General features: G+C 32.8%; 41 protein-coding genes, 6 long non-coding RNA genes and 1 other non-coding gene across 125 annotated transcripts in view; 28 read left to right on the forward strand and 20 right to left on the reverse strand.

Moving 5' to 3' along the window:
* Nucleotides 1-4,969, forward strand: part of LOC100871869 (uncharacterized) — a 5,664-nt gene extending 695 nt beyond the window's left edge. The window contains exons 3-4 of one of the 3 annotated variants that reach the window (XM_086903246.1): nt 1-3,653; nt 4,752-4,969. The exon at nt 1-3,653 is cut by the window's left edge and continues 129 nt beyond it. In XM_086903246.1, coding sequence (XP_086759372.1) covers nt 1-3,653; nt 4,752-4,882 — 3,784 coding nt within the window. In that variant the 3' untranslated portion in view covers nt 4,883-4,969. Of the gene's footprint in view, nt 3,870-3,936; nt 4,135-4,751 lie in introns of those variants that run through there. The other 2 variants (XM_031919274.2, XM_086903241.1) reach the window with 2 other exon arrangements.
* Nucleotides 4,970-5,224: 255 nt separating this feature from the next.
* Acsl (Acyl-CoA synthetase long-chain) lies at nt 5,225-22,657 on the forward strand. 5 transcript variants are annotated; one of them, XM_012492230.3, is made up of 9 exons: nt 5,225-5,309; nt 14,148-14,254; nt 18,552-18,906; nt 19,410-19,778; nt 19,919-20,314; nt 20,384-20,696; nt 20,784-21,047; nt 21,133-21,408; nt 21,495-22,657. In XM_012492230.3, exons 2-9 carry the CDS (start codon nt 14,235-14,237, stop codon nt 21,647-21,649), a joined length of 2,148 nt encoding a protein of 715 aa, XP_012347684.1. In that variant the 5' UTR covers nt 5,225-5,309; nt 14,148-14,234; the 3' UTR covers nt 21,650-22,657. The 5 variants fall into 5 exon arrangements, with proteins under 5 accessions (XP_012347684.1, XP_012347685.1, XP_003697765.1 ...); XM_003697717.4 differs by having other exon boundaries at nt 5,239-5,657; XM_012492231.3 differs by lacking the exon at nt 14,148-14,254 and having other exon boundaries at nt 5,231-5,657.
* An 8,827-nt stretch (nt 22,658-31,484) lies between these two features.
* LOC100867141 (uncharacterized) lies at nt 31,485-66,503 on the reverse strand. 2 transcript variants are annotated; one of them, XM_086903321.1, is made up of 4 exons: nt 66,425-66,503; nt 41,866-42,354; nt 36,836-36,928; nt 31,485-32,963 (listed from the first exon to the last, which is right to left on the reverse strand). In XM_086903321.1, exons 3-4 carry the CDS (start codon nt 36,891-36,893, stop codon nt 32,818-32,820), a joined length of 204 nt encoding a protein of 67 aa, XP_086759447.1. In that variant the 5' UTR covers nt 36,894-36,928; nt 41,866-42,354; nt 66,425-66,503; the 3' UTR covers nt 31,485-32,817. The 2 variants fall into 2 exon arrangements, with proteins under 2 accessions (XP_086759447.1, XP_086759436.1); XM_086903310.1 differs by lacking the exon at nt 66,425-66,503 and adding an exon at nt 60,052-60,336.
* A 22,471-nt stretch (nt 66,504-88,974) lies between these two features.
* LOC147658855 (uncharacterized) lies at nt 88,975-97,247 on the forward strand. The gene is made up of 3 exons (XR_015290731.1): nt 88,975-89,639; nt 91,186-91,338; nt 97,009-97,247. It is a non-coding gene; the product is annotated as an uncharacterized LOC147658855 (long non-coding RNA).
* A 34,735-nt stretch (nt 97,248-131,982) lies between these two features.
* Nucleotides 131,983-143,990, reverse strand: LOC100867025 (uncharacterized). The gene is made up of 8 exons (XM_003697691.4): nt 143,750-143,990; nt 142,353-142,567; nt 137,211-140,030; nt 136,118-136,923; nt 135,361-135,434; nt 134,120-135,044; nt 133,433-133,550; nt 131,983-132,804 (listed from the first exon to the last, which is right to left on the reverse strand). Exons 1-8 carry the CDS (start codon nt 143,827-143,829, stop codon nt 132,605-132,607), a joined length of 5,238 nt encoding a protein of 1,745 aa, XP_003697739.2. The 5' UTR covers nt 143,830-143,990; the 3' UTR covers nt 131,983-132,604.
* Nucleotides 143,991-144,279: 289 nt separating this feature from the next.
* LOC105736660 (uncharacterized) lies at nt 144,280-151,058 on the forward strand. Of its 2 annotated transcripts, none has more exons than XM_012492252.3 (4): nt 144,280-144,436; nt 144,595-144,749; nt 147,267-147,617; nt 150,928-151,058. In XM_012492252.3, the coding sequence occupies exons 2-4, from the start codon at nt 144,704-144,706 to the stop codon at nt 151,056-151,058; spliced, it is 528 nt and encodes a 175-aa protein (XP_012347706.1). In that variant the 5' UTR covers nt 144,280-144,436; nt 144,595-144,703. The 2 variants fall into 2 exon arrangements, with proteins under 2 accessions (XP_012347706.1, XP_086759429.1); XM_086903303.1 differs by lacking the exon at nt 150,928-151,058 and adding an exon at nt 148,913-148,983.
* Nucleotides 151,059-170,025: 18,967 nt separating this feature from the next.
* LOC105736659 (uncharacterized) lies at nt 170,026-205,850 on the reverse strand. The gene is made up of 5 exons (XM_012492249.3): nt 205,491-205,850; nt 178,498-178,556; nt 177,871-177,944; nt 174,089-175,870; nt 170,026-173,544 (listed from the first exon to the last, which is right to left on the reverse strand). The coding sequence occupies exons 2-5, from the start codon at nt 178,541-178,543 to the stop codon at nt 171,352-171,354; spliced, it is 4,095 nt and encodes a 1,364-aa protein (XP_012347703.2). The 5' UTR covers nt 178,544-178,556; nt 205,491-205,850; the 3' UTR covers nt 170,026-171,351.
* Nucleotides 205,851-211,079: 5,229 nt separating this feature from the next.
* On the forward strand, nt 211,080-281,978 carry LOC105736661 (uncharacterized). Its single transcript, XR_001112763.3, has 4 exons — nt 211,080-211,556; nt 211,648-211,767; nt 281,035-281,504; nt 281,625-281,978. It is a non-coding gene; the product is annotated as an uncharacterized LOC105736661 (long non-coding RNA).
* Nucleotides 218,438-331,583, reverse strand: LOC100870882 (multiple PDZ domain protein). Of its 2 annotated transcripts, XM_003697716.4 has the most exons (38): nt 331,391-331,583; nt 330,970-331,042; nt 330,481-330,863; nt 330,246-330,371; nt 330,052-330,167; nt 287,262-287,404; nt 283,401-283,720; nt 271,623-271,757; nt 271,119-271,277; nt 269,538-269,711; nt 268,845-269,064; nt 268,206-268,507; nt 267,807-268,031; nt 267,423-267,596; nt 266,578-266,739; nt 266,214-266,456; nt 265,432-265,662; nt 253,447-253,552; nt 251,319-253,029; nt 241,090-242,248; nt 239,236-239,340; nt 238,301-238,426; nt 229,896-230,042; nt 226,126-226,223; nt 225,301-225,505; nt 225,125-225,215; nt 224,760-224,956; nt 223,400-223,494; nt 223,072-223,138; nt 222,526-222,576; nt 222,335-222,436; nt 222,095-222,166; nt 221,515-221,638; nt 221,267-221,421; nt 220,548-220,703; nt 220,286-220,420; nt 220,048-220,221; nt 218,438-219,956 (listed from the first exon to the last, which is right to left on the reverse strand). In XM_003697716.4, the coding sequence occupies exons 2-37, from the start codon at nt 330,983-330,985 to the stop codon at nt 220,051-220,053; spliced, it is 8,202 nt and encodes a 2,733-aa protein (XP_003697764.3). In that variant the 5' UTR covers nt 330,986-331,042; nt 331,391-331,583; the 3' UTR covers nt 218,438-219,956; nt 220,048-220,050. The 2 variants fall into 2 exon arrangements, with proteins under 2 accessions (XP_003697764.3, XP_086759406.1); XM_086903280.1 differs by lacking the exons at nt 330,052-330,167; nt 330,246-330,371; nt 330,481-330,863; nt 330,970-331,042; nt 331,391-331,583 and adding an exon at nt 326,746-326,784.
* Nucleotides 295,162-297,516, forward strand: LOC147658856 (uncharacterized). Its single transcript, XR_015290730.1, has 3 exons — nt 295,162-295,300; nt 296,782-297,149; nt 297,282-297,516. It is a non-coding gene; the product is annotated as an uncharacterized LOC147658856 (long non-coding RNA).
* A 1,262-nt stretch (nt 331,584-332,845) lies between the features above and the next one.
* Nucleotides 332,846-346,346, forward strand: nompA (no mechanoreceptor potential A). 4 transcript variants are annotated; one of them, XM_086903892.1, is made up of 19 exons: nt 332,846-333,292; nt 335,321-335,444; nt 335,951-336,036; nt 336,585-336,846; nt 337,074-337,203; nt 337,283-337,434; nt 337,576-337,851; nt 338,220-338,531; nt 338,707-338,802; nt 338,964-339,729; nt 340,187-340,755; nt 341,328-341,506; nt 341,743-341,891; nt 342,421-342,567; nt 342,654-342,743; nt 343,379-343,760; nt 344,071-344,240; nt 344,325-344,468; nt 345,118-346,346. In XM_086903892.1, exons 2-19 carry the CDS (start codon nt 335,372-335,374, stop codon nt 345,317-345,319), a joined length of 4,185 nt encoding a protein of 1,394 aa, XP_086760018.1. In that variant the 5' UTR covers nt 332,846-333,292; nt 335,321-335,371; the 3' UTR covers nt 345,320-346,346. The 4 variants fall into 4 exon arrangements, with proteins under 4 accessions (XP_086760018.1, XP_086760020.1, XP_086760026.1 ...); XM_086903894.1 differs by having other exon boundaries at nt 332,847-333,292; nt 341,743-341,882; XM_086903900.1 differs by having other exon boundaries at nt 332,847-333,292; nt 338,232-338,531.
* Nucleotides 341,402-342,550, reverse strand: LOC116415116 (uncharacterized). Its single transcript, XR_015290863.1, has 3 exons — nt 342,412-342,550; nt 341,826-342,082; nt 341,402-341,664 (listed from the first exon to the last, which is right to left on the reverse strand). It is a non-coding gene; the product is annotated as an uncharacterized LOC116415116 (long non-coding RNA).
* LOC105736646 (uncharacterized) lies at nt 346,008-348,149 on the reverse strand. The gene is made up of 3 exons (XM_012492207.3): nt 347,462-348,149; nt 347,005-347,231; nt 346,008-346,862 (listed from the first exon to the last, which is right to left on the reverse strand). Exons 1-3 carry the CDS (start codon nt 347,728-347,730, stop codon nt 346,462-346,464), a joined length of 897 nt encoding a protein of 298 aa, XP_012347661.1. The 5' UTR covers nt 347,731-348,149; the 3' UTR covers nt 346,008-346,461.
* A 22-nt stretch (nt 348,150-348,171) lies between these two features.
* On the forward strand, nt 348,172-349,573 carry bisc (TM2 domain-containing protein 1 biscotti). Its single transcript, XM_012492293.3, has 3 exons — nt 348,172-348,530; nt 348,754-348,835; nt 349,036-349,573. The coding sequence occupies exons 1-3, from the start codon at nt 348,329-348,331 to the stop codon at nt 349,310-349,312; spliced, it is 561 nt and encodes a 186-aa protein (XP_012347747.1). The 5' UTR covers nt 348,172-348,328; the 3' UTR covers nt 349,313-349,573.
* A 379-nt stretch (nt 349,574-349,952) lies between these two features.
* Nucleotides 349,953-357,334, forward strand: LOC100866665 (uncharacterized). Its single transcript, XM_086904984.1, has 4 exons — nt 349,953-350,030; nt 350,383-351,430; nt 351,674-353,272; nt 353,783-357,334. Exons 1-4 carry the CDS (start codon nt 349,953-349,955, stop codon nt 357,253-357,255), a joined length of 6,198 nt encoding a protein of 2,065 aa, XP_086761110.1. The 3' UTR covers nt 357,256-357,334.
* Nucleotides 357,335-357,376: 42 nt separating this feature from the next.
* On the reverse strand, nt 357,377-360,731 carry LOC100866429 (mitochondrial potassium channel ATP-binding subunit). 4 transcript variants are annotated; one of them, XM_086903963.1, is made up of 10 exons: nt 360,352-360,731; nt 359,890-360,214; nt 359,651-359,815; nt 359,136-359,549; nt 358,750-359,061; nt 358,452-358,675; nt 358,194-358,368; nt 357,951-358,129; nt 357,701-357,848; nt 357,377-357,624 (listed from the first exon to the last, which is right to left on the reverse strand). In XM_086903963.1, exons 1-10 carry the CDS (start codon nt 360,408-360,410, stop codon nt 357,544-357,546), a joined length of 2,082 nt encoding a protein of 693 aa, XP_086760089.1. In that variant the 5' UTR covers nt 360,411-360,731; the 3' UTR covers nt 357,377-357,543. The 4 variants fall into 4 exon arrangements, with proteins under 4 accessions (XP_086760089.1, XP_086760102.1, XP_086760095.1 ...); XM_086903976.1 differs by having other exon boundaries at nt 359,136-359,311; nt 359,668-359,815; nt 360,352-360,710; XM_086903969.1 differs by having other exon boundaries at nt 359,136-359,506; nt 359,668-359,815; nt 360,352-360,710.
* Nucleotides 360,732-429,072, forward strand: cue (Low-density lipoprotein receptor repeat domain-containing protein cueball). Of its 2 annotated transcripts, XM_086904005.1 has the most exons (8): nt 360,732-360,951; nt 365,704-365,793; nt 424,408-424,626; nt 425,168-425,357; nt 425,620-426,219; nt 426,337-426,654; nt 427,071-427,356; nt 428,416-429,072. In XM_086904005.1, exons 2-8 carry the CDS (start codon nt 365,757-365,759, stop codon nt 428,518-428,520), a joined length of 1,755 nt encoding a protein of 584 aa, XP_086760131.1. In that variant the 5' UTR covers nt 360,732-360,951; nt 365,704-365,756; the 3' UTR covers nt 428,521-429,072. The 2 variants fall into 2 exon arrangements, with proteins under 2 accessions (XP_086760131.1, XP_012347722.3); XM_012492268.3 differs by lacking the exons at nt 360,732-360,951; nt 365,704-365,793 and adding an exon at nt 419,030-419,287.
* Nucleotides 387,602-391,780, reverse strand: LOC100870404 (forkhead box protein D2). The gene has a single exon (XM_086905112.1). The coding sequence runs from the start codon at nt 391,494-391,496 to the stop codon at nt 390,420-390,422; it is 1,077 nt and encodes a 358-aa protein (XP_086761238.1). The 5' UTR covers nt 391,497-391,780; the 3' UTR covers nt 387,602-390,419.
* Dab (DAB adaptor protein) lies at nt 405,322-417,354 on the reverse strand. Of its 6 annotated transcripts, XM_031919319.2 has the most exons (8): nt 416,406-417,354; nt 413,204-413,418; nt 412,877-413,020; nt 410,520-410,672; nt 410,291-410,323; nt 410,066-410,170; nt 409,729-409,983; nt 405,322-409,513 (listed from the first exon to the last, which is right to left on the reverse strand). In XM_031919319.2, the coding sequence occupies exons 1-8, from the start codon at nt 416,440-416,442 to the stop codon at nt 405,452-405,454; spliced, it is 5,004 nt and encodes a 1,667-aa protein (XP_031775179.2). In that variant the 5' UTR covers nt 416,443-417,354; the 3' UTR covers nt 405,322-405,451. The 6 variants fall into 6 exon arrangements, with proteins under 6 accessions (XP_031775179.2, XP_086760060.1, XP_086760085.1 ...); XM_086903934.1 differs by having other exon boundaries at nt 410,066-410,323; nt 416,406-417,025; XM_086903959.1 differs by lacking the exon at nt 410,520-410,672 and having other exon boundaries at nt 416,406-416,791.
* Nucleotides 429,073-430,963: 1,891 nt separating the features above from the next.
* Nucleotides 430,964-433,171, reverse strand: CIAPIN1 (cytokine induced apoptosis inhibitor 1). Its single transcript, XM_003697711.4, has 5 exons — nt 432,363-433,171; nt 431,969-432,279; nt 431,728-431,875; nt 431,398-431,510; nt 430,964-431,320 (listed from the first exon to the last, which is right to left on the reverse strand). The coding sequence occupies exons 1-5, from the start codon at nt 432,511-432,513 to the stop codon at nt 431,210-431,212; spliced, it is 834 nt and encodes a 277-aa protein (XP_003697759.2). The 5' UTR covers nt 432,514-433,171; the 3' UTR covers nt 430,964-431,209.
* Nucleotides 433,172-433,914: 743 nt separating this feature from the next.
* ry (xanthine dehydrogenase rosy) lies at nt 433,915-444,440 on the forward strand. Of its 8 annotated transcripts, none has more exons than XR_015290904.1 (25): nt 433,915-434,357; nt 435,375-435,516; nt 436,138-436,195; nt 436,800-436,896; nt 437,154-437,389; nt 438,063-438,307; nt 438,520-438,661; nt 438,766-438,933; nt 439,016-439,113; nt 439,233-439,439; nt 439,521-439,705; nt 439,783-439,896; nt 439,976-440,099; nt 440,222-440,518; nt 440,656-440,778; nt 440,912-441,267; nt 441,369-441,543; nt 441,628-441,819; nt 441,907-442,052; nt 442,299-442,476; nt 442,770-442,898; nt 443,093-443,335; nt 443,570-443,793; nt 443,873-444,040; nt 444,133-444,440. XR_015290904.1 is itself a non-coding variant. In XM_086904023.1 (25 exons), exons 2-25 carry the CDS (start codon nt 435,406-435,408, stop codon nt 444,175-444,177), a joined length of 4,092 nt encoding a protein of 1,363 aa, XP_086760149.1. In that variant the 5' UTR covers nt 433,915-434,357; nt 435,375-435,405; the 3' UTR covers nt 444,178-444,440. The 8 variants fall into 8 exon arrangements, 6 of the variants coding, with proteins under 6 accessions (XP_086760149.1, XP_086760157.1, XP_086760162.1 ...); XR_015290907.1 differs by having other exon boundaries at nt 442,770-442,884; nt 443,539-443,793; XM_086904023.1 differs by having other exon boundaries at nt 443,539-443,793.
* Nucleotides 444,441-446,999: 2,559 nt separating this feature from the next.
* LOC100866087 (ADAM metallopeptidase with thrombospondin type 1 motif A) lies at nt 447,000-565,570 on the forward strand. Of its 6 annotated transcripts, XM_086904070.1 has the most exons (31): nt 447,000-447,262; nt 459,079-459,893; nt 486,742-486,861; nt 489,652-489,809; nt 490,493-490,618; nt 529,428-529,614; nt 543,483-543,672; nt 544,736-544,943; nt 553,187-553,401; nt 553,821-553,973; nt 554,208-554,357; nt 555,184-555,346; nt 555,901-556,247; nt 556,553-556,632; nt 556,718-557,065; nt 557,443-557,609; nt 557,688-557,938; nt 558,211-558,586; nt 558,729-558,890; nt 559,043-559,183; nt 559,273-559,392; nt 559,584-559,754; nt 559,844-560,023; nt 560,790-560,981; nt 562,708-562,896; nt 563,723-563,861; nt 563,937-564,048; nt 564,476-564,597; nt 564,680-564,870; nt 565,030-565,167; nt 565,368-565,570. In XM_086904070.1, the coding sequence occupies exons 2-30, from the start codon at nt 459,641-459,643 to the stop codon at nt 565,117-565,119; spliced, it is 5,301 nt and encodes a 1,766-aa protein (XP_086760196.1). In that variant the 5' UTR covers nt 447,000-447,262; nt 459,079-459,640; the 3' UTR covers nt 565,120-565,167; nt 565,368-565,570. The 6 variants fall into 6 exon arrangements, with proteins under 6 accessions (XP_086760196.1, XP_086760188.1, XP_086760186.1 ...); XM_086904062.1 differs by having other exon boundaries at nt 563,723-564,048; XM_086904060.1 differs by lacking the exon at nt 565,368-565,570 and having other exon boundaries at nt 563,723-564,048; nt 565,030-565,276.
* On the reverse strand, nt 562,459-564,003 carry LOC147658857 (uncharacterized). Of its 2 annotated transcripts, none has more exons than XR_015290933.1 (2): nt 563,721-564,003; nt 562,459-562,822 (listed from the first exon to the last, which is right to left on the reverse strand). It is a non-coding gene; the product is annotated as an uncharacterized LOC147658857 (long non-coding RNA). The 2 variants fall into 2 exon arrangements; XR_015290932.1 differs by lacking the exon at nt 563,721-564,003 and adding an exon at nt 563,243-563,347.
* Nucleotides 565,571-570,626: 5,056 nt separating the features above from the next.
* On the reverse strand, nt 570,627-571,857 carry LOC105736663 (uncharacterized). The gene has a single exon (XM_086904098.1). The coding sequence runs from the start codon at nt 571,756-571,758 to the stop codon at nt 570,934-570,936; it is 825 nt and encodes a 274-aa protein (XP_086760224.1). The 5' UTR covers nt 571,759-571,857; the 3' UTR covers nt 570,627-570,933.
* Nucleotides 571,858-572,291: 434 nt separating this feature from the next.
* LOC100869843 (uncharacterized) lies at nt 572,292-575,939 on the forward strand. The gene is made up of 4 exons (XM_003697710.4): nt 572,292-573,861; nt 574,471-574,665; nt 575,139-575,312; nt 575,472-575,939. The coding sequence occupies exons 1-4, from the start codon at nt 573,811-573,813 to the stop codon at nt 575,748-575,750; spliced, it is 699 nt and encodes a 232-aa protein (XP_003697758.3). The 5' UTR covers nt 572,292-573,810; the 3' UTR covers nt 575,751-575,939.
* Nucleotides 575,940-578,331: 2,392 nt separating this feature from the next.
* Rab7 (RAS oncogene family member Rab7) lies at nt 578,332-582,735 on the reverse strand. The gene is made up of 5 exons (XM_003697709.3): nt 582,601-582,735; nt 581,492-581,677; nt 581,174-581,392; nt 580,875-581,012; nt 578,332-580,789 (listed from the first exon to the last, which is right to left on the reverse strand). Exons 2-5 carry the CDS (start codon nt 581,669-581,671, stop codon nt 580,703-580,705), a joined length of 624 nt encoding a protein of 207 aa, XP_003697757.1. The 5' UTR covers nt 581,672-581,677; nt 582,601-582,735; the 3' UTR covers nt 578,332-580,702.
* Nucleotides 582,736-582,806: 71 nt separating this feature from the next.
* rad50 (DNA repair protein rad50) lies at nt 582,807-589,006 on the reverse strand. Of its 2 annotated transcripts, XM_086904089.1 has the most exons (17): nt 588,643-589,006; nt 588,367-588,516; nt 587,824-588,265; nt 587,567-587,721; nt 587,275-587,476; nt 586,932-587,155; nt 586,501-586,866; nt 586,300-586,420; nt 585,831-586,209; nt 585,486-585,691; nt 585,021-585,358; nt 584,491-584,910; nt 584,115-584,240; nt 583,771-584,046; nt 583,545-583,678; nt 583,326-583,457; nt 582,807-583,241 (listed from the first exon to the last, which is right to left on the reverse strand). In XM_086904089.1, the coding sequence occupies exons 1-17, from the start codon at nt 588,871-588,873 to the stop codon at nt 583,004-583,006; spliced, it is 4,140 nt and encodes a 1,379-aa protein (XP_086760215.1). In that variant the 5' UTR covers nt 588,874-589,006; the 3' UTR covers nt 582,807-583,003. The 2 variants fall into 2 exon arrangements, with proteins under 2 accessions (XP_086760215.1, XP_086760219.1); XM_086904093.1 differs by lacking the exons at nt 582,807-583,241; nt 583,326-583,457; nt 583,545-583,678 and having other exon boundaries at nt 583,875-584,046; nt 584,129-584,240.
* Nucleotides 589,007-589,835: 829 nt separating this feature from the next.
* LOC100865718 (methionyl-tRNA formyltransferase, mitochondrial) lies at nt 589,836-593,745 on the forward strand. 12 transcript variants are annotated; one of them, XR_015290944.1, is made up of 9 exons: nt 589,836-590,496; nt 590,578-590,775; nt 590,862-590,984; nt 591,110-591,288; nt 591,370-591,564; nt 591,671-591,760; nt 592,454-592,585; nt 593,037-593,277; nt 593,355-593,745. XR_015290944.1 is itself a non-coding variant. In XM_086904151.1 (8 exons), exons 1-7 carry the CDS (start codon nt 590,270-590,272, stop codon nt 593,063-593,065), a joined length of 1,041 nt encoding a protein of 346 aa, XP_086760277.1. In that variant the 5' UTR covers nt 590,158-590,269; the 3' UTR covers nt 593,066-593,107; nt 593,355-593,745. The 12 variants fall into 12 exon arrangements, 5 of the variants coding, with proteins under 5 accessions (XP_086760277.1, XP_086760302.1, XP_086760282.1 ...); XR_015290943.1 differs by having other exon boundaries at nt 590,158-590,496; nt 592,454-592,637; XR_015290948.1 differs by having other exon boundaries at nt 590,158-590,496; nt 592,454-592,637; nt 593,037-593,107.
* LOC100869604 (PHD finger protein 14) lies at nt 592,290-598,041 on the reverse strand. 5 transcript variants are annotated; one of them, XM_012492294.3, is made up of 14 exons: nt 597,735-598,041; nt 596,643-596,801; nt 596,316-596,558; nt 595,972-596,183; nt 595,747-595,901; nt 595,385-595,659; nt 594,851-595,306; nt 594,506-594,794; nt 594,143-594,380; nt 593,870-594,054; nt 593,583-593,721; nt 593,222-593,508; nt 593,032-593,140; nt 592,290-592,421 (listed from the first exon to the last, which is right to left on the reverse strand). In XM_012492294.3, exons 1-14 carry the CDS (start codon nt 597,775-597,777, stop codon nt 592,401-592,403), a joined length of 2,811 nt encoding a protein of 936 aa, XP_012347748.3. In that variant the 5' UTR covers nt 597,778-598,041; the 3' UTR covers nt 592,290-592,400. The 5 variants fall into 5 exon arrangements, with proteins under 5 accessions (XP_012347748.3, XP_086760245.1, XP_086760251.1 ...); XM_086904119.1 differs by having other exon boundaries at nt 592,290-592,744; XM_086904125.1 differs by lacking the exon at nt 597,735-598,041 and adding an exon at nt 596,987-597,176.
* A 268-nt stretch (nt 598,042-598,309) lies between these two features.
* On the forward strand, nt 598,310-604,966 carry LOC105736642 (uncharacterized). Of its 3 annotated transcripts, none has more exons than XM_086904186.1 (8): nt 598,310-598,909; nt 599,497-599,678; nt 599,940-600,145; nt 600,327-600,560; nt 602,989-603,338; nt 603,413-603,895; nt 604,023-604,252; nt 604,398-604,966. In XM_086904186.1, exons 1-8 carry the CDS (start codon nt 598,625-598,627, stop codon nt 604,606-604,608), a joined length of 2,181 nt encoding a protein of 726 aa, XP_086760312.1. In that variant the 5' UTR covers nt 598,310-598,624; the 3' UTR covers nt 604,609-604,966. The 3 variants fall into 3 exon arrangements, with proteins under 3 accessions (XP_086760312.1, XP_031775171.2, XP_086760319.1); XM_086904193.1 differs by having other exon boundaries at nt 598,707-598,909; nt 599,529-599,678; XM_031919311.2 differs by lacking the exon at nt 600,327-600,560.
* TRNAD-GUC (transfer RNA aspartic acid (anticodon GUC)) lies at nt 602,047-602,118 on the reverse strand. Its single transcript has one exon. It is a non-coding gene; the product is annotated as a tRNA-Asp (tRNA).
* A 370-nt stretch (nt 604,967-605,336) lies between the features above and the next one.
* Nucleotides 605,337-609,583, forward strand: gb (solute carrier family 7 member genderblind). The gene is made up of 12 exons (XM_012492303.3): nt 605,337-605,474; nt 605,561-605,701; nt 606,043-606,228; nt 606,494-606,716; nt 606,816-606,931; nt 607,134-607,259; nt 607,764-607,908; nt 607,978-608,101; nt 608,226-608,426; nt 608,809-608,958; nt 609,067-609,244; nt 609,315-609,583. The coding sequence occupies exons 3-12, from the start codon at nt 606,048-606,050 to the stop codon at nt 609,374-609,376; spliced, it is 1,506 nt and encodes a 501-aa protein (XP_012347757.1). The 5' UTR covers nt 605,337-605,474; nt 605,561-605,701; nt 606,043-606,047; the 3' UTR covers nt 609,377-609,583.
* A 944-nt stretch (nt 609,584-610,527) lies between these two features.
* On the reverse strand, nt 610,528-611,931 carry Vha14-1 (V-type proton ATPase subunit Vha14-1). Its single transcript, XM_003697704.4, has 5 exons — nt 611,705-611,931; nt 611,535-611,616; nt 611,374-611,456; nt 610,985-611,107; nt 610,528-610,796 (listed from the first exon to the last, which is right to left on the reverse strand). The coding sequence occupies exons 1-5, from the start codon at nt 611,756-611,758 to the stop codon at nt 610,767-610,769; spliced, it is 372 nt and encodes a 123-aa protein (XP_003697752.1). The 5' UTR covers nt 611,759-611,931; the 3' UTR covers nt 610,528-610,766.
* Nucleotides 611,932-611,938: 7 nt separating this feature from the next.
* On the forward strand, nt 611,939-618,363 carry LOC100865602 (uncharacterized). 2 transcript variants are annotated; one of them, XM_086904202.1, is made up of 10 exons: nt 611,949-612,053; nt 612,532-612,696; nt 612,855-613,066; nt 613,223-613,435; nt 613,648-613,856; nt 613,947-614,281; nt 614,374-615,663; nt 615,796-615,941; nt 617,553-617,950; nt 618,086-618,363. In XM_086904202.1, the coding sequence occupies exons 3-10, from the start codon at nt 612,935-612,937 to the stop codon at nt 618,300-618,302; spliced, it is 2,940 nt and encodes a 979-aa protein (XP_086760328.1). In that variant the 5' UTR covers nt 611,949-612,053; nt 612,532-612,696; nt 612,855-612,934; the 3' UTR covers nt 618,303-618,363. The 2 variants fall into 2 exon arrangements, 1 of the variants encoding a protein (XP_086760328.1); XR_015290955.1 differs by lacking the exons at nt 617,553-617,950; nt 618,086-618,363 and adding an exon at nt 616,246-616,468 and having other exon boundaries at nt 611,939-612,053; nt 615,796-616,156.
* A 501-nt stretch (nt 618,364-618,864) lies between these two features.
* ArfGAP1 (ADP-ribosylation factor GTPase-activating protein 1) lies at nt 618,865-621,924 on the reverse strand. 2 transcript variants are annotated; one of them, XM_003697703.4, is made up of 8 exons: nt 621,354-621,805; nt 621,001-621,282; nt 620,543-620,754; nt 620,240-620,354; nt 620,062-620,151; nt 619,778-619,837; nt 619,455-619,621; nt 618,865-619,317 (listed from the first exon to the last, which is right to left on the reverse strand). In XM_003697703.4, the coding sequence occupies exons 1-8, from the start codon at nt 621,411-621,413 to the stop codon at nt 619,110-619,112; spliced, it is 1,194 nt and encodes a 397-aa protein (XP_003697751.4). In that variant the 5' UTR covers nt 621,414-621,805; the 3' UTR covers nt 618,865-619,109. The 2 variants fall into 2 exon arrangements, with proteins under 2 accessions (XP_003697751.4, XP_086760346.1); XM_086904220.1 differs by lacking the exon at nt 619,778-619,837 and having other exon boundaries at nt 621,354-621,924.
* A 262-nt stretch (nt 621,925-622,186) lies between these two features.
* Nucleotides 622,187-624,514, forward strand: eIF1 (eukaryotic translation initiation factor eIF1). The gene is made up of 3 exons (XM_012492275.3): nt 622,187-622,424; nt 622,642-622,799; nt 623,661-624,514. The coding sequence occupies exons 1-3, from the start codon at nt 622,397-622,399 to the stop codon at nt 623,805-623,807; spliced, it is 333 nt and encodes a 110-aa protein (XP_012347729.1). The 5' UTR covers nt 622,187-622,396; the 3' UTR covers nt 623,808-624,514.
* Nucleotides 624,515-625,131: 617 nt separating this feature from the next.
* On the forward strand, nt 625,132-636,229 carry Larp4B (La-related protein 4B). 7 transcript variants are annotated; one of them, XR_001112765.3, is made up of 11 exons: nt 625,197-625,505; nt 626,935-627,301; nt 627,775-628,024; nt 628,288-628,428; nt 628,797-629,021; nt 629,324-629,466; nt 629,663-630,505; nt 634,118-634,319; nt 634,593-634,696; nt 634,827-635,114; nt 635,193-635,531. XR_001112765.3 is itself a non-coding variant. In XM_012492273.3 (10 exons), the coding sequence occupies exons 2-9, from the start codon at nt 626,946-626,948 to the stop codon at nt 634,686-634,688; spliced, it is 2,256 nt and encodes a 751-aa protein (XP_012347727.1). In that variant the 5' UTR covers nt 625,132-625,253; nt 626,935-626,945; the 3' UTR covers nt 634,689-634,696; nt 634,827-636,229. The 7 variants fall into 7 exon arrangements, 6 of the variants coding, with proteins under 6 accessions (XP_012347727.1, XP_086760375.1, XP_012347725.1 ...); XM_012492273.3 differs by having other exon boundaries at nt 625,132-625,253; nt 634,827-636,229; XM_086904249.1 differs by having other exon boundaries at nt 625,132-625,253; nt 634,154-634,319; nt 634,827-636,229.
* A 7,020-nt stretch (nt 636,230-643,249) lies between these two features.
* On the forward strand, nt 643,250-645,348 carry Unc50 (Unc50 RNA binding protein). Of its 2 annotated transcripts, none has more exons than XM_086904267.1 (7): nt 643,250-643,361; nt 644,060-644,159; nt 644,226-644,377; nt 644,444-644,630; nt 644,728-644,861; nt 644,966-645,067; nt 645,188-645,348. In XM_086904267.1, exons 2-7 carry the CDS (start codon nt 644,068-644,070, stop codon nt 645,322-645,324), a joined length of 804 nt encoding a protein of 267 aa, XP_086760393.1. In that variant the 5' UTR covers nt 643,250-643,361; nt 644,060-644,067; the 3' UTR covers nt 645,325-645,348. The 2 variants fall into 2 exon arrangements, with proteins under 2 accessions (XP_086760393.1, XP_086760386.1); XM_086904260.1 differs by having other exon boundaries at nt 643,275-643,691.
* Nucleotides 645,349-645,883: 535 nt separating this feature from the next.
* Nucleotides 645,884-649,802, reverse strand: LOC100865367 (uncharacterized). The gene is made up of 4 exons (XM_012492305.3): nt 649,627-649,802; nt 647,121-649,255; nt 646,177-646,460; nt 645,884-646,076 (listed from the first exon to the last, which is right to left on the reverse strand). Exons 1-4 carry the CDS (start codon nt 649,690-649,692, stop codon nt 645,910-645,912), a joined length of 2,652 nt encoding a protein of 883 aa, XP_012347759.2. The 5' UTR covers nt 649,693-649,802; the 3' UTR covers nt 645,884-645,909.
* Nucleotides 649,803-650,808: 1,006 nt separating this feature from the next.
* Nucleotides 650,809-656,929, forward strand: egl (Egl_like_exo domain-containing protein). Its single transcript, XM_086904279.1, has 8 exons — nt 650,809-651,168; nt 651,522-651,640; nt 651,762-651,940; nt 652,168-653,651; nt 653,738-653,818; nt 653,915-654,159; nt 654,469-654,854; nt 654,954-656,929. Exons 4-8 carry the CDS (start codon nt 652,248-652,250, stop codon nt 655,313-655,315), a joined length of 2,478 nt encoding a protein of 825 aa, XP_086760405.1. The 5' UTR covers nt 650,809-651,168; nt 651,522-651,640; nt 651,762-651,940; nt 652,168-652,247; the 3' UTR covers nt 655,316-656,929.
* A 532-nt stretch (nt 656,930-657,461) lies between these two features.
* LOC100863590 (bifunctional purine biosynthesis protein ATIC) lies at nt 657,462-660,944 on the forward strand. The gene is made up of 7 exons (XM_003697662.4): nt 657,462-657,981; nt 658,389-658,592; nt 658,691-658,979; nt 659,156-659,647; nt 659,717-660,109; nt 660,193-660,457; nt 660,526-660,944. The coding sequence occupies exons 1-7, from the start codon at nt 657,963-657,965 to the stop codon at nt 660,643-660,645; spliced, it is 1,782 nt and encodes a 593-aa protein (XP_003697710.1). The 5' UTR covers nt 657,462-657,962; the 3' UTR covers nt 660,646-660,944.
* Nucleotides 660,945-661,099: 155 nt separating this feature from the next.
* Nucleotides 661,100-663,887, forward strand: CstF64 (cleavage stimulation factor subunit 2 CstF64). Of its 2 annotated transcripts, XM_003697682.4 has the most exons (8): nt 661,100-661,268; nt 661,352-661,430; nt 661,781-662,352; nt 662,612-662,783; nt 662,854-662,880; nt 662,953-663,050; nt 663,166-663,362; nt 663,487-663,887. In XM_003697682.4, the coding sequence occupies exons 1-8, from the start codon at nt 661,208-661,210 to the stop codon at nt 663,604-663,606; spliced, it is 1,326 nt and encodes a 441-aa protein (XP_003697730.1). In that variant the 5' UTR covers nt 661,100-661,207; the 3' UTR covers nt 663,607-663,887. The 2 variants fall into 2 exon arrangements, with proteins under 2 accessions (XP_003697730.1, XP_012347699.1); XM_012492245.3 differs by lacking the exon at nt 662,854-662,880.
* On the reverse strand, nt 663,385-867,130 carry qin (tudor domain-containing protein qin). 4 transcript variants are annotated; one of them, XM_086904308.1, is made up of 27 exons: nt 867,062-867,130; nt 865,364-865,633; nt 865,205-865,287; nt 864,831-865,034; nt 864,640-864,720; nt 673,380-673,601; nt 672,372-672,499; nt 670,796-670,944; nt 670,610-670,687; nt 670,272-670,424; nt 669,871-670,150; nt 669,273-669,429; nt 669,094-669,207; nt 668,806-668,905; nt 668,497-668,666; nt 668,155-668,381; nt 667,010-667,622; nt 666,623-666,771; nt 666,194-666,543; nt 665,884-666,059; nt 665,675-665,794; nt 665,489-665,593; nt 664,851-665,327; nt 664,651-664,744; nt 664,353-664,503; nt 664,108-664,270; nt 663,385-664,012 (listed from the first exon to the last, which is right to left on the reverse strand). In XM_086904308.1, exons 2-27 carry the CDS (start codon nt 865,563-865,565, stop codon nt 663,902-663,904), a joined length of 4,857 nt encoding a protein of 1,618 aa, XP_086760434.1. In that variant the 5' UTR covers nt 865,566-865,633; nt 867,062-867,130; the 3' UTR covers nt 663,385-663,901. The 4 variants fall into 4 exon arrangements, with proteins under 4 accessions (XP_086760434.1, XP_086760427.1, XP_003697723.3 ...); XM_086904301.1 differs by having other exon boundaries at nt 664,953-665,327; nt 866,010-867,072; XM_003697675.4 differs by having other exon boundaries at nt 866,010-867,072.
* LOC100868595 (uncharacterized) lies at nt 674,888-746,398 on the forward strand. The gene is made up of 3 exons (XM_003697702.4): nt 674,888-675,248; nt 737,708-737,914; nt 745,296-746,398. Exons 1-3 carry the CDS (start codon nt 675,185-675,187, stop codon nt 745,640-745,642), a joined length of 618 nt encoding a protein of 205 aa, XP_003697750.1. The 5' UTR covers nt 674,888-675,184; the 3' UTR covers nt 745,643-746,398.
* Nucleotides 821,349-864,535, forward strand: LOC116415111 (uncharacterized). Its single transcript, XM_031919285.2, has 3 exons — nt 821,349-821,566; nt 861,569-863,109; nt 863,444-864,535. The coding sequence occupies exons 1-3, from the start codon at nt 821,524-821,526 to the stop codon at nt 863,798-863,800; spliced, it is 1,941 nt and encodes a 646-aa protein (XP_031775145.2). The 5' UTR covers nt 821,349-821,523; the 3' UTR covers nt 863,801-864,535.
* Nucleotides 867,065-871,981, forward strand: LOC105736656 (uncharacterized). Its single transcript, XR_015291007.1, has 5 exons — nt 867,065-867,343; nt 867,422-867,678; nt 867,896-868,134; nt 870,871-871,040; nt 871,128-871,981. It is a non-coding gene; the product is annotated as an uncharacterized LOC105736656 (long non-coding RNA).
* A 9,212-nt stretch (nt 871,982-881,193) lies between these two features.
* Nucleotides 881,194-934,975, forward strand: LOC100871989 (uncharacterized). 13 transcript variants are annotated; one of them, XM_086904418.1, is made up of 5 exons: nt 881,194-881,334; nt 884,728-885,281; nt 886,419-886,598; nt 889,740-889,863; nt 933,224-934,975. In XM_086904418.1, the coding sequence occupies exons 2-5, from the start codon at nt 884,751-884,753 to the stop codon at nt 933,439-933,441; spliced, it is 1,053 nt and encodes a 350-aa protein (XP_086760544.1). In that variant the 5' UTR covers nt 881,194-881,334; nt 884,728-884,750; the 3' UTR covers nt 933,442-934,975. The 13 variants fall into 13 exon arrangements, with proteins under 13 accessions (XP_086760544.1, XP_086760495.1, XP_086760536.1 ...); XM_086904369.1 differs by lacking the exon at nt 933,224-934,975 and adding an exon at nt 901,642-904,574; XM_086904410.1 differs by lacking the exon at nt 933,224-934,975 and adding an exon at nt 895,067-896,584.
* A 9,056-nt stretch (nt 934,976-944,031) lies between these two features.
* On the forward strand, nt 944,032-950,350 carry LOC105736655 (sex determination protein fruitless). The gene is made up of 2 exons (XM_086904429.1): nt 944,032-944,068; nt 945,458-950,350. The coding sequence occupies exon 2, from the start codon at nt 945,463-945,465 to the stop codon at nt 945,736-945,738; it is 276 nt and encodes a 91-aa protein (XP_086760555.1). The 5' UTR covers nt 944,032-944,068; nt 945,458-945,462; the 3' UTR covers nt 945,739-950,350.
* The last annotated feature ends 14,443 nt before the right edge of the window (nt 950,351-964,793 follow it).

The following is a 964,793-nucleotide window of genomic DNA, read 5'->3' on the forward strand; positions in this document are numbered from 1 at the left end:
GACTTCTACAGATAAAAAAAAAGAAAAAAAGTGGTCAATTGGTGGAATTTTGAAAAGAATATCATCAATTCGAGATTATGATAGTTCTTCCAATGATGAAGAAATTGTATATTGTACAAGACAACCAAAACCTCGCACAGTATTTAATAGGAAATTACATAATGTTGTGCTTCAACCAATTGAAAAGAATTCAAATCAACATTTAAATATTAATGATACTACAAATTCAATGGATATAACAAACTTACAAAAGGATTCTTTGAATTCTCGTAGCAGTGATGGATCATTGGATGGATTAAGTAAAAAAGCAAGGAAAAATAAATTAAAAGCACGAGTAGAAGCAAAACGAGACCGTATTTGTGCAGATAGTAGTTCAGATGAAGATTCGCGTAAATCTTGTAATTCATTGACAAGATATCAAAATGAAATTGCTGCACATAGTACACAGAAAAATATTTCTTGCAATAGAAAAAGTCGTGCAGCACGTACTGAACGTTATATAAAACGTTTATCCAGAGATGAAGGTCACAGGTTTCCAGAAAATTTAAATAATATAACAAATAAACGCACTAGTCTTGATTTCATGAATGAAGAACAATCATCTGTTTCTACAGATGCAAATGAACCATTTCAATTTTCAGAACAATCATCATGCTATATCAATTATTCTAACAGTAATACTTTTCCAATAAAAAAATCTGCTGAAAATCTACGACAATCTGGATTGATTGTACCTAATTTACAAGCAAAATCGTCTACTGATCTCACAAAATATCCAATGAGCCAATATATAACAGATTTAAACCAAAATAATACTTATGCAAAACCAAATGTTTTATACAGAAATAAAAACAATTTAAATCAAGAAGAAAATAATGTTTTCAATTTATCTATGGCTAGTAATACAATTTATGTTGATCCATATGATTATACGAGAAATCGTCAGTTTGCGAGTCGAAGTTCTTCTCCACCTGAACCTCCACCAAGAGATCCACGTTGTCGAATTTTCACTTATGGTTGTAATTCTTTTCCATTGAATGAAAACTTTGATGCAATGAAATACGATGATACCTTACGTACTAAAATGAACAATATACATGAAGTTACTAGAGATCATGTAAAAAGTTTAAGATCCTATGATTCAAATAATGAAATCAATTGGTGTGGTTCGACTAAACATTGTCCACGACGTCCATTGTCTCTAACTGTAAGCTCAACACCATCTTGTAATTTATCAGAATGTACAAACAATAGACACAATTCAACCGGCAGACACGTAGATGAACCGATATTTAAAGAAACTGAAGCAATGAAATGTCAAAGGAGAAATGATCGAAATGATCAACTTACTTCAAGCTTTAAAAATTATGATATCAAAATGCGTGAAAATAGATTATCTACTACTTATATTAAAAATATGCATAATAATTCCGTTTCACCTACTATTAATAAGTCTTTGGATAGTTCCTATACGAAATCACCAATCAAACAAATTGCAATTGAAAATTTTTATAATTTACCGAATGATACATTTGTTGAAAATTTGAAAACGGAAGAAAATCAATTAATTAGCGAACAAGATACTTTAGAAAAAAAAAGAAGTTCTAAAAATCTTGAAGAAGCGCTTTCTGAACTTGAAGCAATATATAATAGTCTTCGTCTAGGAGATGAAGATCTTCTTGATAGAGCAGAACGACGTAGCATGGAAGAATTTAATCTCCGTCAAGCAAAAACCAATACTATTTCATATATTTCAGAAGATTCTACAGATAGAACGAAAGATGATATGGCTTACAGAAGAATGCATCCTAAAGAGAGACCTGCATCATTGTCGGAAGTGGTTAGTCAATCTGCACTCTCTAATATCAGTTATCTGATAGCTTCGCCTATTTTATCACGTAAAGATTTAACCGATGATTATCTATATGCCGGAAATTGTGTATCACGTCGAGACGAACCAGATGTGACGCGAGACGATGTTGTTTATCGGAGCATTCAACATGCTAATAACACATTGAAAATAGTTGATCCTCAACCTCCATTTGGGATTCCTTTAGGACCGGTAACGGCTGCCACAGAAAGCGACTACTTACACACCACACCAACTAAGCCAGACTATCCTCGTTCATCATACATACCACAGTGCGAGCCTGACATTGTTACCGATGATTTGGCTTATAGAGCTCTCAGAAAGGATGCCAACACATCGAAGAACACTGTTGAAAGTAAAAACAGTATTATTAGAGATCAGGAAATTACTTTTGGTACCAAAAAGAAACGAGCGGTTAGATCTTTATCTGCTAATTTATACGGTTTAATTAATCATGATAGAATTCATCTTCGAAGAGAACCTAGTCTTCAAGAAATCAAAGATGAAATGAGTAACACTATAATAGATATTAAATCATTACCCACACGATCAGATAGGCGCGTTGTAAGCGATGGTGAACTTTCTGATTATGATCGATGGCATTCTGATAGTTTATTGAGAAACTCCAAAACTGACATAAATGGCAATCATCCAGTTACAAATGTAAATAGAAAAAAATTACGTGTTTATGTTTCACCATCGACTAAAGTACAGGATCTCGAAAATAAAAATGAGAATGATATAAGAGCACAAAACTCCATGATATCTAATGATATATTACCTGATGCATTGAACAATGAATTTTGGCAGAATTGCGTGCAGAGCAAATCTAACGAGTCATATAATCAAGATACAGAAACTGATTTCACAGCGTACAGTCGTTTATGTCAAGATTTAGTCAATTTAATTGAAGGACAAAATGATATGGAAGTAAAATTAACCGAAGAAACGCATGTTCGTTCAGAACTTCCTGTAATGGATGTTTCAAATGATAATAATAAGACGGAGGAATCCTCAATTTTACATATTCAATCTTTAGATAATCATTATTCAGAAAATAATATTGAAGATCATAAAGATAAGGAAGACATAGAAAAACAAACAGAAATTCTCACTAAATTTGAAAATGAAGATTCTGAGAAGACTGACGATAATACATTTGATTTTTATCTTCGTGTCGCAGATGAAAATGTTAAACTAATTGCAGAGGCGTTTAGTAGTGTGGCAGATCACTTACGTGATAGTCGTTTAAGCCAAAAGAATTCGCTGACGTCATACCATTCTGAAATAGAAACCGATAGTACAGCGCCCAATACTAGTACTCGTAGCTCCATTACTTGTAGTCAAGATGATACAAATGACGATTTGTCTAGTTCGTCAAAGATCACTGATATAGTAAATGTAGTTCCTAAAGAAGATATAACAATAACTTTAAACGAGGACTGCAACTTGATAGAATCAGAAAAAGCAAAAACTGATTCGCATACCGATTCAAAACTCGATTTGTCCAAAGCCGTTTATGATTTACAATTAGCAGCAGCGAGTTTATGCAAACATGAAAAGGAAATTGAAGAATTAGAAGCATTATTAAAGAAGGATGCAACCAATAATATTTCTTGCAGTAATAATGTTTCAATTAAAAAAGATATTTCGTCATTAAATATTATTGAAACGAATTTAATGACATTAAACAACAAAAAAGAAAAAGAAAGCGATCAAGAAAAAACTGTAATATCGACTGCTGTTAAACCACAAATTGATGAACATGACCCAAATTGTGAAGGTGAGAGTACAAAATGCAAGGATACTTATGAATTGTATGACATTCCTCGTTCGACTGAAATGCGTATTTCATATGTTACTAACCTCATAACAATATTGTTTACTACATATTCTATGGTTTTGCTGGCTTGTTTTCTTGCACTGCTTTTAGCGACCGTAGCAGCATCATGATTGGATCCTTAACGACAAGTGTCTTAATGCATTTCATAATTAGAAGGTTTGATCCGAAACGTTGTTATCATTTTGAGGCTATTATTATTTGAATCATGTTACTAATGTCGTAGGTCTCCCGGCACTTGATCATTCATGATGTGAACCATTCTATACGAGTGCATAACTAACTGATATACTACGTCGTTGAGCGACATGGCAGGACGATTGAATTTTATGTAAGATCAAGTTTCTGTGAACTATTTCCGAAGGAATGATTTATTCTTGTTGTTCTTGTTAATATTGTTGGTTTTAATAAAGTTTAAATGTTACGCTGTTGATTTTATTATATATGGCATTTCTCATGTATTTCGTTATGAAAATAAAGATCTGGATTTTAGATTGTACTATTATATCCGAATTTTGAAAAACATAATACTATATTTATTAAAGTTTTATATATATTAAAGTTTTTTTTAGTATTATTTTAGTATTATTTATTTTGTATACAAGAATTTATTTTCAAATTATTTCATTTCTACGTTTATTTTATTACATGTTGTAAAATATGTATAAAAGTTTAGTTAGTTTTACTAAATATGTAGAAAAGTTTTGTATTCTAATATTTGTCAAAACTTTTATTGATTATTAACTACAGCAGAGATTAACACGATCGATAAAATCATTCTCTTATCTTGATAGTATATTATATTTTATTTTCTCTTTTACGAAATATTCATGAATATTAGATATCATTTTCTTTTTCATAATTAAAAATGATTAAGAAAATATTGTGTTTTTATTGAAATTATTAATCTGCATTATCAACGTAAAGAATGCGCGATCATATCGTAAGATATGTGGCGCATTGAAGTCAAACATTGATCGTATGTACTACAGTAACAAGGTTATAAGGGTTTGTTCAACGTCGAATAGTTATCGATTGTAGACTACTATGACGTCATCGTGGATCACGCCACATCCCCGCCCATTGAAACTCGGTTTGTGATTGGTTCACGTGTAGGCCGGCTATCTATATCGAAAAGCATGACCGTCGTAGTTTGTGAGTCAAATCCTTGAATCCTCACATGCGCATAAATTAATTTATAGTATATTATCTAATATTATTTATGTTTAATAGATAATTTATAATGATTATTATATGATGTCAATAAAAATTATGAGATTAAATGTGTAAAATTTTCAAGTATAAACTATTCGTTATATTAAAAATTGGCGGGAGATTTCAAATAAAAAATATATTCAAATAACAACAAATTTGAAAATTATATTAGAAATTAAAATAATTTTTGTTTTTATGCTTATGCTTTGTAATGTTTTTCAAAATTATTATCTGCAAATTATTATATGTCTAAGAATTTATGCTAGAATTCTTTCATTGATTCTTTCGGTTTGAGGCTCGAAACTAGCAAGATGGCTGCTATTGAATCGAGCATGTATAGAGTGGTCGGTGTTCTGCGCTGGCGTTGGTACGTGTGTGAGAAGGGTACGTTCAGTTTTGCCGAAAATATGCAGTATTCGCGAAACCTCAATGTGTGTTAGGTTAAAAATTTGACATGTGCACAAAAAAAAGTGTTTTAAATATAAAAGAAATGATAATATTCGAGTATTATTCGCGCGAATATTGAGCTGTCGCTCGAATGCGCATTACGTATTACCGCCGCAAGTATAGAATCGGTTAACAGTGAATCTTGTATCAAGTTCATAGTACAAAGCACGTGGTGTTAAACCGTTTTTGATTTATCTTATCAAGTAACAGTGAATTGCTGGGATAATTTTTTAATTGAAAAAGGATTTAAAGAAGTTCTCTTTATAATTGATTATCTTAACAAATGTAAGAAAATAAGATAATTTAAGTGCATGCTTGAAACATAAATACTTTTAATATTGAAATTTATGTAAAAAAAAAAGATTTCGTTCTCGACGTAACATCAAAAATAGATGATCTTTCGAACAGTTATCTTATCATTATATATCACATTTACCTTTTTCTTAAGCAATATCAAAAATAGTGCAAATAATATTTCATTATTACAAAATAAGGACCAAAGTTCAAAGATCTTCAAAAAAAGTTATAATTCACACATATATATAACTTCTCGTATAAATCACGATTCGAATTCAGTTCTTCGTTGATCACAAAGTACATCACGTCGTAGATCAGCTATCTCTCGTGTCCTTTCCTCGTCCCTCTTCTTTTGCGTATACACATTTATATACGTGTATACATACACATATTACTTATACATGTTTATACACCCACACTATTCTCGACCCTTGGATCGCGTATAGTGATAATTTCCTCTTTTGATCGCGGTGGGAAAACAGACTGTTAGTCGACAGGAATCGTCGAACTCGTTGAGAAGAAGTCACGAGGTTGAAAAGTTAAGATAATCGTAATAGTACATAAAAAAGGTAAGCAATAAACTTAACTTTTTCGTTAAATCATATTTTAATTAATATTCGATTTTAAAAATAATATAAATGTTTCAAATCCATATGTTATGATTTTATGTTTGATACATTAACTTTATGTTAGAAATTGTTTTTTTGCATCTATTTATATAATGACCTACAAATCAATTATAAAAATATATATATGTACATATATTTTATATTATATATATATGTCGACATAATGTACAATTAACTCACAATTTTTAGTTGTGTGATGAAAAATAACTTTGGTTTACTGGTAATTCAAACTTCTTGAATAGTATCGCAGTAAATAGAAATTCAATATTAGACCTAATTAAAATTAAATTAATAATTCTTCATTTATCCTAAAGTGTGTGTGTTATCATAGTTATAGCATTCCACAAACAAGTCATCGATCTTTCTGTTAGGTATTAAATTCATGGTCAAATTGTATGCGGTTACCGGTCATGTATTATCGATAAATGAATGGATTATTATATAAGCAATTTTATGCGCGTATATGCTTAAATTATTTTAAAAATTTTTACCTTAAAATATATCTTATATATATAATATATTCAGTTAATATCTATCGTGCAACTTGTATTAACCATGATTAATTGTAAGAATAAGGAAATAAAATTTTTAAATCTTTATATAACCTTACGTATAATTAGTATTTTTATTTTATATAATTTAACTTTTTTGTAATTTAGTCAAATGATAATTATCGTTTAAATAGCAATTTTTATTTTATGATTATTTTATCGATGATTGTAGGTTAATATTTTTTATAAACATAATTACTAATCTACTTTTCTACTTTTTATATGAGAAAAGTAACTATCGCGATCTTCACACCGCACATGGTGGCATCCAATATCACCTGATACTTCGTTGTACTTCAGGACAATAGTGTAATGCAACACATCGTTAGTAATATATATGAAAACAAATATTGCAATGTGGTTTACATCTATATTAGCTGATTCAACAAATTAGAAATAAAATGATAGTATTATTGTTAAAATATTTTAACAATAAAATTTTTACTTAGAATGGAATTTTAATGTTATCTTTAATAGATTTTAATATATCTTTATTAGAAAAGACCATTATATTTTTATTAGAAAAATTATAATAATAATCAAGTAAAATTTCATTCTAATCATGATTAGATTAAATTGATTAAATTATTTTCTAATTATTTTATTTTTTAAATTTTCATCTTTTCTTCTTCTCCTTTGAAATTATATTTAAAAATTTTAGTAAAAAAAGAAATCGTTTATTAATTAATTATGTAATTATAAATAATGTAATTATTATAATTTTTATATTATATGTTATGATTATTAATATATATCATATTAATTTTACATATGTTATTTAATTTCTTATTTCTTCAATTTTTTTTCAATTAATAGTACTTACTTGAAGTCGTTTCTTTTCATTATATAATTCATACATAAAAATTGTATTTTTTCAATTAAAAATATCGTATATTTTTAATTTTTATCTTTTCATCTAATATAATTAAAATTTATATTTTCTAATAACTAGTTATTTATTATTTAAAAAATATTAAAAATATTAAATATTATCTAATTTGTATTATTTATTATATAACGATTGACGATAAAATATCTAAAATCCATTACGTATTAATTATTTATCATATATTTGGTTATTATCATGATAATATTAAGTGATAATATTACCTTGGTGTATAAAACAGGTAACATTTTTGCAACCACTTATAATTATACTTGATTGAATTGATCAATCATTCTCGTTGATTATTTTATAGTAATCAATACACATTACACAACACATTTAGAAACGTAACTATATTTATGATCTCGATAGCGATCAATCATTTAAATATCGTTTCGATATGATTTAATATTTTCAGTGAACCATAGTAAACATAACACGTGATCTATAGCGCACATAACGTAAATGTGTATTCCATATTCACCTTGGTATAACTTAAGCGTAACACGAGTTACATAGCAGGGACCAACGTTCAATGTCGTAAAACTTATTATCTTGGGGTTTGCAGAATGGTTCATGCACTTTGCAGCTGGTTCATATATTCCAGCATTTTTTACACACATCTTACTTTTGCGATGAATTTGATTCTCAAAGATTATTGAATGATTGCCAGATATATTTTTAATAGTAATTTTATATTAGGTAAATTTTTCATATAGCGTTAATTTATAATTCTTAGAATGATAGATTGTTAGTCGATGATAAATTATCTTTATCAAATGAGATAATGATTTTTTAATTTTTGTCTTTTTTATTAATTAATTATATTAATTTAATAATTAATTTTATTAATTAATTATTTGATTTTAATTATAATAAATATAAGGAATATTATTATGAATAATGAATTTCATTTCTTAAAAATATTGATTCATTATGCAAGTATTTCTATCTATTTTTTTTGATATGCTTTTTTTTCGATAAAATTGAATTTTGATGTATATATTGAATTGAACCAATTTTAATAACTCTTTTTGTTTGATAAATTTGATTATATATTTTTGAAAATGTTTTATTGTTATAAAGACAACTTGTATAAATATACTATAAATTATTTAGTAATTAAAAAAGTAAAAAATTACATTTCTTTTATTGCGTTTCTATTAATTATTTCATATCTTGATACTCAATATACATGAATATATTTAATTTGTTTTAAATATTGTCAAAATCATGAATAATAATAAAAAAATAATAATATCGCAGAAATAAGAGTTTGTGCTATATATAAAAGAAATTGTTAAAATAATTTTTATTTCTGGCATAAAATGCATAAAATAAAATATAAAAAAAAAATTTGTCAATTCATGAATAAAAAACGCGTATAGGTTATTTTATTTATTATTTTATTTATTATTTATTTATTATTTATTTGATATAAATAAAAATGATAATAATAATAATACATTATTAATACATTATTAAAAATATGTTGTTTTTAATAATTTTTGAAAATTTCATTTAATGATTTAATTATGTTATATTCTTTAATAATGCTATATGACTATGACTTTGAAAAAAAATAACTTTTATGAAGAAAATTTATATTACTAACCAAAACTAAAATTATATAATTAAAATTTATCATATATCATAAATTTATATATCCGTTCATTTATTTTTATATTAAAAAAAGTAAAATACAAAAATAAAAAACCTCTGGTTATGATAATATAATGTATAATAATTATATTATAATGATTTAATTATGATTTAATTTATCTATCTTTATGTTTTTTGTTATTAAAAAATCTTATTTGTTTTTATTTTTATTTTTAATTTAATCATTAAAACAAAAAATTATATAAAAATTAAGTTCATAAATTTTCCAATTTATTCAATATATTCAATATTTATTATTCAATATTCATTTATTTATTTATAAATTCATCAACGTGTATTTAATCTTTAGTAATCTTTAGTAAATGATTATTAATGATATCAAATTGTTTTAAATTGTAAATAATTTTGATTATTAATTTGTTAATTATTTAATTGTTAATATAATATTAAATTAAAATTAAAAAAAAGTATATTAAACTAAAATTTATCTATATTCAATGAATATAGATATATAATAGATATATAATAACATATAATTAATATTTCAAAAATTCATTTTTTTTTTCAGTAAATTCAAATTATTCACAAAACTCAAGTTTATATAAATAAATTGTTATTTATATAATAATTTTTTTCTATTATATTGTTGCAAACGGCTAATAAATTGTATATAGTATTGGAACATTTTATATATCTAATCTGTAACTGCTATTTTTTCTTATTTTTTTCCATGCCATTTTTTCTTTCGATCTAATAAAACTTTCGATATAATAAAATTTCAAATTACTATCTTTAATATTATCGTTAAAGAATAAGTTATAACATATTCAATATTATATAATGAACCAGACAATAGCCTTGATATAAACAGCTCAAAAATATGTAAGTGAAATAAAGAAATAAAATATGCAATAGTACCATACAATAGTGATAGCATTTAAAAAAAAAAATCTATGAAATTATATTAATTTCCATATCATTATATACCATTGTATTTTAATAGCTTTATTCGTTCTGCTTTTTATTCTTATGCATAATGAGGGAATTGAAACATCCTTTTTTAATGATTTAAATTCAAATTAGAAACATGAATCAAATTTCCATATATACATATTCTATATTTATTATTTTTTAATCATTTTGTTTTTCCTATATTCTTTTAATTATATATATATAATTAAAAATTTATTGACTCATTTTTTCTGGAATTATCTTTTTCATTTCGACTTTAATCAGAATTCGATTTTCGATTATTATCAGTAATATAATAATGTCATTTCATAGATACAATGATTAAAATAATTTTGCTTCGAGATATATTACGATAAAATGTTCAAATCATCGAAACAAAAAGTTGTTAAAATCGTCATTAATCATTGTTCAATCATCATTTCCTGTTTCGTTAATTCTCATGGTATTCGATAGAAATCCATTTCTTGCTCGTTTACATAATTTGACCTAATATCAGAGGATGCCAGCCATTAGTGCTTCGACGATCGAGCAGATTTGTGGCTCGTAAGCGACCAAGGGACACATGAACGCTTCCCAGACAGGAAGCTAACCAATAGGAACGTTCCAATTTGTATGCACACGTGCATGATTCGTGGACATTATGTTTTATTTTTCGCGAATTCTTAGAAAATAGATAAATATTTACTGTTTAAATCTAGGTATCTAGATATTTGCTTATTTTTCACATGAAACAATTTAATATAATATTATAATTAAAATTAATTATTAATCTTTTAATAATCTTAATTCTTATTTCTTGATCTTAGTTCTTTAATTAGTTAAGCAATGAAATTAATCTTCAAAAATAATATTAGTATTAAAAATTTACAGAGATATTTATAGAGAATTTAAAGTTATACAAATTAATTTTCGGATTTTAAACAAATTTAAAAATACTTAAAATTTACATTATGATTCATTTAGCGTCTAGAATGTCATTTATAGTATAATATATACATTTTTAGTTGTATTTCTATTTTAAAAATAAATATTTTATTACGTTTCTAATAATGTTATTTCTAAGCTTTAAATAAAAGAGTGTCAGAGAGGAAATTGCAGTATTGAAATTTATGCGAATTTTGAAATAATTATGCATATTTTTATTATAATCAAATTCCTAGATATAATTATTTTATTGAAAAATTTTCAAAATGAGATACGATTTCTAAAAAATAATTAATTGAAAATTTGTATCTATATTACTTGAATATTTATAACTATGAACAAGATTAATTAAATGAAACTATTATTGTCGTTAAATAAATCGTTTCGTTATATTTGTTTTTAATAATTTTCATATTATATTTAAATTTAGATTATTGTTTCATAGGAAAATTTCTTTATAAAATAACTTGTCAATATTTTAGAATGAAATTATAAACATATCATGTAATATATATATATAGAAATGGAGTTTTCCTAATAATAGAAAATTTTTCATAAAATATACATCTTTTATAAATAATATACAATGTAATATCAAATACTTTTATAATTAATGTTGCCGATTTCAGTTTTTGTTAAGATTGTATATTTTGATTGCAATATTAATTAATTTTTTTTCAAAATTATTTTAGAACTAGTTTCGCGTAATTTATTTTTTGAAATCATTTTATTTCCGTGAATAGATATAATATATAGAATATAATATAGAATATAATATATATTAATATTATTGAAATAATGTTTCTAATGTTTTTGAATATATTTAATTTTTTTCAAAGAAAATGATTAAAATACATGTATATAACATTAGATTTTTATATATACAAGAGGAAGTAGATAATTATAATCAGAGATCATAGATCATATTTCACTAAAAAGATATTCAAGATATTTTGTTACATAAATTTATTTTTATGCATAGTAATTGAATATTATTTTGAAATAATTTTATAATAAATATAATAAAATATATTTTTTAATATATGCGAATAAATGTTTATATAATGATAAGAAAAATAATAAAAAAATTAATGTTTCTATAATGCAAGTGTTGCATTATCTAAAAAATTTATTGAATGTTAAAAGTTTTTGGAAAATTTCTTATTATTGGAGAAATTGAATATTTAAGTAGTTCATGACACTGTAGTATTGTTCAAGGTCGATTGTGAGTTGCTTAAGCACGCATGTATATATGATATATATAGACGATAGTGACAGTGTATATATAGCATGATAGCTTGATCGCTCAGTAACCCTGTTGTCTATTTTCAAAGACAAGTTTCGCAGTCAGGATTTTTTTTAATTTATTTGCCATTTGTTTTAATTATATCAATATAATCTATAGATTTGTCAACAAATAAGTTGTATAAGAATTAAATTCACACAATTCACAATTCAAATAGAAAAAATAATGTTAAGAAATGTAAGATACTTTAAATGTTTGAAAAGAATAGAAATATTTAAAAATTGTTATTTAGGAATATTTAACACAAATATTTATAAATAAGAATTTAGTATATCTTTTATGTTAATTTTTTCAATGATAAAACTAAATAATGTATTTTTTGATTGTTTATAAAGAAATAAATGTATTCATACTTGAATATTATATAAGATTGAAAAACATAAATGTAATAATCATTCAGAATTAATTGGAAATTCTTAATCATATATTATTATTACATCTATTTATTATGAAATATAATATTTTTAATGCGTTTTAATAATGTTTTCCATTATTTTTAATTATATTTGTAATTTTATATGATTTCTTGACTTGATACATTTGATATTTTAATTTTTGCATTAACATATAATAGTATTAATCAACATATAATAGTATCAATCAACATATAATAGTATATATGTAAATTAAAATTGATAAATGTAAAATTAAATTATTTGCTGTTATTCGCACAGTAAGATCTTAAGTAAATTCATTACTATTTCAAGTTTTTGAGAACCAGTTTAACATATTCATAGTGGAGCTATGAATATGATAAATAGATGAGCTATAATGAATATTTAAAGTCAATTAATTATTATATTATTTGTATATAATTTATAAACAGAACTAGTATATTTTTAAATATTTATTACGATTAAAATTTTTATTGTAAGAAATCAATAATTAAATTATAGCTTGCTGAAAATAATTACTATTAATAGTTGCTATCATTTGTGTTAAATATTATATTCATTATAATAAATATCATACAGTACAATATACAATTTATATATATTAACGATATATATAATATAAATTGATATATATATATATATATATAAATCATACAGCACAATATACAATTTATATATATTAATAACATACATCAATATCAAGTATAGAGTCAACAGAATATCAAATAAATATCAACTTTGGTTATAAAAAGTTGATTATAAGGAATCGAAATACATCATAAAACAAAATTTTTAATACAGATTCAAATATGCAAAATTATGAGAAAATATTCAAATATGGAAAAATTTTCATATAAAGTTTATTATTTTAACTTTTACAAAAAATAAAAATGGATATAAAAATATGAAAATATATGATAGTATATAGTGTGTATATATATCTTTATTTCTATTTCAATCTCTACCTCTATTTCAATATTTAAAATATCAAGTAAAAATTGATCAGATAAGTCATCAACTTAAGTAGGATATACATATATGTATATATATATGTTACCTATATCAGAAATGATCTAATATCGGTGTTCACGTCGAGAACGATTTCAATGGTCGAATATAAAGAACAGAAAGCCGTACCTATTTTACGATATGTACCATTAATCACATCGATTGCTAATAATTTTTCTTACAGCATTATTAATCCACATCATATCGACTTCCATTAAAATACTGGAGGTACAGTATCTTGGGAATAAAGGTGACCTGATAACGATTCATCATGATCGTGGACGAGAAATCGTGAGTCGTAGCTAGATGAAAAGAAAAAAATCATTAACTTTTTTCTATGCTTTTCTTTGCTATGAATATCTTTCACTAAGCTTGTACATTTGTGCTTGCAGATTTATAATTTATTTATTTTTTATATATATATCGCTCTTTCATCAATATTTATATATATTTTATTACAAACTAAGATTTTTCCAAATAAAATTATAATAACTATAATAAAACGTAAATTAAGATAAGTTTTTAGATTATTTTTATGAACACAAATATGTATATATTGATGTTATCATAATCAAGTATTATTTTATTATTATATTTATTAGCATGTATTTATATTTTATAATTTTTAAATAAATGAATATATGTGCAAGTAATATAAATATGTTTGTTAACACATCAATTTAGAAATACTCATTGAATTGAGGTAAAAACATTTTTAGCGTATGTAAATTTCTTATAAGAATGCAAATTAAGATATTGAATTTTATAATATTGTATGATGCAAAATGCATCTTGACTCAATAGTGGTATTCAATAGTATTTCCTTCAATGATAAATTCAAAATCCTAAAAATAACAAAATTTTTGTATTATAATGTTAATGAATTAGCATAGCATTTTTAATATTACATAATATTTTATTATATGTAATTATTTAAATGTAAATAGATTAAAATTTGCATTACAAAATGTATTAAAGATTAAATTTTCTTTAAATGATTTTTATAAATTGAATTAAATACTATTATATCTTTAAATTAAATGAAATATTTTAAATTATAAAAATATTTTATATTAATAGTAATAAATAATCTTGATTTTTCTATATCGATATTTAGAAATTTTAAATTAATTTAAAAAAAATACTTATCTGATTTTTTGTATATTAATTTATGATATGTTAAATTTTAATGTTAATTTTAATTATTCAACTTATCTGAAACAAAGAAAATAATCAATACTATAAATATATACTTAAATATTAAGATATTTAATGTTCGATTTTAAATTTAAAAAATTTGAAAAAATTAAATTAATTAATTTAAAAATAATTGTTGTTTCAAAATATCTATATATTCGAAACATGCGTCAATCATTTCATTTTTTCTTAATATTATTTATAATTATTTTCTGATTCGACATTTCAAAACAATAAAATTTTATCTTATATGAAATTGATACATTTAATAAAAAAAGGTAAAGAATTATATATTTTAACAATTAATTGCCAATAAATGATCCGCGTAATTTATCTATCTTATCTATAACCGGTCTATATCATGTGAACTTTGATGTGGTTGGCGGTATAATATTTCGTGATTTCACAATAATTTTTATAATTAATAAAGATGCATACAGAAAAAACTATTTAGAATTTCAGTTAACGAAAAGATTATATGCATGATTCAATAGTAGTAGCCACATCTGACAACGTTCAAAGTCCTCGGAAATATCTGAATCACATACACTTGTCGCTAGTTATGCCATGCTTTGAATTGTGTTTGTTCCGTATGTTGGTATATTACATACTATATAGAGTGTTGCGTGGCGCCATTCTATTATTTCGAGTCGGTAAAGTCATTATGAGCCACGATTTGACTTCACAAACTCTAATTTTTTTGCGGTATTATTATTTGAATGTGTTTCATTACAATTGTAAATTATAATAATGTTTATAAATATTTCATTTTCTTTTTTAAATAAACAATATAATTTTTTTTATTTAGGAAATTGATATTTTGTTTTGTATTATTTATTTATTATAATAATAACATTTTATATATGTTGACAAAAATTTTAATATTTAACCTGAATTATTTAAACGGAGTAAACGATCCTTTATACGTATAATGAAACATACGATATAACCGCGAGACAGCATGGTATAAAAATGATAAGAATGTGAAACATGATATTTAATATTGTTAGAGTATTTTATTTTCTTAATACATGGAGATAAATATTATAATACGATTTATAAATTCATACAAATAATAATCTAATGTAAGCCATTAAATTAAAAAAATGTCATGCTCAAATGTAGATATTCAGATTCTTAATTAGTTTCAATTAAATTTAATTCAATTTTTCTTATTATTTATATGAAATAAAATCAAATAAGAAATTATGAATTATTCTATTATCTAAGATTTAATTATAACAAACATAGACACCTACATATATTTAATAAATTTTATATATTTTACATCGTTGTATTGAGACTTCATTTGTCTAAATTTTTTGTAACAAATCGCAAGACTTACGATATGCTCAAAAACATAATGCTATTTTTTAGCGAAGAAACATAGAATTTTATTGATTTGAATGCCAGTACTTGGGTGATAAGTATTTCTCATATATTTTTTATTTATTTATAATTTGTTTTCGCATTTTGATGGCAACAATTTTATTATTAATCTTTTTCAATGTTTGTAAAGTGACTGGTAATAGTTGCAAGAACTATTAGAATGTTTCGGAAATTTATAACAATTATTTTCATTAGAAGAAACTTCTGTTCCTCTTTTATACATAACGCATTATGGAATGAAGAATGCAATGGAAGATTAAGGATAAAAGATTCTTAAAAACTGTTTAATGTCTATGTCAAATCTCTCAAATTCAGATTATAAAACAAATATCAAAGGATAAATGAATCACATCATTCTAAATCAATACGCGATTCAATACATTCTCCTCCGTGATCATTTGATTACAGATCTGAGCGTCTGCGCAAAAAATGAATTTTTATCCTGCGGATATTGTGCGCCGCAACATTATTAAATTTATATTTATTGTTATAGGAATTTGTAATTTTCATAGAATCAAATAAATTCTATAAGGATTAAAACAATTTGTTCAATAATTTTTCTGTAAATAATTTTTTATTTTTTAGCTGTTTCTACTTCTATTTGTTCATTCGATTAGCTTTTATTATTCATTCAATTTCCGAGAATAAATCGATATCGTTTTACGCAATCAAATTTAATTGCTATGAAATCATGTAATCGTGTGATATGCACTATTTTTGCATGATATCTCCGTTCTTATTTACAAGGTCAATTTAAAGGATGAGCTTGATAAAAAAAAATAAACTAACAGCTTTATGCATCGTGTGATTATTATTAAAGTCAAGTAAAGACAGCGATATCGATAGATCTGATTAGTTTGAAAGAAAATATTACTAGGATATTGTTTACTGCACCGACAGTCGGTGTAAATAATCCTTAATTGATAGAGCAGGATATTCTATGCAATTAAATAGAAGATTAATTATGTTGAATGAAAAAGATTATCAGAAAGTATGATAAAATTTGTTTTTTTCTTATGAAATTTATATTTACAAATATAAAGACATTATTGAATATAAAAAGTGTTTTATAAATAAAATTTACAACGTTATCAATTGAGGGTTAAGCAGTTTATCATAATATACTATATTAGTCTTTAATCTTGTGCTTATCTCAAACTAATTTTATGATTCTTTTTCTTCTATTTTTTCTTTTATCTTTCTTTACTGTTTTAAAAATCTTGCATTTAGATAATATAAGTTGAATAGAATATGAATCTTGATGCATGAATATGAATTTATTATATGCTTCATGGAATTGATTTAGATTTATACATATATTTTCTTTTTATAACTTACTTTATATTAAAAATTTTATTTTGTTTATCATCATTGAAATAGAATAGTAAATGTTAATGTATTTTATTTTAAAAGATTCATTAGAAATATTATTTTTTTAATTATGTATATTTATCGGATATAAAATAATAAAATATTAAATAATTATAATAAAATTATTTTTTAATAGTAATGTCTAATAATTGTAATATTAACAAACAACGAATATGAATTTTATATTTTAATAATGCTAATGATTTTATTTTACAATGTATAAATATGTATATAATGTATGTCAATATTTAATAATTGAATTTTATTTCACAATTTTTTAAATTTTCAAAAATATATTTACATAAAATTATTTGAATTTTCAAATTTTGATACATACGTAAAAAATTGCTTGTACTAGCATTAACTTATATACATACATTCTTTAAATCATATTATTTTATAAATCACAATATCATAAAATTATCATCAACATTTGTCTATATATCGTATATAGCAAAAAAAAAAAAACTTACTTATCTAGCTTAAGCTTTCAAAATTTATAGAATAAAATTCTTCTTTTATCTTTAGTTGCAAATAACGAAACCCTTTTCTTTTAGAAACTTTGCTTATATTCAATCAGTAAGAAAAATATAAAAGACAAAATTTTTTAAACTTTATGTTTTGTTTTTAGTGAAATGGAAAGCTTCTGGACCATCAGCGCGATCAACGCGCTCAAGGCGCTTTCCTATGTGTACGACCTGCTAACGTTTCCAATGTATCTCATACTCCAGCGACCATGGAAAAGGAGAAAGGCTTCCCGAAGGATTAAAGCTCGACCTATTGCGAAAGATGATAAGAGTATTACTTATAGGAGTGTTGATGAACCACAAGAAATACACATCATGCTTGAACGAGAAAATATCGATACACTTGACAAAATAATGCTTTGGATTACTAAGGAGCATAAAGGAAAAAGATGTGTTGGTACAAGGCAGATACTTGCTGAGGAAGATGAGATTCAACCTAGTGGTAGAATATTTAAAAAGGTATGATAAGAAACAATTATATTCTTTCTTAGAGTTCAATATATATATGATTTGATTAAAGACAAGAATTGCATTGCAGATATATTTATTTTCGGAAAGATTATTTTCTTTAAGAATTAAAGAAATTAGAAAGATGTGTTTTTTTTAAAATGTTTTTCATGTAAAATGGATGCACATGCAATGATACTCGTTGCAAATTTAAATATAAGGATGAGTGGGATTTTATATATGTATCGGATATTCTATTTTTTTGGAGCTTCTTTGAAGTTTCATTCAATGTTTCATGAAAACAACGATAAATATTAGAAAAACTAAATAAACTTAATTTTAATGGCACATGACTTTATATTAGTGTTATAAGTTACAATTATTAATAATATTATTTGTTAAAATGATATTAAATATTCTTTTCTTAATCAAATTCGTATCATATTTTTACTTAAATTTTCTAATTTATTATTTATAATTTAATTTAATAATAAACTGATTAAATTATTTTATAGTACAAAATGGGAGAATATAAATGGAAAACTTATTTGGAAGTTGAAATGCTTATGACTTCCTTTGGTCGAGGTTTAAAAGAACTTGGTCTTACGACGACTAAGAATATCGTCATCTTTGCCGAAACTAGAGAGGAATGGATGATTGCAGCTTATGGTTGCTTCAAGCAGAATTTAGTTGTAGTAACTTTATACGCGACTCTAGGTGAAGAGGCCATTGCTCATGGAATTAATGAAACGGAAGTCGATATCGTGATAACCAGTCATGATTTGTTGCCAAAGTTCAAATCGCTCCTTAAAATATTACCTAAGGTTAAAACGATTGTTTACATGGAAGATCAACTAAAACCTACTGATACAAAGGGTTATAAGGTGTGTATTTTAATATAGATATTAACAAAAAATATAAAATAATTTATAAAAATATAATATAAAAATATCATTGAATATTTAATTATAAAAAAAATTATAAAAATTTTTATTATTATTTATTTTTCTGTAATACATTTTAGGATGGTGTTAAGCTTATACCATTTTCTGATGTGATAAAAAAGGGTAACATTTCCAATGCACAATTATTATCACCACAAAGCGAGGATACTGCAATTATAATGTATACATCTGGATCAACCGGAATACCAAAAGGTGTACTTCTATCACACAAAAATGTGATTTCTGTAATGAAAACGTTTTGTGATATCGTCGAAATTAAACCAGACGATGTATTCCTTGCATTCTTACCTTTGGCTCATGTTTTCGAACTTCTTGCTGAGAGTGTGTGCTTATTATCTGGAGTACCTATCGGCTATAGTTCGCCTCTTACTATGATTGATTCAAGTAGCAAAATTCAAAAAGGATCCAAAGGGGATGCATCGGTTCTTCGCCCAACTTGTGTAACTTCTGTACCTGTAAGTTTTGAAAATTAAATTATGTTATAATAATAAATAAGTTGTAATAATTTTATTTTTATTTTACAGCTTATTCTGGATCGTATTTCCAAAGGTATTAATGAAAAAGTAATGAAATCGGGATTTCTAAGTCGAGCAATTTTCAAATTTGCGTATAACTACAAATTGAAATGGTATAAACGTGGTTATGATACTCCTTTTTTGGATAAATATGTTTTTGGAGCTGCAAGACAAGTTCTTGGTGGAAAGGTTCGGCTTATTCTTTGTGGTGGTGCTCCTTTGACTCCAGATACCCAGACTCAAATTAAAATTTGTCTTTGTGTTACCTTGACTCAAGGATATGGCCTTACCGAAAGTACTTCTTGTGCTACAGTTATGGATAGTATGTTATTTCTATTTTGTTTTTTATTAAACAATTTTTTATTTTTATAAAACATTTTTTTTTAAATTTTTTATTTTTAATTTATAGAAGATGATACGAGTATCGGAAGAGTAGGAGGACCAACCACAATTTGTGATATTCGTTTAGTAAATTGGGAGGATGCTGGTTATAGAGTTACAGATGTTCCATATCCTAGAGGAGAAATCGTAATTGGGGGTGAAAATATTTCAGCTGGTTACTATAAGTTACCAGATAAAACAAAAGAAGACTTTTTTCAAGAAGATGGGAAACGATGGTTCAGAACTGGTGATATTGGAGAAATTCATGAAGATGGTTGCATAAAGATTATAGGTATATTTTAATTTTAATATTATGTTCATTTAAAAAAAAAAGATTTTTTCAATATATTTTTATCGAGTTAATTATTAATTTACAGATCGAAAAAAGGATTTAGTTAAATTACAATTTGGTGAATATGTTTCTTTGGGCAAAATCGAAGCAGAATTAAAAACATGTCCTATCGTAGAAAATATTTGTGTTTATGGAGACTCGTATAAAACTTTCACAGTAGCACTAATAGTGCCCAATGCATTCTATTTAGAACAAATTGCTAAGAATTTAGGAATTACTGGAAAAAGTTTTGAGGAACTTTGCAATGATTCAGAAATTGAAAAAGCAGTATTACAGGAATTGATTGAACAAGCTAAAAAATGTAAATATTTAAAATAAAATTTTTTAAAATTAATTAATTTTTAAAATATTTTAATAATTTTTAGACAATTTTTATTTTTATTTCAGGTAAACTCCAAAGATACGAAATACCAGCTGCTATAAAACTCTGTTCAGAACAATGGTCACCTGACATGGGATTGGTAACTGCTGCATTTAAGCTTAAAAGAAAAGCAGTCCAAGAGCGTTATCAACACGAAATCAACAGAATGTATGCCTCGTGATAAAAAGAGATATAAAATGTGTAAAGTAAAAAAATAGGTGAAGTGATGTCGAGCTTTTCGATTTAGCAAAACTTCGATAACTTTCGCATGAATTTTGCAGAACGTGATCGAATATTAATTAAAAACTTACTTCAGATTTGGAATCGTGTATTTTCTCTGTTCTATTTATCGAAAAAGATATCGATTTCTAAAAATCTACTTATATCGTTAAACGTATATAAAAAATTAATCTATAAGGAATTCTTTCTGCTCGAAAATATTTTATTAGTCAGTTTAATTTTTCGTTTGAAGACAAGAAATGATTTTGATCTTCAGCAATGCCAGTATATAAAGTATGTCTTGTAACATAATTGTTGTTGTATGTAATGCAAGATATGAGTGATAACAAACAAATGGAAGAAATCGAGACTTTTTTTTAATTTCATCTTAATAATATATTCATTCCTTGTAACATTTGACAAATTTTGTGAGAATTAATTGTTAGGTAGTAGGTATATTAATTTTATAAATTTATAACTCGTACGGTGTACTTATCTCAAGTATTACTTGAAATCGACGAGTTTAAATTATTATCGAAGTTTAAATTATCAAGTTGGTATTATAAAATTATAACATTAATGGTTGCTTTGTTTTACATATTAAGGTATATATGTGTACATATAGAAAAATCAAGTAATGATTCGTCCGCTTTTACTTATTCTTAATACTAAAGAGCGAGACATTTTAGATTTACTTGAGTATTCTTATATTGAACTTCTATTTAGTTAGAACGTTCTTCGTCCAATAATTGTACAATATTTGTCAATAATGTTCTTATCTACTGTTTTAAATTATTATTGCGTCAAAAAACTTTTTTTTCATCAGGATACTACACGTGTGCATGTGCTGATGCGTATGTGTATCCATTGTTGTGTGTTTGTATGCATACATGAATGAGAAAATTATTGTATGTGAGCTTATATAAAAAAAAAAAAAAAAAAGAAAAAAAAAAGAAAAAGAAAAAAACAAGGTATTTACAAAGAGGGAAATTGTTCTAGTTTTTTGTAGTCTTCCCGTTTGCTATGAAAAGTCAATTACTTGATATTTTTTTGATATTTCAACTATAATAATAATTGGATTTATTATTTAAATATTCAACTCCAAGTTATGTTTGCACGAATTCCATTTGCAATTTAAATTAATTGTCTTCCCATTAATATTGAGTATTGCATATGGAATTAATCTACAATAGATTTAATAAATTATCTAATAAGTGATTTTTATTGAATATAGTTGATATGCATATATCTCAACAACTGAATAAATTATTTTGTTTAATAATTTTTTTAATTTTTTTTTTTAAATAAAAAAATTTTCTGTTTTATATAAATTCGCTTTTTTCATTAAGTTTATAAAAGTGCATTGATTGAAGGAGTGTATATTAGATAGAGTATTGATTATGCATTTTAATATATATTGATATATATTGATCCAATGCGCAAATAAATATAAAATTTAATATTTTTCAATTTTTGGGCATGTTAAAATTGCTATTGTATAAAAAGAAACTGAGAAAAAGATTGATAAATTAAAAAACGTGACATATTGATTAAATATCTTTTTCCTTTTCCAGTCACGTTAAAAGTTCCTGCGTACAGTTAAAATATGCGTTATGAATTGTTGCGAGTCTCATATTAATTTTTATAAATTATTACTGTATAATATTAGATAGAAGATTAATTAATTGTTGTTTGGATATAATCATATCATCAATACCTATTATTATGATTATTATTATTAATTATAATTATTATCTTGAAATTATAGAATGCAAAAATAAATGTATAGATCTATAGTACATTTAATAATATTGTGATTATCTTTTTTTTTTCTAATTTGTGATCAATCGTATTCGCGAACGATATGATTATATATGGTTATATATTTCACAATTTTCATTTTTTATATTTCATAGCATTGACAATAATCCAATCTCGTACAAATGATGAAGAAATAAAAATTATGACAATTTTCACTCTTTGTATATTGTTTTATTTAGATCTATTAATTTTATTATTGTTTTTTTCTTATTTTTTTTTATTTGATATTATATAAGAATATTTATAATGTCTGATGTGCAATTTATAAAAGGATTAATCTTAGCAAAATATATAATTACGTTCATATTAAAAAATTTGTAATTATTTCTTTTACTTTAATCACAAAATTAATAAAATCAATAGATTTTAAAAATAATTTTTCTGATTTTCTAATTTTTTATAAATATTCTCGTTTATACGTACATGTAAAGTTAGAAAACTTTAATCAGAAAATTAATTTACGTATATATATAAAATATATACATATATACCCTTTATATATATAAAAATATAGATATGCATATATATATATATATATATATATATATATATATATATATATATATATGATATATGCAAAAATAAAAATATATAAAATGTATATATACTTACAAAAAAAATATAAAAATGGAATCAAATAGATTCTGTTTTTTTAAAAAAATTTTTAATCACCATAAAAAAATCAAATATGAAGATATTCTTGTTCGCAAAAATTTTTCAAAGCAAGTATTAACGAAGAAAATAAATATTTGAAACAGGATAAAAATAAGATAAGAATTGATTCCTTATGTCATTTTTTAAATATTGAAGCTATGGTCAAAAACATTTCTTTAAAATTAGGATAAAGAATAAGAATTGAAAATCAGTACCATCTGGTGAGTAATTTCAGAAAGATAGTGTTCGACAGTTTAAGTTGATCATTAATTTTCATTTTTATTTTTAAAATATTTTTATTATTCTAAATAAGTAAGTATTATTTTAATCCTAAATCTTAGTACATCGAACTATATCTTAAAAAAATATATAGAATTTTAGATTTTTTTTCTGTTTGAACACATGAAACTATTTTTTAAATTCGTCACTAGATGGCATGTTTGTAATTATTTGTTCCTTGTTAGTTTCCTTTCATCATCGATTTGTATGCATAAATCATGCATCTAATTTGAAAGATTTTGAAGTGAAATATTAAGTGTTTTCTAATAAAAAAGTGCGATTTAATAAAATAATGTGTTCATATATCTTTACGGATTTTGTGTATTTTTCAATTAATGCAAGAAAAACAATGAAAAGAAAATGAATGAAGAAATTCTATTTGGTGAGTCAATAAATTTCTTTTTTTAAAATTTTTTAGGTTTAAATATCATTTTCTTTACTTTATCAAAATTTTTATTTATTTATTCATTTAATAAGACATTCGTTTCAAGACATTTTTTAAATCGTTTATTTGTTATAAATGCAGAAGAAATAATATATCGTAATACATAGAGCAATCTATTAAGTTGGTCATTGCAATAGACATTTTAATCGAATCGCGCTTTTATATCAATAACTCTTTTTCTTATTGTTTCTTCTTACATAAAACAGCAACTACTTTCACAATACAAATATGAGTTATCCACTATGAGGCCCTTATCACGAATAAGTCGTGTAACATCCATAAAATTTCTAAAATCTGTCGTGTTTATGACGGGATCTTATGATTCTTCATAAAAAAACATTTAAATGCTATCGCACATGAATGCACGTGTGAGGAACATTAGAACTCCGCCATATTGTGTACAAGCCTCCTATTGACACTTTTTTTATTTATTCCTGTTAAAATACTTATTTCTTATCTTCGTAGTATTACGAACGCAAAAAATATTTACATTCATTAGAGAAGATTATTCGACTAATATTATAAATTATTATATTCTAATATTACAAAAAGAGATATAGGATAATTATTTATTTTTATTAAAAGTTATTTCTTATTTAAGAAAGTATGTTGAGCTTTAATTTTTTGTTCCACTTTTCTTATCTCTTTTATGTTAAGATATTAATAGTCAATCATTTAAACGCAATAACGATCGTTACTATTTTAATAACATTCACAATAAGAAAAAAATAATAATTTTATTTTTAACACATTCTCTATTAAGTCGTCATGAATTATTATTATGCGATATTTATATATGAGCGACAATGATTTATTCTTTTTGAATGTTTGTAGCGTCATTATAGATATTAAAGATAGATATTTAATAATCAAAAATATTGTTTGCGACAAAAAATAGATTTTTTAGTCGCAAAGATTAGAAATATATTTTTTTTACGATTAATATGATCTAGTAGAGAACGTGTTAAAATATAAAAAACTATGTTGCTCATGATAATGATAACTATAGTGGTCATGTATCTTAAATGGAAGATATGAAATTATTCGAACAATCAAGAGGCTTGTACCTTTCTATATCATTTCTACTATTATCTACTAATAGATTTTCTTTCAGATTTCAATAATATATAATTTTCTAACAATAATTATATATTCATTATTCTACGATCATTTTTATTCTCTATGGGCCATACATAATCAAATCGAGACTCTGGTATAATAATCTTAATTCTCTGAAATATATTCTAAAATTTTTTTGGTCAAAATCACTTATGTTGTACGTATTAATTGTTACATTGAGACCCTTTGTACACTTATGATTGCAAATTAAAAAGCCTCTTTTTTTTTCCTATTTTACAGAAATACCTGTAAGCAAATTATTTCTAAAGTGTGTATCGTTTTGAAAAAAATTTAAAGAAATGAGAATTAAAAAATCAATTTTTAATAGATTTAAAATTCTTTTCTAAAATTTCAAATTAGATTTTTTAAAATATTTTATTAGGTAGAAATATACATATATGTGTGAGATGACTTGTAGGAATTTAATGAAGTTATTCGAAAAAATTTCAGATTAATTTTAAATGGATTAAAATTTTTTTTAAATATTATATTTTATTATTATTAATAACAAATACATGTCAGATATTTTGGAAAATTTAAACAAATGATATTTTGACAAAATCTCAAACTAATCTTTAAGCTTTTATTAATATTTTATTAATTTCTTTTGGTAAAATTTTATATCCTATCACTTCTAGTAGTTCTCTGGTATTTTAAAAATGTTTTTGTAATTTTATTGTCTACAAATACTATTTGTTATATGTATTTGTAGACATTTGTAGACAATCTATGTTACATTATGTCATTTTGAGAGCATCAAGTATATCATTATATTTTTCTATTATTTTCTAAAAAGTAATTATTTTATAGCATATACTTTCATTCATATGTGGACTATATAACACGAATTGTCCATACATTTTATTTATATGTTAAGGATTGTAGATTGGTAGAGGAAACAATACTTTAAAATTATATGAGATCAATAGATTGGCAAGTTTTTTTTCTTAAATGCTAAGATCATTTTCATTAAAAATTTACATTAGAGAAACTTCATATTTCGATTACAACACTTTAGAAATTATTCACCAATAATAGAGAATGAAAAATAATTTTCAGAGACAAAATCTCAATTTGTTATAGATCGATGTTTCGTGATTTGACGATAGTTTAGATCAGACATTATTTCAGAACACAATAATTGAAATATCACTAAGAAATATTTCTTAAACAGATTTTCATTAATTTCTCTCAACGTAGCACCATTACTATTCATTAAATTCAAAGAATGAGAAGAAAAATCTAAAATAACGTGTTAAAGCAATGGAAATTCAAGAAATTTAAAAGAAAAAAATTGAAAAATAAAAGAACGATCATATGTAAAATCCTGAAATTAGATTTCTCTCTCTTTTTTTTTTCAACAAAATATTCTTTTTTCTCGATTACACATTAAAAAGTATTAGTATAACAATTATCACGAAATAATCATTTCACTTTCATTAAATTTTAAAAACAAAAATTTACAAAGATTCTTTTGTATCAATCGTGTGATTAAAACCTTGCATAACTTACTTAAATTGCTAGAATTTCGCCATTTTCTATCGCAAGAACCGTTATTTCCGGCCGGAATCTGATGCCGGTGCTTGATAATAATGAGATCGAATTAAACGAGGATGGCTCTCTGTTCTTGGTGAAATTAATGAACGCTTTCGCAGATGTTCGTGGTAAAACAGGACGATTTAGTAGACTCTCAACCTGCGTATTACATACAGATACACGCGTGCGCCGTCTAATATCTCGTTAGTAATGCGATACACCGACTTATGTCTTTTTACGTTTTATATGCGTTTCTCCCCGTATTTATTTACAAGTTTGTTATGTGTAAGAGCACGGCTGCACCATTCTGATTTAATGTTCCGTCATTTTTCTATTTGGATGTTAAAAGAAACTTACTTTAACTGATCTTTTTCACTGATTCAACTTGGAATTTCTTCAATTTGAATTTTATTATTTTTCTTCTCTTGATTTTTATATCGTATAACACAATAATATTTTTTCCCCTGGTAATTAACCGAATATTATCAAGATATTTGATATATTTTTGAATAGTCGGTTTGAATAGCTAAAATAAACATAAAAATCGATATGCGAAAATATCAATTGAAGCTTATTTATTAAAGATACAAGCGATTGAAGTTCTGTTAGATGAAGCGTGGCAAAGATAAAGATACTCTCGTCTTGTTTTATCTAACGTGAACTTAAATTGCTTTACGGAACTTAATAAATCGATATTTTTATCAACTTTTTTATTCTCTCAGAATCAAAATTACATTAACATTTATATATTTCGAATTTTGAAATTTTGAAATTCACTTTTAATAGATTGTAGTTGTTGTATTAAAAAAATCGAATAATCGTTCAAAATCGTTCAGGCGCATATACTTTGTTTGCAAAATTTGTTCTCTCCATCGTATCTCATTAATTATCAAATATATTCGTGTCGATTAATCAAGTTTCATCCGTTCCTCGATTCTCTTGTGGAATCAGAATATTCCCAATTACGATTATTGATATCTAATATCTAATAAATTTTCATAGGTTGAGAGTGGTATACGAGGGAATCCTGAATCGTACGAAGATAATAATTTCACGTGCAATATCTTATTCGCTAATTTTACCTCAACTTCAATTATTAAATCGAAAATTGCGTTTTACAATTGGAGATTGGACATAAAAGAAATTGTATCATAGTTTTTCTACTCTGAAACATAAACGTTAATTCAAATATATTTTATATATATATATATATATAAATTAAAAGAAAATTTTAATTATCGAAAAATTTTTTTTTAACAATATATAATCTATCTCACGTCCAATCTTCAATCAGAGAAACGTGATTGGAGGAACGGATGAGAGTGATTTGTGCGTGCAATTATCTCTCTTTCACTGACCATTATTCAAGTTTTTTAATTAATAACAAACAATTCTCGAGATTTTATAAATTTTACATTACTCGAAGCCATTGTTACCAATGAGGATATTATCTTAAAATTGAAATTATATTTCGTTTCTACGTGTTTCCTAAAATTCTCGTTTTTCGTTCCATTAAAAAATATTTTCCATTACCTTCCTTTCAATTACTCGTAAACATTTAGACACACCAGTGTCCAAAGTAGATATCAATTCGTATATGCTTTTAAATCTCGTAACACCGATGATCGATCGCCATTTTAATCCTCTTACACCGGAAGATACTCATAGGATTAACCTAACACTGTAAATTTGCACTGTTACTTTGTTGTACAAAACAACTGTAAGGTGTTAATGTCACAGTTTGACTTTATTATTGTCTGATAATTGTTAAAAGATACTTGTAATAATAAGAATAATTAAATAGGTTGGTAAATTGGTAAATTCATAATGTTTTTGGCAGTAGATATTTAATAGATATAAGTTTGAAAGTAAATCCAACTCAAAATTAACCTAACAATGCTATAGAAAAAGTTGAAATATTCTTCTAAGAAATAAAGATTACCTGATAAGTGGAACATTCCTTTAATCCCTTTTACTTTTCATTTTTAATCGATAAAAAAAATTTGTTCAACAATGGATCGATCATCGTGTCGATTTGCGAGCGAAAGAGAAGAATAGATAAGAAGCAGAGGGAAAGATTTCTAATTCAATAGGGGAAAATAGCAGAATCCCTATATTCTTGGGATTTTTATGAAAAAAAAAAAAAAAAAAAAAACTCACGAGAGAAAATCCAAGATGCATTCACTGATTTGGCCCATATTTTGCATACAGATGGTACACGTTATGCATAATGCATCTTCAAAGGTAGGAAACGTCGTGCAAACTTTGTTGTTACAACTAGAATTTGAATTCAAGATGCTAGGAAATGTAATTTGACATGGTTACGTCGAATCATTTATCATGTAAAATTCTCTATTTACTCGTATCGTCAGTTTGTTAAAGCCAATTTATTAGTCGAGAATGTTTGTAGCAATTCAAATATTTTCCAATACTTCCTTTCTTAACGTTTCTTATTATTTTCCTCGTTTCTAGTGGAATTTACTTTCTTACGTTTCCAAGTTATATTTCATCTATTAGGCCAAGTATATAGTTTATGACGATCAAATAAAGATGGAATACCTCTCGATATCATAGAAATAGGTTATAACAGGCCATCCTCAAAGAATGTTTTAAAAGAGAGTCAAATACTCCTTCGTAAAATATAAGCATTCTTTTCTTTTTTTTTTTTGCTTTAACAACATAACCTATTTCTTCACTCGACGCGCATATTGTCCCGAATGGGTTAACGACAAATCGTCCGCGATATATTGTGACGAATTTTAATATTCACCGAAGCTGAAACAGAGAATTTGAATAAAAGAACCAGAAAACGATATTATCGCTGGAGCGAAAATCGTTGCTTGGCAGGGAATTCTCACTCATAAATTCGACTGTCGCGTTGCTTGCCAAACGTGGTTTGTTTAAAAATTGACGCGTACGGTGTCCAAAAACGAAACTTGGGAATTTATCGCCAAACTTTATTCTAACCTTGAATCGCACGATGGAAATTTCTCGCACGCGTCGACGATGGCTGCCATGTCGTCCTGAGAATGGCACTGGCGAGACGTCATACGGAAAATTGAATTGTTTCGCGAAAGCACGGAAGCGGATGAGATGAGAAAATAACCTGATTGTTTAGCCTTCATTTGTGAGAACATTTTCGCGGATTAACACGAGAAATTTTGAAACGGAATTCGATTCGATTACATTAAATCGTTCGTAAAACGACAATGAATAATTTATATTTGCTTGAGAAGCAAACATTGGTTAAAACTTTTTACGACGAAATTAAATTGTTGATATATGAAAAAAAAAATTTAGACTTTCTTATTAACGAAATTTTAAATTGTAAATGACTGTAATCAATTTTGAAAAAAGAAATTGTGAAAATTAGTTGATCTAATTATCTTGTTTCGTGCCAAATATTATTGTAAAATTTTAAGAAACGAGCTATGAGTAAGCTATAATTTGTCCAATCATTGATAACATTATTAATTGATAAATTGATAAATTGTGAAAATACGATTATTTCACGATATTTTTTTTTTTGTTCTAATTTCTTTCACAGATAGTAGATAGCAGATAGTTTAAACGAGAGTTTAATCGAGCGAAACGTCCTTTCATTAGTTGAACAATTTTAATGCAAATCGTGCGTTCGAATGGCGCCATTTTCAGCGCGATTTAACGCATTTTCTTATTAAAACGGTACCTTGATTAATCCAAGTTTCTCTTTATCCGATTGACTCTATTGTATTCGAAATAGAATGGAAGCTTTTATTGCTTGGAAAATATATAATCACGTACAGTTAGTTAGGAAATGAAATGAACAAAAATGAGAAATGATTTTTTGTTGGAAGAAATCTCCTAGAAAATTTGATTTCTAAAATTGTATAAAAATTTTAATGAAATTGTTGTTTAACCTATTATTAGATTAGTTTCTAATCCAAATATTGGCGAAGAAGTAGTGAAGTTGGAATAATCTTTGAATAAGTTAATTACGATAATTATTATTATTCGAACGATTTCGAGAATGCTATTTCGAATAATTTACTTTCAATCACCCTTAATATCAATGAGTCTATGAGAAAATTAAATACCTCGAAATTAATAACCCTCTACGAAACAATTTTACTCGTTCAGAATTGAATGATACCAATTAAATGATACGCAAAATTTCGAATTAATAATTCAATAAAAATCGTATTCATTTTTTCTATACACACAATAATCTCCTTAACTTCATTTTTAATAAAAATAACGAACTAAGTCGTATAATATACAAAATTAATATCGTTCCAATATCGGATATTTCAGTTTTATCCATTAAAAAACTCTTTTCTCCTCGTAATAAAATCACCTCAAAAAAAAAAAAAAAAGTTTTTAACGTAAAATTCCTTAAGAGCCTGCCTGTAACAGTAATACCAGCAAAATTCAGTTAATTATCCAATCGATCAACTGGAATTATCCGAGGGTTCCTGCGATTCAACTCGTTCGGTCGATTACTCTTCACGGTCCATAAATCATCGGTCGACTCCTCGAATTCGACGATAATTCGAAAAATCGGTGGATAGTACCTGATGCTCGTTGAAAACGTACGGACGCATAGCGGTTCGCTAAAGTGCTTCAACATTTTCTTTTTAATAATTAAAATGATCAATGATCAATTATTTATTCCTTAATGGAACTTCATGAGTATTGTGCATTACACGGGGCAATTTTTCTTTTTCTTCTAAAGATACGAAGTCGATCTTCGAAATTCTAATTTTTTTTTCTTTTTTTTTAAATATAACGAACAAAAGATGGAGCAAAATTTTAAATCACTCAATGTTCATTATTGCAAGAAAACTTCCAAATCAAATAAATTTTAGAGATTGTTTTGATCACCCTTCGACAAATTTTCCAAAAAAAAAAAAATTTCCTCTCTATATTATATTATACGTGCACACAAATTTTCCTTCAAATTTCAGAATTTTCAAAATTAAACAAATTTCCTTGGAGACATTGTTCAAATATTTTAGCGAGCCACCGTGTACGTATGTAAAGCAAAAAAGGAGGAAAGAGAGAAGAGAAAAATCACGGAGAAAGAAGATAGGAGGGAAAAATGGGACAAAGGTCGATTCCTTGGTTGAACGTCAGCTCGATCGAGGTAAAGGGGAGCCATTAGTCACCGGGTTTCGGCGTTATACGGTGATGTAGTACGCCCTCGGCTTGCCTCTCGACGTGGTCGGGCTGAAAAAGACGCCGGGCGCCGACGGTGAGAAGGACCAGGACGCCCACGAGGGTGGCGGAAGTGTTCGTCAGGAGGCGTAGTAGCCCTCGTGCCGCTTCCGGCATTTCTCGCGGGCGATGTAGCAAAGCGCGATGGTGATCAGTACCGCGATGGTGATCCCCATTCCGATGCTGATCCACATGATCTCTTCGTTAATACCACTGTAGCCTTTCCCTGAAAGCATGCTGGATTTATCTTGTACCCGACACCTTGCACTGGGATTTCGTCAGGGGGACGAGTGTGGTGGATGTGTCGAAAAAATCGGAAAAATTTTTGTTTATTTTAAATTTAGGAAATATAGGTAATCCAAGTATTTTAAATTTTGTATATACGAAAATATGGATTCATATAGGATTGCGTGCGATTTGTTTTTAGCTTATGTGAAAAGATTTTAAATTTAGGTATACGAAAATATGGATTTATACAGGATTGTGCGCTATTTATTTTTGAGGTTATATGGAAAGAATCTATTTTATCTTGTGAGTTTGGTAGGTAATTTGGGTATATGGAAATGTAGATTCATATAGAATTGTGCGTTATTTATTTTTGAGGTTATGTGGAAAGAATCTATTTTATCTTGTGAGTTTGGTAGGTAATTTGGGTATATGGAAATGTAGATTCATATAGGATTGTGCGCTATTTATTTTTGAGGTTATGTGGAAAGAATCTATTTTATCTTGTGAGTTTGGTATAGGTAATTTGGGTATATGGAAATGTAGATTCATATAACATTGTGTGCGATTTATTTTTAGGTTATGTGGAAAGATTTTAAATTTAGGTATACGAAAATATGGATTTATATAGAATTGTGCGCTATTTATTCTTTAAGTTATGTGAAAAGAATCTATTTTCTCTTGTGAGTTTGGAAGGTATCGATCGTATATATCGTGACAGAAAAGTTCGTGGATATTTTAGTTTGATTTAAAATTTAGGTATACAGAAATGTATATATAATATATGTAGGATTGTGCGCGATCTATTTTTTAGATTGTGGAGAAGGAGAGAGGAGAATTTATTTTCCCTTGTGAGTTTGGGAGATGTGATGGATAGCTCGACCATTTACGGGTGACAGATTGGTAGAAAAATTTATGGGTAATTTAATCTGATTTGCATTTCGAATATATGATGAATTTATTCAAATTATATTTTGCATAGAACAAGAAAGAATATATTTATTTTCTCTCGAAAGTTTGAAAATGGAAAAATTTTGGAACAATTTGCGTATCAAGTCAACAATTCAATAGTTCGCAATCATCGTCTGACCGATGACATTAACATCGAATGTCTAGACAGAATTACCGTGTTCGAACGAATAATATCAAACATCGATCAATTTTTATTTGAACCGATATTTCTCGATCGAGAATTGATGGGATTGAAAGAGACGATAGGTTGAATGGAATATGGTCGATAATATTTAGATCAAAGTTGTCGAAGTTGTACATAACTTGTGTGTTTAAACTTCGTATTATGAAGTTTTGGACACGGTGAAATAGCGTTGGAGAAAGCTTTATGTCGGTTACTTGTTACTTGTTACTGTTATTCGGTGTAAAGCTTCGGGGATCGATATTAGGGATTATATAATACTTGTTGAAGTTTCAGTTGATATTTCGAATACTCGTGTCGAAGTTTTATTTTTATTGATACGAGTGATGTTCTGAAATTCTCCTTTTCATACATCTATCTGAATATGAATCGAAAACTTTTATTGTTTTAGATATTAGATATCTATTATTAATTTTGTTCAAACATATTTTTCTGACGATAATCTGTGATGATTAATGATTATTGTCTTTCGAAAAATAATTATTGCAAGATATTATCGAAAGATGATTTTGAATTTTTTTTTATTTATTAATCAAAATGATTAATAACAATTGTGATATATCCAAATTTTGCTTTTCTCTCAAATTAAGATTGAATTAACGATACTTCTTTATTACTTTTTTTATTTTAAAAATGAGAGAAGATGAACGGTGCAGAGATCAAAAAAATAGAGATGCAACAATGATCTCGAAATCATCCTCTTGTGAGTTTAAGAGGTATATGTGGGTCAAGTGTAAACACTTTAAAATGACGTCATAGAAATTCTACTCTTTAGTTGTATGTTTGACTCGAAGGTATTCTAGAGGTATAATTATATAATGCAACATTATTCACCAAACGAAACTAATGCACAATTTTGTATTTATTCCTCGTGCGTTATATTATTTCAATCTGTCGTTGAAATTTCGCAAATTTCCACAAAGAAAATTAATTAATTTCATAAATTTTTGAAATTTTCTAAACGAGATGACGTAAAAAAAAGAGAGAATTATAATGAATAAAAATTTATTCGTCGATTACTATAGATAAGGTATTTCTTTTTATTACAAAGGTATTTCGTTTTCATGCTTCTAAAGATTTTAAAGATTTTTCTCGTTATACGATAAGTTTTTAATTAATAATTAAATTACTTTTGCTTCGCAAGCTGTACGTGAAAGATATTAAAAGAAGGCAAACGATATAAAGAATTGTTTTAATTATGCACATCGCCCAACAAACTATCTTGTTATCTATTTTAATAATAATTTTTTTTTGTAACGATTTCGACATTATCGCATATTCGTACAAAGAAGTTAATAACAAATTTAGAGATAGATATTTATTTAACTATATTTTGGAAATTTATTAAAATTTATTCCCTTTTTTTTTCTAATTTTCACATAAATTGTGCAACTCTTTTTACTCTTTTTTAAATTGGAATATTATCAAGCTCGTGCATCTGAAATATCGTTATTTCGAAGTTCGAAATTTGATGGATCAATATCCATCCATCAAATTTTATTCCATTGTCAATTATTATCGATCATTTAAAACAAGTGATAATTTGTATTAAAAGAAAAATAATCAAAATAATAAAAAAATGTAACCGTTAAACGATCAGATCCGAATTTTAGAAAAATTAAATCGAAAGCCTAAATCAGGAAAAGGTAAATTAATATTAATACTAATTCGTGAAATTCAAAAGAAGGGAAAAATTAATATAATAACCCCATTTTACAAGAATTTTTAAATGAAAATTCAGCTAAAAATAAATCCACGTACATGAATATCCCGATTCAATCATTTCTACTATGAATGCTCCGTGCGAAAATAATTCAAACCACCCAAAAACATTCGATCGATCATTTACTCTCGTATAATTTACAACCTGTACGTATCGATTACCTCGAAAAAATATTTGTAATTCGCCCATCAACACGATTATTAAAAATTAGAATATCAGAAAAAACAATCCATATATCGAACAAAAAAGTAAATCAAAAAAGATCGAGCAAAAATCGTGAGATAGTTGATTCTTATCAATCACTACTCTTGTATAAATTTACACATGTACGTATCGTTTCGAAAAAATATTTGTAATTCGCCCATCAACACGATTATTAAAAATTAGAATATCAGAAAAAACAATCGATATATCGAACGAAAAAGTAAATCAAAAAAGATCGAGCAAAAATCGTGAGATAGTTGATTCTTATCAATCACTACTCTTGTATAAATTTACACATGTACGTATCGTTTCGAAAAAATATTTGTAATTCGCTCATCAACCAGATTATTAAAAATTAGAAAAAAATCGATATATCGAACGAAAAAGTAAATCAAAAAAGATCGAGCAAAAATCGTGAGATAGTTGATTCTTATCAATCACTACTCTTGTATAAATTTACACATGTACGTATCGTTTCGAAAAAATATTTGTAATTCGCCCATCAACCAGATTATTAAAAATTAGAAAAAAATCGATATATCGAACGAAAAAGTAAATCAAAAAAGATCGAGCAAAAATCGTGAGATGGATAGATAGTTGATTCTTATCCATCACGAAATCCATCGAAGAATTTTTTCACTTCTGTTTGATGGTCACACTGGTCGCCACTATCGAATATGCGAATAAATCGAACTATTTACCTTTCGATCGAACGTAAATAAGGGCGAGAGCGTGCAGGGCGAGTTGTACGTGCGCGTAATACGTAACGGTGTAATATCCCTGTTTACATTACCATTATAATGGGAGCTGTAAATCCCAACTTTCCCTGCGACCCGTCCACCCACAGGCATTTCTGCGTTCCTTCACTCCGAAGGCCGACCTGAAACTGCAAAAATTCCATCCGTGTTATTTGTTTCCTTCTTTGTGTCTTTCGGTATTTATTTTTTTTTTTTTTTTTTGGCCAGTTTCTTTTTTTTCCCCCGTCCGTTTGTTTGCTCGGCGAGAGAGACACGGCTTGATATAGGGGCGAGGAATTTTTGAATGAGTGGAGAGCACTTGTCCTCTTTTTTTTTTTGTTTCTGTTTTCAAAATTATCACGTGTACATTTCATTCGAATCAAAAGAAGAAATATTCGTATAGAATGTTTTCAAATAATTATGTATAGTTATGGAGATTTGTAAAAGAGGAAAATTGATTATTTATTTATTTTTTTCAAGTTAAATTAATTGTACAATAATCATTTAAGAGGATATGAAACAAACGAAGAGAAGGAAATATTGAATAATTTCTTAGATAATGTAATCAGCTTAAAAATGTAATGAAAAATTAAATGGTATGTCGGGAAAAAGTTTTATTCCTCGTTTTAATATTAATAAATAATAAAAATGGAAAAATAGGAAATAATCTATAAAATACTCTGCGTAAATCAAAAATGGATAATCATTTTGCAATTAATTATGATAATCCCATAAAAAATTAAAAGAGGCAAAAAACAAGCTTGACAACAACGTAACCACAAATAATTCCAGATCACAGCTGTTAATGGAGGATAAAGCACAGGATCATTAATAATTAAAATTGCTTTATAACTGATATAATATAATCGATACAATTATATACGGGTTTAATAAACTAAATATATCCATTAAATTCAAATTTCAAAGCGTTGGCAATGCAACCGGTTATAATGACCATGATTTCTACGATCGTTGTGTCACAAGTGATGCAATTCTCGTTGAAACGGGATTGATGTTCGAAATGTTGTATCGATTCCCTCTGTATATACCCTATATCGATTTTCCATTCTGTTGTTCATCAAACGGAAATACAACCTCCGTTAACAAAATTGTCGATCGATAAATATAAATGGAGAGGACGTGTGTTTATACAAAATGACTAAATATGGTCAAAAAAAAGTAGCCATAATTTTTTGAGAAATAAAGCAAAATCTTTTAGTAGAATCGATTAATTAAAAAAAAAAAAAAAAAAAAGAATAATCGTACGTCTTCCATTGATTTCTAATTCTCGATTATTCTAAGGATTAATTTTACACCTTTTTCTTCACTCGTGTTTACGATAAGATCATTTAATATAATTGACAATTATATTATAGCATTATTTCAAAGTTACGAAAGTTATTTTTATCTTATTTTTATCTCGTTTTTATCTTCCACTTTTTCTCTCCTTTCGTACAATCACCGTCGATCGTCGAAGTTTTCCTTAATGGATTACCAATGTTGAGTAATGGGCAGCTACGATCGATCCAATTCGAAACAACGAGTCGCGATCGTTTGTTACGAGGCAAAACGAGAGTAAAAAGAAGAGAAGGAGAGAAACGCGTTCGAATTTCTTTGCATATCGAATCAATTACGCCAATCCTTTTAACGATTTTGTTTTTCTTTTAATAAATATCTAGAACGAGTTTATCCGTCTAAATAAATATTTCGAGACGTTCGATGTTTCTGACTTCTCGACTTGAAATGAATCGATTAAATTTCTTACGTATGCTTATTGGAATTCGTTTAAGCGGAAGTTGCAATTCGAATTATCTATTTGTTGAAACAAGGACAAATAAATAATCGGATTAATCTGGAGAAATCGATCGATGTGTTTCGAATGGAATGGAACTTTAATCTTCGCAGTTAAGTTTCGTCTTAAGTGAACAAACATTGAATTTTATAATTTTTATCGCGGTTGAAAAGATAGAATAGCGTAGAAGGTTTGTATATGATTCGAAAATGTATTTCAACAGAAATACTCGAAATAAAAATTTTAATATTCTAAATTTTGATTGATGAAGTGGATTTTAAAATGGATATTTTTATTTCGATTGCGACAATGAAAGGTGATAACATTTTAATTAAAATTCGACGCAACACAATATCTGTTCAAAATTTCAACATCAAGTAATGATAATTTTCATTATTCAATCTCTTCTTCCTTGTTGAAATTGTTTTATTATACAAAAAAAAAAATAATAATGTAAATCATCATTATCTTAATACTACATAATAAGTCGATAAGAAGATTGCTACTCGCGAAATAACATTACAAAAGTCATTTGGCACCTTCTTCCAGCGTTTAATACGTCTCTATCCGAGAAACTTTATCGTTCTCTCGTTATCTACTCGAAAATAGACGAGCCATTACACTTGTTTCTTAATTGCAAATAAAGTCTTCCTTAACAGAGTGCAAATTAGGCGATTTAAATTCTTTAACCGTATCAACTTAGCACCGATACATTTGTAAAGCGAGAGAAAGAGAGAGAGAGAGAGAGAGAAAAGCAGAAAGCGAGAAGAACGCTATTTAAATTTCCCGCCCTACCGTTCCAAATATTCTTAAGGAAAGTCTCAAATTGTTCCATATATTTGATGGATATCAAGAAAAAAGCACGAAAGAACTTTTGTAACTGTAAAATATTTTCCAACAAAGGAAAGTTATTTTCTCTGCAGGACAAACTTAAAAAGAAAGAAAAAAAAAAAATTATGAACAAAACTTAAGCTTCACAGAGTTTGCCTGTTGATCGATTTCCTCTCAAACAAATTCAATCTATTCCCTACAATCTCCATTTACTTTTACAATCTTAATTTCTTCCCGATCGAAATCCAACAATATCCGATAAATTCTCGAACAATTCACCCTCCCCAACTCGATCAATCCCCTCCCGTGTGGCGAACAATTTCCAACTAATTCGCGTGAAACGTGGGAGGATCAACGTGTTCAGTGCAACTGTTGGAAACGCGCCTTTGGATAGGAAAGGATAGTTCACCCTACCCTTTAAGTGAGGGAGCGTTTGAATAGACGCACACGCGAGCATCCATCCTCCATCTTTGTCCAGAAAATTGGTTAGACATCGCGAATTAAAGTTCGAGTTAAAAGTGCTTAGCCGTGGAACAAATTCTCGTGAAAGGGGTGACTTTGAAGCGAAATCAAAAAGGAAGTTTTACACGAGTAATCCTTTTCACTTTAATTTGCCAATGTGAGCGAGAAAAAGGGGTTATTACGATTTGTTAATTTGTGAGTTGAAGATGAGATTAGTTTATTGTCGAATTATAAATTATCAAGCAATTTTGATGGTGGAAAATCAAGTTAATAAGTATTTGGAAATTAGAAATTCGATTCAAGAAGGGAAATGGATTATTATCGATTAATAAGGGATTATTATTTTTCGACAAATAATTTGTCGAAACGAAGATAGAAAGGTGGAGTGTATTATTCATAGAAAGTCGAATACGAAGAATGGACGGTAAGAATTTTAATAACGAGAGAAGAAAAGAAAAGTTTCATTACGAGGAATGGAATCAATTAATTCGTAAATCCGGATTTTTATGCAAAATGCAGAAGAGAAACGAATATTTATAAATAATAAGGGAATAGTGTACGTAATATGATGTTGTTTGCAGAAATACATAGGGAAATGATTAAATCCGAAATGATAAATCGAAATGGCAACGAATATGCAAATAGAATATGCAAATTGAAATAAATACGCTGTATAGATATGCGTGGATACAAATGGGGAGAGGGTGGAAGAGGATGTAATTTGAAAATTTATCGTTTGACGAGTCGATCAATAATTTTAAATAAAATATTAAAATATAGAAAAAGAAGAAGAGAATAAAATAGAAAATAAAAAATAGTTAATAATTCTGAATTCATAAATTTACTTTGTTCGGAATAAATAATCTTATACTTGTTGTGGTACTTTTATATAAAGTAGCAGATAATATTTGATGAAATATTTGAAGAGAGTTCATTATAAGTAGTATTAATTATAATTATAAATTTCACAAGATATTATATATTTGGAAATTAAGCTTTGAAAATTTTCTAATTTAAAAGTTGTTAAATTATTTATATATTAAGAGAGTTTTTTTTTTTCCATAATATCGAGATCAAGGTGAATCTATACTACTCTTTCATAACTTTGATAATTGTGTACATTCTTAAAGCGTTCTTGCTTCTTCTTGGAAAATCTCCAATTAGGTTTATGCAAAAGTTTCCTTCTTTGTTACATTTCTATGAGAACGGATGATTTGTGAGTTTAAAAGTTTAGCCAAATCGAATAATAAGGTTCCAAAACAGAAGATTAATTACTCAATGGCGGATGAAAATGTGAAATTGAGAAGCAAGAAATGATCAGACTTGATTTCTATCTTCTACAGTTATTTCCAACGTACAGGATGGATTCTTATATTTCTGTTTTAATCGTTTCTATTGTATGATTGATGTGATTAAATCGTTTTTAAATCGTTTTGCAAATATAAAATAAAATATAAAATTTCTTTACAACATCAGGATTTTTCAAGATCGAAAAATTTCCTGTAACTTTTAATTTGTTGACAAAAAGATTAAAAAATAATTTATATTTATTTTTTTAACATTACATTTAATTCTTTAACTTTACCTTATTCTCTTCAAAAAACATTTCTTCAATGTTTTCCGAATCTTCTTCAAATAGAATACATCTACATTTCTTTTCGTACAACGTATTTTTTTACACGATTCCCATTTTCGCGATTTTTTCACAAATTTTTCATTAATTTTCATATTTGCATAATTCATCCCATTCATTACAAATACATATTTCAACCAATTTGAAAATTTATTATTCCTCGTCACACTAATATTCCTTTCCATCTATTTATTAAATAAGATATTTTTACGGAACCCAATTTACATAATTTAAATTTCACGCCAATCACTTCAAGATAATCGTAAAACATTATTACACATTATTCCTTTACTGTATCGTTATAGAAAAAAAATTGCGCATCCACCCCTTTCCTCATAAACGCCCTCATAAACACCCCGTCTACTCACCTCCAATACGATCCAACAATCCCTCCCTTCGAAGTCGAAGCTTCTCACCAATCCAAGCTATCCAAATCACTTTCTTTAATCGATTCCCCGACCAATGCTCCACGAGAAACCAAAGGAATACACCACCGATTCCTCTTCATCGGCGGGGCGCAGAATGCGTGTTCCTTTCTCTTCCACCTCTCGTTCTTCGACGATCGACGCAACAAGTTATCCTGTCCCTCGATCTCCTCCGGCTAGGTGGCGCGATCCACGTTGAAAACGCGCCCTTTGACCTTGTTCTCTCTCTCTCTCTCTCTTTTTCGCCAGCAATTAAGCTCAGAGAAGAGGAGAGAGAAGAGGGAGGGAGAGAGAGAGAGAGAGAGAGAGGGAGCGTGAGAAACGTGACGTTGCCTCCTCGTGGCCAGGCCAGCTAGGCCTCCTCCCCCCTATTGTCGTGGAAAATCGTCGATAGGCCTATTCCGTGCTCGCTGTTGGCGCGGTGCTCGTCATCTGTTTCGGGAGCAATGGAAATCGATAATGAGAAGGCCTGCTCGAATCGAACGGGGGGGAAAATAAGGCGTTGTCGTTTCAGGTATAATTATAACGTAGTGGAATTGTTGGGGCTACGATGATTGGATTGTTTGGAAATAGGGGATTCTTTGGAAGGAGCAGTGATTGATTGATTTATTTTTTTTTTTTTTTTCTTTGGATTCTTGTTAAGATGAATTTCTTGTTGGAAATGGGGCTTTAGAGAAGGAGGAATTTTTAGATTGGAGAAAGTTTTGAGTTGACTTTGTTTTATTTTTTTTTCTTCTTCTTCTTTTCCTTTTTCGGTTGTCGTGGAAGGAATCTTTAGAAGTTCAACGAGAGAGAGAGAGAGAGAGATTTGGGGTTTTGGGGAAAGGAAACGAGGTTCGAAGAAATTAGGGAAAATGGTAGCTGGTTTATATTTCTCGATTTGTGTAGTAGTTGAAAAGTTAGAGAGGAAAAGTGAGCCACGGAAAAGGGGGGGGGGGATAGATTGCATGAATCATAATTCTGTAATAGCATCTTGAGGATTTGAGAAAAATCTGAAAGTTTATTTTTGGATCAACGTGATTTTTCTTGCTTAAAAGTTCATCATAAATTGAAAAGTTTTTGGAAGAGGAGGAAATATTTCAAAGAAAACAAATCCAATTGCATAAATCTTTTTCTTGGAAAAGAGATCGCGTTGAGATCGATTGGAAAAAAAAATGTAAAGATCCATGGATCCTCTTCGTTTTGAAAATTATTGGAATATTTTAATTCCAATTTTTGTTGAGAAGTCGAGAGTCGAATCTTTGAATCAGGATTCTCGGAGTGACATTTCAGTGACATCGTCTGTAAAACTTTGCAGGTTTATTTTTAGATCGATGCGGTTTCGACTTCTAGCAATAGTCCATTTCTTTCTGAGAATCTGAGTGGGTTGGGTGACGGGTTAAAAATAGAAAGAGTGATTGATGGATAGCTTTAAGGGATATACACTGCGGTTATATGCTGGTACATCGTGCGATTGATTTTAATAGAAGTCGGAGGGTAGAATTTCAAATTGAAATTCGAGATTGCAAACTTGATTCTCTTGAAATAAGATATTAATGCTCGCGGAAGATTCTTTTGAATCCATTTCGTACGGAAGATATTTGTACGCCATCTCGATGTAAATTAATCGTGAAAAGTAAAAGCATTAGAAATATCTATATCCATACTCTCATGATTGGTATTCTTGTAACTTTCCAGTTTCCCAACTCTGAAACGAGGAACCACTCGAGCTTCGCGAACTTTAACGAACTTTCCACGTTTCGAGCATTCTGAATGTAATTTACAGATTTTCTCCATATAATTTCAAACAAATTCCTTTCTGTCGAGCAAAATGTGGAACTTTTACTTTTTTCCATATCATTTTAAGTATATGTAAAAACATTTCTCTCACATTCAAAAAAACAATATATTCTATTCAAAAAATTATTTTAATCTCAACATTTTGAGATCATTTTGCAAAAGAGAAAATTGTTACTGGAGATTAGAAACAATTGTGTTGTTCTCTTACGATTGAAAAATTTTCAGGAAAGAAAATATAAATCCATTGCAAATTTAGATAATATTGGATAGGAATTACATTATGAAATTTCAACACAATTTCTTTTCAAACGTTAATTCTTCTTTGAAAGGGACATACTTGTACAGAGAAAATTCCAAAGAGACCTATAGTTTCTGTTGCCTTATAATGCAACGTGTGTCTGACAATAGACGATCTATTTCCCCTTTACCCTAGCATTTCCCCTGTTTCTCAGACAGACCGAGGTATAGCCTGTGTTGTATGGGTTGCAGGACGTGTCTGACAATACACGATCCGCTTCTACTTGTTCTTTTGCGCGTTTCCTTGTGTCATGGTGCATCCTCATGTACCTTTCAATTTTCATTTTGAAATCTTTGGTGGGTGGAATATCATCTACATGTTTCTATCCATTTCCGTATTTATTTATTTTTTATCATTTTCAAATTTCTATAGTTGAGATGACAAAAAAAGAAAAAAAAGAATGGGAATTCTTTCGTGATTGTAATGTTTCTTTCGAGGAATGAGATTTCTTTTTATATCGAAATTTTATTCGTATTGCATTGCGTTTTTCTACTCGCTTTTTAGAAAGGAATAAGATTCTTTCTATTTTTAGAAACTTTGGTTTCTCTCGTTAAACAGAAATAAAAATAGAAATTCTTTTACAAAATAAAATTGCATCGTTTTTATTTTTCGTGTTTGTTTTATTTGTTTCATTTCAAAAAAGGGAAATGGAGATGTTTTCGCGTTCGATGATTCGTTTTTTAAAAATATCAGGATTGAAAAAGTTTACAAATTATTCATATATCTCAGAAAATTTTTACTTTTAAGTATCATGAAACTATTGTTTCATTAAAGAAAGTAATAATTTACGAATTAATAGCAACGTTTCCATCCGTTTATTAATTATTCCATAAATATAAATTCTCAACTCGAGATATTTATTACTTTGTCAGAACTTAAGAGTACCTTCATTATAAATAAAAAATATTCTTCTTCTCTTAGAACAAGAATAAAACATCTCGAAAATGCATTTATCTTCTTTGCACATCTTATCTTCTTCGACATTCTTTTGATACAATTTTATGATCCTATTATACGTTCTTTATTTTTATTAGATCTTCGATGCTGTTAAATTATCTATAGCAATAAAACTTTGTTCATGATCGCCATATTTTACAAGTTGTTGAGTGAGAAAAATCGAGAATCGTAAATTGGAAACGAGACATGTTACTCGATACATTTGAATTGATTCATCAGATATTAATATCTAGTTAGATTGTTTTTTTTTGATATAACACAATTTTAAAGATACATCTTTTTTCGTTTATTCTTCTAAAATCATATATATTTTCTAGAAAAATATATAGTGTATAAAATTGTGTATATTCATTTTCGAAGATTTTAAGGCTTTCATCGTCTGATATTGTATACAATTTCCAGCATTGTGCTAGCCTTTCTATACTGGTCACCAGAGAGATTTGCACGAAATACGATTCTCACCAACACTGACCTAACATGAAAACACATCTTGTAATCCATGGATTTCTAAGCTATAGGTTCCTGATCCTCGAGAGAAAAATTCAAATCCTCTGTGAAAAATTTTCTAATATCGTCGTGTACATATATTAACTACTTTATATTTGCTATGATAGATTCTTTGATATTTCTCCTTAATTTCTATTCTGGATTTTTATTCACTTTTATTATTAGTTCATTAAAAGTGTGTTCAATTATGGCAAGAAAAAGAGATTGTTGTAGATTTATATAAAAATACTATGAAAAGAGGTCATGTGTGGAAAAAGATTGGAAAATTATTATTTTAAGGTTGCAACATTGCTAAAACAAAAATGTTGATTTATTTTTAGGTTAGAAGAATACCCTAGTCAGTATCAAGAAATATAGTGTGTTAAGAAAGTAAGTAGTACTCAAGAGAGCCATTGATTTTAAAGTTATATCCTGCAACTCTAATACCATTTTGCTATCATGTTTGGGTCTTGTATCTTGTTTTGACATGCTTCATGGGTGTACCACAACAGTTGTACAGTTGGTTTTACTGACAAATTCACTAGCAGATTTGAGTAGAAATCTCTTCTCTCTTTGTTTTCTATCTTTCTTTGTCTTTCCTTATTATACACAGTCAGGATTATATGATTAAGGTGTCTGAATGTAAGCCATAGTGTAAGCTGTGTCTTAACGAAGATATATTTCGACGTGTCTCTTAGCATTGCAAGTAGTTTCATCACGGGTTATACACAATCACAGTGATACAGTTACCTTAGGATCAGTTACAGGACATGATTTGTATGATATGTGATTTATGTTCTTCATTCAAAACGATCTAAAAATTCCAAAATTTATTTTCAAGTCAAATAATAAAAAACAGAAGAAATTCTTTGAGAAGAATATGATTGATTGTTTTTGATAGAGCCAATCTAAAAATAGACAAATTCATTGACAAAAAGATCATTAGAAAAGTTGTGTTTTTCATCAATTTATCGAAAATAAGGATCGAATAAAACTTATTTTATAACGTTCGTGAAAAAAAATTAGCACGTTTAAAGTGAAATCTTGTTTTTAATTAAGCGTAGATTCAATTCAAACGATGCATTCAATTTATTCGGTAAATGAAACAATGACAGTTGAACAAAACATAATTAATTAATTAATTATACAAGCGAATCCCTTATATTTGCATAAATATTAATTACAGCAGAAGAAAATGATTGGTATTGGATATTAATTGGATATTAATATTACGTGTTAAAGAGAGAAAAAATAGTTAAAAAGAGGTTATGTTTCTTCGGAGAAAAAAATATTTTAAAAAAGAAAAAGAATGCAGGCTCTTTGAGATTATTTTAAAACTTCTTTCCAATTTTAAGTTATACATTTTGGAAATATTTGAGTTTGGAGTTTGGAAAGACGTTTCAATTCTCTCTTTAACGTTAAAATATTAGTTTCTTCGCGACGTATGAACTTAACCTAGTCACAATCTGGTCATAACCTAATCTTAACATTAGAAGATAATTAATTTTATTATAAATTCATTTGCTTATGTGTGTTTATTAATTTTAATTACGCAAAATCTTCTGTTCCAACCTCTTTATTCATTCACGTTGTTACTTGCTACAACATTAAATTTTAACCTCGTGATAACCTTCCGTTTAAAGTCCCTAGGGGATATTGTACAGATACAACAATAGTTCTTGTACGCTGTAACTTTCCTTTTGTGACACCGTATTCTCTACAAGTTAAACGAATACACTAACTTCGCAATTCATCTCGTTCAAATCGAGCATAGCCTTGTTCTCGCACGTGAGGAAACTATGAATTTCTAGGGACTTTCATGAACAGTGTGAATTAACTTTTACGTAGAAACAATTCAAGTTTCATTTACATTGTGATTTCATTTATCTTTTGACCTAACCTACGTTTAGTTAGACATGTTTAATTAATTATTTTGTTGAAAATTGCTCGATATATATGTATTAGGTTAGGCAAATAACGATAATCAAATTTCTGCCAGAAACTAGAGTACGTATAATAATTTTATTTGTTTTTTGATAAATATATACGCATATAGATGTACGTAATTAATTATTTCAATTATTATGTAATTATAATTGATTATATGATTAAATCTTTGCTAGAAGATACGTATATGTAATAATTTCGTTGAAATATTAATTGTGCGGCAGAGATAATCGAAAAAATAACGATGCTATTTAATTAGGAATATTTGAATGCCGTATGTTGGCATGCATGACCGCGGTTCGCCACAATATGGCGCAATCCCAATTAATCTTGCAACGAAACGTTTGTGCGCAAGGTTTCAAGATCATCATTTTAATTGATCAAACAATAGAATTGGTCAGCGAGTTTGTCCCTCGCAGTAATATATTCCCCCGTAATCGATTTCGTTATGTTGTTGTTCAAAAGTTTGCTTCAAATTCTTATAACTTTAAATTCTACTTTTCAAGTTATGCCTGAGAACGATGATAACTTCAAAATTATTCTCAACTCTCTTAACCCTCGATCCTCACAACTTTGCTCCTTTCCAATTTCTAATTTTTCCATTTCCCTCAAATTCTCTCTTTTCAAATTACAGAGATACATTTCGAAATTCCGATCCTCGACCTTTCTCAACCTTGCAATTTTCCAATTTTCGAGTTCGGTGATTTAAAAAAATTATTTCTAGAAAAAAAAAAAAATCTAATCCTCCACTCTCCCCACTCTCCAATTCTCCCTTAATTTCCATTTAACTTTCCATCACTCTTCTCGCTCCCCTTCCCCTTCCGTAAAAAGAGTTGGAAAATCAAATAAACGATAAAACGACGAAAGCGCGAAAGCAGAATCCCGCAGTTTAATAATGATTCGCACGCTTTTCACTCGGCTCAAAACTATCGTTTTCATCGGCCGTAGTAAAAGTTTGGCCGGATCAGTGTTTCCAAGTCACCCGGTGTGCACCGTTATCGGTGAAACTTTTAATTGGGCTGCACGCGAGCCGGAGAGAGAGAGAGAGAGAGAGAGAGAGGAGGGGGAAAGGATAGCGTTAACCGTGATATTGGAAGATTTCTTGCCAAGTGGCGGTGTATAAATACCGGGCAGAAGCGATCGAGAAGCTTTCCAAAGTGGTTGGAATCCCGTTGACACGTGAAAACACCCGGAACGGAAGAAGTTTTCCACCGATTCGTTTCGCTCGCGAGACATTTTAAGGGACATTTTAAAAAAATCCCAACGTTTTTCGTTTCGTCGGGCTTTCTTCCGCGGGGGGAGGGGAGGAGGGGGAGGGGAGAGCTTGCGTTAAATTGCGGTGAAAAAGAAAATCTCGGTTGAAAGCATCGATATTAAGTTTTGAAGGGCATTTCCCATGGCAATCTCGTTTGAATTTCCTCTCCAATGGAATATTCACGGTGTGGTGATATAGGGTTTTTTTTCTTCTTCTTTTTTTTTTTTTTTTTTTTTTATGCAACTCGAAGAAGCCATATCCTAGGGTAATGTAAAATAGTTACATGGGTGGGATAGGGGAGAAGAAAAATCTTCTGAAAGGTGAAAATTGTTATCGAGGAGAGGGGGGGGAGGGGTAACGAGAATTTTAACGTGGAGTGAAACTTCTTTTTTTTTATTTAGAGCCACGTGGAAATGAAGTTTGAAGATTTGATTTTTTTTTTCTCGGAATGAATTTACACGCGAATTTGATTAATTCCTGATCGAATTTCGAGATACGAGTACGAGATGATCGACAGATGGGTTTATTCTACGTGTGAAAAATGGATAAGAAACGGTGAAGAGAAAAAAAATGTACTTATTTCTAGGATGGAGTTGAAAAATTAAAAATTCGTAAGAATATCGGAAATAAATTCTGATTGTAAAAATGAGGATTTGAGGGTAAAAAAATTTCTTTGCGTGTATAAATCTATTATTCGAATTATTCTACGAATTGAAATATTGGGGTTAATAGATCGAAAGTTAATTGATCTTTTAAAATATTTCGATGAAAATGAATATGGAGATTGAAATATAGGAAATTCGATTATCTTCGACAATTTTTTTTCCTAATTTGAAAGAAAATTTTCTTCCTCTTACATTTTTCTTTGTTTTTATTTTTCTCTTGTGCGCAAACATCCAGTGATATGAAATTTTTTATTCGTATGGTAAAAAATGAGAGATGACATATTTTTCTTCATTTTTTAATCAAATTTTTAATTTGAGACGCGTGCTTTCCATTTCAAGCAAAAAGTATTTTATACGCTTTTAAAATAAAGTTTCGTAGAAATAGAAAGATATGTTGTATTCTTTTTTTCACAATTCGTATAATGATCAAACTGAAAATAATAGAATAAATAAATAACTATTTTTTTCACAAATAAATATAAATAATACTCCGTTACAATATATCAAAATTATTACACGTAAATTCTATTGTATCTAAATGGATTTGTATCTAGATCAAAACGGGATATTAATTATTAATTATAAAAGCTTTTATATTTACGTAATTTCCCATTAGAATATTATTTTCATTCGTTTTTTTTCATTAGAAATATCACACGATACAAGATACATTTTCGGTAAATTTTATTTTATTGCAAAAATAAATCTCGTTCAATTTTTTCATTGAAAAAAAAAAGAAAAAAAGAAACATTTAACACGTATTGGATATTCAATTCGATTCAATTTCGATATGCAGAATATTCTCGTTTTTCTTTTCATAAAAAAATAATATTATACGCATTTACTATGTATTTTCCACATCTGCAATTTTATATACGAAGAATATTTATTTTATTCTGTTCTGCTAAAACTAACATTGAACCACTTACTCCACACATCACAGCTGAATTTTTCCGCATAAAATATTCCCCTAGGAGAATTTAAAAACATTTAAAATAATATCCTCTCTTGTAAAATCTTGTGAAAATTTTCCAACAAAATTTTATTATCCCAGTTATTCCATTCGTCAATATATTTAAATAAAATATCATAATTTTTCTTAAATCGATTTATTAAATATTCCTGACTACAATCTTTAAAATCTCTCAAAAATTTCTCGTGAACAATAAAATCTAAACTTGTCCCATTACTCCTTATATTTTAAAAGTAAAATTTATCAAGAAAAGAACATATTTCTTAGAAATAGAGATCATAGATAATTTCAAGAATTATTAAGAAAATTCTTGCTTTGCCTATGTTAACACTTCATCATTTCTAATACTCCGATAAAAAAATCGCAATATCGAAAAAGAAGGAAAAGAGGAAAGGAAAATTTTTCGAAAATTGGTTCGATCTTTCGGTGGATTATCTAATTGGACGCACAGTCGCGTCGATAGATGGCGTTTTTTGACGAAACACAGTTGCTTTATTCGGCCGAGGATTGTTTTTCGGCTCGAGCATTTTTGTCGAAACGCGTTGTGGCGGGAATTTTATCAAGTATTTACCTTTTCGATTGCGAGACGAAGGGGTCTGCGCAACGACACGGCAATTGCAGTTAACTGCAGTGAATCCTCGAACCGTGGAGAAAATGTTTCAACGTGATGCGAATTCTTCGCCGCACTATCGCGGATTAAAATTTGCCCCGTTCTTCTTACTTTGAAAAATGGAAACGGCGAGTATTATATATATAAAGGTGAAAAATTGGAAGAAAATATGGCAAACTTTTTATCCAATAAAATTTAGTTTTAATTTTTAATGGAAGAATGAATGGTGAAGATGACATGAATAGATTAAATTGATGGAAGATTATTCCAATATATTTTTAATCAACTTCAATGTAAATTAAACTTGATACAAATTTTTTTAAAAATACATTGTATAGATGATATTGGAAGTGGTTAGATAATTATGATGATTGTGTTAATGGATATAATTGTTAATCAACAAATTAATACGTGGATTCAATTGGATGAATTCGATTAAACGTTAAATTGTTAATAACGTTCGATATATTTTTACGTTAAATAAACTTAGATGTTCAAAAATGATGATCCATCGATCGACTTTTGATCGTGGAAACGTGTAGAAAGGTCAGAGGGCGCTAGTCAATATTTGACGAGTTTCGATGCTTGATGTGTTTAGTTTAACACGAAACATTGACATGTTGGCTGCTGCATACCCACTCGTCGTGGAATTAGACGGAATGTATCAATGTTAGTCGTGTGATCTCGAGCGAGAGAAGTACCAAAAGTTTTAAAATTTCCCGAAGGTCAAGTAAATATTTAAATCTCAAACTACTTTATTCAAAAGCTCTAATTTAATCAGTTTTAATCTCTTTGCCCTGATTCCGTCGAATTAAAAAAATAAATACATCCTCTGAATGTAAACATCAACGTTTTGATATTTCGCAATTAACAATTTTTTAATCGGTTTTACTTTTCTCCATAATAATATTACCCAATATTTTCACAAAATTTTTCAATTACCTTAGAGATAAGTAAAAAAAAAAAAAAAAAATATTTTCTCTAACATCCAAAATAACTTGAATCATATATATCATATAACACGTAAAATTTTCACATAAAATCCTCCGACGTTATCTTCTCATTTTCTTACCTATTCTGAAATTTTCTAAGATCACATAAAATTTCCACGTAAATTCCACTTCTTTTTTCTCCATTATTCGTTCTGTTTTTCTTACTTGGCTACATATTAATATTTCTACAACTTTTATCGAAATTAAATTTTCATAAATGAAAATTTCTACACTTGATTCCCCTGTTGCATACATTTACATAATAAATTTCAACTTTCAACTCTATATATCTATTCCTGTACACATTTTCAAAAATTACGTTCAACACATTTTCCACGAATTCTTCTTCGAATCTTCGAAATTTCAATTTTCATCCATACTCTGTTACACCCTATATATCTCTCTATCAAGCACAAATATTACAATTAACTATACAATATCTTCCAAACTATGGATCGATATTACTAGCTATCTTTTCCCTTTTTCTCAAACACCCGGTATACACTTTTAGCTGACGTATCGCAATTCATTCGAGTACACGGTCAAATGCGTTCGCGATTCATCCTCTGCAGACGAATCAATCGGACCCCGCCACGCACGAATACTCGAGTACCAAAGATTATCCGCCCCGTATTTCCAAAAGGGAACAAAAAAAAGAAAAGAAAGAAGAAAGAATCACCCTCCCTGACCACGCCCTTTTCGCTCTTTCCCGCGCTTTTCTCGGCCCCAAGTTTTATTCCACCCTCCCCTACAACGATCACACAGCCAAAAACCATTGAACTAGATTTCAGAGGTCTCTGTAACGAGGGCATTTTGAGAGCAATTAAGCTCGCCTCGAAATATATAGACTCGTGTTTCGCGATCAATGGAATTTCGGCGGGGTTGTCTGGTGGACGTTTGCCGCCTTTCGATGCCTTCTTGAATAATATCCTTCCTTTCTCTTCTCAGAATTTTCATTATTTTTGTGTGTAGTATTTTTTTTTTTTTTCTTCTTCAGTATTCTGACCCATTGGAGGAAAATGGCGGATATTTGTTGAATGGATGTTGCTTCTCTTTCTGCGGTGAGATATTTCAATAGGTTTCTTTTCTTTAGTTTTGGAATATTTTTCGTGACGATTAAACGTTCGTTGGGGAAGTGTCGCGTTGGTTGTATGCGGGAGGAAGATGGATGAATTGCGTAATTTTTCTTCTTCTTGGAATTATTTTGGGAACAATTATTGTGCAGATATTCTACTGTTGTTGTATTGTTCTGCTCTGTTGCTTTTCAACAGATCTGAATCTCTTCTAGAATTTCGTTCTAACATTTCAGAATATTCTGATGTCTTGTTTCAATATAATAGGATATCTCTTAATTTTCGTTTCACTCGAAGTAAAGAATTATTGTTCTTTTTTCTTTTTTTTAAATCGAATTAATTCTCCTTCTACTCGTGACATATTGGTTTTAGAATCTTTCTGGTTTTCGATATTATCCAGTTAGGTGCGTAGAAATAAGTATTGCCAACTTTCAAGTGAATCTAATTTCTCTCTCAATCGTGTACTTTCTTGATCGTAGAATATTTTCAATATTTTAGATTGGGATTCCCCACCAGGCACGCACGCATAGAAGTAGAAAAGTAGATAGTAGATATTCCCGTCTTCAAACGGATCTATCCATTCTTTCGCATATATTTTCGTTTCGAAACTTTAGGACTTATTCCAATATTTTTGCTCAAACACGATCCATTATCGAACAAGATAGAGGAAAAAGTTGGGATGATATGCACGAAGTGGAATATATCAGAACGTTCTTTTGACGAAAATCAAATAATTTTCTTTTATTTATTCTTCTCGCGAAAATTTTTCACGATAATCACGATATTACAATTAACATATTTTCAGTAATTAATAATTGACCAAGAAACATCCGTTCAATAAAAATTAAATTACCTAACCAATATTTTGCAACTTGTTCGAAAAGAAGAAAACGAGGAAATAAGAAGAACAGGGAAAAAAAGAATCGAGTGAAAAATCCTTCGATATTTCGCCCATTACACACATTTTTCGCACAGCAGCTGAAAGAATTTTGAATAATTAAAAAAAATAAATCCATTGCTCTGTTATAACTTCTCTCTCCATACTCCAGATGAAAAAAAAAAAAAGGAGAACGCGATATATTTTCCCGATAAACAAATGCGAAGTTATGCAGAATAAACGAAACTCCATTTATCGTTCTCTTCGATAAATGGGGTTGGCCAGTTCGAAATTTCGCCCGTATCGTTTCTATCGGCCCCCTCCACGGAATGGAAATCCCTCGGAAATGCGATTAGACCCGATTAATCATTCTGCAGCGTGCCTCGTTACAGGGTTACGTGGACGATTGTTCGTTTCATTATTGGGATACTGGAGGGATACTCGCGGTTTCCGGTATCATTCCCAAGTGTTTTCAGCGGTCGACTTACAACGATCGTCGTGCTAGGAGGGAACACGGAATTTCGAAAGTGAATTGCAATCTTCGTAATTTTTATTATTTCTACGATTATTTGTAATTTTTTTCCTATCATTTATCGTTGAAAAAAATTGTGTTGTTTTTATTTTGCAAAGGGAATAACGTGTCTTCGTAATTATTCTGTGATTATTTGTAATTTTTTTTTTCTATTATTTATCGTCGGAATTTTGAGAAATGATTCATTGCTATTTTATTTTGCAAAGGAAATATTATGTTTTCGTAATTATTCTGTGATTATTTGTAATTTTTTTCCTATCATTTATCGTTGAAAAAATTGTGATTCGTTGTTGTTTTTATTTTGCAAATGGAATATCGTGTCTTTGTAATTATTCTGTGATTATTTGTAATTTTTTTTTCTATTATTTATCGTTGGAATTTTGAGAAATGATTCATTGCTATTTTATTTTGCAAAGGAAATATCGTATTTACACGCGGTTATTTGTCTTCGTTATTTTCGGAATAAATGTAGTTATCTATTTCTATTTTGATTTGCAAGTGAAACAAATCGTGAAATTCTTGTTATAATTATTATTGTTATAAAATTTTAAAGTTAAATTTGTTTGTTCGTTGTTATTTTATTTTGGAAAAAGGAAATAAAGAATTTCATTTTCGAAATAAAACACGTTGTATTTGCATTTAATTTTCGATGTTTCATAATTATCATATAGAAAATTTAAATCGTGATCCATTGTTATTTTATTTTGCGAAGGTAACATCAATTTGCACGATGATCGTTGATATTTTGAAAATAAATTATAATTTTAATTGGAAAAGTAAAATCTTTCGTTAAAGAAATAACTTTCGACTCGAAACGAGAAGTTCTTCTTGTAAATCGTGTGATAAGGTGACACTCTATAGGCTTGACTGCTTGACAATCATTCAATGGATTTTAATTTAAGATTCTTGAAAATTTAATTAAAATACTTGAGAGTTCCTTAGTGTAATTGAATTTCGTTTTGAAAGAGACTTTTAACTACCGAGGCCTTTCCTAAGTTAAGGAGGATTTTTTTTTTCACTTAATTGCTTTTATATAAACCAAATAAAGTTAATTCAAATTCTTTCTCGTCGTGATTGAACAAATTTTTATATACGAGAAATAATTTCCTAAGGCTTTTCCCTTTTTGATTTTTTTTTCTTTTTGAATTACAGATATAAAGATATTAAGATGTTGTTAAATTGTTCAAAAATCAATTACCTTGCAAAGTCAATCGTATAAAATTGTCCAGGATTTCATGTTCACAAACTCGTGCTATTTGTACAACAGCTTTGTACAACATGATCGTACATAAATCCGTTTCGTTAAATACGATAAAGAACACTTTTAACAAACCGTATATATCGTAAGCTTTGTTTAATTAATCATTGATTTATTTACTGTTTACTGTTAATTTTTAAAAAAAAATCCAGTCCAGGATGAAACGCAATTGAAAAATAAATTATAAATTTATTGCGTTTATCTTCAATTTTCAACAGTTCAATTTCCACCAAATACCTATGAATACCATATTAGCAAAATTTTAAAACGTCGATAAATTCTTTATACTTGCAATTTCCATACAATATAATTTTAAATATTCGTGTGAATATTTCTCTTTTCCGTGTATTTATCCACATTTGTGTATATATCATATCACGATCCTAAGATCATAAAAAAATAATTCGTTTTTAATCTAATAAAATTTTCATTTCACGTTTGCTGTTTCAACTTCAGCATCTGTACGTATTTCTTTTTATGTTCTCGATCTGGTTTAAAATATTCTCTAATGAAAGATTCCTCGATATACGTTTATTTGCACTTTCCACTTTCAGAATTGTAATTTTTCTACAAGATACAAGTAGATTAGAAAGGAAAAGAATACAAATAAATAAAAACGTAACGTGGAAATTGAATTGTCAAGTTTTAGCAAAAATTATGAGTTTCGATGAAATTCTCGATCTAAAAATAATTTTCAACCGAATGACCGATTTTTTCCCTTACTTCTCCTCCCCTTCCTTTTCGTTTTTCCTTTTCGAATTTTTCCGCTCTTCGAAGACACAGTAATGTGCTCGATCGAATTTCACGGAAGTCGATTCGAAAACTCCGGAAAAGCTATCATATTCCTCGTCGTAGAGGGATCGATCCGAACGAGATCCAAGTAGATTCGACCGTTCTTTGATCAGACTCGGTGAGAGGTAAGTAGCTCGACTCGCTCGCTAGTCGGACAAAAGTGGTCGCGCTTAACTGACCGTATAAAGGATATCGTATAAAATTTTTAACGTGTCGTTGCATAAAACAGTATTTTCAAAATGGTATGTATCAAATATGGATACGTCTCAATCTTGTATCTCTTTAAAATATTTTTTTCTATTTATTTCTTGCTCTTCATTTCGACCGTGAAATTTCGAACGATTATTTATTATTTGCATTTTCGAGATCAATTCTCTTTGAATCATTCCTTCTTTTTTTTTTACAGATTTTTTTTTTAATTACAATTGGATTATTGGTAAGTTATAAATTGCAGAAAAAGTAAAATAACGTCGAACTGTTATAATTCGACGATTTTTGAAAAAAAAAAAAGAAATGAAAAATCTGTATATCGTTACGAATATTAAAAGATATTATTACACAAATTCGCAGATCATTCTTTTTATCGTTATATAAAGGTATAATATTTGTACGTTTTAATTTATCTTTAAAACAAATCCTTTTCTTTTTTTAAATATTTCGCTTATACGTTCGACTCTGCTAGATATTTGCCAATTTCTGGAAATGCAAGCCTCGAGATCGCTTGTTCAATTGGTGTGGCAATTGAAAGGTTAATACTATGTTCGAATAGGAGCGAATTTCCTCGGTACCGGATACGAGGATTTAGAAGAACGAAGAATTAACGATCATAGGTACTTTGTACTCAATCGAGCTTAAACACAGTTTTTACTTTGGCTTTAAGTACCATTGAATAAGTGAGGAATGAAAAGAATACAAGAAAATTAACGCGGAAAGAAAGGATTAAAAATTTCCTATCAAAATTCTAAATCTTTTTCATCGAATTGACAATAAAATTATTCGAGACGAAGTGATAAAAAAATCAATAGAATTTAAGGGAATATAACAATGGAAGAAAATGATCGAAAGTTTAATTTTTCACGATGATTAATTATATAGTTTAAAGTAGATGTAAAGATTTTCTCAGTCCAGTAATAGCCAACAGATTAATAAATTAGACAGGGGACAGGTACAAAGGGACCAAAAAGATGTAAGACTATGACACTGTCTTCCTCCTCATAATTTACGATTAATTAACATCGAATGAAAGGGAATCTTGAAAATATTTTTCAACCTATTTCTCTTTCGATTGTTTCGCGTTAATCGTTCTCAAGTGTACGTAAAATCCAAGAAAATTTCCTCTTTTAAGAATTCAAGAGCGTTTAATCACTTTTGACCATTTTCGAAAAATTTTTGATTCCTCTTTTTTTCTTTTTTTTTTTTTGGATCAATGTTTATTATTTTTTCGATAAGGTAAAGAGTATCAAGTATAATAAATATTCATAATTCGTTAATTATAAATTTTATGACGAATAAAATTTTATCGATATACAATCTTTTAAATGTTTTTTTTAACGGAAGAATGTTTTTTCACGATTTATAATAACCATTATTGCTACAATATATAAAACTTGCCGTGGAAATATCGAATAAAATATCAGTTGAACGTTACATGTACAGTACTGTACTGAAAACGTTAAATTATCTACATTATTGATTTTGTGGCTACAGAAGAAGTTTTCGAATAATAAAATATTTTCATAAAAAATTTGTTAATTAAGAGAGCTAATTTATGCATATATATATTTTTAAACATATATTTACTCGTCGGGATTTAAAAATCAATTTTCATCGTGTTTATACATTTTGCTGCATCACGCAAAATATTGAAATATCGTTCAATTATCCATAATTTCATAAATAAATTGCATTCTATCGAAAGAATAATTAAATGCTTGTACACTCATCTCGCGTATACACTTGTATCATCCATCGAATCTATAAATGTTTTCACAGTATTTGAAAGATAAATACCAACCACGCGAACATTTCACGTAATCTCCACGTAAAAATGATTCGACGAGTCAATCATTCGTCAACTAACACGTATTCAGATTTAAGAAAATATAAATCGCATTAATAACTCGAATATCAAAATTTGTAAACTTAAAATGATTTATTTGAAAACTTCTATATTATTCAATTCGAGCTTCCAGGATATAATTTCCAGGGTATCAAAATGCGAACAAATTATACAAGTTTGAAAAAATATCTCTCATAAGGGACGAAACGGACTGAAAATTCAAATTCCAATTCCCATAACAATTTCCTCGTGCACACACCCCCACGTACTCGAATCAAACACCACCGACCGCAACTGTGTATCTCCAAATCCCTTATAAACACACTAATTGTCCACCAATCTTCCATCACACCTCTCTCCCCAACCCATCAACCTTAACATTGTTGCACATTAATCAACTCTTTAACCCAAATGATTCATTATTCACCTCAAACCAATCCTGTATTGCATTGCACATCTTTCTTTGCAAACGATATAGCTGTTTCAAAAAGTGTTGTTGTAGCATTGGTGTAATTAATTAGATTCATATTATATCGAATAGTATAGTATTTTCAAATGTATATCAAATATACTTCAATTTAAATCATCCACTCCAAATCACACATCGTAACACATACATTGGTATTTTCTTCTTAAAATAACAATCTTTCTTAAGTTTTCTCTATAAAAAAAAATCTTCAATACAATCGCGAATTCTTCAATGAATTATTCAACTTCAATTCTTAGCTAGATTTAACCCATCCATCATGCACACCTCATAAATCCTATAATACATAAATATATCATATTAACGTTTCACCGTTTTCTCTGCAAGACATCGATCCTTTCCACCCTTTGAAATTTATTAACAGTGCACCTTTCAATCTCTTCTCTTCTCGAATCAAAACAACGTATCTTTTTCCTTCAAAATTTGTAAACATTCATTCAAAATTTATCCAAAATCCAATTGAAATTAGTAAACTCAATTTACAAATATTAACATAATGCACGTATCTCAGTATTTTTTTTTCCTGTGCAAAACAACAATTTCCCTCAAAATTCCATCAACATTTTCAAAATTCAACTCAATCTCAATTTCACTCCTCTCTCCATGCAAATCAACGGATCTTTTTCCCCCCCAAAACTTATCAACATCATTCAAAATTTAACTCAAACACAAAAATTCACTTCCAGTCAATTCCATTTACAAATTTACACAACACACCTCGAATATTTCCCTTTCCCTGTGCAAAACAAACAATTTTCCCTCAAAATTCCAAACATAACATTTCCAAAATTCAACTCATCTCAGTCTCACTCCATGCAAATCAACGAATCTTATTCCAAAAACTTATCAACATCATTCAAAATTTAACTCAAACACAAAAATTCACTTCCAGTCAACTCCATTCACAAATTTACACAACACACGTTCCCTTCAAAACTCCATCAACATTTCCAAAAATTCAACTCGTCCAAACTCGTTTTTACAACTCAAACCCCTCCATACGTAATTATACGCACATCTCAATGCAAAAACAACGAATCCACTCTTCCCTCGCAAACGTTACAACGTTAAATATCGCACGATACACACCTCTAACTCGTCTCTCCTCTTACAAGACCTTCCAACAATCCTCCTCCTTCTTCCTCCTCTTCCTCTTCCTCCACCCTCCTCGTCCAACCACCACCTCGTCACAAAGTTCACCACCACCTCCCTCCCCCCTCGTGCGTGTCACGTTCGACGCACCAACCCGACTCTCAACGAAGAGGAGAGTTGTTCCTCTTCTCAGCCCGCCTTCTCACAGTTCACCAGCCGCCAATCTGGATGTGGCCGGCTTGGGGCGCCGACTGACTGCCACGGAACCCCGCCGCGGAGCAGAATGTTGCTGCCGCTCTCGTCCGACCACGGCGACGGCCTGCGCGTTGCCACGGCCCCCGACGGGGGGGAGGGAGGACCGAGAGAGAAAGCGAGGGGAATGCACGCAGGATCGAGCGCCGCCAGGCTCTGGGTGGGGGGTGCGTGGCGAAAGGAGAGGGTGGGGCAAGGGTGGTTTTACGAGAGGGTGTTTATGGGTGGGGTGGTCAGGAGGGGGAGGTAAGATTCCTCGTGTCGTGTCGGGCGAAGATGCTCGTTTTTCGGGATGGGTTTGGAATGGAGAGGATTAAGCGACAACAGGAGAGAAACGGGGGAAGGTTTTATTTCTTTCTTTCTTGGATGGATGGATGGAGGCTTTTCGATTTTTTTCATCGATGGGTTTGTTATAGAGGGTGGTACGAGATAGAGATAGAGATGTTACGTCTCGATGAGAAGTGGAAAAGAAAAATAGAATTTTCCTTGTAATAATAATAAACGCGGATAATTTAAAGGGGAGCGTGGAGTAATTTAGGGTTATTAAATAGTCCGTCGTGCGTCCGTGTGTTTGCGAAACGCAAACAACAACAAATTAAGGTAATTACACGAATAAATATATAAATTCTCTCTCCTCCTTGTTCGCGTTTCAAACGTTAATTTGAATTGCGTCAATCATTTGAAACAAGGAGAATTACATTTGAAACACGTGTAAAAATTTTATTTCGAGAGAATGGGGGAGAAACCGAGAGTAAAAGTGAAAACTTGGTGGAGGGAAAGAGATAGCCTAGCCTCATAGAGATATTCCTTGGGAAGAGAGGAGGAGAGAACGCGTGTGGAAATATCGAAGGAGTAATAGAGAGCGTCTTCCTTCAGGATGGATGGGGTAAACGAGGGTGGTCGAAAACGGCTTTTTACGGAGGAAAATTCGATAAAGGGGAAAAACATCCGAGGAACGTTCGGTGGAATAACGAGAACGTGGCGTGGAAAAAAGAAAAGTGATGGTGCGTATTCAGAGAAGGGTGGAGGTGGAGGGGGGGATGGTGAAAGGGTAGACTCGCGTGGGAAGAAAGAAAAGAGAAAACCCCCCCGTGGATGTGGGGCGATGTGTGAATGGGCGAATGCGCGGGGAGGAAGAAGGGAACAAAAAGAAAAGAGAAATAAAATAAAATTGAGAGAAGAGAAAGGTAATGCGAGAGGAGATTGGTGTGGAAGGAACGAATGGAGAGGACAATGGGTGAAGAGGTAGTATAAATGGAGGTAAGAGAATATATATATATATATATAGGTCGTCTGGTTTGAGTGGAAACGGTTAAATATCTACGGAAAATATACAAGCGAGTTGACAATGTTCTCTCTGCGTTTTGAAATAATTCAAATGTTGAAATGTTTTCAACGCGTCAAGATTTAAAATATTTGATTGATGTAGAGATTGTTTTGCAAGGAATGGCAATGAAGTTTTTTTTTTATCGATGGTATTGCGATTGACATTGAAATATAGTTGAAAATGTATTTGAAATTTTTTGCTAGAAAAGAAAAAAAGAAAGACAGCGTATAAGTGGGGGACAGGAAAGGAATAGAGATAAAAGTTGAAACGTTTCTATAGATATATTTAAGACGTTGAAACGAGTCAAGCATCTGGAAAATAATGAAGATTGGAAGGAAGGAAATATTTGATCCGAGAGTATATGAAGTGTGAAAGGTTCGTATCTTATAGCTCTCACAGTTGATGACTTTCGGCAACTTTGGGAAACTCTGGCAAGATTGGGATTAGATTTTCATCAAGTGTGTACACCGAGTCCGATTATTATTATTGTTATTGTTCTTGTTGATGTATCTTAAAGTTTCTTATTTATTTATTGCATTTAAAAAAAACTTGGCTGGACTATTTAATTTTCACAAATGTTTTTTTTTAAAATAGTAGTATATACTTGGATCTTATTTGCCAAATATTAACTTTCCATGTGTGTCAACTTTAAACTAACCTCATTAGCATAATCCCGTGTAGATTTCCATATAGAGAAGTGGTTAATATATGTATATATACATGGCTCTAAAATGTCGACGTCGTATTAACTTTGAAAATTTAAATATTTTGAAAACAACTCGACGAAATATAAGTATATCGTAGTTTTTTTCCCTCGAAAATTTGTTTCCATATTGGTTGCAAAAAATATAATAAAAATAAACCCGAGAGTGTTTAAATCGGTTTAAAATTCAACAAGCGAAAAATTCTTAGAGGAATTTTTAATTCTAATCTGGAAATTTTTTTCCATATTTTCCGTATTTTCGACATTTTTTACTGGACATTTACTGACTGTATTAGACTGATTTTAATCCATTTATATAAGCGTTGTGCAAATTTAACGCTATTGAAAAGCGTTGATAATTAAAATATGGAAACAATATGTTTCTTTGGTAAATAAAAATAATTAAGAAAAAAATAATTATTATTACGAGATAACATATTATAAAATGACCTATAAAAACTTTTGTATTCATAATAGAAAAGTTCGAGAAATTACGTATTACTTTCTGTTCACACATACGTGTGCAGTCTCAAATAAATGAATTTCTGTAATTATTCGTATAAATGTATTTTAATTATTGTAAAATGTTTGAAACAATTAACACAATGAAAATTACACAATGAAAGATCGATAAAAATTGAAAAAAAAAATTCACACAACTCGAACAACTAGAATTTTATAAAAATCTGTTATGAAAATCAATTTCTTGAAAGATCATTTCAACAATTTGCGTTATTATGAAAAGTTATGATGTTGATCAGCTGACAATATCTGCTCTCGAGTGTTCTTGAGGATCTCCAGTGCATTTGGAACGATGCCAGATCTCTCCTTGACTTTGTTATGATTGGCGATACGTTAAACAACTATTAAACGGTTAAACAAATCTCATTGTTCAGTTTTGAAATTTCGAAAGCATGAAAATTTTACTTCTTAACCTTGTTACCTCAATTAGACGAAAGAAAGTTTTATAATTAACGAATGTAATAAAAGATGAGATATGAGATGTGAAATTGAAAGCTAGAAACATATTTCATTTCGAGAGTTTCAGAATTGAAAATGTTCGAAGGTAAATTGGATCAAAAAAGATCAATTTATACCAATAGATAATTTAATATTATTCCTGATAAATTTTAAAATACAATTTATTGAAAGAATATAGATTCGACTAGAGAACTTTCGGCCACCCTGTATCGTAAATTCCAACACCGTGCTCTCGACAGCATGCGAGAATGTAAGAAGAATTGAAATACCAAATTGTTTTTTTTATCTTGAATTGTTAACAAGAGTGGAAAGGGAATTACCAGAATTAGTAGAGGGAATTTTTCAACAAAAGAATAAGAATATATGTTATTAATAAAGGAAAAATCGAAAAGTGTAGGGTGGAAAGGAAAGGAAATTTCTTAATTCCTTTGTATCTGGGAAAAATGCAGGAAGAAATTATTACAAAGGATTAATCAACAGAAATATAATTGAATTACCGAATGTTAAAAGAAAGGATAAAATAATAACGTCAATAATATGCTTTTTTCTTTTATTTTTAAAAAATTATCAAAGAGCAGATATGTGATTTATTATGAAATTATTAATTGTTAATATAGAAAGGAGGAGAGAAATGAAATTGAAAAAAAGGATAATACGGATTGAATGGAATTAATTTAATTTAATAAAAAAAAAAAAATGACAGAATTATTGACGAACAGATAAAAAAGATTAAACATTTCCAATTTTTAATATAATATAAAAATAGAATTAATAGGAAAATTGCTAAAGAATAGATAATAATAATAATAATAATATTGTTAGTATATAAAAAAAAAAGGGATTACATACAGAATTTTAATACAGAAAATTAAAATTTGAAAAGCTTTTAACTTTATAATAGGAAAGAGAACTTGTCATAGACGGTTAAATCGTAAAAAAATAATAGCATTGCGAATGAAGAGAAATAAAATGGAATAGAATGAAAATAGCAAGCGTTTTCTTAAAAGAGATTGTTACCAGGCAAAAGATACAAACTTACATTTTACAATTTGAAGAATACTGAGAAGCAAATTCTGATAATAATACAACAGGTAGAATATCGAATCCATGTATTATAAAAATCGATAAATACGAAAATAGGGATTGAAACGTCAATAAAATTTAATAAAAATCAAACACCAGCATAAAAACCAACGTAAGAGACAAACAAATACCAATTAACTGGACAAGGAAGAGGAAAAAGATTTTTCCATCCCAACAACAAGTCAACAAGAACATTATTCTCAAAAGGATATTGAGGCATTGCCAAAAAGTGGGCAAAAATTAATCATCCCCTTTCAGAAAGGGGAAGAACCAAAATCAAAAGCGAACGACCAAGGAGAGGAAAAAAAAGAAAAAGGAAAGAAGAAAGAAGAAGCGAGTGAACGATGAAGGAAGCAAAGAAAGTAGTAACGAAAATTGAGGCATAAGTTGAGGATGTAACGAGGGAAAGGGGCTCGTTTTCATTCAGATCGTCGAAGAAAGGAACGAGGGTGGTGAGTCAACGAAGAAGCGAACGAGATATCGCAGGAAGCGGGAGAGAAGAGTCAAGGGGGAGGAAAAATGTAACCTTCCAGATCGTCTCGGCCACTGTATGGATTTTCCTAACGTAAGCCAAGGGAGTCAGAGGGTAGTTTTAAACGAATGTTCTCAGCTCTGCCAGCTAGTCGTCCATCGAACAAAAAAAATTCCTTGTTCTAACACGAAGGAAAGAAAAGAATTACAAGAATTAGTTTAAAAGTTTAAAAGATATATCTTTGAACTTGTTGTATTCGAACTTGTTTATCGAATTAAGCGATCGATTAAAATTGGTATTCTTACGTAGTTGAAAAAATATCTTATTTTGTGAATGTGATCCCATGTGATCTCTTGTTTATTTGAATTTTATCGAAGTAAATTAAGACGAATCAACGATCGAAGTATTTTTAATTGAGGAAGATTTAAGAAATTAAAATTAAATGTTACGTATTTAAATGACGTCACGATACACTTTCCCCTTGGAAATAGATCTTAAATTATCTACGATAATATCTTTTATAATAGAAAAAAAAAAAAAAAAAATATGGAGAAAGGATATGGATTTCTGTTACAAATAATCGATAAAAATGAATTTTTAATCAAAGAATCGAGAGTATTCTCGACATAATTCCATGGCAACAAGACAAATACGATTCTAAAGAAGATGTATATCGAGTATAAAATAAAACGTAAAGTTACATCAAAGAAGGAAACTGAGAGATTTATGTATAACGTGAAAGGATTGTCGAGGGCGGATCTGAAATTTCTCAGATGCTTCATCGGCTGATCGGTTTCAAATATGCGTTCCTTTTGAACGAGTTTTATGGAATTCGATCAGGAATTCTTATTAGGAATCGCTCCAGGTGTGGAATCGGATCGAGCGACGGTGTAAATCTCCCTGCTTTGGGAGGTGAAGGTTGCGCGATTTTTTTTCTAGAATTTTTATCCGACGTGCTTTGGCTGACGTGTTTCCATCGCGAATGCCACGATTATTTTTTAATCATTTTTCAACGCCTCTTGTCCACGTATCTATGGAGAAAAATATCAATAATTCGAGAAAGAATTCCTCCTGGTGGGAGGGAAAGCTTTGGGGGAGGAGAATTGAGAATTTTTCTTTAGATATTTAAAAAGAGAATTTATCGTAACTTACTCTTTTTTTTGGTTACAATTATCCGGAGGATAGTTGATGAAAGGTAAAGAAGATTTTTAATAGAAATCAAATAGTGAATTTCTTAGTTTAAAAAAAAAAAAAGAAAATTTCTCTTATAATAGAGTTACTTTGAATTTTCTTCTTCGACTCCTCCAACCTTTTAATTGGAAGTATATGAGTTCAATTGTATTGGAAATTAATCATGAATTTAAATATTGATATTTTTCTCTCATTGTTATTTATTATATTTTTTAATTTAGGGAAGAAACAATTAAGGAGTTTTGCCAATAGCAGATCGTTAGTTAATCAATCGCTATTGAATAATATATATATTTTGCTATTATGAATTAGGCCAAGTTATCAATACCACATGCATACTGTAATAAGAGCAGCAACTTACTTCGTTAACTGGTAAATTGTTCACAGAGATTGGCCTCGTTGAATCAGATATGAGCTTTATCTCGTACACACTAACAATCTATTTTGCAAATATAATTCCCTAAGCTTCGTGTAAGCTTCATTTTATGTTCGTGTTTCATCAGTTCTCTCATTAATCAGAAAAGGAAATTTATTCACATAATCCTATTTGGTCTTATCATTATCAATATCTTATTTAGTGATTCTACACTGAATTCTAGATTATACCCAGTCGTAAGACATAAAGACCTCAAACTTTAATTTTTTTCTTTTTATAGATACAATTTTTAATAAATTATCGTGTCATAATTAAAAAGAGAAGAGTTCAAAAAGGAAGAAAAATATATATTTTTAGCGAGGCACGAATTGTAAGAATTTCTTTAAACGTTCCAAGAAAGATAAAAGTTTGAATTGAATTTGAAATTAGTTTGGAAACGTTCCATTGGAGGTAGCCGTAAGAGTATTGTGCCACGAAACTTAAAGGTAAATTTTCAAAGCAGGATACAAAGGTTTTGAGTTGCAAAATAATAATTATCATTCACAAAATGAATAATCCGTGACCGATTTAATTTAACGATTCGTTCAAGTCTAAGATAACTGATTCGTCGTCGGAAAACTGAGATGGAGAATAATTATCTTCCTTCCAAGATATTCAGCGTTTATTAAATTAATATTCATTTACTCTGCGTCGTGTATAAGGTTGATTTCATCGGTAGTCTCTGTACCGGCTTCATTGCAATCTACGACAATGATCCGTAAAGCTGGATCTTATCGAGAACATTGTTTTACGAGATTCTCGTTTGCCTGGCACATTATCAACTGGATTGTTGTAATAAGATTTTTATTCCTATTGCCCTGTTTTAACACAGAGATAAATAAAAAGATGAAGGATTTATGCTTTTCTTTCTTAAATTTCTCTGCAATGAAATGTATAATTTTAATATATTATATTTTTAATGTATAATTTTACATTATGCATCGAATACAGAACGTAATATTTTTAATTCAATCTTTATAATAATTATTTAAGGCTCGAAGAAAAAAATTACTAGTCTTTATCTATGATTATTTCATATTTGAATGATTTCAAAACGAAGATATAAAAATAGATACACGGAAATATGGATAATTTTATATCCAGTTTCCAAATAATCATTTGAACCTCGTCCAATGCAATTATCTGACCATTCTCCAAGCGGAATGCCATCTTGTTTTAGTTATGGCGCGCCATTTTGCCGTTTCGACAGATCTTCTTTAAAGCCCAAAATAATCACTTTTTAATTACTCGAAGTTTCTTAAAAGAACTTTTAAACAATCAATCCATCAACCATCCCCTATTCCAACATTCCAAAATTTCCAAAACGTCTTTTAATTTCAATAATTTTCTATTAAAATTGGAATAATAATTGAAATACGAATCGATAAATTAGTTATGTTATCAATCAAAATACCATTCGAGTGTGAAAATTTTATATATTATTTATTTAATTCCTCCAATTCCTCCAATTGTATTCGAAATCCACGAATTTCAAAAGATTTTGAAATTGTATTCGAAAAATGTTAAGTTTTAAGATATAAGATAACGGAAAGGATTATCTGGATATCCACATAAATTGTTGGTAATCGCCATTAATGCCATTGGATCATAGATAAAATCGTATCTGGTTTACAAGTTTTATCGAGTTTCGTTGAACGAGAGGAATCCTGTTTCGAGAATCATCGTTCCACGAGATTCTTCTTATCTAAATAATTAATCCACGGGATTGCTTTATCGCAGTGTCTGATCTGCCGGAAGCCAGTTAACGCGAGATAGTGAATTATAGCGCCCGATTTCGGACAAAATATAGTTGTGCGGCTGGTTGGGAATATCGTGCAAGATAAACGCGGCAGGCATCTGCAATAAAGCGGATAGGAAAGCGGGGTTGAAGGGGGTGAAACGAATGTATCGGTTTGGGAGTATGTTTCACGCTGGAAGCTGGAATAACAAGAGTTGGTAATGTGTGGTTTTGGTGTTTGAAGGAAGAGATTGTTGGAGAATTAGATTATTAAATGGTGGACAGAGTGGTGGAGGGTGTTGAAAATTTAATAAATTTCAAATGTACACGGAGTGGTTTAAAAGCTGGTCGGTGTAAATTAATATTTTTTGGAAATAGAGCGATCGAGATTTTTCTTTTTTAAAAAATTAATTGATAAAAACTCGAGATAAAAATGATTGAACGACAATTTTCAGGAAAAATTTGACTTATATCGACAGACTTTTGAATATTTCATGTAATGGAACGAAAATAAAAATTTCTTTTGTGGTAATGGTGGTAGAGTCAAGTCACGTTGAAGTTTCAAAAGAAAAGATATGATCGATTACAATTCTCGAGTTGCAATGGGGTTGCAACTGAAATAGGATTGCAACTTGGCTGCAAACTTCTGGCATTCATTATACTGGATGTATAATAATATTTGTAATACGATAGTGATAATTTTGATGTTAATGTTAAGTAAATTAACGAAACCAACGAAATGTTTTTTTATTTAATATTGCATTTCATATATGACATAATTTTCGTTCATTATATGTGATGTCATTTTATTCAAAAGCCAGTGAATAAATTTATGATTCTCAATATAAATATATTTACAACCAATCTCTCTATCAGTTTGCAATTTATAAATTTAATTTATTAATTATTGTAACAATTTCCTCGACTGTTACATTAACAAAACAAATATTTCACACGTTTAAAAAGAAAAAAAAAATATATAAAAACGAACGACATTTGTCGCATATTTTTAAATAAAAACACTCCCTTACAAGTATCCTCATTTAGAATTAAACTCCACATTCATTGTTTTCGTCATTTCTAACAGCATTGAACAATTGCAAACATTTCTGATTAATTAACATATGATTAAAAAGAAATACGAGATTGAATATCATCGTACCAGTTTTCACGAAGATCGTTTCATTTGCTAATTGTATAAATTAAATAAAGAAGAAAGAGAAAGTAGAGATGAGTATCAAAAGAGAAAGAGAAAAAGAAAGAGAGAAAGAGAGAGAGAGAGAGAGAGAACGAAGAGAACCATAATAAACGTATCAAATACATTATTCAGATCGTATATCGATTTACGAGTGTATTCCGGAACTGAAAGTAAATATAGTTTCTCTAATCTAACGAGCAGAGCATCGAGAATATCGAAGTTTCACAATAATCGCACAACACCCCCCGGGAATCGAAATCAGGTCGTCGATGTAACCTTTACCTTTCTTCTCGTGATATTTGTCTAATTTAATTCCGTGTGGATCAATTAGAGATTAAATGTGGCGGGAATCTCCCTTTCTAACCTTGTTCCACCTCGATAAGAAGATCTGATACCATCAATCGGTAACTTACTCGATAAATAAGGATTTATCCTAGGGATTTTTTTCTTCCGTGGTAAGTCTTCTCGCGTTTGGTCAAAAGTGAATCTTTTTATCTTTGGATAGTGTAATTTATTGTCTTAATATATATATTTTTGTCTTTTTTTTTATTATTTCCATTGTTTTTTCTTGTTTTAATTTCTTAAATGTTTGTACAGTAGAAAATTTAACTTTCAGTTTTAAATAATAGAAGAATCGAAAGAATTTCTTTTTAAGTGGAATTAAAAATAAATCTCTTGTGTTATTTATTATTATTAAAAATCAATATTTCATCGATGGATTCATTTTAAACTTACAATTTTTTCTGGTAAATTGAATTTTTAAAATATTTTTCTAATAAAGTCTTTTCTTTGTGCTTTGCCTCGAAAATATAGAATCGAAAGAAAATTTTTCGAACGTATTTTCTGAATTTCATTTGATAGCGTGCAGCAAAATTTTTACTTTTATTTTTTAGTATCATTTTTCTCACAATGAATGTGAAAACCAATTCTTCAAATCTAGTAAAATATTACAAGGATTCCTGTTAAAATAATCAAAAAAAGAGTTTTAAAAATCAGTTATTAATTTCTTAAAATATTCCATATATTTTTATTTCCTTCATAAATAAACACTATTACGGGTTACAAACGTATAATTTATGTATAAATTACACGTGTGTTGTGTATATTTTCCAACTAGAAGTAAAACTACAAATAAAAGGAAGTAGAAATTTTTCATCCCCCCTTTTTCATTAATATTTCCTTCTTCGAATTTTTATTACATCATTAAACCTTTGAGATCTATATTTATGCCGCAATTTCGTCGTTGAGAGCGTTCAGTTCATTAAAGAAATTTTCTCTTCGAAAAGCCAAGATTATTCTCCCCATAAAACCTATTTAATTCCTCTAATCCTCTAATATCGATGCATTTCGCGATCCTTGAAGACGAGAAGCGTAAATGAAAATGCAGCCTGCACGTTACAACCTTTACTGTGCATTCGTGCACAGCCCGCATACGTGCCACGTCTAATCTAATTTCGAGGGCCAAATTGGCGTAGTTAAATGCACAGTAAGATAGCTGGGATAGTTGATGCATTATAATGACGTTATACGTCGTTATTAACGTCGTCGCTTTGCAAAGGATGTGACGTTCATTATGCGATTGATTTTCTTAAAAAATCTTTCTTTTCAACGGGGTCGATAAGAGAATCTTTACATCCATACTTTCTTCAACAATGCCCGCTTTCACGTCGAAACTGAGACAATCATTTTCATTTAATGATCTTTTTTTTTTTCTCTTTCACAAAACATACTCGTCTCCTTTACATTTATTATTACATTTAATATTACTTAAATAGCAACACGAGTTAAAAAAAAAAAATCTTATCCCATCCCTTTCAAACAATGCCCGCTTTTATGAAACTCGATCGTGTGCTCTCAGTCTCTGGTTATTTCGCTTTATTATTGGACGCTCGATTTCAATCGGATGTTAACCTGTGAACCGGGTCAATTCTTAAATTAGTCATATAGCTCGTGAAGGAGTATTGACTTGTATTGAACAGTTAGCTCGTCGATTCTAATTTTAGATTGGAAGTACAGTATGCAACGAAGCAGATGTAAATTTTAAAACGTTCCACACGAGCATTTCCTTCCCAATAATAATATAGAAACCTGATGCAAATGATCGAGTGTAAAGAAAAAAAGCATTTATTCTCACAAACAAATTAGAAAATCTATTCTATATTCGGATATTTCCAATATCCATTTCAACACCCATTCCCTCGCGACGAAATTACTTATCCAAAGACACGAGGATCACGATGATTAGGGATCATCATCGTGAATTTATCAAGCGAAACGTCGCGGACACTTCACGGGGGAGGGGGAGGGTGAAAAACGTTTCCGTTGGGCGCAACTTGCTCAATTATCCTGTGACCTGCGCGGAACGGGGCCAAGTGCACGGCCGCGCCGCGTAATTTCATTTTTTGCCGAAGCCGAGCCGCATATTAGCCGGTGTCAAAAACTCGAGGGGATACCGAGAAAGTTTCCCTCGCCGAAACTTTCACGTTGAATTTATCACGGTCATTCGGGTGCTACACTTTGCAAGAACCTCTTTCTCTCTCCTTCTTCTTCTTCTTTTGCTTTTTTTTCTTCGTTCCGTTTTTCTTTTAATTTTTGTTTCGCATATATTCGCAACGATACGATAGCAGAAGATTTTTATAGAGGTTTTGTTGCTCAGGGGATTTTGTTGCTAGGGATGTTTTGCGCCGATGCGGCGAGGAAACGGCCACGTGGGAATTTGAAAGAAAGGTATTTTTGTCCCGGTTGCACACGTTTGTCTCGTTTCTTGGGGGATACGATTTGTTTTTTTTTTTCCCCTTCATTTTTCCACTGTTGAAATTTGAATTTATAAAGATGTGCTTTGTTTGGAATGTTATGCTTGGGTTTCGTTCGTTGTTGCCTCGCGCGTCGAAAATTTATATTTTATATTTTCGTAGTGGTTTCGAGTGGTTGGATTTATAATTTTTTATATTTTGCATATGATACTTTGAAAATTTTCGTTCCTTTCCTGTCAATTAAGATACGTTTATTTTATAAATAACGAGCGCAAATACAAAGTAATTCCTCTACTACGATCGTGATAATTAATTAGCTAATTAGCAATAAAGTTTTCAAAGTTTTACGAACGTTCAGAAGAATCAAGTTTCTGAAATTTACAAAAGTTCAGAAAGAAATTTATCGTCGGATTACCCGCGCACTTCCATCGACGGTCTTGATCATTACAGTTTTATAAATCGTAACTACTAGTTACTTTTGTCCATGTATTTAGTGTCCCCTAGAATTCCTTATACATTACATATCCCCTAACAAATCGTAACAATTCAGAGACGGACTCAATTGCAAATACAAATACCAACGACAGAGATGGAATCAAAATAATTCTAATTACGATTATGCAACAAATATTATCGAAACGCAAACGAGTGATAGTTCGCATCGTTCGGGAATATCGAAAGTCATATTGGCCTATCAATAATGGACAATCAATCCCAAACATTCAACGTTCTATTGAACCAATTAACCATTTACAATTTGCCTCAATTTGCAATTCTGATATCGCCTGATAATCTTATTGAACATCAAAATAACAACTTTGGTCTAACACTCGGTTTAAATTACAATCGTTTCGTTACACTGTTTCTATTATGCAAAAATGTTGGTTGAATTTCATAGAAAACAAAAAAAAAAAAAAAGAAAGAAAAATAAAATTTCCAGAGAATCAGAAGCTGGATTTTAGGTGAGGGTCGTGAAGGATCGAGTGAATAGCGTTGCAATAAAATTCGTTGAATATTCATGACGTCAAAGCAGCCTGCAGTCGTAAAGTCCATATCCCCCGTCTTGTCCGTTTGAGGTTATGTTCGAAAATTATTACACGTGATTCTCGTGATATAACGATAGATGGCACATAAAATAATACGATGAAATCGTGTTGTGTTCACCTAAAAATTAATTCACAATTCACGCATTTAAAATTTGTTATTTTATTCGTTTCAATTTCTCTCAATTCTTTAAAATATTCTAGAATATTCCATTATTCGGTAAATTTTTAATGCCTAAAAAAAATCGAATTAATAAAATATTTACAAGTTTGCTCGTGCATTCACATTATTCACGGTAGAAATAATAATAATAAGATAGATATGATTTCATGCGTTATAAGCGATCGCTGGTATCCCCCGCGGACTCGCTTTAATTGTTACTCCAAAGACCGAGTAATCTATCTTCTGATTACGTTAGACCTCGGGGAGCAATGGCGTTTATGAGAGCCGAGGGTATCTCAAATCTCCAGCTGCTTTAAAAGCGGAAGCTGTGGAAAAAGCACCGGAGATCGCATTGATAATCGCGGTTGCACGTGATTAACAAGTCCTACAAATGTGCATCACTGTCATGTCGAAAGGTAAAAAATAGCAATCAATTTAACTTAAGCGACACGATTCTATCCGTTTAATAACATTTATCTCGATATTCGTTTTATATTTCTTTCATCGAACGATCGTTGCATGATACACTAAACACAATTATAAAATACATTTATTTCTTTATATTCGAAGTAATATTTCCATTGCATTCACGTGATCCGTAATCTTCTAACAACGAGACTTAACAAACTCAAAGGCTTTCTCCTTCTTTTCATATCGAAGCTAGAAAAAAAACTTGACGGATCTTGCAAAATCGTGTTCCATCCGTTTCGATCGAATCCCGCGTGGATACAAAGCAAATTGAATGTTTGGATCGAAGCAACGCGATTATCTCCGCTAATAAGTTGGCTTCCTCTGTGTCAAAGCAAATTTCGAACGAGATGGAACGGGCAAATGAAAGCGAGGGAGCCATGAAACGGTGGAAAAATCGCGAGGTCCGGTCGATAAGAGCGATCGATGGTTGGTGTCGGTGCTAACGCGATTTGCACGGCCGGCCAATCAACCGATCAACCTTAAAGGGATTTTTCTCTGGAATTGGGATATCGATCTCTCGATATCTCCGCTCGCCGGAAGTGGAAGAGGTCTGGGCGGGAATTTTAATCCCCGTTCATTCGATTATATCTCTCTTTCGCCTATCTATTGAAAATGGGAGGTTGGCGACATTTTTGGTTGAACTTATTTCGTAAATATGCGTGTATCCTGGAAAATGGAACAGCGTGAAAAATGGCAGACGATCTTTTTAAAAGCGTATATATCTTATCGTTAAATTTTGTTATCTTCTTTCTTGCGAATTTCAGTGCTTCGGTTCGATTTTGATAAATTTTTGGACGCGTTAAAAATATTATAAATCAACGCTAGCTTTTAGAAACGTATTTTCCACGCTCTTGGAAAACAGACTTATGGGACATTTATAAAATATTCTTCTAACCGGAAGACCTGTTAGATCGTTCTCTTCTTTCAGTTTCCTCCTCTTTTGTCGAGGAGGATTGTCTCCTCTTAAGAATTTTATCTTTGGTTTAAAAAGTACATTTTTCATCTTGCTTTCTTCTCTCTTTCTCTCTTTGTGTGTGTGTGTGTGTGTGTTAAAAATTGGATTCTTTCGAGCTTGAAAATTTCATTCGAACAATAAAAATAATTGGGGAAAACTTCGATATTAGAAATTATCCATATATTTTTTTTTTTTTAATTGAAATTTCAATCGAAACTTTATAAATTGCACATTGTAAGGCATTGCACGTGAACGAGATGGAAATATATTTTTCATTTACACACCTTTCTCACCTCTCTCGTACGTCGAAATTCATTGACTTTGTAATCGTATCGCCAGTTACCATTCTTGCTTATTTTTCTCCTTCTTTTATTTTATTTTTTTTTCGTCGAGTCGTACTGTTTGCCATTAAATTGAAATTAAAAAAATGAAGGCAATAATCGGTGGAAACGGTGGACGACACGCCGAGATTAATTCGTCTCGTTCGTTTTTACTTTTCGTCGACATAAAATGCATCGTGTCTTTGATAAATTGAAATCGAGGGCGATAAAAAAAAAGAGGCGGGTGGAAGAAATTAATTTTTCATTTTTTTTTTTTTTTCGTTATTCCGTGTTTTCGAATGCATCGAATTCATTCCTCTTCGAGTAAAGGAGAAGGAATCGTTTCGAGAAAAATTGTTCGATAATATCCTGACAAAATTTCCTCGATATTGCTTATTGTGATAACAAAAGCGTGTAGAGAAAGACTTATTATTTACATAAAATGTAATTAAGATAATCCAATAATTTATACAAATAAGTATCGATTTCAATGAAAATAAATCAATTTCATTTTATTTCTGTATAAAAATTGTCCCACCAAAAAGAAATGAATTGAAAATCATGGATAGAAAATCAGTCGATAAATATGTCGCTCGTCAAATCTCGCGATACGATAAAAAATATTCGCGGAGTATCTCGAGCAAAAACAACGGATCTCCCCATAATCATAATCCTATCAACTTGGTATGCAGCATGAAACCGTTGTAAATAAAATAAAGCTTTGGAATACAATTATCCCTTTCATCGAAATCTCGAGTGGAAAAGTACGATAAGCGCGAACGAATCCCCGAAATTAACATATTTTAACTACAAACACGACCGATAATTTGATCCCCGTTTAATCCTCGCCCGAGTCGATCGTCCCTCGCCGATTTTTCGCGCACCAAATTCTCCCTCCTTTCCGTCCATCCATTCGTTATTACGCTTTATTTGCAAACACCTGAGCACAGTTTCGAAGCTAATAACATCTTCAAACGCATTAGCACGCGCAAATATTATGCCATCAAAGTTGGAAACGAACGGCCACCGATCGGGTGTTCGAGTGTTTGCGATTCACTCCAATGTTGCTGATCAAACAGTTGGTCTTAGCTGCGGCCTCTCTGCTAAATTAACAAATAACCGACCGCACTGTTATCGATCGTTGTCGAATTACAGGGAATGAAATCGGGTTAACCCTGAAATTTCGACGGGTCGCGATGAAACACGAGAATTTCGAGAGGGATATACTTACTTCGCATTGTTGGCGAAACATAGCGAATATACAAAGTAGTAAGTTTGGTTAAGTAGTTGTACTTGTTCAACACTGTTCCTGCGTAGCCAAGCGTGTTGAATTACTGTACAATGTAAATAGAACATTCAAAATGATGGAGGGCAGAGCAGAAATTATTCGAAGCGGAAAATTTTGCTTCCTCGATTGGAAATTATCGTGTCGCGTAACGATAGTTTTAGGATTTACTGGTAGTTGAAGTGTGAAAGTGAGATTTGAATAAAGAACGGGATAAATGATTGATAATGCAATTGGAAATATCGTAAAAACTGCAGTGATTCTCAATTTGCAGAAATATTCGAAACGGGAATTTTATTTTCTCTAGTTTCAAAAGTTGGTGGTAGTTGAAGCATGAAAATCATATTTGAACGAAGTTTAAACGTAAGAACGCGATAATATATAATTGATAGTGCAATTGGAAATATCGTAAAAACTGCAGTGATTCTCAATTTGCAGAAATATTCGAAGCGGGAAATTTTACTTTCTCTAATTTTAAGATTTAGTGGTAGCATGAAAATTATATTTGAATGAAGTTTAAATATAAGAACGCGATAAATAATTGATAATGCAATTGGAAAAAAATGCAGTAAAAACTGCAATGATCCTCGATTTGTACGATCCGATCAGCTGATTCGATGACGGTCGAGTTGCCTACGTACAGGCGTTAAAATTAATCATCGTCTTCGTTTCCAAAACCGTGTGAAAATTCTTTTTTTATTTTCATCCCTTCCGTTTCTCGCGCTTTCGGATCACGCATGCGATACATAATCTGTACAAACAAATTCCTGCCGCGTGTCGACAAATTGTTCGTCATTCCCTGTGCGCCTTAAACCGCTCGATAAAAATTGCATGCGATCACGTGGCAAGCCACGGTTATTACCCCAATATTAGTATTCCGATATTGCCTGTGTGCAGTTAACCGGTGTGTACACATATTTGTTTCCGATAATAGAGACAGATATTAAGCGCGACATCTATTTCCAATTTATAGCACCAAGTTGGACGATCGAATTATTTCGCAGAATAATTGCGAGTCCCCGTTTAATTCGATACTTAATATCGATCGATCGATTTATGCACAACGCCTCGCCAGAACCGATGAAATAATTAAGACAAATTAAAATTAGGTGTTTTTTAATCCCCTTCCTTAAATACATACACATTTATTTATATCACTGGACAGCCATGGTAAAATGAATTGACGTCCGATAAAGTGAAATCGAGATTTCAAAGGGAATGGCGTTTGTAAGGGAATGTTTAATTAAAAGTAAATTCTATCCGGAAATAATCGCTTTCGATATACGAGATATCTTCTTTTTTTTTTTTTTATATATGTATATATAAAGTTAAATTCCTTTGAAACAGAAATAACAGAACATTTTATATCATGCACGCAGGAAATTCTTCGCTTTTCCACATCTTTTTTTACATTTTTCTATCGCAAGCTAAATTGTATATTTTACTTGTAATACTATGTTTTCGTAATTTTTCTCGAGTAAACAACTATCTTCTCCCAAAATTCGAACAAATTCACTCAAAGAAACTGATTAAAATAGTAATCGTATTAATCGCCAAATACGAATGTCCAAAAAGAATTCTTAACGATCGAAAGATGGAGGAAAAAAAATTCGTGGAAGAAATAAAGAGCCATCGATTACAATGAAAAATATCTCATAACTGTACCGAGGTTACCCTTCCTCCCCCTCTCTTCCTTTCCATTCACCTTTCATCCCCGATCAATCTTCCCATCTGAAACCGTCTGAAGAAAGATGGAGAGGGGAAAAAAGGAGGGAGAGAGAGGGAGAGGGGAAAAAAAAATCATCCATCAAGAGTACACTCTTGAAGGGAAAGAGCGAAGGGAAGGAGGGGAAAAAAAAACAACGGGGAAGGGATGAAGAACAATCGATGGAAGGTCGTTTTCCTCGAGATAGAGGCGCCACTTGGAATTCGTAATCCCGTTGAAAAATGTCGCTGAGCTCGACGATTCCCGCGAATTATCATAGGAAACAAGAAAGGATCCCCTCCCCCCGCGTTGCACACTTTGAATATCTTCAAATAGTGCAAAAATCAACGATTCGGCGTCGAAGCTGATTTTTCTTCTTCTTCTTCTTCTTCTTCTTCTTCTTCTTTTTTTTTTTAGAATAGATTTGCAGGGTAGATGTTGAAATGAACAAAAGGAGAGGAAGATGATTCGTTGTTATTTTGATTACAATGCGATGCATTTCTTCGAGGTGTCTTTCTTTTGGATTTTTAGAAAACAGGAAAGAGAGATGTTTGATGTCGATTTTGTAAATTTTTAGAGATTATTATTTGGTCGTCGATTTTGTTATAAAAGATTAACAATTGTGTTGTTGAAAGAAGGGAGTTGCGAAGAGAATTCTGTTCGATAAATTTTGATTAGGATTATTCGTTTGCAATAGGATGCAAGAAGAAGCGAATGTATCGTATCGACAATTTTTTAATATTCCTTGCTCTTGATAAACTTTCTGTTATTCGTTTATAAGAGTTAAGAGCTCGTGATTTAATTATCATTTCGAATGTGTATCGTCTTACACTCATCTTTCTCATTTTCTACCGAAACTCAATCAAAGAAAAAGAAAAAGATCTTCGAAAACGGAGTAAAAACAGGACAACTTTTCCAAAAAACGTTCTTTCAGTTGGCAAATCTAACAAATATATAAAAATCCAAAAAAAATAGAAACTACACATGAAAAATCCTTTTCCACGATTTTCCTCCACAAAATAATATTTTCCACGTATCGATTCATGTGAACACGAGCAGATTACACGAAAATTGGCATGAACGCGTCTCCATCCCTGTATAAGCAAATAGCCGAGCGGAGAGAGAGAGAGGACATAATAGGGGAATATCGAGTATCGAAACTCGAATATCAGGATCGACTCTTGAGATTCGGAGGTGGAATAGGTCGGATTATTGCGCGGAATGGGCCGTTGTTGACCCGCGAACACCGCAATTATTATTCGTAACCGTTCGACCGATCCTTTGCAACCGATTTTCAACTCGTCGGATTGGAAATTCGGTTTTTTTGTTAGATCGTTGCTTTCGAATAGATTATTTTCAAGCGAGACGTTCGATTGAAAACCATCGATGAAATCTCGATGAAGTTTGCACGTATACACGTGATTCGTATCGTATTTAATCCTGTATTATTGTCGTCTGTTGAGATCTGTGAATTTCTTTCAACGTTAATTTTCTTTCTTGTTCGCCAATGCCAATTATTTATACGTATCCATAGATTGATGGACTTATATTTGACCAAGGATAAGGTTTAATCAAGATGTACCCTCTGTGAAAAGAATCAGAAAGGTAGTGAAATTTTTCCAAAAATTTTGAATAAAATTACTTATTAAAATGCTTGAACAACGTTTATTCGTATTATGTTATAATTGATTCGCTCTTCGTATATAACCTCGAATAATTATTCGCGATTATTATTATATTTCGAACCACGAAATTATAGATCTTATCACTTGCAAGCGATACCATAGATGGTCTTGCCAGTTTCTCTCGTTGAATCTCTTAATCGAAATTCTCGCCAATATACAAACATGTGTTTATACCATTCTTTTTATCTCTCATAAAATTTAATAATCGTTACACGTATGAAAATACATCATGCACAGCTGGATTATTAACATAATGGAGTCGAATAAATTTCTTTTTCACATCTATTCAATAAAATTGAAGAGAAGAATGGGAAGTGAGATGGAAAGAACGATGGAACATCCTGTTTGATCCTGTGTGAAAGGAAACAGCGAAAGGGTCGAATTGGAGAGGAACCTTATAATTAAATAAACCATAGGAGAAATATTCGTGCTTGGTACACTTCTACATGTATCCGCTTTATCCTCGACGATGTTTAATGAAAGCAGAGAGAAGCTATTACTCGAGCCATGCTATTACGGGCCGTATTATCATTGTAAATGTTGGAAAGTGGAGACCTATCTTCCACTCGTGGCCCCTTCTATCTTAATTATTCCATAATCTTGCATCTTCTTCCGAATGGCCTTGTTAAATAAATTTATCTCGAGGATTTTTTTTTTTTTAACAGGCGAAGTTGAGTAGGGGGCAGAATTAGAAACAGGTTGTTCGTTTTTTTTATTATTTTTGACAGGGATGGAATCTGAAATCTGAAACGTTTCGAAATTCCATGAAATTTTCCCCAATTTTTTTTTTCTTTTTTTCCCTTTTTTCCGCAACTCTTCGAAATTCTGGTAATCCAGGTGAAAAATAATAGAATAGAGATTCAAATTTTTTTGCAAGGCAGGATTATTTCGTATAATAGAAAGCTAAATTATTTGATGTATATTGTAACGGTTAGTTTGAATATGAATTTCAATCTTCCCAAAATATCTGCCATTTAAAGTTTCATCAATTTAAAAAGAAGAAGAGAAAATTACTAATTCAAATTTCACTCGAATTATCCTCTACTTTCGAATGATAACAAGCTTCGTTACATACTCACTTCCTGTGAGTAACAATCCTAAGCTATAATTTATCCAAAAAGAAAAAAAAGAAAAGACGAACCAACAATCTTACATAAACGGAGCAATCGTTAAAATACTTTTAAAAGCAGTATTTCGAATTTCGTAACGGATCATTTATCTCACCAATTCATTAAAAACGAACAATTACGTACAAGCACCATATCACTTCCTATATTATTTATCGTTCAACAATTCTTACCAATCCAAAACCAATAACACTCCATCAATCATGCGATACGAAATCGAGGGAAGATTAAAATATTTAACTCTCACTGCTTCTCTCTGCTCTTATCGCCCCGTTTCCTGTTTCAATAACGCGATACCAAAACGTAAATCCTTAATGGAGTCGACGTGGCAACACGGTGCAATGATAGAAAAGTCGCAAGGAATATGGTGGCAACAAAAGAAAAGAAGAGAAAGTATTCGATATACGCAGGATATTGCTCTCCTTTTTTGAATCTCGCGGGGCTCGGATCTTCGAGCGATCGAGGCTAATAATCGTTCGAGGCATCGAGGTATTTACGAGGCTAATCCCGAATAGAAGGAGAGGGAGAGAGAGAATAAATATTCCGAATTCGTTTGGTCGAGAATATATCCCTGGTTACCTTTTATCTCGATTTTTTCTTTTTTTCTTTTTTTTTTTTCATTTTTTGCATGGTTGGCTACGTTGTTGCTATAATGTCGAACGGCGATCGATTATTCTCGCGGCTCGTTATCACGAATTGCTTTCCGGCTTGGTTCTGGTTCTGTGGAATGTTTAATTGCCATGCCGTTGAAATAATTTGTGCACATTTTTCGAATTTGTAAATTTTATTTTTTTTAGACGTTTGTGTGTTTAATTCTTTTTTTTTTTTGTTGGTCATATTCGAGAGGGTAGATAGATTTTTGAGATTTCGTTCAATCGTGCGTATAAAATTTAGGATTATAGATTAAAATTCTTCGAAAGGAAGATCGAAGATTTCTTTCGTTTCGTTCAATTTTTCTATTATATTTTTTGTAACAGTTTCTCAATGCCGTTGAAATAATTTGTGCACATTTTTCGAATTTGTAAATTTTATTTTTTTTAGACGTTTGTGTGTTTAATTCTTTTTTTTTTTTTGTTGGTCATATTCGAGAGGATAGATAGATTTTTGAGATTTCGTTCAATCGTGCGTATAAAATTTAGGATTATAGATTAAAATTCTTCGAAAGGAAGATCGAAGATTTCTTTCGTTCGTTTCTATTATATTTTTGTAACAGTTTCTCAATGTACACGATTTCTTCTTCAAAGGGACGATATTCACTTCTATAAAGTATCTTCTGTCGAATCGAGCAATCTCTTCTAAATCATCGGAATTACTGGAATTTTGAAAATGTTAATTGAATTTATTGAAAGGAGAAAAAATAGGGAAAAAGGTATGTTAAAAGATTGTAAATTTTCGAATAAAAATGTGGAATTGAGTCGCGTAACGAGGATGATAATTGCAAATCTTTTAACAGGATGTTCACATCGAGAACGAATGAACCGACATCGGATCGATGGCACGTGTATACGTTCGTTGCGACAGCTCGAAATTTACGACTGCCAGCGAAACATCCCCTTTCCGGTGGCGGGAAATTTAATTACAGCCATTAAGACGTTTCTCGTTTCATAGAGGATATATCGGCAACATTCCAGGATTTATCGCTTTTATTCCGTATTTTATTCCGTGAATAGGCGTCAACAGAGCGTGAAATCGCCTTCTAATCACCAATTAGCCTTAAGATTTATCGTATCGTATGTATGTATTCGTGCCAAGTTTCAATTCAAAGAATTTTTTTAATTAGAAACTTGGATCATTTTTAATGATCATTTTATTTCTTGTTGAACGACAATTTAAATTAGGAAGCGAGAAAGAGTTTTATTCTGATATGAATAAATAAACGTATATGCATAGGAAAATAATTAATTTTGAAATGGAACAGATTTGGAATGCGATTGAAAAATAACACTATTTCAGAGAAATTCAATTGTTAGAAGACATTCTCGTCTCTTTCGCTCGGGTAATTATTTTCGAAAATTGTTTTAAAATTCGAAAAAGCGAAAGTTTCATTCAACCCATAATTTTTCTTTTTAAAAACAATTTTTAAAAACATTTTGTACATCTGTCCGATCATACAAATTGTCATATAAATTTCCACTCAATTTCTTTCATTCTTTGCAGCTTCCATTTTCTCCATTTGTCTAATTAATTCGATAAGTTAACAACTCGATCTTCTATATTCACATTTCTTCATCAGTTAGATGTGAGTTTAATTTCTGCATTACGTATCGTTCATTTATTCATAATGAACGTATCGCGTTATATCGTGAATATTTTATTAAATTTATAAATTATTCAGGAAAACTATTCGTCATATTCTCGAAAGAGAAACTTCTGGATAAAATTTTACCCTCAGCGAGACGACAAATGAATGCAACTTTTCCTCTTTATTTGCCTCGTTTCCTTCGGTCAAAGCCACTTTCTTTCACAACGTCTTTCTCCTCCCCCCGCGAATTGACCACTCTCAACGAGCCACTCGCTCCCAATACACCGAAGAAACACGTTATTCCCCGCCATCGGCTCTTTCATTCTTTGTCGATCCAACTCCAACTCCAAACGTCAAACTTATCAGCCGCGAAAGACACAATAAACTTTCGTCGACTCATGAATACGCATTTTCAAGGATTTCGCTTTGGAACAAAGTCGAAAGAAGAAAGTTTCGAAATGCAATGTCTACGTTTCCTGTAACGAAACGAAGCACCTTCTTTCTTTTTTCTTGCCTGAAACTAAAGCGAATGAAACCAAATTTGAGAAGAAATCTCGTTGTGAAAAATGAAAGGAAATTTAATAAATATTATTTCACGAAAAATTTGCGTGGCTCTGGAACGATTCAAAATTTTATCGATTTTTGCAAAAATTTATTCCCTCTTTCGAGATTTGCTTTTAAAATTATTCCAACGATCGATCGATGAGAATTCTTGATTTCTACATTGCTTGATCCGTCTAAATATTCGCACAATTCCATTTCCGTGTTTCATCTTCTTAACAATTCTAATTTCATTTTTTATTTGTCACACAAAGTGTCTCCAATCTCTCTCACGAAACGTACCGCGAAACGTGATTTCCACGTGAAGATAATAATCACTCTTGGCATCCGAGTCCGTTCCAGATATAAATTCTTCAAGGGCTGGTATCCAAGAACCATTATTTTTCCAGTATAAAGGCCAAATCTACTCGTCTCGTCGTTGCAACGACGAAACTTTTTAAACTTTAAGAGTTACTTGATTTCATTTCTCTCTCTCTCTCTCTCTCTCTCTCTCTCTTTCTCTCTCGATATTAAGCTATTCCAAGCTTGTTCCAACGAAAAGATGCGTTGTTCGAAATGTCGTATCGAGATCTCGAATGGAACAGGATTAATGATCGTTGAACGTTGGGAATACATTTTTAAAAGCGAAACTGTTTTATATTTATCCTGCACGAAATGACATGAATATTGAAAAAGACGCACGAGATGTCTCGGTTCAAAGGATCGTATGAATGATGTCGTTTTGCGAGATATATATATATATATATATATCTTTCCATGTAAAAAGGATTAATGATATCAAACGTAGAATATGTAGATATTTTAAAAATTCATACTTCTCTTCCTTCGAATGAAGTTTTTTATCGAAAACTTTTACCCTTTGAAATTTCTACCGAATACATATAATAAATATTTTGTCAATTAAATTTATAATACGTATTTTCATGACATTTTGTAAATTCAAGATAAATTTAAGAGCATATAATTGAATTATTAAGTCGCTTGAGACGAGTCGTACAAAGTCATAGGCAAGTGGTATAAACTGGTTATACTCCGACAAGTGAAATAATCATTGATACGTGCTTGTAAAGATTGATTGGAATATCCAATTGATACAAACAACAAGTAATGTAATTTTTCTTTTTTTTTATAAAAAAAAAAAACAATCTTTCAATTTTCCAATTGAGTGAAAAAATTCAAAAATTTTTATCCCAATTTTTCACGAAACTTATGCAATATTCTTTCCCTGGATATCGTTAATTTACCCCGCCGCTAGGTTTTTCCATCCCATCCACCACGGCTCGTAAACACGATCGATACAAAATGGGAATAAGGATGTTTGACGCACGCTATCTTTCTTTTCTCCTCTAAAAATAGGATCAAACGTCGCCTAGGATCCCCCTTTTTTCCTTTTCTTCCTTCCTTCTTCTTTTCTTCCGCCCGACGAATCGCGTAGCGATGAAACACGCGTGATCGTTTTTATCTGAATAACTGAAATGCAGATAAAGCGAAGAGTTTGGTACGATAAACAAGTTCGAGTGAAGTTCGCATCCCAGCCGATCTGGACACGTTCCGAATCACTTTGAACGTGTTTCCAGAGATTTCTTTTCTCGAAAGAAAGTTTCTTCTCGGCGAATTGCCGCTCTTCGAATTTTTATTGGATGCCGATTTAATCCTCTTTCCACGTTTCTTTCAATCTTAATGAAAATTTGAACGATCTTCGATTCTTTTCTTTTCCTTTCCTTTTTTTTTTTTTTTTTAAGTCAGATCTATAATATAGAATATCTTTCCATGGTAAGATTACAATTACAACTTTTTTAGATTCTTTTTTACCAAAGTGATTTAAAAATATCTCCTCCTGATTCTATAAATAACAATTTCGAATCGAAACGTTTGCAATTTCGGATCCCTTGAAAATATTATAAGGATTATATGTATATAGTATTTTGCATAGAGAAACATAGAAACGCGAAAAATATCTACGAGGTAAAATCGATTTGACGTCATTCATGCGTTCCGGATTCCAATAGTTCGATCTTCTGTCACCTTATTTTCTCCACCTATTCCAGCAAATCAACCGGAAGGAAGAATGCCAAAAGTGCCCTTTTCAATAAAGAATATAATCGAACAAATATAATACATCCTGCTTAAAAATAACACACACACACACACACATCCATGCACAGTTTAAACAATTGTATAAAATAAATATCCAAAAAAAAAAAAATAAAAATCAACTTTAGCTTCGAAAATAAAACCGTTCACACCTCCCAAAATTCATCTTCGAATCCATCCGGTGAAGCACGGAGTGAAATTTCCAAGTGGAAAGAGCGCGTGAAATATCAGCCGTGAATATATCCACAAGGTATATATACGCGTTGACTTTTACCCGAGAGACGCTCGCTCGCATATTGCTTTGTTTCAGGTCGATCGAGGATATCGGGGACGATATAAGGCGCGCCCACAAATTTCCCCACGTGGGGAATTTTCCACGTGGTTGACATATCCAGGGAGGACACGTCGTCGTCATCCCATCACCGTGTATTTGCACTTCGTAAATGCGGATAAAGATGGTGAGGTAGCGGTTTAACGAGCGAGAGGGGACCAATGAGGGGCGAATGTTCATAAATTGGAAAGGTGTTGGAGGAAAGCTGGTCAGGCAAGTGGATTGGCGGCAACTTTTGTTGGGATGGTGGGGGGGAAAAGTTGGAAAAGGGGGGTGGTGCAGCTATTATAGGGGTGTAAATAGCGAGGGACAGTGTAAAAATTATTTGTTGGGATGGGATCGTGCGGAAACCTCGAGAGTTTGGAAAGTTTGAAGTTTGAAGGGGCAAGTGTTTCGAAGTTTTTGGGGGAGGGGGGAGAAGAGTTCTTTGCTCCAACGAGTTGAGGTATTTTATTAAGGACTCGAGAATAAATTCTTGATTCGATGAAGTGGCGATTAATATTATCTTCCCTAGATGTGGATGCCATTTCGATTAATGCACAGCGTGGCGAGATTTAATTAATTTTAATTATTGGATAACGAATGTTATTGTTATCGTTTAATTGTTTTAAACAAGACGGATTCTTAAGGAGGAAATAGAAAAGAGATGTAAATCTGTTGAAAAATGTGAAACGATTAAAGGGGAGGGGAACAAAAGAATCGTTTTAGCGGCAGAGGGGTTGATCGAGCGAGTTAATCAAATCGAAGGATAAATTATTTCGATCGTTGGGTAACAAAGAGAAAATTTTTTATAAAGGTAAATTAATTGAACCAAACGGGAGCGGGAGTGATTATTATCAGCGGAAAGGATGAAATAAATCGAGCTTTGAAATCTTAAGTGATCGATAAAAGGAAAATATCGAGACGCGAAAGCTTTCAATTGCTTTCTTATTGTTCATTGAATATGGAAACGAAGTTGAATTGTTTTATTATTATTCATTTTCACGATTGTACGCGATGTATATATATATACACGTAATATAAATACAAGATTGATGAAAATTTTCTCTCGTTTGAGAGAAAAAAATATTTTATCCCTAAGAAATTTTTCAGATTGCAAAGAATTTTTTATTATCAGAAAATTTTTCAACTAGAAAAGAATTTCGTAATAAAGAAATACGCGATAAAGGGAGTCAGTTGGGGAAAAATTTCGCAATAGGGGAATACGAGTGATAAAATTTTTTTTTTTTATAAAACATAATATGCAAAATAAGGAAGAGATCGCAAACAATAAAAGAAAAAAAAAATGAAATTCTTGGTAGGATTGAAAAAACATTCTTATTTTTAATTATTTTCAACGGAACACTTTGTTCTTTGCATTGTTCGATAAAAGAATGCTTCTTGGTTTTGTTTAAAAAAAAAAAAATATGCAGATGAAATGAGATGTATAAAGAGCGATATTGTTTCATTAAGAAGAAAAGAAAGTGTGGAAAGAAAGGAAGCGGAAAAGCGAAGGGAAGTATATACTGTGCGCAAGTAGAACGAGTCAATGTCTGATCAGACTCGCGAAAGTGTACGCAATAGAAAGAAAAGGAAAGCACGAATGGAGAAATAAAGGCACAGTTTTTTCACGAGATATAACTGGAAAATTATCGTGCAAGAAACACGTTCTCGTGTTTCCTTCCTTTATCGTAAATGCATTAAATTTTAAACCAGAAATTTCGAAACGAATATTTACATTATAAGAGAAAATAGGTAATTAATACGATAATAAGTTTGAAAAATGTATCGTTTCGAAAAATATGAATTTCATATCTCATTCCGTACGTAACGATTGATCGAGATATAATAATAATAATATATTTCTTTTTGTTTTATAAATAACAATAAATGGATGGAATGAAAATTGTAGACAATCAATTAAAAATAAACAAGTAACGATAAGATAAGAAAATACAAATATAGAGAAAGAAATATCTAATACGAAAGCCTGTATTTCAATTACTTAACAAACAACACCACTCATTTCAAAACCAATTCCAACCATTAAACCCTTTCCCATTACACATTCTCTTTTCACCCTCGACTCTTCCTCATTAATTATCATCTCACGACTTCAAACGTCTCCCTCCCCCCAACATTTCCAACATATACTCCTGCTCCCCACACGAAAAACCTCACGATTCAATCCCTCTAAAGTCTCCACACCCCTATTCATCCCTAACAGCGCAAAAAACCAAATTTCACCTATCTATCCCAACCAAAAACAAGGGACACTCGAATTATTATTTCAAAATCCACATCTATATCTCTAAATAACATCTCGATAATAACAATGATAAAAACAAAAAAAAGGAAAACACTTTCACGACGTCCAAACACTTACGAACAATCTTCAAACTCCAAAAAAAAAAAAAAAAAAAAAATCACACTCGAGGAACAATTGCAGGAGCAAAATCGAAATCTCAAAAATAAAACCCAAATCACACAAGAATAAAAGGAAAAAAAAAAAAAAAAAACAGAACAGAGAGGGAAAGAGCTGGAGGAACAGCTGCTTACACATGCAGGGGCGAGTATCAGGGGTAGAATAAGCTGGCGTGGCAGGAGACCAGGGCAGGGCAGGCGCGAGCTGCGTAAACCGGCTGCGAGAGGGAGAGACGCGGTTATCACCGTCACCCACGCAACAGACGAGGACGCGAGACAGCAAGCAGCAACGTGGGCGCGAGAGGGAAAGGTAGTGGGGAGGAGCGAGAGCGGTGGGGTGAGGGCCGGTAGAGCAGGACGGAGAAACGGCGCATGCGCGCCTGTTCTCGAGAGCTCGCCTCTCATCCGAGATCCTGGATCCCAGTCGCGAGCGCGCCGCCGATAGATACAGTTCGGTCGGAGCGAGGACGATCACGGTCGGTGACCTGGCTGCCACCCGGCGAGGGAGAGAGTCCATCCTCTGTCACGCTCCCTCTCTCGCGCTCTCCCTGTCTCGCCCGCCGAGCCACAAGTTAGAATCCACGAGGAGAACACCGGCCGGCCGGTGGTTACCTATGCTCCTCCTCTCGTTGGGCGGCCCCTCTATCTATAATTCAAAGAATTGACACTTTGGACACGGGGGAGGGGGCCACAGTGGTGTTGGAACCTCGTATATGAAAGGCGAGGAGAAGGAAGTGTTTCTTTGGGGGTGGTCATAATCGACAACCGGTTTTCGGACTTGTTTGTTGCGCGAAAAGGGGTTTGGATTGGAATCAAAGAAGAGGAGGGATTGCCTAGATGGATGGAAGGAAGTAGTGATTGTCTGGTTTTAAAGGTGACGTTTAAAGGATTCTCCGGATGTGCTTGCACCTCGAGTAGAGGAAGGTGAACGAACGAGAACGGGTTTAAGGGTTGATATTTTTCTCTATGGTGGGAAAGAGTTGGTGCATTGGCTGTTCCCTTTGTGCGCACCACTCTTTTGCAGTGTCCATTGTCGAGGAGGGGGAGCATTGAAGACTGGAGGAGGATAAGAGGAGAGATTCTTGGGGTAAGGGTCTTGGGAGAAGGAGTTTGGCGCAGTTTTTGTTCCTTGCTTTTTCTTTGTTTCCTGTTGGACATGGGGGATGAAAGTTGAACGAAGTTTAGGATATATAGGTACGCCCCTAGTAGGAACGAGCTAGTTTGAGGGAGGAATCTGAGAGCGGGGGAGGAGGAGGAGGAGGGAATAGTAAGGGCGAGGATTTGCTTTAAACAAGGACAATTTTATTTGAAAGATTATTTATTTATTTGGGATCTGTTGTTCGAGAGTGATCGATGAGGTTTGAACGGGGAAAGAATCGTTTCGATTCACGTTATCGATGGGAGATTAAAGAGTATCTGGGTGGATTGGATTGGATCGAGGAGGAAGAGATTTCTTCCCCTTTCCTGTTTTTAATGGATATATACTTAAAGATGGATGATACAGTACAATTTTAATTAATTCGATCGTGATCTGTATGAAGGAAGAGATTTCCAATAAAATGAAAGAGAAATTCTTTCGATTAATTACAGATTTTATATTTTATCTCTTATTTTTTTGTTTTTAATAAATTTTATTTATTGATCGGGAAGAATGATTCAAATTAAACATAATTGGAATAGAATTATATTTGAATTTTTTTTAATTTCAATAAAGCAATCGTTCTGATTACGATAATTTGTGAATGAAGAAAAATAGATTGTAAACAATTTTATTTTAGTCTTCTTCTTTTTTCATTTAAAAGAAATTTTCCAAAAATTTATAAATATATAAATATTTCATAAGGAAATGTCACTTATCTTGAATATTTTCTTGATCGAATAATAGAGCAGCAAAATAATAATTTAAATTCTATGCATTATAATCGAATAATTATAACGCAGTTAAATTTTATGAAAATTTCGAAATCGATATATTATAAAATAAAATGAAAAAAAGGAAAAATAATTCGTAAATAATTCGGAGAGGAGCGAGTAATCTGCCTAATGGAATGATAATTTCAATTTAAATAATGTATGCGGTGATTAATCACAAGAAATAGGCATCGTCAATTTCAAATCAAGGTAATCGATAGAATAATAAAATAGTAAATTCAATAGAAAATCAATATTGAAACCTACAAAAATAAATATATAATTCAAATCTAGACAATTCGCGTAAAATCTCAGGAGAGTTCGATTCCCAGAGACTCGATTTTAATATTTCGCCAAAATCCAATCGAATCATTTGTATAAAAACATAACAATTCCAACATATAAATTCACGCAAAGTCTCAAGAGTAATCTCCAATTTCAATATTCACCATCAAATAATCGTTCCAAAATTTCAAAATCTAATCTGAATCATTCGTTGAAAAAAAAAAAAAAAGGAAGAAAGAAAAAAGATACAACAATTCAAATCCAGATAATTCACTCACGCAGATTCGAAATAATTAAAAATCTCAGAAGAGAGATCAGTAAAACTCGGTGTACATTTTAAAATATTTCGTTCGTTAATAAAAATAGAAACAGGAAACGAACGAGCTCAAAGATTTAAAGAAGAACACATCTAATCCGGAGGATTTGCATGGTTGCAGAAGAAGCGGCGCCCTCGATAAATCGGGTTCCTCGACCCGGAAACGGTGCAGTTGGTACGTGCGTAACACGGCGTACGAGTATCGTCACATCGATATCCTGATCGGCGCACGTGTCCACGCAACGAGGCTAAAGAGAACACCGTCGATGCACAGGTAGGTGTAACGTTTGCATCAATAGCGATGGAAAGATTCTCGCGATCGTTGATTAAGATCGACCAAGGATTTATGGAGTTATGGAACTTGGTCGTGTTATTCACGGTTATTTGCGAAATGAATTCGTAGGGAGAATGAGAACGCTCGTGGATGGGTATATTCGAACGGCTAGGGATTTTATTTTGGCAATTTTTTTAGAGTGGATTTTCGAAATAACAAACAATAAAATTTTGTAAAAATAAAAGAAGAAAATTTTGAATATCGAGGGGTGGAAAAAAAAGTTTTGTCGAAAATGTTCGATTTTCGACCTGTATACGTATGATCTTTTGATTCGCACAATTTTGCTAAAATATGGGATGAAATGATAATTGAAAGTATGGAAAATATAATAATCTTTGGAGATTGAACATTCTTGATGGAAAACTGTTAAAAGATAGTAGAAGTAGATAATGCAGTCAAATTGAATAAGCACTCCATTATCATTATTCCTCAAAATGAAAGTTCTTGCGTTGCATTTTGCATATCGATAAAATTATCCATTATCGATAATACACTTCAAGAAAAAAGAATAGAATCGTTTTAATTGTATCGAATTCTGATAATATTCTGATTATTAAAAAAATTACAATCTTATTCTATAATTAATTTTAATTTTATACCTTCCATTATCCTATCCTCAATCTTCCAATCTTCTGCTTAATTATTTTCCATTAAATTCTTCGTAAAGATAGAAAATTTATATATATTACACATATAAATTACGTTACAAAAGTGATCAAAACATCTAAAAAAAAAAAAAAAAAAACAAATAACAAAAGAAGAAACGTATTCCTCGAAACGAGCAATGAATGAAATCTCTTTTGCAAAAATGATGTTACACAAAGTCATTACAATATCGACAATCACCTCGTGCATCCATACCGCGAATAGGAAAAGAATTCACTCCATAAAAGTATTATCTCCTTAAACAAGCTTCATCTCGGGCTGATATTCTCTCGAACTTCGCCCAGGGAGTATTATATCCTCGCCTAGAAATCGATCGTAATAATATCTCCGTTACTCGACCAAACAGGAATTACGATATTCCAGAGAAAGAATGTCACCCCTTCTGCTTGCATTTCGTTTATGCTCGACACACAAATTAATCATCAATAGGTATGGTATCGAAATAATAACAAATGCGCGACGATAATAATGATAAATAAATATCCGGGATTGTGGATCAAAGATCGAATTTCATGAGGCCATATCGATAATTCATCATGGACGCGATGAAACAGTAGAAATACGCGTATCATTTATTTGATCACACGGAACGAAATTAAAATTATTGTATCCGTGCAATTTCGTCCGTGATGTTGAAAATATCATCGATGCTTATTTAAATAGCATATCGAGAGAATATCGTTTTTCTTGAAATTTTAAAAGCGCAATGATCAAATTAATCTTCGTTTCTTGAATTTTCTTTGAGAGTTTCGTTGGAAACTCTTGATGGGGAAGGGTCTGCGTGGTTTTGCGTAAATTTCACGTGCAATTTTAACGACGCCACGGAATCAGGATGATTTCCAAGAAACTCTCGACTACAATACAAGATCTACAAGATTCGCGTGCCAGGCGAATACAATATTCCTCTAATCGAGAAACCGCGCGAATTCTCGCGTCAAATGACGAGTATGATTCAAATTTCGAAATTTTCTTGAATCAGATCGAACAACGGAGAAAAAAAATATGAGATTAACATAATCAAGAACTCTGCCAAAATCGAGGACGTAATTTAGAACGAATAAATAACATGTCGATCGATAGATTTTCCAAGACAAATCTTTCTTTGCACGCGTTCGATGAACTGAAATATCTCTGAAATTTTACTCTCGTGGAAGAATCGAATTCGACATTCGCCAATTCAATGGGGGGAGGAACCATTGATCACGATGGTAAACGTCGAGGACACGCGACTTATCGCGCTTGCGCGCCTTTTCACGCTTTGTTCTCGACTCGCGGTCGAACCACGATCGCCGTGGCGATTTAATGAATTCGCGCGTTTGCCAAGGATTTATTTATTTATCCTGCGCTCAATGGCCACCCCATTATTCCGGCAGAAACAATGGCGGCGCCGTTTCACGGCTGCACATATTATTATGCATATGCAGACGGTGTGTGTAATATGGTGTGTAACAGGGACAATTCTATTTCAGTTCTAGTTATTTGTATTATATAGATACGTCGTATGCATACGTACGTGACCACTCGTCTTTTGAATATTCATGCCGTGGACGAGATATTATAAACGAGAGAAAAACGATGATGTACACCGTTACTCGCGTTCAGAAGTTTAATCTTAAGATTTATTCGAGGTTATGTTTCGAGAAGAGTGTTGAACCGTTTGAATCGTGGCTGTTTGGTGAGAGAATTTCGTCTCGACGCGAGGATAAATGGAGGGGAAAAAATGAAGGGAGATCGGAACTTTAAGATTTATTTTTGAGGTTATGTTTAAACAGAACGAACTTTAATCTGGCGTGAAAGGATTCTCGAACGAGAGAAAAATAAAGATGGATTCATGCGGTCAAGTATTGGATATAATTAAGATTATATCGTGAATATATTGTCGAAAACAAATTTGAAAGAGGAAGAACGTTTCAATTCACAAATTCGATACTGAATAATCAACTTTTAAATCATTTTGACGCCCCTCCTGCATAATCCTGATGGAGTGGAGGAAGCCTCTTCTTAAGCCTCGAGGCTTAACTTGGATATTTCTGTCTTACGTCAAAAAGCTAAGTTCCCTGACAAACGTGTCGTAAATTTTATCAATCCTCTTTAAGTTTTCCCATCTATAATTCAAGTTTAGAACCTGGTCGAAACTTTTTAATGTTCAAGGGACAAATACCTAACTGACAAATGACATTACGATGTTTAATCACCTTGTAATCATCAAGTCGATTTTCTTCCAACAAATTTTTTAAGTATCCGAATCAAAGTAAATTTATACAAATTTATTTACTAAAAAGTATCAATTATTACTTCAAATATCTCCAATCTGATCAATTCGTAGATTCAGAAATTTGTTGAAATCATCGTATTCGTATTTCGATTTATGAAATATATTTTAATAATCAAAGGAAGTTAAAGAAAGTCGAATTTAAATCAAACTATTCTCGCATTTTTGTAGAAATTTTTTGGCCCCCCTCTTTTAAAGATTAACTCTCGCGTCGCCGAGCTTAATTAGCTTTGTCGCTCATCCTTCATCTTTGACCTCTCGCCAATCGATTATAGCTCTTTTTTCCCTTGACCATTATTCGTTCCATTGACTCGAGTTTCGTCTCGAGCAAATATCGAATGCAATTTTTCATTCCATTTTCGACGATATTCCCGAGCTTTCATTGTTGATTTTCGGCCTGGTTTCTACTCAAAAATACGATTTCGCATCGAAAAAGTAAATTTTATACTTAATTTTATTTATACTGAAAGTAAGAAAACTCGTCGTTTATTCTTATTTTTAATCAAAATAGTCGATCTGATTTTTTTTAAAATCATTCACAAAATATTTATATCTATATTTATATCTTTTTATCATTAAATTTATTCAAAAGTTTATTCGATTCGTTTATATTTTTCTTTAAATTAATTATAATTCTGATGGTTAAATTTGAAAAAAAAAAAAAATTCAACTTTCCTTTTGTTCCATTTCGTTTCCCATTCGCAATCGATTGTTCTTTCTACTTTCGAAATTTCGCCGATGAAAAAAGTTGTTTTCGCGATGCGAAAAAAAAAAAAAAGAAAATCATTTTTATGCCAGCAAATGTTCGTGTAAACGTTGAAACTTCGACACGATGCTTTTATACCAAATTTTATAAACTCTCTGATTCAATAACGATTCTCGGAATAACGTACATACGTATTTTAGAAACGACAGAATACGTACAAGTAACTGACTCTAACCACTGTAAAGGGAAATGAATCGTTTGTAGTCAGACTCATGCTGCGACGAAATTATATTTTCGTGCAATTTCTTGGCGTAATATCTATCAAGAATTTATCAAGTTCGACAAGACTTTTGCGAAAAAAATTATTCTATTACTAATTGCAACAATTGTCTTATTCATATTTCTAATTTAATTGCACGCATTTAATGTATAATAAATTTAATTCCTCTTTCATTAACTTCTTCCATTTATTCAATTATTTTTTTACGCGTGTTTTTTTTTTTTTATTTTTGACATATTCACAGTATTTTCGTTTTAATTCACTTCCATCTCGCTCTCTCGTTAAATAATTAAAAGCTTGGAATATTTTTCATCGGAGAAATTTGGCCGATACTTTTCCATTGTCAAAACGCATGTTCTTTCTTTATTTTCAACGATGTCACGAAAAAAAGAAAGAAACAGTGTGTCGAAGAACGACAATAGCTTTAATACCGTTTTTACATATATGCAAGTATTTCAATTGTTATGACTGTCTCACACATAACTACGCTGCTTTGGATCCTTCGATACCTCCTTTACAATGCCTTATTATTAGCGATACGTATACAATTTATTCATAGAAATTCTATAAATATATATATATATATCTATTCCAAACCAACCAACAGCCATTTTTCAATCGTTAAAATTACGAATGTATATATTTTTTTTGATTTCTAAATTTGAAAACAATATATAAATTTTACAACGATCAAACAATGTCGATACCGAATTTTCAATATTTCTCTTCAACACCGATATACCAGCAGTGTACTATTTATTCGTATACGAAACTTCCAATGAATTTATACCACGTGAAAAAACTCATCACTACCAATAACCATTCCATGCATCAAACGTCCAATCACCAAAATTACAGAAACTCGAAATCCTTTCGAGAACAACTTTCCAATGAATCGATATTGACGTTCTGCAACGATTATATCACTATAATATTTCTTCTATAAAGGTTTATTACGTTGCAAATTAACGAAAAAGTTTTCAAACGATTGTAAATCTCGATTGTAAACGATCATTTCCACAATGAACTGCGTTTCCACTGCGGTATCCACGCTAGCACGATTGGATTCGTGGAATTTATGCAAATAGTCAAATACCAAACTTCCTGTCATTATAAATTAACTGTAAATACATTAAATTTGCAATTAAATTGCAAATTCCTGAATCTCATTATTCGAGTAGAGCGATAAATTTCTATAGTAATTTTGCGCAGTTTAAACCCATCACTACCAATCATCTAATAAATCAACTAATCCAATCGATAAAATTGCAAAAATCTCCTCTATAATATATATTTCCCAAAATCCTTTACAAATTCTCTCCCTTTTTCAATTTTACCCTCTCAACTCCCTCACCCACGACACTCTATCAACCACATTTTTGTTTTATTTTCTACGAATGTATTTCTATTTTCATTTTATATTGCTTTCAAGAATTGCCGTTTTCCCTTTGTAATAGTCGTCATACGAGCAAATCTACAGTTAACCCTGGAAATAAAATGTTTTATTAGCTACGAAGGGTGGAGATATTCGCTAGATAAGCCTATATACAGGGTGTAAAATCTTTAGAGAACGAATAAAATTCTGTCACAAGCACATCGCATCGTTAAATTTCTAATTTGTTCGAAAGTTATATGTATTGTTTCCAATACACTCGTTTTTCCACTTTCCTTTTTCATTGATTCCAGATTTTGGAAGAATGCTCTACGATGAAACAACAAAAGCAGTTCAATCAAGATTTAAAATATAACACGAAAAATATCTCGTTCTAATTTTGTAACGATATATCATCACAAATATATATTACTTAGAGCTTTTTACTATCAGTCGTATCTAAAAGGATGCGCGTAAAGCATGGCGAATTTTGGAAGATTCAATTTCAATTTTCATCGATCGGTAAAATTAAATTAACTGTTCAAATTATGAACGATATGACTTCTTTTATTCGAGAAGTAGAAACGAACTCGAATCCTTCTATCATTTCTCTTCTCGTTCCAATATTCTCCCCTAAACGCACGCACGCATAAATCCTGAGAATTGTTCAAACTTCGCGGACACCCGGTGTACACGCCAGGTTCACGGCGCGTGTATCCACGACGCCGGCGTCGCGACGGGCGCCGATACAGGTCGACCCGTGGCGCCCTTTAATATCGCGAAACGCAGGCCGGGGTGCAGTTGCTCGATGAATAGGCCGTCTGTCTCTCGGCCAACTTCCTCCCCTCCCCCCTCCTATCTCTCTTTCTCCCCCAGCCTTTCCCCATCTCTCTCCATATTCGACCCCTCCTTTCTCGTTAAGAAACCGCGACTGAGTTGACTCTGCGTTAAGCGGAGGATACTTTGCTCGTTTCTTTCTCGCCACCTCGAGAAGTTGGCGGATGAAAAAACGACGGAGGAGGAGGAGGAGGACGCTTTTCTTCCTCCTCTTTCTTTCGCCCCTTCTTTCGAGAGCCGAGAAAGAGAGAGAGAGATAAAGAGAGAGAGGAGTCTCTTTGTCTTCCGCGCCTTTTCGCGCTTCCGGGACGTCGCATCGTCCCATTAGGAGGGGGAGGAGGGAGGGTGGACGTTGCTGCTGATGTTCCTGAGATTCCGTGCCGTTGGTTTGCACTCTTAATGACGTGGGGTGGGGTTGGTGAGACGGGGATGGAATAATTAGGCGAAGGGGGATTATTTGAGATTTTTTAGGGAGGAAAGGGGAGAGGATGAGTCACGCGTATTGCATTCAATACTTTTTTTTTTTTTTTTGGATTATTTTCGTGCTATGGAAATTTTATGAAATAAAATATTTATATATTTTTTTTTATCGCGAGTAATAATTTATTTTTTTGAGTTGTAAATTCGTATCGTAAGTAAAGGTATATCTAAATTTATTTATTATTGATATGACCCCGACAATATTTTTATTGCTAAAGCGATTCGAATTATTAATTAAAAATAGAGATTCAATCGTTGTGAAACACAAAAACGTTAAATTATTATCAACAACAGTTTTCGAAATCCCAGGAACCTAGTTCACACACGTTCATTAGCACCAATCTGCATTCCATTTCGAACTTCATTTATCCCCTAATAAAATTCCCCACAATTTACAATTAAACGATATACACCGCCAACAGCAACGAGTTCCCGCTACTCGTTAAACCGTCGTCTCGTAAAACGTACCCCTACCGCACCAGAATCTCGACCAGAATCTCTCCGCCAAATCTTCTTTCACACCTCCACGACCACAATTATTCGAAACTATTCTGCAAAATAGTTCCACTCCGCCATCTTCGAACCGAGAATCAGAATCGGGGGAGGCGAGAAGAAGAAGAAAGGGGAAGAGAAAAGGTTAAAGAAGTCTAAGAAGAAATCTAATGAGTGGTCGGCTTTAAAATTTTCGGGGAAAGCCCCCGAAAGGAAAGGAAGAAACCGAGTGAAGGATTTCTTTTCAAAGACGTGCGGGTTAATGGCTCGGCTCGTAACGAGCGGCCAAACTTGTCGAGGACACGAGAATTTCTAAAGACAGCACCTCTGATCCACTGTACACCCCTTTTCGCCCATTTTAATAACGTTGAACCGCCCGCCTTAATTACGGAATCGTTTCGCGGAGGATTTTCGTCCGATGAAAGACGTCTAACAGTCGTAAAGTATACGCGTGTCTCGTGCAAGAATCGTTGTAATTGAGCGTCGAGATTGGCAAGTGGGTTTTGTCTGATTCGACGAGTGTTACATTCGTTTTCTCAGTTTCTTCTTCTCTTCTTTTTCGATCGAATATTTTGGTTATTTCGTTGCGTAAAGAAATTTTAATTTTAGGAGAGTTTTTCTTTTTTGAATATCGCTCGAGAGAATTTTTTCTTCGTGGAAAATTTTACTTTGAAATTTTTACTGATGACAGAGAGTTTGGATAACATTGAGTTATAGAGAGAATTTTTTCCTTTCAATTTTTCTTTTTTTGTAAATGAATGGAATTCATAATTTTCACGATTGTTTTGCAAATTTATAATTGAAATTTGATAGAAATTAGATTCGAGGAGAAGATTCTGTAAAAAATATTTTGTTCGTGCCAATAAATTCGATCCAAAGACTTTAAACATCGTTTCTTCGATTCTACGCCAGTTCTCTAAGAATAAATTTCTATTCTTCGAAAGAATATAACGTCGAGTCCAAGGTCTTTGCGCATCTTCTCGAGTCGTCAACCACATCTGGATTGCTCGATTTCTCGAGCACTCTTCTTGCCTATATTCTTACCATAAATCGTAGAAGTGCGAAGAAATATAATTGAATAATCGGTTGAAGCTAATTTTTAATAATTCTTAACGAACCTCTTAATTTCCATATTTTCTTTCATTTCAACAAACTTCACTATTCGATAGATACGAAAATTTTCTAAATTATTAAACAAGTAAATCTATCGACGAAAAAATGAAAAACGATTTTCGCGCGATTCACAACGCCGTTAATTTTTTTTTTTTTCTACTTTTTCAGCCATAATTATCTCGAGCCTCAATGCCAATGTTTTCCTCACTCCACTTGACGACTCACGATTATCTTATTCCATTTGTCTGGTCGCCAACTCTCCCCTTCTTACCTTCTTGTCCATCTTCCTCATTTCTACTCTCAATACAATACTGTTTGTCTCATTCGCTACTTCACCAACAACGTCTTATTTATATCATATTACTCTTTTTCATTTCATTAATCCTTCGTGACCAAGGCACACGCCTTATATTAAAATATCCCTTCAATTCCAGGAATAAAAAATTTCCACTTGTACCTGCATTTTATGCGAAACGTAACGCTGCAGAAATCCACGGATCACCCTTCCTAATGGCTCAATTCCTCGGTCAGAAATCGGTGAGAAATCTCGGCACAGCATTCATCTAGAACCGAGTTTTCTCATTCCGTGTATTTCGTTGAAATAATGAATCGAAAATGGATCCGTTCGAAGTGTTGCGACGATTTATAATCTCGTCGATATATTCGGGGGCAGGAAAAAGCATTTCCATGTTTGAGCGGCGCGAATGCGAGCTTCTCGTTCGAATTTCCCGCGAAATTCGATAGTTCCGAGGGGGGAGGATGCTCGCCGAAACAGTGAATATTTTGGGAAGTGAAATAATGGGTGGGGAAGTTAATTTTAATCGCGTTGAATAATGTTAATGGCCATTTGGGTTGGTGGGAGGCGTGGTTAATGGGTTCGTTGGAGGAAGTGATTGAGGAAAAGGATAATGGAGAATGGTAATGGCGATGACAAGCGGGGTCAGGCTCGATGAATTAATGGAGCTCCTGGATCGAAATAAATTCAGCGGATTAATTAATATTTTTAATTCGAGTTCTTATATTGTTTATAGTTATATTTCGTCGAGGATCTTTATCATTTTATATGCCTCGTTTTTCTTTCAAAAATCAAATCTCTGCTAAATAGAGAAATATTTACCTCTCAAATATTCCCTTTTCCTTTCTTTTTTCTCGAAAATCCTTACAATTTGCCGAATGTTTGTTGTAACACAAACTCCTCGATCATCGAAAATTCGCCCAATTTTCTCTCTTCTTTCCTTCTCTCGAAAAAAGAGATACACACACACACGAAAAGAAGTAAGTCACACTTGACCAACATGACACATCTCTCACCCCTCGTCACCCAAAGCGCCGAAATTGCGGAAATAAAAATAGGCCATCGACGGTTCGCTCCTCGATAAAAGTCCTCCTTGGACGATTCTCCACGATCCAAATAAAAAAGAAACGATCCATAAGAATATGAAACGTGTACATTTGGCGCGAAAAACGTTCGATTGATCCTCCTCCTCCTCCTCCTCCTCCTCCTCCTCCTCCTCCTCCTCCTCCTCCTCCTCCTCCCCAAAGGAAATCATCGATCCCGATGATTAAATGGGAACGTAACCAACGGAATTCACGTGGGACGTCAGCCTTTTTTCCCCTCTGTCGATAAAAAAAATAGCGGAGAAGGGAGAAAAAGAAAGCGTGTGGAAAGAGACAAAGAGGACGAGGGAAAGGGAGAGAGAAGGATCGCATTGTCTGGTTCGTCGACGCGCTGATTACGCGATCGGGTATCTGGCGATGATGGCGGAGACAATGCGTGAACGATGGACGAAAAGGCAAGTAAAAAAGGATATCTCGAGGCGAAGAATTTGTTAAGCGGGTTAAGAGTGTCCCTCTGTCGGCAATAATGGATAACCTGGACCGCCTTGATTGCGTTCCGTTTGTGGAAATTCCCGTTTAGAGATCGAATTTTCACGACGAATGAATCTCTTTTCAGATTCTTTTTTTTTTTTTTTTTTTTTTTTTTTAGAGGAGGAAAGGAATTTTCCTATTCTTTGGCATTTTGTTTTGCTGCATTTTGTACTTTTTTGAGGTTGGATACCTTTGGATTAGTTTTGCAAGATGGCGGGCTGGAAATTGAATTTTTTATAACCTATTGGAATCTTGAAGTTCTGAGGATAGGTTTCAACTTTTCTTTGTAAAATCTTTTCGTTTTGGAACTATCGTGTGTTCTCGATTTAATATCGATTCGCTTTTTCGCAACTTGTGGATGCATCTTTAGAAATTGCGAAAGTTTCTTTATTTGGGTATTCGATACCTGATGTATTTCTCTTTTGTTTGAATAAAGTTATACAAGGGAATTTTCAATTCCCTGTTGTTCTGAAAAAAACTTTCTTCATTTTTTTTATTTACAATTTTAATCACAATTAAAAATAAGAGTATCCTTCAGTTTTCCACTGTTTTCTTTATTTGAATATTTTATACTACGTGCATATTTTCCCTTTTTTTTTTTTCTTTTTAAAGTCAAGGCTACAAAATAATCATTCCACTCATCATTTGCACAATTTAATTGTCATTTTCTTCTATTTCGAAATATTTCATTCCTCGACGCAGAAAAAAAAAGATATATTTCTACGATTAAATTTTTACAATCCCTCTCTTTCCATCTCTACTCTAATAATTCTTTCGAAAAATTGTTTCTCTTCGGTTATGTATCCTCGGGCTAGCACATGTTCTCTCGAGTTTCCTTGAAAATTAAACTGGCCGTGAAAGTTTCTTTCTACGCCAATGTATACGCCGGCTCAACCTCGAAGAGGGCTTAACAAGTTTAAAGACCTAAGGATCCTGACTGATTTTCTTGCCTTCTTGTTAAATTAATTTGAGAATTCGTTTAACTCTTCTTCAAACCTTTCAAAATTTTTCAAATACAAATCTCTCGTTCGATCCACATACGATGGATTAGCTAATCAATAAACAAACCATCCAAAAATAACTTAAAACTCGAACTTAGCTTGCCCTCTCGATTACTCAAACCTGCTCTCGACTCGTCCCATAAATTACCGCCACCATAAAGCCGTCCATTTATCGGCCCCCTAGCTATATTGCCGAGATGGCACGCGTGGTTTCCACGCTTTGTCGTCGTTACATTCCTGCGGAACACCTCCGCAGATTCCAAAATCGAATTTCTGCTGTCGTTCGCGCCCTGTCACTCCCACCAAACTATATTTACAGCTCGAATTCCGGCGGTTTCGGGCCAAACTTCCGCCGACGGAAACGGGGATTGTCACACGAGGATTGCTCCTTCCTCGCCCGGTGATGGATCCGACCGCCCAATTAGGCCATCTCTCCAGTTGACATCCGTGCCTTCGAATCCGTGAAATCGAAAGTACTTCGTGCTCCTTGCCTCTTCGATGAATAGTCGAGTAAAAGTTTCATTTCGTTTTCGTATCGTGGGAGTGTAAGTAGTGACAGTTTGGATTAGTTTTTCTTTCAATTTGTAAAAAAAGGAAATTTTAGGAATTTTTCGATTAAGTAACTCACAGCAATTGATTATCAATTTTTTAAATACTTCATTTTGCAACATTTCTTATTCTCTCTTTCCAAAAGAGTAAATTTTATTTTCGTAATTGCAATACAATTCTACGTATATTTCTTTTTCACGATTAATTGAACTAGAGTTGGAAGAATATTCGAGGGAAGGGGGGAAAACTTTCGTTCCCTCCGAGGCGGATTTTCGAATCGGAAATTTTCGATTCCACTTTCATGGATTATTCCCGGGAAGACAAAGGTGAGCTGCGCGCAAAAAAAAAAAACTCGGGGAAAAATTCGCTCGACACGGCAGAAAGTCTGGAATTATGGTTGTTATTGGAACAGCCGAGTGCACAGGGATTCGAGTGTCGCGTGTGGATTCGTTTTTCTTGCGGATCGTATCAAAACCGGAGTCATTTGCGTGTCTTTCGGCAAAAAAAAAAAAAAAAGGAAGAAGAAAAAACGCCATTTCGTGATTGCCGTGGAAAAGAACGTGGAGGAACGTGGGATACTATCTCTGTGGATAGTCGTGTATTATTTATCCGTCCGTTTCCTTCGAATCGATTGGTTCATCCACGCAATTGAAAATTTCAATTAAATATTTTTATCGATTTTTTATTTTCTTTCCTTTTCGAGAAATAAATCGTGAAATTTTTTAAATCGACGAGATGTATGAAAATTTCAATTCCTCATTTTGGGAACAATTTGATAATTTTAAATAAATATGAGATGTTGAAAGGAATACAATCATCAAAGATGACAGATTAAAACACGGGAATAAATATGTCACGTTAAATAATTTAAATCTCGCTCGTCGAGCATTATTTCCGTTTAAAATCATTCGTCTATAATGTATTATCGTGAAACATCATCGGACACATTGAGTAACAATGGTATTTTGAATAGATCTTGTTCCACGTTTATCGTGGGGGAATATGTTCAAAGTTTCACCCTCGATGAAGCTAATAACTCAAATAAAAGTTAGATAACCACGCGAAGAAGTTGGATTTCTCTATCATCCTTCCCCCAAGAAAATGTGCGTGCATTTTCCGCACTGTACGCATTGAATCGGAGGAAAGATTTTTAATTTTTGCAATGACAACTTTTTTAATTTGTAAAAAAAATATAGGTTGCGAAAATTTTGGTCATATATTCTTCTAGCTATCAAATTTTCAAAAATTTATCCTGAAAACAAGAGGGCAAAACCAGGGATTCTTTTTTTTTTTTTCTTGAAATTTAAAAAAATTTTTTTATATACATCAAAAATAAAGCTGGTTTAAAAGTAAGCTAAAATCAATATCGAAGAATTCCATTCAGCATTTTTCGATATTTGTGCAATTTTACGTAAAAACAAAATTTAAGAGAAAAAGCAAAATCAGTAAAATAATTAATCATTGTAATTAAACGTTGTTCAAAATTAAGAAATAACATTTCAGTTGACGATACGATTTCTTTTACGTGTTTACGATATATGGCAGAAGATACATATTTATATTGTAATAAATCTTTTGCATTGATTATTTGTTTTTTTTTTAACCAAAAATAAGTAATTTGTTAAGGATCGAGAGTAAAAATTTTGAAAATATCGATGTTGATTTAATAATATCATTATACGAATTTCTCTTCTCGTAGAATTCACACGTTGCAATTTGATAAATATGAGCACTCGACATGAAAATGGTGTAACAGCTTTAAGCATTCGTATTCCTAAGCACATAGCACTCATTAGGGTGACTAGTATGTCGGGAGAGAGCGAAGTTTACAACAAGAGGGAGCATAATGCTCGTAATTGCACCCAACTCGCTAACAATATTCACCGAACTTTTCCCTTTGCCTCGAATAAAACGAATATCTAACCAAAAAAAAAAAAAAAAAAGATAAGTTTTAAAAATATCCAAGATTTTTCAAAGTCAAATTAGTTTTCTCGAATTGGAAAGAATTAAAAATTTCGATAACTTTATTCGACACCTGCCGACATTTTTCTCGAGATATTTTATTTTATAAAAACTTTTCCAAAAAATCTTTTTATTGATCCATTGCTTAAATTTAAACTATTTTTTGATATTGATGAACAAGTTTTTGATCCGCGAGATTAAAAATGTTCACGCGTTGAGATTAATCTATATGCATCTCTATTTCAGAATTGATATAAAATATTAGTAATAAAAATTTATATAAGCTGGAATAACAACAAAAGGAATTAATTTTGACAAGATAAATGATAAATTTGATAATATAATAACGTGCACAAAATAATATACGTTTCAGATATTTTTTTTAGCGATCACGGAATTATTTAAAAATACGATTTATTTCTGTAATAATTTCGATATTAAAATTTCTCAAAATTTTCCAACGAAAAAGAAAAAAATATGGTTTAAAATTCGCTTTATTTCTTTCTTTTTTAAAATAACCATACGTTTAACCAACAAGCAATTTTCCCCATTTATCCGAAACGTATACAATATTAAAGCGACCGATCATAAAAGTTCGTTTTATCTTTTTAACACGATTTGGAAAAATTTCCTGTAAACCGCTGTTTACCCTCTACAGAAGTTAATTTAAATCTACAAATATTCGAGAAACAAGTTCAATATAATCAAGCTTCCCACCACCGTTGGTTTATCTTGATGGGAAATGAAACGAAAAATAATCGGGAAAATCCACCATCAACCGATTTCCAATAAAATAGAATCGAGAGGAATGTGGAGGGAATTGCCGATAAAACAATAATAAAAACCTAAAGAATATTTATAGGGTGTAAAAAGAGGGGAAAGAAAAGAAATTCTAAAATATGGACCAAATTTAATTAATTTTCGTCACGGCGTTAATTTAAAAAAAGTTACAAAAAGAAACATTTCGTTTTCAAAATTAGCTTCCAACCAATTTTTCTCCATACTTGAACTCTTAAACTTCCCCTTTTCCCTCCTACTTGCCACAACAAACTATATCGTAACACTCAAGTTCGTTAAAAAAAAAGAAAAAAATTCCTCCCTGCGACATTTGCAAATTAAATACCACCACGACGAAACGAAACGAAAAAAATTTTAATCGAATCTTTCGAATTTCCACCGATCGAACGAGGGTAAAAAAAAAAGAGAGAGAAAAAAAATACACACACACACACACACACACACACAGCCGGATATATCGAATTTTGGACACGGACATTTTTTTCGAAACGGCTCAGGGGGACGAGGATGAACGCAATAGGAGAATGCAAATGACACTGACGTACGCGATATTGTGCAAATTGTGCAGAGAAAACGGAATCGCCGGCTACGTTGTGTATCCGTGTGTCGGTGTTTGAGCGACGAGCGTGAAATCCCGCTTTTCAATGTAGTTACGGGGACTTGACGGGTTGTGTATCTCCAACCAGTCCTTCTCCACCGTTTCAGATCATAAATATCGCTTCGGGGCCGCGATCTTTCGCCATCCAGGAATACTACGAATAGAGAGGGGGATTCACCCTCTTTTTAATTTTTTTTTCCTCCCTCGGAAATGATAGAAATTTCAATTTTTAGATTGATTCTGGAAATGGAGTAAACAGATCTATTGTATAAAAATTGCAAATAATTTTATAATTCTTGCACGAATTTCCTTTCCCCCCCCCCCTGATTTTTCTTATCGAAAAGGAGAAGTTGAAAAGTGGAATTGTAAGAAGTACTTTTAATTATTGTTTCTTTCGATTTTTCATTCTCCTTTAATTTATATTTTTACACCAAATGGAGTGTAATTATTATCCAATTTTTATTATGCGATTGTAATTCTGTCTATTTATTTATGTTTAAAGTATTTTTATAAATTTTTGCATAAAGAGTTTATAGGATTAAAAGAAATACAGTTTAAATTACGCAAATATCTCTCACCTGTCTGTTCTCAAAGTAAAAATTTCAAAACGTACAATCAAATAATTTAATTAACGCGATTCGAATCCTTGTAATACACCAATTAAACCTTTCCACTTCCAAAACGAGCGAATCGTTTTAAATGTTTCCGCAAGATTCACGAGATTTTTCGTGGAAGAACGGTAAATTACGAATTGTGTCCCGAATTTTATGGATGTAACATTTTTCGAATTGAATCGATCGACGTGTTCTTTCATTCGAAAAAAAAAAAAAAGAAAAAGAAAGAAAAGAAGAAAAGGGAAGAAATTGAGGAACGAACGAACGTCCCATTTTAACGGGCGTTAATTGACACTTTTTTAAAAATCGTATACACCTGCGCACTTAAGCGTCTCGATTATTTTTTCACCGCGTTGAAAAAAATCCTCCACCAACGATTTCTCCCTTTATTTTCCAACGAGATGTACATTTAAATTATATCGTATTGAAATATATGAATATCGCATCGAAAGATGCATTAAATTTTTTTCTGTCGTCCCTGAAATTAGACAAAAAAAAAAAAAAAATTATCTACGATAGAAAATTAGAAAAAGAAAATGTTAACGTAGGCCTTAAAAGATTTTTAATAATACGATTGAAAAGAAAAAATTCAGAAGAAAATGTTTCTCCAATTCTTCCATTTTTTTTTTTTTAATATTTATTGTAATTCCAGAAAAGGAAATTTTCAGAAAAGATATCGGCGAAGAATTAGAATAAATTAAATGGGATGGTTTCAGTAGTATTTCGAAAGATTTATTGTCTCCATGTTTAATAATCGTGAATGGAGACGGCTCCATCGCGATGGATAATACGTACATCATCAGATTTGTAGGGCCATTAAACTGAAATCGGAAATGCGGTCGAGTAACTCGATTTGCTCGAGCTATTGATAAATTCGTCGTTAATGTTCAATTTGAAGATTAAAAGAATCTCGTTTGCCTTCTCCATAATTCTTCATTCTTCATCAACGTGTATCGATCGTTTTATTTTTCGTAATCACAAAATGAAATAAATTATTTTCTAAAACAATTGCTGACAAATTGACAAATCATTTTTAAAATCGTATCCTCCGGAAAGGGATGAATCCGTTCCATGAAATTATCCAATTTTATTCTAATTGAAAATCAGAGAAATTTCGAAAGAAAATATTCCGAAAAGGAGGTTTCCATTTCAATTCGAACGAATTAGAAGAAAATTATATTTCAAAGAAATTAATTTTCTTCGTACCGAACAGAACGAATTAATTTTTAATTCCGTCGAATAAAACTTTCAAAATTATTTTCCCTTTCACTCGAAGAACCCACCTCTTATATCGTATTATCGAACACATTCAGTAACAGGTTATGCTTCGTTAAATGCCAGCGGAATAATAACCAAAATTCACAATGGCTCGATGTATTTATATACGCGCTGTATTTTGATACGAAACGAGGACATATTTGATACTCGATTTACGAGTTTCGATCGATTTAATATTTCCATATTGAAATTATACAAACGAAACGACCTCGGCGCGTGTTTCACGCTTGTATACGTGTCGTGACTCGATTAAATATTTCCCTCGGATCGAATTGTTTCGTTCGTCGACTCGTCGGTTGGAATAATTCACAGGCCTGAACACAAAAGGGTATTGGCGCAGAAGGGGACGATGTTAGAAACCGTGGAAATTTTTAATAGACGCTCGCTATTTAAGGCGGCCGAAATTCCCTTGTGATACGTGTTCGCAAGACGAAAGAGGACGATGAAAGAGGCATTGAATTTCTGGGAGGGGGAGATTTTCGCGATGATTTCTCTTGTGGAATTTTTATCCCGCCAAGGACGCGAGGATACTCTCTTAATTCAGTCGATTGTCACAACCACGAGATTCCATATTTCTATCTTTTATTTCTGTAATTTTGTAATGGATTTTAATTTTTCTGAATAGATTTTGATCTAGATTAGGTAGTAAATCTAATGCTAATCTAATCACTTTTCAGGTTATGAAAAAAGTTTTAAAGTAATCTTTGATCATATTTTTTGACGAATTTCTGGGAAAGTGGAGATTTCGTGTTGTTTACGTTGCAAAATGTGATATAAAATGAAAGTAAGGGGATTTAATTTAAAACGTTGATTTAATTTAAACTGCTTTAATTTTCTTTTTTTTTACTTTGGCGATATCAATGTAATATTCCGTCTTTATTTAATTTATAAAATTCCATGATAATTTTCCAGGAAAAAAGGAAATTTCCACGTAGTAAATTGAATTAGCGAAGACCTAGATTGTGAAAATGAATTTTCTTAATTTCTCCCTGTAATTGGTATCGTTGAATCATTAAAAACGCTCAATTGGACTTGATTAAATTACAGAGATATGGAGAAATGAGATTATTTGTGTTAAATTTATACATGTAATATGTAAAATAGAATCAAGCGATCTAACTAACGATATTGATATTATTCATACGTGTCAAATTTCCACTTCTTTTATTCAATGTATCTTTAAAAACGAATCCTCTTTCGAAAATAAAAATCTTTCTTCCCACGTTCTGAATTTAATTAGAATACTTTGTAGAGTTCAATTTGATTTCGTAGATTTTAAAGATGAATTTTCTTAAAGTTTCCCTTTAATTTATACAATTCTGCGACGATTTTCTTTTCAGAATCGGAAGTTCCACCGCGATGAATCGAATTGACGAAGTTTCGTAGAGTTTCATTTAATATGCCAAAGGAAATAGAATTTCTCGTTCTGCTAGAACGGGATAAATCAAAAGTGCTGGAGTTTTGTTTAATTTATCGAATTCATTGGAAATAAATTTTCAATAATTATATTAATCCCAGTTTTATAAAATGCTTTCTTCATTTTAATACACGCACGTTCGTAATGATCGATATTTAAAACAAAAATTTCTCTTTATTCATTCCTAATTACTTGGAAAACAAAGTGCAAACGTATAATACTCGTGAAAAGGAAAAATTTAAATATTCGAATCACCAAAAAAAAAAAAAAATTATTCACAATTAGAGAAGCAAAACCAAAGAATTCCTTTCCTATCCATCATCATAATTATTCGAGAAAATGAATTACATGAAAAAAAGAAAGAAGAAAAAAATATTTATTCGAACATTCAAATCGACGAAACACGAACAATAATTTGACGAAACAATATACTTCCGCTTTCACAAAGACTCGGCGAGCTCATTAAAATAGCGAAACGAATCGCGAAACGAATTTAATTTGCCCAGCGTGAACGATATTCCTTTTAATTCCTGCAAATTGGGCGGATTATAATTAAAATCACCAAATGAAAATGAATCTTTTACGCTATACCGATGATACACGGGGAAGCGTTGTTCCCTACATTTTGTTGATTTCGAGGATCTCGCTCGAGAACGATTAATTGGGGGGAAAAAAAGGTCTCGAAAAAAGATTCCTCGTCGAAAATGATTTGATCGATTCGCCGAAAATGGACCGAGCCGCAACTTTTCGACCAGGTGATTTTTGATTGATACGTGTCAGCCTCGATTTTCACCTCTCTCGAGAATTAGATCGATATTCACTCGCCCTGTGTGCGTGTGCGTGTGTGTTTCTATGCTATGCGAATATTTTTCAATGATTTCAAGTCGATTTCGCGATTCGACTTCACGAGAATTACGAGAACGTTGGACGCGTTTTGGATACGTTTTAGCAGTTTTAATTAGGAACGTAAATATTTTCTCCTTGAAAAGGGAAGAAAAGATTTGTTACGTGAAAGTTATTACGAATAGGTTGGAATTTATTCATATGGATTTTTGCTCGATTTTTTTGACTTGAATCTTTTAGGAAATTATGAGGCAGGCGGATTTATTGGATTTTTCTTTTCGAAGGTAAATTTTTTTTACGAAGACGAACGTGTTCAGGGATAAATTATATTTCAAAAGTGTTCTTATTAATTTAATCCATTACAATAAAAAATTTTCTTGCATATAAAGCAATAAAATTTGCCATTAAAGGGAATTAAATTTTGGAAGTAAATTTTTGCAATCGTTTAATCATATAATTATCGTATTCAAACAAAATGTCGTTATGACAAATGTTTAAGAAAATATTGAAAAAGCTATTAGTTGTGTTGCTGTAATATATATAGCACTGAAAGCCTGTCATCCCATCGAATGGGATGACATTAACTCATGTTGCCGAGTCCAAGAATAAACTTTCTTATGCTTGAAAGAATTATGACTGCATTTCCCGCATCCCAGCCAAATTAACCGGTTAAAAAGGCCACGGCACATTTTATCCTTGTAACCCTTCTCCCCTTCCCTGCATAGCTGCTAAGCTTATGAGCTTATAAGCAAATCATTTGGTGAGGATTTATACCCAAGTTAATTGTAATACTTATCAAAACGTAAAAGCTAAAAGGTCGACGTACTCCACTCATATTTTATAACACATCCAAGTAGAAAAATTTTCTTCTTCTAATCTAGCTTAATCTCCAAAACTTAACCTTTGTTCTTACGAGATTTAAGATTTTTATGGGATTTAATATTTTTCTTTGACTCGTATTGAATATTATAAAATATAGGGAAAAATGAATAAGTCTTCGGTTTCTTGGTTTCTTCGTAAGCTATCCTTTCAAAAGTTCGATAGTGGAGCAGTAAAAGTTCCTAGGGATTATTTATTCCCTAGATACCATTCCAAATACTTCGAAGATGCCAGATATCGATATGATTCTTTTAAAACTGAGACAATTTCAAAATGTACAATACACTTTTTTAAAATAGGGTAACATATTTTTTCACTCATCGAATAACAACAGCATTTGCTCTCGTTTCTTTCTACTCTCTTCTTCAATTGTGACGAAGAAAATGTTCCAACACACATAACCTAAAAATACGAATTTACGCGAAAGGGAATACGTATGTCATGTAAATACAACGATATATAAATACTTTTTTCCCCCGTAATCGATACTCGTTTTCAGAATGACAGAATGTAAAAGTTTGTTTCGACGTCTGGTACAATTTTCCTTCAACGTATGGGTACCAACGTATGGGCAGAAAAAAATCGGAAGAGGAGAGAAACGACGTCCGTAACACAGCAGACAGCTAGGGATTTTTTTTTTTTTTATTTTGTTCATCGAAAATCTCTCGTGTCGTGGGACGGGATAATATTGGATCGGATTTGTTTTTCGATAATATAAAATTGATTTAACGTTTCGTGGCAAAATGGCGGACACAGCTTGATTCATTATTCGCGTAGCATTTCCGCTTCGAACGTCGAATCTTCGATTTATAGGCAGTACGTTAGATAGTGGAAACGAAGTTTGGATATTTTCGTTTGTTTTTTTTTTTTTTTTTTTTTCTTTTTTTACAGGATTCACCAAATATTCGGATTTATTTGCGCCGGAATTAAACTCGATAATGTCAGAGACTCGTTAAACCTTGGATTTATGACTGGGATATGTATCTTGATATTTTTCACGAGTTTGTGTAGGTGTCGTGAATTATGGACGAATGAGCTGTCATCTAGGTATAGATTACGTTTGATTTATTCCTCGTTGAAGATTTTCGAGATGATTCTTTGTATTTCGAATAGAAAGACGTCGTTTATTCGCTTCTATCGAATTCTAGTGATAGAACGATTTCTATTTATATTTTTTAAGAAAGAATATATTTTTAAATTCATCGAATTTATCTCATTAAAAAGTAAAAAAAAATATATATATATATATTTCAACACGATAGTTCGCTAGATTTTTCAAGTGATTTTTGCGATCCACGTTGAATAATCCGATAATTGGCTCGTTTGCCCGAATAATAAGAATTCGATGAAAATCTGGAACGATCGGGACGAATATTCGCGAACGATATCACGGCGGGCGAGAGAATTAATTCGACGATAAAATCAGATTAGTCCGTGGAACGAATAACTCGTCAAACTTTCGTCGAAATTTGCGCGACCGTGCGGAAAAAAGTCAGTGTGTGACGACGGACGCGAATTTGTCGCGATCGAATTTTGCCAATGGAAGGAGAAGAAGAGAAGAGGTTAAAAGTCGATTGGAAAAAGGACAGCAAATCGAATAAAACCAAGTACAGATGCAAATTATTTGAAAGAATTATTGAAAAATATTTTTCCACAACGATGGAATAAAAAAACGAAGTGAATAAAATAAAATAACGAAAAATATAAGAAGAGGGAGAGGAATCAGAAGAATAAAGCAGGAAGAATAACAAAGACTTCAGACTCGAAGTTACACGATTGAAAAAGTGAAAGGAGGAAGGCGAGGGCGAAGAAAAAGAGATATAATAAAAAGAAGGAGAGACAAAATTGAAGAAAGGAAACGGAAAATCGCAACGTCACCGTAAAGCCGGACAATTTTCTCTCTCTCTCTCTCTCTCTCTCTCTCTCTCTCTCTACATATATATATATATATATATATATATATATATATATGTATAGGCTGTTCTCCAACGCTGAAGAAGTGGCGGGCAATTGCCATTTGCCGCGCAGAAATGCAATCCCATTTTCATGGACGGTGTTTCAAAAAGTGAAACACGCTTTCGTACGAGCGAGAACGGCCTTAATACCATTCTTGTCGCGGCTCACCATCCCCCATTTCCCACCCTAAATGTTCGAGCAGAACACTCGCCGATACTCGCGTTTATCCCCCCGCGTCGATCGTTCTATCATACACTTGCCTGCATTAACCGTTTACAGATACGATAAGAAAGTGAGGTTATGTCGCGAACAATCGTCAATTTCTAAAGTTTCTTTTCGTTTTTCCTTTTTTTTTTTTTTTTTTTTTGAAATCGAATCGCTGGAAAAGAAAAGTCATCGTTCACACGCGATGATTTTTAAAATTGATAAAAAAAAAATCTGTTATACAATTATTCACAATTTTATTTTAGTAATTTTATTATCGAATGTTGGCACTATTTCATGTTTAACACATTTCAAATATATTGCAACAGGCAATTACGTTTTATTAAATACACGCGTTCATTCAGCGCGTTTATTTATTGTTTCCACTGTGAACAGGATCGTTAAAGCCACTTCAACCGCTCGAAAAAAAAAAGAAAAGAGGAAGGAAGGAAGGAAGAAAGAAAGAAAGAAAGAAAGAAGTCATCGACCCCTCCAACACCTTTCGAGCACCTCTTATACATTCTCAAACAGACATCTCCGTCGACGCGTTAAATTCGAAGGTTGGAGGGGTTAAGGGAAACGTGATCCACCCTCGTGAAACGAAAATTCACCGAGCCAAGAAACACTCGGAAATTTTCCTGCTCGGTGTTCGGTGTCGATAACTCGGCAAACGGCCGCCTCTGTGCACACGCGACTTTGCAAATTGCTGGAAAGCAACTGGATGATGGAGGATGGCGTGGGGTGGGGATTTGGGGTCGCCTTCCCTTTGGAAGGTCGCGTCGCCTCTTTGAGCCTGGCTTTGAGCATAATTCCATCGAGTTTCCAGATGCGGGATGAAGATTTGTCGAAACGAGAGTTCGATGCTCGCCTTTTCGATCCGTTCTCCACGTTAATGAACATTCCCATCTCTGATTGGACGAGGCGAGGAAATATAAGAATTTGACGAAGCTTCGAAAAAAGTTCGTTACGTCTCTATCTTCTTCCATGTATATTTCTTCCCATCGAATATCGATCCAAATTTCGATTCAGGTGTTGCGTGCTCAAAGATTGTACATGTTTGTGCTGAGTCATACCAGAGAAAAACGAAAAAAATAGGCACGAAAGATTGATCGTTTGTATAATCCAAGGTTATAATTGTATTGGTGAACTAGGGACATATTGATTTCAATCATGGAGCTGGATGTTTGAAGAGATGGAATAAATAATAAAGTTTAAAACGTGATCGTTAAAGCCACGAATAAGTTGGACAGTTGGAAGGCAAAGTACATAAACCGCTGGCCCCTGGTTATTCGTTGGTCGCCGTTTCAAACTTTGTTACACTTTTCCCCCGATTCCTTTCCACTGTTCTGTGGCTGGCTCGATGAAAAGAAGTTCGAAGGCGAGCTCAACTTTGAACAAGCCCAATTTTAAGTGCAATTAATTAAAATACTATTTTCGAGTTACACGAGTAATAAAATCACGACGAGACGAATCACATTTTTTTTCCAACTTTGAAAATTATTCGAATTTTATTGGAAGATTGAAAAATATCTGATTTTTTTTTTTTTTTATTAAAGTTTTTCTTTTTTTGAAAATATCGATAGAAATTTAATCGATTTAAAACGTCAAAAAATCGTAAACACCTTGTGCGTATATATTGTAGGAATGAGTAGTGCAAGCACGTGTTTTGTCATACAAGTAGTATAAGCGTATGTTTAATTAATTTGGAAAAATTTCAAAGAACTAAAAAGCATATCAATTTCTTTTAAAATATAAACATAACGTACATTATGAAATAATAAGATTTATCAGATACTTATCCTTACTACAAGATCTTATGATCGATAGGAGAAATATGTATTTATATACATACATAAAAGTATTTTCTAATGTAATGAGCAGTTTATGCAGTTAAATTCTTTTTTTTTTACCTTGATCGTATTTGTTATTCGTTATTGCGTTGGAATTTGCGTCAAAGTTAAGCTTATCTCTCTCTCTCTCTCCTTTTTTTTTTTTACGTAGGAATATGTATGAATTTTAAAATACTTATGAATGTGAAACGAGCAACGTTTCCAAGCGAAAAAAGAATCGTAAATTTCTTTTTTTCTCACCTCACAGCTCTTCTCGATCTATAAAAACGTTCCTCGACATCGGTTATACTATTATAAAGAAGAAGAAGAAGAAGAAAAAAAACATATATAAAAAAAAAAAATGGTTTCAACCACTTTTGAAATAGAGTTGATAAAAAAAGTCGTTAACGTTAAAAATATCAAATAATGTTGTAATTAAGAGAAGTAAATAAAAAGATGTTCAAGTAATGTGAGCATCTTTGATATTTTAAATTGAAAAGGCCAACGTTTGAATTAATTTCTCTAATGTATATTCCATTTGAGATGGAATAAAACAAGTTTCGAAAAATTTTCTTTATCGAAATCTCTTTATATGCTTCGCGGTGGCCGAAATCGATGACGAGATTCGATAGCATGTTATCGAAGGCAACCTGACTCACCAGACTAGCTTGTGTGTTTCAGAATTTACGTGAGTCGTGTTTCGAACAGATATCATTTCGACAATTTCTCCATTGAAAGGAAAATCGAAAATTCCGTGCACAGATAATACGTGGCCAAGATTTTTTCGAATTATCTTCGAACCCGTGGAATTTGTTTATAGTCTTTTGAAAAATCGAATATTCTGTTAAGATGAGAGATGTCGTATGTAAGAAAAATTGTATAAAAATGTGTATTACAATTTTTTTGAATTATATAATATAAAAAAACTGGAATGGATCTTCGTGTTGAATCTTTGATTAGAATTTAAAAATTAAACTAACAACAAGATGAGATTGAATTCTTGTTTGCAGAAATGTAATATGATTTTTTTGGATCACCCTGTATAAAGACGAGACGACATTTAAAAAGGAAGAACTTTTTTCTGTTTAAGAAATGACTCGTTAAATATTCTTTTTCACGCAGTGTGCTTTCAAGAATTTTTTTTCTTGACTCTTTAATGGAATTTTTTCTTGACTCCTTTTTTTTTGTCCTTTAGATTATTATAAACAATTTTTCTTACTACGGAATTCTATTTTTTGTTAGAATTTTTAAAATGTTATTTGGAGAATCCTTTGAAGAATCTTGCTCTAGAAAGTTCTCTGGAAGAGCACGAAGCAGCAATCTTTCCTATCGGATCATTAAAAATTCATTCCTGTTAAGACTTTTTAAAAATTTTTTTTTTTTTTAAGCATTTTTGTTGGACCTTTAAAGAATCTTTATTGCTTGATCTCGTTGAATTTTAAAAGATTTTCTCTAGATCTGTTAATAAATTTTTATATAGACTCGACTAACTTTTGAAACGAGAATTTTTTTTTCACGCGGAATTTTTTCTTGATAAATTTTTAAAAATTTTCTCTTTGCGAATTTCTTTCATGAATATTTCTTTGAATTTAAAATACTACACTTTCTACACTTTTGAACAAAACAAAACAAAACAAAACAAAAAATTAAATATAATTTTATGCAGATAAAAAAAATTAAAAATGCAAAATAATTTCTAGAAAAAATTACAATTGTTTCGAAAGATTTATATTTAAATTTTAAAGAAACAATTGCGTTTCGAATTTTTCCTCGAAATTTTACCACGAATACCACTCGTATTTGCCGAAGATTTAAGTCAGCCAGAGAGACTTAACAAGCTACGAGTATACTGATAAACACGACCGCCATCAATGTATTTGCATTCGCAATTTGCGGCTGCACGACAAACGAACCAGGATACTCGCGTTTGCTCTTATTTATCTTTATTTTAACGATAAAAATCGAAAACGAGCAAAATGCGCGATATTTTTGTACATTCGATAGAACACTACATTTTTTTTGAAATAAATTAAATTGGACACGATTTTATATTTTCTTCGATGTAATTTTGCCTGAAATTTATTTAATCTGATACGATCGTAATATATTACGGTTCATTTTATTATTTATTCGACGATAACTATTAAAGAAGGGAGAATTTTTTTTTTTTTTTTTTTTAAAGAAAACAACCGAGAAATATTCAGAATTCAAGAAATATTCTATTCCCTATATACGCTATTTCTTATCAAAAAAACAAAATATCAAAAGCATGTTACGAGCATGCATATGAACGTATCTGACTTCTACTAAACACTGATATCTCTTCCTCGGAGAATAATATTTCCAGCTAGATGAATCCGCGATAATTCTATCGAGAAATTCGTGCAGGATGAGCCTTCTTTCATTCTTTAGAAGGCTTTAAATTTAAAACAGCGTTTTCTCCTTTGAATTTTGTAATATTCGAATAACTACTTCGTATAACGTAAGGAAAATTAAAAAAAAAAAAAAATTCGTAGGTTATTTTCACCGAGGAATTAATTAGCGACACTGCTCTCAAATTAACGAGAGGATTGTCCTGACATCTTAATTAAACGGAGTAAATTATTAAATGTCATTAAAAATTTTACAATTACAAATAATTACTTATATAAATTAATCACATTATACAGGATGTTAATATATTCATTTTTTAACCATCCTTGAAAGAAGGAATTTTAAAACAAGCATCGATTGAACTTTATTCATCGAATTACAAACAATTCGACGTAATAAAGCTTTAATAAAAATTACTTTTTATTTATATTTATATTTTTCATCCCCCGAAATCTTTCCTTGCAATATTACTTTCCTCTACGTTACATCCTTTCCCATTTTGTGAGCAAGCCTTTCGAACACAATTTCTCGTGCAATCTTTCCAAACCTATCTATACAATCCTACAGACTTTATACCTCGTTAATCAAATATACTCTTTTCAATATCTCACAAACACACCCTATCCATCCAAAAATCTTTTCACTCCTCGTTCCTGGGTGGATCCATCCCCCATTTTCTTTCGCTCGCCTCTTTTCACGAGCCTACTTACTTACTTTCGTTAGCCATACGCGATAACGTGGCGACAAAACGTGGAGATTAGAGGCGAGCATCGAGGGTGGCCTATCTTTAGAATTTTCCACCACCATCACGCGTGTTCCAACCAAATTGGAAGGGAGAAAGAAGGAGAGAAGGAGGGATAGGCGGGCGTAGCTGTCGAAAGAGGAAGAAAGGAGAACAATGGGGAGCGCTGGGGAGGGGATGAAATGCGAGGGAGGCTTTAAGCGGGGATGCAGTTAAAAATTCGGAGCAAATTAGCAGGTGGGGGAGGGTTGCCAGCAGGTTGGCTATTGTTAACTGTCAGAGGCAAGTCAGAGGTAACCGTCGTCCAACGACAAAGGGACAAAGGGGGGAAGAGGGTGTAAGGAGGGAGGGCGTGTGTATCGGAAGGTTGAACGAAAATCGAGCGGTGTGAAATTGGGGAGGTGAAAAGAGGTGTAGTGGGTGGGGGAGAGAGAGTGAAAAGAGGTGAAAAAAACGGGGATGGGGGAAGGGGGGAGGGCAAAAATGGGGAAATTCCCTTTCCCTGCGGTGCAATCGTCGCTCTGTTTTCTCTGCAATCCCTTGAACGTTTTCCTTCGTATCAATTAGAGGGATGCAAGCACTTGAGGGAATTCTTTTCGATTTTTTTTTTTTTTTACGTGTTTTGAAACTTTTGGTTCGATGGAAACAAACGTTTGGAGCGTGTATTTTCGGTGTTTTTAGGTGCGATTGAATTGTTCGTTTAATAAATATTTGAAGATGGATGTCGTTTAATAATTTGTATAATATTATTTTTAACATTCTTGGATGGTCGAAAAAAAAATATATATATATATGTTTGGAACGTGTTTCGATGCTTTTAGTTATTTCGAATATTTTTCGATTTTTATTTTTCGGTATTCAAGAGAGATATCATCGATATCGATGATTATTTTTAAAAGGGGTTGTAATATTTTAAGCATTTCCGGTAATTTTATAGTATTTCTTTTATTTTAGAGAGGATATTTAAGCACACGTACAGATGAAAATGCGATGGATGTTTGAAGTGAATGAGAAAAGATAACAGAGGGATGCAGCGAGGAATGAAACAGTTGAAAGGATAGAATGGTAAAAAATGGAGAACTTCGTGTGAGCGGTGCGATCGTTGTTGCCTTTTTTTGTAACCATTTGAACGCTTTCCTTGGTATCAATTAAGGGAATGCAGGTAATTAACAAGACTCTTTTGTCTTTTTTCTTTTTTTTTTTTTCATCCTTAAGCTCGGTAATTAATGAGAAACAGAGCTCGTGGCGAATTTTAAAATTCTTAATTCATTTAGAAATCGAATAATTTATATCACAAACGCAACTTTTCCTGATATGCATTCCATCATAAGCAATGCATAACTTGTACAACTTCAGTCATACAAGTAGTTGAACTAAAAGTTTAATAATGCAAGTGGTACAACCTATGACTTCTACAAGTAGTATATAGAATTTGAAAATTTATGAAACATGTGAACTATTATATTTACAACACTTACACCTCTTTGTGGAATGATTAATAATTAATCACGTGAAATTGAATAATCAGAAAAAAGACACTTACATTTCCTTTATATTAATAATAAATCAAACCAATCTGCATTCTCTCACTCTTCCATTGTTATCCAAGTACAGTACAAGTCTATTATTACCCATAAACATAAAAATATAACACCGAAAAATCAAATCTAATAATCCCAAGTAGCACAACTCTGCCAATAATCGACCAGAAATGGAAACGAAAGAATACGTTCGTGGATGAAGAAGAATTTTATCAAACAAATCTGCATCTTCCATTGTTATCCAAGCAGAGCACAAGTCTATTATTACCCATAAACATAAAAATATAACACCGAAAAATCAAATCTAATAATCCCAAGTAGCACAACTCTGCCAATAATCGACCAGAAAGGTTTCACAGTGAAAAAAAAAGAATACGTTCGTGAATGAAGAGCGGAAGAAGAAATTTATTAAAAATTTATTAAATCTGCATCTTCCATTGTTATCCAAGCAGAGCACAAGTCTATTATTACCCATAAACATAAAAATATAACACCAAAAAATCAAATCTAATAATTCCAAGTAGCATAACTCTGCCAATAATCGACCAGAAAGGTCTCACAGTGGAAACGAAAGAATGGATGAAGAGCAGAAGGATTTCGACGAAATTTCCATATCAAAGAGCGGACAGATAGGCAGGAACGCTCGCCTGGTCCGCCAAGCCCGATTGTTTACCGAAACATTAAACGTGATTCGCTTTTTCATAGATAATTGAAAACGATGTCGAACGCGGATTTCCTCCTCGGTTTTTAATAAGTGCCTCGAAGAAGAAGATACAAATTATATTTCCATCTCATTTCCCGTATCCGTGTCAAGCGTTCTCGTTCTCGAGACTCGTCGTGTCTCGTCGCCCGTTCAAACAGACAAACTAGGGTTAAATGTTTCTCGTGCTGCGACGAAAATGTAAGAGCCGTGGGTCTGACGGGAAAAATGCAAGGCTCGTTCGCCTTTCCTTCCGTCGATTTCCTTTCTCTCGAGGATCGTTGATGGGGTTAATAAACCATTGTGGAAACTTGGATTATCCTAAATCGTAGGACTTCAAATCCTAAATTCCGACTTACGATCAAGAGGCTTATTGCCTATACTTGTAATTATCTTTATGTAGAAATGAAATCCTGTCGATACTTGATCAGCTGACATAATTAACGTTGTTCTGTCGTCAGAGATTTAATAAACGGAACTCTGAAAGGGAAGACAGAAGAAAGAAAAAATAAAACTGGTCGAAACTGGTATATTTTTCTTTCTACTTGCTCTAAAAAAAAAAAAAAAAAAATAAAACATTCGAGAGCACTTTCACAAAGCTTCGAGAGAGCTTTATCCCTCGAGTGTATTCGATTCTTGGTACGCAAAAGAAAGGAGGATTCAAATGATCGATCAGTGGACACAGGTGCAAAAATCCTGTCCGCCTGCACCATTTTCGAGACATTAATCTTTAAAATGGCGTGGATCAGGCCCGAGGAACAAGGGAGAGGTCGTAAAACAACTTTCGATTCAGGGGCTGGATTCTAAAGAAGAAAAATGGCCAGAGGCCGAGCGAAACGAGTTCGTAATAACGAAACTCGCTCGAAACGATTCGCTCGAGGCTCGCGTTTTACGTTTATTACGCATTGTTCGACTCGGCGAGCGACTCGTTTCACTGCCTTCTCCCCCTATTTTTTTTTTTTTTTTTAATCTTTCTCTCCCCCTTTTTCCATTAATTAAACGAAAACTACGCGTGCCACGTCACGACGATTCGGTAAATGTGTTCGTTCGATGCTGCATCAAGATGTGTTGTTTCGTTTCATTGTTGCAAATAATTGTCGACTCGAAGATTAAGATTTCAAATTTTATTATACGCATTTTTAATTTTTCGAAATTTCGAGGTCAGAAGTTTTAAAGCAAGTTTCGTTTCTCTTGAAGTTTTAATTTTTAGGTTTACGGTTGTCGTTGTTGCGACGAATGTATTTTATCTCTTATTAGTTTGAATTATTCGAATTATTGGCATCGTGTAAAATTCAAATTAATAAAAAGGGAGAAAGTGATTTCTCAAATTTTTGATATAGTTTTCAAGCTTTGAAGAAGACGCAACGAGCGTTGATTTGTTCCTCGATAGGGATAACATTTCTAAAAATTAAACCCTTAATCTGCCCTGCAATAACTTCAACGAGATTACCCCTCGTTCTTAAAGGTCTTCGATTATTTTTACAATTCTTCAGAGACGAGATCGTTCCCTTTGAAATTTATTTTCTCTTTCAACGATTCGCGGGGATTGATATATCCCTTGCGAAAACAAAAATAGTGAACCGTTTACGAACCAATCTTTTATCGATAAATTTTCTGTGAACACAATTTTTATTCGTGATACTTTGCTCGTTTAATTTGTATATTTGTCCACTTGCATTTTATAACTTTCCATTATTATTTTTCTTTTAACATAACATATGTAATGCAAGAAAAGAAGAGAAAAGAAATATACTGTTTATTCCACTCTAGAAGGAAAAATTATATATATTTGTAAAGAAAGGTGTACAGATTACGTAAAATTTTAATTTAAAAACGAGATAAGTAAAGTATTTTACGTTTTTTTTTTTTTTTTTTTTGCATCATATTGAAATATCTCTTGTATTTTTGTTTAGCCAGCTTGCATGATTGGCAGAACAATGTACGTTATTTATTTACGTTTCTCAATAAGACAGGGTTTACGTGACTTTTATGCTTAATTTAACCGCTCAGTCCGTAATGAGTTAAGCTCCTCTTACCGTAAAATGTACCCTCAGCTTCCGAACGTGAGCTTCCGGTTTATTATCCGCGGCTTTCATCGCTTTCTTCTTCGTTATTTCTAATTAAAGGAAAGCAAACGATGTCGTCACGCTTCTTCTTCTTCTTTTCTTATTTTTTTTCTTTCTTTTAATTACCCAGGATGATGATTGGCACCTTGACATTTTTCAATTTCACGTTATCTGCTTCGTAATTAATATCTTCGATAATTTTTCTTTCTTTTTTGAAATTTTATCTTTTCAATCTTAAAAAGAATGGATTAAAGGAATTCAAAGATTTGAATAAATTTAAACAGCGTGGAAATGTTAGTCTTCATCCTGAAGTGAAATTCAAAATTTTAAATGATGTTCGTAATACCCCAAGATGATTTGGATTAAATTTTCGCTTTTCACGATAAATAAGATTTACTCTAGGTTAAAAAGTGTATTTTCTGTTCACGATTTATTTATTCACGAAATTATCGAGAAGATGTTTTCAATATAATTGAAATGGCCGCCATTTAAATTTCTGATTAAACTTTATCGATAGATTCGTATTTTTAATTTACCAAAAATAATTTGACTATTTGACAGGTTTTCTGAATTTGTTGAAGTTTCTTCGAACTTCATTTTCTTTTTTTTTTAATTTGTCGAATTGTAATTGATTTATCGAAAGGTTTTACAGATTGTGATTCGTTTATTGGGACGCTTTTTTTTTTGTGTCAATGGGCTTCAATTATTGGTTTATTGACAGGTTTTGTATTCGGAGTGGAATTTGATTGAAATTAAAGAATTAAAATCGTTTGAAGGCTGTTTTTTGATGATCGTGTAATAATAATAACGAATAATTTAATATCTTATTACAAATTTAATACATCGTATTACGCATATTGTATATTTTATTGTTGTTGTAATTTTATTTGTTAACAAGAAAGAGACGCAGAAAAATTTTTTTGAACGCGGTTCAAAATTCCAATTCCAATTTTCTTCGATCTTAAAGTAATACAATTTCATCTTCCAACGAAACACGATATTGTCTTTCTTCTTTCAGATGCAACTCGATAATTTATTTACAGATCATCAGAGACATTTTTCAATTATCAATATTTTCAATAACTTAAGAAATTGAATTATTCATATAAATTGTCCTGTTCCAATTACAAATATTAATTAAGTAAATTAATTATATATAATCTTAATACCATTTTAATTCAAAAGTAAGTCGAAAAATGACGATCAAAAGAAAAAAAAATTTTTCACGGAAACGATAAAACGACAAACGCTTTCGTCATTTTTAAAATATCGAACTTCAAAAAAAAAAAAAAAAAAAAAAGGAAGAAAGAAAAATCATTTTCTCGCGCAAAACAAAAGTGGCAACGCGTAATAATTCCGCAACAATTCCACACATTTGTTCCAGTTATTCTTCCCTGAAAATGACATTTTTTTCGGTACATAAACGAGGAAGTACATATATACGTGCTTCGTGTACATTGTTTCCAATTTTTCGCGCGCATAGAATCTCCCTTCCTCTCTCTCTCTCTCTCCCTCCCCACCCCCCTCTTCCTCGCCAAATGTATCGCTGGGAATTAATTGAAACGCGGTAATAAAACAAGCGGCAACGCATGGTACACGGTGTTTAAAATCGATCCTGTTAACCACGACACGTTACGTCGAGAATCGCTCGTTCCATAATCGTTCGAGCGTAGAATGATTTGGATTTGAAATGAAAAAAAGGAAAAAAAAAAAAGTGGACGAGATTTTTTTTTTTAAAAACGATCGTTCAGATCCTCTCTTTCTCGAAAGCTCGTTTATAAAATTTAGATCCTTCTTTTCCTCCTTCTCTTATCAATCTTTTTCCTTTATCAATGATCGTAATTTTTGTTTATTTATTCAATCGTTCTCGAGTATAGAATGATTTGGATTTGAAATGAAAAAAAGGAAAAAAAAAAAGTGGACGAGATTTTTTTTTTTTAAAAACGATCGTTCAGATCTTCTCTTTCTCGAAAGCTCGTTTATAAAATTTAGATCCTTCTTTTCCTCCTTCTCTTTATCAATGATCGTAATTTTTGTTATTTATCAATCGTTCGAATGATTTGGATTTGAAATGAAAAAAAGGAAAAAAAAAAAAGTGGACGAGATTTTTTTTTTTAAAAAACGATCGTTCAGATCCTCTCTTTCTCGAAAGCTCGTTTATAAAATTTAGATCCTTCTTTTCCTCCTTCTCTTTATCAATGATCGTAATTTTTGTTATTTATCAACACTTCAAATTTCAATAGGGAGAAAAAGATGGCGAATGGTGTGTCGAAAGGTTTCTCTTCAACTTCATCAGAGATCTCGATATCCGGTTGTGTGATCATCGTGTGTTTTTATTTTTAATCCTGTTTAACCTCGATTACCGTTCATTTTCGGTGCAACTTTCGAGGTGTTGGATACCTCGCTGGTGAATGATCAATTCTGATATCCTTGTGAAAATAAACACTCTTCCAATTAGCGCAATATCCCCGTGCAACTATCTCGAAGTCCGAATCCTCACTTTGATTCCAGATTTCAAATTACAAGTTAATAATGTTTGTAACAGAGAAACAATCGCGATACATTGGAAATAATTTTTCGTGGTGGATACCGCGATTAATTGTATAAAGATTTTTAAAAGAGACAAAAAAAATGTATTCCTTGTTTTTTAAATGAAATATTTATACATCTGTGAGATTATTGGAGTTTTCCCTTTTAAATTAGAAAATTTATACGCAAAATTAATTAATTTATTTGAAATTGGTGACTCATCGAGCGCGTTATACCAAAGGGCGCGAATAATATCTACGTAATAATAAACATTGAATTATTGTTATTATACGAAATATTATTATTTTCATTCACAATTGAACGATAAATCATCCTAATGTAACAATTCGTAATAATCAGTATAATTAATTACCCTTTGTTGTTTCAATCTACTTATTTACATAATATTTATAAACATTAATATTTATTCATAATTAAATAAATAAATAATTAAATCTTTCTAGTTTCCAGTTTCGAAATCGACGAATTTTAACAAAATGATATAATTTATAAATTTCCACAACAATTTCCTACCGATCGTTTAACAATTCATCAGAAACACCCTTCCAAAACGGTCCCCTCATCCTCATTACTCACTCCATCCCGAAAATCATGACAGCCATTCCTCTAATTACACCAACCTTTCCTCGAAATTTCTATGCGTAGACAACGAAACGAGAAATGAAAATGCTTTCGAGAGCTCCTCCTCTACGTTCTTTCTCTCCAAAAAGGAAATCCATAGCGGAAGAAATAATGCTTCTAACTCTTTAATCTCGTTCGATTATAATAATTTACAAATTCGGATTTCCTGGAGAATTTTCCAAAGCGTGTAGACGATTGAAATTGCACTTATGAACCTGAACAGAGATATTTATTTATTTATTTTATTTATGTTGCTAACTCGACAAACGTGTTTTTGGATTTATTGTGGGATTGCATCGATGAATTCAAATATTTTGAAAAATTTTGAAATGTTTCTTTTTTTTTTTTGTGTGTATAAAAATGTGGACAAACATAGATTTGTAGGCATAATAATCGGAAAATAGAATATTAAAATTAAAATCTGGACTCCACTTTTAAAATTCTCTAAAATTGCATTTTTTGATGTATCAAAAGCGAATAACTCTTCTAAGAAGAGCTCTTTATAATTGTTCAAAGATTACAGAGAAGATTGATTACGATACAGTTTAAAGTGATGATTATTTAATTCGTTTTATAAAGTGGCAAGATGAACACGCTTAATTGGTTTATTTCCCGTTGTAGCGGTTCATCAAACAGGATTTTATCATGCGTAGTCACGCCTAGTAAATTTATAACTCTTCCTCAGCTTTGTTTTATTCGTGATATTGATTAATCTGTTTATTCTCATCTCGGTGAAGATGGCTAGTCATTTTAAATCGATGGAGTTGTCGAATTTGTATTTCTGGGAAGCATGGAGTGGATGGACTAGCGGCTTAAGTGATGAAGATTGATGATGGCGAGTATCGAGTTGGCGGATAATATACATATTTATACGACATTTACAGAGTCATGAAACTAATAAATATATGTGAATTATAATATGCCTGGGATTAAAAAAAAATATACTATTTTTCTGTGGCGAGATTAAAAAAAACTTTCAACTTTCAAATATTCAATTAATAAAAACTATATCAAACTTTTTTTTTATCTAAATTCTAATTCCAAAATTCTCAATAGTTCAAATCCAAAGACAATTCCTCAAAACTCTCATTAATTGATAAAAAAAAGAAATATCTCCATATCCCTTATTTACAAAAATTATTGATTACAAATATTTCCAAATTCTCAAACGCACCTTAAATCCAAAAATCCAAAAAATCCTTAAAACTCTCACCGATTGATACTAAATTAATCCCCACCCTTATTCACAGAAAAACGATCATCACAAACCTCAAAAATTCCGAATTCTCAAACGAGAATTACCTCAAATCCAAAGACAAACCCGCCAAATCCTCACCGAGTCAAAATAATTTTTCCCCAATTACACAAAAACGAAATCGTTTATTTCCCTTTAAACGCGTCCCTTTTTCCCCACGTGATATTCCAGTGGATCGCAAACGGAAGTCTCGCTCGGTTATTTATTCAAGAATCGCTTACACGATTTCGCACTCGGACCGTTAATTGCTCCCGTTTCCCCCATCCGCATACGCAAGCGTATTTTATACCCGTTTCGGTTACACCACGTATGGCGAGGATTGCTTCAACCCCCTGTTGAAACTTGCCCTCGAATAATCCCGATATTTCGGGGTGTCGTTAATCCTGATTATCGTTTCATTGTCCGCGCAAACGAATTGAATACGAGACCATCCTCGCCGACCTAATTGACCGAGTTGTGACACGCGTCGATCAAGTGGAATTGGTACGTCACGCGTCAGACGTGATCGGCTCGTTCGTTGATGTATATCACTCGACTGTTGTCGTTCCACGCCTCGATCACAGTTGGGATCACCTTCCCGTGTAAAAGGGAATTACGATTGTCGGATTTGGCCGTCCAATCAGCCAGTTGAGAGAGAGAGAGAGAGGATCGTTGCATCAGGATTTCAGTTGTCGTTACGTTGCTCTATGTAAGGAATTTTGATTAAAAGGAGTTCTCTCTTTTCTTTTCTTTTTCAACTATCCATTTGCGACGAATTAATTGTAATTCTAGGAAGGAAAAGTTGAAAGAGTGTATACGTATGTCTTTTTCTTTCTTTTTATTTTTTAATTATACGAGTTGAGTAGAAGTTGTCGTAGGAGAGAAAATTAAAAGCGTAAAGTTTGAATCATGAGAGTAGGTGAAAAAGTGCAGTAACGTATGAATGTTATGAAAGGTATTAAGCGAAACTGGGAATATTATCATAGCGTTAAAGGAAGGGGTTTCAAGGAAGGAAATTTAAATTGGATGGTGATTTTTAATTAATTGTAAATGAAAAATATTATTACTCTAAATATCTACGCTGGAATTTCGAGCTTTACCACGATGTTGAAAGGGATGATGGACAAAAGTTGCACGATTCGACGTGGTTTCAAGCAATATTACATCGCAACTCGAAGCGGTTTCAACTTCTTACGTATATCTCCACAACGTTCTGTCGTAAAGCTCGCAGTGTATGATCTCTTTCCATTACGTGACTTGATTTTTGTATATCGTTTCGACTCCTATTCAGAATCATGTTTTTAAGCGCTTGAAAGTAATATTATTAATCCATATAATATCCTCTCCACTTGTTGTGTACTGTTATAACATCATCCATCATGTTCACGCTTCGAACGGAATAAAATTTTACCCGAAAATCGAGCCTTGTCTCATATCTTTCAAATATTAATATCTTGCCCAAAAAATTGTTTTTCCAAGTATGAATTTTTTAAAAGTGAAACGTGACCAGAAACGAAACGAAATCTTTAAACTTTTTGAAATATAAAGCAAAAAGTGAAAAATCGTTCTCGAATTTATCCATTCAATTTTATTGAATTAAACACAAATGGTCAAGTTGTTAAATAACGAAGAGACCGTTCAATAGAATTTCCTTTCCAACTTCACAACTTGTTTTAAAAGACGTAATTGTTTACACTCGCCACTGTATCAAGATCGTACTCCTTAGAATATAAATAGATTCGTGTGCATGGAACAATAGAAACGTCCAATACTATCGCGAGTGATTCGCAAACATCCATCGTACTTGGTGGATGGAATAGCTGGCTCCTTGGTGAATAATTCGACAACCATTTCAACCAATATTATGGCAATATTGGTCGTACAAAATGATCCTTGATATTGTTGTAGGATAACATTGGATAACGTTATGAATTCACGAGGCAAGCTTGCAACACGATTGATATATTTGTAATTTTGTGCAGTTGTCTTGTTATTTTTTTAAAAAAATAATCCAAATATTCGAATATTATTCCAAACATATTTCTCGATCTTCAAGTAACTCTGAACGATCATTAATGATTTTCAAGCTCAATCGAAATCTCGATATGATTCATTATCTTATCGTAATTGATGATCTTCTAATGACTTTAACGATTTTATCACGACTTCAATTAATCTATGTGAATTACAGAAGAAATATTATGAAAACTTTACGAAGATTGAATTTGTATAATTCATTACATTACATATTTCTATTTGTTAAGCACTGTAATTTTTGTGTAATAGTTGAAAGATGCAAATGAAGAAATCATACGTGAAATTTGCATACGTTTAAAATTCCAGAATCTTTATATCTTTATATCTTGCTCGGGAGGATAAAGTCCCTTGACAATTTTTCATTCTTAAACAATGGAAAAAAATATAGGAATAAAAATAAAATATATCGTTCAATATCGCACAGACAAAGATATATTTCATTTAACCTCGCCATACGAAGAACATTTGTTCCCATGGCAACGTACTCTTCTTTAAATGCGTTTTTAACATAAGAAAGCAACACGTGGCAAGGAAGCCATTTTTCCTTCGTTTACGTTTAAGCTCTGAGGAAGCAAAATTTATGAGGATACTTGAGAAGAATAGATAGTATATTATTATTGAAGAATATGGTATTATAACATGGTAAATAAAAAAATACTTCGCTGTAAAATAATTTTTACCCTTATTCCGTTTTCTTCCTTGTAATGAAATTTACATTTTCTTCTGAACACGAATATGCTACGTAATACGATATATAAAATGTAATAGCTTGTAATATCGCGTGGAATATCATTCCTTAAAATTAAAATAAGAAATAAATGTAAAAGATGTAAAGGGTTAAAAATAAAGACATAAAATTCTTATACATTACTGTTGTTATGTATTTACATTGTAAAATGTAACGTTAGTATTCGATTTTTACAAAATTTTTAAAGATGGAAATTAAAAGATTAACTAATTAACATTTTTAAAAAATAATCTCCATTTATAAATGTAAATTGTACAATGATATAAAATGCTCTTCTGGAACATTGGAAAAAAAAAAAAAAAAAAACTTAAAAAAAATACATATACATTTATTATTCCTTTGCTCTTAAAAATTCGAAAATTCTTTAAGGGAGCAAAATTAAAAAAAATACTTCATTCGATATTTGTCAAAATTTCAATGAAGTTTTTATGTATATATTTTTCTCTCTCTTAAATCTAGAAAATAGAAACTACTTGAGAATTACGATGTACAGTTAATAACAATTTAATCAACAATTTAATCAAACTGAGACCAGAACAACACTTCCGGTATCATATATTCCATACAAATGATCATGAATTTATCATCACGCACAGCACTGCTAAATGGCACGTTTATTTTCCTCATTATGTGCAAATAAATTTCATTTCTAGCCATTTAACGTTATTTAATCCTTTCGCATCTATGAACTATCTGGTGTCTCATAGCGTAATGTCATGTTCATACACAAGATATGTTTTATTTTTCCTTTGAAACACAAAGATATCTCGTGCACAAATTTATTCATAATCCTCTTTGTTCCGACGAACAGATTAACGATAATAATAAACATAAAATATTTTTGTAAATCAACATTTAACAAAATTTTTTCTTCTCTTTTCAAAAAAAAATAACATCTCGTCAAAAATATCGAAACTACGAGAGATCTGTCTGAGAAAACGAGTTCACGTTATGCTAATATTACATCTTCTTAAATATTTTTAATATTTTTTTTGGAAACAAAATAACAGCAAGTTCTACAGACAGATCGAAAATTAAAGATGCAAGATATCTGCTCGTATACACCGCAGCAAGGAAATTGCGATGCATAACGAAACTAAACTTACATCGCGCAAATAATATTCCTTCTCTTTGATAATTTTTCTTTCGCATGAAGCGATGGAGAGTCGTCGAAAATTAAAGATGCGAGATATGACGTCGAATGATATGACAGAGGTATAAAAAAAAAAAAAAAAAAAAAGACAGATTTTTTCGAAAGAAATGCAAAATACAATCGATGTCTGTCGCAACGATTAACTTTTTACTCTCACATGAGACGCGATTAAGGTACTTGAAGTGCACTAAAAGAGAGAGAGAGAGAGAGAGAAAGAGCACAACCGACACAGTGATTATTCCTACTCGCAATTAGACGAGATTCATAACCACCGACATAGTGTGCGTACGCGTGTATGCATCAGAACATTGGACGAGAGTTGGCTACAGGTGGTCCCGGGCAAATCAATATTGTTCGGGTGTATCTGTGAATACGTGAGTGCCTGAATGCCCCTCGCAACACGCAGCCCCTGAAACCCATCCATGATCATGATATTGCACGTTCTAAGCACCTCGCCTTACATATATGTATCCATTGGTTCTGGATGGATATCGTGGGATTGGTGTAATTAGAAAATTTTAGAGGATGATTTCTGATGATTAAGCATTGTGCGAGGGAATTATGTAAATGGAAAGAAGAATTGTATTTATGCACATTTAAGATTCAATGTTTTTGCGCTTTGTGGATAAAGCGTGAACTTATTGCTGGTATTATCATTTGAAGATAGAAAGAGTTTTATAGAGATATTAGAATGTGTAACTTAATTCAAATTTAGTTTGATATTGTTAATTAAATGATGAAAAGAGTTTTATATTATATTATATAAAAATCTAGGAGGTTAGATAGTGTTCTTTTCTCAAGTTCTTTTTTTACTATGAGCCTGAATTTTTATTTGTACATTTATATAAGTTAATATAAATATCATATGGACAATCTTTATAACTGTTGCATGATTAAAAATACTATTGATGGAGTTATTGATGAAAACTTGAAAATCTAATTATTAATTTAATGAATCTGTTTAAATATTTGTTTTGTCATGTCTTGTGGTATGTAAAATGAAATCAATTATCAGTACTTACTTTCTAATCAAAAATTAGAACTGTATAACTTCCATAACTATTATTATCAATGGATAATATATAATAAAAATACTGATACTAGTGAAACAATACTGTTTATGCTATTCACATTACCAACTTCATAAAAAGCTGTAAATAAATTCTTATATTCAAATCAGTTCACGTTTTAACCACACTGTAACAAATAATCTTACTGCAAAATTAAATACTCTATTTGTTATTGATATTTTCTCACATGAGTCTCTAATTAGAAAGAATAATAAGAATTCTAAACTAAATCATACATACGTACATTTTGATTAGAAAGATTTGGCACTGAAGTAAATTGAACACAAATTCGAGCAGAAACGGATAAAAGAGTCAGCGTGAAATTACATTAAAACCAAATGAACCCGATTCGAATATCACATTGATACATCACATGAGTTATCAGAGTCCTCGTCAACCTCTTCTTCGAGAAGATATTCCGGATAACCAAGTACGAGTACATCCTCTCGTGATAATTCCTGCAGATATGGATAGAATGATATCAGTTTGTATTGACTGATACATTCGACTACCCATTCGTGGACGATTGATACGGCATGAACCATTTTATACCATTCTATGAGAAAGAAAGAAAGAAAAAAAAAAAAAAGAAAAACAAAAATTTTAAATCATTATTATAGAATATTATACTATTTGGAGAAATATTGAGCGATGAAGAGTAATATTATTTGATCTAATCTTTTTCAAAATTATTCAAATATATTGATAAACAAAAATGAAAGATTTTTAACAAAAAATAATAATAAAATATTCAATGAAGGATTTAACTTGCTATATGACCTCATGTAATTTGTAATTTATTTATTTAAAGAAAATTTTCCGAATGGATAAATCATGAAACAAATTATTAAATTTAAGAAAAATTGGTATCTAATATCTAATATAGCATAGAGCATAAAGCATAGAGCATAAAATCTTAATAATCGAGATGATCATTCCCAATATTTTTAAAGATAAGATGATCAAAATGTTTTAAAATGTCTTTCGATGATAATAGCCTAATTCATCTAATAATAGGCTAATATTTGTAAATGTTAATTAATTCAAGAATAGAAAGATTAACTAACAATTTTTAGTAATTTTCAATTTAACATGAAAATAATATTTTTAATCATTGAAACAATTCCTTGTTTATCCTCGTTTTTAATTGTAATTACGAACAATTTAAGAAGAATATAACTTACTTATAATTTCGTACTCGTACATGTCCGCCTGGATCATGATGATCCTCAACCGACTTTTTTCAGCGGCTAGAGCAGATAGAGACTGGACCACAATGGCACCAGTAGCGCGTAACATGTCCTGAAAAGAGAAGATATCTCTAAAACTTGGCTAGGATTCAAGTTGAAGTAATATAGCAAGATTGGATGGCGGAGACAACATAAATAAAAACGTTGTTTATCAGATCAGAGTTTCGCAAGTTGTTCAAAAGTAATAAGATAAAATTTGATCCAAAGGTGTTTTGCTTCCAACTGGAAGTAAAAATTTTATCTTACATTTTTTAATATTGCAATGTGAAGGATATACCAAGTAACTGGACTTTATAATCCAATTTTATCATTATGAATTAAAAGCAATCATGTTTGGATTAGATTTAAATTAGATTATCCAATTTTAGAATATTTAATTTTAATCTTTGATTGGTATTATTGTATATATTATCACAGACCTACACCAGTCACAGTTTAAGATATTCAATTTTAGAATTAAATTAATAGCATTCTATTTTTATTCTATATTTCACAAAATATAAGCTATGAACTCGAGTTAATAAAAATCCTCAAGTATATTACATTTACAATTTAAAATCCTCGTAAATCTGTCACGGTGTGAAAAGATCACTGTAAAATATCTTCCAAGAATCCACTTACCTGATACTGTTGCACAGAAACATTATCATAAGGTCCATTACAGAAAAACACGAACCCAGTGAACAGATCCTTCTCCCTGAGTCGTGACCTTCGAGGACCAGCCTCAAGAGTTCTGGAATCTACAACCTCGTACGGTTCCTCGTTCACCAATCTATTCTCCTTCAACGAATTGATCACCCAATCAAAGCTCACGATCCATTTCTTATGGGCTACTCCCTGCAGATATTTCAGAGTTTTGTTAGCGCTATTGTCCTTGTCCGTTTTCACTATCACGTGTGTCACCTCGTGATCGAATTGCATTCTGTATTTCGCGTTCACTTTTTGCGCCAACGTCTTCACTTGCTCTATGTCAGACGATACCAGACCGCTGCACACGAAACAGAGCTTCTGCGTGACGGTATTCCGAACAATTGTCCTCTGAGAGGAAATATTGTTCCTTTGAACGATTTCGTTTTGAACAATGCTTCTCTGATCAATGCCTCTTTGATCGTTGTTCCTTTGACTAGGATTCTGAACGTTAATTTCTTGATCACTGTTCCTCTGATCGTCGCTTCTTTGAATAGTGTTTTGAAAATCGCTTCTTTGGATATTGATCCTCTGCTCGATACTTCTTTGACTGATATTCTGAACTGATATACTTCTCTGAGTAGCACTTTTCTGACTACCAATTCTTTGAACAGTGTTCTTCGTCTGTTCGTTCATGACAGAAATTCGCTTTGCGATGCCAACAGATATGTTTTTAAATTGCTCCATTTTAGGGGTGCTTTGATGAAGTGGTTGGATATTGGTCGTTGAGCTTGGGGTGCTAGCCAGGTTGCTTCCGGTAGTCATGATCGATGATGGCGTTCTGACGTAGGCTGATTTTTCGACGGTCTTCGAGATCGATGACAAACTCTCCCTCGGCGAATTGATGATTGCTTCCAATCTAAAAAGTGGACGATGAAGAAAAGGATTTGTATGAAATAGTATTTCATAGAAAAATTTATTCGGTGAACATTGAGAATTTAAAATCGTTAAGACGTTTAATATCCTAATTACAGATCTCTGTAAAGGAAATTTGGAATTGTAGACAGTATATCTTCGAGTAATTAGAGAATTTTCGACGAGATTTGGTAAAAAAAAAAAAAAAAAAACGTGTGTTTACATTTTGATTAATGAACTTAATTAAATGAATAATGTGCCTCTCAAAACTTAAAGAAGTTAAAGAAGAATAGACGTTACGAGAGACTCCCGTTACTTACTTTTTCCTCTTTGCTTTAGGAGTGTTCTCAACAATGTCGTCTTCTTCACCCGAGTGTTCAACGTCCTGGATATTCTAAAGCATGGAATGAGTTTTTGAGAATGCAGAATCTTGTTTATCCCGTAATTGGCGGAATGAATAGTGACGAGTGTATGATAAGTTATCGGTTAAAAACATAACAGGTATAATGTTAAACGAAAAAATTTTCCAAACATTTTGAATTATTTAAAAGCAAGGTTACCGAGTCGAGAAAGGGTTAAGAGAGTTATTTAAGAGAGTTCACAGAAAAAGTTCAGTAGACACAGACATTGTTACAACGCAAAGAAAGATCTCATAAAACTTTGGATAGCTTCCATACCGACTTTTTAGATTTTTCTACAATCTAGAGAAAATTTTATCTCGTTTGCAGCAAATCTTTTTGAATTTTGTTTATTGAATCATGATTCTTTATTAACATTTTTTATGCAAATAATTTTTAAATGCATGACGATTTTTAAAAGTTTTTGTTATATCTTTAAAAAAAAAATTATTCAGACTTATGATAACTCTAGAATAATAATGTTCTATGTAAAATTATATTTAAAATGATCGATATAAATTTTTCTTTTTCTTAAAAAACAAATGAAATCTCTAATAATTTGCTTATCATTAAAATTCTAACAAAAAAATATCAATAAAATATTTTCCAACATTCATAATCACAAATTAAATATTTTTACATTTAATATAAAATTAACAAAAAATGTTTGCAAACTAACCTTTTCATTCTCTCTTAAACATTTTTTATTCTTCTTCAAGCTTTTTGGAGTCCTCTGTTCCTTATTTAAAGTATCATTAGAATGCTTAGAAGGTTTACCAAACAAATCCTCCTCGAATTGTTTAATCATCAAATCATCTTGAGTGATGGCCATCAATGAATCATAATCGTGCATATCTTTAACCATCGAACTATTCGCACTGTTATTCATTTGGAACCTCTTATCAGAAGAAGTCATTAGATTCTCTATCAATGTCTTTGTCAATTCTTTACTACACGATTCGACTCTCATTTTTTCCTGAAACCTATCCTTCCTCCAACTCTTATTACTCACATTTACACATACTGGATTCTCATTATCATCACCATCAGACACGTCCATTCTGTTCCTATTTTCTTTATCAGAACCGTTGGAACATTTATTATGTAGAATTTCGTTGTTCCACGATCGAATTTTTTCGCTACACGATTTTGCGTGTTTAGATTTTCTCTCACAATCGTTCTTCTCCTCCATACATTCCCCCCTTCTAGATTTGTCCCCCTTTCCATCACCAAAATCGGCCATCAGATCTGCCGTATTCACATTCGCAATTACGTCGTCGAAGTTATCATGCATCAGATTCTCCGCCGTCTTCTCTTGTTTCTCCATCGTTCCGTTCCGCACATTCTGCACTTTATCTATTACCGCGCAAAAATCAGGGGAATCCTCGTCGACAACTAGCGCCATCCTGTCCTCCAACTTCCTCGTCCAATTGGCCCCGGTCGAGAAATTCGATTTCTCCTTTCCAAATTTGCCAACCACCAGGTCTGAAACAACGTGGATGGCTTGTTCACCGATTTATCGTGATCCGAAAGGAGGAGAAGAAGATTGATAATTGTCCAGAGGCTTCCTTCCCAATTTCGATGATTTTTCGATATTCATTCGCAGAAATCGACAACTTTTTTCCTTTCCGCCGCTCGGTCTTCGAGTTTTCAAAATTATATTTGGAAAAAAGAAGAGGAGCGGTCCGAAGAAAAATTCGTTGCGAAATCTTGCACTTGTACAAGCATTTCGAAAAATCATCAGAGAGGAAGCCCTTTTTCTAAATAATTACCCAAAGATTTCGTCGATAAATTATCCCTAGACGTGCTCGGAGTATCAAGAATATCTCTCTCAAGCTTTCCTTTCTTTTTACACCTCTCGTCGAGCTTCCCATCGTTGCACCAGTTGCTCACAATCGCGTTCAAATCTGTTTCGTCGGCAGAGTCGAGGGAGATGGTTCGTTTCCTCTTGATTTTCGGAGAGGCGTCGGGACGATCGTTATCGTTATTGTCCAGGCAAGCAAGGTCCGTGGATTCGGATTCCGAACTGTCTATCAACACGATCCTGTTGTACACCTTTTCTCGTATCTTCTCCGTGTAAATTTTCACCACGTCCCGATTCAAATTCTGGATAACCTCGGTGTCCTTGCTGCTCGGATTCGACGACCGATTCTTCTCGTTCGAATTAATTTTTCTCGATGAATTTTTCACCTCGGCTATCGTACTTCTGATGCACGTGGTCTGCGACGACACACTGTGATTCGAGTCATCCTCCTCGCCCCCGTTCCCCGAACTTTCCTTCTCTGCTTCGTGGAAATGTTCTGTTCTCCGACTCCCGCTCGAACCTTTCTTCTTTTCGAACAGCGCGCAAGAAGAACCGCATTGCGGCGAGATACACGCGAACGATCGCTGTTTGTTCACTTTCACAAGGTTGCTCTTCCTCTTCTTCGCGGGCTTGGGTTCGGTTCGCTCGTCTTCGTTCAGTTTTTGGGTTTGAAGAGTGTCTATCGGAGGCGACACTGAGAGAAATCGTACCAAGGAACAGTCTTTCGACGATGACGATATTTTCACAGTGTCTTTGCACGAGGAACCGGAGTTGGGAATCGGGGGTTGTGGGGTCGACGGTTCGTCGTCCGAGGATACCAAGAGCACGTCCACGTCGTAAGATTTATTCGCGTTGCTGGTTGTCGGACGAGCCGTAACCTCTTTCGAAATTCGTCTGGGTGCATCTTCTTCTTGATTTTCAGATACGGTTCGATCGCCGACTTTCCCCTCGATATTTTCAACGTTGCTGCCACATCTATCCGCTGTCGACACTATACTGCTCCCGCTCTTAACCTCTTCTTCTTCAACGTTACACGTGGCAACGAGATTGCACGATTTGTGCGTGTGCAGGCCGGGATAATAGCTCATCTCCTTCCCGGTTCCGCCCAAATAAAAGAACGAGACGGCCCTCTTCACCCTCCCTTCGTTGTCCCGCTTGTAAATTTTCCCCAGCTTCTTAAACGTGACCAGAGACGCATTACGCTGCTTATCCCTTCTGCGATCGTTCGATGTTATGTTTTTCACTCGTTCATCACCGATACGCTTCCCTCTTCCGTTTATTCCGTCCACGTTCCCCGTATCAGCATTCTCTTCCTCGATTTGACGATTCAAGTCTCGCCTGACGGCGTTCAATCGCGAGTCAACGTTCGTATTCGAGGTGTTACTTGATTTCGAATCCTCGTCCTGCCTTTTCAACGACAATCTCTTACGACCCACTGGCGTGGAGATTTGAAATTTCGGCGTGGAACGACACGGCTCGTCCACCGCGGCAGCGTTCCCTTTCGTCGGGGCTGGTAAGCTTCGCTTCTCATCCGATTCGTCAACCAGATTCGCTCGATCTTGGTCATCCTTGCTCAATCCTTCCGGTGTCATTTGGGAAAATATCTTCGAACGATCGTGAACAGGCGTGTTGAACACTATTTGTCTCTCCTCGTTATCCGCCTCCCTGCTCCCTTCCACTCGACGATTCTCATCCGATTCTGCATCGAGGACGATCGCGTTCAACGTCCGACAGGTGTTCAAATCCCGGACCTGCACCTGAGAGGACGACTCAACTTCCGCCTCAACACCGTCGTAACGAGTTGCTATCGAACTTTTCTCGAGGAATTCTTCGTCCACGATAGTCCTATCCACATTCGACTTTTCGCATTTACCATTACTTCCCCTTCGCCCATTGCTCGTCTCTCCTATCACCAGCAATTCGACCTTCTCTTTGTCCACCTCGTTCGCCTCGTCCATCGATCGACGTTTACCTCTGTTCTCGATGCTCACGTCCAACGACTTTAATCTCTTCCTCTTCGCGCGCATCTCCTTGCCGAACTTGGCCACCGAGGACCAGTTCTTGTGCATAGAGGGCAACATGTCGCAGGGAGACGTTCTCTGCACCTCGATGAATTTTTCCTCGTCCTTCCCATCGTCGCACGATTTAACAGCTTTAGACGCGTCGAAGTCCATCCTCGACGAGTAATCTCCCACCTTCCTTTTCGAAGATTTTTCGTCCAATCCCTTTTTATCGCCCTCGTTGTTCCTCGAGGAACAACTCTCTCGAGGAGTCTCTTTGATCGTCGATCGATCGGTATCGCTGCACATAGGTTGGAACGGGTGTTTGACGTCCTCTTGCGTGTCTATCCTCTTTCCCTGTTCATCGTTCTCGGAAACCGACATCGTCAGTGTATCGTCCAGATCGTGTTCCACCTTTGTGGCTGGATTAGGATCGAGCAAATTCTCGTTCCCCGGCAAAGTGTCCAGCCAGCTGCACACTTTGTTCTCTAACGATTTCTCGCCCGAGTAATCGTTCGACGCCTCCAACGGCTCTATGCCGGACAGCTCGCATCTCGACAAGTATCTCGTCATGCTGTTGCTCTCCTGGCCCACGATCTTCTTCCTTTGCACCGTCTTCTGCGACTTTTTTCGCACCCTTTTCCTTCTACCATTGGCGTTATTGTCGATCGGTTGTATCCTTTGACGAGTCTCGTTCGAGTAAGAGCAGCTCGGTTTGACCTCGGTGTTTGATTCGGTGTTGTTCGACCAAGCCTCGCACGTGTTTAATTCTGATAAATGAGTCACTACTGAAAAAGGTTTAAAGTATAAAGTTTGTGGTGATATTTCGAAACGGAGAGAGAGTTCACTTTTCGTCGAAGTATGCGAAGTAGCGCTGTGAATGTGAATTTTAAGTAAAAGATATCTTTTTTTTTTTTTTTTAAAATGAAAATTGAAAATTTTCGATCATGCACAACGAAATAAAAGTTTACGCAAAGTAAAGATGTTGGGATGTTTTGATTTTTGAATTAAAGTTTTATATCTTTATTCTTTATCACGGCGGTGTTAATTTTTAATAGAGATGGAATTTTTTTTCAACGAATTTTTATTAAATTCATCAAAGTAGAGAGGAAGCCGTTGAATTTTTTAATTGCGATTTCAGGCGGGAACGAAATTTTGATAATAAGCGTCAAATAGAGTGTTTTAAATTTTCACCAAAGTATTCCGTAGAATTTCCCTCTGAAAATTTATTTGAGAAAATTAGAGAAAATTTCAAGAATTAATTTACCAGCTTTGTATATCTAAAACGTAGCTGTATATGTCTCTCGGAATCTCTTTCCAACCAGCAAAGTCCATAGTTAGTTTCAAGGGGGTTTGTTTGGCTTTACGGAAACTCGAGCGCGTGTATTTGTGCGTCTATGTAGAGGAGAATGTAAGCACGAGAATGCATCTGGGAAAAGTCAGACTTGAGAGTAGTGTGCCACAGCAAAGAACATTTGAAAATTGACCCGCGAAACGGAAGACCATACCTCTTAGTTTACCAGTGAAGTCGAAATAGATATTAATTTACATATAAACGCGCATATTATCTGTCTAATTGAACTTGTAGTCGAATAACTTTGAAATAATTACATATTTTCTATAAGAATTCACGCAATTTCGAAAATGAATTTTTTTTCTTTTTTTGATACTATAAAAAGATAGAGAGGAAGAAAGAATATACCAAGATATGTGATCTTTGAATTTTTTAAAAATCTAATTATCCCTGATTTAATTAAATTATCTTGATTACGTCGAAGATTGAATGATATGAAAGTTGAATACAAAAAGAAGAAGAAGAAAAAGAAGAAGAAAAGAAAATTTAGGTAAAATTTTAAAACACGGTAAATTTCGTTCGATCGTATGCAAGAACGTAAAACACAAGTGCTCGTAAAACATTGAACATTTTTGAATACAGCGGAAAAGGGTTACGATACCAAAGAACATTGGGATTTAAATTTTTAAAACCTTTGATATCTGCGCTTGAAACGGATAGTTGACCCGAGCGAGCATGATGTTGTGGCAGCATGTACCAATACATGTACTTCAAGCATCATGTTTTTCTTAGGATGTAGAGAAAAAGTTTATCGCGAATGTACGTTAGTTCCTTTTAAACGTATTGCTCCATGCTGAGATATTTATTGCCTCTACTCGATATTTCTTCTTGCTCCCAAGTTTTTCGAAGCCTACACCGATTTTAATTTCATCGAACAATTTTCAACGATCGGAGAAAATATTATGTTTGATTTTCTATAATCCATAATCTATATTATAGAAGAAATGAGAACAAGAGATTATATTTTAATTCTTATAATTAGAATTTTGTATTTTCAATGTAATTATAATGCGATCAAATAATTTTCAACTGTAAAAAATGTTTAAGAATTAACGTGTAATTTTTATAAATAGACAAGTGTTCATAATGATGTCACGATGTAATGAATCATTGATATGATGATTGAATGATATCAGGAAAAAGTATGAATTTCAAGTCAAACAGTGCGTTTTATATTATACAAAAAAAAGTTTTATGAAGATATCTCTTTTTATTGAATTACAATTACAAGAATTTTTTAAAATGCAAAAAGATATATTTAAAAAGTTGTATTAATATCTCTCCTATGAATTTCATTTGTATTTATGATATAAGAATTTTGCATAAAAAGTTTTTAAAATATACAGTTATGTAAATATTGGATACAAGTTCGTGCACAAGTGTATTTCATATATGTATAATGGCCGGATAGGAATGAATCATTCATTGAAAATATATTTATCTTTAATTTCATATTAATTTCAAGTATTAATTTCATATTAATTTCAGTATTAATTTATCAAGAAAAGCATTTTCAACTTGATTAAATTTTTTTTCATATGTTTAAAAACACATATATAAAATTCTCTATATCGTTTTTATTATTAAATAATTATTGTGTTTTTTTTAAAAGAATTAAAATTTTCACAAAATATTAATGATAACACAGAAATCTAATATTTTATAAATATTTGATATCTGATATCTGATAACAAGATATCTGATAACATTTTAAAAAATGCTTTTTTTTTCATTAATAAAGCGTATTTTTACTTACTATCGATGCCTGAATCTAACTGAATTGCATCAATTATATTCTGTAATTTTTTGATGTATATCGCCGTATTCTCATCTTTTGAAATACTGCGACGCTGTATGGCACAATTACACAGTGGACAGAGCGCATTTTTATTTTGTATCACTGGTTGAATACATATACGACAGAATCGATGTCCGCAATGTGTTTTTACCGGATCTGATATTATTTGTAAACTAAAACACATAAAAAAAAAAAAGAATAAAGAGATTATACATTACATTATTATTACATAAACAGATTTCAAATATTATTTGTTAAATATTAATCGCTAAATAATTATCAATAACAAAATAAATTTTACACTGATTGAAATTAGCTGGATTGACTTATATATATTATAATATATAATTTGGAATAATATATAACAGAAATGCAAAAATCTCAAAGAAAATTTGCAGAAATATACATTCTAAATAATTTAGAAAAATTTGCAATAACTTTTGAATTTTTATATTTAAAGCGTAAATATTTCATTATTTTTGTACATTAAAAAATAAGTATCAAATGCAAAAATTAAAATTCAGGATTTCATTAAAGAAAAAAAAAATTGAAATCTATTCAGTTTGTATATTCATTTAATATTATTTGATTTTATTTTATATAATATTTTATTTTATCTATCTCTAATTATTATAAGCGTATCTCTATACTAGAACATCTTATATATCGTAATATAGTTATTATAATATTGTTATCAAATTTAATGAGTAAAATATTTTATCTTTCTGATGAGAAACTAAATTTTATGTGATATTTCAATACATTTTAATATAAAAATAAAAACATAAAAATAAAAGATTTGATACCGGTATTCATATGCGAACATATAATACGATCTATTAATAATATAACATTATAAGAAGAATATGAACAAAATGCATAATATTTATTTCATTTATTGATCATTTACTTCTATCATTAATTTTATTTATTAATTATAACTTTTCAACTTTTTTATTGGAAATGTAATAAAAGTATAATAAATATAAATAAGTAAAATATATTATACTGTATACGTATTGCTATACACGATAAAAAAATCAATTAGAAATTGAAGTAAATTTAAAAGTAATATATTAATTCAATATTGTTATATAATATAAACCTTTTAATTTATGTAACTAATAGGAAAACATGTATGATATAAATAAAAATAAGAAATATGATTTACAAAATTAATGAAATGTATTTCATTTGAAGCTGAATGAAAAAAATGTGAACAATCAAACTTAACCTATACTCATACACTTTTCAAGATAAATTATATTTCATTATAAATTGATAAGAGTCGTATCTTAAAATTTATATTTTATCACATATATTTTATAAATCTTTGTACATTAATTACATCTTACCAAATTGTGCATTGTAAACATTTTTGCATATTTTTGATCACTTTTGACAGTTTGCCAGCAACAGAAAACACTTGCTCCATTGTTTTTCACTTTATTACAAATGTCACATTGCGAAAATTTATTATAATTCGATTAAATTCACTTTCTAAAACAATATATAAACGCGGGAATCATATTAAACTTTGCACTTACATTTTACTATTGTTACAACAATCATAAGACTATCAACAGGTTTTAAAGACTTATTTACGCCACGCATTTGAAGTGGCGTTGTGATCGATCAGTCGATATATAAATCTTGTATAATACATTTTGTAACTTAATTTTAAAATAAAAATTTTAAAGAATAATTAATACAAACCATAAAAATATATATAATCTTATGAATTTTATTGTTTAAAAAAATAATATATTATATTTATTATTTGGGCGTTTCCAATGAAATTATAATCTCTGTTTATTTTTTTCATCGACAGAGTGCGCTTTTCAACTAGGTAAATTTCGATACTCGATTTAGGCGGGAAGCCATAGAGTAAGAAGTTGCGTAATTGAACTGGATTGCCGCGGAATCGAATCCTTTCAAATAGTATTTCCATTTAAATTAGTTCGTAGTGATTAAATATCTTTGTGGAATTTGTGCATTCAAATTAATCAGGAATACAATTCTAGTGAATCATACGATCAAAGGTATCTTTTCCAAAAATATATCGATAATGAAATTTCCGTTTGATTTATCTTTTCGTCTTTGAATGACGCCATTATTCTGTCATTTCGAACATTTGATCACAAAATATTTAATCGAACATCAGAATGTTTAATCGAAATGAAATATCTTTTTTCTTTAGAAATCATCATTCAAATGATTAAGACAACATCATCGAGTTCAATCAACAGACAGAAAAGGCGATATTCAGCGTAACATGAGTTTCGCAGAAACAACTTGTTGATGACGTTATGGGGTGGATCTTTCTTGCCAGTACTTTACTCTTCTGCATATGCGGTAAGTCTTGATTACGATTACATGATTATATAATTTCAACATATGAATTGTAATGTATAAATATTCTATGGGATATTAACGTATAACAAGAAAATATCACGATTTTTGACAAAAAATTATTTTTTGCACTATTATATAACTATTGTAAATAGGTTAATAATAGGTTATGTCTATTTCTTTTGTTATTTTTGCTAGCAACTACTTAATATCTAAATAGTCTTAATATCTCTGTAAAAAGTTCACAATAGACTTCTTTGAGATAGAAAGTTATTTTCGAAAAATTTAATCAAGTCAAAGCAGTTAAAGTTCTTTCTTTTGGGATTAATTACATAATCGGTTGCGCTGCATTTATGAGATAAGGAACTTTAGGAATTATTACAAAGTGCATCGAGCGTAAAAATTTTGTTGCAAAGAGAGATAAAGAGGAAAACCAAAGTCAATTCAAATTTTTCGTGTTTCAAGTTTTAATAAATCGTATAATATAATTTCTTTTCTTTAATTTTTTAAAATTTTATTTAATAAATTCTTTACGATTTATAAAATTTTTATATTTTGTAATTTTTTGGTATGATAGAATACAATTTTTTATTTTAATTTCAACATAAAGAATGTATAATAATATAATAATGATAAACAAGAAATAGAATAGTTTTAATAACGTTTCAATATAATTTTAATAAAGATATTCTATATTATTCTATATTAAAATCGTGAAAATATGATATCGCGTATGATATACATCAAAGACACATTTTCGATAGACGAATATCAAGTAAATTTATTTTTCTTCCGATATTTTTCGCCATTTTGATACGATAAAATTAATATTTTTGTGTGACCATCAACAGGTATGCGTGCCATGAAAATTTCAGTGACAAACGTGCAAAGTTTCGGGTGAAATGAATTTCATTTCTATAACACTGCAAAATAGATATTTCTCTCATCTTCTTAGCATGCAAATAAAACTGGCACTGAGAGATTCTAGAGCTGGGTAAATTTATTCGAGGATTATAGTCCTCCATCGGTGTGGCAAATGAGGCATAAAGATCTTCTTGCGTGGAAATTCGAAACTTTTCTTTATCGAATAAATTTACCTGGGAGCGAAATCAACTGCTCTTGCAGTGATTAGGGAGCACGATCCTATCTATTATCAACAACTTTCCTCCTGATTTTGACCCGTTATAATCTACACCTGATGATTTTGTACTTGAAAAGAAAATGTATCAAATATTTTCTTACTTAATGTAATTTAAGTTATGAACATTTATAAAATGTAATCGATAGTGATAAATTTTAGTTTTTTTAATTTATTTTTTTTTAAATTTGATAGTTCACAATATATATAATTTTTAAAAGATATATAAAAAGATATAAACTCCATTTTCAGATTTGATTAATTTTATCACAATAGAACAAAGTATTAATTTAACTCTTTGCCTCATGATTTCTTACTAATGTTCATCTTAGGTGACACAATTTCATCGAAATGATATACATAATTTGTGTTTAACAGTCTCTAGTCTCTGAACGATTGAAACTAAAGTTAGAGTTTAAATTAACTTAGTCGAGAATACAACTTGGCTTTATTAAATCAAAACTCTATAATCCCTGCCACGAATATGGCTGCATATTATAATAGAACTCCATTCATTGGATTGAAATTTTAGTCAATGTCCGATTAAAGTTCTCTATCTATGAAGTGTCATCGTTTCGCTTATCTCAATAATTTTCAAACATATTATATTGTCGTTTGAATGCAATTTCTAAGAATATTTCAAATGGTAAAAAGAATGGTATAGACTCATAAATATTTCCATTCATAATTGGAAATCTCTCAATTGGAAAAATAAATTATTAATAAATTAAACTCATAGCTATACTTATCAAATATAAATAAACAACTCTAAAATCGTCAGGTGTATGCATTTTCTTGTAAATGACACAACCCTTTACTTAACATCTTTGCATCGAATAACTAACATAATTGCCTCGAATCGAAAAACTACTATTTACTCACAATATAACGTCGTAATTTAACTTACTTCAAAGAAACAGACACCTTTTCTATTCATACGATCCCTGGATCAAACAAATTCTTCCACATCTTAGACGCAAAGGTGTTAACTTATCCTTACACCGAAATTGCCACGTGGGCCTTACGTTGTTAACTAAACTCAATTCCTCTCTGGCGAATTTCTGCACGGAGGAGAATCCATGACGTCACGTTATCCCCACTACCGCTGCCATCTTGACCAGAGTCACGTCACGTGACACGATGCAACGCCTGTCTTTGGCGGAAGCCTGGTCACGTGACGTGCCTCTCCCTGTTCTAGCGATGGTAGTGGGGGTAGCGTGACGTCACATAGAATTCATAGAAATTCGCCAAAGAAAAGAATTCGTGCCACGACGACGTGAAAACAGCGTGCTACGCCAAAAGTGAATCGCGTGGCGCAATAATAATTCGATCGATTCGATGTCCTTTTTCACGCTGCTGCTTCGGATGAACGAAAATATTAGCGGCGGGACTGCCGTTGCCACAGGGAGGTGGCGGAGCGGGGGGCCATGGACAGCCGCAGGCTGGATCGCCGAGCACCCCGGGCCCCGGCGGTGGTACAGCTGGCAGTGGCGCGAGCACTCTCGGCGCCGCTGGCGGCGGTGCTTCTGGCTCTGGCACCGCCGCCGCCGGTGGAAGTGGGATTGGTTTCAGTGTGACCGGGGGAAGTACCGGCGGCGGGGCTGGTGGCGGTGCCGCCGGCGGTGGCGCAAGTTGGTCCGCGGGACCGCCTCGTCGGGGCCGAGGGTGGCGCGACTGGCGCCGCGGCGACCCCACGCTGATCAAGGGACTGTGGAAGTCGAAGGGGCCTCTAGGTAAAGGATCCGTGTTTCTCCGCGAATTTTCTGTGTTTTGAATGTGTATTTGGAATTCTTTTTTAAACCCTTTATTTTTATGCTTTTCGGTGTGGAAATAAGGCGCTATTAATAAATTTTGGCGGGAAAATTAAGTAAGCTTTGTAGAATAAGTGAATGCATAAGCATGTGATATTATTAGTATTTGATATAGTATTTATAGTTTGAAATTTAAGTTTTAAATTCGAAAAGTTTTAACATTTATTTAATAGATATTTCTACGCTTTTTGTTGTAGTACGATTGATAGTATATTTGTCGTTATGGACGTAGATATAGAGGGATTCAAATATTTAGTGTTTGATGAAGTATTGCGTATAGAAATTTTGATTTACTTGTTAGAATTAAAAAAAATTATATAGTTTGATAGTTTAACGATTAATTTAATGGTTTATTTTACCTTTCTTAATTCAAGTATCGAACTTATTCCTAGTATTTATATTTTTTATTCAAAATAATTTACCAAATATATCGTTGAAGTTTTTCGTTTAATTCGAATAGAATGCATGTTAGTGAAAATCATCTTTCTAAGTATTGTTAATTTATATTACTTTCAGCTTCTAAAATTAATTTTTGTTTTACTGTATTCAATCTTCTCATAAATATGGTTGTAGGTATTATTTCATTATACATGAGCAAATTATTCACAAACAAAATAATTTTTCCACTTGATTCATCATATACTTTTGCATGTGTCACAAAATTTGATATCATTATGTGATCATTAACTATCAATTATCCATCATAAATCCATTTCAAGCGCTATGTTAGATCGAATAGGTTAAGTATCGTGTATAACTTTCACGTGTTCGTGTTACCTTCCTGTAACTTATCGAAGCAAGCAATTTCTCATCGTGTTGCTACGAAAACTTGTCGAGTTTATAACTCGACTTTCGAATTAGCTGTCCATGATCTACATATCGTAACATCGATCCTTGAACTAATATCTAAATCTTCCGAAATATCTTGCTCGTCTTTCGAGTTTCGAAAAATTTTATAATAAGGAGAGTACGTAAGAAAATCGTTCAAATTTCTATTCGATATTCGTCGCGTATTTTATTCGATAAAAATTCAAACGAGGGGATTAAATGGATTACATCAAGTCAAAGATTCGGTCTCTCGAAGAATCTCTGTGTCAACGTTCGACGACGTTTCAACGAAGATGGTACAATGACGAACACGTGAAAAATTCATGAAACGAATGAACAATACGCGTATTTTTCGCTTACAGATCTCTAGATTCTGATTTAACTTTCAGATTTCTCGACGGGTCGATGTATCTTAAGTTTTTCAACGACGAATATTTCATTATGAGTTGAAATTTTTTCCATCCACTTAAGATGGAATCATGAATAGAACGTGGAAAGAGTCTGAGAATCGTCGAAAATAGTTTTTAAATGTATGTGCTTTTATTTGTAAATTGTAAATTAGTAAATTAATTTGATCAAGAATTTTTCAAAATTTTTTAGCTGTTTGACTATTTTTTAATACGTAGTAATCATTCAACTAAAAAATTATCATTTAACTAAAATTTCATAAACAAAAATTGTGCATACGTACAATTATTTATAAAATCGTCATTCGTGACATCGAATTTTTTTGAAAATGTTTTTATTTCCGCGATAAAAGATTTCTGAGCGTTGAATTTTTGTTCAGAATACTGTGCAAATATATTTGTCATCGGTGTTTATCGAATTGTTTCACGCACACATAATCTCTCGAGTTGTAAAAAAAAAAAAAAAGGACATCGAAAAATTGTTTATTGACTTTTCTCAATTTCGAAACGAAGTGTTGTTTATTAAATTGGAAATCGCTTTTTGTCTTATAATTAGATTTTTAGATATTGTGATCTCGATTTGTTTTTCAATTTTCTTCCATTCTCATGGATAAAAAAATTTGTTTCGCACGTGCAAGGTTTTGCAATTTCGATTTTGAGTCTCGTGATAAAAAAAAAAAATATAACGGCCATCTTTTAAGAATTATTAAATCACGCTGAAAGTTTTCAATCATATCTTCAAACGTAAGGAAATATTCAAACGAGCAGCACAAATGTAAATCGATTGAAGATAAATCAGAGAAACATGTAGAACGAGATAGAAATTCAATTGATGGAATTTTCGTATTGTATTTACTATGTTTTCCATTCATCCGTTTGCTCATTCGAATATCCTGTACACAAAAATCAGTAGTCCTTTTTTCCAAGCAGAGGAAATAATGTCAGAAATAAATAAAAAATTCATTTTTATCCGTTATTACTTAAAATTAACACGTTAAATTACTTAGAGATATAAAACGTATGCATATACATTGTACATTTAATAATATAATAAAAAATGATAAAATGATAAAAAAAAAATAAAAATGAAAAATTTTTTATATATAAAATAGGATAGAAACTTTTAGAATGGCTCAATAATTCAAAGGAAAATAAAATTCAATGGAGAGATTGTCGCATAAAAATCTCATCAGTCCATAAATCGATTTAAAAATTTAATCTAAACTTCTAAATCCACGTAAACTTTTCCACGAGTATCCATAAATCATCACATGAAAATTCGAGTGACCAAACCACTGCCATAATTTATCCACGTCATTCTTCTCATTTTTCTTACTTTGTACATAAACCACATCTTGTGCCTCGATCGTTCTCCTTTACAAAGAGCATGCCATGCATTGCTTTCACTCGTTCATATTTGGTGTTTTTTTCCTATGTATAAGGTGTTAATACGTTCGTGAAACATCTTTGAAGATTCGATTTTAGACACTGAAACAAATATAAGAGTTGAGACACAGAGATATCTTTTGACGCTTATTTATCAAATTACTTGTAATCAAATAAAATGAGATAGTTTGCTTCATCTAAACTTAAACTCTCTACATACAACGTAATAAATAAGTCTCGATTAAATATTTTCGAATATCTGTGTAACTTTTGTATTTATTTTACCAGAAACAACCACTTTTTCTATTAAGTAAAGATAAACGAGAAGTTAAATAAAAGTTGCTACAAAACTATCGATTAAACTGTTCGTCTAAATTATAAACAATTTTACATATTACTTCCAAAGTTAATCCTTAAAATTGACATTTTTGCAATCTTGCAATCAACTTATTTTCAATTTATCTCTTAACCCCGAAAATCGACTCTTCACGAACTTAATCTTCCACGAGCAACCTGTTGACACCTTATACAAATCGTTGGTCGAAAACTGTGTGAATGAAAAAAACTCGTTCGTCCTCCTCCTCCTCCTCCTCCCCCCCCCCCTTAAACAGATTCCCTAGGAAAGGCGGAGGTGTACATCTTCTTGGCGTTGCTGATCGGTTTCGTGACGGTGGTGGTCGGGTGTTGGCTGTCCGACAACTGTTGGTCCCCGGAGCCGGAAGGAGTGGTGACCCTGGCATAGCCTAGTGCAGACTTCCGTTCGTCCAGGCGATAACAACTAGTACGCGGGCCCTCCTACAGGATCTTCCAAGACTTCGTCCAACAGAACAGGCGTCCGTTGCTCGACATCAACGATAACCACACCGTGCTACCACCCGTGTGATCATCCGCGTCACGCTTGAAGGGAAGGAAAGGGGGAGGAAAGAAGGAGAAGGGAAAGAAGAAGGAAGAAACCGTCTCTCTTCCATCGAGGCTGGCCGCCATTCGATACGTGTATCTCTCGTCGACGATAAAACATCCAAATCCGGCCGGAAGTCCAAAAGGTTCATCGAAATGTTCGTGCCAAAACGGATTATAATAACGTCTCTCCCTCCCTCTCTCTCTCTCTCCTCTTTTCTTTTTTTGTGTGGATGACGAGAAGCGTGGAGACAGAGCGAGGGAGATCCGGAAGGAAAAGGGGGGCGATTAGCGAAATTGGAACCGCGCTCGAATCCAAGCCACGCGCACAATTTCCTCTCTCGTCCGTGAACCGTTAACTCGCTCGTTAACTCGATCCGGGGATTGGCGACAATATTCGGGCGTGGTTCCGCGTTAGATAGTTCCGCGGACTTCCGGTCGGAAGGATTCTCGCGGATTAGCGGAGGGAATCCTCGGCTGGTGTAATCGTCGAGATGTAAAATTCGTCGTCGAGGTTTTAATTAGCCGAGAAGGATTTTTGAAAGGGGAGGGGAGATATTTTTAAGGGAGTTTGGTGAAGGGTGAAGGTTGTGACACATAAGTGTTCTTATGGGTATGGTAAGACGTGGGAATATCTTCGATGCGGAATCGTTGGGAATCGTTGTTATACAAGATTATTGGATATATCGATGAACGAGGCGGAGAGAGAGGTAATTTTCTCGAAAGTAACGGGATAATTGAATCATAACTCGAATATCTTCGATGTCTAATAATTGCGTAAATTACACGGTTGTAATTAAATCGTAAGAAGTTCCGTCTTCGATGGCGGAGATTGGCATCGTCGTTATTGGCAAGATATTGGATCGGGTGGGGGTGGTGAATCGTAATTTTTTTTTTGCGAGAATATCAGGAAAACGATTAACTCGATTTATACTTCTTGCTTTTTCTTTTTTTTTTTTTTTTTTTTTGCGATCATAATTCGAATGTCTCCGATGTCTAATTAACGCGATTAAATCGCAAGGAAGTTGAATTAAATAGGAAATTCCATCAATTTTATACATCGTTCGATCATTAAAGAATTAATGAGATAATTCTATGCGATACGAACATCTTTTTGAGAAGAAGATACTTTCGCTCGAATCCATTCGCATCAAATCATCACCGATTCGATGGAAAATCGATCGGCCTCTATCTTATCATACCCATAACACCATTAACGCTCGATCATCGCCATTAATCAGTTTACCGACCACCGGATATATAATACACGTTCTTGCCGCATTAACGATCCTCGATCGCGCACAGTGTACGGAATTAATGCCCTCGCGAATTCACAGAGATGGCGCGTCAATAATATCGTGATCGATACCGATAATCAAAAAAATTGTTCCACACCTCGATATCTGTCTGATATTTTCATACCAAGATCCAAATTGTTGGCGCGACTTGATCCGATTATCTTTTTCTATTCGATATTTGCTTTCGATCGAGGGATGAAAGTTAAAATATCGAACGCGAAATTTTTCGTGATATCGGTTTTAGGGGAAACGATACAAAAGTAGTTGAAACTTTGACACGGATCGAAACATCTTTTATTGAATATTTTAATCGTAACGTCGCCCACACTTTCGGTATCGATCCGACCGCTACGTGATCGTGGATGGTGTACTGAGATCGTTCACGAGGCCTTGCAATTAGCGGAATTCCCAAAATGGGTTAATAATTTCATTTAGTGCCTGGCTTGATGGGTTTAGATATTGACGTCAGGCTAGGTCCATCGAGACAGAAACCGGCTGAACTCTATCACAGATCATTCTGGAAGTCGATCAACAAAATTTAAATTAATTATCCGATTCTTGGGCTGATCTCACGTAAATTTTTCCTTTGCGAAAATTCGTTCGTTTGTTGAAAAAGAGATACATGGACGAGAAACATTGGCGCGTAGTGTTGGCTATGTGCCATGCTCGATTGTTTCCATTTATTTGTTCGAGCGACTCGTTGCTGAGTCATACCCAACACTACCTACACTAGTGCGACAGCTCTCGACGCGAATTTTTTCGTCAATAATTCTATAAACGAAATCGAGAAGAAAATTTTCGAAGAGGAAAACGTTGCTCGAAATCGGCTTAGGAATCGACCACTCGAGCCTTATCGATCGATTTCTCAGATACGTAGAGAAAGAGGGAAGGGTGTAATACATCAAATACGATTTACTCCTTCGTCTTAATCACCGTCCAGATAATTTACGGACCCTTGTGGGCCAAACTTTAATGACGGCGGATAAAACCACTCGCTTTATACGAGGCTTTACACGGCCGGGCCTCTCGAACTTTATTTGCGCCACTCTCGTCGCAAATTGTACGAAATGGCCCACGCGAGGGTAAACGAGATCGTTTCATGACTCCTCGAAGAGGAGAAGATCCTCTGTTCTGTCTCGGTGTAAACCGCAGTGAATGCTCGAACGTTTTCCCGAATTGTAATAAGTGCGTTTGAAGATTTCGAAATGAATTCTTGGTGATTAATTTTGAAGGGAGGATACAATTAAATAGGAATAAAAAAGAAATAAGTAGATTGAAATATATCGATATGATAAAGATGCAGGTATATATGAGATCGTTGCATGAAATAGTTTTCGAAATGTTGAAAATACGGTTTAGAAAACATGAAATGTGAATAGTGATACTCGTAATGATATTAATAATTTTGAAATGTTGTTTAATTGATCGAGGGTAAATTGATGTAATAATTTTGAGAGGATAGATCGACATTTTGGATTCATTCGAAATTGATGTTGATTTATATGTTGATTATTCAAAGAATAATAATAAAAGGTAGAAGAAAATAAAAAAATATATAAAATATTAAAATTAATTTGAAAGATTTATTCAAAATTAAGTCGCTTTATTCATTTTTAAATCTTCGATGTACATTTGTTATAATTCTCAATTATCAACGTTCGAGCATTTCTACGATTCTGATTGTTCCTTATGAGATAAAAATTTCAACGAAGAAATTGTCACCAATTTCGTGAATAAAACAAAGATTATTAAGTTTGTACTCGTATAAATTTCGTGCATAATGTTCAGTTTCATTCATTTAATCGTGGAAACGTTTTTTTTTTTTTTTTCCCTTCCAATCACGTTCCAACAAGTTGTAACAAGAAGCTACGCGAAACAATATTATTTATCAATTATTTTAAACTTTCCACTTCACCCATTTTGTGAATCTCTCTTAAAAAAAAAAAAATGACACCCATTGTACGGAATACGTAAATATCCATATAATCATAAAAATATTCCATCAAACGTTTCTGCATCTCTCCATTATCGTTTTTATTATTAAAACACATCATTACAAAATCAAAATCAAACATTCCAAAGCGTCGTCCCTCTATTATTTAAAATCCATTTTACCAAATATTCATAATTCTATCGTAAGAAATATTCTCACCATATCTTTCTACACCTATAAATTATACAACATTATGCAAAAAGCCTAATATTAACGAATATTAACGATATTCAATAATTAAATTTCCATCATCGTACTCAAAATATCGATCATCGTGTTCAAGAAAAATTCCTCATTCCAAAATCTCCACGAAAAGTCTCCTTTGACCTCGGCGAAAAAATGCCCCCCCCCTCCCCCCTCCCCCTCCCCCCAAAAAAGGAAAGAAAATTCAATTTCCAAACACGATATTTCGCGGGGATAAAAATTTACGGGGTTAATTCCGCCTCCGTTAATTTCGCATCGTGTAGCAGGAATTTAATAACCGTGGAAGGGAACGCCAAAGCTTTGGAACACCGTCATTCGCAATGGCTGGTGGATGGCTGCTTTGTTGCTTTCGCGCTGTATCGGCCGTAATTTACGCGAGTGCAACGTGTATCGGTTGCTCGCGTTTGAAACTCAATCTTCGATCGGCGTCGCACCGCCGTGTGTCTTCGAATTATGCACGCGGTGGCGAATTAATCGTGGCACACCATTCGCGCACCTGCGTCACCGTGCTGCACGCGTCCCACCTCTGGAATCTTCGATCGATTAGATTTATGGTGTTGCGGCATTTCGAGCAACCGGTTTCGAGATGGCTCGCGCGGGGATAATTAAATTTAGGGGTCGAGTAGATTTTTTTTATGAGGAGATCATTTGTATCTTTTTATTTTTATTTTTTAAAATCGAAGGATATCAAAATATTATATTAAAATGTTATTAATTATATTGTTGTAAAGTTCTTTTTTTTTTTTGAATCTGTTAAATGGTTTATTGACAATTTTTAAAATTGTTCTTGTTCAAAGATTGTAAAATTATAATTATATAATTTAATCGTTTCATTTAGATTCGTTTTGATCTTATTGAAGATTCTTTGGATAGTTTTTATTGCAGGATAAGATTTTTTTTTTTTTGGCTTGACTGAGTTTTTTCACTCCACTTTGTGCGTCTTTCTATCGATCGACTGATTTAATTTCGGATCGCTGACCATATACGAAAAGTGTTCCTCGGAAAAAGAACCTTTCTTTCACTCTTCCATTTTATCCGCTTCTTTCTTTTTAAACCCGTTTCTACTATCTTTGAAATATAATCTTCTCAGGGATAAAGCAGAAATGAAATTTCGTCACTTAATTTCCCGTTTCAAAGTTAAACGAAATTTAAAATTTATGTAGATTTAAAAAAAATCACGATCAATATCATTTGGATTAAATTATATAATTTTAGAGTCTGTATTAATAAAAATTCAATTATTCAACTTTATCCAATCAATTCAAGTATTAATTACTTAATATATTCAAAAAATTATTATTACAATCTTCTAAATTTTCGTTACTTCAAAAATTAATTATCTCGCACGACCATCATTCATAGACTTACAATTTATTTTTTAATTTTAATAAAAAAAAATTGTACGATTAATAATTTATATGCACCGTTAATTTTAATTAAATTCGAAAATCAACAATTCCCTGCATCTTATACAAAATTTACAAATACAAAAATATTAAATAATTCTCTTTGAAACGAAATATTAAACAATTCTCTTCGTTTCTCTTGAAACAATTTTAGTTTAATATTCAACTCGATATATATATATTTTTTTAATAAATTCCTAAAGTGCAGAAAACTAAATATTGCACCGTTTCTTCTCCACCACCGTTTTCGAGGGACGAAATATTTCGTGAGATGAAATCTCGTATCACCGGAAACGCGGCTATTATCGCGTGATTTCGTTATATCAGACCCATGAATTTAATTTTACGAATCTAGAATCGGGGTGTTCTTTTTCTTTTTCTTTTTTTTTTTTTCGCCGAGCCATAACGTACTCGTAGCTCAAGGTAAACTCGGGTAATCGAGTTTTTCATTTACGTCGATTAGATCACCGCGAAAAACTCGTGCGTCAGAGGGAGAAAAGTAATTTGTCCCTCTGATATTTCCCCCCGTATTCATTTCCTAGAATATTGCAATCCGGAAACGATGAAATTTCAATATAACGGTTGCCCGGAAGCCAGCAACTTGTATCAAATGTAAATTTCGTAAATCGCAAAATGAAACTCGAAACTCGAATGAAATTAATTAAACGTACGTGTAAGTATTTAGAATGGGAAATTTTCCAAATCCAAACTTGCATTTTTTGGCTTTGATCTTTTAATTAAATTAAAAACAAACATTTAATTTAACCATATATATTCTAATCTGTATTTCTTCTTTCGAAGAAAGTTGGTTATATTTTTTTTTATATTCGTACAAATTTTAATTTGCAACAAACGAAATCCTATACAGCATTTACAGCATCGAGGATCGCAAGGATTAATCTCACTGTTAGTTTTGACGCTCGAATTCGCGACGTCGTCCAGTTTTGTATTCTAATATTCGGCGAGAAACTTTCACAATTAGTGCGACTATGCGGTGACACTTTTTGCAACCACGTTAACAGATAAAATAATCCCCGTGGTGAGAGTTTCCTGTTCGCGTGTAAGCGAACTTGGAGAACTTGTCAACGAGCGATAACGCTTCACTCGAATACGCAAACGTCGTAAATCAGTTTGGCAAACACTTTAGTCGCGCTAGAACGCGGACAGAGCGTACAGAGTTAACTTTTTCGCAAAAAAAAAAAAAAAAAATTTTAGAGCCAGCGTTCCTTTCCACGAGAATTCTTCTGCCTCGATTTCGAAACGAACGATAATTTTTTCCTATAAAAACCTATCTATCCCTCATTTATTAATTCTAAGAGCGCAGATATTTGAAATTTCATTAATATTAAATTGAAATTATTAGGCGTATTAAATTGATACATCTTCATGAATGTTTAAGACACATTATATATTATATCATATTGATATTCATCATCATCATCAAAGGTATGTTAATCCATTGGCGATATTAGGCTCGTAGATCATCAGATTTGTCTAGTTGTAATTTTGCCTTCATATTTCAATGATTAAATTATCACATCACACTAAATGAGCTCAAAATCCATTATTGATATTAAAATCGTTATAAGTTTTTTTACACTCATTATTAAAATTACTTTTTTACATTTAATATGTAAATATCGAGACTGTATGTATCTACATTAACAACATTATTTTCGTTTATTATATTAGCACAAAACATACTAACTCACAAGTAAAGTTCAACTTAAAAAATTCATCTTCAAATTAAGACGCAATTTCAAACCATCGAAAGTGTATATAATATCATTCCAATTAGGTATTAATCTTCTATCAAATCACACGTTTATCTTGAAATTTAGATGCATTAAATCAAGACTCGAAGTTTATATTACACTATCGAATTAATACCAAGATTACATTGATCGAATTAGAGATCATCACACTATACATTACTTCCATCTAAAATTCAACATCATCAAATTATACCAAGTCAAACTCTTACTTCGAATCTCCAATAAACCAAATCCAAATCACCAAACAGATTGAATTAAAATTTAAAAACCAATCGAACCAAATTTTCCATTCTATTTTCTCTCAATCTTCCATTTATCAATCCCTCTTCACACGATCATTTCTCAACTCCTCCTCATTTATCAATTTCTTTTCTTTCGTTTTTCCACTATTTTCCTTCATTATTCTGCTTCTGCTTCTGCTCAGAAAAACCTGTGTTCCGCTACTATCTTCGGAGATACAGCGATTCAAAAATCTTCTTCTCTTACAATCATTCCGTTCCATCATTATTCCTTCTTCGCACGATCATGATCAATATCGAAGCTTAATTCCACCAAAATTTATCTGGTTATATCACAACTAATCGATGTCTAAATCGATCCTTAATCGCCCCACCTATTCAAACCAAATTCCGTATACCGATCGAGCACCCAAAGAAGAAAGGAAAAATGATCGATTGAAGGATAGAAAAGAAACCACGCACCACACACACACGCGCGCGCGCGCACACACACACAGATCTTCCAGAGCAAACGGCGACGAGGCAATCTGAAAACGTCCTCGCCGAATGGCTCTCGAGCAACGGCGCCATTAAAACGGTGTCCAAAGAAAAAATATGTATCGGTTACCGAGGTCCTGAAAGCGGAAATCCCGCGGTGGAGGGCGGGCCTTGCGTCGTGATTCATCGCTTTGTCCGGAAGTTCCATATTCGAGCCGTTCGCCTGCCACGGTTCAGAGGCAGGGACGGGCAAAATTTTTGAACGATCCGAGTTCAAAGGACAATGTTGAACTTGGAAAGCATCGTCGAGAAATCGATTATATATATATATATATATAAGCGAATAATACAAAGCAAATATTATTCGAAGATTTTTTGATTGAGCGACGTTAAAAAAACGAAACTCGAGTTTGCTCGGAAATTTTAAGCTAAATTTGATTTTTTTCAGGCTCGTTAACTGCCCGACGTTATGAATTTTAGGGGAGCGTCTGTCTCTCCCTCCCGCGTGAAATCGCAATCTCGAACTTTTTTGAGCCAACGTTGGCCGCCCTGCTGTCACGTTGGCCGCCATTCTGGTCTAATTTCTCGCGTGCCTCGGCCATGATCCGCGGTGATTCATCGCTGGATCGTGAGCCGCGACGCAGATTGCTTGCACAGGGTGTCATCCTCCCCTTTTTTGTTCCACGGGATCGAGGGTTCGGGATTTTGAAATTTCCCCTCAATTTTTGGAATTGGACACGAGAACGAGGGAAAGATCGATGGTTGGGCTATGTTTTCGATCGTTTGATCGTTCGGTTGATTTAGTTTCAGCAGAGCACGGTGGAACTCCATTCGAGCAAGCTTTTTTTCTTATCGATAAGTGAATTCTGACGTTGAGCTTTTGTTAACCGAAGAGGATGAAAGGAATTAAAGGAATTAAAGAAATTTTAATTACTTAATACCCCGTGGTCGAATTTAGAAATCTTGGAAAAATTTGTTTTGGAACAATGTTTAAGCGATTTCAAAATTAAATGAACGGATACGTTATAGTAAATTAATGTATTTTTATAAACGCAATATATTCTCGTATTTGCTTCTGCTATTATTTATTCTATTTGTTACTTGCATTAGAATTCCATTTATTTAAATTAGTTGGAAATTTTTAGTTTAAATAACAGGAAATTCACGTTAGATAATTTAATTGGCAGAAGTTCATCACTTAGTCGGGGAAGTTGAATAGAGTTGAATGAATAGAGTTTTGGATAAATGGAGTTCGACTGTGTAATGAAATTCACTTTTGTTCAATTAACAAATAATATTTCATTTTATATGAGATATTTCTCTCATAATTTGGTAATTTTTCCAAATTTTAATATTCTCCAATGGATAAATTAAATTTCAATTTTTTCCCTCTTCGAATTTATTAACAACAAGTTTGATTAACAAGTTTTTACTTTGCCTTTAAAATCCTTTTTAAAGATTTTTTTTTTTTTTAGAAAATTCTTTCCAGAACAGCAAGAAAACTTGCACACAAACGATCCATTTTAAAAAAAATATATATCTCTGTTGCAAACAATTAATCTTCCTTAATCTCTCGTTTATTTCGATTCTTTAAAAATTTAATTCGCTCCGCAAATAATTTTTTTCTTCAAAGCAACCCAATACATTGGGCAATCCAACCAAAAATGCATCGTACAAGATGGTTTCGAAGATGTTGAACGAACTTGAATGAAAAAACGCGAGAAACATTCCAATTGAATCGATTTTTAAACGATTGTTGAATACTTGGTATCGTGAAAGTGCGATTTTTTCTGCCCGTTTTTATAGGAAAAAAAAAAAAAAAAAAAAAAAAACGAAACACGAGTCGATGTTGCTTATTCGATATTATTCGTGTAATAATAGGTAATTACGAATGGATGTACAATTTTATGAAGACGTGTTAAAATTTAAGCTTAAGATTTTTTCGATTCAGATGCAACGCGTGCACGGAGTGTCCCGTTTTAATAATGGACAAATTTACATAAATTCACGTGCGCAGTGTGAAAAGTTGGGTGCATATCGGTTAAGATCGTGCTGCGAAGGAGGGGGATGGTTATTAGAATTTTCATTGGAGAAAAATCGAATCGAGGCAAGGAAATTTCCAACTTGCTTACGACTCTTCTAAAATGGCCGATTGATTCTTTATTAGATGATGGTGTAACAGGCGTCCCCCTTCTGCCACCACGTGAAACTTTCAACTTGAGATTTTGGTAAATGGCCAAATATTCGATTAAGGGATGTACGATCGACGAGATTTTTAATATCCGTTTTTTATTAAATTTCGAAAGCACCAAAGTTCGGTGATTTATTAAAATATCGGGTTCAAATCAATACAAACGATAATTTTTAATTTAAATGTTAAGGGAGAGTCTTTTTTTGTTATATCGATTTTATTGAATTTTGAGGAATTAAAAAAATTGCCTCGAAGCTGTTGAAAAGTTATAATAGATTATTAAAATGGGATTATCAATATTTTTTTTTTTAACAATATTAACTTTGCTTCGAAACATTTCACAATTCTTTCAAAATATTATATATATAAAAAGAAGTAAACTGTAATAATTGTGAAGTGTAAACAGAAACAGCCTAAAAGATTTTTTAAATATCTCACAATTGAACTTGGAGCTCTCCAGCAAAGTATCTTAATATTAAAAATTCTTAAAAAAAAAAAACCCGAATATTCTTCATTCGAACGTCTCTATTTCGAAATTTGATCAATTCGAGGGAAAAAAAAGTTCTCTCGAATGAATTCGTATTTTTGTTAAAAACAAACAAAAAAAGAAGAGTATATCCTGTCTCTTCATTTACGAATTTCCCTCCAAGAGAAATTTTAACATCTTAATCTTTTCAAATCTTCGCGATCTCAACTTTCGTTTCTCGAGACAAAGAAACGAAAGAAAAAAAAGAAAAAAAAAAAAAAGGAAGGGAAAAATATCGCGCCGTTTGTGGCACGGATAAGATGGATTGAAACGGGTCACTCCGTGAAATTATCGAGAAGAAAAAAAAAAAAAAAAAAGAATGCGAAATTTTCTTCCATCTCTGGGGCCGGCTTCGCTCAGCTTTTCAAAACGGCCGCGCTTTCATCTCGTATCGCTCGCATATGACGACAAGGAACAATATTTGCCAGGTTGTCGCCTCCATAGAAAGTTTAATTGCAAAACTCTTCGGTTATAATGCGTTCGACGTGCAAACGTCCCGTTGCTCCAGAATTCTCGATAATGACCGCGAACGAATTTTCTCCTCCTCTCTTTCGATCGATTCCTCGTATCGCCGAGGACGCCCTTTTTCTTCTTTCTCTCTGTCTCTCTCTATATTTTTTTATCCAAAGAAGGAAAATATTGGATGGCATTCTTTCTAGATAATCTTAATCGATTTTGTCGAGAATTTTATGAAATTATTAAATCGCTCTTTGGCCCGCGAATCGTGTATTCTAATTCTGATTATTATTTTCGTTAGGCTTTAGGATTATAATTTTTCTTATAATAGTATAGGAATAATTCTGATTCGAAGATATACTTGAAATTTAAAGCGAGGAAAACTTAAAGGAAATTAAAAATGAAACGCAGTGCGCAGTGTTATTAGAATAAAAAGGGACAAGTTTTACGAATGATTTTAATGTACGAAGGTATATAAGTTCGGGGCTGAAGGGTTGAAATTCTCGCGGGGGGAAGTTCGTGTACGAGGTTCCTTTCCAATTTTCATACGGCGAACGGAATATAGAGAAATGCTTGGAAAGAAATTAGGCGTCGAAATTTTAAAATAAGATTCGAATTGAAATGGTAAAACCGAACGTGCTTTCGATTCGAAACATATGGATCGACTTTAATTAAAACGGAGAATGAAAATTAAGAGTTAAGACGTCGATAAAAATAGCAAAAGTTCCTTTCAATCGATAAAAATTCCATTCAGAATGGAATTTAATTAAATTAACGTTTCTTACACGTATGCGTAAAAGAAAAAATTCTTTTTCCTAAATATATAATTTTTTCAATGAAAAAGGAAAATATTCCAAATATTTTTATCGATATTAGAAGAATACATTTCCAAGAGAAAGATTTACAAAATGAACAGAAATATATTAAATTAAATAAAAGTAAAGTTAGTTACTGGATCTTAGGGAGCCTCGACACGCGATCCCTCTCGTTCTTTCTGGTCACATACGATGCGAGGAAGGAAGAAAAAGAAAAAAAAGGAAAGAAAGAGTGGTTAGCTTTTCAAAGAGGAAAATGAATGGAAGCTCGGGCGAAGAAGCGAACAACGTTTTCTTCGAGCTTTTTGCGAGAAAGTATCGCGAGTTTCCACGTATTTTCATAGAGCACCGTCTCTAGGGTATCTCTTCCTTTGCCTTCTATGGCTTCTAGCAATCCTTTCAGATTCCTTCGGACGAACGTTTGAGGATTTATTATTTCGAGATTTAAGTTACGAGAAAATCTGTTTGGAAAATGATTCCTCCAACTATTTTTATTCGCTCAAGAACACTTGTACGTGCCCAGGGGGGGAGGAATCGAGAATTGAAACGGAAAATTAGCCAAGTTTAAAATTTTAATTAGAAAAGAAAGAACGAAAAAAGAAGCTTAAATTTTTCTTTTCGACGATGAATGTACACGCACAATGAACGTTATGTATAATAATAATAATAATAATAACAATAATAATAATAATATAATTCTACGTTCCAATAGAAAAATTTCAGCAACTTTAAAGCTCTTATAAAAAAGAAGTTATGAGATGCATTTATCCCATTAATCTTCGAAAAGAATGGGAAAAAAGTAAAAGACGAAGTGTTATATCTTTAACGATATAATCCTCCCGAACAAAGTTGCGCGTACAAGTTCTCTTCAACTTTATCGCGATTACTATTCAATTTCCTTACGAAATTTTTGGATAATCGGTCGTTAAATTAAGGTGTATGTAAACACGCTCACAAACGAGGCAATCCTAAATCGTTGCAATTAAGATAAACAGATAGTGATACTTGACACGTTTCCGGCAATAGCACAACGATCATTCTCGTGAAAGATTGACAGATTGAAGTGAGCGAGAAGAAAAAGAAGAAATCAACGAAATTAGCCGTGAAACTGGCTGCAATTTCCACGTCGAAAAAACGTTTGACGTTTCATTGCACGCGTATTCGATTTCGACTTGGCGATTTCTAAAGCTTCGATTTTTCGATTCGTCGATGCACGCCAAGTAAAATAACGAAACGAAGTAATTGTAATAAAAATAGGGAAAAAAAAAAAGAAATAATAGTAACAAAGTGATAATAAATGTACTAAAGTGGACCAACGCCAAAGCCACACATGGAAATTCTAAAAAAGGGTCGTAGAATAGATTGGACCCGCTTGAAAGTGTTAGAAGTACATCACGAGTTAGTCTTTCGGCATGTCGATTTTCCATTTTTTGAATTTTCAACGATTGTATTTCTTCTAACGAAATATTTAATTACTTTTTTTTTATCGTGTAGATTATTATTTTAATATTTTATTAATTAAATTCGATGATGTTAAATAATATTTTGATGATATTTTTTTTTTTTTTGGTATTTATATTTAGTACAAGATTTTGGTCCAGGATTTTTCATAACAGGAAAATTCATTCTTTACAAATAAATATCGATATCCTGTTGTATCCGTAGAAAGACTATCTAAATTATTTGCCAATTTGTAAAAAATAATAATTAAGTATAATAAGTAAACTATGAAATCTAAACTATAATAAATTTAATAACGAATACATCGTTATTAAAAGAAAAGAAAATGTTAAGATAGAAATATAAAGCAGAAATAATAAAAAATTTTTTGAATCGATTGTTGAATTCGAATAATAAGATCGTTCCAATTTTCGAAAAATTTCATAGTTTCCAAAAATCATATTAAAAAAAAAAAAAAAACCATTTTCTTCAACTTATCGAAACGTGTAAGAAAAAAAAAAAAATTCAATTCCATTTCAATATTTTGAATAGAACAGAAAACAGCATTGTTTCTAGGGGAACAGAATAAAAGAGACAAAAGGAGGAAGGAATGGAAAACCAATTGGAAACGAACAACGAGATATTAAGTTTCAAAAGATGTATAGAGATATGGTATGATAAAAAATTGAATTTAGGCGAATAGGATACAATGCTTATCGATCCCGAAAAGAGTTTTACAAATCTGTTTCGCCATCACCCTGTCGGGTATTTATATATTCCATTAGGATAAAAGCTTTCGTTTGAAAGCAGATACTCGTGATACACCCTAAATCGTTCTTCAATGATTTTTCATTAGAATGAATTTTATAACGTTTCAAACAATCGTAAATCTGCCGCCACCCAACATCTGGCGAAAATGGCGGATAGCACATTGTGCGTGCTACATAGTTCATGCGGTTTCTTACTTAGACTTTTATTGGCGACACACTTTTTATGGCGAGGAAGGAAAATTTCTTCTCGTTGGTGAAATTTTTTTTCTTAGAAATTTTTCCCTCTATCGTTTCGAACGCTTCTTACTATTTTTATTTAGGTTTTCTACGAAAGAAGGAAAATTTCTCCTCAGTGTTTATAGAAATTTTTTTCCTTGATATAAAATTTTTTTCTTCGTTAATTTAGAAGAAGAATTTAATTATTAAAGTTTTGATGATATTCCGTTGATAAATACCGTATTTATGAAAATATCATTTTTCTAAAAATTCTCTAGTGTAATTCTCTAGTTTTTAACGTAAAAAAAAAAAAAAAATGATGAAAATTATTTTAAAAATAGGAGTCTATTCACATTTTACATATATTCATTTTAATTAAAACAAGAACGATTTAATATTTTACATTTTTAAGCTCAATTAACGAAGCTACATGTTTCAAAAAGCATATATAATTTTGTATATTCCAGATGTGGTATTAATAATTTTGTATTGTTGAAATAGTTAAAAACAATTTAAATCTCCGTTATAACGTTTTAAAATTGATTTCGCATTATATTTTTAAGTACACATATTTCCAGACGAAAGGAAAATAATTTTTCCGCTTGTTTGTGAATCGGTTAAATATCATATTTCTTTCAAAAGTAATCCTTTCGTTTCTTTCTCTCCTATTCTAATTTAATAACTCTCGAATTGAAAGTTGAAAACTTTGACGGCTTAAAAGCATCTTCTCTGAATACAAATCGCGTCAACAACTGCCGCCATTTTTATTATGTCTGTCGTTTTAATGCAATTTATTCTCCATTATTTATTCTCTTTCTTCGCGAAAAAAATACCTGTACACAATTATTAACAATTTCCTCGTGAAAATTTTTTTACATCCTATCATATATATTTGCTGTATATGATAGGAAATTGAAATCGTGGTTCAATTAATTGGAAATGAATATCGACGAGTTATTTATTTTACGTTCCACGTAATTGATTAATTACTACGATAAAGTTTAAACGTTAACTTTATCGTAAAATATTATCATAATTAAAAATAAATATTGTAAGATTTAATATATTCGAAGATTAAAACGAAGTGCTTGATGTTATATATTTTGAATTTTATTTAAAATTTCGAATTTTTAAAGCATTGATCTCTCAAATTTTCGCCAACTATCAATTCTCAAAGTATCGAATTTTCAAAACATTTGAATTTCGAACTTTCTCAGAGTATTGAACTCTCAAATTTTCGAAAATTTTTGAATTCTCGAAGAGAATCCAATTCTTGGAACTTTAAATTTTAAAAATTTCGAATTCTCAGAGCATTGAATTCTCAAATTTTCGAGAGCTTTGAATTTTTAAAATATCAAATTTCCAGAACTTTCAACTCTCAAAATTTCGAATTCTCAGAGCATTGAATTCTCAAATTTTCGAGAGTTTTGAATTTTTAAAATATCAAATTTCCAGAACTTTGAATTCTCAAAATTTCGAATTCTCAGAGCATTGAACTTTCAAATTTTCGCGAGCTTTGAATCCTTTGAAAATTTTCAAGAACTGTGAATTTTTAAAATATCGAATTCTCAAAACTTTGAATCCTCAAAGTTTCGAATTTCCATACGATATTAAAGAATCGCTTCTAATGTAATAAAACTTCAAATATTCAATCAAATTTATAAAATTGGAACGAGCTTATTATACTAACGTAATAATAAATATTTTCTTCCAAATTATTATTATTATTATTATTTTTTTTTTTTTCTAATTTTTATCTCCTTCTCACAATTTCTTATATACAATTCATATACAATTTCTTGTATATAAAAAGAACTTACTATATACAATACACTATAATACACTTATCATAAAAATTTCTTACCATTAATGATCATATCGTATCATGAACAAAAAAAGAATCATTACTCGCGTTGACAACAACGACACGTGTGCTACGTTAGACTAGTTTCTAGATAAATGAAATAAAATAAAATAAAATGAACGAAAAAGCAGCGAGCGAGCCGAAGGACTGACTGTTAGTTAAGCATAGCGCGAGAACCTTAATTATCAGCTTCAGTTACGTATACTATCGTAAAAGAAAAAGAAAAAAAAAAAAAAACGCTGTCTAAGAAAAAAAGAAAGAAAGATAAAAAAATGGAGTAACAGGTTTATATAGGAGACAAGTATTTCCGTGAATTATATGTATACACATTGTACGTCGTATTTATATATATACACACACACGGTATAACGCGCAACTTCCTTTTTCTAGTACGTTTTATTAAAAACTACACACACCGTTCTGATTGTTACCGAGTGCTAAACCATTTTGTATTCTCGTTGTAAATATAAAAATAAAATAAAAGAAAAGAAAAGAGAAGAAAAAAAAAAAGAAGAACACACGACGATTTGTAATCGATATGCGCATTAGAATATAATCGCAAGTAGAAGGATCTACTACCCTCTACTCTGCCCAGCGTATTTTGATATGATTTCGACTTTAGCGCAATACGTCGAACAATATGTCGATTAGAAATAAATTTAAGAGCGAGTGAAAAAGAAAAACGAAGCTCCTTGGTCGCCAATTAATCGTAAGATCTTAGAATTTTTAATTATACGATTCAAAGCATATAATAGCTTTTCTTTTTCTCTTCGAATCGAAACCTGATCAAGTTGTTCTGCCTTCATTAACTGCTAGTCCAATTCGATTTTTCTGAAATTGATTTTAATATTGTTTATTAAATTATTCTTCTTCTTTAAATAAATTATTCTTCTTCTTTAAATATTGAACGTGTACGAAGAGTTTGGAATATTTTTTCCAAAGCAAAATTATTACAAGTTATTTTCCAACATTGTAATAATCATCGAGTTACTTTTTTATTACTTTTCTTATTGTTATAGTTTACAGAATCTGTAAACGTTTTATTGTTAATTCTTTTTAAAATTCTCAATATTCTTTTAAATTTCTAAATGTAATATTTGTACGTACAATTTGATCATTCATCAGCTGGATTATTTTATCTCATTTTTTAATAACCTACGGTTATGCACAAACTTCGTCTCGGTTTAGAATTTCAGTTGCACGAAAAAACGTAGTTTTGTCCAGAATCGAGCGAAAGGATTATAGCTCTGCGTTTGCGTACCGTCGTTGTATTATTATTTTATCGCGAGAGAACAAACTCTCTGAGCGGATTTCGCCGCGTGTCGATAAGCATGTTAGAATCGTTTTCTAGCCGTGTATCGAGTATTTTTCATCGTCGAACTACCCCTGCGTAGTTTTGTACAAGGACCAATTCGTTCATAGACCAAAAACCTGTAACCTCGTAATCGTTGTGCATTATCAGTTGTGGAGAAATTTATGGCCCAGAGTAAAAATTCGAATGTCTTTTTCGTTCCCAGAAAAATCAATATTTAATTTTTCTCATTTTCGATCAAACTTTCGAATTTTCGGCGTTTCGAATTTATAGAGCTTTCGAATCCTTTCGAATGCTTCGAAATTCTAGGATTCAAAATTAAAAATTAACTCGAAAATCGTGGTCAATTGTATAATCATACGCCACTGTACTCGCTCAAAACGGAAACGTGTGGACGTTCGAATTATTATCCTTGGACCCGAATTAAACTCGAATTTTAGGCGAGCGTATTCGTGAATCTCAGGTTTTTTGCTTTTCATTTTATAGTAGTCGTTTCTAGTTCCCCTCTTCTGCTGCGTTCTACAGATACCTGCGATCTCCCCCATTTTTAACCCTCCGGTATATTAACGCCAAAGTACGATGATTGGATCAAATTACGTGACCCAAATTAGATTCAAATTTTATCTAATTTTCCAATTATCCAATTATCCTCGATTCCTGTTGGCTACACACATATATATATAGGTCAAAAATGACCCAACCATCGAACGACCACGAGGGTTAAAGGATTCTTGTACAGAGAACCTTGTACTCGCGCGTGAACGTACATGTTATACTCGATGTGCATATTATATACACCGGAAGTTTAGCCGCAACGTCCACTTCTTCCTCGCGCGTTCCCCGCGCGTGCGATTTGTAAATACTTTGGTATGCGTGTGCCTACTTCGTCTGATAGTGTTTAATATTGTTATGTATATACATACATACATACACACACATATATATATATATATTATAAAAATATATATATATATATACATTATATACGTATATCGTATACAAGGGTACCTTGTTGAATGACTGAACGAATTAAGGAAAAACTAAAAACCAAAAAAAAAAAAAAAAAAAAAGAGAGAAAAAGAGGAAAAAAAAATTAATCGCATGAAACTAATTGTCAATTACGAAAAGAAAAAGGGGGGAGGAAAAAGAGGAAAAGAGAAAGAAAAATACGAGGAGTTTTACACGAGAAAAGGAAGGAAGAATTAATTGATGAAAATTAATCGATGATTATACAGTATATATACTCGTTGCGCGCGTTCAATGTGTAATGTACGGCCTGTGCATAATTCTAAATTAGATACAATCAAAGTAATCTCCGTAGGCCTATACACCTATACATATATATATATATATATAAAACGTAATATATCGTATGTATGTAACCAAGCGGATTATGTATGTAAGGGATACATTCGAATGTATATATATATATATATACGTAATATGTATGTTGTAAGCACGTAGCACGGGTAAAGTACTATTTTGCCTTCGTCAGAGTGTGATAAATTGTGTAATAATTGAAATGTGATGCTGTGCTTCAGTGCGTGTGATGATTACATACCTGTGTGACTCTTGATGGCGTTATATCCTCCGTTTTTAAATTAAAATTGCGTAAAGAAACGGGAGCTTTATTATTCAAACTAGTATTTTACTCGAACTTGTAACGTGTTGTAAACCGATTTGAACAGAACGAATGTAATAACATAGATAGGTGATTTTCCTCGATGATAGACATTATATATATACCACGTGTCTACACGCGTATATCGAATTTGCGATCTATTATTCGTATTCCTTTGCTCGACTTATAATGATGTAAATAACGAGATATTTTATGTATTCTATATTTATTGTGTATATATACATGGAGGTTTAATTAATATAAATAACACGATACACCGATTTTATTCGTTATTCCACTGTCTCGTGTGGAAAGAAAATCGACGAATATTTATCATATTTTCGTTCGAAAATACAAGGGTATCGTTTGCGATGGATGAAGATAAGTCGAAAATACGGGATTCGACATTTTTTTTTTTCTTTCTTCTCTCATTGTTTTCGAGAGGCTCTCTTGAACTTCTCTTTTCTATTATTTCTTTTCTCTTATCATATTCTCGTATAGAAATGTAATAATTCTTTGGTGGAAAATTTTGATCCTTTATTTTCGAGAACAATGATATAATTTAATATCATGTAATTTACTGATCGAACAAAATTTGTTCTTTCAACGCATCCATCCATCGCGATGTGAAATATAAACATTCAAAGCGTCGAGCGTCGAATTAGCTCGGAACAAGGATAAGGGAAGAGAACGTTCTAAGTTTTACTTATATTTACAAAAGATCCCGTAGCATCCGTTATTTTGTTATTCTACGATTGTACCGCACGCCATCGTTAAAAAAAAAAAAAAGATTAAAAAAAAAAAAGAAAATAAGGGATGCCTGAGCGTGAAAATCGAGAACGAAATTTGAATGGCGCGTGGTTTTAAATAAATAATAATTTATTTAGATACGCATCTAGATTAGGATGAGGGTAATTTTAAATTAAATCTAATCGAGTACACACGTGCATTTGGTATGTTTTTTCCACGAAGTTACTAAGTCTGATGGTAAGAAACGAATGTCATCACAGGATACGTAATAATAATAATAATAATAATAAAAAAAAAATATCGATCTATAAATATGTTTGTGAATATACTACGTATTGCATCCCCCCTTGAATTTTTTCTTCCATCTTTTCTTCCATCCGGAGAAAGATCGTTGTTTTTTTCCATTTAAGGAAAAATTTTTTTCTTTTTTTCAAATTAAACAAATTTTCTTCAACTCCTCCATCCAAAAGAATCGTAATTCCATTCCATCCACGATTCAACAACGACTCTCCATTTTTTTTTTGGCATATTTCGATTCAAATATTTACACTTTAAAATGTGAACATGGTGCGTGAAGATTCCACGTACGAAAAAGTGACGAAAAAGTGAAAATAGAACAAACTACAAAAAAAAAAAAAGAAAAAAATAAAACATCGTTCATTCAATCCTCCCTTCGAAAAACAGAGAAACATGCTCGAAAATCAAACGTCCCTTAACGACTTTCCCCAAAGAATCTTCTCATGCCTGACAAAATTTCCTTTACGAACGATCTTCCTGTTCTCCCTTTAACTCTTCCTCGACAGTTCCTGGAAGAACGCCTCGATCGGTAAAGTGGGCTCGTCAGTGGGGATCTTGAAGTGAGAGGCGGCTATTCTACTCTCGGGAGACACAGCTTTGAACATTCCAGGCTTGTCGTAGAGAGCGGAAGCGGAACTGGTCAGATCCGCAACGCTCTGCGACGCTTTCGCGAACAACTCCTCCTCCTCCGAGCGTATCTCGAATTTCGTCGTGCTCTCCACCACTCCCTTGCCCCCAATCTCGGTCGTTCCCTCGACCCTTGCCGTCGAATATTGTTCCGTGATCCCCGAGCTTTCCCTCAATTGGCTCTCGTCCACGGATTTCTCGGTGACGACAACCGGTTCTTCCTCCTTCTTCCCATTCTCCATCCGAGAACCCGGCCCGATCGTCTCACTCTCGATTTCCGCTTCCTCCTTCGGATCCGATCTCGTCGTTGGAACGCTCGTCGAGTCGCTTGCTCCCCCTTCCTTCTCCCCAACCTCGTTCCTCCCTCCACTCGTGGTGGTCACCGCCGAGTAGAAACTGGTCTCCTCCGCGGCCATTTCCGTACCCTCGGCTTCCCTCTCGTCCGGATACGGGGCGGTCGAGCTCTGAGGGGGCGTCAATCTGCCCTTCATCACCGGTCGCCGCCGCACCGATGACGAGAACACGTTCTCGGGACGGGCGGTGCTGGGCCTCGATGGAACGTTGGCATCCGTTTCGAAATGATTCCGATTGGGGACTGGGCTGGACACCCTGCTCCTGTACACGTTGCCGTTGACGGGCCTCCTCTTCGGCACGAAACGGTTCGATCTCTCCGTTGAGGAGGACGTCCCCTCCTCCGTCACGTACTCCTGATCCTTGGGAGGAGGATTGGGCGAGGAAGTCCTGTAATTCACCCTCGAGACGTACTTGTACCTTCCCGTCGTCTCCCTGCCGCCACCATCTCCTGCAGAGCCCTGCTGGCTCTGTTGAGTCTTGGGAGCGGCAGAGCCTCTCTGCTTGGGCGGCTCGGTGCTCGAGATCTGAGCCAATCTGCTCTTGTAATCCATCCGGCTCTTGTAGTCCTTGATGCTGAACCGCGGCCTGGTCGCGTTCCCGTACCTGATCGGCCTGATCTTGTGGGGTCTGACGGAGCTGGAGGGTGGCGGCTGCGTGCTGGTCGGAGCCGCGGTCGTGGCCACGTGGCTCTGGCCATCGCCGGCCAAACTGCTCGCCGCAGTGGACGAAAGTGTCGCCCGATCCAAGTAATTGCCCTCCGTTCGTCCGAACAAGTCCTCGAGGGGGATATTCGTGGCCACGTCTGATGGATTGTAACTCGTCTCCAAGTTGTTGGGATCCTCGTGCGGGATCTTCGTTCTGCTCGACTCGGTGTAATACTCCAACGGGATGCTCGGTGTGACGCTCTCCACACCTCGTTGCCTCTCCTCCACCGTCGCCAACCTCTGCGACTCTGTGTAATAATCGAACTGCTGCTGCTGCTGATCAGGCTGGCCATTGGTCGAGAATTGGTTGTACTCGTTCGTAACGGTGTACGGTTGAACGGGTTCCGTGGGGCTCTTGTACGTACTCAGAGGCGGGTGAACGATCTCGGTGACGATCTCGGCCTCGAACGGCTCCCCGGGATTCACTCTGTTCCTGTGACCGGGTCGTTTCCTGATGTTGGTCTTCTTCTCGGTCACGCCCACCTCCTCGAGGCTGGGCAACGTGGCAGCAACGGGCTTGATCCGCATTTTCTTCGCGATGTCAACCTGACGCGCTGCCTCCTCTTCCTGCTTCTCGTATCTCAGCAGGTCCGTGGACGGTTCCGTGACAGTGGGCTCAGTGGTGGAAGCAACGGCCGTGGTCGTCGGTCTTCTTCGTCGCAACGGCGCGCCCGGCCTTCGAGTTCTCGGCCTCGGCTGAGTCACGGTTTCCGGCGCGGCGGTCGTCCGCGATCCCACTTCCTCCCCGCGAAGCGTGACAGGAACCGGGGTCTCTGGAACTTGGAGCGGAGCTTCCGTAGACGGTGGTGGCTCGTACACCGCGGTGCTCGGTTTTCGCCGTCTATATTGATCGCGCGACGGCTTGTGCGGCCTTTGGGGCCGTAAATCAGCAGCCTGCTGTTCCTCCCGGTAATTCGTTTGGTCCGCCTGATTCTTCTTCGAGATATCTTGGTCCGTGGGACGGTCTGGGAAAACTTGCGGCTCGGGTTGGGTCACCTGTAATGGAATTTTGAAAGTTCGATGAAAAATTTGGACGACGTGATCGAGATACTTGGAAGCATCCTCGAAGGAAGCTTGTTGAATATCGTTCTTTATGATATCAAAGTGATTCTTGATGAATTAAAATGATTTTTAATCGTCTCGAAAACGTTTGATCGAGATCGAGAATTCCACAATTGATGCAGAACAGAAGAAATGATGCAAACGATAATCCGCATTAATAAACTGTTAAACAATTCTACGTTAATTAATTAAAATCCTAACTTCTATAAATTTCTCAGTGGTACGGGGAAAAAGCCAAACTCCCATTACGAAACGAAATCAATTCCAAACTTTTCTTCTCTCCCAGGAACACCAAGGTATCCCCCTTCTGTTCTATATTTCCACGCCCAGAAGTGCGTATATTTCGTCCCAACGATACCATCCCGTGCAATTCATAAGTAAAACCAAAAAGTAAAACGAAAATTAATCGTCGGTTTCCGGAAGTTGCGGTTTGGCCAAATATTTTACAAAGTCCCGCCCACGAAACAAAAAGAACTACCTGAGACTGTTGAACCTTTGGCTGCTCGCCAACGCTGCTCTCCTCGGTAATCACTGCCGCCGCCGCCTCGTCTGTGCTAACGTTCGTGATTTCATATCCGGCCAACTGGATCGTACGAGGGGGTTGCTGCCCCTCCTCCTCCGTGACTTTGGCCAATTTCTCCGTCTGGTTCCTCGCGGATTCAACGGCGAGCCTGGCCTCCTCCTCCTCCTCCTTCTCCTCCTGCTTCTGCCGCTCCAAAAGTTGCCTCAACTCCTGCTGCCTCCTCTTCAACTCCTCCTGCTGCTGCTTCTCGATCTCCAATTGCTGTTGCCTCTCCTGCTCGGCCAATCTCTGCCTGTCCCTGTGCAGCAACTGTTGCTGGATCAGGTATTGTTGCTCGTTGAAGTGTTTCAACGATATACTTTCCGGTGTCTCGTATTCCGAGTCGCCGTTTTCCGGCCGAACGTCTATAGGGATCAGCGAACTTTGGAACTGGGGCTGTTGGGTCTGGGGCCCTATGAACACCACCTTCGGCGCTTGGGGGATCTGGTTCGAAACTATGCCCTCTTGGTTGAACTTGGACGGCGGATTGACTCGAGGCAGAACCTCGTTTATGTCTGATGGATACTTGCTCTTTGGAACTGGCGGCCAGGCGGAGGGCGGAGGCGTGAGATCCTGCGACTCTGACACGTAGTACGTGTTACCGATCCCGGCTGTGGGCAGGATTTCCTGCGCGGCGCCTGTTTCCACGTTCTGCTTGCTGGCAGAGCCCGGCCTCTTCAAATCCTCATTCACCGATTGCTGGCGATACTTGTTCGATTCCTGTACGGTACGAGGTGTGGTAGGTGCCGTCGTGGACGAGGAGTACACGTCGGGTGGCAAAAGAGTCTCGTAGGGCAGCGAGGGTCTGAAGTTGAACGGGTTGTACACGGAAGGTGGGGTGATATAACTGATCTCGTGGCTCTCGTGCACCAGAAACGCGGGATCCCTCTCGTAGGACGTCTTGTAACCGTGGCCAGGATGATTCACCTGACCGAAGAAGTTATTGGCTGGGCTGATACTACCGTGTTCGTTGTGGAACTTGTCGAAATTCTGCCTGTGATCGCTCAGCCTTTTGTCCTTTCCGAAATCGTTGGCCGGCCCCGTGCCAGGTGGTTGGAAATACGGTTTCGGATTGGCGGACACTTTCAACGACTCGAAAGGCTTCACGTGGTATCTAGGCGGTTGGAGCAATTGCGGGACGTAAGGCGCGTCGTAGTGCCTGTTCTTCGTGGTGCTCGGCGAGGAGGGTGAGTTGGTGGTGGAGGTGTATCCCTTGATAAAATACGTGGCCGCCTTTATTGGATCCGGGGCTTGATGGAACTGCGGTTGCCGCAAGAATGCCGAGCTGTCTCGTAAGATCGGCTTTCTGTGCTGGTCCAAGTCGAAGCGGTATGCGTCTTTCGGCGGTGGAATCAGGAACGTGTAGTCCCTCGTCTCGGACGCGACGTGTTTATTATTCGCGTTCTTGTGGCTTGATTGCGCATCGCCACGAGCCTTGGCCGCCGCGTGGCCGAGAACCGTGAAACTGCCTAATATACTGGGCGGGTTATAGTCGTGATGGGAGGCTGGTTTACCCTTTCGTTGCGGTTTCAACTTTTCCGAGGCGGCCATGTGCTCTTGAAGCTTGCCCAGCACTGGGTGCAGGGGGCCACTCCGCTCCAGGTTGCTAGATGGCGACACGTTCGTGCCTATGGTGTCCTCGTAGGCGTTGGTCAGAGGGCGCCACCCGTTTGCAATCATCGACGGCCGCGTTGGTGGCTGCAAACGCGATGTCGTTAGAGTTGGGTTTGCGGGCTTGTGGAGAGTTTAGAGGGCGAGAGTTCAGTGTCGTACAGATTCGGATTAAAAATAGTACTCGTTCATTATGCACGTTGCAAATTTTGATTTTATATCCGAATGTTTGTGGTGTTTTCTACGATGGAGTAGTTTTTTTATGTCGAAATTTTTATGAAATTACTCTCCAAAGGGAGAATAACTTTCAGGATTTTTTCCAATTTTGAAGATATTTTTCACGGAATCGAGATCAAAGATTAAGACGTTTTGTAATTTAAAATTTTACTCTATTAATCTCTAATTTATGGGATTGGTTTTGTTGATTAATGTTTGGAGAAATGAAGAGATTTTTGAACTACGTAACTATTGATCGGATTCTGGATTTTCTATATAGTACTTGGTGGATGAAACATAGTGAGATCGTGGGATATTGTAGGTGGTGTAAAGTATAATGGAGTTTAGGGATATTGCCTGGCTCAAAGCTGTGAAGAAGTAATCTGTATTATATGTTGTTTCTTTAGCTACTCTATTCTTGAATACCTTCTGTTTGCCTATGCCAGACGAATTTTTCTTATCGCAATGCATTTTTGGATATTAGGTATTGTCGTGTATCAAAATGAGAATATAGAGAGGATTTCTTTTCAATTCGTAAAGTGGATAAAATGCTCGTATATGTATGTATATTCTGATGCAACAATATCCATGAATTCTAGCATAGTTTATGATTTACGATTTATTTTTGAGAGTTTGATTTTTAAAATTTTGATTATTTATAAGTGTCTTTTAATATTATCAACCGACCGATCAATTTTACGATTTCGTTATATTTTATTCATCTATATATTTAATTTAATTTAAAAATAATTTTTGATTATTTGTAAAAATATCGTGGAATGACGAGTTTCACGGAGATAGAGTGAATTTCGAGCCGAAGTGAACATTTTTTAAAAGCTTTTTTTTCTGATTCTATAGATCTATCTAGATCTGTATGAATGGATTTAACGATTTAACGATTTATTGTTTCAAAAAGCAAAATTTCCTGTATTGTGTATAGCTGTGATTCATATTTTAACTAAAAAAAAAAAAAAAAATTTTTTAAAAGGCAGAAAAAGCTTTAATTCTCAAATTACACCAGTTGCAATTGGTATAATTTTGATATTGGAAAAATTAAAAATTTTGAAGTACAATTCATCGCGTAAAGGTTGAAATTTTTTAACCAGGAAGCTTGAATGTAGCGACTTGATCCAAAGCGCTGCGCAGAGAGCCAAGTATCGATTGAAGAAATTGGATAAATATTAGCTAAAAATTTACGTCATTCCAACAACCCGCAGAAAAACGTTTAAAGTACATGAATCGGCTGTTATGGATCGTGTACATTAGCTTAAAATAGTTTCAAAGGTTTTACAAGTTTCAATAACATTGTTTGTCTTTCTAAATTCTTTTTAAGTTTAATAGGTGCACTCGAAAGATTGATGCTTCCATTTACATTTTTTTCTTCCTCTTCTTCTTCCCATTAACGTAATTGTAAAACATTTTACGAAAATTATTACCTTTTTCCTAATTTTGTTAAATATTATTTGACCAAAGTAAATTACATTATAGAATAAAAATGTCTGATATGATACCAGGTATAATAACTCTTAACTCAATTATAAAATTACACCACGAACTTATTAAAATAATTCAATTGTGATTAATTTCCTCGACAGTGCGTCCAATTAATTCGTGCAATTTATGTAAAAAAAAAAAAAAAAAAGAAAAAAAAAGAAAATGAAATAATTTTCCACCAACTCGACACAAACAAAAGAAGTTTCATAGCAAACATGTCAAAATGTTCACTTCCTCTTCACACTTTCCCCGTTTTAACATAATTTAACCACACCTGTGTTTGGCAAACAAACCGAGGCAAACCACTGCAACTTTTACCACCTCTGGCAAGAACAATTAATTGCCTTTGTTACGTTATCGTTATTCATTCTACTTACCGGTTTGTTATCGGAACGGTCTATCGACACGGTGATTGCACCGATGCAGGTGAAGAGGCCCATCGCGAGGACACCTGTGGTATTTTGCGTAACAAGCGTGTAAACAGAATGTTAATCATCCCTTGGAAAAAAAAAAATTTAATGGAACATTTACAATTTTTTAGGAATTTTTAAAAAATGAACTTTACCTGCATCAATTTTTTCTATTATAAATTAATTTCTGAAATCTAGTGTATTAATTTTTTAAATTTCGTCCTCTTTTTCTCTTTCATAAAATTATAATGCTTTAGCCTCTTCATCACTTTGACATTTCAACCTTTTTAATTTTACAATCTCGACTTGGAATATTAATAGGATATAAAAAAGAAATCAAATTGTTTTGATGATATTAATAATGGATGTTTATGGATAATTTAAATTTTAAAGGAAAACAGGTTATTCTCCATTAATGCATCTACCAATAAATAACTTGCTGATGCAATAATCGATGCAATCTTAATTCCAAAATTTCTTTATCCTATTTTCTTTCTTATTTTTCGAATAAAGAAAAAAAAAGAAAACAAGTTTTTCGAAACTTACAAATAAAAGTAATAAGAAAAAGAGGAAGTAGATAATCAATCGACTTACAATTGAACATTAATGTGGACCGCATCGTGACAGACCATGGGGCCATTTACGCGATCGTTCTGCAACAAAAACATCGGTCGATCGTTAGACAAAGTCAGCATTGTATCGAGTGAAATTGGCCGATTACGAAAGTGTGAGGGGAACAGCTCCCCCCGATTGTCGAGTAATAGGAAGACAGGAAAGGTGCAGCTCGATAAAAGAGGAGAAAGGAAGTATAGAAAGCGTCCGGTTTTATGCGCAGTTTCCGCCCGCTATTTTGTCATTTCTCTATGAAATCAAGGCAACAGTGAAACTCTGCAACAGAAGACGGAAGAATTTCTCTACGACTTTTACGACTCTGGCCTGCTCTGCCCTCCATTTTCTGAAATTTCCTTACTTAATGTCACGAGCTTTCGTTTCCTCGCGTGTGAACCGGAAGTGGATGGATCTCGAATGATTCTCCACGATGGAGACTTTTATCGAGTGACTGTTGCTGAAAATTTTTTTCTGAATATTGCCATATTTGTTAGAAATGAATTTTATTTATTAGTTGCATACCGCTTTGGTTATCTTTATTTGTAAATTTGAGGAGGGTTTATTTGTAAGTTTGCGTGTGCAATTTGATGCAGTAGATTTTTTTATTGGAGGTGAAATTTTATATTGGGTTTTTTGAAATTTAAACGACATCGTGCGAGAACTCTCTTGTTATAATTATCCAGAAATTTTCCAGAAATTGATTAAATCGTTTGTATTTCTTGGATATTTTTATATTTCCTGATTAAACAAGAAACGAATCTACCTCGAGACGTAAAAAGATAATAATTAAGCCAATTATTGAAATTTTGTAAAGAATGAATTGACAGAAGAAAACTAGTTTCTTTGTTGTGAGAATATTTCCTTAAGTAGTTGTTTTCTTTTATTCTCATTAAACTAGTCTCTTTTAAAAAAGCGCGCGAAAATGACAAATAATTAAAGTTACAATAAAATTTATATCATTAGGTTACGGATAGTTAGATTGTAGAACATCAAAAGTAAGATCTTCAGATGTAATTGACATAATTGACATAAAGTCGACAAATATAATTTGATCGATTTCTTGATGCCAACGCGAATTGATTCGTCAATTCGTTAGATAAGATTGTTTAAGAAACGTTGATTAAATTTTTACCACGATTATGATAGCGCGATATAATTTCACTCAGGCGTCCAAGGGCGTGAAAATACGAGGAATAAATTAATCGTTTGAAAAAGTTCAACTTTCTCTTATTAATTTTCTAGGCTTGAACTCTGACGTAAATAATGGAACACTTTTCACACGAGGAGCGAGTGAAAAATAGAGAACTGGCTTCGAGTCAATGTAATATAGAGAGTGTTATTTTGTACGTATTCTGATCGAAACTTATTCGTGATTTCGTAAATGTGACAATTGATGAATATATTATATAATCGAGATTATAATATTATGTCACGTGTATTTTTTTAAAAAGATGGTGATAGCAGTAAATTGATATAATATATATATATGTTAGATAGATAATAAAGTTCTCTATCTATATAAATTTTATTTATAAACTTTTACAATTATTCGAAAATTATTATAACTTGCAATGAATATAATTGTAAATTGATAGTAAAGGAAAAGTATTAGTACTGATAAATTAAAAATTAGTAAAAAATTAATATATCAATGTAGAGAAACAAACGAATTTTTAAGATTTTAAAGTAGTAATATAAATTGCTATATAATTTCACCCTTCGTTTTTTCCAAAAAGAAAATACGGAGGAGAATTTTCTTGTCAACGTAATGGAGCACATTAGCTAAATTGATTTTACTATAATTACAAAATTTATTAAATTTCACATTTCCAGTTGATGATAAGTGAGGTAATTTGAAGTAGTAGTAAAATTATTACATAGTTTTATCTTGTAATGGGAAAGTTGTAACAAAAATTTCTATTTGTTTAATGCATCGAAAGTAGTAATTATCATTCATCCTTTTCATGAAACATTTGCAATATTTATCCATTCTTTGTACTACTTTCTTCAGAAATTATTCTACGATTCTTTGAGATGTTGCTAATAGTTCTATTATTATTTATGATTTTTTATTCTTTTCAAGAAGCTAATTATTCTGAATATTAGATCATAATATTATCAATATTAGATTTTATTTTTTATTTATATATATTATATCATGATTAATCCACCATGATAACAAAAACGCTTTAATTTTTGTAGATATCGCGACGAACGAGTTAATAAGATACTAATTGAAGCTTTATTCTAATAAATAAAATCTAGAAATAATAAAAACAATTTCTTCACTCTCTAATTCAATATAAATTTTTTAAATAAATTCCCTAGAAAATCAGAAAAACAACATTATCTCGTATCGAATATCTATTTAATTTCTACATTTAGAATAATTAAATATCTATTATTAAAAAGAATTTCTCCAAATTATTCTATAAATTAAAAAAAAAAAAAGAAAAAAGAACAGCACTGCTTACATTCCACATCAAATATCAAATTAAATCTATCATTAAAATATTGAAAGTAACTTCTTCACTCTGTTCAATTCCAACAAATTTTTGAGAAATAAATTAAAAATAAATTCCCTACACATCGGGAAGAAAATCAGAAAAACAGCATCGCGTATATATCCACATCACATGATATTTAATCTATTTTATTCCAAAGTTACGTCCATGCTCGAGTTCTCAACAAACACCAATTACTTTGCCATTGCGCAATTACGTTTCCTCTTCTATCTTTCGTGTTTTCTTTTTTTCTTTCGTCCAAAATAACATCGAACAGCCGAATCGAATTGTTCGAAGCCCGTCCACGTTCGAAGCGTGTCCGCGCATGCGCGGATTCCCTGTGGGCGAGCAGGTGCTGCCACCTGCGCGCAGAAAATTACCAGCCAAAATCAATAGAGCAGGTGCATTTAAATTTCACGCAGATTCCCCGGTTGAATTAATTACCGGCATTAGCCTGCCCCACGGGGCTCGATGCAAGCTCTACGGCCAACTTTCCTTCGAATCGTTTCCGGTTCATAAATGCGCGCGCTATTCGAATTTACCCCGCGTGCTAGTAGACAATCCAATCGTAACACGTTCCTGGATGTGGTCCATTAGATCGGAAGAGGAATATCAGAGGGAGAAAAACGATTGCACGTGGTTACACGTTCCGTGAATATCTAATTTAGAGCAAAGCTTTCTCTATCCGGATGTTTCGGGTAATTGGGTTTGCGTGTAGTTTTTGTTTTTGCTTCGTTTGTTTTTTCTTTTTTTCTTTTCTTTTTTTTTTTCTCTCTAATTGGGAAAAAACTTCAGGAGAATGGGAATAAAAGCTGATCGGTTTCGAATATTTATAGATTAGAGAATTTTTTTTTTTTTTAGTGGAGTGTTGGTTGGAATTTTTATTCGAAGTTGTTAAATATATAATTTTTAGATTGACGATTGTTGATTGATTAGTAAATATAATTACGATAAAGCTGTTATTTAGACAATTTTCGTTTTCAATAATTCTCTGCGAAAGATTTATATTATTTTGAAAATATAATTTTTGATTTAATAATAATAAAAATGATTAAATGAAAATATTTTATTTCACATTTTTGATATATTTTTCCATAGAATTTCTTGAATGATATATATATATATATATATATCTTCTTTGCAATACTTCGTTTAATAAGAGAATTTAAATGGTTCAATCAAAAATATATAAAATATGAAATCCGAATTTATCTTTTATTTGAATTATTATAATAAATTTTGCTGGAATATAAACAAATTTTTTATATAAAATTACATTCCTTTTCTCTATCTCTTTTTTTTTATCTAGGAAAGAGATTGAAGAGATAATAAGGAAAATTTAAATAAATGAACATAGTTCCACGTACGTGGATGAGTGAGATTCGAATTTACATTTTACAAAAATTTTCGATGGAATTTGCTGAAATATACTGGGTGAAATTTTTATACGAATCGGAGGAACGCGTTTTATTAAAATGGAAAATAATTTAGGCAGAACGATAATAAAGGAATTTGAATAAATGATAAAAAGGTTTGATGTGTACTCGTACAATTCGAATTCATTTTTTACCAGAGTTTTTAGCAAATTTTTGAAATTTTTTTCTACACGAAATTGGGCTTGCAAGTTTCAGAAATTGCATTTGAATGGAAATTCCGTTCAATACAGGTGTGAATATAAAATTTTGGTAATTACAATAGTAAATCGAATCAAAATAAAAAGTTATGATATTAAAATTAATATAATATGATTATAATTAGATACATGTTATTATTTATTCGATTATTAAAAACATAACGAAATTTCTCAAAACTAGAATTGTTTGATATTACAAGAGAACAATTCGTTCGATTTTTATTATTTATAATTCAATAACGATTCTGATTGCAATAAATTATTGCAAATATGACGATAGAATTTATTAGTAACTCTTAAATTTATACAATCCTCGAGAGTGTACAATTTGCAAATAATTTTAAACAACTATATCTCTCTTGGGGTTCATCTCTTAACAATGCGATAAACTATGACCCTGAGGATCGAGTTTTTGGCTCTTGAACGTGGAAAACACGAAGAATTTTTTCGACTCTATGAGAAAGAAAGTGTAAATATATGCATTAAATTGTTCGAATAAAGAACGCATGATTTATAAAACAATTGAAACGTTACAAATCAGCACCACAAGTTTGTTAAGTTAATAAATATTTGAATTGTAAAATCAATTTCTAATCTTCAATCAATGTATTCTCGTAATAGTATGAACATGTCAATTTCTATTGGCTTCATCATCGTGTCTACGCAAATTGAATTGAACCACTTTTGATGATCAATAATTAGTAATCAAACATGCAAATGAATTAATAATGTAATTAATTATAGCTATCTGCGATAGTAATAATTAATAACCAACCGACATCTATTCTCCATTTAACGAAAATCCATTCATGAATGTATGTATCCACTTCAAATATCATTCAAAATACTTACAATTTTTTAATATCTAAATTTCTAATTATAATCTTCAAGCTTGAAATAAATTTTTTATTAAATAAAATTCGTATAAATAAGATTTATATGCTTTCAATCAATATCAATAGAAAAATAAATTTTCAAAGTAAACGCAAAATGGCTCGTTACTTTGAAACATCTAGTAACTAGAAAAATCACTAGATTTCTACATCTCAAAAACACACTTGTTTTCTTCTCCATATCGCGTATAAAATTCATCTTCTGATGATCTATGAATATTAAACTCACCAAAGCATCTAGTAACAAAAACTCACTAGATCTCCATTGTTTTAATTATCCCCTAACTCTCAAATATCCGGAGATTAAGTTTCGTTAAATTATCCTGGTAATGTTCAAGATTCCGTGCACAAAGAGGTGTGTTTTGTGATTAAAAGGCGAGGAAAGAATTAGAGGAATGGAATGTTAACTGTGAGTAATAGGTAAATAGGCAAAGAGCATCAAAAAGGTCTGGAAATACATGGGAGCGTGTTCATAACGAGTTCGTTACGCGCTAAATTGTAACGTTGCCTAGGGAAAAAAAAATTTCTCGAGCACCACTCATCGCAATTCTAAATGACAATAATGGTTTAACTCGTTTTGTCGTTTGGTTTAATCGTGGATAATATAATCGTAGTGTTATCTGGTTGATATCAAAATTGAATTAAGAACAAGAAAAAAAACCGATGAATTAAATATTCTTGTAAATAGAATTCTTGTAAATAATTGTCGAAGAATAACGATAGCATAATTCTTTAATTCTATCGAATTTTAAAAATTTTATTTTCAATCTTAATGTTGTTATTGATTTAAATTCTGATAAAATTGAAAGTGAATTAAATGAGACACATTGAATCAATATAAAATTGTTATAATGTAATTGATAATTTTAATTTTTTTTTTTAAAGAGATTCAAAATTTCCTTCTTCCATTTATCTCCAACAATCCAAATAAGGAATGGCTGCATCTTAATTTCGCCCACGAGGCAATAAAATCGAATTAAGAACAGAAACAAGGAGGAAATAGCAATGCGGGAAAACGGATAAATGGCTAGAGTGCGTGTCGAGGCTCTTTGTATCTCGATCTATCGAATAAAAATCTCTCGAATCCCTCGAGTTCCTCCGCAATGAACGGATATATTTAATTATCTTCATTAACTTTCTACACGATGTGTGTATCAGCCTAACATTTCGAATGATCTCTTCGAATGGCTTATTATTAGAAAGGGAGATAAAGAAGATTGATAGAAGAAAAAAAAAAAAATTATAAACGCACCATAACTCGCCGATAACCGGAAGTTCTTTCGTTTCTTGCTGCTAAAGTTGACTTTCCAACCAGATGAGCAAACATCCTAGCCATTTATACCCTGTTGTATGCGAAGATTTAATTGTAAAAGATTTAATTCTCAACTTTATATTCTCAACCTTATCTGTTTAGAAGAAGAGAGGTTACAATTCATTGTCAAATAATATTGTCTCGTAATAGCACAGCACCAAGGTAAAAGAAAGGATATGAATTGAAATTAAAAATTTGATACACGTAATTCTCAAGTTATATAATCTTGCGATAAGAGGTGATAGAAGGACTAATGGTACGCGAAAGAAAGTTCTTTGAAACCTGTCCATTTTTTATTCCTTTCCGGTTTTAAAAGTTGGAAAGAGCATTAAAGTTCAGTAAATATGTTAGAAAGGTGAAGTAAAAAATTTATGAAGTTGTATTAAATGTTATCCACGTGTTTTATCGTAATTCAAATTTAGGATAATTAATCGTTACTTTTTGCAAGGTGTGCATGTTTCCAATTGAAACGACGACGTAGGAAATACGGAATAAAAATTAATATTTATAACAAATAATATTCATTTATACGGATTGATCCATCTGAACATTTTTATGATGTGATAAATTGTACATAATTACAATCACATCGTAATTTACTATTTTCACTTTCTATCTATTCTCGGCCTCAACCATTTCCTCGAATCTTAATCAACGATTTTCGTTCATTCAGAATTCGTTCAACAGTTGTACGGGTTTCCCATGGCTCCACGTGATTCGCATGCTTTCACTTTTTTCCGTAATGGGGCGGTTTATATTATTTTTACCACGGGTCCCCATTTATACATAGGTGAAAGTATGCAATTTCGAGGAAAAATTCCGGCCAGGTTTAAACGAGCAACTTATATTACACGTAATTTCGTACCATTTTCGAAATAGTTTGTTAATTCATCCTTACTTTCCTTATCCATCCCCCATTGTTCCCAACATCGTGAACGAATTTTCCCTTTTCTTTTATTCCTATTAGAGAGAACGTCTGTTATCAAATAAGGCATGTAATTTGAATTCTTTCGATTGTTGATGATGATGATGATCTTGTGATCTTGAGAAAGGTGGTAATTTTAAAAGTTATTAGAATGATTTAGATTATTTAGAGAGAACACCAATCGTTCCAAGTAATCTCTTCAAACGGCTCGAATTCTTATTTTTGGGGCTAACTTAAATTCCACCAGCCCGAGACAAAAAAAAATTCGTATAATTAAACCAGCCTACAAAGTTCCATTTCATACAATTTCCAAGTAACTCCACGTACGTTACAATCATTCGAACCAATTAAAAATTACGTATCGGAACTAGGCCACTACTGTCTCGAGAACTCTTGACTCGTTGTTACCTCATTGTTACGTTTTCTTTCTCGACGAATTCCAACGTGCAAGGTATATCTCGAATAAGACATCGAACATTGTTGCGACACCAAGCAGTTGATTCGCGTTCAGGTGTTGAGAAACAGGCGAGTTTTCAAATTGCGTCACGTTGCTCTATTAGTCGAGCATTTCTTGCTCGAGCGTAAGGTGGTTAGTTTGTGAACTCATTTGTGAATAAGAGGAAGGGGGAGAGAGAGAGAAAGAGAGGATATTTATTTTCTCGTGGAAACGCGTGAGATAGGAAGAAGTTATCGCTAATCGAGTATGAGAGTGTTTGCACGAATGATTTACTCGCGCTTGTTCAACGAGTGTGAATTAAGTATTATTACATAGTGTACATAGTTATCTCGTTTGGCAATTGAACGATTCATCGAGCCTTTTAATTTTAGTACGTTGTTACGATTACGTTGTGTGATCGTCGGTTTTTTCTTCCTTTTTTTTCAAGTCGCGATACATATGGATTTGATTTGCTTTTTATTCTTTTTTTTTTAAATTACGGTTTAAGGGAGATAATTATTTAATGGTTAAAGATATTTTAAGAAACGACAGAATTTATTCGTTCGATTTAATTACTTTTCAACTTGTTCTCGAATGTACATAAATTATCCTGTTATCGATAACGGAATACCGGGATAAATTCCAGTATCCAGTATCTTTGAGTTATGAGAGGTTGATTGAAAAATGAAATGCGAGAAAAGATCCGGTCTGGAACCAGTCGATCTCGTATTTTGTAAGTATTACGTATCACGTTTTGACAGTGATAAATCGTACATTTATGTAATAAAAACAGACAGGTCTAATTATCTCGTGATCTAATATATATATATATAAATTTAGTTTACCTTCTTACTTATTTCCATTTTTCCATCCATCCAGCTCTCCACTCTCAAAGAACTGGAAATCCTTACTACAAAAATTTTTCATTCCCTCTCAGGCGCCATAAATACTCTCCCAAGAAATGTTTAAATAGATAATTATATATTCATTCAATTATTGATATAAATAAATATATATACAAGTATAAATATATAAATAAATATACTTTAAATATACTCATTCTAATAATTACATATTTATTTAATTTATATTTGATTATTTATATGAGTACCAATCTCCCTCTTACTCGTGGAAAACAACCCGTTTTATTTCCTCCATTTCCAGCCGTTGGAAGGAGCCGGGTACACGGTCCAAATCTGTTCCATTCGTGTCGAACCGTTCTCGTTCCGTTAAGTAACGACTCCTTGCGCCCGGTAATTGACAATTAATGCGTAAATATTATCCCGTTGCCGGTTGCACGCAAAGTGGAAAGCGAAAGGCCGGCGCAAACAGAGCGCGACCCGTTCAAAACCCTGCCCCGCGTGGAATGTTGTTATCGCGCGGCTTTTCCGAAAGCCGCCTTTCCAACCCGCCGATTCCCTTCTTCGTCTCGAAAAAAAAAAATGTTGCAACGTGTTCCCCTCGAATTTTTCCCGAATTTTTCCATTTTTAACGGCGTTGGAGAAACAACGTTGGAGATAGCTGCACAACACCGTTCGTATGCAGCCAGGAAAGGTGTTTTCGATTATCGATTACCTCGACAGTTCGAGTTATTATCGATTCTGAGGAGAAATGAGACGAGATATGGGGAAAGTTTAAAGCGCGCGCCAAGTTTAAATATATGTGGAGGATAGTTTGGATATTTGAGGGATTAGGGGATGTTCTGGTAATTCGATATAAAAGTAATTTCTCTTTTGAGATATGTATAGGATAATACGCATAGGGTTATAAACAGAGAAATATTGTAATTTAATTTTTTCTTTTTCAAGCGTTAGAAGGCGTGGAATTTTTATTTTGGAAAATAATTTTCTGAAATTTACTTTTCGAGATGAATGGTTCCAATGGTGATGAAGTGTATTCGTTGCTCGAAAGAGAAAGAGAGAGAATCGAGTTAAAAAATTTATATCCCGAAAATTTGTAAATCTCCTGTTTAATGTTGCAAGATAGAAAAGGTGATAAAAATGCATATGAATATGGAGCACAGGAGGGATGAAAATTTAGACAAACGTGGAAAAGTTTGGCCATAGGTTTCGTTGTAAAATTTAGATGTAAAAGTTTGAAAGGTGTTTGAAATGTTGCCCCTTTCGAAATCTTTCGAACTTTCTTTTTTTTCTTCTTTTTTCGTTCTTTCTTTCACTACGACTTCGATCGTAGTTTCTATCGTATCGATAAATCCTTCCATGGTGATTGTTATTGAATTTTTATTCAGTTTACACTTTCATTCGATATAATTTATGTACTTTTTCTTTTTTTTTTTTGTTTGAATTAAAATTTTACGATATTTTCTGTGTATCGCAATTTTTTAGTATTTTAATTTTCAATTTTCACGTGAAATTGGAACGAAGGATTGCGAAAATGGTAAAAAGTGCTGGAAAAAATGAAGATGTACGAATATTGTAGTATATCTATGATATTTTTTTTCTTCTTTCACTTTCTTTTTTTTTTTTTCTACGAATTTTTTCTGAATGTTATATATCGCTTGATATTCAGATTGAATATTGAAAATGTACGAGTATTGAATGTATGAATTATTCATATAGGAATATCTGTCCTACCAGTGGTTAATCTAAGAGTTACAGGACATTTCAAAAATAGAATATTCTATTCACAAGATATTTTTCTTCTTCTATTCTTTCTCTTATTTTTCTTAATCTTAAATATCTATTTATTATTGAATGTAACTATTATTGAATTTTATTCTCAATTTTATTGCAAATGTTTGAAAAAATTCCATCCAGTGAGAGAAATGGAAAAACGAATCTTGTTACAGGATATTTACAATTTAAAATAATTAACTAAAAATAAGAAAATTTAGTATAATTGTTATAGAAATGAATTGTTAGAAAATATTAGTAGATTAGTTTGTGTAAGAGAAAAGAATATTTTTATATAACATATGCTTCGAAATGGTTTCTTAATTGATAGAAAAAGAAAAAAAATCTTAAATGTTAATTTAGAATTTTAATCTTATTTTATAAAACGTTAGAAACTTTTAAGGAGATCCATGATCCATAAAATGAAGATCAAAATCACGCGATCACACAGTACGCTTTCGGAATTTATCTTTATGGAAACGAATATGCTCGAACAGAAAATATTTATTTCAAACCTTATTTCTTTTATATTCTTGTTTTACTTTATTTTTTTTTTTCTTAAATTTATCATTAAACAAATGATATTTAAAATGATCGAATAATTTCTGACAATAATAATTAGAAACATTATTATTTTTATTACAATATCTAACATCGTAAAATAAATACGAATGAACAGAAGTACATAAAATCAATTTTAATCAATTTTTTTTGTAATACGAGCTTTGGAATTTGTCAAGTGTGTTTCTCACTACTGTTAACCAACCGTTGTAACACGAGTAACTGATAGCTATTAGTCATGCTCGACGTTCAGTGAAATGGGAAACTATGAAATTAATACACCGTGGAGCTTCTGTTCGAGATAGGTTCATTGTTGTACCATGAAATAAGAGAAATATTATCTGTAAATCGATCGCACGTTAACGATTTCTTTCGTTGTCTAGCATTTAATAGCGAAATCAAATTCTGTTAATAACAATCGATAAGTTTCACTTAAACGCGTTAAATTACGCCTCAAATACAACAAAGTTCGAGTTCAACAATCGAAATCAAAAAAAAATATCTGGATACCAAAAGAAGCAGTGAATGAAAACAAGTGAAATGGTATATATACTGGAAAGAGAAAATAGAATAGAAGAAAAAGTGAGGTTAAGAACAAATATGGCGGACAAATGCAGAACGTCCTCGAGTGAAAACGATCTTCAAATTCTTCGTATATACTTACGTAAATACCAGACCGATCTGAGAATGGCAAAATCACATAGAGAGTGAGTCAAGTGCCATTACTTGTACATCGCCATAAATGTCGTACAATAAACACGTTCGATACTACGTTCTGCCTATTAATTTCGCATCGAGTTAACGATGAATGAAAAAAAAAAAAAAAAAAGAAAGAAAAGAAAGAAAAGGAATAACGTTGTAAAATTGTGAATAAACCAAGATGATTAATTTCACGGTAAAGAAAATTATTATAGTCAAAAATTATATTATCACAAAAATTCTAACTTATTATTTTTATCAGACGGTTCTCGAATATCCAAATACTTGATACATTGATGTTATCGGTGTTCCAAAAATTTGAAATTTGTATCGCGAGAAAATTAAAGAAAATTCGAATAATTTTAAACGTAGAAAAGAGCGAAATAAATAAAGAGTGAAACGTATGTATGGAAAATAAAACGTATTGCAGCGTATACGACGAGTTATAACAAGTTAATCGAAATTAATTTCTAATTTACGTTTAACGGCGTATTATTTAACTTCCCCCTACCACTCGTACCAAACGTGACTGAATTTTTGCCAAGGTTTTACACGGTCGAGGAAAGTCTCGTTGTTTGTACCCGTGGTATACGTGCTGTTTCTCGCAAACGGACAGGTTTAAATAGACTTAAGAGGGAAACGTTCTCCTCTTAGAACGAGTTAGACAAGTTTGGAAACAGGAATCTTAAACTAGTGATAGTGTTTTGACGTTGTAATATCACGTTTAATTTATGCTGAAATTTCTTATTTTTTACTTTCAGAATTTTTTTTACTTTCAAACAAACAATCCAAATTGTTTGTCAATATATATATATATATCGTTTTTAAAGCTTGTTACTCATTTATTTTAAAAGATTTTTATTTGGACGAGAGAAATCTGGATTTATGTATAGACACCCAGTATATTTACCTTATTTTCCTTTGATTTTTGTCTGGCTAATGCAATTTATCCAACAATTGTTACCAGAATTCGTTCGTAAACTTTGCTTATCTAGATGAAATCTTGTCGAGCACTCGATTTACCCGAACTTAACGTTGCATTCCTGTTACACGTTTCCAATTATATGCTTAAATCGAGAAGTGAATATCATGCCAAAAATCGGGAAATATTTATTTTATCAGCGTTAACCGCATTCTCGGTTCTAAAATTAACAAAATGCAAATATATATTATAAAATGAGATACTATTTGAAAATTTTTAATGCCTTCTCTGACGAATGATTATAAAAATATTTGTCATTAAATTCAAATATTTAACGAAAAGTTATTAATCAAAGAAAGATATTACTATCGAGAAATCGTTATGAACAAAAATATTCATTGCATATAATATCATGTGATTAATATTAATTCTCATTGCACAAATCCATAGCTCCATATAGAACAATCATATATAATCCTATATATATATATATATATGAAGCAAAAATTTTACAATATTTAAAAACTTACCTCTGTGAAAAGTGAGGTACGATCTACGATCTGAAAATTGATTTTGAAACTTGTACATTTTCATGCATATTCTCGAATCCAATTACAGCCCACTTAACAGCCTAATAACCGTCTCATAACCCCATTGACCGCGAAACACACGTGGTATGCATCTACCTCGTCGAGGAGGAGGAGGTGTGTGTCGTCATCGCGCGGGAAACCGGCGATCGAGAAGCGTTTCCCTCAATTTACAACGCGAGAGGCGAGAAATAATGGTCGATAGATATCTAAGCATGTTCGAACGATTGCTTGGCTGATGAAACAGGATGCAATATGGCGCCTGATCCGTCTTCCGGATTTCGTTACGATGTTCGTTAAACGGTGTATCGATCCTCTTTAATGTCGTGTAATTTAATATTTTTCTTTTTCTTTGTACGGATATGAGCGTGTCTGCGTATTTTCTTTTTTTTATAATTATATTCATTGGAAGTTTCTTAATAGATATTTATTAGTTATCTGTAATTTTAAACTGTCTTTTCTTTTATTGTCAGTGATTATTTATCTATATTATAGTTATTATCGATACTTTAATAATAATAATGTAGCATACGTATTTATCTGAGTGTTTATCTTCTTCATCATTATTATCTTCATCATTAATCTTTTAATCCATCCAAGGATGATTTAAATATACTTATTTAAAATTACTTAACATTAATCTTCATATTTCTTATCATTATAATTAAACCTTTTCTATCTATTCTCTTCATTTTACAAGTATTTTAATATATTGATTCTTGCTTATCGAAATAATAAAGCTACAATATCATTGTTTCGAAAATTAAATAGCTGGGAATCGACGATTTGAATTTCAATGGAATCGATCGGCCAAAAAAGTCATTGATACGAGGACAATTTCGATTTCGAACGTCCACTTTCCTGACCCAGATCACCGGAAGGCAAGGCCATTCACGGCCTGTGTTCCGTGTCGTTCATATTCAAGAAAGTGTAAATAGAATTTTCGTGCTCGGTATTCATCAGATCTCTCGTTCTTATTCCTCATAGTTAAACACACTGTTCACGTTTCATCTGGACGTGTCATGCTCAGCAGACAGAGAAACAATTAATCACCTTCGATCACGATCCTTCGTTTTCTACGCGCCCCCTACGCGAATTCTTTCACTTGAGAAGAAAGTACGCGAACAGAAATTCAATTTAAAAATCAAAAAATCAACGTATAAAAATTTGATTGAAAAATGATAGGAAGGAAATTATAATAATGAGAAATATGAAAATTAAAGTATCGAAAAATACTTGCATCCTGTTCTCTCGGTGTCGTCTATATATTTGTAAGATGAAATTGAATAATACATCATCCAAGCAAAAAGTTTCAAAGCATCGAGAAAATTTTCTTTTCGTAGATACCTCATCTTTTCTAATGGATAATAATTAATAAATATTCAGTGATCGTGTTTTTTGAACACTCTGTGAATATTTTTGATGTGATTCAATTTAAAAATTTAAATTATTCTGCAAAATTCTTCTTCCGTATAATTTTCTCCCTAACGAATATTAATAAATAACTAGTGACTATCTAGGGATCCCTAGTATTAATATCTACTAAGATTACATAATTAATTTATCATTATTAAAGAAGTATCTCGTGATTTTCTTTTTCCCTGGTGAATACTGGTAAATATTAGTGAATATCTATTAGTGATATTTAATGAGATTGAGTTCTAGATTATTATAAATTAAAAATAAAAAGTATTCGCGCGCGAGAATTAATTACGATTTCACGATCGAATTTTATCATTATGTTATTTCATTCAAAACGATACTCGTTGCTCTGCTCTCATCTTTCTTACTTACTTATTAATTACAAGTTCGAGAAATGATAACTTTGTCATCAATGATAATATTAAGAACAAAATATAAATATTTATCGAAGATACAAATGTGTTTCGATGAAATTCGAATAAAATCTTTCCAACAATAGATTCCAATTATATTTTCAAATAAATAAAATATCATATTTATTGTGTTCGCGGGTAATGAAGTTCGGTTCAATTAGGCTACTAGCCTATATCGATCGTTTCACGGAATGAATAAATATGTATCCGAGACCGTACATTAATTAATGCATCTCGTATGTTTGTCAGCATAATTACGAGAACTCTTTCGGTGTTTTTTAATTAATGGATATCTCTGCGTGTTTCATGATGCATCGCGCGTGTCGTTCTTCGTTCTTCGTTTCGGCCTCGGTTGAGAATGATCCGCTTATTGCACGATTGAAAGTATATTATTGGATATGTAAATCAATTCGACCATTCGTATTCTTATATAGTGGACAAATTTTATTTTTACGGATCAGGGGACGTGAATTTTGAAACTTGAAACGATGTTTCCAGTCATATTCTCTATGACTTTGGTCCACTTTTTTTTTTTTTGTGAATAAAGGATTAAAACAGAAGAAAGAAAATCTTCTCGTTCGATAAATTCTTTTGATTCGAATGTTCATGGCGAATAACGACAGAATGAAAAATCATTCGATTCGAGGATTGTTACTTTATACCTTATAATTTATTATTAATAATATTTGTAGAATTTTCTCGGAAGCTTATTCATAGAGTAGAATTGATAATTAAAATTTTAACGAACATCTCGGAATGAATTTTTTTTTTTACTTCATTTCACTTCCATTTTCCAAATAAGAATTTATCCGTTTATTTTAATATTTCGAAACGGAACGAATTGCAACGATTTTAACAAATCATTTCGTCGTCTTGGAGAACGAGTTCGAAGTAGGTCGTATTAGATTAGCTCGTAATTTTATTTATACACCGAGCTCGAATTAATTTGTCGCCTCGGGGATCTTTTTCGCTTCTTTTTCATTTCTCTCTCTTTCATTTATTTATTTTTTTTTTTTTGTGCAAAATAGCACGTCGTCAATTTTTCATACCGAAATCCTCGGTAATTCACCTCAGAAATTTGTCAAAAATAAAATCAACAAGTCCAAACAACTCTCTCCGTGTATACAGCTATCCAATTAACATTCATTCATTTATTTATTTTTTCCTTTCTTTTCTTCTTCCTTTTTAGACTCTGTTCAAGAAATTTTCAATTTACATTGTATCTTGCACTCAATCATATAATCAGAAACGATCAAACAATCTGTCATTCAAAATTCACAGTGATGTCACAAAGTTTTGAAGAAAGTTTGAAGTGCAAAGTTAAATTAGAATTTTGGCAATTAATTTGCAAGTTCATACAGTTCTACGATCCGCATTGTTCTTACAGAAGAGAAAGATATGGAAAGGATTCTATTTCTTTTTAAAATTATTTTTCCACACAATTCTACAGTTCTACAATTGCACCAATTTTTCGTATTAAAAATATTTGATCTCTAAACGATTGGATAAACGATTGGAGGCTCCTCTTATGCTCGTTTCGTGCAATCTCAGGATTGGCCGTTTAATTGAAAACTTTCCATAATCCCTCGATACCGAAAGTTTCTAGTGGCACTTGTATAGGGTTCCACATGGGGAATATCCAGAAGACATTTCGAGACCTGTTCGCGGATAAGAAGATAAATAGATTTAGCTGGAATAACAAGAATTCATAACACAGAGAAGAACACTTCGAGAATATTGTATCTCGTAAATCGCGTATTTCGTACTTGCATTCAGATCACTGATACAGAAATTGAGAAAGGATTGTAAAAATTCGACGATTATCCAGAATCAAAATTTTAATCAAAGATTCGGTTCAATAATCAATTACACACGGGATTAATTTTAATACAGGATGTACCGATCCAATCAAATATTAAACAACGTGATCTTGTTACGTTTATTGATTACATCTGAGAGGGTACATCTTGATATTTCGAAATGCTGGACATTTGGCTTGCATGTTCCACACCAATCGCTTTGAGCGAAATGCGTCCATTCTCCCTTCGTAGCGAATCTAGGTCGTTATAATTCGCTCCTAACTGCCACGTAAGTACCACGGTGCGTGGATCTTAATATGCATAGCTTAATGCTGCAGACAGTTGCTTAGTCTCCATCGCCTTTAAGTGGCGCGCTTTGAATGAAAAGCAATACACGTCGTTAAAACGAAGGGAAAGTTATGACGACTTTTAGTCGCTCTTCAGACATCCGATTAGCCTTTCTTTCTTTCTTTCTTTCTTTCCTTTTTTTTTTGTTGTTTGCTTGGAATATTGAATAAACTTTTACCTTTTGATTCGATTAACAAAATTAACGAATTCGGTTGGATAAATAATTTTGGAGAGGACGAGATTTATAATAGAGCGATGGTTCTTTTGAAAATAATTTTTTTTAAATAATTTTTGGAGCGTGTATTGTTATTAGCATTATCCTTTTGAAATAATAATTTTAAAATCGATGTATTGATAAATAAAGGATAATAGTCGTGGGTCTTTGATTTGTACGAAAATTTTTTTATTTTCGTATCGGAGTTTCGAGAATTGAAATTCTTCCTTAAAAGATACTTTTATTTTACTCAGAATGCATTCTCTAGAAAATTGTCTCTCGTAATTTATTATTAATTAAATTATCGCTAAAATAATTTTTATTTTTTTCATTAAACGTAAATTGATTGCAAGAAAATACGGGATTTCGTTTTTAATTTTTTTTTTTTTTTTTGAAATATCATTTCGTATTTACAATTTTAAATTAATGCGCGAGAAATATTTCAATTTGGAGTCCCACGCAAATAAATCCGGAAATAAATTCCGTCACGTAATTTGCATTTATGATTTATATCATTCTTCCATTTAACAAAATTTATAAATATATTCTGTGATTATGTACGGATTACCTAAATGTACAACCTTGATAAATTCGGTTTCCAATAAATCTTAGTGACATTTTGATTGAAATGTGTAATAAAAATTACAAGAAATATAAGATAAAGAATCGTGGAGAACTCAAGTAACAAAGTAACAAAGAAACGATTATTTTCGATTCTCTCCATTTTCGATTAATTTAATATTTGATACAAATTCCTCTACGGAAAAATTCAAAAGCGGAGCGAAAAATCCACGAAAACGATGATCGACGAAGCAATAACTGCTTGCACGCGCGGAGGAAAGCAAGTTTTTTTCTTCTGGATGCGTGCAGCAGCTTCGATTACGGCGCGTGCCGGAAGCCGTGTGGCGTCTAGGTTGCGGCACCGGAAGCGCTCGGAGGATGTTGTCCGTTTCGAACGAATACGCATCGATCTCCCTTCTCAAACGTGTACGTCGCGAAACGCGTATACTGCCTTTTAAAAATGAGAGAAAGAAAAAAAGAGAAAGCCATATTTTTGCGTAAAAAAAAACAAAGTCTTTATAAATTCCTTATAAAATAATCTACAAATAATCACATTGAAGTCATTGACATTGAAAACGAAGAAAAATTATTAAATAGATAATTTTGGGATTAAAATTTCAGAGATAGAATTTTTGAACGAGTGAAAATTTTAACATTTCATCCCCAAATAAGCTTCGATTGTAACGAATGAATTTAATAAATTTATCGACCATGATTTTAACCGAAATCGTTTAAGGAACGAAATTTTTTTCACAATTTAAAAAAGAAAAACAAAAGCAATTTCTCGTTTCTTATTTCGCGGTTGAAAATTGTGGATATTTTCACGAGAGGGAGGAGAAGGATGGAGAGAGGAAAAAACGCACGAGCACGTTAACGAGCACGCGATACGAAAGAGAACGTTACAGGATAAGCCGTGGAGTCGGGTTTTCCACCCGTTTTCACGACACGGAGATGCTTTATTCGCAACATTTTTAATTATTTCGAGCGTTTACGTCTGAGCGGAATGAATGGGACACTCGTTGAACGAATTCGTTGCGATTCTGGTTCGATGATCGGAGTTATGGAGATCTTTGGACGAGGGTAGATCCAAATTTTCTAATTTAACTACTTCGAATTAAAAAATACATTCGAATTTTCCGATTCTTGTATTTTCGGATCTTTCGAAAATCTCAATTTTCACTTTGAAAAATTCACAAATTTTCAAATCTAATTTAACTACTTCGAATTAATTGAAAAAAAAGAAATATATTCGAATTATATAATCGTCTCAAATTTTCCAACTCTTATATTTCTCTCACTTTCCGAATTTTCAACCTCCTCGATTAAAATTTATTCCTTTCTTCCAAAAGATTCGTATTGGAAAAAAAAAAAAAAAAAAACTAAAACTTTCCAACGGCCAAATTTTAACAAACCTGCAAAGAGACGATCGATCACCATTTCCACGCAAATTCATGGAATCGTTATCACCATTAACAGCACGCGTCGATTGATCGCGTGGCAAAAGGCGCGCAATGGGCCGCGAGGAACAAATGAATATCGGCGTGAACTTGCTCGATAACAGCCTCGTCCTCGAGCTCTCTTCGATAAAAATGGCTCACGAATCCTTTTATCGGGCATACATGCACACAAAGAGGCGAAAATTTCGAGCGTTCGTCGACTCACTTACCGACGAGGCTCTGAACGAAATTTAATTTTGCCGCGCTTTTCGATCGATCGATAATCAAAATCATTCTAAAATCGAACTAAAATAATATCCGCGTTTATTCTCGGCAAAATGTATTGCAAATCGTAAAGTGAATTGTTTAAATGTTAAATTGAACAACGGAGTTTTTCCTTTTTCTTGAATTTTTCTTCACGCCTTCCTACACGTGATGCGTGAAGAATGCGGAAGTTGGAGGATATTGACCTGGAAAGTGGACGAGGATTCGTTTTTCGCGCGCGAAGATGGGATAAGATAGATGAAAATCGTCGATTTTTAAATGTCTTCTGATCGATTCTTCGTTCTTTGGATTCTTCGTTCTTGCGAACGAAGATAATGGAAAATTTATTATAAAGCCGTCCAAAAATTTATTTCGTGTCCGATATTTATTCCAACTTATGGCTCGAAATTTTTAAATTTCGAAGTTTTAGAATGGTGACTGTAATTTGGAATTTTTCAACGATATCTTTTTTCCTTTATTTTCAAAATAAAACTCGTGCCCCCTCCTTGACGAATAAATGAATTTTGTTATTCGAGATGAAAGAAAGAATAAAACTGGTAAGAAACAGATTGAAAAATAAATTTCCAAGCTAGCGATTCGAACACTTTCAAAAGTCTATTTCTACTTTGTATCGTAGAAAAATTTATTAATAAGCAATACGGTGTTTCAATCTCCATAAACTTGATATTCTAACTGCTACACACGCTATGCTCATTCTCCGTGCTAATTTCAATACGAGGAGCGAGATCTAGATGAACTTCATTTAATAAATGAGGATGTAACTCGAGAATTAATTATTAAAATTTCTTCAACGGAATTAATATCTTCCAACACTCGTTGTTTTCACTTAAATAGATAAATGAATTTGTTAATTGGATATCCAGATTCGAGATACGAGTTTATTTCGTTCGAAATAAGATTTACAGAGATAACATTGATCCAGAAAGAAAGGATATGAATGAAGTAGTTGAATGAGCGTAATAATTTTATATAATGGAAATTGTTGATCAATATCGCGATAATTTTAATTCACGGATATACGACGATGTATTTTTCTTTTTTTTTTTTTTTTAATAAAAGCATTATGGAAATAATAGTTGTTCGTAATAATATCGTATCGCGTTGATTACATGATCGTCGTAAGTGAAAATAATTTTGTTTTCGTTTTTTTTATAATCTATCCATTATTTTTTTGCACTAAAGAAAATGTTTATTCATACGATGATTTACAATTTTCCATTTGTCATTCTGAATGTCATAACTTTCAAATTGATAAAGTTTCTTCCATCGAACACATTCTGATGACTGTGAATTACTCTTATAACACGTGTCAAAATCAATTATCATTTCTATACTGGAAAAGAAAAAAAAATTCACATGCCAATAAAATCGATCCCAAAGCACTCTTTAATAAGAGAAATTTCAATATGAATAATAATAATAATAATTCACGATCCCTGAATAGATCCACTTAAGAAGATAACATCAATGAATCCGTGACCGTGTGCCATTCAAACTTCACCTCCATTCACCGATAACTCACATCTGTGAAACTCGACTCCACTTGTTTTCACTTACTAATAATACGATCATATGTCGCCAACCTTTTCAACTCGTGTAATTCCGAACTTCAATTTGTCACAAATTCAATCCACAATTGAATATTTCTTAAACATCGTCTTTTCATAAGCAAGAGTGATGTTTTCAATTTTCAAGTTGAAAGAAGAAATGAAACGATAACGAAAACGATTAAAAATTATCACAAATATCGAAACGCAATAATAACAATCTTGAAATTTATAATCTAAATTTTAAATTTACTATGATCTTATCTTAAGAAGATCTTTTCACGTCTTGAATATTTTCGTATTTAAACCGTCATTGCTATCTTCTGATCATCAAATCCATTTAAGAAGACGCATTATCCGCGATTTTAGTTTCATCTTCGTCCACCGATAAGTCACGTCGAAGAGAAACTTCTCACTTCCGGTTCTTCATCCCGGTGAAATTCATCGAATACGATTCTTATCGTTATCTATCAAAGAGTGGAAAGCAAAAAAAAAAAAAAAAAAAAAAAAATGAAACGGCCATAAAATGTGACATGGTCAGAGCGCAAACTCGAACGGACGACGATGCACGTGGAAGCCATCTATCGATTCCAGGCATTCGTATATTCCGAATGAACGGCCTCCATCGATGCGTTAATAATAACGCGAACCGGTTTCCACTGATGCGTTCGTGTCGATTCAAAGCCTCCTGTTTCCGATGTTTGTTTTGCGATCGACGGATTCGATGCATCGACAACGATCCAGTCCTTGCACGAGAAGAAAAAGACGATGGTGGTATTTATTAGTGGTGTCTTTGTTTTTTGTTTTGGAACGATTTTGATCTTAGTTTGAATTGGAAGTTGGCGAATTGAGGTTATGTTCGCTTGAGATTATCTTTGATCTCGTGTTATTTAAATAGTCAGGCGTTTATCTTTGTCTATGTCAATTGGGAAATTATCCTTTTTTTTTTAGGAAATTGAGAAAAGTTATTTTTGAAGAATTCGATCGAAAGTGAGGTTATGTTTGTTGAAATTGAAAATGATTGGAATTATTATTAAAAATTGTTGTTTTAAGAAGAAACTAGAGTTTCATTTGTTCAAGTAGTTTAATTAGTTTTCAATTTTTAATAAGTTTGATAATGATATAGGATTTATTTGTGGTTATTTCTGTTTGAATAATAAATGAAATGGAATGAAATTATTAAATGGATCTCAATTTCTTGTCAACTCGTGTTTCGTTCAGCAGTGAAGGAAATGTCAATATGGACGATATTTATTCTTTTCGCGTTGCCTCGAATAAACTTATTTTTTCTTTTTTTTTTTTTTTACAGATCGAATCGATAGTCAATTTTTTAATCTTCACCTTTGAGATCTTATTTTTAGAAACGCGTCGTAAGAGGCGTTAAGCATCTTGTAAAAGTATAGTAAATCTCACGTAGTACGAAGTATCAAAAAAGAATAGAATCAATCGTTTTCAATCTTGACAGTAGGATTATAATGTTCTTTCGGGAAAAAAAATTTTCACCATTTTTTTTTCTACGAGTGAAAATCAAACTAGAAAAAATTATTCTCACGATTAATTTCATTCATTCCACTATCATTTCTCATAATCATCCTTGCTCGCTTGATAAGATTTGTATATTTACTTTAACGAGCAAATTAATTATCCTATTACTGTTATTAATATTTTATAATATATATTCCGGCAAATAATATTATTAACAACACAGAAAATGTTTATCTCGTTGATCCATTACTCTCTCTATATATATATCTTTCATTCGATGTAAAAAAATATAATTGTCTTTCATTATTTTCCATTTATTAATTTCTCTATTATGGAGGACAATGTTATCGATAATAAAATCTCCGAGTGGAGAAATCTCTGTCAACGCGTTTCCGTAATTACCTTCACATTAATGCGTATTCTTTGTTTAAAATACTCGGTGAATATTTGTACAGCGAAGTAATGGAAATAAAAAATGGAGGAAAAGCTTCGAGCTCGTAGAAATCCCATAGCTTAACATGGATTATATGTATTTAGTGCACAATGTCACGAGCGTCGAATCCCTTTTCTCCAAATGCCAATTCCAATTATAATATTTTTAAATTCAAAACTTTCCCCACCAATCCATATATATATATATTGAGAAATCATTATTCTTCATCTTCTTCTCCTCCTCTTCTTTTCTATTTAATTTACAATTTTAACATTACTATCAATACCTAATTTTTTTCAATACCATTTCGAAATAATAAAATGTTAATTTTCTTTTCGAATCGATAATGGTATCCATCATTATTCGAATGCAAATAAATCGTGACACGCGATAGCGAACAAATAGCGGCACGCGAGGACAAGCAAGAAGGCGAAATGTGTAACAGGCATGTCGATGCAACCTAGATGACCATACCAAGCAAAAGCGGTCCTTCCGCTCATTCCATGTTATTCGCGATCTAAATTGTAACATTATCGAGCGTCGTTCGTTTCAACTTCCGCCACCTTCTCTCTCTCCATCATTTTTCTTCCTTATTCGAGCCGATATTCGAGCAAAATGGCCGCGATTCACGCGTGAATATCGAGACGTCCTGCTCCCAATTTTATCAACGATCGACTCGTGTTCGTACACGATATTTTCTCAATATTTTTCACACAATATATTTTATAAATGGTCCTCTGGATATTTTTACTTCTTCTCTCTCGTTGTGGATAATTTTATCGATCATTTTAACGAATTATTAAGGAGAAAGATACAAGATTGTTATAAGTTTGGAATATTTGTTTGAGTAAGTTGTATAATTTTTAAAGAAATTATTTCCTTCGATATTTATTATATTATATATTTGTTATTCGATCATATCGATGCCCTTAATTTTTCTTCCGCCAATTTCATTTTATATATTCGAATCAAATGAAAAATGATAGGAATAGTTTAATAAATCTCTTGGATATTAAAGGAACAATTTTCACATTGTAGAGTGGATCTCATTCTTATCTGAAATGCATCCTCCGTTCGATTTTTATATCAGACTCCTTCCATCACCGAAGTTAAGCGAGTTTCAATTGCGTTTCCACGTCGAACATCGTTTAACAATTTCGATGAATTAATAATCTCGTTCGATAGATGCACGCGATTTTTGCGCACAATCTCTTTCGCCGTTCATTTATTGGAAATTTCGAAATTGCCAATAATCGATTCTTCGTTAAATCGTTATTAAGATTCCAACACGATTCCCATACTGTGTTTAATTTCCCCATTATTAAGATTCTGATATTTGAAATAATCTATCTAAAACACTTCTAAAACATTTGAACAATGATTTTTTTTCAATTCGAATAAATTGTACAAGCATAATAATCATCCACGTTAAACAATCAAATTGTTTCAAAAAATCGAACCATAATCCTATCTTTTCCAATAATTATAACCTGATATTTCACCTCCTTCAAATGTTAATTAAAAATAGCGCATTCCAAATATTGAAAACAATCGAGCATCATCCTTTTCACCAAGATGGAACCACTCACGTCAATCGTTCCCCAAACCCAAACGTTTGTCATCCTCGAAGGGCCGCTTCTCGCCAAATATCGTTTGTAATCCAGTTCCAAGCTATTCAGGAACAAAAATAACCCTCGAATGAGCCGTCTCGAAGACGTTTATGGCGAACAATTCGCAATGTCCGAACCGTGCGCGGCCAATTTTTCCCTCGTTCACGATTCCAACGCGAGGCTTTCAACGATATCCCGTATCGCGTTAGATTCGAATTTATCGGCCGTGAAACGTTGTTTCGCGGCGCGATTTGATGCCAGTTTCGAGATTGAACGCGAGGGCATGCTTTTTCACAGATGGGGTAATGGGTGAATCGTGATGAACGACGTATTTCGCCCCTCGAATATTTAGTTTTATAGAGAATATAAGTTTTTGGGATTCGTTATTATTTTGGTATTTCGTTTCTGTGAGAAGGAAATAGAGGATTGTACAGAGAAAGTGGAAGTATTAGAATGTTACGATATTATATTATATTATATTAAATTTCATTAATTTTCTCTACATCGAATTCAATAGAGAACGTATCTGCACGTTGTTCCATCTTATATAATTGAATAAAATTTGTAATATAAATGTTACATGCGGTTGGACAGCTTATTTCCCAAGAGCAATTTTCTCATTTGCATATGTACACATTCTTGTCTCTTGTTTTCCCAATACACATTGTATCAACATTTTCACGTCATATTTTTCCACACTGCTTTCTCGTCACGCGGCAATGCTTTCTATTTATTTTTTTTTTACTTTTATTAGTTAGGCATAATAACAATGTAATTCATATTTATACATTTTTACCCACATTTCTTCGTCCTCCATTTTCTTCCCTCCAATTTCCGTTATCTTAATTTATTTTAATATCTTTAAAGGGAAGAAACTGTTATAATTTTTTCAACATCCTCGAAAACAATTTTTAATTCGTTGAAAAATTACTCGACTTAATTTTCCAAATTGAAAATCTCTATCTTCGAGATGGCGGATCGTTATTTTAAACGAGCAGTATCGCATCTCAAATGGAGAGAGAGAGAGAGAGAGAGAGAGAGAAAGAGAACTTATAGCCCGGAAACGGAAGGTCTCAGGTTGGAAGGTAAAACGAAGAAGGGGAGAAAAAGTGTAAATTCCAATATCAAGCATCGAGAAGTGGAGGAATAGCGCGTCGTCGATCCAGTTCCGCGACGCTGAACGATTTTTCTTAATCGTGTCCAAGAGAAAACTGTTGGAAGTGTGTTAGATCTCTAGAAGAGGTGGATATGTACACGTGAATATTTCTCTCTCTCTCTTTCTCTCTCTTGTTCCAACCTGCACTGCTCTGTTTCTGCACTCTGAAAGTGTTTCGACACGCTCGCAACCATGACAAATCGACGAACGCGATTGCGCATCGAAACAACCTTATTACCAACCGATGTAAACGAGATTTTTGCCACGATTTTGCCAACAAATCGATCATTTCACGCGTCTTCTCCATCCGTTTATTATTATTCGTTGATGAATCGATTAGTCGGGAAGGACGAGACTTTCGTTTTCATTTATGGTTTTCATCTCGATCGAAATTACGAAATGAATTGATTATCTGAATCTAGGGAAAATTTATTCTCCCTAGGAGAATAAATCGATCGAATTTGGGTTATTCGTTCACTCGAATGAATTTATATTTATAAAAATGTAATACACCTTGTGCTGTTCTCGAACAAACAGTGAAGAAGATTTATTAAATTATCGTGAAAAAAATTTAACACTGTCTTCTTGTATTAATCGTTGAGAATCATTAAATTAAAAGTGGAGTCACTTTTCAATTATCTTAGGCAAAATTTCTAGACGACGAATTCTTTCGTACGAGAAAGAGATATAATTTTTTAATTCCTGAAAATTTTCGTTCAATCATTCATCGATTAAAATTTTTTTCCATCACGAAGATTGTATATGGGAATATTTACAATCGCGGTGTGCGATATTTAATTTAGGAAACACGATGTCGTGTTTGGTTCATTCAGTATTTAACTCGGCGCGCTACAGGTAGCTCGAGCTTATTGACTAGTTTATGAATTCGATATTCCGCTCAAGTACGATCTCCACGCAATTTTCGTAGAATCCTTGTAAATGTAAAACAACCGATACCTTTTCTGCTTATATCTGTAAATTTTTACTACGCAAAAGGAAAGAAAAAGAAAAAAAAATCCTTTAAATTCGCAACACGAAACCTTAAAATTCCACCAAATTCAACCAACTCTTGTAAATTCGTCCACAATAACCTTTCCACAAAACTCCATCACCCACGCACCACGTTCCCGAAAATTTCCATAGCTCGTTGACGTGAATACTTACCCCTCGTCCTCCACTTCCAAGCAGTCAACCTCCTCTCGAAAAATGAGAATTCGTCCTCCTCGAGAGCAGAGAAGAGAAAGAGAAACCGAATTCGAGGAAAGAAGCAATCTTTTTGACGATCTTATCTACTATTACTCTTCCTTCCCTCTTCTCAAACCGGAAGTTTATAGAGCGCGGCGCGAGAGAAACGAGCGAGGCCCATCGAGATTCGTCGAGTGGGTCCGTGTGACTGGCTCGGGCTGGCGAGCGCGGGCCCGCGACGATACGACTTCCCCCCTTTCGGGCTGTGAAGAAAGAGGAAGAAAGTAGGCTTCGTGTGTGACCCTTCTCGTTCTTCTTCGTGGATCGACTTCGCTATTACCTTCGCCACGAAAACGAGGGACCTCGTGCCGCTTCCAAGCTTTCCACCTGCTGTGCGTGGAAAGTTGTGACGCGAGGTGTTGGCGGGGAATGGGAGGGAATCGTCGATCTCTTCGCCGGATGAATGATCGTGGCGAGGGTCGCGATCGACTTCCGCTTCTGATGGACCACGCTGTGATTTATCGTGCCTGGATATTTGCCTCTATTTACTCGTTAGATGTATATATTTCGTGTTAGGTATGGTAGATTTATCGACACGGGGATGTGAGATTTGGAGGGTTCGATTTTGTGAAAGTTATGTTTCATATATATATATATAAATATCGATTTAGGTTTGTAGTTGGATGAATAGAGCGCAATGATGTAACAGGGACAGGAGAGTCTCGCTCTGTTTCCATTTTATTTCATCTAATATGCGAAGTTCAGTGGCTTGTAATTTAATAAGGATTCGAATGAGATTATTGAAGGTGTTCCATACCTTGTTATGGAACATTTTATTTTGTGTACATCTTGATTTTTTTCTTAAAGTGCTTCACTTTTACCGTTCTTTAAACTTTTCAATTTGCGTGGATTAGTTTACAATTGATTTTATTCGAATTGTTATTATTATTATTATTATTAGATTTCTCAATTCTTGGAGATTATTGTTAAAGAGAATTATATTATCCTCGAGAATTAAAATTATCTTAAATTAAACAAATTGGTAATAAGTATTTATCTCCTTGAGTTTGAAAAAAAAATTATCGATTCGACGGTTGCGTTACGTTTTGCTCGTAATTCTCGTGTAATATCTTCATAAACACTCTCATAAACCCCTTTGAATATTAAATTATATACTTTAAGCAGCTTTTACGGTGCATTTTCCAGGTTTACACCTGTATGATAGTTATGGGAATATCCTGATGCTTCGTCAAATAATAAAGTTTTAACAATGTGGCGGAAGGATTAGGCATTATGAAATATCGTGGATGAATAAGATAATATTAAAAATTCATTGAAAACAATATCCCGTGTATTGAATGAGGATTTTTAATTAATCGGTTAATAATTAATAATTTTATTGTACTCTCTGATGCAATGTGAAAAGTTGTAAAACTTGATCGCTCATGAATTAGATTTTATCTGCTAAAATCCTTCGTCATTATCGTTCAATAATTTTTAATTTTTATATTGTTATTATTATTGTATCATATTTATATTATTTTACGATGGAAAAATTATTCCTTCCGAAGGTAAAATAAAAAGAGAAATATACACAGAAGTGAAACATACCTGAAATAAAAATTTTGCTTATTATTTGTATAATCGTAATTATTTTTGAAGAAAAGTTTGATTATGATATTTTAATCACAGTTTTATATATATAATTATTATACTATTTTAATTAATCTACTTCTTCGATTTCCTTTTTTAATTTATAGATCATTCATCTTCATTAATTTTTTAAATCTCACTTCACAAAAAATTACAAAGAAAGTTAGACGCGCGAGGAGCAAAAGCGATCTAACCGAGAGTAAAATATATTAACTTATCTTAACTAATTTTTCACTTCACGTTCTAAAGAAGTTCCACGATAAAAGTAATTAATCCTGTTAAAAAGCTAATTTTGTCAGAAAGAAAAAGTTTCGTAAAATTCTTCTCGGTATTAATCGATATTCCTTTCAAATCTTTTTTAGATTCGTTTGACGGACGTGGCTCATGAGTGCAATTTTTATATCTATGAGATATAAAGATATCCAGTGACAAACATTGTTGTCACCCTTTTTCTTTATTACTCACATTGCAGCATAAATTTTTAAATTGCAAATTTAAGAAGAAATATAAAACTAGGGATTCCTCTCTCTCTCTCTCTCTCCCTCTCTCTTAATTAACCCTTTGTGCTCCCTTTTTAAAATTTTCTTTTTAATAAATTACGTGGATAATTATATATTTATGAAAAAAAGAAAATCTTTATCCTGTTTGATTTATTAATACCTACCGAGAAAATAAATAATTAGCATGATCAATTAATATGAAATCATTCGTTTCACTTCAACATCTTTTTACCTTCGAAACGAAATTCCGATTATTCCTCTGGCGTTCATTAATTAATGTACGTCTGTGGAAAAATAATTTCTGATTGCCATTTCTCGTATTCAGTGTCAGATTCCGTTCGACAACCGGGATAGAAATGAATTTCCTATCGAACTGGTTCCAGTTTTTGCCATTCCCTCGGTCACAGCTCCTTCTTCCTGTTCCACCGGGTGATTGGTGGAGATGGGCTGACATAATTACCAATCTGCCGGAAAAGAGCGGTTTATTATTACGATTTCTATTACGAAAATAACGTTATTAATGGCGAGTTAAGCCTAATCGCGGGTAACGGTCGAATGATTCGTTGAATAATTAAGAATGTCACACGTCCATTTTAACTCTTAATCCCTGCGAACGTAAATCTAATTTATGTTATTGGATCTGGATGTGGAAAATCGAAAATGAAGCGAATCTCTTCTTGAAAATGTAATTTTGAATCAAATTTGTAATTTTGTAATTTTTTTAAATCGTGGAAACTTTGGAATAATATGAATTTAATTTCGTTTTATAACTTATTTGAAAATATGAAATTATGAAAATTTGAAAATGTGAAAAAGGTATGATATATTAATTTAAAAGGATTGAATTATAATGAAAATATACGAATTAATTTCACCCACGATTTACTCAGATATGCAATTAAAAATTAACAAATGTGTTTCACTCTCGTTTAAATTATTTATACGTTTTTTGAAAATAGAAAAATTTATTTATTAAATAAGAAACTATAATTCATATAATACTTCTTTCGCAATAATCTCTCTGATATTCTTCTTTTTGGATAATAATCGACCTAGTTATTTAAAAAAAAAAAAAAAAGAAAAAGAGGAATCATTTACGCGTTTCAATTATACATTCGAGTATTTCGAGCTCCAAATTTTGATCACGGTTTCATTTGTTCATTGAATTTATCAGATTGGTGCCGATACACGGCACAAGGGACGAAAATTTGCAATTTTTCATTTTTCCATGAATGAAGGAAGGGGAGGAGGGAAGGTGATTTATCGTTCCAGAGTTAATTACATTGAGGTCGTTGTGGCAAGAGAAGCGTTCGCTCGCTGGAAAAACGAAAGTTGCACGCTGGGTGGACATGTGATACGGTGAGGTGGTAATTAGCCATGTTTTTTTGTCCGAGTATGAAGGTCGAAGTTCTAACTTTCGTTAAATTCGGAACGCCCATGACGTTTTATCGTAAAAAGAAGAAGAAGAAGAAGAAGAAAAATATCGAACGTGAAATAGAGAAACGTGAAGAATTTTTCAAAATATTTTTCAAGATAAAATATATAATTATAAATATAAATATAAATATTCAGCAGCTTAGTACATTTTCACTAAATTATTATACTTTATGCAAATCGTTATTTTCATTTTTCACTCTCGAAACATTTGTTCGGCAATATAGCGTAAAGAAAGTTTCATGATTATGATCTGTTTTATTAAAATACGAATTGTTCTCATCGATTTCTTTCTTTCGAGAAATTTATTTATTCATCTATTTTTTAAATAATATCTACGAGCGATAATCATCGATCGTCGATGTATACACTCGATTAATAAACGTTCAGAGATAGAATGAGGTGATCGTATTCAATTGCGAAACAATATTCGATATTGGCGTTCGAAATTAAATTTGTGCCAAATGTGTCTTTCCACACGAAGGAGCAAAACTTAACACGCGTAATACCTTTGAATACTTTCCTGATCGGGCATTGCACACGCCACTAAGCAACGTCCTACATGCATTCAAAGAAATTCACTATCCGCTCCACGATATCCGTTCAATTTTGTTCACCGTGTAATTTCGAATATGAAACGATTCGATTCGATGAAAATTAATTATGCACGTTCTAAATGTTCAACCGTTTGGATTAATATTTGGTCGAAAATATTGCTTTTTTTGTCCGATTTTTTTTTTCTTTTTATGTTCAGTGGTATTAATTTTTTAATCTCTCCGCTGGAATAATTTGCTTGAAAATTAAAATTTTACGATATCTTTTGTAATTCAATATTAAAAAAGAGTGAACAATAATCTGTTAAAAGGTTTAAAAAAATATTTCAAAAATATTCTTTCCGATTAACCGATTTAAGACACCCGGTACATTGAAATAGTTCATTCACAACGTCACGAATTTTCTTTTCGATTGACTATTTCTTTGTCACTATTCTTTATATAGTCAACTATTATATCACGAATTCTTCTAATCGATTATAAAATAATCGATAATTTCTCAATTACGATTTTGTTTTTCGAAGAGTCAAAATTTTCAGATCCAAACTTCCACGTAAAAATTTTATCTTCCAATAATTTTTAAAAATTATTACGCGTAGAAATATACAGAAATTCTTCTAATTTTATTTTTCTTCTTCAAATTTACGAAACACCCTATATATATACCGCAACCGTCTAGCCATATCGCGAATTGTTTCGCAAATCGATCGTGTACATCAAAGTTTGGTGCCCGCGAACTTACAAGTTTCTTTGGGAACTTTGTATCGTGAAGAGTGAGAAAGAGGAGTGGAGGAATAGGAAGCGTAGACTAGAGCGACATATGGAGAATGGAGATGGGAAAAAGGGGGGCACCGGTTATGACATAATTGCTTAAGAAAGTTTGGAATGCGAATACACGGCTAGAATGTAAGTAGTTCACGCGCATTTCGCTTAAGTCGTCCGTGAAGATAGTAGCTGAATGACTGCCATGCTTATATCCTGCTTATGAATACTGTTTATTCTATTCTAGATTATTCTTTTATCTTTTGTTTCCATTCGGAGAAACGAGATCGCGTCATAATTACAGTGATATTTGACCCTTTACACTTCCACGATCCGTATAACGTGCTGAAAAGTCTTCCTCGTGACACATATTTAATCTTGCGGTATTATATAGTATATATACAATTGTAGAATATCAATATGATGAAAAGAGAGATAAATTTGTAAATTCTTTTATCTTTCGCGAAAAGAATAGGATAATTTTATTTCACGATAAAAAAGCATCATCCTTAATTATTTCATTCATTAATCATTTTTACTACTTTATTTCTAATTATGTCAAATAACAATAAATAAATAAATTTTTCAAGCACACTATGCATTTACTGTGTATATACGTAATCTTTATTTGTGAGAATATTAATTAGAATACTTTATTTTTTCAGAAAATGATTTATTTGTGTCCATACTTGCGTGTTCCATCCAGTAAAAGAACGATTATTTTACCCGATCACGAAGATTGGAATGTTTTGTGGTTCGTTAATCGAAAAAGGATTTACGAAAATTTCAATTTTCGGCGCGGTTTGGGTGAAAAAGGGACCGTACTGCGCCAGCCAATCAGAAAGCTTCGAAGCGTACCTGCTGCGCGCGACGTCATTCGGCTGCCGAAAATCATCGTGGCAGGACGTGTGATACCGCTCGATATATATATATAACCTCAATTACGTAATAAATATTTCTGTTATTATTGTGTTTTATAGTTTGAATTGTTATTAATTTTGTTTTTGTTCAATGTGTGTTTGTTTCATAAGAAATTATTATGATAAAATTAAGTGATATTGTGAATTTTTTTTGCTTGTATTCGTTAATCGATTATTCGACCGTTGAAGTTGCCGGTATCTCGCGTTATTTATGCTTTTAAGGTAGAGTTTGATTCATATTACTATATCATTTTATTACATTTGATTTCAGTTTCGTGTATTTAATTTAAATCTTTAATTTCATTATGTACAGATCATTAATCTATTTGAAGGAATGAGTGTTATGCATTTTTGACGCTACGATGATTAATGGCGAATGAGATGAGTCTTCATGCAGCATGGTTATGTTTAATTTATTGCAACAATGGCAGATGTAAGTACTTATTTATTGCATTTTTTTCCCGTTGAAACAATCTTAATATACATTTATAATGTATAATGGATAAAAATTGTTTTATATTATCGATAATATATAATTACTATGTTATATAATATATATAATATATAATCGAATAATCGTTGCAAACTTTCGCTGGTCATTGTAATGCAATTGATTATAAGAGATCTTTGATTTATGATTTCAATCGTTTGTAATGCAAGTACATAAGGAACTAGTGCATTATACATTCTGTTTAGCTTCAGTAGGAAAACATTATCGTTTGTTTCAAATTAGATGTTAGAACAGCCTTTAATTAACATTAGAATAGTTCTCTTTCACTTCTCTAATTATAGATAATTTCCTTTATGTCGTAACATCAGTTTATTATTGTTATTATGAAATATTTAATCAAAATATAGTATTGTTTTTAATTTACTATCTTCTAGGAATTTTATTTCTTAATTTTTATTTATTCTATTTAGAATGCAATCAATAAATTTTTATTAATATGATTTTATGCTATAATTTAATTACAGTATAAACATTTATCTAGTTCTGAAACTCTTATGAGCAATTTAAAATGAATTAATTCTTAATAACTCTATATAATTAAAAATTTTCTAATTTTTTGTAAATAGAAAAAAATTTATTAACAATTTATTATTAATATTTATTTAAAATCAAAACTTCTAATCACTCGCAATTTTTTTCTCATAAATATATAAAAATCCTGGATATTAAATTCAAAATTCAGTTAGCTTCATCCTCATACCTGCATATTGCAATACAAATGTTTGACCGGACCCCAAAGTTCCGGTAAGAGCCCTTCAACCCCTAATTAGAATTCAGATTTTTTCAGCCTGTAAACAGTCGGGCTGAAAAATATTCGACTAACGGAGCAAAAAATGTTTGCTTAAAAAAATAAAAGCATAATAGAGAAATAAAAAATTACTTTAATCTCAGAAAGCGTGGTATCGCAATTTTCCTTCCCCTAAAAGATTTATTATAAAGCTTGATCAACTGTATATTGGATGAATTTTAAAAATCCATCCCCTCGATAGTTTATTTTCTTATGTTTCTCCCCAATTTATTTCTGCATACGAAATCAGTTTCTTGATTATATATCTTTCCTATATTTATAAATATTATATGTATGATATATAATATGTATTACTTAAATGTGATGACTTAATTTAAAAAAGATTGATCTTATAGGGCACAAATTTAGTTCCTTTAAAATATGACGATTGCTTTTCTATTTTTATTATTTATATTTAATCATTATTTAAGATATTTTTATCAAAGTTAAGTAATGCAAATAATATTGAATGAAGTATGTATACACGATCATACTATTTTTATATCTCTTTTGAAACTACTTGTACATATCATTTGTCACGATCGTCTATAACATCCTGGTTGCTCTCGAGATTTCGCTCAGATTGGAGAAAGACGTTGGAAGATCTTCTATCAATTTACACTCTCTTTATCAAAACGATCAATTTCGCGATTTATTTTCTACACTTTTGAATCCATATTAAGAAATTATTCATTATGGAGGTCGTTTCGAATTATTATAACTGTAATTTTCAACTTCAAAAGAAAATCATACACTTTCACCAGAATGAAAAATTTCAAATTTTTCACAACATCCTAATATCTTTAATTCCTTGAAAAGAAAAATCAGCCTCCATATTTTATCATCAAAATCAATGCTTCTGATCCTTTCGAAACTGTAAAAAAAAAAAAAAAAAATTCCACAAAATTTTACTTCCATTTTTCACCAATCAATCAATCAATCAATCAATCAATCAATTTTCATTTCATTTCGAAACGTTCATTAAAATCGTTACCTTTGTTCCTCGACTTTTTACGCGGAAGAAAAACGAAACACGTTGCGAAAATCATAATCGATCAAAGCGCACGCAATCCACGTGTTTTTCGTGCCTCTGCTTCGATTATTGCCGAGGATAATCGATGGCCGGTGTTCGTGCGATATCGGGAATAAATTCGGCGAAATCGTCGGGAAAGCGACGTTCCGTTTCGATTAACTCTCTTCCTTTCAAGAGGAGAGGGAGATCAAGCGACCAGATGAATCGATTGTCCGCGGAGGAGACATGGATCGTGGCTCTTCCTCGTGGATTCGATCTCAGCCGGAGAGAAGTGTGTTGCACTGTAATTTGTTACTTTGAATACTTTCTTATTCGCCTTGATATTCTAGTGAATCTTGAAGGTAGAGTATCGGTGTACAGGCTAATTCAAAAGTGAGTGGATGTTTTTATACAACGATTCTGAAATTTGTTGAACATAAACAATAAACAATAAAAATTTTTCTTTTCTTTTTTGTAAAAGAAAAATATAATTCTAAAATATTTTAATTATTGCTCTTTCTTTCGATCTCGATAAATCAGAGATCCGTTTCTTTGCCTTCTAATTCTAGAACAGATTAATTAGAAATAGTTCAGTATTCTTTTTGAAAAAAAAAAAAAGAAATATAGTTAATATAGTTAAACAAGTTATATAAGTTTTATATCGCAACACAATAACAAAAATAAAAATTGCATTAGGGTAATAAAATCCGATGTATCATTCGTTACACAATATCCTTACACAAATTTTATATTTTATTGCAACAACTTTACGATAGTAATAAAAATAAATATCCCCATTAGACCAATAAAAAAGTACGTTTCAACGTCTCGATACGTTGAAATACTCTCATAAATACATTTGCAACAATTTATGCCCGATGAAATATCTTTTAGTTTAATAAAAAATCGATGTAAATTTGCATAAAACGAGGAAATTCCGTTCTCTTTCGACATTCTCGAACGATGTCACGTTCGAATCGCGTTGCGGAGGAGAAGACGATGAGGAGCGATCTAGATGGATCAGAGATTGGCGGAAACAGGAAGAATTTCGCAAGGGTGTTTTAGTTTTAAAAGAGGAAACGCGAGATTTATGGAGTCGGGATTGTACTCGGTATTTTCTCGATTATGTTCGGCACGGAGGATTGTGCAAAGATTGTGCAACCGGGGATTCCTTAAACCGAATGTGGAATTTTTGTTGCGTTAGAGAAGGTTTCGCGATGATAGATTAATCGTACGATTATGTTGCGAACGTTGTTTTACGATTTTAATTTTTATCTCGCTTCTTCTAAATCATATCATCTTCGTGTAAGTTGAAAATTTAATCGATTCGAGATAGTTGTAATATAGTAAATTTAGAAAAAAAAAAATCGTGCGATCTCGTTCGTAAAGGAAGTTTCTTAAATTTGAAAGAAACGAAAGGAATAATTATTAAATTATTCCGTGGGCGGAAAATATGTTAAAGATCTCTCGAGGCGGGAAAAACGTACATTGTCGTTTGATAGAGATATCTGGAACATCGAGATAAGGTAAACAACTTTATCGAAATTCTTTCTCTCATGCTTACTTTTAAAGTGAGCTGTCTTCAAAACTTGAAAGAATGTCATGAAAAATACATGAAAGAAAGTGTTCTCTATACCGTGTATCGTAATCTGGCGCATGTAATACGCGCTCAAGATGCAAAGTTTATCCATCAAACAGCTTAAAATTCATAAAGATTATCAGTGAACGCGCGATACTTTGTACGCATATTAATTATAACACGCGTTCGCTTTTTTTCTTTCTTTTTTTTTTTTTCTATAATTAATTAATCGTGCACTTTGCGAAGACCCGTGCCGGTAACCCACTTCTCTGGCCAATAAAACGATTTCTTTGGTCCACTTAGAAGGCAGGCGCGCGCTCGTGAAAGAAGAGCAACGTTGAAATAGGTACTTCGATAGTAAAATAAACAGTGAACGTGATACCGTGTCGTATAATTATATCAATTTTATTTTATTATCCTAATTTAATTTCGAATCGAATTACAGCAAGAAGTAAAAAATTCAGAAGTTCAGATTTTATTTTGTGTTATAAAAAATAGGGAAAATTAAAGAATTGTGAAAAACTTTCTCTTCCGTAATAATATTCAAATAGTATTCGTGCATTTAAATACTTTTCATTATAAATTTATATATTTCGTTCATCTAAAAAAATCTGATTTCTTTTTTTTTTTTTTTTTTTTTCTCTAAATCAAATTCGAATTCTTAGAAATTAAAAATACAATTTCGCGAAAAGAAAAAAAAAAAAGAAAAAATTTTATACTTCCATTTCTCGTATCTGTATAAATGTTTACCTACCTTGTTGGTGATTTGAACAGAGATTTCAACGCGAGCACAACAAGCTCGGCCTTACCGACTTCATACCCCAAACTTTTGCAATCGATACGCTTAAACAGATCACTGTCGATCGATAATAAACGAAATTTTCATTTTTTATTTATTTATTTTTTTCTTTATTTCTGTCTCCTCGTTTCTGTATGTTTCTTCCTTGTGATCCTCTGATAGAGTGCCGCGCTACAATGATCGGTGTATGCGATAACAGGAATTGTAATAATAATAATAATTCACTCGTAATAATTAATAATGATAATAATAACTCGTGATAATCAATAATGGCGATAATAATGACGGGAATTAATCATAATGATAATAATTCGAGTCGTTGACTGTAAAAGTGGCTCGATTGTATTGCTCCTCGAATTTCGAAGGCGTGTCAGAGTATACGAATACATACCCCGATTCTATTTAATTTGCAAATATATATTATAATTAGCACTAAGCTTTTTCTAATAAGTCTCTCACTCTCATCCTCCTTTATGCTCTTCCTTCCTCTCTCTCTCTTTTTATCCTCACGCACACTCTCGTACTCGATCGTCGAAAAAACAATACGCTTTTCACGCTTTTTTTCATAACGCTTGCGACGACATTTTTTTTTTTTGTTTTGTTTTCTTTTTAATTTTTTTTTCTTTTTTTTTTTTTTTTTATCGACACCTCGACGTCGCGATCACGAATGCTTGGTGCAATTGCTGTTGTTGATTTACTTCGATTTCGGTCCATCCTCGATAAGAAAAGCGAATATGAGTCCAAGAACTGGTACAGAGAAATTTTTTAATAGAACGTTTCAATTTTAGAATTTTATAGTTTTCAAATCTACAAATTTTCGAGTTTCTTTCCGAATCTTTGATTTTAAACGAAATTGGTCGAGTTTTAAATTCTGCCCGATCCTTGACTTCACGAATTTTCAATTTTTTTGAAATTCGAAAATTTGTAGGCTTGTGTAGAATTAGAATTTTCGTGTCCTAAAAATTTTTGTGTTGTAAAATCTCTGAATTTTAAATTTTGAAGAAGAGAAATTAACCAAATTGATCAAATTAAGCGAAGCGAATTATGCTCCGGCCAACGTTTCCTCGAGTTTTTACTATTTCATATTGACCATCTTATTAGAACGTGACCTCGATATCTCAATTCGACGCGATGTATCGAAATCAAAAGCAGCACAGCTAACTTTTACAGCGGATATTTTACAGGGCAATCCATTTCGAATCAGAATATATACTCGGAACGATCGATGCGCAACATAAATTAAATAAATAAAGATTACTGCACGGAACTTAACTTTCTAATATTTATTACAATATTATCGTCAAAATTATCATTCGAAGTTCTTCTTCGAAATTAACACGTCTCTTGCCTTGAGTTAAATAATAACCGAACCAAAAAAAAAAAAAATATAAATAAAAATTTCTCTATCTATCGAAACGAGCCACCCGGTATATATTCTTTTGATGGACCCACTTCTAAACCGTCGCACGCTTTATGACGCGATTCAAATTCCACCATCGTCGCCATAAATTTTTAATAACACGAACATCGTTTCATTCAAAGACGAGATTCGAATCGTCTCGAAGTCGATATTAATGCTATTCAAAATTCCTCTTCTTCTTGGCTTAAACTTTTTCAACTTCAACTTCAACTTCAAGCTTTTCGTCGATCCTCGAAAGATCGCTACGCTAACGACTAGGATAATAAGATAAATTGAACTATACGCGATCAACAAGCCAGTCTACCCCCGCTCGACATTAGTCCATTGTCATTTTCGTAAACCGATTTCTTTTTTTTTTCTCCCTTTTTTCTTTTTTATTTTTTTTTATTTTTTTATTTTTTTTTTTGATTGGACAAAAACGCAACGAGGTTTCATTATTCCGTCTTAAGCCGCGTTCACGCTAAGCGAATTGAATATAAATGAATAAATGAAAGAAGAAAATTATTAATGAATATATCGTTCGTGAGTTGAGGATTGTAGGATCGATATACTTTTTAATTTATTCAATGGTATCGATATGATGTAAGAGGAATTATTCGTAAATGATAATCCTTTTTCGTCACTATTGAAATCATCGTCGAGCAGCTCATTGCTTAGTTATTATAATTATCCGGTTAATAATTTTATTGAACGTAAGGTGAATTGATATCTCTGTTGCAACTGATATTTTGTTCGATGTGTACAACGTATAGTTGGGAGTGTAACTATATATCTTCTAAAACGTCTTCTACTCCTCTAACAAAGCTTCAACGTTAAAATACACAAGCCTTAAATTTTAATTATACGCGATATTTTATTTTAAAAATAATCCTTAACATTTTAATTGAAAAGAAAGCATCGAGTGTGAACGCGGCTTCTTCATAAAACTTTCGAATTTTCTCTGTGTTTTCGCTCGAAAGTTTCTCGACTCGACGATTTCTCGAAGAGAATTATGGAAAAAAAAAAAAAAAAAAATTTGCCTATCAGTTTTCTCTCCCTTTGTCTCTTTATCCACGATTTTTAGCTCCCTCGAGCGAATGAAATTCAGAATGGTTTCAGACAGTCCAGTCGTTCGGCGCTACTCTAAAGTCTCTAAATCGCCTAAACTTAAAAAGTAAGTGATACGAAACGTACAAGCGAGATATCTCTGTTCGTATGAAGACACGGTTTGAATAGTTTTTGAAAGAGGGAGAAACTCGCGAACAAATTTCGATCTTGGTTCGATTATTTATTTTTCTCGTCGGATCTTGTCCAAAGGAAGGATAAAATTGCCAAAGAAATTAAATTAATCGATCGATTTAATCTCGAATTAGATCGGTTAATTTTTCATTTGTTCCATTCGTCTTCCTGGAAATAAATTCTCTTTTCCAAGATAATTAAATATTGAACAAGGAGTGATATTCGAGAAGTGATCGATCGAGCTCTTGATTGAATTCTCTTGGACTTCTTTTTTTAATTTTCAATTCAGTTACAATTTCCATCTGTTCCAAAGTGAGATAGAAATGAATTCGATCGATTCTAATTTAATTAAGGTACTTTCGAAGTTCTAAATTTACTTTAAAATTACTCGAATTCTTTTTTTTTTTTTTTTTTTTTTGAAAAACAATTCTATCGAATTACTTCACCTATCTTTAATTCTCTTTAATTTCATTCCCCATTTTTCTACTACTTTTTATCTTTCCTGAGAAGGAAACGAAGCTCGAGAGAAAAGATCCACTCGATTTTCATAATTAAATCAAATTATTAATAACAACGTAACTCTTCACAAGTTTCTACCTCTTTCACGAAACGTATACCGTGATATACGTCCACGTGTGGCTATTACAATATATATATATGTATAGTATATAATATATAATATCGCTCTAACTGCATAAATACTCTGTGTCGTTAATTCTAATAAGTGTATATAACGGGTGTCGCGAATATCCGTATCGATTATCGATTATAGATGTTCAACATGCCAGACGGAAATCGTCTGATAATAACAATGTCAGATATCGTATCGATATTTGGATGTATTCGAGACAGCAGGTTTTTTTCTTTTTTTTTCTTTTTTCTTCTTTTTCCTTTGCTATAAAATCGCGTGAGACTCGAAATTTCGGTATTTTTTTCTTTTTTTTTTCTTTTTTTTTTTTTTTTTGAATTATTTATATCCCTTTGTTCGCTAAACAAGATCCGAAATGATTCGAGTTCCTAAGAGTTGTATAGAGTTTTTTTTTTTTCTTTTTACGATTTTTACGATTGCATTTTTAGATTCGCGTCCTTTGGTTCTCTCTCTCTCTCTCTCTCTCTCTCTCATTCGCTCTTTCTTTCACTCTCTCTCTCTCTCTCTCTCTCTTCTAGGATTACTTACATGTAATAAACAGTATTTATAATTACTTTGATATAGTCAATTATATCACACTAGAGTCCGTGGTGTCTGATGGGGATTGCCGCCCGAATTCTCGCCTTTCGAGTTCCGCCTGCAGAACCCTGGACAGTTAAATTTCCTTTTAGAATAACGTATAAGAGTAATAAATGATAATGATCGTCGTCGAAAGGACGAAAAGTAGAATTGGAATACCTGTCATTTCTTAGCGGATTTGAACCTGGCCAGCTTCAATTGCACCGGGTTGGAAACTTTCACGTGGACAGCTATGTCCTCTACCGGAGCTTCGCGAACATCCTGGCCACCGACTGCCACCACTCGATCGCCTTTGCAGATTTTTCCACTTTCCAACGCGCTACCGCCAGGCAACTGAGCGAACGATATATAATTATAAGAGGGGAGAAAGAGGGGAGAAAAGTTTGACGAGACGTACCAGGTCCGATACGTATGCCCCCTTTCCACTTTTGTACCCCGTCAAACAAAGACCAGCCCCTTTGCCCGACTTCTTCTGCAACTCGACCTCGATTTCCTCTTCCCCTTTCTCTTGTCGGTGCACCACCATCGTGATCTGCGAACGAGTGAAGAAATACGACGAGTGTAGATTAGATGAAAAAGAATTATATACGAGAATGTTTTGGAAATTTTATGAACGATTGAAAATAGAAAGGAGGTGTTAAGATCACGTGAAAACGTACGGTTCCTGAAACTTTCAACACGGCGGCATGAGCCTCGTCATGCTCTATCTCTTTGAAGCTCTGACTGCATATTTCCAGTATCTGGTCTCCAGCTTGCAATCGTCCGTCCTTGTGGGCTGCACCGTCCGGAAATACTTCGACGATGAACACCCCTTTCTGAAATGATATTTTTCTTAGGAACATTCAACTTTCGTTTTCAGACGACTAATTCTTTTATTAAAAATTTATGTCCAAGGGAGCTAAGAATCATCATATCCGTTAGGAACGTATTTATTTATCGCAATTCTGTTGAATTTAATTTACCAATAGCTTGTCAGATTCATTTCCTAATTATTCTTAAACTAATCCTTTATTAGATAAAATTTTCACTTTTTTTTCTTGTTCAATTAAATTCACCAATAGCTTGTCACGTCCATTTCTTAATTATTCTTAAACTAATATTTTATTGGAAAGATTGTTGTCTCCAATTAAGAGCAGTGACACTATTTTAACGGTGCATCTCGTTATTTATTCACAATTCTATTGAATTAAATTCGCCACAATATTAAATCCATTTCTAAGTATTCTTAAACTAATCTTTTATTGGAAAGATTTTTGTTTCGAATTAAGAACGAAGAGTCTCACTAATACATAATTTATAAAAATATTGTCGCACATATTCACTAACTGTTTTGTCGATTTCGTTTCCTTTTTTATCACTATTAATTAATTAAACTTACCAATGGCGTGTCAGATCCACCAGCTATGATGAACCCGATGCCTTTGTCCTTGTCCTTCTGGAACTCTATCGTTGTATCCCTTCCAGTCGCTATCTTACAATCTTTCGGATCCTGCGGTGGTTCCGGTTCCGGTGGCTTTTCTGGCTCCTTTTTCTCTTCGCGTACAATCACAATTTTTATATTAAAACAAATGGAATCGAGTTATATGGAAAGTAGAATTAATTTGTATCAATATTCGGAATAATTACGTTCAGATTCAGCCGGTAGAATTCCTTTCGCCCTGTCCTCCTCCTCTTTGGCGACTTTGCTTTGATTAGGATTGCACACTGTGAGCGTCACCACACCCTCTGCCTTCTTCAAAAGACTCGTGGCCTGCGAAAGAAGCAACGAACAAAAATTCGAGATATTAAGTTTTACTATTTCTTTCTTCCTTCTTTAAAAAATTATTCCATTTTCCGTGTATATCATAAATTTCTATTCAATTTGTTTTCATTAAAACTTTGTCAAAAACTTTGATTTCAACACGAATTATTATTATTGTTATTCGAAATTTGTTGTTTCAACGACAAATTTTTATTTCATCGAAATAACTTTTAAATGCTTTCCCTTGATTAACTTCTGTTGAATTATAAATTGCAATTTCCTCGAAACAAAGTTAAAACTCTTATTTATTGCAAAGTTTCTTAAGATTATCTCATTGCTGAAAAATTTTGGACAATTTTTCAAACATCGATCGTTAATCGAATCTCTTCGAACAATCTTCTTTTTTCCTTATTAACAAAAAAAAAAAAGGAGAAGGGAAAAGCGATGATTTCCAACGATCCTTACCTCGTCGTAAGTCGAGCCCAACAGACAATCCATATTGACAGCAAGGATCATGTCACCCACTTGCAAACCGGCCTGTAATAATGCAAAATAGAAATGAACGTGGATGCATCGCAGAATCCCATTCTTCGTCGCGTGAAGTACAATAATTCTAATTACAATAATTAACAATCAAGTGTGACGCGATGAATGGAAACGATCGTTCGAAAAGGATGGAAAATGGGGAGCAAGACTGTGTGTTACCTGCTCTGCAGCACTGCCTTCCTGAATGTCTGAAATGAATATACCCTGACCGACTTCCGCGTGTTTTCCCTCGATGATCATTATTCCAAGTCCGTATTGGCCCTTTGTGTTGGAAAAATACGATCAAAATTATTCTCTTTTCTTTTTTATTTTTTTTTTTAAATTTAATTCTCCGTAAATTAAATTATTACCTTCTTCACCGGTATATTGCGAACTCCTTTGTACTGGTTGAACATGTCAGACTGCAAAATAATAATAATAATGGAATAGTAGATGATATATTTTATTTTGTTGTCGTTGAGAAAGGAATTTTGAAATTTTAATATCGGATATACTCGGAGTAATAATGTATTCGTGATACATTCTTGGTGGGATTGATTTTAGTGGCCAAAATAAACGCAAAAGTTGGTGAGACAGAAATATCGGTTGAGCTTTATTGAATTATGAATTTAAATTTGCATTAGGTAAAGAGAGATGAAAATAGAATGAGTACAGTGCGAGAAAGAGAATAGAATGGAATATGGTGTATTCTAAATAATTTTGCAAAAAAATAATAATAATTATCGTTATTATGCAGAGAAAAATATTTTGATTATATTTTACAAAAAAAAAAAAAAAATTCGAGATTTAATAATTTACAATTTTTTTTTCTTTTTGAGAAAAGAAGTTTCTCGACAGTTGGACAAATTTGATGGAATGTTTATCATTGCATCACATTTGTGAAATATTGAACTTACATCGTCTAATGTCGGAGGGAATTGAACGATGGGCTTGACAGCGATGTCGTTAAGGGCAGCGGATCTCCTGTTGAACCGAATCGCACGATTAATCGATAAATTGAATAATAAACTCGCAATTGTCACTAAATAAATTTTCTTGTAGGAACAGGTAAAAGTGAGGATTAATAATTATTAAGCATACGTTGAAATTTAGAAAGTAGAAATGAGTATTGTAAGAGAGGATTAGAATTTCATTCCATACTTTCATTTATTTATTTTTTTCTTCTTCTTCTTCTAAAATGAAAACGCGCAAAATACAAAGAAACGCGTATGTGTGCATAATTACCGTAAAACGATGATTTTGAAACACGTGCCAGCCATTCCTTTAATTAAGGCAGATGCGTTCAAATGGCATCGCCCTTGCAGAACACAGCCATTTACCTGGAAATATAATTCAATTACGATTCGAAGAAAAGCGTAAAAAAAAAAAAAAAAAAAAAAAGAAGAAAATTCCTTGTTGATAAATTAAAATTCTTAAATTCTTTTTTTGTACGCGCATTAAAATTTAAAATCAATTATTACACAGCGGGAACAGATATTTTTATTAATATTAACTTCCTTGTTTATTAATCAGAATGTACATTTTTCTTTCTAATTTTTCTTTCTAAGAAAGACCCAACAAAAATAAATCGTTTTTATTCTTTATTTATTACTGATTAAAATGTTCGAAAAAAATTGTGGATCATGCATGGATCAAGATAGTATTCTCCCAAGACAGAATGGCGAGCAAGGTGATTCACTCTCGCAAAACTAGGTTTTCAGGTTTCTCGTTTTTGAGATAATCGAGTTTGAACGTTTGCCAGATACACGTGTGCCGACTAAAAATTCGCTTTAAACTTGTCTTTCCACGATTTATCAATTTCAAACGCGGCACCGCTTGTATACGTTCGACGATGACAAGCGGAAATTCCTAAAAGAAACACTTGTTGGGCCATTAACAACTGATGCCAACTGATCTTGATCCAATTGTGAGTTTTCATTGACTGGTTTAGTGGTGAGGATATTTTTTGAGAATGTTGAGAAATATCGATATATTTGAAAAATTGATACTTGGCAGCAATTGTTGAGTCTCGTTGTAAGTGGAAAATATAATATCAAGTGGAATGATCTATTAGATTTTTAGACAATTACAAATGTTAAAAATCAATAAAATTAGAGATCGTTTAATTATTAGATTGTAAAAAAATTTTAAAAATAGTCAAATTTCTTTTTCGTTCTTTTATTAACATTCATATGCATCGAGAAAGATATAATAAAAATAATCTCGAAGAATATATTTTTATTTTTCGTTTGTTTCTTTTTTTCTTTTTTCCATTTCAAATGAAAAACAGACATTGATTTAACGAATTGATTCCGAGAAATTTCCTTTTTTTTTTTTCACGTTATTCAAATTAATCGAATCGTTCAGAATTGCTAATTTAAAATTAACAAAATAATTAATATCGTATATTGGAGAGTAATAATTTTCGTAAAAATACGAATACGAATATCTCGACATTTAATACTAAAACGTTTAAAAAACATGAATTTAAATATTACTTTTATTTTAAAAGCAACATTTTGATATTATAAAAAGGCAAAAAAATTTAAAGATAAAGCTTACAGAAACGGATAAGTGTAAAGAAGAAAAAAATAGAAAAATTTACCTCAAGTATCTCGTCGCCGACCGAAATCTCGCCAGTTTTGTGAGCTGCCCCTTTTGGATTAAGGCCACAAACGAACACTGCCATCCGATTTCGATCCTTGTGCCCGGCCAATGAAATGCCGAGACCACGCCTGTCTTTCTCCACTTGCACCAGTATCACCTTGTGCCCCAGCGAATGGTATTTCTTCTGTATCTTCACTGTAATAAAAGTAACGTCGTGTAATCGACGCGAAGAAAAAAGATCGGGGGAGAAAGGAGATAAGAAAAGTGAGAGAAAAAGAAAGTGGAGGGGGGAAAAAATAAGAATAAAGAGAGAGAAAAAAAATCAACGCAATTCCAACTTATTGTTATTTATAAATTACGTACTATTCGTGTAACCGAACTCGTCCTCCTTCTCCGGATCCGCCTCAATTTCCGCTCTGCTGCGTTTCACATTTCCGGCGCTTTTCCTCGAAATCTGCGATAATTATTAATCCCAAATGATTTTTATCTGGTGAGTAATAAAATCAAAAGTGAAAAAATTCTTCCAATTTTTCCTTTACCTCCATGCCAGCCTTCGTGTAAACGTTACCCTCGAGCTCGCGCACATCCTCCTCCTCGGAGCTCTCGTCCGAGGAATACTTCCGTCTTGGGGGATTTTCCGGTTTCGACGCATTATCCTCTTTCTCCTCGCTCACCTCTCGCAATATTCCTGGATTTGAAGGCGGTGATGGCGCCTTCTTGCGCACAGACTTTTTCATGGAGGATCTAAGATTTTTTTCTTTTTTAACGAATCGTTGTTTCGCTCGAGAAGTTTTTTTATTTAAAAAAGAAAAGAAGAAAAGGATCTTTTCTTAGAGAAACGAGATATTCGTGGAACACGACGGACGAAATACTACGCGGCGGCACGGTGTCGCTCGTACGAATGCCGTACGAAACGAAACGAAAAGTTTACATTTCTGTGTTTACAGGTGAACGTTACCTGTAATTCATCGAACTACACGACGTTTGTATTATTAATAAACAAAGCCGTAATCTGCCTCGCTCGTGCGTAATATTTGTAACGCGGTGTGAAATTAAATATTATAAATCAAACGATGATGGCGTGTTAATCTTGTTGAAATCGTTCGAGGTTGATCGAGAAAGAGGAAAAAGTAGGGACGAAAAAATTTTGAAAGTATTTTTGATACCACAAGTTTCGAACGTTTGTGTTTTGCGAGTATTAAAAAAAAGAAAATATGTGCAAAAATTGAAAGAAAATATTTTATAAATGTCAGAGCGATGAGTTAAATGGAAGGAAAGTTTGCCGAGGATCTTTGAGAAATTTTAGGTAAATAGGAGGTGAGACGAAGAAACAAGTTGACGAAGCTTTTAAATTGTTGAAGTACCTTCGCGTGCTGGATCCCGCGCCATCTGAAGCTTTTGTACTCTGTCTTTTGAAATCTGATCTTGAGCTACTTTGCCTTTCCCCGTCTTCGATTCCTGCCTGCAAAACAAATAGAAACGCAAATTGCCAAGAAGAAAAATATATTCCCTCCTCCCCTATTACCAAAAACAATTTAAAAAAAAAAAAAAAAGCAATAAAATTGAACAGCGAAAGAGTAGAATTTTCGTTTCTAATCTATCGAATTTGAAAAATTCTGCCACTTTCGAATGAAACAAATTTATAAATTTGATTCGAATAATATCGAAAAATCGGCGAAGATTGAAAAAAATGTATTTTTTTTTTTTTCTTATCAGAACGAAACAATTCCGTTGAAACAATTTGGAAATTCTCATGAACATATTGGAAAATTCACGGTTTCGATCATCGTTGCTCTTCAAACAAACCGCAATCCGAAATTATAAACTTTCGGGGATACGCGAAACGATCGTTTCAAACTCGCCACGATCTAAAACGCTATACTGGCAAACCAGAACAAACTTAGAATTCGCTATCAATTTCGTTCAATTATAAATACCGTTCCATCAATGGAACCACTAAACGAGAATACATTGTATTTATACAGTCAGTTGCAAAAAGTTATTCTTAATTCTTAATCTTGATAAGAAATTCATCCAATTTGAAAATTTTAAATCACGTCGAATGGAATCTCTTTTTGAAGTATTTTTTATCACAATACACGAATGTTAATTATAAAAATTATGAAAATTTGTAATTTCTATATATACGCGAGTAAATAAGTTTCAGTAAAAACATAAATTTGACAATTCTAAGAAATTGTTAGAATACGAAAACTTTTACGGCTGACTGTATATTAATTTCAAAACTTAATTCCACTTCAAAGTTCCATTGAAACGATTACGATTATTGTGAAATTATGAGAAACATTTTAATAACACGAGTTGTTAATCGAGTACGGAAACTTTTGCGATTGACTGTATTCCATAATTCCAAAACTTAATTCCACTTCTTCGAACATTTCGAATAAAAGAAAATTGTTCACGCACAATTCACTACACTCTCTGTGCACACACTTTCATTGAGAACCAAATTTTCGACGATTTCAATAAGATAAATCATTAGTCGAGCACTTTTGTTACAGACTGTATATTAATTTCAAGATTTAATTCCACTTCTTCGAACATTTCGAGTAAAAGAAAATTGTTCACACACGATTATATTTTATATTCATTGAGAACACAATTTTCGATGATTTCAATAAATCGTTAGTCGAACACTTTTGTTACAGACTGTACATTAATTTCAAGACTTAATTCCAAGACTTATTCGAATATTTCGAAACGAAAATTGTTCACACGCAATTCACACGTGTTTTACGTACGCACACGTTCACACAAGAGCACAATTTTCGACGATTCCAATAAGACGAATCGTTAGTCGTTAACACTTTTGTTGCAGACTGTATATTAATTCCAAGAAACGATCAAACAACGTCGCGGTAGATGGAGAGAGAGAGATTGTCTAAAATTGGTATCCCGAGTACACGCGCGTTCGATCGTAATATTTCGAATAGGACGCATCGCGAAATAGATTGACGATGGATTTTCTCTCGTTTTCACACGCCCCCTCATCGTCTCAAGTTATCACACAATCGATCCCGTTCACTGATTTAATTTACATCGAGCGCAATCCAATCTTTTTCTCCTTACGCTTCGATAAGACCGTCGAGCTTTTCTTTTTCTTTTTTTTTTTTTTCAATTCTTTTCGTATCACAGTGATGATCATTTTGTAGATTTCTATGTACCAATATCTGTGAATGAAAATTGTCACTGGTCGTCGTTTGGAAATTTCCTTTTATGGATAATTATGTATATTCTATAAGCTTCAGATTTTTGAAGTTATATGTGAATTATTAATAATCTACAGTTTTCTTTTCTATGTTTAAATATATATGAACTATTACAATTTTCTTCAGAAATAGATATCACAGTAGTATAATATTCCCGTAAATTCGTTTTGTGTACGGATGAATATTATCTAACTATATTTCTTATTATAATTTTTATTCTAATTTTCTATTATATTTGAATAAAGAGGTAAATAACAAAATTACGTTTATATATGAATATAATACATACTCTTTCTTATAACCTTGCATTACATTTTTATATATTTGCATAATAGTTTCCGTAGATTTGTTTTTATAGCTGTTATCAAGATACGTTTCTCCACATTTGTTTTTTTACGTACAAATTTTTCTTTGCATTCGAAGCAATTTGGAATAATATTTTTTAACTCGTGAATAACGATCTCTATTGTGACCTTTCGTAGACTAATCTCCATGTACGTAGTAGTCGCTATAGTAATATTCCAGGCTCTGTTTAATTAGCTCCTGCAAACTTCTCTATGTGCGTGAATGTCCATTATAATGATCTCGTGTAAATCTGTCTTTGCTCGAGTAACTATTGCATTAATCAATGTATCCTGTGTACGAATGGAGATTGCTTTCCATTAGTTAGTCTTCCAGTATATTATCTTCCTGTAATATATCCTGTTGTGGATATATCGGTTCCAAAAAATGATGAACGTAGTGACAATTTTACTTTTCATTTAAATACAAATTAAATTTATAACAAATAGTGGATAATAAAGCGACTGATAAATTATCTTTTATGAATGCTTAATTACAAATAATTCGTTCGTCTGTTCTTTAATTTAATTTTACTTTAATTTAATAATTTTAATTTGAAAATCGACAGTAATAAATTTAAAGCTTTGTTTAAAACAATGTACTCTTGTAAATATGTAATGGTAGTTAACTATGCAATAACGAAAGGGTTAATACGTAATAACTGTTACGATCGGAAGAGCCATTAGCTAATTGTTAAGGTCGATCTAATTAGATCGAATTGGGTTTAAGAATGAGGCTGTTTGATTGAACGTTCTTTCAAATGAATTTATTCGTTTTCTCTTCTCTTCTAACTTAACAAATAGAGAAGAGAAATCACGAATTTTTTCCAACGCTTAAAATGCTGAAAAGTATCGAACGGAACAAAAAGAAAAAAAACGTCATGATACAAGATGCAAAATTACCATTACCACGAAACAAACCATTATTCTTTTCAACCAACATCGTTATACAAACACTTTCAAACGTTTGTCATTTTATTTTTCTTTTTATAATTCCATCTTAAAATAAACACTTCTTATTTTTTCACTTCAACTTACTTTTCCCCTTATGAAATATTACTTCAGAATCCTTAATTTTTCCTCGAACTCCTATTTTCCTTTTTTTTTTTTTTTTTCAAATAATAACTTACTTGGAGAATAAATCGTTCGGAAACTTTCTTCACTTCATTCTTCTCGCGGCATAAAATTTCCAATTTCTTAATTTTCCAACCCGCAAAATATCACTTGGAAACTTTCGTCGCTTCTTCTTCTTCTTCTTCTTCTACACCAAAAATTCCATCAAAGATCTTAACAAAAAAAAGTTCTCCAATTCTTCGATCCTCCGAGCGTCGAGCTACGAAATATTCGATGAAAACTTCCACTTCGCGATTATATTTAACGAAAAAAATAATAATAAATAAATAAATAAGTTCCTTTCCTATTCTTGACTCAACCGAAAGCGAAATATCGACAAGGCGAGATCTCAGAAATAGCGTTATAAACTGTGCGTGTGCGTATGCGTGTGAGTTGTTCGATTGAGTTGACGAACGATGAAATGAAGGACGGAAAAGAAACGAAACCCACCTGTATTACTTCCGGCGTGATGGACCTAACAGGCGAGACTGCTCCTCCCTTCTCCAAGGAAGAATAGGGCGCCGTGGGTGTCCCCGCCAATCTCGGACTTCTATCGTTCTGCCTTCTTTCCTCCCCTTCCCCTCCGTGCTCGTTGTTCTGCAAATTTCACAAGGAAAAGAGACAATGAGCGAGTGAGAGACACGTCGAGAAACATTATCCGTGACATGATTCCAATCAAAATGATTGAACGGACGCTGGTGGGACTCGCTGATTGCGACACGAGCGAGGAAGAAGCGACTTCCGGGTGTTGATAATCAGGATATTGATTGCATCTCTTCAGTTTCAAACTGAACTGTATGTGTTACAATATGGATTGTGGAAAAGAAAATGGGGAAGATATTACGATAAGAAGTTGGGAGGAATATTGGGAGAAGAGAAGGAAGAAATAGGATGAGAAGGGAAAAGAAGATAAAAAGGAGAGGAAAAGAAGGAAACAAGAAATGGAACGAAGAAAGCGAAGAGAATAAAAATCAAAGAGCAACACGAAAAATTGGAAAGAAATGAGAAAAAAGAAGGAAGAGAGAAAATAAGGAAGAAAGGAAGGGATATGTAAAAATGAAAGGAAAGAAACGGAACGAAACAAGAGGAAAGCGAAGGGAATAAAAATCGAAGAGCGACGAATTAGAAAAGAATAGAGAAAAAAAGAAGAAAGAGAGAAAATAAGGACGATACGAAGAGCAACACGATAAATAGACGAAAAATCAGGGGGGGGAAATGGGAAAAAGAGGAAAAAGGAAGAGAAGGAAAATCGATTGGGCGCAAGTGCTATTTCAATGGCGCAGCGCAATGTTTCTACGCTGAAATATTCGGCGCGACAACGTCTTGAATTGTTGCCAGACTCGAGGTGATTTAGAGCGCGTGTGTCCGATCACAATCGCCGATAACAACGAGGCCCACCGCGTTACACCGCTACCCCAGAATTTGATTAATGCGTGTTATTAGATTTCGGCCACGCACGAGACACATTCCACTGACTGGGCTCAAGGATCCACGAAATAACGATTATCTTGGGTCTGTGGTTTTCTATCTTTGTTTGTGGCCAGTATGTCGATTTCAATCATCGATCTATCCTTTTGTGTAAAATGGAATCGTGTATTCTTTTCTTTTTTTTTTTTTTCGTGAATTTAAAATTACATGGAAAAGTATTTTCGTGTGATTCGTGAAGCATGATATAGTTTAAGGGTATGTATACTTGTGGATTTGTGGTTTTTGACCTATCCTTTGTGTAATTTTATGAAAATTGTATTTTGTATTCAACGTAAATAATATTTCAAAGCCTTCTTCTTACCGAGTTGTGAATTAATTTCTTTCTTTGAGGGTTTGATATAATCTGTTATGAATTTATGTTATCTCAACTGAATATATTCATAATCACATTTTTAAATATTCCTTTTTAATACCTCTATTTTGAAGGATTAATTAATTTCTTCACAAATTGATATATTAATTTAAAGATCTACCCTTGATTTCGAATTAATTGTTATGACAAATTATGCAATGTAACAAATTTTAAATTTCTCGAGTTTCTTATGGATCAGATTCCTTCAGATTTACTCGACAACATCCAACATTTTACCAAGTCTATAAAATGTCCTGGAAATAAAAGTTACTTGCTTTTGTATATCAGATTCGCAGTTGATCAAGAATTCACTACAAACTTTTACGGATTCGTTGTGAATTTATGGGCTCGAGATAGCCCAATATCCTTAGGATGGTCGACTGGTTGGGTCGGTTTTGGCCCAACTAATCAATGTCTATCCTTCGGTTTGCCAGTGATGGAACATCTACATCCACGGGTGGATCGGATCCGTGTATTTACATATACAGATAGTAGTATATACATTTATTTATCTATGGATGAATTTATCTACGAATTTATAACTACGATCTAGAATAAATATTACATATATATATATATATATACATCATAGAATCATGTGCAGATTCACACTTTGATTTATATGTGTATTTATATACGTAACATTACATTTTAAATCCAATGTGTGTATGAATCCAATACTGGATTTAAATGTAGATTCACGCCTGATCTGTGATGTATTTATTCGTAGAACTGGTTTCGAATTTGTTTGAAGAAAGGATTTATCGAATAAATTCTACTTAATAATTTGAATAATTTAAGATTCGATATGTATATATATTGAATATAATATGCGGATGAATGAATTTTCATTCATTTTGATGATAAAGAAATAAACATTTTCTAATTCTAATCAAAGGATTAATATTTTAGCTTTCCTTTTTTTCCTTAAAAATCAAAGCCAAGGTATATAATTTATAATAAAGTCATCGACAATGAGTTAAATGTGCGGTTTATAAATGTATTAACTTCATTGTGCGTTATTACACGATACAATGTATCGTCATTTTCAGTATTGATACGACGTCCCTAATGAATCAACGATAATATCGATGCAGTGCCAACAATGTCAATAACGTCAATATGTTCGAGGGAATCAATGTTCCATGTTGTCTCGATAATAACGATAACGTCGGCGATTTGATGAATTGAGATTTATAATTAAAGGAACGTGATTGCGAGATATCGTCTTGCGGCGATCGTGTGTTCTATTCTTAAAATCGATAACATTGGCAACCCGGAAGATTTTGTTTGATCCGAGTATGTAAACGATCGCCGAATTAAATAAAATGAACGATAATTCGTCAATTATCAAATATTACCGCAATTTATCAGAGAGATTAGAAAATTAGTGCAAAATTCTGATTCCCAGGAAACTTAATCGTTGTAAATTTCAAAAATTAGATGAATTATTTCCGAGCTAATTCAATTAGCAAAAATCATTTCTCAAATTTCAAATTTCCACAATTTACTTATGAGAAAAGATCTTAATACTCACTCACTATTCAGATTACACTCATTGTTTCTATATTCAAAATTCTATTATTTTAAATCCACGATAAAAAATGTTGATGTATATACACTTTTTCTCTCTAAAATTCATCCAAACGTTCACATTTCTACAAAAAACTTTCATACTCATAAAAAACTAATCCATCTCCAACTGAATAATATACACCTCCCTTCGCAATCCCCTCCCTCAAAAAAAAAAAATTCAAAAGAATAAAATCCAAAAGATAAAGATAAATAATTCTACGCGTCCCGCCTGAAACGTACCTAATAATTATACACATAATCCTCAAAAAAAAAAAAAAAAAAAAGAAGAACAAGTTCGAAGAAATAAAAAAAAAAAAAAAAGAAGAAGATTGAAAAAGGGGCCGTGTATCACGGAGCGAAAACTGGAAACCGAGCGTTCGTATTTATCCATCGAATCTATCCTCGAAAAGGGGGTCAGTAGCAGCCACCAACAACAACCACCGGGTAGTCACGTGTGCGTGTATTCGTGGAACGTACACCGAACGAGACGCGTTTGCGTCCGAAGAGGCGGTGCATCGCGACGCTCTGTTCCGAGGAGGCAACGTCTACCAGCCGGTTTCGTGCATGGAACTGCCTCGCGTCGATATATCGTGGCACGGAGCGAGAGGGGACGGTTGGACCAGAGGGGGTTGCTGCCGCGGATGGAAGGGGTGGCGATGGTCCATGGTGTGGCACAGATGATGGACGCCTCGTTTCGACCATGTAATCCACACTTCCACTCTTCTCGCACACCTACGTACACCTTCGCTCATTGCCCCAATCACCAACCCTTCCAAAAACCCTTTTTTTTTTTTTCTTTTTTACACGTCCTCTTTCCTACCTCTTCTGTCTATCTCTTTTTTTGCTCTTTCCCATGTTTTTTGGTTCTTGCCTTCTGGATTGTTCGTCGAATTCGTGTGAGAATTTTGTCAAGTTTGCGCGGTTATTTTATTTTATACTCTTCTTTTGATCGGAGTTCGTGTAGGCGTTTCCGCTATTGGGGACGTGCTTTTTTGAATTTTGGAAGAGGTGTAGGTGGATTTGTTTTTATTGCAATTAAAAGAGAAAAAGAAAAATAGGCTCGATAACAGGCGATTAAATAAACGTTTTCTATTTTCGAACGAATTCTTTTTCTCCTTTAAAAAAAAAAAAAAAAAGAAATCATTTTTCAGTTTTTCTCGCAAAAACTTGTGCAAAAACAAAAACGTTTCCTTCGATTCTCCAGTTAACCGGTACCGGCCTATCTTCGATATCGTCCGCTCTGATTTGCATGATTCTCGTTCTGTTCCCGCCTTTCGCACCGTTTCACCCTCCTCCTGTCATCCCCTCGTCACTTGGTTTATTGGAAAGTTCGACCTCGATGCACCGTACACGTACAAGGGATGCCCTATAATGGCCTCTGCCTACACTCTCTTCCTCTTTCGATATTTTTCTCTTTCCCCCTTTTTTTTTTTTTCGCTTTTTTGTCCTCTGCACCCTCTCTCCATCTCGCTCGACCCTCTGTCTGTTTCTCTCTCTCTCTCTCTCTCTAGGCTGGATAGTTCCATATCGTCGTTCAGGAGGTTTAATTTCATACCGGTTCACAAGTGAACCTCTGTGAACCATGTGAATGGAAACACTTGGCCACCATGTTGATGGATTGATAGGTATTGGAGAATTTTGATTGGTGTACAGTGGCTATAAAAAGTTATACCGTTGTATTCGTTGTAAGAATTGTTACGATCAATTAGGGTTTAGGCGCGATTATTTAAAAATTTGAATATTATATTAGAAAATGAAGATCAATTTTAATAACTATTGCATTTTATTTCCATTTGTGGATTCCTTTTGAAAGGAATGTGAAATTGTTTAATAATTTAGGTTTTTTTGTTTAGTGATCTTACGTTTTGTTATACTTTTTGTTTAGATATAAATAACGTATTCAATGATTCGCTTTACGAATTAAATATCTTATATTTCGATATTAAATATTGTTAAAAGATCGTATGTTTCCACAACTTCGACTTCTCGTGTAATTTAAATATTCTGTATACATAAAATATTTTGTATCAAATTCTGTGAATTCCATCTTGTGCGATTTGAATATTCTACAATTTAAATTTTTCATAATTTAAATATTATGTAATTTTTCGCAATTTAAATATCCCAGAATCGATACACTTCACGATTTAAATATTCCATAATTTATAAATTCAACTTCATAACTTTTCACTTTTGAATTAATTTGTCTAATCATCATTTTTAATCTAGAAAAATTAATGAAAAATTAAATTACTTTCAGATCTTTAAAAAGTAATTTTTTTATAATTCTAATAACGAACGAGTAAAATTCTTTTAGTCATTTGAAGATAATAGATCTTTAGATACAAAAGAATCAAGGATGTTTCAAATTTATCTGGCATTTCGAAATGCGTGTTTAGAATTCTATTCGAGTGAGAGATATGAAGACTGTTCTTCTGTTTTCTATACAACATGATTCTAAAGTAAAAATAGCAAATTGTACATACGTTTCTCACAATTACAATTTTCTTCGTCATGTGGAATATTTTTTTTTTTCTTAATTCAATTCATTCAAGTTCTAATTTTTAACTAATTTTCTATCTTCTAATTAAGATATTAGTGAAATAATTGTGAAAATTAAAAAATTATATTTATATTTATGACAAGTTGTTAATAATAAGAATATAAAAATTATATGCAACACAAATCTGTAAGAGAAGGATTAATCTAAAAAAAATCTAAATAGAATCCAAGACAAAAAGAAAAATCAATAATATTAAATTATTAAATTAAAATTAATCAAAAGTCTACGTTTCATGTTTTACATTATAGTCAAACTAATTTAAAGAATCAATAGCTTCTTTTCTTTTTTTCTATATGAATTTAAAATTTAAAATTCAAGATTCGATGAAAGATTGTGCCTGATTGACCATCAAACGCGAAGGAAGTCGTGGAAGTGAAATGCCAGGGACAATGATGACTTTTAAGACTCGCAAAGTATAAAAAGAAAATTAATTTTTTCTATCCTCCAGTGATTATATTTTCATCGTTTTGATTATCCAGGCCATCTCTTTAAAATTTAGATAAATTCAAAATGATTGGAAATTATCTAAAAAATTATTATTAAAAAAGTAGGTGTAGCATAACAACCTTTATATTAAATTTTATCCATCCGTTATCTATATTTTTTATTTTTACATTTTATCGATTTTTATTTCATACGCAATAAGGAAAGTAATCGATGCAATTTGTAAATTGAGAATTGCAATTGGCACATTTAATGGAAAACGAAATATTTCAAGAATTTCTTAATGATATATCATCAAAATTGTTAAATTTTTTTTTTCTCAAAAGCCAAAAAAATAAAATTATCCGTTACAGTTTCGAATAATAACATTTTTTTTTTTTTACACAAAATAAAATATTTTTATAAGGAATTAAACGTTTTTAAACGTCGAGAAGAACAAAGAATATAATCGTTATTTTTTTTTCCACGTATTAATTGGTACGTATACGTTTGTCCCAATATTCGTAACAAGAGGAATTAAAAGAGAATCGTTCATTTCACATGTATCGAAGCAATCCGGCAGATTACATGCGAAAACATTGGCGCAAAATTTGATCGTCCTTCCTGCAATTTCTCTCGGAATAAAAAAAAAAAATTTTTTTTGCGATTCCATCGTGTGAAGTGTTTGAATTTGCAACTACTAGTGAACAATGAGCATACAAACGACCTAGTTTTTCAAGCAATGAATTTCTATTTCCCATTTCAATTTATATAAATGCAAGGATGAAATATACGCGATTATAAAAAAAAAAAAGCTCATCGATATTTAAATTTTTGATATCCGATTTATTCGGATCGAATTATTAAAATTTCAATCCATTCACGCAGGAAACAAATATTCGAATTTCAAATTGAGACTAAAAAAAAAAAAAAATCAAATTTTAATTCGAAACTCGAATACTTTTTAATTGAAATTCAAAAAAAAAAAGAAAAATTACAAAACATCTCTGGAGATTATATTTAAATTAATTTGAATCGCGCATATTTCTTTTGCAAAGAAAACTAAATTTTAATCTACGATTCCGCGGTAGCAAGAAAGAAAGAAAGAAAGGAAGGAAAAAAAACTCTGGAGAAAATCGAGCACGCGGCCGCAATTTCCGTGGCATTTGCATACACGTGCCGGAATAGGCGAAGAGGCGTTGCTACAAAGTGTACAACACCGTGGATGCAATTTTACTTTCCTTTTTTACGAGGGCCCGCTGGCAAACGTCATCGAACGTTCTCGATGGTGCTCGAAACACGGCAAGCAAACGAGCTACTTTCGCGTTCGAGAACGCGTAACAAGCGCGGTGGAGTGGTCACAATTAAATAAAAGATGTGTGTAGAATGAAAGCATCGAGAAGAATCGATAAATTAGCGGCGGAAGTACAGAGGAAATTGTAGAATTGAAAGGAGGCTATTGTGTCAGGAAGGGATAAAAATAAAGTGGGTTCTGTCTGCCAATTTTTTTTTTTTTTTTTCCTTTTTCCTGAGAATGGTTTACGAGAACATTTTGTACAAAGTCATTGAAAAATTCAAGGGGATAAGTTTGTTACATATCTTCTCGAGTTTCTCTTGAGATTGTAAAAGTTAAATTAAAATCGAGAGTGGAAAAAAAAAAAAATATTATAATCAGAGTCTGCAACGTGTTATTAAAATTGTTGTCGATTAACTCTATCAAAATTAGGAACGAAAGATTTAAAAATCGTTATAACTTCGAAGATAGTAATTTTTAGTAAAGGAATGAAAGATGATTGGAAGCGTGAAATCTTCTCCTTTGAAGAAGTTTTTCGATTTATCTCGATACGGTTCCCGAGATATCGTCGTGTAAAGAAACAGCAATGTAATTTTTAATCGTTTATCTATCTTTTCATCCCTGTCGCTTATTCCCACGTTTTTCGGTTTTTATATCTCGATAACCGATTGAGATGAAACAGGATGAAAGAAGAAAGCACTTTAAGAGCATGGTTTCCTCTATCTTCTGGATGAATTTTAACGACAAAATTTTTGATTTTCTCCTTCACTCCTTTTTCGTATGAAAAGTAAAGATTTTATTCGTGACTTTGCACAAATAGCCTGTATTGCAGTATGAGTATGAATAACGCATCAAGTTATATTTTAAAAATACAAATATTATAAATATTCGAAAGGGGAAAAAATTCGTCGAAAAATTAAAATTCAACAGACAGAACCTTTTGTAGCGATAAAAAAACGACAAGTACAGCAACGACACTGCAAAATGCGAAAAAAAGAAATTTTTAAATACACGAGCAACTACGCATACAACGTATACATGTACAAACAAACGTGTGGGAGAGATTCAAATGGCTAATTAATCGATGCCAATGGATTTGGTTGGAAGGGGAGGGGAAGGGTTGTAACATCGATATTTTCCTGGTCGTGGGGAGGTCTCACCAGGTGCACCAGAGACTGGACGAGAAGGCAGACAGGATTTCCGGCGGCTTGGATGACCTCAACCGCCCGCTCATGCGTGCTGTGCCGCAGGTCCACGCCATCGACCTCGATTATTCGATCCCCGATCTGAAAGTAAACGAAAAAGAGGGGGGAGGGCCGTGTATTAAATCCATCTTTGGTCATCTTTTTCTCGATTCGTCGCAATCGATTCTCGTCAAGTATAATTATAAATCGGTATAATTTTTCATTTTCGACTCTATCGATTTTTTGAGCGATGAAATATGATATCATATATAAAAATATGAACACTGAGAATTGTGTCTTTTTTGCGATCGATTCAAGAAACAATTGTATATCGGTATACTTTTTCATTTTCGACTCTATCTCTATAATGGATTTCTTGATGATAAAAGTGTTAATTGTTCATTTTTTCATTTTTCCTCTTTTTATGCACAATTGTTATATAAAAATATGAATATCGAATAACGAAGAGAGAGGGAAAGAGAGATAATTGATATTTTGTGTAAGGCAGCGAAGAATGGAGGTTTATCGTTCGACCAGTTTCGCGGTTCCATTTATTAGGTTAATCGAGAAAGTTTTGTTGGTGCGTGACGAGAATTGGAAACGAATTCATTCGATCCGATATTCTTCCTACTTTCTTCTGCTTCTCGATCAAATATTCTCGATGTTTATGGATCTTTTTCAAAAATACACGATCGCGTGAAAAAAAAAAAAAAAAAAATTCGAAAATGCTTCTTTCATCATCTCGATGGATATAACGATAAATGGATACGTGTCAAGGTCGGCGGTTCATCACGATAAATCCATGAAATTTCAAGTTCAATGTTCTTGCGGGATTGGAACGGAATACAGAATGGTCGTTTCCTCCTTTCCTCCTCGAACACACGGATAGAAATTCATGTCGCATACGTTACCTTCAGCTCGCCGGTCCTTCCGGCTGGACTGTTCGGCAACACATTCTTTATGAATATCCCGGATATGTTCTGCGACTTGCTGGAGCTGCCATTGTGCAGATCGACCTAGAACGAAGAATTTGAATTTGAAGCTAAAATTGAATCGATCGTTTCTTTCATCTTTCATTTTAAATCTCGCTTGATATTTTATTAATTTAATTTTCTCACGTCTTTCGGCAATGTTGCGTCTTGTTTTTCTTTTTCTCGTCTTTTAATTTGCAAAAGAATGGAATAAGCAAGCTAGAAAGAGTTGAAAGTTACATCATGATGACAGGTGTTCGTTACGAAGGAAAGATTATACTTGAAGCAATCTTGCTTGAAGAAACGGCCTTGAACACTCGGCCTTCCTCGTCGCGAGCAAGCCTGCACTTTGTCACGTGCATACGTGAGATCCCGTCACGAATGAAATCGACTTCACGATGTCGCGATGTAAGAGTGAAATTCTCTTGCAAGAGCAAGAAATTCGTTCTCTAAAATTCACGAAAATATCGTGTGATATCTTCCGTTTCGTGTTTACATAACTCGTTTCACGAGAAGCGTAAACTTTCATAAGTTACGAGAGAGAGAAAGAGAGAGAGAGAGAGAGTCGAGCATTTATCAAATCCTGTAGCTCATTCTCGGTTTATTAGAAATTTCGACAATTGGACATTTCTCGAACGTTGAACTTTGGAATTCGAACGAATCTTTAATTAAATTTCTCGAGGAATAGAATCGAGTTATCATTACGAACAAGAGTAGAAATTTTTTTCATTGTTTTGTTCTAACTTTTGAGACTCTCTTGTTTTGTTGGGAGGGGGGGGGGGTAAATTTATTAAAATGATGGTTGGAATTGGGTAAATTTGTTTTTGAGAGAGGATCCAACAAATTTATTAGGTTCCGAGAAGAGGAACCTCGTTTGCTTTTTCCACTTCTTCTTTCCTTTTGTTAAATCTATATAATTCCTTTTGCGTCGACTACAAGTCCCAAGAGAACTTTTAAGAAGATTACTAGGCTGTTACCATTTTCCTTGTTATCACTGGAATACCATCGGGACAACCTTAATTTTCTTCGAAAAAATCCAATTTACCGGATAATAAAGAACGATAAATATTAGTTTTTAGTAAAAAAAAAAAAAAAAAAAAAAACGAATATCCAAAGATCTCGAGATCGCTACGACGTTAAAATTGATTCTGACGAAAATGACGTTTTAATAGAATAATTGAAAGTGGGTGTTTCGATCGATGGCCGGACTCTATCGATATCTTGAAGCCGTACACACGGTACACTAATGGACACGGTGCACAGCGTAGAAGCTCATGGCGCTCGATTGAAATTATCAATGCCGGCGACATGGTACCATTAGCACGACACGACATCGTTAACCGACCAATTAATAAAAGCGAAAGAATTACGCTCGTTACGTTCAACGTAACAACGATACTCGCGAAGAGACATACGATACGAAACGAACAAGAAACGGGATAAGAAGAATTACGCGTAAAATTAAAAAAAAAAAAAAGGAAAGAAAAAATAGAATTTTCACAAATATATTCGTTAATATAAAATTTTCCATCTCAAAATCTCTGACAACTTCGTCGTCAATTAACCTACTTTCAACCCAGCTTCTGTTTCTTCCAACGAAAAGAAGAAGAGAGAAAAAATATAGGGGAAAAAAAAAAAAAAAATAGGAAGAAGATGAATCATATTCACGGTCACGAGAGTCCATTCACCAAATACACACGCGCGCGCTTCTTGTCCCTACCCACTCATACACACACGCGCGCATCCATCGCGAAGAGAGACAGACACTTTTTATTTTTAACCAACGGAACGCACCTTTCCACCAACGATGCTCAGTCCAAGACTAGTTTTCGGCTCCCTGTAGATCTCCACCAGCCTCTCGGGCCCCCAATGCTTCGACCAGCTCACGTTTCCATCGTGATCCCTGTGCGTGACCGTCATGTCTATCTTCTCGTCGACGAACACCAACGTGGGAAGCTCGCAAAGCGAGCCGCAGCTCGACGACCCGGAACTACCTCCTCCCCTCCGCCTTCCCTTAAAACCCTCCTCTACACCGCCAAACGATTCTACACCGGCCGCCTCTAGAAGCTCGTCATCGCTGCACTGGACGGCCTTCGACTCCTGATAAGTTTGAACCTCGACCTCCTTACGCGGGACAACCTTCCCCTCTCTCTGATTCAACGACGGTTCACCGTCCACCGAACTCGAGACGATTCCTGGAATGTCCCCGGGAAGACACTGGACGCTCTTCGACTCCTTCACCTGACACCTCTCCGACCTGGACGGGCTGTTGTCGAACGACTCGTCCGATTCTCGCGGCTGAACAATCCTCGACAAACCGCCCAACTCGTCCAGACAACACTGCACGCTCTTGCTCTCCCCTTGAGTCTGAGTCTCGACCTCGCGTCTCGGGCTCTGATGATGCTTCCTCGAAGCCAACCGCTTCGGGCTCTCCCAGGAAGAGGTCTCCTCCCCTATCGGGCTCGCCGCGCTTGCCTGCTCCTCAGGGCTGCACTGGGTGCTCTTCGTCTCCTGCTCTGTCTGGGTCTGGGCGTCCTGCCTCTCCTTGGGCGAGTACTGGGTCTCTTTGAAGCTGCGCTCGGATCCCTCGCTCCTGTCCAACCGTTGGCTCCCAGGCCAGCTGTCCGGGGCCGATCTGAGAAGAAGGCTCTCCAACGAGGCTGAGAGCAACAGATGACTCTCCGATTGGCTTTCGAGTGTCTGGCTCTGGTATTCCAACGAGTGCTCCTTGCTGATCAAGCTGCTGTCCTCCTCGCCTCCTCTGAGCTCGGGCCTGAAGGTGACCGATTCCTCGAGCCGCCCCGCTCTCTCATAATCTCTCGATTCCGCGACCGGTGTCCGATCCAACCGCGCTTCCTCCTCGAACTCGGCTAGTCCTCTTCTAGTTTGAAGGATCCTCCTCCTCGACGATGGAAGAAGAACCTCCTCCTCGACTCGTTGGTCAGCAGGCTCCCTTGAGGGCAAACAAGGAAGCGCACGAGTGAGAGGAAAAAAAGAAGAAAGTAAGGAGGGCGTGCCGCTAACGAAGCGGATGGTTTTATCCGCTTTGAGCGGCTCGGGCTTCCTCTCTTATTCGCGGTTGAAGAACCCGGAGGAATTTTGCGGAACGCTCGGGTCTTCGGTGGTGACCCATTAATCGTGCCATGGATTGAACGATGATTTGTACGATTGGTCGGTAAGATGGATCAGCTGATGGCATCAGAGGATGATCGAAGTGATTTTTTTTTTTTTTTAATCGAATCGATTTAATCGGATGATGAAGAGGGATGAATGAAAGGGTGGAGATCGGTCGGTCGATCGGTTGTCGAAGTGAAGTTTGATAATGTAGAGATTAGTATTCGATGGGATGTTTCTTTTTTTTTTTTTTTTTTCATGATGCGAAAATTGGAGGATTTGAGGTATCGATCACAGAGATTGAATGGATTTCTCTTGAAAATTTTTGTGTAAAATTTTGAATTTCATCAATTGATTTCTTAGTACAAATTACAATTAATTGAAATGAGGAAAGACACGTTATGAATTAATAAAATGATTCATAGAATACATAGAATGATGAAGAAACCAATCTATTAATTGTAATTAATGAAAAATATATTTATTAATTACAATTAATTGATGAATGAATAAAAAGAGAAGGTTATGATTTCTGAATATAATAAAATAATTCATAGAGCACAGAGAACGACGAAGAAGTATCAAAACTAGAGGAATAAAATTAAAAAATAAAGTTCTTGATGAAATTATTGAAGTAATTATATTAATTTTGTACGACAGCGTTCGCAATTATTTCACCCTGAAACAATGTAACAATGCGAGCTATTCGTCGCGTGAAATTATATCCCAACATGATGATGTTTTATACATTCGGAAACGTATGCAAATGTAAATGAATAAAAGTGTCTAAAGAGAAGTTCGTTATTAACGAAATTTATGGATTGATAAAAATACAGTTCTATATCACTGGGGGAATACGCTCCAAGTTAAATTAAAAAGTTTCGTTGGTCAGTTTTTCCATGAATAAATAAATTGCGCCAGTTATTTTTTTTTTTTCACATCAAACGTCTCTCCAAGATATTATCTTCAATGATATTAAATAACATCTTCGTCGATCCAACAATGTTTCAAATTTTTCGTAATATTTCGTAATTTTAAAAATTTCTAAATATCACGTTCGATTTTCAATATTTGGAAAAATTTACCTTCTTTTCCTATATCCTTCTTTTCCAAATTACAAAGAGGGCGGAGAATTTTTCCCCCAACATTTAAAACTGGAAGGGTTCAAGAAACATCTCGGCGCTGCCTCATTAAATATACCAGAACCTCGATAGCCCCTGGCGTGTCGTAAATTCGCGACAAAAGAGCCCGTGACCGGTCGTATAATTCCTCGTTACGACTTCGTCTTGCTACGACTTCGAACACCCGATTCACACGAACAAGACCGGCTTTATATTCCTCCTCGAATGTATATCGGTCACGTTTGTACCCGTGTGTATATAATTCTTATATAATAGCGTCTCAATGCGGTGGACGCGTTCTAACAATAACATTAGGTCGTCGTATGAGTTCCTTCCTGTGTCGATTTCGATTTACAGGAAGTTCGAGAAGTCGATAAAACGCTTAACCGATTACTCTTCGGATTATTTCAACGCGAAAATTTTTCCATTGCGAAAATTTTCGTCATTACAACGAAAAACATTATTGGGCAATCGCGTAGTGTTGGGTATGTGCGACATTTAACGAATCATTAGATTCAAACAACGAGTCTGAACAAATGTGGAAGCAAATATGTTGAATAATTATGAGGTAATTAAAAGTTACGTCGAATCATACCTTATTCGACGAACAATGAATAAATTATTTAGCTTCGACTATGTTGCCTCGACTTGTTTGTTCGAGCTCGGTAATTTGCTGGCGGCACATACCCAACACTAGAACTGCGATGCAGCACTCTTTAACTATTTTTCGTTAATAATTAATAATTTCTCGTTAACAAAGTGGAAATGAATGAAACATTTTTGCGAAGGAAAAAGGATTTTCTTGAAATCAACCGGTTAAATCTTAACTTTTGAGACATCTTGTACATCTTATGGAACACGTGAAAAGTTTCGAGGGGAGAAAAGTTCCGTCTTGGACAATGCGACAGATGATAAACGAGCTAAAAAAAGAAGTTGATAGTTGGGTGAATGCACGTGGTCTTGATAGTTTCGTATGAAAAATCGACGCATAGTTTAGGTTATATCGCTATTATCGCCAGTAATGTGCTTATGTTATGCTCATCGAACTTTTAAAATGTCAGTTTATATTGGGGAACAAGTAATGTTCTTTTTTTTTTTTTTTTGCTTCCACGAGATGAGATATATACATAGAATTGTGTGACATTTGGTGTATGGAAATGATTATTTTGTGTGTAATCAATAAATTTTATAGATGTATGTATCCTTCTGAACGTGTTTCAAATTTTACTGGGGGTTTAAAAATGTTTATTAAAAATTGAATAAGCAATTGAAAAAGCAACTGTTATTGGTTATTGTATATTTGATTTTTTATGTTGTTACTCTATATATATATATATATATATATATATTTCGAAAAATCTCCTTGAGTTTGAATATATTGGAATTAGCTTGTTTAGATCTCGTATTTTACGCTTGAGTTTTATGATACAAGTGCTTTATTTATAGCATAGAATCGTAAAATTTTGTCGAATAAATTTTAGATTAATGATAAAACATTTTTTTCTCTCTAATCATTAAATTGTTTTTCAAGTAGACCATTTTAATTCTAAATCAAATATACTATAAAATTTTTTACATCATAACTTTACTTTTTTATAAATCACCTAACAAAATGAATATATTGTAAATTACGTACAAATTTTGATGACGATTATTATATATATGGACATCCAATAAATTTAAACGGAAGAAAAAAGATTCATTTGTAGATGAATTGAAAGCAGAGTTCAAATTTCACGATTATGGATTTATCGATGATGTTTAGTCATATTGTGAAAATAGGTCACGATCGATTTTTAATACCAAGAAAAATTGCATCACCCACACGTTTAAGTTTATTTTTATATCGTTTTATTTTGATTTCTCTTAAAATTGATCCCCATTCCAAAAATAGAAATAATTACGTGCAAACAACTATCAAGATTGCAACATTTAAAGAAAGAAGATTTAAAGGAAAAAATGATGATCGATATAAATAAAATATACGATGAAATAGCGAATAAAAAATTATAATTATATTATAGATTAAAAAAGGAATTAGAATATTGTAAATATTGCAAAGAAAATATTAATTTATAAATCGATTCAAGAAAAGTTTCGATTTAAAAATTCTCCTTCATTTACAAATTTCTTTCTTTACTTTATTTCAAACGAAGGTTGATTAAATTTAAAGCCAACCCTCAGATATATAATACCAATATAATATCAATTTATCAACAGTCCCTTTGATAAATAACCTAAATTGTATCACCCCCCGCCCCCCTTTATTATATACCTTTCGCGTGTTTCAACCTGGAAGCTAATCACGTCGCAAAAATCAACTAACTCTCCTTTGTTTCCACCCCTTTCGAAACGATTTAAAATTTCCCTTCACGTGTACGTGATTTGAATATAGAACCAGAAGTAAACCTAAACACGGAAGAAGCTAAAGGAACTCTTACAAAAGTATTCTCGTGGCTTTCCTATTATCTAATCATTATTCCAACTAATAACAAATTCCTTACGTTATATAGAAAAAATATATATTATTTTAATAAAAATGCATAATTATTTGAATAATTTCTAAGGGTGATTGAGAAAAAAATATAAATTAAAAAAATATAAAATATTTGTTAAATTTGTACAATCTTTGCAATCTTTAAGTTTTTGATTGTTTAATTATTTGAAATTTTATTTATAAAAGTAGAATTAATAGTGAACAGAGAATTTTTTACGAACGAAGAGCAAAATAATTTAAGTTTGAGAAAATAATAAAAATATTTAAATTTCGAGAATTCAGAATAGAGTGGAATCAATAAAATTCTTCTATTTATATAATAGATAAATTTTATCCTCTTTTTGTTGAACGAAAACAACAATTTCTAAATAGAAAGAAAATACAAAGTATTATACGTTTTCAAACATTCATAATTTGAAAACGTTTAAATGTTTCGAAACTTTCATGTTCTTAGAAATCACCACTTTGTGAATTTCTTAGGAAAACGATTCCAGCAATCGCCACTCTTATTGTCAATTTATTATTCTTAAAACATTCCAAATGAATCCTTAAGAATAAATCGAAAAGAAGAAAAATAAGAAAATTCACAGAGCAAAAGTTTCAAGCACTTGAACTTATTATAATTACCTTATTCTTCGTTGTAGAAAATTCTCTCTTGATAAACGTTCACTTTACTTAATTTCCACTTTTATAAGGTGAAAAATAATTGGAAATATTTCAAAAGATCATTTGAATTATTCAAAATTTTTAAAAAAACCGAATCATTCTGCCAAAAAAATTACGATGAATTAATTTTTCTTGCACCTCACAAGTAACAACAATATAACAATACAACAACAAAAAAATAACACCTAAAATCTTTCCTATGAATTAATCATTCCTACATATCGAACAACTAACAAAAACCATGGAATTAAATCAATTTTTCAAACAGAGAGGGCATAAAACACATAAATCTAAATCTAAAACAAACCTCTTCAAACCCTCTCTAAAACGAAATATCTTTTCTTAAATTTCTTCGAAATCGCATCATCCTTTTCTTCTTCAAAAAAAAAAAAACAAAACAAAACAAAACAAAAAAACCAAAGAAACGAATCTTTAAAAATCTTTAAAAACCAATTTTACAAAAAAAGAAAAAGAAGAAGAAGAAGAAATCTACCTCTCACGTTCCTCCACGAAGCCAAGGTGTCCACTGTCGCGTCCCGCTGCGTCACTGCAAACTGGCTTACACTGATCTAATAAACAACACGCTCCTCTCCGTGCGTCGAAAACGTGGCGTCGCACGCGCGCGCCTCTCCCTCAAACGCCCTCATACAATCTCAAACCCGCATTGCAAACACGCAAACGCGTTGTTGTTACACGTGCAAACTTGAGCAGGCTGTCTCCTCTCTCGCACTCTGTAGTATCTCTGCCGCCGTTATCCACAGTGTGGAGTGTTACGTGTAGCGGAGCCGAGGCGGCCAGAATCGTGACTAATCGCGAGCAACCACCTCCAGGAGCGTTCTCCTGCGAGTGCATGCACACGCAGGCTCGTTACTCTCGCCGCTGTGGACGCGTGTGTGCGTGCGTTTGTGGATGTTTGTAGGTGAGAGCGCGAATCCACGAGAGGCAGAGCGAGGCTTTGCAACCGCGTGGGAGGAAGCGACGAGCAGCTACGGTTGCCGCAGAGCTTCCTCCGTCTCTTTTTCTTCTACTCTGACTCTCTTTCCGTCTCGTTTCAACGAAAGATGAAGGGTGTAGTACACACAGGGTGGTTCTTTTGGAACTTTTTTTTGAATTTGTTGTTTCCAGAATTATTATGGAGTGTGAATTTTACGTTTGAGATGTTGTTTGCTTTTGATTTTGATTTTCCTCGAAAGGGTTTTTATTAGGGATTTTAGGATCGAGTATGGGTGATGAGATGAGAGAAAAGGTGTGTTTGAAATTGTTCATTTTTTGTAAGAAATTGCCTTTGAGATTGGTTTTCAAATGTTTGAAATTATTTTTTTATTTCGAAAGGTTTTTTCAAATTGGTGGATTTAAGGAGAATTATAATTTTCGAGGGTGCCTTTGAATTTGAAAACAAATTTTATTTTAACAGAAATATTTAGGATGAAGTTTGTAGTAAAATTATTATTATTTTTTTTTTTTTTCCCCTTTCACTTGATGAAAGTGAACGTTTCAAAGACAGTAAGAACGATATCGGATTGAAAAATCAATAGCCGACAATAGGGGAAGAATGAAAAGGAATTCATTCCCAATTGATATGATAATGTCAAAACGATAAAAGCACATTTATACGTCGATTGTTGAATAAATACATTTTTGGCGGATTGAATGGTTGACGAGAGGGGACAAATTCAAAAGAATTTAGATATTTCCATCCAATCAGAAACTTCAAATAAAAATCTCGTTACAAAGAGAATCTTAAATCAAAGGCTCAATCTGTTTTAATTGTATAAATCATTCCGATCTGTTGACTAAATTATTTCCATCGTTTAAAAGAAAGATGATTAGAAAATATATACGTGTGAATATATATTTTTTGTCACAGAAAAATTTTATCTTTTTCCAATACTAATGATAAACATATCTTGCACGAATAATATATAAATTCCTTTTTTTGAAAACAAAGTAGAATTCTTATATAATATTTACACGTGCCATGTCGCATAGATTTTTCGCGAACGATGAAAATTTCTGAGATAAAATTCTCATAAAGAAAGATACTTTTCGACACACTTTACCAACGAAACACATATGAAAATATCAAAAATTTTCTAATTTTTTTATATACTTTTAAACTACTTTTAATTTCTTTTTGCAAGAATTTTAAACCAAATAATCATTCATTTCTTTTGTCGTGTGCGATTCGTCGAACGATTTAATAAATTCGTGACCCATTATATAGATGAATATCTATCGTGTTATCAGATTTCAAGCTTTCCGAATAACCCTAAGTATTAAAGATAGACAGAACTCGAGAAGATATTAATACCAGATAATGTCTTCTTTTTCAAGGCAAGCAGAATTCGTACAATATTAATACCGAGCCATCAGTGATCCACGATAAGAATCCAAGGTAAAATATTCATAGTCCAAAAAAAAAAAAAAAAAGATATTCCTCGACCTGTTTTCTCAAGAAGACTCGCGTAAAAGTAAGAATAAAATAGAACTTATATACACGTATTGTTATTCTTTCATAAGTATTTTATTCCACGTTTCTGAATCTATCTTCGAATTCTTTCAATATTAAAATACTAAAACGAAATGAATAATTTGCCAAAAGTAAATAGACGATACAATTTTGATTATTACATTCAAGACACCCTATATAGAATACAAATTTTCACGAGAAAAAATTTTTGTTCTGCTCTGCTACTCGTGATCTTAACGAACTTCAAAAATTAAAAGGAAAAAAAAAAAAAAAAAAAAGAATAATACGAGTCTTTCATGATAAAATTAAAAGGAACACCCCGTATATTGGCGCATCAACCGCCGAATCTCACTTTACGAGAAAACAAGGAAAGATTTCTTTTGTATTCTTCTTCTCTGTTTTGCCCCCCGGCGACGTCTCGCCTCTTCCTTCTTCCGCGTTACCGTTTCCTATTCAACTGCTCTCCTTTATCTCTTATCGTCCAGTTTCGTTCCACGACTACTCTCTGAGTTTCTCCCCCACTCTCTCCCCTTCATTTTTTCGCATTTGTATTCGCGTTCGGTTGCCACACCAACACACGATTGGTCTACTCTTTTAACCCACTTTTCCTGCCTTTCCACACCAGCCTCTTTGTGACGTCTCGTTTTGGCTTCGCCGAGTTTCTCGCGGATGGGATGGGGTGAGGAGATTCACAAGGGTTGCGAAGAATTTGGAACTTTGTCGCTACGTTGATAATAGGAATCCTCTACCAGGATTTGTTCGATGGAACTTGGTTGCGTCCCGAATCTTGTTTTGAAATTTTTTTTAATAACCGTTCAAATTGTGATCGAAAGTTTTCTCTTTTTGTAGAAATTGTGTTAATTACTTATTTGAGTATTGCGTAACGAGATGTTCAATTATATTCGTGTGCTTTTGAGAGAATTTTTCTTAATCCTGATTTTCTTGATTATTTAAATTTTCCCCTTTTGAAATGTTAATGGTCAATTTTTTTTTTTTTGTTTAATGAGATTTACTTGTAACTTTTCGTTCCTTTGAGATTGCTTTCCCCCCCTTGAAATAATAATATTCAAATCCTTTCCCTCGACGAGAGTCCGCGTTTTTAAAATTGTATTTCTCTTTTTACAACTTTTCCATTTATTATTCCTTCCTAAATGAAAATAATCTTTTGTCTGGAAGAGGCGAATTTCTCACACACTGGCAAAGCCGATTGGCAAAAAAGTTCCAAGCCAGTGCCGAGTAGGGAAAAAATAATTGATCGGTTGGCTGGCAGAGGGGGGAAGAGAGGGGGGGAAAGAAAGAAAAAAAAAATAGTAAACCAGGAGAAAGGGCTATAGAATTTTCGGGTCGCGAAACACTGTGTGGTATTCCAAACGACCTAGATTTCTAACTAATTGTGCGCATTTCTACGGTCACCGGTGTAATCCATCGGATTGGTTGCACATTGGAAAATAACATTGCACATTAATCGACATTCGAAGCCCTTTCCTACGCTATGCCACGAGACTATTCCATTTATAATTTCGTTTAATTAACTGCCAATCTCTTTAATTGGTCGCTCAAAACAAGTTATAATAATAATAATTTTTTATCGTTATTCAACATTCAATTTATCATGCTAATGATTTAATCTGATGATTTTATGATGAAATTTTTTATTTTTAATCTTCTTTGTCTTCTATTAGTTTGTTAGTTAAAGATATTAATGAATTAGCGAATGATTAGTGATATAATTTATCATCATCAATATGATTAATCTCTTTAATCTTTTGTTTAATTCTAACATGATATATAATCTAACTAATTGTAATCAATTAAATACATTCGATTAGTTAATACTATTGATGGAACTAACTGGTTTAATAATTATTGATTTAAAGATTTGATGAGATCGTATTAGCAACTTCGCAGAAATTATTAATAAATTTAAATGGAATTTCTAATTCTTTTAAAATTGTTTACTCACAATTTATCACTCTTTAACGCAATAAAAATATGTTTCAAAAATTCCAAAACCATCCCCAAATGCTTGAAATCCTTAAACTTTACCCAATCTTTGATTAATCTTAAGATTAAGAAATTTCAACTAAATTATCCTAAAAAGAAATTATACTACATTAGCATTACATCATCAACAACACTTATCTCCCCCACTTACCTCCTAATTACTTTCTCCACACCGAAATCCACCAAACTGTCTCTGTCGTCGTCAACGTTCCTCCTCCTCTCGTTCTCCAGCAACACGGTGAGTTCCGGTTCATCCGGTTGCGCCAAACTCCCGATTTTAAAACCGTCCCTCTCCCTCAACTTTCCCTGACCTTTCAATCCACTCCTCTTCGACCCCTCGCTCCCGGTTCGGCTCAACCGTCTCTCCTTCTTCTCCCCCTCGATCGATTCCTCCCCCTCGTCCCCAACATCCGACACCTTGGACAAGTCGAGCAAAATCTCAGCCTTGATATTCCTCTCGGAAACTTTGTTCTCCTCGTCGCCGACGACCTCCTTGTCGATCAACGTGTTCTCGGATGTCGATTTTGCCAGGCTGATCAATTGCAACTGGGACATGTCCACGGTTTCGGGCGACGGGACCCTTCCACTCTTCACCCTGACCGAGTCTGTGGTGTTGACAACGACCGCCACTTCCGGTGGCGAGTGGACCTCGATCCTCATCGGCTCCTCCACCCTATTCGCCGCCACCTCCTCCGCGGTGATTATCCTAGCTTTGACCAGCTGAACCTCAGGAACGATGCCGGTGATCTGCTCGCTGGTGTCCTCGAAAAAGAATTCTTCCACGTTCTCCTGTATCCTGACCTCTTTCTTCGTGTCGTCCAACAATGATTCCCTTGACGATTCCCTGGAAAAGGTTCTCTTTCTCATGGAGCTTCGACGTTTCGTCGCCGGAGCGTCCGCCTCTGCCTGGCTCGCTGCTGTTTTGATAACCTCGTCGCGAGTTTCTGGAGGCTTGCCAGGTGTCACGGCCACTCTGCCAACCGTCTGCTGCGTGGAAACAACTGGTTTCTCCGGCGGCAGACCCTTCGCGGCCTCTTCGGATCTCTTCACGCTTCTCGTTCTTGCCAGTGGCGGCTCCTGCTTCGAGGTGGCGGCACCTCGAATCGGCGCTTCCTGGATCTCCAAGAGGTTGGACGGTGGTTGCGCTTGCTCCTCCTGTTCACCCGTCGGACCCAGTTCTGGATAGGTCAACACGCTGTGCTTGGTCAGGAATTCCGTCACTCTCTCGATGCACTCCTGCTCCCTCAGACTCTTCCTCTCCTCCCTGCTCCTGATCGTCACTTCCTCCGGATCCCTCTTCCTCCTGGATCCATCGTCCGGTTCTTCCCCTCCCCTCGAAGATTCCTCCTCGATTTTTCTTCTCGAGGATCTCCTGTCTTGATCCTTCCTGTTGAACGTCTTCTTCTTGGCGCCTCTGTCGGACGACGCGTCGCTTGTCGGGGCTTCCCTCGTCGTGGATACCCGTTTCTTCTCCACGGATGTCGATGATCCAGCTACTTCAGGCACTTTTTGCGATTGGTCGTCCGCCTCTACCACCATCTGCTCCCTCTTTAATTTCACTTTCGGCGCTACTTTCTCCACGCCTGTCGTCGATTCCCGCTTCATCGCCATCTTCTTGCTGGGCGGGGTGGCGCTGCTGTCGATGATGATCACGTCCTTTCCTTCGAGAGGACTGGTCGGCTGGAAGTCGTGCACCTCGACTTCCACGGTTTTCGTCCTTGTTTCGATAGCTTTGGGCGGGTGTTTGGTGGGGCTGCAAGTGGGTGTGATGGGCGACGCGTCCTTCCAGTGATCCTCCTCCTCCTCTTCCTCCTCTTCGGATCCTATCCCATTTGGCTTGTCCATCGAGAGCTCCGTCACTCCTGAAATTTGGAGAAAGTAAATTAGGAAAAAGGGTTTTGGGAATTCTTCAGGGATCGATGGAACGTTCGAGAATTCTTAAAAAATTCTTTACGAGATTGTTAAAGGTCTTTTTACAATTATAAGTGTAGAGAAATTTATTTCGAATCTTTTGGAAATTATAAAAGCAAAAGAACTTTTTATTCGTTGGATATTTTTGAAAAGGACTCTACTGCTTTGCTGCAAAGAAATTTTTAAGCATGGAATATCGTTCGCAACGCGATTATTATATAATTTAACTTCCACGAAAATGAAAATATGAGAGATCAGAATAGGAAAGTTGAATATTTTTGCCAACTCTTTGTATAAAATGAACAAAAATTCGGTGGTAATCACAAAGTACGAAGAAAAGATTTTACGATCGATACATCGTGGAATACCTGATCTGGAGGAGAGGAAGTCCTCGAGCTCGGCTGCGTGATCGGTCGTTTCGCTCTCGTTTGGGAAGCTTTTGCTGCGTCTCACGGGACAAATTGGCGGCACCCTCTGCCGTAGAATCGACCATCAGGACATAAAAGAACCGAGAAAATAATCAGACAATTAATTCGCGCGAAACCAAGGCGATCCTCCATTGTCGCGGTTTCTCGATATAAAAGGGTACGAGTCGCGATTTGGATATCAGAGAAGCGATTTGAGACAAGTGCTACTTCGAGAATGATGTATAAATGTACAGTCGAGCTGGCACGAAACACGTGATTCATTTTCTAGATGGAACGAGAAAGAAGTTTGGATGTCGAACTGTTGCCAATAATTGATATTTTTGTTACGAATCTGATATTTTCGAGAACAATCTTGTGTTCCCATCGTTGAGAAAGAAATGCGAAGAATATTCTATTTATAATTGTAATAAAAATTTTGAAAAGAATTTAAAAAGAAGAGTCTAAGATATTGTATAAGTAGAAACGATCGTACGTGATCAGAAAGGGCGAAACAATGACGTAACAATTGGCATAGAATTATTGGCAGCATCTCGAATCGAAAGCACAAGAATACGAAGTCAACGAGCAAGTAGATCTGGAAATTATAATACAGAAGAAGTTTCGGGTAATTAATTTACGCAGTGTGAAGAGAATCAGAGTAAAGCAACAACTTGAACAAAAATTACTTATGAGTAATTACTAGCTACTATTTACATCGCTATTTTCGTACTACATATCCTTCGTTATTATTTTTAACATTAATATAATATAATAATTAAAAAATTCAATTGCTATTTTTTTTTTTCTTTTTGAGATGAAACAATGTACACTCTTTTTTTCTACTTAAGTACGTACAACTTATTTCGAGGTAAAAGGTTATTTTTCAATAAAATGAACGATCCAAAATTGACCAAGAAAGGGTCAATCAGGATCCTTTATTTATTCTTCAATTATTTTCTAAACAATCAATTTGTTCTGAATCTTTATTTCAAACGGATAATCGAGATCCTGCTACATAAATTTCAATTGTTCCAGAAAAAATATTCAGATAATATTAATCAAAGCATTGCAATTAATTTCATCAAAATAAAAATGGAAAATATTGAAACGATAAGCTATTTTAAAATATATATTGGAACGTATGTGATCACATTGATTCCGTTGGAGATTAATTGCGATGCTAGTGAAATATTGGAATGCTTTTTCCGAAAGGACACACCGACTAATACTACCACTTTGACGTTGAACGAATTTTTCAATAAATGTCCATCTAAAATACTTTCTCGATCGAGTTCGATCGTTGATCAAAGAGAACAAACACCTTAAAGAGAATTACTTCACAGAGAGGAGAAAATAGAAAATGTTAAAAGCGATACGATATTTTTATTTACAAATTGTACACAAAAGTACTTGGAATCGAAGTACTTTGTTTTCAACCCTTTGATGGAAAAATTTATAATTAGAAAAAAAAAAATCAATCAATTTTCAAATGAAAATTTAATAATTGAATAATTAAAAAAACTTTGATCTCAAATTGTAATTAAATAACATTAACTTCGAATTCGATTAATTAATCCATCTTATTCGCGATAAACAAATTAACAATTAAAGTAATTGTTAAATAAGATCAATTAAAATTAATGGAAAATTAATTGTAACGAGACAAAGGGTTGAACAAAGAATTGAAAAGAATTTTTAGCAAGAAGAGAGCAGGTTTAAAGGGATATCACCTACTTAAATACGATAACGTATCTCTCGACTTCATAGATGGCGTTTTGTCTTCATGGAAGTCACCATTAGACAAGGCAAAAAAGGAAATCATTTTTTTATTACATAGAAAATGTACGAAAAATCACGAATTGATAATTCGATCGTTCCTCACCTTTTTTTCTATTCTTGCGTGCTTCCTATTTGTATTCGTTCGAGATATAAATTACTTTTTTTTTCTTTTTTTTCTTTTTTTTTTTTTTTTTTCAAGAAATATTAAATTCAACGAGTTAGTTCGTAAAATAGATTTCACACACACGTGCACACACTTTTCGCAATTTTATCCGTGGATTTTTTACGATGAAAATAAAAAAAGGCAGCACCTCGATTGGAGCGCCATAAAATTGAGATCGAAGGTGAAATTGAAAAAATCGATTGAACTCGTTTTATTTTGTATATATTTTTTCTTTTTTATTGAGGATTTTTTTTTTTAGTTTCGTTTCAATCAATGTTTGAGAGAGACTTACCTATACTTAAAATATAGTCTTTCGATAATGTAAAAAATGTAATTGTAATATTAAATTTAAAGTTAAAAAATTTTGAACGTGATAATATTGAATAAAAATAAATGAAGCTTTTTTTTTCATAAATCGTTATATCCTAATGTTTGAATTATCGTTGCTCGAAGTGAACATGGTATACAGGGTGTTTCGAAAAAATTTTCTAAAAAATTTTACCGAATACACGACGAATAATAATAAAAGAATAAAAGAAAGAAGCACATCAAATAAAATTTAATTAGATAATTTTTCAAACTTACCAAACATTGAACGCACTGTGAAATTATTATAAAATTATTACACAACAATATCTTCCCGATGTAATGAAAAAAAAAAAAAAAAAAAATTCCAAGCGCCCCGAAAATCGACAAATACAAAACCATCAAAAGTGGAAAATAATAACAATAATATAAGAGAAAAAAATCGAAACTTTCATTTTCACTTCAAAGATATAAAATTTCAAATATACATTCCAAAAAAGATACACACCCTATATACAATATTAAAGAATAGATGGATAAACGAGTAAATACATATGTAACCGAAACGAAGGGATAGAGGGATACTTGAAAAAGGGTTGCACGAAGAACACGTTGAAAGCAAAGGAAAAAAACATCCATGTATAATGTTACATCATGATTGGTCATTGCTCTCCGATATGAATATCATTGTTATTATTAAAACGGTCATTAGACGAGCACATTGTGTATGTATATATATATATAGATATACTATATATAAATACTATATATAGTATTTCATTAATTCATTCTTTTTTTTTTTTTTTTTTCATTTTCCTATTTTTCATTTTTCTTAATATTTCGGTTCGTTCGTTCTTTGGTCGGTTAACTTGCGGCAAATTGATCAAACTTCGCAACTTCCGGTCTGGACGTTTAAGCATTGCCCTGAAAATGAAAAATGAAATAGCCGAATTAGTAGCGGGAACGCGTGCGAATTGCGCGCGAGAACAATTATTAAAGATATTTGCAGAAGAGAGAGAGAGAGAGAGAGAGAGAAAAAATAAAGGAAAAGAAAGAAATGGAGAAAGAAAAAGAAGAATATGATGATGGATGTTGAGCTGAGTCGCGATCGATCTTGTATTACGCCATTCCACGCGAGCATTCCTTCTAATTTCGGAGCAGAGAAGTGAAGCGGATCAACGTTGTAAAAATATACAGGATGATTTTTCGGTGAAATCAATTTTACGTAATAAGTATTTTCAATTGCAGAATGAATAATAAATTTTAGAAATTAAAAATTGTACGACGGAACAAACGATTGAGATAGTTCTTTTTAAGCATATTTTTGATCTATCAAATTTTTAAATCATCCTGTATAAGTCTATAAAGTATCTATCACGAACCTTCTATCGGAAACGGAAAATAGATCTATTTAACAATAGAAGGATAAAATTTCGTACGAAATTTGCTATTGATTTAATTCAACTCTTAATATCGGGATGAAATATTTAAAAAAAAAAAGGGAAAGAAAAAAGAAAAATGTATTCTTGTATAAAATGAATGATTCATCAATAAATAAAAATTTGAATTTGACGATATCATCTTTCTTCATATAAAGAGATATTTTTATTGTTATGTTTTTAAATGAAATAGAATTAAAAAAAAAATTAAAACATACAAGAACTTTTATACGAAAATTGGAAAAATTTGAAGAAATTTCAGAATATCAATTTAATTTCATCCCTTCAGCTAAGAGTTGAAAATCACCCTGTCAAAGACGAATCCTCATATTTATAATTTCTAATCGAACTAAGAATATATGGGAAAAAAAAAAAATACAACTACAATGATAATATCCTTCTATTATAAGAAACGATTCATGCTCGTGTAAGTATAACTAATGTTGCAACGAGAGCTCAGAGTGAATGTATCGCGACAAGGCAAAATATTCGCATTTATTTTCATTTTTCACAATTTTCACAAGAATGAACGGCGTTTAATAAATCAAAATAAACTCGAAGAAACCACGAAGAAACGCTATTCGGATCTATTTCGATGGAAATTTTTGCCTTGCGAGGATCTCTGTTTGGCGAAGGAAAAGTTTCGAAAGTTTTGAAACGAATCGATTATCGAAATCGAGCTTCCGCTATTTTCTAGACTCCATGAATAAATGGCTCTCCATGAATTTCATCTAAGGCATCTTTAAATTCGAAAGAAACTTGGAAACTTTCCTCGTCCATTTTATTTAACTTGAATATTCTTATATCTTCAATTTTTTTATTCCTTTCTTTCCTTTTAATCGTTTGTTTCATTTTTGATCGTATCGATGCACTTTACTAATTTCTTATCCAGAATTTGTCCAGAAATCCCAGTCATACTCTTAGCCATTTTTAATCAATTCATCTCTACTACGCCTTTTCATCTAAGCCAAGACAAACCGCAAACAGCTGACCTATATCAAAGCCAGCAAACCATCATCGTATAATCCCACGTTCTCGTTTTGCTTAATTCTCAAGTCCTGTCGTAAATGCTGCATCGACATGACCAAATAATAATATGGCCTATGCACACTGAAATGCATCAACTTCAAAATTTCATAATGTAGATTATATCATGCGTGTTATCATCAGTTGCAGTACATAATATGCTTATGCAAATTCATATTTTTGCAGACAGATCAGATAAGAAATTCTGTCACGTTACATATTTGGTATATTTTGTTTAAAACTATATATCAGTAAAGAAAAAAATCTGAAAAAATTATTGCTATAATTTATATTTATAATTATATATTATACGAAAATTATTAATAAATATAACCATCTAAATCCACTATGTGATGTACAAGTTTCGAAACTTAGAAGTCGATGCATGCATCATAATAATATTTCGATGTGTGTAGATCACACTTAACTCTGCTATCTGCTCGAACCACTTCATACTTTCAAGAAAAATTAGAAATAATATTGTATTAAATTATTCTTATATTATATTTAAAAACATTCAAAATCTTTCTAATCACACAATTATTGTAAAAATTGTAACACTATAGCAGGGTTAAGAATGAAAATGACAATGATAAAACGAATGATCGAATACTAACGAATGATTATCGCGTGCCTTCGAGACTCAATTATTGAGCGTAGCCCGCGTGTACACGCTTGTATCTACGATCCAAATTCTTCGTGCGTATCACGTGTATATTTGGAAGTGATCCGAGAGAACAGGACTAAGAATAATAATAGAATAAATGAGAAAGAAAATAGAAAAAAATGAATATAAAAAAAAAAAATAATAACGAAGAATAAGATAAGGAAATCAGCGAGGAGTAAATCGATCGTATAAGCGTATCGCGTAAGATTTACGAATAGAATATTTATAATTCAACGAAAAAAAGGATTAACACATCGTATACCACGTTACTATATTCGATTCGATTAGGTTAGTTGAGAAGAGTGTAGTAGTACGTCCAGGGGGATAATACGTGTCCCCTGTGTTTAGTGGTAACACGTGTCCATCCCCGGCCAACGAGGAGAGCCTGCTGATAATAGTGAAGAAAGGTGCCAGTGAGTAGTTAGACAATAGTGGAATGCACTAGTAGACCTCTACGAAAAAGAAAAAAAAAAGAGAATAGGTGAAAATAGGAATTTTGTCGCATATCAGCGGTGATCGATCGTACACGCTCGAGGATCAAAGGAATGGAGACGAATCGATGAAGAGATTTTTAGATGTTATCCTCATTTTTATTTTTATGTTATGTAAATTGACTTATGTTATGTAGATGTGATTTGTTAGTATTTTAGAAATTGTTAATAAATTGGAAATTGAATTATTAGTATTTGGAATTGAATTCATTTTAGTGAAATTTTTTTTTTTTTACTATTATTTCAGAGTAAATATAATTGTTATTATTTTGGAAATTGATAGTTTTTTTTATTAATTGTTATTTCTGTAGAGTTTAGTTATTAATATTTTTGATATTGTATAATCAAATATTATTCATTCTTATATTATAATATAGTAATCGAAGAAAAAAATGAAAAGGATAGTAAACAGGATTCGAACTCGAGTTCCTTTGGTTAAAAAACTGGACCTCTATCATTTACGCCATCATATCCTCTTAATTCTCATTTGTTATATTCTTTATTTAAGTGATTATAGAAGATCCTACACTAATTTTACAATGAATTATTTATTTCCAAAAGAAAAATATTATTCTAGAAAATATTTTTCTTAAATATTATTAATTTTGATAATTAGATGATATAATTATCTCTAAATAGATAATATTATTAATATTCTATATATTCTCAATAAAATAAAATATTTACTGTTAATATTATATAAAATCTCTTTGCCTTCCAAAAGCTGCTATTTATCAATATTCTAACATTTCTGTTCACTTCCAAAATAGAAATTTGACTCATCATTAATATCACAAATTCTTTATGCACATAATATCATTTAATAATATATTAAAATTTTAATTATCTCCAATTCTATTTATTTCTCATCAAGAAATTATTTTTCTTGAGAAATGAATGTAATCACAGAATACATTGTACCACTTTTAAAAACTAAGGGATGTTTTAAAAATGAAGATAACACCATAAAACTCTCCGTGCAAATGTGGAGAGAAAGAGAGAAAAATTTTAGTGCAACAGAATCGTTAAGAGATTGAGACGCGTAGGAGATAGAAAGAGATGATAAGAACGATTCCTTCCTTTTAGACTATGGTTAGAGTGTAGAGTGTGTGAGTTAATGTCTGCCATTTACAGTTTAATTTCATTACACTGTGGTCTTTTGTCCCTTTTTGTGTCGAGAAGCCTTCTGAAGACTCCTCGATGAGTTCACGCGAGTAATCATTTTCCTTTCTCTCTCTCTCTTTCTCTCTCTTTTTCTCTTTAGTGCTTTGACTTTTACGATGGTCTTTCTGATCTGGTTAAACTGCGTTAGATTGGTATACAGATAATGAAATCTCGTTTACTTCTCCAAAGAGAATGAATGAATTTTTGAACGAATAAAATTGTTTGAATAAATCAATTTTGTGATTATGAATTCAAATTAATTTGTCTTCCTGTAAAATTATTATTTTTTCTTTTTCTACCGCATTTCTTTACTATATAATACTAATACTATACTATAAAAACAAAAAATTAGTAAAATTTAACTTTCTTTCTTTCCTTTATTTTAAATTATTTTATTAGAAAAAATAGAAACTATTACAAATAATATTTTAATTTCTAAAAATTAACAATTATTTGATCATTTTTCGTAAATTTAAAAATATTAAATTTCATTTTTGCAATAAAATATAAACATAAATTAACTTTTTACGTAATCAATAAGAAATTAGTTGAATAATTTATTCTATATAAATAATTTCAGTATTAAATATTGATTATTATTTCAATATCATAATCTTGTGTCTTTATCATTTATCAATATATCAATTCCATCTTTATCGAATCATAAACATTACGTGAGCGAATCACATTATTGTGTAATAAAAAAAGTGTCTCATAAAAAATTAAATTTCAATAATATCCAAACGAAAGTTTTCTGTATACCAACCAATTTCATTTTTCGTTCCATCCATCCATTATAAGTATATTACAATTCATCTAAAACTACCTCTTCTTGTTTTCCATCTACTCCTCTTCTCCTTCTCCCCGTTTCAACCCCTCTTCTATCCTACTCGCCGAATTACGTGAACATACAAAATAACTAACATAAACTCTAAATGAAATCTCAAAGACAAAAAAAAAGGAAGGAAGAGAAAGAAGAAAAAAGAAAAATATCAGAAAGAACAAAAGAAAAAAATAATTGGCTAAAAGGAAATAAAGAATGGAAGATCGCTATATATATAGTAAGATTCTGTTATTGTATTACACGTGGTTGGTGTATATGCGTGTCTGGTGTGCACGTGTGTATTAGGTGAGCCTCGTTCGAAGAATAGTGAAAAATCACTCGAATGCAAAAAAAAAAAAAAAAAAGGAAAGAAAAAAAAAGAAAAAAAAAAGAATGAATAATTATTATTTGTTCGTTCTGTTCAGCTACTCTACCAGGCAACTTTCATTCACTATTACAATCGTTTTGTTCAGTACTTACTCAGCAATTCTCGATGGCTGGTCATTCTATATACCCATCCACGGTAATTGCACAACTATACTGAATAACAAACGGTCAATTTTCTCATCGTTTCACCCTTTTTTTCTTTCTTTCTTTCTCGCGCCACCCCCTTTTTTTTTTCTTCACAAATCAACACGTGCATTCGTTTTCTTTAAACTGGCATTAACTTTTTTTTATTTCACTCTTTTTTACGAACGTACAAGAAATTTTCGTACTTTATATTTTTTATTTATTGTTTATCGATTCGCAATGCCAACAGAGTTAAGTCCAAGTTGAGGTGCAGAGTTAAGAGTCTTCGTTTCTACGATCGATAACTGGGTCCATTGTGGCCCAACTATACGATACGAGAGACGCTCGTTTTGTTAGACGAGTTACAAGTTTTATTGCTCGTCGTTTCAGTAAAATTGCTTTTTATTGCTTCGTGTAAACAATTTATTGGCAATATTGGCTTTTATGTCTCATTCTCGATATACATTCTTCGTTGTATATATTTTTATTTTTAATTATTAATTTATTTAATATTTTTATTATTAATCCTCAATTGGTATTGTTATAATTCAGCAACAAAATTTAATTTTAAAATATTTGATTTTTTTATTTTATAATAATGTTATAAATATTGTTATTTTTTATAGATTTTAATAAATAGACATAGAGGTTACATTTATATGTTTTCATATTTTTTTATTTTATTTAGAATAATAGAAAATTTGGATCGAAATATTGATTGCACGAAATATTTCTCGTTCAACTAGATTTTCTATTTTCCTTTCTTTTTTGAATAAAATACCGAATTTTCAAATCGTCGAGCTAAAAAATGTAGTGAATCTCTCTATTTCATAGATCGTAACACATTTTAGAGACAATTAATTTAAAAATTTATTTCCTCTAATAAAATTGTAAAAACATTTATTATTGTTTTTATTCGAAAATATTTGTTTCTCCAAAAAATTTTCTTTTTCTTCAATTCTTATTAAAATATAATGCTACATTATGTTAAATTAAAAGAAATAAAATTGAACAAAAATTATTAAAAATAACAAAAAGAGAACAAAAAGAGAACAAAAAATTAACAAGGTATAAATAAAATATACATAAAGAAATAATACTAACAAAAGAAAAGAACAGGAATGGAATAGGGTTAGGATGAGTAATAATGTTAAAAAAAAAATAAAAACAACCCTGTATAGCACCCTATTTATTATCGATAATTCATACACGCTGTGTAAAATCTTTATTTAAAATGCAAATGAATATTATTCTCGTTTATATCATTAACTATCATTTTCGCAATAATTTTTATTAAAAAATACCATTTGCAAAATATGGTATACCTAGAGATAGATTAATTCACGTAATATATTACACTGGTCAATAATAGACAGTCTTATATATATATATATATTTATATATAAATATATGTTTTTCTAAAATAAAAAATATCATTAAATCCGTGATATTAGAAGAAAATTTTATAAATTCTGTTATAAAGTTGAATGAAAAATCTGTAAAACTCTTCAAAAATATATATAAGAGAAGCTAACGAGAGAAACTTCATTTCAATTGGTAATAATAATAAGTTTCTAATTTCTTATTATTAATATTGATAGTAAAATTAATTAATTACGTGATAATTTCATTTAAAAAAAAAAAAAAAGAATGGTCACCAATTCGTAGATTTTATTCATTTTGTTCAAAGTTTGTTTCGTTAAATCGTAGACAAATTTGATTTTCTAATAACAGCATGGTGTAATGCATCGCTGTTCAACAAGTTAAAAGTACTTGTGCGAATTAAACAACACTTTTAATCATAAAGTTGAATTAAGTACTGTTTGAAATGTTAAACAAGTATCTGGCACATTGAACACCGTGCGAAATTCAGTTTGTTGCAAAACTTTGACTGCTTTTACTGCTTGGTATAGTTCGTTCAAAGTTAATTCTTTCTTCAAGGTTACATAAGAGCGCTTCCCCCACCGCTTCAATTTAGTCTACTATTTCTTTAGTATTATTTGTTTCTAATTATCAAATTAAATTCATACAAATTTGATATAAAATGATCTCATGCGAAATTATGTGGTATAAATTAATATACCATAATGATAATAAAATTATCATTTTTTATGGATATAACTGTAAAGATAGAAATTTGAAAAATACAAGTATGAAATTCAATATTAGTGGGGGAAGTGAGCTTGAACGACCAATTGATTTCAATCTAATTATATGTGAAAACTGTTTTTACTAAATTTTTTAGAACTTTAATCTTTGATTAAGTTATTATATTTATTTGAATTTTATTTAAATATTGAATCACACGACATAGAACGTGCTAGAGATCGCCTTTGGACGGAAATTCTGCGAAAACACTCGTAGGAATTATTGCACAATCGCGATTATCCTTAAGGATGACATCGGGGAAAGACATGTCAAGCATCTTCTCTGATTCAAGTTCCAACAGTAAAACAAGATAAAAAAAGATATCCAGAAAAAACCGAAAAAAAGTCCAATTGAACGATCGATACGAATCTCGGTGGAAAAATCGGTCGTCTCGAAGACACGCGAGTCGCGAGGCGAATCCAGATTCGATAGTCGCGGAAACAGAGGCTGAATAATCTCTCGAAAAAGTAACAAAGGGATTGAGCAAGCGCACAAACAAATATTCTAACTGTGTGATTTATTGTTATACAATTTGATCAAGATAGCTTTATCAATTAACAATACAAAATTATACTTTTAATTCACATTCTATGCTTCTATCTTATCTTTGATCTTTCTATATTATTAAAAAAAAATGTCGAGAAATTAATCTACTATTTCTTTAAACATATAGAAAAGTTATTCATCTTTCTTTAAAATAAGAAGCTTGCAAACAATTATATTTGTATCTGTAAAAATGATTCTATCAATTTTTCAATTTTATTTAATTGATTTTAATGTTAAGAAATATATTTAAATTATAGTATAACGCTACTTTGATCGAATTGTATATCTAAATCAATATCCAACCCAGAACGAGCATTGTAGGCTTCTCCTACTTCTTTCACATCTTCGAATAAATGAAAGGAAAAATAAAAACGACGATTCTCGACAATATACAAATATGCATCAATGCTATTTACATCAGAGAATTATCCTTCATCACCTTTATCTATAATGCATATATACCTTATAACAAATATACAACTTATAAAATGATTTCAAAGTTAAAATTACTCCAATTAATTTTCTTCTCCGCGACAGAATTAAGAAAAAAAAAAAATAATACATTTTACTCTTGCTTACCCTCTGATTCTATTATTTGTCTCAAAACAGAAGACAATATTCAGGAGTAGAAGACGCTCATAATCTAGGCTTGAATAGCTTAAATCCATTCTAAATCATTGCTCTCAGAAACTCTCAGATTTGACAAGATTGTGCTGATGCTTCAAACCCTCGATCAAATCCATATGATGGGGTGGCTCGATTACGTTCACTTTACGCTCCCTGAAATATTCTCGCCTCTGTTTGTGGCTATCCATGATCGAGCACGTGGCCGTCTCGCTATCCCTATCGGCGATCGGTTCAATTCGATCCTCCTGATCGCTCACCTGGACAATACTGTCTGGAATGGGCAACGGCTTGGCCACACCGATCCGCACGGTGCCCTTGGGGGCGCCTTTGAGCGCCTGCACCGCCTGATCCAACGTCGCGTTCTCCAGGGCGATGTCGTTGACGAATAGAAGACGATCTCCTGGTATCAGCTGCCCGTCGACCTGAGCCACGCCACCGGGCACCAGTGATCTTATTACTATCACAGTTTCGTTGGGGTTCATTGGATCCTGGAACAAACAGACACGAATTTGTTAGTGATTGTTGATTTTTTGGATGATTGAATCGAATATTCATTGATATTGGGATGAAGAATTAAAGAATTTATTGCAAATTGGATTACAGACTGGTTATAGGATAATCTAATTTCTAACGTAACTTGCTAAATCATAAGCATTTAAATATAGTAATATAATAAATAAGGTTTAGATCAATCTGCCTCGATTTTATGGTTTCCTCCATTGTTACAAGCTTTCAATTACATAACATATTAATTCAACATTCCTCTCTCAAACTATCAATGATAGTAATAATATTTTCTATTTAAAAAAAATATCAATATCAAGTAATCGTAGTAATCTATAACGAATGTTTTTTTCTTTTTAATAGAAGAATAAATTAAGCAATTCATTTGAAGGTTAGCATTGCTCACATTTTGAAAATTTTATTTCATCATTTTCCTAAATTTTTCATTAAAATAAATATATTTCTAGCTCCGATCAGCTATACTTTCTACAATATTTCAACAAATTAAATTAATTCAATTAAATCACGCCCATACCTGATAATCCAAAATGGAGAACCCAAGGCCCCGTTCTCCCTTTACCAATTCGATGATCTGCGGTTCGGAGCTCCACATCGCCAGGCCAGTTAACGGTTCCAAAGATCGCGATTTCATCTTGTTCAAACTGGCATCCGTCACCGTAGCCGTGGTCGTCGTCGACGCCAACGAGCCGTCAGACTTTGCCTTCACCAGACGGTCCATCGTTGGTAGCAAGTTCTGCAGAGATCCTCCAAGGATACTCTATAAAACAGGTTTTACCTGGTTACGCTCCAATTGTCAATAATATGTAGAAATTGGATTATTGCTTTTTTTTCTTTTTTTCTTTTTTTTTTTTTTTTTTTTTTTTAGAAGATGTTCTTACTCTGGTTTGGAAAGCGGCTTGGTGTTGAGCAGTGTCGATAGGACAAAGAGGATCCTGAGAAGCGATGTTCCTTCCGCAAACCATTCGAACGTGTATGGGTAATTCTTTTAGCACGCTAACTACTTCCATGTGGTTGATACCTAATAATCGATATCCGTTCACCTGTTGAATAAGTAAAATTGTTGGATATTTAATTTATGATTTTTTAATGATTTATTCTTATTACTATTGGTAAAGAAAGGTTTATAATATGTTTTAGTTATAATTTAAAGGGATCCTTAATCATAACTTAATGTTGGGTTTTTTTTTTTCTACTAATAAAAATAGATACACAAAAATTTGGGAAAAGTTAGAATTGTATATAAAAGTTTGAAGTATTTTAAAAATTTTTCAGATCTAACTAAAATGCATTATACAAATAGCAAAAATAGTCCTAAAATCGAATAAAAAAACAGTTTTGACACTATGAAATTGATTGACGGTATATTTTACATTATTACGTTGTTGTTAACTCAATAATTTATTATTCTATGCTTATTAATTTATTAATTATTATTAATTAATTATAATTAATTATTATTATTAATTAATTATTAATTTATCTTAATAAATATTCATAACTTGTAACGATTACGAATACAGATAACAGATAAAATAGATATGAATAAAATTACGTCCATCATTAAATAATGGATATATTTATTAATTTGTTACGTAAACCGAGGATGAATTTGCAAGTTATTAAATCATCACAATATTCTGCCACAAGTGTTAATCCATCGTGTTAATTGGATTTAAAGGGAAGGCAAGATATTGGACTTTGTTGGATCAAAGTGTCGCATTACCTCGAGCAATTCGTCCCCGGAACGAAGCGTTCCATTTTGTCCTACGGGTCCTTCCGGAAGGATCGATCTTATGTAATGATGCGGTCTCACTTCTTGCCCGTTCTCCACATCCACAGTCCCTTCCAAGCTTATTCCAAGACCACTGCCTTCTGCGAATTTCTTCAATTGCGCCACCTATTTGACACGGAAAAGAAAAATTTCTCTCTTTTTTTTTTATTTTTTATTTTTTTATTATTTATCTTATCTAGGAATCTCTTTACTTCTCTAAATATTATAATTGCCGTGGAAATTAATTTTTCTACAATTTTTTTACAATCGATTTAAATTTTATAAAATCATCGTGAGATGGGTCGTTAAAGTTTCAACAAGTGAAATATTACACACCACAATCTCCGTGTCTGGACCGACGATCTTCTGCCATTTCGCCTTAATGGCGGCACGAATTTGAGGCGTAAGCTCGCTGGATGGATCGCTCAACAAAGCTTCCACATTGGCGGCGTCATCCAATTCCTCCGACCCTCTTTCGCGATCACCATCCTGGAGAATCGCGCTGTCGACAGTTGTATGCGACTCTCCTTCAGGTTCTATTTCAGTAGTAGTTTCTCCATCCTGCAATGGAACATTTTATACGCATTGCCGTTAAGAACATTGTTGTTGTTGTTATACATCGATTATACATAAAATTCTGTACGACATAATACAGTCTTTTTTTTCGTCCATGTTGTATATTTTGTCGTGTATAAAAATATTGATTTTATTAAATACGAATTTTAAAGAAAATACCGCGCTAATCGGGAAGCTTGGCAAACTGGTGATGGATGGAGAGCTCGGTTGAGGTAGTCTCAGTTCACTGGCCGCGATCGCCTGTTGAAGCTGGTCGTACTTTGGTCCACGTAGATATCTCTCCAGACAAAGGACTACCGTTTGCCCTGTACGTCGTAACACCTCCACAGCCTCGTGATTTGAGTAACCCTGTAAAGAATGGCCGTCCACCTCCACTATTCTATCGTTTATTTGGATCTTGTTGCTCAAGTCTGCCGCGCTTCCCTCGCTGATGCTCTTCACGAAAATGCCAGATAACTCTTCTGCAATCAGAATCGAACGCGAAAAGAAATATTATATTTCAAATATTCTGATATTTAAATTTTCAAAAGATTTTTTTATAGATTTATGAATTTCTAAATTTTCAAACTCGTCCATTTTTGAGATTCCAAAAAAAAAAAAAAAAAAAAAAGAAAAGTTTCTTTCATCTCCAAACTTTAACCTTTCTTTCAACTTTCAAATAATTATATTTTCCAATATATAAAGATAATATCCAAATACTCTTTTCTCGTCACCGCCTAATATCTCCAAGATTTTTATTCCCTTCGACCTCGAATTCTCCAGAAATAATTCTTGTTGTCTCTCGCGTGACGGGATTACCTTTCTCGCACACGTATCCAGCGATGGTAATCCCGAGGCCGTAAATGTCTTTCTTAAGCTCGACGGTGAATCGTTCCATTTCTGGCAGTGAGTTAACATCAATGGTGTCCATGGTGAGGACCGGAAGCTCCGGGATCTGCACCGGAACCGTCGGTATCACTGGCATCGCTCCAATTGGCATTGGGTTGCGTACTACGTCCATGATGAGACCTGGCCTTGCCTGAGACCGAATAACCCATCCTTTCGAGATAATAGCTCGGGCATAATAACGAGGAATGATATGCAAATGCGGCAGATACTCGAAGAATCAACAGAGGAATAAAAAAAATAGAACCAGAGGAGAAGGGATTGTGCATTAGTTGATGTGAAGCTTATATAACATTTGTAGTAACATAGATTCTCAAATTAATTTACAGATAATTAGAATAAATAAAACGAATTAACAAGAATTATTGTTAAGAAGTGTTGAAGAGATTTGAATGAATTAAAAGAACCAAGGACATGATAAATTAATCAACTGGAACTTTTATGTCATAATATTTTCAACTAGCTTTTCATTCTTCAACGATATAAAAAAAGATTCAAGCTTATTTTTTGCCTGCAATAATGGATTACACTAACTAATGTCGACCAATGGAAAGGATCGAACAACGTGGAGGAACAATGAAATCTCATAAAGTGCAACCGACTCACGTGCATCTCGACGTCAGATTCCTGGGAGTACATGAAGCCGTTGTCGTACGCGCTGTCGGGCTGCACGTGGCGCATGTTGTACGTCTCCGGCACGCTGTGCACCAGGTGACGATCCAACTCCTCCGGGTCACCCAGAATCTTGGTTGGTACGATCGGAGCGTGGCTGCCGAGTGCCTGAAATTGATGATATTCGATTGGAATCTCTGCCTCGAAATTCGTATCAAGGACGAGGATTTATTCCTATCATCTATATTTATTCTTGTAGTGGCTGATTTGTGGTAAGTTCTGATTATTGAACTGCTTTGGATTTATGTATACAATGATCGAGTAATGTGTAATTGTATATATTTAAGAAAGATATATTTTCAAAGTATAATATAGATTTATATATATATTGATCTTGTGATTATTGGTAAAATATATGTGCACACGTAGCCATATTGGAATAAATAAATAATTGTGATTAGAAGATGTTAGTTTATTTTTGTGGAAAAAATATATCTATCACATATGACAATAAATTTTTAAATAATTTGTATTATTCTAATACTTTTAGTTAGTAATTATTTTTGTGGAAAATTTCATCGTTTATTTAGCATATTTTAAATATGACTGCATGATATATTCCGCTAACAGTCGTGATCAATAATATGTAATTCTATTAGCATACATATTGCATATGTTCGTGCAATATAATGTTTAATGAGTTTCTATTTTAATTCATACCCTTTTTAATGAAAAAAATGAATGAAAATATTAAGATATCGTTAAGAAATTAGTATCATTATGAATCATATCCTCTTTTTATCTTTACACATTAATCAAGCTGCTTTTTAAACTTGTAAAAATTAACATATTTTTTATATCCTTGTCCATTAAGTTAATAGCTGGACCTTTTTCTATTATAAATAAATTTGTTTAAAGTAACGTCGTAAATAAGTTGTATTATAAAAAATGGATAAAAACGACATAGCTGCTACGAAAATGAGAAAAGTCGAAGAGTTAAAATGCTTTATATAATGCCTTCCAGAACTACGAAACGATCAATTATGACAGTATTTACCGTGCAAACAGACCGATCCAATGATTTAATGAAAACGCCCCGCTGCCATTTAATTAATGAGAATTCCGATCGAACCATTTCATTAGACTTTTTAGAAAAAAAAAAATCCAAGAACTTTACTTAAAGAAAAGTAATTTTAACAAAAGAAAAATAAAGAAATATCCCCAACAACGCGATTTTTTTCTATAGAATTTTAAACATTCAAAGTATCAATCTTTCAGTTTCTCAAACTTCTAAAATAAATTTCATTACAATTTTTACGATTCCAAAATTATCCCCGAGAATCTTCAAATCTTCCAATTTCCAGATAGAAAATTATCTTAAAATTCCAAAATTCTTCTTTGAACTTCTACAATCTCAAATTTCCTAAATATCTTTAATTTCAAATTCCAAATTTTTACCAAATTTCGCAATCTCTCGATTTTCAAACATATATTCAAACTTTCCATTATATAATGTAATGTTTGGAACATTAAAAAGATTAAGGGGGAAAAAAAAAAAATATTGATCAGAAATACCTGGTAATCCGGCGAGGTTGGTTCCACAGGTCGCGCGACAACGAGACGCACGTGCGTGCCGGATTGTCGCAGGACTGCCGCAACCTGTTCACTTCCCATTCCCCGCAAATTGACATCGCCGATTTGCAATATATGGTCCCCGCTCTGCAACCGATTATCCTGAAATTCGTATCGAGAACGAGCCGTGTTTAATTCCCCGATCGATCACCATTAAATATTCCTGCGTCGTTTAATTTATGTAGTTATATTTCTGTTTTTTTTTTTTTTTTGATGGAATTTTATTTCGAGATTAATGCCCTTTGATTGCTAAAATATAATTCGATTTATAATTTTATCGAACGTCATATACTGAAACTTTTTTCAGGGAGGAAAAGATGAATTTTGATTATATGAAAGAAAGGAAATCTAGAAAATGTTTAATCGAAGCGATTAAAGTATTTATATTTATAAAGTATTTGTGTTGTGTTTGACGATTTTGTATCATTTTTGTCAATATTTACTTACTCGATCGGCGACACCTCCTGGAAGGATTGTCTTGACGACAACACCGCTGCTTCGTCCACCCACGATTCCGAATCCAAGACCGCTACCATCATTGATCAGATTTATTACCTCAACTTGTGCCCATTCCGTGTTCAGCTACAACACAGTACCAACACATAAATTCAATATGACGTGTCTGGTCGATCCGCCATTTATCATCGAGCTTATCTTATCCCTTAGTTAACAAAGAAATCAGTCAGAAATTATGGAGAGAAATAGAATAGGATAGAAACTTCAAATATATATGAAATAAAATTTGAAAATATTGTAAAATTTCAATTTCAAATTGGAAATCTAGATTTTTCTATTTACTGTTTGATAGAAATACTAGAAATTACCAGAACTAGGAATTTCAACTAATTTGGGTTAGGTTTTGTTCTGGTCCCTATTTAAAAATAGGGATCACTAGAAACTAGGAATCATGAAACACGATATTTATAATCATTTAAAATCTAAAAATTGTGGAATTTTTAATTTCTGAAGTTTTAAGGTTGCCTGATTTAAAATTCAAAGTATAAAGTTTGAATTTTGAACTACATAAATGGAAAACAGAGATTACAAGTTACGTATATTCCCATCTTCCAACTGGGAAATTCTAATTCGAAATTTCGATAAACTAGCAACTAAGAATATACAATTTCGAATCTATAATTTCGAACTTGGAACGTCCAATCTCTAATTTGAAATCTACAATTTAACTCTTGGAATTCAAACTAGGGAAACTTCAAACTTGTAGAACTTGAAATTACAAATTTCAATCTTTGAATTTTCAGACTCATTTCATTATAATATTAATACATAAAATTTATTAAAATATTAATCAATGATATATATTCGTTATTATTTTTATTCATATTAGTTTCATTAAAATGAAACAACGAATAAATTGTAAAAATAATATTTCATAAACGATCATTTAATATGTACAAAATCACATTGTTTCATTCTACAATAATTTTGTCGCATTCACTGGCAATTTTAAAATGAATCAGGCGTCGAGGTTTCCAAAGTTCGAATAAAAAGAGCGCGCTATGCGTAATTGTTGAATCGTGGTAATTGAAACAAAATAAAGAGCGACTCTTTTAATACGATATATTTGTGTCGAGGTTTTTTCAATGTAAAAGCTATATTAAAACGATTCACGTGATATTCAATGCGTTTAAACGTTTCCAATAATGGAGAAAAATTTTCCAAAACAATTTAAAATAAATTGTTAAATCAAGAACTTTTTATGTAAAATTTGAAATTTTTAATAAAAAATTCTCGTTTTAAATAATTAAAAAAAAATTATTAACATAAAAACGCTATCCAAGTTTTCGTTTCGAAAATTTGTATAATTTTTAAATTTTAATCTAGAAATTATTCTAAAGATAATAATATTAGGAATTTTTGTGAAATATGAAAAAATGAGAATCCTCAATTTTATAATTTCCATTTTTTTTTTTATTAAAATTACTCTATTCGTCGTTTAAAAGATTCTTCTTCGTTAGAAAACTGTTATAGATACCGGAAGAACTAAAATAATTAGCCTCGCGAGGGTCGACAAAAAACTCGCGCTACATTTTCTCTTTTTCAATTTCATTGCCTCGGGTATGTACATTGCCTCTCCTGTCAGATAACAAGATGTGTTAAAATTGCAAAGAAAAAAGAAAAAAAGAAGAAGAAGAAGAAGCTTGATGTACTGTCGTTGCTTCAAGCCATCCTGAAACCTTTTATCGATTCACAACATTTATTATATGTATATATGAAGTAAATATTTTTTAAAAAGAAGTGAAAAGAAAGAGAAAAAGATGAGAAATAGTGTTACATTGTATTATATAATATTACAATTCGTTCAGAAAAAATAAGTATTCTATAAATTCTATTTCCTCAGACATCATTTTTTTCTTTATTTCTACATTTGTTTATTGTATTGTATTGTAAGTTGTATTTCAGAAATTAGAAAAGATAAAATTGTTGAAGATTATAATAGCGACATGAGAAAAATTTATTCTTTTAAACAAAGAAATATCATAGCAGGTAAATAGATAGAAATAAATGAATTTTTTTAAATGAATATAATAAATTAAATATATTTTATATATTCATTTAATTTATCTAAAGGATAATATTTGAAGAATATTTTTTTAGATATACTGATTCATAAAAATATATATGAATTATATTTTTTTTTTATTATTATTATTCTTTTTGTCATACTTTCCTTATTATTTCACGTTTTGAAGTTAATCCACAAAATAGATAATATTTATAAACGTATTCTGACTCGTGTTTCCGACAAACAAAATTTAAATTCTCCCAAGAAAGCGTGTAAATATCGCAATTAACGTGATGAAATTTTCTAATTATCGTTTGAGCTAGGAACGAGGTAAGATGGAAGAAGATCACAAGAACGAGGGATATGGGTCAATAGTTCTCGTTACAAGGAAAAATATACAACGAAAAACAAGAAAATACGAAAGAACGGAGAAAAAAAAAAAATTCTAAGGAAAAATTCGCATTGTGTCTTTTTGTGAATGGGAAGAATTAGAAAGATATTTTTCGCTAAGATGGTATACCATGATCTCCCTGTCGAAAATAAGAAAAATAAAGGGAAAAATCACCATAAAAAATAATTTTTTTCTCTTGAAAAGAAAGAAACTTTTGAATATTTTTTTTACAAAATAAAATAATTAAATATTCTTGATGCAATTTCAAGTGTTTCTTACGAAAAGGAAAATTTATGAAAAATTTGTGAATTACACGTAAATATATTTTTTCCTTTTTTTTTTTTATCTTTTACGTCTTAATAACTTTACATACAAATCTCATATAAAAATCCAACGTCTCCACATTGTTATATTACAATTACACGTCAGAATTCAATTTTCAACCTTTCTCTACTTTCATTAAGAAAGAAAGAGAAATACTACCCAAAGCAGAGCCTCCTTACTTTCGTTTAACTTTCTCGAAGGAGCAGCCCCTATTAATCAATTTAAAGAAAGAAAGAAAGCTCGTTTCGTACTATTTTAACAGTCATATTTCACCAACAGGAAGCAATTGCTCAGAACCTTAAATTTTTATCGACTCTTCTAGTCGTAACGAACGAATTATTGACGAACAATTTAGAAATGATTTCAATTGCACAGGAATTCTTATCAAGTCGACAATTGCAACTCAACGCAACTCGACTTCTGTCACGAGAAGCGCTTTTAAAGTTTCGATAAATCGTTCGTTCTCTCGAGGAAGTATTTTTTTTTTCCTCTTTCTTTTTCTTCCTCTCTTCTTTTCTTCTTCTTTTTCTGTTCTACACGGAGTTCTGGACGGTTCTTCTCCTGAAGTCTTGATCGACTTTATCAAAGTGAGTTAAACGCCGAGTAATATAGCCAAGACGGCAAATAGGAAACTGTGCTGATAATAAAATTTCTTTCGAAACGATGTTGTACTTTCCTTTATCGTGGAACTTTTAAAGCAGGAGAAATCGATGAGAGGGGATGGTTGGCAGATATTATTTGAAATATTTGCGAATACGCTGGTGGAATGAAATAGAAATTGAACGAGAAGCGGGGAGGGCTTTGTGACAAGGATCGAGATTCTTTTGCTTTTGTTCTATCGTACCAAGTTTCCCAGAATTTGAATCTGAGGAGCTTGTCAAAGAAATTTTTCAACTCTCATATCTCGCATTTGATATTGAATATTTTATTCCCGAGCTTAGTACTTCTCTACTCTTACCTTGGAGATTGCTTTCTCTCAAACTTCGTAAATCGTGTTCTTCGATGTTTTTCAAATTCCAACATTAATCTTCGTTATTTTCAATACTTTTTAACTTTGCCAAGTAATTCCAAAGATCTTTTTCATCGATAATATATAACTCGAGGAATAATGTCGAAAGTTTTCATTGAAATCATTAATATTTTTCGTTGCACTGCATGAGAAATTATATAATAAATACCAAACGAAGTTAACATCGAATTGAAGTGTTGATTACTTGCGAAATTGTTCGAAGGAATCGATAACTTCTGGTTTAAATTGCAATGCTATTTATCATTTTGTATTCTCGAAATATTTGATAAGCTGCATTCTACAATTTTAAATATCGACCAGCAGAACCAATTACGCCATTAAATCTACGCGTTTATTAAAAATATTGCACAATATTGTGGATTCATCAGTAAGATCAGATTAAATTTTTCCATAAAATTCTCAGATATTGACCGTCTCGTTCCAAATTAGCTCCAATTCCACGACATCTAATGGCGAAATTAATACCAGCGAAAAAAATTTTAAACGTTTAACCAAAATCATCGAAAACCGAAACCAGAGCCATCTCGATTAACCGCATTCAACTTGGCCAATAATCGAACGTGATTCCAACCATTTTGTGAAAGTGGGGAGAAAATGGAAACGCCTATACCTATTCACAGATACCGACAAAAACGATTTTCAAACACGTGTATAGACACGATTGAACGCGATTAAAATTGATGACGGCCTCGTTAATATTCAAAAATGGCGTTCGAATCGTTCGTGAAATTGTAATGGCCGTGATATTTCGGTGACCGAAGAGGAAATGTTTTAACAACGAGCATCGAAATGGTCCCTGGGGGTGGAATTGCTCTTTGGTGTCCACGATTTCTTATTCGACTTTCAATCGTTGCAAAGAGAGAGAAATTTTTCAGTGAGATTATATTGCTGTTGAGAACCAATGTGTTAGCAGACTTAATGATTAAAGATTTACTATATTGAAACACCAGGTGGCTCTGATGTGATTTTCCCTTACAGATTGTTTATGCTCTGTCTTTTTGGACATGTATCACCATTTATCTCTAATATTCCTTTTTCTTTTTCATTTTGTTATATTGCGTTATATTGTTCCCTATGCATTTCAATGAATAAAGTTATCGGTGAATGGAGTGATTTCACTGAGTCAGATATAGATAAGATTTTTTTATTTTTCATTAATTGTTTTTTTCTCTCCCTCTATCTTTATTGCCATTGCAAAATTGAGGAATTTGAGAGAGATTGATTTCTTGTTTTTGAGAGAAAGAGGGATGATTTTGAAATGATTCTTAAAAATAACTTCAAAATTCTAATATTCTAAAGATCGAGATCTATAATTCTATGATAATAAAATTGTAAAATCTAAAATTTTGAAATAAATTATAATATTATTTGGAAAAGTATCACGCGGAAATTATTTTGATGTAATAATGTATAATTCAGAGAAATTACGTGTGTTCAAGGTTTCATTTGAGAGAGCAGCATTTCCATGTGTTGCAACTTAATAGTTAATTCCGACATCGGTGGCCACTGGCGGCCTTTGCGTTGATATTGCTACTTGGAATGGTGGCCATCAAGGTATTAATAAATAAACGGTAATACTAAGTTCAAGTTAAATTAGAAAGATGAATATAACTATATTTGGGATGAAAATTGAATAAAATAAAAATTGAAAATAAAAAAGGATTATCACGAAATTTAATTCTTAATTGTGTTAATTTTCAAAATTTAATTTCACGTATAGTATTTGAATTGTTTTAATGTACAATTCATGTCGCAAAATAATTTTTTATGCAGGAAAATATACTCTAGAGATGTGACTTTACTACTAGTTTCTGTACGTCGACCTACTTTTTTGGAGAGAGAGAGAAAAAAAAAAGAAGAAAAAATATATACGAGAAGTTAACAATTACTTTCTTTCGTGTTTCTATCTTTATTCAAAAAAGAAGAAAAAAAAAAAAACAATTATAGAAGCGCCCTAGTTTCTGGGAAAATGTTCGATTTTCTTTCGTTGGCACAATTGATTTTTTACAATTTACAATTATAAAAATTAGATAAAATTATAACGCAAATTTTTACTCCATAATTTTTTTTTAATAACGATTATTGATAACAACATTTAAAAAAAAAGATTTGTTTAAAAGATTCTCGACATGACAAACAAACAGTTTGATAGTAGTTTAAAGGAAGCCACAAACGTGCTGTGTCCTTAGGGAGAAGTTTCAGACTTTGTAACATATTCTGTGCCAAGCCACTGAACCAATTTCAATTAAATTTAAACTCGCTAATAATACTAGGTCAAGACTAGACTAAAAACTATTTTTTATAAATCACTTGAAAAAAAAGAAATTAAATTTAATTAATTCGAATTTATAAATAATTAAAGATAATTTTCTTCTTCTCGTTTCCATTATATATATATATATATACTTTTTTTATACTGATTAAGATTATCCAAGATCCTCTCTCGTAGGAACATATTGACAAGAGTCGAGGATTAAAGAAAGTTGGATTGCATCCGCTTTTTTCAATTACCATCGAACGTCAAGTAAGCAGCTTAGAAATTCGACGCGATTTCGCTCGGTCGATAATTGAATCCCAACTTATCGGTTGGAAAAGCAACTTTTCGCCGAGTTTGCACAACTCTCTTTCACCTTAAGGTAGCTTATCAACAAGGCAAACTACAGGAGCTCCGTTTCATTCGTTCTCTCCTTCCTTTTTTTCTTTTTTCCAATTTGAAATAAACTTCATCCTTGCATCCCACTTTTCTTGCTGTTTCCTTTGTATAGCATGAATATGTATTAATAATTTCAAAACAAGAATCGTTAATACGATTTTGCGAGGAAACTTTTATACTGGAAGTTTCAGATGCTGAGCATTTCTTTTGTGCAATTCGAATCGAGTTGGATAATTAAAGACACAGATGAATGATGTAAAGCAAGATTATTAAATACTTTGATATTCCGTTCCGTTCCAGAATTCTTGAATATTGTAAAGTTTTATTTATTTTTATTTGCTGTGTTACTTTATTTTAAACAATATATCTTGTATGCAAACGTGTATATAATTTAATTTGATAGCGATAATACATATGAAATATAAATTGTCAATGTTATTTTTAACAAATGCGAATCGTGAGAAAAACTTTTTCGTACATATATAGTTATATTTATTTTAAATAAGATTAAAATAAAATCAAGATTAGCCATTCATTTTTTTAAAGACACGTAATTGCTTCGAGTCAACAAATAAATTCGCGAAAAATAAAACGCAAGAAAAAGTAAAATTTATATGTAAAATAAGAATTTCTTCGAAGAATTATTAAAGTTAAAAATTGTTTTAGAAACTAACTTCTGCCTCGTTAATGTCCGTTTCGCTTAATTAAATCACTCTGCTCTTCAGCTTAAATATTTGAAATTTCAGTCGGGTCCTAATTACGCTGAAAACAAAGCCAAGACGTGTAAATAAGACGCGTAACGAGACAATCTATCGTAATTAGCAACCATCTTCCTCGTGTCGACGCGACAAAAACGTCGAGCCACATGCATGAAATGCTTCCCTCCTTCTCATACTTGCACTCTATTAAATTAGGATTCCGGTTTCTTCTTTCAACAATTTTTAGAAACCTCTGAAGAACTGGCTTCATCCTATGCTTCCAATTTAAGCTCCTCCTTCCAGTTTGAAACTTAGACCTGTCGTTTCTGTTTATCGAAGAATCCATGTGAAATCTTTTCCAGATTTCCACGCTAATAATACACAACAGCGTCACGAAATAAAATAAATTGTTCGTCGAATGAACAAATTAATAATATCAAACCAAGTTCTTCACGATAAACATTCAATTCCATAACACCATGTTACAATGTTCAATTCACAAACAAGGCTTCGAATACCCAGCCAGCTGAAGAAATCCTACAAGATCCGCTAAAATCTAAGTTCCTCGATCAGGACAAGGAATAAAGGAGAGGAATAAAGAAGAAAGGAGAGGAGAAATTCCGCGAAGAAAAGGTATTATTTCGTTGCTTTCGAAATGAGGCCAATTGCAGGAGGCGGATCGATCTCTGGTTTTATCGCGACACCGGGTATCTTTCCTCGATCGTTCGGAAGGGCGGCACAAAGGAAAGAAGGGGAGAAAGGGGGGCGACGCCTCACTCGAGAGGTCGACAAGTCGAGGATACACGGATGCGGACACATCGCGTGCATCCGGCGGATCTTCTCGCGCTATTGAGACGAGAATATCGTTAACCTTGCGAGGGAGGGGTTGGAAAGGGGCGGAGGGTTGGTGGCCGCCTTTCTTCACATCCTCGAGCATTCTCGTCCCGTGTAAATATTGCAATTTTTTTCTTCCTTTTGTCACGCGTCTTTTTTCGATAAGGCGAACGAGGAAGAGAAAGGTGGTTGAATTAGGTTAGGAGGAGAAAGAAGGAGAGATAGAATAGCCTTTTGACAGAAATCCGGTGGAAGGATGAAGGGACGATGAGAAAAGTTATGGATACGTGTTTGGAAAGGAGGAGATGGAAGGGAGATTATTGAGAGAGAGTGATTTGAGAATTGTAGGCTCTCGAAACTTTGCCTCTTGGATCGTTGCTTTTCGATGGAAATTTAATGGAACGCGATACGGCGAATTATGGGCTATTGTTTTCGAAAAGGATTATATTATATAAGTTGGAACATGATGAAGAAACGATGCATTGAATTATAATTCAGGGAAGGGGATCAAGTGTTTTTGGTGCTTGGATTTGGAAATTTATTATGCATACATATATGTTTCAGAGAGTAAAAAGTAATGGAGGCTAAGAACGTTCGTAATAAAAATTAGTTAATGAAAAATATTTTGTTTATCGTAATATTAATGGCTGTAATCGATTTAAACCATAACTGGAAGAAGGTCACGGGATAAAAAAAAAAATGGTCGGGGGTAAAAAGGGGAGAAAATAGAAGGTCTTGAGAGACCGATTCTCCTGGAAGATAGATCTCTTCGAGCATGAAGAAAAAGCTTGGTAAAATAACACGCACCCATTTCTGAACGAATGTCTTCCATCATTTTGGAATGTGCATTATCATATTTCTCGTGTCAGATAGAAGCAGTGCCTTTTGCTCTTAGCAAATTATAGGGATTTCTTTTTCCCATCTCCTTCCGTTCAATTTATCTCTATTAAGAAAAATATTCGCCGTTCATTCTTATTAGTGATACTTTTCTTTCACGGCGAACATTTTTCTTCGCGTTAAAGGGATAATTTACAGCATCGTCTGACAGACGATGTTTTATCTACAGATAATTAGGCTAATATAAATGCAAATAATAAATAAATAAGAAATGGCGATAATAATAATACTGAATGATCACTAAAAACCATTAAGCAATTAATAAATAATTAGATTGTAGATTTTTATCTATCAGCTAAAACGTATTCAAATAATATATTAAAAAAAAAAAAAAACATAATAACCATATAAAAAACCATGTCCTTTAAATCCTTTTTTGTTTCAATTCGATATCTCAATCGGTTGCCGAGATATAAGAGCTCAAAGTGTTCATAGCAGAAGATTATGAATAGCATATTTTCCTGGAAATTCTTCGTTCTTTCAGCAATCGTGTATTATATTTTTCCAGGGATCGCGTCTGTCTGCAGTTTGGGACATGTTAGTGAGACAAGGTAAAAGCGAGAGGCGAGAATAAGGATGACAAGGATGGAGATGGTAAACGATTAAAAAATTAGTCTTTCCTTTACACGACGATATCTCGGAAGTCGGAAGTCGTATCGAGATAAGTAAAAGAACGTTTCAAAGGAGAAGGTTTTGCGCTTCTAATGGCCTTTTATTCGTTGACCGGAAGTCATTATCCTCGGAGTTATAGCGGCTCAAAGTTTTCCTAATTTTAATCGAGTTTAATCGGGTTTAAAAATTATCTTTTCTTTACAGGACGATATCTCGGAAACCGGAAGTCGTATCGAGATAAATCAAAAAGCACTTTAAAGGAGAAGATTTCACGCTTCTAATGGGATTTCATTCGTTGACCGGAAGTTACTATCCTCGGACTTACGGCGGTGCAAAGTTATTCTAATTTTAATACGCTTTTAATAGGTAACGCTTTGTTTAAGAATATTTTAGTTAATTTTTTAACGTCGAAAAAAAAATATAATAATAAATAAATTCTTATTAAACGTATAAACGTGGAATTTCTTCTAACAATATCTTCGACAGATTTCTGCATATTCAAATTGAATTCCAAAATATCTGTTCCACTGAGAATGGGATTGGAAACTTCCAAAGTGGCTTGTTTTCATGGAAATCTTCAGCTATTCAGTAATATCGGTTTGGGAGAACAACATGATTATGCAGATACATGACAAACATAGTGAGAAGCATTCTCATCGTAATGCTATTACACGATTATCAGGTATCCACCAATGCTAATCAAGGCATCTGTTTCGATCGCTACACCTCATTCTACTACTGTTCTCAGAATGCAAATAAGTACATTCAGACATGCGATACAATGTATAAAGGCGCCTTTGTACACGTACAATTTGAAAATTAAAATTATTTACTGAATTATTTCCCTTATTCTTGTTCGTCTAAATTGTTAAATCTAAATTATTAAAAATTAGAATTTAGAAGAAAAAAATTTAGAAAATAAAAGAGAAGAATTAATAAAATTTTAACAAACAATATTTTCCTTTTTCTCGAACGAAAATATTGATATAATATAAAATTAACAGCTAAAGGGGAAGAAGTAATTATGCATTTTTTTTTTTTCTAAAAACAACTCGAATGACGCAATTAACTGGAACACCCTACCTGGAACGTTCTGCCGCTTCCGGTAAACGAGAATCGATGTAACGAGCAAGACGCAATCTCAATGTAATTTACATTATTCATCGATATCGTTACAAATGAATCTCGTCGCATGTCGAAATAAATATTGATCCATTCCAATCTAATTTTCATAATAATGTTGTTCTTTTATTCATGCGACAACATTTCCATGTCATTATATGATTTTTCATTTCAATAAAATTTTCATTTTATTATCCGTTATATTACTTTTTTTTTTTTTTTTATCTTAAATTGATTTGTTATCATATTATTCTAAGGCTCACAATTTTTAAACGATATCCAAGAGCTCGATAATATTTATTAAAAATTTCAACATTTTCTGATAATCCAAATTTACCTATATTTCAAAATACGTTTTTCTTCCTATTTTGTACAAAAGGAACAAAGACGATCCAACTAACTAAATTCTTGCATTACAAGCCTCCCTCTTCCAAGGTAAAAGAAGACAAAATTCCTATTATGCTGCGTGAAAGTATTTCTTCCAAGACGAATGATTTTAATAGCGAGCAACCGTTTCCACCAATCCTCCCTGCATTCTCTGCAAAATGTAGAAACTTGCACACGCCATTAATAATTCCGGGTACGCGCAATTCCCCTCATCGTACGGCCAGTTCCACGTAATCGATTGCAAATTGCTCGTGAGCGAGTTTAACGATCGACTAAATCTTCCAGCGTGTGATAACTGATACCACGATAATACCCTTGGTTGCCATTCCCATAGGGTGGACGGGAATCGAAACGATAGCAATAGGGAAGCAACGATGGTAGTGATATTAGTAAGAGTAATAGCGAAGTTATTAGTAAGCCAGGGATAGTGATGATGGTGGTTGAAACGAGGAGCAAAATGGAGGGGTAAAACTATTCTACTTGTAATAATATTGAAATTGTTTGTTCGAACAAATTTTTCTGGACGAATCTTTAAATATGATTTTTTCTAAACGAAAGATTCGCTTAATTTTTAAAAGCCATGAATGCTGTTTTGCTAAATTCTATACATCTTTACCCTTTTATCAATTTACACGAGTATCATGAGTATCGTCTCGATTTCAAATAATTCAAAAATTATTTTTAACGATCGATTACTCGGTTGTCGAATCATTCGATACTCGAAAAGGAGAGAGAGAAATGAGAGAGACTCACCACCATGTCAGAGCCACTCTTGGAGGCGTCGCTGACGGCGGAGGGGCTCCTTTCGACAACGAGGCCTCCGGGTACCGGGGTCGAGGTCGGCGGTGTCGGTGTCGGCGTTGCCGCCGAGGCGGTGCTCGCCGGTTGGCTGGACTTGGGGGTCGGTGCCGGTGTGACGACGGACGACGTGGACACCGATTGATCCTTGTCGGAGCTGGCCTGGTTCGTTGCCCCGCCGACAACGCCGCTGATGATGGACACACCTGCTCCCGCGGCCGCTGTCGAACTCGATGCTCCGGACAACTCATCCGTCGGCAAAGAACTCCCAACGTCTTCTCGTTGAAAATAAGAAGAAGAAGATCGATCGATAAGCTGAATCGTAACATTTTTCTTTAACGAAATTCGTCGTTTTTAATTATCGTTGCATAAGAATTGTGAAGGAGGAAATTTTGGAGGAGAGGAGGGATTGTGAAAATATTTCTAAATTTTTATAATTTTAAGGATTTTGAAAAATAACAATTTCGAGATGGAGATGTGTCCGTTGTTGGAAATTAAGAGAAGGAAAAAATGGACAAAGGTTTAATTCGAATTGTTAAATCTTTGTCTCATTTTCTGGTGAAAGCAATTTGTGTCAGTTAAAGTGATAAGAAGGATATACGTGTGATTTCATGAGATTTTCTAATGGAAGGGGTTGGAAGAATCTTTGGGCAACAGGTAATAGGTGCTCGAGGATACGAGAAAAGGTGGAAAAGAGTTTGAAAAAAAAGTTTCAGAAGAGTTTTGTAATTTTTTTCCGCAAGCTAACTTTCCCGGCGAAAAATTACCCGGAAGATTGCCCGATGATAATAAAGGGAACGTGATTTCGATTCGAAGCTTCCCTCCACCAAGTGCAGGGACGCGAAGGAAACGAGTGGTGGACGAGTTGGAAGAACTTTGTAAATTTTCTTCGCAATAATTTAAGGATTGGAAACTTTAAATAACTGATTAACGTTCGTTAAAAGGAATAAGAATTGCGATGGAATTAAACTCGAATTATCCAACGCGGGAGGAAATGGCGGATTATATTTAAAAAGCAAGAAACTTTCGTGATTTCACTTATCACTTTTCTTCCGTTTTTTAATTTCTAAATTATCTTTTTATTTTTACAAAGAATTTTTTCGATTTTGACGTATTTCCATGAATAATGAATAATTAATACGACAAATATTTCAATGAGTAGAATAATAGTAGTAAAAATATCGAACAAGAAATTTCTATTTGATGTATCTTTTTTTTAAAATAACTAAAAAAAAAAAAAAAAAGCAAGGTTTATTTTGCATATGAAAAAACATCCATCAAAATAAATCAAAAGCACCATTAACACTTGAATTAAGGAATCCAATCCGATAACGAGTCGGACGAAATGGAAACTATTACCAGAAAAAACGAACAAACATTCGTTTCTCTATAACACGTTCCATTCTTTTACATGCTCTATTCGATATTCGTTCCAATCGAGAATGAATTAACAAATAACAAAAATTGACTCTCTTTTATTTATTCTCTCCTCCAGACTGATTGCAACATGAGAAAAGAAACAAAGAAAGAGAGGGGGAAAAAAAAGGAAAACAGAAGAGCAAACAAGAAGTTTTTGAAACGAGGAAGAAAAAGGAAACAAAGTCGCGGAAAGTTGGTTGATTTCTTCTTTCTTTTCCAAGTTTTTTTTTTTTTTTCTTTTTTTTGTACATCCACGGTTGAGTGAAAAATTTCAAACGAACCTCGGATAAACTAAAAGCGAAGAGCAAAGTAAATTAATGGCATAAAATGGCTTAATTAATTGAAACCACAAGCCAGAAATGAACCATATATTTTCGAATTAATCGATCAGTCTTGTTTGTATTTCCTCTTCGATTTTATATCTATCTTTCGTAGCTGTTTGTTCCATTACTGGTACACCACGATTATCCCTCGATAATGGAGAGGGACGAACAAAATTTTCCTCTCGATTTTATCTATTTTTCTATCGATTTATTAGATTGGTTAAAATTGATTGCAAAAGAAAAGGGGGAGAACGAAAAATCTTTAATCGAATTGAAAAGGTAGAAATTTTAATCAATTTTATTCTTTGCTTAATAACTATTGATTCATTTAAATTAAAACGTTATACAAACAAACAAGACCGATCGATTTATATATTTTAATTCGATGAATCGATTAATCCTATTTGTTTTTTTCTCTCTCTCTCTCTTTCTCGATTTATTATATGGTTGATATAATTTATTTGAAAAAAAAAAAATGGAGAGAAAATATGATTGTATGTTTCCTTAATTTGATCCAACTTTCTATTAAATTTTATTTAATTAATGTGTACAATAATCATAATTTTGCAACGCGTTAATAATTTTAATACTACTCCCATCAATCGTAATCTGTCACGATTAATTTCATTGAAAAAAAGAAAGAAATCATAAATTTTAACCAAATTGAAATACAATAACTATTAAAATAATCTATCATTCCGTCAATTTATTTAATTGCAATTTTAATAAATTTTGATAAAACTTTATTGAACTTTAATAACTTTAATATAAAAAAAAGAAGAAGAAGAAGAAGAAAAGAGTAGAATTATAAGAGGAAAGGTTTTAAAACTTTTAATCGAATTAAAATGCGATTAATTATTTAATGACATCGAGGCCACATCCTCCATCACACTCCATTTTGTTGTTTACACATAAAAATTTGCAATTCGCCTTCATACACATCACGGTTAATCTAATTTACTGTCAGGTGCGCGTGTCGTTTCTCCATCGCCTAGTTATTCGAAACTTCTACGTACTCTGGAGGCCTGGCTTGATACTTTGGACACCGTGTATCATGTTCGAAATTTAATGGCTAATTAAATTACCATCGTTTGCCGTTACTAATTTAACATTAATCAAGAAAACAATGAAGCGAACGAACACAAGTCGAGTTACGACAGTTTGTGTAACGTTTAGAATTGACAGATGTTTGAAAGAAAGATTACAGTGGAAGGGAGGGAGAGATAAGCGAGATTTAATTGTAAATTAATCAAATGAATAGTGACAGATGTTTCAAAGAATAGAAGAGCAATAATTAAACAGATTGTAGAATAATAGAATCAATAGATAAAAGTTGTATTGGATAATAACAGATAAAGATTTTTAATTGTAAATTGAATAATCGATAGATGTTGACAGATGTTTCGAAGAATTGTGAATAGTATGGAAGAAGAAAGTAAAAACTGAAGTGATGGAAAGTTGTATTAGATCGAATAGATTGGCAATGATAGATGTTTCGAAGAATGTGCAGTAGTATAGGTAGAAGATAAACGAGACTCGATATATTAAGAATAGTTTTATAGTTTTATAGTTTAGTGGTAAATTGAAATATACATTCAAAGTTATACATTTTGACTAATTGATAGGGTTAATAGTTTTTTAGAGGGAAAAAATAGTCTAAAGTCTAAAGGGATTTTATATTTTTTGAAATAATCTCAATTTTTTGAAATATATTACATCTTTGTGAAAATCTGGGCAAAATATTTTATGCTAAGTTTCGATTTTTTAACGAACGAAGAATTTGATGGAAATTTTTGAGGGGAAAATGATTATTCATGCAAAAATTCTGCATGAGAAAATTTTGACGAACGGTACATCTCAAAATATCGATATTACAATTTTTTTTTTTTTTTTACAATTCAAATTTGTAAAATAAAATTTTATTCAAAATTTCAGAAAAGGAAATTTCCATTTTTTGTAAAAAAAAAAAAAAAAAACGAGCTGTGCATACTGCAGACTTGGCGATAAAAAAAATTAGATTGGAGGATAAGATCGAAAAAGGCCAATGAGGAATAAAAAGTTGAATTCAAATTACCTTGAGTGCTTCTTGCTACGACCAACTCAACCAGACCACGTGCCTTCTGGAGGATCGAGATTGCCTGCTCATGAGAGATATTCGAATCTAGTGGTTGTCCATCTATCGCCAATATCTGATCTCCCTCTACCAATCGGCCATCGCTGAAACAGAACAATTTTAAATTGTCAGTAAAATACACGATTTTTTTTGTTTATTGTAAATTTTCACGAGGCGAATTTCTCATCGAAGAAACATATTTTTATCAAGTAATATTCACGAAAGGAACGAAAATTAGAATTTCTTATTTATTATAAAATTTTCACGAAGATTTCGTACACTTTTAAGAAATATTTCTACGGGAGTTTACAAAATTTTTCGCTTCGTGATTATTTAATTAAAAGGATGTTTTATAAATAAATTTATAAGAATTTTCCATATTTCGAGAAATTATTCCTCCGAGTACTTAACAATTTTTACCCTCTTAATGTTTAATTGAAACGTGTTTCAACGAATCTCGATCAATTTGCATCGTAGAGAAGAAATGGTATGTAAATGCGGCTGGTTTAAACCGTGACTATCTCAATTAGCCCGGTTTAATAGAATCTAATGGATCCGGGTATGTATTAGTGGTTCGATTCGATGAAATTCCATTTAATAGAAAACCGGACGCCGAACGTGATATTAAGTCTCTCTCTCTCTCTCTCTCTCTCTCTCTCTCTCTCTCTCTCTCTCTCTCTCTCTCTCTCTCTCTCTCTCTCTCTCTCTCTCTCTCTCTCTCTCTCTCTCTCTCTCTCTCTCTCTCTCCACGTATGACTCCTTTGCATTCCTCCGAATCGTCGCAATAACTTCGATTAATCTTCGATATTCCAATAAAAAAAACCATTTTATTATTCTATTACGTAATTCTTATTGAATTCGATCACATCGATGTCGTGCTTCTTATTTATTTATCGAATTACGCAAATATTAAACCGATCCTATTCATTTTGAAACATTTTCTATTATTATTATTATTTTTTTTTTTTTAAGTAAATCGTATTGAACATAGAAAATTACAGAGTTTTGAGGAAGGATCATCTTCCGCTTTCGTAACTATTTCTTTGGGAAAGATTCATCTTGATATTTTTCCCGATTATTTTTATTTTTAATTCTCCACGATTGTGGGGCCGCGTATTTTCGAATTTCAAAACGAAGAAACGAAAGAAAGTTATCGTTAATTATCTTTAAGCCTCGACAATTTTACACATTTTACAGGGTTTATATTCGGAAAGGGACACCTGCGTGAACGGAGCCGCGGCTTTTGGCCGAGTTCCAAAAAAACTCGTGCACTGTCAGAAATCACCTGACGGTCCGTCTTGTCACGTTGATTTTCGCTTTTGAGCTTCAGATCTCATGACAGATTGCGACCGACCGCGTGACAGAGCAGGCACACACTGGGATCTCTGTTATCGGAATCCTTCACTGTCCAAACATTCCGTTATCTAAACGTTCTTCCTTTTTTTTTTTTTTTTTTTTTTAATTCTCTCCCCTTCCACTCTCCACGTTTTGTCTCTCCTTCCTCTTTGTGAAGCGGAAAACGCGAAAACACACCAACAGCGTGCGGCAACAATGTGCCCTCTATCATCCTCTGTCGTACGTGGTTACGGTAATTCACTTTTGGCAGGGCTGGTAATAAGATTATTGGAAAATATGGAGTGACGTTGGTGGAGAATGAGCTGGAAATGATATAATTATAATTATTTCAGGTAAAACGGTAATTAACGAAGAGTATATATAATATAATTTGTCCCCCGTTTATATGGAAATAATTCCCCTACGAATTTATATATTATCCTTCAATCATGCTTTTAATTCGAGTACATTTTTATTCTACACACAAATAATCTCCTCTCGAATATTATTATTCGAACGAAAGGTAAAAAAACGTAATAATAATAATAATAATAATTTCATCTTTCATCGTAGAGAACTTACAATCGAGAAAGTGGATCAAGAATTTAACACTTGGGGAGAAAATTTATAGAAATCGTGATTATCCTCCGGTCCATCGTGATAAACGGTGGAGGATTCTCGCAGGAGAGGAGAGGGGGGGTTAAAGGGCTATTTAGTAGGCCAGATAGCGGTTGCGTTACCTAATTTCCGCCAAAGCAAATTTCCACCGGGTCTGGCAACGACACCACTCCAGCAACGATCGTCGTTAAACCCATGCTCCGAATTTTGGTACGGATCAAAGGGACAACGATCCGTGACACGATTCCCCCTTGTGTCACAGATTTGCATGCCATGTCTGTTTTCAGATGCACCCTGTCGAGGCCATTAATGCCGTTAGGCTTCCACAGTTTAATTCCAATCTCGAGACGAAATTTGTCCTTAATTCTATCGTAATTTTCGAATCATTTCATTATTTCGTGTAAGTTCGTGTAAAATCGAATCAAAGGTAGATCGACTGTAGCTTGATTTTGGAATGATTTATTTTCCGATACTTGATTCTTCACCTCCTCTCAAGCTTTCTTCGAACTTTGGAATTTTGAAATGTAAAAAGAAGATAAAATCAATCCTAATTTAAATTTAACGAGATCTTGATATATTCAATCCTTCTTTAGCCTCTTTAAAAACTTTAGACATGATATATAAATTAGAAATATGGAATTATAAAGCCTTGAAGAAAATCCGTTTAATGTTGAATAAATTATCGAAAGTATCCTTCTTTTATCTTGTGAAAAATTGTGACAGAGAATTTTCTAACGATAAATTTCGAGAGATATTTCACGAACGAGATCAAAATTCGTCTCTCCCTTTCGAATCATCACAATCTATAAAATAAATACACCAAATGGCCGGGTTTTGCACTCTTGATATCAAAATTCTCTTCCCCAAACCGAATCGAAAAAGATCAAAAACCCAAATTTGATAGAGCCTCTTTCAAGTCATCCACTACTCTACTGCCGGATCCACTCTCTGGATGTGAAAATAAATACACCCACATCAAAGGCGATCACGCTTGCTTTCGTTTCGTTCTCAAAGAATCAAATCGGATGCAAAACGTCGAGGGCAATCTTTCGAAATAAATTTAAACCACATTTTTTTTTCTGCAAATCTTTCCCCTTTCGTATCATCAAGCATTATCGTAACGATAATCAAAAGTGTCGACAATAGAAGTGAAGGAAATTGATAACGAAGATATTTCACTTTCGTATAAGTAGAGAGAGAGAGAGAGAGAGAGAATCACTCTTCTCTGTGTCGCAACAAGAATGAGAGAGAGAGAGAGAGAAAGAAGGGAAACTAATGCGCGACCCTTCGGTCGCGACACGTAAATTATGAATGCCAGGAATATTGCGAGACAGGTTTTTTTTCGTGGAGGGTGCTTTCAACGGTGTAGAGAAAGGAGTGGACGATGGTGGTAGACCACGTTAAAGAGTTTCAAGACTAAGCCTGACCAAGGATAGGGTAGTTCTACTTACAGTCTTATTGACTCTAAAGCGTGACAGTGAATTTACGATCGATTTTTTTTTAATATAATTAAACTGTAATTATTCTGATTTGAACCTGTGAAATTTTCACTCAAAGTCGTCAAAGAAAAAAATTAAATTATTGATTTTTCAAGATAAATATTTGACAATTTTTACTAAAAAGTTCGTTCGAAAAATTGTATCATCGTATGAAAAATTTAAAGATACGCTCGAAAATCGAATCGACTGAATAAAATAGATTAAAAATTTAAATGAAACGGAATTTATTAACAAGGTTTTACATCCCACGTGTCAATTTCATCCGTTGATTCTTATTGATTGTAAATTTTATTACAGCGTAAATTTTATATCGAGTTTCCATATGACAAATGAATAATTGTGCATTTTCCACCAGGGAGGATATATCGCTATCTCGAAACCACCAATTACGTAAATGACATCATCGAGAAGAATTCAACGACGAATTTCAACGATTGTGATTGATTTAAATCAATCCCAAATATTGAGAGAGGTAACAATGCATCGGATGATTAAATCTATCTTTTTCCAGACAAATATTGCGAAATTCCACTCGATCAATAACCGTTCGCGTGCTGGCACAATTTAACAAGAATAAAGAATTTTTACTTCTGATAAATCCAAATCCTAAAGATAAATAATCTTTTCAGAGAAACTTTCCAGAGTCGATAATTGCTTCGAAAATTGTTTATATATTTTTATTCGTTTTATCAACTTTTTAAAATTCTTCTCGAAATACTTCAGTAGTGATCTTGAAACACCCTTTCTCGATTTTCTGTTTACCTTGAAACAGTTCCACCCCTAACAAGTCTCGTCACGAAACGCAATTTGGAAACATTTGGAACGATCAAGTTACCATCCTGTATATCCCAGAAATCCTTATATCCCACCACTTCTGTGTCAATTCAATTACGTATTCGTCATGCTTTGATCGAGACATCGTCGAGAGCGTAGGGTAACCAGGCACGTATGTAATCATTCATATGTTAACTAGTCAACGTTCTAACCTAATCTAAACGTGAACATTGATTATTGGCTGTGGATTTGACGTGTTGATATATGGCGGACCATATGCGTATTAAGTTCGATTGTGCAGTTGAATTATTGTTAACAAGAGAAATGTTAATCATTTATATATATTTCTGAAAGAATTGAAAGAAACATTGAGAAAAATTTCCAAGATGTAATTTCATTAATGGGGAGGGAAGAAATTAAAATTTTTCTAATTAAAAAAAATTTCATTTTAAGATTTTTATTCGGTTGTAAGATGTAGAAATCTCGTGTCTGTTTCGGAGCATATTTGGATGGTAAAGCTGGCGATAGGCGAAGCTTTGAAATGGTCGTGTGCGATTCAAATATAGCATTGTACGACGTTTTCACGTCGACAACTCGATCCAAAGCTACCACTTGCGGATTTCTGATTCCTTTGGAATATTCTAAGAATTTGATGAACGTCTTCCTTTTCGAGGGTACGTTGGCATTTGTCCATTTATCCGTACATTTCTTTTCATTGTCACTTGGAAAAATTCCACGTTTCTTCCTGTATTTATTTCCTTTTATATCATTACTATCATTGCTTTTGCTGATATTAATAATTTAAGTTTAAACGTTATTTAAACGAATTTTAAATGAGATGCCACCAAAAAGATAAAACGTAAAAATTACATTTTTCAGAAACCAACAAATTCGTTAAAATTTTAATTATTTCCAACGATACAAATACTGCTCAGAAAAGGAATTTATAATTTATAATTCGAATTTCATGAATCTAAAAATATCATAAGTTTCATCTATAATTCTTCTTATTCTCTTTTCAAATTTTGCTTTGTCGTTCACTCGATCAATTTCTTCCATTTCCAGAAAGATGATTTTACTTACTTGAAAATTTTTCAATTTCATCAGAATTAAATAATATATATATATATCCCTAAGAAAACACTCCACTATGGAAGCTCTTCGAGTGATAAATTATTTCCCGCCAATGATTCAACACGAATTCTGTTCCATCGCCGCAAAGTAGAAACCGGAAGGAAAGCTTCAGAAACGTCCAGTGCTCAACTAGAAACAATTTTCGAGAATTTGACTGCTAGTTATCAGCAATAGCTTTCGTGGTCGAGTGACCACAGGATGGACGAGCGAGCAGTTAAGAGAGAATAAAAGGAAGAAATTTTAGTTTCTGATTAAGAACTTTCTGTTCGTTCGTTTTGTCCATTTATTTGAATAGTTGAGAGAGAATTATTATTTTTATGAAATATTTTATCACGTGAAATATAATTATATATGTTAATATAAATTAAAAATGGCCTGGCACTATTGTTCCATAAATCGTCGTTTGATTATCGAACAATATTTTTCAAAGAAGTGGAAGGAAAGTGTTTGCACAGACAAATATGATATATAAATTTTATGAAACAAGTGTTTGAACACCAATTTATGTATTATTGTTCTACAAAATCTTGTTGAAGAAGAATTATTCTAAAACTTTAAAGTTCAAAAATTTTCTCCTCTGAATTCACCTAATATTAATTAGATTTGAAATAATAGAATTAAGTAGGTGTACGATGTTAATTGTTGATACAATTAATTAAAAAAAAAAAGAAAAAAGAAATGATCGATGAATTGGTTTCGCAATCAAATTTAATCTTCACTCATCAAAACCGATCTGTTATTACCGGCGAGAGTTCAATTTAATCGAAAATTCTTTTTCTGATCGTAAAAGGTTTGTGCAAACGTTTGCAGTATCGATTTGCCCGTGTACGTCGAATATTAAAGTATTTTTATCCTCGATTCGAGCGATCCTAACTTTCATTTCAAAAATTATCGAAAACTTGCCCGTTCAACGATACACGTTGAAACGAATTATTGAAAAATTCTGCATCAACATCGAATAAATAAAATAAAAAATCTTTTCGATATTAAAAAAAAAAAAAAATTCCCTAATTTAATCTCCATTGATGCAAAAGCAACAATAAATCACTCGACACGAGTGATCATAAATTTTCTTCGCTGTAACGAAGAATACGTATATATTTTTTTATCGAGCTTCTTAACACTTTGAGAAAGAATGAAACGTCATATCCCTCGAGGGAAGCAAAACAGAATTACGCTACCTAGAAACAACGCGTCGCTCGATATTGTGCCAGGATGATCCATCATCGTCCATAATTTAATATGACAACATAATGCACCGCTTATAGTGATATCAAACGTCCTGTCCTTAATCCTTCTCGAGCGACACTGCTCCTTCGATGAATATCGTTTTTCCGATAAATCGCCCTCCTGAACTTCGTTTCGTATCTACGACGGCTATTTCTCATCGAGATTTCTGAATTTGCACGAGGGGAAATCGTGTTTTCGAAACTTAATAATAGAATGTTGAAAATATTGGATATTTATTACGATTCTTTTTTTTTTTTATAATTATTGCACGATTGGTATGACATTATTCCATTGTTCAATTCTTTTTTTTTTTTTTTAATGAAAAGGAAAAGATATCCCCTAAAAATATATATTTTTTTAAACGAGAATAAAATTTTGCAATGAAAATAATTCGTATCCAATGAACGCCTGTCTATATTTAAATTTCTGTAATAATTTGAATTTCTGATTAATCTTAATCTCAATAGAAACGAAATTCGTTGCTTCTTCGTATTCGACAGAGATCGCTTTTTCACGTACAAATCAAAGAGACAAGCACCTCGTTATCCAGATAAAGTATTGTCAAATGTTTGTGAACCATATTCGAATATTCGATGAAAACAGGATTCGTTGATATTTGTTACTATATTCACTAACATCAAACGAAGTTCATTGTTTGCACGTGTTCACTGTAAACTTAAGACTATCGCCCTCTGTATCCGCGAAAACCGACGACATTTAAACTAAACTAAATTGGAACGCTTGAAAGCAGACCGATATTCAACAGAAATTTCGTCACTGATAATCTCAAATGTTTGTGTGCGTGCTAGATTCGAACTATATTGAAACATTTAATTTTATTACAAACGTTAAATAATTACAATTGTAACAATTTGTCAACGTCTAAACTATCCATTTGTAAAAAAAAAAAAAATGGCGATTTTTTTATCGACAGACGGTAATAAGATTTCAATTTCAATCATAAGTAACTAGAGTGACCAGAGTAATAAAACTAGAACGCATTAGAACATTTGAAAAACAGTTTCTTATTGAAATCGATAGAAATTATTAACTAAGTCGCAATTTCTGAAGTGTTTACGTAAAATGATTCATTTTACGACATTTAAACTAGGCTAAAATAAAACAGATCTTTAATACAGATTCTTATTCAAGTAAATAGAAATTCGTCTCAGATATTTACACAGGAAGATTTGCACGTGTACACAACGTGCAAATCTTAACTCGTCTATAAATCGTGAAGCGATTGATTTCTGAAACAAAGTGAGGAGTGTCGTGCGTTCAATTCGACGATGCATAAACACTTCACTGGCACGAATACTACGAGTGAACATCATCTATACTCTAAGACGTAGAAATCGTTGATGCCTGTTCCCGTTTCTTGTGTCCCACGAGCACAGATTAAAGTGTCTGGTAAGTTGCTTACCTCTGCCCCATGAGACTACGAGGGTAGAGATCAACAGTTTGTCAGTGTTTATCAAGTTTTCACCAATATCCTCTTCTACCGTCGATCCCATTTACACGAGTGAATAAAGAGACTCTGATATTTTGAAAAATAGAAAATTAAAACGGAAAAAAGCAGAAAGATAACCATTATACCCTTTTGATTCAAAAAAAAAAAAAAAAAAAGAATAAAGCGTAAGAAAAGGAAAAAAATAATCGAATATAAAGGCAAAATGATATTAAAAAAAAAACAATTTTATCCCTTCTAAACTAATGAACGTGGTTAAGTGTTATCGGTTATAGGCGTAGGGATGACCAATTTGCGCTGGATTAGACGTAAAGTTGCACACGGTCGATATATCGTACAGAGGCATGCTCGATTGGTTTACACAGCCGGTTTGGAAATAATTAGTACGAGACCGATCATGGAAATAATTAATCGTGCCGCAGCACGATCTGCCGCATTCCCCCATACATTATACACGTGCGTGTAAGTCAATCAAACCAATTCTGAGGTATCAGTCGGTTATTAAACAAAGATCGATGTATTGATCACTTTTAATTGAGTTCGTTATCACGTTCCCTACAGTTGACGTTCACTTTTTGTTATTAAGGAGTTGTTTGGTTAAGTTATGAATATATTTGGTTAAAAAGGGTGTAGATATTACATGTATCGATGTAAGATAACGTACACGAGATATTAAAGTTGAATTTAATAAGACGATTATTTGATTATCAAATTTATCGAAAAGATGGAGTATTATAATTACAATTTATTTTTAGGACTTAATGAGATCAATTTTAAGAGAGCCTCCTCTGTATAAATTTTCCAATTAGTGGGATTGAGTATTGAGGATTGAGTAAAATGTTACATCAACGATATAACGGTTGAAAGAAAGTATAAAAATTCTCCAATTATTGAAATTCGGCCAAATTACGAACGATATAATGTTAAAAAAAAAAAAAAAAGAGTACAAAAATTAAGAGTCGAAAAACAGGTCGTGAAAACAAACTTCCATTTCTCGACGCCACTAATCAATAAAATATAAGTACGGAGGAGTAAATTTCGTTATAAATTATCAATGTCATCGTAATTCCCTTCTGCTTGAAAAATCGTTCCAACATGTTTAAAGCAACATTCAAAATAATACACAAATTTACACAATTTCGTCTCATTAATTATCATCATCAGTTCCATTCCACACTCAAAGTTTCAAAAAAAAAAAAAACTTCCAACGTTCTCTCGATTACAATTACAAAAAAAAAAAAAAAGAAAAATCAAGTTTCGATTAGATAGAATTTTCAAAAAGAATTAGATGAATTATCCACATTTTTCGAAATATACAATTTCTTTATAAATTAACATCGAAAGCAACACCATGATTCCATTCATCAAATCGTTGCCAACGTCTCGCGAATGAACGATAATCCTTTACGAACTGTTGTTGCAGCCATGCAAAAGTCAAAAGTCGAGATTCGATCTCGAGCCGCCACCCTTGTCCAGGATGCTCGACTCGCCTACGGGGGAACACGTTGATACAAGAAGAAAGGGAGGAGGAGGAGGAGGAGGAACACGGAGGACGTGTGAGCAAAGACGACGAAGAACGAAGAAAAGAAGTGGAATATTTAAGGGGATGGGAGGGAAGAGAAAAAAAGAGCGTGGCCGAATGAATAAAGGAAGAGAAAGAAGATTTATTGCCGGGCGCAGAATGGGGTTGCGGCTTGTGTGTACTAAGGGTGGAACAATGGGCCGGCATGGAAATTATTCGGGTGAATGGAGCCTTCGAAAATTTGCCTCGAATATTGGGAACAAGGAGAGGTAAGATAAGTTTCTGATTACTGGTCTGGAGTGGATGAGGAGCAGTGAATTTTTGAAAAGTCGTTTTCTTCTTGCGAAATTTGAAAGAAAATTATGGATGGAGATGTTATTTTTTTTTTTTTTTTTTTTTAGGATATTACGAGACTTGATTTGCGTGTATGGAAAAATATTTGGGAATGGTTAATTATTCGAAAGAATAAAACTTTATTTCAAGAAATTATCGGAAGAAGGATTCAAGGTTTTGCGTGTCGAAGATATATTTTGGATATATTTTTCTCTTCGTGACATTGTTGTTAATTGCAAAATAAATTTGGAAAAATATAATGCGTCATCGATAATGGTAAAAATAAAAAATTTGTAATTTTGACGAGTTTATGATAATTTTATGGCTAATCACTCGTATTTCTCGTTAATGAATATATCCCAATTTTAAATTTGATCAAAGTCAGAGGTCCGATTTATTCGATTTCAAAGAACCGCCTATTCTCGAATGCAACTGGATTTAAACAATGATGCAAACCGATATCGTTTCCGATCCTATTTCCCCTCGTAATCCCGTCCAAGATAGAACTTGTAAACAGCCTTACGTAAATCATGATCGCGTAAATAGAATCCATTAATCGTCATTCTTGTATATTCCAAGAAATATCAAATTTTGCGATTCGACGAAACGCGCGAATAAAATGATACTTCACAAATTTCACAAGATTTTGGAGACGAGAAGATTTTGACGAATTTATTTGTATTTAATCGGCAACGAATGATTTCTAAATTTCTCTTTTTTTATCTCAGAAAATCCAGAATTGTTAAAATCGATAGAAGAGAAATTATAAAAAAAATATTGGAAAATTGATTCAAAGGAAATTTTGAAATAAATTTTAATCGAACTATATAATAGTTCGAAACATTAGCTCGAGCTCGAAATTTTAATTTCAGAAGAACAAGAAATTTAAATTTAAATCTTACACCCCTAGAAAGAGGAACTGATAAAACGTTGAAGGAATAACGTTTCCTCTGCTGAGACGTTTCGAATTTAACTAAGAATTAGACTTTAATCCCCCAAAGAAGATAATGCTTTGTTAATGTTTAATTATCGTGTCAAAAGAAAAGCAGAGGCTCATTTAACGCAACCCCCATCTTTCTTTGACCTGTCTCATTTACGAAAGAAATAACTGTTGCAAGAAAAACGAAATAAGATAAAGATAGAGATCACGCACAACTCACACTCGATATAAAACCAATGAATACAATGTGCTCAAAAGTAATCATCCAATAGAGAAAAAAAAAAAAAAACCAATTCTATCTCGATTCAAAGAAAAATAATAATCTCTAGTAATAATTTCATTAGACAAAACCATCCCTCCAACAACCGTACGTTCCGCAAAACTGGCCCATTGGCAAAAACCTCCCCTTCCCTCCGCGCTGCTTTACTTTCTCCATTCCACCAGATACTGTTGCTTCCGCCTCCATAACGGGATTTCCAGATTGTTTGCCGATACAAACGTCCGCGATCATCCATCATTCGTAGCGAGGGCACGTTCCCAACCGTGTTTGTGCCCGATTCCATGCATCGTCGATACACACCAAGCCGGTACCCCAACCTGTGTCGAGTTCGAATCAATAACGAATCTCTCTCTCTCTCCCTTTCACCTATACACTTTATGTACACGCCAGTTCCTATCTTTTTTTACTTCCGTCACACACGTGTGACACATGCATGTTGTGTTCTTACTCTGTTTCCTTGTTCGGTTCAGATATAAATGGGACGAGAAGAATGGACGAGAGGGGGTTGTTTGTAGGAATTATAGGTCGATTCGAGGGAGGAAAGGAGGCTGGAAGTAGATTTGAAAGAACGTATTCTTGGGAGGAAATAGGGGAGGGCGAGATTCGATAATTGAAATATGGTGGTCGAGGATTTTTAGGATTTTAGTTTGAATTACTTATTTTTTTTTTTTTTTTTTTGAGAATCTCTACTATCATTGGAAAAGTAGTATTTATTGAAATAGTGGATCGAAGATTATTAGTTCCTCGTTGGGGAAACTTTTTAATTCTGTTTCTTTCGATATTTGTATAATATTTTCACTCGGTGTAATTTTTTTTTTATGGAATTTCTTCTCATGAATTGTTAAAGCGTTAAAATTGCGTGTTTCGAGTGACAGCTGTACTTTTTCGGTTCCATTAGTCGACTGGGTCAGTAGGTCTGGCCGAGATCGATGCAATTAAATTTAGTATCGAAACAATTAGGTTTTACATGAGGGGAAACTTTGAGCATTTACATTAAAAGTATCGATCTTCTTGAACGGATAAGAAGAATTTGTAATATAAATTTATCTCGTTTATTGTCTTATTAATGCCACTTTCGAGGGATTAACTTTAAAAAGAAAAATATATTATTTATAAAATTATTGATCGGGAACGCTCGTGAATTATTCTGTTTTTGTTTCCCAATAATCGAATCTTCGCACCTCCATCAATATGCCATTGCGCATTCGCTAGGCCACACTCGTACAAATCCTCCATTTAATTACGTTCATTAATCGATAATCCAATATGCAAATAACTCGCGATAATATATAATTGTCCCTTCGAAATTGTAATCAAAAAGAATTATTTCGATCAAATTTACCCATTTAATTTTTTCCCCCGATTTATTTGGATTCAATCTTTTTTTTTTTTTTTTAATGAGTTTTTTTGAAAAAAAATCTCTAAGTTTTTAATCGTTAATTTCCTTTGATATCCAGAATGCTAAATAAGATGCCAATGATTACTTCTTTATCTAATAAATCTTATCTAATCTTTATATTCTGTTCTATATTGATTTTCAAAGTATTGGAATCTAAAAATTTCGAAAAAAAAAATATATATATATATAAAAAAACTTGAATATTCAGATAAACTAAAATTGTTGTCATCCAAACTTCTATCGTTTTAAATAAATTTTCAAAGGAACGAAATTAAGAAGACACTCGTTCGGTGTCGAAAAATTCTCCAACCAGGATTTGTTTTCGCGAGTTCTCGCTTCGTCATCCATGCACGGAGTGTCGAAAAAAAAGAGGAATTGCTCAAGAGTCGTGAAACTTCTACTTTAGTACAAGAGAGAGAGAGAGAGAGAGAGAAATTACTCAACAGTAAAGTAAAAAAATGAATCTCGTCGAAAGCGAGAAGTTTTAAATTTCTTTTTTTCTTTTTTTTTTTTTTTTTTCCCCTTCTTCAAGAGAGGATTCGCGATTTTTGCTTACTCTCGTTCCCCAAAGAAGGATATGTATCAGATAGGTTTATGAAGTATCAACCGTGCGATCTTCCTTTCCACGAAGAAAATGAATTTTTGCACCGTGGGTGCAGTAAATGAAGAGATAAAGTGAAATTATGGGGGTGGATATTTATGAAGGCGGAAATACGAAGAATAATAGGGAAATTTACTAAATAACAGTATCTGTGGGTAAATTGGTTGCATGCAAATGAAAAAAATATCATGGCAATTTTATTTCAGTCTTGGGGAATTAAAAAAAGAAAAAAAAAAGAAAGAAAATACGCATGAAATTATTTTTAGATATTCCATGTTGGATTTGTGTAGTTTAAAATACGAATAAAATTAATCTGAATTCTAAATCGAGTGAGTAATCTTTTTTCATTTTTTTTTTTCTTTTTTTTCAAAAGACAGAAATTATGGAAGAAATTAATTATATTAAATTTTGCGAAGGAGTGAAATGAATGTAAAATTAATTTATCTAAAAGAAATGATACAATTGTCAATTATATTTTAAAAATAATACAAGTTTCAGAAAAAAATTTCAGCTAATCCATTTCAATTTATTTCATCTTTGATTTTTTGATTTAAAAGAATTTTTCTATTAATTACAATTTCGAAAAACAATTCTGATTTCAAAAAAAATTTCAAAAAAAAAAGAAGGCAAAGAAAGGTGAAGAAAAAAATATTTTTTTCAGCTAAAGAAACAAACAAGTGAAAGATTTAATACGCGATAGATGCTCTTTTCGCCTACAATTTTTCACCGTTCGAAACGGAACGAGGCTTAAAGTATTTCAACCCCATTTCCTCCTTCGCGAAATTGCTTGTATCAAACAGTAGCTCACGCTGTAAATTTATCACTGCCACGAAGCACCACCCTCTGTACCATCGACTCTTCTCGCTCCTATAACTTTTTAATGTCCTGAAACCACCATCCCCCTGTATCTCTCAAGATATATAAATCGGATGGAAATTTAATTCTCGTGAAAAAAAAATGGATTTTCAGAAAATTATCTCTTCAAAATGAAATCGATACGTGATCCAAACTAAATTTAAACGTAAAAAAAAAAAAAAAAAAAAAAACCTAAAACGAAAAATAGAGGTGAGAAGAAAAAAGAACAATTGTTGAAATCGACGGAAATCGAATTTGAAAGCAAAAAATGAAAAAAATCGAGAAAAACGAGAGAGAGAGAGAGAGAATAAATTCGAACGATGGAAAATAATAATAATAATAAAAATGCAGATAAAACAAAAAAAAAAAGAGAAAAATCAAAATTTGAACACGCGTGTGAAACGTCGTGATGATCATTAATGGAGGACGGAAAATGAAGAGGAGACGACGTGGAAAAATGAAATATTTCATCCACGGCTGCCTGCAGCCTCGTAAATCGTTTCGTTAAGATTGATCTTCCATCGATTCGTCGTTTACATATAACCTGTTCAACCCAGCGTCGTAAATCGAGTCACTCGACGAGATATTTCACCTCGTTCCTCGCGATCGTATGCCGAGGGGGAAGAATATGTCGAATCACGCCCTCGACCAAGCCGCCCCTCGTACTTTCACGGTTTGTTTCGCACCAACGAGTTCGTGACGAAAAATTTTTGAATTTTCATGCGTGATGCGTTCCACCCGTGAAAGGATATATAAAAGAGATTCCTTCTTATTATCGAATAACTAAATAAAAATAGAAAAATAAACGCTATAATCTCATCGAGAGCAATCGTATGATTAAAATGATCGTTTTAATTCGCTAGTGACTTAAGTGTATAATCATAGTGATCTTATTTATTACTCTATGAAATACAAAATCTCTTTAGATTGTTCAATTTGAAATGAAGAATTTTTCTAAAAATGAAGATCCGGTTTATAATCTTTTTTCATCCATAATCGTTTCACTAATGGAAGAACCAAAGTCTTTATCAAAATCACTATCCATTTACAAAACATTTACCTCTCTGAAACCGAAACCACTTTCGAAAATTCCGCTTAAAAAAAAAAAAAAAAGAAGAAGACTTAGCAAAACTGCGATGATCCCTTTTTTCAATTTGAAACTTGGGAAAAGCTTAAAAATTCCTGAATGGAAACTGGGTGACGGATTAAATCGATGCAAAGGCGGGGGGAAAAAGGGGGGTTTAACGAGAGATAAACTCGTTAAAGGCGGCGCATTAGCACGCTGATTTCCCGGGAGTGCGCTAATTGTGTAGGGCAGAGCAGCCAGTGAGGAAAGGCGAGTTTAGACTGTTCAAGATGGCGCAAGTGTATCGCTAACTTCGGCTCAAGTTTGGTTAAATAATTCAATTTCCGCGGGAAATCTCGATGGGGGGAGGAAAGTTTGAAAGATCAGAAACGTATCCACGAGGCGATTAATATATTATTCAAGTTCAATTAGGCTCGTTAAAAATGCGTTTGCATTAAGTAATTAAGATAGGATTGACCTACGAGGATTGAACTGAATTTTTGAAGTTTTGAAAAAAGAGAGCGAGAGAGAAAAAGTAATTTGAATAATTGAAGAAAATTTTTTCTTTGCCGAGATAAAATAAAATAAATGCGATACTCCTAAATCGCAATTGCTTACAAATAGAGAAATATAAATAAATTATTATTTAAAGATATTTGTCTCGTTTAAATTGAAATTATTTATCGTCATTATACCGCTTTTTTCCACCCTTCCTTTTCTCCTCACACCCTTTCCATCCATCACAACTCAAACACCATTACAATTGTACAAAAATTCGGCCAAACTTTCGACACGATCCACACACGAAAGTGACACAGTTTCCAAAATCAACCCTTACCCTAAACCCCCGCCAAATTTCAATTCAATTCGAACGTCCCTTCGTAAATTCCGTTCGAACACGCGCGCAACTTTTAAAATTTACGTTTCTCGCGAGTTTAAGTTCTCGCGCGATTTATCAGCGCAGAACGACATCGTATTTCTGGGTCAAGACTTCGGCGTATAAATTTGTATCGGGCCGGTTGCATGTTCCGTAGAGGATGTAACCATCGCTGAAAATTCAATTTTATCGTGCACCGAAACCTCACTTGACTTTCTCTCTCTCTCTCTCTCTCTCTCTTTTCTTCCTCCAAACGTCCGTTTCGTTAAAACGCTCAGTCCGCGCGGTTTCAAGCACTTTCAAGACGAAAGTACAACCGTTCCACAACTGTACCAGGCTTCATCTTCCACTTCTCCTTTTTTTTTTTTTTTTTTTTTTGCAATTCATCAGAACTTATCGAGTCTGCGTTTGTTGTATCGAGGCTTTTCTCTTTTTCCTTCGAGTGATATTCTAACGAGAATATTATCCGCGTGATGAGCATTTCGAGAAGGATAATGCTGTTTTGCCTAATAATGATTATTTCTCTAAATTGGGATTCCAGAATAATTTATTTGTAATTTTATAATTTTCTAATTCGAGGATTTTGGAGGTTTGAGATTTGTTTTATTTGAGTTTACTTTAAATCGATTTTCGTGGATTAAAATTTATCTTTATAGTTAGGATTGATATCGGTATTTCTTTGGAAATTTAAAAAAAAGAAAATTCTTTATTATTCCCCACGAAGTGTCGAAGTTTATCTTCGATTTAATGAAAAATGTTGTTTTTAAATCGAATTAAATTATCTTATTTCTATCGTTTCAATTATTTTGAATATTAAACGTTGAAATTTAACATTTTGCCCAAGCTTTGAGCTCAAGTGGTTTCTGGCCCACAAAAGCCACGCTATTAAAATGATTAAAATATAGGGGGAAAGATGACACGGGGCGAAATTAAATTCGAGTTGTGCGAAATTTTGAAAATACTCATTTTCATTTTCCCGTATCGAAATTTAATTCTAACGTAAAATAACTGAATAAGAAGATTTAAGTGAACGTTGTTGAATTGAATCACGTTGTTAAAAAAAAGAAAAAATTGTACAACGAAAAATTGTCTCTCGAGTGCGACACGATAGTTAGCGCGATAGTTAATTCACGGGTAATAATGAAAGGAAGAGGCGATCCTAATCAAATCGAGAAGAAAAAAATTCAACCTTTATTTTTATAGATCTACGCGTAATTTATTCCTCTCACGACTATTGAATCTAATTATCTAAAACGAAGGGGAATTGTATCGATAATCTCAGAGTTCGACTTTTCGAAATTAGGCTCGAGGCTTGATCGTGTAAAGTTCGTGAAAATTGGGAATACATGTATTTCCTGATTTTCATCTAACTTGGAAAATTTAATGATCGATTCGAATTAAAATAATAAAATAATAAAATAAAATTAAAATAAAAAAAAATTCGTCACAATATATTTCTAAATAAATATACTCGTTCGAATTAAGAAGGTTCTTTTTTTTTTTTTTTTTTTGTATTGAACAAATGTATTTTCTGGAAACATAACTCGAGATATTTTCAATGAATAAATAAAAAGAGAAATTGGATGGAGAGACAGGAAGTGCAGACCTCTTAAAGGAATAAATTACTGTTTGAAACGTACTTTCCCCTTCTAAGAGAAAACAGGTTGAAAATACTTCAGGCTGAATCGTACGTTTCCCTAGGGCATACGGGATTAATTGCATCGGAGAAAAATGCGAGATACGTGAAAATTTTGCAGATACTCGCGATCCCGCGAAAACTTAATTGTGTAGGAGCAACGAGTAACGAGTTTGCTGAAGCAAACGATCGAGAACAGGCCGTGAAATTTAGAGGGGAAAATATTTTTTCGAGCATCCCTCGAAAATAACGAAGTGGATAATTTTCGAAATTGAAAAAATAAAAAAAAAAACAACCGTGGAACGATTTGCGAGTATGAAACAAACGTGTTGAATATATTAAATTCCCTCTTCGTTTATCAAAACATTAATGTTTTTTTAATAAAATTTAAATAACGAAACATTTCGAAATATTTATGAAATTTTGTATAATAATACGAGAAAATTAATTTCTTTAAATTACACAAATTAAATCTCTGATAAATAGGTTATAAAAAATTATATTTTATCCTTTAAGATAACTATAAGACAAATTATTTCGATATATCTTTTTTTTTTTTCATGAAGTTAATTTTGATAATTAAAAAAATGTTAAGAACTTTTCGACTTATCTTTCCTAATAATATTTATAACTTACCATTAAAACTTCCAATGATACTAAATTCTGCAAAAAAAAAAAAAAAATATCAACGCCATCATCATATCATCGTACAACATATTTTTTATTATTATCACAACTATAAATCGTGAGGACAAGAAAGATACGTATAAATTTCAACGTCTCCAACATTCGTCCTATTTTTTTTTTTTTTTTTTTGAATCCTTGTCCGTATTTTCCATGGAAGAAGAAGAAAAAAGAAAAGAAAGGAAAAAAAAAATTATTCACCACCCGCGGAACAAGTATTTTTTTTTAAATAAAAACAATAAAAATGCAAGAACTTTCTTTGCTTAAATTTTACGGTTAACGTCTCGTCGACCGCGTTTCTCTTACCCGTCCATAACCGTATCTACAATGAACACGAGGGACCTCGGATGGGAGTTCAGCAGCGGCACAAAGTGAAACTTGGAAAAGAGTAAGACTCGAACGGTCGACAAAAGCTTTTCATACTTTGCTCAAAACAGAAAGAGAGAGAGAGAGAGAGAGAAAGAAAAAAAAAGAGAAACGTCCTGTTCGTTCACATTCGTAATGGATAAAGCGGATACTTTTTTAACGAATCCGCTATAAGAACACACCGAATGTCTTTGGTCGTTCGAAAGTGAAGGTAGATGGCGGTGGTTTCGATCACGTGACAGGCGCCATTAGTTCTTTTGATAATTCCTAACCTAATTCGTAATCTCGAACTTCTCGAATAAAAACTTATTCATAATTTAATTCTTCTAAACGAAGCATTAAAAACACGAATGTTAAAAAAAACCTAAACCCTCTTATAGCCCTAAATTTCTCGAAAATTATTGGATTTCAATGGAAATTAAATAGATGATTCGTGAACCCCTCGCAATTCCAAATTTCTCATTTACACAGAAATGTACGTTATAAGAAATTTTCTTATACGAATAATTATTACAATTGAAAGTACGTCTCGTTGCAACTTATTTCCATTTGTTCCACACTCTTGAAATATTCTAACATATATCTCTCGTCGACTTCAATCAAATTTTCAGAACAAGAACTCCTTTTTGCAACATCCTTCTAGAGAAAATGGGGGATTTCATCAGTCCAATCACCGCAATCTTGGAATTTCAAATATTCCAACGCTCCTCATTAAGTTCGGTCCTAGTCGTGCGTTAAAATGGGATTAACGAGGAAAGTTCCATTTTAGAGAGGGACCGATATCGGCATCCATTTCCTTTTCCATGCACGTTTCTTTCTTTTTCCTTTTTTCTTTTTTTTCTTTTTGCAAAAACAACTTTTCCTCGCGCGGTATGAAAAAGTAATTACACACAGGGAAATCGGACACGCTGTGAAAGCAAACGAAGAAAAGTTGGTAGTTGTAATTAGTCTGAAGGGGCGTTGCGATATATCGATCTCACGCTCGCTGGAGAACAGGGCAAACACGCTTCTAAACAGCTTTCGTTTTCTACCACGTTGCTCCTGCTACGTTCAACCGCAAAAGGGAACAGTTACAAAATGACTTGCGCCAATGTCGCATTGTTGTGTCGCGCATTGTTGGCATATTTGACGTAGAGCCAGAATGATAATCCAAACGGGACGAAGAATAAATCCAAAATTCATACAACATAAAATTTTCAAGAGTATCAAGTCTCGTTTCGAATAACTATAAATTAAATAAATGAATGAAATTGAAAAACTCGATTTGATTGAAGAAAGAAAGCAAGAGGGAGATTTAATTCGTAATCTTTGCGAATTTTTTTTTTTTTTAGAATGATGAAAAAATTTCCACAGATGTATCATTTCGTTCCAATTATCTTCCAACACAGATCTGCATAGCGCGCATTCGAAAATATTATCGTGTCACGAAAAATTTTCAAAACCGTATATCGTCCCGCCCACGACTACCTCCAACACAAATATACGAGAATTCTGGTAAAAACACAGTGGAAAAAACTTTCATAACCTCGTATCGCCTCGTTCAATCGATCTCCCAACGCGAGCACATTCGCACCCACCTCGAACGCTATCGAGTCGTTTCCATTTTCCAAATTTCCAAAAACTGTATCATCTCGTTCCAACAAACAACATTTCGACAATAAACCACTGTCAAACCATATCTCGAACGGAGAATATAACTAAAAATTATAATAAAACCACCTCGAACACTATCGTTTCCAAATTTCCAAATTTCCAAAAACTGTATCACCTCGTTCCAACCAACATTTCGACGAATCACATCTCGAATAAATCTAAAAATTATAATAACACAATATAGAAGAAAACTGGATCGAATCGAGGGAAAAAATTTCGTTCGATCAACCCTCGACAAACGCTCGCTGAAACCGCATCAAAGCGGAGGAAATAAATAGATCGATCGGGGCGCATCTTTTCCAATTTTCCATTCGTGTTCGAGGAATAATGAAAAGAGTGGATCGGCAATATCGCGGCAATTCGGCAATAACGCCTTACCGAGGGCAATATCGAGATTTCGAATCCGTAATCACGGAGGAGGAAGTGTATTTCGAGCCACTCGGCCCGGATATTCCTGTGTGTGCGTGCGAGAAAGAGAAAGAGAGAGAATCGAATGTGGAAAAAAGAAGAAAGGTTGAATCGATCGAAACGAACCGGTTGCGCAACGTGCATCCTGCATGGTTGAACAACCATGTTCGATTACGCAATTCTATTGAATGGCACGATTTCCATGAACCACACACACTTTCCTCTACAATGTCCTTGAAAGGATGATCGATCATTACGCAATGCTCGAGAGACTTGCTTTGGTGGAAATAAGCAGAAATGGTGTTTATCCGATCTTTTTCGAATTCCTTTTCTTTTCTTTTTTTTTTTTTTTTGTTTCGAAATAAAGGAAAGTTGAAAAAGGGGAGAAAAAGTTAATGATATATAAGTATTTTTGTGCATAGTGATTGGTGTGGAAATGTGTGAGTGTTTTGTTCAGCGATTAGAAGATATTTTGAATTGAAATCATCGATACTAATAAAGATTAGAAATAAAAATGGTAAATTGAAAAATCTGAAAATATTTTTTCTTGTTTCAGTTGAAGAGACAATAAATGAAGAATTGGTGTACTTCGATTATTATTAAGGTGATAATTTTATTTCACACCTGAATCGACAGTTTTGTAATATGAGAAACTCGCAGTTCGAAAAAATAATGAAAATTTCGTAATGAAAGGGGGGAAGAAAAAAAAAAATGAAGGAACAAGAGGTTGCAGAGTGATTCAACATTTTCAATTGAATCCAAGCCAATTCCGATATAGAAGTTTCTTTTCTCAGAATTCGATTACCAACTATTTTAGTGGTTTCATATGAAATTCAAGTTCTGCGTGCAATTTCGAACTGTCTTCGAGCCTCGAGCTAGTAGCTGTAAGGTTTTAGAATGAGATGTTTGAAATTTTCAAAAATTGATTAAAAAGTTGAATAAAAAAAAAAAAAAAAGAAATTAAAAATAAGATAGAAAACAACAATATCGAATATTTGCTTAAAATTTCTAAAAAAAGAATCATTCCAGAAAAAACGTTAAAAACTGTATCAACACTACAAGAGATATCTTGAAATTTAAATAAAACGAGAAATGCCAGTGTATCTTCGTCAAACGTAAAATTTGAATTGTCTGCAATTTTGAGAATTAAATGTCGATCATTAACTCAAAAGCTTTAATTTAAAATTTTGTATATATTACCTCCATTGACGCAGAAATTTTACGTTGATGGAGCACTGTGAAGTAATGAAAGTTAATAGGATTGACGTCAACAAAGTTGGTACCCGTGATATTTTTAAAATGACCATCGTTAACTGCAGCGGGTTAATATTTAAAATAGACGTATTGGATGGACGCAGTTGAAACTCCTCCGCATCGTGTGTAAAATCGAATAACGTACCCTTTATCGTAAACCTAACATTTAGATCTCTTTTTCTTATGTACATAGAGGCTATAAACTTCTGCATCGAGTATTCTGAATGGAATTAAATTTCAAACTTATTGACGCGGTTGAAAATAAATAAAATAATTGTATATAAGGAAGGATTTGCATATTGAAAAATTTTCAAAATTTTATGGATCGTATTTCTAAATTTTTGATCGGCCGAAATATTTTACAAATATAATTTTCAGAGAGACCGATTTATATTTTTCACCAATTTTATTCTTAAAAATTGACGTTGAATCAAAGAAAGGAAAGTGAATTAATTCTCCTGAAATAGACAGACTTCCGGCAAGAGAGCAAAGTGGAAAAAATTATTAAGCTTGATGATCAATTTTAGATTATGCCACTTGTGGAGGATGGATGCTGCTTTCACGTTATTGGATAAGAAAAGAAATGAATGATAAAAATCGAAACGCAATTGAATTTATAATAATAAAAATTATTTATTATTCCGTGAAAATGAATGAATAATCGCGATAATCGTTTGGAATTTTTATAATAGTTAAACTTGCATTTAATAATTGAACTTCAAAGTTTTAAATATTAATTATCGATATAACAAGCTTCAATATGTCAATACAGTGAATATCTAATAAAATAACTTTTAATATTAATCAAAGTTTGACGAAATTGGAAAATTTCTGAGATTCGAAGATATATATAATAATCAGGATTTATTATAAGTAGACGCGCAAATTTGTTTAATTTAATTAACTTCCATTATCAAAGACAAATCCCTTAGTCTCCTTTACTCGATTAACTAAACTTTGAAAATTGCAAAGATAATAAGATCGATAATAATTCTACGTAATTGCAAAGTTTAAATACCTCGAATTCAAATTATTATGGTCACGACTCAGCTCAAGTTAAGTTAAAATTCCAGCATTGTTAATTGAATTAGAAAAAAAAAAAAAAATCAATGCCTACAAATTTCCATTTGAAGAACAAAATAACTCGAGATCCTGAATAAACAATTTTAAATTCCAGGGAGATTAAAAAAGAAATATGCACGAATCCATCGCGGCATTCCTTCCAAGGGAAGGTGAAACAAATCGGTCCCTCTCTATCTCTCTAAATTCGTTCGCGTGCAACTTGCATAATTCCATACGATATTCAGCAGCTCCGTTTTCAACGTTGGGTTATGAAGTGACGTGGCTGCTCTTGCAACCGAATTAATGAAACGTGAAACGAGAGAGCGAAAAGGCGGCACATTCATAGTGTTGAATCGCGAAAAATTGTTTGGCACCGATGTGTCTGAAATACGAATAAAAAAATCAAAAAAAATCTTTCGATATTTTAATGTTAAGCTTACTGTTCGATTTTTTTTGAAACAAGTGTAACATTTTATATCGTTATCTATGGAAATTTGAAGCACAAATGGACGAAAGCGTAAAATGTTTTTTTAAATATTTTCCAAACTATTCTCCAATCCAATTTAGATAGATTTTCAAATACTTCCATTAAAAAAAATCTCCAATAATCCAAATTACGAATAAATTTTCCAATTCAATTCACAACTCAGCCAAAAACTCTTCATTCAAAAATACCAAAAACAATAACTTGCATCCGTTTCATCCATGCTGCCACTAGGCCAAATAATTTTCACCCAATTTTCGTCGTAATCAGAATTTCAACCTAGCCTACTTAATTCAAAAATACAAAATAACGATAATTTATTCGTCCAATCCAAATTTGTTTCTTTTGTTTCTTTTGACCCCGGTCGCTCTTTGACTCCAAGATAAGAAGAAAAAAAAAGAAGAAACAATGTAGCAAAACGCGGCGATCCCCCTGTCCAGGGGCGGCATAATGGAGGGTGTCGATTTCGTCGAGCGGAAGTGACGAAGAATCGATCGCCGTCGGCTTGTAGAGACTATCGAGCGTAGGTCGCGTTTAAAGGGACCGACCGACCCTTGTTCAGCGGTACAAGCCGTCAAGCATCGGGTAACACGATATGACCGAGTTTGTGCCTCGTTAAAATTGCATTAGACGGTGGATAGGATCGAAAGACGGGTGAAAATACGGTTGAGAAACGTTTCAACGATCCGTGGAATCGCGATGACAGCGCTTCGTCATCGAGAGGACCCCCTTGCACGGAGGAAGCATTTGTATTCGACGATAGAAATCGAGAAATGAAAGTTCGAGATTCTTTTTTATACTTTCTTCGTCATTCTGATAGATTATTATATTGGAAGAATTGGAACAAGGTAAATTTATGAAGATCGTATATATTGAATAGAATTTATAAAAGAAAAGATTGAATGAAAATAAAAAATAATTATAGATCGCCTTTTCAAAAAGAGTCGCGAATAAATAATTTTAAACATTGGAATGGGAAAAAAATATTTTAGTTTCGCGAGATTGTAATATTTCATTGTCTCAATTTGATTCTTACTTTCGACGATGACTGAGAATTAATAGAATTAATTGAAGTATTTACAAGCAATGAGAATTGGTAGGAAGGGAAGCAGTAATAAATTAATTGTATGATGTAATTTGATCGATAAAACGTCTTTATGGGTCAATCAAGAGACGTCGAGAGAACGGAGGCACGCGGTGAAAATATCATAAGGTTTCTCGATTACGATAAAACTTTACGATTCTGCCTTACGGCCACAACAACATTTTGCTACTTCGTTTCCAATAACGACCGATGCATCGTAAACTCGTGGTATAACGACCAACCGTTCATGCTTGCGACCCTAACAGATGGACAATGCTAAGATCTATATATCCTTTTCTCCACCCACACGCAATAAACACGATAATTACACAGCTAGAGAAAATCCTATCAATTATAAATTATTTAAATTGCCGTGCCATTAAAGGGGTACCACGTTATTCTCTTCGAATATGCACGGTAATTGAATCGTTTCGATTATTCGATGCTATACGGGCCACCTGTGTGACTCGTGGTCACAGATAAAATTTTTACCGGAACTTGTCATAAATCTGATTCAAATTTCCTTTTTTCTTTTTTCTTCCGAGCTTGAAATATTTATTCAAATTCATTTGTTTGGCCAGTATCAAAATTTCACTCTGAATTTTCTCAATTTCCCTGAAGCTGAAATTCTCTGCTTTTTACTTCCCTTTACAAATCAAATATTTTAACTCTGTGAATACTACTTTTAAAATTCTTCCAGGTTGGCTTTCTTTCACATTTCTTGAACTTAACTTCGCCCAACACTTTTCCGCAAACATCGAGTACACGTTTTTATTCCAAGTTTTTTCTTCCTTCTTTTATCGAATCAAATTTCAAATTTCTCGACAAGAAAAAAAAATTCAAAATCAATTTCGAGTACACATTTTCATTCCGAATCTTTTCTTCCTTTTCAAATTTCTCGACAAGAAAAAAAAGATCCAACGCAAAAGAATCGAATCTATTAGCACGACAACTTGCAACTCGTAAAATCCGATTCACGACACTGCTTGGCCAAGAATCAAGCAAAGAAAAATACAATTCGACGCAAATCGATTGTGACTTTCGATGTATCGCGTTGTCTCCTAAACCATTGACAAGGAACACGCGTATGCATTGTATCGTATAACACCGTCTACCCAGTCATTACACCTTGGTCGTTGAATTAATTAGAGGAGGAAGGGAAGAATATTGAGTTACACACGGAATTATTAAGCCTGGCGTTGTGTGTATATATAGTTTGTGTGCAGAATCGTGGCAAAAAGGAAGAGAGTTATGTCGTTCGATGCGGAATACAGGGGGTTGCAGAGAAGGGAAGAAAGGTTGGATGAAATTTTCGGGAATGGCAAAGCTCGAATTAACCGAAACTTTTCCACTGGTGATCTAATTAGAAGGTTCGTTGAAGTGGTGGTGGGTGAAGGCGTGTGTGGGTGTAAAATGCGACTTGTTTTCCGCGTTTTTCCACGTTGTTCTGCATTGCGTGACCTTTTGCAAGGCCCGGGTCGTTGATCTTTCTCGTGGTGTGCCAGTGTTGCGAAATCGTTTGTGAAATATTGTATCGATTGTGGGTGGCGTGAGAATAACGAGGAATTTAGAAAATAAAATATGGTAGATAATAATAAAAAATGGAAAATTATTTTCAAATTATAAATATCCATCTTCTCTTCTCTTTGAGAATATTATAAAAATTGATTCAATGTGAAAAATATCTACGAATCCTTTCCTAATTGAGAATAAGTGAGATGATGAAAATTTCTATCGATCGAAATTTTTAATATATTTAATAAATTTCCATCGAAAATGGGAAAAAGGAAAAATAAATTCATTGATCGAGAATTATTCCAACTTAAAGCAAACATCGAATAAATTCTTTCCAACAACAAAAATCCTCCAACAAAGGTAATAATACTTTCTAAAAGAGAATATTAATCGCGTGATAATTAACGCGGGCAAGATCAACATCAGGCATCATCCACCACCCTCCCTCATTTTCGTCAATCTCTCTGGAAAGGTTGTCCAATCGAGGGATATAGGCGAGCGCAATCTCGTAAACTCGAGAAACACAGGATACGTACGCCGGATGTCCGAAACTTGCGCAGAATTTCGAACAGAAACAAATAATCGGCGTGCTGCTCGCAACCCACCCTTCGTGACACACCGGCCAAATATTTTGCCACGCGAAGTAGAGAGGGGAGGGGAGGAGATACCTTCGGTAAACTGCATTACGCCGTTCAATCTTGATGAACAAGGGCCGAGGAGGGCCTTCTCTTTGACTCATTAAGAAAATAACCCGACATCGATATCTCTCCTAGACAAGGGGAGAGACGCCATAATTGCGTATAAACAACATTTCCTCGAGGATCGTGAGATACTGATGAGAACTTGTGGTTAACGTTGTGTGTACGTGTATCGTACCATGTATGTGTTATAATGGGGGAAAAAAGAAAAAGAGGTAATTTTGGAAGAAACGAAATCGTGCAATCGTCTTTGGGAATGTTTAAAATAATGAGAAATAATGGTTAGCTAGAGTTTCTTTTGAAGGGAAGGATGATATTGTTTACGATTAATCGTTTGAGATTGAACTTATTTACTTTCGTCCATTTAATATTTTGTGACGAAAGAAAATGCTAATTTATTTTAAAGGATAAAGGATTAAGGAAGAAAGGAAGGGAAAGAAGAGGTAGGATAATTAGAAAATTAAAATGAGAATTGGAGGAGAAAATGAAGGTTTGATAGGTAATTACGAGAATTATGTTTTGAATGAGAAAAAACCCCAATCAAACATTAAGGAAACTTTTCATTTTTGAAAATAATTTTTCATAACAATCGTCTCTTAGTATTTAATCAACCGGGTATTAAAAATTCGCGCGACTTTGTGATTACGCGAAATGTTAATTTTTAACGTCAAAGGTAAAGCGAGTAAAAATGACAGAGGGAAAATTGACAAGCAAGGTCGAAAATTATTAAAGAATTCACGTATCAAAGGATCAAAGCTTCTACAAAGATTTTCGATCATATTCTTTCGTTTATTATTCATCGAGTTCGATATTTTTGAAAATTAGTTTCTCTAGTTAAAAAAAAAAAAAAAAAAAAGACAATAAATAAAAAATATTCTGGAAGCGTTTCCAATCATCCCCTTTGACGTATTCCTCGTTCAACAGAGTGTCAAATGTTGTACTTGAAATTTTTCATGCGACGAAATTATAATCGAAGGTAAACTAAAATTACGAAAAATTTTTAGAAGCAATATATCGTTATATAAAGTTATTAGAAAATATAATCCTCTCGACAAAGGATCAACCGGAAGCAATCACCGAGTTTATCATCTTATCATCCCCTTTGATCTATTCGTTCCATTACCGCCCGTCAAAATTTGCAAGTTTATAATTAGTTTTACAACTAGAGAGCGGAAAAAAAGTTTTTCCACAAGCGAATCATTCATCAATATCATGCGAAAATTTCAAAATATTACAAAATTTACATATCGAACAATCCTTCGACACTTCCAATCATCCTTCCTATTATATACTTAGCACGCTATTAATCCTTTCTCAATTAATTTCCAAATTACAAAATTTTCATAATCGTTCAAAGATATTAAAAAATTCACGTGACATAGAATCAGTATTCCCAAGTATTTTCCTTTTATCTACACTACTTCGTTGCTGTTAATTAAGCTCAAAATTTTTTTATTCCACAATCATCTTCAAATTTCAAAAAAATAATTTCCTCCAACAATCTCCGTTACTTCGAATTTTTTGAATCAATCGTTAAAAGTCGAACGAAAATCCCGATGAATTTCATTCTTCAATAACTTCAAATTTTAAACAGAATCGAACACCGAAGAATCAGTTCGGAAACGGTCTTTTAAACGGTTCCAATCGTCCTCTTTGATTTATCGCACGGCGTGACGTCGATTGCTACGAAAGATGGACGAGGGAACCGCGTAATTGTCCACGATCTTTTTCCTCCTTGATGCGACATATCGTGGCCGTTCCAAAATATACGAAACACCGGCCAATAACGTGACGAGATTTTCAATCCCGACATTTTTACGGGTTCCGGTATTACCGCAAGACGAATTGGGTCTCGAAGGGGAATCCGGTCTCGAAGATGTATCACCTTCACGAATCGTATGGCGAATCGCCAACTGTATAATCCGGGGGGAATTTTTATTTTTTACGTGGGACAGGATTTGGGGAATTGGAAGATTTTCTTTTTTCTCTGAGAGATGAGTTTAAAGGAGAGAAGAAGAGAAGAAGAGAGTATGTGGGGTTACAGATTTTTATGTAAAATTTAATTTGTATGAACATGTGGTTGAAGAAGACTTTTTTTTTTTTTTGACTTATTTTTGAATCGAAATTGAGTGAAACATTTTGAGGAATTTAATTATTTGTTATTATGTATTCGTAATTTGTTGTCCTTCGATCGAAATTGTTATGGGATAATGATTGAAAATTTGGAGATGAAGAAGAAATGAAGAATCCTTATTTTTTTAAGGAATTAATTGGGACACAAACATTAGACATATCAGACATATCGTGGTATTAATCTAAATTTTATTACAGATGAAACAGATAAGATAGATATTGTGATATAAATCCTTTCCATTTTGTTTGTAAAATACGTATATATTTCGATACCTATATCTGAACGATATACAATAATTTTGAAATCTATAGGTTTTCTATAGGTTTATTATTTAAATCCGCAAGAAAATTTCTCAATATTCTAAATTTCCAATAATAATAAAACTCTCAAGCAACTCTCAAGAAACTTCCCTCTCTCGATATATGTATCAAAATATGATGGCTATCAAAAATTCTTAGCCATAATGTGGCTTCATTGTAACTATAACTTCTTGAAAAAGTAATAAGCAATAATAATGATAAAAAGAAAATACTAATAATATTAATAGTATATCTTATAACTTAAAAAAATCTTAAACAAAATTCTGATCAAAAAAGAAACAACTTCGTTCAAAAGAAACAATTGAACAATTTCCCATATAAAATAGAAGAAATAAGAAATTTATATCCAAATTTAAATCCAACTATTCTCACACGTTCCAAAATTCGATATAAAAGATCCAATCATCTTAAAATTTTTGGCAACCGCTGTACACTTTTGCCCCAAGAAAAGACACCACTAGTCTCATCTTCTCCGCTTTCTCTTCCTCTTTAACTGTGCAACACACGTGTGCACACACAAACACAAAAAAAAAAAAGAAAGAAGAGAAAAGAGAAGAAAAAACTCGAGAAGACAACTGCATCGAATACTCGGTTGGCACGCGCTCGATAGATCAATTCTCTCATTGTCAACGGCCTGGAAATACAGCCATGCCTAAATTCAGACCTCCCTCTCCCTGTCTCTCTTTCTCTTTCTCTCTCTGGGCCACGTGGAAAAAAATGAACAAAAATAATTCACGCATCGAGTGAAAAAAAAAAGAGAGAAAAAATGGAGAGGAAAAAAAGATAGACGATGGCCACGATTCAGTGAAAGAGAGAGAGAGAGAGAGAGAGAGATTCGTTAGTCCGATCTGGAACTGCTGCAAGCTTCGAGTCCGTCACATTTCCACGGATTATCCGGATCATGGAAATCCTCCGCTTCAAGTTCGAGTGCTCGTCGACACGTTCGAGTTCCACAACGGAAGTATGCTCGAGAAAATAATGACTATGGCCGTTTAAAAAATCTTTCTCGTTTCGGATACTTGATATAGATTTATCGTTCGTTTATTTTATCTATACATATATGATTATTGTAGTTTTTAATACGTTTATAAATCGTGGTTCAAACTTCTCGAAACGCATAAATGAAGTTGTGCGTGCGAGTAAGTTGTTTCGTGACGAATAAATATATGTCATTTTTAATTGTGTTATTAAATTTGAATTGTTAATTCTAGTAGTTTTGTAACAAGTTAGATTCTACGGTGATCAAACAAAAATTTGAAAATGTTTGAAGGCTAAAGACGCTTATTTGTCAAGCATTTTTTGTTGTAACGATCGTACAATTCTATTAGTTTCTATTAAATTACACAGCTGATTATTACAATAAACAATTTAACTTTCAACAAGTTTGCTTATTATCAGAAATTTCGCATCACGTCAAATTTTCTTAGAAAAATATTCTGTTTTTATCAATTCGAATAAAATTCTATGGAAAATTTCCATAAAAACGCTTCAAAAGTTGTTCAAATAGAAAAAAAGAAAATCATTCAAATCAAAGATTTGATCAAAGAAAGATTCACACAATTCTCGATCAACCCTTAACCAACAATTAAACGACCCTTATATATTAAAAAAAAAAAGCTTACTTCTTGCTATTACCATTGTAAATCATTATTAAAATTATAATTACCAATTTAACCAATTTAATTATACTCTAAATAAAATAATTCCATCCTCATCTGCTCAATTTCTTCTTCTTCTAACTTCCAAAATTCAACTTCATCATCAAATAATTATTCAATTACAAAAATCCTATCTCGAAAATAGAATCCACAGTTTCCTCAATCCGATATTCCATTCGAAACGTCCCGTCCAATAGAGAAAAGAAAATAAAGAGAAGACATTAAAAAGTCTTCGACCCGGTCGATCGAGAATCCCAAGCGAGACACGAGTTTCCAAGGGAGAACTTCTAAGTAGACGACGACAGTAATTGTCCCATTCTTTGAGAAAGAAAGAAAGAAAAAGAAAAGAAAAGAAAAGAAAAGACTTCGATCGAACGAATGAAATTTGGCTCGTGTATCGATTCATCCCCCTATCCCAAAGTGAATCGGTTAAAGGGCTAATCAATTTCAAGTTACAACGTGGTAACGATGACGTTGTCAGAAACACAGTGTTATCCATTGCGATAATTCTCTTGGTCTCTGTTGCTTGTTAAGTGGATAGAAACAGAAATACAGCTGCGATTGCCTCTTCGGGGGTGGTTTCTACCTTTTTTTATTTCGTTCGACCTTTATTCCCGATTCTGAAAGTGTAAAAAAAAGACGTTCGTCAATTTTTTCGCCTTTTCTTCATTCTCTCGTTTTTCTTGATCGAGCTCTATGATGGATGCGATGGTGGTTTGACGATAACGTGAGTTTGTCGTTATTTGTATATCGTTTTGCGGGATCGAACGAGAATTTGATTTCGATGTTGGAACGTATGGAATTGAATTTTAGATTTTTATATATTATAATTTGATCGAGAGACTGCTCGTTTAAATTTTCGTTCCATTTACGAACAATAAAGATAAAAATTCTGGAGAAATATTTAGAGTTCTTATAGATATTATCGTAGTGCGCGATAAAATTTAAATGATAAATAGCTCTCGATTTTTTACTAGGAATTGATAACATCTTGAAGATGACGTCGTAAGTCAAAAGGTTTACTTTGAATTTTTATATCTGAATATTTGAATATTTGAAGTAGCTTGAATGTTTCGACTACGACAGTCAAATTTGAATGCATGAAATGAAAGTTTCTCGTTTATGTGACTCGCTCGAATATTTGTTCAATCCTCTTGATATAGATAAAATGGTGCGATGGAATCGATTTCTTATTTTTTTTTGACTCGCAATACTGTGGAATCAAAAAGAATCTTGAATATGTTCGAATGCTCGAATATCTTAAATTTTATATTCAAATATATCTCAAATTCGTATATTCGAATTTTCACTTTTTAGATGTATCAAATTTATATGTAACTCGTTCTAATTCTTCGTTCGATGCAATTTATAAATAAATATTTTAAAGCGTAACTCCAACACGCATAATCATAAAAAGAATCGTGATTCAAAAATATAAGTATTCGAAAATTCATTCAGAAAAGAATTCTACGAATTGCGAATTTTCCATTTAATCAAAAATCAACACAATCACATTTATTTCGATTATTCTGGTAAATTAATTTAATTCGCAAAAATTCGTATCGAAATGCATTTAAATTAACCTGATCATCCTCGATTTCTCCAGAACGAGAAGCTCGAACAAGGGATTGTTACTACTGGAGAAATTTGTCGTTGGTGCATTCGAACGAACGAGAGTAGAATCGTGCTGACTTCGTACAGACTTGGCCATCACGGATACCGATCTTCATTGTGCTTAACCCATGTACTTACTCGTCGACGTTAAGTCCTCCCACGAAACACTTGCTCTCAACCGTCGATTCGTAAAGCAAACTAAACCGCCTCTGTGTGCAACTAATCGACCTCAGAGTTCTTCAGAAGTTAGTTCAACCCTTTGTGATTCCAATTAACTCTGATTCCTTGAATTTTGCATACAAAGAATATCGCTTTGTTTCCTTACGAGGCAAGGAATTTTTTTAAGCGACTCGCATATTGATTCACGAATGGATGTCGTTTGATATAAACGAATATAAACGAATTTGTTTCTTTCAGCATTTTCTTAAGAATCATGTAAAAATTATTTAATTCGAAAAGTTGGGAAATTGTGATTAAAAAAAGACAAGTAGTTTATTGATCTTTGAATTTTCCATGTTGAGAAATTTAAATAAAAAGAATAATGAATTTTTCTCTTTGGTCTAAATTGAAAATTGGAAGCTGATAATTGTAACAAACTTATTTGATTTAATTCATAATGCATTTTTAAATAATAAATTGATATTTGTGATATCTGTGATCGACGTTTGCGTTTATTTCTCTTTCGTTTTTCTATTATACGAATAATATCTTTAGAATTTATCTCCAATTGATAATTAAGAGAAATGTGTGTGTTCGAGTTCAGTTATGATTCAGGAATGAACTTCGATTATTCGAAAGAAAAATGACAGATATGGAAGATCACCTATTATCATATTATCACTCCTATTATTCGAACCAGTTCCAGTTATCTCAATTGATACATTTATATAGATGGAGTTCTAATGTACTTTATAACAAGCTTGCCAAAACTTCACTTGCTAAAACTCTATAATCTCGCAATAAAATTTTTCCAGATTGATTTTTAAACATCTACGAATAATCTAGATAAAATTATTTTGAAATTTATAATAACATGATATACATCATTTCCCTTCGAAAAATTGAAAATAATTATTTTTTTTTTTTTCGATAAATGCATTTCTAAAATGGTCAAAATCGAGCAAAAACTAACTACAAAAACGAGTTTAACTATAAAAATAATCGTAATGAATGGAAGAACATCGATTGAATTGATACAAAAGAAATCGTTTCGATAAAGTTGATCGTTCGCTGGCTCGAAGATTATTCAATTCGAAAATGATTATTTTAATTCGAGTTGCCGCTTGCCTCGTATGTATCGATATTGAAATTCAGTCGACCATTTCGATAATTTAAATATACATTACGCGAATAAATTGCGTATATCGAGGGGGGAAAGAGGCTCGAAACGCGTATCGTTTAATAAAATTCGAGAATTTTTAGAATCTCTGAGAATTTCGTATTATAACGCAATATTTTCTTTCCTTCGATTTTATTGGAATTTTAATGGGCGAAAATTTTTGCCGAATATTCAATTTCTGATATAAATAGAGCACTCTGACAGCCCATTTGCAATTCCAAAACTTTTATGAGGTTTCATATTCGGGAGGATAAATTCTGAACTCGACGACAACGATCTACGTACTTGTAAATAACAAATAATAAATAATAATTATATAACGAGACGATATTAATTTCATCGTTTTATTTTTCTTTTTGACGACGATGATGATGATGATGATAAAACGAATAAGAAATGATTTATTGCAGAGGACGAGAAAAAGTGAGAAAGATAAATGTAAATGAGGCCAAGTCGTAACAGTAGAAACAGATAATTGCTGGTCAGACATGTTTCTTGAGGATTATTTCAGAAGCTGTGCATCTTTCTTATTAAACTTGAAACTAGTAATTTCCTTAAGATATTGCATGTTTGATGAATTTTTTTATTTAGCGAAAAAATTGTTCAAATTTTTAAACTCTATACTCGATTAAATACCCTATTTTGTATAATTTAAACATTTATTTGACAGTGTAATAAAATTAAAAAAAATAACTCTTTCAGATATAAAAAATAGTACATTTTCAACTTTTCATCGATCAATAAATACCAATATATATTTATTAAGTATTTAAAATATCGGTAATCCTTAAAAAAAAAAAAAATTAAAGAACAATCTTCCACAAAACCAATTCATCGAAGCAACACCAATTTTTATTACCAATTACATTTAAGAACAATTATAAATCCAATTTATTATTCCAAATATATTTTACATTTTCCAGGGAAAAGATATACCTCGACAATCTCCAGGAGATCGGGATCTATTGAAACAAAAAAAAAAAAATAGAAGGCACTCGAGAAAAATCATAACGATAAAAACCATCCCTTGGAGGAAGCACGATACCGCAACGAAATCTAGCAGAAAAATAATTGCACCGATATCGTTTAACGCTTCGCTTAAGTTCCCCCGTTCAACGACGACGATTAAAAACAGAAGAGGAGGAGGAGGAGGAAAAAGAGAGAAGTAAAAAAGAGAAGAAAGAGGAATAAAATAAAGGAGGAAGGAGGGAAGAGATTTGTCTATTTAATGTCTGGACATCGATCGAACAACATCGGATTGAATCGGCGACCGGCCGCCGACTGTCGAGGCATGAATAATCCAGAAAGCGGAATAATTTCGCGTTGAATTCGAATCTGAGATCGATCACAACTACACCTATGGACGATCTAACCCAGTTTCACCTTCGAGGCGTGTACAAGCCACCAGTTTTCCCGCAGAACGGAGCCGAGGTCGATAAAAACACACGATTTTACACCTTTCTCCACTTATCCGTATATTTCTGCTGCGCCTCGAATGTCTTTCGAATCTTTCTCTCTTTTTTCTTTTTCCTTTTTTTTTTTTTTTTTTTATGGAATTTCTTCGTAAAGAGCGAGAAATGAATTTCGTTTCGTTTCTATCGTTGAAATTGTTGTTGTTAATGGTAGATTTATTTATTGAATTTGTGGTTTGGATAATGAAGGATGAATATCATGATATTGTTTGATATTGTGAACACGTTAAGGGACAGAGGTGAAAGTGAGTTTTTTCGAGGTGGGTAAATTTATAATAGAAGAATGAATTCTAGGATATTTTTATATTTCAAGGGGTTGGAGAAGAAATTTTTATATCTTGAAAGGGATATAAAAAGGAAGAATGATATATGTACGCTACTGTTCAAGATATCGAGGAATAGTATAGTAATATTTGTGGGAAAATTGGAATATAAAAATATTCTTCGTGAAATGAATTTGGAAAAATTGGGAAAAATTAATCGATGAAAAATGATGTATGTAATAAAATTTTTATTTACGAATATAATTCGTTTCGAATTAAAATTTCCACCACTTTCCTATACCTTTTCCTTTTTTATTTTATTTCCAGATATTTTATTGCTTTTATATAATATAGGATTTAAAAGAAAGCAACATGAATAACATCACAATCACAACAAATCAAAATGGCGTTTTTGAAAATTACTTCATTTCTATTTTATACTATTTTATCAATATTAGAGTAACCGGGAAATTTGTAACTAAGAAATGAAAAAAATTATAAGAATCATTTATTATTTCTACACGATATACTTTTGCGATTAATAATCGAAAGTTTGAATATAATTTTAAATCTTGTTTTTTGTCGAAAAATAAATTCATTAATCTTGAAAACACGATTTTCGTTTAATAAATTACCGTTCAATGCTTTATTTATCAAGGAAAGAGATAAGAAAATTTAATACGAGAGAAAAATTATTGTTTCTTATCAATTTTTTTTTGGAAAAGAAAAAAAAATTACAAACTTTATGAAATTTAACTTAACATCGAGACATTATTTTTTCATATACCTAACCCTGAACTTATCTGGCATGCTTTGATTTTCTTTTTTTAGACACTTGCACATGAATGTCTGCTTTTTATCTTGACTTGCAAGAGAGAAGCATAAGTTCTTAGAATTAAACTTCAAATCTCGTACCATGATATTACGAAGAAAGAAAAAAAAAACTACGTTATATTTTCCTCCCTGATAACTATAATTATTTACTTAATCTGATTAAATCACCTTTACTACTTAACTTAGCTAGTCTTAAAATTTTTTTAGTATGAAAATGTCACTATCCATTAATTAAATTAAACGAAATTAAAACAGAAAATTATTAATTAACTTGTCCTGTTAGATTTATGAATTACTTCAATTACTTCTTGATTGAGCAACTCTTTTATTATAATTTACATCTGAATTACATATCAAATAACACTTTACTCTTTATAACTTTCTTTATTGAATTATCGTCTAGATAGACAAATAAAGGATAAAAATTTGCTTTTTATTTATTACAACTCTACTTCTTATCATTTCGTGTCACTTGTTTAATCCACTTTAATTTATTAATCTAAAAATCTAGTAACTCTAAAAATATAAATAACATCATAACATTAAGGAAAGAATAAAAATTGTTACGTTCTTTTTATTTTAGTAACTAACATAATAAATTGCAGGATATGTAAAAATTACTTTTCATAGAAGTCATCGGACGCAGAAAAATGTTTGAAATATTCTTACAAAAGTGAATATCTTAACGAAATTCCAATTCTTCGACGCATGAATACGAACAAGAGAATTCTATTTACGTAAATTCTGATCGATCTGACATTTTCTGTCTTTCAAACGCGTTACGTGGAGCAGTTTCGAACTATTCTTTCGCATCGTATACCATCTCATTTTAAAAACAATGGAATATTTTAGGAAGTCTGACAAATCTCCTTTCTTTTCTTGAGATAAAAAATTCCTATTTTTAAAGATTGTATTCAAAAATATTATAAAATTCCGATTCTTCTCAATCTAAATCTAAAAAATAATTCTTGGAAAATAGAAAATTCCTCTCTTTGGAATCAATAAGAAAAAAATAAAATGTTCGTCATCATTCCTATGATCTTCCAAAAAATAAGATATTTCAGATAAATGAATCTAATCCTCGATCATCTAATTTTTACGATACAAGTTTTGAAAATAATTGCAGACATTGTGATTAAAATTCTAATATCACGAGTAAAAATTTCTGTGGAATACAACCTTTGTCCTAAAAATTAATCTTTTACAAAATTTTAAATCTAAAAATTCTATACTGATGATAAAAAACTAAAGATTACTCTCGTTGCAATCCATAAATAAAACATCAAAGAAGCTTAGGATGAATTCTGGATGAATTCGAAATAAGAAATAAAGGATAAAATAAAATTTATAACTCGATTTGGGGTAAAATTTTCTATTTAAAACTTTGCTTCATTAATAATTCTATTTAAAAAAAAAAAAGAAAAAAAAGAAAAAGAAAAAGCAGTGGGGAATTATGAATGAACTTTTATACGAATATATATTTCTTTTTTACATAATCCATTTTTTTCTTCCAGTAAAAATATGAATATTTACATTATAAATTTCGAATTATTTCAGATTTTTAACGGAAGCAACGATTCTATATTTTAAAGATTGCCTTCGAATTAAATTCCCACACATTTTACCGAAAACTGATCGTTAATCTATCATTCATGAATGAGGCGGGCAACGTGCACGTACTACAAATACACGACAATGACTTAATCAGGATTCGAATGCTTAATCGAACCTAACGAAGTTCTATTAATAATTAAATCGCTGACCATTATTCAGATCATTTTTATGTCACGTTTATTCACGCTTGAATGAAAGGATGAACGAATTTCGTCGTTACGAGATTTTAATTCAAAAATCGAGAAATTTATCAACTAGGTAAATTTGTTGTAAATGAAAAGTATATACAACGGAGAAAATAAGGAAATGAATTTTATCAAAATGTTAACACGTATACAATAATGAATATTTATCAACCGTATTAATACCTTCCTATTGTACTCTATCTCATGGATGTCACCCTTATCTTTACTATTAATTTATTAATAAGCATAAAATGATATTTATAAAACATAGCTACCAACTAGAAATTAATTGGAAATTTAATAAATTTAGAATATATATAAAAAAAAAAAATTAATAGCAAAATGAAATTGATCCTTAATAATTGTGTTTACCATGCATTTTATCGTGTCATAAACCTATTTCGATCCTCATACGTCCCTTGCGACTAATTTTACACGCGATGAACATAAAGAAATAGTCCGTACATCGCTTTACTATTTGTAAATGAGAGCAATATATACTCGAATGTACAAGAATTTCATTTTCTTTCTATTTTTTTAAATTAATGCCAATTTGCGAATTTAATAATATCCAAGTTTACCGACTCTTTTCACATCGCGTTGATTCTATACGTAAAGCTAAATTAAATTAAGATAAACTTATATTCGGAATTATAACTACTCGTTAAATTTACTTTGGCACAATATTACCGTAGGGAGAAAAAACAAATTTAAAAACATCCAAGCTTAAACTTTAAAAAATCTACGATATACTATTATATACTGCGTTTCCAACTATTTTAATTCAAATATTCCAAATATTTCGAAATGTTCTATCACAAATAACGATATACAACGCTATAATAATCTAGAAGAATGAAGGAGAACTATGTTTCCAACACTTCCAATATATTTCTCATCGTTGGAAACGATCTAAGACTAACTCTTCGATCTTTCTTTCACGCGAAATATCGCGAAGATTAATAATTCTAGAAATAAAATTATATTCAACTAAACTACAACCGAACGAATATTTAAGTTACACTCCTTGCATCGCAATTCTAATCAATTCTTCGTATTTTATACATTCGAACGCTACGCAAATCAACAGTTTCAATATCACACGATCCAAAAACAAAAGCACACAATGTGCTGCGCACCAACCACTCCCGGTAATGAACTCCGGCGCAAAAGTCCCAAGGAAAAGGACTTACTGAAAGTAAACTTAAGGAGAAGAGAAAGAAACAAAAACACGTACCATCGGATGATTTCACAGTATCCGGCGGATGGCCTCACAGCTTCCTAAGTGTTAAATACCTTCTCACGATTCTCTCTCTCTCTCTCTCTCTCTCTCTCTCTCTCTCTCTCTCTCTCTCTCTCTCTCTCTCTCCGTGTTCACTCACCCTTCCACCAAAAAATCACCAAACATCGAAGGGCCATAAGGGGGGGAAAAGGCAAGGGATGGAGGGAGGGGAGGATGTACGTGGCGCGAAACGGAAACAAACGAGGAAACGGAACAAGAGCGGATCCAAGACGCGGCACACCGTCCCAAGGAAGCTGGGGAATCGTTGAACCGGAAGAACATCGAACTCGCGCGAAAGAGAAAGAGGGTCGAGGCTGCTTCTTTGTCTCTGACCTCGGCCGGTTCTGTGGTTGGAAAAGAGAGGGGAAAAAAAGAGAGAGAGAGAGAGAGAGAGAGAAAGAGGAGAGAACGCGGGGTGAAATTTGGCGAGGCACTGCTACGAGATTGCAACCGAGCGGGAGGGGCGGCAAAGCGACGATGGATACTCGCGACGATGGTTGGGGAGGGGGAGAGAGGCACACGCACGATGTGTTCGATTGGTAACGCGCGCGCGCGCCAACGGACCAACGACGACCTTTCTCGGTCGAGGATCAGTCGAAGACTGCTCGGCCGAAAGTGGGAGGCCTCTTTTTCGAAAGCATCGTTTTCTCCACGGTGGCGAGGCTTCCGGACAGAGGTAACCGGGCATGCGTGCAACCAGCCACCCGATCAACGCACCGGGTGTACACACAGGGTGTGCCAACAAGCACGCCCCCGAGTCTCGTGGAACGAAGGATGCTTCGAATTATGATTCTCTGAATTTTCCTTTTCTTTTTTTTTTTTTTTTTTTTTCAGGATAATCCTGTTTCGATATTCAGATGGATTGGAAGATTGTAAAGGTTGTTAAGAGGGAAGAAATTTGAAAAGATGAAGATGACACCGACTATTTTTTTATATTGAGATTTATCCTCTCTTCGTCGTGTAGACGGAGGGGGAAATTTTAAGAATTAACGAACTTTTGTTGGTTTCTAGAATGGTACACGAGTCTGAATGAACGTGACATATTTCTTGACACAACGAAATTTTAAATAGTCAATATGTAAAGGAAGTTTTGTAACACCGATTTTATTGTCGTCTCGAAATGATACGCGAGTGTAATTTATAATTGAAAAATAAATATGAAAAAAAATTATTAATGATTAACTATAAATATCGACAATCTTCAAAAGATACTTCTCTAAGATATAATCTAAACATGTATGAATCGTTTAATGATTAACTTTCTTGTAAGAAATTTAACAATTAATCTTGACAAAGATGATGAATTTGATTTCTATGTGGATTATATAAAATTGATTGAAAATTTTGATATGAATTGGGAACATGATTAATGATCTTTTAAATAGGTAAGAAAATGAAAAATTATATCAGAAAAAAAAACAAAATTCTAATATATTATAAGGATATATATTGCATCGAAGACAACGAAATAGAATGAAGAGCGTATAAAACGACTTTAAATCCCATCTATCTGTCAGATTTTTTATTTCAAGTTGTATGTATTTTTTGATATCCCTACTGACTTTACGATGGCATTATATTCCCTCCATCCATAAGGGACAAAAATGTACTCTCAGCAGATACAGTATATATATAAGAATATAATATGAAGATATATACCTATGACTTTTATTAATATGTTTTTTTCGATTAAATTTTCAATTTAATTTTCACGAGAATTTTTTCAATTCGATAAATATACGTTTAACGTAAATTTAAAAGGAAATTTAATATGATTTATAGTAAATCTCATCCGTTTGAATAGCAATTTTAATATTACAATATTGTCAAATTTGGGGAAATTTTTAACTTATAAATCAAAATGAAAAAAATTGCATTAGAATATCTAATTAAAAAGAAATATCTATTACGCTAAATATTGAAATGATAAATTAAAATGAAACAATTTTATCAAAATATTTAATCAAAAAGAATAGCAATTATTTTAAATTTTAATTTAATTAATTTGCCTTATTAAAATTGCCGTATATCGTAAAAAAATATTTATTTGTTGTGAAAAAAAAAGCATAAACATTTATTAATAGACTTATGGATCATCGATGATCCACATTAAATAATAAAACGTGTCAAATATTCGATTTTTTTTTTTACAAATATTCACATACGATTACTCGACAAACGTTATCTCCACACGTCCGTCCTTCGATGTCGATATTCATATTCTCTATATACGTCGAGCTTACGTGGCATAAAACAAACGAATATTCATGTAGTGGCTTGATTCGCATTAATTTATCGACTGGTACCGGAATAATATTCGCTGTTCGGCACGAATACCGAATAATCTAACTACATTTGCGTGTTTTAACGAGAGTTTTAACTGAATATTCGAATGTTACTTGAAAGTATAGAATTATCTCTCCCTCTTTCATGATATGGAATGATTAATTTTGTTTTCGAACGATATACAATATCATTTGAAAGTTTAGAATCATTTGATGAGAGATGATTAGAATCGTCATCATGATATAAAATTTAAATTTCAGGATTTAGTTATTTGACTTGGAAACTTTAAAATTAAAATTTGGAGAAGTTATTCAAAATTGAGAACAATTAGGTCCTTGATCTATTTTATATTATGATATATAATATATTATGAAATTATTTTATATTTAGACTGTGAATTTTAAGAAGGAACAATCAAAAAGAAAAATATAATAAATATTTCCTTTAAATACTAAAAGTTCTATAAATTATAATAATGATCCTAAATTTTTTGATACTAATATAATATATGTTGAAATGTAGGAATTGAGGAGCTAATTAGGAGCTGATTATTGAATTGTGATTAGATATTTTTTGTTAATAGTGAATGAAAATTTTTTGACGATTCGTTAAAATTATAAGTTAATTAAAAAAATGGATGCATATAACTATAATAGAAGATTATAGAACCGTATTACGAAACATTACGTACGAGATCCCATCACTGCTTATATAATCTATGTACTATGATACTATCTATTTAGTAAATAGTAATATATTTATTATATAAGCACAAAAAAATTCGATGTTTTATAAAATATCTAAATGCAATTCAAATTACTATTCGAAAATATATATCGCTAAAGTAAAAATACTTTTAAAACTTTCTATTGAGATTGTTTGATATTATTTACGAATATTTTAATTAAATAATTGGAATAATTCTTGTTGTTATTTAATAATTAACTATGTTATATGAATTAAAAATTGACTTACCAACCAGCTATGCCATTTGGTTGTATCTCCTGCAAGAATATACCCAACTCTCCTTTATCCTTACTGCGAAGACCAACCACACTAAATCCCAAACTAGTACCTTCTGGTTTATACAACTTTAAAAAAAAATTATTATATTAAATCTCTCTCTTTGATTGTTGAACTAAAATATAAACAAAATATATTTTACCAACCTGCACAGTAAATACTTGACGACCTCTTGCTGCAGCTTCAATTACCTTCTTAAATTCTTTAACATATGTTGTTGTTGTAATTGGAGGCATTCCCATAACTTCCGATACAAGGCTTGGACTTGTAACCTGCAACAAAATAAAAATAGTAGTATTTAGTAAATAAAAGTATTAATGTAAATGTAAGATAAATTCAGGCATTCATTTTAATTTCATTGTATTTTAAACAAAATTTTACCTGTGCACTAGTATCTTCGCTGCTACTATGCACCAATGGAACAACTGGAACTCTTTGATCTTCTAGTTCGCTGCTATCTTGATATAGATCTTGATATACATTTGATCCAAGTGGTTGAACCGGTGTACTAGGAACAGAAAGTTCAAGTTGTCCACTGATGTTTATATCAAAATCCCCAGGGATAATAGACGGATGCTGGCCTAGTTGAGTATTTAATTCGATCAGAGAATCTTGAATGGTCACTATACTACGAAATACTGGATCTTCCAGAAGAGAAATTAAAGATTTTATATCTTGAGTAGTATGCATTTGTAGCTTTGGATCATTACAATCTTCTACTCTTTCCTGCACATGCTCTAATAAATGAAGAGCTGTAGATATATCTGAAAAAAATAATATTAAAACATGAATTAATATAAAAAAATAAATTTTTTATGTAAAAAGGATAAAAATTGATTTCAAATTATAAATTATAATATATTTAATTACCTGCACTTAGAGGCATTTTGTTTTTGGTAGATTTGCTTCTGGTAAATAATTATAAAAAGTCTTGTGAATCCCTCTGTAAAAAAAATATATATATTTTAAAAAAAATACATATATACGCATAATATATACTTTATATTTTACATATTCTATACTTTTTATTTATTTTTATTTAATATATATATCTTTTATTTAATAAAATAAAATTGTAAAAATAAAATATATCTTAACCTCTATAACAGACAAGCATTGAAAAGAAATGATTAAAATTTATGATTATTTTTGTCCAACTTAATAATTAAAATGGAGAATCCCATGATATCGTTATATTAACTATTGTTAATATTAGCTGTATTATAAATTTATCGTAAATCAATACGACCACATAACTTTTAAATATTAATGTAACTACGTTTTCTCTCACCTATATTCCTTTGGAAACTTGAAATAGAAGGTTAGTAGATTACGAATAGATTATTCTCAACAAATTTCACGATCGCGCACAAAAATTAGAATAGATTTCGTGAAATATTACAGGAAACACTTAATTGCATTTTGCCATCAGCTGACTATGCCAAACTATCGAGTACTTGACAGGTACGAAGAGAGGATAAAGTGATTCCACCAATGAGATGCGATCAACCATTACTGTGCGCGAAGCGCGGCAAATTTAAATATCTATTATTATTGAAATGTCTTATTGATGTACTGTTTTATTAATAAAAAAATTATTTCTCTTACATTTTAACAAGATAATATTCACAATGAAATAAAAAAAATGTTTAATAATTATTTAATCAACATAAATAAAATATAATAAATATGAACTGGAAAGAAATATGAATAAAGAAATAATTCGCATATTATAAAAGTAATATCGTAAAGAATTAATACCTACCGTAATAATAATATTTTCATTTTACTATTTTTCATTATAAACAAAATTGTTGTTACGTCTTAATTATGAAAAAAATATAATTCCACTTAGGAAAAACCACGATAGATTATATCATTCATGTGTATTATTATCAGTACAAATTATCTATTCATAGTTTTTTATAACTATCTATATTCTAATTGTGCAATGCAATTAAATGTATTTTATAACAAATATATAATTACAAGCTATCTAAATTGGAGTTAATCTAACCAACAAGACTAAATAGAATTACTATTGCCGTTGAAAATCAATCTAAAAATCATGGAGAACAAATTATTTTCTTTGTGCTCTTGATATGATTTGAATGAAAATAAAATCAGACTAAAAATAACGAAGCAATAAAGAACAAACGAATCTCTCCGCGTGGACAGATCACGAAAATCACGTATCCCAGCTCGTTATTCATCCTAGTTGACCTCAGATAGAAATCTCTAATCCATGATTCCGCTACGAACAACCGGGCGATCGTCCATCGGCACAATCAACCCAACACAGCGATGCTCCAATGCATCGATTCTCAAACGAAGACCCACAGGACTCTAGGGGGTCGTTCATTTATGAATACACCATTTAAAATACTTCCACAATCATATAAATCCCAAACTTAAAGTCCAAAATATAAAATAAAGAATACTTCTTCATCTCCTAAGATTTATTTTTACAGTAAAATATTTTTATCAATAATAAAAATGAAATAGATAAGAAAATAAAACTGCTATCTTACCGAATAACGTCTTAATTCCACTCGTCAATCGTATAAATCCTAAAATTTAAAAATTACAAAATATAAAATATAGAAGATACTTATTCATCCCCTTAAAGATTTATTATATTCATAATATTCATAATACCCTTTTAATTTCGGATAAATGAGAAAATAATGGTGCTGTCCCGTAGAATAGCAATATGACGATGCTTGAGAACCCACGGTCCCGCCGTTTACACGCACGTCGAACGTTTTCCCGGATGGCCCCACGGAAACCGGACACAATGGAGCCGCTTCCGGTGAGCACAAGGCCAGAAATCGGACGTGGGGATACCACCGCGCCTGTGTACCACCGGTGTGTTATCTCTCCTCCACTATTCTGCCCCCTATGGATCGTCTATGCTCAGAGAATCATTCATCGAAACAATTCTTCCTACGCTGTCCCTTCCCCTCCGCGACCGGTCAGGTGTTATCCATTATTTCCACGGTTTGCACTGATTTTGACCGTCAGTTTGATTACAGGTGCCATTCGCGTTGGATGGACGCGTTCAGATGCATTTTTATTACCGGTTTTATCCGTTTTATAGTTGAGATCAGAGACGTCCTCGAAGATTAGAAATTATTCTTGCGCGATACGATTTGCTCTCGAAGTGGACACGTGAAACTTCTTGTTGCTCTGGGTAAGTATAATTGATATCGTTTTATTGAAGATTGTGGTCGATCATTTAAGTCGAGGTCTAGAGATTCCAGAAAAAAAAACAAGAAGAAGTTTTCAATTGAAAAGTTGAAGAGTTAAAATTTTAGACAAAATGTAGGATTTAGCTCACTGAGTTTTGAAATTTAAATGTCTTGAGATCTGAAAAAAAGAGAATATGAAAATTTTAGTCAAAAGTTGAGATAGAATTAGTAAATTTAATCAAAGAACGAGATTCAATAACACTTTTAAAATTTATTAAAATCTAAAAATAAAAGATTAAGTAAGAAAATTTATGTATTTGTGTGGATCAAGTTTCAAACGTTGCATATCAAAAATTGACAAACTATTTCCGAAAAAACCCAACAAAATCAACAATGAAATTATAATACTCCAACATCCTATGAGAATTAATATCGCAAATTGAGGAATATTATTTCACTCACGCAACAATGTTATCCGCGTATCATCTATTATTCAAGGTATCCCGATAAAATCTCTGTTTTGTAGTTCTTAACGAGATTACTTTTAAAAAATACATTTCTATGCAACATTATTTTATTTTATAACAAACACGCATTAATACGTATTCATTTTTTAATGAAATAGCAAATTTAAAATAAAGAAGAAATTGAATAATATACATTTAATAAATTAACCAATTTCAATGGACGTTTCGTGTTCCGTTTCAAATTTTTATTATAATAATTATAGGCGTACTATGTGTTTGTTAAAACGTGAATACGTGAATGCGTGAAATTCAATTTATAACGATATTATTTCAACGTGGTATTACAATCTACATACGAATGGCTCGAATCTATAATTTTCCCTCATCGACTGTAACCACTGAACGAGCATCCATTCTCTTTGGACAGAGAACTATAATTATGGAGGTGATAAACCGTAACATAATTAATAAGTACTGTTTCTGTGCGGTGCGTGTGCAAAGTTTGGTACATTTAACGGAGAAACACGTGCACCGCGGTTGACAATTTGTACATTATAATATTTCATTTGCAAATATACACGAGTAATAATTTATCGTTGCCGAAAATTATAGATTTTAGTTAACAGAATAAAATATTAGAACAAGAAATTTTCTTAATTGAAATATACCGTATAATTCGATTGTATTACTGAATATTTTTTACAAATTTGTCTTTTTTCAAACTGTAACTCTAATTTGAATGCTTGAATTTTGCGATGCTTTCAATTCTCGTTTCTTTTTTTTTCTTTTTCGTCTCAATGTCATAAATTATCAAAGAAAAATATATTTTTTATTCTTTAATTTTATAATACTAGAAATTTGAACTAAAAAAATTAAATATCAAATCATCTCTCCTTTTAATACACCACCTTTCTTACACTTCTCTTTCGAACGTGATGATATCTTATCAAAGACAAAAAGCTTCTTTCAACATTAATACGCGAGCGAATCGAAGATATTCCCCGTGAAAGATATCGGTGTAAAACATCTCCCCTTGCGAAAAGGTAAGCGTGGATCGCGTTACAGAAGACACATTTTCACCAGGACGTTTCGATACATCTATTCAAAGCGCACAGAGACACTAGAAGGTTTTATGGAATTCCTGAGCTGCACTCACCCTGAACACCTCTACACTCTCGCACCCCCATCAACCTTTTCCACGATTACTCGCGTGCACGCGGCAAGGGGCCAGCACACGCCCGTAAACCCAACGAACCGTGCTTCCAACTTTCGAGCATTATATTATTAATTGCCTTTTCGATTACTGTTATCCCGTGTAATTCGACCTTTTTTCTGAAAAAAAAAAAAAAATCAGGATTATGTTAGTTACACGAATTATCGAGATTTTGGTGTAAAGAAATTTTACAAAATTATATCATAATATTATTGTCTACGTAGCAAAGATTATTTTTATTGAATGAAAAATTATGCCTTATAATAAGATTAATTCTAAGTTAATTAATTTTAAGTCAGTAAATATCTCTTATTTAAAATTTAATGATACAGATTTTTTAATAATTTTAGAGTGTGATCGTTGGGATGACTACTTGATACCGAGCCCTAAAGTAACTAAAAATGAAGAAAACCAATATATCTAATCTTCTGCAATCCATCTCTGTCCTCGCCACATTGAGAGTGATCGTCAATGGTAATTATTCAACAATTCTCGAACACTTGCAACAAAAATTAACAAAATTATTATATTACTTTTCTATTTACAAATTCGATTATAAAAAGAAAAGAAAAAGAAAAAGAAAAATTTAACGAGCAAAACGAAAAATTCCAATTTAATGAGCTCATTCCAAAAAAAAATGTCTTTGAATCATGCTTCCGAGAATCGTGGTCGCGGAAATTAACGATGGAACGCGGCGTAAAAAAGAGTGATGTCACTTGTGAAATTGCGTTTCGTCCCATTGTATCGCCATACGTGCCACTTATGACACGAGAAAAAAAAAGGAGGAGGGCGGGGAAAAAAAAAAAATGATAAAATCGGACTGCACCGGTGGTCAAAGGAAGTAACCTGATTTCTACAGAAGAGGAAATAAATAATATCCATTTATGAGAAAATAACGAGAAAGAATAAAAAAGGAACGAAAATGGTCGACTATTGAACGTGAATAGACAAAAATAACGAAAGAATTGATGTGTTTTCAGGACAAACAACGTGTAATGGCGGTTTGGGTCGAGTCGTTTACGAGAGACTTCCGGACCAACAGCTTCAGGGTTTCGACGATGATGTGGTATAAAATGTTTCGCGAAATATTTACCTATCTCTCTGGCCTCGCGTCGACGCCAGTTTTCAAATATTCAACCTAGCTCGGGAAAACTATTCTAAAAGCTTGAAACACAAAGTTTTGTGTAGTAGTGGTAAAATCTGATGGGATCTGAAGAGATGAAAGAATTTTGGAATTATACTGGTTTATTGTAATTGCAGAAAGGATGATCTTGGTTTGAAATTATGATTAAAATGATGAATTTTCTTACTGCGATTTTCTGATATTTAATAAACATTGGAATTAGAATTCGAAACAAAGAAGTTTGAAATGTGGATGAAGAAATTTTTAAAAATTTTTCTTATAGAGAATTATTTAAAATGAATGCGTATCGATTATTTGTAATTAAAATTCTTCAAAAAAAAAAAGTAATTCTACTAATTTTGCAATAAAGTCAGTTTTCTTCTAAAGGAAAAATTATTTTAATATTTTAATATTATTGAATCTTCGTAAAGACAATAATTATAATAAATTAAAAATATTATTCCTGCTAGTTACTAATTAATTTATCCTAGGTACGAGACTCTGCACCACCATTTAGAGTCTTGGAAAAATGTCAAGAGTTATGTCTACGGGATAGAACAGCAACAAATAATTTAGTTCGTGCTTGCACGAGCTTCGATTTTCAACCTGGTAGCAGAATAGCTTCTTTCAGCGGAGCTGCTGAATATGAAGAAAGCACTTGCTATTTAACGAGGGAACAGGCACAACCAGAAGGAATTGGAAATCTAATGCTGGTGCCAAACAGCGTTCATTTTACAGAAGTTTGTCTTGGCTGTAAGAATGTATCTCCTTAATAATTCTCGAGTATTGTGAAACAGACCATCATTTTAACTTTTGATCTCCTTTCTCAATAATTTTTAACTTTATAGAAAAAGAAATAATTAATTCATCGATGAAATTATATAAATTAATTAAATTTACTCTTTCATTTAATTAAAAGAAAACAAATTTCTGTACCTTTTTCTGTTTAAATATCTCAATGTTCATATTCTTTTGTGAAGCTGATAGGATAGAAAGAGAATGTCCAAATCGGCGTTATGTTTTCGAGAGACATCCCAGGAAGAAACTGAAATTACCATTAACAGATATCAAGGAAGTTAGTGCAGCAAATAGAACAGACTGTGAGGACAGGTATAACAAAATTAATATATATGATTAAATTTATATTAAATTTAATACAAATAAACAAATTTTTTATTACATTTTGAAGATGTCTGAACGAGTTCAGTTTCATTTGTCGATCTGCAACCTACGACACTGCTCTAAGAAGCTGTGCTCTGAGTCGTTTCACTAGAAGAACGCATCCTGAATTATTAGAGGATGATCCAAATTCTGATTACCTTGAAAACACTTGTCTGAATGGTGCTTACAATTAATATTATCCTTCTTTCTGAAAATTAATGATTTCATAATTAATAAAAAAAATATTTAAATTATCCAAATATTGAATTTTTATAATTTATCACTTTTGACCGAAGAAATTCGAATTTTGTAATTTATCAGCGGAACGTCGTTGCGATGGGTTAACTGTATTCGTCAAAGAAGAGAACAAACGCCTTCGAGGACCATTCGAAGTCGACATTTACACGAATCTTACCTTAGACGAGTGTCAAGCCCTTTGTCTCAGAGCGGAGAAATACTTCTGTCGAAGCGTCGAATTCGACGAGCAAACGAGGCAATGTGTCATTTCTGAAGAAGATTCCGTTTCTCAAAAAGACGATATCGGAATAAGCAGCAGTCCCAGCCATCATTTCTATGATTTGGTTTGTTTGGATAATCGTAAGTATATTATACTATCAGTGATTTCGTTCAAAATTTTTCATAATTCATTCATTAATTTATACCATTTTTAAAAATTTAATCATTCAAATTATAATAAACATTTATGTTACGATGAAAGCTATAAATTTACCAAATATACAATCTAAGCACAATAAAAGTACAAAATTCTAGTATAAATATCAATATCTATATTAGAACATTTTTACTTTTTAACAATAAAACAATAATATCCAAATTTTGAAAAGAAAGGATTTTACAAAAGACGAGAACATCTGACCATTTTTTCCAAGTCCAAAGTAAAGTAACAGTGAAACGATCGATTAATACTTCACGACACTTTACCAATATCCACTTACGAAGCGTAGATCCATCCATAGCACGTGGCTCCGAATACCCGGACAGCAGTCCCTCGTCGCATCTTTTCTCCGATGGGCGACGACCAGACACAGCGTTCCAGCGTTATCGAAACTCTCGTTTGAGCACTGAATTTCATTCTGAGATAACTGGGCGTAGTCTGAGCGAGTGCCTTGACGAGTGTCTTCGACAGACCAGCTTCCAATGTCGAAGCGCCGTGTACTCCGAACATCTTCACACGTGTCAATTGAGCCGGTTCAACCAACGGGACGGGCGCAGGATCATCTACGATGCAGAATACGATTATTACGAGAATCTTATGCGTGAGTGATAAATAGATCAATTTATTATCTTTTTCATTTGTACGAATGATAAATATAATTTCGTCTCTGATTAAGAGACGAGTAATTAAAATATTTGTCAAGATAGAATATCGGAAATTTGAGCTATAAGAATTGTTCGTATATTTTTTCATAATATTAACGATTATATGAATAGACCAATATTTGGATGGAGATCGAGACAGCCCAGGGTACAGACCAGATCCTTTGGGACAGGACACGAATTTTGGTCGGCCTTCTCTAGGAAGACCAGGTAAATTAATGACAAATTTAATAATCCATCTTGTTATAACTCAATTTGTATAACACTTTTTCGTCGTATTTAATTTAAAAAACGCCATATAAATCATTCATAACTAAAAACTAAAAATTATCAAACATTCCAATAAAAATAAATTTCCTGATTCTACGCAGGTTATCCAGAAGATTACGACAAAGGGTTCAGCAGTAGCGTGAAGCCAGATCGATATCCGGATCGTTATCCAGATCGTTATCCAGATCGATACCCCAGCAGATACCCAGATCGGTATCCAGATCGTTATCCAGAACGTTATCCAGATCGATATCCTAACAGATATCCGGATCAATATCCCGACAAATATCCTGACAAATATCCTGACAAATATCCAGATCGTTATCCCTCTAAATATCCCGACAAATTTGCCGATAAATATCCAGATCGTTATCCCGATCGTTATCCAGGAGATAGATATCCAGACAGGTATCCTCTGAATGGGCAATATCCAATTGGAGCAGCAGGTGATACATTTCCAGATCCTATAGATCGATATCCCATCAGTGATCGTTTCCCTGTTGGCGATCGTTATCCAGCAATAGATCGGTATCCATCCTCAGACAGGTATCCAATTTCTGATCGATATCCAAACAGAGGTGGTGATCGCCGTCCTATTCATCCTGACCGATACCCTATTTCTGATCCTGGAATAGACAGATATCCAACAAGTGGTAGTAGATATCCTAGTGGAATTGGTAATCGATATCCAATATCTCCAGGTCGTTATCCAACCGATAATGATCGATATCCTAATACCATAGACAGATATCCTATTCCTGAGGATCCCTTGGATCGATATCCATCAGGTTTGGGAGGTGCCAGACCTCCTCTTGATCGGTATCCCGTTAGCGAAAGGTATCCTGACAAGGATATTTACCCTAATCGGTAAGTTGAATCGAAGAGAAACTTTTATTGATTTTTTAAAGAAGAACAGTTGTTAAAATTAAAAAGATGATTTATATATAATGTTTCAATATATACATTTTTAAACCATCTCAATTAATTTTCCTCTTGTTTTAAATTCCTACCACTATTTCACAAAATTTTCAGTTCAATATATTCTTTCAACTATTCCAATTAATTAATCTATCTTATGTTACAAATAATAATTCTACACATCTACACAAAATCTATCTAATTACTATATACTTCCAATTAAATTACTTTAACTATCTTACATCATATTTCAAGTTACAAGTAGCAACTTATTTTTCCAAGAAACTTCAATTATTTTACATAATTATTTATTCTATCTTCCAAGCTACAAATATTCTACTTTCTCATAAAAAATCAACTATCATACGTTCAATCATTCTAACCACAATTCACCTATAACACTCAGGTTTCCACCTTCGTCGCACGGAGGCTATTCCCCAACTTACCCTGTGGACGACGTCTATGGTCCCCAAGCTCATCCAGACCGTAATCCCTATGGCGCAGGAGGGTCCACACGTCCTCTAGGTTACGGTGGTTACAGCAACGATGGTGGAATAATCGGCGGTGGTTACATAGGCGAAGGTGGAGTGTACAATTCACGACCTTTCGGCACCAGTGGTGGTCCCATCATCGGTCGACCGCCATTGGTGTCCAGATGCGACGAACAGGACAACTTTCGCCAAGTGGGTCCACACACGAGGGTCCGTAAACCGTTCGTCAGACGATACACGACAGCTTCCTCTCTGGCCCAGTGTGAAAGGGAATGTGCGGACGCCAGGGACTTCGTGTGCAGATCTTTCAATTATCGTCCTTACGCAGCACCCTATGGAGCTGAAAGAGACAACTGTGAGTTGAGCGATCGTGACTCCAGAGATATGGACATGGGCAATCCTGTATACTATGACACGGGGTCCGATTACGACTTCTACGAGAGGAACAACGGCAGACAGGGAGCTGATACGGAGTGTCTCGACGGTAAGCGTCGTAGGAGACCCTGGACGACATCTACGTGGATCACGTGGAGCGATCTTTACGCAGCTGATCCATATTACAGGCGTTATTGATACAGTTTTGAATTATTGTACAGTTATTGTCACCATTGGACTGTGTTTAATCAAATAAACCGTCTGTTACTTCCAAGATCAACTTTTTTTTTACTTTTTGTTGCTTGGTCACATCCGTTGATATCGATTTCTCCTTTGATTTCTGGTCAATGCGGACGATTCTTGAGTATTTCCTCTGAAAATTAGAAATGAGAAGAATGAAAAATTGATTTTTGGTTTGGTTTTATATACATAAGCCATTTTTAGATTTTAAAATTGATCAACTTTGTTGTTTTTCTTTCTTTTTTTTTTTTTTTTTCTTTTAATTCTCAATTTTAATAGCAAGATGTATAATTAACGTTTGAGTTTTCAGAAATCAAATTATTGGTCTTCATGAAGTTGTTTGTTTGGCTTCTGTGTGTTACATTTAATTAATATTTATTGAATGATTTGTTAAATGAAAATCGATGAAGAACGAGTAAATTATGTTTCTGGTCGTTTTAGTGAGTCAAGTGTGTAGCGAAGACGGGATGGAATTTACTTTAAGGACACCGGAAGGATTCATTGGTCGGATTTACACTTATGGCTATTACGATCGCTGCTTCTTCCGTGGAAATGGAGGAACTGTGAACGTCCTTCGAATCAGTGGTCCCCAGGGTTATCCCGAATGCGGCACTCAAAGAGTAAGAAACTTATTTTGTCGCTGCTTTTTCAAAAAACATTTTTGAAAAGATTTCTTCTTCTTCTTTCTTTCTTTTTTTTTTTTTTTTTGAAAAATTAAACAATTTTTAAGGTCTCTCATTTAGAATTAATTGGAAATTTTTAGATATTTTATTAAAACCTAAAAAAGAATCAAAATTTTCATCTCATATCTTTTATTTTCATAATAAATAGTAATAAATTCGATTTGCAATTGCAGTACGGCGATACAATGACGAACATCGTCGTAGTACAATTCTCAGACTACGTGCAAACCGGAAGGGATAAACGTTTCAATCTCACCTGTCTATTTCGAGGCCCTGGCGAAGCTGTCGTCACATCCGGCTACATCGGTGCCGGGTATGCCAGGTCATATCGATTGAGAAACCGTGTCTTGCACCCGGTACACTTAATTAAACAGTCCGACCGACGGTCAACTAATTTGGAATGCAAAATGTACCGCATTCCTTTACCGCATGAATCCTGGTGCAAGCACACTTGATTAATTTATTTTAATACCACCAGAGTTTCTTCGTTGAAAATCATCTGATCCTGTAATCCTGAATTTAAATATTATTTATAGAAAATTTAGAAAACACCATAACTGATTTGTTTGAAACAAATGGAAATAATAATTTTTAAAAAATATATTCTAATGATTTTGTTATATAGAACTTACGTTACAATGTTAAATGCTAAATAGTATTTTAAATATTGATAATTGTGAGATAATTGTAAGATATCTAAATAATTTTTGTAAAAGTGAATTTTCATAAGAAGGATAATGTCATTTTTGCTTGATATAAGAAAAAATATTGAAATGCTATGTTCTATAAGAAGCGTTTAAGAGAAGGAAAGAATAGAATTAACTAATCGAATTCGTAATTACCTTGTATAGATCAGGGTCTCCAATCCCAATCGAATATCTTCCAGCAGAAAACACTCTGAGTTCTCGAGTGCGTTTGCTGATTTTATATCAGGGCAGACCTACGACGACTATTGCTGTTGGAGATCCACTCACATTTAGACTAGAAGCACAAGATGGGTATGTAACATTTATTTTTCTCTTAATATCAATTGATTTGTTTTAAAAGGAAATGAAATGTAATTCTTTGATAATATTTTTTATAGATACAATTATGTAACTGATATTTTTGCTACTAATGTCATAGCAAGGGACCCATATTCAGGAAGAAGCGTTCAACTTATAGATAGATATGGGTAAGTTATATTATTATAAATTATTATTGTTTTTGTATTTATCGTATTTGTATTTTACATAATAAAGAAATTTTTATTGATCTCTTAATAATAGAAATAATCTGATCTGCCTGACCTGTTTTAAATATGACTATTTTATTTAATTAAATAATCTATTTGCATTGATTTATCTAATCTATTTATCTATATATTTCTTATTAATTTTATCCATTTTATATGATTAATTTAATTTGTCAAATACATATGTATTTTAAATCATTTTGAAATTGATTTGCTAAAACTAACTATAAACTAACTTATAAATATTAAAATTGTACATCTAATGTTACCTAGTTTCTTTTACTTATGTAAACTATTTATTCACACAGACATTTTAATTTAATTTGCCTGATAATTTACCACACTAATCCATACTAACTTATCTAATTTATTAATATTTACTTAAGCTTGTATATGTATTTATTCTTCTCGATCTAATTTATCTAATAATTATTTATTTTGATAAGCCTATTCTATTTAATTCACTTCAGAAATTTGATTCATTTTAATTTAATAGCTTGTCTATGTTGCAATAAATATTTAAAAATAAAATTTAAAATCTTCTCAAAAATAAAATATTCAATTTGTTCATACAGTTGTCCAGTAGACAATTACGTGTTCCCTGGATTAGATCGTTTGCGGGATGGTGACAGCCTCGAAGCACGTTTCAACGCTTTCAAAATCCCTGAATCCAATTTCTTGGTGTTCGAGGCGACAGTGCGAACATGTCGAGACGGTTGTCAACCAGCTTATTGCTCGGGTGGTACTGGAAGGAGCGAACCATCCTTTGGAAGACGTCGAAGAGACGTGTCGCAAAATGACACGATCCCTGAGGAAAACGAAATAAGCGTTATAACAAAAAATAATACAAATGACACGTCCTCGAATTCGACGTTTGTCGTCGAAGACACTGTCGCTAAGGAAGAAGAGGCAGAGGAGGAAGAGGAGGAGGAGGAACACGTGAGAGAAATGATAGAGGTAAAAAAGAAAAAGAAATAACAAGAAAGAAAACTTTACAATGATATTAAGAAGAAAATTTTTTTTAAATTATTATTGAGACAATTATAATAGAAATTTTAACTTCATTGTTCTATTTCTAAATTAAGTGAAATGAAATTGTTGTTAAATTTCAATATATATATAACTTTATATTTCAAATCATTTGTTCTTGGAAACCTTGAATATGTATTTTCTTCTTTCTTTCATTAATGAAATAAATTAAAAGAAGTAATTTAATACAAGCACGTTTCAAAAACAAAAGAAAATGTTGTGTCTAAACGAGTTGCAGGTTTTGGACTCAAGAATGGATATTGATGAAGAAACTGTGGTCGAAAAACAAACTACTATAATGGAGAGCGTCTGCATAACTCCTAACGAATATTATGGACTAGTAACAGCAGTGGCAGTGCTGGTAGTACTTTTAGCATCCGTGGTATTGTTATCCATGTTGATATATAGGTATATATCATAAATTATGATTTATCTTTGATACGTTAATTAATATGTTTATAAAAGTAAATTAATTTACATAAACTGTTTCAGAAAATATGCTTACGCAGTAATCACGAAAAATCGCAGAGTTGACAAAGCATGTAATCGAAGCAGTCATTCGGACGATGCTTGTAGCAGTCGTGTTAACAATTTCTCTTTCTTAAGATCGGGTCTTCAAAAACCATTTCAGTCTACGTACGTAATCGTTATCGGACGTTTACATAATCTTCAATATTTTATAATATTTAAAAACACTTTTATCAATATTAAAATTAATTAAGATATTTAAAAAACTTATCTAGAAAACTTATCTTGTTTTGATTGACCAAATGAAAATATATGGAAATTAATTATATGTTATATTAAACCATAATGTGGTAATTCTTTTTAAATACTGATAATTATTGTAATTGTATTATCATATGGTAATTTTAAAAGTGCTTATTAATCTGAGATTCAACAAAAGACATAGTCCTTGAAAGAAATAAAATATACTTTATATTGCATATAAGTATAAAAATTACAATGTGTTAAAAACAAATCTAAAAATTCTCTTAAAGAAAAAGTCAAGCAATTTTTTAAAAATTAAAAATAGATAAATTTCTCAAAAATTTAATTTTTAAATCCTATTTTTTAATTGCAAAAATATCTCCAACATATATAACATTTTATTTTCAAAGCTACACCTACATTTTCTACTATAAATATCAAAGTTTATTCAAAAATACGTCATTCATGTTTGACAAATGGTTTAATGCTCTTAGCACACGTTCAACGTGAAATTCGATATTTATTCACCAATATATTACCTGAAGTTGATGTATATTCAATGTTCGATCCACAGGTCGATCTCCCGATCAATGAGTAACGTGATCGGTCAACGCGTGAGCTCATCGACCGCTTTGGAAGGCGCAGTAGGATTGTCATCCAGTAGAAGAACCGGCTTCGACCCTAGCGAACCGATCTACACCGATCCATCATTGTTCGAGGTTGCTCGTTGCTCGTCGCCTAAACCTGTCCTCGATGATAACTTCCATCTTATGTGAAGATCAAATCTCGTTAAATATTTCTTCTCAAAACGTGAACTTGGCGTTAGTCCAACATTCGAGACTTGAAAATAGAGAAATAGAGACGTCAATGGGTTTTCTATTATAATCAAAGAAAATAGGAAAATTTGGATGAAATTGTCATCGCATTGATTCTTTAACAAAATTTAATTTCAATGATATTAGAATTTAAAAATACTTGCTATATAGTATTGTTGTAATAACTTGATTAACGAATCATTTATAAACCTCGTTGATTTTTTATCTTCGAAATATTTGTAGATTGTTCCTCCTATTACGATTTCTTCTCTCTTCTATTCTTTTCTTTTTCATTGATTTCAAACACAGCTAGTCAACTTCACTGACCACTGCCAGCTACGACTGCCATGTCGATAAACTGACGTATTGTATACTGTCATTGATTTACTATGAGTTTATCATGATTATTCTCTTTATCTATTGTTTAAACTATTCTTATATAGAGATACAATGATTGTATATTGACGCGTTACTTTCTTGAAGAGCGATAATTATAATTATTTAGTATTAATTCTTTTTTAAGAGAAATCTGGAAGACATTCAGAAATTTAGCAATCATAAAAAAATGTTTAGAATGCAATCTTCAATAATCTATTAAAAATAAGTTGATAAATTTTATAGAAAAAATTTAAAATCTTCTTTTATCTAATTCTCTAATTTATTTTCTGATAAAAACAGTAATTATTTTTTTGAATTGAATTTTAAAAACTGTAATCATCTTTTTACAATACGATATTTTTCTATTATTTTCAACTTATATATTCAGTTTTTAAATTAGCATGATAAAATGAGACTATTTATAGCTTTTATACGAAATAGCCTATAAAACCATCAAAACAAGGATTAAAAAGAAAATCCTCGTTCGTATTTAAAAAACATTACCTATTATGGAATCATAAGTAACTAGCATTACGAGCTTTTATTTATTATGATTTCAATTGTAGTTAGAAAGAAATTCCAAATAATAAACAGATATACATAAATAGAATATCGTTCAGTTATATTTAGTCGAAGATAATCTCCTGTTTTTTATTCCTATAAAATAAAATGAATAAAGACATCGCACGAAGCCATCATGAATATATTCATTTTATTCTCTTCAGTCAATCTTCCTTTATCCTATCTAATTTATAGGTAAAAAGAAGCATCCTTAGCCTAGCCTCTTCTTTACGATAGTGAGCCTCTTCTAATTTAATCCTGGCCTCCTCTTTTAACATAGCAGCGATATCAACTTTCATCTGTGCCTCCGATAAAGCCAATACATGTAATTCTTCCTCTTTGTGAAGGGATCTTTTCGTCCTTCGGGGCTGTTCATGAACAATTGAAGGGGAAAACATCGTTTGTGTTGCATTTGACTTGAAAATAAGTCGATTTTTCTCCACTGTTTCATCTTTGTCTAATTGCTCCGGCACAGGTGACTCCAAATCTTTTTTAGATTTGTCGAAACAGTCAGTTACTGGGCCGTATGATAACGAGTTCGAATCGATTTTACTGCTGATGGAATCTGAGGTAATAAAGGAATTGTATATGTGTTTAAAAAAATATCATACTTTTATTTAATGGTATATCCTTTTTATTTAGTAGCAAATTTTGAAAATCTGAGCTACGAATGATAAAAAAAAAAAAGGAAAAGATGAGAGTATAACCTGTATCTTTACAATTATTTTCCTCTTTCGAAATTTGTTTCGAAGGTTTTATAGTACACACAGTTTGCAACGTAAATGGTTCAGATTCCTTTGGTTCAAACATAACATTTGGCGGTAAACCTATAGTTCCGGTGGGAATGGGAACATCTGGTATGGAATTTCTATTTTCCCAACTTTTTGACCGTGTATGATCTTTGGACAGATGACAAAAATTTTTTGAAACACCACTGAAAAAATATTTATTTTATATTTTTAATAATATTAATAAAAATGGACCAATTCAATAAAAATAAGAATACAAATTTATATAAGAATAATTATTTAAATTAAAAAAAAATAATAAAAAAAGCAATAATGATAAATGAAATACTTTATACTACAAGTAGTCGAATATTCCCGCGCTTTTAGCATAAAGCGATATGCACGAAAAATAATACCGTGAATGTATTATATTTACCGCAATTTCTTCTCTTCGCGATTTCGTTTACATGCTTTCATGTTTTCCCAACAGCGTCTTAACTGTACAGCTGAACGTATTCCTTGTGGACCTACCATTGAATTGTATTCGTTGGCCAATTGAGACCATGCTGATTTTCGTTTATACATCGATATTGGATCGGACCTTTTATCTTCGATATCTTCGTACTTATTTATCAAGGTTATCAAAATTTCTCGTTCCTCGAAGCTATAAGTTTTTCGAGTGCTTTTCAACGACGAAGAAGCCATTTTAGCACAGAAAAAATGCTCAACTATCACGTCGGTCTTCCACTGTTTGTTTCTTCCCACCAACGTAACTTAATGCAATCTTGTACAAGTTTTTCTTATAATCAATGCATTGTAATAGTTTCGATACAACAATTAAGAATAAAATCATAAGATGAAATATTGTTCATTGTAGAGCTTGGAACTTGTCTATGGTATATCTTAACCATTAATGTATATCCATTAATATATTTTAATATATTACATTTAATCGAAATGTTAGAATTTCGACGAAAGGCATTATATTATTTAATATAAGTAATTGTCTGTTTTGTTTGAGATACTTAACTGATATAATTCAAGTGTTGAAATTCCAATTTATTATATATTTTTTAAAATATTTCACTCGTTGATCTGATGTATTTGACGTTAACGGATAAACTGGCGCCAAAGAAAATAAAATATAGTTCGTGAATATTCCAAGTAGTTGGCGCCAGAGTAAAATCATTTTAATGGCAGTGCTTTCAAAATACAAACATGCACAGGATGTCACGAAACTACAGAAGACAGTGGATCCAGTGACAGTGTGGTATCCGTAGTAATTGTTATAAAATGAAACGGCATGTTTCATCTGATGCAATTCCTTAGCGGACTCCTTTTGCTTCTTCTTTCGATACCGCTGAGCAATGGTGTGGATTACACGTACGAAATCGACTGCAGTAACCTACGAATGGGACAATACATCTGTCCTCATCCCGATTATGATTTCATAGATCCAAAAACGCAACAACCAAAAGGATGTACGAAGGAAAATAAAGCCAAAGGTATGTAAAATTCTTATGTCTTTTCATTATTCGTTAATCGGAAAAAGTTTGACATAACCTATATCTAAAACTAAAAAAATGTGCATTTTCATTGATAATTTGGTTTTTTCTATTTTATTTTATTTATTGATGTTTAAATATTTATTATGTTCCTTAGTTTTGTAACAAGTATAGTTTTATATACGTGAAATTTGAAATTACATGTTCATTATCATGTTGTTAGTGTTGTGTCTGGCTGCGGATGGCCTCATTTGTACAGAAACAAAAAATAATACGTTTAAGAAGGATATTCCTTGTAAATGGACGTAAGTATATATAATAATTTGTTTATCAAATTAAAATTTAAATGTTTCAAACAAAATGAAAAAAATATTTGCAATATCCAAGATGTTTATAAACATCAGAATATATAATTTAAAAGTATAACAAACAATTGTATTTAGAATTTAAGCATGTAAATAAAATATACAGTATGTTAAATTTCTTTTTTTATTAATATTTACAGAAATGGATATTCCTTCGAAACATCATTGTTACTCTCTATATTTCTTGGCATGTTTGGGGCAGATAGATTTTATCTAGGGTATCCAGCATTGGGCTTGCTTAAGCTGAGCACTTTGGGATTTCTCTTTCTTGGTCAATTTGCCGATGTAATACTTATTGCAACACAAATTGTAGGACCTGCAGATGGTTCGCATTATGTAATGCCATATTATGGTGCAGGAATTCACATTGTGACAAGTAATAACTTTACATACAGAGTGCCACAATACGATTGTTGAACAATTTCTACATACAGAAATAATGATGATCAATCTAAAAATTGTACAGCCCCTGCTTTAATCACGAACAACGATATGTAATCCTAGAATCGAGTCCTATTTCAGCAAACTTGGGAGAAAGTTATGTGTATGCTATTTTAATGGACAAACAGAAGAGAATCATCTTGTAGATATGTATTTCAACGAAATATTGTATATACAGATTTGTTACTGACTTATTACCTATTGCCAGTATAGTCGTGTAATAAATATTTGTTTTTATTTCTAAGTGTTCCTTCCTTCCCTTCACAGATTTTTATATATCTTTAAATTTATGGTCATTGCATTTTTTTTTATTATTACTGCGTATCAAAAAGTTTAATTACGTGCTTACCGATATATTTAAACATAATTAATTAAACAATCATAATTAAGAGAACAAAATATAAACTTGATTACGCACTTTTTGTATTGTCAAAAATGACGTTAATCGCTATTATCGCGGTTTAATTATTATCTAGCACGTCTTTGATATAAAAGTACTGGAACGCGTTATTTTGATATTCAGAAAACTTTCAGCAACGGCAGTGGTAAAAGTTTGTGTTCTCTGATCAGAAAAGTGAAAAAATACTTCAATTCGATTAATGTAACATCATCGAATATGAAAAGTTTTATTATAATTTTGTTATTTCAATTTCTCATCCTAATTGTAGTTAGTCAACCAGTGAACAAATTAACTGTGAGTTTTTTATTACTTTATTATTTTAATTTCATTTATTTTGATAAAGATAAAATTTATAAATTATTTTTTATATTTATTAAAAAAAATAAATTAGAATTAACATAATAAATTTAATATAATTATTTTAGTTATATAAATTGAATATTTTTCATTTAACTTATTCACATTGCTTTTTTTTATAAATAAATATTATGTAAATATTATATAAATATTATATCATTAAAAGAAAAATATTTCATAAATTTATCATTATATTCATCTTTTTTAATAACAATTTTTTCATTTTAAAATAAATCTTCAAAATTTTAAATACATAATCTTGTATAAATGAACTCCTAATTATCTGCAGGATGTTGATACAAATTATGGAGTACACAGATACCCAAGGACCTTAATCTATTTTCCACCTTGCAAGATGAACCAATACTTTGACAAAGAAAAAGGTTTTTGTTTGAATGTACTCGGTGGTGGTAAAGCGCTTTACATAAATAATACATCTTGTGGAACAAACGTGTTAAAGCCACATTGTTATAATCCAAGATATTACTATATCTGTAAGAAAAATAAAACTATTCTGGCACAATGTTCTCAAAATAAACATTTCGAAGTTCATTTACAAAAATGTACTTTGATATATCATGGAAAAAACACTCCTAATAAAACCAATTCTAATAGTTGTCAAAAAGTAGGTGTATTTCCAATTGCTAATGATTGTCATCAATTCTATACTTGTACAGCTTATGGTCATCGAATGAAACAAAACTTCTACATATGTCCAAAAAATATGGCCTTCGATATGGAAACAGAAATGTGTAAACCTTCGAGTACTTGCAAAGAATCAAGATTATCTTCCACGTGTTTATTTAGCAGTGAAAAAGAAGATATGACTCTAGAGGAAGCAAATATGTTCTTAAAACCGATGGACAAATCGTTAACGTGTGAAACGATATTTACGAGTGATGAGGAAACTATGACTAATGAAAGGAATTATAACAATAATGAAATTAAATCGACAACTTCTTATAACAAGCCGACTGTATCTGAATTTACGGAACCCAGCGATAGGAATATTACAACCACGATCGAACGTGCTTCGGAAACATCACAGTCTATAAACACTGTCGCTTCCGAGATATATACAACTGCAATGTATTCGCCGACTAAGGAAGAAATCACGTATACGACAGAGCAAACTTTGTCTACAGAGAAAAATGGAGATATAGAATCGTTAATTTCAAAAGAATCTTCCGAGCAAGAACATAATGGTAAACTAATTAATAATAATATACAATCAACTGATGCAATGCAAACTTCTTCCACTGAACTAACAATTTTAGATGATACAACTTCCCGAAGAACGGGATCAGAAACACAATCAAACATAGAAATACTAAATAGTACACCAGCAATAGAAGACTTGGATGGACCATTAGCTAATGAAGAAGAGATTGCCGATTTGCCATCAGCAATAATTAATGACAATCCCGACACAGAAAAACTAGAAATAAATTTAAATGATCCATCTTTAGAAATTCTTAATACTACACAATCAAATATAGAAATACCAAATAGTACACCAGCAACAGAAGACTTGGATAGACCATTAACTAATGAAGAAGAAATTACCAATTTGCCATCAGCAATAATTAATGACAATCCCAACACAGAAAAACCAGAAATAAATTTAAATGATCCATCTTTAGAAATTCTTAATACTACACAACCAAATATAAAAATATCAAATAGTACACCAGCAACAGAAGACTTGAATGAACCATTAAATAATGAAGAAGAAATTACTGATTTGCCATTAGCAATAATTAATGACAATCCCGACACAGAAAAACCAGAAATAAATTTAAATAATCCATCTTTCGAAATTCTTAATACTACACAACCAAATATAGAAATACCAAATAGTACACCAGCAACAGAAGACTTGAATGAACCATTAAATAATGAAGAAGAAATTACTGATTTGCCATCAGCAATAATTAATGACAATCCCGACATAGAAAAACCAGAAATAAATTTAAATGATCCATCTCTAGAAATTCTTAATACTACACAACCAAATATAGAAATACCAAATAGTACACCAGCAAAAGAAGACTTGGATGGACCATTAGCTAATGAAAAAGAGATTACCGATTTGCCATCAGCAATAATTAATGACAATGCTGATGTAGAAGAACCAGAAATAAATTTAAATGATCCATCTTTAGAAATTCCTAATACTACACAACCGAATATAGAAATACCAAATAGTACACCAGCAACAGAAGACTTGAATGAACCATTAAATAATGAAGAAGAAATTACTGATTTGCCATCAGCAATAATTAATGACAATCCCGACACAGAAAAACCAGAAATAAATTTAAATGATCCATCTGTAGAAATTCCTAATACTACACAACCAAATATAGAAATACCAAATAGTACACCAGTAATAGAAGACTTGAATAAACCATTAACTAATGAAGAAGAAATTACTGATTTGCCATCAGCAATAATTAATGACAATCCTGACACAGAAAAACCAGAAATAAATTTCAATGATCCATCTTTAGAAATTCTTATTACTACACAACCAAATATAGAAATACCAAATAGTACACCAGCAATAGAAGACTTGAATAAACCATTAACTAATGAAAAAGAAATTACTGATTTGCCATTAGCAATCATTAATGACAATCCCGACACAGAAAAACCAGAAATAAATTTAAATGATCCACCTTTAGAAATTCTTAATACTACACAACCAAGTATAGAAATACCAAATAGTACACCACCAACAGAAGACTTGGATGGATCATTAACTAATGAAGAAGAGATTTCCGATTTGCCATCAGCAATAATTAATGACAATCCCGACATAGAAAAACCAGAAATAAATTTAAATGATCCATCTTTAGAAATTCCTAATACTACACAACCGAATATAGAAATACCAAATAGTACACCAGCAACAGAAGACTTAGATGGAACATTAGCTAATGAAGAAGAGATTACCGATTTGCCATCAGTAATAATTAATGACAATCCCGATACAGAAAAACCAGAAATAAATTTAAATGATCCATCTTTAGAAATTCTTAATACTACACAACCAAATATAGAAATACCAAATAGTACACCAGCAACAGAAGACTTGAATAAACCATTAAATAATGAAGAAGAAATTACTGATTTGCCATCAGCAATAATTAATGACAATCCCGACACAGAAAAACCAGAAATAAATTTCAATGATCCATCTTTAGAAATTCTTATTACTACACAACCAAATATAGAAATACCAAATAGTACACCAGCAATAGAAGACTTGAATAAACCATTAACTAATGAAAAAGAAATTACTGATTTGCCATTAGCAATCATTAATGACAATCCCGACACAGAAAAACCAGAAATAAATTTAAATGATCCATCTTTAGAAATTCTTAATACTACACAACCAAGTATAGAAATACCAAATAGTACACCACCAACAGAAGACTTGGATGGATCATTAACTAATGAAGAAGAGATTTCCGATTTGCCATCAGCAATAATTAATGACAATCCCGACATAGAGAAACCAGAAATAAATTTAAATGATCCATCTGTAGAAATTTCTAATACTACACAACCAAATATAGAAATACCAAATAGTACACCAGTAATAGAAGACTTGAATAAACCATTAACTAATGAAGAAGAAATTACTGATTTGCCATCAGCAATAATTAATGACAATCCTGACACAGAAAAACCAGAAATAAATTTCAATGATCCATCTTTAGAAATTCTTAATACTACACAACCAAATATAGAAATACCAAATAGTACACCAGCAACAGAAGACTTGAATGAACCATTAAATAATGAAGAAGAAATTACTGATTTGCCATCAGCAACAATTAATGACAATCCCGACACAGAAAAACCAGAAATAAATTTAAATGATCCATCTTTAGAAATTCTTAAAACTACACAACCGAATATAGAAATACCAAATAGTACACCAGCAACAGAAGATTTGAATGAATCATTAAATAATGAAGAAGAAATTACTGATTTGCCATCAGCAATAATTAATGACAATCCTGACACAGAAAAACCAGAAATAAATTTCAATGATCCAACATTAGAAATTCTTAATACTACACAACCAAATATAGAAATACCAAATAGTACACCAGCAATAGAAGACTTGAATAAACTATTAACTAATGAAGAAGAAATTACTAATTTGCCATCAGAAATAATTAATGACAATCCTGACACAGAAAAACCAGAAATAAATTTCAATGATCCATCTTTAGAAATTCTTAATACTACACAACCAAATATAGAAATACCAAATAATACACCAGCAATAGAAGACTTGAATGAACCATTAACTAATGAAGAAGAAATTACTGATTTCCCATCAGCAATAATTAATGATAATCCTGACACAGAAAAACCAGAAATAAATTTCAATGATCCATCTTTAGAAATTCTTAATACTACACAACCAAATATAGAAATACCAAATAGTACACCAGCAATAGAAGACTTGAATAAACTATTAACTAATGAAGAAGAAATTACTGATTTGCCATCAGCAATAATTAATGACAATCCTGACACAGAAAAACCAGAAATAAATTTCAATGATCCATCTTTAGAAATTCTTAATACTACACAACCAAATATAGAAATACCAAATAGTACGCCAGCAACAGAAGACTTGAATAAACCATTAACTAATGAAGAAGAAATTACTGATTTGCCATCAGCAATCATTAATGACAATCCCGACACAGAAAAACCAGAAATAAATTTAAATGATCCATCTTCAGAAATTCTTAGTACTACACAACCAAATATAGAAATACCAAATAGTACACCAGCAATAGAAGACTTGGATGGAACATTAACTAATGAAGAAAAGATGACCGATTTGCCATCAGCAATAATTAATGACAATCCTGATACAGAAAAACCAGAAATAAATTTAAATGATCCATCTTCAGAAATTCTTAATACTACACAACCGAATATAGAAATACCAAATAGTACACCAGCAACAGAAGATTTGAATGAATCATTAAATAATGAAGAAGAAATTACTGATTTGCCATCAGCAATAATTAATGACAATCCTGACACAGAAAAACCAGAAATAAATTTCAATGATCCAACTTTAGAAATTCTTAATACTACACAACCAAATATAGAAATACCAAATAGTACACCAGCAATAGAAGACTTGAATAAACCATTACCTAATGAAGAAGAAATTACTGATTTGCCATCAGCAATAATTAATGACAATCCTGACACAGAAAAACCAGAAATAAATTTCAATGATCCATCTTTAGAAATTCTTAATACTACACAACCAAATATAGAAATACCAAATAGTACACCAGCAATAGAAGACTTGAATGAACCATTAACTAATGAAGAAGAAATTACTGATTTGCCATCAGCAATAATTAATGATAATCCTGACACAGAAAAACCAGAAATAAATTTCAATGATCCATCTTTAGAAATTCTTAATACTACACAACCAAATATAGAAATACCAAATAGTACGCCAGCAACAGAAGACTTGAATAAACCATTAACTAATGAAGAAGAAATTACTGATTTGCCATCAGCAATAATTAATGATAATCCTGACACAGAAAAACCAGAAATAAATTTCAATGATCCATCTTTAGAAATTCTTAATACTACACAACCAAATATAGAAATACCAAATAGTACGCCAGCAACAGAAGACTTGAATAAACCATTAACTAATGAAGAAGAAATTACTGATTTGCCATTAGCAATCATTAATGACAATCCCAACACAGAAAAACCAGAAATAAATTTAAATGATCCATCTTCAGAAATTCTTAATACTACACAACCAAATATAGAAATACCAAATAGTACACCAGCAACAGAAGACTTGAATGAACCATTAACTACTGAAAAAGAAATTATCGATTTATCACCACCAGCAATTGATGTAACAACTAATCGCAATCCTGATGTAAAAGGATATACAGAATTAGGTGTAAATTCTAATGATCCATCTTCAGAAATTCTTAATATTGGAGAACCTAAAAAAATTGAAATGCCACATAGTACACCAGCAACAGTAGAATTCAATGAATTTGCTGAAGAAAAGAGTTCTAATTTTATATCAGCAGTTAATAATAATGATTCTGAAATGAAAAAACAGAAGGAAACAGATAGAAATTTAAACGATCAGTTATCAGAAATATTTATTACTGGTATACCTAATATAGAAATGGAACACAATATAGTGACAACAATAAAAGTTGAACAGTCAACTTTCGAATCCGAAAGTTCTGATATTGTTTCAGAAATTCCTTCCGATACTTTAACTAATATCAAAGAAAACGATATACATACAATCGTAAATTTAAGTGATTCATCAATGGAAATTACTACTCCTAGTTTAGATAAATATGCTGTTACGAATGGAAAAGAAACATTTATGGAAAAGAAAATATCAAATAATGATGGAACTGAAAATAACGTATTTGTTGAAAGTGTTACAAATGTAGTGAAATCATCAGAAAATTACAATTTTCAAAATTATGTATCTTCAATTTCTATTAACCCAGCAAGTTATTCTGGTATGATATCTGAGAACAAATTTGAAGAACCTTCTTCAATATCAATTACAGATAGAACTGTTTTTAATAAAAATGAAGAAAATAATACACCATCGACATATAAAGAGTCTAATATAATGAAAACAAATTCTCCCATAGAAATAAATATAAAATATACAACTTCTGTTAATAAAAATTTAAATAATATTGGAAATGAAAAATCGATTCTTTCTTCCGATACAAATAAAAATGAAAATGATAAATCGATTTCACAAGCGAATAAATTAACAACTAGTTTTCAAGATTTGATTGCTAAATGTAGAAATCATATGTCAGCAGAAACTATCATACAATCAACCAAATCAAATCCCACTAATGAAAAATATTCAGATTCATTTCATATGCAATCACATTCTCTGGTTTCAGATAAGAAAAACGCAGACAAGCAAAACAAAATTTTTGTAGAAGACTCTTTATCGAAATATATATACTCTGGAAAGACGATATCAAAAAATTTCATATTACCCATTACGTCAGCAGTGTTAAATTTCATTGATAAATTTGAATGCTATTTGAAAAATACGTTTGTAAAGATATTTCACTGAAAAAAATATATAAATTACAAATATTAGTGAAAATGCAAAGAGTAATTTAAATATTTACGTTATTATATTATTTAAATATTCTAATATAATAAGCATAAGGATAAAATAAACGAATTATATATTATATTTTAAAATATGTGAATATATTATATATATTTATTATAGATATGTATATATAAATTAAAATCTGAGGTAGAATTTATTGAACATTCCTAGATATTATTACTATTTTAAAATAAATAATTATACCACAAAAAAATTGTACTATATTTCAGAATTCTAACATTATCATGTATTTTCTCTGTCTTGTTCATTTATTAAAGTGTAATATAAACCTTTCTTTTTAATAAGTTCTGTATGAGTACCCATCTGAAAATAAAATAAAATAATACACATTTAATTTGTATTCTACATTATATTTTGAATTGTGCATTTCAATACATACTTCCGCAATTATTCCCCGTTGTAGTACAACAATAATGTCAGCATTTTTAATTGTACTTAATCTATGAGCAATTATTAAAACTGTTCTTCCTTGACTAACATTATCTAATGCTTTTTGTACAATTCTTTCACTTTCATAATCTAACGCACTAAAATTTATTTCACAAAAAAATTTATTTAAAATTTATTGTAAAAATTAATTAATTCAAATGTACAGATTTGTTAAAATATATATTGTTTATAATTTTTACCTTGTTGCTTCGTCCAAAATTAAAATAGATGGTCTTTTTAATAAAGCTCTTGCAATTGCGATACGTTGCTTTTGACCACCGGAAAGTTGTGCACCTCTTTCACCTACTTGTGTATTATATTTATTTGGGAATTTCATAATAAATTCATGAGCATTCGCTTCTTTAGCAGCTTCAATAATCTACGAATATTCAATAATAAGTTTTGCAAAAGCATAATTTTAATAAAATTTAAAAATTTCTTACATCTTCATTTGTAGCATCTGGTTTTCCGTATCGTATATTTTCCATAATGCTAGTAGCAAATAAAATAGGTTCTTGATCTATATATCCCAAAACGTTACCTCGAAGATAATTAGCATTGAGTGATTTCAAATCTTTACCATCAATTATAATTGAACCATCATTAACATCATAAAATCTAAAATATTTTATATCACTTAATAAATTGATTCACGATAAAAAATTTATTTGACTCTATTACTTGATTCTAATCAAAAGTACCTTTCTAATAAAGCAGCTATAGTTGATTTTCCATTACCACTAGAACCAACAATAGCTACTGTTTTTCCAGCAGGAATGTGCAAGTTAAAATTTTTTAAAATAACATGATCTGGTCTAGTAGGATAACTAAATTTCACATTTTTAAAAATAATATTTCCCGCTAATGATTGATTTGTAATAATTTCTCCACTAACTATCATTGGTGAAGGTGACATTTCTAGATACTATAACAAAAAATTACAAAATAAAATAAAAATTTTTTTTATTTACATTATTATAAAATATAAAATATCTATACCTCAAAAATTCTAGCACCAGCACTAATACCTTTAACATATGCTCCAAATAACAACGATAATTGCGATAAAGATTTTTGTATAGTCTGTGTAGCCATTAAAAATGCCATTAAATCTCCTGGAGATAATTGTCCAGTGGATAATAAATGTCCACCGAAATATAAAGTACAAAGTAAAATACCATTAAGAAACAGATTTGTTCCTCCTTGAAATAAACCAATTCCTAAACCTAATTTTTCAAATAATGTTGATCCTAATATAGTTTCCTTACAAAACATTTCTATTTCTTTTTCTTCAGCTGCAAATGCTTTTACCTATAAAAAAGATATATTATAGATTAGAAGAAAAGAAAAAAGAATTCTATTGTCATTATCATACATGATATTACCGTTCTAATATTTTGTATGGCCTCCTCACAAACATGTGTAGATTTAGCAAGTTGATTTTGTGCTTCCATAGATAATTTTTTTAAGCCTTTTCCAAGCATTGTACCAATAAGAATTATGGTAGGCAATGATAACACTGTAGCCGCAGCCAGTTGTGGTGAAATCCCTATTACAGAAACTATACACCCAATAATTTGTGTAATACTCCTTAAACCTTGTGATATGCAAGTTTTAAAAGTACTTTTAAAATCTTGAATATCACTTGTTAATCGACTTACTATTTCACCACTACGATTTTTATCAAAGAATGTGATATCTTGCATCATAATTGATTTAAATAAGTTTTGTCTTAAATTCATTGCTATTTTTTCTCCTACATATGAAAGCATATAAATATAAACAAATGTAAAAAATGCCTAAAAATAAATGTAATTTTTTTAAATTATATAGTTTTTTTATTTAAATTATTTCATAAATAATACACAAAATTTTTCTTAATAAATTAATTATTACATACTTGTGCAATATACATACGTGCTAATGCAAATGCAGGTGTTGTCAATTGCAATAGCACAGTTTTCACAGTATCTTCTTTACTTTGGCAAATTTTTGTTAATACATTTATTACATTTCCTATATTCTGTGGTATCCAAATATTTAATATAGCAACAATCATTGCACTCTAAAAATTATAAATAATTATATGAACATAAATAAAAAAATCTTCATATTATATGTATTTATTTAAATACTTGCTGATAAAGCTATTATTAATTGCCAAATATATGGATATAAATATTCTAAAAATTTTTTCCATTTAAAGGTTAATTCCTTATTATCCCTTTTAATATTTTCCTGAACTTTATATGCTTTGCCTTCAACAGTTGAAGCGTAAGATTTTATTATGCATGTTCCTATTATACTACCTAACCCACCAAAACCAAATTTTAAAATTGATGAAACATTTTTTGATTTGTTAGTATTATTTGTTACAACTTCTTTAATACTATTATTAAATTTTCTTTTTGTTACATCAAATGGTTTACGTTTTTGTCTCCATATAAATAAAAGTAACGAATCTCTATAATAAAATATTATTTATTACATTTAATATAATAATTATATATAATAATATATATTTAATATGCATTATTATAATTTATTATATAAATTTTATTATAATTTATTATATAAGTAATTTATTATGAAAAATAATACCTTGAACATCTTGAATAATTAATATAATTTTTAAATAAAACAGTTCGTAATATAGACATTTTATAAAAGTATTTTATTTATTCGTTATTCAATTACTATAAATATTCATATTCTAACTAATATTCATATTCTTACTAATATTCTTAATGATATAATTTGTCATATTTTGGTTATTATGCAACAGTGAAATAATATTTATTTATCATTTTATCAGAAACATTATCATTGAATTGTCTATTATATTAATCTATTATATATACAGTGGATTAATAAACGACATTTGACAAGGTTAGGAAAATTCATAATAAAATACTGTGCCAAGGGAAGCGCCATATGTAAAAATACGACAATTTTGTTTCTGAAATTTATCACTAGATAGCACTTACTGTGCTATTCATTTTTATAATTTCTTTATTACTTTTGTTCGTGTTAGAACAGATGGTAAAACCAGTGTTAGAATGATTTTGAAATAATAATGATGTATCAAATTAAAAGTTAAAATTAATCAATATGAAGAAAGAATTTATATCGCATCAAGTTCAATTATCTTAGGATAATTTTTTAACGAAATTTCTTTTTGAATGAAAATGAAGAAAGTAGGTTAGTACAGCTTATATTTAATATATTAACAATAACATGATTCAGATGAAGCTGAATATATTATGAAATATACTTGTAAATAACATTATTTATAGTAATTAAGACGTTAAGCAATACAAAATTAATAAAACATAAACGATTAATATAATATCATTTAATATTTATTAATGTTTATGTGAAAATTTAATTTTTATATCATAAACATTTTTTCAAATATGGCTGTCGTAGTTTGGGCGCCAAATTAATTTGTATAACGTATAGGCTAGTTTGAATCTATATATAATTAAAGAAAAGAATATGTTTTTTTTTTATAGAATTAATAATATTTTATGTTTCATTTTCTTATATTTGTACAATATTTTCATCAGATATTTTTTTTATATTGAATTTGTAAATCGAAATGGCATCCATATTTGATTTTCTATAGTTATAGTATACACTAATAAAAAGAAAAAATAATTCATATAATTAAACAGAAATTTCATTATTAATAATATTATTAATAATTAATAATTTTATACTCACATTATTTGCTTTCTATATAGATATATAGATATATAGATATATATATCTTTAACGATAATGTTTATATTTACATATTCTAAATAATTCAAATAGATATTGGTAGATATTAATTTGTCCATCCACTGAAACAATAATTCTTCAATATATTACTGTATTCCAGTGAAAGCTGATAATTTGAATATTTATTGAGATAACAGCAGAATATTATACGTAATTTCCAATAACAATTTCATGGTAATACTATTTATATATATATATATATATATATATATATATATATATATATATATATATTTATATATTTTAATATGTTAAATAATATAAATCTAAGATTATATCATTTAATAAAAGAATTATTTTGAGAATAAAATTTCTTAAATTATAAAATTTAGAAAAATATATCAAAATGTTAGATAATTATTTTGCATATACATATAAATATTATATATATAAATAATTACTTTAGATTCAATAATAACAATAAACAATTAATATAAACACATTCTTACAAAAAAGAAAATAATAAACTTTTCTTTTCAAAAGAACTTTAGATAAAAATCATATAAAAATTTTAAAAAACCTTGTACATCTTTATAAATCAATTTTATAAAAATCTTATAAAAATACTATACATTATTCATTTAAAAGAAGAAGAAAAACAATTTTAATTACAAAAAATTTTCAAGATTTTCGAGTATCGATATTTAACAAGTTTAACAACGATAGTGGAACAACAACCGGACTGTATTACACACAAAGGTCTCGTGTCATTGCCAGACTCGCGAACCACTTGAGCAAGTACTTAATACTACCCTTCGCGGTATATTCAAGGCGGGGGTGAGCATTTCAGAACGAATGTAATAGCCGCACAGGCAATTAAACGTGGCAAATACATAAATACACGTTATTAACTTTGCGTACAAAGAGGACTGCCAGAGCGATTAGGCCTTTCAAGACTTCAACTGTTCACCCTAAATCTCTTTCTCTGGTGCGCCTCCTCCTCATCCAACGCCACAACAAGTCGCAATTTCAGAGCTTTTTCATGGGGCCGATGCATTACCATGCTGATCAAAGCTGATACTTCCTATGTAACGCACAGGGAACAACGGATCCCCTCCATTGTTATCCGTTAGAAAAACCGTGCGTCTTCCGTGAGATAAGTCGAAGAGTGGCTCGTTATGTCTATACATGTCCAAGTACGCTTTTGATTTTCGTTGGCGCATGATTCTTCTATTTTTAGTTCATTTCAAATAGTGGTATAATTTTCTGTTAGCGCTAGAATTGGCACTTCACTCCTTTCTTTAGTATTGCATAGGAAAAATTAGTTTATCTTTATTATTTTTCATAATAGGATATTCTTTTTTGAAAGATAAATTCCCTATGATTAAATCATTTGTGCATTTTTGCCGATTAAGAATTAATCAGTTTCTTTTTGTTTAAATTATAAATTAAGGACAAATATCAATTGAGAATTAAAAGACTAACACTAAAAAATTTAATTAATATAATGAATAGATTAATTTGCTAGAGAAATGATGAACTTATATTAATAATATATATATATATACTAATGCATAGATAAATTAATGAAATTAGATTTTAGAATTGATTATCTAAACAGTAAATTTTGCGCGAAAGGCGTCGGAACCAATATTTCCAAGCCAAACAAATATTTCAAGTCTTGGCGAAAAAAAACCCGATTCAGGGTTGCTTTTCCATCTTTAACGAATACGGAGGGAAGATAGATGAACAGCGTGGGCGGTCGGTGGCACGTTAAAACAGTTTCTTCGACAAAAGCCATCGAGGCTCGAGGTCAGCCTCTTAACCCAGATTCCTAGTCGGAAGGCGAGAAGACAGCTGCTTTCGGTTACACACGATCAACGCGCTCAATCCATGCAATTCCCTGATCCATCCTCCCCGTGATTTCTGAAGAAAAATCCTGCCTCCGATTTAAATTTCCCTGCAAGACGACAAAAAGAAGAAGAAGGGAGGGACGACGCGAATAAAGAAAAAAACGAGGAGGAGTGAAGAAAAATAGCAAAAAAAAAAAAAAAAGAAAAAAAAAAGAGAAGAAGAAAAGAAATATATTCCAATATAAGCGTAATAACTACAACGCTCGTGATACGATGATGGTGAAAGAATGGTCCAAATGAAGCCTCCTAAATTTCAACACCCTCTTCGACCACCTCCAACACTCTTCCTCCTTCGACTTCTCTTTGCCTCCCCTTCTCTCTCTCTCTCTCTCTCTCTCACTTTTTCCCCTGCTCCCTTTATGCCCTCGCCCCGGTTTTCTCGATACCAGAGCTCTCTCTCTCTCCCTCCTCCGTTCCCCACATCCAGTTCTCTTCCTTTTCTTCCCGTTCCTTTTCCTCTCTCTGTCGGCGAGCCGATGCCCTCGCAATCAGCCGGCAAAGTGGAGTCGCGCGCGGTGGCTGGAACGGCGTATCCGTGAAACACGCGGTGCAAGTGCCGGGGTGGCGATGACGCAAAGTCAGCGTGGGCCAATGGACTTGGCTGGTGTACGGGAGAGTGTTCGGCGGGCCACGATTGGGCGTGGCTCGAGCCGAGGGTGCGTCACGAGGGGTGCCCACCACCTTCGCCTCTCGCTGCGTGGGGGAATGCCAAAGTGTGCCCCGGGGTGTAATATCATACCGCTAGGTGGATAAATAGACGCACGAAACTAGTAGTAGGGAAACGAGTGGGGAACGAGTAACGAACAGAACAGCGGTCGAGGCGAGGGGAAAAGGAAGGAGATCGGGGGAAGGAGGAGGAGAGAGAGAGAGAGAGGAGGAGTGGTACGGTGAAAGAGTAACCGGAGGATGACGGACACGCGGGAGAAGCGTGGAGGAGGGCGAGGGAAAGGGCGAGAGAAAGGGAGGAGGAAATGAGGAAAGGGTCGTGCACCGAGCGAGGGTTACTCAAGGGGGTTAGGCAGGAAAGACGAGGAGAGGCGAGACAAAGAGTGTTGGAACAGGACAGGAGGGATCGGTTAGACGAATAAGAGTAGGGGAAAATTGGGTGGCTACGCGATGCGAGCGAGACTAGACTAGAACAAATAATGGTTGTAGCCATCCTCAGCTTCTGAGGTATTTTCCACTCGTGCGAGTTGCACGCATTCGAACGCCGGCCCAGCCTCGCTCACGACGAACCGTGCAGCCGTTTGTATGCACAGGCCGTGTCGTGGCTTTCGTCGAGGGATCGGCGGCGGCGGCGGCGGCGGTGGTGGATGTTGCCCCTGGTGGTGGTGGTGGTAGTGGCGTTGCCGCTGGAAAATGCGGAGAACTCGCCCCCCCTTTTCCTCCCCGCGTTTCTGGACGATGCACAGGGACGTACGCGGGGATGTCGAAAAATTTTTGCGGATAAACTGTTTGCTGTTGCAAAGCACAATTTCGTTTTCGAAAGGAATTGGCAAATCTTGTTAAACGAGAGAAAAGTAATCTGATCCCCCCGCGCAGTTTGAGGACGAAGAAGGGAGATGGAGATTTTTAATCGACTAAGATTTGTTGTTAATCTCATTTCCGTTATTGCCAGAAAACGATGGAATTGTCGCTTGATCGTTAAGCTATAAGATTTCTTTTTTTTTTTTTTCACAGAAAAAAGGGTTAAATTTGCAAAATATAACATCTTCGCGTTAAATTTTAAAATAAAAAGGAAAAGAAAAAGGAAGAAGACCCGGAAAAAAAATAAGGATTATTATTCAAATCCTAAAAAAAAAAATATGTAAAAACAAGAAAATATGTAGTCATCGATCGTCCAAACCCCTCCGTCCAATCTGGAATCATCGTTTTCTACAGAGGCTTGCTTACCATCCGATCCGTATCGTCTCGCATGCGATTTTGTAGAATGCTGAGCGCAGTGTGTAGCGAAACAGGATGTTGTCAGCTGAAATTAAATTTTCCTCCTAGAGCCGGCGGGTCGCTCGGCAACCCGATATTGTGGGCGTTAAGCTACGTACACAAGCGACGACGGACGCAGACAATGCTGCCGCGAACGCTGTTCGACGACGATCACTTTGCCTCGAAAATCGCCTTATCCTGCGATACGGCAACAGTGGGAGGGGAGCGGAAAAAAAATGATAATTTCGTTGTTTCGAGTTTTCCGCGCGTTGTTGTTAAATATCCCGCCATTTTGCCGGAAACGAGCGCGTTAGAAATATCGTTTTCCAGTATACACTCATCCTCGTATTGTCTCTGGTAATGTGAGTAATTGCGACGGCTCTGTTTACAGGGTGTCTGGATTCCATTCGATGAACGAGGGAACGTGATGAAGAAGATCGAGGTATGGTGGTCGAAGATGGTGAAAATTTTTGCTCGACCGGTAAGTGGATACAACGAATGTATTTTTCTTATGTATTATTTATCACTGTAAATATGTATTTTCGAAATGCATATAGTTGAGTATTAGTTTCGTTATTAGACGAGTCTAATAATAATAGTATATAATAATCATTACGTAAAAAGTATAAAACGTTGAGATTATTTATACAGACGGAATACAAAAATTTATTGATATCCTATTCATCGTCTTAAATACGTATCGCTATAAAAGTATATCGTATTACTTTGTACACTTTGCATAGTGTATAAATAAAATATTATAGTAAGTAATATTTTTACAAAGACGTCCAAATAAAAATCAGGAAAATCTTGCAATATTTAATCAACCATAAGAATATACGAAACGATCAATTTTTACATCTTATTATCTCAAGTCTCTCGTACACCGTTTAAACTAAACTCCCTTTAAAATAATAGTTACAATTTCAAACACATCGACGAACGAAATCCCCCTTCTTCTTAATCCGACAAGCAAAACAATCGTGTAATTGTAAAAACAAGTGCAGCAACGATACGGAACAAGAGTATTCTTCTTTCGTCGGTTGGGAGGGAAGATGATCCCTGTCCAAGGTTCTCCTCCTACCAAAACGAGCAATATAATACCGCGTAATTAAGTTTAATATCGGAGAAGCTTAAATACGCAATTAACGTTAATGCAACGAGAAAGTTTGGTGGGCGTGTGTACACGCGACCAGTCCAGGGAGGAGGGAGGGTTGTATCATAATTTCAACCGAGGCGGGCGGATTGTCCTTCTCTCCGTGTTTTTCACGTCCTTTGCTCGTCCTCCTTTGTCCCTTCTTTCAACAGTTCTTCCCTCGAAACCCGACTTCTCCACCCCCCTTGCCCCGTGGTACAATCAACTTGAAGGGCGTAGAAGAAACGAGGTAGCCATTTATCCGCTACCCCAACAGCAACCGAGCAAGGGAAAGTCCAAGAAAACTGAGTGTTCCGCCATTCTCTCTGACTTTTTTTTTCTTTTTTTTTTTTTTTTTTTTTTTTTTACAAGTTATCGCGAAAAAGGAACGTCGGATTTTCGTGCTTCGAGAGAAGTCGAATCGATATCTCTTTTCTCAACGATTGTTTTCCGTAATTCGATCTCGTTTCATTTGTTAAATTGTAACTCACAGCGGAGAGAACCCTTTTCAAAAAATGACACGATATTCTTTTTTTTTTTGTAGAAAAGTTTAGCTCTTTCGAAATTCCTTTTATTATTTACGATTAGTGGTCGATATAACGATATACGTTATATTACATACGTTATATCGTGACACATAATTAAAATTAAATACAAGATAAAACGCAATATTTAGACCAAATCGACAGCACCCGCAGTGTCATCGTCATCCACGTGGAGGGTATACGATATTCGTTGAAACCGGATAATATTTTCTCGAAACGATTATTGCTTTCGCGCCCAGTCATCCCCAAATATTTAGCAAACAGGGTAGGCGCGGCCGTACTATACATATTATATTCTTCTCTCCGCATTATTTCAAATGCGGAGAGACAGGCAGGCACGTAGGCATCGTTTGCGAGTGGCTTAACGAGTGACTTATGATTCTCGACAGGAAGGTCGAATCGATGATTTCCGCGGCTCCGTTCAAATGGCGGTCGACAAATAATACGAGGAAGACAAGGTTATAAATTATGGTTTATATCGAGGAACGATGGGTGAATTTGGTATTGTATATTGAACGGGATTTAGGAATATAATACCACCACGATTCTCCGTGTAATTAGAATTTTGATTTCTTGCCCGGTATATTGGGGGTGTTTGAGAGAATTTATTGCGGGTGATTGGAAAGATGCGAGTTGAATCTTGGCTATTTGTCTTCTTTCTGTCGATCGTCTATGTGATTCGGTATATTTTTGTCTTTTATTTTGTATTTTGTATCAGGATTTTTCAGCCGGATTAAATTTGTAATTTTGTGTATTGTTTTTTTCATGAAGAGGATTATTTGTCAGCAGTTGTGGTGGTTCGATTTTAACATTCCGTTTCTTTTATTTTTCACAGAATTTCGAATTATTTATTAGTTGGTAAAATATTTTTTGACGAAATATTGAAAAAAACTGATTATTTACCGTGTACTTTAAATAGGGATATTAAATCGTTGATAATTTCTCGATTATCGCAAATCAATCACGATAGACGAATAACAATTAGGGAAACGAAAAGGGTTCAAATTGGAGAGAAAAGCTCGTGCCCCGGAATACATTATGAAAAGTAATAAACTGATTCTATACACTATATACGTGACAGGTCCCTTTATGAATGAACTATAATCTGTTGCGGTAAATGCATCTGTCCCGAGCAGGTGTTGCGATTTCGATTCGAATAAAAGAGGCAGATTGAGGGTACGAACGTTTTTGTTAGGTCACGTGCTCCAGTCAAAATAAATCTGTACTTGTAATCGGATTTACCGGGGAAACCGATCAATTCCTTCTCCATATACGATTATTAACTTAAAAAATATAGTATCACCGCATTAGCTATCTTCTTCCCTGCACGCCATGTTCTGGTTTTGAAAAGAGCAAAGAGTTGATCCAAAGTTTTGTTGCTTCTTGAATTATTTTATAATTTTGAATAAAATTCAGAGAGATTTAAATTTAAAAAAAGAACTAAGTATTTAAAAAATCCAAAATACTTCGTACAAGTATCTTTCTTTGTAAGTTTATTTACACTCTGTTGATATTTTACGTGAAATTTCGCATTAACAGATATTTTAAAATTTATCTCTGATTTAATATTTTATATTATAGTATATCTATAAGAGCTAAGAAGTTTATAGACATGTATCTATGAAAGCACTAAAAAATATTAAAAAAAAAAAAAAGAAAGAAAAGAATCATTATTCCTCATGTGTTCTTTTGTATTCAATGAAAATACCAAATTACGACTTCGTCAAATCTCATAATTTGTCTCGTTTCCTCGAAATTGTTCTATAAATGCAAAGGCCCAAATTGTTTCGAGTGGCGCATAAGATGCTTAAAAATCTCCTTTTGTTTACTAAATTTCACGTACACTCGGCTCGAAAAGAAATAAAAGAGCAGCGTCGGTATCGCCAGCCATTTTTCACGCTAATTAACCGATTTCTATTTCGTATGCTTGCGTGCATAATTGAAAAAGAGAATAAAAAATGAGAAAGGGGAGAGGAGACACAAATTTCCTCTTTTATTCTTGGCCAAAGTGCATTGTGCTTCTGAAGTGTGCACGGATAAAAATATGGGGACGTGTATCTGTACGAAATTTCCAATTTTTTAACCATTTTTTTTTTTTTTTTTTTTTTCGTAAATTTTCGTGCAACAAAACGACTTGATTACTAATTCGAATTACGAACACGCTTTTAGAGGAACAGATTCTTTTTTAACTGAGAATACTAGTTTCAAAAATATATCATGGATAAAATTTTCTTCTACGATTTGTTGAAATCATATTATATAGCGAATTGTAAAATTATTCTTCAAAAATTTTTTAAAAAGTCGTTAAACATATTTTACTTTTAAAATGAAAAGATGATTTCGAATTCTTACAAATTATTGAAAGATTATAATTTCTCTTGATAATCGTAAATCTTCTTAACATTTAATTCAAACGACAAAGATACGACTTTATATGAACAAGAATCAAGAATCTCATATTTCACAACGTTAAGTGATTCCATTATTCAAAATCAACTATTTTGAACTACTGCCCAAAAATCCATGGTTCATCCAAAACGAACGAATACCAATAATTACATCCATCCACCATCCATAATTAAATTAATTCAAACGAATACCAATAATTATAACATCCATCCGCATCGTGATTAAATTAATTTAAACGAACACCAATCGATGGAAGAACGAACAAAGAGGACAATTACGATTCGTAGCAAACGACGTATTATCCGTAATTTGTCCAACGAAAAATATATATATATATATATATATAAGAAAGAGAAAGAACAATATGAAAAGAGAGAGAGAGAGAGAGAGAGAGAGAGAGAGATGGGTCCTTTAATCGTAGGTTATTCAGGTGAACGGAACTTTATAAAAATGTTATGAGGAGTTTAATTAGACGACGTTTAATTACTTCGTCTACCATCGACAAAGACGCCGGGGGTACGGTTGGAAGAGGACGGAGAGACAAGAAGAAGAGCGCGACGGAGGAAGAGCGAGCGAGCGAGACGAGGGGTGGCGCACGAGGGGTGGAAGGGGTGGACTAATTGCGAAGTTTTCCACTTCGATTTTCCGAGAGGCTGCATGCTGCCGCGCCATTTCTCGCTGTTGTTCGAATTAAACGCGATGCAGTTTTAAACTGAAAAGAGTGCCCCAAGCACACCAAGTATTTTCTAGGGAATTAAATGCGACAAGTGAGGAGCGAAAAGAAGCCAAACGGATCGATAAATGCATCGGTGGATGCTTCTGTTATCGTCCGCCTTTTCCTTCCCTTTCTTTTTCTTTTCTTCTTTCTCCCTTAATAGAGAGATAGAGTGGAGAAGAGGAGGTATTCCGTGCAACCTATGAAACGCCTTCTCACCGATTACTCGTCTGCGAAAATATAGACTGTTGTGCCACTGATCGAGCAAAGAAAATTTCTTCCTTTTTTTTTTGTTTGATTCGAGGAATTTTGTTTGTTCGTTTGTTTTTTTTTTTTTTTTTTTGGAGAGAATGATTGCTCCAAGTTGAGAAGAAAGATTTGAGAGTATTAATATTTTATGGGTTTTAATGATTTAGAGAAATTTAAGAGTAAATTTTTTTAAAATATTAAATTTCATTTGTTTAGAATATATTTTGAATATCTAGCATTTGATATTTTAGTTTCTTACTTTTTACTTTTAAATCTATGAAAAAAAAAAATTACAATTAAAAAAGTTATTTAATTACAATTCAGAAGAATGTGGTTCAAAACATGAATATTAATGGTAAATCAATGATAAATTATTATAGTCAGCGTGATAAAGCTTTTGATGTTTGAATATATGGATTAAATATCTGCAATGAATTGTAGAAAAATAATTCAAGAGATAAGTAAACGATATTTTCTAAAATATTTTATTGATACTTTTTCGTTGATTCCAAATGGAAGAGATAGAGTTATATGAAACGTGGAATTCCTTCTTTCCGACGGATAGAAATCTATACAACGTTGAATATAATTGTTACTTAATTATAACTCGATTGCAATCAATTTTAGTCGAACATATCAAAGATTTACATACACGTGATAATCCAAAAACGTGTGGTCAATCTTTTATAACAAGTTGTCTCAAAATTGTGATTAAATGAAACAATTTTGTAAAGAAGCTCTAATTTTGAAAGAAATTATTTCAATTTTCTTTGTACGTTTATTGTAACTTATTGAAGAGAATTGTAAAAAATTGTATCATCTTTAAAGGCTATTTTTTTATATAAATTCTTAAGTAGAGCATCTTCTAAATTGTGCATTTAAAATTATTGATAAAATTTGAACTAAACAAAAATACATATTTACAACATTTAAATATTAAATAGTTCGAATAATAATGATTCAAAAGTCCTGCCTCTTTTACCAATTATCTATCATCTATTCAATTCCACAAACCGAATTATTCAACCGTCGCTCGATCTTCGTTCAACAATCATATTCTTCTCATTACCAAACGAACGAGATCCAACGAAATCCAATCGAGGCAGATAGCCAAACCTTCACCAGATTCCACACAACAAATTCGACCATCCCCTCACGAATTTTAAATTGCATACCGATTGAAAACAATACCACGATGCCAAAAATTATCTCCACGAACCACGACCAATCCAACGACAAATCCAATCCAGGCGGCTCTCGAAGCGAATTCTCATCGAATTCCTTACCTAAAAATTACCGCCCCTCTCCCTGTTCACAGATATCGACACTCGAGCAAATGCAATCGAGGTAAATCTTCGGTAAATCTTCGCCGAAATCCGCACAACGAACGGCGATAGTGGATGGTGAATTTTCGCGAAGGCAGCGCACACACGCGCGGGCAGATATTGGGCGTAGCAACGCGGCAGAAGTAGGAGCGCTTTGGCAAAGGCCGAAGGACGCCCCTAATGCGGGGGTTGCCGAGCACGATGAGGGGTGCTCGGTCGAGTGTACGTCGACGCAGCCCTAATTGTTTTACTCCCAGCCCTACCCTCCCTCTCCCTCTCTCACTCTGTCTATCCATCTTTCCGCCCTGTTCCCTCTGAATCTATTTCATCCCCGTAGCTACTCTCATTTCATTGTGACGCCACCCGCAGCGCCTATCATGCGCCGCTAATGCTCTAACAGGTTAACGTCTCGCATGATTATTCTATTGCTTCTCACCCTCGAACGCGCTAATTCGACCGGATCTGACCGAGTAATATTTTCTACTTGGGGGGAGGATGCCTCGCTTCTTCTCCCACCGGTCTTCTTCCCTTGCTTGCCGCTTCTCTCTTTTCTTCTTTCTTCTTATTGGAAATTCTAGGGCGGATGAATTTTTACAAAATTGATTTTCAAGCTTAAAGTTTGGGTTTGATGATTTTCTGAACACTGTTCCTCGGTTGAAAATAACTATCTCGAATTGTGATTGGGTCGTACGATATATAATTTGATTATCTGTGTGGAAACCTATTCTAGACTCTTTGATATAAGAAGAAATATAATTTCTTCCAACGTGTTCTAAAAATCATTCAATCGTTCTCTTCTCGAGAACTTCAATAGAACAATTTTTCCACAACAAATGGGAAGAAAGAGAAGTCGAAGCAACTCTGCTCTCGCGTCAAAAAGAAGAAAGGAAACGTTTTATACGATTCGAAATATCTCGATATTTGTTAATCGCGACCACCACCATTGAAATACAATAACCCCCTCCTCCAATTTCAAAAAGACACCCACCAGGCCGTGACCGTCATCCCCGGCCAAGGATTATTAATCACGCTAAATATTTGACGCGTGATTGAGTCGCAAATTTGTCAACCCGCGTTGCAAACGCGCCAGAAACCGGTTGTGTTGTGCTGCGGCGGCTTCACGCTCCGCGAAAAGCGTAATTCGCTGCGGCCAAGCTTGTCAAGCTTACTACGCAGACTTTATCAATCGTGCAATAATAATTGTAATGTTTTACACACCCACTCCGTATTACACTGCGGTCGAAATTGTTGGAACGGGCGGGATTTCTCTCGTCGTTCGGATCGACGACCGAGCGGTGGTCCACCATCGATACCGCCCAACCCTCCCTCCCCCTCCCCCCCTCTCTCTCTCTCTCTCTTTCTCTCTCCTCCCCGATCCGAACGAAAATTATCGCCGTGGAAATTTCGAAGCGGTTGAATTTTCGTGGAAAAACGAAAATCAAGAGGTGGAATGGTTCATCGATTAACTGCGATAGGAGGATTTTTGCGATACGTCGGGCATGGGAGGGAGGGAGGGAGGGAAGGAGGGAGGGAAGGACAGGTTTGTCGAACGTGGAGAACGCGACGGAGGAGGAGAGGAGATTCGATTAAATTAGGGGGATGTTGAACTTTTGTAATTCGCGTCGGTGAGGCGGATGGGTGGTTGTAGTTATACAGTTTTGGTGGAAAATGGAAAAATTTGTCCCGATATTTGCCTCGTCTTATCGCCTCGTTTGATGTACGCGCGAACGTTTCGCGCGATGGAAGGAAGGGGAAGGAGGATTTTTAATGTTCCAGGTGGAATACGATTTCGGTCGTATTTGGGAATTTCTGAATTCGGTGGTGGATACTTTTGTTGGGAAATTGAAATTATTGGGGTTTTCCTTTTTTTTGTTGCGAACGATGAAGGAAGGAAGGAAACTCGTTGGAGTGAAATGTAAGATTCAGCGTTGCGCGGACGTTGAAGGATTTCGGGGGATGGGAAGTTTTTAACGCGCGAAAAGGGGAAAAGATTTTTTTGGGATTTTAAGTTTTTTCGTTTAAAATTGGAATTATATATCGTTTTTTAACGGGGGAAAGAAATCGATGGAGTAAAATGTAAGGGATTTAGAAGAGTAGAGGATGGAAATTTGATTAAACGAGGAAGTATTTAATTAATAATAATTGCTTAGAATAATATTGTGTTGTACGATGTGATTTGGAATAAAGAAAAAGAAAAGAATAAATTTCTGATTTGTAATCGGATAGCTTGAGAAGGAATCATCGAGATATGGATGGATTTTTAAGGAAAAAAAAGGAAAAAAGAAATAATTGTCATTTGACAATTATTGACAATTACAGAGAGTAAGAAGGAAGCATTCAAATGGAAGGCGGTTTGGAAGAGAAATAAAAATTATTGAAATGTAAAAAAGGAGAGGAAATTAATACAAATATTCTCCGATTGAAAAAAGTAATTAATCCATCGGAGGAAGGAAGAATTACAGATTATCACAGATGTTTATTGATTTTTACAAGATTAATAGTCCCGCAAAAAAAAAAAAAAAAAAATTTCACCGATTTTACGCCGGTAGATATATAACTGTGTTATTTCGCTTCGAAACAAGGACGAAACTGCAATATCTCTTGAAAAAAAAAAAAAAAAAAGCGTTTTTATTGACGGAGCTATAATTCTGAAACCCATCGAGCCTGACCACGGTATTTAAAATATTCGTTCATTTTAGTAACATTCCCCGTAATGGAAAAATGAACAGGCCGAGTCACATTGAAAAGCACTTTAAAAAAAATCAATTATACGTGCAAATATAATATTGATTTTGTAATTCAAGCGATACGGCCGTGCCTTCGTATCGATACTCGTCGAATCGTGTATTCCAATTTTTGAAAAAAAAAGAAAGAAAGAAAGAAAGATCGACAACTTTTATTAATTAACGAATATTCGTTGCATAAATAGATAGAGCATCGGATTTTCCTTTCCATCGGTATATAATAATTGTATTACACACCGACCATCCGTCCATCAGCATAATATCGGTTTTGCAATTAGAATGAGAACCGATACGACCGAATCACCCTTTTCGCATTTTCCGAAACGATTTATAGTTTTTAACTGATTAACTCATTTTTATTAACCCACAAATACAAGATTCTTTTTTCTCTCTTAATATAAATATAGAATTCGATTATCACAAAATCAATTATACATATATTATTTACACAATCTTTCTAATTTAAAAAAAAGAACAAGATCAAGAAATCCATAGACAAACGATATGTTCCAAAAAAATATAAGAAATATCAATTAATGAAGATTCTTTGAATCACCTTATTATATCAACTAACAAAACTTTCTTCTCCAAAAAAAAAAAAAACTTTATATCCACCTTTGTATCCACCCCACCAAATTAACCCAACCAACCAACTCGAGGAAGAAGAAGAGCAAAGAAGAAGAAGAAGAAGCCGCCGCAAATCGCGTCCTCGATTTACTTCCCGACGACGAGACGTAAACGGGTAGATATAAAACGACTGGCCGACTGCTTCCTCTCTGCTTCGTTAATGCACCTATTAAAATTCCACCGGATCCGCGGACCGCAAGACAGCGGTGGACACAGAAGAGTAGAGTAGAGGGAGGAAGATAAAGAGGAGGACGGGATTAAAGGAGGGGCCCGCGGGCTGTGCAACTTGGTCGAATTATTACGGAAGGCCGAAGTTTGGTGTCGTGGTGGTGGGGGGGTTCCCCGCGGGCCATGCCCACGAACCGTCAAATTTAAATCTCGCTAAGCCCGGCCATTAGTACGAAGTGCAAACAGCAAACAGTGCATTAAACGGTGCACGCGTGGTGGGTCGTCGGATCCCCGTTGTCCTTAAACGTAAAGCCAAGTGTCCATTCCCACGGGGATTGGTCGCGGGAGGTTCCATGCTACGCGCTTTTATTTAGACTCCGTTCGCGTCCGCTTGTGTTTACGTGTCCTTCCACTTTGCCGCGCGCTGCAGTCGCTCGACATACGGGGTGGGGGGGAGCGGAGGGGAAAAAATATATTTTTTCCAAATTTCTCCCCGCTGCCTTTTCGATCGATGGACGAATTTCGTCGAGGGATTTGACAATTTCTTTCTTTTTTCTTCCTTCTTCTTTTCGAGCGGATTTTTCGTTGGAATTTTGATACCTTGCCTTCGGGAGGCAAGAATTTTGGGGATTGTTTCATTTGCAATTTTGTCGATTCGAAACTTGCGGAAGAAGGAGTTGCATGAGGTTGTTGCAATATCAAATTTTTCAATCGGGTTTTTCTTGGATGTAAAAATTAAAATCCGTCGATGAACTGTTCGCATCGAGTAATATTCCATTTTAGCTAGCAATTATTGAATATATTGAATATAACGATGCCTTATAACGTCTCTGAAAAGATTAAGTTTATTAACTGTATTAATTTATCGCTTAGAAAATTGAAGTTAATAAAAGAAATTTTTAATATTAAGGATATGTATGAATATTAAATGGAAAATTTTCCTCTTGCCTCACTTTGACGAAACAAAATCTCGAGGATACTCGAGATTCCTTTGTGTTACGAGTTCGTTTGCAAAAGATTGTTGGTCACCGATTTCCAAGCAGATGGAAAAGAGTGGCATCGAAAGCCATTCTCTAATGCATCCCCGTTTTTCCCCGTACATATTCCTTTAAGGACATATGTAGAGGTGCGTACATATTTCTTATTTCTTTCCTTTCGAAACCACTCTGGGTGGCGGCGCAAAAGCGGACAAAAGTTTTAAGGCACATGCCTGAACCTTCCCAAGAAACCTATACATTATAAATGTCGTACTTTCTTATCCATCCTATCGTTTCCCACCTTTCGTATCGAGAAGGGGGGGGAAATATATCCGCTTCGCCCTCGTTCGCCTCGTGTAGATCGACCGTTTATTTATATTTTCGCGAATAAATCTTGTACAGGTAATTTTCAAAGTCTGGAAAGTGTATTAAAATATGGAGAATTTTCTTCTTTGTAATTATTTTTATTAATCATCGAAGATTGTACAATAAACTAATGGATAATTTTGTGGTTAAAATTTGTGTATAAAAATATTGAAAATTTAATAATAAAGATATTTTAAATTTTTACACAGTAAAGTTAAAAATGAATTATTAAAGATTGTAAAAGTGATAGGAAAGAAATAATTTTTTTTCGATGAATTTTTTTCAATTTATTAAATTTTTCTATGCCGTTTAGAATGCAATATCATAGTTTTATGTAATGTCTTAATCAGCATATTTGAAAGAGAAGTGTCTTCTTTAAACTTCTAAAACGTCACAAAATTGTAAAGTACAAATAAAATGATTTTAATTGTTGATTTTTTTTTTCGAGACTTTTTTTAGACTTTTTTATTCGCTGCAAATCACGACGATGATTTATTTTCCTAAAAATATATTTGTCGTGAAGTGTATGTTACAATAACAGACGACTATGGCAAATATTGATAGTTGGATTAGAATCACATTTTTTTTTTTTTTTTTTTTTTTTTTTACGATGAAATCTTTCTCGTTATTCTTTTGTTATGAAATATTTTTTCCGCTGTTACAAAAGTAATATTTTCACATATAAAATTCGCACATTTAATAGCTTTTGGACGACAAGTCTCCCATAAAACTCATATAAACGTTAGTTGAATTCATAACGTCAAATAACAAAGTTCTAACAATTTTATTACAAAACTTTTAAATATTTAACGCACATTATATCAAATTTCTTCTTGTTTAACAGTGTTTTGTAACAGTTAAATATCGGACACAATTCACTGATTTTATTCAAAAAGAATAAATGTACGATAAAAGGGGGTGACAAAATTTTTAATTTAATCGTATATAAAATCGTAAATAAAATTAAACTTCCATAAAAATAAAATCTGTTTTACTTGAACCATTGCTATATTTTTTTTTTTTTTTTTTGTTTTTAGATCCTGATGTTCAAAAAACAATTCCAAATTCTTCTTACTTTATTAAAAAAATTTTATTTCGTAACCGATTATACTTATTGAATATCAATCAGTTTTTGAATCATTACAAAAAAACCTATAAATTCAGATACTTTCTACTTCAAAGCTAATTCGTTTTCAAATTCAGATAAAATTCTTACTTTGCTCGAGATTTTAATTTAAAAAAAAAAAAAAAGGAGAAGAAATTAATACTTTCAAATGAAATTTATCACGAGTCTTAATTAACACAAAATCACCAATTTATTGATTTATATCTCGTATTCGAAAATCCATCAAAGATCTACATAAAGAGAGAGAGAGAGAGAGAGGAACGAGAATGAATCGACGATAAGGTTGGCAGAGACACGCGGTGTCAAGAGAAGACACGAGGGTTTTAATTTAAAAGCTCGTAGCGCGGTATTCCATGGTTGGGAAACGAGGAGACAAAAGCAGCAAGAAGAAATCAATGCCGAAGGCTAGCTAACACGCGTTCTCTTCCTCACGGACGAGCACAGCCTCCGGGACAGCTCTCGAGACCCCGACCATGCGAAAACTTTGTCCAAGAATCTAATATCATCCTTGGTTCTCACACATTCCCAAAATTCCATCCTACGCTACGACACGCCGACCACTCGCTTCTCCTATAACTCTCTATTTATGGATCGCGTGTGATCCACTGTCTTAATAATGGGCCGATAGCCTTTCCTCCCCCTCTTTCGATTCCTAATAAATTTCGCGAGAGATGAGGGTAAATATTATGATGGTTTTCCATGGAATTTGATATTAGGGTAAATCGTAGCTTTTTTTTAAGATTTTGTCGATGATTTTATTATTACGATAGAGACGATAGATTTTTATTGGAAGAAAATAGAAGTGGATGTAAGAAAGAATTATTGTTGATGATTTGGAATAGAATTAAATATTCGTTGATAATGTAACGTGCAGTTACAGAATATAAAATGTTTCGATTAATTTTTAGAGATAATTGTAGAGATTCGTTAATTAAATCTGAATTCTTCGTTTAAACAAAACGTGTTATATTCAAGATAATTTATATAGTTTCGATAATATAGTTGTGACAAAATTATTTTTAAAAGGTATTAAATATTTGGCTAATTTGATAATTTTTTTTAGGTAAACACGAGGATATTTCTATACACGTTATTTGGAAAATTAAGCGAAAAATAATTTTCTACAATTCCAGGGAAAATGTTTCATAATGTTTTCCCGTGACAAAGTTACGTGGAAATTTTCTGTATTCGAAAGTTAAAATAACGAATTCCTTTCGAAATCCATAAAAGCAAAATTCTGATGCATATCTGCGGTGTGAACGTGTCATGGTCCGCATAAATTCCGAGAGGGAACCTTCCGAAGAATACCAATACTCTTTTGCATGTATATTAAACAAGGGATAAAAGCAGCATACTCGTTCGCTCATTTCAAGTTAAACTCTGCTCACATTTTTCTTATGAAACCACGATAATAAATAACGATTCTCTGTAAAATATATATATATATATATTTTATCAATATTTCTTTTTTATCGTTCATACGAACAAATTTTCAACTCATTATCAATCATTGAAGAGAAAAAACATTGACAAATTGACAAATATTAACAATTCCTATTTCTTAAATTATTACTCGATCGAAGATGAGGGATCGAATACCTGTTCGAAAAGCCGAAACAATAACTCATTATATCAATTCTCTATCCACCGGAAACCGAGGGAAAACCTCCAAAACCGCCTCCAATCCAACTTACACAACCCACCTCATTAACCGTGACCACGAGATCCGCCATAAATCCGAAAACTCGAACCTGCATCCGCCACAATTTCCCTTATTCGAGCTCGTCTATCTACACGTCCATCTATATCTCCGATAATATAAATAATATAGAAAATTTTTCCATCGATGGATCCAACTCGTCGCACGAATTGAAATACGTGATTTTTCAATTGTTCCATATTATGATCCCGTATAAACTCATACTTATTAGGATAGGATTCGATATCGAAATCGGGCTGAATAAATAAAACCGCGATTACTACGATTAATACAACTATTACTACAATTTGCACAAGTACCTCATTCTACAACAATTGAACCTACATTATAATTACTTTCGGCAATCAATTACGGGTAGAGCAACGGCGAAAATTCGCTCAACGCTCTCCAACGAAGGAAATTACATCGAAAATCGCGTTGCATGAATACAATTGTTGCAACAATTTGCGTTGCACCAAGTACTCGTTACAATTACTCAACGATCGATCACAGTTGCATTCTTCGACGAAGAAAACCACAAAACGAAATCCTCTCTCGTGTATATATAACTACCACACACGTCGTAATTACTCTCGAGGATCGATTACACTAACGAAAAAAAATTCACTCGATCGACACTCTCCGAAGGAAATTACATCGAAATTGCATAGATATAACCGTTGCGACAATTTCCACGAGTACCGCCTCGTTACAATTGCCCAATAATCGATTACAATTTAAGATCCAATCCACGCGTTACGTCGTAATTACTCAATAATCGATGCATCCTTCGGACGAAGAATTATACAAATATAACTACGAAAACCTGCGTCTCGAAATTACGCCAACGACGAAAATCCGATCGGTGGATCGCCGCTCAATACGCCAATCCCTCCCTCCCTCCGTGAAGGAAATCGGCGACACCGTGGATCGACACGTTGTCCCGGAAGATGCTCGTGAGCGGGGGCCACGTAGAATCTGTGGCGGAGGAGGAGAAGGAGGGAGAGTGGGTGGAGGAGGAGGAGGAGGAGGTGATGAGGATCCGCGGAGGGACGAAGAAGGGGTTAGAGGGAAAGTGGGTTGCTATCTTAGCCACCACAAAGCAGTGATAACATTTTCCCTCCCGGACAGAAGCCTAGCCACCCTTCTCGTTTCAGCCCAGGTCGATATCGGGATAACGCCGACGCCGGTTACCCCGGGCAACCGGAAAGCCACGCCCGCACCCTCAAATATGGCTGCCCATATTCGCGACTCCGTGCACCTTGATGTTGCCAAAGGACGAGCCAAAGGGGGATTGGCGCAGGGAAGGAGGGAGGGAGAGGAGAGTGGAGGGAGGGAAACGAAAAGGGGAGAGGTCGAAGCGGAGATAAAACGAGAGAGCGGCGAGAGGGAGGAGGAGGAGAGGGGGTGGGGATGGGGCGGTTGGAATTATCATAATATTGGTCATTGCTTGTTCCGCTGGATGAGGAGAAGTAGCTACGCTTCAACCTGGGAATCTTTCACACGCGGGAGAAACGTGTCGCGTGTGGAAACGCTCGGATGCTGGCTTCTGGCGAAATTGTAACACCCGACCTCCCTTCTCCCTACCTACCGTCGAGGTTTCAATCTTCACCCAAGCTGAAAGGGTGTTTTTTTTTTTTTTATTTATTTATTTATCATTTGGTTCCTTGCTTCTTCTTTTTTTTTTTTCGAAGGAAAGAAGGTGAGTGTTAATTTTTTTTTTTTTTTTTTTTGAGGGTTTGTTGCAAGGATTATTTCTTGCTTCTTGGGAATTATTTGGAACGGTGACGAACAGTGTTTAATATCTCGATTTAGTGATTCCTTTTTGTCGAGATTTTAAAGATTGGATTCGATTCGAACGGATTTTCGCGATTATCTATTTCTTCTTATATGTTTTATAGCGAAATAATATATAAATTAGCATTTCATTGATTTTCTCTTTATATCGAGATACATTAATGGTAAAGTAAATTATAGGAATTTTCGATTGGCTTAATTTGATAAAATACATGAAATCTTGTGTATGTATACCGCGGAATTGTATTCAAACTTCTTCCTTTCGCCCGATTCGTTGATTTTCTATTGTTGCGGTTAGCTTCAAAGACCGAGATGAAATGTAACTCGTACAATGCACGGAATGCCATATCAAATGTGCAAGAGGTATCTCGTGTCCTTTTCTTTTGCAAAACGTTGCAAATATGCACGTTGGAACATTGTTGCGTGGACGCGAGCCCACATTTCCCGTGGCTTTTCCCTCTTCTGTTATATTTCCTCCCAGTTATTTTGTGCCCTCTTTTCCCGAATCAAATTACTTTTTTTGTTTTATTAAAATCCTTCAAGTATTTAATTATCTTGTTCGAATTTCATTACACGCGTCATTTCATCCGATAAAATTCCGTGTCAACCTTTTTTTTTTTTTTTTCATAAATACAAATACGGATTAGATCAATTTATTTCTTCAATTTCTTCAACGATAAAATCTGTTGTTTCTTTAAAATCTTCTCACGAAAAGAAATTTTCTCCTCTTCAAAATCATTAAACCATCCCCCATTCCAAGTATCCTTTCCGCCTCGTCTCATTTATATTATTCAAATGCAAGAAAGAAAAAAAATTCTGTCTAATATTATTCGAACATCGCAATTGCCTACACTTTTCATTTCCACGAAGATATCCACCATCACCTTAGAAAATATCTGTACGTGTATCTTTATATCTCGACGAGTCACAATATCGACGAGTTCGTCATCGGTATCCACCTACTTGGTCGGTAAAAACGGTGGAACAGATCAGAGAACAGAAGGACGAGGAGAAGGCATGAAGGTAATATCTTGTTTACCCGCAACGATGCAGGCGTGTCTGCGCCGGGCGGGGGAAGAAAGTGAAGGGAGTGGAGGAAATGAGTGGATTTTCATTGCAGTTTAATCCATGCCCCCACATCCCCCGTCACGCTATTCTAAACGGCGATACTCTCGAAGGCAACTCTTGTCGCTTGGGGGTGACGATATTACATTCCTCGATCGTGACGAAAACAGCCAGGCCGAGCAAGCTTTTCGAGCCTATCCAACCACCCCCCCAACACGCGTTTTTAATTCCTCTCCAACCTTTACTCTCTAGATATTTTTTCTCTCTCTCTCTCTCTCTTTCTCTTGGAAAATTAGTCAACAGAAGTAACGAGTAATGTTAAAGAAGAATGGTTATATAAAAATTTTCTTTCGAAATATTGAATTTAATTACGTTAATAAGTGTTACGTTTGTACTTTCTGTTTTTTCTTGTGTGTTTTAAAATTTATACAATCTTTTTCCTCTTTTTTTTATATATATATTTTTCAAAATTAATTACAAAGTTTAACAACATTTCGTTCCTGTATAAGGAATATAAAAATAAAACAATTTTTTCCAAGTTTCAAATTCGAACGAATTCGATCGTCCTTTCCATCCGAAAATCTTAACTCTCAAACGAGTTAAAGTCTATTGGATCAGAAGTACGACTGTAAAACGCGATAATTGGAGAACACGATAAAATCGGTGATAATGATATAACGAAAACTTTTGCCTGGTATATTCGTAGAAACGTGGGGAGGAAAAATAAAGCATACGTGGAACGCGAGAACTGGCGCCTTTTCCTCGATGAAAAGTTATTCCTTCCTTCTCCCGCCTCCGCTTCCTCTCTCGCCCATAGCAAGCTTTCATTTCTCGCGATGCGACGAGAAAATTTATGGAACTCGTTCCACGCGTCGCCTCGTCGACAATATCGTCGCTCGAATAGACAATTATTGTTGCGTTATCTCTCGTTTCGCATTAGATAAATAAATAAAAACATATACGAACGATAGTGCATCGTAAATCGCACGATAACATTTAGATTCAGGGTCGAGGCTTGTGATCAGGAAAATTTCCACGCAATTTCACATCTTCTTCGTGTCTTCTTCGATTGTAAATGATTAATTTTTTTCTTTTTCTTTTCTTTTTTTTTTTCTCGAAGAATTCCTTCATTCGTTGAATTAATCCAGAATAGATCTTCTTTCCGTTCAAGTTTAATTTAATTTCCTTGATAATATTTTAATTAATAATTTATTCAGTTTTGCGCGAAGGTAAATAGATATTTGAGCATGAGATACTTGTTGTTTGCTGTTTGATATTGGATATTATCATGTTTTATAATGATATTATGCAGACGAGCTGTGAGAGAATGATTGTTTTAGTATATCTGATAATAGAAGTTTATTATGCCATTAATATTTGTTAATACAAAGTTTCTAAAAATATTTACGAATGAGTTTTTTTTTTTCTAAATTAGATAATTGCGTAAAAGGATATACCGTTAAATTTACCATTTAAAAGAATATAAAATATCATCCAATGCTACTTTAAAGTATCGGAAGAAACATGTTCGAACTTTTCGATCAATTTTTATTACCAAACACAAATAAATGTTTATCAATGAATGTTCAAACATCGTCAAATCCGACTAAAAAAAAAAAGAAAATCCATCAAAACACGTAACGAACGAAAGGAAAATACCTTGAAAACCTTGAATTTACAAGCAAACTTTGTTCAAACCATGTCCATCTCAAACGACAGCCGATGGAAAGTGGAGTATCCGAGGTATCGGTAGACTACTTTGATCGGTTCTGAAACGGGAAGAAAAGAGCCGGCGGCGTGTTCATCGTTGTCACGATCGTGGTTCCTCGGCCGTGTACACCCCTTTAATCGTTCGTCAAGTGTGTGTGCATTCGGAATGTAATATATCCTGGCCGACACGTGGCGGTCACGTGCCGCCAAGTGTTTGTTTCGGTTTGCATTGTCGCCACGGATACGTGGCGCGGAGGTGTGGACCTCTACAGAAATGGGAAGAGAGGCGATGATCGTCCCTTTTCATTATTCCACGCCCGTTCGAGTAAATAACGTGCCGGTAGTCGACAATTAGAAACGATGGGAAAGAGATTCGTTACACGGCGTTGAACTAATAGCGAATCGATCGGCAGGGATATACCTGCTGCGATGGGGGATCGAATCGTTGGATGAATCTTTTCTTTTGGAATCGTTTCTTTAATTCCGTGTGAGAATATAGTATAGGTAGAGAATATTGGCCAGCCTTTTGAATATTCTTAGATTAATGCATAGAAATTGATTCTTTTGGTAAGAGATAAGTTTGAACGAGTTTGGTGAAATTTAAAGAAAAGATATGATTCGAATATTGGAGTGTTAGTTAGTCTATTGTATAATTGAAAAATTGGTCGATCCTCTATTGATTATCGGATTGATGAAAGCGAGTTTTGAAATGGAATTTGAAAATGATTTGATTGGCAAATTGGCAATTTTAATAAAGATAATAATCTCTTAATGTTTGAATTTGGATATACGTATTGTCGAAAGCGGGTTTTATTAGATTTTTTTTACGATATTAAAATAAATGTAGTAACATTGTATTGTAATTTATGTAGTGATATTGTAAATATGTGACGTTTCGTTTGGAATTCCTCGGTAATGAATATCGATCAAATTCAAAAGGTAAAATACAAAAGCAGTCGTTCAAAGAGCGTAACACGTGTTTTTTTTTAATTTTCAATTAAAAAAGATATGTTTCTCTTCGATACAGAGTAAAAATGCGTTGAAAAAATATATATTTATATATATATTTTTTTTTCTATTATTATTCAAGCCCATAAAAAAAATCTGTAAAATAAAGTTTTATCTTTACATATCTTTTATTTTATTCCTCTGAAAAATGTGATTCATTTTCCTTTTTGAAAATCTATCGAATATTATCGTTCCTTAAATTTTCGTAATTGTACATCAAATTTACTCGTTTCAATTATTTTTATCACTTTATTTGATATATCTGTTATTATCTGAAATTTATCAATTCAACGGGTATTAAATTAATTTTTCATCACCTGATAATTTTTTTTAAATATTTTCTTCTTCTCTAATTAATTTACATAGAAAAAAAATAAATTTTACACATATTCTTTGTAATGAACAATTTCTTCGTTCCACCTATTTTCTATTTTTCAAGATATCTCATAAAATGCACGTTTAATCCTTCACGAGTGACTCTTTCAACACTATCAGTAAAAAATAATAATGGCTTAAATATATTTTTTTCCAATTAATCTATCATGTAATCGAAGAAGAAAAAAAAAGAATAAATCTCTTATACTTAACAGTACTTTATTGTTGACATTATTACACGTTATTATAAATCTATCATCTTGACACGTATAATACTTACTAAATCTACAGAGACAAGTGTTAACGATAACCTATAACTAAACATACATTATAGCATCGGTACTTATTTTAGTAAAGGAACAAACAGACGTACCGCGTTACTTTCGTCACAATATCTTAACACACGACAGCTCAGAGTCGAGACGAGATTATTAAAATATACACCGTTCGAATAATAATCCTGAATCATTTCTCAGAACTATCCCTATCTTTCTCTCTTCTCCCATTTTCTTTTTCTCCTCTTCTCTTTCTCTCTCTCTTTCTCTCTCTCACTCACTCTCTCTCTCTCTCTTTTTTACACAAAAAAATGAACAACACTCGCGATCGCATATATTTATATAATACATTTAATTTAACTTAATGTTAAAAATCTCTACACCTCTAAATCGATCAGCCGTGAATTTATGCAAGTATAAAAGACTATCAAGTTTATAATATCGTTTTGTACCCAAACATTCGACATTAAGGTTTAGAATCGGTGTTTTTCCATCGGCTCCATCCGACGATTATTGTTATGCGTTTCTTTCATCTGACGCAGATCGAACGGAATCTATGAAATCTCGTGGAATTTCCGCTCGTGCTTGCTGAATGCTTAACCCTCTGCAACGGTTATATAACGATTTATGTATTTGTGTACTGTGCGTACTGTTGCTTTTATGCAAAATGCAACATATGAAATTTTTGGTAAAAGTCTTTTTCTTAAAAATTGCATCAAATCTCTACGCTGGATTATTTTTCTATTATATAATAAAATTTTATTTCAATTTTTTTTTTATTTTAATGTTGAAACAATTCAAAAATTCTGAAGAAAAAATGTCGATCGCATATTAATATTATTAATGAAATTTTTATTCTCGTGCATTATTATAGAGAGTTAATGAAGTATAAAATCAGAGTATATAATTCGATAAAGATTACAATTAGACGGCAGAGATATTATAATCAATTGGACATTTTGAATTTCGATTACAGAGGATTAAAGCATTTACAATGGAATACGTTCTCGATCAAAAAAATTTTTTCCAATAATTGCTAAAGAATTTTACTGAAATGCGTGTACAAAAAAATTTGGACTCGCATTAAATCTCTGATCTAATTGGAAAAATTTAAATCGACGGTGTTGAATGGAAAAATAAGATTTTATTTATCGCGAATTGTGCAGTGGAAGATAATGATAATTTGTTTTTTCTTCTTGTATTCGTTATTTTCGATTTCGATACGTCGAAGATTTATTTTTCTAAAATAAGCCGCCATTCCTCTGTTAGACAATGATTTTCGTTATCGTGACGTGCATCATTCAACATCTTGAAAACACATTTGTGCCGATTATGTAATCAGTAGTTCTACATAAACGAGAACGATAACGAAAATAACTGCAAATTCTGGTTGCCTTGAAACGAATAGAAAACACGAACATCTTGTTGGTTCTAGTTTAACGCGTCACGTGCCGTCCAGGTCACACGTACTCCATTTTTATTCAGCAGTGAAAAGGATTTTTCGAGTATTTTATGAGTATTCCACGTTGAAACGAAACATGAGAAAAATACGTGACGAGATATAAAGAATATTGATAAAATAATATTTTTCTAATCGAGTATTCTTTTAATACTACTTTTGTATTGAGTAAGTCTTTGAGTATTTTCGAATTTCGAATAATAATTTCCGAGTGTAGCTTGGATTTAATAAATATTCGAATATTACTTTTTAAATATTTTTAAATATTTAAGAATAACGTTTTTTGGATACTTTTGAGTATTTTTTTATATTATCGAGTATTATTGAGTATTTGAATAACTTTGAATATTTTTTAATATTAGTTGTAAATAATACTAAATTAAATTTTGGACTGTGCACTTGGATACTTTATTACTGAGTGTATTTTAAATATTTTTGAATTAGTATTTTCTTTTGAATTAATAATATTTTTAAATCTCTATTATTCATAAGTAAAATTAAGTATGTTTGCTCAAGTACTATCCATAAGTAACTTTCAATACCGTTGAATCTCATTTCTAAACATTCTTGAATACTAATCAAATATCAATTTTTCCAATTTTGTTATTTAAACCTTTTAAAAATTTATATTATATAATTTTTAATTTTTTCAATTACAAAATGATTTTCTATTTTCCACGGCACCAAACGCGTTAAATAATAATGCAAACATATTAATAAAAAAAATTATTCGAATTATTCGCCCGCATTCCAAAAGTTAAAACACGTAGCAATATATTTTTATGAAACATTTTTTATCTCTTTTCTTTTTTTTTTTTTTTTTTCATTCAACGAAAATTAGATCCGACCCGATTCGTTGCACAAACAATAGCAATAACTCTTATCTAGCAATTGTACAATACGAGGAAAATTCACTAGCGGCTTATGTATATCTGTACATGTGTGGATTGACACACATATATTCGTCATGGATGCGTATCTTCACAGGGATTAATTGTAAATTATTCCATTCTCTCTTCTCGTAGATCCCTGCACATATGTGTATACACGCTTGAAAACGCTCAGAATAGACTCGAATGCTGTGTCCGTGTTAAAAGTCGTCGACGAGCTTCGTCAGACTTTCGTTTCGCATTTTTTTTTTTTTTTTTTTTATTTCTCATTTACGTGTAATTGTGCTCTTTTTTTTCTCTTTTTTTTTCTTTTTTTTTTTTTTTTTTGAGATCTTTTATCAAGTTCGAAACAGAAAAACGAAACGAAAAAATTTTTTTAAATATTTATACCCGTTGTGATTGCAAAATTAAAAACTACATCTGTAATAATATCAATTGATTTAATAAATAGAAAAAAATTTGATAATACTAGCAATACGATGATAATATTCAAACGAAATTGTATATTGTTATGTATTCTCTTGATCTGTAAAATCATTCATTTTACACGATATAATTAATTCTCGAAATTAAAATGTTATTATCCATTATCGAAATTGAGATTATGCACTTTATACACTGTTCAAGATATTAATAATAAAATCATAATTCAGAATCATTTCAACAATTAAACCAGTCGTAAAAGAAGAAATATACAAACGATAAAAATAACATAATAAAAAGATCAACTCCATCAAGTCATTTAAAATCTGAAAACATCAAAGCGCGAAGCACTATAGAATTATCTAATTATTAAATTAATGGAAAAAAAATGGCTGAATAAATCGTAAATATAATTATTTTTATAATATTTTTGACATCGATTATTTTTTTTTAATGATAAAGAGACAAACTTTGTAAAATGTTACTTACGATAAAAATTTCTCTATATCTCCCATTTCCTCTTCGTCTCTATTCTCAATCAAAAATAATTTGAAACGATATTCCCATTTTTCCAAATTAACCGTTCAATTTCCCAATTTCTAATTTAAAATCTCGAACAGTATATCAAGTCGGTCCGAAGTTTCCAAAAGTTTCACCGCCCAATCATAGATCGGCACCATAAATAAAACAAGGAAACAAAATGGATTCCATTGCAAGCTCGCGCCACTCGTCTTCGACGACGACGATTTCAAATCCAGCAAATTTCGCGAGGCGAAAACGAAAACCAATAAGACCGATAAAATATCTTGATCATCCATCCCTCGCTATCAAAACATCCCTCCTTCCTCCCCATTTTACGGATCGGAACACGGATGTTCCTATATTTTTTTTTCTTTTTTTCTTTCTTCTTTTTTTTTTTTTTATCTTTTTTTTATCTTTTTCCACGTACACCGAATTTTCTATGTACACCGAACGTCTACTTGACCGAAAATCCGGCCGAGCTTTACATTAAATCCGATGAAGAGAACTGACCTCCCTTCTCCATCGTTTCTCCGCCACCCTCTCTGTCGCCCTTTCACTCGTGCGCATTCTCTCCTCTCCTCTCACTCGCAAACAATAGAAAGCTGAGCAAAGATTTGTTCGGGATGTGTGTACGTGCGTGTGTCTCTCCCTCTCTCTCTCTCTCTTTTTCTCTATGCGTGTATAAATGTGCGTATATGTATGCACGTGTGTGTGTGTGTGTGTGTGTGTGTGTGTGTGTATTTACAGTGGCGTATATATTAATCGATCGTTTACAAAACGAGGCAACACGCGCAAGAAGCTCTATTCCTTTCCTTGCTAAGAATGGAAGAAAAATAACATGGAGGGGCGGGGGGAGGGATTGGAAAATTATTAAGTTCGATTCGTCGAGAGGAATCGATCGTTGGAGATGATAGCGGCTAAGGATGATCAGTTCGACACAGCGAAGGGTTGCTTCTTTTTTCCTTCTTCTTTTTCTTCTTCTTCTTCTTCTTCTTCTTCTTTTCCTTCTTCTTCCTCTTCTCGTACTTAAACCCAACCACTACACTATTGCACTACACCTTTTTACAATTACTCGACTCCTGGTCGCGTCTTTTGTTCTCCTTTTCTCCTCCTCCTCCTCCTCCTCCTCCTGTTTCTCCGTCGTTCTATACACTTAATCGAAATCTTTTGGGCGCGCTCCGTCCGCGCCCCTATCCTTTCCTCATCGTTTCTCCTCACTTTCGAACCTCATCACTTCCTCTTCTCCTTCTCTTCCTCTCCTTTCCTCTTCTTTCTCTCGCGGAAATGAACAACTCTCTGGATGATCTTCATCGAGCTCCCTCGTTCACCTCCCTCGTCTTCCTTTTCATCTCGAATCCTCCAAAAAAAAAAAAAAAAAGAAAAAAAAAGAATAGGTCTTCCAGCTTCGAATCTCTTTCGTTTGGGAAAAACCGAGGTCCCCCACATATTTTTCCGACGTAAGATATCCTCCCCGAAAGGAGATCCGCAACAGGATCCTCTAAACCAGAGGAGAGAAGGCCGACGCCTGGCTCCTGATCTCTCTGTGCTCCGACGGGCTGAGATCAAGCAAGCCGCCGCAATTCTGATCGTTGGCCGCCTGTTTACCTATCAACGCGTCGATACTGAAGTTCCTCTTCTTCTCGGCCGGCGGATGGCCGCTCGGTATCGCGGTGGTCCTCGTGGGTGCGGGATCGATCTGTCTGATCGGCGGTGCGGTGATCGGCACAGGTTTGTACAACGGCGGGGGTGGTTCCAGGAAGCCGCCGAGCTTGAGCGCCTCCAAGGTCGAGGGCGAGAAGTCGAGCAAGGGGAGGCCAGGCGGCGGGGACAGGTACGCGGCGCTGGGATAGGCGAGGGCCCCCGGATGACCGCCACCCCCGCCAGGGCAGGGGCCCCGATCGCCGCAAATGGCGAACGTGGCCATGATCGCCCTGTCTCTGAGCACGTAGTGCGGCGGAGGCCTCTTGTACCTCTTCCTCCGGCGCAAGAAGCTCCCGTTGTCGAACATATCCTCGGCCAACGGGTCCAGCGTCCAGTAGTTACCCTTGCCAGGGTTGCCGGGCTCCCTTGGTATCTTGATGAAGCAGTCGTTCAACGACAGGTTGTGTCTGATCGAGTTCTGCCAGGCGGGGAACTTGTCGTGGTAGTAAGGGAATCGGGACATGATGAACTCGCATATACCGCTCAGCGTGAGCTTCTTCTGGGGCGATTGGAGGATCGCCATCGTGATCAGGGCTATGTAGGAGTAAGGGGGCTTGATCAGGGACGAGGACATCTTCTCGTTGCCGTAGGTGGACGCCTGGCCGGCCGCGTTCCCCTTTTGCTGCCCGTTCCCGCCCGACATCATCGAGTAGCCCTTCTTGCTGCGGCTCCCCCCGCGATTTCGGGAGGACGCGGTGGCCGGGGGGACGGGCGAGCTGGGTATCACGGGGCTGGACGACGACTGGGACGGCGACAGGTCGTTCTTGTCCAAACTCACCGGGTCCACGATCATGCTGCTGCTGTCGGAATCGCGGTCGCTGTCCGCGCACCCGTCGCACGACAGGTTCGACATCATCATCCCACGCGGCTCCATCGCGGTGATCGCTTCATGGGCACATGATTCCAAGATTCGATCTCTCAGTTTCTCGGCCCCATCGGGACACGACGATGTTCCAACAGCTCCAAGCTGCTCCTCATCCCGACGTGTCCACTCGTCCGCGTGGGTGTGAATGACGTAGTGACGCGCGTCCGTTTTTGTCTCTTCTTTTTCCTCTTCTTCTTCTTCTTCTTCTCTTTGACTTTCGGGAAGGAGGATTATGGATTGATCGAAAACGTTCACCGCTTGAAAGCAACCGAACGAGATGAGACGCGAGAAGCGTGCTCGTCTCCCGACATATTTTCACGAGGCAACTGTCACGAGCTCCGCGCGAATTCCGCGCTATCTTACGCTAATAGTTTTGTTTCCACAACGATAACGAGGGGTTTTTTTTCTTCTTCCTCTTCTTCTTCTTCTTCTTCTTCTCGCTCGTTCCGACCGTCACCCACTCGACGAGGCCCGCTGTGTAGTATCTCAAGGATGACGGCTCGCAGTGACGCACTCCACTTTATCGCCAACAATCATCTCTCTCTTACGGAATCTTCGTTAATCATCACGATTCCCTCTCATGCTCTCTTATCGATCACTCCCTCCTCCTCCTCGATCTATCCGCTATCGTTAATAATCTATCGTTGATTAAACTCACTTCTCTCCCCTCCGAAACAACCGTTCTCCGAACGAAGAAAGAAAAAGAAAAAAAGAAAAAGAAAAGGAAGATATCACTGTCCACACATGAAAAACGGAAACAGTCACGACGGAGCGAACGAACGAGAAACAACGCGTCGAATTATTTTATTTATTTCATCGAGAAGAACAACTAACAACTTCTCTTTCGACGCTCTCGAAAGAAAAAAGGGGGGAAAAGTTTCGATTTTCGGCACCAAGGAAACCAAGAGGTATGATATCCACGGGGGGGGAGGGCCGCGGTTGTCGCGGTTGCCGGCCGACGAGGGTTACTCTTGCGCGGTTACGAAAATGTGATCGAAAGCTCGTATTCGAAGCGCGATTCCCGATTGCGGCAGCAGCTCCGCCGCCGTGGAGGATCTCTCTCTCGTCTCTACGAGGCGAGATCGTGGGGCCGAATTGATTCACCAAGTGACTGCTTTCGTCCTAACATGGGCGGACCGATGGGCGGGCATTTCAACCCCTCGCGCGCGCCAAGGGGTAGCTGCGTCCCCTCTCCCCCTACTCCTCCACCCGGTGTTCCGGTGGCCGGATCCACCACCGCTCCGCGCGCTTCCTCAGGAGGGAGGAAGAGGAATATCGTTGTCGTCACCGCGAAAGCGGAGGAGAAAGGCCCGGAGGGGACGTCGGAGTTAGGAAAATAGCGGGATAGATAAAGGGACTTTGAGAGGAGCGGAGGGAGGGTGGAGGGGAGGGGAGGGGGAAGGGCGAAATTGTAACACTCGACTGGGGAGGAGGGGGGAGGCTGCTTTGCTTTGAGCGGCACGGCAAAAGGACCAGGCGTTACGTGCTAATAGAACCTGTGCAGACTGTCGGGGGATGGAGGAGGAGAGGGAGGGGGGAAGGGGGAGGAGGAGAAGGTGAGATCTGTTCGATACCCGGAACGGGGTATCTCTCGTGTCCACCTGTGCGCAATTTCCTGTGTCTTCGGCCTTTTGTTGCCTTTGCCGGGGATTATGGGGATTTTGGAATATTTTGCTAGGTAGGAGGGAGATGATAGGTAGGAGGGAGGAGGGAAAGAGCAAGTTTTTGGGAATAATCGTATTCTTCACGCTGTCTTCGAGAAGGTCGTAAGAAAAATTTCCTCAAATACCCTCGCCGGAAGAAAACTTTGGAAAACATTCGTTCCCAAGAAGAAAGAAGGATTTGGAAAAAAGGAGAGAAAGGAGGGAAGAAGGGATGAAAATTGACACCGCTTGTGTAGGCGTGCAGGTCGCGAGGTTTAGGTCCTTGGATTTGCAGCCTCGAAATGGAGAACGATCGGATCCCCGTAGTATCGCCAACAGAGCGAGCCGAGCTGCACGCATCACGAGTTAACTTCCCTCAGGCAGCTCAAATAGAATCTGTATTACGCCGCGGTGGTACATAGAGAGTGGGACGAGGACAGAAACTGCGGGAACGTATCGGATCGGAGGAAGATGGCATCGATAGTCGAGAGAGCGAGGGAGATAGACACGGGCCACGATAAAGGTGAGAAAGAGAGGGCCGTAGGGTGGCGGCAGAGAGGGTGAACGAAAGAGAGAGAGAGAGAGAGAGAGAGAGAGAGAGAGAGAGAGAGAGAATGAACGATGGATATCTGTCGCTGTTAGACGAAGAGGATCGACACGGGGTCGAAACGAGGGGGACAAAGACGGGTAGAGAATGGTACAGACGTATGCGTTATCTACCTGAGCGCACTATCGGTTCACAGAGCCGAGCAGAGAGCGAATATTGTGTTTACCCATACGCACGGCTTTGCGATGCAAATAATCTGGTATTATTGCACTTACTCCGCGTACCGGCGAGGTTCTTCCGTGACTGGCACAGCTTCCAACCCTTCTTTCCTTCCACGCCATCCCTTGGCCTCGAGTATTTATTTGCGCGATACACGCGCGTTATATACGTATCCACCGTATCGTATCGAGGACCGGTGTATCCTGTTATTGCTGCTTTTTCCTCGATTCTCGATTATTTACGGCGAAACGTTTTTCAGCATCGATGAAGGAAGTTGGATATTGTCCGCTTTGCTTTTCGAGGGGTGCCCCGTTCTTTTCGTGCCCCTTTTGTTTGGATAATCGACGACGATCTTTGAACGATTTTGAGAAAGTTGGAATATCGTCGAAATTAATTTTTTCAGGGGAAATCATTCGAGTAGAATTTTTATTATTATATCGTGAAGAAATGAAAATAGGAAACGTAAAGTAAATGGAAAAGGATATTGCGTTGTCAGACACGCCGTAGAATTAGGCTTTGGGTGTCTACAACACCCAAACAGAATTTTTTAAAAATAAAACTTTTTGTGGATTATATACATACTTGATTTTAAAATATAACTGGAACCAGCCATATCATTATCCAATAAATTAATATCTAAACAATTGCTCGAAGATAGTTACAATTCTGAAAATCAATTTTTATAGATCTTATTTTGACACGCATCATCAAGAAAACACGTATCTCGATTCAAATAAAAAAGTGGCATATTTTTATCATTTTCTTTTTCATTTAGTCACACGAAAATTCCTCTATACAAAATTTAATACATCATCCAGGATCACGATGGCGGATCAGAGACACCTTCTGTTTATCGTCGAGCACCTCCAAGATTCCCTCGACTGCTCGTTCGAGGAGAAAAGTATCGTTGCCACGAAAGAGGAAGGTTCTTCTTTCTTTTTTTTTTTTCTTCTTTTTTTTTTCGTGTCTTCCGCTGATTCAGCGATTACCACATTAATCTCAAGTTCCCGCCAGGTTAGGCTAGGTCGACGGACAGAGGAAGAGACGAGCGGCATACCCGGCCATAGAAAACCCTTAGGCGTTCGCCATTCACTTCGCGACGGATTGCGGATTCCACGAGTTCCACTATTCGATTCGATTGCTTCTTATCCATCGGCTCTCGCTCGCTCTCTCACGCCACGCGTATTTACCTCTACTGATTTCTTCCCTCTCGATCTCCTTTCTGGTAAATCTGTCGAGGGTGTCCCTCCGACTTATTGCAACCCCACTTTTTCTTCCTCCTGCAAAACTCTTAAATGATTTTGTTGGTTGATCGAATACCGATAGATGATTCTGACGAAGATTTGTCTTTTATTTCATTTCTTTTTTTTTCTTTAATTTTGTCAAAGTGAAAGATTCTCAGAGATAGATTTTATATATATATATTTTAAATACAAAAAGCTTAGAAAATTCTCTTAAAACTTTATAAACTTTCGACAAACAACCTATCCCGAACCACCGCAATAATCTCGTGTCTCGTCAACCTCAACTTCGAAGAACAAAGCTCCCACAGTTCTAGCTATCTTCCAAGATTCCATCAAAGTGTAAAACGTCGCGTGATCGATCTCAAGGAAAAGAACCACAAGTAGTCCAGCCGTGAGATTCGAAGGAACAGACGCCCGAGCGGCCAAGATATCCGAGCGAATCTAAAAAAGAAAGGGAAAAAAAGAAGGTAAAGGAAGAGAAACGGTATAAAAAAAAAAAAAAGGGCGGAGTCGGTAAAACGAGAGCGATGAAAGTGTTTATGGGCAAAGGAGAAGAAAAAGAGAGAGAGAGAGACAGAGAGGGAGAAAAGGGACTGGCCGCTTTGGATGACTCGTCGACTTTCGACGAAAAGCCGGCAAGATTATGCCGCCATCTTGGATGTTGGTAAATATCTCGTGGCAGAAGAGGCTGTCGAGTAAGGGATCCCGGAGAGAGTATGGGCGGAGAAGTAAAGCTGCCGCTCTACCACTACTACCAGAATTTCATCCTTGCCAAGGTAACGGTAGTTGCGCTGTAATCGTTGCAACTGGAAGACGAGATGGAGAGAGGGAAGACGTGGCAAGGAAGCGAGAAGAGAATCGGCGAAGAAGCGAAGGAAGAAGCGGGGAGGAGAGGAAAAAAATGTGGAAGGAGGCGACCACGGTTAGTGGTCGTGCGCGGGAAAAAGGAGAGAGAGAGAAAGAGAGAGGAAGGAAGGAAGGAAGAAGAAGAAGTAGAAGTAGAAATAGAAGAAGAAGAAGAAGAAGAAGAAGAAGAAGAAGAAGATGGTCGCTTCTTCTTTGTGTGCTGGTGGAGGGGAGGAGAAGGCAGAGTAAGTAAGGGTGGCGGGGGAAAAAAAAAAGATAAAGAAGTGCGAGAGGTCTTCGGCACAGAAGGCGAATATCCCCCGCTACAAAGAATACTGTCGGCTTTGCACCTTTTTCCAAGACACCGTTTTTCCCGCCAGTAACTCTCTGCCTTTTTTTTTTTCCTTTTTTCTTTCTTTCTTTCTTTTTTTTTTCTCTCCCCATCCCCTTACGCCTACCCCCTTACGTCGTTCCTTTTTACCACGTCGTGCTCACCACCTCGAGAACACCACTCCTACGAGCCTCTGATCCTCTCTCTGTTTCGCGACAAGCCTCCTTCGTTCTTACTTTCCTCCCTCTATCCATCCTTCTCTCCCTCTTTACACTCTCACCCCTCTTTTATAGTTTGCCTCTCCCTCCTCCTCCTCCCTCCCCAATTTGTCTCTTTTTTTGCTTCTTTCTTTCTTGCGTTTTCTTCTTTTTCTTCTTTTTCTCTCTTTCTTTTCCATTTCTTCTTCTTTTTCTTCACTGTTTCTCCCTCCCTCTTTGTACTCCTTTTTTCGGTCCGTTCATCCTCGCGTACGCGGTTAAAGAGAACAGCCATTTACTTACGCGATTCAGAGACGGCAAACTGAAGTTTCCTCCCACTCCCGTGAAAGAAGCACGGATTTTCTCTTTCTCTTCGGAGCAACCGTAATCCCGGAATATTCCACCGCGATAGGGGAGGAGTTTTACAGGAGATGGGAACGTGTTTCGTATACAATTTCCTTGGACGCTCGTTAGGAGAAGGTTCTCTTATAAAGAAAAAGGGAGACCTGTTTCTGGGGTAAGAACTTGTACGAGCGATTTCACCGGAGTGGAAGCATTTAAACGAACGTTTGATCGTGTAAACAGTCTTGCGGTGTAATGGCGCTACTCGTGGATTTGTTACGTGGATTGCGAGCTTTGTTTTTTTCTTTTCTTTTTTTTCTTCTTTTTTCCCTTTTTAAGATGGTTTTATAAAATGTTTAGAAAATGTTAGAACCGGTTTTTAATAATAGTTCCGAAGTAGAAGTAATGATAGATTTATAATACCGCGTACTTTGATTTCTTTTTTATCGAGAATTGGATAAAAGATTGGTTGAATTTATCGGTATATTTTTGTTATTGGAATTGGAGTTATGGGAGAGATTTTGGAATAAAAATGTTCTGACGTTAAAGAACTAATAATTAATGCGAGTAACGAGAAAGATGAAATTGTTTTTTTTTTTGTGTGTGTGTGTATTTGTATTTGTAAAGAAATCATTATCATTTTAGAAATTATTACATGGAAGATATTTTAGCTTTATATTACGTATGATCATTTTGCAATTATAATACTTTTAATGAAATTTGTCTTTTTATCGAAATGAAAATAATGATGATCGTGGAAAATAAATGATGGAAATAATAATAATAATAATAATCTGGTTGTAAATAAAATATTATTTTCATGATTTCTGAAACGATATAAAAAATGATATATTCAATTTTTGCAAGTTTAATAAAAATAATATGTCATACGTATCAAAGAATAATTAGAAATTCAGGTATTTTTAAAATGCAACTGTATTTTGTTTGAAATTTAACTTTGGATTCGAGAATAAATTAAATGAAAAGGAGAAAATAATAATGTAAAACAAGAGAGATGGAACAGAACGGTAATAATAATATAATAATAAGGTTGAACAACAAAATGTGAATTTCAGGAAAAGCAATATAGGGGTATAAAATGATCAGAAATATATTATTTCCTGGTACGTGCTTGAAAAGTATTAATATTATGAAACAAGTAATAAATGGATAGAAATGTGATTAACTTTTAGTCAAAATATCAGTTTCATTTATAAGATATGTTGCACATCTTTACCAAAGAATTTTTTAATAAAAAATTCGCATCTTTCGTATTTCTTTACGATTTATTAAAAAAAAAAAATTTCGAATATCATTCGATTTTCAATTTTACGAAAATCGCATCGACAATTAAATTACTTCAACCTCAAATTATTTTTATCGTTATCAACCTTTACATCAATACATTTAATACCATAAATATTCTTCGCAAAATAAATTATTCTTCCTATCAAAGCAAATCAAAAAAAAAAAACTATCTACTTCGTCTTTAAACCCTTTCACGATTCTCATACATAAAAATAATTATCCACAAATATTGATCCCACGTTAAATACACATCCTAAACAAATTTCAATCAACGATATCACCGATAAAAATATTATTCTCGCCATTATTCATCAATCTCTTTTTCTCTCGAAGAAATCATCGTAACATTCGTTGAACAAATAAAACTTTCTATCAAAAAAGCATTCCTCTTGGACTATCCTCCAACGGCGGGAGTTTTAAATTTCCAACCCGTCGAAGTGTAACGCGGCGCTACATTAATAACAATTTCATTTCGCTGGATCGAAAGCGAAGGGGGCCCAGAAAGTGATCGAAGATACTCGAGACTTCGGTCACGGGTGCAGAAGCGGTTGAAATTTGAAATTCAATCGGATGCAAATGGCAGGGACGAGGGAAGACACTTACGGCTAACCGGCGAACAAGATCGAGGATTCGTCGCTTGCCCGTGTTGTAAACACTCGTCCCTTTTTACCAGGCTTATGAAATATTGATAGGCCTCCATTTGGCGCGCGCGCGCGCCAAACGAGCCCTCGATGACGTTAACGATGTCGCCGGCTCGAGAGTAAAAACGACACGGAGGAATCGTGTAAGAATTTCAAAACAGATCGGCACCCAAGGGCTTATGATTTTCGCGAATCGTGGGGAATTATCGGCGATTATTATTCTTTTTTTTTTTGAAAACAATTGAATAATTATGTTCCCTTATTCACCTCTTTCTCTCTCCATTTTTGAATGTTTTTCAATTTATTTCAATACATGGCACGCTTGTACGAACAAATATATTATAAAGTTCGTATCTAATAATAAACTTATATGTGTATTTTAAACATAAGATATTCGAGAAAGGCGAAATATTTTAAAATATTTATAAAATTTATCGAAAGAGCGACTCTTGAAAAATAAATGGAGACTCTTCGAGATTACTATTTGACACGTAAGAAATAAATAAATTTCTCCCGTGCATCGATCAACATTGGGGAAAAGCAACGCGTTTCGCAACAAAGTTGCAAAGAGAATTACAAGGCGCGGTGTATTAGAAAAGAAAAAAAGAAAAAATTACTCACGCGTGTGTTGCGGATATCGAAGAGGGGAGAGCGGGAACGGGCCAACGATCCCAATTATAAACATTTCTCGTGGCTTTTCAGAGGTACATTCGTCGAAAGAGGGAACGTGTACAGCCGGTGCATTTCATAGTTCACGCACCCTCGGTACACTCTTCACGTTCTCCGACGTATACCGCCTCCATATCGCTCTTCGTCCAAAAGTACTTTCCGTTTTCGAGTGCGTCCGAGCACATGCGGGTTGATTTTCTTCCTTCTTCTTTTCCCCCTTTTTCTCGCCCTCGTTGCGCCTCGCCTTCGCCCCCCTCTGTTCCGCAACACGTTGATCAACGGGTCAACGGCTAGTATTCCCGTCAAAGGGGAATACTAGCTTTGTTTCCACGTTTCGTTTCCACATTTTTCTCCGCCACGTTTACCACCACTGCCTTCTGTTCGAGAAATAATAGGTTGAGAATTTTAAACGCGAAACGAGGTCGAACGAATCGAGTCGAGAAGATATATCGTTGGATCGATGATGAGATTGAAAGCTGTGGCGAATTGGGAATTTTGAAATTTTTATTTCTATACACAATTGGAAAATTGTAAATGAGGGAGGTGATTGGAAAACATTAAAAGTTGGAACGATGCAACTAAAATTATAGCGATTACGAAAAACTTATAAAATTGTACCAGAAATCAATTTGAAAATTAGTTGCTCGAAAAAAGTATATATAAATTTTGAGAATCGCGAATTACAAATTATCTATTATACAAAGTATTGATATATTCATAGGATATCTAAAATATAACAATTGATACGCAAAAACATTGATCAAAACTTATAAGCAATTTGAATTTCCAATACACTATCACTATATCACTTTATCTTAAATTTCGATTGTTTATATAAATAAATCTCAACCTCAATCTTTTTTCTCTGTTTCGGCCTTCAAACAGAATCAAACGTAAAATTACAAGAAAAAGTTATGAAAGAAAAAAAATTCATCAAATTGCATCATAGAAATAATATATCGAGCCTCCAAAATCAACTTCACTTCGGTGTACCACATCATTTCCAACGACAATGGCCATCCACATCGGCGGATGCCGGTCATTAAACCTCCGGTTGACACCGAGGTTGCTGCGTAATCGCAACCGCGAAGGAAAAGTGCCGTGTATTTCGCGAAGGTGGATGAAGAGGGAGACGCGAATAGAGAGAGAGAGAGAGAGGGAGGGAAAGGAGAGAAAAGTGACAGAGGGGGTGATAATTTGTTAGCATGCGCGCACCCCAAATGCGCGAAATCCCGTCGAAGTGCGGCTCGTGCGCATTGTTTCCTTGTTTGCCAGGTGTTTCGAGTGCTCCCGCCGAGTGGGGGCCACGCCATTGTTACGAGAAGTCGTGCAACCGCTCGACAAAGCCGACCATCTAATGCTCTTTTATTGTGCATTGTGCTCGGCCAAATCAAGGAACGGGGAACACCGAGGGATCTCCAACCGTTTCGATGCGATAGGGGTGGAGAGGAGGCGCCTACAACGCCGCCACCGATCGCAACAACCCTCCTCGAGTCGAGGTCCTCGCGATCGTGCGGGTTTTTACAGCGTTCGCGATTCGATGACGATGATGATGATGATGATGATGATGATGTCGGTTCATCCATTCTGTGAAGGAAGATTTATTTTTTCGCTTCGATTCGTTATTTTTTTCCCTCTAATTTTTAGTTTCATCGTTCTTTATGGGGAAGAAATTTTGATAAACGATTTTCTCCTTTTGGTTTTAATGATTTTGATTAAATGCATCTATTTATGGATATTCGTGGATCGTAAGATTTTTAGATAATAGTATTGTTTGTTTGTTTGTTTTTTGGTTGCATTATTTTAAATAATTGTCTGTTAAACTATGATAGAATTGAAATTGGAGAATACGAAAGAATTAGAATTATTATACTTACTCGATCGTGGAAGCGAAGATGAGACGGCGCAAACGAATCAAAGAATAAAATAAGGTTTCTTCCAAAAGAAATTTATTCTGTTCCAACATTTTTAAAGTGAAAATTTATTCGAACGGTTCCATTTTTTTTTCTTTTTTTTTTTCTTTTTTTGTTCAGTGTGTGGTACTGCGACTCGTGTTTATCGGGAGACTGACAATAATGCATGGAATAAAATCGTCATTGCGATCTGGTCTTAGTAAAAATGACAATTTTCCACGATAAATAGCGCACACATAAATCGCGAACGTATATTATAGCGATGCAGATTACTATATTCTAAACATTCTCGAATCAATTTCATTTCTTTTTTTCTTTTTTTTTTTTTTTTCATTTTTATCGTTAGTATTATTATTATTAATATTATTATTAATATTATTAATATTATTATTATTATTATTACACTATCTACTGTGTTTTGCTGATTGCTCCTTGTCCTTCGCCCCTCTCGCGGATTTCCTTTTCCATTTTTTTTTTTTTAAATCGCTCACAGAAACATACACGTCACATCCTCTATCCTCATAATCATATTCGATATTTCAAATAATAAATTCCATTCTTATCGTAAAAATAAAGCGTTTGGTACAGTTTTCCATTCTTCGTCGTAGTCTTTTTTTCTTTCTTTCTTTCTTTCCTTCTTTCATCACGTTATTCTGTATAATGTATTAGCTATACGTTTTTTTTTTTTTTTTTTTTTTTTTAATGTAAAACCGCAGGATTCCCTCTCATAGTGAATCGTTCGTGTCTTTTTCACGGTGTATATAAAGGTTTAAGTATTTGGTTAACTAATTTCCCTGAAATTGTGTCTTCAATGGTCGCGATTGCACAATTGTTAATTAATCGTTCGGCAAATCTCTGTTGAGTCTCGTGGATGTAGAAATTTGTTCACGGTTGAAACAATGTTGAAACAATATTGTTGATAATGTTGCGTGCAATTCGATAAAAGGTATATTTGCAGCTTTTCCACTTCACATGGGTAATTATAAACTTCGTGTTTTACAATGGTTCTTCGCACACCTTTTCAGTTTTTTTCTTTTCTTTTAATTTATCTTTCAACCCTTATATCAATACCCTATACAATCGCTATAACATATATATATATAGAACATGAAATTTTTTATTTTCACATTAAAATATTTTCGAATCCAGTTGGATTGTTATTTGATAACAATATTCATGTTCCAAATTTAGAATTTTATTATTATCAGAAAAATACTGCGATCAAAAATTGGATGATTTTTTTTTTTCTTCCTTTCTTTAAATTTCGAGTATTGACGTAAAGGTTAAACGAATGAACGTCGAATATTAATTTTTGTTGGATTAAGCCGCTTTAAAATTCGAAATTGAACATTGCGATAAATGTAATGTTACGCTTTAACACAATTATTGCCATCGATCCTTATTTATTTGTTTAACGAAACGACGAGAGTTGCAAGACGTTTGCAACGTAAAAAAATCTTTGGCTTTGGTTAATGTATATATCGATATGCATATCTAATTGTTCCATTTTTCCGTATCATTAGTAAGCGTTGCTAACAGTAAGTGAAAATTAAATCTTTTCTTATAATCTGTTAGTGAGGTATACAAACGATTAAACAAAAATTTGTAATTCCTTATTACATCAGTAATAATTCTGACTGTGATTGAGGAACTCGGTGAAAAAAATGGTACAATTATACTTGTTTCATAAATAATATAAATATAAAAATTATTATAAATACCTAAGTATTTAATTAAAAAATTGTTTATTACAAACTTTCAGTGTTTGATAATATAATATAGATCTCTCCATTAAATTTTCATGCAAGTTTTTTCCCATGTACCATTTATACCTCTGAATCTATCAATTTGTTTGCTGTAGGACAGATTTGATCAATAAATTAAATAAATAATAGATTTATTATTCAAGCGTTGAAAAAGACTGGATATAGACTATCAACATCTATCTACACACAATAAATATAAAATATAAAGAAAATATAAAAATCTATTGCTAAAGCAGTTGAATGAGGAAATAAAAAATTGCAACATTCTATTTAAAATAAACTATCTAGATTTGACGGAGTTTTTTTCACATCTTCGTCTTTTGTCTCTTTTACTCCTCTTTTCTTTTTCTTCGAATCTACCTCTTGTTCTTATCACGGTATCGATTCGACATACGAACGAAGATCGTTCCAGTCAAAAAACGTATAAAAGTCACATTTTGATTTCCCAACATTCCAAATAATCTAACTATCGAACGAGATCCTGTCAGGCATTCGTAATTGTGGCTCTTGCATCTAAAATTATTAGAAACTTTTCTTTCTTTCATGATTTCACAATTATTGATTGCAAAATAAAATTCAATCAAGATATTATCGTTGTTTAATTCTTTTATATCTAAAAAGAATTTTTAAATATATTTTCTTTTTTTCAAATTCAACTCGGCACGTTTAATTAATAAAAATATAATTTGCAAATAAACACAAAAATCCAATTTAAAAATTCTCTAACGATTTCAATCGCAACAACCATCCAATAATTTGGCCTGTGTTCTCTAATATTCTAACTCACTCGAACATGACTAGCATCGTGATCGTACGAAACGAATAAAACGAAAACACGAATGATTAATTCATTTCTAAAAAAAAGTGGAAATGTTTGAAAGATAATTTCAATAATTCTTTACATATAAAAATATATAAAAAAAATTTTCATTTACCCTCGTCATAAATTAAAAAAATTAATATTTTCGACATTTGGAAAATTCATTTTCCAAATATTTCATAGCTCCGCTCTAAAAGTTTTCTCAATCGTTCAAGTTTTTCTCAAAACTTAGATCAAGTGGATCATCTACGATCCAACAATACCAAGTGAAAGCTTTCTTTAAAACGTAGAACTTTAGCAAGGAAAAAAATATATTAAAATATCGTAAATTAGGGTTTTCAATTTTTCTCTAAATTTTCCAAAGCATTCCATCTCTTCTCAAACCTAAGTGATCGAGAATTGAAATTACGCGTCAAGATCACAATCGATGAAACAATTGGTCATACAAACTGCACACACATATACAGACCTCGGTCGACGAATTAATTTCACGCTAACGCCGATATAACATTATATACAAATTTATTAAAACAATGACTAGCAGTCGGTACATCGGTCGAGTACCCCATCGATATCTCACTATCAATACGTCGAATCCTCTTCATCGATATACATAATTACCATAAACGTCCCCTTGAATCGTTTTCAATCATTTAATTCACATCTCGACACAAGTATAGTTTTTCAATAACTTAACTATAACAGAGACAATAAGTATTGTAATTGTTCGAGGAAACATTTATCTTGATAATTTTTAATAATAAAGAATCGTAATGGATAACAATAAATTAATTGAAATAAATTGAAATAAATAAGTGGTGATATCTATTGATACAACTGCACCTTGAATCTTAGGCTTTGTAAGTTATCTGTGAATTCAAATTTTTACATTTATAATAAGATACATTCTCTGATAAATGACAAGATCAATTATGTAATTTTACTAAACTAAACTGGATTAATTATTTAATTAAAGAAATTAATTATTTAATCAGAAAATGCAACTTATATTTTAACATTATGTTTTCTTAGCAACTCTTATTCTAACAACTTTCAGAGGCAACCTCGATTTTGTTTGAAAGGATATTCACAACTTCAAAAAACAGCAAGCTCACATTGATCAACTTGAACAAAATTCTACCATTTACCAACGAATCAGTCTTTAGATGCTCCACAGTTCCACTATAAGTAGAACACTACGCTAAACCCTCTTAAAATCTCCTAACCCGACCTCGACCAGTCAATACCTATTGCCTCCACCACCAGTTTCAAGCGAACCAAAGAAAAACATGGATGATACAATTGTTCACTTCTATAGTTCGTGGGCTATAAATGGATGATAGGTTGGTACGTTTTTGGACAGAAAAAAGGAAACGCACCCCGTCGAATCACCCCGCCACCGACATCAGTCCCGAAAAATCGGAAACATCCCCTGAATATCGATCACCGTGCCCATCCAACACTCCCCGAACAACCCATCAATCGAAGAAATCGTCGTCGCCAAACGGATCGCTCTCCCTCACGAATATATTCACCGACTCCGACTTCCTGATGTGTTGGTCGTTTCTAGACTTGTTGTTGTTGTTATTGTTGTTGCTCCCCGCGGAATATTTCCCCTGACGAGTGTGGTTCTTCAATGGTAAGGTGGTGGCTCGATGATCGGACACGTTGTCCTCCATTTCTGCTTTGAAAGCGAACGCGTCGTCGTCGTATCTCAGGTGTCCATTGAAGAAGGAATCACGGCTGCCGTCCCCGGAAACGAAGTCGTCGGGAGGCGCTTCCTTGGCCTCGCAAGAAGGAACATCTTCAGGCGTCTGCTTCTGATCGGAGGGTAGCCTCTGCCGATCGGACGAATCGCTCATCGCTGTGGCTGTGAATGGCAGGTCGTCCTCGAAGTAGCTTGATCTCTTGCTGTATACTTCCTCCATCCCCCTCCTAGCTACTTTCGAATACCTCGTGGAGAAGGAAGGACTCTGCGGCGATGGTTTCTGATCGCTTCCCTCGGAACGGATCCTCGGTGGCTCGACCGGAGTCAGAGATTCCGTGGTCGAGGGATCTATGTGCTCCACGCTTTGGGCGAAATCATCCTCGAACGGGCTCTGGGTCTTGACGTGAGGTTGGCGAGGTTTGTGCCTGGCCACTCTCTTCCGGTGCAGACTCTCGCTCTTGGTATCCGGCTCCTCGGACCAGTAGGGCCTCTCCACCCAACTGTCGTACTCCTGATCGCTGCCCCAATAGCTCTGACGACTCCTGGAACGTTGAGAGGATCGTATGTAAGGGTCGGAGTCGTTGTCGTTGCACTCGGATCTGGAGGTGCCGAATTTGCTTCGAGATTCGCCGTAAATCATGTCGATGTTTCGCCCCTCGTTCGCGCTGTTCGGTCTCTTGGGCCAATGTCTCTTTCTGCCAGACTGGTTGTACCTTGGTGAATCGTCTCCAGGTCGATCCGAGCCGTAGTCTTCGTTCCAGGCTGATGGATAATCGTGTGGTCGCTCTCTAGCTTCTCTGTAGTAATAGTAATCCCTGCTAGGATAGTCGGAATCGGGTGGGCCTGCTGTCCTTCTGTTCCAGAATCTGGCATCCTCTTCTGGCCACCTTCTTCTCTCGTATTTCCTCCTGGACCACCTGTCGTCGTCGTCGTACCCCATGCTTTCTTGACTGCCAAACCTGTCTTCCTTCCACAGCATCATCTTCCTCTTTCTCTCGTCGTCGTAGAACGGCCCGTGCTCGTGCGGCCAGTTCCAACGTTGAGGCTTGGATCTGCACTTCCAGTGAGCCTCGTAATGCTCATCTTCGTCCTTATATTGCATCTTCCTGTGAGGATAATGTTTGGACTCTTTCTCCCATTGACTCTCGTCGTGCCAGGGAGAGGAATCCCGAGGTCTGTGTCCGGTGTTTTTAATCCAAGCCGCGTCACGAGACTTCCTATCCTCCATCATCCTGTCTCGGAACCCTCTGTCACGTTTGGATCCCGTTTCTTCGTAGAAACCTCTGTCTCCAAAAGGACCGTCGAATCTGGGATAGTGACTACACCTGAATCTGGGATCTCGTATCCTCCCGTTGCTCTCCTCGCTTTCTTCTTCGTCTTTCCACTCGTTGTCGCTGTCACCAGATTGCTGGTACACGCTACCTTTGAAAGAAGACTCTCTGTGGAACTCTTTGCCGTCGGGGGACCAGGGCGAAGTACCACTGATCGAAGGAGGACACTCCGAAGGTGGTCTGTCCGATACGAAGAGACTTGTATCGAACTTGGTCCAGTTGCTATCGTCTTTGCTTTCATCTCTCTCTGGTTTCAACTCCGTGAACGGACAGAAGATATCTTCGGGAATCAGTGACTTGGTCTTCGTTGGCTGACCACTGGTACTCAACATTTTGATCTCCTCGAAGATGTCCATGCTCATTCCTGTGTCTTCCTCTTTCTTGGACTGTTTCTTAGGGCTGGAAGGGGGAGGCGTGTCGGAAAATAGATTTAACAGCTCTACCTCGGCCGAAGGCTTGGACTGAGCCGGTAATTGGACCACAGGAGACATTCTGGTGGAGGTTGCTGTATCTTCTTCAGTTGGTTTGACAGGAGGCTCTGGTTCACCAATAATCTCGCGTAAAGCGGCATATTTGTCGCTGGATATCGATGCGGAGGGCTTCACTTCAACTTTGTCTATTGCTAATGAACCATTCGTTTCTTCCGTAGTTTTTTCTGTAACTGGCTTATCAGAATCCTCATTGGAGTCACTAGGTTTCTCAGACTCGGTTTCCTCCATTTTCTCTTCAATTTCCACTATAGGTTTAGTTTTATCAGATTCCTCTTCTTCTGGTTTCGACAACAAGTCTGTGGATGCTTCAGATTCTATCATTGATTCTGCTTTACTCTCTGATTCAGCTGATTGAGTCTTTTCAAACACCATATTCGAAGATTCTGTTTTTTCCTCAGACTTTGCACTTGGTTCTTCCTTAGTCAGATCCTCATTGCTAGGTGGAAGTTTCACTGTTAGATTCACTAAAGTGGCCAATGTATCTGATCTACTCTCCTCACTAGTCTCATGCTGCTGGCTAATTATCTCGAACTCTTCCTTCTTCATTGAAGACGCTTCCTCTTCGGTAGACTCTTTCGTCGTAGTTTCTTCATTCTTCTCCATCTGTTCTAGCTCAAACAATTCCCTAAAAACAGCGTATTTATCATAGGTAGTATCTTGTTTGGTTTCCTGTTCAAAGTTCTTGGTGAAAGGTTCGTTGAATGGTCTCGAATGCACCGCGCCAGACATTGATTGCGGTTGGACAACAGTCGCTGGTTCTTGTTTCATAGAAACTGGCTCCTCCGTGTCACTGGATGCAGCTTCCTTGGCTGACAAGGTAGCCAAACATTCGGTCAATTGTTGAAGAGTCAAACTAGTTAACTCTTTAACGGTCATACCTAAACTGTTAGCCAATTCATCTAAATTAGCAGACGTTAATTGGCTCAACGTGATATCCAACGAGGGTTTCGTCTTTTTGGGTCCAGTAGTCGCACTGGTCGATGTAAAAAACGTGGACAAATTCGTGGTAGGTACCATAGAGCTGAACGAGTCTTCGAACGTCGACGTGGTCATCGCGCTTATCAAATCAGACTTGTTTGACATTTGTACAGGCGGACTGAAATTGTCATCGGATTGGAGGCTCTTCGCCTCCTTCAACGGGCTTTTGCTCCTATCTTTGGTCACCTCGGACTCCCTTTCAGGGAAATCGTAATGGAAATAAGTCTCTGTGTGCGGTGGTCTTGGAGGAGGTTTTATCATACCCCTAACTCCTTGCTTCTTCGGCGGCAGAGGTGGTGGATTGATCAGAATATTGGCGATACCTCGAGGAGGTGGTTCAGGTACGAGTTCCAATTCAGCGGACGAACTTGATAGTCTAGAATTGGCATCTGAGGAACAGGATTTTAACGGAGAAGCTGGTGATTCATTGGTTGCCGAAAAGTCAACAGGGAATGTCTTGTCCATGGATTGCGTTTTGTTACCGGATATGTCTACGTCAAATTCCTTTTTACGGGTCGATTTTATGGGACTAGGAAGCTTTACCAGGCCGTGTATAGACTCTGTAGAGTCTTTTTCCATTCTTGTAAGTAGAGAGACACCTGAAGAGGTCGGGATGGTTGAGGATGGTTTCGGGGTGTCTTCAGGAGGCAGAGACACGGAAAGAGGTTGATGATGAGCCGGTCTAGACGTGATATCTGTTCTTCTGCACGAGTCAGTGCGCGCGAAAACTGATTGGATCGCCTCGTTCTCGTCGAAGCGATCGAAATTCGCGAAATTGCTGTCCTCGAATTGATTTTCTTTGGCGGCCACATCGTTTCGTGGTTTCACTGACTCTAGTGGTTCTGAGAGAACGTTAAAGTTCGTTGGGAACGTATCTGCCGAGTTAGTGGACACTAAATCTTTTAGCACCTTCTTGGGAGGATTCTTCAAGTGTTGAAAAAAGTCCTTCTTGTCCACATAGGGTTTGATTAAACCGGTTCCTAATGGATCCAGCTCCGTGAAAACATCTATCTGTGGACTCTTGGCTTGAGTCTGTAACATATCAAATAATATTTAATTAGAAATAAATATATAATTTGAATAATTATTTGATATTGTTAAAATTATAAAACTAAGAAAACTATAAGGATCTTTGTTAAAGTAATAAGAGATAGGAACCTTAAGAGGATAACGATTTATGAGTTATATTAAAATTTTTATATGTTTTTTTTTAAATTATTAAAAAATTAATGTTTATTCATATCTACCTCTTCCACATCTTTTTTAACCGGTGTATTATTCTTGGTCGAGTTTGTGAGTTCGCTGTCACTGAATAGATTCTCGGTTTCTTTGTCGAACCACTGAATAGTACTTTGAAGTGGAGGAGTTTTACTAGTCAATGTGGTCGCTGGACTCGACGTGATTGACGATTGGGCGCCTGGAATCGTTTGCTGTCGCTCTAGGTGGCCTCTTTTGGAAGATGAGGGTGGTGGTGGTAGAATTGGTCTCACAGTATCTTCCAGCTATGGATTATATTATTGTTTGAACAAAATAATTTATATTAATAGAAACTATCAGGTAGTAAAATTAATTTTGATTAATTACTTTCATATTCGCAAAAGAATCGCCAAATGGATCGGTTTCAAAGAGATCATCAGTGGAAGGTGGTGGATTTTCAGGGGTAATTTTGTCCATGTGATGGATACCTTGCTGCAGAGAGTTCAATTCGAATTGTAAATCTAATAAATCCCTTATTACGGGATTATCCCTTATTGGGGACTCGTTTCGTTTGTCAGCTGACTTGTCTACCTCCGAATTAGTATTCCTTACCCGATGAAGAGAAGATTCTGATCCTGCTGCACCCTGTTACATAACAACATCAAAATTATTATACACGAAGTATCGAATATTTAGTAAAAGAAGAAGAAAAAAATAAGACTTTTTCTTTCTTAAATCATATGATGTGATGTTATTAGAATATTAAATATACAAGCAAATAAATTAATTAATAAACATATTGTAAAAATAAAAGGAGTGATGGAAAACAATTAGCAATTACTTTAGTATCAGGGGTAGGTTCGACAAAGATGCCAGTGGTATGAAATTTAATAACGTTTATAGCGTTCTGTTCTAAATGCTGCTTCGTTAACTCGATCTCCTTCTTTTTTAACTCGAACACCACTTGAAACAAGTCTCGCATCGCGATTACCACCTGCAAAATATTGCAAGATGAAGAAAAATCTCTTCCACGGTGTCAATGTTGATTATTTCATTGAATAATCACAGTACAAAATACTTGAAATTAAAATGAAATTATATTTAAAAACCTAACTATTAAATAAAAATAAAGAAAAAAGGAGGGGGGTGGGGGCAGAGATGTAAAAATTATTTCAAGGATTCTTATTTAGATGTTATAAAAATATATTAAACGTAAATTTGTATTAATTGAAAAATACCTTTTGCTTGAAACAAGTTTCGAAATAATGCAGCCTGAGAGTTACGTCCTGTTCTACTAATATACTAAACGCGTCCGACTATACACGATCCGCAGTCACTTATGGCCTATTCCCCCTCTATTACACATTTCCCTCTCTCTTACAGTTCAGTCACGTGGTCAGCTACATCCACTTACTCCTTTCGATAAGTTTACATTTTAACATACCATTTTCGGTGATTATATTAATTTCAATTTACATATAAATATTAAAAGACTAAAACTACAAAATGCAATCTTGCATACCTTCCATTTTGATCATAATAATCGTACATTTCTATTAAAAGAAAGGTAATGCAATTGTCTATTTATTTCATTTTAATTGCATTGCTAATAAAAAAATATTAATTATAACTTCTAATAATAATACTCCAATAATATATTATTACATATGATAAGTATAAACGTGAAATGAATGTCATGGATTGATGAGAAACACACAGCAAATAGATTCATTTTAAATTTTCCTAAAATTCTAAATATACTATTAAATTAACTTTTCTAAAAATCCGTATCATTCAAACAAAACTAAAGGTAAAATGATAACTTCTCCCTCTATTCTCACATATATAACAGTTCAACAAAACCCCAGGTATCGAATATAAAAATGGGTTAAAATTAATCCTCCAGTATTTTATTTTATTATTGATAAAAACCAATAAAATAAAAATAGTCGCCACAAGAAAAAAAAATAGGAAGAACGGAAGGGAGAAGCATCGAACAATCGCAATCTCTTTGTGCACGAAGGGAAATCGCGTATAATCGAACAACAATCTCCCGCGGTGTATCGTTGGGGTGGTAGGCCGAATCGTATAATGCAATTATTTACATACCCCTCCTGAATTACCGGAGAGTCTAGCTAGAGGTCGATATTGCTTCTCATGTATTGGACAAATATCATTTTAGGATCCCCTTTGCCACGACGTAAGCGAATCGTTCACGATAAACGACACCGACGGTCTTGGAATCGCGTTTAAGGATCGTAACACACGCTTACGAATGGTTCTCCTATCGAATCAACACGGGCAAACTTGTTCCTTTTGTTATTACTCAAAGGCAATATCCGAACCAGTGACGATATAACTGCCGTCCTTGCATTTTCCTTTATCGATTCGAGAGCGAATCGTTACTTTACGTCGTTACTTTATTGCGCTAATTATTATCGATTTTTACTTCTTTTTTTCTTTTCGAATTCTAAGGAATTTGTGTCGGGTGGAATATTTCATCTGTTAAGGAAAGATGATTTGTTATTGTGATTTCTTTAAACTAATTGAATTATTTAAATAAATGAAATTGATTTTGATTTTTATTTAGACATGAATGAATTTAATTAATCGCTATAAAGATATTTTAATTCTGATCATTTATCTACATCTTATGGATTGATAAATTCAGCGTAAGAATAAATTATGTGATATTTCTAGAAGATAAAAGAGCAGATGAGAATAAATTAGTTAGGGAATGTAGCTGTAAAATATGTTTCTAATACTATGGAAATTTTTATTGATTAATCAAATGTTTAAAAATAAATATATTTTTCTTTTTTTTAGTTTTTAATTAACACTGGTTTCAAGTGCACTCACGTGTCTAAAAAAATTAATTTTCTTCAAATATTATTTTACTTGCTTACCATTGTGTATTATTATATTTAATTAATACACCTCTACGCTATAATAATTATCACTTCTCAGATGTCAAATTAAAATAAAAAGCTGCAATCAATCACAGTCAGTTTCTCTCATCAGCAAACAAAATTCTGGTCAGAAAAGAATAATAAAATTAACTTACAATCAGTACAATACAGGAAAATAAGTGTTACTGAATATTCGTGTTAATCTTATTAAAATTGTCTTAATAGATCTTAATTGTTTGCAATTAATAGATCATAATTAGCAGTGAACTCGATACTGTGTAAATCTTACTTGGCTTGCTGCTTTATCTGTCTTGATGCCGAAGAAACGATGACCAGTGTCCGGTGATCCAAAAATGTATCCAAAAGCCCTCGAATCGCTCATGTCCTGCGCGATAAACGATATCTTGTGTACAGGATGGTGATACAAACAGTCCTGGAACAAATAAATATCAATTACATAAAAAGTAACGCAAAAATAATAATAATAAAATATTTTTTAATTCAAGTCACTTTACAAATATTTCCATTATTTTCTAAATAGTTGTATATACATTGAAAGGATTCCTTTCAAAAATTAAATATTCGTTTCAATTGTTATATTTTCTCAAGTCATTACCCCAGACTTTTCGTCCCGCAAGCGTAATCCATCGATGCTGACCTGGACGGCGATTCGTTGTTTGTGTTCGCCAGCAGCTCGAATCGCCATCTTCAGATCCGCCAAAGCTGCTTGGCACATCCGGTCCCCGCGTGCTTCCGATACTTCCAATATGCCAATCAATTTCGCTTTGAACGACACACCCTCCCCTAGAAATCGGGTTGGTTCGTTCTTGACTGCAAAATAAATAATTATACAATTCCTTAAAAGAGAGATATTAATTTAAAAAATGTCAATTAATCCAAATTTCGATAAAAAATAAATTGAAAATATTTTTACCCGCTCAACAAGTGTCAAATTAAAAATACTTTTGCAACTATAAAGAGTAATAATTTGATCCTAGACTCAACCAAAGATTCGCATTAATTTAAATTTTTATAGGACGAGAAATTACATAGAAGGAGAACTTCTAAATATATATCTATATTATTAGAATGTTTAAGTTTAAAAAGAAAATGTTTGAAAAAAATTTCATAGAATATTTATTACAAATTATAGAATAGAAATATAGAAAAATTTCACAAAATATTTATAAAATTATTAAATCATTAATGCAAATATATATATATATATCCATATAATAAAAATCTTCTATTTTTAAAAAGAGTATACACATTTCACGTATAAGTAGTGCTTCTTCCACCCTGTAAGTAGTGTTACTCAACGTATCGATCCTATTCAATCTCAACCCCGCACACTCGACAATTATTAAATAACATTTCGCTCCTCGATACCTTCGATTTAAAGCGAGAGAAACCTAAGATTAAATCGTATGAAAAAAAAAAAAAAAAGGGAACGTAGTAACAGGAAAGAGAAATAAATTGCTTATCCGAAGGACACTCGAAAAGAATTCTCGTTTTACGCTTTCGCCGGGGCGAATTGATCGTGTGGCCGATCGATATTAAGTTCAAGAGGTTTGAAACCATCGTCGGCGGATCGCTTCGGACCCCTGCTATCTCGAATTCGATGATTCGATAGGATCGCATCGCACGAGACCGCATGCAGGGATATTAAAACGGGCGCAGACCGCGACAGATTTCGCATTACTTTGTTAGTCGCATGGTTCGTCGTCTATCTCGTGGAAAATTGATCTCGTTAGGGATCCTATAATACACTTGCTTACCAATTTGGGAACAAAACGGTGATTAATCGGAATTTCAAAGGAAAATCGTGTCGAAATTGAATTAATTTTTATTGATTTGGATTATTGAATTTTCAAAAATTAATATTTTATATTATTATTATTAAAAACAAATAACTAACTTTGTCTAATTAATCAATAAATAATCTAAAAAAAAAATTACCTTTATATTTACCCATTCTTACGTATAACGTTATATTATTATAATACGTTTATGTATTACGTATTATGTTTTTTTTACAATTTTAACAACATCTATTATTAAGCTTGCACGTTCATCATATGCATTAAAATCATACACTCTCAAATTCTCTCTCTCTCAATCATCAAATCAACCACCCCCATACATACACTCCCCTCGCGAGTCTTAATCTCTGCCACTCGTAACTTCTCGATTTGCCTTTCTACAGACAATTTATCGAAATCTCCCTATCCCTGAAACATGAATGCAGAGCTTCTTTAACGCACACTTTGGACGGCCCCTCGCGACTTTAATGGCCACTAGGCACACCAGCGCATTTGTTTGAACGTACTCGTGCGACTCGAGTGGAGAACGCCAACTGTCGATACTCGAGGTTCTATCTGGATAACCAATTCATGCCCTTCCTATACCCCCTTAGCCACGATCACTTTTGTACGACCTTTTCATTCTTTTACTCCTTACACGCGTTAAACTAAGATTATCACAAATACATCTCCCTTCTTTGGATAGATTTTTATATAAAACCAAATTTTTATGAATATAACTAAAAGAATGAATCTTAAATAGAAATTTATTTTATTCCTCAAATATCATGCATAATGTTATACTTTGGATATTTTGTCTTTTTATCTGCTATATCCATTTTATAGGTTTTTGCATATTCAAATTTCGCATAAATGCATAAATATATGCAATCTAATGATTACTATCTTCTATATCTATAATAAATTTAAAAAAAAAACAGGCAAATAATAGTTATTTTTTTCTTTTAAATAAAATGGAATCTGATTTATTATAGAGATATTTTATGCATTCTCCTTTTCAAAGCATGCATCAGATTATCCATTGTTAAGTTCAACAAAATAAAATAGACTTTAAGGAACGTAATTTATAAAACTGCATCTATTATGTTTCAGTTTTTGCTTCTATGTACAGAATATAAAAAAAAATCTAAATAAAACATTATTAACTCAAAGATATAATGAAAAGGTAATTATAAAAGTTACATTTTAAGAGGGACTTTTTCTTTTAATCTAATTTCGTCATTTCAATGGATATATATATGTATATTCATTTTTTTTATTTCTATTCTGAAATTTTTATTGCAATATAAAGTTCTTTAATATATATTATTTATATTATTAAGTTTGTTTTTTTTAAGGCAACAATTTTTAAATATGATCAATTTATGACTAAAAACTATATCTAAGAATAAGTCAATTGTTGACACATAAAATTAAGTGTAATAAGTAGTATAATCCTTAAAATGAGCATTACAAAATAGATAGTGCTACCATCTAATGGCGATACTGTGTACAAATAAGTAAATCAACAATCTGTGTTACCACAGTCGGTAAGTTAACCCTACAATAAAAGCTCGCGCGAAAATCATAAAATTGACGATGTCATCTCCAACAATAAAACTGACATCCTTTCAATTATGTTCAAACCATATGCCTACGCAAGTATTCAACGTATCGTACATTATTCATGGTCAAATTAATCTGCACAGCTCGAATCGAACAATCGTCGTCTTTCTCCCTCTTAGAGAACAGGGAAGCCATATTCCAAAGCTCCCTTTGACCGATCTACAGGGTGATATCACTTAATTTTAGAAAATATTAAAGATGCCACGAAACAAGCTGAAACTATCGCTTAGAAGATCACATTATTTGTTGATTCGTATCACAATGTATACACCAGATACACAGAGGATGACGTTGATTTTAATGGTATTCACGAAACTTGTATAAATTCGTTACGGGGGTAAACTTTTATTTCTCTTTTCTTTTATTTTTCGCTTTTCTCTTTTTACTCACACTTGCACGGACTGTTTTTCTTCCGTAAGGTCTGCATCGATAGTCCCGTGTAGGCGACGAGAAAGTATCGGATATAGGAGAGGAGAATGCTACCGATCTTCTCTCTCGGCGCACCCTGGGCCACCGTACTTTCGTGGATAGAATTCTCAACACAGACACATGTCGTTCACACGTCTTTTTCTCCTTTTGTTTTTATGATTTCTCTTCTATCGCTTTTTTCTGTTATTCTTGCACACGTTTACTCCTTCTCTCTCTCCCTCTTTCTCTCTCTATTTCTCTATCTATCTATCTATCTTTCTCTCTCTTTCTCTCTTTCTCTCTCTGCTCCCTCACTCCCACTCCCAATTCCTTTTTCCCCCGCAGCCTATCTCCGTGCCTCTTTAACTATCCTGGCTGGCCGTTACTCTTCCGTTACTCCCTCTGTCTCCCTCAATTCGTGTATTTCCACGGGAGTATGAGATTGGCGCGTTTCACGTACGGTCGGTACTTCTTGTTCCACAACACGATCGCATTTTGTCACAAACAGCCAAAAAAACAGCAAGATCGTATGAACACTTTGTTTGAAAATCGGTTTCTCGCGGTACACACGCGTCACGTAAAAATACGGACGAAGTAACAGCTGCCTCTGCCGGCACAGGTCACCCATGTTAGCCTCTCTTATTGATCAATAATATACCATCTAGTACGTGGCGTCGTCGCTTCGGGGCCATAGAGAACATTTCCCGCTTCGTGCGCACTTTTCCACTGATTTTAGATTTTCTTGTTTCCTTTTTTACTGTTTGCATTACGAATAGAGCTCTACGTTCTAAAAGCTGTTCTTATTTATAACAAGTTAATAAATCGCATAATTTCAATATGTTTCTTTTTATTGCTGATATCGACCGAGATGAACCCGACAAAATACTTTTATTTTTCGTCACAGTTTTCAGCGGGATGGCGCAATTGCAACAAATAATACTGTGGCATTAGTGTTACTTCATTTATAGTTGTTTCTCATACTAAAATAAAATTTATGATGTTATTACGTAGTCATATTACATTATATAATTGAATAAATGCTGATTATTATTATATTTATATTTTTCTGTTTTTTACAAATATCGTGTTTTGTTAATGTAAATAACAAGTTGGCACTATACAATGAGGTTATGTAATTAAAATTATGAAGTTGTGTATGTATATTTGATATTAAGATTTTATTAAAAATAAAATTATTAGTAAAAAGTTATTAAAAAACAAAGAGGTTATTAAATACAAAAATTTAAAAATTAATTTCACGTATTGATACATAAATAAAATCTATATATTATGTATTATATTTATATCATTTTATAATGATATTATTTTGAAATTTTCAATTTATTTCTCTTTTATTGTGATATAATTAAAAAGAAAAATCGAGATAGCATATTGATAATATCATAACCAAAAATTAAAAACAAAGATATATAGATATGAATAAGTTAATTATAGATATAGATATATCACAAATTAAAATAAATATTTATTAATAATAAATTAAAATAAACTTATCGTTAAATTACAAGCTCGTTTATGCTTATATTCATGTTTATATTTAATAATTTTCTCTTTAATTTGTTATATTTTTAAAACATAGAAGGAATAAAAAATATACAAAAAATATTTGTAATATGGAAATGTATAAAAATAGTATATATAATATAAATATATATGTAAAGTATAAATATATAAAGAAACAAATTTATAAAAAATATATATATAAGCACAGACCAAATATAAATTAGATCTAATAATAAATAGGATTTTTTTGTCCCATATTCTAAAATATCGATACACAAAATCAGAGTTTTTGCTATATTTCTTATGATTTAATATAGTGAATGTACGATTTATATTAAATGCAATTACTGAAATTGATAAAAAAAACAAATAAAATTATAAGTATAAACATAAATACAGAATAGATGTGACTCTTATGGCATAAAAGAAGACATCAAAATATAAGTGATAGAGCCATCTCTTTGAAAAGTATTCAAATTAATCCCTTATTATTATCGACAGCAAAATAAATTTTGTCAATGGTCTTTGATTAGTTGCACCATCTTTCTAGTAAACGTTGAAACTATTCATATATAATTATCGACACTATAATAAATTTTTTAAATAAAATTCACAAATTTTGTTTTTGAACTATACTAAGTTATATAATAAATTGAAATTTTTTTCAAATATGTATATATATATATATATATGTATTTGTATTCATATGTCATAATAAATTAAGAAAATTAATATACTAATATTAACAGAAATTTTTAATAAAATTTTAAAAATAAATTATTAATTAACTTTCAAATAAATATGTATATATATAAAGATTATTATTAAACTATATTAAATATAATAAAATGTTGTTAAATAATATCAAAATAAAATGTTAATGATTTTTAATACATTATAATTTGCAAAAAAATATAACATAAAAATTATTCAACTCAATAACTCATCAATTTGTATGATCGTTTTCGTTAACGCTGCTTAATTACTCGAATTAAGGCGATAGCATTTTTAATGACATTCGAGAACTCTGACCGTAAAAGTATGATGCTACGCCATTGGTCTCATCGAAGTCACGAGCTCTCAGTTCGCGCAGAGCCGCCGTTTAGTGAGGATGTGTTGTGTCGTTCATCATTCATTTTAGTGAAAGAAAACAGAGAGAAATTAAGGCTGCAGTGTATCTTAACGTCATTTACATCCGTCATCTGTGCCTTAACAATATTTCCAGGCTAATTAAGCGGCTGACAAATGAACGCACATCATGACATCTCGTAAAAACTTAACCGTTATATTAGCGATAATATTCGGAATTTTCATAATTAACATACATGCTAGATCCTGGGGTAAGTAGAATGATCATTTATTAAGCCATTTTATGTTATGAAAAATTGTATTAATAACAATTTAATATTGTATAAACGATACAAGTAACACCGTGTTGCGAGTCGCGTGAATGCTCTCCATTCACGCGGTCTCGGTGGTCACGTACGCCACTTCTCGTACTGTTTTACCTTGTAGAAAGTCGAAACACGACTGAAAAGGTGAATGAAACTGATCCTTGATTTGTTTCGAACGGATTCACGAGACTTCTATGATTAATATTGATATGGAAATAAAGCGAAATGATACTTGTCCTTATACCTGTTTACGTAATGAATGTCAAACCGTGTTCTGCTTTGCTGTGTATATGCGTACACGCATACAGAAATCGTACGGAATTTTATCGAAAAGCTAATAAATCAACGAATAGAAGTCTATATTGAATTACCATAACTCGATAATACATCTAAAAATTATCACCTACCGATCAAATTTTTAGTGATTTTTTTTATAATATAAATTGACACGGATCTACTTTATCTATTTCGATTGTTCTCTCGACAATATCAAAAGAAAACCATGTGGTATGATCAGTGTAAAAATAGTAGTCATATAAATTATGTCATATGAATTTTTCGAATGTCAAGCGATCCTCGAATCCTCCTTCTCGTGTACGTCCTCGCGAACGTATTTAGAAAAACTGTTCTGTCGTGCATTGTATCATCAATACCAAACTGTTTAAAAATTATGCGTACACGATGATATGTGAAATCTGTGAATTACGTAATATATAAAACTGATAACATTATTTGGATTGTTTAATTTTATGATCTTAAGAATATATACAGAATACAAGATAGTTATCGTTCCATTGATACATACATACATACATATATATATATATATATATCAGTTATGTAAAATGTAACGATATAGAATAATAAGTTAATTTAATAATAGAAACATTGATTAATTTTCAATCTTTATAAATCAATAAAAAAATTATCTTCAATAATTTTCAAATAAATAGAAAGAATTTTCTGCTATACTTTTCATATCATTAATAAAATTAATGCAACAGTTATTTATCATAAATAAGCATAACGAAATTTACAAAATGCAAATGCAACGAAATTGAATAGCTTATGTCGCGATATAGTATTCTTATGTCGCGATTGTGAAGTGAGATATACAAGACGTATGTTCATATGAATATAATATATAATATGAATATAAGAATTATATGGAACAGCGAAATGTAACACTCGTGATAATTTGTTAGAAAAAAATTCGAAACTGGAAATAATAATACAAGATAATTCAGCATTGCATATAATTTTTCATTTTTTTCGTTGATATACCATTATTTATGCTTTTATTATCTAACTGTTATTATAAATTACTTTCATGCAAATTGTTTTAATTTTTACAAATTCATTTGAAAAAATATACATGGAAAAATAATATCTTTTAACGTTAAATATTTCAATAACTATTTAAATATTTATATTTATTATATTTAATCCATCAGATATCATAGTAACAACAACAAAAAATATTTGTCAACAACATACAAGTTTTCCTCTTATTATCTATTCTTGCACAAATAAAATTTCTATTCATGCACGTCAACTGGAAATGATTTTCAATCAGCAAGTAAGATATTTAACATATTTATAAATGTATATGTACATTATATTGCAAAAACTTGAATAGTTTATTTCATGATTCGAAGACATTGCGCAGTTTCATTTCTTGGTCAAGTCAATCGACGGTGAAAGAAATATTCAATGATCTTCGACATTCGATTTATCGTTATAAAACATTTAGATAAAATTTAATCTGTCGCTGTATTTTCCATGTTTTTGTTGTATTTTCTTACAATGATATTTTCTTTACAATTAGAGATGATGAAGTAATATAAAGAATATATCTTGCATAATTATAATATGTTTTTCGATAATTAAAACAAATATTTAATAATATTTCGATATTTAAAATAAATAATTTAAAAAAAGCAAAAAAAATTTATTGAATTTTATATTATAAATTTTATTTACTATAAATTCTGGTAAAATTATCTTAGAATCATTTATTTTTATTTAATTTTTCTGCATCAAATATAGTATCCATAATATTAAATTATTTATAACTATATTAAATTACAAATTATATTAAAAAATGTATACGATTTATGTAAAAAAAAAAATAGAACTTTTTATTTTCCGATTATTATTCGATTTCAAAATATAAGTTTTCAAAGTTTCTATATTGTAGTTACGGCGCGCACTTTTTAAATATCAGTTGCGCGCGCAACATCTTAAACATATGCGTAGAGTAAAAACACGTGCGAATAGAATTCTTTTATATTTGATAAAAGATATAGAACGAATAACAATTGAAATATATAAGTATAAAATGAAACATTTGATATATATATAGATATATGGAAAAATGAGGAGATATTTTAATTATGAATTTATATATATTATGAATATTTTTTTTTTATGCATTATTTAAAGAAAAAAAAAAAAGGTTATAAATATATAATTTTTTTTCTTATGAATATTTTTTTTAAAAAATCAAAAAAATATATATACATAATGCATATACTTGCAAAAATGTACTATATACAGCCCTGAGGACCTGCTATATCAATCGGTACCGCTAATTTGTAGGTTAATTTATAACCGCAATATAATCAAGAGTACATGTGAATATATACTTGTAAATTGATTCTTGACTCAACATATAAATATCTATCAATCATCTATGATTAAATTATTTATACAAGAAAAAATTTATTTAAAAATTTATTATATCATTTATTTATCAATCTGTTATAATTATTATAAATAAAATATTTAAATTGAAATATAGTGGTAATAATGTATTAATTGTAAATACATAAAAATTTAGAGAAAAAAATTAAATTATTATAGAATTTGTATTAAACTTCCTATATTTAAAATTGATTTTCTTATGATTTGTATAATATTTGCATTTATAAATACATGACGCAAAGATTACGTGATTTCGAGAAATATATGTTGAAATATATAAGTTTTGTTAAACAAGTTTTAATTTTAATAACATTATTATGATTACATATTAAGTTGCAAGAAAAATTTACAAAGTGTATCTATTTTTGATAAAATAGATTTATGTATGATAATATTTTTGATAAAATGGAAAAAATAAGTATAAAATATTTTCTTTTTTTATTATTACTATTATATGTATATTTTTTTTCAAATTTTTAACTGCTGATGTGTTTTGATTTAGAAATATCTACATTAAAATAAAATGATAACAAACAAATTCAAGATAATATAACTTTCAAAACTTTTTTGTTAATTCATTAATATATTATAATTCATTAATATGATTTTATATAAATCTTGTATTTTTTTTTAAATTTACTTTAAAAAATTAATTTTAATATTTTTGATTTTTTTTTATTCTTCGTTATATATTTATATTTTAATTTATCATATTGGTTTTGTTCTTAATTATAAAAATGATAGTTACATTTATAAATTTTCCAACAAAATAACTGCAATCGAAGAGGTTAATAAGTCTTAATTAAATGATATCTTACCATGCAAATACTCAAAGAATTATACTATCTCCGGTTCATGAAATCTTAACTATTACTGTTTAACTATATTTGTACTTACTCGGATATAATAAAATCAATTATACGAATGAATTTGTCAAAACACTTAAAGAATTGAATATTTATATTGAAGCAAGTGATCTGAACGTTAAATTTATTAGACTAACTTGAACTTTCTAGAAATATCAGAATAAATTGAACTTTTCATCATATTTCTTGCTATATTTCATAATTAATATTTCATGTTTGCATTATGCGAATTAATTCAAATATTCTCGAATACAATAAAAACTGAAATAAATCATTTAAATAATCACTATATAATAAAATGAATTATAAATTATTTTGTTGTTTATTTAAAATTTTTTCTTATTTTCTTAATTCGAATAAAATAATGAAAAAATATAATTTATAAAATAAAACTACAAACAAATATATGTATATATATATATATATATATATATATTATGTATAAATTAAGGAATTTATATAAGAATAATAAAAGCTTTTATAAAAATAAATTTATATCATTTTAAATAGGAAAAATTTAATAATTTATTACTAAATTAAAAAAAAGCATTTATTACTAATACATACATTTTTAAAAAATTATGCAATATGCAAAACTGGAATTTCATTCAAAGTCGCGTAGTATGATTTCAAAATCGTGCAGATTTATTTATTTTTTTTTTCTTTATTCAATATTCTTCTTCTTTGATAACATATATAGTATAATATATAGTGTAAATTATTAAGATATGCATAATTTTTATAAATGTTTAAAATGATGATGAATGCTATTATAATGCTATGGAATTAATAGAAAAAAACAAAATCTTTCACGTTTTTTTATTTTAATCGTTTTGAATTACTATAATTATTTTATTGAAGTTCATTATTATTTATATTAAATTATAAAAGGAAAAATAAGATAAAACCTGACCTCTAATATCATCTTTTATGGTAACAAAATTATAAAAAAAAAGCTTTAGATAATATTGAAAATCTTAAATAAGAAATCTCATAATATTATAAAATAAGAATTCTTCTTTTAAAAAAATTATTAAACTATAAATATAATATAAAGTAAAATATACTATAAGCTAAAAATTTATATAATTATTAAAAAAGATTATAATTATAAAAAAGAGAAAACGATTTTTGGAAAGTGATTTCATTTCATAAATAAAATAAAATTTATAAAATTATAAATTTTATTTTTATTAATTAAAAATTAGATAAAAAATAATTTTAATTTATTTCATTATAATAGATAACTATTAGATAAAAATATATGTATATTATATACCTGTTTATATTAATTTCTTGATATATCGATATATCATAAGTTAATAAAATAATTATTAGAAAAAAAAATGAATAATTAATGAAATAATAATTTATTATATTTCGTTAATAATCATATTAATTTTAATAAAATGTATAAGTATAATTATATAAGTAAATGTATAATTTTTTTATAATATTTATTATTAATTAATTGTTTTTCCTTTATTTTTACAGATTTAGCAGTATTAATAGGACGTGAAATTGAATTTCTTGCGCAAAATCAAACATTGATAGCGCAAGCAAAATTTATGGATGCTGTGGCTCTATCGGGGGTGGCTTATGATGAAAACACTCGAACAATGTTTCTCAGCGATTTGAGAAATAAAAACAACATGTCTATATTCAGTAACGATTTGACAGACAAGAATTTTACATTAAAACCGCTACATAAAAGTAACTATATTACTATTATAACAATTATTTTTTTATTCATGCACGTATTTCTGGATATTTTTTATTTTTAAAATATTTTGAATTGAATTTTAATATTAGTAGAAATGTTCATAATTTATATATGAATATTCCTTTTTATATATATATTTTTTTAATATTTTTATATTAGATTCTTTATTTTTATGTAGAATTATATCTAAATATCTTATGTAACAATTTAATTTGTTATAATTTAATTATTAATATTTAATAATATAATATTTATAATTATAATATTAATATATATAATATTATACTAAAGAAAGTTTTACATTTCCTTACAGTAAAAGAATAAATTTTTTTTAATAAATTTAAATTATATATTAAAAAGAAATTAAAGAATATTTATATCATCGATAATATGAATATTTCTTTAATTTTTTATATTAAAAAATTCAATATAAAAAGAAATTTAAATTTATTGTTACATTTAAATTAAAATCATATTTTTGAATGAAGGAAGTACATATAATATACAAACGATATTTTTTACTATTTCCAGAACAAAATAAGAGTCTCATCATGACACTTGCCTTCGATGTAGAAACGCAAACTCTATTTTGGAGTGATATTCTACAAGAAGTGATTATGAAAATGCATATATTACCAGATGGATCACTAGAGGAAGCAAAGGTGCTCCACAATTTAACCAGCTTAAATCCTTGTGGTATCGCTCTGGATGTGTGTAACAGGTGTGCTATTTTATGTCTTACATAGAACATTATCATGACCATTCACAACAGGCAGTTTCGATCGGTTTAGAAATTCCATTTAGAAATTTATATCAAGTAAAAGAAAAAAAAATCTTCCTGAAATATAACGAAATTAAATAAGAATACAAAAAATTAAATTGTATAGGAATAAAAAAAAGAAAAAAAGGAAAATATTTACCATATACATATATATGAAAAAAAATATAAGAACTGATAATTATATATTATTTATATTATATAGGCACATATACTGGACAAATAGTAATAATTCATATTCAAGTATCGAGCGGTCAAATTTAGACGGAAGTAATCAAACAACTATAATCAACGAAAATTTGTATGAACCGTTAGCTATCGCTATAGATCACATCAACGAGAAACTTTATTGGATCGATGATATTGAAGGCATACGAATTAAAATCGAGCGTAGCAATCTCGATGGTTCCGAACGTGAATATTTGATTCAACCTAAACGTCATCAACCAATTCATCTGGCATTAGATAATGATTCGATATATTGGAACGACATCACGGAAAGAGCTATTTGGAAAATGCCAAAAGACGGGAAAAGTGAAGATTTAATGATTAAGTTTCGTTCTTATCGTGAATCGCATCCTGGTATTGCACCAAGTGGGATTTTAACGCGTGATAATGTTGGCAAAATAGATTGCAAAAAAAGATTAAAAATTAGTACGACGAATACAATACCGCTTCGTGAATCATCTAATAATTTAACAACTAGCACAGAAGAAATAAACGAGATGACTACTGAAACGATCAAATACTGTCTGAATAATGGTTTTATGAACGAAAAAGAAGGAATATGCCAATGTAAATCTGGGTAAATATCTAATAACATAAATATAGTTGAGTTTGGATTTTATTGATATGGAATTTAAAAATCGAATTCTAAATTTGTATAATGTAAAAAGACTAAATATGAATTAAATTATTTCAGATTTACTGGAACACATTGCGAGACGGATTTTTGTCATAATTATTGTTTACAAGGTAGTTGCAGTATAAGCATTAATGGGTTACCCATCTGTAAGTGCAATAGTACATTTATTGGACCAAGATGTGAAACAGATCCATGCAAAGACTATTGTTTGCATGATGGTCAGTGTTCCGTCCTAAATGAGAAACCAGTTTGTAAGTGTAAATATTCCGAAGGACCTCGTTGTGAGATTTTAAACAATGTAATTGAATTTTGTGAAATATTTTGTGCAAACATGGAACCAGTTCCTACTAGCGTTTCTCTTAACGTTAAATGCAGGTATATCGCTTTAATAAACTTCTAATTTCATAAGAATTTGAAAAAGTTTTGAATTCTTAATCTATTTCGATTTCAGTTAAAATAATTACTTATTTGATATCAAAAGTTTTAATAATTAAAAATTATGCTTTTAACAACAAGCAAAACAGTGCATATAATCCAATCCTTGAATTATTTTATATATTTACATATTCACTCATATGTATCACATTATGTATAAAACTACCATTGTATATAATTTGTTTAATTAATGAATTTTCTATTATTTAAGTATTAAAACGATTAGTATAAAAACAATTATTTTTATTCATAGTTTGATAAATTTTTTTTACGAATGAAGTTTAATTAAAATATGATTTGAAAATGATTTAAAAATTCTCATTTGAAACGAATTTACATTAATTTTCTGTTAATAGATGTGCTGAAAGAAATAAAAAAGGTGCACAATTAGTGACATTTAAAGAAGAGGAAGACGAATATAGAACATTATTACCAATTTTTGGTGCATTCATTGGCATACTTGCTCTCGTGATAATCGTACTTAGTTATTATGTAAATAAGTTCCGAAAACGACCACGTATCAAAAAACGTTTCGTCGTCAGCAAAAGCGGTGTGACACCGCTCACGTCTCGGCCACAGCTGCCGGATAATCAATGTGAAATAACCATAGAAAACTGCTGCAACATGAATATCTGTGAAACTGTGAGTGATCTACCAAATAAAATATAAAAATTATTTGCGTGCATGAGCATATAATATATGCAATGAATTAAAAATATATTAAATAAATATTGCAATTATATATATAAATATATATATAATCAGAGAAAAAGAAACAGTTAAAGATTTAAAAATAAAAACAAAGATATAAAACACAAACACAAGAATTTCAATTAAATAGATTGTTTCTCTTTCTCTTAGAAAAAATTTTAAATGCAAAACAAAAACAAAAAAATAATAACATGGCTATTTTCTAATTTTTTAAATTTATAATGCTTGTTATTTAATTATAATTAAGAATGCTTTTAATTATATTTAGAATACATAATATTTAAATACTGGAAAAGAATTACATATTTACTTTTTACTAACTTGAATGCCATTTTGATAAAAATTTCATTATTTAATTATAATAATTTTTTGTTTACATCTTGATTAATATCTTATTATGCATGAACTGATATAAATTACTATATAGCTTTTGTTAAGATTTTGGGATATTAAAATAGATTCATTTAAAAAATATATAATCATCATGCGATACTCCATTATATGTTGCAGTATGAAATTTAGTAATTATGAATTTAAAACAACTTGTATTACTAGAACTTTAAGTTTTGAACGAATAAATAATTTTTAATATAAAACAGTTATTCAAAATTAATAGTAACCTTTCTACAAAATATCATGAGGAAAACATTTTTAATACTTTAGCATGAATATCCTAATGTGCTCAATATCTTCTTTTGAATATAATTTACAGTATTATACAAGCCATTTCATATAATTTATTCATATATTGATTAATCTTTGAAACTTTATATTTATTTCAAATTTAATTTTCTAAGATATCAGCTATTCACAATAATTTTAAAAATTAAAAGTATTTTAAATTAAAATTAAATTGTTATTTTTTAATTTAAAAATTAAAATATATTTGTTTATAGAGTTTATAAAAATTTATCATTTTTATCATGCTTTATATCACCAGAATTTCGAAGCAAACTATCGGATTCATATTTAAACTTTTATTTTTTACAGCCATGTTTCGAACCAAAACTATGTGCAACGGTGCCGGGAACAAATGGTTCTAAAAAAGAAGAGAAAAATTCTTTGCTCGATAATATGGAAGAAAATTCATGGTAGCATAAACTAATAACTCGACGTGTTGATTGGCGAAGATTTTGTGGAGTTAATAAAAAATTCATGGAAAGTTTAACTTCGCAGAACTACACTTCTGTACATACCACAGAATGCTGTAGTATTATTGTTATATTTAATAACAATGCTTATGAGATACAAAAACATCATGATGATGATACAGTCAAAAGAAGAAAGCCAAAGGTCTTTTTCGAAGACTCTTAATTTTTATTACATTATATAACATGTAGGGCTGTGTTCATATAAAGATGATTTCATCTAATTATTAAAAGAATTATCAATTTTTTTTAAAAATATGCAATTATATATTTTTCATAAAAAAAAAACAAATTTTAAGTTCCATGGCATTTTTGAAATGTCTTGGTGTATAAGTAATAGAGATATATATATATATATATATAAAATTTATACAAATTTTATATAATACTTTGTTAGTAATATTTCCTAGTTCTTTAATTTATTCCTTGTTTACTTTTATTCATTTTTTGAAACTATTTCAATAGTAACAAAATATATATTAAAATAAATAACATCCTATATTAATTTTGAGTGCAACTAAAGGGTACATAAAATATGCCTTAATTGCTAGGCTTAGTAATTGCTCAACATATTATTAACAATGAGTACAATTTAAAAAAAAATCTTAGATTACAAAACTATTATGAACATTACGTTTATGAAAAAAACAAAAAAATGAATGTTTGAAGTTGAAACTTCATCATTGAACTTTATTCTTAAGCATTAAATTATTATGTCATTTCTTATTTCATTTATATTTTTTTTTATAAATAATTTTCGATCAAAGAAGAATATTGATAAAAATTTTTTTGTATTTACAAGAAAATTTTAGGCAAATAATGTGATTTGAGTGACTTTAGAAAATTTTAACTTTAAAATTAATGAATGAGTTATTTCGTTTTTTGAGCGATTAAGGTTGTTTATATGAAGATTTTATAACATTGTTTTGGATATTTATGCAAATTCTTATACATGATAAATAACAGAAAATCTGCAATCCATTTCTATAAATTAGTTATTTACAATTTTAAATAATAATAAAAATATTATGTAAATTAATGGACGTTTATACATCCATAGAAAGTACAACAAACGTGCTGAAATTCGTTTGCAGACTGAAAGATTTTACATAATCTCTTGGTTTTTGAAATAGAGTACAAATTGTTATATATTTAAGTAAAAATAACTTATACTAAATACGATAAAACAGAAGGAATCTGTTTGAAACTATCATATTATATTTTCTGTTTTATTGCTTCCAAAAAACTAAAATCAAATTGTACTTTCTATCGCTCTCTTTGTACTTAAATTATACAATTATTCATAAATGATAGCTAGCAATGTATAGCTAATTAAAACATAAATTTAAATTTATACCAAAGAGAGGAGAGAGAAAGAGAGAGTGAGAGAGTGAGAGAAAGAGATTCTGTATAAGATTATCAATATTAAGTATAATAGTATAATTTCGAAATATTATCTTAAAATAACATGATTAAGTTTCTAGAAATTCACATATATAATAATAATAGTAGCATACTGATAGCAGTATGTCTTTTTTGCACCAAATGAAATTGTATTAAATAAATAGATGAAACAGAAAGGCAATTATTACATGGCAGTAATTTTTACGGACGTAAAAGACGTAATACAGCTATGAGCTATTTTAAATTCGGTTATAAACATAAAATATCAATATTACGATATAAATAATTCATTATTTGTTTTCGATATATACTTCTATTTTATGAGAAGTAATGTTCCTGCTGTTGTAGAAGCAAAGAACATGACGATTTATTTTGTTCCTATATACCATATAATTAATAATATAATTTAAAGACTATTGTCCTTTACAATGTCACTATTTTATATTATTAATAATTATAATTATATAATAATTTAGTAGTCAATTTTATATAAGATATTTGTATCATTTGTTAAATTCCAAAATATGTTCAAATAGAATGATACAAGTAAAATGTATATTAAATACTATTTGGAATGTAGTCCTTCCCCGAACACTCATCCCCAGAGGAGGGTTAGTGAATTTATAGTGAAAGGCTTGCATTCCCAAATAAATTTTTCACAGATGTATTCTAAATAGCTAAATTGTTTTATTTTTTTTACTTTTTTTGTGTTTGTACTTAATTTAATTGATATAGATGTATAATAATGTATCAAAAGAATTTTAATTGTTGTTTCAATAATAAAAAGAAAAAATTTCATTTGTATATTATTATTAGTAATTAAACAATTACTTAAATTATTTTATTATTTTTATACTTTATCAATATTATTGAAAGATATCAAAATTTCAAATATTTTGTACCATTCTATTAATATTATATAATTAATATGTTGATTGCTGTTGTATACAAATAAAAATGTAATAAAAATAATTAAGACTAATATATATCTTTTTATATTTTTATTGCATAACTTTTAAACTACATTAAATTTTTTTGTATATATTATACTACTTTCTCATTTTTTATGAAAATAAATAAAAGAAAAGATCCTATACATTAAATAAAAATGATAATAGAAATAATTGTGTGAAAATAATGTGAATTAACAATATTAAAAATTGTCATTAAAATAATTACATGCAAAAAATGATTATAAAAATAGAATATATATATAACTCACAAATATTTCACTAATCTGCTTTTAATTGACTTTCAGGTAAAACTACTTTTTCACCAGGTTTAAATGCAGGCATACCAAGATATGGACAACTAGCACATCGAAAAGCATCACCAAGATAGCACTAAAAAAGAAATATGCTATTTTTATTTGAATTTTTTTTAAAAGAAAAAAAATATATATAAATTATAATAAACATACATTTCCACATGAAGATTTTACAATTCCTTCTGTTGTAATTTTTCCACTTAATTCTTCAGCTAAGCCACAAGTACAATCTTTGCAAGCTTTTCGTTTACCTGTTGTACTACATACTAAAAAAAATTATAATAATTAATAATTTTTTTTAAATATTCTTTAAGAAAATTTATCTAAGAGTTTTTGAATTTAATTTAAATTTAACTAAAAATTAACAAATAATAAAATTATGTTTATTAAAAGATTTGTTTAATACAAGATTTAAAATGTTTATTTAAAATTATATTTAAACAAATAATATATATATATATAAATATATATATAAATATTTACCACGTAAACTATTAATTATAGGTTTGACAATATCACTTTCATCTAAAAGATCGTCTTCATTAATTAATTCTTCATCAACAGCATTGTCTAATTTCCATATATTAGAAGATTTTTTTTCTCCAAAATTAAGTGTTACACTAGAACCAATCTATATAAATTGGAAATATAATAAATATAAAAACTATCTAAATAAAACAATATTAAATTTTGGAAAAATTTATGAAAAAAATATATAACTTACCTCAAATGAAGGTTTTTCTGCTACTATTTCAAAAATATTATTAATATTATTGTATATATTTAGTAAAAGATTTTTTAACTGTTTTGTATCTAGAGATTCTTGCGCTTTTACTTTAAAACCACTCAATTTCAAACTAGATACTCTTTCATCAAAAATAGAATATACATTTTCTTGTTGTTGGCATGATTCATAAATAATTAATATCCCTTCTGGTTTTAAGATTCGTAAAGATTCTTCTAGAAATATTTTAATATTTGTATACGATAATTTAAAAATAAAAATAATTATATCATAAATAGAAGAATTAATACCTGAAAAAAAACAAAAATATAATGAAAAAATAACTATTACATAAAATTAAAGTAAACATATTTAAAAATATTTATGTACTTACATTTTTTCAATTCTTTTGTTGACACAATTGAAAGTTGTTCCGCATGATTGAGACGTTTTTGAATTGCACTGATAAAGTCTACGATGTCATCATTAGAAATATCACTATCTAGAACTACCAAAACATTGTTATTTTCTTTAAAAAAAGCCATGTTCGATAGACAAAAAATTTTTGACAAATTTATAACATATAATATCCGTTCACATCCAATGCTAATCAGCTGATTGCATGATCTAATGAAATATAGATATGAAAGTTTGTAGAGATCAATACCTGCGATTTTAGCACTATCTATTATGAAATTGATAAATTAATTTTTTCATTTAAATATAAAATTAAAATAAAAAAAATTAAATTACAAAAATAAATAAAAATTAAAATTATAATTATAATATCAAATAATTAATCAATGACATTATTATCATTAGTTTCTGATTTGATTATGACATGTCAATTCTTAAACGTTTCTATTTATTTAATAAATATTTTTTATATTTTATATTTTTTTGTTAAATAAAATTTATTTAATTTATTGTTATATATGAATAATATATATAGGTATATATATGTATAAATAAAAAGAATACATATAAATAAAGCAAATATAAAAATTATGTTTATGATTATATAAAAATATTATTAATTGATTGATATTTTAATTAATTATGTAATATTATTATTCTCACTATCTTCTGAAAAGAACAGATTAAGAATATCAATTTATTTATCTATATATATATATATATATATATGTACATATAGTATATTATCTTCTGTATATTCTCACTATCTTCTGAAAAGAACAGATTAAGAATGTCAATTTATTTATCTATATATATATATATATATACATATAGTATATTATTTTATGTAAATTTCTAGATATTAGATTTAGATAAATTCTAAATCAAATTTCTCATTCTTGAATTTTATTATATCAAATTATTTTCAAATTAAATAAATTTAAAAAAGCTAAAATATATATTTTTTTTATATTTATATTTTTCAAAAATTTTTGAAAAAGATTGCATGATCTATAAAATTCATTAATATTTCTAAATCATAATGATTAAGATAAAGATTAAAATTATTTTAATAAGAAATAGTTACTTTATTTATAATAAAATATATATATATATCTATATATATGTAAAAATTTCATCAAAATTAAATATTATATTTTCATAATGATATAATAGAATGATACATGAATCAATAAAAAATAGTATAATGTATTATTTTAATTTTTTAAATCATTACTTTTTCTAAGAAATTATTTTGTATTATAATATTATTAATAATATATTTTACATAATCATTGTACTTCAAAAAAAATACAATATAATATTATTGTACTTATTTGGCAATTTAAAAAAATTTTAATGATTTAATTTAAATATTAAAATTTATAAAAATATTAATATTTATTTATAATACTTTTTTAATATAAAAATAAATAAAAGATATACATAATTTATTTATTAACATTATTTATTAATTAACATCAGAAAATGAATAATGAATAATACTCTATTTCTATAATATGAAATATATATATATTTCATATATATTTATTCATATACTTATTTTATTAATTATACAATATCTTTTAATGCTTTTGATCTGCTTAATAAATATTTTGATATTTATTTAAAACAATATGTTGCTATAATTTTTTAACTAATTTTTATTGTACTTAATTGCATAATATAATTTAAAACGAAGCAATATATTTAATTACAATACTGATTTTCTATTGAACAAAATATGCTTCTTCGTGTATGTATGATTTTTATAATCATCATTGCAAGAGAAGGGAGACTGAGGAATAAAAGAGACGTAGTAGAGACAAATTACTTCATTCGCTTTATTAATGTAACTTCTTGATAAAACATAATACAGAAAATATCTTACTTGATAACCTAATGGTGTCATTCATTGTTGTTCAAACAGTTCTACACGAATTTTTGAGTTAAAAATTTCAACTTAAGAAAAGTAAGTTTTTCTTCTATAATTATTTTGTATAACTTTTAATTTATTTCTATTTTATAAAATTAAAAATTAATTTATTATTTTATTTCTTTATTTATTTATTTAATAATAATAAATATTTAATTATTCATTCAAGCATGCATTCCCTATTTTTTATATATTAAATTATTATAATATAATATATAATATATTCTTAATATTTTCGAAAATTATATTTTGTGTAAAATTTATTTTTGCTATAAATATCGTTTTTTTTTTTTAACATAAATAAAACAATTATTCAAATTATAATGTTAAGAATAAATAAAATGAAATGTAAACTTTATAACTTAAAAGATATCAAGAAAAAAGCTATTTTCAATTTGTTTTTTGTTCAGATATAATTACATAAATTTTTTATAGAACTTTTATGTTATTAGTTTCTAAAATTAAAGTCTTTTTTTTATTATTATTTACTGAAGACTTCTTAGGAAGCATAGGTCATTCTTATCGTTATTCACTTAAGCAATAGATATTGCAAAAGCATTATGTATGTTAAATATTTGTCTGCAATATTATAAATACTATTATATATGTAAGTACCTGAAAATAATTTTGTCATTTTTATAAATGAAATATTATTTGAAATTTATAATAAAGATATTTGGAAATTAATAAATTTGTGTAAAAACAATATGTATATTATTAAAAAATAAGTTTTGTTTAAAAACATTTTTATATCTTTACTGTTGATAATAAAAAATCAAAATCTTATTTATCAGATAAATTGTAATAATGATATATAATCACTAAAAAAGGATTATTGCTGCTTTATGCTAAATGAAGATACAGATTTATATAATTATATAAAAATATAAATTAAGAATTTGATTTATAAATTAAAATATTATATATATATATATATATTGAAATAAAAAAAAGTTGATAATTTTCTTCATTATCAAGCATAATTATAAATATATAAGAATATTACTATATTATAATAATAAATAGATAAAATTTAAAAAATCTCTTTTATAGGCATTGCTAAGATTTATAATAACCAATAAAAATGGTTCATGATGAAGGAATTATTAATCAATCTAAACCTGTCACATTGAATAACGAAGAGAATCTTGACAGGATATCACATACTTTAGTGTTTTATGTTAATGGCAAGGAGGTATGCAATTATATTATATTTATTGTATTGTTAATATGTATTGTTATTATTAATATTATTATTATATTGATAATATGTATATATTATATATTGTATAATACATTCAAATTTATGCATGCGTATAGAAAAAATAACTATATCTATACATATATTATTTTTTATTTTAAGAAGAATAAAAAGAAATATTTTGTGCTTAAAATAAAATATAGTCACAAATATTGATATTAAAATTAAATTTTTATTTTTCAAAAATATTACTCTTAAATATTTATTCTTAAAAAACCTAGTAACTTGTATATTTACTTATTTACTTCTAATATTTACTTATTTTATTTATTTTATTTATATTTTCTTTAAATTCTTTTTCATAGTTGTTCATTTATTAAAACTGTTTTCTTGATAATAAATTTTATTCAAATATTATAATATTCTACATATATATGTATATATATATTTATATTTATAATTACACAATTGTTTATATTATAACATTTTGTTATTTTTTTAACATTATTATTAAACAATTTTTACAAAAGAAAAATTAAAAAAAATACAATTATTAATTAATTAAAATTAGTTTTCACAAATATATACAAGTATTGATTATTTGTACTGTTATAGGTGATTGATAATAGTGTTAATCCAGAATGGACTTTACTGTGGTATTTAAGAAATAAGTGTATCCTTTTTTCATTTTAACAAAATTAATATATAAATATATTAATTATTATATATTATATATCATTAATATATAATATATAATATATAATATTAAATATTCATATATTAACACGTTGAATATCACGGAAATTTTAGATCTACTTCATGGGATTCATGGGATAATATAGATTCATAATTTTAAATTTATAATAATAAAATATTAAGTAATATGATTCAATTAAATTATATCCTTATCAATAAAGTTTATTTTACAGATAGTTATCCATGATATCATGATTTTATGATGCATTCGATTATTTTTGATCATTGTATTATTTTTCAACAAAAATCGCATAAGAATAAAAATAAATATTTGCAATATCTATTTATATTATATCATTATATTATTATATATAAATAGTATATATTGGTATATATTATATACCAATGTTTTCTGTTAATAATTTGTTAACAAACTTGAAATGAAAATTTTTGCAAAGCAAAATTGTTTTAGGAAAAAATTGTCTAAATTATCTCCAGTTGAAATGTTTTCAGACTCACAAATACAAAAAAAAAAAAAATATATTTTTCCTAAGAAGATTTTCCTAACTAGAATAATTTAGTACGTTTAACTGGTACAAAATTAGGCTGTGCAGAAGGTGGTTGTGGAGCATGCACTGTAATGATATCAAAATTGGATCGTGAAACAGGAATTATTACGTATCCTTTTTAAAATATATATTATTATATATAAATAGTATATATATCTTTATTTTAGATTTATATTGTAATAAGTAAAAAATAACGATTACAAATTTTCGAATTATAAATATTAGAATTTTAATAAAGAATTTTTTTTTTAAAAATTGGATTTTAAAAAATTATTCAAAATTTCAAAATTAAAAAATAATAAAATCATTTTGTCTGATATGAAAAAGAAAATAGCGTAATTTTCCTTAATTGTTCAATTTAAACAGACATCTAGCAGTAAATGCATGTTTAACATTGGTTTGTGCCATGCATGGTTTAGCAGTAACTACCATCGAAGGTATTGGAAGTGTTAAAACGATACTGCATCCGGTCCAAGAACGGATAGCGAAAGCGCATGGATCACAATGTGGTTTTTGCACACCGGGAATTATAATGTCTATGTACGCTTTGCTACGTACTGCTCCTAAACCAAGTATGAAAGATCTTGAAATAGCTTTTCAAGGTAATATTACAATCACTTTTGCATATTACTGTATGCAGAATGTAACAATAAAATTTCAATTAAAGAACTTTATTTTATTAATTATATTAATTAAATTAGATTGTTTTGAATTTCAAAAAGTAATTGAAAATACATTTTTAAATAGATTTCTTCTATTTAAAGGAATAAACAATGTTGTGAATAATTTTAAATTTAAGAAATTTTTTTAATTAATTAATTTATTAAATTTATTTTATTAATTTATTAAATATTTTTATTAAATATTTTACACGAATATTACGATGAATTTACATTTTTATTAATTTTCGTCGATAATTCATCCTTTTTTACTATAAGAATTCTATATTCTTACAATTTTTTAAATAACAGATTAAAAACTAAAATAATAAATAACTTTTTAAATGTTGATTATTCTTGAATTATTGAATTATTGAAATTTTATAGTTTCGTTTTATATTATTTATATTTCGTTATATTTATATTATATAATTGATTAATTATTTATCATTGAATAAATAATACTCATTATTTTATTTATAAAATATTTTGTTAATAAATTCAGAAATTTAAGAATGAATTATTAAGAAAAAAGAATTTTTGATTTATCTGATAATTTTTTTTTTTCAAGAAATTTATCATTTTATTATTATTAGCTTGATTGATCTATTTGTAGGAAATTTATGCAGGTGTACAGGATATCGTCCAATCATAGAAGCTTATAAAACTTTTACGGAAGAATGGGAAATTATGCAATTAATGTCAAAAGATAAAGAAAAATCTTTAACAAATGGAGAATGTTCCATGGGAGAAAATTGTTGTAAAAAAATACCAATAGTAGAACCTACAGAAGTTTTTGATTCAAAAGAATTCTGTTCATATGATCCTTCTCAGGAAATAATATTTCCTCCTAAATTACATGTAAGTTATATAAGTATTAACAAAATTTTTTTTTTTAATATAATCATAAAAATTCAATATCTTTTTGTGATAAAAAAAAATTATTAATACTGTGATATAAATTAATACGAATGATATAAATATATCCATATGTGTAAGATTTCATATTATATATTATTATTTTTATTAACGAAATAATATTTCGTTTTAATAGATTAAATAAATTTTTTTAGATTTCTTCATATTTAGATGAAGAATACTTAATAATAAAAGGAAAAAATGTTACTTGGTATAGACCAAAAACACTTACTGAATTATTATATCTAAAAAATCAATATCCGAATGCCAAAATTGTCGTAGGAAATACAGAAATAGGTAAAATTTATTTATCTAATAAACTATTTAAATTTACATATTTATTAATTCAATAATAAAAATAAATAATGTAAAAATATTAAATTTATTATATATATTTTTAGGGGTTGAAGTTAAATTTAAGTATTTATCTTATCCAGTTCTTATACAGCCTACTTTAATCAAAGAAATGCGTACTATTGAAGAATATTCAAAAGTACTGAATGTAGGTGCTAGTGTTACACTTGTTGAAATGGAAAAATCTTTAAAAAATCAAATTGCTATAAAACCTGGTACTTATGTATATATTTCATATTATAAAACATTAAATTAATAATAAATAATGAATTAATAATAAAATTTTATAGCCATTAGATTTTTTTATTATTATTATAGAATACCGAACGAGAATTTTTAATGAAATAGTTAATATGCTTTATTACTTTGCTGGAAAACAAATCAGGAATGTGGCTGTAAGTTATTAATCTATTAATAAAAAAAATTTTTAATTTTTGAAACAATAAAAATTTTTTGTTATATATTATATGATAACTTTTGTGCTAATTTTATATGTTTTCTTTATTTTTTATAGGCTGTTGGTGGAAATATAATGACAGGAAGTCCTATATCAGATCTGAATCCAATTTTTATGGCAGCTGGAGTAAAGTTAAATGTTTCAAGCTTGAAAAATGGAAATAGACTTATTCCAATGGATCATACTTTTTTTACGGGTTATCGGCAAAATGTTATTTCATCAGAAGAGATTTTACTTTCGATACAAATACCGTTTTCTGAAAAAGTAAACAAAATTTGATAAAATAAATTTATTATTTATTTGTAAATAATGTTATATTTTTTTCTTATTTTTTTTATTTTTTAGAATCAATATTTTGTTGCTTTTAAACAAGCAAGAAGACGAGACGATGATATTGCTATTGTTAATATGGCATTAAATGTATTCTTCGAGCCAGAAAGTAATATCGTTAATAAAGCATATTTAGCTTTTGGTGGTATGGCTCCAACGACGGTTTTAGCAAGAAAAACTTGTAACACTATGATTGGAAGGTTTTATAAAATCGTACAATACGTATATTTAATTTTGAATTGTATTATAGAAAAAAATATTAATATATATTTTTTAGGAAATGGGATAAAGATCTTTTAGAAACTATTTATGATTCATTATTGAATGAATTACCTTTACCAGATAATGTACCGGGCGGAATGGTCAAGTATCGTAAATCGTTGAGTTTAAGGTACGTTTTAATATATATTAATATTTTAAAAATTTATATTTAAAAATTTTAATAATTATATAATTTTAATATTTTACAGTCTATTCTTCAAAGGATTTTTGCATATAGCTAAAAAATTTCAAATATTTTTGCCAAAAGAAATTGAAAGTGCAACAGAAGGATTTCATACCAAAAAATTAAAAAGTTCACAATATTATCAAGTGGTATTTGTGCTTATTTCAATGTATAAATTATTTTATAGAATTTTTTTTTGAAAATATATAATTTTTAATTCTTTTTTAATTTTTGTGTTTAAGTTTATTTTTTTTTAATATTAATGTATTAGGTTCAAAAAGATCAAGAAGCAAATGATTTAGTTGGAAGATCAATTGTTCATGCTAGTGCATATAAACAAGCAACTGGAGAAGCAATATATTGCGATGACATGCCAAAGTTTGTCGACGAGTTATATTTAGCTGTAGTTTTATCTACCAGAGCTCATGCAAAGATTTTGAAAATCGATGCAATTAAAGCATTATCAATGGAAGGTGTAGTTGCTTTTTATAGTGCAAAAGATATACCTGAAAAACAGCGATGGTTTGGTCCCATATTTAAAGATGAAGAAGTTTTTGTATCAGAAAAGGTAATTTTTGATATATTTTAAAATTTATTTGAAGAAAATATATTTAAATACAGAATAGATATTTTATAACTTATTATAGTTGAACTATTAAATTGTATAGTAAACAGTAACAAATAAATATATATTTTTTTAATAAGGTGACAAGTCATGGTCAAGTAATTGGAGCAATTGTAGCTATTAATCAAATTGTTGCACAGAAGGCGGCTAAAATGGTTGAAATTGAATACGAAAATTTAGAACCAATAATTATTTCTATAGAGGTATAATAAAAACTTTTAAAACTTTTAATTTTTTTAAGTTAAAATTAATTTTTATTTTTAAATAAATTTTTATTTTTAAATATTTTAAAAATAAATAAATATATCTTTAAAAATTATTTTTTATTAATTATAGGATGCTATTAAACATCGTTCCTTTTTCAACCAAGTACCAAAACATATAAATAATGGAGACATAGAAAAGGCTTTTATTGAATCACAACATATTCTTAAAGGAGAAGTTCGAACAGGAGCACAAGAGCATTTTTATCTTGAAACAAATGCAACTTTGGCAGTTCCAAAGGAAGAAGATGAATTAGAAGTATTTTGTTCAACACAACATCCCACAGAGCTTCAGAAATTTATTTCACATCTTTTAAATATCCATGCTAATAAAATTGTGGTTAGAACAAAAAGATTAGGTGGTGGTTTTGGAGGGAAAGAGTCTCGTTCAGCAGTACTTGCTTTACCAGTTGTTTTTGCTGCTTATAAGTAAATATATTTATATGCAAAAAAAAAAAAGAAATAAATAAAAAAATAAAAACTATGAAATAGAATGAAATTATCCAAAGATTTTGAATTTATTTTTGCAGATTAAGAAAACCAGTACGTTGTATGCTTGATAGAGATGAAGATATTATGATGTCTGGAGCAAGACATCCATTTTTATTAAAATATAAAGTTGGATTTAATGATTCTGGTTTAATCAAAGGAGCACAAGTTTATATCTATAATAATGCGGGTTATTCTTATGATTTATCCCCTGCAGTATGTTGAATTTCTTTATTAATTTCTGTTATTAAATGTTTTATTTTTTAGATATTAAATTTTATATTTTGAATTAATTTTAAGGTTTTAGAACGTGCTATGTTCCATTTTGAAAATTCTTATAAAATACCAGTATCTGATGTATATGGTTTTATATGTAAAACTAATATACCATCAAGTACAGCATTTCGTGGTTTTGGAGGTCCTCAAGGAATGTTTTTAGCTGAAACAATGATAAGGCATATTGCAGAATATTTAAATAAAGATCCTGTTGAGGTCAAAATAATAATCATATCATAAAATTATCATATAATATTATAAAATTATAATGTTTGTAATCAATATATCCATAATTTTTAACAGGTTGCAGAATTGAATTTATATAAAGAAGAAGATACAACTCATTATAATCAGAAGCTCATTAATTGTACAATACAACGTTGCTGGAAAGAGTGTATTTTATCTTCAAATTATAATGAACGTCTTTTACAAGTTCAAAAATACAACAAGTATGTTTAAATATTGTTATTTTTTTTTTCTTTACTTATTTTTATCTTAATATTTTTATTTTATTTTATTTCTTTCATTTTTCTTAATTTTTTAATTGTTTTTTCGTATTTTATAATTTTCTTAAGTAAATTAAAAAAATTTTAAATTAATTTTTATTTATAGTATAGTTATAAAATTTCAATAATGTAAAGATTTTTGCATGAAACTGTTTTTGATATTAATTTTAATAAACCACTTTCAAACAGAGAAAATAGATACAAGAAAAAAGGATTGGCAATAGTCCCAACGAAATTTGGTATTTCTTTCTCTATAGTCTTTCTAAATCAAGCAGGGGCGCTTGTACATGTCTATACAGACGGTTCTGTATTAATTAGTCATGGTGGCGTTGAAATGGGACAAGGTTTACATACAAAAATGATACAAGTAATATAAATTAATTTATTTTTCTTATTTTAATTAATTTCATCTATTTTTTAATTTTAATTTCTGTAATGTAACTAAATTTTTTTATTGTAATTATAATTATAAATTTCGAAACATAATAATTATAAATTTTACTTTCTGTCTTTACTTTTATTATATTTTATTTATATTATCACAATCAGTTAAAGTCAGTTACATCACATTTAGAACATGATCTATCAAAAAAAAATTTCAAATTGTAAAGAATTTGTTATATTACTTTTTCTTTTTTTTTTTTTTTTCTTAATATTTAGGTGGCAAGTAGATCATTAAAAATAAAACCTGATAAAATACATATAATGGAAACAGCTACCGATAAAGTACCAAATACATCTGCAACAGCAGCTAGTGCTTCTTCAGATTTAAATGGTATGGCCATCATGGTATGTATAAAATATTTTTTTTTATTCATCTGTATCCTTTTAATTGTTATATATATAAAAATTTTTGTGTCAAATTTATTATTTTTTTTATTATTTTTAATATTTTTATTATTTTTTTTTTAATTAATAAATTAAATAATAATGCGAATGATAATATACTTGTAATTATATTAAACATTCATTTTAAATTTCAGAATGCTTGTAACAAAATTATGGAGCGTCTAAAATCAGTGATAGATAAAAATCCTAATGGTACATGGGAAGAATGGGTAACAACAGCTTATTTGGAAAGAATCAGCCTTTCTGCTGCTGGTTTTTACAAAACTCCCGACATACAATATTCATTTGAAACTAATACGGGAAATGTATTTAATTATTTTACGTATGGCGTTGCATGTTCAGAAGTAGAAATCGATTGTTTAACTGGAGATCATCAAGTAAATATAAAAAATATATTCACTTAATATTTTATATACAAATATTATATCTTTTAAAATAAAAATAATTACATATTCATTACATATTACATATTGTAAAAATTATTTACATATTCATAATTATAACTTTAGATATAAATATAGACTTTAAATTTAGATTTAGATTATAATATAAATTATTAAACAATAATATTTATATATAGGTATTACAAACTGATATTGTAATGGATTTAGGTAAAAGTCTAAATCCTGCGATTGATATAGGACAAATTGAAGGAGCTTTTATGCAAGGATATGGTTTATTCACATTAGAAGAAATGATATATTTAAGAAATGGAGCTATTGCGACTAGAGGTCCAGGTGCATATAAAATACCTGGTTTTGCAGATATTCCAGAAATATTTAATGTATCTTTACTAAAAGGTGCCTCAAATCCTAGAGCTGTTTATTCATCCAAGGTAATAATGTATTCTTAAAAAAAAATAAAAAATTCATTATTTATTTTTATTAATTTTTTTTATTATTATTTTATTTTAGGCTGTAGGAGAACCTCCACTGTTTCTTGCATCTTCTATATTTTTTGCAATAAAAGAAGCTATTAAATCTGCTCGCACAGATTATAATCTTAAAAATTACTTTCAATTAGATGCACCTGCAACTGCAGCTCGTATTCGTTTAGCATGCATTGATGACTTTACATCAAAGGTAAAATAAATGTTTAATATAAAAGAATTTTATGAAAAAATTATATTATATTATATATATTCTTTAATTTATCTTAATAATCTTGGCTACAGATTGCAGAACCAAATTTACAATATCAATGGAATATTGTTCCATAGAAATATTATGATGAAATAAAAAATAAATATCTTTTTTTTTGGGCATAGCCAAAATAGAGTAAATAAGATACTTATCGTCTTTTTGCTCCAGATGAATGATGAAAAATATATTTTAAAAAATATATGCTTAGATTTATAATTAGATTGAATAATTTTTGTATATTTAGTGTACATAGAAAATTGATTTTCTTTAAAAAACAAATATAATTGAAAAAAAATTTGAATTTGTTGAAAATAAAAGACTTTTTAAATTTTGTTTTAAATTTCTATTGATTTTATTTATGTATACTAATATATTAATATTAATATATTTTTGCCGCAATTCCTTAAACGAAGTTCTTGCACTCATTTCATATGTATTTCTTATAAAAAAAAATATATATAAAAAACATCTAAAATATAAACCAAAAATTTAATGCAAATTGATAAGATAAGAATTAAAAATCAATGACATCTCTTAATATTAAATATTCAAGCATTTATATAAATTAGATAGGATAGATTTTATTAAGTTTTTTAATTAAATTGGAATATAATAATCAAAAATTGATAGTAAAATGAATTAAAAATTTATTTTTTGGGTTCATAATAATTGTATAATGACCGGAATATATATGTACAACTGCTACTATTATTATATATTTTAAAACATAATGATAAAATAATAATAAAAATAATTTCTCATTGAATTCAAATCCAAAAAATGATTTTTTCAAAAATTGAAATTAACATTTAGACTCGAGATTTTCTTCTTATTTGCAAATAAAAAAAAAGAAACTAAATTAGTGGAAGTTAAATGTATATGAACAACAATAATTATCATTTTGTTAATATCATTTTATAAATTATTGTTATATGATATAAATGCAGAATTTTGAACTCAATGTTTCAAAATCCCCATTTCGTGACTGTGATTGCGGAACTCGAAAAACTAAAAACATAACAATAGTAATAAATAGTCTCAGTCTCATTCAATTTTGTTACAAATTTTATTTTTTAAATAAAAGAAAGAAAAAAAAATTTATTATTTATACTAAGAAAAATTACAATTCATAGATAACATATTAATACAGCAATAGCTTCATATCTATTCATATGATGAAATATACAGATATTTGGGAATAAATATACATAATAAATTTTACAAATAGAATTTTAAATATGAAAATGAATTAGTTTTAAAAAACTAAATATACGCAACTTTGATATAAATTCTATGATCTTTCCCATCTGGTAACTTTTGTTCGATGGGCAAATATGTTATCTATTATATCGATAACAGCATAGGTAGTTATCTGTAAAATTGAATAAATATTTTAAACAGTGTTTATTTAAATATAATTTTATTATAATAAGATTTACTATTGTTTAATATATATATTATACTATGATTAAAATTTTCATTTAGATTTTTTAAATTTCTAAGAAATATTTTTTTTTTAATGTTAAATATTATAATAAATAATTATGGACATTAAACACTTTTTTAGAGATATTTATAATTTGTTCTAAAAAATTTTTTTTAAACACTTTTTTAGAGATATTTATAATTTATTCTAAAAAAATTTTTACACAACTTTAGATTTATAAATGATTTTCAGTGTGTTAAGAAATAGTTAAGAATAGTAATAGTTTTTCAAAATATTTTGGTTGAATAATATATATTTAAAATTGTATTTGATTGAATAATATTGAATATTGAATATCATTATATAAAATAAATATGGAAAAATTTCTATAGTTTTTTTTAAAACTATAATATAATGTTATAAATAAATGTTATAAATAATTTAAATTTTTAAAATTATGATTATAGAAAAAAATAATGATAAGAAAAAGTATAATGCAAATTTTTAAAATTTTCTTTATATATATAATAACAATATATAAATATTGTAATGTTTAGAAAAATATATTAATTGACATATGCATATTATGTGAAAAAGTAATAATTTATATTTATACCATATGTTCAATTCTATCATTAACAATTTTACATAACTATTATTAACGAATTTTCTAAATTTTCAATAAATCTCTATTTCTTTTTTCTTTTTTCAATTTTTATACAATTATTTTTCAAAGTTTTTTATTTTAAATTGAATAAAAATTGAATAAAAATATCATTACTATTATCAATATCACAAAATATATCATAAAAATCTTTTATGAAATAAGTTAAAGTTAAATTGTTTAATTATTTAATATATAAATACTTAAACGATATACTTAATATCTTATATTTCTGTCTTTTTATGACAAACATAACAATAATTACAGATATTTTTAGCCTATTAAACGATTAAATATTCATAGATAAAAATAAATGATTACTATATATTTGTCAAGGGCAAAATAATTTTATTCTATTATATAGTATATGTAAGAAAGTTAAAAAATCAAAATCAATATAAATAATAAGATTTACTCACTTGAAAAAGATAAAAAGTATTCATTATAAAAATGATAATTTCAATTTTCAAACATCTCTTATTTTTAATTTATTTTCAATAAAATCCGTTTTATCTTAATAGTAAAAAGTTTCTCATTCCACATTCACACATAAACACATTTAACTTTTTTCTTCAAATCGTATTAAAAAGAACCCTTTATCGATCGAAAACATTCAATCCTACAGAATTTATTTATTACTATCAGAATAGAAGCAATTGATTTGAATTACAGTACTATTCGATGCAAATTTTGAATCTTGTGTACACGGACACAATTCTATTCGAATAACGGTCTAGATAAAAATTCATCTGAATGGCACTGTGGTGGGGATGATGTTGTTAGGGAGACTGCTGCCCGTGGCCGATACCAGTCTGTTCGCGTTCACGTTCAGTCGGTGCGTGCTAGCGGCTCGTGTCGCGTGTTTTCAGTTCATTTCTTTCTTCGTCGTCATCCTCGACACACGATTCGCCGTTTCGTTCATCTTTACGCGAGTTTCGTTTACGGTTCACTCTGTACAATCTTCGAATTCCCCGTTGAAATATTACGGTGTGACATCGAAAAGTGTCAGAGAAGACTCTGTGGTTCCGGACAGTCGATATCGATCTTTGGAACACCGATCGCGAATCGAGAGGTAGGTTCGATTCTACAGCAGGTGCTTCGCTAGTTGAGAAACACGTGGATTAATCGATTATTCGAAGTAATCGATAATTATTTCTTTTCTAATATATCGCATGGTAGGGATATTTTATAGAGGTTTAATCATGATTAGACTGTAAATATTTGTGCAAATTTATATTTTTATGAACATAAAATATATTTGCATTTTTCAATTTCGCATAAATGCACAATTACTGTCTTGTCATGACATAAAGATGTGATAAATGAATTATCGATCAAAAGTCGAAACTCTCGATATACGTAGTTCATATTTGCTCCACGCTATTTTGGAGGGAAATAGTCTAGTTGGTCGTTAGTAATGTAACAAGTCACGGTCACTTTCGATCAGTGTCGAATATGTCGCAGCGGAATTTGGAGTTTGTTGTGATAAAATTGTGTATATCGCGATTGAATATTCTCTTTATTTATTATTATTCTCTTGAAAATGTAATATATCGATGTTAAAATTTGTGGAAATATTTAGTTTATTATTTGTTTGTCAAGTATATCTTCCGTATGTCGAGTGAAATTCGATTGTCAGGATTTTTATATATTCGTGAAATCAAGAATTCGAAGAAACGAATACAGAATATTGATAAATGAATATTGAAAAGTAAAAGCATATTATACAGTACGAAGTTTCTTCACATAATAGAAGGTAAGAATTGTTTCATATCTTAACCAACATAAACGACATGAATTAAATATGCAATTGTGTCAATGATTTTTAACAAAATGGCTGTCTGCGCGAGAAAAAGATTAGAAGCGTTGTGATATTTATTTATATTTTTATTCATACATTGTAGACATAGTAGATTCATAAATTTTCTTCGTTCCGTTGACATTGACAATTAAAGCGTGATGCATTTTTTGGCGCGGAAATTTGAAAGTGCTAAAAAATTCAAAATTTTTTTTTCGAACATTCTATCATATATTCTTTCCTTTTTTAAAATTATTTACAATAATATTATAGTATTTTAACATTATATATATCGATATTATATTTTCTATTTTCTTATCATCGAATTATATTATATACATTAAAGATCAAGATTACCCATCAAAATCGATTGATTTTTCCATCTTTTTTTTTTTTAATTTCATTAACTTAATTTTATTTCATTTAACTTTTCATGATATTTCGAAGAGAGACATTCAACAGGATCGTTCTGTTAAATCTGTTTTCGTTCATGTTATTTTTGTACTGGTATTTCTCTTTGCATGTCTCTTTCATTTTCTCGTATGTATTTTTTTTAAATTTTTTTAAATTTTACCAACGTCACGAATTGACGATTTAAAAGAAAGGTAAATAATGATGATATGAAACGCAAGGTGCAAATAACTATTTATCGTTTATCAAAATTTTGCAAATAAATAGAAAAATTTTTAATTCATGCGATTTTTCTTAAAAGTTCAATTAAAAATCGAAATAGGATCAAGTATTATATAATGATAATTTTATTTGATTTATCTTCTATTTATTTTTTATTTATTTTATTTTATTCCATCCAAATTTAATTCATATTTTTGCAAATAATTTTGAAATATATATTGTCAAATATTATTCGCGATTTTTATATCTAATAATTTTAATAAATATTACAAAAAGAAATGAAATGACATTATTTTTATCAATTAAATAATTATTTTTCTTTATTTAAATACATTATTATATTTTTCATATAATAAGAAATTTAACAGAACCTAACATATTTTGCAATATTTATTTTGCAATTTATCTTTATTAAGAAATAAACATTAACTGATTAATTCTTTAAAATATTAAAACATTCATAATTTTGTTATATATAAACTATTCATAATATTATCAATAGGAAAAAATAGATGTTAATCTGATCTAATTTATTTCTTTTCTATTATAAATTAAATTTATATCTATTAGGGAAAAAAGTAGCTCAGTCATTATAATTATTAATTTCGCTAATTGCACTATTTTTGTTACAATTTTTTTGAAAGATTGAGATATTTGAGACTCGATGATTTTAGTAGAATTAAGAGGTACGTTATCTTCATATATTATTTATGAGAATCCAAATAAATTACTTGTAAAATAGCTTGAAACAGATAAGATTATTCTATGGTAATATTAACTTTTGCTAATAAGGGAAATAATTTTATCATATCGTCGAATATCACAGTTTGCACGAACTTTAAGGAAAGGTTATGCGAGGCGGAATGATATAACATTGATTTTTTAAAAAATAATGATATAAAATTGCATCAAGGTTGCATCAATATTATCAAATCACACAAATTCTTAATTTTTTCAGAAATCGTGAAACAAAAGTTCGATTAAGTTTAGTTGCATTTGGTTTAATTTACTTACATCATGTATTACTTTTAAGGATACTTTGCATATAAAATTAATTTTTAGATAATAACTTTTAATTTATAAATGAGATAGAAGAAATTATGAAAAGAATATATATATATACATATAAAAATACATATAAAAATAGTATTGAAATATCTTTTCGAATAATATCATAATTGCATAAAAATTATATAGTAAAGAAAGAAATTATTTGAATATATGATTATATGAACAGTACAAACAAAAACAATTTTTTGCCAGCTCATTAGAACGATTTTCTTTGAAATCAATTTTTTTTTTTTTTAACAAACGTGATATCACTAAAGAAAATCAAATAGAATATTATATAAATAAAAATATAATAACAAAATTGAATTTTTATTTTCTTTCTATTCTGCACAAAACTCTTCATTTCGTACGGTTTTTTTTATCATTCTTCTTTGTAATTAAAAAATAAAAGATTTTTTTTTTTAAAAAGTTGAAAGCGATTTTTTAAACAAGATAAAAATCACGGTTGATCCATTCGTTTTACGAACAGGTTTCGAAAAAGATCACTATTCCTCTTTCATCTTTTCTTTTCATTTCGGTGATTTTGCTTGTAAATTAGTTGCATTCTCATGCATTAACATCGAAGGCCGTAAATAAAGGTTAAACGAGCTTCGCGGCTTCTTGTAATCGAGCTCCGAACTTAATTAAAAATCGATAATAGCAGGCGGAAGTTGACAGGCGCGTTCTCGAAATCACATGTTTCATTTTGTCACATTCCACTTCTTTTTTTCTTTCTTCCCTTAAACAAGATATCACTGAATGTTTCTCGTCTTGAAAGTAACTCCTTTCGATCTCTTTGAAACGAATTTATCGATCTTCATTTATCGATCTTGAAATAAATTTCTCTTTCCTCCCTTTTTATCCATTTTGATTCTCTTCTTCACGCTAAAAATGAAACTTTTTGATAACGATTATCGATAAAGTTGATGGAACAAAAAAGTTATCGTGATAGAGCAATTTAATTTATTGACTAATATTATCTTAAAAACTTCTAATTATTAACATTATTAGATGTATCTCGACTCGTATGAATTATATCTATCGAAGAAATTTTTCCAAACAAATAAAATAAATTTACAAAATCGAATTCCACAAACGAATTTAATTAAAAAAAAAAAATTATTGTTAATGTTTGATGATGATGTAAAAATAAATTTCCATAAGAAGTCAATTCTTCTATCCGATAAGAATATTTATAGATATCAGTAAATACCAATAATATGCTCAACTCAATTTTCCCGCAATTTCTTCCACGTCGAATGTATCCATGAATCAAAAATTTTTTTCTAAAAACGAAGGACAACGAGTCTTTCCTTGCGATCATCGATCGATGGAACGTTATATCCGATCATTATCTTTCTTACTTGTTATTCGTATCGAATGAACAAATATAGGAAGTGCAATGAAAATTTTTGTAAATAAATTCCGGATAAGATATATTCTAAAATCAGCTTTTCTTATTCTATACACCGGACACCCCGTGACTGTTTTCCTTTCAATTCATCCGATGTTATTACAATTCTTTGATTTATTTTCACTTCGAATATACTTCACTTCGAATCGTAAATCACGAAATTATCCCCTAAATTGCTTGCTTTGCGCGATTCCTGTTTATTTGGGGCAAACAAATGAGATCGTATATTCCGTTGGTTAATTAAGAGGCGGGATGTCTACTGTGATATAAATATTTCATTTTGTCACGGAATTAATTAATGGGGGGAGTTATGGGTATTTTTGAGGATAGAACTTACTCGATATTTTTCGTACAATTCGTTGAAAATTGATACTCGTTCAATAATTTTATAAAATTTTACGACAGATGAAAATTTTGGATCTACCTATCTAATCTATCTAAATTTTGAACAGCAGAATATTGTTATCGATTTTCAAAAATATCAGTTAAAACGAAGAGTTAAAGAAACGGTATAAAAGATTGTTCTTCAACGATCACGAAATATATAAATTGATATCTTCTCGTTCGCGAAAGGACACTCGATCGAGCCTTAGCGTCGTGCCAAATCTATTTGTAAAAATTAACCAAAAAATCGGAGAAAAATGGGTGAAAATTTGGGTAAAAAAAAAAAAAAAAGAGAGAAAGAAAAAATTAACGACCCATGATTCTTCACAAAAGAAATTTAAATCAAATCACCTTTATACGCGTATAGGCGAATATTATATTACAAAATGCAAAGGAAAAAGGAAGATCACGTATAATGGGCGAAAACGCAACGGAGTGCGAATTCGAGTCCGTGCACCGTGTGTCGGTTCTCCAGTTCCTTAGGCCGGGATCTCGGTGTTTCGACATTTAAGCGACGAGAGAGGCCTTCGTAAGCAACGAGACTAGCTCGTTCGTCGCCGCGATTTTGCATTCCGAAGCATTGCGAAGTAACGTGACACTACGCCGCCGATCTAACATCCGAACGTGTCCGTTCTGAATTCGTTAATATCGCCTACCGACCACTCCATTCCCTCGTATTCTTGTCTCTCCTCCTCCCGTTCCAGACGAATTTTCGATTCCTTTATTATTTGTGATCGTACATATTTAAAATGAGAAAATTTGAATTACAAGTAAAACATTGTCGAGAGAATACAGCTTTCGGGGGCTTTACAGCGTTTGCATTCGTGGATAAAAGTTTGGCGTAATAAATTTTCAGAGAGCCAACCCTTTTCGATACATCCATCGATGAATATTTTATTGGGAGGCGACTCTCTGGATATTCCTCGAGGAGCAGAAACAAACATTTTTCAATTAAAAAATTGAAATCGAAAACGGAGTTTGCAAATCTTAGTGACAATTTAATCCGGCGTCAGGGTCAACGCACGATAAGGAGAGACGATATCAAAAAGAACATTTATATTGAGATCCAGACCGCTGTTATTTTTAAAGTTTTTCGCTAGTGTCGTACGATGCGCGATACACTCGAAATGTTGTTGCTTATCTTCCTTTTCTCGCGTCGAGAGAAATAGATACAGATTAATAACCGTTTATTGAATGGCTTTAGAAACAATTTCGTAATCGTTCCAATTCTTTTTTAATTATTCAATTTAATCGGTATTATAAAAAAGTGTGTAAAAAAATCGTGCTCTCAAACAATCCTCTTCTCATTGAAAATATTATCGAATAATCAAACGAAAGTAATTCCCATCATCGTCGAACCTTCCATTTTTTCTTTTCCCATCTCGAAATAATTCCGACGAAAGAAATCGTCTCGTGAAATCCTCGGCTCGTTTCCTCGAAATTTCCCCTCGCTCCTCGTAGATGCCTCGGTTTGTTTACGGGCGCATCGCGATAGATGGCGAGACGTTCGCGGCACGTTCGAATTTTATTCGCGGTGACGGAATGCGAATTGAAATTTAATGAACGCCCGCTTCGTTCACGATGCTTCGAGTGATATTAAAGCGCGAGCGGACCGCGGGGAACACAAGATTTAACCTCCTCTCTCTGTGCACGTGCCGGGAGCGCCGCCGAGTATTTACGACGCGCACGCTCGAATTTGCCTAAACGATTCTCCTATGCCCCATTTAGAAATGGGGTGTACAGGGTCGTGAATCGGTTTAAACCGTTGGATTATTATTAGATCAAGCGTTTAACGGTGGGGAAGAAAATTAGTATTATTTCGTAGCCTCGATCGATGGATCATCGATACGCAATAGACGATTCTCTTTCGAATAGAATCTTCCAACGATAATTTATTGAATTAGAAAAGAGACTTGTTAAATTCCCTGTGTAATTTAATCGCGAGAAAAACTGGATAACTTTCCTCCCCGCGTGGTTATTGCCATAGATTGCGACGAGATATGAAAATGAGCAGTATTTACGAGGCCAATAAACTTTATCTCTCGGCAGTACGATCGTATTCGACGCTGTATAATACCATTCTAGGTGGCAATTTACATAGAGAAATGTTAGCGAAGATTTTACGAGGATACAGACTCCCCAGGTTATTCTCTGTCAATCATTTATACGCTCATGATGCTTCTGGGCAATTTGCGCCAAGATTGTCTCGGCGTCCGTTGCACTTGAGAAATTTATTCCGCAAAGTTCCGCATAACGAACTTCGTTTCTCCTTTTATACAACCTATATTGGTACCCGCCGCCGCCAATTGTAATCGTTTATAGAATGTGTTATTAGTTGCATGGCGTATCTCATCTCCATTAATATTCAATCGACCATTTCGATTTATAATCTGTGACTTAATCGGCGCACGATCATTATTAAACCGCGTATTTATATCGAAGATTGTCGATATATAAATGTATCACGATTCTTCACTTTCGTATTATCCATTTCATAGATTATCCCCAATTCTCGAAACATTTTTTCCGCGCACACAAATCTCGAAAATTCTTTGTCAACTCTCTGTCTACTTTTTAATTTTCGATATTCTTAACTGGAATTTATTCTCGACTAAGAATTTTTCAATCGCTTCGAAATCTTCTCACAACTCCAACTCTGCATCAAATCAAACATCACACATAATATACACGCACAGACGAAGAAGAATCAAATATTACGTGTTTCGAGTGTTGCAAGTGAGTTCGATCGAAGAAATTACTTACGCGTTGGCCAGAAATTCGCAGACAAGGATCGATCGATCGATCGATCGATGAATCGGGCTAGGAAAGGTACGCGACGAGAATAGTTTGACCCAGACCTTAAGTGACTGGCGAGGTCAGCAGCCGGGACGTCGCTTTTATATTTCACTCGGCGACGACGTCGTCGCGGCCGCAGACTTTCCTCTCTGTGAACGCTCCTCTCCAAGCTTTCATTATCCGAGGTATGCGTTCACAACCGTGTGTTATATTGCGCGATACTGGATCGCGGTGAAGCATGCTCGAAAAATATCCTGTCGACCGTTTTCGTTTCTCGTTTCGCGAGATATGCCGAGGGACGTTAATTTCTGGATCTCGAGATAACGAGTTGTTTGGGCTTTGTGAAGATTTCGTCTTATCGAAGATTGTTTTAAAAAGAGAGAGAGAGAGAGATTTTAATATCGTAATTGCGTGATTGTTGGAGGGGAGAAGCTTGGTTAATTCGAATGAAAAAGGGAAGGTAAAATTGTCAAGGATTTTATCGAAATTTTTCGAATGAAAATTGAATAAGACTTTACGTAAGAATTAATTATTTTATTATTAATCGTCGTAGGAGAGAGAAAAATTAAGCGTCGTCTTTTTTTTTTTTTTGGATATTCGAGACGAAGATAGTATATCGATTATTAGTATATAATTTTGTAAAAGTTAAAAAAAAGAAGAAATTCAAGATAAAGTATGCGGCTAAAATAAATAATAATTCGTTGCGAATCGAAATAATATTTCTTGCGATTAATCATTGCGATGAGAATGTTATTTTCACAGCATTAACCATTTTGTGGAATTACTTTCGACGATAAATATTTTCGAAAGTTTTATCCTTTCCTTTCTAATATTTTTATTTTCAACTTCAATTTTTAAAGATTAGCAAACGTGAACGAACCTCAAATCATATATACGATAAATATTCAAATTACTTTGAAATATAAAATTGGAAACGAACTTGTTGTCCAACGTCCGAAAAATTATTCCATTATTTATTTATTCAAAGAAACGTTTGAAATGCAGGATGGAAAATTTTTGAACCGAGCAATACAACCGACCATTATGTTGCACGCGGATCGGAGAAGTATACGTTACATGCACGCGCTTTTCGTTGCTTTTATTCTGAAAGAGTTGTTAGACTCTTTGATTTTCTACCAACGACGGCAAAGAGGACTCTCTGTGGTCTACGGCTCGTAGGTTCGTTAAGTCGGGTATATCCAATGCCGCGCGAAATGTTTGCAAATGTTCACCGACGTTCGTTAACCCTCAAAGATACCGTCGTTCGAGGAGATTACGTTATTTTTGTCGCGGGTGAAACTTCATTTAAAACGGATTTCCTTGCCGACGTGAATCGAAGCGAAAGGGAAGAGGTTTAATTAACGGTGGAATGAAAATACGATCTTGTTGATATTTAAATTGATCGACAAATATCTATCTCGATAAAAGTTATTATCAATTTCAGCAAACTAATCGATGAAATAAATCTCTTTGCAAACAATGAAATGTGTGTGTTTCTGTTTAAAAATTGATTTTTAAAATCGTACTCGTTCGATGGAAAAAGAGACATTTGTTCGATAAAAATAGAAATACGGACAATGGAGGTATATCGATAATCGATGCGATATACAAATAAATATCGGATATAGCTGATATTATAATAGTTGTTGACAGGAAATTTTTTTCTTTAAAAATTTCGTGGAACTGGTGTGGGTTCTCGAAAAGAAGGAAAAAATCCTTGAGATTTTTAAGTTGGCGATTGTTAGGTCTGGCCACGGCTAACTGCGTTCTCTGAATAATCCACTATTCGATCCTTGATCGATGGTGTTTTCTTTGCCTGATAAATGCTAATGAATCTTCGAGAGAGCATTTATTAATGCTCGTTGTGCGCAATAGATGCGTGGGGAATTAACTTCCATTCGAAATTCCATTCTTGTGTTTTTGATATATTTCAAGGTACCGCCAACATGTGGCATATTAACGAGAGATATCGTTTTCTAATTATATATAAACTGAGTGTTTTTTTTTTTTTTGAGTCTGTTTATTTTCAAAATTCAATTAATCTATCTTGAAATTTTAAATTCGTTCATTTGATCGAATCAAAAAAATTGGTCGATAATCGATAGGGAAAAAGTTTTTCGTAGATAGAAAGACGGGTTATTTTGCAATTAAAGAGAACTGAACGTAAGATTCGAAGAAGCGTTCGATGAAACGGTTGAAAGAAATCGTTGAGCGCTATTTATACATACCGTCTGACGTGGTCTAATTACCGATTTCCGTCTCTGTTCTCTTGGTCAAGAGACCAAATTAAATTGTGGTCGATCTTTCAATACCAACAACAATGCTAATATAAACTAATATACGATACGTACGTGTAGAAACAGATTTTGCATCGCAAAAATATTTCTTTCGTCGATCTTTAAATCTGAACAATTTTTTATTCCAATTCTCGAAAGAATTTTTCCGAATCGAAGTTTAATTTTATCTCGAAATTTTCATTCATCGAGAAACTTTTTTTCGAACAGTTTTGAAATATCCCCAAGAAAATTTAAGACGAAAGGATAAACTCACAGGTCCAAACGATATATTCGAATGAATGTTAAATACATCGTATATCATAGACAAGGCTTATTCGGCGATCAAGTCTATCATCATCGAAACCATATTCTCATTCAAAATGCTTCCTTGGTCGATCGCGTTAAAAACGCTTTCGGTGATTCATTCTCTAAATTACAGCATATAATCCGACCATATCGAGCGAACGGAATCATTAAGGCTCCGAGACGAGGCCGAACATGCTCGACATACTGTTCCCATAAGTTTCACGTTCGAATTTACACACGACAAAAATTCAAAAACTCGAGCCCCCTCTTTGAAGTTGGAAACCATGAGAAAAAGTATTCGATAAAAATAACAGTTAAGATTGTTTCTCACTTTCAAACGGGATCGTTCACATTGAATCGCGGCCCGCGGTGTGGTCCCAGACGTGGCAGCCCTCGAGCTCTAATTTACGACACCCAGCCACGGAGATCGAGAAGAGAATGTGAAGAAAAAGAAAAAAAGGAATCGTCGAGAAATCATCCACGATGAGAGGAGGGAATATCTCTTGCACTGGGAAACCGTCTTGCACTGATCGTCGACGAAAGTTTAGAAGAGAGATTTGTTACGGTTAAAAAAAATCCATAAAGAAGCCATCTATTTTTTTTTTTTTTTTGAATTCTTCGACTTGAGATTTTCCGATCTTTGAGTTTCTCTAGTTTCTTGATTTTTCTTCTTTTTTTTTTTTTTATAATTTTTTATAATATAACTTTCAGAAAGTTCTTCGAATTATCAAATTCTCTAGTTGACCAACACTTATTTAATTCTCATTTAAATTTTTTATCAATTTTCGCAAAGATTTCTCTTTCACAGTTTTCTTTTCAATCTTTCCATAAATAATTTCTCATCATAATTTCTCGTTCATTCGCGTTTAACCGGACGCGGAAAGAAGGAGGGGAAGAAGAAGAAGAAGAAAAAATATCCTTCCACCTCCATGAATCCACCTCCTCGAAGTGGTTGGATGATTTTCAGCTCAATCACGCGTGGCTTAAGTCAATTATTTCCGAATTAACGCGGCTGCTCGATCCAATCAGGGACGCGTCGATTAATCCTTCTCCTCGCTTCCTCCCTTCCTTTCTCGAAGATACGATCGGAAATTTATTTGCGCGGTGGTCTCCGTGTCGCGCGATAAGAGAACGACGCACCGCGTCGTAAATGTTTAACGCGACACGAATCGGTTTCACGGCGATTCGCACGGTTAAATTGCTCGACACGGGAGAAATCATCTCCCGTGCCGGTGACCTCATCGTGGAAATCATTCTCTCCCGTCTCTGACCGTGTCTAAATGTTTTCCCTCGTGCCGTTTCCTTTGTTTTCTCGATTCTTTTCCTTTTTCTTCTTTCCTTCTCTTCCTTTTCCCCCCTCTTTTCTCCCTCCTCCCCGTTGTTACTTTTCCAACCGCCACGATTCGACTTGTGCATGCTTATTATTATTTGCGCGAGCTTGTGAATCGTGTGTGGAATATCTGTCGTTGGATGAATATTGCTTGGTGAGTTATGTGTGGAGTTTTTAATTGATTAATGGTCGTTTTTAACGACCAATTTAAGTTATAATTTTCTTTGCTTTTTTTCCTTGTTGTTGTTGTTGTTGTTACTTTTCTGCCGTTGGATCAGTCTCGGCTGGACGGATGGAATTCGTGGAATTCGCGTCTGTAGTTGGATGCATTTGTATAAGAGATTTTTAAAGATTGATAAAAGATTCATAGGCAGGATCACGAATATATATCTTACGAATCGAATCGTATCGTGTAATTTATTGAAACGGCAAAGCATACTTAAAAAGTATGAAAGAAGAAGAATTTGATTTTGTCGTTGTACGTAAATTAAAGAGGAAAAAGAAAAAAAAAAAAAGACGTTGTATTATTAACGTTTATTTGAAATTTTGATGAGTTAACAGGTTTTATAATTAGGGTAGCGATATTCAATTATCTATGCGCGGTTATCTTAGCCGACAACACCCGTTATCTCACTTTCACTTTTCTACTTATCAAACGTAGACCTTCTCAAGAGAGCCTTGCTTTCCTTTAACCTCTTCCCTCAAACGAAAAGAAATTCAACACAACTTTTCTTCCAAATAAAATTCTTTCCAATCAAAAGAGAATCGTGCAATTTGATATTAACCGAAAAAATTATTCGAAAATTCTACTTCCCCCACGTTTAACCTCGATCAATGATAAAAATCAATCAGACGACAAAATCATCAACTCTGTCACTAATCCATCTCTTTTCATTTTCAGGCCGGAATGAGAGGAGAAGAAGCGGCGAGGTGACGACCAAAAATCCACAACCCCCTCGCCTCCTCGTGCCATGCCCGTCTCTTAACCGAACGCGAAAGTCCAGCCGCAGCAAGCACAGCGTAATCGTGGCTCGCGCAGAGGTAACGACACCTCTGGTGGATAGGCGCACGTCGAATCGTCTCGCTTCTTAATGGGCGTACCGCGGTTGGATCCCGGTTGCATTTAGCCGGCTCGTTTCGCGAGAGGAGGAAACAGGATCCGTCCGCTTGAAGGAGGAGGAGGTCTCTCTATGGGCGCTCGAGGGGTGGTTCAGGAGTGGCGAATCACCCGAATGGTGCGATAATCCTCCTCTCCTCGAAGCCACGAAAATGATCGACTGACCTCGGCCGGGATCTGTCTCTCCTCTTCTGTCTCCCTTTTCCGAAAAAGAGAAGAAGAAGAAGAAGAAGAAGAAAAAGGACGCGTTCTTTCCTCAGGTTGGAAGAGGGGGAGGCGAGGGACAGGCGAGCATAATAAAGAAAGGCGAGCGTAGAAATAGCGTGGAAGGGGGGGGCGCGCAGACATGTCGCGGATCTCGAGTCGCGCCTCCGTCGTCACCGCTGTGATCAGCGTCGTCCTGTTGATCGTATTTTTGCTGGTTGTGTTATGGGCCGGTGTGCGCGCGACGAAAGAGGAGGAGGGGGCGAGGAAGAAGAGCGTGGACGGGCGATCGGTCGCCGAGCTGGTTTTGGATAGTTTGCTGGGGGCGCGAGTCGAGAACGTGTCGTCCACCACCGTTGGAGGAATACGCACTTTGGGGGAGGAGAGCTTGGAAGGTAAGCATTCATTTTGTCTCCTTTGTTTCGTTGGAATAACGTATACGTGGTAAATAATTAAGTATTTTAAATAGTATGAGTATTTTAATGCTGAGAGGATTTAGCAGGATTTAATATAGGACCATTTTTATCTTTCTTTCGATGCGGAACGATGTTAAAGGAGAGTTTAATGTTCGATTTTATTGCGGTTCGATGGGATTCGATCTTCGTTTTCCGAGGGAACGATTGATGAATGTAACGTCGTTTACGACGCCTGGCGATTAATCTTTCTTAGATTGTTAAGGAGTTTAATTTATTAAAGTAACATTCCGTTCATATATATATTCTTGGAGAAGAAGGGTCTGAAAGATAGCGATTTTATATTTCCTTCGATTTCGATTCATTAAAATTCTATCTTTCAGTAAATATAATCGCTCGTGTTCATCCTCCTGTAAATTTATCGATCAAATCCATTTAAATTCCAACAATATAATAATAACTCCCCTCCTCGTCCGAGTTCTGAATCCTTACGAGACACAAAATTTCAATTTCGCGCCAATTTCTTTATCGCCCAACCTCGCCACGTCATAAATCATTAGAGCGCGTTATCTATTCGTGAGCGAGGAGCTGCGTGACAAGAGAGGTCGCCGGCACACGATTGACAAATTGGATACACGGTCGGTTGGCCGGCGATTATCGATTTTCGATCACGAAACGGTTCGAGCCCGTAATTCGTGGCGTCTTCGCCGCCGCGTGTTGCGAAAGATCCGTTAACGCCGTTTAACGTCCCAAGGTGTGCAACACGGCTCTCTCAGGGAAAGCTAGGAACGTCCAGACGTCCTTGTAAGGCCGCTGCTCCAAAGCACCCACACCTACACCAACACCCACACGTGCACGCCCGTATCCTCTCCTTCGTTGCACCAACCTTTATTCGCACACTCGGCCAGTGCGCGCGCTCATATTCCTACCCAACCTGCGCCTAGAGAGCCACTACTCGCGTTGCTCGACACTCTTACACGCCTGATGATGCTTCGACGAATCGTGGTCAGCATTCCTTGAGGAGGACGAAATGAAAAATCACCGGTCGAGGGATCTCCCTCGAATTAAAAACAGATTTTCAGGAGTGTTGTTTTATTCGTTTCCTCCTCCATTTCGGTCGAGGAGGATGATTCGAGGAAGGATTCCTCTGCGTGGGAAGAAGATATTTTTGTTTTTCTTTCCCTAATCGGTCGAACAATTTGGGATTTGATTCGAGAGATTCGTTTTTTTTCGAGAACGAGCGATCGAGGGTGTTCAAGTTTTGTGTAATTGGAGTGTCCCGAGAGGGGCACATATAATTTCGTAGAAAAGAATATTAATCGTTGTTTCGATAGACCGGATTTTATTTTCATTCTTGTGTTAATACTTTCCTTCTTACTTTCTTACTTTCCTTCACTTAGCGAGCACCTATTAATTCCCTGAACCAAAACCCATTTCTCTAAATAAAGCAACGCATGGAACTTTGAAAATGCTGATTTCTCGATTCGTTAGTACTTTCTTTTACCAAATATCCAAAGGAGCCGATACTAAATTCCACTCACTCGTTCCTTTCTTTTCATCACACGCACAATTTTAAATAAACAAGACACGCGATCCAGCAACGACTTCATCCCCTAATTACGCTCCATAATATTCATAACGTTCAACCTTCAACCCTGCCAATCCTAATCCAGATCCGCATAACGCTAATTTCCAGTTATCTCTTGCTCGATCATTAACGAGGTGGCTAATTGCGCTCGACCGTAGATTATTTCGCGGACCTTCTCGTTCCTCCCCCCTCCGTCCATTTGTCCGCGTCATCCCTTTCCCTCCTCTTCTCAAAGCTTCTCCGTCATTTTCCTCCTCGCCTGGAATGCCGCTGATTTTCGATCGCGAACGATAACGGAGAATCGTAATTTACACCCGTGCGATCGGTATCTCGGTTAATTGAAACGGAAATTAATGCGAAACGCCGTGGAAATTGCGCCTCCTCCTCTTCTCCTCTTGCATCTTGCGTGAAATTGTCGTCCCTTGGGACGAATAAGAAGATCCGTTAAGAAGATCGTGTTAATTCGATAAAAGCGGTGGAACGAAGCGGTTTCTTTTTTTTTGATGATGGTTTATCGATTCTTTACGATAGACTTTGATCACGAAAAATACGTAAGAAAATGTTAGTTAGAGGTTTAGATCTTCATCGTGGTTTGGATTGTATAGAATTTTAGATTTTTGTAGAGTATTAAAAGTTGTAATTGTATTCAGAGTGAAAAGTATGTATGAAGTTTATATTGCAATGTGTGCAGATAACGAAAGGATGCTTTATAAAAGTATTACAATTAATTTGTACACTTTTAATACTTGATATCTTTACTCGATCAACACCGATGAATCATCAGTTTTGCTATTGAAAGAGCGTACATAAATTTCAATTTCATTAATATGAAATCGAAAATTAAAAATTTTTTATTTCCTCTAATTTTTCTATAATTCCGCTATTATATACTATACTCGCGAAGAATCAGGATTTTTCTTCAGGAAGGTAAAGTAAAAAAAGAAAAGAAAAAGTTAGACGACAGATAAAGAGAGCTCTTACACTTGACTTGACGTCACGGAAATCATGGAATAGGCGAACTCACAATCGTAGTGATAAATCGGCGAGATAACAGCATGGATGTTTGAATATTTACGATGTATAGCGTGTCGTTTCCTACCTCCATCGCCAGATGACTACATCATTACAACGCTGATAATCGAACAGTTTCATCTGGATGATGATGGTATCTTTTGTGTGTGTATCGAACACGCTTCGAATAAATAAAGAAAGAATGGAAAGAAATTTTTTACAGAGATAATTTTAAAACGAAGGAAATACATACCTTTGTTACTTGCTGACGTTTCTCTCTGTGAAGTATAGTTTAAAAAAAAAAGAAAACCATGATTGGAAAGAACAGATCGTTAAATTGAAGAAAATAAATATTTCAATCGACGAATACTTGTACAACTTTTCCTTTCCTTGCGTACTAATGTTGCATTTAATTCGAGGGAAATATAATGATCGAGGAATATAAAAAAATTGCTATAATTTAAAAGAATCGATATGATTTTCAAAAATTTTTAATTCTTTGCTCTCTGAATTTATTAAGTTATCAAACATATACTTTAAGTGAAATTAACATTGATCTTTATCGATATGAAACGTCTAGTTATTTTTATCATAATTGTACGTTACTCTAATTTCTATCAAATATAATATACGTAAAAATTTTAATCGTGTAATCCACGCTTTCATAAATATCCGTAATAACACTCGCAACAGAGATAGGATCCGTAAAGATTTTCCTCGTCCTATATTCTTCATTTTTTTCTCGTTCGATCGCTATTGATCCTTCGATGTATCTTGCTTTTAATTCGTCAGATAAGAGTTTAATGACTACAGATAGCGGTTCTCTGACGTGATATCTTTCCGCTACGATCTGAAAGCCGAGCGTTGACTCGTCGACTCATGTATTTGCATATTCGTCGCTCTGGATTTATTTAAAGAAAGCACGTGTTCGCGTGATGTGACGTAAGGGTAATGTAAAATTGGCCAGGGATAGGAATACTACACGCGGGAGGGCGCACTCAATGATTTTATTTCTTTTTCTTTTTCTCTCTTTCTTTTCCTTTCTTTTCTTTTTTTTTTTTTTTTTGGACGATGGAATAAGAAATAAAATTTAAGATTCAACGAACAATAGTTTGCTCGAGTAGAAAGTTTCGTTATTGGATGTACATTGGAAAATTGAAAATTTTCAGGATGTATTAAATTTAGAATTTTTATTCAATTTGATGTTATCGATTATTGTAGTCTGAATGACTGCAGAAATATAGGTAAAATTTAGAATAGGAAGAAATAATGTAAGAATAATAATTTAAAAAAAAAAAGAAAAGTAAAGAATCGAATTTCTTTTAACTTTGATTATTACATCGTGTATTTATTATAAACATTACGTATCCATAATTGAGAATTTATAATATCATGCAGTACGTTTTTCATGATCACAACCTTGTTAGGTGTATCTAGTCACTAAATCTAGTAAATTCCAAGTTCTTGTTACACGAATCACTTTATAGCCGTGCCATCGTATTATATCAATTCCCTGAATGAATATTTTCAAGTCATTCATTACAGTCGATAACCAAAGATTTATGCTACCTGATAAACAAGTAGCATCGATGATTAGACAATTACAATTTTAACTAAATCACTGTGCACAGAAGCCAAAGATGTTCGAGTTTGGTATTAGAGTCGATAAACGATTACTTGCAAAGTTAGATACATTTACATAGTCTCTCCGATGAAATTGTGTATGTTTTTATTTAAACTCGTTACAATCGATTATTGATTTTGATTAAAATCCAATATTTGCAAATAACAAATAACTTGGACGACATACGACTCTTTTTCGTTGAAATCAAAAGGAAAATTTAAAACTCGTCTTAAAACAATTTATTTAACAACTCCCTTTTAATTTCCATCCACCAAATTCTCGATCCAGCTTTAAAAATAAAAATATATTACACTTACGTGCATTGTTACGTAACAAAGAGGAGGCGTCGCAGGTTATTATTTATCTATCAGAAAATAGAACGGTATCCCCGCAAAAAGAGATTAGAGAATTATTCTCGACCGAAAATTCTTATCGTTAAACGAACCGTCACTGCCTCCAGATAATTATTCACGTAAGTGGTGACAAGATTGCTCGATCTTCCTTTTCACCGCGACACGGCTCCAGAATTATCTTTGCGAGAGCTTTCGCGCGCATAACGTGCTGCACATATATCGGCGCGTGTATCCACGAAGAACGTGCAACGTTGTACGAGCGTTTCTCGCTACACACAGCACGCGTGCATACTCAGCGTGTCGGATGGACCTCGCCTAGTGAGAAAAGAGCAATCCGATCTTTTACGATAAATTGATAAGTTTTCGGGAGAATCGGTGGCGTGGTTGAAAACGTCAGACCATTCCGAGAATCTGAAATGACTCTTCTTAGAAATAATTGCGTTAATATTCGCATCGATCACAACGTTTCTTTAACGTTTCTTTTTTAATGAATATTCTCTAGCGCGATGACGTAATTCTATTTCGTATCTTTATTTTTTGAACATTAATAGGAGAGGATTAATAGGAGATATTGATCGTGACGATTATTAAAATGTTTTAACTTATAAAAAAAAATATTCTAAATTTTGTATCTGGTAAATTGCACTTACGTAGCTTTATTTACGAGGATTTTATTAGATATCTGTATACATAGATTGAAATTTCATATCGGAATTTTCTTATCGAGCTATTTCGAAATTCTGATTATAATAATATGGAAACGAGGCGAACCGATTGAAAATTAATTTAAATGGAACTCTCGATTACGAAACGTTTAAATAGGTTTCCTCGCTGCATAACAGCGAAATCTTTGTTTTCGCGTTGTTTTCTCCGAGTAAATCGAGTAATCACGATTTGATTATCAAATTAGTTTCCTCCGTTTGCATCCAATACTGTTCTTTGAAGAACAAAAAAAAAAAAATTTTTAAACGAATTCCATCAGTTAGAAAATTTTCGAGGAAAGAGTCGAACGATAAGAAAAACAAAAAAGAAAAAAATTCCAAACCTGCGTGTTTATAACGTGATCCTACTTGATTTTTCACTTTAAACTCGTTCGTTTATCTATCGAAAATAATTCGTCACGATGAGTTCGACGAAATTGAAGAGGAATCTTCTTCGTTGTCACGCCACGCCAAAAGGTTCAATGGAAAAAGTAAGACAATATTGTACAGAGAACGAATGTCTCCCAGTGGACGATGTCGTTGACGAAAGAAGAAGTGCGTGCGCGACGTTTCGTATTTCTGCGTGGGCAAGCATATACGGATATCGCGTGTTTAACAAAACGCATCACCTCGTTCGACACCTTTTTTTTTTTTTTTTCCATCGCGTGTTCATTTTCCATCGCGTGGAAGAAAAACTCGTTCGATCGATTCTACGCGCGTTCGATTCCTGCAGAAAAATGTCTCGTCTCATTGAAGTTGATTGAATTTTAATTTCCTTCGGAATCTCCTTTGAATATTCAATCTTTGGTTGCTTTAAATATTCGAATTAGAAGAATTTGAAATTGTTCGTTTCTTTTTTATTATTATTATTTTGTTTTTGTTTTTAATTAACTCTTCTCTGTACATCTTGCTTTTCTCTTCTTTTAACAAATTAATCAAGATTGCAACTTCACGATAACAATAAATGATGAATTTTCTTTTATTTTTACGAATTTAATATCTACGCTTTATCCGATACGATGAAGGATTGAATTTGTTTAAATTACAGTGAGAAACGAAATAAACTCTTCCAACGATTTCTACAGCATCAATTTTAATAATTATCGGATCAGGAAGATTTACTTCGATCGAAAATAATTGCTTAACAAACGGTGAATTAATCTGGAGTACAATGTCAATCATATTGAACCTGATAACTCATAACCCTTATTCTTAAAATATTATTCAAATAATTCTCCCTCATATTTTCTCTTTTCAAGAAGTTTCCGTGAAAAGTGAACGTTCGAGAAACGAACAAAATTTCGCTACTTACTTTTATCTCGTCGAATAATCCTCCTCCTGATCCACCACGGTGGATCAAACGACACCTGTCCTCGAATACTCGTTTCCGCGTGTGGATGAGGGAGAAAAAGAAAAAGAAAGGAAGGAAAGTGAAGTAAATCGTGCCAGATATCCGAACGATGGTATTTACACGGGTAGACTGCACGGCGACGACCTCCAACCAAACCGGCCGATCTGCTTGAGATACGCAGCATTTTTACGAACGTGCGTTCTTAAATCGACGATAACTATCCTTTCGAGAAGGGATGATTAGCTGAATTTATAGTTTTGGAAAATCAGTCGAAATTTAACGAGAGATGTTGAGGTGTTACGTAAAGTAAAGTAAAATATTTTTGGATTTGGAGAAGAAATTGGAAGAGCAGCGTTTTGTTTTTGGCTGATTTATCGTTAAGTTGGTTAAACTTTGTTAAAAATAGAGAACGACGGGGATGGGAGCAACAATAAACGAATGATTGGATCCGAGAGAAATTTGCACGTTTTCGAGATTTATATTTATAAAAAGATAAACTTGAAATAAAATTTCGATTTAAATTAACGAGATCTCGGATTTCTCGATATTTTTATCAACGCTGATGCGATAAAATTACCTTTCTCTCTGAAAATCGTCTGAAAAAATCGGTGCAAAAAAAAAAAAAAAAAAAAGAAAACTACAAATATTCTTCTATCTCGAAATTCGTTTCACAAATAGATCGATCGATCGATAACTTCTCAACTTGCAAAAATATCCACAAGTATTCGAGTACTCCATTCCCTTTAAGTAATATTTCCCCCACGAGGGGGATATACACGACCGGTTGAAAATTTTAATTCCCCATATGTGTTCGTCCCCTCCCCCCCTCCCCTCCCCCCTCCCCCCCCCCGCGCGCGCTCTTTACAATTCCTCTCTAATCCCTTACTCGCATGGTAAACGCGTGGGCCGTGAATCCATCGCGAATCGCTCAACGCGTGTTAATGCGGCGCCACGGATAGTTTCCCTGCTAAGGTGCCTAGAAGAAACTCGTTAGTCCGCTTAGGGAATACTTAACACGTTCCTCCAACGTGGTGGAGAAAATTGAAATCGCGCGGCGTGACAGAGACTTGTGCTCGCGATTACGCGAATCTGTGAAAACCTGTGGTGAGAGAGAGAGAGAGAGAGAGAGAGAGAGAGAGAGAGAGAGAGAGAGAGAGAGAGAGAGAGAGCTATCCAAGCTGTATTCGGCTGTAAATTTAGGCGCCTAGGAAGGCGTAAGGAATTTAAATCGAGGTGTTGGAATTTTCTCGCTTCTTCTTTTGTATACCTGTGGCGCGATTCGTAAATTGGCGCGGAAGAAGGAATTTAATCGAGTAGAAGGGAAGTTTTACGTACTCGTTCACGTTCCCTTATTTACCCGCGTAGATAGCCCATGTTCCGAGGATGCGAATAAGCGTCGATAATCTTCTTCTCGGCGAATAATGGTCGTCGTTAGTTTCAACGCGGTTGAAACAATGTTCTCCTATTCTTCGATTATAATATCGTTGGAAAACGTGTTTATTACTCGTGCACGACAAACTTTTTAAAATTACTTATCGAATTCGTAAGAGCAATTCGAAAGATACAATTCTCGTGTTAATGGAGTAACAAGTCTTTTCATCAATTAACTTGGAAATAATTTTAACGGTATTTTCATGTTCCTGGCTGAGAACAATAGAAATATCGACGAGATCATTGCGATTGTAGATCGAGGCGAGTTTCAGTTTGTTGAAATTCTAATGCGCTCGATCGTTGTCGAAAGGAAAACGGCGATTGGAGTTCCAAAGTTGCCACATCTCGGCCGGGTAAACACGAGTTCGCAATCAACGTAATTATTCGCGTCCACTTGGGAGATGGAGCGTTAGCTCGATTCCTTGGCTGGTCTCGCAATTAGACGTTGCTAAGGACCTTGATTGTGGTGTACATTGACTCACGCGAAACGGCCGCCCATGCGCCGGAATTAATAAGCAATTGTTCGATCGAAACCGTTCGCCTTTCCCCCCACGCTTTTTATTATAGCGCTCGAAACGATCGCGTTTCAAATATAGCTCGTTTCGAGCGCTTCTGATTGTTTTGAAAATTGGGGCTAAGCTCGTTGTTGGGGTTGCGGCTTCCAATTATAAACCTCAAGAGGTGTAAAAGGTGTCTCGTATCGGCCCACTTCGGTGAGTCATAATTCCGATTATAGTGCCGGCTGTCTCTTCGAGAAATTTTCCTTCGTCCATTTCTTCTCGCCGATTTTCTCATCGATCGAGCCGTCTTTATCCGCTTCTCTTAAACAAATTGACTCTTCGATAACTGTATTAATTAATTCCAAGATCAAAAAGGAGGGGAGAAGTAGAAGTTCTCTCTAACAGCAGTTCCCTTGCAGACTCCTTCTCGCTCAATTAAATTCTCGCCCAACAATATCTGCGCAATAATTTCTCCACGCTGTTCAAGAAAAAAAGAAAAAGAATAAGAAAAATACGCTTCGTGAATCTGTTATCCAAGGATCCGCTTGGAGAAGGGGAAGGGAAAAGAGTGTTGCTCTCTTAAAGGAACGCGCGGCGAGAACTTTCCTCCGTAAAAGGTATCGCGTAATGAGACCAAGAATTGCGAAAGAAGCCACGGTTGACGCGTTGATAATTCCGAGTTAGATACGAGTCGGCCAACGAACGAGGACGAGAAAATATAAATATCGAGGAATTTTGAAATCTTATTAGAAGCCGCCATCTAATTTCGTTCTAAATTCGTGACATTTTATGTTCGCGTCGATTTCTCAACTCGGAGATAGTATTCTTCTCTTCTTTCCCTAGAGAAGAAATTTGAAAGAAATGGATAAAATCAAAGTGGAAGAGTAATTTGAAATTTGAAAAAGGAAGAGATCGAGATATCAAGGTGGACAACCCTCTATTTCCGTCCGCTATCTCTCGGTTACGATCTTGCTTCTTGCTTCTAGTTACCTTGCGTGTTTCGCCGCGCGCGGAAAGGAGTGACGTCAATTTTGAAAGACGAAAGGATCGAGAAAAAAGAGAGAGAGAGAAAAGGAATTAAAAAATCGAAGGGTCAAGGCGGAGGACCCCCTCGATTTTTGTTCCCCTCCCCCCCCAGAGATTTTTCCAGCCTCTCGGTTATGACGATGCGTTATGAGTTAGGATTGTGGCCTCTCACACGCGTGTCTTTACGGTGTGGACGGTTGGTTTGGAATGCTCGTTCGCGTGAGCTGCTCGCATGTACGGGTTGAATCGTATTCATACGGTCGTTAATATCGTCGACGACACGAGTCGGCTGTTCGAGCAGCGCAACCTTTGATCGCGTGCATGCTGATCTACGTGCCATGCTTGTTTCAAGTAATGTAAGAGGCTGCAGGGAGGAACCGGGAGTCCTCTTGCTGGATTATTCCAACTGGATCTTGCCTCGGATCGATGTCACGAGCCTTTCTTTCCGACCGAAGATGGGGCGAGAAGTCGTACGTTTCTTCTTATTAACTCTCTCTCTCTTCTCGTTATCCTGGATATTGAATATTGAAAATCGATATTGAAAATATTGATTGGAAATAATAGAGAAAATCTTTCTATCTCTGATTAAACTTCCGTCCAAATTCTGGTTTAGAAAAGGAGGAGTGAAAATTGAAAAGTTGAAAACTTATCTTCCATCAGTTTTCGATTAGCACGTGAATCGAAAAGGCAGACGATCCAAATCAAATTTCAATCCGTTCGAATTCCAATCTGGGATTAGACCACACGCGGTCGATTCATGCGCAATGATATATTGCACGTATCGCTTGTCAAAAGGGATACACGCATCGGTGCGAATCATTTATCAATCGTTATCGATCAAATCCGATCGGGCCTCTTATTCTAGCACGCTATTATCCATGCTGGAACGAGAATTCTTTTTTTCTTCTTTTTGTTGTTTCGTATGCACGCGGATATCTGCTCGTCCTTGTGCATTTAATTTCTACCAATTGTGTTATCGGATTCAATGTTAATACTTTCACGAAATATTTCGACGAAATTGGGACACATTTGCATATTCATTTGCCCGTCGATTTTTTTCAATCTTCGTGTCGATACAGCTTTTGTGTTGTGCGAATGAATTGAATGGAAATAAATATCGATAATTTATCATATTACGGTTTTTGAAATATGATACACCGCGTTGAATATTTTCCTAGGATAAAATTATTTATAGAAACGGAACCGTATCTCTTCGACTGAAGTTCGTTAAGAATTTGTTTCGCCCCTTTGTATTTTCCGGAAACGAGCGAGGAACAAAGTTGCGCGATTTTCGTCACGTACGAAACTCGAAACTGCCTGTAAAACGCGAAAACGAAACTTGTAAACGAAAGCACGGGAGTGAATGCTACTTTTGAGAGGCGCGCAGTGAACATTTGGTTAGGTCAGCACGAGAATATAGAATCTTCTACTTGTTTCCTAAATCGTTACGTCACGATACCCTCTCTTTCCACGAGATTATTTATAAAACACAAAGAGGGCTCTGCAAAACAATTGCCAACGATTTTTCCACGGGAAAAAACAATATTGAATTTACAAAAAAATAATAAATCGAATTATTTATCATCTTATTCTTGAAAAGGCACGAAGATCGCGCCTAGAATATCCTCTTCGAGAGATCAGTTTCAACGCAGTTTCTATCTTCTCATCTCTCTAAAGGGAGGAAAAAAATCTCATTTTCGAAGGGAAAAAATAAGGAGAAGACATACACATTCGATCGAGTGGAAAAAATATTGAATTCGAAAGCTTCGCGATCAAATTATTTATTCTTGAAAAGGTACCATGTTGATCCTTTTCAAAGAGATTACTTTCAAATCGAAGAAAGTTGCATTCTTCCTATCTCTCCAAAGATGTAAAAGAGGGGGAAGGAATGGAAATATTTTCGAAGGGGAAAAAATTTTGGAACACGATAAGAGAAAAGCATGCGTTCAACAGACTGGAAAAAATAATAAATTCCCGAAAGCTTCGCGATCAAATTATTTATTCTTGAAAATATCCTTTTCGAGAGATTAGCTTCCAAGGGAGTTGCATTCTCTCCAAAGATGTAAAAGAGGGGGAGGGAATGGAAATATTTTCGAAGGGGAAAAAATATTGAATTCACGAAAGCTTCGCGATCAAATTATTTATTCTTGAAAATATCCTTTTCGAGAGATTAGCTTCCAAGGGAGTTGCATTCTCTCCAAAGATGTAAAAGAGGGGGAGGGAATGGAAATATTTTCGAAGGGGAAAAAATATTGAATTCACGAAAGCTTCGCGATCAAATTATTTATTCTTGAAAATATCCTTTTCGAGAGATTAGCTTCGAAGGGAGTTGCATTCTCTCCAAAGATATAAAAGAGAGGGAATGGAAATATTTTCGAAGGGGAAAAAATTTTGGACAAGGGGGAGGAGAGGAGTTGGATAGAGTGGAAAATGGAGAGGCGGGTATCGGCTCGATCGGTTTCCTTATTGCGGTTCCAGGCCGGTTCCTAATAACTGTCAGAGGCCGGGATATAAATTACGCGGGAGCTCTGTCAATCGAGCATGCGACCTATTAATAGGATCTCTTTACGCGTTGGAAACGCGGCTGGAGGAGAATGACACGTACGCACGTGCGTACCACGGTGAAATTACACATGCACGATCTCTTCGGATTAACCCGCGTTTCTACCTTTCATGTCGCGTCGCGAATAGAAATCTCTTTGCTCTTGGTGAATCACCGGCCACCTGGAACCGGTCGAATTCCGACTTTGATGCGAAGGAACAGGGAATAGAGTGTTTATCGTGATTTCGAGTGTCGTGAATCGATTTCTTCTTCTTCTTCTTTCGCAAATCAAACGAGTCTTTCGAAAATAATTATTCTCTTTTCGTTCGACGAATCGAAGAATTTTATCTTTTTTTTTTTTTTAAAGTAGAAGTCTAAAGAAATGTAAATTTTTATTTTAATTCCTTATAATATACGGAATCACGAAGGTTGGGAATGTTTTTTGAAACTACGTCCCGTTATATAAATCTAGCAATAATCTTATTTTATTGCCTATATTTTATTCTTGAGTGTAACATTTAACGTGATCGATAAAATCCACAAAGTTTCATGAATATTCGATAATACGGGGAATACGTATATTTATAACACGTGAGGATTTAATTGGGATGAAGTTTGATAAATTTTGACTCGTCGATATTCTTTTTATACGCGCAAAGATAAACAAGTTTCGAGATATGATCGACATTAACTATGCCATTAATCTTTCTCCAACAGCCGATTACTTTAAATGTGCAATAAGAAGAAGGAAAGAGAAAAAAGAAGAAATGAGATAATAATTAAAAAATTAAATTATTGAAATATTAGGAACGAACGTAAGAAAATAACCGATGCAACGAAATGAAAAATCGTACGATATAAAACTGATTCATCCTTGGAGAAGAGGAACGATAAAGCCTTTTACGAGCCTCTGATGAACTTTCAGCCAGGACAATCAATTCGTTTCGACGTTACTCTCACACGACGATGCCAAACTTGTCGAAATAAATGATAATTTCGTTCAATTTTATTGGACTTGGCGCAATCATCGCCCGATTATTCGGTAATTAATCATTAATGTTTTGTATTGACAAACATCGAACAATTCTTCTCGACGTTCATTGCCCCAGATACATAAATTATTCTTTTCTTCGATCTTCGATCATCTTGGATCAATTACAATTTATTTCATCCCGATTCATCTCTCTTTCATCTCCTCGCTCCCCAATGGAGAGCATCGGTTTAAAACACGCTTCTCTTATTTCTTCTACTAATTTCTTCGTAAACACGAAGAGCGGAGTCGTTGACGGGTGGCAAATATTTGCCTGTCGTTTTTATTATTCCTCTTTTTTTTTGCATTTCCTCGAGCGAGTACCACTTTTTCACCGTCGACCGATCAATGTCGCGTATATTAGCAATTGCATAATCATCCTTAGATAACAGCGCGCGCATTACAATTTATAACCTGGCCGGCCCGAATGAATTACATTAACTCGATTTTACCTTTTACGTAAGAGCGCGTAAGGTGTTAGATAGCCCCCGAGGCGAATAATCGAACTTTGCTCCCCGATGTGAAAGCCTCGCTTCTCTGTTCATCAGCCAATGGTGGAATTGATTGAGAAAAGAGCACAATGAGATGAAAATATTTATTTTTTAGTTTTTAGCGATAATAAAAACCAAGTTGTCGAGGATGGATAATAATAGTAATTTTACTTTTCGATTTCTTTTTTTTTTTTTGCTCAGGGGGGAGGAGGAGAACGAAATGAAATTTTATTCGTTCGTTCGTCTTTTATACGATATTGCATTTTATTGCAAAAAAGAAAGGAGAAGGGGAGGGGAATATTTATTTTTGCAAACAATGCTACGTCAAATATGTAGAATGAGATGTGTATATTTAAAATCGGTCTAATCGATCAGTCTAAGTTTAATCTTGTAAAAGTTTAAACTAAGATCTCTCTCTTTCTGTCTCGATGCAACATCGATTTGAACCGAATGTTTATTAAGAATTTATTTTGTTTCTTAAACGGCAATGTTAATTAAACAACGAGAATATCTGACCCGTCTTATCAAGCGTGATTAACCCAACAAATGAATCGCTAATTTCAGGCCAGTGACTGCCAAGCTTTCTTCTCAACGAAGAAAGGCGATATTAATAGAGAAAGAGAGAGAGAGAGAGAGAAAGATCATTAGATTCGTGATAGATGAACAAGTTTTTATACTAATTGAAGCTTAATAATAAATTTCATTTCTTAGTAAGATTGTTATGAAATTGAATCGACAGAATTAAATAATTTTTTTATCGTGTGTGTCAACATTCCAAAGCTTTTTATCCTTTTGTTAACAAATTTGGCATGAAAGTTTGCAATAATATTTTAGTTTCTAGTAATTCATAATATCGTAATATTCGAGGAACATATATTCATATTATTTAATGAAGATTTAATTTTTTTCAATTTTTAAATCTTATAGATACACGTAATAAATACAAATTGTTGTAGGAACGCTGAAAAAATTTCCATCGTTTGAGGAAAGGATTTATATATGAAATTACATAAGAATTCTTTTTAATGTTATTTTTCTTTCTTCGATTCTTCTTCGAGACAAGAAGCTTCTTTTATCAAATTTAATCGTCTGATTTTATCGCGATAGAAGAGGAGAAAGCGCGGTATAAAAAGTACAAACAAATAACAAAATATCAGAAAGAGTGTGATACCTACACTCTCCTTTTCCCTTTCCACGTCGATAAAAATAAATCTACAAATAACAGATTGCAGTCTGTTCTGGACTTCTTCTGCTCTCTCGCTATCTCGCAAGATTGTTAAATAAATTCTTACGCAATTCTTCGTTTTAATCTTTGTTTTTCAATTACTTAACTTGGCTCGTCCCCCTCGCAAAACTGTTGTTGTGCCACTTAATTTCAAACGTTTGTTGTTGAATCTGTGTTATTCAAATATTTGCACGTCCAATTAAAATCACGCGCAAATAATAATCGTCACACCCTTTCTCCCATTTTCCAATTCGAATAAGAATCGAATTTGCGCGTGCCCTCCTACATTGTATACGCGCATGAAAAATATTACAAAAACAAAATTAATGGAATAGTTTTAAAGAACACCCCGATATTCGCACAAAGAATTTATTTCTTCGCAGCAATGTTAAAAATAATATTGTTCCAAATATTTCTTTTATATTTTATATATATATATACATAAAACGTTATCTTATATTTAACAAAATTATTATAAAGTAGTTGTTTTTCACACGTTGAAGATAAGACGTACAAGGAAATAAATGAAGGCAAAATACGAGGCGAATAAATATAGGAAATAATCAGGATTAAAAATTAGACCATTAGTGGAAACTGATTTACCCGAAACTCGTTTATTTTAAATTAAATAATCCTCTCTTCTTTCACTTGATTGCTAAAGCACCAACAAAATTCTCGTTCCAAAAAAAATAAAAAAAACTATTTTCATCTGTCCAATACACATTTCCGTACAAACTTAATTTTCTTCAACGATTTGATAAAATAAAATTTTCCAATCTCTAAAATTAAAAATCTATTTAGATCCGATCTAAATCAAATCAAAACGATAGAACGATACAATTCAACTTCACTCTCCTTTTCCTCTCGTAATTGATAAAAATTCACAAACTCGCCTATCGGATCGAAACGATCGAACATTCGCAGTTTCAAAATTCATAAATACCGATCGAATCTTTTCCCTCTCGATCGAACCCCTAAATAATACCAAATTGGATCCGATCTAAATCGGAAACGAAACGAGCCAGTGCAAATACCAAAGCCAGTTATTAACCTGATCTATGGCGTTCGAGCGCTAATTAGACGTATTAGTCGCAATTACGCGATACGTAAGCTCGATTCTTCGATTATTAAACGCGAGGACACGGCCGATAATAAATCAGGGCCCCGCGGGCTCGTAAATTATAACGCTGATTAAACGACAATCGATCGGTCACCAGGCGGCCGATCGATTCGTTTCGGTTGAAAGATCCGATAAATAGCCAGTGCGCGGCGCAACCTTTTGCGAATTTCTGCCGCGAGTTTGCCGGCCTTGGCTCGATTAGATTAGAACGCGCGCCAACGAGGGGAGAGAGAAAAAAAAAAGATGAAAAGTTTTTTTCCTTAATTGTCGTGGGTGAACGATCGTATTCGAGGCATGAAACTGTTAACGCCGATTAACGAGAAACGCGATTCGCTCGCTGCGAGTCAATACCGTTTTGTGGATTTCTCTTTCGTAGAATGTGAAACTCTTAATTGAAAGATATAAAATAAAAGCGTGAAGAGTTCTTAAGAGCTTTCCTTGGAATTTTGCCTGATTTAGATCTAAAGATTTTTGCAATTCCCAAAATTTAGGATTCTCGAAGATCTGTGTCAGAGTGTCGGAATTATAACTGTTATAATTCTGAAATTCAACAGAATTCACAAATGTGGAACCTCTATATTCTTTGTTAGAAATTTCACAGTGTTAAAGTTTTCGCGAGTTTTAAAGGGAATTATTAATTAAGTATTATTACAGATATTGTGGCCAGAAACTCGTTCGTAACAGCGTGAATTATCGAAAGAAAGGCTCACTCTCCTTTCCTCGATCCTCGATTTTTAAAAAGCCGAGCAACCCTGCCCGTCGTTCCATCGAAACGAGCTCCCTAAACTAAACGAACAAACGGCTCCTTTTAATCAACGATAAATCTCACGTTCGAGCCTCGAGTCCATAAACATTCCTCCAAATATATATTCTAATACGCTTGAAAAAACACGCCTCTCCACACAAGTCCGATAAACCAGTGGAGAGCTACCCAGCTGGAGAGATTCTGGATAGGGCCGCACGAACGCTTGCGTGGAGGGGGGGCGATCGTAAAGAAACGTGGAGATTCGTGGACACGTGCGAAACCTCGAAAATGGAAATTCGTGAATTTGAAGGGGGGGATCGTAACAGAAGGAAATTTTTCAGAAAGGAAAAGGTAGTGGAATGGATCGAAGTAGCAACAGTATCGATAATTTGTTATTTTAAGGAGAATTTTGGAAAATCTAACGATAATTGGGAATTTTTTCTTTTTATAAAGGATATTCAAAAGTTGAGAAATCTGTTTCAAGATGTATATTGGATAATTTCGTTAATTGTATATATTTATTACAATGTAATTTTTGTGAGGAAGAATAGAGGAGCTAGGAGAGGATAGGTAAATTTGCAGTAGTACAAGACTATCATAGGAACCGCTGTTTATAATTCATAGCATAGTATTCCATTACTAGTAGATTTTCATTCCGCGAATTTATGATTAGAATTTATAAATGATTTTAATTCGTTCTTAACCATGATAAATCTTTCCTCGTTTGATATTGTTCCTCCAATTATCGCGTCGTCGATCGAACAAAATTTAATAAAAAGTCTAAAGAAATAAAAAACGTAATTTCACTAATAATAATCATTTGCATTCTCGATTCATTATGCTCGCAACAACGATCATAAATCTTCTATTTAAATTAAAAATTTTCTACGTTTAATAATTTTTCACGAATTTTTATTTTAATCCACAAAGGAAGATCGATCCTGCAAATAACACCGTTCACATTTCATTTTGAAAAACGGAAAAAAAAAAAAAATCGCACATCCTACCCCAACAATCACGAGCTAACTCGGAAGAATTTTTATCCGACCTTGAGAAATTTGGCCGAGAGATGTCGAAGCCGTCGAGATATTGCTGGCAGACGTTTCAACTTGTGGTCCGTAAACATTTTTGTCAAGTCGCAGATCGCGGCGGGATATATTCGTCGTTCGGGTGTAATTTATTTCTAAGTCGGCTAACGCGAAAATAGCTGCGAGCGGGAACGAGTCGACTGTCTATCGAAATGTCGAGATATCGTTCGATGCTCTTGAAATTTACGCTAATGCGTTCCCCATATTGTGTTATTATACGTTTCACGAACGCTCGGTCGCGAACGAATTCGTTCAGTCGAGGTTTAACCTCGAGCGTGGATCGATCGTTGGACGGAGAATTTTCTTGTTGGTGATTTAATTTGATAATTTTAATCTTACAAGTTTGCTTTCTCTTTTTCAATTTTATTTATACTTTTTAAATTTTTACTTTAGATTTTGATTCTTTATAATTTTTTTTTTTTTTTTTTTTTTAAGAATACGCTGAGATTTCTTGTCGCGAAAATGGTTCTAGATTTGAAACGATATTAAGGAGGAGGTGACTAAAAATACTCGACGATGAATTCTCCTTCTTTCTTCCTCACTTTTTCCTCACAATCAAAAAACGAAAGAAACCCTTCACCTCTCAATATTCGAAATAAACGTTCAATCACGAATCGAGACGGAAAAAATGGAGCAATCCATTGAGAAAAATCTAAAGTGTTCGGGCCCAAGATTTATATCCTTTTTGTTACCCCATCGCGGGGTAACAAAAGAGATCAACGAACGCGAAATTTCGCTTTACGGATTCCGTTTCGTTCGTCGAAACGTATTTTCGGTCGCGCCGAGCTCGATTCCTCCTCCTCGATCCGAGGAATTAAAAGCGGAACTGGAAAATTCGGAGGCGACGCGTGGCCCGTGAAATTTCAAAACGAGCAAAACGATGATTCGCTCGGTTTCTATTTTGTCCCGTGGCCGTAATTTGGCCGGCTCGTCCGCTCGTATTATCCCGACCTGGGATAAAACCGGGGCGACATCGGTGTGCCGGAAGCTTGGCGTAGAAAACCGGCCGGCTTTTCGACGATATGATAAAACGAATCGCGAAAAATCAGAATTTTAGAATTCGAGAATTGTGTATCGAAATCGAGAGTTTCATTCGAGAGTTCGTTGATTGAAATTATGTATGCGATGGATTTTTGTCTTTCAAGGAAAAGAAATTTGGAAATTGCAATAATAATTTTCGTAAGATAGAAAGAGGAAGATTTTAATCGTGCGTTATAAGGAACGATTATTTTTCTATTTAGAGCAGCGTTCTTCCAATCTTTATGCTGCTACGCTTTCCTATCTTTTAATTGATATAACAATATAGACACGTTTTAAATAATAATAATATTATTATAAAAAATACTGAAAATTACAATTACACAGAATAACAACAAGGTTTTGCCATTTCTAAAATGTATAAAGATGTAAGAAAAATAAAAATAAACGTTACTTCGTTGAATTTGTATTGTCACGTTACGATGTGAAGTTTATTTATTTATTATGATACGAACGTTTTTAATTTTTTATTAAAAAGTTTTGACGCCTCCCAGGTTGGAAACCACGGATTTAGAGTGTAATTTCGTATCGATTTATCGTAATCGTGGCACATTAACCATTAATTTGCCATCGATCGTTCGACAACAAGTAATTCTGTACAGGCGAAAATTCATAACGTAATTTTCATATAATGCGATACATTTTCATACAATACCTTTTATTATCCCCCTCTCGTAATACTTCTCTTCGTACCTAATAAAGTATCGAGTTACGTAACGCAACAATACTTCGTATGTTTTAACAATTACTTGAATGAGGGATCATCTTAAAGGCTAAAAAGAGGCAGATCCATTCTTATCACACGAAATTATCCTTTCGTCCCACATAAAATAATCTTTTATATTTTGATCCTCGAATACGATTCAATTAATTGCTCTCAAAAAAATGTATATAAAAAGAGATACGCGTAAATCAATCGTAAAAATATTTTTCAAAATCTCGAGAGTTTTGAATTCGTATCGAATTCGCCTCCTCCACGTATTTCATTTTCGATCACCCTTCTTTGTCCGATCGTAACGATCGGTCCCTGACTTTTATTCCCCGAATAACATCCGTTTCGAGTCGAGGACGACGAGAGAGAGAGGCGAGCTCTCTCTCTCTCTCTCTTTCTTTCTCTCTCCTTCGTACGAGACAAAATGTTTATGCAAGAGTTGGCGAGGGAAGAGAAGTTGGATTCAGGGTTCAGGCCTTCTTACAGCTCGTCGAACAATGTCGTCCAGTTCAACGACACGCGGCGTATGTATATTGGCGCCGCATCGAGACGACACAGTTCGCAAAAGCCCTTTCCAACTTGGCATTCTTCCTATTCTTTCGAACGTCGAACGAGCCACGCTCGGCTCATTAGCAACCGTCTCTCGCGGCAACGTGTTGCGCAAATGCAGCCAGGCGACTAATTGTTCGCGCGTCTGCGAATACAGATCTCCGTGATCTATGGATCGACGCTTCTTCTTTCACGATGGCTTCGTGTAAAGAAGACTGCGTAATTGCTTTAAGAGGGAAGAGGTCGGTGAGAATTATTGTCACAGATGTAACATGTGTATTTTTCTTTCAAAAATTTCACGGGAGAGAGTTTGTACAGCTTTTTTTTTACAGTGAGAGAGACGTTTTTTGTATTCTTTGTATTTTTCTCAAATCGACGGTTGCTCGAGTCATTTTGAGAATTTTAACAACAGAAAGCTACATAACCTCAAATTCTGTGACGAGTGATTTGAGTTATCTTTCTCTGGAAACGTAGCATCGATATTTTGTTTTTATCATCAACTCGGCTTTCTTTCTTTCTCGAGCACATTTTTGTTGCGGAAGGGTTAAGCGAAATCAAACGGAGACGACAGAGATTTATCGAGTATCAAATGTTGAGGGAAAAAAAGAAACGGATGCCTGAGCGTTACCTGAGGTTTTTCGTTTAAAAAATTTACAATTTCTTTTTTCCAAAAAGGAAAACTAACTTTTATACAATTTCTTCCTAACGATTCGATAACACATAATAATTAACCTTCTTAACCTTATATGTCAAATTAAAATTCCTCCTTCCTACCAATTTGTACCAAGAAAAGTGTTAAAAAGAACTGTCTATCCAATCGAACTCATTATGATACTCGATTAACTCGAATTATCCAGCAAGGTATATATCATAACCTCAAACTGTACACGTGGGTTAAGGTCGTCTAGGTCGCACGTGGAATTAAAATTCCTCTGTATCAGCGAAAGGGAGATCACGTAGGGAAAATAATCCTTTCCAATTGCATAAGTTCCGAGAAGTTGTTCCTTCTTCTTTTTTCTTTCATTCTTCCTTCCTTCCTTCCTTCCTTCCTTCCCTTCCTTCACGACATCTATCAATGTGGCAGCGATGAGAACTGCCTTGACCTTCCCTATATTCACGTGATCGGCAACGCGTGTCCATGGTATCTCGTAGGGTACAACTATACAATATATCGTCTATCGCTCACCCCATATCCTGTATCTTGTGTCTTGGGATATCGGATTATCACGCGGTAAGCGTTTTTCTGCGGCTCTGCGTTGTCGCCACCGAATCCTCTTTGAATCGTTTTCCCATCGTGTGTTCCGTTTCGACTTCGCTGCCTGCCAACTAAGTGTACACTGCACGATATCTCGTTTCGCTTGAATTTTATCTCGTCTATTTGCCCCGACAAGGTGCTTTTGCTACCGGTATTTAGAGAATTTTAATGGTTTTATTGGAAGTGGAAGTGGAAGCGGATCTCTCCGCTACCCACTTTCCTCTCCAAGATTACAACCACTTTGTGATATTCCTGTTTTTAACAGTTTTCTTCGTACAAATTGGTAGGAAGGAGGAATTTTAATTTGACGTATAAGGTTAATTATTACGTGCGTTATCGAATGGTTACGAAGAAATTGTATAAAAACTTAGTTTTCCTTTTTGAAAAAAAGAAATTGTAAATTTTTTAAACGAAAAACCTCAGGCAACGCTCAGGCACCCGCATCCGTTTCTTTTTTTGCCTCAACATTTGATACTCGATAAATCTCTGTCGCCTCCGTTTGAGAGATCAAGGATCCATCCGATGGAAAGAGGTGATATCCGCAACGGGAGCCGCGATAAAGGAAAAAAAGAAAAAGAAGAAGAAAAAAAAAAGGGGGGAGGGGGAAAAATGTCCGATTTTTATCGTATCGTTTAAACGAAACATGGTTCCGTGGATGGTTGTCAAGGTCGTGTGAGAAAGAAAGGTCGAGTGTCCGTAAAGAAAGGTGTTCGATTTCTTGGTTGACCGCATATTTCTCGCGGCTGTGTGCCTCGGGAACGGGCCCTTGCCTTCACGCGATAAGTTTCTCTTCTCGTGGGGAGGCTTGCTTCCGGAAAAACTTGGGAGGAAAGAGCTTGTCGCCGTTACTCTCGAAATAATATTCTTCGTACAAATTGCCATCGAGATAAAACGACAAAACATCTTCATCTATCGCGTTTTATATAACGAAAAAAAAAAAAAAAAAAAAAAAGGGAAGTTATTCAATAATACGATTATTAAATATCCGTTAATTAAATATTCATAAATTTCTTCTCTTCGATCTCCTAATAATTATCTACGATTGAAAAACAAATCAGCGTAAAAAAAAAAGAAGAAATAAATATATATATATATATATACCTAAGAAAAGAAAATTCTAATAGTACGAGGAATAAACAAGTTTCAAGGATGCGTTTCCAGGAAAGAAAACTGGAGTAATAAGAGGAAGAGGAAGAAGAAGAAGAAGAAGAAAAAAGATACTTCGACGTGATCGAATCATCATCAATCGAAGCATCGCAAATTCCTTGTTTTTTTTTTTTTAAATTTCTCAATTACTCGAATAAGAAGAAATAGTTTTTTTAGCTCGATCCATCCAGCAAGAGAGTTTGTTAGCTCGAGGAGAAGCGAACAATCAACCGGAAACGGCTCGCACCCGGTGTTGAGCGTATTCCTCGTCGCGCGGCGTGGACGTTGTCCTAAGCGTGCCGAATCCATTTTTCCAAGTTGGAGCGTGTATCGTTATGCAATTGTACAATGCGCCGCGCCGCCCACGCGTCGACATTTAGTAAGCGCGTTTAATCTCCGCGTACATGACGTAAAGTCCCTTTGTTCCAGCGATATACCAAGCGAGTGGGACGTCAAAATTTCTCCTCTCATTGTTCAACTCTTGGCTAACTCTGCACGTTGGACGATCGCGTTAACGAGCCCGCGGTAGCCAACATCTTTGATCGTTATCGCGGGGATGAAATTTTAACAAAGGAGGGAGGAATCTTGGGGGGGGATATCTTGGGATTAAGATTCTTGGGAGAAGATTTTTCGGGATCGAGTTTATTTTTAGAATAGATTCGTGGGATAGGGAATAAATAAAATGAAATAAAGTAAGTGATAAATAAACAGTAATAGTAGGAATATGTAATAGTAGTAATAGGTATATAGTGTGATAATAACAGTAAAAGAAGGATTGAGAAAAATTGGGTTTTGAATAAAGTTAGTCACAATTTGTAAAAGGAATTATAAAAATTACAATTACGATAAAAATGCAATGGAACGAGAGGAGAGAAGGAATAATAGCATAGTATATAATTGTTTCCATTTCCATTTCTCCTTATCTAGGAACGTACATTACTCGCGAGTAAGTATCAACTTACGTAGGCTATATTTTATTGTCCCCAGGAAACAGTATACAGAGAATGTATGTCGGCCAAGTTATCGTAGCTGATTTTTACTCACTCGTCATCGGATCGTGTTAATTAATTACACGATTGGATACAATATCTCTTTCGATATTGCGATGTATTCAACATTGATTGGATTGCAAAATCATATCTTAAAAATGGATTAGAGAATTTAAGAATTGTTAAATTTTCGTGCAACATATAAAATTGAAGAGAATAAAAATAAAAATAACAATCCTTGTCTAAGTTTCACTTATCAAATCCGCAACTTGTTTTGTTTTTTTTTTTCTTTTTTTTTGAATTCTTTGATTTTAATAACAGTGAGAGATCAATCTTGTTGCGTGCAGCAATTTTTTTTTTTTTTTTTGTTAATATATATTCGAAGTCTTCGAGCCCCCACTTAGCTCGTCAAGTTTGCTTAGATCAAACACAGAAGTACTCGATATTAGAAAGCTAGGTCGATATTACTGTACTCCCACTTTGTTCAGGTATACAATCCTTCAATGATTTTCTATTTACAATTAACTTTGTGGTTAATAATTTTCTATTTACGAAATTTCTCGCGATTAATAACTACGGAGAATACTTCTAATTGGAAAAGTATCGATATTCAAGTGATTTTCCTTGCGAATCGTTTAATTGTCACTCGAGTATAATTCTTAAATTATCACGAATTCGATTCAATTTCTATTCAAATCACTCGGTCAGTTTCGAAGGGGAAAAAGAATAAATCGAATCCAATACCTCGATCGTTAAATACTTACATAAACGGGAACACAGGAACTCAATTATTTCCTCTGAATGATTCAAACACGAAGGAATCTCGATTATTCCAATCCTTTCCGATTCCACGGCAACCACACCTGTAATTAATTAATTACTAAAATTCCAAAAACACGACTCGACTCCTATTTCCATATAAAAAGCGTCCGACGATCGTTCCATTCCGATTTATCGACTTATCTACGGTTTCCAAGGAAATCGATCCTTGTCGATCTTCCGACACAAAGGAAAAAAAAAAAAATCCCTTCCCTTCCCATAATCGAATTACGTGGAAAATCTTTGATCGGTGTTTTTCCGATCGATAATCATCCAGTCCCGTTGTGTCACGCTCGTTTATCGCTCGATCTAAAAAGAATTTAAAAACGTTCTGTTTCGCGAAAAATCACGTTCCGCGCGCGGTTTCCGTGCCATTTTTCCCCAATCAACCGAGTCGATCGACGTCAAATTTCGCCCTCCTCTCCCGCTACAAAGTGCCAAAAGTGGGAATGAATCGGTTTGACGAAGTTGCGCAATCCGTCCCGGAACCGATACGACATTTTCTTTCACGATCCTTTGTCTCCGTTTGTTTCCTCGTGTTTAATGAACGTCGAAGGTTGATCGTTGGCTGGTCGTGGAATCTGAAGTGGAGGCCTCGCCCTCTCGATGGAACGAGTGGAGCGAATCGTTCGACGATCGGTTTGAATCGGTTTCGAAGCAGTTTTAAATCTCTTCCTTTGTCAGAATTTGGTCGCAAGGCTTTTCGAAATCTTGATTATTTCCCTCTGATTCGATCGTTTGAGGTTAAGATTTTGCTTGGAGAGGGGGTCAGATAATCGTCAGAAATCGATGCGTTCGATTATGATCTTCTCGTTCTCCAATATTTGAAGTTTCTTAGCATCTTGTATTTCGTTTCATTATTGTTTGACCAAACAATAGCGATAATCGCGAACGTGTCGATTCCAGTTTTTCTTTCCTTCGCATTTTCGTCGCTGCGTATTTTAAAATGGGACGAATATTGTTTGGATACTCGCGTTTGACGCTGTTGACGCATTTAGATGAGTCGTTCGATCGAGGACGCAAAAATTCACAACGATTCACGCGATGAATAATATAACGACGAGAAGAATTTGTAACGATGATTTCCGATGTAATTGTTAATTTTTCTCTTTTTTTTTTTTTTTTTTTTCGAAACGGAGATTTATATCTATTTGATTAATCAGATGTGAAATTATAAGGAATAAGGATCAATCGAAACGAATCCTTCGCGTATGGAAGGATTATACACGAGAAAATTAAAAGAAATACAGGAAATAAAAATCATTTCTGGCACGGTTTCGATTCATTTGGAAGATTATTCGACAGAATTAACACTCTGTTTCGATTCCAAAACGCGCGATAGCGTTTTTTCTGAATTTGCTTCGCGAAAGATAGCGTGATCAGGGTTTTAATGATTCAGCATCGTGTTGCGTTACGAGGGACAGTGGACTGAAGTGGATCGCTTTTAACACCTCGAATGTTTATTTATACGTAAATATAATATTACGTTCTTGCCGGTATTTTTTTCGACGAAATAAATTAAGTATCGACAATTCGGATCGATTTAATTTCCAAAGAAAGAAAAAAGAAAAGAAGAAGATGGCAGTAGAAAAAAAATCCTGAAATTTTAGCTCGAACAAACGCTTACACGCTTTAATTGAAACTCTCGAAAAAAACAAATTTTAGATCGACTCGTCAACCGGAAGTCGTGTTCGTCTCGTGTCAATGGTCAAGGTTGACGAGGTATATCTCGGGAGGAATTTCGAATTTTTCTCCTCCTCGATCGATCGAGAATGACCTTCTCGATCGATCCTCTCCAACCGACTCGATTGTGCAATTTGCGCGGATTGCCTCACGCACAAATCGTGCTTATTTTTTCTTTTTTTTTTTCACGCCTCGTTTATCGCCCACTGTGCGTGAAAAAGAACGAAAGAGAGAAAGAAAGAAGAAGACGAAAGAGAAAAGAATACCCGGGCGATTAATTTCAATTTCACAGCAGAAGTGTAGGGTTATCGCGCGAAATTCTCGTTTAAATTTGTAACCGCGATATATCTCCGAATCCTGATAAGACAACAGCGGCGGATCTATACGTTCGCGTTGAACGATTCGATATATCGAGCTTATCTCGAACACGATGAGCTCGAGATCGAAATTGAAACTGTGGAAGGGAGGGAAGAGGGAGCTCAATGTGGTGACTCTTCAATGCGCGATACTTAACTCGATGCTCTTTCGATGCCGCTTCCTCCAACGACGTGTCTTCGAGAAACGATCGATGAGATCGTTTCGTAGCGAAATTCATTTTTTTAATGATTGTTTTTTTTTTCTTCTTTTTTAAACAAATTTCTTCAATTCGTAAAATTGCGGAATAAAAATGTTAAAAGCAACGGAATTGATAATTTGTTAATTCTTAGAAATTATTAACGAAATTAGTCGTAATTAGATACGTAGTTGCGATTTTAAATAAATCTGATTTGAACGGTCTCGCGTGACTAATCGAGGGCATTGTTTTTCTTACAGTGATTTCACACTCATCGAGGAAGAAGAGCGATTCCGAGAAGACGAAATCATTCTCTCGGAAACCTGAGTTGGAGTACGTCCAATTGACGAAGCTGAACGAGAATCAGTACGACGATTCGCGTAAGTTCGTAATCACCGATTATCGTCTCGTCATCTTGGACAATCGATCGCGTTGAGTCCACTCAACTTTCTCGGCGATCGTTATCTCAAGTGATGGATTATAATAACTCTAATAACGATATCTTTCATATTTTCATCGATGACATCGATCATTTCATGATTGATCAGCCGTGTCCACCTCTGTCGGGCGAACAGATATGAAACATTTATATAAAAATTAAATCCGTTCAAATTAATAAGTAAATTAGATTGAACCAATCAAGATCGTGAACATCCGATCTAATTATCATAATAAAATATTCGAAATTAACGCATGGTTTAATTAATCGGCAAATCGGCAACAACCGATCGTACAAATTATTTAGATATACATCACGCGATATGATATCTAATCCCTAATGAAAAAGAAGGCTGACAATCCACTCGCGCGAGGAGGAAATTTTCGTGAAGTCGAGTCGGTTTTGTTTTCAAGGCTTTGACGAGCAAGTCGACGATCTTGGAACGTTTGAAATGCGGGTCAAACGTCGTGAATAAATTCTCTCCCCTCCCCCTAAATCTAAGATACCATCTAATCCCGGAAGTTTCGGCCGAAGTGAAATTATGTAACGCTTTTCTTACATCGCGTGCGTGCGGGCCACCGTTTACCACGATTGTCGATAAATATGCGCCGTTCCAACCATCTCGAGACCACGGCTAATTGCGAGTCGAGAGATGATCGAGGAAGATTTTAATCGCGCACGACGTTGGAAATTAACCCTTTGCACTCGTGTGTCGCCATCCTACGTTTTATTATTGTACGTATTATTTAATAATTATTAATAAATGTATGTAACTACATTCTGGGGAGTGTTGTTTGGTAAGCTTCTTAAAGAGGAAATGTTCGAATCCTTGGATTAGAACGAATATTTTTTTCTAAGTATTTATTTTTGAAAAGGTTATACCATTGATTGAAGCATGAAATGAAAACGAAATAAAATATCATGAAGAATAATAATATCAAGAATTTCTTAATTAATCCTTCAATAGTAAATTAGAAAATAAAACGCAATGATCGTAAAACAGAAATATTTAAAAAAGATAAGTTGCTGATCAGGAACTTTAATTCCTGTTGGAACAGCAATAATTATTGTCGCTGAAGTAAAATAAAATAATTCGTGTATCTAAATATACGATGTATAATCGATACAAATCCTAGAAAAAAAAAAAGACCAATTCTTAATATTGCATAAATTACACCTAGATTTCCAAAAATTTCTCTTTTTCTCTGGAGGAATTAAAATATAAACTTCTGGATGACCAAAGAATCAAAATTGGATTACCATCTTCCAGAAGAATACGAAGAATGCAAAGGGTTAAATTTAAGATCGCGCTCAATCCTCTAAAGTGCGTAGAAAAAATGATCCCACCCTGTACACTTACGTATCACGTTGCTACGTGGATGGAATCGAATGTTGAAACAAAATAACGTTAAATATTCGACGCGATCGTCCATGGACGCATCGAAACGCTTCCAAGAACCGCGGTCGCAGATGTCCTTTTATAAATAATCTGGTTCCGGTCGCATCGTCTGCCTTCTTTCTTTCTTTTTTTATCTGCTCGTCGGTGCGTGCCGCGTCTCGCACAATCGAGAGCTTAACGAGGCGAACGTGATCCTGATAAAGGTGGTATATAGAACGCCGATACGCTTCAAGGATCGCCACGTTCCGATCGTGGAACGCATCGCGCTCCATAATCGCTCTAATTATCGAATCCATCCCTTCCACGATCGAACAATCGAACAGATCCATCGATCGAGTCGAAATTAACGCAACGATGACAATTTGAATTGGTGATATTGGTAAGCTCGTTTTCTAAAACTGTGCTTTCTTAATTCTTTTTCCGACAATTTTCGAATAAGAAACAATCGCGTGCTACTTTTACTTGCGAGCACAACGAATTAACATTGATGTACGTTTCGATTCGATTGTATTTTTATCTTTATTTTAAATGGTAGTAACCATCCATCCAACTGGAAACTTCATCCTCGGCGAAAAGAGGAGGAGGTTAAACGTGATGGTGATTTGTCGCCGTTCTAACCTGTGAAAGGAATAATCGACGCGAATTAATAGTCACGCGACCAGTGAACAGTTAATGAAACAGTAGCTTTTACGGTGGGACACGTTTGGCGAGAAGAAGAGATGGAAAACGGCTCGGCGACACGCGCGTTTTGTCACGCACCGGACGCTCGCTCTGCCAACCATTCGACTGTCAACGATTTTACCGGCGACAAATGAACCAGTTACCACGCACCTCTTTATCTTTAAGTATTCGAAGGAGTGCTCGAACGGTTGTGTTATATCGAGAAGGACAGGATGGGATAATTATTAGGATTCATGAAACGGCATGGGAAGGGATGGAGTATTACAATGTCGCGATTGATCACGAGAATTTGTAACGGTGCTTTTTCGAGCTGAAGCGATTCTCTTTCTTTTCTATTTTTATTTCCATGTATAATTCATCGTACGATTATAATCGAGAGATAAGGATATCTTGCAAATGGGAAAAGAAGAATATAAAATTTCTCGAAATCGGATTGGTCGCTTGTTACAATGATAACGTAATTAATTAATGAAATAATAATACTTATTAAATAATCGTTATATCGTTTAAAATACGTACGAACGAGTATAATAAATACAATACAATTTGTGAAACGTTTCCAAACAGTTCTGCGAAATTTCCGAATGTTTTTTCCAACAATCCGCACGATTCTCGGAAATTTTCTAATGTTCCCATTCCGTTTGTTTACAGCGAACGAATTGTCGACGAAACGACGCCACAGCGGGCATTTTCGTTCGGCGACCGCCGAAGTTTGGGACTCCCGTCCTCAGTACGAGTTCACCGCTTTCGGGAGACGGTTTCGTTTGCTGTTGGCCCACGACACGAGCTTCGTCTCGCCCAATATCAAGGTAAGAAAAAAAATCAGACAAACGTCCATCCATTTTTCTTTCCCTCGATTCGACGAAATTGTTCCCAATTCGTTGAGTAATCGCGATGGATGGACGACGTTCGATCAATCGGGCTAATCCTGATTAACGGAAAAATTATCTCGTCTCGCTCGTTATTATGCCATGCTAATGCATGCATTCGCGATATTATCGAGTGTGCTTCTGTGGAGAAGCTTGCATAATCTTTCTCCCTCCCACGTGGTGAATCGACGACGAGGCGTTAAAAATCGCCTCGAGCCTCGTTCTTGAATTATTTATTTCGAAATTTTTTTTTAGATAAGATTTGTCTGATCGTTGAAAATAAATACTAGAGATGGAGCAGGAATTTTGGAAAAAATTTCTTTCTGCTTCTGGATCTATCTTATTGATTGAGAAAATAAACGAGTTTGTAAAAGCTTTTCTTTTTTTTTTTTTTTTTAGAAAATTTTACGTAGAGGAAATTTCTCGATGTCTTAATTTAATTGTAGTTCGAAATATTTTTCGAATACCAGAGATTCGTACAGAAACTTCATCGTGGAAATTTTTTTTTCGTTTATTTGTAATTTTTGAATTCTTTGCATATGTTCGAACGAAAATTCTCGAGATCGAGATTTCTACTTTTCTTTGTATATTATCGTATATAATTTATTTTTGACTTTCAATAGATCACGCGCATCACCGAGAATACCAGCAGAAGGGAAAACCCAGGCCCTGAACTTGGCTGCTTCTACAGCGGAACCGTGGACGGTGATCCACAATCCGCTGTCACTGTCAATCTTTGCCACGGAATGGTGAGTCGGACAATCTTTGACCTCTTAATCACTTAGAATCATTCTTAATAACTTCGTAATTAATGACCAAACCCGCGAATATTCCATGCATTTCAAAGTAGAATCAAAATATTCTCAAACTATCGAAACTATTATTTAAAATTTGTTCCTCTTCGACTCGCATTCTTCTTTCCTTCTTCAAGAATATAAAAGAAAATATATAATTGTGCAAATAAAAAAAATTCTTTGTATCTCTCGCAAATAAGTGTTAACAATTTTAGTTAAATTATATCTCGGTTTCTATATGCGAGATACACGATCGTTAAAAATAAAAATTCGTTAATTTTTAATAACAACTTATAATCATTAATTACGAAGAATATCAGAAGAAGTGGTTTCAGTTACTTAACCCCATGATGGATTATTTATGTTATTTAACGAGAGTAAACTCAAGCATACGCGTTTTACGCGAAACAATTTTAAACACTCGGTAGTTGCATGGTCGAACGCGCCAAACATTTTCGCGCAATTCGCGTTTCTTTCTTGGTAAAACGATTTCTAAGCGGGATCTGCGTCCCTAGAGAGGTCACTTGGACGATGACTTGTAACCGGGATGCAGGAGATTATTTTTAGATGATGGGTGTGTACGGTGTTTGGATGCCTTGCTTTCAGAATTTTCAGATTGTTCGATTATTTACCCCTCCCCCCCTTTTTCTTCTCTCTCTCGAGATTTTCGACCGATCTTTAAACGAATATTTTTACTTCAAGGGAGATGAATCAACCCCTTTTAAATTTTTAAGTAATTTCACATGCAACGAGTCGATAAATTTTTCTTTAAATAAATCCATTTCCAATTTAATTATTCGATTGAAAATAATCGCGTCGACAGGATAATTTCGGTAATATTCACTTTTCAATCAGATTTTTAATCGAAAATTCGGTTTCAAGTAAATAATATAAAATAAACTGAACGTAATAATACGCGACAATTCGTTGCACAAAGTTAAAGCGAATAACGAAACTTAACATTTATTTTATCTTTACCCTGAATCTAGTGTCCGCTCGCGAACAAGAATATATTTGCACAAATATTTACGCGCCACGTATTTATCTAATATATCCATATACCGTGTGTAATCAACTTTCGATATTTCGCAACAAAGATATAATTACACATGTCTTATACGAATTCAGACAAATAGAATAAAAAGATTTCGTTTATCCGGAACACCGATTATCCGCACTGTTGACCGCGCAACAGCTACCACTATCAATTATTCTCATCCGAGCGTGTAATCGGGCATTCTCGAGTCTCGAAAGGGTTTCCAATCCGATATTAACCGGGTTCTAATTGATAGTTTAGAGAGGCTCGGATGATTTAGCGGGCCGAATTTCGACTCGTTTACACGGAGAAGAGACGCTATTAATTTTATCCCTTGGAAACCTGTGGTTATTCGACTTCACTGGTTGGGCATGGTCAGTGCTCGATCGTCTCTCCCTCTCCTCAATCAAATTCCTGTCCTGTTCAATTTTTTCCACGAGTCGAAGGGAAGAGTTTAATTGTCAGCCATTTTCGTGTATTACATTTCTCGAATATAGAAAACGTTTACGAACAAATATACATTTAAGAGTTGGAGCGGGTTACATTTGGACTTGGAGAGATAACAATCGGGCGGGGAAAAATTTTTCAACTCGATAAGAATGCACGACTCGACCGTTGCCAGACACGGCCGGTGTACGCGCTTTCACGACCGCATTCTGCGCGCATTTGATAGACGCCAGGTCCAGATTGGACATTTGCCACGCTAGAACGAGTTTCCGGATAATCTTGGCGAACGCGTGGCCAAGTAGTATCGCTTGACCGAGTTCGCGAGTGAATCTTCCGTCACTCCTTTGCCTCCTCGCAAAGAGATATCGAGATTGTCCCCTTGTCGAGGATGGATTTCTTTCCTTTCTTCCTTTTTTGGAGCTTGAGAATACTCGAAATACTCGGATGATGATCGATTTGTTGGTTAGATATTTGATAGAACGCATTGTGAAGAAATTTACGACATTTTTGTCGATTTAATCTTATTGAGGAGTAAAATTATAAGGGTTTGACAAGTGATTTTTTTTTTTTAATTATTATAGTTTTATTCAATTTAATTCGAAATGTCTTTTTTAACGTGGTTTAATTTTTTTGTGTTGTATTTTATTAGGAATGGAACAAGTGATACCGGTTAAAAGAAATTATTAACTTTTCCCTGTTTCGTTGTTCAAAGTAAAGAAATTCTAAAATAAATAGGTATTTCCGTCACGACACGCAACAATACGAGTTATATTATCTTCCTGTCTATCGATCAATCGAAAGGATTAAACGAGCCGACGTAAATTTGCCTCCATAAATTACGAGAATTCCGTACGTGGATGTTTACGTATACGAGGCGGATTTTCTGTCGATTCTGCGAATGCAGATGCATGGAAATGAACGTGATTGATTAAAAAACACCTTTGGCGAGCTAGGTCGGCCGTTTATTAAACAGGAAACAGCTTAGACGAATCGATCTTCCTTTATTTTTTCCCTCTTATTTCGAAATTTCAATATTAAATTTCAAGTAAATTTCTTTCTTTTTTTTTTTTTTTTTTTTTTTATTTTATTGCATCGATTCAACGCGTAATTCAATAATTAAATCGAGTTAGAACAGATGTATTAAGGAGATAATTAATATATTATTTAGGTTTTCAAAAAGATGTTATTTTTAGTATTTCGGTATATTATTATTAACATTTTCAATCCATCAACTTATCAATTTATTGTTAAGCAAGGAGTTTCAGAGGTTTGTAATATAGAAATTCTAAAACAATTTCGATTTATTTTTTTTCACAATTCTTTAATTTTTTCTACAATAAAATTAATTATAGCTTCTAATGAAACTTCTACAGAATTTAAATTCGACTTGGAATTATTATATCGTGAGATGTTCAAGCGGATGTGTCTGATAATATCGCGATCTCCACTACTTGCCACGACAAATATCTGCCATCAACAAACCCGACAGTTTCACGATCGATCTCCTCGGAGAAATCAATCCTCTTGATCCACCAATTCTCACAATTTCCCACAATTACATAGAATCAATTGAATCTTCGATTCAATTCAAAAAGTTCAATTCAAAAGTTTTTTTTCAATAATTTTTTAATTCCTACTCGCTTAATATTCGTCGCTAGTTAAAAATTAGGATCGAATTCGTGTGAGATAAGTTACATTCAAATTCCAATTTGAACGAAAAAAATTGTATCCACATTCTTCAAAATCCGTTCTTCTAAATTCCTTCCACCGTTCTGTGAAAAGTCTTCCAATCATAATTTTGTTTCTTCTTAAGCTAAGAAAAATTTCACGTAATTCACGGGAAGCGTGATTTAATTCACGATGTTTAATTATCACGATCGATAGATGCAACGATTCCTCGAATCCATGAGTCGAGCAAGCCAATTTCCATGGAAGGAAAATAATCGAAGATAGATCGATATTTGAATTCTTGAGATTCGAGATTTACGAGTTCCTTTTAAACTTTCGTTTTTCGGCGGCTTCCGAAACGAGAGTGAGAGAGAGAGAAAAAAAAACATGGAATTTCGCTTTTTCACCGGTCGCCTTGGTCAATATTTAATATTTATAGGAAACGTGTTTCGAGTGAATCGCTGCCATGTGCGAAAATCATTTATCAATAAAGCGACGACGCTTTCGGCGAAGGTTCGTTTTTTTTTCTTTTTTTTTGGAAGCTTTGAATTTTATTTCAAGTTTGTCTTCTTCGATAAATCCAGAAGATCGACTATTTTGAAATATTTTTATTAGCGGGATTTTATTTTTAATCGGTGAAAGTGTAGAAATTTTGTGATTTATATCGATTATGTCTTTTCTTCTAATATGAAATAAATAAGAAAAGAATTTTCGTGTTTAATATCTGTGAGAGATTTGTAAAAAGAATTTGGATAGAATTAGAATTTTTTTCCTCGTGATCGAAGAAATCGTAAAGAGTTCTCTAGAACTTTGTCCGAAGTTTTTTAACTCGAAAGAAAATTTTTCGTAATCTCGTAACAATTTTTCATCGATATTATTATATGCAATATAGTTTTCGTTTATCGGTGTGCAAAGCGGTAGAATATTTTCTTTTCTCACAAATTTATAGTGTTTAAATTGCGTCACTTTTGTTGCAAACGAAAGACAGAGAGAGAGAAAGAGAGAGAGAGAGATATGTATCACCGTTGGTAGCGTCTATTTTTAATGTCTCAGGTTTCTTTTGAAACTGACGTAAATTCACGTTGCTATTTGCATTTGCATGTAATCTTTTTGTAATATTATCGGTAGATGAAATCGAATTGATCAAGAAGGGAACGCTCTATTTTCTTCCAATGATAGATCCATTGTTGCGAGCATCGATACGTAAACGATTGAAAATCGGATTATCTCGATGTAGAATTCCTCCAAACTTGTTCCATCGTTCTAAAAAGAGAACCGTGAATGAAATTCTATTCTACTCTCGTTCTATACCCTCGTCTCATTCATTTTTACTGCTTAACGTGATAAAAAAAGATAATTGAACGATAATTAAGAAAAATTCAAAAATTTCGAATAATCTAAACAATCCTTTAAATTATGATTCTCGTAAGAATTATTTTCACAATTTTCATATTCATTCGATTTGTTCACAATCCTCATATTTTTCCAACAACCTCCCCACAAAGAAGTAACCATCCCTTGCCCTTAACTCCTTGTCCACTTCGTCACCGTGACGAGAGTCGAAAGGCTGGGCGGAAAAAGGACGTGAATTTTAATTGGTTCAAGCGACAGAGATGAGACGATTAGTCAGTGTCTAGCGCTTTTCGATCTTTGCCCCTTGATTTACTCGAGTGAACCCGCTTTCTTGCACCGTTTCTCGAGGCGGATCGAAGGTCGTGGTCGCAAGAAACGTTCGAGTTTCCGAGAAGAACCGGTGTCTCTTTTGCCGGCCTTTCCTCGTCCTTTCCTTGACCGTCGTTGCTTCGCGTGTTTGCCTTTCGATGACGTTCGATTTTGATTTCTGCACGAGATTTGGATTAATTTCTCTGAATTTCTTTTTTTTTTTTTTTAAATAAAATTTGAATTTTTCGAGATACTTTTGGAAGTTTCGTTTCGAATTTTCAATGAAACGTGTATATGCGAAGCGGCAAGTTTTTTGTTTCGTAATATTCTTTTTTCTTCTTCTTTTTGAATTTTCTCTCTCTCTCTCTCTCTCTCTCTCTTTCTCTATATAAAAGTTACGTCGTAGGAGTCGTAAAGAACTTATAATTGCTCGTTTCAGTACGATCTTTGTGCGATCTGAGACAAAGAAGAAAGTCGAAAAGAGAAACTTAAATGGCCAGTTGCTAACAACTGCATCTGTTGTTTAACTATAACCAATTGTTTGCAAATGTTTCTCTCGCTTTTCTCGAATTGTAAATTTCGAGATAAGTTCCCATTCATCTCTCAATCTTTCCTGTTTCTATCGTAAAAATTATACGATATAAATATTTAATTACACTCGCGAATATCTCACCATTTTATATATATATAACAAAATCGCGGGTGGAATAAAATTTCAGATAAAATCGAAAAAAACATCGATGAAAATTCCGACCGAAGAAGAAAGAAAACTGCGAATTTTCCTCCGTGATTTCCCTCAAAAATCTTTCGAAAAAATCACGAACGAGGAAAAGAAAGAAAAGAAAAAAAAAAAAAAAGCATCCAGCCGTGGAAAATGGATGGAACAACGTTCTCCCCTTTCACGCCACTCCCTTGCTCCCGTGCGAAGTCGTAACGTTCTTTTACCTTGGCCATAAACCGTCACGTTTAAAATAGGCCGTCAAAAGACGTAACCGACGAGCTGTCTTCCTCGTTTTAATTGCCACGGATCGTCAACAGCCTCGTTAATGGGGTGTAAATCAATTCCTTCCAGCAGCAGCTCTCCCCCTCCCCCCTCTCTCGAAACCTCGTCGAATTTCGCTCGTCGTTTTCGATGGGGGAGAGGAGGGAAGAGGGAGAAGGGAAAGGGTTTTTCGGGTGGAAGTTGCACAGACTGGCGGATTTCACGCGCGTGCACGTTCCCATAGGAGGGGGGAAAGGTTTACGAGGTTCACGTTTTTACGAGCATCTCGTATTCTTTCACACGGCTATTTTCGACGACGCCGGGGGCCCGGACGATTTAATGAATGAAATTTGAACTTCCTCGGGACACGGGGGGGTTCGGGTTCAACGACACGACGGATCGAACACGAATTTCGCCCTAGGGATATATTTGGGGGATGATCGAGGATATAATTTTTCTCGTAACGGAGACGCGAGTGGAAATTTCGAAAAAGAAATCGAGGAGGATCGATCGAAACGCGTCCTCGAGAAATCCATCTGTTAAATATAAAGTGCAGGAAGTTTAGAGCGGAACGTGTGCCGTTCTTTGAGAATATTTTGATTATTAGTCTTCTACATTACAAGCTTTTATTTTTTTCTTCCTAAAAATAAGTCGGAATTTGTATATAAGCGACATACATTGGTTCGTGTAAACAATATTTCCGATGTGCATTCATCGCATCAACTTGACGCAGCTTGTATTAATCTTTAATTCGTTAGATTTAATAAGATTACATTAAAAATGCGAGAGAGATGGAAAGTAACGAGCTGTGACGAAAGCATTTAGTTGGATCGAGCGAGAAAAGAAGGGAGAAGGTGAAAATGGTCCGAGAGAGGAATGGATGGAAAAAGATGTAATCGTAAATCATAGCCGCGTGCCGTTAAATCTTGAGTTTTTCTCGCGAGTCAACGAGAGACACGTTCCCCGTCCACTTTCAAGAAAGATTGACGACGCGGGTCGGCCGAGGACATTTCGTTTTTCTCCCTTTTTTATCGACTGAATTCGCTGAATGTTAAGCACCGCGGCGATTTGAAATGATCGCCCGGTCGGTAAGTTTGCCGTAGGAATTTTATGAAAGTCGTATACGCTTACTTTTCACTTTTCGTACTGGCCATTGTTGTCCGATAGAAAATGTGGAAGCCCGTGGAAAAAATATTTTCACCGCGTTGTCGAAGAATTATTATATTGGCGAATGGTGAACCCGTAGGAATGCGTATAAAAGTTGGAAAGTTTCAATCTTTTCAAATGACATAACGCTTATGCTGTATAATATATTCTCGATGCATCGAACGAACGAAAGCGAAGTGGAGAGTAATTGAATATTTTATCTTTTAGGAGTGTGTTTATTTTATCGAAGGAAGATTGTCTTTTTTTTATCGTGTAAAATTTCAACGAATGCTCAGGAAAGGAACAAATTCGCGTTAAGCTATTATTAATTTTTACTCGATAGAAACATACATTTCTTTGGCGTGTTTCTTGGAAATATTAAACGCATTATATAATGTGTTCTATAATAAAACGACTATAAACGTTTTATGCGTTTTATTACCGGTATTGTATTCTCTTCTTGCGAGAGATTACCTCTCACCGCCATTACTCTTACTTTCGCACGTTACCACTTAACATTCATCAATCTGTAAGTTCGAAGTAAATTCATCCACGCATGAAACTGTAAACCGTCGTCGTTTTTTTCAACATCGCTATTCTTCTTCAACCATTGCTACATTCACAGTCGAGCTTAACAATCGTCTTCGATGATTTTTCTTTTTTTTTCTTTAAATCTTTTCACTTCCAATAAAATTTTTAACAAGAATCTTCCTTCGCAATATCGATTTTTTCGCAAGCATCGATGCGAATACTGTCACTCCTGTATAAAATTTTACCTCAATATATATCCTATATATCATTCGTTTTTACGCGTTGTTTTTCATTTCGTTCGGATGCAAGGAAACTACGAGCCATTCCACGAGCCATTCGACACTCTGACAGCCTCTTCTTACTTACTTACTACGTCTTTAGCTTGTTCGCTGCAGCTAGTACAAATGACGCTTTTATGAAACTCGCCACCCAAAGGTGAACGAACCTTCCACCTTCCAGAATATTAGTTCCAATCTTCGAAACGAATCTCAATTTTATATAAATCGTAACGAATATGTACGCGAATATACGACGAACGATTAAAAAAAAATCGACCAAAGAAAAATTTCCTTCCATCATCCTTCGATCCTTGGAACGAAAATTGAACGAAGCATCGTTTCGATTCGGTCAATTTTGATTTTATTTCGAAACGCACGCACGCACACACACACACACACACACTCTCTCTCTCAGCGAAACCGTTTCTTTTCGAGGAAGAATGGGGCAGACGGGAGGGCAGACGGTTTCGACGCGTAATCGGTATCGTTCGCTGCGACCATGACCGTGCCAAAGAAACTGGCCACATGGAACTGGGTCGTAGGCAGTCATGGTTATTTCAAGCACGAAAACGTCTTCTTTTTCTTTATGGCGTTCTGTCTGTCTTTTGCACCTTGCACGCGCGCGTGCACTTGCCGCTGCCCGCTCGTTAATTGAAAAATTCTTTTCTCGTTGAATACCGTTTCCTCGAACTTCTCGCGCTGAGCAAGTTTCTTCTTCTTTTTTTTCTTCTTCCTCTTCTTTCTCTTTTTCTTTTCTTTTCTTTTCTTTCTTTTTTTTGTCCATATAACGGGTGTTTTCTTGTCCAGCTCGAGACTAGCTAGCTTATTTAGAATAAATAACTCTCAAACGCGTAATAACTTCTTCCACGTTGCAACTATTTTTAAAGGAGAAGATGAGAAATTTTTGGAAATTTTTGGAAAGGTAATTTCGTATTAGTTTTATCGTCGAGTCGAAATAATTGCTGCTGCCTTCACGAAACGCGCACCGATGATAAATCGATGAACAGTTTGGAAGGCGAACAATTTGCAAAGAATCGGAACAAAGAGGAAGGGGAAAAGCGCAGAGGCAAGAAAATCTAATTAAAATTCGCGAAACGAGCCCAGGTAGACTTCAAGGAAATCTTTGACGAAAAGAAATATCGCCTCTGCTCGCGCGGAATAATTTATAAGCACCCTCGTTTCGACAGCAGAAGGAAGAAAAAAGAAAAAAGCAAAAACAACCAGAGAGAGAGAGAGAGAGAGAAAGAGAGATCCGTGATTTCCCCGATCTCGAAGGCAAATTTTCCAGAAATCCGTTTCCTCGAAAAATAATCACTGCTCCAAGGCCCATCGTAGTAGTTTGACGTGGTGGTAATAATAGTAGTAGTAATAGTAGGATCACGAAGAAAGTCACGCCGACGTGATACCAGTTTTACGAGACTTTTACACCCCTTCCACCTTAAACGCACACCTGCTGATGCGGCTGACTCCAAGTCATCAAACGCCTTTGCGCATTACCCGGAAGCGCCTTGGGCGTCGTGCCAGCCTCCGTCCAGAGAGGTTGGATATCCGAAAAAAAAAGAAGAAGAAAAAAAAAGTCTCGAGGACTCGGCCGTATATCAAAAGATGCCGGATTTACCCGGATGGCCCCAAGTCATCTCGAAACTCGGAACAATGTTGGCTTCGAGCCTTGTTCGAGCCAATTCCAAGATATTTCGCCCCTCCGTGTAATCGGATTGTCTTGATAAATTTTCTATCCTCAAATTTGTTCTCTTCTTCTTCGTTCATTAGGCGTTTTACGAATTTCTTTGTGGAAATGGTTTCTTCGTCGTAAGATATAAATATAGAATATTGGACGCATTCGATGAAAGTCCCTCGAGAGATGGATTCTCGAAGAGAGAGAGAGATGTTCTCAATTACGGGAAAAATTGGTCGAGGATCGTTTAGGATCGTTTCTCGATTACTTTCCTCGATCGAAGTTGGGAAGAATTGCTGGTGGAAATAGCAACGGTGTGATTGCTACGCGACTCCCTCAGGCCACTCCGGAGGGGAACGGAGTGAGAATTATTTGCGACCATTTCGCCTCGGAATTTATTGCCAATCTGGCTCGTACGTCATGCCCTCTTGTGTCTTCCCTTGTGCACGGCCGATGATCCAAAGGAGGAGGAGGAGGAGGAGGAGGAGGAAGCCGCGGAATACGTGTGCCGCGAAACGACATGGAAAGTGGGAATATTTTATTTTACCGACAACCACATGGTGAAACCGAGCCTCTTCTTCGCCTCGGGACGAAGAAGCGTTGTCGAAAGAAACATTCCGGGGATAACACCGTCTCTTTTTATTGGCAAGTTTTTTTAAATCTTCGGGGGATCAAGTCACCTTGATCGGATATTTTTAAGGATTTTCAAGATTTTTCCTTCCTTTTTGCCTCGTTCGAAAAGTTTTTAAGGTTATTTCTGGGGAACTTCATATTTGGGGGATATTTCAAGATGTTTAGTTACTTTGGAATGTTTTTAGGGAATTCTAGAATATTTAGTTGTTTCGGATCTAGGCGATTAGTGGAGATTCTTTCTTTTTGTACGGATGTTTAATATTTTTGTATAGAGTTTTTTTTATTTAGAATTCCCCCTAGAGATTCTAATGTAATTTCAAATGGAATTTGAAATAATTATTTTCGTAATGCAAACTCATTACGAAATTGCTTAATAATTTAATAATTATTATCACGTCTTAAGAAATGCATCTATATATATATTAGCGTAAACTAAGGTCGGTAGTTCGGGTAGTTTCGTCATTTGTATTTATAGTGCAATGACAGTCACTGAAGCGCCTTCATCCAAGCGATAAGCTTAACATATTAACATGAAAATATTATATTTTGTGACCTAGTTATTATAAAGTAATAACTATTCCGTAACGTTACGTTTCTCGTTATGAAAATTTCGAAACCAATAACATAATCTTTATATAAATTTAAATTATAACAACAATTTAATCCCAGGAAACGCAGGATATAAAAAAAAAAAGAAAGAAAAAAAAAATTAGAGCGCGCACTTTGAAACCGCAAGAAATACATAGAGATACGGTCGTGTTTTCGGCGCAGATTTTAACACAGATTGGCGAGCATTGTGTCCACGGCACGATCCACGTCATTCACGTTCGATCCTTCATCGCTCATTTACCACTGTTCCGGACCATCTGGGTCACGTTTTAATTTAGCTGCACCGAGGCTTTCCGACATAGTCAATCAGACGTCTGTTTTCAGACGTAGAAATAGGAAGCCATAAACACCGACAGACAAATTCCCAACCTCGTTACTCTCGATACTGAATCGATCCACTCGACCTAATTACACCCTACGTTCCTGAAACAGTGTAATAGTTCTCAGTGTGGCCAATTGCTCTTCCCCTATGCCTCTTATCTCATTTCCTCGATAAGTTTGTTCGAAACGATACACTCGCACATTGATTTGAAACACACACATTTATATATATATATATATATTTTTCTTTGTTGTTGATGATGGAAAAAATTAATAAATAAGTTATTATTAAATTAACGAAAAGATTTAGAAAGAGTGATTTATCTCTTCACAATTTATGCGTTCGATACAATTATTTCAGATTTATTGGCAATGCGCTTTTCAATCTCTCAAACACCAGAATACCATGCTTATTGCAACATTGTGTATATACAACTCTGTACTTAATTTAAACATTTATAGTTTACGATTGTTATTAAGATTTAAGATGGTTGTCAATGATGGTGGAAAGGTTCGAAGTTCGAAATTTGATTCGCAACAGTTGTAAAGACAAATACATAATTTTATACGATACGAAGAGAGTATTGTCGAAAACAATTTAATGAACAGAATTTTCCAAATTATAATCCAAATAGATAGTTTAGTCTAGATGACTATGAATAGACAGATCCCTCGGCCGAGTTATAGACGATTATCGAGTCGGTGTTCACCAGGTGTTCACGTTTCGTCTTCCTCGAGCGTATTAATAGTCCCAACTATTATACGACATAGTTGTCAAAGGTTGGACAAGGCTGCGCGATAAATAAGGCAATTGAACATCGGAAGCTTGGCGATTTGTCTCCCGCCAGTGCTCTAATGCAAGGCGAAAACGGTCACGCCTGAAAATGGAACTCTTCAACTAGTACAATGTTCGAGATGACTCAAGATCATATTTCTCGCTTAATAATTTCTGACAAAGTTCTGGCAACTTGCCAGATTAAAAACGGTGGGACAAATGGGGATGAGGAGAGTGGAAAGGAAAAATGTAGAAATTAACGAAGAAGCAGCAGGAAATATCTATCTACCTAACCTAACCCTTCCAAACGTTCGTCGAAACGTTCGTTGAACTCTTAAAATTCTCCACCTTCTTCTCTCGAGCTTTCTCGGCTGTTTACAATTTATTAATTATCGATTCGAACATTTCTCTTTATTTCAGAGATTAGAAAAAAAGATTTGAAAAAAAAAAAAAAGGAAAATAGGATTTGCTTTCTTGAATTTTATTCCTTATTAAATAACTCGAAACGAAATTAATTAAATATTGTTATAACATGGTGATTAGTGATTAAACTTTATTGAAATTTTTTTTTTTATTTTTTTTATATAAGTTTCGATATCGAGGTTACACACAGTCAATAACCTACGTTCATCCACTTGATACAGACACGTCTGACATACAGTGAACACAGCCTGATACAACAATCGTTTGACAGCTCGCTTATTTTAGCCATTCATCTTTATAGATTCAAGCCCCAAAAGCTAAATATATTTTTTCACACTTATTGTCAATAAATAAACCCGATGGTTTATTTCTGAGTTTTTCCCCCTACTATTCCAATCTTTCCAAAATTCCACCATTCGTCGATGCTTCCCCCGTTGCACAACCTTCCTTATCAACTAACCCCGCTTTAAGAATAACAACTCTTAACGGATTATTAAGAATTTTAAGATTATCGATCCAAAGAAAACCGAAGAATAAATAAAAGGATAAAATAAAATGACAAATTCAGATTCGAACAAAAGAAAAAAGATTCGCGCTGGGTTAACGCGCAAAATCGACGAGGAAACAAGGAGGCCAGTTTAAGACCCAGTTCGTAATAACAATCTATCCGTGACAAAGAAGGAAGGAGGGAGATAAAGCCGGTCCAGACGACGGCGAGCAAGGCTACATCGCGAACGGCGTAACCCACTTTTGCAAAATTAGATTTCGCACGGGGGGGAGAAGCAGAAGAAGATGTTGTATCTAGGCACCCCGCCGACCGACGTTGCTTACAACGAACGATCGGATAACGACTCTGGGAAACGTTGTGCAGAGCAGCCCATCGTTTGCCATCGAAGAGGGGGGGAGGGGGAGGGTTCAGACACGTGTCGAACCGAATCCTTCGAACGTGTGAACTTTCACTCAGCTGAGAAGGGACTTCACTTTACGAGTTTATGCAGATAATCGAGGATCATTTTTTTGATGGGATGATTTGTTGAATGAAAAAGGATATAGAATCTGTGAAGATAGTAGATATTGTTGGGGGAGATAGAGATGATGGTGATGCAGGTTAGTTTAGAAGTTTTCAGAAGAATGAGAATAATTGAATTTTAAAGAATAATATTGGGAGCTTGCTTTTGATCTATTCCTTTTGATTTATTGTATCTAAATTATAACTCGTTTATTTATGTTAGAAAACGTGAAAGATTGTCTTCTCGGAGGGATGGATCATATTTAAATGGTATTCTTGAAAGAATGGGGCAGCTTTAAATAGTATTCCTCGAAGGGTTTTAATAGCATTCGCTGTGAAGATAAAAAGTCTTAAATGAGGAAGAAGTGAAACGCGTTAAAAATGATGGCAAAAATGAAAAACCTTGGGACGATATGCTCCGAAACTTAATTTTAAATAGTATTCTTGGGGAAGAAATTAAAAGGGACGCACGATCGTCTTTCTTGGAATGAAAAATCCTTTGATTAATTATTTTTAATAATCAACAAACCATCTTTTTAGATACCTCGAAAATCGATACTCTTGGAATCTTGGACAAAACCCATAACTTTCTCCTCGTTAAAAATACACGAATCACAAGGAAGATAAGCAAGGAAGCAACCACTTAACCTCCAAAGCAAATCGAGCATCTCTCTGCTCGAGGGACCCGACAAAGTGATTTCGATCAAGGGATCATCCTTTGATCCTCACGAGCCACGTGCACCCAATCCACATGGTCTCCATAAATGATTTATAAATGATCCACGAGGATCCAGTTTCCATCCAATATCCTAATATAGAATTTATTTTCATCGTTTCAAAGTTCTTTTTTCGTTCATTTAGATCGATCCAGATATTAGATCGACAAAATCACGAGTTTCTGTTGCGCTTCTTCTCCCTTTCGAGATCGTGCACGTGTACGTGTGTTCTGGAAGTAGCTTATTGCGAAAACGGAACTACAATGAGTTTTCTGTAAGCTAAGAATATTCTCGTGGAACGAGATTGATTTAAGATCGATTTCGATTAACAGTTTTTGGGACAGAAGCTTGGAAATGTGGATTAGAAAATGTGGATGACGAGTATAAATTATAATAATAATTATTTCACAAATTCAACATCTTAATTTTTATTCGTAAAGATACATCGAAATTGTTTTCTAACGAGTCTTGGTACGAAATTTGTATTTTCAATATTACCAGAAACTTGAATCAGCTTCAAGGTTTTCTTAATATTTCTTAATATTTATCCGGATTAGAAGATTGCGAATTTCAAATGTTGGGAATTGGAATTGATGTCTGAACAGGTTGGATCTACCAGCAAATAAAATGATTAACACGGTTGGCAAATATCTCGATATCGATGGATATTTGCATTCAGAATAATTTTAGAGCTCGGATAATAAGATGGTTTTGTCGTCGTTTAAAATCTCATTTTATGGGTCAGTTTTGTATACATACAGTTTCGATCAATTTTCTAAATTGGCCACGTTACGATTACACGAGAACGTGAGATCTTACAAAATTAAACAGATCTTCTTTCAACGGTGTGAGTCTAAACACGGGTCGGAATAAGCTTCTTTATATTTTCCGAAGAAAGCGTTTCGGACAATTGGTCTTCTTAATTTCGTGGATTAAAATTGTTTGTCGTGGTAAAATTTCTACTGAAACGAAAAGATAAAAATTACTTTCAACTCGCTGTTTTTCGTACGATGAAACGAAATGAAGGTGGAAGAGAATTTTTTTTTGATTTATCAATTCGCTCAGGAATTCGTTCCTCGTAAATTAAAATTAAATTCCAAAGGATCGTCGTCGCATCTTAGATTTGTCACGTACGAATGCCAAAAACTATTAAACATCCACGACGTTATTAATTCAAAGTATTTGCGATTCAGCCAATTCCAAATATTTATATATTCGTTTCGATAAAGCTATCGAAACCACGCTTCTCGATTTACATATTTCACTTATCCGAATCCAAATCTCGCTCGCCAATCCTTACGCTTCTCCGGTCTCAAAAATTCGAGATACCATCCGTGGAGTAGTATAAAATCCCTATGCAGGAATAACTCGAAGCGAGTCATACGCCCTCTATTTTCCCCCACAAAAAAAAGTCCCTAAATTACCTGGCAAACATCGCAACGTCGACAAAACTCGGCCGATCAAAGTCGCGTTCTATTCTCCTCGATCGGTAAATAATTTCCACGGTTCGAGAATGATCGAACCGGATGTCGCGCATCTTTTACTACCGGCCCACGTACCATTTTTGCGAGCACCACCTTGCCATTTCTCGCGTGCAAACCTCTCTGTATTCACGGATACCCTTATCGAGAGTAGCGAGAGGAAAAAGGCGTTCACCCACGTGAATCCGTTTTTCTTCTTCGAACCGTTCCCACCGACTTATCGAATGATAAGGGCAAGGAGGATATCGGTTGGACGATTTCTAGCTGGGGACCACGCACCATTTTTCCCCTATCCTTCCGCGTATATCTTCCCTCCTTCGATCCGGTTTATTTTCTCGATTTCGATCGACCGTACTTTTTTTCTTCTTTTACAAGATCGTTTTACAAGATTTTATCGAAGTTTGTGAAACGGTTTATGATTCCTCCGTAGATTTTGCTCCGTTACAGGGCTGAATGTAAAAGGGTTTTAAGTTTTTCAAATATTGGTGTAAGAGATTTTTGCATATCATACATTCGACGTAATTCGACGTAACGTCTATCTGGTGAATCCGTGCATCTTTTTATTCGACGGGAGTATATCGACGACGCTTGTTCTGGATTCACAATTAGGATCGTATTAGTCTTCTTATCACGCCGAATTCATAGATTCTCGCATAAATCGTTCCTTCCTCGTACTTGCTTCCTTGTTCGCTCGTCGCTCGTTCGGAATAATTCAAGATCGGAAATCCATTATCCAATCGTACGAGATATTTTTAACGGACGATTATTTATCCTCGTAAAATGCACGAACACTCATTTTGCTCAATCTTGCATCAATCGCGCCGATAATCTCGTTTGATTCTTCGTCGATAAAAATGCTCGCATAAGCGAAGAAAAAAAAAAAAAACGATATTACCGGAAATAATCGGAATCGTTCCAAAACTCCTTTCCTTTCCTCGATTCGAAAACGTGCAATAAACGAGAAACGAGGATTTATGGCCCCGCGTGGGAGACTTTTATAAACGCCGATTATCTCTTATCCTTGTCCTTGCCCATTAGATTCTTGCAACAACGCGTTTGTCGCGCTGTCCAAGAGAGAGAGAGAGAGAGATCTGCGGACGTGGCCGCAATTTCAGCCTCGTAAAATTTCGGAATAATGAACGCTCAAGTGGATCGTAAACCAGATTCGAGTCATATTCCACGCGACGATTTAGTCCTATTGTAATATTCAACGCTGCTAGATCTCGGTTAACTCGTAATGGAATCGCAAGGATGCGAATCTCTCGATTCAGGGTTTAACCCTTTGCGCTCGTATTTGTATTGAAGAAAATTACCGATCGACTAGGAATTTTTTCTCATGTTGGATCGAAATGGAAACATCATATATTGCGAGTTAACTTGCCGTTTTAGCAGAAAATATTTGAAAAGTAAAATATATATATATATATATATATCTTTCATTTTATATATTTTATATATACACACACAGAAGTTTAAGCAGAAACTAAAAGAATCTCTAGAATGTAATACTAATGTAGATATATTTGTGCTTGTAATAATAAAATGTAGGATATACGAGGGTTAATTCTCTGTTGGATATAGGATTTTTCTTTACTCGTGAAAAATGAGCAAATATTGAAAAATTGGGAAACGTAAGATCGGACGAATATTGGCTGTTTATATTCGTTTGGACCACCCTATATATATATATATATATATGTGTGTATATACACACGTATATAAGCATTTTACGATGCTCTTGACTCCGTTAGTCGACGAAGGAGCGATTTGACGATAAATCCGTTTATAGATATCTATTTCTGTGCCAATGACAGGATTCGAGTGTGTTTGCTTTGCTGTGGAAGGAAGAAGTCTCTTGGAGCCCTTTATAATTGGATCCTTGTTTGGCTCGGTCAGAGAAACAAGATTGCCATTTGTTTTTTCTTAATCGAAACTTAAATATCAACGTAGAAATTATAATTCGTATTTTTTTTTTTTTTAATCTTTTTAATTTCGATCGAATCATTTTCTTTCGTCGTTTTCGAGAATTCAACGTCGAGTGTTAAAACTGCATCGTTTTACAGAACGCTATTTCATTTCATTCGAGGCACACCGTTCACTTAATCTCTCGTTTTATTTAATGCGTCGCTTAAATCTTTCTAGTTACAGTTCCGTGAGAAAAAAATATCGTACGAAGCGGACTTGAACTTTTACGATGTCAACTTTAACTTGAACTCGTAAAACTTTTAGAATGATCGAGGCGCCGGAACAGACGACGGGTAATAAAGACGAAGAATTAATTTGCCTAACTTAATTACACTTTCGATGATAGGAAGACAATTTTTTTTTTTTTTTTTAATATAATTTGCATCATATCCAATAAACTCTCGAGAAATTAATTATCGAAGATCTTACGTTTATTATCATAGTTAATTAAGCGTCGTAAATTTTTATTATTACACGAACGCAACGAACTTTTTATCGATTAAACGTTAATTAAAACAGAGTGATATCGAATTTTCTCAATCGAATGTTTGCTTAAATATTTTATTTATCGATCAAGATATTGAAACTTGGTTTCGATTCAAATGAATCATCGAGTTCTTTAACCTCTTACTTTTACGACACGAACTCGTGTATGCATTGTCATATTACTCAAAACACGACGAAAATTAATTCCCCTGGTAATAAACTATAATTTTGTCTCTCGAGTAGTTTCAATTCATAAAACGAATCATTTTTACTATTAAAAAAGTAAAGATCAAGTGATGGCTCACCCGTTAAAAAAAATCAATTTCTTCTTAAACCGTAATTTTGAATAAAAATTAATCTCATCTCGTCGGAGAAAATTCGATTCCGCGCAATAATCAATTTGTCCGATAGATGGATTCATCGTATCGATGGGTTGCGCAATTACTTGTCCTTGCTTTTTAGACATATAAACATTTAATTAGCAAAAATAACTAGCGGGAATTATCTCGAGGTTTATCCACGAAACGTTGAGTCCATTGAGATAGAGTATGAACCAGCCAGCCCCGTTTACTTTCCTGTGCAATCGTGTCGAACGATTAAGGAACGCTGAGATACATCGGTGATCGGAGTGAAAATGGCCGATTCGATGCTGGGCCGATGTTATAAAATGAAACCGAAGTGTCGTTGCTCGGCAATCAATACGATTGGAAACTGGTTTTCCTCTCTGTTCTCTGTGTGCAGTTTCACCAGTCTCAGCTGTAACAACCGATTAGAGATTTAACAGCGTTTGACAGCGTTTCGACGAGGAAGAGAGTCTCGAGGCATTTAAGATATTTTTGGAATTTTAATTGTAAATTTCTAACGAGAGGATAAATATGGAATTCGAAGATTTTTAATTAAATAGAATTTTATGTTTTAAAAATTATAAACAGACGTTAGACGTTTGCAGGAAACTTAAAATTCTTTCAAGATTTGAATGTAACATTTAATTTCAACGCGGTCGAAGATGAAAAATTTTTGTTCGATAGAATTCGAAAAGCCTTTTGAAAATGTATCGGATATTTCAAATTTATAATTCAGATTTTTTTTACGGAAAATTTGGATATTTAAAATTCTTTCAAGATTTGAACATTGTTAATATAAATATAAAATTAGTAAATATTTATTCAACGAAGTTCGAAAGTAGAATCTTTTGATTAGCTTTGAACCTAAAAAATGTATCAAATGCATACTTAAAATACATAATCGTTAGAATAAAATTAAGAAAATTATTTTGCTTTGCGACTTTCCATTTAAAAATTCCTCGTAGAAAATAATAAAAAAAATCACACCGAGATTAATCAATTAACGAATTAACACCGTCCACACAAAGCCGCCGTATATCACGTGCCGCTCACCTAACTTAAATTAATTTCGTCGCGATTGATTCCACGTAGGAGGTGGACCAAATTGGTCTGATACAATACGATATTCGTTGCGTAACGCATAGATCGTGGAATCTGTTTAAAAAAAATTAATATCGTTCCAACTGTCGAATGTCAATTGTATCTAAAATACATCATCGTGACATGAATCGTGCCGCCAATTCGTACAAATTACGACCGATTCTAAATATATCAACCCGTAATAAAGAATCGATCATTTCGAAAATAAAATTTCGAATCCAACGACAACAATGGATCTTTTAAACAGGAGGCAAATCTGTTGTTCCTTTCAATCGTAATCGTAAGGCTAATAGAAAAGACCAGATTCAATATTTTAGAATACTTTTATTCCTCCGAGATGAACGTTAAAAATTTATCCCCCTTGGACAACCATAATGCTCGAAAAATTATGTCGAAGAATAAAGTTTCGAATCCTACGACAACAATGGATCTTTTAAATAAGAGGCAAACCTGTTCCTTGACCATAATGGTCGAAAAATTATGTCGAAGAATCGGTCATTTCGCGTGATCGAAAATATTCTTCGAATCCAACGACAACAATGGATCTTTTAAATAGGAAGAAAACCTGTTCCTTTATAGAAAAGGAAGATTCAATATTTAGAATACTTTTATTCCTTCGAGATGAACGTTAAAAATTTATCCCCCTTGGACAACCATAATGCTGGAAAAATTATGTTGAAGAAACGTTGATCATAACGCATAACGTTATCGGTTCACGCGTAATCCAATTCGCTCGTGCAAATAATTCATCATCTCGAAAATTTGCTCGAAAATCGGGTGATTTATATCTCACGTTTTCCCACTTAATCGACGTCATCTCTGTAATCTCTCTACGAGTCACACGCGAAAAGGTGTATCGAAACGTGGAAGAGAGCAAACCAGCATTTCGCCCGGTTGGATTCCAATTTCGAACGGTTAAATAGCGATCGCGGTTACGTCAGGTTGTCTCGATTCATTTCCATTAAATTTACGAGTGACTTTACGGTTGCGTCACTTCTTTGATTAACGCTCTCGCGTAACTATTTCCAAGCTGTTGGCAGCTAACGAACCGACCCAAGATCCCCGTTTCTTTCCTTTTTATCCCTATGTTTTCTCTCTCTCTCTCTCTCTCTCTCTCTCGAGATGAAAATTAGTTTCGCCTCCGCGAATCGATCGTTTCCCCCAGATACCAGGTCTCGTAGAGATCGCCGATCATTCTATTAGCTCGATCAATCTCGTTTCCAATGTTGCGGATCGTTGTCGCCGGTAATCGAATAGTTTGATCTTTTAACGAGGCCTGTTGGTCTCTCGAGCCAAGTTTGATTACGGGTTTGAATCAGGCGCGGTTCACGATGTACGCGTTCGATTTTCGAGACGATTTTACGAGATTTTTAATTAGGTTTTGGAAGGAGGATTCCACGATCTCGATTTCCTTTCTTTCGCATTTTGATTATTCTTTGGCCACAAGTTTATATTTTAATTCTTCCAGAATTTTTGGAAACTTAGATATAATTTATGCAATATTAGGAATTGGTTTTTTTAGGATTTATTGTATGGACACGTCGTATATTTATATTGTCGGTTCAGATTGTTGATACACGAACTTATTTTAATCCGGCAACGATAATTATTCCAACAGGAATTAAAGTTTGATTGGCAACTTATCTTTTTTAAACATTTCTGTTTTCTACGATCATTAAGTTTTATTTTCTTATTGGAGGATTAACAGGAATTATACTTTCTAATTCTTTCAATCGTTTATTATTCTTCACGATACGTATTATGTTTGTCGCTCATCTTTATTACGTTTTATCAATAGAGATAGTGTTATTTCAAGATTTATTCATTACATTCCTTCTTAAAAAGTATATATATATATATAACATAACCTTTTTAAAAATAACTTCGAAAAATGAGAAGAAAAGAAATGGCGCGCACGAAAGACTACCGGTCTCTCCACGCCTCCCCCCTCGAATATTATCATCGGGTTGGATGATTTTCGGGCTCGGTGTTTACCAACACGTGTTTACCAACGAAAAGCCGATCGATCAAACGGCTTTCGAACGGCGCGTGCTCTCGTTACGCGCGCGTAATCGGCGTCTCGTCATCGGGATCACGTACGATTTACAGTGGCCGGCCCGAAGGTGAGGACAAAGATGATCGTAATACGATTTGACTTAACGAGCCCGTGACTGAAATTTCAAACAGCCACCGACTCTTGTCATATTTAAAATAACAATCGTGACTCATCCACCACTCTCGTTTCGATTTTTCCCTTGTAGATACGTCGATTAAAAATTCTTAGCTAAATATGTATATATACGTGAGGTTTAAATAATTTTCGCGTCGATGTTGTGTTGTTGATTTTGAACGAATCGTTTAACTTTCACTGTATAATCGTAAATCGATTTATCGAGGGATCGACAGTGAATCGGGGAGAATGGTTGGAACAACAGGTCGTTTTTAACTCCTCTTCGAGGAGATATCTTCGTGTTTCTTCGTGATTATTTAATGTAAAAAAAAAAAAAAAAAAAAACAAAGGAAAGGAAACAACGTTTCTTTTCCCCTCGTAAGAATATTCGAGGTATTCGTAGTTTCTCCATTTAATTATCTCCATCTTTCTTCCTTTTTTTACAATCCTTTATCTGGCAAGAAACGCAAACAAAATCGCTCTACCTGACAGATATCAGGAGTTAAGTTAATTAAAACCGTCGTACTAATTCCGTCACGGTTCATCAACCACGCGGTGGTTTCTTCTTCTTCTTCTTCTTCTTCTTCTTCTTCTTCCTCCTCGTATTCCGTTCGAATATACTCGCGGAGAGGTTGAAACAAAGAAGGAAGAAGAAGGTTTTTTTCCCTCCCCGTCGATCCTTTTAATTAAAAAAGGTTCTTTTTTTCTTCCCTCCTTGTTATTCGCCTGTGTCTCTCTCGTCGCCCTCTTTACGCGCACGAATGTTTATTCTCTCTCGCCTCTGAATAGAAAGTGAAAACGCCGCTGCATACACAGGCTGCATAATCGAACCGGTTGATTGATAGTTACGCGGGGACCGGATGCCGGTACAGTTTATTTACTTATCGGCCCGTTAAAGGTACTGGTTCGAAAAGCGACAAAAATTTTCATATCGAAAACGTTTCTCGATTCCAGGAAGAGAAAGAGTCGCAGTACTTCCGCCACGTTTAGTATGGTGTTTCGAAAAAAATAAATCGAAAGATATTTGTGAAATTTTTTATTTATTTTATATAATAGGGTTGAATATATTTATTCCCATTTCTCGAGTTGGCGATTATTTTCTTTTCGTTCGAAAAATAATTCCATCGTTTCGAATGAATTGTTCCGTTTGGAATTGTTCTCTATAATTAAGCACATGGATGCTCGCCACTCAAATCGATTCAAAATCTATATAACAGTGTTAAATATATTTATTTCATTCGAAAAATAATTCCATCGTTTCGAATGAATTGTTCCGTTTGGAATTGTTCTCTATAATTAAGCATATGGATGCTCGTCACTCAAATCGATTCAAAATCTATATAACAGTGTTAAATATATTTATTTCATTCGAAAAATAATTCCATCGTTTCGAATGAATTGTTCCGTTTGGAATTGTTCTCTATAATTAAATATATGGATGTTCATCACTCGATTCTCTTTTTCGTTCTCGAAGATATAGTTGATTAAGGAAACGCAAAAAAAAAAAAAAAAACGCGATCAGGCAAAAAAGCCTCCTCTCTTTCTTTTTCTTTTCTATCTCTTCTATCTTCTTTTTCTCCGCTTCTCGTTTTTACGCTTATTGCGTTTAATCCGATTCTGTATCTTCAGTATTCGAAGTTGAGATTGTTCCAATGAAAAGTTCATTTACAAAGAATGCCAACGAATAAAAATTTTCCAAGATCGAATCTCCCAAAATCCATTACACCATTCTTTATCATTTTGAAAATTGTCAAGTTCGAAATAAAATTCGGAAAAAAAAAAAGAAAAAATTCAGGCTGTGATTCATCCGAATCTCGAGGGATCGATACTCGAACGAAGAGATCCTTCGAGCGTGGCCTCGCATGGAACGGAACGACAACTAAAATTAGACTCGTCATATCTCAAAAGATATTTTTCGCCTTTGTGGCTGCGATTCTTTCTTCTTCTTCTTCTTTTCTTATTTTCTCGCGCGTTTTCCTGGATTCTCGGTGAAGAACGCCTCGAATCGCAGTATTTTTGAAGGCACCTCTCTTTGATGAGAGAGGTTTCTTTATGAAACGAGGCGGCAATGGGAAGCCCCGATACGTTCGCGCTTCTTTTTTTTCTCGAAAGGAATGCCGGGTTGATGTAGGACGATGGGAGTTTTATGGAGATGGTGGTTTATGAAAATCGCATCGAGGATCGTAATTGAGGATCGTAGCCATTGGGGACGGTAAATTTTCACTTTCGAACGTTTGCTTTGCGAGTGCCTGATATATGTATTTAAATTACGTTACGTTTTTACGTTTCGTCTGTAAGGAAGATTCGAGTGTATAGATATTTTCTATTCCGGGTGTTCTATTTTCTATAGGTGTTCCAATTTGTAATTGGAAGATTGATAAGTTAAAATTAATTTGTGTGTATTATACGCGGTGTAGTATCCAGTTAATATATTGGATGTATACGTTGTAATGTGACAAACGTATTTAAATACTCAGGCGGCAATTCTTTCTCTTTAGTGCATCATTAAGCATCTGTTAGGTAGACATATATTACAAGTAATATATCTACACTTGTACAAGCTTATTAAGGTTATTAAGGTTCTATATTACTCAATTAGTTGCATACTTATAATTGATGGCTCGTACACAAGTTGTTTAGTGAGTATTTAAAGAGGTATCTGCTACACGTACGCTCGAATACGTTTAACCACCGCATAGATACACGATTATCTCGGGCTGACGTGTTTGATTTGCGCTATTGGAATTATCCTTTTAAAAAAAAAAAAAAAAAAAAAAGAAAAAGAACACTGTTGGACAATTCCACGGAACTAATCCAATTGTTACAAATATTTTATTCCAATCCAAAACTTGCTTTCGACGACTCTATTTTCGTCCCAAATCAAAATCCAAATTAGTTAGGATAAAATCTAGGGGGAAAAAAGTGAGAAAAAGGGAAGAAGAGAATTAGAATTATCCTCTAATTATCCACAATTCCAAATTAAAATATTGCGTTCGATCCAAAATCTCCAACAACTCCATTTTCATCCTCCAATTCCAAATCATATCCAAATGTTAGGATCCCATCTCGATTACAGGAATAAAATCTAGGGGAAAAAGGTGAGAAAAAGGGAAGAAGAGAATTAGAATTATCCTCTAATTATCCGCAATTCCAAATTAAAATATTGCGTTCGATCCAAAATCTCCAACAACTCCATTTTCATCCTCCAATTCCAAATCATATCCAAATGTTAGGATCCCATCTCGATTACAGGAATAAAATCTAGGGAAAAAGGTGAGAAAAAGGGAAGAAGAGAATTAGAATTATCCTCTAATTATCCACAATTCCAAATTAAAATATTGCGTTCGATCCAAAATCTCCAACAACTCCATTTTCATCCTCCAATTTCGATTACAGGGATAAAATCTAAAAAGAAGAAGGGAAAGGGAAGAAGAGAATTATCCTTTAAACACAATTCCAAATTAAAATATTGCGTCGATCCAAAATCTTCAACAACTCCATTTTCATCCTGCAATTCCAAATCAAATCTAAATGTTAGGATCCAACTTCGAAGCTCGATTACAGGGATAAAATCTAGGAAAGAAGGGAAAGGGAACGAGAGGAAGGAGGGTAAATTGGGCTTTGAAAATTTAGCGGGTCGTTTCTCGGTGACGTAGCGAGATTTCAAGTAGCCCTCGGCCATCTCGACACCCATAAATTCGCCAGGGTATATTCTCGCGACGAGACAGCCTCGTTTGCGTCGGGGTCGGGTCGAAAATCATGCTGCGGACGATCCTCCACGTCCAATTTCCAACCGGGACACCGATAAATTCCTGGACTTTGACGCGTGGAACGAATCGATATCTGTTTTTAATTTTAATTTCTTCACCCGATCTGATAGAAATCTCTGGCTTTCAGATGTGAATTTAGAGTATTGCGATTGCATTTCGTGAGTCTTGAGCGAAGAAATGGAGGATTCTTTGACAGAGGATAAGGAAAAGCGAGAATTCTAGGTACTTAAAATTTTAGAAACGAAGTGATTTCTGATGGGGATTGATTTTTGAAGTTGGAGTAAATAAAATATCGGATAATAATAACATCTTGCAATAATTCTTCTTCGAGTTTAGTCTTCGGAAAAGTGGGAATTTCGAACAGTGAGAATCGTTTCATCATCAAATGGAAAAGAAGAAAAGAATTATCGAAGGGATATCGAAGTAATTAACTTGGGTGTAATGTTTGTTATGGGTGGAGTCTCTTACAAGGTTTTGTCACGTTCTCACAGGAAGCAATTACATTCACCGATGCACATTTCTCTTCGCACTATCGATTACCATTCTTGTATCGCACGGTGTGTGACAGAGATCACATTAATAAAAGGAAGTTCTCGAAATTGATCAAGGATCAAAAAAAAAAAGAACTATCTCTAATCATTGAAAGTTTTTATTCATCGAAAAAAAAAAAAAAAGAAAACAATCAAATATTTTATCTAATCGCGAATTGTAAAAAGGACAAAATTTCAGAAAGAAGAAAATGAACAAGATACTTTTATCCAGCATAGAAAAAAAAACAGATTTTGACAGGGCGTCATCGAATATCGCGTCGTATCGGACAAGACCTGTTCTTCTCTGCTGTGAACCTGCTTGCCTTGGGTAGATACGCGTAGTTTAATAGGCCGAATTAATTGGAAATTTTTATCGTAACGTTTTCCACTCGTTCCAGTTTTATTTCACTCTTTCCCTCGTACAATCCCTCGATCACGTTTCAAGAACGTACATATATATATATATACTTACGAGTTTTATGAAATTCTTCGATCTCTCCTCTCCAACCAACATTTATTCGAACAAAAGGATAGGAAAATGAAATATTCAATTGTCTCAAAGCAAGAAAAAAAATTCCATCTCCCAGATAACTACACTTTTCTTTTTTTTTTTTTTTTTCGTAAAAAAGAATCGTTAAATAAATCATTGTCATAAACAACAATAGAAACCGATGATATATCACGAGAATATAAATTATTTATCCTGGTTCACACGATGGAAAAGATCCACGACAAATATTTACACGTTTACGCAACGGCCGACCGCTATCAAACGGTCCCTTTGCTCGTCCTCCCCTCGTCCGTGTATCTGGTTTATCCTGCGTTTAATATTTCATCGGATCGTTATTGACACCCGACAACGTTTATCGACACGTGTACACGGATCCTCTGACGCGTTTAATTACGAGAGGTGGTCGATCGAGGTGCAACAACGGATGAAGAGGTCGGAAAGAGGATCTCGGCCGGTTGAATCGGGTCAACCGCACCACGTTTCGTTTTGATCAATTATCCCGGCTTGCGCATTCGTTCTCTCGGCGTTTGATCGAGCGCGAAAGATATTGCGAGGAAATAGTAGAGATCTATGATGTGAAGGAAAAAAAGAGAGAGACGAAAAGAATCGGCGAAGATATATTTGTTGCCGTTGCTTTATAGCCGTTTTCGACACTTTCCTTTGCTTCTGTGCAATGTTTGATTCGGCTTCTTTCTTTTTCTTTCTTTTTTATAACGCGTCGCACGCGATGATTCATTTTTCTCGACATCGAATCGAACGGATTCGCGAAACGTTTGAATCCTGTGAGAAGAGCACTTTAACGCTAAGCACTTACCGACAGTTGTTGTATATTTATCTTATTCTACCGCGTCGGTAAGCAATTTCTTGGAAAGAAAAGAAAAAAAGTAGAAAACTGAAAAATCTATTGTGTGCATATTTTATTAGGAAAAGTCATAAAGTAGCGATATGATAACTTTAAATATGTTTAAATATATGAAAAAGTTTGAACACGGTCACTTCTGCTAGGTCTTCAATGTTAAATGTGATAGAAATTATAAAAGGCGTTGTTCGAGAACAAATCACAAGTATTCGATCGTAAATATTACGATGCGATTGTTCACGTTTCGTGTTCAAAATAATCGAAAAATTCTTCTCTCTCTCCTTCATTTTCTGATCATCGCGAAAAAAACAAGCGAATCTTGGAATCGAGAGAGAGAGAAATAGGATGGTTGGAGGCACGCGTTCCCATGCATCGAAATCGCCGGATTTTGCAATTTCGCGTTTAATATTAATGTATTCGGAGGCGCGTACGAGGCGACGACAAATTACCGAGCCTCGTCACTGTCCCTTTTAACGCTTTGCTGCTTAAACGCGGCCCCAGCCTCCTTTTATTATGATGTATCGCGTTCTGCATATTAACACGGCCGACTAAATAAACGTCCCTTCCCGCCTTCAATTTTCCAATTTACCCGGTTCACGATTTCTCGTTTCCACCGGTTTTTCCCCGGAGAACCACGCTCTTGGAGAACCACGTTCCAATCTTTTTAGTTACAAATGCATTTAAACGTGAAAAGATTGATTTTAATCGGGACTTATAAGTAACGAACTTGATTCCTTTGAAGATAATTTGAGTAGTGAATTCTTAGAAAATTTTAAATTCTGTAATGAAGTTAATTTTCGATACCAATTTTTTAGATAAACCAGCCGATCCTTTTAAAAATCATTTTAAAATCCCTCTCGATTCGCGATTCTCGTTTTTCTTTTTTCGAAAAAGTTTGAATTTTTGATTAAAGTAACGATATAAATAATACATGATTAATTCGATTTCTTTGAAGATAATTTATAATAACATTTTCATTAATACTTTTCTAAAACTACAATTAATTTTAAATTTACAACAACAAGTTTCTACAAATCTAGAAAATTCTAAATTCTAAATAATCAATTTTAAAATGGTTTAAGATAAACGAGCCAATATTAAAAATCCGTTTAATTTCTCTCGATTCTTTTTCCGGAAAAGAGTGCGATAGAGTGAGAGGGAGATCGAGTCATGAATCGGCTCGATGAGTTTCTTTTTCTCGCGCTTGAAATTCCTGATCCCCTTTTTTTTCTTCTTCTTATCCTTCTCGTTTTTTTCTTTCTTTCTTTTTTTTTTTTTTTTTATGAACGCGATGCTCGAGGCTGATTGGAGTGTGAATTTAATTGCAAGAGCGTGCGGTCGAGACAGTGAAAGGTGGAGGATCGAGGTTGGTTGCGATGCGGAGGACGCTTCCGGTTTGGGTTTTAAACCCGCTCTACAGACTTGATTCATAAGTAAGAGAGACAATTTTTTATCGTAAATCGGAATTTTTCATTTTAAAATCAACGATTATAAAAGATACAATTTAATTTTTCATCTCCCAATCTTTGATCACTCGTCCATATATAATAATCCAAAAACTAAACTTCGAACCCTTCGAAACAAGCCAAGGTTGAAAAATCTAACGAATTACGAACCTACGATATAAAAATAAAGGAAGAAAATTAATTTTACACGATCCGACGATCGTTTTTGAATCACCCTATAATTATCCAAATGCCCGTCGATACAATATAATAAAATTACGCATAATCGGCTAACGAACCGCTTTTACGCTTACAACGTGCAACGATTAGGCCCCTCGTGGCCGTTTACACGGCCGTGCATCGCGCATCGATTCCATACAAAGCCATGGTGCGCAGGATGCAAAGACCTGGTCTCCGGCTCGTATCGAGAAGTTTAAGGCCGGTAGCCCACCCAGAAGCCGCCATTGTATCCTCGTTACCCATCGAACGCATAAAACGTATATACATGTATATATATATATATATACAAGTACGTAGACATAAAATTGTGTTGGAAAAGGGGATACGATGAAAAATCTAGGCTGTCTTGGTTCTCCTTTTAATCGCCGTTTTACCGCGAGGCAAACTCGCGAGGAACGAGTTGTTGTTTCATCTCGCTTTGCGGATAACTTTGCGGTGTTTATTTATTTTGGAATAATTGTAACGCAATTGTTTTTCCATCCTTCTTTTGTCTTTGTCGAGATAATATTTATTGGAAAAGATATTTTGTAGATTTGGAACGAAAGGAGGATGATCAATTTCCAATAAAGTTGGATAAAGTTGATTCCAGAGTTTGAATTGGAACATTTTCTAATTGTGTTTTTCTGATATGGGATCTAATATGGGAAAGGAATTTGATGAGATGATAATTTTCACGAATTAATTTTTATCAATCGATAAGTAATGTTGAACGAGAACGAATAACGAACGTACGATTAATTTCAATATCCAATACAATTTCCAAGCGTCGAGCCAATACAAATCAAATTTGTCAACATAACGTTGCGTCGTTAATAAATCTTTTGGACTTGTCCATCTGGATCTATTTAAAGAACAAACGTATCGTTCCAGTTGGCGAAACAAAATGGCAAACTCTCGAAAGGGTGACTCATCTCGCGTTTGCAATTAATTTAGCCATCGAAAAAAAAAAAAAAAGGAAGAAGCAAGAAAATTTTAATTACTCGATGCGCCTGTTAGCAATTACGATCCGTGTTGTGTTTGTTCGTATAAAATACAAAGAGAGATATATTAAAATGGAAAGAAGAATCGTTCAATAAAACGATTTCTTCGGAATTTCTTCAGAACATGTGAGAACATTTTTTTTTTTTTCCCCCAAGAGACGAGACGAGAAATACATGGGGGAAGAGAACGTTTCAAAAATATTTGATTGACCGGCCGAATCGTTCGAAAATTTCGCTATCGAGCGGATATCGAGTTTCGTATATTTCGGGCCAAGTGGGTTGGAAGAATGTCGTACGGTTTCCAACCGTGTACTCGATATTTGCGAATCGGACGTCGAGGGTGGCGAAAGCGAGGCTGTAATTCGAGTAGAGAAAGTGAAACAGTGTTTTAAGAACTGGTCCGGCGTTAAGAGGGTAACAATTTCGAAATTGAGCCTTTCGAGCTTTTGATCGAAGTGCACGAGTCGATCGTATTGCTATTACGACGATAGATTTTTTTCTTTTTTTCGCTTCACAAAGTGCGTAAAATTATTATTATTATTATTATTATTATTACATAGTTAGTGCCTGATTAAAATTGTTTCAACTTTCTCGAAATTATATTACATCTCGAAATTGCTAGAAATTATATTTTACGAGAAATTGCACAACAATTAATTTTGCTCAAACAAAATTGCATCGCATTTTCTCTCAAAGTTGTTTAATTTAATCGACAACTTTTAACTTTTGAATTTTGTCGAATAATTTTTGGATATTACCGCCTACACACCGATCCTATTTCTATCATTAAAATAAAAAAGAAAGAAAGAAAAGTGACGAGAAATATATCGTATGTATTTCCAAATTCGAAATGTGAGGTCGTCTCCTCCTCAGAAATTAACACATCGAGAAATTTCTGGAAAGATCGACCGAATTAACAAAGATCTCTCTGCCGACTCATTGCAAACCACTTCCCACACAAATTTCCCATTCTTAAATTAAAAAAAAAAAAAAAACGAAAGTGAAACCATACCACGCATCCAACCATCTCTCTCTCTCTCTCTCTCTCTCTCTCTCTCTCTCCCCCGAAAACCATCGAGAACCAAGACAAAAATCCAAAAATTAATCTTAAAGAAAAAAAAAGAATCTATAAATTTGCCCTTCTAAAGCTAAAAAGAAAAATCTCGTTCGTGGCGAAATTAACTCTCCGTCCCTTGGAAAAATCCAGAAAAACGAAATCGAAATGGAAGAGGAAAGAAAGAATCGAAATGGAGAAAGGTTGATCTCTTTTCCTTTCGATGACCGGCCTTTCGTGGATCAGCTGTGCTCCCCGTTCGAAAGGTCGATGAGTTGTTTGAGGCGGCGGCGGATTTCGAGGTCGTTGCCAGCGGTGCGCGTTCGAAAAGGCGAAAAGATATCGCGGAGTGGGCAGCGGAGAGGGACAGCGGTGAACGGTGAGGAGGATTTAGCCGGGATAAAGGGAGGGAGGATGGAGGAGAGAAAAACGGCGTTCTTGCCAAGAGAGTTCTCGGTAACCCTGAAGTCAGTCTTTGTGCCATCGGATAGCCACGTCCCCGTCGAGGTGCACGCGCCTGCAGGAATGCAAATCGCGAATGCACCGGGCGTACCAAAGCCGATTCTCTCTCCTCTTTTCTCTTCCCCTCTCATTTCTTCGCTCCAACCAGGACGCGGTATTTCGTATCATCGACTCGATTCGAGGCGATGGATAGGTTCGACAGGGACGTTCTTCCTCCCTCGTTTTCGTCCATGCTTTGGAAAGGGGAGGGAGGTAATAACGTTGTACACGTTGTCTCTGCTGGTGGTCGTTGAATTTTTGTCGTGGATTAAAGTTTCTCGAGGGAATATGTTGAATTCGTTGAATTTTTGGAACTTAAATTGGAGGAGAGGATCGATTTTTGTGGTAGTAGGTTATAGAGTTTGGATAAAATTTGGATGGATTCTATGAAAAGGAATCTTGAATGAAAAATAATTTTGTTATGTTGCGGAAAGGATGTTGGATCGATCCAAATGTTCTTCTCAAGGAATCCCCCTCCTCCTGGTTGAGGAATCGAGGAGGAGGGATTTAATTTTAAAAAATAATAATAAACTTTTCATATTTCCATTCAGTTTCGTTATTTAACTTCACTATGAAATTAATTGTATTTGCTCATTCAAACAAACACAATTAACACATAGCGAAGCGTCTTTATATTTCTTCATAAACATGCAAATTGCAAATGCAATGAAAATACGATAAAATAGACGGTCGTTCGATTTTTCTCTTTTCCCTTTGCAATCTTCTGCTGTTGCAAATCAAGCAATTTACACAATACGAATAATTCAAATGGCTGTCCATATCCTTTATGGGCAATAACGTTCGAAACGATTTCGAAAGACTTTAAGAGCTTCGGCAGATCATGATGATTACGAGGAAAAAATTCCAAGATGGATAATAAAATCGATTCGAAATGATTGGTGGCACGTGTCTGAATTTTTATTTTTTCCTCGTGTGACGCTTATTATTCGCTTGGTTGATGGATATTGCATTACCCTGTTGTGAAAAACAATAGATAGAAGTTGCTATTGTGAGAGAATATTTAATGGCTCATTCATGGTCGCACGTGACTCGTAAAGAAATTTTTTCAAATATATGTGTTTTGACATTGTAACATTAATATACAATGAAATAGAAAGTATCAAACGTGGTGTATCAAATCGATAAATTTTAATTTTTCCCGCGAATGGAACCGATCTCGAGAGTGTTGAATTCTTTTCTTTAATTTTTCTATCGAAAAAAAAGAAAAAAAGAAATCGACAAAATAAAATCATTAAAATTTCAACGAAAAAAACCTTGATGATTCCAGTCCGATCCAACTTGAATTTCCTTCCTTTTCTGTCTATCGACGACAACCTTCCTCGATCTGTTTATAGAAAAATAACGACGAATAACAATGCTCGTATATATATATATATACCTCGAAATACCTCGAATACTTCGATCGTATCGTAGAAAAATGAAAATTTCATCGAGCTCGAAAAAAGAAGAAGAAGAAGAAGAAAAAAACTGTATAAAATTATACCGAATACCCTTGTTGAAGAAGAAAGGGAGGGAAAAAAACCAGTGTTTCGTTGGGATGACCATGTTGAAATGATCTCAAACTGTCATTAAATTCAATAGGCCACGATTTAATCACCGACTTGGACACGATAAATTCCATTTAGAAAATCTGGGTTAAGAACGTTTAATCCTTTGGAAATCGAGTAATTTGTAAGGTAATGGCGTTGCCATCAACGTTAACGCCATAAGTGTTAACGCTTAATGATCATCTTGAAGACTATTTAAAGGAATTTGTTGGATATAGTCAAGGATACTGCACGTTTAAATTATTTATGATTAATTTAATTTCGTATTATTATTATATTCTGAAACGGTAATTGCACAATGTAAGGCAGATTAGATTTTTATAAGTTTGTAAACAGATGGGATTTTTTTTTTTTCTATAATTTTTCAATTATATTTATTATCGTAACTTTTTTTTTTTTGAAAAGTTTGCAAATGAATAATCATCGCGGAATTTCTGGTCGAAACTGGTGGATTATCAGGAAGTTCAAGAAAAGGCGTTGCCCTCCTGTGAACGTTCGATTTGTTGATTCATCGATTAAACAAACTTCCGAAGAACTCCTCTTGGAATTTATTTATTCGCCATCAAGTTGGGATCAAACATACGTAAACGATTGTGAAAAGATTATGCCAAGTCATATCGATGAGATGCAAAGATCGCAGATTATTTGAATATTTGCCACTCCTTTTGCTTATCGCAAATTTTCTAAATTTTCTAAAAATATATTCGAATCGAGAATTTCAATGGAGATGGAAATCGTTGGAATAAAAAATTTGGCTGCAATTATATGCTCATTCGCAAAAATATATATATATATATATCTCAAATATTTATAAATAATTAATTTATTATTAGATATATTAATTTGCGACTCGTCTTTTTTATAATTTTAATCGTGCAAGAATCGAAATTGTTGGCTACTAATAATAGGCGAGCAAGTAGCGCAAGTTGAAGTTTTGATAGTGATTTCAGGTTGAAGAAATCCGCTTGTAAGCCGGCAATATTTACGTAATCCATGCATGGAAATAGAATCATTTATCAACGACGTAAAATTAGAATGGAACTTTTTATCGCGATATTTCTAAAATTACTTGTTGAATCAAAGGATCGAATTTTTCAAAAGAGCGCGAATGAGAAACTGAACAATATAATCATCATAATAAATCTGTTTAAAACTAAAAGATAAATCGCCAACAATTCTCTGTATTGAAAATACAACATGATTTCTAGAAGAACGATCGCAGATTCTCCCTTCGTTCCAAAGAGGAATTAATTAAATTTTCAAAACGAATTCGTGATTAGTAATCACGAAAGTGGCAACAATCACCTCTCGTCTCGGACGACAAAGAGGACGCTTTCTCGAGCCCGCCATTTTTCCCCCAGCCTCGTCTCTTCCGCTCGAGGCTGTCTGCGTAAAAAGGATGACACAAAATATCGATGGTACGTGGCGATCAGGAAGGAAGGGAAAAAAACGATCGAGAAGAGGAGAGGAAAAAAAAAAGGAGAGAAGGAGAGAACAATGAGACGTGTTTCCACCCGGCCAATAAATTTCTTCCTCCAACTCTTTCTCTCCGCGTACGCGCAACTATGCTTCTGAATGAAACGCGACGTTCCCAAAGGTGAACTTCTTTCCCTTCCTCCCTTCTCCTCCCTACTCCCTCCCCCACCATGGTTTACACGCGAGCAGAATGACCGTTTACGGTTGTTCGTGATCGAGACGACAGCTGAAAGCCCACGTTGTCTTTCGAATAGCGAGAGTTCGAATTGCTGATTCTTCTCTGTGTAACTAAGTACTTTAACTCACTTAAGCCGGCAGAAGTCTATCCGCACGCCTCGCTCATATTTCCCTCCCTTTGTCCCGTTTCTTCACACGGTTGGTTTTCTATTAAAGTGTGGAAAAGAATTCTATACACCTGGACTTTTATGGACTTATTTATACATGGCTTTTGTCAGGGAAATGTGTATCTTCATTTTCTTTAGAAATTGAGAATAACAGGCGGCGCGGTGGGTTGAGGCGACAGGTGGGCGCGGTGCGGGTAAGAAAGTGGTTTCCTTCCCGAGTGGTTGCGGTGCGCAGGGGGCCTCGCTTCGAAGCGAGGTGAATTTTTGAAGCGAGACAAATCCCTTTTACGAGGTATACAACGCTGTTGACAATGAGACGGGTACACACTATTTACGTGTATTGATTGAGTTTCTTCTTATTACACACCTCTCCCCTTTCCCTCCATCTGTCTCTTTATGAATTTTTTCTTTTTTTTTTTTTTTTTTTTTTTTTACGGCTCTTTTCCCCTCCTCCCCTCTCCACTCGTCGTAAGACGTCGAATCGTTAATTGATCGTTTCAAATCTCGTGTTGCGTCGTATTGTCTTTTAACTTGAGTTTATCCTTTAACTTCCCTCCGGTTATTAAATATTATGAATCTTTTGTAATTGGTAGTGGTACTACTACTACTACTACTACTACTACTACTACTACTACTACTACTATTATTACTACCACTACTTTTTCTTTCGAACGAGATGAGAACAACAACAACAGGGAAGAAATCATAGAAAATGTAACGTAGTAATGTAATCACACTCGCTGCAATATCTTGCCTCGTCCATTATCGAATCAACGTCCACCTCAAATTGAAACCTGTCGCGCAAAAACTTGAAGAGACTTGTGCGAAATATACGATTACATCCAGCTAGCGGAGCGATTGCCATCATGGAAAGAGAGGACGAAAGGGGAAGAAGAAGAAGAACAGCATCGTTTCCATAATAAACGGCCTGGTGGGACAATTAGATTGAAAAACTTGGCTTAAATAAACATGTAATTTAACGATTAATAGATTAACGAGGAAACGATGATTATCAATTTCCAAGAAGCGATCGGATCCATCCATCCTCTCTGAACCTGTTGATCCCTGTGTAAACACGCGATAATTCCTCGTCCCGGCAATCTCCCCTCGTTTCAAAGTGATCTGCATATCAGCTGGTGGCCAACGTTCGAAACGCTGAAATTACAAGCGGAAGTGCGTTAAGAGGCGTTGATAATCGGACATGCCGCCGTTAATCGGCCATCACTGTACGAATCATAGTCTTTACTCATCGCTACTCGACGAGCAACCGAGATTCCTGTAATTAGGAGCAATAATTAATTAGGCCGATTTTCTCTGGCTTCTCTGGTACGACCGATGGTCGTCAGTTTTCTTTTTTTTTTTTTTTTTTATGAATGATAATTATAAGCTTCTTAATTAGATTCGATTGATCGGGAATAGCACGTAGCTTTTTCTCGATTTTTATCGGTCTGCAATTTCACTGTGGTCAAAATGATCGTTTCGATTTTCGACTCGAGAATAAAGGATTATGTAGAGTAGAGGCTTGTGATCAATCGCGTTAAGTTGATTTCATATTTGTGGTTTTATTGTTATTACGTTAAACAATTGTCGTTCATACTTTTTAGCTTGTTTTATAAGAACGTTTTATAGGTTATGTTTGGTTCGGAAGATGGATAGTTATTGGTATTGCGCGTTGTTTTTTTTTAGATAGCAATTGGAAAACGATGGAACAGGTATTATATTTTTGCACTTTGTATCAAAGTTGAAACAACTTTTTTCATATAGCATTTCTTTTTCTTACACAAAATTCCTTACAAAATTATTAATCCGAGATTTGGAACAAAATAACGTATTTATCGTTGGAGAATGATCAGAGGATTCTTCGTTGCAATCTAAGCATTTTGTACTCACGTGCACCTTTGTTTTCCTGACCGAATCGAGGTTAATGCAATTGGGCAAAATTCCAAGAACACGACTTGAAGCAAGCAAAATTAGCTTTATTAAAGCCAATTTTTTTTTTCCTCTCTTTTCTTTTCGGAACGAATATTATGAAACAACGTGTTATGAAAACACGTAGTGTAGAATTTCAAACGATCCTCCGTCAAATTCCTTCCTTTCTCAGGTGAAAAGAAAAAGCGCAAAGAATCGAGTTTAAAAATTCTCCCTCCTCCCTCCCTTCCAAAAAATCTTTCCAATCTCTCTCGCTCGTCAAAATCAAAACAACTCGTCTTCTGTCTTAAGGAGCATAGGCGACAAAAAGAAGAAAACTGGTTGGAATAATTATGCAATCGGATCGAGACCGATTACACTCGGTTGGAATACGAATACGCGGGACACGCATGACAGAATCGCGTAACAGTCGAACAGGCTCGCTTTTAATCGATTATTTTCACCTGATCCGCTCGAGTTCGTCCGCGGGTCCGCGGCTTTGCCCTCGCACACGTGGAATTTACGTGGGTGGCATACACTTAGCGGGGGCGTCCCGTGTAGCCGGTGTGTTTTCACATTCAAATCGAGCAAGTTATGTCAGGGCACCGCTGCATGTATAAATAAATCGCGTGAAATGCGGCGAGACACACGTCTCGCTATCTCTGGGATGATAGACCGGTTCTTCTACAAATTTGAACGTTTCTTTTTTCTTTTTTTTTTTTTCTATTTATTTATTTATTTATTTAAGAATATAAGCAAGAGATGTAATGAAGGTATTTTTTGGGGGATGTGCAAAAGCAAAACTTTTTTCAATAGTTGAAATATATTTGATCGTTGGATAATCAAAATTATCGAAAGCGATTCTAATTTTGTAGGCTAATTTTAAATTTTACGATAAGTGAAAGTTTGATAACAATTAACTATGGCTAAAGATAGAGTGAAAGTCAGGTAAAAACTTTCATGGTGATCGAAACGAACACGTGTCGTGTCTCTCGCGCGATTGAAATAATGATATAAGAATCGGGTAATTTTTAGTAATAACAATTAAAACTCGATGATGTCGATCAACTCGAACGTTGAAAAGCAAAGTGAGTGATTTGCAAAAAAGAAAAAAAAAAAAAGAAAAAATGTTTCGAGTGTACGTAGTTATTTACGAGGGAAAAAAGTGACAATTTTAAGATAAAGTGAAAATGTAATAAAATTAAAGACAGAAAGAGGAAACTTTCTTCGGTTTTACGGGATGGACACGTTTGGCAATAAAGTAGCTTTACAACGTTGTACATTTTACGAGCATCAAATGGGGAAAAAGTGACAACGCTCGGCCAGAAATCGGCATTCTTGGAAAGGATGGCCGAAATTTCGATCAATCTGACTGAATCGTTCTGTTACGCACATTTAAAATCCTATTTAATCTTAACTACAATTTATTTTCACCTTATTTTTAATAGAAAGTACGATATTATCTCTGTTAATATCGTAAACGTTCTCCCTGCTTTCCTCCAAAAATTTAACTCGATCAATCTTCGAAAAGAGTCGAACGAGATCGCTAAAAATCACTCCTCGATTAAGAAAAATCGTAAAGTATCGGTAATTAAATTGTAATTAAATTGATCACAAATACGCCTTATCCAAACACACCCATTCTCTTCTCCAATTTAAACCGAAAGTAAGAATCTTCGATTATATTGAATTCAATTATATATCCCCCTTTCACCTCGATATAGCATACTATGACTCGACTGATTTTACAAAATTACCGTGTAAACTGCAACTGCAAACAGGAATAATCGTCGTGTTTACATCGATTCATCTTTCGTTTAAGAGGGGAAAAAAAAAAAAAAAAAAAGAGAGAGAGAATAAAAATGGTTCACTTTCACCGTGATAAACGCGATTATAGCTTTAGAAATTACGTGGACAATTGATCGAAATTTCACGGCTCGATGCCTTCGATGACGTGGAAAAGAAAAAAAGAAAGAACGTGAGAGCGAGAAAGAGAGAGAGAGAGAAGAAAAGGGTTAGCGCAAGTAGGTAGCTGGTTTCATTGAGGGGATAAAAGGCCAATCATGGTGTGGAATGACTCACCGAATTTTTGGCATGTCTTTTTTCTTTTTCTGCCGCAGACGGGACACGTGAGAACGTCGACGGGAAGCTACATAATTAAACCGGCCAAGCCCTGGCGGGAGGATTCTCTAGAATTTTCGTTGGAGCACGCCGTCCAGAGGATAAAACCCTACACCCTGATGGATCCTGATGGCAGCACGAACTCGGTCGATGGTCGGGTTGGAACGCATAATTGCGGCGTGATCGGTGAGTTGGTTATTATTCACACATTCGAATAATTATCTGCCTCAGAGAATTATCTCGTAAAAATACAATCCTAAAGTTAGATCAGTTAATCAGTTATCCTATTAACGACTAAATTATTCTTTGAATTAACTCTTTGTACATTTATATTTACCAATCGAGCTAACAAAAGTCCCTAGGATGTAACTACATATATTTACTAACGTAAATATATTTGTAATAACAAAATGGCGACTATATGGCAAAAGGTAAAGTAGAATTTTATCTTTACGAAGTTTGAAATACTGTTGTTGTTACAATCCTTCATCTGCTCGTCGCAATAGGCGAAAATCTCGAGATGGGTCGAGGACCACCGTGGCTCGTACCTCGATAATTCGGATAACCGAGCCGAAAACGTATTAATAATGCATGGAGCTGGCATTAGGAGTTGACGACGATGCCTTGACACAGCCTTGTGCGTGTGTACTTGCGTAGAGACGTCCAGGTGACTTGGATACCTATCGTTTTATTCATGACCAACCCGGCTCCCTTCCCGTTTTAAAAAACCGGCGTGTCACGTGTGTGTCGCACGGCGAAAGTTCATTCGAGCGTAAGCGAATAAATAAATGGGCAGCCAGGGATAGAGAGGATGGTCTTCCTCCTCCTTCTTCTCCTCCTTTTCCTTCTCTCTTTCCTCCCTTTTCGGGCCACGACCGGTTTTTTTCGACAGCTCGATTAACATTCCGTTGTCGAGCCGTTTCATTGTCCACGCGGAGGCGCGGATTAATTATTTCGTCAGCCGTACACCGATCATCTTATCTCTCGTCCAGAGTTTCGCCCATCGTCGATTCCTTTTTTTTTTTTTTTTTTTGGGATACTTTTTGGCATTTGAACATTTGAAAATCTCACGTGTTACGTGTTTCGAGGTAATTTGGGAAAAGTGGTTTAGGAAACGGTGTAATTGTGTTTATTGTAATCTGTGGAGTAATAAATTTTGAAAAGAGGATGGGGTAATGGAATTAAATTTATGAGAAGCGCGGATATTCAGAAGTGTGAAATGTTTTGGTCGTTTCGATGGAGCAAACACGTGGTATTTCGTTCGTGTTTTATCCGTTAAAGTGTATGATTGATGCAACGCTACGGTGATTTATGGACAATACCTTGGCTCATTAATAAAAGCGCGTGGAAAAGTGTATACGTTAAATTCCAAGTACCGAGAGTAATTAATTTTGACCAAGTCTTTTATGCACCGATCTGTAGAAACTTTTCAACGGTAATACAATTAAGTTTACAAATTGCATTTCTTCCCGTCGTATGATTTACGACCACGTTTCAAGGAACAATAAACTCTCTAAACGATTGATAATTTACAAGCAACATCTTCACTCCACAAAAAGGTTAGAGCAACATTTAACTGGCTAACTGACTAATTGTAACGCCTTAAGACGAATGATTTTGACGATCATCAGATACTTAAGAGAAATTAAAATTTTCACAATTGATAAAAATAAGCTCGCCAGAAGAAAAAAAAAAAAAAGGAAAACACCCGCTTTTTTCTTTCATCCGCTTATGGAATCGGCAGCGTGCTTAATTGACGGTTGCTCGTATTATTTCTTTTCTTTCTTTCTCCCCTCCCCTCCTTCCACTCCTGGTCCCCCTTGGTCGATCTCACCCACCGGTTGCTGCCCTTTTTCTTCCAGCTCGAGGGCCGACCGCGCGTGTGCGTACGAATTTAAAGAACGTTAACCCTCCCGCGGTCGAAGACCGTGGTGGCTCGGAGCAAACAGCCTTCGTCCGGGCTTTCGTCATTTTTCAGGAAAAATAAACGGACCCCCTGTTCGACCGCCGCTCAAATTTATGCCGCGTTCGACGCTATTACCATACCAGATCTTGGATCTGGTTTGTGTGTTTATCGAAGAGATATTGGGGTGGGAGGGAGGGAGGGTGGTTGCCCCTTTGTAACAGGGGCAATAAGAGAATAGAGGGGGGGGGGGGATCGCGTGTGTAGGCGAAATATATAGGCAGAGAGGGAGGAGAGTAATTTTTTTTGCTGATTTAATGTCGATTGAAATGTTTGAAAGTTGTCGGATTTTATGGCGATATTATAATGGCCATAAATCGACAACGAATAAAGGCTTCGAAGATTGAAGAGTTTTTCAATTTTTCGACGGTTGCGTTACACGCAAAACGATGTAAAATTTTTTGATACGATCTTATATAGATAGATTTGAGCCTTGATTGTTTAATTTTTACAGCAAGTGAAAAATAAGGTGTCTGTCGAATTTTAGATGGGATATTAATCTATCTTTATTAATCGTTCGTTAAAAATAATATTTTTGAAATATTCTCCTTCTTCGACGCAACGAATAAAATAAACTCGATCCTTCCCTCGCAAAACCTCTCGAGAAGAGAGGTTGTAATCCGCTTTACAAATTTATCAAACCTCTCTCTCTCTCTCTCCCCCTCGTTGGAAGAAAGGGGGGAAAAAGCAAAAGCGAGTGAGAAGCGGAGGCGTTTGAATCGAACGTTAAACGGCGGGTAACGCGATAAAGTGGATATTAAAAGCGGGCGAAAGGGGGGCAATATCCATGGTGGAAAGTCACGGGCCGTGGTTGTTACGCACACGAGTCTCGATCGTGACCTAATCTCGTTTCAAAGGCGAAGGGCGTAACCGTGGCGCGGATCCAGCTCGAAGCCAAGAGAGGAAAAGGCGTTTGAGAGAGGAGCGGTGGCGACGACCACCTGTAACGAAACAGGTTCGGCCATTTACGGGATATTACGCTCCGGGCGAATTCTGACGTTCCATTCGAGACAGCTTGGCGACGTGCTCGAGCCGTCCACCGAGGGCAACCGTTCACCAAATTCGCCTTCTTGCACGCGCCCGCCTCCTCGCCTTTGCCCGCGTGATATCCGTGAATTTTTGAACCGATGGAAATGCGAGATACGATGAACGGATGGGTGGAGATTAGATCGAGATTAGGTCGTTGCCTACTTTTTTCAATTCGCAATCGTGGCAATCGTACTCGGTTCAGAGTTTTTGAACGTTGAATTCTTTTCTTCTGTTTTGGCGAACTTGAAAATAGAAAATTTTCTGAAAAAATTTATATGGTATTTTTCTACTAAAAGATTATCTTGAAACTGTCGATTCACCGTTCGTAGTGAAGAAACGTAAAATATAAAAGGAAGAAAGTTTATTTTTAGTTAAATATTTCGACGATACTTTCCATAATTATCGTGGATCGATATAATGAACATATGGTTAATAAAACATGGGGATAAAGTAATCTAGCGATCTAGTAACTTTGTAAGCCATTTAAAATATTAGGAAGAAAGTTTACTTTTAGTTGAATATTTCGATTCTTTCCATGTCGTAGCTGCGAGTTAGCTATCAATACGTTGACCAAGTTATTAATAGAAAATGGGAATAAAGTGATCGAGCGGTTATTATCCAGTAATTATCTGGTAAGTGTATGTGGGTCACTTTACGTGTCACGTCGACGTGGAAGGTGTAAAGTAATTGAGCGAGACTAGAGAATAGAGGTATGTTGAAAGCGGTAGGAAATCAAGTGGGTAGCAAGTATGGCGGTGTGAATGAGATTTTAATAGTGGATGTAGGTGTGCGCTCGGAAACAGGCGAATGACGTAATAATTGATTTATGGTTTTAGGTTGATGTGTAAATGCACGCGCATATTCATACTTCCTGCGACGTCGTAAATGTTGATTGTACTCCGGTTGTAATGGGATATTTTATTATCCGACTAAGCGTCAATTATGATCTTGTATAATTAGGATAAAATCTGTACGGCATCCGAGCAACATAATAAATTGCAATAATCGATTGGCTATTGTTTACGTATCGTAAATTAGTAGGCTATTGTATATACAGAAATAACTAGCTTTTCAGACTAGAAATGCGGTTAATGCGTGTCGTGCCGTTTTAAAATACGTTTGAATTTTACATGGGAATTTTTATTTCGATAAAAAAATATTTGCAAAAGTATAGAGGAGTTGCAGAGGAGGGGAAGAAGCAAACGATCGCGTTTTCAAGATAGAGTAGAATTTGAATTTTAATAATTTTAATATTCAAATATTTGTTGTTTGTAATAAATAAAACTGTTTATAAATTAAATAAAATAGGGAAGATACTAAGTATTAAATGATTCTTTCAATATGCGAATTTCTATTTAGATTTCACTTTTTTTTTTTTGTTTGCATAACTCGAATTTGCATAAATATTCACGGAATCATAATAAGACGAGTATAATGATCATATTATTTATGACGATTTTTCATCGTTAAACGATCGTTAGAGCGAAAGATGGAAAATATTAGTGCGATAGATCTTTCAAATATTAGCATTAGGAAGCTTGTGAACCCGGAAGTGAACATCGATCACTTTAAATAGATAGATCGTTTACCTCCAAGTGTTCTACCATTTATACCAAGAATAGTGTACGTGCGACGTTCGGGTCAATGATTTATCTGGCTTTCCCTTTCTCGAAGTAATTTTCAATTCAAACATTCCTACCAACGAATCCCCGATAAAATTTCACAAGAACGTTAAAACTCGCCCTTTTTCTTTTAAACGTAACTTTAAACACGATACAATCAATTTCCGCTAAAATCACACTGAAATTAAAATTAAGAATATTTCCAAATTTCTTTGTTATAAAAAATTAAAATTGCCTTTAAACGATCTACGATCTAATTATTCCCTATAGTATCGTTGAAACTCAAATCCAAATTTATTCCAATTTTTTCTTCTCAAAATATTGGAATAAAATCATCCCCCTCGTGAAATAATAAAAGCACGAACGAAAAGCAAGGATATACGTACTCGAGGAGGCGTACTACGCTCTGTGGAAGCACGTGGGCGGTAGATCGCGATCGATGGTGGATCCACGAGCCGGTCATGGGCTCGATACATGGGCTCTCTGGTCGATGGCTTTCGTTCCTTCGGGACCGGCTGCAATCGCCTGGGCCTGGGGCACGGCAAACCTGTTAAGCCGATGAACCTGTAATCACGCGCGAATTTCGAACGAGAAACCAGCCCTTCTGCACCTCCGAGCAAGAAACTGAAATCGGCTGGTTAACTTAGGAAAGAAAAAGGCGGGTTTAAAGGCAGGGGAAACGATGACAGAGGAGAGCTCGTTTCGAGTTGGGGAAGGAATGCATCGCGTGATTACCACTCCTTTCGTCTGTAATAATCGAAGATCTTCGTACGGAAAATTCTTAATGATGAGAACACGACAATTCTTTTTCTTCCTTCTCTCTAATTTTTATTTTACAAATGTTCGAGAAGAATCGAAGAGAATATTTCGGACAATTTATATCTGAAAAAGTATTTAATCGCGATATTAATTTGATTGTTCAACAGAAGAAAATATTTTATTTATCACAGTCCAATTCGATAGAAAAGTCCAATCGATTCGATGGAAAACAGAATTTTACGAAACGAAATAACGTATATCCGATACTGACAAATTACTGGCAAAAATTCGAGGAACAAAATACCCGAAACCGCAAAAACGTGTATGAAAAACTTCGACCACAGAACTACACGGATAAAATTCGCTTCAAACTTCTATATATAAGAAAAGAAAAAATAAATAAATAAAATAAAATTCTCTACTGAATCACTTGACAAGGAAGAACAAACAAAGAGCAAACAAAAACTATTTTACCGGCCGTTCTACCTATCCGACAGAATCGTATCGACATGCAATGGAAGGAGGAGAAACAAGGCGGGATCAGGATGCAAAAAGAGAAAAGAAAGCCAATGTACAGAATGGGAATCGGAGTTGTAAAAAGCACCTTGGGCAAAAAGTTAAATGGAAGGCGTGGTACAGATGTACAGATTTCTTTGCGCGGAGGGGGCGTGTGCCCTCTCAAGGGTGGCCTTTCGAAAAGGCCGTGGACTCCCCTTCCCTCCCTCCAACAAAAAAAACGATCGAACTCGTTTCGAAACGAGGGGGTTAACGATGATCGAAAAATAAGAAACTCGAACGTACGACGACCCGAACGGGCTACCGCAATGATCGATAATTACTGACAATCCCGTTTAAACTAACCTCCTATCCTCCTCGTCCACCATTGCGACGAAGCCAATGACCTAACCTAGCTTAGATGATACGCGATACCGCAAGATAGGTTATGTAACCGTCTTGAAACATTATCTTTTCTTTTCTTTATTTTAACGCGTACGTGAATCTGTTTGGTAATTAATTTAATTTAATTACCAAGGATTGATATATATATATATATATTTTCTTTTTTGGAAAATTAATCCTTGACTCGTGAATAAAGTAAATACGATTTACAAATTTTAACAAATATCGAGCAATGTTAAAAAATTGTTATGCCTAAAATTTCTAAAGTGAAACGAGAGAAAAGAGATTGTATATATCGCGATAATACTAGAATAAACCGAAAACTATTACGCTCAAAAGGGGGGACAATTGTATTTGAAAATCGAATTAAAGGTGCAAGGCTACCAAATTCAACGAAACGATTCTGTAGACGGCTGGGCGCCGATCCACGTGGATAGAAGCAGCGAGGCTCGATCGAGATCGAGGAAAGAGATCGATCTGGTGATATGCAAAAGTCATTGACTCGCCGCGATCGTTCCGGAATAACGGGCACGATGATCAAGATCGGACCGTACACGCCGCGCCCTTCAGGCCCCCACCGTAGGGCCCGTTCTTTCTCTTTCTCCCCTTGTTCTCGATCTTGATCCCATGGATCGCGACACGATACGAGGATCGCGGGAGCAAGAAGCCGTGTTATTGACAGACGTTGTTGCGCGCCCTTCCTCGATCACCCTTTCTCGATACTTTGTCCGTGCTTATTCGTGCTCCAAGTCTCGAAACGATGCGTCTCATCCTCGTGACAGGATGAAAGATTTTAACGCGTTATTGATCGAATCGGAAAAGAGAAGAATAGAATTCCCTTCTTCCCTTCTTCTCTCTTTTAGGGGAAATTTTTCTTTCGTCTCGAATTTCTTTATTCACAATTTCTAGAATTTTTTTCTTTTTTTTTTTTCTTCAGAATTTATACAACAACTCAAAGCAAACATCGTTAAACTAAAGAACGAATTCCCTCTTGTTGAAACTTTCTTTCTTTCGACGTGGCTACCTAGAAATTGCGTAACAACAACTAGAAGCAACGCCATCATCCCGTTAACGTTAAAAGAGGGGGAAAAAAGAGGAAAGAAACGAGACTTTCAAACATTCCAACGAGCTGACTCAACAGAGGTGAGGGGAAGAGAATCTCAGAAACTTGAGTTATCGCGATGGATAATTACCCGCCGGCTCCCCGTTTAACCGCATTCACACCGGCGCTAATCGAACGAATCCCATTCCGATTCGTCGATCGATAATTAACGGCGGGAAAATATTTTGAAACGAAGGATATTATTAGAGCTGGCCGTTTCCGTGTTATTAATCGACTATCAACCGGCCAACGATCGATCGATCGATCGATCGATGTTTTCTCTCGCCACGATGTTTCTCTATCGCCACGATCCGTGACTACACGAATGACTTAATAACAATTTCGCGAAACGTTATCCAATCGCTCGTTCTCCTTCAACGTTTTTCTTCTTCCCCTCCCCTCCCCTTTCCTTTTTTTATTTCAACCACCAGAAAAAATCATGCAACTTTCGATCGTACAAATTATACACGGGCAGCTTACGTTGGCCGCCGAATGCCCGATAATTGCTTGGAAAGTTACGTTGCACGCTGTAATTTCGGGTGAAAGTTCGTATCATCCGTAATTTCATTTCTGTACCCTCCTCCCCCTCCCTTCGCTGTACGCCGTTTCGAGCGCGGGAAAATATGAAATAAGCGTGAACCGGCGCGGTTTCGGTGGGCCACGTGGGCCAATTTGATCGCTCGCTTGAAATCGAACGTTCCTCGGTTCGAATCGGCCGCAAGTTTCCGAGAAAAATTGAGCGGTATGGTTGGTATATATTGTATATATGTGCGGGGTGGGCGGGGTTTAATTAGAAAGTTTGCGGTTCTCTCGTTAGTATTAATTTTTTTTTTTTTTTTTTTTTACGGATGATGGGACGGATATTATTATTAATCGAGATGATATTATTGACACGAAAAATTGCGGAGTTAATTTAATGCCGGTTAATTTTTGTTTGATTAAATTTTTTAAACGAGTTAATTTGGACACGATCGAGAGACCGATTATCGTGAATCGGATCTCGTTCTTTTTTTTTTCTTTTCTTTCGTAGGAATGATTAATTATTCATTAATTGGATCTTTATTTCTGAAAAGCATTATTTCTTTATTTTACGTCTATATACGTATTTATTAAAAATGTTTTAAATTTCATAAATTCTTCGAAGCTTCGAATGTCGTAAAAAAGAAAATTCGAAAACGAAATTTGTCAAAAAAGAAAGAAAAAGGAATTAATCGCGAAGCAAATTAGGAAACTATCAAAAGATCCCAGGAATCGGCTCGTGGAATCGTAATAATTCGAGAAACCGAAACACGAAATTCCACACGTCACGTTCGCTCTCTATCCACGAGAACGAACGTGAAATATCCTAGGGACAGCCGGCTGCGATAGGTTGAATAATTTCACGCGGCTCGTTGGAATCGGTCGTGACAGAAGTCGTTTCGAATACGTTCTGCATTGTGGCGTCGAACGTAAGAAGCCGGACGAGCGTGCATGCTTAATAAATTTCACGTGGAGGCAGGTTTATACACCGTGGAACCCCTATGGCGATTGGTTCGAATCTACGAATAAATCACCGCCGCCCGTATGAAACCGGCCACTTACCTCCCAACTCATCCTGGAATTCCACCATCTCTCGATCCGTTTCCGAGACTCGGCTCGCGACGAAAAAGAGAGGGGAAAAAAAAAGAGAGAAGAACAAGGAATCGATCGATCGTAAATTCGAAAATTTCTTCCGTTCAAATCAATTAGATGCTTGAAATATTTTTTAGTCAAGATAGAGATCGATTTGTAAATCTTTTCAATCTATTTTATCGCTTTGGTTCGCTTTGTTTTTTATTACAATTATCTTTTAAAAAAAAACTTGAAATAAATTATATAATAAATATATATATATATACATCAAAAGAAATATTTTAAATAATTGTAAGCAAGTAATGACAAAATAAAAATGTTCGAAAAATTTAATCGAGAAATTTGAGAATGTACTGAGGACGCTAGGGACTTTTAACCTCGAAACAAACTCCAACCTCCAAACTTGTCTCTTCGTTCGATCCTAAAAACCATCCGACACTATTTTTTTTTTTCATCGATGGAACACAAACAAGCTCACGTTCACGAGTCGTTAAATGCATTGAACGAACGATAAATAAGGGTCGCGAAATAATGGAAGAATGATGGAACGGGGAAAAGGAAGGGAGAAAAAAGCGGAATGAGTTATGACGGAAGAAAGAAGAAATTTCGAGGAGGGAGTTTTTCGTGCGCTTCTTCAAACGATCACCCCTCAACGCGGAACACGTTAACACGTGTAAAGGGACGAATGATTAATTAAACGGAGGGCAGAGACACAGCGTGAAACGTCAGAGTGAATGATCGTGAGACTGGTATCTGGTTGTTTCTTGCCCAAAGGAAGGGGAAAAAGGGCCAGGGCTTTCGTCACGGATCGTACATCATCCGTCGAAAAATCCCTAGACCGTTGTTCCACCGATTTCATCCTCCAACCCGCTTGCCCGACCAGCGATGCGGCCTTAAATCGGTGAACAAGAGACGAAACGACGATTCGTAAACTCGTCCCGACGAAATTAATTCAACCCGCGTGAATTTTGCTCCCCCTTTCTTTCGGAGAGAAAAGAGAGAATTTGAAAACTTTTAAAACAAACTCTCCAAGAATAAAATATAATAAATTCACCCTCCTCGAACAGAGGAGACAACTCCATCATCCCGTGAATGACACCCACCAACCAAACGAGCATCATTACCGAGCCGAGAAAACTACCTACACGCAACTTGTAAATCCGACCAACCAATCTAGTCACGCCTCCATTCTCCACCCAATCTGCCACCGCTCTTTTAACCCAAGAAAATTCCCTCAACAACGATCCGTATCTCGCTAATCGATTCGAACCGCCACTTACTTTACTCCACGCGGAACAATTCCAATCGTTGGTCTCTTCCGTTTCCAAAAAAAAAAAAGAAACTCATCAACTCGTTCTTCCCCAGAAAATTTTGCCCGAAAGCGTCGATTAAACCCCCCCCAGAATGTACGCGATCACGATTTATCCCTCCACGTTTTATCCTTCCACGAATGTTGGCCGGGTAACGTTGGAGAGGCACGGCGTGACAATAACCGCGGCGGTTGGCACGCCGAGTCGGTGCCACGATCGAGATCGGTGCCAGGGGAGGGGGAGGAAGAAACGTGAGCGCGGCCACGGACGACAAATAGGCTGCACGCACCCGTACTTCTATTATCTCCCGCGAAATGGGCGCCTGCCTTCCTCGATTCTGCGCGTGGGTGTCGTGCCCTCGTCCAATTCTTTCCTTTTACCTTTCTTAAAGGAAATGAAAGGAAATTCCCCTCCCTTTTTCTCCTCTCGGCAGGGATAGGGAAAGATAGAGGAGGGAAATTTGAAAATTTCGAGATGCGGTTCACTTTGTATTAAGTTACATATCATGTTTGGATCTTTTTTCTTTTTGTTGAGAAATTTTGTCGTGAAGTTTGAGGATATCGTGTCGATTTTAACTTTTCCTCGATCGTTTTTTTTTTTTTTTTTTTTTGATCGAACGGATCCGTGTCGTTTTAGCCAGCGAAAATGGGATGGTTGGCGTCGGAGTGCACAAGGAATGCGCGTTTGAAATTAGAATGACAAAAGCCGCGCCCTGATGGCTGTTAAAAGTGCCGGAACACGGTAACGGATCACAGAAACGCGACTCCCGACATCGAAAACGAGGACTAGAAACGGAGGCTGCCAAGTTGAAATGTACTTGAACGGTGGCTTTTCATTCGTATTATCGGGGCTCATCTAAAGTGAAACGAAATACGACGGATCGAATACGATAAAATAACGACAACACCTATTTATAGGGAGAAAATATTTTGTTTAATTTCTTGTTAAAAGAAATCACAAATCAATCTGCTTCCCGAAAAACTAATATCTGAATATCATCTTATTAAAAAATAATATTCCTATATTTTATTTCATTTAACCTGAGAAGACAAACTTGAAATCGACTTGAAAACTCCCAATATTTTCGTTCCCAAACAAGATCCCAAAAATCTCCAATCCTTTTAAAGAAAATAAAATAAAATCAAACCTGTGCAAATTCTCGATCAATTGTAAGTATATAATCAACTCTTAACTGTATTCTCACAAAAGGGAAGAGCAGTGTCCAGACTCGGGAGAGCCGTTCACGAAACACGATACCGCGCTAATGACGCACTAATTATGTCGCGATCGTTTCCTCGGACAAAAAATGGAGAAGAAAAAGAAGAAACGTCTGAGAAATAAGCGAGAGATATTTCTGTGTGGCACACGGAACAATGTGTACCGTGGCAATCTCGCCAGGCATAATAATGCCAATTACACCGAGCAATAAAGCTGTCATTACGATTGCATGAAAGTGCATTCCGTTCACCGGACCTACCGCAACGCGTGCAAGGGTGCACCGATGCTTTTTTTGCGCCGATTAAACGCCGGCCTCGGCTTTGAGGCTAAGGATTCTTTCAAAAGAAGAATCCTCCTTCTTTTTCCCTTCTTCCCGTCTTTCGATTCTTTTTCCTTCTTGTTCTTTTTTCGTTCGCTCGCGTGTGGGACACGTTATTACGTCGTTAGCGAATTACATCTCTGTCGCTCGTTTCTGAAAAGAGATCCGGAAGATCAGTTCACCATACAATGATTGTGAATTTTTTCTTTACTCTTCTTCTATAATGGGTCGTTGGGTCGTATCGAATTTTCATCGTTCGATTTCTTTTGCGGATTTCTCTGGATTGGCGAGTTGATATTTGTCATATTCATGTGTATCTCAAATTGTCGATATTTTTATATTTAATATCGACATTATTTTTTTTTTTTTACACGAATCGTATCGTTGTTATTTAGAATCAATGTTGAAGAGGATAATTACTAAGTTAAAATTTATGGTAAAGGTGAATATTTTTCGTTGGAATGCGATCGATATCTCTCGATTAATCCCTTTAAAAGCAGAAGGTAATTTATTTGATATTTATTTAGCGATAGAGTAGAAATGAGTTCGATCGGTTTCCATTTCACGGTTACGAGCTGCAGACATTTGTGTTTATCAATACCGCAATCTCGACACGCGGAACCGCGCATACACACGATCGGGTGAATGCTTAATCGATTTAACGAAATCATTAAGCAAGCGTTCAGCCGCGCGTGATTCATGGACGCGTGTCTAAGAGCAAACTGTCGCAAACTCTCCCTTCTTCGTTCCATTTTTCTTTTTTCCCCTCCCAAATTGGAAATATTGCAAGTTTACTTCAAACAAGAATCGAGAAATATTGAACTCGATCTGTAATTCGAGTTTACACAACGGATCGGTAAAACGGTAAACCTTTTAAGAATAATTCTAAGTGGAGGAAAATTTTCGCTTAACATATTCCTTCGAATATCTATGAATTGTAATTATTTTTCGCGAAACGTGAGATTTCAATTCCTATTCAATTGCTCGTTGATTCTCGTTGATATAATATTGAGATAGGAAAAATGAAGCGAGAACGCGACGTGGTATAGATGTTGAAATAGCGTCGAGGGAGAGATGAATCGCGGTTAACAAGATGAAAGATAATATGTTATATTCACGAAGGATACACAAAGGAGATCGAGAAGCCGTACGACGAGCCTCGATTTCCAAAAGTGTCAACTGCACATTCAATTAGACGCGTGTATACAATCGCCAATGCATTGATTCTTGAACGATATATACGCAGCTGCGCTCGATCCCTGCGAACAGTTGCGCTTTTGTTTTCGACTGATCGAATCAGCCTTCGCTTACGCGCCACGAAAACAAGGATATTTTTGTGCTCCGCTTTCCTTCGTTTTCCCTCATCGTGGACGATTAAACGCGGCGTAAAAATTTCGATTCGGAGAAAATCGTGTATCGAGATAAATACGGCGGTGATGTCAACCCGCGTTAAAGTGGACGGTTGTGTATTTTCTATTTATCCTTGGAATCAGATTATATTCCAAAATTTTTTTCATCATTTTCGAAGATGTGGTATTTCGAATATCGGCCGAGGAATTTCAAGAAAAATTTTCCAAATCTTTAAATTTCCGAAAGGGTTTGTTTTTCTTTTCTTTTTTTTTTTTTTCCTATAAACTTTTCAAAATGTTAAGGAAACTGTAACAAATAGAGAAGAGTTGTGCGATTTTTTTTAAAACTAGGATTTTCGAAAAGTATATATATATTATCTTCTCTAAGAAAATTATGAAACTGAAATCGTAAAACTAAGAAGGATGTAGATGTGATGTATACGTCTATAAACGCGTCTAACTGTCCAGCATGAAAGGGAGAATGTTCTAGCGATTTACTCAATCACGATCGTGTGCATTTCTTCATCTCTCGCGAATGATTAATAGTTTACGTCCCCGGGACGACGGAAATCACTTTTCAAAGAGATGGAGTAGAACGTGTGCCTGCATAGAGATGACTTTATCGTCGAGCTTTCGATACCCGATTCATTTTACGCGCGGCCTATGTGCTTTTTTCTTCCAATTTTTCTTACCTCAAAAATCCGAACCTAAAAATTAAGCTCACGAATCCAATTTATGAGAGAAAGAGAGAAAATGATGTCGAAAATCTCTCACGCTTGCATCTTCCATCTCGACACTTTTACACATAGCTACGCATGCCTGCGTTAACCAAAACTGAGTCGCATATTTTCTTTTTTTTTTCTTTTCCACAGATGACAACACACCAACTCCAATTGTGGAGAACTCGTCCAAGGGTAAAATTTACTTCGATGGCCGACGCCGCAAGCGCAGATCTTTAACCGAGAAAAAGGACCTGGAACGTTCCGAGGAGGAGGACGAGATGTACAAGCAGTTCGTGGGACAAGCCGTGGGGCATCGAAATTTTTTACGAAACGATGCCAGGTACAAGAGTTTCTTTTTTTTTTAAAAAAAAAAGGACGTCGTTTCCTTTGATCGGTCGTTAAGTTCTGGTAAAAATTCTCGGGGATATCTCGAGGGGTCTTGAACGTAATTTGATGCAACTTAAGGGAGAAAAAGGGATGGAAAGATGGCTCGTTAAATATTGGCCGTGATGGATGGGCGTAGGAAATCAGATTTGCACCTTGTAATTGAAAAATTACGTTGAATGTTAAAATGTTTTTTTCTCGGGAATTATTAATGATAGTTGGCCAGGAAGGAATGTATAATAAAGAAAATTTCGTTTCCAATCGAGCAATTGTTTTGTTCAAAAATTGCAGATATATTTAAAATCAAGAATCGTCGGCAATATTATCATAAAGATATAAAGCGGACCAAATATCACAAATTCATAGAGAAAAATACGAAACGATGAATAATTATTCGCGGACAAATTAGAAAATAAAAAGATATTTTCGATGAATTGGTTTCGAACAGTCAATTTGGGATACAACGGTATTTCTCATCATCGAGAAACAGTTGGTAAACGAGTAAACTTTCAACGCGAGGCAGAGATTGATCGTCGTATTAATCTCGTGCCCGTTTCCATCACAAAATCATGGAACGCCATACGTCACGTATTTTTTTTCGTAAATTTAATACGGTTCATCGATGATGAGGAAAAAATTACACGGTTCTTTTCATTCGAACAACTTTCGAACGACTTTCTCGCGAAGTATGGGGTGCGGAACAACGCGTAAAATCCGCTTCAGAATATTCTCGTTGTATTACGTAATTTCCAAATCGTGAAATAATTTTTTTGAACAAGCGATAGAAAAGATCTGTTTGATCTTCCGTTCCATTTAATCTTAATTTTTTAATCTATCCATCGACGCGTTGTTAAATTTGATCTACGATATCGCAAAATAATTCGTTGTTGAAACGCTACGTTGGATGGAAATTACGAAGCACCGAATGACCGAGCCCGTGTGAACGCTCGCAATGAGCCGCAATATCCCAGTTCTCCAGTGTCAAAAGGTAAGAGGGGGGGTCGTTTAAAACGTTACAGATACTACTCGGTGGAGAGAAGACGAAATGATCTGAGCGAGGAGTATGGCCAGGACTCGGAAATGGAATCGGATCCCTCCGTGACTTGGAGACCGCGCAGAGCCTTGTCAAGTGAATATTTCATCGAGATCATGGTGGCCGCGGACGCGGAGATGGTGAGGTACCACGGCAAAGGTCTGCTCAGCTACATTTTGGGCCTGATGAGCACGGTATGAATCTTATTCTCGCATCTTACGTATTTATTTATTATATTTTTTTAAACAGATTTTTTTTTTTTAAATTAAAGTGAAAATTATAAATTATCGGTAATCTGAATAAATTCCGAATGAATTTTCGCTTTATTTATATTTTTCAAGAAATAAGAAAATAACACTTTGTACAAAGATCTGTTAACTTATTCCGGATACATTCTTCGTGAGAATAAAATATAAAAAATGAATATGAATAATAAAAGCTGCAGCGTAGGAATACGGCGAAAAATTAAATAAAATCGTCCTTGAGATATACCAATGTAGAAAAAATCAGATATTTATTATATACAGAGCATAGGTGTGACATTTGTTTGAATATAAAATATTATATATAATAAAAAAAAAAGCAATGGCGGACTAAGAAAAGATAACGAAAAAGAAAGGTTGACAGATCGTGTGGGTGTTAACCACTTTTGGTTAAAGCCAAAAAGAGAAATATCACTGTGTATCAAGGAAAGATATATGCTTATGTCGTGGTAATTTTCAGTTAATTTCGAATATCCAAATTGATAGGACGGCCATCCATTTTGTCAATTGTTTGCAAAGACTGATTTTTTTGAATTACAATTCTTTCTACAATAATTTGCTTTAATTTAAAAATTAAAAAAACTAATGCAGAAAGTACTTGACAATACTCAAGGAGATCTTGATGCAAATATATATTCAAAAATTTACTTTTCGAAAAAAGTGAAAACCCAAGTGTTTTAGATACATACGATAATTTCAAAAAAGGCAAACAACTACAAGCTACCAATCACCGCATCAATTTTCCTCCGAGAAAATTCTCTACCAATTTCTTTTTCAATATATTCAATATTCGATATCGCACCACTCCCTCCGATTTATTACCTCGAGCGATCCCAAGGGGACCGAGAGGAGCGTCCAAAAACGTCTAGGAAAGTCTGGTTTCCGGGCGCGTGGATCGTCGATTTCGGCGAGCGCGAAGGGTCATCAGTCATCTTTAATCAGCGTTTCAACGGGCGAAATTTCATGCGCGCCGCGAGAGATTAGCGGCCCTCAGCGTTGACATAATGGACGTCCGTTGTCGCCGAGGGGAATACAATCCTCCGGGACGACAAGCCGAATCGCATTCCGCGAGATAACCGAGACATTTAGAAGGTGTGCATGCGTGGTGTACCGTGTTCCGGAGGATATAAATTTTCGAGCAAACAAACGCCCCGCCCCACCCCGCGGACACTGTGCGAAATTCATTCGGCGAGAAAGAATAGAAAGTACAAGTACATTGCACCTTGGCTGTTATAAATCCGGCCCCGAGCCCGATACGATCGCGGGCTACCTAACCCAACTATTATACCTTTAACGTTGACATCTCGGCCACGATTCGACTTTGGAATCCGACTCGTTTCACTTACTTTGTTTCGAACAGTTTGGAACACGTGGCTCGGCCGCTTAATCTCGCCCTGTGATTCGAGGGAATTGTTGAGAAGAGAAAAGATCGAAAAGATTGAAGTCGTATCGTAATTAATGTATCCGAAAATTGATACCAGATGTCTCTCTAAACGAATGGAAAATCCAAGTTTTCGTATCTTGCGAATGTGAACCTAACCTAACTCTTATACCTTTAACGTTGACATTTCGGCCACGACTCGACTTTGGAATCCGACTCGTTTCACTTACTTTGTTTCGAACAGTTTGGAACACGTGGCTCAGCCGCTTAATCTCGCCTTGTGATTCGAGGGAATTGTTGAGAAGAGAAAAGATCGAAAAGATTGAAGTCGTATCGTAATTAATGTATCCGAAAATTGATACCAGATGTCTCTCTAAACGAATGGAAAATCCAAGTTTTCGTATCTTGCGAATGTGAACCTAACCTAACTCTTATACCTTTAACGTTGACATTTCGGCCACGACTCGACTTTGGAATCCGACTCGTTTCACTTACTTTGTTTCGAACAGTTTGGAACACGTGGCTCGGTCGCTTAATCTCGCCTTGTGATTCAAGGGAATTGTTGAGAAGAGAAAAGATCGAAAAGATTCGAGTCGTAATTAATATATCCGAAAATTGATACCAGATGTCTCTCTAAACGAATGGAAAATCCAAGTTTTCGTATCTTATGAATGTTCGAGACGATGATCGTTTCCTTTCGATAGCAATTAAGATGCAGAGAGGAAGAGAAAATTTTCTTAATCTAAATTGCAGATCTGTTGGAATTATCAATATAATAAATACATCATAGATAGATCGTAAATTATGAAGAAGTTGCTTCATTGTTATCGATTTTGAGGAAATTCGAATCTCCCAACTCGAGGTTAAGACGCGCCATATTGGATCCATACGCGAAACTCTCGATCCCAACGCTACTCACAACTATAATCGAGCGGTCCTCGGCGAAACGAATCATTTATTTTCTTCTATTTTTGCCTTGGCTTCGCTAGGCGCCGCTTGCAAAACCAGACCAACGTGCATAAATTACGACAGCGGTTCCCGGAGAAAAGTGTAACGGATCGGTGCGCGAAAGCAGCAAGCTCGGTCGAGACACATCCCACGTGAACGCTATTCGAACTTCCTCGATTATCGCCTGAATTATATAATCGTTCGGATTGGATCAGGAAACAATCGATCCTTCGTCCTTATTCCTCGTTAGAATAATCAAATACGAATTTTCCTCCCCCAGATACCACGATTTTCCATGTTATTTTCATTTTCCTTCGTTATTACATCGAATTAAACGTTTGAAAATAATTGAAAATAACACTTTCGAGTATTGTTTTTTATCGCTCCACGTTCTTATAAAAATACTTAAAATTATTTATCGGAGATAAATGATAAAGTAAAATTGTACAAACGGTTCTTAGTAAAGGAAGGAGGAGGGGGCCCGATCGATTTCATCGATGATTCGTGCAATTCGACGGTTAGCCTCGCGATTGTCAAGCAGGTCATTACCATCCGGCCGGTTGCATATCCCACGCGAGACGGACCACACCTCGGAGAAGAGGGCAACATCCCACGAGGCGTCCGGGACTCACTTTCACGTGCCCACGCCCGTCATTCATACGACGATTCAATCAGCCGTCCCCGGCCTGTCGATCGCCTTTTCATATTCATCGTTCCTTTTATCTATTTACTTATTCTCTCCCTCCTTCTCTCTCTCTCTCTCTCTTTGTCGAATCGATGAAATCTAATTTGACATCGCGTCGAGCGCCGATTCGATAAGTCGAGAAGATTACACGCTCGATGTGTAGATTTGGTTTAAAATAATCTGTGTAAATAGGAGAGGAGATGCTTGATTCTTGATCGACGTGAAAGAAAAAGAAAAATCGAGGGATTAATGAATCGAAAGGACAACTTTATCCACGTAACGAACTGTGTGTTGTTCCTTCAACAGAGAGAGATCAACGCTAAGAAACGATTGACAAGTTTGAAGAATCGTTTCTAGATGAGACGAGGCCGATCTCTACTACTCGTCTCCTCTATTTCTACTTGCTACTTAAATCACTTGAGCCACGTCCAATCTCGAAAACCATTTAAACCGTCTTACGACCGGTCGATAAGATTACGAGGAGCAATCGGGACAGCATCCACGGGCGTTGCGTGTATCGGATAGAAACGTACGTGCGAAGACTCGACAACGTCGGCCGGCGACGATTGACCGAGTTTCGAGCGAATTTATGCCCGATGCACTGTGTCGACCCTGTGCGTTTAACAGTTATCTAGCGAGGAACGGCACGATAATCGTGGACGCGTGCTTTAGGAGTTAATTGAAATATTAAATTTGGGATTACGTAAGTTGGGATCCACGATAAACAAAATTTTTTTATCACCGGCGAATATATACATCCGTCAAACGTGACGAGCGTGAAGATATCGTAATTGATTAATTAAACGTCTTACAAGTGATATACGCTCAGTCTTGTATTTCTCCCGTATTTGAGTATCGGATTCCTTCAGTAGTATAGGTCTATTGTTCAGTCTGACGCAATGGAAGATGTCGCGCGCTTCGATTCTTTTTCCTTTCTCGCTCCTTGTTGTTTCTCTCATATTGTATAGTCATTATTAGATAAGATTACTTGGAAGATTAATTAACTGTTATTCAAAAAACAAGTACAATATATTAAATTTATTTTCTCATAGACGTCCTCTTTTGAAAAACTTTTTCCTTGATAAACTACGTTAAGTATCAAAACACGCGTGACAAAAAACTTTAACCCGATTCCCTTTCTACCTTTCTCGATTGGTAAAACGACGACCGACAAGAAGAGGTCCAAAAACTTATTGTAGATCACGTTTTCCCCATTAGCCTAAATAGTTCGTGCAACAGGCCGAGAGGGCGCAGCCGTCTTGCTTCGATAAATATGAATTTTTGTCGCCGGTATATAACCTATTTAACCATACCTGTACAGCGTGGGGCGGGAATCTTCGTTCGAGCGCACATCGCTCACGGCTCGTGACGTGGAAATCGAAAAAACTTGCCTTCTCGCGCGCGCATTACGCTCTCCTCCCGGTGACACGATTCGATTCCTATACAACCGGTCCAACGAGAGCCCACCTTTCTTTTTTCCACCTTTTTGCCCGCGTTATCGCGTCGCCCCTACCGACCATCTCGATCGGTAAAGTCGGGAAGATCGATCGGGCCGTGTGAATCGTGACAATGTTGTAAAGCTGAAGGGTTATTGTGTGTAAAGTAGAACGTAGTAGAACGTGATCGAATTGATCGAATTCGATTCGAGAGATTGAAATGCTCGTAATGTCCGTTTGTTTGAAGTATTTATTGTAGATGTTGTTGCTCGTGGAATAGAAATCGCTCGTTTTTTTTTTTTTTTTTTTTTTTGTTAGAAAAATGAAGATCGAGAAAGGGAAAAGATTGTTTCGATGTGTTTTATTTTATCGAGGCGATTGAATCGATTGGAAAGAAATTGCATCAGAAATTGTATTATTGAAAATAGTTGAGCAATAAGTAATATTATACACTTTTCGCATTTTAATTAAGACGTCAATACCCGAGCATAAAATCTACATATACTGTAACTCGTGTAAACATTTAATTATTTGATTACAATTGTAAATTAATATTAAAAAAAAATTTAAAATTATTATACGTACAATTATAATTTTTCTATATTTAAATGTGAATATTTGATCTTAATAACATGTAATCTAATGAATATTTCTTGCAACATACTATTTCTTCTAGTATATTTTTTCACTTTATATTCTGGTTTGCACAATATTACAGTGTATACCATGAACATATAATTTATTATCTCGCAATAAATATTTTCAAAATTATTTAAATTCTTATTAGAAAAATTAAATCTCTTCTTTCTATTTCTGGAGTGAAGATGTTCTGACTTCTTTCGTTTCCGCAACAATCCCTCCATTTGAATTAAAAAAAAAAAAAAGAAAAAACACATTCGCTTACAAATTTCAAATCTTTCCATGCTGTTCAAACAAGTTTGAAAAGAAATTTTCAAAGACGGATGAAAAATCTAAAGAGAAAATCCACGGGATAGAATTTCCATCACGCCACCTTGTTCGATTAATTCGTTCAGCCAATTAATTCGTCTCGCTTTCGCCGTATCATTGTCGGCCAGATAACGATCGACAGCACCACTTAGAACACCTGTTCTTGCCTGAATCGTTCTAAACACTCCTCGAGCCACGTTCACCGGCGTGGCCTGTCCGTGGCCTGTCAAAGAGCCATTTTGAAACGCCGTCGTGGAAGAAGAAAAAAGAAAAAAAATTTACAAGGCAAATCACGCCAGATCGTAGTTTGAAACGCGTTTAATCAATCAATTACCAGCGGGCAAGCTGGTGATCCTGTACGTGCGTGCACGAATCTTGTTGTTGTAATCGTTCTCCATTCCAGAGCAGAAATCTTTGAAGAAACAACCGCAATGGAGTAACATATCAGCCGAGGAATTATTCCAATTGAACGCATCAAGCCCCCCTCGTTCGTTTCATCTAATAAAGTTCGTTCGAGACGACTGGTTAATCGCCTCGAAACGAAGATTTTCTGGGATCAGTAAGTAAATTGGGGGATGGGTAATCTACGCGCTTATACTGTCCCTTGTAATGAATCATTATTGAACAATTAGGGGTCGGTTTAGTTGCGGATCGTGGTTAAGAGAGCAGACAAGAATTAATTGGAATCGTTTGCAGTTTGTTGTTTTTAATGGATTCGATAAATAAATAAGAATGTTTTTCTCTTCCAATTTCTAAATTTTGAAATTTTCAAAATCCTCATCGACTCTTTGCTACTATGACTTTTTCAATCCATAAAAATTCCAACGTTTAAAAATTTCGAATTTCCAAAGTTTTTCAACTTTCAAAGCTTCTCGCAACTCGTGATAAATAAAATCACGAATCAGAAGTGACTGCGAAACACACATCGGTCCTCTTCTTATCCAAAGTTATTTGCTCGCCGATGCGTCGACCGATGCGCAAAGAGGAGTAAAAAAAAGAAAAGAAAAGAAAAGAAAAAACGAATTAAAAGGCGGTCTGTAGCGTGTGGAGTAAGTAGCGTGTAATTAAAAAGCAACGAGGAGAGGATTTTAACCGATGTAATCGAAGAGCAGCCACGCATCCTCCGCGTTTTATCATACGTCCCACGGATTCGTTCCAGGGAGATTGGGCGATCCCTGTTGGGATTCGAGACACGCTACTAATTAAGACTGTGTCCCGCATTGTTTATGCACGGTTGTATCGCTCGTTCTGCTCGTTTTGCCTCGTCTCGGTCTTTGATACTTTTCTTCTCTCGAGGGCCTCGCCCTTTCCTCTTCGAACGACTCATCGACGATGCGATCGGGCTCGCCTTTGTAAAAATCATTTGTTCCATCGATTATTAAACGGTGGAAGTGCGTGCTTTGAATAAGGAAAGATGTCGAGGGGGATATCTGTTGACGGTTGTTGAAGGCTGGAAGGCTTGTACATTATGTCGTTATTTCTCTTTTTATTTTTGAACGATTGATTTTTATTGTAAACGTTTCAAAACGTGTATTTTTTTTTTTTCTTTATTTGAAATTGTAACGGGAGAAATCGTTGTTGTTGAAGGGGAAATGAAATTGAAATTTTTCCATAATTGAGAAAGAATTGAAATATTTTATGCGTATAAATTACGTTGAAATTATTTCGAAATCATTATCGTTCCGTTTTATGTTTCAAATTTTGTGTTAAAGAAAACGTTAAAGAAGTCGTTAAAGATAATTGATAAGAAGAATTTGAATAAAGAAACTTTTGTTATTTTAATGATTCAAAGATAGTTTCTGTGTGATTTTTTTGCCTGTTTCTCCCGAATGATTAAAATTTTTATGTTTCTATTTATTTCGTCTTATCTTCAAAATACTATTTTTAAAATAATATATCCGTATCTAAATGTATCTTTCTTGAATTTAAGAAAATATTCAAAAAAAAATTATTCGCAAACAATATCGAAATTAAAATAATTTTCTCAAGATATATATATCGGAATAATACATTCAAATGAAACTCAACGCGAAGAGAATTCGTTTAACAAATCTCAAATAAAATAAAAATAGACATAAAAAAATTCGAAGTTATTTGCATTTTCAATTTGCGATTAATCATATGCTTGAAAAAAAAGAAAAAGAAGAAAATCGACTGCGAAACGATTGGATAATTCAAAATATCTTGAAAGTAGTTCGCGAACTTCCCTATAAGATTCGATTGATTTATTATTAGTTAAGCGACAGCTCTGAACTAGTTATTTATAAGTTGTTATCGAGTTTAGAAAGTTAAAAGAAGCGTGGAAGAGGAACGAGGATTTGCGTGATAGGCTCTTGATAGACTAATCGGACGAATGTTATCGTAGGAGAGGACATAAATTAGAAATCTCTTGCTTAAAAAGTTTTTCTTACATTTCGCCTTTTTTCGCTTAATTAACGCAATTACGTCCCATTTTTATTCGATCCTAATGGAAGAGTATGTTTGGCAAATAAATTAAATAAAGAGAGAAACACCTGTAGAATAATTTTTACAGGAAAAGATTATTAGAGACAAAAAATTAAAAACGTTTATTTATTTCAATTGTGATAATATTTTTTCCTTTTCTTTGGTTTAAAAGATAAAAGAAAATCTACAATTACTACGTCAGCTTGAAACTTTAAAGCTGCCATGTTAAAACAAATCTGATTAAAATAAATAAAAACGTAAAATATTTTGTTCCAACAAAAATAGATAAAAAATCTGCCCGAACGAATATAAAAATTCCTTCTTCTTTCAGGTCTCACGAATCTACAAAGATCCGTCCATCGGTAATCCAATAAGCATCTCGGTGATGAGCATCGTTCCAATTGATAAAATATTCGGGGTTAGACGTACCAAGGGCGAGGGAATCGCAGCGGCGGACATGTTGAACAAGTTTTGCCGATGGCAACAGAGCAACAATCCGAATGAATATTCGCCAGGACATTACGATACTGCTCTTCTTTTGACCAGGTACTCGTTATCGCTAACTTCCCTCAAATTCCTTCCAAAACTTTTCTATAATATAACATTTGTAAAATCGTTTATAAAGACTCTTCTAACGCTCCACTAGCTAACTTCTTCAGAAATCTAAGGATGGACTGATACTCTGGTGTGTATCTTATTATTAGATTTGTTATCGTTACCATTTTGCGACCGATTGATCGAGTTAATTATCATATTATTTTATAGCGTAAGAGAATATTTTTGTATATATATAATACGATTTGATCGAAACTTTCATCGAACGATCTTGATTTCGTTGTTGGAATTATAAAAGATTCGTTAAAATTTGGGGGCGACTCGTAATCTCAAGTTGTATTAAAAAAAAAAAAAAGTAATACTTTTAAAAAGTATTAATAATATTAAATAATACAGAGAAATATTTACAGGGAAAATCTGTGTCACAATTCAGACCAAAGGAATTGCGACACTTTGGGATTGGCCGAGTTGGGACGAATGTGTTCACCAAGATCCTCGTGCGCTATAGTTCAGGATAATGGTCTTGCTGCTGCATTTACAATAGCTCATGAGATTGGTCACGTGTGAGTAAAATTATCACACGCGTTTCAAACGTGTATATATTCATTCTTTTAAAAACAAAATCAAATATTTTTATTAATAATTGCAATAATATGAATTATTATTGTATTATCGTAAAATAGAGATATCAATTATTAAAAATTCTTCTTCCAATCAATATAATTGTCGCATTAATTTTGATATTATATTAACATGATTACGCAAGATTTGATCTAAAAATCTATCTTGTATTTTAGGTTGGACATGCCACACGACGATGACGTGAAATGTGCAGCCTATAAGAATCGTTCAGGAATGCATAACATAATGTCGAGGATGCTGGACGATAACACCTTTCCATGGGAATGGTCGAAATGTTCCCGACACTACGTCACCGAGTTTCTCGAGTGAGTCAGTCATTACCTTGACAGGCCACTAAGCCATCTTCGTTCCGAAAAGCGTGACACTGATAGATCGCCCCTTGAACACATCTCAGACTTCATTAGTCTAGAATTTAGGATTTGCTTTTTCTTCATCAGGCCACCGATGATCACGCGTTCCTCTTCAAAGAATATTCGTTTAAAGAAATTTGTCGTTGTTTCTTTCAAGAGAGAGAGATTTGAATTGTGAAATGATTCGTAAAACTATGAATAGGATGTAAATAATTTTCATACGTAGAATTTTAAAAAATAAGCAAAATCCACTTTCTATGTAATCCAGATAGATTAAAGTGAAATGGTTTAATGGAAAAGTAGTACAAGCATACATCGTATATACATTGGTATAAGTATATTTAAATAAATATAGATGAATAAATTATTTATATCCTCTATAACAAGTTCCAACAATCAACATCAACGTTTAATAGATTAAAATTTATCCAAATTCTTCTCAAATTGAAAATATCATCGCTTGTACCACTTTTCCTCCAAATTCCTCAAATGTTAGATTATATTTTGTGAAGAGATTAGGAAACCAGCAGAAATCATAAGTCACTGCACCCGTTGGTATAACAAATCCAAATTGGATTCGATCGGACAACTCGATTCTGCCGTGAATTTTTCTGCGAAGAAGGCGACTCCTCGCTTAGGAATCCGGTTCCGCTGCATTTCTGAATGACCGCCGCGCACACCGGCGGATCCCATCCGTTTCCGACAAAAATTCGGTCCTCGAATGATGCACGAGCATTCCCCCTCCGGACGACCCGTTCAACTCTCGTGAAATTGGTTTCAGGGCCGGAAAGGGGGACTGTTTGCTGGACACGCCGGATAAGATAATGGAACGAACGGACCCGAGAAGGCTACCCGGGGAAGATTATTCTGTGAACAAGCAGTGCGAGCTGGTATTCGGTAACGGGTCCAGAATCTGCAATCACATGGTGGGTGATGGTAAGTCAGTAAGTAAGTTCTTATACGTACGTATTGTTGGAGGATGGATTATTTATACGACATTGTTGCGAATTTATTAATCTCTATTAATCATTTTATAATTAACAATTCACAAGGAATGATGGAAATAGAATACAAGAATGAGGCCATTTATTAATAATCCTCTCTAAATTCTAAAATTGTTTCTAAATTGAAGAAAATGGTTTTTAAATGTGTATAGTAATTACATTACTACACAAGTTTCAGAAAAAAATGAGAAAAGAGAAGACAATCGCAATTATTAATTTTGATTGACTGTCTTTTTTGAATTTAAAAGCTAGCAATATTATATTGAACGAGCAATATTATGTAATATATAAATGCAATAAGAGTAAAATTTGGCCATTATATTCATACTGAATTACCGTGATCAAAATCTCAGAAATTATTCATGATTATGAGTTCGCGTTAACTAAGTAAATAAGTTATAATAAATAATTATTTCGAGTATCGTGAACAGTGCGCAGCGAACGTAGTGCTTAAGAATTGAGATAAACTGAGCGGTTGGTTGGTTATCGGCCAGGCAGTGTGCAGAAGACTGTGGTGCACCACACCGAACGAAGACCATTACGATCACTGTCGTACCCAGCATATGCCGTGGGCTGATGGCACTTCCTGTGGCCGAGACAAATGGTGTTACCGAGGCGAGTGCGTCTCACGTAGTCTCAATCTCCAGCCGGTTGACGGCCAATGGGGCGAATGGGGACGGTATGGAAAATGTTCGAGAACCTGCGGCGGTGGTATCAAGAAGAAATACCGCGAATGCGACAATCCACTTCCGCAGAATGGTGGTCGTTACTGTATTGGTGAACAGGTCAAATATAGGAGCTGTGGTACGAGGGAGTGCCCACCGGGAACTCCTGATTTCAGGTATTTTATAGATTCAAACTTCGTTTCAGATTACACCTTATTTGAATTAATTAAATAACTTTGATATAGATTTTTTTTTAAATATGAAATTTGAACAAAAGAGAAGAATGTAATAAAAATAAAAAAGTTATATGTTGATTAAGAGAAAGAAGATTATAAAAAAGAAATTTATAAGCTTTATAATGTTCAATATTTTTTCCCTAAGAGAAGAAACTAACTTCTAATTCTCAATAAAATATTCTCGACCTTTGCTATACTTTTCTTATTTATCTCCATCATATTCTAATTCCTATTTCAATTTTCAGGGATCAACAGTGTTCATATTTCGATAACAACAACTTGAACATAAAGAATCTGTCGAGGGATGTTAAATGGCATGCCAAGAGTGAGTATAATAATTCGGATTCCGGAGAATGTCGTCACTCGTTTCTCTCGAATTACAATTTCTCTCCTTTCTTCCTGGTTCACAGTATTGCCGCATGAACGTTGTAAATTGTACTGCGAAACGGACAGCAATCAGTGTTACCCGCTGGCGGAAAAGGTAATCGATGGAACACCATGCGACCAAGATACCTTTCACATATGCGTGAATGGTTTCTGTAAACCAGCGGGTTGCGATCACGTTTTAAACTCGACGGCGGAACTCGATATATGCGGTGTCTGCAAGGGTGACAATTCCACCTGTCAATGGATCACAGGTTCTTATAACTCCACCCAATATGGTTACACCAGAATCGCCAAGATCCCAGCGGGTAGCAATAACATCGACATCAGGCAACCCGGTTGGAAAGATATGATAGATGATGGCAATTATCTCGGTACTTGATTCGTATTTATCTCTCTTTGAAATTTGAATGACATGTATCTAATACTTTTCGAGATTGAAATTTTTTATTTTGAGAATATTTCTAAAGATTTGCCCGATTAAAATTAAACATTCTTTAAGAATTTTTGTCTGGAAAACTGTTAAAAGAAATTATTCATTCATTTTCATCCATATTTCTTCTAATTCAATTTTTTATTCATACAATGTATTTATAATGATTATTAATCTTTAATATTTAAATTTAAATAATTAAATGTAAAAAATATATTTTTATAACGTAAAAGTATTGCAAAATACTTTTCTTAGAAAAATTCTTAAAGAATTAATAAACTTTATTTATTATTGTTGGGAAATATTGATTTTCTTTAGCCTTGCGACTTGGAGAAGGTGGGAAATATATAGTAAATGGCAATTTTAAAGTGATGACACAAAGGGTAATCGTAGATATTGGTGTCACTATAGAGTACAGTGGACGTGATTCGCGTGTGGAACGTTTAAACACTTCCAGACCAATCGAAACTGACTTAATCCTGGAAGTAAGCAATTAGTTTTTTTCAAAATAACCACATTCTATTAAGATTAAGGAATAATTTGATTAACAAATGATGTTTCAGGTTTTATCAGTAAGTGAATTAAATCCACCCCAAATTAGTTACAAATATACAGTGCCAAGAAAGATTTTAGAAAGTTATGAATGGAAACTAAGTGGCTGGTCGGATTGCACTCGCACGTGTCAAGGCATAAAATACCGTAAAGCTGAATGCACGAATATTGAATACAAAGAGGTCGTCGCCGATGATTATTGTCGCGAATCAGAAAAGCCACGGGAAGAAAGTCAGATGTGTAATAATCACTGTATATTAGAGTAAGTATATATTGTCTAAAAATTTAAAAATTAACTAGTTCCTAATCGAGAATTAATCTCATAGTCAATTAAATTATATTTCTAATTTTTGTTATGATATATTTTCATAACTTTAAAAAATATTTTAAACTTTTTTATTATAATAAATTTAAAATATTATTTAATAACTCATTATCAATTTCTATAACAATCGATATAATTAATTTGTTACTGACTATGATTTTTTATGAACATTAGAACAGAAAGAATTATATTTTTGTAAATTATTTCAGATGGAATATCACAGTTTCCGAATGCTCTAATCACTGTGGTTTAGGAACTCGTATAGTCACCTCTAGATGTATACAAAAATTATTGAATTCGAATCATCCACCCCGTGCAATTCCACCGCATTCGTGCGCTCATCTTGAGCGACCAAGTGAAACGGAATCTTGTATGGGCCCCTGTGAAGATGCTCATTGGAGTTATGGAAAATGGAGTGCTTGCAATGCTACATGTGGAGGTGGAATTCAATATAGGTCAGCTACCTGCATAGACTCCAATCAAAGAATAGTTTCTGAAGAGAATTGTATGGGACAAAGGAAGGTTTTAGAAAGTGCGTGTGCAAATGACCCATGTCCCAAATGGACATTCAAAAATTGGAGTAATGTAATTATTTATCTGAATTATTTTGATTTTTTTGTATATATTAAATTAAATAATATATTACATTAATTTAATAAACTTATTTATTAATCAATGCATAAACATAATTGTTTTAGAATTAATTTATTTTTTTTTTTTATAATAGTGCTCAGTAACATGTGGCATAGGCAAGCAATATTCATATTATGCATGTCACATAGAGAATCGCGTTGTTCCAGACAGTTATTGTGGTATACCCCCTCCAGAAATTACTCAAACTTGCAATTCTGGACCTTGTGAACAATGGCACAAGGGCGATTGGAGCGCAGTATGTAACAAAATTATTATTACATTATAAATATTTTTACATTACGAATATTTGAGTAGAAAAATTCTATTCTAAGAAATTATAAGATTGTAATTAATAATTAATGATTATTCAAGTAAAATATTTTAAATATATGAAACTTATTTGCCTAGTGTTCAGTTACTTGTGGTGAAGGGATAAAACGAAGAAAAGTCATTTGTAAGACTCTTGATGGAATTACAAGTAATAAATGTTCGACTTCTAATAAACCAGATGATACTACAGCTTGTACATTGAAACCTTGTCCAACAGTGGTACATTCTTTCTTCTTTAATTTTTTATTTTAATATTCTTATTGTTTATTCATTATTTTAACACATAAAATTATATAATTTTTCTACAGAATGTAACACCAATCAAATATTCCTCTGATCCACCATACGAAATTCCTTCCCAACAAGACAACGAAGTTCACGATATAATTTTCCATTATGGGTATAAATGGCATGCTGAAACACAAAAGGTTGGACTATTTGCACAATTATTTAGTTCTCATTCAATTTTATAATTTTCACAATTTTAATTATTTAATTAAAGATTTTAATAATATTTAAAATTTATAAAACTTTTGCAATTAAATTTTAACATATAAATATAATTATTAAATATTTAATTTAAAAAAATAATAAACTTATCTTATTATTTATATTTCAGTGTTCTAAACCATGCATTAAAGGCTACATGAACACAACAATAAAATGTGTTTCCATTGAAACAGGAATTGTTGCGCCTGATAGATATTGCGATAATGAAAAAAAACCATCTACTGAGATTCCTTGCAATCGTTACCATTGTCCAATATGGATTACTAGTGATTGGGGCCAGGTTAGTTAATGAGTAATTTATAAAATAACAACAATATCAATACTTTATTTATAACATTTAATAATACTAATATAAATATAACAATTTAGTGTAACGTAGATTGTGGATTAGGAACTCAATATCGACGAGTATATTGTCAAAATCCGCAAGGTGAAAGTATACCAGACGAAAACTGCCATGAGAGCGAAAAACCAGAAGTAGAGAAAACCTGTCGAAAAAGACTTTGTGTAAATATTCTCCGCAAATGGAGAACTTCTAATTGGACTCCTGTAAGTACCATCTTTCTTTACTATTTTCTTTTCAATATCGCTTTTTTTTTTTATACTAAGTAAATTAATCATAACCGATTATTCGATATTTACAACTACAGCATTACCACATATTATTATTGCGAATGAAAAATAAAAAACAAATTTATAATTTTTTGCTTATAATCTTTGTGCTTATAATCTATTGTTATTTGTTGTCATTATTTATATGAAAATATTATTTATAATAAGAATAAATAAAAATGATTTTATTAACTTACACAATAAAATAAAAATTATAGATCTGAATTTTTTATTCAATTTATCAATCAAGATAAAATAATTAAATTAATTAAATTAATTCGTTTGTGTCGATGTTGTGAATTTTTAATTTTTATCATTGTTTAAGCTATCACAGTTTTATAATATTTAATGTTAATATAACTTCTAACATACTCTACAAAAAACAAATTTCTACAATGTATATGTAACAAGGAATAATAATTTTTAAAAAATAAATAAAAAATAAAAATTATTCATTTTATATATTAAAAATATTAATAATCCTTATTAGATTCTAACAGAATAAATTGAATTGAAATTATTAAAAACATTTCTACACATCATGGTTTTGTGGGTTTTGAGATCCTTTAGTTTCATAATAAGTCTTGATTAGAATACAAAAACTATTCTTTTTCACTAAAGCGGAAGGAAGTGTAAATGTCAGAAGTCGAAGAGAGTTAAGACGTTTCCATCGCAGTTTGGATCGAACGAAAATGTTTTGCAGTGTTCGAAATCATGCGGTACTGGACTTCAGAGACGAAGGGTCGAATGCACAATGAGGAGAGGAAACCATGGGCCGGAAGTGACCGTAAGGGACGAGCATTGCTCGAGGCTTGGTCTGAGAAAACCGAGATCGCAGAGGCCCTGTCGACGTATTGCCTGCAACTATATTTGGCAGGAAGGACCTTGGTCTGAGGTATCTTCATACCTCGCCGCTACGATCTACGATCTATCGATCATATTTTGCATTGCTTGGCTCTTGACCATTTCGATCCAATTTCCATATTCGATTTTTGTTTTGATTGGATTCTTTCGATCGAGTTTACTGATGAATTTGATGAATAAATGAATTATAATTGAAAAATTATTTATAAATTTATTATATTATGAAAAGTATATTTGAAGTATATTTATAAAAATATATGAATTAAAAATATTAATCAATTTAAATAAGATATATTATATTTGATGATTAAATATACATTTGTAAACTCGATTTTGTATGTTCGACATTCAAAGTTGGTTTGAAGAAATTGGTATTCATTGGGAAGTCGTATTCTATTGTATGGTTCGAGGGACATTGTCTTCACTAATCTTTAACCAAATTTTGTTAATCTCTTCGATAAAGAACTACATCACGACGATTATCACGACGATTATCATATATTTATATTTAATTTCAAGTTTAAAAGGAATGATACATATCAATGATAGATTTTTCAGTTGTTTCCAAATCTTGGTCTATTCCAAGATCCAATAGATGCAATTTAATTTAAAATTCATGTTATCCTAATACGTGTCTAATAATCTTTATGTTCTTCTGTTTTTTTTTCATTTAAAATTTTTTTATTTTATTTTATTCATCTCAAGAATAAATACAAAGAAATTAACAATTAATACAAAAATATTTGTTTCTTCCATTGGATTCCATATGAGAAATAATATATTTTAATAATTCATCCTATTAACAATATAATAACTCTATGTGTTAATTTCAGTTGATTCGCAATTGCATATTTGATCATTCGAATAAGCATGCGACTTGTATGATCTTCTTGAAATATTGATGCAGCATGTAGAAATCATCGATATGCATGACACGTGATATTGATGTCATTCATTATTCTTTTTTAATACCAATGCATAAATTTATAATTTCATAAAGCATTCATGAAATATCATAATTTTACAATATTTATCTATTATATTTATCTATTATATTTAATTAAAACGCACGTTTATTTACCATCGATAGTATACAGATTACGAAATGATTGTTTCATTAATTGTTTGCAGTTTAATTTATTGCAAAGAAAAATTATTACATGTTTCACATTTTTATATCAATACTTTACTTATGACATTTTTATATGTAAAGAAATATTATATATAAAAATGTTATAAAGAAAAATATTTGCATTTATAGTAATTGTCAAGAAAAATAAATAATAATTAATTTATATAATTCATTATTCTTTCTTGTAAAATGAAAATAATTGTAAGATAAAATTTTTAATGATTTCTAACAAAACATCAATTTAAATGTTTTATATTTCATTTATTATTATACATATTTATATATCACTATAATATCTGTGAATATTTAATTTTTAAATTTATACAATTTATATAAACGAATAATAGTCACAAAATATTGTTATAAATTATCAGGCTTTTTGCTTATTCTTGAAGAATATTTATTGAAAAATTTTCTACAAATAATAGAAATTTTAAAAGAAATTACATAAACATTATTTTCATTAAAAAATTAAAATATATATAACAATTTTTTTTAATATATATTCTAAAAATATATACATATATATATATATAAAATATGAATGAAACATTATAAAAATTAAAAACATTTTTCATTATTTTTATTCCTTTTTTTGTACTATAGTCAATTGATTTGTTTCAAGTGTTCGAAAGAGTGTGGACAAGGAATTCAAACAAGAACAGTAAGCTGTCATCGTGTTAATCGGTATGGATTGATCGATCCTACGCCCACTGATAATTGTCCAATTGATCAAAAACCTGAAAATCAACAATTTTGTAAATTACGAGAATGCGATGATAAGTATTACTGGTATGCTGGACCGTGGAAAAAGGTAAGTTTAACGTAACGAAATAAAGTATTCGATTGAATTTTTATTCTAGAAGTCCATATATAAAGAAAATTGTATGTACTCTCTTTTTAAATTATATTCATTTATTACGAAACCAAAATTTCTGGCAAATTTCATTTTTTTTGCTTAAATTTATTTAAATTAATCAAATTAATTTTGTATCAAGAAAATATAATTGAAAAAGAGATGGCATGTTAAAATTTTCTAAAATTTATAGTATTTATCTATTTTATACAAATAGCATTTTATATTTTGTATGAAAATACTAATGGCGAAATATTTCTATAAATAGAAAAATTTTTTCAACTAATTAATTAAAATTATATACATTTTGCCGATAAATTAGATAATGATCAAAAAATTTCGATGATCAGCACCATCTTGTGAATGGACGCTGGAAGCTCCGATTTGTTACTAGTAATACAGAATGTGCAAAGAGATTCATGATATAATAAAATCAAGGAAAATGATATTATGCGAAAAAGAGAAAATATTTTAGTTATGCAGTTGCTAAAAAAATTTTTTTTCAATTTTTTTTTAACTCATTGACAAAATATATAGATAATTTATAGAAAAAAAAATACAATAGCAATTCCATAATATTTAAAAATACTTGATTAAGAAAAATTAAAATTTTATATAAATAGAAAATATATAATACTAAAAACTAATAAAAATAATGATACTAAAATACTGATAAAAAATTAACAAATAATTCTATACATTATTAATGTATTTAATTTAATATTTTTAAAATATAAAAAAAATAAAATGCTAAAGAAATAATTTGAAAAAATTTCAATTACAGTGCAGTCATGCCTGTGGACAGAAGGGTCGTGAAACACGAAGAATATTCTGCTTAGACAGAGATGGTAGAAAAGTAGCTCGTTACAAATGTCCTAAGCGATTCAAGCCTCAACGGAAGCAAAAATGCAACCAAAGAAAATGTTATGCAATGTCTTGTCTCGAGGTAAAGAAGTATTTCAAAACTACCAAGGATAGTGAGTACAATTTGGTCTTAGGTGGAAGAAGCATGTCTATCTACTGTCATGGAATGTTGACTTCTGAACCAAAAGAATATTTGACACTGCCGGCTGGTCCTCAAGAAAATTACGCGGAAGTATATGACAAGACGTTAGTATGAAAGATTTTTTTATACTACCATTGTTAATTTTCATTAACATATTCTTATTAACATTCTCTTTGACATATGTTATACAATTTATATTATATTTATATTTTAATTTTTGTCTATTAATATTAAATTAATAATTAATATTAAACTACTTATAAAATTTCGTTATTATAAAATTTTGGTTTGAATGTAGACTTAGATTAAATTAAATATGAAATTTTTGCATAACTTGTAGAATTTTCAAAACAAATATATTAAAAAAAAAAATTATAAATTTTTTATATATTAATATATATTATACACATAAATAAATTTCTAATCATATTCTAATTATAAAAGATTAATTTAATTAATTATACAGCATTTACAACTTTAATACTGAAATAAAAATTGATTATATTATATCTTTTTTATTATATATTTTAGATTTAATGATCCTTATATCTGCCCATATAATGGACCAAGGAACAACAATTGCAGTTGCTCCACTTCTGGAAAGACAACGTTCAGAAGGGTGCGAATCGATCCTGTAGAATTGTATATTATAGGTATAATATTCTTAATAATAATTAATTAAATATTTTTATTTGGGATAAATAAAAATTTTAAAAATATATTTGTGCCTTTTAGAAAATGATTACACATTTTCGTGGATGACAGGCTCAAATCGTGTCGAATATGGTACAGCTGGTGACTGTAATAGTATTGCACATTGTGCCCAAGGTCATTTTAGTATTAATTTAAGTGGAACTCAATTAAAATTATCATCAAGTATTGTTTGGACAGCAACACGCGGAACATCGATAAAAATTAATCATATTGTAAGATTATAATATTCTATTTATATCATAAAATATTATTTTCCTGCTATAAGAATATTTATTTATTGTTAAAAAATTGAAAAATAATTTTTTTTAAAAAAAATAGTGATTAAAATATTATATGAAAAAAATATTATATAATTATGTTTCTAATCATAGAACAGTCAACATGTTACCGGAAAATGTGGAGGCTATTGTGGCTCATGTAAGCCGAAGAACGGATTAAAACTGGATGTTTTACCACCGTAGTCCATCTTATGTAAAGCTCAATAATTTCTAAATGCCTGTAAAATACAGGTAGGTAAAACAAAATTTTGAAATGTATTAATATTACAGTAAGTAATTTACATCGAATATGTGCTTTTAAAGATAGAATATATTATAATAAAAATTGATAAGAAATGTCTTTTTTTTTATTTTTGATTATAAAATTAATATAATTGTAAATAATTTATCATGAACAATTTAACATTATTAATATTAATCAAACATTATAGTTTTCAACAGATAAAAATTCCACTAATGGATTTCTGAACGTGTCAAAAGACTGGTTCGACAAACGCAAGATGAAATCGACAAGATCTATTGCCGAATCAATATTTTCGCTTCGAGCTTATTCTGAATCATTCGCTTAAATCGTTATTAATCCTTGTGATTTTTAACAAAATATATATCATTATATATCAATATCAAAACAAAACTTTGAAATAGACTTATATGCGTAGAAAATCTTGAAATCTACAAAATACCAAATACGGTAAAAAATAATTAATATAATATTAGTTAATCGTTCGAATATTTGCATTTAATTATTCAATAGTTTTATCTAATGAGAAAGAATCGGAATTTTTAATAAGCGATTTTCCAAAATATTTTTATATTTAAAGTATTAAATAAGAAAAAATTTAAAGGGAAATATTATTCAAAATTAATAAATTCCAAATAGGATATTATATACAGTTTCACAAACTGAATTTTTCATCTTTCCGAATTATTCATCGAATTCTAACATTTTTGTGTTCAATTAACAGATCCATTTAGTTGTATAAGTAACTTAATATCCGGTAAGAATTGCAGTATTCGTTTTGTTTATACTCATTAAAACATGACTGCCCGAAAAGCTAATTGTTTATTAAACAAGAAAAAAAAATGCGCATACGAAAAATGAAAAGCAATATAGTAAAACGTATGCAATTAAGTACAAAAACAAAAAAAGCGAGCGATATAAAATTCATAAAACTACGTTTACTTTAATCAAGTTGAAAAGTTTTTTCAATCAAGAATTTATGATTGATTATATTGAAAAGAATTAGACTGCCTCTTCTCAAATCTTCTAAAACAATGGTGCTATTATAGGTTTATTTAAAAAGAATGAAATTAAGCATGAGTGAAGACATAATTTAGAGCCAACTCTAAAATTTCATCCTTTCAATTCACTTTTTATTATTAAAATTTCATTGTTAGAAGAATTGTTTTCTACAATAGATACATATTAATTTTTTTTCTAAATAAAATTATCAATTTTATTTTAATAAAATATATTGTAAATTATGAAATTATAACTATAAGACTTATTCAAAGATAGCGACATTATCAAGGAAGAACTATTTAAAATATATTATTTAACATTCGATTATTTTATTAAATATTAAAATTTTTATTAAATATAATCTCTCTTAAGAAAAATATATTTATTATCGAAAAAAGTATAATCATATGAATATCATCATTAAATGTCTATGCAAATAAATATTCAGATAAAATATATTTTTATTTATTAATATTTTTATCAAAAGAAAAATGTTCTTTTTACATAGTATAAAAATATAGTAGAAAACATTTTTCTAATGATATAAATAAACAAATAGAATAAATAAAAAATAATAAAGTTTAACAGAAATCCAAACATGAAAACATTTATTCTTAACAGTTAAGTTATATTAACAAAAAAAAAAATTGTAAAACGCGAAACAAATTCGTGAACGAGACGCATTTCCTTATTGCATGAAACAATATTTTGCCACTGCCATATAAAGTGTTCATCGAATTAGTATAACGATATTCAACATCAAAAAATTAATTGTCATTTGATTTGATAGCAACAAAAATAAAATTAAAATAAAGTTATTATATTTAAATTTTATTAAAAATTCTCATAAAAACTTGAAAAATCATGACAAAATTTTATAAATAAATATATATTTCATTTAATATTTTATCGTATAATTTCTTATAATAATTTCGTTTTTGTACTTGTTACTTTTTTTTTTCATTTATATTTGTTACTTTTTTTTTTCTCATTTATAAGACATTATATCTAAGTGAAATAAAATATCATTCATATTCATTTTAATTATTATTATTAATTTTTTATAAATATACGAATGTTATACTAATCCGAGAAACACTATATCTTTATATTTTCATGTTTTCTATATATATATTGAATATTGAATATAATGAATAAATTTTTCTGCATCAATCTCATATTCAAAGAGAGTAAAAGCAGAAAAAAATGAAAATATAGATATTGTTTAGATGATATATAGAATGATAGAGGTATATAGAATGATACATTACAATAAAAAATCATAATTTGATTTTAGTATTTTGCAATTTTAGTGACGCGTATAATAATATATGCATATTATAGGCGAGCTATAATTTAGCATGATAGTGTAACGTATTTTATGAGTTAGCTGATTCAGCTAATCGAAACTTTAAACAAATTAACTTATTAACTCGAAATTACATATAATGAACATCGATAATGATTGGATAATAATTCATCCAGTTCTACATCGATTATTTTATAGAAATACATATATTAAAAATAAAAACATAGAATTTAGTAAATGTATACACTTATTAGTCAATATATATATATATATATATATATATATATATATATATATATATATATATATATATATATATATATATATATATATGTGTGTGTGTGTATTTATATAAAATTTAAGCAATTAATTAAATAATAAAAATGTTAACAAAAAATTCATATAAATTTTCATTAAATCAAAAAGAATAGAATAATTCTACGATAAATCTAAAATATAGTTCTATTAGCAAAGTTTTAAATTTAATTACTTGTGAATATATTTATTAAATAAATATAACATATATATTGACTAATAAACGATTAATTTATGAATACATTTACTGAATTAATATATTAAGTGTAACATATTTATAATATGCGCATATACGCCTTTTTTTAATGAAGATTTAGAAGAGTATTAAGCATATTGGATGATTTCAGCAACTGATCAGATTATACCTCTATTCTAAATGGAAAGGATTGTAATTCTCTCTAATTGTAATTCTAATTTCGCTTAGAATAGAGATACAGAGATGTATAACTTGTTGCTAGAATTATTTTGTATATTTTCAAACTTTTCTAAATTATTAAGTAAACATGTCGTTCATATCGTTCGTTAATATTAATTTTTTGATCAAATATTCATATGATTCCATGTATCCATCAATGAAAATCAATTAAAATAAGTAATGAGAAAGGAGATATTTAAAAATAGATATCATACCTAGACCAAAATATCAAAACAATTTTTTTTTGAGTACAAATCCAAATTTTGGCTGAGGTATGACTAACTTTATTCCTGTTCTCATTATTTTTTAACGAACTATTTTTTAACGAAGAAACTGAAAGAAATTTAGAGCTAGAAGTAATACATATATATATATGTGTGTGTGTGTGTGTGTGTGTATGTATATATGTGTATGTATATATATATATATATATATATATATATATATATATATATATATATATATATACATGTAAATATGTACATATATATACATGTAATATTTCAACAGACTGCCATAGTTTATGTTATTATATCAATGTAATGATTATATTAAGAAATATTTTTTAAAAAGCGAATAATACGATGAATTTGGACATGGTATATAGGATGATTCTATAAATTGGAACTATCTATTCTTTTTATTATTACTTTAATTATTTTTTAAAATAAAATAGAAAAATACAAACAAAGAAAATCTTCTTTTATATAGAACTACAAAATACCATTTTATAAGCAAAAGTATTTAAAAATAAATTATAAAATTTATAAATATTCCATATTTTTATTATTGAAATAATGTATTTCTTTTATATAAAATATGATACAAGATATATAAAATTTTTCACTATTTCTATCAATAATTCTATTTTATCAATATTCAAAAAGAAAAAAATCACCTGTTCCAAGAATCATATTCTATATAATAAAACATAACAATTGAGTAGTAAATCGATTCACTGCCTTCCTCAATATTTGTAAATTTCAAATAATCAATGTAAATCGAAAAAGAAAATATTAAATTTTGTATGTAGCCATATGATCAAAATTTTCGTTACAATAATGTAAATTGTAATGAATAAAAAAAAAGCAAATTAGACCATTCTAATTTATATATGATTACAATTACGATAATAAATAAATAATATTTGTAATGAAAAAATAATGTAAAGCAAAAAAGGAAAATGAATTGTATAACTTGATTATATATTGATGAATGAATATTTAACTATGCAAAATTTATGAAATGACGTATGTAACTTGATTATGTATTGACGAATATTTTTTAATATATAAAATTTATTTATTTTTTAGAATTATTTTTCTTTCATTAAATATATTCGTCAATAGATAAAATGTGCAATTTGAAGACTCATTAAAAAATATATTGCATAATCAATGTATATTGATATATATATTTTCTTATATACATATATATTATTAGTCGATATACATATTAGTCGAACGATAATTTATCAACTAGCACATGACAATTATTTTTCACTCGTACTGTTTTTTACATTCGACATACTTTATATATATATTTTACATTTAAAATGCTAATTTCTACTTGAATTTCTTTAAAAGGTAATAAATTGTCTTCATCTTGCTAACATATCAAGTATATTTTGCAAATATTTTGAAATATGTTATCTTATTGCAAATGCATGTAATTTCACAATTTGCGATCTGAAAATTCGTAGTTGATTTAACATTTCCTTTTTTTGCCTGTCCATAAGATTAGAATAAGCAAATAACTGTTCTAAGCGCTAGTATAGCGAAACAGCATTGTACAGTTTCGTTTAATAATAATTTATTAGTATGTATTTCATTTTAATATCATTCATGTGTAGCTTAATGTAGAAATGATAATTAGTACCAGTGTACGACAATTATTTAAATATATTAAATTTACAAACAAAAATTTCCCGTATTCATTTGGAAATTTTTTTTATCATATAAAAATTATCTTTCCTTATCAAAATATAATTAAAATAACAAGTATTAAATGATTAATATAATGATAATTTAAACATTAAATTATTTATTAATTAAACTTTATAATATAATATATTTCAAAAAATATAATTTTATATAATGTATTTAAAATTATATTTTAATTATATTAACATTTTACAATAATTACGTTAAAAATAAAAATAATAATTAATATAATAATTAACTACTTTTCAACATATTAATTTATTAATTACATATTACATATTAATTATATTAAATGATCCATATGCAAAACTCTATAAATATTATTGTGAAATTATTATATGTATATACATAATATATATAACACTGAGTTTTGTTATACAATACAATATATATATATATATATATATATATATATATGTTATATATATATATATATAATTATATATTTATATAATAATTAACCAATTTTTTAAAGCATAAGATTTTTTTTATTAATTGTATATTGTGTTTAATGTTCCATGTTCTACGTAAATATTATTATAAAATTATGTTATTATATGTGTACTATATATACACTATATATATAAAATACTTTCTTAGAGTTTTATTACACAATAAATATTTTTTATTTTAAAATTATTAATTTTTTGGCTATGATAATAAAATAATTGCAATGATAAAATTTGACAATTTGATAATTAACAAAATTTTCTTAATGTACAATAGATTTTAACAATAAAATTTTAACAATAATCAAACATACTATATTTAACTATATAATATCTTTTGAAATAGAAGTTGAATTTAGATTAAAATTATTAATGCGTAAGAGACTTTCTTGAAATACTGATTTTGGAATTTTTATATGCCAACTTGGACAAATCGTATTTATTTCATTTCCATTATTTTTTTTTAAAGAATCTCGTGTTATACGCTTTTTTTTCTCTTGCCCTAACCTATTTTGATTAATATATTTGTTCATTTGCTCTTCCGTCAGTCTTTGTAATACAATTTTACATTCTCGAGTATTCATTGTAGGTTTTATAATTTTTACTAAATTAGAAGGTAAATTAGAAGATACACTTTGTCCATTAATATCGTTAATAAAGTGCATTTCACGCCTACCTAATTTTTCGTTTTTTTTAATTTTGATTTTAATCTTTTTATTAAGCGGTAGATTCTTTTGTATGAATTTAGGTAACATCATCTTGACTTTTAACGGTTTACTTTTTTTCTTTGACTTTACCTTTTCTGTTATATTTACATAAGTTTCTAATTTATAAAATTTTTGTTTTGTAGCTTCTAATTTACGTCGATCCTCTTCAATCTGTATTTTCAATAGTTTCACTTTCTTTTTTAATGCCTTTTCATATTTTTTTTCATAACGTTTTAACTCTTTTTTAATTTTTTGAAACTCTGTGGACAAGTGTTTTTCTTCTGTCACTAATTTTTGAATTTTTTGTTTTCTTAATTCTGTTCTTGATATTTTTTCCTTACTTATAATATCGTACTCATTTATTTGTTGTTTAAGCATCTCAAAAATCATTTGAATTTTATCTTCATTGTTATTATTTTTTACACTTGTAATTATATCCATCTCGAACAATTAGATATATATATAATAGCTTAGTCATCAACTTACTAAATCTAACAATGTTTACCAACATTATTGCTAGGTGGCTACGAATTCATGAATAGTATTTAATTTTCGCGTTTTAGTAACATTACAAATGAGATAACCCAACGTATAATAGAATTTTATGTTTCATATTTTAAAATATCAATCGTACAAAAAATTAAGAATTTTTTTATATTCTTTTTTTTTTGATTTAGAACTTAGTGAGTGCAGAAATTATATATGATATAGAAATAAAAAAAAAATATATAAAAATATAGTACAATATATAAAAATTATATGGAACAGATTCTATTAAAATTTTTAATAGAATCAATAAATTAAATAATAATATAAATTAATCGAAAATCAACATCTTTTAAGTATTTGAATTCGTAAATATAAGAAAAATAAATAATAAAAAAAAGATAGAAACATGATAAGAATTGATCGTAACGCAATCTCTTAAGAACTAAAGCTTTCAAAAGATGGCATTAATTCTCAATTCTTATTCTAATCTATCTTTGAAAAGATATTTTTCTCGGAATTCGAGAAATAGTGTTAATCAATTTTTATTCTTTTTTTATCTTCTTATTAATTACTCTCCTTATTTTTTTATCTGGTATTTTAGAGATAGAATTGTTTCCTTATAATCTATTCTTTTACTATTACTATTTGTTCTTGTTGTTGTATAGTTGTTTTATAATTCTTGACACATGACAGATATGAATTTCAACAGGACACATTTTTCTTATTTTTCTTTCAAAACTATAGAATTTTAATCTTTAATATAAACAAATATGGATATCCTAAATAGTCTTGCGAAACATAATATATATTTAATAATAATGATATGAATATTTTAGTAAAATATTTGGTGAAACTTGAATAAAAATTTGAATTGACAATAACAGGAATTTTAAAACATTCTATCGAAAGAAATGATATTATAAAGATTTGTTTATTGAATCTATTTTACTATTTACAATTTTATATCTATAAAATATTTTTAAAACATAATCAATATTAATAGAATTATATTATAAATATTCTCAAAAAATATTCATTTTTATGATAAGATATATATTATAATATATTATTATAATATAACATTTAATATATATATATATGTATATATATTAACAAATTAACATTTAACAAATTTTTTTTATTTGATTTACAAATTCTTTAATAGATTTAATAAATATAATTAGTATTATATAAATATAATTTAAATATCAACAGGAAAAGATGGCTCGAATTGAGAAAAATAAGCAGAACAAATAAAAACTATTAAACATATATAATAGATTTCAGTTTGATTTTTAATATTTATCTGCATATATGTATAAAAAAGATATTATATTTTAAAAAAATATTATTACACGATATTATTATAAAAATGTTTAAATGCATGTTTTTTATTAATACCCACATATCATATTGTTATCAAGAAATTCTTAATACTCAAGTAAAGATAAATAATGTTATTAAGTATCTCTTTTATAAAAAATATTTATCACGTTTTATCATAATGTTAAATCTTTGATTGGTATATCATTTTCAATTTCATTAAAAAAAATAAAAAATATTAAAATAAAAATTTTCACTAAGATTCAAAATGATTAATAAAATTAAATTTTTATTTAGTTTTATTTATTTTTTTTTTTAATTTAAAAGTTTTCATGAACTAAATTCATCAGAAATAACATCTTTTCATCAAAATAACATAAAATATGTTTGTATATAAATTAAAAAAAATACATACATGTAAAAAAATAGAATGCATTAGAATAAAAAATAGCTATTTGACCAATAATTAATCAACTTAGAATCATTATACAATTGTCCAATGACAAATTGTACTGTGAATATACCTGGAAATATTATCATTTATTTTTTCCTCTTTTTTTCAATGATTCACTTTTGATTAAGATTATAAGCGAATCATTACATATAAAAAGACAAGTCTATCCGTTAATTCGAAATTCAAAGAAACATAATATAAAATACTGAAATTTTTTTTTTGCAAATATGAAGTTGTTCATTTTCTTTTGCCTTTTAGTAACTTTCTGTGCTGCACAAGTAAGCAAATAATCAATTAACTAATTATTGAACAATTCTATCAATTTAAGAATTTTTAATAAACGAAATAATAAGAATTATTTATTTATATTTTAAAAATTTTGTTTTGTAGATTCTGTATATCATGAAATTTGTTCATTTTTAAAAATTCTTAATATAATGAAAAAATTATAAAATATTTTTAAACAAATATTTATGTAGTAAGTCAATATTTAGACTTTTTAACAATTTATTAAAATAAATTCATTTTAAATTAAATTTATTAAAATTCATTAAATTAATATAAAATATTAAAAAAGATAAATCACTATTAATATTATTTTATACAATTTTTAATCAGATTTTTTTAAGAAAAAATTTTGCGAAATTATGCCGTTTTCTTAATAAAATGTTTAAAGTTTATATAATATTATAAACATTAATTTAATAATAATATTAATATTATATATTAATATTAATAATATTATAAACAAAATTTCTTAGCAATATTTTGAATAATACGAAATTATATATCGAGCTTAATAAGTTAATAATATAATTTAATAATATTCATTTTAAATCTTCTTTAAGAATTAATATAGAATTTTTATTTAAATTATTTAATTTTAGTGGCCTGGTAATCCATTACAACAAGCAAGTGAAGCTGTGAAGAAAGCTAAAAACTCGATTCAAACTATTCTGTCAGACTTAAATCGTTCTAAATCTTCCATAAAGAGAGATGCAGAACAAAAAATTTACTCATATCAAACTCAATCTGCAAATCAAATGCTCAACAATAGAAACTTTATTCTTAATTATATTAAAGTAAGTAAGTAAATTAGAATAAATAAATGGTTTTCAATGAAATAATATATTATTCATAATATATTATATATAATAAAGTGTCTTTTTATAAAACAATTCATTTATGAAAATAGATTCAATAGTTTTATCTTCCATTTAATAAAAATTATGTTTATTGAAAAATATATTTAGTCTAGTTATAATAATGATTTCTTATGCTATACAAATCATCAATTATTATTTCTAATTAAGTAAATTTTTAACTATTATTATTTTAAAAATTTGTTTTTCATAGTATAATTATTTTTTAGGAATAATTTTTCTAGGAAATATTACATATGTTTAATAATTGTATAAAAGTCATTAATAATTAATTAATATATCAATTGAAACTGAGAAGTGATTAAAACTTGAAATGATTGAAACAATGTAAAGCATTATTCAATTTATACAAATTTAAGATTATTAATTATAATTATAATATTTTTTATTAGGAAAAAAGAGAAGAAGCAAACAAATCAGGCAAAAATGCTGATGATTGCTTAGATACCGTCATAAATAAAGTAAATAATGCCTATCAAAAAGAATATAATAATCTCAATCAATGTAAAAATCAAGCAATACAAAGTATTGAAGCAGAGTTACAAGTGCTTGATGCTCAAGAAATAGTATGTACTATACTCTTATTTATTGAAAATTATTTATAAAAATTCATATAAAAATTCATATAAATCTATTTATAGAATGAATATCATTTGATCAAATATAATATTAAAGAGAATATTTTAAAAATAATCCGGATGTTATAAATTACTTTTAATTTTCAGATTGGAAAAAATTTACTGAATGAATTGGATCGTGTTGTTCTAGATTGTTATAATTCAAATGCTATGCAAATGGCAAGCTGCATGATTATAAAAGTTGGATATATCAATCAGAGTATTCGTCAATATGAACAAGAAATTTCACAGGCAAAAAAACAAATACAAAATAATCAATCAAAAATATTGTCAACGCAAGCTTCTTGCAATTCAAATGCTCAATCTAGATTACAAAGCGTAACTTCACAAGCTATATATGACACAGTAGACTGCCTTAAAAACTAAAACTTATTGTTTAAGAAATTACTTAATTACTATAATAAACTTAAACACTGAATTCATTAATGTTGGATTGAAAACTATTTATAATGTAAAAGATATAATTCATATTTATATATAAATTAAAGCTTAAATATTGAATTATAATAATATAATAATATAATATATTATTTATAATAAATATTCAAAATTTTATATACCGTATTATATTTCTATCTTATCTTGAAAAATATATTTTATAAAAAAAATATTAAAAAATTCTTTTAAAAATTCAGAATTTACATCTGCAAATTTTAAATAATTTCTATTTATAAATTATTACAAAAATTTCAAACATTTCTAAATCTATATTTGTCATCATATTTTGTTTCTTTAATATTTTATGTATCTATTTTTTAATATTCTATAATCTGAAAGTAATATTTTTATAGATATAAAAAAAAATAATTATTACAATAATAACAATAATTTCCAATTTTAAAAGAACTAAAATTACTCAATTAATTGATATACATATATAGTATATATGTATATAACTAAATTTTCTAATTCAATTGCATAAAAATCTCATAAAATATTTGATTTTTCTAACCTCTTATTTTTTAATTCTAAATTCATTTTCTTAAAATTTTATTAATAATGAGCGTCGCGTTCGTAATATTAATAATAAAAAAATATATAATAAAAAGTATAATTTTATAATTTTGACTTAGAAATTTAGAAAATTAAAAAGAACATTATATTTTATAAAAATTTAATATTTTAATATTAAAATAAGTTTATAAATGTTTAATTTTAATTAAAATCAATTAATTTTAATATTCTTTAATTTCTTTAATAAAGCAATTGTATCATATTTTTTGTATTAATTGTATCCTAAACAATCTTGTATTATATATTTAGAAAAAAGAATTACATAAGGAATCATATATATAAATAACAAATAACATATTTATAATCCAATAACAGTTGGATACAATTGTTTTATGTCAATGTAAATAAATAGGAAATTTAAATATTATATTATAAAAAATGAAATATTTTACAAATACAATTTTTATAAAATATTTTTAATTTTTAAAAATTTCATAACTTATTCCTTTAATATAATAATTATTCATTTACTATAATTATGTTACAATAATTAAAACAAACTTTTTATACTTACATCATACTCTTATACATAAAATAACCTTTATATGTCATATCTTTATAACTTACGGATCATGATGTAGTCGTTCAAATATTTTCTATTTATATTTGTAATAAGAGTTTAAAATTTAGTTTAAAATTTAAAATTTATCATTAATAGTTTCAATTTGCATATACAAAAAATTATTATTTTGCTAATATTAAAAACAAAACATTAAAATATTGTTAAGCAATGATTATAAAAATATTTGGTTTCATTTATCTAATTGTAAAAAAATTTAATATATAATAATATACATCTTGTTTTTTATTCTTTATTTCTGAATTTTTCTAATTAATAACTTTACAATGTAATCATGAAATAAATAATTATGAATAAAAAATATATGAAATATAAAAAATTATTAAATAAAATAAAAATAAAAATTAATAAATTTAAATTAATAAATTAATTTAAGAAATATATTATTATCGAATAGTAAATGTGTATGTTATATGTAAATATTTATATTATTTGTTGAGAAAATTATTATTATATTATATAGAATAAAATTAATAATGTTTGTTTGTGAAATGTGAAACTTACTTTACTTAAATTTTTCCCAAATTATGATAAATTAAAATTATTTTTCTCTCAGTCTTAGAAAATATACATAGATTTACTATTAGTTCATATCATAGTTCATATCATATTATATATATAATGTTCAATGTTAAAAAAGATCAATGAAATAAATCATTGAAACTATCTAGAACTTTTAAATTAAAAAAAACATTTTATCCTTGGAATATTTAAAAAATTTCAAATAGGATAATTTTAGTATTGATTAAAAATTTTGCATTTTGTTGCAAAAATTAATTTTTAATTCTAATATTTTTTTATTGAATAAAATGTTGTATATTGTATTTTTATTTATTGCACAAATTTAGATTTAATTATTTAAATTTGTACTTATTAAAAGATGTTTTAATACAACTACATAATTTTCTTGTTAATATTCATATTGAATTCATTATTAAATTTCTTTTTATATATTCTCTAAGTTTTCAAATTTATAATTTCATATAGAACCACACAACACAATTCGTTATAACAAGAATGAAATTACGTTTTAATTTTTACAAAAAACATAATTATTTCATATTATATTTTATCTGTAAATGAATGTAATTTATTCTCTATAAAGGCGTATGTATGTTGTATATATTTGACATTAATTGTAAAAATTTGTTTAAAACTTAACAAAGGCCGTGTAATATTATACATTAATATAAAATATTCTATACGCATTTTATAATCTACTCATAGATATATCCTTGGTTTAACATTCATTATGTATATTCGTATATGTACACATAAGTGCATCATATGTATATTTTGTAGACTTCACTTAATTAAATAGTTGGTTCAAAGGAAAGATAAAATTGCATTATATAAAAACGAATACTTTTTTTACAATCGTACAAGGGGTAAATATTTAATTTACATCGGTTGAAACATAATATGTTGAAATTTTCAAATAAAATTACATTGTAATATAGACTAACTTTTGACTTGAAAAAAGCCATTTTCCCCATTATTTTTCAATTATTAAATTAGTTGTATTGTTATTAGTTATATTGAATTATATTTTAATCTTATGCGCTACTTCGTACAGAGATTACTAAATTTACTACCTATTTCAACAGACATTCATCTCCATAATAACAACATAGACATCAAGTCATAATAAGGATAATGATAGTCTTATATTTTGTTTCAGGTCACACGATGATTATCCGTGGCACAGATATATCAGCGAATTAATTCGACCAGCTGATGATTTTGTTGCAATAAATGTATTTCTTCTTATTTTCTTGTTTTTCACTTAAAACTAAGAATAGCAATAGTAGTAATTTATAGCAGCAGCAGCAGCAATAATGATAATATTTATAATAATTATCGTTAACATATTTCGATAAAATTATATTAATAATTATAATTGTAATCGTCATGACCATCATTTATATACATATATATTACGTGAATATGCGTACATGTATGATGACACACATTTATATCGTCCAAAATTATCATAATAGATGTACGCATATATTTCACGTATTAAATTTTTTTATAAGAAATCTTATAGGTATGTATCAATTCAGCTCACATAATTTTTTTTTTTTGCTCTACATTTTTCAGGATAGTGGCTTATTTCTAAAATAATAATTGTTTTAAGATATAGAAGTGATCGTTAGCACCGCGACGCATATTTTTTTTACATAATAAATAATATCACTTTTATAAATATTTTTTATAACGATTTTTTTTAGATAAATCTATCATTTCAGAATATAATTATTGTACAAAAAATATTTTTTCATTACAAAAACGTATTTTTTAAAAAAAGAGAATTATTTATATATGTCAATAAAATTACCTTTTGATTTTTATATAATTCTTTCAATAGATTTAATCTCTCATAAATATTATATACTTTATAATATTAAAGTAGAAAAAATAAAAATTTATACTTTTTAGAGATAAATCGTCAAATATTTTTTATATATTGCATGATATGTTTAATTTTTTAACGAAACCTTGTCTTTTTAAATAATATTTGATAAAGTTTGTGAATCTAAATAATTTTTAAAGCATACAATAAAAAATTAAAAAATTAATGCATCGCGGCTCGAGACTTTCACTTCAAGGAGGAATTTAAAGATACATGATGAAAATATTAGTATATAATATTATAGGTGGATTGAGAATATCAAATGATAAATTATATAGATATCAAGATTTTTAAGAAGGGAATTTTTTTCCTTGAAAACGCACTAGCCTTTTGAGATTGAGACGATCGTGAAATATCAGGAGATACGCATTAATTTTATTAAACAAACTCAACATTATTTAAATTTACGTAAAAAATATGAGTTATTTTTAGAAGATAAGAATATCTTGATCAACATAACAATTAGCAAGGTTTAAATTATTAAAGAAATTCAGAGATAATTAAATAATTACAATATTTCAATAAAAATCCATTATTTTATAAAATTATTTATATATGTATTTGAAACATATTATATTGAATAATAATAAAATTTTCATTTTATTTGATAATAAAAATTAGACTTGACAAATAATCAAATGAATATATTCACAAATATTTCTAGAACTTTTCAATAAATGTGATTGTATTCAATGAATCATGAGCAAATTTATGATCTAATTGTTATGCTAAGTGTGTTCCCAACCCATAAATTTTCCTCCCGATATAAATTATGCCTATATGATTCATAAACATTGTAGTATCATTTCACAATGAAGAACATCAACAATGAGCTGTAAAGATGCAATTTAAAAGGGCAGCTCATACTGTTCGCTATACCCAATAAGAGAGCATTACAATTTTTGGAAATAATGTGTTGAACATATTGCTGGACAAGTGAAATATCAACACAAACATACGATATAAAATACAATATAGTCTTTCATGTAATGAAGCCAATGGATGCTCCTTGGTACAAAATTTTTCTAATTTTATTGTTTAAAATGCATTGCTTATAAACTTTCTTATATATACACATATATTTTTTCACAATATTCCACATAATTTCAATAAAAAAAGTTTCAATACTATAAATATGCTTTAAAAATATCCTAATGAAAAATTGAATAAAGAAAAACCAAGGTGCATACTTAGGACTTCCAAACACATCAAGCTCGATATAGTATTTTTTAAAATGCGCAGGTACGCGAATGTACGATCTGACCTGTGCATCTATGTGCTTATCCAAAATTTTCATCGCTCAAAGACCTAGCAGGCACAAGAATCACCTTTGCCATTGTTTCGTTGATCATTCGTCAACTTAATTTGGTCTGGAAATTCATTATATAATTCCACCTAAAATAACAGTATTATTTATTACATAATTTTATTAATGTTATTTAAATATATAAAATAAATAATATAAAAAAAAATAATTTACCTCGCTTTCTTGAGCTAAAGCATTTTTTGCTATCGTTTGGAAAGCTTGTTCAACATTAATGGCTTCTTTAGCACTAGTTTCAAAATATGGAATATTATTTTTAGATTGACACCATTGTTGTGCTTTTTTACCATGAATCTGAAAATTTATTTATTAAAACATTTATTAAATTAATTAAAACTTAAATCAACTAAAACAAGTACAAATTTTTAAGTACAAATCTTTAAATCTTTAATTAAAAAAAGAAAAAAATGTTAAAAATATATATATTAATAAAATTATATTTAAAATATTCTTACCACTTTGGTTTCCAAATCAACTTTATTTCCAAGTACTACAAAAGGAAAATTATCTGGATCTCGAGGAGAAGCTTGAATTAAAAATTCATCTCTCCAAGAGTCTAAAGATTTAAAGCTACTTGGTGCAGAAACATCAAATACAAGTACACAACAATCAGCACCTCTGTAGAAAGCAACACCTAAAGATTGAAACCTTTCTTGACCAGCTGTATCCCAAATCTATTTTAAAATAGAAGATAAAGAATAAAAAAAAAGATATGTAACAAACATAAATATTATATAACATAAATATTATAATATTATTTAATACATATTTACCTGCATAGTAACTATCCTATCATCTACCATTACTTCTTTGGTAAGAAAATCTGCACCTATAGTAGCTTTATATTGATTGCTAAATTTTTTGCTTACATACTGATTCATAAGAGAAGTTTTACCAACTCCAGAATCCCCAAGAATAATGACTTTAAGCAATATTTTCTTATGAGAAGCCATTGTAAACTAAAAACAAAAAAAATATGTTTGCTATAAATTTTGTTAATATATTGAATCAAAAAATATGAATTGACATTTTCACAAAATTTCATTTAGAAATATAATCAATTGAAAAACTTAATAATAACATTAACAAATTTTATTTAAAATTATTTCATAAAAATGTATTAAAATATATATATATAGTTATATATAAATCTCTTTTAGAATATCAAAATCTTTAATTAAATGTATATATATACATATATAGTATGTATACAACTCAGATAAGAGTGAAATATAAATAATGAAATAGGCATGTAGAGTTAATCATTATCATTTAGTTAAAATGTTCTTAATTCTTTTTAAATGAATAAATATCAATTTTGATTAGTTGAAATTTATATTGAAGAAAATCTCAATATCTTTTAAAATTAGAATTAATAATTGGTTATATTATTGAAAAGTTATTTCTTGATTTTAAATAAATATCGTATTATTATGCAACATTAAAAATATGAAATTTTACTATAAAATAATATGAATGCAAAACAGCAATCCGATTTTTAGTGAATCATTGAACGTGAATGGGAAAAGTACTCCCCTTGTAATGACGTATGTACATTACTTGAAAAAAATTATTACATGAAGATGTTCCAAATATATGTTTTGGCGGTTAATGTTCACAATATTTAAATGATATTATAATAAAAATACAAACATCGCATCAATATAAGAAGAGATATGATAAAATAATAATATATATGATCTAATAGATATAAAATTCGTTTAACTGCGATGCTTAAAAACCTGTCAACATGCGATTTCACGATCGAGATTTAGAATTAGGATTAAACAAGGGGCCTATAAGATATACATAAAATTAATTCATTTAAAGATGTGAACAATAATCAACAAAATAATAAAATATTAATTATAAATTGCGTTACCTTGAAATAGATAGAAAATAGTAGGTGAAATTCCTCTTGACCAGTACTTCACACAAAGAAAATGGCGTGTTATGAAATCACGAGTATGACAACGATGTCGTCACCTGTTCTTTGCTTCTTTTATCGACCGAGTATGATCACATTTCGACTGTCAAAATCGATTCAATACTCGATATATTTATATTTAATGAAAAAAAAACCGCCAATTTTTAAAAATATTATCTTATTATTTTACTTAAATTATTATTATTATCAAAAAGAATACAATACAAAATAGAATGCAGATTTAATATTAATAAATCGAATTTCATTAAAATTAGAATATTATATTTATAAAATATAAATTTTAATTTTTTAATTTTTAATTACAAATATATAATAAATATAATTATTATTGAAAAATTTATTGAAAGACATATCTTTTTTTTGACATTCTATTTTCAGTAAAATCGTCATCTTCAATGTTTCTTTTTCTGTTATAAGTTTGTTCATTATGCATTTTCCCTCCTAAACTTATTTCATATTGTAATTTATCTCGTGAAGAATGTTCATCGATTTCTTCATCAGATTCTTCTTTTATATCATTTGATGCAAAATGATATTGATTCTCTACTAAACAATATTTAACTGTTGAATAACCGCTAAAAATATACAAATTTTTTTAAATTAAACAAGAAAGTATGTATATATACACATGTACATATATTTATTTATTATAGACATACGTTTGTTTACGATAAAGTTGATAAAAGCCTTTATTACTGCTTAATTCAGCTAATTTGAATAAAAATTTTTCATCATGACTAATTACAATTAATTGAAAATTTTTTTGATGTTGTGATCGTAATTTAACAACCCTTTAACATAAAAATAATTTTCATTAAAATTTCAGATTAGATGTCAAAAATCTAAATATAATTTAAATAAAAAAATGCTAAACAAACGTAGCCAATGTATTTGCTAGACTATCAGCATTTTCTTGATCCAAATTTGTCGTTGGTTCATCCAGGGCGAGAATTCCGCAATCTTTACAAAACGTTTCTGCTAAAGCAAGTCTTATAATTATCGATGCCAAAACCTATATATAAATGATAATATATATAAATAATAAAGTTTATTGAATTATTTTGAATTAAATTTGATAATAATATTATTATAAATTAAAATTACTTTTTGACCAGCACTACAACGACCTTTCATATCTATTTCATGACCATGTTTCATTTGAACTAATTTGTAATTGTATGTTCTTTTTGTACCACCTATTCCTTCAGTTGCATCTGTACGAATTTCTATAGAAGTTGTATCTGTTCCAGTATATACAAGCTTCCATAATTGTTTTATGATTCTATTAACTGTGGTCATACGTTCTTCATGATATTGTATCATAGCTGTATCCAATACTTTGCTATATTCCTTTAAATTTAATATAGATTCTTCTATAACCTAATTAAAAAAAAAATTATTAAAAATTTTCGTTAATACTAATAAAATAAAAAATTATTATATGCTACCGTTAATTCAATACATTTGCTTTTGTAATTTTTACGAGCTTGTTTATATATATCTTTTTTTAATTCTTGAATATATTGTTGCACTGTTCTTTCTAATTCTTCTTGATTACCTTTAATCATATTTTTCTAAAAATATTTAAAATATCTATTAATTAAATTTATATATTAATATATAATAATATAGAATATATAGAATATAGAATATAGAATATTAGAATATATTATATTAATTCAAATATAATTCAATAATTGATTTTTTAGAAAATTTATAAACAACTAAAATGCAATGAATTTAAATATAAATATTAATTACATAAATACGAATGATAATATAAAATTTCTATTATTATTTCTGTAATGTAATAAAATATTATACCTGTCGAAGTATAGTTTGTTCTCGACATTGTAAATTTTGCCATTCATCAAATATTTCAGAATAATTTATTGTATTTAATCTTTCCTTTATATTTGAATATTGTTCTTGTAAATTGTTAATAATTTCCTGAGTTTCACGAAGTTTAAGATTATCTAACAATTCTCTTTTTCGCACTTCTTGACGAGTCATTTCTTCTTTTAATTTATTAATTGTTGTTTCCATATCATTTTTTTTACAAAATAATTCATTAAGTAATTTTTCATAACTTTTTATTTTTGATTCAGAACATTCCAAAGATTCGGGAATTTTACGATATATAAAACTATCAACATCATCCTGCATTTTCTGTAAATCAGATAAACGTCTACTTCCTTCTGTTATTAATTTTCTATCGGTTTCTTGTTTTTCCCAATTATCTTTCTAAAATACAAAAAGTTACAATGTACATTTTATGTTATAAATTTAATAAAAATTTAATATAATTTCGAAATAATTTAAGAATTTTTATTTGTGCTACATGAAAAATATACTTTTTTTTTTTCCAATTTATCAAGTCCAGAATTTAATTCAGTTTCTGATAAAGTCACTTCTTCTCTTAATGTATCAATTGATTTTCCAAGAGAAATTTCTTTCAAATATAAAATTTCTTGATTATCTTTTAACTCTTTCAATTTTTGCATATCTAATTGTATTTTTAACTGCTCTTTATGTAATATATTTTCTTCCTGTTGAGCATTATGTAATTTTTCATTATGCATATTTATTTCAGATTGTAATCTTTCAATATTCTCACGAATCTTTTTTAAAGATATTTTCAATTCTTCTCTTTCAGTTTGAGCTTCTTGAAGACTACGTTTTGTTTTAATACCTACATATATAAATAAAATATTTATATTCTAAAAAATGAATAAATAGATAATAAATAAATAAATAATTAATAAATAATAAACAATAAATAATAAAAATGTTAATAAAATTAATTCAATGTAAAATACCTGCAGCAGCCATACGAATATGAAAATCATCAATTATTTGTTTTAGTTTAAAAATATCATCAATATAAGTATCCCATAACATAACATCACCTATAATATCTTTACACATTACTAATTTTTTTTCAGGATTAGATTTTTTTGTTTTTAATTCTATTGCAGTTGTTTGAGATTCATTTAATTTATTCTTGAACTTTTCTAAATTACTCCTAAAAAATTTTATAATATATATATATATATATATATATATATATATATATATATTATATCTATATATATGTATATATATATACATATATATAAATATTTATAATAAAAAAAATATATAACAAATGATTTAAAATTTACGTTAATTTTTCTAATTCAATTTCTTCTAATTGTATTATTCTTTCAACGACAGGTTTTAATTGCAGCATTTTATCATATTTTTCTTGTTGTACTTTCAATTCTTTTTCACATTCTTTCAAACGATTTGGATGATTTTCTATTTCAGTTTCCATTTCTTTTAATAAGGTTGTAATAGTTTCAATTTTATCAAAACCTCTGTGACATAAAGGACAACAAGGATTTGTATTTCTTAATTGTTTTATATATTCTTTGTAAGCTGCACTTTGATGAGTGTACATTCCCTTTTTATCTTGAAGATCTTTTACCTTCTTTGATTGTAATAATAATACTTCATCAAAATTTTTATATGAACAAATTGATGAAATTTTTTCTTTATTCACTAAAAAAATATAATTTTTTATTAATATAATAAGTTTAATAATATTTTAATATAAATAATAAATTTTTAATTATTAAATTTTAAACTCACAATTTATTTCTTTCTTTTTATTTTGAAGTTCATGTTCAATATGTGATATTGTTGTTTCTAATGTAGCTATTTGATGTTCTTCTGTTCGAATGTTTTGATTAATAGATTCTATTTCATTTATCTAAAATTAATAAAATTAAAAAAATTAATAAAATAAATATGTATTATACAAGTGAAATGATTATGTCTGTTTTTAAGTACCAATTCTTTTTGAACCATGTCAAAATTATTTTTTAATTTGATTTGAGATATATCTTTGATATTAAGTAAAGAAATTATTTTTTCTTCATGTTTCTTTTTCAATTTTTCTATTTCTTTTTCTTTAATAAGTAATGTAGATTTATTTAATTCTAATTCAGTTTGTAATGAACTTTGTTTTAATAATAAAGTAATTTCTTCATCAATTGTATTTAAAAGTGTGTCCATTTCATCTCGAATTTTAATCTTATCAGCAATTTCTTTCTTCATAGTATCCACATTTATTGCATCATTTAATTGTTGAATTCTTGTTTGTACTTTTTGTAATTTTGATTCAATAAAATTTAACTTATTTGACTCTGCATTAAGCTAAAAATAAAACATATCAAATAAATTTAAAATATAAATAAAATATTTTAAAAAAAATATACAACCTGCATAATATCCAATTTTATTTTATCAATTTCTTTTCTTGTTTCAATTATTTCATTTTCTTTAAAATTTTTTTCTATGTCTAATTTTGAATATTTATGACGCAAAATATCAACTATTTTTTGCAATTCTTTTTCTTCTTCTTCTCTTTTTATTTTATTTTCTTCTAATTTATGTTCTAATTCTCTCATTTTTTCTTGTAGTCTTTTAGTAAAAGCTATTATTTCTAAAAAGTTTTAAATTTTATATGAAATTTATATTTATATATAAATATTATATATATATAATATATAAATATTTATATATAAGTAATAAATATATTATTATTTTTTTTTAAATTCATACCTAATTCTGATACAACATTTGAATCAACAACATTAAGATTCCAGGAAGATAATGATTCATTTAATATTTGATTGCGAAGAATAACTTTTTTCTCATGATCTTTAATTTGTTGTCTCAAAGAACCATTAGTTACTCTTTCATTGGCTAATTTATTTGATATTGTAGACTCTTTTTCAGCAATATCTCTTAAGCTTTTTTTAAACTAAGGAAAATATAGTATAATATAAGAAAAATATAATTCAATATTTTTTTTTTTAGTTATATTTAATAATAAATATTATAATATATATACCTCATCAATTTCATTAATTTTTTTAATTAATTCTTCATCATATGATTCTATTTCTTTTAATAATTTTTCTGTAGTATCTTCAAATATATTCTGTAAATTTTCTTTTAAACTATCCAATTGTTGTTTAAACATATCATATTCTGCTTTTTTCCTCTCTAAATAAAAATCATATATATATAAATGTATTAATTATTAACTTAAAATTTAATTTATTAATTTATTTTAGTAATTAATAATAATTAATATTAAAATGTTACTTTGTTCACTTTGTAGATCTTTATATTCAACATCTATTTTTTCCAATTTTTTAATTTTCTGAATCACAGGTTCTAATTCCTTATTAAATTCTTCAATTTTAATTTTGGAATTTTCCAACCGTTTTTTATTATCTTCAAGCTTTGTTTCTTTATCTATTACTTCATTAACAGTAAATTGATAATTTTGTTTTTGTTCTTTTAATATATTAACTCTTTGTTTCAAATCTTTAATTAATTTCATAATGCTTTCAAGAGCTTTGTTAAACTTAGCACTATCAAAGATTTCATCAAATCTTTCTTTTAATTTTTTACCATCTTGAAAAGGCCAATTAAGATCTTCTTGATGACAGAAAATTACATAATCTAAAATAGGTTTAGAAACTCCCATTGCTAATGTAAGTTCTGTATCAACATTAGTACATCGATTAGTTATTGATATGACCTACATAAATAAAGAAATTATATATAATATATAAATATAAAAATTTATATATAAATTATATACAAATATATATTTATTTTCTAACTTTTATTAAAACATACCTCTTTGGTATCTTTATTTACTCTACTTAAAGCACTATCAAGAGTTTTAAATCTTACTGTCACATTAGCTTTTGTACTTTCTATTGTTCTACATATTGTATATGTATTACCTATTACATCAATTATTTCAGCTCTTATAACACCTCGAACCTATTTGAAAAAAAACTAATTGAATATTAAGAAATATAGTTTTTAAAAAGAATTATTTAAGAAAAATTTTAATTCTTAAGCCAATTAAAAATAAAAATACATGTAATAATAAAAGATTTATCATACCGATGAAGTTGTTGATAAAGTCGGATCATGTATAAAAGATTTTCCGCGATCTGAACCAGGTGGAAATTCACCACAAGTAGCGAATTTAAGAGCTTCAATAATTGTTGTTTTTCCAGTACCATTTGGACCAAGAATAAGTGTTAAAGGACGAGAAAATCTAATCAAAGCTTCTTCTTTCTCATCACCAAAATTACGAATACCACGAATAGAAAGTCTTCTTATTCGTGACATCTTTCAAGAAATTAAATCAATCAAAAATATGTGTTTTAAATATTAATATCATTAACAAAATATTAATATCATTAATCGCTATAATCATCGACAACTTAAAATATTATAACTGTGGTGACTATAACTTTAAATATTGAAATAGTATTAGGATATCAGTTTCGCCAACTTAAATTTGAATTTTTTTAAAAATTTATAGAGAAGAACTTAAAATTCCGCAGAATTCTATAAATCTAAAAATTTATGGAATTTTTATTTAAATCATAAATCCAAAAATTTATGATTAAACTTTAGATTAAATTTTACTTTAAACATCAAAAATTATTAATTTTTTTTGTATTTTTTTTTAATTTCTAATAATTATTATGAATAAAATTCAAAAATATTAATTTTAACTAGGAATTTATTGGCTTAAAAACTATAACTTCTTATATAAAATTAATGTTTTTTATACGTATTTATAATATTTATACTTATAATTCATTCAATAAATTGTATGCAGGTAGTAACTATTTAGATGCGTTTAATTTTATATATATATATATAATTATATAAATTATTATTAATTTACTTAAGTCAAAGTTTATATTGAAATATTGCAATCATGAATTTCTTTGTAATAAATAAATTTTTAATAAATTGTTTTTAATAGATGTATATATACATACATATATATATATATATATATACTCACTTACTAATTATTTATTTTGTTTTCATTTAATTTTTTTTTTTAAATCATATATATAATAACTTATACTTAAATAATTCTCTTCTGTAATCTTTATTTTATATACATTAGCATAGTTTGTATAAAATCAAGAATTTCGTGCTTAAATTATTTTTTAAGTTAGTTTTTATTAAATTAGAAGAAAATAAATATTGAATTGATATCGTTAATATAGTAATATCGTCGAATTTGTTGAATAACAATCATAAGTTATAATCAGGGTTGGCAATTTATCTTATTATAGTTATATATTTAGATGGAATATTCCAAAGATTTCAAAAAAAATTTAAAAATAGAAAGGATAAAAAAATATCATATTAATAAAATTTTCTAATATATTTAATTAACAATAAAATATTCTTATTATAAAAAATTTTAAATATAAAAAAAATAAATAAAAACAAATTGTTGCATTTTTTAGAATAATATTTAAAATATTTCCATTTCTATTATATATTAATTTTATTATTATATTAATTATTATAATTTCTTATTATTATATAATAAGAAGAATAATAATTTTCTATTAACAAAATATTTTAACGAAATATCTCTTTAAGATTTTGTATTAAAACTTTACAGGCCATAAAAAAGGTGGCAATCCTACTTATAAATATATATATACGTTTTTATGATCGAAATGATTTATTATAGAATGTGAAACACAACATGTATATAATTTTAAGTCATACAATATATAATATAACACAATTTTTATGTTCATTCAAAGGAATAAATAAAATATTTCTTGTAACTTTTAATTCAAAAATATATAATAAATATTATACTTTTTATAATAAATCGCATATAATATCACAAAATAATTCATGGAAAGTATTATTTTTTGGCACAGATGAATTTGCAGTTGAAAGTTTGAAAATCTTGTATGATAAATAGTAAGAAAAATATTGTTATTTTAATATTATAAATTCTTAATAATTTGAAATAAGTTTTAAAATATATATTTTTATATATAGTGAATCTAAAGAGCTAGAACGGCTAGAAATTGTTACAAATTATAAAATAAAAGAAAATCCTGTTATAAAATATGCAAAACAAAATAAAATTATTATACATAAATGGCCAATTGAAATTAATAAATCAGAGTTTCATATTGGAATAGTTGTCTCATTTGGTCATTTAATTCCATCTACAATCATAAATGCATTTCCATTGTAAGTTGTTTTTAATATAAATTAATATTATTTATATAATAGATTTTAGATTATTTTTATTAATGTTATATATTTGTTTTCATTAGAGGTATGTTAAATGTACATGGTAGTTTATTACCAAGATGGAGAGGAGCAGCTCCAATAATTCATACATTAATTAATGGAGATTCACAAACAGGAGTTACAGTAATGAAGATAATGCCAAAAAAGTAAAATTAATTACTATTTATTACTATTAATTATATAAATTTTTTTTTAAAATTATATTACAAAAGTAAAAGAAATGAAATACTTAAGAATAATAACAAATATTATTATATCTAAAATATTTCAGATTTGATATAGGAGAAATAGTATTGCAAAAACAAATAGATATTGATGAACATGAAACAATGCCAAAATTATATACAAAACTAGCAAAGCTTGGAGCAAATCTTTTAAAAGAAACATTTGAAAATTTATTAGAATTATTACAATTTGCAAAACCTCAAGATGAAACTAATGTAACATATGGTGAATATATTTTTTTTATTATTAATGAAATATTTATTTGATTATAATGATACATATATTATAAATTGATATATTTTTTAGCACCAAAAATAACATCAAAAATATCTTTAGTTAATTGGAATAAAATGTCTGCCACAAATGTATATAACTTACATCGTGCTCTTCTAGGTTTATATGATTTAACTACATCATTTCAAAATGTAAAAATAAAATTGCTTGATATTCAAAAAATTGAATCAAAAATAATAGCAACAAAACTTAAAGAAGAAAATGCAGGTAAACATATAATTTTATTACATAACAAAATGATTGAGAATGAATTTTTTTGTTTTAGTTTATTATTGTTATTCAATAAATTTATTAAAACATTTTTAATTTATAGGTGTTGCAATATATAGCAAAAGGAATAATGCATTAATTATAAAATGCAAAGAAAATAGTTTTGTTTCTGTAAAAAAAATAACTGTTCAAGGTAAACGAACTATGAGTGCTCTTGATTTTTATAATGGTTTTATGTCTGGAAAAAATAATACAAAAATATTTTTTATATAAATTTTCAAAGTTAATATTAATTTATTTAATGTAATTTCAATTTATAATATAAAAAAATATTATGAAGCTACATGCATCATTATAAACAAATTTATCTGAAATTTTCTTGTAAAAAAGATATTTAAAATCTACATTAATAGTTGCAAAATTACATTTTAAATAGAATATCAAAAATTTAAAAATAATATAAATACTAAAAGAAATTTTTAAATTATATGATTTTTTTAATTGTTCTTACCTTTCTAAATGTATAGAATTCTTGATGAATGTTAATGCATATATATAAGAATAAAAATATATATATACATATATACATATATAGAAATAAAAATATATTAAGTAGAATCCATTGAAAATAAATACTGAAAACTTCATCAAACATATACAGAAATTTTAAATTATACATAAAAGTGAAATTTGTAGCATGTATTTTCAAGAGATTTCTACAATTAGAGGAAAAATATTAATTATATTCTATATATTTTACAAAAAACAATGATATTTAATGTCTTAATTTATTTGAACGTAGAATTATAGCTGCAGACATAAAATTGTTGATATTAAGTCTCAGATTCAGAGGCCTGAAATGAAAGAAATATTTTTACTATTACAGATTCTTTTTTTTATTGAATTAAATTAGCTTCAAGATATATTCCTAGTAACAATTTTAGATCAAAGATAAAAGTATCCATAAATAAGTTTTAGCCTAATTTGTTGCTTTGGCTGCTTCAAAATTATACGAAGTGTAGGTGTATTATCCATCTTTTATGAAGAATTGTTCCCATTTTCATATAAAAGTGAGATTTTAAGTTTTTTTTCGTATTAATAACTAATTGCCATTCAATATTTCGTAAATGGAACGTTGCATTTGATTATTCAATAAATAAAGATGGCACAGCTTTTACTGAAAATAATTAGTTAATGTTAGCAACTAGTTATTAATAAGACTGTTTGTTCTATGTTTAAGATTATAGAAAGAATTCATTATTTATATGTATAATATTAAAGTACTTTATATTTTGTCACATTTATGCTATTGATCATATTATTTCTTCTACAAATTAAGATTTACTATATATAAATCTAATTTTGTTTTTACTTTTTCTTGTTTCGACTAAATAAAAAGTACCTTAACAAGTATTTTGGATTGATATTACAATGAATGTAGACAATAAAAATAAATTAACTTACACTAGGATCGCAGTCAGCACAATGCCATGAATAGCCTCTTCTTTTGGGTGATTTTTTAACTGGTGGATCAAGACAGGTGAAGTGGTAGCATTTTTTACATTCATCACACCTGAAAAATTAAAATTAATAAATTCATAAATTCGGAATTTGTTTAAAAAAATAAATATTTAATGTATTTATATGAACTAACATAACGAGATTTTGACTGGTGCCAGGCATATCACAAACATTGCAATGTGTTAAAAGGTCTATATCTTTTCCTCTTTTTCCGTTTCCTGTAGATGTTCTACTTGTATTATTAGTAGATGCATTTGATGTTACAGGTGCAGTATTTGAAGTCAAAGATGGAACAGGTGGAGGTGGTAGTTTAGGAAGTGGCGGTGGTGATGTAATTTCTGTACTAGTAGATGTGGCAACAAACATTTGTGGGCTTGATTCTGATGCTATATCTCCCTCTGGCCTTGGAATTGGTTTTATCTGTTTAATAAAAAAAAAATAAGATATATTTGAACATACATAATGTTAAAGTTTACTTATAAATATTTACATACTTTTATTGTAATTCTCCTATGAATTTCTGGTTGAGATTGTCCTTCAGGATTTTCTACATCAAGACTTTTTCTCTTATGTTTGCGTTTTCTTTGCTTTATACCCGTAATTGGGTCAGGAGTATATCTTTTGTGTTTCTCTCTAATAAAATTTGAAAAAATATTATATTTTTATATTTACTTTTTTTATTTAAATATTTTTATTTTTATATTTATTTTTTTTATTTAAATATTTTTATTTTTATGTTATATATTTTATATTTACATAAAAATATATTTTTATGTAATACCTTCTTCTTTTTTTAGCACTTCTTTGTGAAACAGATTCTGTACCATCTGCCGAAGCTACCATATATTCAGGTGAACCTTCCCTGGTTATTGTCATATTATTAATAGGTTGTTGATTGTATACTGGTTCATTTGATTGAATAGGAGTTGAAGACAGAGGTTGTGGTCCAACTGGTTTTATAGTTACCTAAAATGATTTAGATAATAAAGAACTTAAGAATCTAGAAATCAAAAATTGGTTTCTCTTTCTCTATATTATATTTAAAAATATTTACTTTTGGTGTTGTAGGTGTATCAGGTGTAGAAGCATTCGTTATGTTATTAAGATTAGCAGAAGAATTCTTTGATGTACTAGGTGTTGTTGGTGTTGTAGGTATTTGTATTTCTTGTGGTGGTGTTGGTGTTGATGTTAGATTTGAATCGTCTTTACAATGCCTTAATTTACGTGGAGCTGAAGTATCTACACGTTCAACTTCTGATCCAGAAGATTCTTTATCACATTCAGAACATTGCCTATATTGAAAAATATTATATATATATATATATATATATTATTATATTATATTATATATATTATTTTAAATCTAAAATGCAATCAATAAAAAGATTGTATTATTATTTATAAATAATATACATACCATCCCATAAGTTTTGTTTTCTTAGGCATACGTGATAAAGGTGGACTAAGACAAGATAAATGGTAATGAAGATGACAGGTATCACATTTTGCAAGTAAATGTTGATTTGTAGATCTTCTACATATTCCACATTGATGCCTTAATGTCAATTCACCTTTATGATTTTGATCTTGTGCTTGACTGCTTAAAACTCTACCTTCACGTATTCCTTCTGTTCCTTTACCAACTGGTAAGGGAAAACCAACACCCATTTTTAAAGCTGCTGCAGTAGGGACACCTAAACCTGTACCTATTTAAAAATCATGATACATTTGTTCTTTTTTATATATTTTATATTTAACTTACCTAGAGTTGGTGCTATTCTTGGTTTTGCCAAATCAGTTATTTGTGGTAATGGTTTTACATAACCACCACTCTTAAGCACTTGGTGATACATTTCTATTTTTTCTTTTAATGTTACATTAACTCGAATCTGTTCTTCATTGTCTTTCATTACTTCATCATATCTTCTATCTAATCTTTGTTGTTCATTAAGTAATTGAGAATTAATATCAAGAAGTTCTTGTAATCGTCTTTTCATAGATGTGACTCGCAAATTACGGTCCAAATAATAACCGATAAATTCTACGCTAAAAGCAGGAGGAATATGCCATTTTTTTCTAACATCAACTAAAGCTACAAGTTGTGCTTCTTGAGCTTCTAATGCAGCAGTATCAACACCCATGAGTTCAGCTTTTCTTGCTAGTTGCCGACAAGCAGAAGCTGAAGTAGTTAATAATCGAGGCATTTTTTGCGTTGGTACTACAAATATATATATATATATATATTTCATGTAATTTTATATTTAATTAACATATTAGATATAAATAATTAATATACCCCATGGTGGTGGCCTGGAAGCTTTATGAGCTAAATATTTATGCCTATGTTTTGCTAATTTTCTTTGGATTCTACGCTGTTCTTCAGTATCTAAATGATTAGGTTGCTTTAATAATTGTTGTCGGTATTGAGCTCGTAATTGTAAAGCTAACCAATTACGTCTACGTCTACGAACAAGTGTTTTATCGGAATGAAGTTTACAGTGTGCATAAAATGGATCAGCTTGATCAACTTCTTCACTATGAGCTTCAGATAATAAACCTTCTCTTTGTGCACTACAACATCATATTTTTTAAATTATTTTATGCTATATTTTTTTGATTGTATTAAATAATTTAATTATATTTGTAAATAATTCTTACCAAGTAACATGAAAATATGTATGACACATTCCTGCATCACATTCTATGCATACACCAGTACGAGCAAAGCGTGCATCTTCGCATAAAGAACACTGTTTTGCTCCCCACTTACTATATGCCATTTCAAAAAGTGTTACACTTGATAAACGATCAACCTAAAACATATATATAGATATCTAAAAACATTTTTAATTTATACTTAACAAAAATTAAAGCTTTACATACTTCTCCAAAAGCAACTCCAGGTACATAAAGTGCACATACTAAATGTACCCATTTGCCTACATCAGTCTCTTTAAAAATTCCACCTTTATTGGGACAAAGTTCACAAGAGGGATCTTCAATACCTGCACTGCAAGCTTCACAAAACCATGGTGCTGACTGACATAAAGAATCAGTACTTGAAAAGCTTTCTACATCAGATACACCATAACATCCTTAAATAAATTTAATTGAGAAATTGTTTATATTTGTTGCTTATCAATGTATATTTATAAATAATGTCATAAATTATTATTAAAATAAATAAATTAAATTTAAATAAAAATTAAGATATTTAAAATTTGTACCTTCATGTACACTAACACCACATCCATCACATTCAACAATTTCATTAACATCATCACTTCTATCTCCTAAGCAACCACAACAAATTAACATTTTATTTAGTTTATCTTCAAGTGAACTTCCTTTTAATGCTTGTTGTCTAGCTTGTTCAATTACATCTCCTACAGTTAAATTAGGATTTTCTTTTTTAGTCAATAATGGATCTTCCAAAGAATCATCAGATTGCTCAGATACATCTTCTTCCTCTTCCATATACATAAATTTATATTAGACAATTTCTAAACATATGTTAATAATATTATATTTAAAAATCACATAATATATTTTACCTTTTCCTATATCATTAGAATCCACTGAATCATCATCAGATTCACAGTGATCCTCAATTCTAAAATCACTGTCATCAGAACTTTCACCTAAATCAAAATCAAGTAAAGATTGTGCTGATCCTACAGGCTTAACCCTCCTTTTTTTTGGGTCTCTCTCAACTAAAAAGAATTGTTTTATATAATCATTTGTTATTTATTTATTAAATGTTTTATCAAAAGGAATAAATACGAGAATAAAACTTTTCTATCAACAACATACTTAATCCAAGGGATATGCACTCCCAAAAAGGTACAAAAAATTAATTTTAGGTTATGTATGTACTTAATTCACAATAAATACGTACAAATGCTAGTCATATTATTCTTAAAGCAAAACTTTTGCTTAATTTCAATGGTAATATTTCATATTTTTCTTTATATAAATTATTTTTTCTTTAAAAATTCTGACACATCCGTATACCGCTATACGTATAGTTTTTAAACGCCTCCCACTACATGTATATACATCAAACTCATCAAGTCGTCACTGTAAAATACTAACATACGCGAAGGAATATACAACGCCGGTTTTGTCCATTATGATCATTTTTTATGTGTTCTTTTATTTTGTTTTATTTACTATATTTTAAATAAATTATTAAAATATTAAATGTTTTTTAAATTAAAAATACAAAAAATGACATTAATATTAAAAAAAAGATTTATATGTATTAAAATTAATTCATATTTAAGTTGTTGATTTAATAAAATTATTATTCTAAATGTATTATACATTAATTAAATTTGACATTTATTTATTATTTATTCTAATTATACATATATTCATAAAAAAATATAAATATATAAAATTAAAATATAAATGTTTTATGAAATATATTATGTTTCATTTTTTGAATTAATTTTGTTTGTGTTTTAAATTTATATATTGAAAAAATAGTAATTAAGATTATTTGCAAATTTTAAAAAAAAATTTTAAATTTAAAATTTTTCTCATATAATGTATTATGAAAAATTATTTATTTTATTTATTATATTCATTTTAACCTACAGCGAAATATCTTAAAATATATTTAATAAAGTTTCTTAACTTACTCATTGTTTTATATAAAAATCCTACATCATCGTCCTGAGACATTCTTGGCACAAGTTTTTTTCACTTTAATAATATAAAATTTAATAATTTTTTTAAATAGATATATTATTATTAACATGTAAAAATTAAAATTTGATAGTGTACATAATAATTATGCATTATCATATAATATATACATTATTTCATATTTATATTTTTGATACTTTGAAGAGAGTATTTAATTATTCTAGAAAAATATGAAGAGAAAGAAACTTCCTTCAATGATGTTATCCTTCTGACGCTGTGTTTCTACTCGAATCAGAAACCAATCGCCATATTGAATCCCGAAGTCCTTCAGCGGGAAGTATAATTAATCTACATTTAACTATCATTTATATAAATTATTATTATATTTAATAATTAAATATTAATTCTTTAAATATTTATAAATATTTTTGAATACTTAAAATAAAACAAAATTTTATTAATTATTTTATTGTTATTTCTTTTTAATTATATGTACATACAATATTAATTGATTGTTTAATTAAATTTCCGCAATTTAAATCTAGTAAATTTTTTTTTTACTTATATAAAAGAAATTTATAAAATAATTGAAATTAAATTATCGTATAAATTGAATCATACGAATTAATATAATATGTACATTAATAATAAGAATTATTTAAATAATATAAAATTATTTAATATAATAAATAAAATATAATATAATAATAAATAAAAAACTTGCAAACAAATTTTTCTATTAGTATATCATATCAAACTAATCATATTCATAATTAATATTTAAAATATAATATTAATGTTAATATTTTCTTAAATTCGAATAAAGTAAACAGTTTACAATATTAATGAATTACAACAATAAAATAATTAATATTACGTTGCGATGCATATTATATTAACTTTTGGATTTTCAATTTCTATGAATAATTCTAATACAGAAGAAAAAAATGACAAAAGTACAATTAAAGAAAAGGTTAAAAAGAAAGTAATGGGTGAACATAAAAAAAAAGAAATAAATAAAAATACGAATGAAATTACACAAAATTACACAACTTCAAAAAATATTATACATATAGGTGAAATATTAGCTGAAATACATGTTGAATACGAACTTCTTCCAAGTTATAACTTTAAATTTGATTGTCGTTGTTGGGAAACGGCCTCAAAGGTATATCATTAATTCATTTTATTTTATTAATTCTTTTAAATTTTAATATAACAAAAAATATCATAAAAATGAATAATATTTCCATTTTTTCTAATATCTTGATTTCGATTTCAATTTTAATAAAAAAGTTCTTTATGTAAAAATTTCGATAAATATATTATATTTTATAATAGATATAATATTATATAAATAGTCTTTTAATATATAAAATAATTATTATATAAAATAATTTTGAATGTTTTTTTCGAATAAATTAATAATAACTAAATTAATAATAAATTAATAACTAAAAATAAATAATAAAATAACAAATTAACATATATCATTAAATTGTTTTTAATATATAAAAATTATATTAAAATTAAATTAATTAAATTAAAGAAAAAATTAAGTTACAAAAATGAAGAAAATTTAATAAAGAAATTTATATATATCTTTCATATCATTTCTTTTTAAATTTCATTATGATTATTTATAAACCAAGAAATTCATCCATTTATTCATCATTTATTTATCATTCATTTATTATGAATATTAAAATAATATTAAAATTTGAATATAATTTTTATTTATCTTTATTTTTATAGATTTATACTGAGAATAATGATTTATGTTTAAGACCAATACCATGTCCAATAAAAAAAGATACATATTGGGTCATATTTTCTATTCATCATTTAGTTCATTTAAATGAAGTACAATTAAGAAAATATTTTAACTATGTAATCATTTATCATATATTTTATGGAAGACAAAAATTTTCAGAAAGGTAAATAAATTAAATGTAATATTTCATTAATATGAATTTTAATTCAATAATTAATTATAATAGTTAAAATATAATATTATTTATATACTATTAAAATTTTATATTTTTTGTTTTTAAATTATGTATATAATATGTTTCATAATATATTATATACATAATATATATATTTCATATATAATATATAATATTATGTTGTTATTTCATTATAAATATAAAATTTTAGTTCACTTATTTATCTTTGTTGTATTTTTCGTCTTATAGAGCTAAAAAAGATAAAGTAAAAGGATTTTATATAAATGATAAATCTATTGATATAGGACAAGAACATTTTCTTCAAATATATCCTCTTGATTTCTATAATTCTAATTCTATTGCATCTTCAACATTAACAATCCCAGAACCTACAATAATTATAGACGAAGTTTACGGTGATTTTAGCATCGTCACATATCTTGATGTGATACCAGGTTAGAAAAATGATTTTTATATAAATTTATTCAAATAAAGAAATGATAATTTATAAAGCAATGTATGAATAAAAATTGAAAAAAAAAATAATATAAAAATTAAAAAACCATAATAAAATATTTCACTAATATAATTTTATATTATATTGTTGTTAATAAAAATATATGAAAATTTCATTAGATAGTATACATGAATATCTGTTTCGGAAAATGTCGAAAGAAAAACGTTTTCCATCTGAATCTTTAACATGTGAATTACTTTTCTCATCAGTTGAAAATGAAGAATCACCATTAATATCAAAACAGACTAAAAAATCTTTTCAAAAGAATCAAATTAAAAAAAATAAAAAAAAGAAACAGAAACAAGGAACACAGATATATGAGCTACGTTTACCTGCTGAAGTTTTGTTTTCTGGTAAATTGAGAAAAAAAGATAAATAAAAAAAATAACATAAGATATGAAACAATGAACTCATCAAAATGCTACTTTTTTACTGATTTGAAGTTTTTAAACATTTTATTATGATGATGTATAACAAAAAAGATATAAAAATATGATAGTTGAATCCTAAGCATAAAAAAAAATAAGAAAGAAACTATTTTTTATATTATCATAAATTCAAATAGCATTCTATTAAAACATTTTTTGATATACACATGAATAACAAAAAATATAACTAAAGAAGTTTTTCTTTTATTGCATTTCAATGATATCAAAGAAAAATGAAAAAAAATTAATCTATGCTAGCATAATCTGATTGTTATCAAAAGGCAAGATAACATATAATATATAATTAAGTATTATTATCTTTCTTAGATTTTTTTACGATTATTAAAATTTGTCTGCCATTTATCTGCCATAAAATTTTTTTTTCTTTTATATTATATATTTTTTGTTGCAAAATATTTTAAAAAAGTCTTAATATATTTAAAATCCGTAAGAAAGTAGTACTTTGACAAATTCAGCAAAAAAATTAAATAATTTTTGATATAAAAAATATAAATAAGAATTGAAAAAGAAACACCAACTCCTCGGCGGGGAAAAAATCCTGATCTCCTACATAACAGATGGGAATACTATTCAATTTTTATTATACAGATTAATATATTTATGAAACATTTTTATAAGATCAATTCTAAAGCAAAACAAATATAAAAATGATATATAAAAATGTCGGTTAAGCCATATTTATTATAATATAACATATTAAACAATTGAAGTTTGCATTAAATAAAGCGAGATGGAGATAGAATAAGATATATAATGTAATAGTCTTATTCTATCTATATCTCTCTTTGTCTACCATAAACTTCAATTTTTTATAATTCAATAAATAAGCCTTAATCAATATAGTTTTGTACATCAACTTTTCTATTTATTTTGGTCTCTAAAATCAAGAATCTACATGTTTCAAAGATATCCTAATTATATATTAACATTTTGTGTTTTTGTGTCTATAGATAAATATAAAACATATATAGAATAATAAAACTTGTCATTTAATATCATATCGATTATTAATATAATATATTAATACAATATCGCTTTCATGAATTGAATTGCATGAAATTTTCAATGTTTATAATTGATATAAATCTATAAAATATATCTTTTAATTTTTATTATAAGTTCAGATAAAACTTTTATTTTCTTATCATTTCAATCAATTACAACTTCTTCAATTTTTTTTTTTTATATATTATATAATAAACTAATTTTTCTAACCTGTCAAAAAAATTCAAATTATTTGATTCAATTTCAATTTTCGTTTTAAAAAATAAATTTATGTTCATTATTATATATGTAAACAATATTATTATAATTATTACTAAAATAATATTATTATATAATAAAAGTAAAATAATAATAATTACATAATAATAATAATAAAAATATATTTCTCCCCGTCGGGGAATCGAACCCCGGTCTCCCGCGTGACAGGCGGGGATACTAACCACTATACTAACGAGGACTTTGATGGGGATTTTCTCTTTTTATTTCTTAGTGTATATATAATTATATATATTTAAAATTATTTTTATATTAATAATTAATATAATCAATTTTTTCTTGCTATGAAATAATAATTACTATACATTATCGAAAAAAAAACTATTTTTTTTTAGCAATCTGCATTTTTTGTTATAATATATTAATTATAAATTACACGTTTTACGTACAATTGAATTATATAGATTGAATTATATGTATTTTATATATTAGATATAATAACAAACTGAAAATATTTGAATTAATAATAATAAAAATTGAATATATATATAAGTTATAGTAATTTTTTTGTTAAAAATAAAACTCTTTGAGAAAATGAAATCAATATCCTCAAAAGTTTTCAATTTTTGTCTTTTCAATTTTTAATATATTTTTATATTTTATATAATTTTTAATATTATCGGAAAATTTTTTTTAATTTTTTTGCTTTAAAATTATATTGAAAAAAACATTAAAACTTTGTGTTGATTTTGTTTTTTCAAAATAATATTTGACTAAAAAAAACATTAAAACTTTGTGTTGATTTTGTTTTTTTAAAATAATATTTGAGTAAAAAAAAATTGCATTATATATAACTTACTATATATAACGCATTTTATACTACATATTCAGAAAATTTCATTGAAAATAAAAAATTTATTTAAAAAATTAAAAAATATTTTTTATTTTTATCAAAAATAAATGATAGGATATACTTAATTCCTTTTTAAATTTTATATTTTTTATATTTTATACTTTTAATTTATAATTTTATTTTAAATTATTTTAATATTTTTTTGGTAATAATTTGATATTGTTTTAAAATAAAAAATGATTATAATTTTATTTTTAGATATGGGTACAATTACCACTTATAATCGAACATCGTCACTATCAAATATATCATCCGTCTTAATTTATGCACAATGTCAACATATTTTATCAAATAAACAATTACGTATAAGTTTGAATCCTATATCAATCAAATTGGAACAATTATCTAATTTCCCGGTTGATATAATAACTGAAAATGGTTTCAAATATTTATATATGAAGATTTTTATGGTAGATCGTACAATCGTCACGCCGTATTATGCTCCAAATAGAATAATGTATTTCGAATTTGTTAAATGTTTCCTCTGCGAAGAATTTCAAATGATAGAATTGATTAATTTCCTTACAACAAAATTCCTCACTGTTGAAGTAATCTAAATTTTATTTTATATATATTTACTCAACCAAATTTAAAAATTATTACGAATTTTAAATAATTATAGATAATTGGTATACGAACTGTTAATATTATCGAATCAACTTTTACTTCCGAACAACTTAATTATGACAGATCTGTAACACAGTCACCAAAAATACTTATGAAGGAAGAAATTTTATTAGGTGTTGTTCAATTTGATATATCTGATCTTTTAAGAGGATTTTGGGAAGTAAAATTGACGAATACCTTAATTCATCCTCATAATGTTTTTGCAACTAACTGTGATGAAAATGAAAGAATGAAACTTTCGTGGAAAAATTCTCCTCTTACTACAGATATTCTTACATCATATAATACATCAATGAAAATTAAAATTCGTTTAGCATATGATTTGCGAACATTTCAAAAAAAGATTCTTCGATGTGAAAATATATTGAATCGAATTTTTTTTAATTTGAATGATTTGAAATTGGCTAATGATATTTTAGATGATGTGTTTTTTTATAATTCCAGTTTATTGAATACTTATCAATCTTCAAATTTAAAAGTAATATTTTTGAATGTATATTAAAATATAATATGACATTTTTTTTAATTAATTAATATTTTGATTATACAATAACATGAAATTACAAAAATGGTTTAAAATTTATTTTTAAATATTATTTATATAGGCACAAAATGTAATAAAACACATTTTAACGGGTTTCGTTATTGAAAATTGTGAAAAAATCTACATTTTTCTAGAAGGTTTATCTAATGGATACTTGTTAAAAATTTGGGAAAAAGTAAAGAAGCTTCCTATTCAACATAAGTGTATTTATTATAACAGCAATTATATATTTTCTACGCGACTTTATGAAGATTTTATACCTTTTGGTGGAATTGTTCATATTAAATTGAGGTAAAGATAATATACACTTGTTTATAAAATTAAAAATTTTCTTATTTATTTTTTATTTATTATTTATATTTTTTATAAAGCTTATTTAATTATTCTTTTTTATTTCATTCAAAAGATATATATTTTATAATTTTGCTATTTTAAGAGAATCTTTGAATTCGCAACTTCGTACATATAGTTTATATGTTGGTAAAACAAAAACAACAATTCAATCGAATATTATAAGAAAATTAGGCATGATGAATCAAACTTTAACAATGAAATCTTTATGTCAAACATGTTTATTCCCAAAACCAAATGATGTAAAAGTTTTTATCGATGATATTCGCAAAATATATTTAAAAAATGCAATATAACTTATTAATAGTTGTAAGTTAATGACAATTATTAATAAAAGACTTAAAATTTATTTACAAATTAAGTTATATAATAATAAGATAATGCATATCTATTAGGGATATTTGAAAAAAGATAAGTTAAAAAGAAAATTTTAAAAGAATATCTTAAGAAGATATTATTATTTTGAAGATTGAAGAAGATTATTTTGATTGAAGAATAATTGTCGAATACAAATATTATTCGAAATTTTAGTTTTTAACTATTATATATAACTATTTATATTATTAACTATTATATATAATTATTATATATATTATACATACATATATATATGTATTTGAAATAAAATATTTAATAAAATATTTTTATTACAAATATTGTAATTATTGATATCGATTAATTAATAAAAATAAAAAATAACAATATTAACACAATTATGCTCTTGATATTATATAATATCAAGATAATTATAATAAATTTAAAAAATCATATAATTCAACATTATTAACATTAAATATTAACATTATGTAATTTTAATATAAATTACATCAGATAATTTTTATTGATGTATTGAAATGTATAACATACAAAAAAAATGTTAAAAGTAAATAATTAAATTTTGTTGAATAATAATGTTTATTTAAATAATAATTAAATTTTTAATCAAATATTTCTTATAATATCTTTTTACGAAGGAAAATATGAATTTACTTTTTATTATATTTTCTATTATTATAAAAAAATTGCAAATCAACCTTTAAGTTATCTTAAAGCACGTGTTTTTCTTTAACGTATAACCTATATACATTTCTGATTTTGAATAGATTTTAAGATAAAATTTTATAAATAATAAAAGAACTAAGTTATATATTTTATTTTTTAGGTAATGTAAAAGCAATTTATATTGAATTATATTGAATTTTATTTTGTATTTTTATAATTTTATAAAATAAGCATTTTTATTTTCAGATGATGTATGTTCAAAAAATAATTGAGAAAATTGATATACATAGATAATAGTTAAACATTTATATTTTATATTATACATTAATTTATTGTTTATTTATACCAAAGAAAGATATCTCAGTATTACCATTTAGTTCCATAAAGGTATATTAGTTTTCATCAGTATAATTCAAAATGATAATATTTTCAATTTAAAAAAATATTATTAAAAATATTATTTATTAAAATTAATTTAATATAATTATTATCTCTTAAAAATTAATAAATCTTAATTTTTAACGTTTTAAAGTAACTATTCAGTATTAAATATGTAAAAATTTTTTTCTATAAAATTTTATATAAATATTAAATTATTTAATTTATAAAGTATATATATTAATATATATATTGAAATAAATATATAACAAATTAATTTTATAGTAGTTTAACATTAAATTTTTTATATGTATACATTATATTTCATTAAATATGTTCATTAAATTTAGACAAAATGATTTCTCAAATATTTGATGAATCTCCAAAAGAAACACAATTAATTACTTCAGATGATGAATCTCAGAATCTTAAAAAAATTGATAAAAATGTTAATGGTACTAATAAAATACAAATGAAAAAACAACTAGGTCTTTTAGAAGGAATTGCAATTATTTTAGGAATTATATGTGGTTCAGGTAAAGTTATTTATGTGATTTATATTCTTTTTATATTTTTCAAAAAAAATTATTTTTATTTATTATAAAAATATTTGATAATTTTCTGAAATAAATGTTTTTTATTTTTTTCTAATTTTAATTATAAATATAACTATATAATATAATTATAAACTTTTAAAAATATAGTAAGTAGTAGAAATTAATATTAATATTATAAAATTAATATTATGTAAATATATTATATTCTTTTTCTTTATATTATGTAATTAATTATTGTTTTTAGGTATTTTTATTTCCCCAAAAGGTGTAATTACAGAAGTAGGAAGTGTTGGAATATCTTTAATTATTTGGATTTTATGTGGTTTACTTTCTATGGTGGGTGCATTATGTTATGCTGAATTGGGTACTTGCATACCTCGTAGTGGTGGAGACTATGCTTATATCTATGAGGCTTTTGGTGATTTACCTGCTTTTTTGTATTTATGGGCTGCTAATTTAATTTTTGTGTAAGTTATTTTTATGAAATTTTATCATTGTTATTTGAATATTTTATATTTTAATTACATTTATACTATTTTTTAAAATGATTATTTTTTAATTTTTAGACCAACTACAAATGCTATCATGGGATTAACTTTTGCTGAATATGTTTTACAACCATTTTTTCCAAATTGTTCTATTCCAGATAGTAGTGTACGTTTATTGGCAGCAGTTACTATTTGTAAGATATTTTATATATAAAATTATTTTTATTCTTAATTTTCTATTTCATTAAAATTTCATTCGTTCTTTTATATAATCATAAATATTTTCACAAATAAAAAGTAGTTTTAAAGAATTAAAGATTTTATTAAATCTTCAATTCTAATTTTATTTATTTATTATTTATAATTTTTTTATTATTATTTCTATAATTTTAATAGGTTTACTTACATTTATAAATTGCTATGATGTCAAAGATACATCTAAAATGCAAAATGTATTCATGTTTGCTAAAGTTGGTGCATTATTAATTATAATTATTACTGGATTAGTTTGGGTAATGTTAGGTAAGTATAATTCAATATATTTATATAATATATTCATATTCATATATTCATATAAAATCTCATATACATATATATTTTATTTGAAAAAGGATTATAGAGAGAGAGAAAAAAAAGATGGAGAGAATATATATATTTATGACAATATATGTAAAATTAAGATCATATGAATACATTAATTATATAATATATTTTCACTTCTTTTATTTAAATAATTTTTATTTCAAGCATTTTCTCTAAAAATGGATAACAAATTTCTTACATTTTTTTTGTATTCTTTAAAAATCACAAATATTTTTCACAGTCTAGAAAGATATATATTTTTTAAAATATAATCATTCAAAATTTGCATTCTGATTTGATAAACATATTATTATTTGAATATCTATACATATTATATATAAAATATTATATATAATAAATATATATAAATATAATATTATATATATATATGAGTTTATAATCATTTTTCATCATTTTTTTTTATATGTTAATCATTTATTTCAGGACATACAGAAAATTTTGAAAATGTATTTGAAAATACAATTACGGATCCTGGTAAAATTGCAGTTGCCTTCTATTCTGGTATATTTTCATATTCTGGATGGAATTATTTAAATTTTATGACTGAAGAATTAAAGAATCCCTATGTGTATGTAATATAAAATAATATATAAGATTAAATTTTTAATATTAAATAAGCAATATTGTTTTTTTATAGAAATTTACCACGAGCTATATACATATCATTACCTTTAATTACTCTTATTTATGTATTGGCAAATGTAGCATATTTATCAGTTTTAACGCCAACTGCGATGATCGCTTCTCGTGCAATTGCTGTGGTTAGTATTATTTTTTACATATTGGACATTTCTTACATTACATCTTATTTAAAAAAATTTATTATAAATATATTCGTATTTATTAATATATATTTATTAAAAATATAAGATAAATTTTTATTAGACTTTTGGAGATCAACTTCTTGGTATGATGGCATGGACGATACCTGTTATGGTAGCTATTTCTGCATTTGGAGGATTAAGTGTTCACATTATGACATCATCTAGAATGTGTTTTGTTGGTGCCAGAAATGGACATTTTCCTTCCATGTTAAGTCATATTAATATTTCAAGATTTACACCCACTCCTGCTTTGATTTTTCTTGTACATATATATATATATATATAATTTATTATACAAGATATTTGGACAAAATAAATAAAAAATTTAAGAGATAATTCTAAAAATTAAAATAAACAAAAATTGCAAGATGTGCAAAAATATCTATTAAAATTAATTTTTAAAATTATAAGCAATTTAATTTTAATATTATTATAATATTAGTGAGACTCATTTATAAAATTGTGCTTAAAAAATTAACAGATTTAACAGATATTTTTGCATATTTTTTGCATATTTTATGTTTAGAAATTTTTACTAATTTTTAGAATTATCCTTTAAATTTTCTATTTTTTTCAAATACACTATATAATGTTAATTTCTAGATTAATATTTATTTGATTTAAATATTTTTTTTCATTTTCAGTGTATGTTGTCTTTAATAATGCTGTGTACAAGTGATATTTTTGTATTGATTACATATTGTAGTATAGTCGAATCATTTTTCATAATGCTATCAGTAGCTGGTGTTTTATGGCTTCGTTATAAACAACCCAATATGAATCGACCAATTAAAGTAAATAAATTTATTATATTATTATATTATGTTATAAATATATTATTTTAAAATATATTATAAATTTAGAATTTTTTTTTTTATTAAAATTATAAATATATTTTATAGATGCCTTTATGGATTCCTGTTACATTTGTGGCCATATGTGCATTTTTAGTATTTGTTCCTTGCTATCAAAGGCCATATGAAGTTGGAATTGGTGCTTTAATAACTTTATCTGGAATTCCAGCTTATTTCATAGGTGTTAAATGGAAAAATAGACCATTGTGGTTTCAACAATTTAATCGTATGTAATATCTATATATTTTTATTATGTTTTTAATTTTTTTTTAATAATTTTATAATTTTTGTTACAGTCAAAATTACTTATACTGTGCAAAAATTATTTTTATCTGCTATAGAAGAACGGGATTATTAATTTATATAATATAAATATAAAAAAATTGAAATTACTTTAAATTTTGGTATTTTACTTTAGTATTATTTGTATATCATATCTATTCACATTAATAACACCAGATGACTGTGTTCTTGCTAAACAAAAATTTATAATGTATTATAAGATTAAAAAAAATATATGAAGTTTGCTCTCTAGGTTATAAAATTAAATATTTATAATTATCAATTATTATTTATTTTAATTATTGTTATAATTATTTTATTTTATTATATAAAATTCATTAATTCCTCATATTAGAATAATTTTGATTTTCTAATTGCACACAAATTTTGCTGCAAAGTTATATATTATTATTTAAAATTCAAAATCTGTTTTTATAATTATTAATATATTTTTTATTTGCATTTAAAATATTATATTAAAATAAAAATAAATAATCATTATTCGTTCATTAAAAAATTTTATTGAAATTTTTATTGAATTAATATTATTAATAAATATAACTAATATAATTATTTTTAATAAATTAGATTTAATATTTATTAATTATTATTATATATATATTTTATATTATTTATATAATTATTATTATTATAATATTAATTATTAGAATTATTAGATATAATATTGTAATATATATATATATATATATATATATATATATATATACACATATACATATATATACATATATATTATAGTAAAGTGAAGATATGTATATTCTATACAAAAATATATAAAGTAATAAGAATAGAATATGATTTCATATTTATAATGTATAATAATTTCTGTGATGTGAATCCATGTATAAAAAAAATTTTATCAAAATTTTTCTAATATTGTAATATAATTTGTAATATAATAATTTATAAAGCAAATTGTATATAAATAAATTCTAAAATCATTTTCTGTTAATTAAAATTAATCAAAAATAATAGAATAATAAAACTTTCTATTTATTAATAACAAAATATATAATGTATTCTAGTGTATTCTATTTTCTACATTATTTATATTTATCTATTTATATATAGAAATACATAAAATATATGAAGATATTAAATTTATCAATAAATGATAATTCTCAATTTTAGTTTAATATATATATTTTAGTTTAATATATATATGTATCCAATCAAATTTTATAAAATTTTATAATATAAAATATCTTAATAGAATAAGCTTCTTTTATTTAACATTGAATTAAATAACATCATATAACATAGCACAAGATTTATATATTTATATTTTATATAATTATATATAAATTGAAAATTGGTAAATTTTTTAAATGTAACATAATGGAATACATTTTTATATTTTTTTCTATATAACTTGTATTACATATAAAGATTAACAAATAAATTTATATCTAAAAACATAAATTTTTGTTTTTTATATTTTTAAATTAATGTATATCTTCAGGATTAAACATTCCCTGTAAAATTATATATAATATTTAATTAATTAATAAATTAATACTATTTAATTATAAAGTAATATAAAAAATAAATTATATAATTTTTAGTATATTATTCATAAATAAAAACACTATAATATATTTTGGAGAATAACAATTATCATTACCTAATTTGCAAATGTATAATTATAAATAATATATCTTACCTTAGCACGCCTTAAAATAGAATCTTTAGTAGCATCATATGGATGATCTTTACTTGGAATTTCTAATACTGATGGTATAGGCTGCGTGTGGCTATCAATTACATGACGGATCATTTCAGCAACCTTAAATATTTTAACAAACATATTAACATATGTTGTTATTATTAATTAGTCATTATTATCTAATTAACCAACTAAGTTTTAATTCATAAATTTTATTTTTTGAAAAAATAATATTATTTTCATTTTTTATTATTAAAATATATTATTAAAAATAAAAACAATAAAATATTTTTTTTAAGAATATGAATAAAAATAATTAATATATATAATATATAATAATATATACATAAATAAATATAAATAATTTTATTAATATAAATACTTACATTTTGATTGATAAGTATAATATCAATATCATCTCGTTTAATAAAACGTTTAAATGTATCTTCTATATCACTTACAGCTGTATCTGTAAAATATAAATAAATATATGATAATTTTATAATTTTTTAAAAAATTTTTTCTTGTAAAAAAAAGTTTGATTTACTTTTATCTACAACCATAAAATTAGGTTGACGATGTTTATTAATCTCGCCAACTCCTCCCAAGAGAAATCCTACACAAGTATCCTAAAATGAAACTTTTATAAATGTTGAATAAGATAAATTTATATATATTAATATATATTGATACATATGTAATTTATAATTCAATCACCTCATCTCCTATCACAGCAAGAAGTTTACCTTTCCCCGCGGAATGAAGAGCCATTATTATAAAAAGTCAAAAGTAACAGAGCAAATTTAAAAAAAGAATTGTTAGTTTAACAATTCTTGATAATATATCAGCTGACAAGTCACACCTACGTACATAAACTATTTGAACATCACGTGCTAAACTTGTCCAATTGAAACAGTATAATAACAGAAGATAGGGAATTAAGTTTAAAAACAGTAAATTCTGAAATAGATTGATGTATTATCTACAGTATAGTAGATATCTATCAATTCTTTATCTCCTTCTAATATTATCGATCGAAAAAAGATGCAATGATGTAATATAGATAGTAAGCATTAAGAGATAATTTCAAAACGTGCTATATAAGATTTCGTTTTATACATATCGAATTTTTCATTTATTAAGCTGAATTTTTATTGAAATGATTATTTTTAACTATTTTATATATTAATTATTAGGTTAAAATATTTATTATTATATATTATAATGAGCTAAAATTTATTGAAAAAAAATCATTCTAAACATATTAACAATTTAAGTTCTTCCATGTACATAAACGTGCATAACGCATAATATAAAATAAGGTTATGTTTCTATATGTGTTAGAACATAAATTCTCATATATATATTTGATATTAATTATATATATATACATATATATAAATTGGAAAACGAAAATTTGTGTTAGAATTTTATGCATTATTCATTATGTTAATATGTAAAAATATAAAAATAAGTGATTAAAAATATTTCTCAAAATTCAATAATAGTTGTTGTGAATTATCTTTATTAATTATGTTATTTAGGTTATTATGTTATGGAATTTAAACGTCATTAAGGATTGTGTACATATTTTCATTATTGAACATAATTATAAATATGAAAATTCATTACATATATATCGATTTGTGTTAAATGTAAAAAGAAGTGTGCATCTAATTATCATTTGCTATTAATAAAATCTTTATCTTGTAAGTCATAATTATTACTATGAGTATAACCCTAAGTAAATAATTATATTGATATTTTATGTTTTCTTTCATATCAAATAATTTTTATAATATTCCATTGTTAGTTAATTAATACACAAACATATTTTTTAACATATATTTTTAATTTTGTATTTTAGGAATTATATTTTATTAATGTACATATTTAATGACTGAAATAATATAATTATTAGTGACTATATAGAGCAACAGAAAAAAAATGTCATTTGTGAATGATATTAATATTTATAAAAAGATGGTTTCTGAAGATGTACAAAAATCATGTACAGTAAATGAAACTGCAACAGAATTTATGGTTTTGCCTAAATATGAACATACAGAGGAAACACTAGTAATAAAATAATTAGTATTTTGATATATATATATAATATAAATTTTATATATATATATAAAATTTAAATATATATATATATTTAAAATTTATATTATATCATTTATATTTTTAGTTTATTTTAATTTTTTTATTAATTAAAAATATTATATATAGGTTGTTGGTGAAGAAATAATTGTAGATGAAAATATAAATCAAAAAATTTCAGAAGAAGTTATTTGTAAACAGAAAAATACTTCTAAATATTTTGAAGAAAGTATAGATACAACAATGTCTGTAAAATATACAGAAGATTCTATACCATTATCTACATTAGATACATCCAGACGGAAATGGATTCCTAATGACATCAATAAAGAAGATTTATTGGTAAATATTATTAATGATTAAATATTATTATTAATATTATTAAACATTTAAAATTATATTAAAAGAGAATATAATATATCGAAATGATAAAAATATTTTTTTATGTTAGTATGTTATAATTATATTATAATTTACATATTGTAAATTTAAAATCAATTATAAAAATGAATATTATATCTTTTATTGTAATATAAATTAACATAATATGATAGTTATCAGAATCAGAAGAAAGTGAAACTGAAATGTATATTAAAGTAATAAATGATGATCAAGATGGAGATGAAGAAACAATAGCTACATTTGTAACTGCTGCTGGTCAACAATTAGCATTATATGCAGTTGAAGATTCAGAAGAAATTTTTGCTGTAGCAGTTTATGATGAATCTGGTGAACCTCCAACAAATTTTCAATTTCTAATGAAGTATATATATTTATTCATATATTATGTATTCCATTGATAATAAACATGTAATTGTATATAATACAAATAATAAAATAATCTTATTTATAGAGCGGATGTTGAAAGATTAATAGGTGAAGGTGCAGTTAGAACTGTCAAAAAACCAACACAGATAAGAAAACATTTATTAACTACTCAATCACCGATATTTTTTCCTAAAAATGAATCGACAGATGATATATTAATGGATAATGAAAATAAAATCGTAACAAATGAAAATGGAAAAATTAAAAAAAGAAAAGATATATTGGAAGAAAATTCAACTTTAATGAAAGATTCTAATTTAAATTTACATAAAAAACGAGTTCCTAATGTTATATATGCAACAAATGAAAAGCAGTCAGATGTAACATATTTAATGATGGGTGATTGTTCTGTAAATATAGGTATGTATTTAAAAATTATAATTATTTCTATATAAGATTATATTTTATTACAGTAAAACTTTAAATATTATAAAAGCATATAAATTTAATAGATAATTCTCAAGAGTGTCAAGAAGATGATAAAAGTGATGGTGAATTTATACAACAGTCAACTGTACAATATATTTTATTTGAAGGTGATCAATCTGATTCCGAACTAACATTTGATGAAATTCATGAAACTCTTCAAAATTTGAAATCAAATGCAATGAAAAAGCAAGTAAATAAAAAAATCATTAGAGATCAAAATAATATTGGAAATATTAAAGAAACTGAATATGAAACTTCAATGTATCAAAATTCTAATGGATCTAATAGAATATCTAATAATTTAACAAAAAGAAAATTAAATTTATTAGATAGCCAACAAGAATTATTAGAGACATTAACAGATTCATCAACAGATTTAATATCATGTAGTACAAATTTAGATATATCAAATGGTTCGATTGAATATACATCACCTGAATCGTCACAAATACAGTATAAAACTAAGCGATCTCGAAAACAACAATTGATTTCTGTAAATCGTGAAGATTCGGAAATTATTATACAACCAGCATCTCTTTTAACTGAAGAAGACAATAATATTAGAAAAAGAGTAAAACGAAGCAAAAGAGTTGTAGCTCATCCTAATTATCATCAAAGAAATAATGACTCAAAAAGAATGAAAAAAATTAAACGAAAAGAAGTGGAAATTATTGAAATTGATATTGATGAAGAAGAAAATATTTTGCAATCACAACAGGATGTTGTTGAAATAACTATAGATGATAGTAAAGATAAATATTCTAGTGATAAAGAAAATGAAATTATTATGGTTGGAGATTCCGATGATGAATCACAGTCAAATTCAAAAACAATTTTATTACAATGTCAATATTGTTCAAGAAATTTTAGACAACAAAGAGCTCTAGAAACACATTTGCGAGTTTGTTCAAAATCACCAGCTAATACTATACGATTTAATGAACAAAATTTAAAACAAGAAAATGATACAATTGAAAATACTATTAAAAAACAATATGCTTGTAAAATATGTCAACAAAAGTTCGATGTAGTAGTAGCATTAGCACGTCATGTACGTTCAGAACATTCTCAAAGAAAAAAACGTAAGTTCAGTAAATTATCAGTTGAACGATCAACTGAAATTAAAGAAAAGAAAGAGCATACTGAATCAAAAAAACAAATAAGTATAATTAAAAGAATTAAAAAAAAAAGAAATCAACGACCAAATTATACATGGGAAGTAAAAAAATTAAGCTGTTCTGACTGCGGTAGATGGTTTCCTAGTGCTGCCTTGTTAAGAGCACATTGTTTACAGCATGGTACAAAAAAATCTGGTAAGATTTTAAATCTTAATGTAATTATAATAATTGGTTAATATAATTCTCAAATTATTATTCTTATTCTAAACTAATAATATTTTTATGTAATTGAAAATATGAAAATAATTGAAAAATATTTTTTTATAGAACAACAAATTCGCAGATGTCAAATATGTAAGAAAATAATTAGATCTAGATTACTTTTTGTACAACATTTGAAGAAACATAGAAATTTACAAAAAAATACAAAATCTGTGTCAAATATTCAAAAAAAGTTACATACTACTAGGTCAGTGACAAGTAAAATTACAACGCTCAGAAAACGGGGCCGCTCACGAAAATTTTGATCTCTTCAGATATCAAAACTTATAGAAATTGGTGATATATGACAAATATTGTTGCTATTTCTTCTAATGTGAAATATGTATAATATAATGTTCTTACTTCCAATAAAAATTGGAAATATTTATATGTTTGATGAAGAAATATCTTTAAATTGCAGATGATAGTAGGTATCTAATTAAAAATGTATATATTACTTAGATATACTATGTATATTATATCATTTAAGTTTATATCATACAAGTACATTTGCAGCTTAAATTGATTAAAAGACTGACTTCTTTCATTCTTTGATTATAATTTTAAAAAAATCAAGTGCCGAAAATTAATTAAATTTAAAAAAAAAATTTGCCATGTTTAATAAAATATTTAAAATAAATTATATAAGTCAGTCTTTATTCATAAATTTCACTGATGATCATTGATACTTACTCAATAATATTATTGATTACTGTAAATAAAGTGATTATATTAAAAATATGTATATATTTATTGAAATATTTTCTTTTCATATATACAAATATATATATAATTCATATATACAAATTATTCCAATTACTTTTTAATATTTAAATATCAATAAAATAAAAATAAAATGTTTTATTTTTGATTTCATAAACTATTATTTGTTAATTAAATTAATTGTTAATATTTGTTAATTTTAAAATATATATAAAATAGGCTCAATATATTTTAAATTTTGAAATATATCTAAAAAATTATACTTAAAAAAACTTATAAATTTACATTTATATGATATACAAAAATATATAAAATTTTTTTATACAATATATAAAAGTTTTATTACAAATATATATATATATATATATATATATATATATATATATATATATATATATAAGTTTTATTACATTTATTACATACATTATTAGTTTAATCTTTCAATATTTGCATTATATTTTTGAATATATGCAAAAATGTTTAAAAATTTCTAATATTAGAAAATATATACTTTTCCCAAGAATTTTCAAAAGAATAATTATTAATCATATTATTTAATATATCAAAATTTATATCATATACTATTAGTTTATTCAATCACTCCTTTATATTATATTTTAAATATATATACAAAAATGCTTAAAAGTTTATATATATTAAAAATTATGATTTTTATTTCCAAGAATTTTCAAAGGAATAATTATTTTAATATAAATAAATAATGATTTATTATATATGTGATTGCTATGTAAAAATAATATATAAATATACAGAGTGTTAATATATTCGTAAGACTTAAAGAATCCGATAAAAAATAATTATTTTTTATAATTTTTAAAATATATAAGTATGTACATAGTAACGTACTTTCTTTATTGTTTAAATTTTTTTCATTATCTAGATTAAAATTGCTAATAACTAACTTATCTATAAATAGTATTAGTGAATGTGTGTGTAAGCATGCGTTAAATGCTGCTTCTACTATACGATCAAATGTTTATTATATAACATAATACATTAATAGTATACATAATATTTTTAAATTTATTGTTTCAAACAAAAATAAAAAAAAATGAAACAATTTTATTTTGTTATTAGAGATAAAAATGGATGTTGCTAAGAAAAAAAAAACTATACAAAAGATCGACAAGAAGACGCATAATAGTGAACCAGAAAGTAGCAATAATGAATCAAAATCAAATACAAAGTGGAATATTAAAGATAAAAAAATATTGTTAGAAGCATTACAAAAATATGGATCTGAAAATATTGACGCTATATCAAAAATGTTACCAAATATACCTTTAGAAGATATTAAATCAACAATTTCTAAATATTCTGAAACAGCAAAAAATCTATATGAAGATGAATTATTAAACAAATGGCTGAAATGTGGATTGTATCAACCTGAGGACAGTCTTATACCAGAAGCATTATTATTTATACAATTATTTGAAAATCATCCATCTCCTTCTGAATTAGAAGGTTATGATATCAGGTATATATATATATATATATAATATAAATTAATATTGTATAATATAAACATTTATAATACAAATTAATATATGTAATACAAAATAATATATAATATTAATAAATTATGTTTATTAATAATTATATATTTTTATAGATCAATATATAATTTCCTTTATCGCTCATGTTTTGGACAATCATCATATTTTGATTTATCACCAAAAGATAGAGATTTGTTATGTTTTTTAATATCAAAAATAGAACAAAAGGTATGGCCAAAATGTAAGACAGATATTTGGGAATATGTTGGCAAAGTTTATAATAGAAGAAATATAAAAAAAGTATATCCAGGAAAAAAAGGACATTTATTGTAATATTGCAGTTATAATTTTTTGCACTTATGTTTAATAATAATTTAATAAATATTATAACATATTTAAAGTTTTAATATATTTCTTTAATAAAAATAGATTTTTTTTTGTTTATATATAATATAAATATTGATTTCAAATAATGAAATAATTTATTTTATGCAATAAAATTATAGAAATTATATTTTGTGATAAAAATTATTTTATATAAATTATATAAGATAATAAAAATGAGATGTTGATTTCAAAAAATTAATATTAATAAATTGAAATATCATTTTATATTATAAATAGTAATATAACATTAATTTAAAGTATATTTTGTATTTATTATACATATTATAATCTAAAATTGTTTTATATATTTTATAAAAAAATTTTTTGCAATTGTTTAATTTACATACATAAATATTAATAATATGATTTATTAAAATATAGATTAGATTACTTTTGAAATAATATAAATGTATAATAAATAAAAATTAATTAAAATAAAATACATAAAAGATAAAATGTACTCTTTTGCTTTAATATACATAGAGTATAAAGCAAAATTTGGAGTACATTAACTTGCAATATGACATTTATTTACGCTTACTAAAGCGTACAATATATACATACTTGTACAAGTATATAAATTATAAATGATTAATTTTATAATATGTATCTACATATATTTCTCACATTACAAGGATAAAATAAAAGAAGATAAAATAAAAATCACTATTATATTGCTTTATACAAGCTCAAAAATGAATAAGATATTTAAAAATTTTGAACATTGATAAAAATTTTCTAATTGTTAAATAATTAATTTTTTAATATTTCCCATGCATCATCTTCCAGTTTTGTATTCCAATTAGATACATGATTATCAACATCAAAATTGATTAATGTTTCTTCTTTGTCTTTTGATTTTCTTGGAAGAGATTTAGAATCTGTTATTTCATTATTTTTTTTTGTATCATTATCCCAATGCCATTCACAATTAGAAGAATTTGCAGTTGATACATCGTTTCTAAAATAATTTATGAAATCATATTTATTTATTTAATAAATTAAAATTATTTAATCCTTAAGTAATATTTAATATTTTAACTTAATTTTGTAATTTAGTATTTTATAATTTCAGTAATAAAATTATTATTAACTCACTTGGATTGTAATGATTTCATTAAACAAGGTTTTTGAGAATGATATTGTGATACATTTTGATAGATTGTGGAAGAACTTTGATAATGTTCTTGTGAATTATATTGATTTTGTTCAATTGAATTTGTTCCACCAATATCACCCCATCCTCTTCTTCCTAAATCTCCAACCTATTTTAATTATTTAAATAAAATAATAATCAATTAATAATAATAATAATCTAGTTATATCAAATAAAATAAAAATTTATTTGTTATAATATTAATCAAATTAAATTTTATAATTTATATGTATTATTAATGATGATTTAGCAAACATCTATCTACCTTAGCAGCTATATTATTAGCTTGAGTTCCAACTTCTTCCCAAAAAGTACCATCACGTACCTAACCAAAACAAAATAAAACAAAAAAGAAAAAATAATTGCTTACTGAAAAATAATTTTTTACTAAATATAAATTTCCTAATATATAATATTACAAACAAATATTAAATGCAAAATAAATAATTACTATTAATTTTCGTTAATAATAACTAATAATATAAAAAATAATGATAATGTGAATATTTTATATTAAAATATTAAATATTATCATATATATACATATACCTTTTGTATAGCTAATTCTCCAGTTCTAATGGCATTTTCTGTAGCTTTGCTTGCTATTTTTGATGCTGATGAAGAAAGTATTGACCAACCCTAAAATATTCAATACTACAGATTTTTTCTAGATATATATTTATAATATTCTAATATATAATATTATAAATATAATTAGTTATCTTACACTTGCTAAAGAAGATACTGCATTATCAAAAAACTCTTGTGATAAACTTTTAGGTGGTGGATTCATTTGATAACCAAATCCTCCATATTTACCACCCTGATTAGGTGGAATATTGCTTTAAAAATATTAATAAAATTATATGTTATTTAAAATATTTAATTATAAATATTTAATTATTTTTTTTATTATTAGTTATATTGATATTTTTATTATTATTAATTACTTTTATTATTAATTATATTAAATTATAATGTATATAATGTTTAAATAATATTAATAAAAGTAATCAAAATTAAAACTTACTCTGGACGATTAGCATTTTCATTTTGTTTTTTTGCAAAAAAAGCTTCTGCTTGAGACTTATAATTATTTGAACTAAAATTTTGATAAGAATTTGATAAATCACTTTGATATGAAGAATAATCTTGTTGATTTTCTGAGTATATTGAAGATTGAAAATCTTTAGCTGTAGACGTAGTTGGACTCCAATTTTCTCCACGTGCTAATGTTGCAATCTAATTGTTTACATAAAGTAAATTTCTTTACAAAAGTATTAAAAACATGTCAATTTATATCTCATATATTATATAATATTTATACTTGAATAATTTGTAAATTAATTAGAAAATTATTTCAAAAACATACATATTTAAATCTATAGTTAATGTTATATTTTTTTCTATAATATAATTTCATTTTAAAATTTTATACTTCATAAAAAAAATAAAAAATTATAATTAAAAATAATAAAATACATTTACCTTATCTCTATATAATGCTGCTGCTTTAGTATTATATTTTTGTGTTATTGACATATTATCATTCCAATCAGGCTGTAATTCAAAGAATTCACGAGCATTTTTATTTCCACCAACTCTCATTTTTTCTAATTCTAAATCTTTCCATTTATCCATAGAAATAGATCGAACAAATGATAAATGGACACCAAGTCCTCTGTGTTTGCCTGAGCATTCAAGACAAATCCATATGCCATATGTGACAGAAACCCATTGAGGATTGTGAGTTCCACATTCAAAACATTTCTGTGAAATAAAAGGGCAATTAACAATTAACAATATGGAATTTTATGAAGAAAATAAAATAGATATATTACATTATTCTCTTCTTTTGGTTTAAGTTCACTTAAAATTCTTCGAGTTCGTGGACTAGCCATATTTTTTCATTAAAACTCGAATCGAGTTTAATATTTAATTTTTAAAAGTCCACCATATTATATTTATCAATCTTTTGATGAAGATTTTTATTTCAATTTTTCATAGACAATAAGTAAATAGCAAAAATAATTCTGATATATATTAATTTCAAATTCTATCATATGAATAAAATAAAAGTATTATTTATATGTAACCAAATTGTACATAATATTATAAAGTTTAAGGAACTAATCATTTCATGGAATATTTTATTTTATATGATAGAAGAGAAGCAATACGCAATGACTAAAAATTCAAGTAACCTATGTATGTTTCTAAAATATTCCACTAAAGAGCGCTAAATATCAATCTTATTTTTTATGGATAAATAGAAATAAAAATATTTATATACATATATATTTATATATAGATTTATATTTATATATATTACTATTATAATTATTTTAAAATTTTTTAATTTTTTAATTTTAATTAATATATATTATTTGTATTCACATATTAAATTCATTTATATTTTCTAAAATACATATAATATATAAAAATACGTAATATTTAAAAAATAATAAATTCATAATTATTTTTTATTTAATTACAAAAATTCATAAACAAATTTCTTTTGAATTATAATATAAATTTAAATTATTAACTAAGAAAGAATTATTAAACTTATACGCATGAAATTCTATAGTAAATTCTATAGTATAGTTACAAATATATGTTCATTTTACCAATCAAATAAGACAAGTATTTGCTTCATGTAAACCGACACTTATTTATTAGAAAAGCGCATGCGCAACCCCACCCACTGTTCATGACAAATGCAACTTTTACTTCCGGTTGACTTCAGCTTCTGCATAAGGTTTTTTGGATTTAGCAGTATTCTTGCGTGGTGCTTCTGTTATCCTACGTCATCCGTGATTTTTCTCAGCTGCATTTGCACTTTGCAGTTCTATATCTCCCGGGGATATATTTTGTTTGTCGTATGTCCATCCAGAATCTCAACACATTCGGTAAATATTATATTTTCTGTTTTGAACTACTGATCATATTGTAAGATAGTTTTATCAAAATGGCGATGGCGTCTTTTGCTTGCATCATAGTACGTAATTAACATTTAATATTCTTTTTTTTATTTTTATTTCTAAAATTATTTTTTTCGAAAAACAAATCAATTAAATGTAAAATTGGATAACTTTTAATATAATGTGGATTATTTGGTTTTTTCAGACCCCTTTGCAGATGCAATCAAGGGTTCAGATGATGATGTCCAAGACGGTCTCGTGCATATAAGGATTCAACAACGGAATGGTCGGAAGACCTTAACAACAGTACAAGGACTTTCATCTGAATATGACTTGAAGAAAATAGTAAGAGCATGTAAAAAGGTAATGAAATTATATTTACTTCGCAATTATGGATAACTAAATCTTTTGTCAGTGTCAGATACCATGCTAAAAATAGAACTGATGCAAACAAATATTCAAAGTTAAAATTTAATTATATACAACTAAAATGATATTATTATTATTTTATAAATTTGTAGTATTTGTAATATGTATAACTTTTTTATAAGATATATAATATATTATTTATTGAAGATAAATTTTTAATCATAAAATAATATATTTGACATATAAAAGCATAGATAGATATAATTATTTAATTTATTTTATTTATTTTTTATTTACTTATTGTTTATGTTTTATTTATTATTAGTAAAATAAATGAGTTTAATTTTCATATAAAAATTTTTTTTTAATATATATATATTTATGATATATTTTTAATATATATATTAAAAATTATTTTAAAAGTAATTATAAATAATTCAAATGAATGAACAAAAGTGTAATGAAAAAGTGAATAATTCAAAATTGTACGAATAATTTTTTTCAATAATATAATATATAATATATTATAGTATAAATATATTTCATTGAATAATATTGATATTTTTATTTATATTAATTTTATTATAATATTTAATTATTTTAAGAATATACATACATATAATAAAAAATTTTATCTAATTGTTTTAAATATTATTTTACAATTGAAATAATTTATTTTTTTGAAGTATGCATATAATTATAAATTTTAACAATTATAAAGTAGAAAATTTAAGTTTAAATTTAATCTAATTTGATTTTATTTTCTATATTTTAAATATTTTTTATTTTATTATATTTATAAATATTTATGGAATAAAATAAGGAAAAAGGACAAAATAAAATTGTTGCTTTTAGGAGTTCGCCTGCAATGGGACAGTAATCGAACACCCGGAGTACGGAGAGGTGTTGCAGCTGCAGGGGGACCAGCGAGAAAATATATGCCAGTGGCTAACAAAGTCAGGTCTAGCCAAACCTGACCAACTCAAAGTCCATGGTTTTTAACCAACAAACACCCATGCCACTATCTAAGAACACTCCACCTTCATTAACACCTTATCATCTTAAATTATCTGTATCAGTCACTAATACTTGTTGATACATCGTGAGATATCCTATTATATACACATATATATTTCAATAAAAAATATATAACAGTAACGATATAGGCACAATATTCTAATCAGACATTTGTAAGATTGTAGGAAGCAATATTTTACAGCCTTATGTTAGGTAATTCATTAAACTCATCACGTTTTAAAGTAGTAGTGATAACTAATTAGTAATTTGAGAAAATACTTATACAAGGAATAGATACACATAGCAACGGATGGCTCTTCTTTTTGGAATTAGGTAGTATGTATCTCGGCGCTATAGATGTGTTCAGAGAGAAAGAGGAAAGGGGAGAAAGAGATATATATTAAAAAAAGAATTATTTTAGGCACTGGATTGGCTTATTGTATGTAATGCTGAATGCTTTGTTTTGTTTATACAGTAAGGTAACAGGCCTGGTTTTTATATTATCATCTCCAAGTTTTGTGCCTTTACTTCCATATTGATTGTATTATTTATTGAAAGGATCATCTTTTATTGTAATGGATTTATTTTGAAGGAGAATTGCCAATCTTTTTTTTTTTTTGAAACAGTATTGACAAAATCAATTGTTTTCAATAAAAATGTGGCTGTATTAAATAAATGGTAATTCACCACTATTTTGACTTCTACCTATTTTCTTTCCATGTAACTTCTACGAAAAAATATATTTTTAAGTTAAATAAATAGTACAATAAAAAATGTATATCTTGATATTTGAAAATGTATATTAAAAATTTAAATTTTTAAATATTTTTAATAAAAAAGATTTTATTAAATTCTTAAAAAGTTTAGATTACAAGAATTAATTTTTTTTAATTAACTTTAATTCTATTTAGATTTAAATAATTATGTTGTATTAAAAAATTATTTATATATAAATTATATATAATATATAAATTTGAGTATCAATAATTTATTATTTATATTTTAATAAAGAAAATATGTCGATTATATAAATGAACAAATATTTATAAATCTTTTTTTTGTAATTATATAAATGCGTCGATGAATGCTTTTATTTATTAAATTTTGGTTAAACAATATATATTTAATTAATTATTAATAATATATAATAAAATTATTAAAATTGTATTGATTTAATTTATATATATTTACTAATATATTAATATAAAAATTAATATATAAAATTTCGATTAAATAGATAGCCTATTACTTGATTATTTTTAAAAATTTAAATTTACCGGGCATAAATCATAGTAATCTAACCACCAGATATCACTGTAGTCGAGCAACATATTTACGACCCATAATGCACTGAGCTACGGCATGTGCCTTTCTGTGTCGGCCATTTTGTAGTTTCCTTGAGAAATTGTGTTGAGTTGATTCATCTTCTCGGTAAGAATTTTATAAAATTCTAAAACGGCGCGACTCACATTGATCCAAATGATGTAGAAGATTGAGGGCAGATGCTTATGGCTAACTATTCATAGCTTGAGAACGAGGAATAAGGTTGCGTTTTTTGCGCACAACCGTGTGCGCTCACGGTACTTACACCCGAAGAACGAGCCAGTAAACGAAGCTGCCGAGAACACCTATTGATAAAGGCACATGGAATCCGGGATTGTTTCGGAATGAATGGTGATTTCGGTAACGATATACGATACGCATAAGTGTACTGTCCAAGTGGTTGTCACCATATCTGCGTGCGTGAACGTGTTGGCCCGGCCAACGTCTCGCTCTATATTTGGCTAATCGCATCCAACATATTGCATATCTTGCCTTTTCAAAATTTTTACTTTTCATGCCGTAACCTTTTTCAAAGAACTATATCAGAAGGATACAATGTGACGTTTAAGTGTGAATGCTTGACGATTGCACATTGATATTGAACAAGACCAAATCTTAGCATGTGGCACGGTTTGTACGATCAACATTCAATTTTATCTTTCAACAAAGTCAGTGAAACAATTTATTTTCTACTATGATTTAAAACTTTTTCCATACTATTTCTTGTTGTACATATAAAATTAAGACATAATTATTTAAAAAGAGTTGTTTCACGTAAATATAAAAAATCTAAAATTTCTATTTTTATATTTCTCTTTTTATGATTTGTTAAGATTTCATGTAAATAAATTTGTATAATTTGAATTCGTGTACATATATGCATTTCGGCATGCACATACACGCCCGCGCGCGCGCGCACATATAGGCAGACATGTACGCATCATGCACACGACTATATGGCTATTGAACATAAGCACACGCGCGCGCATCATACGTGCGGCACTTACATCTATACAGCCGTGTCATATATATACGAATTCAATTGTGTGTGTGGTGTATGTGTGTACGAGTATATATAGGAACTACAAATGTATTACATCAGCTAATGTATTATGCATATTACATATGTTTAATCACATTTTTGAAACTATTTTTCTAACAGAATAGTTCAATAATTGAAATTTTTAGTATTAAATTTTATAGTTGTGAATTTATAAAAATTATTAAAAATTATATTTGAAAATTATATGTTTAAGAAAAATTGAATTATTATAATTATTTTATATGATTACAAACAATATTAATGTTTTTATTATAATATAATAATATAAATATATTTTTAATATAATAATTAATTTTTGGAGTGAAAAGAAGCAAAAGGTCACTTTTCAAGGTTATTGATTTCTTTATTTATAAAATATTAATTGGAATATAAAAATTGTAAAAAATATATATTTTTTTTTATTTTATTTTTCTTATATCATAAATATATCATGAATATTTATTTAATATTATTTGATATGATTTTGTTATTAATATATTTATCAATATATTGAATTATGATTATTAGACAAGATTTTATTTTGAATTTATTATTTAAATATTTAAAAAATTTATTGAAATATTTAAAGTAAAATTCTTTAAATAAAGTTAAAATAAGTCACTAATTAAATTATATGTTATATGTTGCAATATGTAAGTATATTATGTATTAGGGATTAATTGGTTTTTAACATATAGTAATATATTATATATTTTTGATGTTAATTATATTTTGTATTTTTTATAGGGTACGTGTACATGAATGGGGACATTGGGAAGCTCCCACCAGGGGCGGTATATCCAGCCACCCCTGAACCTTTGGGTTCTGTTGGGGGTGCACTTGGAAGTACTGCATCCAATTTGGAATATAACATCATGAATGGTGTTCCAAGTGGAAATGAATTGATATTGGAGGCGGGTGTTGGTAATTTAGAACCTTCACTGCAACATGCTATAGGTATAGGGGGTGCTGCAGGTTATGGTCCAGTGGATGTTGCTCCTTTAGGTGATGTGCCAAATCAACCTGCTCCAATGGGTGACTTGTCTGCTCCTGGTATACCATTGGAACAACTTAAACAAATGCTCTCTTCACAACTTGAATATTATTTCTCCAGGTAAAACTTAATTTAATATTAATATCATAAAATTTTATTGATTATTGTTATAATTTAATTTGTTTATTGCAATATTTTTTATATTTTAATATAGTTATTAATTTTTATATTTTAATTTAATTTTTATATTTTAATATAGTTATTAATTTTGAATTTTATATTTAAATGTATAATAATATTTTTATAAAATATTTTTCATTTTTTATTATTATTTTTTATCAATATTATATTTTAATCAATATAAAACTATATTTATTAAAATTACTATATTTATTATGTGATCTTTAATATATATATATTTTATTATAATAATTATATTTTATGTTTATTATAAAATTATATTCTCAGTTTGAAAATTTATTATAATTTAAGTTTTTAAATAATATAGAAAAAATATAACATAAAAATTTAACTTTAATAATTAATATCTTTTTGTAATTATTTATTTTATTTTCTTTCTCTTTTTTCTTCAGAGAAAATTTAGCTAATGATACATATTTATTATCACAAATGGATAATGATCAATATGTACCAATATGGACAGTAGCTAATTTCAACCAAGTAAAAAAATTAACAAAGGATATTAAACTTATAACAGAGGTTCTCAGAGAATCTCCAAATGTACAAGTTGATGAAGAGGGTCAGAAAGTAAGACCTAATCATAAACGATGCATTGTAATTCTTCGTGAAATACCAGATAGTACACCATTGGAAGATGTAAAAGTGAGAAAAATATACATATTATTTTTTTTATATATTTATGCAATATATTTATATTATTCTTAATTTTTTATTTATCTAATTAGTGATATATACTGAATTAGAAAATCTAAACAGATAGATGTACTTATTATTATAACAATGATATTTTTTGATGATTTTGATAAATATGTATTTATATTATTCTATAACTTTAAAAATTAATTATTCTATTATAATTGATTTGTTATATATTTTCTATGAATATTAATAATTTTGAATTTTAGAATTTATTCTCTGGAGAAGGATGTCCAAGGTTTATTTCATGTGAATTTGCCCATAACAGTTCTTGGTATGTAACTTTTGAATCTGATGAAGATGCTCAAAAGGCCTATAGGTTTTTACGTGAAGAAGTTCGGGAATTTCAGGTAATATTTAATTATAAATATTTTTTTAATAATTGTAAAAATTGTTGAAAAATATTTCAAAAATATATTATTTAATTATTTAACTTAATAATTATATATTGCTTATATTTTGCTAAATGATAGTTTTAAGTGATACTAAAAAATATTTATATGTATATAAGTATATTTAATTAAATGAATTAATAATATAAATTAAATTAATTTCATATTAAATTAGAATAATTTTTTATGTGGTATAATTTATTTGTATATTATATAAATATAAACGTAAATTATAAATAATAAACAAAATATATTATAAATATAATAAATAAGCTTTTCTTGTTTTATGTTTTATGAATTAATGTTAATACATATTATATATTTAGGGAAAGCCAATAATGGCTAGAATCAAAGCTAAACCAATGAATAGGCTACCAATCCCAGCAGTTGCTAATGTGGGTGGAATTAAAAATGGTTATAGAACACCACCACCACCACCTGTTTATGATCCAAATAGTTATACAGCTGGCCAGCAACGTTTTCTTTATACAAATGGCACTACTATGCCACAAACTACTATGCCAGCATATGCCAATCAGGTTCATGTATATGTAAGTAAAAATATGTATTCTATAATTTCATAAAAAAAATGTGTAGTACAAATTAAATTTATTTTTAAAAATATGATTACAATTTATGAAAAAATGAAAATAGAAAAATTCATTTTCATTTTAATGAATTTAAATTTTAATATTTATAGATGTTAATATTTAAATTTTTTTTTTTTAGATTCTGTAGAATTATATATATAATTAATATTAATTATTAAAATATTTTTGGATTCAAATATTTCAAATTGTATTAGAATTTTTTAAATATTTAAAACTTAAACAATTTCATATATTTTTTGTAGCATCAACCATTTTATCCTCCTGGAATGATGCCTTGGGGACCTGCAAGTCCTGCTTATTTTGATATGTCAGGTGTTTTCATGAATGGTATTACACCACATAATACATTTAAACCACAGAATGCAAGATATAATCCTCGTCACAGGTATTAATATGATTAATTTATAATGAATAATAACACAAATATATATTAATTTTCTATTATAAAAATTGTATTTTTTCATAAAAAAAAATATTAGGAAAATAATTCATAAATAATGTAAATAATATTTAGTATTTTAATATATTTTTTATTGTTATTTTTTCAAAATTTATTTTATATACATATACATATGACACAGAAAGCAAAGAAATGGATCTGAAAGACCAGGCTTGATGGATAGTGGAGGTAACATGGTGCCAATGGGACGCACTTCACATCCACCTATAAGTGGAGCACCAATATCTTTAGGAGCAACAGTTCCAACATTTACTTCAAGCTTGCCTACGGTGAAACCAACTTCTTCTTCCTACCAAACTGGCACAAAGTTCCATTCCTCACATACAATTGTAGCAACTGGAGAGACCCACTATAACAGCACTCACACAAAAGGATCCCAAGAAAATGACACTCAAACTCTAGACTCTGGAGTACAATTTCCGCGTCATCGTATGCATCGTAGGACCAAAGACCAAGAGTCATTATCAAAGGCTAATAGTAGCCCCTTACCGTCAATCAGAGAATCTACCCCGGCCAGTAATAATAACACTCAATGTAATCGAGGGGTACAATTCGATTTGGAAGCTTCTGCTTTCCCTCCTCTTCCTGGCCTAGATGCTGATCTTGCAAAATCCCATAATGCTTCAGTAGAAACTGTTGGTACAGATTGTACGCAATCGCAGAATAGGCTTTCAGATGTAGTTAAAGGTACTGCAAAATTGAAAAGCATCAAAGAAAAAGAACCTACAGGAACTTCACAACAATATCATCAACAAGCGACAAGTAACAGCAGTAGGTCTGCAAGTCCAGGGTCAAGTGCTGGTGGTCATGCTGGTTCGCTAGAAGCTCCAACTGGTTCTGGCAGTACATCAACTACTCCTGTTGCATCTACAAATGTCAGCTCTAATGCTTCTGCTAGCAACAATGACTCCACAGACATCGCTCTCAGCACCATCACTCTCACTCCCCCGTCATCTCCTGATAAGTGAGTGTGCTTTCTTCTTATACATACATACATACGTACAACGTACAGATATAAACATACATACATACGTATATAAGTACATATGTAATTATACGTATATAAGTACATTTTATGTGCATATATACATACGTTTATGTATTTGCATATGTATAATACATGTATAAATACATATACGTGTGTATGTCTGTATATGTACATACATGATCTGTGTATGTGCATGTGTGTAATAGAATATATATATATATATATTTTATTCTTATTGTAAAAGCAAATAGATGTTTAATTTCTAAAGTATTGCTTATAAATTATTGTTAAAGTTCTCTAATTGCTTTTAACGATACATTGCATATATTATGTATATATGTATAGATATACACAAGAAATATATACAATACATATAAACACGCGCGCACATACACATATTACATCAGAATGAGTTATATATAGGCTCATATAAGGCCTGAAAAATTGCTAAGCTGTGTTTGATAGTGTTGGCTGCATTATATACGTGCTATGCTCTATGGTGGATGTGTATTAGTGAAAGTTATATAGTCCACCTATATTTTCATATCACCTATATAAGAAGGAAAGGGAAAGTAGCTATATGGTAGTTTGTTAGTTTCAATATATTATGTTTTGTTAATGTACTGTAACAATGTTAAAGTTTATGCTTATTTACTAATTCATAATTAGGATGGATAAAAGTAATAAATTAATTACTCTGATAAAATAAGTAAGAATAGAGAATATTCAAATATATATTTTATTTTTGGAAAATAATAATTTTACATTATATTAATAATAAGTAGTCCATGTATGATTTTTTTATTTGTCAATAATTAATAAAAGATACCAAACATATTTTGCAATTATTATATTTTATTTTTATTGACATATAAAATATTTTAATTATTTACAATTATTTAAATAATTACAAATTATTTTTTTTAATTTTCTCAAGAATATATCTGTTTTAAATATATAATAAACATGTATATGTTTATTTAATATTTTTAAAATTATATAAAGTTTGTTTATTGTGCTATAATTTTAACTTTCCCTTTCTTAATTATGTTATACTCATACATAGAGCAGTAAAAAGTAGGTGTATCTTTTTTGAATTTATTATTATTTTACTCTCTATGGTGGTTAATTTTGTAGATGTGCTCAGTTGTTTCAATTTGCCATTTATTTCTATTCATTGCTATATCTTTTTTCTCATCGAGTGATAAGTTTTTAATATTGGAATGCCTCGTTAGTTTAGTTCTTATATTAAAGAACAGATTTTTAAAATAAGAGCTGGTGCTCCACTCGATGAAAAGTAAAGTTTAATTTTAAAGCATAAAATGCTCAAAATCGAGGTATTCATTTGATAGTAGTCAGAAGTTTTAACATTCTTCTATGGTGATCAAATATAATAAAATGTTGCAATGCGTATGTATGCAAGAATGTATGCAGTACTCTGTGGTAGCACAATTTATATTTCTTGCCTGTATTACTGCGGCAAATGAACAATATATATGAACTATTATATTATTCAGGGTTCAATACATGAATTTGTTATTATTTTATTATTAGTAGTATCATTATTTTATTATTATTGTTATTATTATTATTATTATTATTATTATTATTATTATTATTATTATTATTATTATTATTATTATTTTCTCATTTTTATTATTATTATCTTCATAAATTATCATCTTTTTCATCATCATATCTATATATCATTATTAACATCATTGTCTTTATAAACATCTTTATTCTTATTATTATTATTATTATTAATATTATTACTGTTGCTGCTATTAATGCTGCTACAACTTCTATTGCTATTATTTTTTGCGCTATAATTATTATTGAGAATATAATTATTAATGTTAATAATTTTTAAATCATTTATTATCAACTTATTATTATTTCTGTTTCTTATCATTTGGCTAGTATTTTTTCTTTCCTTTTTAATCACAATTCATTATTTTGATTATTTTTCTGATTAACAATTCTTATTATTATCAATCATTATGATTACTGTTATCATTGCTATTAGTCATATAACATGTATTTTCTATAATACTGTTGTCTATGACTATTAGTGCTACTATTGTTATTATCATTATCATCATCATTATTGTTATAATTACTATAGCTATCATTACTGCTTTTACTATTACTATTAATCATATTGATACCATAACTTTATTTATTATTTTTATCATTATCAAAATTATTTTCTTTATAATATATTCTTCATCACAGGTGTGATAAAATTTCTATTTCATTACCAATATTATAATGAACAGTGTCACTATCATTCATTATTATTGCTATTATTATTATTATTATTAATATTGCTAGCACTATTATTATTGCTACGATTTCTATTTCTATTATTATTATTATTATTACTATTAGTACTACTATTACAACTACTATTACTATTACTACTACCATAATTATTACTACTGCTACTACTATTACTACTGCTACTACTATTACTACTACTACTACTATTACTATTGCTACTACTATTACTACTACTACTACTACTACTACTACTACTACTACTACTACTACTACTACCATAATTATTACTACTGCTACTACTACTACTACTACTATTACTATTACTACTGCTACTACTACTACTACTACTATTACTATTACTATCACTATTACTATTACTACTATTATTACTACTATTACTACTACTACTACTACTACTATTACTACTACTACTATTACTACTACTACTACTACTATTGCTACTACTACTACTATTACTACTACTACTACTATTACTACTACTACTACTATTACTACTACTACTACTATTACTACTACTACTACTATTACTACTACTACTACTATTACTACTACTACTACTACTATTACTACTACTACTATTACTATTACTACTACTACTACTACTACTACTATTACTACTATTACTACTACTACTATTATTACTACTACTACTACTATTACTACTACTACTACTACTACTACTACTACTACTACTGTTGTTACTATTACTGCTATTATTAATTCTATTATTATTTTTACCATTATTACTATTTATCCATTATAATATTATTACAATATTATGTTATATTATATTATTATATTACATTATATTATATTATATTATATTATATTATATTATACTATATTATATTATATTATATTATATTATATTATATTATACTATATTATATTATATTATATTATATTATATTACAATTAATAATTATTCATTTTCAAGTTGTTCTTAAAGGCATTTCAATTAAATTCTTAATTTTTAATAAAGTTAAGCTGTAATATTCGGCACATAAGTATAATAAAAAGCATGGTTCATTATTAATGGATGACTATAGATTCATTGTCAGTGAAAGTAAATAAATGATGTGTATACTGGTTTGTTAAATAAGTGTTGCAATCTTGCAAGACCCATTCCCTTAACCATGTAGTGATAACTTCTTTTTTTTTTTCTTTGAATGATATGTACATAATAGTGGCTGTCTTATTTGTGCATGGTATTTTAAGGTGCACAGTTGTAATTATTTAATATATATTGAATATATGTCTATTATACTTATGCACGTTCAGGTTTAGTCCTTTATTATTGAAATGCACCGCTGACAGATCTGTAAAGACTGACGATTCAAACATGGTGAATGGAGTGGACGAGGCTGTTTCAAATGCACACACAATGGAAGATTCTGAACAAGTATCTAGGTGTGAATGTAATGTCCCTACTGCCTCACAAAATTCCCAGTCGCAAGTGGGAGTGACTTCTACTTTTCCTGTTGTAAGTATATTTATATTTTGTTATTTTATATATTATAATTCATAAATTTTCTATAATATTTAATTCTATAAATTATATAATGTTCCATAATGAATAATAGAATAAAAATATGATAATAAGAATTATTAAAATTAATGAAAATTATCAATGAAATAATAATATATTATAATCAGATAATAATATTATTTGATTTACTATAAATTTATTATTTATAATAATATATATATTTTTAATATAAATTTAAAAAGTTATTAATAAATATTTTTATTGTAGGACCTTACAAGACCGAGTTATGCTCAAGTAGCACAACACTGTCGCGAACTACCTTGTACAAAACATAAGACAGATGAAAGGGATGGGAATGTATAAATCAATATGTAAGTAAGAATTTTTTTATTTTATTTAAATAACTTATATATAATAATTATATTATAGTATTACAAAAATCCAAATGAAATTTTGAATATGAAATTAAAGATAAAGATAGTGAAATAAATATTTTTACAGATACTACCGCAGTGAATTTCAATATTTAGCTGTTATTCTTCATCTGGATTATATGGATTATGTACCACTGCTTTTTATCCTACACTGGATATAGTGGGTATGAAGAAAACTTTTTACATTGTACAGTGACTTCGCCTACAATGAATGTGGTATCAATTAACTATGAATCATAAAAAAATTGTTTGAAGAAACTCTAATTCGCTGCATATTTAAAAAAATACGTTTGCTGGCAGGATAATACATTGTGTAGAAGAGTATTGTTATTGCTTTGGTTCTGTGATTTTGGAGGTACATATTTGTTAGCTTGTAAAAATGTTAAACTAAGGTATTAATCTTTTAATTCCTTTCTCCTCTCCCCTTTCATAGCACAGGGCCGTAACTGGGAAATGTTTATCTTTGTGCCAAACCTTGCTATGTGCGTACAGCTTAATGAATGTTCAGAGTGCAACGAAACTTATTCTCAAACAGAATTCTGATTTAAAAAAAAAACGAAAAAAAGAATGTAATTTCTAAAATAGATAAATCATAAGGATACTTAATTTGAAAAAATTAATATATTTCTGTTTTCATGTAATTTTATATATTTCATTTACATTATTTATAAACAAGATTTGCATATTTTCCAGAATATTGATGACAATTATAATAGATAATATTAGAATATAAATAATTAATATACAAATGAAATATTTACAGTATCATGTATCTGTGTTTTTATTTTTATGCAAAATTTGAAGTAAAAGAAAAACAAAAAATTACTTTATTGATGATATATATATATTATTTATGGTTTCACAATTATTATTTACAGTGATATATAACTTATCTTATTTGAGGAAAATATAAAAAAACTACTAACATTTGTTAGGTTTAAATTAATTATAGAATCTATATTCTAGTATTTTTTTTTATCATTACATTTATAGATAAAAACGATATTAAAATATTTTGTAATTATTTCATAAATAACAGATTAATTAAAGTTCAATTGTATTCAATTATTTACAAATTAAAAATTATTATTGGTTTGTTATATTTTCTTTATTATGTTTAAATATTTAATAATTAATATTCTTAATAATAAAATTTATTATAAAAAAAAGGTATTTATAATCATATCGTATTTATCTAGAATATTAAAAAATACATGTTAAATAAATTGTCTCACAATAATATCATAAAATAAAAATATAAATTTGATATATTTATTCATAAAATTATTTATAGTTTTTAAAATATGATACATACAATATAAAAAAAATAATATAAACAAAATTAAATTAGAATATTAGCATATTTTGAAAATATAACATTCCATGTTGTTTCAAATACATTTTAATTCCTATTAGAAGCTTTAAAATTTGTATTCCAAATAAATCAAAATAAATTATAATAATAAATTACATTTGTTGTTTGATATTGTTATTGATATTCTGGAAATGGTATTAAATATATCTTATGTTTATTTCAAGAGAAAAAAAATTATGACATATTTAGGCACCTATTTACGGCACTGACTTTTCTGTTTAATATTACTGTTACATGAAATAACATACAATTTAGAATTATGCTTTGGCAGGTAATATAAGAGTTATCAGAAACATGGTCTTTGAGCACACGTTTAAGTGCCTCAAAATGTTGTGTATATTACAGGAGCTTGGCTTTAGATGTTATATAATTATATGTACCTATACATTATAGTAAATAACGCATATGATATATTTGTTACTGATATGCGTACAGAAATTGAAGTACTAATGAATATTAAAGGAAAACCAATCTCCTGAACTATAAAACAATTATTACCAACATGTATAATTATACTTTACATTTATAATACTGCCTTTTAATTTTTTATATCTGAAATGATTAGTCGCAATGTTGGATATACAGAAAAATTTATTGTCAAATGTAAATGCATTAAAATATTAATTATTTCAGTTTAAATCGTGGTGCTGTAAACACTTTGCTTTAGTCTCAGTCTTGTAGCACAACTTATAATATATTTTCAAAATTTGATGTAATACAGTTGATTACATCAAAAAACAAGTACAGTATATATATATATACACATGTATCTTTTCATTAGTAAATTCACTAATTAAAAGTTTGATATTTTATATTATTATTGAAATGTAAATGTGTCACATTGTTTTGCTATTGTTTATTTTTCCTGTTTTCTTTGTTTTTCCTTTTTTTGTAATTGGGCATAATATAAATAAAAAAAACATATTAAAATGAGATATCTTAGAATAAAAATGAAACTATTTTGACTGCAAGATATTCTTTATTATTTTTTTTCTAATTCATACAATGTATGAATTTAGTTCAATTTTTAATTGTCAGTTAATAATAGAGTTTATTTTTTTGCAGTTATATAAATGAAAAATTGTTTCATTAATGGTACATCGTGTATGTGCATAGTATTTTTATTTCAAATAAGATCAATATTGTTTAATGCTATGTGTGTATTTTTAATACTTTAAAATAAAAATAAATTTATTCGAATAAAAATAATGAGGAAATACTTAATAATTAAATGATATAGTAATTCGTCAAATTAATTTACTTAGTTTATATAAAATGTATATTAATGTGAATTTACTGATAAAAAGATTAATATAAATATAAAAAATATACATACGTATAAATATACATATATTAATATATGCATACACATACATGTATGTATATATTTATGTATGTATATATGAAAATTGGATAAACATTACAATTTCTTGATAATGGAGTTTTAAAAAACATAAACAATGTTAAAAGTGATTTGTCTTACTTTATGCGTTATCCCATAAATTATGCTAATTATGTGTATGCTTTGAATATTCGTTTTAATTATTGCTACGAATTATATGTAAAAAATTTGAAAGTTGATTCCTCTCTATACATTGTCTTTACTAAATGTATGGAATTTAATGTAAGAAATATTAAGCTGTTGGTATATTACATACTTGTATAATATAAAATGAAAAATAGACGCACCAATACCTTGGATCATAATAATGTTTGTTTTTTCAATAATAAATTATAAAGTTATGTGAAATAATAATTTGTAAAATCAAATGTACAAGTTGGAATATTTTAAGCTTTGTATAAGCAAAATTAATAGTGAAAATTTTTATGTTAATAAATTCTATGTAATTAATAAAATATATAATGATTTCAAATCATTACATAAATAAAATCATAATATTATAGTTCAAATTCGAATATTAACATAGTCCAGGGTAAGGGTGATAAATTGGAATAAAATTGTGATTGGAATGTAAGAAAAAAAAATACATTAGAACTCTGTTCTTTTTTAATAATCTCGTCACAAAAATCGTGGCTGATAAACTTACGTTAACTCATTCATCAGAATAAACTGTGATTAGATTGAAGTCCAACAGAAATACAATGTATAACGTACTCCGTTTCATAGGCTGCAGGCCTAGAAAGTCTGATTTTTTAACTACTATGGAAACTTGTGTATTATAATATGATCTATGACGTTTGTTTATTACTATGTAAAGTGACAAATTTCAAAATTAAACATTAATTACTGTTATTGGTTTTACTTTTACTTTAACAACTTTAAATCTCACATTATGTTATATATATTTTTATTAGAAACTGTATAAATGCAATTTAAACGAAACGTGGCCTAGCATTATAACATAGAGAAAGTTGAAGTATTCCAATAAATACGATAAATTGATGAATTTGTATACATATAAACAGAACCATTTCTGCATGTAATTTTATTCAGGGCATAAAGAAACTGCCATTATCTTCAAAATAAGAGACTGACAGTATCTTTACACAAGATGCAGATTCAATATAAATTACAAAATTTCTTAAGTATTATTCCAAAAAGACGGCAATTATTTGCATATACAAGAAACATAAAGAAAAAGCAAACACATATACAAAACAACACGGCTTTATACGTTACAAGGAATCAAATCAAATTATATATATATATATTAAATATCTATTGATTAAATAATTGAGATGCATCAAACATTATCTTATTGATAATAATATTTCAAAATTATGAATATAAATTCAAATATGAATAATAGTAATTACATGCTGATTTCATAAACTTCAAAATATAAATATTTGACTTGAATATGAAAAAATTATAATTAAAATTATAATAGTTTGATTCATTGTTAATCTTTGTTAGAAAGCAAAATTTTTGAATTAATATCATTTTACGATATATGATATCAACGTCGATATTATAATGATGTACAACTATACTGTAATCATTTAAAATTTTATTGTCTTCCTTTATTAATTTATACTAATATTTCACATATTGTTGATAGAAATTAACATCAATTATTAAATTTTCGTTTTTATTATTTAAAATATGTTTGTAATAGAATATAGAATGTAATAATACAAATCTATTATTTTGTCTAAGCATATAATTCTTATGTAAAAAAATATCTACATATTTAATAGTATTTATTAATTTTGTATTTAATTTTTTTATGTTATTTACACACAAAATTTTGTAAAACAAAGGAATTAGAAAATTTTAATACAATTGTTTAACAAGAATAAGTGAATTATGCTTCTTCTAGAATTTAAGTTTTCATTTTATTTAATATGTAATAATTTCAGACATATATTATTTGCAAATATTAAACTAATCTTTCTTGAAAGTATAATTATTTTGTTCCTCAGATAAATAAATATTTATAAAAACAAAATAATTTAAATTACAAATCACAGAAATATTTAAACATCTGTATAACTTTGACTTGTATTTTATATTTTATATTTTAAATAAATAATTTTAAATAAATATAAGGAACAATAAAAATGTATTACAACAAATTATGATATATATATATATATTAAGAAGAAAATAAGTTTTTAAATAAGTTTAATGAAATTATAAAAGTAATAATAAGTAAAAAAAAGAAAAAAAAAATTTGTCATTTGTCAAAGATGTCACAAACATATTCGAATATTTGTCGTTTAAAAAATAATGTTAATTTCTTATATTATCTAAAGTCTAAATATTCATAAAGAATTATTTTAAGGATAATTTTAAGCATTGTATGAAAATAAAAATATTTCTTAGTCTTAATCCAAATTAATCAAAAAAATAAAAATCCTTCAGCAATTAATATTGTTTCATTAGAAGACAAAATCAATATGAAAAATAATCGATTTAAAAAATACATATATAAGATATTTAAAGATATTAACATGAAAGTGAAAGTTCTTCAAATTTTAAGAAGACTATCAAAAAATTCTTTTTATTGTTAAAGATGTTAAAGAAAATTAAGTATATAGAAATTAATTATTAAAATGAAAAAAGAAAGAAGTTGGAATTGCCAATATATAAAGAAAATATGTAAAGACTGCATTTTGAAGAGAATAATTTATAAAAAAATGCTACAAATTTATGGGATTTCTTAGAATAATAATTATGCAAGAATTACAATTATCCAAAAGTTTTATAGTCATCTTTGTCTTACTATTAAAAATCTACGAATAAAATTGAATATATAGCTTGTAATACTGCAATAAAAACCAAAGAAGAGTAGAATGTTCCTGGATAGAAAAATGACAAAAATTGATGCTTATGTAATTCATAACATATTAAATTGTTTAAAATATGTTAAAAAATATAAAAAATGAAGCTAAAATTTTCATAAAAATAGATAGTTTAAATTTTCATAAAAATAGATCACTTTTATAAATTAAATTTATAAAATGATTGAACATTTTTGTGACAAAAACTCTTATTTTTTACATTTTTTTTTGTATATTTAAATAATTCTAAATAAATTAACAGATTTTTTTTAAATATTTATACATATTGTATTGTAATGTGTTTTGTATATAATACATTTTTGTTGTTCATTAAAATGTTTTTTGAAAAACGCTTTTCGAAATGTTTCAAATTGAAACTTCTATAGAATATTGAATTTTTATCTTAGATTTACAATTTAATGCTTTTCCTAAGAATGAAAATATACAGTTTGCAGGAACAATAATACAATAATATGATAACAATTTTTTTAAAACATTTGTAAAATTATTATAATGACCATTTTTGCAATCAACTGTAGAAGATTATAATTAAATATGAATGTAAATAACTTAATAAATTAAAGTTATAATTTCTGAAATGTTATCGATATAACAAGAATACATCATGATACACATATTAAAAAATATTAAAATAGTAACAAATATTTTATTATATTATTTATAAAATAATCTGATGAACATTCCTAATAAGATTAATATTTATTAATATTTATTTTGCATATAATGTATATGTATATTTTAATAATGTATTATGCACAATGATAAAATTATAATTTATGAATTTATTTATTATAATAGGCACTGGACTACAATGTTTAAAATAATTAAATTAAAAAATTTTCAGAAAGTATGTATAAATATCTTTTAGTAAATGTATTTTTATTTATGTATAATAAATATTTCATTTTGTGTAATATGACTTATAGAAAAGAAATTCTATACGCGAAATTTTTACAATAAATATTTTTACATTATAATACATACATTTATATGTAAAATCATATATACATATAGCTGTATTAGATTAAATCAAATTATTTAAATTTAAGAATATATTATGATAATTATAATTTATCATGCTCAAATGAAAAAAATTAATGAATTAAATATATTATATCATAAATGTCAATATATTTATAAATTTAATTAAAATAATCGAAATAGAATTATGCGTTAGAATTTAATAATATTAAATATAAATAACGATTGACTTAACATCGCAATATTTATTCATTGATCAGAATTTTCTGATATGCTTTATACAATTTCAAATTATAAGAATACATATGCAATACTTTTAATAAATTGTTAAGAATTATATATTCTCTTTAAAACAATCTTATTGTTTAAATAGAAAATGTGCATTACTGCAATGATTCTGTTATAATGCGACACACAAGAATTTAAAATTAATTTGAAATAATATATTTGGGTCCAAAATGTAAACGATTTTCGATATAATCTAAATTCTAAAATTTTTATTGAAAAATTTAAAAATTAATGTAAAAGTTTTTTTTTAATTAAAACTATATATTAAATGATAAATTTAATATATTATTTAATATATTTAATGAAAATTTTAATTTCTTTATTAATTTTTATTTAATAATTAAAATATATTTTAATTGTGAAATGATATATTTACATTATATTACATTTTTATTCATTGTCTTTAATACAGTTACCAATATTTTTTTTTATCTTTTTAAATGATAAAAAATGAGAAATATTCTTGTTAATTAAATCTCGTTGTTGCTCCTGTAATATTTAATATATGTATACGTCATAATATTATCAGTTACATTGCGAACTCGTTGTATGTTCAGTGCCTTTTTACATATATTCATATATGTGTAAAAAAAATTCATAATTTTATCTTCCAATCTTCATATGAAGGAATTCGCATAATATAAAATAATCTGTCAAAAATCTCTGTATTTTCTGTTAATCGAAACAAAAATATAAAAAAATACAAAACTTAATTAAACATTGGCTTATTATATGTAAATATAAATACATGAAATAAGCCAAATTTGAATTAAGATTTACATACACATACATACATATATAATTACATAATTTAGCATCAATGTACTCTTAATTTAAAACGCATCATTTTTAAAAATAACCGCATATTTTTATAAATTTCGGTATTGATACAATGGTTTGCTATATAAATAAATATAAATAAATAAATATATATATATATATTATACATAAAAGATGTATAATAATATACGTGATCTATAATAAATGATATTTATATAGTTGTACGTTATCAAGGTAATATTGATACAAAATACGAAAAACTATATATGTATTAGCTATATATATATTAATTTATGGCGCAGCATATAAAACAAAATTTAATTATGCATACTTAATTTTATGTTTGATGTATCTATATCTACATTTCTTCAATCTACATAATAATTATATATTTGTACATAAAAAATTCATTTGTTGCGTCCATTATATAATTAAAAATTATTCTGTAAATATTATAAATAAAGAATAAATAAATATAATAAAAAATGAAAAAATCTATTTATATATTAATATTACTGTTTTTAAAAATTAATTTATTAAAATATAATAATATAATAATATAAATTATATTAATTTAATATTAATCAAAGTTTGATTATATTATCTCTTAATGTTCATTTTTCGTATAATATTCGTATAATATTTATATTCAATAATTTCGTATAATAACATTAATCATATTATTTTTATTTTTATTTATTATTTAAATTTATATATTTAAAATAAATGATAAAAATAAAACAATTAATTATTTTACAAATATTTAATTATAATATTATAATATTTGTAAATATAACAATATAAGTTAAATGAATAACATATGTATTATAGTGAATAAAATGATAGGAATTACTGAAAAATTTTAATTCTTTAATAATTTTGAAACTTTTCCATTATACATACCTATATGTATATAGTTTTTTTTATTGAAAAGAATTTAAAAATATATAAATATATTAAAAAAAATTATAATTATTTAATTAATTATTTATAAAAATATATATAAAAAAAGATATATATATAATAAATTTATTATTGCTATATTTTTTTATTTGGATTTGATTTTAAATATTTTTTTTAAATATTTAATCTTTTTTAATATATAATATAGTTAATATCAAAATATTGCTATATATTTAACAATTATAATATAAAATAAATATAAAAAATTGAAATATAGTTTGAATAGAATTTAGTCAATAGCTATCGTTGTTCAAGTAATCTTGATTTTATGTAAATGTACGACGTAATAAAAATAAATATTCTCTTATATAATTAAAATAATAATTGTTTAATATTGTTTATTTGTTAAAAAGATAATTATCATATCTAATCATATATCTTTTGTAATTTAATACACATAAACATAACCTATAATAATAAATGATATATCTAATTGGTAGAATTAATTTATTATATATAATTTAAAAAGCAATAAAAAAGCATTATTAATAATCGTGATAAAAGATTATAATTCTTATATTTTAAAAATATTAATTATTAAATCAAAAATATTAATTATTATATCAAAAATTATTGTCTATATTACTTATTTTTTTTTTTTGATTTGTTTAAAATTTATGCAATAATTGATTTATGTTACATAGATTCTAAAATGAAATATTCTACATCACCACCAGTAAGTAGATGTAACTCTCCTGGTCCTAATGAAACAAGTTCAAATTTACCTATGCCAGTAACTTACAGGTACAAAATTATATTTCCAATTATGATACATTTCTTTAAAATTTAAATATTATAAATTTATTTTAGGCAAGATTGTATGGGTGCAGCAACAAAATGTTATAAGTACTTAAGAAAATTATTAAAATTTGAACAAATGGATTTTGAATTCGCTTTATGGCAAATGATTTTTTTATTTATATCACCACAAAAAGTATATAGAAATTTTCAAAGTAGAAAACGTAAGTTATCTTATTTAAAAAATAAGATTATAATATATTAAAAAAAAAATTATATTTTTTTTACAGAAACAAAATCTCAATTTGCAAGAGATGATCCTGCATTTTTGGTATTATTAATGTGTTGTCTATGTATATCTTCTGTTGGTTTTACCATAGTTTTGGGATTAGGATTTCTTCAATTTATAAAATTACTATTTTATATGATATTTATTGATTATCTTGCAGCTGGTTTAATAGTAGCTACAATATTTTGGTAAATTAAGAATTTTATTGTTATTATATTATTATGATATAATATTACATATATATATATATGTAATATTATAAACAAACATTTCTGCTAATTTTAGGCTTATAACAAATCATTATTTAAGAATTGATAAAACTCAGGATGTAGAATGGGGTTATGCATTTGATATACATTTAAATGCATTTTTCCCACCTTTAATTATACTCCATATCATACAATTGTTTTTATACAAAGGTAAAGTATCTTATTTTTATTTTCCATCAATATTTTTTTATATTGTTTAATTTATATATAATTTTAAATATTTTTTTCTTTTATTATTAATTTTATTGTTCTAGGTTTTATAAACTATGATACATTTTCATCACGATTTGTTGGAAATACAATCTGGTTAATAGCTGTTAGTTATTACATTTACATAACATTTTTAGGTTACACAAGTAAGTTTAATATTATTTACATAACACATCATTAAAAAATTATAATGTTTTACAAAATTAAAAACTAAAAGAGATTATTACAAGTTAAAAAATTAATATATTTTTTAATATTTATTTTAGGTATGGAAATAGTTCATAAGACACATATGATATTATCAACATTACCAATAATATTACTGATATATATTATGACATTATGTGCAGGAATTAACATTAGTCATTTAGTTATGGAATTTTATCATTATCGAGTTGTTTGAATAAAATTTGTTTTATTACAAAAATTTATTTTAAATTAATTTTGATACACATTTTTATATATTTTAAGATGATAATAATGAATAAATTATGATTGTTGTATATTAATGTTGAAAATTTATAGATTGGAAAATTTTTACTATTTAATAAAAAATTCAATTTATTTATTTTATATTTTAAAACAAAATATATAAAAATATTATTAATTTTATGAATACAGGATATACTTATATGTTAAATTAGAATTATTAATTTTTTTTATATAATGTCTTCTAATAAATCATTATATTATATAAATTATTCTATAATATCAAAATATTTCATTTTTAAAATTGAGTTATATTTATTACATATAGAATAAATAATATAAAGTATGTCATAAAAATATTTTTTGAATACCTTTAATCCTTTGATTATTTAAAAAATAATTATTCAGAGCTATTTATGATATAAATTTTATAACTAAGCAAAAAACATGTATAGATATAATTATTAATAATAATAATTAAAATCTAAAACTTAAAATTAAGAAATCAACAATTTTAAGAAATACAAATGTTATAACTTTCATTTTATATATTAATTTTTTATAAAAGTTTAGGTTGCCGTTTTAAAGTCGAAATATCTAAAATCTTACTGGGACAAGTTGTTCTAGGTGTTTGGTTAAATGGAAAACGTTGTAATGTTTTCAAATTACTTTTTGAATCTGTAATTTTTAAATCAACCTTTGGAGATCCATCATTTTTACCAATATCTGAGGAATAGAATAAAAATTTGTTATTTCTTATTGCTATTTTATTAATTTAATTTAATTAATTATAATATTATTAAAAAAATTATTTTATTTTTTTTACCTTCTACTTGAATATTATTTTTTCCTGGAAGCAGTTGATATCTTTCTAAATAACGCATTGTGGCAAAAGACATATTTGTACCTTGAACATTGCTAACCATGAGATGCTGAAGAGATGAACTTTGTCTTTGTACTGCTAATTCAGCAAGTTGTTCATCACTTAGATATTTTAAAGCTAATGCCTTCATATGCATACTTGTATTTGTTTCATTTACAGCACTTGTAGTTTGTGTCATATTTGTTTGGTAATCCAAACGCGGATAAAATGATAAATCAAATGCTTTCCTTTTAAATAAATTCTTAAGGTTATTTATCATTCATAGTGCAAACTTAATTAAATAGAATATGTAAATTAAAATTATAAAGGACATTCGATAAAGGACTCATCATAAAAGTGCTTTTCATGCTTTTTTTTGTTTCATGTAAAATATAAAAATTATTTGATCAAAATTTTGATGATTATTTGAAGATCATTTTAAATTTTTTTAAGTAAAGTGTCATGTTTTTGTTTCGATATAATAACAAATATAAATAAATAAATTTATTATTTTTTTAAATAACATTTCTACAAAATGACTTTCTATATTTTTATAAAATAATCTTTAAAACTTTGATTAAACTATTTTTCATTATTATATTCTTTTCAACTTTTCATTATTATATTTTAAATAAAACATAATAGAAAAACATTGTCTTTCTTGTAGTATTAATCATTTAGTAATTATTTCAAATAATTATTAATAGATATTAATAAATTTTGTATTCACATTATAGATTTAATTATTAAAATAATTTTAATCTATTTTATATAAAATTAAATATATATATAAATATAACATCTATGATGAAGTGAAAAGCTACTTAGATTAAATTATATTATATATTATATTAATATAAATAAACAATTTCTTTAATGTATGAATTTTAAAAAAATGTAAAACATACTTGTTGCTATTGTTTGTTTCCTTAACTTCTGAATTTTCATGTAAACTAATTCCAAGCTTTTTGAGTTGTTCTAATGTAGCTACTTTTACAGTATCTAGTACTGCTTTATTTTCAATTTCATCTCGTTCATTTTGATTTATTTTTGTTTGTTGTTGATCATCTATAATACAAGAATTTTGCAATAATTGATTTACTCGTCCAATAACATTATTATAAAATGTCCAGCCCACTTTTGAACTATGTTTAATATGTTCGCTATCATCATCACTAGAGTACTCATTCATTTCAACATGAATACTAGGTTCTGGACTAGGTGGTCTTTCATTTATTTTCAAATCATCACCATTTAAAATCAAACTATCTTCAATACTATTGATTTTTTTAAATCTAGAAATCTGTCCTTCTTTTTGATAATCATTATAATAATTAGATTTATTTACAAAGTTACTTGTTTGTATAGATTCATTATCTTGTATATTTTGTTTTTTATTTTGATCCATATTAGTAAGAATATTTTCTTTAAACTTTCTACTTTTTTGAATATGATTTTCAGCATTTTCTGCATTTCTTTGTATCATTGATGTTTTTATAGTTTTATAGTCTGTTTCTTCCTCTGTACGATTTTTTAAATGTTTTTTTATTTTATTTTCAGTTTCATTTAATTTTATTGTTATATCTTTACATAATTTTGGAGATTCAGATCTATGAATATGTGTTTCTCTTCGTACATCTACATATGTTTGTTTTTCTAAATCTTTTGTAGAAGTACTTGCATTTAAGTTACTGCTTTGTTGTTGACTAGATGACATATAACTTTCTGAATCTTCAACTATATTTTCTAATTGTGCACCAGGTATTCGAGTAAAAGAATTCTTATATCTTCTTAATGATTCATTGGTATCAAGACAAACATTATTACGCATTTTAAAATTTTCTTGTTGGCTATCTTTTTTTTCATAATTTTCAATATCCATTGTAAAAGGATTATTTTGTACAGTAAATTCAAAACTTGTCATTACACCAATTGAAACTTTTTTTTCCATAAATGTTTTTTTTGATTGTGCATCTGTTAATATCAATTCATTTTGATTTATATTTTCATTTTCGTTATAATTATCTTTTCTTTTATCTTTAAGAGGTTGTTTTTGATACATATTTTTTTTTGTATTTTCTGGTACAGTAACATAATTAGAAACACCTAAAATATTATTATTAGAATTTGCATATAATTGATCATGTTCTTGTGACTGAAATGAACAAGAACATCTTTTCTTTTCTCTTAAATTTTCTTCTTGCATTTTCAGTAATCTATCTATTTGTATTTGTAAAGATTTAATTTGTTCATTTTGACTATTTATAATCTGTAATAAATTCTTTACTGTTTCTTGATTATCTGTGTTATGAGTAGAATATGGAAGTTGAGGAAATGAATATGAATTCATATTAAAATAAGGATATTGTCCTAAATAATGTGGTAATTGAAATTCATTTTGTTGCAATTTATTTGGATTAATAGATAAATTTTGTATATTTGATTCAGGAACTGAATCATTATATGGTACTTTCTGTTTAGAATCATTAATTGTCAGCTTTCTTTTGTGTAACGATGGGGAATATTCATTTTCATTAATAATATAATTTTCAGCATTAATGCCAGGCTTATTAATATGTAACATAGCAGACATAGAATCTACATGTCTTTTTTCATTACATTCTGTATCCTGTTTTCTTTCTATATGAGTTACATTATTCTCAGATATTTCATAATTATATTTATGAAAACAATCATCATTTTTTCTATTTATTTCTCTGTTTTGTAAAGAATTAAAAATATCTGTTCTTGAAGTATCATTTTTTTCTTTAGATTTATTTGAAGTATTTACAATGTTATCTTCTACTTTAGATTGTTCTTTATGAGAAATTGTATAAGAAGATGGATGTTTCCATGAGTAATTTTGTTCTTTCCAAGATGCATATGATCCATTAACATTTAATGAAGAAGAATTATTATTTTTACATATTAAACTCTTAGGTTTTATGAATGGTGAATGAAAATTTGTATTTTCTGAAGTCTTAAAACTCAAAGGTTTATCAAATATTAAAGAAACTTCAGGAACTGATGGCACTGTAAAACACTAAAATTTATTAAAAACATAAGTTATGTTATAAGTTTAATGTTAAAATTGATTATATATAATCAATTCTTTAATTAAAATATATTATTTTTCAGATATTTTTCAGTTTTTAAATTTTAAATAGATAAAAATTTTAATAAAACTTATTATTCACAAATTTATTATGTTTGTTAATATTTATTCTTTATTAATAGTTATAATAGATATTATTCTTTTTTTATTAATAGATATTAAACTTTTATTTTATTTTTTATGAAATATTTATTAAATATAGACAAAATAAATAATTTTATTTTAAATTTACCAATACTATTTACCAATAAAAGATTTAGAAAGATATTTTGTTAATAATTACTTAGAAAAAAACTTACATCAAGTTTAGATGCAGGTTTTGGTGTAAGTCTTGGTTCCAATTCATCTTCATCATAACAAAACATATTTTAATCTAAACTAATAATTATAATTTATATATACATTCACTTTTATTATAAAATTTTTATATATATATTATAAAAAATATTTTTAAAGAAATATTATCTAATAATTAAAATTTCAAATTTTCAGTAACAATTTTATGAATTATTTATATTATTTTAATATATATTATTTCTTATAATAATATTTTATTTAAAATACTTTTATTCTACTGGAAACTCATTTCAAACAAATTGTATAATAAATGATTCGAAACAAAAATATAGCCAACATAACATACATAGTAAATTCTAGTGAACAAAATATTTCACTAAGTATTTTTTAAATACGTTTAATAAATATTTATAAAAAATATATGCAATATTCATTATTCCTTAAATTTTTTAAACAATAAAAACAAAACAAATTTATTTTCTTTTAATATTTCAATTAAAAATAGTATTATTAGATATTAAATTGTTAATATTCAGATTTTTTTAATGTAAATTCTAATATAAACAATAAATATAAATTTTAATATATTATATATCATATATTAGAATTTATATTTTATTGTTTATAGAATATTCATTATTGTATAATCTTATTACATATTATATATAATATACATATTTTATAATTGTATTATATGTATTTTTTATTATATATTTAATAACTTATATATTTTATATTTATAATTAATTATTTTTGTGTAACTAAATTGAATTTAAAATTTAAAGACATTTTTATGAATAGAATGTATAAATAAAAAATTGATATTTTTTTATACTGTAATAGAAAATTTTTTATTTATGAATAATTTATTATTCGCAAATATTTAGATTATCTAAATCTAAAATACAATCTAATATATTATAATCTATATAAACATATAGATATTGAAATTTATATTGAAATTTAAGAAAAGAAAATTTTTTTATTTCTGATAACTTTATCATTTTTGATGATTAAATTGAATGTAATTTTCATCGATTTAAATTGTAAAAAGTTTTTTTGATTTCTTATACGAATATATCTTATATTAATAATTTAATACATGAAAGATAAAATCTTATTATGTATTTTATTTGTAATTATAGTTTCTTTGGTAGAAGTATTTCTTCTCTTCTCTTTTGTCTCTGTTTTATCAAGTGAAGATTAATTGGATATATGTGTATCAGTATGTATAGGATGATATTGATATATTGCACGGTGCACTACATTGGCAAATGATAGAAATTTTACCATTTAATATTAGACAAGATACAATAAAACTTTCTGATAAAATATATTTATCATTATTAATTAAGAAAAGAACGATTTCAAGAATGCTTCACAAACACTATAGGAATACATATCGAGATCATTAGTGTGGCGTGGTATTCTAAATCTATGTCAGAGAGTTGTTTGACCTGTGATATCTTAGAATTTAGATATCGTCAATTCTGAAATCTGTATCTGATATGTATCGAAGTTCAGCGAAATTTTATTTATTATAGGTAATTATTATATTATTTAATGTCGAATTACACAGTAGTAATGTGTATTATAATGAATTAATGACATATGTCTTATACGTGATATGGACTGTGATACTTTAATAAATTGTGAAATAAACAGATTAATCCTTCGATTTAAAATGCAAATAATATAGGAACAACTAATCATAAATATTATAGGTGGGCAGATTTCTTGTATTTATGTTCCACAAATATTTTGCACAATTCATTCATTGCAATTTCATTTTAATCTTAATAGAGTTATTTTATTATTCATTACTAAACATTGATTCTTGATATTAAACAAATATATATTATATATTTATATAACAATTTATTTTTATGTTTATTAGGTTATCATACTATTGTATTTAAAAACAAAAATTTATAATGTTCCTATTTTATACAATACATATTGTATTGTCAAAAAGTAAATTATATCAACTGGAAGCCTAGTTATTCATAATATAAGGTTTGTATGAAAAAAAATATAAGTTTAATAAAATATGAAAATTAGATTTATTTTTATAAAATATTTTATAATTTTTTTTAATTGTTACTTATATTTAACTATTTATGTTATGAATTTTTAGATCTTTTCCCTTGTTATGGTGGCTGTGCAATTATTTAATCATTGGAATTTAATTAATCTTGAAATAAATATTTTTTTTGGATGAAAATATTAATGAGATATTTATAAAAGTATATAATCAGAGATGGCAATAATTTATTTTTATGCTTATATCCTTAATATTTGATAATCATCATAATGGTAAATACACATTTTAATTTAATTATATTTCTATATTAATAAGTTAGATATAATGATTTAGATTAAGAAATGTTCAATATAAAATAAATAAAACTTTAGTATTTTTTTAAAGTGTTTCTTTTTTAAATGAATAAAAAAAAGAAAAGATTAAATAATAAAAGAAAAATATTTATATTATTAACATTATTGATATTTAAAATTAACTAAAATTTAATTATTATATTTAGGATATATCATGACAAGATTTTTTTGGATATTATAATTAATAAAAAGTCTCTTCTTTTGAAGCAACAAATAAAGTAGAAAAATGGATAGTTCAGAATATGAGACTGTACGAAATATGACACTTTTATTTTTTCTGGAACTTCTTGTGGATAAAGGTGGTCCACGTACTTTACATGATTTAAGTTGTCAATTTGGAGCTAAAGGATTTACAAAAGAAATGCGCCAAATAGCTGGTGGATCACAAAGTGGCCTTAAAAAATTTTTAGCTCAATACCCAATGCTTTTTATTATTAATGGTGATTATGTATCGGTAAATACTTTTCAACAAGTTGTAGAGGAAGAAAATGGATGTAAATTAGGTGGTAAACGCGATTATGCTCGAGAGGCTGTAGAATATTTTACAAATAAATTAATGCAGTATGGAATTGGTACAGAAGTACCAATAAAGAGTCTTTTAGGACATCGATCCCAAGCTTCTCCAGAAGTTAGACATATTTCTGGTCAACACTATAAAGAATTTAGAGATTTTCTTTTAAAATATCCTGATGCTTTTGTAGTTACTGAAGATAATGTAATGTTAAAGCAATATGAAGGCATGAAAGCAGAACCTTTTGTAGAATTAGAACCAGATATACCTATAGATCCAGAGATTACTGCAAAATTATTAGATTTTCTTTGTGAATGCATTGAACAAAAGGGTCCAATTCTTGTAGATCAAATGTTTAATATAGTTAATGATAAATTTTCATATGAAAATTGGACTTCAATATTTAAAACACCACAAGATTTGTGTACATTTGTCAAAATGTTCCCAGATGCATTTCATGTTCAAAGTAATTTAGTAACATTAATTGGAAGGCCAAAGTCTTCTACCATAGAAGGAAAAGCAAAAACAAGATTTACAAATTCTTCACGAAGTCAAAATAGTACTGCAAGTCAAACAAATTTAAATCAAATTATTCAATCAAGCAATACTCAAGTATCTCCACAAATAATTAATTCAGAATCTACTAATATCAATATTACAAGTCAGATTAATAATATACAAAATTCTCATTTTCCATCAATTGAAAGCAATAGTACTTCTCCAATAAGCTTGCAACAACAAACTTTAAAACAAAGAATAAATACACTTGTAATGAAGACTTTGGCAGATAATACAGAAAAGGATAGGAGTTTACAAACTATGCAAATGGGGGATGCTTGGAAACTAAAGGTATTGCAACAGACAAGAGTAATAGTAAATCCAAGAGAAAGTCTTCAAATTATAGAAGATATAATAAATCCTCGTAAACCTTCTCCTGATGGTAAAATTGTTGTTTCATTTGATTGTGAAGGAATAAATTTAGGGGTTAAAGGACAATTGACACTTGTACAAATTGGAACTATGTCTGGTCAAGCATATGTATTTGATTTATTTGCTTGTCCTAATCTTGTACAAGCTGGAGGCCTTCAAAAACTTCTAGAACATAAAGATGTTATTAAAGTAAGAAATAACCAAAACTCTACTCAAATTTTGTTGTATTATATAAATTTATTTATATTTTAATAATTTTATTTTAATTATTTTAGGTAATTCATGATTGTAGAAATGACAGTGTCAATTTGTACAGACAATTTAAGATTATGTTGAATAATGTTTTTGATACACAGGTATTTGAATTATAATTATTAAAATTCTTCAAAAAAGTTTTACAACATAAAATAATAAAAGTATGATTGAAAGATAAATTATATTTCTATTTGTAGGCAGCTCATGCTGTACTGCAGTTTCAAGAAACTGGTAAACCTGTATATAAAGTTAAAAATGTTAATTTGAATACACTATGTGATCATTATGGTGCTCCAAGTAATCCATTAAAAGAACAATTGAAAAATATCTATCGTAATAATCAAAGATATTGGTGTAGGCGTCCACTAACACGAGATATGCTCATTTATGCTAGTAGTGATGTTTTGAGTTTGGTTCCACAAATATATATTTCCATGTCTAGGTATATTGTTTAATCATGCTTTATTTATTGAATGATTTTTTCAATATATACATATTAGTAAAATAGTAGTTATTTTTTACAATTTATTTTAAAAAACTAAAGTAATTAAATTTTTCATTAAAGATGTTTAAAATTGATTCAATTGAATTCAAAAAATAATAAAATTTGAATAAAAAAAAATTTCATTAATTTTTAATTATACATATATTTTGTTATATTTTCATCTAATTTTTTAATATTCTAAAAAAAAACATAAAAATGGATATTTTTTGTTAATTATAATTTTTTTTAATATTTTAATATTATTAGACTCATAAAACCAGAAGTACAAGTTCTTTTTAATGAACTATGTGAGGAACAAATTCAATTACATATCAAACCTGCAGAAGTAAAAGCACGAAAGAAACAACGAAAAGTAGAAACAGAAGTTGCAGATTTAAAAAAAAGAATGGAAGAAGCAACCACCAAAAATATTGTTTTAAGTAATCGTGAAATACGTCTTTTGCGTTATCTTGATCTTACTGAGGATGAAAAAGAGAAATTGAAAGGCAGTTACAAAGTTGCAAGAAAATTAGAAAAACTTGAAAATATGGGTCAAGATAAAGGAGAAAGTAGCGATGATGATGATGAAGATAAAATTGAAGATTCAGAATATCATAGTATGGAAAGTTATACTTCTGAAAATTCACATTCAGGTATGAATTTTTTTATTTATTGTTAATAATTTAATTTAATGTTTAATTAGTTTGTTTTCACGATTGCTATTATATATATTTATATATTTGTATCTATAGGTGGTATATTGTCACCAAGAAATTCTGATACACCAAGTCTTACAGAATCAATGCAAATGGTAGATGAAATTCTATCTGATGGACGAATGGATAGATTTGAAAAAATCGAAAAATTAGAAGCTATTCTTTCAGCTGTTACTGGTTCTGCAACTGATCAATTTTCCTCCAGCAGTGCAGATGTATCTCCAACAAAATGTGTATGTTCATGTCAAGATAAAAATAAAAGTCCACGATCAGATCGTAATACTCTGAATAATGTGGCTTGCCAAACATATAGTACAGGTGATATAGTAATTACCAAAATATTTCTCACAGAAGAAGAAAAAGAGCGTATAGATTTACTGAATTCGCCAAAAAAGTAGTATGTTTTAGTTATTGTGAAAGTGTTAAGAAAGGAAGTTGCCATTATTAGATTTTTACGAAAAAGAGAAATTAAAAAGAATTAGTTAAAAATTGATTTATTTTATATAGTTTAAAAAATTGTAATATTGAACTGTAACAATCAGTTTTTTTCCAAATCTGATTCTATAGTAATCAGAATTTAGGAAAAATTTGTTTTAATGAATTTAATGAAAAAAAATTCAATATTGTAAAATATTTTTTTTTAGATGATTATCTTTCTTTACAAGAATATAAGAAAGAAAAATCAAATTATGTATTTACTAACAAAAATTTGACAAAAATTTTTTTTGAATAATTTATGTTGCTTCTCAGGATTAAAATACTAATATTGTTCCTCTATATATAAAAAATATAAACATTTAAATACTTTAACGATACTTTAAAAAAAATTTATTAATTTTTTAATAAATACAATTTATGTCATCATAAAAAAGTATGGAATTACATTATATGTAGAAAAATTTAATTTTTTATGTAAAAATAAAGTGCTGCATTAAAATCACTGTCTAATATAATGAACGTTTCTCATAGATATATATTTAATATTTAATGTTTTCAGTTTTATTGGAAAATATTTTTGATAATATTTATTTTTAAAATAAAAATATATACAAAAATAAGCATAAATATGTATAATAGTCATATTTTGATATGTCTGATTTTTTTGAAATTATATTTGTGCCAAATCCCAATATATCATTTATAATTAGATAGAAAAAAAAATTTTTTTTGTTTTTTAACTAATAATAAATAAGATTTAAAAAATCTTTATCATAAAAATTTAACAATTAAATTATAAAAATTATTGCGATATTCGCAAAAAACAAACAAATGTGATAATGTTAAGATTCAATAAGTTAGTTCAGTAGTTTAATGCAATACTTTTCAAAAAAAATATAGAATTTTTATTTAACTTTTATTTGTACATTGGTGTATTTTTTAATTTTAAATCCTTATATTTAGAGTTTTATTATCTTTATAAAATGCAAATAATATGTAATTGTTTTAGAAATGCTTGTTTAAAAGTACTATGAAATATGCAACCATGAAATTTTTTTCATTGAAATTTTTAGGTGATAACGATTTTACAATATGAATAGTTAGTTCTTTATAAATAGAAAACTATATGAATTTTATGAGACAGGCTATAATTATTTTCTTTATTATCATGAAATGATTTTAAATACAGTTTTTTATTTTAATATGCTCATTAATAAAAATATGCCTGTTAACATTATATTTATTATTATATACTGATGTAACATTTTGTTTTCTTTTAAAATATAACATTGTTTTCTTTTAAAATATAACATTGATCAATATAATTATTAACAATAATAATTAGATCAGTAATAATTCAATTGCTTTATTTTTATTAATGCATTTAATTTATTTTAACTAAAAACATATTTTAAATCTAAAAAATGATGAAACTATTTTATCTAAAATAATAAGCATTGTTGTTATTAACGGTGATTAATTTATTGCATTAAAAACTGAAAAATGTGCATAATAAATTTTATGAAATAAATTAAAATGTTTCTTTACATGAAATGAATTATAAGTAAAAAATATTCCTGCATTTCATTCTTTATAACCCTTTAATTTAATAAAAATTAAATAATATATAGTTATATTTTTGTTTTGTTATATATATAGTCTATTATCTAAATAACTTTTATAATAATATTTAATTATCTTTTTAGATTATAAATATTAAATAAATTTAGATTAATATTAAATAAAATTTATTTTACATATCTTACATTATTTAAATATAATAAAAAAATAGATTTAGGTTATTTTAATATTTTTAATAATTTTGTCTATGAAATTTATTATATTTATTACATTTTTTTTAAATGAATTTTGCATTAATATTTAACATTATTAGTTTTTATTAATTTAAACATATCTTTTGAAATGAATTATAAATCTTTCTATAAAATAATTATTAATTATTCATACAATAATCTCTAAAAATGTGCATAATTAAAAACTTAATTTATATTTGATTTGTATTTGATTTGATTCATTTTAAAAAATTATATATATATATATATATATATATATATATATATATATATATATATAATTATTATAATATTTTTATATATTTCGTTGTTTTTTGCATAATATAAAAAATATCTTACGATTGTAAAATATGTACGATTTATTACACGATTCTATCATTATAATGATATACAAAAAGATATAACAAATTTGAACGATAAAAATATAATTTATTATTGGAAATTATGTTTTTTTTACAAATTAATGTTTGCTCTTTATACAGTATCATATATTATTGTATAATATTTTATTCAATTCAATAAGATAACATTTGATCTTTAAGACCCCCACGAATTATAAGATATTTTGATTGTTGTTTTGTATGTAATATCAGTTATAATATTATATCAGAACATGTTTATATATATATATATACAGTATGAATTACGGGCTGTTGGAAATTACTGTCGGAGTTTGAAACTACACACTTGTTGAATCTATTCTATAGATCGTACGAAAACTTGTATTGGATATTGTATATAAATTATTTTGATTGAAATTTCTTTTTAGAATAATATTTTTAGAAGAAATATCATGTCTAGTGGAAATTTAGGTGAGTTAAATTTACAATTAAATTCAAGAGAAAATTTGGAAAAATAAATAAAATTTATTATAAATATTTACAAAATATGCTTTTTCAACTATAAAATTATGATTAATTTTCTAATGTTTTTAAATATTATGTTTTTAATATATTATTTATTAATTATATGATATATTATATTATAATATCATATTATATTATATCATATCATAATTATATCATAATTATTATTTCAATCATAAATATATTGTAATTATTGTATTATTGTATTATATATATATAATTGTAATTATTATAACTATATTTATAAAAATATTATTTTTAATATATAATTTATAATATTTTATTTTTATATAATTTATTAATTTATTATTTTATTTATTAATTAATTATTTTATTTTATTTTACATTTGCAGCATTATTAAGTGTCTCTGATAAAACAAATCTTTTACCATTTGCTAAAAAATTACATGAACTAGGTTTGACATTAGTTGCTTCTGGTGGAACAGCAAAATCTTTGAGAAATGCTGGTCTTCCAATAAAAGATGTTTCTAATATTACTGGTGCTCCTGAAATGCTTAATGGAAGAGTTAAAACTCTTCATCCTGCTGTTCATGCTGGTATGAATGAATCTATATATTTAAATTTATTTTTAATATTATTTATATTATTTATATTATATAGATGATATTATATAAGAATTTTTTTTATTTTGTAGGTATATTAGCTAGATTCACAGAGTCAGATCAGCAAGATCTTCATAAACAAAATTATGAACTTATTCAACTTGTAGTATGTAACTTATATCCATTTGTAAATACAGTTACAAAACTAGAAGTAAAAATTGAAGATGCAATAGAAAACATAGATATTGGTGGAGTAACTTTATTACGAGCTGCTGCTAAAAATCATAATAGAGTAACAGTTATTTGTGATCCTAATGATTATGAAAAAGTTGGAAAAGAGATGCAATCTTCTATTAACAAAGATACCTCTTTGGAAACTAGGTATTTAAATTTAAAAATTTAAATTAAAAAAAAATAGTATTTATTAAAATATATACTTTATTAAAATAAATTTTAGAGAAAGTAATTTATTTTATATTTTTAATAATTTATATTAAAATAAATTTTAGATAAAATAATTTATTCTATATTTTTAATAATTTCTCTCATATTTTTAGACAGTTGTTAGCAGTTAAAGCATTTACTCATACAGCAGAATATGATAATGCAATCTCAGATTATTTCCGTAAACAATATAGTAATGGAGTTTCTCAATTGACATTGAGATATGGAATGAATCCTCATCAAAAACCTGCACAAATTTTTACAACTTTAGATAAATTACCATTAACAGTAGTAAATGGTTCTCCCGGTTTTATTAATCTCTGTGATGCATTAAATGGTTATCAATTAGTAAAAGAATTGAAAGTAGCTCTAAATTTACCAGCTGCAACATCTTTTAAGCATGTTAGTCCAGCTGGGGCAGCAGTTGCTGTGCCATTAGACATAGTACAAGCAAAATTATGTCAAGTAGATGATTTATTAGACCAGCTTACACCATTAGCAACTGCTTATGCGCGTGCACGAGGAGCCGATAGAATGTCTAGTTTTGGAGATTTTATAGCATTATCAGATACATGTGATGAAGTTACTGCTAAAATTATATCTAGGTAATATATGTTATAATCAAAGAATGAAATGAACAAATTATTTATTTATATATTTATAAAAAATTTTAGAGAGGTTTCTGATGGCATTATTGCACCTGATTATTCAGAAAATGCACTCAAAATTTTAAAAAAGAAAAAAAATGGTGCCTATTGTATACTTCAAATTGATCCAAATTATATGCCACCTCAAATGGAGCATAGAGTTTTATTTGGATTAACTATGGAACAAAAACGTAATGATGCAATTATTGATAGAAATATATTTTCTAATATAGTAACCAAAAAGTATACAACCATTTCTGATTCTGCCATGAGGGATTTAATTGTAGCTACTATTGCTTTAAAATATACACAAAGTAATTCAGTATGCTATGCAAAAGATGGGCAAGTAATTGGAATTGGTGCAGGACAACAATCAAGAATTCATTGTACAAGACTTGCTGGTGATAAAGCTGATAATTGGTATATTACACTTTCAATATTTGATATTATTAATATTGACATATTAATATTATTGAATGTTATAATATGATATTTATTTTCAGGTGGCTTCGACAGCATCCTAAAGTTATTAATATGAAATTTAAGAAAAATGTAAAAAGAGCAGAAATTTCAAATGCTATTGACAATTATGTAAACGGATTTATTGGGAAAGACATGGATGAAGCTTCTTGGGAAGCAATGTATGAGGAAGTACCACAGAAACTTTTAGAAAATGAAAGAATAGAATGGATAAAAAAAGCAGATAATATTGCTTTGAGTAGTGATGCTTTTTTTCCATTTAGAGATAATGTGGATAGAGCTAAATTAGTATGTAATTTAATTATTATATCATATTCATTTTTAAAACCATTAATTAAAAAATTATTTAATTACAGAGTGGTGTTAAATATATTGCAAGTCCTTCTGGTTCTGTAAATGATGAAGCAATAATACAAGCTTGTGATGAACATAAAATAGTATTAATTCATACTAATCTGAGATTGTTCCATCATTAAATGATTATATTAAATTATAATTTGATATAATAACAATTATTTTATTATATTAAAATTATTTTATTATATTAAAATTATTAACATTATTCATTATAAAAACTATTCTATCTATAATAAATAAAAAAATAAGTTAATAACAAATTTATTAAAAATATACCGAGTTATTTTTTAATTTAAAAATATTTATATATGCAATAATATATTATTATAATAATTATAATATTAAAAAAATATATTTTATTATAAAATAAAATTAATATGTGTACATGTAATAAAAAAATAAAATTATTAAAATAGAATTTTATATATTAATTTATCTTTTTTAATTTTAAATTTTATTTTTTAGGAGTTTAAAACTAATTAATACGTTCATATTTATATTTTATGTGATTAAATATTAAATAATTTAAAATGATTCATATTTGGAAAAAAATAATTGATATAAATATATATTGATTGAATATGCATCAATGTGTATTGGATTTCGTTGTATGTTTTCTATAGGAAAACTAGTGCTGTGTTCAAACTTCGAACGATAAACAAAAGCGAATAAATTGCAAAAATGAGTAATTCAACTATTTCTGATCAATCACTCATGGACAAGTCTATGCGAAGTGTTTTCGGTAAGAAATATTGTTTAATGCTAAATTATTGTTATTAATAATATATCGCATAACCTTCAAATACTCGTGATGTTTTTTAATAGTCGGGAATATCCCGTACGAAGCTACAGAAGAAAATTTAAAGGATATTTTTAGTGAAGTTGGACCAGTGCTTTCATTTAAGTAAGTTGATTATGCATTTAAAATATTATCAATTATTAATGAAATAATTATTTTTCATAATTATAATCTTATAATAAAATTTTATTTTAATTTTTTATCTATTATTTATTAAACATATTCTTTAAAATTTATATATTTAATATATAAAAAAAATATAAAAAAATAATATATTAATATATAAAAATTTAAAATATTTATTACTATTTAGATAAAATATTTTATTTTAATATTAAATATTTATTTCTGTTTCATATAGAATATATATTCATAACATTTTTTTTTTATATTTTTTTCATATATATTTAAAGTTAAAAGTTAATTTACCATAAATTTTTAATTGATTTAATTAGATTAGTATTTGATCGAGAAACAGGCAAGCCTAAAGGATATGGCTTTTGTGAATATAAAGATCAAGAAACAGCTCTTAGTGCTATGAGAAATTTAAATGGTTATGAAATTGGTGGAAGAACATTAAGGGTTGATAATGCATGTACAGAAAAAAGTCGAATGGAAATGCAAAGTCTTTTACAAGGACAAAATACTGAAAATCCATATGGGGAAGCAGTACAATCAGATAAAGCTCCAGAAGCTATAAGCAAAGCTGTTGCATCTTTACCACCTGAGCAAATGTTTGAACTTATGAAACAAATGAAACTTTGTGTACAAAACAATCCAAATGAGGCACGTCAAATGTTGCTTCAAAATCCTCAATTAGCATATGCTTTATTACAAGCTCAGGTAGTAATGAGAATAGTGGATCCCCATACAGCAGTTAATATGTTACATAAAGCAAATCCGATCCCAGGTGTATTAACACCTTCTGATAAACCAAATGTACATTCAGTTGCACCCCGAATTGAAGAACCATGGGCATCTACACGTCCGACGACAGTTACTAATCCTCCAGCATCTATTTTTGCTGGTGAGAACAGAATTTTAATTTTATTTATTTGAATGTAGATAAGCTTTTAATATCAAAATGATTAAGATAAATGTATTTATTTTTATATTTTTATATTATATTTAATAAATTTATTTTCATTTATTTTTTCCTTTGTAATATTTACAATAATAATATATAATAATATTTAATAATAGAATAACACTTATATTAAATGTAATTATTAAATTTATTATATTAAAATACTTTATAATATAAAAACAATGGTATTTTACAATAGGACAAGATGTTGATTTACGTACATTGGACAGACAAATGGATCCACGTTTAGCTAGAATGGATCAAGATCTAAGAGGACCACAACAAGTACAACCAACACCTGTTAGTTCATCCTCAGTTGTATCTGCCAATACAGATCCTAGAGGAATTAACACATTTAATATTTCAGACAAGTTAGTATTTCTTTCATGTTAAAAAAAAATTTTTAATTAATGTATCTTAAGAATATATTCTTTTTTACAGCACACTTCCTGTTGAAGGAGTTGAGAGGTTCTACAATTACTTTAGACAACGTAAAATCGAAATATTTAAAATGTTCTAAAAGTATATAATTTTTTTCAGTTTCTGTCGTGATCCAAGAACAGATAGATTTGGTAGAGATCCAAGAGATCCCAGAGATCCAAGAATGCCTATTGATCCTAGAATTACAAAAGCTAATCGTAAGTTTTTCAAATCTTTTTTGTTTTTTATAATATAATTATAAATTTAACTAAATTTAATTGATTCTTTATATTATTTATTTAATCAAATTAGCTTGATAATTCGATTTTTTAGCACCAGTACCAGTTGCACCACCAGTGGTGCCAAGACCTGTTGTTGCACCTACTGGTCAATCTTCAAATGTTGCTACAGCTAGTGTAGCAACTCCTGTTACTTCATTGACCACGTCAACTACATCTGCAACATCAAGACTTATGGCAGGCATGTCTCCAGCAGGAAATATACCGAGTGGAGCATCTGATCAAGAGAAGGTATTTAAAAAGAAGCAATGTATAAATATCAGTCAAATTTATATAAAAATATATAAAATTTCATATTATTCTTAGATACATAGAAAATAACTAAACATGAAAATAATTATTAATTTCATTTTAGGCGGCTTTAATAATGCAAGTATTACAATTATCGGACGAACAAATTGCTATGTTACCACCTGAACAAAGGCAAAGTATTTTATTATTAAAAGAACAGATTGCTAAAAGTGCACAACGTTAATATTTTTAATAATTTTGCTTGTTTTTATAATAATAAACATTTAAATTCTTGTAAAAATATTTTACTTTTTATAAAAATCGTAATAGTTTAATGTATAAACTTATTTCGATATGAGCATCAAGTTTAAAAAAAAATTTGTTTTTGATATTAATAATAATATAATAAAACAGAAAATAATATCACAAGAATGAATTCAACATAAAATTACATTGAAACTTAATAATTTTATATTAACTTATCATTATAAATATCAGAAATAAACATGTATTATTATTTAAGAATATGGATTGTCAATTTAATTTTTTCTAACTTCAAATAAACCTTCTTCAATAAGACTATTATATATGATGTTTTCAAATTTTTCGTCTTCGTATAATTCAACGCTCATGTATTCTTTATTGATTTCCTAAAATGATTAATTCTATTATTTATCATTGATTAGTAAATAACATTAGTAAACAACACATAATAATATATATATTTATATATATAATTCCTTACTTTAATTTTAGCTAGAACACTTCTATTATAAATTTTTTGTTGAAATTGAGATACTAGTTCGTTGTAATCTGCTGTAGAAGCAACTTTAATATTCCATAATTTACATTTTATTGCAATAGAGGGTAAATCCATCCATTCTTCTTTTAAAATATGTAATTCACATCTTGTAAAAAAAAGAGTTTTAATATTAAAATATAATAATATATTGATATTATAATAATATAAAATAGGTAAGTATTACTTACTCTTGAGAATTTATTTTTCTATATTCATCATTACCATAATCAACATAAAGCAGCTTAATTACAATGTTATCCGAATTTACAATAGGTTCTGATTCTGTTATTAAACATCGATACCAAAGATCATCATTGAATTTTGCACAACATGGCGTATCTATAACAGATTTAGATTTACTTTAGTTTAAAAGATGCATAAAAAAATAGAACCATACAATTATTTGTTATTTAATTCTTTTACCATTTCAATTTGAATTAAGAATAAGTTTTTGTTTTAAATAATTATTATATAAGTAATACTTACTAGGTATAAAGTTTGTAATCAAAGGTTGTTTGTAAGCATTTTCTTGTAAATCATTCATTAAAAGTTTATATTGTGTATAATATTCATTTAAAGTCTGGAATGTAATTTTAAATATTTAAAATATAATGAAAAAATTAAATATATATATATGTGTGTGTGTGTGTGTGTGTGTGTGTGTGTATGAACATTTTATTACATACTATAGAATGGGAATTTTCTTTTAATTGAGCGTAAAATTTAGTAGGACTGATACTACAACATAATTCTATTTCAATATAATCTATATCTTTTGGTATATTTACAAATTTATAATTCATTGCAAGATTTTCTTCAGAAACAATGTTAGGAGTTGAAGTAATTATTTCATTTTTTAATTTACGTAATGATATATTTTCAACGTCTGTAATAGTATCGTTTTCATTTTCATTTACAACATTTGTAAGTGGAAGTAATACAGAATTTCCTCTAATAATTGGATCTTTTATTATATCATCATCTGAACAAAGCGATCTTGAGTTTTCCGTAATTATATCTGAGGTAATAATTGTAAATATACTATTTTCGGATATGGTAATTTCAATATTGGGATTAATATTCATATTCCATTTATTGATAAGAAATGCAATTAAATCACTTTTTTCATTACATTGTCTGTTTGGCAATATGGTTAAAGAAATCTGAAAAAATGCAACAAAAATCATAATAAAGTAAAAAATATATTAAATAATTAAAAATAAAATCTAATTATTATATCACGTTTAAAATATCATAATTTATTTTATAAGCACAAGCATTATTAATTTTATCGATAAATAAAGCTTTATTTTTTATTACTTACAATGAAATGTGTTTTAGTTTTATTTAAGACTGTCACTTCACATTCTTGTTCAATGAGAAGACTATGTATTCTATCTAAATCTTCTGTCATCCATGTTCCATTTCCCTATCAGAGAAATAAAGTCAATCAAAAATTCTAGAATGCATTGATCGATTGATAATACATGAAAATATTTAAATCACTTACTGGATTTAAACCATAAATTACACATTTTGTGCATTGAATTGGTATATCTTCTAAAATAACTTTTTTTTTTAAAGTTCCAATTGTACATTCTTCAATGTTTCCATAATCTATAAATTCCACCTGTAATAATTTTTATATTATTATAATATACTTTTATTTATATCATTATAAAAATTTATAATGAATTTTTGATGAATAATTTTGATTACATTAATTATATTATTTTCTCGAATTTCTACTACTTTTCCTCGATACCATTTTTTATTTGCATGATATTGTGCAATGCATAAATCTCCTACAGCCCATACAGTATCACAAGATTCAATTGGACAATTTTTATATAGTTTTTCTAATTTTAATTCTATATATTGTAATATTTTAACATCTAGAGAAAAATCAATAAAAATTGTATGAATTATAAAAAAAAAACATAATGTAAATATATTATTAAATTACTAAAATTATTTTTTATTATGAAATTTATTGGAATATTTTTTAAAAATTTTAAAAAAGTTATACTTTGTGTTTTAGAATGAAGATACAAGAAGCCATTATTATCGATGTATGTCGGTATAGCAATAAATGTATCTTCTTCTATTGTTTTTACCGGTAACCAAGATGATAATTTTGGAAGCGAGGGAATATTATCAAGTATTTTTTCCATATTAGTACAATTTTGACTATCAGAGTCAGAATCTGAATAATGTAATACTGTGTCCCATATCATTTTATCAGTAATGGGATCGCAAATGTCATCATTAATTTGAAACCATTTCACATTTGACTCATATTTCGTTAATCTTTCTAATTTTTTTACTAATTGTCGTTTTAATTCAATTGCTAAAATTTTATCTCTTTTTTTTGCATATCTAAAAAGATTTTTAAGTATTAATAAAACATTGAATTGAAATATATCATTTTAAAAAATATTTTGATATAATTTCGTACTCTTTTACAGGCAAGGCTACTCCATCTTCGACTAACATTCTATTGACAGAATTAATTTCGTATCTTGTCGGTGCTAATGGTCCATCCATTTTTACTTGTTTAATCCATAATTCAACTGGTATCGCGGAGTCTTCTGTTTCTTCTTCTTCCTATAAAATAATAAAAAAAAATATATAAACAACAATTATGATTTGAAAAGATAAAATATAAATAATAATTTTATTACTTCAATATATTGACAAGACATTTATATTTTTCATGGTCCAGAACATGTTAAATATCAAAAATGTTATATTATTACAATATGACTGTAGATATAGGCATTAGATAATATAGTAATAAATATTAGAATAATGTTATAATAATTAATGTTAATATAATGTTTACCAATTTAGATATGTAAAACTTAGAATTCTGATTGTTGTTTATAATTTCGTGCAATTTCTCACAAGATAATGATGGCCACGTAGAGGATCCTCCGCACGGCAATATACCTGTCAGCTTTATTTTAAAAACGTATGTTGGTATTTTAGAAAACCATGGATACAATGATTGTATATCATTAATTGAGACAGTTTCTTCGATTCCTATGTCATATAAAAATACGACTACTTTATTGTCGATTTTTATATCAATGATTTTACCACGATAATACATGTCACTCCTTGCAAAATAAACTGCACAAGCAGAATCCTTGTTCCAAATGTCTCGTTTCGCGGGACGATACTTGTTATAAAATTCTTGCATTTGTTTCATCATTTTTTCTACATCACTTTGATCACAAGTGGCATCAGAAACGTAAATACTGTCCGGAGATAATACTTGGTGTATTAAAACACATACTTTGAAAGGATCTTCATTTTCGTCTACATTTTTGGTTTTTGTGTTTAAATTTATCGGATCATCATAAAGTTCATCTGGTAATTCTGTACAACTAGCACTTTTTCTAAATTTATTTTTTTTACTTTCAGATTTTTTACTCATACTTGTACTGAGTGAACTGTGATATAAAACGAAAAAAAAAAATTGTTTATATGAATATATATATATTATATATATTTTATTATATTTTTTTTGTGTTTCTATTTAATAAATTGATTTTAATAAATTTCAGAAGTAATAAGAATAATGTAAAAAATAAAAAAGATGATATAAAATGATAGAAAGAAAGAGTTCGAAACTTTAATGGCTTATAATATTAATTCAGAAAAATAGAAGATATTATAGGTCTTAAAATCAATAGTTTTAATATAAAACTGATGTAACTTTTGTTATTTACAAATATTTAAATAGATCATTGTTTTTAAATGATTCTCTAAAAAAAATCCTATTATTTAATATGTTGCAAGAATATTCACTAGTACATTTGCGAAAAAAAGATAAGATAATGTTTACATTTTTAATAATCGATACGATTTCAAAATATTCATAAATACTAAAAATTAATTAATCAAAAATATTGATGATAAGACCATCGATATAGTTTTTGGTTTCTTTAAGAAAATCATTTCATATATATTTAAAATATTTACCTCGAATTAGAATATAATGTTATATCATTTTTTTTTATTAATAGATTAGCGACATTAATTTTATCATATGTATACATAATAACATCATACGTATCTCCGATCTTGTTAAAAGGAATAACTCTGAATTTTTTTCTATCCATTAGATATTTTTTTATAAATTCTGTCGTTTCCGATTCCCATTGGTTTTTATCATCAGGCTTTACATTTCTCAATGAAACTTTTATAGCCTGGTGAATAGTATTTTATTTTAAAAAAATTATTTTTGTAGAATTATAAAAGTATATATATATCAATTATATATATGTATGTATATATATGGAATTGATATGAATCATCAATTACTTGTGTTTTACAACTCATGTATTTCTTAGGTAGTGGTTTGATAGCATCGTAACTTAATATTAATGTATATCCTAAATCCACGTAGAAAACCTGCACCGTATTTTCGGTAACTTCGCATATTAATCCTCTATGCCAAAAACCATCAACTCCAGGCGCAGCACACGGTAGATCTATGCAAAAAATGAACATGCATACTGCATAATAAATTGTTGCATAATGCATAATGAAAGACAAGGAATATATAATAATATTGATATTTCATAATATTATTTTATTAAAAATTTAATAAGAGAAATTCAGAAGATGTACCTTTACAAGGTGTAGCGATATATTCCTCAGACATATCTTTTTCATAATTGTCTGTTATTTCTTGTATCAATTTATGGAAGTATGATCTATTTCCATGTGCCTATAATATATATTTAATCACTTATTAATATATATTTAATCAATTATGTGTATATAATAAAAAAATTATCAATTATAAAAAAAAAATATCTGGATAAATACTAGTAATTTATATAAATTATAATAATAATTAATTCTGATTATACAACATATAATATATATAATTAGTTTTTATTATAGCGAACGTACTTTTTGAACATATATAGCATTTGGAGATTCAACAAATAAAACTTGAACATCCGTATAAATTTCCATTTCTAATTGTTCTTTATAATATTTTCTTGTTGAATCAGGATTTATTCTCTATAAACAAAAGATAATTAGTAAAATTATGTAGATTAAAATTAAAACACTAATAAACAAATTACCATTAATCTGTTTGGTGAAATACAAGTTGCGTATTTCATATACGTTAACGAATCTTTGATGGATATTAAACCTGAGTCTTTTGATGATATTGCGCATAGATCGACATAATATGTATCGCCTGTTATCATCTGAATGCACATCGAAACCATTGAATTTCTGAAAAACACATCACTTCAATCTCTAATGACTTTTTTCTTTTTTAATCAAAATTATAAAAGAAAAAATAAATTATAACAAAAATTAATGAAAAAAAAAAAATATTGTTCGATTTCGATTAAAATTTAATCTATATAAGATATACATAATATATTATATATTGTATTATATAATATATATATTGTATATATATATTATATATTATATATATTATATATAATATATAATATATTATATATTGATTAATATAAATTTAACGTTATAAAATATATTAAGATAAATTAATTTAAAATGATAGAAAATAATAAAAAATGCAATAAATAATCAAAGAGAATACAAAAATAATAATATTTAGACAGAGCAATAAATAAATAAGTCGAAATTCAATAATATAAAAAATAAAATAATAATTTTCAATTCAAAATTTGCAATTGTGCTTACGTGCAAACAAGTTTTTTAAATGCTCGAGTTGCATCTGGATGCCATCTACCATTGTTAGGAACAATATCGAACAGTGTGCATCTTAGAGCCATTACTGGTAGCATTGCAAATTGTGGCATGATGTTTCTTATTCTGATCAAAGGTACATTATCTTCTTTCATACCATAATCGATGAATAGCAAACTGTATCTTTCATCGTCGTCCGAAATCGTTTTCTTATCTGTGATACGTGCACGGTACCAAATCTTATTCTTCGAATATTGCGCAATATACAATGCATCTGCGAGAAATTTTTTTTTTTTAAATACAAGAAAAATAAAATGATCACAGTGTTATATTAGTTAAGATATTTAGATAACTTTAAATCAATGAAAGAAATATACGAAATATAATGGACATACTTAAAGTAATTTCTGTTGGTATTGTTCCGGTAGTGTTAGCCAATACAGCTAACCCCTTACTAAGTTCTGTTATTTTGTGCTGATTTTGTATTAACTGAACATAAAAGCAAGAAGGATCCTCAACATGAGTGATGCGGATCATCTCTGAGGATCCTAGAAACAAAAGGAATTTTTTTACTTTTATTTCATATTTATATTTATTTCTTTTATTATTGTATTATATCTCGACAAATTATTTCTAATCAATGAAAATCAATTACAATTTCTTTCTTTCTTTTTTTTTTTTTTATAAAGAATCTTAAAATTAATATTTGTTACTCAGAAAGAATAATACGTACCGACAGTAAGAACATTATCTTTTTTTTTAGGAGGATGGGTCGCTTTAGTCTTATTCTTCGTGGATTTGTCCTTATTTTCTGCGGAGAATGAATATCTTTATTATCATGAATTAAAATTATTTATCTTATAATTATTATTTGTTTATTTGTAATTATGAAAATTGATATCGAGGAAAATAACATTACTCGAAATGCTGGTCTCTTCAATCAAAGGTTCTATTACATAATCTTCTGGTAGGGAGTTTTTTCGTTCCAAACTGAAAATTGTCGTTTCCGGTATTTGTACGCTGCAGTGTTTCTTTATAGCCTCGATAATGTTATCGTCGATGTGAAGTCTGTGAAAAAAAATCATTTCTTCGTCTTTAAAAAATTCTATATCTAAATATCAATAAAAAATAACATTAATTTTGCTTAAAAATATTTATAAAATCCCATCTGAATCTTTAAAAGATTTATCTTTTATCAATTCTTCCTTTTAAATTCTTTCAAACGATGTTTCTACCTAAGAAAAAATCATTTATATCCTTTTTAAATGAACTTAATTTTTATATTTGTTAAAACATAACATAAAACAGATATTCAGATGATTAAATTCAAAGATTCAAATGGAACAAATATTGCAAGAAATATTATCATAAATTTATACGTTAAATTAATGTTCACATTAATACTCGTAAAATCTCATAAAGAAAATTATTTTGCAAATTAAAACATAAGAATCTAATTGAACACGTATTAAAAAGAGAGATCGTATTTCACTTGAATTATGGAGTATAAGCATCGAGAGAAGGACCAGAGAGCACAGATTCTGTTTCAGAGCTTTATTTCTGTTGAGTTAATCGGAGAGGAAAATAAAAATGTAAAAATTCTGATGGTTGAAAAGAAAAAGAAAAAAAAGAAAAAGAAAAAAAAAAACGAAAGGGAGGAAATATTTCGAAGCCGCTTTAAAACTGTAGATACATTCCGCTTTAATTAATTACTTTTACACTTCGTGTGCTTACTCTACACTATTTCTATTCCTTTCTCTTTCGCTGTCTTTCATTCTCTTTCCGTTTGGACATTTGTAAGCTGCTTACGAATATAAACGAGAGGATTTGTCCGCCTCTGTACCATCGTCGGTGTCGAGGAAAATAAATTGTTCAATATGCACAGGAGATTTTGATTTATCAAAAACTCTGTACGAAGTTTTTCCATTGTGTCGAAAAAAATCTCGGCACAGGAAAAAATGGAAGATGCGACAAGATTCGAGATAAATCGAGATAAATATTGCGATATCAATAAATATTGATCGATGTCAATAATCGATTGAAATGAAGACAAAACTCGTCGATAAATATTATTGTTTATTCCGCTCTTTCTTCTTTATATTTATCGATCGTTTTTAAGGAAATGGTTATTATTTTAGATGGAAGTGGAAATATTGAGATGACCGATATAAATTATTATTTTACATAAAATGGAAAAAAAAAAAAAAAAAACAAAGATAGAAACATGTGTATTTTAAAAAATTTCCTTTTTCTAAGAGTTCTTTTTTTTTGTTTCTAATCCTTCACTGTTATATTATTTATATAAATAAAAAATAAATAAATAAAAAAAAAATTATATTTGATTTTTACGTATTTCATTTTAGCTTGTACACATTACGAAAATTATATAGTGTAATTAAAATTTAATTCAAACTACACGTTAATAAGAAAATAAATAATGAATAAAAATTAATAAATATAATAAATAAATAAACAAAACACAATATATTACATACTTTATCTCTTGGTCGTCTGGCACATTATTTTGTATCAAATGGCAAGGAATATCGGTCAGGGGCTTTAGTTTTTGTATAATCTGTTGAAGATCTATTTTATCAAGACTTTCTGTAATTGCTGTAGTTACCTGAAAAGAATTACTTAATTATACTCAATCTTTTTACAAGTTTTCTGGTATTTAATCAACGACATAATTTTCTTTTAATAAATAAAAAAAAAAAAAGGACATAATATTCTTCTTAACAATAATAAAAACAATTTTTATTCTTTACTTGTTGAATTTTTTAATGTGAACGAATGTTTTAAATATTGTTACAGTCTTTCCTATTTTTCTATTACACGTGTAATTTTTTTCTGCTAAGTATTTAAAAAAAATTTAAATGATCTCTTTTTTAAATCATGACAACCTCATAGTCGAAATTCCATATACTAATCTCGAGGAAAATCTCGTTACGAGTGCAGTGTTCCCGTTTATTGCGTACAGATCAAACATTATACGAATGAAAGCGGCAGAACTTCCCCGTGGATCTAATAATTATATCAATTAAGTTGAAATTGCGGATGCAATAATGCTTTGTCTAAAAACATAGATATAATTCAAATACGAATAGTGGTATGTATATAAAATGTAGTGCCAATTTCAAACTGAAAAATGTAAGATGATACCTTATGCAAATTGAAATTTGCAATTTTGACAAATCAGATTTATATAAATATACATAAGTTGTAAATGATAAATTTATGATTTATGAATTAATGTTTCTCACTAACAATGTTATGAAATATTATGAAATTATGAAAGATCAAAATTATGGATCGTACGTGTTAAGTTAACACAAAAGGATCTTCAAATTTTTAAATTCTCCTCGCCATTTATTTTCATCAAACTGTACATAACATGATTCTTAGTTTATTAATTAAAACCTTCTTATTTCCAAATTAAAGAATAATACATTTCTTAATAAATATAACATAAGAAGAAAACTTTAAATATCAAGGATTCTTACCACAATGGCAGACTGCAGCCGTTCCTCGTGTTCTTTCAATTGCGTAGAAATTTCGTCAATATTTTTATTTCGGGAATTTTTATGCGCCCGCAATGAATCGATAATTTGTTTCTCTGCACTTTGAAGGATACCGTGTAGATAAGTGAAATGTTGAGTGACAGTTCCCTCCACAATATCGGAATTTTTGGTTCCTATCGAAGAGTAGGATATATTTTTCAATTTCTGAAATGCAAACATGAAAATGGACAGTGATTAGTCTAGATCTAAATCGATGTTCATCTGTATGTATCTTTCAAAACAATAAAATAAAAAAAATATACATATATATACAAAGTAGAGAGTAGCAAGAAAAATCTGGACAAAATAAAATCAAACGTTAAAACGAAAAAAAGAAAAGGATTGAAATTTAATCAGATGCGAAGAATTCTTTACACGTTCCTCGATATCGGAACAAAGGCCATCGTTCCAAGGACCAAAGAGTCATTTATTCAAAAGTGGCGAGAACACCTTTCTTTTCTTTCTTTCTCACTGAAAAACTTCACACCGAACTCTTGCAAACTGAGCTCATCTAAAAACAGATCTTAGAATCGAACTTAGATCGAGTAATGATTTTAAGGAAATTTAAGAAAGAGAGAAAAATTTACGAAAAAAAAAAAAAAAAAATCACCTTTAAAAGGTTTAACTTTCTCATCGAAAAACGCTATGTAAACTTTTCTAATAAATCGGCGATAAAATTTCGAAAACCGATCCTGGCTTGGAATTAAAATCGATGGTTTAAAAAAAAAGTTTAAAGATGGCGGTATCTAAGCAGATATTCCAGATATCGATATATCGATAGAGGAAATTCAATCGATTCGATCGAATCATGGCGAAGTTTTATTTCAATAAAACATCACGACTCTGTTCGACTCGGAATAAAAATAAAGAAATCGCTTCACAACGAATTATACGCAATCTGGAGTGCTGATGTAATACGTTGATTGATATTCGACCGGCAGTTTGGGTCGCGTTGTTAAGAAATCGAAACATCTTTAGCAATGCGTGCCGAGTATAAATAACTCGCTCGATGGACCTGGACCTGACAATACCTCTTTCTAAGATTGAAAACGAAGCTAGAAAATTGATTTCGAAACGAAGGGCAAAAATTCACCTCCGTAATATCGATTTCTCATATACTGATATATTTTTCTTTTTTTTTCTCTCTCTCGTACTCGTAAAATTATTCTTAAATGACATTGATCAAACTACGATTCGCCTCCACCACTTATTGTCTCAATACTCTATCTCATTCACACCCTTCGAACGAACAAACAAAAAGAATGACAAGAACAATATCATCCAACCATCAACGCGGCTCATCCTTCGCCTCGAATGGATCCAACACCATCAACTTGTCCTGTCATCGGCGTGAAGTGGAAGGTCGTCGCTCGACTGACTTTCTAGAGGATCCACCGTGAAGGGAGACGACTTATCCGAGCAGAGCAGAGATCGAGAATGGCAGGGAGAGCGGAGAAGAAGAGAAGAGGTGGTCAATGGTGTTCGACCAAACAAGCCGAACAAACGCGCCTTTCCCCAGTCTTTCGCGTCCCGAGGACCGGTTACCATTGCCGATCCGTTGTGTCACGGTGTTGTTCACGGTGTCGTCGTCCACCAGTGTGTTTCGTCCCTCGAGTTGTGGTCACCGTGTTTACACGCCGAGGATGACACTGGTTCTCCCTCGCCGTGCGCTTCGATCCTAGTCTTTGGATTGCCGGTTCGTTTGTCGGAGTGTTTTTGGGGGGGTTGGAAGTGGGATAGAAGGGATCATGCGGGCCCACGACAACCTGTGCTCCTCGCTGGGATACGTCGTGTTCCTTCTGTTGCTCGTTGGTGAGTTCTTGTGTTCCACGATTTTTTTTTCTTTCTTCTCTTTTTCAATAGCGATTTTTCTCGGATATGGACGAGTATGTGGTGGCGGTGTATAATTTTTTTCGTTTTTTTTTTTTTTTTTTTCGAGGCAGTTGAACAAGTTGTTTGTCGCGTTTACATATAAACGTCGAGGTTTATTCGTTTAAATTGGTCGTAACTAAGTTTGACGTTTGTGCAAAGTGAAATTTTTACGAGCACACAGAGGAAATTCCAATGTGATTATACCTTCCCCCCCCTCCCTCCATTAATTACGTAACAAGAGAACTAGAAACGTGTTATAAAATTAAGTTTGAACGAGTAAGTGAGTATTACTTTGTGATGATGCATCTCTGTGACGAAGAACAAGAATGAAAAGAGGATAAACAATTATTAAGAGGAGTCTTATTAATCACGATTCACAGTGATATTTAATAAACGTGCATCTCGCGTTCTGTTAAGCAAGATAAATTATTGCTTAGATCGGAATCAACAGAGAAAAAAATTAAATTAAATGGAAAGCTAAAACAATATCTTTTTATTTGCGATAATTTTCTTTTTCAAATCGGTATAGTCATCGGTGATCATGAAACAACATTAAGAAACAAATATTTTTTTCAAAAAAAAAAAAAAAATATCAAAACGAATATGAAACGAAAGAAAATGATTCGTTTGTCGAGCGTCATCGAGGTTGAAATTACGTGCGTGGCGAGAGTTGCGCTTCGAGAAAGGAAAGTACCGCGAAATATTAGTGATGCAAGTCCATTGTCTCCATCGAGTCCTGGCATTCTGATTGCCAGCAGACGCTTTTCCTTCCACCGTGTAATCAACAACAGACGCAGACGCTATTTCCAGACCAGATACGTAACAAATTCTCACGAACGTTGTAAAAAGTTGACGATGATTAACACCGCTCCGATACCGATGGCCCCTAATAAGGCCGTCACAACGCTTTCTACCTTCCTTCCTATTGTTGGCCAGAGATTCGAGTCATCGATCAATTTCGCGCCGATGAATTGTTATCACGATCGCGTTACTCGTTTCTCGGGCACGTAAACCGCACGAAAAATCAATTTACCGATCCCTCTAACAAGAGAGAGGGAGAGGGAGAGACGTTTCTAAAGTAGGTGAACTCGAGTGGCCGTGCAAACGCGCGAGTTGGACGAGTCTTAGGAAGAAAGCGACGAGTCGATTGGAAAATTTCGAGCACGCACCCTCTCTCTCCATTTTTCAAAAATATCGGTTTTTATCGATTTTTGCGTTCGTATTTTTTTTTAAATTTCCACGCCTTCGAAGCTTTGAAAAGATTTTGAAATTGGGGAAAGTTTCGAATTCGAAACTTTGAAGCTTGAACATTTACGAAGTTTGAAATTTGAAACTATTACGCGCGATATCCATACTCTTTCTTTTCAAAAATAGAATACTTCTTCTAGAAAATTAATCTTTTCCCAATTCGATTCCTTCCTTCATCTCCCGTCGAAAAGCTCCTCCTCCTCCTCCTCCTTCTCTTTCTCCTCCTCCTCCTCCAAAAAAAAGAAACACAACAAAACAAACGAAAAATAATCGCACTTTTCAAATGATCGAGAGAAATAATCCCATCAGTCACCGTCATCAACCTTTTGTTCAACCTCTCTCCCTCTCGATCTTTCGAGCAAGCAACAAAAACGCGGAGGAGGAGGAGGGGGTTGGAAATGTAGCGGCGGCAATCTCGTTTGCCCTGCTAAATCAGCCGCAAAGAATCCACTTTAACGTGTTCGCGGTTGTTAATTATACTGCGTAAACAGTCAAAGGGAGTCCTCCGAAGGAGGTGGAGAAAGGAGGGGGTGGGGTGGGGAAGTCGCGTCGAAACCTTGTCGACGCTACGAAATTAAGTTCATCCTCGTGCGATCCAACCCCTCTCCTCGTCGAGTCTCCTCCGACTCGACTCTTCTCTCCACCTTCTCTTCACCGATCGATACCCTCCTCCTCCTCCTCCTCCGTCTTCCCTCCACCTTGGATCCACCTTGTCGTGGATCATTCTCACAGAGAGAGAGGGAGAGAGAGGGAGGGAAGCCGTTCGTTTGTTCATCGACGTTTAATTAGGTATACGAGTTAAGATCGATCGAGATCCGTAAAACGCGGGAAAACGGGATTAATCGTTGGAGTTTTATCCAGCGATACTTGAACAGACACACGCGCGCACACTCGTTTCTCGATCGAGAGATCGAGACGGGACCTGGATTCGCGCGAGGAGGTTAATAAAAGCGCGTATTAATGGAGCTCTCCCCCTCTCTCTCTCTCTCTCCCCCTTCGGTTTAATTCACCTTCCTTCCATCTGTAAACTTTCATCTCTACCCCCTCGATCGAACATACCGAGCATTCGTGTATTATTCTTGGATATTATTAATGGAATACGTTAGTCTGCCCGAATGCCAAACGGGTATGGAATCCAAGTTTCAAGGTGATGTAACCTTGCCTTGTTGTTCGAGAAGGAGGAGGAGGAGGAGGAGGAGATCGTTTATTTTTTACCTGAATCGTGAGTAAGGATTTTGGAAGTATGTTGTTATGATCTGTTAAGGAAAAGAATATTTTTGATATGGAGGATTTTGAACGAGTTTCGATTCATTTGTTTTACTTGACAGATTGGTAGAATCTGAAATGTGAAGAAATCTTGTTTGCGAAATAAAAGTTTTATGAAAGGTATGTTCTCTTTTCTAAAGAAATGATTAAAAAAATATTGGTATCTTTAAATATGGCGGATTGTCGAAAAAAAAAAAAAAAAATACTTGTATACAGGAAATAAAAACAAAAACTTTTTAAAAATGTTGCTTCAAAAATTTTTCCCAATAATAAGCAAGATTGGGCTTGATATCTTGTAGGGGACGAATTAAATAACGTTTTTCGTTTATCTAAAGGTATCCATCATCATTATCGATGAATCTTTTTCACGTGATATATAAATTGACAGGGTGATACGTCCCAAAATTACGTCCATGGCAGTCTCATGGCAGAATAAACGCGTTTAAAACGATCGAGTAATCCATTTGTTAACGTTTCTTCCATTTATCAAGCCCATTCTAGCTATTAATCCTTTCAATTTTTCTTTAGAGGAAAGATTCTTTTTTTTTTTTTATCAATTAATAAAAAACCTTTCTTTCAGACAATCAAATTCGAACGAAGAAAATCGAAGGAATTCGTATAATAAAAAATCAGCGATCAACCAACCAAGGATATCAAGTCCACTTTCAAATATATACGAATAAAACGCAGTTCATATTTTATCTCGACAATGATCAATTCGACGAATATATATGTATATACATCGTGAACATTCCTCAACTTCTTCAACTTTCCAAGCCGCGAGTATCATAAACATTTCTACACTAATAATTCCATAATTTTCTACCTAAATTTTCCATAATATTCGTGAAAATTTCTAAGAACTTTCGAAAATGCAATTATCTGCAAAAACATTTCTACGAATCTAACGAAAATTCTGCAATATTTCCATCGACGATCCAAAATTCTAAAAAAATGAAAATATATCTTTCTCCAACAACGAGAAACTCAACTTTAGACGTAGACAAAGTACGAAGGCCCACGAAATGGGCAACAATATCGACGATGAATCGCGGACGATGTCCACAACTTTCCGGTCTGGTTGATCGGAAAGAGAGCGAGGCTGAGAGAGCGATCCTTGAATGAAAATTATTTCTCGATCTAGACCACTGCAAATGGCCCCACCAACTGGAACAACGCCTTTCGAATCGGTCGATCGGCCTGGCCGGAGAGAAAAATATCTCGTTTGTGTGCGCGCGTGACTCTGAAAACTCGATAAAGGCGAGTAAGAGAAGCCCGGTTGCTCTGAGTGGCGGCCATCTCCTCGAGAAGCGGCACCAACCGCCTAATTTGCATTTCGAATGCCTCCCCTCTCTGGATCGGTGGATAAATACTTGTAGTAGCGCGGTTCCTCGCGCCTCCTTTCCTTTCCTTCGTGTTTTAGAACGAAAGGAAGACCGGAGGGAGGAGTTTCACGGGGGATCATCTTAAAGTGGTGAGTGGTTTTTAGGGGAGACTATGATGGGAGATTTGGACGATCTTGTAAATTTTTGAAAAGGAGACGCGTATAACGTTGAACGTCGCGAATCGTAATAAGTGAATAAAAAAATTCATGATGAAAAGTATAATAATAAAAATGGAAGTTTGACGATAACGAACACAACGAAAATGGATATCGATTACTGATATCGGTAGGCGACTTCCTTTCTGTCTATCGTATCATTTCTTCTGGCCGGGGGACTAATTATCATTGACAGGCTCAAAGCGAGAGTGTCGTCCCGTTTTTTTCCTTTTCAATCTGAGATATATGAAAACGATACAAAGTGTAAATATTTCGTGTACCGAAAACACCTCTTCAATCTCTCTTTGTGGCCGATTTAATTTTCTGAATCGCAATCGGCCGAGAGACGAGAGAGTTAAAGACACGATGATTTCTTCAATTAAAATTAATGATGTCGCAACACGGGGTCGAGGCAAGATTTGATACAGGGGAAAGGGATGATTGGATGCGCGATAGGATGCTTTACGAGTACTTTGTGTTCGATATACATATATACAATTTGTTATTACATCATCAAGTGTAAATAGATTTTCTTCTTCTCCGTTTCAAGAAACGAAGAATGTAGGAGTGAAGAGAAAAAAGATTTCCAATTTTTATCGGTTGGATGCATTCCATATATCTCCTCGTGATCTTATTACGCGTCAAACCGGAAATAGTTATTGGAACGCATTAGTTAGCGTTCAACCAGTCAATACAACCATTCGAAACTGCGTATTCCAAGCACGAGCTCCATCGTGTCCCATCGATTTTCTCGAATATCTCAATCGTGATAAGAAGCAACAATAACAATAAGGAAAACGTCAGTTCCCTAATTCAGTTTCAGCGCGCAATGCTGGTTGCTTGAATTGTTTCTGAAACGAATCACGGGTATGCTCTCGCGTGTACACGTAGAGGGAATTCAATGCAAAGTGTGGCGAGCATATAAATAACATTAACAGTAATCTCCACTATTTTTCTCGCTGCATTTCTATTTGTCGATGGCACAGAAAATAGAAAATACGTTTCATGTTATTTTTCTTCGAGATTTTAAAATTTATATCGCCTCTCGCACACTCATTTCGTCATTTCTCTACACGATTTTCGAAACATTTTTCAAAATCTGAATCCGTTTTCCAATTAACCGTTCGAATTTTCCACGAAGGAACAACAAGGATGAAAGCAGTCTTCTCCGGAGAATTTCACTTCTTCCTCTTTTCTATCCAACGAGAAGGAAAAATAAGGAGAGGAAAATAGTATCGTATCTCTCGTATCTTGTCCTCCAGCAACGAAACAATGTTTCGATCAAATGATAATCGAAATTTTGTTTCATCCTCGCGAGGACAAATATCGAGACGAATAACGTCTGCTGGAAAATTTTCTCGAATGGACACAATTTTTCGTCGAAAAATCGGAACGACGTGTTCGTTAGATAGGTTATATAGTCGTGTTATCATCAATGGTGGCGGAAAATTCGACGGACCGGAAACAGGCTCGCCTCGAACCGAACGGGATTTCAACATTTTAATCGTTGCAAAAGCATTCTTGAACGAGAGGCAAGGACGCGAGAGATTCGAGGAAATTCCACGGCGTTGATATCACGGTGTGGAATTTATTATTAGCCGCTTTAAAACGAGAATCATCGTATCGAATGTGCGTTGACCAAAATGAAAATTGTTGTTGTTGCAAAATCTGACTCTCTAAGATTTTGGCTGAGCTTGAAAAATGGAAATTGACCAAATTTTGAGAATTATTTCTAACAAAAATCCAAGTAAAAAAAGATAGATCTTTAGATGCAATTCGATAGATTTAACATTAAAGACAATGTTAAAATCCTTTCTCAATTCTTCCAAAAACAATTTTCGATAAATGTATAATATCCGAGAAAAAGTTCTCCTCGAACAACGATCCAGAATTCTTCCCTTTCCAAATTCCAAATTCCATCCAACTTGAAAAGCAAAATTATGATATGTTATATGGTTTCAGAAATTACGTTGAAAAAAGAGGAAAAAAAGAAATTGACCAAATTTTGAGAATTATTTCTAACAAAATTCCAAGTAAAGTTTCCAAATTGACGTAGATGCAATTTAACATTAAAAATAATATTAAAATCCTTTCTCAATTTTCCCAAACTATTATACCAAATGCATAATATCCAGACAAAGTTCTCCTCGAACAACGATCCAGAATTCCTCTCTTTCCAAATTCCATCCAACTCGTTCAAAATCAAACGAGACCTCATTCAAAAAATCGGATGGCAAAAATCCTTTCCTCGCGTGTAACCACCATCGTCGTCACCACCATTAACCTTCACCTTCGTTCAGAATCTCGCGCAAATATAAAATGGAGCGCGACTCACGCCGATTATTACGGGATTTATTTTCGGGATGGCTTGTCCAACCTCTCCCCCTTCGGCCCAGGGACGAATAAATCTGGTCGAGAGAGCGACGCGTGACTCGTTGTCGCTCGGAGCCCGCCACGGTAAATTTCATTTCGACGTCGCGCGGCCAAAACAGCGGTGACAATAATGCATAGCTGCATAATCCACGAGAGCCGCGCGAATGCACCGATACGATGTTGCGCGTCGAACGAATCCGTTCGAGAGAGGGATTTCCATCCGAAATTTTTTCCTTCCCCCCCTCTTCCTCTTTTTTATTTAAAGCGCGAAGGATACCACGAATACTTCCAAATCTATTCTATTCAACCTCCAGGTTAAACAAGATACAACGATGGTTGAGTTATATATATACAAAACTAAAAAAAGATTGAAGATATTCGAGGATAGTAAAATTTTTAGGTTTTGCCTCGTTATTTCTTCGAGCGATTTGTTAAAAATTTTATTAGAATTTTATTTAAACGTTTAAAATAAAAGAGGAGGGAACGTATGTCCACCACATTCGTTTTTTAGAATAGATATTGCCAAACGTGTTTTCGGTTTAGAAAACACGTAACGATGAATATTGAACGTGAGATATAAACGATATTGACAATAATACGACACGAGGCATTAAACCTCGAAATGAGAAAATGAGTAGAGAGGCATTTCAAAGGGACATTTCCAATTACCTTCAACGTTTTTATAAAAATCGTTCGTAAAATTTTTTTCTAAAAATTAATAATAACCGTGTTAAAGAATATGGGAATGAAAAGGAACGTATTTATCCTTTGTGAGAATATTTTTCAAACGTTATTAATATTAACTTGCGTCGTTCGAGTTAAAACAATATCGATCGAGGTCGGCTGCTCAAAATCTCGCGTGTAATCTGTGTTCACAGCTTCGATAAATTTGATGAATATAATTTCAGATTTAATCATCGATCCGTTTTCATATTTCACGCGGGATATTTCGAAGACACCTTAGGTGGACGCTAACCACTTCCGGCCACTGGCTGCGACCGCAGTTGTAAATCATCGAATAATTATTCCCGTCTCGTTAGGAAAAGAATTATTAAAAAAAAAAAAAGAAAGAAAAAACGTTTACGTTATTCGGCAATACTTCGTTGCCCCTCTAATGAAAATCTTATTATTGCTTTCACGATTCTGAATTACAGCGTTGCGAAACTTCTGGATACAGATTCCGCAAAAAGAGTGGCAGACGATAATGGTAAATCCTCGTGGCGTGGATCGTGGGACGATGTCGTCCGGTTACAATGGTAATTATTTGGAAATCGTCTTCTATTTTTTCTTTTTTCCTTTTTTTTTTTTTTTCAATGGTTCGGTATTTTGTAATAGCAAGCGAGATAATATCGCGCGACTATTACGAATTTCATTCGTTATTTAACTTATACGTTACGAATAAATTTTCTGGGAAAAATAAATAAAATTTGAAAAAAAGAAAAGGTTTCAATCAATATATATATATATATATAGATAAAATTTGAAATAAAATATAAATGCATTATTAGAAATTTCTTCTAGAAAATTTATCGTTATAGTTTTAAAATTTAGCATCCCAGTTATTTAGATTAACATTTCTACATTTGCTTTTGGAACGGACGATAAATATCGCGATTTTATCGCTATAATTCGGGAATTCTCGGGCATTTTAACGTTTAACGTTTCGCAGAATGATCGATCATGATAACTTATGCACTTTGGAAAAGTGAGAAATAATTATAGAGCGCGTTCCTCGTGCCGCTCCGGGGATTTAATCCATTTCGATAATTATCAACAACAACAACAACAACGAACGGGGCCGTTCTGCCCCGTTTCTTTTATTCTTCTACGAGCGTAAATTTATTATGTAAATATTAGCGTATCAATATGTTGCGCGTTAATAATTTATTCCTTGTGAAAATAATTCGATTCAGAGCGGCATGGAACAAAACGTATTAATTAACCAACTGTAATGGACTGCACATTGCAGTTTCAAAGTAAAATTATAAATTCAGTGCGTATTGGGATTGGTGGGAGAGAAAATTTAAGCGTTGAATCGTTGCGTATTATACGATAAACGTTGCTTATAGAATTATAGAAAAAGGGAGAAAGATATTTTGAGAAATATATTTCAAATTCTTTTTTTTTAAATTTCTTCCATTCTCGATATTTTTTTTTTCACGTTTGGATAATTTTTTTTGTTAAAAACGAATCGTCCAAGAAACAGTTGTATTCATTATTATTTGAAACTCGTTCTTTCGATAAATATATATATATATTTCAGTCAAGTCATCCGTATCGTGCCACCAATTCAAATCGATCGAATGCAGAGAATATTCATGATAATTATTGCCAATAATTAGTCTTTAATTATTATAGGCAATGCTCTCCTCCTTTTAATTATTGCCGCTAATAATTCATTCAGAATTCGTAATTACCATTTTTTTTTTTAAATCTATGAACGCATCGACACACACACACACACACACACACACACAGTCCTGATCGAAATCTAATATCGCGTGTGATAATATTTCATTCGTGTGTTATAGAATCACACATTCGGAATCTAGTCAACGGTTCAAACAGTTGGAAATCTTTAAACCGATTTGTTCCCTATAAATTCGCACAATTCGATTGTAGGAACAAACAATCCCCTTTTCTTAAATTCACAAAAAATTAAATTCCCTTTCGTTGTTCGAAAAATTCTTCCATAAATTTGTTCCATGATCGTTAAAATATTAAAATGCAATAACGAGGGAAGAGGCGAAATTACACATATTAAAAAATATACGTACACACGATACGAATAAAAAATTAATTTTCTATTAATCAGATCACGTTTGCGGCACATCTCGATCGTGCGTGTTTTTCCCTTCACCGGATGCGTATCCACCGTTCGCATTCTCAATGGAAGCATATAAGTAAATTCTCGGTCCGTCCGTGAACACGCGTAGGTTGAGATCTTGTTATACGAAGGCTGACCCGCATAGCGATCGAATAATTTAATGTTAATGACTAATCTCGGATAGTCGATCATTGTTGGAATGTTCGTTACCATCAATTTTATCGTTCGATCGATCCAATTCCACGAACAGACATCTATTTCTCGATTTATATAATTATAATTTCTACGATACTATACCGGCTTTTGTCAAATTTTTTCATCGAATTTTCAAACTTTAGTTTAATTCGGGAAAAAGAGCGAGCGAGCGAGAGAGAGAGAGAGAGAGAGAGAATTTAAGAAGGGAAAAAATAAATTACTTCTTCGAGGAAATGGAGGGGAAAATTTGAAGGAACGAATCAAAAATAAAAAGAAAATAATCCAAACTAAAAGTGATTCTTATTTAATGGCGAAACTTCTGAAACATCCTCGTTGCCAAAAGATAATAAAGTGATCCCGATCTCGAGAACTCTGAACTTGTTCTCCTTCGACAATCTTTTATATATATATATATATTTTTATTTTTCTTCACATCGTTCCGATCCTTGAGATGTTTCCATCCACAAGGCCGGAAGAAGAGTTGGTCAGAGACGAAATTCTTCAGGAAATAAAGCAAATCGAAAGTTCTCAAGCTGTTTCCAGTTTCAGAAACTGGAAATCCTTGCCTGCCACCTTGCTCGATCCCGCCCCTCTTATGATCGTGTAACCTTGTCTCGATCAGGAGGAAACAGTTTCGCCGGTGACCTTGTCAGTCGGCTTTCCACCAAGCGTGTCGGAAATTTGCATTGGAAAATGCTTGGTTCGTTGAACACGGATTTTCTATTCCATTCCGCCAGAGACGAGTTTCCCTTCTTATTGATCAAAATTCCATTTTCTAAAATTTAGAAAGGGTGGAGAAAGAAATTTCGTCTAATTTTCTTTCTACATCTTATTTCTTCTTTCGTAAACGTTTGAAGATAGAAATTTAAATTATAATTATTATATTTCGAAAGAGGAGATTTTATCATATTTTGGTTGGAGTATTTTGAAATTATAGAAGAAGTTTAGAAAAATAGAAGGAATAGAAGGAACCTTACCGTATCTTTTATAATTTTATCTTCGGATTATTTTTCGAAATTTTCTTTGAAAATTCTTGCGATTTCAAAATTCGTTGAATCTTTCTTCAAATAGTTTCGATATTTCTCCCAAATATTTCTTTCAAATATTCTTTTTCGCAATTCTCTTCAAACACACAACTTTCAAATACTTTTTCAATCTCTCTAAAATTCCTTTTAAACGTTCACGAATATTCTTCCAAGTCGTAATCAAATTCATCCTCAAAAATATCTTCTATATTTTCTTCCAAAAAAAAAAAAAACCTTGCATTCTTGCATCGAACAATCTCAAACCGATCAAATTTATACCATTCACGAAATTCTTTTTTACGGCAAAAGAATCGAAACGAAAAATTCATCCATCCATCGAATTCAGCGAGAACGACGTTGGATGTCCTCTTGTGAAAACAATAATTTCATCCGCGGAATCGTATTACGCGGGTATTATGTCGAAAAGTTTCGCGAGTTTTCATCATCGCGATGGATGGGACGATGGAAACTTGTGTCGCGCCGAGTTGAATCGAGATATTCCACCCGTAACGAAGTTTCTAAGACGGGCAAACGAGCCACACGCACACTTGTGGAGCGACGAGTCCGCTCGAGATCGACTTTAAATTACGTTCATTACAGGGCCCCTGGTGACGTTGTTCCATCCGCGGAGGCCCGGTGTGCCGACGATACGGGGGAGCAGAAATGTTGGAAAAACACAGGGTGAGAGACGGTGGTGGTGGGTCGGGCGAATAGGCAGTTTCTGTTATGGAACGTCTCCGACGATTCTGTTTATCGAGCGAAATTGAGCGAGATTTCTTTCTTCCCGAGATGTTTGATTATGTTAAACGAGTCGAATCGTGTCACGTTGGTTAGTGTTTGGTTAATTTGGTTCGTATCAAGGGTGTGAAGAAGAAATAGAAAAAGGGGCAACAAGGTTAACAGATAGATCTCGATAGGTATCGATACTTGGTTGGTATTAATTGTTGTGCGCAAGTTATAATTGCACGTAAATTTTGTTACGTTATATCTTATACCGTGGACAAGTCGGCCGTGTCTGACCACAGACGATCCGTTTTCCCTTATCCATTACTTACATTTCACTTCTGATTCTCTGAATGTATCGATTACCAACACACTTTCGTTTAAAAAAAGAAAAAATAGAAATTGTTTCGTCGATTATAAAATTTTTGAAAAACTGCACAAAATTCTTTTTTAATGGTATGAATTTACTTTCACCGAAATAAAAAACACGACGAATAAATATGTTTTTCCTTTTCTTTTGGTTAATTTAACGCGCGAATTTATTTCACGCGTTCGAAAAATGTCTTTCATACGTTATTCGATATTAAAATATATTACAAAAATTTTCTGAAAGAAGCTTAGAAGAGAACCACGTACGCGCCATAATACATCAGCCCTTTCTATCCACCGACACAATTTCGAACACGCCTCTTTCAACAAATTCCCATTTCTGTCGCGTTTTATTAACGATTCCTTTTACACCTCCCTGTTTTCAAAATCGTGCCAGAATTTCAAGATTAAAACGCTTCCACCGTGTTACAGCAATACCTCCACGAACTTTTATTCAATATACATCCCCTATATTTTACGTGGTGATAAAAAAAAAAAAAAAAGCCACGAGTGACATTTATTCAAGATCAAAAAACATAAATTATCCTCTCGTGGTACATAATGCAAAAGGTTTAAAAATTAAAATAAGGAAAAAAAATTTCGAACAATTTTGAACGAATATCGAGAAAATAAAAATTCCTAATCATCCGTTTCATCGAATTTCTTCGACACTCCGAGTAACAAGTCAAATTTCGTATTTAATACGAAAGAAAAAAAAAAAAAAAAAAAAAATGATATTTCAGAAAAATATTCATCGTTGTAAGCATCAACGTTGATCGAATTTCTTCGACACCCCGTAGAACGAGGTTGCGGCCAATCGTTTTCTCCCACTGAAAGTTTATCTCCAACAGGCGAAAGGCAGATTGCGAATTACTAGGCTCCGAACTAAATGAATCTGTGGGATTGTCTCTCGATATTCGCGGATAACTCAGTTTCTTTGATTGCTTCTTTTAATTTTAATCCCCGTGGAAAAGGGGGATCGATGAAAAACGAGAGACGAGGTTTGAACGATGGTTTATGAATGAGTATACGACGGCTACTGTTGCCACTGCCGAGGAATAATTCGCGTCATATGGTCAATACCGTGTGTTTTGCAATATCCAGTGAGATGTATTCACCGATGAATGGAGGATAGGAGAAGACAATGAGGAACGTTCATTGTTCTTTAATCTATATAGGACTATTTGTGTAAGGTATCTATTAATCTCGTTATTTAGATATACAAGAATTAACCTTTGAATTATTATTCTTTGAAACGAACCGTTTTCTTTTTTCATCCCTGTGCGATTATCGAGATAATCGAGCTTATTAAGCTATTAATCCTGTATTTTGATTAGATATAATAAAATTGGATATTGTAAAAATTTTTTATTTCGAAAAAGGAATCTCGTATCGATGAAAATTTTCGTAATAGGATACATTCATATTTTTAATTGTTTGTCGTCGTGTAAACGACGATCGATTTCATGAAAAAGAGAAAAATTCTCTCCGATAAATTGATATTAATTACAGAAATTTTTGAATTGAAGAATATATAAACGGCAGACAAATGCAACAGTTGTATCGATTACCGTATGAAATAATTACACCAGAGTGTTTTCTTTTTTTTCTCAATTTAACGAGAGAACGAATATTTTCGATCTCTCGATTAGGCGGCCCCCCGAAGAAAAGGTGGCAGTTGGCGAGGTAAAAATGTAAGAGCCGAGAAGGGAAGTTGCGTGGATTATCGCAATGTGGACGCACGATCGTCGAACAATGAACAATGACTACTGAGAGCGAGTCATTAGTTGACTCGTGGGTCGGCTGGAAAAAGAACGTAACGCTGCCTTTTTGCACGCGTGCTTCCGGCTGGAGAAAACGTAAGAAAACGAGACACCTGCACGCACGAAATCATTTTCTATTCTCCTTTCAATGATAATTTTTCTTTTCGGATTTTTTTTTTTTTTTTTTTTTTTTTACTTAAATTATGAAAGAGCAAATTGATCAAAGATATTCTTCGTATGTATTTGAAATTTCTCTTTTATATAGTTTTTTTTTTTTTTTTTTATCGTTTGGATCGATCGAAGATTTGGAAGATTTTATCATTTTTTGAAATTTGAAATGTCGAGATACGCGAAATTTTTTTTATCGTCGAAATCACAGAAAGAATCATCCGAGATTCGAGGGAGATTACGATGACGGAGATTGAGATTTAATATGGAATATTTTTATCGTAAGAAAAGTTCAAAATATCATGAACAATTATCGATCGTTCGATCATTAACCTTTGGACTTTTATTACGTCTATTATTTAACATGCCTGGTAGGAAAAATTCTCTCAGATTTAATACCATATTTTCATACGTAAATACTTTCACGTTATAAAATACATTACGATATTTTTTATGACTTATTTTTTCAGGGGAGGGGGCAAAAAAGTTTCCAAAACAATTCTATCGCTTATCCGCAAAAAAATAATGTTAAAAATATTCGTGATAAAATTTTAAAAATACGCATTGATACGTATTGATAGATTCTTTAATTCATAAAATTCTCAAAACAGCTGAACGAAGATGAATTAATGAATAATATTTAATCGGTCGAAGTGGAAACATACCAGCCTTAGAGTTATTTGGCTAGCGACGAACTATGAACTTTGGTATGTAACTTGGTCTGCATAACTGAGCTGAGCAAGTGGTCTGTGTGTAATAAGTAATTAAAGATTAGCTTTACGGATCAATGATCGTTGGGAAGAACAAATTGGGAATTCGATAGACTTACGTGAGAATTAACGAAGTTATTTCGCGAAACTGTTAATAAGCAATCACTTATTATCGGCATCGGCAATTTGTGTTCTTATTTACGAGTCTTTTGGCGATCCTTACAAAAGGAAAAGAGAATTGTTAATTAAAATATTAATAATAATATTTTATTCGTCGATATTTTAACAATTGATTTATTTTAATTATAATTCTTTTCTTTCTTTGTTTCTTTCTTTTTTTATTTTTTTTTTTTAAGGAATTTTAATTACACAATGAACGAACGATTCAGCAGAGATATAAATTTTTAACAAAGAGAAGAATTTCGCCGTAATAAAAGATCATTCTACGATTATCTTTTTATTATTATTTTTCAATATTATAAAGTATTACAATAATACGTATTACGCAAGTTTAAACTTCGTATATATACATTATTTTCTGCAACAACACGATTTACGTAAGAAATCCCCATTAAGTCTTTTCTTCAGGCCAAAGATTAATCGTGATCATCTTTCCCGAACTTCCTTTTTCCCTTCCTTGCAGAGAGCAAAAACGTACCATTACCATTAATCCTAAACTAACCATATATATATATATATATACTCATAATATAAATACTCACATATCACGTATACGTGGAAAGATTGGAAAAAAAGTTTTCTGAAAAAAATCAACGAATATATTGATCAACGACACAACGACAAAAACGTTGCCAAATCAAGTGTCGATATTCGAAATTCGAAGGTCTCTCACGAACAGACCTCTCACTCGAATCTTTCCTATCACGTCATCATGAAAATAATACATCGAATTACGTAATTTATCGAGGAGATTCCAAATGATTGCAACGATACCTCCTTGAGTAACAGAAGAATGAGTGAAGAATCGTCAAACTCATCATCGATTGATATTTAAAATATCTGCTGCTTTATTACTCCTCCTTCGAAAGATCTCCATCACCATTCGAAATAAAACGTGCCACGAGAGATTTTACCATACGGTGACTCATCGGCCATTTGAATAAAATGGCATTTAACCTAACCTAACCTAAAAGTAACGCGCAATATTGCGCGTAAATCCGTCTAAATCTTTTTCATCGCCGTCATCCGGCATAATTCAAAACGACACACGAAGGATTGCCCTCCCTCCCTCCCCTCCTCCGTGACGGCAAAACATCACGTCACACGTACGTGCAAAAATAACGCGTCGAATCGCGAGCACAAGACAACAAGAAAACGTGTGCTGGAACACGTGCCCCGAGGCGAGTGAAGGTGTTTGCGCGATTTTGCCTTGTCACGGGGGATAAAGAGGGAGGAAACGTCGAATTTAAAAGGCTCTGGTGGAAGCGCGTGACTGCTCGGACGGTTGTGGAGTTAACGTTATTTCGTGGAAACGGCACGGCTCGCCGTTCACCGTTTTTATCGTCTCGAGGCATCGTCGTCCTTCATAACGTATGGTTCTCGGGTTCACGACTCGGAAAGCAGAGGGCAGGAGCGAGAGTCACGTGCCGCCGATACAGGACAGGTATCGGGCCGGAAACGATTGAAACTTGAGAGGGGAAGACGAAGATCTGTTCAATTTTGAACTTTGTTTCTTCGTTGGATTTGTTTTTTCGGGAATAACGCAATCGTGGATTATTTCGAACAAACGGTTGCAATTTTGCGAGTCGAAATATTTTTGAAAGAAGATTTTCAGAATTAGAATTAGCGGTGGCTTGTTAATATTTTGGATCCAAGTAAATAACGGATTTTTGAAGTAGGTGATATTAATGATAAGAAGAATTTCTTACATCTTTTCGTTTATAAGTTTGCAAATTCTGATATTGAAATTAAATATTTTTTTGGAGGATGGATCATTTTTGTTCTCTCCAGAGATCCTCTCTACGCAGAAAATTGAACAGGCAAATCGATATAACGGTATAAAAGACGTTAATGCTGTTTGATAACTTTTGTGGCCCTGTATTATCGTAAACTACATTTAGCGACGTTTGAAAATTATTTTCATATGGATTTCGTAGTAAATTGCAATAAATGAAATGTGCGCGTTGTGAAAGGTGCTTTCAGAGAATCTCGGCGAACTATTTAACCCGTTTTGCGCAAAATTGGTAGTTAATGACGTTTGGCAGCGCGGCGACAAAATTCGACCCCGTTAAATACTCGCGAAACGAACGAACGAATGAACGAACGAACAGAGATTATTATCACTGGTGGAAAAAAATATTCCTCTCTCTTCTCGAAGCCCATCTTTCGAATCAAATCCTTGAAATTTTACACGTCGTAAACGTTTTGCCTTCCTTGAAGACTTTTTATTAATCATACCTTTATTTATAGATGCTACTATTTTCTATTTTTTTTTTAAAAAGAAAATTGGAAAAAGAAAAGACTCTTCTTCATTATATTCTCTTTCGTTAAATTATACTTGATTGACGATCATAAATTTAATTTGTACTATAAAAAGAAGGGAGTCGATACGAAAGAATCTTCTTCTCAACAGCAAATAATACTCCTACCCAGAGCTGATAAAAATATCCTCGAACGAATAAAATTATCTCTTATAAATATTAACCGACGAAATTGGATAAAAATTTAGAGGGAGAATCATTAAGAATCTTGGTTCGAAACGGGACATTAAAGAAGAAACTGACTGATAAAACAGGGAAAAGCGCAAAGAAAGTAAATATCGCGTAAAATTTCTACGAGCAACCCCCTTTGAAGATTTAATCGCAATTAACGCGAGCGATATTAATTACATAAATGAAAGGACGAGAATAAAATCGCGTTTGAAGGTTTTAATAGAAATTAAAAGAGGTGTTTTCAACCGCTCTCCTCTCTCTCTCTCGTCCATTCCCACTTTTTGTTCCCGTTCTCCCATCTTTCTTTTCTTTCCTCTTCGTCCCCTCCCCCTCTCGTTCACGCGCGAACTTCAAAAATAAATTCAGAGAATTCAACTCGTCCTGGAGAACGAAACGCAGACAGATCGAAGGAAAACGATTGACACAAAGCGTCTCAATTAGCCTCTAATCGATCTGTTGGATCGTGAACGATACTTTTGTTGGAGTGATTCGTCTGAAGAAAGAAGAAAAAGAAGAAGTGTCAATGTAACTATCATCTGTAAATTAACGTGTTCTTGATAATAATAATAATTGCGTTTAATTTACCTTTCAGACTTCTTCGATCATTCTCAGAAAAACGCGTTCTTTCGTTTCGACACGATTAAAAAGAATGCTTAAAAAGCGTGTTAATAACTCGACACGAGTTTCTTTCTTTCTTTTTATTTTATTTTTTATTCTCTTACTATTTTCTCTACAATTAAATAAACCTGGGACGAAATAAGGAAAAGGATAAATCATAACTCCTTTCGAGGCGTTTCGTTTAATTTTTTAAACCCTCTCCTCGTTATTAAATAACTCGGTACGAATGCACGAGCCAATTAAAATTGATAAATTGATCAACTCGTTAAGCTTTTAAGTCAAGTTTGAGTTTTAGCTCACGGATTAAATATAAAATGTTCGAGCAAATGCTCGAATTTTCTTATCGTCGTTCTGTAAAGGCGGAACTGCAATCAGTCTCCTTACTTGTTAAATTTTGTATATTTTGTTATATCAATCGTCGAAAGTTTCGAATCCAATAATCTTGCACATATCTCTTCCGTAAAAATCTTGAACATATCCTATTCTCGTCATCAAACCATAAATAAAAAAAAATATATATATCTATCGTTTGGATAAAGACGATCCAAACAGATGGCGTTAAATGCAAAATTATGCTTACACTGTTGGAAAATTAAGTAATTGCTCGTTCGATCGGATCTTCAGCTCGGTAAAGGCAATTCTAATTTCTCCAACTTGCTTACCAAAGTCTCGAAGCGTGGAGTTTATAGCCGTGTACCGTGCGCGCCACCACCTCGAGAGTTGGCGATACGAACGGTATTATTGTACGACACTCGAACTCGATAATTGGCTGCTTAACAACGTAATGTATTAGTTAGTTCCTTTAGCACATAGAAATTCTGACAACGAATTTCCACACGATAAATTTCGTATTTTATCTTACACAAGTAATCAATCAAAATACGAATACGCTCACCTATATACTTTACCAATAAACTTCACGATACAAATACAAATATATTTACAAATTATAATTACAAATATACTTCCATCTGAGAAAGACGAAATCTTTGATTGAAATTCATTAAAAAAAAAAGGAAAAAAATTTTCGAACTTTGCCCGATTTATTCCCGATAGATAAAAAATACGCCTTGCGCTCTTCATTTGTAATTTGATTGAAGTTTCTTCGTTGAAAAAAAAAAAGAAGAAAAAAAAATCTTCGATCGCTTTCATCCATCATCGAAAAATCTTCGAGCTTCGATTCATCGGTTTCACGGGCGTTTATTCCGAACTCCGTTCGAGAAGTATTTTCAGAGTACTCGGACTCAACACGTGTTTACATTCCCTTGAGGAAACGGGTTGACGGCAAGTATCCCGGGGCTACGCGTGCTCGTGCACCTCGGATCCGGCGCCGTCTATTGTGTCGAGGTTGCGGAAAGCCGTGTTATCTCGAATAATACGATTACACCGAATAATCGCGTATACCGGACGAGACCGGCGTACGCCAGTGGCTCGATTACATTTATTTTGCACCACTGTGCTTCCCGCACCCGGCCATTTTCCACCCGTGGAGGGGAAGATTGATACACTCTCGACGGAAGTGAGTCGTACGTGACTGGAAATCGATCAGATTTTCATCGTTCCATTCTATTCGAAATTGTAACTTCTCTCTCTTCCTTCGTTTCTATATATATATATATATATGTTGAGAATTGTACAAAATTTTGATGCTCTAGTTCTACGTAACTTTTTATAATTAGGATAAGATGCGAGGACTCGATAATTTAAAATGTTCCACTCGGGAATTAAAACCTCCTCTCTGTTTCGAGAGAGAGAGAATTTTTCGGCAAGTAGACGGCATTGTAAACGATCGATATTTACGATATCGAGGCAATTTATGAATCGAACGATATTTCTTTTCTTTTTTTTCTGAACGTTTAAATCTTCAAATTTAAATCTGCCAACATCTTCTCGTCGCGAAGAGAATTAATCTAAATTCTGTAAACGTACGTTTTGGTATCGTTTCCATTAAATCTCTCGATGATCGAGGGATCCCGTGCGATTTACCGGCGGGGCTGAAAGTAGCCGAGGTGAAGAGCGCGCGAAATGGAGGTGGTGCAAGTTTTAATTTAAACTTCTCCCTTCTGGAAACGTTTATTTGAGTTCTGTCGTAAAAGTTGATTTATCGCGGCCAGTCGTCAGTAATATTAATTTCCCGAAGTTCGCGCCCGCTCGTTACACGTGCTTCACTTTTATACGATTAATAAGAGCATCATTAACTAACTGCCGAGAACTTAATTGGATCGACCCAACGGAATGGATACTAGCGAGGAAACTCGATGTAAAACATGGTTAAAAAGGTAGGAACAGTTTAAAGGTGCTCGTTCGAGCTAATCGAAATTTAGATACTCTTTTTAATGGCGATCGATGATACGACACTAGCGCCACGTGACTGCTTAACTAGTCCTCGACGAGTGCTTGATGCACGTTCGTTCGTTCACACGAATTTTTTTTAATTATTTTTAATTAATTATCAAACGAGAAGAATTATCGTTACTATTTTGCACGTTTTCAAAAATTTTCGAAAATCGAGCTTGAGCAAGTTAGATTTAAAAAAAAAAAAAAAACAGAAAAAAATACGAAAATACGAACACCCTATTCTTTTTAACCTCAAATTTTTAAACTCTTAACGAGGAATTTTTAAAGTTCCACCGTGTTCCAAATTCTCTTCCATGCGTCTAGTCACGATATCCCTCCCAACAGTGTTACGTAACAACAGTTCCGACGGACGTGTATCTAGAAGTTCAATTGGTTGGAAACGCACATGTGTACATAGGTGAATTTTCGACGCATTTCACCCGCGAAGCCAAAGTTTGCGGCGTGTCGGGCGAAAACCGAGAACGAGCCACGAGAAATATTCTCGGTTTTATATAGACTAGGTTTCACCAGGAAACGAAAGGAAACGAAATGAAAAGCCGGAACGATATGTGTCGCGTTCCTTTTGAAAACGGGATCTTTCCTTCGTTTCATGCTGCTTAACCTTTTGTTTTACGATTTGTTTCTTTCTCTTTTCTTTTCTTTTCTTTTTTTTTTCTTTATACACCTAGTATATCCGACGAAATTGAATGACAGAGAGATTCAATAAGAGGGATATTAAAATATCATATTTAATAATCAGTTATATCGAATCCTATAATGTTGAAATACACTCGAATTTTATTGCTTCCTCGTTTTAAAATTTCGTTTTGTTTATTGAAAAGATTTTTGTAATACATTTTACGAAGGATTTTCTATGGAATTATTTCATTGTTTTTAGATCATCTTTCTAAGTCGGTGATAACGTAAATAGATGAATAAATAAATATATGGATATATTGGATAGGTAGTTAATGGTCGAGTGGCGCTAGTATCGCCTCAATTTCGATAAACTTAAAGCACCATTCCCTTAAAGTTTTTCAATCATATTTTTACTCACAATATAATATATCGTATTTGAAATTGCATCGATATTAAACAAACATCATTTTTCTCGAAAAATAAACGAAACATATAATTTTCCCATTCTTGCATCGACGCAAATGCAAAATGATATCTTTGCAACAAGCCGTTAGTTAAATTCGTAAATTTTAACAGAAAGAAAAAAGTTAGAATCACTATCAATTTCATTGGTAAAACAGGTTACAGAATAATGAAGCATTGGACAACGAATAAAAGAGATTAAGGATAATCGTTAACGTACAACCGGCGTTGTACCGATCACCGCCATTTTAAAAATAGAAAGAACAGCAACCATTATCCAGCAGCCGATTTGTAAAATTCTTTCATCAAACGTTACAATGGACGATACGTGGTACAAACGCGTTCGAAAAACAGGCGAACGCGAGAAGAGCAGAATTTTAAACACAATCGTTCTCCCCTCCTCCCCTCTTTTCCCCCGATACATTATCAAAGGCGTTCGTTAATGTGTTGCCGTGTTGAATGTGACGCGTATCTCGCCTCCCTCCCCCTCTCTGTCCTCCCTCCTTCCACGGAAAAATCGCGTTTTCGAGCGAATAAAACCGTTCCATTTCGACTAGTAAATGCGAAATATCATTGTGCATCCATTTCGATGTAGGATCAGACCGTAAAAAAAGAACAATGATAAACACGGAATATTGGATTATTCCATGGTGAATCAAGCTGCAACCATTTCCAGCCATCCGCTCGAGCGGAAGTTTCGGAATGAACACACGCGCTCGTTTCGACTCCTTACTTGCGAAAACGTGATACAGAAGAATATTTAATACAATATCGACTGGTGATCGATAAATGGCGAATAATTTTGAATGAAGTTTGACGATGAGGTTCGAATCGATCGAAAGAAAGTCGAGTGATAAAAATTGGAATTTTTCACGATGTTCTTTTGCGCGTTTTGAACAATTTTGTAATTTTGTCGTGTTTGAAATCTTTGGGATCGCAAAACGTGTATTTGCGTTTGTGGTAACAAATGTCAATATTAAAGGAAGTATTTATTTAGCGATGTAATTAGATGATAGTAGAATTTTAAGTGAAATTTTAATTTTGGGACAATTATTTTTGATCGAGAAGAATTATAATTATAGCACACCGTTCGAGAGTAGCACGATAAAAATGTGATTCTGACATTTTCCCGAATAAAGGTACACGTCTCAATACTTCTGTTTGCAAGTGCGTCACGATGCATGCTCGGAATAAAACGAGATACAAAGTCGTATTCATTTCGTCGGTTCTCGTTTATTTCCTTTTCTCCGTCTTTTCCTTTATACTCGCCCCAAGCCTTTTTCCTTTCCAACTCTCTTTCTTTTTCTCCTCTTTTTTGTCGTTTCTAGCAGAAAATCACCAAATCGTACAGAAAACGTGTTTCACAATCACGAATTAAATAATCGTTGAAAATCATTACACCTTAAAAATCATTTTAAAAATTATACATTATATTCGAGGCAATCATACATTTCTCTAAATTTCCGGAATTTTTTTTTCTTATTTCCTTTGAACGTTACGTTAGTTTCAGAAACGTTTGAAATTCTTTTTTTACAAGTATCAAAAGATAGAAATTCTAAAGTTACGAAGTATAAAACTTTAAATTTACAAAACTTGCAATTGGAAAGTTCAAAGGTATAAAGTTTCTATGAATATTTCCATTCATTTGTGATCACATACCGTGTACATTCTTTTTTTCAAAAGATTCTTAGAGAACTGTAAACACGTATAGAAGAAAGAAATAAAACCATCACAGACTATTTTTCAATCTAACATAGAATTAAATATTATTTTCACCCAACCTTTTTAAATTTACGATTCAATAATTGATTCTCGTAGTTAAATTGCGGATTTTTATGCAGTTAAAATGTACCTATCTAAACGAATAATATACAGAATAAAAGTTATTAAAAATCTTGTCGTCGAAACTTATTCAGAAAATACAGAAAATCATATCTTTAAGAAGATTTCTAGCGAATACGAGTATAAATATTCGCGATTTTTTTGTCAAAAAAAAATAAATACAAAAATTTCGAGAATTTTCTCTAAATCACCTTAATCATTGAATTAACAAATTGAGAAAAAAATCGATCGAATAAGAATCGATAGAAAGGCTGTCTCCAGTCAGAGATCGAACAATCAATTTTCAATCGACGATTCCTAAACTCGTATTCACATATCCGCTTTATCGTTAACAACGAACTTCCTCGTTTCTTTCATCCAATTTTATAACGTCGATTCAATGTTACGTACACTTGTATCGCTACACATTGAAACTATCGTAACTGCGCGGAGTAAAAGGTTCTTTGGCGCTAGTTGTACCGCACAGAAAATGGCCGATATTGCCGAGTAGTACATTGAATAGAGAGTATTCGAATGAATTTAGATATATAGAAAAGAGCGCGCAACCGAATATAAAATAAATTTGAGAGATCGAACATTCGAACATTCTTTAAACGAAGAAATTGTTAGGAAAAAGATCGAGCAGGATCTTTTATCGATTTTTTTGGCACAAATATAAAAAGCAGTTATACTTACCGATCGCATCGCTTATTTGCACGCTTGTGTGTGCAAACAGTGAAAGCAGATATATGCGCGTGTCGTCACAGATTATTCGCAATTAAAACGAAACAACACACGCGCTCATTATTTACTTATTTTAATGCACTGATTCAAATTATTTCTATTCGACGTTTCTGGCATTGTAGTAATGGAGTTTGCGTGAACCAGAACTGAGCAGTTTTCCTCGATGGATATTCGAGCTGGCGTCCCGTTATATCGTTCCGGTGTGTTTCGTCGAAAACGCTTTGTTACCCTGAAAACGGATGATCCCTCGATCCCGCCCGGTTCTCGGCTCTTCCGTTTGATTTGCGTCAACAGTTGCTAACGTGTTTGTTCATCCTTGTATATTAAATCTTTCGACTTTTTCCAGTTTTGTTTTTTTTTTTTTTTGTTTTTTTTTTTTCGGCTATTCCCGCGTTTTGTTTGACCGATTGATTGCGGGTTATGAAAAAGCGTGCGAAAGTTTTGATATTTGATAAGAGATCGCGCGGTATTTGAACCGTCGGTGTGTACGTCGAGCGCAATTGGGCATTTGCGGACCCTCCTTGATTTATGCTTTGATTTATACCGATTTTTCCATCGTACCTTGTCCATAGTGTCGTTATTTCTTCGCTTTCCTCTCATCGTTTCGTAATATTGAATTTGATTCGACGATATACATAAGGTTGCGATAAAATTTCGTCAGATCAATCAGAAGTTGATCAGATAATATTATAAAAAACGCATAAAAATCATAATTTTAAAATAACATCATTTCGCCTGTTATTCCAAGAACAACAGATTATTAAACGGATTTCGATTCTATTATTCCAGCAAAATTTTGAAAATCGTGCCTCCTTTCGATCGATCGTAGCTCTTTTTTTTTTTTTTTTTTTTAATAAGAGTCAAGAAGAGTTTTTATCTCGACGACGAAAGTTTCAAGGAGCGAGAAGAGTCTGTCAACCGTTATCCCTGACGTCGAAGGGTTAGAAACAACAAGATTCCAGGGAGGAGAATCTCTGTGGCGCGTCACGTCTCCGCGAACGAAGAGCTATAAAGCGAGGCTTTCCATCGACGAGTGCGGATGGGTCCGGGACGTGCAGCTTGCGCAAGCACTATGTTGTGCATCCAACCCTCTTTTTCACGCTCCGCCACGGACGATCAGGGCGTCGTACGTGTATCCAAGGTTTTATAGTATTAACTGAAATTGCACGAGTCCTCGTAAACTACAAAGCTTTCGCCAGATATCTGTAAAGGGTGGCGCGAAAGAAATCGCCCACTTTTTCTCTGTCAGTTGTTAATCCATTTTGATAAATAGGATAATAAAAGATAAGAAAGATCGTAGAAATATTCGGAATGAATAAGAAATGACACATAGAGGGGAAGAACGGAGGATCATTTGTTACCATTTGCGACAAGTTGACGCTATTTATCTTTGTTATAACACGAACCACTGTTTCGAAGACAACAACGATTCCTTTATTCCCTGAAATATTCTTAATTTTAATCCCAACACGATTACGATCGAATGTCTAACCTTTCACTGGAAGTCTTCATAAATTCGAGTAACCTAGATTCATTTTTCGAAAAGAAAATTTGGCAAAAGTTCCTCCAACATCTAGATCCTCGTAATGTTTATCCCAACACTTAATAATCCAACTACATCGAAAAAACTTGTCCTTTTCGAAGAATTATACGAATCTTCAAACTTCCCTTCCTCAACAACTTCCTTGAACTTTTGAACGATCAATTCACTACTTGCTTCCAAAAAGAAAAGAAAAGAAAACACTCCAAATCGTATTCCAGCAAAATTTCCAAACCCCTCTCCGCTATAAACTTCTTTCTCCAGAATCGATATTCTATCGATCGATAATCCATCCGAATCGTTTCAAAGAAAAAAATAGCCGAGTTTCTCGAATCACCCTGTACATCCACCGTGTATCGTTCGTCCGTGGACCGATTGAATGCGAATGGGCCAGCCAGGGACGCGAGTATCCCTGACGTTGGCCAGGGCTTTTCCCAGTGACGAGATGGATCGGGGAGGAGAGACGCGGCGCGACAGTAAAATCGAAATTGTCAGAGCCGCCGCTTTAGTTTTAGAGCTCTGGGTTACTGCCCTCCTTCCTCCTTTCCTCCTCAACTCCATCCTCGTAATTCTTTCCCTCCTCTCTCCATCCCACTCTCCATCACTTCTTCTTTTTTTCACGTCCTCGCCCTTTCCCCTAATAAGCGATCTTTTGTTCAATCAATCTGGGAGGTGGAAGAGGATCGATCGAGGATGATTCGTATAATTCTTTACCTTGCACACTTTATTAAGAAATGCAATAAATTTTTTAAATTATTCTTTAATCGGAAAAAACTGGTTGGAATCGACGCGCAATGATGTGGAAGAATATCAACATCATTTGCCAGAGTTGAAAAACGAAGTTACTTTGAGTTAATCGCTTATTAAAATATGCTGAAACAACATTTACTCGTGTTATAGTCGATCCGCCTTTCCTACAACTTTTTGGCATTATTATTATTATTATTATTACGTTTCGAACAATGAGAAAATGGAAGCAATTCGTAGCTTCGACTCGGTAAAAAATGAAATTATTCCAAAAGAAGAGTTCCAATTAGGACAAGGAGTTAAAGCTTCGTTCATCAACGGTACGAGAAAAATTCGCACGACTCGAGTTAAAAGGAAACAGGGATTACACCAATTTCAGAGTTGTTTGCGAGTCGGATCGAACACGTAAGATCACCGAGCCGTTAAACAAAACTGGACAAAGGGGGAGGGAGGAGGCGGGACAGCGTGAAAAACACGGATTTATCGAGCTCCATTGACTCGAAAGCCCATAAGTATGGGTCACTGCCTCGATTTTGTCTCTGCCCACCACACAAGCTTCTATTATTCTGGCCGGTGGTTGCATAATGGCCGGCCACCATTCGACCACCGGCTTGAAAGAAAGAAGAAAACGGTCGCACGACATTGACCCCGTTCCCGAATACTGCTCGCCCCGAATCGACACGCCATCTTGTCTCGCGCGTGTGTAGAGTAGATTGTTTCCCCATGCGGATTATTCGGTAAAGTGACCGAACAACGGACTCGTAAAAGTCGACTTGGATCCGGGTCAACGCGTTTCAAGTTGAGCGTTTTAAGGTTTTATCATTTATCTGCTATTTTTCGAATTAGATTTTATTTATTCCTTCCTTCCATCCTGTTATACATTCCTGTAAAATTTTTGTTAATCCGTGAATTTTGAAAATAGGGCGGAGATTGGAGAGGGATTTTGGAATTTCGTTGTTAATCTTCTTCAGAAATTCAGAGTGAGAATTCGAGAGAAATGGAAAAGCGAATGGTACGCGCGTGTGAGCGCTCGGCTACACATATACACGTGTGCACCTCGCGAAAGTGAAAGTTGGAAGGCTGACGTACTACGATGTATAGATCCCAGATAACATGGAGGCGAACGAGACCATAACGCTTCGAGTTTTCTGATAGTATTGGTATACCCAATACTCGCTCCTGGAATATCTGATTAATCGGTGTGTACACACCGAGGTTACGTTTGTGCACGCGTCGTGGTCTCGTTATGAGATACCACCGTTTACATCGAAAAAGCGACACGGGGGAATAACGGCTGGAATTCGGGCTGGAAATTTATGGACAAATGGGCAATTCTCGCGGATTAATTTCAGATTCGAAAGTGGATCCGATTCCGGATCGAATAATAACGGGGAAATTCATCGAATCGGATTTGTAAATTCCATCCTCTGTGTTGTGTTAAAAAATTGTGTGATTATTTTTGATTAATTGTGAGAATGGTATATTTTTCTTACCATGATTATTATTTTGAAATTGAGGGCGAGCAACGATAGGTTTTTCTTCTTTTATAACAGGTTCACAATTCATCAAACATTTGTAAATTCCATCCAGTTTCATTCTCTGCGTTGTGTTAAAAATTGTGCGATTATTTTTGATTAATTGTGAGCATGGTATATTTCTTCTTACCATGATTATTATTTTGGTAAAATGGTAAGTTTATTTTATTAACGAAATTAACGAGCAATAATAGGTTTTTCTTTTTTTTATAACAGGTTGATATTTTCAGTATTCACTCAATTGATTTTTAAACCGAGAGTTTAAAAATGCATACGATTTGCAAGACTAATTCGCGGATACTTTCCCTCATTGAGTTAATCAATAGCTTCGAGACGACATGCAAATAAAAGATGAGGCAAGGTCTCGACAGGGAGAGAAAAAGATTGATTTCGAAATAAAGGATGGAATGCAAAGAATGTATTTAAAATTTAATTATTCAACATTACTCCACATTATATTCGAATTATAAAGAATTACAGAATATGAAAACAAGAAAAAAAAAAAAAAAAATTAAAAATCGTGAAATTTTGAGAAGAAGAAGAAGAAGTTTTAAATTTAAAAAATAAAATTACTGAATATAAAAAATGATAAAATGTACAATATTTTATACGAAGTAATTTTTTTTTATAAAAAAATTAATTGTAAAGTGGAGTACAAGTTAAATAATTAATCAAACGTTCACGTATATAATTTATTACTACTTTCATTCATTACTTCCATGATTCAGTGATTTTCCAGACAAGTCGTTCACCACACGTGTAAAACCGGTTTCCCAACTTTGTTTTATTTACACGTATTGTTTCCAACAAACTGCAAAGTTCGAAACACGACGTTACACTTTCACATTGCAAAATTGTCGAGCTTACTTCGAAATAATTAACCCATTTATACCCTGGAGCTCGTGACACAGAACGAGAAACTTTTCGGTAAAAGTATTAATGAAATATTAATTCAGACACGGTATACACACGTGTGTAACGATATTATAATTGTTTTATAAATAATTCGGAGATTGTACTTGTTCGATCCTTTATATAATATACTTTTCCAATCTTTTCTGATTTTTAATATCCTTTCAATTCTTTTTCCACAGGGAAAATTTAAAAGTACAATCAACGTTGCTTTTATCACTGCAGAATGACTGCATCAAGTAGAACACGAGAATTTATACGAAAATACAAACAGATATTAAAAAAATTGTCAATTACTAAAAAATTAGTGGTTCGAAGATTAGAAAAGATTTAATTAAATCGATAAATTAATTAAATCGCGAACAATTATATATCCAGCTTTTGTAATAAGAAAAGTGCCTCTCTGAGTTTATATTTTATCGTATCTTTTCTTGTATCGTGAATCGAAAGAATCGAAACGTTACAGAGGATCGAATTGAACGCGTAATTGAACGGGATGAATCTTTCAAGATCGAGTTATTTACTTAATAAAAGTGGAGATAATCGAGTTTGCACAGTCGATACGAGGGGAGAAAGTTAATTCGCGTAGATTAAATGGCGCAAATGAAGCATACGGTGGCAACGAGTCACGTAAGAGCCATACACGGGACATCACACTTTTTTTCCAACCAGAAACTTTCTCACAAGTTTCGATCTCCTCGGCGGCTCCACTCACCATGGATCGTGTAAATACGTTTTTTACTTGCCTCGATAAAAAAAATTTCATACAGAACTTCAGAATCAGAATTTTATCCCTCCCCCTTTTCTGAATCCACTTTTTTAAAATCTTATCTTTACATTTAATACTCATCTATCTTTCGATTATTTTCCTTCGATCATCGAGACGCATATATAATTTTTATATTCGTCTTTTTTTTTTTATTTACTATTCTTTTTCATTAATATTTTCGATATCACAGTGAATCCTTCTTGTTTCAATCCCACTTATATAAATTTAGAAGAAAGTTAAACACGGTAGCATAAAATTATTGCCACACACTTTGTTATCTTTGTTCTCGGGATGCTGTGATAAAGGTGGACCATAAATTGAGACAAGTACACCGGCTTGGAGATAAGCCCTGGAAAGATGGAGAAAAAGGGTTGATTCTCCGGACGGAGAAAGACAAAACGTAAGAGCAGGGAGAGAAAAAAGATGTAGGAGGGAAATAATCCTTCAGGGAGAATGTTTAACCTTCTGAGATTTCGTTTCATCTTTAATACTTTCCAACGTTCCACTTTTTCTTTTTTTTTTTAATTAAACATGAGAATAAATTTTTCAGAAATAAATTTATCAATGAAATATTCCCATGATTTTCCCTCTCGTTTGAATTCACGATAGGCAATGTAAATTTCTATTATTGCACTTATGTATGTTTATGCTAATTAAGATGCATACCATGTCACCATTCGAATCGCGATACTGAATCACTGTTTAAAGTGAAAGGGTGAAACTTTAGACATTAATAAATAGTACAGTTATATACATTTATATTACTCTTTCTCTTCATACTGAATCTAATCACCACTACGCATAATTAAAGATTACCACTCAAAATTAAAGAATTGTTAATAATTCAAATTTTACTAATTTTCTCTTAATCTCAAGTACTATTCAAATTCCTCCAAATAGTAAAAACCAAAAACTGTACTAGTAAAATCTCTAAATCCGTAAATATTATCATAAAAAAATTTTTGTTACAGAAGAAATATTTTTCAAAAAAAAAAAAAATTATTAAATCTAACGATTGTAACATCCAACCAGAACTTTCTCTTAATCTCAACTGCTACTGTTCAAATTCCTCGTTCCTAATGATGCATCAGCATACTCTTCTTTTCGTTCAAATAATCGTTTCTCAAATAGTAAAAATCGAGAAATATTTTTCAGAAAAGAAAAAAAAAAAAAAACCCTCAATCAGAAACACTTTTTCAAATTCAACCTTTCTCCCCTCCCCCTCCTTTCCCCCTCATAAAACTCTACCCAGAATTTCCTTTCACCCCAATTCATCAAACGCTGTTAACCTTTGAAAAGAAGAAGCGTTTAGAAGGATCAGAGTTTAAACGCGTGAAACGAAGATGGGATGGAAGAAATCCAAAGACCTGATGTGTTTCGCTAATCGGATTTCCGGCCAGTGATTTCCGAATTTCGCGCGGATGAATTAGTAACGAATTTATACACGGCGGTGGAGTACGGAGCAAAGAGGCTTAAACCCAGACAAATTCAAGAATGGAGCAACAGGTTACAGAGAGCCGCTCCTCGTGAGAGAGAGAAAAGCTCGTCCTACACGTACTGCACGTCGTCATCGTGGTCGTTTTGCTCGACGACGACGACAACGACGACGACAACGACGATGTCCCCCTGTATTCGTTTTGTGTACCGGCCGACAACCAGACATAATGGAGACTCGAGGCAGAGAGAAAGAGAAAGGGAGAGTAGGAGGAAAGATCTCACTCTGGATCCTGCTGGAGGCTGCTCCCTCCCATTCATACCCCCTGGAAGACGCGTGACCGATTCAGACCCTGTCATTATTCGATTGTCTTTGTAACGTTATCACCACTTTCTACGTTAATCTTCTCTTTGCTTCGAACGAGCGTAAATCCTTTATTCGAATTCCAAGTTTTTCCAATTCCAACGATCTTCTTTCCCTATATATAATAAATAATGAATTTTTACTTTTTTAACAATTATATAAGAATGTATATTTATATTCATTTCTACTTTATCCTCCTTAAAGACGTGCAAAAATAATAAGATTGAGATTGATTTTTCTATATAACAGTGAAACAATTTGTTTGTAATCTTCTTCCTTTCTTGATTAATCAAATGTAGAATAAATACAATATTTTATTTCCAATGTATGGCAAAGAGATATAAAAAACACTTTTCGATATATCGATCGGTCGATCAAAAATTCGGAATAAAATCTAACTGTACTGTAAAATGTTCGTGCAAATTTTTCATTTCATGGCGGCACGATTCATTTACAATTAATAAAATACCTTCACGAGGCAGCCTCGAGTTTCATAAACAAGCAACTATTCAACAATTATTCAGGAAAACGATACGAGTTTCGTTCGAAACGGATTTTAGATATTGCGGCAAAATATTCTCAATAACGTCGCTCACGTATCGCTCGATACGAGCAATGCCCCCTCCCCCGCCAACATTTGTTCTACGTATTATTCCTGACAATTATTTCACAAATGCAGAGAGTAGGGGAGGGGAGAGGTAATGTCGCCAGTGGCGGAGAGATTTTTGTTTGGAAAAATCCATCAAATTGAATTTCGTATTGCGTAACAACTACTACTCGCTCGCCGCGCCAGGAAATTACGTTCATTTGTTTCGATCGGGAGTAAAAAAAAATATCCACCGCTCTCTGGATTTCCATTCCATTCCAGAGGAACTGGATCGTGTTCTATCGGATCGGTTCCTTTGTTCTCCTGTTGGTGTGGTTACACGCATGGTTCTTTTCATGGGGGATATTAATTTTCGTTTCGATCATGGAAAATGTGATTAGAGAGAAGAATTTATGCATCGTCGGTAGAGCCAAACGAATCGAGTTTAAAAATTTGCGCACGGACCGACGTTTCTTCGTCAATTCCTTCCCCAAATGTAACACGAGGAGGTCGATGGAAAAATTCGTGGGAAAAATATCTTCGTCACCGTATCGTTTCTTCAACGATTGCGAAAGAAATTTCATCAAACGGCGCGGATTCGAAGCGACGGCAGAGCGGCGACACACGCCCATCTCGAGATTTCACAACGATGCAAACCAAGGATTTCTTTCTCGTCTCACTCCACTCCTCCGTGTATCTGTGTGTGTCCTCTTCCCTCCCCTCCCCCCGTCATTTCACGTCCCCCCGTTTCTTTCTTCCGCGAAGAAAGGCGTCGGCCAGGCGGAGAATTATGGCCGAATGTTCGACTCGACGGTGTAAAAGGTTCTTTGGGACAATTGCAACCGCTTTTTGCCGCCATTTTTCTTCGAATCTTGCGAGTCGGTCCATTTATGACCGAGATTCAAAATTTCCATTTTGACGTTTAATCGTGCAATTTTCATTTTTATCATATCTATTTTCATATGATTTTTCGCGTGCAAATTTTTTATTATCGTATCGACGAGAAAATTTTTGTCGTTTCCGAAGATTTGAATTTTCTTGGCGATGTATTAAAAGTTTTTGAAATTGCGCGTACTGTAATTTTCGATTTTCAATTGAAATTCAAATGGAGCTTGATATGGATTCAAATTTTAATTTGATTAAAATTATAATTAAATTTCAATCCCACGTTAGAAAATCTCGCAAGATTTTGATTCACGACTGAACATTCAATTCAATTAAATTTATTCAATTCAAATACGAATGAAATTCGGATCGATTTAAAATCTCGAAATTTCCTTTCAAAATTTCAATATTTCCACTCGAGTCGAGGAAATATCTCCCCTAATTATAAAATTTCACAAGATTGAATTTCAATTCTAATCCATTAATTCCCTCCTCTCTGACCACCCCTTGAATCAAAATTCTCTCGCAGACGAGTCCAGGCAGAGAATGAGACATAAAAATTTCATTGCTGATCTTCGATCCAAGAATCGAGGCACGAAGAGTTATCAGGATTAACGACACGACGTGCACCGAGATATTCAATGTTTCTCAACAGACGTGCAGAGACATAACATCGAGCCCGTGTACAGGAGAGAGAGAGAGAAAAAAGAAAATAACAGAGAAAACTGAGGAAGAAGAATTTTTCGTGATAAACTATTGGCAGAGGATAATGGATATCTTCATCCACCATATATTTAATAAAAGATGTTTTGTATCTAATCACCGATGAAAGTTATAACACTTTTCTCTCGAATCAATTTTCTACGAAGAAATTACGAATGACGTAGCTAATACTATAAATCATTCTGTATAGATCATTTGCTGGCAGATTGTTTATCGCGTTTCAATATGTGCAAAAAGCTAGATATTTCCATATATATATATATATATATATTATTTTAACGCATTCAATTCAATATATACAGAGTGTTGTAAAAGTTTCTCACTCAACAAATCGATATCTAAAGGATAAATTCCGCGTTAAATTAAAATCGCTTCTCTACAAATATTTAATGTCACATAAAACGAACGGATAAAAATGTAATCGTTACAACAACAGAACTCGTATTTAAATTGAATTTAAATGATCCGAATAAAACTTGCCTCATTATAATATATCTGTTTTGCCTGATTGGCTAAATTGCCACAGGAGGGCAACTATTTTCGTTCGTATCGATTGTATAACGGGTGTCCCAAAAGCATGGAGGAGGAAGGTGGAGGAGAGGAGTAAGAGAAGAGCAGTTTCAGTTTCCGGCACTTCTATACGCAAGATAGACACTCCGGATAAGAGAGGAATTTAATTGAAAGCCATTGTTTCCGCGTTCCCTCTTCCTAGTTTTACTGGAAAGCTTCGTATTAACAATCAGTCGCAATTAACTGTTATTACGTCACCCTTCCCCTCCCTCTCCCTTCCCTCCGTGGCAGAGTTTGAGGTCTGAACATGGAAAGAATGGAGGAGGCGAAAAATGGCAAAAAATAGGCTCTCATCGAGCCTACATACGGTCGTCTTGCGTGCTCCACGTTTTCTCCATTAATCATTCGTTTCTTTTTTTTTTTTTTTTTTTCTTCTTTTTTACGTGATTAATGGACACTCGACTTTGAACTTCGCAAAGCAACGATAAGAAATTATTATTGAGATCTTCGCGTTTCGATTCTCTTCTCTTTCTTACATTCGAATTCATTTTTCATTCGGAGTTTATTATTTTCTTATTTTACAATAATCGTACGATCGATGTCCTTCTTCTTACGTTTTTCTATTTATTTTAAATATTATAAATATTTTACCCTTCTTCAGTTTCACTCGGTTACGTGATTGTGAACGTATCTCTCTTCTTTCAATTTTAATAATTCTTTTACAAAATAGTCTACAACAATATCGAAATATTTCGAAATATTTTGTGAAAGAAGCGTTGAAAAAACTTGCGTTTCAGGCATCTTTCGCGAGTTGATTTACGATCAACTTGGTTCCCTTCTCCGTCGAGGCCAATTAAAGCTAATTACTCGTGATTAACCCTTCCCACGCTCCCAACCAGATATTATATTTCCGAAGAGAAGCTTCCAGCTTTATCCAGTCGAGAAAGAAACCGGAAATGGAATCATTGATACAATCGCGGCGAAGGTTACGAGACAATTTTGTGGCGAAGCTTTAGTCTGTATTTTTTACGAATAATTTTTATAGAGTATGCGACGAAATCCACTCGAGTGTTAAAAATCGTTGCTCTCTGTATTTCTTGCCAACTTGAACCGAGAATACTTGTTTTTGTTTTATTAATTTTTAATCTCTCGATGCAATTCTCGGTGAGTTTCACCATGAAACGTATTTGCGCTTAACAATCTTAATTATCCCGTGCGTGTGTGTGTGTGTGTGCGTGTGTGTGAAATTCAGTTATAAAAACAAGTTAATTAAGAAGAAATTACGTACGAAGTTTGAAAAAAAAAGAAAGGAAAATTAAACGAAAGAAATTTTCTATAAGAAAGATTCGGATCGATCTTTTTATAATAATTTTTATTTGTTAATGGCAAAAAAAAAAAATGTTCCAATTTTTTGAAACACGGTTTTGTTAACACGGCGTGGCATTAGTTAATCGAAACAGCTTCCTTTTTCCAAAGATAGGAAAATCAATTATAAAGTTAAGATTTAACGAGATAACGAAAAGGGGGATTAAACGAAGGCAAGAAAAGTTAGTGAACAATGTTTTAACTTTGCATCAAGCTTCTGTGGCCTAGGAACACCTCTCCAACGGGAACTTTTTAATCTCGAAACAAAAATACACTGTTGTCGACTCGTATTCAATTCCGTTGATGAACTTTACTTTCGTTCAATGTTTCGATTAACATAAATTACGTGAAATTACGTATGCAATATAACATAATCAATTTGGAATTCGGAACGACAATATATCTGGATCGATATTTAATTTTGACAATTTTGACAAAAAAATTAAAAGCAACTAAAAGAAGAAAAAAAATTTATAATGCGAAACGAGAACATTTTGAAATGTCAAAATCGAAAAAGTAATTAATTGAACGAACGAATCTCTGTATTAATTTTCATAATTAATGCGGTGCGAATAAAAAATACTAGAAAAGGATTGCAAAAGATTATTTATAGGATTATATAAATAATCACAGACACGATATCCTCGTACAATTAATTATTTTCTTTTTCCATATTTGATCAACATCTCGTTACGAAATTTTTATAATTAGCTTAATTTTTCACAAAATCGAGTAATTGATCGTTTTAACTTCCACTTCTTCTTTGAACTGTTTGATCGTTAAAAACAATCTCTAGATTTTAAAATGTATATCCTTTAGAAAATTGATAATCTCAATATTCTTTATTATATTCTATAATAATCTCGATACACAGTGTGTATCTCTTACAATTTTTCTTAACCATTTATAACCATTATCCTCTTCAAAACTTTTCCCGTTCATCCACTTCATTTTTATTGAGAATATAAGAGAAAAAAACCGAGTAGTAACGAGTGTTAATTCCATCTAGGAACAAAGCGTGTCTTCAGACACGCGGAAACGTAGGAAACGTGGAGGAAAATAAGCGATGAAATATTCAAAGCAAATATTAACGCGTGGCTCGTGTTATACCCAAGCTTTTCGTTACGAATTCCTCTTCGCCTATTCGACGTTAGGTGAGAATCTTTCCCGCGCCAAATGAATAAATGATTAAACGCTAAACGCGTTTCAGTTCCAGCTACCAGAAAACGTTCAGGTGGATCCAAAGTAATCCGAAACGCGATAAAACATGTATCGAAAGCGAAGGCACCGGCAAAACCGTGCGCGGCCGCCGCCACTGTATTGCCTCAGCTATAAAGCGGCCGAATTGCAAGGAAGCGCTAACAAATCCTGAGCAAACACGTCTCCGCGATGCGTTTCCGAGTAATATGCTCGTTATTAAACGTCTCTTATATACGTAGACCCGGATGGACTCGGCAGCCATTGCGGGAAACGTGTGTAATAGACGAAACAGATATTTATTAATGTTCGGCGAGAGGTTAGTTTTTGAGGTTAGGATTGTAGAGAACTGTACGCGTAATAATGTGTTCGTAATGTTGATAAGATATCGATGAGAGAGAACACGATTTTTGTGGTTAAGATTACGGATTCGATTATTTCCCTCGCGTATTCTTGATTTTTCTTTTTATCCTCTTATCCTATGGAAACGATAACCTTTTTTGAGGTTAGAATTGTGGAGTTTGAATATATTTCGACGCTCTTCGTTCTCCTTTTTTTCCTTTCGTATAGAACGATTAGATGTACTAATAAATTGTTATAAGTGTATAGTATATATGAAAGTAAGGTTTAGAAGATATTTTTTTCTCCATCAAGATATAGGATATAGGATACAAGACACGTTGAAACTAATGTTGGACATGTTTCCTTAAAAAGGAGAACACACCCATGAAAGTTTCACGAGACAATTAGGAAAGACGCAGTTAAACGATTCCATTCATGGCGTCTTCTTCGAGAATGTACCAGGCTATTTCCGGTCTTAACGGACAAACTTTGGTAACGCGTGTGTCGAACCAAAGCCAGAGAAAACGGTCGTGGGAATTAGGATGTTGTATTTTGTTGTAATAGAAGTTGAGAAGGAAAATAATTAAGTGACACTAAATTTTTCAAACGAGGTGAATGAATTTAAGAAGTTTTGTAAGAATAAAAAAAAGAAAAGTAGTAAAAATTAAATACAATTTCAAATGAAAAAGTTATATTGATTATAAAAAAAAAAATATAATATTTAATACTTACTTTTTTTTACATTGAATGTTTCTAGATAATTTTAAAATTAATTTATCAAATATTTTGAACACGGAAAAAAAAAAATGAATCATTTTTTTGAATGGAAGTTAATAAAATTTTTAAATTAAGTTGAAAAATTCAGTTTACAAATTTTAATCATATTACACTTACGTTTATTACGTTTCCATGTTTAATTTAATTTTCGTGCGACGAATAAATCGTAATAACGCGTTTAAAATTAAACATTTTCGAGGGTTTGGAAAAAAAAGAAACCGATTAACAGCTGTAAAGCTACATCACCTTTTCGCGCAGAGGTATCTCTTTTTCATAGAAAATACACACCGACAGTGGACAAGTTTCTTCCAAGATTAAACGAAAATATTACTAACCGTCCTGGGAATGAAATCCATCGTGGCCAGAATCGTAAAAACAGCAACTTCCTGTTTATACTAATTTAACTTCTCATCGCAGTAGTATGATTTAATATAAATAAAACGTAAAAATTTCCATTCCACAAATATCCACTGTATTTTTAATCCGTTTAATCCATTTCGATTCAATCGATCCAATAGATTTTCCACGCGTAAAAAAAGACGTTCATGTTTTGAAATCATTATAATTGACGATGTATTCATTGATAATAATCAGACAACAGAGAACTAAATTCATCCAGGAATAAAGATTTATCTTGGAGAAAGGAAAATTAATTTCGAATAAGTATGAATTTTAATTTTCCTTTATAAACATATAATCCTAAAGGTCGGCCATTTCACGATTATTATTCCGAATCGACGCAAATAAAATTGTCGAAACCTATATTTTCTTTCAACTTTTGTTCCCGAATCGTATAATTTCGATATGTTCTGCGCGTATCCCAAATTTACCATACTTGACAGCTCACTTTTTTTTTTTGCAAATTAATCAATCAATTATAACGTACTTGTCTAAACGTGTTTATACAGCAACACACCGTGCCTCCATCGCGATAGCACCCGATAATTACGCAGCCGGCCTTAATCACACGCGCGATTGTTAACGGCTGATGATCTTTTTGTCCGTCACGACGTTTTAATTGATCCGATGTATCGATTATTCCTGTAAGAGAACGCGGCAGAGAGACCCGTCGTCGAAGCGTTCGATCGACCGACTGACACGCGTAAATTGTTAAATGGAAAAGTTTTGTTTATCTCCGACACCGGCTTTGAGGTCGTTTTCGAGGAACGATTCGAATCGACGACGCCCTTAGGCGACCGATATTTTATGATTGACGTTCGTTTACGTATTTAGAATACCGCCAAATGTATTTTGTGACGGTTTTAAATATCCTTGAGTTTGATGCTCGAAGAGAGGGATATATTTGTTGCAATTGTGGACAAGATATATTTAATTTGAGAAAGTTATATTTTATAAGATTTTTTTTTTTAAATAGAAATTAAAGAATCGAAAGTAAGAAGTAAATTATTATTTGAATAGATATAATGAATTTTTAAAAATTTATTTAATTCAATATTAAAATTATCTAAATCTAAAAGTTCGTTCATCTAAAATTAATATTAAAATAACGATGAAAATAATTAAATACAAAATTATTTTTCTATTCTCCGAATTAATAGTTAAAATTAATAATTAACTTTGTCAAGATCAACTCTCACATTTCTAATTACAAGGACAAAATATTTCATTCAACTGGGCATACTCTCAATTCAGTTTATGGTAATTCTGTTAAATTAAGTGTTAAATTTAAATTACTAAATACAAATGTACAGCTAATCCACATTCGTTAAATTTTTAATCGTCTCTCTCTCTCTCTCTCTCTCTCTCTCCCCCTTGTAACAACAACGTCAATATAACCGACAAAATCGAGCAGGGATCGTTTTACGGAGTCCCTCGAACGCCCACTGCCATCGAATAATTTGGTAATGAAAGGGTTAATTATAAACGAGAGCAGGCTCGTTGAAAGAGCATGCAATTATCCGGCGGAAAGGGCGACGACAGGATCGTTCAACCGATCGTCACATCTATTTCCGGTTGTGTCGACTTATGATTCTTGTAAAATGAGAGATATTCCGCTGATGGAAACACGATTAACGTTGACGAGAGGCGTCGTCTGCGTTATATCGTCCCTGCGTTAATTTCGAGCCGTCCGACTATGGCATTTTTGAAATGTGGCGACGCGATGGCGGTGTCCCAAAAGTCGAACGGCTAGTTGGATTACGTTAAAAGCTAATGTAAACGATGTAGTATCCGTGGGCATTAGTTTCGTTTCGTTTCGAATGTGTGTAATATTCATATTCATGAATGTGTAATGTAGGCAATTTGTAGAGATTTCGGGAATTGAATTGGGAATTTAATTGGCTCTCGTGTTTGCACGTGAAGGTATACTACTCTGGTTCATGAATATTAGGATACTTGGGGGAAACGAGGATGACTTGAAAAATTATTAGAGAATTATTGTCTCCTTTGAAATCGTGAATTGCCTAGATATAATATTATATAATGGAAATCTTTCTGTGTGCTCGTGTAAAATTATAGTTTCTAAATATTTATATTCGTATACTATTATTTAATACGAACGTGTGTTTTAATTATTTTGCGTATAATAAAGTATTTATTATATTTTTTTGAAAACCAAGCCTCATAATACGCTAAAAGAATTTCTTTAGAATTTCAACATTCGTTATATAACTATATTATAAATTTAACTTTAATAATAATTGTAGATACGAATCAAAAAAAAAAAAAAAAAAACCAATGCACAAAATATCAATCATTTTTCATTTTCTCGTTCACTTTCCCTAATAAAAAGAAATTCATTTTTTAGAAAATAAAAATGAAAAAAATCAATGCAAATCAAATGAAAAATATAAAGAGGAAACAGAAAGAGATAATATTATTGTTTTCACATAATAATGCGAATAATGCCCTAAAAAAAAATTACATGTAAACGAAGTTTTCTTGATGGTTGGTTTTCACAGTAAACTCTTTCTTTGTCTAGTGACTTTTTCTCGCGGTGCTGCGCGCGCATCTGTGAATTTCGTCAACGTGTTTTGATATAACAAGAAACAGCGACGTTTCTACTTTCTTTACGTGAGGGTGTTTCGCTTACGTTGCACAAGTGTTTTGCTTTTTTCCACGGAAGAATAGTTTTGGAATTTGTTCGAGACAAGTTTTATTCCGGGATCAAAGTTAGTGCGAGCATTTTTACGAGTCGAAGTGGAATATGAAATCAACTTGTGCGTGACGAGCGTGGTCATCGATTCAGCTGTTTAGGTTAATTCTTTGAAAGGTATGTAATTGATATAATTATGCGTATAATTCATATTTTGAAAAGATAGTTGCGCACAAGTTGAATATTTGAACAGTAAAAGGATAAAAATAACAAGCGATTAAGGATATATATGCGGATAAATGAATAAATATGTAAATGTATTGGATACTAATAGTTAATAGTCAATAGGTGGCGCTGATATCGCGATACCAATACAATTATTTGAATGCTTTTTATAAATATATTCATTTAGTAAAATTTTTAAGTGCTTCACATGGTTTAAATTAAAAATAATTACATTTTATTAAATAAATTGATTAAATAAATTGATTAGTTCTTAATCTCGAATTAATCTTTAATTGTTTTATTTTTTAAATAAATTCAATATATTATTGATCAAAATCAATTATACGAATTTGATTAAACCAACTTCTAAAAACAATATCCTTGGAGAAAAATGATTAAACTCAAAACACGATCGATTCATTCATTCATTAATTCCCAAATAATCGTCTTACCATTTTATCTTCTCTAACGGTTTGAAAACCATCAAAAATCTCGACACGAGATATCGCGTACCCCGAGGTCGAATATCGAACAATATCGCAAGAAGGCTGCAGTATCGAAGCAGAAGAGATTCTTTTTTTTTTTTTTCTTCGTGACAATATCGGGCTACAAACGTATTACCTTTACCTAACGTTATCCGTTATACCGTCTCGTGGTTGTATAAAAAGGAAAAGCAGCCGACTGGTTAAATGGGATTCTGTTACGATGCGCGTTTGTCTTTAAACCGCGTTTATACGATGTTTTTACGACACGAAAGAAAAGCGGCCGACGTTGGTCGCCTGTGCAGAAATTTCACGACGTTCATTTCGATGCTTTTGCGTATCCCCGAGCTTTTCTCTTCTCGTGACGTGGAAATTCACGTCTCGTCTTGTCGCGAATTTTATTGTAAGAAAAGAAAAAAAAAAAAAAAAACGAATTTTCGTTCGAAAATAAAGATTGTTTGACGTTCAGGAATTTCTTTTAAGGATAATTGAAAGATATCTTAAAAATCAATTCGCATTATTAATTTTGCAATATACTTCTCATCAAATTTAATCAACGTATTTTCAAACATCAATTTACATAAACATTAAATACATATTTTGAATAATGAAAGATATCTCGTCCTATTACCAATAAATAAATAAAATTAATTAAAGAATTTAAAAGCTGATCGACTCGTTTCAACCGGAAAATTCTTTACACCTCGTTTATCCCCTATATAATCACAGAATTAGAAACGTGCTCTCGCTTCGATCACAGAATCGAACACCCTGCAACTACACCCGAATCAAAGCCTCCATCATCCTTTGTCGGGTAAAATTAGCTCGTTCTCGTTTCCGTATCCCCATCGTATCGTGCGTTTACGTAGTGGATGGAAGAAAATTCGCAGGTTTCGATTTCGCGGTAACGGTCGAGCTCGATTACTCGAGCTACGAGATACGAAATTGGGCGGCCGAGAGGGAGATGTGGGCGTGTGAGAAGGGGGCGTGTTGGGGGATCTGAGAAACGACGTTGCGCGCAGAAGGAGCTGCATAATTCGGTAGACGATATTAGATCTCATTGTTAGCGAATTCGATGGATACGTACAGAGAGGTTTCAAAGGAACGGATGGTATACAGGGTGGCTCTTAACGTTCTGCATCTCTTTTTCTATCTCCACCTTCACGAGACTTGCGCGACTCGAGTTTATTGTCAATCAGGTGCGTGAATTTATTTATTTATTCATTTCTTTTTCATCCTTATGAAAATTATAAAAGTATATCGTTTGTTATATCACGTTTGTAATGGCAGATTACAAAAATAATTGAAAGTATGTACCGATAATTTGATCGCAACAAAACAACAAAATATTTCAAACAATTCCAAGATTCAAAATGTTACCTTAATCGCGATACAATATTTTTTCGAACCACTCTCTATACATACTCGATCCATTAAGATACATATTTCCATCCCGAACTAACTTCTGTTCTTCAAACTTCGTCCTGTACGTAATACACATGGAAATACCTTACACTCGGCAAGGAGGAAGGAAGGAGGAGTTGAGAAAAGGAAGAGAGTTCTCGAGAGGTGGAAATGACATTTGTATGCATTGCGGCCCGTATTACACTATAGAGCCAACTCGATCCACCACCTTCTCCCGAGTTTTCCTACCTCCTAGCTCACAGAGAGAGAGAGAGAGAGAGAGAGAGAGTTACCCCGTGATTACTGTTTTCCTATGCCACGGCGTGCCGTCTCGGGTTAGCCCCCCTCCCCAGAAGGGAGCACCTCAACCCCTTTCTCGAAAGACACGAGGAGAGAGAGAGAGAGAGAGAGAGAGAATATCAGAGGCTGACCTAACGCGAATGACAATCGACTCGCTTCAACCGACGTCACTCGTGATATTCCTGTTCCTCGAGCATGATTGGACTCCATTCGCGAGCAACGTGCAATTTGTTTCGCACACGAGGATCCGAGCCAAGCGTCTTCTTCGGGTTGAAAAGGGTCGAACAGTCGGTTGGAGATGGTCGGTCGGTAATGAATCGACAGGGATGGATATTTTTGGCTCGGTTTCTTGTTATACGATATTACACGATAATTCTAAATCGACTACAATCAGAAACAATAAGAAAGCTAAAGATTCGAAAAATATATTTCTGAATTGAATTCTTCGCTCCGTCCATCAACTTTCGAAACCGAATATCTCGGTGGGGAAAAAATTCCCTCCCGTAATATTTTTCGCTCGTTTTATCACCGCTTTTTACCAAACACTCAACGTAAATAGGGGAATTGCACACGAGCCTTAATTAACACAAGAGGATACGAATGAACGCGGAAACAAAGGAAAGCTGATCGGTGGAAAGTCGCGTGAAAAGACTTGTACCTTTTTCTCTCTTATCGTCGTTATTACGCATCCTTTCGTTTCGCGATGATATCCAATCGAAAAGAAAAAAATAATTCTAACACGTACACTCGTAGTTAATCTCGAACTAAGCTGTTAAGAAAGGATGATAATTGATAGGATAATTTTAAAACAACAAATTGTCATTGAAGGATAAGCACGGGTTGTCATCGTGGATGAATTAATTTCTGTGAACAGCTATTTCTTTTTATCGATCCAAGTATGATGGAATAACAAGAGATCTTTGTATCTTTGTATCCTCGTTCATATTAATCGATTTTCTAATTGAAAAGGAATGGAAGTTTTTCCCTATCCAAAAATCCATCCACTTGAAGTTTGAAAGGAAGAAGATTTGAGGCAAAAGGATTGAAATTCGAGAGCGAATTCTGCTAATAAATACGACTTTAAATTGATTTAAAAGAAATCCTCTACGGTTGGAAAATATGGGCGATAATACCGAGGTGGAGAAGATCAAGGATTCAGCAAATATTTCTCGAAGAGGAAGTCTGTCTTCAAATCCGTTACAAAGAAAAGGTGGCGAGGTGAGGAGATCTCTCTAACTCTCTATTCATCCTGAACACAGTGTTACGTAATCTCCTGTGTTTACGTAAGTCCCCTGCTGTACCGCGATACTGTCAATAAACCGGCTCGATTCGTCTTTCGCGCGTCCACCGATCTGTAAATCGGTCGGGAATTTTAACAGTCGGCTGGCTTAGCTTCTCTCCAAGATTTTCTCCAAGAAGAAATTGTCGTTACGACGCTCGATAATCGGGGAAAGCCGAGGCAGGAATTCCATCGACTCGTTGCATCCATCATCGTGGACGGATGATTAATCTTTTCTGGTAAGAATGCATTAGGCGAGATATTTTCTTTTCCGTCTTATTTTCTCAAGACGTGTGGAAAAAAGAAACTTTCGAACGAGGACGAATGCTAATTAATTAATTATATTTTGTTCGAGAAGAGTGTAAAAAAAGAGGAAACTCTGAGGTGTTGTTCTGAGAGGAAAATTGATAATCCTCGCTCTGTTTAAGATTAACAAGGGTTACGTGGTACACTTATTGGAATTTCTAATAATTTCCAAGAAATTATAAGACCAAGTGTATCTCACTCGATCCAACTCTATCTTAATGCATCCTTTCCAAACCAGTGTTTTCACTAACAATTTTCGTCCTTTATATACGATGTGTTCCTTTATAAACTATAACTTTTCAGAAAAAACGAAACGTTTTATAAACTTGTAATCAATTCTATCTATTATGAGATAGAAAACAACAATTATAAATGAAAAGCTTTTATTTTCGTATTTTATCGTATTATAAGACGCATGATAAAACGGAGAATCGTATGAAATTGATGGATAATTTGATAAATTTGCAAATAATGACGCGAACGAGAAAAACGAGAAAGTGAGCGAATCGATCAAATACGTAACGTTGAAACAGATACAAATCTTTGCGGCACTGTAACACTAAACACAGAATGATTGTTCTTAGGATGGGTTAAAGGGGAAAATAGAAATCTCGCCTTTATAAAGTTTTTTTTTCCTTGATTTCACCATATACACCGATTCTCGATTACTTTCTCGCCTCGATACCTTCTCATTCGCTTACATCTTAAATTTACAATAAATACATATTTAAATAAATTTCTTATTTCCCTCTCTCCCTCGAAAAAAAAGAACAAATAACATCAGAGCACAATAATGTTCATCAAACGAAAAAGCGCGTGAAACCTTTGAAAAAAAGAAAAAAAAAAAAAAAAAAATCTCTCCAAGGAAAAACATCTCAAAATCCATCCCTATTCCCTAAAAAACGAATCATTCAATCGCGTAAATCCAGATTTACGTGTTCGACGTTTCCTCGTATTTCCACTGGGACAAAAACAAAAACAAAGAAAAAGAGAGAAAAAAAAAAGGAAAGAAAAAAAGAAAAAATAAAATAGATCCACAAATATCGAGCCACCCAACCGTCGTTCATCCATGTCCACTTGTACTTTGTTGACACTTTTTATTTTCATCGACAGCGATCCAGCGAGCCGAGTCGTCCGATTTTTCTAGGCGCGTCGCGCATTGTTTAATACTATTGTTTGTCCCGATATCGTATTTCGTGGCACGCGTGCAAAACCCGGGCGTAATTCGCGAAAAAACATTACAAAACGGGCGCGGCGGACAAATATCGACAACGCGAGAGAGGAGGCATCTCTCTCTTTTATGCGCGTCGTGTCGTGTGCACGAGAAAAATATGATTAGCGCGCCGGCCTGTGACCAATGGAACAATCGCGTGGACGAGTGTACGCGATCGAAGGATAGGATAATCGCGTCAAATGTGTCTTTTTCACTCGGAATTATAACTTTCAATTTTTCTCTCTCTCGATATTTTTCACCGTTCGTTCGATTTTTAACGTCGCTCGTCAAGGAGTGGATGTTCGTGGCGCGCTCTTTTTAGATTTGATAAATTTCTTGTTAAATATACAAGATAAATATACAAAGTAATATCGGAGAATATCGCAAGATTAATTAGAATTGTTCGATCGGGGATTTTTTATCCCTTCTTTTTCAAAGGAGGTTAGTTAATTAGAGTCAGCGGATCTTTCAATTAATTTTGAGCTAACAAATTACGAATATATGAAAAACATAAGCGTATATATATATATACAATTGCGAAAAGTGAAATTTTCGAGTAATTATCTTTGAGAAAGAAAATGAAATCTTTTTAAAAGAACTAGAAACCAAAACACCAGAAACGTGGCAGGTTGGAATAAAATGGAAACACACGAACGGGCAGAAACGATCGGATCGAATTTTCTATTCACCGCCGCGACGACACGTATTCCCCGTTTAACGATTCCGACTCGCTTTATGCAACGATTAACCGCCGCGCGTGACTTTTATTAAACAACACTTTTTACTCGTCCGTATCCGCTTATAAACCGGTAAAAAAAAAAAAAAAAAAAGAAAAAAAAAGAAAAAAAAAGAGAGAGGGGGGAGAAAAAAAACAGAACATGCAACGCAATTTCTACGCTCTTCCCACATTTTCCACACCCATACAAACAGACGTACGTACACCTCGACAAACGTGTACAAACATACGTGCGGGGCCACGTCAAAGAGTGTAACCTTTAATTCTCGGCTCGTTCGGCCGCCTTTGTTTTACCATTTGACAAGCAATTTTGCGGTTAATACGGATCCCTCTCTCTCTGCGTTGGGCAGAGAGTTTAAAAGCGGACATCGAGCGCGCCGCTACTTGCCGATTTTCGACGCTTTTGTCGCCACCATCCAGTACGACATTTATTTAGAAACTCGAATACAAAACGAATTTCCATACCGATTAATATATTAATAAATTCCACGATTCGTGATGATCGAGTGGCCGATTCTTCTCTTAACCTCGTCAACTTGAAATCGTTAACAAAACGGAAATATGTATGTATGTATATATATATGTTTCAGGTCTTTTAATTTTTTACCACCACCAACGATCGAAACAACGATTTTTATAACGCTTTTGTTTCCGATTAATCTCGCCATCAACTGACGTAAAATAATAATACACGATGGCCAATTGATACGGCCAATTTTCGACCCTTTCCTTCCCCCACTCTCCCCCCTTTTCAAAGCCTTCTGTTTTCCTTTGATTTTAATCGATTTCGAACGCACGGCTCCCGGGCACTCCATGTTTTTTCGAGTATCGCGGGGAGGGGAGGAGGGTTGGGGATAAGTGGATGGGAACAAAATGGGAATTTGATTCGTTAATTAAACGAGGGGACGATCGATATATTTGCTGTGTTTGGAGGCTGGAATTTTTGGGATTTCGGTGGATAATGAGGTGGATAATGGGGATTGTTCAATTCTTTCGAGGATGAGTAATAAGAGTATCGGTTGGAGAATCGTTGGGCCTCGACGATGAGTGGTACACTTTTTTCTTCTTCTTTTTTTTTTTAACCGATATTTCACAATATTTCAACAACCTTCAAGTTGAGACTTATATTATCGAGACTCGTTTTATTTCTTCTTTTTATGCAGAAGCGAAAAAATTTAGAAATTCATGTAAAAAAATTAATCCGTTATTATTACGAATTGATTTATCTTTAGAACTCCATCTTCGTTTCTTTTTTCTCCTCTTTCTTTTATCATAAAATTTGCAACCAGGCAATCGAGTTATCGCTTCGAGAATGCAATGAGAAAAGGAGAAGAGAGATGCAACAGAATTGAAGTCTTTCTTTTTTTCTTTTCTCTCTCTCTCTCTCTCTCTTTCGTTTCGTAGATATGATCACGAATGGAGGAATAGAGTCACATGTGGCGTGATGAGGACATATTGAAATATCCTCCCCGGAAAAATGTGTACGAGACTTGTGTTTCTTCCGCAGGAATCTCATAAATTCGTATGAATTCTGAACACTTATTTATTATGTATATTTTCGATACGCCAGTCGGAACGATCCGTTTTAGGAAAGTAGATAAGTTTTCGAGATATTTGAAGAGGCTTTTCGAGGCTTATATTCGTGGAAGAATATATTTCTCATACGTAAATAAATCTTCTTTTTATCGTATCACCCATGTGTTGAAAACAAAAAAGAAAGACAAAGAATTTTCACTCCATACTTTGGCGCGTTTGCAACGAAATAACAATTTCTCGCGTCTTTTCAAAAACACTCGGATTAATAATAGATAATATCGAAACACGCACATCCTCATGATTTTTCATCCAAAAGCACGCAATACTTCTACCATTACCTATCAACAACTTTTCAAAAGACAATTCTTCACGCAATCTCGAACAGAATATAAAACAAATATCAAAATCATCAACACTCAAAAACGATATTTCCCTTAATCCCTTAATTTGCCGGGACCCAATCGTCCTTGATGCGTCCATCTTCCCTCCCAGACAAGTATCACGATCTCCACGATCGTTCTTCTCGAAGGAGGGACAAGGTTTGGGACATAGGCAACAGGTAAACGATGGATTATTGATTCGACACGCAGTGATGTGCGTGCGCCAGGCCGCAAACTGCACGCACGTGTACCTATCCTCTGACTCATGCATAGAGAGATATAAAGAGAGATAGAGAGAGAGAATGGAAGGAGAGAGGAGGAGGAGGAGGATACGTGTGTACACAAGCCGAATGTAGCCGCAATGGTTCCGATGTGTATTCTCATTTCCACCGTATTCCCGCATTCTGCTTGCACAGGAGTGCATTAATGCATGCAAAGGATTCCATTGAGCCTGGCTGCAGTCTAATTTCACAGCGCCCTTTATCCATCTATCGCGCTTATTGGCCGCTTTATTATCCACGAGGATAGAGACGTCGACGTAGAGAAACGGGCGCCATTTTCTTTTTCAACTTTTTCCTTCTCGGATTAAGACTTTTGGCAGATTCGTTTCGTTCTTTCGATCGTTAATTCGACGAAAAATTTAACGAGGATGGAAGCTTCAGGTTTCTTGGTTCCTCGAGATTTTTATATAAATTTAAACTTTCTGCCAATTTTTCGTCCATCTTGGATGGACGAAACAATTTTCTAATTGCGTTATTCTCCGTCCAATCCAATAATAAATTTTTAAAATCGTGTTTTGCAATTTGTTAATGGCAACGGCGAAAAGAAAGAAAGGATGAGATGGATGAAAAATTTCTTTGAGAAGGATAATTTCCAAATGGCTGGTTATTATAATGCACAAGGGCGCATCGAAGAAGCATGCAGCGTCGCTTCCGGGCTTCGTTTTTCTAGAAATTAATTAAATGGATCAAAATTGTAGTTGAATATTTTTTATTTATCAATCGTCGATATACGATTAACCGAAAAATATCGTTCGAAATTGATATGGCGGTATAAATGCACGACGAATCGTTTGTTGAAAAAATATTTTTAGAATTGTTCAATTGGAAATTCACGACGGTGATCGGCCAAGGTTTAATTATAAAATTTATTATTCAGATTCTCTCGAAAAATCAATATTTACTCGCAATTGCAGCATTAATTTCCGCTGCAACAACTTGCGCATCCCGGATCCTATAAATTTGAGAACACGCATCATTTTGTACTACCAGTTAAATATTTGTCGGGAGGAAATGGTTCATTTTATCCGGCTGTCTGCCTTGTATTTTAAAAGGGACATTCTCGAAATTCTTTGCCATAAATTATTTTCTCGATAAATACACATTGGTGTTGTTCGATCATCATTATTATTATTATTATCATCATCATCATCTCTTTTCGCCTTTATCGTAATTGAAATTGATATTCATGACCCCCCCCCCCCCCCTCACATAACCGTTATTAACCATAAGTTTGATTATAACAATTTTTAACTCACCAGTTTTACACCAAATTTTATAATTCGTGCGAAAAATATTAAAATTATTCCCTTTCTAGAAATGGAGGTTGTGAGCTTCGCTTATGAGAGGTTTCGCGTGGAAACTTATCACGTATACGTGGCGTAATTTAACGTTTGCCATCGTGGCCAAGTTGATCATTAATCGTGTTAGCTCCCACTTAATTACAGAGTTAGTTAAGAATCACTTGCCACCATGCTAGTGGTTACACAGCCTTAACCACAGTTCGGTTAATGTCGTGGAACAAGAATCGCGAAGTTAGAGCTTGCAAACTAATCTGGACGTGGCGTGGATATACACAATAAATTTCCCTTCTCCCCCCTTTTTGATCGAATAATTAATTCGATTTAAAAAAATTTTAAACAATACGTCAAGTCTCGTTAAGCTTTCTCGTCGAATTAAAATTTTTATTACACGCCGTGTTATTATTTAATTAAAACAAGAGAGATTTCTTGGGATGGACTTGTCGACCAATAATCGTTGAGCTTCGTTCAATCTTTATTTATCACCTCTTTTATTTTCCTCTCGTATTTGCCATTCCTTTTTTCAACCAACTTTAAATACATCGTAGAATAAGATTTGATCTATGGATTTTCTCAAACGAGGATTCGATCGTTCAAACAAACGCAAGAAACAAACTCAACGAGAATTCCAGTATGGATAACCAGAGTTAGAATCGGGTCGCGACGATCGCTAAGGTCGGTTTGGCGCGCCTATCGCACATTCTAAAGTCATCATCACCGCCTCTACATCACCTTTCTAAACCGTGTCCCGAATGCTAACGCGGCTGTCGAGCCGCATCGAGAGTGAAAACGAGGCGGGGAACCTTGGGAGAATCTGGTGAAAATCGATCGCGTCGAAAATGCGATCGTCCATGATTAATGCGGGTCGCGTGAACGAATTGTGAGGCAACTCGTACTACGTGTACAATTGTAGTTAATTGCGATAATCGAGCGACGTTGAGATTATTAATAAGATGGAGGGAAAATTGGACGAGTTAGAATAGAATCGATAATAATAACGGGGGTGTTGGTTATTTTGAACAGTTGTTACTAAGAATTTCGTAAGAAGATTTATTAACCGATCCCCTTCGTGTATTACTCGTAGATAGATGAAATCAGGATCAAAATTTCCTGTGAATTTTCCTTCGAATACGTTTGAATAATATCGAAAGATTTTATTATGGATGGCCTACAACAAGTTTCTGACGAGAATCCATTAAAAAAAAAAATGAGAGCAAAGAACGAAATGACGATTCGTCGAGATCGTCCGTGAAAATAACACGAAAAGAGAGAGAAAGAGAGAGAGAGAGAGAGATCTAATAAAATCGCCTCGTTCTAGCAAGGAGAAACGAGAACGCAGCAGGCCGAGGTTTCGCGAGAACGATGATAATTTCCAGACGTCGGATCTATTAATGTTGGTTATTTGTAGGGTACGAACCACCATCGCGGAAAATATAATAGTTACACGCAATGTAATCTCGTAATGGACGCCCGGTTTAATCAACATTACTTAACTCGTCACGAAATTAGCTCGAATAACCAGTTTTGAATCATGTTTGCCAAGAATCGCGTGGGAACGAGAACAATTTTTCCAACCGATATTATTGCAGAGGATATTTTTGCATTTATTTCTTTTTAATTTATAACAAAGTACAAAGTTTTATCGTTTTCACGGAATAAAGGAAAATGAAGATTTGAAATATCGAATCGAGCTCGTCGAATTTTTTACTCAAGTCAAGTTTTGCAAATTTATTTGTTAAAAATGACGATACAAATCTACTAACTAAAGTAGAATGGGACTGTTTGTAGTCAGAACGAGGTTAAATATCGACTTATTTCGATTCTTAATGAATTTTCCGAAAGATTTCAAACGCGAAAATTGGTAAATATTTTCGCGAAGTTAAACTAATTTAAGAAGAAAAACATAATTCGATCAATTTGATAAAAAGAATTAATCTCACTTTTTTCTTGTTTACTTTACCGATTAGGGACACAAAGATCTTGAGTTTTTCAAGATTTTCATTTTAGAATAGAAATAGCAACAACAACTTGAAAGAACGAAAAATGACGAGGAAAAAAAAGATTGTTTTAGGAAAAAAATTCGACATTTCCTTTCGTCTAAACTTGTCCAGATTCTAGAAAAATTAATCGTGTCCGATTCGTGAATTTTTTTTTTTTTTCTATGCGTGGACGACGAGTACAATGAACGAAAAAAAGCTATTCGATTGAAAAAAAAAAAAAAAAATTTCGACCATTTGTTTTCGTCGTGCAACATAATGGAACTTTTTACCCGTTTCTCGAATATAGTGGATTAAAAACGTTTTAAGCCACGAGATGAATAAATGCGACGCACGTTACGAAATATTTATCTTTAAAACGGTGTAATTGAAAAAAAGAATTAATGAAGAGAGAAAGAGAGAGAAGGAAAAAAAAATGTTTATTCATTTACAAACTTTCGTTGCTCATTTCTGTATATCATCCTACCACGGTTGCCTTTCATCTTTCAAGATAGAAATTGGTTGAAAAATAATCACCGTCTGCTTTGAAGTTCCACCTCTTATTTTTGTCTTTCTTTTTCTTCAGTAACGAAGATAGAGGATTGTAGGATAATTAAGTTTTGGCGGGAAGAAAATATAATTTTTTAAGAAAATTACATTATATTACTTCGATAAATGTGTAAATTATTGTTTCATTAAACTTTAACGATAACCCGATGTTTAATATAAAATTATCGAATAGACACGTTTGGAAAAGAATTTTTTTAAAATTTTCTTCTATGGAAAGAAAATATATTTTTCACTCAAAAATAAATAAAAGATAAATGTATCGTATCGAATACACGATAAATCATTCTAATGAATTTAAATTAACAAATTTCCTTCGACTTTTCAAGAAACAAGTTCGACATGTTTCGATAAAGCACAAGTGGATTCTCTCCCTACAACATTTCTCAATAATTTATGAAATTTCTCTCTATCAAACGTGCAAGCTTCTCGAATTCGCTCCAACTTCGATTCCTTTTTCGAACGAATCGGTTTCTCTCAAACGTTCGCCTTTTTAAATTTTCTCTTTTTTCCCGCCAAATCTGTCACGTAAAAAGAAATACTCTTTCAGAAGAAAAGTAGAGGATCCTTGTAGTCCTTTCGAGAAGAAAATAATAATGGAATCGAAGATTAATCAAGAACACGATAATTCATATTATTACTTCGAAATAACATTCGACGATATATTGTTGAAGAAGATGAAGAGAGAGATGATACGTTTGATAGTTTTCAGTTACAATTAATTCTTCTTAAAGAGATATTAAAAGTTCAAGGTATTTCAATGTCGGTGGAAACGTTATCCTTTTTTTTTTTTCCTTTCTTTTTTATGCCTGTCCTCCGCATAATTCGCGAGAATGATGTGGAAGAAAAAAATACACCAAGATCATAGAAGATGGGCAGCGCAGTTTCCTGTCTGACGCAGACCGTTGCGGAACTTCCGTTAATTATTTGATGTCGGAAAGATTGACGTTTTCTGGCGATAAATTCAAGCTTCTCCTCCCTTCCGCAAAAGGGATACCCACCGACGAAAATAATTAAATAAAGCGGCCTCTCGCTTATATCTTCGAGCATATAACTTCCATAAGAGTAATTTCTTTTAATTATGCTTACTTTATACAAATAATTATATACATATATATATATGATTCCTTTGACGTTATTCAAAAAATTTAATTTGGGATAAAATTTTGGGAATTCCTCAAATTGAGAATATTTAAATATCTTTTTAAACCTTCCTCCCGTCAATCTTCATTATTTCTCTCTTCATTCAAATTACAAACAAAAAGAAAAATAACAAAGATCCCTTTCATTATTTACACACCAAATTTTCTTCTTACCTTTATTTTATCCCTCTCGTTATTCTTACCAAATTTCCCTCTCCCTTCCTCCTCTATCCCTTTCCCGATTAAAAACAGAAAAGCTACGCCCAGCTAGAGAAAAAACTAACACCTTCTTCTTCGAATACACTCACAATCGCAAACAAAACAGTGAATCGTCATGCATACAAGAAAATTTTCGTCCAATATATATACACACGTCGATTTTCCATCGTAAGTATCCTCTATCAATCTAATCATCTTCCATTCCTCACCCCTCATCCCTCCTGCAACTCCTTGCTCCAACGCGCGAATTTCCATGCCGTTATATTAAAGTGCCGTTTCCCAGAATGTATTTGCCGAATAGCGACTCTTTTTTCTTTCGACCCCCCCTCCCCCTTTTTTTCCGGGACTGGAAGAACAAGCTGCCCGACGAGGAGGGAGATTGGAGGGATCCTGACTCCGACCAGGATCACGAAGAACGTTTTTATATCGGCGTATGCGCCGATGTCTCGTGAAATTACGCGCGAATTGTGCGCGATAGTTGAACGAGCTTTATATTCGCCGCTTAATTTCCACCGAATAATGGATGGCGCGCGCGTGTAAATAGCAAAGAAGGGGGCAATTGAGCGGCGTGTAAAAAGTTGGCGCGGTTCCGGGCTGGATATGGAAATTTCGCACGAGAATTTCGGGAGACGATTCTTTGAAGTGACGATCGAGACGAGTTCTCCACCGATGATTGTTGGTTGTTGCACGCGATATTCCGCGTAATACAAAATTTCTGAACACGTATGTTAATTATATTACGCGTAACACGGATTTTTTTAGTCGATTTTTCTTCGAAAAATGCAGTAAAACATACCTTTTGTTTTTTTTTTTTAAATAAAAAGTAATTATATAAATGTAGAAGAATAAAATTGACGATTTTATAAAGGCTTTGTTTTTTTTTTAAATAAAGTGTAATTATTCAAATGTAAGAATAAAATTGACGATTTTATAAAGGCTTTGTTTTTTTTTTAAATAAAGTGTAATTATTCAAATGTAAGAATAAAATTGACGATTTTATAAAGGCTTTGTTTTTTTTTTAAATAAAGTGTAATTATTCAAATGTAAGAATAAAATTGACGATTTTATAAAGGGTTTGTTTTTTTTTTAAATAAAAATTAATTATTCAAATGTAAGAATAAAATTGACGATTTTGTAAAGTTTTTAATTAGGGGTTCCAGTTACGAGAATAATACTTATACGATTCGCAGGATGGGTTTGCCTCGTATTCACCACTTAATTCATCGATCATGTATGGTTGATACGGGAAAGAGAGAGAGAGAGAGAGAGAGACGACAATTGGAGAATCCTGACGTTAATGAATCCCAAATTTCGACCTATTAATTCTGCTGGTGTAGTAGGGATTCGATATTAACTGGCCACGCGTGCCGCAACGGCAGTTGTATAATCGGAATAAACCGGGAAACCGGCCACGTTCCGCGGTTTCCGCTCATTATGCGTGCCGAGTTATTACAATATTTTCATTCTTCGCGGGCGGGGAGGTTTATCACGCTACGCGGGGATTAATCAGAGTTATTTATAAAAGGTACGCGTTATCATACGGAGCGTGTGTTTTCCACGCGGATTGTGGAATTAATTCGAACGTAACCCTAGTCTCTTTTTTGCTTCCTTTTTCTTCCTCCTTTCTCAAGAATCTGTTGTCGATCGCATTGATCGATCGAAGATGTGTAAAAATAAAAGAGGAAGACTGTGATATTTGGTGTTATTAATTTTTTTCCATCTGTCGTTTGATAAATGATAAATAAATAGTTATATCGTTGAGTTTTTTTTAATGTGTTTAAAAAAGAAAAATTATTTCACTCGAACTTCACATTTCTCGCCGAGATGTCGGAAAGAAAGAACGGATGAGCGATAATGAGATAAGGAGGGATTTTCGAATTTTATGGAAGGCGAATTTCCATGCCAAATCGAGATCTCGACTACTGTATAGACAAAATGTGATGAAATTCCTACTACTTTTAAAGAAAATATTATATATATATTTTCTAGAATAAATTATAAAACACTTTCATCTTGTGTTTTAAAAATAATTAATGGATGTTTCGTCATTTTTGTTCGACTCAAAATATGTATCGACTTGAAGGGGGAAAAAGAAAAAAATATAATCTTTGTAGAAAATATCGAGAATTCAGAAAACAGTTAACTGTAACTCGAGGAAGGAGATTGAGCGTGGCAATCGTGGCACCTCGAGGACGTCCTTTCTGGCGAGGATTCAAGGGAACGAACTAATCGAGGAAGTTGGTTAATTTAGAAACCCTTTCGCTTATCTTGATACGTTTGAAAGTAGAAGAGCAAAGTTCACGAGGATCCCCAAACTAGATAGTATACATGCTGCAAAGTGGATTTCGAGATAATGAATTCTCGTTCACCGTGCGACGAACACCCCATTTCTTTTTTTACCCTCGAATTTTCGATCGATTCAACTCCCAAATCCCAAACATCTCCAAGGATTCCTACGTTCTTCTTTCAGAAAATGCGAATTATTTAAAATACTCTTACCATCTCTTTCTCAAAGCTATTCAAAAGCACATTATCATCATCGTCTTAACCAGGAGTGTTTACATACCTGAAACAGAAAAAAGGAAAAAGACACGTCAGTTTCTAAAATGATCCAAAAAATCTGCAAAACTCAACCCTCTCCATCATTCTTCTCCATCTCATCCATCGCCGATCATTCAGAAAAGTTGAGAAAACGCAACGTTCGTGCGAACAGGCGTAGAATAGGAAGGAATCCCTCGACAATCGAGGAAGGCCACGGATCGATTAATTATTTAACGAAGCTCTCCTCATCCGCCCTTATACCCCCCCCCCCCAATCCTTGCTCATCCACCTCTACGAGCCACTACTACTCTGTTTAGCCCCCAAGCAACGTCCGTCTGTGTATCTCTCCGTCCATCCGCCGATCTCCGTGTTAACCGATCATCGTCCTCCATCTCTTCCATCTTTCGTCAGATAACCGCCTCTGAAACTCGAAACGGTGAATCGTAACCGCGATTCTGGAGAGAGAGAAAGAGAGAGAGCGTAATTAGTTTGGCTTTGATGAGAAAACTTGGGATCACACGCGGGGTCAGGAGAGTAAAGCGTTTAGGGAGTAAAAGTTGACGACGATTTGAGAGAGCCGTTTGAATTATTTACGACGGAAGAATTATTGTTTAGCGTATACGTAAACAGCGATTTTCTTTTATCGCTGCTTATTGTAAGGTTTGTTGAAGGAGATGAGAACGTTATTGATTTCTTTTTATCGAAAAGTTGAAGAAGGATGTTTTAGATGGAGAGGAGGGTAGAGGATGGTTAATTGAAAATTTCAAATTTCTCAAAGAGTGAGAAACATCTAATTCTAAACGGGTTTGCCGAGTCTATTGTTGGCAAAGATAAAAGGGACGCGACCGTTAAATGGTTCTTTCTTCTGTAAGGGGTCGCCGAAGCGGAGAGTACAAAGGAGAGTTGGAATCGTTTCTTTGCGAGCGAAACGGAGTGGCGAATGAAAAAAAAAAAAGCCTCTCTTTCCCATCCTCTTCTCCTTCGATCATTTTTACGGTCATCCTCATCCTTATGGATCTTCTTCCTTTAAAAAAGAAAAAAATCTCGAAACATGCAACGATCGAAACTTTTTTCCTCCTCTAAATTTTAATAACGAAATATACAATAAAAAGTACTTCACCACCACTCGATATCGTTTCATCTAAAATTTCCAAACTTCTTCACGATCGGATCGTGAAAATTAATTCAATTCAACGGAACAATTTCGAAAAGTTAATAATCGTGGAAACACAGAAAGGAGGAGAGAGAAAATTGATCGGAGGAGATAGAAGTAATCTAGGAGGAGGTAATATTTCAACGGTATCGAAAGAAAAGAAAAGAAAAGAAAAAAAAAAATAAAATAAAATAAAAGGATGAAACAGAGAACAGAGAGCTAGCCTTAGAGAAAGCTGTGTCTCACGTTTCATCCTCTGCGGAGGGCTGGCTGCTTTTTCCGCAAAAATTTTTCATCCTCCTTTTTTCAAACTCTTTTCCTCCAGATTATCGTCCATTCTCCTTCGTTTCACCGCTCGTCATTATTTCTCTCGATTCTCTCCCCTCTCTCTCTCTCTTCCCTCCTTATGACTCATGCACATTTTTCCCTTCCCTCCCCCCTCTCTTCCGCCACATCCTTTCTTCACGGACGGAACCAACTTCCGCCCGGAGTTTCTTCTCGAAAAATCTTCTTTCTCGAGTCACCAGGTTTTCCTCACCAGGACGGCGAGAGACGTCTTTTAGCGGAGTCAGCTTCGAATTTTAACCCGTGCTGCACACGCGTGCTGCACCCCCTCCTCCCCAACGTACAATAAGAGTTTTAATCCGGACGGAGGGGTGAAAGGGAAAGAGGAGGGGAGGGGGAGCGAGGTTGCTCCAAGAAACGCGATGGGTATCTCCTCTCGCGGGTTCGTTTCCCAAGTTTTTACACCGACTTTTGAAACGATGTTAGAGAGGAGGACACGTACGAGGGGACAATAGAGGAGGAATCAAAGATGAACGAGTGTATTCACTTCCCCGCTTGTTTTATAACGCAAACTTAATCCCTTGCTCCCGATTATATCGAGCCACGATAAACGAGAAGTTCGATAGGCTTCCAGCCTCGTGTCGTTTGGCTCGTGCTTATAATTTTTGCCCCAAATTTCTCATCTCGCTCGTTGTTGTAGGACAAGTTTTCCTCTTTGATATAATAGTATCCTTCGAAAGGAAGATATCGAGAAGGCCAAAGCGATTAGAAAATATATATTCCATGGTTTGTCTAACTAATTATCAAACCACGTGCGCATTCCAAAACTCGAATTCAACTATTTTCTCCTTCCTTCGATCGAGGACAGTTTTTAACTCGGTTGGGATCGTTTTATTTCATAAAACACGCGCGGATAAGCGGGCCTGGAATCGAATAATACTTGCTGTATTAAATACCGCGGACAAACAGGTGTAATTATTCGGCAGCCAAGCGAATATCAAATAATTATCAATGTGTTTCGTTTCCACGGGCGAAAGTATACCTCACGTTAGCCCCTCCCTCCGCAACTAAATTAACGCGGTTCGCGTGTAATAACAAACGATCGATCGATCGGTCGATCGAGCGCCGCCTCGGGATATCGGTCTTTGAAATTGAGGGAAAGGTCAAAGAAGAAAAAACAGGAAATGTTTCGGATTTGAAATGAATTGGCTACGAGTCTTTTCCTTTTAAATTCGTGATAAGATCGTATCGATGTGTAATTTCGATTAAAAAGAGAAAAGGGGTTATTTAATATCGAAAGGAAAGAGAGATCGATTCATTATCGAATTTTCAAAACGGTGTCGAGTTACATTACATTACCGTCGTTTATACCAAGTTCAAATTAACAATCGACGATTCGTTAATTATTTTCCACCGGCTGGCCTAATTATCATGACGTTATGAGGGTGGAAACGAAAGGAAAAAAAAAAAAAAAAAAGAAATTGAACAAATTTACGAGTCATCGTTCAACCGCCGCCCCGGCGGCGGTGACGGCCGGCCAATTTCAGCCCGGGTAATTAAACGGTCGTTAATTAACAAAGAAACAAGCGACTGTTTCCCGGGCTTACTTTGGGAATGCGGAGCTGGCCTGGAATTGGACAGAGTGGAATGTTTTCGGTTGCCTATCAATTGTCGGCTAGTGGCGAGCAAACAACAATGAAAAAGGAAACAATCGAGGGGCCGAGTTGAAACCTCTGTTTCGGGCCTCGTTGTTCACCGAATTTGCCCCGAGTAATTTTTTTTTTTTTTTTTTGAGGGGAGAAGGGACGAAATTTTGATCTCTAAGCATCTCTAACGTTGATCGATGCTATATCGAATTCAAAATCCCAATCTGAACTTGAATATATTACGAATACATGCCAGGACAAGATCTTTACACCAACGCGATATCTCTTTACTCACAATTAACTCATCAAACAATCCCTTACTTATTCCAAACTTGAATATTGAATACATCTTTGTATTCGTATGTCGCCTACATTTTATTATTATTTAAATTAGCAAATATAATATAATTACATTCTAGGATCTCTTGTTACTTGATCGATAACCTTCTTAAATATAAATACGAGTGCAAAAGGATTAAGAATAAAATCCGTTTCAAAATTCATCCGATGCAAACCGAAAAATAAAATAAAATTATTCATCGGAACAGGATGATCAGAATCCTTCGATCCTTATCGTAATTAATCGAAATCTGCTCCAACAAAAAAAATAAAAAAAAAGATTCCAGGGGAAATTCAAGGGAATGTTCAATTCCTCTCGCCAATTACCAAAGCATTCGGATACTGTTCCACGGATGCACGACAACCACGCAACCGACCGCACAACTGTACCGCACGAATAACATATACACGAATAACAACGCGACTAAAGTTAACCGTATACAACCGAGTTAACATAATCATCCCCCTCGAAACCGCGTCGCGCGCAAGGGAAACGCCGTGGCCAATTCTCGAAATATTTCAAATTCCGTTGACAGCTGGCCGAAACGTGCACCAACATACATCCACCGCAGTTTTGAATCTGGAATTCTTCCCTCTCTCTCTCTCTCTCTCTCCTCCCCCTCTCTTTCATCCGTATTATACGGTGTATCGCTCGAATCTGCCGTGTACGTGTTACTTGGCGAGGAAAGGTGGATACGATCCACCGTTGTTCATCCCATTTGATACCGGTGCGTCCGTGACGCGCAAGCTAATTAACGGCTCACCGACCAGGCTCAACTTTATGCGTCTAAATGCAACGGATTAACGCGTGCACGGGGCAAACGAGACACTTACAAACACTTGCCTGGTTCATACTGTTGCGCTATTCGATGAGATGGATGGATGAATGGATGATAAAGATCAAGGGTAGTCTCTCTCTCTCTCTCTCTCATAGTTTCGATTATTTTCATACGCGATATTTAGGAAGAATTGTCGCCATATAGCCGTCATCCTATTCTTTTATTATTGTACGTATATTTATATTAGTATAGATTGATTGATTGGTGACCTTCTTATAAATATATAAATACGGGTGCAAAGGGTTAAGGTTTTTGTTCAGTCTTAGAAATTGCACACATTCTCTTGCACGATCCATTTTATACGAGAGAATTGGATAGATTAATTTTACATAAAAACGTCCTCCAGATTTTTCTTTCAGTCTCCACGATTTGAAGCAAGATCGATTGAAACAGAGATTCGTAACTCTGCATCTTGTAAACTCAGGAAGTAGCTATCTGGTTAATTCCCTTCCTCGATTATTAAAACTCGATCCGTTCGATTGAGCACACGCAGTAAACCCTTTCCTAACGATTTTGGAATTTTGAATATTCCACCAATCACCCCGGCCAGTACGAAATGTTTGACGACAACTCGCTATATATATAAGCTGAAATTAATTAGCTCGCAGACTTTCTCCGTGTGTGCGTTTCCGCCATGCTCTCGATAAAGTGGAAATCTCGACCCGTTGAATATAACCGCAACACCGAAAACCCGTAATAATAATCGTGGAAACTTTAACCACCCCTTCTGTTCGTCTCCTTCTTGTTCGGACAACGGACCCTCCTTTGTCCGAGGGAAAACTTTGGGAGTGGAGACGTACGTTGAATTATGGCCGACTTCTCTTTTCATTCGTTTTATTTTGTTCGTGGGTGGCGAGACTGGGTCAAGTCCGGGGGAAATATCGAGGAGGAAACGAGAAAGACTTGTGGGATGATCTTGGTTCGTTTGGTCTTGCAGGTCTTCGATTCGAAGTTAAGGGTGGAAAAAAAGTTTCGTGTTGTTTTTTTCTGGAGTTTTACGAAAAAGTAATTATTTCGAATATAATTGTATGTTTGGAGTAAGGACAAATATTATATTAATCGGGAATTTTTATATGGTTGGAACATGCTCAATTATTCATGTGAAAAAAAAAAAAGCTAAATTACAACAGCAACAGACCGTTGCAAAATGATTAAAATGAAACTTTGGTTTTTCATATAAAAAAACGTGAGAAGAAATTGGAAATTTTGTCGTCAAAACCTAATCGGGAAATAGAGGAAACAATGCCGTTGAAATCGCTTTTTGATTTATCCCGATATCTCAATCGGTTGCCGAGATATAAAGACTCAAAGTGTCCAGCGCTTGGCACGGTGCAGAGTCGGGTCAATGACCTACATATTTTTCCTGTAAATGCGTACTGCGTCCTTCTAGGAATCGCGTCTGGCCGCTTGTCTGGAATTTGGGATAGGTCAGTGAGACGGGGTGCGAGCGAGAGATCCGAATAAGGAACAAGGACGAAGATAAGTAAACGATTAAAAAATTACCTTTTCCTTTACACGACGATATCTCGGCAACCGGAAGTCGTATCGAGATAAACGAAAAAGCGTTTTAAAGGGGAAGAATCCGCGCTTCTAACGATCGTTCACTCGTCGACCGGAAGTTATTATCTTCGGAATTATAGCGGGTCAAAGTTTTTCCAATTTTAATAGAGTTTAAGCGTGGGTTTGAACGAAACGAACAATTAAAAATTATCCTTTTCTTTACACGATGATATTTTGGGAACCGGAAGTGGTATCGGGCTAAACGAAGAAGCATTTTAAAGAGCAAGATTCTGCGCTTCTAACGATCGTTCATTCGTCCACCGGAAGTTATTATCTTCGGAGTTATGGAGGCTCAAAGTTTTTCTAATTTTAATAGGATTTGAAAGAGGATATTGGCTCACTCACGATGATTTTATCAATGGTATATTGGAGACTTTAAATGTAATTATTAAACAAATTCTATAATTTTTGAACAATTTTTTTTAATTTTGAAATATCACTCGCGTTTCAGAGGGTGTACGAAATACAGGAAGTGGCAAAGTGTCGAAGAGGGCGAGGCCGATAGACCCTGATGCCGAGGACAACCGCGACAACGAGGACTATTATTACGAGGACGTGGATGAAAGAAACAATCCTACGAACGATGCACCGGTCGTTCCTCCAGGATTCCTCAGTCCATCAGTACGAGAGTATCTCGATCTTGGTAAATCGATACCAGGTAAACAAGACCTTCTCTATGAAACCTTATTCCTTCACGATCAAAGCTGTTGATTCTCTTTCCTCTCTTCTTTCCTTTCTCTATTTTTGTTTTCCTTATGCTTTCGAATACTTTCCTCTTGTTTAACCCTGTATTTTCTGTAACTTCACTTTTTTGACGATATTTTAACGGGGCGTAAGAGAATAATCCGAAGAGATTCCAGTTTTTCTCTTCGAAAAAGTGTTGGAAGAAAGAATTATTTTTTCACCGATTGTAATAAAAGATTATTCAAAAGATTATTCAAATTAATCTAAATTAATCTCATCTCACCCAAAATTTAAACTCATCTCTAATAAAATTAACGCAACAATGAACCAAATATCATAAGAAAGATAAAATCGAAAACTCCTTACAAAATCCAATGATCAAAGGAAACAAATAAATAATGCAATTCCAATAAGCGTATTCGTTCCTTCCTTCATGAAATCTAATATCTAACGATAGAGAAAAGACGGAGGAAACATCTTCGTGACAATTGCCGTGGAAATTGGCCGTTCACGAGCCAACGTCGTATTTAAATTCGTTTCTTCCGGTATCCTTCCCGAAGGAGCACGAGCTTTCGACGAGTTGCCGCGGGTTTGAGCGGCCTGTTTATGCGGATTGCGGAAAACGAAAGAAACAAATAGATCGAGAATCGTTATTGCTATCGCCGAGCTATGCAACATTATTATTCCTCCTCAACAGGAAATGATTTTTATCCCTTCCTGCAATTGTCATTGTGTTTAAGAGCGTGTTTTATTTACAACTCGTTAGGTCTTGTCCCCTCTATTTTTTCGAAAAATTATATTTAACTAGCAACAAACGTTTAATAGGATTGCAATAAAAAAGAAAGAGATCGTATTACTAGATTTTTCGATTCATTTTCTATTCCACGTTCAAACGAGCATGTAAAATGTATATACATACACGAGTTAACCCCATTTTCCTATCTTCGTGTCCTACTTAAACGAAGATTGTATCAGCCATACGCAGGAAATCACGTCTCTTCTTTGGAAACATCGTCTAATTTTATGCGAATTCGTGGATTCTACAATCCCAACGTTACGTTTCTTCTTTTCCACACGGATGGAATTCCGTATTTACTATATGAACGAATGAAATCTTGCATCCGAAACTATCATTATTCACCTATCACTCCATTTACATCCGTTATATAATATAATATAATTAGAAACGTGCATTGTATCCCGTTGAGATAAAATTGTTTTCTAAATTCAATAATATATTCATCGTGAATTTTTCCGATGGAAATAATCCTTCGCGGAGTTCTATCTGGTAAATAATTATTTTTCCTACTTACGTGTTGCGTGTCAAGGGGTTTGGAACGGGATGGCGGAGGTCAGGAACAACCCTTGGAAGAGCGTCCTATTAGAGTGATTTTCCGCCATCAGGAAGGTGCCAGCAGGAGGATATTTCACGATCGGTCGGTCATCGAGGAGTGGGAGGGTGTGTGTTGCGCACAAAGGGCTTGGAAGAAAAGTCGAAGGGGAGGCCTTGCGTTGTTGTGCCGGGTCAGTGAAAAATCTTCAAAGAAACCTGAAAGGTTCGGATCCTCACGCTTTATGTATTAATAACGTAATCGATTAGAGAGGTTATTTAATTCCCTTCATTATTACTAAAATTCATTTATCTTGATGCATTCTTGATTACTCGAGACAAAATGTTGCGAAACGTGTTATTTCAAATGGGAAAAAAAGAAAAAAAAAAAAAAATGATAGAATTTTTTTTAAACTCAAAAATTATTCTCATCGTAAGATGACGCGTGAATTACAAATGAAGAGTATCTTATCGGATCGATACTTTCGCGTCTTTATATATTCACCATTGAAAAATTATTGCTTCTATTATTATTATTATTGTCTTTCTTCATTTATCGCTCGATTGCTTTCCTTCTCCGCGATGGGATTAGCGGCGGTGTCCGAAAATGGATTTAAGGTGTTTCCCACGATTTGCTTGACCGCGTGGCAACTCTTGCGTTACGTGGATTATCGATCGCGGATTCTGTGACAATGGGGGTGTTTTAGCGTGCCGCCAGCCCCACCGCAAATCGGCACCACTGCCCACCGGAACACAGTAACGCCTATTGTCACGCGGTGGATGTTATCGTGCCATCCCGTTTCCCCTAACACCTGCCCCGAAGAAAATTGATACTAACAATCCGTCCCCTTTCTTTCAATTCCATTTTTCCGCCAGTGATTTTTTCCCCCTCCCCCCTTTTTTCTTTTTCTTTCTTTCTTTTCTTTTTTCATTTGAACGCGCGATGGTTGTTATCGAGATGAAAAGACTTTTATATACCGGTGATCTTTTTATTGATCTAGTGTTATTAAGAACGCATCCTTCAAATCAAGGTAAATTTTCACTCGTGAAAATTAATCTTCCGATATGTTTCAAGTTTATAAAAAAATTTGCGTATTTTTGGGGGAAGACCAACGCGTCGCTCGGAATAAGAATTATCACATAAAACACAATGCAATTCTTTAAATATCGATGGATCTACGAATTCCCAAGAAATATTTCATTGGGAATAATCTGTGAATAAATTAGAAATTAGGATATAAAATTATAAAACGAGTCAAACCACCTATCACATAGCCAAAAAACAAAATCAAATACACAAATTTACGAAAAATCAATAAACTTGTCTCTCGTCGACGCAACGTTCCACTTAATCTCGCGACCTACCCCTACGCTCACGCGTCATCTCCCTCCACCCCCGATAGAATAATGAAATAGCCGACTCCGGGAACGCGACCTCTGCACCCACCCATCCGTGGCGGCGGAGGCTGGGGCGAGTCGTGGGGCGAATCCACGAGCGAACGTGTAGAAAGATGGAACACGACGATCCCTTCTCCTTCGTTCGAATCTCTTCACGTTTCACGAGAAGAGAGAAGAAGAAGAAGAAGAAGAAGAAGAAGAAAAAGAGCGTGGCGCGCTTCCTCGTTTGCAACCAGACGAGGGGAGAGGCGAAATGATACGAGGGGAGTGGGGGTAGATAGCGACAAACCTCGTCGTTTGGTCGACTGACTTTATGACGATGGCTGCCACGTAAAAAGAGGGGTGGATATAGAGAGGGTGTGCTACGGTTTCGACGCATTGAACTTCTCGTCCTTCATCTGGCAAACAATGGGGTGGCTTTCCATCCTCCTACTGTGAGGGACGATTGGTCTGTCTTTATTCTTATACCAAAGGGTTGTTGCTGCTTTCTTTCTCCTTGAATTTCTCTTTTTTTAAGGGAGATTTTCAGGTCGAGGATTATTTTCTTCTCTGGTTGGTTTTCGGGGCCTGGATCGATCGACGCTTCGAAATTATTTTTCAACATTTCGATCGAGTTTGGTTTGGATCAAAATGGATTGTTCGAGAATACAATTTTCCGTTTTATATTTTATTTTTCGTTCTTATTTTTAGAAAGAGAATGAATAATACTTGTCTCTTTCTGATCGGTTCTCTTCCTTCGAATCGAGAGAATTGGCCGGGTTCCAGGGGAATGGAAGGGACACGTCGAGGTAAGGCAAACGAAACACGGCCCGTCGGACGAGAGGATCGATTCGTGACGGTTCGTCGTTGAATCGTCGTGAATTTGTAATTTTTAATTTGCTCGGCCTATGGAGCGGGAGGATAGACGTGGGCTGCGTTTGAATTGATACGGTGTACAGGGTTGGACCTTAGGGAAGATGAGTCGAAGGTTGACTTTGTTCGAAGATATATTTCTTCTTCGAGGGTTGTTCCAAGTATATACGTAGAATCTTGTGCGTTTAGAATTTAAGAAAGATCTCTTGAAAATTTTAACTTTAATTTTGTATCGTCTAAATAGTTTTAAATAGTTTCTCTTTGAAATTGCAAGATCTTCCTCCTTTCGAGTCTCGATGAATTTCTTTGGACAATTATTACGTTTTTTTCTTTAATATAAGATAAAATTCGAAAGGAGAGATTTTTATCCAACATCTTTTAATCTAACATTTTTATACACCTTTGCCTTTAACCAAAACCCTTGGACAGGAATAAATAATTTTTCTGCCGTGAAGAAGAAAAAGAAGAGGAAAAAGAAGAAGAAGAAGCAGCTTTGGAACAAAATATTTTGATGCATTTTAAGTGACCGCGCAGGATATCGTGCCGTTTTTACGTTACAAAGTAAAAATTCATCTCCATTATGCGATAGAACACGCGATAGAATTTGCTATTCAAATGGCGAGACTCTCCTCAAGATGGCGGAACCGTCAGCAAATGGCGGATCCTTTGTGGCCATCCTCTCGTCCCCGAATAACTTTGCCAATTTTTTTTTTCCCCCTTCTATTCCTCCCTAAAAAACGAAACTTTCTTTCTACCATCCAATATCGATTCAAACAAATCTCTCCCCTCTCCTCCAAAATTCCAAATCTCCAAACACTACTCCAAAAAAAAAAAAAAAAGAAAAAAAAAAGAAAAAAAAAACGAAACGAAAACACCTTTCCTTCCCCTCCCCCCGTTCTCGAAGGAACGAAATAATTAGAACGATCGTCGCCTCCTCGTCGCAAGGGATGAAAAGCCGGGGCACGAGAATACATTTCGCGAAGTTATAATTACCTGCGGCGGTATGCTCGCGTCGCATCCAACGAGAGACAGTCTAGGTTGAACAGAGACAGAAAATCCTATAGACAATCACATACACACACACATATATATATATATATATATAGAGAGAGAAGGCGAAGCGGAGGGACGATTGAAAAGGGAGAGGATCAGAGGCGAGAGAGAGAGAGAGAGAGAGAGGAGGTTTATTCCGTGCGGGTGCACGGGACCTCTTCCACGGTGACAAAACAGGTCGGACAAGGGGTGGAAGGCGGGAATTTCGTATGGATGTCACCGCGATACGGACGAGAGTTTGCTTGGAAAGTGCACGTTCCCATCTCTATGCAACTCTCTTTCTCTGTCGCTCAGAGATCGAGACTGTATCGTCCATCTTTCTCCTCGCCCGTTTCGCGCGTAGCACGCGTTATAGCGGGGCTCGTGCTTCTCTATCCGTCTCTGTTGGACGGATTGTTGAACAACAAGCGTTCGAATATATATATATATATATATATATTTCAACAAGCGAGATGTGCCACCTGAAACTATGCTGCTCGTCGAATGAGATTCGAATAGGTGGAAGGGGATAGAGAAAGAGAGAGATGTATATATAATAGAGATGACGCAAAGTTGTGAGACGGACAACGGGGAAGGAAGAAAAGCTCGCGTGGTTATAATTCGTTAAAGGAGCTTCGTGTTATATATATAGAGAGAGAGAGATTCTCTGTGATCAATTTCTGATTCAATTTCCGTTCTATGGGTAATAAATCCTTCTTACTGGTCTCTTTTTTGCGAAGAAAATTCGATATTTGCGAAACTGTATAACAGTATAGTGATAACTTTTTTCATTACGCAATTTTGCGAAGAATCATCGTGAAGATCTTCTAAATTTGAATTAGGAACTAAAAAAAAAAAAAAAAAGAAAAGTGCAAGCATTATGAAAATTTCACGGAGGAGGAAGGATTCCCGTGGAAAAACGATTATATTACGATCGGGTAAACGATTCGATTTGCGCTAATAGCATTATAAGCATTTCCGATCCGATAAATCGCGAACAGCAATACTGCACACACAATGCACCCCTCGGCCATTATAACTCGATCTTGCGACGTAACGGATAGAGCATTGGACAAACGATTTACCCGGCATCGTCATCGATACGGAAGGAGAGGCTCAAAGTCTCGCGCAAACATCCGGTGATCCTGGAACGATTCACGTCCCATTACGACCGCTGTCTCGAATCGATCAAATCCCTTGCGGTTTATATATCGTTGATGGATACCTTTGGAGAGGAGAACGTTATTGGCGTGTTACATTACAATCCTGGAGGAGGGCGTGCTTCCTGTGCTCGATCAAGATCAAAGAGAAGAGGTTGTCCAACAATTTTTCCTCGTAAAATTTCTGATCATTCGAAAAGCGAATAAGAATCGGTGTAACAAAGTTCGATTTCTATGTATGCAGTTTTGTACACAATATGTAAAGATAAAAATCTTGCGATTGTCCAGGAATGTTGAAGAGAAAGGAAGGTGTCTATCTCGTTAGAAGGAATTTGTTTCGACAGAAGGGGAGGAATGAAAAGCGCGCGAGCTTTGATTCGCGCGCACCACGAGTTTTGCTTATTTATTCCGGGCCGGCGATTCGAGACTGAACACTCTGAAGAGCAATTTCCCTCTTTATGCGGGTCACTCGTTGTGTTCCCGAGATATTTGCCGATGCTTCTCCCCCCTTTCTCCAAACTCCCAACCTGCGATTCTTAAACTTCCGCGAGGGACTTCGCGGCGCATTCTTCGGATTCTAATTAATCAGAGATTCTTTAGGTTTATTTCTCTTTCTTATCTCTCTCTTTTCCTTCAATTCGAAAGGCCGTTCTTCGTTTCTAACAGCTCAGCTTTATTTCTTTTGCATTCAGAAAAAAATGACTCCATCCATCCATCCATATCACAGGCGAGGTTTCCTGTGAGAAAATTTATAACCATCGCTCCAAGAGAACGTATTTCCCATTTTCTCGACGAGGATCGCACAGAATCATCCCCGACGATGATCCTCCAGGATTAAACCAGGATCTTCGCCACGTTGTCGCTGTAAACAGCTCGTCGAAACGAGCGAGCAACCGGGGAGAAGACGGTTGGCAATCGACGATGCACACACGTCGATATACAAGCCGGGTGGCGAGATGGCTGCTTTGTGCGGGTGTCAGTCGGCGCATCTCGTGCCACTTTCACCGATTAATCGAGCATACAATCGAGAGCCGGCTTCTCTCTCTCGGCGGCTTCAACCGTGGAAATCAGGCGAGTGGTTTCTAGGGGGGGAGGGGAGAAAGGGTGGGTCGGTTACCTGGATGATAGCTTCTCCTTCCTCCCTCCACCAAATCCTCCTCGCATCTCGCGCACGATTAATGAGATTTCCAGGCGAAACGCCACGATAATAAACGGTTCGAAAGACTCTCAGTCCAACGGGGGTTGGTGATTTTCGGTTCAAGAATTTTTCACAGGAGCTATATTATAGTCGCTCTGCGGCAAGATATATGACGATTGGAGTTATTGCACATCGAGTATCTTTCTCTGGAAATGTAGCATCGATATTTTTATCGTCAATTTCTTTTCTTTCTTAAACACCGTCGAAGCAACGATCTTTCTCGAGCGCACGTTTTTCGTTCAGCGTGGGGGAAAAGTCGTCCAAGTAGAGAAAGAATTAATTTCTAATTTCTGAAATTAGAAATATTTCGAACGTCTTCGTTCGTTCAATTTTATTTATGGGGAAAATTTCGAAAAACTCAGGAAACGTCTCGTTCCCGTTGCAGGTCGAGCTGGCACCGATTATCCGGTGTTGGGCAAGGTGCCTTACACGAATTTCTACTGCGACGACCAACCTTATCCGGGCTTCTTCGCGGACGTGGAGACGAGGTGCCAGGCGTGGCATTATTGCGACATAGACGGCCGCCAGGCAACGTTCCTCTGCCCGAACGGCACCCAATTCAGCCAGGCGGTGTTCGTGTGCGATTGGTGGTTCAACGTGAGGTGCGAGCTCAGCCCTAAACTGTACGCCATCAACAGCAGATTGTACGGCAGGCCCACGGAGAGCCCGACCAGGCCTCACCGCCTCATCACCAAGGAGCTGCTCGAGAATATCTTCGTCAGACGGAAATGAGGATGGTTCGAGATTTTGTGCTCTCTGGATTCTTCCGGTTATACGTGTCGTGGGCGAATGATAGTAATGGAGACAGATAGAATTGCGTGGAAAGCGTAAGATTATCTGCCCGACGAATGATTTTTAAAATAACCTTGACTTCTCATCATGAGACTTTCTGCGTGCGATCTTCCTCCCGTGATCTTCAATCTTCACTCTGACCTTTTGCAATAATCTTCCAACGATCGCTCGATATAATATACGTGTTTGGTTTGGTTTGAAGATTTGCTAGAAGAGATTAGTTAGAAGATCGTTTCAACTGGATTCAAGTAAGTCTGTTTCTAGTTCGACTTCGATCAGTCAGACAGAAGTTGTTTTGTGAAGATTATTTGTCTTTATATATATATATATGTAACTTTGTATGAATGACGAATGCATAGAAGTAATATAGAAAATTAATATAGAAACGATAAGTCGTGAGATAAGATTGAAAAAAAAAAAAAAAATGTGAAAGTGCTATTATGATACGAATCGTTTGTTTAAAAAAGAAAAAAAAAAATTGAAATAGATTTACCAAGTGCCACGAATTTTCCCGCAAAGATGCCACCAGGTGTCTGTCTACTTTTCATTCCGATCCTATTTACAGGATACAAGTTGAGCGTGATTTATCCGATAATTTTAGAATTATGAAAAAGAGAAATCTTATGTATCCATATCTTTTATCTGAGAGAAGTTTAGAAAAAAAGATGTGAAATAATAAACGAAGAATGAAAGAAATGTAAATGTCAATTAAACGTTGGAACAACGTTATATGGTAAATTTAGAAACTTATATTCAATTTAAAAAGATCACGACGAGTTTGGCGACGAGAAAAATCCCTCCATTTTCCGTGCTTTTCGAGCCAAAATAATCTCTCGTTGAAACGAAATAAAGAAAAAAACAGCCTCGATTCAGGTAGGTGTAAACAATGAAAAAAGAGAGACAAAAAGAAAGAGTCTAAGATGAGTCGAGATAAAAAAAAAAAGGAAAGAAGCATAGGACATCCGCCACGAATTTTCTTCCCTTCGACTAAACCATGGTTCTTTAATCGTCGATGAGATCGCATTCGAGGGAACAATTCTCGGTTCCAAGTCGAAATTTTTATCGAATATCTGAGTTTGGCAAAGTCAGGCGTTGATCGATCATTTGGAAATGATCGATCGACGAAATCGAGATCTACGAAGAATTTTGTTACGAAAAGAAGACGATAGTGGGTTTTTCTTTGTTTAGAAGAAAGATTTGATAAAAATCTTTCCTTTGAGAAGAGTCGTACAAATTTTTTTGAATCAAATCAATCTTTCGATTCATCACAGAAACATTTTTGAATAAACACTCAACGTTCAATTATTAATTAGATTACACGTAATACTTCATCCACTAATTATTACTCCTCGTTTCAAAATTTCTTCAAAATTATTTTCCTTAATCATAAATATCACGAAGAAACGAAGAATCCTATCAAAAATTCCTATCACAAATCGTTTAAAATTCTCTCCTAATTCGTCAACAATAAATAAACGACTCAACGATTCACAATTCCATCTGCAAGCTCGCTCGATAAAAGGGTTAACCGAATCGCCACAAAGAAGCGGGAACTCGCGCCGATCGGTCTCAAATCGAGCAATTATTGGCCCAAGGCTTCGAATTTAATCCGATCGGTCATAGGTGCAACAATTACACGTGGAATCGCGATAATGGAGCTTGGCAGATTGTCGTGCCATTGGCGGCAAACAAACAAACTCTGTCATCTCGATTGGGACAGGAAATTGGATCGATCCTGAAGAAGAAGAAGAGTTGTAATCGATCGCGTCTACGTTTAAAGAGTGTTGTTGCAGCGAATGTGAAGAGAATCGATCGATTCTCTAAACAAAGCATCGACGAAAAGCAAGCACACAAGTTGAATTCCGATATGAATTTCAATCGAAGCAAATTGAATTCTTCGGTTTGATTTACAACCGGTTTTTAAAAAATTGGATGTTTATTAATGCGTTTGAACGCGTTCATCTTTCATCATAATACAACGTTAACACATATCCGCAAGGAAAATCGATAAAACGTGAAATTGGCGAAATCGTTTTCAGGCGACAAACCGTGAACACGATGTACATGTATCGAACGACACGTCATTACTAATTGCCGGCAAACCTGCCGCTGTCGTGTTTCGTTCGATACGCGCACAATTCTATTAGCGGATATCGATCCTTCGAAAGCGTTGACTCTTGACCACCGTGACGCTCTCTTCTCTTCTCTCCTCCCTTCTTTTTCTCCATCGATGGCACACGTTTCTCTCGAATATATTGCGTAATTCGACGATGGGCCAACGAGACGATAAAAATTGCTGATCGAGCTTTTGTTTTTCCTTCTCTCTCTCTTTTTTTTTTCTTAAATTTCGATCAATCTTTTTTCTTAATAATTTCTGATAAGCTGTTCGAATGATGAAAACTCGGATGGTGTAATTTAAATTTTGAGACGAGGGATAAAATTCGTAAAGAGATCGACGATTTAATTTATCATTATTCTTTTTTTTTTTTAAATTGATTCTCTTTTGCGTTTCGCAGAAAAAAATTCAATTCGTCGTTATATCCTTCTGAAATCGATGTCGAAAATTGTTAGGGTGACAAAGTAATTGTTATTTGAGAAGAAATTGATCCTGCTGGATGTTGGAAGCGGAAAAAAAAAAAAAAAAAAAAAATAACTTGTTGTTTCTTTTTCGTTCCCTTGTTTTAATTCCATTGTTATATTTTTCTTTGAAACGTGTCATCAAGTTTAAAACAACAACAATTTGAATCGAAATCGATTTTCCCGCAAACACGGACGAGCAATGAAAGAAATAACTTGACACGCACCCCAATTCTCCTCGGTTAAATTCATTATAACGTGTACCCTTTCTTCGTGCAGTATCGAAATTTGTAACAACAAGACGAATATTTTCTATGAATTCGAAAGTTCAATATAAACTTGAACACGAATGAAAACATAATCGTATAAAATATATTATCGGAGATTTTTCTACGCGGGGAGAGAGAGAGAGAGAGAGAGAGAGAAAAACAAGTATAAAATTAAAAGCATAAAACACATTATGACGTTATTGCTTAAATCGAATTTTATCTTTCGATAAAATCAGTGCATTATGGAAATGGATCGTGAAATTATCAATTTAGAATTTTTCTTTTTTTTTTTTTTTTCTCCAATATATCTTTCACGATTCATGCGACGAATTACGAATTAAATTAATCTATCAATCCATTTTTTGCGTGCACCGCCCAATAGATAATATTTTCTTTGCATGCGTATCGTAAATACACATATAATTTAATCAAAATGACGATGAAAAGCCGTGCAACGAACAAATAAAACGATTATAAAGAAATACATAATTCGAGAAGAAAGGTGGGTGAACAGCGTATTATTTCTTTCTTATTATTTCTTTCTTATCTCCCGATCGAGTATTAAAAAGATTAGAACATTGGATTGAGATCGTAAATTTAATAAAAAAAGGAATTCTATTTGATCTCAAAATTTTTATAAATAATCATTCTTATTATTGGTTAATTTAAATTCGAGGAAAGTACGTATTTCCATTTGATTAATTAATTCATCATCATCATATCATGTGTGTACAATACAACTTAAGAGGCTGGGAGGAGGGATACGTCAGGAAAGGAAGGGGAAAAAAAAAAAAAAAATTCACTGCGAGTGACACAAATTGCGGAGACACACGTTCTACCAAACTGGACAATCCTGATTAAGATACTTGCCCTTATTCACCGCACATGGAGACGGTGAATCGATCGTAAATGGCGTACGACGAGCTCAACTCATCTTTTAGCTTTTATCTTCGTGGGAAAACGGAATTTTTATCATGACGACCAACCAAAGAAAACTACCTCTCTCGTAATATTCACCAAATATTTTCCATCTTCAAGGAATTCTAATTTTATTTTTATTCTTCATTTTTTCCTCTTCCCTTGGAAAATAATTATTTTTTCTTTTTTTGAGTAAAAATTAAAATCCTAGAATAATATCATAGCCAATTTTTTTTTTCAGAAAAAAAAAAAAGGCATTAAATTCAAAGATACTAGTTTATTTAAAAATTCTTTTCCATCGAATTGGCAACAAGGAAATACCGAAAATCTCGTCTCGCATCGATATATATATATATATCCACAAACAATTCTGTCAATCATCTGCCATTTCGTAGCTCGAGAGTTATAATATAACGGGACGATGAACCTTGCGCTCGAAATTAAAGTGAATTAGTTTCAAAAGTTCCCGATGGAATGTATCTTTAATGAGAGAGAGAGAAAGAGAGAGAGAGAGAGGGAGGGAAGGGGCGGAGAGCGCCCTTTAGTAGCCATTCGCTAATGAGGAACGGTTAACGAAGAAAATTGCTGAATAATTAAAAGTTGCTTTTGTTGAAAATTGCACGATTCACTCGGTTGGCACGCGCCAACCTGGAAAAAAAAAAAAAGAAAGAAGAAAAGAAAAAAAAAATAAATAATAACGAACTTCCATTAAGCTTTCGCGAAATCTGTCTTCTCCTGGATAGGCTGGATTTATCTTCTCGATCGATCTTTCGATACAAGAGATAGGAAGATTCAGATTGGTCTCTTTGGATTTTTGGAGACAATGGATTTTTAGAAAAAAAAAAGGGGATCCAGAGGGAATAAAATGAAATGAAGAATAAGGGAGATGAAGGGAAAGAATGGGAAGGGAGAGAGAATTTTTTGTGAATGTATTTTTTTTTTTTTTAAATTAATCCTCGATTTAAAGGACGAGATAATTGATGGAGATTAGTAATGAAATATATTTCGTACGTACACAATTTCCTAGTAGCTCGAGTAATGCAATTTAAAACTCTTTCTGATGATTAACTTCATAGGAGTGGGGGGGATGTATCAAAATACAGTATGGCGGAAGTAACTTTTTTTTTTTTTTTTTCCAGCTTTGAACAAGTTTCATTTGAACAGGTTTGGGATTAAAAAATTTTCAGAGTTTTACACGTGTGATACGAACGTGTTGCACGTACGTGTGAAAGTTGAATCGCAAAAGCGATTCGTTTCTTCCACTTTTTTAATTACACTTTTCAGTTATACCTCGGTGAAAAATATTTTACACAGGAATTTTTTTAGATTCTGATAATTCTCTACAAATTATTAGAAAAACTTAACATTGCAATCATATTTTTCCAAAAAAGAATAATAATTTACTCCTTTATCCTCCAATCGCCCAACTCTTCCCTTCATTATCATTATCCTCGGCAAATTAATTAATCCTCCTTAACATAAAATAGAAAAATAATAATCCAATAATTTAACAAATCAAAATATCTCTACGCAAGATCCACGAAACAACGATAAATTGATCAAATAAATTACTGCTGTTCGAAGTTATATTCACAGGGACATGGACACGATCTGCAATTCTTCATTTGACAATCCAGATAGGGAAATTCGGAGGATTGGGGACGCAAATTCTCCCTTATATAGCATCTTCCTTTCCCTCCCTCTTCACAAAGTTTTTAACAATTTCCTCATTACTTTGACTTTGGTGTTTCATCGATCAATCAGCTTTTTGAACCAGCTGATTGAAAATACATGGACGTGCCGATTCGAGTCGCCGATCATATTATAAAATCGACTCCTTTGCAGTTTCATTTTCGTTGATACGAGCGTCGTGATCAACGAGGTCTCTCCTTTCATTTTCGTTGATACGAGCGTCGTGATCAACGAGGTCTCTCCTTTTCTCCACCTTATTAATTAAATTATATTTTTATTTTACAACCATCTTCGTTATTCTTATTTTTCCACTACTCAATCTATTTTCATCGACAAAAGATCCTCATTGAATTCATATTATTATTATCCTCGTTGTAAGAAAAGATTCTCAAAAGAATCATCTATTCTTCTCCATCAACCTCGTAGTCACGTTTCAAATAAACTACTTTATTCGTTAAAAAAAATATTTATATGTGTTCTCATTCTATTTTTCAATATATCTTACGAAATATCTAACAATTACCTGGATAACCCCAGGTGCATAGCCGCAGAACCGCGATCGGTCCGCGAAACTAACCGATCTCGAGCGTATTATGAGCGCACAAATGCCGGAGGATCGTTTATCCAAAATGGTATCGTAAAACCAAGGCGAGGAAGGACGATTGTCGCGGACCCGCGCGAATGTGGTGGATCGGCAGAGAGGGTTGGCCTAAGAATCCATCAACGAAACTGGTAATCAGATGGGGCCTTGCACGAGCCACTTTCAACAATCCAATCTCGTTTCTACCCTTGCCATCCTCCCTGCTCTCCTTCACGGATGCGTGAAGACTTGGCCAAGGAGGAACATCACGACGAGGATCGAATTTTTTTCCCGATTCGATCAAATTATTTGAGAATAATCTTCGTAATAATCAAATCTGTTCTTCTTTTCTAATTTCATCGCGAAGAAACGACACAAATATCAAAATTTTATCCTTTTTTTCGAATCACAGACATTTTGATCCAATACGATTCAACTCCATCTTAGGATGAAGAATAACATATAGAAAAAGAAAGAAAGAAAAAATCAAGATCTGTTCTTCTTCGCCTCCATTTCTCATCCTGGAGAGTACAATAATACTCTTCCAATACGATCCACTGCTCAAAATTACCAATCAAAACCAAGGCAATCAATTCGATACGAGGAAGAACACAACAGCCCTGTCGCCCCCGATATCTCTCCCCTCTCTCAGAGTCATTTCGCGAGCTCTTTTTCCACCTTGGAGGGAGGGTAAAGTCTGAAATTGTTGGAAAGCATCGAACGGCGTGAAAAAAACTGAGGGCCGAGGGACGACGTGGCGTGGAAGGATCCAGGATGGCTGTGCAACGATGGTAGGATGCAAGCGTCTTTAATTGCAAGACTCGTGGCACTTTTAAAGCCGGATGCAAATGGCCCATAAAACTCCGGGGCTCATTTACGAGCGTGGAAAGTTTTTAGGTTCTGGCGGCGAACGAGAGGGCCTGTTTTATCGGTTTGTGTGTGTGTGTGTGTGAAAAGGAGAGAGAGAGAGAGAGAGAGAGAGAGAGAGAGAGAGAGAGAGAGAGAGAGAGAGAGAGAGAGAGAGAGAGAGTTCGAAAGTAATTCTGTTTAGTTGGCGGTGAGACCGACAGGCTGCGATGCAGGTCTTAACTTTCACGAGGGAGACGATCTACCAACTTTCTTACCGATCGTATACTCGGAACGAGCGATCGTGATGGCGCTAGTGAGCAGTCTGTGATGAATGGAGGAGGGATTGGGCCCGCCAGGTTTTCTTTCGCATCGCATAGTTGGCGTTGGAGGTATCGAATTCGCGAAAACTATGAATTTTGAAATATTTATCTTTGAAAATTATGGTATATGATTTTTGTGCAAGTGTAAATGATGAATTGGACCCACTGATTTTCGTATTGGAAAATAATAATATAATTTGTTAAAATGAAAAATATAGTAAATATAGTAATTTCTGCGGAATGTAAGTGATAACGAATCCGATGAGTTGGGCCCAAATTTTCTTTTTGTATTGCCGTACAAAAAAAAAAAAATGAATTTTGGAATATTTATTATGACTTTTATGGAAATGATGAATCAAATTTTTTTTTTGTATTGGCGTATCAAAAAGGATGAATTTTGAAATATTTATTTTTTGCAATTACGATGAAATTACAATATTTTTGTATAATTTCGTATAATTGTTGATTAAACACGACAGAAAAGTTAATCAAGATGATGTTTTAATAAAACGGTAAATTTCGAATGAAACGAATTCATCGAGGATCTGATCGAACCGAGTTTCTTTCTCCTCACCAGTTTCTACTTAATTTCCCCAACTTCGTTCTTTTTCTTCAGTTTAATTAACTTCTCGAACATTTCGATCCCTTCTTACGGATAGTAAAGATTTACATTCTCAAGTTTTGAAAAAACTTTCTCACCCAATTCCATAAATTTTTTAAACACATCGATAGCTTCTTTTTTTTTTTTTTTTCAAATAATATCTTAGCGTTTATCTTATTGATCTAACAGTTTTAAAAACTTGAATATTCATATTCGAATGAAAAAAAAAAAAAAAGAAAAATGAATCAATTCCAGTTTTTCCCAATTCTATTTTACATTCAGTACAATATTCAAATCCTCGATAAACACGATAGCAAATAATCTACAATTTAAATATCAGAATATTTCGATAAAATTTCAGTAAAGTTTCCAAAAAATCCACGATAAAGAGAGAGAGAGAGAGAGAGAGAGAGAGAGGAAAAAAATTTCAAATAATACACAATCGTTCTTTAAACGAAATACACAATTTTCATTAAAAACCTAGCCTAGAATACATTCTCTGTAGAGAAGAAATACGAGAAAATCAGAATCAGTGTACAAGAAACTTGGTTAAGTTTCTTTCTGACGACATATCGCGTACAGAACTGGTCGCTAATAGAATGATCATTACAATCAAGTCGCTTCAACTCGTCAGATCCACTTTTCCCCGCGCGATATTCAAGACTCGTCTCCGAGACGAGTTCCAACAACCGTTACTCGAAGATACATTAAACAGTCACTGATCTCTCATACGGCAATAAATATATTGTTCCTTTAACGTCAACATCCCAACGTATCTACGCCAAGCGTATAATAATTTATTCTCGCTTACTTTTCTCGTAAAAATTTTTCTGGCCACCTTTTCTGAACCCCTGGAAGAAAATTTCCAACGAATCGGAGAATTCAAATCGAAATTGAACGCCATACTTGACAAAAGATCCTCTCATCATTCTCAAAAAAAAAAAAAAAAAAAAAAAAGAACCTGATTTCCAAACCTATCCTACCCTAAAAGTCGGATACCACGAGGAAGGTGGTGGTCAATAGGCTGACTCTGGCTCGAAGGGAAGTGGCACGGGGGTTGGAATAATCCACGGCGTTATTTTATTCGCGGTGCAGTCGATGCAGAAAGTTTTCATAAACGTTGCTCCTGGCCACCACCGTCTCTTCCCTCCCTCCCTATCTTCCTCTCCTCCCGCCGCTAACTCCTCCATCCTCCTCCATTTTCCAACCCCCATCCTCGATCCATACTCTCTCTCACTCTCTCTTTCTCTCCACGTTACTCCTCGCTACGAGCGCTCTCGCAACATGCAGCAGACAACGGTTAATCAATGGGTTTCAAGCGCAGGCTCGCATCCCGGGATCTTTCCTGATGGACAGCGGCAACAGCGATGTCTCGCGACGAGAGGGAGAGAGAGAGGGTGGATAGACGGGCGAGGAGGGCGGAGCGAGGAAGATGGAGGGTTGGAGAAGGTGGTGGAGGGGGTGGAGAGAGAAAGAGAGAGAGAGAGAGAGAGCCGCGGGCACGTAAAACTAGCGAACAATTTAAACTCCCCTTTCAAGTCGTGACTTTGTTTATGCGAACGAAAATAATTCGTTGGCGAGAGGCAATGTATATGCAATATTCCACGCGCTCCTCCACGCCGGTGTCCCAGGATGGCGTACCAACCACGCTTTGGCCTTCATTTTTCACCAGATCCACCACCGGTCATCGTGAATGAATAAATACGTTGGGTGTTGCGCGTTTGTCGATTGGGATGTAGATATTTCTCGCTGCAGCTTCGGGTGAGAAATCGTGGGTGAAATTTTCTAGGTTTTTGTCTCTCTCTCTCTCTCTTTTTTTTTTGGAGATTGGAGTTGGAAGTATTTCGTTGTTGGATTTGTGGGATTCGAAGAGTTGGATTTTTATTTTCTTTCGCGAGGAAAAGTGTTGATGAACGTTTCGATCGTGAACGAGACGAGGAATTCGCAGAATTTCTTTTCGGATGTTTGAGAAGGGAGAGAAAAAAAAAAAAAAAAAAAAAAATTGTGAATTGTGTTCATTTGTCAGGCAGGAAGAGTTTATATGTATCGATATTTTGTATTAATCAGTGTATGATTTTGTAAAATTTGTAAAATTTGAAAATTGATATAAAATGGAATGGAAGATGCGCTTTTATTTGTGTAATTATCTGTTTTAGAATTTTCCACGCGGAAAAGTTTTCGCAAAAGTCGACTTTAAAATATGAATCAAACTAAATTAATTATTCTGACGCTCTTTCCCTTCCCGTTATAAAATTCTATTAACATATTTACACTTGGAGGAAATGTATTAAAAAATACCGGTGAACTTTTAAAAAAAATTCTCAATTTCCATACGACAATTTTACTAAGAATTTCACACACATATATAAACTATTAAATAATTTTTCTTTTCGAAGAAAATTCATAATCATCTCCATTTAAACTATTGTTATTATTCCTTGAACTCAACAATCCTCAATGAAATTTCCATACCTAAATTACCTTCTCCTGTTAAATAAAACAAAAGAGAGAAAAAATATTGTTTGTTTTGACTGTAACAGAGCGATCAAACATGACGTAAGGGGAAACGGAGATAATGGCAACGGGAGATGGTCCTTGCCGACTAAACAACGAAAAGTTTATTCGCGCAGGGATGATCGCGCGTTGGTGAAAGTCTGGAATGAAACCACGAGAAACGAAGGAGTTCTCAACGCGATTTCGCAACGAGGAAATGCTCGAATTAATATGAGCTTACTAACACTAATTTATCACGAATGACAGATCCCCTGAATTAATAACTGGCAAGCTCGTAGATTGATCATCACTGATATTTCATTTCGATCTAAGCTTGGAAATTAAAATGAGAAACGTGTGAATGAAATTACACTTGAAAACAATAAATATATTCTGAATATCAATTCCAAGAATTTAGTAATTTGGAAAATTGTTTAATAAAGCTTTAGAAATTTAAACTCTTGGGATGTTTAAATTCAAATTTTAATTGCTTGATTATTAAATACTATAAATAAAACTAACTAAACGCAACAACAAAGAAAAACATTCATAAAATATCCAAAGCATCGAAACAAATATAAATCAAGGAAAAGTTGATCTACATTCTTCATCTCCCCAAATTCCAACTCCCAACTCTCCCCAAGAAAGATATCTCTTGCCTGTTGCACGCAAGAGGGTATCCAACCCCCGAGACGTCCCCAAAAGTAAACTCGACCAGCCTAAACCAGTTTTCCCTTTGGTTTTCCAATTTGCGGGTCTCGATTCGATGCAACCAATTGTTGCACAAAAAAGGCGCGAGATTTCAAATGACTACGAATCCAAGAGAAATATATATATATATGACGAAAGGGATGAGATAGAACGTATCGTACCCTTCGATATTTATTTTTTTCCACCCGTATTTTCCTTTTTCCCTCTCTTTCTTTTTTTTATATTTCGAACTCTCCTTCCATCAACGCACGCGCGCGCGCACACACACACACACACTCTCTCTCCCCTTTTCGCTCATCTCCCTCGGTTTTTTAACTCGCCCGATATTTGTCGGTGCACGGCGTGTATTTCCTGATCGCTCGCATGTTAATTTTCGACGACCAATGACGCGACAGAGCCTCGGGCCACAGACGTGGCGATGCAGGGGGGGATGGGAGAGGATGTTTGGTGAAATTTTCTCCGAACGGCCGAGCACCGGAAGTGGAAGGATTTGAGAGTGGATCATAAAGGACAGAAGGGGGATGTCGACTCTTGTCCAATCGTGATTTTGAATTTGGAATTCGTTGGAAATATTCCTCCGGCATTCTTTGATGGATTTAAAAGGAAAAGATGTGGAAAATCGTGTGAAATTTGTGGAAAGACTCTCTTATTTTTTTTAACTTCTTTTAACAATTCTCGATTTATTTAATTCAATCGAAGATAATTATTCGTTTATCCGTATTAATCATTCACAACTGATTACTACAACTAATTAAGAATAAATATTTAAATGTCAATTTAAATGTATCTACTTTCACCAAAAAAAAAGAAAAAAAAAAAAAAAAAAGATTCTACTAATTGAAATTTAATTTCAACATCAAAAAACGTGTGATGTATTTATTATAAAAGAAAGAGGACAGGTCTATTAAGAATATTTCTTTCGATTAATTGATGATCAATTATATTGTAGTTAAAAATAATTCGTGAACGTAACGACAGATTTGTTGATTTCTCCTGTTGCACGAAATAAGATAAGATAAATTGGTCCCTCGAACGATTTTTATTACCTTCCATTTTTATTATCTCCACCGTTCAAAATTAAAATGGAATTCGTGACTTGTGACTTTCACGTGTGTGAAAAAACAAGTTTGAACGAATCCCCATTCTTCCGTTCGACCATATTTTTATCGTTATCAAATTCATTTTTGGAATTTTACTTTTCAAGAGAGATTACACGTATTTGTCGGAGACAATACGAAAAGGGTGTTCCGCAATGAGATTCTATAAAATTTATGATTGACTTTGATCGATCATTTCCTATCTTTTTAAAGAAATAATTTCACACGAATTATTTAACGAAATATTAAAATAGGAAATTTTAATAATATTTCTCCATCAACAAAGAATAATAGGATTTAAGAATTTCCTTTTTTTCTTTTTGATTGCAGATAATTTAATTAAATGAGAAATTATTGTATCCGCAATTAGTGAAATTATTATTAGTGGAAAGTTGCGATAATTTAACGATAGTTTCGAAAGACAAACGTCCTCAATATGGAGATTTCGATGCCCGCACCGGAAGTGAATCTCTGGCTACCAGGCATCGGAGTCCCCCGTGTCCCTGTCAATGATTTACAACTCGAAAGTTCTCTACGATCGTTGAATTTGATTTGGTGCGTCGTTAAATGATTTGCGACGAGGAAAGGAAAGAAATTCGTCTTTGAAACGGAAGGATCGAGAGAAAAATCGAACGAAATAAAATTGCAAAACGAGTTGAGTTAGAGAACTTTTTTTCAACGATTGTAAATCGAACTTGGGATTGTAATTCGAACAAATTTCCTTGTGAAACGTTTAACCAGTTAAGAAAGAATCCTTCGATTTATACTTAAATATTAAATTATTTTCCACTCGACTTTTTTATTTGCAATTTGGCGAACGATTTACGTATTTTACGAGCCAATATTTTCTTCGATCGATCCACATTCTTCCCCCCCTCATTTTAAAAATCGAAGAAGATTGAAGAACAATTTAAAATTTAAAATATCCTTTTCAAACAAATTGCTACAATTCTTTCATTTTTATTCTTTAAATGAAAGATATCCACGAGGTTTCAAGCTTTAACCAAGCAATTAATTATACGAAAAAAATAACTAAACGAGGAAAGGAGGATCGACACACAAAGAGAATCGCTTTCAAAACAACCGATCCACTCTGTCAACGACTTACGGAAGATTCATGGGTGAAAAGAGAAGGAAACGACCTCGATGTAGGAGATTCTCATCTTCTTCGATATTCCGGCAGCAAGCACGAGGAGAAAGCACGAAGCTTGACATTGGCCGAGATTCGTTCGCACGAAATTCGTCCTCGAATCGTTCCTTCGAATCGATCAATCGGTGAAAGCGTCGGACGCAAATATATTCGATTCTTGATTAATTAACGCGATCGAATGATTCATCAATACCTTTGTCACGATCGAGTACAAAGTGGAGATTACAAAGGGAGAGGAGAAGACTTGTGAAATGCTAGTGTTTGACTGTCATCGAGAGTGGAAAGTAAGTGAGAAGTGTGAATAGAAGTGTAAATAGACGGTGAGAAAAGATAGAGGTAGAGAGAAGTAGTAGTAGGATTATTATCGATTATTATTTAATTGTGGAAGAAATACAGAGCGAAATTGATAGAAACGATTGTTGTAACAACGTTGAAAAATTAATATGAAAATATTCAGGATAAAGTTATTTTTTTAATTATGGAATTGAATTTTTCGTTCAATAATATTTTTTTTCTCCCATTAAAAAGAGTGTAAAATTAGATTTTTGGGATCAATTTCAGATTTCTATTTTTTAATTGGAAATATACGATGTTGTAAATGATACTTTATAATATCGACACGACTGTTCAATACGAAATTTTATTATATGCGTAAAAATTTATTGCCGATTCCTTTTTTTTTTTCGTAAATTAATTCAATGAACGAATGAATTTATGGAATATTTTTGGGAAGAGAATTCGCGGGGGAGAAAATTTTATCACGATATATAAATACTTCAACTACATTCCAACGATCAATCATCATATTGTACGTTTATCGTGCCTCATCGTATTTTCAAACTGGAGCAGAAATAAATAGACGCAACATCGAGTATTTCGCTGGCAATATTTCATTCGAATCGCGACGGAACATCGACATATTTTTAAATAAAGGACTAATGGCCGGCCAGATTTCGAGCGCGAAAACAAATTTTGTTTAAGCAGACGCCGACGAATAAATTTTCCAACGAAACCAACGTTCCGTGTGAAAAAAATATCGTAAGGAAGTCAAAACTCCTCCTTTCTTTCTCTCGATTCCATCACGCTCGTACATTTTATAAAATATAATATAACGAGAAATATTCTTCCGATAAAATTGAATATTACATCAACTCAAAATTGTACAAAATCCATTCACAAAATCCTCCAATTCTCCAACCAATCGATTCTCAATTCTCAAATAATTCTCAAAATTTCACGACAAAGCCTGCGACAAACCCTCCAAAAGTCCGAAATCATCAGTCCGACTCTTCCACACAAAAGTGGAAAACGAATCCTTACACCAAACTCCGTCTCCAAAAAAAAAAAGAAAAAAAAGAAAAAGAAAGGAAGAGAAAGGAGCCTCGAGATCGATAACCAAGGGGTGATTCCGCAACAATCGGCATCGATGCGTGGAAGGAGCGGAATAGAGGGAGGCGGGCGGAGGAACGCAGGCCCCGAACAGATGGGAGTGGTCGAGGCAACGCGATTGAGTATCCTTTGCCGAGCCGCCGATCCAGAACAGGCCATCCTCTGTGCGTGCGCGCACCACGACGGACGGGCCGCGTTTCACTTCCATTTCCCCCTACGTGCGTGTTTATACACGCGTACAATACACGCGCGATTCACCTTTTCTCTTTCTCCCCTCCCTTTGTGTTTATATCCGCGGAATACGCGCGTTTGCGCGCGTATATGGACGAGGGGGGATGGCGTGGGTGGTGGGCAGGGGTGGAACGCGATGGTAACGCGTCGGATGAAATCAGAGGAACACGTGTTTCCACGAGTTTCCACGCAGGGGCAACTCGATTCGCGGCCGTTTAAACGCGATTACGTCCAACGACCATCGTTGCTCGTCTCTCCTCCCCTCTCTCTCTCTCTCTATCTATTTGGGTTTTCTGTTTTTTTTTTTTTTTTTTTTTTGCAAGGATTTTTTTCGATTTTCGGTGGATTTCGATGGATGGATTCTCTGTCTTATTTCATTGCGCGGTTGTTTTCACGGTATTTTTTGGGAGAAGTTTTTATTCTTCCGGAGAATTTCGTTTGCTGGTCTTTTTAGTTGTAGCTTTTTTGAGAAGGTTTTTGAAAAAGCACGTGGTTTGGCGAGAACATTTTTCTTCTGTAGGTAATGTAAGAATCGTCAATGGAGAGATATGGTAATGGTATACGGTTGATAAGGGTAACTGGTTGCGAAATAAAAAAAGAATATCGATTCAGAAATATTTTCGGATAATCTGGATTTTTATGCTCCCTTTCGTTATAAGCTTAGAACGAGGTAAAAATAGCGATACAATGGGAAAAGGATTACTTTCTTCGGGGAACATAAATTCGGATTTTAGGATAAAGTTTTTTTTTTTCCTCTCCTCTCCCCCCTCTCGCGTAAAATTCCATTTTTCATAGAAATATCCTTGAAAAAAAAAAAAAAAAAATGTCTCAGTCCGAGCATTCATTCATTTCAAAGAAGGAAACTGTGTTACGTGATACGAAATTTCATATGAAATTCAACGAAATTGACAGCGAACCTTTGAAAATCGATTCACAAAAATATATTCCCTCGTTCCTTACGATTTATAAATTATATCATATTATTGACCTATTATTGAAGAAACGAAATTAATTCAATCTCATTGAAAACTTACACATACAACGATATCAATCACAATATAAATCTTCGATCAAGAATAACAAAAATTATTCCTATAAAATTAAGAAACGAGGTTTGAAATAAAAATCTATACTCGATACCACAACGAGTCAATGAATCTTATTAAAAAAAAAAAATTCAATAGCAATATAATTCTTGCTCAATACTGATCATCACACCGCGCACAATCATTTATATGAAAATACACACGCAAAAATAAAATTACATTACAATGCGGTGCAATAATAATAAATTTCAATCTGCATAAATATTATGTCCGCAACCAAGCGATTCCAATTCCCTTGCAAAACAAACTTTTTTCAAAAAAAAGAAAAAAACCAAATTAAAAAAGAAAAAAATCTCCGTTCGATCCAGGAACGAGGTTAAATAAAAATCCGCCCCTTAACAGGTTAATACCACCACACGACGGATCAAATAGACACACTGCTTGACTACTCTGACATACGTGTGTACGTGTATGGCATGGCCGCGACGCTCGCCCAAAGGGATCGTTTCCACCGCTATAGTTTCCGCGCTACTGGATTTAACCTGTAAAACGCGATACAGATACGAGAAATATTAATTCTCCCTGCGTTTTTTCGATTGTCCTCGCGCGTGCACGCGAGACAACCAGGCCAAAAGGGAGGGGAAAGAAAAAAGAAAGAAAGGAAAAAAACAATCGCGAAAACCCTCTGCGGAAAAAAGCGGGCGAGGGAAAAGGGAAGGGAAAAAAAGGAGAGAGAAAGAAAAACGCACACTGACGCGTGCGGAGGAGGAGGAGGAGAATATTTGTAGCGGTTTCATCGGTTAGAGAAAAACGGGGGAATTAGCGGAGGGCGAGAGCGAGTTATACGCGGCTGTCAAAGCCGCAACGTCGCCAATTTCCACGAAAAGAGCGCGTTTTCAAAACCCGTTAATCGCATTCCTCCACTGTCATATCATTAAATTGTCGTGAAATTGTCGACAGTTGCGGTTCGACTCGGTTGCTTGGAGTTGGATCGATTCGTTCTGGGGATGAGGAGTGGATGGATCGTTGGATTTGGCTTGGATTAAACTCGAAATTTTTTTGTGTATCGAACATTACGAGGAGAAATTGATTTTTAATTTTAATTGATGCGACGTGATCGCGGTTTGGATAGGAAAGTTATTAATAATATTGATTTTGGTTTAAATCTATGATAAAGTAACTTAGATCAGATTATATAATAAATCATGGATCTCTATTTCTTGTACAATTATTTTTTTTTTTTTCAATTTCGTGTAATTTCAATTGAAAATAAAAGAAAGTTCCAATTTGTGTAACAATTTATCCACAAAATCCTATTATACGTAAATCTGTAACACGTGATATTTCCTAATAACGTTCCATCAACAAGTTTCTGCATCATAAATTAATAATTAAAATTCATTTCCCCTCATATTATCAATCTCACCAATCTCTATCAAACAAATTTTTATTCTTTAAGGGCAAATAATCTACAACGCTACAACAGAGATATAATAAATAAATTAAAAATAGATTAGAATCTATCTTTCAAAATGAGAATTAATAATCTTACTTCCAATGGGATGCTACATCTTTCGAAGAGATCGAATCTCTTATCGATAATGATAAAAAAAAACAAAAATGACAAAAATCTCAGAAAAATTACTTCGACAATCAAATCGATCTCGAAAAGAATGCCACGATATTTATATCTGAATCACGACGATGATTCTGCTCTAAGGGATGGAAAAAGGCTGATAGAAAAGTTTCGAAACGTTGCCTTTTGTCCATTCGTATTATCGAGTCTAGAAAACAAATACCATTGTAATTCTAGCGATTTTTTCCCCCTTCTTTTTTATTTTCTCGTTCCACGCTTCATATGACACGCGATACGCGACCGACAACGCGTCCATCCCGTTTCGATGAAAAGCAAATCCATTTTCAGCCAAATTACACATGCCTCTCGTTTACGGTTCTGCGACAACACGCGTGAATATCATTTCTCTCCCCCTTCTTCTTCTGTATTTTCTTTCATTTTATCATTCATTCGTTTATTTATTTCGTCTCTTTCGAGAATTCATTACGAAATCGAGTTGTAAATTCATCGAGGGGGTGCAAGTGATGATCAGAAGCGTGGTTTTAATCGGGAAAAATGATACAAGGTGGACAATTTGTTCTTTTTACAAAATACGGTATCACTGTTTGAAGAATTGAAAAAAAATATATGTATATTTTTTTTTTCTCTCGACACGATCATTTATACGCAATAAATGGATAGATCCTTATTGGGGGATGAAACGTTTCGAAAAACATCGCGAAAGGTTGTCAACCGCATTGCGACATTTATTTCCGATATTTTCATACAACTGTAAACAATTGACAAAAATCAGAATTAATAACGATGGACACGTTATTAATCGGATTTTTTTTTTTTAAACGAATAAAAATGAAACGAAAAGAAAAGCTACCGTGTTAAACTGTATTCGAAATGTGCGTAATACAAAATTCATTTTTATTTGAAATCTTTTTATCAAATTCTATAATTTCTCTAAATAAATTTCGATCCGTCTTCTTTGGATAAAAGTCCATTCAAAATGTACTTTGTATTTCGATTTTTTTTTTTTTTTTTTTTTTTTACATTATTTCTAAATATCACGCTTACTTTTAAATTTCCTAAAATGTAAAATCCTTTATTCGACGATTAAACGTATCAAAGAACTAAAACCATAATTCTTGACTCATTTAAGATAATGCAAACACCAAGATGTAACATCAAATGGGAAGAAATTTCAATTGAAGAAAATTGAAAACCATAATAAAAAACGTTCCTCTTCATTTCAGTTCAGTTCATTTCACTCATTGAACGAGACACGTTCGTGCAACACTGTTCATCGATGGACGAACAGCATGCATCGTGCATAGGGAAGCAGTCTCGATTGCTAGGTTTGACGTAGCGCGCCATATTTTCTTTTTAATATTTTTTTTTTCTCCCTCTCTCCAACGCGTTCTCGTCGTTTTGTTCGAAACGCGGTTCGAGCAATTGAAAAACCTCGCTTCGCGGACTCTATCAGCTACAACATCGAGGAAAATCGAGCCATCGTGCGACAAAAAAAAATCCAACACGCCCAATCATACAATACAATTTAACAAGCCACGTTTCTTGGATAATCCATAAGAGGCAAATATCAATTTCTCGTTGATCGAATGATTGCTATTTTTAATTTCAACCTAAATTATTAAATTAAATTTCATCATCTTTATACCTTCCCTCTTCAGAAATATAAAATTTCTAAAAGGGGAGAAACTCCCTCCCTCCATCGTTTCCCAAATTAAAAGAACAACAACGAAGTCGAGCGAAAGGATGGATGTAAGCCGGCGAACAACGAACAAGAGCACGCGCCGAAGGAATATTTCACCATCATCTTACCGATCGAACCTCTTACACGTATCCCTTCCCAAGAATTCAGAAACCGAAGAAGGAGAAAAGACAAAAATCCATCCAGCTACCACCTCCGATTTTTCGCCTCGAACGATTAAAACGGCGCCTCAACCAACGATAACATCTGGCGTCCCCTCCTCCCCGACTTTTCACCAGGTCGGCCAGATGTTTATAACGTTGTTTCAAAAGGTCGGTGGCGGGCGTTAATGGCGGGCGATAAGCCGCTTTCGCCACCGAGGATCCGGAGGATCAACCTCGAATTAATTGGTCGACACACCGGCCAAACTTCGTACACATCCGGTTATTGGATCTCTCTGGTTAAAATAATTCGACGATGGGCGATAACCTCTTCACTCAGATACGGAGGATTATTAATTTTCGGGATTTAACTAGTTGGAAAATGCGTCGATCGGTTGGTTTCGGCTCTTTGAAATTCTTTGAAATTGAAAAGAGTAAATACGAAATGATCGATTATATATATATATATATTTTCAATTATTTGTGAAACTTAGATTACGATTGCGACATTGTTAATTTTGTGACATTGGGGAATCGTGTACCAACGAAAATGGTACAAAAATTTCTCGGACTCGTTGCCTTGCTCCTTCTTCTGCTTCTTCGTCTACTTTTCACGGAAAGTCTGTCTGGACTGGATTTATGTGCTTGTACTCAGTTTGCGGAGGAAATAAGTTTATCTCTGTGTGTACACCACGTATTCCATTGAATACAACAAAAATCGAAAAATCTAACTAACAATAACAACATATATATATATCGTAAGGCAATACCTATATCTATGTCAAAATATACGGAACATAAATACAGATTTCCTCGTAAAAGTGAAAAAAACTTTTTTTCCTATTTTTTTTTTTCGGTGAAAAGTTTTCCATATTCTAATTTTGTCACATTTGATAATGTAACTTTATGGTAAAAGTAAAAAAGAAAGTTGCATTATATATTGCATCTTGTTATATACATGTATATTCATTGCATGTAGAGTGGAAGTAGTTGAAGATATATTCCAGACACGTTCACCGCAGCCACAAATGATTTTGGAGAAAGTGGCCACTAGTGGCCACTAACTGACCAAAGGATGGGTATCATTCAATAATCGACCAAGGGTTAAATTGCTGAGTTCTGAATAATTTCCTTGCTCAGAAAGTGGCTTCCACAATTTATGACGTTACAAATTTTTTTAAAACTTTTCTTTAAGGGGGAAAAAAAGTAATCTTATTAATTTCTATAATCTAATTTTTCAAATCTCAATATATATATATATATATATAATAACAATAATAACAATATAGGATATAAAGATAGCAGAGAAATAATAGATATTCCACAAAACAAGATATTAGGAAAATGATCTTCTTTTACTCACGAATAAATATATATATATATATATATATTAAGCAAAGTGAAAATACATTATCTTGCATGTACAATATCAATTGATGTTATAATCGCTACTCAATTACGTTTCAATCCTTTTGCTGCAACCATCAAATTGTTCAACAGCTATTATGGACTATGATTACGCAAATTGCTATTATTAGCAATATATATATATATATATATATGTGTGTGTGTGTGTGTGTGTGTGTGTGTGTGTGTGTGTGTAAGAAGAGTTATAAATGTAATCGATAAAATGATGGATGCAATTTAATGCAGATGACTACAGACAATAATAGCATCTGGGACCCATTTTCGAATGACGATTAACGTCGACCTGAGAAACTGGTAAGGAACTAAAGGGGTTAATTTAGCACTTTGCTATATCGTGGAATCTATTAGAATAATAATGCTAGAAATTGCTTAAGATATATTAGGCACCTGATTTTAATATCAAACTACCTAAATTTCTCTCCTCTCTGATATTATTTATATCATCTTATCATTCGCTATTCCTATAACGTCGCATGTATCTCTATTTTCAAATTATTATAATTAATTAAAATTATATTTAACTCTACTTCCTTCATTATATCGTAAAAATGTTGTTCGATCATCAATCGTAAATAATTTATTTATAACAAATTTATCGTCAATTATTATTATTTACTTATTAATGAATGATTCTAAAAATCCATTTTTACCTAAATCCTTCTCCAAGATAGCAAGATAGTTCTATGTAAAAAGAAAAAGGAAGAATTCCTTAATTCAGGCACAAAACTCTCAACGTTTTCGATCTTTCTAACCCTAAAATTCTTTCCGCAAACGCAAATGTATTTTCACTTGGAAATTTCGTAGCTGTCCAACGTAAGCCTAAAAAAATACGAGCATCTCATTGTCAGATCGATCGGCGAGGGCATAAGTCGTAAAAAATAACGTGAAAACGGGGAGCTCGTTCGCGTTTAAAGTTTATTTACACGCAATGCTGACGAGTAATAAACGAGGGATCGTACGTTAAATCGAAATATCGGGATACTGGATTTATATAAAATATTTTTTCTCCTCTGATACTGATATTTTGCAAGACGAGATAACGCGGAAATTTCGAACCTCTTTCGACGATTATTTTCACGATATATCGTTTCGGGTCTGCTTATCGAAGCTATCGAAATAAAATAAAAGGGGAGAGTGTGGAATGAATACGATCACTTTGATATTATTGCTAATTTTGAAAATAATAAAGAAATTTTCCAATAAAAATTTTTCGTCCGTGATTATCCTAAAATTTTCCAATAAAAAAAATTCAAATCGGATTGTAATCGCCAAAAAAATCCACTTCGATTAATCTACATAGATACATGTATATGATATTGATAAATAGAATAAAAAATAAAACAGTATCGCCAGAAAGAAATTCTACACTACTTGTTTCCATCGTAAAAAAATATCCCTAGTATCCAACAATGAAAGAAAAAAGAAGGAGACACAATTTTTATTGCAACAAAACTCTTTCATAATTCATAATCATGAATTACATTAAACGACTTACCAGAGTTGGGCCTATTGTTCTTTGATGTAACACCGTCATCTTGCAAGTTTCTTTGAACGTGGAAGGCATTGAGCCGCGCCTAGGGGAAAGTTTAAGCCTTTCCCCGTAAAATAACTAGATAGAGTGAAACTTATGATTTATCAGAGCGCCATCTACTAGTGAACGAATACGTACTTGTTATTATTTTAGCCGAGTAAAAGGTGTTATAAGAAGATATTTTAGAAAAATTCAGGGATCTTTGTTCATATATTCGTTGAAAGAGGTGTTTGGAGATTAAGAGGAAGTGATTTGGAGGAAGAAGCTCTTTAGAGAAGTAAGTATTGAAGTTATCAGCTGCGAGATTCATTTTGAATTTTCTTCTTTTTTCCAATTAGAATGAGGACAGCTAAAAAATAAAAATAGAAAGAAACGATCAAGAAATATTTCTTACCCCTTGAAAAAAAAAAGTAGTTTCTTCGTTCCTTTTTTTTTTTTTTTTTTCCATTACCTTCTCAAGTAAATCTTTCTTTCAACTACGAGGAAGATAATAATAACAACTCTAAACTTAGACATATATCCTTACAAATTATACAAATTATAACAATTCTATGCGCTTTCAAACGAATTAAATATATCGCTCTTATAAACTAAATAATACCATCTGTCGAGCAAACTTTGGATAACAATTAACATAATTAACGAACCGCCTACTCCTCCGCGCAAAAATCAAATCAACGTCATTCAATGGTTGCCTAACGGTATTATCCCACGCGACGACTTATCCCCAACGATAAAACCGAAGAACGAAGAAATTTCACAAGAATTTTATCTCGACTTCCGCCCCTCGAATTTCCGTTTTCGATTTGTTTCCGCCGTCAAATACCGTTCAATTAACTTCTTCTGCGAGTAAAATGAACGTGGGAAAGACAGCAAAGGCTGTGGAGAAAAAAGAATGTGAAAGAGATGAAAAGGAGGGGGGAAAAAAGAGGGAGAGAAAGATCGAAAGCAGCGCATAAAGGATTAAAGGAGAGTGACAGGTTCCGCTTTCACTACTGGACACTATCTCGAGCAAGCGAGTTTGCTCGAGCGATAGCGTGAAATTCTTAGGAAATGGCGTGACCATAGCAGAGTGTTTCATCGTTGGTCGGAAATATAGGCTTGGATTATTTATCGATGCTGTTGCGTTGACGAAAAGGAAAGGTATAGTCGATGAAAAAGAAGTTGGTAAAACAAATTTCCTTTGTGAGAGAAAGAGTGAAGGAAGATCGGTGAATTATTCTCACTGTGATGATTCTGAAAAATTCTGTCTGTAAAAAGAAGAAGAAAAAAAAAAAAAGAAGAAAAGAGGGGAGCATTGAGAAACCACCGTTCAGAAAGAAAATGGGGATGCGAGGAAGGAAGAAGCGGAGGCATCAATGATACATCATGGTTATATCATCGGAAAAAGAGGCATTTTATCGGGTAAACGAAGTAACCGAGATTTACTTACGGTCAACATTGATAGGATTATAAAGGGAAACGTTGAACAATCGGCTGAATTTGGAACGCTGTCACTTGGGCGAGGGTGTTTAATTAGAGACACCTTCGCGGCAAGGTAACGAAATTCTGAAGGGATTTGGGTCGAGTGGAGACGTGACCCAAAACGTGCTCTCGAAACATGTTAATTCCTTTGTGATCTTTTCGCCGTATAATCTAGAGATCGTGCCACGATCGCTGCGAGTTTAATTTTGGTATTTACACGACGATCCTTCTGCAAAGACAGCCCTCTCCCCGTTAATCTTTGAGATGCAGATTCATTTTGATTAAACGAATAATACCGAGGAAAATTTATTTATGAAGGAACATTGAGATTTATGAGAAAAAAGAAAAAAAAAAAATACGCAGACAATACTGTTTCTTCGAATCAAATCGTACGACGTGTGTATATTTTTTTCTCATAAGATCAATGCAGTCGTGATTATACGATTTACAACCCCCTTTGCTGCTCGTTCGTTCCCAAAATGTGGAATGCGAAACAATGGATTTAACGGTAATCTCGTGTTATGTAAATTATATATCTCACGCACACGGGTCGTTATCCCGAATCCAATTGAATCGTTTAACAATTCTGCCCCCGAAGTGCGATTCGTTGAAATGTTTGTTCGAACATAGTTTTGTCTAATTTCGCACAATTGTGCCCGAGACATTGATTAAAACAAGGTTTTTGGCGAGTTGGATTAATCCGCTTCCTATTTTTTTTTTTATATACGCACCAACTATTTCGTTTTAACTAAAGAATGTACATGTGTTTAATTTTAATCAATATGAAATTAACACTTTTCTTCTTCTCGTGCAAATTTCATGGAATTTTTTCCATTTCAACAATGCAATCAATCAACAAAATATCATCGAGCGAAACAAAGTCTTTTTTAAAAAATGTATTCAACGATGGACTTCAAAATCAACTAAAATGGAAGAACAAATTGTTCAGGATAAGGTTCCCCTTCATGAGGAGGAGGAGGAGGAGGAGGAGGAGGAGGAGGAGGCAAGTGATGGACAGTTAATTAGAGAGTTTACCATCGAGTCGAGACAAACATCTTTCCCTGGGAAGCAGCCTCAGCCCGTTTTCGTCGCAGAAACTGTCGAACGATTTAATTTTCTCGATCAATTGCTCGAGAATACGTGCTTTGGAAATAATAATTCGCATCCAAATGTGCATATAATTTTATTTATTTATCACTCGTACGACTCTATCTTTCGAAATATTTCATTTATTATTTTTGGACGAAGGATGGAGAGACGCTGGCACAACAGATTAACACGGAGTTTACGGGAGAGTGGATGCGTTCAATCGGCTAAGAGAGTATCCACGTCGAAATCTGCATAATCAAGGTCCTCGGGAGGATACATCCTGTGTCCAGACTGTGGCAATCTCTCCGTGGATTAAACACGGAGTTCTTAGCATCGACACGAGTGCCCCTCGAAGGGAATTGGAAAACTACTTCGGAATTTACAATTAGTTTGATGGAAGAGGGTTGATGGCGCAACAAGTAACGACTAAGAATCTTCCTGTTCTTCAATTTTTCACTTTTTCATTCTAATTCTTTATGGATATAATTAAATTACTGACGACAACTATTCGAAGGAAAATTATTTTTGGTACAAGTTCACCACGTCAATTTAAACGCATTGAAAATTCGCAGGAAAGAATCGCATAGCGCGACAAAAAATTACGGAAAATTATTAAAATTAAGATTAATTTTCTATCGACTTTCTACTTTTATTAAAGCAACGCTCGGATCGACCCCATCCCTTTCAATGTAAAAAAAATCAATTCGATTCCCGAACGGCGAATTCACCGCTCGCGCCGAATTTCATAATAACAAAACAAAAAGCACGGATCGCCGATAATTAAACGGCAGTCGCAGTTATCAACTATTCCAAACACGGTGCAACGGTTTTATATATAAAAAAGAAAAAAAAAAAAAAAACGAACGATATAAACTGTTCCAAAGAAGAAAATTCAATTTTCGCGAGAGCCGCGAAACGTTCGAAGCGAAAACACCGTTTTCTCTCTCTCGATTTTTGGCTCGATTTTTGATTAAATATATACCGCTGTTTTCGAAAACAGCCGCTTGTTTCCACCGCAAAAACGGTCGAAAGAGAGGAGGAGGAGGAGGAGGTAAACGGTTCGATGGATTTACTAATTAAAAATGGAAATTAAAAGACTCGAGGGGTTGGTCGACGAAGACCCGGCTGGGTCACGAAAATCGTGGCGGGAACGTTTAACTTATCGTTGTCCCCGGCTGCGTAAACTTTTCGACTTGGCAACGTGAATAAAAAAATAAATAAATAAAAACACCTCTCGCGTGCACATTTTTCTCATCTCCCCCTCCATCCTCAACGAGGTGGACGACACTTTTGTATTTAAACATTTTTTTCCCTTAATCAACCTACATTTTCCCTTGTAGAAAGATTCTTCACCGGGTCGGACAAGATGATCCTCCACAAAAAAAGAGAGAGAAAGAACGTATCTCCTTTTCCCTTCCTTCGAGATACAGTGTCAGGAATTGAGTTGAAGAAAATTAAATTCCATATGGAATAAATTCGGAAGGAAACCCTCGAGACGAACTCTACTCCCTCTAAATATATATTCGTAATTGTACTACGCTCGTTCGTTTGAAAGAGAGGAAAAAAAAGAGAGAGAGAGAGAAAGAGATCCACGCCCAATTAACCTTAAATCCTCCCTCCCCAACCTATCAAAAATCCCGCCCCACTCTACAATGACCGGCATCTCTTCACCAGCTGACTCGTTACGTCTGATTGAACAACGCGGGATCCAATTATCCATCGGCCAATTTCATTCTTCCACGATATTAACCCTTTCAACCGTTAAAAATACACCGAGGAAAAATACGATCCCGCGCCGAGTTGTCGACCGTCACCCCGATCGAGGTCGGCCCCCAACTCGATCGATCCAACACACACACACGCACGCACACACGCATACATTTTTTCTTCGATTCGATCGAAGGGCACGGCGCGACGTTATTTTCGTGAAATAACGCGGGCGCGGATCGATGGTTAAGGCCGCCATTATTGGTCGTGCCGGTGCGGATCCATTGTTTATGGTGCATTTAGCGGATAAACAGCGAATTGAAGCAAATACACGATGGTGGTGGTGGTGGTGGTGGTGGGTGGGGGATCGATCGGGGGTTATAGGGGGGAGGGGTAGCGCGTTATTGCCACGTCACGGAATCGTGGTGTATAGTAAATGCCATGCATGTTTAATCAGTCAGAATTATGGCTCGTCATGTAGCAGTTTTAACGGATCATCTCGTTGCGCTATCGCGATCGCCCATCCCGTTTTATTATCGCCTCCTCTCTTCCTCTTCTCCCCCCTCCCCTCTCTGTTTCATTTTTGGGGGGGGGGAAAAAGAGGAGATAGTTCGACGCAACGATCGAGCGAGGTTGTCGTTTTGAAAACCGGCCGAATGACAGAAAAGTGTCATAAAAAATGTCGGTGCGTGGCGCGCATGTTTTATGGGTGATTAATCGGAAACGATCGCTGTCCGGGTAATTAGTTTTCGAGCGTCGTTGATGGAGCGATATATAAAGTGGCCGATATGAGAGCACGATTCCACGCTCGTTTTAACCAACCCCTCTCCCCCTCGCCCCCTCCACCTCCCTCCCCGTCCCTCCTCATCCTGCAAAGGACACGAATGGAGAGGAGAGAGAGAGAAAAAAAAAAAAAAATTGTCCCGTCCTCAACGATTGACGAGAATCGACGATCCTTTTTTTAAAAAATTAATTTTTTAACCCTTTGGGAGGAAAAGATATTTGGATATCCGCAGTTACGTTACAACAAAATGCGAAATAAATCGACCGATATGGAATATACCTCCGGTTTTTCCTCCACCTCTCTTGTATTTAACGTGGATTTAATCGTGGAAAGATATTTCAATTTCCTCTCCTCCTCCTCCTCCTTCTCCTCCTGCCTTACTTTCAACGCGCGTGCTACGAGGAGGGGAGAGAGAGGAGATTACAGAGGCATACGAGGAGGCGCACGAGAACGAGTTTCAACAGTCGATATTTCCGCGGCCATGTTTTCCTTCGGACTTATTAATTTCGCGAATTCGGCCGCAGTTTGCCCGGCTTGGGCTTTTAATCTTTGTCCAATTAATTATTAAATCTGCCGCTAATTAAAGACTCGAAAAACAAACGTTTCTCGCGTTCCCAGCGACCAGAAGAAAGTAATTTAACGGTTCCCATATTATTCCCTTCCCCTCCCCCCACCCCTCTCCTATTTTCAAACGTATCCTCTCCTTTTTATCGCCACACAATCGTAGCAGTTCTTTCGCGCAGGAAACTTTCTTGTGTGAAAAATTCGAGACGATCGATTATGTGCGCAAATAATCGCGATCGTCTATGAAATACGTCTTGTTAATAATGTTTTACATACGGAAGATATGGATACGGTACGAAGAAGACGAAAGAGGCGGGACGAGGATGTCGCGAATGTCTAATTAAACCCAGGAACACTTTGTAAAAGTGTCAAGTTTTGCTCGGTTGGGAATCGTCTCGAATCGAGTTTCGCGAGAAGCGTGTCAGAAATTCGTCTCAGAAAAGATATATATTTCCACGCGAGAATTCAAACTTGTGCACAACTCTCTATATAATGTATAACGGAGCATAAAATGAATATCTCTTATGCATATCGATTGATAGACTCTTTCTGAAATTCGACACTCGTCGAAAAAAATTAAAAGTTCGTTTCGCTTTTCATTCGTTTCTATTAAAATTTGTCCCTTGGTTGGTTGTTAATTTATCGTTAAATAAAGGGCGGAAATGATATTAAAGAAAAAGAAGAAATTCACAATTATAAATCTCGTCTCTCTCGCTATGACATCTCGGATGAACTCTCTGCCAGAGATCAAGACAAAATACCCTTTTTACCGGAATTATATTAAGGGAATTAAGCGTTGATGATTCGTTCGCATGGCAGGGGTTATTTTTTTTTTTTTTTCTTCTTCTTTTTCAATCTGGGATAACACCTAATGGAGAACATTAATAATTGCCACGTGTTTCGAAAGCGGATTTGCTTGGTAATACGACTGGCAACTGTGGATACCGTAGATCGAATATGTTCGAAATTTCGTCATTCATCCGTCTGTGAAATATACCTGTTCGAAATAATTTCTAACAAATTCTGTAATCTAATTTTCTTCTTCTTTTTTTTTTTAATCGATACTTCTCTTCCTTTGCTTACCTTTGAAGCACATTCTCGTCATTCATACCGTGATATTTCGCATTAAAATTAAAATGAAATATATTAGAATAATTATATATTGCTACTGAAATGGAAAAAAAAAAAAAGAAAGAAAAGAAAGGTGATGATATCTACTTAAGATTTTGGCCAACAGTTTTTTTTAATTCAACCATTTCTTCTTCACTTTGCTTCTATATATTTTTCACATCTCTTTTTATATTTGTTTCCTGGCTAGTAAACAATAATTTGGAGAAGATGCTCGAGTTTATCTAATTAATTATTTAAAAAGAAAAAGGGAGAACACAATGATTCGATAAAGTGAGTTTATACTATAGAAAGTAATTCCTTTGTCCTTTGATACTTTCTGTCTGAATTCCAACGTGATACGAACGTTAAAAATTTCCACTTACAATTAGAACATCCACTCGAATCAATTATTACGATACTTTAGCCCCCTCGAATGTAAAAAGCGGAATTTTTCCCTCGCTAGGAGGATCCCGATTTATATTTTTTTAACGAGCAAAAGCAGCTACGAGTGGCGACAACTCATCGTTGAAATATATAACGATGATCATCGATGTATTTCAACCCTCGAACGCTGGTGGGTAACTATTGCTAAGTGTTCGAGGGCACAAACATTTCGTCTTAATACCTCGTGGAAAGAATATTAATCAGACGAAAATTAATCAGATCAGAATTGAGGCGTTCTTCCTCCATTTCCAAACGTTTCATAACTCTTTTAAATTATTATTATTATTATTATTATTATTATTTTTAAGAGAAACGCGGCATGAAAATGGCAAATATTTTGCGATATCAGAGTTATTTTTTATCCGTAGAATTGAAACGCGATACTTGGAAACGTAACATTTTCATTTATAATATTTTTAAAAAAATATTCTATCACTGTCGTAAAAAGAAAAAAAAAAGGCACGATCCTTTTTATATTCGGAAGAAATTCGCAATACGTTTGAAAAAATATCTGAAAAAAGTTGAAACTGGAATCATTTTATTAGAAATTGTTACGAATTATCAAGATCAACTAAATCGATCAAATAAAACATCTTTATATTTTTTTTCACGCAATTCTAAATAAAATCGAATCAAACACGAGATATATTAGTCAAAAAATGTAAAGGAAAATAAAAAAAAAAAAAAAAAAAAAAAACGCCAATCGTACGTTTTTCCCTTTCTATGAGAACGTGCGTGATCGACGCGAAGTGCCCATCATCTGGTAGAAAACGAGTCGAAAGCATTTTAACGAAAGCAGGAAATATTGGATCCGGAAGGAAGACGAATGGCAATCTTCTTTCGGGACATTTGAGCATTCTGGGTTAGGGATAGTTCGAGGGGGAAAGCAGGGAGGGAGGCGAGGAAAGAAAGGGTTGGAAAGTTTTCCAAAGCTGGTCGAATTTTACAAGCGAATTCGGTTAATTCGGTGTGGTGGAACTTTGAACGGGAGCACGATCCATCAACGGAAAAATACTTGGCCAACTGTAAAAACCGAAGGAGAAATTTTTACGAGGGATGTAAAAGTTGGATAGCTGGAGGAGAGGGTTTGGAAAAGAAGAATTGCAAGAAGAGAAAAAAGCATGGAAGAAAAAATTGCGTACAAGAAAAATTTCGATTAATTTGGATAAGAATCAATTACAATTACGTACAATTGAAGGATTGATTAAATTTGATTTTGAAAATGATCTTTTCGAAAAATATTTTTAGGGAGATTAAAATCGATCGAATTCGAATTCTGAAATCATTGACTTGTACTACTAGTACTCTTAGTCACGCGAGATTTCAGAAAAGAAGAAAAAAAAAAAGAATTCTTTCCTTATTCAATTTTCAGAGGTTTTTACTTACGTATCCGTCATTTTACGTCTCATATATTATACGCGGATTTATTATGCTCGGAAGATGTGTCTCTTAATCAAGGATAGTGCATGTGGTTTATGCAAGACACGGTTTCTACCACTTTCTTCGGGAATTCGGAGACATGATTGAGTAACTGTTCTTGTGAAATTTACATAGAACGAGGATTCAGAAATCTTTGTCGTCTCAAGGTATAAATGAAATAAAATAAAAAAAAAAAAAAAAGAACCTGATAAATCTAAACAACTGACATCGTTTAATATTTAATGTGAAAATTTTTCAAGAATTTCAAACAAATTCTTATCAATATTTATCTCCAGCAATTAAAATATCCCGTAAATATCGATGAATAATAATATAATAAATTTTGAACGAAAATTTTAAAGTGCCACGAGTTTCTTCGACGAAAGTGAAACAACGTTTTCGAGCACGATCACGCTCAAAACTTGGAGAGCTTGCCACGAGGCGGACTGAAAGTTCACTCGTCTAAGGATAGCGTTTCGAACTGAATTTCTGAACTCATCGACACGTTTGAATGACGGTAGACAAATGGCGGATAACCGTGCGCCAGAATTCACGATGAAATTCTAATGCGTTGTACTACTATATCCCCTTGTACATCTTTAGCTTAACTTAACTTAAACCGATTATACACTTCTGACGAAATTTATGAACTTGTGAATTTGTGAGTAGAAAGAAATTCTATTTCGTTGTGTAATTTAATTAGTAAAGATTATTAAAAAATGTTACATATGATTAATTAAAGTTATTATCAACATAGTTAGATGTATATAATTACGTTTGCATACACGAATAGAAATTAATGTTAACTTTGTTAAAAGCATTTGCACATTTTTAATAATCGTTTACCAATTCTAGTATTAATAAAGATTATAGAAAATTGTCGAATTAAAAAATTAAAAAATAAAAAAATAAAAGATTAAACACTAGATATTTTATGTAATAATCTTCGATTATGAGATATACTCTTACCATTTTAACACATGCCATTTTGTAGATTATTAGGTCAGTGTTGTGAGATACGTACCTGAAACAGAAAAGACACGTTAATTTGAATGGAATTTTATTACTATATTTATTTGAAATATGTATAAAAAAAAAAAGAAAAACAAATTTTATTTGAAAAATTTTCTTTACTTGCAAATTGATTAGAATATTAAATGATTTTTTTGTCTGTACTGATAGCAAAGTAAGAAACTTTACAATTTAACCGCAAAGAAGTTTAGATGTTTAATAATAAAAGAGCATGAATAATACAATGGCAATAAAAGCTTTCAGCCCTTCTAAGCAACGACTTTAATTAAACGTGTGAAACTTTATTTTTGTAAGTCTTTAAAATAGAGCGGATATTCTTAATTTCAAAAGTGTTCTGAAAAATCGAATGACTCGAAAACCACGACTCTTTACAATAAAATTCTTTAATTAATTTCGCGAAATCATCACATAGATTTACTAGTATATTTAAATAAAATATCACGAATTTTAATTTTCCATCGATTCATCTCTGTTCTTTTTTTTTTTTTTTTTTTTTTTAATTTCTTCTTCATCGCAGGAAAACGATAAATATTCGTGGCGATATTAGGATCGTAATCCTATTGATCGATCGATCCTTCTCACGCCTTAATCTTCTCGCGAAATATTTAACAAACGAGCAAAAAAAAAAAAAAAAATGTTACCGAAACACCGTTGTGTATTTTATCAGAAATTCCATTGGAATTACTCTCGAACACGTGTTCGATCGCTTTAACGCTCGTTTGAATTTGCGTAATTAGCAGATCGAATTAAAACAAGAATTACTATATATATATATAGAAGCATTAAAATCATTCTAGGAGGAAATAAATTATTTCAAACAACAAAAAAAAAAAAGAAGAAAAGAAAATATTGTATTGTAAAATTACACAACGATTAATAAAAGTATATCTTGGAAGAACAAATCAAACCTTGAACTGTTCTAATTTGAAAATTAATTTCTTTCTTCAACTTGCCAACTCTCTTTTCGAACATCTTGGAAATCATCAACAGCCTTTCCAAGCGACAACGAAGAAAAACATCCGCCTTGTCATCTGATCATTCGTGAACATTCTGAAAGGCTAAAGCCTGGGTAATCGATCTGTTCCGAAGACGGAACTTTTAATTGGTCGAGGAACTGCGACGACGAGGCAGACGGTGCATGGATAACGAGCACACGCGACAATTGTCTCGCGATACAGCAAGAATCTCTTTTCATTCGGGAGTTGGAAATACGAGAGTTTCTCGCGATTCTTGATGCGTGCAGAGTTACTCGTCTTTCGATTCTCATCGTCGCTTTTGTGCGATTCAGATCGGTTTGAAATTAGCGAGTCGAAATTTTAATTGCATTTTTTTTTTTTAACTTTACAATGGTCGGAATGACCCCCTTTTTGGAAAAATTTAAAATTCGCCTCGAAAGGGTTAAACATACTCAAATTTTTATGATATTTTATATGCTTCTTCTTTTCTCGAATAAGAATCGAAGATGCATTGCAAAGTGTCTATTCTCTTTTCTAATTCCTTTCACGTTTTATTACCACCGAAATTTCAAGATTTCACATTTTTAATTTCGAGATATGACCAATATATTTTCGCATTTTCACTTTTCACACGAGTCAATGGTTTCTCTGGGGGAAGAAAATTTCCAGGAACACCGACTCGAAAACTGGGGATACAAGAAATAGAGCGTGGGGACGAATTGCAACCAGTGTACATACATCGAAACTTCGTAACTCGATATTCCTAAGGCGATATTCGAAAGGCGGAACGCGTGGAAACGCAACGCGATAAAAGTGAAATGTTGCACGTTTGAATAAATACAAATCGTACGCGAGAATCCAATGGTGTGGGTCCCGATTCCAATCGTGATATTACATACACGTCTCGTAAATGGGGACGAGAAATTCATTGGGTTCGATATAAGGACAGGTGATTTCGAAAATTTGTTATTCGTTGCGTGTAGAAAAGTAATATTCGTTCGTTTCTTTAGAAGAAACCCCTTTACTTATAATTGAAGATCTATCTTAAAAATATTAACGATATTAAGTGATCAATGGAAAATGATTCGTTAACGATCTCGTTCGTTCGATCGATACAAAGGCTGAATCGTTGGAGCACACGGTGCTAAATAATTACGAATAAAACTTTACTCTGTAAATTAATTTACAGGGATCCATAATTAACTTGGAATTTTAATCAACTTGGATGATATCAAAATTAAAACGCTCATCCAATTAAATTACACATCAAAAGTTAAATAAGTTAATTTAAAATTTTAATCAGCATTGGAAATTAAAATATTTAACGTTACACATATCCTCGATTGTTAACACGAAACACGATGCTATTTTGCGTAACTTTAAGAAATATCGTAGACGAGGGGAGGAGAGGTGCAACGAAGTGTAAATTACCGCAAGCAAGCAGGCACACATATATATATATATATATCTACATAAAAGAAATGAAGGACGTGTAATTAAAATACCCATCGCGAATATACCCGTGACGACGTATAAATGAAAAAAAAAAAAAAAAAAAAAGGAAGAAAGACAAAAAAAAAAAAAATAGAATAATTTTCACCTTCAGATTATTCATTTAGATATTCGTTTCCAATTAAATCCGTTTCGTTTGTAACAACTTTTTTTTTACATTCTTCGCGAGTTTCAATTTCCATCGTAGACACGATAAACGTTTCAAGTATCATTCTCTACACCGTCTCGTTTTTATTATTATCGATATAACACACTCGATTATTCAATACTCGAGTGTAATAATAAGTGCATGGTTATTACGCGTAAACTAAATCGAAACAGAGATTTCATTGAACCGAATTTAATAAAATAACAACGAAAATCGAAAAATCTGGTTTTATTTTTTTACGATTAATTTACAAACGTATTGAATTACGTTCAAAATATCGAAATATCGAAATATAGTTACCATGTACCATGTGTGATATTGGATTCGCGAATTAATTCGCGACGCTAGTTTGAAGGAAATATTAAAATTTTATTTATCCGATCGCGAGCAAATTGAATTGTAGACGATCCGAAACAAAATTTCAAAAGTTTTTGAAGTATGAAATTTTTGTTTTTTGTTTGTTTTTTTTTTAAATGATATTTGAAAAAATAACCGTATTCATCGAGTTAGGAGTCATTTCCTTCTCACATTCATGTTATAACGAAATAAAGACAGTTTTTTCTTCTCAAAAAGCTCGTGAGGGTAAATTACATTACATCTTTTGATACTTGACGCCTTCTTCGAAATCCGTTTACTCCATTACGCCTCGCCTAAGAAAGCTCGAGATATATAACGAAAGAAAGTGTATAAAAAGGAGAAGAAAAGAAAAAAGAGAAATATTCGAATGTTACTTAAAAACATATAAATCCAAAATCGTTTTAAATATTTTTATTTAACTTGGTTAAATGGATTGAAAAGAATAAAATACATCCACACCTAAAACCTATCTTTTATCACTTTGCTATCCAAATATTATCAAAAATAACGAGAAACTTTACACAGATACCCCTTCAACCACACTTCCACATCCACAAACCACCATCGATAAAGAGGACTATTCCACCCCCTAAACGGGGGTATAATGAACGGAATTCGTGGAGAATTACCGTTACAAAACGTTCCCACCACCAAACCTACCTTCCCCATCCAAATGTCTGTAAACTAATTTCACCAACAGGCCAATTGGACGTCGAGGTGGATGGAGAAAGGCATCGAAACAAGGCGAATTCGAATTTCAACAACGAGTGGGATGATCTCGAAGGTGGTTGAAACGCCTGTTCTCCAAGGCTTGGAGAGGATGCAAAGAACACGCTAGGTGTTGCTGACAATTTAGACTGCCCGTGGAACAGATAGGGTTGCTAGTTTTGCTTTATAAAGGAGTGAGCTGACTTTTTTTTACCAACATTCTATATTCATTTAATATTCATATTGTAAATTTTTATTTTATTATATTGCATTCCTGAATTGAACAACAACTTTTTAATATGTTTAATATTTGCTCTATCTATTTCTACACTTTTGATTCGCTTTTATTACAAATAAAAGAGTTATATAGATTTTCACATTTTGCACAAATAACGAAAAATATATCATTTTCACTTTCTCTCGTGCAATTTAAAATTTTAAAAACCAACACTTGAGCTATATATTAATTTTCGTTGTGCATATCTCACGCCTCAACAAAAGGATCATCCTCGCTCGTAAATTATGGTACACGGTGTTCCAGAACCGATACATTGCGCGCCACTGTTCGTTACTTTCTGTGTAGCAGGATAGCGCGCGTCTAATCAACGGTTACTTCATCCCTGCGGCGGACGAGGTTGGTAGGCCACAGAGCAAGATGCAACAAGCTTAAGGAACACGCCATCTAATTTAATCGGCCGAGGAATTGGCCGCGTTTTCTCACTTCCGGTTCCACAGATGTAACACTCTTACGGAGGAAATTGCATCGAGATCGCTTTTAACATTGGATCGAACGGGAACACGACGATCAGATATCCGGTGTTCCAAAATATTCGAAGTGGGAAAAGTAAATTTATAGAAAAAGCAAATTTACAGAAAAACGTTACGCGCGACTAAAAATTAAAATTCAAAGAGAAAAAGCGTAATTATTATATACGTACGATATACGTACACTTGTAATTATCATAATAGCATTTAAAGGTTTAATCTTAATGGAATGGAAGAGAGTTTCGAAATAAAATTTTCAAGAAATTCAATTTTCGAATTATATTCGCGGTCTACCAGTAACTTCCAACTTTCACAAAAAAAAAAAAAACTTGCTTCCCTTACATCACGTTGAGAATCCAACTATCTACGCAATATACCGGTTCTTTAAGCATTATCGAGTAACCCGCTTAACATTCACGTATCGAACCAGCCACTCTAATAACGACCATCAATTCCTTTTTCTCTACGATCATGCTTCAAGCACCGACGGTCTTGAATATCAAAGTGAAATTACAGCCGGCAATCATCGAGTCTGTTCCTTTTCCGGTGTGTGTTGCGATAATACGTGTTGGAGAAAGAAAGAAAGAAAGAAAAAAAATAAAATAAAATAGAAAAAAAAAAATAAGTAAGAAGCCGTAGTTTCAGGTAATTGGCCATCCATCCGTAGATGCACGCGAAAGATCGTGATATTCCTTGGAATGAAATTGAGTTAACGAACGCGTATACGGTTTCTTGGAATTGCTTGGAACGAAACAAGTATATCTGCAATCTTCTTGTAACTTTAAGCATACTTGGATCTTTGGGGAATGGTTAAATCCCTCGAGGAAAAACTGGATAACAGAAATGTTATCGAATCGTTCTGTCTCGTTTCACAATAATTTTCGAGATTTTCCGAATATTGCAATATTTCCCTTCCTCCAAGTAAAATTAAAATATGACGCATCGACTAATCGTAAAATTAATCTATGGATGCTGGCGAATCTAATCTAAGAAACTTTCAAATAATTATAATTTATTCGACGCATTTAAAAATTAAGAAATGCCGTACAAAGGTTAATTGCTTGCGATTATTCCTTCGCTTTTTCGTGACATCAATCAATGAACCAACGAAATCATTAATTATGAATACCTTTCATTTAAAAAGAACAATTAAAAATCACCATAAACATTGCTTGAAATATCGTCGATGTTATTATAATAAATTAATAAAAGATCATTTTGAAAAACTGCAATTCAGCAACCAAGAGGAAGAAAAGGAAAAAAGAAAACATGATGCAATGGATAATCCAAGGCTCCTTCGAAAGCTATCCTACGTGTAGAGAGATCCCTAACCTATCTTAGGTACAATTAAGAAACAAAGTAAACGAATTTTTCAAACCTTTCTACAACGAGCTTCAATTTACCTCTTCATCAATCTTTCAACGAACTCACAACCTTTCCTTTCCCTACCTTCGCATCGTCGAAAGGATCTTAATGAATCCTTTAAACTTCCCGAACTCCGTTGCGCCATCTAGCGTGATTAAACGTGATAGATGAGAAAAATCTCGACAAACTTATCCGCGCGAAATAAAATAAAATAAAAATTAAAATAAAAACTATTCCCAACTTCGATATTCAACCCATTACGTCTAATTTACAATTCTCTTTTATCCCCCATCTCGCGAGAGCTCCAAGATCAAGAGAAGATCATAAAGTTAACGCAACTTCGCCATTCTCGAAGTACTTCGTTCTTCGTTTTTTCAAACAAACATGATCAACAATAATCGAAACAATACGTTTTACAAAATACCGATTTCGATTCTTTGGATGCGACAAGACTGCAATAGAATAAATTTCGATAAATTCTAGCATTTCTCGAAAATCTACGAATAAGATTTATCACCAAATCCATGGATTCCTTGCGAATAATGCAAATTTTTCCGACGCGATTAAAAATGATCTCGAACCGGTTGAATCATCCAATCCATCGAACGTGGCGCAATTCTTCGTGCACGAGCCTCTCCCACGTGGCAGGTGAGATTATTATACGTGGCTTTTTCCCATTCACCGAGGCGGGAGAGGGCTCGAGGGACGGATGCAAAAACGGCGGTGGAAGGCGGCCGCTCTATTTACGAGGCGGATCGTGCACGAGCGAGCGATTAAGCGAGGTTTCGCGGCGCAAATGGACGAGGTGGAAAGGGGATATCTTGGTCCGGGAATAACGAAATCACCTTTTGTCTCGAGGACGCGAAAGGAACGATCGATCGTCGAAAGGAAGTCGATCAAATTATATTTCCACGGTTCATTGAAATTATCGCGATTTTCTCGACTTCGACGAGCGAGACTCAAGTTTGAATAACGATGAATTTGAAAAAAGGTTTGTCAAACGGTTTGGGGACGTAAGATGTCTTAAAATTCTGTAATTTTTTGGGACAGAAAATATAAAAGTTTATTTACGAGATAAGAAAACCTGTTTAACAATTTAAAATTTGTAAAAAAAAAAAAAAAGTTGGGAATGAATTTAAATAAATCTTCGAGGCTCGAAGAACTTCAGCAATTCACGAATGTAATGCGGTAGGAAGGGAAAGAAAAAAAAGATTTTAGAAATTCCACGGCTCAAAAGTTCCAACACGCGCAGAACAGAAACTCAACTTGTGTAACGAAACCAACTATTCTCCACCACAACAACTCTCCACAAAGGAATCTCGACACATTCTTCCATCCAACCCCATCCCCAACATCCCCAACAATCTCCACAATCATTAATTCCTAATCAAGAACCAATCAAAAAAATAAAAAAAAAAAAAATTATCGAACCTTTATTAATCCGATTGTATTAATTAGATTGTTACAATATCATTTTTAATTACATATTCTCGATAACTCGTACCCATCGTCGTCCGACTTCATCATCACTTGAACTTAAAAATCAAGAATTCTCTCAAAATTTTCCTCACTTCCATCGAATCGTTTAAACACACTCTCTCTAAATTTCGAAACACTGTCCACAATACGAACGAAGAAGACCCGAGCGATGAAAAACAAAAACGATTCTCGCCGAGGGAAAACTGTCGGCGGCAGAGAGGCGTTTAAAAAACGATTAACCAAAAAAGAACGATCGATTAACAACACCATTTGGAAAATATCCCTGCCAATTACACGAGCCGGTGTTCGTATAATCGAATCGAGAGAATCAACCTCCTCGTTTCGACGACACCCGCCCTCCCCCTCCCTTCCCCTCCCCTCGTTCGAAACGACCCGCCGCCCCTATTTTCCTACGGATTTTCCTCCGCGATAATAATTCATCATTCATTTCCCGGTGTCCACGCGCGAAATGAATCCGCTCTGGGACTTTTATACACCAACGATGGCCAGCCACCAACGCGTCATTTCGTTTGAACGAGATTTCGTGAACGAAGCGCGGGAAATTTCGCGGCGAGAGCGCGCGCCGTTTCGAATTTTAATTCGTTTCCCGCCACTGGAACCGCCTCCCTCGCGCTTCTCTCAATTATGCTTCTCTCGAGAGGATCCTCTCTCTCTCTCTCTCTCTCTCTCTCGTTTCCACGGTTGATTCAAAGGGTATCGAGGGTGCGATAACGTTTGCATAATTCAGGGTTTATCAGTGTGGTGTGGTTAATCAAAGAGGAGAGAGGAAAGGAAAGGAAAGGAAAGGAAAGAAAGAGGTTGATTGTCCGGCCGCTCGATTATCAGGCGGTGGTTTGATATAAGCGAATTCGATTTACCGAAACGGCGATCATAAGATGGATAACGATGGAAAATTGAGGGAGGTAAAAATTTGCCTTCTACTTTTTATTCTTTCGAGGGAATTCGTCGAGTTTGAATTTTGATTTTATCGCGACGAAAGAGGGGGTCGTGAAATTAATTATAAAGTAAGCTTCGCGCTACCTTTGCTCTACTTTGGTCTACGTTGTTGTAAATTTGTGGCCAGTTCCGTGTTTGCGTGTTGACAGGACGTGTAACAGTTCGAAACTGCCCGATTTAACACTGCCTCCCCCACGACGAGCCACTTCGTACTTGCACGCGATCAATTCGAGAATTTCTTAAGCTCTCGATTTTCGATTTTTGGATTATTGATGAAAGCGAATCAATTAAATTTGTTTCGAGTCGAGGAATCAATCTTCGTTCCATTCCACGATAAATGATTCATCGAAACATTAAGAAAATTAACATTCGCCTCCCCCTAAATCGATCGAGAACGATTCGACGTACGTGGACCCTTTCGAACGACCGTTTTCGGCAAACACGTTAACCCTTTAATTGTGAGTGCGGTTTATACGCCACATGCTAAAATTATATAGCCAGAGGCGGGTGTGGCATTATATAAACAACGTGTTAATTTTTGCTAATATCAAGTAACGGCTGTGTGGCTTATATATTAGTAAAATAAAATTAGATTAAATACAATTTTCATTTTATTTTTCTTATCGCATAATACTTCGTCGATCGGCATGCTTCTATTTTTTTATCCTGTTTTTGCCCTAAGTAAACAAAACACGATAAAAGTTTCATTCTTCGATCGCTATTCGAGTCGCTTTTCAAAGTATATTTTTGTAAACCTTTCCTAATAATAAGTCTTCCGCTTCTTCCTCAAGAAAAAAGAATAAAATGTTGACGAATATATAATGACGAAGTTTTAATATACCTTGCATACTTTTTATAATTTATAGAATAATTAGCACACTATTTTCTAATGTTATGATTTGATTTCAGTTTAAAATTTTTTTTTTCTCGTTTCGACTGTGCTGGGATCAAGAAGAGAAAGGATCGCACGAACAAACGATTCAATTTCTCACCACGGAAAGCGAGCCTCGACTCTCCACCCGATTGTGAAAATTCGAGGCACCGAAATATTTTCGAAAAAGGAAGGAAGACTCCGTCTAGATGGAATAAAAAAATAAAAAAAGAAGGAGGGGGCCTGTTTACCCGTGGCAAGCAGCGACACACGGTCCAAAGGAGGATAGAGGCGGCGTTCCATTGAAAGTCGAACGTTATGGCCGACCGAGGGGGAGGGTTATGATCCCAGGCTTTTAATCGCCGCGCAAATGACGCACGCTCTGGGGCACGATCGAAAATTCCGCCTCTGTAAAATTATCGACGCTCGCCCAAACGTTTTCGTTTCGCGAGAAACTTGGGCGAGATGAAGAGGAAAATCATCGAAACGAGGAAAGAGGATCTTTCTCAAAATTGTTAGACAGAGAGAGAGAGAGAGAGAGAGGAGAGTGGAGGATGGATTTTTAGGATTATTGTTTAATTATAATATATACAGGTGTTCTGTGCGCGATCGAGAGAAACGTACGATAAAATGGAGGCACGGAGGATGGCTTGTTATTGATCGAGGTAACGTTTTTCAAGTTTCGACATGAACGACAGGACGACGATTCGTGTATCGAACGGTAATGTCGTTGACAGAGACACGTTGTATCGCAAGAAAAAAGAAAAAAAAAATACCGCCTTTGACGAAGAAAGCAACGATTAAGGGATTCTCTCGTCTAGCTTATTAACCGACTTTCGCCCCGCCAGGCAGACAGCGTATGTAATGCAGTTATCTACGTTTTGAATTCTGTCTAGACAGAAGTGATTCGTCGATAAAAGGCGTGGGGAGGGGAAAAAAAAAAGGTAATTGCAACGTCGAAAATTTAAAAATTCGAAAAAAACATCGAAACGATCGCAGAATCAAGAGATTCGATTATTAATTTTTAATCATCACGATGAATTTTGAAAATAAAAAGAGGGAAGTAGAAAGAAGTTTCGAAATGGGACAAGTTGGATAAAGCGAGGAAATGCTTAAATTAAATTTGGAGGAAGGTGTCAAAAACGATTAAAAGATTTCAATTGGTGGACAAGGTGTGGGACGAGATCCCATCTCCAATGAAAGCCTTTCGCTTGGGAAAGGCGCTGGGAAATCGTGGGGCGCAGATGTCTGCCGATAGATCTACAAAATAGTCTTTCGATTTAAAACTGGCTCTCTTAATAAAAAAACAGCGAGAAGAACGATGATCCGTCGGACGTGATCGTTATACCTAAACGGAAGAAAGTGATAAATTATTATCTGAATTATCTGAAAATTATTAATATTATTTTGAATGTATTCTTTTCACTTGGAACAATTTGTATTATTCGTATATTTATAATAAGATAAATTTTTAAAGATCAAATTACTTTAGGTGTTATTAACGGAAACTGATAAAAATAATAGAAAATAATAGAAGTTTACGTTCGCGGAGATGGAATTCGATCGGAATAGCATCGATCCTTTTTTGACTAGAACCAACCTTTAATTAAACTTCACGAAAGAAATTACAAGAAAGAAATTTTTATTTTCTTGTAATTGAAAAAAAAAAAAAAAGAAGCCCGAGCTAAGAAAAATTGCATCCCGAAATAAACCAACGAGAGGGAAAAATCACGGAAAATATTCCTTCCCCCTCCTCTCAAAAAAAAAAAAAAAAAGAAAACAGTCCCAGACGAGAACTACCTCTACAATCGGAATTTCCTTACTTCAAAGCCGTGGGAAAACACGTAGGAAAACAACGATCGTAGGGCTGGTGCAGACAGTTTTAAAGTCCCCGCGGAGCCGTCCTCCTCTCCTCCTCCTCCTCCCCCCTCGGTCAAATTTACACCGACGAAATTTCGGTTATCAAACAGAATCGTGATCTGAAAGCAACAGCGCGTTCCGCCTGTTTACAAATGTCGCATTCTATTATTTCGACTTGGCCACTAAGTAAACCGCGTACGTTTGCCCGGCTAATCATCGTTTCGAGTTTGTTTTGCGCGCTCAAAGTATCCGGTCCCAATGCGCGCATTACCACCACCATCGAGGCCCTGTCGGGGTCGTGGAGCGCCGAAGGGATTACACGGCTTTGTTATACCATACTTTGCTACCTCCGTTTTTTTTCCTTCGTTTCCAACTCTCTCCTCCCTCGTGGCGTAAATCCTCCATCGCAGGTTCTTTTGTGAGGAAGGAGAAAGGGGTGGTGTAATAAAGAATTTTGTGAAGCGAGTTTTGTTTTTGGAAGGAGAGATTTAGTAGTGGAGACGAGTAGAATGTCTGAGGTGGAGGAATAAGGAGAGAGTTCCCTAGAATGTAATAAAATGTATAAATGATTATAGGAAGAAATAATTGAATTTATCAATTTTCTTAAATCTTCTATGGAAAATATTCTGTCAAAAAAATTCCGACTACCCATGAAGCTATCCCCCTTAAATCTCTTTCGAGCAAATTTTTACCTCCAGAAACGAGAAGAAGACTGTAATAAACTTCAACACCACGGTCGTGTCTCGTCTCCTCATCGTCGAAGACCCATTTTCCAAACTCGAGACCAACGTTCGCTCTTTTCGGCGAGATAAAACGAGTTTCGGCGATCGATTATTTTTCAATCGAGAGAAATACAAACGCGTGTAAAATGTGCAAAAGCGCTGAGGAAGGGTCCTGTCCATGCACGTTTCTCTCTAATTATTGGGGCCCAGTTTATAGTTTAACATTTCGTGTCGTCCGAATATAAATTCTTGGACGATAGTTGGACGCGCACGTCGATTGGACCGATTAATTCGAACGATCTCATCAAGGGATAATCATCCATGTGCTTATTTGCGATTAATAACGAGTTGTCGCTCGCTATTCCATTTCTTACGCAATGCTGTTTCCAGGAAGCATTATATCCATGTTTGTTACGATTTTGCAACGTTGGTTAGAAATATATATATATATATGTACATGATGCAAAGGATTATGGAAGATCGTGATGTAACACGAGGTTTGATCGATTTTAAGAGAGATAACAATAATGGATAATAATTTGGAATAATAATTTTTCGTTGTCGTGATTTCATGCGTACGAAGTTGAGAAATATCACGTTTATTTCTAACATTTGGACAAGTTTTTGAAAGTAACACTCGTTCAGAAATTTTTTGTACATAATATAATATTTTTCGCGGATATAACGATTCGTAGCCATCATCTTATTCGTAAATATTTTTATATAAAAAAAAAAAAAAAAGGAAGAGATAAAAGTAAAAATTATTTGGCTTTCTGAATGATAAATCGATCGATGGAGAGAGCACGTGCGTGGTAGTCAGACCTTAGACGTAATGCGGCGCGATTATTGCGGTTAATTTCCACGAGATGGTTCGTGTTACATTATCCAATATTCTGCACGTGCTAACACGTTCTATAACCGATATAATGCATCGTCCCCAATCGCAAAACCCGTTCGCGTGCAAAGACTTGTTGCAACGAATCCTTATTATTCCTCCAGTTTTTATTCGACAACTAATAATAATAAAAATAAAGTTAGACGCTCTTTGTTATTTAGAACAATTCATCGAATATTAGAAAGAAGAATATTTTTTATCCCACTCTTTCCAATTTATTGAAAATGGTGTATGATATAACTTTTATAAAAAAAAATACCGTGATAAATTTCCTTGAAAAATTCACTTGAACGACGCACGGTTACAAGATTATTTATTATTCGATCGTACGTTTGCAACAATATTTACACTGATTATTAACGAAGTGATATTAAAGGGTTAAAAAAAGGCGGCAAATTTGAAATGCAAACTCGCGACGATAAAGCTTAGAAACTAATAATAATTCGCACGATAAATTTAGACGCTCTTCGTGTAAAATAATTCATCGAATATTAGGAAGAAGAATATTTTTTATCCCACTTCCCACTCTTTCCAATTTATTGAAAATATAATATAACTTTAAAAAAAAAATTTCCGTGAAAAATTCACTTGAACGACGCACGGTTACAAGATTATTTATTATTCGATCGTACGTTTGCGACAACATTCACACTATTAACGAAGTATTATATTAAAGCGTATAAAAGAGGCGACAAATTTGAAACGCTCGTAATGCAAACCCGCGGCGACAAAGCTTAGAAACGAGACGAATTACACGATCTTTTATTGCGACACGTTTATACATAATATCGATCGCGGTGAAAGTGTAGCGCGAATAGTTGTGCCGGGAAACACGTGGGGCGGAGAACTCCAGAGTTCTTAACATTGATTGTAAACAAAAATACGATCTCGCCATGTGCGTCATTGTTTCCTGTAATGGCTCGTATTTAATTTCTTCGAAACGTATCCACCATTTCTATTATACGCCACATCTTTTCTCACGAACGAGGGAAAGGATGAAGAATTATATATATATATATATTTCCAATTTTTCACCGATTTCCATTTTCCTTGAGAAAGAGCGCAACCGTTTGTTCTTGTGCTGCTTTAGAATTTATCTTATTGATAGAATAGAAAGAATTGAAGATTTCTGCGATTATTCTCTTCGGAGAGAGATATGTTGAAGAGATATTGAATTGATTTAGAACGTAAGAAAAAATTTGTCAAACGACAATTTAATTGGAATTAAAGGAGCGTACCTTAAACGGCGTTAATATTCGCACCAGTGGGCCAGATTGCACCAGAACGTTGCACTCGTTGTTTCAACACACCACTAATTACGTGTTTACAAATTGCGTAGTGAATATTTCCGATACTACAAGCCAGGAACACGTTTATCACGTAAACGACACGACTCGACCCGATCGATGGTCGGGACGTATGTGAGCTCTTCCCGATACGAAATCCTCTGTGTATCGCCACGTGACCTGTTGATACGAAACTTTCGCAAAAACTTCGAGCCCAAGGATATATATACAATCATCGTTGTTATCTTCCGCACTTTCAACCACAAAATTAATATTAACCGCGAGAAAAATAAAATATCCAATTATTTTATGAAAAATGATGAATAAAGTATGAATTGTTCCAAAATATAATTTTAATCCAATGCATTTCAATGTAATCGTATAATCAAAAAATCGAGCAAAATAATAATTCAACGTGTACAAATACAATATCAAACTATCGGATCGAAAGTTCGATTTCGAAATTTCAATAAAAAAAAAAAAAAATACGAAAGGCGACAAAAAATCGTGTCATTTCTCGAGAACACGATCCATCTTCGTCCACCAGCGCGAAAAACCGCTACGCTCGAAGCACCCACGAAAGTTACGCGGCTCAATAAAACTCACCCTCGATGTTTACGCCAGGCCTCCCTCCAACCCCCTAAAATTCATCTTTACAACGATCCACACGTGGGTCGCGCGGGTATTAAAAACCACTCCTCCTCGCACACCGTTTCGAAGCCACACAGAGGGGCGAATTGCGGGGGTGTGCATCCCCGCCATTTAACTTTGATGCGCTTATAAAACGCAGTAGGTTCGGCCGCGTGCATATAGAGTTTCCAAATTTAATAGTCCTGCGCGAAAGCGTGTGTGTGTGTGCCAGGAATGAGGAATGGCGCACCAAGTATATGGCTCTCTCCACCGTAAATACGTTGGCCGGTTGATTATACGGAGAGAGAGAGAGAGAGAGAGTTCTCCCTCCTCTCGCGTGTCGAATCGACCTGGCCACCCTCGCTTCAATCCACCCCTCGACGATCAAACCGCGGTGGCCACACGAGGTTTTATCCTCGTTTCTCTTCGCGAGGCTCCCTTCCTTTCCGCCTTCCTCTTTGACTCGTTGATATCTAACCGACGGAGGAGGAAGAATGCTCCAAGGTTTCTGGGAATTTTGGATTTTCTCGTGCGCGGGGTGGTTGAAGGTTTTCCAAGGATTTTAACGAGAAGAATTGTCGGGATTTTGGAAAGAGAATTTTAAAAAGTATAAGAAGTTTTCCTCCGTTTACGCGCAAAATTGATCGAACCGATACTTGAACGTATGCTCGAATCCAAAATATCGATCCAAGAATTTTCGAAATTCGATCAAAGCGATTAATCGTGGAAAATCGAGCATTATTTCGCACAATGAACGATAGGATGGCCGCCGCGGGTCAACCGGTTCGGTTCCATCGCAGTTAACTGCGAGCACCGACGAGAGAGAGAAAGAGTGAGAGAGAGAGAGTGTTTCACAGCGTAGCCTGCAGCATTCATAATCGAGTCGCGGGTTTTTGGAACGCGCGTTTGTACGTTCGAGCGCGTCGTTAATCGACTATGCGCAATTATTTACAATATCCTGCAGATTCAATATTAATCAAAGGGCTAACGACTGTCATTCCGTATTCCCGTTAATCGTAAATTCATCCTCCACGATCCCCCCCTCCATCCCTACCCTACGTTATAATACGAATTTCACAATTCCGAGAGGATTACGCCTCTCTGTCGCGATGGTGTAACGCGTCAGCGGGCAAGGAAATAACGATTAGCTGCATTATGCAGCGCCACCTGATCCTCGTTTCACCATGGATCGTGTGTTTGGATGAAATTCCCCTCCGAGATATTAGAAAGAGCGCGTTGAATTTTATGAAATCTCGCTTCGATCGCATCGCATTGCCAATTTCGCAAGTCTTTCGTCGCGCCAAAAATGTGCTCGAGAAAGAGTTTCGTTTCTTCGACGAATAAAAACGAAATATCTACATGCTACATTTCCAGAGAAAGATAACTTCAATCGTCGTATACATTTTGTGCAGAGCGATTATAGGGAAAGGGTTAAAATCGAAAAAATGTTTTATCAAAACGCTCTGCTTTGGATCCTGAATAGGGGACGAAAGGAAAGGGAGGAAAGAGCGCGCATGAATGGTGTTGTTCACTTGTGGCCACTTGTGGAGCACGAAACGTGCGGGGTTGAATTACACGAATAGGGGATGCGTGGAGGTCCGTCTAAGCTTTCTTCCAAGAATGATCTCCAATCCTTCTTCGAGGCTCGATAAAAGAAAATTGAATACACGATTTTTTGAAATTTATTTATTTTCGTTCATTTCGATTTCTAAATTATATGGCAACGTTGTTGTATAAATTTTTAATAATTTTCTGAACGAACGCTCGACACGAACGTTTTCCAACATTTCCAAGAACTTGGTATTACGTAAACGTTTTCCTTTGGAAAAAGTACGCGCGTGAAACAATTTTCGTAGCCACCGTTCCGTTTATTAAATTCCAGCCGGTAATTAAATTCAGCGTTAATGTAATTTTAAATGCGAATAACGGATAGATCGAAAAGAAACGTTGTAAATTGAATCGGCGGCAATTTGTGAAATTCACAGTGATAGCGTGTTATTAAAGGTATCAGCATTTCTGATGAGAGCGGGTGGATTAACATTTCTCCGGCGTTTAAGGTGGAAATTAGTTTATCCGTTCGAGTGGACGGTGTACTGTAACCAGATGTTTCATAATAACCGCGTTATTAGAGAGATGAGTGTTCTTAATAAACAGAGCAGAGTATGATTTCAACGAAGCATATATCTTGTTTCAATGTATTTAAAAAAAAAAAAAATATGTTTATCATTCGTTATTTTTATATTATTCATTTATTTCTACGAATAAATGATCGTAATTTTATTTTGTATTCCTTAACAATTCCTTGTTACAATGATACCGAATAAAAGAAGTGTACATCGAGATTATTGTTCTAAAAAAAGTATACGAGAATTTGTCGGTCAATTGAATAAATTTGGCAAAGATAAAAAAAAAAAAAATAGTAAGAGTAAAAAGAAAGATTTGTAGGAGAAAAAGTATTAATTCGATATGACGCTTCGTTAAAATCGATGTCTCTCTAACCAATTTGTATAATTGCTGGTGATTAATCGAACTATTTATATCGCGATAAATAAACCCCTGATCGATCGTTTTCGTTTACTTTGTAAAACGTTGTTTTAACTGGGTTGCAACGAAATCTACTTTCTGACGGTTAAATTAAGACACGAATAATCATGAATTATTGATGAATATTTCTTTGATATCGTAGATCAGATAGTTTTCACGTTCGCAATTTAATTTATAATGGTACGTGAAAATTCATTTTCTCCTCTTGTTTCACGCTTACATCGAGATTGTAGAGAGACGAGACACAAAGTATCGAATACGAGATAAAAAATGTATTTGTTTCGCAATAAAAATTTGGATAATAAATTTATTATATTTAATTTATTATTATTATTATTTTTCATAAAAGAAATGGATAAAACCCGAATATATAATATATCAAAAATAACAAACAAACGTAGTCGATTGAAAATTCACAACGATCGCACGATTATAATTTCTATTAAGCTTATATCGCATCACGAATCGATAATTTATTCATCACTTCCTACCAAATACAACATTATGTCGTCATCATCACTCAATAAACCATGAAAAGGGGAAAGAAAATTTGATCACCAGTCATTTATGAAGCAAACTACGTGAAAAATAGAATCCCAATTGAAAATGTTATTATGGCAAAAACAATAATTAAACGTTTTTGAATAAAGAAAATCCTGAATAACTCCACTTTCATAATTACTATTAATTTTATATCGGCGGCAAAACCGATCGATAAACTTTGCTCACACTGTGTGCTGCGTTTGTTCAAAAATATCTACTCACTTTTTCCCCCCTCTTCTCCCCAAGTAAGAAATAATTTATCCTATCCCTTCGAATAAAAACTTGAAACTTTGCTCGAGCATTCGATCACTCGTCGTTAAAAAATTTTCTCCACTTACTCGAGAATTCATCTCAAAATAACAATTTAGAAGGATCGAATGCAAAGTAAAGTAGAGCACAAATTCGAAAGCTGTCGAGTTCGTTACACGTAATTAGCATAAGTCCGGATAACGTAATCGGTCAGGATTCGATATAATCGCGCGTGAGTCTCCAAGCGAATCGTGGGAAAGGTGAGGCTGCTCTCCTCGGTTGGAGAGAAGGTCATCCACGACCAGCTCGATAATGCAATGGTTAATAAATTCTGAAGGAACAGCGTGATTCCGCGAATCGCTCTTTTCTTTTCTTTCGGGAAAGATCAAGTGCACGAGATAGATAAATGGAACAGGAATTTAGAAAGTGCGAATCCAAGTAACCGTGATAATTAGCGCGATGAAAGCGTTCGTTAGCGTTGGAATTTTTTCAGTCAGAAAAATTCTTCCGAGTGATATCGTTTTTTAAAAAATAATTTTTTGATTTTATTCGTCAGCGAATTTTAGAAAGGATACTTTGACCAAACTTCAAGTTGAAGGGATATTTGAAGACGCGAAAATTCTCTCTTCGTCTCAATTACTGAACGGTGTCACCAGAATCGGGAAACAGGCGTGTTCGAGTGAGATTTCAAGTTTTTCTTGAAACGGTATCCGTCAATCTTGCGTGCGAATCACGTGTCTCGAATAACCTGGTAGCCGGTTACACCGGCACAGGTGTAAACGGAGACTCGTATTGGCCAATCGATGGCAACGTTTAAGTCATCAAACGTTCCACTGTAATTTCACTGGTGTTAAAATGCGCAACAGTATCGAGAGAATTTCTGAAACTCCTTCACACGTGTGAAAGGAAATTGTACATGGACTTTGGTTTTAGATAGATACGAGATAGATAGATGTGGTAATCGGTGCACGAGTGCTCTTTGAAAAAGTTAATCGATACGAATAGTTGGATGACGTGACGAACGAAACTTGCTTTAAACGTCGTATCCTTTATATGGGTTTTCATCTTTTTTTTTTTTTCTTTATCTCTGTCAAAAGTTTGATTGTAGATAAAGATTTAATAAGATTCAAAAATATCTTTCGAAATACTCGTTCGTTCTGTCAAAAATTCTCATCGATTTGTATTCGAGAATACACAAATATTTGCAAAAAAAAAAAAAAAGAAAAAAAGAAAAAAATTCCATCGTTCGTAAAATTCTACGCAAATATTAAAAATACACCGAAAATTAAAATATTCTCTCGTGAAATAATTCTCGAACGAAAAATTCGCCACATTCGAAAACGCATTCGAAAATCAAAATGGAATATTATTATATGTACAATGCACGTGTACCCAGATTATTATTTTTCCGACCAATCCACGGAAACAATCGGAATATATATGAAAGAACGGCACGATCAAATATAATATAAAATCACTCGAATAATTGATTCCGGTTTAATGTGTCGCATTAACGGAATTGTAAATTTCAGCTTTGTGAAGAGATGTATCGCCGCTCAACGACGAGGCAAAGGGTTAAATCGTAATTAGCGGATGGGCAGAATTCTAACTACGCGCAATCCCATAAAAGCACCCCTCCTCCTCCTCCTTTCTCCTTCTCGTTCAACGTATTTTGCGCGTGTTTTCCCCCGTTGTAAAAGAATTTTCGCGGTTTTCGTTCAAAATTATTGCTCAACATTGTTTTTAATCAAAATAATTGATGCTTAAGAAGGGATGTAGAAAATGATGTATCGTGGACAATCTTTAACTTTCACCAAAGTTTATCATGGAATATTCATTAAACTAAGTCAATTAATTAAATGCATATTTATATTCGATGTATCTTCAAGCGATGAAAAGTGTCTCGTTAAATTTGTTACTTTACAAAAAACTTCTATTTTATTAAACAATCTAATAATTAAGAAAAAAAAATCTCCAAATATTTCAATTTCACCAATTATTCCACTTCTTTCTTTAGTATAAATTCACTCACTCGCTTTAACCAACCATCACCTACCTCAACCCTCCACGAATACAATACAACCGTGTGCACAAGCGGCGTCGATTCCCCCGTGTATTCCACCACCGCAAGATAATCCCGACACCGCGAAGAAGAAAACCAAAGAACAACGCCTGCCGCGCAACAACACTCCCCTCCCATTCGAGAGAAATTCGCGTGAAAATCGCAGCCAAGGTGGATTCGTGAAGCGATCGAGCCGTCATTTGTAATCAAATTAAAAGCCAATAAACCCTCGGCGGCTGATTGGAACGGATCGAGTGGGAAAATGGGGTAAATGGCAGGGTGATTAAACCGCCACGCGTGGTGGTTCGATTCTTGGGAGGAGTTCAAGCCCGCCGCTTACGAATCCGAGGATTTTCGAGCTCGAAAGGGTCGGCGGTGTCGACCCTTCCACGCGTGTAATGCCGTCTTTGTATTGGCACCTCGAGTGCCTCGTGACCTCGTCTCGATTCGTAAACGAAACGAGGAGGAGGAGGGGGGATGAGAGATCGGAAAGGAAAATCGATTTTAAATGTTGGTAAATCGAGGGAAGTTGCGGTGGGGTGATTCTGTGCAGGTGGCGAAAGAAAGGGGAGAGAGAGAGAGAGAGAGAGAGAGAGAAAAGAAGGGAGAGGAGAAGAGGGTGGAACAAGGGTTGGTTGGATTTCAATTACCAGTAGGCCGGAAAACCTGCGTGGTTCTCTCTCGTTAGCAAGCAACGAGAGCGAACCTCGACTGGATTTCTTTTTTACTTTTTCCTTTTTGCCTCCCCCTTCGAGCGAGAAAGCCACGCTTCGAGTCCCCGAAACGGAAATTCCCGCGATACCTCTTCTGTCTCTAATTGTCGGGAAGTAACGTGATCGAGGTGAGATATCAGACCTTTTTTTTTTTTTTTTTTTTTTTTCCCCTCATTTTTGTTTGACACCTGCGCACACAGACTTCAGCTCTTGAATACAGGAGTTGGAAAGGGGGCTGTGGGGTGTGGTGGAACGTTTTCTTTTCTCCTTCCTCTTATTCTGTTTCTAAAAATCAAGAAAGGCCTCCCTTTTTAGTAAAGTAATTAATCAGACCCTACTTTTTACACTCTAATTTCCGACTGACAGAGTCGCATTATCGTTTCGTGAGTAAATATTGAAGCAAACAAATTGATGGGAGAAGATTTTCAAAGAGGGTTCAATTTTTTTTAATTTTCGAAGATCCATCTCTCTTTCTGCGACACACAAACCTTTCCACCTCTCGTTATTCCCCAAAACTGTTGGCAAACTCGAACTCGAAACAAACAAAGAAAAAAGAGAGAAATCCTTCGACCAATGGAAGCCCTTAAGCGTATGCTGCAGGATGCTGCATCGATCGCACCGGAGGCGTCATCACCTATCGATTTTCGAAATTTCAATAACGCACACTTCCGTTCCGACTCCCCTTTCTCGTTCCGTCCCCTTCTCGCCCATCTCTTCGCGTTTCTCCGTCCGCCCAACGCGTGGAAAGAGCACACGCACACACGCGCACACACAGAGAGGGAGAGAGAGAGAATTGTCTCTCCCGCGGGCGAGAACGAGCAGGCAGCCATTTCGCGGCATTGCTCGCAATATGCGGGGGTGGCAGAGGATTTAAAACGCGAAAATTCTGCCCTTCCCACTCGAGAGAATCTTGCCTTCTTTTGGATTCCACGGACTTGAGCTGTTCGTTGCTTTATTAATTTTTGCGCGAGGACATATATCGGGTCTTCGAACGTTCTGACGAATGTTTGGAAGCATAATAATTTAGAATATAAATATCGCGTTTTCTATCATTTTCCTCTGCCTTTTCGATTTTAGTGAAAACAAGGAAAAAGTAATAAATACTGATATTAATTTTCACTTCCGTTTTAAATAATCGGCTCTCTTCAAAGAGCCCCTTCGCCGACACCGTTCCCTCCCCCATCGTCAGAGAGAAATTCTCCCCGTGGCGCGGGTTCATGTCGGTAATTCCACCATGAAGCAGCCATAAGCCGATCCGCCCCTAGGAAAAGGGGTGAGGAATCGTAGGGAAGAGGGTGCGAAATGGCACGAAAAGGGAAACGAGAGGTAAAACAGAGAGTGTATCTGTATGTATGTGTGTATCTGCTTTAGGAATTTCACTCGTTGAGATATGAGCAACTCTTGCCCCGTTTCGAAGGAGAAATTTAAGTTTCATGGAATCGTGAACCCTGGTCCGTGTAAACGGTATGCGTTTGAAACGAGCAGACGGATTTTGCGCCACCTTGAGCCTGGCCATGACAGTGCGGAGCGTTATTAAAAATTAATATCGTCTGGAAAAATTGCTTCTATTTGAATTGGAGGAAAGAAGGAAGGAGAAAAGGGTTTGAAGGGAGCGAGAGATAAAATCGAGCAACAAGTGTTATTTTTTTAGGGATAATTTTTTGAAAAGATGAGTATTTTTCTTTTTTTTTTTTTTTTTTTTTTTGAAATTTCGCGGAGCAGTAATAATATATTTTTGATTAAAAGATCGTAAATTTCTCGAATTTCGTTATACTCGATAAAAATTTCGTTCCCCATTTTGTTTCGCAGACAGGTTTGAATCGACGATAATTTATTTTCGATTTTTCAGAGTGACAAGCCAGACTCGTCGATAAATTGTGTTGTTCATTGTTCGCAATCGATAACTGTTATATGGAATAATTGTTTTTCTCGGATTTTAAAAATATGATTGAAACCTGGGAGACAAGCTAGCTACAAAAGACGATCGAAAATTGATCGAAGTTTTTCAATTTACTTCTAACCTAAATTATTCTCTACTAAATCTCAACTATCCCCAAATCATCTGAATATCTCAATCCAAATAAAAATGTTACATATCGTACCACCTAATAATTTGACAATGAATTATCCATTTCAAAAAAAAAAAAAAAAAAAAAAAGAAAGATAAAAATCAAAATTATTCGTCTAATCGACACACTCCAATTTCCTAATCTCCGAAAGACCGAATAAAAATAAAAGAACAGAAACCAAAAAAGAGAAAAATAACCATTCTATCGAACCGCTAAACAACGAGATATTTCCAGCATCCGTTCGAACGTAACGCGCGAGCACCGCAAAAGCGGAAGCTTCCTGGCGAAACGCGGTTCCGGATATAGTCCTCTCTTTCTCCCCCCCCTCCCCTTTCGAATGATTACACGCGTTGGATGCACATCGAAACGAACGGAAAAGCGCGGCTCGAAACGAAAGAAAAAAAGGGGGGAGGAGGAGGGGAGGGGAGAGAGACAAAACCGAAAAGAGAAAAAAAGACGGGAGGATGAAAATGAAGGAGAAGAAGAGAAAAGAAAGAAAGAAAGGGGAAAAAAAAAAGAAAAAACAACAACACGAAAACGAAATACGAACATGACAAAAAGCAGACAATATTGATTGCAAATTAAACCGATAGGCTAATAAAACATCTCGTTGGATTTTTCGCCCACGAAGAGAACTGCGATAATTTCCATAAACGTGTCGAGCCTCGAGCTATTAAACGAGGAGGGGTGGTGGACACTTGTTACAGGCGGAAGAAGGCGAGGGTGAAAGAGGGATGAAAGCGAAGTGTCCAACGGAGTGGAGAGAGCGTGAAAAGCTCGTGTCGCGATGGTAACGAAACTTTTAATTACGTTTATCTGACCGGAGATGACACCAGCCGCGTTTTTTTTTTTTTGCCGGGGACAATTCTTGCCTCCCCGAGTCTCTCTCTCTCTCTCTCTCTCTCGATTCTCAATTATACACGCGCGTGTGTCGAGAAAGGTGAAACTCGTGGACGTCAATGAATTATCCTGTGTACGATGTGATCGCTTCCTCGAGCTAAGAAAAGTTTTATGGATCTTTATATTTCCAGGGGGCTATCGTCGAGGGAGTCGCGGTCGAAGCTACTATAATTGTGAAAATTTTGTACAAATTTATAATTATTGACGTTTTATCGTTTCATAGCCCTTAGGTATAACTGTATAACTAGATCTTGGATGGATCTTGGATATAACTAATCGTAATTTGAGTATGAAAAAAAATGGTCAAAAATTTGGAAATACAATGAATCATTTTTTTTATACCAGGTAATTTTTTCAACCAACCAATGCTAAAAACTCGATTTTGGATGGAACGAAAGGATTCGTCGAAAATCAATTGTCAACTTAATTAAAATCGATCGTTTTTCTTTCCATTACGCTTGATTACACTTGATCGTGGACCAAATCCTTTTTTTTTTTTTCTTTTCACAGAGGCAAACGCACGAAACGCGTTACAACAGAAGAGGGTCGAGCATCAACGAGTTGGATGCACAATGGGTGAAAGTAAAAGCCACTGCAAAGGGAGACGAGTCTGGCTGGCGGTCTTGCTATTACGTTTCGCGGTGATTCGTGTCGTTTCGCTACGGATACTGTTGACGAAACATCAATGCGCTCTCGACACGATACACTGGCCAGTATGAGCAAATAATTGCTTTCGCCAACGAACCTGGTCTTTTAAACGTTAAACAAAATACAACGATCCGTTTCTTGCTGCTCGACACCTGCCATGCCGTTAAAAAAAAAAAAATTCCCTCCATCCTTTAACAATATCCTTTTTCACGAGGAATCAATATTTTCTATCGGTTGCTAAAAATAGGGGAAATCTCGTTTATGATAAATTAACTTCGACAAAAATTCTGCAAAATATCAATCGATTATGCACGATCATTCGTCGAAACGATGTTTAAAATAAAAAAAATTACTGCTTAAAATAAATAAAATAATATTTATAATTCGATCTTTCTATTTTCTATTCCTAATCGTGTTCTACGCTTACATATAAATACGTTTCCATGTAATGTATCTGTTCCGCTCTTTAACATTTGTAATATTTTATTCTGGTTAGTTGCGTGGCATCTAGTACGTCGATCGACGTTCGTTATTCGATATGAAAAGTTCAGTCGCACGATTATTTGTCGCATTTCAACTCCGTGTAAAAGTGGGAAGTGTCAATATTATATCAGGACGCGGAGTATTTTTCGTTCAAGCGAGAAAAAAATAGTGAATTTATTCTAATGTTTGCCAAATAAATGATTCAATGTGATGTTTTCGTAAACATTGATGGGATAAAAAATGTTAGATGTCCTTTGCTTATTTATTACACAAATAATTAAAAATTGTATTGTTATCCTCCGTTCACCGTAACTTTGAATCCGTAAAAAAAAAAAAAAAAAAAAAAAAAAAAAGAAAGGAAAATTTGTTTGACTGTGCTCTTTAGAAATGATTAATTTTTTACATCAGAGTCACTTTTCTATTTTATTTCTGTAATAATAAGCGCCATCCATCCACGAACTTTTCTTCCATGACCTATCTCACCATTTCATTCCTAAAGTCTTAAAAGTTCTGAAAACTTTTCTCGCCAATATATCTTTATCCATTTTCATTAAGATCGTTGGAAATTAAATGTTACGGAAATAAAATTTTTTACTTTTCTTTTTCGCTGTATAATAATTAATTTCGTACGATATTCATTCAACCAAAACTCATACCAAAACATTTAAAAAGAGAACAACTGATAATAAAAATGCATCGACGTAAAAAAGAAGAAGGCGCGAAAAGCGCTAGCACAACAAACAAGAATAACCCTTAAGAATTCCACTATGGCGAAATTCCACGAGAGGAGAAGCACTTCGTCATCCCTTTAGAAAGTTGTTATCTTCACGAGTTGACGCATCACGCGATTAATTATGCATTGTTTTAATACAAGACAACCGAAAGTTTGCCGCCATGCATCGCATCAATGTTACAACAGAGTGACGAGGATAAAGGGAGAGAGGGGAGAGGGTCGCGAGAGCGAGGGAATAGGATGCAAAACAGGCAAGGTTTCATGGTGTGCATCTATAATTTAGAGTTTACGATCGCCATAACCGCTGCTTCTGACAATACGTCCTCGACATGGAAACCCATTCCTGCCCACCCACACCTTCTCACGCATCGTTTTAGTTAACGTTCGCGTACGTGTACGTTTCTATTTGCGCGCAGCCGACTTTATCGATCACGTTTGATGAGAGTCACTGTTCAACGCCTCAATAATTCTTTTATTCGATAAAAGAAACTTTACACAATACAATAACTATTCCTTAACCCAAGGAACTGTCACGTGATCATCTGTCTTCAGATTAAAACTCGATTAAAAGCTCTATTAAAATTTAGAAAAACTTTGAGCCTCCATAACTCCGAAGATAATAACTTCCGGTGGACGAATGAACGATCGTTAGAAGCGCAGAATCTTGCTCTTTAAAATGCTTCTTCGTTTAGCCCGATACCACTTCCGGTTCCCAAAATATCATCGTGTAAAGAAAAGGATAATTTTTAATTGTTCGTTTCGTTCAAACCCACGCTTAAACTCTATTAAAATTGGAAAAACTTTGACCCGCTATAATTCCGAAGATAATAACTTCCGGTCGACGAGTGAACGATCGTTAGAAGCGCGGATTCTTCCCCTTTAAAACGCTTTTTCGTTTATCTCGATACGAGTTCCGGTTGCCGAGATATCGTCGTGTAAAGAAAAAGGTAATTTTTAATCGTTTACTTATCTTCGTCCTTGTTCCTTACTCGGACCTCTCGCTCGCCTCCCGTCTCACTGACCTATCTCAAACGTAGTACGCATTTCCAGGAAAAATATGTAGGTCATTGACCCGACTCTGCACCGTGCCAAGCGCTATGGACACTTTGAGTCTTTATATCTCGTCAACCGATCGAGATATCGGGATGAACCAAAAATTGACTTCAACGATATAGTTTTCTCTATTTCGCGAATAGATTTTGGTGACAAAATTTTGAATATATTTTTTTATACGAGAAGTCAAAACTTTTATTTGTGACCTTGCTTGTTCACTTTTATTCTATCTTAAAAATTATATTTCCTCCAAAAGGAGTACAAATCGCTTTATCTTCCTAATCCTCGATCAATTATAAGAACGAACGAAACGTTTAGAATGCTGACTATAAATCTTCCAATATCAGATGTAAAAGAGCTCCGCACAAAGGCGAGGAATCCTTCGACGAAATCCTTCTCTTAAACCGCCGTTCCACAGTCGATCAAAATTTTACCAACCTCTCGCCTTTCTACCACCTGTTTATCTCGTTAATTTTTTCTAATTTCATTTGTTTCACATTCGTCACAAATGTCTTCGCGTCTGTTGATCATCGAAATTATTACATTTGAAATAAAAAGTGATCATTCCATTTCTTTCCACGAGTTATTTATCGTTAATTCGAATCTATCATCTCGTTCATCGAGGATGAATATCCTCGATCGCCTGTTTCGACGGATAATTTCGACTTCAGAAGTGACACGACACGGTCAGTTTCTCGCGCGAGCCGCGCCAATAAATTCGTAGAATTTAATTCGTACGAATAGAACCGGCTCGGTTGGGCGGCCATTAGCCATCAACGAATTATCCGGCGAGCGGATTTTCTCGCAGCACGCGAAATATTCGGGCGGAAATCTTGCTGAAATTTACATGAATCGAGCTGAAAGCGGATCGGCGCGGATCATATCATAATCGGTCGCGCTTCAAATTTCCACGATTTCAAAATCTATGATTCTGTCACCACTGTGTTCCAGACTTTTCTTTATTCCTTTCGTTTCTCCTCTTGCTTTTAGATTACGTTTTTCGCGTTTTAAAATTGAGAATTTTGTTTTATGGAGATTCGAAACACGATGAAATTTTGTTGATTTTCTTCTCTTTTTTTTTTTTTTAGCTCGATTTGTAGCGATTTAACGTTTAGGATTAGAATGAGGATAAGATCATATATTTTTCATATTTTATCGATCGTCGAAGATACGAGAATTATTGGCATTTGGATTATTCTCGTTATTAGGCAACGATATTATTAAAATATTTGAATATTATAATTTTATATACATTTTATCGAAAAAGGAAAAAAAAGAAAAAAAATTAAAATTCATTTTCTATCCGAATATGAATCATATGAATACTTTTCTTTTTAAGAAAAATTTCACATTTTTAATAACAATTCAAAATTTTGATATTTTTCTATCGATTCCTTGCGAGAAAGAACGAAGCGTGGGTCACCAATTTTCTCTGAAATTGCGTGCAACAGTGGGTAACACACACCGCGTGTATAATAATCGCTAAATCGTGTTTTACTGCACCCCCTACCATCGCGTGTTTCATCCTGTGGTTTTCATATTATACGTACGAGTGTACGTATAAGAGTATAATGCGAACCTTCAGCAGTTTACCAATTGGGGGACGGGTTTTATTCCTCTTATTAACGTTAATTCCGATAATTTGTACGTATCATTGACGTACGAGCGAAAGTGTACCTTTTTTCTTTTTTTTAACAAAAGAGCAAAATATTGTATCGAAGCATCGAGCATCGGTTGTTCCCCGTTTACAGAATTAAATTACCATTGTTTTATAATTTCGCTTGATAATTGCATCCTGTTATTGCATCTGTGTCGATTGAAATTATGGGATTACGGGATAATTTTGCGTGTATACTTTTCTTTCTTTTTTTGAACGAATGGAATAATCTGTGTAAATTGATACCAAACTCGAGTCGAAGAAGAAGAAGAAGAAGAAGAAGAAGAAAAGTTTTGGAGATTTGCCTCGTGTAATAATCTGTCAGATATATTTGATGAAACCGCTTTTGAAAGAAAGAATAATCCGCGTGTATGTGTGTGTGTGTGTGCAGGATAAAAAATATATTCCGTTCGGAGGAAGTTGATTTTCCAACTCAATTTTTCCAGAATGTGAAATCGATACTTTAATAAATCATAACCTGTTGTCATAAAACTCGTATTCACGATATAAATTATGGATACGTTCAAGATACGAACTTTAATCTGTTGAATAAATCTTCGCAGAGTATACATCTTTTTTTTTTTTTTTCTTTTTTTTACAAAGGGAATACAAGATTAATAAAGATGAATCTGACGCGATTAGAAAAATTAAATCTATTTTCCAATCTCTAATAAACAAGAGAACAGAAAAGATGCTAATCAATTTCCCTAACAACAACAAAAAGTCCAAAATTTAAAATATACCCTCGCTTCTTCGCTTCTTCTTTTTTTTAAAAAACCCAACATCGAAATTATTCTTATTCCCAAAAGAAAAAAAAAAAAAAACAGAACGAAATATAAAATCCAACAAACACTGAAACAATCCTGTTTGTCGAAACGAATATTACGCAAGGAAATATATATTTCTTCCTAATCCGGAATAAAAATTCCACTCGTCGCCCCGCGATGTTCCTAAACGAACGAACGAAACATTATCAACAACATTCCGGCGTGGAAAAATTCCCTGCTCGAAATATCGAACCTCCGCCAATTTCGCTCGCAGAGATGGCAATAGAAGGGTGGAATCGTTGGAAGAGAGAGGAGGAGGAGGATACGTTCTTAACGAGTGAAATACGCGATCGATCATCGGCGTACTCGCCGATGTAATCAGATTATTCTGGCATCGGTGTGTAATAATACGAGCGTTACGGGGGAGGGGGAAGGGGGGAGGGGAAGGAGGGGGGTAGTAACGAGAGCTAAACGAGAGGGAGAGAGAGAGGAAAGAAGACCGAATTTCTCGACCGAGAAATTCAGCCGTTCCATCGAACGCTTTTATCTCTTTAACCTCGTCCACGACGATTGTTAACCATCGATATCTGGGAAAAATAGTTGACGCAAAATGACGAGATTCGTCCTCTTTTCCTTTCTCTCACTGATCATGTGATTTGTTTCGTTCGATTGAGTATTCCTTTTCTCGGTGAATATTGGTCGGATTTTTGAGAAAAATTGTACGTTATTGTATTGGCTCGTAAATGATCGCTGTTGGTTCAAACGGATGTTTTTCTCAAGAAATTCTTACGTTTTTTGTCGTAATACGCTTTTTATTATAATCGGTTTCGCGCGAATGGAACGAGTGCTTCGCGAGCTTTTTTGCAAATGTTTTTATAGGTAATTGTGAAACCTCTGAGCTGTGATCCCGTTAGTGTTATCCTCCAGATTGATTCTTTCTCGTTTGTCGTTCCGTTTCTATTTTTTTTTTTTTTTTTTTTTTTTTCGTTACTGTTCGATCGAACGTTCTTTCGGTCACGATTTTTTTGGAGGAATTTATTAATTTAGGAGTGAGGTTTGGAAATATTTTTTTCTCTTTTTTTATCGAAGATACATCATAAAGCCTCTGAACTGTGATCCGAATTGCGATCTTGTTAGCCGCATTCTGTTCCAGATTCTTTCTATTCCTTTATGCTGTTTAATTGAATAGTTTTATCAACTATGATGATTCGATCGGTGTTAAAAAGTAACAACTTATTATTATGAAAAATCTTCTCCATGATTAGAATGTCTATTGTTATTTTTGCATTATTCGCATATATAGACAGAATTGCAATTGTATGTTTCATTGTTAGGAAGAATTTTCGATCTGAAAAGTATCGATGCAATAAGAATCTTTGTCAAAGATATTCGAAATATTTATCATCGCTTACTATCCAATTAAAATTATATCGGTTCAGTTCCTCGAGCACAAAAGAAGGAGCAGCAACGTGGTGATGTATAATCGGAAACGGCGGGCTAATTTCTTCCTTTTACCGTCAATTTTTAGAACAAATTTCACCATTTTCATTTTAATTAATTCCCTACCGTTCATTTGACGTCGATACAGACACAGACACGAATTTAATTAACTTTATATTTCGCCAACCGTTTTATTCCACGTACAATGTAGAAGCGGAGATACGTTTCAAACACAATTTTCTTAAAAAAACGTGGTCAAATTTCCCATTATTCTTCTCATAATTGAGCAGAAACGAGCTCCATAAAAAAAAAAAAAAAAGAAAAACTCGTAAAACGTTTAACGAAAAATTACTTTTACGAAAAGAGAAAGAGAGGGAGAAAGAACAAAGTATTTTCCATTGAGACTTAAGAATTGTACTCCACCTTCACTCGTCTTTTTTTAGCACGTTGCTTTCACGAGGAGACACAGAACCTCGACATCCTTTCACTTTCTCGAAGGAAGGAAGAAACGGCCGATCGAATCTAAGAATTCAGCCTTGCCTCCACTTTGCGAATACCGATAAAATCCGGATCGATCCGTGATATAATAATAATTCGGGCGTGTAAAATACTTGCTCGTCGATGAAGAAAAATTACGCCATTGATACCAAAATAATCTCCTTTATCAAAGGTATGGTACTTTGAAAAGTACAGTGTTCATATAATTTCACTTTTCAAGACCACGAAGAATACCATATATATTTTGCGACGATATAATTATTGAAAAATAAATTACGTTTCGATAAAATTCAATTTTCACAGTGTACTTCTCTTCGTCTTTCCAAGGAATTGAAAATTAATTACTTTAAGAAGCTATTGATTATCCATTTTAACACTTTTAACAGGGATGATAATTCCAATTCAGAAATCCAGAATCCTTACATTTTTTATATATATTTTCTAATACATTTTCTTCGAAAGAGGTTGAATGGCAATGACACTGTTTCAGTATATTTCGAAGTATAATCGATCACAAGGCATAAAGAGAAAGAGAAAATTAAACTTGTTCTTCCGTTAAATCATAAACAAAAGGAAGCCACTTCAAAAAGCTTGGAAAGTTACGGATCATTTGGATGAATATGAGATTTAATTTTCTCTGAAATTTGATACAAGAAGAAGAAATTCAAGATAACACGACAAAATAACCACTTTTAAATACCACTGTTCACAGGGAAATTCTTTTCCTAACTGTTCCAAACGTTTGATCATTAATTCGATTAAAAATTAAACGAATTTCTAATTGGAATAAAATCATTTTGAAAGGGGGATTCATCATTTATTCGAAAATCCTCGAAGCAACATCACTATTTATTTACGAGACGCTTTAATCGTTATCCCGTGTTAATGTACGGCCAATGAGATTACCTCGCACACTGCACGATCTTTCCTTAGTCTCTTTGCCTCTGAACAGAATAAATTTGTTATAACGCACATTCCGCTTGTAATCTTTGTTATAACGAACTATATGCAGAAACAATATCAACCGTTTATACACACCGATTTCTCTTATCGATCAAGATTCTAGAATTTGAATTTGTTCAAAATTTACAAAGAGAGAAAAAAACTCGAAATTTTTAATCAACAAAAACCTTGAAATTCCTTCTTAAAGAGGACTACTAAATTCCAAGTTTCGAATATGCGCAGAAATTGGAAACCGGTTTCTCGAAATCGGTATACGTCCTCGAATATCTGTTCGTCCTATATTCTCTCAATCGATACACGTGACTTCGAAATTAATAAGAAAGCTGACAATATTGTTCGTCGATTTGGACAATGATCAAAAGTATACGAGAAATCATATTACATATATATACACGTAAGATTAACGAAAAGGGGATCAATCGATGATAATTTCGAAGATATACACAAGATGAAATTTGCTCTTCCTTATATTCCGTCGAACGATGAATAGGAAATATCGATGTTTTCCGGCTTCCTGGTGCGCCGATGGGGACGTCTCGATACGATTTCTCGATAAATGTTATTGGTATCGCATCCCTCCCTGCAATTCCAGCGAAGAAAGAAATCTAAATGGGATCGCGAAAATGTCTAGTTTTCGCCACACTCTTCCTGGAATTTTCTCTTTCTTTTTTCTTGTCTCTCGTGTGAATTGTAATTTTATATATTACGATATAATCGAGAGAGATTTGTAACAAAGTATACATAAATTTTCTTTTTTTCCAATTCTCACGAGTCGTCAAGACGTCTCTTTTTCCAGGATTAATATAAATCTTGATTGAATTAAAAAAAGAAAAAAATTAATGTATAAAAGTTGTAATACCATAGTGGATTCATTTTTGCCCTCCTTTTATCGCGGTGATGAGAAATCATTGGTAATACCGCAACGTAACATTGAAATGTTACTTCTTCCAACGCCGCCGTCCATTTTATTATAGCGATTCAACGACGAAAGTCGGATAAAAAATTGGTGCCAATGAACCTGGTTTCAAGCATTCAGCTCTCTTGAAAGAAATCATCACACTTTTGCTTACGTGGCACGTTTATTCTTCTGCGACCAGTATTTCTTTCCGGTTTACGTGAACTTGTTAAAAAAAAAGGCCGTACGTTTCGATGCGAAGTTTCAATCATCTCTTTGAAAAGAGATTTTGACAAAATCGATCATTTTCATTGAAAATTCAAGAAACCCTATGTGTCCTATTTCTCTTGTAATTTCTCCTAATTTCCTCTAATTCTAATGTAAAAATCCAATGGATGAATTCATTCAGGAGGGGTAATTGGGTTCATTGCGTTCCAAGTAAACGGTTGAGTGAGAAAATTAGGGAACAGAAGGGAGGAAAAGGCCAATTATAAAATCGAAAGCATGAAATTTTTAGGAAATTGTGATCTAATCACACTTGAATCGATAATTTAATCTTCTTGGGGAAATAAGTGGATACAGATACAGAAGTGGTTATCATTATCGTTTCACACAAATTATACTCCAATCACGCGGTGCAACTTCTCTTTAACCGCAAGATTATGTTGTTGCAAAGACGATTCACAACAATCATAATAAAATCGTGATATTTAACACTGTTCTGCACCGACGATCGTCTTATCGTTTATCCCGATTCCCTTATTTGACTATGTGAAACGTCACGATTAAAAAATTCTAAGGGAGAATAATTGGCGTAATCTCGAATGGGATTGAAAGAGATAGCATCGAATTCGCGAACTCGTTTCAAAAAAAAAATAATTCAAAATAACACGTTCGAGCGAAACAATAATTCGAGTTTTTATATCGAGAAAAACGAGGGCTAAGATCAATTAACGAATAGATTCGTCTAAATTGCGAGCGATAAGTGAAATCGCAAACTAAAGATCGCTCGTTCACCCGTTGAAAAGCCACTATCCTCCAGTTTAACACGAGATTGGGGCTACTTTCACCGTTCTTTGGATTCCAATTATATCGTTCTCAAGGTCGTAGACATGGACGAATCCAAGCCATTCCAATTCCACAGCTTTCTATCTACGAGCTTTGCTTTGCTCGATCTCGACTTTTGCATCTCTCTCGATATTTGACATAGGACAAAGACACTGTCATACAAGAACGAAACACATTATATGTTCGATCGTACACTTGTGTCGCTGACAGTCTTATTAATCCTTTCGTTGGATTAGAATTCTTTCTTATTTTAATTATGGTTTAATTTCACTCGTGCGAAATTTGTATTTCGTATTTCTTTCTCGGTATACAAATAATAAATATGGTATAAATTTTTGAAGCAGTATTAATATATATATATATATATTTTTTAATGTATAATTCATTATTCAATAGCAAAATCGTTTTAATATCAAAGTTAATAAAAATCGATTTAGTGTTGATAAAGTTTCATTACTGCGTTCACGTTGCAATTTTTTTTTTTTTAAATTGAAATTTTTCTCCTTGGAAACGCGGTATCTGTACACCCTTCGCAATATCCGAATAATTAAGTTTTATTTTCGATCATATCATTCCATATTAATTACTATACATTGTTATATATTGAAAAATTTAATCGAAATATTAACACCAATGATTCGTCGATTATTTCATTCTTCGTTTCTTCTTCTTCTTCTTTTTTTTTTTTTTTTTAATTTTACAATAAGAGTCACGTCACGTCGAAAATGATTCCATCAATATTTATATCTGTATGCGTATATTTTTGCATCGTTCGAACGAAAAAAAAAAAGGAAAAAAAAGAAAAAATCACGGAAAAATGTAAATTATAATTATATTGAAAAATTGAAACATTCAATATTTTTTAATAAGAAAGATAATTATAATTATTTTCTGTTCTTATTTATATAAAATTCTCATCGATAAATTTTTTATATTAGAGAACAGTTTGCAAATTTTTCAATTAATTATTTCACCGTAACAATCATTTATTCGTAATAGAGTGGATGGAAAGTATATATAATTAAAATTTTTCCTTCGTCGAAATATTTTCTTGGAAATATGGTTCCGTGGAACAATTTTTTTCTTTTTATTTTAATATTCATTTGCATGATAATGAATTATTCAAATTTTCAATACTATTATATCTCAAAGAAATCAAAGTGCTACGTTTCAATTAATAACTAAATATAAATTTTCCAATCTTTATCACGCGTACCAATTAAAATTCGAACAACAGGCGTAATTCCACTTTCTCTAAAAAAAAAAAAAAAAAAAAAAAAAAATTCTCTGTTTTATACAAATTTCAGTTAAGATAAAATTATACTAAAAAAAAAAAAAAAGATCTTTGGCTGTATTTTATGAATAAAAACTCGTCGATTAAAATCCGTCGAAAACGTTTACACAAATTTTATACCAAAATTATATTTCATATCATCCTATATTTCAACGAAAATCATCGAACGAGATGAAAGATATTTCATTCGAATCGTCGATCGAGCAATAATTTGCTTTACACCTATTTTTTCGACGTGTGTGAAAACTCATTATAATATTAGCTAGGCTAATAGGCTTTTGAAATAGGCTCGGTTTTCATCCGATTATACGACGATTATTACAGTCTTTATTACCATTTTTCTTCTTCTTTCTTCTTCTTCTCTATCTCTCTCTTTTTTTGGACCGAAAGTAGGCATCATTCTCTACGCAATATTTTTATCAATATTGAAACAGTGTTGTTTTCCCCGTGTTATTCGATCGATTCGATGAATATTCCAACGTTCGAGGGAACATGACCTTATACTCTTATACTCGTCCCAGCACGGGTTTCATAAACGATTTTAAAACATTCGATTTATGTGAAAAATATTGAAAAAAAAAAAAAAAAAAAACTCAAGCATCATCGTGTGTAAAAATTCTTTGAAATCGCGACGAGAAGTATTATTATTATTATTTAAATCTAAAAAAAAAAAAAAAAAAAAAGAAATCTCATATTGAAAGGAACCGATGCCATCATCGTGATTATCATAAATTAAAAAACAAATTCATCGTTAAGACACGATGGAAAAATATATATACGTTATATATTTACACGAAATCTCGGATTTATTCCATTAATCTTGGATCACGCAATTTGGTGTTTCGTTCCACGTCTTAATAATTTTTTCCCCTAACCGACAAATCCTTGGGCTAATGAATGAACAACCGGCGTTCCTCTCTAATCGTTTCTAGTTCGTTTCATTAGCGCGCGCAATGCATCATTCTGACGCAAAGCCCCAGCACGCGCTCCCTATTTCTTACGTCAAGCAGGGCTCTGTTGTGTTACCAGATTTCTCACGTGTAATCCAGATCTCAGCCACGGATTGCGTAAAAAAAATAAAATTCCTCGTCGCTGCGCTTGGGATTTTTCATCGACTTGTATATATGCAGCGAAAAACCATCGATCGTTCAATGAAAGTCGAATTTTCTAAACGAACAGAATTTATATTTGATTTCATTTTGATTAACGAGAGATGATTATTTTTCGATTCCTTAAGAAGACAGATCGAGGACGAATTTTTATGTGAGAATGTTTCGTTCGTTTCGTTTAGTTTTTTTTTTTATATAAAGTTAAAAATTGATCCATCAATTGTGAAGAATTGGATCGTTTGATTTTTTTTTTTTTTCATTAGATTTACATTGCGTTCTTTAATATCGCGATTGATGAATTTTCTTCAATATTTCTTTCTTCGTTTAAGGTTCGTAGAATTGTAATAAATATCCGGAACTTATTACGATTAACATTTACGTAATTAATTCTGCTGGATATTAAATACAAAAACACATCATTTTAGAAGAATTCGAGAATTGCAAAGAACGATTAACACGATTTTACACGAAAAAATCTATGAATGCCACTCGTGAAAAGATACAATGTCAATTTCAAAAAGGATCAAAATTTCGAATTTATAGATCCTGTTTCCCATCTTTAATTCAACTTTTTGAAAAATCTTTTCTTTCTTGATCATTCGAGTAATGAAAATATTCGTACATAAGAGATCGAAAAAAACAACACCGATATAATCGAACAGAGAATGCGAGTCACACGTGATTACGATCGTGGCTTAGTGTTTTCATTGCCTAATTGTGTCGAAATGAAATGAAGCGTACAAGTTTTTACAATGGAGAAAGAACCGGATTGATGAAAGGGGTCAAGTGTCATTAACGAGAATGCTACTGAACTTCAACCGGCGTGGAACGATTTCGCTCGTTGTTATTTCTAAATCTTTCATCACTTACGTAACGCAATAGCATAAAGATTTCTTAATCTCATTCAGTTTTCTTTCGAAGGGTTTAAATCGATTCCAGATCTTTCTTTCTTTTCCTTCGTCAAAAATATATAATTTCGCATATAAAACTCACACGCACAAGTGTGAGATGCTCAAACATTCTTCTTTTCTTTCCTTCCTTTAATCTCTTAATCTCACGAAATTTGCCGCTCTAATTTATACGCCGCCATTTTGACAAAATTCTTCCCTCTCGAATCTCCTCGAGGAGGATAAAAAAAGACGGACGATTAGCATCTCTCTCTCTCTCTCTCTCTCGACGTTCGAGAATCGTGGAAATTCTCGTGGTGGATTTCCATGGATTTCTAGTACCAGTTTCATGAGAAAAGTTTCGAATTTCTCACGTGGCGCGGTTTTCGATAATTCGTCTCCACCCTGTGGTGAATACTTAATAATATATCCTTATCCTACCCTGTTGCGACTCTCACAGACTTTGATTTCCACGTTGTGCAAGGCTTGCCAGAACGTGGAAAGAGTTTTCGAGACAAGAATCATCCCCGACTCGCTCCTCGAGCATGGATTAACGTCTACGAATTAACTTGCTCGAAGGAAGTCTCATCATGAAACGTCTCGCCATGAACGAAGAGAAATGGGAACACGAGATCCATCCCCTTTCGAAGGAAAAATATTGTGCACGGATTTCTTGCGTCTTCACTTGACGATTAAAGTTTAATTTTCAACACGTTATATGTTTAATCAACGATGATCGAGTATCTCTATCGATTATAAAATAAGTAAAGAACTATCGATCTGAATTACTTAGACAGTATCGAGTTAATCGGCTTCTTAAGTAACCAAATACCATAAAATTCCACAAAAGAGGAACAAAGTAAACACTTGAATTAGAAATTTATTCAAAACACTTCGTAAAAATAATTGTGAACAATTTCACAATGATCAAAAATTTCAATCCAAATTGCTCGATCGTACGTACCGGTCCACGCTTTTCACTATCCCGATAAACATCCCCCGTCCGAGATGGAAGCGAGAGCCTCTCGAACGAATAAAAATCCAGAAGACAGGCACGAAAACGCGTGCACGATCCCGATATCACCGTGACGATTAAATTTAATTATTCGAATAATTCGTTCGAGGTGTTGAAACAAGGGGGAGAAGAGAGGAGCGGGAGGGGAGGGTCGTCGAATCATCAATTGCAGAGGAGAGAAGGATATCCAGCGTAGTCGTATCGTAGATTTTCACCCTCGTAACATTTGTTAATAATTCGGAATATCGAATCGCGGGAGATAAATAATCCGCGGGGGTACGTGAGCATAAATAGTGGCGGTTTTCGCGACGATTCGCGTCGCTCGTAGTTTTTTGTAGCTTTCATTACGGATGGAAATTTTTCGGCGCTCGTGTTTCGTCCTGCGGGGATATCATCCTGGGTGGAGGAGAGAGAAAAAAAAAAAAAAAAAAAAATAGAGGCGATAACGAACACATCAATGGCCGTGGCTGGTAATTGTCTCCTCTGCGAAAACTGTTGGGGAGGGGGAGGGAAAAAAAAAAAAAAAAGGAAAAAGGTTTTTTTTCGCGCGAACCATCCGGACCCATTTGTCGACTAATTTCCGTTCTCCAAGTCGGCGCGATATTGTCGGCGCCGATTTTGCGAAAGTGACACTCTCGAGGATTGCTTTCGAGAAGTTTATTCATTTATTTTTCTCGATAGTGGATATCTTTCATCCGGATAATTATATAGAATTATTCTGAAGTTGTATGCTCGTTTTCTTCTTTGGACAACCCTTTCGACAACAGTGATCTCGAGAGTTGCTTTCGAGAAATTTATTTATTTATTTTTCCGATACTTTTATCGGAAGATGCCCTTTTTAAGATTGATATATAGATTTGTTCTGAAATTTTATTATTAAAATTTTATTTTTAAATGTACATTTGTACTCTTTGGACAGTGATCGAAACTCTCGAGGATTGCCTTCGAGAAGTTTATTTATTTATTTTTCTCGATAGTGGATATTTTTCATCCGGATGATTATATGGAATTGTTCTAAAATTGTATCCTTCTTTTTTTCTTGAACGTATATTTGCACCCTTTGGATCAACAGCGATCGAAACTATACTTTTATCGAGATGCCTTTTTTTAAAATTGATATATAGATTTGTTCTGAAATGTATATTTCTTGTTCTTGAATGTATAGTTGCACTCTTTGAACAGTGATCGAAACTCTCGAGGATTGCTTTCGAAAATTATTTATTTACTTATTTCTTCGATACCGTATCCAATGCTTTTAGAACAAAATTATTTTTATCGTATCCTATGCTTATAAAATACTTTTTCCGCCACACTCTTAAGTGTATTTGGACGATAACTGAAACCGAAACTCTCGAGAATAATGCCTGAGAGAGCTAATTTCTCGCCACGGGTATTAAGACCAACTTGAAGAGAAAACGCGAAGGTAAAGATAAAAGACATCGAGAGACATCCCAAACGTATTCCTGGAATACCAAATTCCATCGAGGGTAATTCTTCGCGAGGCAAAAGTAATTGCCATAATCTCAACTCGTAGCACGTACCCTCCTCCTACTAGCCTAACTAAAAAAAAAAAAACCCCAAAAACAAATCAATCGTTAATAATTCGCCCAATCTATTTTCCCTTCATCCGTTATTCATTAATCGCTCGAAGAAGAATCTGTTTGAAATTGTACATACATTTCGAATTAGCTCTCATCGCTTTTCACCGCGGAATAGAAGAATATCGGGGGTGCAAACAAGCGAAAGAGAGAGAGAGAGGGGAGAGAGTTTATATTCAACGTATCGTATAAAACAACGTATCGATCTACAATCGTGCAATTAACGAATCATACAGATAAGTAGAGTGATAATTTATGCATTCCCTCGTTTATGCCCGCTCGTGATAAATGCCCCGGTTAAATATCTGCCGATATGAATTAATTGGGAAGGAAAGGAAGAAAAATAAAATTTGCAACAACGCGCACACGCGATTGGAGGGGGGTGGGCGGAAAATGCAAATAGACTTGGAACAATTTAATCCGCTTGGGACAGAGAGGAGGAGGAGGAGGAGGAGGAGGAGGCGAGAAGTGCGTGCGCCTCGAGAGTGCGTGAAGAAGAAACACCCGATGTTTGATTTAATTATGCGACGCCTAATTACACTGTATGGCGAGCGGGTACGATCGTTTACCACGGCTAATTGCGAATGCGCATAATTTCCACTTTGTAAAATACCCTCTGGTTACGCTGCCACCGTGAAATTAATCACGGGAGAAATTTTGAATTCTCGTGTAAAAACAATTATTTTAATCATCTCCCGTTTTCCGGCGAAAGCTTCGATCCGTGAAATTCGGAAATTTGTTATCTGGAATTTATTATTTAAGAAAGCTCTCGTCTTTTGATTGTAAATGTGGAGGGAGGGATTTTGTTAAATGAAAGAAGGAGACGAGTAAGTTTTAATGAAAGTATTTTTTGAAACGTAAATAGATAAATCGGTGGTGATGAAAGATTTTTTCCGGTTTTCCAGGATAAGTGAAACGAATCTTTATATTTATATTAAATAAATAAATTATCTGTATTTACTGATTTGAGTTTGATTGATAGAAGCGAGTGGAAAATTATAGATTGCCATGTTAATAAATAATCTCTGTCCTAGTTACCACTTTCTACTTCTTATCTGTTAATCCGAAAGAAACGATTATTATCGTTGTATTATTTATGTATAATGGCGCGATAATTAAAAAAGAAAGAAAGAAAGAAAGAAAGAAAGAAAGCGCTCAATGCAAAATCAAAAATGCGAAACAAAAACGTATACAACGATGATAAAAATCGAACGAAAAGGAAGGAACGATCGATCAGTCTAAAATTCGTTGATTGAAAAAAGCAATCTCAATATATATATATATAAAAAAAAAAAAACTAATCAACGAGTCAATTAAATTCAAAAAAGAAAGAAAGAAAATCAAAATTTGCATCATTTAATCATTTCTACCTCGAATTAATCATCATCGAAGAAATTCACAAAAAGTTTCACACAAAAAAAAAAGTAGAAGAAGAAGAAGAAGAAGAAGAAGAAGAAGAAAATTCTAAAGGATTCAGGTTCACTTAAGGCACGTTGTAGTGAAGTTTCGCTTTCCTTTGATGTGCGAATAACTAAATAGGCGAGAAAGCAGAAGCAAGAAGAAAGAGAAACGAAGAGAGAGAGAGAGAGAGAGAGAGAAAAGAAGAAGAAAAAAGACGTGGCGAAGAAAAGGGGTAGAACCGGTTTAATTAAAAGCGTGTAATTAATCGTAATTATGCCAGTAGTTCTGGTTTCGAAAAGCGTGACGTTTCGCTAGAAACGCGGCTCAATGGACGAGCAAATCAACGCCGACGAGCGAAATAAAGATGTGGACTGTGAGCGGCAAGACACTCGAGTGGTTTGTTCGTTAAGGTTGTTGCATTACCTCAATATCTCGTGTTAAATTAACGAAGCGAAACGTGGAGGAGCGAGTACGCGATTTGTATAATTTGACTGGATTATTATGATATAATTTTCTATTTATTTCATTTGTAATCTGAAAGAGTGGAAAAAAAAAACAAAAGAAAAAAAAAGAAAAGAAGAAGATCCTCTTTGTGAGAAATATATCGTAAATTTCTCCGTTTATAAAATGCTCGTTTAGAGAAATTAATCGCTTTAGCATTATGATTCGTGGTTGGTATGGCGTGTTTCTTACTGATTAAAATTTGATGGAAATAATTTTTTTCTCTTTTCTTCAATGAATATATTAGAATTCAATTTCCTTTTCGCATCTCCTCGTCTCGGTTCTCCAATGGAAAGTAAAAATTCTCAAAGTTACGTTACTACGTCCTTTCTCATTTCTTTTTTTCTCTCCTCGATTTTCTTCTGAAAAGTTTCAAATTAAGTTTCCAAATAAATCCTCAGAGACGTCGTGTCTATATCCTCTCTCGTGTTACAGATTACAATTCTTTCTCTCTCTCGTTTTTCTTTTTCTTTTTCTTTTTTTTTTTTTTTTTTGGTTTCTTGAAAAGTTTCGAATTAGTTTGAACGATTCTTCGAAAAGTGATGGAAAGTGGTCGAGTCACTTTCGAATCGAGCAGGTAACGAAAAGAAGGGAAAAAAGAGGAAAAGAGTGTAAATTCTGGCTCGCTTTTGAATCCGTGTACCGGTGCAAGAGCTTTACTCCTACGAAACGAAATATGCGTGGAAATTGGATATGATCGATATTGCGAGAAAGGTTTTACGTAAAACCCGTTTGATGCAAAGCATCTTGCGTTTCAATGTGGCCGTTACGCAAACAATTTGAACGTTATGCAAATATTTATCGTTACATTAATTACTATATATCGTGTATCGATAATAAATTATACACGTGATTTTAAATTACTTACAATCGCCGCTTTGCTCGTCTGTTTGCACACACGGATAGTCGTTATTGCGCTTTGATAAATTCTACGTACCTGAAACACAAATATAAATATATATATATATATCAATATCAGTGACGACGAATTAATCGGTTTCAATTTGTGGCGAGAAATAAGATATTCTTTGATAATTAATTCCCACGTTTCGTTCGTCGTGTGAAAATTTTCATTTTGCCTCGAACAAGGAAATAAAATTTCGATGTACACTTTGCAAAAAGTGAGTTTTTCTTAGAAACTTGTTACGCGAAAATAAAGCAGAAAAGGTGTAGAAGAGAAACTCGTAAACAATGACTAATCATTGTTGTTGCGATGAATTCGGTTAACCTGAACGATATACGGAATCTTCTACTCGGTGATAGAAATTCGATTGTCCTGCGATTGCATTTGTGCAACGTTCGAAAGTTGCACCGAACGAGAAAATTACATCGCGAGAAAGAAGAAGAAAAAGAAGAAGAAGAAGAAGAAGAAGGCAAACAAAGGAAACTGCACGGGTGGGGTTTCGACGACGAAAGAATTGTCACGCGCAATTCACGCATTTGCCAGGTTTCGCCTCTGTCCGAGATACCTGACAATATTCGAAAACTTTGGCACCTTCCAATGAACGATGTCAAGTCGTAATAACGAGAAGAAAACTTGGGGAAAAGTTTCGGTGGCTTTCGCGAGGAATATTATATTTAAAGAATTGGAAGAAAAAGGAGGAAGAAAAATCTTGGAGGTAATTTAAATCGAGTTAGCCAGGCAATTAGCAACGAAGAATTAATCTTCGAATACAATCCGAGGTTGAATAATTTTCAAATCTGCGGACAAAAGAATATTTCGCACCGAAAATAAAATTTGCACAATTTATATCTACACAGCTCCTGGAAAAAAATATTTATTCCTTTCGAAATCATTGGAACTAAATCAACTTCTTCCTCCGTGCAATCAACACAGAATCTTATACTAGACTCTTCGATCCATCATTGTTCACCTCGATAAAAAGAAGACAAGAGGAAGAACGTAATCGTCAAATCGAGCAAACGCTCACTTTGAAAGGCGGCTCTTTAAACTCTAACCTTTACGATCCCCAACCTCTGGAGACCGGTGGTTCGAAAAACGGAGACCGATCCCTCTCCTCTCTGTGCGAGAAGGCCGGTGAGCGCGGCTTCCTCCGTTCCCACCACGCTCGTCCGACGAGCGGTTGGCAAAAGTTGGACGTGGATACGTTCTGGCCCGAGCGATCCGTGAATACTAACGGCGGTGTGGCCGGCGTCGATCGCCAGTTTCCGCGTCGACTTCGCCGCGTAGCGAGCAGAGATCGCCGATCCACCTCGCCGATCCTTCGTAAGCGCGCGCGCGCGCGCGTGTGTGTGTATGTGTTTGTGCAGCACGCCTCGAAAGGAAAAATGAGGTCGACCGGTGTCAAGTTCGTGCTCCTGTTCGCTCTCGGTGAGTAACACTTTTTCCCACACTTTTCAATAGTAATATTTTAAAGATATGTCTCGAGGAGTTGTTTTTTCCAAAACTTGATTTTCTTAACCGATGTTAATAATAAAAAAATGGTTAAAAATGAGTTAAGGGATGAGTGGAAGGTGTGTGTATTTTTTCGAAATTATGACAATTATGCTTTTGCCTTGTCTCGTTTTAGTAAATATTGATTTTATAATTAACTTGTTTAACGATACTCGTCAAGAGCTCTTATTGAATCCAATACTACGTTTTCGACGCTCTACAACGTAATATACTCTGAATGAAATTTTTTCATCTTTTGATGTAACACGATTGTGAGGGAAATTTAGAAAAGAAGAAAATAGTGGATTCACTCTAATTGATTCTCTAATTAAAAGATTCCGAGGAAAGTTATTTTCGAGCCGAGGATATTAATTATTTTTGAAGAAACGATTTCTCTAAAATTGGAAATCTACATCTTCGTTTCATTTTTTAAATAAAATTTTTTATTTCGTTTAAAAAAAGGAAAATGCGTGCTACTTTTCCATTTATCCCCTAAAAGAAAAAAAAAAAAAAAGAAAACCTGTTATTCAATGTTTCACAACTCGGTCCTCCGAGAATCAACTTCTTCGTTCGCCGAACTGCGCGCAAGAATCGACACACATTTACACACAGGTTCCCCGATAAAAAGAGAACGCGCCAGCCGTAACAGTTGGATCGGAGAGCAGGAAGTTGAAGGAGAAAGAAAATCCCGAGTTGCGAGTGTAAACTGATCGAAGCTCGTTTCGAATGCACGGAATATACGCGGTGTATTTACGGTGGAATGGTTTTAAGAGTTCTGGAATCGTTGTAAACACGTATATATCCCCCCTCCTTCACACGGGAATCGATCTGATTTAGGGATGAGCGTCGTTTCCGGATGAAAAGACCATCGTGACTCGCCACGCGAATCTCCAGGAAAATATTAGCCGGCGAAATGAAATGTTTTCCCAACACTTTCCGAAGAGAATATTTTCCTCGAAAAGAGACCCTTCCACATTTGAATGTCAGATTATCGGAAAAGTTCCATGATTCTGGAACTTTTAATAATTTATTATATGGAATTTCTGCGATTGTTACTTAAAAATATTTGTATTCAATCGAAGAGAGAATAAGAAGTTACATTTCATTTTCAGTATTATTTAACAAATTATCGCTAGAATAAGGGATCAATTCGTCGCTAATTTATACATTTTCGTGCATTATAAATTTCTGAAAAATCACAAAACACTTCTCTCCTCCTGTACTAAAAAAAAAAAAAAGAAAGAAAGGGGAAAAAAATAAACAAATACAATATAAAAAGGAAAAAAAAAAAAAAAAGAAAGAAAGAAGAAGGAAAAATGCAAACAGAATTCGGTTCGTGTTTCCGGTCAACATCTGCCACGCTTGAACGACGGTCGAAGAGGTCGTCGTCGTCGGCGAACACCAAGGGAAATCAAGCGTTCTACGGTTTTATTTGCATAAAATGATGGGACTGGCCATGTCACGTTCGAAATGTCGGCCTCTCGGCTCGCGGCCCGCGCGATTCTCCTCTCAAATTTCATTACGGCGCCCGTCCCCACGGCGATACGACGTCGCAAAACTCCTCCTCCGATCATTAAGTAAATGCAAATTAAAGAAACGCCGCCGCGTTTACCTCGAAACGCGCTCCCTCCTCCCTCCTCCCTGAGCTCAAAGGTTGCGCAGATCCCCCCCATCCCTCCCTCCTCCTCCCACGATTCTTCTTGGCCGCGCGAGATTTTTTTCCGATCGTTTCGCTCTGATTTTCTATAGGAGCGATGATTTTAAGGTCGAAGTTTTCCTGTATTTAGGAGACTCTTCCCGCGGTGGGAAAAGGAGGAATTAAAAAAGACGGATGAATAATAACAGATTGTGTGTGCACGTTCGATGTTTTTCGAATTATAGGGGAATAGTCGCATGAACAAAAAATAAAGTTTTTAAACGATTGTATATTTTTTAAAAATGAAAACGAAGTTTCAAGGGATTGCGAAGGAATGGAAACGGAATTGATGATTCGTATCTATTTTTATAAAAATTATTATGTTTTGTAATCAGTCATCGTCAGGTGTTTGTGAAACTTTTAAAAATGTATCTCTCGACTTATCTATCGTGGGATCTGATTACGCCTATCACTTTTCTGGACTGAGAACAGTTAAACAGAAACTTTCTAAAATAAATTGATAAAGATCGGTTCGTGTTTAGTCGATCGCCATGTTAAAGTTATACGATTCATAAATATATATATATTCTCGACCAAATTCTAAAGATTTCTTCTTTGAGATCTCTGAATTTAATCAAACCAAAATATTCGAATTATTCGAAAAGCACGAGAAACCAAGCGACCTAAATTGACCTAAATCAATAAATCAGAAAGTTGCAATGAAAGAAGAAGAGATCGGAAGCGTATAAAATAGAAATAGGCGATTAAAACAGGATGCATCGGGGAAATTCTTATCGTTCTTCGTAAAGTAAACGCTGACAAAGGCATTGGAAAAGTTCTATTTGCCTGTTTCCTGTCCAAACGATAGCCTGGTATACGATGTTACGTGCTCCTTCTTACAACGAATCAGTTTCTGCCGACGAGGCGGCAGTAAAACGTAACGACGTTAATTCCGTGTCTGGGCAAACCGAGCTTCTCTGCACGATGTTTCGAAGTGGAAGAAGCTTCGACAGGAGTGGACAGAAGGATTGGGATTGTTAGAGTGGAACGTTGGCCCCGAGTTTGGAATTGGTTTCTTTGGTTGATTAAGGGTAGGTTATGGGTACTCGAAAGGGTTGGAGACGCTCGATTCTCGATCGTGTTGTTGGAGTTTTGAAAATGACAAGAGGGAGAGAAAGGAGATTGGACGCTTGAACGATTTTTAGTTTATTCATTACATCGTGAGTATATTGAAAATATTTTTTTTGTATTCTTTTCGAGATGGATCAACGAAAATTGATTTGAAGAAGATAATTAAGAAGAATCTTCATTCGTATCAATTTTCATTTTTTGATCGAGATAAATCTCTGACTAACGAAATTATTCATTAATCTCTCCTCAAAGATAATTAAAAATTTGCTGATAAATTTATAAATCGAAAAAGATGATACGTACATAGATATATATGTACTCACGATTGAACGAGAAAATAAGATGGTAAGAAATAAAGCAATTACAAATAGAAGAGGAGGAGAGGAGATCCAATGCGAATATCTGAAACGTTACAGTCTACAAAGGAAGGCAAAGTGTAATAAGTGGAAAACTCTCTTTCGAATTCGAAGTTGAAGGAGATACGGTGGATACTTTAAATTAAACTTATTACATATCTCGGTCTTTGTACGCTTCAACTCTCCGATTCTATTAAGTCTCTTCTCCAATTTCACTCTTTGCTCCACGATCCTTCTTCGCCCTTCTTCCCACCAACCATTCACTCCGCTTTGCAATCACTGAATCTGATCGAATCATAATAACCTGTATAGAATTCTACATCTTCACCTTCCTTTTTCCTTATTCAAAAATACGAAACATCAAGTTAAATATCACAATCATACGTTCTCGTCCATCGTTCCAAATATACCCAATATCTTATTATTCTAACATCCCTTTATCTCCTCATCCAAATTGAGGGCAATCTTTCAAACATACTTTCAAACCTTCCTTAAGCCTCACTTAAGACTCATCGTTTTCCCTTCCACTCCACCGACGCGCGATAAAATACCCAAAACACCCTCCTCCCCCCTAAAGGTGAACCGAGACCACGTCAGTCAACCAAGGTTTACAGAAACGAGGAGCACTGTTTGCTCGATCGCGGGGGATGATCGCTATACGCGCCCTCCTACAGGGTTTCGTTTCGAGCGGCCACCCCCCTCCTCCCACGTAATCGTGGCCGCGCTCGCAATTCACCGCGCATACGTGGTGGTGGTGGTGGTGGTGGTGGACGGCCGGCTATGGGTATATCAAGCCAACGGGTGTACTACCTGATCACCATAAAAATTTATACGCCATCGTTCGCGACCGTAAATTGTATTATCGAATGCATACCGTCGAAAGGGGGGAGGCTCTTCTCGTCTCTACGCGTCTCTCTCGTCACCTGCCAGCCAGACCAGGCCAGGCCAGGCCAGGCCAGCCACCAGCCAGCCAGCCAGCCACCCCTTTCTGTTTTTCCCCGCGCCGACTCTCCTCCGCCGCGCCCTCCTCCCACGCCGCAGAGGGGGAGCCGGTGCGGCTCTTGAATTTTCCGGGCGTATGGGGCGAAAAGGGTGGAGGGAAAAGAAGGGAAAGATAAAAAAAGGAAGGAGGAAGAAGGAGGAGGGGAAAGGGAGGGAAAAAAATATTGGCAATATGAAAAGAGGACACGCGACAACGGGCAAATTACTCGCGTTGTAAATTACTCGAATTGTGGACCGAGGGGGGAGGGAGCTCCCTTGGGATCTTGATTGTTGGAGGAAGGAATCGCGTAATGAACTTTGCTTTGCCCGACTGGGATTTTTGTGTTTTGTGTTTTGCATCGGGGTGTGTGCACCGATGCATGCGTGTGTGTGTGTATGTGTATGGGGGGGGGAAGGAAGGGGAGGCTTTGATCTTCGTTCGAGTCGATTGTAAACACAGGTATTTAAGAATGTTTGTTTTTTTTTTTTTTTTTTTGGGAATGAAAATGTAAAAATGTAACCAAGCGTACGTTTGTATGTATGCAGGGGATGCATCGAGGGATGGTGGATATATGAGCGATGTTAGAAAAGAAGGGATCGGAGGCGGAGATTATTACATCTCGTACAATTGAATGTGGAAGCATGGAGAATTTGGAGAAATATATATATATATATATGTTCACTCTTGCAATTAAATAAGAGGAAGGATTGTGTTGTCATGGGCATAGAATTAAATATTTCGAAAGTTTGCCCGTCGATCCTTTCATTTTGCATAGTGAAAGTGAATAAAAATAAATTTTTTTTTACACTTCGTGAAAATTAACCGTACAATTAAAGAAAAAACCTGTAATAATTACTTTTGACATTTCTCGTTTCTACGACTTAACGATTAAATTTGAAAACGTATAAGGAACGTATGGAAGAAAAATTATTTACATTAAAGATTATAAATATCAAGGTACTAATAATAATGTTCTATGATGTAAATGAAGAAGTATAAATTTCCACGTGCGTGCACGTAATCGTTCAACCAAACGCAATTTGAAGTATTTTATGAACGCGTTTCGTCAGACTCAAACGCGTTAGTACACGGAAAATATGAAAGTGAATCTTACAACAGCGACATACGATATTGATTTAATATTCTTCTATAAAATTCCTTAACTTCTATTATTCGAAATGAAATTATCTTCAAAATTAATATTTAAAAAATTCCTACAAATACTGTACAAATCTTTTAAATCAAACCCCTTGACAATTCTTCACTTAATTTTTAAAAATTATTTTCACAAAAATAATTTACTTTCGCAAATCTTCGATTTAAATCTCGACTCGTACGATACTTTCAATATTCCTAAAATTACACGTGGAATACACTTCTTAATTCAAAACGAAGAAATAAACGCATCCATAAATGGTCCATAAAAAAAGAGCGATGAAAATCTAAATTCAACAAGGTTCTCGCCTTATCGTTTAGCAACAATAAAAGCGCATACTAGATAGGCGCATACTTTCGCTTTTTTCCCATGCTCAACGTACACGTGGCATGCGCATATATCCGATGCAAATTAATACGCCCCCCATTCACCGTTCCTTCCAGCTTTCACTCGCTAGCCGTCCACTTCTCCGCTCGATCCGAAATAACGAGTCGTCTCGTTTCGCGTTATCAAGATCACCTCGAGAAAGTAAACTTATAATATAACTTTTATCTCCCCTTCCCTCTTTCTATTTACGAATTCGAAACGATCGATTCGAGTATATATATATATATAAACGAACCACAAGCGACGAGTCAATCGTACTTGTTCCATCGACGGAGGAAGGTCTCGCGAAAAGAATGTCGGATCGAAGATGTAATATCGAATTAAACGATTTTTCTATCGTCGTTCCGATTGGAAAGTGTAAGCCGGCTTGATGTTTCGAAATGGAACGAAAATTGAAAATGATGTAGGATTTTGAAAAGATAATGATCTTCCATTCGATGAATGGAAATTAATTTTTTTTATTTTTAAAACGAGAAAGAAGCGAAGTTTTATTTTTATATTAAATTATTAAATTGTTAAATTAATTATAAGGAAAGAAATTTGTTGCTCGAAATATTTCAAGTATTTCTTCCGATTAAGAATTTTATTGGATATTTAATTTAACGAAGGAAATATAATAAATGAAAAAAAATTAAGACAAGATGAGATTTATTCCTCAATGAAATCATCAATGAAAATAATCTAAAGATAGAAAAAAATATATATTCGTTAACGAACAAAAGAGGATAACAAACAAGGATTTTTCGTTTCGCACGAAACGCACGAGACGAATGATTAGAAAATTTCGCGCGTTCACCAGACAAGTGTCATTTTTCCCGACGGCCAATAACATTTATAACGTCATATTTTGACGAGAGAGAGAGAGAGAGAGAGAGAGAGAGAGAGAGAGAGAGAGAGAGAGAGAGAGAAAGAAAGAAAAAAAAAAAAGGTACTTTTAAAACGTCGAAATAAATTAAACCCGAAATTTATGGTATTATTTGCATTTATATTTCTTCCCGCCCGCCCATATTGCGCTGCAGCTTTGGATATTTAAACGCAAATTCAACATGCATCGCGGTGCATCGTCGCATTTTTACGTGCAGGGATAAAAAGTGACAAGTGACGGTAAAACGGTGGAAACAAAATTTTCGTCCCTATTTATTCTCTTCCTCCCTCCTTTCCAAACACATTTCCTCTCTCTTTTCGACTCTCTCTCTCTCTCTCTCTCTCCCCGTGTCGACGATGTTTTTTCCCTCCCCGCTTCCTATTTTTTTTCCCCTTGATTATGGTTTTGCATCTCGGCGAGAGATGCACACGGCGAGGCGATTGTAACGAGGTGATTGCATATATCGTTGCCGACGTGTGCAATAAAAGTACGAGGGGGGGGGGAGAGGGAGGGGGAGAGAGGGAGAGGTATGGGTGAATTTAAGATCGATACTGGAAGGTTCTCGAGACGAGGCGAAAAAAAAAGTGCTGATTAAAGTAATAAGCTTGTTTTTATCGATCAGTTACGAGAATGGTTAATTAATACGTTATTTGGGGAAGGGGAGGGAAGAGAGAATTCTGTAGCTATGCTCTGAATCCTGAGCTAATAACTAATCCAACCACATTTTTTATTTTTAAACTTAATTACAATTTTGCTGTTATTTTCTATTTTCTTTTTTTTTTTTTTTTTTTTTTTTTTATCAGAAAAATGAAGAAATATACGTCGTTTTTTTTTCTGATTGACAAATTATTCTGATTTTCAATTACGAAATTTTATAAAAAAGGAAAACGATCGATATTGGTTAGAATCATTCGTTAGAAAGAATCGGATGGTATTATTTTCGTTTCCACCCTTTTATTTTTCAAATGTTCGAGAGTTCTTTTATTTTTCTATAGACATCCTAGAAACTAATCAATCATAATGTAAATTAACCTGAGCCTACAGAGACTAATTAGGAATTAGGAGCGAGAAATATTTACTCTGTTACGGATGTTAATAATTAGAGGAAACGGGTGATTTATCGTGGAAAAATTCGAGTCTGGTATTTTAGTTTCGAGAAAATGATAGGTTATATCCGTACAATTAAAATATAATGCTGCATAACACAATCGATCAGATAAAGTCAGAGTAGAAGTAAATTGTAAATTATTTATTTTAAGAATAAAAGTGCTAACGCTGTACAGGAATCACGAGTACACTTTCCTCTCGGGCGAGAGATTCTACTACTAACTTCAAAGCAATTCTATTTATCCAATTCCATCCGAAAAACTCTTACCTCGCTTCGAACAACAAGCACACGTGATCAAGAATAATTGAAAGGATCCGGCCTGATAAGAGCGCTATAAGCTTTAATTCGAGAAACAGTCGAAGATGAGTTCAAAGGCTCGACGTAAAAATTCGCTAAAAAAAATAAATCCTCGATCGCTTGGAACATGGATGGAAGATCGATGGATCCCTCTTCCCCCCCCCCCTCCTCCCCTCCACTGTTGCATTTTTATAAGGATATATCATCGCTCGTTTGGAAAAAACCCACCCTCCTTTTTTCCAAACTTTTCACTTATTTAAAGGCAAACGTTTTTTGACCGATCGAGAGGAGAGGTTTTAGAGTTTGGCGCGACTCTCTAAAAATGATTCTGATGGATATGGAAAGGAGAAAGGAGGATTCGAAAAATGCGACTGCAAACAGACAGTACGTCTGTCTCCAACCCGAATACAAATATTATCGGGCTATGCCTCCTCCTAGGCAATCTAGGCACTATCCCAATCGGCCGTTACTTAATCCTGACAAATACAGCGGCGTCACGTTAATCGTTCCGTCGTTTGTCCATTAATTAAACGACTGTCGACTGTGCTTTCGACATTTACTTTTTACAATTCGTTTCTAACGCGCAGAGACCGGATTAACTAAGAGTAAGGATCCAGGTACAATTGTGTCGGGTGGATGATTACGGTCGAAACTGTAAAAAAAAAGAAAAAAAAAAAACTTCTCACCCTGAAGAAGACCACTTTGAGAGCATCGATTCAATTTCATTTCCCTCGTATCGGGACGAATCTCTCTCTCGAAAAAAAAAAAAAAAAAAGAAAAAAAAGGAAAAAAGAAAATCCGGTCAAATTACCATTCGACGAACAAGCCTCGCCTCGAACGGGACGACAGGATCGGCTGCAAAATCGTTTACAACCGTCCGAACGATAACACGATCCGGGATGTTTTCATAAAAATTCTCTTTGATATAAAAAGCCTATACATATATATCGCGACGACGCAAAGGGGCAAAGAGACAGGGTTTATTTGGCAACAAGCCTTTCCTTCTCTTTCCACATATACCGGAAATACTTGAAAAATATCGAGAATTTTCCTCCTCGAAGGGGGAAAAAGAAAAAAGAAAAAAAAGATGGCACATTATTCCCAGAATTTTCGATTTCCTCGAGAGATAATTCTCCGAAACGATTTCTCGGCCACGCCTCTCTAACTCGGCATCTTCAAAGGACACAGATGTATACACACATACACGCAAGAAAGATAAATAGAAAGAGGGGAGAGAAAAACATATGGAACGACGACTTACTTTGGCCGGAAGGTCGGTACGCGCGGGTGGAATCGATCGAGCCGGTTGACCGGCTGATCGCCGGCGTTCAAAGCGGTGTCGTTTATACCGTCGTTAATTTCATCGGGACCGGAGGGGGGGAAGATATCGATGGCAAAAAAGGAAACAGCTCGCGGCTACGCTCGCCGATAAAACACCAAACACGAGGGAGGGGGACGAGGACGAAGGGGATAAAAAATAGAGGCGAGATGTGAACGCGGAGCGAAAAAGGCAGAGACTTCCTCCCCCTCTTCCCCTTGCTTCTCTGTCTCGCGCAAAAATATCGCCATCCGTCCCCTGCCCCCCTCCGTTTCCCGGACAATTTTTACCTTTCGGCTCTATACTCGCGCTGTGTATTAGCCGAATACGTCGAAAGCTTGAATTCACGGCAAAGTGATTATTTCCACCTCTCGTCACCAAATAGGCGATTCTCTCTTCCTCTCTTTTCTTTCGGAAAGGAAACATTCTCTTCTCTTCGTGAGAATGATTTTGTAGTTGGTTTTCCTTTTCTTTTTCGAAAAAAGCTCGATCGAGTCTCGAGGTAGACACCTGTGTTTGTGCACAGGTTCGGTGGTTTCTGGTTAATTTGAGAATTGAGTTTTATCCTTGGACGATGAGATTGGAGATTGTTGGAAGAAAATTCGTTGGTTTTCTGTCGAACGTAATTTTCAAATCTGATCTTCGTTAATGCCAATCAAATTTGTAAAAATAAAACTTACATCTCGAAATGATTCTTATTAATATCGGCACAAACAAATTTCTGAAAAGAAAATTGTCAACGGATTCATTTCGACGGATTCCAATTCCTTCTTCCATTTTTCAAGTGACTCGATATCGAGAAGAACGATCGGTATTTCAATCGAGGAGAAACTAAATCGCGGGCAAACAAAGGTGGCCGCCGCTCGATACACTTTGTTTCTCGACACCTTTCCGCGCGAATTTATTTTTCGAAAGCCCGGTTAGAAAATAATCCTGCCTCGTCCCCAAAGCTGAAAAGCATTAACACGATCCCCCCATCATGCATATTCATCGGCGGCGTGCCAGAACAAATCTCAACAATTACAGGAATGCCGGATTGAACGTACAATGAAATTTTCACGAGCCGGTTACGTGACTGCGACGAAATCACGCCATGTTTTTCCACCACGCGTTTCCCTTCCCCAACACACACGGATTCTATAGAATCCCTGAACTCGAGTAACTTTCATCCTCGGATAATAAACGCCTCTCTCTACGCGAGGATCTCTCTGCCAGATCTAGACGAGCCAGTTTGTCGTGTTTTCTTCTTTCTTTTTTTTTTTTCATCTTGCAAGAAATTTTTAGAAACAATAGACAGTGAATCCTTTTGGAAATTGAATCAGCATTGGATGTTTCTTCCAAAAGAATGAGACGATAATCGATCCATAATATTGTAACAATTGTGTCGAGAACGACAAAAGTACACGATTACTTAAAATTTATGCAGATTAATGCGTATTTATCTTATTATAAAAATAATTTTCGAGTGACGAAAATTCGGGGGAGAGATATTTTCACATAATCGAAACAGATATCGGTATAGTTTACAAATATATGCGTTGAGGATAGGTAACAAGATCGGTACTGATCGTCGCACCATGGGATATTCGATCCTTGTTAAAAGTTGGCTACATTGGGATTTATGAAACTTATTACGTTCGTAAAAGTTCTCGAAGGAGATGTTGGTACACAAGAATGCTCCCATTTGGAGCCACGAGAAGAATCCAAACTTGAAATTGATTTATTACTAGAAAACTTTCAACCCTCTTGACTAATGGGATCTTGGATTATTTCGATATATATCAGCTTATAATTTTCATAAATTAGAAAATTTTTTCCCTATCTTCTTCCTTTCTTTTTATGTTTCTGTTTAATAATTCGTTTATTCTCTTAATTAGTTCTATCTACAATTTGTTTGCCAATAGTATTACACTGTTTCAAGGAAAGAAGAGAAAACAAGATTATTATATCACATGTACTTTTTACACTCGACTCTAGCGTAGCTATTAATTTGTCAATGGTGATAGTGCGACTTTCCACGATGTATCCTTTTAAGATGTAGATTCAGAAAAGTAAAAACTTGCTGTAAAAGTTCGTGCAAAAATAGCGGTACAACTTGACAGTGACGATAAAACAAGTTGTTTCGAATTACAATTAATTATATAAACCAAACTCATTAACTGAACTAATACAAATCGTTAAGTTTCTTAAGAAAATCGAGGAAATAACCGAAAATTTTTAAAATATCCAAAAAAGCCACACTTGGCAAATTCTTTCTCATCATTCTTCACGATCCCCTCTTCTTAGAACAAAAAGTTAAAGTTTTAAAATCTATGATCTCGAAAATCATTCAACAAAGGGCATGATATCGAAGCAGCAGTGGTGAAAAAACGAGGAGGAAGAAATGGAATCGAGGGGTTGGTTGAGAAAGAATAAGGAAAGATGAAGATCGTGGGTGATGATCCGCGAGAGGATGGACTCGGCCAGGAACGAATTCATATAACTTTGCAGGGGAGAGAAATTTTCGCACGGGATCGTAAAACAGCCATAGCGCATCGTCCAACCAATCGACGCCCGTGCAAATACAAGCGACGCTCAGTCGTTCATCCTATCGCTTAGTTTATGGAAGAGATACTGATATACCGTGAATCGATGACGACCCGTTGTCGTCGTTGAAACGTGACATATTGATCCTCTTGTTGAGCTAAATTTCAGAATAAAATTCCTTCAGATTGTGTCCAACTGTTAGAGTTAATCAAATATCTGGAGGGTTAAGGGGGGACAAAAAAGTAATCTTCGTTATCTTGAATATTTGAAGACTCAAAGAATTAAAAGGAAAGTGTGCAAGATACGATAAAATTATATCAATAATATTTCTCATCGGCCAACAACTTACCATTAAAATCATATACGGCTGGTATATTTGCTGGAATTCGACCACCATATTCGACAAATGGCCGTAAAAGTGGCCAACCCCTTGTTCGAAATTGTAGTAATTTCGCGGTATACGATCTCCTGCAACGATCTTTAAACCCGCGGAAGAGAAAAGTAAAAAATAACCGATAAAATTGTCCACCGATTTATCCACGCTTCCCATCGAAGATATCTTTTTCCGAAGATCTTCGATGCATATATCCTTTCCCCTAGAAAGTTGCTCTCTCGAAACTTGCTCGAAAAATCAAAACTTGTCCCCCGCGATTCAATTAAATTCACACGCGTCATATCCATTCCCCTAATTTAATTAATCCATCTCCCTATAAAGGAGAAAAAATTCTAGAGAAAAGATCCAAACCGATAGAAATTTACATCAAGAAACCACGTTGCGTTTCACCCCTCGAAAGTTTCGTAACTCGAGAACGTCCGATTGGAATGAAACGAGCGAGATGAATAAGGAATGGATACAAAGGAGGTGGAGGCGTGCGTTGTTAAGTGGACGCTGATAAACGGAAGCCAAACGTTGAGTTCGGTTAATGTCCTGCGGACAGCCGAGCAGATGAGGTTGCGCCCTGACGTTGATAGGTTCCACGCACGGTGGAGGAGGGTGGTGGACACATCCAGCGAAGAAGGGGATGGTGGTGGACGGAGAGGGTAGATTGATGGATGAACGGAGAAAGTAAAATGGATAGACGGAGAAGATGAATGGGGAGAGAAGGAGGGAGAGAATAGGATGGGTTTACGAGGAAACTGTAAAGTGGTAACCGCAGAGCGGAGTGAACTATCGGGAACAGATTGCGACTCCCTCCCCTCCATGGAAGGTTCTATACCAACTTTCACCCTCTCTCTCTCTCTCTCTCTCTCTCTCTCTCTCTCTCTCTCTGTCTCTGGTTCGTTCGTTATTTCTCTTTCTTCGCAGCTAGCTGGGCCGCGTTATCTCGACCCAATCGGGGAACGTGCACGCGGCCTGACACCACCGTCTGTCGCACCCTCGTTCAACTGTGCGCTTACCTCGCGGGCACAAAATACCTGACAGCCCTATTGCCAGCCCCATTAACACGTGTTAGAGCGCGCAATTAACTCGAAATCCACGCGCGGGATTTGATCCCCAACGGGTTGCGTGTCGTGGAGAAAAATCGGGGAAGATTTTTCTTCTGAAAGACGATTCGATTTACTCGTGGAAATTTTGGAAATTTTGAGGAAAAAGAGAAATTGGAAATTTCTTTACTGGATGATGGAAAGTAGTTGGGGTATGATGGTTGCAAAAATTCATATGGTGGAAATTTGTATTGTAACGATATCGATAGGATGGAAATTTCCTTGAGCAAAAGAAGTGTATCAAATGGTCGTTTGAATTTATTTTTGTAATAAAGTTGTATAATGTAGCAAGGGATGTTAACTGTAACGCTTGTACGATTAAGAGATTATGGGCCAAATGTTATGAATCGCACACACGGCAAAGTTTAATTTTTCTCATTTGCAAAATGAAAAATTATGAAATGTAAATCGCGTATGATGTTCCTGGTTTCTTTTTTTTTTCCCCTCCGTGCATTTAAATGCAAAGCTAACTTTAACGCGGCCGTATTATCCGGCAAAACAAATTCTGATACAAAAAGTTACTCGTAAAAACTTTTTTTCATTAAAAACCTATGGCATTAAATATCGTCCGACAATTATCCTTGATAATCGTAACGCGAAATAAACTTTTATACCCTATCCATATATTACAGATTAATATTACACAGCCGAGTATGAGTTTCAGATCAAATACATACGGAATAATTTCGAAACTCTATTCTCCACTGTACATACACCGCGCATTAGTGGTTGAGTTTACATATCCTAGCCTATACTTTATCAATTTGACTTTGAGCTATGCTCTTAGATAGATTCCTCGAAATTTTTATACCAATTTCAAGAAATATACCATTAATAAAATTTAATGTTAAGAATGTTCAAGATCGTCGATATCGAATTGGTCAGAATTAATCAGAAAACTTGTGATCCAGCAAACAAAAACTTCTCGAAAATCGAGCATCGAAACTTTCGAGAGAAACTTTCGACGAAGCCAGAGGAGGTATCGAATACCAACAGTTTATTAATCTCGAATCCGCGATAGTAAACAAGGTGCATACGTGGGAAATTCGTTATGCATAGTTGTAGACTATTAATGGAGATTCCCAGCACGGAGAGGCATCGTGCAATCCACGATATAATTGCTATCGGTGTATTAAAAGGAATAGGTGGGGAACATCAGTTTCGAATTCTGCGAATTCTCAGAATAATTTCTTTTTTTTCGCGGTCAATCGACTCATCAGAGCAAGCAAACCAACCGAGAAAGATAGATCGTTTCGGTTTTTTTGACTTCAGCGTCAGAAAATGATCTTTTTCTATACTGAATGATGGCTTGATTTGCAAGAATCGTACAAAAAATCAAAATGACAATCGACCACAAGAGAGAATTGAAAAAAAATTGAGAAAAACAAATTGTTTCAATTTCGATTTTCCAAAGGAAAATTCCTGATTTCGAATTGGAATTCCAAATGATCGACGAAATTCGCATATCATTCGAATGCCCAAAATTATCAGGAAAATGTTCTTGGCACGAGACTAAACTTGATCATTTGCCAAGATAATCCACCAGAATAGAGAAACTTGAAAATAAAATTTTTAGAAATATCTTCCCCTCTATTTTTGTATTTCTACACGCTGTTGTTCGAGAAGATGGAACAAAAGGCAAGAGAATAGAATAGCACGAAAACACAATGTTAAACGCACCACCTTCGAGAGAGTGCTATACGAGAAAGGCACGATTAATCAGGATGCTTGCTACCAAAAGCCCCCGATGGGAACAGAAGGGAACCGTGCGCATCGGCAGCTTGGGGTCCGCCGTTTAATCAAATTCACCGATTCACAGAGGTGGACGAGCGACAAGGAGGTGGATACTCTCTGAACTAGTTGAAATAGCTACGTTTACCTCGTAAAATCTCGCGATTGTTGCGCGCGAATTGCGCGTGTACCGGAAGAGGGACAAGCAGAGAGGATTGGCTGGGCAGCAATGCTTATGGGGGTGTGCGAGAGATGGAGGAGGTGGGGTAAAATCCTATTACTGTATCGATTTGCTTCTTAACAATCCAAGCATCCATGCTGGGTCAATCGTAATATGCAAATTTTAATTTGCGAATAAATATTCAAATATTCATTTTATAAAGGAGGACGAGCTTGATTCGAAAATTCTTCGATTTTAATGAAAGTTCATATATGTGTGTGTGTGTGTGTGTGTGTGTGTGTGGAGAGTAATCTGTTTCATGGAAATCAAAACTTTTACAAACTCGATTGTTAGTTAACATATTTCAAAAAGAAAAAAGTACTCATCCACTCTACATATTTTTCGCATAATAATAATAAAACCTCCTACACTTTAACCGGGGCTTAATTACAGGCTGTGTTTATGCATTTGTGGAAAATTTAAACGCACAGAGATGCAAATGATACGCAAAAATATCCATATCCTTTATTATTCACAAATTTTTATAAAAACTCTCGATTACAATTCTGCCTGGTCCAATTAATCGTGCGAAATTTTCAATTTGGAAATTCGATCGTCCGCTCGCGATCGTCGGGCAGAATTCAAGCAGATTGTACTGTGGATGTGTTCGATGAGAAAGCGCGAAATCTCTGGCGAAGAGTATCGGAGAATTCGTGGCACGTAGCAGCTACTCGGATACAACACGGTGTTGGGGTACACGCGATACTAGTTGGCGATTGGGAGTTCGTGGGAGGAATAGAGGAATGGAAAAGGGTGGCGAAAGAGGGGAACAAATATCCTTGGCAACGATAATGAAGCACCATTTAATCACTGGGCTCATTATGGAATGGAATTCTCGAACGATTCTCTTTGATTTCTGCCCGGTGAACGGCGCCAGCGTATTGATATTGTTCGAGGGATTAATACTCGCGTTGTTCTCGCGTTGCGAGAAATTTCAGCGATTCGATTTTCTCGTGTTTACAAATTCTACCCTCGAACCTCTTCGTTTTTCCAGATTATTTCCAGAAGAATTTTGTGAATCAATCCTGATTCGATCGGATAACGAAGAGGATAAAAGTGAATGAAAATTTCTTAAAATGAAATAATTAATTTGACTCGAAAATTGCAACAATTACGACATGATATTTGACCGCAAGGGATTATTAAGGGAGTTTTTCTTTTTTATACAAGTATTTTATTCAAAAATTCAGGGAATAATAATAATAAAAAAAAGAAAAAAAGCATTAGTAATTGGTACAGTTGAAACAGAGTTTTTTTATACGCGAGAATGTTAACAAATTATAACGAGGCATTGTCCAAGTGACTGGAGGTAATTAAAAATTTCTGCGAGGAGGGGTGGAAAAAAAAAAAAAAAAAAAACATTCCTGTGGAAAACATGGATGGCGAGAAAGATTGTCACAAAGAGAAAGCAAATAATGAAATTATCTTCTATTAATCACGTTGAATATACTGATTGAAGACCTGACAGATAACTATGAGGAAGAAGAGTGACAGTTACTCGAAACAGGTTTCAGCCGATACATTCATAATCGGCATAAAAAAAAAGGAAAAAAAATCCGATATTATACTTTATGAAAAATTCACCGTTTTTTCGTTATAAAACACTTTCATTAATATTTTCGCAGATACGAATTGCCTCGGGCATATTAAAAAATCTTGCGTATTCGTTATTCACGATTAATTCGGACTCTTTATAAATTATAAAGAATCTTTTCCTTTTCCCGGGGATATAAACTATAAACTGGCTTGCAAACGAAAGAAACGAGCATTTAAAAAGAAGATTAATGCATTAAAAAGAAAAAAAAAAAAAAAAAAGAAACTGTATTTTTGCATTTCATAAGGGAAATGCCTTTTATTTCCTCCACCGAGTGATCAATTATTTGACAAGATTCTTGCGAATAATAATCTAAAACGATAAAAATTAGAAAAGACATAGGGAAAAAACGAAGAAAAATATTACTGCAAAATTGTAACCAAAAATGCCAGAAAAGACACGAATATATATGACGAATATCGGTATCGAAGAAGCTTCGACTAACAAATTATCAAATCAAGTTGCACAAAACTTTGTAAAAATACGTAAAACCTTTTTTAATACATTTTCGTATTCCTTCTTCTCTGGAAACACGATTTAAGAAATTTTAAATATAATAAAAATAATTCGTTGCTTCGCCATTTTCATTATTTTTCTAAAAATTAACTTTTCAATATCAATATCGAGAGAGATAAATTTTCGTCAGGATCGATCACAAATCCCTTGGATTTATACAAAGATTTTTGATTATACGGGATCTGGAAGGTAAAATACGTATTGCGACGGCAATTAAGTTTTACGGTTTTGCATCGAGGGTGAGGCGCGGCTGTTTCGAAAGCGTTGAGTGCCGCTCGTAAAACTGCAGGGATAACTGCAGCGGCGCGCCCTGTTTATCCCTTTTCCATCACAGGCGTACAAGTATCGAACGGATGAAAGGGGATAGGAAATCGATCAAAGCTGCGATCGTCGAGCTCCAATTCGAATTCGAGAATTATCCTTTTTCTTTCTTCTGTCTCTTCTCGCAATTTCTAATACCAACCCTTTGCAAGACACATCGAAGATGTTATCTCGAAAGTAAAAATAATTAACCTTTGGTCGTCGAAATGATCGATCGATTTCAATATACAACCAGTTTATTACTGAATAAATTTTATCCTTCTTTCTATCGGGTTCTGTCTGGAATTAGAAAATTAAATCGCGGAAGCTTTTATAATAACAATTCCAGTCAATTAAACTTTCCATTCCAAAGTATGCCGAACATCCAATGCAATGCTCGCCTAACTTCGGCTAACAATCTATTTGAAATTGCTGCCCCGCAAGGAAAGTTGAAAAATTAAACAACTTTTAATACGCTTCTCCGTCTTCCGTAAAATGTTCTCAACAACAGTGATCCCAGTGAAAATCGGAAAATGTGAATTAACGCGCGAGAAACGCTTCTAATTTATAATCCATCCTCGTCCACGAGAGAAGAAATAAAATAAGGGGGGGAAAAGTCAACTCGAAACAACAACAACAACAACAACAACAACAATAGTCAAAAAAGTAACGTCGACGAAGAAAGCGAGGGAGGGGCGACGAGGACAAAAGGCGGAGGAGAAGACATTGGGAAGAGGCGCGAGACAAAGGGGTCGGTTGGAACGCGTGAGTGTTCGATTGGCACGAGGAGGAGAGGTCTTCCACTTCTCGTTCCCTCTCGAGCAATTATGCATAATAGGGGTAGCAGCTGGCCCGTAGCCACCACGTCTACCTGTTGCACGGGTACACCGCCGAATCGCTCGTCGGCGTGAAACTACGGCGCCGTTCAAGAGGCCGTTCCCGAGAGGGGGGTGGAGGCGGGTCATTGTGAAAGAAGGAGAGGCACACAGCCGGTTTAGGCTCGGATTTTCGGCGTCCCGCTCGAGAAACCCGATGGAACGGTGTCAGGGGGTCGTCGAGCTATCGTACACACACACGCGCGCGCGACATTCCACGCGGTATTGGATATCGATGGGTATCGTTGGGGGATCAACCCAATATGAAAATACGTTGCTCCGTTTAATCGAGAAGGGAGGGACAAATGTGACCGTTGAGGAAAAGTTGATTCGACGAGAAGAATCTTGTGGAGCAAGATTGTTTAATTAGGTTTATTTAGAAAAGGATTTGGGTCAAAGGGGCAGTCTTGATTTGGTTTGATGAGTCTCGTAAGACGACGCCAGAATTACAGTGAAAATGATAAATCAATCGATAATCTCCTCTGAAGATTAAATTTCAAACAAACGTAACGAGAAAACGGGAACAATCAGTTCGAATCACCGAGAACCAAACCAAACCAAGCGAAACTTCTCCCAAGCTTTCTTTTGAAATAAACAAAAAAAAAAAAAAAAAAAAACCAAAGTTAACGATCCAAAGAACTTACAAGAGAAAGAAAAAGAAAAAGAAAGGAAAAAAGCCGATAATTAGTTCGTGACGTTGGGTTAATTGTCGACGGGGCGGCAACTGTAGCTGTTGCCACGCGGTATCGCGGCACAAACTTTCGCAATTAGCAGTACCATTGGCCGCCTTGTATAATTATATTAAAACGGTAGTACACGGTAACAATTAATTATACCGGGCGGCTTTATATCAGGAATTCGCCTGCGCGCCAACTCGACGACGACCGCCAACGACGATCTCTATGAATGACGGTCGACAAAAGGCCGTCTCCTCCCAGCCCGCTGCGAAAATTTCTATTTTCCTACTCACCTCTCCCCTCGCGAACTCTCCGCCGACGAAATACGGGGGGAGGGGGGATAACGTGCAACAATACGATATAGTTAGCGATTCAATTTCTAACCGCGATAATAGGGAAACAAATCATTTGCAGATTAAACTTTAACAGGCTGCTAACTGGAACTTGAACCGGGAATTAGGCGAAACATGATTGAAATCTGTACAGGTTGTCGACAATGCGGTTAGCTACGGGGGATAGTTTGAGCCGGGTGATATCCTGGCTCAAGTTTCTCGTTCTTGATTCAGGTAGTTCTTGATCGATTCTTGTTTCTTCTTCTTCTTCTTCTTCTTCTTCTTTTTGTGTTTATATTAATTGCTTATATAGTTGATTGAATTGTGATTGCGATTATACGTCGTTGAATGGAACGATCGGATGAGTGTTATGAGTATTAAAAATGTCTGTTGTTCTTGAATTTTCGTATCGTTTTTAACGAAAATATCTCTTTTTGAAAAACGAATAATTCTAGAAATTGCGTGTATTTGGATATATACGTAGTAAATAGAAGATTTATGATTTGGAATGGAAACTATGGATGACTTTCGCCGGCGGTTTCTTTGGCTTGGCAAAGGTTGGAAGCATTCCAGAGGTGTAGACAGAGAAATTGTTGCCGCGATAAAAACATCGGCGGAATGACAATGGTGTTTATAGGGAGAAATCAGCACTCACCGAGATGATGGAGAGGAGGAGGATTCCTTTATTTAAAAAAGAATGGAATACTTCGTCGGTGATGATATATCGTCAAATATTTGTTTCTCAGCTGTATGAGTTTGCACTTTCATCAATAGGTGGAAAGATGATTGGGGGGAGATAGCTTTGGAAGAATGGAATCGCTCGTGAAAAAAAGGGAAAATAAGACGGAAAAGTGGTTGATATGAAAAATTTCATTCGAAAACTGTATCACAATTCCTAAATAAAAAAAAAAAAAAATATGATTCTAAATATCTGCACCGTCAATTCACTTCAACGAAATAATTATCGGGAACAGGAAATTTTACAAATCGAAGATCGAGAGGATCGTGAAACAAATCTAAACCCGAGTATCCGTCAATTCCATTCATTCAACCCTTTCGAAATTTACAACGCATCCTCGCCTCTTGCCAGGAAATTCCACGCATAGCACAGCTGTTTTCTCCTCGACTGGAATTCCGACAAATGAAACTGAAAAGAGAGAGAAAAGAAAAAAAATAGTCGAGAAGAGATCATTGGCGTTCGTTCAGCGTCAAAGGCGGAGGGTGCAGAGGGTTGCGCAACGAGCGGCATCAAAATTAGCGAAACTTCAGTCGTGCGCCCCTTATAAACGAGCGGAAATGTATTTTCAGCCTGAAGAACAAGTGGCTCGTGCGACAAATAGACAAATATGAAAGGAGAGAAAGAGAGAGGCGAGGGAAAAAGGAAGGCGAGGCGGCGAGGATGAAAAGACGAGAGAAGACGATGAAAGGAATGCGAGAGAAAGGAAAGAGGAAAATAATCGGCGAGAAGGAGGAGGAGGAGGAGGAAAGAAAGTATGGCGCGGAGACGATGTCAATAATTGAAATTTTCCAGAACGAGAACTTAACTTTCCTCTCTCTCTCTCTCTCTCTCGCTCTCTCTCTTTCTTTCTCTCTCTCTCTCCTTTTTGATTGGGCAACTCGAGAAGTATACTCGAGATACTTACGTATCTTCCATCGATCTCTGCAAACATTCACGAGCTTTTGAACACACGCGCCGCGAAGACGCGATGGAGAAAATAATTTGAAGGGGCTGTGAACCGGTCTCAGCCACAATGGGAGGAGGGAGAATTGTTTTTACAGAATGGTGGAGAGTCGTGAAATTCTTGGATCGAATCGAGAGAATTCTTGCTCGAAACAAGTTATAAAATAGGAAGATGAATTTTGAAAAAACATTTGGATATTTTTATCACTATACGTGGATATATTATTACCTGAGAGATATAAGATTTTTGCCTACTTATCAAAATATAAGTTATAAGGGATGAAGTAAGGAAGGATAGATTGTGAGAAAAGTAGAGAATTATTATTATATCTTGATGATATTGCAAAATTTAATGCTTCGCACATTTCTGCTTTAGAAAATATGAGCATGAAAGCATGAATTATTAAGATAAGATACTTGAATTTATTATCGTAATACTTTGATGATTGCAAAATTGCTTGGGTAGTCTCTTATGTGTCGTACGTGATCTGTTTGTGAGATCAATTTTGATTGGAAGAGGTCCAAGGAAAAGAAAATAGTGTGTCGAGGCAAACCGAGGCAAGAGGGATTGAGAAACGATTTGTAAATATCAATTGTTAACAACAGATACAAGATAAAGTTAAATATTTTCCCTCCTTAATTTAAATTATTGCTAAAATAATGAGAAAAACAATTGACAAGCGTTAAATCGCAAAACGATCTCTGAATTCTCGGGAAAAAATTCAAACAAGGAAATAAACACAAATATATTATGATCCCATCGAATTTCCATTACGCCTCGTCATTAACGAACCATCCCTCTCTATCCACCCCTTATTGTCTCTCACCAGACGATAAATCTTGCAACGAAATAACGTTCATCCAACGTTAATTACCTATGCCCGATCGTTTGTTACCCGTCCATCCTTTCCATCTTTCCGCTCTCATAAAAATGCTTATCGAGACATCCAACCGTCTCCTCGCAAAGAAGGCCATCTATTCGTCTGTCGTCGAGTAACGTAATTATCGAGCGCGATATCATCATTGGAATGGAAATATTTCGCGACGAATCGTCACGAGGCTGGACCTCAGATCTCTTCACGCGAAAATAATAAATAACGACGACGTTCCATCGTCGCAACAATCGTTGTTGTTGCTCTCAGAAGGGTTAGAAGAAGCAGGGAAAAGATGGTAAGCGAGCATAGAACAGTTATTGGACGGAGAAGAAAGAGAAGGAAAGGTACTAAGGGGACAGTATCACAGAGAAGGAACGATGCCAAACATAGAGCAAAGTTGCTGAACAAAGAAGGAAAGGTGTCGTAATTGGAAGGTAGTCGATGGAGAAGGAAAAATAGCACAGCTAGGAGAAGAGGTTGATGGACAGAAGAAGAAAGAATGCCAAACATAGAATAGTTGTGCTGAACAAAGAGGAAAAGGTGATGATCGATAGAGAAGGAAAGATACCGTACTTGGTTTGGAAAAAAGAAGGAAAGAGGATAAGGAACGGAGGGAAAAGAGAAGATGCCATACTTAGGGCGATTGATCGATAGAGAGGGAAAGATGTTGTACGGTTGGAAGGTGATCAATAGAGAAAGAAAGACGAAAGGAGTACCGTGCTTGGTCAAAAGAGGAAAGATGCGATGCTCGAAGCAAGGTATCATATTTCTTGTTGGTAAAAAAAGATATGATATTCACGCAACAAATGTTCGTAAAAGAAAGCCTAAAGAGTCTATGAAAGAAAGATGGTACACTCGAATAAAACGATTAATAAAAATAAGAGAACAAAGACTGTTGGAAGCAAGAAAGACGGACGATTCGGAAAGGAAGGAAGGAAATTAGTAGAATTTAGTTAGAAATTAATTAACTACTCCAATGTGGATATATCATTAATTGGGAAGCCGAAGTTGCCATTGAGAAACCACAATCGGGCAGCGCTCGTAACATCCGCTCCAACGTGGATACGTCTCAGAAGAGAATTCACCCTCACCTCTGTCACCGTGTTTGCATAATGCGACCGACTCGTATAACCGACTCGAGACGCGCATAAAGATACCCGTTATATCGAAACTCGCCAAGTTTAACGTGGGTATGAGAGGCCACCGCCTCTCTCCCTTCCTCCCTCCCTTCCTTTTGTCCATCCATCCTTTCTCCACCATCGTTCTTCTCCGTGTTTTTCCAAGGAGAATCTTTTCCCCCAAGGCGACGCGATTTCGTGCGGAATTTCGTACGGCTGCCAACGAATCGAGCTCTCAAGGGGGAGGGGGAAAAGAAGCGAGCGTTGTCTTTTTCTGAAGTTATTTCTTCCAGTTATCTCGTTCTCAAAATGCAATCGATGTAAGTTTGTTGCTACCTTATGATTAACAGCTCTTTTTATTTCGAAAAAATCTTGAATTCCTCGTGCGATGGAGGGATCTTGGGTTTAGATTCGCTCGTACGTTGAATAATGAAAATTTCTTTCGTTTAATTCTTTTCAAAAGGAAGTTTCAAGGATATTGTTCTCCGTTTTACAAGAAATCGTTTCTCGATTGCCTTAAACAGTGCACCGCATCGAAACGTTCCTGTTATCCAGTTTGGATCGAACTGTAGTAGTGGCTACGAGCACAATGGCATGAAATAGTTGCAGGCAATTATTCGAGGAAAGTTAACTCTCTATCGTTCTTCAAATTTCTTCAACCGTTTAGCGTTACATAAATTACACTTCTCTGCTTTCCTTTATCACCCTTCGTTTTTCTGTTTCACCGCGCATACTGTGTTACGTATATATCTATCTAACAGTTTAATCTACACGAATCATTAAAAGAAAAAAGGAAATAACGTTACAAGGATATTTAGATAAAAATACCGGGAAAAGAATCTTGAAAAGAAATTTTAAAATCAACGAGAACTGCCTTATAATCTTGTTAAGAAATTTGATCTTTCACATATCGAAAAGGATGTTTAATCAAGAAACACTTTCCACCTTCGAAAAGCTTTTTAGAAAAATTCGCACGAGTTTCCCAATGAAATTATCCGTCAATAATCCGTCGAATACGGATGGAGAAACGAATCGATGAGATCGGCGACAATACCGATTTCACAAAGGTGATCGCGCAAGGTTTTCCAGCAAAACCGAGCGCGATCTCTCCTCGGGGACCTCGAATGAAACGATCGGGTTCAAGATGGCGAAAAGGGAAACGCGGGGAAAATTACGTAAGCCGGCATTCTCGACGCGTTTGTAAAGTATCGATCGCAGTGCGCCACGAAAAATCCCGGCCTCGGTCGGAAGTAAAACGCGAGCTGTAGTGTGTGCCACGGACACACCGTAAAATCAGCGGACCAAAACCGGACCTGCCGTTCGTACACGCTTTCTCTCACGCTTCTCCGTGTGTTACGTCTGTAAATAATAAAGCGCGGCCGCCTCTACTTTCTCGATACGCGAAAAAAAAAAAAAAAAAAACTGGAGAATGATGATTTTTTTTGAATCGAACGATTTTTGTCTCGAGCGTAATTGTAAAATATTTAGAAAGAAAGAAAGATTCTGTCATTTGTTCCCATTTTACGAGAAGAGAAATCAGTTCGACGTTGGTTCCGTTTTTTTTTTTTTTTTTTTTTTTTGACAAAACTCGATAGCTTTTCGTGTGTGAATAATGAGGGGGAATATTTTTCAAGCCTTTCATTTTGTAATATTTTACGATATATTTCTAGATGTATTTGTTTCATCTTTCGCTATACGTATTTTATTCTTTCTGTTTCGCTTGACGTGTTATATATATATATGCCTTTAGATCTCGTATTTTTCATCCTGTATTTTATCATTCCCTTTTCTTTCACATTTTATTCAATATCGTATTATTCTTTACATTTCGTATTTTTCGTTTCACATTTTACATCTCTTTCAACCTATATTTTTATTCGATATCCGATCGGAAATCGCAAGATGCGTAATATCTAATCGCGATTTGTATTTACAGAAGGAGAAGAAAAAGAAGAAGAAAATGAAACGCTACAAATATCGCAAAAGGAGCATGAAATTACGAACAACTTTCCACGAGGGGGGAGAGGGGCGTGCGTTAACACTTTTTTGAACGATAATGCAACCGATATACCGATCTGATATTATCCTCTTTTTGCCGGAACGAATAATATAATTAAGATTGTTCGAGGCGATAGAAAGTGGTTTAATTAACGGGAATACGAAAAACGCTCTTTTGTGGTCTTATGATAATACTTGATGTAACGCGTGGTATACAATTTAATGCCACTTCGATTCTAAATGTGTTCTTCTCGAGGAATAAAAAAAATAAATAAATAAATAAAATTGTGAAATCAGACAATTTCGAAAATGGAAACACGGGTAGATTTAATAAATGTTTTATGGAGTGATAAATAGCGTTGTGGCTCGATGATCGCGTTCAATTTGCACGGATTGTTACATAACGGATTAAAAAATACTCGAAAAAAAAAAAATGAAACAAATTTATTATCTCGAAACAAATAACCTTGGAACGATCCTACGATGACGTTGAATATTCATATTCAACTTTACGTTATTCAACAAACAAGTTCGAACTGACTCGAAAACTTTCTAATCTCGGCTAACCGTGATCCCAGATCTCTTATTATTAACATTATTCCAATGATCTAATTCATTCATTTATTACCTGCTTCAATTTCTAATAACAATGATTCTCGTTTAATTCGGAATTCAGGCAATTCTTTTTTCTCCCAACGCATCAGCCGATGAAGAGTAATTAAGTGATTAAACGATGTGGTAAACGATCTCGAGAACATTCGTGACAATCTAGTAGGATTGAAGAAAAAGTGGATAATTACACGGGATAAAACGAAAGTGGTACCTTGAAAACATTTTTCCGGCTGGCTACGCCCTCAAAACTCAACATATTATCCTCAATAGGATTATATCCGGCAATGTTTTTATCCGCGTTTACTAACCCGAACCATTTGCATCTCGTTTCTCCTATTATACAAGCCTGCGAGCAACCGCGTACAAATTTTTCGTTTAATCTTTTTTACGCATACACAAACACACGCGCGCGCGAGAGAGTAATATTTTAATTAATCCAATATTATTTCTACGTGAGAAACAGTTTTATAAACACAACTTTTCTCATCTTCTAAGATCAACTTATTTCATATATAATTTCTCTCTGTCACGTCACGTAATATCTCTGATATTACTTGACAAGATACAATTTCATTGGGTAAAAATATTATCGTCGAAAGATGATTCTTCCAAGAATCTTCAAGATACAGATCCATTGGATAATCCAACTTCGTAACTTCGTCAATGTCGTTCAACAAAGAAGATCGTCTCGATCTTCAATTGTTCGATTAAAAAAAACCGGAGGGGGATGATCGTCGTCCTCTCCCTCCTTTCCGCTCGGTCGGTGATCCAGCCACCCTTTTTGGCGCGAGGTCGATTCACCGGCGCGGAAATATAAGAGAAAGAGGGGTTGGCCTCGAGTTTTCGATTTCTAAGAGTGGCGCACACGGGCCGATACGATCATTAGCGGAAAGTTCGAGCCGACAGACGTGCAATTTGCATAGGAACCGGAAGCCAATTACGACGGGGGGAGGGCCTTTGACAGTTTATAATGCAATTAGAAAACCCTTGGCTCCTCGTCGTTTCATCCGAAACGATGCTCGCCGACAATGTCTTGGTCGGCCTTCTTCTCCGTTTACCAGCCAACGTTTGTTTCCCTCGTCGTGGAAAAAAAAAAAAAAAAAAAAAACAAATGTTCCGTTTCCGGTGCTGCGAGGAACGTTTTGGAAACGAGACTTTCGAGAGGCCGCTATATTCAAGGGATGGGCCACCATTGTGCCCGTTACTCCCTCGCCTTTATTCCGAATAAGTAACACTCAACATTTTGTTCAACATTTCTTCCTTTATTTTCCTCTCCTTCTCTTCCCTTCTCTTTCTTTCTTTTTAGGATTCGTTTCTTTTCTAATTGTTTGCGCGAATGCGGAGAACAAAAGGGAAGAGTTTTATTGGATCGAGAGCGATTCTTGGAGAGATCGAATTTTAAATATTCGAATTAATTTTCATACGAAAATTGGCATTCCATCAATAACTCCCTGTAAAATCCCTTGAAATGTGCACGAATGTTTCATTTGGGAAGAAAAATTCTCGAAATATCGTGTCGAGGCGGGAATTTGGAAAACTTTGAAGGTTCGCGGATATAAAAATATGGTGAGAGCTAAGAGAATTCTAATCGATGCTCGTCTACGTTTCCCTTCGTTAAGAGCATCGTTAAGAGCGGAGGAAGGAGCAAAGACAATTTCCACTCGCTTCGAACTGGTGGCCGTGCAACTACTCGGCTAAGAACAGCCAGTTACCAATCCGCACTTTGTTACGGGGATGTTGGCGAAACAAGGCGGCGACGAGAACCCCTGCGGAGCGGCGGGGGGTTAACCGCAATTCGAAACAACGAAACACTCCGTCGTGTTTTGGCCAATCGATAGTGGCCATGGGGAATCGGCTAACTTAGTTCGCGAAATAACTATCTACGTACGCGGGGGCCTCGATCAAAGATTTCCAAAGACTCGTGCGTATCCTATTTCTATTCTTTTATCTCGATCGATATTTTTTTTTTTTTTTTTTTTTTTTTTCATATCGACAAACTGGACAGATGGAGTACGTTTAACATTTAATTTCTAAATTTATATTTATAATTTTATTTCAATTTTTTATTGCCGAGACTATTAAATTTCTAAATAATTCTTATCAACCCTCGTGTATCATTATTTAAATAATTCCATTCGCACTGCTTAAATTATTAAATTTTTTTCAAAATTATCAAGTTAAACTAAAAATTAAACTTCAAAACTTTAAGTATAAATATAATCAATAATCGTTTCAAAATCAAAAAAAATTAATTCATTAAATCAATACTAAAATTTTTAATTTAAATTTTAACCTTTTCTAATGTATATTGAAACGAGTCAAAAAATTTTCGTGAAAGGAGAGGAACGAGGGGAGGACAGTTTTGTTTGTAACTCGAAGGGTGTTATAAAGATCGGACGAAGAGGAGGGGGAGGAGGAGGAGGAGGAGGAAGAGGAGGAGGAGGAAAATACTTTCGTTATTTGTAACTGGAGAGCCGGATGTTCGCGTCGTCGCCGCCCAAGTTCAACTTCCGACCGTGTCGTGGCTGGCTGTGGCGCGAACTGGTTGTGGAAGATCGTAACGAGAGAGGACAAGCCGTCGTCGCGTTTGTAATTTCAACGCCCGAAGACTGTATTCAACGTCTTCTCGGTGGGGAAACTGTTCGTTTCGAGTGCAAGAAGTTTCGCGTGAAATGTCGTTGGGCTACCGATACACAAACTTCGTGAACGTTTCGCTTCTTTCAGGCGTGTGTGTATACATATACATACACACGAGTGCACGGGTTGAACACCGTTGGGAACCGTCGCCTTTCTCGCCTTTGTATTGCTGCTTCACGAGCAACTCGATTATCAAACGAAGACGCTGCAAGGATTAATGCAAATAAGCTTGCGCGCTTGATGAATTCGATTCGAGGACTCGGATGTTTGAATGGGCGAATTCCCCTTATTCGATTCGTGTAATTTCGAAAACAAGTTGTAAAATATGAATTATTAAAACGAAGAGATTGTTGGTTTTTCATTGTAACTGTGTGTTTTCGTCGATTTCCCGAAGAAATATTGAAATATTGCGATACAATGATCGATCTGTGGCCGAATATAAACGAAGCTACTGAAATTAACCGATATAATTGAATCGAGCAAACGAATGCAAATTCTCGATACAATTTTTAAAACGCAATAAATACTAAACAATTTCGAAGAATACGAAAAATATCTTCGAGCATTCGGGGAAACTCGGATTCTCTGTGAAAATGCAACAGCGTCGAGAGGGGGGGAGGGGGTGATATTAACGGAGGAATAGAAAACCGCTCGCTATTTTTCGTTAAATGAATCGCCATGATAAATTCGCGTGGAATGAAAACGGCTATTTGCCGTAGAACATTTTCGTTTAAACTATATATATACACACGCACACATACCTGCATACCCTCCTCCATATACCTGTTCCTTTGAATCGTGCGCAAAATCATCAAAAAAAAAAAAACCGCCTTGAAACGAGGGGGTAAAATATTTAAGGGTTGTACAACTCGGGATACCCAGGTTTTAGTTTCCCCTCTAGGAATATAAAATTTTGAGCGAAGAATCAGAGCTCGAAAATTCCGGCTCTCGTAATTAACCCCCGCGAAACTTTTCCACGGTCTGGATGAATGTTTCTAAAGGAAAATGTAAACACCCTTAGGAAGAAGAACTTGGAAGAAAACGAAAATTCGAAAAACGAAGAAGAAGAAAAAAAAAAAAGAAAACGTTTCTGCGCAATTGTGAAAAGATGATACCGCTACTGCCATTAGTAATAGTAGTAGCAGTAGTATTGATCAGGGTGAAATAATTAAACTGGCAAAAGAACACGCTCGTGCATTCGAAACTTTCCTTTAATATTGTACGTGAGTCGCATCTGTCCGGAAGTTGGACGCGATATTTCGTTTCGTTATTCGTTATTAAGAGATAAAACGCTACAATTGCCCTGTCCCTCCCCCCAACCCCCTCGTTTCTTATACCGTAATATCGTTTTTTATGACACTCGATTAAATTGCAAATAGCCGGCTAACTTGGAACAATTTTTATATTTATATCCATCTTGAAATTTTGAGATTTCACACGAAGTATGAAATTTCTCGTATGAAAATCGAGAGATGATAATTTTCTTGTTATGAAGATGAAAGGAAAAAGAGAAAAGAATTTATTTAGTTTAGATTTCTTTGGTCGATTTTTCATCCTTTTTTCTTTTCCTTGGAAATAATTCGCAACAAATTTGAAGATATCTTCAGCTTTCTGGATTTTTGAGAAATGGGGTTTCCATCCCCGAAACTAACGAAAAAAGGTATTAAATATAATTCAAGGGAAGAGTTTATATCTAATACTAACGATGTTGTTGAAACGAAAGCGTGTGTCGTGTCAACAAAGTTGAGAAGAACTGTAAATACACATTTACAGGATATACTGTTTATACGATATTCGCGTGAAACTTTTCTCCAATATTTCCAAAAAAAACCTTCCCGACCTTCGATTCGAAAAATCTAATCTAAAAATCCTTCGTTCTAGAAAAAGAACAACTCACGACGATTCGCATATTTATTCGATCCAATCGTAAGAACAAAATTAAATTCTCGATCGTATAAATCGTATTTAAATAGCGTTCGAAGCATCATTTTTCCGCGCGCGAGTATTTTTAATTTCTATCTCTCTCGTGCCTTCGTCGATTGTCTCGCCATCTGCCAGGGCGATTCCGCCATCCTTTGACGTTGATACTCTTCGCTTCGAGCCATAGAATATGCTTTGAAAGTCATCTCCATATCGCGTTCGTCGAAGAATTCATCCCCTCTCTCTTTCTCTCTCTCTCTATCTATCTATCTATCTATCTATCTATCCATCTCTGTGTTGAACGACGACAAGCAACCAGGAATAGTTTGATCACTGTGAAGGGATTAACGAAGAACTGTTGTGTTGCGCCATAATCGAGGAAGTTGCGCCAGGCATCTCTGCGCGAGTAGAGGGGAGGGGGAACGTTGAACGAGACACGAGAGAAAATAAATTCGGAATATTCTTCGACGAGATTCTTTCGAGGGGAGGGGTATCTAATCCTTGCGAACTTTTAATGTGATTACGGAAAAATTGCTTGTATTGCTTGTTTATAAAACTTGATACTTTGGGAGAGGAAGAGAGAGAGAGAGAGAGAAAGAAAAAGAAAATTAATTGTTTGTTGAGCGAAAACGAGGGGAGTCGCTCGAATATTTTTAACCTGACCAATCGATAATTGTGATTTCGCTTCGGAAGGAAGGAACAAGGGAAAATAAGGGAAGAAAAGATATGGACGAGTTGCACGACAAGCGAGAACGAGGAGTTTGATTATTTGTGTAAAGATTTAATTGTTAAAAAAAAAACAACGAGGAATTCTCTATCTCGCTGGAGATAGATATATTACAGGATTAGCTTGTTTATTCGTTATATATTTTCAACGGAACTTATTTGGGAATAAATTGGTGAATACCAGGCATTAAAGAAAATTGGATCGAACGAGTATTGCGTGGCATGAAAAGATTCATCCCGCGCCAATTGCTTTCGACGGCGTGCAATTTTCAAAATTTAGAATCCCGATATGAAACACGAAACGCCGATATAAGGTAACGCGATTGATGTTTATGTAACCTTATACAACGTACAAGCTATATACTTTATACTTTCCTTCCTTTTTTGCTTAAGCTTCAAGGAAACGAGTATAAACATTTTTGTTTTTTCACGTGCACAGGTAATAATCTCTATTCCACAACAAAAGACTTCGAGTTAATTGCCGCGTACGACAATAAATATTCTACCATAATCTTTTCCATTGAAAAATATTTCACTTTCGAAATGATCAAAGCGAGAATATAATTCTGAAAACAATTCGAATTTAGCTGATTTTCGTTAACGAAGGCATTAAGGTATCGCAACAAACCATCAATATAATATCATTTTCTAAACTCATATATACGAATATGACCACTTTGCTGTAATTATTGCTTGAAAGAAACTACATTCGACATGAGAAGAATGCAATGTTTGTAATGGAAAAAATATTCTCCACTATTTGCACGATTATTCAAATTGCAGCAAAAATTCAACGCGGTCGAAAAAGGACAAGGTGCAAATTGCACTCGTAGTATAATTCAGTTGAATTAATCGAGCGGGCAATTTACGACAAAAAGGGGGTTAATTTACGCGTGGAATCGAGGCAGCAATGTTCGACGAAGCGATGTCGCTTAAATATTTGCAAAGAAGAAAAGACTCTCTTTTTTTCGGGGGAGGAGTTATTTCAAGATTTTAATCGGCAATTAACAAAACGTTTCACCGCTAATTTTATATTACGTGGAGCAGCGAGGCCAATAAGATCGGGGGCGGATAGAATCGATTTAAATTTACGGAATACCTCGACCGAATAGTTGAAATTATTCGGGCAAATGAACGAGTCGGTTGAAAATTCGAATAATGGGGGCGCGTTCGCTCGTCTCGATTATGTATTTCAATAGATTCGATACGATTCCTCCGTCGTTCGTTCGTTCGTTCTTTCTTTCTTTCTTTCTTTTTTCCTGAAACGAAACTGAGTGGCGCGCGGCAAGTTGAGGAATAATTAATATCGAGTTAAAAGGCACGCTGATGTAAATTAAATACGAAACGCAATAATAAATCTCCGCCGCTGCGATTCTGTCGAGAAAGGATTTCTTTGGTGTCGCGCTTACTTATCACAATCGAAAAAAAAAAAAAAAAAAATAAAGAAATCTCGTCGAAGGTGAAAGTTTTGAAGTTTTGTCGCGAAAAATTAATTCATTTTATCAAGTAAAAATGAAGAGAAATTCTACTCGTGAAAAGAAATTTGGAATAAACATAAAAATATGTGTGATTGTAATTTCTTTCTGCTTACTTTAAAAAATTTCTTGCTTCAGAAAAATCTAAAGCTTTATTACAACACAAGTAGTAAAATCGATGGAGAGTTAGTTCGATTCGAAATTTGTGTTCCTTCTGCATGTTCCTTGTGGATCGAACAAGGAAATTAACAAGAGGAACGGAGGCAACGAGAAGCATATAATGCTCCTCCAACACAACACGATAAAGGAGGAGCAGAGAGGGCGAGCAAATGCACGCGTTATCGAGCGTACCGCCGCGTTGTATTAATTTTCGTTCGCCTACCTTTCGTCGTTTAATCGAGGGCCCACGATACGGATCGAGCAGTGCCAGCCAAATTTTACGACACGCGATGAGAATTTTTGCCAGTTTCGAAGGGGAAACGATTAGAAAGTTTGTCCCTTGTTGTTACATTAATTGTTAATTGTTCGTTTAACGAAGAAGGAAGGAAAGGAAACTTTTCAGGATACGTTTTCAAGAGGCTTGACAATGACAAAAATAATATAAAATCTATCGAATAAAATCTATAGAATATATTATGAAAATTTTAACGTAAAAGTTAGCCTTAAAGTTACCCTTTGAAAAATATAACACTCGATTCCAAAATTTAATTTTTCTACAATTAAATAACTATTACTACTAAACTCTCGTCGTTTCGAGCCTCCCCCTTCCTCAAATTTCATAAACCGTCCGGTTAGATTAAAGTTAGCTCGAGCAAAAATTCAAACAACATCATCGTGCAAGAAATTTCATTTTCAATAATAAATAAGCCTGCATTGCACCCCACCCTCTCCATCGAATTTCCGAATTCACGGTGGAGAATGCTCGTCAACGGGCATTTCCAGGGGATGATTCCTCGTTTCAGAATCGCCATCTTCGAAATTGTCATAGAAATTAACCCGTTTGCGTCCAATGAGCGTTAACAGCTCGGCCGTTCAACAGCCCCTATCTCATTACCAACCGTGCTACAACAACCGTGGAAGAACTCGAGCAACCCCTGGGAAACATATTCGCAGGATCGTTCGGTCTAATTTCCCCTCAAGGTCTTCTGTAACCCTGTGCGTTACACGAATGCGGATCGCAGGCTGATAATGATCCAGAGTAAGGGGATGACTCGAGCAATGAGAATGAACATCGTTACGTGGCTCGTTTTCCGGTTTTAATTAAACCGGAGAAAGGGAGGTATGGCTCTTTCTTGGAAGATGAGACCGGTCAATTGAACCAAGAATCGGCGTTTTGCCAATTGCAGTTGATATAAATTAAGGAAGGGGAACGATTTTGATGTCTGTTCGAGGCATCGGAAGAGATTTTTTATCGTTAAGTTGCCGAGAAATCGAAATTAATAAATGAATATGGCCGAAGAAGAAATCGATTGATCTGTTGAAATATATTTTATTGTTCTATATAAATTTTGAGAGATGTCGAGTTATGGTGCAGAAATTATAATTTTTATCGAGTAGAATCGAATGAAAAAACTTTTTTTGCATAATCGAATTTACGAAGGAAATGTATAATTATGGAGGAATCTCTATCCTTCTGCATCGATACGTTTTACGAACTCCAACAGTTGAGTGATATTAAAATGATAGGTGTAAAAACTTTTGCCTTTCTCTTCGCATCAATTGGAGATTAGTTAGACATATCGATAAAATCCACGAGAAGTTTTATTATATAGAGAAGGGAGAAGAAACAAGCGAAGAATTTTCACAACGAAGCCAAGATGTTGAAAATTACATGTGTTTGATATCTAAGAATTGGAATTCGAGGCTTCCATAATAAGACACTTTTTGCAAGAACAAAGTTGCAAACAGATTTTATGTAATAATCTCTACGGTTACATACGTTCTTTAGAACTTCCTGTTAAAATGAGTTCATAGCTATTGGAATTCAAACGGATATTTTCACAACACTGTAATGGAAGAAAATCACTACTAATTTGAATTCAACTTGCATAAAGTAATTTGGTTACACGTTATTAATCCACATTCCTCGCTACATGCATCGTGAAACTGTTCTAAGAATTAACTCGCTTCAAATTTAAACAAATCGAATTCATCTCGAAAATATACATATAAAATAAATCGCACAACAACTTGGCTGGTAAACTTTTCATTGAAACAATTCGTTCTACTGCAATATCGATCCGCCTTAAATTCGTTATCGATGTTTCAAACTATTCTGGCCGCCAGAAATACGCGTTGTGTATTGAATCGACCGTGCCAGAAATTTTTCGAATCATGCACATTACGAAAAATATCCTCGCTGCGATGCGAACGAAATCTTTTCCTCTCTGGAAATAATATATATATATATACACGTAAAAATCCTCGTATAATTCTTATCTCACGTTACCAAAATCAAAAATTTTGCTTTTAACTAGATCAAACGACTAGAAAATGTAGACACAGGATACTAAGCTGAAGATGCCAATTATTATTAACCTAATATCTTTTGAGCCCGATAATCTCTTCCTTTCATAATAATTTTTTTCGAGTCTGTAACGACTGTTAAAAAATAAAACGATATTAAAAAAATCAGAATACTTTTCCACCCTGATACGTCAATCTCTGCATGCAAAAGGAATGTAATACAAACTTATCCCCTTCAGCCTCGTATTAAAACACCCCGTTAATTCGCAGGAACAAAGATCCTCCAAAAGGAAAACGATTCGAAACGAGTCAGTCAGGGCAACAGTCATCAACAATTATCGACTTATACTCCGTCGAACGTTGCCTAGAACGATCATAATCATTAAAACGTCATTTATCCGGGGCTAATCGCGTTACGCCGCCTTTTTCGATCGAAATTCGAAATTTTAAATGGGGGGGCTTTTAATAATAACGCGCAATTATAAAGCGTTATTCCTCTCATATCTTGGCACGAGAATATATATATATGTATGCATGTATCCGGAAAGGAGAAATACGAAAATACCTGGGCCGTGTGCAACCGTAACGAAGGTAATTACATGCACGCGATACGAAAGCGAAAGGGTCATTACACGCCCACTCGACGAGGGAAAACGATGGTTTACGACCCGACCTCTCCCCCTTTTCTTTTTTTCTCCCTTTTGGAGAAGTTTTTATTTATCAGAGGCGAGGGAGGATTCAATGACTCGTCGCTTTCGAGAGAATTGTTTTCCCCGTTTCGGGGATTGTTTCAAACGGGTTGTTCCGTGTGATTTGATGAAGCTGGCGGGGAGAAAGGGCTCGTTTTTGAAATTTTACGCGGTTACGAAAATTGTCAATTAAAATTGAGTAGAATTTGTAATGTATGTTAGTTTTTATTTTTTCCAGATTTACGACGAAGAAGTGTTTGACCAAGTGTTTTACAACATCCAATAGTAAATCTCTCCGTTTGCTCGATTACTTGTCAAAATAAAAAAAATAACATGAATTAAAAAAGAAAACGAGTTACAAACAAAGATGCTAAGCCTGATCGAAAAATGTTCGATGCGAACGATGGAGAAGACGATCGAGCTTTTCAAGATCCACGACGCGAAAACGATTCGAAAGATGGACACGAACAGAGAGAGAGAGAGAGAGAGCGTGTATGAGTTGGAATTCCGTTTGCGTCCACTTCGCAGTTGTCACGCAATGAAACCCGAATTCGTCACGATTCCGGGTCACGTGCGTTCGAAATAACGTAATCCGGGAGACCAATAGCCGCCAATTAATATTCCGTATCGAGATATCGATGAATCGGGGACCGGACACGTCGCTGGTTCCCGTGTCGGCGCGGCCCTCCGCAAACAATATGTTGCGCAAACGTAGAAATCCGATCGAATGGGCGTCGTTTGTGCGACGAAAAGAGAGACACGGCCGGCTAATCAATCCGTGGAGAACCCGATCGAGATCGATAATTGTTACTTTCGATTGTGGAGGGATTGGTTGGCACGTCGCGTTCAAAATTTTGCAATCTCGTTTCGACGTCGCAAGGACACGATTTCCTTTTCCGGGATGCAAATTTCGACGACGAGATTAAGGGGAGAATGTATAATATAATATTTTTATGATATTTGAAAAAAAGAATAGACGAGATCTTCGTGTAGATAGTCGTAGTAAAAAATGGTGTATCTTTTTTTGCGCAAAATATTTAAACGAGAGATGTTTTTACAGGAAATTTTATTCTCCTTATTTATTTAAAATTAATTTTAATTCTTCGCAATAATCGAAGAAACGAATTTCCGAGAAAAACTTGTCGATCCCTGGGAAATTTGAACAACAGCGCTTAATTCCTTCCGCTATAAAAATAAATAAATAACCAAGTTTCAAACGAACGACAGAGAGAAGCGAAGAATCGAAATCCTCCGATGAAATGTATCGCGATTTATTATATAGAAGCTACAATTGAAAATAAAAAAAAGAGAGAGAGAAGTAAAATTTCATTCGACAATCGTCGCGTCGCTTGTCTATTCTGTCTTGTTCGCGGTTCGAGGCTATGAAATAAACAAAAATTCATCGATGGCCAGGCCGGAGGTAATACAAGGCAATCGTTACAATCGTAATTCAGAGACGCGCGGGCAGAATAGGGAACAACTGGTACGAACAATTGATATCGCCTATGGAAAACAGGATAACGTATATTCTCAATTTCGCCGCCCGGCCAAAATTACTGCGACCGTAGTTTTATTTATTGTACGCGGCAGAAGACGAAGGGCCGTGTCATAAACCGAGAGCAAACGAGATAAATAAATCCCCGTATCTCATTCCCTCTATTCGCGGAAAACGAAAATTCTTTAAGTGGAAAAATTAATCTTTTTTTGTAAATTTTGCCCGTAGAACTCGAGAACTAAAAGTTTCCTTCTTTTTTTTCTTTTTTCTTTCTTTTCACGAGAGAAAGATTATTCGAGATTTGAACGAGGAAATAGAAAATCACTTTGTGTAAATATCGATTGTTAAACAGTGTTTATTAACATTATATGGAATATGATTTGATTGAAAAAAAGAAAAAAAATAGACAAAATTAAGAATAAAAATAAGCAGAAAAATTATCGATTATAAAATGTCTTATATCGGGTAAATTTCCACTGCTTGAAATTTATATTGTTTCGAATGGAAGAATTTAATTCGAAATTCGAACAACTCGAAGATTGAATCGGTCTCCTGGAACGGATTGTGTTTGAATTTCGAGGGTCTACTGTACTTGCCTTTCCCGCTGGAAATATTACGCGAGCGTGATTCCCGTGGATCGAGTAAATTAATATTTGCCACTGTTTGAATGAAACGGTGGAGAAAAAAACGAGGTCGAAGAGAGAGAGAGAGAGAGAGAAAGGGAAATTGCGAGAATAAGGTAATGGTAAAAAATTGAACAGCTGTGGGAAACGCTTTATCATAACCAGTTATATAGTTAACACTTCAATGTAAATTTCAAAGAGTTCGAATGTATGGAATGTTGGTGGTTTGACAAAAAAATCGTCTCCACGTATATACTCTTGTTTCCATTGAAATATCTATCTCTGCTGCTGGTTTCTAAACAGCCTCAAACTGTCTTTCTATCGATTAACACGAAATTTCTTCTTTAACGTCTTTCGTTATAAAAAGGCGTGATTCCATCGAGGGTATCCTTCCTCCAAATCTAAATCTAATCTTGATCTGATCAAATCTTAAAAAAAAGAGGAAAAACCAGAGGATCGCCAGCCATCACCAGAGGAAAAAAAAAACCACGTACCTTTCGAACCTAAATGTATTCTAAATATTTCTCGAGAAAGCAAGGGAAAAAACGAGATTCCCTCTCGAGAAAGCGACTGTGGAAACGGGGTGAAACGCGAGTGTAAACACCGCCTTAAACAAGCTGTCCAGAATCGAATTCCCGCGAGAAAAGGTTGAAACCAGGAGAGTGTGGAGAGTCCACTTAGCCCGAAGGATCGCGCGCATCTTTATGCAGATGGACACGGCGCTTTGTAAATTTTCAGGACGAGCACCTCTTTAGAGGGAAGCTCGAGGATGGGCGTGTTGGCAACACGCGCTTTGCGGATTTTTCAATCACGTTTCCGACAGAATTAATAAAGCGGCGCGAAAGAGAGAGAGAGAGAGAGTTTCCAGACTCATTTCATGCAGAATCGAATTGGATTTCCAGGTCGAGTGTGTATCTGCGCGTAACGGAGAGACACGGACGCCTCCCTTTGATGTGCGCCACGACCTCTCGCTCTCTCCCTTTGTCTCTATCTCCTATCGCCGCGATAAAACGATAGCCTCGTCTCCTCTTACTTTGTTACATCGCCGCCGAATAATCGGTTTATAAAAAAGATCTCCACGGGGGAGAAAATTACACGTAATTAAGCGTGCGCATTGAGATTTCGAAAATCTTAGAAAAAAGATGGCAAACCAATAGAATAGATTGGAAATTTATTTAATTGAAATTTTGCTCTTCGAGTATGATAATTCCATTTGACGATAGAAGAGGAAAAACTTAGAAGAAGAATATAAATTATCCGAGTCAACAGCAATATTTTCTTCACCATGCAGTTAACACGCCATATATACTCGTTAATACCTCGTGATAAAAAAAAAAGGAAACGAATGACGAAGAAATAAAAGGAAGAGGAACATAATTGGTTGCTAAACACGGTGCATAATTGGGAACGATCGATCGAGCAAAGTTCATTTCCCGAGGAAATCCGATGAAACCTGCGTCTATCGCAACGGCCGAAAGATTGAGCCGTCCTGTACGATCGAGCAAGACGGGGGATAACGGTAATTGTACACGCGTACAGGGTCGAGGGTTGAAGCCAGCTCGGTGGCCGAGGATTGGTAGGTTTTTGCACCACTCGAACGTGCCAGAGCGAATATATCCTCCGCGAGTGCACACGCGCGCGCGTGTGCTGAAACAGATACGTGCATTCACGGTGATTTTGAACGCGTGTGCGCGCATACACCGAGGATAGGACTTTATTCTTGCTATCTCGGCGCACGTGCAAAAGCGCCGGCTCCCCGAATATTTTCCTTCTAATTTAATTTCAACCAGTGGCGAAGTGCGGCACACGCGGCATTACTTCGCACGTATCCGCAACGGGGAGGGGGGGGGGAAGGGTGGAAATTGAGATTGAGACGAAAGGGGAGAGGAGGAAGCGATGTTGGTGACTTTTTAAAAGACCGATTATGAAAGGTACATATCATCTTGTAAGAGAGATCAAACGTTGATTTTTTTTCCTTTCCTTTTCCTCTTCGATGCTCCTTTTTTTTTTTTTTTCTTTCGATCAAGAGACAACTTGTAGTCCTGTGATTCAGACGAGAGAATTTCTTTCTCTCTTAAATTCTTCGAAGAAATCGCTAGAGAGATCGCTAATTGACAATTTCCTCGTTTCAGTGTTATCCACGGCGAGAAACGCAGCGCCTTCCGATACGAACTCGACGAGGACCGTGGCGGAGGAGGATGACGACGAGTCGTTGTCGGGTATTACGCTGGAGGAGTTCAAGGAAAGGTACAGAAGACTGATACCCTACATGACATTCTACGTAGGCAACAACTTCGTGAACGGTCAATCACAAACGATCTCGCAAGGAACGTCGGCGAACGACGTGCAACAAGTCATCCCCCTGATGAGACAGAATCCGCAGGCGAATCCGCAATTCGCCAGGACGGGCCCACGAAGGGAGAATAATTATCGCGCGCGGAACCAAGAGAAGAAGTTCGTCCCGTCGGTTCAATACGACCCGGGAAACGTGGGTGTGGACAACGATTACTTCACGCCCGTGAGATACGGCTCGGAGAAGATCAATTACGAATACTCGACACCGTATCAGGATCAGAAAATAGCGTATCCCGAAATACCAACGGTAAACAGCGGTCAGAATCCCCGCAAGGAGAACAGATTCTACGGAAACGTGAGACCATTGCGACCTTACACGACGAACGGCCTAAGGGAGCACCCGCCTAGGAAGCAACCGGCCAAACCTATCCACGGTAATCTTCGAGATGACTACGTCCTCGATTATAATGTCAGGCCGGGCGGCAACGCCCCTATTAATTACCCGGTCAAGGATTTCCAGGATCATCGGCAAGTCCCTCTCTATCCAAACATGTTGGAACTGATACCAGGTTTGAAGCAACCGTCCTTGCCTCCCCAATTACCACCGCGAAACCCTAACGTGAATCTTCAGCAGATAGTGGAGAGCTTCCAGCTGAGCGAACGTTTGCCGGAAACGTTGAACAACGACAATATAGATAATAGCCTGAGGATGCTGGTCGAGATACTGAACATTCTGCACAGTACGAAGAAGGAAGAATTCCCCCAGATTCAGGCGCCTCCTCTAACGCCTGCCAGGGTGCCGCAGAAGACGGCCGCCAACTTTAAAGCACGGCCGCATACGAGGCCGAAAGTGATCACGGAGTCGAGATTTCAAGCTACGCCCAATCCTGTGTACCTGACCGACGATCCTGAACGATACAAGGCGACCTCCTCGTACGAGGAAGAGGGGAAACCGAAAGGATCGCCTCAATCGAGTTACAACGCGAACAGTTTGACGAACAACGTGGTGGAATATTACATACCCGTGGTGCAAGAGATACCAACGAGATACAAAGAGGCATTCCTATCTACGATCAGACCTGATGAGCCGCCTGTCGATCATTCTTACGCGATCACGGAAGACATAAGGGACGACATATTGCAGAAGGAACAATTCTCGTTGCCGTTTCTTACCACCCAGAGCCCGCTTTATACCGAGCCCGACGAGGTTTCGACCTCGAAGCAAACTTCTGCTCCACAGACAGCAGTGAAGTATGGCGCTACGCGAGGAAAGGCTAACGTCGATTATCCAGCCTATTCTAGTATACCGCGTACGAATTTCAGCTGCAAGGAACAACGGTATAAAGGATTCTTTGGCGATCCAGAGACTGGATGCCAGGTAACGTTTCAGTGTTTCCCTGATTTGTTGATGATGCGAAGATAACGGAGACGGAACGGAGAAGGTAGTAACAACAATTCCGAGTAAAGAAAGTTATCAATCATTCTTTTAAATAGAAATGTTTATGGATGAGGAGATAGGTATGTTTAGATCACCAATTCGGGGAACGCTGTATTTTCTTTTTTTTTTTTTTTTTTGCCCCTCTTTTTCTCTCTTTTTCTGATTAAACATGGTAAACATAGAACTATTCCTAATGTAAAAATAAATAAATGAAACAAAAACTTTTAAACCTATTCCGAAAACTCGTGTAATAATGATAATGTTGTTCTTTCAGGTATGGCATTATTGCGATCTTAACGGTGGTAAATCGTCGTTTTTATGCCCGAATGGCACGATATTCAGTCAAGTGGCGTTGACGTGCGACTGGTGGTTCAATGTTAAATGCGAAACTACGACTCAATTGTACGTGTTAAATGAACGACTTTACAAGTATATACTGCCGATAATGCCAAAATTTCCAGAGGATTTCACCGGTCCAGAGGTGGATCGGTATTTGGAAATCAAGTTTAAGGAGATGGAAGCGAAATTGAAAGAGAAAAAACTGAAGAAGCAGCAGGAAGAGAAAGAAAAAGAGAAAGAGAAAGAAAAAGAAAAGCTTAAGAATAAGCAACAAGAGAAAAAAAATAATTGATATATCTAATTTATAATTATTTTAGTTTGTTAAATTATTGTAATTTTGCTGGTTCAAATCTAGCATGCATTTACCGTATCTTTGTTGCCATTATTTATTATAAATAGCAACGAATGATTAAAGGTTGTGTCACTTACATATCTTCGGATGTGAAGAAATTTTGTGAAACTTAAAAATGTGCAATATTTTTTTTTATAGATTTATATGTGATTTTCTTTTTTTATATAACATATATTTATATATATATATATATATTTTTTTAGCGTATAAGAAAAATTTGTTTATAAGATCTCTACATTGAAGAAATCAAATTATTTTATCACGATGAAATATTTAAATGTTTTATATCTAATTATTCAAGCCCTTAAAACAATTATAAATGCGAACGGACACGGATAATCGATAATGTCAATAAGTATTTCTCTTTCCCCTCTAGTCATATTTGTACAGTGTAATTATTTATAACAAGATTTAATGTACTACTTTATAGAAAATTATTACATTTATACATGCATTTCAAAGACTAATATTGGTCTTTAATTTGTTAAATACATCATATACAACATATTCAATGATAAACAAATATATAACAAATTAATTTGGAAATTTCTCACTTTTAAGGGAAAAATTTCTATAATTAAAATTATATATTGTGACAAATTAATTCTTAAAGTTTATATTTGTACTCAATATTATGTCACAAATATGAAATAAAATTATTTATTTATCATTTAATACGGACAATTTCTTATGACACATGCAACATAATTCCTAATAATTTTTTCAAATATCTAGTAACTTTTTCATTAAAACATACAGAAAATTGATTAAAAACTTACCTTTTGCGCCTGTTGAACTCTCTTGAAGTTCTCGGACACGTCATCAAACACTTTATAGAATTCTTCCAACATTTCTTCATTCTAAATAAACATTAAAATAAAAATATATTATTTTATATATATTATTTTTTAAAATACATTAATTAAATCATTCATATCATATCATATTTACATAATAAATTAATACAAACCTTCTTAAGTAATGGTTGGTAAATATGTGTTTTGTGCGATCGTAACATACAATGTGAACAGCCTGATATATCACAATTTTGGCAATAATATCCTACTGGTTCGTTACACCGTTCTGAACACGTATTTCTTATGGTAAAAGAATTTTCATTACTCTCTTCTGTTAATATTATATTTGTATGATTTTGTAGTGCTTTCCCATGAATCTAACAAAAAATATAAATCCAAATATTTGTTTAAGATATATTTTATCATTTTATCATTTTATATTATATAATGTCATTTCTTCTGAATTTATAAATATATAACGATATATTTCAACAAAAGCAAATAATAAAACATTAAGAAAATCATAATTATTAATTAAATAATATACCTTTGTATAACAAATATTGCAAAAAAGAACAACACATTGTAGACATTTTAAAGTTGCTTGAATTCCACATTCATAACATAATCCTGGAAATAAGACATACTTTATTTTAATTTAAAATATAATTTAAAATAATTTATCATCTTTTAATAAGATACACACCTTTTATGCATTGTTGCTTTGTTTTAGAAGTAGATAATTTAGAAAAAGAAATATCTAAATCATCGGTAATAATTGGTCGATTATGCGACATGACCATTAATCCTAATGTATATATATGTAAAGGTAATGAAAGTATATGATCATCCTCGCATTGTGAAACTACATTACATAGAGGACAAGGTTTATTAACAAATAATTTCATACACTTGTCACATATTGTATGTCCACAATCTAACAATAAAGGAATAACACCACGTAAAGGTACAAATTCTGAAACAAACAAAATAAACAAGCTTTTTCAATATCTTTTTTAATTATATTTTGCAAATAAACATTTATAATGATATCTACATAATGTTAAGAATATCAATCTCCTATTATTCTAACCTCTAAAATAATATTCATACCTTTAATGTTTGAGCAAAGAAAAGCAACGTGCAAGATAATGCCGCATGTATATTTATTACTAAAATATTACTAATTGGTACGTATATTTATAAAAATACACAAATAAATTTTCGCAAAACAATTATCGTAATAGTAAAAAGTTTCAAACAAATGTATCATTTATTATTAACGTGTACAAGATATTAATGGATGAAAAAAAAAAATACCGGTAAATGTGATTCGAATATTCAATAATTACCTTGAAAAATAAATTGATGTTTGCACTGTATACAATACACGTTTCGAAGTTTTGTAAGTGGAAAATTATAATTATGAATATACTTGTTGTTTTTGCGTTTAGTTAACATTTTTATTCACTATAAATTGTTAACTTGTACAATCACTAATTTCGAACACGCACTTTATACGAATTAACGTACGATTTGAAATTTGCACGCTGCGACACAACACGCGGAAACTCAAGAATGAGGCGGCACACGTTTGAATTCTAGCCCAGTGCCGGCACAAGATGTTGGCACTTATATATTTCAATATTATTTCAATAATATTTCAATATATGGTACGAATTATTTAATATATATCTGATGGTTAATTAAAAATTAAATTTTATAGATAGACTATAATCAAAATATTAAATTTAATTTAATTTAATATTATATTTTATATGATTATAAAATAATACATCATTCTATATATAGTGCCCTTTCTATAGTATATATATATATATATAAAATTAATTTAAGATTTTTTTTGTTAAACAATAATTTAATTTATGCTATTTTGATTTCACATTAAGGTAAAATTAAAACTTTAAATTTATTATATTATTATAATATTAGTGCTTAAAAAAAAATTAAATGTAATATGAAAAATTTTAAAACTTGTATTATTCACTAACGAACTAAACGATAACTTCACTTAACTCAACTTATACATTGGAATTTTTCTCTAGTTCGAATAAAATTCTATTTTTTTATATTCATATTTCTTATTTTGTATTAATTACAAAATAATAGCATAATATTAATTACAATGATGAAAAATATATATATATAAATTATTATATTTATTACAATATTCGAATAAATATTTATAAAATATATGTATAAAAATATTATACTTATCTATATATCTATATATTCTGCAATTTATAAATATTTGAAAAATATTATTAATCACTTAAAGAATCAATTATTATAATGATTTTAATGAAAAAAATTTAATAATTTATTTATAAATATTTATTAAAAATAAAATGGAAAAAACAGTCATGCGCAGTTTGTCACGAACCTCAATAGTACATGTGATCGGTAACATCCTAGCGTGAAACCGGTGCAATTGTAGTCACGTGATAACGAATAGCTCACAATTCTCAGGACAGATGCCGTTGCAATCTTGAGAACTGCACAATTTGGCAAAAACATAAAAAGTGAAGTGGATAAACAGCAAAGTTATGTTGAATTCATTGGATTCTAGGTGCGGTCGCGACCAAAGATCCGTTATGATCCCACCTAATGCAAACGCTCCAGCGAGTAAGAGGATCGCAAACTTTAAACATCACGTTTTAACTAGGTATTACTCGTAATTGTAATATTATAAATAGGAACATAATTTTCTCCATGATGGTTAAATACAAATTTTATATTGCAGTACTATACATGTATACATGTCATATGATGGAATGATGTTTTCTTCTATCATTTAAAGAAATATCCAATATTACTATAAATGTTTATAGCTGCATATATTAGAAATACTTCTTCAGAAATTTACTTATATATATTATTTATATGATAAAGGTCATCGGTTGTATTTAGAAAAAAATATTCAAGTTTATCATTAAAGAGTAATTAAAGAGTAAAAATAGAAAATCAAACTGCAATTTGCTATCTTTTAACATTTTCACGGTAAATATTCAACTTTTTTTAAGTATTTAAGATTTTATATAAATAGATTTTCATCCATAGATTTTGTAACTATGTGAATTATATGTATAATCTATTTAACATAGAAATTAAAAATTAAGAAGGTATTGCTTACATTAAATAATAGTGAATAACATACAGAATTCATATTTTAAGTGTAACAAAATATGATCAAATTATCATTAATTCAAAATTCTAGGTTCAAATTTCAATATTTCAATGCAACATCGTTATACTTGAGAAATAATCGCAACAATGTGCGTGATTCAAAGTAAAATTACCCAGCTGACTAGATATCCAGCTGACAATTATTCGAGTTTTCATCTTTACGTAATCGTCGCGATCGCGCGTGGCCACAAACCATAGGATAGGCGAGGCAAGAAGAAAGAGGAAGCGAGATATCGGATTTAGGCCGCCGTTCCAAACAACAATATATATGTATGTATGTATATATGTATGTATGTATGTATGTAGAGGTGAAGCGGTCTCTGGACTAGGCAAGCCGAGCGAAAGAGCTGTGGCAAGGTCTAGGCTGGCTAGCATTCAAGGTCGCATGCACAGCGCAAAAGCCCCCGGATCTATCCCCGCTCCAGATTTCTAGCGCCCTTTGCCTCTTCACCTTCTTTGTCGCTCTCACATATGCGTACACACATTTTACTTTCCTCTCTCTTTCCCTCTTTCTCTCACTCCTCTATCGTTTCTCCCTTCTCCTCGGTCAATCGAGTCTCTTCTTGCTCTTTCCTATAACACAGTCTCGCTCCCTCCTCTTCCCCTCATTCCATCCTCTTCCCTCTTTCTCTCAGCCCCTTCCTAATCGCCTGCTATTCCCCTCTCACGCCGCTTTGCCCTTTCCGCGTGCAACATCGATTTACTCATAAAAATTCCCCGCGTTCAACTTTATCACTCGTCTATTACTTCCTGGTCGATGTTCGACGTCTCTCGTTCTCGAATTTATCGTTGTAATAAATGCAACAAAAGCATGATCGATTCGTGGGGTAATTTAGCAGCAATACCTGACGTTACTTGAATTGCTTATTTACATGTCTTCTCATGCATTCGCATATACATATATGCGGAGTAGGCACGTGTATTATTGACACGCGCGACTTGCCAGCTAGGTATAAAGAGGAACAAGGATGTGCTGAGTCTAGTAAAGAAACGGAATCTCTGACTCGCAAGCGCAAACTATTCAAACTTGCTTTATCCCGCAATCTTATACGAGTAAAGTAGTAACATGGAATGAAAAATAGTTTTATGGAATTTATCATTAGTTATAAATAAATGGTTCATTTAAAGATGCTTGTAATTACACAAAGATCAAATCCAGCGTATAATTATAAATATCAAGTAATTCAATTTATGCGTACAACTATTATGATTGAATAATGTTTAAATGTGATGTTGTTTATTAGAATATAAAGAGAAATTCAATGATTAATATCAAAAATATTAATATCAAATCTTTAAATGTTTTTACGTCTTTATAACTATGAATATTGCATATTGCATTGCATATTGCATGTTTATTATGATATAATTTAATAATAGATAACGTTTTATTTATTTATTCTCATTTATTTGTCTTTTCCTCTCAAAAGCAGAAAGGAAACTGAGTAGGATGTTGGATATCTCCTCTTCGAGCACAATACACAACTTGTTGAAATTTACTTGTAGCAAACAAAGGGCCAATGTATATTATCATGACAGTACCTTCAAAAGTGGAATTTTCATCCATAAGAAACATTATAAGCGAGATCAAGTTTATTATAACGTATATATATATATATATCACTTCATTTGAATGTGAATTATTTGTTATGGAAATTCTTAGAGAGTAGAATGCCAGAATATAGATTTCGCCATTATTTACCTCTCAGATCTGCTCTCCAACAAATTTCAACCAATATTCTGAATATACTTAATCAATGTAGATATTATAGCCGCGATGTTCCAACACGATTCCATATATACCGTTGACCTAGATTAGACATTAAGCGAAGAGATTCGCATTCCCCGTTTCCCTCCAAGCATGATGCCGTTGAAAGAAACAGATACATCAACGCGCGTTTTATAACCGCGAAACGAGTCCTGTGATCCGACAAACAGGCGTAGTAGCATTTTAGCGACGCAAAAAATGCGAGGTGAAACTAGATTTCCGAATAGGTTAATATGGAAGCTGAGCAAAGAATTCCTTGTCGCAGGACTCGCGTCGACCACTCCCATGGAGGAAAAAAAATAGAGACAGAAACTGTAAGAAACGGAGATGGAAGAGGAGAGGTGTGAAATAGAGTGTGTGGAATGAGTCTGTGAAAAAGAGAGATCAATAAATAATTTTGAACTAGTGAACGGACAGAAAGCCATCGATTGAAATTTTCATCATGCTTTCGCACGCGCATGTTCGTTCAATTATTTATTCACGGAATAGCGAGCGGACAAGCGGGCGTCGTTGTTGGCGAGCAAACGAGCGAGCGAACTGTGGGGGGAAGGAGGGGAAACGAGAAAGAAAAAAAAGAAAAAACAAAGAACAAGATCCAAAATTTTCAGACGTTGTGGAAAGTTTCGTTGTAACGTCATCGAAAGGCTAATGCCGCTCCTCCCCGCGATACCGTTTTCTTTCTTCGCAGTTCTTCAAACTTGGCGAAGATAGCTCGGTATACAACTAATTTCACATTTAGCGTTCACGCGTCGAATTTAAACTAACACGTGATCCTCGCCGCGTTATTATTAGGTGTACCATATAAAGCGTAGCCGGTGGTTTCTAGCGAATTTCTGTTCCGGCCGTTTTGTGTTTTAATATCGCTGGCGTTCACGTTCGCGTCACCGTGGCGTCCACGCGCTTTAAAATTCATTTCACGAAGTGCAGCAGCGTCGGGTTTGAAAAAGGGCGACGCACACGTCGTCGTCCTCGACGTTTTCAACGGCAGGTTCGCGTTACACAAGCGCGTGGAATTACAATATCGGATTTCATTTTCCGTCATAGCAGCGTAGATTTCTCGGAGAAAGAGGCGGAACGCTCCCAAGTGAAATTTGCCGCGCGGTGAACGGTTTTGCGCGATCACCGCTTCTCCTGTCCTCGTTTGGAGAGGACAAGTAGTATATTCTATACTAACAACAGAGCTAGGATGCCTAGCCGTTTCCTTTGACCACGATATAGTTGGTTGAAAATGCTTTCAGAGGCGTGGCCGAGCAGCGATGTATCCGGAGAAGAGAGCACTCGTTTATGAAGCTGTCTTGGAAACGGGAGTCGGCCTCCAAATCACGATTAACCATCCATTTTTCTCACGACCACTATACGCGTCGTGATCAACACAATTTTTCTAACCTGTTGAACACCGAGTGGCAAAGTATCTAATAATTCTCTCCTGGCATCTTAACGATCCATTCTTCTACACCATCGATCGATTAATTATACATACCATTCATAATTCCAGCGGCAATGATATTCAATGCAATTCAAGACAACGCTTATCCTCCCCGCTCAACCGGCCTGTAAAAGGGAACCTTTGTCAACTCGCCTCGTTATTCGTCTGCTCGCTCGAAGACCGATACACCGACGCATAAATGCGTGCATTTTTCGTACGGTATCTGAATCCGCATTCATGGGAAGAGGATACGATGATATGGAAGCGGTGTATTCAGCCAGGAATCAGCAGGTTGAATTCCGTAGAAATTTTCGTGGCTTTCCCAACGGGCAATAACGTGGATTCGGCCATCGTTTATCACCACTTGTAGCTCCATTCTGGCCGACCAAACCGTTCCCTCGCGAGGGAAGAAGACACGAGGACTGAACCATCCCGTTTCTGCGACGGTTGTTTAGCCGGGTCATGACGCATGTACATACCCTCTTTCAACCCCTTATTTTCAGACCGTTTTTCCAGGTATCGTTACCATTATCTTCTCTCGTCACCGCTGCTAGTATCTCTTCCCTTTCTTTTCTTCTTTTCTCTCTCTCTCTTCTTTCATCTCCCTTCTCTCTCTATTTTCCTCTGCTCACTTTCCGAGCGAATTGAGGGCTCGACGACGACGACGACGACACGAATACGCCTGTGTAAACCGTCCCATTCTCCTGCACCCATGTATACCTATATACAACTGCTGTTTCCCGACGTACGAGGGAGACAGTGGTCTGGCACGCGACTCCCGTGGCTTCCTCCACGTTCCCATTCTACTTTTGCTCCATCGACGCACAGCTGATCCTTCCTCCCTCTGGTGTCTGGCCAGATACCATCCTCACCCTAGAGGGGGAAAAAAGAGAAAAGAGAGAGAGAGAGAGAGAAAAAAAAAACCAGCGTGCCGTGGAAAGTCAATGAGACAGCTGTATAGCCGGAACTAACTCCCTCGACAGGATTGATAATGAACTCTTCCGGATGGATTCCGATTAGAAGCAAGATTTATAGTCCTTTTTTTTTTTTTTACTCGCAATCTATTCTTCCTGGCCAGCCTTCTAACTTTATCCCTTAACGGATAAAGATGCGGGCCAACAAAAGGAGCGCTTTACCTTTCCCTTCAGAAGTCTTTTTCATCAGTCTTTGACAGGGTGAGAGACACCTCGCGATAGGAAGAAAGTTTACGGCAAGGATAGCCGGCGTATTAATTAACTGCTCGTGTATTAATCCTCGTCGAGTAATCGAAACAAGTAACGAACGTCGTTGCCTTCGTCATCGCTGGCGGCACTGTCACGTAGCATGGAAACTTTTAATATTCCACGGTATCGTTCTTCCTTTCTTTTTTCTTCTTCTTTTCTTTCTTCCCCTCCCCCCCCCTCCTTTTTTTATCAAAATCACGCGAACTCTCGCAACACGGAGACAGATTAGCGACGAGATCGAAGTCATCGTAACGGAGGGAGGGAGGAGGAATAAAGGAGGAGGGAAGGAAATTAACAACTCTCTCTTTTCTCCCTATCGTCAATTTTATTGCGAGTTCCACTAGATAGGCAGATTCATCGTGGCCGGTTGATTGCACGCTATCTATTCCAAAGACGAGGAAGATATGCGCGCAGCCGGGAAGATGATGAAGTGAGAGTGATCGATAGTCGAGGGACGGTGCTCTCTTTTCAGTATTTCCAACTTTCCCCACTCCCCTTTTTTCTTTCCTCAACACTCCTCCACGAGTTTCTCTCACTCCAGTTTCCATGAGAACGACGGCCTCCGCGCTTTCTTTGCAGTTTAACGCAGCATCTATACAAGTTCGTTGCGATACGTGTCCCGATGCAAACGTACACCCACATTGTCAACGGCCAACAATGACGACGACGACTTGTTTTTCTTTCTCTCCGACGTCTCTGGCTCCCTTTCAACCTCTTTTTTTCTTCTTTCTTTCTTTCTTTCTTTCCCCTCCCTCTCTTCCACCCTTCTGTTCTCCTCCACGATATCTGGGGTGGTGGATACTTTGCACGTACGAGTACGTTAAACAACGAAATCTTTCAATTATGGCAAATTGCGTGGATGGCGGACGAGTTAATGATCAGGCATTGAAAGAAGTTCGGCGCGTTGGAAAATTAAAATATTTCTTTTTGGGGATTTTGATTTACTTGCTGCGTGATTTTCTAGTAATTTGCTCTAGTAACAGAAGTAATGGTAATCTTGGAATCTCTCGATCCAAAGAGAAGTTTCGTAATATAATCTAGATTTTGGTATTACTATTACTAGTTTCTAGTTTGGAAGTTTATTGAAAAGTTTATTGAAAATTCCAAGTTTGATCCTGATCTTGACACGGTATCATGTTCGAAATAAGTTGAATACAGTATTTAATTTGTTCTCGTGGAATTTTTATCACAGAATATTTAATAATGAAATTACGTGCAATGATTGCAATCGATTAATAACGAAGAAAGAAAAGCAACAGGAAAAAGATTTCTCAAGAGGACTTCGTTCTTCGGATATTTCATAAAATGGTTCCCCAGTTTATTACAACGGGTTCGGAGTAAAATACCGCATCAACAACACGCGTGCAAAGGCATAACACTGCGAAACACCGACTTCGAATCCAACAACAATGTAAATCATTCCCCTCTCAGAAATAGGAAATATATAATCAAAAAAAAAAAAAAAAGAAGTTTAGAAAAATAGAATCAGAAATACACGTATATGATGTATATAAATAGCAGGAACAATTTCCGGTTCCCGTATTTCCTGCGTGCCACAAGCGCAATATTTATTCACGCGGGTACACAAGTTGAGCAATCAGCGAATGTTTACAAGCCCTTTCCCAAATTCATTAACGCGAGCTTTTCAGCTCAAATCCAGTGAAAATATTTCAACAGTGTAACGCACGAAATTGGCGGTTCAACGCCCGTCTGTACGCCGTCTACACCCATCGAGTTTCGCCCAACGAGGGCGCGAAGCAAGCAGAATGTTGCCCTCAACCTTCGTTTCCACCTTGTCGACGAAAGAGACAAGGGTAAATCTTTCGAGGATGTTCACTCGATATGACGACGTCCCGTTGCAAAAACGTGATTGGAATAAAATGGCGAATCATTGGATTCCTTTTCGGTGAAAGAGAAGGCATGGAGAACGACGGTTGGTCGGTTGGTTAGTTGGCTTCTCTCTCTCTCTCTCTCTCTCTCTCCTTTCTGCCCTCCACGCTCGATGATTGAATTTATAATTTTTGAGATGGAAAATTGCGCACGGGGGAGAGTATCGCGGAGAGTATCACGGCCGGGCGTCGATTCATCGCGGCCTCGCAATTTGGCGTGCTGTTAGCAAACCGACGGCTACAAATTGATGCCCTCTGGGCCCAATGTCGGTAAATTAATAGAGGCAGCGTTAGGTTCAATCGATGATGCGCAATAAATTGATGAAATCGTTATTGCACGGCCCCGGTATTATTTAATCAGCGATGCACACTTCATTCAAGCACAATTTTCTGAATAACCGTGTATAACTAGATGCTCGAATAACACGCCGGGGCGGACGGGGGCGGCCATTGTTTCAACGACGTCGATGATACGCTGTAGGACGTACGGCTTCGTGCCACCGCGCTTCGTTAATGACACCGGCCTGCCACCCTTAACGCGTCACCCCGAGTCCTCTCTCCCTCTCTCTTTTCACCATCACCATTGTCCCCTACCCTTTCCTTCGATTTCACGCATAATCGTTCACTCGAGCCGTGAACTCGGGGGCAAGGCTTGGCCGTGGCAAGATTCGATGAAAATTTTCGCGTCGGATTTAATTCGGATAAAACGCGACGAGTGTATGGAATAGCGCGTATAACGTCGAAAATAATGGAACGCTGGACGTATTCTCTTCTTCTTCTTCTTCTTCTTAAAAAACCTTATTCTTTATAAAGTTTTAAAACGCTCCTCTGTTTCGTTTCACTTTTGTTATAACTTTAGATCCCGTTCCACGCGTGTTTACCGCGATACCGCGGCAGCAAGCGTGCACTTGACAGTTAATAGGTAATGGTTATTCCTCCTACAACCGGGGAAAAACAAGTTTATTAAAGATCTGATCTTTCCCTTCACGCTCGACCGAAAAAAAATCTCGTCTGAATATATATATATATATACACCGTTCAACTTTCGGCCTCTCTCCCCAAGTATTCTTCGCCGTTTCGACTGCTCTCTTTTTCGCTCTTTTACTCACCTGCCTAACTCTTTGTCCCCAAGATTTTTATTTCGCCAACCAACGCGGCAAAAATACGTTGTAATACGGACCAGTTAACGGGTCCGTTCCTTACGGAAATACAAGACTTTTAAATAAGACATCCGTCTGCCGTGGATTTCCAGTGAAGGATTTGGGGGGGAGAGGCACAATCCCAAACGAGGAGGAAAAGTATACCGGACGAGTAAATACTTTATTTCAATCTTTAGAGTCTACCGCGTCTCTTATCTGGAAGGTAAGCTACAATGCGATCTTTTCAATCGAGAGATAAAGTGTATTCCTTCACAGACGACGCATTCAGGAAATGTAAGAGCGGCCGGCCGAGGGTTGTAAACGACGATTTTATTCGTCCGTCCACCGACGGTTAACGATCGGATCCTTGGAACACGACCAATGCATTTTATCCAGATCGGCCAGACACGCGAAGCCTTGATAGTTTTCGATGTAATCTGAAATTAATGCACGTTACATGGCGGTGCACAAGCGTGACGAGGACGGGGGAGAAATTTAAGATAAGCCGTGGTCTGAATACAAATTTAAACGGTGGTGTGCACAACGCTCCTCCCAGAAATCGAGATAATACGAGAATTCCTTTCCAGCGGAGCTAGGAGGCTGCTCCGCTTGTTCAACCTTGCGTCTCCATGATACTTTTTCCTCTTTCTCTCTCTTTTTTTTCTTTCGAAAAATAGAACGCTCGAGGAAAAAATCACCCTTGGTCGAGCTTAACGCGCGATTTCTCTAAAAGGTATTAGTCTGTCTCCAAGTCGTCTTGTCGCGCGTATCGCGAGATGTTCGAAATATCGGAGGATGGATGGTTCACAGGCAGGAAGATAAATGGCCCTGCGAATCGAGGGTCTTAAACACCCCTGGTGTTAATATTGCCGGCTAACTAGGAGATTCGTGAGCCACTATTAAGCTCGGGTTACCCTTCGCGTGCTGACCTTGATCCAGACTGTGCTCTTACGACTCTACACCCACACTCGAATCGTCGTTTACGAGGAAACGAACCTCGTTGCAATGTGCTCATGGATTCAGGGTCAGAGTCTAGCGTGGCGCTAGTCTAGTGCCACATTTCTCGAACGATCCTCCAACCTGATTCTCTCTCTCTGGCTACGCGAAATACACGAAACGACCGACTAATTAGCAACGCATCCTCCTCGTCAAGCCGGTACCACGAGGAAGAAGGTTCCGTCGTGCACCAACCACTGGAGCGAGGAGAGAACGGCTCGGTGGTCATCCAAGGCGCTTCCCTTCAGAAGAAATAGCAAGAGGAGAAGTCCCGAAGATGAACGGGACACGGCGGAATAAACAGACGGGCGAAGGAGCGGGCGAGACGGGGTTAAACGGGAGGGGGGGTGGGAGGGAGAGAAGAGAGGGTGTGAGGGAGGGAGAAGGAGGGCGAGAGTGGGAGGGGAGAGGCAAGCGCGTGAAACGAGATAGCGGATAGACTAATAGAGAGGAGAGGAGAGGACGTGGTGCAGGTGCAGGAGAGGATTCGCGTACGGGCGGTTGTGCGTACCAATCGCGGGTGCAGGGTACGTCCGCAGGCACGCAGGAGGAGGCGAAAACCGGGCACAGCCCCAGGAGCGGAGGGTTCCGGCGAACGAGACGAAATCCGCCCACGCTGCTTCCTGGGGAGCGGCGCGCGTCTGCCTCGCGCTGCGACGAGTGCAACGCGTTGAGTGCCGCGTGCGGGAAAACGGGGTTCAACGCGGCTCGGCTGGGTGGTGGCCCGCTGTTCAACTCTTTGGAGAGAAAAGGGTTGCGCGAGGAGCGACAGGGAGAGGGATGCGTGAAGGAGGAAGGGTGAAGAACGAGGGAAGAGGAAGAGGAGAAGGAGGAGGAGAGTGGCAGGGGTTGAGGGAGGGTTGGAGGGGACGGGTGGAAACTGGCGGAGGTTGGGCGACGGGGGTGGCGGCCGATTCTCGGTTGGTGGTAGTGGTGGCGGAGGCTGAAGGGGGAGGAGGGGTGGCGGGAGTGGTGGCGGCGGCGGCGGCGGCGGCGAACATAAAATCCCTCGCACATGCCTGGTGCATTCATTAGGGGGGATGTGTCCGTGCAGCGTACACGTCGACCTGCATCCACGCCACCCTCTCTCTCTCTCGGCGCCACCCCTGGCCTCAGTCGCGCTCCGCGGCCAACTTGGTACACACGCCACTTTGTTGTTTCTCCCTCTTCGAGTTTCGTCCGCATTTGTACGTCATCGACGCCGCGTCGTGAGATAATCGTGATACGCGAGATCGTATATCTCGTCTCGATTCTCTAACGATCGAAAGTTATATATACATATATACATATATACATATATACAATATATATATATATATACGTGTATATATATATATATATATATACACACACACGCACATATATACACGGAAAGTTATATTACCGAATCGACGTCGTTGTGCTCGTTCTCGTCTCTCGTCTGAAAAAAAGAAAAAAGAAAAAAGGAAAGAAAGAAAGAGAGAAAGAAAAAAAAAACTCTGAAAACTCTTCTTCTCGTTTCATCATCGCGTATCGACACCGCGCGCCTCGTCATGACCACCGAGACAAGTTTAAGATACTGACTCCACCAGACTCGGTGCGAACGATGTAATCGTCAAGTGCCGTTGTTTTATTGCCTGTTGTTGTTGTTGCTGTTGTTGTTGTTGTAACTGTAACTCTCTTGTGCGCGGATGTACTGTCCTACGACAGAGATCGCAGAGTTCCCGTGAACGTGAAGAGGAGGATCTTGGTCTCTTGTCCCGGGGAGAGAAGAAAACGTCCTCGTAAGAAATCGTCGCGGAAGATTTTCCGTAGGGGGGATCTAATCCTCCTGAACTGCGTGGTGCGGCTACGACAGGCCGAAAGGATTTCATGTTCACGAATTTCAGTAAACCAGGTAACGATGCGCCATACCCACCAGGCATCGGCGCGTCGATTTTCAGATTTTCAATACGCGCGACACCCTCGCGTCGTTAACCACTCGTCGCGAGGACGCACGTTCGATTTGCGCGCTCGGCCTTCCTCGCGGCCTGGCTGCACGCGGCTGCTGTGCACGCTTAGAGGGGAGGCAACCACGGATACGCGCCTATTCTGCACCTCGAAAACAGCCTATCTACCAGACCTGCCTGACCCATCGATCGCGAGATCTAGAGGCATGCGTCGCGTGTTCCTCCCTCCCTCCCTCTCTCTTCCTCCCTTCAAGGGACTGAGACGCGAACAGAATAGGCCGAGAAACCAGCACCGAACGTGAGACGGATTTATACCACGCTAAAGAACGGCGAGGACGCGGTTGTTGTAGGCCACAATCCTCGATGAAACTATAGCTACGAAATCGGTTTCGTCGATTTCGATTCTGTTTTTTTACGAGCGAGCTTGATAATAGGAGGATTTCCTTTAGGGAAGGAAACGCATCGTTTTTCGCATCGATTGATAGTGGAAAATATGTCGGAATTTCGGCGCAGAGGGAAATTCTACACGGGAATTTCAATAATATACAGTGTAAACTAGACTGGCGTTTATTGGTTTGATCCATCCGATTGAAACGTAAACTAATCCTGGCGCGAACAAAAATACGGGGTGGGGGAGGGATGGAGGGGTCGTCGCTCGAGGAAGGGGTTGTCAATTTTCGAGGACCGAAATACGCGCGTAATTTCTGACCGCTGCAATCGTGCGGCGGTTCCATTGTTTCGGATTGTAAAATGAGATAAATCATATTCTTTCGCACCCTAAATGGGGAATCCATGAAACGAGAGTAGATTTATCAGAGGTGAAACGTTTCGACGTTTCGCACTCGCAAAGACTGACTCTTGCTCAATTAAATGTTGAAAAGTGTATATATAAAAGTCTATATATTTTTTTATACATTCGTATCGTATAAAATATTTAGAGCGACGAGCAGAAGAGAAAAATTAATAAAGAATTTCTTCACAAGTGAAAAATTGTGTAATATTAACTACGCGATATTCGCGTATTTCGCGTTATACATCGTGAATTGAGAGAACTTTGTTTTTCCTTTCAATTTAAGATTCATAATTAAATAGATTCATAATGCACGACGAATAAAATAAAAGCTCATTATCTTAAGTAAAATTCCAATTTTAGTTACGTAACGTAATAAATATTGAAAACGTAGCATTTTTTTTTTTTTTTTTTTTTTTACGTACGATACGATACGGATTGAAGAAAAAAAGAAGGAAAAATAAAGCGAGGGGAAAATATATTCGTTTCCTCGGAATTCAGAGATACGAAATTTCTAGAAATTCGTATGTTTGAACTGCATAAAACGTTTTTCGATTCACGAACGAAATATTTCTTAAGATGTAATTTAAAAGCAACGTCCTGTGGGACAGTCTTTTATAAAACTTTGCAATGTAAATTTTTTTTAGGAGTAAACCAGTCATGTTCCGCACTTGAAAAATGGAATTTAAAAAAGAAAAAAAGAAGAGAGAGAAAGAGACACAAAAAAAAAAGAGAAAAAAGAAGGAGGAAAATTTATAAGTAGAGGTTTGAATAAAAGAGGCGAACCAAGTGCAACATTAGAATTTTCACGGTATTATTTATGCAATATTTCTTCGGTAACATTCTTTCCGTATGCAAACACAAAACATCGTAACTCCTTAGACGGTACATTCCGGTGGACAAATATTGCAACAGCGATATATCAAGATTAATTTTTAATCTGCCGCGATGAGCGGTGGGAAAAGGATTCATAATTTATCATGCGCGTACAGCAGGCTGATACATCGAGTTACGCATAGATTAAGATAAAAAGCATAGGAAAAAAAAAAAAAAAAAAATTAGGAAAATATTATTCTAGAAGCGAAAAAAAAAAAAAAAAAAGAAAAATGTTACAAAACTAACGAACCGTTATCGTTCATTTCATGCTTCGATGGTTTAAGCAGCGTGCACGTTTAAAACTAGCTTAAAAAGAGATTCGAGCATAAATCGATGCGTTTACACTCGATCGTTTCTGTCTCGAACGACAAGGGATAACGGAAAGCAAATAATACTCTTGTCTACTCTTTTTTCTCCCGTTTCTCGAATGCCTATTCTATCCTCGTAACCGGTATGACGCATCGATCGACGGTACGATCCATCGATCGCGCGAAATATCATCCGAGAGGGAGGAAAATTCGTTCGTAATACACGTAACGGTATATAAGTCACGATTTTCATCTGTACAGACAATAGTCGTGAAACGTATAATAGAACGTTCGACGTGGGTCTTGGGTAAAGTTTTCCCTTCGTTTCAAGATCACGGATTTTAACCGTGCTTTTTCTCCTCCTAAGCTACATTCGCCGCATTGTCGCCGAGGAAACGTATGGCCGAGCGCAGCAGCGTGCGTCTTTTATCGGGACGGCGTATTTTATGCGAACTTTCTTACCACTGCATTAAACTTTATTGCACCGTCGCGAATCTCTGTTGCTTTTTTATTCGAGCTTGAATTGTGCACATATCTTTCACGAACTATCGTAAAATTCAGTCCGAACGATGGGGCCAAGCATCGCATTAATATTAAAATTAGAATTAGAATCTCACTCATTAATATTAAAGTTAAGAATTGATTCGAGTATATACAAAAAAAAAAAAAAAAAAAAAAAGAAAAAAAAATAATCGCTCGAATATATTATTCCATCGATTATTCGTGATGAGAGAAGAAATATTATGAATATGGATAAAAAAAACGCGATACGTTGTTACGATCGCGTCGCGTAATTTTCGGTGCGCGCGCAGCTATCGCGCGCGCATGCGCGGTGCGAAAAAATCGCGCCAGCCGCGTGGCACCGCTGCACTTCCGGTGTATACCGCGCGAAGATCGTCCCTGAAGATTTGCCAGCTTCGCACAAGACAGAGAAATGTTTTATTTCGCGACGCTACGTCAACTGTAGGGCAAGAAACAGGCGACGTATCGAACCATACAATACGTCGCGATATAACATACTCCTGCTTCCACTTGTTTTCCTCGTGGAACAATCAAGGCCATCGCGAGATAATTATGCAGATAACAGTGATGCTCGCCGGTATTCCACCTGTATGGAGGATCTACAGGTCCGTTTTTTTGCCTAAAGATAAGATTCACTATATTATTCTTTTTTTTCTTTTTCCTTCTTTTTTTTTTTTTTTTTTTTTTTTTTATCTTCCTCTATATGCCTGCTGTTAACGTTGTCGATCTTTGATCTTTTACACGAACGATACTCGACACTCACAAAAACACGTACATTATATTCTCGACTCGAATATTTCTGTTTTCGATTTTCGTTTGTTCCAACAATTATACTGGTGGAAGGTTCTTTTTTTTTTTTTTTTTTCTTTTCTTTTCTTTTCTTTTTACACTTACACGCATGAGATGTATTATATACTTTAAAAACAGATTTTCTCATATGGTATGTAGAGAGAACTCGTTCGAGGAACCGGTTCGCACAATTAATTGCGTAACCATTTAGTTGACCCAGGATGATGTTGCTAATGTCTAGAAAACGCGGCTCTTTGTTAGAGATAGGTTTGTTCTTCGACGGGATTAAACGGAGCCCGGTGTAAACGCGCCAACCTTCTGATAATTATTCCCAGATGAAAACGAATAAATCCGATCTGATACGATTATCCAATTTTTTTTTTATTTTTTTTTTATTTTCTCCCCCCCTCCTCCTCCTCCTTTCCCTCCCTCTCCATTCTGTCGCAGTCCTGTTCGAGACGAAGGGAAAGGGGAGGGGGGAGGAGGGAAGAAAAAAGAAGAAGAGGGGAAAAAATGGGAAAGAAAAAGAAAAATGGAATATCGCGAGAAATGTTCTGGAAATAGAGTTACGCGATGCGGAACGCGAGCGAATTCAAGCAACGGATCGTTTAAATTTTTCTCTTCGGTAGAAAATTTCGAGTCCATTGTAATACGATTAATATTCTCATTCGTCGCTTGCTTACGCGTATTCGTTAAACGAGACGTTTCTCGTCAGGAATAAATATCCATAGTAATTTATTACGATGCTCGAGCTTCCTTCGAAATTATCGTTTCGAACGTTTCCAGTCGGTTTACCTTTTATTAAAAATATCACGGGCATGCCCGACTGGCAACACTTATTATCCTCGTCGGTCTAATATTCGAAATCGTCAGAAACGCGCGGGGGCTCGAGATAAATTCAATTATAATTACATTTATTTTATCCGCTTGTGTATGTATATGGTATTTCTATTCTACACGCCCATATCTTCGGCGGGGATAACCTCGACGAATAGTAATTTTGCACAGTGTCAATCAAAGTGCGGATTAAATCTGTTAATGACCGAGGCAAAGCTTGTAAATTCGAATATTCGAAAACCGATTAAGAAGATTTTCCAATTTTCCCGCTATCTATTGATTTCGTATGGTTAACACGATTATCAGCCCGATTCGCGGAATGTATCGAAATTAATATCAGAAAGCGCGAATTACCGTTTATTGCAGTCAAATGAAACCGAATGACCCTTTTGCATTGCATGATTTTCCGTGAAATGTAATCCCTTCTCGTATAACTGAGCTCGTTTAACCAAAGAAAGGAACGAAAGAGAAGAGGACAACTTGAAAAGAAGAAAGGAAAAAAAAAAAAAAAGAAAAGAAAAGAAAAATTGCGAGATCTTCGTGTTCACGAATCGTCGTCACGAAGTAGTTACGGAATAAAACCGTATAAACGAACCTTTGGATTAAGCAGCTTCGATTTCTTTTTTCTTTTTCCTTTTTTTTTTTTTTTCTTTAGGATTAACAAAGAGGAAACGGGTTTTGAGACTTTCTTTTTATAGCACTTCGTTCAAGGATCTATGAATTTTACATGTATTACGTGCATTACAACAATGTGACGATGTATAGTTTGTCGCGTTTCACGGAAAGCCGAACTTCCGTGTAACACTTTCGAAAGTATCACGATATATCTTTAAACGTGTTCGCAAACTGTTTTGCAAAAAGAGAAATTGTATTGATTTTTTTGTTTTTCAATCACAAGCTTCTTAAAACGAATAGAGACCATTTCGTTTAATTTGATTTGTCGTGAAAATTATTTTCACGTTTCAAGCTTTTGATTGTACTTTAATGTTAAATATATAACAATTGAAATCATTTATATTTTCGATAACAACGATAGAAATTTTGTTAGTGAGAGAAAAGAGCCCATTGAACGAAGTATAATTTCTGTTGAATTATCGTGTTACGCACAGTCAATAAGATAAATGCATTTATCTCGATATTCGTTTAAAATGTAATTGAATCAGACAAATTCATTTATTTATTTTAACTTTTAATATTTATGTATATAGTTCGTGCATTTTCATAAATAATTTTATTTGGATAGGTTATGTATCGGTATATTGCTTTGAATTTAATTTTATAATTGTCTTATTATTTTGTATTGTTTCAATAATTGATTATTTTTTTTTTTCTATACAAAAATTGAAAAAGAAAAAAGAAACATTAAAAAAGTAATATTCAATATAACTTATTATTTTGTACTTTTCGAAAGATAGATAAATATTTATCTATCAACAATGATATTTTTTTCTAATTTATCGTGATATTTTATAATGAAATAGAATTTATAATAATATCAATGAAAAAATATTTAAATATAAAAAGAAAAAGTCTTTTATCTATTCGAAACTGTTGGGAGAAGTCTTATTGCGTGACTAGTAACGTTTGAATTCGAGCGCCCTTCGCGCCATTCCCCCCGGCAGATGCACGAAGGTCAAAAGTATTTTAAAAATAAGGCCGTAGGCATTGGCAGATTGGTATGGTAGTGGACGTTAAGGGTCGGGTGGCGTTGTAATGGCAAAAAGTTTGCGAAAGGTGAGTAATCATCGGGACGATAAACAAAGTTGGGTCGTTAGTGTATACGATGCGTTAGTTAGCTGGCGCTGGGTTTAGGTAAATAAAACCGCGTGTGAAGCGTGTTTGAATGGTTAGAAATCGAGCATCAACAAATCGAGTTTTCGCGAGAAGGCTCGTGGCTAGACGAGTACGGCCGACAATGGCGCCCAAGCCTCGCGAATATTGACATTGCCGAAAACATTATCTTCGAATATAGGATATTATCATATCCGTGGGTGACACATACTGCGTCGTAATTAATACTCTAACCTTCTTTTAATTCGCGTTACATTTATCGAAGTGAAATCGTGTACAGAGTTATTTGTCGTTGCCGAGGTTATGCGAAAAAATGTTTTCGGCACGTATAGTAGCGACGCGTGAACCCTGAAGGGTTTTACAGTTATACTGCAATGTGGCACATTTGCAGAAGCACGGAGGAAGTTGTGTGGGTCTAGAGTTGCGATATAATCTCTGAGGAGATATCGTCAAGCTGATATAGGAGAGTGTGCGTGAAGAAGGCGTGTGAGTTAACGTTTTAAGGGTTAGGGAGTCATTCTGTAGTCAGGGTGATCAAAGTCTTTAGTGTGGACAGTTCAGGGCAGCTAGTTTGGTTGTAGGGTCGGGATTGGAGATAGACAAGATGGACCAACAGTATTGCCTACGGTGGAACAACCATCCAGCCAACCTCACAGACGTTCTCAGCTCCTTACTTGCCAGAGAGGCACTCTGCGACGTAACCCTGGCGTGTGTTGGAGAGACTTTCAAGGCACACCAGACGATACTCTCTGCATGCAGTCCATATTTTGAGAGCATTTTCCTTCAGAATACCCATCCCCATCCAATTATATTCCTGAAGGATGTCAATGAAACGGAAATGAAGGCATTGCTGCACTTTATGTATAAGGGGGAAGTTAACGTTAGTCAGCATCTGCTACCGATGTTCCTTAAAACAGCTGAGGCATTACAGATTAGAGGCCTCACTGATAATAGTGTAAATAACAAGACAGAAGAGAAAAGTCCATCGCCAGAACCAGAAACGCAAACTGGTATTAGGCATACTGAATCGCCTAACCTTCAGCCTCCTCCTGAAAAGAGGAAACGAAAGGCTTCGGGCAGCTATGATGTTTCCCTTAGTGGTCCACCCAGTGAACGGTTCATGTCAGATTCTCAGGTATGTAATTTTAAATATTGTACATCTTTGTGCATGTAAGTATTATTAATTTCATATTTTTGTTATTAAATAAAATTACATATTGTATTTTCTTTTTTTTTTATAATAATTCTTTTTACTATTATTTTAATATCTGTATACAGAAAGTAGTTATTTAATAAAAATTTAGTAAATATATAATATAGTAAATTAATAATAGTGATTTATCGCATTATAAGTGAGATTCTTATTACTCCAAAAATATTTGTATATATTTTCTGACAATACTTATTATAATTATTTTGTTAATATTTTTTTTAGAAAAAATGTAAAGCAAAATATTATAATTTATGTTTTTTCAACTTTATTACTTTTAAAATTTTCACATACTCCAATAATTGTAGACATCACTTGTTCTATTTTTAAATAATACTTACTTTCATTATAATATTTAAGAAGTAATTTATAAGCAAAGTTAACAAGAGATTATATTTCAATAATATTAAATCAGAAAAGTATTAATAATGATAAAAAAATAATGATATATATTATTTATCTTTGAATATAGAGTATGATATATTATATATGATATAATTTTTTTTATTTTATCGTGCGTTTGTTTAGTAATTTCTTTAGTATTGTGTATAAATTTTTATTGAGATATTAGATGTATGTAAATTAATCGCTTTTGAAGAAATTATTTTGAAAACATATGCTCCCGCGAAGTTATGCGCGTGCGTGTACATGCTTACGTATACATATACACGTGTAGTCACGTGTATATGCGCAAAATTTCCTTACAGATAGTGCTTAAAATTCGAAGATAATGATCGTAATTTATTATCATTAAATTATATATCTATATGATTGGACAGCTTTCCAAATATCTATATTTGTAACCTTGAGGTATATTACAAATGCTGATTTTATAATATCATTTTTGTCACAGATTAATCTCCCAGAAATAATAATATATTGAATTTTTTTTTCTTTAAATAATTTTTCCATATTATAATTTGGATAAAAATGTTTACAAATAATATGCAGTTTACAAATAATGAAAATAATTAAAATTTTATTTAATGCAAGAAATCTTTTTTATTTTAAATATAAATAAACTCAGTTTTAATATTAATTTTATAATTTATCATTTTCCAGACATCGTCACAATGTAGTTACAAATCAAGCCCTCCTGTGATTCCAAAGTCAAATAATGCCATGGGAGCTGATTTGGAAGATGGTAGTCGACCTATGTCTCCTGCATCACAGCCACAACCTTCGATCAAGCAAGAGTTAGATCATCATTTACCAGACTTCCATGACAACATTTCCCTCCCAGTGAGTATTTTTTTTATATAGCTTTTAAATAGTTATAATAAAAATGTTGTTAATGCATGTTAATAATATAATTTGTAGCATGTAAATAGTTTGTGGTATGTGGTAATTTGTAGATATGTACTAATACGATGAATATGCTTTTTTAGTACAAAGTTCATATAGTAATTTCATATTTCATGAAATATATTTTACTTCATAATTATCTCTAATTGTGTTAATTTATTTAATTTAAAAATAAATTTTTTCTTATTATTTATTACAATATTCAAATTTTTTTATACAATTTTGATATGTGTTTTTTTTATATTTGTAGTTATTTAAAGTAGTTTTGGTATAGTGTAAATTTTGATATTAATATATTTTAATTTGATTAATTTTTTGTATTACCTATTATTTTTATTTCAGAATGTTATTTTATTCTTTTTTATTTCTGTATTCTATAATTAATCTATATCTTATTAAAAGATATTGTTATATCATATAATTCAATAAATATGTTGAGTAGATTATATAAAAAAAAAATATGAAGTTTCGTTACTATTCCTATAATCGTTGACTGTCTATTATTTTCCTACAACTACTCAGTCCAAACAAACATGGGAAGGAAGGGATATCATAGAGATACAAAATTGGCTTCTTATATGCTAAAAGACAAAATCAAAAAAAAATGTGTTGATTAAACACATATCCTTTCCTTCTCTGTTGACAGACTAGTGTGGAGTGGGAAGTTCAGAGAGATGGGAAGAGTGACGAAACTATGGATGTACAGAACATGACCCAAAATCAACAAGATTCTGCTGTGATACAAGTTTCTTGTGAAAGCACTATCATGGCTGGAGGTTCTATGTCTATCAATATGTCAGGGACTACATCTGAATGTTATGATAATTCTTACAAATCTTCGCAAAATCATTCTACATCTTTAAAGTGTAATTCACAGAAAAATAGTAATACAGAATTTAGTTCCATTATTGATTCATTTCCAGAAAGTAATGCAAATGCTAAAAAATTTCATGATAACAATGAGATACATAGATCAATAATTGTAAATCCACAGCCAAGCATGTCAGTAATTCAATCAACTTTATGTAATATTTCACAACGTTCTATTCCTCAAAGTAGAAAAACTGGTAAATTTAAAGTTGGATGGTTAGATATGTATTCTTGGCTTCAATATGATGAGAGATCAAATCTTATGTTTTGTAAATATTGTAGAAAATGGAGTGATTCAATGCCTGAAATACGTACTTCATTTGCTGCTGGAAATGGTAATTTTAGACTTGAAATTGTGAATCATCATGATAAGTGCAAGGCTCATAATTTGTGTGTTGCTAAAGAAAGTGAAGCAAGAGGAAATTATACTTATATCATGGAAACATATTGATTTTTTATTATGAGTGCATTTTAATAATATTGATTTGTGATTCATTTTGCTCAATTAAAATTCAGATTAATTTTTATCATAAAAAAATGACTTGTGAATGCAAGACAAAATTACTTCGTAAACATTCTTTTTTTTTTATTTTTTGTTATTAAAATGTTATTAAAATCATATCTGCATGTATATGCATAATTATTTGAGACTGTATAAATACCATCAGTCATGCCATATTATGATAAAATATGTTTGTATGATATTTGTATCATATTAAAAATATACGATGTATTTTTACATCATCATTTTGAAATTTTTGAAATTTTTCAAAAATATATATATATATATTTTTTTTTTCTATATTTAATTTTAACAAATTATATATTAAAGTGCATTTTAAACACAATAAACCCAAATTAAAAATGTGCCTTGCATCGATTTGTTTTTATAGTCGTTATCGCAAATACCTAAAACATTTTTTTACCTTTTTTATCAAATCTTATAATTAATTTTTTTCGATAAAGCAAATGAAATTTACAAAAATGATAATATGTGTAGTATTCAATACCATACTTGTTTTATATTTTTGATTATATTAAGAATTTCAATTTTAATTATAACATCATTTTTAAATATTTTATATTAGTATTATATAAATTAGGTTTGGTATGTGTTTTGGTTAATTAACTATATATAATTAAAATTATAAATTTCATTTTTATTCCAATCATAATATACAATATATGTGTATGTATGCTAAAATTGGTTGATTCAAGGAAAACTTCTTGTTAAAAATATTAGATATTTTAACGAATATTTAATAACATGGTGTAGAAAATTTTATTAATTGTGTATATTGCTTAGATTATAGATTATTTTTAATAATGCGTTAAGAATATATTAGAGTTGTTCATGTTTATAAATTAAGTCGAAGAAAGATATAAATTTTTATGGATAAAATACATTTATATATTTAATTACTTATGACGTGACGTATACTTTTACAAAGTGATTGAATATATTAAAATTCACATTTATAGATTTTTGAATCTAACATTTTTATGTAATAACGAATTTATACAAATAATAACGTGAACTGTTGAATCGCGTTATTAACATTAAAATATTGTTATTGAAGAAACGAATTGCCAAAGCATGTGCATTTTTATAATGATGCGCTTCTGTGATGAATATTTCACGCGTGAAATATGAATGAAATTCCAATAATTATCAAATATTTTTATTATAGAGAATGCTGATTTTATCGTATCAAATATACGAATAAGCATGCATTTAGGATTTCAATGAATTGTGTTTCATAGAATGACAAATCCTTCTCTCTTGTTATTATTAATTATGTAAATAGTAAATAAAAAATTATTGTTATAAGCTTCGTTTTATTTTATTATATTTGCAAATTTTGAATAATTAAAAGTACGTATTATATTTCATATTTGTGTATATTTAAACAAATTTCTTAAACAGCAAAAAGAAAAAAAATCATTTCGATTGCAATGTTTCTGCTCAACTTTTATATTTATTTATTTTATTTACTATCTTTTCAAACGAAATATTAATTTATTTAATTATTTATCCAAAGATTATTTGAAAATTAACTTTTTTCTATCGTTGCTTGTAGCATATAATAATCAGAATGTGATAATATAATGATAGATTTTTCGAGACGGAGGAATTCCGTAGATAAATGATACGAAGTGTCTTTGTTCAACAGTAGAATTTATAATATATAATCGTGACGTGTGCAGGGTCATCCAGTTGGACTGCTAGGAGAAGAAGGAGGAGCAACAACAGGCACGCTAAGCGATGGCGTGTCAGGAATTGAATCATCTGAACATCATAATCCCCCAGAAATGCTCGACGGGCTCGATGGTAAGACCTATAAATATCTATAATTACGATCAAAATTATATTTAGATTTCACGTATTTCCCTTACTTCGTTTCTACATCTACATTATCACGATTATCACGATTATCAAATTAATTTCTCATCATTTTTTAATCAATTTTTTATTTCCGTACAATCCATGAATCTGACGGTGTCGTTATTGTTATATATATTTTTTAATAATAAAAATTGAAAGTAAAATTAAGTAATTAAGAAAAGAATAATGGGAACGAGAGATGGAAATACGCGAGATCTAAGAAATCGAGGGAGATGTGCATGCACGTTTGCAAGAATTTTTGCGCGTCGAATCGTACATAGGCGTACGAAGCGAGCATCCCTCTATTTCCAAGTCTGGCAAGCGTAGTGAGTGGTAACCTCTTTTTAGAAAACACGAACAACTTTCTTTGCTACGACGTATCCTGTATATGTGTATGTGTATATATATGTATACATGAACTGACGATGTGTGTGCGTGTATTATATATATATATATATATACATATATATATGTATATATATATACGGGTATAGATGACACAATATTCATCCTTGGTGTTGTGGTGATGGTATCGTGCATTTGCTATGTCATTATGTGGTAGTTACAAATCCAGTAAGTGTGTTAATAATACATTAGGAATTGTAATACTATATCTAACAAAAATACAATTGGTTCTTTTTCTTTTTTTTTTATTTTTTTTTTCTTCTTTTTTTTTTCTTTTTTTTTTTTTTTGGGAAGTGGTATCGGCAAAGTGGACATTTCTTCTATTGGTATCAGCAAATGGACAGTACACTCTTGTGATTGAATTATTTGAGATAGTTGTGTGATCGATGACTGCGTACGTATGATCTTATGTGTGTTGCCTTTTATTTATTTATTTTTTCCTCCCCTCTTTCTACCCTACACACACGTACAATATATATATATATACACGCATACATACATGTATACACGCATCCACATTTACCTTCCTACCTATTCAGTGGATCTGTGTGTGCGTGGTCAAATAACGGAATACAGTGTGAACATTTTTGCAAGAGGCCTTTCGAGTGAATGAGTGAATGTCGCGTGAGGAACAAATGTATATACGTGTGTCTTGTGCCTATAGTTATAAAATTTATTTATAAACGAGTACATATATATATGTATATACGTATATATATGTAAATATATCCCATACATCTATATGTACGTGTGTATGTATGTATATATATACGTATATCATTATCATTATCACGGCGGGATTCTCTGTGCATGTCTTTTACACACTGTTTTCTCTATCCTCTTACAAATACCTTTATGCCACATCTTACGTCATCTACGTAACTGCCGATCTTAATCTTACATTCTCACGCGTCTCTCTTTACGCTATTTGTCTTTAACATGTGTATCGCCAGTTTTACACGAGTATATAAACGAAAATATTAGCAACAAAATACGGATATAATAACGCGTGCTGCGTTTTCTTACGTAAGTGATCGAACACGAACGTCATACCGGTTCGGTAGCAAAACGAGTTACATAACACGGTCGTTTTCGATGGTATAATCGTGATTATTCTTAAGGCGATTTTCGTCGCGTGTGATTGTCTCAAGAGAAACAGGTTGCGTTATACGTGACATCGATGGTCAGAGAATGTAAGGATTTTGTTGCTAACGTGATTGTTCGTTTAACCTTTCTTTTTTTCTCTTTTTTTTTTCTTTTTTTTTCTTTTTTTTTTTTTTTTTTTTTTTTTTTTTTTTTTTTGAGAACTATTGACGCTCTTGCAGACACATCGTCGTCATCGTCGTCGTCGTCGTCATCGTCGTCGTCGTCGTCGTTGTCTTTTTTGTCATCTTTGTTCCTGACATCGTTGTCGTTTTAATATTTGGTTTTACTTTAATTCATTGGGTAAAATGGTAAGGGTCATAGACAATATTTTTAGAAAAGAGTTTGAGTCTCTGTTTTAATCTCCACGATATTTCGCGTGTGTATATCAATTTGTACAAACGTATAAACATCGATGAAAGAAAATAGTAGCGAAACTTTTTTTTCTTGACAACAATTCGAAATCATTTTTATTTTCGAATATACCAGTTTCGAGAAATATTGCATTTATAAGCAATTCTTTTCCAACCAGGACTCTTCCGCTTGCGTTATTCTTTTAAACGAACCTCTTCTTTTACTTTTCATATCCTTTACTCTAGAATTTTTACTTTAGAATTCTTTTTTTTTTTTTTATTATTTTCATATTTCTTATTCTTTGTTCCCTTTTTTCTTTTTTTTTTTTTTTACTCTTTTCAATATTTTCTTTTTTCTCGATGTTGGTTTGTTCTCTTCGGTTGTGTGACAACGTGTTATGCCTAGCTTTGCGTTTTGAATTGTTATTCTTGATAATGATGAAATCGTAGGTGTGCGTTTTTCATTTATTTACTTATTTTTTTTTCTTTTTTGTTTCTATGACATGAATATTTATATATTTAGTTACAAGTAGGCATTTATAGACGTGTTATATTTTATATATATATATATACATTTTATATATATATATACATATTATACGAGTGTGGTGTTTTGTAATATCATCGTAATATTGATTGGAGAACGTTAATTGAGAGAATCCCCTCTTTTCTGCAACCTTTTTTTGACTTGATCGTAGAGTATGACTACATGAAAGGTATATACTACAGATTTATATATATATATATATATATATTTTCTATATACATATATATCTTATCATGAGTCTAGTAGAGATTGTCGGTAATCATTAATTAGTCGTCTAAGCAAATCTAATTGAAACGGGATCTTGTAATTCCAGGAACATCAGGAACTTGCAAAAAAGAGAAGGATATAAATAAAGAAAGTCAGTCGAAGCTAGAACACTCTAACCTCGGTACCGAGTGTTGTAAGCTTTGCGGCAAGAGCGTAGCGAACATAAAAAAACACATGAAATCGCATTTCCCCGATAAATATCAATGCCAAATATGCATGATATCATTAACGAGATCCGACAATCTGAAAAGGCATATTAAATTGAAGCATGGGATACGAGAGGGATCATTGATATCGCCGTTCATGCGTTTAGAGCACAAGCACTTTTTAGCGAAATCGGAACCGGCTTACCTAACCTAGAATTTTATACGTGCGCGCGCGAAATACGAACGGCGGAGAGTGATTACACGAGGCACGTGCGCATGCGTGCGCCCATATCGCGTGTTCGGCTGTATATTTATAATACACACGCATGCGCGTTAGAACATCTAACAAATATAAACGCGCGATATATGAACATCGGACAAAGAAAGCTGAGAAAATCGAGATACAACGTCGCGTAAAGTAATCGCGTCGCTCACGCGCGTGTTCCTTCAAATAAAACCGCTCTTCGTCGATTCATTTTCTTGTAATCTCGGCAATCAATTTTACTTTTTTTCTAATCACCGAGCGAATTATTGCGAGATATATCGCTCGTTTATTATTTAATTATCGTGTTTGAAATTTATCCCCGTAAGAAAATTCAATTATTTATTGTCGTCTAATAATTTAATATTTAAGAGTTCTATACTATTACTAAGGAAAGTAATAAGCGTATTATGGATGCGATCGTTCTTAAAAGAAACGATCTAGTATATTTTAATATTTTTTATATATATATATATATTTTTTTTTTAATACCAGTGTTCGTAAAATCGGACGAGCTCTAGATCTCAGAGTCAATTTCGAGTACAAAGAGTGGAAAAAAAAAAAAAAACTTATACGAAAGTGTCTCTTTTGAATCGTGTTCGTAGATACTACCTCCCACGTGTGTCTCGTGTCCCGCGTGTACACGCGATTCTTTTTTTTTTTTCTTTTAAATTCTTTCCTTCCTCGAGCAAGTAAAAGAATTCCATATCTTCGAATTTTCCTTCCCTGTCAAAAAATTACCGCTCTCACTGCTCTTTTCACTTGTGCACGCGACATATGGAATTGTTGAGTTTTTAACCGTACTGTTCATATTCTTGTTCATACTGAATTTCTCCAGCAAAGAGGAAACCTTCGAGATATTAGTCTTCGATTAGATAAAAGCGATACGTTCGGCCGACAAAATGTTGCGTGATCGACGTTGTTACCATCGATAAAAAGGATGATTTCCTCGAATTAACACACATCTCGGTCGAACGAATATCAATTTGTATCTACGGGTGTATCTTGTCCAGTTCCATATCCGTTTGTGTGCTATGTTGTACCGCGTAACTTTATATCTCGTAATGAAAGACTTGTTCCGCAGGACTGGAGGGAGGAAGATCAGTATTAAGTAACTATTTATATACCTATTTATAGATCTTATATTATATTATATTTATATTTATATACATACATACGTAGGTTGTGAAAGATGTCGAAGACTGAGTATATGAAACAAAAAAAGAAAAAAAAAAAAAAAAGAAAAGAAAAGAAAAAAAAAGAGAGAGAGAAAAAGAAATAATAATAATAAAAGAAACGCCTAATTCTCAGTGAGCCGGCGTGGCTCGTAATATAAAATAGTCATGATGAACTAGTCTCTGAGGCCCGAAGGCTCGTTGCAAAGAACGACAGACTTTTTTTAATAGAAATTTTTTTATGGTGCCTTTCCATTTTAAAGTACAATACTCGACTAATCAATATAATCGATATAACGGAATATATATATATATATCGATTATATATATATATATATATATACACACACATACACCATATAAATATATATAATATAATAGACAATGATTATATATCACCGTGTGTAATATGTAACGTGCGACCGGTTTCTTTTATCGACACTGCATGACACCTAATAAATCGAGCATCGATTTTTCTTCCTGGTGTTCGCGTGCCACGCACGAATACGAATATACAGAGAGTGGATCTAACGCACACGAGTTACGTATACATACATATACATATACGTGCAAAATAATACGTACTTTTACAGATACTGTGCCGCTACCTAGTGTGTTGTAATCCTTCTTCCCTCACTAGAGTGAATCTGATCGAAGTTGGGGAGGGGAAAAAAGAAGGGGGGGAGGAGGAGGGGATAGGGGATAGGGGTGTAAACTCAGGAAGAGTGGTGAAGCGGTGTCTCTCTCTCTCTCTCTCTCTCTCTCTCTCTCTCCCCCTTGGATCGTAGTATCACGTATCCGATGGCCGTCTTTTTTTTTTTTTTTCACACACGACTTTTCTCTATTTGCAGATACGACACTTTTAACCCCTCAGGGTACCGAGTGCGCGCCAATTACGTGCATTGAGAAAGTTAATCTGTCGGACTTTTTCGAAAAGCTGCCCTACACGTACACTAGCAAATGCAAACTGTGCGGTCGGATAGTGTCGAATCTAAAGAATCATTACTTGACCCACAATCCGGGGAATTACGTGTGCCCCCTATGCGGATGTCGTAGGACACGGCTGGATAATTTGAAGGGTCACATTAAACAGAAACACCCCGAAATACAGATACTGCAGAAGTCAAGCGGCAGCGGGCAGACTTGAGCAGAGAGTAATCGTTTATTAGTTTCTTGCCATTCCTTAATCCTCGTCATTTAATCTCCTCCCCTGTGTACAAAGGAGTGGTCGAGCGTTCGAGACGCTTTAACACGCCGTGATTTTTTTTTTTTTTCTCTATTAATTTTCTAATTGCTCGTATTTATAACGATATAAATATAATCCTCTTATATATCCCGATGGATAACTATTATAATTTTATAATATTAATTACGAATTATTTGTTTCCGAAAAAAATATGGAATTTTATCCAATTTACTTTACTTTATTAGGAATCACTTTTACGAGCGTGTTTTAATATTTACACGGTAGGAGAAACGTATTTAATTCCTTTTCTCACCGGTTGCGATTCTAAATCCTCGAACGCTCGCCGTTTCCCTTCACCACCCCGTTCACCACGGGCGGTGGCGCGGTCGAAGGTCGCGTTTCGTCTTTCCTTCGTGTCTCGTCAGTCAACGTGAAGCACCGTTCTCGTTCTTTTTGCAACGGCGTTCCGTATTCATCTTTGCGAATAGGCGCGAACGAGATTCGAACCGGCTCGAAAACGGTGATACGCTAGTCACGCAAACACGTTTGCAGGTATACGAGATTATATTGCGAGATTTCGACACGAGGCGAGGCGAAGGCGAAGAACGAGATCGCGAGATCCACGAGATCGTAACCTCGTAACTCCTTTATTTATTACTATTTTAGACGAGCGAATTTCCAACAGTTGTAAGATAGTTGGCCTAGATAAGTGTCCATCTGTAACGAAAATCTGAAAGTAAAAGGAAAAGTCGTTCTTGAAGAGGGTGTTAATTAAGAAAGTTTTATCTTTTTTTTATAAAATGAACAAATTAAAATTTTGTACAAATATAATATTCATATATAATCAACGCTGAAATTCTTTGCTCGAGTTTCTTCTTCTTTTTCTAATCGCAAAACGAAATGAAACTAAAACTTTCTTGCTTTCCTTTAAAGATACGATAATATCTTTGGAACGAAAGTCCGAAAATTTAAGGAGACACAGGTTGATATCCATCGATCTCGAGATTAATCTCACAATTTCCTGTCGTACTGTGAGGGAAACATTCGCAATATACGTCGTTGGATACAAGGGATCGTGTCACAATTCTCGCGTCGATCTTTGACCGAGAGAATTCCGCCACAGAGAATACGATTGATTTCCTCCGCATTGGACGATTGTCGGAGGAGAGATGGAAATTACCACCTTCCCTGTATATATATATATATATATATGGAGAGGGTTCTCGAGAACGTTTCACGGTTACACTATAAAAAGCGGTTCGTCGTTTTGCGAACCGACGGTTCGATCCTCGTTGCATTTAATCACACGGTGGCCCCTTCATTAACGTAATTATGCGCTTGTTCCTTTTTTGCGCCAGGGCTCGTCTTCTTGCATCGTACGGCCGACGGTCGATCGATCTCCTCTCCTTCGTCCAACTTCCTTCCGCGTTTCGTTTTATTTTTCCAACCCCTTGGCCTGTCGTCGAGGTTGGTTGGTTAGCTATGCGGGTCGAGTCGCCGCGAATTACCAGCTTAAATAACTTCTTTGTTCCATGCTCCTTCTGCAAAAAATATCCTTATAAATAGCGGCGTTTGTCGGGGGGAGGATTTGTTCCAGACTCGTCTTAATTTGATTAATAGGGATCGCTTGTTCTCTTCGGCTTAATCTCGCGGTAAAAGGAAATTTCGATCGTTTAACGTCGAGTTTATGCTCGGATATTGGAAAAATGGAGGAGGAGGAGGAGGAGGAGGAGGAGGCGAGAAAGTTTTCGTCCCGTTTATTCGGGTAATTGGAAGGTATCGATTTGTTATCGTGTTCTTTTTAAGAGGGAACTTAGAAGCGGTGAAATATTCGAATTGTTCGTAACACGTTTATTTATTGCTCGATGAAGTGGAAATTATTGGAAACTTTAGAGGGGGCAAGGGACGATTCTCGTAAATTTGTTGATTTTACGGTTATGGAAGTTGCCGGTGTCGATTGGTGAGCCGAAAGAGGGAAACTCGAGAGTTTTGGAAAGATCGATCGGTTATGGTTGTCGGTTATCCTCTCTGGAAAAATTTTAGACGAATAATCATCCGATAATTATTCGCTTCGATTTGCTTGCTTCGATGACCTTGACCTTGATCATATATCGCCAAGGACGTGTCACGTATCATTACATTCCGTGTAACGAGTTTTCGTTATTTATTTTTTTTTTTATCGCGATGATTATTCGATATATTCAATACTTTATTTCCTTTCGAAATTATGAAATTTTAATCCAATTTAAAGAGAGTTCTTCCGGAGCAGGAAGAGTTTCAAAAAAATTAATCCTACAATTCTGAACGATCCACCATCCATCTTAAAATAATTTTGCACGAAGTACCACAACTTTAATACTCTTACCATATATTAAAAGTTTTTGCTGTTAGCATAACATAATGTTTATTCTTCTCAAATTATCAGAAACTTGCAGATATTCCTGTTTTAAATCTAAACTATATTTAACGTTTAAATTTGATCCGGCAACATGTTCACCAACTCTCGATTAAATTCGTCCAAGAAAAATTCATAAATTTCTTTCGTATTAAATTATCATATATATTCACAAAACCCAATTTCATTCTCTCGAAGGATGAATCTCTTCAACTTTATTTCGATCAAATTAATTGATTCGTTACACAACTCCTTTTTCTTCCATCAACTTTTTTTATTCTCCTCAAGTTACCACTATCCACATCTATATACACAGAGAATTGCTCTCGCGATCTCTCGTTTCGACTAATATTCGCTTCCATTGCAGTTCATCGATCCCGAGCAAAGCGTTTTCATACGAGTTTGCACTGCGAATATTATCGTCGATTGTTTAACGTGATAAAAAAGAATCTGATAAAAAAGAAAGAAAAAACCGTCACTGCCAATTTGCCGTGAAAAGAAAGAGAGAGAGAGAGAAAGAAAGGAGGGGGTAGAAAATGACATAGCAGTGGAAGAAACTGGCAGTAACGGTAAGAAGAGGAAGTCCTTTTCGCGATAAGCTTCTTAAAGGCATACCTTCTCGCCCTTATTACAGGGGCGTACTTCACGGATGAACGGTTGGGGTACCGGTGGAGCTTGCTCGATAAGAGGATCGCCATTGCAAAGAGTTTCGTTTTCTCGAACGCACGACAAGAGGCTTTCGCCTTTCGTCTCGCTTTAAATTCCGCCTAGCTTAGCCAATGGGGCAGAAAACTCTTCGAAACTGCGTGTCTTCGAAACTGCGATAGCATCGAGAAAGAGAGAGTCGATTCTTCTTTTCTTCTCCTCCACTTTCTATCGAAAGAAGTACCAGCAGACGAATGATTCTCGCCTTACCGAACTTTCGAGTTCGCCTCTTCCTTTAAACTTCTCGTTTTCTCGCTCGACGAAATCCGAGGTGACGGGATATTAGAAACGACACTGGAGCTTTGTTCGAATATGTTTGTTTCTCGAGGCATTAACAATGGCGCCGCGCTCGACTTCCGGCCGCGACTCTTGGAGAACCTCTCCCCGTGCATTATTCCGCGAAGTTGCCGCGGGTAATATCGCGCGGATTTTTCCGCCCGTGAGGAAAAGTTTCGCGGATTTTTATTCAACCGCCGGCGTGAAATACGATTTTTCTCGGTTTTTAACCCGGGAAGTGCCCCCTCGCGGAATTAATTCCGTTGGAAACGGTGTTTGGGAATGGTGGGCGAAGATAGTTCTCATAGATCGAAAGGTACACGTTGCTCGAGCGTTGTTTTCTAGTGTTTTTTAAAGATTTTAAATTAAGAAGGATATTTAGGTTAGATGGATTTTAGATTTTAATTGGAGAGAAGGAGAAAAGAGAGAAGTTGGTTATTAATGGAGGTTAATAAGTGAGTGGGCGCAGGATGGATGCAGGTAAAAAAAGTTTTACGAACTGATTTCAAATTGCTGTCGAGAAAGGGGTGAAAACGATAAAATATGACGTTTATAATAATAAATTACAGATATAGATAACCAAGGGTTAATTGAGATAGATGGTCGGCGCGGGATGGAATTGTCTCGTTTCAAAGCTTTCATCCTGTTCCCAATAGCGATTTAGCTAGACTTAATGCAATATTTAATGGATTACTAATCTCTTTGAAATACCGCGTCATATTTGGATCGTGAATTATTCAAATAGGGAGCATCGCTCGTATAATGTACATTTGCTCGAACGAAACGTTTAAACGCGTTAAAATCGTTCGCACGATACGAGATTTGGATTTGATTTCGCGCGCGTGTTGAATTCTCAGAGTAACGATCGTCTTCTTTTGACCCACGGCCATTACGGGCAAAGTGATGACGCTGATGAAATCGTATCGTATCTCGTAAAATCTGACGATACGGAAAACGTTATTTTACTCGAAAGATCGAATATCGCAGATACGACGTGGGTATTATTAAGTTTTTAACGAATTTAAATAATTGCAATATATCATGGTAATTAAGATATTTATAGAGTTGTATTTCTTACCGACAATATCGCTTCTTGATCAATTTATTAAAATGGTAAAATATCTATTATAATTTTATAAGATATTTTTCTAGAAGAAATATTTTAAAAATAATTTTGTAATTTTGAGGTTTTTTACTTTTCTTTACTTGCTTTATAATTTGCAAGAAACATTATTAGAATAAATTCTAAATTCTTACAAGATAATGTATTTTTAATGTGTCGAAGTAGCTTGATCACAGTTTTTACACTTACTGTCGTGAGATCATCACTGTCATAACAATTCTATTTCTAGACTTCGTGAGTCATTTCTAACGTGATATTTCATTTGCTTAACAGAGATAAAATTCAACTTGCAAAAGATTAACGAAATACTGGATAGATTTACTTTCGAGACGAGAAATTTCGAAGAAATAAATTCGATCACTCATTCCCCAAATCCAATTCCTTTGCCAAAAATTATTTCATCTCGCATATCGTATCGTCCAAACGGTAGCAAATTCCGTATCGAATTGTATCGCACGATTCGAACGATTATTGCAATTTAAACGATCGATCCCTCGGTTCGGTTACCCCTTTTGTTTGCGCTCGCCCAACACCTCGAGCGTGTCATTATTTTCTTTCCGTAGATCGCGCGATCAATCAGCGTTAGTTATTGGCTTCTCTCCACACCGATTATTCCTCGACCTATACGTTATTCTATAGGGTGGCCCACCCCGTAACGTACATACACGAAGCTACGTACGCCTGGCCTCGAAATTTACGGATTCCTGGCATGAGATGGTGAAATTATATTTATCCTCACCCCCATACATTCCGAGTTTCGCGCTAGATAAAGCAAGACACAGTGGCTCGGATGTTTTTCAGGCATTAAAAATGAATTGGTCGTGCCAGGAAAGCTTTTAACCGACCTTCCCCCTCCCCGCGCAGAGCTTACGAGTTATATCCACGACTTCCTCTTATCCTAATTTTATCGTACGAGCAACTCTAAATTTCAACCTTTATAGCTTCTAAACAAGTCGATAAGTCGTTCCAATCGTCCAAAACGAAAACGAATCCTTCCCTCCCCTCCCTCCAGCAGCAACTGTGAATTTTCATCCCTCTTCTTCCCTCGATAGATAGAATCGCTTTTATTCGCCTCTCCTTTTCACCGTTCTCCACCTGGTGACAGGGAACGAGGGATGAAAAACGTGTGCAGGGTTTCAGCCGTTGTTCGAGGGGGTTCGAAAACTAATATCCTGAAATAGTTTCCGCTATGACGGAATTGTTACGATTGTACCACGTTCAATCCACGCTCCATGTATCATCATACCCCCTTATATCCATGCACAAACACACGCGGCCAACCGTAGCTACTACACACGTAGAGAAGAGATACGAGAGAGAGAGTGAGAGAGAGAGAGAGAGAGAGAGAGAGAGATAGCCCATACTCACCGATCTTCTTCGACTCCAAGTTTCTGCCATCCTTAACGGATCGTCTCGCGTCTTCCATCCATAACTCTACTTCTCCCTCTCTCTCTCGCTCTCTCGCCCATTCTAATTCAGCGCACAGCGCAGTTGCCAAGAAACCGTAACTCGTTGATCGATGTTGTCGTATGCAAATTGTATCGTAAAAATTCTTTCTTGTCGTCGAAAAATCATCCCAAAAATAGTGGATCCATCCTTTTTCTTCTCTCTCTCTCTCTCTCTCTCTTTATACCCTCCCCTTGCACGTTGATCAATCACCACATAGTGCTCCCTCCCCTTCTCTCTCTCTCTCTCGCTCTCGCTCTCTCTCTTTCTCTCTCTTTCTCTCTCTCTGTTACAGCGTTGGCCAGTGGTGTCTCACTGGGGAAGAGAGAGGGGGTTGCGCCCCGCAAGGTCAGAGTTCCAGCTGCCCTGCTGTGGATGCCTCCGCCCTTTCGACCCTCTCCGAGCCGAGGAATACGACTCGTGCAGAGAGGGTGCAGAGACGGGCGGCGGTGTGCTAGGCGGTGGTGGTGTGCTCCTGGCACTGCTGGTATACCGGGTGTGTGCCGGTTCGTTGGCCATCGCCGCGATATGTTTGTCCGGATAGCCCGGGAACCTCGTCGGGCTTCTCGTTCCCGACTGCGTGCAGCTGCCTCCATTGTGGCGCAAGTCGGTCACTAACCGGCCGGCTTAACCAGCGTAAGATTCGCCACCTCGCCCTGGAATTATTCCTCCCTCCCCTCCCCTCCTTCCTGTGTATGTATACACGGGTGTGTGTATACCGGGCGGCCACCAAAATGCAATTTTTGGTATTCCGTTCTCTCTTAGGAAGAGTCGATAAAATGTGGTGATGGTCCACGTGAGTTGGTGTAAAAAAAAAAAAAAAAAAAAAAGAAAAAATTAATTTTTCACGTAATGTTTTTCGGTAATGTCGGTCGTTCCTCGGATAAGCAATAATTGCGAAGGTTAATTTAATCGATATGGTATGAATAAAGATCGAAGATAAAAGATTGCTTTGTTATTAAATACCGAGAGAAAGAAATTAGAACGTTGCGTCATTTAAAGAGAACGGAATACAGTATCGATATTTCGTCATATATATATACACGAATAATACGAAGACATCTAGTCCAGTCGTTCCAGGACCGTCCGAGAGTTTCTTCGGTTCTCTTCGCCTTATGCCGGCCGAAGTACAAAAGCTCGTTCAAATTCGCGACAGCTGTACCCATATATATATATATATATATATACACTTTGAACTTTCTCGAAAGAAACTTTTCTCGAAAACTTTTTCGCACAAGATACACACAAGTTGCCCGATAACATCATCGATTTCTTACGAGAACGTAAATACTCCCTCCTCCGATACTCCCTTCCCTTTGTATCGAAATTTTTACGATGAAAAATACGAAAAAAAAAAAAAAAAAAAAAAGAAAGAAAAGAAGAGAATAGAAATACGAAATACAAATTCGCCTCCCTTATAAACGGTCTGATACCGAGCGCGGAATCGGATCGGTGATATCGGTCCATCCGGATCGCCATTAGGGGGCGGACCAGTTTCCTTCGATTCCATTGTATCCAATATCGTTTGGAACGAGTAAATTCAGGTGCATACTCTCAAAGAAGCTTGGTACGATCGAATCCGAGCCGAGATAGGCTAGGCTTCCCTTCCCTCCTCTCCTCTCCTCTTCATGATCGGTGTCCCCACGGTGGTATTTTTCCAGGCTGGCCGGAAAGTATCCACGGGTTAGAAAAGTTTCTCGCGGAAATAAGGGAATGAAACAAAAGGGATCGGGTTTGAATGACTTCATCTCCCTGCGCGGCGATCTCGCGGAGAACCGCACGCCCACCCAGCTTCGTTCAATCGGAATACAGGTCATTTCGTCGAGCTCCTATTCCCCCCCCCTCTCTCTCTCTCTCTCTTTTGCCTGATTAGCTAATGCAGCCGGGGAAAAGTCGCGATAGCCACTTCGGGAGTTTCGCTATCCGTATCACTGTGGCCGGCCCATTCGTGCCCTAGATATGCCAGTTTTCCAAACGTGCTCGCCTCCAGCTTCTTTTCGAAGGTGCTCTCCTCTTCGGTCGATCGATCTTCGGCGAACAAACGCCTCCACCACGTGTGCACCATATCCCATAGATGAAAGAGTCTTTGGAGTTACATTTCCTCGGATCCTCCATGCGATTAAATGCCCGTATCAGCGGCCCGTTGCCTCTCTATCAATCTTTCATTCCTTTGCCAGCATTTCCATTTCCATCGTGGCTACATTATAGGGCTTTTATTACAGGTGGATAAAATCGGTGAATAAAAAATTCGATAGTTCGGATCATCGTGTAGTTTGTCATTCTCGAGATTGGTGAAGAGATTTTGCGAAACGATTGTGCCTCTCTCTCTCTCTCTCTCTCTTTTTTTAAACAGAATAACGGAAGTCAATTTCGCAAACTGACGTCAAATCGTTAAAACTTAAAACTTTTTAGCCTCCGTTTGACTTTCGATTCGGTTCATTTATTATTGTGAGGGAACATTGACAGATAATTGATGCCCACCTATGAAACAAATACAGCGAAAGATCTAATACGATTACTTCCTTTCCTCTGAAAATAGAAGGCGAGAAGTGTATCGATTGGTGGTTGTGGAGATGTGTATATGGTGGAACGATATTAAGCAGAGTCGAAGAGGCTGCGTGTTTAGACAGCATCTCGGGATGCTGGATCACGTTCATTAGAATGATTACAGCACCGTATAATCTATCTCGAAGATCTTAAACTTGATTCGCCTATTATACACGCATAAGTAATTTATGTGAAATATTATATTTTACGATCTCGACCAAGAACGACTTTTCCTTTTAACGATTTAAAGCCGGATTAAATTCGACATTATCACTTTTAACACAGGCAGATATCGTCGCACATCAAATTCCCTGATAGAAAAAAAAAAAAAGAAAAAAAAAATAACGTGCCATAAACCGCCCGTCTGTCTGCACCAGCGTTAGATTATCTTTATCGCGATACGAGATATTTAAAAAAAACCGTCGTGAAGAAACACATACATACACACCCACACACATATGCACACACTCGATGTACCTAGAAATTAGAAATTCCTAATCTAGAAATAATAAAAACTAGCTGTTAATAAAGCGACAAGGATTTTTTCGAAGAGGATGATAACGAAATATAATGAAATATATATATATATTTACAAGAATATAAATATATATATACATATACTGTAATATTTTTGTACTGAACAGATTTTGTGAAATAAATAACATGATGATTCAAAGCCAATTCAAACCGTGGACCACGGGTGTGTACTTTATCGCACGGCGGGGATTACACATCGCTCGATACGGTTGTAAAAACACCTCCATCTAGCCTGCCGCTATTTTTGGGAAGGGCTGGGATAAAGAGGAGGAGGAGGAGGAGGAGGAGAAAGGATGGGGGAATGGGGGGAGGAAAAATATAATAAAAGATTGATAATAAAGGAGACGTGCAAAAGAGGGGGATGTTGTGCTTCGTGGTCGATGCGGTTCGACGAGCTACGCTGTTGACGAGATGCTACACGTTCTTTCGATGATTTTTTTTTTTTTTTTTTTTACGGAGGAAAAAAAGAGCCGATCGATCTAATCTATCATTTATTATTTTTATTTATTTATTTTTTATCTTATCTACTTTCCTCTTTTAGATTATTCATATATATATATATATATGTACACGCACTTTTTTTTCTCTTTTTGGAAAAAGAGGAGATTCTCGTTTCAGTCAGGAGGGCAGGAGATTATGTACCATCTCTTCTCGATACGCAGCTGCTTCTCCTGTATTTTCCTCGTTTTCAGTGTCAATTAATCTCTCTCTCTCTCTCTCTCTCTCTCTCTCTTTACACATACATCTCTCAATGCTCTGTTTCACTGTCTCTTTGTTTCTCTCTCTCTCTCTCTCTCTCTCTCTTTTCTTATTCTCTCTTTATACACATATACATATATATATATATCTGTGTATTCGGGAACACAACTGCCTCCCACATCATGCCTTTGTCGTTCATCCGAGAAAGGATCAGTCAATGTAACCAGCAACTCATATTGCTAACGCATATTATCAGCAGATAGTCTAACAAAATGTCTAACCGAGAATATATATCATTCACTAACACAAAACGTATCGTATTATCGGATCTGCGAGTACGCATATTACTCGTTACTGATAATAGGTCGCGTTTTGATAGAGATGTGGTGAGCCATCTTCGCGGGAAATTTATATTCGGAGAAAATGTGGAGAGAGATCTATATCCAATGATTTGTAATATAAAGATCTGAAGGGAGAGATACGATAAGTCACTTAGAGGGATAATTTTAAAGGTTAATATTTTTCTTTGAGCTCCACTCTGTTGAGCAATTTAGAAAAATATTGAAAATTAATTTTATTATATAGGTAATTGTCGATAAAATTATTATTATTATTATTATTATTATTTAAAAAACTTCGTGTATAATAATTTATTTTTAAAAGATTTATATTTATAGATTTAATAGGTTTTATTATTATTATTTATTTATTTTTTATTTTTTTTTGACTACTTTAAGTATGGCTTTATCAGTAGATCCAAGTTTTATTTAATTTTTGTTATTCTATTAATTATCGTCGACCATTAATCGTCTAGATAAAAAAATCCATTTAAATGGATAGTTAAAATAATCCATTTTAGCCATCAAGTTAAAGTAATATTTTTTTTATCGTATATTCTCGATGCAATTCTTTGACAAGGGACTAAGAAAAATAGAAATCTCAAATTGGAATTGTCGGTTAATCTATTAACATATTTATTCACGACTGATCGAATCTCTACCAATCGTCGCATATGCTAACAAGTAATACTTTATATATAGCTATTTAACATATATAATATATAATTTGAATTGAACGTATGCATAGGATAAAAATATACGAATTGATTCTAAATTAAACTATTTAAATCCGATGTTTATGTTAATTAGAAAAAAGAAAAAAGAGTTAAGTCGAACTTAATTATGATAATTTTTTCGAATAATTTAATTTTGATTAGTTTATTATTTAAAGATTCCTTGTTTTTTTTCTATTTATCTCAGAAATTGCTCCATTGATTTTATATATTCTTATTCTTATTTCATATTAATATTTTTTATTATGAAAACGTATTTTAACTGTTGTTCTAAAAATAATAAGAGAAAAGAGATGTAATAAAATTGTTTACAATTTTTACACAATTTTTAATCTTGAATTCTAACATGGAATAATTTCGATATTGAATATTAAAAGAGAAATAAATATTTTTGAAAATATTCAAATAAAACACGAATTAATTAAATTATCCACAGTAAATTAATTTCATTTATTTCTATCTAAAAATCAATAAAAAAAATATCTAATTTAAAAGTTTAAAATAGAACATCTCTCGTAACTCTTTTTAATAATTATCGATCAATATTAATTTTAACTTCACGATAAATATATACATATATACATATTCCATAAAATTAAAAAAAAAAAAAAACTGATTGGAATTGAAAATTTGATTTCTCTGTAAACGTGTTTCCCATACATTGTACGAAGTCATTTATCTCGAGCGATAGCATCGAAGGGCGCGATGCTTATCATTCAAAAGAAGAAGCGAGAGATGCTCTGCACTTTTCACGATCTTAAAAGATGATCTCGTTCCACATTTTCGAGTTATTTTTTCTAAAAAAAAAAAAGAAACCATTTTCCTCTCGTGCATCTGTTATCATGAAGAGGCCACCGTTATCAATACTATATACATATATATATATATCTATATTTATATACGTGTACATATACATCAAAGTGTGCAAAGGAACAAGGTTGTAGAAGATTCTTTCACAACGAGCACGACGAACGTCGAGCGAATCGACGTTTAAACTGTATTCCGCTGCAGCTCCTCTACGCAACCTCGTTTGTGCACCTCGTCGAAATGAAAACGTGCTCGTCGAAAATCAGATTTTATTGAAAATCGAAGCCAGCTGCGGAACGTCAAAAGTTTTAACGTCTTTGAACGCTCTCGCTCCCTCCCCCTTTTTTCGCCTAACGTTCCTCCCTTGAGTTCTCCCCCCTCCCCCCTCCCAAACCACTCCTCTCGCTTCCCTCCCCTTCCCACCCCTCCCCTCCTTTCTCCTTTCACCCCTTTTCGCCTCCACCATCCCTTGAACCATCCCTTTTCCCCATCCAACCGATCGATCCTGAACCAAATCGACCTTTCACCTTTTCACCATAAACGTCTGTTATCTAACGTGTCACGAAAATATTATTTAAATTGTGTATCGTTAATCGGGGACAGAGGTGGTAGCGTGAATACAGCTAGAGATCGATACGTCCGACTCGACGTGCAATCGTTTTATCGACACCAGATATTCACACGTGCGCTCTCTCTCTCTCTCTCTCTTTCTCTCTGTTTTTCTCTCACTCATTCATTCGCTCACACGTACACACATGCGGTGTTTGCATTCGTTGTACGAAAGGGAAGAGGGTGATTCTTATTTTGTAGGCGGTAAAAGTGGCGGAAGTGAGGCATATGGATTTTGCATTTTGTAAAATTTTAGTTTTTTCTTTTCTTTTTTTTCTTTTTTTTTTTGAGAAGAACGACTTTGGAAAATTAAATATTAAATTTTATTAATTATAGCTTGAAAGTTATTATTATTTTCATTCTTTGGATGAATAGAAATTTTATGGAAAGGCTCGTCTAGATAGAAGATATTAATTTCGATCTTTCGCAATCTTTTTGAATATTTCATATATTTTATTTTTATTTTTTTTTATTTTTATTTTAAGGATTTATTTATTACCATAGAAAAGGATTTTATATCACGAGAAAATTTACGATACATTTTGTTATGGAAGTTGAAGCTATTTTTAAATCCAATCTTCGCTTGTACGTAGACGACACGTGCTTGCGGATAATAAACCACGATATCACGGTTCGTATACAATATCTATGAATAGTATATGCAAAGTGTCTACGCGCATGTCTAGGCTGTCCATATCTTACAGAACTCTGCGAACTATTCTCTCTGCGGTTATTCAGAAACCTTCTATAAGAATATGTTTGCGGACAATATATTTCTATATCTGGACGAATCTTTTTAATCCTATTACGTCTTCTATTTTCAATTCAATTGTGTTTTCTCATTAAGAAGATTAAAAAAATATGATAATATAGTTGTTAATGCAATTTTAATTACACGATAAAGTTTTTTTTTATTTTTTAATATCTTTTTGATTATTGCAATGACGAGACTAGATAAGATAAATAAATTCAACGATTAAATATTAACTTTTCGCTTGAATATAGATCTTTATATATACACTATTATTTCTATTCTCGTCGGTAACTGTAAGTCAATATCGCAATTTGTTTTCTATCGTTCACATTATTTTATTTATTTAATCAACTCTTGCTACTAATTTCTTTCAATTTGAATTACATCTATTCCATTTAATGTCATTTTCTTTAATACAAATACATTATTATCGTGTATATATGTATAAAATAGAATTTTATTAAGTGTATTAAATTACGTAAATCTATCGATAATTCTATAACAAAGAATTCGAAGTTATATTTCCAAGTCATTTTTCTCAGGAGAAAAAAAAAAAAAAAAAAAAAGAAAAAAACAAAGCCAAAAACTTTATTCCACATGTATAAACTGCGAATTTTTACTTATTATAAAAAATATTAAATACATTAATATTAAAAACAAGTACAAAGTATTATTTAATATATAAAAATAACATTCAGGGGATCAATGTATATATGTTTTATAAAAAAGTATGAATTTTAATCGACATCCACATTTTCCTTCCCAATCGTATCGCGATTGTAGCGACATCTAACGCGTACACAAGCAAATTATATGCATTTACACAGGTGTGTATTACACGTGCACGCATCTTGTGTTACACGAACGTGTTGCTACAGGCACGTTCGTGGTTTACGCTGTTTAAAATGGAGTCACTACACGCTTGGAATCATAATATGTATTTTGGAAAATAAAAAGATCACTCGTTCCCGTTATCGACACCGATACACACACTTTGAATCATGTGAAACGCGAAAACTGTTTAAATGTTTGAGAAAACATTGATCGGTCTCTGAGATCAGACTCTCCTTCTCTCTCTCTCTCTCTCTTTCTCTCTGTCTGTCTGTCTCTCTCTCTCTCTCTGTCTCTCTCTATCTATTGTCTGGATTTCCTCCACGGGACTTTATTTTTACAGATCATAGAACACCTCGAATGTAGTCTTACCAGCCTTGCGGTTTAGCGATGGGATCGAGCATGAATCAATTTAACGGTTGAACACCAATTTGATAGAACCGGATAATATTTCAGGAGTTTAATGTTCCTCGACTCAGTGAACTGGTAATATTCGAACCTTGTTATATGGAATGAATAATTTGTTGTTAAGAAAGAATTATTGAATGATATTGAAAATAAATTAGGAGATTCAAGAATATATTTCAACTTTGAGAATTTTCGACGTAATTAATAATGAATCTATCGAATAAGTTTGCTTTTCTGATTACGTTTTAAAGTTTATTTCTGTGTTTGAATTATTTTTTTTTTTTTTACACGGAAAGTCACTTTTTTCGAAACACGTACCGAAATAAATATAATAAAAAGTTGAGTAACGAGTTCTAATTAATGATCATATGAACATACAATTAATACAAGGTTGGAACGTATCCAAAAATTCTTATCAAATTTCTCATATTGTTCGTTATCATCAACTCGCGAGAGACTCGAACCCATCGCTACCCGCCTTCACGCAGACCTCATCAACGAATAACAATTCTTTTCATACGGCCGTTACCGCGCAATAAATAGCTGCCGCCTGTTCATTCGATGCAGCATCCGTGCAAACATTCTGGTGAGATAATTTCACCAATGTGTCCCTCGACGTCGTTGCAAAAACGAACCCGACACTGGGAGGGAGGTGTTCTGTGTGTCACCAGGTTGGGAAGTTGGCAACTATATTAATCATTCGGTTCAGTCGCTTAGAGAGTACTCCATCACACGTTAGGCCGATCCTGAATTTATTCAAGATTGCGAGTGTATTATTGCATACGACAACGAATCTTATTTCACGATTATTATTATTATTATTATTATTTTATTTTATTTTTTTTTTTTTTTTTACTCCTTTATTCGGTTTTCTTCTATTTTCTATTTTTACTCGGATGAAAGTTTTATATTTTATATGTCGTGTATTTATTTATAATTGATTATTAACCAGCAATCAATCATCCGAATTAATTTATTTTGGAGAGCTCGCTTTGCCTACGCACAGAATTTGTAGCAAACTTGTACACGTCACCCGTCATGCATTTTCTTGTTAATTGCACTGGTTTGGAAGTTTGAACGATCGTTTCTTTTTTTTTTTTTTTTTCCTTTTTTCTTTCTTTCTTCTTCTTCTTCTTTTTCTTTTACAGAGAACTTTTTTTTTTACGCAAAAGTAAATGTGTGTTGCACTTAATCCCGATGTACAGTCAGTCCTTTCATTTATGCGACATAATATGATTGTTTTCCTTCTTGTTCCTTTCCCCCTTTCCTCTTTTTTTTTTTATTATTATTTTATACTTTTATATTTATGTTGTAAATAAGAGGAAGAACACAGGTGGTAATTAACGCGGAATTGTGTTGTCGTGATAAAATTTTTAATTGGTTCGTTTCGATAAATAGATTAATGTAATGGAGTGTTCTCTAAGCTCTTTAATGATTTGAAAAATTTTAAATTAAATATGATTGATCGATTGGTAAAGGATTACGACGCTATTGACCAAGAGAAAACAATTTTTTTCTTTGAAGGATAAAATAAAAAAGTATCTTATAATTATAAAAATTGATCGTCAATAACGATCGAGGATCGAACTTATCGTAAGTAATAATTAAATATAATTATATATATATATATGATATGATTTCTATGATTTTATCAAAGAATTATAAATAGAAACGAGTCTTAATTAAATACGAGTAGTATTAAAATATTCATTGATTTAAATTCAAATAAATAAATCGTTAATTATATATAATGTATTAATTAACGTATAAAATAATGTATAGGGCTGTTTCAATAAAATTTACTTTCCTCAGAAATTGTTATCACTACATCCTAAAATCTATATTCTTTTGATGTATCACATTGTAAATAAGCTTTTTGGCAATATATTAAATTTAAATGGAATATGTATCCAAAATGTAATAATTAAATTATTATTTAACAAAATGAGTATTGTAATAAAACAGTAATAGATTTTTTTCTCTTTGCCTATACATTATAAAAATTACTTGACTCCTATAAAAGCTCACGATATAATTAAACAAATTTCAATTTAAGATTTATGTTTTATTCCCTATCAACTTATACTTTACTTTATAATTTTTATCAATGCAATTATTTTATGATTTTATGACAATGTTAATTCGAATTGCATAATTACAATATCTGATCAATCTTGAAATATATAACAAAAATCGAAAATTATTCAAAAGTTACGACTAGAGATGATTATTTTATCAATATCGATTCGTCGACACTTTGCGAGTGTCGCGATCTCTACGATTATCTTCATATCGCTCGAATCGAGCAAAATTACACTCGTCAACGAACACGCGTTAAGTCTGATCAATCGTGCTCTACCCTACACTAAACCTTTTTTTTTTTTCTCTTGGTCAACGCGTGCGTATTTGTGAATTAATCGCGCTCTTAAATTCCCAACCAATTTTCATTAGCGGGGAAAAAAAAAAAAAATTCGTATCTCTTTTTCTTTCTTCTGTGCGCGATATACATCTCCCTTTTTCGAATCTCAAAGAAAAAAAAAAAAAAAAAGAAAAAACTCGTGCGTAATCCCGCGCGGATACATCTATCGATCCATCACCGTCCCTCGATCCTCTCTCTCGCGCGCCAAAACCGCTGCACGACACTTAGAAGAAGGGTGACGCGTGAACGACCTCGCTTCTCGGGGGTGGAGGAGAAATGTGGTGGCTTTAAAAAGCGAGGAAAACTTCTCTTCGGTGAGAGAGGCAAGGGAAGAGAAAACGTGTATAGATATATATACGTGTGGCACGATCACGGCCTTGATTCGTAAGTAGGAGGGTAAACGATGGGAAAATTAGTGGGGAGGTAATGAAAAAAAAAAAAAAAAGGTAGAAGAGAGGAAGAGGCGAGCTGTAAGGGAGAAAAGAGGAGAGAGGCGGAGGAGAGACGAAGGATGAGGAGAAGGAGATAAGGAGGTGGAGGAGGCAAGGCGAAGAGGGAGAAACTGAGACTGAGAGAACGAGAGAGAGAGAGTATACATGAGAGGAAAGAAAAAGAGAGAGAGAAAGAGAGAAGCGATCGAGCCGCCGTCGACACAGAGTGGGCCGCGGGCGGCTCGTCGTCGTGTAGGTCGTGTTGGGAGGCCAACAGTTGAAAGTGACTTGTCTTGTGTTGATGTTGCAGGTTCAAAAGCCTGGCACATGCGGCTGACCTTTGACCGGGTGCCAGGCGGCTGCAACCTTCACAGGTGCAAGCTGTGCGGCAAGGTCGTGACGCACATCAGGAACCACTACCACGTCCACTTCCCCGGCAGGTTTGAGTGTCCTCTCTGTCGTGCCACGTACACACGTAGCGACAACCTGCGCACGCACTATAAATTCAAACACCCCGAGGCAAGAAAGGTCGATCTAAACGATTTCGTGACAGGCACCTTGGCGCTCTCCGCGATGAGTAAATATGATGATACCATGAACACGCTGTCCTAAAACGCGAGATGGACCGTGCACGCGTCTGTATATATCTTATACATACATATATATATATATATATATTTACACGTACGTACACGCGCCCCAAAAGCAAGAAAACCAGAAAAAAAGTAACAATGAATATATATTATACATATAAAAAGATATAAGATTAATATATTTGTGATACGTTTTTGAAAAATCGATTCTAAATGTGAAAAGAAACGGAAAAATTGATATGCAAAAATCTCAATCTTGTTTATTAAGTTATTTAAGCAATTTAAGTTTATTTCGTTGGACGAAGCTAGGCGAAAATGGAGTGAAATCGCTCTGTTGCATCGCTGTCGCACTTCGTTCATCTAACGTAAACGCAAATTGCTTATAACTTAAATAAACAAACATTTAGAATCGATCCTTCGAAGGTGTCTCACGAATATATTAATACTCTGTGTATAATAAGGAAAAAAAAAAAAAAAAAATTATAAAGAGAGCGCGGGTGGCTGCGCCGACAGGGGGGTATTGTCGCACTTTTAGATCATAACAATACGATACGGCCCTGATGTCACGGCCACGATGCAAAGGCCGGTCTCTCTCGGCTTTTTTCTTTTTCGAACACCAAATCTTTTATAGGTTCTACGCTTAAGAAATCGACGGGATTCTCCTATCGCGTGGGAGAAGGGGAAGGGGAACTTTTTTTGTAAACACATGATGTGTACGACGTTTAGTGTGCGACATTTCTTGGGGTGGGCTTGTCGTGTTAAGTAAAATCGAGTAAAAAAAAAAAAAAGGATATAAAAAAAAAAAAAAGAAAATTGAGAGAAGAAAAAGCGAGCGAGCAGAGCGCCGCGCACACTGAGTTACGCGCGTGCGCAAATATATTGTAAGGGGACATTCGTGTGGTGCGCACGCGCGAGAACGATCGGTCGGCAAGAGCAGCGGCGCACGCGCATGCGCGTGGCTGCCGCAGTCGTTTACCGCGGGAAATTACCTTCGACGGGCCGATTTTTAAATTTGATTCGTCTTTGGCGCGACTCGAACCGGGTTTTTTACGATCGATCACGATGCGACGATAAAGTTCCTTCTCGATTGCTGGCTAATTAGCCGTTTGTTGTTTGTTGTTGTTTTTTCCATTGACGATCGACGCATCCGAGAACAGACAACGAGTGCCCGAGACGAATCAAAATTGGCGCGGGTCGCTTTTTGTATATCTCGGCTTTTTACGCTCGCGGGACCGATCGGTAACGCGCGGATGCGCATGCGCGCATATGAACGCGCCTCACGACGCATGCGCGTACACTCTCGGTACGCAAGTCGGCCGCCATGCAAAACGCTGTTTTTCAAACAATGTCCAAAGACCGGGCAGCTTTATTTTTTTTGTGGTGACGAGCGCTGCGCCGATCGACGATACTAAAGAAAGTTAGCACGGGAGAATTCAAGATTCGCGCATTATTGCTATATAAATATTATTATAAATATTAATGGGAGATTTAACGGAATTACATATTATATATATATATATTGTATATATATATATATATATATATAAAGTGGGAGCAAACGTGGTGCCAATTCCTCCCGTAGTTGCTGCTGCCTATCGGCCGATACGTGCCGTTCGACAGCTAAGAAAAAAGAATTAAAAACTAATCGATTAATTAATTAATTAATTAATTATTAATTATTAATGCGGATTTACTGGAAATAATTCATTCGATACGCAGGGTGAGTCGTATAGTTGTTGAAGAGTTTATAGTTGGACTTCATATTAGAGTGTAATCGTGTGTTTCATCGGCGTTTCATCGGGAATCGTTGGCAATATATTACGCCCACACGCGTACGTGTAGATCCGAGTTCTTTGAGCTTTCAAATGATGTGGAGAGATCTTGGGGAATATTTGTCACGTGGATACATGATACAGATCTACACACATACAATCAGTCAAGACATGGGCACTCAAGGTGTATATATACACACACATACACGACGAGAGAGGCGGGCGTTTGATACACCACATTAATATGCACTCACACAAATACACGCACACGTGTGATACACGTACAGATACAGAGACAGAGGACACGGAACATGCAGCCACACGACAGTTCGCGTCACTTCCGTAATTATCGGAAGTACAGTGACACGCAATATTAATCGACTAACAACGAAATCTTTTAGTCCTATGCATCGTTTTTAATGGTCTTTTTTTTCTTTTTTTATAGAAATAAGATGAATATGATGATAATGATGATGATAATGGTGATAATGAAGAAAAAAAAAAAAAAAGATGAAAAGAAAAAAATAAGGAAACAAAAGCAGAAAAAGGAAGTACAGAGTGGCGCTTTGCAGTTCTAATATGAGCTCTGAACTATAAAACGCGTTATTTGTTAATTGAACACCTAAAAGTCTATGATATTTACGATTTAAACTGCACACCTCCACGGATGCAATATCGCAGCAAATGATAGTGGAAAATCACGCGAGACATTCCACGAATTCGGGACTTAAGTGCATAAGCGAAAGCAAATAAGGATCTTATATCTTTAATCGGATTTGATTTCTAGTACTATATTATTACATTATATTATTATACATATGATTATATACGTTACTATACATTATTATGGTTATACACCGGCCAATAATGTTAAATCATGGTCGGTGATATTAGCGTATTTACGTTTAAAATTAACGGTGTCAATTTTTATTCAAGAGGGCTGGTTACGAATTTTATTCACCGCATACATCGTTACACGTTGATATTTAATTGGTTGGGGTGCAATCTGTTTGTTCTACCTTTCTTCTTTGTTTGTTTTTACGCGAGGAAAGAAAATTTATATATACATATATATATTTACTTCCTTACACATAATAATATAATAATAATAATAATAATAATAATAATAATAATTATAATAATAATTATAATAATAATAATAATAATTATATTAATGATAAATAAGGAGGATTCTGAGAGAAAGAAAGAAAAAAAACAGAAGGAAATATAGTGGGATGAAAAGAAAGAAATAAGAGATAACCGGGGGGTGGGCCGTGTCGCGCATGCGTCCAGACGTTACGCGTTGCACCACATATACGCTTGGATTCGAATTCGCGTGCGCGAATTAGAATAGGGTGAACATTATTTACGAACGACGAACGGACGGACGAAGAAGGAAAAAGTAGATGTAGAGATGAGAGGGTTAAAAAGAGTGTGTTTCGAAGAATTTAGAGAATCGTGTAACTCGTCGTATTGGGTAACACGTCGATACAATTGGTACGTCGAGTCCGTTAGCTATTCAAAGAGCCAAACCGTTACATTGTGATCAAATGATATTACCGTCGATCTTCTCTCTTTTGCAGAAAGGGGCACTTTGCATAGTTAAGTCGGCTACTATCGAACACGCATATACCGATATATAATATAAATATATAATTTAATAATAATAATAATAATAATATATATATATATAATATATATAATAACCAGAATATTAATATATTACGCAGATGATTAAGTATATTAATTAATATATTGGATATAATTTATTTTATTTTGTTTTATCGTTTTAATGATTTTATATATGTGTTATTCACTGTTTATTGTATTACCACGCAATACACAATATACCCATATACACATATACACACGAACGGGGACACAAACATATGAGTTTATTATTATTATGTACCACACAATACACAGACGTACACGCATATCTATTATATTATATTATGTTACAATAACACGGTATACGCAAAACTTATTATTTATTATTATCGGATGGAACGGGGCGAATTTGCCTAATTTAAATGCACTTGTAGACGATTATTATTACGATTTCCGTCTTTTCTTTTCTCCTCGTTTTTGCTTCTCCCATTCGTATCGATTTTTGTCGTGACGCGACTACCATTTTACGCGTACCAATCTTTTGTTTTCGTGTTCGCGTTTTATTTTCTTTTCTTTTTCTTCTTCTTCTTCTTCTTTTCTTCTTTTTTTTTTTTCATATACATAATACACGCATACATATATATATATATATATTTTTTGTTGTCACACCAAATATATAAGCTAGCCGAGTGTTCCGGGTGCTGGTCAAAGAGAAAATCCGCTATCGCGTTAGGATTGCAAAGCTTGGTAGAAAGAAAATGTTAGATATTTTCTTCGATCCTTCCGTCCTCCTTCTACGATTTCAGCTCGTTTGTCGAGTGTCGTTTGTTTCTTTTCCCTTTTTTCCGAACGTGAACGTGATACTAAAACCGATCTGGAAATCTCATCCCTTGCGTTTCTGTGTAATTCAACGTCGCAGTTTCAGAAAAAAAATTTTTTTTTCTCTCTCTCTCTCTCTCTCTCTCTCCTTTTTTTCAAGTTTTTCTCAATAGACAAAATGGATGGATATAAAAGAACCGAGATTATATCAAGTTTCTGACGGACAGCGAAGTTACCGCAGTTCTGGAATTTTATAACTCTTTCGTTAGAGGTGGAAGCGACATAAAAATTTTAGGTCGCGAAACGTTTTCACCGCGGGAAATTTTTAACCGCGATCTACTATTCAAAGTTTTATTATTCGTCGGGCGAAGAGGGATTTTTAGGGGTTTCCCGAAGTTGAAGTCGTTATTGAGGAAAGAATTATCGTGAAATTTAGCAATTTTAGATATACATGCAATATTACAATTATATTTTCAACCTTCTACAATTGGATTTTCCTTCATTTGATAAAAGAAAATAGAAGATTAGTTTCACACGGGAACTAAAATAATCACCTTACTTAATTCTTCAAATTAAATTCTCTATTTAAGAAGAAAATCGATATCTCTAATTATTTTTAAAGTCTTAGAAGAACAATTTCTTCTTTTTCTTCTTCAAAAAAAGAAATCATCATATCCTTTCACATCGTATTTACGAGATGAGTAGAATCGTGCCCCATTCGTCCACGCGAAATTCACGTGTCCGACCAGTTACAGCCGTATCCCCTGCTCGAAGTCGATACGCGTACACCTGGGTCTCACCGCCAGTGATCGGTTAACTTTCACACAGGATCGATGGGGAACCGCATGAAATTGCTCCCGAACACCACGTTAGACTACTGTTACGCGTAATTACACGGTTAACAACGTTCGAGTTTCACGTAGTACACTGATTTTTATCCAACGAACCGTGCGGCGCTCGCACCGAGCGTGAATCTAACCGGACCGTTATCGCCTCGGTGAAATTGCGGCTCGATTACAGGCGACGATCGCCGTTGCCGCGCTGTTTCACGATCCTTGAAAAGTTTCCTGCCGATTCTCGAAAGGAGTTGACAAAAGGAAACAATTCGAATTAGACGCGAGAAATGGAAAGATCGATCTTCGAGTTATGATTTATAACTTGTGTTCTAATTTCACTTCGTTCGTTATATATTTGTGCCTGATAAAGATGGTGGAATTATATTTTTATACGGATATAAAATTGGGCGAAGATAGAATGTATTCGAATTAATTTCAATTTTTGGATTCCGATTTTCTCTATTAATGGGAATTAGTGAATTTTACTCGATTAATATTGAGAATGAAATTTTCTTTGCGTTGCAAAATGTCATTAAAACACTATTTAATTATTAGCCAATTAATTTTCGCTGTGTTTTCATCCTACGATTTTTATCTTTTACGTCCAAGTCGCGTGATAAACTCCATTTTGTCATACGACCTATCCTCTATGCGAAGATGGATAATTATATGTGAAACGATTGATCAATGATGGTGGCTTAATCATTTTTCGTTATTCTATTATTGTCATTCGTCCAAATACATATATATATATCATATTTTATCATTCTTATCGTAAAATCGACTAGTTGATTAAATTTATTTTATTGTATTAGGGATATCTCTTTGAAATTCGCAATTTCTACGATTTAAATTTTGATAAGCCGCCAGTTTTTAAAGGGAAGATTATAAGGTTTTGATTCCTATTAAAGTTTCAGAAAGATGAAGGAAATCTCAGATTCACGTTTCTCGATTTACTTTTTCACACAAAGGAATTCCTCCTCGATGTTTGACTTTGCCAAATGAGCACTTTGGATTTTGGTTCCTCGACTGAAAAAAAGAAAACGTTCACTGTTCCAAAGATTTCGGAACTTTAATTTTTAACACCGTTGACTATCGTTAGGCAATCGTGAAATCATTCAATCGATACATTTATTGTGGCGATAAAAAGAACCTAATTGCTTTTAATAATTACAAATTTTCAATAATATATTCCCATTAAAGTGGAGAAGTTTTCGAGTGATTCTGAGTTGAAATGCACAGCGTGAACGTGTTAAATTTAAAAAAGAATAAAATGCTCGATCGAAAATCGAGTTTACTCTGCCGGATAGATCGCTCCCCTAGAGAGGAGGCCACCACGTTTCACGATGCGCCTCTGGCTGGGCCCACGCCTTCGTGGTCGTGGATTCGTTCGATAGGCCAGTGTACCACGTGTCCCCGTAGGTGGACGAGAATTTTTCTCGCAAGAACCGCCACCAACCGCTTTATATAATTAGTTCTGTGGGGGTATCGATCGCCGTGAGAACTCGTCGTCGTCGATGCACTTTTCGATTCCAACGCGTGTTCGTCGCTCGTGTTAATCGTGTCGATTATACAACGCAAGTTCTTTTTTTTTTTTTTTTTTTTCCACTACGCCTGTCCATCTGTTTGAAAATAAAGATCGTTCGTTCGAGAACGATGGATTTTATCGGTCGAGAATCGTCTCTCGAATCTATGTGCTGTGATAGGTACGACTGAGGGAAGAGAGTAAAAGAAAAATCACCTGCGGCGGTAATTAGCTGCACGTTCTTCCTCGCGTGACGTCGGAAGGAAGAAAATTTTGAAGCGGGATTTTTGATTAATTTCGAATATTTTCAATCGAATGATTCGTTTCCAGGATTCGGAGGATTGTTAAAGATGGTGTAATTTTAATAATTGCGGCCAATTTTTTTTTTTTTTGTAAAAAGTTTAGGGAAAATAATAGAATAAAAAAGTCTCGTTAAAGCGTGTAATTTTAATAATTGCAGTCAAGAGAGTTTTTTTTTTGAGGGGGAGGGGGAGAGGGGAGGGGAGATAGGAGATGTTGGTGGAGTAAGAGGAGTAATTAACGAAACAAATTATATAGATAATAGAATTATTAGGTGTGTAAGTTAATTTGGTGCTAGCAACGTTAGCTTTTAACGTTGATTAAATTAAAATTACCATGAATAACTTAAATACTGAATCTGTACTAAATTTACGATTTTTAATTTTTTCCAAACGAATAATAACATTCGAGATCGAAAATTCACTTTCCACTTGATCTAAATCCAATCGTACAGATGTAATTTTATACTCGGCTCGATTGATCAAAGAAGCAAAAAATCGCCTGGCAGGAACGCGACATCAACGTACTTGGCGAATCAAACGATTCTCTCTCTGGTTGAAACGCGACATATTAATTTACGTGTTTTTTATATAATTTCAAAAAATTATAACGTACGTTTAATCGAGTTCCAAATATTGGAATATTGCCGCAAACTACAATTCGCGCGCAAAAAAAAAATTCGCGATCAAAAATTTTCACTCTCTCACAAATACACACACACACGCGCGCGCAAAAGATACTTCATTGAAACGCATCATTTATTAATTTGCACATCTTTGCATAACTTAGAAAAAAAAAAAAAAAAAAACATAGAAGTTCCAAAAAATATATATGTATATATATATATATCACGTTCGAACCAACGTTCATCCTATGATTTCCAATCGTTTCTTTTTTTTTTGTTTTTTTCTATTTTTTTTTTTTTCTTTTTGCACGCGAATAACTCTAAATCAAAAGATCGTTCCGAGGGGAAATTCGGGTACGACACTGGTTTTATATTTTCAATCGAACGAGTGAAAAAAAAAAAAAAAATCGTCCAACTCAAACGCGGGCTCAGAGAATCGATGCACTTGGCGGCTTAGTGCGCGCGAGTTAAACGGCACTTTGGCCACAACCCCCTCGAGTCAGCGGCGAGGAAACGCGGCGGGAAATCGTTAGCAGTCATCCAGACGAGGATCGTCGAGCAGTCAGCCAGCCAGCCAGGCCCCTTTTTTTTTTTTCGCTTGCACTTGATGGTGTGTACCGTGCCTGTTGTTACGTATTCTCGTGCCCCTATTTTCTTCTTCGTGCGCGCTCTTTCGCCGGGATAAGAGAGGAGGGTGTACACGCCCGACTTAGGGAAGCGTAAACGCCGACGTTGAACGTTCAACGACACGCGGGGAATCGAGTGATAAATGGAACGAACGAACGAACGAGCGAACGTGCATCGATGAGCCGTTTCCCCTCCCCCCCCCTCTGTCCCCCGTTCGATTGACGTTGATTTATCATCGTTATGCCGGTTTCGTTATTCTGCTTCTTTTTCAGTCGAGCAATTTTTTTTTTTTTTTTTTTTTTGTTAGAAGAGTTGTTGGAAGGGAATATGATTGGGGTGATTGGATTTTTAACCCTTTCGTTTCTGAATTTCGTTCAGGCGACGCTGAGATTGGCTGTAATTTTTTCTTTTTTTTTTTTAGGGGGATTTTTTTGTTAGGAGGATATTATTTTTGGAAAATGTTTAATGCGTTTGGACAGTGAGATAGTGAGGATCGAGTATATTGGTCAAGTATTTTTGCTACTTATAAGTAAAGATTTTTCAAAAAAGAAGAAATTTAAGGAAGTTAGTTACGATATAATGTGTGATATAAAGCTGAGCTGTGAAAAAGGAAAAGTTTATGAAATAAACGGTTCGTTATTTAAATATTTCGTTGTTTGGGAAAGGTTGTGAGTAAAGTAAGATTATTTATAATTCGAGGGTTAGTAGGAGGTTACATGTACATTTTAGATTTGCGGGGAAAATTTAAGAAAAAAAAAAAAAAATATCGAGAATTTGCAACAATGATGATTAATATTTCCGAGTAAGTATTAAAATTTCAAATGTAAATTTTAAATTTTAAGGAACGAGAGGGTTAAATACGAGATATTCACAGGGTAAATTAGAAATGATAATTCTCTATCGGCGTTTAATTTAATCTAAAGGAATTCGTAGCTATAGGTTAAGGGGATAAGCTTCCTAATCGAATATAATAATTTTGATATCTCGTGAAACCTTTCGTCGAATATTTTGATACGAGTGATTATTTGACAATCATATAAAATATTTTGACCATGTTGTGGCTATTCACATATCGGTCAGGATAATTTAAACTCACACTTCCATTTGCCAAATAGCACATCTAATATGTATATAATCGAGAATATTACACGGGATTCTCTTGTTCCAGTTTAACTCGAACGACAAAATATCTCGAATATCTATTAACATTATATATTGAAACCTTACGCGCCTTTTCTTCGAAACATTTCTCACTTTCGATCCAAAAAATATCCAAGATATTTCGCTGTCCAAGTTAAAGTGGGACACCCTGTATATATTTAATTAAAAAAAAAAAACAAACAAACAATTTATTATATATTATACGTTGAGGGCCTTCGATAACGAGTGTCAACAAAAGATACTCTTAGGCGCAATGAAAAATCATTTCAAGCGATTTGAAAAAGAAAAATCCCGTCGAAACCCATTAATTCATATCGTTCGTTTCTACTTCTTCGACTAACTTTCGAAGTTAGTCCCGGTTCTTATCGGAGGCAGAGAATTATGCGCGATCTCTCCTTAACATAACACGGCTCCTTGAGGAGACGTCATACGTCGCAAGACGTATTTTCTTTTATTCCACGATCCTCCCATCCCCTCCCCCTCTGCATACCTACCACTGAATCTCCCTGTTCTTTTCATCCTGTTCTGATCCTCCATTTGCTCTACACTCCGCTTCCCGCATACATTTATCTCACTTTGAACCTTATTTTCCACCCCCTCCTCTATCGAGCTCGATCGTGAGCTGGAAGAAAATTGTCCCCCCTCCCAACTTATGACAAACTTCCCGCACGTGTATTCTTCTCTTCTGATCCCTTCTGGTAGATTTGTGGTAGAAATATATAAATATATATACATATACAATAGCGTAGAAGAAGAGCAAGTTGGAAGAAGAAAATTTTATTTCGCTCTCAGAGGATAAACCGTAGGGGAGGAAATTTGTGAAAATTTCGATCTTTGTAATTTTACAATTATCTATATGAATATATATATATCAAACACTGTACCCTACTTTATTTTCAACAAATTTCTAAACTGTTTCTCTATAAGAAGATCAATCACCGATTCGAATTAATATCATCCGATTTATAGTAAAATTTCTTCCTCCGTTTCATTCGTTAATCGTGGCAAAATGATTACAGAATTATTACGAGGTGATCTTCCTGCTTGTTACACGCGGATATTATCGGTTTGACAAATATTTCCAATGGCATTCACGCAGATCGGCGTACAAGGGTTCGCTCGTTATCGTCCTTTAGTATTCGATCGCTATGCGAATCGCTCGAAGCGCGGCGCGTATTTTGCGCTGATGGAGGACGAGAAAGGCGGGGTGGGGATGATGAGAGAAGCACCGTGCAAGAGGTTGGTGCATCGAGATCAATGAAAATCATCCTCTGTATATACAATGCCATGATAAACAAGAGAACAAACGGATTCTTCTTGGATCGGATGTAATTTATAGCGCATCAACAATCGGATTTTCTTCTTATTTGCGAAAAATTAATAGATTATCGTTGGTTACTACAACTTTTCATCGCGAGGATATTGATTTTTTTTTATTTTGATTCTGATGGGAGAAATAGGATTATTAAATTGTTCAGTAATAAGGTAGCAGGAGTTTAAATGTAAATTAATAGAGTAAGGCCTATGAGATAGGTAGAGTATTTTTGAAGAAGATGATCCTTTTTAACAACACACTTGTGAAAACTATTTGCATATACAATTTACTTTCTGATCGAGCTAGATAATTCTCTTCCATAATTGAATTCCTCGAATTCGTTTCATCTGTTCCACATTCTTTAAGAAGAAAATCTTAATCTTTCAAAGATCGACCCTGACCTTCGATTAATTAAAAAAATCTCGTTTTTCAATTTCAACGACGGACAAACAACGTCGCCTGTCTATATTTTCTTATCTTTCATTCCACTCTCTAAATTCACTTGACTTGAATATCATATATAAGAAATTCGAAATTTGAGCAATTTCCAAGCCGTTTCGCCAATTTGCATTCACATTCTTCCCAGCCACCCTCAGAAGCCGCGTCTTTCCATCCGCGTCTGTCCTCGTGCTCGTGTTTTAATTCTCTAATGGACGCGCCCGTGTTTTGATAAATCCATCCGGCCGGCTGTGAACTGATTGTAAATGGCTTAAGCCTATGAACTCCATGGCTCGCTCACCACGAGCGAAAAAAAAAAGTTAGCTCTCCCCTGAATGGGGAGATATACCTTGAATCGCAGCCACGTGTTCCGTTTTACTTCATTCCCTTCCTTTCGAAACAGGCGTCAATAACAGGCTTTGATATTGGTACAAGTTTGGAATGTTTTCCGGCGAGAGAGTTTCTTCGATGGCCGGAAACGGAGGAGGACGGAAGGGGGGAGGGAGAGGGAAGAAAGGAGGAGATTCTGCGCGGGGCGGTTCCGGTCGCGGGAATCCGAGCTTCCTTTCACCTTGTTTAGCTTCTTTTCGCCGATCCAGTTTCCTTTCTCGCTGTGATTTTTCGCGCTGGTTCGTTTCCCAGTTAGATGCTCGACCGGATGAGAATCTGGAAATGGGAATTTCCAAGGCATTGCCGGTCAAAAGTTTGAAATCGTCAAAAACGCGCGCGTTCGAGAATTTCTCGAAATTTTTTTTTTTTTTTTATAAAAAGTTAGAAAAAGAAATCTTCCGTTTTCCATGGAAACGAAATTTGCGATTGGCGGTGATTCCGTGGAAGATAAAATGGAAAAAGAGAAAGTTGGAATCCCGTTATCCCGGAAGATTGTTTTTCCGATTGCGTTCGGAAAAATAGATTAGAATATTTTTGAATATTTTAGAAATTTTATACGGAAATAACGTAAGTTATTCGCGAAAAAGGTTAGGGGCTAAGCGAAATTACATTAATTCAATAATATTTAAATATCGAGATATATATTGAGCGAAATATTTTTTTTTTTTTTCGAGGATTGGAAAAAGTGGATGGAGGAAAGTGATTTCAAATTTTTGATCGAGTCGCGCCACACCTCTGTTCAACAATGAATGCAAAGAGAAAAAAAAAAAAAAGCATAAAGAGAAAGGGCATAAAACATATCCGTGCGAACCAAATTTTTTATATATATACCGGGGACGCGTTTTTAAAGCACACGGGAACACGACGTACATGTATCGACTAGTCGAAAGAGAGAAGGATCGTTAACCGTGAAGAGAATCGCGAAAAAAAAAAAAGAAAAAAGAAAAAAAAAAGGTAGGAAGAGAGAAATACTCGGCACGCAAAATATTGAATTGACCCCTTCGTGTCAACGTTGCCCCGTGCCACGTTGACCACGTTGGGCTCCGTCTGGCTGTTATATCGAAATCTTTATTAATTAAACGGGAAATCTCTACTATATACTATTATTACTATGACTACACTACTACTACTATTATCGCTACTGCTATTACTATTACTACTACTATTGCTACTACTACTGCTACTACTACTACTATAACTATTACTACTACTACTACTATTACTACTACTACTACTACTACTACTACTACTACTACTACTACTACTATTACTATTATATAGGTATTTATATATTTACAATTGCGTGGTGTGGAGTGGAACATTGTGATATAATAGATTGGTGCTAACACCTTATTGAAATTGAAGATGAATTTAAAGTAAATGAAAAAGAAAAAAAATAAATAAATAAATAAAAATGTGAAAAAAACGAAAAAAAAAAAAGAAAAGAAAAAAAAAGAATAAGGATGATAATGATGAAAAAATCGTGCAATATTATTGCGATATATAATGATAGGGAAAAATATGCGGGCCGAAAGGCCGCAGCTGTCACTGGCCGAAACGCGCGTTAAGTTTTCCGTGGTGCAAGAACCGTGGGCGGGTGAAGAATGGAGCGAGGCACAAAACGAATGAAAATCACCGTTTCCGTTCACTTTTCCGAGTCGTCGCGCCGCACCGATACGCGATCCTCGTGCGCGATTTCATTTTCGAATTCTTCGCTTAAAAAAAAAAAAAAAAAAAAAAAAAAACACTCGAATCGCTGCAACTGTGCGTTTAATTCGCTCTTAATATTCGAACCGTGAAATATTGTCGGATCTTTTCGTCCGATTCTTCTTCCCTCCCTTCTCTTTCTCTTCGATAGTCGCGTATTCGAGACAAGAGGGATATCAGGTTATCCATCGATTGGTTAAATATTGAGCGTGCAAGATAATAATTTCCACATTTTTATTTTTTTCGGTATATTAATTTCGTGGAAAATTATACGGGAATCATTGTGAAGAGTTGCAAAATTCTGGAGTTTGATTGATTAATGAAATTAGGAAATAATATAGATTTTTATTGCGAGTATTTAGATACAGGGTTGGACAGAGTTGGTTTAGGTACTAATTATAATCTAGGGCACTAAAATTTGTAACCTTTAATTTTTTTTTAACGATGGTCTAAGGCTTGGTTATTTAAGGGTATATATAAAAGGGGGTGAATAATTCTGGCCCTGAATTTTTATATCGTAGAGTGTGATTTTGTCCGAGTTTTAGCAAACTGTTTAATAACAGGTGTTTCGAAATATGAATATGAAGTTTGCCAAAGTAATTAAGAGTAAGTCTTTTAAGCTAGTGTTTGTCGAAACAATTGGGTCTTTCAAGCTTTGCTGAAATAATATTCCGTGGTTTTGGCGTACACTGATGAACGAATATATACATGCGCCAAAAATTATTCTACAGAGTTGACAATTTTATTTTTCGATATACATTAACAAAATTATTATATATTTACCGATCATTCACATATGCAGATACCATTAACAGCATTAATTCAACATAATCAATTCAAAAAAAAAAAAAAAAAAATAGAAAAATTAGATTCTCTCAATATAATTCTTAAAATAAATTTAAAAAAATTGTATTTTTCAATTCTCCAAGCCCAAGTTCATTCATATACAAATTCTCTCTATCGGATAGAAAACGTGGCCAATTTCGAATTTTCGATACACACCCTTGTAGAGATAGATATATACCTTCCACGATTATTCTTCCCAGACCAGGGACCAACTGCGACGTTCCCTCGTTACCGTCAACAAGCTTCCCAACTTTCAACTTCCCTGTACTCTCAAAACTACTCGAAACAATAACATTCGTCGTCGGAAATTAGCACGTCTACAAACCACCCTGACATACCACCGTGAACCGACGATCGATCGATCGATCGATCGAGCGCGTTCGAGACTGTTATTGTTGGGCGGGGGGTGGATGTTCAACATTCGTCCGTTGCGTGTGTGAATAAAAAGGGAAGGGGGAGGGGAGGGAGAGCGAACGGAGGAAAAGGAAAGGGAAAGGGAAGGGGAGAGAAAGAGGGGGAAGAAAAAGAGAAAAAAAGGATCGAGGAGGACAGGACGCGGCACAGGAGGCGGCGATAGAAGGAAAGAAACTATGGCTGTGCAAGTGAACATTATGAGTGTAGTTACATTAGGTGTAGGTGTTACCTAGGGTCTAGGTTTAGCTGATCATAGGATAAGGAGCACGTTTTGTTTTCAACTCGGCTAGTGACAGCTGTTCGCCCTTGTTCGCCCTTGTACATTACCGAAACTAATTAACAAGGGGGGAGGGAGGGGAGGGGGAGGGAGGGGGGGAGGGGAGAAAGTACTATTATTAATATCTCTTTATATATTAATATATACAAAAGTACGGATTAATCATGGATATATATGTATATACACACACACGGTATATGTATATATCTATCTATCTATTATATATGAATATAAATATGAATATATAAATATAAACATATATATATATATATATATATATATATACATATATATATATACATTTTGTTATTTTTCTCGGGGGATAATATATATATATATATATATACATATATATACATATATATATATATACATATATATATATATACGTATTGAAGAAGAAAAATTCTGTAATAATTGTAAATCGTGCGCGCGTACAGGGAATATCGTGATTTCTGTACGCGCGTACTAACTCGTCATTCGGGGGAAAAAAACGAGGATAAAAAAAAGTAAAGAAAAAAACGACGAAAAAATAATAATAGGTAAACAAAATAAAAAAAAAAAATAATAAAAAAGAACGAAAACGAAAACAAAGATGTGAAAAAAGGGAGGGAGGGGGAAAAAGAAGAAATTCGAAACAATGAATATGAAAAGAAGAAGAAAGAAAGAAAGAAAGAAAGAAAGAAATCGGCGCGACTGAAAGTTGTGATTTTGCATGGTATGTGTATATAGGATGAAAAAGAGGGTAAAGGAAACAAAAGGGCCTCTATGTATGACGTATTCAACGTGTGTAGGTGAGAAAGGCGAGAAGGGTTTGAAAAAGAAAAGAAAAAAAAAAAAAAAGAAAGAAAAGAAAAAAGAGAAAAAAGAAAGAAAAGTAAAAAAGGGAAAAGAGGAAGAAGAATCGTTATACCGTTGCATTTTCGTGTGTGACATAACCTAAAAAAGTGTGAGAATGAACCGGAAGGCGAGCAAGAGAGAACGAAAGATAACGAGCGTTTCGTTGATACGTGTATGAGAGAGAGAGAAAGAGTGAGAGTGAGAGAAACGAGGACGAATATATACGTGTGCATGCTGAGATAAAAGAAAAAAAGGAAAAAAAAAAAAAAACATGAAGGAACCAAATCGACACGAAATTCCTTTCCTTGAACCACCATCCTATAAACCTCCTATCTATGAAATTCTAGAGAGAGAGAGGGAGAGAGAGAGAGAGAGAGAGAGAGAGAGAGAGAGAGAGAGAGAGAGAGAGAGAGAGAGAGAGAGAGAGAGAGAGAGAGAGAGAAAGAGGAAAACATTCTCGCTATTACCTTTTCGTTCTTTTTCACTTTCGTTACGATCCGTGGAAATTACTCCTCCTCAGCATCATCTCGCTTCTTTCTCTTCCTTTTTTACTTCCGTTCCTTCGTTTATAACTTCGTTGCGACACTTCGTATACTTCTATCTATATATGCACAGAGAGACAAAATAAGAAAAACACACACAATAATACAGAGAAAGAAAGAGAGAGAGAGAGAGAGAGAGAAAGAGAGAGAGAGAGAGAGAGAGAGAGAGAGAGAGAGAGAGAGAGAGAAGATGAGGTCGGAACGGTGAATTGAATCTAGACTCTGACCTAACCTCTAAGAGCTAGACCTAAGGGTGTGGTTATATATATGTATATCTGATCAGACGATGATAACTGTGCCACGTTTGGAGCTTTCTGTGTCGCATCGTTGACCTGTGGCGATGTCGACCACGAGGATACGTTGATGACGAGAAACGGGGTCAACCTTGTGCCGGATCATCTAGCTGTCTGTTTGTCGCTCCGTTTCACGTTGGAAACGTATTCTCGTGTTGGTCGTGGATGTTAGTCGTGGCTCGTGTGATCGATCGTGGCCGATCGTTTTCGTCGTTGTCGTGATTAATATCTTCGACGAACAAGGTTAGGTGCAGACTAATGACACGGCAGTCTCGATACGATAAAATCTGTATGTAAAACCGGCATTGCGAAAAAGATTTGTGCTTTTTAACGATCCGATATTACGATATACCACACAATGATTGTACTTGTAATAACGTGGAAGTTATGGAAGGCGTTGAATTATCATGAATTGCTAGTGTCGCTAGTGTGCATCGAGGCTAAAGATCGTGATTGAGATTTTATATATATATATATACGGTCGACGGGAAGAAATAGTTTGCGACAATGGTGGCGCTAGTTTATTGTCGTTTTGTATAAAAAAAAAAAAAAATCGGACGAGTAATTGCGTCGTATCAGTTATTTTCGGTTACGATAAACGTACAATAGGCGCACTATCGACGAGAAGAGTAGAAAAATGAAATAAAAAAAAAAAAGAAGGATACTGAAATATTAAAAAAAAAAAAAAAAAAAAAAAAGGTATATATATATATATATAAAGAAAGAAAAAAAAAACGACAATGGGAAATCGTGCACGAATAGAACCGAGAGTATATATTGAACAGATGGGGGAAAAAAAAAAATAAAATAAAATAATTAACCGCAGACCATGCCGATACAAACGAGGACACATAACGATCATAGGGCGTAATCGATTTTATTACCGAGAAAACAAACTTGAGCAAAAAAAAAAAAAAAAAGATTAAAAAACATTAATTAATAATAATAATAATGGGGGAAAAAAAAATGATTATTCTTACTACTTCTTATTGTTACTACGATTATATTCTTATTCTTATGGTTATTCTAACATTGCAAGTGTTATGTTACGATTGCAATTATTATATACACCTTTAATTATTATATAGTGTATAGATAATATATGGATGATGAGGATAAATGAAGCAAACATTAAAAAATTTGCAAAAAAAAAAAAAAAAATCCAACAAAAAAACTATGGAGAATTAATCACATGTGCATTTAATGTATTTCATACTAATTTTTTGATTAAACATAATTGTGTGTTAACCGAGCCGTCTATCTTTCTTTTTTTTCTTCCAGATCATTGTTCTTCTCCCTGCCCGTCGTTAACCTTCGTTACACTGCTCGACGTCGAGTGAACTTGATAAAAATCGTTCGTTCGATGCCCCAATTCGATTCAATTTCGATTTAACACGTTCACTGCGAAGGTGGGCAATAAATTAACAATACATTGGATATAAAAAGTTCGAAGAAAGTTTAAGTGTATCACGACGATGAATATAATGCCACACAATACCTATATTTATTATAATCTACGAAATATCCACGAAAAATTCCACGATTCTCTTCTCCATTTTGTTCACCGACCCACAACTTCCCTCAGGCGATCATCCGTCTACGATCCACACCTTCGATTCCAATGGTCTTTAATCGATCGTCGATCATCGTACGAAGGTTAACGCATCGCTGTGGGGACGAGTTTAATGCAAATGCGATCATCGAAGCGTCGAAATCATCGCAATTCCAGCTGCGAAATACACTACCTGTTTATGGCGAGGGAATCTGTAAAACGGGGACAGAGTTTCGATCGAGTTTGAGAGCGAGTTTCGTCTCACACACACACACACACATATACACACACGCGCACAGATCACGGTTACAGATCGATCGTCAAGTCGGGGGCGTCACGATATTGGCCTGCCTGTCGATACATCCGGCCAGATCCCCGGCGCTAGGACGTATCGGTGTTGGAAAAACCAGGCTATCGAGTCGAATACGGGTTCGATAATTCGTCCGGCACCGGATCCACTTTCCGCCATTTCTGACGGCGCTGTTGATCCTGGCGTTGTTGACGACTCGGCTCGACCAATTTCTCTCTTCGTCCCTTAAATTTCCTTCCCGATTTTCCAACGATCTCTGGTTCTCTCGTTCGAAGAACGAGAAACGAGAGTAACTTGTAACCGTTGAATCTGAATTTGAAGGGGCATCTTTTTTTTTTTTTTTTAAATGAATTATATTTTCGTTAGGGTGAATGTGAGTTTTGGTGGTTAATTGTTACGAGTTGCGTCGATTTGCTGTGGTGTTCTTTTTTTTTTTTTTTTTTTTAAGGAGGATTAATTTTTAAGAGCGAAGTTGGTAATCGTAGAATAAGTAAGGAGGTTTGTGAATTGTGTAATTTTGTACGATTATATTTTTTTCATGATTAATTCTAACAGTTGAAAGTGAACATCTTTTTAACTTATATAGCGAATATTTAGGATATTAAGCTCGGATAGTAATAGTCGAGGAGAATTTTATTCCTTTTCAATACGATATTTTGTCTGCGATTTGAATTAAAAAAAAAAAAAAAATAGAAAGATATTCACCTGGATAAACAAAATTTCTCCAAAGAACGATATTGCATTTAAAATATTCCAAAGGGGATTCTCGACCAGAAAATCAAGATAAATCCTCGATGCCAGTTGTTTCCTTTCTCCCGGCAATTGATGTCACGCAACAAGTTCCTGGCGCGACTTAAAGGCGCCAAGGATGCCGAACTCGGGCAGACCGTGGAGAAAAACCATTTCTCTTCCATTCCACACTGATACTTCCTATCTATCCTTTGATAACTTTGATAAAAATCGCTTCCTCTCCCCGCGGGAGGAAAGATATTTTGATTACATTTTTCTAGAAACCGATGTAAAAATATTGTCAACGATTTAGAAATACACTTCTACTCTCGTCGACATTCGCGTAATTTTTTCCGTGCATCGATATTCGACAATATTCCATCATCCTCGCCCACCGTTTCCCTTACGCGAAATTACACTTTCTCGTAATGTAAATGTTCTGAATGTAAACGTCCAAAATATCTTTCACGTATCGTTTCATTATCAAATCGTCATAGAAGAACTTTTAAAATATACGAAGTAGATCGATAAAACGGAATTGTATGCGTGATTGAGGAATGAAAGGAAGGAAAAGAAAAGGGAGAGCCTTGATCGATCCTTCGTAAATATATCCATGTATATAATAAAGATAGGGACGATAGTCGTAAGAGCAAATATTTCCACTTTCCATTTCACTTTCGTGTTCTCTCCTTTCCATGGCAACGACACGATCGACATATAACACTCCAAAGAGACTAAGAATTGCATCTAATCAAAATCCCTTAGCTTCTGCATAATCACCCCATCCTCCCCATGTCACGCGCTAGAAAATTATTTATTTCTCAGAAAATATTTGCGAGCCGTAATAGAACAATAATAACGAAACAAAAAAAAAAAAAAGAAAAAAAAATAAAGTAACTAAATCCATTTCCTTCTTCGAGTTAACACGCAGCCTTACACGCACACGTGCGCACGCTGGGTCGCGTAGAATATATACAATATATATATATACATACATACATACATATATATATGTATAAACAGGCGAAATTCGAAACCCGGAGATTTTAACGAAAAAAAAGAGGAAGCAAAAAAAAAAAGGAAAAATCGAAGAAAGAGATGTAGAAACAGATAGATATATATGCATAGATTTTGAGAGAGAGAGAGAGAGAAAGGGAAAAAAGAGAGCCAGAAATAGAGAGATGACGCGGTGACGCATTTTCGGCAGGCATTCGCTGACCCTGTGGTTTCTGTTGTTGCAGAGCTGAAAAATTGGCGGATATCGCAAATATTTGAGAGACAGAGTAACAGCGACGAGAGGAGGCGGTGCTCGTTGTGCGGTAAGGTCGTGTCGAACGTGCGCAATCACTATTACGTTCATTTCCCGGGAAAGTACGCCTGCCCGCTCTGCCCTGCGGTTTACACGCGTAGCGACACCTTGCTCACGCACACGCGTACCAAGCACGCGCACGCGCAATAGCGCAAGCGCGAGCCAACCGAGAACCGCCGATCTACCGCCACGATCCTTCCCGATCAATCGGAGGGCTGCCGTCCCTTTACACGGATGCCACTTCCGCTTTCCGATTACGAAAATGGTTACACGATGCCCGTTTACACGTAGCCCAGTGTTCTACATTTTGAGAGAGAGAGAGAGAGAGAGGAAAGATGCAGCTGCTTTGTTTTTCACCATCTATCGAATCGAGGCTACTCGGGTTATTTGGCTTTGCCTTTTTTTTTTTTTTTTTTTTTTTTTTTTAGGAAAAAAAAGGCTTCCGTCCGATTGTTGGTGGGTCGAGTTGGATTTTTGTGATTTTCGCACAAGAATGAGATTTTTCCTCATTCTTGGGGAGGAATCTAATAAAGGGAAAGATAGATTTTTAAATGTTTCAGCGTTGTAAATATTGTAAATTTATCGTTAGAGCGAATATCGATCGCGAAGATTCGTATTTTATGATATTTTTTTTTTTTTTTTCACGTCATCATTATTAAGGTTTTATCACTGTGGAAATTCAAAAAGAAGTGTGATAAGATTCTCTGTATATTTTTTTGTTTCCTTTCGGCTGGCAAGGAGACAGAAAGAGGAGATCTGAGACAGAATCAATACGTTTAAGATTCTTTTGCAGCTTGGTCAACTTTTCCAAGCGATAACAATTTTATCCCTGATCTCTTTCATCTGAGCAACCTCTAAAAATTTGCAGCTGCTTTCAACCAAATTAACATAGGTTTATATTCAATATATATATATAGAGAGAGAGAGATATGTACAATATATTTAGATACATGTTATATTTGCTCTAGTTTTTAAACGAAACGTAGATTATGTATATTACGTCTTTTTCCATTCATAGAATGTAAGTTAATTTAGTTAATTTATCGTTCTTTGTGATTAATATCGTACGTGTAAATATCGAGGAGCAAGCCAATTTTATTTTCGTTCGTTTTTATCGACTATGAGGAGCAGCAGTGAAGTGAAGTATGAAGACAAAGGAACGCATTATCGAACGCATAACGTGCCTCAGACGTGGGGACATTCAATATTACGAAGGGGCGATTTATTCGTATAGATCGATGGCTCGGTACATGACACGATGAACATGGGAATTTCGTGATGGAACACCTCTCTCCTTGACTGACAAAGCTGTTTCATTACACCCCGTATATCTTATTGATTTTCCATCGCGAGAAGCTGAATGTTTGCTACTTGAATTTAAATATCCTGTCAGATATACCACCATCGCGACATTTTTCTTCTTCTTCTTCTTCTCTCCAATGCTTCCAATTTAAAATAAATTCGATTAGAAATCCTCGTATAATTGGCCTATCTTTTAGCCAAATTTGAAGAACTCGTAATTTCTTGGTCTCTACTCCACGTTTTTTCATCTCAATTCCTGTGCACGATATTTGTATGTTGGCGACTCATCGTGAATTTTCTTATTGTATTTTTTTTTTTTTTTTTAATATATTTTGTGACTTCAACTTCTGTAATGAAGATTAATACAAATTTTTGATATAAATTTTCGTTATAACGTATCATTTTTCGTTTTCTAAGCCTGTACAAGTCCATTTCAAGCCCCTAATTAGGAGGGAAACTTGCAACCAGTGACTATATAAACGTTTTACATTAATTATCTTATTACGCCCTATTTTTGGTCTGCCTCGCTTATTCCAGAGGACTTGCGGTCTCTACGCCCACAGATTGCTTCGCGTTCATGGTAGAGCCGTAACGTGGCTCATTTTCCTCGTACAAGTTCGAGTTTCCTCCGTTTTGCGTATTAAAGGGAATAAGGAAAACGAGTGTATAGATCGCTCGGTATACGAACGTATTTATATTTTCCTAAAAGATAAAACTAAGTTTAAAGTTCATAACGTCAAGTTACTTCGTTAAATTATTAAAGAGACGAATTTCTTAAGACTTCTCACCGAACGAGTGTATTTTAAGTACTTTAGAATTAGTCTTAAGTCTTGTACGGATTAAGCTCGGTTGCCCTTTTCAGTGGCGTTCTATATGGACGACAATATAAATTTGGAATCAACTGTAACAATCACTGTATCTTGGTGCCGTGAGAAAATTAATAATAACGCTAAGAACTTTGAAACGTAAGATTTTCTATGAATGATTTCGCTTGCACGAGAGAAATTATGGTGGAATTCTTCTTTTTATATTGCTTGGATACACTTTTGCAAAAGTATCGTAAAATTATGTATTTATTTTCTAATTATCGATTTGTATATAAACGATTTTTACGTTACGCGTGAAAGTAAATTTTTGAAAAATTTTTCCCGAGATTTTTTTATAAAATACCGTATTAAATTTTTTTAACGTGGCTTGTTTAGTATTTTAAGAAGATAAAAATGATAAAATTGACGATAAATGAGAGGTGTATTAAAAATGATAGGAATCAGGTCCTCTTTACCTCGAAAAGTTTGAAATTAAAATTTGCATTTAATATGCAAATTCTTTTCGATGCTACGCAAGTACGAATTAGATCGCAATTTTCCCACGAAAAATTCTCCATTTATATTTTTTATTTAAAAATGAACCGAAAAATGTTTAGTTTTTGTTTTTTTCCGATAAGGAATTTATTTTTTGGAACGTAACAATGTTTAATATACGTAGATTTTATTCGATATATTGTTTTAAAAATTGTGATTAACTATTTAATAATCGTTACTGAAAATCACCATAATAAAATAAAATTAATATCAAATATCCCCCCCCCCCTTGCCACTTTTTTAATATAGAAATATTATAAAAATATAATTTTAAATTCTGTTCTTATTAAATTTAATTAGCATAATTTTTGGTGGTCGGTCGGGGCGCAACTTTCTTACGCCGTAGCCTCTCTGTTAATTTACTTCACGTCACAAGCTTATTAAACATTATTTAAAAGGTTAGAGAGAATACAGGAATACAAAATATTCTCAAACAACGCGAAAGATTACAAAGGCATTCTTAATATGCAAGCCTTTAGGGAATACAAAGGATTTTCATTGTAAAAAAAAAGAATAACAAAAAAATATTACTCAGAATATTAAGCAACGCTCTCAAAGAGCCATTAACCCATTTTTCTGAAACCATGATGTGAACACACGACCTCCCCATCACGAGAGAAAATTCATCAAAATTAAAATACTTCAAAAAAACCCGATTATCCACGGTTCGATCCTCTTTTTCAATTCCTCCAATTTCTGTTTAGCCTAACATTTCCAAATCGAAAATTTCTCTTTTAGAATAAATCCTCTTTAATGGCGGCATTAATCTCGGGACGATTCGAATTTTTCGAACCGTCGTAAAACCAGCGCCAGTGGAAAATTTGATGGCCACGCTTGAACGTTTTTACGCGGCCCTAAAGTCCATGACGACGACGACGACGACGAAAGCCCTGTGCGCGCCATCACACGGATTTCCCGTCCCGTCGTTCGACCATGGATCCTTTGATAACTCTCTCGAGTTCGTTATTCGAAACGTTATTACAAGGTGGAAACGGTGGGCCAGACGGTGGGAGACCCCGCGCGCGGAAGATATTGTCTGGCCCGCCGCGAGTTAAACGTTTCGCGGTATCGCGACAGCGGGGTTGTAAAACAGGGTGATCCCGATAATGGAAAATTTGATAAAGCTGGGATACGCCCCGAGTTTTATGTCCTCGGTGGAGACGGTCCTTTGTGCCACGGCATTCTAGACAGAGGCTGGCAGAGATTGATTGTAACTTGGTTTTTGTGTGTTTGGTACGTCCTGGTTCCTTGTCTTTTTTTGACATGTTTACGGGGGAGGAGAATGAGTTGACAAGTCTTTTAGGGCGAGAGTTTGTTGTGGCCGAGAGAAAGGTTTTCGTTATTCGTTCCTTGCGGGAGCGGATAACGTAAATTGTTTTCTTTTTTTTTTTTTTTTTACGTTGCGATGGAGATTGGGATTGGATTAATTAAAGCGAAAGGTTTCAAAGATTCAGAGCCGCCTCTTAGCAAAATTACCCAGCAAGAATTAAGACGGTGGCTTACGTCATTAAGAATATTATAAAGCAACGTTTATACTTAGATCACTTTATATATGTTTATTGTTATTCGTATTACATTTAAAAAAGAGTGAGATTGAATAATTTTAGGCCTCTGTATTACTCTTCACACGAATACGATAACGGACGAACGATAGCATCGAGTCACAAGTAAAATTTGAACTTCTCGTGTGAAAAACGCGAGAAAAAATTAAAGATATTGTCGTCGAAACGAGGTCGGGAAATAGAGAAAAGCATGCCGTTGAAGTCACTTTTTGAATTATCCCGATATCTCAATCGGTTGCCGAGATACAAGGCTTCGAAGTTTCCGTAGCGGGGTAGAGATTATGAATGGGGCTCGGACTGACCTACATTCTTTCCTGGAAATGCGCGCTACGCCCTTCCAGGAATCGCATGCTACGTTTTTCCAGGAATCGCGTCTGCCCGCTTGTCTGCAGTTTGGGATAGGTCAGTGAGACGAAGTGCGAGCGAGAAGTTCGTATAAGGGACAAGGAAGGAGATGGTAAACGATTAAAAAATTACCCTTTCCTTTGCACGACGATATCTCGGGAACCGGAAGTCGTATCGGGATAAATGAAAAAGCGTTTTAAAGGGGAAGATTGCGCGCTTCTAACGATCGTTCACACGTCGACCGGAAGTTATTATCTTCGGAGTTATAGCGGTTCAAAGTTTTCCTAATTTTAATCGGATTTAATCGGGGTTAAGGTGAACGATTAAAAATTACTTTTTCTTTGTACGAAGATATCTCTGGAACCGGAACTCGTATCGGGATAAATGAAAAGACGTTTTAAAAAGCAGGAATCCTTGCTTCCGATGATCATTTACTCATTGATCAGATGTCATTATTTTCGAAGTTACAGTGGTTTAAAGTTTTCCTAATTTTAATAGAGTTTAATCGGTTTTTACGTTAAATTATGTAATAAATATGTTTATTTCTGAGAAAATATTGTTTGTAATTATATGATAAATACGTATATATACTTGAAGATTATAAATTGAATTTCCAGAATGGTGGATCGATATATATATATATATAAAATTTAAATTAAAGGAAGAAAGAAGAAGGATAATGGTATTTTTACTTGACAGAATGCAGTTTATCTCAATTTCTGTAATTATTACAATTCTTCTTACTTATATTTAATTGAAATCTATTTTAAATCGATAAAAAGAGTTAAATCTATTTTATTAAATTTTCAATCCTTTTTTCCAAAGGGAAAAAGAAGGTGGGAAATTTTTGTTCTGCTTGAGACAAAATATGAATTTTGTCAAGCTGAATGCAAGTGAAATTGTTTTGCAAAAACAATACAAAATATGAAATGAAACGAAATTGATGGTTCTTTGATGGATAGAAAGTAAATGAATTTTCCTTTGTTTCCCCCATGTTTTTAATCTTCAGAAGTTATAGTTTTTGTATACGTTATACAATTTTCTGATTGAAATCGCATTGAAAATATTCCAGTGTTAGTCAGTACAAAGATATAAAGTGCGATTACACAGTTTTAATAATTAAATTTATAATTGTTGAAAAAGATTTAATTAAATCTTCATTTACCATGCGCAAAACTGAACAAATAAAAGAAGTGGAACTATATTGTTTCACGTTGGAAATATGCGCGGAAAATGAAGTTTCATTAAATTCACGCAGTTTTTTCTTCTTTCCGTTATAATACTTATTTACCTTACTCTCGGGAAGTAGGCAACGAACAATGAAACGAAATCAAATCTTTTTAATATCTCAGATTATGTATCTCTATAATTTAAATATAATTTTTTTCATCTTCAAATCCTATCTTTCTTCGTTCCAAATCCCAATTTTTTCCTCGTAATATTAATTTTCCTTGTTTCCAATTTTCAATATTTCAATTGTTCAACTTTCAAACTCTCCTATTTTCCATATACCAAAGTTCTAATCTTCCACATCTTTCCAAAATTCCAAATTCCTATCTTCTACATTTCCAATCCTAATTTCTTACTCGAGTTTTTTAAATTCGTATCATAGAATACAGTTCCAAATATTTTCGAAAAATTTTATAATTTTTCAATTTTTAATATAAATATAAATGAATAAAAGTGTAAATCATAAATAAAATTCTAAAAGTGCTAACAACGAAGTTTCAATGTTTCTTCGATTATTTCTCTCTTTGCTTGCCGTGAATCGAACCAGTTTACCATGAGTGAGATTTATTAATCATGGTAACCGTATGATTCGTGCAAATATTGATCCTTCCATGATCCACAATCCTGGTTCTTCCGGTTGTTTCATGCTCCAGTTTCCGGAGTATCGTGTCTGCTGTGTCGACGTGTAAAAAAAAAAAGAAAGAAAAAGAAAAATTGACAAAAGAATTGACACGGAAAATTCGTGACTCTTGTTTATTGTAAATAAAATTGAGTAGAATTTAACAATTTATCACCCAATTGTTTCACAATTAGAGAAGATTATTATGGAAAGATTGAGATCATAAAAGGATGAAGAAAATATTGATTCGAAGAGAAATATGGAAATTTTGAAATTTGAATTGTAAAATTAAATGTTTTGGTACAAATGAAATAATGGAAACTTTTTAATATAGATATTTTTATACAATTGGAAATTATTAAAAGATACAGATAGATTAAAACGCGTAGTTAAATTTTCAGAGGTTAATAAAAAATTACATGTAAAATATAAGTTTAATTTGCAAAATCTTCCACGCGTAATGCGCCGCAATTTGCGATTCATAAACTTGTTGAATTGTTAATTAATCGCGTACAAGGAAACAACAGAATAAAATTAATGTAATTTAAACATTTTCTTTTTTTTTTTTTTATCATTATGAGTTGTGGAAATATAATAAAATATACATATCGAGATTTCATATTTATATCATCGAATATCATCGAAGATTGATCAAATTCACAAAATTTTTCATGCGAAAGCATATCATGATTTTCGAAAGAAAAAAAAAAAAAAAAAATAATCGAAAATCTGATCAACATTTCCACTTAATAACGATTAAAATGAAGTCTCTGTTTTTTATAGGTAGAATTAAACGAAGATAGAAGATGGATTTATGAACGGAATATTTCAAAAAATATTTCAATAAATATTACAATTTTAAATGTTAAAAATAAAAAATGAATTTGGAAACGTCAAACATTCCACGCAGAATTTCGAAAGAATCATTCCGTTGAAACGTGTTCCCTGTTCTTTATTTGAGAAGAAAGTTGCCTCTAAATAGGAAAAAAAAAAAAAAAATCAATATAATAAACACGATTTGATTGCGCGAGCCACGATTAAGATTATGTTCGAGAAAATGCCGGAAGCCGACTCGTTCGTTTAATCTCTTTTCAGAATTTCTTTTACGTTAAAACAAAAGCTTCTTTTAAGTAACGTAATCCCAGAAAAGGGATCTCTTTAATAAAGTATCTGCATCTTTCGTGCTTCCCTTAACGACGAATCGATCTTGTAAATGGATAATTGTAGCATAAATATTATATTGTAATATGAATCGAAGAAAGTTGAACTTTCGATTTGAAATACGCGTGTAACGATAGAGATGTAATATAGATAGAGTTTTAGAGAAATAAGAGAATATTGTGTTATTAAGATTATGATCGATTAACCATAATGGAAACGTCAATAAAAAGAAAAGATCAATTAACGATTTAAATGATTAACTAATTAGAACTAACTGGTTTCTTTGTTTTTAATTATTGAAGAGTGTTTTTAACAAGATATATAATAATTTGTGTTGAAAAAGAAACGTAATAATTATATGTCTAATTATTTTTACAATATCACTTTATTACATTTGTAATAATAATATGTTTTTAAACACGTATTGAAGAAATTTTTTTTTAGAAATTTCAAAAATGATAATTCGGCGCATGATGGTTCGTCCATATCTTTATGATTACAACTGCAATGAATTCCCCCCCCTCCCCCTCCCTCTCCTTATATCACTCCTCCATACAAACTTTCATAAAATTTCTGCTTTAATATTCTCATCTGTGATGATGTCGTTTAACCTTCTGCTCGTAGTTCTGCTCGTAAACTTTCGTCGATTAGCGACGTTTCCATTACGCCATTTTAGAACCAGCTAGACACTCGTTTGAGCACGAAAATCGAGGAAACGCGATTATACGATCGCATTCTGCCATCCGATTCCTGTGCAGATTTCGATGTAATGTTCATCCCTGTTACTGTGTGAAATATGTATAATATTTTTAACTCTTATAACAATACACGAGATATTAAAAAATGAGTAGTAAAATTTTAAAAAATTATGAATCAATGGCGAAAAAAGACTTTTATTTTTATTTTAAAGAAAAATGGATGCATATCTGATCAAATTAAATATTGGAATAATAATAGAGTCCTGAAATATCTTAATTAATAAACAAAAATTATATTATTTCTTGCAAATTTTTCTATTTTTTTTCTTCTTAATCACTTTACGTGTAAGCGTGTTATTTATCGTGTATTTTAAATTTATTTTAATTTCTCAGACGAATCAATCATGATGAATGATTAATGATTCTTCGATGAAAATTATCATTTGTTGATTATAAAATTCAACTAGAAATAAAAAAATTGACATGCTTATTGGTTAAAGTATCAGCATCAGTAACAGTTAACAATAAGGGTTGATGATGACGAAAATGTACAACGCGAAGAAATTTTATTCATAAAGACGACTCGTGATATTGTAAACTTTCCCCTGGTGGTAAAACTTTACAAGTTTGGTGGTTTCAAGTAATCGAATCTAACTATGTTTAAGTGTACTTTTTAGTACACTTGTGCATTGGAGCTGCGTGAAACTTTTTACGATGAAAAATTAAAGGACGACTTAGCGTTGCGACGAGGATCTTCCATTTTGAGAGTTTTGTACCAGTAAGTTTAGATTTAAGCGAATTTATAAAAGGATTATGGAATTAACCCAAATTGTATATATGTATACATATCGTTTGACGAATAATATAAAAAATATGGTTTATGGAATAAATAATTTTCATGAAACGTGTTGTTAAAGTTGGTTTAACATGGAAATAAAAAAGAAAAAAATAACTGCATCCATTATTAATTATTAAAAATTAAAATTTATTATTTTAATATAAGAATTTTTTCAAATTCATCTATCTATTTATTTCCGATGCATTTGCATGATTCATCGTAGATCCAAAAATGTTTAACGCTCACAAAATTTATATTGCATCCTGCTTGGTATCAAACACTTTTACCAAAATAGTTCAAAATAGTTGGCATTCAAAATTCGAATTACGTCTCAAAAACTTGTCTCACAAAATCTAGATTACATTTCCTTCTTATCTTGTTATTACAAAAAAAAAAAAAAAGAAAGAAAGGAAGAAATTAACGTTCAAAGTCTAAGTTACACCTTTATTGGGAAAGCATACGTACAATTTCAAGTTGTATCACAGGTGTGCAAGCATGTAGTGAAGGATTAGCGATCAGTCTCAAATAGGATTATCTATGGCGCGTTGCTCGATAGATTGTGAGCAAACTTCTCCGTACACGATGTCGATAACCAGACAGCATAACCATGACGGTATAGTTGCGTTCCTCGTGCAAGGATTATCAAAAGCGTGGTACCATCTTCGAGTAACCCTGTGCGACATCCGATGAAATATTCAACCGGTATTCGATGCACATGCGTGTATCACTTTTTGATCCTCGTCAACAAACGATCACAATTCACTAACTGTGATTTTTTTCGACTAACGTTCCTTCTTGGGTCTGCAAGATCACTGCATGACACAGTAAAGAAATATTATAGTTTTGGAATTTACGTAGCATTTCAGTGTGCATTGGATCGATAAAATTTGAGCTGAATCGTAGGAGCTGATTTTGTTTGAACAGTTTATTTTTTTTTATGGTTGGCTATAGAAGAATAAGTTTGGATTTGATCGAAAGTGTAGGCAAGCATGAGGAACATGGTTATCAAAGTTACTGTAGCAGGAGAGGAATATCAAGTTTGGGATTTATGAATATTGGTTTTGGAATTTTAATACATTGGATCGACGAAGTTTGCTGAATTTAAGGGTTAAAATAGAGGTGATTTTATTTGAAGGTATGACACTTTGATCTTTCTCTAATTGAGAAATGTATAACGAGTTTGGATACATCAAACTCCTAGTTTCAATAAATTATTTATCTTCGAAGAGGATATTGTTTTTCGTACAAATTATACATGAAACTTAGAAAAGAAAGAAAATAACTTGTACTTCTGACTTATTAAATTTAAATTAAGATTGACAACATAACCACTGCTGAACCACGTCTCCACAAATTCCAATTACATATACATTAACATTAATCAAAACTCTATTAAATATTTAACTTTCAAATACTTTCGAAATCGACGAAAGATAAGAGAGAGAAAAATTCAAATACAATCTCTTTAATCTCGAACCAGACTCTCCAAAAACAATCCAAAAATTCCCTATCCTAAATCTCAATCTTCCTCCTCCACTGATACTGTCATCCATGGAACAAGAAGCTAAAGCGAGCAAGAAGAAGAGATCGAAGATCGCCGATCGTCCTCCACTTATATCGAGCCGAAAAGAGGGGAGGATTTGAACGGCATGTTGCGATACGTAAGTTCCTACCCGATATCGATCACCCGCTGATCATAACTTGGCCACGTCGTCACAAGGATTAGAGGTGTGAAGCGGAGCGGAGCAGCACGTTCTCAGGTAATCCTTCGATAATATCGGCAAACGTTCCGCCATTTTTTCTCCACGTTGGTGGCTGCGAAACGTGAGTATCAACCGGGCCACATCGTTTGTCGAGGCCTCCTGGTGAGATGATGCGAGAGGGATGATGACGCTCGTGCGCGCGTGAATGAGAGTGTTGAACAGCATCCTTTGTTTGTTGCTTCACACATGCACACCTGCCCGCTTTCACACATGTATACAAAAAGGTAACGCGTCGTGCTTGCCATCCCCTGTGCTGCGGATACTTTCTTTTTCTTTTTTCTTTTCTTTCTCCGTGAATGAAATGAATTTTTGCTCTCGTTCGAGTTTTAAATCTCGTGAAAGTGGGTAGCGGATAGCACTGCATACTACGTGGATTGAATTTCTGCACGTTTCGAAGATATCCGATAATTTTCCCGAATGTTTTTAATATTCTTTTTTTTTTTTTTTTTTTTTTTTTTTTTACGTGTTCGTCGATTGTTTCAGTGAATATATTGTTTCGTACTTCTTCTCTCTTTTTTTTTGATATAAATTGTTCGTTTTCGAAAGAGGGAAGAGATGATAATGTCTCTTCAAGGATGAAATAATTTATTTGTTATAATTATTGCCTTTGAAGGGAAGAATTATTCAAATAAAATATTCGTTCTCTGTTATAAAACCTATCTCCTTTATTTTTCACGCAGAACCGAAAAGTTGGCACCTCTTCGTTGCAACCTATTTCCTGTACTTTTCGAGCGTAATTTCGAGCGAGAGTTGAAAAGTTGGCAAAGTTGGAATAATATAATAACGCGAATAAAAATATACACATAGACACCTATATACACACAGTCTTCTTTATAACTGTTAACATCCATCCGATTGAATCTAGAACTTTTCTCAAATGTCAATTCTACATTTACGATGTTAAATTTTTATTTTGTTTCCTCGCAAACCAAGAAATTAAACCTTAACCTCTCCTTATCTTACTCACCTCTATACTCAAATCCATAACAAACGAACAAACTAAATTTAACCAACTCTTCACGAATGCCAACTTTTGCATACATCCATCATATTTATCCTTGTATTTTCTTAATTCCAACATCCATCTTTCTAAATCCGTATCCCTTACCTTATTCTTTCTCTCGATCTCGCCAACTTTCCAACTTTTCCATCCTCTTTCTCGAAATCATCTCGAAACCTGAGAAGCGACGAAATGCAAAACAAGAGAGTAGTCGAAAGAAAAGAAAAGAAAAAAAAAAAAGACATGTGGATGAAATCGGAATGAAGGCTTGTTGTTGGGTTTTCCAGGTACGATGCCCAGCGTGCCGGTCGGTCTGTCGTATCACGAGATGTTCGCCGTGTCGCTCGGCTCGCCCGCCCTTTGGAGATGCCGTGCCTGTGGCAAACAGGTGACCAACCGTTGGCACCACTTCCACATACACACGGCCCAAAGGTCCCTGTGCCCCTATTGCCCGGCCACGTACAGCAGGATCGACACCCTCCGCTCCCACATACGCACCAAGCACAGGGAGATAGTGTTCGCCAAAGAGTCCTTCGTCAAAGGGTCGTTCGCGAAGGGGCCGCTGTAGAGGACGCTGATTGCCCCGCGAAGGAAGCGGCCGCCGCCACTTCCGCCTCCCCGTCTCTTCGACGACAGGCCTTCGATCGCCCCTTTCTTCGGATTCGGACTCCCCTGACCGGCCGTGCACCAACCGACCCCTGTCTTCGACGAGGAGAACGTCTAGAGAGATCGACCATGATTCTTTCTTTTATTCCTCTTTCGATCGCGCTTTCTCTTTCTTCCCCTTTCGTTGCGATTTTTTTATTTTGTTCTTGGAAATTTTTCAACTTCGTTTCGTCAAGTCTTTTCATTGGAACTCTTGCTTCCAATGAAATTTCTAACTTGAGCAATTTTTCACGATCATTGACGATGGATCGTTGTAACGGACTTTCTTCAACAAACTTCGAACTGAGCTGACACGTTTTATTGGATTATTTATTTGTGGAAAGTTTTCAAGATCTTGTGAAGAACATACAACTATCGAATAATACCAAGATAGTTTTATCTTGCTTTCATTTATTATCGTTACAATGAGATGAAGTATAAGATGGATGAAATTCATTCTTCGAATAATATAACGTTTAATTTAATTCGCGATCGTTTTAAATGTAAAAGTAAAAAGTGGTACAGTGTATTAAAATTTAAGCTTCGTCTCATCGTTTGATAATTTTCTCAACAAAATTTCCTCAACAACTGTTTTCTTCATCTTTAAAATCATCCTTCGATGCCAGAAAAGTCGAAAGATCTTAATCAACGATCAAACGAATTCTAATTTCTTCCTTTTTCTGAAGAAACATGGTCGAAATCGTCTGGATATCGCTCGAGACATGGACAGGTTCGCGTTCGGGACAGTATTTAACGAGAATCGTAGGAAGAAAGGCAATTTCGCGGGGCAATTTCGTGCAACGAATGGCCTCTAATATATATATATATATATATATCGCTTGAACGTTTTATCAGCTGAGCAATCACTCTTTTGCCGTGATCGCGAGGAACCGAAGAGGAGAAGTTGGATGGAGCACCACGGAAGAAAGAAGTCGTGCGAGGAAAGTAAGGAATAATCGTGAAAATAACAGAAGAAAGGTTCAAGAATTTCGTGGTCGGAATTTTTGCGAGGACAATCGATGGAACATATAGCGGAATGGAATCTCGAACGATCTCTCCTCCTGGGTGTTGAAAAAAAAAAAAAGAAAAAAAAACGGTGTTATTCCAGTTTCTTCGAATGGTATTATCGATTGTGGCTGGTTTCGATCGTACAAATCATCGGTGAACACCGAAAACGCTCGCTAAGATCCGTGTAAATAGTAACGAAGTTTCTGTAGACGTTCGCTCGTTTGGACCGGATTCGATTCTACTTTCTTCGACCCCTCTCGATTCCCCCTCCTCCACTTCCCTCCAATAAAAATTAGGAATTTCTTCTAGGCGGTTACGTATATCCGCTTCAGAAACTCTTCGCGCGCCGCTATTTAAACCGATATGATAACCGGTGATAAACCGTGTCGGGTCTAGCGATGGGTTTGAGTCGTTCGCGCGCAATGATCAAATATCCTTCCACGGATGGTTTTTGAATCGAGTTGATTTAATTCTCTATTCGATTCTATGTATCGCGTCGATATTATTGTATCGTGGAAGGAGGGAGGAGAGGAGGAGAGGCGGGTTCGAGAGACGACCATCGAGCTTTGTAACTAAAACGGTCTAATTATTATTTACGCAATGGAAGGCTGAAACGCGCGCTGTGATTATCCGAACACCGAAAACTCAAAAGGGTACTACGAATTATGATCGCGGTCCGTAATCGCTGTTACGTGTATCTTAAATGTTGTCTGTTTCGTTTTTCTTGGGGGGAGGGGGGAGGGGGGAGGGGGGAAGAGGCCTCGCGGCCCGATTCTACAATCAAAGCAGATATTGACAGATATTGATGAGCACTCCGGATTCTCTTCACTCCGGATTTGTTTGTTAGGTGTCGACAGTATTTGCGTGCGAGCGTCCATGAGCAAAAATATGGACCTGTGTGTGTATATATATATATATAAAATATATATATATATATATGACATTGGAGGGGATATGGTGTGCTCGAGGCATTTGGCATTTTAATATCTTCGATTGTGTCCATTTTCGCGGAAAAAAAAAAAAAAAAAAAGGATGATTTCGCGAGGGTATATTCGAAACTTTGGTCGAGGTCTCGAGGTAAATCTTATCGTCCCCTTCATCGATATCGTGTAATTACATTTCTCTTTGGACCAATAATCTTCGTCTATTAAAGTAATCGTTGTCGAGGCTCGTTAAAGTACCTAAAAACGAAGGAGAAAAAAAAAAATATAAAAAGTAAAAAGAAATAAAAAAAATAAAAAAAAAATAAAAAAAAATTAGCACACACAATTCTCTCGTGTGGTTCCTAAGTTAACTCGTAAAAGGATCGAGCGAAGCTCGAGTCAAGTCAGCGTGGAAATCTTATGTGATACCGTATTAAGAGCCGATAAAAATTAAGCTTTTACTTTTTTGCGTGTTGCGTGTTGATGATGATGTGGGGAGGCAGAAAAATTAGGAAGAGAGAAGGGGTGGAGAAGAGAAGAAATGTCGTTGGTGTTTCACGTGGTGTTCGAAACGGAAGTCACGTGTGCCATTGTGTGTATATATATATATATATATATAGTTTGCTCATTTTCAGAGATAGATATTGTAAAAAAGATCTTCGAAATGTACAGTGATGTTTAGTCTTCAAATTTAGGATGGTGATAAAATTTTAAGAATTTACGAGAATTAACATGCACAACAAAGAAATGTACAAAGGTATAAATACGTGCAAGATAATTTTTACAACACGATGTTAAATTTTAATTTTCGACTTTTGTTTCTTCGATTTTAAAACAATGGACAATTTCAAACGGTATTAGATTTTTGGTTGGCAAATTCAATCGGTCAGTCGCGAGTCTGTTCAAAATTTTAATAATCCAAACTTTTCACCGTTCAATTTGAAGTTACGTATTTTAGGTTCAATAATCTGGTGATACAAGTTTAATCGTATGAACAAAATTTTAGATATGTTAATAGATAATTTCAACAGCCAACCAACAGCGGTTTAATTTAATTCGAACAATAACATTAAAATTTTGTTCTTGACACTTTTGAAACATTTCGATACACTTCATAATTTTCCAAAATTAGTTCTTCCATTTTAATCGCTTTCAATTCCCTTAGAAATCTAGAAGATAAAAATCATGAATATCACGAGTTAAGATAAATTTGGAGTGGAATAAAAATATATTCTATAATAAAGCGCCGTAAAGATATCGCGTACATAGAATCGAGAGAGAAAGGGATGAAAAGGATCGTAAAAAAAAAAAAGGTATGTGATAGGAGATACATAGAAATAGCATTCGTACTCGTGCTATCTCGTGGATGTACTTTTCAAATTCCTATGGATGCAAAGTGGTGTCGTTTACTTCTGACGACTACTTATCTTCCGAATAATGAATAAATTTATCCGTGACCAACGAATAAGATTACAAATTTATTCGTAATTAACGTATATTAAATAATAATCGACGTTACAAGGAATGTACAAGCGTCAATCCCCTGCTCGAAGCAAAAGTCGCTGGTAATTCACCTTATCTTACGAGTGGCGGGGATTCCCGACTCGAAAAGGGGGATTGGGAGAAACACCGATACACACAATCGTCAAAATAACGAATAGGATAATTGAAAAGAAAAAAAAAAAAAAAAAAGCTATCTTTTATAAAAAAGCACGATGGCGGTACGTGACTACTTCCGCATCGATATCCGCGGATTAAGCGTTCAAAGAGAGTTCCTCGTTCGATGACGCGGCCAGCTGACCGAGACCGTCCCATTCTCTGTTTTCACGATCGCTGTAAATAAAATATCGTGATCGAGACAACCTGTCATCACGGTGACAAAAATAGAAGCTTGTGACTCTTCGCTCGTTCAGCGTGGACGCGCTCGTCGAGTGGAACTGGTGCACACGACCAAAATGGAAATAGAGTATACACACGTACACGCGTATGGTACACTTCCATAGTGACAGAAAAGACGTACTCGCTCTTAGAGATACGTATACATACGTGCTTACACACACATGCATACACAACACGTTACCTATACGCATAAATATAAATATGGAATTATATATATATAGGTAGATAGATAGATAGATAGATACGTGTACACATCCACGTGTCGACGGCCTGGCGCGAGTGAAATCGCACGATTCGAGAAAAGACTGTTTGACTTCACCGGCTTTATCGACGGGTCCTCGATCGATAACCGAGGCGAGATGTCGAGAAGCAATCGCTATTTCGCCCAACCACTACCGGAAACGAGATAACTGGAGAGGGAGAGGCGTTTATTTGCATCAACTAGGTAAAGTCTGAACAATTTTCTATAATAAATAAATTATACGTTTTTTTTTTTGTTATCATGAAAATTTTCTTTTTAGTTTCGTTTCATTTTTTTTAACGGCTTGCAGTCAATACTCGGGTATTTAAGTATACATATAAGATAATAACATGGATAGAAATTTGATTTAAAACTTGGCTGTTTGATATAAAATTAATTTTTTAAATGTTAATAGTTTATCAGTTATATTTAAGGTTTTCGAATTTCGATGATTTTCTGGGATTTTATATTCCAGAATTTTTTTTTAGAATTTTATTAGTAAAATTAAAGGTTGAATAATGTATAAGATATAGAAGGATATTGGATATTGATTTAAGGTTAATGTTTGTGTAGATTTTCTTCAATTTTAATTGTTATTGATTTTAATATTGAATTATACTTAATTTGGAGAGTTTATATGTGTTTTTCAGGATTTCACAATGAATACGGTGATTTTTAATCAATTAAAAATTGTTTTTTAACACTTGATTGTATATAATTTCGAATATTTTGAATATTTCAATATGAAATTGAAAAATATGATAATTTTAAATAGACGAGAATCCTATTTTATAAGAATGATTTTTTATGATAGTAATTATTTATCAATATTTTATCTTAAAATATTTAAAAAGTATTTCAAATTTTCAAATGAATTCGATATTTATTTTATTTATTTATGAACTTCTAACGTTTCTAAAATATGATAGATCTCAACTTGAAAGGCACAAATTATACATTTAAGCAAGGCAAAAAAATTTTAATATGCTTAATAAATCACAAAAATAACTTTCTTCAAAAATTAATGGAATATTTTTTGGATTGAAAGTCATGAACGAGAATATATTATAACGAAAGAAGAATTATTTTTTCAATCCACGTCCATTATTAAGAATTCTTCTTCGCTATGACAAGTAATTTCTAAAGTTTAACTTCAGTTTTCCACCAGATTAAACTTCATAATTATTAGTATCGACACCGACATCGACACCGGAGTGGATCAGTTTTAGTTATCGAAAGTTGTAGTTGTTTTTGAGTTAGAAAATGATGGATTGGTTCGACTTCGATCTCTCGTGGATCGATCTTGTTTCAAGATCTTCAATGTCTTTGTACCAACAATTTTTAATTAAAAAGTTAGATAGAAAGTGATCGATGACATTTGCATTAGTACTTGTTCAGAAAGGAAACTGATTTTAAAAGATGAGTTTCCGCATGTTTTTCAATCAGAAGTTGATAGATTGGTTCGTGTTTAACTCCCTAGGAAATCGCTCTTGTTCAAAAGTCATCGTTTTATGACAATTTTATATCTTATTTCTTATCGCAAGGTAGTAAAATAGTAATTTGAAGTTGAAATAAAAATAGTATTTTCGACTAACTTTATTTTACCACGTATAGCAATTTTTATGCTATTTTTATACCTACGATATTTTATAGTGAATGGTTCCTAACAATAACCACCTTCGTACATTTTTATATCCTTTTTTTTTTTTTTTTTTTTTTTTTTTAGAATAATCGTTAGTGACACGAATATTTTTAAAGAATGTAATAATAATAATAATAATTTTCGATTATTTTTTAAACATTTTTTTTTAAATTAATAAAACAAAGAATGAAAACAAATTTTGCTTTAAATAAAAATAACAATATATTTCTAAATAATTTTGAAGTTCTTTTTTTTTTTTTTTTTTTATATATAAAAAATTTACAAAAATCAGTTTCGAAATTCATACAATATAATGAATTGGTTATGTATAGAGAATGATATTAAGAAATACTAATATTCTTCGATAAACACGAAGAAATATCAAGTCAACGAGGGGGGTGAAGGAAGAAGGGATTCTACTTTATTACGAATAATTCATCAGAGGAAAAAATTCATAAAGGTAATTTACCTTTATTCCTTCCAACAAGAGAGGTTACTTTGTCCCCTCAAATAAAGCAATTTTATTATTATCCCCTCCTTTATTTCTTTCCTTTTTTATTGCAATTTTTCTCGGTATTTGTTATTAACAGACTCTTATTAACAGAATCCAAGATGTTTCGCGGCGAGGAAATTCCTTTTATCCCCCGGAATGCTCCTTTGCCCCTTTATCCCGGCTACAAATTCATCTATCTTCATCTTCTATGAAACCTTTTGTTGTTCATTGCCGTGCCCACTCTTTCTAGACGAAGTTTACAATAAAACTGTTATACCTCTCATGAATAAAATTAACCGATAATTGTCGTTCTTTGAATAAAGATAGAAAAAGAAAAGAAAAGAATTGAACAACGATGGCCCAATGAAAGGGGATGAAAGGGGTGAAAAGTTTGAATTTCGAGATCTTTAATTAAATTGAGAATTTTTCTTGATAAAACGTTGACAACTTTATTAAAACTTTATTTCGACGATTTTTCCCCTCCTTTATATAATATAATACTCGTGCCAACGTTGAATAATATTCCTCCAATGTTCGTGAAAAATACGCGATACTCGATGATCGGTTGTCATTGTTTTTAAAATTCTTGTGAAAATAATTTTTTTCAATTTTTAATAATAAAAGCGATTTTGAAGAGGAAATTTTTGATCGACAAAACTTCGTTTAGAAAAGAGTTCTATTTAAATTGTGTTATTTCGATATAATTATTTTCATATTTTAATTTTCGCGCGATGAAGAGCAAAAAAATGTCATGTCTTTCAAACGATTGGACAGATTAACAAATAATTTTAACAAATAATTTTCGAATATAAATTAATACACGAAATATGTGGATTTATGTTTCATATTTAAAAAAAAAATGAATCAATTAATGTATAATTTTTTAACACATATCCACAACAAATCATGCTTTCTCTAGAATGAAACGCATAAAATTCTAATCGTTAGATATGCGATAACAAATCTTAATTCCAAATCTTTGCGTATCAAGATATCTGTAGTACTTGTTAAACACCTTTCATTATTGATTTCATCAGACACCACGTGCTTCTCAATATCAATTGTGTATGCGTGTCACGCGAGCCACCTGTTAATACAAAAACATCTGACTCGATCTGTTCGATTGTGGCAAAAATTGCTAGGTAAAAAAATATACAGGGTAAAATATCGTAAAATTTTAATTCCATTTTGAAAGAAAATTTAAGACACGTAGAAAAATAAAGGATACGGAATAACGAATAAGAATTTTTTTTAAAGGAAATAAAATCAATTTTTTTAAAAATTATTTCAATTAATTATTGATTGATATAAATGCACGGGTAAACTTTTAATGATAAATTTTGCGAAAAAACAATGTTTCGTTATGTGATTATCGTTATATGAAAAAATGGAAATATTATATAATTTTACATTTTGAATATCATTTTTCACTGAATTTCTGTTATGTTTAACGAGATACTGACGTTGATAATATTTTCACCATTTATTTTCATTATCGTTCCACACCATCGTTTTTTCCATTTATTTTCATTACATTTTCAATTTTCCACGCAACAGTGAAGTAATCACCGAGAACTCAACACCTTGATTAACCTCTTGACGACAAGTGACGCGAAATCGAAATTCCAGATAGAATCAAAGGCAATCTAATAACGTTCATATTAATATAACAACTTAACGTTAATTATTAATCATTACTCTTGTTCAAGAAGTTTAAAAATGTAAAATTACAAATTAAAAATTACAAATTATACAATTATATATACAATTATTATATATACAATTATATATTATATATTATATATTTATTTATTTATTTAAAGCTTAAATTTATTCGCTTTAAAATTTTGTTCAAAGTTTGAATTTCAAATATCAAAATTCACGCAGTGGGTTGGGTTTAAAGACAAGGCGAAGGAGATAAGATAAATTTTGTAAAGTTAAAAAGAAGGAAAATTTAGCAGAGACGTATTTTTCAATTTCGAGTTTACAATGAAAATATTACTATTTATTTTCAATTTTCCCTTATTTTATTTGAAAGAAACGTTGGCAAAGTTGATACAATAACATTTCGCAATTTCGCCAATATTATTCCGCGTTTCAGCGCGCAGAATATTTCGCGTGTTATTTCAATTTAAAATTTTTAGTTTTCCTAGTAGAGAGATTTAATAGCATTGACACCCTGCTATTTTGATTTTTGACTCGCGTCAGATTTCCATCGACGCGCCTTGCACATGACGGATGCTTTTAAAAATTCGCCATGTCCATATATGTAACGCATTATAAAACGTTTTCCATTGATGTCGATTCCTGTCGTTGTGGCTTTCGCGATATATTTCTACACACCTACACGTCGCACGGTAGAATATCAATAAATTTCGAACATACATTTTCCTCCGTTTTTATTTTTATTTTTTTTTTTTTTTTTTGGAGGAGGAATTTATAAATTTAAAAATTTATTAAATATTTTTAAAATTTTAAAAAAACGTTTCTTCGAGTGTAAATATTTATTTAAATATATCGGGAAAAAGTCTTGTATTACTCGTCGAGTCTTTTTATTTTTTTTATCAACGAATATATGGACGTTATTTTATAAAGATACGATTTTGATTTAATAATTAGTAGATAATTCCTCAGAAAAATAATGATTAATCGAGGTGATTAGCCTTGTCAAATTTCAAATATGAGATCCATAAATTCGTAATTCGATTAGATTACGTAATTAATAATTTTTTTTTTTTTCGTGAAAATATTCTTCTCTTTTTAACGCTTGACAACAAAGTTTTTTATAAATATTATCTTCGTAATTTTTTCGTATTTTTATAATTTTATTTCCAGTATTTAAAAAAAAAAAAACTTTGTGTTCCTTTTCCTCTAGTTGTTTCATAGGCGTGTTAGGCAATATGAAGGAAAGAGTGTACAATTTATTTTCGAAAAAATTACGAATCCATAAAGGAAAAGTAGCATAAAATGTGAAGCTTTATATTTCCATATTACAAGCAGCATTATTTAAAAAATGTAAAACATTTACGTGGTATTATATTTTCACATTATATATAAATTATTCGTGTTGAAATAATTTAATCATTATTTAGAATTTAAGTAAAAAAATAAAATTTAAAAGAAGAGATATACATTGAAAGTTTAAAGATAGGTTTAAACATTAAAAAATCACTAATATCTAAGCCATGTGTAAAAATTTCCATCTTGTAATATAAATCTTGTTTTATCAAAAATTATTCGTCTTTTTTATTATTTTGATAAAGATTGACGCGATCTCGTACATCATTTCACTAGATTTTATATTTTCTGTCACGTTCGTCGTTTCATTTTTCATATAAAAGTTCATAAATCTGTTAAATCGTTTCCGGGAGATAAGTGTATAAAAATTTTAAACTGTATCCACCATGGGAAACACTGTTCCGAGATTTTAAATTACGAAATTGCAGCTTCACGTCCCGACCATTTCTTATCGAAAATCTGAATCGAATATCGCCCAACATTAAGCATAACAATAATGAATGTTTTAGGATAAGTTTTATTCAGATTGGAATGGTTCGTTTCAATAATCTTTTTTCCTTATAAAAAGTGATATATTTCTAATTTATACTGTTCCATTATTTCAAGAAATGTACATTCGATAAAGATTGTCTCTTTAATTTAATAAAATAAAATCTCTTAGATTTTAGTTTTTCGCATCAAATGCATCAAAATACGAAAAAAGACATGACGATTCCAACTCGATATTTAGACAAAGATGATTGACTAGATTAAATTTTTAGATTTATTAGAGGAAAAATATTGAGAATATTCAATTTATTAAGTATATTATTATTGTTTGTATAGTTATAAGTTACAATTTCCTATTTTCCAATAGACATTATGAAACAGAAGCAATCAGCTCTGCCTTTGAATCAGTGTTTAACAAAAATTATTTTGAATAACGACGATTCACTATTCAATATTATTTGAAATAAAATGCTTTTTTTAAATTTCATTTAACATTGATCCATCTTCTAAAATTTATCCAATTTTTTAAGACGCATTTCATAATACAAAAAAGCACACACGTATATATGTATTTCAAACTTAGATGAAAAATAAACGAGAAAATAATTCGAAACGAAGGAATAATAATCATCCTTCTATTCTCGTTGTTCGAATTTATTTAAGCATCGTCAAACATCAATGGCGAAACGAAGAAGCCCGGTTTCCTCGACACACAATTCTCGTTCTCAAACTTTTAACCGCAAATCCACAATTCAGATACCACCCCAATAGCAGAAAATTCATTCAAGCTGTGACAACGTTTACAAACTTGGAATTCCAATTCATTGGTGTCCCGATCAGCAGCCACGAGTGGCGCGTACACTTGTGGTATACCAGTGACAACACGACTCGAAACCTAGCTTCCGGTTAAAGGAGTAGGAGAAAACATTTCTGCACGATTAATCGTCAGATATCGATCGAATCGAATCTGTTTGAAACTTATTGGTAATTATTAACAATCGATGCAAAGAAGAGGAATTATTATTTTTTTTTATTCATGCTTTTGCTTTTTTGAATTATAATTTATCGTGTCGTTAAATATACATGTATGATGAAGAATGATGTTTAAGTGAGGTTATTTGATAATTTTAAATTAAACGTATTATATATGATAATGTTAGAAATAATATTTCGAAATAATGTGACACGTATTTGAAGCTTGCTATAACTTAGCCTCTTTTACAATAAGTTATAATAAGTTTCAATTTCATCTTTTGATACAAACTATTTATTTATTTCTTCTGTGTTATCGATCAAATGTGTAATAAGCATAGTTAATAATGTCACGAAAAAATTCGAAGAGAACGATAACAGAACGAGACCAAACTGATCGACTCCACTCTCAGAAGAATCTCCAAATGATACGAAATCGAATGAATCAAATCTTTGTCTCGGTGTATCTCTAAGTGTCAATCACTTTGGTTTCTACAAGATTCGTCTGTCTCCACCAAATCCGCATCGTTAAATCCTTCGAATCAACGAACAAATATCGATCACTATAAGCAAAAGAAGAATCGAGGAAAGGGTAGTTTCGATTTCTCGTGGCAGGCCGTCGTCATCCGACCGAATTATTGCCCTCGATACCAAATGTTCCTTAAGTTGTTTTCGCGAATAAAATAATAATAATAATAATAATAATTATAATAATAATTATAATAATTATAATAATAATAATAATAACAACAACAACAACAAATTCGTTTCTGTATATAATGTAATTGCAAACGCATACAATTCTCTTGAAAGCACATTGTGACACAGCGTGTGAGAGCTATAGAATAAATCGAGTGCGAGTGAGAGAGAAAGAGAGAGAGAGAGAGAGAGAGATAAAGAAAAATTGTGATAACGCGGTCGGAGAACGTGGTGTCGGTTCTGTGTACTTTTTTTTTCGTAGATAACAATTGCATGGACCCCCTTCTCATGTCGTTCCTCACGTTGTGCACAGATAACGAATTGTGATGCGCCCACGTCTGGATCGATTCGATCCCCGGGGTCGAGGGACCGATTCGACGTTCTCGAAGCGACCAGCTAAAGGCCAGATTCATTGCACCACAACTCTATGTAATTGTATAAAATATCATCGGTATCAAAAGTGTCAATATCTCGTGTTTCTCGATGGTACTTAAGGTAATAAAATCCGTAGCCCACTTGGGCGATCGGCTGTTTGTTAAATAAATAAATACTTCCGTGAAATACAGGGGTTGAAAGCTGTGGGAGAAGATGCGAATTTCGAAACGAATTTTCACGAAAAATTATTCTCGAACCGGTGGAATTTCGTACATATTCAAACGGTGATCATAGATCAATGGCAATTGTTGTCCCACGCTTTGGAGGTTGTTGAAGATTTTGTTGGCAAGTTTTTAACAATTTTTTGAATTTTGGACCGTGTGGGATGATGATTCTTTGTGAAAAAATGAAATGTGGAAACGTGGCGATACGATTTTTACGTAGGGGGATTTCAATTTTTGGGAAATTGAATTTGAAATTTCGCGGGAGCAAAATCCTTAAAGTTAAACGTCTCAACTCTTGAGAAACGCGAGAAGTCGAAGATTAATTTCTACTTTTGTCAACATCTCAGAAAACCTACGTGTTACAATTTCAATTAATTATTTCAATGAAATTATCTTTGGATCATTGTACTCGCAAAAGAAATATCCTTGACGTAAAAACTTGATTCCACATTTTCGATGTATTTTTTCCTAAACTTTTGATCTATGCAACGTTAGCTCGGTTTCTTCGACAACTAGGTTAAGAAGAAGTTTGATAAAATAATATTTTAAGCGAGAGCATCTTCGCGAACAGTTTCGACTCCTGGTGATATCGTACTTTCTCGTGGCATGTTCCTTCCTTTTTTAGCCCGACCTGCGACTCGAGCCGAAAAATCTTTTTTGTACATAAAGCCCGTGTTTCGCGGCCACGAACCGGAACAGGAAGAAAGAAAGAGAGAAAGAGTGAGAGTGTGTGAAAAAGAGAGAGTGAGATATAATGGCGCTTCGTGTGGTCGCAAGTCCTGGGCCAACCTTGCGTATAAACTGATTGCTCGTTTATATGCGATGTATTTTTGTGAACAGTATTGAAAGTGCTGCTAAGCTGTACAGTCGTCATATGGTAAATGTATTATGATGTACCTATAATGTACATAGATATATTTAATTAAAGTGACTATGAATTTGTGTAAATCTTGTTGTTTCTATCCTATTTCTTTATCCTTTTGTAATTTATAATTTTTGTACTGTATTTATTTAATTTAAATAAAGCAAATTGCAGCAAATAGATTTTATAGATAATCGAGAACAATTAGAACGATTAAAAAATTTTCGAAATTCATGTATGCATGTTGTAAGTTTAATTTTTTTAAAAATTCCCCTAATTAAGAAATTTAAATTCTTCGTTAAAAATTATTATTAATTTTTAATCACAATATCCTGAATAAAAAATCCGATTTCTCATTTTCAACGTTCCATCAAATCGCGACAATCATTCGAAAGTTCATCTCTACTTTCAATTGTTCATTTTTAATCGTCCCATTACCAAACTTAAATATCCACTTGAAACTTTTTTAAATCAACTACCAAGTTAAACGTACCACCGTTTCTCTGACAACAATGACTCGAGCAAAAATACCCTCGGGTAAAGAAGAAAACCAGAAAGTCTTGGGCATATAGTGTGTCTTTCTAAGAAGACAGACTAACCTACGGTATATATACACAGAAAAGGTAGGTAGCTTGTTCTATCGTGAGAATAAAAGCATAGACGATGTATTATAGAGGGTAGACACGATATTTTGTGTTGACTCCGTTCCATGCTCCACGTTTTGAAATACCAACTATGAAAAAAAAAAAAAAAAAATACACGGACTGCTTCTTACGCCCTCTGCGATTTATTACGCATTTTTATATTACGTCGTATACACTTATTTTATATACAGGATGTCTCACCTGGGATTATCTTGATTTATGTCATTATTTTTTTTTTTTCATAACAGAAAATAAATCTTTTAGATAAAAGATGAATGTTTTTAAGAAGACAGTTTTTCAACACATTTTGATCTCATTTCTCTTCGTTTTCGTAAATGGATAGAGATCAAATTATGTTATTGTTATTTTTTTTTTTAATAGAACTATGTATTTTTCGATATATTAATAGATAACAATTATTCCCTATAAAAAAAAAAGTACTAGTTGAGGATCACAATTTCATTAAGTTATCTTTGAATTTCTGCGAATTAATAAAATTCTAAGAATTTATGGCAATATGATAAAATATATTTTTTTTAAATTAAAAATTCGATGGACGATGTTTATCTCTCTTTCTTTCTCTCTCTCTCTTTCATACATTTTCTTTTTTTGATTTTGCGAGAAAAAAATTAGGTCGAATTAGTCACGTAGCACAGTCACGTTTCTATGTTATCTTATCGATAGTTTATTAGTTAAAAGATCAAAAATATTCGAAGGGACTATTCGAATTTTCCTGAAAGAAGAAGTACATCGATGATGGCAGATGTTAACAAATATATATTATTGTATTGAATTAACTTGAATTCGTTTGATCAACACTGATGTGACATCATATATCTAAGCGTCAGAGTAAACGACATTTATAAGACTTTCTAGCTTTTATCGTAGTGATAATTCAAGATAAATAATCTTACTTGCTAATTTTTTTTAATTTATCATTGAATTGTTTCATGATTAATGATAAATTTTGATCAATCAAGAAAAATTGGCAAAATTGTGGAATCCATCAAAACTGCATAAAAATCTAAAAAATTAATTGTAAAATATATTTATATATGTAAAAATCCTAAAGTTGAAAATACAAGAACAACTTTACTTGTGAAAATATATCAGTGAGTGATTAACTAGAAGACAATTTAGACAGGTAGAAGAAATACTTAAATTTATTACGGTTTTATTAGGGATTAGGTTGGTAATAAGTGACCCTATCTTTATTATGGCTATACTTAGTTGAAACGGTATAATAAAGTAATTTTCTCATTTAATCCGTCTGAAGTTTTGGATAATGGAACAATGTAATTGTCCTTTTCAAATGCCTTGAGCCCTATGAAATAGAAGTTAAGAACTTTCCCTTTTTAATAAATGGATATTTAGAAAAATAGAAAAATGTGCATTATTGAACTAAAAATTTGAAATTTTTCTTCGCTGTGAACAAAATTTCAAGAGATTCGTCTTACATGCACACATTTTTAAGAACATTTGTTTAAAAAAAAAACCGTACATCAGATATTAAAATTTAAAATTTAAATTAAAAAAGTTGAAAATTTTCTGCATCATCGACAAAGATCCAGAGAACGAGAGTCTTGAGTTATTTGCCTTGTTTTAAACGAGTTCAATGACGAATTAGTTAATTGCTTTCAATGATAGAATCGAGTTTGTTCTACAGGACGATCAACAAAAAAAGACTCGAAATTAAAAGTCACGAAAAGTGAAGAAATTTTGATAATAATTGTAATAATAAATAATTTTAAAACGTTTATTTTTAATAAAATTTTAATTTACTACGAAATATGAACATTTCTTAATATAATAAATTATTTTAATATAAATTATTATACTTTCTTCATCATATAAAATATTAAATTATACCTTCAACGTTCAAATTATCGATCCTATCTTATAATTTTAATTTATTTTCTATATTTTAAAAAATGTTTTTACTTCAGTTAAAAAAAGAAAGCATTAACTAATTCAATACGACTAATCATTAAATTTCGTAAATCTTGCGTCTTAATATTTTTTTCTTGATACAAACGTGGAAAGAAAATATTAATGTAGGTCAACAAATGGATATATTTAGATTTTGTAACATAGTGATGCATGCGACAAGAACTTTCTATTCATAAGTCATTATATTAAAGTAAAAACGATTATTCATTAATACGAAACTGTATTAATTTCGTTTGTTTTTGCAATTGTTTTCATTATAATTTATTTCATTATCGTATCACATGGATACCATATAAATACGTATGGCCATACGATAACCTTTAGCATCTGAATAAAGGAAAATGATTCGTTAAAATGAAACTGATCTGGAACATTTGACGTTAATTTTTTTCCAAAGGCTATCTTATGAATATTTTCATCACACTTTTGAATCATCTTGTACGATGTAGGCTCGTGTTGTTGACTCGAGTCGTATTATTATTTTTTTAAGAATGATTTAGCTAAAAACGAGAGCAGATGACAGGAATTAGAGTTGAAGATATAGAATAGTTTGTTTTATCGGTGCCAAAGATTATGTTATTTTTAAAGAGTGAGAGCAAAATGTGAGATATAAAGTATTGTAATGTGTGTAAATTAAATTTTTTAACGTTCGAAATTAAAATTATGTTAATATTATAATTTTATTATTTATAACTATTGTTTATTATTGCCTCGTATATAATGAGACGAATCGATTATTGCGTGTAGTTAGATTTTTTTTCATCAAAAATTAACGAAACACGAGCTGCATTGATTAATGGAGAGGATCCTATGATGACGAGTCTCGTGTAATGTATATGCCACTTAAAAATTGATTAGCTCGTATATCATGTTTTATCGTATCTATCCTGATTTGTAAGTTTCATATTTTTATCGCTGAACAAATTCTTTTGAACATCAAGATTTTATGCAAACATTTTTTTCTTTAAAATATGTACGTACAATTAAAAGGAAAAAGTTTTAAATATATATGATACAGTTATAAATGAAAAAAAAAAAAAGAATCAATTTGCTTTTATAAAATTGCAAGGTATAATATTGTTTTACGAACAATATTATTTACCATAAAATGTAAGTATAATTAAAAAAATATATAACATAACTATATTACAATTGAATTATACGACCTCGAACTTGAACAGTCGTATTCAAAGTATGTGATTTTACGACTTCTCAAATTCTGTGAGATAAATAAATTAATCTTTGATAACGTTACTTTTAATATTGTGCAATATCTTATCGCAACGATGTACAATAATCACATTGTATCATTCGTCTATCACATTTCAATGATACCAATTAGTAATTTTACAAATAAAGGTAAACTTTTTAACCGTGAGCTTTGAAATGAATTACTTGCATCAGTTGAAAGAATTTAAATATATACACCTCTGCAACTCGATCACAATAAAATCAATAAAAAAGAACTTGACGAAAATCTTCCTTGAAACATATTTAAAGATTCGATTTAAAGATTGTATCGCAAATAAGTTGAAAAAGAAATGTAAAAATATTTTAATTAAAAACGAAATTGAATAAATATTTTAATTCATCAATGATAATTGGGCAATAAATATTAAGATACCCTTGGCAATCTTGCATGCAAAGAAGTTCATCAAGCTTTGATGGAATCCCCTCCGATATATTCGATCCCATCGGCGATATATGGCGGAAAAGACGAAAAATCCTCGGAAAAACGATCGAAATTCACCTGGTGACATTACGCTTTCAACGAGCGGCCAGGCCATGTGAAAAGTGCAGTCTATTTTGAAATGCAAAGGTTTTTTTTAAAACGTGGCAAGTAAATGGGGTAGTTTGCACTCGAAATATGTTGCGAGCATTCGGCCACGAGTGAACACGTGGCCGTTGGAATCATGTAAAGGATCAAAGCGACGAATTGCATCGGGAATGAGAGTGATTTTCTTTGTACCGAAATGTACGAGAGTGCACAGCTTAAGTCGGCCGCCATCCAAATGCATTCTCGCGACTTTTGACGATCGTTATCGACACTTTCCACGTGTTATCGTTTGCCACGGTATTTGTTGAACGATTTCGAGACGATTTTCGGTGTTGAGACTCTGTCAGAGAGTGATAAAACGAGTGTATGTAAATATGTATACGACTAACGACTAGGAAAATTTTTCCAGTCACTTTCCTTATTGCATAGAATTTTTCTAGCTACATGTATAGAATTTTTTGATAATTTGTTGTTATTAATAAAAAAATTAATACTAATAGATTAGTTGATATTAATTTCACACGCATCGATAGATATTTCACGAACGAATTTTTCGAGATTCTAAATTAACTTTTGATGAAACTTGTGAATTTTTATAACGGATTAATGGATTATAAATTTTTGATCGGTGGTAATTTAAAGCTATTAAATTAATAGATTTTCTGCAAGCATCGATTATCATATCAATTCTGATGGCAGAAATTTCTGCTTCAAAAGATTCGTATTATTTAATTAAATTGATTCTATTAATACATAATTATATTATACATTTAATTGTTATTGTTATTAATTTCAAATACGTGAGGAAAAACAATGTTATCGTTCTCATGAGGCAAAAAATTTATTTAAAAATATATAGAAAGAATAATTCTATATTATATTGTATAAAATCTTATCTTGTTGATACAAAGATGATCGAAGATAATAAATATTTGCCAGAATATGACAGAATAGTAAATTCTAACTTATTTAAATTGGTTATTTATTTTTCGTCTACCTAATACTATTGTAGACATGCTAGAAAATCCATAATTAGTGGAAAATGCAATATATCCGTATGCGTCATTCATGAATCACGACAATTACCTTAAATAAAATTTTCAGGTAAAATTTTCAGGTAAAATTTTCAGGTAAAATTTTCAACTAAAAGAAAGTACTCTTCGTTATGAATTACTCGACCCAAGTTCCTCAAACAAAAAGGAGAAAAGAAAAAAGATCCAAAAATAAAAAGTTTAATACTATAAGTATTTCTTTTATAATTTAGTTTAAAAAGAAAAAAAATAAATTAAAGAATGTAGCGAATAATAGATATATAATTTTTAATAATTAAATTAACATAAAATTAAATTAGAATAAAATTAAAAAGATTAAGAAATATAAAAAACTTCTTTTTAAAATTATATTATAAAAATTTTAATGAAAAATTACAATGTCGTTAAAATAATCATATACTGAATTATTATGACAGAAAAATTGATATTTAAAATGACAATTAGTCATTTTAGAAACGAAATTTTTTTAAAACTTTTAATATACATATATAATAATGGATTTCTAAAAAGAAAATGATATAATGTTTTCAATGATATTGTTGACAGAATATTCTGCAGTTATCTTACAATGCATATTGTATACAATCACATGAATTATTTACAAATGCACGATAAGTTAGATTGTAACGTGACTTTGTTATTTGTTGAAAATTAAAAATTGTTCAAGATGTGATAAAATTATTACAATTTTTAATAGTAAATAAATAAAT

This window comes from Apis florea, unplaced genomic scaffold (genome assembly GCF_048593485.1).
Source record: "Apis florea isolate Af1SG1 unplaced genomic scaffold, ASM4859348v1 contig_1615_pilon, whole genome shotgun sequence".
Taxonomy (NCBI): Eukaryota; Metazoa; Arthropoda; class Insecta; order Hymenoptera; family Apidae; genus Apis; species Apis florea.

Excerpts from the sequence above, each read along its gene's own strand:
- LOC116415111 (XM_031919285.2), top strand. The coding sequence starts at position 821,524 with ATGAGGTCGACCGGTGTCAAGTTCGTGCTCCTGTTCGCTCTCG. Across the intron at positions 821,567-861,568 it reads CGTGCTCCTGTTCGCTCTCG|TGTTATCCACGGCGAGAAAC; the intron begins GTGAGTAACACT and ends TCCTCGTTTCAG. Across the intron at positions 863,110-863,443 it reads ATCCAGAGACTGGATGCCAG|GTATGGCATTATTGCGATCT; the intron begins GTAACGTTTCAG and ends TTGTTCTTTCAG.
- cue (XM_012492268.3), top strand. The coding sequence starts at position 419,206 with ATGACATCTCGTAAAAACTTAACCGTTATATTAGCGATAATATTCGGA. Across the intron at positions 424,627-425,167 it reads ATTAAAACCGCTACATAAAA|AACAAAATAAGAGTCTCATC; the intron begins GTAACTATATTA and ends TACTATTTCCAG. Across the intron at positions 426,655-427,070 it reads TCTCTTAACGTTAAATGCAG|ATGTGCTGAAAGAAATAAAA; the intron begins GTATATCGCTTT and ends TTCTGTTAATAG.
- Rab7 (XM_003697709.3), bottom strand. The coding sequence starts at position 581,671 with ATGGCTTCTCATAAGAAAATATTGCTTAAAGTCATTATTCTTGGGGAT. Across the intron at positions 581,393-581,491 it reads ATAGGATAGTTACTATGCAG|ATTTGGGATACAGCTGGTCA; the intron begins GTAAATATGTAT and ends ATTTTAAAATAG. Across the intron at positions 580,790-580,874 it reads CTTTAGCTCAAGAAAGCGAG|GTGGAATTATATAATGAATT; the intron begins GTAAATTATTTT and ends CTGTTATTTTAG.
- LOC105736663 (XM_086904098.1), bottom strand. The coding sequence starts at position 571,758 with ATGGATATAATTACAAGTGTAAAAAATAATAACAATGAAGATAAAATT.
- LOC100865367 (XM_012492305.3), bottom strand. The coding sequence starts at position 649,692 with ATGTTTTGTTATGATGAAGATGAATTGGAACCAAGACTTACACCAAAA. Across the intron at positions 649,256-649,626 it reads AACCTGCATCTAAACTTGAT|TGTTTTACAGTGCCATCAGT; the intron begins GTAAGTTTTTTT and ends AATAAATTTTAG. Across the intron at positions 646,077-646,176 it reads AAATAATATTCAAGTAGAAG|ATATTGGTAAAAATGATGGA; the intron begins GTAAAAAAAATA and ends TCTATTCCTCAG.
- Acsl (XM_012492230.3), top strand. The coding sequence starts at position 14,235 with ATGATCGTGGACGAGAAATC. Across the intron at positions 20,697-20,783 it reads TTGTGCTACAGTTATGGATA|AAGATGATACGAGTATCGGA; the intron begins GTATGTTATTTC and ends TTTAATTTATAG. Across the intron at positions 21,048-21,132 it reads TGGTTGCATAAAGATTATAG|ATCGAAAAAAGGATTTAGTT; the intron begins GTATATTTTAAT and ends ATTAATTTACAG.
- LOC100863590 (XM_003697662.4), top strand. Across the intron at positions 658,593-658,690 it reads TCATCCTGCTGTTCATGCTG|GTATATTAGCTAGATTCACA; the intron begins GTATGAATGAAT and ends TTTATTTTGTAG. Across the intron at positions 659,648-659,716 it reads ACTGCTAAAATTATATCTAG|AGAGGTTTCTGATGGCATTA; the intron begins GTAATATATGTT and ends AAAAAATTTTAG.
- LOC100867141 (XM_086903321.1), bottom strand. The coding sequence starts at position 36,893 with ATGCCTGTGGGTGGACGGGTCGCAGGGAAAGTTGGGATTTACAGCTCC. Across the intron at positions 32,964-36,835 it reads TTACAGCTCCCATTATAATG|GGAAAGGCTACAGTGGTATT; the intron begins GTAATGTAAACA and ends GCATGCTTTCAG.
- rad50 (XM_086904089.1), bottom strand. The coding sequence starts at position 588,873 with ATGTCACGAATAAGAAGACTTTCTATTCGTGGTATTCGTAATTTTGGT. Across the intron at positions 587,156-587,274 it reads AAATGTTGTATCAGAATTAG|AAATAATAGCTTTTACTAAA; the intron begins GTATGAATTTAA and ends AAAACTTTTTAG. Across the intron at positions 585,359-585,485 it reads TATTCGTATGGCTGCTGCAG|GTATTAAAACAAAACGTAGT; the intron begins GTATTTTACATT and ends TTATATATGTAG.
- Larp4B (XM_012492270.3), top strand. Across the intron at positions 627,302-627,774 it reads CTTGAATATTATTTCTCCAG|AGAAAATTTAGCTAATGATA; the intron begins GTAAAACTTAAT and ends TTTTTTCTTCAG. Across the intron at positions 628,025-628,287 it reads CACCATTGGAAGATGTAAAA|AATTTATTCTCTGGAGAAGG; the intron begins GTGAGAAAAATA and ends TTTGAATTTTAG.
- LOC105736642 (XM_086904186.1), top strand. The coding sequence starts at position 598,625 with ATGCATATTATATTAACTTTTGGATTTTCAATTTCTATGAATAATTCT. Across the intron at positions 600,561-602,988 it reads TGCTGAAGTTTTGTTTTCTG|ATATGGGTACAATTACCACT; the intron begins GTAAATTGAGAA and ends TTTTATTTTTAG. Across the intron at positions 603,896-604,022 it reads ATCAATCTTCAAATTTAAAA|GCACAAAATGTAATAAAACA; the intron begins GTAATATTTTTG and ends TTATTTATATAG.
- bisc (XM_012492293.3), top strand. The coding sequence starts at position 348,329 with ATGTTTCATCTGATGCAATTCCTTAGCGGACTCCTTTTGCTTCTTCTT. Across the intron at positions 348,531-348,753 it reads GAAGGAAAATAAAGCCAAAG|TGTTGTGTCTGGCTGCGGAT; the intron begins GTATGTAAAATT and ends TCATGTTGTTAG. Across the intron at positions 348,836-349,035 it reads GATATTCCTTGTAAATGGAC|AAATGGATATTCCTTCGAAA; the intron begins GTAAGTATATAT and ends TAATATTTACAG.
- Dab (XM_086903934.1), bottom strand. The coding sequence starts at position 416,442 with ATGCAGACCTTACGGAAGAAAAACAGTCCGTGCAAGT. Across the intron at positions 413,419-416,405 it reads GAAAAACAGTCCGTGCAAGT|TCAAGAACGAACCAACCCGA; the intron begins GTGAGTAAAAAG and ends TTTATTTTGCAG. Across the intron at positions 413,021-413,203 it reads TGCGGGACGAAAAGTCTGGG|GACTGTTTGTATCACCATCC; the intron begins GTAATGACTTGA and ends TATTTGTTCCAG.
- eIF1 (XM_012492275.3), top strand. The coding sequence starts at position 622,397 with ATGTCCATCCAGAATCTCAACACATTCG. Across the intron at positions 622,425-622,641 it reads CCAGAATCTCAACACATTCG|ACCCCTTTGCAGATGCAATC; the intron begins GTAAATATTATA and ends TGGTTTTTTCAG. Across the intron at positions 622,800-623,660 it reads TAGTAAGAGCATGTAAAAAG|GAGTTCGCCTGCAATGGGAC; the intron begins GTAATGAAATTA and ends TGTTGCTTTTAG.
- LOC105736646 (XM_012492207.3), bottom strand. The coding sequence starts at position 347,730 with ATGGCTTCTTCGTCGTTGAAAAGCACTCGAAAAACTTATAGCTTCGAG. Across the intron at positions 347,232-347,461 it reads CGCGAAGAGAAGAAATTGCG|TGGTGTTTCAAAAAATTTTT; the intron begins GTAAATATAATA and ends ATATTTTTTCAG. Across the intron at positions 346,863-347,004 it reads AAATAATTGTAAAGATACAG|ATTCCATCAGCAGTAAAATC; the intron begins GTTATACTCTCA and ends TTATTACCTCAG.
- CstF64 (XM_003697682.4), top strand. The coding sequence starts at position 661,208 with ATGAGTAATTCAACTATTTCTGATCAATCACTCATGGACAAGTCTATG. Across the intron at positions 662,881-662,952 it reads CCTGTTGAAGGAGTTGAGAG|TTTCTGTCGTGATCCAAGAA; the intron begins GTTCTACAATTA and ends AATTTTTTTCAG. Across the intron at positions 663,363-663,486 it reads GAGCATCTGATCAAGAGAAG|GCGGCTTTAATAATGCAAGT; the intron begins GTATTTAAAAAG and ends ATTTCATTTTAG.
- LOC100865602 (XM_086904202.1), top strand. The coding sequence starts at position 612,935 with ATGTCATTTGTGAATGATATTAATATTTATAAAAAGATGGTTTCTGAA. Across the intron at positions 613,067-613,222 it reads AACATACAGAGGAAACACTA|GTTGTTGGTGAAGAAATAAT; the intron begins GTAATAAAATAA and ends TATTATATATAG. Across the intron at positions 617,951-618,085 it reads TTAGAAGGTTATGATATCAG|ATCAATATATAATTTCCTTT; the intron begins GTATATATATAT and ends ATATTTTTATAG.
- Vha14-1 (XM_003697704.4), bottom strand. The coding sequence starts at position 611,758 with ATGGCTCTTCATTCCGCGGGGAAAGGTAAACTTCTTGCTGTGATAGGA. Across the intron at positions 611,457-611,534 it reads TTTTATGGTTGTAGATAAAA|ATACAGCTGTAAGTGATATA; the intron begins GTAAATCAAACT and ends TATATTTTACAG. Across the intron at positions 610,797-610,984 it reads CTATTTTAAGGCGTGCTAAG|GGAATGTTTAATCCTGAAGA; the intron begins GTAAGATATATT and ends ATAATTTTACAG.
- LOC100870404 (XM_086905112.1), bottom strand. The coding sequence starts at position 391,496 with ATGGAGCCGCGTGGGATGATGATGTCGAACCTGTCGTGCGACGGGTGC.
- egl (XM_086904279.1), top strand. The coding sequence starts at position 652,248 with ATGGATAGTTCAGAATATGAGACTGTACGAAATATGACACTTTTATTT. Across the intron at positions 653,652-653,737 it reads AACATAAAGATGTTATTAAA|GTAATTCATGATTGTAGAAA; the intron begins GTAAGAAATAAC and ends TAATTATTTTAG. Across the intron at positions 654,160-654,468 it reads ATATATATTTCCATGTCTAG|ACTCATAAAACCAGAAGTAC; the intron begins GTATATTGTTTA and ends TAATATTATTAG.
- LOC100866429 (XM_086903963.1), bottom strand. The coding sequence starts at position 360,410 with ATGTCTATATTACGAACTGTTTTATTTAAAAATTATATTAATTATTCA. Across the intron at positions 358,676-358,749 it reads CTGGTGCTAGAATTTTTGAG|TATCTAGAAATGTCACCTTC; the intron begins GTATAGATATTT and ends TTTTTGTTATAG. Across the intron at positions 357,849-357,950 it reads ATTTTGGACGAAGCAACAAG|TGCGTTAGATTATGAAAGTG; the intron begins GTAAAAATTATA and ends AATAAATTTTAG.
- LOC100871989 (XM_012492239.3), top strand. The coding sequence starts at position 884,751 with ATGGACCAACAGTATTGCCTACGGTGGAACAACCATCCAGCCAACCTC. Across the intron at positions 885,282-886,418 it reads GGTTCATGTCAGATTCTCAG|ACATCGTCACAATGTAGTTA; the intron begins GTATGTAATTTT and ends ATCATTTTCCAG. Across the intron at positions 886,599-887,307 it reads ATGACAACATTTCCCTCCCA|ACTAGTGTGGAGTGGGAAGT; the intron begins GTGAGTATTTTT and ends CTCTGTTGACAG.
- LOC105736655 (XM_086904429.1), top strand. The coding sequence starts at position 945,463 with ATGCCCAGCGTGCCGGTCGGTCTGTCGTATCACGAGATGTTCGCCGTG.
- CIAPIN1 (XM_003697711.4), bottom strand. The coding sequence starts at position 432,513 with ATGGCTTTTTTTAAAGAAAATAACAATGTTTTGGTAGTTCTAGATAGT. Across the intron at positions 431,511-431,727 it reads TATAATTAATAGTTTACGTG|TATGTAGTACAACAGGTAAA; the intron begins GTAAATATTTAT and ends AATTTTTTTTAG. Across the intron at positions 431,321-431,397 it reads TAAAATCTTCATGTGGAAAT|TGCTATCTTGGTGATGCTTT; the intron begins GTATGTTTATTA and ends TTTCTTTTTTAG.
- LOC100866087 (XM_086904062.1), top strand. The coding sequence starts at position 459,641 with ATGTCGCGGATCTCGAGTCGCGCCTCCGTCGTCACCGCTGTGATCAGC. Across the intron at positions 558,891-559,042 it reads ACAAGGGCGATTGGAGCGCA|TGTTCAGTTACTTGTGGTGA; the intron begins GTATGTAACAAA and ends TTATTTGCCTAG. Across the intron at positions 560,982-562,707 it reads AGGAAGGACCTTGGTCTGAG|TGTTCGAAAGAGTGTGGACA; the intron begins GTATCTTCATAC and ends ATTTGTTTCAAG.
- LOC100865718 (XM_031919298.2), top strand. The coding sequence starts at position 590,270 with ATGTATATAATTTTAAGTCATACAATATATAATATAACACAATTTTTA. Across the intron at positions 590,497-590,577 it reads AAAATCTTGTATGATAAATA|TGAATCTAAAGAGCTAGAAC; the intron begins GTAAGAAAAATA and ends TTTTATATATAG. Across the intron at positions 591,565-591,670 it reads ACTTAAAGAAGAAAATGCAG|GTGTTGCAATATATAGCAAA; the intron begins GTAAACATATAA and ends TTTAATTTATAG.
- nompA (XM_086903892.1), top strand. The coding sequence starts at position 335,372 with ATGAAGAAAACCAATATATCTAATCTTCTGCAATCCATCTCTGTCCTC. Across the intron at positions 337,204-337,282 it reads AGAACAGACTGTGAGGACAG|ATGTCTGAACGAGTTCAGTT; the intron begins GTATAACAAAAT and ends TACATTTTGAAG. Across the intron at positions 341,892-342,420 it reads ATCGGTGCCGGGTATGCCAG|ATCAGGGTCTCCAATCCCAA; the intron begins GTCATATCGATT and ends TACCTTGTATAG.
- ArfGAP1 (XM_003697703.4), bottom strand. The coding sequence starts at position 621,413 with ATGGCTAGTCCACGAACTCGAAGAATTTTAAGTGAACTTAAACCAAAA. Across the intron at positions 621,283-621,353 it reads AACCAAAAGAAGAGAATAAT|AAATGTTTTGAATGTGGAAC; the intron begins GTAATATATCTA and ends TTTATTTCACAG. Across the intron at positions 620,755-621,000 it reads CAGCATTATATAGAGATAAG|ATTGCAACATTAGCACGTGG; the intron begins GTAAATGTATTT and ends GTAAACAATTAG.
- LOC100870882 (XM_003697716.4), bottom strand. Across the intron at positions 287,405-330,051 it reads CCAAATGGCATAGCTGGTTG|CGATGGCCGATTGGTAGAGG; the intron begins GTAAGTCAATTT and ends GTTCTGTTTCAG. Across the intron at positions 226,224-229,895 it reads TCACGCCGGAAGTAATACAG|GCAGGAATCGAAGACGGGGA; the intron begins GTGGGTTTCGTT and ends TTTGTTTTGCAG.
- gb (XM_012492303.3), top strand. The coding sequence starts at position 606,048 with ATGATTTCTCAAATATTTGATGAATCTCCAAAAGAAACACAATTAATT. Across the intron at positions 606,229-606,493 it reads AGGAATTATATGTGGTTCAG|GTATTTTTATTTCCCCAAAA; the intron begins GTAAAGTTATTT and ends TATTGTTTTTAG. Across the intron at positions 607,909-607,977 it reads GAATTAAAGAATCCCTATGT|AAATTTACCACGAGCTATAT; the intron begins GTATGTAATATA and ends GTTTTTTTATAG.
- LOC100869843 (XM_003697710.4), top strand. The coding sequence starts at position 573,811 with ATGAAGTTGTTCATTTTCTTTTGCCTTTTAGTAACTTTCTGTGCTGCA. Across the intron at positions 574,666-575,138 it reads TTATTCTTAATTATATTAAA|GAAAAAAGAGAAGAAGCAAA; the intron begins GTAAGTAAGTAA and ends ATTTTTTATTAG. Across the intron at positions 575,313-575,471 it reads TGCTTGATGCTCAAGAAATA|ATTGGAAAAAATTTACTGAA; the intron begins GTATGTACTATA and ends TTTAATTTTCAG.
- LOC105736659 (XM_012492249.3), bottom strand. The coding sequence starts at position 178,543 with ATGGCCCCATGGTCTGTCACGATGCGGTCCACATTAATGTTCAATT. Across the intron at positions 175,871-177,870 it reads ACCGTTCCGATAACAAACCG|CCACCAACGCGGCCGTCGAT; the intron begins GTAAGTAGAATG and ends TCGCGTTTGCAG. Across the intron at positions 173,545-174,088 it reads CAAAGGTTCAACAGTCTCAG|GTGACCCAACCCGAGCCGCA; the intron begins GTAGTTCTTTTT and ends ATTCCATTACAG.
- LOC100866665 (XM_086904984.1), top strand. The coding sequence starts at position 349,953 with ATGAAAAGTTTTATTATAATTTTGTTATTTCAATTTCTCATCCTAATT. Across the intron at positions 351,431-351,673 it reads AAACATAGAAATACTAAATA|CAATAATTAATGACAATCCC; the intron begins GTACACCAGCAA and ends ATTTGCCATCAG. Across the intron at positions 353,273-353,782 it reads CAATCCCGACACAGAAAAAC|ACACAGAAAAACCAGAAATA; the intron begins CAGAAATAAATT and ends ATGACAATCCTG.
- Unc50 (XM_086904267.1), top strand. The coding sequence starts at position 644,068 with ATGAAATATTCTACATCACCACCAGTAAGTAGATGTAACTCTCCTGGT. Across the intron at positions 644,862-644,965 it reads ACAATTGTTTTTATACAAAG|GTTTTATAAACTATGATACA; the intron begins GTAAAGTATCTT and ends TTATTGTTCTAG. Across the intron at positions 645,068-645,187 it reads AACATTTTTAGGTTACACAA|GTATGGAAATAGTTCATAAG; the intron begins GTAAGTTTAATA and ends TATTTATTTTAG.
- LOC100867025 (XM_003697691.4), bottom strand. The coding sequence starts at position 143,829 with ATGGAGCAAGTGTTTTCTGTTGCTGGCAAACTGTCAAAAGTGATCAAA. Across the intron at positions 136,924-137,210 it reads TTTATCGACGAAATCTTTGG|ACCTGGTGGTTGGCAAATTT; the intron begins GTAATTATTTAG and ends ACGTTGTTTCAG. Across the intron at positions 132,805-133,432 it reads GTACGAGTACGAAATTATAA|AATGGTATAAAATGGTTCAT; the intron begins GTAAGTTATATT and ends TCTTTCTCATAG.
- LOC105736660 (XM_012492252.3), top strand. The coding sequence starts at position 144,704 with ATGGGGTGGATCTTTCTTGCCAGTACTTTACTCTTCTGCATATGCG. Across the intron at positions 144,750-147,266 it reads TTTACTCTTCTGCATATGCG|CGGCGGGACTGCCGTTGCCA; the intron begins GTAAGTCTTGAT and ends CGAAAATATTAG. Across the intron at positions 147,618-150,927 it reads GAAGTCGAAGGGGCCTCTAG|ATTCCCTAGGAAAGGCGGAG; the intron begins GTAAAGGATCCG and ends CCCCTTAAACAG.
- ry (XM_086904023.1), top strand. The coding sequence starts at position 435,406 with ATGGTTCATGATGAAGGAATTATTAATCAATCTAAACCTGTCACATTG. Across the intron at positions 439,706-439,782 it reads TGTAACACTATGATTGGAAG|GAAATGGGATAAAGATCTTT; the intron begins GTTTTATAAAAT and ends TATATTTTTTAG. Across the intron at positions 442,899-443,092 it reads TAAATGGTATGGCCATCATG|AATGCTTGTAACAAAATTAT; the intron begins GTATGTATAAAA and ends TTTAAATTTCAG.
- qin (XM_003697675.4), bottom strand. The coding sequence starts at position 866,118 with ATGTTAACTAAACGCAAAAACAACAAGTATATTCATAATTATAATTTT. Across the intron at positions 864,721-864,830 it reads ACCAACCATTACTTAAGAAG|AATGAAGAAATGTTGGAAGA; the intron begins GTTTGTATTAAT and ends ATGTTTATTTAG. Across the intron at positions 666,060-666,193 it reads TCTTCATTCTAAAACACAAA|ATGTTAAAATATTACAATAT; the intron begins GTATAACTTTTT and ends ATTTTTCTCTAG.
- LOC100869604 (XM_012492294.3), bottom strand. The coding sequence starts at position 597,777 with ATGTCTCAGGACGATGATGTAGGATTTTTATATAAAACAATGA. Across the intron at positions 595,902-595,971 it reads CTGGAGTTGCTTTTGGAGAA|GTTGATCGTTTATCAAGTGT; the intron begins GTATGTAAAGCT and ends TATATGTTTTAG. Across the intron at positions 592,422-593,031 it reads GTGCTGACTGCGATCCTAGT|GCCTCTGAATCTGAGACTTA; the intron begins GTAAGTTAATTT and ends CTTTCATTTCAG.
- LOC100868595 (XM_003697702.4), top strand. The coding sequence starts at position 675,185 with ATGCGGGCCCACGACAACCTGTGCTCCTCGCTGGGATACGTCGTGTTC. Across the intron at positions 675,249-737,707 it reads GTTCCTTCTGTTGCTCGTTG|AGGGTGTACGAAATACAGGA; the intron begins GTGAGTTCTTGT and ends CTCGCGTTTCAG. Across the intron at positions 737,915-745,295 it reads TCTTGGTAAATCGATACCAG|GTCGAGCTGGCACCGATTAT; the intron begins GTAAACAAGACC and ends TTCCCGTTGCAG.